This window comes from Lissotriton vulgaris, chromosome 9, assembly GCF_964263255.1.
Source record: "Lissotriton vulgaris chromosome 9, aLisVul1.2, whole genome shotgun sequence".
Lineage (NCBI taxonomy): Eukaryota > Metazoa > Chordata > Amphibia > Caudata > Salamandridae > Lissotriton > Lissotriton vulgaris.
In genome coordinates this window covers 503,718,043-504,871,475 of record NC_141697.1, presented here as the reverse complement: position 1 = coordinate 504,871,475, position 1,153,433 = coordinate 503,718,043, and the positions used below count along the sequence as shown (strand labels likewise).

Genomic DNA, 1,153,433 nt, shown 5'->3' with positions numbered 1-1,153,433 from the left:
CCGATCAAATGCTTTAGCAGCATCCAATGTCAATACTGCTAAAGGGGTCTTGTATGTCTGTGCCATGTCCATTGCCCCCATTAAATTGTGTGTTAGGTCGCTAAGCTGCCTCCCTTTCATAAACCCTATTTGGTCTGGGTGTATTAATGAGCCTATTATCTTATCCAAGCGTTTAGAGATAACCGAAGTGCCTATTTTATTATCGCTATTCAAAAGCAAAATCGGCCTGTAGGATTCACAGGATCTTGGATTTTTATTTGGCTTTAGTATAATCGTTATAGTGGCTTCTTCCCATGATGCAGGGAGAGCCTGTCCCTCAATAATGGATGAGTTTAACAATAGGACCAAAAAAGGCACCAATTCTTCCTTTAAGATGACATAGATCTCATTAGGGATACATTCAGGACTGGCAGCTTTCCCCTTTTTTAAGTTGTTAATAATTTGGGTGACTTCCTCCACAGATATGGGCCGATTTAATTGATTTTGTTCATTATTCTGGAGAGATGGGAGCTCTAATTCTGAGAGAAAATCATCCATACTTGTTTCATCTATCACTGTCTCCTCTGTATAAGCCTTGTAGATGTCCCATACTACTTGAAGTGGTGCAGAGTTAAAATTAGAATAAAAGAACTCTTTAGTTTATACTTTTAGTTTTTTCTAAATATTGTTTTTTCCAGAAGTAATGACCGATCTAGGCTCCACCTGCGAGATGGGGGGACTTTAACCATAGCTATTTCTATTTCTTTTACATGTGGTGACATCGACTAAAAAGAAATCAATTCTGGAGCGATGGCCGCATTTTTTATTATAGAAAGTAAAATTCCCTCCAGTGATCTTAGACTTATGATTCATCTCTCTCCAAATATCTAGGAGCCCTATATCCGTCATCAATTGCCCTAGGGCAGCTCTCATGTTTTGTGTGTTTGCCGTAGCTCTACTTGAAGTTGAATCTCGGCTTGGGTTTAAGACGAGATTATAATCGCCCCCAAATATAATAGAGTCTTTTATGCTGGTTAACTGGAGAAGTAGAGAATACAATGAAGTTATATCGTCAAAATCTGGTTTGTACTACCCTACAAACGTAAATCATGAACTATTGATTTTGGCACGAGCGATTACCCACCTACCCGAGGGGTCGACCTTACAGTCACTTAGCATGGCTTGGGCGGTTTTCTTAAACGGAAGAGTAACCCTTTTAACTGTGCATGTTTGGGTAGTGCAAATACAATGATCTATCCATTTTTGGCTTTTTAGAATAGAATTCCATTCTTCTTTAGGCAAATGCGATTCTTGGATAAAGAATACGCTACTATCAGATAATCTTAGATACTCAAGTATTCTCTTTCTTCTGGACAGGACCCTTAGACTGTTAGCGTTCCAGGACAATATTTTCATGCTATTGTTTATATTTGTATTAGTCATGCCTATCCCAGAAAGCCTGAGTGTTGTGAGAGTGCCTTTTTGGAGTGCTGCTTATATTTATGAAGGAGAACGTTAGACTACGGAAGTCGAGCAGGAGAATTTGCATATTGTTTAGAAATTAGGATTTTTTTTCTCTTTCCCCATTTGCTCCCCACTCAGTGTATAAATAAAAAGAATTTAAGTTTTGTATTTTTATTGTGACCTTCCCCCCCTCCCCTGGGGAACCCTCCATTGATGCTAGAGGTATAGTTAAAATACTTCTGATTTTCGGGCTCAGTCTCTAACCGGGCAGAACTTCAAAATTACTCATTTAGATGTGCTTTTAATCTGGTTTATCAGGGCAATTGCCTCAGCGGGATCCTTAAAATTAAACATTTTGTTGTTCCCCATAACTTTTAATGAAGCAGGGAACCTTAGGTTTGCTGTGGCGCCCAGGCTTTTTAGTTCTTGCATAGCTTTCCCTAGCTATTGTCTGTCCTGGGTGATGTGTGAAATATCTGATCTAACGCTGAATGACCATCCCCCCTTTTTGTACACCCCTGCTTTTAAACCGCCTGTCAAGATTTTATCTTTTAACATGTAGGATTTAAAATTGACCAAAATCCTTCTTGGATTTTTTTTCCAGGTGTTTTCGACTAGGGGTCACAATGAACTCTTTGTATATCGTCCTCTAGGAGTTGTTTATCTAGATCAGGGTGCAGTTCTTAAGGAGGTTAATTGTAAAGTATCTTATATTGACTCCCTCCGCATCTTCTGGTATGTTCAAGAGCCTGATATTATTCCTTCTTGCATTGTTTTCTAAACTTTCTAATTTCTCCCTTAGATCTTTATCTTTGTTCTTCAGGGATTGGATTTCTGACGCAATCTTGTCTACTTTCGTCGTGAGGTCCTCTATGGCCAGTTCAATGGCCCAACTCTTTCCGAGATGGCATTAATTTTAGTTTCAAGTATTTCACAGGCTGCTTGTATTTTCAACTGGTTACTCTCGGAGACAGCACATTTTTCTCTCATTTCTGTGAGAAGAGTAGTTAGTAATCCATCCATGGAGGGCAGACCTCCTGTGTTAAGGTTTATGCTTGAAGGTCGTGGCTCCTTAAACTGTGTACTACTCTGCACAGGGGATTGTACCTCGATGTTGGTGCTCCGATTAGGACTAACTGTGGTTGTGTTGTTATGCTCAGACAAGGTAGGTGGGGGAGTACTAATAGAGTTATCACTTTCAACCAGGGTCAACAGATCATATCTATTACCAGGGCAGATAGAGGCCATTTCTGCTCCTGCTCCTCTGTTATCCATTATTAAAGGTGTTTCCAGTGGGGGATGTTGTTTCCGAGTTCTTTTGCCACTCGTTGTTCCCCCAAGGGTATATTCAAGAGTTTGCTGTGCTTCACACAAAGCATGTTGCAGAGCTTGTACTTTAAAATACAATCTCAGGGATGGAGTAGCACGTAAGTTTGCTGATTTGCTCTTCGAAAAAAATGGCTCTTTGTTTAAGATGTTCTTTCCTACCAGGGTCTTTTTACTTTGTGGGGCGCTTACAATAATTGGGGGGTCAGGATGCGCAGTAGTTGTAGTGGGATCCTTATTAACAGTCTCGGGGGGTTGATTTTAACCCCAGTTATCCCTGCTTAAGGCATATCTAATTAGTTTACTGACGCATATGAGAAATTCACTGTCCTGTATCTCTTTCCGCGAGGCCCCCCTTTCTGGTTTTAGATTAGGCACCCAGTCTCCCCTTTTCCTCCTTACCGGGGTCATTGACAAAGGCCATATACAGGGGGCTTCCTCCTTCAAGCAGACCAGCTCCCTGGTTTGCAACCAGCTTGTCCCTCTGCAGAGCTGTGCCTCCGCGCGTGTCCACCGGGGGATTGCCTGTGAACCCCCAGGAATTGGCAAATAAAACGTGCCAGGAACTACCCAGTCGAATTTGGACGCCCGACCTCCGCTACCCCGGAAGCCGACTCTTGCAGCGGTGCGCCTGCCTTGCACAATCCGCAGTGCCGCCTCTGACCAGCGGCTTCTCAGTGGTGCCTCTTCCCCTCCGACGCCAGCGTCACTCACTCCAGGAACCGAACTGTGTAGTAGAAACCCCCAGCAGAGAACCGAGAGAGCTGTGCGCAAAACTAATGATCCCGCCGAGGATCGCCCAAAGATCAGTTATATGTTCTTACATCTGCAGTCTTGCAGAAAATCCGCCGCTGTAGAGCTGGAGCCCCGCGACTGCTACTAACTAGCGGCCGCCATTTTCCCCAACCTCCTCCTCCACAAAATATTTCATGTGTGATTTACTTGACATACCATTGTGTGATTTCTCTGTGTGGTTTGACTTTCTTGCCCATATTTATCACTTTTTTCCATAGAAGACTGTTCAAGGCTAATGCATGCTAGTACATAAACTGTTAACCCGCTCCCAATAGTTCCCTCCCATAGCACTGTGGGCACACCTAGATGGCATGGCCATGGTCAGTGCTAAGGGCTCAGAATTCTTACAAAACCCAAGTACACTGTTTTGGGGGGTTTAAATTATTGCAAGCAACTGTCAGTGTCTCTGAAGAATGACTGTTCCAGACTAACGCATGCTAATACATTTAAACTGTTAACCTGCTGTAAATAGTGCTAAAGTGTTTGGGGAACTTTTGTTCAACAGCATTGGCCTTGTCAAGGGCAAAAGGGGGAGACCACAGTCCAAAAATGCCTGCTTCAGCCTTGACAAGAGTGACTATCCTTGAACAACATACATCAGTGAAACTCAAACTCGACAATGCTGAAAATCGGTCAAGGAGGAATAGCCTACAGAGGTGAGGAATAGACCAGAAGGCCCATAACCCAGAATTGGTTGGCCCTATAGAGATCCTATTCTGCTAACTTCTGAAGGCACCCGAGGACAGTGAAGTTGGTCTTGACAGGATGCATCAAGTGTACTCTGCTTTCCAAATGATCCAATTTAGTCTCTGATGCTTTAACTTTAATTCATTGCTTTCACACTAAAGAGAACACCCTGGCACCTAGGACACATCTCAATTTTTCAAGATATCTCAGCCGTAACTCTGATGTGATGAAAGGACGTGAAGCCTGCTACCCCATTCCTAAAGACTAAAAATATTTGATATTGGTGGCACTACCCATTTAAACTGTTCACTTTAAGTGGCAAACCACATATAGTAACCTCACGGTCAGAAGCCACAAAAGCCCTCGTTTTGCAACTCCGAAAGGAACCTCATGTCTCCTTTACTCAGCAACTCCTGCATCCGTTTGAATGGCAGACACAGGACACATTTAGAAGTCACAGAGCAGCTAATCATGCATCACAAAACAAGATAATATGCAACTTGAGGAATTTTCCTTTGAAGGCTGAGGAAGGCCCAGATTGCCTTCAAACATCGAACTGGCTAGTTTTGCTTAAATGGGCGTGAAAAGCATGATATAATACTGTTCTCCCAATAGCCCACAGAAATATTTGTTTTTATGACATATCTTAAAGAGGTATTTTTTTTATATAAATCCTATATAGATCAAGCCTGCGAAGGCTGCGCATGCGCTGTCTTGCTGGCGAGATTTGATGTTTTTGGGTAGCTTTCACTAGCGGGCTTTAAGCCCCGCCCCTCTTTCCCATTGGCCGGCGTCACCGTTTATGCTAAACGGTGGCCAGCCATTGTGAAAGAGGTGTTGGTGACGTGCACTTTTCTCTTTTTCAGACGGCCCACTTGGACGGGCTCGCCTGATATACGTTGGTCACAAAACATTTCTTGAAGATCTCCCCGAGCACTCTCAAATCACATTTCGCTATATATGCAAATAATCTTTCCACTACCAGTTGGCGTAGTTGCAAGGAGTCCAAAAGTTAAATTATTAGTCCGTAAATCTTGGTGTTTCCAGAGGTTCAATTATTAGTCCATAAATCTTGGTGTTTCCAGAGACACAAGAAATTTTCATAAATGATACGTTTTTGCAGCCTGGACAGATGTGTCCATACAGTTGTCCATTTCTCCAAAATTCAATTTATTGTTCACTCCAGCATGTATATTCATAAAGCATAGCAGCCAACACGTGTTTCGTCGCGCTCAAGTATGGCAAAGCGACTTCATCAGGGCTGTTTTCGTAATAGTTCAAGATCCAATCAAATGTTCAACCTTCTCAATATGTTCGTTAAATATCAACCAAAGACAGGGTAAAATCTTCCACTGTCCCAATATACAAAGTTCCTCACGATGTGAATATATATTACGCTAGCATTGAAATCGATACAATAGATCGTAATATATATTCACATCGTGAGGAACTTTGTATATTGGAAACACCAAGATTTACAGACTAATAATTGAACTTTTGGACTCCTTGCAACTACGCCAACTGGTAGTGGAAAGAAGATTATTTGCATATGTAGTGGAATATTGTGATTTGAGAGTGCTCGGGGAGATCTTCTTGAGTTAGGAGTCATAATTGGCTCTAGGGGGTGTGTATGGTAACCACATTCTCTCTGGAAGCACCGCTACTTACATTGATTAATAACATTACTGCTATTCCCCGTTTTGAGCGCCCATATTGTCTGTTGGTTACCAAACTATAGGAACAAAACATTTCTTATCTTTATGGGGCCATGGCCCCATAAAGACAAGAAATCGTTTTGCAACGTGGACTGTGCTTGTTTAAAGATTGAAGTGTGGGTGAAGTTTGCCGTAACAAATGCACAAGATGACGGCTCCCAGGCAGGGGTGAAGAGACCGCACAGCGCTCCCCGGGATCTCTTTGGTGGCAGAGTGTCTATCTCCCGGTGTTTACAAAGCGGGAGGGCCGTGTTGCCCATATGTTGCAGCGAGTGGTGCCAGTGACCGGAGCAGAGGGTTCCGTGTACAGCGCTCCCCGGGTTCTCTTTGGTGGCAGAGTGTCTCTCTCCCGGTGTTTACAAAGCGGGAGGGCCGTGTTGCGCATATGTTGCAGCGAGTGGTGCCGGTGACAAAGCGGAGGGTTCTGTATACTGCAAGTAGGCCTGCCGCAGGCTCCTCCTCCAGTGTGCGGGAGTTGAAGCGGCCCTGCTCACCACCATTTTGGAGGTGACTCCTATGGACAGGCACAGGATGGCGGCTCCCAGCGGTAGTGGCTTTAGCTACACAGGAGAGCAGTAGAGGGGGCCAGGGTCTCACACGCAGGGCACTGGGCCCAATCTCCGGGTTAAGAAACCAGTCACAGACTGTAGCATGCTCCCCTGGGTTGACGTACCAGTGGAGGAGGCGGGACCAGCGGAAGGCAATGGCAGCTCCTCTTCTCTCCTAACTTGGCGCCTTCCACAGTCTCCATGTCGGGCCTGTAAACTAGCCCCCTCCGGTGCTCCTGTGAATCCCCCATAACAAAGAGTACCCCCCAATCTAAACCCAGTTCTGTACGTTTTTTTGTCACACCTAACTACCTCACATTTGCAGTTTATTCTCATCTGATGCAATGGCTGCCGCTACCCCCCCCCTGCGGCCACCGGTGCCCCCCTCGCAGCCCCCCTCCAACGTCTTGCAGCCCCGCTGGAAGCGGATGGTGGGCTGGTCGGGCCCGGTGCCGAGGCCCCGGCACGGACATCGCGCAGTGGCCATCAAGGAGCTCATCTTGGTGTTCGGCGGCGGCAACGAAGGGATAGTTGACGAGCCTCAAGTTTACAACATTGGTGAGTCTGTGGTGCAGGCCTGTGAAACCTAGGGGAGGCGGGGTAAAACTATATTGACCAGGATGCAGTTTGCAGGTACCTGGCAGTGATACCTAACGTGGTTGGACTGTTAAAAAGGTGTGAGTGCAGTGCCCCCTTGTTGTGGCATGGGTGAGGCAACTAGGTGGGGCATGTGAGAGGGAAGATTGGCTTGTGTGTGGTAACATTGTGGTCGTGGCTTCAGCCTGCTCTGCTGCTTGCAGCTGGAAAACCCTTTCTCTGCATGCACGCTCCTGTTTAATTTTCATCTTTGCAATGAGGCTCCCACGTCAAGTTTAATATTTAAACATCTTTCATCAAAGCATGCTTGTAACGGAAGTCGTGCGGTCTCCTGCAGGTGTGCGCATGGATTCAAAGCTAAAGCATGCTTGTAACGGAAGTCGTGCGGTCTCCTGCAGGTGTGCGCATGTATTCAAAGCTAAAGCATGCTTCTAACGGAAGTCGTGCAGTCTCCTGCAGGTGTGCGCATGTATTCAAAGCTCGTTTGCCGCAGGCGTTTTTAGGGCGAGCAGACCTAAAAGCAGGCGGAGCCTGCTTTGTCTGCGAAGACAACTGTTGTTGGCGTGTTAGAAGGAATCTGAGACGGAGCTCACGCACGAGCGTCGCTGTCTCAGATTCCTCCGCGAGGGCGCGCACGGCACCACACACGCATGCGCATACACAGACTCAATCACACACAGTCACGCATGCGCTCACACATTCCCACACGCACACACTCACCCCCCTCCCCCCTCAGGCATACACACAGGCAGGCACGCGCACACACACACACACGCACCCCCCTCCCCCACCACCACCACCACTCCTCACGGGGCTCACACGCACACACACGCACGCGCGCGCACACACACACACACATATACACATATCCCCCCTCCACTCACCGTGCTCGAGTCGCCTCGCTGAGCTCCTTTTCTCCAAACGCGGGGCACTTCTGTGGATCTTCACGCTACCTCGGCGCTCTCCCTCCATGATGGGAGCCCGTATCAACGCGCAACACCGGCCTCTTCCGGCCGCGTCACAGGCCCCGCCCATGTCACGGGCAAGGATGCCTGACTTCCTGGTTTTTATACAGTGCGCTTCCCAGCAGTGCTGTGAGGTGACTCCTATCAGCATTATGTAATCACGGCTGCCATTTTGTAATGAGCCGACTGATCACAATTTAAACACACCTCACTAAATCTTTATATGTGAAAGAATACATAGCTATCAAAATTAAGTGGAAAAAATATAGTCATAAAAAATGCTTGTTAGCTATTTCACCCCTTAAACAGAGTACAAAAATGCAAATCAGTGTATTTTTATTTTTCCTTATCCAAGAATTTACAGCGCACCATTGAAGCGGTTTTGGTAGAGATTGTAGAAGTTTACATTGACCGAAATGTGAGTGTAGAAATGTGCCTATGCGACCCCAAAACACCCTGAGCCAGCAACCCTTTAGGAGCTTATTCTTGCACCCCCCCTCCCGCTCATCCCTGCACCCCGGCCCCCCATTACTCCCCTACCCCATAAAGCTCCTCTCTCCAAGGACTGTCCATGTTCCGTGTAACCCCGCCCTTGGGACATGCTCGCCTTTAAAGGCACAGAGGGCGCTGCGACCACCTCGGGGGTACCAGAGGGCGGGTCCCGGGGCGCAGCATGTGTTTAAAGCCCCTTGTACCTGCGCCCGTTAATAATGTCCGTGTCCATGTCTTTTTGGTTCTCCTTTGAAAGGGAATCAGTTTCTCTAGGCCAGCCAGATCCACCCCAACGGAAAGGGCTATTATTACATAGGAGCCTTACGAACGTTTTCAAGGAGCTACGTACTGCGGCGCCTCCTGTGGTGCCCTGCGGTCGGCTCAGTGTAAACCTCTTGTTGTGACTCGCGTTTTCATGCTGACACTTTTTCATCCGAAACATTGCTGTCCAGGAACTGATTTTTCCAAGTTCCATCACCGCAGTCATATCCGGGTAAGAAAAGGTTATTTGAGTACAGTAAATAACCCTTTTTCCAGCCCAAATTATCATTTTGGTGGACTTGTGAATATTGCCCGTCATTTTCTGAATCATAATTGGAACAAATATAAAGGGAGTGTGGCTGGGACGGGCTTTTTTACACTTTTTATCTTGTTTTTCTTTTTTTTCCCTGTAAATCTAGCTGTTTTATTGCTCCGTAATCGGGGGTGCTGTCATTAAAAAATAAGGGCTCGGAGAACCTTCGAGCCGCTTAACTCCTACGTTTGCTCCTGTCTTCAAGATGCTTGCGCGTGTTTCTGTGTTGGTGTGCGCGCTCTCTGTAGTGCCACCTGTGATTCGGCGAACTGCCTTTCTCTCTACCGAAGTATTGGTATTTACCTCTTCACCTCCCATAGCATGACCCTCACCAGGTTACAAACTTCACCTTTGAGAAGATACCAGTGTAAAACCATGAACATAATCCTGTTCATCAGAGGATGAGCCGTATTCAATATTTAAGAAAATGTACAAAGAAGCCGCAGTGATTAAATCGAGAGCGGGAGCCGTGAAACAACATATTCGGTTTAGAAAAGGTTATTTGAGTACAGTAAACCTCTGACAGGTAGCTAACTATTATAGAGAGGGACCGCGCAGAGATGCCGAACAACTGCGCCACTGCCCCTCTGATTCTGTATGAGGGCCTGCTAGCGTCAAAAACCAAACCTCATATTGATTTAAAGATCAAACAACTTTATATATGTTTTTGTACTGTTGCTTGTGCATTTTTCAGCATTGTGTTTTGTATTCCGGGCTTTGTGCTTTAATCATGCGCTTTTGCAAAGAACTAAGCCGCAAGCCACTGGCACCCCTTCTCTGCTTTGGAATCCGTGCGGCTAACTTTAAGGGTCCCTGTTGTAATGTAAAAAAAAGAAAAACAAGCATTTGCAATGCAATAGGTCTCGCATTTACGCGGGTTTGAGCTATTGACATTGCAAATACCAATGCCTTTTTTATATTTGTATTCGTTTTGAAAACATAAATTAAAGGCATTGTCATTTACAATGCCAATAGCTTTAACTCGTGTAACTGCGAGACCTATTGCATTGCAAATGCTTGTTTAAAATCTGTTGTTTTTCCGCGGTCTGGCCTGCGCGGCATTAACCCAGCTATTTGCCCTGTTTGAATTCCCTCTTCCTGTCGGATAACTGTGCATGCTCGTGAATGCTGCTGCACCAGGGCATTGGTCCTTTGCCCTGGTAACGGTATCTTGGTAGCATCTGGTACCCATATGTTTCCTCTATCACATGCTATTCGGCAGTGAAATAGCGACCACACGAAGTTACAATCGGAAGTGCAGTTGCATTCACAGCACCGCGCTGTGCCTGATATACTAGAAAAGGTCTGTAAATCTCTCTTGTTTATCACTGCAACAAGATCTATGTTGTGTCGGTCAGTGGTTTGATGCAGAGGTAGTCTTCAATTGTGTGATCCCGGGCAGCTTTCACTGCATCACTGTGCTTAAGATCGTAATACATCAAAGAGAAGAGTTTTTAGAAGCACTATCAAATCTGTGCATATCGTTGTGTGAAAATGGGGCAGCTGTAATCTTATTTCAAGCATAATACCAGACAAGTTCGCCCCCCTTCCCAGCGCGGTAACTGAGTTGAGTTCTGTTCAGTTTTTTCAATCCTGTGGGAATATGAGCTGGTTAAATTAAGGAGCACGTTTCGAGAGCTCTTTTTATTTTCTGGATAAGTACAGAAGCCTTGTGTATTATTCCATAGACCGTTATTGCCCAGCTGTTGAGACTTTCTTTCTTTCTCTCTCTTTTTTATCTTTCTCTCTTTTTTTTCTTTCTCCTCTTTTTATCTCACTCTCAGATTAAAAGGACGCGGTAGAAAATCTGTGGTGTTTCACCAAGTATTTCTCCCTCCTCTCTTACTGTACATGCAGGAACTTTACAAGATGCCACTGGTGTATGCATAACTGATCTCTGGTTTAGGGATTCATGCTCAAAGTGGGAAATATTTACATTAGTAATCAAGATTATATTTCACTCTGCTCTTACATCTTTATGTCCCCGAACAAAACTATTCTTGTATGATGTCCCTGCTGTCAGAAGATCCAGTGATATGCATATCTGGGATCACCTGACGGGTGGCGTGTTTCTGTGAGAGGGACCCCACAATACCTCTGTTAGCATGCGTAGGACTCTGTGCGCATTATCAGTAACGCCATCTTGGCTGCTGAGCAGGAAGGCGCCTCCTGCCTTGAGGTCTGCAGTGGCAGACATTGCCTGGAGCAGTACCACACAAAATGAAGCTTTGCCGCGATTAGCTGTGGTACTCTGCTCATCATCTAGGTCAGTGCCAGGTAACATGCACCTGTGCTGTGATTGGCTCCAGTACTCTGCACATCACCTTGTGAAGGACCAGACAACATGTCTCTGCGTCTTGATTGGCTGCAGTACTCTGGTCATCCATAATTATGGGAGAGTGAACTCTGTTGGTTTTGCAGGGTCTGGATTTCTCCAGTGTCGACCCGAAACACTTAACCAGTCTTGACCATCGGAACAAGGTATCATCACTATGGTGTAACATTGGGTGGCGCCATCATTGAGTTTCGCACTTAGGTTCTCGCTATCCTAGGTGAGTACCGCCGCCTTCCAAGAGAAAGTACTGGTGGGATCCATTTGGCGATGTATAATATTTCCTTCTGTATCCTAAAAATGGTTACTTTAATATGGGTGAAGAATACAAGGGCGAGATTAAAAGGAATGCAAGCATTTGCAATGTATTTACACGAGTTTGAGCTATTCATATTGCAAATAAACATTGATTTTATTTTTGTTTTCGTTTTAAAAACATTAATAAAAGGCATTGTGATTCACAATGCCAATAGCTTGAACTCGCATAACTGCGAGACCTATTGCATGGCAAATGCAATAGTTCTTGCATTGCCGTGAATTTAAGCTATTGGCATTGTAAATAACAATGCCATTTATTTATCTGTTTTCAAAACCAACACATAAATAAAAGGTTTGTCATTTACAATGCCAAAAGCTCAAACTTTTGCAAACACGAGACCTATTGCATTGCAAATGCTTTTTTACGTCTCGGCCTGTCAATGCGCATGCGCATTGCTGGCCGAGACATATAGAGGGCCACCAGCAAATCTACCAAGAGTACGGATTCTCCCCAATGCATGTGATTCATTAAAGCGCGAAGCTTCTCCAGCACGCGCTGTTACCATCTGCCTCGCATCAGACTCATTCAAGCGCGAAGCTTCTCCAGCACGCGGTTACCATCTGCCTCGCATCAGACTTCAAAGAAATCCACTCCCAAGCCGCTCCCTCATCCCCCATCATGCTCCCACGCCACAGCAATTCCGACAATGTTTACAGTAGCCTTGCTCCTCAAATGCTGTTGCTGTGTTGCCATCTCTCTAGGGACACAGCTTGAAAACACTTGACTTGCTAGCTACAATGGAAGTCACTGCTGAAGTAAGGGGTAAAAACATAACTCCCCCTTCGCATACGTTTAAATGCACCGAAAATGCTATTACTTTGTAGTCGTCAAGACAAATAAAAATGTAGTGTTTGCCTATATTTTACAAAGAGAACCGACCCAGGAAACTCGGTCAAAAGCCGTAAAATACATCACCAAAAAAAAGATGTACATTAAAACATTAGCTTTACTTAAAATACTGTTGGCCAGGCCCCTTGCCCCTAGGTGTCTTCGTGTCACTGCGCCTGCTGCACCACTATGCATACATGTAAATCTTCAGTGTGAACTATGCCCATGCTGTTAATAGGATGTCTGCTATTATTACAAGGAACAATTTAATAACAGCCCCAGCAACACTAACAATAAATATTAAGTCCAGTAAACTCAGCTGTCAAACAGCAAGTATTAAATCGTAATTAATCTAATAAATAGGTATGTTTTAGCCTTTAAAACACTAGTACGGGCCATTCCTACAGTTTCTGTGTTAAATATTAAGGGACACCACCACATCACTCAGGGACATCATCACACCACTCAGGGACACCACCACGCCACTCAGGGACACCACCACACCACTCAGGGACACCACCGCATCACTCAGGGACACCACTACATCACTCAGGGACACCACCACATCATCACTCAGGGACACCACCACATCACTCAGGGACACCATTACATCACTCATGGACACCACCACATCACTCCAGGACACCACCACACCACTCAGGGACACCACCACACCACTCAGGGACACCACCACACATCACTCAGGGACACCACCACACATCACTCAGGGACACCACCGCACATCGCTCAGAGACACCACCACACATCACTCAGGGACACCACCACACATCACTCAGGGACACCACCACAACACTCAGGGACACCACCACAATACTCAGGGACACCACCACATCACTCAGCGACACAACCACATCACTCAGCGACACCACCACATCACTCAGCGACACCACCACATCACTCAGGTACACCACTACATCACTCTGGGACACCACCACATCACTCAGGTACACCAACACATCACTCAGGGACACCACCACAGCACTGAGGGACTCCACGACATCACTCTGGGACACCACCACACCACTCAGGGGCACCACCACAGCACTCAGGGACACCACCACAGCACTGAGGGACAGCACTGATGTACACCACCACACCACTCAGGGACACCACCACACCACTCAGGGACACCACCACACATCACTCAGGGACACCACCACACATCACTCAGGGACACCACCGCACATCGCTCAGAGACACCACCACACATCACTCGGGGACACCACCACACATCACTCAGGGACACCACCACAACACTCAGGGACACCACCACAATACTCAGGGACACCACCACATCACTCAGCGACACAACCACATCACTCAGCGACACCACCACATCACTCAGCGACACCACCACATCACTCAGGTACACCACTACATCACTCTGGGACACCACCACATCACTCAGGTACACCAACACATCACTCAGGGACACCACCACAGCACTGAGGGACTCCACGACATCACTCTGGGACACCACCACACTACTCGGGGACACCACCACATCAATCCGGTACACCGCCACAATCATCAGTGGCGCCTCATCACAATGACCCCCGAAACACACACTACACACACTGCCCAACTCACACAAACCACACACACTGCTCCCCACTCACACACACAACACACACACACTGCTCCTCTCTCTCACATATACCACACACACTGCCCCCTATTGCACAGACCACACTCACTGTCACCCTCTCACAAAGACCACACACTGGCCCCCTCGCACACACACCACTGTAGCGACAGGGTAATTTTAGTCTATTTTCAGACTGGTGGTGACTATAATCTACTACCCTTTCAGTCCTAGTTGTATTTGCGTTCATTTGTAGGTCTTAACTATGTGCTTTGACAGGGTTTAGTGCCTTTTACAGTTTTCTCGGGCCTAGGCCCGAAAGCTAGAGAGAAGCCATTTTGTATTTCTGCCTCGACTGTCCGAGGCGCTTGCAGGGTAAAGGTAATGTTTAAAATTCATCCTGTTGTTCGCTAGAGAGGAACCGGTCAAGACTGGCCTTTATCGAAGGAATGTGTTTGTCTCCCCGGCTCTAGACGGAATACGCAGGTGGCCACTGTGGAAGGCGAAGGGAGCCGGGGACTGGTACAGGAATTCGGTGGGAGTCGGCCTAATACCGGAATTTTCCATAGAGAAAGTGAGCTCTATATTATCAAGGAGCGAGTAGGGAAGAGAGAGAGAGCAACTTGTGGAGAAGACTGAAGAAGTTGGTCTGAAGGCTGGTGCATAGAGATTGATACCATCAGCTAACTGAAATCCTGAAGTGAAGAAGGGGGGTGATTGAAAGTCCTGTAGTGACATCATACAGGAGTGGCAGAGACTAAGTCCAGAAGAGGGTTCGAGTATCCATAGAAGAGAACGAGAGAGAGAGGGATCAGCTCCGCTGCTGAGATGGAAAGACACACGTCTAAGGTGAGGTGTTCTGAGCTTACTGTAGAATGCATTTAACTATTCATCTTTATTCCCCTTTTAGGTTATAGGGAGCGACTAACTTAATTCATTTGTCTTTTGCTCATTGTGTCATGTTTGATTATAGAATAAAGATTTAATGACCAATATCTCTGAATGTTGTTTTCATGAATGAGATTAACGTTTCCTTTTAACCAGGTGTTGATGTTGCGTGTTTATCTAGGTTCCTGATCGATACTGCGACCTTATGCCCCTATTCGGCTATAAATCCATTTATTCCCTATATTGGCATAACCGTTCAAGTGCGATATTCAGAAAGTCATCTCTGGCCTCACACGAACAGAGCCACATTCCAGAATAGTTCTCTGCCACTTCCTTTGCAACCAATTAGTGCAATGACAGAGCAGAAGTCACTATCTGATATTCCTAGATTAACACTCCGAGTTCTTCAACAAGATAAAAACTCAGCAAACCTGGAAATCCCCGCTTGCTGTGTTTTGATTAGTAATGGAACTCTAATGAGCAACTGATAGCTATCACTTCCTAGTGACATCTTTAATTGACGTCTTATGTCCAGCAAACTTGCGTCAAACCAGGCACCTGTCAGGTATAAATATTACCAACGTTGCCTTAAGCAATAGCCTGTTGCTGCAGCCTGCTACCCTGTTGCTAGCTGTTGTATGCTGTATGCAGCCTGCTGCTGCAGCCTGCTGCCCCGCTGCTGTTGGTGAAGCTACTGATACCATTATTGCTGCTAAAGCGCAAACGATGGTGTGGTGAGCTTAGGAGCTGAACAGCCGTCCCTCTGCAAAGAACCCAGCAGATGCCAAGCTGCCCGCGGACGCTGTCCCCCCTCCTCCTCCTCGACGCGCTGAACAGAGAAATCCAGCTCCAGCGCTTCTAGTCTGCCCTCGCGGGTGACTGGGATACCGAGTTCCCCCTGAAGGAAATACCAGACTTCCATCATTCTATTAAGAGGTATGGTGTTGACTAAACCCTTAGAAGAGAATTCTTGAAGCAAACCTTGGCAAAACCAACTTAACTAAAGCTACTTACTTACTCCCCTTCCACGTGTTAGGCTTAGGTCAGGCACACTGGGGTAGGCTTAGTTAGAAGCACCAGTTGAGTATTTTAGCCTAATGTATATATGACTGTATATATGTTTTATTACTTTTAAACCATTGTATGGCTAAGAAACCATATCAATGCTTTTACAGTATTATTTCGCAATACTTATCTTACTGTACGTACTTTTTATAATAACAAGTCTTGCAATTGTGGCAATACATTTCTCTTGTACGAGAAGAAAGACTGTTCAATAAATGTTAACCCTTTATTGACAAACGCCCGTCTCTCTATTCTCTACATCTCGTGAACGTAAACTGCACTAACCTGACTGAGTGAAATACATGTCTATTGTTTCACACGACCCTAGAGATTGACTCTTGATCTGAGGAGCGAAGTTGTCATGTTGCACGGTTGTTGGAAAGCTGAATCCCTTCTTGTCTGTGCCAGGGAAGCTGATCACTTCCTATACAGAGAAGAAAGTTTCCAGTGACCTCTGAGCTAGTTGGTAACAAACCCAATTAAGTTTAGCATAGTCAGTAGAGGCCTGGAAGATCCGCACTTCTACGTCGATACTACTGTTTATGTTATTCCAATGCGCAGGGCCTAGTGGGAAACTAGGAACTACACTACATGGCGCCCAAACGTTTGGTAAGGCGATAAACTAACGCAAGACGTTAGAGTAACTCAGTCGTGCATATTTCACACAGACCCCTTTCTCCCGTAAATACTCCAATAGACGTCTGGAGTGGGTGAAAGGTTAAAATCCGCCCGACCTTAGTAGGAAGAGATTCCTATGTAAAGCTCTGGTTTATTCAACGTTGAAGGATACAGTGTTCCAAAATATTGTGCACCTAATCTTTGTCTCCTTGGAGACCAACTCTGCAAAGCCTGCATTTATAAAAAATGACAGACAGTGAAGAAGAAAGGGAAGCAGTTAGACTGGCAACCCAACTAATAGACGAAGACTCGAGTCTCCTACAGACAGACCCGGATGCAATTATCATCCCGGTCCACTTAAGAAAATCTATAACTTTAAAACTTATAGAAAACGGACTGACACCTCAAGGTGGTACAGTCATTTTCGTGATAGAGGCTCACGAATATCGGCAGACAGAGGTATTCTATTCATGGATAAACTTTCCAGCGGCAAACGCTACAACAAAAGAGTTTCACTATTACAAAATAGAGGAACCTCCGGAAGAGTACGCTCCTTTCGAGGAGATTGAAATTCCACTTAAATTTCAAGAGCACCTGCTCTGGTTTAATGGCGCCCTAAAACATAATGATCACATTGCCAGGCTCGGTCCACTAGGTAGACCAGGAGCAACGTGGCCGGTTCTAGCCAGCTACACACCACATCCTGACATTGTAAAAATGTCAAAGGAAGAGCTGTTAGTACAGCTAAAAACACTAATAAAAATACATAGGCAATTAGTCCAATATGTAATGCGGACTGCAACAGTCCAGCCAGCTGTTAATGTACCACAGCTGACCCCTCATCAGGGGAACACTAATAAAATTACACCACAGAACATACAGTCATGTCTTGGTAAAACACCCGTAAAACGGGAACAAATTCCTTTCTGGTTAGCACAGAAAATCACTCAAATAGAGGCAGTATTTCCTGATACTACCCCTATAGAGAAACACAGAATCTTGACAATCTGCCTTCCTATGGGAATCGCACCACACGTGGAGGACTGCGACACTTGGGGTACAGTCTTTGCTTCCATTTACACAAAAACACACGGTGTTCCGTCTATGGCGGTAATACCAGAAGTGCTAAAACAGATTCAAAATGAATACGGTCCAGAGCCCGCTTTAAATCTTGGTATGAAATTACTGAAAGACTTCAAGCAGGTCTCGGCTATATTATTAGCCAACATAAAAGGAGAAGCAGCATCTGTGGCGATTCGCCAGAAGTTGAAGGAAACAGATATAAAAGATCCTGTTGAGCTTGCCAAAATCATAGAAAAATGCTATGAAGAATTAGGTAGAGACAGCTTGGGTGGAAAACCAGTAAAGCCCCAACTGCTCTAAAATCCTGAAAAATTATTTATTAAAAAAAATTTAAATACTCCTAAAAAGAGCTGGGATGGAAATAAACAATCCACTCCCAAGGAAAAAGTTTTCCAGTCCAGAGGAAGGTCTCCTCGACGGAGGGAAAGAACTCCGACTCGAGAACGCCAGTCTCCCCAGAAGGAGCCCTCTGAGAAAAGATATAACCTTAGAAATAGGGATAATCTGAAAAAACCTGATAGATATCAAAGTATTGATACACGTCCCTCTCGATCTTTTCCACAGAATTCGGAAAGAAGAGGACGGTCAGACCCAGGAGAGCACACCAAGTCCAAAGACAAGGAACTTGCTCAGAGTAAAAAAACCCAATTTCAGAAAAAGAAGGTAGCCAGTATTAGAGTAATCAACCATGCCGAGAATACTGAGGACACAGTTGAAAAACGGGGAGTGGGCATTGACAATGTTGGACAGTGCAGCAGAAATCAGTATAGCGCGCAAGATCTTGATGAGTCATCTGGAGACAGTGGACACGAATGAATACATTCAGGTTGAAACTGCCGACACCAGACTTAGCGAGCCCCATAAAATATACGAAATAACATTGCGTATAGAGGGTGATAAGACTAGGAAAATAAGAGGTCTATTTTGGGATAAGCTCTCAAAAGGCTATGATATTCTGTTAGCTGAAAAAGATTGGCCCCCGGAGTTTGTCAGGGAGTGCCCTCGTGGCGAAGAAGTGATTATGCCTGCCTTCTCGAATCACATTCTGATTCACAAAAAATATACATATGCAAGGAAATGGGCAGTGGCCCAGGCACCTGCATTATATAAAAATCATGTAGGATGGGATGAGGACTCCACTCCTAACAAAATCCAATTAAAAAGTGAACCAGCAGTATGGGCAGTATCCCATAAAGCAAGAAGCTAAAAAACAAGTCAGGGAGATTTTAGATTAACTTGAATACCAGGGGGTGATTGAAACATGCACCTCTCAAATGAACAATCCTTTGTTTCCTGTCTCCAAGCCAGACAATTCATATCGTCTAGTTTTGGACTACAGACACCTTAATACATGTTGTAAAACATTTGCAGTACAAAACTCGCATAGTGCAGCCCTAATGAATAACATAGTTAGGAAAAAATATAAAACGACATTAGACATATCTAATAGTTTCTTTTGTCAAAACATTGCACCAGAAAGCAGATATTTGACCGCTTTCTCTGCATTTGGGTCGCAGAAAAAATTCTGTTGACTCCCACAGGGGTTCAAGAACAGCCCAGGACTATTCTCAGCTAGGGTAACAGAGTTACTACAAATATATGATGATGAGGCATTATCTTACGTAGATGATATCTATCTCACAGACGACGACTTGGATACTCACTTGAAAAGAGTGAACACCATTATACTTGGGTTCGCAGCAGAGGGTTACAAATTCAACTTTAAAAAGTCTTGAATTGCCCATCTGACAGTACTATTTTTAGGGTACGAATTATCAAGTGAAGGGAAAAGCCTAGCGGACAACTTCTTAGAGAAGTGCGCTGTACTCCAAGCTCCAAAAATGCTGAAGAATTTACAATCCATTCTAGGTTTTCTGAATTTCGGAAGAACTTACATTCTAAATTACGCAGAGAGGGTTAAACCTCTCTACGAACCAATTAAACCTGATTTTAAACAAATCAATTGGACTCAAAAACACACAGAAATTTTGAGATCACTGCAAACAGACATGTTAGCAAAAACAAAATTAGATACACGTGACAACACGATCGATCTTGTAATCCGAGTCATCTCAGGAAGATGCGGATTCACGTACCTAACCTCTAATGAGGGAGAAAAGGTACCAATTTTGATTAAATCTCACTTGTACACACAAGCAGAAGAAACATTCAGTCACACAGAAAGAACTGTGAAAGCAGTGCAAATCGCATTAGCAAATGAACGAGAACTAGCACACGGCAAACGGATTAATATCCTTACAGCGGAATCCGCCTTCGAAGCGCTATTCAGCCCAGTAAACCTGCCTACAGTGTCACTGGATCCGAAATGGATACAGTGTGTAGATTCTCTAGGAGCGGAAGATGTGAGATACTATTTTGCTCCGCAATTTGAAGAACTGAATGATTTAGAATATGAAGAAGAATATCCTCTGCCAATCGAAGTTCTGCCTCTCCCACAATACGCATGTATAATCTATACAGATGGATTTGTACAGCATTTCAACGTAGAGAGCAAATCCTACGATGCAGCCTGTGCGATAATTAAAGGTCGTTGGCTGTGCGGTAAATTCAGACCGAAAGTAACAAAAACTGAATCTGTAAGAAACTGTTCGGTTCAGAGAACTGAAATCAGATGTCGCTCGAAAATGCAGAACATGAATTCCCGACACTTATCGTGTGCGATTCTCATTTTTGCGTCAACTCTTACAACAATAAACTGCAGAGGTGGATTGAAAACGATTACAAAGATGACACAGGTGCCACAATAAAGCATAAATTGCTCTGGAAACAGGTAGCTCTTTTACACAAAGAACTACAAAAGACTCACGTGATTCACGCACAGAGTCTTCAACGTGATGGCGTTCACGTTGCAGGGAATTCATTGGCTAATACAGCCACAGCGGAAGCAACTAAACCGGCTTCCGTAGCCACAAAAAAGCGTACAGAAAAATACATAGACGGGGAAACCATGCTGGCAGTAAAAGCGACCGTAAAAGGCGACTGTGCAGCACTACCCGTGAACTATCCACTCAATTATGCATACGTAATCGATGCAAACTCTGTTCCATTTGCTCGCATCCCTGGAGTGGGGGACAGAGTAATTCCAAACAGGAGCAGGAGGGGCTTCCTCTTACTGGAAGCACACATGGGGTTGGGTCTGAGACACCAAACAATCAAGGTTTCTCTGAAAGAATTACAATCAGAGTACTGGTGGCCAGGAATGAGTATAGATATTCAATGTTTTGCTCAAAATTGTGAAAACTGCAACAGAGATCGCAGTAATGAACAGGCCAGTGTAGTTTCAGGATCCTTGCTAGACAGCATAAGGCGGTCTATCTGCGCAATCAAAGAAGAGAAGCGCGTCCCATTGTACACAGTTAAGGCTAAACACACTTAAATAATGTAGCCTCCTGCGCTCGGCTGACGCTAGAACTGTTATAAGAGAGATCTGCGAGTCCATATCGGCATATACGCAATTACCACGTTCCATTCTGACCAGGGTCCTGCTTTCAGCTCTCGAGCTTATAAGGAGGCCATGGCCAGCATGGGAATTGGGTTGCGGTATTCTAGTCCGTCGCACCCCGAAGGGAATAGTGTGGTTGAAAGAAAAAACCGGGACATAAAGCGATCTATAACAGCGAAGGTATTAGGTTCAGGCGCTGGGTGGGTCAAACATTTAATAAGTGTCCAGACTAGTCTTAATAACTTGCCAAGAAATTCTCTAAAAGGTTTCAGCCCATACGAACTATTGTTCGGAATTAGAATGAACATTCAGGACCTCGATAGTCAGATGTCAGTGGTACAAGAAAAAACAACAGACTTTGACATCAAAGATCGTTTGGCTGTTTTACAGGAACTGAATGAAACAAGAAAATCCTTAAGCAATATAAAGTTAAAGCAACAGCCAGATACCACTGACGAGGCACCACAAGCAAGAGCCCCAGCAAGGCCTGTCTGGATTCCAAAGATTGGGGATCTAGTCAGAGAAAAGATCATGGTGAAGAAGGAATTTGGGCCTTCTTACAGAAAAGCAGTACCTGTCTTGGCAGTCACCGGAACAAGATCAGTTGTACTACCGCCCCTTGCTGGTAAAAAGGAGAACAGAGTCGTGTCTATCGACCTGGTAAAACCACAAGCATGTGGCCTATAATCAACAGTAGGCCCAGTGGACTCCCAAGAAACAACAGAATACCCAAACTTGCAACAATCCAAGAGGTTTAAACTGAAAGACTAATCACATTCGATCAGCCTGCAGTGCACGGTGAAGGACTATGCAATAATGCAAACACAACAGGTGATGGACCGAATGTGGATCAATGTCACACACTCACCCCAGTCCAAAGATCTGGGCCCAAATCCATCGTTTTTTTGCACTCCACACCACCCCGGGTTAGACAATGGCGATATGCAAATCAGCTCTGACCCTGTGCCCCATGGGAACAGTCCAGTCCGAACTACAAAAGCCATGTCCTTCCCAGAACGGAATCAAGCATCCGAGGACCGGACCGGTTTCGAGGTAACACCTCTCATCAGCCCGGCTAGCTTGACTCCAGTGGTGTGGAGTGCCTGGGACCCACGTCTGGGCATCCCCAGCGCACTTAGGGCGGAATATGCAAACACAACAGGTGATGGACCGAATGTGGATCAATGTCACACACTCACCCCAGTCCAAAGATCTGGGCCCAAATCCATCGTTTTTTTGCACTCCACACCACCCCGGGTTAGACAATGGCGATATGCAAATCAGCTCTGACCCTGTGCCCCATGGGAACAGTCCAGTCCGAACTACAAAAGCCATGTCCTTCCCAGAACGGAATCAAGCATCCGAGGACCGGACCGGTTTCGAGGTAACACCTCTCATCAGCCCGGCTAGCTTGACTCCAGTGGTGTGGAGTGCCTGGGACCCACGTCTGGGCATCCCCAGCGCACTTAGGGCGGAATATGCAAACACAACAGGTGATGGACCGAATGTGGATCAATGTCACACACTCACCCCAGTCCAAAGATCTGGGCCCAAATCCATCGTTTTTTTGCACTCCACACCACCCCGGGTTAGACAATGGCGATATGCAAATCAGCTCTGACCCTGTGCCCCATGGGAACAGTCCAGTCCGAACTACAAAAGCCATGTCCTTCCCAGAACGGAATCAAGCATCCGAGGACCGGACCGGTTTCGAGGTAACACCTCTCATCAGCCCGGCTAGCTTGACTCCAGTGGTGTGGAGTGCCCGGGACCCACGTCTGGGCATCCCCAGCGCACTTAGGGCGGAATATGCAAACACAACAGGTGATGGACCGAATGTGGATCAATGTCACACACTCACCCCAGTCCAAAGATCTGGGCCCAAATCCATCGTTTTTTTGCACTCCACACCACCCCGGGTTAGACAATGGCGATATGCAAATCAGCTCTGACCCTGTGCCCCATGGGAACAGTCCAGTCCGAACTACAAAAGCCATGTCCTTCCCAGAACGGAATCAAGCATCCGAGGACCGGACCGGTTTCGAGGTAACACCTCTCATCAGCCCGGCTAGCTTGACTCCAGTGGTGTGGAGTGCCTGGGACCCACGTCTGGGCATCCCCAGCGCACTTAGGGCGGAATATGCAAACACAACAGGTGATGGACCGAATGTGGATCAATGTCACACACTCACCCCAGTCCAAAGATCTGGGCCCAAATCCATCGTTTTTTTGCACTCCACACCACCCCGGGTTAGACAATGGCGATATGCAAATCAGCTCTGACCCTGTGCCCCATGGGAACAGTCCAGTCCGAACTACAAAAGCCATGTCCTTCCCAGAACGGAATCAAGCATCCGAGGACTGGACCGGTTGCGAGGTAACACCTCTCATCAGCCCGGCTAGCTTGACTCCAGTGGTGTGGAGCGCCTGGCACCCACGTCTGGGCATCCCCAGCGCACTTAGGGCGGAATATGCAAACACAACAGGTGATGGACCGAATGTGGATCAATGTCACACACTCACCCCAGTCCAAAGATCTGGGCCCAAATCCATCGGTTTTTTGCACTCCACACCACCCCGGGTTAGACAATGGCGATATGCAAATCAGCTCTGACCCTGTGCCCCATGGGAACAGTCCAGTCCGAACTACAAAAGCCATGTCCTTCCCAGAACGGAATCAAGCATCCGAGGACCGGACCGGTTTCGAGGTAACACCTCTCATCAGCCCGGCTAGCTTGACTCCAGTGGTGTGGAGTGCCTGGGACCCACGTCTGGGCATCCCCAGCGCACTTAGGGCGGAATATGCAAACACAACAGGTGATGGACCGAATGTGGATCAATGTCACAAACTCACCCCAGTCCAAAGATCTGGGCCCAAATCCATCGTTTTTTTGCACTCCACACCACCCCGGGTTAGACAATGGCGATATGCAAATCAGCTCTGACCCTGTGCCCCATGGGAACAGTCCAGTCCGAACTACAAAAGCCATGTCCTTCCCAGAACGGAATCAAGCATCCAAGGACCGGACCGGTTTCGAGGTAACACCTCTCATCAGCCCGGCTAGCTTGACTCCAGTGGTGTGGAGTGCCTGGGACCCACGTCTGGGCATCCCCAGCGCACTTAGAGCGGAATATGCAAACACAACAGGTGATGGACCGAATGTGGATCAATGTCACACACTCACCCCAGTCCAAAGATCTGGGCCCAAATCCATCGTTTTTTTGCACTTTTTTTCTGTCCATCAAATTGTTTTTTTGTAATTTTCTCCCTGAGTGTACTGGGGTAGCTCAGACGTGGGTCCCAGAGCCTCCACACCACTGGAGTCAAGCTAGCCGGGCTGATGAGAGGTGTTACCTTGAAACCGGTCCGGTCCTCGGATGCTTGATTCCGGTCTGGGAAAGATATGGCTGTGTAGTTCGGACTGGACTGTTCCCGTGGGGCACAGGGTCAGAGCTGATTTGCATAAAGCCATTATCTAACCCAGGGTGGTGTGGAGTGCAAAAAACGATGGATTTAGGCCCAGATCCTTGTACTGGGGTGAATGTAAGACATTGATCTACATTCTGTCCATCAAATTGTTTTTTTGTAATTTTCTCCCTGAGTGTACTGGGGTAGCTCAGACGTGGGTCCCAGAGCCTCCACACCACTGGAGTCAAGCTAGCCGGGCTGATGAGAGGTGTTACCTTGAAACCGGTCCGGTCCTCGGATGCTTGATTCCGGTCTGGGAAAGATATGGCTGTGTAGTTCGGACTGGACTGTTCCCGTGGGGCACAGGGTCAGAGCTGATTTGCATAAAGCCATTATCTAACCCAGGGTGGTGTGGAGTGCAAAAAACGATGGATTTAGGCCCAGATCCTTGTACTGGGGTGAATGTAAGACATTGATCTACATTCTGTCCATCAAATTGTTTTTTTGTAATTTTCTCCCTGAGTGTACTGGGGTAGCTCAGACGTGGGTCCCAGAGCCTCCACACCACTGGAGTCAAGCTAGCCGGGCTGATGAGAGGTGTTACCTTGAAACCGGTCCGGTCCTCGGATGCTTGATTCCGGTCTGGGAAAGATATGGCTGTGTAGTTCGGACTGGACTGTTCCCGTGGGGCACAGGGTCAGAGCTGATTTGCATAAAGCCATTATCTAACCCAGGGTGGTGTGGAGTGCAAAAAACGATGGATTTAGGCCCAGATCCTTGTACTGGGGTGAATGTAAGACATTGATCTACATTCTGTCCATCAAATTGTTTTTTTGTAATTTTCTCCCTGAGTGTACTGGGGTAGCTCAGACGTGGGTCCCAGAGCCTCCACACCACTGGAGTCAAGCTAGCCGGGCTGATGAGAGGTGTTACCTTGAAACCGGTCCGGTCCTCGGATGCTTGATTCCGGTCTGGGAAATATATGGCTGTGTAGTTCGGACTGGACTGTTCCCGTGGGGCACAGGGTCAGAGCTGATTTGCATAAAGCCATTATCTAACCCAGGGTGGTGTGGAGTGCAAAAAACGATGGATTTAGGCCCAGATCCTTGTACTGGGGTGAATGTAAGACATTGATCTACATTCTGTCCATCAAATTGTTTTTTTGTAATTTTCTCCCTGAGTGTACTGGGGTAGCTCAGACGTGGGTCCCAGAGCCTCCACACCACTGGAGTCAAGCTAGCCGGGCTGATGAGAGGTGTTACCTTGAAACCGGTCCGGTCCTCGGATGCTTGATTCCAGTCTGGGAAAGATATGGCTGTGTAGTTCGGACTGGACTGTTCCCGTGGGGCACAGGGTCAGAGCTGATTTGCATAAAGCCATTATCTAACCCAGGGTGGTGTGGAGTGCAAAAAACGATGGATTTAGGCCCAGATCCTTGTACTGGGGTGAATGTAAGACATTGATCTACATTCTGTCCATCAAATTGTTTTTTTGTAATTTTCTCCCTGAGTGTACTGGGGTAGCTCAGACGTGGGTCCCAGAGCCTCCACACCACTGGAGTCAAGCTAGTCGGGCTGATGAGAGGTGTTACCTTGAAACCGGTCCGGTCCTCGGATGCTTGATTCTGGTCTGGGAACGATATGGCTGTGTAGTTCGGACTGGACTGTTCCCGTGGGGCACAGGGTCAGAGTTGATTTGCATAAAGCCATTATCTAACCCAGGGTGGTGTGGAGTGCAAAAAACGATGGATTTAGGCCCAGATCCTTGTACTGGGGTGAATGTAAGACATTGATCTACATTCTGTCCATCAAATTGTTTTTTTGTAATTTTCTCCCTGAGTGTACTGGGGTAGCTCAGACGTGGGTCCCAGAGCCTCCACACCACTGGAGTCAAGCTAGCCGGGCTGATGAGAGGTGTTACCTTGAAACCGGTCCGGTCCTCGGATGCTTGATTCCGGTCTGGGAAATATATGGCTGTGTAGTTCGGACTGGACTGTTCCCGTGGGGCACAGGGTCAGAGCTGATTTGCATAAAGCCATTATCTAACCCAGGGTGGTGTGGAGTGCAAAAAACGATGGATTTAGGCCCAGATCCTTGTACTGGGGTGAATGTAAGACATTGATCTACATTCTGTCCATCAAATTGTTTTTTTGTAATTTTCTCCCTGAGTGTACTGGGGTAGCTCAGACGTGGGTCCCAGAGCCTCCACACCACTGGAGTCAAGCTAGCCGGGCTGATGAGAGGTGTTACCTTGAAACCGGTCCGGTCCTCGGATGCTTGATTCCAGTCTGGGAAAGATATGGCTGTGTAGTTCGGACTGGACTGTTCCCGTGGGGCACAGGGTCAGAGCTGATTTGCATAAAGCCATTATCTAACCCAGGGTGGTGTGGAGTGCAAAAAACGATGGATTTAGGCCCAGATCCTTGTACTGGGGTGAATGTAAGACATTGATCTACATTCTGTCCATCAAATTGTTTTTTTGTAATTTTCTCCCTGAGTGTACTGGGGTAGCTCAGACGTGGGTCCCAGAGCCTCCACACCACTGGAGTCAAGCTAGTCGGGCTGATGAGAGGTGTTACCTTGAAACCGGTCCGGTCCTCGGATGCTTGATTCTGGTCTGGGAACGATATGGCTGTGTAGTTCGGACTGGACTGTTCCCGTGGGGCACAGGGTCAGAGTTGATTTGCATAAAGCCATTATCTAACCCAGGGTGGTGTGGAGTGCAAAAAACGATGGATTTAGGCCCAGATCCTTGTACTGGGGTGAATGTAAGACATTGATCTACATTCTGTCCATCAAATTGTTTTTTTGTAATTTTCTCCCTGAGTGTACTGGGGTAGCTCAGACGTGGGTCCCAGAGCCTCCACACCACTGGAGTCAAGCTAGCCGGGCTGATGAGAGGTGTTACCTTGAAACCGGTCCGGTCCTCGGATGCTTGATTCCGGTCTGGGAAAGATATGGCTGTGTAGTTCGGACTGGACTGTTCCCGTGGGGCACAGGGTCAGAGCTGATTTGCATAAAGCCATTATCTAACCCAGGGTGGTGTGGAGTGCAAAAAACGATGGATTTAGGCCCAGATCCTTGTACTGGGGTGAATGTAAGACATTGATCTACATTCTGTCCATCAAATTGTTCTTTTGTAATTTTCTCCCTGAGTGTACTGGGGTAGCTCAGACGTGGGTCCCAGAGCCTCCACACCACTGGAGTCAAGCTAGCCGGGCTGATGAGAGGTGTTACCTTGAAACCGGTCCGGTCCTCGGATGCTTGATTCCGGTCTGGGAAAGATATGGCTGTGTAGTTCGGACTGGACTGTTCCCGTGGGGCACAGGGTCAGAGCTGATTTGCATAAAGCCATTATCTAACCCAGGGTGGTGTGGAGTGCAAAAAACGATGGATTTAGGCCCAGATCCTTGTACTGGGGTGAATGTAAGACATTGATCTACATTCTGTCCATCAAATTGTTTTTTTGTAATTTTCTCCCTGAGTGTACTGGGGTAGCTCAGACGTGGGTCCCAGAGCCTCCACACCACTGGAGTCAAGCTAGCCGGGCTGATGAGAGGTGTTACCTTGAAACCGGTCCGGTCCTCGGATGCTTGATTCCGGTCTGGGAAAGATATGGCTGTGTAGTTCGGACTGGACTGTTCCCGTGGGGCACAGGGTCAGAGCTGATTTGCATAAAGCCATTATCTAACCCAGGGTGGTGTGGAGTGCAAAAAACGATGGATTTAGGCCCAGATCCTTGTACTGGGGTGAATGTAAGACATTGATCTACATTCTGTCCATCAAATTGTTTTTTTGTAATTTTCTCCCTGAGTGTACTGGGGTAGCTCAGACGTGGGTCCCAGAGCCTCCACACCACTGGAGTCAAGCTAGCCGGGCTGATGAGAGGTGTTACCTTGAAACCGGTCCGGTCCTCGGATGCTTGATTCCGGTCTGGGAAAGATATGGCTGTGTAGTTCGGACTGGACTGTTCCCGTGGGGCACAGGGTCAGAGCTGATTTGCATAAAGCCATTATCTAACCCAGGGTGGTGTGGAGTGCAAAAAACGATGGATTTAGGCCCAGATCCTTGTACTGGGGTGAATGTAAGACATTGATCTACATTCTGTCCATCAAATTGTTTTTTTGTAATTTTCTCCCTGAGTGTACTGGGGTAGCTCAGACGTGGGTCCCAGAGCCTCCACACCACTGGAGTCAAGCTAGCCGGGCTGATGAGAGGTGTTACCTTGAAACCGGTCCGGTCCTCGGATGCTTGATTCCGGTCTGGGAAAGATATGGCTGTGTAGTTCAGACTGGACTGTTCCCGTGGGGCACAGGGTCAGAGCTGATTTGCATAAAGCCATTATCTAACCCAGGGTGGTGTGGAGTGCAAAAAACGATGGATTTAGGCCCAGATCCTTGTACTGGGGTGAATGTAAGACATTGATCTACATTCTGTCCATCAAATTGTTTTTTTGTAATTTTCTCCCTGAGTGTACTGGGGTAGCTCAGACGTGGGTCCCAGAGCCTCCACACCACTGGAGTCAAGCTAGCCGGGCTGATGAGAGGTGTTACCTTGAAACCGGTCCGGTCCTCGGATGCTTGATTCCGGTCTGGGAAAGATATGGCTGTGTAGTTCGGACTGGACTGTTCCCGTGGGGCACAGGGTCAGAGCTGATTTGCATAAAGCCATTATCTAACCCAGGGTGGTGTGGAGTGCAAAAAACGATGGATGTAGGCCCAGATCCTTGTACTGGGGTGAATGTAAGACATTGATCTACATTCTGTCCATCAAATTGTTCTTTTGTAATTTTCTCCCTGAGTGTACTGGGGTAGCTCAGACGTGGGTCCCAGAGCCTCCACACCACTGGAGTCAAGCTAGCCGGGCTGATGAGAGGTGTTACCTTGAAACCGGTCCGGTCCTCGGATGCTTGATTCCGGTCTGGGAAAGATATGGCTGTGTAGTTCGGACTGGACTGTTCCCGTGGGGCACAGGGTCAGAGCTGATTTGCATAAAGCCATTATCTAACCCAGGGTGGTGTGGAGTGCAAAAAACGATGGATTTAGGCCCAGATCCTTGTACTGGGGTGAATGTAAGACATTGATCTACATTCTGTCCATCAAATTGTTTTTTTGTAATTTTCTCCCTGAGTGTACTGGGGTAGCTCAGACGTGGGTCCCAGAGCCTCCACACCACTGGAGTCAAGCTAGCCGGGCTGATGAGAGGTGTTACCTTGAAACCGGTCCGGTCCTCTGATGCTTGATTCCGGTCTGGGAAAGATATGGCTGTGTAGTTCGGACTGGACTGTTCCCGTGGGGCACAGGGTCAGAGCTGATTTGCATAAAGCCATTATCTAACCCAGGGTGGTGTGGAGTGCAAAAAACGATGGATTTAGGCCCAGATCCTTGTACTGGGGTGAATGTAAGACATTGATCTACATTCTGTCCATCAAATTGTTTTTTTGTAATTTTCTCCCTGAGTGTACTGGGGTAGCTCAGACGTGGGTCCCAGAGCCTCCACACCACTGGAGTCAAGCTAGCCGGGCTGATGAGAGGTGTTACCTTGAAACCGGTCCGGTCCTCGGATGCTTGATTCCGGTCTGGGAAAGATATGGCTGTGTAGTTCGGACTGGACTGTTCCCGTGGGGCACAGGGTCAGAGCTGATTTGCATAAAGCCATTTTCTAACCCAGGGTGGTGTGGAGTGCAAAAAACGATGGATTTAGGCCCAGATCCTTGTACTGGGGTGAATGTAAGACATTGATCTACATTCTGTCCATCAAATTGTTTTTTTGTAATTTTCTCCCTGAGTGTACTGGGGTAGCTCAGACGTGGGTCCCAGAGCCTCCACACCACTGGAGTCAAGCTAGCCGGGCTGATGAGAGGTGTTACCTTGAAACCGGTCCGGTCCTCGGATGCTTGATTCCGGTCTGGGAAAGATATGGCTGTGTAGTTCGGACTGGACTGTTCCCGTGGGGCACAGGGTCAGAGCTGATTTGCATAAAGCCATTATCTAACCCAGGGTGGTGTGGAGTGCAAAAAACGATGGATTTAGGCCCAGATCCTTGTACTGGGGTGAATGTAAGACATTGATCTACATTCTGTCCATCAAATTGTTTTTTTGTAATTTTCGGACTATGCAATAATGCCATGGAACTCGTGCCTCTTGAGACACAGATTGAAACAGTTCGTCAAGAAACACCAGTCTACACTAATGTGGCATCAGAAAGTGCTACCGAAAGACATATTGAAAGAACAATCCCATCAATTGACAGAACTGCCTCTGGTTATTTCATCAACTTCGACAACTTCTCTGAAGATCAAAACGACCCCGAAGTGATGCCAGAAACAAAAAAGACGTTTAAAGAAAAAGCAACGGAACTCTTTCATCAACTAAAAGAAATCTACCTTATTTCACCTTGGTTAGAGTTCTGGTTCGGTCTAGGTGTATTTTTCCTCCTGCTTTGGCTCATCATGGTACTTTGTTTGGGAAAATTCATTGAGGGAAAATATATTACAATGGACACAGCAAGTCAGAACATCAACCTAGTCCTGAAACCACACAGATCATCACACGTGAAGAAAAGAGAACTGTCAACAGTAAATGTAACAGCAATTCCAATACCTGGTGGGGTAGTATGGGAGAAAACAGACTATGAGATCTATGGTCCGGTCGAAATCCTGAAGTATCCTCATCAACTGAAGGTTTCCTTAAGTGACTTTGTAACACCTAGTACATTCTCTGATGATTGGGACTTTAACAGTATTAATGACATGATGTCTGATTTAGTAATGTCAGCTAGATTCACAGATCATGATTATTTACAAGGTTCATCTAGTTATGAGCAGTTATTCTGTTACACACACTATGGTGATCACTACTTGCATAAATCTGCAGAGCCTAGAAATGTTTTTATGTATAATCAATGGGAACATTGTGCTACACCACCTAAAAGCAGTTCTAAAGCATTTTTTGAGAAATTCAAATACTTCTCAGGGTTTAACACTAGTGATGCATAAACGTTTTATTACAAACTGTTAGATAAAACAGGAATTAAAACAATGCTGACAAATTCTAAATTGATATATTCAGAAGCATTTTATGACAAAATTATGACATTTGGTTTTGATTATTGGAAAAATAACATTGAAACGAAAACAATTTGGGGTACAAAAGATTGGCAGGTACAGGGCATTGAAGCACTATTTAGAACCTGCATGATACCAGAACAAATGTTGTTTTTAAATGACACAATACACCAAACATCCTGTCTTGGCCTAGCTAAGATCAAAGACCTTAAAACACCGTCTATTCCACAGCCAATACCTGAGAATACAACCGCAAATATTGAATTAGACGTATCACAAATTTTACATTTCAACAGAACACATCCTGATTGGAAAAAGTGGTTAATCTGGCCTACTGACACAAACAGCTGTCAAGATAGATTCCTGAATAAAACACAGGGGTTAAAAATGACCAGACTAGACCCGAGATATTCCCAGAGACAACATCCAGGGATAATAACAACATACAGTGTAGGGAAACTCTGCCTTGAATGGCTAACATCATCCACACTGGCTGAAATTAAGCAACACTTGTCTTTACTAAAAGATGGTGCTGATTTGCGCGATTTCATTCTTGGACCACGCAAACAGCGTCAAAAGCGTTTCATAGCGACCAGTATCTATGCTGCGTACAACGAGGCTTGGAAAGTCACACAAATTGAAACAGCTGAAAAAATACGAGAAATTGATCGTATTAATTTGGAGGAATCACTTTCTGTAGTAGACAATGGGTTAATGACTCTGTCTTCCAGAATATATTCGTTGGACAATATTGTATCCTCTGCCTTTGATGTGATAGATAGAGACTTGCTAATGTTACAACATGGCCAATCTCAAGTACGTTCTATTATAGAATTAGGCTGGACGCTGCAAAATCTTCGTTCAGGCTATGTGCCTTGGCGTTTAATCAACACAACGTCATTATTTTCCATTTTTAACCTTACTGATAAACAGATCAGTATGGCACAGAAAGGAGCAGACTATACAATCCTGAGCATCGAGAAACTTGAGAGATTACCATTGACAATGTCAGAGAGTCCTGTCATTGAATGGATAATACACGGAATTATCACTATTCCGATAACAACTTTCCGATTTAAAAAGTGCCTTGAATACATACCTACTGGCCAGTATGAACGATTGGGTAAAGGATATGTAAAATCAGAATGGAAATTACCATACACACATTCTTGCTACTGTGACAGCGACAAAAATGTATTACTTAGTGGTGAAAATTGTAAACATTCACTAAGCGGTATACTTTTGTGTCAGGGTATTAATTTACACGGAGCATGTGATGGAAATTCTAACAACCTTTCATGCCACCAGCTAGTCACACCTGCAACTCAGATAGAGCCCTTCTTTATGCAACTTGCGAACGGGAGTTACATTCTTAGAACGGATCACAGATGTTGTGGCCTTGTGCCAGGGAAAAGTTATCTAGTAAGCGTAACATCCATGGTCAAATGCTGTATGCAAGCATTGTTCCCGAGTGGGCCTGCAGACACAGTGACTCCCATCTGGCCTCGTCTGAATCTCTATTCTATACGAATTGATACTTTAAGCAAAATGAAGTCTGTGCTTTTGCAGACAACGGTGCCTATAACGTCATCAAAAGAGACGTATGATCTTCTAGTTGCAAGGACAGCTACTGAAGTTCATGAACTTTTATCAACAAATTGCCCCGTGCATTTCGTAGAAATGCTCAGCCAACTCCTTAACATGTCTAGTGCCACAAGCATCCCAGGCATATTTAAGACAGTCTTTACGGGACTGCTAACACCATTTCAAGCAATTTTGGGAATCGTTCCTAATTTTGTTCACTCTGTTTTTGGCGGCATACCATTATTTTTGGGACTCGTTGCAGGGATTTTATTTTTGACCCTCCTGCTTCGTTATGGCAAGCCAAAGCTCAGACATAGCTCCCATGGGAATGGAAGAGACAATCCTAGCAATGCGCTACCGGGACAGGATACCTAACGTCCTCGGATTGGCCAGGCTGAGAGATCTAAACATGACCTGGTTCCTTTCATTCAGACCCATATGGCAGAACTGTATCTTACCGGTACTTCGATGTATGCTATGCGGAGATGAATGCGTGTTGGACATCTGTCTTTCACTTCCATCAGCAGTACCAATGGACGTCGATACTTTGCTCAGTCCAATAACGGCTCCCGCATTGTGTTGTCCCCAGCGGATTCCAATCCTGATGACGGCATTCGTTGAGACTCCTGTACTACGACTAGGTGGTAACAGTGGAGCAAGTGATAAAAGCAGCATCACCCAGGTACGACCTTCTGTGAGCATTGCTGCTCCCGACTATGATGACAGCAATCATTCTCACACCTGCCAAGTTACAACACTATCGAATTTGGTTGAACTGTCACCCGATTTTGTAGACCAATTCTTTGAGAGCCTGTCTGATACGATGTTCTCACCCGTACAGAAACAATAACTTTGGAGAAGCTTTCCGACACACAGCGTTCCAATGAACTCTGAATTCGGCCTTCAGTTTTGATCAACAAAAACTGCTAAAAGCGTTGGAACTCTATTTTCCCGTTCAAGCATTAATTCTTTTGAATTGGACATTTTTAATATTGACCTTTTCTGGCACGAACAATTCTTTGCTTAAGGTAAAAACTATTCTTAGAGAACAGAAGCTTCAAACTTCTATTTCTAAACACATCTAGAGACATAACAAAATTACATCAGCCTCTAGCACATTTATTGCAATGCATTTATATGTGATGATTTATCTCGCCCTTCTTCTGTTTCAGAGATACTTCATGTGTAATTCTTTTTGCATAATCGTTCATTGATTTTATATGCAATAATTTTTGAATGATTTCTATGCTTCAAAAACGTACAGTACCTAAATTTCACGTATTACAATATACGCCTATTTCGAATGCATTTATGTATTTTGGGGTAGGCAATGTTACACATGCATCCTATTGCTCTAGTTTTAGTAATTTGATGGACATGAAAACGTGGAGTGGGTGTTGCGTGTTTATCTAGGTTCCTGATCGATACTGCGACCTTATGCCCCTATTCGGCTATAAATCCATTTATTCCCTATATTGGCATAACCGTTCAAGTGCGATATTCAGAAAGTCATCTCTGGCCTCACACGAACAGAGCCACATTCCAGAATAGTTCTCTGCCACTTCCTTTGCAACCAATTAGTGCAATGACAGAGCAGAAGTCACTATCTGATATTCCTAGATTAACACTCCGAGTTCTTCAACAAGATAAAAACTCAGCAAACCTGGAAATCCCCGCTTGCTGTGTTTTGATTAGTAATGGAACTCTAATGAGCAACTGATAGCTATCACTTCCTAGTGACATCTTTAATTGACGTCTTATGTCCAGCAAACTTGCGTCAAACCAGGCACCTGTCAGGTATAAATATTACCAACGTTGCCTTAAGCAATAGCCTGTTGCTGCAGCCTGCTACCCTGTTGCTAGCTGTTGTATGCTGTATGCAGCCTGCTGCTGCAGCCTGCTGCCCCGCTGCTGTTGGTGAAGCTACTGATACCATTATCGCTGCTAAAGCGCGAACGATGGTGTGGTGAGCTTAGGAGCTGAACAGCCGTCCCTCTGCGAAGAGCCCAGCAGATGCCAAGCTGCCCGCGGACGCTGTCTCCCGTCCAGCTCCAGCGCTTCTAGTCTGCCCTCGCGGGTGACTGGGATACCGAGTTCCCCCTGAAGGAAATACCAGACTTCCATCATTCTATTCAGAGGTATGGTGTTGACTAAACCCTTAGAAGAGAATTCTTGAAGCAAACCTTGGCAAAACCAACTTAACTAAAGCTACTTACTTACTCCCCTTCCACGTGTTAGGCTTAGGTCAGGCACACTGGGGTAGGCTTAGTTAGAAGCACCAGTTGAGTATTTTAGTATAATGTATATATGCCTGTATATATGTTTTATTACTTTTAAACCATTGTATGGCTAAGAAACCATATCAATGCTTTTACAGTATTATTTCGCAATACTTATCTTACTGTACGTACTTTTTATAATAACAAGTCTTGCAATTGTGGCAATACATTTCTCTTGTACGAGAAGAAAGACTGTTCAATAAATGTTAACCCTTTATTGACAAACGCCCGTCTCTCTATTCTCTACATCTCGTGAAAGTAAACTGCACTAACCTGACTGAGTGAAATACATGTCTATTGTTTCACACGACCCTAGAGATTGACTCTTGATCTGAGGAGCAAAGTTGTCATGTTGCACGGTTGTTGGAAAGCTGAATCCCTTCTTGTCTGTGCCAGGGAAGCTGATCACTTCCTATACAGAGAAGAAAGTTTCCAGTGACCTCTGAGCTAGTTGGTAACAAACCCAATTAAGTTTAGCATAGTCAGTAGAGGCCTGGAAGATCCGCACTTCTACGTCGATACTACTGTTTATGTTATTCCAATGCGCAGGGCCTAGTGGGAAACTAGGAACTACACTACATTGACATACGGAAGGATAGGATATGCCCTTCTGCAAAGGTAACTGATGATTGGGGGAGAGTTTGAACTTCATTTGGGAAATAACTCTTAAAGGTGAATCCCTACTAGTTATCCCCATTAGTGTAGATCGTCGGGTGGCGTTAAAGAGATCGTCGGGTGACGTTAAAGAGATCGTCGGGTGACGTTAAAGAGATCGTCGGGTGACGGTAAAGATATCGTCGGGTGACGTTAAAGATACAGTCTTACGGGACTATAAAGATAGAGACAGTCTTACGGGACTATAAAGATAGAAGATATCGTCGGGAGACGTTAAAGAATATAAAATGAGGTAAATATAGGATAAGATATGGAATCCATTGGGTGTTAGTGGTATGTTTGAGTATACAGGCATGTAAATAGCTTCTTTTCACTTTCTCAGGTGAGTATTCTAGATGTCTTGTAAATAGTGGCCTGAGAATCGTTCGTTACGTGACGACTGGGTTAGCCACGGTTGGTGAGCTGCCTGTCCTGTGAATCCGGTTGTTACATTTGGCTTCACAAACCGTTTTCGATTGAAGGGTGCGGGTATTCCTTCGTGATTCTGTATGAGGGTCCGTTGGTTCTCGCCATGAACGATTTTGTATATATATTTTGTTGATTGTACATTTTTTTTGTTTGTTTTTGTGTTTGTTGAGATTGCATAATGTTTTCAAGGAAATCGAAATCGTCTTTTCAGTTTCCTTTGGAAATTCCTGGTTGGGAGTCAACTGCTTATGAAGCGCTTGCTCATGAATGGGCTAATTCTACTGGTTTGAGTGGGAACTGAAATTCTTGTTTGGAAGATGCTGAGCCAGCTCAATTGATTGCGTGTTTGCAGAAAGTTCCGGTGGCGAAAGGCGAAGAGCTTCCCATATTGGGACGTAGAGGTTGGATTTTATTGAATGCGTACAGGCTTGTACATGAGAAATGTTCTCGATTACAGCGTGAGAATAAAACCTTTGAGGAACAGATTGTTCAGGTTCAAAATTGTGTTACTCTTTTACGATGTCAAAATAAATTGCTTACTGACAAGTTAGAAACGTATCAGGCTGTAGCCGTAAGGGCTGCTGTGCGCATTGCGAAATACATGTATCGACACAGACGTGGTAGAGTTAACACTAGAAAAGTACGTATGGTTGTTGCAAAAGCAGGGCTCGATTGGAACCCTGACGAATGGGATGGTGATACTTGGAATTAGTTTGATTCGTTTTCTTCGGCTGAAGAGAATATTGCGCGTGCGCCTTCTCGCACTAGACGTCATTGTCATTCTAAAGACCGTACTGAGATTTCTGCTCAACCGATTTATCGACGTAAATTACAGGGTAAACCTAATGCTCCCCAGGGAATTCCTCTTGACAGCTTAGAGGATTATACTCAACAAGAATTAAATGACATTTTGGATAGGTTCCGGCAGAAGTCGGGGGAATCCTTGCTTACTTGGATGGTTCGTCTTTTTGATTTAGGTGCTTCAGGTATCTCCTTGGATAAAGGCGAGGCTGTGAAATTTTGTACTTTGAGTTCTGATCCTACGGTTCAGGAATGTTTACGTAATTACAATAGCGAAGATCAGACTAATCTGTTGCAATTAGCTGTCCAGGGTTGTAATCACAAGTACACCACTGAATCTGATTGGCCTATTAATGAGAAGCCGTGGTATACTTTGAGAGATGCTTCTCAGCGATTGAAGGAGGAGGTTATGAAAACCGCCATCTTTTTAGGTACAGCGAACAGGTTAATGGATGGTTTGCTCAATGCATCGGTGAGAAACAGAATCATTCGTACTTCTCCTCCTGCGTACAAACAAGTGATGATGACTTTGTTGATTAATCAGACTGGTAACACTTTGTCTGAAGTGATTGAGGCTGTGCGTGAACTTGGTGAGTTGGGTGAGTGGATTAAACCTGAACGACAGTCTCGACCGGAAGGTCGCACTAATGATTTCAGATTTTCTAGACGTGACATGTTTCAAGCTCTAGTGAAGGATGGTGTGAAAGCTGATGACATTCATGATTTGCCTAATAATATGTTATGGGTTTGTGGGCGTGGGAGGGGCGGTTGTAGCGTGCTCCGTTACAGAAAGAGGCTGGGATCCAGAGTATCTTTTCAAACTGGGTTTTATTTTTATAGTGCGCCTGGTCCGAAAGGTCAGTCTTTCCCTTGCAAACTCCAGGTTGTTTGTGGTGGCGGAGTCCTCGGGTGATGGGTCTCTTGACGGACGTCTGCTGACTCTGCTCCAGTACTCCGTATCCGGATCACCAAGGGAAAAGGAGACCAACAGAGGGAGCCGTTAGTTAATACTCTGATACCGGCGTACCCTATTTGGGACCGAGTGATAGTGAGGGAACACCCGTGCTTTTTACAGTCTGGACGTGCTCGTGTTCGGGGAGGTAGGTTGTGAGGAACATGGGAAGGGCAAGGAGGTAGGACGGGATATGGGAATAGACACGGGGAAGGCACACACAGGTTATTTACACTATCTACACAGGGGCGCTCTTCTTCCCCACCCAGGCAGCCCAACGCCGCCGTACCTGAGAAAGCCACACTCCTCCCTCAGGAGTGTGGCACGGCGGAGCACGGGGTCGTTGGCCTCCTGGCTCTCCTCCACCCTCGTTTCTCGCGTCCTCTTCGTCTTCTCCACGCTTCGTCTCCGGCTCCGCTTTCGACCTCCGGGGTGATGACACACCTCCCGTATAGGACTTCCTGCCTTTTGACCAGTCCAGAGCCTCTGACGTCAGAGGGGGCGGAGTCGCGTCCTGCTCTTCGTAGTCCCACTTAAAGGCGCTGGGTCCAATTTCACTTTCCCGATTTGAAAGGCTGTCCCAATCTGCCCTCGGCGAATCAGTCTGTAGGGAAGAAGGTGAGTTAGGGACAGGGGTCCACCAGTTCGTAGGGTCCTTCACCCCGACCCCGTTACAGGGTTATGTTTCGCAAGCGTGCCCTGGGCAGGAAGGAAGGAGCTAGAAAGGTCCGTAAACAGGACTTTGATGTTAACCATTCCGATGGTAGTGGTGATGATGCTATGCCACGTCGAGAGAGAGGCAGGGAGAGAGAGAGAGTGGAGCAGGACACAAGATGACTCGTCCCATTCCAGAAGGGAGCGAGAGAGAGATAGAGAGCAGAGAAGAGATCAGTCTATACGCAGAGATGGGAGAGAGAGAGATCAATCCCCAGAGGTGAGATTGAGAGATAAAAGATCACGATCCCTTGAACGGAGATCACAATATTTTTCAAATGACAAAAATCCTTTTCTTGAAGAGAAAGGGTATGAACGAGAGGTAACATTACCTAAACGATATGAGAATCTTTATCCTGATTTGTCTTGGGCGACAGAACATAGTAAACGAGACTAGGAAGTAAGTCAAGCTCCAGTCCAAAATTGGGCCCATAGAGATTACAGGCCTTATGTAGACATTGAAATTTATTGGAGACATCGAAATATACAGAGGGCCCGAGCATTGGTGGATACTGGAGCGGAGGCCACTCTAATTTCTGGAAATCCTAAAAAGTTTAAAGGACAAGGTTTCACGATTACTGGATTAGGTGGTAAAGAAACCCCTGCAGTACAAACTAAACTTGAATTGAGAATAGGTAGGAACCCCCGAAAAGAGTATCTTGTATTGGTGGTACCTCTTGATGAATATATAATTGGAATTGACATTTTGAAAGGTATGACATTGCATTTAGATGACGGATGTTATAAATTTGGACACAAGCATTATATATCCACAAAATCTGTGAGAGTCGGACGCTTAAAAATGTCTCCGATTAAAATTCCCCAAGCCACAAAGGTGGTTTCAATGAAACAATACCGCATTCCCGGTGGGCATGATGAGATCAGTGCTACCATTCAAGACCTGATGGATGCAGGAGTGGTAATTCCCATTACTTCGGCCTGGAACAATCCTGTTTGGCCGGTACCCAAAAGTGATAATTCTTGGCGCATGACTGTTGATTATCGAGAATTAAACAAACATACCCTTCTTTGACTGTTGCAGTCCCTGATGTTATTACTTTAATTGAAAGAATTCAGAAACATTCAGGTACATGGTATGCAACCATTGACATTACTAATGCTTTCTTCTCTATTCCAATTGCTCCCGAATGTCAAGAACAATTCAGTTTTACATGGAATGGCCGTCAAATGACGTTTAGAAGTCTTCCCCAAGGCTATGTACATAGTCCGACAATTTGTCACAGAATAGTAGCAGAGCATTTAGATGAGGTGACGGTAGATCCAAATATTCAGGTGTGTCATTACATAGATGATATATTAATTCAAGGTGAGACACAAGATCAGGTGTGAATACAGTTAGAGCGAATTGTTGCACATTTACAAAGCAAAGGCTGGGAAATTAATCCTGATAAATTGCAGGGTCCAGCACAACATGTGAAGTTCTTAGGTATTCATTGGCATGAAGGAAATCGTGAAGTAATTCCACAAGTAAAACAGAAAATTGCAGAATTTGCAGTTCCTAAAAACAGAAAAGAAGCCCAAAGATTCATTGGTTTATTTGGCTTTTGGCGTCAACACATTCCACATTTGAGTCAGATTCTGGCCCCTTTGTACAAAGTTACACGTAAAAAGAATGCGTTTGAATGGAAAGGAGCACAACAAGATGCGTTTGATTTGGCGAAAGAAGCGATTCAGCATGCTTTGGATTTGTGGCCAGTGCGTGATGGTGATGTGGATTTGAATGTATCTGTACAAGATATGTATGCAAATTGGAGCCTATGGCAAAAGTAGGGTAAAACTAGAGTACCTCTAGGTTTTTGGACTAAAAAGTTACCTGACGCTGGTGAGCGTTATACACCTTTTGAGAAACAGTTGCTTGCATGCTATTGGGCTCTGGTGGATACTGAGCAATTAACATTAGGACATGATGTGATTTTGAGACCAGAAATTCCAATAATGCAGTGGGTTTTGAGTTCGCCAAAAACTCATAGAATTGGTCATACTCAGGAAGTGAGCCTCATAAAATGGAAGTGGTATATACAAGATCGGGCTCGCGTGGGCCCAAAAGGAGTTGCAATGTTGCATGAGAAAGTGGCGCAGGTGCCGATGAAAGAGAGAGAGAGAAAGATTTCTCCGTACCTATAGTACATGAATCTCCTGTGAAGTGGGGTATGCCGTTCGATGATCTGTCCGTGGAGGATAGAAAACATGTATGGTTTACGGATGGTTCAGCCAGGTACATAGGAGAGAAGAGACATTGGAAAGCAGTCTCGTATAATCCCACGACTCAGAAATTGTTGAGCACTACTGGTGAAGGGCGAAGGAGTCAGTTTGCAGAATTGTATGCTGTATACCAAGTTTTAAAACAAGAATTGCCAGGAACATGTCATATTTTTACTGATTCATGGTCCACTGTGAATGGGTTAGTAGTCTGGTTACCTACATGGCAGTCCCATAATTGGATGGTTCACAACAAGACTATTTGGGGTAAGGAGTTGTGGCAGGAGATCTATGAGTTACTTCCTCAAAGCAATGTGACCGTTTTTCATGTTGATGCTCATATGCCTATTGATTCACTTGACAAGTTATTTAATAACATTGCAGATGAGAAATCTAAAATTTCTGAGGCAGTGGTGGACCGACAAAATTCTGATTTGGCGGGATTGGTGAAGTGGGCCCACCAAAAAGCAGGACATTTTGGAGAGAAAATTACTAGCAGGTGGGCTACTGATAGAGTCATTCATAATCCTCTTGATTTAATTAAAACAGCCATACTTCAATGCCCCATATGCCAACATTCCGAACAAAGAGAAGTGCCTAGAATAGTGAAAGGCCAGCTACATCGAGGTAAATCCCCCGCACAAATTTGGCAGATTGATTATATCCGTCCTTTACCCATGAGCAAAAATTGTCAATATGTCTGTACACTTATAGTGGTTTTCTAATCGCTTTTCCATGCAAGAGAGCAACCCAGATAAGTACTATGAAGACATTGGATTTGATTACATTATATTATGGTACTCCACTTCAGGTGCAGTCTGACAATGCCTCACATTTTAAAGGACGCTTGGTACAAAATTATTGTGCAGAAAACAATATCGATTGGGTATTTCACATTCCTTATTACCCGCAGGCTGCAGGCCTAATTGAGCGGATGAATGGATTGTTAAAAGCCCTGTTGTGCAAATTGTCAGATGGTACCTTAAAGAACTGGAGAGATCATTTATCAGATGCTTTATTGTTTTTAAATAACAGACCTTATTTGTATGCAAATTCTCCTTTGATGCGTTTATTTCCTCCTCACATTGATGTTCAACCGAATTCAGTCAAAAGCACAGTTTCTTATTGGGAAATTACTCCCGGAGCTTTGGCTCCACATAGAGCTACCCCTGGATCCGCGGGTTTGGCCCCCGCATTCTTTGAAAATGACTGTTCTAAAAATCAACAGTATTGTGATAATTGAAACAGGAATTGGTGTTCAAATACCAGCAGAACATTTTGGATTGATTGCCCCGAGATCTGGTTTGGCTTTAAAAGGCATCCAGGTGCTTGGTGGGGTAATTGATAGTGATTATCAGGGAGAAATAAAAGTCATCCTGTTGAACAGTGGTGATTCTGAAATCATAATCCAGAAAAATGATCGAATCGCTCAATTGGTCATTATGCCTGTTTTCAGTGGCGCGATTCAAAAGGGCACTGCTCCAACTCTGTTAACAATGCGTGGAACCGGTGGATTCGGTTCAACTGACAATCCTGGAGCTAGAGTGTGGGTGCAGTCGCCGAATGATCCCCCTGAACAGGCCGAAATTATAGCAAAAGGATCTGACAATACAATCCTTGTCATGAGGCCAGGGCAGGAAAGCTGGGATGTAGTCCCAGCTGAAAAATGTTATCTGCGAGAATGAGTAATGCCTATCCTTTTGTTGCAGATCATTGCCTGGATTGTTGCTGCCGTATGTGTCGTCGTTGGACTCCCTTTGGTCTGCTGCACCGAGAGTCAAGAGAGCGCGCAGGACCGGATTATTAACAGAACACGTCGTTCCATTGCTTCGTGGGACATCACTACTAACTTTTGGACGCATCTATCAAAAACTATTCTGAATTCCTCACACTTTTGTTTGGCATCTATGAGGTCGGTTAAGGATCTCACAACGTGCCTTGTGGCTGTCCCAATCTCGACAGCCTCCTTACTGCATTTCTTTAATGTATCTGAAGTCTATCCTACATTTATCCATTCTGACTTTTCGGCATATGATTATTGCGTCGCTTGTACCGTTCTGAGTGATCCGGAGCCCCCACTGACTTTTCAAATTTCAACTTATAATATCACAGAAAGTGATGTTTGTTACTCCATGACCTGTGATCCTAAGTATATAGGCAAATGTGCCCAATTACGATTAGAACATTCTAGCCCATCTTCCTCTCATGAAAGAATTTTATGTATCACCAGGACTCCTGCCGCGTGTGTTTCAATCCACAACTCTATGAGCTGCAAACGTTTTATAGTAACTGCTAGCCATTATTATCATGTGTTATTACAGCCTGGATGGCTCTTTTCCTGTGGCAATGTGTCCTGGTCCTATATTCCTACAAATATTTCTGGAGGTCCATGCGCTCTAACGCGCTTAAGTCTTTTAATGTTTTCCTCTGACGAAACTGCGCCATCCCGCATAGTGCGTGATGCACCTCCACTCTCAAGAGACTGTGATTCTTCTTTGCATTTGTTTTCTAAAACTGAATATCTTAGTTTAGCTGCTTCTATTATTGGTGTTCCTGCATTGTCTGTAAATAATGCCAAGACTATAGGCAAACTTGCTTACTGGATGGTGAAATCCCTGAATAGTACTTCTGCGATTTTAACTGACTTATTTTCAGACAGTCAAGGTGAGCGCCGTGCCATTTTACAGAATAGGGCAGCGTTAGATTATTTACTACTAAAACATGACCATGGCTGTTAAGATTTTGAGGGCCTATGTTGCCTCAATTTATCAGATCATTCTAAATCCATTAGATGTAGGGTGGTTTCATTGGCTTTTCAGTTGGCTGCCAGATTTCCACTCTTTATGCCAGATATTGGGTGGCATTCTTCTAGTAATTAGTTTTTTGATTATTATTTGCTGTTGTATTCAATGCATACCATCCTTTTTCCGGATGTTCCTCCCCCGAGTTATGGCTAGATCCTTTAGTATTGTTTCCTATTATTCTTCAATTGATATACGCCCTGTTTGAGTTATCTTTGACTCGCAATGCTAGTACATTTAGTCAGGAGTAGAATGTAGCGACAGGGTAATTTTAGTCTATTTTCAGACTGGTGGTGACTATAATCTACTACCATTTCAGTCCTAGTTGTATTTGCGTTCATTTGTAGGGCTTAACTATGTGCTTTGACAGGGTTTAGTGCCTTTTACCGTTTTCTCGGGCCTAGGCCCGAAAGCTAGAGAGAAGCCATTTTGTATTTCTGCCTCGACTGTCCGAGGCGCTTGCAGGTTAAAGGTAATGTTTAAAATTCATCCTGTTGTTCGCTAGAGAGGAACCGGTCAAGACTGGCCTTTATCGAAGGAATGTGTTTGTCTCCCCGGCTCTAGACGCAATACGCAGGTGGCCACTGTGGAAGGCGAAGGGAGCCGGTGACTGGTACAGGAATTTGGTGGGAGTCGGCCTAATACCGGAATTTTCCATAGAGAAAGTGAGCTCTATATTATCAAGGCGCGAGAAAGGAAGAGAGAGAGAGCAACGTGTGGAGAAGACCGAAGAAGTTGGTCTAAAGGCTGGTGCATAGAGATTGATACCATCAGCTAACTGAAATCCTGAAGTGAAGAAGGAGGGTGATTGAAAGTCCTGTAGTGACATCATACAGGAGTGGCGGAGACTAAGTCCAGAAGAGGATTCTAGCATCCTGGAACCATGGCAGCTTTGATGAGGCATTGCGGTGCAGACGTGTATTCGTGAGCCATAGAGGGAGAGCAGAGTCCCAAGCGCATAGAAGAGAATGAGAGAGAGAGGGATCAGCTCCGCTGCTGAGATGGAAAGACACACGTCTAAGGTGAAGCGTTCTGAGCTTAGTGTAGAATGCATTTAACTATTCATCTTTATTCCCCTTTTAGGTTATAGGGAGGGACTAACTTAATTCATTTGTCTTTTGCTCATTCTGTCATGTTTGATTATAGAATAAAGATTTAATGACCAATATCTTTGAATGTTGTTTTCATGCATGAGATTAACGTTTCCTTTTAACCAGGTGCTGACATACAGAAGGATGGGATATGCCCTTCTGCAAAGGTAACTGATGATTGGGGGAGAGTGTGAACTTCATTTGGGAAATAACTCTTAAAGGTGAATCCCTAAGAGTTATCCCCATTAGTGTAGATCGTCGGGTGACGTTAAAGATATCGTCGGGTGACGTTAAAGCGATCGTCGGGTGACGTTAAAGAGATCGCCGGGTGACGTTAAAGAGATCGTCGGGTGACGTTAAAGATATCGTCGGGTGACGTTAAAGATACAGTCTTACGGGACTATAAAGATAGAGACAGTCTTACGGGACTATAAAGATAGAAGATATCGTCGGGAGACGTTAAAGAATATAAAATGAGGTAAATATAGGATAAGATATGGAATCCATTGGGTGTTAGTGGTATGTTTGAGTATACAGGCATGTAAATAGCTTCTTTTCACTTTCTCAGGTGAGTATTCTAGATGTCTTGTAAATAGTGGCCTGAGAAGAGTGTCGTTACGTGACGACTGGGTTAGCCACGGTTGGTGAGCTGCCTGTCCTGAGAATCTGGTCGTTACAACCACACACACACTCTCCTCCTTGCACAAAACACACACATTGGCCCCCCTCACACAAACCACACACTGACACCTCTCACACATACTGCAGCCTCACACAAAGTACATACACTGTCCCCCTCTGACAGACCACACACACTGACCTCCACTCTCACACAAACAACACATTCAGACCACACACACACTGCCCCACTCACAGACCACTCAGACTTACACTTCTACACAGAGCACTCACAATTACCTCTACACACAGACCACTCCACACTGCCACCTCTACACTGCAACCTCACACTGTCCTAAACAGATTACAACACACAAAATGCCTCATTGCACACACTGAACTTCACACATTAGACACCATAATTTGACACCGTACACAATGGTCTACACACAGTAGACCACACTAAAAACCACATCACACACTGCCATACACACATTAGCCCACACAAACCTCGTAGTCACACACAGCCCTACACGCATTAGACCATACTAAATGACATTTCACACACTGCTCTGCACATATTATACCCCTCACACTCTGCACCCCTTCACATAATTCAAATATATTTTAGTTGCAAGGCACTGCAATCATTTACGTGAGTCTGTGTCACATTGTGATGATTTTCACAAGAGGAAGACAGTCTTTACAATGAAAAAATTACAGTTTACTGATAAATGACTAAGCTCTCATGAAATGTGTATGGGAACAAAATTAAGAAAAACAAAGTTACAAACTATCAAAGTTCTCCTTTTTGCCCGTTTATCAAAACCATTTGTTGTTGCGTTAATGCGCTTCAAAAAACACGGATTCAAGAAATGTTTAATAGTTTAAAAATATATTCCTTAAAAACATTATTTTATTTTCATCTAAGTAACTGAAAAAGAAGTGGCCGTTGGGGTGCACGCATGCCGATAGCGCCACGTCCCTGCCGTTGCTTTACAATGGGACGTTTACAAGTGTCACAAGTAAACTGACCCGCTGCGCCAGGAGAGCCCAAACTAGACATGACTCCTCCTTTAATCCTTGATACTTTCGGCAGACTCCTTTTGTTAGGTTCAGTTTCTACAACTTCCATCCCAGAAGCCTCTTTTTTTTTTTATACTGACAGACCTTTAACAGAGATTTATACTGACAAACCTTTAACACTGGCTACTAATATTCTGTAAAATTTTGACTTTTGATGTTTACAGCCGAATTTCGATGCACTTCAGTGAGAATATTGTTTCGCAAAATAAATAGGAAAAAGTATACTGTTGCGTTATTATTACTTGCAGAATGTAAAATATGATTTTAGATTTGCAAAGGCACTAGGGAATATGTTTTGCCTTGTGTTTAACAGAACAGACTATTGCTCTGCAACACCCACACACACACTCTGCAATATCCACCACACGCTCAGCAAGACCAAGAACACGCTCTGCCCTCAACCACACTCTCTGCCCTCAACCACACGCTCTGCCCTCAAACACACCCTCTGCCCTCAGCCACACGCTCTGCCCTCAGCCACCCGCTCTGCCCTCAGCCACCCGCTCTGCCCTCAACCACACGCTCTGCACTCAACCACACGCTCGGCACTCAACCACACACTCTGCACTCAACCACACGCTCTGCACACAACCACACACATCTATCGCCCTCACTCTATCTATTGCCCTCCCTCTATCGCCCTCACTCTATCTATCTATCCCCCTCACTCCATCTATCTATCGCCCTCACTCCATCTATCTATCGCCCTCATTCCATCTATCTATCACCCTCACTCCATCTATCTATCACCCTCACTCTATTTATCTATCGCCCAACAACAGCATCACTCAGGGGCACCACAGCATCACTCAGGGGCACCACAACATCACCATGCGCTAACACAGCATCACTGAACGCCACAGCATCATTTGTCATTACCACAACATCACTCAGCGCCAACACAGTATCAATCTGTGCTAACATTCAACAACAACTGGTTCAAATATGTTCTCTCAATGTTTCAAACTTTATTACAAATGTCACAAAAAAAGTTGATATTTCACTTCTGTTCTTATATTTTAGTCACGATAAAATACACTGAACATAATCTTCACAAAAGTTATCAAAAGTTTAAGCTATTGCCATTATAAATTACAATAACTTTTATTTAAGTATTAATTATTTTTAAAAAAACATTATTATATGTAAAATCAATACTTCTAAGTCACGTAAATACAAAACATGTTGCATTAAAAATGCTATAGGTGTCACATTGTCAAAAAAGTATTACCATCGTAAATGACAAAGCTATTAATTTCACAATTTTCAAAAATAACACATAAATAACAAATTTGTCATGTACAGGACAAATAACTCAAACTTTCCGAATGCGAGGCCTATTGCATTGCAAATGCTTGTGTTAATAAGTGATGTCATTTGAGGTTCTTACCCGTGAACGGAGGATCCTTTTCGACAAATATTTTATGCCTTGACCTATTCCTGAGGCGGGGCAGAGGCCTGTAGCTTTATGTTGTCTCTTCATCTAACTGTTGTTGTTCACGTATTGGATATTATATTGGATTGAAGCTGTTATTTTATACACTTCTCTTTTTTCAACATCTTTTCTTTATGAATCTCTTCACTTGTTTGGATTTACTCTGCATCCTATTTTCCCCTCTTGCTATGCTTCTTACAGTGTGTACAAGGAGGGAGCTTTAACAATTTAGGGTTCGAGCCTGTTAGGCTGGGTTAGGATATTACGGTATACCCCCTCTTACTTTGCTACCACTTACTTTTTGGGACTCATACTTTTGTGGTTGGAACTAATGAAAAAAAGGATACTTGGTAAAGAGATCCACTATGTTTGTATCTAGCTACTGGCCATCATCATGCCTGGGAAAACATAAAATTGTTTCACTTTATGTGCAAGGACTGAACTCGCTAGTAAAGAGTTGTGCGTATTCAACTGGATGCATAAAAGCAGTGTGATATAGTCTTATTGCAAGGGACACACATCTTTAAGTAAGATGGGCAGCAATAGTGTTCCTACTGGTTTTCCTCCCAGTTCCAATCCACGGTTCTTAAAAGGACCAAGGGCACAGCCATATTGATGCTCCATGACCTGCTGTTTTCCCTTGAGACACAGATGTGGGCCAAGAAGTTAGAGTCCAAGCCAGGTTCAAACATAATCTATTGACATCTTTCTCAATATATGGCCCAGGTGAAATCAAAGAGGAGTTCTATTCACTTTTCCATTCATTTTTGATTTTGGCAGGAGGAACATGGATGTTGGAGGGCAATTTCGACGCAGCTCTAGAGCCTCAGAAAGACTTCCCATTCACCTGACATGAAATCAGTGATCCACCTTCTCCCAACCACTTTGTGGGCATTCGAGACTTGGATTTGATAGATTATGGTAATCCCAGCATGATAGATCTGATCCAGACTGTTCGTTCTTTTTGAAAGCACAAAAACACCAATCTATAGCGACATTTTTCAAGTACTCGGAGCTGCTTTTCCTAGGTTCCTGTACAGTTCTGTAGAGACACATGTCCAGTCGATCCTTACCTCTCTTAGAATTGGAAGATGCCAGACTGCCTCATCCATGCCTAACGCTCTGGATCAAGAATGAGATCACATCCTAAGACACCATAAAGGAGTGCTTTACTGAAATGTCGGCTCTGTAATGAAAATGCTTGGCAGCAAGATGTCGTGGGACATAATCTGGGCTGCACCAAAGGCGGTCATAACACAGGAACTTATAGTACTTGCAACCCAATTTTAACAAAAGGAAACAAGCTCTTGAAAATCACATTCAAGAATTCATGCAGCAACATAGAAGGCATGGTTCACACAGAACCAATAAAGAATTACACCTAACGGGGAATGAACTTTGGGGTATTATGCTGAGGAGGCAGCACATCAGCTCCTCTATACCGAATAGAAGTACTACAAGAAAACATATCAGAACCTGACAGGCTTGTATGGCTCAAACAAGGAGGTCTTCCAAGCACAATATGTCTTCTTAGCAGATGTTAATTTTCTTGCTTGGGAACTGGAAGTCATAGATGCTGTAGATGAACCAAATAGCCCTGATGAATGGGGTTACATGTTTATGGAATTATGGTACTTGACAAAGCAGGTTTGATTTAACTACGAAAGCCTATATTAAAGCTAACTAATAATTCCCAGACGAAATGCAAGGTAAGTGGACTATTATCTAGGATACCTCTACCCAGAGGCAAAAGACGCGGCTTCCAGGCTTCCCCCTGACTCTGCTCTATATGCTGAGCCCATACTCTACAGAGTCAATGTGGCACAAGACATCAGTATAGGCAAGACAGCATTAGGTTATCCTAAAGCTGCCCTGTTTACAAACTATGTCCTGTACTTCTTGACAACACTACCACCCTTACTCGCTCTTTTAGATTTTTTTTTAATTTTGGGGATTTAAAGGTAATCATAGGAAGTCAGTGGGGATGGGTGCCAATATGACAAACGATGAGAGAACTCAGCTCTTCCAATACAACAACCTGTTATGGACTTCAGGCCCAATAAAATACATTGGACTGAACGTGTCTAAACCTTCAAAAGAGATTTTACAGGGTTGCTAGATGTCCTCTTTAAAGCTTGTATAGGTAGAATATCTCATGGTTTCCAGGCTCATATACGTGGCTCAATCTCCCCTTATGATCCTGGAGTACACCCTGAACACACACATTAAAAGTCTGCTATAGAATGGATAGAGACATACACCTGTAAAAACCGAAAAATAGAAACTCTAGCTATATTGTATTTCCTTATTAAAAGAACCAAGGCTGGCTCTGACTCGTGTAGGAGAGCGTTTTTGAAAACTCTGCTGTTTTTTACGCTCCTCTTCTACCTGCCACCTCTTACCTTTCTTTATTTCCCTTCCTTGTTCGTTTGCCCTTACTACATGGAGCAAGGTCTCTGTCTTCAATTTTATGAAGCGATTATAAAATTGAAAAATAAAGCTGTTAAAAAAAGAGGAGCAGCCTTCACGCTGGACAAGCAAGGTCTTATTGGGAATAGAGTACGTTGCCATTTATGGGATATATCAGAGATATTTATTTACACTTCCCAAAGGTAAATGGTAAGTGGCTTGATTTCTTGGCACGCAAGTGAGTATTGTGGGCATATGCAGTGCTGGGTTGTTCAAAACTGAGGGCAGTGGGCTTCGAAAGCTCTGTTGCTCTGCAAATTGTGGGTGTTACTCTAACACAACTAATCTCTGCCTTATTTGACCTACCGCCATTAGATGAAAAACAAATGTGGCCTTGCTGTGCTTTAAAGGGACCTTAAGCTTACACCAATTGCCCAGAGTAGATACATTTAACCTGGTGAGCTGTCTTTTAGGCTCTGGTTGTGCAGATGTTGATTGTAGGGGTAGATTATGTGCTATCCATTTAACAACTGCTGATTGGAAGGTATGGGGCTACATTCTGATTAATAGTCTATCTCCTCTCTCACCTCTGCCTAACTCAACTCTTTTCTCCCAGTGGGTAAATGTAGAGATTGGAGGAATTACATAAATTACAAATGGGGGTTGGTGGGTGGGTCTACATACGGTCCATTTTTATGGGCTTAGTTGTGCCTCTGAAACCTCTACTCTTTTAAATAGTTCTGCATCTCACCCCCTCTTGCTTCTTTTTTCACATGCCTCTTTACTCTTTCTCATCCCTCACCCACTTCCTTGTAGCTTCCTCTTGCCACTTCTTTTCTCTTCCACTGCGTCTTCAGTATCTAAACTGCATGTGCATCCAAGTGCCCCCCACCTATGAAAAACAACCTTTTTGTTTTAAGAGCTCTGATTCTGCCTTTCTTCTTTGTTCATAATATGACCTTATCTGTAGAGTAATCCACTACTCTTCTTTTGGGAAATTGATGTCATATTCAGGTTCATAGCAGTCCAGAACCTCTTCTGCCAAGAATCGAGGGAGTGGGATCTCATGTTGCTATGGGTTGTAGTCTGACTTTTGTTTAATATAGTTGGGTTAAGAATAAAAGAGAAGATGACTTTTGTTAAATTATACAATACTATAGTAAGCTTTGCCAGACCCTGTTCGAGGCCACTGGGCAAGCAGGGGCTACAGGGAGTCAACTGTGAGGCATGAGGTTGCTTGGGTCCCCCCCTGTGATGGCTCTGCAAACGTAGCCAGGTACAATGCCTTCAGTACTTGATTTTCAGTGGTAACAAAGGTGAGCAGCCACAGACTTCTCAGGGAGGTCGATTGCTCAAGGTCAGGACTCAACTATTGTGTACCAGTACAATAACTGATTTTCCAACCCAGTGCTTTACTTTCAAGGAAGAAAAGAAGCTTATTGCACATTTTGCTTAATGTCTCACTGTTTTTGACTCGTCTGGCTGGGATCCTGCTAATCAGGACCCCAGCTTATCTTCTTCCTTCCTTAAATCAACATCAGTGTACTTTGGTACACTCCAGATTGGATACTGGGGTACCCTTATCAGTCCCTAGTATATGGTACACCATGTACCCAGGGCATAGGTACCCCAGAGGCCTCCCATGGGCATGTATTATGCCACCCATAGGAGGCCATGCCAAAGGGAACTCCAGGTCTGCTACTGCAGCCTGTGTAATATGGTGCTTGCACCAATTACTTTAGATATAGGTTCACTATATCTAATGGTCACTACACTTAAAACTTATATGTCACCCCTATAGCAGGCCTTCTCAATCCTGAAGGCAGCGTGCTAGGTTTTATGTGAGAGGGTGCCCCTGCATGAGCAGAGCCCCTCTGCAGCCTTTGGAGACCATTCTCCTGCGTTGTCTGTGACTCAGCCGGACATATAGGTAGAGGTGCATTATGACCTCGCAGAAAATGCTATCTCGAAAACGGCTGCATAGAAACATATCATGTTTGGTATCAAACACCTTGGAATCATACCTCCACACCAGTAACTGGCCTCCTACTGCTGAGCCAAGCTCGAGCAGAGGAAGGCAGCACAATAGGCATCCTGTCACGGGGAGGTCTGACCACTTACCAGACCGGGTTTAGTGTATTGGAGCTTGGTGGGTGCACTCTGAGAGTGCCTGAAAGTCTGCATTGGGGGCACATTTGGTGTCCCTGTGCATAGTTCTGGGAGCCATTGGCTATACTCTGGCGCAAAACTGGACAAAAGACATGGGTGTAGCCACTCCTCTGTCCTGCCCGTCCCCTAGGAGGGTCCCCTGAATATGTCCAACCCTCTCCCTTGGGTATAACATGGGTTACCTGGCTAAGTGACATAACATTTTATGTGGACAAGATTCTACAAGAAAGAACCACTGACCTTCGACCGTCAGGACACCTTGAACTTCTCTGGACCGCGACTGGGCTTGACTTCATCCCACTTTCCGTCCAAGGCGAGTTGGTGCCGTGACTCCATGCAGACTCTGTGCAGGACCTGTGGAGCACTTAGGACAACAGAAGATTCTCCCTTGGAGTGAAGGAGTCACTCCCCTGCTTCGCAGGAACCTTAAGCGCTACTGACCGGTAGCTGCTCCTGCGGACTCAGAAGATTTCAGCAACACAGCAGGTGGGTTCCTGAAGGTCCCTGAGGTCGATCTGCCCTCTCACCAAGTTTGAGACTAGTATCCCTCATGGGGGCTGTGTAACCCGAACCTTTGTGCACTGCGTCCATTTGCAAGTGCATATGTTTGTTGGCGATTCCTGAGTTTGTGTATTGGACTCCGTGTAGTACTGACCATGAGCAGTATTTGTACCAAAAAGCTCCGGCCTCCTCACACCGAGTGCTCCGTGGGCTGGAGCTTTGCAATCTTGCTCGAGGTCCCCTCGTGACTCCTGGTCCTTTGGCCTGTCCCCTGAGGGTCATCTTGACATGCCCTGAATCCCCATTGCTTGGTGAGTTCCCTGGACCTTGCTGGTCCACTCTGTTTGTCCTCCTGCGTGGGTTGCTGTTGCCAAGGCTTGTTGATGTTCCCGCTGGACACCGACACCCCAGCAATCTACATCCTTTGTAGGACAGCTCACCTCCAACTCCTAGTCACCCTCGACACCTCCGGGACCTTGTGGCGGCAGAGTCAAGCATCCTTTCTTCGCACCTGAAGCACCTGACATCGGTGGGCATTGGTCTACTGAGCCCCTGGTAAACCTTAAGTGACCCAGACTCTGTCCCCTCTGCTTTCAGGTTCCTTCAATCCAGAATCCAAGCTTGGATTCCACAGGACCCTTTTCACCTTCACGGCAGCAGTGCTTCTTCACTTCCTTCCATAGAGAACAACAAGAGTTTCTGACGCCACTTCAGACCTATGCACCTGGCTTCCCTGGGATAGGTAACTCTGATACTACTGTATCCACGGGTGGGGTGGCTCTTTAAACTCTTAAGCTCCGAAGGATTTGTTCGAAGTCCTCCTAGAAGGGTCCTTAAACTTTAACTTTGCAACTGCCACTGTCCCATAAAGTTGTACGGAGCACACGGTTGTGTTACTTCACGGCACCTGTCCTCTGTGGGTGTCCTGTGTCATCACCTTGGGTGGTTCTTTGGGGTCCCAGCGATTCTACGTGCACTAGGCACTGTGTCTAGTCAAGTCGTGATTGTTATATCACTATTTTAGTATGTGGTTCGGTCTCCCCCTGGAGCTAGCTGTGTATTGTGCTACTTACAGCTGTTCTATTGATCCAGTGTCAGGGGATCGCTGACGGACGGGGTGTGGACTTTAACACCTGTTAATTTCTACCCCGTCTGCAGGACTCCTACGGCCCCTTTAACACCTCTTGGATTTCCCCTGAAACCATACCCACAAGCCTGACGTCATCCACCGGGAACCAATCAGCAGTGGAAGGGGCGGATAAGGAAGCTTGACCCGGATGCGAGAGAAGGACGGGAACCAGAGAAGAGGAAATTGGACGTTGTTGCTGTTTTGAAAAGACAGAAGACGGAGGAGGACGTGGATTCGGAAGAGGACCCAACCAGCGAAACCGGCAAGCCAGGAGGCAACCGTTACCACGAGTCGCTCCGCCGCACTTCTGGAGAAGTGTGGCTGGACAAGGTACGGGCCACTTAAGGGGATTTCTCTTCTCACGGGGTGGGACGGGGTAGGGGTGGTTGAGGGTGGTCACAGGACTGTTTGCATACCCCGTTTTAAATTCCCCCGAACACTCCCTGTGTGTTGGCTTTGTGTCGGTTCTACAGAACGGGTGATAGTCCATGGTGATCCTCTCACTCCCATCCCCTCCTCATCCTTGTGTATAACACAGAAACCAACCAGCAACCCTGGGGTATTTTTCTTTTCTTTTTGAGTCCTACGTCTTTGGAGAAGTATCCGGAGCCCCGGGGAAGCCGCTGAGTATCTGAAGACTTCAGGAAGGACTTAAGCTGCTTACAGAACTCTCCCCCCCCTTTTTTGGAACTCGGATGTTATTTCTGTTCTGATTGACAGTGCCTTAAGTAAAAGAGCACCTAAGACGGTTCCTGTGTAGTCACCTCCTTATTCAGGTCAATATTCCTTTGTTAAACGGTTACATCCAGTGTTGTGTGCTTTGTGTTCTATCCTCATGTAGAGGGTAGTAGAGAGTGTTATATTAATAAATACATATTTTTATATAACTACTTTGTGGTTCTCCTTCATTTAGTCATTCAGGAGGTGATATTCTGGTAAAACATGCTGCTTTACATTCCTTCAAGATTAAGCCTGAAGGCTGCTCTCCATAGCTACCGCTAGGATAGCTTTCAATAAGGTTATCTTTGACCTCATACATCATAAGGGTTGTGTGGATTGGTACAGGGTGCCCACTTTAATTAGTGGGCAGCATATACCAAGCCACCTTCTCACATTACACACAAAATATATTCCCACTTCTGGGAGAGAAAGTACTGGATGGTGCTATGGATTGGCACAGCGTCTGAGACACTACAGAAACTAACTGACGAAATGTATGATGTAGAAAAACAAATGAAGGATAACAGTCCAGTTGCTGAATGCAAAACATTGTTGGAACAAGTACAAAAACAGTAGATGAATTCCACTGATTCAAACAAAACAAAAAAATTCCTAAAGCCAAAAGGATATAAAATCTTACACATTAGAGAGGACATACCCTTACTTACAAAACAACTTTTATTTAAATAGTTACTACACTAACCCTCAAAGCACAAGGCCTTGGGGCCGTTTCAACAGACGTGACAATCTGTTAGGCTTCCCTGACACATCTGCCGAGTCATTCCAACAGTTCTGACCAGGACGAATGCCCAAGTACCTCAACCAGGACCCCAAACCAACCTTTTATAGGATGTGTCCAAAATGATCCCTCGAAACGTGGCAGAGCAAAACAGCAGCAACATTGGTACAACCCTCGGTGAGCAACAGACTCGCCACAAGTTCTATCAGTGGTAAATAACCTAGCTGCTACATGTGATCAGCACAACTCAATGGCAATAGCAAGGGTATTTCATGCATACCAACCACCCACCCTTTTTCTTGGATTTACAAACTGAGCTACTTAGGTTATTTCGTAAAATCCGACTACATACATATTTTCTCTTTAACCCCACACCAGGTAACACAGCCAACACTCCCTTACGTCCTCCACCCACTTCCTCTCCAGTCTCCAATATGATTCCTGGCGAGGTATTAACGTTTGAGAAAATGATTCTCAATGATGTCTCACAATTAGACACTACCCGCCACTTTATCCCTTACAACATATTGGGCTAGATGTAGGTAGAATAGATTTACCGAATTTTAATTACCGAATTTTACCGATTCGGTAATTAAAAAATCGGTAAATCTAAGGGGTGGATATGTAGGTATTTCCAGATGTGGAAATACCGAATCTGTAACATTCGGTATTTACCGATTCTGTAAATACAGAATCGGTATTTCCCATTGATTCCTATGGGCTTCAAAGCCCATAGGAATCAATGGGAAATACCGATTCTGTATTTACAGAATCGGTAAATACCGAATGTTACAGATTCGGTATTTCCAATCAATCAATGGGAAATACCGATTCTGTATTTACAGAATCGGTAAATACCGAATTTTGCAAGGGTGCAGGGGGTGTCACTTTGACACCCTCTGGCACCCCACAAATAGGCATGTGCGCCATGTGGCACACAGACATGCCCTAAGGGCATGTCTATCTGTCACATGGCTAGGTGTGCATGCACACATATGCATGCACACCTGAAATTGGTATTTTACCACACAATAGGATTGTGTGGTAAAATACCGATTTTGTAGGGCCTTTGGGACTCAGAAGAGTCCCACCTACATCTGAGATTTACCGAATCGGTAAAAATACTGATTCGGTATTTTACAGAATCTGTAACTACCCAATCGGTAAAGTTACCGATTCTGTAAAATTGTGCCCCTACATGCCAATTCTTGCATACCGGTCGGTAACGGCCGAAAATACCGATTTTCGGCCGTTACCGACCGACCTACATCTGGCCATTGTTGGATGAGAAGAAAGCCCTCACAAAACTTAAAGCCAGCCAAACCCTAATTATCAAACCTGCAGATAAAGGGGGCGGTATTATCATTCAGAAAAAGGATCTGTACAAATCCGAAATCTTATGGCAGCTTTCCACTACTGACCATTACTGCATATTACCTACTTATCCCACTAAAGAACTCCAACAACTTATTCTCCAAATGCCATAACACAGGTTTTCCTGAGTAAAAACGAATACCTTTTCCTGAACACAAAGTCACCATGCACACCTGTCATATACACATTACATAAAATTCATAAAAACCCCAGTAATCCCCGTGTCACCCAATAGTGTCAGGCTGCGGTTCTATCTTAGAACCACTCGGACAATACGTGGACTTTTTCATTAAAGATTTTATCCCATTGACAGACTGTTACATCAGAGACTGTATGGCAATGATTAATCTTGTTGAGCATCATCCACTTGACCCAGATTCAGACATCCTCTGCACACTGGATGTTGAATCACTTTATACGAACATCTCCCAGATACACAGACTATTAGTGATCGCACACGTACTCCATAGCAGACCCCATCTCTAAGCAGTACCAACCATTTTAATTTTACAACTGCTGCAACTGTGCCTGACATGAAACTTCTTCCTTTTTGGTGACCAATATTACCAACAAGTTAAAGGTACATCAATGGGCGCTGTATTTGCTCCTAAACAGGCCATATTGTGTATGGACCATCTAGAGATGATAAGAATTCTCAATCCATGTAACCCTTTTCCTCACAGGTATTTTCTTGCGGAAACGGTATATCTACAATATCTTCCTTATCTGACATGACTCGGAAGATACCCTCACACATTTCTTACACTGGCTCAATAACAACTGTCAGGGCCTGAACCTTACTCTCTCTCTCAGCAGAAATGAGATCCCCTTCCTTGACCTTAACATTCAACTCAGAAATGGTGAATTGATTACAAGCCTATTCAGAAAACCAACAGACCGCAATGCCCTATTAGGATATGAGAGTAACTATCCGTGCTCCTTGCGTGACTCACTCCCCTACTCACAATTCTTACGTATTAGGTGAAACTGCACCCTCAAGGAAGATTACTTCCATGAGGCGACCATTTTGTCCAACAACTTCACAGCAAGGGACTATCTGCGTAGGTTAATACGCACCTCAATGAAAAGGGCAGGGTATTGTCCAAGGGAATGTCTCCTTTCCGCAAAGCCTAAACCAACTCAAAACCGACTTGTTTGTGTCACCACTTTCTCACCGGTATCTCACATTGCGGAAAAGTATTTCGAAGCAGTAGGGGTCGTCAATGCAGGTGGTCTTAAACTTGAATGCCCTTTTTCACATTCCGCAAAAGTAAGAACATAAAGGATCACTTGGTCCGAGCAGCACCACCCGTTCCCAAACCTGCCTGAACACTAAACAAACATTGGGAGCTTGACCCACTACCTGGACATGCTAAATGTGGTAACTGAATATTGTGTAAGTTCACAATTGGATGTAAAGAATTCAGTTTTGGTAACATTAAGGCACAGCTAAAACAATGTTCTAATTGCAACACTTGTAACGTTGTTGACGCTATCCTATGTCCCTGTGACAAGATCTACATTGGGCAGACCACCCAAATAGTGGGCATTGGGATCTGCCAGCATCGCATCCACCTCTGTTGTAAAACACTCAATGTCCCTCTTGTTGAACATTTTACGAACGCAGGACATAACAACGATATAAGGTGCACTATCATCAGTGTGTTAAAACCGCCACTGAGAGGTGCAGACATTGGGTAACTCCTCAACAAAGAGGAACTGAAGGATCCTCCAAACTGGCAGCATACGTACCGGACTCAACTGACTAGAGGATTGGACCACTCTGCTTTAGTTGTTCAACCTACTGTATTCTCTTTCATGAAATGTTTCTGTATCTTTGTCCATTCTACTCTTTCTGAAACTTGTTGATGTGATGCGTGTCTTTCCTTCTTTATTTTCTGTCAATTATCGCTGATTATTTCTCTCCCTCCCTTTTCGGGCCAGATCTCACCTGGTTTGTTAGACCAGTACTCTATCTCATAAGCGTCCTTCAGTACAATTCGGTATTCACCTTTTACAACGCATTTTTTACTCCGCACTACCACTACAACGCGGGCATTACAACGCATACCGTTACAACGCATTGCGCTGGGGGGCGCTCTAGGATAAGAGGTAAGTTTAATTTACTATCCAACACCTTCCCTAGGGTCCACGGGGACTGGAGTTAGAATAGTAAATTATACTTACCACTATCCAGCACCCCAAAGCGCTATGCGTTGTAGCGGTATGCGTTGTAAATACCGCGTTGTAATGGTACGCGGAGTAAAAGTATGCGTTGTAACGACATACATCCGTACAATTCTGTTCCTTTTTGCATTGCAACTACGGTCAAATTTATTATTGTTTCTTTCTCTTATTGATCTTTGGGTCAGCCTATTCTTCGCATTTTACGACACACACTGTGTGTCCCTAGGCACCATCTATATATGGTGTCAACCCTTTTATGTTTCCATTGTCTTTTCATATGCTAATGTACATGTTTTTCATAGTGTAATTGTATTACGTAGATAGTAATTATGTACATATTGTTATTCAATAATCCCAGCTCCGTTTGTAATTCATTCCTGCAATGCAGACAAATTGTTTCATTCAAAAGCACAACTAATTATTTCATTTGTCTTAATTGTCAACTGTTTCACACAAAAGGTCAACCAATCTCTTGCTCTATGAATTCCTTAATTTTTCTTTCTTCGCTTTTCTACCTTTCCCCCTTTTAATTCGATGATTCACTTCAAGTGCACACTCCCCTTGTAATTCACCCGCATTCAAGATGGCATCATCGTGTCACCCTACTCAACACTTTCACGGCAGTCATGTGACCAGTCACATGGCCTATTCGTTCTGGATTCTAGATTAAATCACAGTGGGAACACCACTCTCCCGGTTCCCCGCTCCGACATGCCGCAGCAAAGATGCAGTCATTGATGCACCCGTATCTCCCAAGGGTGAGCCCTACACACCATGGTTGCCTGGCACAATTCCTCTCTCACGCAACTCGCAGCACACATCATAAAACAGTACCCCCTTCTTCCAGGTCTATCACACCATCCAGCCCAGGTACCTTTCATTGGACACGCCGTTGTGGTCCTACAATTGTGAATATTGATCCCATGGCCCATCTCCACAGGATTGTTGGTACGTTTCACCATTCACTTTAGTATTATGTTTTCACACCCATCACGCGAAATCTCTGCAATTACGCTTCCGCCTTTCCAAATAGGCTCATCGAATCGCTCCCTCTGTACTTGATCTCCCCAAAAGGACATGCGGCAGTGGTACTTTCCAATGGCCTGTCGGGCTTAGTCTGATTATATGGTAAGCCTAGATCTTAGTGTACACCGGTTTGGTCCAACACACCTCTTGCAGCACGCCGCATTCATGAATCGCCTCTTCTTTTAGGGTCCTTGGACCTCCTCACCTCTCCACTCTGCTTCAGATCACTGGCCCCCGCTGAACCACGCTACGGCATTCATTTATCTGTATTCCTTCGTGTGAGGATTAGCACCCCTCACGGTAAGCACTTGTTTATTAGCCCTCCCTCCTCCGGCTGTTTACCATTTCAGCGTACGAGTGGGCATCGGCTTGTACATTTTCACCACCTTCTCCAGGTCTGCAAAGTCACTTCTCACTTTTTCACTCCACAGGAAGATTATTCTCCTACCTGGCGGCCAAGACGTGGAACTCCCTCCCCGCCCACCTACGACTGACCCAGGACTCTTCGAGCAGTAGCGATACCCACCCCCCCTCAGCGCCTTGAGACCGGGTGAGTAGCGCACTCTACAAATGTTTGGATTGATTTGAAATTAACCACCATGTCACCCACATCAGCATGGTATTTGTCTACTCGCTGTTTTTATTACCCCTTCTATATTGACCTCCTCTAGTGTCTTTTTTCCTTTCCCCCTTAATGTTTTACAGGCAATTTTACTCAGGCATTTAACTGTTCAGTGCTGAGGACGGCCCCCGGGCATCCCACGTGACAGCAGGTTTGTGCGGAGGATGGCTGGGCCGTCCGAATCCCACACACTGATTAAAATGCCCGCACCGCAGCGTAATTCGCGCCACGGTCAACGGGTTAATAGAATGTCCTGATAATGATTCCACAATTGCTCACAAGGGATCGAAACGTTGTTGACTCTCTGTACACCGTAAATGCTATTTTACTTATCATTACTCATGTGTGACGGTGTCTCCACACATTGATGCTTGTTTTATTGAATGTATGACATACAAGCATTTGTTCTGCCTGAGCCTTTGTTTTTGTTTATGTTTTTGTTTTATGTATACTTGGTTGGATGCAGGACTGTGTCCCACTTTATTCTCTGTGAACACTTTAAATATTAAATCTATCCTGTCTGGCTGGACAGCTAAAATATAGTACTGATTCTGAGTCTATATTCATCTCTTTCTGCTCCTATTGTCCTTGTTTGGGACCACTGTGTTTAAAACTCCTCACTGACACCAGCAGAAGAATTCTACGCAATGCTGCTCATCTTCGATGACTGTAAGCCACAGTCTCACAAGCAGGCATGGCAATCTGTGTAGAAAACTAGATTACTCACAGAACAGGCGGGCAGATACTTTGAGATCAGTGAAGCCCTGCACAGGCTGATCTCTTCAGGGCAGTGTGACCAAAAGCAGGCCAATCTCTGGGCAATATGGCCACACGCTTGCGTAAGTTCTTGGTGATGCAGCTTACCTCAGACGGGCCACTATGGCTTTCTAGAGGACATTCTTCTTCTTCTGGGCACCACGGCTTAGTACTGGCTGCACTGGGCTCAAATCACAGCCTTGACTCGACTTTGGCAATCTTTGGCAGATCTATTGACTGGGGTGAATGTTTGATTTGCTCTGCATTCCGTCTATCATCTGTGTGTCTTTTGCTTTTTCGCCCTAAGTGCGCCGGGTATTCCCAGACGTGGGTCCAGGGCTCACTGTGCCACTGGATTCAAGCTAGCCTGGCTGATATGGGGTGATGCCCCGAAACCGGTCCCAGGATGCTTGTTTCCGGTCCAGGGAGGAACTGGCTGGGCAGTTCAGTTTGGACTTTTCCCATGAGGCACAGGGTCAAGACTGATTTACATATGGCTGGGTCTAAACTGCGATGGCACAGTGAGCAAAAGAACAATGGATTTAACCCAGATCTATTGAATGCGGTGAATGTTTGATTTGCCCTGCATTCCGTCTATCATCAGTCTGTCTTTTGCTTCGACTTTGGATATCTTCAGATCTTTTAATCACAGTACCCGCCAGAAACCACTGTTGGAGAGACTGTAACATACAGGCAGAGTGGTACACAGCTCTCTCAATGTAGTCCTCCTGTTCTGGAAGCCCCACAAGTTCGAGGTCATTCTGCACCTTGTTAATCCTGACCATTCACTCCTGCAGGGACAGCAGACTCCTTCCCTTTCTCTTTGTTTTTTATTGATTTTTCAATATAACATCATGCACAGGTACAAAGCATTAATCCACCACAAACTTACAAGACAAATTATACATTCAAAAGAGTTGCTCAAAACAGGCAAGTCAAACAGGTTCTCAGTCATTGTAAGTGAAACTTTTAAACTGGTACACCTATACGCCAGCAGCTTCTAAATAGTTCCAGCACTTATCCCAGATTTTACTTTGTTTTTTGTAGCACCCTCAAGCTCTGAAAACCACTTTCTCTGTTGTGGCGCAATAATCCATCCCTCACAACCATTCCCTGTCAAGGGGGGCGGAAGATGAGATCTGTACTTTAAAATATATCTCTTTGCTAACATTATCCCAACTCCCACAGGGATTTTCTTATAATGTGAGCCACCCCACTCATCTAGAATGCAGGCAATCTGGCATCTAGACGTATCAGGTGGGTCAGGCAATCTGGAGTCTAGGTGCTTCAGGATGGGTATATAGATCTTCTCGCAATGGGAAAACTCATGTGATGACCCCTCACCTCTGGGGAGCTAGCTGTCAGCCAAGACACCAGCTTTGGTTGCACAGCAGTCCTTAGATCTCTACTGAGCACGCCCTTCCTCTGAGAGAACTTGGACCATGGAAAGGGACCATGATTCTCCTCCGTGTAAAGTTTGGAGTAGAAGTCCTGAAATCCCTTTCTTATGTGATCTGTGTCATTAGTCTCTTCCCCTGATGGGAGTTTAATCCCGCGTATCTCATTGCGGGAAACCTGTTGCCTGGTCCTAACAGCCAGATGATGTCCGAGATTGTCACATGCAAAAACCACAGGTGATGGACAGAATGCAGAACAATGTCTTACATTCACCCCAGTACAGAGATCTGGGCCTAAATCCATCGTTTTTTTGCACGCCACATCACCCCAGTTCAGACATGGTCATATGCAAATCAGTCTGACCCTGTGCCTCATGGGAACAGTCCAGCCCGAACTGCCAAGCCATGCCTTCCCTGGACCGGAAACAAGCTTCCGAGGACCAGTTTCTGGCATTCCAGCCGTCTTCAGCCCAGCTTGCTTGAATCCAGTGGTGTGGAGAGCATGGGACTCACGTCTGAGCATACCCAGCTCACTCGGGGTGACAAATGCAAAAACCACAGTTGATGGACAGAATGCAGAACAATGTCATACATTCACCCCAGTACAGAGATCTGGGCCTAAATCAATCGTTTTTGTGCACTCCACACCACCCCAGTTCAGACATGGCCATATGCAAATCAGTCTGACCCTGTGCCTCATGGGAACAGTCCAGCCCGAACTGCCAAGCCATGCCTTCCCTGGACCGGAAACAAGCTTCCAAGGACCGGTTTCTGGCATTCCAGCCATCTTCAGCCCGGCTTGCTTAAATCCAGTGGCGTGGAGTGCATGGGACTCAGTCTGAGCATACCTATCCCACTCAGGGTGACAAATGCAAAAACCACAGGTGATGGACAGAATGCAGAACAATGTCTAACATTCACCCCAGTACAGAGATCTGGGCCTAAATCCATCGTTTTTTTGCACGCCACACCACCCCAGTTCAGACATGGCCATATGCAAATCAGTCTGACCCTGTAGTGTAGTTCCTATTTTCCCTATAGGCCCTGTGCATTGGAATAACATAAACAGTAGTATAGACGTAGAAGTGCGGTCTTCCAGGTCTCTACTGACTATGCTAAACTTAATTGGGTTTGTTACCAACTAGCTCGGAGGTCACTGGAAACTTTCTTGACTGAATAGGAAGTGATCAGCTTCCCTGGTACAGACAAGAAGGGATTCAGTTTTCCAACAACCGCATAAACATGACAACTTTTCTCCTTAGAATAAGAGTCAACCTCTAGAGTCGTGTGAAACAATAGACAGTTATTTTACTCAGTCAGTTGTGCAGATTACTTTCACCAAGATGCAGAAAATAGAGAGACGGGCGTTTTCAATAAAAGGTATTATTTATTGAACAGTCTTTCTTCTCATGCAAGAGAAATGAATTGCCACAATTGCTAGACTAGTTATTATAAAAAGTGCGTACAGTAAAAAGAGGATTGCGAAATATTACTGTAAAAGCATTGATATGGTTTCTTAGCCATACAATGGTTAAAATGAATAAAATATATACATTCATATATACATTTGGCTAACGTACTCAGCTGGTGCTTCTAACTACACCTACCCCAGTGTACCTGACCTAAGCCTAAAACTTGGGAGGGAGTAAGTAAGTAGCAGTTTAGTTAAGTTGGTTTTGCCAAGGTCTGCTTCAAGAATTCTCTCTAAGGGTTTAGTCAACACCATACCTCTGGAATAGAATGTTGGAGGTCTTGTATCTCCTCTCAGGACTCGATATCCCTGTCACTCGCAAGAGTAGGCTGGAAACGCCGGAGCTGGATTTTCTCGGCAGGAGAAAAGACAGCGTCTCTCTCAGCGTGTCAAGGAGGAGGAGGGGCAGAGTCGGTGGGCTGCTTGAATCTGCTGGGCTCTGCAAGGGACAGCTGTTCTGCTCCTGTGTTCGCCACACCATCGCTATCATCGATGTCGTCGCGTTTGCTTAAGGCAACATTGGTAATATTTATACCTGAAAGGTGCCTTGTTTGACTCAAGCAAGCCGGGCTGAAGACGGCTGGAATGCCAGAAACCGGTCCACGGAAGCTTGTTTCCGGTCCAGGGAAGGCATGGCTTGGCAGTTCGGGCTGGACTGTTCCCATGAGGCACAGGATCAGACTAATTTGCATATGGCCATGTCTGAACTGGGGTGGTGTGGAGTGCAAAAAAACGATGGATTTGGGCCCAGATCTCTGTACTGGTGTTAATGTATGACATTGTTCTGAATTCTGTCCATCAACTGTGGTTTTTGCATTTGTCACCCCGAGTGGGATGGGTATGCTCAGACGTGAGTCCCATGCACTCCACACCACTGGATTCAAGCAAGCCGGGCTGAAGATGGCTGGAATGCCAGAAACAGGTCCTCGGAAGCTTGTTTCCGGTCCAGGGAAGGCATGGCTTGGCAGTTCGGGCTGGACTGTTCCCATGAGGCACAGGGTCAGACTGATTTGCATATGGCCATGTCTGAACTGGGGTGGTGTGGAGTGCAAAAAAACAATGGATTTGGGCCCAGATCTCTGTACTGGGGTTAATGTATGACATTGTTCTGAATTCTGTCCATCAACTGTGGTTTTTGCATTTGTCACCCCGAGTGTGATGGGTATGCTCAGACGTGAGTCCCATGCACTCCACACCACTGGATTAAAGCAAGCCGGGCTGAAGACAGCTGGAATGCCAGACACCGGTCCTCGGAAGCTTGTTTCCGGTCCAGGGAAGGCATGGCTTGGCAGTTTGGACTGGACTGTTCCCATGAGGCACAGGGTCAGACTGATTTGCATATGGCAATGTCTGAACTGGGCTGGTGTGGAGTGCAAAAAAACGATGGATTTTGGCCCAGATCTTTGTACTGGGGTGAATGTATGACATTGTTCTGCATTCTGTCCATCAACTGTGGTTTTTGCATTTGTCACCCCGAGTGGGATGGGTATGCTCAGACGTGAGTCCCATGCACTCCACACTACTGGATTCAAGCAAGCCGGGCTGAAGACGGCTGGAATCCAGAAACCGGTCCTCGGAAGCTTGTTTCCGGTCCAGGTAAGGCATGGCTTGGCAGTTTGGGTTGGACTGTTCGTATGAGGCACTGGGTCAGACTGATTTGCATATGGCCATGTCTAAACTGGGGTGGTGTGGAGTGCAAAAAAACAATGGATTTGGGACCAGATCTTTGTACTGGAGTTAATGTATGACATTGTTCTGAATTCTGTCCATCAACTGTGGTTTTTGCTTTTGTCACCCCGAGTGGGATGGGTATGCTCAGACGTGAGTGCCATGCACTCCACACCACTGGATTCAAGCAAGCCGTGCTGAAGACAGCTGGAATGCCAGACACCGGTCCTCGGAAGCTTGTTTCCGGTCCAGGGAAGGCATGGCTTGGCAGTTCGGGCTGGACTGTTCCCATGAGGCACAGGGTCAGACTGATTTGCATATGGCCATGTCTGAACTGGGGTGGTGTGGAGTGCAAAAGAACAATTGATTTGGGACCAGATCTATGTACTGGGGTGAACGTATGACATTGTTCTGCATTCTGTCAATCAACTGTGGTTTATGCATTTGTCACCCCGAGTGGGATGGGTATGCTCAGACGTGAGTCCCATGCACTCCACACCACTGGATTCAAGCAAGCCGGGCTGAAGACAGCTGGAATGCCAGACACCGGTCCTCGTAAGATTGTTTCCGGTCCAGGGAAGGCATGGCTTGGCAGTTCGGGCTGGACTGTTCCCATGAGGCACAGGGTCAGACTGATTTGCATATGGCCATTTCTGAACTGGGGTGGTGTGGAGTGCAAAAAAACGATGATTTGGGCCCAGATCTCTGTACTGTGGTGAATGTATGACATTGGTCTGCATTCTGCCCATCAACTGTGGTTTTTGCATTTGTCACCCCGAGTGAAATGGGTATGCTCAGACGTGAGTCCCATGCTCTCCACACCACTGGATTCAAGCAAGCCGGGCTGAAGACGGCTGAAATGCCAGAAACCGGTCCTCGGAAGCTTGTTTCTGGTCCAGGGAAGGCATGGCTTGGCAGTTCGGGATGGACTGTTCCCGTGAGGCACAGGGTCAGACTGATTTTCATATGGCCTTGTCTGAACTGGGGTGGTATGGAGTGCAAAAAAATGATGGCTTTGGGCCCAGATCTCTGTACTGGGGTGAATGTATGACATTGTTCTGCATTCTGTCCATCAACTGTGGATTTTGCATTTGTCACCCCGAGTGGGATGGGTATGCTCAGACGTGAGTCCCATGCACTCCACACCACTGGATTCAAGCAAGCTGGGCTGAAGACGGCTGGAATGCCAGAAACCGGTCCTCGGAAGCTTGTTTCCTGTCCAGGTGCATGGCTTGGCAGTTTGGGCTGGACTGTTCCCATGAGGCACAGGGTCAGACTGATTTGCACATGGCCATGTCTGAACTGGGGTGGTGTGGAGTGCAAAAAAACAATGGATTTGGGCCCAGATCTCTGTACTGGGGTTAATGTATGACATTGTTCTGAATTCTGTCCATCAACTGTGGTTTTTGCATTTGTCACCCCGAGTGGGATGGTTTTGCTCAGACGTGAGTCCCATGCACTCCACACCACTGGATTCAAGCAAGCCGGGCTGAAGACAGCTGGAATGCCAGACACCGGTCCTCGGAAGCTTGTTTCCGGTCCAGGGAAGGCATGGCTTGGCAGTTCGGGCTGGACTGTTCCCATGAGGCACAGGGTCAGACTGATTTGCATATGGCCATGTCTGAACTGGGGTGGTGTGGATTGCAAAAAAACGATGGATATGGGCCCAGATCTTTGTACTGGGGTGAATGTATGACATTGTTCTGCATTCTGTCCATCAACTGTGGTTTTTGCATTTGTCACCCCGAGTGGGATGGGTATGCTCAGACGTGAGTCCCATGCACTCCACACTACTGGATTCAAGCAAGCCGGGCTGAAGACGGCTGGAATCCAGAAACTGGTCCTCGGAAGCTTGTTTCCGGTCCAGGGAAGGCACGGCTTGGCAGTTCGGGCCGGACTGTTCCCATGAGGCACAGGGTCAGACTGATTTGCATATGGCCATTTCTGAACTGGGGTGGTGTGAAGTGCAAAAAAACGATGGATTTGGGCCCAGATTTCTGTACTGGGGTGAATGTATGACATTGGTCTGCATTCTGTCCATCAACTGTAGTTTTTGCATTTGTCACCCTGAGTGAAATGGGTATGCTCAAACATGAGTCCCATGCTCTCCACACCACTGGATTCAAGCAAGCTGGGCTGAAGACGGCTGAAATGCCAGACACTGGTCCTCGGAAGCTTGTTTCTGGTCCAGGGAAGGCATGGCTTGGCAGTTCGGGATGGACTGTTCCCATGAGGCACAGGGTCAGACTGATTTGCATATGGCCTTGTCTGAACTGGGGTGGTGTGGAGTGCAAAAAAACGATGGATTTGGGCCCAGATCTCTGTACTGGGGTGAATGTATGACATTGTTCTGAATTCTGTCCATCAACTGTGGATTTTGCATTTGTCACCCCGAGTGGGATGGGTATGCTCAGACGTGAGTCCCATGCACTCCACACCACTGGATTAAAGCAAGCTGGGCTGAAGACGGCTGGAATGCCAGAAACCGGTCCTCGGAAGCTTGTTTCCGGTCCAGGTAAGGCATGGCTTGGCAGTTTGGGCTGGACTGTTGGCATGAGGCACAGGGTCAGACTGATTTGCATATGGCCATGTCTGAACTGGGGTGGTATGGAGTGCAAAAAAACAATGGATTTGGGACCAGATCTTTGTACTGGGGTGAATGTATGACATTGTTCTGAATTCTGTCCATCAACTGTGGTTTTTGCATTTGTCACCCCGAGTGGGATGGGTATGCTCAGACCTGAGTCCCATGCACTCCACACCACTGGATTCAAGCAAGCCAGGCTGAAGATGGCTGGAATGCCAGACACCGGTCCTCGTAAGCTTGTTTCCGGTCCAGGGAAGGCATGGCTTGGCAGTTCGGGCTGGACTGTTCCCATGAGGCACAGGGTCAGACTGATTTGCATATGGCCATGTCTGAACTGAACTGGGGTGGTGTGGAGTGCAAAAAACAATGGATTTGGGCCCAGATCTATGTACTGGGGTGAATGTATGACATTGTTCTGCAGTCTGTCCATCAACTGTGGTTTTTGCATTTGTCACCCCGAGTGGGATGGGTATGCTCAGACGTGAGTCCCATGTACTCCACACCACTGGGTTCAAGCAAGCCGGGCTGAAGATGGCTGGAATGCCAGAAACTGGTCCTCGGAAGCTTGTTTCCAGTCCAGGGAAGGCATGGTTTGGCAGTTCGGTCTGGACTGTTCCCATGAGGCACAGGGTCAGACTGATTTGCATATGGCCATTTCTGAACTAGGGTGGTGTGGAGTGCAAAAAAACAATGGGTTTGGGCCCAGATCTCTGTAATAGGGTGAATGTATAACATTGGTCTGCATTCTGTTCATCAACTGTGGTTTTTGCATTTGTCACCCCGAGTGGGATGGGTATGCTAAGACGTGAGTCCCATGCTCTCCACACCACTGGATTCAAGCAAGCCGGGCTGAAGACGGCTGAAATGCTAGAAACCGGTCCTTGGAAGCTTGTTTCTGGTCCTGGGAAGGCATGGCTTGGATGTACGGGATGGACTGTTCCCATGAGGCACAGGGTCAGACTGATTTGCATATGGCCTTGTCTGAACTGGGGTGGTGTGGAGTGCAAAAAAACGATGGATTTGGCCCAGATCTCTGTACTGCGGTGAATGTATGACATTGTTCTGCATTCTGTCCATCAACTGTGGATTTTGCATTTGTCACCCCGAGTGGATGGGTATGCTCAGACGTGAGTCCCATGCACTCCACACCACTGGATTCAAGCAAGCTGGGCTGAAGACTGCTGGAATGCCAGAAACCGGTCCTCAGAAGCTTGTTTCCGGTCCAGGGAAGACATGGCTTGGCAGTTTGGGCTGGAATGTTCCCATGAGGCACAGAGTCATACTGATTTGCATATAGCCATATCTGAACTGGGGTGGCAGAGTCGGCTAAAGAACGGTGATGGATTTAACCCCGATCTCTTGACTGGGTGTGAGTGTTTGATTGATTCAGATGCTCCGTCCATCACCACCCCCTTTTGTACCATTTTGCAGCAGTGTTTTTGGCAAATATTGCACCAATTTTAGCTCTAACCAGCACTACCTCTTTCTGCACTGTCTTGGTGTCTTGTCTTGTTTGAATGCAGTGAGTCAGTTTGGTTTCAGCCACCCTTAGCTTTGCTTCCCCTGTAAGTCACTTATCACTGTTTTCTCTTTTTTATTTTTGCGCAAGGAAAATCCAAGAGTCTCGCCCCTAATACTAGCTTTTAAAGCGTCCCATACTGTCACAAGAGGGGCAGAGCCAACATTAATCTCCAGGAATTCCTCAAGCCACTCTTGAATGTGTGTTTTATACAGCTGGTCCTGTAGTAAAGCTTTTTCAAAACTCCAGGAGGGGGCCTCTCTAGCTTTCCCCAGACCTTTGATGTTAATGATAAGGGGATTGTGGTCGGGCATAAAGCTTGGGGCCATTTCAATAGTGCAATTGTTAATAACTGAGGATGAAAGAAAAAAATAATCCAGTCTAACAAGGGTGTGATGTGGAGCAGAAAATAATGTATATTCAGGCTGGGAGGGATTCAGTCTTGCCCAACAATCTATTAGGCCATGCAGCTGCGCAAGATCTATCAGAGCTTGATATACCTGGGGTTTCCTACCCGTGTATTTCCAGTGGCTAACACTATCCCAATTGAAAGGTAGATGTAAATTAAGATCACCACAAAGGATAATGGGGGTTGGCCAGTGTGCTAATTCCCCTGAAACCAAGGGGACTCCGGGATCTTCTACATTACTCCCGTAAATTGAGCAAAGGGTAAAAGTGGGGTTGTTAGAAACATGACACTCATCACATCCCATCTGCCTAAAGAGTCAGCCTTGACCCGGGGTGAAAAGATAGAAAGTCTTTTCTCAGCCAATATTGCCACCCCCCTGGTTTTGGAACCCTGTGTGGTGGCCCCCAAGACTTGGAAACCCAAGGAGTCTAATAAGTGCTTCTGGGAGCCCTCGATATGAGTTTCCTGTATGCAGTTGATATCCCCCCCTAGAGAACGAAGCGCAAGTGCCACGTTCTGCCTTTTTGAGCGATCGTTTAGCCCGCAGATGTTAACAGAGACAATTCTTAAAGAGTTTAGCTTTGCCATTTAGAAAACAGAAAAAGAGAACCAAAGGGTAATAACTCAACAGACTCCTAATAACTTGTCTTGTACCATGACAAATGCATCTTAGGTATACATGTGTGTGTGCAAGAAAGATTAAAAAACTTGTGCTCAATTTTTCTGTGCAGAACTCTTCTCTTGAGGTGCCTTTCCTGTCCCCTCCCTCCCCTCCTTCTTTGAGCAATCAGGCAGAGCCTGAGTGATGATAATCAACTTGAGCCCCAACTGCCAGCCACGCCGGATTGATAGAAACTTAAGCTCTAGTTTATAGATCTGCTGCGTGCCCCTTTTTCTTAACTGTGTTCAGTGATAAAGTGATAAAATGGAGAAGTGAAGTAGTGTGATAATAACATAAAGAAATAAAGAGACCGCATAACAGAGAATGGAACAAATATCAAATACAGTCAAAATAATGCCACAGTCAGGGTTGAAGAGAATACGGCTTAGGTCTGGTTTTTACTCGTTGGGCAAAATGAGCAGGTGTTACTTCTTCCTGAGTTTCAGTTCCTCCAAATATTTCCCCGCTTTAATCTCAGAGTGAAAAACCTTGGTGCTCCCGTTTAAGATTACTTTGAGCCTTGAAGGGACCATAAGGTACACTTCTGCACCCATATGTTGGAAAGGGGAGATTAGCTGTCTCATTCGCCATCTCTGTTCGACAGTCTGATGTCAAAGTCTGGTTTAGCAAAGAAAGTTATACCATTTGCCCCTTTTTTGGAATTGAAGCGGGCCTGGTCATAAATCATCTGTCTAAGGAGGAAATTCCCAAAGTACACGAGAAATACCCTTGGTTGCCCTCCTGACGAGTTGGCACTGCTATGTTGACGCTTTTGATGAAAAGGGAATCGGTGCGCACTCTGAACTTCATACTCCCAATCCCATCCCGGATGGTCTGGAAAGGAATCCTTTAGTAATTTAACTATGAAGAGCCTTGGGTCGTCCCCCTCCGGAATACCAAGTAGGCGGAGGTTGTTCCGGCGTTGATGGTTTTCCTGCTCCTCCATTTTTGTCATCAAATCCATCATACAAGCAGTATTAGACTCCCCCTGCTGTTTGGTAACCAGGGCTTCAGTTTCCAGATGTTCCGTTCGTGCCTCTAACATCGTATCCCGATCACTGATGTCTGCACAGGTTTTATTCAGCCACCTCAACCCTCCCTGCAGCTTTTTGGCAGCATTTTTAGCAATGCGGTTGTGCGCCCGGACTTCTACGTGGAACTCCTTGATGGAGGTCAGAATGGAAGCTAGAGAAGGTTCAGAGGTGCAAGCCTGCAGGCTACTGGTGCTCCCAGTCGTCTTCCTCTAAAGGGTATGATACCTGAGAGTCGGAATAATCCCACTTTAGCTGACTGCGGCGTTTACTTCTACTTTTGCTGATGGGCTTTTTAGGTCGCTGCACAGTGCCTGTGTCTTGAAGTGAAACCTCACTGCCCCCCTCGCTGGCTTCCATTTTCGTTAGAAGAATTGGGGGTGCTGTCTGACACGGAGTAAAAATGCTTCCCTCCTGCTTCGGGTGTCCAGGGCATCTGGGAGCCGGGGGGCACCATCAGGTTTTGGATCACTTTGCTAGTCCCTGCTTCACCAGGGTCAGGGTCAGGAATGAGCAATGGGGCCTCCATGCTGTTCTCGCCAAGTATGTTGTCTAATGCCTGTGTCTGTTGGATAGGCGGTGGCAGAGGAGTCATGGTGTCCCATCCTGAGCCCCTGCCGGTTCTGTTGATTCAGCTGAGTCATTATCTGGTGCAGTGGGTGGGGCAGCGCCATCCGTTCCGCTCCCTGGGTAAAGTGCACCTGCCTTGACGTTATCTGCTGGCAGGTGTTTAATGCAAGAGGAGGGGGGCTTCAAATTGGGATTTAACACATTTTTTTGATTCCCAAAAAGATTTTGCAGGGGGGATTAAACAGTCTCAATGTTTTTAGAGTCTCTAAGTGGAACCCCCCCCCCTGGTTTGCCCCAATGTTTTACCAGCATTTTCTTATCCCCACTGACCTCTGTTTTAGGTTTAGGTGCTCCCTCAGTGGCGGATGCGGCATCTTTGGCAGCCTTGGTGTCCTTAGAGTCCGAGGTGGAAACCGGAGTCCTTTGCTTGGAGCCTCTTCGAGCCCCTCGAGCACTCATGATGTACCTGCTGGATTCAGGCAGCTCCGTTCCACAGAAGTCTTTAAAATGAACAATCCAGAGGTCCCAGAGTTCATTGACCTCGTTAGAGACTACGTGGGAAGTGGAAAAAGCCGGGCAGAAGGTCGTCCTTGAAAAGAAATGAAGAGCGTCCCATGCTTCAATCATCAGCTTTTTGCAAGCAGAAAGGGCAGAAAGGGCAAACAGATTAGCTTTTGGCCGGCACGAGATCACCAGAGCGGAGCCCCTTTCGGAGAAGAGCAGCCTCGGTGCTAGCGTGGAAAGGCAGAACTGGCGTGCGTGATGATCTGGCATCTCTGAAGGCGGCGCAGGGCAGCAAGCCGAGCGTTACGCGACCGGTGTGAGCAGCCGAACAGCGTGAGCTCAGGCAGATTCCATCTTTGCTCCTCCGATCCAAACTCTGGGGACCTAATGCAACCAAACAAATCAGAGCGCAAGCGCTCTAGTGTATCGAGGGGGCGAACTAACTACATGCCCCGAGCAGGCGGTGCGTGTAGCCCATAAGAAGCAGGTGTAATTAAAAGTGCCAGGAGCACCAAGAAATGCAGGGCTACTATCACGTTGGTGCTTAAACCATGGCCCAGAAAAAAAGTGAAAGGGAGCTGAAGAAAACAAATGGGGAATTTTGATAAGAGTGTCAGCTGTTTGGAGAGTCACAATGGATAGCGTCGTTGATTCGGCCCAAGAGGTGCCTGAATCCGCCGCTGCTTACAGAGCTTTTTGGCGTTCCATGATAATTTGCTCCAGGACAGGAGAGCCAGACATGAAGCCCTGAGAGAGGGACCTTGAACGTAATTGAGTCCCCCTCTACCGGCGCCGCCTATTCCGGGGTCCAGGTGCTTGCAGGATGTGACCATCTTCTGAGAGCCCAGGTCCATTTGAGTGCTGGTCAATCCAGTCCGACGCCTCAACCAGGTCAGTGAATAAGGAGGTGGTGCCCTCAAAGATAATCTTGAGGCACGCTGAAAACAGCAGCAAGTGTTGTATCCCCTGCTGGCAGATACTATGCTTCCACGAAGGTTGAGCTCTGGTGCTGCACGGCCTGCGTGTAGTCGGGAAACAGCATGACATGTTTGTCTTCCACCCAAAGGGGCCAATGTTGTGTGGTGGCATGCAGTACTGCATCCCCATCCGTGAAGTGCAGGAATTTCATCAGCAATTGCCATGGTGGAGAGCCCAGGGGTGGGCGACATACTTGGACGCTGTGCGCCCTTTCAAGGAAGAAGAAGGACATGTTGTACGGGGATGGGTGAAGGATTTGAACCAGGTCTCCAGAGAAGCGATGGTATCTGACTATCAGCCCCCTCCGGCAGACCCAAAATTCAAATGTTGCTCCTCCGGGATCTGCCTTCCAGGTTGTCCGACCGATTCTCCAGCTGCGTTACATGGCACTGGAGGTCACTAAGGGGCACATGGTGATCTTTTGCAAGTGGTTAGAGAGCAGAGAGGGATTTCTCTCCATCAGTAACCCTGCTGCAAGCATTCGAAGATCATCTCTGATTTATCCTCCATGGTGACCCTAGAGTGCTCTTTAGCAGCTAGCACTTTGGCCAATTTTTCAGACATAGTGAGGGCAGCTGTGGTGTCTTCATCCCCCTGGTGGGTGCCAGAGGCCAGAGGGAGGGGCTGCATCAGAGCCCGTAGGGAGGGCCTGCATCAGCAAACGGCAAAGTGCCGATTGAGCGGAGGGTCGCTTCACGAGCAACACTACTTCCGGCCTGATCCCTCACTTCCGGGGGTTAGCAATTTTCCCCTCCCCCTCCCGGGTTATTTAACATGGAGGTTAGAAGGAAGCGCAGCGGACGAGCGCAGCGTGCGTGCCAAAGGCAAGCCCATTTGCGCCCATCCGCGACAGGCCGGGGCCAGGGGCCTGTCATAATGTCCAACTTATTACCTATACCTCTTCTGATCTTCACAACCTGCAACATGAGGGTTCCATTACTCCTCATGCCAGGTTGGCAGCACTCAACTCAGGTATTTTCGTACCCAGTTCCGTCCGCCTCGGTTCATATACGCAACTGACCTCTGTCAAACCCCCTGAGATCTCCCACCGCCCTCCTACACAGATCCCCTCGGGCCTAGTCCCTTTGGCCATCACCTACCTAAATACCCGTTTGATGGTGAAACATCAACTCAAGATTTTCCAACTACTCGATGTTAATGAGATTGACAATCTTCTTCTATCGGAAACCTGGTTAACGGATGACTCCGCACCTGACATTCTAGCCGCAATACCCGCCGGGTATTATATAATTCAATCTAACTGAACCCAGGGTAAAACTGGTGGTGGAGTTGCAGCTATTATTCATCAAAAGCACAAATTTACCATGTTAGAAAGGGTCAGTCCCTCCCGAGTTGACAGTCTCATTTTGAAATTTTCCTCCCCGAAGTTCTCCTTTATTTGTGCCCTTTTTTACCTCCACCCTCCCCCCCGACCCTATGCCTCTATTCCCCCAGCTTTGTGGAGAATAGGTCTCTCAACTTGTCCTCAATCACGCCAGGATCATCATCATTGGCGATTTTATTTATTGGCCTTCAGATCCGTGTGAAAGTAACCTGTCGGTAGAGTTTTCGGACCTCCTATCTGGCATGAATTTTTCCCAACATATCCAAAAAGCCGCTCACATTAAGGGGCACATCCTGGATCAAGTTTGGACTGCCAACATTGCAATCACTCCCCCTATAATTTTTCCCTGTTCCTGGTCTGACCATTCTTTTATCTCTTTTACCATTACTCATACTCCTTATGTCCCACCGATCCCTGTTAGTAACGTTTTAGCCCGAAATTGGAAGCGGGCCGACCAGAATGAATTCCATAGGCTCCTGGCTATCTCTGCTCCTAAGGAACAGGTTTCCATCTCTTGTCAGGCATCCAGCATCGCCAGCTGGTTGGAATCAGCCAGCAATAAGGTCGCCCCTCTGAAAAAAATCAAAACCAAACGCCCCCATGATGACCAGCGATGGAACTAAAGGAAAAACTGGCCCTTCGGCAGGCTAAGCGCCGTTGGCGGCGCGAGTATCTCCCTGAGGAGAAAACTGCTTATGTAACCTTAATAAAACATTATAAAAACTCCATCCTCCAAACCAAAACTGCATACTTTTCCCCAAAAATTATTAATTCATCGTCCAAGTCCAAAGACATTTTTTCTATCGTCAATGAGCTCACACATGTTAAACCTGTCCCCTCACAGATTCGGTGTGACTCACTGAATGCCTTTTTTATCAACAAAATCACTACTATTAAAAACAATATCCCCCTCCCCATCCCGTCTGCTGTCCCTACTATCACCCGCAAAAACCCAACCCTGCTAGACCATATCCCTTTGATTTCCAAGGCTGAGTTTCTGACCCTCTTGAACAGAGTTGGCTCTGGCTCCCCGTATGACTGCTGACCTCCCCATATTCTGAAAGAAGCTTTCCGGGCCTGTCCTGATCCTCCACTCTCACTCCTCTAAACTCTTTAGTTACAGGCACTGTTCTGGACATCTTTAAATGCGCCGCAGTAGTACCCATTCTAAAAAAACCTAATGCCGACCCCTTAGTGCTGAGCAATTTCCGTCCCATTTCTTTGCTCCCTTGCCTTAGTAAAATTTTAGAAGCTCATGTGACCAACTGCCTTAGCTTGTTCATTGAGTCGTCTCAATTCTTGGACCCCCAGCAGGCAGGCTTCAGGCCGGCACATTCTACTGAATCGGTCATTGTGGCTGTGATGGACGAGCTTAGGAGGGGAGCCAACAATAACACCGCCCAGGCACTTGTGCTTTTGACACAGTCGATCATGATCTCCTGATCGACCGTGTCAACAATGCCGGCATCCAAGGCGTGGCTCTGAAGAGAATCAGATCTTTCTTACAACATCACTCCCAAGCTGTTCATTTGTCCACTTTCTCAGCCACTGCCACGAAACTTACCTGCAGGGTCCCCCAGGGCTCCGCCTTATCGCCTCTTCTATTTAATTTGTATATGCAACCTCTGATCTGCTCCTTACGCAATAGTCCAGCCACCATCTTCAATTACGCAGATGACCTTCAACTGGTTTTTAACTTTGATTCCACCCCTGCATCCATCACCAATTTCCAATCCACCATGCTTTCCATCGGTGAATGGATGTGTCAAAGCCAATTGAAACTTAACCCCGACAAAATGGAGCTTGTTTTAACTGGAGGGTCTCTTAATCCTTAGAACCCCAGTTTTTGGCCATCTTCCTGGGCCCCCCCCGCTGACTCCGTGAAGAGTCTAGGGGTTATCATCAGTAAAGATCTTTCATTAAAACCCCAAATTAATGCAGTCACCTCCTCGTGCTTTTTCCATCTTCGGAGAATCCGGAAAATTTGCAGGTTCTTGACCACGGAGGCACTCACATTGGTCATCATGGCATTGGTTACCTCCCGCCTCGATTATACCAACGTTCTTTACGTTGGCATCCCAGCCTACCAGCACCACCAACTACAATTGGTTCAGAACCAAGCAGCGAGACTTATTTTCCATCAACCCAAACATCAACATGTCTCCCCTTTGCTGAAGAGGCTCCATTGGCTTCCGGTAGCTAAACGCTGTATTTTCAAACTCGGCTGCACCATCTTTAAGTCACTATCTGGCCACGCTCCTGCTTTTATTGCCTCCAGGATCCATCGGCACGTCCCATCCCGTAACCTTCGCTCTTACCACCACAACCTCCTTTCTGTCTGTTCTTTTAAACGGAAAAAACACGGGGGCCTTAGGTTCTCATTTTTGGCACCCAAATTATGGAATTCTTTTCCACACGAACTCAGGTCAATTTCCTGTTACACCTCTTTTAGGAAAATATTGAAAACTCACCTGTTTCATCAAGCCTTTGAATAACATCTGCACTGCGTCTCCCACCTTCGCCCCTCCGTTCCCAGCGCCATGAAACCGCCTGGTGTCCGCGCGTTCAATAAATAATTTTTTCATTACATTTACATTACATTACATCAGAGCCCGTGCCTGGGCCCGCATTAGAGCGGCGCCACCTCATACTGTGGGGGGGGGGGTGTACTCATGTCAACTGTGGCCCCCCTCGACAAAGGCCTTCGAAGCACTATGAACACCGGTGTGCCACGCCACCAGGCATGCCAGAAAGTCAGTTCAGATGGGGAGCACCACGTAGGCAGGAGGGGATGCTGTCCCAATTGCATCTAGCCAACGAGAGGCCAGGAGCAACTACAGGCTGCTCCCCACCAGATCCACAGGGGCCTTCCACTAGGAGGCAAAGTCACTCAAGCAGGCAGGAAAGCAGCACATTAGGGCCCAGGCAGCACCATATTTGATGCTGCCCAGCACAGTCAGATTAGCGGTCTCTTCAGCCGTGAGAGCCTCCGAATCCCAGGTCTCAGCAAAGAAGGGGGCTCAGAGCAGCAAGCCCCTCTTAGGCTATCCATGGCTTCGCACTGCCTCCTGGCCCGGATGAACGCTGATTGTTGGGCCAGCTTGCAGAGCTCTAGCCTATCAGACATGTTGGGGATCTTGGCTGGCTTGGCCACGCCCCCTTTGCAGTTCTTTACCATCTCTTATTTGTTTAACTATCTTCTAAAAAAAATTCTGGCTGCTATGAGAAGTAAAGAAGGGAAGACAAGCATACTACGCCCCACTGCTCTTGACATAAAATTCCTTTTTTTACTATGTCCTCCAGAGAGAAAATGTTCCTACTTTATTCCAATAAAAATGTATCTTGCGCTGCAGGTAGTCTGGAAAAGGAACATTAATAAACAGTAATACAGTGTACCATAACTAGACTTTGGAACAGGCCAGTAATAGAAGTTATGACAGTGCAAGTAAAGATGTCTGTAAAAATATGGTAGGCAAAATATTTGACCTAGCATTTGTAAACAGGAGGGAACATTTTACTTCGCCTTCTATTTAAGAAAAATAGCAAAGATGGTAAAAAATGTCCTCTCCTGCCCAACTGAGGTTGACTGGTAGAATGAAAGAAATTAAGTTTAAAATGTCTGTTTTCTTGATCTTGCATGAGAACAAGTTAGGCGTTTCAAGGGTTGATAAACCACACCATATGCAAGGGTGTGAAAACATCTTCACTTTTGTTTTGAACTATGGTACGCTATTTATCTATTTGAATTGTTTTAATTATGATATGACTGGTTTTTTTAACGACAATGAAAATAAAACAAATATAGTCATAGTTGATTATTCCAATCCAGAGCCTAACATGATTAACCAGATAACAACCAGTAGCCAATGCGAGGGCCGGCCAAACAGGCATTGCGCACTTAGGAGGGTGCTACCACTCCTCCCCTGCCCTGCTCAGTGAGCAGAGGAGTTGGGCCCCGTCACGCAAAGCTGCCGCAGCGTGACAAAATAAATTGATAATAACATTATGTTATTATCATTTTATTTTTCCTTTCTTTCACTGCTTCATTGAAGGTCTTCAACCTGTAGCGAGAATCAGCGAGATATATTAAAACGCAAATCCATATGTATGACTCCTCTCACCCATACTCCTTTCAACCATACTCTCATCCTGCAACTCTGCTCGTGGAATATTCAAGGCTAATACAATTTATCGCCTGATTAGGATGCAATGGAAGAAATCTGCAAAAAAGACAAAATTTGCCTGCACGAAACCTGCCAACTGGCTGCCACAAATTGGGCGGGCCACCTTGAATTTGTATCAGCAGCTGAACCCTCAGTTAAAGGGGGACATCCTTCTGTTGGTGTCTCCGTTCTTATACACAAATCACTGGAGCTGGAAGCAAATGTTCTAGCAAGGGGCCTGGGTGCATATACATCTTTGTGTAGGCAACTATCACAAACAAAAAGCAGGGTGGGAAAACAACTCCTATGGTAATTGGAAGCATTTACATAAATCCGAAACAGACCAAGAAAAAAATCAGCCTGGGGAAATTAAAAAAATTATTAGAACCCTACGTTTCTGTTAGGAATTGTAGATCCTCTCTCATGGCAACAAGAAGAAGATTCCACTTGGCACATCCATAATATTATTTTGGGAAAAACCAAGAAAGAAATGTCCGAAGACAAACTTGCCACCACTTTTAATTCATAAGGCTTCAGAACAGTTAATGAAAAAAGCATTTTGGACCAACTATCATCCTGAACATATATAACAATCTGGAGTTCTTCGTTAATAGACTATATCTAGTTATCTATCCAATATTTACCACAGAAAAGAAGCTTTCAAGTCCTGCACAGTCTGACCAGTGACCACGCAAGGCTAGTTTGCACTCCTTCCAGGAAAACTACCAGGCTCCCACAAATTCAAACAAGCGGCAATGAAGAGGGCACTTGTGGGCGCGAAGCCTAAAATGGTCAACACACTGTTAGATGGAAAAAAGGAGGAACTGATAGAATTCCTAAAAATAGGAGGAAGGGAGCAGATACCCTTACGCCCACTCTGGGCCAAGTTCCTGGAGATGCTCTTAATAAATTTTCCAACAAGGAGAGTGTTGCAGGAAAGAGGCAGATAAGCAATTGCCCGTTGGTACTGATTGATCTCAAATGCAAACTAAGCAAACTCCTGAGAACAGCGTGCAAGAATAGAAGTATCTCAGCAAGAATTGATGAGATTTGGAATGCGAGGAAGAATTATACAGTTAGAGCATGGGAAGTTGGTGAGGTGACTCTCCTCTGCCTTACTCTCCTCTCAAGCTGCCAACATCAAAGATTCCCCTCTGCTGTATGTAACATCGATTGATTTCACAACAGCATTCGACAAAGTGGACAGATCGAGGCTCCGGCAGAAGCTGTCCAACTAGGGCATTCAAATCTACTAGGAGCCCTCAGGGGTCTGTGTACCAGAACTTGAGTGTGAATGAAAACGTCAGTAAGTAGAGTTACAACCTACAAGATATACAACAATACTGGTTTGAAACAAGGATGCATTATAGCTCCCCTCCTGTTTAATCTCTATGTGGCAGATAGAAATGACTCACTATCCTCATTTCGTGCTTTCCCTCCCAAATTTGCGAGCACCCATATTCTTTGCCTCTAGTATGCAGAGGACACAATACTATTGGACCATATTGCACTGGAGTTCAACGATCGCTGAAGGCTCTCGCGCAGTATTGCAAGGACAACAAATTTGCAGTAAACCATTCTAAATCAAACATTATGGCATGTGGTTCTAGGAGTTACAACATCTTCAATAGACCAAAATTTACATTTACCATGAATGATGTACCCCTGGAGGAAGTTTTAAGTCTAAAGTACCTAGGCATCCACTTTAATCAGAAAGGCAATACGTAACATACCTCTCATCTCTGAAAGATACTTCCTTGTCTATGATTATGAGTGTAAAAAAACAGGCCAAGAAAATGCGCGGCCCGACCTCACAGGCAGCTGCAAAATGATTGAATTTAAGTTCATGCCAACTTTAACTTAGGGATCATTTATATTTAAAGATCAAATTTACATTGTCCACCAAATGCGATGCTATAGGAATGTTTCTTCTTTCCACTTCCATACCGTCATCCCAAATACGACTCGAATTTGGACTGAATAAACAATCCTTTATGTTGAAAGCTCGATTTGTGAGCTAATTAACCAAGCTTAAAGTGCCCCCCAAAAGATCCCTCAAAGAACTGAAAGGATTGGCCTCCAGGAAAAGAAACTCCAATGGGAACCTTATGTGACAATAGGAACTGAACGTCTAAGAGCCCAGAGTATTCTAGCACAACATCTTCCTCCAAAGCTAACATCCAAGGCTCTAGTCAAAAATGCAAAAATAATATCAGGGGAAGAAGACCTGCAAGAACTGGCGCAAAAGGCCCAAGCAGACCTCTGCATGTCCTTTTACCAAGATCAGGGAAAGCCCGATATCTATTAAATCCCATGAACACTCAAAAAGAAACACTCTTGGGGATGCACAGACAAGGACAATTGTGTCCAGTGAAACATCTACAGCTCAAATAGGTTCAGTTGGCAAAAGTATTTAAGACTGCTGAAAAACACATTCATTCTATTACCCAAACAGAAGCCCTAAGCACAGTAAACCCTGGGCAAACAAGGCCAACACTAGGCAATGCAGCATCAGGCCTAAAAGCATATTGTAAAAAAAAAAAGCAACACACATGACACCTGTTATTAGGGAATGGCATATTCACTGTTTGGTGCATATGACAACCATGGAGTGGTGACTCATCTACAGATTAAAACGGTTACTTTTTATGCACCATACACAAACTGCATGCTACTGAAATGAAAAGTAGTGCTACCTACAGATGAGCCTAACCACCATAAAATACACACTGAATAACCTCATTTGAAAAAAGTAGTAAAAAGGCTTAGCTGAACTGGTCGCTCTGTGCTTCAAATCATATTATACAGCTTCTGATGAACTAGCCCTCTTTTGATGTTCATGAACATATGGTTGGGAGTGATCTGAATTCTACCTGTGTAAAACTCATGTTTTTTCTCCTTTGGACCTCTGGTTTCTGGGCCTCTCTCTATATTGGCGAGGGTTCACAAATGGAGTTTCACTACTGTATTACTGTGCTAAAATTGATCTGGGCAGCAACCTCCAGTGCCCACCTTTTAAAATAAGACCAGCTGTTCTGTACAGCTGGGCTAAGGGGCTCTGAGCTGATTGCACTTCACATATGCACACATGTGAGCATGTGGAGGCTGAGCATTTATGATTGTTGTCTGGCTTGACCTGACATCAGCACAAAGGTAGCACTATGGCAGATGCCATCCCCTCTAAATTTTTATTAATTCAATTGAAGACAAAAAGGATCTGCACAATTCATTTTGGGTAGAGTGTACATTGACAAAGAAATAATGTGAGAGGGACCCTTTTTTCGCCAAAGGTAGGGGGTACTGTATTAAAGTGAAAAGTATATATATTTTCCCTCTGGCAGATGTATTTACCCTAATTCACATTAATCATACTTCCACACATACTCAAATAAAACCCCACATATATGTATGTATATAGTGCCACTATGCAGATACCTGTATGCAAAAATAATAATAAAAACATGTTAATGTACCCCTGTCCTGGTACATTGGTTTGTAAATGGGTTTATCTAACAATCACGAGATAATGTTACACTAATTCATCAATCATGCCAATATATTACACAATAAAAGCAAAAGAGAGAGTGCACAGGACAATACACTTTGTCATCAAAGACCACCAATCTATGAATGAATAAATTAATATTGGGCCAACAGTCTGACAGACACGAAGAGACTAAACGGACGCTAGAACACGCCATGCAAGGCTACACCGAGATACAGGAATTCTGTGGTAGGATACAGGGGCGTGGACTGGAAAAACAGCCACAGGCATATGATTTTACCAAAAACAAGGTGACAATTAAAAAAAAAAACATGAAGAAGAATAACCTGAATGAAAGAAATTGTATAACTGAGAGGAACAACCCCTGGTAGTGAAAACCTTTATGACGCTGGATATCCAGGATAGGAAAACAAAAAAGATATTCACTAGGAACTGAATGTGAAGTTCTCTAGGTGCCCAATATTAATTTCAAAATAAACAAGCATTTACAATGCAATAGGTCTTCCAGCATTAAAGTTTGATATGACAATGCGTTGCATTACATTTTTAGTACTCTTTTAAATGGCGTATAAAGATGATTAGCAAACTGTCAGATGTTTTTCAACACTAAGCAACGTTGTGAATAATATTGTTTACTAGTTTTGTAGTTATGAGCATAGATTGTAAGTAGTTGTTTTGATACCAACTAGAAGCAAGAGTTTCTAAGTTCATTATTAGTGACTAATATACTTTGCATTTATAGATAAAGTTACTTTTTAGTTTGTAAGTAAGTATGTAAACATTGTATTTTTCTGTCTAAGTTTTATTTTTGATATTTGTCGTAAAAACATTTGCATTTTTATTGTATATGACCAAATTATAAGGTTAAAGTAACATGTAAGTTTCAAATTGCACAGATATTAAGTTTATGATTGTATATGCATAAACTATTAAGTAAAAGTAAATATTGAAATTTCAAATTGCACACAGTTTTAAGTAAACATTTAAATGTAAATTGCACACCCTTAGTTCAGTAAAAGATTTTCAAACATTAATTAGTATATGTTGCATAAAAACATTTTTTTTAACAAACAGTATTAAAGGCATTATATATGCTAAATTTCTATTGTTTTTCTGATGTAACATAGTATTTCTTAGAAGTTCCTTATTTATAATGCTTTTTTTCTTTTTAATGAAACAGCAATACTTAAGTAGTATTTTAAATAAGCAGCAATACTTAAGTAGTATTTTAAAGAAGCAGCAATACACATGTAAACATTTGACTTATTATGTATGTATAACAATCTTGTGTACTTTGTTGCATGTATTATACAAATAGTCACTTTACAGTTGGGAAGGTGCTTTTTATACACATTAATAGCGCTTATTGTACATGCAAAAGGCATTTTTACCTTTGTATTAAGAAAGGTAGATTATATCTTCTGAATTATGTTTGTGATACATCCGTTACAAAACGTTACATTAAGAGATATTGGTAAGTATTTCATTAATGCATCTGCAAAGTTGTCAGTATCATCACTAATATTTAAGAAGTCCATCAAAGTGCTGTTGTGAATTTCCATTGATTGAAAATGTTCAGTTGTTTCAACTTGCATGGTTATAATGTTTATTTCTTGTTGTGCTTTTTCCAATCCATATAGTGTTACATTAAGATTTTCTTGTGGTGGTTGTACTACCTGTGGAGATATTGTTTTAGTATTTATTACATTTATTGGTTAGTTTTTACAGTATGATTAATAAAAAGGGTGACTTACTTGTAGTTTAGTATGTCGAGTTGTGTTTAAGATCTTCTCTTTATTAAATTCATGTACTGTCAAGTGTGTTAACTGCACATATTGTCCAATTTCGATTGGGAAGTCTGCTGCTTCCCTCCATGAAGTAATCTTTACAGAGTCAGTTGTATCTTTTATTGTGATACTTTTTAATTTAGTTTCTTGTTTTCCAACGAATATATTTTTGGGTGCCTCTTCCTGTAAAATAATATGTTTTTTAGTGCTCTATTTAGATAAAGATTAAGCATGGGCGGAAAATCAGTTCCGCTCGCGGATTTTGCGGATTTTCGGTAAATTCGGAATCCGTGAACTCTCGCAAATTTACCGAAAATCCGCAAATTCGCATGCAGCGGATTTTTTTGCTTGGTGATACAATATTGCGGCGTGCGGCGTTCACTTACCGTCATTCAGCGTTTGCCGAGTTGTTTTTCTCGATATTTTGCGAGTTCTGCGCCATTTTGGATCTTACTGCCAGATCCCGCGGGAGTTTGACACACGCATCGCAAGAGTTCGCAATTGCGAACATGTAGATGTGGTGGGCAGCAACAATCTCGCACTCGCGAAATTACAAAATTTGCAATTCTGCACAAGAAATCCACCAGCAAGCAGCATAAACGTTCTGAAAATGATGATTTTTATCAGAATAACTCCTCAGGTTGACATTTGCCTGCACTTTTTTTTTGCAAGGAGTCCATTTTGGAAGGGGGGGGGGGGAGGAATTAAGTGCCCCACAGAAAAACAAGTTTTGCAAAACTGAAAGCACTCAGCAGGTGCAAAAGTTCAAACTCATCATTAGTAACCATTCCCTGTAGTGCTTCCTGAGGGGTCCCTCCAGAGTTCAGTTGCCTACTTGCAACTATTCTATGACCCTGCGCTGACCCTCACAGCAGGCTCATAGAATAGCTACAAGTAGGCCACAAATGTCCTGGGAAACAAAATTGCACTGCAACAGAAAGCAAATTACAGATAAGGAAGCAGTTGCCAGACAGGAAGTTTAAATTAAGTGACACATTAATCAACCCCAAATTAATTCATGTCAGTTGAAGCAGGGCAGGTGTGCTTGCTTCCCCAACCCCCATAATCTACAGTGATGAATCAGAGGGTGGCAGTGATGTACCAGAGGGTGGCATGGGTGAGCCAGAGGGTGGCAGTGGTGAAACAGAGGGTGCTGTGAACCTGTGATGATGAACTAGACATAGAAACAACAAAGTCGCGACCGTTGCGAGCCGACAAGTAAGTTCGCAATTGCAAACTGGTACAAAACCCTCGTGAACTGGCGGAAACCCTTGCGAACACAAAAAAAAAATCCGCAAATTCGCGAGAGTTCGCGGATTTTGCGGATTGCTAATTCGCAAATACGCAAATTCGCGAACGCCAGATTCGCAAAATTCGCCCATGCCTAATAAAGATGTACAATGTGCAATTGTACATAAGTTAGCGAAACCATACATGTAAATTATGCAGAACAATTATTTCTGAGTTCATATAACATTTTAGATTACATAGACATTAGAGGGTATTATTGAAACATTAGTTTATTTAATGTACTTATGAGCTGTATCTGGCAGTGGTAGTAAGTGCAAGGTGGTGATGTGGGTAAGGGGATGGCAGGTAGGGGGTAGTAATGTGTACATTATGGAGTTTCACAGGTAAGTAAACATTCAAATAATCGAACAAAATTGTGTTGATTACACTGCATTTAAAAATGTGATGTGGTGCATGCAAATGTTTAATTACCTGTAAAATGTTAATATATACATTACTATTCTGCATTCTGCTTTTTGTCATCTTTATGGTACTGCATCTCATGTGCTATTACTGCTAGCTGGTCGTGGTACTTATTTATATGAAATAGTTTTTACTTATGTTTTAAATGTTTTTTTATGTGTGGTAGTAATTTATATTAGTAACTTTATTTGTTACTTGTAAATAGTTATAATTTACTTACCTTTCATTTGTTCTATTATGGGCTGTAAGTTTATTTGCATTGCAAATCTTATCATTTATATTTGGTAAACATTATTAATTATAGTTGTAGTTTACTCACCTTTTAAATTAGTATGTCTTTGATGGAGATTTTTTGTATATGATGCTGTGGTGTCTGCCATTATGATACAGTGTAAAGAGGGGTAAATGGAGTTTAAAAGAACAATATTTCGACAGTGTGTAGTAAAGGCAGTTAGGGATATGTAGAACAGTTATTTGCTAATACTTTAGAATGATAAATTAAAGATGATAGTAAATGGACATATTATGATAAAAATGGGAGTTATTATGAAAAAACAGAGTGTAAGGTATTTTGTTCTGAGACTTAGCTTGTGACAGGGCTACCAGGCAATGTGGCCAGACAAAGCTGAAAAGAAAGTAAAATTTCTTCCTAGAGTCCTCTCACTTATTGGGGTTGCCCCACAGTGACATGCTTCATCATTGGGGCCATTCCAGTCCTTTATGAACTGGGGCATGCTATGACTTGTGAAGTTTGTAGGAGTACTATATTGTGAAGGACTATGTGTGGTGCAAAGTGTAGTTGAGTGGGTGTAGGTGCATGCGATTTTAAATATACTGTGCTAGTGGGCCTAAACAATTTATTTTTGCTTCTAAGTTGGTCTGGTTTACAAATTGGGTAGAACACTGTATTCCAGCGTATTATGGAGATGGTCCTGTTGACATCTTTGAAGCTTACTGTAGCTTTTCTTCAGGATTACAGATGGACAAACCTGTGTATGCCACCCTTGTCTAAATCTAAAAGGAAAACAAATAATAAAGGATAGGTGTTCAACTTTACTATACAAAGAATTAGCTTACTCACCTTTTAAGAGTTATAATAGGCATGTATGTTAATATTCACTATAACATGAAAGATTTCTGCATTACAATAATTATACAGAAGTTTATATATATATTTGATAATTTGTACTATGGTCTGTAAGTTTACTTACTTGTTAATACATTGTTATGCACTTTTGTTGTATGACATTGTTTCGATGCCTTAATTGTTGTACTTTTTTAGTGATAGTACTTATGCTGGTAAAAGGATATATATACATTTTTGTAAACGTAATGCAAACAGGTTTTTATTAATAGTTTTAGATTACTTACCTTTTATGAGTTGTATTAGGCATGTATGTTAATATTCAGTAATACAGGAAATATTTGTGCATTACACTAACTATACAGTACTTAATATATTTTTGATTACTTGTAGTATAGTCTGTAAGTTTACTTACCTTTAATACATTTTTATGTACTTTTGTTGTATAACATTGTTCAGATGCCATCATTGTTGTACCTTTTTAGTTGTAATGCTTATGCTGCTAAGGTGATATATATACTATCCATAAACATTTTGCAAACAAGGTTATGATGCATTTTAGTATACCATTTTCCTTTAATGGGACTTAGTAGGCAGGTAGACTTATTCTATTAGCTGGCAAACATTAAGTGGTTGTTGAGTTTGCTGTTTTTGAATATATAGGTTATAGCACAGAGTAAACAATTATAGAGATGTTGAACTGACAATATTACATTAATAAACACATTTGCTAATATTAATACCAATATGGTGAAATCATTGTAAAGTACTTAACTTTTTACATTGCTTGTAACATATTTTATTGCAAATAAACTATAGTTTTTTATATAGTTATTGGAATGAGAACAGACAGTGATACAAGTATTTGGTGTGTTATATAGAGAGGGAAAATAGTGTTGTATTATGTACTCGAAGCGACATAGTATGTTGTTGGTGTAGATTTTTGCTATTTGATGCTGTGGTGTTTGCCATTAGGATACACTGTAGAGAGGTGTAAATGGAGTTTAAAATACCGATGTGGTGACAGTATGTAGTAATGGTAGTTAGGGACATGTACAACGGTTACTTGCCAATACTGTAGAATGCGAAATGAATGATTATAGGTAATGGACATATTATGAACTAATTTTTAATGGAGAAGCACACCTATGTTTGCTAATTTTAATTCCACTATCTTATTTGTAAGATTTCTTCCTTTATTTACAAGCGTGCTGCTTAGGTGGCACGTCTGTCCGCAATGTACTTCCTAACTTGAATGGACTGGCCACTCAACCTCTATGCACTGTTGCTGTATGTGAATTATTCACAACAATCTTAACTGCTAAATCATATTTTACACAAAAATACTTTAACCTATTCAATCTTAGACATAAACATCTGTTCTACTTTGCAAGCATGATTTTTAATTTGATTAAAGTCATCAACTCAGTAAATCAGTAACATGTTTCAATTTGTTTCACATTTATAAACAATTTTCCATTTCATGAAAGTATGACATGCTGATGAAGCCAGATGCATTTCGAGTCTCAAAAGACTCTTCCTCAGGGGCCTGAAACTGAATATATACATAACATAAGTGAAACATTATAATTTTTTATCAAAATTCTAAATGTAGCAGGCAATACGAGAATTTACCTTTGTAAAAATGAGTAAATAAATGTTCAAACAAAACGTGCAAATTCCACCACCTCACCGCAAAATGTGAGAAGCAATGCGTAAATGTACTCACACTCCAAACCGAAAATATATACACCGCCTGTCAAGAGTACCGACAATGTCAAGAAATGAAAATTATTGCAAACATAGTCAACACAAGTTCACGGAGACGTCACTGCGTCTTACCTCGGTCTTTAATCAGTCTCTGCCTCAGTCTATCTGTCACTACCTTCAAAACGGCAAACTTCCAACACCTGAAAAAGCGGAACACGCTGTTTAGCCTCACGTTCTCCTTCACCCCTGAAGTCTACCCTACCCATGTCAATCCGAGTTACCTTGTCTACACCGAATCAGTGCTCACTTCTTTTCCACCTGACTTCAGAAATGTTCGCCACGAAGCCCTTGGAAAAGCTCCCCGCTTTTACTACCTCCATTGCGCGCAATACGCGGTTACTTCCGGAACCGACATAGAAAGCGGACTTCACAACTCCTTTCATACACAACACGCCATCTTATCCTGGGCTAAAGATCTATACTTCCCCACTCTAAAAACCGACGGATCTATATTTCAACAAGTCCCAACAATTTGGTGGGCCTCCCGCTCATTACACAGCGACAAGCTTCCCTATCTATAGCCAAGGCCCCTCACAACTCACCATACACCATGTGTTTTGCAATATACTAGCTTGTGAAAGCAACGATGAAAAAATGAAAATAAATGACAGATTGTGAAAAACGAAAAAACAATAAAACAATGGAGTAAACATTTTACAAAAGTACATATTATTTACAGTACAACAGTATTTCACAAAACTTCTCTAGTCAGTCTGAGACCTACAAATGCACTACACTACGGGTGCACCCTTATTTACAAGAAACATAAATAGTCAATTTTTTCATTGAGCCCTTTTGGCTCCTGGGTCCCTAATCTTTTTATCTAAAATATTTCTCTTTGGAGGAGGGATCTAGTTAGATCCTCTCCCTCTCGTGGTTTGATTTTTTCCAGGACTGAATATTGTATCTGGGAGATGTTGTGTTTGTTTTCCAGCCAATGTTTAGCAAGATTACTCTTAATGTTGGCATTCCTAATGGTACTCTTGTGTTCCGATATGCGAAGTTTTAATTTTCGCTCAGTTTTTCCCACATAGAGTTTTCCACATGGGCATTTGATGTAATAAATCAAATTGTTGGAATTACAGTCACAGTTGTAGTATAGTGATATTGTTTTGCCCGTTTGTGGGTGATGTAAGTTTGCCCCAATGATGACATTATTACAATGAACTCAGTTCATGCAACGTTTCATCCCTTTCTGAACTCGTTCTTGTTGTGTCAATGGTGTGTTTAACAGTTCTTTCAAATTCTTTGATCTAGTGTATGCAAAAATCGGTTTTTGCGAATAAATCCCTTCAAAGTCTGGCTCATGCTGTAAAAGTTCCCAATGCCGTGAAAAAGTGTTTTTAATTTTCATGGAACTGGTTGAAAATTTTGATACAAAGACATGCCTTTCCTGAATTTTCTTGGGCTTTTGTTTAAGAAGATTCTCTCTGTCGTACACTTTAATACGTTCCTTGGTTTTCTCAAGAACCTTTTGGGGGTAACCCCTTTCGGTATATTTGGAATGCTGTAAGTTCAGATGTTTTTCCAAATCCTCAGGCTCTGAGCAAATCCTTATTATCCTAATATATTGAGACATTGGTAAGTTGTCTTTAAGATTTTGTGGATGAAAGCTCTGGTACAAAAGTGAGTTGTTCACATCAGTATCTTTTCGAAATACTTCAGTGCTAATTCTTCCTTCCTTTAAATTTATTGCCACATCCATAAAAGAAATTTCGCGATCACTGATGGTATGAGTGAACTTGATTTGTTCAACATGTGCGTTAAGCAGATCAATTTTATGCTCCAGGGTTTCGCTACTGCCTGACCATAACACGAAAATGTCATTGATGAATCTTTGATACAAAATGCTTTTGTCTTGCCAATCTTGATCTGTGTAAATGAAATCTGATTCAAACTTTGCCATAAATGTATTGGCGCATGCTGGAGCCCCAGCAAATCCCATCGAAGTTCCACTCTGTTGTAAAAAGAACTTAGAATTCCACTGGAAGTAACTGTGGTACAGGCAAAAATGTAATAGTTCCAAGATTAATGTTTTTTCTGCTCTGATGTCCGTTTGTTTCAACAAAGCCCATTCCACTGCTTCCAGTCCTGATTGATGTGGAATAGATGTATATAGAGATTTAACATCTATTGTACAAAGTAACACGTTTTGGGTAGTAGGAATTTCCTTGAGTTTCAGTAGAAAATGGTTCGTATCTTTGATATAAGAAGGTCAATTCTGCACGAACTGTTGCAAAAATATATCAATATATTGGTCCAATGGCTCGAAAATAGTACCGCACCCAGTTACAATAGGTCTCATAGGTGGATTGTATTTGTCCTTATGGACCTTGGGGAGCATGTATAGGCGGGAGCGCCTTGGATATTGTACTGTAAGGAATTGTTTCATGGCTTTTGAGATGTAACCTAATTCATAGGCTTGATCCAATATTGTCTTTAGTGTGGCTTCCAAGTCATTGGTGGGATCTTCATCTAATTTCAAATAGGTGGTTTCATCAGAAACATGTTCATGGACTTTGCGTAAATAGAATTCTTCGTCCATAATGACATATTATGACAAAATGGGAGATCTCATGAAAAACAAAGCTTAGGGTATTGTGTTTTGAGACGTAGCTTGTGACAGGGCTACCAGCCAATGTGGTCAGGTAAAGCCTAAAAGAAAGAAAAATGTCTTTTTAGAGTCCCCTCACTCACCGGGGTTGCCCCACAGTGACATGCTTCATCATTGGGGCCATCCCAGTTCTCTACGAACTGGGGCGTGCTACGACTTGCGAAGTATGTAGGAGCACTATATTGTGAAAGAGTATGTGTGTTGCAAAGTGTAGTGGAATGGGTGCAGGTGATTTTAAAAATACTGTGGTTCAGAAATTGTGTAGAACACTGTATGCCAGAGTATAATGGAGATGAGATCAGTGTTTCTGTTGACATGTTTCAAGCTTTCACTAGCTTTTCTTCAGGACTATACAGGGACAAGTGCTGTGTATGCCACTCTTGTCTAAATGTGAAAAGGAAAATAAATAATAAAAAAGGATAGGTGTTGAACGTTTCTATTTAAATTTTTATCTTACTTACCTTTTATGAGTTTAATTGGCATGTATGGTAATATTCTCTGTAACATTAAATATTTCTGCATTACAATAATTATACAGAAGTTAATATATTTTTTGATAACTTGTAGTATGGTTTGTAAGTTTACTTACTTGTTAATACATTGCTATGTACTTTTGTTGTACAACATTGTTCAGATGCCTTAATTGTTGCACTTTTTTAGTGATAGTGATTATGCTGTTAAAGTGATAAATATACATATTTGTAAACGTTATGCTAGCAGGTTATTATTAAAAGTTTTAGATTACTTACCTTTATGAGTTGTAATAGGCATGTATTAATATTTACTGTAACATGGATTATTTTGCATTACAATAATTATACAGAAGTTAATATATTTTTTGATAACTTGTAGTATGGTCTGTAGGTTTACTTACTTGTTAATACATTGTTATGTACTTTTGTTGTATGACATTGTTTAGACGCCTTAATTGTTGCACTTTTTTAGTGATAGTGCTTATGCTGGTAAAGTAATATATATACATTTTTGTAAACGTAATGCAAACTGGTTATTATTAAAAGTTTTAGATTAGTCACCTTTTATGAGTTTTATTAGGCATGTATGTTAATATTCTGTGATACAGGAAATATTTTTGCATTACATTAACTATACAGTAGTTAATATATTTTTTGCTAACTTGTAGGATAGTCTGTAAGTTTACTTACCTTTAATACCTTTTTATGTACTTTTGTTGTATAACATTGTTTAGATGCCATAATTGTTGCAATTTTTTAGTTGTAGTGCTTACGCTGCTAAAGTGATAGAAATACTTCCGTATAAACGTTTTGCAAACAGATTATGATGCATTTTAGTATAACATTTTGCTTTGACGGACATTAGTAGGCAGGCAGACTTATTCTATTAGCTGCCAAACATTAAGTGGTTGTAGAGTTTGCTGTTTTTGAATATATAGTTTGTAGCACAGAGTAAACAATTATAGAGATGTCGAATTGACAATCTGACATTAATAAACGCATTTGCTAATATTAATATCATATGGTGAAATTATTGTAAAGCACATTACTTTTTCCATTGCTTGTAACATATTTCATTGCAAATAATTATAGTTATTAATATGTACATATTAATATATATATATAAATATATACATATAAATGCAAGTATTTAATTTTTTTTCATTTATTGCATATTACTTTGGTAAGAACAATAAAAACAAGAATTAAAAAGTATTAAAATGTAGCTTACCTCAGTAATTGTTCCTGAGACGCTCTTACTGTCTTTATCGGAGACAGTGGTGGCTGCAAAATATTTGTAGCTTCTTGAATGATATCTTCAGTTATATGTATTGGTGGCATCCTTGATATTTTTGTTTGTTTTGTCATAATTAAAATAGTGTTCTTGATAATATAATTGCGTATTAGCAGGCCATGTCCTTCTTTAGTTTGAGCATAATAGTCTTCAGTATAACAAGTAGCTTTGAAAGAGGCACTTTGATCTGCTAGAGCCATATGGTACATTACTTTATTTTCTTGTTTGGCATTTCAATAGTATGTTTTCCTGAACATTGAATGATGTTTACTCGAACTGCCTTTTGGTATGGCTTTGTATCATCTTGTTTGGTGTCTTATAATTCTTGTTGAGAAATCATCTGTAAAATAGAATGAATTAGTTAATATCATTCAATTAAACATTTTTGGGCAGTATATATGATAGTTGTACATTATAATGCATATTAATTAAATAGCCGTCCATATTGGTTTATGATGACTGTAATATGACTCTAATGTGCCATACTGTTGTATATTTGCATTTGTAAATATATGATCTAATAAAGAATTGTAGTATGTTATAAGTGTGTTTATTTTTTGAATGCAGTTAAATTTAATTTAATAATATATTTTGACTGTGTGTTGTTGTTTGTAATTCAATATATAAATAACCCATTATTATATATTGATGATTTGGAAACGTGTTTAATATGGTAGTTAATATTTGCAGTAATATTTGAATTGGGATGTTTGGTGGCTTGTATATAACTAATATAAGGTAGTTACTGTCTTTTATTTGTTTGGTAAATTGTAAAATGTCAATTTGCTGTTGTGTTGTGAATACTGGTTGTAATATGTGTTTTTTTGTAATATATTATAATACCATGGTTTGTTTGTTGGTTATGGTATTTGTCAAATATTAGCATATGATATTGGGGAATTAGAAATGTATCAGCAGGTGCTTTATGTGTAGTATTTATTTCTATAAAGCATAGAACATCAGCATTTAATATATTAGTGTCAGCTAGTATTAATTTGAATTTTTTTTGTAATGAGCGTATGTTTTGTACAATAATTGTAAAGTGGTTTGTAAATTGTGATATTTCTAGTAACATGTATGTCCTTAAACGTAACATTTCTTCGTGTACTTTTGGGTGTATTAATACTTTAGTTTTGTCAAAGTTCCTTATATATATGTTTTTTAATGATTTTGCTCTACTAATAGCTACATAAAGTAAATGATGTATTTTGCTATTATTAAAGTGTATATAAAATGGTTCTATTGTTTCGCCTTGTGTTCTATGTTTAGTGCGTGCTGATGATTGTCGCAATGGGAATTGCTTTTGTATTATTGTTATACATTTTTTAGTAAATTGGAAATGTCTTGATATAGGCAAAATTGGTGTCCAGTTATGTGAATTATTAATATGGTATAGATGTTTGTTTTGTTGCCTTGTTATTTTCCCCACATTGCAATTATCAAAATGTATCCATACTACAATTTGGTGTGTTATTTGTAGAATCAACATATTCGACTATTTCTGTTGCTCCATTTGTCAATCCATCATTGACATTAATATTAGCAGTTGGTGTTGAACAGATGACATCCGTTAAAATATCAACAACGAGCCGTGCATGTCAGGCTGCGGTTCACGGACACGCCTTGTTCTTCACAACCCAAAGAAGCTCTTCTTGTAAGAACAACGCAGACAATACAAAGAGAATACCGGCTGAGGAGGCAAGATGGCGGCCTAGACGCTAGGCTGACTGCAGCACGCTGCTGAGCTCCAATACTGACTGACGATGAGGATCAAGTGAAAATGCTTACAAAGGATTCTACATGCGTAATGGAATATCTACACGACTTTAGAGAGAAGGATTGAAGGAGGGGAGGCAAAAATTCACGATAAACGGAAAAGGGGAAAAGAAAAGACATCGATATCCTTGCTGGATGACAATAGAATAACCCCTCGGCACCGTGAAAGTCGCTGCCTGAATTGTAACGGACACATCTGAATAGAAAGCTGTGAGCAGTGAGCGAGATACTGTTACAAGATTCAGCGGGGAAAAGCTCTGGGCACGGGGCGCCGTGAAGGAAAGCGCCGCTTGTGGAAATGTAACTGATACATTTAAGCCGAAAGCCGAGCAGCGGATACAGTTACAAGCTCCCGCAGGGAAAGCTTCGGGCGCCGTGAAAGGAGAACGCCGATTACTGATTACAATTGACACTTCACAGTTGGAACTGGGATACTGTTGCAGGTTTCTTTGGCAATACTAAGAATGAGATACTGTTATAATGTACTGAAAACCTTCAAACGATGTGTAATACTCGATACACTCACCCTTTGGTGGAGCCCGGCTCCTTTACGCGGTGTCGTTTCCAGGGAAACAGTGTGTCTACAGACAGCAGCAGCAGCTCTACGGAATCCGAGTCAGCTCCAAGAACTAACGTGGCAAAACGCCAGCTCCTCTCTGGACGGCTCTGTTTGGCGTTTGGAGAAGGTTTTGCAGAGCAAGACACCAGGGGAAAAAGTTACTGTGATGCCGCCAAAAAGTGCCTCAGCTGCAGCCACCAGAGCTAGGATTGCAAAAGCGGCGAGGGTGTTGCGAAAGGAGGCAGAGAGACAGCAGCGAGAAGGGTTAAATGGAAGATGAAGACCAGCTACAGGTAAAGATGGCAAAATATAAAAAACAAGTAATTGCAACTGGTTCTCCCTCGGGGTCGTCAAGACAGGAAATATTAGCGACCCGTAGAAGAATAAACAGCTTAGGAGGGAAAACTGTGCACGACTTAATGTTTAGAAAGACCCCAAATCAGAATAATTTGCAATTAGAGGCTGATCTTGAAACCAAGACTTTATCTACTCCAATATTGAATGGGGATCAGAATCTTGCAATTGAGGGACAACAGAATGCCATTTCTGATCCTGAGGAAGGAACATCCAATACCCTTATCAACCCTGAAAACCCCGAGAGCATAGCAATTAGAGATGCTCTGAATGTGGAGATTCCCAATATAAATAACATTACAAATGACGAGGTGTTAAACAACAACTCCACTGATCAGCCTAAAGTAATAATACTGGATCAAGAAAAGCAGGTTGGGGCTGACCGGGCAATGTCATTCTCGGGCCCTGGGGGCAATATTCTAGGAATGCAGAATGAACAGACTAATTCTGTGCCTGAGGAGTCTCTTCCTATAATAAATAATAACCAGATTGTACCTAACGTAATAGTGACAACTCCAGCGCTAGGCAAAACAACTACTACTACGGAGGAGATATCTAGTGCACCAAGCGCATCTAAATCATCCCAACGTACAATCTCCAATCAAACTATAGCAAATAAAGAGACCAATGATCCAATTCCGAATAACATTTTGCACTTGCTTACACAACCGGGACAGCTGCAAGAGGGGGAAAAAGACCTCACGGAGTTCTATTCTTTTTCCGATGACACCGAAGAGGTAGGAGTGGATAATTTAGGAGAATGGTCTGAGAGCTTTGAATCGTCTGAAGATGAATCAGAAATAAATATATACTCCTCAGAAGACAGTTATGATGAGGGGAGACAGATATCCAACACTGTGAAAACCAAGTCCAAAAGTAATACAAAAACTATGTTAAAGAAAGTAACAGCAAGTCAACTTGAATATAATAAGGCTTCTTCCTCAGACATCCCAGGTGATTCAGAAATAGCCCCCTCTGCACTAGAGACCATCCTCCAGGCTATAGCAGCTCACAGAGAAGAGACGGCCCAGGATAGCAAAAGATCTCGCTTAGTCTTGCGTAAAATGCAGGGGGTTGTAAAGAAATTATCCAAGACATGCACAAGGATTGGAGAGCGGGTAACTGAGATGGAGCAAAGGGTAATGGCAGCAGAGAAAGATTCTTCCGAAAACTGTGAGAAAATTAAATTACAGGAAACAGAACTGGTGGATATTAAGTGGAAGCTCGAGGAATTCGAAAATAGGCAACGTCGCAATAATCTTCGCATCCTGGGCATTCCAGAGAAAGTTGAGGGGGAGAACATACGAGCTTTCATTATTAAACTTTTTAGCGAAGCAATGCCTGAACTACAGAGTTGGAATTGGGAAGTTGAAATCCAAAGGGTACATCGTTTCCCTTTTAATCTACCACCGAAACCGGGACCATATCCAAGAGCTGTTCTAGTGTACTTTGGTAATTTTTTACTAAGACAGGCGATAGCGGATAAAGCGAGACCAGACCGGAAGATAGCTTGTAATGGTTTTTCTTTCTTTGTGAGACCTGATTTTTGCCATGCAACCGTCGAAAGACGATGGAGGTTGCGAATGCTTATTAAATCATTTCAAGAGAAGGGTGCTCAGGCTTATTTGAACAATCCGGCGACTCTCAAGATTGTCCACCTTGGTCAGACTAAGTTTTTTCAGTCAGAGATAAAGGCAAAAGCATATTTAGATGAAATGTCATAGAATCTAACTTACTTGGGCTAGAACACTTTAATAATTTACGGGGAGAAACGTCTCCATCTTCGTGTCTTGACGGTATGTTTTGATGGGTGAATTAAAGATGTTTTTCTTTGTGGAGATAGCATATAGAAGCAGGAAATGTTCAACCTAAGGATGTATGATATAGATTGTATATAAGGGTTTTCTTTTTTCTTCTCTTTTATGAGAAAGGATATAATATGATATATTTGAATGTGATGTAGAATCCTGATAAGAATACTTTGTCCTTTTTTTTTTTTTGTTGGTTTTTTTGTTATATTGGTAGCTCAGTAGAAGTGCAGCAACTTCATCACACAGACTCTGGGTGAGTCTGGAAGCCTCAGCAAGAAGAGAGGAAGCGGTGAAGGGGTGGGCAAGAGGGAGGGACGACGCAGAGGGAGGGGGGAAGGGAAGGAGAAAATGGGAGAAAAAAGGGGAAAAAAATCAGGCATAATAAAAGGAGTAGAGTTAATTTTGGAAAACATAAAGCAGGGTATGTATATGGAATATGATTTGAGTAACACTACTCGGCAAAACTACCATATCAATAATGGGTAAGCTTAATATACAAACCTGGAATATAGGAGGATTATTGACTAGAGACAAAAGAGTACGACTTGAAGAGTTATTAAAACTATATCCCGTAGACATTTTATGTCTACAGGAAACCCATATTCCATGGAGCAAAAGAGCATTATTAAAACTGAGGGGATATCATCTGATAGTAGCTTCAACTCAAACGACAAATATAAGGGGGGTTGCAATATTGGCCAAGAGTTATCATGGACATGGAATACGCTGTGCATCAGATCCATATGGAAGATGGGCAATTACCAAATTAGCTAACGGAATTACGATATGCACTGCTTATGGATCCAATCAGGATGATCCTATAACTTTTGAAAATCTGGAAACAGAATTAGCCATTTGGCAAGGGCCATTAATTTTTTGCGGCGATCTGAACGTTTCCTTAATACCATCTTTGCCATCGCAGGTAACTGGATTAAAATATATAGGTCGGAAACCAAAGGTTTATCAGGCTATTAGTAATTTAATTTGTAGTCTAGGGCTGACTGATATTTGGATGCAAAATAACCCTGCAGACTCTGGTTACACGTATTATTCACACCCCCATCAACAATATGTACGGATAGATTACATTTTTACATCTAAAGACTTAACTTCCTTTTCGCAAATAAAGAAACTTCCGAAAACACTATCAGATCATAATCCCTTATTATTATCAATTGATTATCAAACTAATTATGGTCAAAAATCTACATGGTCTTTTGATAGGAAATTACTATGCAACCAAGAATATATTGATTTTATTAAAGCCTGGACTGAAGAATTTTTTAGCATGAATCGATTTAGTGCTTCAAGGAATATTGTTTGGGATACTTATAAAGCCGCTTTAAGAGGGGAAACTATTAAGTATCAAACTAAAATTAGGAATGGGGAAAAACAAGAATTCGGAGTGAAAATAACTGCTCTAGCTAAAGCCGAAGAAGAGCATATCAGTAAAATCAGGCTAAGACAAGATATAACCCAGGTGATGATGCAGATAGCTATACTAAAGTCAGAATTAAACTCTAAACTCTAGAAAGCTGCTGAGACATATCAATCACATAGGAAACAAGTTTATGAAAGCGGAGAGAAAGTGGGTAGACAACTGGCACTTAGTACTCGCCAGAAAATTACAAAAAGGGACATAGCTACTATAATAGAAAATGGACAGACATTTACTCATGCAGCTGGAATCAATTCCCAGTTTCAAGGGTATTATCAGAAATTATATACAGAGGATATTAATAGATCAGATAAAGAAATAGAAGCCTTTGTAAATAATTTTCTCAGTAACTCCGAGGCTATGGAAACATTGGACACTGACACAAGGGAGGACCTCGAAAAAGAAATAACAATTGCAGAAGTCAGGACCGCATTATCATTGTTAGCCTCCGGCAAAGCAGCAGGTCCAGATAAAATACCGATTGAGCTATTTAAGATACTTAGCCATCAGTTACTACCGATCCTACATGATTTATTTCCTGGAATACAATATAATGGTGTACCTCCAACTTCTTGGGAGGAAGCTAATATAATCGTCTTTCCAAAAAAGGGAAAATCCCCAGAGCTTCTCACATCATATCGCCCTATATCCCTTATTAATTCGGATTCCAAATTATATGCAAAAGTTCTAGCACTCAGGCTCAGTGGGGTCATAGAACAGCTCGCCTCCCCATGGCAACATGGTTTCATCCCTGGAAAGGGAACCACTGAACACATCCGTAGGGCAATTGCCTTGTTCGACGTCATGTCAGCTAGGGGGGAGCGAATGTCTATGATTTTACTGGATGCCGAGAAAGCTTTCGACCGTGTCACCTGGAAATTTCTATGGGAAGTTATGGCACGCAATAATTTTGGCCCCAAATTTATTAACTCAATAAAATCAATGTATCACCGCCCCAAAGCGAAAGTCCTCGCTGCTGGATTGTTCTCTGAATCTATTAATATAACAAGAGGTACTAGACAAGGTTGCCCATGCTCACCCCTGTTATTTGCTTTATATATCAACCCTCTTATTTTGAAATTATTAGAGAGCCCTATTATTAAACCGATTGTTAGTTGTCAGTTTGAAACGAAAATACTGGCATATGCTGACGATATTGCGATAGTCACACCTGATCCTACAGAAGCTATTCATGAAATAGAGGTAATTACGTCGGAGTTTGGGACTTACTCTGGGTATTCCCTTAATAAAGGAAAGACGATTATAATAAGCACACCTGACACGGTTTGCATTGATCCTCGAAGAATTGAAAAAGCTACTTATCTGGGCATTGAACTTTGTGCAAACACTAAAACAATCACACAAATTAATTTTGATCCATTACTGAAAAAAATTGAGAACGATTTTAAAAGGGTCAATAGCCTTCATCTGTCTATTATAGGGAGAGTTAATTATGTTAAAATGAATACGCTGCCCAGGTGTCTCTATTTATTTAGAGCAATACCGCTAGCCATTAAAAAGGAGGTTTTAGCAGCGATTAACTCACTTATATCTAAGTTTGTGTGGCAGAACGGGAAAATTAGGAGATCTATTGAACTATTGTCTCTACCTATCGAGAAAGGCGGCCTTACTATACCTAATATGGAATTATATTATTGGGCAGCACAACTAAAACAGCTTATACCATTGCTCAGAGGTTATAGCTAACGAAATGTAGAGGGGTGAGCTGAAATACCGTCAATCTATGAACTTATAGTTGGGCGAGAGGCAGAAGGCTTGTTACTGCGAAAAACTGAGACAAGAAACTATAAAGCTTTTAAAGGTGAAATTATGATCAATGCTTGGAAAATTTGGAGTAAAATTGCTAAATATAGTAAAGTTGAGAAAATTAATCACTATACACCACTTCTTTACTCTAATTCTATTCAAGTACAGGATTCAGTTGCCTTTTTAAAACATTGGGCTAAGATAGGAATTAAGACAATTGGCGATTTTCTAATAAAAGACTATGACACAACTTTTTTAGATCTAAAAATTAAATATAATTTACCGAATGGGGATTTTCTGAAGTTTGCACAGATATTTACCACACTAAAAGCTAAGGAATCATTAATTTGCCTACATAAGTACGAAATAATGGACGTAATTTTTAGGACAAATAGTAGAATTGGAACTCTATATAACATTCTTTTAAGCATGAAGAAAGACGATCTTGATAAAACCGGAAAAAAAAAGTGGTGTTTAAAATTAAATAACCCAAACGTGGATTTAGACCAGGTCTTAATTATGAGTCAAAAGTTATTGATGGCAAGTAATCTTAAGGCACAATTGTACAAAACTATCTTTGACCTTTACTTTACTCCTGCTAAACTATTCACATGGGGTAAACTAGAGAATGATTTATGCCCAAGATGTAGTCAAGGGCCGGCAACTCTTACTCATATGCTGTACACTTGCCCTAGTTTGACATTAGTAAAAACCATGATAAATTCTTTTTGGGAGGAAATCTTTGGACACATAATACCAGAATCAGAAACCCTATTTATTTTTGGTCATGATCTTACCTTAAATCTGGAAAAAGATGAAGAAAGATTAGTTTTTATTGGTATGGCGGTTTTCAGGATACTCCTATCTGCGAGATGGAAAGACGCAGAGCCTCCAAGTTTTCAGATGTGGTTAGCACGCCTTTTGGCAGCTTATAGCTATGAATCTGCAATATTTAAAACAAGAGGGATACGATCCAAATTACGAGGAGATGCGCTTTGGTGCCCAATAACTGAATGGAAAAATAGCATCATCCCTGGTGGTATTGGGTGATTTTTGACCATGTTTATAATTGATTTAGAATGTGTTTATTTTGTTGTATAGTTTATAATTATCTAAAATGCTATCTATGTTGATTCTTCGTCTCTTTTGATCACAAACCCTGCAATTCAATTATCTATAACATTGTATTATTTGAGTTAAATTTGAACTGATGTACTGTTGTAATGATGTCCTACTTATTATGCCTGAATAAAAATATTTTTAAAAAAAAGACATTAATATTAGCAGTTAAGTCATAGCGTACTTTAATTGCAATATGCAGTATGTTTGCTAACCCCATTGTTTTTGTAGAGTCTGCTGGTAACTGTTGTACTATTTTTTGCTTTACTTCTTGACTTAAGTCTGAAGCAGCTGTGTCTATTGCTAATGTTGTATAAACTGCATGTTGTTGTATACGCTGCATTAACACTTTATTATTGATTTCATTTACTTTTTTGTTAGTTGACATTATATATGGTATAGTTTCTCTAATACTTTGCGGAGGTTCTATTTGTTGTGACTTGATGTTTGTTATATCAGTTTTTGTGTGTTTACCTATTCTTAATCTATTGAGCATTTCTGCAAATGGTAGGTAATTTAGCTGTCTCATTATTTTTGTTAGCTCATATAATTTAAAATGTGTTTGCCATAAGTTTGTGCTTAATGGTCTATATAAATGTTTTGAATTGTCAAATATGTATGTGTCAAAAACAGGTTTTAATTGATAGAAATCTCAAATTGCTAATATAGATATTCCTCCAAAAGGCTGTTTAGAAGCTTTTATTTCTTGCAATCTATTGTGTATGAAATTTTAAATATTCGCACCTACCATTGACATTTCATCTATTATCAATACTTTTAAATGCATAAGTTGGTTTTGAAGTATGCTTCTGTTTTCATGAGTTAGTTGTTTATGTGGAAAACTTTGTGATACTGGTATTTTGAAAGTACTGTAGTGTTTTTCCATTTATATTATGTGCTGCTTTACCCGATGGCACTGTAAGTAATATATGAATGTTTTCTGGATTTTCCCCTGCTTTAGTATTGTAGTAGCGTAATAAAGTTTGATAAAGTGCAGTTATAAGGAAGCTTTTACCTACACCTCCAGTACAAAAAGTATAACATGGTATGTTTTGTGTTTTAATTACATTTAAGTGATGATATATAAAGTTAATTTGTTCTAATGTTAAATTCTTCATGATATCATTGTATTTGTCTTGTGGTAGCATATTATTTATTAATGTTTCTTCTTCTGTAGTACTTCTAATTCCTAAATCTAATGATATGTCATATTGTAGTTCTTGGTGATATACTTGTGTGTCATAATCTATATTATCAGACATTGCTGTTATAGGTGATAATGTAGGTGTAAGCATTGGATCATCGTCTTTTGATATATTACTTTTGTTAAGTATTTCATGTTGTTTATTATACATATAATGGTTTTCATCAACTATTGTTTGGACTTGTAGATATCTTTCATAGTACGTCTCGTTTGTACCAATTATATTGTTTTCTATTCTCCATGGATAATATAGTAATAATAATTCTCTGTATAAACACAAATGATCGTGAAGCTTTCCGTAATGGTATTTGCAATATGAGGTAAGCTGCTTCTTGTGCACTGATTTCAGTACAGTTTAAGAATGCATTACCTATGTGTTTTAATTGTTCTTTAATGTTTGGATTGTGGTATACTTCTTTTGTAGCTTGTGCAATTATTTTACTTAATCCTCTTTGTGATTTACTAATATATGAAACAATATATACAGCACTAGCATATGCATCTAATACATATTGTAAATCTTTGTTAGCTTGCCATGCTTGTAATATTACATTATTATAGTTATTTATAAAACATTCAGCTGGTGTTCTTTTTAGACCTATAGTTGTTTTTTGTATAAGATATTGTATGCATGTTATATAATGGTCAAATGTATAAGTAATAAAGTCTTGTGTATTCATTGTTGTATGAATTAATTCTATGTGCTCTTTTATGATGTCATTGTTTGTTTCTGTGCATTTAGATGCACTGTGATTGCAGTTATATATAATTGCAAATACACTATTGCTAATAGACATGTTGTGGTTTGTATTAATTTGGTTTTGTGTATAATTACTATTATCATCTGCTTGTATTAAGATATTAGAATTGCATGTAATTGTAGTGCAATTATTTTTTTATTGTATGCAATTGTTGTAAGTGTTGTTCATTTGAAAATGTGTTCATTTGTTGTAGTATTATTGATGTTGTTAATATAGTGTTATTTTTCCCGTCGAATGTTTTTATTTGTGTTGTATTTGTATGTGTATTATTGATTTTATGTGGCAGTGTATTATTTGTTTGTATGCTATTTGCTGTTGTATGTAATTCCGTTTTTTTGCCTTTGAAAGTGCTTGTATTATGTACTTGTATGTGTAAATGTGTTGGTAAAGTTATTTGATCTATGACTATATTTGTATGTGTGGTACTATCAATATCACTAAGTGTTATATTACTATGTAGTGTTTTGTTTTTTTTACTCTTTTTTACTGTGTTATGAACAACAGGGTTTGTATTATGTCTTTTATTTTTTGTGTGTGTGCATTAGCAAAATGTGTAATGTCTGCTGCTGAAGTTGATGGCTGTTCTTTTGTAGATGTTGTAGCATTGTTTTGCAAATTGTTGTGATACAGCTTGATTATTAGAAGTATTTGTAGTAGCATTAAATGTTGTAGAAATGTTTGTTTTATGCATAAAGTATTTTGTTTTTGTATATGCAGTATTTTGTTTTTGTTTGTATTGGGCTTTTTGGAATGATTCTTTTTTTATTTTCTTTATATCAATTACAGTTAATTCAAATGGGACATCATCTGCATTATGGAGTTTTATTGTTTGTGCTAAATTGTAAATATTGTTCATTACGTCAGTAAACATTTTTTTTGTAGAACTATACATGTTCCATTTGGATGTGGCATTCCATTGCTGTCTCGGCTATGTGAATCAAATATGAAATAATGATCTCCATTTTTTATAATAGAAATAACATATATATTCATGCAAAGCAAAACTCCTGAATGTACTAATGATCTTGTTAATGCTGTTTGTATGTCTGGGTATAATGTATCAAAACGCTTTAATATGTTTCCATAATATGGTTGACATATTGTAATAGAATATATATTGTCCATATGTACAATATATTTAGGCAAATCATCAGGATGCATAAGGTCTTGTTTATTAATAAAGTGCATATCTGTATATAAAGCATCTCCAAGGTCCACTATATAATGTAAATCTTCGGTGTTCCATATATCTGCTGGTTGTTCATAATTATGAATAATAGCAAATGTGCTATTTGGCAAACATTGTTTGCCTTTTGATGTGTTTGAAAAGTGATCATGTCCTTGATGGTAATTGGCTTGTATGATGTTATGCATTTTTTGATGTGTTAGTGAAGATTTATTTGTTTCCTATTTATTAATGGAGATGTATTATTACAAATGTTTATTAATAGTTGTATTATAACTAACTGCATATTAGAAAAACAATTGGAAATATAACAATGCTGTCTAAAGATATGTATGAACTATTGTTGTCTAATATGCATACATAAATTGAGATTATAAATGTCTTACCATTATGGTGTTTTCTTTTGTTGTACATATCTGCAAAAAAAGTAAACGTTAATATACAGTAGAGAAGTAATGTATTAAATACATATTCAAATAATAGCAATTTGTAAGTATTTTGGGAAAAAAAGTATTATTTGTTAATTATATTATAGTTTACAATTTGTGCAAGTTATGATAGTATTTGGTATGTGTTGTTTCTATTGCTGTTTTTTAAATAAGTGCTGCTATTTATTTGTATGCTATGTTATATATAGAATTTTTTATGTTGCAATGTAAAAGTGTTGAGGCAAGGAAAGTTAAAAGGCAGGAGAGGGTAGTGGATGCATAGAGGCAATGAATACATAGGGGCAGTGAATGAGGCAACAGTATTCATAAAATTTGTAAGGTGATATGACAGTACATCTGGTGATATAGTAATGATGATCAAACAGTAGTAGTAATTCGATAGGAGGAGTGAAAGAGTATGGGCAGTAATTTTGTAGGCATGTTTATTACATAGGGGCAAGTGTATGTTATAAATTGCGAACTGGTAGGCAATGACATAGCAAGAGTTATACTGTAGTAGGAGAGGTGACGATAAAGGAGTGTTAATAGTGTAGAAGCTATGATAAAACAGTATGCGAGATGGTGTAAGAGTACTTGTTTTGTGAACTTACTATGTGATATGTATGCAGTATGGATATGAAAAATTATTTGTACAAGTAAGGTGTTATGTGTGTTATGTTATATATGGTATTTGTTTTGCTTTAAATGTGAAAGTGCTAGAATAAGTAAATATGGTACAGGTTAGTTGACAAGGTAGGATGAATTATAATAGAGGATAGTTAACAGGTAAGGAGAAATAACAGAGTAGTGAAAGCAATGAGGTAGGAGAAGTGATGGGGCTACAGAATTGATGGGAGAGCAGCATCTATTATGTTTATTAGTGGTTAGTGAACAAGAGTGGTGAATAAAGTATAGTACTTAATAAATAGGAGAAGTGTATGTATAGGAGTAGTCAATAGAAAGGGGCACTGAATGCGTAGTGGTAGTAATTAGACAGAGGCAGTGAAGTATGCAGGAGGTATGTTTTTAGGGCTAGTGATAATAATGCAGAACTAATGGGATCATGAATAGTAAAATTGCATGTGTGTGGAGTGTACATGAGTAGTGAAGGGAGCAGGAGCAGTTATTGTGAATGAGTGCTTATGCTGGATAGATTGGCGAAGAAATTAGCAGTAGTAGTGATTGCACAAAAGATGATGATGGGAGTATGTTGATATGGAAGTAGTGATGAGAGTGCAAGAGTAGTGATGTGAGAGAAGCAGTGATGGGGTAAGAGAAGCAATTAGAAAGTAAAAGTGTTGTATCAGAAAGAAGCAATTTGCTAAGTTGCTAAGTTGTTGGAGTCAGTATTGCACAGGGGCAGTGAATAGGTAAGAGTAGTAAAGAAGTAAAAGGGGTAATTAGGTATGAATGTTGATCGTGCAGGAGTACTTTTTGAGCTGTATCATAGACTTGCAAGGAGTACTTTGTAGCAGCAGTGTATGGCATGCAGCAGTGTGCGGTGCGCAGCAGTGAGTGTCATGCAGCAGTGTGTGTTGTGCAGCAGTGTGTGTTGTGCAGCAGTATGTGCGTGCAGCAGTGCATGTTGCGCAGCACTGTGTGGCATGCAGCAGTGTGTGGTGCGCAGCAGTGTGTGGTGCGCAGCAGTGTGTGGCGCACAGCAGGTTGATGTGTGCAGTAGTGTGTGGCGCTGCACACAGCAATGTGTGGCATGCAGCAGTGTGTGGCGCGCAGCAGTGTGTGTTGCATAGCAGTGTGTGGCACGCAGCAGTGTGAAGTGTGCAGCAGTGTGTGGCGTCCAGCAGTGTATGGCTCACAGCAGTGTGTGGTGTGCAGCAGTGTAATGCACACAGCTGTGTGTGGTGCGCAGTAGTGTGTGCTGCATAGCAGTCTGAGGTGTGCAGCAGTGAGTGGTGCGCAGTAGTGTGTGGTTTGCAACAGTGTGTGGCGTGCAGCAGTGTGTGGCACACAGCAGTGTGAGGCGTGCAGCAGTGTGTGGTGCACAGCAGTGTGTGGCGTGCAGGAATGTGTGGCACGCAGCAGTGTGTGGTGTGCAGCAGTGTGTGGCGCGCAGCAGTGTGTGGCGTGCAGCAGTGTGAAGTGCGTAGCAGTGTGTGGCGTGCAGCAGTGTGTGTTGTGTAGCAGTATGTGGTGCACAGCCGTGTGTGACGCGCAGCAGTGTGAGGCGCGCAGCAGTGTTGGTGTGCAGCATTGTGGGGGGTGCAGCAGTGTGAGGCGTGCAGCAGTTTATGACATGAGCAGTTTGAGGCATGCAGCAGTATGAGGTGTACAGCAGTGTTTGGTGCGCAGCAGTGTGTGGAGCGCAGCAGTGGGTGGAGCGCAGCAGTGTGTGGCATGCAGCAGTGTATGGCACGCATCAGTGTATGGCACGCATCAGTGTGTGGCGTGCAGCAGTTTGTGGTGCGCAGCAGTGTGTGGCATGCAGCAGTGTGTGGCGTGCAGCAGTATGTGGCATTCAGCAGTATGTGGTGTGGAGCACAGTGTGGCATGCAGCAGTGTGTTGTGCGCAGCAGTGTGTGGCATGCAGCAGTATGTGGTGCACAGCAGTGTGTGGCGCATAACAGTGTGTGGCGCACAGCAGTGTGTGGCGCTCAGCAGTGTGCATTAATAAAACATGAGTTGCGACATGGTAAGAGAAGCAATAGAAAAGGAGAGGTGGCAGTGTAGGAGAAGTGCATTAACAGTCGCAGTTTTGACTTGTAACCTGTTTATTGAGAACTTGTGCCCTGCCTTTGCACCTCTTGACTTTAACAGTGGTTGTGAAAGCAATGCAAATGATAGAAGGGAAACAGTTCTCTGAGTAGTACAGTTTACTATCTGCATCTTCCATCGCAACAACATTAAACGTTTTAGTTTTTTAAGCATATATATTTAGTAATGCAGTAAATAAACATATAAAAAATAAATATTATAAGCTACATTTTTATGCAACATGTTGCTGATTTTTATAGGTGAAAACATAGAATATTATGTGCTTAAAGAAGAAGTTTGCTTCTGTGCTTTGTTAGAGTATTAAAGAGGTTTGACCCTACTACTCTTTCAGACTACTGAAGTGACTCGAATTACTGTAGAAAGTGATGTTTTGCTGCATCTTTATTTGAGTACATTTGGGACTGATGCTGTGGTATTTTTAGAGCAGTTTGCGACGGTGTTACCTAGAGGTAACAACAATTACCTAGTCGGTAGAGAATTTTTAATTGCAAAGATGGTGATAAAGGAGCTAACTGACAGCTTTAGAAGGGGATTTTAGATAGTGAGAGGAAAGAATAATGTCACTATCATAGCTACAGATGTAAATATGGCGCGAAATGCACTGTTATGACGTAGAACGCGATTGACTTGTGGGTGTCAGTGTAGCTGTTATGTTAAAGCTGGGCAGGCGAGGGTGGAGATGCAAGTGCAAAGAGTCAAAAGGAACCCTAACCTTTTCATCATCTCTATGTCAAAGTCCTGGTATGTGCTTTGTAACTTTGCGTACAGTTCATGGTCATTTGTTTTAATCGCTACATCTAGCACTCTGCTCTGCCTTGGCGCCAGGTCTACGTTTCGTAAATTTCCGTAAATATGTATCTTATGCAACTAGCATCTATTGACAAAGGTTGTAGCCTGACTTGTTGTAGGTATGATGTTCTCACCTTTTTTATCATATATTTGGATACAATGACAGAAACAGCAAAATACAAGTCGGCTGGCACAGTACGCTATGTACGCTGCTTGTCGTTGCAATAGGCAAACAACCCTCCTCTTCTCCCCAAAAAATAACTTAACATGTTGGCCAAAGCAGTACAGGGTACTTGACTCTTTGCACGTTCCCATTCAGTTGTTAGCGTCTCAGCTGAGTCTGCCAACTAGACAAAAAAGTGAAGGTTGGGCGGGTAACTAATGAGGCAATAGAAAAAAGTGAGTTCTGAATTAGAGACCGTGCCAGGAGTGCAGGCTACCTACCTCTTTGCACGCACCCATTCAGTGTTTGGCCTCTCAGCTGACTCTGAACAATGTTTCTGAAAGAGTAGTGTTGACATCGTAATTTTTAATGCTGACTGTACACTGCCATCCAAAGTCTGGCCAAGGAAAACTAACAAAAGGAGCTAAGCATGCATGCAGACACTGCCCTCCAAAGTCTGGCCAAGGAAAACTAACAAAGTGAGCTAAGCATGCATGCAGAGAGGGGAGTGAGAGACTAGCGCCGCCTGCTCAGTAAGCACTAGAAACAAAAGTTTGTGGCAGAAGTACAAGCTACCTGACTTTTAGCACACACCTATTCAGTGGTTGGCCTCTCAGCTGGCTCTGAACAATGTTTCTGAAAGGCTACTGTATGCATGCAGAAAGGCGAGTGAGAGACTAGCGCTGCCTGCTCCGTAAGCACTAGAAACAAAAATGCGTGGCAGAAGTACAAGCTACCTGACTTTTAGCACACACCTATTCAGTGGTTGGCCTCTCAGCTGGCTCTGAACAATGTTTCTGAAAGGCTACTGTTTACATAAGGCTGCTGCGTGAAGGCAAAACAGCAAAGAAAAAAGTTATAGACACGCGTCAGTAAAGAAAAAAAGTTATAGGCATGCTGGCGCCAACTTTAAGTGTACAAAGTCTCTCACAGTAGATGCTCAAAGCGTGAAAGAACCCATTTTAAGAGGGCAATCACTGCAAATAAGCACTAACTTGCTTTAAACAGCAATATTTCTAGATGCTACTATATCTAAGCAAGCGCCTCCATCTCTCAGGGTACAGTCCCGGCCTCTTTCAAATCGGCCACAGTTATCCCCATTCTTAAAAAACCTGGTGCTGGCCCCACTCTCCCTGCCAACTCAGGCCCATTTCCCTGCTCCCTTACCTGGGCAAGATTTTGGAGAGCCATATTACTTCCTGTCTCTCGGCCTACATTGAGGACAACCATCTTTTGGCCTCCCACCAAGCGGGCTTCCATCCGGCCCACTCGACGGAATCTGTGGTTCTCTCCGTCCTGGACGAGCTGAAGAGCAAGGCAGATGCTAACTCTCCCCAAGCCTTGGTACTTCTTGATTTGCTCGCTGCTTTCGACACGGTCAACCATTCCATTCTTCTCGATCGTGTCAGAGCAGCGGGCATCCGGGGGACTGCTCTCTCCTAGCTGGCCTCATTTCTTCAAGGCCGGACGCAGGCGGTCCAACTTTCGGGCTTCACCGCCCCTACCCGCTTCGTGCCCTGTGGGGTTCCCCAAGGCTCTTCCCTTTCTCCTCTTCTTTTCAATCTTTACATCCATCCCCTTATTGTTTCCCTACTCAACATGGAGATCTCCGTATTTAATTACGCGGATGATCTCCAGCTTTTTCTGGATCTTTCCTCCTCCCCGGACTCTATTCTCAAATTTCAAGCCACACTCATCTTTATTTCTGATTGGATGAATCGAAATCATCTAAAACTTAATCCGGACAAAAATGGAGTTGGTCCTGACTGGTGGTCCCACCAGTCCTTGGACCTCTGCCTTTTGGCCCTCTTCTCTTGGCCCTTCCCCGGTTCCCTCTGCTTCAGTTAAAACCGTGGGAATCAAAATCAGCCAGGACCTCTCCATGCACTCTCAGATTAGTTCTGTTGTTTCGTCCTGCTTTCTGTCCCTTAGAATTATCCACAAGATCTCCCGTTTCTATTCCTTTGAAGCTCTCAAAATTATTGTTTTAGCCATGGTTCTCTCCCATTTGGACTACGGGAACTGCTTGTACGTGGGCATTCCTGCTTACGAACTGCGGCGCCTCCAGTCCATCCAGAATCAGGCCGCTCGTCTCATTTACCAGATCCCCAAATATCATCACACTACCCCCCTACTTAAGTCACTTCATTGGCTCCCCATCCTGCAGAGAACTCTCTTCAAGATGGGCTGCATGGTCTTCATGGCTGGTGCCGGTACGGCCCCAGTTTACATCAACTCCATGATCACCCCCTATCTTCCTTGTCGTAACCTCCGTTCGTCCACTCATGCCCTCCTCAGTGTCCCTCTCTTTCGAAGGTCCAGAGTGGGTGGCACTAGGTTCTCCATTCTTGCCCCCCGCTTCTAGAACAGCCTTCCCCTGACTATCAGGTCCATGACAGTATACTTGCATTTCCGTAAAGCACTCAAAACCCACCTGTTTGTCCAAGCCTTCCCTCTATAGTAACTTCCTGGTGTTTCCCCCTTCCCCTGTCTGTCAATCTTTCAGCGCCAGGAAACCGCAGAGCGCTTTACAAATCTTTTCAAATTCAAATGATGAATGAGTAAAATTGAGTAAAACATAGTTCGCAGATGTTCAGTCTCAAAATGTGTTCTTTGGTTAGACTGGCTCTACCTTATTTTGCCTCAGTGTATACTCATTTGCATAAATGTACATTTGTTACTATGTGCCAGATAGTTAAGGAAGTGGACTTCTTACCAGTTTATTTATGCACCGCCATATTGTGGTCACTGGATAATAACCATAACTACAGAATTTGCGCTGGTAATGGCTTTGTAGAGTATTATATTATATTGTAGCATTTATATACCACTTTTCTACCGCTAATGATGCCTCAAAGTTCGAGTAAGCATCTACTTAGGTTATGATGCATGGTTGGTAGAGTGTGTGTTTTGTATTGTGGTCTCTGTTGGTAGTTATTTGGAGCTGTGTGTCAGGTTCAGAGGCTTGGTCCAAACATGCAGTAGTAAATGTGTGGCTGTGCTTAACCATGGCATGAAGCAGAAATATGTGGGAAACAGAACCACGTTTGCCTAAATTTCCACTACTATTCTTACCATCATTATTTGTTATGGTGACTGAGGGGTGAGTGTCCCCATTGTGCTTTTTGAGCAGGTGTAGGCTGGTTGTCTAGGCTAAGAAAGGGCATGACCCAATGCAAATTAACAGGCACCGTTCCTACATGATACACTCAAGCAGAGATGCTCTTAAGCAAGAAGATCAAGCTATCCCATTTCTATATGGGATTATGGGATCCACCTAGGGTTGGAAATTGTGTGGCACAAGAAAATCAAGAGACACTTTTATTTGAGTCCCAGCGGCACAGGCCAGTGAAGGTGCAGCAACCCTAACAAATCAGAAGATGCTGTCTCAGTACAATCAAGAGGGACCACTTTTACGTAGATACATGAGGTCCATATAGAAGTAAAATGTGGCAACCATAGGAACCTGGTGACACCACTTCTATGTGAGCGTCTGTGGCGTGCTCTGGTACAGAAGATGCCACATCCCAGTTTTTTGGGGAGATTATTATTGATAAATATTCTCATTTTGTTAAAGTCGCTAAAGACAAAAAGTCCCTTGCATGGCTCTGAAGAGTGTGTTGCCCTGTCTTTGTTGTTTTACTGTTGGTGTCTTTTCCTTCAGTGAGTCCGAAACAATCCATCAAGATCGCTGATGCACCTCAATGTTGAATTGATTTAGACCTCAGAAGATTGCTCTAACTTCCAGAAAGCACTCATTGTCCAGGGATTTGGGGATTCGTGATAGTGACAGCATGATTCCTACTAAAGTCATAATCCTTTTTGCCTGTCCTCCTCAGTCGGGGGAGAGGTCCTCACTGCATGAGGCCTGTGGAATATATTTAGTTGTGAAGTCAGTGCTGATGCAGGACACAATGTCACTAAGGTGCTGTCCAGGGAAAACATCCACATCTGTCTGCATCACTCAGGGCCCATGGGAAGCATTAGCATTGCAGGGAAACCACAGTCTGTCCTCATTTGTCTCCTGGAGCTTTGACAACACCCTCAGTTCTGTCTCCTGGCCTGGAAAAATCTGACGGGTAACTTAGTGAGTCTGTAACTGTATCTAAATCCATGGCATGGTTGCACAGATATATTGATTTCAACTTGAAGTCCCTGCTTCCAGCTGTGCTTTCAATAAGGACTGCACACACCTGACTCCATGCCCCTGTACTCTGGGTATCCTCCACCACCGTGAAAATCCAACCGTGACTCGTGACTTCATATACACAGACTTGCGAATGTGGCCTTCACACGGATGCTCTCAGATATTTTGCTGAATGTGCAGTGCAAAGGAGCCCAATGATTACTCTCCGTGAAGACTTGAGCATTTTATGCTAGCATTTGGATGGGATTTGGCAACATGTCTCATCCATGGCCAAAAGAACCAGCCTAGTAACAACTGCAGGATGCCATAACAGAAAGTTGTCATGGTAAGATTTCCAGAAAAGATTTTTTAAAGTGTTTTTCTGGGAAACGCAATCTGAACATGAAGGATTTCAGTTAACCAAAATCCATGCTTGGATGAAAAGCAATGGAAATGATGCTAGAGAAACAGAGGTGAGATGGTGTTGCTCTGGCAAATCCTTACACCTGTACTGCAACTGCACTAAATGTACACGTCTGTGAAGGGAACAGTGCAGCTGCAATATTGCTGATCGTTCCTGAAAAGGTGCTGTGTAGCATGACAAACAGAATAATACAGGAAACCTTAAATAACTTTGTTTACTGAACCCAGCCAATGTGGAACTGAAACCCAACTGTGCCAGATCAGTACTGGCTTGTTGAGAGAAGCTCAAATGAGTGATGCTTAAAGCAAAAGCACAATGATTTCTTCTACATGAACGTTTTCATATGTGAGGGACCTCTAACTTGAGCCACCAAACTATGTGAATATCACCACAACCAGGTATGAAACCTTTACAACGCAACTTTTACCACGCAGTGCTGTTACAACGCATGTATTACAACGAAAACCATTACAACGCATTACACTGGGGGGCGCTCTAGGATAAGGAATAGTTTTAATTTACTATCCAACACCTTCCCTAGTGTCCACGGGGACTGGAGTTGGAATAGTAAATTAAACTATTCACTATCCAGCACCCCAAGTGTAATGCGTTGTAAAGGTTTGCGTTGTAATACTTGCGTTGTAACAGCATGCGTAGTAAAAGCATGCATTGTAACGTCATACATCCCCACAACCACAACATTCCCCAACCATACGTTGCAAGACCAGATGTCCCTTTTAAGCTTTCTGTACTTGGTAACATTTGTCAACGTTCATTCTGCGCAATCTTCTAAATGCACTGTATCTGTTGAAGGCATGCTGCATGTCACAGAGATCATGCAGATCTTGAGAGCACACAAAAACTATGAATAGTCAAAGAAATGGTAGAAATATATAGATATGATTTAGAGAAAGCCAGATGGAGAAAGGAAAAAGAGATAGGCGCATAGCCAGATAAGAAGGCGTAAGATAGAAAAAAGAGATGAATATAGAGAGAAGAGAAGAAATCGAAAGAATATGTACATAGAGAAAGGGATAAGCAATGTGAAAAAAACAGAAGAGAGACTCAGGCGAGAGGGGGAATGAGAGAAAAGGAGGTGAGAATATAGAAGTAAAAGATAGCAAGTCACGGGAAAGGATGATAATGAAAAAGATAACCAAGGTTCAACAAATATGAATGTTACTTCTTGAAATGAAAAATACCAGAAGCAGGTGTTTATTATCTTGCAATACTTGTTTTATGCTCAGAAGAGCCCCTTGTCTACCTTTGCCATTCAAATAAGTTTTTTTTCAGGATTGTCATCTTTATCTGTTCCTCTCACTTCCCTGCTGCTGCAAGACAACTGAAACTAGTACACCTGCAACTCACTCGTTTCCTTCACTATAGGTACTCCTGGTTGTCTAGAACCTTTTCAAATTCTATTTTTGATTAGACGTAACCCCATCACTCTTACTAGTAGCCAGTTTCATACATTTATCATTTTTCCTTCTGTTAGGCTAGTACTGATCATTTTCTGAGTCTTATGCATTGACTCCTACACATCTTAAAATGAAATATGAATAACAGATATTTGTTGTTACCCACATCACTGGTATTCGTTTCAACGACCTCAGAAGAATAAAGGGCTATTCGGACCTGTAGGAGTCTGAACTTTTTACCACAGGGGCAAACATAGATTCCTGCAAGGAATGCATGAGTTCACCTAACTTCACACAAGAATTCCTTTTTTTTGGTCTTTTTATTTTCATTTTACCTGGTACAATACATTAAATCCGTAAATTCCTAAAGGAGAAAAAAACAAGCATTTCGAACATGGAGTTTCATAGTGACATAGCTTACAGATTGTAGAAAAAACAAAATATATAGTTCTCAGCTAGTCAGAATTAGCATGGGGATATAGAATAGGGATAGAAGAGAAAAAAAAAGAAATATATATATATAAAATAGAGGGCAGAGAATGAGAGATAGGTACCTTGAGCTTTTGGGGAATTCATAGCTGTACATAAACACAAAAATACCTTTCAGGGGGTTTGTCCCCACAAAGCAAGTGGAGCCAAGTCGCAGAGCCCCCATTCCCTCATCTTTTTCCCCCTGTTTTTATAGAGAGCAGCTTCAATATTATGGATGCCTAGCAATCTAGTAAGCCACATTTGAAAAGTAGGCGCAGTGTCATCCTTCCATCCTGCTGCCACCAGGATCCGAAGGACTGCTAAACATATAAATATGAAAGCCTCCTTATCCCATTCTAACTTAGGATTGTTACCAATACCAGAAATCATGAGGGTAGGTGATAGGTTTACCTGGATATCTAGCAGCCCCAAAAATCTCTCAATCTCTGCACAGATTCCCCTCATTTTTTTTACATTGTGTGAATATGTGGATTTGGACATCAGGTCCCTCCTGGCATCTTGGACACTTATCGCCCCCCCCCCCCCTTTTACCCCATTTAAAGAGCTTGGCCAGGGTATAATATAGATTAAAGAGGACTTTATATTGTTGGGCCCTTAAGTTGGTAGACCGGAACATTTTATTCGCGAGCTGAAGAGCGTAATCTAGGTCAAAGTCGGGGTCCCTCAATTTCGTCATCCATGATGTTTCTACTTTATCCATATCGTCTACTATTGAATCGGTTAGAGATTTATATATAAATTTAATTTTAATCTGGGCTGCGCCTCCGAGCATATGCCTAATTATTTTAATTTCCCCTCCTGGATGTATGTGGGGCCTTCTCCCATGTAGTATTTGGTGGATCTGAAGATACTTAAATGCATGTGTGGGGGGATGCCTAATTAAGTTTGGATATCAGTAAAAGCGAGTAGTTCCCCTGTACCCTTATCCAGAATGTCCTCCATTCTTCAGATTCCTTGTTGTTTCCAAATAGCCCCCATCCTATCATTACGTAATTGATGGAAGACTTTAGAATCCCAAAGTGGAGTATAGAAATATATTTTAGGAATGAGTAATGTTTTCTGGATAGCTTTCCACATTTTCCATATGCCATCCATAATTTTATATTTTGTCCTATTGTAATACCCCCTTTCTGTTTGACGTAACAATAAGCCTTGAGCATCTTCACCCACTAGTAGTTCAAAGATGGAGGGAGAATCATTTAGCTGAGTATGGTTTGCAGAAATATCAAACAATATACTCATTTGACTCATTGGTAGAATCTAATATTAGGTGCTGCCAAGCCACCCCTTTCTTGTGGAAGTGATAGATATGTTAAGGATCTTCTGATTTTACCATAGGACCACAAAAAATTTGAGAATACTGCTTCTATACTTTTTATCCATCCCTCTCCAACCTGAAGTGGAATTGATCGGAAGAGGTAGAGTATTTTTGGTAACATAGTCATTTTTAAAACATTTACTCGTCCTATTAGGGAGAGATGTATAGTATCTATTCTTTTTAATTCTTGCTTAATAGAGACAATCAATGGAGCAACATTTTCTTCGATTATGGTGTTAACTGCCGGGGTTATCCTGATCCCTAGATAGACTGCTGAGTGGACCCACCTAGTATCATGTCTTACCATATTGTTGGTGCATAGACCTTGAGTCTTGTTTTCATTAAGACGGTATCCCGAATAATTACCAAAATCCCTAGCCATATCTGTAAGAGCTATTATAGCAGTTTCTGGATTTGGAGTTAAGACAGCCAGATCATCGGCATATGCCAATATTTTTGTTTCATAGCCCCTACATACTACTGGATTGATTGCCTCACATCCTAAAATTCTGCGAATCATGGGGTCTATGTATATGGCAAAGAGTATTGGAGAGCATGGGCACCCTTGCCGTGTCCCGTGAGATTATTTCCGAGCTTCCCCCCATCATCTGGATCCGGGCCCTGGGGTCGCGATACATCGCTTTTATTGCACAAATTATTTTCGGACCAAATCCCCTTCGCACCAATATCCCCCATAAAAACCGCCAGGTGACATTATCAAACGCTTTCTCAGTGTCGAGGAGGATCATCGCCATCCGATCCCTCCGGGCAGCATGGATGTCGAACAGCGTAATTGCCCGTCTCACATGGTCCGTTGTTCCCCGACCCGGGATAAATCCATGCTGCCAAGGGGACACCAGACCGGCGATGACCCCTCCCAATCTATTTGCCAGGACTTTGGTGTAGATCTTTGTATCTGAATTTAGTAGAGATATCGGTCGATAAGCTCCGGGTTCATCCTTAGGCTTGCCCTTTTTATGGAATACTACGATATTGGTTTCCTTCGATGAGCTAGGGATATCCATGGTATAGATTATGCCATTAAATAGATCAGTTTGTAAAGGAGCTATAGTATCCTGTAGGCATTTATACAGTTCCAGCAGGATGCCGTCTGGTCCTACAGCTTTTCCTATCGCAAGGTCCCTCATAGCCTCGGTTACTTCCTCATTTGATATATTTTCTTCCAGCCCGAGGCTATCTTGTTCCGTCAATTTTGGGCCCATATCATCCCAGCTTATATTAGAGAAATCCGACCTTATCTCTTCCTTATACAGTGCCTGATAGTAATTTTTAAAAATTTCTCGATTCTCGTCTGGCTCTAAATAAGTTTTGGGCCCCTCACGAATTTTTTTGATAATATGTTGACTACTCCAAGAATTCCACTGAAGTACTCTTATTATGCCATCCGTAAAGTGTATCTCAACACATACTAATGTGACATGTAATATTGATCATGGGATGGTCGGGTGGGTGACAATCCCAAAGGACCTCTTTAAGTCCACTTTAAATAGTGCAGATATTGGGTTTGTTGATGAGTTTGAGGGTGAGGTGGGGCCTGCAGCCCTCCCAGGGTTGCCCCATGGCCCTCAGCGGGGGTGGGCAGATGCAGGGACAAGATACTATGTCCCCCCAGACACCAGTCATGTGGGGTGGGCCCCCGCTGAGATACAGGGTACAACCCGCCCAGCCCACCCGATAAGTTCTAGAAATGTACATCGGCCGTGTGGCCCACCTCCCGGCTTCAGACTGACCCCTCTCCCTCAGGATGGCTGCCCATCCAGGTTCAGCTCTAGTGCGAGCAGACTAATTTCCCACCCGTGATGTGGCTAGGGAGGTCCACCTGCCTTAGGAGACGTTGTAACACAACACCCTCCGCTTTTGCCCAGCTGTGCACATCACTGTCCCATGCCACGACCAGGGGCCCCGTGTCCGCACTCCAATGTCTCGCTATTGCTCACCTCGCTAGTGTCAAGTCTATAAAACCTATAGCCTGCCTTGTTCGCCTTGGGCCGGGGCACCAGCCCCAGCATGCATGTTTTGGGTGTGTGTTATGTATTATCGACCTACGACTTGTGTGATGTGTGCGAACACGGCCGCCCAAAAGGACCGAAGTGCTGGCCATTTCCACATCATGTGATAAGAGTCTGCAGTGTTTGCCCCACACCTTGAGCTCCCGTGTGGTATTGTGCTGAACATCCAGTGGAGACGCAACAGGGTGAGATATGTGCTGAGGACATAGTTAAACTGCAGCTGCTTCAGTTGTATGTTCTGCGAGACCACAGAGATGTGGCTCTGTCCGCCTCTGTTAGTTCGAACTGCAAATCCTGACTCCAAAGCTCCCTCGGGCTATCAAGGGCCCTGCCAGTTGCCCGAATCAGCACCCAACAGATGTGTAAAGGTTTGTCTTACGCACCTGTTCTCATACGTAATTGGATTCTTTTTGAAGTCCCTTCTTTCTTTTGATAACTGTTCTGCACATTCTTAATGTCATACTTACCTGTTCTTTGTTCATGGCGTGCGCACCTTCAAACATGAATATGTTTGTAGGTGCATCGCTCATGATGTTGTTCTTCAACGAAGTATGACAGCTGTTGAACAGACATTGGCTGTTCATGCTTCGTTGAGGACAGATGCACTCTCCTGGTTAAGCTGTACAATAAACTCACCTTGGATGTTTACTTCTTCATTGTCCGTTCATCTTTTGGATTACTACCAGGCTCTTCACATTTAGCGTTGAGTTGTTGGCAGCTTTTCCAATACTTTTTGTGTACTTGGCATTGTTTATCAGTCTTCACACATCGACAACTTGCTACTCCTCGTCCTCCTTGACATACATTTGATGGTCGTCTTCTACTTTCTTATCCGAGCTGGATCGGACCTTCACAACAATTTTTAACCATTTTGGAAGTTTTTGGGTAATCTTTGGAAAATGCGTCACCTCATTTGCTGGCATTGACGTTGACTCACAAACGTGACGACGGAATCACACACCGTTTGGCAGCCATCTTGAAGTGTACTCTGGAACATGTACACCTCCTTCTAGTTCTTCAATTAAATCATCACGGTGTCACGTTACAGCGGTCATATTGGATTTCTCATTTTCTTTATTTTCGAGCTCTCATCACGAGTTCTTACACCAGTGTTCATTAGATCATTATTAATTACTGTTTTTCACTGGATTTCTTCAAAAAGGTAATTTATTAATATTTGAATATACCTTCATCGATCTCAAAAACAAAGTTTTAACTATTTAAACTAGCTATGTGACTACTTCCTTCATATTTTTCATAAAGAGACGTTTTGGAACATATGTAGGTAATCCCAATTAACCTATTCTTAAATACTGCATTTTACCGATTCGGTATTTAAGAATAGGTAAATGGGATGTAGATACATTTTCGGTAAAAATTACCAAATCAGTAAGATTCGGTATTTACCGAATCGGTATTTACCGATTCGGTAAAATGGGGGAAGCATTCAAGGGTGTCACTTTGACAACCTGTTGCACCCCTGAATCGTGCTTGTGTGCAGATGTTGGATATGTAGGTGAGCAACCCAATATACCCTTGCGGGCTCGGGCAAGGTTTATTATAAGAGAAATGGCCAGCAAGGGGTTTTGTTGGTTATCTATTTTTCAGCACCGTTAGAACCTGTATTAAATAATCGAGGTACCTAAGTCTGAGATTGATCAGTGGCTGTCCTAGATTATTAATTTTTAGAGAAAGAAGTCCAATAGAATCAGGACAAACAGTGTTACCACACTAACACGATATATACAATGAATGATAAATAAAATGCGAAAAACCAGGATTTTGTATTATCTGAAAATTGTTATTTGTATTCAGATCAAAAAGTACATTTATATACAAAGAATAGGGTACATACATGGATATTATTCAGATATTCAAGGTAATAGTTGTATCTTCCTTTGACATATCCAAACATTAAGTCCAGACTGCTTAAACAAAAAAGAACATTGATTTTACTCAAAAATCAGAAGAAAATCAAAGTGTGACAAGGAATCAAAGAATGCAGAGATGGACTAAAAAGGTCGACGTTTCGGTCTTTTTGAAGGTTTTCACAAGACCATCATCAGGACAGTAAAGTTCTATATACAATTGATGACCCTCTGTAAAGAAAACAACATTGTGTTACTATATGTACATATATGTTTAGATACCTGGTTCACAAATCTTTATTTGTACAAATCTAAATATATTTACATTTTTATACACCTACTAATAGGTTTGCTTAAAAAGTCGGTGTGGCGACTGAAGAGAATAAGCAAAATAACTTTTAAGGTAAACTAATGGTCAAAAGAGATCCCAAGCAAATATAATCAGTGATATTTTCAACTCACTTTTACTTCTTTAAATGTCTATTTAGATTTAAGACGACAGCAGCACTTTCAATCGTGGCGTTGTTGTGAGGCAAGGAATGAATCTTTTGTGCCAAAATTTCACTGTGATAGATGGAGGCAAGCGAAAGTCTTTCTTACCACTATTGTTTCAGATCAAGTCATTTAAATAGACCGTCAATCAAAAGGAAGAAATATTAATAATTTACCTCGTATTCTACATAGGAGTGCTGTCTATAATTTCTGACAGGGAGTCCAAGTTCGATCGATTTCCAAACACTTGTATATTTCTAGTTGGATAGAGAAATATACATAGATATTTGTAGAATCACACTATATTATTGTTATTTGCCAGCCTTAAAGTGTTGCAAAAAGTAGTGCACTATATAGTTTAGCTAATAGTTGTTAATAGATAGTGCTGATTGACAAGTGATGGTAAGGCTAATCTCAACATCATATTGAAGCATTTATTGTATTTTAAATGTAGCGTTTAAAGTGGCATATCCATTCTGCATTGGAAAAACCTGAGGTTGCATACTTCACTGGTAACGGTCGATAAATGATATCCATTAAAAAGGAATGGCAACATATTTTTTAGAAGGTACCGGGATAGCCGAAAATAAATAAACATCTACCGGTACAGCCGAGATACAAACATTAGTATAGCCGAGATACAAACATTAGTATAACCAAAGGGACCCCTGTCGGATGACAAAGGTATATCGTGTAGATAACGAAGGTATACTGGCTTTTGGAACAATTCGGCTAAATGTAAGAATTTAACTAAGACCGCTGTCGGCAATAAAATAATTCTTTCCCTAGCATGACTTACTTCAAATCTCGAATGTGACCGCGTCAAAAGCTTCCAACGAGTCCGGTAAAGGCTTACAACTCTGTTGGCGTGTCGGTGTTTATTTATAGTACGTCACGATTAACCGCGAGTTGCGTGTTCTCGCGAGACTACGCGATCACTGCAAGTACATTACTAGTTGGTGAAGAACAAAGCGGCCATCTTAGCCTATGCATTTGGCTTACGGCAACAGGATACTAAATATCAGTTTTAGTTGTACAATGAACCTTACGTAATAGATATTGATTTTAGGAAAGAGGTAATTTCCATTTTTATGTGACTGATTTAAACGGAGGTTTTGTCAAGAGAAAGTTAAAATCAAAATGATGAGTTTACATCATAGCCAGTGGTCTTGTCGACAACAATGCGCTCACAATCTTAAAGCTTTTCATCATGTAGTAGTAAAAACTTTTGGTCATAAAATAATAACAATTGTGTGTATATCTAGACCAAAGAGAAAATTAAATGGAACAATGAATCAAATTGTGACAGTTTTACATCATAGCCACTGATCCTGTCGACAACAATGCGCTCACAGTCTTAGGACTTTTCATCCAGGAAAGATTAAAAACTTTTTACCATAAAGTAATCTCTAACAGTATAAGCAGTTGTTAAACATATATGGATAGAGATATGGTTGACAGCATATTACATGCAACATATATCTGTTGTAGGCTACATTATATGAATATGCATGGCTCTTAGTTTGACCACGATTTAACTGTGTTATTCTAAAGGGATTAAGTCAAACATGCCAAGGTATGCCATTCAGTGCAAGAATTCAATCCATTTTTCACACTGTTAGCAATTTCCATCCAGCGATTCTCTTTGATAATCAGGCTTTTATCGCAGTTTTTTTGTCTGATAGATGGTTTTACAACATCAATTACCCACCAGGTCATCTCTTTTTCAGAATGTTTAGCAGAAGAATAGTGTTCCACTAAAGGGGCATTTTCCACTCGGCAACGGATCCGCGACTGGTGTTGCAGGATTCGCTGCTTGATCATCTGTGTGGTTTTCCCTATGTATAGTTGACCACATGGGCATTGTATGCAGTAAATTACACTGCTGGTTCGACAGTTGGAAAAATGTTTGATGGTAAATTTGCGTACATTAATCACAAAAGTTTTGATGTTTTTGGTGGTATTACAAGCCATACAGTTGTTACATTTGTAATGGCCTTGTATTGGGGACAGTTGTTTCATGTTATCAACAGTGTTGACATCCTGTCTTTCGTACGCATGTACTAGGCGGTCTCTCAAATTGGGACCGCGTTTGAATGAGAACATTGGTTTCTCTCTCAGTTCAGGTAGTTCTTTCAAAAGAGACCAGTTTTTGGTTACAATCTTTTTGAGTTGTTGGCTGTATGTGCCAAAAGTGGTCACACATACTAGTGGTGCCTGGTTGTTTTTGGGTTTAGTCTGGAGCAAGGCTTCTCTATTGTTATACCAAGCATGTTTCATGGAGTTCTTAAGGAGCTTGTTAGGGTACCCTCTCTCATGTAGTTTGTTCTTCAGAATTCTCGCCTCATGAAAATAGTCACTCCGTTTGTAACAGTTTCTACGTAATCGTAGAAACTGTCCAAAGGGTAACCCGTCACGTAAGGATTTCGGATGGTGACTGTTGTATTTAAGTAAGGTGTTACGTGTGGTGGGTTTCGTATACAAAGTTGTATAGATGGTATTCTCCTCACTGACTCTGATGGTTAGGTCAAGAAAATTCATTTCATGTGCATGGTAATCTAAAGGAAACTGTAGATGTGGGTTTCTTTTATTTAACCACTCATGGAATAGTTCATGATTGCCTTTCCATATGAGGAAAACGTCATCTATATATCTTAGCCAACATGATATGTTGGCTAAGAATGGATTAAGGTTATTGTAGATGAATTCATTCTCAAAGTTGTTGACATAAATATTGGCTATATTAGGGGTGTAAACTGCCCCCATTGCCACACCTTTAAGTTGTTGATAAAACTTTTTTTCAAAGAGAAAAAAGTTTTGACACATAGAGATCCTGATACATTCCACTATAAATTCACTAGGGACAGTGTGTGGTCTCTCTCGACTGTCTAGAAGATTTTTAATGAGTATCAGAACTTCATCTTGCGGAATATTTGTGTATAGACTATTGATGTCCATAGTTACTAGATATTCATATTCCGGATTGTACTCATGATTTTCAAGTTTAGTTATTACAGCGGTCGTGTCCCTGATGTATGTGTCTGCCTCAGTTACAAAAGGTCTAATAAAAAAATCTGCATACTGGGCAAGTGGCTTTAGGATTGAATTGCAGCCAGCAACAATTGGTCTCCCTGGTGGTTTCGTGGCATGCTTATGGATTTTAGGGAGGATGTAAATGGCTGGCACAGTTGGTGATTTGTTAATGAGAAAAGCAGCCTCTTTGGTGCTTAGCCATCCTCCCTCAAGTCCTTGATCACTTAGTAATTTGATTTCTTTTTCTATTGAAGAGGTGGGATCTGTTCTTAGTAGTGTGTAGTTCTCAGTTACAGATAGTTGTTCCAACATTTCTTGTCTGTATGCTTCGCGGTCCCATAGTACTATCCCCCCTCCCTTATCGGCAGGTTTGATTACCGTGTCTTTGAGGGTTTCAAGGTTTTTTAGCGCCAAATGTTCCTCTTTGCTAAGGTTGTTCCTACAAAAGATTTGTTGTGTAAACAGTGTTTCTGTTTCAATAAGAACAGCATTTTCAAAAGTCAAGATATTTTTTGAGACCATATTATTTTGGGGGAAAAAGGTTGAGGGCGGATGAAGGCCTGCCACATTCTTTTCTTGTAGATCATCTCTAGAAGCAAAAAATTTTTTAAGTCTTATTGATCTAAAAAATCTGTAAAGTTCGCATTTGGTTAGGAATTGATTATTCCTATAGGTTGGAACAAAGGATAGACCTGAAGTTAGAACAGATGTTTCAGTTTCAGTCAAGATATGTTTGGAAAGGTTAAATATCGGAATGGTGGACATGTTGTTTACCATTGGTAAAACTGATTGCGAGTGTGTGCAGATGTGGCACATGTATGTCTGCCACATGGCACAGTTGAAAATGCACAGATTTACATTTTCAAAGGTATTCCTTATTTACCACCAACTTCTAGTTGGTGGTAAATAATGAATCCTAAAATGGGAAAAGCACTTATTTGAGTGCTCCCTACATTGCAAATTCAGTAATTTACCGGTTCGGTATTTTAACCCCTTCGCTGCGGGGGTAATTCCCCCGCTGTGCTGGAGGGGAGGGGGGGCGCACAGCGCCCAAATGCTCATGACGAGCTCAGCTCGTCATGAGGCCCGGCGCTCCTGTGCTCATGACGAGCTGAGCTCGTCACAGGTGCACCGGCTCCCGTGGAACGCTCAGCACAGCAGGGGAATTCTCCCCTCACCTGAGCGTTCCACGGGCTATGGCGAGCTGAGCTCGTCATGAGCACCGGAGCGCCGTGGCTCATGACGAGCTCGGCTCGTCATGAGCATGGGAGGGGTTAAGGAATCGGTAATTTACCGATTCCTTAAAATACCGAATCGGTAAATTACTGAATTTGCAATTTAGGCCACCTACATCCCAAATGCACAATACCAGTCGGAAACGGCCGAAATTTGGTAATTTCGGCCGTTACCGACCGGTATTGGCCACCTACATCTGGCCCTTTGGCTTTTAAAAGAAAAACATTTTAACAATTTTCTTTGCCAATATATGTATATATATATAAACAAACATACTTTTTCTGGAGACTTTCTAGCTAAGTAATATTTTGAAGATCTACAACAATTTCATTCAAACCTTTTGGTCCAATTAGATTTTTTTGCCATGTCTTTTAATCAACAAATTGTACATTTAAATAATTTTCTTCCTCTACCTAGCAAACCAAAGGAGTCTTGGAAAATTTGGTTTTGCAGCTTTGAAAGTTATGTTATTGCCATTGATGCTGATGAACATTCTCTGAAACGCAAACTAGCAATTCTTTACAGTAATTTAGGCGTGCTGCTTGTTAAATATTTGATACTCTTCCCTCCTCTATTCCACAGCCTGGCGATGGTTGGAATATCTTCACAGATGAAATTCAAAGATTTAATAAGAGGTTTTTAAAATAACCCAATGTCATTTTGGGAAGATTTAAATTCATGAAGAGGAAGCAAGATCCCAATAAAGTTTATTTCTGTTTTAAGGAACTTGGCAGCTGATTGTAATTTTGATGCTTCTCTCGACATGCACATTAGAGACCAATTTATTTATAGTTGTTTTTGACAAAAGGATACAGGAACGTATTTTAAGTTGTAGAGATCAGAAGTAATTGATATGAAGGTGCGCACACCAGGAACAAAGAACAGGTAAGTATGACATAAAGAATGTGCAGAACAGTTATCGAAAGAAAGAAGGGACTTCAGTAAGAATCAAATTACGTATGAGAACAGGTGCATAGGGCAAACTTTTACATCATCTCCCTTTCATATAAAATGAACAAGACCTGTGGGACAAAAGGTAAGTAAATCAAGACATATAGAAGTCCTTAAACGTAACAGGTATTGAGCAATTACGATGTGTTCTGTGAGAACCTGAAAAGGAAGGGGTAGGTTGTGAGGAAGTAACATGACCACTTTGAGAATTGGCTAAAGTATTGGAAAAGACATCAGAGATGCACCTAAAGAAAATGAGAAAATCACAACTTTTCTCAACAAGGCTAGGTGAGAATTTTAGTAGCTGTTCAGGAGACGATTTTACCAAAACTCTCTTGTTCCATCACCCTTTTTTGTCTAAAAAGAGTTAACCTTTGGATGTCTTCAGAACTTGAACAGGTAATGAAAACTTAAAGGCACCTTTCTTAACTTTATTATGATTTTTAATCAAAACCCAATCTACAATTTAAAAGTCATGTGAGGCAAAAGAACGTGTAGAGTCAAAATGTTTCTTTTGAACTTTTTGTTGAGCAAAATAAACTCACACCTTGGATTTGTACTTCTTCATTGTCTGTTCACTTTTTGGATTACTACCCGGCACTTCACAATATGTTAGTGATCCTATGCCACTGGGGGCTTCATGTCAGCAGTACCGGGTCTAAATCAGGTTCTTTGCAGGGATCTCCCCATGTCTCACCAATGACCCCCTTAAGTGCTGCGTGCGTCAAGAACTGCCCAGCCGGAGTGGCATAAATCTCATGCAGTTCTGCAAACATGCGGGTAGTCCCCTGCGAACACAGCTGGCCAAGGTCCACTATAGAAGCATGTTGCAACTGCGGTTGATGCCCACTTGCCCGATTCTGGCGAATACCAGAAGATACCACAGGGGCAAATCCAGCAAGTAAACCACATCCGCCCATTGGTGCCACCTGAAGTGGGCCCAGCAATGCCAAGCCACGCTTATCAGCAGCAATATATGTGCCAAACCGTGCACATCACTGAGTTCAGTCTCCCTTGTGCTGCAAGGCCACAGGATGGCCACCTTGGGTGACCGATCCAAGGTTATCCACATCATAAGCCATTGTAGTTGACATGCCAGGCAGTACAGTTCATGATCTGTCAAACATTGCTCCTCTAAGGACACCCTGTGGCGACCTGTGACCCAGATCATCCCAAAAAAACAACTATTCAGGTTCGTAAACACCTTCCGAGGCAACAGTAATGGTACATTTGCAAACACGCATAATTTTCACCAGCATGAGACTGCCCAGGGGCGAGAGTGTCATTGTCCATCAAATGGCCGACATTCCTCAAAATGCGGTGACCACTTTGTCCAGATTGCCTGGACCCTCAAATACCGAAAGGTGGGTGTGGCTATGAGGATCACGTAGCATCTGGAATTTGCCATCTGGGTTGCGCACCTGGCTGATAGTGAAAAAAGATACAACTTGGGTATGCTCGTCCACAGTCAGGACAGTGAGCCGAATGTGTTTAATAGGTCCATTGTGGGCTTCAGACCTACATCTACATTGTGCAAGTAGATTAAAATGTAATCTGCGTGTAGGGAAACCGCGTGCAGTCTGCCATCCACCTGCAGCTCATGCCCCCCGCTCACAATTTGCTAGCTAGTCATTCCATAGTGAGCACAAACTGAAGCGGTGACAGCGGACAGTCCTGACTAGTGTCCCTGTGTATTTGTCACTGGTCTGAGTAGTTGTCACCCATTCGAACACGTGCAACGTGGGTCAGGGAATAATTCCCAAATCCAGGCCAGCAATTCAGTGCCAAACCCCATGTGCCAGAGTACCCCAAAAGGTAGATCCACGAAAGGCTGTTGAAAACCTTCTCCATTTCAACCAAGAAGGCAACCAGCTTTTGCAGCCCATCAGGAAGGCAATTGATATGGTGGTATAAGCGCTGTACATTCAGGCTTCTATCGAGGGGTTGGATTATTGTCCCACTTCCAGTGCTGCTGCATACATCACCACCAGGGGCTTTATATGGTGAGTCTGGCACTTCTTATAGAATTCCAGGGGTAGCCCATTACTGGGGGCATTTTGCCTGTCACTGATTGTTGGATTGCAAGGGCTATTTCACCTTCCGTAATCTGCTACCTGCTTTCTGGTGTGAAGGCAGCCACACCAAATACTCCCTATAGTTGTGCAGGGCCCAGCGGTCCCCATCTCTAATGGAAAGGGGCGACCACTCGGTCCCCCCGAACGTATGGTGGAGTACCCCGATCCCTCCGGGAAGCCATTTTGGGCGGGAGGCGAGTCTCGGCTGGTATGCCCGAAGCGGCATAGCCGGGGCGCGCCTTTTCCCGCCCAAGAGGGGGTTGTCCTAGACACCAACACCGCTAGCCACGCCCTTGAGGCGGATTGTAGGTGGGTCCACGCCCGCCCGAAGAAGGATAAAAGGAGCGACAAGCCAAGGAAGCATCCTCTTGTTCCTGTGCTCTGAAGCTGCACCTCCCCGTTGCACGTGAGCTCGAGACGGAACGAAGAGCCAATTTTGAGAATTTAATTTTGTGTTTCTTCTTTCAGTGAGTTCGGAGCTTCCTGGCCTAGGACCTTGAGGAGTATACGTGGACGATGCCTAGCAAGAAGGTCGGAAAGAGGGTCGGGACCGATCAGATGCTTCGTATGCTGATGAAGGACATGGCGGACATGAAGAAGCAGATGGCGGCAATGAATGGTGCGGGGGGACCAAAGAGAGTCATCGGACCAGCATTGCCGGGAGTGGTCCCTAACGGGAGAGGTAGAAGGGCCAAGAGAGGAGCGTCGGGTGGGGAGGCCCGGTTCCCGAAGCACCTCCGACGCACCCGGTCACCCCGATCGAGGCCCCGATTCCGTACCCGAACGTGGGGCAACCAATCCCCGTGGTGGTCACTCCTGTGAACGGGGAGGATATGCCTCCTGAGCTGGCTGCCCAGTTGGCGGCATGGTTGGGCAAAGAGAATGAAGGGGCCACGGCTGAAGAAGCCAGGGCGATAATGAAGCAGTTGCGGCAATCAAAAGATGCTGCGAAGGCACCGTGTCCTTTTGTTTCCCCGCAGGCTCCCGTGGAACAACCAGTATCGGGCGTTGTTTCGGCAGGGACTACGGTCACAGTTACCGGTTCAGGTAAGCAGCCATTGCCGATGGCGGGGGAGGGATCGGTACCTTCGAGGAGGGAAAAAGTTGTTCAGCATATCCCGATTGAGGTAAAAGAAAGGATATGGGCGGATAAATATGTGAACATGTTTTCCCTGTTGACCGATCACTATGAGATTGAGCATGTAAAAAATCAAAAAGAGTTTTTGCATCCTAGTGTATGGCGCGCCAAGATGGCCGGTTTCAGAGTTGATGAATCGATAGGTAATTGGGGCAGAGCGTTTGGAATGTTCACTGCAATTATGGGGGAACGTAGGCCCGAATTATTGGTGGAATTAGCCGTGTATCAGACACGTATCATGGAATTTTATGAAACATATGGGGGCAGTCAATGGTTTTGTTATGATAGCATATTTCGAAAGTCCAAGGAGCACGACTCATCCCTGACGTGGGATTGTTTCGACTCCATTTCCTGGCAGAAAATGGAGAAGTCAGGCACGGCGAAGTCGCCATCTTTGGGGGGAAACGGGGTCGAGTCTTCCCGCCATTCGTCAGGGGCGCCCTTTCGGGCGGGATCAAGCAATGATCAGAACACAAGGAATAATGGCAACTCAGGTAAAAAAGGGGTCTGCTGGAGCTTTAACAGAGGCAAATGTACTAGGCCACAGGGGTTTTGCAGGTTCAGGCATGAATGTGCAGGGTGCGGGCATTCCTCGCACCCCGAGACTATGTGCAGAGCCAAGACTGGTGATACGGGAGGTAGAGGAGGCGCCAAACAGGTCTGAAATAGTCCGAGGGGCGCCTCTACCTACCCCGGTTGATATCATGGCACTGATTCCTTGGCTGAACGAATACCCGGATCATATCTCCGCTAGGGTGTTGCGAGATGGTTTTTCGTATGGTTTCCCCATCCCGGCGGGGGATTTTCAGGGTAAAGCACAATGTAGGAATCAACTATTGGTCCAGCAGAATACGGCGGTGGTACAAGCAAAGATTGGGAAAGAGGTGGCCCGAGGTCGGGTTGCTGGACCATATGACATGCCGCCAGTTGCTAATTTTGTTTGTTCGCCTCTGGGAGTGGTCCCCAAAAAAGGATCCAGGGGAATTCAGGTTGATACATAATTTGTCAGCTCCAAGGGGTCTTTCGGTGAACGATGCGATTGACCCGGGAGTTTGTTAGGTGCGGTACGCATCTTTTGATGAGGCCGTCGCCATTTTGAATCGCCTGGGGCCCGGAGCGCTGATGGCCAAATCAGACATTGAGTCAGCGTTCCGGTTGCTCCCGGTACACCCAGATGATCAGCGTCTCCTTGGTTTCATGTTTCAGGGACGCTATTACATGGATAAATGTATGCCAATGGGTTGCTCCATATCTTGTGCGTATTTTGAGAAATTCAGTAGTTTTTTGCAATGGGCGTTCACAAGAACAACGGGGTTTACACATGTTATGCATTATCTTGACGATTTTCTATTCCTGGGGGCAGCCGGGGACATAGAATGTGCACAGGCTTTGAATGCATTTTGTGATCTCATGAGACGCTTTGGCGTGCCATTGGCACCAGGTAAGACAGTGGGCCCGGCTACTTCGCTCGAGTTTCTTGGAATAGAGCTCGATTCCGAAGAGGGGTGCTTCCGTTTGCCTAAGGAAAAGGTAACGAAATTCAAAGCATCGCTTGAAACATGTATTAGCGAGACGAAAGTAAATTTGCATCAGTTGCAGCAGGTTGTGGGTCAGCTGAATTTTGCCCTTAGAGTGATACCGATGGCTCGCCCCTTTTCCCGCTCTATTGCTCAAGCCATGGTTGGCCTTAAGGAAGGGCACCACCGCACAAGGCTCTCGGCGGAGGTTAGCCAGGACATGCGCATATGGTTGGCATTCCTGGTGGATTTCAACGGTCGTGTCGTGTGGAACAAACCAGCGGTTTCCTCCGAGGAGCTGGGGTTGTGGACTGACTCGGCAGGGAGTGGGGGCTTTGGCGCCATCTTTGGTGATCATTGGTCAGCACGAACCTGGCCGGCATGGTGGCATGAGAGTGGGCTGACAGGTAACATTGGGTTTCTCGAACTGTTCCCTATTCTGGTGGCCTTAAAAACATGGCCTGAGGGGTTTCGTGATCGCTCTGTGGTGTTCTGGTCTGATAATATGACCGTGGTTGAGTGTATCAATAGTCAGGCAGCCCGCTGCAAATGGATCTTGAGACTGCTGAAGGAAATTGTCCTGCTGTGTATGAGACTAAACGTCCACTTTAGGGCAAGACATGTGCCAGGGGTGTTAAATCATGCAGCTGATGCGCTTTCTCGTTCCCGTATGCAGGCCTTCTGGGGTTTTCTGCCCTCAGCGGACCCAGTGGCGACACCATTTCCCGAAGCTCTCTGGTCTCTCGGTGCCCCGGACTACAAGACCTCGTGGGAGAGAGTCTAGCACCCAGGACAAGGAAGGCATATGAAGGGGCGTTCCGCTCTTATTGGTCCTTTTTGGGTTCAGCTAGGGGGGAGCTTTGGGGCCAAGAGGAGTATGTTCTGAAATTCTTGTTATCATTACATCAGGCAGGCAAATCAGTGGCTACGGCCAATAGGCACCGGGCCGCCATTTCTTTCATGGCACGGGCCCATGGCATCCAGGACCCCACAGCGTCTTTTCTGGTACAGAAGGCGCTGCGTGGGTGGCAACGCCTTGAGGGTAGCAGAGTGGATGAGAGGCACCCGATAGGTCTGGGAAGGTTGGCCCTGTTACTGTCCGTACTCCCTGCGACATGTTCATCTCAATCAGAGACAGTGCTATTCCGGGCCGCTTTTGCATTAGCATTCCATGGGGCTATGCGGGTAAGCGAGCTGGTAGCAAGGAACAAGCGGGATACGGGGGGAGGTCTGTGCCGAGAGCACATTCAAATTAAGGGGGAGACAATGGTAGTCTCATTTGCCAGGTCCAAGACCGATCAGAGAGCGATCGGGGACAGCGTAGTAGTCCAGCGGATTCCCGGATCTCCCATGTGCCCGGTAGTATGCGTTGAGGAGTATTTGGCGCAAAGGGCGGCATCATGGGGGGGAAGCTTGCTGAGGCACGCCGACGCCACCCCACTGACTAGGTTTCAGTTCCAGCGGGTGCTAACAATGGCAATCGCAGCTGCGGCTTGAACCCGTGCGAGTTTGGGACCCATTCCTTCCGGATAGGGGCTGCTACAGAGGCTACAGCCAGGGGTCTGAGTGTGGAAAAAGTGAAACAGTTGGGGCGTTGGTCCTCGAATTGTTATAAAAGGTATGTGCGGTTGCACATGTTGTGAAGCTAATGTCATGCACTCACGCTTCTTGTTTTTGTTTGGTTTACAGTTTCGCAAGCTTACGAGGCAGGGCGGACTGTGCAGTCGACCCGACACCTGGGAAGCAGCGGTCAAAGATCACCGGCTGTGGAAAGAGTGGTGTGGGTCGTGGGCCACTCATACGTGAGGCGTGCCGCAGACGTATTCAAAGCAGGTGACATGATTCACATGGCTGGGAAATACGGGTACAGGGTGACCTTCTACGGAAGGGGCGGGCTCTGTATTGACCAGTTCCAAAGTTTTATGGAGGGTTTGTTAGGGCGGACAAGGTCACCACCTTCTGTAATCATAGTGCATCTTGGGGGCAATGATTTGGTGACCACTGGTCGACGAGTACTTCTCGAGTTGATACTATCCACAGTGAGTTGGTTGGCGAGAAGGGTTCCGGGGTGCACGATTGCATGGTCCCATATGATTCCACGGATGGTGTGGCGGGGGGCTAATTCTGTGTCTGCTGTAAATCATTCGGTTAAGAAAGTGAATAACAAACTTGGTAGATTGTTCCGTACAAGTACATTGCATTCTATTCTGCATGGATGTATCAGGGGGGACAATATGTATCTAGAGGATGGGGTCCATTTGTCCCGGGTGGGGAATACTTTACTCATAGGAGACCTCGTAGCTTGGTTAAAGAGTTTGCAGCCATGACCTTTAAGTAGGAGTTTTTGTGGGGGGTCCGGATAGCCGGTCAACTATCCGGCCTGTGGCGGTAAGGTCATGATCGGTGAGCAGGAATTAGAAGATCCCTAGAGGTGGGGCGTCACCCATTATGGATGGGAGCGCCCGGGGGGAGGCGGCCATTGGCCCCTCAAACGGGGAGGCGGTCCCCTCTAAGGATGGGGACGCCGAAAGGGAAGGCGGCCATAGGCCCCTCCCTGGGGAGGAGGGGCTTGGGCCCCTCCTGGGAATTTCCCGGGGCCAGGACATCTGCGACGGCAGATGTGGTAAGTTGTGTGGGGTGGGAGGGGGGTCTACGCTACCTTCTAGACACCTCATACGAGTCCTCGGACGACCACTAAGATGGCGTCGAGTTAACAGGGGGCCCCCGCTAAGACAAGGGAAATTGGAAGTAGGCACAGAGGTACAGTCCTCTGTGCGACCGCCCCTCACAAGTGAGGGGGGAGTTCTGGTATTAGGGATCTGACACCGGTTACGACCTTGCCGTTGGCCCGTAATGTTAGGATGTACAATTTCAATTTTGAGTAATGCATTTGCAGGATGTTTAGTATCGGCTAGGAGAACCTTTATATTAGAGATGTGTTAAGGTCAGCCAAGAACATCGGAATGTGTAAATGAAATTGTACATGTTATGAAACTGTTATTTTAACGTTTTAATTTTGTTTCATATTTTAATAAATACGGCCGGGAGGGTAACTCCCTCCCGCCTTCCAAAAGTTCAGAACCGTTTCCGTCTTCCCATCCTTGGGGATTGTGTTGAGAGGGGGTGGCGGGTATCTCAGCCATAGTGCTCTTGCCTCTGCCACACCAGCGTAGCTCATGCCTACACCTCTGATACCGCATAAATCTCCAGGAGTCTAAACTCGACCTCCATATGGCTCAACTGGGCTTGCAGCACGGAGTGCACCCCAACTAGAGGTTTTGCTACAGATCCCGGATATACACCCTGAAGGCGTCATACTACACCAGTGGTGTTGTAGCCATGCCTGGGTTATGCTCAAAGTAGGGTGTGATCTCTTCGGTATACAACCGTTACCACGCATCTTTTACCACGAATTACTGTTACAACGAAACTATTACAACGCAAGTGTATTTACAACGCATTACACTACAACGCAGATACTATTACAACGCATACCATTACAACGTAAGTATAGTTGAGTTTATCTTTTTTTTAAAACATTTATTAGGGGTTTGGGGTTATGGGTTAGTGGGGTATTTTAGGGTTCAGGGCTAGGTTTGGGTTATGGGGTACAGGGGTATTTTTAGGGTTCAGGGCTGGGTTTGGGTTTTGGTGTACAGGGGTGTTTTTAGGGTTCAGGGCTGGGTTTGGGTTAGGGGGTACAGGGGTATTTTTAGAGTTCAGGGCTGGGTTTGGGTTATGGGGTACAGGGTTTTTTTTAGGGTTCAGGGCTGGGTTTGGGTTATGGGGTACAGGGGTATTTTTAGGGTTCAGGGCTGTGTTTGGGTTTTGGGGTACAGGGGTATTTTTAGGGTTCAGGGCTGGGTTTGGGTTTTGGGGTACAGGGGTATTTTTAGGGTTCAGGGCTGGGTTTGGGTTATGGGGTACAGGGGTATTTTTAGGGTTCAGGGCTGGGTTTGGGTTTTGGGGTACAGGGGTATTTTTAGGGTTCAGGGCTGGATTTGGGTTTTAGGGTACAGGGGTATTTTTAGGGTTCAGGCCTGGGTTTGGCTTATGGGGTACAGGGGTATTTTTAGGGTTCAGGGCTGGGTTTGGGTTTTGGGGTACAGGGGTATTTTTAGGGTTCAGGGATGGGTTTGGGTTATGGGGTACAGGGGTATTTTAGGGTTCAGGGCTGGGTTTGGGTTATGGGGTACAGGGGTATTTTTAGGGTTCAGGGATGGGTTTGGGTTTTGGGGTACAGGGGTATTTTTAGGGTTCAGGGCTGGGTTTGGGTTATGGGGTACAGGGGTATTTTTAGGGTTCAGGGCTAGGTTTGGGTTATGGGGTACAGGGGTATTTTTAGGGTTCAGGGCTGGGTTTGGGTTTTGGGGTACAGGGGTATTTTTAGGGTTCAGGGCTGGGGTTGGGTTATGGGGTACAGGGGTATTTTTAACATATATATTTACAAATTCTTAAATAAAAATTAATATAATATAATATAATTAATTAAAATATTTAAATAAATATTAGTTACATTATTTTAAAATATGATATACTTACCTATACTTACGTTGTAATGGTATGCATTGTAATAGTATCTGCGTTGTAGTGTAATGCGTTGTAAAAGCATTCGTTGGAAAGGGTCCTGCGTTGTAAAAATTGTGCGGTAATGGTATGCGTGGTAAAAGTATGCGTGCTAACGTCATACATCCGATCTCTTCCTATACCGTACCACAAAACATCCTCCTTTGCTTATGTCCAACGTTCCCAGCAATTGGTTTGTAAGCAAAGAGTCGAAAATCTCACAACCTGCAGTCCAGTGTCCGAGGTGAGTGAAAAGCCAAACCCCGCCCACTATTATAACAAAGTAACCAGGAAAACTATAGTAAAGAGCCCTCTAACAGAGGGGCAAAGTGTGTGAAACAAGAAAGCCATGGGCTAAGAGAGTAAAATAAGGGAAAACAGCCTAAAGGAAAGGCAGGGAAACAGCACATCACATAAAGTACTAGGGAGAGAACATAAGAAGACATGACCAAACCAACTAAAGTTCGATGGGTGTGGGAACTGAGGAACCACTCCTGGTGTGGATGTCTGGATTGAGGCCCTCTGTTCGGGCTGACATGATTCATCTATTGTCCCATTATGTAGCTGAGAAGGGTGGGGGGGGCGATAGCTTCGGCTGCAGGGTGCTGGGGCAAGGTCACACCAGTTCCTCAGTTGACTGTGGAGCGATCTTCTGCAGGCCGCGTATCTCATCATCCAAGTTATCTAGAGAATCTCCAGAGTCATTTCCACTGCTGGTGCCCAATGCAGGCAGAGAGGAGGGGTCTAAAATTGCTGTTGCAATCCCTGCCTTGCTGCTATCTGCCTGGGATTTATCAAGGGTTGTGGTTGTTCAGCCAATTGTCCACCTCCGTCTCTGGCCCTGGCTTCTAGACCCCTGCGACCACTCCAGTAACACCCTGGACTGCGAGGGCCCCCTGCAGGTTTTCGCCCAATCCCATACCTCCTTCGGGTGTTTGAAGAACTGAGTCTTACCCTGTGGTTAATGCAGAGGCATGCGGAAAACAGCAGGGCGTATTTCAAGCCCATTTCCTGGAGCCTCCTCTTCATTCCCAAAAATGATGCCCTATGCTTCTGGACAGCTTGAGTGTAGTCCGGGAAAATGAACACAACACGTAGTGGCTAGTTCTCTTGGCAACTTGGAGGATGATGTCACAGTTGGAAAAATGCAACAACTTGGCCACCAAGAGTCGCGGCGGTGCCCCCGTTGGTGGCATCCACGTGGAGACTAGTGTACCCGCTCCAACAAGAAGAAAGTGGACAGTCCCTCAGGAGCAACATCCATTCGCAAGCACCTCTCTAGGTAAGCAGCCATGTCCTGTTTTTCAGTCCCCTCCAGCATGCCCACCATGTGGGTATTCCTGCAGTGGGCACAGCCCTCTGAATCCTCTGTCTTTCCTCCAGGGTTGGAAGATGATCGGTGAGGTCACAAACCTGCTGTTGGAGGTCTACCAGCTGTGGTTGCAGGTGCCCAAGGGAGGCCTCAGCATGTGCCAATCTCTCCCTGATTTTTCTTTGTTCCTCTCTGAGCATGTCTATAGCTACTGCATTGATCCTACCCTCCAAGGACGCTTGCAAGGAGTTCACTGCCACCAGGATCTGGATGACTCTGTCTGCGTCCAAGGCGCCTCCGCTGTCGGTGACCCCACTCTGCTGTTGCTTGTGGCCCTCTCCTCTGCTGGTGCAGCCTAATGCAGCCGTAGGTTACCATTAACTACAAAGTAACCGATGATGGTCCAACCTCAATAGGCCACTGGACGGCCCAACACTAAGTAAGAAGCCCACTTTTTAATTGAGCTAGTTGCAGTACTATTGTACTTTGAACTCTAGTTTTGATACAATCCTTCTGTAATTGTATCACCTTTAGGCGCTCCTGCACCCTTAAGTCCTGAAGAAGACCCCAGCATGAGGCTTCAATCAACCCTTAATCCAGGGGTCGAAACGTAGACCGGATTGTATTTTACCCTCCTAACATAGGAAGCAACCCATTGATTAATACGGATCCTATGTTAAAGAAGGAAACGGAACTAATGAACTAAATTAGTCTGTAAAGGTTGTATTAAAACCACTGTGATTGTAATAAGGTCACAACACCCTTTACCCAGTCCCCACCTGTATCCAACCACACCCATCCCACCTAACTGTCTCTTTTTCTTGTCACTTTGAGCGCATTTGAAATGTTTACTATGTAGCGAACACTTGAGAATTGTATCCACAAGAGCGTTGTTGTATATGAATTCAATTGAGACTTATGTCCTCCAGTTTCTATTTGATCCAATGAAGTAATTGGTCTCTTGCCTATTATATTGCTTGTGGTACTTATTTGAACAGTGCGAATCACACTTTCCTTAAAATGTTGAAATAAATGTTTTTGTACTGCACAGAAGTAATCTCTAAATAATTTATTAACGTGAAAGTTTCTATGATAAATTCTTGGTTATAATCAATAGACCCTGACCACTATATACGTACCTATAATGCAGCCTTAGGGGCCTTTGTCATCCCATTGTGCAACAGGAAGGAAGAGGTGACCAGGGGAAGAAAGGGACCTACTGTGTCTCTGTCCCCGTCCCCTGATCATCGCCAGTGCTCAATGGGTCCCAAAGGAGACTGTGCCAGCAGCACTTGGGTAGCCCGAAGGCCTCACATGGTCCGGCAGCATGAGCAGCTGCCTGTCTCTCAAGAAATGTCTCATCCAGAGAGATGTCCTCTGCTGTAATGTATAGAGACCTGGGGGTTGGAAACAATGGCACCAGCACAGTGTATTGGGGCCCCAGGTGCAAGTGTCTGCTCCCTTCAGGAGTCCGGTCTGTTTCCCACTGGGCCCCATCTGTGTGCTTTCTGAACTTTGAATAGGTTTAAATGCCTCCCAGAAGAAAACAGTAGTCTGACCTGAATAGCGAGAGCCAACACCATTGAGCTTCACAGAATATGCAGGGTGGGTGCTGTGGGCCTCATTTTTGATACTACAATATAAAATCTAGCTTATGTGCTAAATCCTGCTTGACGGGCCTGCAGTGTTCAGATATGACACTCTTGACATGCATGAAAGGGAAAAAACAGGCGCTTAGACAGTTCCTGTGCTCTGACTGAACAACCCTGCTTCTGTCCTACCAGACAACTGTCTATGGGTTTGTTGTGGATAGATTGCTTCCCCAAACTGGATTTTAATGTTAGATGTGGGAGGAAACTAGGATTTCTATAGCACTCAGCACTCAAAGCCTAACTTTAGTGTGGCCAAAGACTGTTTGCAACTTGAAAACAACCTGACACTTTGCTTGTTGGGCCTATCTGCAGTAAGGCAAACAGGAACTGCTGAAAAAGTGGGCAGGGTTGGGACAGGAACTTTTATCCCATTGATAGGGAGGGGGCAGGGGGTCACCCCATCGGCTAGCTCCTACCATGCAAAAACGTGGCATTTCTAAGTTCTCACTTCAGAACACTCTCTGGACTGGAGGAAAATCAGAAGAGGGCTAGATATGCTGGCTGTGACCTGATAGGACCCTGAAGGACTGGACCTTCTCCCTCTTGTACCCAGGACAAAAAAGTGGACTGATCTCCTTTGTGGCTACTGGGAGAGAATAAGCTGCAAGAGGCCTTTTCCTGGAAGTACCCAGCTGACAAGTGGCAATTGGACTTGGCCTGGAACCTGCTGTGGTCCTCTGCCTGACATCCTGTGAGTCTCTAAGTGCCTCCCTTGAGGTCCTGCAGAACTTCTGAATTGTACTTCTGTGGTAAATTGGGACTTAAAAGACTGAGGGCCTAATTACAAGTTTGCCGGTCCTCTCACAGAGCACCACGCCAAACCCATAGTCAGAACCCTGCCAGATTTTGACTGGAATACATATCGGGTGGACGGTGCTGCAGCCGTCCTATGGTGGTGCCTTTCTAAGGTTCAAGCGAGAGCCTTAGAAAGGCACTGCCTTGGGACCACCGCAGCACATTACTGCACAGGAAGAAATGCACAATGTCGTGCATTTCTTCCCGCACAGGAACAGGGGTTTCAAAAATACACCTCTATGCAAAGAGTTAACAGGGGGCCCAGTAAGGTCCCCCTCACTTACCTCTCCGCCAACCTTTCCATGGCAGGCTCACCGCGATGGAAAGGATGGTGGGGAGCCAAGTCGTAATATGCTCAGCGGTGCAGCAGTGGCACACCAGCACATTGCAGTGTCTGACCACAGTGCCACTGCCGAGGGATCACAGATCCCCGCAGTTGCAGCAGTCCTGTGGGGGTCTGACGGCCAGACTTGTAATATGGCACACAGTGCCACAGTGTGGTGGTGGTGGTCCTTTGAACCGCTTTAGTCGTAATTAGGCCCTAAGTCAAGTCAAAAGGTAATATCTTTGACCAGGACAAACCTGGTTGGTGTATTCGACCCGTGCCCAATGTGTCAGCCTCAAATTATGCATAAGTGCTGGTCTACTGTGACCATAGACTATCATTGGTTCTTGGTGCTTTTCGTCGCTAGTTTCCCTTAAATCTTTAAAAATTTCCCTTATTGGAATTATGTCAATTTTGTGTCATTTTGCCTATTCATTTTTACTTTGTTTTATCCCAATTCAGTTTGGGATATTTATTGTTTTGCATTTTGACTTTCTTACTCTTTTAGTATAGAAGTGGGCAAGCCACTGAAAGTTTGCACCATGCTCAAGCCTGAAGCATGGCTCTGACTCAGCTTGAGGTGCTGTTGGAACCTCATAATGGCTGAGCTTTCATGTAGCTTTTGCCTGTCTCCCCTACTCCACTCATGATGTAGAGTTACGACCAGTGCATTCCAATTTTGGTACTGGGGAACCAGGTTCGAGTCTCGACGTGGCTCAAAATCCTCTGATTCTGGCCAAATAACTTAATCTCCCCATGAATGAAAGCAATGAATGTGTGACCTTGTGTAATGTAACTGTTGCTCACGTAAAGCGCTCCAATTGGACCTGCAGGTTGAATTCACACGATATAAAAACTACAAAAAAATGCACAAAGAGGTAAAAACAAAACGTTAACATAGGGAAAGACAAATAGATACACATTTCCTGGCTGATTTGTACAAAGTGAAAACAGAGAACCTGGATAAATCGTAGCTTCACTTCTTAAATTGTGTGAACTTAGGCTAATAATTAATTTCACCATAACTCTTTTATTCTTTATTATAGTGTATGAAAGCACTTTCGAATATGTGAGTTCAGAATACCAGTTGCACAAACACCTATTGTGCTTGATTTAATAGACCATAATGTTGCTCTATAATAATTCGGCCAAGTACAGTATTTACATGACAATTGTCTTGCCTCTTAGTGTACTAGTGGTTTATACTTTTTAAAAGTATTACTTTTACTAAGTACTTCTCAATGCAGTGCTATAATGTGGCATATTATTGTAAAAGCTTTACCTGTTAAAGAAGTACACTTTTTTAAACGTTGAAGCGACTTTATGATATTTTACGTCATGTTTGTTGTGTGATTTACATAGCAAACATTTTCAGGGCTCGGCTTGCGCACAGGCTCTAAGATCTGAGCTAGATCTTTGGCTCAGTTCTGGCTTGGCTCTCCCTGTAAATTGTTGACTCGCCCACCTCATTTTTGGTTTTGCATAAATAATTTACATTGTCCTAAGCTAAGCCTGTCTGCTCTGTGGCATGATTACCAGGGATTGAGCTCAGCTTAATTTAGTGACTTTGAGGGTTCGCCCTGCCAATGATTGTGATCATTCCTTGAGGTGCATAGTCACTTGCCAAATAACAATCCAAATTCTCATACCACCCTAGGCATCTGGCCTCTAGAGAGCTGTTCTTATGGAGTGTGAGTGGGCTCCACCTGGAGCTTAGTGCATTTGGCTCAGAGCCCAGCATTTTACTAAGCAGCACCAACTTCAGCATTCCGCTCATAACAATATTATAAATTGTCTTTGGTGTCGAGCTGGCTTGCCTCCTTTCTCAGATTAAAATACCAGACATTTATACATGTTTCGACATTCTGGAAGTTCCAGGGGGTGATACTTTAAAAACGTCTGCAGTTGTACCTCTATTTGCTTTAAAATCATCTGGGGATACTTTATACATCTCTGGAATACCTCTGATGTTTCTCATGCACATGTTGTTTCAAGTTTCTATATCAGAGGGGGAAAATACATGATTATCTTTTTTTATCAACTGTTGTGGCATGACAAACCTGGCAAAGCTAGTAAAATGCAGGTCAGATGGCAACCCTATCTGAGACCAGGGCCACTGGTATAATGCAGAAGGGGAGGACCTGTTTATGTGGCAGTATTAACTAACGTATGTGGCAAGAGAAGGATCATTATGAGGCGTATTGCTGCACATTTTGAGATAGTCTTATTTATTTATGCTTTTTTAAGTAGCGCAAACTTTACCCGAAGGTGTCAGAGCGCTTTACAATAGAACCAGTTAAATTACAGAAGGACTTCAAAGTACATGAATTACATAAAAGATACGAAACAGATAAACTATGAAATCACAAAGATTGGTAGAAAGTACATATGTCTACTACAGATTTTGGGCTCTATCTCCGCTGCGGTAGATCGAGTGATCGTTTCTTTCGATTTACGCTGAAACGGCGATCCTGAGCCCGGGAGCTCCCAACTGGGGCTCCTTGCAGTCGGCCATCTTAATTCAAATTAACTAATTACTTCCTTACTTTGTAATTTCTACACATGCTAACACAGTAGCTCATTAATGACTGTTCAACACACAAATACAGTAACAGAAAAGTAACCAGTCAAACATTACGCACTGTGCGGCAACATAATGACTAATTACAGCGGATGATGGATGGTGTGGCAAAGGCGGCAAAATCCCTAAATATGCGGAAAACGTTGCGGCCGCAAAATCGCATCATTTCAGTGGCCCTATCTGCGACTTGTGCTGCTAAAAATGAACACGTCCTGCTGAGTATATTCTATCCATAGACTTCCATTGCAGAGCGAAAACTATTTGCACCATTACTACAGCTCACTCTCCTAGCGCACATGCCCAAAAATGGATACAGTATTACCCTGCGCATGCTCACAGAAAGTAAATAATACATACACCAGGCACCTACATGGGAAGTACTCTCTGACGCGTTAATTTAGTGAAAGGGAAAGTAAAACAGAAAAATAAAATTATATTTTGGCGGAGTAAGCGACAAGGGCACATAAAAATACACTTTATTGTTTACCCCGGAAGGTCTGGGTGCACCCATTAACAGTAGTGTCTCAGCAAGCAACAAAAAGTGCCTTCGGTTTCTGAATGAGCATGTACCAGTGTGCAGTGTCTCACTATGGAGCATTTTAAAACCTAGTAATCAATTGAAGCTTGCTTTAGATCTGTTTGGCCATTCTATGTCACCGTGGTTTTTGTACGAATTATATTGAAGGAGCGAATTATAGATTTCTCGGTTGTACGCTAAGAGATGCAGCCGAATATGTCCCTGCGTTGTTCCTAGGGAGGAAGGCAGGTTTATGCATTGTTTTCCCCAAGAGGGGGCTCTCTGTATTTGTCGGCTTTGCAGGGAAAGGAGAGCTGTGCGCCTTTATGATAGTGGTTCATTTGTATTTTTACATTTATCTAGTGCTTACATACGATGAGTTGTTTAAGCACTTAAGGGTGAATAGTAGACCAATCCCGTACCCAAGATTAGTGGTTAATCCAGTGGTTATTCGGTTTACATGTGTGGTTCCTAGGAAATCATCCCATGCATTTACTGTAGTTTCTGTGTTGGAGTTTGTTTATAGAGAGGGTGTACATAACGAGACAGTGAATTGTGAGTGAATCAGCCGTGTCTCAATATATTCTCAGTGTGTGTCCTCTCTATAAGAGCGGCAAATCGCTTGGCTGTTCATCATCTCTTGCCGAGATTTAGGCTCGATCCAACCCCGCACCCCAAAAAAAAAATTTCACCTGACAAGTTACAAGAAAGAGCAGAATATGCCCCACCAGGATTCCAATACTGTGAGTATTGCTTTCTAAATTTGCTTTTATTTGATGACATTATAGATAGTTGGATATGGTTTACACTGCTTTGCTGCAACCAACTGGAGATAAAATGCTGTCTCAGAATTTCTCTTTTAGTGGGTGTTTAACTGTGGGTGTTGTCCGAGATTACTAGTGATTGTACAGCACCACCTGGCCAGTTACCTCCTCAAATACCGCTTAGTCCGGCTTCTTCGACACCCTCCTCTTTGAGGCTTGTATCTGCGTCACAGAACTAGTTTACTAGCCTAATTATATACACAAACCTAAAACTGAAATCATTTTTAGTCATAATAGGAATGTGCATCACTAATACATGTCCGAGAAAAGGGGGTGCTAATATTTGCACTCCCTTGTGAAGTCTTGCATACAAGACAGCTGTCTTGTTGTGAAAGCTCTATTACTTACTTACCAAGAATTTGCAGTGGACTTAAAGCAAGCCATTGCTTACCATTGGTTGGATTTATTGTCACTCACATTTGTTGGCTTCTTATTCGATGGCTTGCCTTGTCCAGTGCCGGACTGGGAAATTAAAGCAGCCCTGGCAAATTTTGCCAGACCAGCCCCTGTCCGACGTGTAGCGAGCAAGCCCGACTGCTACTAGGGGGTTTGGAAAACGACAGACCAAAATGGTGAATTTTACAGCACATTTTCACTACATATTTAAATTGTATCAACTTTCAAAGCACAGTAAATAGTAGATGATGACCTTAAAGAGCATCAAGTTACCCACCCAGTCATGTGTACCTATAGATATTCTTTCAGAGAGCTTCAAAAATAGACACAAGTAGTGAATCAGAGAGAGAACAAAGTAAAAGTGAGACCAGCCCCCACATGGTGTGTAGCGAGCAAGTGCAGTGAGCAACCACTACTAGGGTGAGTGCTGGTACTAAGGCACCAGGACTTCTCTTGTTTTGCGGGGCCTTCTAAGGTCTAGCATGGGAATGTGCTCCCTCAGCATGACCAGTCCCCCAGCGGTCTGGGGGACTGGTCATGAAGGCTGAACCTGGCTCCTCAGTTCTAAATTCGGCAGCTCCGACCACAGTGCTACATCCGCTTCCTCACTGAACACCATGCTACCCCACTGAGAGAAATTCACACTGCCTTCAACTCCAATCCAATTTGACCTGCTATAAACAACTGGATGCAACTGAATTCAAATTACACACTAGGCAAGAGTAATATGCTGCCTAAAAGAAAAAGTAACAACATCCTGGAAAAAGCCAAAACTCATAGGGAATGAAAGATTAAATATAGCATGTGAAAGCTGGAACAACATGGTGAACTTAACACTTTTGCACTCACTATTCAGAAATCAACAAGTATTTTTGCCAGAAAAGTTAAGGACATAACTACAGGGCCCAGAAAGGACCCATTCCAATGTCCACTGCTTATATACTTACAAAACGTGAGCAGTATGGTTTAGAAAGACCACATTCGTGAACACAAAGCTGCTGTACACATTTTGTTTTCCAATCCACCTATCAACCATGTATTGCAGTACCTCCAGGTTTGGTGCACTTCCCCACCTGGTAAAACAATGCTGTTCAAAGAAAGACAAGAAAACAAAAGTAGCGCCTCACTTGCTAAGTCTGTAAAGTGACGCTAAGGAGTTTGGGCTTGAATAAAACCAATTTGGCCACCTTAAGAACACTCTGTTTTGCTTTATTTTGTTATTTATTTTCATATTTTGAACTTTTTATTTCAGAGGCTGCAGTTTGGAATTCAAAAATGGTGTTATTTTTTGCACCCATTTCACAGGGGAACAAATGAACGAAAGGAAGAAAGAGAGAACCATTTCTTGAGTCACGGTTTTCTGTAGGTGAGGACGAGCTAGACAGAAATAGAGGGAGGGAATAAGAGTAGGAAAGAGAGGGGGGCAGCAGCCATCAGCAGAAGCTGTCACTGTCCTTGTCTTGTCTGGGCAGGAAGCAAGAGACGGAGACCTTTTCCTTCTTTGCTCCCTGCCCGTCCCCGAACAGCCACTAATGCCGAGCCTTCTCTGCAGGCCTTGGATATTTCTGAGGTCCTCCAGGGACACATGTTCAAAATGAAAAAGTAGGGGAATGGAATCTATAGAATTAAAGAAGTAGGGTAACGCCGTGCCCTGCCGACCCCGCCCACTTCGACCACTGCATCTTACATCGCCTACTTCTGCCAGAAGGCGCAAGGAGCGCCGGCAGCACCTCCATTATTACTAGCGAAGCACTGCTCGTGCTTTCTGCACTCTGCACGCCATCTGCAGGTGTAATGTGAAGAGAGGAGGAAGTCACCCCTGCATCTCCTCAGCAGATAGTCCAATGAGTCTCCTAAGAAGATAGTCCAGTACGTTTATGCACTTGCTGCAGAAGTACATAAATTGTTGAACAAAGGTTCGAAAGTCTGACAATGGTTTGCAGTGTTTCTGAGGAAGAGAGGAGGAAGTTGATCCTGTGTCTCCTGAATAGATAGCCGAGAGGGTTTATGCACTTGCTGTAAAAGTGTGTAAACTTCTGACCAAGTTTGAATCCCTACACTGTGATATAGAGGGATACTGAGGGAAGAAGCGAAGAATGCGAGCCAGCCCCCCTTCAGCTGATAGGCCAGTGGGTTTGTGGCCCTGCCTGCGGCAGAGGGGCATAAACTGCTGCCAATGGGTTCAAATTTCTTCAGGGTCCTCTCAACACCTTATTATCAGCATGTCTACGTACTTGTCTACCTATATAAAATAGTGTTAACAATGAAATATTTCAGTTATTTTGGTCTGAGTATTTGTTATTGATATAAAGGAAAACACTACCCCTTCTACAGACTTAGTAAAGCTCAATTCACAGACTAATATTATCAGAATTAAAAAATGCTCAATTCTAACCAATCTCAACAAAATGATTGATATTGCTCATTGATCTGATACATCTAGAAAGCACTGGCATCAGCTATAGGGCTGGTTTGTTTTAGGCATATGTTTGTCATTGTGTGATGTCTGGATAATGTAGCGTACAACTCAGAGAAAAACTCTCAAATACAAGTCAGTGTTTTCATTTACTCATAAGAAAGTGTCACTGACAGTGCCACACATTTGACAGTAGAATGTCAACTGAAATCATAGAAATGTCAATCATAAGCAATCTGTGAACTTGACATCTACGTCATTTCTACTGCATGCTCTTCTCCAAACCTCTCAGCAGCAGACCAGAGCTGCTGAGCAGTTAAAGGCAGGCAGTGGGTTAATGCTGTTGTGTAATTGTGATTAAGTGTAATGGGGTAGCTCTGTAAACCTCAGAACCTGGGCGGGTAATTAAACAAACAAGAATGGTTCTGTCGGACAACACGATTCAATTGAAAATAGTATTTAATCCATGGATAAATCCATACATCCCATGAAGGATATATGCAATGATTACACACTGACCACAAACAAAAGGAAAAACATACGTCTTTAGTATTCAATCTTTTCAAACGTTTTGTTTCTGCAATTATTCAGATATGCTGTCCAATACAAATAGAATACATAGGATGTGAATAAACAAAGTGTCTAGGTCGTGACTGGTGACTGAGTGGTACAGGTGACAAAACATAAATACATAAAAGAAAAAAACTTTTTCAGAATATCCACTGTACGACACAATAGTCACAGGAGATTTAAATTGTTCCTTTTGTTCAGTGGGACTTTGTGCAAATGGATATATGACATAGAACGTCGACGTTTCGACCCTGGAGGCGATGTGCTGATTTATGCGCATCTTAGGCAGGTCTTAATCAGGACTGGATAGTGGTTGGACAGCCTATTAATGTAAATAAAATAGGGTCATGGCCCACTGTGTGTCAGTGTTAAAAACTAAAAGGAGGGAACCCCCTTATTAGGCTCATCCTATTATTGGGTATATGATTCGTCTGGTCTTCTAATGTAGATGGTGCATGTCAGCCGACAAGCACCTGTGGTACTCACTGGTTCTAGAATCACTATATGATAGAAACCTTAGTGCCAATTATAATAAACCGTGGTTTTATATTACTGAGCCCATGTACTTAGGGTCTCATCATACCTTGTTATTTCATGGTGGTTATTCTGCACCAGCCGGTGCAACGTGTTTACAGGTCTGTGCAGCCTGGCGATTGCCTGTAGAAGAGATGGTTCTAGGTCTTAGATCTGATGTATAAGTGTTGGCATCGTGTTACTAACGGTTATTATGGAATTAGTAGTGCATGTGGTGGGGTAAACACATGCATTCTTAAGGAGGACGCTGCGTGTTGGTGATATGGCTGAGATACCCGCCACCCCCTCTCAACACAATCCCCAAGGATGGGAAACCGGAAACAGTTCTGAACTTTTGGAAGACGGGAGGGAGTGACCCTCCAGGCTGTATTTATTAAAATATGAAACAAAATTAAAACATCAAAGTAACAGTTTCATATTATGTACAATTTCATTACCACATTGCGATGTTTGGCTAACCTCAACATATTCTCTAATACAAAGGTTCTCCTAGCCGAACTAACATCCTACAAACATCTAACTTGAAATTTTGAAATTGTACATCCTAACGTTTAAGGGCCAACGGCAAGGTCGTAACCGGTGTCAAGATCCCTAACCAGAAATATCCCCCTCACTTGTGAGGGGCGACCGCACAGAGGCGTACCTCGAGTGCAACTACCAATTTCCCTTGACTTGACGGGGGCCCCAATAAACTCGACGCCACTTAAAGGTCGTCCGAGGACTCGTGTGAGGAATCTAGAAGGTAGCGTAGACCCCCCCCCAAACCCCACACAACTTACCACATCTGCCGTCGCAGATGTCCTGGCCCCGGGAAATTCTCCGGGAGGGGGCTGTAGCCCCCCCTACCCAGGAAGGGGCCTTGACCGCCTTTCCTTTCCTTTTCGGCGTCCCATCCTTAGAAGGGACCGCCTTCCCCGTTGAGGGGCCAATGGCCACCTCCTTCGAGCGCTCCCATCCGTAATGGGTGACGCCCACTCATAGGGATCTTCCAATTAGTGCTCACCGATCATGACCTTACCGCCCGACCAAAATAAATACGACAGTTCTAAACTAAATGAGTTCTAAACTAAATGACTAAATTACTTAAAAGACAGGTAACAGCAACAATTTTATTAAAAACATGCTACTGATCAACACTAGAGCAAGATTACTTTATTTGCAAAACATACCACAAAATGACCATTTCTTTATTGCATATTCAAGGTTATCACAATAGTAATCCGACCTGTAAACAAAAGAGTTACTACATCAAACTTTATTCAAAACTACTTGCTGTCTTCAGGGGCTGGTGGGTGGGTCAAAATTGGCTCTTCGTTCCGTCTCGAGCTCACGTGCAGCGAGGTGGTGCAGCTTCAGAGCACAGGAACAAGAGGATGCTTCCTTGGCTTGTTGCTCCTTTTATCCGTCTTCGGGGCGGGCGTAAACCCGCCCCGGCCTGCCCCAAGGGCGTGGCCCGGCCGCGTCAGTGTCTAGGCCAGCCCACTCCAGGGCGGGAAAAAGGCGCGCCCCGGCTACGCCGCTTCGGGCATACCAGCCGAGACTCGCCCCCCGCCCAAGATGGCTTCCCGGGGGGATCGTGGTACTCCGCCATACGTTCGGGGGGACCGAATGGTCGCCCCTTTCCATATGGCTGAGATACCCGCCACCCCCTCTCAACACAATCCCCAAGGATGGGAAACTGGAAACAGTTCTGAACTTTTGGAAGACGGGAGGGAGTGACCCTCCCGGCCGTATTTATTAAAATATGAAACAAAATTAAAACATCAAAGTAACAGTTTCATATTATGTACAATTTCATTACCACATTGCGATGTTTGGCTAACCTTAACATATTCTCTAATACAAAGGTTCTCCTAGCCGAACTAACATCCTACAAACATCTAACTTGAAATTTTGAAATTGTACATCCTAACGTTTAAGGGCCAACGGCAAGGTCGTAACCGGTGTCAAGATCCCTAACCAGAAATATCCCCCTCACTTGTGAGGGGCGACCGCACAGAGGCGTACCTCGAGTGCAACTACCAATTTCCCTTGACTTGACGGGGGCCCCAATAAACTCGACGCCACTTAAAGGTCGTCCGAGGACTCGTGTGAGGAATCTAGAAGGTAGCGTAGACCCCCCCCAAACCCCACACAACTTACCACATCTGCCGTCGCAGATGTCCTGGCCCCGGGAAATTCTCCGGGAGGGGGCTGTAGCCCCCCCTACCCAGGAAGGGGCCTTGACCGCCTTTCCTTTCCTTTTCGGCGTCCCATCCTTAGAAGGGACCGCCTTCCCCGTTGAGGGGCCAATGGCCACCTCCTTCGAGCGCTCCCATCCGTAATGGGTGACGCCCACTCATAGGGATCTTCCAATTAGTGCTCACCGATCATGACCTTACCGCCACAGGCCGGATAGTTGACCGGCTATCCGGACCCCCCAAAACACTCCTACCTAAAGGTCATGTCTTAAAGTCTTTAGCCAAGCTATACAGTCTCCTATGAGTAACTCGTTCCCCACCCGGGACAAATGAACACCATCCCCCAAATACATACTGTCACCAGTAATACAACCATGCGAAATAGAATGCAGTGTATTGGAACGGAACAATCTACTCACTTTGTTATTAATTTTTCTTACTGAATGGTTTAGAGCAGAAACAGAAATAGCCCCCCGCCATACTTTACGTGGGATCATATGTGACCATGCAATCGTGCACCCTGGAACTCTCCTCGCCAACCAACTTACAGTGGAAAGCATCGCCTCAAGAAGAAGTCGTCTACCAGTGGTGACCAAATCATTGCCCCCAAGATGTACTATGACTATAGACGGCGGTGACCTCGTCCGCCCTAGCAAACCCTCAAAAAATGATTGAAACTGGTCAATACAGAGTCCGCCCTTTCCGTAGAAGGACACACTGTACCCGTATTCCCCAGCCACGTGATTCATGTCACCTGCTTTGAATACGTCCGCGGCTCGCCTCACGTATGAGTGGCCCACGACCCACACCTCCTTTTTCACAGCCGGTGAAGTATGACCGCTGGCCCGGTGTTGGGTCGACTGCATAGTCCGCCCCGCCTCGTAGGCTTGCGCAACTGAAACCAAACAAAAACAAGAAGCGTGAGTACATCGTTACAGCTTCATAACATGTGCAACCGCACATACCTCTTATAACAATTGGAGGACCAACGCCCCACACGTTTAATTTGTTCAACATTCAGACCCCTGGCCGTAGCCTCTGTAGCAGCCCCTATCCGAAAGGAATGGGTCCCAAACTCGCCCGGGTTCAAGCCCGCAGCCGTAATCGACATCGCAAGCACCCGCTGAAACTGAAACCTCGTCAGTGGGGTGGCGTCAGCGTGTCTCAACAAAGTCCCTCCCCATGATGCCACCCTTTGTGCTAAATAATCCTCTACACAACTCACCGGGCACATGGAGGACCCGGGGATCCTTCGTATCATTATGCAGTCCCCCATCGAACCCTGATCGGTCTTGGACTTGACAAATGAGACAGTCATTGTCCCCCCCCTGACTAGGACGTGCTCTCGGCACAGTCCCCCCATGGTATCCTGCTTGTTCCTTGCCACTAATTCGCTTACCCGCATAGCCCCATGGAATGCTAGCACAAAAGCGGCTCGGAATAACACTGCTTCATACTGGGATGAGCATGTTGCAGGAAGTACAGATAACAACAAGGCCAATTTATCCAGACCTATCGGGCGCCTTTCATCTACTCTGCGACCCTCAAGGCGTTGCCACCCACGTAGCGCTTTTTGCACAACGAAAGACGCTGTCGGGTCCTGGATCCCATGAGCCCTTGCCACAAAGGAAATGGCGGCCCGATGCCTCTGGGCCGTAGCCACTGATTTGCCTGCCTGACGTAAAGATAGCAGGAATTTCACTACCAACTCCTCCTGGCCCCAAAGCTCCCCTCTAGCTGCCCCCAAAAAGGCCCAATAGGAACGGAACGCCCCTTCATATGCCTTCCTCGTCCTGGGTGCTAAACTCTCTCCCACGAGGTTCTGTAGTTCGGGGCACCGAGAGACCAGAGAGCTTCGGGAAAGGGTGCTGCCACCGGGTCCGCTGTTGGCAGAAAACCCCAGAAGGCCTGTATACGAAAACGAGAAAGCGCATCAGCCGCCTGGTTCATCACCCCCGGGACATGTCTTGCCTTAAATAGTACATTCAATTGCATACATAATAACACAATTTCCTTGAGCAATCTCAGAACCCACTTGCATCGTGCTGCCTGGCTATTGATACACTCAACAACGGTCATGTTATCAGACCAGAATACCACAGAATGATCTCTGAACCCCTCAGGCCAAGTTCTCAGGGCCACCAGAATGGGAAAAAGTTCTAGGAAAGCAATGTTACTTGTCAGCCCACTCTCATGCCACCATGACGGCCATTTTTGTGCCGACCACTGAGTGCCGAATATGGCACCAAAACCAATGCTCCCTGCCGAATCCGTCCACAGCCCGAGCTCCTCGGAGGACACGGCCGGTTTGTTCCAGACAATTCGGCCATTGAAATCCGCCAGGAATGCCAACCAGATGCGCATGTCCTGGCGAACCTCTGCTGAGAGCCTTGTGCGATGATGACCCTCCTTCAGGCCGACCATGGCTTGAGCGATCGAGCGAGAAAAGGGGCGGGCCATCGGTATAACTCTTAGGGCAAAATTCAACTGTCCCACCAATTGTTGTAATTGATGCAGCCTAACCTTAGACTCACTTATACACATTTGCAGGGATGCCCTGAATCGTAACACTTTGTCCCTTGGTAGACGAAAACAACCTTCCTCGGAATCAAGCTCGATCCCCAGAAACTCGAGGCAAGTCGAGGGACCCACAGTCTTACCTGGTGCCAATGGCACGCCAAACTGATTCATCAAAACACAAAATGCAGTCAAAGCCTGTCCACATTCGGGATCCCCGGCTGCCCCCAGAAACAAAAAGTCATCGAGATAATGCATCACATGTTGAAACCCCGTTTTCCTCGTGAAAACCCATTGCAGGAAGCAACTGAACTTTTCGAAATAGGCACAAGATATAGAGCACCCCATTGGCATACACTTATCCATGTAATAATGACCCTGAAACATGAAACCAAGGAGACGCTGATCGTCTGGATGTACCGGGAGCAACCGGAACGCTGAATCGATATCAGATTTTGCCATCAGCGCACCGGGCCCCAGGCGATTCAAAATGGCTACGGCCTCATCGAAGGATGCGTACCGCACCGAACACACTTCTGGGTCTATCGCATCGTTTACAGAAAGACCACGTGGGGCTGACAAATTATGTATCAACCGAAACTCCCCCGGGTCCTTCTTGGGGACCACCCCTAACGGGGAACAAACGAAGTTAGCAACTGGTGGCGCATTGAATGGACCGGCGACTCGACCTCGAGCCACCTCTTTCCCGATCTTTTCTTGTACCACGGTCGTATGCTGTAAGACCGATATCTGGTTTTTACATTGTGGCATACCCCGAAACTCTCCCACTGGGATGCGGAAACCATATGAAAATCCGTTGCGCAACACCCCAGCGGAAGCGTGATCCGGGTATTCGCTGAGCCAGGGAATCATTGCCATGGTATCAATCGGGGTAGGTAAAGGCGCCCCTCGGACTATGTCAGACCTGTTTGGCGCCTCCTCTCCCCCCGTTATCACCTGTTTTGGCTCTGCACATGGACTCAGGATGAGATGATTGCCCACACCCCCCACATTCGTGCCTAAATTTGCATGACCCCTGGGGCCTAGTACATTTCCCCCTGTTAAAGTTCCAACAAACCCCCCTTCTAATTGCGTTGCCGGCTGGCCTCGAGTGATTGTCGTTACTCGTAACTGATCGAAAGGGCGTCCCCGCATATTGGCGGGAGGATTCACCCACGTTACTCCCTACCAATGGCACCTTCAACATACCAGAGTCTTCCATTTTTGACCAGGACACAGAATCATAACAATCCCAAGTTAAACTATTATCATGCTCTTTCGCTTTTCTGAAAATATTGTCGTAACAAAACCAATGATTGCCCTCGTGAGATACTGAATACCCCATGATCCGTGACTGATAAATCGGCAATTCGGGCAGCAATTCGGGCCTACGTTCCCCCAGAATGGATGTAAAAACCCCCCATGCCTTGCCCCAATTACCAATGTTTTCATTTACCTTAAAGGCGGCCATCTTTGCGCGCCAAACACTTGGATGCATGAGCTCTTTCTGGCTCTTAACATGTTCCATTTCATAATGGTCGGTAAGCAACGAGAAGATGTTTATATATTCCCCTGCCCATATCCTCTCTTTAATCGCCAGAGGGACATGCTGACCCAACTTTTCCCTCCGAGAAGGTGCCGACTCATCCCTCGCAATCGGCAATGGCCGCTTACCTGAACCGGTAGCTGTATCAGCGACTGGAACTGATGGCGATGGTGTCTTCGTCGCTTCCCTTGTTTCCCGCAGCTGCTTCATCAACACCTGCGCGTCGTCAGCCGTGGCGCCCTTGCTACCTTTACCCAACCACGCTGCTAATTGTGCCGCCAGCTCGGGTGGCATATCCTCCCCGGACACGGGAGTGACCACTATGGGAATCGGATTCCCTTCCTCCGGTAAAGGAGTGGGTGCTTCGAGTGGGGTACAGGGAACTGGGACGTCTCCCCCCGCTGTTCCCCTCCTGGGCCTCTTGCCTTTTCCTCCTGGAGCTGCTCCTGCCAGAGGACGTTTCGGCCCCCCTTCCTCGTCTTTCTCCGCCATTCGTTTCTTTAAGTCGGTCACCTCCTTCATGAGAACACGCAGCATCTGGTCGGTAGTCATTCGCTTTCCCGCCTTCTTAGGCATTCTTCCGACAGAGTATCTGAAAAACAAACAAGAAAGATTACAACGCTCAAAATTGGCTCTTCGTTCCGTCTCGAGCTCACGTGCAGCGAGGTGGTGCAGCTTCAGAGCACAGGAACAAGAGGATGCTTCCTTGGCTTGTTGCTCCTTTTATCCGTCTTCGGGGCGGGCGTAAACCCGCCCCGGCCTGCCCCGAGGGCGTGGCCCGGCCACGTCAGTGTCTAGGCCAGCCCACTCCAGGGCGGGAAAAAGGCGCGCCCCGGCTACGCCGCTTCGGGCATACCAGCCGAGACTCGCCCCCCGCCCAAGATGGCTTCCCGGGGGGATCGTGGTACTCCGCCATACGTTCGGGGGGACCGAATGGTCGCCCCTTTCCATTCCCCTTTGAGGGCGTGATCATCCTGCGGGGTAACATGCACTCCTATAATGTTACTGTGTAAGTGAAATACCAGCCAACATGCGCCTATGGATCTGGAAGTCTTGAGATGTAGACTCGAGGCCTACTGGATCATTAGAAACCTTTTTCATAGAGAGAAATCATTACGTGATGGAGTCTGTGCTCACTGGTGCCGTTTAAAAACATAGCAGGCGACGCTAGCATTGTGCTGAGTCATCTAGCTAGGATGTGCAGTGAATTCATATATCACAGCTTTCTAAAAAGATCGGACGGACTATTTTATTCACGTGCCATACGTAGTGAACAAGTGTTTTGCTTTACACAGGAGCACAATACTTCCGAACAAACCGGAGTGATATTTAAATGTCCGTCATCGCGCCGTGAACGTGTTATCTATAATGGACTAATTACATGCCTTACGCAGTGAACAAGTGATGTACTTTACACTCGGGCACCATTCTATCACAAAGCCGGAGTTATATTTAAATGCCCGTCATCGCGCCATAAACGATTCAGCTTTTGACGTGGCGGTGATGGTGCCCAAAAAGCATTTAAATTATTAAACACACAAAGTGCTGTGGCAAATATGAAAGCTCAGATAAAAATATGAGATTGTTACTTACTCTAGCGTGCAAGACGGACGTCTGAGTGCGTCGGGTCGTTAGTTGAGAATGCCGGCTCGGGCTTGGAAATGTGTCCTATTTGACCTGCGCTGAAAAGGACGTACGTGCTAGATGTGACCGGTGTGTTACTCGGAATTCTGCCCTAAGCTGAGATCGTGTGCTAATACTGTGTGGTTCAGACTGGTAGCTAAGTAAAGTCTGTCACTATAGACCTTAGTGTCATTCTGAGCGAAATGTCCGGGCGGTTCAAAATGGTTAAAATTAGTATTTACCTACAGTAGTCAATAAATATATTTACACGTATATGAAATTCTTATGTGGGGACATATGGTTTTCATCCTGTTTCACGCATGAGGGTAAAAACGCAATAAGTGAACCCCTTGAGCAAATTGAAGCCAGGGCCCAAAATGCCCTGGTGGTCCAGGGTGGTCATTGTTTATATTAACCTCATGTGGTTATTACAGAGTCATTTACATGTGTATGCGTAGAATGAAAATCTTATGTGGGGACATATGGTTTGTTCATGTTAAATCGTTACTTCGTGTGATTAGAGGAGCACTCACTTATTTATGTTTATTGATTAGATTTGGACTGTTTATACTTAGTTCACCTCAAAGCGTGCAGCTAAGGTAGCACGCCTGTCCTATCACGTGCCGAAACTTGGACAACCTTATCTTAAGTGTAAATCACACTTAACCTTAGCGCACTGTTGCTCAAGCGCTGAACGCGCTACAAATTAAGTATACACTCTTGAATGCTTTTTCAGATTTAGTTTTAGTGCTTTTTCAAAAATGATTTCAAAACATTACAAATAAACACAACAGATTTTCATTTTATATCAAACACAACATATGATTATAACACAATATTCAAAAAAAACTTCAATGTCAGTTTCTTTATCAATTATGGCCTTTCATCTGTATGCCCATTTCATCTGTATGCCCAATGCATTTCGAGCTGAGAGCAGCTCTTCGTCGGGGGCCTGTAAAGATATAATGTGGAAAGCAATACTATCACTCTAGATTCTTGAGGCACACGAACAGTTAAAAAAAGCCAATTACAGCTCATCACTCAAGAGAGATTGAAAAACCGTCACCATCACCTAAGTGCACGTGTGAGAAAAACAACTTACTACTATCGCGCTCCTCAAGCGCTATGTCCTTCTGCAAAAACAAAAACCAAGCATGTGTCCTAACTCATGTAATCACCCCGATGGCTGTCGCCAGGTCTAAGCTCAAAAACATTAAAAACGTCAACTCAAACCATTAAAAGCGCCACGTTACCTTGTCTTAAGATCCAGTGATTCAAAATACTGTTCTCCCAGTACTTCTGAGTAAACCTAAAAATGACAGAGAAACCCATATCTGTCAATCGGGAGCCGAGCTAACCCTGACCGATGTCGAAAGACACCGCTGCAGTAACGCAGCATGCTCACCTCGTAACGCTTCCTCTGCGTGTAAAACAAACTCCTCTCTGGTAAATCACTCGTGCTTCCACTCTCAAAACAGTGAGTACGACGGAGCAAACCTCGCCGGATCTAAACCCTGACTGCGTCCACAGACATGGAAAACGGACTAACTTCTCAAAGCTTTAGAATGCTAATACGCGCCATCTTGTAATGACCAAAAGTGATGATAGATAAAGACATGAGCGTGAAGGTTGAAAGGAAAGTTGTGAAAGGAAAGAAAATAAAGAAAATAAAGAAAATAAAAATGAGAATTGAAAAGTGCCTCGAAAATACATGAAATACAATACAATGTTGTAGATGCAAGTTACAGACAGTGTACTCTGGTACAGGGACAAGGTCAAGAATGATTATACAAAACATGCAAAGTCTATTTTTTCATTGAGACCTTTTGGTTCTTGTGACATTAAGAATTTAATCCAGTGGATTTCTCTCTGGAGGAGGGATCTAGTGAGATCAACCCCCTCGTAAATTTTGACTACCTCTAGGGTGGAATACCTTATCTGAGCGATGCTGTGGTTATTATCATTCCAATGTCGAGCTAAGTTACTTTTGATATTTTTGTTTCTAATCGTGCTCTTGTGTTCGGAAATTCTAGTTTTCAATTTCCTTTCGGTTTTTCCTGTGTAAATTTTGCCGCACGGGCATTTGATGTAATAAATCACATTTTTTGTGTTGCAATCTCCATTGTAGTGTAGTTTTATTTCTTTGCCAGTTTGCGGATGATTTACCGTATTGCCTATGATTACATTTGAACAGTGTACGCAGTTTTGGCATTTTTTCATTCCTCTGTTGATTTCTTCAGTTACCCTGATAGGGGTCATCAGTAGCTCTTTCAGGTTTTTTGACCGTTTATAAGCAAAGATGGGTGTTTTGTTATATATCCCATTAAAATCAACTTCATTTTTCAAGAGAGTCCAATGTTTGTTTATTATTGTTTTCAGTTTATTGGAAGTTGTAGAGAATTTGGAAACAAACACCTGTCTGTCTTGAAGTTTCTTGGGTTTTTGAATGAGCAAGTTCTCTCTACTACAAACTTTGATGCGGTCTTCAGCTTTTCTCAATACTTCATCTGGATATCCTCTGTCTTTGTAGCGTTGGTGTTGTAGGTCTAGATTATGTCTGCATTCATCCTCATCAGAACAGATCCTCTTGATTCTCATGTATTGAGATACCGGGAGATTGTCTTTCAAGTGTTGGGTATGAAAACTTTGGTACAGTAGTGAGTTGTTGACGTCAGTCTGTTTTCTGTATATGGTGGTATGGGTTTCTCTGTCATTTTTAGGTTTACTCAGAAGTACTGGGAGAACAGTATTTTGAATCACTGGATCTTAAGACAAGGTAACGTGGCGCTTTTAATGGTTTGAGTTGACGTTTTTAATGTTTTTGAGCTTAGACCTGGCGACAGCCATCGGGGTGATTACATGAGTTAGGACACATGCTTGGTTTTTGTTTTTGCAGAAGGACATAGCGCTTGAGGAGCGCGATAGTAGTAAGTTGTTTTTCTCACACGTGCACTTAGGTGATGGTGACGGTTTTTCAATCTCTCTTGAGTGATGAGCTGTAATTGGCTTTTTTTAACTGTTCGTGTGCCTCAAGAATCTAGAGTGATAGTATTGCTTTCCACATTATATCTTTACAGGCCCCCGACGAAGAGCTGCTCTCAGCTCGAAATGCATTGGGCATACAGATGAAATGGGCATACAGATGAAAGGCCATAATTGATAAAGAAACTGACATTGAAGTTTTTTTTGAATATTGTGTTATAATCATATGTTGTGTTTGATATAAAATGAAAATCTGTTGTGTTTATTTGTAATGTTTTGAAATCATTTTTGAAAAAGCACTAAAACTAAATCTGAAAAAGCATTCAAGAGTGTATACTTAATTTGTAGCGCGTTCAGCGCTTGAGCAACAGTGCGCTAAGGTTAAGTGTGATTTACACTTAAGATAAGGTTGTTCATGTTAAACCCAGGTGGGTAAAACAGTCCTAATCATCTGAACAGTCACTTAATCACAACTGTAGGATATGAAATATAACTGCACAAGTAGCGGTAATACACTTGTTTTGATGGTCATATATACCAATGACACGTTTTGACAATAGGTACATGGTCATTCACATATATGTTTCATGTTATGAACCAGTCATGTAAGATCTTTGGTGGAGACACATATTATAACAGAGTTATTTACACGTGTATGCGTAGAACGAAAATCTTCTGTGGGGACATATGGTTTGATCATGTTAAACCCATGTGGGTAAACAAGTCCGAATCTTCTGAACAGTCACTCAACATTTGTAGGATTTGAAATTGAACTGCACAGGTAGTGGTAATGTTATTAAACAGTCATGTATAGATCTTAGATGGAGACATAATGTGTGCGTCCGTCAAAATCATATTAGCCAATGTAAATATCCCATTGATGTCAACTGTTGTACATAAATGTGTTACATTTAACAAGTATAGATGTGTAATACATATCATAGTGGCTGTAATTCACTGGTAGATGATATGCTATGAACTTGGGCCAATGCCCTTTAATGTATGTGTTAACTAACATCTGGTGCATGTATGAGATGCTCTTATTCATGCCTGGATTACTGAGGATAAGGCAGGGCCAGGTGATCGTGATGGTCACAGCCTACTCATTTGAGTATAGGTTTCTTCCTGTTCATTCAGGCCGTGGGTAGTGGATTCAGTGGTATGTATCCAACGGCATTCTTTGAAGTTGAGTTGATTGGCAATACTGCCACCTCTTTGATGAAGGGTCACTTTTTTCAGGACTGTCCATTCCATCTGTTCCGATGTGTGACTTAGTGTATAGTAGTGGTCTACCAATGGGGCTCCTTGTACTTTGCATTTGATTCTGCTTTGGTGCTGTAAGATTCCGTTCTTGATCTTCTGAGTCGTTTGGCCGATGTAGATGAAGTGGCATGGCCATCTTATAGCGTATATACCTGTGGGAGGGCGGGCCGGATAAACAGACGAGGAGGCTGTATATAATGAGCCAGTTGGGTGCTTTTATTAATAAGTTGGGAGGCAACAGGCACGCGGTAAAAGGGTTCAGTAGTTTCTTCGGTGTCTTCAAAGGGGTCCTCTTCTGAATAGTCTTCTTCTACCCGGTCTGCTTCTAGATCCTGGTTTGAGAGAGAAGGAAAGAAGGAGCCGTCAGTTCTATTTAGTCTACCACTGTCTAGAGATCTACCATCACCAATGCACCACTGTGTTTAGGATACGAGCCAGACTTAGGGAGGGGGCTGTGGGGTTAAGCTAGTCGAGGCCAGAGGTGAATAGGGGCAGAGGTGTGAAAGGGTCCGATTAGAAATAGTGTTGCCGAGTCGAGGATGAGCATAGATTAGGCAAGCAGTGACTCCAAGACTAGTTATACACAGTTCAAGGAAATATGGCTGTAAAGGTGAGGGGGTGAGAGGTTGTGCCATTCTCAAACAAAGCTATCCGGTGACTGTGTGGCAATTTTCTCCACCCTCTACCACCTCTTCCCCTCCTGTCCCGAGTGACTTACCGGCTCTGCCGCAACTCTCCAGTGAGTTACGGCCGCTCTTCAGCTTCGGTTTCTCCGCCTCGAAGTTCCTCGTAGTCCTGTAGTGCCGCGTCTTCTCGCCTCTCCGTCTCTTCCTGCTTCTTTGCGTCCTCGACCCTGCTGCCTGCTGATTCGCTCCTTTTCTCCACCCCCGGGTCAGTCCTTCCGGGGTCACTCCCTCCTCCTTTGCCGTCACATGTTGCAAGTTCCTGTGTGGACAGAGGAAGGGGCATGTTTACAGTCCGTGGCAGAGGAATCGGGCTCCTAGACTGGAACGGTGAGTGGAGTTCTTGAGGGGTACGAGCCCATGACATGTTGAACGCGATGCCCCCTCACATCACCATTTTGGCTGTTGCAGTTTGTGAAGTAATTAAGTGAATGAATCTTCCCCCGATGACTGATCTTGTTGCCTGTTATTGCGTATTTGCATGCTTTACAGCTGCCACATCTTTGATGTCCTGTAATGGGTGGGATGCCTAGTTGTGACCTTATGTCAGGTGGCTGTATTGGGTCTAAGTAGGAAGACACAACGTGGTCCTTAACATTCTTTGCCCTATTGAAGGCGAACATGGGTACCTCTGGTATACCGATCTCAGTGCCTACCAGGTTCCAGTATTTCCTGATTATCTTGTTGATGTCATGACTTCTTGTGTTGAAGGTAGTTACACAGATAAGTCTGTCCATTTCTCTGTTCTTTGGTTGAATTTCCAGTAAAGTCTCTCGTGGTCTGTACCAAGCCCTTTTCCTGGCTCTGTTGAGGAGCCCTTTGGGGTATCTCCTGTGTCTGAGTTTAGAGATTAGTTGATTGCTTTCTTTGAAATAGTTATTTCTTCTTGTACAGTTTCTACGGACCCTCAGAAATTGTCTGTATGGTAAGTTGTCCTTCAAATTTCTGGGATGATGTGAGTTGTATCTTAGCAATGTAAACCAGTCTTTTGATTTCTTAAATAGGTTCATTATGATTTTGCCATCCTCTACTTCCAAAGTGAGATCAAGGAATGGAATGGACTCACTGTTATGTGCTATCGTAAACTGAATATCTGTTGAGCGTGCATTGAGCCATATGAGGAATAGTTGTAGTGTTTCCTCTGTTCCTGTCCATTTCATCACAATATCATCGATGTATTGATTCCAAGATGTAATATTGTCTTTGTATGGATTGTGGTCTGGATATATGTACTGGTGTTCCAAATCAACCATATATAGATTTGCCGGCCCCCATAGCAACTCCTTTACATTGATAAAAAAACGAGTTTTGAAATATGGAATAGTTTTTGGTCATGCCAATGGTAAGCAATTGGATCAAGAATTCTGTTGGAATCCAATGTGGTGAAGGACTTGAGTCTAGGACTCTCTTCATGACTGTAATGGCTTCTTCTTATGGTATGCTAGTTTAAAGTGAGCACAAGTCCAGTGTGCCAAAGAGTTGTTTGGTTTTGTCAAAAGGTTGGTCCTCTAAGATTTGAATAGTGTGCATAGTGTCTTGTATAAACGATCTGGTTTCCCACACTGCTGGCTGTAGGAAATTGTCCAAATATTGGTTAACTGGTTCTAGGATGGAACCGCAGTCTTAGACTAATGGTCTGCCTGGTGGTTTCTGTACATCTTTATGGACTTTCGGAATCGTGTAGATTGTGGGGATCCTTGGGGTCAGGTTATTCAGGAATTCACTGCACATTCGTTTGCTAACTAGATGACTCGGCACAATTCTAGCGTCGCCGGCTATGTTTTTAAACGGCACCAGTGAGCATAGACTCCATCACGTAATGATTTCCCTCTACGAAAAAGGTTTCTAATGATCCAGTAGGTCTCGAGTCTACATCTCAAGACTTCCAGATTCATAGGCGCATGTTGGCTGGTATTTAACTTACACAATAACATTATAGGAGTGCATGTTACCCCGCAGGATGATCACGCCCTCAAAGTGGAATCACCAACACGCAGCGTCACTCCTTAAGAAGGCATGTGTTTACCACCACCACATGCACTACTAATTCCATAATAACCATAAGTAACACGATACCAACACTTATACATCAGATCTAAGACCTAGAACCACCTCTTCTACAGGCAATCGCCAATCTGCGCAGACCCGTAAAACATGTTGCACTGGCTGGTGCAGAATAACCACCATGAAATAACAAGGTATGATGAGACCCTAAGTACATGGGCTCAGTAACATAAAACCATGGTTTATCATAATTGGCACTTAGGTTTCTATCATATATTGATTCTAGAACCAGTGAGTACCACAGGTGCTTGTCGGCTGACATGCACCATCTACATTAGAAGACCAGACGAATCATATACCCAATAATAGGATGAGCCTATTAAGGGGGTTCCCTCCTTTTAGTTTTTAACACTGACACACAGTGGGCCCTGACCCTATCTTATTTACATTAATAGGCTGTCCAACCACTATTCAGTCCTGATGAAGACCCGCCTCAGATGCGCATAAATCAGCACATTGCCTCCAGGGTCGAAACGTTGACGTTCTATGTCATATATCCATTTGCACAGAGTCCCACTGAACAAAGAGAACAATTTAAATCTCCTGTGACTATTGTGCCGTACAGTGGATATTCTGAGAAAGATTTTTCTTTTATGTATTTATGTTTTGTCACCTGTAACACTCAGTCACCAGTCACGACCTAGACACTTTGTTTATTCACATCCTATGTATTCTATGTATATTGGACAGCATATCTGATTCATTGCAGAAACATAACGTTTGAAAAGATTGAATACTAAAGACGTATGTTTTTCCTTTTGTTTGTGGTCAGTGTGTAATCATTGCAAAAATCCTTCATGGCATATATGGCTATATCCATGTATTAAGTACAATTTCCAATTGAACCGTGTTGTCCGACAGAACCATTGTTGTTTTTTAGTTGTGTAATTGTGGCCAATGAACGTGTGATCTCACAATTATTTCCCATGGCATTTTATAGCAAAATCCACGTACTTTCTGATATGTCCCACATTATGCAAGATAGAACAGCTCCTGGCACTCTGATAAAAGGCAATGCGAGCTTCTCACAGTGCATGTTAGTGAGCCAAACAATGGCACAACTCGTAAAACAACTGCTAGCTGTTAACTGAAGCGTCGTAAGACTCATTTGTTAGAAGAAATACTTGTATACTGTGGAATTTAACTAATTAATTTTCCAACTGCAAACAATTTAACTTCAAAAAGAAAAACGCAATCACGTTACTGTTTTAGTTCACGTTTCAGCGTGCAAACAACTCCACAACGCCACTCTGGACCGTTCGGTTGCCTAAAAATGAGCTTCTAAACTCCACCAGCCCATGCCTCCTGCCAACTCTAGACTCGTTATTAATTGGATTTGTTAAGTTCACCTGTGCTCTTCACTCCTCCCTTCGGACAGTAAGCACGTCCAAAGCCAAGATGGGGTAAAAGGCAGCTTTATTGGACAGGTAGGCAATAGATAATATAAATGCATAACAGTTCATAATATAAACATTTCCCAAGCTAACACCCCAGCCCCTAAGCCATATCCCCGTAGGAACTATTTCCCCAATTTGTTCGGCCTAAACCTCCTCCACAAACTGTACCCTCTCTTGCCAGCCGTTATGATAGAAGAAATTTTATTGTGGACCACTGTCGCCAAACAGGATAAAATTCTTTATTCAAATATAAACCAAATCCTTGAAAACCATAACCAAATATATATATAGATAGATATACTGTCGCCATAACAGTAAACAACTTTCAGTGAACAATAGAGATGTCAAGGGAAAATACCACCCCAAAATACTAATAAATTATCGGGAAGAGTGATGGATGGAAACATTAGTGTAATAAACTTGGTAGGAAGGGAGGAAGGAGGCGGGGGGGGGGGTGACAGAGAGGGCGAACATATGGAGAAAAACCATTGCTGAAAAAAGAATAAAAGACAAGTGGACTCCATCATGCCTAAAGAACTGAAAATCCTCCTTAGTAATCTCATCATGAACTAACCAATCTATACTATTGCTAAAACAAGAATGTTGTAAATCACGATTAACTTTTCGTCTTGCACGTTCTACAGCGGTGAAACTGTCCGCCCCTCTCCATACCCTGCTGGGCATGAGAGCTGTCAGGATGAGTTGAGTTCTGGGCCAGGTCTTTGAGAAAAGTTCCAAATCAGTTTTTATGTCTATCAAAAGCCCCAAACTGGACAATTTCACTAAATCATTCTCCCCAAGATGTAGTAAAACCACTTCCGGCATTATTTTAGAGGATAACTCACTTACTAGCGGTAAAAGCTGTCCCCATTTCATACCGCTCTTTCCCCACCAAGATAGAACAACTTCTTCAGAAGAAAAACCTAGATTCTTGCCAAAGTGCAGTTTTTCAGCCTGGGTAGCCGCCCATTTGATGAAGGAGTGACCAATGAGCCATACTTTCTGGTGAGATTGGTCCAGACCTAAAAAGAGAAGACAATTAATATCCCTATCTTTAGCTGTCATGCTCCAGCTTTCTGATGTAGCATAAAAAACAATCAGAAGACCATCGCACTAACTTTTTAACGTCACCAACAGAGAAACCCCATCTGGCCGCTTCTAAGGCCGCCCCAATGCGAAAAGAGTGTATACCAAACTTTTTGGGCTCCTCACCAATAATCTTCAATGATTTTCTTAACATGGCCAACAACTGTGATGCTTTTAGTTGCGAACCATCCTGATGACGGAAAATACATTTTGAAATTGCACCACCTATGGCTATAAATTCAGACCACACTTGTATGGGGCAAATAATACCTCCTATAGCCTGTAAGATTACTGTTGAACCTCTCCCTGTCTGGTCCGTTTTGGAATGCTCTAAGAACATTTCAATATTTGAATGGACCAGGGATAATTATTTTGTCTTCAAATCATTGTTAATGGCAGTACCTAGCAGTTCCTTTTTGTCTTGGCCCATCCTTGCAGCATCCTCTTGCCCATTTCGCCTGCCGATGGCTCGTATCCCCAAAATGATTTCCCATTGAATGATATACCCGCTAGCTTACCCGCTATAGTGGAGGAGGAAACAATCTTATTGATATTAAGCATAATCCATTTTACTACATCCTCTCTGCGCTGTTGTAACCCCCTTCTGCTGCAAATTCTAAACATAGCACCTGAATCTAAAAACTCCAGCCAAGCTCTTCTGTAAGCCAATTTGGTGCTTTTTGCTAGTGAATTCTCGACTAGCTGATAAGCATTCATATCACCAAATTCCATATCTCGCTGGCAATGGGAGTCATCCGTACCTCCGCTCGGGGTGCCAAACCACGGAATCTCTCCCACTGAAAATGAGACAGGGCATCCGCGATATTATTTGCTATTCCTGCAATGTGTTTAACCTTGAAGACAATGTTACATTTTAAACAACCTAACATAAAGGTCTGCAGCAACTTTAACATCTGTTTATCCCAAGCCTTCTGACCATTAACTAAGTCAACCACTGTCTTGTTATCAACATTGAAAAGAACTGTTCTGTTAGCCAATTTATGACCCCATACCGCTAGAGCCACTATAAGTGGGAAAAATTCCAAAAAGGCTATGCTCTTCTTCTCGGCAACCCAATTATCCGGCCACTTCACTGCACACCACTTACCCTCCCAAAACATGCCAAAACGGTGGGCACCGAAGGCATCAGAAAAAAGTTGTATTTGCTAAATAAAATCTTCGCCCAATGACCAAAGTGTTATGCCATTAGAAGTTTGACAAACAAATTGACCAAACCTCAAAATCCGCTCGCATGCGTGCTGTGACCCTGATTCTGTGGTGTGGGAGCTTCAGTCTTGACATAGAGAAACCCAAACGCCTGCAAAAAGACCTGCCTGCATGTATGACTTTTTACAGGCAAAATTTAGATGACCTAGCAAACATTGCACTTCCACTAAAGTCAATTTTGTCACAGCACGTGCATGTTCTAAAAGTCTTGTTATTTCTGCAATTTTCTTCTGGGGAAGCCTAGCCTGCATCTTGATGGTATCAATCTCAATGCCCAGATTTGTAAGGCAACAACAAGGGCCCTCTGTTTTGTCCTCTGCTAACGGTACTCCCATTTCTTGTGCAAAAAGTTTGAAATCTTGTAAAGCCACTTCGCATTGATGTGAGTTGGCTGCGCCCATAAATAGAAAATCATCTAGATAGTGTGTGATGCCCATATGACCTGTACGGAAAGAAAAGCACCACTGAAGAAAAGAGCTGAATGCCTCAAATAGTCTGCATGAAATAGCATAGCCCATAGGAAGGGTCTTGTCGACAAAGTATTGTCCTTCAAAAAATATGCCCAGTAATGAAAAATCAGAGGGATGCACCGGTAACAACCTGAAAGCAGACACTTTACAAGAGACTTTATTCGGTTACATTAGATAATAACCATACAAGTTTACACATAATCACAATTTATATTACAACAATTAAATCACATAATTCATATTACTTAAAAACATACAATATTCCCAGTAAAATGCCACAGTTCAATTACATGTAAAATCATATAAGAATTGATTTCCGGAAATAAAAAACTCTTTTGAGATAAGCAGAGACTGATGCCACAGTAAAAATGTCATCTAATTTCATTATTGTTAAAAATGCAGGTCGACATTGTCTAAGCTCTAAGTACCTTAATATTGGTAAAATCCACCTTTTCCTCGGTTTAGAATAAAATTTACAGAAAAATTAAATATGGATATCTGATTGTGTAGACAAGTTATCGCAGGGACATTTACATATATTACTACTCCAATTATTAATAGAGGGAAAGCTCAGGAGTCTAAAAAGGATACCAAATCTGAAAGGAATGATCAAAAATCTTTCATGATCTCTCATCTGCAGGGTTAAATACGGTTGGATAACCTGCGGGATAATTGTCAATTGGTGAGAGATCACAGTTTTCTTGGTAAACTCAATTTTCTCCCTGCATTGTTCCAAGTAATTTAAACATAACTTTTTAAATACTTTTCTTGGAATCTGATTCATTGATAGAGGGTCGTCATAATACTCCAGATGATCGATGTTAACAAGAAATGAATTTATATATCTCAACCATTTCACTTGGTGAACACAGTCCATTTTCAGTACATCTTCCAAAATGAGACGGTTTAGTTGACTATCTTTCATTGTCCACACTCTATGCCAAAGAAGAACTGGCTGAACCTTGATAATATCCTCTAAATAGGGTAAGCCTAATTCAATATGGCAATTATAGGTGGAAATACTTTCAGGTAGAGATAGAAGGTATCTAATAAAGCTATTTTCAGTTAGCTGAAGGGCAAGGACATTAGCATCCCCCCAGATTCCCGCTCCATCCGTAGCAACCGCTATACAACTAGATTTATATATGTAAAGAAGCTCTTTCACAGGCTTGCTCCCTAGCTTTTTACTAAACAGTTTAAGGGCCATAATAGATTTGGCAAATAACAGGTTCCTACTTTTGACTGCACTACCCCACTGTCCAGTGCGGGCAAAAAGAATTCCTAAATATGGGAAGGTTTGAACGTGGTCTAAGGGTTAAGAGTCAATAAACATTGTTCTTTGTTTCAGATTAGTTCCTCGACCACAATTCATACTAAAAGTTTTTGTACAGTTAACCTTCAAATCCAATTTAGTCATAAAGGTACTGAATGATGATATCATCACTTGCATAGCCGAGGGGGTCCTTGCCATTAAAACTGCATCATCTGCATAGATGAGTGCAGGTATTGATCGCTTTTGTGCCGTGGGCATATCATGACCACCTTGAAGCAGGACGCTCTCTAGCTCATTAATATATATAGAGAATAGGAAAGGTGCAAGAACGCATCCTTGCCTCACACCCCTCGCTATATTGAACATTCTAGTACACTCCCCTCTTTTGCCATATCTAATCGTGGCTCTTGCACCGTTATATAGTTCTCTAAGGAACTGGATGATGTTGTTGTCCACACCCAACCGAGTCAAGATCAGCCATAATTTGCTGTGTGTTACACAGTCAAAGGCGGATGTTAGGTCCACAAATGTTAAATATAACCTGCCTTTTTTCACCTTAGTATACTTCTCTTGAATAATAAATAGGTTAAGGCATTGATCAACTGTCCCTATCCCTTCTCTAAAACCGTATTGGAGATCACTAATAACCTTATTCTCCTCAGCCCTTAACTACAGCCTGTTTAATATGACCCGTCCAATTATTTTGATTGTTGAATCAAGCAAAGATATTGGGCGGTAGCATGCACATCTAGCCCTGTCCCCCTTTTTAAAAATAGGGACGATAATTGATTCCTACCATGTGCTAACTAGTCCCACCTTATCTGCTGCATTAAATATTACAGTAAGTAGAGGTGCCCATAAGGCTATGTTGTTTTTGAAAACATCCACAGGAGCACCGTCCGGTCCGGGCGCCTTATCACCCAGACTGGAATTTATCCCCTTAGTAACCTCTGCTAAAGTGAATTTCAACTCCTCTTTATGTTTATTCGTAAAGGTCGAATCCTTATCCAATACTAACATCTCACTCGATGGTGGACCATTTATGCATGGGGAATCATAAAGTGTATTAAAATCGTTTACCCACTCGTCCTCAGAGATAGCAATTTCTAGCCTTGCCTTAGTATTATCTTTAAAATAGGGTGCATTGACAGCCTTCCAAAAGGCTGTCATATTTTTCAGCTGGGAGGCGTCAACTAATGCCCCCCACGATTCCTTCTTCATCTTATCACTTCTATTTTTTATTGCGGTTTTATAAATTCTGCGAAGGTCCCTGATCAAATTCTGATCCCTTGGTTGGCATTTCAGGGCCCTCTTAAGATTGGAATGTGCCTTAGTGCATACTGGGTCGAACCAGCCTTTAGGTTTGCTTTTTGGGTTCTTTAATTCTACCCATAAATTATTTTTAATGCATATTGGTATTTCCTTAAAACTAGAGATTATTTCTGCATTATCAGTGCCCATATCCAGGCAGGTCTTAAAACTCTCTTTACTGGCCCTTATAATTTTACCCAGAATTTCTTCGGCACCACCTTAGACCACTTAAGTGCATATCCATTTTGCCTTGAAATGTCAATGTGACTTGAATATGATCTAGATACATTTTCAGTTGTACCAGAATCAATACGCGGATCTGTTATGTCCACCCTTATAAGGTAGTGATCGCTGAGGGTAATATCCAGCAATGAAAATTACACAACACTATCTTTATAACAAGTAGATATCAAAATATAATCGATTACTGATGATAACCCTCTACCCATAAAGGTAGCGGAGAAGGGAACTTCTGGTTGACACAGGATATTAGCAAAACCAAGGTCAGAATATCCCCCGTTGCTGTATGTTCAAAGTGGGTAAATGAAAAATCTCTTTCTACTGTTAGCCCACAGTTCCCCTTACCTATTCTATTACAGAGGCCAACGTTAAAATCGCCCCCCCATATAATTAGAAGCTCTTTGCTATTGTTACTAATTATATTGCTAAGTTCATGTTTCAGGACTTTAAAAACACCAAGTATATTTACTGAAGGGACATTGTTGTACATATTCCCAATCAAAAGACAAATAGTATTATTTAGATTTAACCCTATTATACGGTAAAAACAGTTATTATAAAAGGTCTCCATACTTTTACATTGAAAGGAATTGGAAACGTATGTGCAGAGCCCACCCTTGGCTCTGCCATGTAATGAACGGATGGCAGGAGTAAATATTGTCTTAAAACCATTTAAATTATGCTCTTCCCTTGCCCATGTCTCTTGTAGGCATATGACGTCGTAGTCGTTTGTCATTTTTACCCATAAAGGGTTATCCAGTTTGGATCTAAGACCGGCTATATTCCATGAGATAAAGGACCACTTTGTCCTTTCTTTTTGCTGCCCCCCTCATTAATATTTGCAGCATTTTCTATCTGAACTGATTTTGTATCATCAGACAGGCTTTCATCGGGCACAGTAAACATATCATAGTATGAGGTTACATTGCTCACAAGTTCTGTATCCAATGGGTTCGAGGGATCCAGAAGCTCCTGTGGAACCCTATCTGCCGGGGAAGTCAGTTCCACATTATAACTAGCCTTTAAAGTCTCAGCTATTGGTCAGTCCCGAGCCCAGATAAAGGTTCAAAGCTGTTACTAGCTTGAACATTAAAATAATCCCTACCTCGAGGATAATTTCCGCTTTGATAAAAATCATGTGGAACAAATCCTATATGTCTTATCAATGCTGATGGGGCCTGGAGTTGATGACCTTGACGGGAATCTACCCTAGTATAATGTCGATTGTATGACCGTATTCCACTGATAACTCCTGGGGTTATCGGATAAAAATAGCTCAGATCGAAAGAAAAAATGCTACCCGGATTCTCATAATTGGAAAAACTACTAATGAACTGCACTACTCTGGGATCGCTAAAATTAACTATAGTGCAGTCACCATTAATATCCTTAACTTTATGTCCCACCCAGTGCACTCTATGTACATTTAGGATTTCCCCTCGCAAATCTGGTCTAAGGGGTCTATTGTTAGCTAGCCAAAACATAACCTTGTTTTTTAGCTCGTGGAAAGATTCAACCCTATCTTGCGTCCATTCTGTGACACCTGCCAAAACGATAACGTATGGGTATGAGCTGGGGGAAGATCAACTCTTATCCTGGGCCCATTTTGATTACTGGTTACTACTTTGTTTGTCCCTGTATAATTTCTGATGTCTCAATAATATTGACAACTCCATTTTTTTTGTCTACCCTGTTGCCCTTCATTTACTTCACTTGTAATTACTGTTGGGACCGTATGTGCAGTATTTCCACGGTCTAACTTTGGTGTGTCGCTCCTTACTTGCCTTGGTTTCCCTTTCAGGACTATTACCTGTTTAGCGGGAAGTGTTTTTTCGGTACTATGTGTCTGTGTTTTAACCTCAGCCATCTTCTCCAGCATCGCTGAGTTGGCCTGGGTTATCTTTTCAAGTGCCCCTAGCTGGTCGTTAATCCTTTTTGTACGTTCCATTAACGGCAAGATTAGCGATCTTACTAGATGTTCAATATTTTCTATGGAAAAATCTTTGCCGCTCAATTCTCTCTGTAATGTATCCTCAATGATTACAGGAGGACTACTTGAATTAATGTTAGTGTTCCCTGCTTGTTTAAGTCTATTAAACCTATCTGTGTTTGACCTATTAATCGCGTTTGGTTGCGAAACTTTGGGCTTCTTCGTACATCCGCCCTTCTGTATATTGCCGCGCCGCTTCCGATTGGTACCTAGCGCCTGTGTTTGTATTTGGGGATTAGAATCTGGGGATGATGTATTAACTGTTTGTATGTTATAACTCGGGGCTATGGATGCTCTGGGTAAGACCATGAATGATTCTATACTTAAATCAGGTCCACTTGTGTCTAGAATTACAGATAAATCTTGTTGTTGCTGTGTAGTGATTACACTCTGAGCGGTTAGGACTATTGGTTGTTCGAGAGAAGGTACTAAGGCTAGCCCCCCCCAGGGAGGATCTTCTCAGAGATATAAAGTCAGAGGATATACGCCGTTCAGTTTGAGCAATCTCCTTTTCTAATATAGATGCAGCCTTGGTAATAAATGCGTCAAGAGTGCCAGTTACCCCCATCGCCTTGTTTCCTGGCTTGTTCCCCTTAGCGTTTTTTGATGTCATTGTCATTCACAGGGTCTTATGCTTAGCTCGAGATTAAATGAGCAGTAAGGAAGAGTCAATTTGATATTAAAAAACAACTTTAAATAAAACTACAATTAAACACAATAATATAAAGTCTCACGATTTAAAGAAGATCAAAGGGAGTGGCCCAGTCCAGTCTCCTGTGTGTCCCACATCCCGCCCACTCCCCGTTGCTACCCCACTCCTGCCCACTCCCTGTAGTTTCCTCCTTCTGCCCATACCCTGTTGCTTCCTCCACCCGCCCACTCCCTGTGGCTTCCTCCACCCGCCCACTCCCTGTTGCCTCCACCTCCTGCCCACTCCCCGTTGCTTCCACCTCCTGCCCACTCTCTGTTGCTCCCAACCCTCCCACTCCCTTTTTTCTTTCACCCCTCCTGCCCACTCCATGTTGCTTCCAACCCTCCAGCTCACTCCCATTGCTTCCACCCCTCCAGCTTACTCCCCATTGCTTTTACTGCTCCTTCCCACTGCCTGTTGCTTTCACCACTCCCGCGTACTCCCAATTACTTTCCTCCTCCTGCTCTGTCTCAGTTGCTTCTCCCTGTTCCTCTGTTGTACCGAACCTTTTAAATATATTTTTGAAAAAGTTTTCGATGGCAGCTGCCAAGCCGCTGTGCATTGCATAAGTGATTTGCTTTAATACACCTCCACTTCTCCTATCTTTTCTATGGAGAGATACTCACACATGTAAGTTTACTACTTGGGGCCCGATTCGGATCTCGCTGGGAAAGCCCTATGGCCGACTCACGCCCGTAGAGCTTTCCGAGCGACTCGGGCTCCGAGAGACAGAGTACGATGCGATGCAGCGCTGAGAGACTCGGTTCGCTCGGAGCCCCATTGAAGTCTATGGGAGTCTGGAGTACGTTGCGTACATAGGCTCCCATGGACAAAAAAAGGAACATCTTGGACAAGGAGTACCTCAGGGCTCCGCGCTGAGCCCCACTCTATTTAACATTTATGTAGCTCCACTGGCAGCAATAATAAGACAATATGGGTTCTCGGTAATCTCATATGCGGACGACACACAGGTAGTCGTCACAGCAACCAATAATGTGGATGATACAGCAGATCTTTTTAACAACTGTATGCGCCACGTAAATGCTTGGATCAATCTAACTGTCTCAAGCTGAGTGGTACTAAGACAGAGATACTGTTGCTGGGTACCGACCCCTTGGCATGGTCACCTAAGTGGTGGCCTTCAGAACTGGGCGAATGTCCCACACCTATCTCGAAAGCAAAAAATCTTGGGTTTATTTTGGACCACAAGCTGACTTTTGAGAGCCAAATTAACTGCTTATCCTCCAGCGTTTGGGCTATCCTCAAAATGATCAGGAAGATTTGTGCCTAAATTCCGCCGGAGGCTTTAAAAACAGTTGTAACGGCTCTTGCCATTTCCAGGCTGGATTATGGCAATGCGCTGTATTTGGGGATCCAAGCCCAATTTATGAAAAAGCTACAACAACTGCAAAATGCTGCAGCCAGACTGATTCTGAATATACCAAAATTCGAGTCAGTATCCCTACAATTGGATACACTGCACTGGCTCTCAGTCAAGAGGAGAACAGTATTTAAGGCCCTATGTATCACCTATAAGGCACTCCAGGGGAATGGTCCTTTATACCTGAGAGCGCATTTAAAAGTCTATGCTCCATCTAGGAATCTCAGGTCTGCTCAATAAAAACTGTTGCAAATTCCCAGGTTCAAACAAGTACGCTGGGGAGGCAGGTTTTTTTTGATAAGAGCTGCCAAATCCTGGAATGCCCTTCCATTAACAATTAAAAATAGTGCAGATCTAAAAACGTTTAGGAAGTCAATAAAAACGTGGCTGTTTCTGACGCTAGTTCTTTATCTGTCTAGTCTTCAGCGCCAAGACTCCTCCGGGCATTCGTTGCGCTATATAAGTTTAATTCAAATCAAATCAAGGGGGCCCCCTGTCGCGGGGACACCTTGGGCCTGCCCCCACCGTGCATGCATGTGTAGGGGGGATCCTTGGGACCCCCCAGTGATCGAGTCTTAGGGCCCCGGGTGAAGGGGGGCCCGGTACGGACCCAGAAGTCCGCTTCCCAGAGCTTTTTCGAGTTGGAGGCTCCGACTCAATTTCAAAAGTACTTTATTCGGTTTTTGTTTTGTACACAACCATAAAAGTTCATAAAACAGAATATATTTCAAGCTTACAGTTAAAATACGTGTTACAATATACACCATTTACAACAAATTTTTCATAATTTAAAATCCAGCTATTGCACATTAGGAAGAGCATCATTCGGGGATTACTTATACAGTTCTAGGTATCCAGACATTTTCTATACTTCACTGAGCTTTTTAAAAAGCCAATCACATGGGGTATACAATCAGGTTTTAACAATTGTAAATACAGTAGGGCAGGGTGAGCTTGTACAAATTGCAATATTTTTAAAATAGGTTTAAGATAAAAAGCCCTGGGGAATTCATAATATTTACAAAAGAACATAAAGTGCAGCAAAGCCTGTGGAGACAGGATGTCGCAGCCACAGGGTGCTAGCACTGTCCCTCTATGACACCCCCTTGGGACTGCTAATAAAAAGTGAAACAAATTAAACCTAAACCTAATTAGTAAAAAACACTCATAGCCTGGTAGTGGCCAAAGTAGATATGGTTCCTCACCTGGCGAGGTTTTGAGCATCATATGGTGACGCACATTGGGCTTCAACAGATCCTTTTCCTGCCTTTCCATTATTTTTCGTGCAGTGAAGGACTGTTTGATATATGCTACGTCTTTTCTAGTGAATCCTTCCGAATTTGAAAACAAATCCAAGCATCCCTCCTTCCCAAAACTAGTTTTGAGGTATTTCATCCAGGGAATTTTGGTCATACAATCTAGGCTCAATATATCTTTTAGGAAACTATGAGTAAAGGGGGGGTCTCACCTGTTGGGCTGCAGTTGTTTCCTGTGCTGCAGAGGGCCGGGCTAGGCTCCACCGATATCCGCTGCACCAGCAGCTAAGGGCCGGGCTTTGCCCCGACGGGCCCCTCCCACCCCCGTGAACAGCAGTGGGCGTCAGAGGCAAGCGCCAGGAGGCGCATAAAGGCTCCCTCGGTCCCTCGTCCCGCGGGACGCGCGCGGGTGAGCCCCGGGAGAAGCCCGGGCAAAGGGCGGGCCCTCTGTGGCCCTCAGAGGCCAGAGGAGACCGGACCGGGCCAGTCCCCTTGGTTTTGTCTGTAAGGTAAAAGGTGACATCGACATTATGCTCATTATCACTTGCTCACTCTAAGAACCTCACTACGGATCCTATTTCGAGACTTTACTGTTGATCTAGTACCTTCATGTCACGTAAGGTGGCTTCTAAGAGCTGTGGCGCGCAGAGGAGCGAGGTCACGGGGCCCATGGATTGCTATCTAGAAAGGGTAACCTTACCTATCACTCATGAACTAGATAGATTAGAACAACGCTTGCCCAGAGATAGTGTGCTTTGCAATCACCCTGTCACACAGACAGCCGATGTAGCATATGGATCAGCCTTGCTGGAAGAACTGAATGACCTTTGTAAGACCCAGTATGTCGCAGTAGATTATGTAACCGAGCAACTCCATGCTCTGGTCAGTCCCCTAGCAACTCCTAACGCCCAGCCCACTACGCCATTACTGACAGACGATAACACACCAGATGCCCTCTCCCCATCTCCACTAGTAAAAGTTAACAGTAATCATACAGGGCCCCTTAACATCCCACCCGCCAAAAGGAAGCGACGCGGGACTACACGCATGGGGAGTGAAGCCAAACAACGAAAATTGTGTCCAAGTTCCCTAGCAACGACTACACCTACCCCGACAGCAGCTAAGATACACAAAACTCTGGAATTTCCTGCTCCTACCTCCCAGGCAATTTTACTGGACCTTATAGAACGGCTGGTTACTTCTATTATATCCCCACGGAGAGCAAGAATAAATAGTTTAGGAGAAAATTTCAGTGAAATTGAGATGACAATTAACGCCAGCACGTCACTAATAAAGAACATGGCAGAACCCAGCCAGCAACCTGTTCTAGCTGCCACTGTGGTGCACGAATCAGCTACTCAAAGCAATAACAGTGGGAATAAACCAATAGTTGCACATAGGACATCACGAAAAAATCCAAACGTAGTTAGCCACTCCACTACAACCCAGAGGCCCAGCCCCAAAGTAAGGTCGACCCTAGGCCCAAAACCTCATAATGTGATAGCTGATAACCAAGGTATCATCTCTGGCAGAAGTGACCATATAAATTTACCCCCAATAGCCGCCCCTTTTGTATGTGTTCTTTCGGGTGTCCCAGCACTTAAGAAAGGAATACCTGAAAGACAGCACGACTTAAGAAATAAAGTCGTTTTTTGGCTAACGAAAAACAGACCCCTGCCACCTAATATTGACGGCTCGATAGTAAGCGTCAGAAGGGTGGGTTGGCTGGGACCGCTCCCTAAGGACACTAAAGGGGACCTTGTCCTGGTAAGATTTAGAAATGAACGTGTCGTCCCCTATCTACAATCCTGGCAGCCCCAATTGGGAGATGGTCCTATATCTACATGGCAATTACATGACTTTTATCCCAGGACGTCTTACCTCACCCCGTTAAGACCAATTGTAGAGAGCAACCATCAGTTGGCCAGAAACGTATATGTACAAAATGGTTATAAAATGCCGACTTCAAATCAATTTTAGACCTTGCCCCGAATCTGGAGTGGATTACATTACATTAATTTAGACAGGGGAAGCCCCTAACTGATTTAATGTTAACTTAACATGCTCTAAATATTAAACTCTGTAAAATGTTGTTTCCTTTTAAGCGTGTAAATAACTATTTTTAGTGAGATGTAATTATTATGACTGTTCTTAATAATCTGTATGCTTTTATGATTTAATTTTAAATCGAATAAAGCTTAATTAAATTGAATTGAATTGAGTTAAGCCAAGCTGTTTATTGAGCCAGCATTGTAGCCAAAAGGTAAGGGGTCGCAAGGACAGGGAGTCACTGATAAAAAGGCATGCCAGTCTCTTCATGCACAGACATATTCGATGTCCCCTGTGGGACACACAAAAGCCGTTTTAGGAATTTGTTTTCAACCACCTGGAGACCCTCTAGGTTGCCGTATCCCCATAGTTCGCTTCCATAACTAGCTATCGAGATGCTCTTTGCACGATAAACCTTCAACATGGCCGCCACTGGTCTATTGTCCATTATCGCAGCAAAATCAAAGAGTGCTGCGTTAGCCCTAGAAACTTCTCCCCTTTTCTTATTCAGGACTGAGGCCCAGTTCAACTGATGATCCAAGAAGACGCCCAGGTAGAAAAAACAGGTACATGTAGGCACCCTGGTGCCATTTACCCTAAAGGGGTACTGTTTTTTTGCTCCTTTCCCCACCTGCATCACATAAGATTTTGTGTTATTTATGGATAGGTCACGACTAGCCATAAATCCGTGAAAGGCATCAAGTATTGTTTGTAACCCTTTCGGGGTGCGGGCTAGAAGGACAGCATTGACCGCATACAGCAAGACAGGCAGTCCCCGACGACTCAATCCCACTGCCCCGACGCGCACATTGTACTTGCTCGTCCGGGAATCCACACGTTGCGCTGTACATGTTGGCCATGGCGGAGTCGTCCGGAAGAGCTCGCGGACGCGTATGAGTCACGTGGAGCGCGATTTTCACATCGTACTTGCTCGCTTGTACAGCTGTACGAGTCACCCGGAGAAATCACGTGGAGTGCTTCCGAGCGGGATCGGAATCGGACCATTAGTAGGAAATGTGAGAGGGACGAGTAGGAGTGGCTGCAAGAAAGGGCATACTTGCTACTAAGTGGGAGGTGTGTAGGGAGGAGTAAGAAAGGGTCTAGGTAGTGATGGAGCAGGGTTTTCGCAAAATAAAACCTGCTCTGATTGAACCCCCATTATGTGAAAATACTAACCGAGTGATGTGCAAAATAAATGCAAAAGACTAATGGGAGAAGATGGAAACTGCGCAACCGCATGTTAAAGTGCTGTAGTAGGCCGCAATGCATGTGGTTAATGGAGAAAATAACAGACTAAAATCTGCTATTTTTTTTTTCACTAAACTGAATCAAAAGAATAATCTATTAAATTGCTCATGGATAAAGCAAGAAAGTATGCATCACATAGGATGTTTTTAATAGGATGGCTCTCTAAACGATAAATAACACTTGTATTCGTGTTTCCTATGAGTGAGATTTTTCTGATCCACAGAAAAGGCCTGAGTGCCTCTTTTGAAATTAATATGGCGTATTAGAAATGTAGAAGGGAAGAAATTGTGAACTGTCCATTGTGACTTCCTGTGTGCCTGCCAAGGTTGCATGGAGGAAACAAATTGAATAAAGAGATTGGAACACTTCCTCAGTGAGCGGCGCATTAAAACAATTGTGGCACAAAAGTTGATACATGACTGAGATGTAGGAAGTGTACAAACTATGGAAGTTTGACATTTTATTTCCTTGGCTGGACGTTAATAGCATGAATAAATGGACAATGGATCTTTTTGCAAAATTGTCATGTCAAGAGTGGTGTGGTAGAACACCTCCTGTTTCGACCAACAGAATGAAATGAAATAGCGTGTTATGATACAATGTGGGTTGGACTTCTGAGAATTTAGGGTATAATTAGTTGTAGAAAGGGGGTGGGTTTTTAGGTGTGATTTTCCTACTTTGCGAGAGGAGAGGGCTGTGTTGCTCTTTCCTAAATTCTATGGGCTGGTTGCTGCTCTGCTGAAACCTGACTTTAAACTTTGCCTCTTAACTCTTCTTGAGAGGCCTTGCTTACTCTCATGGCCAGAGGGTAGCTTTCCAAATTTCTTGAACCTTGGTTAGTATGATATGCTGAATATGCATAACTGTTTTGCAAATGATTTATGTCTCCATTCTTTCGTCTCTACGCCTTCCCACTCACTCAGAGACTTGTATTTGAGATGTGTTTATTACATTTTCCATTGATGTTTCTCTTGTATGGTGATTTATGATTCGAGCTGTATTGTACTTGATGAGCAATCGCATTATTATAGATAAAGCATTATTAACTCATGAATGAGTTTGTCATTAATAGTGTTATTGACTGGGTTACATGAAGAATGCACAATAGTTTATACTAGAGCTAAGTATTATTTTGCCAAACCCTGATTAAATAAAAACAAATTGCAGTGCCACAAAAGGATAATGCGAGGATGATATGGTATTGAAAATGTGGTAAGTTTGGTTTGTGCTCACCCAGTGTGTAAGGGACTTGTAGGATATTGAATTGCGTGCAGGTGATGACATTTATTAGTCCCTAATCGCTGGACCAGTAGTGTAAGGGAGAGGTTGAGGAAGGGACATGCATCCACCTCAAAAAGAGTAGGGCTGGAATAAGTTGAGCACCACACATAACCAACCACTGGTACTGCAACACCCTCTCTGAGAAAATAATGGTGGAAGTGACCTGAAATAAAATCCCATAGGAAATATTGTCAAAGGTAATTATTTAAAATAGTAACACATATAAATAAATATAATGTAATGTTAAAGAAACTATCTAAAAATATAACATAATTGTTCTTTGAATGTAATAATATTTTGAATTAAAATATAAATTAGTAATGCATAAGAATACTTTAGGTGGGAATGTATTTTTTTGTTTAAATTTCTGAAAAACAATTGTCATTTAAATATTATAATATATCTTATTTGTTTCATTAACTTAATTTTAATTCAAATCTTTAATTTAAATATATGCATTTAGATATAATTAATTAACCAATGTTTATATTAAAAATAAGTTCCCACCTAAAGTGGTGCTGAATTTACTACTGTTACTTTTTTCCAGTAGTAACTTACACTCATAAGTTTGGCTTCTCCCATACTTGTAAATCTGCATATTTGAGTAATTTTACACATGGATTTTGTAAATAGCCGCAAGTAGTAAAGTTACTTAAACTGGATAAATCCAAAGTTCAGGCTGACCTCCATGGGGGCCAGGCTGGCTCACAGGACTCACGTAGGCCGTGCTGAAAAAGTATCTTGGATGTAAGGAGCATCGACGTCGAAGATTCAATGAAGCCCATTACAATTCAGGCGCTGCATCAGCATTGAGCCATGCTGTCGGTGGCCGTCCAGCCACGCTGTCCTTCAAAGCGATGTTGTCAATTAGCTCCTGTGTCAGCGTTGAAGGGCAATGCGATGGTTCCGATCTGCGTAAACTTGACACTACGTCGATCTTGATAGTTCTGCAAAGCAGAAGCTCACTTTCAAGGGCCCAGGACTGGATTGACACCACTTGGCAGAACAGGACTCACAGATAGCAGAGTCTAAGAGTGTTGCAGGGTTGAAGGAAGTCTTTGATGGCCCTAAGACTTCAGAATAGGGGGCAAGTCAGCAAACCCTTGGAGTCGCTCTGAGTTCAAGTGAGATGGGTCCAGTCGTTGTCCTCAGCTAGGCTGAACAGCAAAAGCAGTTCTTCCAGCACATATCTTTTATTTGCTGTACCCAACTGCAGCCCTTTAAAGAACATAAAACATCACAAAACATTTACTTCCATTCTGGAATCTTCAGACAGAGTATATTGGGTCAGATGTACGTAGCTTTTGCTTTGCGATTTCCTAATAGCGAATTTTCACAAATAGCTATTAGGAAATCGCAAACAGCTATGTACAACAGTGTGTATAGGGTTAATGATTCCCAGTAGTTCACAATTCTCCTACCTCATAAACATTCATGAGATAGGTTTCAATTTGTGATCCACTGGGAACCGCTAAAAGCATAGGGATAGTGGCCTGCAGGAGACAGCAGACCACCATGCCTGTGTTTGCTTTTAAATAAAGCAAAGTTTTTTTTTTTTTAAATGCAGCCCATTTTCCTTAAAGGAAAATAGGATGTGTTAAAAAACAATTGTAATGAAATGTTTTTTTTACACTGCTTGCTCTTAAAAAAATGTTTTCACAACCGTTCACAAAGGACAAGAGGTCCCTTAGGGACCCCTTCCTGTTTCCAAATGGGTTACCACCTACTTGAAGTAGGTGGTAAAATGTTAATGCTTTGCAACTGGATTTCGGTTGCAGGAGTTCACACATACCACTCAAGTCGCTACTCGGAAAAGACACTTTTAACATGCCCCTTCCTAATACCGAATCTCTAATCCATTTTGCGATTTGGAAATAAGTTACCAAATTGCAAAAATAGAGTTTGGTACATAGAAAAAGGCATTTTTCCAGAATCTACGAATCAGGCCATTTACTTCCAGGAAAAATCTATATACATCTGGCCCATAGACCCTTGTCACAACCACTTTTCTCTTTTATTGGCTGCTCCTTCAGATAAGTATTGCCATTGCTTTATTTAGTGTACAACCTAAGCTGTAGCAAGGTAATACAAGTATCGAGAAAATACTGTATTAAAGATTCAAATGAGCTCTCATTAGCAATTATGTTTTTGCAAAATATATTTTGATTAAAATAGAATGAATTTAATGTGTCTTTAGGGATTATCGGAAGACTCAATTTTACAAATCTTTGGGTAAGTTAGGATCTAAAAGCAGCTCTTTGAAATGTTTCAATGCCAGCTCCACATCCCAATAAGTCCCAAACAGGTTCCACCCTCACTCTGGGTGTTGGGGCATTAATGGATATTTAAAGGACTAAACGATCTTTTTTACAGAATTTTTTTTCCAAACAAACTGGTGACAAACCAAGACAGCTCTTATGTGAAAGTGAATACCGGACATAATACACAGAAGCACAATTTCTTAGCATTAGCAAATTACTTGTGTGTGGGGGGAAACTGTGAGCCACTCAAACAGACTTGGTTTGATGGTAAAATGAACTGTGGACTCCTTAATCAAGCCAGGCCTGAATGCAGTCATCAGTCACTCAGTCCACGAAGGGTCTTTCAGTGTGTCCTGCATGAACATTGCAGTCCGATTATCATTTTCATTTCATAAACAGATGCATTCTGGGACATGTAGTTTTACTTTGATTCCATTTGAACAAAATTACTCGATCACACGTATATATGAAACAATCATCTGCTAGCTTCATGGCTTGTGCGACCAGCAGTCCAATTATTAACGTATGGAAGCAGATTTACCGTTCTGGTTCCACCAGCCCTGCTGTCTCTTGCTTTTGTGTCGGGTGTCCCCTGTTGCATGCAGGCGTGCACATCACAGCAGGGCTATTGTCAGCACTTGACAGATGCCTGACAGGGTGCAACGTGCCCATTGGCCGCCGCCATTTAGACTCCGGAGCTCACCAGGACCAAAGCAAACATGCCAGGAGTCTATGCGATGTCGTGGGCTGGAGGTCACTGAGTGAGAGAGCAGCGAGCGCTATTAAAAGGGGCTGTGGAGCACACTGGGGAAGGGTGTAAGAGGATGCTTGTGTTATTCTGTGTTGTCTTTATTGTGTTAATTTTTTTGCTCAAAGTAACAGTGTTTGCCTTGCCTTTGGTACGGAGCAACAAACCCTTGTTGCCTTTTGGTATGTCTTAGTATTTTCCGCTGATTTGTGTTATATGACCTGGAATGTTTCAAGCTCCTTCCTCCCTTTTATAAGGACAGGAAGCTAAGCTCTGTTGTGATGCACAACTTTAACTCTGCAGATGGAGGCAGTATTCCAGCACTTTTGGTATTTGGTTTTGTGTGTGCTAAATTGTTGAAATTGTGGGCGAGAATACATTGATGCAGTGATTGTTCGCAGCACCTGACTGAAAAAAAAAGCCCCCAGAGTATCACGCCGCCAGTAAAGCATCCAGTCCCCGTATGCACACCTTCTGTTCCACCGCGTGCATGCCTGGAATCTGTATCGATTCCAAAAGACACTCGTCATGGCACAATCAGCGCATGCGCTGCTCACGTCAGGCCGAGAACTGAAAATCAGTTTTGGTTCCAACTCAGATAATGGAGTTTGTGGGCTTTCAGGTGGCTGCTTTGGGACCTCAATTTCTTCTTGTTCACAAAAAGATTTTTTTAAAATAAGAAAGGAGTTGAGGTTTATTTTAAAAAGGAATGAGCTAGCTCAGAAGAATTTAGCGAGGGTAATAGGTCTCGTATCCTCCTCCATTCAGGCAATTTCTCCAGGCCTTCTTCATTGCCGGGGTCTTCAGAGACTGAAAAGTTTGGGCCTAAGAAAAGGGTTGTGGTATGCATATGTGATTTCCCTGTCGTTAGAGGGACGGAAGGACTTGGAGTTGTGACTAAGCGTGGGCGAATTTTGCAAAACTGGCGTTCGCGAATTTGCGAACTCACAATCCGCAAAATCTGCGAATTCTCGCTAATTTTTTTTTTTGTTCGCAAGGGTTTCTGCCAGTTCGCGAGGGTTTTGTACCAGTTCGCAATTGCGAACTTACTTGTCGGCTCGCAACGGTCACGACTATGTTGTTTCTACGTCTGGTTCATCATCACAGGTTCCCAGCACCCTCTGTTTCACCGCTGCCACCCTCTGTTTCACCCATGCCACCCTCTGGTACATCAATGCTACCCTCTGGTTCATCATCACTGTAGATTATTGGGGGGGGGGAAAGCAAGCACACCTGCCCCGCTTCAACTGACATGAATTAATTTGGGGTTGATTTATTAATGTGTCACTGTTTTAAAATTCCAGTCTGGCACCTGCTTCCTTATCTGTAATTTGCTTTCTGTTGCAGTGCAATTTTTTTTTCCAGGACCTTTGTGGCCTACTTGTAGCTATTCTATGAGCCTGCTGTGAGGGTCAGAGCAGGGTCATAGAATTGTTGCAACTAGCAACTGAACTCTGGAGGGACCCCAGTCAGGAAGCTCTACAGGGAATGGTTACTATTACTAATGATGAGTTTGAACTTTTGCACCTGCTGAGTGCTTTCAGTTTTGCAAAACTCGTTTTTCTGCAGAACAGCAACTGTAATGCCCCAAACAAACGTAGGCAACTGAACTCTGGAGGGGCCCCTCAGGAAGTACTACAGGGAATGGTTACTAATGATGAGTGAACTTTTGCACCTGCTGAGTGCTTTCAGTTTTGCAAAACTCGTTTTTCTGCAGAACAGCAACTGTAATGCCCCAAACAAACTTACTTGTGAAAGTTGATTTCTAATCCAAAAGTGATCCAAAGAAAGTCAACAGGCCTCAAATCCCAAAAAGTGCAGGCAAATGTCAACCTGAGGAGTTATTCTGATAAAAATCATCATTTTCAGAAGGTCTATGCTGCTTGCTAGTGGATTTCTTGTGCAGAATTGCAAATTTTGTAATTTTGCGAGTGCGAGATTGTTGCTGCCCGTAGCACCTACATGTTCGCAATTGCGAACCCTCGCGATGCGTCACCAAACTCCCGCGGGATCCCGCAGCAAGATCCAAAATGGCGCAGCACTCGCAAAATATCGAGAAAAACAACTCGGCAAACGCTGAATGACGGTAAGTGAACGCCGCAAAATTGTATCACCAAGAAAAAAAAATCCGCTGCGTGCGAATTTGCGGATTTTCAGTAAATTCGCGAGCGTTCGCGGATTGCGAATTTACCAAAAATCCACGAGCGGAAGGGATTTCCCGCTCATGCTTAGTTGTGACTGGACAATCTAGAGATTTGGAATTGCAAGGCCATATTCGGGAATGTACCAGAATTTACTTTGTATACAGTTGACAGCAGTTTAGGTTGGGGAGCCCTTTTAAACAACCTAAAGACTGAAGACCAGGGAGGAACGATGCTTACATATAAATTGTTTGGAAATGCTTACAGGCCTGAATGCTTTGAGTTTTAAGGACGTTTTGTCAAACAGTGTGTTGTTAATTTGTGTAGACAATGTTTCTGCAGTTTACTATGTAAATGGCCTAGGAGGTTCAAAGTCAAATCATTTGGCAGATTTAGCCAAAGAGAGCTGCTATTTTTGTTGAGAGTAAACAATTCTTTTGAGAGCAGATTATATTCCAGGTTTGCATAATCAGAATGTTGATTGGAAGAATATAAAGAATATAGATGTCCCCTTATATTTGAGTAGATTTGTACAAAACTGATCAGATTCATGGTGTCATTTACAGATAATCTAATAGCAATAGGAGTTGATAGTCTCCTAGTTTCTGTTTTGTGCTTTATAACCTTAACTAGCGACCAGATCATAAGTCTGTGGTGGGTACGGTATTCATTTGGCACTTAGATGGAAACAATAGGAAGTTGCTTGTTTTGTTACTTTAGACACAAACTAAAATTTCTACCCGCTTTATTGATGTGGTGTAGAAGGGTATGCTGTTCTGCTTTGTTATGGGTATATACATGGCTGTGACCTCTACTATAACTGCAGTAATAATTTTAGACCAGAAGTGTTAAACCCAAAATCAAGTGAAAATATTATTTAATATTTCAACCGTTCTTCATTCTATATTTTGTATGATCAGCAAAAACTGTATGAGTATGTCATTCATATATTTTATGTGTAATTTCTTCTTCCAGGAACCAATTACATTCCATGATGTTGCTACTTATTTCTCTGACGATGAGTGGACACTTTTATACAACTGGCAGAATGAGCTTTACACAAATGTGATGAAAGAAATAAACCAAGCCTTGACTTCCTTGGGTAAGGTTAAAGTAAATTTCATTGTGAGGTTTAAAATACAACAACTTGAGCCTCTCAAATTAAATCCATTTAAATACCCTGGTCTATGTATTTAAAAATAATTGTGAGTGTTGTAACGTTTTCAGGAATCTGAGGCGCACAGAGATTACTTGGTTTAAATTTTGACAATCAGCGAGTTTTACAGCTGATATTGCAGGTCTTAAACGTACAGTTAATGAGCACCAAGTATGCTCCCATATCACTTTGCACTCTGTAGCAAGGTTGATCAGTCTAAACAATATTCTAGTAGGTGGTGTGGGGTTAGGGAGTCAGAACTCCATAGACTACTAATATTACTCAGTATTGTCATAATAGTGTCAGCATTGGGGAGGAAGACCTAATATGGGCCGGTACAGGTGAATACCACCATATTAATATGGGCTTCCCTCAGGCCTCTCTTTTAAGTATCTTACCTGACTGCACAGTACCTTAGGGTCTGTTCTGATCATGTGATGTTTTAGACAGAATTAATTGGTCTAATAGGGATGATGGCAGTGTCCTTGCTCCTGCCCTACTGACTTGTTTGTAGTCAACCTCTACGATGTCTGAGCACACTGATTCAGGTAAAAGGAGGCAGCGCCAGCACAAGCTGAGGTGGCTGCTTCTGGTTCACAGTGCTCTTGGTCCAGTTAATCTTACACCTTGCATTCTTCCTCAGGCCTCGCACAAAATTTGCCCCAACAGTCTAGGTGCCCACCTGTTGTCATATTACTGAGTACATCGGTGAGAAATGAGTACATCATGCTTCTTCGTTGATGCAGCGTTTCCCCCGGCTCTCTTCTCGCAGGTTGCAATCCGGATCTAACAATATGTTGCTTCTTGGCTCTGGGTTTCTTCAGTGGAACTCAGGTAGAGTCGAGCTCTACAGTACTTGAGGGTATAAGATTAAGTCGACAGTGCAGGACACTTCAGGCTTCACCATCACAGAGTGGTGCAGGTACTTCCTTTGTCTTCCCGTGGATGGTTTCAGTTCAACTTTCCATGACTTCTTCCCTGCCCCACTCCATCTGAGCAGCATCTTCCTAGTGTAAGGGAACCCCAATCCCCCCGAGCAGTCCCTCAGCGCTCTTCCTAAAAGCAGAGACCAGGCAGCACCTCCTGGGAGTCTTGATCAAAGCCCCAATGAGTGTGGCCCAGGTCCTGTCAATGGAAGTTTTCTGTAGCTAATCCAAACCTGCAGCACAGAGTGTTTCATGGTAGCCGCTGGTAAGGAGACAATGGATTCTGGTGGAGTATTTTGGCACATAGCTTGTAGATTCTTTCTACCCTTTATACAAAGTGACAGATGGCAGTTGTGTATTCATATAAGCAGTTCTGAGACTGGTTGCCTTTCGCCTTTTGCATTCAGACTTGTCCAGCCATGGTCCTTCTTGTCAGATGTCAACAGAAAGGTGAGGTGGAGCTGGGAGTCTCACATCAAGAGAGACTGAAAACAAGGGTTACCCTCTTTAACTCCCTGTTAACATATGAAGGTCGCCATTCCAGTGAACAATGGGGTATGAACTAGTTAGGCAAACTTTCTAAGCCTCAAAGGGGCCTTCTATCTCTTTTTCCCCAAAACTAGAACTCTGATCCATTTCGCAGGACCCTCTGGAATGTCCTGGAGGAGGTCTGCGACTCGCATCTCTTCTCTGGGTTCTCACCACCCTCCATCCTGGGTATCACTGTAATGTAAACAATGTGGGTTACAGTGTGGCCATTGTCAACTGCCACCACACTTCGCACATATCTTTCAAACACAGAATAAGGTATGCACATGCAATCCCACATGGATGGACAGAAGACTCACTTGCTATGATGATGAAGTTGGGCCATAGCCATGCATGAGACCTTTCTCCAATCCAATAGTGTGCAGACCCAAATACTTTGCATAAAGCGTAGAAGAATAGTTGGTGAATGTAAAAGTGCACTACATCAAAGCATTTTCTATTATCATTTCCTAATCTAATTTTGTAATAGCTCATTTACCCGTCAACAACAAATAATTCAAACTTGTATTGTGAAGTCACAATAGACATTTTTTTTAAATGCCCAACACTGTTCCTAAAAGTTTTTTTAGTCACAGAAGGCAGGAGGAGCTCTTTCAATTGAGGCAAATATTGTGAATCCATTTTGAAGGGGATCATGTATATAGGTGCAGCTAAAGAAAGGAAGTCACATCTTGTCAAGTTGGCCAGACCAACACTCCTTATTAAAACCTGCAGGCAATAAAAACCACACATCTCACAACACAAAGTAACAGACAAACATACACCTATATTATAAAAAATAAAAAATATGAGAGTGACAGACGTACACTTTATAAAGGTGTCACTCATTTCTGCTGAAATAGAACAGGATGTCCAAGTAAACTTTCTACTGGGTACCTTAAAATTTGCACAAGGAAATATCGAACAAAGTATCTTTCAACCAATGCACGCTAATATAGAACAGGGTCTCTTTCAATCCATACAAGTAAACGCTGAACAGAGTAAAATACCCGTGTAGGAGAACCTTGAGCAGAGGATCTATCATGTATAAGGAATATAACGAAAATGGACACACATCTTCTTTGCCAGTGTTGGAAAGTTGTTTGGTGTGGAGACATAGTGCTATCTTTAAGAGAGGGTGTATTAAACAGAGGCAGATGGAAGCATAGACTAGGCCATAATGAGATCTCAGTAGTCCCCACCTGGATCAGATGTTTGTCCATGTTCAGCAAGGCTAATTTGTCAACTCTAATCTCGAGGAACCCTCATAAACGTAGCATTATAGGATGTCATGCATACACCTAATTTGCAGGACAGCACAGGTGTGCTGTGACTATCAAGTGTAGAATAGAATTGCTATAGCTGGGGTTTACCAAATGCGAGGCTTACAAATATTTTGAAATGGTAGAAGTTTCTATATGCACTTAACTCTTCCTGATTAGTGTCTCCAAGCCTGCACAACATTACTTGATTATCTGCTATTTATTATGCGTGTGTTCATTTTTTAGAATCCATTGATTTGAGTTTCCTTTGAAATATAAATTCACTCATCTAATCATTTCACTTGAATCACTGATAATGCATCTCAGGCCTGACAATCCCTTCATTATGGGGCATTCTAGTAAAATTACATCATACATGCACATGGTTAAGCATGGTTAAGCAGCCGTCTTGGATTGTTTTGTTAAACTGTATTTCAAAATCCATTTCAAGATTGCTACCTTTCAAAACCTATCTGCCGTTCCAGCATTTGTTTGATAATGCTGCTAAGTATTTACCAATACATATTTGGTTCCCTAACCCTACTTCCTTTGCATAATTTTTCATACATATCTTTTTTGGAGTGGTCTGTGCCATATAATTCCATAACATTAATGAGTAATGCAGATGTGGACCTGCTATTTTTGGGTGTTGTGTAAGAAACTGGTTAGTTGGGACTAAAAAGTACACCTCTACCAGGATTCAACATATATTTGAAGATTTGTGGATGTTGTGAGTTGGAGAGATTGAATATATGATGAATAGCTAGTAAGGTGATGAAGAAAGAATATTATGTTAAATGTATGCTCACAGCGGCTGACAATTCGTTGAGCTAGATTAAGTGATTCTAGGTTGGAAAGTAGGAATATATTCTAACATTGTTTTGATTTATCAAACTAGATTTTGAAGTTTTCTAGAATGAAAAGGTTGAGATGTGTTAGTATTTTAAAGATAATGGCCTGTAATTGTTCAGCAAATGCAGTTTTGCAAGGTGGAGGTCAGCAAACAAGATAGAATAGGATGTGTAGTATGGAGATGATGGAGAGCCTTGGTTCAGTAGAGATTTGTATGCCAGAGTAATGGAATCTTGAATGGTTGTGGTAGGCAGAGAGCTTCTGTACGCATGGTTTTATGTAACTTGGTTGTATGGTTTTGTGTAGGATAGGAGTGACATCATCACCCAGACAGATTTCAGTGAAGAAGACCATGTCAAGGCTCGTGTCTGTTATGTGTTTATGTACACTCACGTATGGGTGCTGGTAGAAGGTTAATGCTGTGGACAACAATAGCTATTTGGGCTAGGTGAGATGGAATGGAGAAGTATAAGGGAGAGTTTTGCTTTGAAAAGGCTAAGGGTAGGATTTGTGACTCTTTGTCACTCCTAACTTGGATAGTGCCAAACAGAGAAGATGCCACATGAAGATACACTTAATGTCTTTTTTTTACCTGGATACTCAAGCTAGACTCCCTGGCACAGAAGGTTAAATGTGGTAAGTGAGAGGTGGGCACACGGAACAAGGGAGGATTCAGAGTTTTGTATTTACCCACTTAGAGGGATGAAAACTAAAGGCCTCACAGAAGGAAATTGAGGTAAACCTGTAGGGAATTGTTAGATTTGGGGGTCTCTAGTTGGCACAGGTAGGTACTTGTGACAAATAGGGACCCTTGCCTCTAGTCAGGGTAAGGGGGTTCACTCCTAAAATAACCCCAACTCACCCCCTTCGTAGCTTGGCACGAGCAGACAGGCTTATCTCCGAAGCAGTGTGTAAAGCATTTGTGACCATATACAGTAACCCAGTGACAACACTACAGATGGACACCATACAGTTGTATATTAAAAATACGTATTCTTTATATAGACTTAACACAAGACCACAAAAGACAAAAATCCACAATACTATACTTAAAAGGGTAGTTTTAGCTTAGTTCAATTCAGTTCTTAAGATGCGACACTTTAAGTCAATGTACCTTACGATGCGTGACGCTTCCACAACAAAAGTGTTGCAGCGATGGAAATGCGGCAAAGTTCTGGTGCAAAGAAATAAAGACGTGAAGATCTTCGAGATGCGGCACGCCTTCTCCGATGATGCGAGAAGTCTCTGTTCGATGCATCAACTGCAGCGGCGACACCTTGTTCAGCGATGCGATGGCAACAGCCTCGGCTGCGGCACTCTACTCTGATGTTTGCGAGACGCTTCCGCGCTATGCGACAACTAGAGAGGCGACATCCAAGATGCGACGGCAGCAGCTCAAACGTCGACACGCTTCTCCGTGGAAGCAACGCGCTTTTCTTGATGCGGTGCAGTGCGACAGCTACAGCGGCAACATCCATGATGTAACGGCAGCAGCAGCGACAGCGACACGCTTCCTCTTCGTTGCGAGGCGCTTCTCTCGATATGGTGTAATGTGTCAGCTACTGTGGCGACACCCTCCTTCGGAGTTGCGACGACAGCGGCTGCCAAGGCGACACGCTTCTTCCTCTTGAGTCGCACTTCCAGCTCCTTGCAACATGCAGTTCCTCAGAAGGCCACAAAACAGCAGAAGGCAATTCCAAAGAATTCTGCGGAGCTGGGGTTTGAAGTCTGTTGTCCCTGAGACTTCAGGAGGAGGCAAGCTCTGTTCCAAGCCCTTGGACATCCTTCACAAGTTGAAAATAAAGCACACAAAGTTCTCTCTCCTTTCTTTGGCAGTCAGGCAACCACTGCAAGCCAATCCCCCAAGCCGCACTTCAGCTTAGGGATAGTCTCTCCTCAGTTTCTTCAGGTTCCTCTCCTCAGCAAAGGTTTCTTCTTGTAGTCCAAAAGTTTTTTGTTGTTGTTTTTTTTAAAGAGTTTTATAAAGCGCAAACGGGTATCAGAGCACTTTACATAGCACCAGTTTTCTTGGGATTAGGGTCCCAATATTTATACCCCAAAATCCTTTGTCCTTTGCCTAGTCCAAATCAGATCTGGAGCACTCCTTCATTCCTTTCACAATGCAGGGCAGAAACATCAGACGCCCCACAGGAGGTGGAGCCAGCATTGTGGAGGGAAAGCACAGCCCTGGAGCACTTTGTTGACATGATTCCTTCTCTTCTTTCACAGTGCAGGGCAGAGACATCAGACACACCCCAGGGGATGGAGCCAGCACTGTGGGGGGCAGGCACAGTCCTATTCAGGTCCCAGGGGCAACTCCTCCCTCCCATCTAGATGAAGATCTCTCTATTCACCACTGGGCGGACTCACCCTGTCTCCTGGAATCCCCTAGCCGTGTTGCTCAACCTCCAGACAAGGAATACACAACCTAGCAGAGGCAGGCTTTGGATAGTTAGACAAGAAAATACCTACTTCCTAAAAGTGGTATTTTCAAACACAGAATGTTAAAACCAACTTCACTAAAATATGTATTTTATCATTCTGAGTTCAGGCATACTAAACTCTAATTTCTACCATGTTCTCTGAGTCAGTTCGGATTATAAAATGTAATAATCTAACTGCCCATTCTGGCCTATGGAGAACAGGTCCCTTGCAATAGTGAAAAACGAAAATGGCTCTAATTTACTATTAGGAAATTCCACACACATCAGGGCTTCTCCTACCTTATACTTACAATGCACCCTGCCCTTCGGCCTACCATAGGGGTGTCTGATATGAAGAAAAGGGAAGGTTTAGGGACTGGCAAGTGGGTGCATGTGCTCAGTCAACATGGCAGTACAAGACTGCACATAGGCTCTGCAATGGCAGGCCTTAGACACACTTTTACAGGCTGGTCTGTGGGTGGCACAACTAGTGCTGCAAGCCCACCAGCAGCATTTGGGTTACAAGCCCTGGGCACACGCAGTGCACTGTACTAGGGTCTGACTGTAAATCAAATAGGCCAATCATGGAGTCACTAATCCATACATCAATTTACACTAGGGAGAGCATATGTACTTTAGCACTGATCAGTAGTGGTAAAGTTACAGAGTCATAAATTAGCTAACAACAGGTCAGAAAAAATATAGGAGGAAGGCAAAAACTGCAGGGATGACCCTGCAAAAAGGGCCAAGTCCAACAGGAAGGCACAGAGATAGCAGGCATGTCTGTAAGCTCCCAACCTAGTGTAGACTGAACTTCAAGTCGCTGTACAAAACAGTTGCACTAATAGAAAAGTAAAACAATGCAACAAAACCATAGTAAAGATCAAATGAACCAAAGAAGGTTGTGCTCCTTGGGAGCGTATGAGTGAATCTCCTTTGGGCCACCTGCTTGTCCTCTTTTGGAGACTAGAATGCCGCCTCTGTTGGTGCATGACTATGGGTAGGAGCCACGCATTAATGGTAATGCGACCGGAGCTTGGAGCCTGATAAGGTTCCTCACATTCCTTCTGCTGAATTACTGTGACACTCAGGACCATGTCCTACATCTGAGCTTGTGGTAGCCTTTTTTATTTGCTCTTCTGTGTGAGAGGTAGGGAGTGGCTAGAAGGGCAATGGAAACGTGTGTGCCTAAGTGGAGTAGCGAGGAGCAATTTTCATGATTGTTTATTGTGGCATAGCTTGAATCTCATCTTGACTTTGAGGTATGGTCGGGGAAGAGGTAAGGCCTTGTAAGAAATGGATGAGCTTGTAGGAGGGGTAACACTGATGCGGATAAGCAGGGACTCCTGCAACACCAGATTTGCTGCTCATCCTGAAGCGACATCACAAGGAGCATTGTCTCTCATGCGTACCACTGCTGGGGTGTAGGTTGAGAGCCCTCTTCTACCTGTTTTCTTTGATTTTAGCCCTTATCTGTCTTTAGGTCTGTGCTGGCTTTGAAGGACTAAAAAGAGAAGGAAGACTTCTTTATGTAGCTCGTTCTGGTACAAAAGGCAAACTAAAGGATTTAAAAAACTGCTAATTCCAAAAAGGGCACAAACCCTTCTCAAATCAGCAGATGACCTTCATTCAAATTTACGGGAGAAACAACTACTATGAGACCACAGTGCGGAGCACAATGGAAAAAGTGGCAAACTAACAGGCAAGGGTTTTGATGATGGAGCATAAACATGAGATAAGTGGAAACTATATGAGAATGCAGGATGGCTGGTTGACCAAAACTGCTGATGAATTGAAGATGGTGCCCTTCCAGAGCAATGCAACTAATGCCCTGGTTAAACTAGAGGACAAGTATGAAGCCTTTGATAAGTTGCAAAGAATCACCCATGTATAAGTACGGTGTATGCCTGATATCCTTTGGTTTGTCATAAGGGCCTCAGATGACTTGATGGACTGGCAAGAAGATATCTACTGTTAGGCAATTGTGAAAGTCTACAGTCTCACCCCTTGACCTGTGCATACTGCAGAGCCGATTAGTGACACAGTAATGGTGTTGCAATTAACAAATCGGAGATACAAAATTCTCTGAGCTACCTTCCAGAAGAAAGCTGAGTTCTTTCAGGAGAACCATTTACTGTTTTTCCTGATTTGGAAAAGACTTGTTGGACAAGAAAAGACGTTGGTTGACATGCAGCGAAAACTTGTAGCGGAGGACTCACAACACCTGCGGGTTACAAGTATGGCTGAGTGTAACACAAATTAAATGTTTCTCTTCTGCTGGGGCGATCTCACAAAATCCTTTTTGTACAACCAGAGTTTTGGTCAAGGTTGAATTTTGAAAGTTTGATTTGGGTGCCTTCTTGTGCACAGTATGTTGGGGCAAAGTGATTGCTAACTCCTCTGCTGACACATATTCAGGAAATGCCTCTCCAAGTTGGGAGATATGTGTTGAAGAGGGGATATTGCTAATCCAGGTTAATGCATTAAATAATATTGTTCTCCCTCCATTGTCCTCTTCATTTGACTCTGAGGCATTTTTTTTGTATCTTCGCATTCTAGAAAGTGCCTACTAATTACCTAAGAATATTTTCCTTCTTTAGTTAGGTAATATTTGGCAAGTGCTTTGAGCTATTTATTTCTGGCTGCCTGGTCACAAATCTAATACCATCTTACCAGAATTGTTCCCAGTTTAAATATAAGTATTTTATTCTGCTGGAAATGGTAAATGTTTTTTCTATGTAGACTGGACTTGTTGTAACCTTGTTTACAGCAAATTAATCTGAAAGATTATTGGCAATAGAGTTACAGTCTGGAGCATGGTTTCCAGAATCATCGTGTGCGGACATTACATCAATTGCCTACCAAATGTCTTATTAAAGTGTGACTATTTCCCTTGCTTTCATGACATCTGTCTCTACTTCTGCAGGAATTTACTTATACACTCCACAAAACCACAAGTATAAAGAGAGTGTGCCACCTGAGCCATTATCAAGATTTGTCCCTTGTAATTTGTTGTCATTCCACTACCCTTAGTTGACTGCATGAAACTTATATACAGACCTCCTATGTGTAATCCTAGTGAACCCAGATTGAGGGAAAAAGAGAGTAGATCAACAGAGGATCAGTGGCTAACACTAATATCATACACATTAAAATGGTGAATTTACTCACTTCATATAAAATTAGTCACACGATATCAAATACTTTAACATTTAAAACCCATTGGCGTAGTCATCTCTTTTAAGTATTTTGTTTTACAGTAAACCATTCAGCATCCTAAAACCCAGTAAGTCAAGATTTTTACATTTTCAAAAGTTGCTTAAAAGTGGGTGCTAATCAATTGGCAGCTTCATATACATGGAATAATGTATCTACAACATGAAAGCTTCTACACACTCTTATTGTTAGTTGATATTCTGCGTCATGTATTTTGTTTGAGTACTCCCTTGACTGTAATAAATGCAGTGTAGTGCCTAATAAATGTTTTCTGAATAGCCATGGTTATGGCAAAACAAATCTGTTTCTTCAAACCAATCAAAAACACATTTGTAATACGTTAAAGGCTCCTTCATGTGGCGTCAAAGTGAACCCTGATGAGTTAAAACAAGGAAACATAGGACAGCCTTTTTTTATTTGGTTTGCTTACTTTTTCTTCAAGAATCCTGGATGAGATAGGTTGTCCCTGCTCAGACCCCTTTCGTCCTGATTTAAATTAGCAAACTTTTTTTCTGGCATTTTAATCCTCTTGGTGAGTGGTACAAGTGGGATATGATCTTCAGATATTGCAAGACTGATCCATGGACTGAGATGTGAGATAGAGAGGATATAGTTCAGGATTTATTTTCATAGAATTGAAGACATATGGATTTAGTCACAGGTTTCACAGGATGCTTCTGCGCAAACTACTAAGGGTCCAGAGTATTTTGCTTGAAGCCTGCATGCCCACATTACTGTATTAGTGATTGGGCCAATGATGGCCTGAAAAACTATAGTCAAACAGTCTAGCGCGGGCAAGTGGTAGCTCTTCATAATTTAAGATAGGACGGAAAGTAACGGATATGATAAATACTTCATACTTTCATTCACATGATGGAGGGAAAAATAATGCCTAAGGATTTTTACATTAGAAGGTCCTGATTGTGTGGCCACTTAATTCTGATGGGATTGTCAATGACAGCTACCTGCTGCATTGGAATTATGGGATCTGTGGGAACACTGCACACCTGGGTACACCTAAAATAAAGAAGGGTGTACACTTTGCCAAAGTAAGCAAACCGGAAAGATGCAAAAGCTTTGACATGAAGATGAAAGGCAATCAGAAAATGAGGCAAAACCATCAAAATTACTTCATCCTGATCCACCTGCACTTTGATACAAATGCAGACTCAGGGCTGGAAAACCCACTTTACAAACAGCAAACCTAACATAACTCTTCAAGAAGGTATGATGTATGCCAGACAATGCCTTTTCGGTCACATAGCTATGTTTTAAGACTACTACCCTATAGTGTGAGGTGCCACTTAAGGGACATCAACCAAGGGTAGACATTTTTCATTAGATTGAAACCTACCACTGCAGGGAAACAAACCTCATTGCCACAACACACTGTATCCTACTGCATCATCCTCATCCAATGACCACACGAAGTCGGCATCCAAGGACCAGCACTTCGTTGGATCTGCTGCTTCCTGACAGGGCGCACCCAATGAGTCAGCCTTATCTTCGTAGTCCAATAAGGATCATTGCTCTGCCTCACCCTGCTTAATGCTTATATTACCCCTCTCGCCAGCATCATCCGTGCCTATGGCATCAGAATCTTATCCCACACCAACGACAAACATCTCATACTCTACCTCTCTGACAAAATGCCATACATCCGGGCCAACTTCTCCTCCTGCATTACCGAAGTCACCAGATGGATGAGAACCACCTGCCTAAAGCTCAACACTGACAAGACGGAAGTAGTAATCTTTGCGAGAAACCCTTTATTTTATTTTAAGAGTTTTATATAGCGCTAGCTAGACCCAAAGGTATCAGAGCGCTTTACAAAAAAGTTCGACATAGGTGCCAAATTACATCAGTTACAAATTCAAAAAAACATACCATTAAAAACATTTAAAGAACATAGAGGGTAAGTAAAATGGAGTGAAGAAGGGAAAGGGGGTTAGGTATAGATACGACTGAGAGACAAAGGGAAAGTCTGCCCCAGGTCCGCCTGGGTAGGTCACGGCCAGGGGAATCCACAGCCCATCTCCTCTTCAGCTATCAGGTAGCTCCAATGGGCATCGGTCAGATAGCTAGGTCTCAACGGAAAAAACATTTAAAGAGCAAAGATGACGAGAGGAAAGGAGCGAAGAGGGGGAAAGGGGTAGGGTGAAGGAGTAGGAGGGAGCTACGACAGAGAGACAAAGGACGGTCTGTCCAAGGTCCGGCTGGGTAGGTGACGGCCGAGGGGGAATCCACAGCCTATCTCCTCTTCAGCGCATAGGTAGCTCCACCTGGCATCACCTCGCGGCCTCAGAACTCAGATCCACCTCGCTCTCGGCTACCCATGCTAAGAACCTCGAAATAGTAATTGAAAGCCAACTCACTATGACTGGCCTAGTGAAAACATTTGCTGCATCCTGCTTCCACACACTCAGGATGCTAAGGAAGATCGATCTTCAAATAGCTCCCCAGCAACAATTGCAGAACCGTAACCCAGGCCTTCATCACCAGCAAACTGGACTACTGCAGCGCTCCCTATGATGGAATCCATGCTGAACTGTGCAGATGACTCCAGACTATAGAAAATGCTGCGGCCTGGGTGAACATCAACCTCCCACCTCACACTGACATCGCACTGCATCACACTGCACCTCAAAGAGCTTCACTGGCTCCCCATACACAAAAGGGCCCTCGTCAAACTCCTCTTGCAGACATTCAAAGGCTTACACAGTGTTGGACCCACATACCTCAACAACAGCATCAACTTCCAAAAAACAAACAGATACCGCCGCTTAGCGGGACTTCTACATGCACAAACCCCCACATAAGCAGAACCACAATCATCTGTTGTGCTTTCCCATACCTCACTCCAAAAGCGGAGCCGACCTGCCCTTGCACACCAGAGCTGCCTCCTCAGTTCTTGGATTCCACAAGTAACCAAAGACATGGCTCTTTACTTTATCCAGGCCTATCTCGGCCCAGTCTGTACCTGCTTTTTTCAGAGCCAGGATGTCCTCATAGGTGAATTGCGTGCTTTACAAGCAATGCATAACATAACATTCATAATTGCAGTATTTGCAATTGGAAGCTAAGTGGCAAATTATATTGCAAGTTGCTTACAGCAGGTAAAAAAATCAGAAAGTGAGGAAGAATGAAAAGAGTAGTAAAGGGAGTCTTAAAGGTGTCATTGTATGAACTGCTTTCCCGAAGATATTACTGATTGTCTTATCTATTTGTTGTCCTCTGCCTCCAATTCTTAACAGCTAATGGAATTGCAAAACATAACATATTTGAAAACTTAGAGTCTGTACTATGCTTTTTTACAGTCGCAAAGCAGCAAAATCACAAACTTTGCATCTCCAAAGAGGCACCCTGCAGTGTAGAAACAGAATCTTGTAATTCATAAAATTAGTTTTCAACTCGCACACTCCTTTGCAACTAATTGTAAATCAGAAGGTGGAGGGATTCTGAAAATTGCACATCCTTCCTGGTTGCAGCGGTATGTATCAACAGTTTGCAGACACAATTACTGTTGCAAACCCTTTATGAAAAACTGTCCTGCCAAAACTGCTTGCAAAGTGGAAGCTTTCAATGACAGAACTCTTACATTTTGTGAATTCCAGCTAAATGCATCAGAGGGAGCAGTCAGAGGCTCAGAGATCACTGCATGTTGGTTCGAGGTCATTTACTAAAATTCAACATTTAATTTTTAAAGCAACTACTGTTAAAGTAAACAAGAGTGCCAGCAAAAAAAAATTTTGGGGCGTATAGTGAATGCAGAAATACTGGTGGAGATCTGCTCTCCCTCGTGGACCTCCATCAGGAGTTTTTGAGTCAAATGAACATTTTGCACTGTATCTGATTAGTACATTAGCTGCAGCGTAAAATGAAGCTAGGGTTGTTAATCAGTGTGCAAAAACAGTGGCAGCTTTGCGACCCCACCTTTTGTGCATCAGTCAATTAAAGTCTCATCTTACCCGCATTTATTATTTTGAAGTATGATTAATTAGTCTATTTCAATGAAGATTGCATTAAAGGGTCCCCTCTACCATCATCTTACTTTTCTTCTGTGTCTTCCTCTCCTGCCTCTACTGCCGCCACATGTGGACGTAGTTAGTAACTGGGGCCAGATGTCTCAAGAATTTTACCAGTCGTCAACGTCCCAATTCACAGAATCGGGCCGTTAGTGACCGGAACAATGCATCTTTGTATGTATCATTCCCAAATTGCGATTCGGTAACATGTTACTGAATTGCAGTTTAGAGCTGTGAATACATACCGGTTTGGTATTAGGAAGGGGCTTTATTTAAAAGCAAACACAGACATGGTGTCTGCTGACCCCAGCAGACCACCATACCTGTGATTTTAGCGATTCCTAATGGGCAGCAAATTGCGACCTGCCTCATTAATATTCATGAGGCAGGTCGATTTGTGACTCACTAGAAATCGCTAAATTAAACTGTATGAGCTTCATATATTAAGAATAGCGATTTCCTAATTGTGATTCACAGAAAATCGCAATTAGGTAATCACTATTCCTAATGTTGATCAATCTTGCCCTAGATCTACTTTTACTTTCATATTTGTGCTCCTCTTCTCACAGATTTACATTTTTAATTTGTTTATATTGGCTAGTAAATATGTTATATGCTTATACTTGAGGGATTAGTAGGCTTACTGTTAACTGTAAATTACTTAAGGCATTACCACTTTCTCTTTACGTCTAGTCTTACAGCTTTAGCTGTCCGTGGTCGAAGACCGATTATGAACAATACAATAATACATAGAGTGGGCTTTGGATCAGCCCCTTTCTTGTCTATCTCAGTTTAATACTTGATTGAATGGCTGCTCTCCCAGTTCTTATGTTTGTCTTGCTGGTGGGGCATTTCTGAGGTGCATCCTTTTAATTTGTACATTAGACAACTGCATATTACATTTTTGTTCATATTCCATGGAAGTGCATTACTTTTCTGATTCTTTTTCACAACCTCTAACCACTGCCTCTATATATATATATATATATATATATATATATATATATATATATATATATATATATATATATATATATATATATATATATATATATATATATATATATATATATATATATATTCACTGAAAAAACCATAGGTTATAGACCATATATAGTTAGGAATTTGCATTTACAAAACCTTGAAAATTCACTGAAAAAACCATAGGTAAGAGACCATATATAGTTAGCTGGACTTTTTATTGATATAAAACCAATGAAATTCCATATATAGTTAGTTGCACTAACTATATATTTCGCGCATCCGCAATCCAATGCTGATGATGTCACATATTACATCATTCATGACATGGTCAGTGACATCACTGATGACATCACTGATGACATCATCCAGTGACTGTGTGTTTTTTTACATTTTAAATATGTTTTATATATTGAAGAATGAGTGGATGTATAAGAGTATGGATGAAGGATTTGATTGTATCAGTGAGTAAGTATGTGTTAGTATATGTGTAAAAATGTAAGGTGTTCTGTGTTTAACTGTATAGATGAAGAAATCAAAGTGTGATTGATTCTTTACAGGACTGACTAGGTGTGTGAGTAACTCCATGGATGAGTGGCAGTGTGTGAGTGTCTGCATAGGTGTATGAGTGCATATGATAGTGTTGTAATGATGAGTGACTGTATGTACGAGTGATTGTATGGGTGAATGAGTGAATGTGTGGGTAGACGTAGGAATCAGTGAGTGCGTATGTAGTAAATGTTATTCGTGTGTCAATGGTTTCAAAAATGATACTCTGTATTTTACACTAGGTGTAACAGAGGTTATATTAGAGTGTAAGGAGGTGCATTGTATTATCACATGAAGTATATCATCAGTGGTGTGATCATTGATGTTAAATGAGATGTCATCAGTGATGTCATTTGAGATGTCATCAGTGATGTCATCAGTGATGTCACTGACCATGTCATGAATGATGTAATATGTGACATCATCAGCATTGGATTGCGGATGCGCGAAATATATAGTTAGTGCAACTAACTATATATGGAATTTCAATGGTTTTGTGTGAGTAAAATAAGGTTTTGAAAATGCTAATCCCTAACTATATATGGTCTATAACGTATGGTTTTTTCATTGAATTTTCAAGGTTTTGTAAATGCTAATTCCTAACTATATATGGTCTATAACCTATGGTTTTTTCGATGTATTTCAATGGTTTTTTATTTGCAAATATCAAAAGCTGTTAAATGTATTCTTCTTTTAATCGAAAAATATATTTTATATGTTTTTAATATAATATTTTTATGTATATATTTGTAAAAAAATTTTTTTTTGTTTCGCTACGGGTCCGCATACCGGGTAGCTTCCTGTAAGCTCAATTTGATGCCGCGACCTGGTCCGCAAACCGGTAAGCGTTCCGTTAGCGCAACTGCCGCGTTAGAAAACAACATCGTGACGCGTTGCGTAAGTGCGACGTATCGCGTTGCCGTGTAATGCGTCTTATGACGCGCCGCGTTAGCGCACCCGGAAGCGTTCCGGGTGCGTAGCGGGACGTGTAACGTAAGCGTAACAGGTCATGTGACTTTTTATTGGTTCATTTCACTTTTTGGTTTCCTAATGATGTAAGGCTAGGTCATGTGACCTAAAAATAACACTTTTCATTGGTTTAGAACATTTTTTTTCTCAAATGATGAAAGCCCCCTCCTTTTTTTCTCACTCTGACTTTCAACTTTGTGAGAGGAAGACCTATTTTGATTATTGAAAGATGGCTTCAATAGTAGCTGCAGCTGGTGGACCCCCACCACCACCACCTCCCCAGTTCATTCCCAACCCTGAGGAAGAAGAGGAACAGGATGTACATGAGAGAGTATTTTTGCCTGAACAGCCCCGGAAATCCCACCGCAATGATTTGGGCACTTTGACTGGGGTTGGTCTGGAAATGCTTTTAAAGGACACCTTTGAGCAAGTGATGGCCCTTTTTCCTCAAAGTGCCTTGGTGTATTCAAATATATGCCAAAGACAGAAATGGAGGTGGTCCAATCAATTTTTTCCACAAATTGAGAAAGCGAGGAAACATGTAAATAAGTCTGTTTCAGCTTACATGAGAGACCATGGAATGGGCTCCATCTATAACAATAACTTGCGTTACTACATGCAAGATATCTACAGAGAAGATGGTGTGCACTTCTCAGATGAGGGAAACAGAGTTTTCATACAAAATTTAAGACTGTGTATTGGTACCTACTTATAAGTACCTAGAACTTACACAGAACCCTTAACTATAATTACTCTTTTATAATTTCGAATGTACCTTTTTTCACTAATTTTCACTTATGTTCGCTTCCCGGTTCGCTACCCGGTTCGCGTACCGGCAGCTAATCGCGCGAAAAATTCAACTTTTTTTTCCCCCGACATATATGAGCCTCCTCAGCCACCCTCAGAAAACCTAGGGGGTCAGGATACGTCTCCCGTGCCCCCTTATACCCATTTCCCACATTGTTTTTCATCCATCTTGTGATTAAATTCGACCGAAACACAAAATGGCGAACTCCCGTTACGCTACCGGTGAGCTACCCGGTTCGCGTACCGGGTAGCGCTTCTACCGCGAAAAATCGAAACTTTTATTTTTTTTATTTTTTGCCCCACGGGACCCTTTAATAGCCCCCACATCATTCCTAGGGGGTCAGGAGGGGTCAACCTTGCCCCCTTTCATTAATTTCCCCCTTCGTTTTTCTCCACCTCTTGTCTCTCGATCCTACCGGCTGGACCAACCGCTGTAACACCAAACCAAAGTTGCCCTCGATAAGAATGCCACGCACAGAGGGGGTTGCTGCACATCACCTTGCAAGCGGCAGCAAGATGGCAGGCTGCTTGTCTTCTTTGTGGCCATACGCGTTTCGAGCTCCCTCGAGCTCTTGATCACTGGGTCAAAGAACATTGAAGTCCAGTCAGCATTATATGGGACTACCTTTACCAGCATGCCTGTGCGCCCACAAGGGCGGGACTTCTCATTTAAATAAATTTAGCTGTTCTTACACTGCCTGTGTCCTGCTTCATGCCGCCAGTGATCAAGAGCTCGAGGGAGCTCGAAACGCGTATGGCCACAAAGAAGACAAGTAGCCTGCCATCTTGCTGCCGCTTGCGAGGTGATGTGCAGCAACCCCCTCTGTGCGTGGCATTCTTATCGAGGGCAACTTTGGTTTGATATATATACATATATATATGTATATATATATATATATATATATATATATATATATATATATATATATATATATATATATATATATATATATATATATATATATATATTCACTGAAAAAACCATAGGTTTAACACCAGTTATAGTTAGCTGGAAATTTTACTGATATAAAACCATTGAAATTCCCACGTTATAGTTAGTTGGACTCACTATAACTTGCACGTGTAATGCACTGATGACACCATCCAGTGAATGTGTGTCTTTCAGATAAATAAATATGTTTTATATATGTATGTTAAGGTCGATGGAAGAATATTTGTTTAAATTATTGTCTTAATGGATGTTTTTAAAAAAAAAATAATTGGATATCTGCCTTATTAAGTGTATCTTAGTGAATACATATATTAGCGAGTGAAAGTAGGTCAGTCTCTCTGTCATCAGTGATGTCATGAGTGATGTCACTGACCATGTCATGAGTGATGTAATATGTGATGTCATCAGCAGTACATTACACGTGCAAGTTATAGTGAGTCCAACTAACTATAACGTGGGAATTTCAATGGTTTTATATCAGTAACATTTCCAGCTAACTATAACTGGTGTTAAACCTATGGTTTTTTCAGTGAATTTGATAGGTTTTTTAAATGCTAATTCCTAACTATAACTGGTGTGAAACCTATGGTTTTTTCAGTGAATTTCATAGGTTTTTTAAATGCTAATTCCTTTGTATATCGAGTTTCTAACCTTTTTTTTTTTTTACAATTTGCTGTTTTTTTTTAAGTATTCATTTTTTTTATATAATTTTTTTCTTTTGCGCTCTGGGTGCGCGCTCCGGGAAGCTTTCAGCTAAGCTCTCCGGTAAGCTTTTCCGTGAGCTCACCTGAAAGCGCACCCAGAGCGCTACTGTCGTTCGTGAAAAAAATATGAATGAAAAGTTAATAATAATGCAAAACATTTCGTACCATACAAATAAAATTAGTTTTTTTTAATAAGGAAAATGATTATGCATGTCTGTAAAAGTTTGATGACGTCACTTCGGCGTGCAACGTAAGTGCCCTCGGAAGCGCCTACGTTCGCGCCGCGTAAACGCACGCAAAAGCGCCTACGATCGCGCCACGTTTGCGCCCCGGAAGCGCCTACGATCGCGCTGCGTAAACGCACCCGGAAGTGCTCCGGAGCGCGCAGCGTAAACGCGTCGGGTCATGTGACCCTAAAATAACACTTTTCATTGGTTGCTAACAGTTTTTTTTACAATGAATGAAATCCCCACCCATTTCCTTCACTTCTTCTTTCACTTTTGTGACTGAATGACCTGTTTTTTGCACCTGGATCTTTTGTGAATTACCATGGCTGCCAGAGAATCCAGCAGTGAGGATGAACCTGAGTTCATCAATGAAGAGCCTCCTACCCCAAAGGTGAAGGAACATTTCATATGGAAATTTTTAAAGTTTCCAGCAGACCAGAAGAAGGTGAATGCACCAAAAGTGGAGTGCAGGATCTGCAAACAGGTCCTGTCACGGGGTAACCCCCCAAAAAAGTACTCTTTTGGGAACTTTACGATGATCCGACATGTGGAGAGGAGGCACCCCCAGAATTTTGCCCGGGAAAGTGTCAGGGCTCTGGCACAAGAGGTTCCCAGAGATGGGGCCTCTACATCAACCGGAGGAGCAACTTCTTCTGGGAGAGAGCAATCGCAGGAGCAGGTGCCAAACATTCAACCTGCATTTAACCATGGGGTCGTCAGATGCAGATACTGCAATCAACTCCTCACCTATGGGGAGCAAAGTGTCCAGCTCATGGTTCGAGCATTGGAGAACCATCGCTGCCCTTCCCACCCCTAATTTTTTTGTTTTCTTTTTGCTCCTGTTGAGCAGTTTCCATTCCCTGTTTTTGTTCCTGTTCAGTTAAAAGAAGAAAACCAAAAGTTCTTTTCAGAACTACCTCCAATTCTCATCAAAGAGCTATATTCTTAAAAAAATGAAGAGTAAGTGAAATATAGTGCATTGATAATTGAAAGGAGAATGAGTAAGAAAGAACAGAAAGGTATGAGAGGTGAAAGGAAGTGAAGTAGGAGGAATGAAAGAAGGTGAGTGTTAGAAAAGAAAGTTATGACACAGTGAATAAACTGGAGGCCTCATTTCTGAAAAGTGACGCATCGCTACGTGAAAACAGCGATGCGTCACTTTTCTGGACGCACTCCTTATGACATTCCAGATATGTCATATTTAATATATGACTAATCAATTCGCAAGGAGTTACAGATATGTCAGTATTTCTGACGTATCTGTAAACACAAAAGTAACGCATTGCTGGAGTGCGTCACAAAAGTGACGCAACTCCAGTAATGTGTCCTTTCATATGGAAAAAGCACCATGTGAAAGGTCTGCTGTGAAGCAGGCGCAAGATTTTGACGCAACAGCATCCTAAAAGTGACGCACTGCGTCGTTATTACCAAGCTTTTTGCGGGGGAACACCCCCTCTGCATGCATTATACCTGACGCTATTTTTAAAAAGTGACGCATCTAGGTACATGGGTCACTTTTTAAAACTCTGCGCCACATTATATCTGCGTCAGGTATAATGTATGCAGAGGGGGCAATCCCTCGCAAAAAGCTTGGTAATAACGACGTACTGAAATCTATGAGATTTCTCTGCGTCACTTTTAGGATGCTGTTGCGTCAAAATCTTGCGCCTGCCTCGCGTCACTTTCATGTTTACAGATATGTCAGAAATACTGACGTATCTGTAACTCCTTGCAACATGATTCGTCATACATTAAATATGACACATCTGGAATGTCATAAGGAGTGCGCACAGAAAAGTGACGCATCGCACCAGCACTGTAAAAAAATGTGCCTTGTTGCACTATATTTAAAGGACGCAACAGCATCCTAAAAGTGACGCAGTGAAATCTCAAAGATTTCACTGCGTCGCTATTACAAAGCTTTTTGCGGGGGAACACCCCCTCTGCATGCATTATACCTCACGCAGATATAATGTGGCTCTTGATTTTAAAAAGTGACCCATCTACCTAGATACGTCACTTTTTAAATATAACGCAACGAGGCGCATTTTTTTACACCACTGGTGCGATGCGTCACTTTTCTGTGCGCACTCCTTATGACATTCCAAGTAACGCATTGCTGGAGTGCGTCACAAAAGTGACGCAACTCCAGTAATGTGTCCTTTCACATGGAAAAAGCACCATGTGAAAGGTCTTGCGTCAGTCTAACACCTGCTGTAAAGCAGGCGCAAGATTTTGACGCAACAGCATCCTAAAAGTGACGCAGTGAAATCTCAAAGATTTCACTGCGTCGCTATTACAAAGCTTTTTGCGGGAGAACACCCCCTCTGCATGCATTATACCTGACGCTATTTTTAAAAAGTGACGCATCTAGGTACATGGGTCACTTTTTAAAACTCTGCGCCACATTATATCTGCGTCAGGTATAATGTATGCAGAGGGGGCATTCCCCCCGCAAAAAGCTTGGTAATAACGACGTACTGAAATCTATGAGATTTCTCTGCGTCACTTTTAGGATGCTGTTGCGTCAAAATCTTGCGCCTGCCTCGCGTCACTTTTATGTTTACAGATATGTCAGAAATACTGATGTATCTGTAACTCCTTGCAACATGATTCGTCATACATTAAATATGACACATCTGGAATGTCATAAGGAGTGCGCACAGAAAAGTGACGCATCGCACCAGCAGTGTAAAAAAATGTGCCTCGTTGCACTATATTTAAAAAGTGACGCATCTAGATAGATGCGTCACTTTTTAAATATTGCATAACAATGCACATTTTTTTACACCGCTGGTGCGTCACAAAAATTGACGCACAGGCGGCGCAAAACTGGCAGCGCAAGGCCTTCATAAATATGGTCCTGGATTTTCCCCGTGCTTCGCTTCCCGGTGCGCGTACCATGCGCTTCCCCCGCGCAAAACGAAAAATAAAATAAAAAATGTAATGCCCCGCAGGACCCTATTTTAGCCCCCACATCAAACCTAGGGGGTCAGAGGGGGTCTACTCTTCCCCCTTATGGTCATTTGCCCCTTTTTTTTTCAAACCCCTTGTGTCTCGATTTTACCGAGACACAAGATGGCGGCCGCTCCAGACTGTTTAGAATGTTTACAGACACCCAAGAGCCAATCAGGTTTCTGCGCACAAGTCGCGTGTCGCGCCAGGAGCGCACTCCGGTGCGCGCACCGGAGAGCGCCTATAGATATATATATTTTTTTGAACGTAAATTACTCAAAATCCACTGAAGCACACATCTTGAGACATAGCAAAGGCACATCGGGCTACCAGTCCCTTCAATTTTGCCAAGTTTGCTGGAAATCCATTCAGCCGTTCGGGCTAAAAGTGAAATCGACCGCCCTATGGAAATTAACATGGGGAAAACGCGTTTTGGGACCCCCCTTTTATCTCGGCCCCCGCTTGACATATCCCCCCCAAACTGTCAAGGAAGGACCGGAGCTCGACGAGGCCATTTTCAGGAAATTTTCAGGCAGATTCGTCAACCGGTGCCAAAGTAATTCCAAATAGAATTTTGAGATTTAACATTGAAAAAAATCCTAACTATAACTACCTACTGGCGACCGCCAGTAGGTAATATATATATATATATATGGATGGATCATTGAAAACTTGTATCAGTGATTGTATAAGAGAGTAAATATGTGTTAGAATATGTTTGATTAAGTAAGGTGTGTATAACTGTATAGTTGAGGAAATGGAGGTGTGATTGATTCTTTGCATGACTGACTAGGTGTATGAGTAACTCCATGGATGAGTGACAATCTGTGAGTGTCTGTTTACACTGAGTGTATCTAAGGTTATATTAGAGTCTGAAGAGGTTCATCGTATTATCACATGAATGATGTCATCAGTGATGTTGTGAGTGATGTCATTTGAGTTGTCATCAGTGATGTCATCAGTGATGTCACTGACCATGTCATGAATGATGTAATATGTGACATCATCAGCAGTGGATTGCGGGTGCGCGATATATAGTTAGTGCAACTAACTATATATGCGAATTTCAATGGTTTTGTGTGAGTAAAATAAGGCTTTGAAAATGCTAATCCCTAACTATATATGGTCTATAACCTATAGTTTTTTCATTGAATTTTCAAGGTTTTGTAAATGCTAATTCCTAACTATATATGGTCTATAACCTATGGTTTTTTCATTGAATATATATATATATATATATATATATATATATATATATATATATATATATATATATATATATATATATATATATATATATATATCGTTTTTTTCCTTCCACAACTGATTTTGAGAGCACCTGGTAGCTATACACTGCCGCCAGGCAGCTCTCTTCTCTTTTTTTCTCCACCAATACCCCTCACACTATCCTTTTTATTTTCTTTTTTTATTATTTCAGTGAGGCAACTGCACACTGGTACTATGCTATTCGTTCTTTCTTTTATCTTTCGAAAGTGAGCATGGCCATCTTGAAACAGCGATTTAAAAAGCCCAACCGGCTGCTGGTGGATCAGCATGCTTGCTTTCGTAGGCTTGGTGCCCATCTTCAAATAATACCTTTTTTGCTCTAAGAGATATCATTAAAAGCTGGCAGTCATGCATATGTGCGCATGTACAACGAACATTTTAGTATATATTTTTTTTAAGGGTTAAGAAAAAACATTCTAAGAAGGCCTCTGTGCGTGTATGCGCATGGCGGCTATTTTGTAATGATTTTACTTTTGCACCTATATCAATATTTATAGGTATTGTTATTTTTATTTTTAATCCGCAGATAAGCTACAGTGTAGCTCATTTCTGTGATCCCACACTATTCAGTATGTTTACTTTTGTGCTGTTTTTGCTTATTACACAAAGAGCTATAGACTATTGAAAACCTTATTTTCGAATTCTTCAACAGGTCCTGCAATTGCCGCCTCAGTCTTTTCTTTGCGAGCCAAAGACAGGAAATGTCTCTACTCTACAGATGATCATGATTCTGAAAGAAGAGGCAATGATCACCATTCCCCAAGTGAGTGAAAATTACATTTGTGTTTTATGGGTGAATATAACAATCACTTCAAAATTCCTTTAGAGCCCTGGCTGCCATCCGGTCCCATCAGGGCACTTTTCCTTCAAAATCGAGATTACTAAATCATATTGTAATATATTGGCATTTATTGACGGGTAGCAAACTGCTACAGGGGATACTTACAACATAAGAGGCAGTTTGTCATTCTATATATCACACAATTTGTAGGTAGCTTGCCATGCAATTTTTCATGACACATGTTTTTAGGAAGTTATATAGTCTGTCATGTAGTTGTTCATTCAGTTTGATTGGGCATGTGGCCGAGCAGTGATCAGGTGAGTGGACATGTGAGATATTATGTAAGTATACATCTACCACCTGGCAATAGAGGTACCAGTGAAATACTACATGGAGTCGTCCTAGAAGTGACGGAATCTGAATCCTATTTATTACTTAGGATTCTTAGTGCATCTGGCCCCAAATAATTGAATTTGCAGAATATATGTTAAGAGAATATTTGAATGTAAATGGATCCTGAGTTGGGGGTCATGTATTGCAGATGTTATATTCTTTGTGCCACAGGAAACTTGCCGGTGTGACTTTATTTAATGACAAGTGTTAAAGAAAAACATCACCAGTACTGATGATGCTTGTATGCCATTGTCATCATTACTGCTGTGTGAGGGAGCACCCTGTAAGATTGTTGAAAAATGGTAGGTATGTCTGGTCTTTGAATATTTAAGATTAAGATTCCCATAAAGAGTGGTACCTAGAGTGTCTGAGACTTTGAGTGAGGTTTGGCAATCTGAGGGACACTACTTTTTACTGGCTAAGATCATGACATATATGTATTTTTTTCATGCCTCACCCAATTCACTCTAATTCGATTTGTCATGTGTTTCTTGCATTGCCCATTGTATTTTTCCCTGTTTTGGCCTGGTCATGCACATTATAGGTCACATTTTCCTTTGCACACATTTCTATATAAACATACTTGCTTTGTGCCATTCTGTACTTTCACATGGAACCTGCGTATGTTTTTGCATTCTGTTCTTGTCCTGGGATTTAGTCTGAACATCCTAGACAAGGTCACGCAACAATGCTCTTTGTTAATCTCTCTGGTCAGGCACTAGCACCTAGACATAACATGAGAACGCAGCTGCTGTTCATGAGCATACATATCTTGTCATATAACTGGGTACAAGAGAGTAAACAAACACATGGAGCGAGCGAGAGTTCTGAGACAAGAGCATTGAGGCAGATGAGATGTAGAACGTCCACCTGTGTATGTTAAGGTACGGGGTCCGCTACTAATCCTAGAGATCTTTCATATATAATCATTAATCTTTAGTAGGATGGGGGGTTTAGGTTAATCTGTTTTATACCATGACAGACCGTTTTATAATATATGGTTCAATAGCCATGCTAACAGTATTTTTGATATGCATTAGTCTTCTAATTGTGTCACGAATTCTGCATTTTAGGACAGAGTAGTTTGAATAAATATTGTAAACTTCCCTTGTGTCTCTTGTGAAAGAGAGAAAAGGGCGTGTCCTGTTACCACGATCCCTGTGAAGGTCGGTAGTGTTGTGTTCTGTGGTGCCAATTCACATATTTCTCTGGTAAGGTTAGGAGGGTAAGTGAGGCACTATAGCTAGTCGGACTTGGGCTCAAAGATACTGATGTGGTATGGTGACTCAGTACTACCTACCGATGTTCTGTGGTTCCAAGCATAGTTCTGTTCCTGAGCAGAATCCCTGTAACTCTCAGTTATAATATATGACTGAATATCTATTCAAAAGAGGAAGACCTTGAAATTTAAAAGAGGTAGAAGTGCAGAAAGATCAGAAAAACCTTTCAGAAATGATAGCCAGATTATCTGACTTTTTTGCAAAATACAGTATATTGATTTTGTATTAATTTTTACAGACATTTTACCTAGAAAAGCACAGTTTAGTGTCTGTTTTTATCAGATTTTCTCATGCGGCTGAGTGCCGTAATAGCACCGGTGATGATCCAGTTAGTTTGCCGGATCAGCACTCCCCGAATTCAAAGCAGGATCCTGCTTCTGGCAGCCTTGTTGTTGTTTTAGGTATCCTCATAAGCAGTCAAAAGTGAATCCCAATAATGTTGTGTGCCAAGCCAGTATTTAAGAACTGATACACTCTAAATTCTACTAATATATCATGTATCCATTTTCAACCTCACTCCTTCGAAAAAAGTGGCAGCATGCAGAGTTGGTACAAGAAGGAGACATCTGGTTATCCCTCTGGGATCATCTGTGTTCAGCTGTCCACATACTGTCAGAAATGTGCCCTCTGCGTCTGTCTTATGCTGGTACAAAATCAGTAGGTATCAGGACATAGGAGGGGTCAGCAATGTGCATTAGGGGTGATTTCTAGGACCAACTTCACTCCTTACTCAGCTCTGTTCACTCCTTGCACAGCTCCATTCTGAGCTCACAGAGTGGAAACCGTTTTTTACTTTGAGGAAGCTCTACAAAATAATAGCTGATTTCATACCAAGCACACATTCCAACGTGAAGTTTCTGACTATAGCTCTGTGGGCAATCAGTTTTTTGGGTCATAGCTATAGCTTGCTTTACAGCAGTCTTTGATATCCACCAACCGCAGAGCTACAGAGTACACAGTGCAGATTTACTTCAGAAGTTTGTGCTCTTAGCCTGCAGTGCCAGGAAACACATAGTACATTTTAGATCTTGAATCCATAACTTACACAAAGTACATAGTACACATGGATGCTTACTTCCGTACCAGTTAGACCAATTATACTTCAAAGGAAGCCCATTAGTTCTAAGTCTGATGATAAATCTGCAGAATTTATGGTCAATAAAAAAACAAGCATGGTTGCATTGCATCCTTTATTTGGTTGACCGTTATCACTCAAATACTCTTGAATAGCATTATGTTATATAAAAAATAATCTCCCCTGATTTAACTGTCAAATTAAACAATATTGAGATGGAAATTGATGGCTTGGAGGTATAATCATAACTAATTATAATTAATGTTTAGACCTGGTTTGCATAACATGGATGAAAAGTTCTTAAGTACAGTAAATCCTGGAATGACATCTGTGGTATCTTGTATTTGCTGCCATGCATCTTTCCTACTTCCCTGCCTTGCTGCTCAGCCAGAGTGGATGTGTTGTGGAATGCTGGTGCATGTGATGTAATGGAATGTTGGGAATGCCTGGTGGATGAGTGTCAGTTGGGAGTATGTGCTGAGGAGCAAGGGAGCTGCTCCTGGTGGGGCTAGCACTATAATTTACAAGAATTCTTGATTACTTGATTTTACCATCTTCAATAAATACCATCTTCAGCTACACCTCGGCTTCAATGGAACTATTTTACATTACAACATCCTTCCATAATGCATTTTAAATAACTTTCCAAAGCAAGTTGGGTGCAGCATTACAAATGTTATGACCCCCCTACATACGGATAGCACTTAATGCTGTAACCCCACATGCTATTAACCCCTACTCCAGACGGATGACTTTAATAGAGAGCCGTGTCTCGGGGTTTAATAATGAGTTTAAAATTCTTCCTTGAACTCTGTTTAAAAATTTGTATTTTGAATAAGGTATTCATTCAATGCCTTTTGTATTTGTCCAGGATCTTTAACAGCTTATAAACAGAACCAAAATCCATAGAATGTGCAATTCCTTTTGTGATAAGGTGCTGTATGTGTAATTTAAGATTCATGTTATATGTCAAAATAACATCTATATATATAAAAACGAATGTATGTCTGTCTGTTTGTCCTTCATGCATTACTACACCATTCATCCGATCGGCATGAAACTTTAGGAAGTTGTTGAGAACACTCCCGTGAAGGTTTCTAGCAAAAAAATAAAAATAAAATAAAAATACAAAATTGTTAAAAGTGGTTGAGTACACTCCCGCGAAGGTTTCTGGCAAAAAAAAAGAAAAATGTGTTAAATATCGGCCCCCCAGGGCCCTCATAATCTTTCCAATACTGAATGTTTACAGTTTCCGGTGCGACTCGCTTTTGCAATGACCATCAACAAAGCACAAGGACACTACTTGGTAACTCAAACAGCCCCCCACTTCTCCTGTTACTCTATTTTATTTATGATTGGCTTTCTTTTTTAGTGGCTTGGAGTGAACCCTTGGGCCTTAGACTCATTTCTTCTTGCATTGGCATCTTTGCTCAGACACAGGGTGAGATTGGCAGTTGCTAAAGTCTCATAGTTTGAGTTGTAATGATAAAACTTGTAATCACCCTTAGATGTTTCTGTTAATGAAGAACAAGAAACTACTGTGGCAGTCACATCAGCCATTATTAAAGAAGAGGAAGAGACTTATTCCGTGGATTACCAGGATAGCAGGCAAACACAAAACATCACTTCTCTTACAGGTAAGAAATTGTTGTTCTTTATAATATGCATAGAAATATAACACTCTATAGCTATCCCCATGACACAGCTATCTGCAGTCGACCCTGGGAATGGAACATTAATAGGTGGTTTTCTACTTCTGCCTCAACATCCTATCATGTGGTTTGCACTGGTGCCTACTATATTGTGCTCCTACCCATCATTCCTTTAAGGCCTAGAGGCCTCATAGGATATTTCTCATTGATAACTTTCATTTATTTCTCTGCATTTGGGATTAGGTTATTGTATGACAACAGGTTTTATTTTAATGACTAGTTTTAATAGTGTGCTTTACGTTTTGATTTTCCTATACTTCTGTACTGGATAGTGTTTTAAAATTAGCGTGGGGAGATTTACCTCCTGAGATTTTTCTCATGTTACACCACAAATGACGAGGATATTTTTCTCATAGTGGTTCTTAAAAATCCTGTAATAGTAAATGTTTCAGACTCGGTGGGAGACAGGAATATTTCTTTGCTGAGGCACTCTAGGCTACAGTCTGGAAATATTTTGGCTTTTCAGAAATCTAAGTTATCCTTGCAGGCTTCTTCTGGCTGTTTGCCTTAAGTGGAGGGGCGGCACCTCCATTAGGGCGGAGGAGCGTCGCCCCACTGCTTTCTCGCAGTGCGAGAAGCAGAAACATAAAATGGTATTTTAAATACCATTTTATGTTTCTGCTTCTCGCACTGCGAGAAAACAGAAGGCAGGGTATGCCTGGTTGGGGGCGGGCAGGAAGGTATGCCTGGTTGGGGGCGGGTGGGAGGGTATACCTGGTTGGGGGCAGGCAGGTCGGGTAGGATTGGCTTGCACAATGCTGTGGGCATTGACTGTTTGGTCGGCCCTCTGGGGTAGATCAAACCAGTCATGCGCACTCTGCATTTTCTCTATGTAGGCTGTGTGCAGCCTACATATAGAAAATGGCCTCCCCGTAGGCACCTCTCTTTGTCGGGAACAGAGGAGAATTTGCATACAAATAAGGTTGGTTATTTAAAATCAATAAAGCATCTGATAAATGGTCTCTCCAGTTCTTTAAGGTACCATCTAGTAAAAACGGAACCTCCTGAGGCTTGAGCCGGGAGTAGAGCGAACTTTGCATATTTTAATTCGAAAGTGACAGAATTGTTTGTGTCTTTTTAAATCTTGCACTCACCTGCCCTGAGCACCTTGCGCTTTCACGAGCCTCTGACAGCTGAGCCAAAAGCTACCTCTGGCGAGGGTTTGTTTTGCTTTCCCTGCCGCCATTGCCCAGGACATAGGCCACGCCCGCCTGGCCAGGCCACGCCCACTCCCACCTTCCCGCGCTATATAGAGAGCGCTGACTACAAGCGCTGCATCTAGTAAAAACGGAACCTCCTGAGGCTTGAGCCGGGAGTAGAGCGAACTTTGCATATTTTAATTCGAAAGTGACAGAATTGTTTGTGTCTTTTTAAATCTTGCACTCACCTGCCCTGAGCACCTCGCGCTTTCACGAGCCTCTGACAGCTGAGCCGAAAGCTACCTCTGGCGAGGGTTTGTTTTGCTTTTCCTGCCGCCATTGCCCAGGACATAGGCCACGCCCACCTGGCCAGGCCACGCCCACTCCCACCTTCCCGCGCTATATAGAGAGCGCTGACTACAAGCGCTGCATCTAGTAAAAACGGAACCTCCTGAGGCTTGAGCCGGGAGTAGAGCGAACTTTGCATATTTTAATTCGAAAGTGACAGAATTGTTTGTGTCTTTTTAAATCTTGCACTCACCTGCCCTGAGCACCTCGCGCTTTCACGAGCCTCTGACAGCTGAGCCAAAAGCTACCTCTGGCGAGGGTTTGTTTTGCTTTCCCTGCCGCCATTGCCCAGGACATAGGCCACGCCCACCTGGCCAGGCCACGCCCACTCCCACCTTCCCGCGCTATATAGAGAGCGCTGACTACAAGCGCTGCATCTAGTAAAAACGGAACCTCCTGAGGCTTGAGCTGGGAGTAGAGCGAAATTTGCATATTTTAATTCGAAAGTGACAGAATTGTTTGTGTCTTTTTAAATCTTGCACTCACCTGCCCTGAGCACCTCGCGCTTTCACGAGCCTCTGACAGCTGAGCCAAAAGCTACCTCTGGCGAGGGTTTGTTTTGCTTTCCCTGCCGCCATTGCCCAGGACATAGGCCACGCCCACCTGGCCAGGCCACGCCCACTCCCACCTTCCCGCGCTATATAGAGAGCGCTGACTACAAGCGCTGCATCTAGTAAAAACGGAACCTCCTGAGGCTTGAGCCGGGAGTAGAGCGAACTTTGCATATTTTAATTCGAAAGTGACAGAATTGTTTGTGTCTTTTTAAATCTTGCACTCACCTGCCCTGAGCACCTCGCGCTTTCACGAGCCTCTGACAGCTGAGCCAAAAGCTACCTCTGGCGAGGGTTTGTTTTGCTTTCCCTGCCGCCATTGCCCAGGACATAGGCCACGCCCACCTGGCCATGCCACGCCCTCATCTCATCCCTCCTGCCAGCTATAAATCATGTGTCCATACAGGAAGCGCAGCGGACGAGCGCAGCAGGCGCGACGATTGCGCGCCGAAGGCACGCATAAGGCAAGCTCGTCTGCGCTCGTCCGCGCCCGGCCGGGCCCCGGGGCCCTGCCCCATGGCTCTTCAGGGGCCAGCAGACAGGTTTACAGCTCGAGCTCTTTACTGCAGCTACGTCCACCGATACTACCAAGTTGTGGAGCCCCAAGACACCCCTTGGAGATCCCCCACCGCTGCATGCACTGTAAGTCGGAAATAACCTCTAAATCCGCCAAAACCAGAGCTGAGGCAAAGGATTACTCAATGTTCCTACTTAACTGCAGGTCACTAGTAAAACACTGTATAGAAATCTCTCTGTTACTAGATGAACACTCCCCTGATGCTATTTTTCTAACTGAAACGTGGCTGAACCAAGATTCACAGCCGGACCTAGCACAAGCCTTAATCCCAGGATACCAGATAGCGTGAGCCGATCGACCACTAGGTAGAGGTGGCGGCCTCGCAATTATCTATAAAGAGAACTACGTTTGCCGCTGTTTAGCGGACAACATTGAGGATTGCGAAAATCTCTCTTTTTCCATCGAGTTCTCCCCTAACTCCAGTTTTACCGGCATCCTCATTTATCGTCCCCCGGGTTCCATCGGACAATTTAATACCTCTCTCCTTACAGTGGCTTCCCAGTTGGTTATCTCCCCCTCTAATTTCTCCATTCTGGGAGATTTCAACATCCACTTTGACAACTTGCTAGATCCCACGGCATCAGAGATACAATAAAACCTGGCGGTCATTCAACTTGAACAACTAGTTCCCTCGGCCACACATGAAAAGGGGCATCTTTTAGACCCAATTTTCAGTAACAGTGACCAGCTCAAAATAGGCCCCATTAACAACCTCCCATGGTCTGATCACTTCCTGATACCTTTTACCTGGACCACGAACAGACCACCTCCCTCCCTGTTTACATCCAGGAAAACTCGAAACTGGTCTAAGCTCCCTCTTGACAACTGGATGAAGACCCTCAGTAGCACTAGACCCTCCCTCTCTCATGATCCCACGTCCAATAACATCAAATACGAAGAGTGGCTAACAACCTCGTTGGATTCTAGTCTACCATCATGTCCACCTAGATCCAAAAGACAAAGTAAATCAGCTCTGTGGTATTCGGAAGATCTCAGAAACCAGAAACGTCTATGCAAGAGACAGGAGAGGAAGTGGCGCTTATCCTACAACCCAGCTGAAAAAACTATATACAGGGAAATGATTAGGAAGTACAAAATGACCATAAAAACCTTGCAAGCAGCCTACTACACCGACAAAATATCAGTGGCAAAATCGAAACCTAAAGAAATCTATCACATAGTTAATTCTTTGATAAAACCTCCCCCATCTGTCTCTGATAATAACAATTCATCGTCCAAATGCAACGACTTGGTGGAATTTTTTTCTCCAAAAAGTGAATAAAATATATTCTTCCTTCTCAAACCCACTCACCGAATCCCCCCTCAATGCCGGGACTCTGCGCTGGACAGGGACTTTGAGCTGAAATCAGTTCCCCTGATAACAATGGAAACCCTAGAGAAGCTAGCTCTACAAATAAAAACCGGCTCCCCATGCGACCCGCCCCCCCCAGGTCCACTGGGCCTAGCCAGTAACATCATCTTTCCCACCCTTTCAGAACTGCTGAACTCCTCCATACTGAGTAATACAGTACCCGTTACCTGGAAGCACGCAATAGTGTGGGGGCCCTCCTAAAGAAACCATCCCTTGACCCAGCTAACGCCAGTAACTACCGCCCAATTTCCCTGCTCCCATGGGCTTCTAAGATCCTGGAGAAGCACGTCAATACCACTCTGATGACATTCCTCGAGGACAACCACCTCCTTGATGCTTCCCAGACAGGCTTTCGCCCTAAACATGGGACAGAGATCGCCCTTCTGGTGGTAACCGAGGAGGCAAGACGGATCTTGGATTGAGGGGGATCAGTGGCAGTGATCCTCCTCGATCTGAGTGCAGCGTTCGATACAGTACACCACAAAATCCTGCTGAACCGTCTTGCCGACCTAGGAGTGTCTGGAGATGCCCTGTCGTGGCTGGAATCCTTCTTGTCAGACAGAACCTTCCAGGTCTTCGATGGCACATCTGTGTCCTCTAGTATGCCACTAGGGTGCGGAGTGCCGCAGGGCTCTTCCCTGAGCCCCACACTCTTCAATGCATACATGAGGCCGCTGGCTGGGATTGTTCGTCCGCATGGTGTCAATATCATCTCCTATGCGGACGACACCCAGCTGGTGGTTTCCCTTGCACAGAAGAGCGGGCTCCAGTCTACACCTGATCTGGCGGCCTGCCTGGAGGACGTAAAAAGATGGATGTTGAGCTCATGCTTGAAGCTCAACGATGATAAAACTGAGCTTATGCTCCTTGGCCCAGCGACTCCCTCCACTCTGGAGCAACTATGGCCCCCAAGCATGGGCACCCCCCCACTTCCCAAAGATAACATCAAAAGCCTGGGAGTATGGCTCGACAAATCACTGAGCCTTAACACTCAGGCCACTAAGGTATCAGCCACCTGTATTGGTCTTCTCAGGGTGATCAAAAAAATCCTTCCCCTCCTTCTATTCGAGGCCAGACAAATTGTCATACAAGGCCTGATTCAATCACGGCTGGGCTTTAACAATGCCCTGTATCTTGGAGCCCCTGACTATACCCTACAAAAGCTCCAGCGCACTCAAAACTGTGCTGCCCGAACACTCTTGGGAGTTCCTCGGAGGACCTACATAAAATCTGGCCTAAAAACTCTTCACTGGTTGCCTGTCCGGGACAGAGTAAATTTCAAGGCTCTCTGCATCGCCCACCAGACCTTCTCGAAAACGGGCCCAGAAATTAACTTCTCCCTGATCTCTCCCTACCTGCCCAATAAAACATTACGGTCCTCAACCGCCACACTTGCCAAAATCCCCAGAATCTTCAGATCCAGAGCAGGAGGACGCTCGTTCTCATACAATGTTGCAAGTCTCTGGAACACCCTCCCCCTGCAGTTGCGCAACAACATTAATCTTACTAGCTTCAGGAAACAGCTTAAAACTCACCTGTTTAACAACTAGTAACCTCAGAGGTCAGTTCCGTTTTCTAGCTCTAGCGCCTGGACGCCTCAGGGCAACTGCCACGCTCTACAAATCTAATTTTCATTTCATTTCATTTCATCTGACAATTTGCACAATTGGTCTATTAATAACCCGTTCATCCTTTCGATCAGGCCTGCGGGTAATAGAGTATGTGAAACACCCAATCAATGTTGTTTTCTGCACAATAATTTTGTACCAATCTTCCCTTGAAGTGTGATGCATTGTCAGACTACACCTGAAGTGGAGTACCATAATATGACGTAATAAAATCTAGTGTCTTCATAGTATTAATCTGGGTAGCTCTCTTACATGGGAAAGCGATTAAGAAACCGCTATAAGTGTAAACAACTGTACAGACATATTGGCAATTTTTACTCATATGCAGAGGGCCAATATAGTCAATCTGCCAAATTTGTGCGGGGGATTTACCTCGGTGTAACTGACCTTTCACTATTCGAGGCACCTCTCTTTGTCGGGAATGTTGACATATAGGGCAATGAAGTATTGCTGTTTTAATCAAATCAAGGGGAATATAAATGCCTCTTTCAGTAGCCCACCTGCTATTGATTTTCTCTCCAAAATGTCCTTCTTTTTGGTGCGCCCATTTCGCCAATCCCGCCAAATCAGAATTTTGTTGGTCCACCACTGTCTCAGAAATTTTAGATTTCTCGTCCGCAATGTTATTAAATAACTTGTCAAGTGAGTCAATAGGCATATGAGCATCAACATGAAAAACTGTCACATTGCTTTGAGGAAGTAATTCATAAATTTCCTGCCATAATTCTTTACCCCAAATTGTCTTATTATGGACTGTCCAATTATGAGACTACCATGTAGGTAACCAGACTACCAATCCATTTGCAGTCGACCATGAATCAGTGAAAATATGACATGTTCCTGGCAATTCCTGTTTTAAAACTTGATACACAGCATACAATTCTGCAAACTGACTACTTTGTCCTTCACCAGTAGTACTTAACAGTTTCTGAGTCGTGGGATTATACCAGACTGCTTTCTGTAAAGAAGACCAGTAACGCAGGTAAGTAGTAAGGTCTTTATTGAAGTAAGTCCTGACACCAAAGGCACGTCTAGATGCAATCACCACTCAATAGCAACTGTCATATCTTAACTGTCAACTTGCCGGTGGTCAGGTAGAACACCCTGACGTCACAATGCACCGGCAGGTCGCGCGTGCAGAGAACATAGCGCGCGTGCAATACATTAGAAGAAAGCATTAGGTTAATAAACATAACACATCTCCTTTCCTATAACAACAAAAGGGACCGTAGGTGCTCGGTTGAAACTTACTGAAAGCAGAGGAAACCACAGCTAATCACATATGTAATCTTGTAACTTAACTGGAGGTTTGACTACTCTACCATATCTGCTCACAGTAGGTTCATCCTCACAACTGACGTCCTGTGACGTAACATCTTCATAAACAGAATCATCTGAATCAGTATCCGTTTCGCTGTTGGTCTGATACCTGTACTCTTCAGATGTCTCCTTGCTCTGCCTACTACTACTGTCTTCCACCCGTGAGGCATCTGAAGTGTTCTCACTCTCAGAAGATACTTCGTTTGTACCTAAAGATACAATGTTAGTACCATCTGGCCGAGACCCCACAATTTCCTCACGGTCCAGAATCCAATCGTAGTCTTGAGAACAGGAAACCTCTTTATTTTCCGGAGTGGATAGAAAATCACTCATTCCTTTCCCCTCCTTGCATAATGATAAAGCAGGGAAATGCCAAGTTTTTCCATCACTCAAAAGAGCAGAATTACAAAACACTTTTTTTACTTCCATTGGTTGAGAGTAGTGATTTTTTCCCTTGCTGGTAATTCTGGTATTTTTCACTCTAACATATTCACCTGCTTTGATTTCTACCTTTTTACAAGCATGCTTACTGTCATAGTATTTCTTACCAATGGTTTGTGACCTTCGTACATTCCCTTGTATCTCCTCAGGAGACCACATCTCTTTTTCAGGGGTAGCCCAACCTACATTATCCTTTGTAATCGGAGTCCTCCCTCTCAAGATTACAAAGGGACTGGTACCTGTAGATACACAAGGTGTAACCCGAAATGACCAAAGATTTTTGATTAGTTGTTTTCTCCATGACATGTTATTCTGATTTGCCAGTTGAATTATACCTTTAATCACCCAGTTGAACCTTTCAATGGCACCATTACCTGCTGGATGATAAACTGACGTGGTTTTGTGATCTATACCATGTTTCATCAGAAATTCTTTTAATATTTTTGACGTGAACTGTGGACCATTGTCCGATACAATGCAATTTGGAAGGCCCTCTCTTAGGAATAGTTTGCGCAAAAAACTTACAACACTTTTTGCATCAACATCTGGTACCACTTCAACCTCTGGCCATTTCGAGAAATGGTCAACCAGTACAATAAGATATAACAGTTCTCCTTGTTCACGAATGGGCCCGCAAATGTCAATCCCCAATTTGACCCAAGGCATGTTAGGACAAGACAGGGGTTGAAGGGGTGGTCTAAATGTTTGTTTTGTCTTGTCAGAGTTTTCACATGCTGTACAATCCCTGACACTTCTTTCAATTTCTAGGTCATACCCAGGCCACCAATATGAATTCCTGACTCTACTCTTTGTTTTACCGATTCCAAGGTGCCCCTCGTGGCAAATATTAAGGAGTTTAGTACGTAAACCTTTTGGTGGAACAACCTTCCCATTTCTCAAAATCAAATCTCCTTCGATAGACAACTCGTCTCTTAGTTCCAAAAATGGACGCAATAGGACAGGTGGTTTTTTTCTTCTCAGGCCGGCCTGCTCTTATGTATTTCTTTACCTCAATTAGAACATTATCTTCTTCCATAAATTCTGACCACTCTGCACCAGAGATACATGGCACTTCTTCTACGATATTAGCTATGCAGAAGGTGTCAATGTCTGAAACCTGATCTTCAATGTTTGGTAGAGGTAAACGGCTTAGGCAGTTCGCCACCTTGTTTTTCACACCAGGAAGATATTCTACTTCATAGTTATATTCTAACAATTTCATTGAAATTCGTGACAAACGGGGGGAAGCAACTTGAAGACCCTTTGTGGAAAGCACCTTTACTAAGGGTTTGTGATCACTTCTAAGGGTGATTTTGTATCCCCAAATGTATTGTCTAAAATGATTCATTGCCCATGCACATGCTAGTGCCTCCCTCTCAATCACAGAATATCTACCTTCTGTTGGTGTGATTGAACGCGAGGCAAAAGCAACGGTGACTTCTTTACCTTCTCCATTAATCTGTGAGAGAACAGCTCCCAACCCCTTGTTGCTTGCATCAGTGGTCACTATGCTTTTAAAATTGGGGTTAAACCCTTGAAGAGGTGGGGCCTCACAGATGTCCTCTTTTATCCTGTTAAATGCTTATTCACAAGTAGCATTCCACTCAAATTTATTCTTCTGCTTTATGAGTGCTCTTAAATGCAAGGTTTTTGAAGAGAATTTCTTTACAAATTTTGCATAAAATTCTGAGAGCCCTAGAAATGCTCTGACCTCTTCCTTATTATTGGGTGAGGGGGCTTCCCTAATTGCCGAAAGCAGCTCCTTTTTAGGTTTTATGCCATTTCCATCAATCTCATGCCCCAAATAGGTGACTTTATTTGCTGCAAATTTGCATTTGCGCAAATCAGCTGTAAGCCCATGATGTTCTAGCAGACCTAGGACTCTGTTAAGTTTGGCATCATGTTCACCTCTGCTTTTGCCTGTTACCATGATGTCATCTTGGAAAATTAAGAGATTTCTTTCCCCTTTGAAGAGTTCACTCATCAATCTCTGAAACATGGCCGCAGCAGAGGCCAGTCCAAAAGGTACTCTCTTAAACCTGAAACACCCTAGCGGGGTTACAAATGTGGTAAGGCTTCTGCTTTTAGGATGTAAAGCCACTTGGTGGTAGGCAGAGCTTAGATCTATGGTTGAAAACCATTTAGCACCATTAGTAAGGGACAGCATCTCACTAATTTTTGGCAAAGGGAATTGATCCACCAGGATGTTTTTATTAAGATCACGTAGATCAATGCATAGACGGAGCTTGCCGTTAGGCTTCTTCGCGATAACCAAAGGCGAAACCCACTCTGCTGATTCGACCGGCTCAATGATGCTCTCCTTCTGTAATTTTTTAAGTTCATCTTCCACCTCACCAATGATGGAAAACGGTATGTTTCTGGACTTGTGTATACAAGGAACAGCATAATTTTTCAGTTTAATTTCATGGACAAAACCTTTAAGTTTCCCAATGTTCTCTGAAAACACCTTAGGATACCTTTTTTTAAAGAGGTTATTACATTCTTCCTCTGTTTGTAAGATGAGGACGGGATCCGGACTGTTTGGATCCAGAATTATACCTAATTCTCCTTGGTCAATCCACCCTAACACTGATGGACCCACCTTGAAGACATACAGTTTCCCAACTGTTTGGCGGGATTTAAATTGGAACAGTAGTTCCCTGTAACCTAACATTTCAATAGGTTCATAATTAAATGACTTTGGGAAAATATCTGGGTTCTTTAATTTTTTTCAAATGACTGGAACAAATTTCCCTAACCATACTTCTTCATTTACTATTGTATATGGCGAGCCTGAATCAGCCACTATTGACATGTCCACCCCGCCAATGTTCATGTCACATATCGGTTTCTTCTTTTTGTTTACACCATCTTCCACATTCAACACAAATAAGTTCATATCATCTTCATCTGAAGACGTAAATTTTCCTCCTCCTTCATAAATTACAGATTTTACATTTCTTCCCCCTTTTTGTTTCTTTGGACACATGGCACTGAAATGTCCCACCATACCACAATTTGAACATTTTTGTCTCACCGCTGGACACGACCTGTCATTTGCCAAATGGTATCTACTGCCACATCTATAACATTTCCTGTCATCTGAAAGTTTAGCTTTATGGCTTGAATCTATTTTCTGTACATAGCCTGTATTAGGCTTACTATTAGCTTTCCTAGAACTAATGACTTTTGCCACCGTAGATTTCTCCTCTGTAGAGGATTTTTCTTCTTGTAAAACAGCCTTTGCACACCTTCCTGTTAATTCTGTACATTTAACAATTTCTACCACCTCTTCCAATGGTAATTCTCCCTTAGCCCACAGCTTCTCCTGGACATGTTTATTTGAGGATCTCATAACGACCTGGTCGGGAACCAGCTAGTCATGCAATGCCCCAAATCTACAAGTTAGTGCCAAATTTTTCAACGCAGCAACATAATGTTCTACAGACTCTTCTGGTGCTTGCTTGCGTTGAAAAAACTTGAATCTGTTGACAGAAATAGAAATGGTAGGTTTGAAATACATTGTCAAATCTTCTAATGCAATAGTATATACATCACCTGGCCTAGCTTTTTTGTTGATGCGATTGTAAATTTTCATAGCCTTTGCACCTAAACAATGAAGAAGAATTTTCTTTTTCTTCTCTGGGGTCAATTCCTCCTCCCCCTCAAAAGTGGATAAATAGTTTTCAAAATACTCCCTTCACTCTTCCCATTTAAGGGCATCATCTCCTGTAGAGGGTATAAAAGGTAAGGGTGGCGATAAATTCCAAACATTACCTGAAGCCATAGCCAATACTTTTTCTATTTTCAATTTATGATAGCTTTTGAAGAAAAATGATATTTCTTTTCATGTAAATACTGTTTCAGACCTTTAAGTACAATACTGTTATTCAACTTTCCTTTTAGATTATATCCATGAAACTGTAGCTATCCAACTATTGTTTTTATAGTTCCCAACTTTGTGGACTCCGTAAGTGTTTAATAACTAATACATTTAATTTTCCAAAAACATGCTTTAAAGGCGTGCGTGTCACTGCTTAGCGCAACACGCGAATGCCAAAACCCTAGTCTACTAGTGTTTATTAACGTCCTTTAAACACTAGTCGCGCTAGAAATAGACAATTTGCAGTGTTGTTTGGTGTGCGTATCACCGTGAAAATGACAAGCACGAAATGCAGCTTTCTGACTTTCTTTTTTTCAAGATGGCCGCCCGACGTCGTTGTACGCTGCGTTCCACTGACGTCACATTCAACCTGACAGGAACCTTCTCCTCAGGATGGGTCGTGTAACTTCGCAGGGAAACAGCGCACGCCCCGAAACCAAAATGCGAGGTCGTTAAACCACGAAACCAGCAACTTCAATGCGTCCGCTCCACACCAATCTTTTCAGGCATACGTTGGCGTCATCACGCGGGAGGAAGAATCTCCTCACAACTAGTTTGCCTCATCGCATCCGCAGAATATTAAACCGGCCAGACGAGGAGCGGGGGGCAAACAGGAAACACTTCAAACAACTCTGCATGCGGTAGCTCAGGAGTCAATAAACATAACACTTTCCAATGTCTCTTTTCTCCTATGTACCTGGCTGAACCATCCGTAAACCATACATGTTTTCTATCCTCCACGGACAGATCATCGAACGGCATACCCCACTTAACAGGAGATTCCTGTACTATAGGTACGGAGAACTCTTTCTCTCTCTCTTCCATCGGCGCCTGCGCCACTTTCTCATGCAACATAGCAACTCCTTTTGGGCCCACACGAGCCCGATCCTGTATATACCACTTCCATTTTATAATGCTCACTTCCTGAGCATGGCCAATCCTATGAGTTTTCGGTGAACTCAAAACTCACTGCTTTATAGGAACTTCTGGTCTCAAAATTACATCATGTCCTAATGTTAACTGCTCAGTATCAACTAAAGCCCAATAACATGCAAGCAACTGCTTCTCAAAAGGTGTATAACGCTCACCAGCTTCAGGTAACTTTTTAGTCCAAAACCTAGGGGTACTCTGTTTTTACCCTGCTTTTGCCATAAACTCCAATTTGCATACATATCTTGTACAGATACATTCAGATCCACATCACCATCACGCACTGGCCACAGATCCAAAGCATGTTGAATCGCTTCTTTCGCCAAATCAAACGCATCTTGTTGTGCTCTGTTCCATTCAAACGCATTCTTTTAATGTGTAACTTTGTACAAAGGGGCCAGAATCTGAGTCAAATGTGGAATGTGCTGTCGCCATAAGCCAAATAAACCAATGAATATTTGAGATTCTTTTCTGTTTTTAAGAACTGCAAATTCTGCAATTTTCTGTTTTACTTGTGGAATCACTTCTCGATTCCCCTCATGCCAATGAATACCCAGAAACTTCACATGTTGCGCTGGACCCTGTAATTTATCAGGATTAATCTCCCAGCCTTTGCTTTGTAAATGTGCAATAATTCGATCTAGCTGTATTTGCACCTGATCTTGTGTCTCACCTTGAATTAGTATATCATCTATATAATGACACACCTGAATGTTTGGATCCACAATCACCTCACCTAAATGCTCTGCCACTATCCGATGACAGATTGTCGGACTATGTACATAGCCCTGGGGAAGACTTCTAAACGTCATTTGACGGCCATTCCATGTAAAACTGAATTGTTCTTGACATTCGGGGGCAATTGGGATAGAAAAGAAAGCATTAGCAATGTCAATGGATGCATACCATGTTCCTGAATGTTTCTGGATTCTTTCAATTAAAGTAATTACATCAGGGACCGCAACAGTCACAGAAGGTGTATGTTTATTTAATTCTTGATAATCAACAGTCATACGCCAAGAATTATCACTTTTGCGTACCGGCCAAACAGGATTGTTCCAGGCCGAAGTAATGGGAATTACCACTCCTGCATCCATTAAGTCTTGAATAGCAGCACTGATTTCATCGTGCCCACCGGGAATACGATATTGTTTCATTGAAACTACCTTCGTGGCTGGGGGAATTTTAATCGGAGGTATTTTTAAACGTCCTACTCTCACAGATTTTGTTGATATGTAATGCTTACATCCAAATTTGTAACATCCATCATCTAAATACAATGTCATACCTTTTAAAATATCAATTCCAATTATATATTCATCAAGAGGTACCACCAATACATGATACTCTTTCTGGGGGTTCCTACCTATTCTCATTTCAAGTTTAGTTTGTACTGAGGGGGTTTCTTTACCACCTAATCCAGTAATCGTATAGCCTTGTCCTTTAAACTTTTTGGGATTTCCAGAAATTAGAGTGGCCTCCGCTCCAGTATCCACCAATGCTCGGGCCCATTGTACATTTCAATGTCTCCAATAAATTTCAATGTCTACATAAGGCCTGTAATCTTTGTGAGCCCAATTTTGTACTGGAGCTTGACCTACTTCCTAGTCTCGTTTACTGTGTTCTGTCGCCCAAGTCAAATCAGGATAAAGACTCTCATATCGTTTAGGTAATGTTGCCTCCCGTTCATACCCTTTCTCTTCATGAAAAGGATTTATGTCATTTGAAAAATATTGCGGTCTCCGTTCAAGGGATCGTGATCTTTTGTCTCTCAACCTCACCTCTGGGGATCGATCTCTCTCTCCTCTATCTCTGCGTTCAGAATGATCTCTTTTCTCCTCTCTATCTCTCTTCTAGAATGGGACGATTCACCTCGTGTCCTACTCCACTCTCTCTCTCCCACTCTCTCTGCCTCTCATTCGACGCGGCATAGTATCTTCTTCACTGTCATCAGAACGATTAACATCATAGTCCTGTTTACGGACTTTTCTAGCTCCTTCCTTCTTGTCCAGACCACGCTTACGAAACATTGTCCATAAGATATTAGGCAAATCATGAATATCATCAGCTTTCACACCATCTTTTACTAAAGCTTGAAACATGTCACGTCTAGTGAATCTGTAATCATTAGTGCGACCTTCCGGTCGAGACTGTCGTTCAGGCCTAATCCATTCACCCAACTCACCAAGTTCACGCACAGCCTCAATCACCTCAGAAAAAGCATTACCAGTCTGAATAATCAATAAAGTCATCATCACTTGTTTATATGCAGCAGGGAAAGTACGAATGATTCTGTTTTGCACAGAGGCAGTAAGCAAACCATCCATCAACCTATCCGCCGTACCTAAAAAGATAGCGTTTTTCATAACTTCCTCTTTCAGTCGCTGAGAAGCATCTCTCAAAATATACCACGGCTTCTCGTTAAGAGGCCAATCAGATTCAGTAGGGTACTAGTGACTACCATCTACTGCCAACTGCAATAGATTAGTCTGATTATTAGTATTGTAATTTCTAAAACATTCTTGAACAGTAGGATCAGAACTCAAAGTACAGAATTTGACAGCATCACCATGGTCTAACGTGATACCTGAAGCACCCAAGTCAAAAAGACGAACCATCCAAGTAAGCAAGGATTCACCCGGCTTTTTGCTGGAACCTTTCCAAAATGTCATTAATTTCTTGTTGAGTATAATCTTCTAAACTGTCAAGCGGAATACCTTGAGGAGCAGTAGGATTGCCCTGTAATTTACGTCGATAAATCGGTTGAGCAGAAATCTCAGTATGATCTTTAGAGTGACAATGACGTCTAGTGCGAGAAGGCGCACGCGCAGTATTCTCTTCAGCCGAAGAAAATGAATCCGACGAATTCCAAATGTCACCGTCCCACTCGTCAGGGTTCCAATCGAGCCCTGCTTTCGCAATAACCATACGCACTTTTCTGGTGTTAACCTTTCCACGTCTGTGTCTATATTTGTATTTCGCAATTCGTACAGCAGCCCTTTCAGCTACAGCTTGATAAGTTTCTAACTTGTCAGCAAGCAACTTATTCTGACATCGTAAAAGGGTAACATCATTTTGAACCTGAACAATCTGTTCTTCAAAAGTTTTATTCTCACGTTGTAATCGAGAACACTTCTCATGTACAAGTCTGTACACATTTAATAAAATCCAACCTCTACGTCCCAATATGGGAAGCTCATCACCTTTCACCACCGGAACTTTCTGCAAGCACGCAACCACCTGAGCTGGCTCAGCATCCTCTAAACATGAATTCCAGTTCTCACTCAAACCAGTAGAATTAGCCCATTTATGAGCAAGACCTTCATAAGCAGTCGCTTCCCAACCAGGAATTTCCAAAGGCAACTGAAAAGACGGTTTCGTCTTTTTCGAAAACATTCCACAATCGTATCAAACAAACAAAAACAAAGAAAATAATATCGAATATATAAAAACTGTATAATAAAACAAATATATACAAAACCATTCACGGCGAGAACCCATGGATCTCCATACGAAATCACGAAGGCATACCTGCACCCATCAATCGAAAACGGTTCATGAAGCCAAGTGTAACAACCGGATTTTCAGACCAAGCAGCTTACCAACCGTAGCTAACCTAGTCGTCACATAACGACACTCTTCTCAGGCCACTATTTACATGATATCCAAAGTACTCACCTGAGAAAGTGAAAAGGGCTATTTGCAAGCCTGTACAGTCAAACATACCACTAACATCAAATGGATTCCATATCTTATCCAATAGTTACCTTTCTGTCGCTATATTTATAGTCCCGTAAGACTTTTATCTTTAACGTCACCCGACGATATCTTTATAGTCTCCCAACTTTTATCTTTAACGTCACCCGACGATATCTTTATAGTCTCCCGACTTTTATCTTTAACGTCACCCGACAATATCTTTAACGTCACCCGACGATATCTTTAACGTCACCCGATGATATCTTTAACGTCACCCAACGATATCTTTAACGTCACCCGACGATCTACACTAATGGGGATTCACCTTTAAAAGTTATTTCCCAAATGAAGTTCACACTCTCCCATCATCATCAGTTACCTTTTCAGAAGGGCATATCCCATCCTTCTGTATGTCAGCATCTGGTTAAAAGGAAAGATCTGATTGAGATACGTTAGTGATAGATTCCTTACCTTAGAATATCCCCAGGCGTCAGACTGGATCCGGAAACTTTTGCGTAGCAGTACCCTTGCGCGTCGGTAGGCGTCGTCTGCGGCTCAGCGTCCATCGTCGGCGTCATGGGCGCCGTGATGACGTCGTCGGAGTACTTAGACTCCGCCTCCGCATGCTGACGTCAGTTCTTCTTTTTTCCGCGCCAGCCAGCGCAGATCTGGAAAAGAGCAGTTCCCTAGTCAATTTTTGACTAACGTTTGGTGATCTTTTTGATCCATTCGAAGTCTAACGACTCCGACGGTGCCGTAGGGATGCCCGGCTTCAAGTATTGTGAAGATTGTGACCGTACCATGTCGGTCACGGATCCTCACCGCCAGTGTCTGACGTGTTTGGGCATCGACCACGACGACGAGGCCTGCCCCGACTGTCGGGCCCTTTCGAGGAAGGCAAGGTGGGAGTGGTCCCGCAGGCGGCTCGAACTCCGGCAGTCGGCCCCACGCCGCGTCAGGTCCCGGTCCCGGTCCCACAGGAGGTCGAGGGACAGGTCGCGGGATGGTGCCGTCACAGCTCCGGGAGTCGGCACCACTCCTCCGGGTCCAAGTCGTCAGGTAAGAAACACAAGAAGTCGAAGAGGCATCATCGCTCTTCTGACTCCCCCCGACGCTCGCGCGACGCGGCCGGGGGTTCGGGTGACACCGCCCACGCGGCTCCTCGGGAGTCGCGGGCGTCGCGTCCGGCCCCATACCCTCCGGTTCCTGGGCTGAATGTGACGCCGGAGGAGATTGAGCGTTTCCTCATGGCCATGAGGTCCCTTTCTCCTCCGACGGGTTCCGCGGTGCCTCCGGGCCCAGGGAACCCGTCTGGGGGCCCTAGTGGGTCGGGGGCTCCGACCCCGACGCCGTTGGGTGCTTCGGCCACCTCTCCAGACACTGGATTTGTCGCTCCTCCTACCGTGGCTTCGGAGGAGGGAGCTACCTATGGTGTGGTATTGACGAGGGCTGCCAAGGCCTTGGGCCTTAAGCTCCCCGTCGCGGCCGTGAGGACTAACCTCCTCACAGAGGTCCTTAAGCCGCAGTCATGCTCAATGGAGCCTCTGCTGCCGTTTAATGAGGCCTTGACCGACGTTCTTTTGGGGACTTGGTCCTGGCCCGCTACGGGTTCGCCCGTAGATAGGAACGTGGCCAGATGCCACCGCCCGGCTCCGGGTGACCCATGTTTCCTGTCCTCCCACCCCACCCCCGAGAGTCTGGTCATCCAGGCCTCAAATTCCCAGACCGCATTCCCGTCGGCCCCGACGGACAGGGAATCCAAGAGGTACGAGAATTATGGAAAGAAGATATTCTCATCCCGTAGTTTGGGACTGCGGTCTTCCAACACCGCATGCCTCTTGGGCCGCTACACCCACTCTCTGTGGGAGACGATGGCGGAAGTGCTGCCAGAGTGCCCGTTGGAGGTACGGGCCAAACTCGGGCAAGCCCTTGCGGAGGGCCGGGACGCAGCAAAGTATTCCATCAGGTGTGGGCTGGATACTACTGACTCGCTAGGCAGAGCGATGGCTACGACAGTGGCGGTCAGACGCCACGCCTGGCTGAGATCCGCCAATTTTTCGGCAGACATCCAGAACACTCTGATGGACATGCCGTTCGATGGCCGTCGCCTCTTTGGCGACAAGGCAGACCACGCGCTTGAGCGCTTTAAGAACTCCAGGGCTATGGCCAAGTCCTTGGGCCTCTCGGCCCCGCGCCAGCAAACGGGTGCCTTTCGCTCCTTTCGTGGCGAAGGAAGGGGCGTCCCCACACATGCCGCCAGCCACTCGCCGCAAACTATCGTCCAGCGCAGCGGCGGCCGTGGAAACCGCCGTGGAGGCGGTCGGGGAAACAGGCGAAGTCAGTCCACACCTGCCCCCACCTCTAAACCCTCCTAGTCCGTGCTTTTCGGCCCATGTGACGCCAGTGGGAGGCAGGGTTCACCATCACCACCCTCACTGGCGCACTGTCACTTCGGACAGGTGGGTGCTGCAGATCGTCCGGAGGGGCTACTCCCTCCCCTTCGAGACGACTCCTCAAGCCATACCACCGCAACACCACCGCGTATCGGGGGATCACTTGCGGCTCCTGCAGGAGGAGGTTTCGGCCCTCTTGGCCAAGGGGGCCATTGAGCGCGTTCCTGGGCCAGAAGTAGGACGTGGTCGCTACTCCCACTACTTTCTGGTACCCAAGAAGGGCAAAGGGGGCCTACGCCCTATCTTGGATCTGAGGAACGTCAACGGCTTCCTCCGGAAGGAGAAGTTCAAAATGCTGACTCTGGCTCAGATCTTAGCTGCCCTAGACCCAGGAGACTGGATTGCAGGACGCGTATTTCCACATCCCCGTCCTGCCGGCCCACCAGCGTTACCTGCGGGTTCAGTTTACCGTGCTCCCCTTCGGCCTTACCAGCGCCCCACGGGTGTTCACGAAGGTGATGGCGGTGGTCGCAGCTCATCTGCGCAGGTTAGGGGTGTCAGTCTTCCCCTACCTAGACGACTGGTTTTTGAAGGCGGACTCGCCCCAGACAGTCGTCAGCCACCTCCAGACTACGGCGGATCTCCTGCACCAGCTGGGATTTTCCATCAATGTGCCGAAGTCACACCTGTGCCCCTCTCAGAAGCTCCTTTTCATCGGAGCGGTTCTCGACTCGGCGCAGTTTCGGGTTTACCCACCGGAACAGCGGGTTCGGGATATACAGTCTCTGATTCCGATCTTCCGGCCTTTATCCCGAGTTTCGGTCAGGTTGACACTGCGGCTTCTGGGGCTGATGGCCTCCTGCATCCTTCTGGTGCATCACGCACGGTGGCAGATGCGGGCTCTGCAGTGGGACCTGAAGTTTCAGTGGGCCCAGCATCAGGGCAACCTGTCCGACCATATCCTGATCTCGGAGGGCACTGCGAGACAGCTGCAGTGGTGGATCACGGACCGCGATTGGGTCAACAGCAGATCCCTCTCCCTTCCCCAACCGGAGCACGTAGTTGTGACGGACGCGTCCCTCCAGGGCTGGGGAGGCCACTTGGGAGAGGCGGAGATCAGAGGCCTCTGGTCTCCGGCGGAGTCCCGGCTCCATATCAATCTGTTGGAGCTACGGGCGATTCTTCTGGCACTGAAGGCATTCCTCCCGTCTGTCCGATGGAGTGTAGTGCAAGTGTTCACGGACAACACCACCGCCATGTGGTACTGCAACAAACAGGGCGGGGTGGGGTCGTGGACCCTCTGCCAGGAGGCTCTGCGCCTCTGGCAATGGCTGGAACATCAGGGCGTGACTCTGATGGTTCAACACCTGGCAGGTTCTCTGAACGCCAGGGCGGACGAACTCAGCCGACGGTGCTCGATGGATCACGAATGGCGTCTGAACTCGGATATGGCGCAAGGCCTCTTTCTGCGATGGGGAGAGCCTTGGTTAGATCTATTCGCCACCGAAGAGAACGCGCAATGTCATCAGTTCTGCGCGTTGGAATTTCCAAGGTGGCACTCGCTCGGAGACGCTTTTCGTCGCGGGTGGAGCTGCGGTCTGTTGTACGCCTTTCCGCCTATACCACTTCTGCCCAGAGTGCTGAAGAAGATCAAGCGCGACCTGGCACAAGTCATCCTTGTGGCTCCGGACTGGGCACAAAGATACTGGTATCCCGAGCTACTCAGTATGTCAGTCGATCCCCCGGTTCGTCTGCCTCTTCAGGAGGACCTTCTGTCGCAGCAGCAGGGGACGGTCCTCCACCCGAACCTGCCCAGTCTCCACCTCCATGCTTGGAGATTGAGCGGCAACAGTTGAGGCCATTTGACTTGCCTCCTGAAGTCTGTAACAGCATTCTGGCAGCCAGGCGTCCCTCCACAAAGTCGGTATACGCCTGCAGGTGGAACAAATTTGTGGCATGGTGCACAGCAAAGGCTGTGGATCCCCTCAATGCCCCTCTTTCTGAGGTTCTCCTCTTTCTTCTCTCTCTTGCCCAGCAGGGCTCTGCTCTGGGCACTGTCAAGGGCTATCTTTCAGCTCTTTCAGCCTTTCTGAGGCTGCCTGACCAACCTTCTTTGTTCAAGTCCCCTATCGTTAATCGATTCCTGAAGGGCATCACTCATACCTTTCCTCCTGTTCCCTTCATGATGCCTCAGTGGGACTTGAACCTGGTTCTTACGTTTCTGATGTGCGCTCCCTTTGAGCCACTTCACAACTGTCCTCTTCGCCTTCTTTCTTTGAAGACTGCCTTCCTGGTAGCCATCACCTCTGCCAGGAGAGTGAGTGAGCTCCAGGCCCTATCTTGTAAGCCTCCTTTCCTTTCAGTCCATCCGGACAAGGTTGTGTTACGGACAAGGCCCTCCTTCCTACTCAAGGTAGTCACGGCCTTCCACATTGGGCAATCCATCACGTTGCCCCCCTTCTTTCCGCCTCCGCACCCCTCGAGAGAGGAGGAGAGGCTCCACCGTCTGGACCCAAAACGTGCGCTCTCATTTTATCTGAATCGCACACAACAGTTCCGGGTGGATGATCAACTCTTTGTGGGATACGCGGGCGCTAAGAAAGGGAAAGCGGTGCACAAGCGAACCATCTCCCGGTGGATTATCTTGTGCATCCAGGCGTGTTACTCCTTGGCTAAGAAGGAACCCCCTGTTGGGCTGAGGGCTCATTCCACTCGAGCCACGGCCACTACAACTGCCTTGGGCCGAGGTGTGCCCTTGCAGGATATTTGCCAGGCGGCTACGTGGGCCTCGCTGCACACGTTTGCAAGACACTATTGCCTGGACAGTCAAGTCCGGAGGGACGGCTACTTTGGCCGTTCCGTCCTCCAGGACTTACTGGTGTGATTATTGGTTCGCAGACCCACCACCACGGGGATGGTATTGCTGGGGTATCTATTCTAAGGTAAGGAATCTATCACTAACGTGTCTCTTTCAGATGCACAAGTTACTACTTGTGTAACGATATATATGTAAGAGACATTAGTTAGTGATAGATTCCTTACCGACCCACCCATCCTCCCCGTTCTGCGAACCGATATCTAGGGTTAAGGTCATCCCCTTTCAGGGCCCTAGTTTCATGGCACCAGTGTTGGTTTTTGGCATGGCTCTGCGCTTCTGGCGCAGAAAAGCTGCGTCTAAGAACTGACGTCAGCACGCGGAGGCGGCGTCTAAGTACTCCGACGATGTCATCACGGCGCCCACGACGCCGACGACGGACGCGGAGCCGCAGACGACGCCTACCGACGCGCAAGGGTACTGCTACGCAAAAGTTTCCGGATCCAGTCTGACGCCTGGGGATATTCTAAGGTAAGGAATCTATCACTAACTAATGTCTCTTACAGATATATCGTTACACAAGTAGTAACTTGTGCGTCAATCCCATTCATAAAAACAACATTCAAAGATATTTAACATTAAATCTTTATTCTACAATTAAGCATGACAAAATGAGCAAAATAAACATGAATTAAGTTAGTCGCTACCTATAACCTAGAAAGGGGAAATAAGAATGAATGATTAGATATATTCTACACTAAGCTCAGAACGCCTCACCTTAGACGTGTGTCTATCCATCTCAGCAGCGGAGCGGATCCCTCTCTCTTCTCTCTCTCTCTCGTCTCGGGACTCTGCTCTTCCTCTATGGCTCACGAATACACGTCTGCACCGCTACGCCTCATCTACGCTGCCATGGTTCCGAAATACTCAAACCCTCATCTGGACTCAGTCTCTGCCACTCCCGTATGATGTCACTACAGGACCCTTAGCCACTTTCCTTCTTTGTTTCAGGATTTCAATTAGCTGATGGTATCAATCTCACTGCACCAGCCTTCGGACCAACTTCTTCTGTCTGCTCCACAAGTTACTCTCTCTCTCCTCTCTGCCTGCTCCTTGATAATATAGAGCTCTCTTTCTCTATGGAAAATTCCAGTATTAAGCCGACTCCCACCGAATTCCTGTACCAGTCCCCGGTTCCCTTCGCCCTCCGCAGTGGCCACCTGCGTATTGCGTCTAGAGCCGGGGAGACAAACACATTCCTTCGATAAGGGCCAGTCTTGACCGGTTCCTCACTAGCGAACAACAGGCTAGTTTCTAAACACTACCTTTACCCTGCAAGCGCCTCGGACAGTCGAGGCAGAGTTACAAAATGGCTTCTCTCTAGCTTTCGGGCCTGTAGGCGGAAAAAGGCACTAAACCCTGTCAAAGCACATAGTTAAGCCCTACAAATGAACGCAACTGCAACTAGGACTGAGATGGTAGTGGATTATAGTCACCACCAGTCTAAAGGCTAAAATTACCCTGTCGCTACAGCATCTCCATACCGGTCGAGTACTTACCCCCTCTGCTGCGGCATCCCCCAAGTCTCTGCGCTGAGCCCTACACTCTTTAATTTGTACGTCCGCCCTTTGGCCCTCCTGGCCAAAGCCCGGGAGATCAATATGACCTCCTACGCGAATGACAAGCAGCTGCTATTTAGCTTCTCTAACAACCCCGCCCATGACCAACTGAGGTTCCAGGAGAATGTCTTGGCAATCTCAGAATGGATGGCGGAAAACTACCTCCAACTTAATTCCTCTAAAACTGAGGTGTTTCTGGTCGGAAGAGACTCTCACAAATGGGACTATCAGTGGTGGCCCGCTGCACTGGGCCCTCCTCCCATAGCCGAAAAGCACAGTTAAGAACTTAGGGGTCTGATGGAGAACTCCCTCTCCTTCGAACTGCATGCCAATAAAGTGGCAGGTACTTGCTTCAGCCACTTACGTGGGTTGAAACCTATCGTAGGGTTCTTTGCGCACCCATCCGTCAAGTGATCATTCAATCAGTGGTCTTGTCTTGTCTTGATTACTGTAACGGACTTCTATTGGGTGCAAACAAAGCGGTCATGAAGAGACTACAACAGGCTCAGAATGCTGCTGCCCGCACCCTCTTCGCCCTCCCTAAACACTGCCACACCTCCTATCTCCTACACCGCCTACACTGGTTTCCGATCAAACGGAGAACTCACTTTAAAACTCTTTGCACCATCCATAAGATTCTGTACGGTCAGGGCCCCCAGATTCTGCAGGGGCTCTGCTCACTGTATGTGCCGATGCGAGCACTGCGTTCTGCAGACTTGCACCTGGCCTGTACTCCCAGGGTGCGCAGGAGAAGAGTGGGGGGGGGGGACGCTCATTTAGGTCCCTGGCCCCTGCCCTTTGGAACTCTATCCCAATCTATTCTCGCCGCACTCAAAATCACTGTGCTTTCAGGAAACAGATTAAAACCTGACTATTCTCCTCAATCCAGCCGAGACACCTGCGTGTGCGCCTTTGCCCTGTGGCGACCACATTTTAGGCATTTTCTGGCTCTCCTCCATCTAGCCTCTCACCTTCCATCGCTGCTGCCTGTCCGCTAGCGCTGGGATACACCGTTGCTGGGGTAGCTATGCGCTATACAAGCTCTACTAACATAACATGACATATATGAAGAGATTATTCCTGGCAGTCCTCCTGCTGCAGGAGATCCACTTGGTATGCACTCAGTGCCCCTTCTTACTTGGTTCTGGGTACAACCGGGTGTTCCATGCAGGCTTCTCCAGAGGTACAAGGGAGGTGGCATCCTTTTCCACAGATCCTTTCCTATGATTCACAACAAAATACACTTAGACCTGCAGGGCAGAGTTTTGGGACTAGAGGGGAGCCTGAAGGGATCCCACTATGTTATCCCACCACAATATTCCAGAGTAACTTTGGACGATTGCTGTGCCCTGCTCCTGAAATTTCCACCGGGTGACCATCATCGGGGTGGCCTTAATGTGGTTCCTCATCCTGAGCGTGATTCCAATGACGTTTCAGTAGTGTACTGGAGATATGTTTCTAAATTACTAGAGTCCTGGATCACTGTGTTAGCCTTCTTTGATGTGTGGAGGGTGTGGCATCCACATGGGAGAGAATTTAGATTTTTCACAGCCTGCTTGGCAGGAAATCTGGATTTTATTAAGGACACGGAGGCTAAGATTATGAAAATCTCCTTTATTGCGTAGCTCACAGCAGCAACAATGAAAGATCTGGAACTTGAATAAACATTCCAATACAGAGGATATAGTCCATGAACACACAGTAGACTTCCTTCTTTGTAAGCGAACAAGATAACTTCAGGAATAACTTAGAAGACTTTGAATCCAACATAAAATCATAGAGAATTCATCCGAGACTTCTTTTGAAGAAATTAATCTGAAAAAGAAGAGCAAAAAGGTAATAAACATTCCCAGGGTGGGAACAAAAGAGGTGGGATAATCTTAGCCTCTATCTAAATTTTATGGCATGACACGGAGGCCAATATTATGCAAGTTCAAAGTGTGTTCAAAACATTATCAATAACATTTGAAACAGGTTTAAAATAACATCTTTTGAAGATACATTCATTCGACCAATCTGCAGCCCTAAGGATATCCTGAAGGCCGCCACCCAAAATAAAAGCTTTTGAAGCTGAAGCACCAATAAGGGAGTGAGCTCCGAAAATTGAAGTATCAATTCCAGCTTCTTTCATGACATCTTTAACCCATCTAGCCAAGGTGGGAGAGGAAACAGCTCTATGAGGGAACCTGTGGGAAATGATTAATTGATCTACAGAACCCCTTAGACCTAAGGTCCTTCTCTCGTACTCCAAAAGGCATCGTACCACACACAAGATCTCATTTTGAGGGAAAAAGGGATAGAAAACAGAGGTTGACATAGTTTTAGTCCGTCTTTTAATGAAAAAGTAAACACCCTCGGGTTGAAAAGCTGTATTGGAGACATCTAAGGCCTTAACATCTGAGGTACGTCTGAAGGAGACAAGGCACAGTAAAACAGTTAATTTAAGACAATTTCTTTAAAGAGAGAGAGGAGTTCTCGCCCCAAGAGGAAAGTAGTCTGAGGACATCCCTCACGTCCCAGAGAGCGGAGTATTTTGGTAAAGGAGGGTTCAAAACGCGCATACTCCTCATAAGTTTTTTGATCAGAAGATTCTGGCCTACCGAATAACCATCTAGCAGGCAGTGACCTGCAGCAATAGCTGATCTATAAACGTTAACGGTCCGATAAGCCAGACCCGAAGCGAAGATTTCAGTTAAGAAATTAAGTACTTGAACTATATCAGCTGAAACGAGATCGTAACCCCGTCGAAGGCACCAGCAAACCCATTTACGCCAAGCCAATCTATATGCTTTTCTGGTACCAGGGGCCCATGATTCTGACATGAGTCTGAAAGCGCCTTCCGAAAGTCCAGGGATCTGCCACTGTCTCCTGAAATCTTCCAGGCCATCAGACACAGGATGCCCTGAAGAAGAAGTGGATGGCATTCTCTGTGAGGTCCTATCAGAAGCTCTTCGAAAGTGGGGATGAGGATTGGAAAATCCACACTCATTTCCAGCAGGATGGGGAACCACGCTTGGGAACTCCAGAGAGGAGTTATCACTACTATGGATTCTTTGTTCCTCCGGACTTGAACGAGGAGGCGAGGAAGCATGGCAAAAGGTGGGAATGCATAGGGTCTCAGACCAAGCCAGTTCTGAAAAAAGGCGTCTATTCCCAAGGCCAGAGGGTCCGGCCTCCAGCTGAAAAATTTGGGCAACTGAGTATTGAGACGGTCCGCAAAAAGGTCTATTCCGAAGGGACCCCAGCGAGATTGGATCGCAAGAAAAATGTTCCTGTCTAGTCTCCAGTTGCTCGAATCTACATAGTTCCTGGAGAACCAGTCTGCTACCCCATTGTTCAACCCCGGAATATGTTCGGCAACGACCGAAATGCCCTTGCTGAGGCAGAAGGCCCAAAAGTTCTTGGCTAGGTCCGAGAGGCCCTTGGAATGAGGGCCGCCCATTTTGTTCACGTATCTCACAGCGGATACGTTGTCCATGCGAAGCATGACCGAGCATTTCATTAGATCCTTGGTAAAACTCCGGATATCAAAGGATCCCGCCAGAAGTTCCAGGCAGTTGATATGTAGATCCTTCTCCTGTGGGGTCCAGAGACCTCCGGTCGAGGAATCGCCGCAGGTCCCGCCCCAACCCTCCAGGCTCGCATCCGAGTGAATGACTAGGTCTGGTTCTTCTCCGAAGATTGCTCTGCCGTTCCAGGCTTCTGCATTCTTCAACCACCATATGATCTCTTTTTTGGAGTCTGTGTCCAGGGAGACCATTTGAGAATACGATGGATTTAATCTGAGGGCTTTGGCTTTGAGCCTCTGAAGCGCCCGATAATGTAGGGGACCTGGATAAATTGCCTGGATAGTTGAGGACAGTAGACCCAGAATCCTTGCTAGGGTCCTTAGAGGAAAGGAGCGGATCTTTAGCACTTTCCTCAACTCTTTCCTGAGTTTCCTGACTTTGTCGCCAGGAAGTTTCAGCTCCGCTTGGAGAGTATTTACTGAAAAGCCCAAGAACTGAGTGACTTGGGTTGGAGACGTAGAGGATTTCTTCGTGTTTATCACAAACCCCAAATGTTCCAGAAGATTTATTGCGAGGGCAGTGTGTTGAGAAGCGACCTTTTTGGATTCGGCCATTATCAAGATGTCGTCGAGATAGAGAATCAGTCTGACCCCTTTGTTCCTTAGCCAAGCCGCTATGGGACGAAGAATCTTTGGTGAAACACCAAGGGGCCGAAGAAAGACCGAAGGGAAGGCTGCAAAACTGCCAAAGTTTGCCCTCCCAGAAGAATTGAAGAAATTTAAAGGTCTTTTACTTCTTGGGATACTAAGGCAGAGTCTTTTTGCGAGAAACGTATTTCTTGGGGGAGTCTTTTCTGGACGGGAAAGTCCACAAACTCTATTTTGTATCCCTTGATGGTGTCTAGCACCCAAGGGTCCTGACTCACTAAGGTCCAATTCCCAGAGAAAAGGGCTAGTCTCCCGCCCACCTTTATAGGGGTATCTGAAAGGTCTTTGGGAGATCTTACCAGTAGAGAAGGGTCTCGTCTTCCTTTCACCTCTGAATCCTCTTCCTCTGGATCCTTGTCTCTGGGGAAAGAAGGATGACTGGAAGCCGTAACCGGACTGAAAGGACCTTCCTCCTCGTCCTCCAAAGAGTCTTGTTGAGCCATTTCCACGGCCGGGGAATCGACCCCGCATCCTCCCGGCCCGGGAAAAAACTCCTCTGCTGTTGAAGACCCTCTTTATATCCTTCTGAGATTTTTGGATGGAGTTAAAAACTCCCACATATTTGGCCATATCTCTAATGAATTCTTCTCCGAAGAGGAGACCTTGGGAGGAAGCACCGCCTTCTTTTTTTGATAGCTCAGCTAGTTTGGGGTCAATCTTGAGAAGCACACTCTTACGCTTTTCGTTAGAAAGAGCAGTGTTTGCGTTGCCCAGGAGACATATAGCCCTTTGCGCCCACTGTCGCAGTTCCTTCGGGTCGATGGGAGAATCAGAAACATAAGCTCCTTCGGCCATTTCAAACATCTTGGTCAATGGGCCTGTAATATCCAGCAGTCTGTCTTGGCAGGACTTGAGTCCTTTGTCAAGCCCCCTCCTCGGGTCTTACCCCGTCTTGGCAATAAATGCCACTACTTTACTGTCTAGTTCAGGGGTCATGGCTATTTTGTCGCGGAGGGAGGGGCGGGGGCATTCAGACCTGAGGCGGGCCCTGACCTCCTTTGGCATTTCCTTGCGGAGCCAAAAGGACAGGTATTCGCCAATATGTTGGGACGGGGTCCACTCTGGGGAGAGCGGATGTTTAATGAGGAGCGGGTCAAACTTATGTTCCCCAAAGGGGTCAAGTATTCCCATCTTTGACCCCGAGGCCCCTGATGCCTCACCAGATAAGTTTCTAATTTTGCCTTCTTCTTCATCGGAGTTAAACTCCGAGGAGCAAGACAGGTCAATTTCGTCTTCGACTCCATCGTCGCTATCAATGGGGATAGGAAGGCTAGGGCCTCTGAACTGCCCAGCCAGTGTGCCCGAGGCACCAGCATTGTCACCGCCAGAGCGTGAATTCAATAACATGGGCTTAGAGCTTCTAAGTTTTTTAGCATTTTCGGGTGGATTTTGAGTGGTTCGTCTTTTTCTCTGGCTTGTTGAAGCCTCAGTGGGATCCCCTCGGGTGCTCATAGGTGGCCAACCTGATTTTGCCAGGATCTCCAATTTTTTGTTAATGGTGTCATCAAGGGATCCCATTACCTTGTCTATAGTTTTATTGATAAGGCCCTCCAATTTATCCTCCATGGAGGAGGGAGAAGGGTCAGAAGACATAGTGATAAGGAGAGATCAAAAAAGGTAGTTAGCAATGGGGAACAAACTGACAATGCAGGAATGTTGACAACAAAATGGATGTTATGTAGTCAGGACGACAGGAGTAATGGTAAGGGTCTTTCCTCTAACCATTGAGTAAAGCTTGTAAGTCCTTTGTCAATTTTGTGTAAATCATCCCCTTTAGTCCTTCTGTATTGTTTGTAATCCAATAGTCCTATGTTTATTTCTATGTTTTATCTAGTCCTTGCCCCTTAGTTGTCGTTAGAATCGATCCCAATACATTACTTGTAGCATAGAGCTCCCTTCGTGTTAATGTCCCTTTTTTTTATTTTTTTTTATTAAAGTATATAAAAGGAACATGTAGCGGTCAAAAAAGGTAAGCGCGTGTATCGGACGTTGCTTGGGTTGTGGTTAATGCCGCTGAAATGTTGCGATGCCAGATTGCGTCTCCATGGCAACCCTGCGCAGCACTGTTAAGCATGAAAAGGGCCGCGCTGCCATGGAGACGCGTGCAGCGGTGTCTGAGGAACGGGGCCGGCGTTCAAATGACGCCGGTCCCGTCCGGCTTACCCCTCTGGCCTGAAATGGCCAAGAGAGTACGGGGAAAAGAAGGTGCAGGTAGGAGAAGGACTCCGCCGTCGCACCGGGTAAAACAAGATAGGGAAGGAATATCCGCGAGCCCCCAATGAGTCAGCGTATAAGCTGAGAGAAAGGCGGGGCACACTCGGTCCGGGAGAATAAGCAGAAACACGGTGAGAATAAGTCCGTGAGCTTAGTAACACGGTGAAAATAAGTCCGTGAGCCTAGTGGATGCGCAACAAAGGCGAGGGGAAAAAGAGAATAAATATAAAATACAAAACATAAAGTATAAAATATAATAACAGTGCTGCTAGAGGACAGGGTGGGAGAGGGAGGGATACACACTCCACAAATAACCTCCCACAGTCCAAGAAACTAATCACACACAAAGCACAGCCAAATACAGTGCAGACAATCAGATCAGGGTACTTATCTTGTGAGCAGCAGCAACAAAGAAGGAAGTCTACTGTGTGTTCATGGACTATATCCTCTGTATTGGAATGTTTATTCAAGTTCTAGATCTTTCATTGTTGCTGCTGTGAGCTACGCAATAAAGGAGATTTGCATAATATTGGCCTCCGTGTCATGCCATAAAATTTAGAATTTACATATATGCCAGCAGCTCACACAACCCTCGCCTGTATCCATTTGGTGCTGCCCCAGCGGCTGATGTACTTCTTACCACAGCAGTGGAGATTCTCCCGCAAGGTATCTCCGATCATTCCCATGTCTATCTTCACATAGGCACCCCACAAGTAACCCGAAGACCAACTTGGTGACTTAATGCTTGGTTCCTACCTTATAACCAGTACTCTGTGTACATTGGGGAGATGGTCACAGCATACTTTGAATTCAAACAGGGTTCTGTCCCCTACTTCGTTATGCTATGGGCAGCAGGCAAAGCCACGATACAGGCGGTGAGTTAAATCTTTGATCCTTAACCAGTTATGTATAAAACATCAAAATCTAACAGCACTAGAATCACAAATCCTACAAATTGATAAACAGTGCATAGCAAGCCCCCAACCTACCTACTTTCGGCTGTTGAGGTGGCCAGATTGTTGCTTCAGCACCTTGTCTTGGAAGAGGCCTGCCAGTGTTGGTGCTCCTCCCTCCATGGGGTCTATGAGTTTTGGAGATAAGCCAAGTAAATGACTTTATTGGCTTGCTATCCATGATGGGCTCTCTAGGATAGTGCCATAGGCAGTAGGTGTTTGATGCATCATACGGAGACAGCCATTGCTGAGACCTTTGTAGATTATTATCAAACCTTGTATGCAACAACAGTCCCATCCTGCACCTACTGCTTCAGTACTGGTAAATATCCCCCTGTCACTGATTTTTCTGACCCAACGAGTGGATCTGGATATCCCCCCACCCCGATGCCAGGAAAGCTCTGGCTCTGGAGTTGAACCCGGGCAAGACCCTGGGTCCCAATGACTTCCCGGCGGAATTTTATCATAATTACTGAGAGGTCCTCCTGACCCCGGTTGTTAGACCTCTACTAGGAGGCAGATTGCAAGGCAAGGTTAACCCAGGAACTGGATCTCACCGCCATAGGGTTTTTTCACAAGCCGAGGTGCCCTCCGGAAAGCTGTAACTTCCTATAGGCTGATATCTCTTATGAAAAACAAACTTAAAATACTTGCAAAGGTGCTTGTCCGCAGACTCCTGAAAGTTATTATGGATAGTCCCATCAGTGTGGATGTATGCCACACCCTAGCACGAGTATATAGATGCCTGCACATGGCGCAGGCCTGACATACCGAGATCCAATGGTCATATGCCCTTTTGCTTGTTGGTTTTGAGAAGGCCTTCGACTCAGTTGACTGGGCATTTTTATACCAAGTACTTCAATGCACGGGCTTCGGCCTAAGGTTTAGACACTATGTGAATCACTTATACTCCACACCCTAGCATGAGGCTCTGTATTAGACACCTGTATATTGCGCTGGCCCAACATACCAAGATCCAAGAGTCATATACCCTTTTGCTTGTTGGTTGTAAGAAGGACTTCGATTTGGTTGACTGGGCATTTTTACACCAAGTACTGCAATGGATGGTCTTTGGGCTGAGGTTTGGGTGCAATGTAAAATGTATACACCTCCCCCACTGCATAGGTGTGAGTCAGTCGGACTCTTTCAGATCCTTTCCCCATCCCCAGAGGAACTCGGCAGGGCTTCCCCTTGTCACTGTTGCTCTTCGCCCTTGTGATTGAGCCCCTAGCGAGACTTGTTAGATGTGAGGCACATGTGCGGGGCTGGTGCTGGCCTTTGCAATTGTTGGTTATCAGCAATTGGATGAATGGGGGCTGGGGCGACCTGGCTTATAAACTGTAGATCTCCCTGCTAGGTCTGAATAAAGTGCAGTATCTGCTTTACAGGGTACCCCTCCCCCACTTCCTCCCCGAATCCACCAGGGTGGTGATCTCCACTTGGCTCATGGAGTTGAAACAGCTGGGTTGGGAGAGGAAAATCACCTCTCTGTGGAGGGGCAGAAGATTGGTCCATGTTTCCCGCCTAGAGGGTTGCCAGAAATGGGACAGAATTAGCATTACCTACCTGGGTGGCGTGTGGAGGGGAACGTCCATTCTAACATTCCAAGATTTGCAAGCGTAGTTCTCACTTTCCACTGCATAGTTCCACAAGTACTTGTGCCTGCGACTAGGGGTGCAACTAGAGCCACATTTTAGAGGTGGGGGCGGCTGGGGGGGGGGCTAATACTTCCAGCAATGTGTCCTTCTATAATGTAACTGGTTCTCATGCAAAAGTGACTCAATACCTTCGGGTGGAGTTCGAGCTGTATAAAACTGCAAAAAAACATAGCCTAAGGTTACTTTTCAGGAAAGGGTAAGTAATCAATAGAGTAGGGAGGAGGAATAAGTGTCCACTTGCTTCCCCTAGGTAAGTATGAAGGTTATCAGGTGTGGAGTGGTCACTTGTAACAAATCTCAACTTTTGGATAGATTTATGGTATTCTCAAAAACACAATGTTGTCATTGGAATTGCGGTATATATCTTTCATCCGCCCCTACATTGTAGTTGTGGCAGTTATCATTGAATACCATAAGACGTGCTAGGTGCCCACCTCATCCAGAGGTTCCTCTGGTTTCGATTTGCAGTGTCCAGAGATCAAAAAAATTGAGGTAAAAGATAAGATTATAGGGACCCCAAAAGAAAAAATAGATTCAAAAAATTAGATTTAAAAATTAGGTCTACACCCAAAATTTTATTAGTGGTGTGGATCTAAAGGATAAAATATATTGATACTTATGCTAGATCAAGTGACTGGATCTAGAAGTATGGCTTTTAAAAAAGGATGGTGTCGACATGTTTCAGCCCCCTATGGCTCAACGGAGTCTGCAGGGCTTTCGTCAAAGAGGACACTCCCACTTTCAATTCTAGGAAGAGCAGTGTTGTTTAAATGATTATATTATCTAAATTCTTGTATTTTCTCTAGAATGCACCATATGGATTTCCAATACCTTCTTTTGAAGGGTCAAAATGATCTTCATGTCTTTGCTATGGGATGGAGATCCTTCCAGCATTGAACTGGCATTCCATATAAATGGGTGTTCATGGAAGGAAATTCCCTCCACATATTCAGAAATTGTATTTGGCCACTGGGTGGGTCTTTCTCTCCGCAGATGGAATCCTCCCTGCGAATAGACAAGTGCTCTTGTGTACAAAGAAGAACCTGCCAACTTGCAACTAATATAATGGCATGAAATGGATGGTAAATTTGAAATAATTTGCGGCTGGGACTACGGCCGCGGTGATAACCTGCAGGCTGCCTGGAACCAAGCACGGTAGGAGTCTGGTATGAGAGCACCGGGGAGACCCGCGGTGTGCAGGCCGCGAAAAGTCCGGCGGAGCCCGCAGCGTGATCCAGACCGTGGACGGTGGCGGAGCGGCATGGATCTGGAAACGGGAACCTGTCCTGGCCTGTCAGATGCCTGGTGCCTAACATTTGAGGTGAGGCGAACGAGCATTGCTACCTCGGCGGGAGACAGGGTGCATCAGCGGCGGCCATACTGCCACTGTAATTGTGGAGCTCCATAAGCGGAACATTCTCAATGTGGGCTCTGACTTTGAATGCTACCGCAGCGCATTGACAAGGATATGGTGATACTGGAGTGTGCTGGGTTGAGTGCAGACCCTGAATCGAAAGCGTGCCGATAGCCCGGTCCCTACACCAGAAGAGCGCACTTCAGGGCGGCCAAATTGCAGGAGTAGAGAGGCTCGGATGTGCGATGGCCGAAGGAATTGATCCCTGCGCTAGGAGTGGTTGGCGATATTAAAAGGAGCTGGGGGTGCTGAAGGCTTCACTGGGGCTATTTCAGAACCGCTTATCTCTGCGGCAGGTAGAGCTTTGTATTGGGCTCCGGACGGCCTGTGGCGACAAGAGGCCTGCATACCCGTAATTGCTTATTTGAAGGCAGCAGGGCGGTTGATATCCTGGCCGCTATTTCAGGACAATCACGCGGACCCAACAGGAAACGCACACAATTGTACTCACCCGCACGGACGGAGTGCCAGCCCCGGAGACCGGTGGCTAGGCACCACTGACGCTATCCCTATTTATGACCCCTTGCTTGGCGGGGTTGGATGAGATGTAGGGAGAGAGCCACGCTACCGGCAGTAACAAATCTCCCGAGATTGGACCGAGGCGTTTGAAACCATATCTGCTCCTCAGGGTGGTACATACCCCAGCAATTGCCGTGCGTTCCATGTTCAGTATAAGCAGCTGCCTGCTACAGATATTCGGCCGCGCTGTTGGTGCCCCACTTCAGGATTGACACTCAATTTATACCTGTTACAGGGGGGCCATTAAGAGTCCTCGAATTGGACATAAAAGGTGGGGCTACGAGGCCTCTTCTAGAGCGATTCTGCTCTCACATACATATACTCAACTACGACCAGCGCACCTGAAGACACTATGGGCCGCCTCGATTCCCGCCAATCACACCTCACATTTGAGACCAAACGGACTCTCCTCAAAAAAACACCAGCAGAAGAGGGGCCCGCTGAAGAAGAAACTCTGCCAGAGAAAAGTACTGGTACTGGCGGGGACTTACAGACCATACTCACAGAAATGAGGCAAGGGTTCACAACAATAGCCTCTAAGGTCGATACGCTGACCACCCGCATTGATGGCATCTCCCATAAGCTGGCCAGTCACGAAACCAGGATTAAAGAAGCGGAGCAGCGGATATCCGATTCTGAGGATGTCACAGAACAACTGAAAACAACCATGACCCAAATGGATGAGGTCCTGCAAATAATTGACACCAAGAATGAAGATATTGAAGCCAGAAGTCACCGCAATAATGTGCGCATTTTGGGAATACCAGAAAGTACCAACACGGGGCGCCTTGAACAGTAGGTGGAAAAGCTACTTATGGCAATCACGGAAGAGGGAGCTTTGTCCGCACAATTCATAGTGGAGAGGGCGCACCGATTGCTGGGACCCCGACCGCCCCCTGGAGCTACTCCTCGCCCTATAATAGCTCGCCTACTCAATTATCGGGACCGCGATGTGGTCTTGAAGGTGGCAAGAGACCGAAAACAGCTTAACTATTTCGGGATTCAGTTCACCATCTTTCCGGACTTTACAGCCCGGGTACAAGAGGAACGCAGGAAATTCAATGGCGTAAAACAAAAGCTTGGACAGGAACAGGTAGATTACGCACTTTTGTATCCAGCTCAGCTGCGGATTACTCACCAGGGCAAGCAGAGCATCCACATGACACCACAATCGGCAGAGAAATTCCTGAAAGAGCTGAAACGACAAAAGGCCGCCTCTGCGGTAGAAGATGACTCCACGCAAAGACCATTGTCGGATGTGGAATGACTCATTGATACTTTACAGACTTTCCCATGCAGGGAAGACGGTGGCGAGGCGAACAGTTGACATGGACTTGAGTGAACTTGGCCTACGGAAACTGTAATGTATATTCTTTGTAGTTAAATGGATTTATTCTTCAGGCATATAACTGTGGGTTCCAGGCTCATATATGGCAATATTTGGCCGTATGAGGTCTGATCTTTCACCGGACGCCCTTGCTGGTTCGGGGGGCTGCTAGATATAGTCGACCCCTTGGCTAATAGCAAGGTTTCAAGTGCGCCATCTGGAGTACGACCCCCATGGGTATACCCCGACTACTTTGTGACAGGGTTCTTTTGAGGGGTGGGTGGAGGGAGGGATGTTAAATGTCTGGCATGTTTGTTATGCTTCAGTGGGAGGGGGAGGGATGGATGATGATGGTTTCTATTGGTTAAAAAAAAAAAAAAAATTGGACTAAGGGCCTGATTTAGAGCCTGACTTACAGGTCCTCTGTCACAAACGTGGTGTATGTGCCATCTGCCTGATTACAAGTGCTATGGGATATAATGTGGAGTAACCTGTCCTCCAGACTGTACATCAGCCTAAGTTTAAAATGCTTAGGACGTTTTTTTTCTTCTATTTACAGATCGAACACACTAACATTGGACTTTAGTGGAAAAGTAAACGTAATCACATTAAATATCAAAGAAAGCTGTGGCATAGATGCATAGACAATTAATAAATAACTCCTTTAATGCATTTGAGAAGTTTAAACTGAGTTGGGAAAGAGATCTGGGGGTGCTAGAAGAATAAGATTGGGCAGAAACCCTCGCTTATGTACCTGAAAGAATTGACTATTAGAGATAGTTTAAAGATGGTTCAACTGAAAATCTTACACAGAATGCATTGAATCAGATGCAATTGTGTGGAAAATCTCTTATCTATACTTGTTCCAAAGGCAGTGGGCTTAAGGGATTGGTTTGTCATATACGATGGCAATGTCAAAAATATGCGCCTTAGGTTAGGTCTATACGTATTGTCATACTAGTCGCAAATTCGGCAACAATTATTTTCAACCAGTATTGCATTCTGCAAAGTGATCTATCTGCTGTTAGGTCACTTTTGCAAAATCACCAATTGCAGGGGGTCGCAGAATTAACTTACTAATGAATAATAATTGGCAGGTCATAATTAACAACAGACTGTGATTAGCTATAAACACATGGATGTTGGTCTTCAAGGGATAGAAGGCCACCATTTATGTGCTCCTTAAAGGAACTGGTGCTGCTTAAAAAAATATGTTTTTTGTTTGATACAACATCAGGGAAGACTACAGCAGTCCTCTGGACCGCTGCTTACTCCCCTTAAGGCTGTCAACAATATTTCCAGAGAACACCTCCTTCACTCTGTGAGAAAATGACCACTTCCTTTGAGGTTTCGGTGACTATCCAATGGTTAGCTACTGGAGTGGCCGTCTCAAACCTTTTGTAACATTGCATAATGAATTGGGATTTGGAAGAAATGCCCCTTTTAAGCTCCTTCAAATTCAGTATGGGCTGTAGAACCCATATTACGGGTCAGAAAACATTTTCCAACTCCTAATATAGGTTTTGGATATAAGAAACAGGCATTTTGTGGTTGCAAACTGTAGGAAGCTGGCTCTCTATGTAGTGCACCAAAATGAGGTACACTGTGCAAAGTCCAGGCAAACCGTATTGGTTTACAGAGGCACAAGTAACAGACCTAGGTGCTCTCTCCTGTGGTATGGGCGAGCGGTTTAGGCTATCAGAGGGTAGTGCTAAGCATTTGTTGTACTCACAGATAACAAATGAGACACACACTCATGAATAAATCCGAGACGAATTTAGAAAAATAACATGTATTCTTATCATTTAATCACCAAGAACTTTAGGATCAAGTAAGTACTTTTCGAGATACTGATTTTTTCAGTTAAGTAAAATGTTCATTTAAATGTGTCTTTACGATGCAATGCTTTCCTATTGGGTAAAAGGCATATACTGCAAACAGTTACTTGCAATAGGTTTTCGGGGGTCCCATTCAGGACTTAAGATGGTAGGGGGCAATGTCCAAAGAACCACCAGCAGTCTTTTCCAGCCCTGGAGCTTCCAGATTTAGAGTTGCTGGTCGAGTTGGTAGCTTTGCGTACAACACCAAAAGAATGGGGGGGGTCACCTAGAACCAGGCTGCAGAGGGGTACATGGGCACAGGTCCGGGAGCTCCCAACGGGGGCTCGTTTCGTGAGGGCCCTGGGAGCAAGGAAGCACAGTCTGCATCGCTCGGGTGCAGAGTGGTTAGGTTGGCTGGGCTTATGCTTCACTGGCACTCACAGTTGTTGGTCTCGCCGGTGGAGGGGACAATACAGTACAGCTGGGCCACTCTTGAAGTGGTTCTCTGCGGTGCTAACGTCCCTTGACAGCTGCTCAGTCTTTGAGTCTTTGGCGTCCGGAATGGACTCAAACATGCTTTGGTTTCTGCAAGGGGCACGTTTCCCCAGGTATTGGTGCTTTGCTGTTCTGGTTGGTCCTGGTGTTTTCCCACTTGGTGGGGAGATGGATCTGACCGTCTGGGGCATGGAGACCTGCTCTCGGGTGGCTGTGGTGTTGATAGAACCAGGAGGTTGTAAAACGGTGGACCGGATTTTGCTGTTTGGTGCATGCAAGCTGCAGAGGAGTAACTCCTCTACTCTAAGGGGGATTGCTGGCAATTTGCAAAGTGTGAGCAGCCCACTAAGGCTCTTGGCAGATGCACAGTGGCAGAAAGAATTGTTTTGCTGTGATTGTTGGGACCGGTGCAGGTAAGCAGGATTTGGCGCCAAAAGTTCCGTAGCTGATCCTCAGTACTCCCGTTCTTCACTCTTCTTTGTCCTCTTCTGCTTGTGTCAGTTGAATCTGAGTTCCTGGTGTCAGGAGTGCCACCATAATACTCAATTTACGGGCTTTAAGGGGAGTGTAAAGTAGTAGCCAATGGGCTACTTACCTTTGGGGGTCCTAGACCCCCATATGACCACTTCCCGTGGGGACTGGGCATAAACCTAACCCAGTGTATCCAGTTTCACAAAAAAGATGGTGACAGCTGGCGAGAGAATATTCAATAAATAAGCTCAGTGGTAGATGGGAGAATGTTGACAATGTGTAGTTACTAAGGTACCCCGACTGGTGAGTACGTACTTAAAATACATAAAGCTTGCACACTCTAAAATTTTGCTTCTGAACTTTTGTATGATATCATCCTTTAAGTGCCATCAGTTGTTGAGCACAGGGACCTGAAGCACTGTATCAAAAAATGACTGGTCAAAAATGGCTCCACATCTGACGTAGAGAAGCTGTATTTAGGTTTTCCTGGAAACACCATAGTTTTGAATTACACCCTATTACCTCACTAAGCTGTTTTTTAACCTTTGTTACCTCTTTGCCGTTGAAAACACTAAGGTATATAAGGCCTCGCCCAAAAAATAAATCTACCCTATCCTGACCTGCCTGCACGGACACATATTGACAGACTGCTTTCTTATGATTTCTTGGCCAGTGCCTAAGATCCTCTCAATGTGGTGCGATGGAATTCACTACTACGCCGTCCAATCCCCTTTATATTCCAGACAGTGGATAAATCTGGCGTTCGTAAGCTAAAACTGTTACTGAGTAGTTCTTTTCAACGATATAGAACACAATATTCTCACATGATAGTTCAGTTTGTGACATTGTGAAATAGAAGCTATCACTCATACACATACCTACCTGCCAGTGATCCAGACACCAATGATTTGCTTTACAATCGACTATGGCTGTGCTACAAACATCACCTAAATCCATGACTCATCCCTAAACTAGGGTACAATAGACAGTCCATACATCACACATCCAACACACGTTCAGTATGCTATAACTGATACTAAAAAGTAACTTCCACCCACCTTTCCAAATCTACTTAGAATTTGCCTTGCTCAAACAGAACACAGTAGACACGTTCACTGACACCATTGCATAGATCCCCTACGCTCCGCAAATCGCCTCTACATTCAAACCTGCTTTTCACTATTTTATTTTGGGATCAGTTTTATATAGCGCTAACATTACCAAAGGCACTAGAGCTCTTTATCGCACCACAAGTTACTTCATATAAGCGCACTGGTAACTAATCTCCTACACATTTAAACCTACTTTTCAAAATTTTATTTCAGGGTCGGTTTTAAATAGCGCCAATATCACCGGAAGGTACAGAACTGCTTTTATACCACCAGACACTGCACAATATATTGCGTTTCTCAAAAAACAAGTCATAACACTTTTACAGAGTTTCTTTAACTTATATTGCACAACTGCTCGCCAACCTAAAACTTATTTAAAAATATATATATATTATTAATCACATAGGCGAAACCTATTGCATTTGCCCATGCTTGTTTGAGAGTGGTGCTGTGATGGCAGAAGAAATATGATGAGATGTGTTGTCCCCACTGGCCAAACTCCAATGTTTTGCTGGTGAGTAGTAAAGGTTTCTTCACGTACCTGCAAAGTGTGAAATTGATCATGAAAAATGCATGCACAATGCTGCGGTTTAAGGTTTTTTCTATTTCATTTTACAGGTGAAAGATTTGTGAAATCTGATATTTTATTTGGGCCAAAAGTTGATGCAAGTCAGCCTCTGAAGGATCACCAGGATGCAAACAGAACGGATAGCAGTAATTGTCTCACTGCAGGTCAGGACATATGAATAAACATGTGCAATCTGGCTGTGCAGAATAAGCCCCTAATCTATTTATGCTTCAGTAAATGGCAATATTTAGTTTAGATGAAACATTAAGTATGCATTTTATTTATTTTTTAAGTATTACATTTCATGGAACACGACAAATGTGAGTCTGAATGCTGTACATTTGCTGCACATTTGAAGTCAAGGGGCACTTACAGAAGAAGCAATTCACTTGTTGCATTCTAGTAGGCTAGAGGGGTGGACTGTAAATGTGTAGAACATAATGGCTCACAGTGAATATATGACGTTACAACGCATGCAATTACAACGCATGCTTTTATAACACAGTCTTTACATCGCAACTACTATTACATTGCATGATTTTACAATGCATGCCATTACAATGCATTTTTTAAAAATACCATTCCAACGCATTCCATTCAAACGCATTCCATTACAACACATGCCATTACAACGCATATCATTACAATGCATGATACTTTTAGGGCATCAGTAGGGTAAGTTTTGGATAGTGTAGGGGTAGAAATTACTATTCCCATGTACCCCAAAACCCATACCCACCCTAATACTAAAAAAATCTCCATTACTTACCTTATAATGCGTTGTAATGGTATGCGGTGTAATGGCATGAGTTTTATGGCATGCATTGTAATGGCATGCAATGTAAAGGCAGTTGCATTGTAACAGTTGCGTTGTAATGGATGCTTCCTCTCACAGTTGACGAAATATTTACGTATGACACAAATCTCTAGAGTACTGCATTCAATGCTTTATATCTCTGCTAAATGCATTATGGGCTACCTGACATAACATTTTGCAAAAAGGGGAAAAAACGATTATCAAACATTTTGGAAAGAAATTAGGATCAAAGCATGCAGGAAAATACATTAACATGACGTGTATTGGGCTGCTGGCATTTAAACCGCTGGACAGTACTTCCCAACCCACTGAGGGTTGGGGAATGCTGCGACCTCTTTCCTTGCAAGGGAGCACTTTTTAAAGAAAAAGGTTGTTGGGTATATGTAAGGTAATCTTTACAATTCCCTAGACAGTGCCCAAATCACTATTTATTCACGGGTCCGTATGGAAAAGTTTAAAACTAGGGAAACAGGCTAGAGGGAGTTACTATCACCCTTTGGTCCTTAAGTGTGATTAGCTGGTTTCTGCAATGTACCCCAATCCATTGGCTTTCGTCAGGATCAGTATGTCTATATTAATACCCTTTTGTAAGAGGGTGACTGGCTATTTATTTCATCAAAGTCAAAATAACTTTATTTCAGCAGCTAAGGCCATAAAAGTGTGCATACAATACGTATGTGGCTATATAAGAGAACTGGTTGATTGCAAACGGTAACAGCACAAACAACGATAAGAATATATAGGAACAGCCATCTGTACTGGCTGAACAAACATCAGCTTGAGAAAATAAAAGTGCAGGTAAATACTGACAAATTGGCATTGAGATAAGCCCCGTCACTAATGTAAAAGGAGGGCCTTTTTTCTTACAAACGACATTGCGCCCAGAAATGTAGCAAAGGCACCAGCGTATAATGGCCAGGAGTCTGATCTACGTATGGGAAAGGCAGTACGGTAGCTAATTACCCACAAATGGAGGTAGTACGGTAGCTAATTACCCACAAATGGGCAACAGCCAATAAGATTATGGAAGGGCATAAGCCGGGCATGTGAAAAGGACATGGTAAACAGGTTCCCTGAAAGATTTGCATGCTGGACACACCTTAGATGCCAATGCCAGCCATTTGGAAGTAAACATGTCATAACGAGCCCACTCTAAATTGAAAGTATAGCCTCCTGTCTACCGGGACAGTAATGAGATCCCAAATTTGCTCAAGGGCACAAGAAGACTTAAAGTCAAGAAACTCCCCTGACAGAGTGGCACTAACAGCTTTGTGGGCATCATTAGACATTGTTCTTAGCCAATACTGTTTTTTCTGAGACTCTTTTGATGGAATATGATCATCGAGCGGAGGCTCCCAAAAATCAGTCATGCCAAGGGAAATCAGCATATTTCTGATGTATGAGAGCCAAGTAATTTTGTTAAATCTGTTTGCCTTGATAATGTCCTGCAGGACAGGAACAAGGGAACCCTACTCACACGGAACAAGGGTAATAAACTTATTAACAAAAAACAAAGGCTCCTGTTCTCAGCAGACAGACACACGCTGTCCTGCTACTTGGAAGGATTGCCACCATAAGAGACACCGAAGTGGGAATATTCTCACCCTCCATGTGATAAAAGTATGGCCTCGTCGTGATTGACGACAGAAGGAAGTAGCCTGCTTCCATTCATGCGCTCAGAATCGAAACTCGACCCGTCTTGACAGCGCTTTGATCGTGCCATCCTCCGCACACGTGGATCCTTACATTGTGTGCATTCACGTAATAGCCGGCTCACCACTCACCTCACACTTGGGCTCCCGGCTGGGACCCATGTGAGTATCTTTGTCTTATCCTTTGCACGGTGCCACACCCTCCACACGAGCTGGTCCATTAACTTTCAGGTGTCCCTACGACCATAGGTCCTGGAGAGACCTTACACTGCACATAGGGTCGAAACGCCGGCGACAAGTTGCATAAACGAACCATTGTTTACCAGCACTGATCACTATCTAGCTCTGTCCACTGTACATATATATGTTAATGGTTGTTTATATGAAGCATTGGAAACCTTGTATATATGTCACTAATTTCCGTTTTTATCTGGGACACCTCTTACTCAGAACTATATGTTCAAATGTATTACTTTGTAACAGTATTTCATTTCAAGGATTATATAAATATTTTTGATTAAAAAACAAATCAGAGGTGCATTTGCTTCCTTGTCTCTCCACTATCACTATAACCCAATATATTGCCATTGTGCCCATATACATTGAGATTACTTCATTAAGTGTCCACAGGAGCCTTTGTTTTTTGTTGATAATGTCGTCCTGCAGCAGCATAATGGGCGAGCTCAGGGGTGGACCATCGTCTCCTCCAATACAGTAATGGATACAGCCTAGCTTTTCCTTCTATCTTTTTCACATCCAAGTCCAGTGATAAGGGCTAAGAAGGGGTGCTGGTCAGTAGAAGGGAAAGGTTCTTAGAAATTTGTTCTCTGATCTAATGGATTCATTAATATTGGTAGAGTCCCAAAGTTCCACTCAATGGGTGGAGTCTAGAGCTTTAGCTTCATAGACCTGAAGAGCAGGTGTTATAGGTTTACACAAAGAAGCACAATGCTCTTTGAGGATGACACCTAAAATATGTCTGTGCTTTTCAACCGCTATATATATATATAGGAGCAGGTCCTGAGGGGGCCCTTTAAACACATTTTAGACAAACATTGTACCCCTTTAGTTAAGATATATCGACGACCTCTTTATTATCTGGAAGGGTCCCGAATCATTGGCCAAAGATTTTATTGACCAGATCAATAGAAACCATCTTAATCTTGAGTTTACTGCAAACATGAGCAAATGTTCTGTGGTATTTCAAGATGTGGAGGTATTCATACAAAACAATGCCATATCTACAAAAATGTATCGAAAGCCAACTGCAGGTAACTCATTGCTGCATGCGTCAAGCCATCACCCACAGCATCTTATCCAGAGTATCCCCTATGGGGAGGTGCTGCGGGTAAGACGCATATGTAGCAGTGAATCTGATTGCCACATAGCTCAGGAAAACAGCAAACACAGGTTTCTAGCACGTGGATACACTCCATCAGTTGTTGAAAAAAAGCCATAAACAAAACAAAGTTGCTCACAAGGGACCAAGCACTTGCCCCAAAGAATGACATACAGACTCCATCAAAAAATGTGAAATCTAACAGCAGGGTCATTCTTACAAATAATAGACAACATAAAGCTAAGGGGAGAATTCTAAACAGAAACTGAAACCTGGTATTAAATGACCCTGTAATTGTTGTAGATCTGGCACAACAAAGTCGTACGCCTCAACTGACTTTTAGAAAAGCCAGATCCATGGGCAATTGTCCAGTGAAGAATAGCCCGGAAATAAAAGCACCTTTTAACTGGTTATCAACACAGAAGGGCTTTTTTAAGTGCATAATATGTAAGGCATGTAAATTCGCCCAAAACAAAAAAGATTATACCACACCTTTTAAGCCACAACCAGTATGTATCAACAAAAGAATCAATTGTAAAACGGATTAATGTTGTGTACTAAACTGCCGGTGCACAAAAGAATCCTCAAACATATACGTGCAATCTCTAACAAAGATCAGGCATATCCTGTGGCGAGGCATTTCGAGGTAGCGCATGCAAGTAACCCAATACATCTTAGTTACTTTGCGATTGATTGTGTACCGCCATTACGTAGAGGGGGTAATTGTGAAGGTGCCCCTTGCCTCTTGGAAACACAATTTATATTGAAACTAAATACCAAGTCTCCATTAGGGCTTAATGCGAGCAAAGATTTATATACATGCCTTTCGTACAACACAATAGGTTTGCCTCTCGTTTTTATTGGGTTGTTGTTACATCCATGTTCAAACTCTATAGTATATTTGCTATCATGATGACGCTGAGCTATCCAAGACCTCTATATCAAAAATGTATTGAAAATGAAATAGTTTTAATTATGTATTTTATAATATTCGGGTCAAGGTACACGGAACTTTATCACACTATTAATTCACATACCTGTATAGTCTTTCCACCGGCTGGTTTAGAGATTATATATGGGTTGGTTCGTCTTTTTGGAAAAATCAGAGGTACATACAAGAATATCTGTATAGGCCCACAAGGGCCATAATTTTCAGGAGGAAAACTTGATTTCCCTTTTTTTCGATTAATGGTGGAGAGACTGTGTATATGCATTTTATTTGCTATTTTGCACTTTACATTGATTAATTGTTAAGGACATTTGGGGTACAAAAATCTGAATTATACTATCATTGTATTTATTTTGGCATTTTTTAGCATTTTTACATTTTATCTAATGTTTTTATGAATTTTACATGCCATTGTTTTTTCCTCATCAACTGCACTTTATACTTATATACAGTTACTAGCAGCCCGTCCCGACGTTGTCCGGGTATGAATTGCTGCCGGCCAGTAGTATATTGTTTTGTAGGATTTCGTTTTGATAGCATTTCTTATCTGTGACAGGCCTGTGAAACGCTCAGATTCACAGTGCACTGCTGATGCACTTAAGAGTGCGCGTTCAGTGGTGTGTGAACTCGAGTTTCCCTACTTTATTTTTCCTTGCAATATTATATAGCGCAAACTCGACGACATGGCATGAGCACAATTTACATTACAGAAGAACACACATTCATTTGTGGGAGGCACGGGGAGACAAAGCGATTTGCCTGGAATCACAGGATGTTGAGCTGATGCCGAGATTCAAACGTAGCTCCCCAGCTCTAAAGTTCGCAATTCTAGAACTTGTGGCGGGAGGTGTGTCTAAAAGTGTATGTCAGTGCTTGCCATCAATGAGAGAGACCTGTGCATTTTTCAAATCGGTGGTGAAAAAATATGAGTATGTTGCTGGAGATGTTGGCTGCCGTGCCACCAATGTACTTACCGGGGGAGGGTAAACACCCATTATTCCACAACTTTCTTTCCGCATACCATCACTCCGCATACTTTCATTACGAAAGTACCATGACTCAGTACCATGACTTCGCAATGCCATTATAACGCATGGCATTACATTTTATATGCTTTTACCACTCATATATTTACAACAAAATTTGTTGTAAATGCATGAGTGGTAAAAGCATGTTTTTTTAATGTTTGGATAAGGTGTGTATCGGTATAGAGGTATATGTTTGGGGGTGTTTGGGTATTTTAAGGGTTCAGATATAGTTTTGGGTTATGGGGTACAGGGGTAGTTTTAGGGTTTAGGGATAGGTATGGGTTTTGGGGTACAGGGGTATTTTTAGGGTTCAGGGCTAGGTTTGGGTTTTGGGGTATAGGGGTATATTTAGGGTTCAGGGGTAGGTTTGGGTTTTGGGGTACAGGGGTATTTTAAGGGTTAAGGGTTAAGGGCTAGCTTTGGGTTTTGGGGTACAGGGCTATTTTTAGGGTTCAGGGCTAGGTTTGGGTTTTGGGGTACAGGGGTAATTTAGGGTTCAGGGGTAGGTGTGGGTTTTGGGGTACAGGGTTATTTTTATGGTTCAGGGCTAGATTTGGGTTTTGGGGGAACAGGGGTATTTTTAGAGTTCAGGGATAGGTTTGGGTTTTGGGGTACAGCGGTATTTTAAGGGTTCAGGGCTAGGTTTGGGTTTTGGGGTACAGGGGTATTTTAGGGTTCAGGGGTAGGTTTGGGTTTTGGGGTACAGGGGTATTTTAAGGGTTCAGGGCTAGGTTTGGGTTTTGGGGTACAGGGGTATTTTTAGGGTTCAGGGATAGGTTTGGGTTTTGTTATACAGGGTATATTTATAGGGTTAAGATGGGTAGGTGTTTAAGGGTGTTGGGGTATTTTAAGGAGTGAGGGTGGGTTATGATTATGGGGTGCAGGGGTATTTAAAGGGAGCAGGGTGGACACCCGGAGCTGGAATGTACAGAACCTGGGAAGAAGAAACAATGAAATATTGGGCACAACGCTCACTTTTATTTTTCCGTAATCCTGCGCCCCGCACATTCCCACGCCCCCAGCACACGCCCACAGCACACAATATGAGACATGGCATAAAGGGCAGAATGTACCACACACCCCCAGCATTTATCACGCCCCCAGCACACGCCCACAGCACAACGCAGACACGCCCACAAGGGACTTCTTTGCTGGCACTGTTCTTTTACCTTTTAAATGTATATGGTGGGCGTCTGCATAGCCTATTTCCTTCTGCTGCAACTGCCCTTTCCAACGCTGTATTGGGTGTTGTGATTGGTGCTGTGGTTCCTGAGATTACCCGCCTCAAAGGTTTGGGCTCTCCCTTTAATATATTAATATAGATTTATATATTTATATTTCCATGTCCTTGTTGCGTGAAGCTTTGCATTTATGCAGTTATTTTTGTGCAGATTACATACTAAAATCTGTTTACTCAGGCATTAAGCTGGTATTGGAATTACAAAAGTCTGTCTTCCTTAACTATTTCTGTGCAGGTCAGCCGACTTTGATTGATTGCACTAGTACTTTAAATGTTTTTTTCCACTAACGCAACGCGTCTTGTGATCAAGGCCCAGGTGGGGCTGAAACGCGTCGTGGCGGCGATGCAGGGTGTTTCAAAATAAAATAATTGGCACAAAGAACTTTGGGTCCGCAATTCATCTTTCCTTTTGGATTGGAATGAGACTGGATGAAAGACTGATATATATATATATCTATCTATAGATATATATATATATATTTATATATATATATACTGACGAAGGCAAGTGCTGAAACGCGTCTGTTTTTTATTTCTGTGCAATAAACCTCAGCGGGTTTTACCTACTACGAGTGCTGTTTCTGTCTTTTGACTGCGGAGCTTTAATATATATATTACCTACTGGCGGTCGCCAGTAGGTATATATAGTTAGGATTTTTTCTCTATGGGATTTTTGAAAATTCTATGTCTAATAACTTTGGCGTTTGTGGACGGAATTGGCTGAAATTTTCAGGAAAATGGAACATTTTGTTTCTGAGCAGCCCCTGACAATTTGGGGGGTTTCATCAAGGGGGGGCCGAGAAAAAAGGGGGGTCCCAAAACACGTTTTTCCCATGTTAATTTCCATAGGGCGGTTGGCCTCACTTTTAGCTCGAACGGCTGAATGGATTTGCACGAAACTTGGCAAAATTGTAGGGACTGTTAGCCCGATGTGCCTTTGCTAGGTCTCAATATATGTGCTCCAGTGGATTTTGAGTAATTTAGGTTCAAAAAAAGATATATATCTGGGCGGAGCCTAACCACACATCTGATCTGATTGGCTGTCAGCACTTCATCCAAGAAGTGTTGGCAGCCATCTTGGGACCAATATACATGATAGCACCTCATTAAAAAGCATTGTAGTTAATAGAGGGTTTTAGGACTTTAGTTACATTATAAATCATTTGTTGATGGTACCATACTCGTTTTAGGAATTGTGGTGGGTTCTAAGGTGATTTTACCATGTGAAAAAACCTTCTGCTGTGATATCATGAATATTGTTTGAAAGAAAACTAATATCTCATGATTTTCCCACAGTGGTTTGGAAGGGGATTTATAAGCTAAACTGAAAGCATATTTTCTGTAAATTCACATTATCTTTCTCAGTCATGTGAAAATGTAGTCTGACATTCTCAGTAAAACATGTACATCCAACAAGGACAGAGACTGTCAGTTGATTCCTTTGTGTTCTACTGCAGCCTCCTAGAGTGTTCTAAAGAACAACTAGAGCGCTAACAGTCCTACTTATTACAAAGGTATGGCACACCTGAAGCCATCTTGATTGGAATAAAGTGGTAACTCTTAAAACATTTAATTTAAAAACAAACAACATGAGGGGGTATATTTTGCCATAGAAAGTATGATTAGTATTGCAGAATGAAAAATTAGGGCACATTTTGAGTGACTTCTCAAATCCTTTTCTATTTCATTAAAACATTCTGACATGCAGTCTCCCAAAATGGCCACCAGAGACAAAAGAGCCCAAATGTAGCCCAAATATCACCCAGATGTAGCCCAAGTATAGCCCAATGACAGAATGTCCCAGAGTGTTCTAAAGAACAACTAGAGCGCTAACAGTCCTACTTATTACAAAGGTATGGCACACCTGAAGCCATCTTGATTGGAATAAAGTGGTAACTCTTAAAACATTTAATTTAAAAAGAAACAACATGAGGGGGTATATTTTGCCATAGAAAGTATGATTAGTGCTGCAGAATGAAAAATTAGGGCACATTTTGAGTGACTTCTCAAATCCTTTTCTATTTCATTAAAACATTCTGACATGCAGTCTCCGAAAATGGCCACCAGAGACAAAAGAGCCCAAATGTAGCCCAAATATCACCCAGATGTAGCCCAAGTATAGCCCAATGACAGAATGTCCCAGAGTGTTCTAAAGAACAACTAGAGCGCTAACAGTCCTACTTATTACAAAGGTATAGCACACCTGGAGCCATCGTGATGGGAATAAAGTGGTAACTCCTAAAACATTTAATTTAAAAAGGAACAAAATGAGTTGGTATATTATGCAATAAAAGGTATTATTAGTGCTGCAGAAAGAAAAATTAGGGCACATTTTGAGTGACTTTTCAAATCCTCTTCTATTTCATTAAAAAATTCTGACATGCAGTCTCCCAAAATGGCCACCAGAGACAAAAGAGCCCAAATGTAGCCCAAATATCACACAGATGTAGCCCAAGTATAGCCCAATGACAGAATGTCCCAGAGTGTTCTAAAGAACAACTAGAGCGCTAACAGTCCTACTTATTACAAAGGTATGGCACACCTGAAGCCATCTTGATTGGAATAAAGTGGTAACTCTTAAAACATTTAATTTAAAAAGGAACAAAATGAGGGGGTATATTTTGCCATATGAATTATGATTAGTGCTGCAGAAAGAAAAATTAGGGCACATTTTGAGTGACTTCTCAAACCCTCTTCAATTTCATTAAAAAATTCTGACATACAGTCTCCCAAGATGGCCACCAGAGACAAAAGAGCCTAAATGTAGCCCAAATATCACCCAGATGTACCCCAAGTATAGCCCAATGACAGAATGTCCCAGAGTGTTCTAAAGAACAACTAGAGCGCTAACAGTCTTACTTATGACAAAAGTATGGCACACCAGAAGCCATCTTGATTGGAATGAAGTGGTAAGTCTGAAAACACTCAATTTAAAAAGGAACAACATGAGGGGGTTAATTTTGCCATAGAAAGTATGATTAGTGCTTCAGAAAGAAAAATTAGGGATCATTTTGAGTGACTTCTCAAATCCTCTTCTATTTCATTAAAAAAATTCTGACATGCAGACTGAAACATGCACTTTGAATACCAGCAGCAGACGTCCCTGGTGAGCAGTAGCTTTACTTCAGTGATCTAATGTGCAACTAGAGTGCTAACATTCAGAATTTATGGCAAATGTGTGACACATCTGAATGCCTTCTTGATGGAACCAAAGTAAACAAGCATTGAAAATGCAATAGATCTCGCCCTCGTTTAAGTTAAAGCCATTCTGTTTGTAATGAGGTGGCTTTTTAGCTTTGCTTTTATTAGTGTTTTTTCAACTTTCATGTAAATAGCATGCATCTGTATGCATATAAGTATATGTATGCATGCATTTATGTTTGTATTTAAATAGATATACAGATGATATATGTTTATATATGTATGTATATATATATATTCACTGAAAAAACCATAGGCTATAGACCATATATAGTTAGGAATTAGCATTTACAAAACCTTGAAAATTCACTGAAAAAACCATAGGTTATAGACCATATATAGTTAGGAATTAGCATTTACAAAACCTTGAAAATTCACTGAAAAAACCATAGGTTATAGACCATATATAGTTAGGAATTCGCATTTACAAAACCTTATTTTACTCACACAAAACCATTGAAATTCCATATATAATTAGTTGCACTAACTATATATCGCGCACCCGCAATCCACTGCTGATGATGTCACATATTACATCATTCATGACATGGTCAGTGACATCACTGATGACATCACTGATGACATCTCAAATGACATCACTGATGACAACATCCAGTGACTGTATGTTTCTGTAAAGTTAAAATATGTCTTACATATTGAAGAATGAGTGGATGTATAAGTGTCTGGATGAAGGATTTAGCAGGTGCATGACTGACTGTATGAGTGAGTGATTAAATGTGTCTCACTGAGTGCATGGGTTAGTGACTAAACTGTCTTAATTTGTGCATCATTATGTCTGTTGTTCTGTAAACTGTTGCATGTGTTGATAAGTAGCTATATGAGTAACTATATGGGTTATTGATTGGTTGCCCAAGTATTTGTATGGGAGACTGAGTGTGTGTGTGGGTGGCTGGGAGGTGTATGACTCTGTGCATAGATGTGTGAGCAGTTGATTCACTAGATGTATGTTTCAAAGTGCATGTGGAAACAGCTGTATGGGCGGTTGACTGTGTGCATGAGTGTATTGGTGAGTGAATGGATATCTCAGTGCTACATGTCAAAGTAAGTACATATGTAAAACACAGTACATGTGAGAGTTGACATATATAAATAACTGTGCATAAGAGCCAGGGAATGTGTGAGTGGCTGTATGGATCATTGTGAACTTGTATCAGGGATTGTATAAGAGAGTAAATATGTGTTAGTATATGTTTGAATAAGTAAAGTTTGTATAACTGTATAGTTGAGGAAATGGAGGTGTGATTGATTCTTTGCATGACTGACTAGGTGTGTGAGTAACTCCATGGATGAGTGACAGTCTGTGAGTGTCTGTTTACACTGATTGTATCTAAGGTTATATTAGAGTCTGAAGAGGTTCATCGTATTATCACATGAATGATATCATCAGTGATGTGATCAGTAATGTCAAATGAGATGTCATCAGTGATGTCATCAGTGATGTCATTTGAGATGTCATCAGTGATGTCATTTGAGATGTCATCAGTGATGTCATCAGTGATGTCACTGACCATGTCATGAATGATGTAATATGTGACATCATCAGCAGTGGATTGCGGGTGCGCGATATATAGTTAGTGCAACTAATTATATATGGAATTTCAATGGTTTTGTGTGAGTAAAATAAGGTTTTGTAAATGCGAATTCCTAACTATATATGGTCTATAACCTATGGTTTTTTCAGTGAATATATATATATATATATATATATATATATATATATAGAGAGAGAGAGAGAGAGAGATAGATAGATAGATAGATAGATAGATAGATAGATAGATAGATAGATAGATAGATGGATAAATAGATACATAGATAGATAGATAAATAGATACATAGATAGATAGATAGATATCCTGAAGGTCGTTACCCAGCTCGCTCTGTCAGTTCCACACAATGACGAAGAGCAGACCCTTCAATAGCTGGTGCATAAAGTGCTTTATATTTTATTTCATTAATGCCAGCGCGTCCGCCATGACACGTTTCACCTCGGGAAGAAGCTTGATCACATGACATACTGCTAACCAGGAAGGCAGACTTTTAAAGTGACAGTGCATGGCAGTAAGCAGTAAACATAGATAAAATACTATGCAAACTATGCAAATAAATAAATATTATATCATACGTAAGTAAGCCCTATAGCAGCAAAAATGGGACACAGTTAGTCCAGCTAACTATAACATGTGGGAAACCTATGTTTTTTTCAGTGAATTTGCAAGGTTTTCTAAATGCTAATTCCTAACTATAACATGTGTGACACCTATGGTTTTTTCAGTGAATATATATATGTGTGACTTCCATGTCATTTTAAAGGAAAGTGTTACACCCAGATAAGCAAATGAGTCCACCTTCTCAAGTGGAATTCCCCCTAGTACTAATCTCCTTTTGTGTGATTTGTGCTGATTAAATGACAACGTTTAGTTTTTGTTGCATTGATCTCCAGCCCACAAATGTGACAAAACTCAAGGTGAGTAAAGAGTTTTTGGAGCCTGCTTCAAAAACTGTCTGTGGTGGCAGGCTCCGCTCGCCTGGCAAAATGGGAATTCTCTGAATTATTTTAATAAGTGTTTCATTAGAAATGCCTGAACAAAGGATTGCTTTTTTGCTAATTTTTTCTAGAAATTATACTTGAAAATGAATCACTTTACTCAGTTTTTTAACTAACACCCTCAAGAGTAAGAATCTTAGAGCCTCACTTAGGTACTCCATTGCTGCCCTTGCAAAAACAGGCAAATTCAGGATTTGGTATAACGCTTCACACTTTTAAAGTCCACCAGCCACCACTGCCACTACCACCAGAATAAACCTGTTGCCGGAAGCTGTTTGAGGGTCCAGAGGGCCAACAATGTCAACCTCAAGCCTTTCAAAGGGAACCTGACCACTGGTAGTGGAATTACGGGAGTCTTTGGTTTGCTACCTGTCTTTACACTGGCTTGACAGGTAACACAGGAGTTACAGAATGTCTTCACTTTCTGGGACATGCTTGTCCAGTAGTAAGTAGTGGGCAACCAAGCTAGTCCAAGTTTTAGTCTGGCCAAGATGCTCAGCTACGGGGATGTCATGGCCCAAAGTGAGTAGAAACTCCCTGTACTTCTGATGCACTACCACTCTCCAAGTGGCATCAGGTTGGTGATCTCTGGCCTCAGTGTGTATGAGCACTTCTTCCCAATAGGTTTTGTAGGAACCAACAACTGACATCCTCACTTTCCTGGGCAGTAGCTTGGTGTCTCGGGCTTTCAGGGGTGGGACAGGTGTTCTCTCCCTGGCACATATCTTCCCTAGACATCCCCCTAGTCCTAGGAGCTCCACTGTGTAAGGCCCAAGATCCTGGGACTTAGATCCCTCAAGGGCTAACAGGTCTTCGCCCTGGTGAGAGGGGACTTGAGCTTGTGACTTTTCAGAAGTTGGTTTTCCAGCCTTTTTGACTTTTCTCTTGAAGGTTTGGGCTGTAATTAAAGGCTCAAACACCTCTTTTTCACCCTTGGCTTTGCTTTGTGCTCTTGGTTTTACACACACCTTGTCAGTTATTCCCGGCATGGCTGCATAGGTTCTTATCTCTACTTCAGTCCATGCTGAGGTATCCAGATCATTCCCTAGCAGACATTAAACTGGGATGGCAGAGGACACAACCAACTTCTTTTAGTCAGTAACCCCTGCATACTCCAAGGACACTATAGCTATGCTATGCACTTTGGTAATGTTATCAGCACTGATAACTGGATAGTTTTGTCCAGTTAAGTACTGTTCTGGGAATATTATTTTTTAAGTCACTGTGGTGACACTTGCACCTGTATCCCTCAGTGCTTCTACTTCAACCCCATTAATGAGTGGCTTCTGTTCTTATTTCTCCAGGTTACTGGTAGCCATATCCACCCACCCTGCCTGAGATTAAAATAGCTTCAGTATGCTCTCTGACCTGGTCAGGAGACACCAAGGTTCCCATCTGGAGACTAGCAACCCCTGTGGGTGCTGGACTAGTGGCAACTCTTTTGAGACAATTAAGGCACCCAGTTTGATGCACATTCTACTTACAGAGATGGCACCAAGCCTATTGGGATCCCAGTTTTTACCATGGTACCCACCCTAGTACTCTGGGTCCACCCTCCTGAACAGGTTTTTCATGGCTTTTAGAATACTCCTTGAGTTTTTCCCCTTTGTGTCCCACATCTCTCCCCTGGGGTAAGCAGTAACCCATTTCTTGCGGTCACCCCAACCCTGGGTCTTTCTGGATACTTTGACCCAACAGTCAGCCTCCTTCCCAAACTCTTGAGGAGAGACTAACCCTTAGTCCACTAGGTACTGATAAAGGTTCTCAGAAGTACAATTACTTAACAGATGCCCCTTCATTATCAAATTATAGAGCCCATCATAATCTTTCACCTTACTGCCTTTCAACCAGCTACCTAGTGTTTTGATTGAGAAGTGAACAACATCTACCCAGGACTGACTCAAGGCTTTGTGGGTTTCCCTGTACTCTTCAGTGGTCCAAAGCCCTCAAACATGGTATCTTCCTTGAGGTCATAGGGCTCAGCTTCTTCCTCAATAAGTGTCAGGAGTCTATTCACATAGGTTTACTGAGAATAACTCCCACAGTAGAGAGCCCTCGTGTCTCCGGTGTAACTTTCTCATTTTACAAGCCCGCTCAAAGGCTGTAAACCACTTAGTAATGTCACCACCATATATATACTTGGGGACAATGCTTTTGGGATTTGGGGATCAAAGGTTTTTTCTCTCTCCCTGTTTCGTTTGTGTTGCCACCACTCTTGGGTTTCTGTAGACAGGATGTTGCCTTCAAGGGCTGCTCTTTTGGATAGTCTTTCAAGAAATAATTCTTCATTTAGCTCTTCTATGTGCCCTGAATGGTCTATCCTACCCCCAGAAGTGGAAGGCGCAATAGGTATATGTTTAGGATAGGGGTTCCTCATCCTCGTTGGCTAGGAAGTTGGGGGGGGGGGGTTAACCCTGGAATACTGACTACAGTCTCATTGTCACAGTCTGTTTCTTCTTCAGGGGTGTCAAGACTTTTTGCTATTTGGGCTTCATCAGATTCTGCCTTTTGGAGGCTTGCTTTTGTGGGGTTTGAACCAGTGCCAATTTTGCTGGCTTTACAGAGGTTCATTAAGTGCTGCATACTAAGCTGCAGATAAGAGGTCAGATTGAGTTCCTGCACTATTTCCTCTGAGCCAGACTTATTTTGAACATTTGGGACCTTTTTGGAAAATCAAGAAAAAAATTCTAAAAGACTTTTAACGGCTAACTGACTAGTACACTTTTAAAATTTCTAAAAGCAATGCACTGCTGCACTTAACACGAGGCCCCAACAGTTTTAATTAGAAAATGTTGAGAAAAATCTGAAAAATATTTTTGACTAATGTGAATTGTGGATTTCTTTGTGGAATCACCTATTGACCAATGTAAGAAGCTGGCTTTTTATGTAGTGTGCCAATTGTAAGGGCACACCATGCAAAAAGTCCAGATGACTCTTATTGGTTTACTGGGGCTTACTTTAATAATCCCAAGTGTATTATTTGTGGTAGTGTGGTCGAGCATCTTACGCTTATCAGAGGGAAGTTTGAAGTGTGAATCAGGTTAGTACTTTGGATTTTACAAGAAAACACTAAAATACATAAATAAAGTTTTTTGTGGTATGAGCCTCGATCTCAGTAATGTTATCCTAAGGGAGGAAAGACATATACTGCAGACATACATTTGTATTGGACGTTCGGGGGTGCCCTGTGGAACTTAAAGTGCTCTGGAGCCAAGGTCCAAAGAACCACCAGCAGTTTTAGTTTACCTGCCCTGGTGTGTCCGAGTGCAGAGGGGCTGGACGAGTTGGTAGTGAGGCTTGGGTGCAGAGGTGTTTAGTCGGCTGGCAACTTGCATTGGAGGCTCTCATGGCTCTCGTTTTTAGCCTGTAGAGGGGCAGAAAATAGACGGCAGGGCCACTCTCTGTGTGAGCCTCATTGGTCCTGAAGTCCATCGTCGGGCAGGTCGGTTTAGGCGGCAACGGTCTCCAGAGAGAGCAGTCAATAAGCCTTCGCTGCTGCAAGTGCTCCGGTACCCATGGTATTGGCGCAGGGGCTCTCCTGGAGAGACAGAGCTGACCTCTTGGAACGATGAAGCCCTCTTTCTGTCATGATGCTCCCTTGGTGGGCCTGATGGCCAGCAAAATGTAGTACAATACAAGTGCAGTTGATGCCTGCAGATACAGGGGATGGCTCCTCCACTCCAAGAGAGATGCTAAGTGATGGTTGAAGCGATGGACAGTCATCCAAGGGTTTGGGGGAGGATGCACAACTTCTGGACCAATCGGTCTTTGTGATTGTCGAGGTACTAGCAAACAGGCAGGGTTTGGTGCTGAAGTTCAGGGCAGGTCCTCTGTTCTCACAATGTCGGCTCTTCTTAGTCCTTCTTTGGTTCCCAAGTAGCCGAATCTGAAGCTCTAGTGTTTGGGGGGGGGCCCTTAATACTGAATTTAGGGTTGTTTAGGGGAATACAGGGCAGGAGCCAATGGGCTACCTACCTCTGGGTTGTCTACACCCCCTATATGACTACTTCCAGCAAAGAGTGGGCATAATTCTGACTCAGAGTTCTTAGTTTCATCAAAACTAAGATGGTAAAACCCTTCTTCAACGGTTCACTTCAGGTGGCCCACCTTAGGGGTGTGCCTAGCCAGTAAGTTTGACATACTTTTTGACTATCTAATTTCCTACCTGCTCTGGTGTCAAATGGGCCTCAAGCCAGAGGGTGGCGTTCCCCATTTCTGGGGCGAAGCGATTGTTGCAGTTCAAAGATTGTAGAGGCTTTAAGATGCTAATATTCTAACCATCATGCTGAGAGAGGTGTGATCACCTTCTGTCATACAGATATTTTTCCTGGCCTCAGACAGTGTGGGCTCTCATCCACAGGAGGTCAGAAACTCATCTGTGGTGGGAGGCTGGAAGATACCAGTCAGCCAGACAATATGTTATGTTATTATGTTATGTTATTAAGTCACTTATAAAGCGCGCTAACACTGATCTGGAGGCGCTTAAGTAAATAGTTGGGGAGACCTAGGTAAATGGCATTTGCGTAATCCAGGTGGGACAGGACAGTGGCGATCACGACCTGGGTAATCGCTTCAGGCGTTAATAAACGCCTGACCTTCCTGATTTTTTTTAGTTGGTAGAAGCATTTGGAGACCACTTGTCCCACTTGTGTTTTTAGTGAAAGATCACTGTCCACAATGACTCCGAGCGTTTTAGCCGAAGGTGATGGTTGTGGAGCTTGACCCAGGTCTGCAGGCCAATAGTGAGGGCCCCAGTACTTAGCACTATCCCCGGTCAGTACTAGTTCAGTTTTACCTGGATTTAATTTCAATTGATTTTGATCCATCCAGGATTTAATAAACCTCATGGTTGACTGGAAATGACTCATAGAGTCTTCGGAGTTATCAATGGTGAAGAGTAGCTGCAGGTCATCTGCGTAGTTAAAAACTCTCACCTGTTTGTCCCTCAAGGTTTGTATAAGGGGGAGTATGTATATGTTAAAAAGGTGAGGTGACAGGGAGGAGCCCTGTGGCACTCCACATGGGATGGCTTGTTTAACACCGGTCAAGTCCCCCAGGCGCACTGCTTGGGATCGGTCCTCCAAAAAGGATCTCAGCCAGCAGGCCGCCACACCCTGTATGCCGGTCTGTCCGACACGGTCGATCAAGATGTTGTGGTTAGTATGTTAATATGTGATTAGTATGGTTTTAGGGGACACCTCTAAGGTGCCCTCTGAGTGCATGTCTTCATAATTCCGGTACTGGCATCAGTACAGATTCATTAAGACAAGACGTTTGACACCAAACAAGAGTATTTTCAGTGAAGCCATTATGTGGCAGGGTAATTCATAATGACCAGTGCCCAGTACATACCTTTAAGATGGCTTCCTGATCACTTGCAATGCCTAGCAATGGAACCAGGCATTACAGGGACACATCTGCTCATGCAGATGTGTCCTGACATGTAATATAATGCACCCTGCCTTAGGGCTCTAAGGTCTTCTGTAGAGGAGAGGTATATATAGTACATGCAGTGTAAAGGAGCTTGGCCCACGATGAGTGTGCCATGTCATGTTTCTAGAATGGTTTGCACCATTTCACGCATCCTGCAGTGGCAGTCTGCATGCAGTTTGTGTGTGGGTCCCTTAGGATGGCATAATACACGCTGCAGCCCTTAGGGACCCTCTTTGGTGCCCATGCCCTGGGTACCAGGGGTACCATTTACTAGGAACCTTCAGGGGTGATGAGGTCTTTGCCAATTGGATTACAATTGAACATTTGTCTTGTTTTAAGGGAAAGAGCACTGGCACTACGGACTGGTTAGCAGGGATCCAGTGCACTACATATCAACAACATCAGTACCAATGAGCAAAAAGTGGGGGTGAACATGCCAAAAAGTGGCACTTTCCTACAGGGTCCACCTGTAGATACGAAACACATTTAGTCACAGCAGGGGACCATGAGTTTGGTCCAAACATGGTTCTAGTACCACCTGTGTAAGTGGAAAAAACAGGAAGGTACAGTGTGTACCGTTACGCCATAACATTAAAACAGAAGCTGGTGCATGTGTCAGCGTATTCTATGCTGATACAAACATGGTGGAAACACTACAAACCAGCTAAGAGGAGCATTGCCCCACTGCTTGCAGAGCAGAAAAGAAAAAAATATTATATCATTTTTTTCCCCTACAGGACTGGGTTAGGGTGGGGCGGGGTCACAGGGGGATGAGTGGTTTGCACACTCCAAGTGTGCATGACTGCTTGGCCGGCCGTCTCGGGCCGGCCAAACAGTCATGCGCACTTTGCATCTTCCCCACCAGGCTGTAATGCACAGCCTGATGAGGAACATGCACAGGCTCCCTGTTCCCATCCAATCACAACATTGGCTATGGGAAGCCTGGGTGCTTCCTGGTTCGGTCCTAAGAGGAGTGGCAACGCGATGGAGAGACAGAGGCAGTTTTAAAGGTAACTGGTTAAAAAAATATATATATGGTTGTTTTTTCAACCGCCACCATGTTCCGCCACCCCTGTTCCCTGCCAGTCGCCACTGCTGTAAACACAAGCAATAAGTGAGAGGTTCAATGCATTCTACAGATCTACACCCTAATGGATAGTTACATTAAATGCCTACTCATTAAGTGCCCCTGGTGCCCCATAGGGATGTCCGGAGGGAAGTGTGCCCAATAGTAACACACTGTAGGGAGAAATTATATTGTGACTAGTTTGCCATGGTTTGTATTGACAGTACTACACCACCTCTGTCCATATACTAACATCATCATGGGTCCCCACTCGGCCCAAGACCTATTCACCCCTTCCGGGGCCTGCATGTTACTGAATGCAGGGCTGCACAAGGATTAAATACACCCTTGCATTCCTTGACCAGTACAAACTGCCTTCCTGGAGATAGCCGGTTGAAACACTAGCCCGCGCACCTCACATGATGGCTGCCCGGCATGGAACCACTTCCTGGTTTCGGGGCTGGCCCGCCATCATTTTATATGGTGTTAGAGGCATTGGTTTAAAACTGAAAAACAGTATGAAAGGTATATAAAATACTTAAAACACATAAAATGTAAAAACAGAATAGCATTTTATAAGTGCACAACACTAAAATACATCAAACAAACCCAAACTACCAGGACTTTCTGGCAGTGAACATCTCGAGGTTTTGGCTAAGTGGTATATTAAAACGTCCGGCACTTAATTGGCAAATAAAACAGATGAGATCTGTTAAAAACGAGTTGATAAATTAATTGATAACAATGAATAAAAACGTTGATGAGCAAAATATTTATGGTCTGGGGATGCAATGCTGAGTATCTGAGGTGGCGAAAAAACTATTGGTCCTGCTAGCTAAGGGGGCAACTCCATGGAATCTCATCATTGAGACTCGTCGTATGTGTCTGTAGTCTATACACCCAGCTCTCTTCTCTTTCAAAGAGGATATTCTCTGATTTGCTACTGTTCTCAAATTGTTTCAAAACAACCCAGCTCAAATTAATATTTGTGTGAGGATGTCTAATGAAATGTGTAGCTAGTTTTGTGGTTTCTCTTCTACATCATATGGTACTGCACTGTTAGCAGATTCTGATTTTCACCTTCCTACAGGTCATGCCAATGTATTGGAGTCCACATGGGGATGTAACAATGTAAACGTCCTCTACCTGGGCCTGCCAGAGTATCTGCTGCAGCGGCTCCAAATTGTACAGAATGCGGCCGCGAGGGCCATTTATGGCCTAAACAGGCAAGCCAGCGCTGCTGGCCTTTTGCAGACCCTACATTGGCTGCCTATCCGTAAACGGATTGCTTTCAAGGCATTAACTTTGGCCTACAAAGCTCTTCATGCTGTGGGAGCTAAGTATCTCCAAAGGAGACTCGCCTTTTACCACCCGACCCGCTCTCTCAGATCAGAATCTCTGTTTCTGGCGGCGGTGCCGCGCGTAAAGAGAGCTCGCATTGGAGGCCGCTCCTTTGGACTGCTGGCGCCACAGCTATGGAACACCCTGCCGCTGACAGTCTGCGGAGCTACTAGTTTACTTGCATTCAGGAAGGGCCTTAAAACCTGGTTGTTTACCCTCTAGGCTGTTTTCTTTTCTTTTTCTGTTCTGTTTTCCACTATGCTTTAATCACTGTGTTGTGTTATTCTGCTGTAGGTCTCATTATCAAAAGCGACGGGACACTCTTTTTGAGTAGCCGCGCGCTATATAAGAATAAATATAACATAACATAACATAACATAACATAAACTACTCTCTCTGAATTGCAATTTGTCAGGCTACGTAATTCCCATTTGGAAGGCAGACCCAGATCTAGGTCTTTTGTTATTTTTGTCAAGTTACACACACTGCATGACCCTCACGGGTAGTGTCCAAGAGGCTTAGGTAGACCCCTGATAGACTTAGGGCATATGTGAACTAGTGAACTACACAGTCTCTATGCTTGGCACCCTGAAGTGGAAGGCGCAATAGGTATATGTTTAGGATAGGGGTTCCTCGTGCTCTCAGGGGAGATGGAATGGGTCATTTCTAAGTACTGTTTTTTGTGGTTCAACCAGATAAGAAAATCATCTGCAGGTTCTCACGCCACTTCCCAGATGATTAAGACAGTATCTATATAATACTTTCTAGTCTTAATATGGATGACGAAGGGGTTATCAGGTGTCAGGATTTTTGCTGGTTTTCAAATTGTGGAATTTAACTATCCATAATGGAGTATATCTTTAGTATGCATTGAACCTCTCACTTACTGCTTGTATCTGCAGTGTTTTCTCCATGTCTGTATCGACACTGCCACATGCACAAGCTTCTGTTTTAATGTTATGATGTTGCAGCACACTGCAATATGGGGTAATGTATTTTTATGTTATTTTTACTTTAAGGAATGTTGAGTGTTGTAGTATTCTTATTATTAGAATGTTTGTGGAGGGCTTAGTTGAGAACCTGCTGTGAAGCTGGAAGCAGGAGGTCGTGGGTCCTGTACTTCAAATAAACTTATTTGGATATTTTGACTACCTCGCTTGGATTTCTTCGTGTGATTCATACCACACACACTCTGCACCTTTATGTTTTTCCGACTTACACAGGTCATACCAGAACCACATTTTGGCCTATACTCATGGTACCCTTCTGTGACTAAATGTGTTTCTTATTCTCTGGTGAACCTACTTCCAAGAAAAGTTATTACGATAGGGTACCATGATGTGTGTGGTAAGAATGACTAAATTAATAGACGGCCACCGTTTCCCAGAGGTCTATTAATAGGGACATACTGGTCCTGACAAATGCCACTGGATTGGGGTCCATGGCAGAAACTAGTTGATCACACTTCTGGGCCCAGTAATGATAGTAACTCCAACTAGGCCATTTCCCCCAGTTTTTAATCTTGCAGGTGGATCCATGAATAAATAATGATTTGGGCACCACCTAGGCAATTTTAAAGATTACCTCATATAGATCCCACACTCTTTTTCCTTAAATAGTGATCCATTGTAAAGAAAGAGGTCGCAACATGCCCGTACCCTCACAGGGTTAGGAAGAACTCTATGAAGAAGCATGTCACTTGATAACATTTAGTGAGTGAGAGTTCCTTTAAGAAAAAGGTCTTCCCCCTATATCCAATGGGCCCACCCTAGATAACTCGAGGTTGACTCACTCTTGATTGTGACACTGCATATTAGAAGGATGAGCACGACCTCAGTTTCCTTCTTCCCTGCCTCTCCTGATTTTTACAAAGTTATGATGGGTAACAGATAGTTACAGAAATCAGTGTTTATTTGTGGGCACTAGACTGGTATAACTAGGTTGGAGCTCAGTTTCAGCTTATATGCTGTGTGAAGTTTCTCTCCCCATAATTTCACAATACTTTACCCTACAGAGCAAACCAAAGTTTGATTTATGTTTCAGAGTTGTGATTTAAGGCAAAATCTATTTACTCCATACCTGCTTTGGCAGGCTACAAAAAGGCTACAAAGTGGATCTGTGCCCGAATCACATAATAAAGACTTCATCATAGTTATTTAACTGCAAACAGTAATCACTGTTTTAGGGCGAATCCCAACCATGCCTTACCACCATCTTGTCTTTAGTTAGAGCATACCTAAAGTGATTGATAACACTATAAGTGGGTGACTAATACATTTTAGTGGGGTGATGTAGATACCAACACTAAAATGTGTTGTTTTAACTCCTGATGAGTGGTACTTGGCAGGGCTGAGTTAGTAATAAAGTAGATACATTTTTCCACCCAGCCTATCGTAGTGCTTAAAAAGAGATTGTGTTTTTTGTTTTTTTCCACCCACAGAGCAGCAGATCGCATCCAATTCCACTCTTCATACGGAGAACACAATTGGTAAATGTCCTGCTGTTTGTTTCCATGGGGGAATTTCACCTACTTGCCCTACATTACAGGTTGTCCCAACTACAAGAGGACCAGGGCCACAACATTGCTCTCACCGGCTGTTAATACAGCTCCTCATCTACACCATTGCCCACCACCATCACTGTGGCTGCATCGTGTGCTTCAGCTGCAGCCCCCCTGTGACAATCTCCATAGCACCTTCTGGTTAGTCATTTACTGTAGCACCAGCATTCAAAAGGTCTACAGTTATACTGGCCATCATTGCACTGCCTCAGTCCACCAGTTCCACATTTCAAAACCCATTTGCCCCAATAGCACTCTCTCCACCGTCACAGCTTCCATGGCAGACCCTAATCACATCTGGTGCTCAAAGTAAGCATGCAGAAAGGGAAAGAGGAGGATGGTGACATTCCAATAGTAGTTTTTGGGGCTGACATTGGAGTGTTATCCCTAGATGACGTAGACCAGTCGCAAACAGCTGAGGAATGTGCTGCACAAAGCTGCGGTGAAAGCACAAAGACACAGTCTTTGCAAACGTTGGCACAGCAGTTATCTGCAATGCAGACAGGTAACATCATCATCATCCTCGTTAATTTAAGAAGAATCAGCCGTGACTGTTGTTAGGGAACAACTGGCGTAAATGACAACATTGCACATCTCATCTGTACAGCAACAAGAATGCAGGTCTGCTGTTATGTATGGGATCCATATGTGTAACAACACAAAGTCTTCACAACAGCTTCTGCTGGACTTGGTAGAGGCACAAGCCAATAGGAGTTACATTTGCCATATGACTGATGCTGCCCTACAGTTCACAAGCCAGGTTACAGAGGGAGATGTTGCCATCTTGGCACCTCTGGTAGACCTGGCTGTGAACTGCTACAGAGCAATTAATGGCAATTACCCACCACATACACCTGGACTGGCCAGTCATTCAGTCAGCCACCTTCCTCCAGCTTTTCCCCATCCTCCCAGCAGGTCTTCCCGGATTGGGTCTCAGAGAAATCCTGTGCACACATTACTTGGACAAGCTATACCACTGCCAAAAACAGGGCAGTTGTGGGTTAAATATTTTCATTTGGTATTAGTATATATATATTTTTTTTATTGGTTTCAATCACAGCTACAGTTAACAACAAGGAGCTAAGAGGGAAAAATGGTCATAGGTCGCACTCCACTGAAATATATATTCACAAACCAAGACCTAGACCGAACAGGCATAGAACATTCAATCAATTAATGGTGTACCATCAAATGCAAACCTTTTTGCACACTACTCCTCTCTTTTAATTGCTGAGGTAGGAGGTACACCCAAATTATGCCATAGTTAAAAGACAACTACCTTGAAACCTATTGTGGTTTGGACCGCTTGACTGGTATGAGCCAACGTGGTCAATTGAGGTTGTGAAGACAACGATTGTCCTCATGCAGTGGCTTAAAAATCTGTGATGCCCTGAAGAAATTGCCCGAAATGGAAGTGGCAATGAAACATGTCGGCAAGTGGAGTATGGCTAGATAGGTATTAGCCATTCTCACTTTTTTAACATCCCATGACCAACACGAAAGTGACAGAATAAAGCTAAGTTCCGTGTTGCTTGTGGTCTTTTAAGTATTTGTCTTTTGACACGTTTTTGTATTTGTTTGTTACTCCCACACACTGCATTCCCTCACAAACACTGTTTTGTTTGTTTTGTGGACACCATTCTTTCTTTTGAGCTTGATGGCGCCAATGATGAGATCAGGGCAATCTTGGTGAGTACCTGCCAGGTTCCCGTTGGTGGTCCGCCCGTGAGGCGCCATCTCGCTCACACACACTTTTTTCTACTTTTCTCCATTTACTTATTTAGGCACATAGGTGTGTGTTATTTGTTGTCTCACAACTGGTCTATGTTTTTCAAGGGATTGGGCAGTTGTCTTTTAACTATGGCATAATTTGGGTGTACCTCCTACCTCAGCAATTAAAAGAGGAGTAGTGTGCAAAAAGGTTTGAATTTGATGGTACACCATTAATTGATTGAATGTTCTATGCCTATACGGTGTAGGTCTTGGTTTGCGAATATTCAATCACAGCTATACATACCATGATTGGGCGACATATTCAAGGTTGTCAACAAAATAAGCAAACAGACATTACTTTTGGATATACATTAAGCATTTTCTACAAGACTTGCTAGTCTATGCATCTCCATTTCAACAGCCGGTGACACACAGGGCTCCCTATGATGTTTATTCCAGTGGGACCACTTCCTATCCCACTTTTTGGGACACACCCGAGCCTTAAAAACCTCAGTCTCCGCCAACATACATCTATCCATTTCTTTGGCCCACAAGGTGACGAGTGGTGGGTTCGCTCCCCCCCAACCTCTTGCCAGCTCCCGTTTCACCAGCGTGTATCCCAGTGTCTTGAATTGCTTTTCAAACTCCTTGAGATCAGTCACCTCCCATATATTCAGCAGTCCCAGTTGTGGTGTTAATATTATGTCCTTCCCCAAAGCTGTACGCATGTGGTCTGAGGCTCCCTCCCAGAGGGAGCGTATCCATGGGCAAGTCCACAGGGTATGGTAAAATGTGGCTTGCTGTCCACAACCCTTCATACAGTGGTAGTCAGGTCTAGATCCTATTCTCGCCAAAACTGTCCCGGAGACAGGTGGTCTTCCAGAGGTGACAACTCTGGTATATCTTTAAGAGCTGGAAACACCGCCTGCAGCGCATGTCTGATCTGTAAATACCTATACATTTCACCCTGCGCTAGATGATATTGTTTCTAGAGCTCACTGAAGGTAAGCATTACTCCCTTTTTAACCAGATCCCTCACCGCTGATATCCCGATGAGGTCCCATTTATCAAACCCGTGCTGATAGCACAGCATGCCCAGTTTTTGGGTGAACCATAATGGTGTGACCTGCAAGAGGACTCCCTTCCATCCCAGCTGGGAAGTAACCACACACCAGATTTCCAGAGTGTGTTTGGTAGGTCCAAAGAACCTTCTCTTGCTTTCCTTATCGGTAGTGTATAGGGGTCCCAAATATCCAGAGCGATCAGTTTGGTATCGATCAAGGGCATATGCGGGGTCATTAGATGGGTGATACATCCAGTGATTGACGGTCACCAGTTGCGCCGACCAGTAATAACGCTGTAGGTCAGGAAGTACTATGCCCGGATCGTATCAGTCTTTCGTCAATTTCTGCAGTGCAATTCTAGGAGCCCTGCCATCTCAGAGCAGCGTGCGAATCTCCCCTTCAACCGCTCTAAAATATGAGTCCGGGACCCTGTGGGGACAATTGTATAGTATATAAAGAAAACGGAGAAGGGCTAGCATCTTAAAGATTGCCGCCCTCCCCACCAGTGCTAAGGGCAGAGACCTCCAGTGTTTTACATCCGCTCGTAATCGGGCCAAAGGGGGGCCAAATTGGAGCTGTAGAAAGTAGCCTGATCTGAAGTGACAAAGATCCCCAAATAACAGAACCACTCCGTCGTGATCGCGATGGTGCAGTCTGCCGCGAGGCGGGGAACTGCGCCTCTCAACATAAATAATACGGACTTGTGCCAATTTATTGCATACCCCGAATATTTACCAAAATTGTTGAAATATATTCAACACCACTCTAATTGATTTATACGGGGATGCCTGATATAGCAGTATATCGTCTGCACCCAGGCCGCGAGAGTCTCTAGCACAAGAGAGAAAATCAGCGGGCAACCCTGTCTAGTACCTCTTCGTAACTCAAACGTCCGAGATGTAAAACTATTAACCCTCACCTGTCCCAGCACACCTGTTTATAGAAGCTTTACCCATGCTATAAATTTAGGGCCCAGTACCACCTTCCCTAGGACCTCAAAAAAATACGGCCATTCGATGGAGTCGAATGCCATGGAGGCTGCAAGAGATAGCACCGCCGCATCTTCTTCAATATACTTCCTACGAGCCATCACATTATGTAAATGCTGTATATTAACACCTTGGCTGCTAGAGGTTTTCCCCTCCTGTGCTGCATATGCATGATCCCCATTGTTTATGACGAGCTCAGCTCGTCATAAGCACACGACCAGTGTACTGCATGACGAGCTGAGCTCATCATGAGCAGTGAAGGGGTTAAGGGCCGTATTTCTACCTGAGATAAAGCCAAATTGGGCCGGGTGGACCAGTGATGTAATCACTGACACCAATCTACTCGCCAAGACTTTTGCAAACACCTTTGTCTCTTCGTTAATCAGCGAGATTGGCTTATAGGAGCCACAGTTATCCGCTGGCTTACCCTGCTTGTGAATGACCACGATGGTGGCTAGCCGCTGATCTACTGGTAGCCCACCCACCTCTAAACTTTCTTCATACATGGCTTTCAAGTGCGGCACAGTCAGAGAGGCAGTAGCCTTCAAAAACTCTACAGGTATGCCGTTAGGCCCCATCGCCTTTCCGGACTTAATCTGCCCCAAGGCCTTGCTTATTTCCTCGTTCGAGAGGTCCACCTCCAGGGTTTCCCTTTCCCCATCCGAGAGGCCCAGCACATTACTGTCCTGGAGGAGCTGACGGGAGTCCTCCGCCGTGTATGGGGTGGAGGGGGAGTACACAGTTTCAAAGTGATCCGCAAATTTCTCTGCTAATTCTTGAATATAAATCACTTCTTCACCCCCCAGTGTCATCAACTTGTGTACCCATCTGGACCCCTGCTCTCGCCTTTCCAACCACGCCAATGTCCTGCTAGCCCTATCCCCAAGCTCATAGAGTCTCTGTTGGGTGGCACAATGTTTAGCCACCATCTGTTCCCTAGTTTTGATCCTATACTCGTCTTGCTTCAGTAGGAGTCAATGGATAGTGTCTGGCGAGGGGTCTCGTGAATGCTCCCGCTCTAGTTCGAGAAGGTCGGATTCTACCTGGACTAAGAGTTCGTGTTTTTTTGCGATATAACTCGTCTTTAGTGACAGAGCTTGCCCCTTTAAGAACCACTTTATATGCCTCCCAAATTATTTGTGCGGAATCGACTGAGCCCACATTTTCAGTAAAATAATTGTCCTTCTGAGTGCCGAGTTCGTTTCTTATATCCGGTATATGTAGGAGCCATGGATTAAGGACAATAGTGGTGCATGGTTTTCGTAACCAGTGCATATACTCCGTCCATACCGGGGAATGATCCAAAATACCTCTGGGAGAACCTTATACTGGGCGAAATTATCTATCAAGGGCAGATGTGTAAGGAAATAATCAATACGTGATCAACTACGGTGGACACTAGAGAAATACGTGAACAATTTATCAGTGGGATGAAGCGCCCGACCCACATCTGTCAAGCCCATCGCCTTCATAAAGTCAGCTATTAGGTCATTTGATTTCTCCCTAGTCTTCAGTGGGTGAGGATAAGCAGTGTCATCTAAGGTCATGTTTAAGTCTCTCCCCATTATAAGTGTGCGCTCCTGGAGTCTCGTCAGCCTGTTCCCTAGTTCTTCCAACGCCGCCTTGCCCAGAGCTAGCGGAGCATATACTGAGAGTATGTTGCAGTCTTTTCCATCCCACTGGGACTCCACCCCCACGAAACGACCTCCCGGATCCGCCCATGTTTTATGAACAATAAGGGGTGTATTTTTCGTTACCATTATAGCTGTACCCCTCGAGCCCGTGGTGTAGTCCTCGTGTACCAGGAGTTTGTTTCCCCACCTAGTAAGGGCCTGACCTACTAGATGTGTTTCTTGTAACAGGACCACATCAGGTGAGTGTCTCTTTAGGTATTGTTGCACTATTCCCCGTTTAATTTTATCTCCGATCCCGTTGACGTACCAGGACATTACTAAAAGGGTACGGTCTCTATCTTGCCCCATCCCCGTGTGACACATTCAATTCCAGTACTCGGATCATCGCTACGTAGGAAAAAACTTGAACCAGTCTACTCGGTAATTGCCGTCCAATGGTCAATATGGCTACTTTACGCTGTCGAATACCAATACAAAAAATATTTGAACTCCCTTCTCTACCCCTCCCCTTAACCCCTACCCCCCTCCCTGCCCGACCCTGCACGTAGGTTTAAAACTATCCACACTCAAACATGGCAGTGTGCCTCTCACCCCCCTGAAATGCTGAAGTTGCGCAGGGTTATTAAACTCCCGTCCCCTTGTGTACACATCACAATCGTCTTGAATGTTAGCCATCCACTTTACCCATCGTGCTAGTCTTAATCAAATCACATCTATTCGTCCCATCAGTCTCGGTATGTATACGGGATCAACTCTAACCGTTCTCACACCAATGGGTATTTCACCCCCCATACTTGCGCTCTCAACAAGGTCCCATCACTGCACCGCCTTCTCCAGGGGTCGTCACTCCTGTTCCTTCATCCGAGAGTCCTCCTCCGCTGGGCCATTAGTCACTGTATCTTCGCGGTTACCTCTTGGGTGTCCAGATCTACCAGAATGATCTCTCCTCTGTCCGCCAGCCGTGTTCCAGCCCTCCATCCAGTCCCATACAGCATCTGGTGACTCAAAGAACCACGATTTGCCATCTGATTCCACTCACAACTTTGCAGGGAAGAGCATTGCGTACTTAACCTCCCGGTCTCGTAGTTCCTTCTTGACCGCCTGAAAGCTGCGTCGCTGGGCCTGAACTTTAGCCGTGAAGTCTGGAAAGAAGGCGACCTCGTAGTTATCTATTTTCAGCGGGGGACTAGATCTTGCTGTCTGAAGGATTATGACCCTGTCTCGATTGTTAAACACTCGGGCTATGAGGGACCTAGGCGGCGCTCCCGGCTTCGGCCTCCCACCCGGCACTCTGTAGGCCCTTTCAATGGAAAAGTAGCTAGAAGGTCTTAGGCCTGAGGTGCTTGGTAACAAGATCTTCCACAAATAGGTCTGCTGCCGGCCCCTCCGCTCTCTCCGGAACTCCTAGGATGCGAATATTATTACGGCGAGCCCTGCCTTCATAATCATCCAGCTGCTGCGACATCCGCTCTTGCTTCTTTTGCAATTCGAGCATCTGTGTCTGTGGTTCCGAGGTATCCGTCTGTAGGGGACTTGTAACTATCTTAAGCTCCTTGACTTTTTCATCCATCTTCCGGAAATCCGCCCTAATAAGGGAGACCCCAACCGTCACTGAATCCAGCGAGGTACGCAACCCATTAATAGCTGCCATAACATCAGGTAAGGTTGGCTCCAATCCCTGCTTGGGGGAAGCTGCCCCCCTTCTTTCTCCATCTGCACTAGATCACCTTTGTCTCCCGCCTTAGACCAGGCAAATTGGGCAAGTTGATTTTTGAGTGATAGACTTGGGTCCCTTCCCGCCCGATGCCCTGAGTGCGGGTAGATTGGTAGCACTTCAGACAAGGTCACAGGCCAACTCCCGGGGTATCCGCAGCCTGGTAAAAGGAATGTCCAGGCAGCACCACACTTCCTCTGAGCCGTCTCCCACCCCTGTTTCGGCTCTGTAGGTTAGGTTAGGTTCTTCCACTAACACAAGGTCACCCCGGCAAGTTGCATCCAAGCCCACCGCCTGATTCAAGCTTCTCCTTTGCGCTCCCGCTTTTCCGCTGCCAGCAATTTCACCTCCTGGACTTCTTCACCACGCACCTCCTTATAGACGCCTCCGTCCAGGTCACTAACAACCCAAGGGCCTGGCCGTCTCACCAATTACACACACCAAGCCGGGGCCATAGATCACATCGCCGGACACCACAGGTCCCAGTCTGCTTACACTAGGTGGCCCAGAGAAACCGCGCCCAGGCCATTGGGAAATCGTGCGTCCCACGGGGTTGGTTCACAGTGGGTACTCAAAGGTGGGACAATTTTGACTCCCAACCTCCTCCTCTGCTTCCAGTCTTCACCCTGCAATGGAGCACCCAATCCACGAGGTACCACCAGGCCTGCTCACCTCCAGTTGTTTGAGCAGAGCATTTAAGTGGCCACCAGTATTTAAACAGTTATATCCCGTCTCGCAGGAGACTTAGGCCCCAAGTGTGCCTACGCAGGCCCCGCCTCACTGTGACTTCAGGCACAGAGGGCAGCAGACCTGTCCATAAGTGCTAGCAGTCTCTGCCAGCTGTTCCTGCTGGACCCTTTTCCAGATGTGCTTTCCAGTTCTGGGCGCCTCCTATCTAGCGTTTGAGCCGCCGCCCCGCCTGCTGCTCTTTTTCCCCCAGCACCTCACCGGTGGCAGGATCTGCGTTAGGCCTCAAAGCCGCGACCTCGATTTGCGGATTGGCTCCGCCCATTGCAGTCTTCCGGCCTCAGCGTCTCCCTCTATGCACTACTCCCGGCAGTCAAGTGCGCCGGCTGTGCCCCCGGGTCCAGCCTCAATCTTTGGCAGCGCCAGCTAAGCACCTCCGGCTGGGCTCTAGCACCTCCACGCCTCAGAGTTCCGCGCCTGCCATTCTACTTGCAGCGGTGCAAAGATCTCCGATGCGGGGTCTTTGGCCCCCACTGCATCTGGTCAGCACTCACTCCTGCTCCGCTGGTCGGGCGGCGCAGGGAAGGCAGCGCTGCTCGACCTTGTCATCAGCCTCACGTCCATGCACGGGTCTCCGCCGAGCCGCCACTGAATTCCCTAAGTCTTCTGCACCTCTGCTCCGCCTAAGCCGCACCTCCCTCACTCGTCCTCAGAGCCGCCATCACCGCTCCGGACAGAGCTTTGAAAGAACGGGTCCTAAACTGCAGCCATGCCACCTGGCCGGCCACGCTTCTCGGGTGGGGTGGGGGGGGGTCGAGTCAGATAAGGAGTCCAGGCACTTTTAGTGAGTTTGCCACTGTGGATGGCTTTGGAAATGGCAGGATAGGGACACAGGGAACGAGAGCCTTGTTAGGCAGCGGCCATACTCGGTGACTGCTAGCCACGCCCACCCAGTTATTAGAATATTTAAGGGGTTAGTTGAGTAGCAGGTGCTGGTGGACATATGTGCCAGGGACAAGAGGTAGTTGGGGATTTGGTGGCAGGTGGGACTGTGCAGTGTTATATATACATTCATTAGTTATAGGTGTACTCTAGGGGCTAGTGGAGAGCGAGTGGATACAATGGAGCTAACAGGCATTACAGACAGAAGGGGACTGGATGAGAAGTAGGAAAAAGCAGTGGAGGGGGTTTGAGGGAGTTTATTAAGCTTTGTATGTATTTGAGGGGATCATTGAGTTACATGAGAGGATAAAACATAGCTGGAAAGGATGATAGATAGTTGGAGAGATGGTGGGAGGAAGGGTAGGGCAACTGGCGGTTACAGAGTTTGATTACTTTTAGGAGTTATTTGGGAATTGTTGATAAGCAAATGGAGTCAAGAATGTGAGGGAAGAAGGAGAGGCTGAGTTTTTTGAGCATTTTAAAGATTTGTACCTTTTAAAGTAGGATGTTGCTTTGATGAAGAGAGAAGACGCATGAATAGTGTTTGGTTGAGAAGGGCATCGAAGTGAGAATGACAGTCCTACTTCCCGTATTAGCTTTTCATACTGGTATGATGTTGGTGCAGGTTGATGTCCATGTTGACATATGTTTCAAATGCAGGCTTGAGCGGAGTTTGAGGAATTGATTTCGAGAAATCCTTATGACATTGACCCTTATCATTTGTATGGGGCTGACATGGCCATGTGGAGCTGGTCTATTATCTGCCATTGGACCAGGAGATTGTTGTAAATAGTCATGGGTATTTTCTATTTGCTGAAGCCTACATTACCACAGCCACATATTTAGACCTTGGTATTTCTAACACATGAGTCAATACCAGTGGTCCACTGTATTATGCAGATCAACAGTGGAACCCCAGATCTTGTTATTGCAATGGTCCTATTAAAGTAAGAATCTAATTGGCCTGATCAAAATGACTGAATTGTTGATGTTGTGGCATTGTGACAATCCATGGCTTGCATCTTTCAAAATGGTTGTTGTGGCGCTGCAAGGCTTATCTTCAATGTTTGTGTTGTAAATCACTGAATTTGTTTCTGTTGTAGTGAAATTAATTTGATATGGAACACAAATACATTTTGTTGGTGTGAGATATTCGCAGATGTGCTATACAATGGTAACCACTTGCTCTGGCAGGATGAAGATTTAGGTGGTGTTTCCTAATGTCCTTGTTTATCTGCATCTTGCAGCATTTCACCCAGTTGAAATGGCATGGAGAAAAAATTATATTCAGATTTTGATACTTCTAACTACAGATTCTTCTCCTTAAAATACTGCCCAGGTGCCAGACTGGATTTGGAAACTTTTCTCCAGCAATGCCCCTGCGTGAGCCAGGTGCACTGATTTTATACCACCACGGAAATGATGGAGCGGAGCCACATATAAGCGCCATCCTGTTTGCTGATCTAAGTTCCTTTATTTTGGCATCTTCCGATACATAAACTAGAGATCCACTCCCAAATCATCAGTCTTCCAACGACTTTCACACTAAATCTAATGTGTTAGGGAACAAAGTGCCTTCATAAAACAGCAGGTTTTCAAACCATGCTGTGACTGTAGAAAGCAGATGTCGGTTACAGACCCCCACGAGGTGTGTCTGGGCTAGGCACATGACTGGAAGTTGTACATTAAATGCTCCCTCTTGCATCTTAGGCGATCCAGGACTGAAAAGCGAAGTAGTACATCGCTGAAGATATGAAGAAGTGTGGCCTTTGTATAAATTCCACTCCAAACTGCAGGTATGGACTTGAGCCTTCTCCCCTTTCCATTCCAACATGAGTTCAACTTCACAGTCCCCTTTCTGCGACTCTGTATCCAAAGAGAAGGAGCAAGGATGTCATGATGTGAGTTGTTCTCCCAATGGGTCTCTGGTCATGGAGCCCATTCCCCAACTGATCCTGGTGTGCCAAGTTTCCCAGACCATTGGTGATGCTGCCGCAGATTTCAGCCTTCCAGGAGGCCATGCTGCAGATTTTTGGTGCCCTCCCAGTTACCCCTGGTGCGCCTTTGGCCCCAAGAAAACAATGGGCCTCCAGATGGGTTGCAGACAGTTGAGTCATCCCTGGTGCTGCCTGATCCTATCATACCTGCAGACTTCCAGTCTAGTTCCAAGACCTGTGCCAGGCCCCTCCATGTGAATGCCTGCACTAACACCACTGGTACTGGAAGGAGGTCTGATGCGGAATCCAATGTCAGCTCTTTCTAAACAGATGGAGAAGTGTGGCTCAATGATTAGAGCGGTAGACCCTGATGCAGAGGTCTAGCCCGGGACCAGGGTTCAATTCCCCGCCTCGGCGGGTCTTGGGCTCAAAATTCCACGGGCCTGATAATTCTCGCCTCGGTGCCTATTCCAATCATGGAGTCCCACTCTGCAACTCTGGGCAATAGCTTGCTTTTTTTTTTTTTTTTGGTAGACCTTTATTGCACATTATTCATATACACAGCGGTGTGCCTACAACCCACTGTCAGGGCCGGCCGCAATCAGTGTACCATACAATATAGACGAGCTTAGTAACTTACATCACCGGCACAAGTGCATGATCCGGAAAAGCTCATGAAGGCACCACAGATGATCTAAATGCAGTGTTCAAAGCACACCAGTAGATTTTGGCCGTATAGCCCTCATGTGATCTCGGTCTCATTTTCCAGTTTTGCAGAAACAAAGTCAAGCATCAAACCAACCCCATCTCCCCCCCAACCCTTCCAATCCTGGTCTGAGTGAGCATTCCAAGTTCGATATGTACAGTGTCCAAGAGTCAGCCGGTCCAGTAGTCGGCAAGAAGCACGTCAATAGGGTAGGCAACCATTAAACAGTCTCTCCCACTGTACACAAACCATAGCGAGGCACCGGAAGGCAGTTAGGTCACGCCAACCTCTCATAGCACACGTAAGGACCCCAATGAGTACCACAGCGCAGACATACTACACAGGACATTCATCTCTCCCACACTCGGGTTGCACTCAAGCAGATTCCCGGTCTCCCCCTGACAAGTCAGCGGACGCACTCCTTTTGCTATCAGTATCAGCTAGGGACAGCATATAGAGCGTAAACGGAGCCCACACGTCTCGCGGGCAAGACTTCTCCGGCATTCCCTCATAGTAACAGTGCAGTTGGTCCCTGCAGTAAGCCATGTCATTCTGCCACAGCTGCACATCAGGCGCCCTCCTCCCTCCCCATCCTATAGCAACTCTCCTCTTAGCCAATTGTAGAGCCAGCACCACAAGCCGTCGCGATTGCGCTGACACACCAGAAGCGATGCCCAAAAGACAGAGGCGCACATCCAGCTTAACTTCAGTCGATGTCATTACAGTCCGCCTCTCGGTCACCGCCCTCCAGAAGTCATACACACGCGAGCATCCCCAGGCCAGGTGCACAAAGTCAGCGTCATCAGCACCACACCTGACACACTGAGCAGTAGCCCGAAGACCATATCGAACCAGCTGAACCGGCGTGTAATACCACTGATGTAGATACTTATAATGCAGAAGGCGGAAATTATCATTTATCACATACCCCCCGGTCATGGTACAACATTCATTCCATTCGTCATCACTCAGTGGTTCTGGAAGGCTCCGTGCTCTAGCCAGAACTGCGCCCCCTCCCTCATCCTCCTGCGCAGCTTTATATAGTTTAGAGAGCAATTTAGTCCTGTCTTTAGCCGTGTAAAGCAGTTGTAAAGCCCCGAGTGTTAACGGCTCCCCTGGGTACGTTGGAAACAAATCTCTTATTGCAGCCCGAAGCCTAACATAGATAAAGGTAGCCATACCTGCGTTAGTTGAGCGAGCTGTCATGGCCTGCAAGGAGAGAAACGATGCCCCAGGAAAGAGGTCCCCCATAGTTTGTAGTCCGGCTTCCCTCAGAACCTGTAATCCTCCAATCTCGCTGGATACTGAAACACCTGAGTGATAAAGTAGCGGCATAGCCGGTGCATATAACGGCAACCTGGCAGCCCGTCTACCCAGGCCTTCCCAGGCGGTCGCCGTGATTCGCACAGTGTCAATCTCCCCCTTCTCAAATACCGAATGTTCGTTAACTATCATGGCCCTCAGTGGATATGGCAAAACCGCACTTGCCTCAAGTGCCACATGCGAGGTATATGGCGGGGCATTCAACCAGTAACTCGCGAAATGCACCTGTGCGCAGAGATAATAAAGCCTCATGTCCGGCAGGGCGAACCCTCCCAGTGCATACGGCTTGACCAGCACCTCCCAAGTTACACGTGGCTTCTTGCCGGCCCAGGTGAGAGATATCAAAAGGGATCTCATTCTCGCAAAGAAATGCGATTTCAACGGGACAGGAATGTTCACAAAAAGATAAAGAAATTTCGGCAACACTACCATTTTAATTAAGGATACTCGATCAGCCAGGGTCAGTGGTAGACGAGTCCACCGCGCTACCTGATCTTCTAACTTAGAGATGGCTACGCCATAGTTAGCCCGTATGACTTCTTGGCAATCCCTATGTACCCAGATGCCTAAATATCGAACCGACTCTATCGCCCATTCCAGCGGGAATTCCAATGGAATTTGGTGAGTTGCGTCCGTGAGTGGTAACATTACAGATTTGTCCCAATTTATGGTTAGTCCGGAGTAGCGACCAAACTTAATGAATTCACGGAGTATATTTTCAAGATGGAGCACCGGGTCCCTAACATAGAGGACCATGTCGTCAGCATACATGGACACAGTGAAAGATCTAAGAGGGAACTTCAACGCCGCTTCCGCATATCTCTGCCTCAAGATACAGGCCAATGGCTCCATCATGATGGCAAACAGTAATGGTGAGAGAGGGCAACCCTGCCTCGTTCCCCTCTGAATCGGAAACGAGGAAGACACATGACCGTTGACCCTAACTCTTGCCGTGGGCGCAGTATACAAGAGGGCAATAAGCGACGTAAAAAAGAAAGGCACCCCCATCCGGTGTAGAACAGCCAACATATACTTCCACGCCACCGAATCAAAGGCCTTGGCCGCGTCAAGCATGACTGCAATATCACATCATTCGTAGAGACACCACCGGCCAGTGTGTCCCTTCCCCCTCAACATACATGTTAGCATTTCAAAGCAATTCAGGCACCAGTGGACCGTGTGAGCTGGCAACGTCAACTAAGTGTAGAACAGTGTAGGTGACCTAGCTCGGTACCCCGTAGCAGCTTCCCTGCCGCAGCCAACAGCGCATAACAGTTCAGGCGACCTCATCCTGCCTCTCATCTTCACCGTCCCGACGTCCATTCGGTTCTTTAGCCCGTTTTTTCAGTTTTTTGGCGTAGTCCATGGCCGCCTTGGGGGAAGAAAAAATCTTATTATCCGAGGGAGGGCCAATCCAAAGTCGTGCGGGATACAACATGGCATAAGCAACGTCCTCCGCTCTCAGCATCTGTTTCACCGTGGCAAATTCTTTACGAGCTGTCTGCACCGCCATGGTGAAGTCAGGATAGAACTCAAGTTTGTTACCCTGGTAGTCTATGGAGCCCTTTTCCCTTGCAAGACGTAGAATAGTATCCCGGTCCCTATAGTTCAGGATTCTGGCCACAATTGGTCGTGGCGGCGCCCCAGGCGGAGGTCGTTTAGCCAGAGAGCGATGGGCCCGTTCCACTATAAAGACACAAGACAGTTGGTCAGCCCCAAATATGTCGATGAGCATGCGTTCCATGTAGTCCTCCATGCGTCCAACATTCGTGGATTCTGGTAGGCCCGTGACGCGAAGGGCAATAGCTTGCTTAATCTCCACAGCGGCCCCCACAACGCTAAGGATGCCTGGCCTCCACCTTGGGGGTGCCCTGGAGTGGACGCCTCACAGGGAAAGCCAGGATGGGTTCCACAGCGGTATTTGTACAAGCGCCTTGAGACCCTTGCGGGTGAGTAGTGCGCTATACAAGTATCAATTTACATGTTTACATTTTCTGTGCGATTACAAAAGGTAATTGGTCGTTATACAGCCCAACGTAGAACTAGTGATTCTACCTGGGCAGACACGCCAGCAGAGACTCAGTTATCCTTTTGACTCTGACTCAGAACAAAGTACAACCAAGGACAGAGATGATGATGGTGAGGAGGGGAATGGTTGTCTTCCCCTTCCTTCACAGACAATCTAATAACAGGGCTATTGGTTGAGAGGGGTAGAAGCTCCACTCAGGCAACAACCACAATCCTTGTCAGGGTGAACCACAAAATTCACTCAATTAACCTGTGTTGAACCCTCTTGTAGCTTGGCACAAAGCAGTCAGGCTTTACCTAGGGGCAATGGGTAAAGTATTTATGAAGAACACAAACAGTAATAAAGTGAAAAATCCCAAACCAATTTAGACAAATAGAATACATTTTAATAAATAAAATGATACAAAAACAACAAACCTCCAATCAGTAGTTCTGTAATTTTAACGTTTTAGATAGAAGTAGCCCTTAAAATCACAAAGCGCCACTTCTGGTCGTAGACCAAAGGAAAGTCACAAGCTCAGGCCGACTGTGCTGAAGCGCGGGCTGGATGCAGGCATAAGGTTTTGCTGAAAAAGTTCCCTTCTGAAGTCCAGCACAAAGAGTTCTGTTCCTAGTGGAGGAGGCTGTGAGGAGCAAGGAGAGTATTGCAGATGGTTGTCGCAGTGGCGTGAAGAGCAGGCCTGGCGGAGCGGGCTGTCGTCGTGGTAGCTTGAAGAGCCGGTCTGGATTTGTAATCGATCTTTGCTGGAGCTTCGTTTGGGCAGTCACCACAGGATTCTGTAGTGCGAAGTGCTGCTCCCACGTTGCCAGTAGTCACAGAAGCTTTGCGTTGGCTGTCACAGATAGCAGATGCCTGGCATGAACAGGCTTGTTTACAATCTAGAGGAGTCCAAACTTCAGAAGTTTCACCTTTTCTTTAGGAGGGGTAAACCCTGATGGCAGCCAATAGTCCAGGATCTGGATAGGCAGCTCTCAGGATCAACAAGTCACTCCAGCCAGGAGGGCTCAGGCAGGTCCAGTTGTACGTCCAGTACAGCAGGTCAGCTGGGCAGTTGCAGGTAGGCCTGTCAGGAGGTGAGCCAACTGACCCTTGGCGTCACTCAGGTTAGCCTTGAATAAAGGGAACAGGTCCAGTCTTCAGTTTCAGAGAGCAGAGCTGTCCTCAAGCAGTGGGGTAAGCCTCTGGTGGCAGGGAATTCTTCCTCTAAAGTTCTCTGGTCCAGTAGTGTACTGATGAGTGGCTCAGGACGTCCAATATTTATACCTGGTACCAGTGTTTGTGTGTGGGGGGGACATCTTGCCCTATCCTCATACCTGGTTCTGGTAAGTTCTCCCCTTACCAAGGCTCCAAGAAGTCTAGGGTCACAAAAGGCTGGTGTCAGGTCTGTTTGTGTTTGCTTGAGGCAAGCCCCTTTGAAGTGTAAATGGGGCAGGGTAAAATCCACCCCCAGCCATCCTGACAGGGTGGCCCATCCTGCTCACACCTACTCCCCTTTGTGGCACATTTTGGGATGAATACACAAACCCCAACAGCAAAGCCATATATAGTGATGTGACTCAGGACACTGGCAGAAGACACCAAATGGTTAATACAAGAGAATCCCTCAGGTGGGGAGTGAGAGCCCTGTACATCCAAGCCTGTGGGGACTGATGGCCATCTGAGTGGGGCCTCCCATACACGTACAACTGAAAAGGAGGTCTCACAGACTGACCCTGTTTAGGCTTTCTTTCATGCACCAGAGACTATATGTGCCATAGCTGTACACATGACGACTGGGACTGATTTTTGGTAAATATATACTACACCTATCTTGGCCTTCTCCAGCATAGTGCCCTTTGAGATTGGAGTCTGTTGAACTTCCTGCACTCACTATATGCTTCACTTTCTGCTTTTCGTTTCTTACTGTTTTGTCTTTTTACATCCGTTGAGGTCCAGTTTGGGTGACAGATGCTCAATGGGTGGAAGTATGTGGTGGGGGATTTCGGGGGATCAAAGGGAATGGTTTGTTTGGGGGGTTTTGTTCACTTTTATTTACCACAGACTTTTTCTGGGCCTGCACTACACTTCACATGTGACTCCTCAGTCTCACACCCTCCCCACTCTACACAGTTGTGTGTCTTTGCTCCATGCTGGGTCATCCCTCAGCAATGTCTCAATTACTCATCTTTGACCACTATGCCCTTCTTTAAATTGATGTTGTGGAATGTGAATTGCCTCCTGGACCGCGTTAAGCACACAGCTGTCCTGAGATTTGCCAAACTCACCCCATGGTTCTCATGCTTTAGGAGACTCATCTGCTTGATCCCATTGTCCCTTTCTTCTGAGGTATGGGTATGACAGAGTGTTTCATGCAAGGTTCAGTCAGGGTTTGCGTGGTGTGGCTATTCTGCTCTTAGGGGCTTTTCCCTTGATGGTCTACAACTCGCATGCTGATCCCCAGGGGTGTTATTTGGTGGTGGGGGGTCTTCTATTGAGCTGTCAATCCAATTTTATATCAGTTTACTTACCTAAACAAGCACCCATGGGGACGTTTTCACTATTGACAACTCTGCTTGTGGGTCTCGGCTTGATTGATGGGTGTCTCAACGTTTGCGGTGACTAAACCAGGACCTAATTCTGACCTTGATGTGTCTGGTCCCCTTTCTCAGGGGCTTGTTTCTCACACACGCCAACTCTACGCTTGGATGGATGTATTTGGTCTCTGAGACCCCTGGAGGGTTTGGCATCCTCGGGATCAAGTATATATCCACACTTCAGCCATGCACAAAACTGACTCTCGCATTCATCTCTTCCTGCTGCCGGCCATTGATGTGTGCCAGGGGGACTGCTTGGCTGTCTTCCGGAGGGGGGTAGCAGATCATGCTGCCCGTGCCATGATCTTTGGCGTTGCTGATCGGAATGTGAGGCCTGTGTGGCGTCTTAATGCCTGGTACCCTCACCTCCCTGGGAGCCTCAATTTGAGGCTTCACTGGCACCAGAGATACAGGCATACTAGGACATTATCCAGGGTTGGGTAGCTCTACGTGGTAAAGGAGCTTGTGTTCAGGGGTGAGCAAGTGGAAGTGGCACAATTCATGGCCCTTGAGACCAGAATTCATGACCGGGAGGGCTTGGGACGTGGCAATCGCACCCTTGATCATGCACAGTTGCTTTTGGCAGCTCGGGACAGCTACAACATACTACCCTTGAGGATGTCCATCAGTGCTGGTGCTAAGGGTGTGTACATTTATAAATGTGGCAAGAAGTCAGGGAATCTCCTTTATTGGCTCACCACCAATGACACTGCTTCTCGCACCGTGCCTCTAATAATGGGTACGGATGGTTTAACTTTGTCTTGGACGCCCGACATTCTGCAGACTTTTGCAAACTTATTTTGGGACCTCAATCCTCGTATACCCCCGTCCCCTCAGGAGATTTAGAATCTGCTGTTATGGGACATTCCACTTCCCTCCATCCCCCCTTCCTTGCCCGCGAATTGCAGGAGCCCATCACTGCAGATAAGACTTCCTTTGCACTATCTGACATTCTGGATGGCAAGACGCTGAGGCCAAATGGCTTGCCCGTCTAGTTCTAGTGACAATTCTGTACTGAGTTTACCCCTTTTCTGCTTAAACTCTATGCCGAAGTGGAAAAATGGAGGGAATTAGCCTCTGAGTTAGACCTTCCCACAATAATAGTCTGATCCAAACTGGGACACCCCTCTGAGGAATGCTCCTCGTACACGATTACCACTGAAATTAAGTTATATACTAGAATTCTGGCCAACAGGCTCTTGCCTGTCTTGTCACACCTGATCCATCATGATCAATGTGGCTTTATGCCTGGACGCAGCACACAGCACTGCATCTGTAGGGTTCAAGTGGCACTATCCAGGTTAAGGGCATCCCATCCTCCTGTGGTGGTGCTTTTGTTTTACAGTGAGAAGGCGTTCAAGATGGTGGATTGGTCCTTTCTTAAGGCTGTCCTTGAGTGTGCTGGTCTGGGAAAATTCATAAGGTGCCTTATTGGACCTCTTTACCATCAGCCTCATGCCCAGGCTCAGGTCAACTGCTCCTTTTCAGATCGTTTTCCTATTTGGCAAGGTATGTGTCAGGGTTGTTCCCTGACCCCGTTGTTGTTCGCCCTCATGATTGAGCCCCTAGCGCGCCTCCTCTACTGTTGTGCTCAGCTTAGCGGGTGGTCTTGGGATGGGGTCCAGAGGAGAGGATCACTCTCTATGCGGATGATGTTCTGTTGCTCCTGACCGACTCCCACACCTCAAGGCCTCATTGTCTCCCACTCCTTACCTTATTCTGTGAGGCCTCCAGGTCAACACCTCCAAGTCTTTATTGATCCCGATTGGAGGTTATGGCAGCACTTATCAGTGGCAGTTAGACAACCCGGTGCCTTGTCACTCTTTTGAATATCTGGGGTTTCATATCCCCTACTTCTTGAATTCACACAACACCCCAATTTAGACCCATTGAGGTCCCAAATGAAAAGCAATATCCAGAAGTGGTGGCACCTTCCCCTGCATGTAATGGGCTGTGTTGGCCTTTTCAAAATGATGATTCTTCCCTGTGTTCTTTATATTTTCCAACATTTTTCCCTCCTGATTCGCCCCCTAATCCACCCCCCTCCAGAGTTGGCTTCACCCACTCAACTTTACCCTCCGTTCTTTTCTTTGGTTGGGTGGTTGCTCCCGAATAGCATTTTCCCTTGTTTGACAATCTACATATGACTGTGTGCTGGAAATAGTGGACCTACAATGTTATTCCCTGGTCTCTCAGTTGATTGTAGTTAATGATTGTCTTAGCAGTAGGAGGGATGATTGAACGTACTGAAGGGAACTTTCCTTCCTATTCTGGATACACTGAATGGCGTTCCACTGCTCAGATGCCTATCTGATATCACTTGCGTGATTTTCCTTTGCTGGTGCTCTGCATTTCAGGGCTGGAATGGTACATTTACCCGGATGACTCCCCGGTGGAGGGGGCGCTGTCTCTGCCACTCCGTTGGTCTAAAGGGCTTTCATAAATGGTACATGATCTGCATGAGGGTCCTCTGGGTTGTTTGGGCTGGGAAACATATATTGTCCTTTTAAGAGTTACAAGATAGTTATGAGCTTAACACAGACAATTTCCTAAATATCTGAAACTTTGCCACGCACTCTTTGCCCACATCCCCTCAGACACTGCCATACCAGAATTCAGTCCCCCGGAGGCCAACTTGCTGATGGGTCATATTGGTAGAGGTGCAATATCCCAGGTTTATAGAACACTCCACGTGGTTTTCATCAGCTCTAATTCCGTTGGGAGGGTTCGGCGGGTGAACTTGATGAGGCAGATTGGATGGAGGCCAGGATGGCCCTGCGCACGTTGGCTTTTTCCACATGCCTTCGGCTGGTTCAATTGAATTTCTTGCATTCAACCTACCTTACCCCGATATGTTTGCACCATGTTGTCTGGGCATGTCCGGTCATATCTACCTATTGACATCATATATGCAGTGAGCTTTAGGGGTCCTGGAGCGCGTTCTTGATCTGCCCCCCAGAGTGGCACAGTTGGGCATGCTCGATGAGGTGGGTGGGTCTCGGCCAACTGCACATTTGTGGGTGTTACCACACTGGTGGCTAAGAGGGGCATTGCTATGCGCTGGAACTCCCCCTAATGCCCCGAACCTAGTGGAATAGAGGATAGGAGTGGACTGGTGCGCTCAACTTGAAAAATCTATCTACATTGTCCGAGGATGTCCATTCTTAAATCGAATATACATTTGTTATAAAAATAAAAAGACAAGAAAATGTAAACTTTCTAAAAGTGCCATCTTCAGAATTGTGACTTATGATCCGATTGTCAACCTAACTTGAGTGAATGAACCACTCAACCCCTGCGCACTGTTGCTACTGGTGGATTGATCACACCAGATACATCATCATTATAAATTTTAATCCTAATTTCAAGAAACTTAAATATTCACATATAACTTTTCACCATTCTTATTCAGGAATATGATTTTTAATCATCAGTTCATTTTATGTAAATCTCAAACATATATTGAAACAAAATAATAACATTTCACTGCATCAACATAATCTTTCTTGACTGTATATAGTTGATGTAGCCCGATGCATTTCGAGTCCTTTATGGACTCTTCCTCAGGGGCAACAGAACCAAGAATTCAACGTTCCTCGATTCTCTAAAGTGGAAACCACCGCGTTTCCGTCTCTGTAAATATTTACCACCACGAGGCTGATCATCAACTCCTCCGTCTACTTCCAGCCGATTCGGCTCCAGGCAGGAACGTTGAATTCTTGGTTCTGTTGCCCCTGAGGAAGAGTCCATAAAGGACTCGAAATGCATCGGGCTACTTCAACTATATACAGTCAAGAAAGATTATGTTGATGCAGTGAAATGTTATTATTTTGTTTCAATATATGTTTGAGATTTACATAAAATGAACTGATGATTAAAAATCATATTCCTGAATAAGAATGGTGAAAAGTTATATGTGAATATTTAAGTTTCTTGAAATTAGGATTAAAATTTATAATGATGATGTATCTGGTGTGATCAATCCACCAGTAGCAACAGTGCGCAGGGGTTGAGTGGTTCATTCACTCAAGTTAGGTTGATAATATTGTAGGCACGGTGTGTGGACAAACGTGCCACCTCTGCAGCACGCATGTGTTAAAAGAAGGAGTACAAAAACAATATTTTCTTTATAAAAAAGAGGAGTGCTATCCACTTTATCATTTACATATGATCCGATTGTAACATTAAAGAGGGTTTTAAAATTACAATTCCTTTTTAAGTCCAAACAGCATATATCTATCTGCCTCCAATTGAAAGTTCACACTTATTAAATGAAATTAGGTAACTCAGTATTAGCCAATAAGAAAGATAGTCCTTACAATAGTGAAAATCAATATTAGGGGTTGTTTCACTATCAGGTCATGTAAAACTTAAACCCAAATGTCCTACTTTTTAAGTACCATGCATCCTGTCCCATGGGCTTTTAGGGACTACCTTAGAGGTGACCTATAACTATTAAAAAGGAAGTTTAAAACTGTACTACTGGTTGCAATGGCAGGCCTGAGACATGTTTTAAAGTGCTATTTTAATGGGAGGCATGAGTGCTGCAGCCCACTAGTAGCATTTAATTTACAGGCCCTGGGTACATGTGCTACTATACACTAGGGGCTTACAAGTAAATTAAATGTGCCGATCAGATGTATCCATTCAAAAATGACAGGAGCTAATACCTACCATGCTCAGCCTATTTCTACATACCTGCCCAAGGTGATCACCCTATGGTATTAAAAGGACTCTATACCCCTGGGTTTCCAAGTGGCTTGCTTCACCATAGAGTTCTCGTCCACATCTAGTGTATCTGGATGGGCACAACTTTGGTAGCCAAGGGAGCTCCTTGGTAAGTGGATGGGATACTAGATCTAAAATAGTATAGGGTGTCCTGAGATTTAATTTTATTTTCAAAGGGCACCCTGACAGAGTTAAAAACAGGTGGAGATGCACTTAGGAAAATAGTATCCTCTGTATCCCTGGGTCAGTTTCGGATCTCACACCAATGTCGAGACTGGCCGGGAAGAGTCTTTTGATGAAAGTTTGACTCCTTACTCTCATGGAGCTGTAAATGGGATACTACTGAAGAAATGCGAACATAGAGACCAAATGGGTCAGAATGTAAGGCATGTATAAGAATGGTGAATGAAAGTTTCACAATTGAATGCACACAAATAGAATACTAATGGGATCCCTGTGAGGTCACAATGAAAGCCAACTTGCCAGGTGAGGGATGGTTTGTCTTCTGACAGTGGGAACCCTAGCTAGATTTTTTTTGCCACTGTCGAGAAATTGCAGTGTTAAAAGTTTTGTGTATTGTAATTTCATTGAGAACACTCACTAGGAAATACACTCCTGTAGCCTTGCCACCTCTGAATCTCATTACTGAGTTCTGAAGAAGATCAGAAATGAACAATTCCAAGTTATCCTAGTAATATGGATTTGGCCTGGAGAGTGTGGTATCCAGAGCTTCTGGGGATGAGCATTTATGTTTTAATCAGGTTGCCACTTCAGAAGGATCTTCGGTTGCAGCAGCACGGCATAGCCGTTTACCGAATCTCCGAAATCCCCAACACCGTGCGTGGAGGTTGAGTGGCATTAATTAACTGCATTTAAACTGCCTCTTGAATCATTGGAAGTCATCATTGCTGCCAGGCACCCTTTTACGAAGTCCGTTTATGGCAGGCGCTGGGACATTTTTGTGGTCTGGTGTGGTATCTGCAAGACTGACCCTTTACGTGCAAAGCTGTCAGATGTTTTTTTGTTAATTTTTTCTTTGGCTCATCAGTGCCGTGCCGTCGGCACCAAAACAGATGTTTATTGCCCATTTCTGCCTTTGTATGTTTACCGGACTAACTGTCCTTTTTAAAATCACCTGTTGGTATACGTTTTATTAAAGGTTTGACAAAAGTTTCCTCCAAAACCGTTTGTGATGCCACACTCGGATCTTGGCTTGGTCTTGGCATTTCTCATGTGTACATACTTTGAGCTCATGCACAGCTGCTTGCTGCGTGTCCTGATCTTAAACACCATTTTCCTTATTACCTTATTTCCTTATTAAAGCCGCCATATTCCTTAAAGTTGTGACGACCTGCCCCATTGGGCAATCCATCACTCTCAGTCCGACTGAATGTCGTTACAACACATGCCTTTGCAATGCAGTTTTTACACTGCAACAGCCCTTAAAATGCATACATTTAAATCGCATTCCATTACATCGCATTATACCTTTAGAATGCATAACATTACAAGCATACCATAACATTGCATTTGAGGTAAGTGTTGGGTAAAAAATTACTATTCTAATTCCAGGAGGTGCAAGAGTAGGGAAAGTGTTGGATAGTGTAGGGGTAAAACTTACTATTCTAACTCCAGGGGGTGCAACAGTAGGGTAAGTGTTGTATATTGTAGGGGTACTATGCGTTGTAATAGTATATGTTGTATTGGCATGCAATGTAATGCCTGCGTTGTAGTGACATGCATTGTAGAGTCATGCGTTGTAGTGAAATGCAATGTAATGGCTGTGTTGTAAAGGAAGTTGCGATGTAATGACTGCATTGTAAATATAGTGCGATGTAATGACTGCGTTGTAAATGTTGTTTCCCCTAAATCCATTTGCACCACGCTTCCACTCACAGACACCTAGAGAGGAGAGGCTTCATTTCGTGGGCCCAAAAAGAATTTGATGCTGTTATATTGATCTGAACAAGGAAGACCATGTGGATGATCAACTTTTTGTGGGGTTCTTGGGGCGATCAAGGAGAAGGTGTGCAGAACAGGACCCCGTCAAGGTGGATAATCCTCTTCATTAAGATGTGCTACACAATGGCCAAGAAGAGGCCACTAGAAGGTCTTAGAGGCAATTCCGCCTTGGCTGAAGCTGCTAGCACTGCGTTGGCACGAATAGTGCCTGCCCTTGACATTTATCAGTCTGCAATGTGGGCATCAGTGTCTACATTCACAACGCACTACTGCCTTGCTGCCAGGCCAATTGGGAAAGGCATTTTGCCCACTCAGTCCTATAATTCTTTTTGGTCTGAGTACACTCCGCAAACCATCCACAGGAGGAAGTACTGTTTTGGTATCTATTCTAAGGTGAAGAATCTTTGGTTAAAGGTATCCATCAGAAGAGCAAGTTATTTACCTTAGGCAACGTTCTTTGTGGTGCATACTCTATTTAACCCCAAATTCCTCCCCACCCCCACTTCCCCATTATGTGCAGTCAGCTCTTTTTAACATCTAACAATGTCCCAAGTTAGGAATCAGCTCACTGGTACCATCAATTGTTCGTACTTCACATCTGATGGCATGGAAAAGGAAAAATCAGGAACTGATGGCAGCGAACAGGGGAGGAACTTATATGTGGCTCCACTCCCTCACTTACGTGCTGCTAGGGAGCCAGTGCGGAGCCACAAGGCAAAAGAATTATGGGAGAAATATCCAGTCTGGCACCTAGGAAGCATTCTAAGGTGAAGAAACTGTGCTTGAGTATCCGCCAGTAAGATGTTACCAAAGGTTACTAACTTGTTCTTCAGTTGGCTGAGCAGTATTAACACGTCAAACCATATGGTAATTCTGCTTCACTTGTTTTGCAATGACCGCCTAGATTTATGGAGTAGGGATCTTTAGTACTTTACAATTCACTGTGCCAGGTACATTCAGCTCTTATTCTCGTCTTCATTTCATGCCTCAAATACTTCTATCTACTCTTAGAAAGACCCCCGTCTTTGTGCTCTGAGAGCATACTTATCAATTATAACCTTCTACATTTTCCATACTGTTTTAACCGCATGCGCGCTAGCGCAGGTAACGCCCATGACGAGCTGGCTTTGTCACCAGCATCCAAGGGGTTAAAGATAAACTGCTCTCATTCAGTTTAGTTCAATGTTATTCATCTTGCACACTGCATATAAGGATATTTACCACTTTATGGGATTAAGAAGAATATTTGATAGAAAAAATATTTAACAAATAAAGAATGTATTCATACTTCAATGTTTCTATTGACACAGGTCATGACATCAGCATACCAATAACATTGGCCGGTTTTAAGGAAGAGAGTGAAACATATGCTACATTTTGTCTCGAGCCTACGAAACGGCAAAACATAAATTTTCCTGCAGGTAAGAATTAGTGTTTTCAATTTACTGTCACAAGAAATTCTTTTCACAGTTGTTAATAGTGGGACTGCTGCTGGTGGAGAACGTGACAGTACCCACTTAATGTATGTAATACATTTTGTTTCTGTTTCAAGCATCTTGAACCTAGTCATACTATGCTCATGATCTGCAAAAAACATCAGCTGCACTGAAAAGCACTTCAGCATTTCCGCGGGGCTATGTTCAAGTTGGGAGGCGGGCCGCGCGGCTCCCCTCCAGGAGCTCTCCAAGGCCATGGGGACCACCACCCCCCAGGGCCGGTTTCAGCAATGTCCCAGGGTGCCTACCCCCGGGACATTGCTGTTTGCAATGGCAGGACGGGAGCACTACTCCCGCCCTACCATTGCAAACTTCTGCTTTGCTTCTTGAAAGCGAGAGCAGGAAAACTGCTCTCGCTTCCGTTAAGCGAAGCAGGTTTGCTTTTGGGCAAAGGGAGCTGCATGTCATCAGCTCCCTCTGCCCATAAGCAATGCCGGCTCCTGCAGGAGGTGGCGAGCCAGCAGGGATTGTGGGGGCAATGGGGCTCCCCCTTGTGGTCCCCAATGTAAGGCCAGGCTACGGGGGATGGGGTCCCCGGGGCCAAAAGAGGCCAAGGGAAGGGGGGCCACGTGCCCCCCTCCCTTAAAGTATAAAAAAAAGGCTAGGCCCGGGGATGGGTCCCCGGGGCCAAAAAAGGCCTCAGGAGGGCCCGTCCTCCTTTGAATGCAGATTTAACTTCTTTTTTTTTTAAAGTGACCATTTCCTGGTGGATGGGGTCCCAGGTGCCAAAATTGGGCCTTCCTTCCCATTTAAAAAAAGCAATGGCTCAGGCCCTGTGGGATGGGGTCCTCAAGGCTCAAAAATATTAGGAGAAGAGGGGCCACACAATCCCCATTCTAAAAAAGAAAGAAAAGAGAACGGTATCTCGCCGGATTCCCCACCCCCTCCCTGCATCACCTTGCAAACGCACTTCTTGGTGCGTTCTCGGTTGGGAGATTAAGTCCCCTTGAATCCTAAGGGTCCTTAGGGGCCAACTAGCCTACCAGGTACCTCCAGTAAGCCCCACACAGTGGGACTGCTGAGAGGTGGTCCATGACCACACACCCTTTTTACACCACTCTGCAAACGAGCCTCTTGGCGCATTGCTTATGGGGCGATGAGGTCCTCTTGTGTCCTGAGGACCTCAGGACTAAAGTGGACTTCATTCCCAAGCAGCAGTGTGCCAAGAGGCGCATTTGCAGAGTGGTGTAAAGAGGGGGCGTGGTCTCGGACGACTCTCAGTAATCCAGCTGTGTGGGGCTTACTAGAGGTAACAGCAGGGCTAGTTGGCCCTCAGGGACCCTCACGGGGTCTTCATCCCCCAACCAAGAGCGCGCCAGGAGGCTCGTTTGCAGAGTGGTGGAGAACCGGGGCGTGGCCTGTGTCCACCTCTCAGCAATCCCACTATCTGGGGCTTAATGGAGGTATCAGCTAGTCTAGTTGGCCCTTAAGGACCCCCAGCAGCAAAGGGGACTTTAATCACCACCCAGGAGCGTTCCAGGAGGCGCATTTGCAGAGTGGTGGGCAAAGGTGGCGTGGTCTGCTATGAGAACTTAGAAATCCTGCTGTGTGTGGGACTTACTGGAGGTAATAGGAGGAGTAGTTGGCCCAGAAAGATGTCCTTGAGGGCCAACTACCTGTCATGTTACCTCCAGTAAGTCCCACACAGTGGGATTGCTAAGAGGTCTTCAGAGGCCAGAAACCCCTTTCTCCACCACTTTGCAAATGCGGCTCCTGGCAGACTACAGTTTGGGAATGAAGTCCACTTTACTCCTGAGGGACTTTGGGGGCAAAGAAGCCCTTGTGGTACCTCCTGTAAGTCCTATGCTGCGGAATTCCTGAGTGCTGGTCGGAAGCCCAGCACCCTTTCTCCACCACTCTGCAAACATGACTACTAGTTAAAGAAGCATTTGCAATGTAATAGGTTTCGCATTTGCAAGAGTTAGAGCCATTGGCGTTGTAAATGTAAACGTTTTTTACTAATGTTTTTGGGAGTGGAGTGGATGTACATTGTGTGTAGTAGAATTTTGTGTTCTGTTGTGCAGTGAAATTATGTGGATAGAAGCATGTGGTATTTAGTGTATAGGAATTATGTAGGGTGGGATGATGTGTTATGGAGAGTAATTATGTGGTATGGGAGTCTGTGTTGTGGAGTGGTGACCTAATGTTTAGTCTTCATCATTTCCATAGTAGCAAAACTATAAACTCAAGGAGACAAAAAAAAGAAGGAACCACTGAGGAAGTACTTCTGGACCTAGTCAGAGGTATGAGCAGTGCCACTGCAATTATGCGACTGTGTGGCTGCACCGAATTTTGCACAATTATACATTTTCTGCATTTGCCACATCATTATAATCTGCTGCATAATCTGCAGATTTGAACATAAAAAAACCTTGCTTCTAGTTCATATTGCTCAAACGTTACTAAAAATGTAGCGACACGTGTTGAAGGGTGGAAGGCCCTTTGTAAACCTAGAATGGTCACCTGTTACTTATTGCTAAATGTGGGTGTTATATTGGTACTAATGGTGTGTAAACCACTCTTGCTTCTTTCTGCGCCTCACTTGCCTCTTTCTGCATTTCTGTTGCTTCTTTCTGCACCTTTCTTTCTTTTTCTGCACCTCTCTTTCCTCTTTCTGCACCTCTGTTGGCTCTTTCTGCACCTCACTTGCTTCTTTCTGTACCCCTCTTGCCTCTTCCTGTACTTCTCTTGCCTCTTCCTGTACTTCTCTTGCCTCTTTCTGCACCTCTGTTGCTTCTCTCTGCAGTTCTCTTGCCTCTTTCTGTACCTCTCTTGTCTCTGTCTGCACCCCTGTTCTGTCTTTCTGCACCTCTTTTGCCCGGTTTTGGCTACTCTCTTGCTTCTATCTGAACTTCTCTAGCCTCTTTCTGTACTGAAATGGGCAGTGCAAGTTCTAAAGTTTAAAGGTCTGCGTACTTTTGTGACTGAGGTATATGTCTACTTGAACATGTATTCTCACATGTGTAATGCATCTGAAAATGGTAGCTCAAAAAGAGGGCAACTTCTCCTATAGGTGGTCATATCTTCTTAGTTCTGCTCTGTCATTTGGTTGCACAAGCAGACATGTCCTATGCATATAGGTGTTATAAAGCCCCTCAAATATACCATTTGCCTTGTATTATGAGCAGAAAGAAATACAAATACCTTTTTGTACACAAATTTACAGAGTATGCTGTTTGAAACACAGGCATTCAAGTATTTGTATGTTTATGTCAAGTACCACACACCTTAAAACTTGATCTTCCACAGGAGCAGATGACTTTTCCCAGAATCCCCACACCCAACTGGGAACAGACTTAAGTCCACTACGAGTAGAGGAGGGGAAAAGGGAAATGGGATAAAAGAGAGTCTCCACTGCTAGTACCTCTGCTGCTCAAGATTGAGATTCTTCCTTCTTACTAGCGAGTCATCTGTAAAACAAACACAACTATTATCTTTCTTTCCTAAGAACATAACCTACATTTCCACTTCAGTTCTACCCCGCTACCCAGTTGTGCCTCCTACCTTTATATGCGCAGTGATTAGCTTCTCTCTTGTGGAGCAAAAGGAGTTGTAGAAAACAGTATATAAAAAGGAATATTTTGGTCCTTGATTGCTGACTCTCTGTACTAGGCGACTGGTGAAATGAGGTGGTAGACTATATATATATTTATTTATTTTATTTATTTATTTAATTTGTATAGCGCGTTATAACCACCGGGGCCTCTAAGCGCTGATTGTCCAAATTACCTAGTAGGGCTCAGCATATTACTTGATCTTGGAAGTACACCTAGTGGCTGCTCCATGCTTGTTTAAACAAAACAGTTTTTAGCTTTTTCCTGAAGGTTAACAAATTACGTTCCTTCCTTAGATCTGGGGTCAGTTTATTCCACAGAGCTGGGAGTGTTTTAGAAAAAGCACGTCCCCCCACCGTGGCCAATTTAAACCGGGGTTGGGATAGGAGAGTAGCATCTGATGAACGTAAAGTCCTGCTCGGCGTATAGAGGGAAATTCGGGACTTTAGGTATTTTGGTGCATTCCCGTACAGCGCCTTATGCACTATACACAGTCCTTTGAAAGCAACTCTCTGCCGAATTGGGAGCCAATGAAGCTCCTGCATCAGAGGGGATGAGTGGGTCATCCTGGGTTTCTTGTAAATCAGCCTGGCTGCGTCGTTCATAACCCCCTGTAGCTTATCCAGCAACCGCTGGGGTAGCCCTATGTACAGAGAGTTTCCATAATCCAGCCTGGCCAAGATTATAGCTGAGACCACATGTTTCAAGGTGGAAAACGATAGCAGTGCCGATATTTTTCTCAATTGCCGCATTAAGCCAATGCAGGTACCTACTACAGTCGTGACCTGTTTTTCCATGGAAAGTTTTCCATCCATGTACAGACCCAGACTTTTAACTGCAACCGCTGGTTTCGGTGGTACACCCAGCTCTACAGGCCAGAATTTCTCGTTCCAGGGGTTGCCCGTGATGGAAATGGGCAACACTTCCGTCTTGTCCGGGTTAATTTTTAGGGAGTTTTTAGACATCCAATTAACCGTGGCTTTAAGTATGTCCTGTAGCCTGGTAGACGCTCCTGGACCTTCATCTAACCGGATGATAATCTGGGTGTCATCAGCGTAGTTATATACTAGGCAGTCCATCCTATTCAGGAGTGCAATCAATGGCTGCAAATAGATGTTGAAGAGTAGGGGTGACAAAGCAGAGCCCTGTGGGACCCCGCAAGTAATAGGCGCGGAGGTGGAAAGCAGGTCCCCCAGTTGTACTCTTTGTGTCCTGCCCTGCAGAAATGATGCAAGCCATGCCAGAGCTGTACCCCTGATACCAAAAGACCTCAACCGCGACAAAAGTTGTTCATGACATACGGTGTCAAAGGCCGCGGAGAGATCTAGTAGTACCAGGGCGCTAGGTGTTTTTGTATCTGCCCGGCTCCTCAATTCATCCAGAATTGATAACATGACTAGTTCCGTGCTATGGTTAGCACGGAACCCTGCCTGATTGGCCTCCAGCAGGTTGTTACTCTCTAGATGTTTTGAGAGCGATACCAACACATGCTGCTCAATTACCTTAGCCAAAAAAGGCAACTGGGAGATGGGACGAAAGTTCTTTAGACACTTTGTGTCCGAGCCAGGTTTTTTTAATAAAGGGATCAGTCGAGCCTCTTTATATATATATATATATATATATATATATATATATATATATATATATATATATATATATATATATATATATATATATATATATATATATATACATATATATATATATATCTTACTAAGTGGAAAGCAAACAAAATCTTCAAACAGATACTCAACTGAGATAGCTGCCTCAGGTGCAATTTTAGAGGTTGAGACTTGGTTGAGGTTGAGTCCAAAAGTCAAAGAGCTACAAAATAAACAAATTTTATACTCTCATAAATTCCAAAGGTTTTGGCACCTGAAATAGTCTTTATTGTCAGCAAAGATAAATGTCTCTGAACAAGGAGTATTTGCTCTGTCCCACGGAGAATCTCTGAAGAACTGTGCTCATTGAACCTGAGCCCAAAAGAACCTTATGCGAGCTCCTAACTGCCCAAAACAAATAACTACTTGGCAGAAAACTGGAAGCGCGCTAATACCCAGAAAATAACTTACTTGCGAGGTGAAAAGAAAACAAATCCTCTGGAATATCGAAGAGCTCACCAGATGGGAATGAATCTCCTGGAAAATCGACAAGCTCACCCGTTGGGGTTGCAGCCTCAGGAATTACCCCAGATATGCCGAACATCAGCTCTAGCGCAGAATTGGTGTAACTGCAGAATGTCGGGCGAAGACACGACTTCAAGCCTCCCCAGACAGGAATACTGTGAATTACTTGAAGCACAGACAGAGGAAACGTCAGAGTGCTTCAAAATTTCAGTTGAAGTGTGCAGAGCTCAATGAGCTCAAGCGCGAACACCTGCCTGCAATTCTTCCTATCTAACACTAGAATGCTAACTAACAGCAGGCTGGGGGGGACACAGAAAGGCGGCCATTAAGACCTCAAAAGGAAAAGGCTACTGGTTGGAACTTCCCTTTACAGGAGAATCGGTGCAGGCGTCTCAAGGGATAAATTAAGATCTTTTTCTTAGGAACCCAACCTGCCTGACAGGAACTTAGGGGTCTGGCCAATCCAATCCTGACAGTACCCACCACCAAAACCCCTCCTCCTCTCTCCTTGGGACGGTGTAGATGAGTCCTATGAAACTCTCGCACCAATCTAGGAGTGCGAACATTAGAAGTTGGCTCCCAAGATCTATCTTCCGGTCCAAAACCCTTCCAATCCACCAAATAAAAGACCTTCCCTTTCTTCAACTTGGAATTAATAATACGCTTCACCTCAAACTCTTCTCCTGACTGAACTGGAATAGGATCTGGGGAATGTGTCTTCCTCAAATCAGATGGATTTCTCTTGACTAACGAAACATAAAATATGGATGTATCTTAGATTAAGCAGGAAGCCTGATCTTAACACTAACTGGATTCAACATCTTGTTCACTAGATAGGGACCAACAAATGGGGGTTGGAATTTTCGATTCCCTTTTAATCTCATATTCCTAGTGGAAACCCAAACTTTATCTCCAGCTTCAAACACAGGATTATCCCTTTTTTTCTTATCTGCTTGTCTTTTTTGTGCTTCTTTTGCTCTTACTAAATTTTGCGTTGCTGTCTGAAAGGCCTCTTGTAACTCCCTCACTACCTACTCAACTGCTGGAACCTCACTCGCTGATTTTCCCATTAATATGTTTGGATGCCTGCCAGAATTTAAATAGAATGGGGAATTCCCAGTAGACGGGTGAACTGCATTATTGTATGCAAACTCGGCAGCCCAGATCAATTCAGGCCACTCCCCTTCATGATCCATCAAATAAAGACGTAAGAACTGCTCTAAATCTTGATTGACCCTTTCAGTCTGGCCATCTGTCTTAGGATGGTAAATGGAAGACAACTGAGAGTTCACTCCTAATCTCACCAGAAAAGCCCTCCAGAACGAGAGATGAATTTAGGGTCTCAATCTAAGATGACCACCTTGGGAATACCATGGGCCTTGACTACATGTTGAGTGAAGAGGGTAGTCAATTGCACTGTCGTGGGGAGGGACTTTAGTGGGATTAAATGACTCATCTTTGAGAAGTGATCCACCACTACCCAGATGGTGGAAAACACCTGACTAGAAGGAAGATCCACTATAAAATCCATTGAAACTGTATGCCAAGGATAGGGAGCAAATGGCAAGGGTAAAAGTAAACCTTGTGGAGCCTGCCTGGAAGCCTTTACCTTCACACACTGTTCACAGGAGGCCACATATTGTCTCACCTGAGTGTCTAGATCTGGCCACCAAAATTCACGTCTTAGCAATTCAGTGGTCTTCTTAACTCCTTTATGTCCGGCCATAGATTCATCATGAAAGTGTTCCATAATTCTCTCTTGTAGGTCTTTTCCAGGGACAAGCAAGTGATCCTGATGGTAGGGTTTGCCATCTTTGATTTCTCTACCAATCTCTTCCTGACTCCAAGCAAGCATTTCCTCTTCAGAAATTAAATCTCTTATCTTGTCTTCTAAATCTGAAAACCAAATAGTTGCAACAGTCTTCTCCGTTGGGATGATATGTCCCACTTCTTTTCGTTCTTCTCGATCTCCAACATCCAAACGAGACAAGGCATCAGCTTTTCCATTAATGGTACCGGGCTTGTAAGTTAACACAAAATTGTAATCAGTGAAGAATAGGGACCATCTCAATTGCCGAGGAGTCAGTGTGCGAGCTGATTTCAGAAACTGTAAATTGCGATGGTCAGTAAAAACAGTAAGCTTGTGTCTAGCACCAAGCAAATAATGTCTCCATTATTGAAAAGCATCTTTTACAGCAAGCAACTCCTTGTGTGCAATGGAATAGTTGATTTCTGCTACTGTTAACTTCCGGGACCTGTAGGCTACTGGGTGTAACTGACCGGTGGTTTCGTGTCTTTGAGACAATATGCCTCCAATCGCTAAATTGGAAGCATCAGCTTCAACAAAGAAGGGTTCTTCAGGATTCGGATGCTGTAAGATTGGAGCTGAGGTGAATAAATCCTTTAACTCTTGAAATGCCTTTGCAGTGTCTGAACTCCAAACAAACTTCTCCTTCTTCTTTAAAAGCTGAGTAATGGGGGCTACTCTTCCAGAGAAATTGACGATGAATCGTCAATAAAAATTGGCAAAACCAAGGAAGCTTTGAATTTCTTTCACATTTCGTGGTGGAGGCCAATCTTTGATTGCCTTCACCTTGGAATCATCCATTGAAACTCCTTCTGGGGAAAATACAAATCCCCAAAATTCCACCTGAGTGGAGTGAAAAACACATTCCTCCAACTTTACAAACAAGTGATGATCAATCAGTCTTTGCAAAATTGCCCGCACATGACGAACATGGTCTTCCTGATTTGATGAAAAAATTAGAATATCGTCGATATAGATCACAGCACATCGATCTAAGAATTCACGAAGCACATCATTAACAAAATTCTGAAAGGCTGCTGGGTCATTACACAGGCCAAAGGGCATGACCTGATACTCAAACAGGCCAAACCGTGTTCTAAAAGTTGTCTTCCATTCTTCTCCTTCAGCCATTTGGACCAGATGATAGGCTCCTCTGAGATCCAATTTTGTATATACCCGAGCATTCTTCACTCGATCCAGTAACTCTGAAATCAAAGGTAGCAGATAACGATTTTTCTTAGTGACTGCATTCAAGGCACGATAATCGATGCAAGTCCTCAGAGTACCGTCCTTCTTCGGAATGAAAAAAAGTGGGGACGAAACTGGGGACTGGAAGGGCCTGATAAAGCCATTTGCCAAATATCGATCGAAATACTCTTTTAAATGATTATTCTCATTTTCTGAAAGAGCATAAATTCGGCTGCATGGGAGAGATGCTCCGGGCTCCAGTTCAATTTTACAATCATACTCCTGGTGAGTGGGTAGCTTTTCCGTCTCGAATTCATTGAATACCGCCTTCATATCTTGATACTCCACTGCAATCTCTGGAACTTCCACTGTACAAATCACCAAAGGTGTCTCAGTCAAAAGAGACGGTTGGGAAGAATGCTTGACGGCGGTTCGAGAATGGAAGCAATGCTCCTTACAATAAGCTGAATTTAGATTGATTGTTCTCTTTGCCCAGTCTATGCAAGGATTATGTTTGGTCAACCAAGGATGACCCAAAAGCAACTGAAACTGCGGGGCATCGATAAGGCTAAATTTCAATGAACTGATGCAGACCTGGGCCTTCCACAATGACTTCCTCAGTTTCAAAAATGATGGGACAAGAAAACAGATTGGTACCATCTACTGCTCGCACAGCTTCTGGCTTGGCCTTCTTGACAAACTGAATGCCTAAAGACTGGGCAAACCTTATATCACAAAAATTTCTAGTCGTCCCTGAGTAGATCATTACGGAGATTTCATCAACACTGATGTTGCTAAACTTGATTCGACTGGTAATTATCAAATGGGGAGCGGCTGATTGTAACGTGTTTGCCACCAACTGAGAACCTGGAGTTGTCTTATCAGACGCACCCACCAGAGAAACTCCATTTATTGGTGGGGCCTGTCTTTCACCCAAGCACTGACTTTTGGTTTCTTCAGACATTCCTTGACAACATGCATACATGCACAACTTCTCTGATCTGCGCTGATCTCTTTCCTCCTTGGTTAATGGACCTCTTACAGATCCAATTTGCATGGGCTCCTCAGCGATAGTCGCCTCATTAAGCTTTGCTGGTTCTGTTTTCATCCAATCAAAACGGGACGGAAATGGTCTGACTCCGCTCTTTCTTTCATTTTGCCGTTGGTCTATCTGCAAAACTAAATCAATTAACTCTGACACCTCCGTTTGTCTTTTCGGAATCTGTGACAATCCATCCTTTAGTTCATCCTTTAGACCCCTGTAGAAAATTGCTGCTCGCTTGGCTTCGGACCACTGGGTCTCCACGGTTAATTTGTTAAATTGTGCTAAGTTGGCTACCAAATCCCGATTGCTCTGTCTTAAATCTAAGAGCTCTTTGTCAGTGGTCTGTGAAGTGGATATTCGATTAATAGTCCGCAGAAACTCACCCTCGAATTCTTCTAAATTATACAATATGGGGTCATTGCTGTTTACAATTGACATAGACCACGCCGCTGCGTCACCAATCAGGTAAGACAATAACAAGGCCACCCTGGATTGATCCTCCTTAAAAATAATTGGTTTAAACAAAAAATGAAAGGAGCACTGTGTGATAAACACTTTGGCCTTATTTGGATCTCCATTAAATATTTCTGGGGACAGCTAAGGGAATGGTCGGTGACATGGCATGGATAACTTGTGTGGTCAATTCGGTAGCAGAAGGGGAAGGGGAAAAAGTCTGGAGCTTTTGCTCTTTGGACATTGGACTGGAACCTGGAATGAATTCATCAAAACGCTGCCTAAAGAAAGTAGCCTCCTGACTTGACCTTTTAACCTCCTCCCGCAAACTCTTATTATCTTCCATAGTTTCACTAAGCTGCTTTTGAATCCCTTCCAAAACTGATGCTAATGCCTTAACATCGAAACCCTCCGCCATTCTGCCCATGTGGAAGCTTTAAGTGAGTCACTTCAATCTGTCAAGTACCACGCACCTTAAAACTTGATCTTCCACAGGAGCAGATGACTTTTCCCAGAATCCCCACACCCCACTGGGACCGGAATAAGTCCACTTCCAGAAGAGGGGGGGGGATGAGATAAAAGAGAGACTCCACTGCTAGTACCTCTGCTGCTCAAGATTGAGATTCTATCTTCTTACTAGCGAGTCATCTGTAAAACAAACACAACTATTATCTTTCTTTCCTAAGAACATAAACTAAATTTCCACTTCAGTTCTACCCCTCTACCCAGCTGTGTCTCCTACCTTTATCTGCTCAGTGATTAGCTTCTCTCTTGTGGACCAAAAGGAGTTGTAGAAAACAGTATGTAAAAAGAAATATATTGGTCCTTGATTGCTGACTCTCTGTTCTAGGCAACTGGTAAAATGAGGTGGTAGACAAAAAATATATATATATATATATATATATATATATATATATATATATATATATATATATATATATATATATATATATATATATATATATATATATATATATATATATTCCAACAAAAGGTTACCCCATGAGGAAAAACCACCATCCAGGTAGGTGAATACTCGTTTTATTTGCAAGTTGCCAGCATTAATGCAGATGAAACAAAGTCACATTTAATTTGGAAGCCTGACGCGTTTCATGCTCTGCGAGCATTTCTTCAGAGGCTCTTGAACACTGTGTGGAGCGCCGGAATCTTTAATCACTAACACCTTCCCCAGTGGGCGTTGGCTTTCCTAAGCCTTCTGGTGTTCGTAGTCCCAAAATCTTTCTCCAGTGAGCTGCTCGCAGACAGTGTGAAAGTGTTCAAAAAGTGAAATAAAACCCCAGTGGGTGTGGAAGTTGTTCTCTTGTCTCTGCGCTGTGAAATAATCCTGCAAAAACGACCTTCCTGCCAAAGCTGTTCGCCAGGTGACTGCAGCTTGTGACCACTTTCATGTGGCAGGGCTTTTCCGCGACCGGGGTCGGCCGCAAAACATTCCAACAAAAGGTTACCCCATGAGGAAAAACCACCATCCAGGTAGGTGAATATTTCACTTTTTGAACACTTTCACACTGTCTGCGAGCAGCTCACTGGAGAAAGATTTTGGGACTACGAACACCAGAAGGCTTAGGAAAGCCAACGCCCACAAGAGCCTCTGAAGAAATGCTCACAGAGCATGAAACTTGTCAGGCTTCCAAATTAAATGGGACTTTGTTTCATCTGCATTAATGCTGGCAACTTGCAAATAAAACGAGTATTCACCTATATAAAACAAAACCCTTTCAGGCATAGAGTGATGAATTCAATATGCAAAAAAGAAGGAGAGAACTCTGGGTAGTTCTCAAGTTTAGGTGGAAAGCAGCTCCTGTTAGAGCACTCTCAACACCGGCGACACTTAGAGTGTCGCTGGTGTTGAGAGTGCTCAAACAGGAGCTGAGGAGCTGCTTTCCACCTAAACTTGAGAACTACCCAGAGTTCTCTCCTTCTTTTTTGTATATATATATATATATATATATATATATATATATATATATATATATATATATATATCACAGGTTGCACCAAGTGAGGAAATCGCGCATGAAGAGGTAGCGCACACAGCCACCGGCAGCAGAGTTCTCAGACAGCCCTCCGGTACTCACAGCGTGACTGCCAAACGCGTTTCGAGCATGTAATGCTCTTGATCACTGACTCATTCCAATTAGACAGGGAAAAGCAGATTTAGATGGAAACAGCTTGTCATATAGCTACTTCTTTTCTACATACTGTGTTAAGTTAGCATGAGTTTATTAAATGTTTGCACGCTGTTTTCATTCTTGCTTCACTTTTGCACATGACACATAATTGTTGTTTTAGCTTTCAACCCAGAAGAGCTTTGTGATTTACTAGAGAAATAATATGTTATTGCTCTGATATCAGTTTTGTTCTGCACTCTGCCTGCACAGTGAGTGCTGAAGGCTACACGGATAACTTAACCCAGTGTTGTTGTAAGGTCTGATCTTCGCACCCCTATAGACATAACACACATGCTGCTGCCAAAATCTGGCTCTAGGCGAGTTTTATACTGTTGTGCTGAACGCACAAAAACACACTTGATGTGCTTCGCATGCAGTGAGCTGGTGGAAGATGATGTGATCCTCCTGCCACTGAGATTTTGAGGTATGGGCCCGCCCTGCTAAAACCCAAATGAGACCTTCATAGATATAAAATACTATGCTAAATAGGGAGGGTGTGAATTAGACGTTGTTAATTTCTATTCATTCCAGCATCTTAGTATGCTGTCTCCATTCGCCTTTTATGGACTAATAATTATGCTGATAACTTTGTTGCTTATAATATGTTTGCTAGTATTATACAAGATACTGCGTTTGAGAACTCTGCATTAGTAAATAAATATTTCAAACATGCACGTGTCCTCTTTGACTCCACGTTCTGGTTTGTGATGATTATATAACGAAAGAGTGTTCATGTGTTCCACGATACCTGAGGTATTCTAAGTTCATGTTCTGGTTTGTCTAAGCATTGGGAGTTTGTTATGACAAATGAGACACTGTAGCTAGCTCGGTAAGGGGATTTTGGATTCTGAGGTGAGTTTTGGGCCATCCTAATTCACCGAGGTTCCAGGTCTCTATGCACAGTTCTGTAGGAGAACGGAATTCCCGCTACAAGCTTTTATTGAATATGCGGACCCGCCCTTATGGGCGTTAGCAAAACAGGGCGTCATGGTCTTTGTAGTGTAGCTCATCGTCGCTATGTCCTAGTATCATACAAATCCCGGTTGGGTACCGTTCTCCCACTTGGAATGTTCACTTAAACAATGTCTTACCCCAGTAGGCATGAGGACTGTAAGGGCCGCTTCCAACCCTGCCAATTTCAATCCGGCAGAAAGGCCCCCTTCATTCCTCGCAGCGCTGGTCACATCCAAGCACCAAGGAACCGCAAAGCAGCAGCAGGACTTCCTCGCAGCCAGGCCAGCCGCTAAACACAAAAATCACAGGTTGCCCCAAGTGAGGAAATCGCACATGAAGAGGTAGCGCACACAGCCACCGGCATAGCCTCCTTCGCACAAGTGGCCCGCCAACACGACCTCAATATCATCTCCTACGATGACGACACCCAGCTCATCCTCTCCCTCACCAAGGACCCGCACACTGCCAAAACCAACCTCCACGAGGGAATGAAGGCCGTCCCCGACTGGATGAGGAACAGCCGTCTGAAGCTGACCTCTGACAAGATGGAGGTACTCATCCTCAGACCCACCCCCTCAGCCTGGGACGACTCCTGGTGGCCAACCACATTGGGAACAGCACCAACACCCACCGACCATGCATGCAAAGTAGGATTCATCCTAGACTCCTCCCTCTCCATGTCTAAACAGGTCAACGCTGTCTCCTCCTCCTGCTACAACACCCTCCGCATGCTCCGCAGGATCTACAAGTGGATCCCGACGAAACAAGAAGAACGGTGGCACAGGCCCTCGTCAGCAGCAGACTGGACTACGGCAACGCACTCTATGCAGGAATCCCAGCCAAACACCTACAACAACTACAACGCATCCAAAACGCCTCCGCCCGACTGATTGTCAACGTCCCCCGCCGCAGCCCACATCACCCCCCACCTGAGAGACCTACACTGGCTCCCCGTCAGCAAGAGGATCACCTTCAAGCTCCTCTCCCACGCACACAAAGCACTCCACAACGCCGGGCCAGCCTACCTGAACAGCAGATTCAGCTTCTACATCCCCACTCGCCAGCTCCGCTTTGCCAGCCTCGCCCTAGCCGCTGTTCCCCGCATCGAACGAACAACCTCTGGCGGCAGATTCTTCTCCTACCTCGCCGCCAAGACCTGGAACACACTCCCTACCCACCTACGGCAGACCCAAGACCTACTAGCCTTTAGAAGACTCCTCAAGACCTGGCTCTTCGAGCAGTAGCGGCACCCCCCCCCCCTCCCCTCAGTGCCTTGAGACCCTCATGGGTAAGTAGCACGCTTTACAAGTACTCTGATTGATTGATTGATTATATATATATATAAACACCACATCTGATTCCTTTCCACACGCAACTGGACACAGACACGGGGAGATTTCTGGTAATAAAGTTCTTTATTCCAAAATTCAGCTGCGACGCATTTCGACACCAACTGCCTTCATCACATAAATATTTGCAAACAAATCCAATTCTAGCATCAAAAACGGGTCCTGCACTCTTTCTTAGTCATAAACCATTTAATAAGTAGACAGCATTATGTGAAAACTGGAGCGTGTTTCGGCTGTTAGATCAGCCTTTCCAACAAATGCCATCAGGATCATGTTTTCATATATCCACCCCCAGGTGTTGCCAGTGAGGAAACTTAAAAAAGTAACTACACTTTCTATCTCTTCAAGTGAAAACTTCAAGCAGTCTTAGTGCAATGACCTGGAGTGTTGTTTAAAACAATAACAATTTTCTGTCCAAGCAGTGAAATAAAAAAGTGTTATTCATTTCTCTTGGCTTCGTCAAAACAGTTTGTGGTTTGTTCATAACTCAAACGTTCCTGCAGGGCAACATAAATACAGCTTTGTATTTGTTTCTCTTTGTTATTATCTTCAATATAAAGCCACCTTCGTGAATATATATATATATATATATATATATCCCAACTTTACGTCCCAGGTTGAAAAGCACGATGTCCGAGCCACAGATGTATGCAAAAATGGATTTTAATCACATCCCACTCGACGCGTTTCGGGAAAGCCTTCCCTTTGTCACGAGTAAATTGGTCAGTTACATCCACACTTTTAAAGAAACATCACATGACTTAATTGCATGATAAACATAGCCAACAGACTACCAACACGTCATATGTCTGGAGCTATGCATTGCGCCTTCAATTCCATTATTTGGCTAAAAAATGCTGAAAACATGTAAACACAAACAAATGAATACAAATAAATGCTTGAATCTCTTGTAATGATCCAATATCTGTGAGCGGATGATAAACATAATATGTATCTCACACAAATTACACCTTGTTATGCTTGTGTCCTGTGTTACGCTCTTCTAAGATGCCACATTTCACATTTGATAAAATGTATCTTAGCGCTGCTTAGTTTAAATAAAATCATACTTAAACATACGGCATAAATAGGAAATTCATTCATGAACAAAATAAAACAAATGAATGAAATTGAACTGGCAGCCTAGCAGCCTCGAACCCGTGGTCAGGCAAGCGTTCCTGTTTACCGGGCGAACGTGCAATTGACTGAGCTACCGTGACTCTCAGCTCTCTGTCAAAAACCAATGGATATAGTTAAATTAGTGCTCCCACACTAGGTTGCCAGTGTTGAAAGCTTTCACAGTTTGTATGCGAGATTTCGCCCAAGTGGGCATAACAGTTATGTCATCCTTAAATCAAAGTCATACTTGGATCTTGACTCTTTCGTGAGATTCATCATTCAAAGTGAAAAATCAGTTCGTTTGAAGCATACTAGCACACATAATTGGGACCGGCGCCTTCTCACACTCTCCCACATTGTTTGGTACCTGTGACAAAAAATAATAAAACAATGTTATCTTAATTTCAAAACCATGTCACATCTTTCATACTTCCACATTAAAAGTTCCAAGGAAATAAGAGCAGTTTTGACAGAATATTGGACATACATACTCATCCTAGGTGCACACCTAAGCCTTCATCGCAGTTATGCCCTTGCGGTTGCAATAGTTGGTATTTAATTATGAACCTCGACTCAAGACGTCTAAGTTCTTGCAGTCGATTCCCGCCTCTCTCTCTTATTGGCACTTGGTCTAGGACCACATAGGAGAGAAGGCTGTTGTTACTGTTATGGTGGGACGTGAAATGCCTAGCCATAGGGTACTGTTTGTCCTGATTTTTGATAGCTCTAAGGTGTTGCAAGATTCTTTCTTTGACGGGTTTAATCGTGCTGCCCACGTAGTACTTGTTGCACGGGCATTTAAGTGCGTACACTACGTGATCTATATATATATACACATGCTGTGTGTATATATATATATACACACAGCATGAATTTAACATGCCAAAAATTCATTAATGATTAATTTTGATAACCTGCATTTTGTTAAAAGATACAGAAATCAACGTTTGGCGCTATTTTGTTAATTAACAAACTACATGTCCCAGAATGCCTGTATACCTTACAGGAAGTGACGTAACCCCAATGGTTTCTACCCCTTTTTTCTTTCTTTAATTAAAAGCAAATTGTTTTCACAATACACTAACCTGTGAGCAAGGTCTCCGTAGAGACCGAAACGCGTTAGGTTTTGCTGGATGCTGCAATAAAGAAATCGTAATTTAACTTAAAACCCGGTGTGGTTTCTGAATCCTTCACACGGGAGTGCATGAGGAAAAACCTTCCCTACGGGAAAAGCTGAATGTTTACAATCGCAGCGGGTCCTGCTGCGCCTCGCGTGCACCGCCCTAGAGCGCCCGGGAGCCTCCGAATTTGGGCCAGATGGAATCTATATATATATATATATATATATATATATATATATATATATATATATATATATATATATATATAAATATATATATATATATCCAAACATCACGATCCCTCACCTTCCTGGGATGCTCACAGCCGGTTAACAATATCGCGCGCAAACGGAGTACCAGCGAGTGCTCGGTTCCGAAGTAAAACACAGGGTCCAATTTCTCTAAGCCAAAGCAGTGAGGTTTATTTACATCATAAACCTTGTCGTGACACGTTTCGCGCTCCACAGAGCGCTTGCTCACACAACACTTTTTCATAAAGTTTGTGCTTAAAAACATTTACCATCAGGCTGCAATCATGGTCAACAAAAGCGGACTTCAATGTGAGACGCCATCTTGGAGTGTCTTGGCGTTTCGTACTTCACATATTATGTTAAACATCATTAACAGCAACTCGCTAACATCAATTACGAGCACACTGTGCTGGTTATCACACCCCCTATGTTAATGTAGTGTTGTGCCTCCTAATTGTTAGTACAGTACGAGTGTATAATGACATGAAGCACGCTAGATGCATTATGGGACCCTGAGTCTGTAACTACTGACTTCAGGGTAGACGTCACTTGCCTGCTGCGCGCTCGCTTATCTGCAACACCTTGCTGAGATTTTACAAAATTTTAAAATACTTTGCATTATCGCGCTGCTTGATTCTGGATGCAGGCGATTATTTTTATTTTTACTTTGGATATCCTTGGGGGCGATTATTAGATCTTACCTGCACCATAATTGTTTTTCCACCCCGTACTTTGCGGGACTCAGGCCGAATCAGGGCTCATTGTGACCGCATCGCGGCGTTTTGGCCGCCATCTTGGGTGAGGGAGCCAGGAGGTGCCGATTACAGGCGCCATCTTGGTTGAGGGGCTAGAGGTTTGCCTTGCAGGACTCCCGCGCCTAACGGCATTTATGATGCATACCAGCCAAGTGCGCAGCGCATGCGCACAGCGGGCGTGCCGATGGTGCACCAGAGGTAAGCCCGTTTGCGCCCGTTCGCGCACATGTCGTGCGCAGCACCAGCCATGCTGTCTCTCCAGCTCCAGCTCGACAAGTCTATTCTAGAGATGAGCTCATTCAGGTAGGCCAGTGTTCCAGCAAAGGCAGCCGGCCGGCAGATATCACTAGATGTCCAGAGATCCTGTCTTGTGGCCTGCTTAATGTCCGCTCTCTATGTAAACATCACGTGGAAATCACACTTCTAATGGAATTCCATGGCCTGGATGTGTTATTTCTTACGGAGACTTGGACTAGGGTCGACAGAGAGGTAGACCTTGGGCTGGCCTGTCTTCCCGGCTTTAAGATCAGGCATAAGCCTCGAGTGGGGGGGCAGAGGAGGTGGTCTAGGCTTTGTCTATAGGGAAACACTGGATTTATCCCAGTTTGAGGTCAAAGAAGTCCAGGGGTTTGAAATCATGGGTTTCTCTTTAAAAAATCAGAAGGGAGTCTTATACTCAGGTCTGTTATGTTATGGACCACCTAGTAGTGCTGTGACAGCCGCCCTCGATCTCATAGATCTTATTTATGACCTTTCAAATACTCATGCCAGGCTTATAGTTCTGGGAGATTTTAACCTCTGGCCTAACGGGCCCACAGACACAGCCTATAAAGATCTTTGTCAGGCCTGCAGCAATATACATCTCCAGCAATTGGTGCTATCTCCAACTCACCTGAAGGGACACACCTTAGATTTGGTCTTTGCGGACGTTACACAGGTTAATATCAGGGAAATAATTACCCAGGGTTGGACCAATCACTCCCTTGTTCTTTTTCCCTACTTCTTCCAGCTGGTTCCTCTAAAGATAGTGATTCAGGTTCTACTAAATTTAGTAGGCAGTGGTCCAGACTACCATTGTTATTACCAGGGGGGTTCAGGTTGGGGGAAGGGGTAAGGAGAGCTACCAGTGCCTCTGTCAACAAATTACAGATTCCCTGGATAAGATAGTCCCGTGCGGAAAACGAAGGATAGTCCTAAGCATGCCACCCCATGGTATTCTAAAGACCTTCTGCAGTTGAAATTGCAGTGCAGACAGGCGGAAAGAACATGGAGGAAGCACTGCTCTGAGCTAGATAGAGCCCGGTTTAAACAGTCACTCTTGGCCTATAAAGCTCAGATTAAGTGTCCTAAAGCCAAGTACCTTGAGGAGATGTTGGCTCAAGCAGCTAATAAATCACAGACTTTGTTTAAAATTGTCAATGATCTCTCCCATCCGGTGTGTGCGACCAGTAGCATCCTGGCCTCCCAGACTTTGTGTGATTCCTTGGCTGCAGCATTTGAGGACAAGATTGCCACCATTTTGAGTGGCCTGTCTGATACATGCACTCCTTGTTCTCAGTCCGCTTCCTGTACCCCAGGTCCTCGGTCCCTGATTAAGTTAGAATTTCTGTCTACGTCAGGCGCTCCCGGAGAAGCCAGAGAGTACTCGCCACTGGACAGCTTTATCTTTCCATCCTACGAGGACTTTTGTACTCTGGCCAATGGTGTGTCCTCAGGCTCCCCGATGGATCCGCTGCCCCATAAGTTTTGGAAAATGGTCCGTGAGGAACTTTTTCCACCTCTGTACTCCATCTGCTGTCAGTCATTTAGTACCGCCACTGTTCCTGACAGCTAGAAACTTTCTGTGGTCTCCCCCTTCTGAAGAAGGCCACGCTGGACACTACCTGCACTGCAAATTATAGGCCAATCTCGCTGCTCCCATTCCCCGTTAAGATCATGGAGAAATTTGTCACCAAATCTCTGTCCACTTTCATAGAGGCTAACACCTGCCTGGATGTGGCCCAGTTCGGCTTCCGGCCAGCTCATGGCACGGAATCCGCGCTGGTGGTTGTCCTGGACGATCTTCGCTCGTGGGTCGACACTGGGCGGGCAGCCTTTTTAGTGCTGCTCGACATGTCGGCCACGTTCGATACGGTCAACCATGCTACATTAATCAGTAGACTGGAAGAGATTGGGGTAGCTGGCCGGGCCCGGGATTGGCTAACTTCATATCTTTGTAATAGGCACCAGGTGGTGGCTTTGCCGCCTTTTAGATCTGGTACCAGAAGGGTAGGACAAGGGGTGCCCCAGGGGTCAGCAATCAGCCCTATCTTATTTAATCTATATCTCCATCCTTTGATTAGGCTGATTAAATCCTTTGGCATCCCGGTCATAAATTACGCCGATGACACGCAGCAAATTTTTTCCTTTGAAGGCAGAGATGCCATCTCTAAGGAAACTTTCCATCACTGCATGACAGCCACTGCGGATTGGCTGAGACACAACTCCCTCCAGTTTAATGGATCCAAAACGGAGGTACTGTACTGCTCCACAGACCGAACTCCTCGCTCTTTGCCGACGGGCTTCTGGCCAGTCTCTTCCCTGGGCACAGTTGTGGCAGCGGACGCTGCTCGCAATTTGGGCGTTATGTTTGGCCCAAATCTTCAGCTTGATGCCTTTGCAAATAAAACCATCGCTACATGTATGATGCTATTGCGTACATTGCGTAAGATCCTTCCCATGCTTCCGGCACCTGCTAGACCGGAGGTGGTGCGCAGTATCATCCTGAGCAGGCTTGATTACTGCAGCGCACTACTTCTGGGTGCCCCAAGTACTTTGATCAGGAAGTTGCAGCGCATACAGAATATGGCAGCGAAGCCTCCTCTTCCTTAGCGCTAAAAGATCTGCACTGGCTGCCCATTCACCAGCGTATCTGTTGTAAGGTGTCCTGCATTGGGTTTAGGGTTCTACACGGACAGGGGCCTGTCCTATTCCAGGAACTCTTTTCCTGGTATTCGACAGCTAGACCTCTTCGGTCCTCTTCTGCATGCCTGGCGGCAGTCCCTCGAATCCAGAGGATACGGATGGGCGGCCGTTCCTTTGGCTTTACCGTTGCAAAACTTTGGAATTTTCTTCCCCTGTTCCTGAGGAGTATGTCCGAACTTTCCTCCTTCAAGAAAGGGCTGAAGTCTTATCTCTTCCCGAGGGCGGTGTAAATTTCCGTGACTGTGCATAGTCAGGTAGAGTCAAAGCACCAGGATACCCTTTGGGTGACAGTCTGCGCTATAAAAGTATGCGATACATACATACTGGTGTTGATACATGTGTTACTCCCTTAATCTGCTGTCACTTTGCGTGTGACTAATTGCCATGTTTTACATGCATCTAGCGTGCCTCATGTCATTATACACTCGTACTGTACTAACAAAGTTTATGATGTTAATAAACCTCACAGCTTTGGCTTAAAGAAATTGGACCCTGTGTTTTACTTCAGAACTGAGCGCTCGCTGGTAATCCGTTTGCGCGATATATATATATATATATATAATCATGTCAACAAACACAGACATCCAGCTTACGAATACCAGGGAACCTTGCGAATGAATGAACTAATGTAACGCCCACCAGAGGCAGATGAGTAAAAGCAATAGGATTCAGCTGCGTTCGTGAGGCAAAACATGCTGATGCCTGAAGATCACTTTCCGCTGAAGAAGGCCGAGTTAAGTGCCGAAATGCATTGGGACAAATGAAGAACATTATTAATCCTGAATAAATATTGGAATGGTCCGTGAAATTGTGCGACTCAAGTTTCTCCTTTGGGGAAGGTTTGTGGATATATATATATATATATATATATATATATATATATATATATATATATATATATATATATATATTACCTACTGGCTATCGCCAGTAGGTATATATAGTTAGGATTAATTCCCTATGGGATTTTTGAAAATTCTATGTCTAATAACTTTGGCGTTTGTGGACGGAATCGGCTGAAATTTTCAGGAAAATTGCACATTTTGTTTCTGAGCAGCCCCTGAAAATTTGGTGGGGTTTCGTCAAGGGGGGGCTGAGAAAAAAGGGGGGTTCCAAAACGCGTTTTTAACATTGAGTTTTCCATAGGGCGGTTGGACTCACTTTTAGCTCGAACGGCTGAATGGATTTGCACGAAACTTGGCAAAATTGTAGGGACTGTTAGCCCGATGTGCCTTTGCTAGGTCTCAATATATGTGCTTCAGTGGATTTTGAGAAATTAACGTTTAAATCAAGATATATATCTGTAACAGCGCTCCGGGCAGCGATCCGGTCCGCTTACTTTTCGCGTTTCGGAACTTTGCGCGCAGAAAGCTGATTGGCTCTCCGGTGTCTGTCAACATTCTAAACAGTCCGGAGCGGCCGCCATCTTGTCTCTCGGTAGGATTGAGAGAGAAGAAGAGGTGAAAAACGAAGGGGGAATTTAATGAAAGGGGGCAAGGTATCCCCCTCTTGACCCCCTAGGAATGTTGTTGGGGTTATTAAAGGGTCCCGTGGGGAAAAGAAAAAAAAAAAGATTTTTCACGGTAGAAGCGCTTCACGGGCCGCGAACTGGGCCGCAAACTGGTAGCGAATAGGGAATTCGCCATTTTGTGCTTCGTTAATTAAATTACTAGGTATAAGGGGGTGCGGGAGACGTATCCTAATCCCCTATGTTTCCTGAGGGTGGCTGAGGAGGCTGATATATGTTGATACATCTCTTCCAGCGGCTGTGCGTGAGCTTTTTTTTTTTTTGCTGCGTGACAGTCCGGAGCGGCCGCCATCTTGTCTCTCGGTAGGATCGAGAGAGAAGAAGAGGTGAAAAACGAAGGGGGAATTTAATGAAAGGGGGCAAGGTATCCCCTTCTTGACCCCCTAGGAATGTTGTTGGGGTTATTAAAGGGTCCCGTGGGGAAAAGAAAAAAAAATGATTTTTCACGGTAGAAGCGCTTCACGGGCCGCGAACTGGGCCGCAAACTGGTAGCGAATAGGGAATTCGCCATTTTGTGCTTCGTTAATTAAATTACTAGGTATAAGGGGGTGCGGGAGACGTATCCTAATCCCCTATGTTTCCTGAGGGTGGCTGAGGAGGCTGATATATGTTGATACATCTCTTCCAGCGGCTGTGCGTGAGCTTTTTTTTTTTTTGCTGCGTGACAGTCCGGAGCGGCCGCCATCTTGTCTCTCGGTAGGATCGAGAGAGAAGAAGAGGTGAAAAACGAAGGGGGAATTTAATGAAAGGGGGCAAGGTATCCCCTTCTTGACCCCCTAGGAATGTTGTTGGGGTTATTAAAGGGTCCCGTGGGGAAAAGAAAAAAAAAATGATTTTTCACGGTAGAAGCGCTTCACGGGCCGCGAACTGGGCCGCAAACTGGTAGCGAAACGGGGATTCGCCATTTTGTGCTTCGTTAATTAAATTACTAGGTATAAGGGGGTTCGGGAGACGTATCCTAATCCCCTATGTTTCCTGAGGGTGGCTGAGGAGGCTGATATATGTTGATACAGTTTTTAAAAAAAACAAGGGAGACCCAACAGATAGCTAAGTACCATGGGTATAACAACGTTATAGTGAACAAAACGGTCCTTAGCTTATTTCAAAATCAACAAACCAATGCTGTATAGAAACACAATGGAAAACTATACGTGTTATAAAATTTCCAAACCCAGCCGGGAAAGGAGTTTATTTTATAAAGAAGCAATGTTCAATTCAGTAATACATTCGTAATCACAAGACACAAGCCTGTGTCGTACATGAAAAGAAGGAAACAGAAAGATAGCATAAGGGTGAAAGGGGTGTCTATCAGGCAAAGAACGAGAGCAAAGACAGGGTACTGTTTATAGGTAAAAAATCAATCACAGTATCGCCTGGAGTGGAATATAAACAATCTTATTGATCAATGTTGAAAATATGAACCCACTCATGGGTGTCGACGTTTCGATCCCTATTGCTCAATAAGATACATGGGATCATCATCAGGACATTTGTAATGAACAAGACATGCCTGATTGTAAAAGAAGCCATGCAGAGAAATGACAAGGTGGTTTCTTCGGGGGTCCGGACGCAATAGGTAAGGCAGGATACTTAAACCATATTGGTCGTTTCCAGACGCGGAGGTGGCGCTTGAGGTGCTCAAATTGGCAAACAAGCCGGAGTTTATTTTGAACAAAAGAAATAAAATAAAATAAAAAATGTGTAGGTATCATGGACCGTACACGTGGGATCCCAACAATGGGGATTTGGACGTCAGTCCCGATGAGGACTCGTCTTCCCGTGGCTCCTCGGTCGATGCCGAATGCAAGTCCGACTTGCATTCGGCATCGACCGAGGAGCCACGGGAAGACGAGTCCTCATCGGGACTGACGTCCAAATCCCCATTGTTGGGATCCCACGTGTACGGTCCATGATACCTACACATTTTTTATTTTATTTTATTTCTTTTGTTCAAAATAAACTCCGGCTTGTTTGCCAATTTGAGCACCTCAAGCGCCACCTCCGCGTCTGGAAACGACCAATATGGTTTAAGTATCCTGCCTTACCTATTGCGTCCGGACCCCCGAAGAAACCACCTTGTCATTTCTCTGCGTGGCTTCTTTTACAATCAGGCATGTCTTGTTCATTACAAATGTCCTGATGATGATCCCATGTATCTTATTGAGCAATAGGGATCGAAACGTCGACACCCATGAGTGGGTTCATATTTTCAACATTGATCAATAAGATTGTTTATATTCCACTCCAGGCGATACTGTGATTGATTTTTTACCTATAAACAGTACCCTGTCTTTGCTCTCGTTCTTTGCCTGATAGACACCCCTTTCACCCTTATGCTATCTTTCTGTTTCCTTCTTTTCATGTACGACACAGGCTTGTGTCTTGTGATTACGAATGTATTACTGAATTGAACATTGCTTCTTTATAAAATAAACTCCTTTCCCGGCTGGGTTTGGAAATTTTATAACACGTATAGTTTTCCATTGTGTTTCTATACAGCATTGGTTTGTTGATTTTGAAATAAGCTAAGGACCGTTTTGTTCACTATAACGATATATGTTGATACATCTCTTCCAGCGGCTGCGCCATCTTGCCTTTTTTCCAATGCCACAATTTTGTCGTGCACGGCAGCCATTTTAGATGCCAGGCTGGTCCCAGGCTATCACCTACCCCTGCGGATGTAGTTTATGGCCCCAGCTGTAGAGAATTCAGACATGCCAACCCTCCCGATTCAGGCGTGAGACTACTGATTTCAGTGCTAGTCTCCCGCCTCCCGATTTCTGCAAGCAAAAACCCGGGGGCATATTACGAACAACTAGCGATAATTTTTGTCTCTAACTTGTTTAGAGACAAAAATTATCGCTGCACATCGGCGATTTTTATCGCAGATAAACCTTGCTATTATCGCAGAAAAGTCAGCGATATTCATGTATTATCGAGCAAATGCTCTTAGCCATGTTATCCACCTCCCATTGGATAACATGGCTAAGAACTGCTCAGGGCAGGTGTTAGATTTTGGAGATATTCGCGCTTAGCGCGAATATCTCCAAAAGTTGGTAATAGGAGATAGCGATGTTAGGGACTGTTTCCAGTCGCTAACATCTTGGCACGCCACTTTGCATGTCATTAGTGATAAGTATCACTGACATGCAAAGCGGGGCCCAAGATGGTCGCTATCTCCTTTTAGCTGTCACTAACTGGTGTTAGCGACAGCTTGGTAATAGGGAGATAATTTTATCTCCGCTTTCATGGCTTTTAAAGCCAAAAAAGCGGAGATAAACTCCCTTGATAATATGCCCCACGATTCCTTGGGGGTTTCAGCTGACAGGGCTTGGTATTGTGTTACATGGTAATTTTTCCAGGAAACGTCAGAGGGTCGATGCAGGGGTTCTAGAAGAGGTGATAAACCATTTAAGCCTCATGAACAAGCGCATGGTCTTTTAAAGATTTGTGAAGTACTCGGGGCGGCGGTGTGTGTGTGCCCTCTTTCAGGAGCGGGCGGGGGGGCACTGCCAGCAACTTGCCAGGTCAGGTAGTGTTCAACACGTGCATCACCCTTTCTCTGCCTGCTTTTGCGCTCCATGCTTCGGAAAGGTAAGAAAAAGAACGTGCATTTGAGTTTGAAATCTCCGATCCTGCAGCAGCACACTTCCAAAGCCCACACATGACAATAACCCGATTCAAGGCCCCATTCACCCGTTTTTAAAAAAATAGATAACACTCCAACAAAGTAAGATTATAAAACTTTATTAACTTTTAACTATAATGAACGGAACAAAAACTAAAAACATTTAAACATTTTTCAACCCAAAAAGCAACAATGGTTAGAAGCTGTCTTTTGTGCGAATAGTCTCAAGGCAGCACAACGTGCAGAGTTCTGGACGGCACCCAGGTGATGTCGCCTGGGTGCCGCACTGGTTTTGGGATCCTACAATGCAGCACAGAAAAACAGCGTGGGGCGTCCCGGGTGGTGCGGGGGGAGGCCTCGTCAGTAGCGGTCTGTTGTGCGAATAGTCCCAAGGCAGCAGAACGCGTTGAGATGTTGATGGCACTGTGTCCAGTGTCCCATGGCTGACACAACATGTACGACAGGCACCCAGGTGATGTCCAGTAAACTGCTGCACTGGTTTTGGTATCCTACAATGCTGCTCCGAAAATTGGCGTGCGGCGGCCCGGGGGGGGGGGGGTCGTGGGGGAGGCGGCGTGAACGGGCCTCCCCAGGTGGCGGCCATCCAGCTGAGTTGCGCCCGCTCTTGCGGCTACAGCGTCTCGCTCACCATGTTGTTGAGTTGCTCCCACTCTTGCAGTGCAGCGATAGGCGGCTGCCACATGACTCTTAAAATGGCGGACGGCTCCTCGGTTTTGGGCCTGGTCCACTGAAATGGCCCTGGGACACCTTGGAACTCGGACGCTTGCCTGCTAGGGCTTGGGCTCCATTCTCGAAAAGCGTCCCCTCAGCCGTGAAGATTCTACAAAAGTCTTGGGGGCCCCCGACTCCCGCAGGCTTCCGGTGGGGAGCGGCTGCCATGATTGCTCGCGGAATGACCACGACGGAGCCACGAGATGGTGGTGCTCTCATGCTGACGCCAGCTTCAGTCTGAATGATCCAGAAACAAGGTGGGGCTTTCATCGTTTGGGAAAAAAAAATGTTCTAAACCAATGAAAAGTGTTATTTTTAGGTCATATGACCAAGCCTTCCATCTTTAGGAAACCAAAAGTAAAATGAACCAATGAAAAGTTTTATAAACAAGTCACATGACCTGCATGCGGCATAGGGCTACAAAAAGCGTAGAAAATCCGTTGGCACGTGAGGCGGCGTCAGTAGCGGACCGATGTGCGAATAGGCCGAAGGCAGCACAACGCGCCGAGATCCGGATGGCACCGAGGTGGTGTCCAGCAAATTGCCACACTGGTGTGGCCATCCTACAATGCTGCGCCGAAAGACGGCGTGTCCAGCTGAGTTGCGGTCACTGTTGCGGTACAGTGACTCGAACGCGCCGAGATCCGGATGGCACCGAGGTGGTGTCCAGCAAATTGCCGCACTGGTGTGGCCATCCTACAATGCTGCGCCGAAAGACGGCGTGTCCAGCTGAGTTGCGGTCACTGTTGCGGTACAGTGACTCGAACGCGCCGAGATCCGGATGGCACCGAGGTGGTGTCCAGCAAATTGCCGCACTGGTGTGGCCATCCTACAATGCTGCGCCGAAAGACGGCGTGTCCAGCTGAGTTGCGGTCACTCTTGCGGTACAGTGAGTCGAACGCGCCGAGATCTGGATGGCCCCGATGTTGTGTCCAGCAAGTTGCCGCACTGGTGTGGCCATCCTACAATGCTGCGCCGAAAGTCGGCGTGGGGTGCCCCGTTGGCTTATGAGGTGATGTCAGTAGTGGACCGATGTGTGAATAGGTCGGAACCAGCACAAGGCGCCAAGATCCGAATGGCAAGTCCTGGATGTTGAGTGCCTCAGTTGAGAGTTCTGAGCAGTGCTTGTAAGACTGTCTGAAGCTTATTTGCACCTGCTGCAGCTTCACTATTGCCCTGGTGTGGCCAAAGGTCGCACATGACATAGGTGGTCGGCTCCCGAGGTCCGGCGGAACTTTTTTCCTTTTCCTTTCTGCTTCTTTTCCTACAATCCGTTTCATCTGAAGACACGACCAGGTCCCTGAATGTGTGCAGGGGGACGCTATTGATTGAATGAAAATGGCGGCTTGACACAAAGCTGACTCAAGCGTTACTGTTGATGCTATACAGACAAAAATTGGTTTTCAGTTTGTACATTCTTCAGGTTTTTTTTTTCCATCCAAGTCTGATTGAGAGTTTGTAGAAAAATGGCTTCAGATTTTCCACATACTACTCTTCAACATTCTTCCTAAATGTAACAATGTGAAACTCACTAGGAGAACGGCTGTTTCTGTTTCCTTTCAAAATGCTGCCAACAATATTTTCTGAATGGAAGACACCATCTTGTAGAATAAAGGGCCGAAAGGGGTTCTGGTCTGGCCGATGGTTGGTGGAGACATTTTGACTATATATTGGACCTGCCCGGCCTCGCCCAAAATGGCGCCGGTATAAATGGGACTCGTAACTCCTTGCCCGCAAATGTATATCTAGAAAATGTTATTGTAAGTGGCCCTGTCTTATTTTAATTACAAAATGTACGTCCACCGATTCCGCAACTGTTAAACACCTTTGTTCTTGCAACCTAATGGCCCGCTCGTTACGTTCTTCTACAGTGTAAATGTCTCCTCATCATATACGATTTCAGTTTGCTCCGTGGCCGGCCCACGTGGTTATAGGCCCGTATTTGTATACTGACATTTTCACAATAAAGGTTTTTAAAACAAAACACGGTAGTAGTATTTATATTGGTAAAGTTTTTACTTTTAGTCACTGTTTTCGAATCAGTAAAAGGCAAGTGAAATAAAGCAGTCCAATTACATGACGGATAAAAGGTATAATATGTAGGAACGCAGTAAAGATAAATGGTCAAGGGCAGTTGTGTTTTTCATGTCTGCAACATAAAGTGATCGATAAGAATCTGATAATCAGGCGTATCGGCGACTAAGACAGCAGGCGAAATCTCTTTTACTCAACGGCTCCATCATGGAAGGAAGAAACGCCCTTTTTCTCGAAAAAGGAATATATTTTACTTGCAAGACAGTTGTAAATTTTCCGGGAAAGTACATTAGCCTGGAATATTATAACATATGTTTGAAAAAAAAATATTGTTCGAAAACAATAAAAAGCGTATTTTTTAGGTCATATGACCAAGCTTTTCATCATTAAATTAACAAAAGTAAAATGAACCAATGAAAAGTTTTATTAACAAGTCACATGACCTGTTATGCTTACGTTACGCGCTGCGCGCCGCGCCTCGGATCCCTTCCGGGTGCGCTAACGCGGCGTGTCATATAACGCATTACGCGACAACGTAGGTCAAGAATATAGTCAAAATGTCTCCACCAACCAGCGTTCGGAACACAACCCCTTTCAGCAGTCCAAAAAGTTCTGTTAAATGACAATAGAGGGGACAGGCAACAAGAACCATCAGTCAAAGAGGGGAGGGCAAGTTCTTCTCTTCCGGGTCATGTTGGGGCGCTACCGGAACTGATCGAATTGGTAGTCTACAGTGTTTCTGGATGTTTCAGACTAAAGCTGGCGTCAGCATGAGACCACTACCATCTCGTAGCTCAGTCGTGGCCATTCCACGAGCAATCATGGCAGCCGCTCCCCACCAGAAGCCTGCGGGAGTCGGAGGCCCCCAAGACTTTTGTAGAATCTTCACGGCTGAGGGGACGCTTTTCGAGAATGGGACCCAAGCCCTATCAGGGAAGCGTCCGAGTTCAAAGGTGTCCCAGGGCCATTTTAGTGGACCAGGCCCAAAACCGAAGAGCCGGCCGCCATTTTGAGAGTCCTGTGGCAGCCGCCTATCGCTGCACCGCAAGAGCGGGAGCAACTCAACTACATGATGAGCGAGACGCTGTAGTCGCAAGAGCGGGCGGTAAACAGCTGAATGGCGGAAGAGGCACAGTGTAGCAAAAGCGGGCGGAATGGCAACTGAAACGGTAAAGGGGCGCCCCACTACAGCGTGTCTTCAGGTCAAACGGATTGTGGGACAAGGTTCAGAATTGAAGAGTCATCAAAAGGCAAAAAGTTCCGCCGGACCCCGGGAGCCGGCCGCCTATGTCGGGGGCGATCTCAGGCTACACCAGTGCTATAAGACTTGGGGAGGGTGTCGGAGCCAAGCGTCTTCTCCGAGTCCATGGCCATCACACCGCCCCTCAGGGGCCTCCGTCAAGCTGTTTAGGAAGGTAACATATCACATTGTTTTCTAATGCAGTCAGGTCCACAAACGACACTCACTTACTTTGAGAATAGTGAAGCTGCAGTAGGTGGAAATAAGCTTCAGACAGTGTTACAAGCACTGCTCAGAACTCTTAACTATGGCACCCAACATCCAGAACTTATGCCACTTGAGAATGGCAGTGACATCGAAGCAACTCAGGGACCAAAACCATTAACGTACTTTCACGTATGAAAATCTTACTTGGGGAGGGGGCAGGAGCGAAGCGCCCCCTCCCAGTCAGCGCCACCACACCGTATGTTGAAAATTTGAAGCCATCGTTCTACAAAGTCAACCAAACTTGGATTGAAAAATCTAGGAAAATGTACAAACTGAAAACCAGTTTTGGTCTGCATAGCATCAGTAGCAACGCTTGAGTCAGCTTTGTGTCAAGCCGCCATTTTGATTCAACAAAGCACAGGCATTGAAAAAGGCTCAAACTCAGAACTCTGAACTATGGCACCCAACATCCAGGAGCTTGCCATCCGGATCTTGGAGCCTTGTGCTGCTTTCGACCTATTCACACATCGGTCCACTACTGACATCATCTTATAAACCAACGTTATGTAAATAGTTTTTTAATAAAATGTTTTACCCTGTTTCTTTGCTGGTGTGTTGTCTATATTTTTAATATTTGCATAGGGTTTGTCGTTATTTTGTGCGGGATGGGTGATGGAGCCGAGCTGTCTTGCAGCCCTCATGGTGTGGAGCACAGTTCATCTCACTATTTTCGTATTTCTCATGAAGGGTTGTTCCTAATATTTCTATTTTAGCGAGGTCAAAAAGAGATCCAATTAGTGGCCTACTGATTTTGCTCGATTACTTTTATTTTTTTACACGATTTTTCACTATCTGCAAAGACTAAACAGAGTATTGCGACTTTGTGCTTGTTTGTAAATAGAGAATGATCCAAAGAGAACCAATTCTAAAACAGTAAATGCTTGGACAACAATCAATCAAATGGAGAGACAAGCAGGCACGACGGATTACAACGGGGGCAAAGGCTTGCGTTAACTACCGTTCACTATCTGCAAAGAGAGAGTACTACTAAGACAAAAGAGGGGAGGGGCGGGGGTGCAGCGTTCAAAGCACATCAGCGTGCATAAATACGAAAATGTTTTTATCTATCACGTACTTGACATTTTAAAGCTTTTCATATTTGCTATTAAAAAACCAATGAAATTCACAGAAAAAACCATAGGTTATAGTGGATATATAGTTAGGAATTTGCATTTACAAAACCTTGAAAATTCAATGAAAAAACCATTGGTTTTAGGCCATATATAGTTAGGGATTTGCATTTACAAAACCTTATTTTACTCGCATAAAACCATTGAAATTCCATATATAGTTATAAGCGCTAACTATATATCGCGCACCCGCAATCCACTGCTGATGATGTCACATATTACATCATTCATGACATGGTTAGTGACATCACTGATGACATCACTGATGACATCTCAAATGACATCACTGATGACATCACTGACATCTCATTTGACATTACTGATTACACCACTGATGATATCATTTATGTGATAATACATCTTCAGACTCTAATATAACCTTAGATACACTCAGTGTAAACAGGCACTCACAGACTGTCACACATCCATGGAGTTACTCACACACCTAGTCAGTCATGCAAAGAATCAATCACAACTCCATTTCCTCAACTATATAGTTATACACACTTTACTTATTCAAACATATAGTAACACATATTTACTCTCTTATACAATCCCTGATACAAGCTCACAGTGATTCATACAGCCACTCACACATTCACTGGCTCTTATCCACAGTTATTTATATATGTCAACTCTCACATGTATTGTGTTTTACATACATACTTACTTGCACATGTAGCACTGAGATATCCATTCACTCACCAACACACCCATGCACAGTCAACCGCCCATATAGCTGTTTCCACATGCACTCTTGAACTCATACACCTAGTGAATCAACTGCTTACACATCTATGCACAGAGTCACACACCTCCCAGCCACCCACACACACACTCAGCCTCCCATTCAAATACTTGGGCAACCAATCAATAACCCATATAGCCACTCTTATAGCTACTGATCAACACATGCAGCAGCTTACACAACAACAGACATACTGATGCACAAATTAAGACAGTTTAGTCACTAACCCATGCACTCAGTGAGACACATTTAATCACTCACTCATACAGTCAGTCATGCACCTACTAAATCCTTCATCCAGACACTTATACATCCACTCATTCTTCAATATGTAAGACATATTTTAACTTTACAGAAACATACAGTCACTGGATGTTGTCATCAGTGATGTCATTTGAGATGTCATCAGTGATGTCATTTGAGATGTCATCAGTGATGTCATCAGTGATGTCACTAACCATGTCATGAATGATGTAATATGTGACATCATCAGCAGTGGATTGCGGGTGCACGATATATAGTTAGCGCTTATAACTATATATGGAATTTCAATGGTTTTATGCGAGTAAAATAAGGTTTTGTAAATGCAAATCCCTAACTATATATGGCCTAAAACCAATGGTTTTTTCATTGAATTTTCAAGGTTTTGTAAATGCAAATTCCTAACTATATATCCACTATAACCTATGTTTTTTTCTGTGAATATATATATATATATATATATATATATATATATATATATATATATATATATATATATATATATATATATATATATATATATATATATATATATAGTTAGGGATTAGCATTTACAAAACCTTAATTTACTCGCACAAAACCATAGAAATTTGCATATATAGTTAGTTGCAATAACTATATATCGCGCACCCGCAATCCACTGCTGATGATGTCACATATTACATCATTCATGACATGGTCAGTGACATCACTGATGACATCACTGATGACATCTCAAATGACATCACTGATGACAACAACCAGTGACTGTATGTTTCTGTAAAGTTAAAATATTTCTTACATATTGAAGAATGAGTGGATGTATAAGTGTCTGGATGAAGGATTTAGTAAGTGCATGACTGACTGTATGAGTGAGTGATTTAATGTGTCTTACTGAGTGCATGGGTTAGTGACTAAACTGTCTTAATTTGTGCATCATTATGTCTGTTGTTCTGTAAACTGCTGCATGTGTTGATCAGTAGCTTTATGAGTAACTATATGGGTTATTGATTGGTTGCCCAAGTATTTGTATGGGAGACTGAGTGTGTGTGTGGGTGGCTGGGAGGTGTGTGACTCTGCATAGATGTGTGAGCAGTTGATTCACTAGATGTATGGGTTCAAAAGTGCATGTGGAAACAGCTGTATGGGCGGTTGACTGTCTGCATGAGTGTATTGGTGAGTGAATGGATATCTCAGTGCTACATGTCAAAGTAAGTACATATGTAAAACACAGTACATGTGAGAGTTGACATATATAAATAACTGTGCATAAGAGCCAGTGAATGTGTGAGTGGCTGTATGGATCATTGTGAACTTGTATCAGGGATTGTATAAGAGAGTAAATATGTGTTAGTATATGTTTGAATAAGTAAGGTGTGTATAACTGTATAGTTGAGGAAATGGAGGTGTGATTGATTCTTTGCATGACTGACTAGGTGTGTGAGTAACTCCATGGATGAGTGACAGTCTGTGAGTGTCTGTTTACACTGATTGTATCTAAGGTTATATTAGAGTCTGAAGAGGTTCATCGTATTATCACATGAATGATATCATCAGTGATGTGATCAGTAATGTCAAATGAGATGTTATCAGTGATTTCATCAGTGATGTCATTTGAGATGTCATCAGTGATATCATCAATGATGTCATTTGAGATGTCATCAGTGATGTCATTTGAGATGTCATCAGTGATGTCATCAGTGATGTCACTGACCATGTCATGAATGATGTAATATGTGACATCATCAGCAGTGGATTGCGGGTGCGCGATATATAGTTATTGCAACTAACTATATATGCAAATTTCTATGGTTTTGTGCGAGTAAATTAAGGTTTTGTAAATGCTAATCCCTAACTATATATGGTCTATAACCTATGGTTTTTTCAGTGAATTTTCAAGGTTTTGTAAATGCTAATCCCTAACTATATATGGTCTATAACCTATGGTTTTTTCAGTGAATTTCAATGGTTTTTTATTAGCAAATATCAAAAGCTGTAAAATGCCTTCTTATTCTAATTCACAAATATATTTTATATATTTTTGTATTATATTTTTTTAATTCAATTTATATTATAGTTTAAATTATTTTTTCTTGTTTCGCTGCCGGTCCGCGAACCGGTAAACGTTCCGTTAGTGCAAGTACCGCGTTAGAAAGCCACATCGTGACGCGTCGCGTAATCGCAACGTATCGCGTTACTGCGTAATGCGCCTTATGACGCGCCGCGTTAGCGCACCCGGAAGCGTTCTGGAACGCGAACCAAGGCGCGAAACGCAGAGCCCCGGAAACGATCCGAGGCGCGGCGCGGAGCGCGTAACGTAGGCATAACAGGTCATGTGACTAGTTCATAAAACTTCATTGGTTTATTTTACTTTTAGTTTCCTAATGATGGAACGCTTGATCATATGACATAAAATAAACACTTTTCATTGGTTTAGAACATTTTTTTTCCCCAAATGATGAAAGTCCCACCTTTTTTCCTCACTCTGACTTTCATTTTTATGAGAGAAAGACCTGTTTTTGCTTGTTTAGTCATGGCATTTGTAGTAGCTGCAGCTGGTGGATCCCCACCACCACCACCACCACCAAGGAAGAGAGGTCCAACTGCACATGTCATCTTCCAACAAGAGGAGGAAGAAGAGGAAGACGAGGAACAGGAGCAAGGGACAAGGAGGTTTTTGAAAGAAAACCCAAGGACGTCCCATGTTAAAGAAAATTTTATTTGGCAATTTTTTTCTTTTCCTCCACATGAAAAAAAAGTAAATGCCAGGTACGTTACCTGCCTCATCTGCCACGATAAACTCTCCAGAGGGACCGAAAAAAAATAGTTATGGTAATCATACCATGCATCGACACATGGAGAGGTGGCACCCGATTAATTATAGTGCTGCACAAATTCGAGATTTGGTGGATAACCCCCGACCTGCCAATACATCCACCAATGAACTAGCAATAACTGAATCAGAGGCAAGGGAAACGGTCCCAAATCTTCAAAAGAACTTTGGGCAGATGAAATTGACATGTATAGCTTGTGGCAAATTAATTTCATGTGGAGAGAGGAGTGTTACTCTAATAAATAGGGCATATGAACATCATCAATGTCCAAAACGTCCAAGAAAGTAAATTTTTTTTTTTTTGTTGCTCCTGTTGAGCCCTTTGTAGTGAATCATTTTTGTTTCCCCTTCCTCCAAAAAAACACAAAAAAATATAAAATTACAAAAATAATTTTAAAAAGTTCTTTTCAGAACTACCTTCCCTTTTAAAAAAATTGCTAGAATGTTTAGCACTCTAGCATCCTCTATTTCTTTTGATTCGCTTCCCGGTTAGCGCTCCGATACGCGAACCGGGAGCGAACTAAAAAATATTTTTTTTTTAAAAAAAGACGAGTAAATAAACAGAGAGTAATGTGAAAAGAAAGACAAATAGAGGGAGTAACACACAGTTACTGTTGAAAGAGGGACTGATAAAAGGAGTGAAAAGAGTAGTATAAATAAGTAATAGAAAAAGAAATGAAGGAAGTAGCAAAGGCAGGAAACTAAGGGTTAAAGAAATGAAGCAGTGGAACTAATAAAAGTTAAATCTGATAGACATGTAACGTAAAGAGTACTAAACACTTACCTTATAATTGTCATTAACGTAGTCAATTATCATTTTTATACTTTTAATCTGTGTAAGAAAGAACAAAAAAATTTAAGTAATACAAGGTAGTAAAAAAAGAGTGAGCATGAGACAAAATGAATACATATTATAAATCACAATTCAAAGTACAAAATTAATTAAACATATTTAATGGTTTATTTTTGCTGTTATCAGAAAATATCAAATTTCACTGAAAACAGTGAGTTGAAGGTATTCATCATATAACAGCGGGGGAAAAAAAAACACAATCAAAATGATTGTGTTTAAAAAACCCAAATAATATAACTAAGCAGAAATCAGAACTCCTCAAATGTAACTTACTTTCTATGACGTCAAAGGATGTCCTATGAACAGCTTATACTCTGTTGTGCTGTTACTATTTTCTGCCCGCCACTTTCTGAAAGATAAACTCCATTGTTTTAAGAAAACTGAGACATACAAAGCAATTTAAAGCAGCACACTAAATTACAGCAACACCTAGAATCATTATAGTCCAATTACCTACCCTAAATTCTCACTTCAGTAATCAAGTCAAAGGCAACATTGCTTCGTACTCAATTAGTAATGTTTGCTGAAAGACTAGCCTTTTTTATATTTCAAATAAGCTGTGTAATATTCAGATGTTGTCAAAGGATCATCATAATATATAATAGCTGCAGTTGCAAATGTTCTTCCTGAAATCGATGACTGTGTAGCCAAAAAATTTTTAATTAGACTTAACAACTTTTTTTCATCCAGTTTATGTAGTTCAAATTGTAAAATGACATTTCACCCATAAGTTTCCATAAAAAATATGGACAGCATTGCAGACTTACATTTCCTCTACTCCTTATTTTGATCTGCTGCTTGACTTAGCTTATAAAAACAAACAGTTTTCGCTCTGTACTACAATTATCCACAAGGCCATATAGAGTAGGAGCCATTAGAACCTTTGGAAATTCCTCTAAACAAATCCCAAGATTCCTTTCCTAAAATTTTGGTTGTAAGAACACCAGGTAAGAATTTTGAAGGTGGAAAGGCAATCTTTTTTTGAAAGTTAAAACAGAATCATTGCAGAATGACTAGCCGTTTCCAGATTTTAAATAAGCTATATAATGTCCTGAATTAGTTGAAGGACCGTTATGATATATAATTGCAGTAGTTATAAAAGTCCTTCCTGATATTGACAACTGCGAAGCCACAAAATTATTAATTAAAGTTGTCAATTTAGTTCCATCAGGCCTACATCGTTGGAACATTAAAATGACATACTGGCCATAACTTCGTAAAATTAACGTGGACAGCATTGCAGACTTACATTGGCTACACTCCATGTTTTGATCGTCTGCCTTTACTAGCTTATTGAAGGATACTGATTTACTGTCAGGCAAAGTTAAATATATAAATCTTTCTGAGTCTACACTAGTAGTACTTGATAGCCTACAGTTCTCGCAGTCATGCTGCCATAGATAAAAAAAGCTCAAACAGATAATCTACATCTACACCCTCATCTTGCAATACATCAAGCATATACATTAAAAACTCCTGACAATCCTACTGAATATTTTCAGAGAATTCTGTTTGACCTGAACATTCGTCTAACAGAAAACGAATTTCAGACACACTTTCTACTCTCGTTCTATCAGCACTACATTTCTCTAACACAGAATTCAACAAACAGCATAAACTTTGTTCCGAATTGATCACAATCTGTTCTTTTAAAGTCTCTAGTGAAAAGAGAACATTAACAACTACATTAGCATAGCAGTTGACACCAGAACTATTTTCAAATTGAAAACCAACAACATTTTCAACAGAATTCATTTTATTCCTGCTTACAATTTTTGGATCATCGACTTTTGGTGTTTTTGCTTCAACCTCCCTACTATTACTGATATTTCTTCGTTTCCGGCCTACCACACGTTTCTCAAACAAAGGATATTGAGGCAAATGTGGCGCATACTCTCTTCTTAACCTATTGTATTCCTTAACACAATCTAGATCCGCACAAATGTTTGTGACATCACAGTCAATCAAGTACAATCCCAATAAAGTTCTGACTCGTGACAATGCTACATAAGCCATACCCTCTTTGTATACAGAACTGCCAATATTCACTAAAGCAGTGTCTACACGTAAACCTTGCGATTTATGAATTGTCACCGCATATGCCAAGCAAACAGGAAACTGCTTACGGCGAACATATAAGTCTTTTACAAGCTAAAACCTTGCTGTAACGACCAATTAGCTGTACTTCCTCAATACCATCAAATTTAATTTTTAAAAATTCAATTCCATCTCTACTTCTGTATTTCTCAAAATCAACAACATTACCCATTGATCCATTTACCAGACCTCTTTCAACATGTAAATTCCTTCTCAAAATGATACTGCAATTTAAGCACACATTCAGAGTCTTTTCAAAACCCGCAGTTTTAGATATAGTCTTCTCTAATGAATCCAATTTAGATTTCAAATTCTCAGACAAAATAATTGTTGCTCCCATATGCTCTATTTTGTCAATAGCTTCCAGTTTCACAATCTCTTGTTTTTCTAAATTCAACATTTTGTTGTTGAAGATGGAACATTCTGCAAGAGTTGGCATCAAACATATTCCAGATTTCTTCACAGTAATTTTCTGAAAAATATCCTCTGGCAAAACGTCTTCTTCTGGATATAAATTTGACAGTAATCGTGCATGTAAAGCTTCTTTACCACGCTCAGTCACTTTCCCGATTCTAACATCTTGTAGAATATTCTTGTAATCTTCGTCCTTCGCCTGACGCATATTTTCATGCAGCTCAGCATAACTGAAGTTTAACCATATGTTAACGTTGCCAGTGCTCCCTAGGCATTTCTTGGTATCTTCATGTGTAAGCCGTTTAAACACTGGTTGTCCTTTCACTGATGTCAGCTGCAGAAGATCACCAAAAACAATGATGTGTTTGCCACCGAATAACACATCATACTCTGTTTTAAGAACTTCCTGCATTCTCAAATGCACAAAGGCAAGCATGACATTGGAAACCATGCTTACTTCGTCAATGATAAGAAGTTTCATCTTCTTCAACACTCTAGATACTTCACAACAAGCATCCCCAGATAACTTGTTGTATTGTAATTTGTTATCATGCTCCACTGGCAGCATCAGTAACCGATGCAAAGTAATCCCTTTAATGTTATGAGCTGCCAGTCCAGTTGGAGCGGTCACAACACAAGACAGCGATGACTCAGTCCTTTTCTGCAGATAACATGAAATCGCTTTAATAAGGAAACTTTTTCCAGTTCCTGCTTCTCCACTCACGTATAGTCAGACAGGCTTCAACGACGTACATGCTGGAGGAAGACGTTGCTTACGGACACCGGTTCCTCGCGCAAGTGTTACTTTTGGAGACTGCAGGAAGAGCGTGTGACTTGAGCCATTCCTGTGAACCTTACGAGTTGGAATCTATAGATTGTGTTGGGCGGACACACTGTAGAGATTAAGATTTCTCGAGACTTGAGCCGAGCTGGTGGCACCCACCCACCCCTCTGGGTTGGGTTGGCTGTGGGTTGACCGAGTACTTTTGCCCCAGATTTGGACAGGGCCGTCCATATGAGAGTACCCATGTCCTGATGAAGCCTATATCATCTGGCTGAAACGCGACCGCGACTGCGTCGACACCTTTGGCTTTGAACGGAGTCCCTTAGTTCAATATAATAAAAATTTTGATTTATTCATTGATGCACCTACACAAATATAGGTTGGGTATATGTGTTAACCCCCTGGTACCTGTCTGTTGGGACTACCTTGTTTGTATACTCCGTTAGATCGTAAGAGGAGATACATTTGTAAATTGGTGTATGTATATATATAATTTTTTCATATATACATAATTCTTTTCCTTAGGGTACATAAAAGTGTTTTTGATACTATATATGTTGTAAATTTGTATAGAATGTACATGTGATGTGATGTATATATAATGTGTTCTGTTGTGCCTCTCTGGCTGCCCGCCCATATATGTATATATGAATTTATGGATACGTTTCTTTGATTTAATTTACTATTCACAAGAAAATTAATTGTTTCTTGTTTGAGAAATAAAAGTGGATTGATACCTTCAGTACCATTTTTTTCTACTTCTTTCATCCGTGGATGTCTCCTGCTCAGGTACGGGAGGGTGAAGTGGGCAGAACCCCTAACCATTTTTTCTAGTCAACGACGTACATGAGCATTCTTTCTTCTCATGACTTAATCCATGCTCAATTTGGTTGGTAACTTCATCATATATTTTCCTCTGCTCAACGTTAAGTTGTCTTTCCAAATCTTCTAAGTTAACCGCATCCTCCTGAGCATGTGCCATGGCTCTTTTCACTTCAATCATGGCAGTGGCAGCTTCATTTTAGATAACTGGTTCTCCTAGTGGATCCTGACTCAATGAAACAGAACTCTGACTGTCCTGAGAACTGTCTCTAGCAATCTCGGCTGCAATTGTTGCTTCCTGCTCGATTTCTGCATTCAACATTTCTAGATATTTTGGAAAAACAGGACATTCTATGGACTCCTTGGCTGCATTGAAAGAGTCTTCATAACAGAGGAAATCCCCAAGCAGTTCCTCTTCTGCACGCCAAGGTTTGAAAAGTTGCAAAAGAGCTAAATAGAAAAACTCTTTTCTTTCTGGAGATTCGCAATCCAATTTTCGATGGTTTATCAATTGACATTTTTTTTGCTTGACCAGACATCCCTCACTTCCAATTACAGCATACACTCCTTTATCAATATCTTCTTTGATGTTCCTCTTGAAAACGTAATTTTGAAGAACATAATACAGACAAACATTCTCCAGGTGACTGCTTCTATTTGGATAATATGTATCCAACATGTTGGTCTTCAAAATATCTGTACTGTTTGGCTCCTTCTCCGCCAAATACTCAATTTCCCGTACAGGTTTCAGAACTCAATTACGCGTTGCAGCAAGACCAAGACTCGCCCAAATGATACTCCTAGATTTGGCATAGAGACTTGCTGAAGATAACCGGTCAGAACATTCGTAAGCTCCGATTTCTCGATGCGACAATATCTTCAGACTGAAACTGTACAACTTCTTACTGAGGCTCTTTTCATGGGAAATATCCTCCCACATATCCTTCAGTTCTGTCTTTTCTTTTTTGGTGATGTAAGACGTCACATACCGAGCCACAGCCATACAGTTGTCAGCCACAAACTGTATATCCATGTTAGCATTCCACATGGACAAAATCACTGGGTTGTAGTCGTTAATGTACTTGGACTCTTCGTTTCTTTTCAAATTGTATGTGTTTTTGGGTGATTTCCTCGTCACATTATGTTGCAGCGAAGACATCAAATTGTTAACTCTTCCTTTTGATATCACAGACCGTGGAAATGCAAAACGACATTTGGTGTAGTACTTGTCCTTGTTTCTGAATTTACGACGACAGTACTTTCCACAACGATGGCTTTGAAACCGTAAAACTTGTTCTCTTAGACTTTTGTCTTCGTTTGTCTTTGGAACAGCACATGTAGCATACTGTTCTATGAAACTCATCACTAAGTCATCCGGATCTGTCCCAAATTTGGGTGCATCTTTGATCCATAGCAGCATATGTATATGAGGAGCACCTCTTGCTTGATACTCCTTTCTCCAGAAGAAATCCAACACCTCTCCAAGAGGTGGATTTTTCTTGTTCGTGCTGAAAGGCATCATAGCTTCAAATTTATGATTGAAGTACCTGCATACATTCACAGGATCCAAAGAGCACAGTTCTCCGGGTGTCTTGAATTCAATATTTTCAATGTTTCCATTTACCTCTCGTAGAAATTCAAGTAAGTCTTCCCAGCCATACTCAGCAAAGCTGAGAGTGAGGAACCATGTGGGAGTTCCTAAGTTCCTCAGCATACATTTTAAGTCACCATGACGACGGTACCAATACTCATTAGTACCACGCTGACATGCCATCAGATTAATCAGGTGAGAATCCAAAATACTGTCTTGCACATTGACTTTATCCATAAAGTCCCTTGCCGAGATATTTCGCAGTTGTACACCACTTTTCAAGATGTGGTTCACTGCATAAGACAATCCAGAGAGATCACTTTCAAACAGTAGATGAAATAAATAGGGAATGCATTGACGAAACCTAGGATCTTCTGCATACAATCGTAAAGTCCGGTATTCTGAAGCAGGAATTTGAACAGGTCGCTCATCATATCGTCCTCCTCGACCTGTGGGAAATAACTGTGGGAAACATCGAGCTTCCAAACTTTCCTCCCAAACACTAATGGGACTCCCTTTGGCTTGTTTCATTTGAAACAACTCAATAGCATTCCCCATGACTTCCTTGGAATGCAAAGGATGAACACTATAATGTTCATATATTTCTTCCTTTTTAGAGGCTTCTACTTTCTCAATTTGTCCAGGACACAAATCGCTGTCCTCTTCTTCACTTACTTCCTCTTCTGCAACACATACATTCTTGTAGTACTCATTTTTTTTATCAAATACAATGTTGCCTTTTTGACTTTCCTAACATCCACTAAATCTTGCCAGATTTTCTTACTTTTTGTTGGAACACCATTAACTATGATAACCAGAGGTTCCTCTTCCACTTTCTCTACTCCAATTGTATTAATGTTTTTCTTCAAATCCAAAGGCAAATAAACAACCCTTCCCTTTAATCCTCTCTGTAAATCTGATGGAGGCAACTTCCCTGTCTTTGGCTCCATTCGTACAATAGCCTGAAAGGGATGGACACTTTGAATCAAAATAGATTCATAAGTATTTAAATCCTTCAATTCAGAAGGAATGTCAACTAATTCCAGATTATTATAAACCGCTCTAGCAGGCATCTGGTTTTGGTTTAATTTGTTATAGCAATAAGTACACATACGTTGCTCTGCTCCCAAATCAAAACAATTTTCTACCATCAAGTATGTGACAAAATCCTTCCATTCACTATTGTTTTCCATATCACGTTTTGCATATAAATCCACTAACTTAGTCTGATTCTTATAATAAGTCCGTCGACAACACACACAAGTGAAATTAGGCCTCTCACATGTTTTCACCATAAACGTGGAAATTTCCTTGTGAAACTTATGTGTACTGAAAATCTGTACACTGTCTTCCACATTACCTTCTTCTAGTGGTTCAATATCAACATTGTTCTCTTTACCAGCAAAGTAACAGAACTCAATTTCTTGACAAATATTCTTCACATCTACATCAGAACCATGCAAAAGAGCTCTGCTTAATTTTTTAAGCATAATTGCTGGACTCTTAGCATAATACTACATTCTAACTAATTTCCTCACTTTATTATGATGCACTGCTAGCATCCTGAAATGATGAAAAACACTCTGGCACACTCTCCTAGAAAGACAAGCCAGTGAATGACCACGCAAACCTGTCACTTGTCTCACTCTGCAAGGATCTAATTCTTGCAACAACTTTATTTCTTGTTTTAAACTTTTCTTATTAAATGTCCGTACAAATTCACAAAGCAAATTGATAGAATCCTGTCGCACACTGCAAATAGAACTACACTTCCAGGTGTACACTGGTCCCTTACGACGTCTCCCTAAAACCTCATCACTTAACACCTCTTCTGCATCTGCAAACACAAGTATTTCTTTTTCAACCGGACGACCATCTTTTACCTCATATGCTCGACCACTGCTGTCAACTGCATGCACCAAATCATTGTCCTGAAAATAACTCTCCTCATTAAAAAATGCCTCACTATTTGAACTATGCATCCATTCTCCTAAGAAAACTTCACAAAAATTATTTCGATTAACTTCTCTCTTCCATCTACTATTTGATTTGAAAACATAGATTACCTTGTTTAGTTTCCTAATTCTATTAATTAACAAAATAAATAACTTTCGCTTAATTTCGAAAGCCTGATCAATAATTTTCTCTACATTTTTCTTTTTCTTATAAAATGCCACTTTCTGTTGACCTTTCTTAAATTGTTTTAGCAAATTGACAATTACCCTGTTGCGGAACATTCGCCTACGAATGTCCCTGAATATATTTTCCCTTCTACTGCCATGCACAGAGTTATCTCCTGCTCTAGCAGAAACTTTTTTGACGGGCCTTTCCTTTCCATTTAAATTGGCTCTCTTTTTCTGGACTAAAACTTGTTCTGTAGTTATACTTTTGTTTCTACAAATGTTTCTAAGGAATGATTTCGTTCTCTTACCCGGAGCTTTCTTCGTGCGTTGAGGTGATTTTAATGTAGAGGACTGCTGCAAGCATTTAGTAATCTGCTGTCTTTGACGTTTCGTAGCCTTTCGGATTCTATCCTTAGACGGCATTGTCTAATTTCTAAATAATCTGCAGTTGAATCTGTGGTAAAATATAATAAAAAATGTTATTAACCACTATTACCAAACAGTAAATCAATAACAGTAAGAATTAGATTCAGCAATGCTATAAAAATGATTCAGTTAAATGTTTTTAATTTTACTGTGATAGTGATAGTATTATAGGGCTTTCATGCAAATGACTGCCCACCCTGCAACAAAAAGCCCACATGAAACTTTACGCACATTAAATTGTGTACTTACCTACAATAATCCATATGCCAGTGTTTACGTCCCTCCACCCTGCCCCTCCCCCTCCCCGCCTGCCTGCCCCACCGTAACTCCCTCCACGACCCGCGGCTGCTATCTTGCAACATGGTGCATCTTGTAAATCTCTCCTGCATTATAAAAGTGACGCACCAGCAGCACAAAAGAGGCGCACAACCATCATAAATCTGCCCCTAAGACTTTAAGGGCCAGATGTAGGTCGGTCGGTAACGGCCGAAAAACTGTTTTTTCGGCCGTTACCGACCAGTTTACAAAATTTGGCATGTAGGGGGCAATATATTACCGAATCGGTAAAATTATCGAATCGGTAATTTTACCGATTCGGTAAAATAAAACATCGGTAAATATACCGATTTGAAGCCACCCATATGTAGGTGAGACTCTTCAGAGTCCCAGGAGCCTTTACGAATCGGTATTTTACCATCAAAACCAATTTGATGGTAAAATACCGATTCTGGTGTGCATGCATTTGATTTCAAAAAACGTTTTTAAACCTTTTATGTAAAACAATTATATACCTACATTCATGGAGAACTGACTTAAAATGCCCTAATACACATGAAAACGTTTTTTTAAGGTACTTGCACCTTTTTTTCAATAACTTTTAACATGGCTATGTAACTCAAACAATCAAAATCAAAAATTTTCAAGCACACATGGGGGCGTATTTACAAGGGCCTTGCACCACGAGGAAAGTGACTACAAATGACCAGACTCACATGGGGACGTATTTACAAAGCCCTTGAACCAGGGGGAAGTGACTTGAAATGGCTACGCACACATAGCAGAGTATTTACAATGCCCGTGCAACACTTATGCATAATTTTTTACATATACACCGTAGAGCTGCATGGGGCAATAACAACACAGATGCATCATGCATCTGTTCCGCAAAAGCGACACATTGCAGGAGTCACATCACAAGAAAATAAATTCTCATAATTTTTTTAAGCATCCCTTTTCCTTAAAAACGATTTTCTGATCATAATTTGAAAACACAGCACAGCTCCTATGTATATACACACCTTGTCAGTACTAATACTTTACATTATCTACAATTACAAACAAAGGCACTGAAACGCTGATATTCATCACACATATCTCTCATGTCAGCCAATCAAAACTCTTCTCTCACTATTTTCAAATTAACACCCTTCCCCCCTCTGCCCTTTCTGCCCTTTTTCCATAGCAACTACCGCCTGCCAGACCTCTCATGTTTACAAGTTCACACAACAATGTTTCAAATTAACTCGGAACTCTCAGTACACCTGCTAATCCACTGCAATGTTTCATAACAACATTTTTAAATAACCATTCAAATTACATCTTTCAAAGAACACATCCATGCACCCTAATTTTCTGTTTTCAGCAATGGAAATACACCAATCACTACTAATGAATCATTTGCACTCAAACTCCACAGTTTTTTTTCATTACAAACTTCACTATTTCAACTGCCATTTCATTCCCACACTTCATCTGACTGCAGCAAAAACTCCTCTAGCCATGTTTTCAGTCTGGATTCTTGGACATAGCTACATCCACTGGGCTCACAGGTATGCTGATAACAGAAATTTACACAACCTCAATTTACAAAATGTGGAAATCAAATGGATTGGCCGAAGAGGATTGAAATGTCATCAATTGATACCATTGGTGAAAACCTTTTTACATTTGCCAAACCCTGACCTCATAATAGTGCACTGAGGAGGAAATGATTTGGGCACTTTGACTGGGGTAGGTCTGGAAATGCTCCTAAAAGACACCTTTGAGCAATTGATGACTCTTTTTCCTCAAACTGCCTTGGTATATTCCAATATATGCCAAAGACAAAAATGGAGGTGGTCCAATCAATTTTGTCCACAAATTGAGAAATCGAGGAAGCATGTAAATAAGTCTGTTTCAGCTTACATGAGAGACCATGGAATGGGTGCTATCTACAACAATAACTTGCGTTACTACATGCAAGATATCTACAGAGGAGACGGCGTGCATTTCTCAGATGAGGGGAACAGAGTTTTCATACTAAATTTGAGAATGTGTATTGGTTCCTACTTATAAGTACCTAGAACTTACACAGAACCCAAAAGCTCTTTTGAGAGCTACCTTAACTTTATTTACTCTTTTGAAATTTCGAATGTACCTTTTTTCACTAATTTTCACTTATGTTCGTTTCCCGGTTCGCTACCCGGTTCGCGTACCGGCAGCTCACCGCGCGAAAAATTAAATTTTTTTTCTTGACATACATGAGCCTCCTCAGCCACCCTCAGAAAACATAGGGGGTCAGGATACGTCTAAAGTACCCCCTTCTACCCATTCTGAACATTATTTACCCTCCATCTTGTATCTCAATTCTACCGAAACACAAAATGGAGGACTCCCGTTACGCTGCAGGTTCGCGTACCGGGACACGCACTGACAAGCACTCGCTCAAAAAAGGTGGGAAAGTAATTTTACATAAAAACCACTGGAGACACTTTCACCAATTAAACATTAGCTCATACTACATACCAATCCCTACCATTTTCACAAATTTCGTAGGAATTCCATTTAGCCATTTAGCATGTAGAACTCTCTAAAAACCCTGAGGTAAATTACTTCACAAAACATATCGGAAGTGTTGGAATTGACAACCAATTAAAATATTACTTTCAATTTCTACTATTATATCATGACATTTGATTGGTTATGTACCTGAATATATTTAAAGAAAGAGAGAGAAACACAGCCATTTTGACTACTACTTCTTGAAGTGCATATCCACTACATTTCAACTGATAACTTCGAGTTGTATTTAAAAGGTAAGATATTATTTTAAAAACTGAAGTATGTTCTGTACTGTAAGCTAATTAGGAAAACATTTTCTAATAGTTATATTCTATCACTCTGTAATACTTATAGAATAAAATAGACTTCTCTGTTTTAGTTATGGATGGAGTTAGACTTGTCTTGTATAATTCAGAATTGACTAAGAGTTTATTTGATAATTTTCTTCATATTTCTACTTCCAGTTTGATACCATACACTGCCCAACGAAAAAATCATGGTTTAAATAACCAAACTACCTGTCTGTACTTAAACCCAACAGTGCCCTATCTGTACTGATATATTTTTTAAAAATTCATTTTTCAGCATACAAAATGGAAGGACAACAGGAAAATAACTTGAAAATTGAAGCAGGAACAAAAAAAGAGTCAGAAATTGACCATGAATTCAATGACGATTCACGGAACAATGAACTTCTGCAATGTGTGGAAGCAGTAGATTTCCTACTGGAAAATGAAAAAAAAAATGATAATGATTTTTTAGAATTTCTTTTAAATTTTGAAAAAGAATCAGAATAATAAATTTTTATTTCATAATTCAAAAATTGTTTGACACATTATTCATTTTTATATGTATATTGTAAACTAGTAGCAAATTGATTATAACGTGAAGTCAGACTTTAAATATACTGTGCAACTTTTTTGTGTTACATACTAAGTTTGCTCATAGTTACTTCCTTTCTTCCACTATATTATCTCCAATGTGTATTTAACATCTCTTTATCATCTCCTGCCTCCATGTTGTTTCGGCTTTCCAGACAGACTATGGTATGAATTCCATATACCACAATAACTTCTGTAACAACATGCAAGATATCTACAAAGGAGACGGCGTTTATTGATTTTTAGACTCTGCATTGGTACCTACATGTTGCTACGTAAATAAAAATAAACAAAAAAAAACAACAAAACGAACAATCAATAAACATACAATAAGTTAAAAGTCAATCATTCTTGTTTCCTTATAGTACGCTCCCCAGACCGCTTTCCGGTACGCGTACCGAGCGCACCCCACGAAAAAAAACGATTTTTATTTTTTTTATTTTTTGGCCCCGCGGGGCCCTTTTAAAGCCTCCACATCAAACATAAGGGGTCAGGGAGGATCTACTATGCCCCCTTATGGTCATTTGCCCCTTCGTTTTGGCCTCCTCTTGTCTCTCGATCCTACCGACAGACAAGATGGCGGCCGCTACGGACTATTTAGAATGTTGACAGACACCGGAGAGCCAATCAGCTTCGCTTCGCAAAGCTCCGTTACGCGAAAAGTACGCGAACTGGTGCGCTATCCGGGAAGCTGTCACAGATATATCTGTTTTTTTAAACGTTAATTTCTCAAAATCCACTGGAGCACATATATTGAGACCCAGCAAAGGCACATCGGGCTAACAGTCCCTACAATTTTGCCAAGTTTCGTGCAAATCCATTCAGCCGTTCGAGCTAAAAGTGAGGCCAAACGCCCTATGGAAAAATGAATGGGAAAAACGCGTTTTGGGACCCCCCTTTTTTCTCGGCCCCCCCTTGACGAAACCCCCCCAAATTTTCAGGAGCTGCTCAGAAACACAATGTGCCATTTTCCTGAAATTTTCAGCCGATTCCGTCCACAAACGCCAAAGTTATTAGACATAGAATTTTCAAAAGTTCCATAGAGAAAAAATCCTAACTATATATACCTACTGGCGACCGCCAGTAGGTAATATATATATATATATATATATATATATATATATATATATATATATATATATATATATATATATATATATATATATTCACTGAAAAAGCCATAGGTTTCAGGGGCGTTCTAGTTAGTTGGACATTTCACTCCTACAAAAGCATTGAAATTCCCCCGTTATAGTTAGTTCAGCTAACTATATCACACGCCCTCAATGCACTGATGATGATGTCACATATTACATCACTCATGACATGGTCAGTGACATCACTCATGACATCTCTAATGACATCACTGATGACATCAACCAGTGAATGGGTGTTTTTCTGAAAATTAAATGTTTTATATATGTATATCTCAAGGTCAATGGAAGAATAAATGGGTATATAAGTGTCTAAATGGATGATTTTTTTGTTGAAAAATTGATTGTATAACTGACTGATTAAGCGTATCTTATTGAATACATGGGTTAGTGAGTAATGTTTAAATATATAAATATCTGTATCAGTCTCTCACTTTGTGTATAAGTGGCTGAATGGGTTGGTGAGTAGCTACATAAGTGTCTATGTAGGTTATTAGTTGATTTTTTGAGTATCAGTATGAGTGTCTGAGTGTCTGTATGGTTCGGTGGGCGAACTACATATGTTTTAAACTAATATATGTGAGTATTGGTGTATATAAGTGAGTATATGTGAGAGTGAGAGATTGGAAGAGTTCCTGTATGAATTTGTATGTGTTTCTATAAGTGATTGCTTAAGAGAGTAAGTATGTGTAAGTTTCTGTAGCAGTAAGTGTGGTGGTATGTGTATAACTGTATATGCAATTTAATGGATGTTTGATACTTTGTTTGCATGTGTGACTATGTGTGTGAGTAACTATGGATGAGTGTCAGTATGTAACAGGATGTATAGGTGTATGAGTACATATGATGAGTGAGTACAACTATGAGTAACTGTATAGGACTGTTGGTGAATGAGGGGATGTGTGTGTGTAGATCTTGGAATTACTAAATAGGTGCGTTGTAAGTGGTATTGGTATGTCCATTGTTTTGAAAATATTAGTTTCTATTTTTGAGTGTGTGTATCAAAGGTTATATTAGGATGAGATGAGGTCTGCTACTCTATCACAAAGATGATGTCATCAGTGATGTCATTTGAGCTGTCATCAGTGATATCATGAGTGATGTCACTGACCATGTCATGAGTGATGTAATATGTGATGTCATCAGCAGTGCATTGAAGCGCGCGAGTTATAGGTAGCTGAACTAACTATAACAGGGCAATTTCAATGGTTTTGTACGAGTGAAATGTCCAACTAACTATAAATCCCCTGAAACATATGTGTTTTTCAGTGAATGTCTAAGGTTTTTAAAAATGCAAATTTCGAACAATAACGTGCCTGAAACCTATGTTTTTTTAGTGAATTTCAAAGGTTTTTTAAATGCTAATTTGTAACTATAACATGCCTGAAACCTATGGTTTTTCAGTTAAATTCAAAGGTTTTTTTTAAATGCTAGTTTCTAACTATGCCTACAAAGGTAGGACATGTGAAGAAAGAAGAGAAAACACAGAAAGAAGAAAAATAAATGCAGAAAGAAGCAACAGAAGTCCTCAAAGACAAAGAAAAGTGCAGGAAGATGGAAGACGTGCAGAAAGAACAAACAGAGGAGCAAAAAGAGGCCTTGTTGCAAAATCACCATGTACCCTCAACTTTTTCCGATGGGGACTGGTGGTAACTGACTCTGACTAACCAGTCCTAGAGCCAGTGCTATGCTAAAAGACACTTAGAAATAGTTAAAACACCTACATACACTAGGGAACGCTATGCGTTGGGGTACCCCTGTGATTACCATGGCCTCCTTTGTAAGACCCTAGTACATAATAGAGCAAGGGGATTAAAACTACCTCTAAAAACACACCACAGGGCGCGTTTGCACACTGGTGAAGGGAGGGGGGGCGGGGTGAGCTGACGTGTGTAAACACGCCCTGTGGCCATTTTAATTTGGGGGATAAAGTCCCCTTGAATCCTGAGTGTCCCTTCAGTCCAATTAGCCCAGCAGGTATCTCCAGTTAGCTCCACAGAGCTGCATTGCAGAGAGGTGCAAAAAGGGGCACGGCCTGGACCACCTCTCTGCAACGCAGCGCAGTGGCACTTACTGGAAGCACCTGGTGGAGTAGTTGGCCCCCAGGAGCCCTCAGGATTGAAGTGGAATTAAGTCCCCAACTTAAAACGCACCACAGGGCGTGTTTCCACACGTCACCTCAGGCCCCTTCCCATCCCTTTACCACTGTGTAAACGTGCCCTGTGGCCGTTTTAAGTTGTGAGATTAAGTCCCATTGAATCCTGAGGGTCCCTATGGTCCAACTTGCCCACTAGGTACCTCCAGTAAGTGCCACAGAGCTGCGTTACAGAGATGTGTAAAAAGGGGGATGACCCGGACCACCTCTCTGCAACACAGGGCAGATGCAGCTTCCCGTGTGGAAAAGCTACCTGCTTTGGTATTTGGAAAAGAGAGCAACTTTCCTGCTCTTTCTTCAAAATACCAAAGCAGAGTTTGCTATGGCAGGGTGGGAGCCACGAGACTGCCGCCCTGCCATAGCTAACTGCAGTGTCCCGGGGGTGGGCACTCTGGGACACTGCAGGAGCTGGCCCTGGGATGGTGGTCCCCAGGGCCATGACAGGGCTCCAACATTCCCAAAGCCCCGGGGAGGTGGTGGTCCCCGGGGGTCCATCAAGGAACCCCCAATTTTAATATTTAGAGCCCCCGGGAGGTGGCTGTCCCCGGGGTGTGTGGGGGGCTCGAGCCCCCCACACACAGATTAATTGAAAAAAAATGAAACACAAGCCCCAGGGGAGGTGGTGGTCCCCAGGGCTGCGGGGGGGGGGGCATGAGCCCCCCGCAAATATTTTCTTAAAGCCCCGGGAGGTGGCGGTCCCCGGGGCTTGGGGGGCCTTTGAGCCCTCCCACCCATGTATTTTAGAAGCCCCGGGGTGGCATTCCCCCGGGGCTCGGGGTGGCTGTGAGCCACCCACAAATATTTTCATAAAGCCACAGGGGTGGTGGTCCCCATTACAATAAAAATATTGCCCCCGGGACTTGGTCCACCCGGGGGCTAAATAGTAATGAAGCGCAGGAGCCGGGCCTTTGTTTTTTTCTTTTTTTTTTGGGGACGGATTCACGGATCCTCCGTGGATTTTGCCGATTTAAAAAATATATATAAACATTTTGGGGACCCCCTAAGAAGGCTTAGTGGGTCAGGGTGATTCGACCCAGCCCCCTTTTCTCTTTTTTCACATTTGTTTGACTGATTTCCCGTGCCTCGGTTCGACCGAGGCACAAAATGGCTGCCAACACTTCCTGGTTTGGAGTGTTGACTGCCAATTAGCATGCAGCTCGTGAACGGGAGGTTGCGGGGATCTTCCACTGCCTTAGATATTGACACTTTTTTAATTTTGATTTTCTCAGCAACTACTGAATGGATTTATACCATTTAACAAAAAGGGATCTTTCTGAACCAAGGGCAACCTTTTTGCCAAATTTGGTGTAATTGCGTTTAGCAGTTCGGGCTCTAGCCGTGTCTAAAGTTTCCTATGGAAAATTGCATGGGGAAAACACGTTTTGGGACCTCCCTTTTTTCTCGGCCCCCCTTGACGAATCACCTCGAAATTTTCAATATCGGAGCGGACCGGAGCGGGCCACGAGTTTTGAGAATTTCGTAAAGATTCGTCAATCGGCGCCAAAGTTATTGGGAATAGAATGTTGCGATTTGCCTATGGTAACTAGGTCCTAACTGTAACTACCTACTGGCGACTGCCACTGGGTAATATGTGATCAAGACTGGGTTGCCCCGGTCGAAACGCGTCGTGCCACCAGATATGGAGAAATAAAAGCACTATCTCACTTCAATGCTGGAGTGGTCTGTACATGATTGCTGTGCTGCTTTGAATTTGCTTCACTTCAGGACTTTGGATTCATATATTACCTACTGGCGGTCGCCAGTAGGTATATATAGTTAGGACCTAGTTACCATAGGAAATCCCCAACATTTTATTGGGAATAACTTTGACGCCGATTGAGGAATCAGCGTGTAATTTTCTTTAAAATTGCTTCGCTCCGCTCCGCTCCTTCCCTGAAAGTTTCGGGGGGATTCGTCAAGCGGGGGCCGAGAAAAAAGGGGGGTCCCAAAACGTATTTTCCCCATGTTAATTTCCGTAGGGCCCTTTAGACACGGCTACAGCCCAAACGGCTGAATGGAATTACACCAAACATGGCAAAATGTTAGGGCCTGGTATGCAGATTTGCCTTTGCTATGTTTGGTGAAAATCCCTCCAGTAGTTCTTGAGAAAATTGAATTTGAAATTTTTCAAATGGCATTTTCTATGGGACCTTTAGACACGGCTACAGCCCGAACGGCTGAACGGAATTACACCAAACTTGGCAAAATGGTAGGGAGTAGTGCCTTTTCTATATTTGGTGAAAATCCCTCCAGTAGTTGTTGAGAAAATTGAATTTGAGCAAATTATATATCTATATGCGCTCAACATTTTATTGGGAATAACTTTGGCGCCGATTGAGGAATCTGTGTGTAATTTTCCAGAATTTTGGCCAGCTCCGCTCCGCTCCTTCCCTGAAAGTTTCGGGGGGATTCGTCAAGCGGGGGCCGAAAGGGGGGTCCCAAAACGTGTTTTCCCCATGTTAATTTCCATAGGGACCTTTAGACACGGCTACAGCCCGAATGGCTGAATGAAAATCCCTCCAGTAGTTCTTGAGAAAATTGAATTTGAAATTGTTCAAATGGCATTTTCTATGGGACCTTCAGACACGGCTACAGCCCGAACGACTGAACGGAATTACACCAAACTTGGCAAAATGGTAGGGACAGGTATGTAGTAGTGCCTTTTCTATATTTGGTGAAAATCCCTACAGTAGTTGTTGAGAAAATTGAATTTGAGCAAATTATATATCTATATGCGCTCACCGTACGCGTACCGTACGCGTACGTGCGCGAGCGAGTTTCTGATTAGCTGGCTGTCAACTGTCAACATTCCAAACTGTCCAAACCAGGAAGTGTTGGCCACCATCTTGTTTTTCAGGAGAACTGAGGCGCAAGAGAGCCCAAAACAAGAGTGGAAAACACGAAAAGGGGGCAGGGTAGAGACCGCCGAACCCTCTAGCCCTTCTCAGGGGGTCCCACGATTTAAAATTAAAAAAATACAAATTTACACTTGGTGGTCCTTCTGGGACCCCCTGAGAAGGGCTAGGGGGTCAGGGGGTCTCAACCCTGCCCCCTTTTTGCGTTTTCCACTCTTGTTTTGAGCTCTCTTGTGCCTCACTTCTCCTGAGAAACAAGATGGGTGCTCAGGTGGTCCCAGAAGGATAATAACATATATAAACGTTATCCGCTAATAGAATTAGCATTTACAAAACCTTTGAAATTTATTGAAAAAAAATATTGGTTTCACGCCTGATATAGTTAGGAATTAGCATTTTAAAAACCTTTCAAATTCACTTAAAAAACCATAGGTTTCAGGCCTTATATAGTTAGGAATTAGCATTTAAAAAACCTTGCAAATTCACTTAAAAAACCATAGGTTTCAGGCCTTATATAGTTAGGAATTAGCATTTTAAAAAACATTGAAATTGCTCCTATATAGTTAGTTGTACTAACTATATTTCGCGCACCCGCAATCCACTGCTGATGATGTCACATATTACACCATTCATGACATGGTCAGTGACATCACTGATGACATCTCAAATGACATCACTGATGACATCTCATTTGACATAACTGATGACATCACTGATGACATCATCGAGTGACTGTGTGTTTCTGTAAAGTTTAATATGATCCAAATGCTAATTCCTAACTATATAAGGCCTGAAACCTATGGTTTTTTAAGTGAATATATATATATCTACATATATATATATATATATATCAGGAACACTCCAAACTTTCTCATGCAAGTAAGGCACTGACTCCGTGAAATAGATGATCCCAAATAAGTTTTATTCACTCATTAGGCTGCTTGACGCGTTTCGGCGGTAAGCACCCGCCTTGTTCACAACATCTTCACAGACTGTGATTATATTTATACCCCTTAGTCATATATATATATATATATAGATATATATATTGCCACAAGGATATATATATATATATATATAATATATATATATATATATATACATATATATATATATATATATATATATATATATATATATATTCACTGAAAAAAACATAGGTTTCACACCAGTTATAGTTAGGAATTAGCATTTTAAAAACCTATTAAATTCACTGAAAAAACCATAGGTTTCACACCAGTTATAGTCAGCTGGAAATTTTACTGACATAAAACCATTGAAATTCCATGTTATAGTTAGTTGGACTCACTATAACTTGCACGTGTAATGCACTGCTGATGACATCATATATTACATCACTCATGACATGGTCAGTGACATCACTCATGACATCACTGATGACACCATCCAGTGAATGTGTGCCTTTCTGAAAAAGAAATATGTTTTATATATGTATATGTAAAGGTCAATGGAAGAATAAATGCTTAAATAAGTGTCTTAATGGATGTTTTTTTTTAAATTGATTGGTTAACTGGCTTATTAAGTGTATTTTAGTGAATACATATATTAGCGAATATTGTTTAAATATTTAAATGTTTGTATCAGTGTTTCACTTTGTGTATAACTGGCTGCATGGGTTGGTGAGTAGCTACATGTGTGTGTATATGAGTTATTAGATGTTTTTTTTAGTATCAGTATGAGTGTCTGTATGGTTTGATGGGGGTATTACTTAGCACATAGCTGCATCAATGACTGACTCACTGTTTGTATGTGTTTGGAAGACAGCTTATGTGCAGGACTGTATGGATGGATGAGTGTGTATATGTGTGTGTTAGTGAGTGAATGGCTGTCTCACTAGTGTCTTTATCAGTAAATACATATGTTTTAATCTAGTATATGTGAGTATTGATGTATATAAGTGAGTATATGTGAGAGGGACAGATTGTAAGAGTTCCTGTTTAAATAAGTATGTGTTTCGATAAGTGATTGTTTAAGAGAGTAAGTATGTGTAAGTTTCCTTAGAAGTAAGGTGGTAGTGTGTGTATAGCTGTATATGCAAAGAAATGGATGTTCAATAGTTTATTTGCATGTGTGAGTATGTGTGTGCGCAACTTTTGGAAGACTGTCGATGTGTTACAGGATGTATAGGTGTATCTCTACATATGATGAGTGAGTATATGTATGAGTGACTACATAGAACTGTTGGTGAATTAGTGAATGTGTATATAAATGGTGGAATTACTGAAATGGTTGTTGTAACTGGTATGGGTATCTCCTTTTTTTTTTAAATGTTAGTTTCTATTTTTGAATATGTGTTTCAAAGGTTACAGTGAAAGGAGGTCTGTCACTCTGTCACAAGGATGGTGTCATCAGTGATGTCATGAGTGATGCCACTGACCATGTCATGAGTGATGTAATATATGACGTCATCAGCAGTGCATTACACACGCAAGTTATAGTGAGTACAACTAACTATAACGTGGAATTTCAATGGTTTTATGTCAGTAAAATTTCCAGCTAACTATAACTGGTGTGAAACCTATGTTTTTTTCAGTGAATTTAATAGGTTTTTTAAATGCTAATTCCTAACTATAACTGGTGTGAAACCTATGGTTTTTTCAGTGAATTTCATAGGTTTTTTAAATGCTAATTCCTAACTATAACGGATATGAAACCTATGGTTTTTTCAGTGAAGTTCATAGGTTTTTTAAATGCTAATTCCTAACTATATATAAGGCCCCAAACCTATATTTTTTTATTTGAATTTCAAAATGTTGTTAATAGCAAATGTCTATAGCTATAAAATGTAATATTTTTGAAAAAAAATGAATCCTATATTTTATTTGTATTTAAAAAAATAAATGTATGTATATTTTTTTTTGTTTTTTTTTTTTACCCTGGCGCGCCCCGGTGAGCTACCCATAAAGCGTAGTGTTTTTAAGCGCCCCGGAGCGCGCCCCGGAGCGCGCTCCGTAGAGCGTCCCGTTAGCGCTATTGCCGCGAACGAAAACATAATCGTGACGTATCGCGTAGCCGCGTCCACGTGATACGCACGGCGTAAACGCACCCGGAAGCACTCGAGCGAATACGATCGCGCAACGTAAACATGTGACGCGCTTACGCGACGCACCCGGGGGCGCGCCGCGTAAGCACTTCGGTCATGTGACCTGAAAATAACACTTTTTATTGGTGCAGAACAGTTTTGGTTTCATAATGATGAAATCCCTGGTCTTGTGACCTGAAAATAACACTTCTCATTGGTTCAGGCCTTTTTTTTTCCAAATGATGAAAGACCCCATCTTTTTTCCTTATTCTGACTTTGTCCTTTGACTTAGGAAGACCTGTTTGGCAATCTTTCAGATATATTTTGTACCTTCAAATGGCTACAATAGCAGCAGCAGCTGGAGCATCTGCACCACCACCACCACCACAACCACCAAGAGGACCACCACAAGATTACATTGGTGGGCAACAAGAGGAGGAGGAGAAGATGGCTGCAAGAACACAATACCCCATACCAGCCAAAACCACCCATTGTATGGGAGTTTTTTTTCGATCCCAGAGGGAAAGAAAAAAGTAAATGCGGCCAAGGTGACTTGCCTAATCTGTGGCGTGGAACTTTCCAGGGGAAACCCTAATAAGAAATACTCTTTCGGAAACAACACCATGATTCGCCACATGCAGCGCAGGCATCCAATCAACTATTCTGCTGCAGAGATGAGGGAACTGGCAAGTAACCTTCCCCAATCGTCAAGCTCCACCTCTCAAAGAAATCAACCCACTCCAACGGGACCAGAGGCAAGGGAGACGATCCCTTGCATTCAGCCACGGTTTGCGGATTTCCGTATAACATGTATACATTGTGGTAAGACCATCTCCTATGGTGAACTGAGCATAAAGCTCATCGTCCTTGCTGGGGACAACCACAAATGCCTCAAAAAACTCTAATTTTTTCTTATTTTTTTTTCTGCTCCAGTTGAGCCATTTTCAATTCCCTGTTTTTCGTTTATCCCCATAAAAATACCAAAAAAAAATAAAATAGTTCATAAAAGACAAAAAAAGTACAAAATGTTCCAAAAACACAAAAAAATATAAAACAACAAAAAGAAGCACCGTGGGGCCCTTTTATAGCCCCCACATCAAACCTAGGGGGTCAGGGGGTGTCTACCCTGCCCCCTTATGGTGATTTCCCCACTTTTTTTTCCACCTCTTGTGTGTCTATCCTACCGAGACACAAGATGGCGGCCGCTCCGGACTGTTTCGAATGTTTACAGACACCCGAGAGCCAATCAGCTTTCCGTGCGCACCTCGCGTGTCGCGCCCGCTGCGCTCCCCGGTGCGCGTACCGGGGCGAGGCCATAGATATATATATTTTTTGGAACCTAAATTACTCAAAATCCACTGGAGCACATATCTTGAGACATAGCAAAGGCACATCGGGCTACCAGTCCCTACAATTTTGCCAAGTTTGGTGGAAATCCATTCAGCCGTTCGGGCTAAAAGTGAGTTTGACCGCCCTATGGAAATTAACATGGGAAAAACACGTTTTGGGACCCCCTTTTATCTCGGCCCCCGCTTGACGAATCCCCCCCAAATTTTCAAGGAAGGACCGGAGCTCCGCAAGGCAAATTTGAGGACATTTTTAGGCAGATTCGTCAACCGGCGCCAAAGTTATTCCAAATAGAATTTTGAGATTTTGCATGAAAAAAAATCCTAACTATAACTACCTACTGGCAAAATTGTAGGGACTCGTAGCTCGATGTGCCTTTGCTATGTCTCAAGATATGTGCTCCAGTGGTTTTTGAGTAATTTAGGTTAAAAAAAATATATATATCTATAGGCGCGCCCCGGTACGCGCACCGGGCGTGCTACGCGACTTGCACGCGGGAAGCTGATTGGCTCTCGGGTGTCTGTAAACATTCGAAACAGTCCGGAGCGGCCGCCATCTTGTGTCTCGGTAAGATCGAGACACAAGAGGTGGCAAAAACATAGGGGGAAATAAAAGGGCCCCGCTCAGAAATAAAAAAATTCAATTTGCGCGGGGGGAGCGCCCGGTACGCGCACCGGGAAGCGGACCGGGGAGCGTAGCATGGGGAAAACCCAGTTTATTCATTGCGTCATCTCTACGACCCTTTCTTGCGTCAATACGCCCCTTTTGCATACATTACACCTAACGTAGGTATAATGTGGAGCAGGGGTTTACAAAGTGACGCATCTACCTAGATGCGTCACTTTGTAAATATAACTCAATAAGGTGCATGTTTTACGCTGCTGATGCGTCACAAAAAGTGACGTACCGGTGGTGTAAAAGTGACGCATGGCCTTATAAATGAGGCCTTCAGTCTTCTACTCATGCGTCATATTAAATATATGACGTATTATGTCGCAAGTACTTACAGATACGTCAGTATTTCAGACGTATCTGTAAGCGCAAAAGTGATGCATTGCTGGAGTGTGTCACAAAAATGATGCAACTCCAACAATGCATCCTTTCACATGGGGCCAGGCCCATGTGAAAGGGCCTGCATCAGTCTTACGTCTGCTGTGAAACAGGCGCAAGATTTTGACGCAACAGCGTCATAAAAGTGACACAGTGATATATCATAGATTTCACTGCGTCACCTCTTGCGTCAATACGTCCCTTTTGCATACATTACACCTGACGTAGGTATAATGTGGCACAGGGGTTTACAAAGTGACGCATCTACCTAGATGCGTCACTTTGTAAATATAACTCAATAAGGTGCATGTTTTACGCTGCTGATGCATCACAAAAAGTGACGTACCGGTGGCGTAAAAGTGACGAAAGGCCTTATAAATGAGGCCTTCAGTCTTCTACTCATGCGTCATATTAAATATATGACGTATTATGTTGCAAGTACTTACAGATACGTCAGTATTTCAGACGTATCTGTAAGCGCAAAAGTGATGCATTGCTAGAGTGTGTCACAAAAATGATACAACTCCAGCGATGCATCCTTTCACATGGGGCCAGGCCCATGTGAAAGGGCCTGCATCAGTCTTATTCCTGCTGTGAAACAGGCGCAAGATTTTGACGCAACAGCGTCATAAAAGTGACGCAGTGATATCTCATAGATTTCACTGCATCACCTCTTGTGTCAATATGTCCCTTTTGCATATTACACCTGACGTAGGTATAATGTGGCACAGGGGTTTACAAAGTGACGCATCTACCTAGATGCATCACTTTGTAAATATGACTCAATAAGGTGCATTTTTACAGCACTGGTGTGTCACAAAAAGTGACGTACCGGTGGCGTAAAAGTGACGCATGGCCTCATAAATGAGGCCTTCAGTCTTCTACTCATGCGTCATATTAAATATATGACGTATTATGTCGCAAGTACTTACAGATACGTCAGTATTTCAGACGTATCTGTAAGCGCAAAAGTGATGCATTGCTAGAGTGTGTCACAAAAATGATGCAACTCCAGCAATGCATCCTTTCACATGGGGCCAGGCCCATGTGAAAGGGCCTGCATCAGTCTTACGCCTGCTGTGAAACAGGCGCAAGATTTTGACGCAACAGCGTCATAAAAGTGACGCAGTGATAGCTCATAGATTTCACTGCGTCACCTCTTGCGTCAATATGTCCCTTTTGCATACATTACACCTGACGTAGGTATAATGTGGCACAGGGGTTTACAAAGTGACGCATCTACCTAGATGCATCACTTTGTAAATATGACTCAATAAGGTGCATTTTTTACAGCACTGGTGCGTCACAAAAAGTGACGTACCGGTGGCGTAAAAGTGACGCATGGCCTCATAAATGAGGCCTTCAGTCTTCTACTCATGCGTCATATTAAATATATGACGCATTATGTCGCAAGTACTTACAGATACGTCAGTATTTCAGATGTATCTGTAAGCGCAAAAGTGATGCATTGCTGGAGTGCGTCACAAAAATGATGCAACTCCAGCAATGCATCTTTTCTTACCCTTCCACACCCCTGTTCCTTTTCTACATTTTCTTTGAATATCCACATTCCCCATGTTCACTCTCCTTCTCCTTACTTTCCTTCCCAACACTCACCTTCTTTCAGTCTCCCTACTTCACTTCCTTTCCCCTCTCACACCTTTCTGTTCTTTCTTACTCATTTTCCTTTCCTTTATCAATGCACTCCACTTCACTTACTCTTTTTAATTTTTTAAGAATATAGCTCTTTGATGAGAATTGGAGGTAGTTCTGAAAATAACTTTTTTTTTCTTCTTTTTTTTTTTTTTTAGAACAAAAACAGGGAATGGAAACTGCTCAACAGGAGCAAAAAAATAAAATAAAATTAGGGCTGGGAACGGCAGCGATGGTTCTCCAATGATCGAACCATGAGCAGAACACTTTGCTCCCCATAGCAAAGTAGCTGATCACAGTATCTGCATTTAAGGACGCCTTTGTTAAATGCAGGCTTAATGTTCGGAACCAGCTCTTGTGATCTCCCCCTCACAGATGTTGTTGGTCCTCCGGTGGATGTAGAGGCCCCATGACTGGGAACCTCTTGGGCCAGAGCCCTGACACTTTCCCGGGCAAAATTCTGGGGGTGCCTCCTCTCCATATGGCGAACCATTGTGGAGTTCCCAAAAGAATATTTTTTAGTGGGGTCAGCCCATGACAGGACTGTGTGACAGATCCTGCACTCCACCTTTGGAGCATTTACCTTCTTTTGGTCTTCTGGTATGGAAAAAAACTTCCATATGAAGTGTTCTTTTACCCGGGGTGGAGGAACCTCTTCATCAATAAATGTCTCTCTGTCTTCATCATTACTGGATTCTCTGGCAGCCATGGTAATAAAAGAAAGATCCAAGAGCAAAAAACAGGTCTTTCAGTCACAAAGGTGAAAGAAGAATTGAAGGAAATGGGTGGGGATTTCATTAGGCATTAGCCCTAATGATTTCTGTATGAGAACCTTCAATAGATCAATAGAGAAGTATGAAACTATCTCATTTCCAAAGACAAGTTATACTTTATATATGGTTACTCGATGTCTTATGCTGTGTTCAATTTGACAGTTCCCTTTTAACAAGAAAATGAATGTAACAACATGTGTAATTTTGAGAAGAATCGGAGGCATATAATTTTGAAAATTCCGAAGATACTTTTTGTATTGGCAGGACAAAGTGGTGTGTGTTTTGAGAACATGTCTCTCAGAATGTGTCCTTTTTATATATGAGGAAAAAGCAGCCATTGGGCTGCAATTGCCGATCCACGGCAAGATTTATATATTTTTAAAGCACTGTTAGTGCAATAAAAATGGCAGGTCTTAACCTGCAATTGACAGTGTCACTCATAATTCAAACGAGTGATACGCAGTCCCCATATACTTGGGCCATGAGGAGAGATATGGACTGGGCACACACCGGTAATCTTAGCCATGTGAAAACAGAAATTGTGATGCTATGTTTTCTGGGGGCAGGTGTCTCTCTTTCGGAGAGTCGCCCATGCCGATACACGGCAATATCAAACTGTAGCTGTATTTGTTTAGATACAGATAACGAATGCTCAAATGTGCATAAAAACACACTCAAAGATGGCGCTTATGATCGTGCATAGTGTATTCCCTTGTCTACTGTTATCACACTGTTTGAATGATTTAAAAATGGCGCCACGCATCGCGTTCCCTTGTGACACTGAGGAAGGGACGCTTCCCGAAACGCGTTTGTCTTGAATAAAAGTTTGTTGTAAATTGCCAAAACCCGTGAGTGCTGCCGCTTTTCTTCTACTTGGGGATATGTGAAGAGAGCTTTGGAGCAACTATTTAAGGCGCGGTACACCAACGCGTGGCAGCACCAGCCAGCAGAGTGACTCGCGATACAGGTGGACTTTGGAACAAAGATATATATATATATATATATATATATATTGCCACAAGGTGGTCCAACCGCTGAGCTTGCACCACCCCAGCAACAAGGGGGCCGCAGGTTGTGTATACAACGGAACCTTGATGCGGACCAGCGATGGATTGAAAACTGACACTGCCACACGAGGCCCATCCTTGGGTTTTTTAATTTTTTTAAAGGGACAGTATCAAGTGCGGCCTGGTTTGAGTAAACTACGTCCCCCATAATGCCCCATGCTACAATAATACCTGCCCATCCAGGGTGCGTGGATACATGCATTTAAAAAGAAGTGGGAGACGTGCACGCATTCGTTCCAGTCAGTCTCTGAGGAAGAAGGAAACTCCTTCGAACGCGTCGGGCATTGAAGGATGGAGCAACTGATACCCGCATCGCGAGGCAGTGGATGTTTGTACCTGAATAAAGCCTTGTGAAGGAACGCTGTTATGGAGTGCTGCTTTTTGCGAGGGCAAGTTTGGAGCGTTGATACTAGGCGGTGGTCCAGCCGCCGAGCTTGCACCACCCCAGCAACAAGGGGGCCGCAGGTTGTGTATACAACGGAACCTTGATGCGGAAACCAGCGATGGATTGAAAACTGATTCTGCCACACGAGGCCCATCCTTGGGTTTGTTCACTTTTTTTAAAGGGACAGTATCAAGTGCGACCCGGTTTGAGTAAACTACTTCCCCCATAATGCCCCATGCTACAATAATACCTGCCCATCCAGGGGCGTGGATACATGCATTTAAAAAGAAGTGGGAGACGTGATTAGTTTTAACTTGGGTCATATGTCAACCTGTCATTTTAACTTCAATCTCTGTTGTTCGGACTTAATTCATCTTGCCACCTCTTTCCATAAACCACCCCATGCTTGCTCCGAGAGCTGTGTATCTGTTACTTAATCCCACCTCAATATATTTGTCCACTTGTGCAGATTCCTGGGAGTCCAAAGTATTGTGTATAAAGCAGTTGCTATGACGTTCATGTTAGTGAATTGCCCCACTGAGATTTCCTCAGATTGTCTTTGTCTAGTAGCTGTATTTCTTTTCTCGTGGTCTTGGTAAGAGCCTAATTCCTTAGTAATCTTACAACGTGTCTACTTCTAGCACGTTGTGTGTTCTTCCGCAATTTCCCAGAAATCTGATTTCTCCATTATTCAATAGATCTACTGTTCTGTAATGTCATCCTACCATTTCTTGTAAGCTCTGTCCTATCAAGCTTGTTTGAAATATAGTTTGTATAGTGATGGATGTGTAATTTGTATTTGGTGTGATGGAGGGGGAAGATACTGTTATGTCCCAAATGGTCAGCACCATGCTAGTAATCTGGCTGCAATTAAGTCTTGCTGGTCTCCTGCTTGGTATTGCAAGATCATATACCAGGGGACCCTCATATGATGCCTCTGTTTGCTTGAATGTCTGCAAACTCATTCTCCGAGGATTAGCAGTCTTGCTACTATGTAATATTCCTGCAGGTCAGATAAGCTAAGTTCCTTCTCGCTACTGGCGCTTTCAGTGGAATAGCTCACGGATGCTGCTTTGTATTCTGCCTGTCTAATTCTAGTATCTACCTCCGAAGAATACTGAAAACTGATATTTAAATTTATATTGGCATAACTGACTGATATTCTACAAATCCAGGTATTGTTTTTAAATCTGCATCATCTGATATATTGTTTTATTTTGTCCAATATTTTCACGGTGTTGGTGGTGTACACCTTACTTACTTTAAACATGATATACACCTATATTAAAATTCTTCACCAGTTTAATTGGGGAACTGACCTTCTAGTTCCTCTTTTTCCTTTCCACTTGTGTTTATATGTAAAATATATCTGTGTTTTCCATATTCATTTTATATCCAGATACCTTCCCGAAGTTATTTAGTATGTGTATAAGACCTGGTGTTGAAGTGGTCGGCTCTGAAGCTGATAGCATAACTTTATATGTGAACCACGTCCTTCTACCTTCTTCTTTTTCTTCATCTCCCCCAAAAAGAGGAGTCTAATGAGCTGCAGTGAGACCCTTCTCTTCATTTCCAACAGTTCCGTTGGTGGAAAAAACTGTAAGGGGGCGGTGGGTACCCCACCTCATTCGCCTTCTCAATTCCTACCATTCTGAATATACATCCTTTGCCAAGATCTTAATTTAGGTTCTTTGGTATGAGCAGGCCTTGAAAAATCATAAAAATGTTACTAGACTTGCAGGTCGAGTAACTTCAATAATCTACTACTTGACCTAACTGTAATGTATTTGACCCGTAAATTGGTCTCAAATTGTGTGATCATTGGCAAATATTTTATTTTACAGTCACCTTTTTCTTCATTCACCCACAGTCACCTTTTTCTTCATTCACCCATGAGTGCACCTTCAAATATGTGAGTTCAGCATTTCCACTGTACAAAATGAAACCCATTTTTTGATTAAATAGACAAAACGTTTGCTTCATGTGAAATGGGGAGAGGATGTAGCCTTACGGCTAGAGCAGTCCACCTTGAAGCTGGGGAACCGAGTGGATATGGTATGAGATGTTTTTAAGTGAAAATAAAAAGATATACTTCTCACATTCTTGACCTAAATAATGGAGAGGTATGTGTTTTATCCTTCATGTAGATTTCTTAAAGTAAACCTTTGATAAACAAATGTTCCATGAATTTCTAATACATTGTATAAATTGATATAATATGACAAATAAACAATAAAAGAAAACACAAAAATGTAATTAAACTTTGGTGCTCAGGCAACATACATATTGGAGTGAGAGATTGATAATTTGTTGAGTGAATAGAAAGGTTGCTGGTGGACTCTTCTCTATTCAAAACCAAAAGACACCATGCTACTCACAACTCAGCCCACATATGTTTGAAATATATGTTCTTCTAGCTCCTCAAAGCCAAAAATAGCTTGTCTGTACCACAGACTAACACCCTGCTTACTCATTACATTCTCTGCTACACTATCTGTACCACTCCCCTGTGCACCTGTTGTGCCCTGCATCACATACCTTATTATATACGCTCTAAGTTCACTTTTGCTTTGACTCACTTTTATTGCTCTGCTAAGACAATTTTTACCCAAGTGGCCTATGCTGATGAACTCTTTCCACACGACACGTGCACCCTACTGTAAATAAACCCACCAGAGTTCCAAGGAACTGCTGTGGTGATTAATTTCATGAGTAAACTATTGGTCTCCATTAACCATTATGCCACAGCCTGTGCCTCTACCTGACTAGCTGGCATTGAATTCTATGACAATATTTAGCAATTTTACCAGAATGCCTATACTATTCCAGGTTTCCATGTGATTCAGACACTAGCTGAATTTCATCCTGTTGTCAACCAGAAAAACATTGAAAACCCCATAGCCTATGGTATTTTATCTTCAAGTGTTAAATAGTCCTGTTGTCTAATAACCTGGCAAAATAGCCCATAACAAAGGGGAGATGCCTTCAACGTGGCCAAGTATTCTGAGGAAAATATGTTCCTTCCTAGACATTTCTCCCTATCAAAGAAGTTATCACCTTGCCCATGAAAACCCCTAGATTTTATCTGGTGACTTGTGGTCAGAGGAAGATTTCTCCTAATGTAGCAGAGAATTCAGACCCTGGTGGAGAGCTATTACCATGTAAATGTGTCCCAAAGTCTATTCTCATCCTGCAACATGAAAAAATTATTGTCCTGATAGGTGGCCATCCGTACTCTGAAGTCTCATTCACTGGAGTAAGTAGCTTAGAAAAATACCATTGGATAGATGTCATGCCTAATAGGAGACTGGAATATTTCCACACCTTGACTGCCTACTTGAACTGTAGAAACCAGCAGGGAGAGCCCAATGTGCAGTTCATTCAGTGACAGTAACTATTTTCCAGACCTATTTACATATGTATTTAGTAATCCCTTGAATGCTTGAAGGGGTAATGTTATAAATAAGGTGTAATACTCATTGCCAGTGAAGATAAAGAGTGAGAGTAATAGAGAGGGAGAGATGGAAAAATAGGGAGGCAGAGAGAAAGAGAGTGTGGGCTGGGATGGTGGTACTTTGATTATTCAGGAGTTCAGCTCAGTACTATTGAATAATTCTACGTTCTTTGGAAGTTTAGACACTTAAGAAGAATTCTCTTGGGAGTGTTGATGCAGAGGTAGAAGGGTCGGGCTTCCGTGACCTGTATGCGGTAACCTGTTATGAATTAAAGGATTGGGAAAATATGTTTCGTGTAAACTGATTCTTTGGGTGTATCACCATCTACACGGTAACTTTATCCATTTGTTGTCCTCATACCTTACAACTGGCCCACTGCAGCGCCAAGAGACGAAACAGGTACCCTGAACTTTGGAAGGATCTTAAAGACTGTTTTCTGAAAAAAAGTAATCCCAGCCACAATCTTCCCCCTTTGCTCAGTAAATAGAAAAATGGGTGTTACTACACTCTGGGATTAAATAATGAGTTTGAACCTTTAATAATCTATCAAGTAATAGTTTGGCACTTGCCTATCATTTGACTAACAGATAATATTTACCCGAGTGCTTGATACTTCATCCTAACTAAGCGGCCTGACAGTTGCCTTTGATGAAATTACTTGACAATTAAGTAGTTGATATTTCTTATTTACTAGAATACTTGTTACTTCCATATGACAGGGCTTCCTCGTAATTATTTTGCACATTGAACAGTTAGCATACATTCTGTCACTGGAATGAATTACACTTTCTTTTTACTAGGCTGCTAAATGGGTTCATTTTATGGGACACAGACATTAACCAACTAGTTCACTCTCCCATGAACTTCCTCATGTGTCTCTGTCAACACTAGTTGATTGTATGTGAATATTAGAAGACTACCCAGTGTCACTATTTGAACTTGTGGCAAAGCGTTTACTCATCCTGAAACATAAAATAATTGTGTGCAGGTAGGTAGATTGTCTGGCTCCGAGAGTCGCTGCCCCTAGATTCAGTAAAGAACATACTGATATTCTCCAAACAACAGGTTGCCCCAAGTCCTACCTACAGAAGAAATGTCTTTGTTTGATGGTTACCTTGTCAAGTCTCTTTTACAAAATATTAGTGAAATATAAGAGTGTATGCTCTCTTTTACTTCTCTACTGTCATTGTTATAATGTTTGTAAGAGTAAGGGCACTCAGCCAATCTCTGTGTGACTAAAGCCAAGGCAGACAGATAATAATACTTAAATTCTGGCAGAGCCCAGAGGGTGATGCAGAATCAGTGGTTGGCCGTGTGTGGTGCTGGGCTCACCCTATCTATGACCTGGAGTTATTTACTACTGTTTTTGGGTCATTTTTGTCTAGTAACATTAAAAGTGTAGTTTGTGAATAGCAATGGGCTTACTGTTTTGTGGGTGGGTACATGCCCCTCCCTAAATACTTCTTTACTCCTCCCTGAACTCCTTACTCCTCCCTAATCCCCTCCCATTTACTAGTAAGTATGCCCCTTTTCCTAGCCATCTCCCCTGGTCTCTCCCACATTTACCACTAAGTAGTAAACATGCATGTGCAATGATCCTCTGCTAGAAAAGATAAGAGAGGAGGAGGTTGAGTTTTACACTCCTAGGTTGGTGAATAGCATTTTGTAGTACTTTTGTAGTACTGTTGTAGTACTACTAAACATACTACAAAATGCAGTTTGTGAGTAGGCCCCATTATCTTCAATTATATTCCTCACAAAGGGATCTATAAACAAATGGTGACAAGGGGCATCCTATCTAATCGCAGGTCGAATTGCAATCATGCCAGTGTCTACGTTTCCCTATACAAATTCAGCAGACAGTCTCTTATATAGTTCCATAATGATGTTTGTGAACTGGGCAGGAAAATGAATCACTTTCTGCAACACTTTCTGAACCTTACTCGAGCATACCCAGCTTACCAGGTAAAATCTCTTTTTGGCATCTAGCCACTAGGTTGCTAAGGGTTTCTTTAAAACCTTTGCTTATTAACTTGTGAAGGTTGTAGTTATTATTGCAATAACATATTTCCCATATACTAAATGTAACTTTTTTTTATTCTGCAGCACACCAATTGGAGGCAGCAAGTTTGGATGTATTTGAGTGCAGGAAGAATTTAACTCACAAGTACAGCCTTAAACAAGCGACTGATAGACTCTTCTCTTGTTCTGAGTGTGAGAAGAGTTTTACTCAAAAGACTTTCCTTTTACAGCACCAAAGAAACCATACTGAAATGAGAACCTTTCCCTGCTCTGAGTGTGACAAAATATTTTCTTTAAAGCAGGAACTTCACTATCACCAGAGATTCCACAAAGCAGTGAGACCTTATTCATGCACTCTGTGTGAGAAAAGTTTTTTTCAGAAAGCATATCTGCTACAACACCTGAGGTTCCACACAGGAGTGAGACCTTTTCGGTGCACTGAATGTCAGAAAAGTTTTAAACTGAAGAATGATCTTCAACGTCACCAGCGTATTCACACGGGAGTTAGGCCCTTTTCATGCACCGACTGTGAGAAGCGTTTTACTCGAAAGGCAACTCTTCTACAGCACCAAAGAAAGCACACTGGAGTGAGGCCTCTTTCCTGCACTGACTGTGAGAAGAGCTTTACTGTGAAGACAGATCTTCATCGTCATCAGATAGTTCATACTGGAGAAAAACCTTTTCAATGCACTGAATGTCAGAAGTGCTTTAAATTCAAGAATGATCTTCAGCGTCACCAGATGATTCACTCCGGCGTTAGGCCTTTTCCCTGCAATGAATGTGAGAAGAGTTTTACTCGAAAGACTAATCTTCTACAGCATCAGAAGATACACACTGGAGTGAGACCCTTTCCTTGCACTGAGTGTAAAAAGAGCTTTACTCGAAACACAAATCTTCTAAGGCATCAGAGAACACATAGAAAAGTGCGGTCATATTCCACCTCTGAGCAGGAGAAGAATTCTACCTGAGAATGAAAACTTGACCTTCATAAGAGAATCTACGCTAGATTGAAGCACTTCAACTGAACATAATGTGGGAACATTGTTACTGAGAAGATAAGACTTACAGCATCTTAGAATCTCCACAGTAATTAGATATGTTTAATGCACTAAGTGTCATAAGAACTGTCCTGAAGAATTAAACCTTAAACAGCACTTAGAAACCAACACTGGTCTAATGCCTGGTACACCAAGTACAAAAAGAATTTTCTCAAAAGAATGGCATGGTGGAGGACATTTCATGTGGCCTCTCCTCCGGAGTAAGAACTTGTTTCCGACATTAAAGGACTTTTCATTACCACACAATTGTAAATCTGGACGTTTGGACTACCATAGTCTTCACAAAGGCAACCCTGGCAGAATGCAGAAAACACATAGATGTGAAGGAGTCTGCTCGTACTTACCCATCCACAACACTTGACACCTCACAACTCTCTTTTTGAGGCAACATTCAAACATAGATACTGTGATCCATCACCCCACTCTCTAACATCGATAATTTGTTGACACATTGGAGGGTCGTTGATTATTTGAAAAACATCAACTATAGTTCTATACTGTGAAAGGGTCATTCAGGATGCTAGAAATAGTAGAAAGTGGCATTGATGTAACATGTGGGTAGACTTCAACGATAGTTCTATACTGTGAAGGGGTCATTCAGGATGCTAGAAATAGTAGAACGTGGCATTGATGTAACATGTGGGTAGTTACATGAAAGTACAGATGGATAGAATGCATAGAGTGATTTTTTAAGGTTTTAGTGAGGCCTTACATTGAAAAGATACAAGATGAGAGTTGTTTTGAATGCCTGCACAATGGGGGTAGCCACGAATGAGGATGTTCCACCATAGGTAGGTGGAGTGAAAGTAAAAAGCGAAGCAGCACATGGTGGCCTGGTCTTGGAAATAAGGCATAGTTTAACAAAATGCAATGATTGCAGCCGAGTGTATTGGGATAGAGAATTTAAGGAGCTAGAACTGAGCTCTCTAACTGGTGAATAGGGAAATGGCCTTTCTTCTGAAGTAGGAGCTCGTTTGTGCCATTAGAAGATTATAGAATATGCATGTTGTAAAGCTGATGATCACTTTGTCAAGGAGTATTTATATACAAGCAGGTTCTTGCAAAAGTTGAATTTGCTCACAACCAGTGTGTTATTTGGTGATTTAGGATATGGAAATGGGGTGTGGCTAACTCCTTTTGACTATGAGCAGCTGGAATCTATCTATAGTGGGCATTAAGGATGTGAAAGATTTTTTTTAAAAGTACACTAAGGCTTTAAGAGGGTAAGTTTGTCCACAGGAAATGAAACTGAGGTAGGAAGGGACATAGAGACTGTTAAAGCAGGAAGCTAGAGCATTTACTTTTTGGGCTTGTTTAACATAAGAGATTGTAGAGTGATATGGTGTTAGATAGCTGTCAGACATTTGAGGAGTGGACAAAGGCAAGAAAAATGTGTAGGCCATCAGCATACAGGTGGTGTAAGTAACCAAATAGGAGAGTATGGCCCTAAGCGAAGCAGTATTGAGTTTGAAAAGTAGAAGGCTCTGAATGGAGCCTCAGAGTATGACCCCAAGAAAAGGGGTGGGTGATTATTTTGCACGCCACCTGGACGCAGAGAAGGAGCACTCACAGTTTAAAGGAAAATCATTTTGAAGCAATTATGGCTGTGCTAAGTGTTCCATAAATGTTCTATGAAATTTCACGGCTCTCTAGTGCCGCAGACAGATTGAGAAAGAGAAATGAATTAAAGGTCGATTGTGTTGAGCAGATGTTACACAGTTCAATATATTTCAGAGAGCAGCCTCAGTAAACCGAAGGGCTCAGAATCTAGACTGGAGGAAGTCCTCTAGGTAGTGAGTCAGTTGTAGGCCTACTTTGTTCAAAGACGAGGAAAGAGATAGGACAGATGTTTGAAGGGGCAAAGGAATCTGGCATTGGTTTGTTTAAAAGTGATAGTACCTCATCAAACATGAAGCACTGTGATAGACCGTAGCGCTGATGGAGAGATTTAATAGAGGTAGGTTTGGTCTGTGGAGGAGAGAGAAAATGATTTGACAGTTTGAGATCAGAAAAGATCATTGAGTTCACAAGCGGGGTTGATGGTTTTTATGATAGATTAAGTGGAAAGGGTATGATTGGCTAAGTAAAACACAATGGTTGGAGGGTACATGGCTTAAAGGGAGAGCCTGGGGATTTGGGGGGGCTCACAGGCCATCACTGGCACTTCCTACTAAATACAAAACAATTACTATGTTGGGTTTAATCACAAAATGTACAACATAATGCCTGAATCAAGACCAAGAAACAGTTTATGCATTTAATTTCTCATGTGCAGTACCCTCTCTATGGCTCTGGCCATAGTGTCAGTTTTCCACAGTTCTGCAGAGACTCCATTCAATTGCAATCAAACAGAAACACTTTTGTGCAGCATGCACTACATGGTCACATTTTTGTGAAGTTGTCTGAGGTGCATCCTTTTAGCACCACACACTCTAAAGCATAGAACATCTCTATCTGTACACAGTTGTATATTCCTCAATGCTTATTTGTGTAGAGGTTGTGTACAGCACGTTATTCTAATGAACTATTCTTGCCAAAGATTTTACATAAATATTACATACTTGCAGGATCCACTTGATTTAAGACATACCCTGACACATCAAACATGTAACTTTGATAGTGTTCTCTTTGGTCATGGACAAGTTTTGAGTCACACACTCCCATCCTCACCATAAGCAACAATATTTGCTTTCATATAACCTCATGACAGGGGGCTGGCTAGTCGCTTTGTTATCCTGACCTCTCCAAATCTCTGCCAGAGAGGCAGAAGAACATTTTCATATTTTAGAAAATATGAAATGCAATCTTTATGAAAAATTTGTTTAAATTAGCTTTTACCGTTGGTGCCTTACTTGCATCCAGTATTACAAGCCTATGCCTGGAGGATTTTGAATCAACTATTATTCTTTCTTACACAAATCAATGAAAAGCAAACGTCATTTAAAAAAATTATGGATTAAGTTATATATGTATGTTGAAAAAGGAAGATAAAAGGAATATATGTACAAGTGACACTAAAATGCAAAATCAGTCCCTGATGTTTACCTGTGTGTATTCCCAAACTTGAAGACTGCCTGCTGAACCTGGGCGTTTGGTGAAAGGAATATTGAATACAGAAACCTACACTAAGCCCCAAATTAAAATCTCCATAGTTAATTGCTTCTATAAATCCACTCCTGGTAATACTAATAGCAAGGAGAGATTCTGGGCTTCCGGCACATAATTTCACATTGGGATCTCACCCTGTAGTATCGATATAATAGCATGAGGTAATACCATTTTCGGTCCCTTAATTGGGTGTGCCGAGCGTAGACAAAGAGCGTACCCATTACATAAATATATACTGTCCTTAGTGCAGGTGCAAACTCGACAATCTCCGACCACCAATCGCAAACCACTGCTCCCCTTTCAGTGCTTAGACAGGCAGGGATCCTCTGTCAAAAGGTGCTGTATGTGACTGCAGCAGTAGCAAGCCTGGGAGGTCCTGTGCCGCCTTCCAACCCCTATGAAAGAGGTACCATCAGTGGCGCACTGTACACCACTTCATATGTAGCACACCCTGTTGGCCTCTGCGAATAATTTACAGCATGGGTGTGGAGACAGAGGTGTTCCCCTTTTTGCATAGGTTCACATGCATATGTGAGACAGCATCCTTGAGATCACACAGGTGCATAAATTGTGCCAGGACAATCCATATTACAGAAGAGATCACAGAATCGTTTCCCGCCTGTTTTGAAATGCTGAGTTCAAAGGGGGCACAAAAGACATTCTCAAAGGCCCATTGCACCCTCAGGGAACTTTCTGTAATATGGATACTGTTATTGTTGCACAACATTGGCAAACAGAGTAATTAATTATTGAAGTGAAATGAGTTATCCAAACATTTCTGAAAAGGAATTACTGACCAAGGAGGTGGTCAATACCAATTCCAGATTTTTGAAGTAACTCAGACCAGCCCTAAGAGACATGCAACACTTTGGTATAACAATACAAATACAATGTCACTTCAACCCAGTGATGTGGAGGATGCTAAGAAACGCTTCAGTAGCTAAGGTGGAGAGTGAGCAACGCGGTTCCCACAGCAAGATAGCTGTAAGAACCTGCTCACTGAAAGTAGCCCTCTAACTGAGGTCCACTCGGAGTGCTTGGATGAACTTATGGACGTTTTTTAAAATAAATCTTATCATTGTATTTTTTGTAAACTAACACCTGAATAGCACATTCAGATCCAAAACAGCATAAAGGGCCCGACATAGCATATAGAAGACCTTAGCATTCAACCCAAATACTTCCTCTCCCTCTTCATATCAATCCTTTTGTGAGCACTATCGGTCGCATGCGTTGTGAAATTTACATGGACAGCCTCTTTCCTTTCAGGCTGTCCGTTCTACAGTCGCACAGATATACAGTCCTTGTGCCCACTTATCGATGTCTGGGGCAGTCGAAGTAATCTAATACCAGGTAATGTCCCTCTTGGTGATTACAAATCCCATTACAATCAAGCGTCTAGCACTAGTGGTGTTTGCCCCCTTCCCCTCAATCCCAAGGAGGGCAGGCACAGGGTCAGGCACCAATGGGTATCCACTACTTAACCTGGAGTGTATTTCTAGCTAATATTGCTTTGCTCAATATAGGGATAGCGCCAGATCATATGGATAAAGTCTGCAGGGTACGCAGCACATCATGGACACAACCGGGACTTGTACCTGCCCATGGGGGTCAGTTTTGAGCCTTGACAGAAGTGCTGACACACTGGAAGTTCCACTAAGAGAAACTAATCAACCGACACCTCACAGACCACTTCAGCAGTCACCAGCTGCTCGAAGCCATGCAGTCTGGTTTTAGGCCAAAGCACAGTACAGAAACTGCATTCTTCGCCGCCCCAGACAACATCTGCATGATCCTTGACAGAGGAGACATGGTAGCCCTCTTTCACCAGGACCTCTCTGCAGCATTTGGCATTGTCTCATACCCCATCCTCATCAGGCGTCTGCACGAGATTGGCATCTAAGGACCCATACTCTGCTGGATCTGTTCTTTCTTAATAGAACACAACATGTCAGTCTGGCACATTACTCCTCAGAAGCTTGTAAATTCATCTGTGCAGTGCCTCAGTGCTGATTGCTTAACCCTACCCTCTTCAATGCATTCATGATCCCTTAGGTCAACGTCATCAGCACACACAACATTAATATCCTCTCCTCTAACGGCACACAACTCATACTTTCCCTCTCGGACAAGACCCCCCGGACATTAAACATGTTCACCGCCTGCATGAATGAAGTTGCTAACTAGATGAAATCCAAGTAGTGATCTTTAGCAACAGTACCTTGCCTTGGGACTACAACTCATTGCCACCTTGGTGAACCACAAAAGTCACTAATTGGACCTATGCTTAACCCTCTGGGAGCTTGGCATAAAAGCAGTCAGGATAACTTAAAGGTAATCCATAAGTTTTTATGGAGCACACACTGTAATAAAGTGAAAACACAACACAAAAAATCCCAAACCAATTAAGAAACATAGAGTAAATTTTAATGAATAAATAAATATCAGAACACCAAACATCCAATCAGTAGAACGATAGATATACAATTTTAAGGTTTTTTGTGAAAATAGTGCCTAAAAGTACAAAGTGCCTCTCGTGGTCATCTGATCGTGCTAGACAGGGAGAAAGTCACAAGGTCAGACCGACCGCGATGAAGGGTGGATCTGATACAGGGACCATGTTAGTCCCGCTGAAAAGTGACCTGAGTCTGATGTGAACAGTTCCATTCAGTTGGAGGAGGCTAAGCGTCATGGATGGTCGTCGCCGTAGTAGGAAGAGCCTGTCGACATCGTGGGCAGTTGTTGCTGTATCTTCGCATTGGTTCTCATTGCAGACTGTCATTGCTCTAGTTCCAAGTGGGAGTCTCCTGTTGCAATCATCGCTGGCGGTCACTGTCGATGCGAAGAGTAGAGCTTTGTGTTGGTTTGCATGCGGCAGAGGCTTGGCACGCATGGGCCTGTTCACTGTTGTGAGGAGCCCAAACTTCAGGATTTTCACCTTTTCTTTAGAAGTAAACTGTGTTGCCTGCCAAGGGTCCAGGACCTGGGAGGCATTTCTTAGGATAAGGAACTCACTCTGGCAAAGGCCAGCAGAGCTCAGGCAGGTCCAGTTGTAGGTCCAGTGCAGCAGGTCAGCTGGGCAGTTGCAGGGAGGCCTCTAGAGCTTGTTGTGTCCCTATAGTTTAGTAAGGAGGTAAGCCAACTGACCCTTAGAGTCCCTCAGGTTAGCCTGGGATGAAGGGAGCAGATTCAGTCTTCAGAGAGCAAGGCAGTCCGCAAGCAGCAGGGTAGGCCTCTGGCAGCAGCCAAGTTTCTTCTGTAATGTCCACAGGTAAAGAGGTGTTTTGAAGAGTGTCTCGGAAGTTCCAATATTTTTACTGGGTGTCAGGTTTTCTGTGGGGGCCACCTGTTCTACCCCCACCCCCTATCTGGTTCTGGAATGTTCTTCCCATGTCAAGGCTTCAAACTGTCTGGGGGTGACAAAAGGCAGGGCCGGCCTGGTGTCGGGTTCCTTTTTGATTGCAGGAGGCAAAGCCCTTTAAAGTGTAAGTGGGGCTAGATACAGCCCTTTCAGAGTTATCTTGCCATGATGGCCCATCCTGTCAACACTTAAGCCCACTTTGTGTTCTTGTAAGTAATCCAAAGCCCCCAATCGCAGGGCCATTCACACTCATGTGACCCAGGACACTGGCAGAAGGCACAAATGGTTGGGACAAGAAAACGCCAACTTTCTAAAAGGGTCATTGACAGATTTGTAACTTAAAATCCGACTTCACCATTAAAGAGGATTTCAAATTCAGTTAATTTAAGCATAACCAGCATATCTCTATCTGCTCCCAATTTAAAGTTATCACTTATTAAAAGTAATTTTGAAACCCATTGTTAGTCAATGAGAGAGAAAAGCCTTTCAAAAGTGAAAACGATTTTAGCAGTTTTTCACTTCAAGGACATGCACATCAGAATTACACAACTTACTTTTTAAATACAATGCACCCTGTCCTATGAGCCTGTAGGACCTACCTTAGTGGAGACCTCTAAGTATTATATAGTTATATATTTTATTTTGCCAGGTCAAAATTGCAGTTGTTTAAAACTGCACTAAAGGAATGTATTGGCAGGCCTGAGACATGTTTTAAAATGCTACTTTAGTGGGTGCCACAAGTAGTGCTGCCACCCATAGTAACATTTCATTTACAGACCCGTGGTATATGCAGTGCCCTAAGCTAGGGACTTACAAGTACATTTAATGCATCAAATAGGAGTATGCCAATTTTACCATGTGTTAGGGAATAGAGCACAAGCACTTTAGCACTGGCTGGCAGTAGGAAAGAGCATAGAGTCCTAAAGGCAACAAAAATGAATTCTGCAAAACGAGGGCTCGGTGTGAAGACAAACTATTTGAGGGAATACCACACCAAGGATGTCAGGTCTAACAGTCTCTCATGCCACTGTTTTGAATACCCATTCCATTGTATCATTAATGTTTGCTTTGCATACATATTGAAAATAAAGTAGAATTGTTCATGCTGATTCTTAATCAAATGTCTCCATTTTCATGTTGTCAGTGATTTCATATCAATCTTCTCATTCTGAGCTCACACTGTCAAGATCTACCTAACACAAAACAAGCTTTAAAAAAAAAAAAGGAGTGACAGGACAAAAACGATTAATCAGAAAACATGCATTGAAGGTTACCAGACTCTTTTTAAAACGCTGTTTACTGATCCTGCAGAAAAGTAGCATGGAGGACACAAACGTCACCAGACATCCCAGATTTTCAAGACTCGCGGTTAAGCCAGGTGTTTAACGCGCAAGCAACAAGTAACTGCGCACTTCAACCGTCATCATTTTGGAGTAGGAAGCTTATCTGGTGCTCCGTGTGCGGTTATCTTAGAGTTACTTAGCTGACAATCATAGCGTGTTTATAGTTAGAGAGCGTTTATGCGCATTCATAGTTCCAGTTTCAGCATTTAGTTTTCAGTTACGACAGAGATTTGACAACGCATGCGCAACCAGGGAAAACTGCCAAAAATGCCGAAAAAGAAAGGAATTCATTGCGACACCAGTTCTCCAAACAAATACGTACCGAAGTAGCTGAAATTGCCAGTTTAGTTCACAGTGGTCGCAGTGGTAAGAGGTGTCTGTTGACACCGCCTTGTCCTATACCACCAGTATTATTTTTGTTTGAAGTACTTCGGAAGTAATTGTCTCAGTGCTTTCTGATATCGACTAATGTCACATAATTAGTCTCAGTTAGGTTATTTGTTATAGATTAGATTCATCTGCAGCTTCTACAAAAGTTCACATGGTATTTACAATAAAATTAAATTGAATATAGTCCCTAAGCTCAATACAATTGCTAGCTATAGCTTGTCTATTTAATATGTTACAGATACAACAGTAGTGAACTATTCAACAATTAGAGAGAAGCAACAGCCTTTGTACACCTGGTAATTAAATTCCTTATTTAGTAAACAGAAATTCGAGCACTGTATTGTATTGTATAGTTTTTTTAATGAAACTCTCATTACTACAGGTGCAGAGTAAGAAGGTACCAGCTGGGCTGATCCAACATTGTGTAACACGTCAACAACAGAGGCTATCTCTCTTGTTTATCCACTTCCACTTTCCCCCCCACTGGTGAGCTGGTCCATCTTCGGCTCCTGTGGTTCAGATCTTGGCCGTTGACACACTTACACATATCATTTGGGACTCCATGAATTTCACACACTTCTGGATCTTTTTCAAGAGTATGTATGTATGTGGTCAGTTAGAAATGGATTTTCTGGCTGGCTAAGATATGCAACTAAGCCTGGCAGAATCCACCCCTTGGGTCAGAATAGGGGATTACACATCTAAGGTAACCCGTGCTCACCACCTTGGCACAAGCAGTCAGGCTTATCACAGAGGCAGTGTGTAAAGCATTTGCATATATGCAACACTAATACAGTGAAAGCTCTACAAGAGAACACCACACCAGTTGTAGAACAATATCCAATATTTATCTGTGTAAAACAAGACTAAAATGATAAAAATCCAACATACTGTGACCAAAATGTGAATAATGCACAAACAGGCTTTATATACAGTTCCCCTGAAGTTGACCGCTCCGTGTGGGGCTATCGTGGTGTTGTGGACACCCAAATCCAATGGTTCCGGCCAACTGCGGCGGTGTGGGCTGGCTGCGGTGTAGAAAGATCCTCAAAACAGTACCTTTGTATTCCAGCTGACCACGGTGGTGTGAAGCGGAGCAGTATGGTGTGCAGTGCCCTCAGGTCACGGTGCAGGCAGCGGCTTAGTGGTGGTCGTCCAGTGGCAACGGTGAGACCAGGGCTGCAGGGCGAAGTGGGGCGATGCACGTTGCGGTGCTGACAGGTCACGGTGCAAGCCACAGTGCCAATTGAGAATCTGGAGTCATTGGGGCTGGTGTCGGTGGGCCAAGATTGCAGTGTGGGATAGTGCGGTGCCACTAACCACAGTGCAAGCAGTTGCGGTGAGGTCAGCTTGCAGCGGGATTGTCGGTGGGACGAGGGCAGCAGAGTTAAGCGAAGAGGTGCAAATTGTGGGGCCCACAAGTCGCGGTGCAAGCAGCTGCTTGCTGGAGGCGCTGGACGTCATCGTTGGCACAACCAGGGTTACAGTACAAAGTGCAGCAGTGCTGTCTGCAGTGCCTGCAGGTCATGAAACAGCCAGTGGTCTCACTGCCTGCGTCGGACTGCGATTTTCCTCTGCGGCCACTGAAACACACGGTCCCAGAGGCGGTACCCAGAAGATGTTGAAGGCTTTGATTTCCCTGAGACTTCCAAAAGGAGGCAAGTGCTACATCAAGCCCTTGGAGATACTTAGGTTGCAGAAAAAACAGTTCAGTCCTTTACCTGCTCAAGACAGACGCAGCAACTGCAGGCCAAGCCAGCAAAGCACGCAGCAAAGTGGTAGTCTCTCCTCACAGCTCTTTCAACTCTTCTTACTGGCAGGTTCCTTAGCCGGCAGTCATCTAAAGTCCTGGGGTCAGGGCCCCAATATTTATACTGCATATTCTGTTTGTTCTTTTTGTGGCAAGCGTCTCTGAACCCAGTCCAAACTAATTTCTACCATCTCTAGCCCAGCTTCACTACAGGAGGTGGAGACAGCATTGTGCAGAGGAAACACTGCCTATTCAGGTGTTAGTTAAAACTCCTCCCACCACTCTAAATGCAGACCAGGCCTATTTAGCCCCACTAGGAGTCACCCAGAAAAGGCAGGACACGCCTCAACTCCCCCCTGTAGTTGTCTACAGTTAGTGCACATCCCCAGCTCCATTCACTTCAAAACTAGGGGTGGGCGGACATTGCTGTATGTCCGATAAAGTTTGTGTTGTAGCAGGCCTCTCGGTTACACTGTGAGCTTGTTAGATCAAAGCTGTTGGTTCTTTTTATACTCAAGTTTAATTTAAAGACTTCTGCAATAGTAAAAAGCAACATTGTATCTTCGTACAAATATTCCACATTGAAACACGTTGTTTTAATTGAAAATGCGAGAGTGCTCCTTAATAGAATAGATGTGTAAATTATAAACTGGTGTAATTTTATAATTATTAGTATGATTCACACAGGCACTGAATTTAAGTATATTTGTTTTGTTTACACAGGTACTGAACTTAAGCACAATTGTTTAATTTGTCAAAATGTATTGTTTATGAATGTCTTTTGTTTTGACCATTTGAAAATCAGCACAGAGTAATATTGATTTGAAAGTGTATCGCCACAGGTTTTCAGACTTATACATTTGTGGAAATGTTTCCTTAAAAAAATCATAAACCGTGGCAAAATAATGTAGCCAGGACGAAGTATTATAAATATTGGCCACTAGCCTGCTGAAATAAATTGCAGCAAAAGAAAATAGTTGCCAGGTTCTATTTTTTGTAAAGCTACTTTCTAAAAGTGGCATTTTCAAACAGATAATTTAAACATTTAAAAACCATCTCCCTTAAAACAATATGTTATTAAATTCTGAGTTCAGATAGCCTAAACTCAATTTCTCCATCTTGTCCCAACGGAATGTTATGCTTGTAAGATGTTACAAAGCAACTCCCATGTTAGCTTATAGAGCAGATAGCCTTTCAACAGTGAAAAATGAAATTGACATTATTTCACTATCAGGACATGTCACAAACACCAGGACATGTCCTACCTTTCACCCTGCCTATGGGGGTACCTTGGGCCATCCTGAGGGGTTAATCAACAACACCAGTCCTAGTTCTTGTGGCAATATTCATTTATTGGACTGTAAACATCCATGGTCGAAATTCGTTATCCAAGGGATCTCTTTAGTCTCAAGATAATCCTAAAATGTTTCAATCTACTGCCTCTTTAAAACAACAACCTCTCTGATCTATACAAACAGGACAGCACAAACAAAAAATGTGTGAAAAGCGAGATGGCATCTTTCCCTCTAGACTCCTATTTTTGTAGTGCCATCCTGAGGGGTGCCTTACATATAAGATAAGGAAAGGTTAGGGTCTGGCAAATGGGGGCACTTGCCAGGTCGACAGGGCAGTTGAAAACTGTGCGCAGACACTGTAGTGGCAGGTCAGAGACACCTTTGGAAGGCTGCTTGTGTGGATGGCACAACCATTGCTGCGGGTTCCATCTTAGATACGGCATCCATTTTGTCTGTTGCCCTCAAGTAGCCAGCGAACGGACGTTGTCCGCTTCGCGACCCTGGGACTCCCAAGATATTTGCGGAAGACACATGTTCTTTGTAAGTGTCTTTATGACGAGGGGGATGCTACTGTAAGGCAGATGGCGCCGCTCGAGGCTCATCTTGCCGCATGGACTTATTGTCTCAGCCGTGCATCTCATTAGGCACGTCCCTTTGATGCCTGTATCTCGTGTTTCCCGATACCTCCCCTTTTACACCCTTTCCGATCTCCCCTCTGTCTCCGTCTTCCTCTGCACCTGTCCTCGTTCCTATTTCGATCTGTTTTACTGCTGATTGGAATTTGCTAATGGTGGGAAGATGGGTTTTTACAGTTGGGAACCGCCAAATGTTTCCGCACTTATGTTCCGGACCTCATGTGCTTCAAAGTGACCAAAGCGACCCCTCTGGGGGATAATTGTGGGAACCGGGTTGTAAACTTTTGTGTATCATGTTATCCTATGGGTAAAAACTGTATAAAAGGAGCGATCCACAGAACCAATTTGAAGCAGTCTCCCCAAGTTGCACGCTGTGTACTTGCCGTGATCTCTGTGTTCCCTGCAGCAAATAAACCTTGAATCTTTGACGTCAAAGGAAGTGTCCCGTGTCTCTGTGACTTGTACGCCGGAGCAGGTTACCCACGAAGGTTTCAGGTGTTGTGCCCTGGCACCGCTGGGTCTTAAAGAACCCAGTCCTTCAGTTGGCGCCCAACGTGGGGCTGCATCAGTGGTACCGGTCCAAGCCCGACGATCGTGAGGAACTTCGTGTGAAATCTCCGAGGGAAGGTGCACTCCGCTTCATCGATCCTGTTGTCGAAATAAGTGGCCCGAAGACTTTTCCCGCGAAGATTCCCGCCTCCTGACGGCTGCGACGGACTGCTGCCCTGACTGTAGACCTGTTTTGGCGCCTGGCGTAGACCTTGGTATAGCGAGACGATTGACGGGCCTTCCTGGTGACGCCATCGATCTTTGAGTTAAGTATTTGTGGGTCGCTCCCAGAGTTCTTGGTTGTGGTTACTTAGTGGTTGCATGGTTCCATTGCATTTGTGGTTCTTGGTACTTTGTTGTGTTGTTTGACGACTGCAGCCGCCAAAAACCGAGGGTTTTGTTCTTTGCTGGGACTTGGTAAATCCCGTAACCCTTGAAGTTTGTGAAACTCGGCTAGTGTGCAAGATGCCTGGTTGCAGTACTTTGTTCAGTTGTTTTAGACCTTGTGGTGCGGATTCCCGACTGGAGGACTCGTGTCCGATACCTCCGGTTGGGACTCCTACTTATGACCTGTATAGCAAACATGGGCTAGGCCCGATTACCTTTAACGATTATTGGATTAAATATACAAAGAAAGACGGCGACCTTCGTTGGCCACCTCACGGTAGCTTCGAGGCGTCGATCTTAGATAATCTAGAAATGAAGTTGTTCGAACGTAAATCAAGGCCGGCCATGTTTGATGCCTTTCGGTTGTGGCGCAAAGAAGCCCGACAGAAAGAGATCAGACAGAATAAACGTAGTCAGCGAGATAATGTTGCTACCATAGTGAAGAAAGCTGAGCAGTTCCAGCGTGATAAGGAGGATAAGGATAAGGAAGTGTTTGAAAGACTACAGCGTATGACCATAGATAAATGTTATCCTGCTTTGCCTACGGAGTCGGATAAGAAGGAAGAGGCAGTTGAGGATCCTTTAATGTCCTATCTTATGAAGTCGCCACCTCCGTACGTACAGGGTACCGCAGTTCCTGTGGTCCCTGCCGTACCTGTTCTTCCACCTATTGTTCCTCCGCCTGTTCCTCAACCTGCACCCGCTCTTCCGCCTGTTCCTGCTCCTTTGTCTGTTGCTATCCCTACTGCTCCTCCGCTTCCACATACTCCTGCTCCCGCTACTGCTCCTGTTTTGTTAACCCCTGTCGTTGCTACTGTCTCTACTCCTTCTCTTGTTAGTCCTGTGTCGTATCTCTCTCCCTCTACTCGTAATCGTAATTCTCCCCTTGCGGCTAGCTTCTTTCAGTCGCTCGGACCTGTTCATGGGTCTGCTGGTTCCGATGGTCCTCAGAGACGTAGTCAGCTTCCTGGAAACAGAGAACGTGTTGCGCTGTATAATATGGCGATGGGTTGGATGGTAAACCCTCTTAGAAATCCACCCCGTGTTGTCCTCGAAACGTTTTGTCAATTTAACATACCAACCCAGAGATATGTGTTTGACGAAATGTGCAAGTTCCTTCATGATCAGATAGCGGCCGATGCGCCTGACGAGGTGCTGACCGCCCTGTCTGAACTTCGGCTTCAGTTCGCAAACGGACTGATAGTAGATACTAACGTCCGACGTGCTATTGAGCGGTTACTATCTTTCCGTCCCGCTCCAATACCTCATGCATTGTTTGTCGAGGATATTGAAAACCAACCAGACGAGTCTGGCCAATATCCTATGCGTGAAGTTCCGCCGGTTTGGGTACCGGCTGATCCTAATGCTAATCCTGCGACAGCGGCGCATTTCCAGAGAGTGTGGATACATCTCCCATGGAAACGTTCGGAAGTGCTACAGGTGAAACAATCTTTGCCCGATCCTCGCAAAAATCCTACTGGGTATTACAAGGAATTATCGCAGCTCGTAGATGCTACGGTAATGAATCTTGCCGATATCGACATGTTGTTTGGCAACGTCGTACCGCAACCGGTATGGGCTAAGATTCGCCAGCAAGATCACGCAAATGAATTAGGCGGTGATTGGGCTGCCATTATAGCGGCAGATGCTGGACAAGTGGCTGCTACTAAACCCGACCAATTGATTACTGCTCTTCCTCAGCGAATAATAACATTAATGAAGACTCTTATGCCAGCTATGAGGGTAAATTGGGACAAATTGTCAGCTTGCAAACAAAAGAAAGACGAGAGTGTTTCGGACTTCTTTACAAGGTTTGAGGAAGCGTTCATTGACCATAGTGGACAGGATATGGGTACCGAGGGTGGACAAAGGTTGTTTGTGGATAAATTTGTGTCAAATTTGTTGCCCGATTTGAGCAATAAATTAAAGAATTCGGAGAGTGCATGGGCCGTTTCTACCTCAGCTCAGATATTGGCTACGGCACAATATTATGAGAATAGGGAGAAAGAAGAGAATGTGGCGAAAATCTTTTGGGCCTGGATTTGCTTAAACGTTTGTATGCAACTTTGTATTGTTCTCCTGCGGGTGTAAAGCTTACGTTAGGAGAGAGGGTTGTCTCTCCCATGTATTTGTCTCTTGATAAGCTTCCACCGGAATTGAGTTCTCTTCCTGCGTCTTTGTGGGCGACGGGTCCAAATGACGTGGGCCTACTTGATATCTCCCCTTATGTTGTTCAGTTGAAATCTAATGTGCGGCTGCCACGTATTCCCCAATATCGTATCTCCCTCGATGGTGAACGAGCACTGTTGGCGATCATCTATGATTTGATCGAGAAAGATGTTATTGAAGAGACTCGGGGAAACGTGTGCAACAGCCCTGTACTACCCATTCTTAAACGTACAGATCCTACAAAACCGCCTGTTTATCGCTTTGTTATCGATTTACGGGAGGTAAATAAAATTGTGGTTCCTCAATTTCCTGTTGTGCCTGACATCACGGCGCTACTGACTCTGATTCCGGCTTCTGCATCATGGTTTTCGGTGATTGACTTGAAAAATGCGTTTTTCAGCATCCCGATTGCCGAAGAGAGCAGGGACCTTTTCGGTTTCTCTCTCGGTGGACGCAGTTTCCGGTTCAAACGCGCTCCTCAGGGCTACTGTGAAAGTCCATCTATTTACAGTCAAGCCTTGAAGGGTCAACTGGATGCGTTTCGGTTGCCGGTTGGTGCGGCCTTAATCCAATACGTCGACGACTTATTGGTGGCTGCTGATACTCAGGACATTTGCAAAATTGCTACAGTGTCATTGCTGCAACATCTCTGTGAGTTAAATCACAAGGTGTCACCTTCTAAACTCCAATATTGTTGTCAAGAAGTAACCTATCTAGGTCACTTATTGTCAAAGGAGGGAAGGAGATTGACCCCAGAGAGAATTGCAGCGATTGCGCGAATGGCTGTGCCAAACACCCAAAGAGATGTGCGTGCCTTCCTAGGTATCACGTCGTACTGCAGGCAATGGATTCCTAATTTTTCATTGCTAGCGAAACCATTGGTGGCTCTTACGTGCAAGGATGTTTCAACTCCTTTACCATGGACGGAAGAATGTCAGAAAAGTTTTTCTGAACTGCGTGATTCATTGTGTTCGGCTCCTGTGTTAGGTACCCCTGACTACGGTAAGCCGTTCACGTTATATGTTCACGAGAGGGAAGGTTGTGCTTTGAGTGTTTTAACGCAACCTTTTGGTGGTAAGCAACGTCCATGTGCATATTTTTCCTCGACCTTGGACCCAGTAGCTAGAGCATTGCCGAGTTGTTTGAGAGCAACTGCGGCAGCTGCGTTCTCCATCCGACAATCAGCAGGATTGGTCATGGATAATATGCTTACGGTGATGGTTCCGCATGCAGTTGATACTCTTTTGAATCGAACGAAAACTCAGCACTTGACGAGTGCGAGGTTGTCTGGGTACGAATTGACGCTCTTGGCAAGCCATATTCAGATAAAACGTTGTAATGTCCTAAATCCGGCAACTTTGTTACCAATTAGTGCAGAGTCAGATGAAGTAACAGAACATGACTGCTACTTGAGGACTGAAGAGGAAACGAAAGGTCGAGTGGACCTTAAAAACACCCCATTGGAAGATCCGGATGGCACTCTGTATGTGGATGGGTCATGTTTTAAGTTGCCGAATGGCGATGTGACTACCGCTTATGCTGTTGTAACATTGAACACTGTTGTTGAAACTGCAAGATTGAATCAGAATTCTGCCCAAGCTGCGGAATTGATTGCTCTCACTAGAGCATGTGTGTTAGCAAAAGGGAAACGTGTGAATGTGTACACCGATAGCCAATACGCTTTTGGTGTAGCGCATAGCTTTGGACGATTGTGGCGAGAGAGAGGTTTCTTGACGTCGCACGGTACGAAGATACAGCATGGCCAGCTTGTGAATGATCTTTTGGATGCATTGACTCTGCCTACGCAAGTTGCGATTGTTAAGTGTAGTGCGCATCGTAAAGTGACGGACGATGTTGGTCGTGGTAATGCGTTTGCGGACGAGATTGCTAAGGAGACTGCCCGGAACCTTAGCACTCGAATGTATGTGACGAGTTCGGTTAGGTGGCCCACAGAATCGAGTATGTGTGAAGACACCATTGAGAGTGTGAAAGCAATACAGAATGAGGCCACCGAGACTGAAAAGGCGAAGTGGAAAGAAAGTACGGGAAAGTTGGATGCGAATGGTTGTTGGATTGATTTGTCGGATCAGAAAAGATGGATGTTGCCTGATGCGTATGTGCTGGCCGTTGTGACAATGGCACATGGGTTAGCACATATTAGCGCGAAAGGTATTTGCAAGTTGCTGGCTGCTGTATGGAAGAATGATGGCATTACGAAATGTGCTGAACGTCTGGTGAAGAATTGTATGGTGTGTATAATGTACAATCCTGGCAAAGGAACCCCAACTCCTCCTGGCAGTTTTGCTCCCCCTTCATATCCCTTTGAGGTGATTCAATTGGACTTCATCCATATGGAGCGATGCAATAACCTGAAATACGTTTTAGTTGTGGTTTGCGCATTCTCCCGATGGATTGAGGCCTATCCCCTCAAAGACAATACTGCTTTGTCTACTGCGAAAATCCTACTGAAGGAATATTTTCCTCGGTATGGAATGCCTAGAGTCGTGTGGTCAGATAACGGAAGTGAGTTTGTTGGAAGTGTGATGAAGAGTGTGTGTAAGGGCCTTGGAATAAATCAAAAATTCGACAGCGCCAATCATCCCCAGTCAGCTGGATTAGTTGAGGGGTATAACGGCACCCTTAAACTAAAGCTAGCAAAGATTCAGGCTACGACTGGTCTTTCGTGGCCTGACGCTCTACCCTTAGCATTACTGTCAACTAGGGCGACTGTACACTCCCGAATAGGGCTTAGTCCCTATGAGATAGTGTTCGGCCGTCCTGCGAATGTGTGGGGGGTTCCTAGGCCAGGAATGTTTTCTGATCTTGAGTATCCAATGTTGATTGACTATTTACATGACTTGACTGCTAAACTGAGGTTAATTCACCAACAGGTTTACGACGCATTGCCGACGCAGACGGAGGGTCCAGGCCACCAGCTCCAGCCCGGAGACTGGGTGGTAACACGAAACTTTTCACGCAAGAATAATCTGGACCCGAGGTTCACCGGACCTTACCAGGTGCTCCTGGCCACGAGGACTGCCGTTCGTCTTGAGGGGCGTAAAAATTGGGTGCATGCTACGCACACCAAGCGAGTCCCCATCCCTTTGCCGGCAGACCCGTGGGTAAGGAAAGGCATTGCGTCAACAGAAACAGAAACATTGCCGGCGTTTGTGCCTTTCAGCGACGCACAGCCTGTTGGAGAATCCTCAGCGCAGCAGAAAGCCACTGTTGAAAAATTGTCAGCAAAAGACTCAAGACCAGAACAATCAACTGATCAGCAGGACGCTGTCTCTTCAACGGATCCTTTGTTCGACGAGCAGACACGTCCCGGGAAACACCGATATTCTTTGCGATCTCGCACTAAGGACAAATAAAATTTTTTTCTTGCTTTGCTGAAATTGACAACTGCATTATCCCCGTTTCCCGTGATCAGTTTTGAACATTCGTATCACTGTGATCTGTGTACATATATATATTGAGCTTCCTCCCTTGTATCTTTTTACTTCCACAGCCGAGAGACTTTGTGCTTGTATATACATATTGTGTATTGAAGGCCGTAGGGCCGCGCGCGTACTTCCTTCTGGATAGTAGGTCTTGACGCTAGGTTAAAGGCCGTCGGTTCCTAGGAACTCCTAGGGATTGACTATTGCTGCACAGAACGAAGTGCGTCAAGAAACGTTGCGGACGGTCGTAGGGAATGGCATTCTCGAAGCTGAATGATTTGGAGGGGGCTCAAGTCTATAGATTCAAGCTGCAGCAACTCAGTCGTACCAAATGTTTCATATTCCAATTGTTTGTATTGTTTTTGACTGCTTCTGCATTATTGGCGGGTGGGGTGTATTACACGATGTCTTATTTCTTACCTGCTACACCTACTCCTACTCCTTACCCTAATCTTACCTCTACTGCTTCTCCTCATTCCTTTCACATGTTACCGGAACACGAGCAGGCTAGACGTGTAGAATTCCGCAATAATTCCTTTATTCAGCTCCTCCATCAGCATCAGTTAGTGGTTAACACTACTAATTGTTGGGTGTGTGGGTTGATGCCACATACTACGGATAAGGGAATTCCATATCTGGTGTTACCGTATAGTTCCCAAGGGTCAGCTCGAGCATTTCAAACAATGTTTCGAAGCGCACTGGGTTTCCACCCCATTCGAGAACCACGTTCCCCCTACTCTGGCCCTACCTCGTATCAGAAGCCTTTGTCGATAGCCATAGAGGATTTAGATAGTGAGATCTATGATCCTTCGCTTATCCCTGAAGAAGAGGTACAAGCCTATAGAGTCCTAAGTAGAGGTGAATATAGTGTGTTCAGCAGCGAAAAACAGCTTAAAAGCTCGCCTCCAATATGGGTCGTACCCCACACTGGTAATTTTTGTCTTATGGGTCGTGGCCGAAGATCGCAAGCCCGACTTGGAGCAAGTGCCTGCACTGAAAATTACATTCTGCCGATGTTCTCGTCCCCTGTGTTTCTGGCTGCCAAGGGTACATACTTTATCTGTTATGATCGTGCATACACATGGTTGCCCGCAGACTTCATGGGCTCATGTTTTATTGCAAATCTGTTGCCTCCGACGTTCACTGTAGATGCCGATTATCATAAGACTAGAGTTGTGCGAGGCGTAATTAGTGAAGAAGACACTGCCGGTCAAGAGGCAGGAGACTTTTTCAAGGGTTTCCTCCCGTTTTGGGGACCTATGGTTAACAGTAGGAACCTGAGACAGTTGACTCGAGTGGTAGAATCGACAGCTAATATTACTGCCAGTGCCCTTGGTAATATCACCACAGAACTTCAGGCGGATAGACTTATGACGTTACAAAACCGTATGGTTTTAGATGTCATCTTAGCAGATCGAGGTGGGGTATGTAAGGTGATCCATTCGAGCTGCTGCATTTTTATTCCAGATAATGCTCCAACTGTCTATCAAGCCATCTCGAGGTTGCATAAGATCTCCGAATCCATACACGTGGATGTAGGGGATTGGACGCTACTTGGATGGTTTTGGGGCCTGATGTCGACTTGGGGTTGGAAAATTCTGATGATCATTGGAGTTGTGGTAGTGTTCCTGTTCACGTGTTGCCTTTGTGTGCAGTGTGGTCCTGCCTTATGTGGCCTCTGTGCTACAACGTGTATGAGACAACCATCTGTTACCAAGGGGACTCGGTTGGACAGAGCTATGCTACAGCAACATCTCGATGGTCTGATGAATATCGAATATGATTCCGACTAGTGCTTGCCTACATGAGGGCAAAAGGAGCGTCTGAGGTTCCGTGACAATTGTAAGTGGTGTTTTCGACTCGCACGAATATGGTCGAGTCTGGTATCTATGAACCGCAAATGACGAGTTTAGTAAGTGTGCGCAGTTTCGCTGTGCTAACTTAAACCGTTCGTTTGTTATGTGGGTTTTTCATCTGTACCCACGGGTTCCATCTTAGATACGGCATCCATTTTGTCTCTTGCCCTCAAGTAGCCAGCGAACGGACGTTGTCCGCTTCGCGACCCTGGGACTCCCAAGATATTTGCGGAAGACACATGTTCTTTGTAAGTGTCTTTATGACGAGGGGGATGCTACTGTAAGGCAGATGGCGCCGCTCGAGGCTCATCTTGCCGCATGGACTTATTGTCTCAGCCGTGCATCTCATTAGGCACGTCCCTTTGATGCCTGTATCTCGTGTTTCCCGATACCTCCCCTTTTACACCCTTTCCGATCTCCCCTCTGTCTCCGTCTTCCTCTGCACCTGTCCTCGTTCCTATTTCGATCTGTATTACTGCTGATTGGAATTTGCTAATGGTGGGAAGATGGGTTTTTACAGTTGGGAACCGCCAAATGTTTCCGCACTTATGTTCCGGACCTCATGTGCTTCAAAGTGACCAAAGCGACCCCTCTGGGGGATAATTGTGGGAACCGGGTTGTAAACTTTTGTGTATCATGTTATCCTATGGGTAAAAACTGTATAAAAGGAGCGATCCACAGAACCAATTTGAAGCAGTCTCCCCAAGTTGCACGCTGTGTACTTGCCGTGATCTCTGTGTTCCCTGCAGCAAATAAACCTTGAATCTTTGACGTCAAAGGAAGTGTCCCGTGTCTCTGTGACTTGTACGCCGGAGCAGGTTACCCACGAAGGTTTCAGGTGTTGTGCCCTGGCACCGCTGGGTCTTAAAGAACCCAGTCCTTCAGGCCCACTAGCAGCATTTGATTTACAGGCCCTGGGCACACACAGTTTAATATACTAGGGACTTAGTAGTAAATCAAATAAGCCAAACATGGAACACCAATTCATGAACACAAATTATATGGAGAGCATTTGCACTTTAGCTCTTAATAGCAGTGATACATTGCCCAGAGTCCAAAAAACAACAAAAACAAGGCTAACAACAGGAGGCCAAAAAGCAAAATGTCTAGGGGTGAAACAGCTGAAAAAGCCACGTCTAACATGGTTCCCTTTAATTAAACAATTCTTGATCTTTGTTAGTTATATTGCTGTTTATTGCTTACTTTGGAATATCATTTGACATAGTGATATGAAAGTCATAACTTAACTAATAAGCAAATTTCACTAGTTGCTTTAAATTAGCTTCATCATTCAACATGGATTATCTTTTATCAGTGATCATTCCTGTAGAACCTTTATCACACATATTACATGATGCATGCTCTTTCACTCCTAATGGTCTTGTTCAATTTGGTTAAGGGCAATGAAAAGTCTCAGCGTTCACAAAGTTCAGATACACTTCATCCTTTCTGAATATTGTAGGGAGATCAAAATACTGTTTCAAGCCCATTGACAGTACATTTCTTAAGCAAACTGCATTTAATCACCTCCCTGATATGTGTCATCCGGTCATTAATTCATCACAAGTTTTTTAGTTGTGGAGCATCTAGTGTAGAGGAAAGATAATTCCATCTAGTTCACTGTCCGTCCTTATGCCCTGGTGACTTACCTATGTGATCCAGTAGGCGAGATCTTTAGTTGACCACGCCCTAGTTTCGCCTTGTTGTTCTAGTTTGATTGAAAAATAGCCAATGTCCTTTCTTTAACATTTTTACATGTCATATGTACAGCGTTCTGTATGTCTTTCCTAGTGGTTGAAAATATACTATTTAAACATTAATAAGCACTTTGTGTCGTAATTTATGTAATGCATATCAGGCTCAGAAAAATGTAATTTATTTTCAGGTTAATGCTCTTTCTGTAAAGCAATTGTGTTGAGCTGACTACCGTATTATGCCCTGTGTGTTTAGTGTATCAGATGTAGTTTCTCCCTCTGAAGAAAGAAACATGTTCTGCAAACAAATTGTGTACTCCATGTCTTTACTTTATAGTCCATATCAACTTCACCAAGGTATTTATTTATAATCATGATTCTTTTGTAAAAAGATAGCCATGGGTTAAACATCAATTGAATTAAATCGTATCATCTTGATTTAACCCCTTCCATGTGTCGGACGGTCGGAGTTGGCGTGTGCGGAGGATGGCCGATGGCCATCCGAACCCCGCCCACTCAATAAATCACCAGCACTGTAGCGGAATTCGGGCAGCAGTCAAGGTGTTAAGCAAGGTTAGACAATCCTTACTTAGTCATTAAAACGGTGGAAGAAATCATTCATGCACCAAATACATGCATGATTTCTTCCACCGTTTTAATGAATAGCTCATGTCCACCTTTACAGACTTGGTTTGAGGTTGTTTGGTGCTTTTAACTCACAGAAGGAATGTGGTCTTTTACAGGTTAAGCTTGGCAGCGAATGGGCGCGGGGCGGGGCCGCAGGGGCATCAGCGGTGGGAACTGTGGGGAGTGGGGAATGGGTACAGAGGGAAACTGCAAAACGGTTACACAGGGCACAACAGGGTTACACAGGGCAAAAGGTTACACAAGGCAAAATGAACACACTAAGGGGTCGTGAAAAACAATGGTCAGTGGCCACAGAACACAAGACGGCAAGAGCACTGGTGGAGCTGCAGCGGGGGGAGCGACCTACCTGGCAAGGTCAAGGGCCGCTCTCCTCACCGTGCTGTGGCCGCCATTATGGGTGCGGGGGGCGGGTTGCAGCGGCGGGAACTGCAAGGAGTGGGGAATGGGCATGGAGGGAAATGGCAAAACGGTTACACAGGGCACAACAGGGTTACACAGGGCAAAAGGTTACACAAGGCAAAAGGAACACAATAAGGGGGAGTGAAAAACAATGGTTAGTGGGCATAGAACACAAGACGGCAAGAGCACTGGTGGAGCTGTAGCGGGGGGAGCGACCTACGTGGCACGGTCAAGGGTCGCTCTCCTCACCGCGCAGCGGCCACCATTATAAGGGGAGGTGGGAGGGAGGAGCAGCTGGGAGGCGGGTGGCAAAGGGCAGCGAATGGGCGCGGGGCGGGGCCGCAGGGGCAGCAGCGGCGGGAACTGCAGGGAGTGGGCACGGAGGGAAATGGCAAAACGGTTACACAGGGAACAGAGTTACACAGGGCAAATAGTTACACAAGGCAAAAGGAACACAATAAGGGGAAGTGAAAAACAATGGTCAGTGGGCACAGAACACAAAACGGCAAGAGCGCTGGTGGAGCTGCAGCAGGGGGAGCGACCTACCTGGCAAGGTCAAGGGTCGCTCCTATGATCTTTAAGCTCCGCCCCTCTTTTCCATTGGCCGGCAAGGCCGTATATGCTAAACGGTGGTCCGTCATTGGAAAAGAGGTTTGTATGACGTAGACTTTTCTCTTTTTCAGACGGCTCACTTGGACGGGCTTGTCTGCCCTCCTCCTGACGCAAAAGGTTTCTTATTTTCATGGGGCCATGTGTTTCAAACACATGGCCCCATAAAGACAAGAAATCGGCGGACCGTGCTTGTTTTGATCTGCTTGTTTAACCGTTTGTTTACAGGTGGCTCTGGGTCAGTATTTCCTGTGTTCCTGCTCCAAGGACACTACAGCTGAACATAGCTTCAGTCCGCTCAGTCGTCGTTTGCAAAAAGTCTGCAAAACGGCTGCCAGCTTCCAGAGGGAACTCGGGTTTCCTGGAGGCTGAGATGATTGGAGGAAGAGGCGCACGCTTAATGGACTCCGGTGGGAACAACCCTGAGCCCTGCACCGCCTCATTACAGCTTTGCCTGCTTTCATAATGGCATTGTTACTCGAGTTTGCTTTTCTAGTTGTAGGTCTACAATGCAACAGTAAGACAACACTTCTTTTCGTCCATAGCTCCTGCAAATAAATAGAAATAAGCATGCAATATACGGATTGTTACAGCCACTGCACTATGCCAGTACGTTTAAATAAGTTATTTTACTAAGCAGCGTACATATTATGTTTTTTTTAATGTGACCACTTCAGACCAAAGTATGTGCAGGCAAAATTCTCCACAATTGAGACACTGTATTCTTGACACGGAACTGAAAATATCGGATAATCTGACGTTGCTAACTGCACCTTTCACCGAGTGGACTGCCTTTAGTGCCTTACCGTACACATCGAAATGCTGAGTTTGGCCGACGTACACATTTGTATCTGTCTTTCCCGCATTGGCGCAAAACTTCGCCTTCACTTAGTCACCTTTTTTTAGGGTGCCGCGGGTGATGGGGGGTTGGGGGAGTCACTCGTCGGGGTGGGCAAATCCAGTCTATGGTCTGTGTATGCACATTTTTTAGTTGTGTTACATTTCGCCCCAACAATATTTTCAGGGGAGGGGGGGAATTCTGGTTTGGGTTTTTGAATTGCACCATGTCCCTATTTGCCTCACTCTACTGTTCATATCCTTGGGTGTGCTATGGAGAACTCTGTATTTATTTTGGTAACCATTTAATTTACCCCATTCTTGCCTACCCAACCTCCATTTTGTGATTCAGCCCTAGTGATGAGTGCTCCAATTTAGTTCCTGGATGCCTCCCCTTCAAGGAGACAGAAGGGCAAAGTCACGTTAATGAATGGGGAGTAGTGCAGCATGCCCACAGCATATTTTTAACCCCATTTTATTTTTCTCGAAGGGCCACAGACCATGGCCAGCTGCAAACATTGGTTTATTACATGGTATATCCTCTCAACCGTAGCAAAGGCCTTAGGACAGCATAAAGAAGCATTTTGTTGACAACTTGCAGGTTTAGTTAAAAGCGTATTAATTAATTGCATGTGAACGGCACCCAGTTGTCAGTCACCAAATCTCTTGCATTCTTGCCTATATAAATGTCTCCCTCAATATTTCTACGAGCACTTGTTAGGTGGACAATTTTCACAACAACATACTCAAAGTGACAGTCAACCAAAATCAGTATAAGCTTGCCCGTCATACCTAATCTCCTTGTGAGATCGATGATATCTTAAAGCCAGTTTTCACCAGGGGTAGTTGGCAACCTTTACAAGACTTACTGGGACTGTATACCTGAACATGACTTGATCACTTGAACCTAATACAGTCACTTGCTTTGTGACTTGTCATATAATTCATACCAGGCCAGTAGCAATTCCTTACCCTGGTTTTAGTATGCTTCTGCCTATGTGATCTTCATGCGCCAAGCCAACTATTCTTGCTCTTAGCTTGGTAAGGGGATTGATCTTGTTATCTCTGAAAAGCCGGTTACCTCGAAGGTTCAGTTTGTCTCTAATATGTCAGTAGGATTTCAAAACATGCTTAGAAGGCCATCTTTGGTGCACACATTTTGAAATAGATCTCAATGTTCCATCATGCTAATTTCTTTACCTTCATTCACTGTGGCCATTCACATCACACATTCCCACTTTTTCTTTATGTGTACTCTCGATAAGAAATCTGCATTAAGTTATTAAAACCTGATAAGTACTCTGAAGTAACCTTACAAACTCCAGTCACCAAGCAACCTTGAGGATGGTGCATGCAGAATCATCTGAGGTTATCATAAAATGTATGGGTTTTTGTACTGTGTGGACGTCAAATAGTAGTTCCTAAAGGCACATTGAAAATGGAATAGGCCTTGCCTTTAATTAAGTTAAAGCCATTTGCTTTGCTAATGGTAATGTATAGCAAAGCAAATGGCTTTAAATTAATAAAAGGTGAGACCTATTGCATTTTCAATGCTTGTTTAACATTGGGTTTGGTGTTTACAAACTCATTTCACTTTGCAATCAGAGCAAGAAAAGTAAAGTGAATTATGTACTCTTGCTGGGGTACAAAGAGTGTGAAAGAAAATGAAGTAGGATGTAATTTCTGTAACACACAACAAAATGTAAATACCTGTGAATGTTCAAGTTTAATGTTTATTGTTTGATTAATTAAAATCATCACAATACCCCCCCCCCCTCCCTAAATACCTGCTAATGAATTGCACACATTCTACATGTCCCCTTTAGAGGACGTCATAGCCCCATTCGGCAGAAAAACAGTCATGTACGCCGATGACACCCAACTGGTGGTGTCCTAAAACCAGTCAAGTAATAGCCTGGACAATCTGGCAGACTGCCTTGAATATATCTTTCATTGGATGTGTGAGTCACGCCTAAAGTTAAACGGAGAGAAATCCGAGATCCTCTTCCTAGGCAACCCTCGTAAACTCCCCCTGTCCCTCTCTTGCCCACCCTGCATGGGTTCACCCCCCACCCCCAAAGCAGAAGTCAAGAGCCTCAGTATCTGGCTGGACCAAGAGCTCAACTTTAAAACCCAGGCCAGGAAAACCTCTGGCATCTGCTTTGGGCTCATCCAAAAAAGCGCGGAAGATCCTCCATCTGCTCCCTTTCCATTCCAGGAAACTGCTTATGCAGGGCCTGGTGAACTCCAGACTAGATTATGGAAACGCCCTTAATCTAGGAGCCCCTGCATCAGCCATAAAAAGACTGCAATACGCCCAAAACGCGACCGCCAGACTCCTAACAGGGACCACATCCAGATGCTTGGCCAAACCTGCCCTCAAAAGCCTACACTGGCTCCCGATCAAGGAAAGGGTTACCTTTAAGACCCTGTACATTTCTCACAAAATAATGCAAGGTGGAGGCCCCCCAATTCTGGGATCCTTCATTAAACCCCACCACTCGAACAGACAACTGAGGTCGGACTCCCTCTCTTTGGCCAGTATCCCCAGAATAAAAAAGGCCCGATCTGGGGGGAGATTATTCTCCTACAATGCCCCAAAATTGTGGAACTCTCTTCCACTGTCCATTCGAAGAGAACACAATTTGCTCGCTTTCCGCAGGCAACTAAAAACATGGCTTTTCCTATAATTCCTCACCTTCCCTCCCCCCCCCCCCCCCAGCCCCCCCCCCCCTCCCCCTCTGGAATAATAGGTTTATGGCAGCGCTGGGACGCCCTAGGGTAGCTACGAGCTTTAGAAATCCGAAAAATAAATAAATAAATAAATGAAATAAATAAACACATTCAGCAGTTAGGAAAGCAAAAATATATTTATATTTGGCAATTCTGAAGTGTGATGTAAACAAAAGTTTTAATCGGATCAAAACAAATCAAGGCACTATACTCTGTGATGCACAAATGATGAATATTCGACAAAACTCACTTTCCACACATTATCATTTGTGTGCGATATAGTATGATCAGTAAAACTGTATGTCTGTGCAAATGTAGTGGCCATTTCAATGGAAAATTGGCTGTTTGTAAATGACAGTGCACTACACTATGCGTAAGTTACATTAAAAAAATCACCCAATTCATGTCCATTAAAGTTAGGTTGGTCACAAATGTTTGCCATTATAAAAATTGGGTCCTGGTGCTAAAAAGTTTGGAAGTCACAGTCCTTGTTAAGCACATGGGCTCCATTTCAATTCATGAAGGGAAGGAACAATAAAACCACAAATACGAACTATCTCTCCAAAGGGTCCTCATCGCTACCTGGCGTAGCTAAGAGTCTTATCAGTCCAACACTGGGCAGAATGTAGAAAGAAAATTGTGGGCAGCAGGGAGAGATGGTTCGCAAGAAAGAGAGCGCCATTTATTTTTATATTGTGCAGACATCACTAAAGGTGTCTTACATCGAGCCTACTCCGGAACAGTAATGGGGCAGTAACAATAGAGCGTCCAGGCTGAGCCGAGTAAAGCAGGCGTTCTGTAAACCAACAGCCCTAATTAAAGCGGACGATTAGTGGCATGGGGTCAGAAGTGTTATGAAGAGCAATTCTATGACTAACCGTAAGCTGCAGCTGGCGTTTCCGCCCCGTTCAACCTCCAAAGAGCAGCAAGAGGAGTCCTATAGGGCCAAGTAGCAGCCACTGGCCACTTCCCGCATCCATGAGACTTGGGACGGCTGAAGCTGCGCTGGGAGAGTGCGGGGAAGACCCTGTTGGCCTGCTGTGCTCACGCTGCTGCCGTTGCTGCAAAAGGAGACCGGTGGAGACCGGTGGGTAACAGAACTTCCTCACCCACGCACACAAAGCCCTACACGACCAGGGTCCGAACTACCTCAACAGCCGAATCAACTTCTACGCTCCCAATCGCCACCTCCGATCAGCCAACCACGCCCTCGCCGCCGTCCCCCGCATCCGAAGAGCGACTACGGGAGGAAGGTCCTTCTCCTACCTGGCCGCCAAGACCTGGAACTCCCTCCCGACCGACCTGCGCCTGACCCAAGACCACCTCTCCTTCAGGAAGAAGCTGAAGACCTGGCTGTTCGAGCAGTAGCGGCACCTCCCCCCCCAGCGCCTTGAGACCCTACGGGTAGTTAGCGCGCTATATAAGTGTCACGGATTGATGGATTGAACTTCCTTGCCGGAGGCCCATGCGGGTTCCGAAGTGCGGCGGACAGCGCGCGAGTCAAGAGCGGTGAGTGGGGGTGTGACCTGGTCTGCGCCCGCGACTGTGGAGATAGGTGCGTGCCTGGGCGTAAGGCTGCCACCTACAAGCTGCTGGCAGGCGGAAACAGCGTGAAGGGACCTGCAAACTGCAGGGGCGGAAGGCACCAAACAGCATGTTAGATGGCTTTTCGGCAGTCCCGAAACTCCGGGATGTGCGTAGAGAAGCGCTGAGGAAACTTTAATTGGGGCACAAAATTTAGAGCACTCCTCAATACAGTGGGAGGCCTTGTTCACCTAGTTAGTAACTGCCACCACAGCTCACAGAGTCCCCCTGTAATTTTGGTGGGGATGCGAGGAATACAGGCAGTGTCTTGGGGCTACAGAGTTGTGTACCCGAAAATAAAACTGGTTGGTATCCTCATCTCAACACCATCAAAATGGCTGATTTCTAACCAATCCACTCCATTATCAACCAAGGACTGGCATCCATTTTGTGCTTCCTCTTTTATTATCAGAAATAGAAGAGATTTACACTCATGACAAAGTGGGCATGGAAACAGAAAGAGGAATGTTCTTTCAATCTTTGCTGGCCATCTTGGATTGGGCAACCCTTTTGGAACTTCCTCTTTCACTATTAGAAACAGAAGTGGTATGCACACATGATACAATGCTGCTTTTGCCCTCTACCTTTCTACCTGTTTTTAGCCTCGTTAGGTATCTCCCTTTGGTCCCGATTTGACCTCTCTCCTATTGGTTTTATTCTCACTTGATTTCCGGAATACGCGCACCCCTCTTATTTTACTCCTTTGCGCTATCACTACCCTAGTGGTCCCTTTTTCTATCCACCACACCATGTCTTCACCTCATCTCCTTATCATGGCTTCCAGTCGAATTAAGTCTGGAATCAACTGCTTCAAAGTCATTTATCCCCCTTATCTGTCCAAAGCAGCAGCAAAACGATTCAAGAACAACATCATTGAACAATTTCCAGATTCCCTCTTTGTTGACCAATTCCCTTATGGGCGCCTAGGGAAGGTCAAAAATGACTTCATTTTCTTCACTCATGACATCCCTTCCTGGTCCTCCAGCTTCTTTAATTCCTTCAACATCTCCTCCTCCTCTACTTTCCCGCATGGAAAGCGGTTAAAAATGTCTCCCTCCGCTTGCTTTATTAGCTCTCTTACCATTACACTTCATAACAATGGCACTGTCATGATCCAAGCTTCAGACTCCTGTCTCTCTCTCTCTTCGACCACCTCTTCCACTCCCTTCGTCCCACCCCTGCAACTACTATCTCTCTAGATTCTTCCTCTTCTTCTTCTAGCTTGTCTACTTTCTCCCTTTCTCCCCCCTTGACCCTCAAACATTACTTCAGACCGCTCTCCCGGGAGTGACAGGTCTACCCCTTATCCCCCCCTTCTCTCGCTCCCTCCCCTCCCATTCTGCCCCCTTCCCAACTGGACCTCCCCCTTACCTCGTCTGCTTTACACCCCACTACACCTCTACATCCTGCATCTCCCCATTATTCCACTGCCTCCTCCCGCCCCCAACTCCCCTATTCCTACCCATTTCCCCCTATTTAATCCACCTTTCTTACAACCTGAACTACCGATCAACTCGCCTTCCCCTCCCTTTCCCTCCCCTCTTCTCCTCAACCCTTTCCGCTCTTCCCCTTTCCTCGTACCTTCAATTCTGTTCTTACACCTCCCATCTGTCTACAACCTTCACTTCCCCCTCCCATGCCTCACATCCCTGCCTCCCCATTTGTAATTCCCTCATCTTCCCTCCCACTGACCTTACACCTCCCATCTCTCCACAACTTACACTCCCCCCTGTACTTCACAACGCTGTTTCCCCTCTTGGTAATTTGACCGCACAGTCCTTCACTCCTCCCACAACTTTCATATTGCTCATCCCCCCCACTCTGCCTGGTGCCTTTACCCCTACATTCACTTTTCATTACCCATGGTACCTGGCATGCACCCTCTCTCTTCTCCCCATTCCTGTGGCCTTCCTTTGACCTTCCTCCAACCCCTCCCTGTACAGCCCCTTCGCCTCTCATCTCACAGTATCCTTGGCCTTCCGAAAACCCCCCTCCTCTCCCTCCTCCTCCCACCATCCATTTCTACTTCTCAATTTTCTCCTCCTATGTATGATCTCTATTCTTCACCTCGCCTCAACACCAGCAAAAATATCACTGTAACTACATCGACTCCTTTCTATCACCATCTTTACCCCCCTCAGACCCTTGCATCACATCTCTCTCTCAAGTCCCCCACAGCCCACTGTCCTCCTTCGCCTACTTCACTTCCTCCCCCACCTTTGACCCTCGCACCCCAACACTCTCCCCGGTACCCCACTTCACCCCGGTCCTCCTTCGCCTAGGCTACTCCCTCCCTTAACCATTGATCCACCCTTCACTCCGAGCTCAGCTCACCTCTCTCTGGAAACTAAACTTGATTCTCTCATCTCTTCATTTTCCCAGCTTGAAGCGTCCATTTCACTCTTATGTGCTAAGATATCCCCCTCCCCGAATATCCTCCCGAGGAGTTCCTTGCTCCCGCGCCCCAATAAAGCCAACCACAGTCTGTCCTCCACAGACATCACCAACTTACTGGCTAGATACAAGACTACCAATGTCAAATCCCCTCCACTCGCCTCTCCTAACAATTCTACTCAATTTCCTATTCAGACCATCTCTTCCATAGAACTTACCAGCCTCCCCCTCAAGGGGCACCCTCATTCAAGAATCTAATCCCTATCCCCGTTATCAGTCCAGACACTCACATCACCAAAACAGTTGCATCAGACCTACACTGTATGCTCCATAACTGCAGATCTTCAACCAAACACAAACTGGAAATCTCTGACACGATCACCCACCACAGTCTCGACTTGCTCTTCATCACTGAGACCTGGTTTAATGACTCCTCTCACACTTCATTTGATCTTTTGATACCTACTGACTACTCTATCCTAAGAAATGACAGAACAGACAAGATCGGGGGAGGTGTTGCGATTATCTTCAGAAACTCCCTCCAAATCAAGCCTTTCCCACCATCCTCTTTTGCACTTTTGAATGCCTTTCCCTAAAACTCCAAATTCATCATGGCTCACCCTTCAGGTTCCATGCCATCTACCACCCGCCTGGTAATTGCTCTTCCTTCATGGAGGAACTCATCGACTTCATTAGTGACCAATATTCACAAAGCGACAAGCAGGTCTTCCTAGGTGATTTCAATCTCCACTGGGGCTCCTGTGGAAGACTCGGCTGACAACAAGCTTGCAACCTTTCTCTTAGCTAACGATTGTGTACTACACTGCTCGGAAATTACACACGCCAAGGGCTCAATTCTGGACCTTTTCATTTCTAAATCAGACCAGCTTACCACAGCTCCCCCATCCGTGTAGACTGGTCAGACCATTTCCTCATTCTCTTCCGTTTTCACCTCTCGCACATTATTACTCTCGGCCAACCTAAAAGAGGCTCTACTTGGTTCCGCAACACAAAAAACATTGATCTTGGGACTCTATGTGATTCTGCTATGCGTTCACTTCCTAGTCTAGACCCCAATACGGATGTCAACAATCTCACTCCCCATTGCCTCACAATCCTTGCTGTCGAAATCGACAAGGTTGCTCCACTCCAAAGCAAAAGGAAAAGACCCACCCCATCAGCTCCTTGGTTCAATAAAGTTCTCTATGACGAAAGGAAAAAACCTTAGAATTTTGGAGAAACATTGGAGACAATCTCCATCCACCCCAACCTCTCTCTTTTACGTTCAGCAAGATCCAAATACCACAAGCACATATTCCAGGAAAAAACATCACATTTCAGATCCCTCCTCGAATCAGCTAAAAACAGACCCAAAAAACTTTTCGACCTCATCAAAAACCCAAATTGTTCTCCCCAAACCATCAAACCTGAGGATGCTTCAAAGAAAGCAACTGAGTTCGCTATATTCTTTGATCAAAAGGTAAAATCTCTGGTGGAACAGGTCACCCCCCCCCCCACCCCCATTGAGGAGCAAAAATCCTTAGTCACTTGGCAGAACTTTGCCGCCATCTCGGAAGATGATCTCCTCAAATGCATCCTCGAAACCAAACCCTCCAACCATTCTTCTGACCCCATACCCAGTGTCATCGCCATTAATTTCTATACCAATACTCTCTCCTACTGGAACAGGCTAGTTAATCTCTTCCTCAGTCAAGGATCCCTCTCAGTTGTCCTCAAAACAGGACAGGTTACCCCCTTCTAAAACAAGCATTTGCAATGCAATAGGTCTCGCATTAGGAAAGTTTGAGCTATTGGTATTGTAAACGACAACATTTTTATTTATGTGTTGGTTTTGAAAATTGCGAAATTAATAGCTTTTTCATTTACAATGCCAATAGTTTTAACTTTTGCAAACGTGACACCTATAGCATTTGTAATGCAATATGTGTTGTATTTACGTGATTTAGATGTATTACCATTACAAATAACAATGGCTTTTCTTTAATAATTAATACTTAAATAAATGTTATTGTAATTTATAATGGCAATAGCTTAAAGTTTTGTAAATAACTTTTGGGAAGATTATGTTCCGTGTATTTTATTGTGATGGAAATCCAGGAACAGGAGTGAAATATTAACATCTTTTTGTGACATTTGTAATAAAGCTTGAAACATTGAGAGCACATTTTAAAACCAGTTGTTGTTGAATGGTTGCACAGAGTGATGTTGTGGTGTTCTCTGGTGCTGAGTGGTGCTGTGGCGTTCAGTGGTGCTGAGTGATGCTGTGGCCTTCAGTGGTGCTGAGTAATGCTGTGGCGTTGAGTGGTGCTGAGTGATGCTGTGGCATTCGGTGGTGCTGAGTGATGCTGTGGCGTTGAGTGGTGCTGTGCCATTGAGTGATGCTGTGGCCTTCAATGGTGCTGAGTGATGCTGTGGCGTTCAGTGGTGCTGAGTGATGCTGTGGCATTCAGTGGTGCTGAGTGATGCTGTGGCGTTGAGTGGTGCTGAGGGATGCTGTGGCGTTGAGTGGTGCTGTGGTGTTGAGTGGTGCTGTGGCATTGAGTGGTGCTGTGGCATTGAGTTGTGATGTGGCGTTGAGTGATGCTGTGGCATTGAGTGATGCTGTGGCATTGAGTGATGCTGTGGCATTGAGTAATGCTGTGATGTTGAGTGATGCTGTGGCATTGAGGGATGCTGTGCGCTGAGTGGTGCTGTGGCATTGAGTGGTGCTGTGGCGTTGAGTGGTGCTGTGGCATTGAGTGGTGCTGTGGCATTGAGTGGTGCTGTGGTGTTGAGTGGTGCTGTAGTGTTGAGGGGTGCTGTGGCAATCAGTGGTGCTGAGTGATTCTGTGGCTCTGAGTGATGCTGTGGCGTTACATGCTGTTGAATTTCTGGAACTATTTATCAATTAACAAACATTATCAAAAATACAGCCTGAAGAGCGTCTTTGGAAAGAGTTGTTTAGATGTGCAGTGTTAAAAAAAAGCATTTCAGATCTGGAGAGCATTTCTCGCCCATCATGCGTCTGCTGTCTGCTTGCAGCATGTTTCTAAAAAGGAATCAGCAGAGTCCGAAAGATATTCATGGGCAATGTCAAACGTCACAGCAAGTGGAAGCAAGCCTGTATTTCAAGAGCTGTTAGATACTGTATTCTTGGCAACACTAAGACTGAGCAGACGGTATTCATGTTCCTGGACAGGCCTTGTCAGAGCAGCTTTAAAATATGGCGCGCTCTGTTTCATGCGCGAGCGCCAGGCGGCTCAGTGATAGACACAGTGCAGGTTCAACATATGGAAATAGCACCCGACAGTAAACCTCTTGACATCTAATGGCATCCATTGGCAAAAGGTAACAGGCGCTTCGGTAATGTGATCATAATATAGCGACCTAAAACTCAGACAAGTTGTGAAAATTGAAAAAGAGAACTAAGCACTGTAGGCAGTAAATGCGACGGTGTAACTGACATCAAATTTGAACCCCCTGCTGTGAACCAGGCCAATTAGACTGTTCGCGAGAGAGAGAAATGAGAGATAGCTCAATTGTGACAGAAATAAAAATTCCACTTCATGGCGACTGAGAGCCCTGTGCTATTAACACCTCTCAGTTTACGATTAGAGGCCAAATGGGCGCGGGAGGGGTTGAGATGTACCATAGAACCAGGTGGATTTTAAAGTGGGAGCTGTGCTGCAGTATCAAGTTTCATTAACTTTATGCTTCAGCACGGCTTCCGCTTCCGTTTTATCAGTACAGATGCCGCCCTTGTTTGTAATACGAAAAGATGCGCCTTCATTGTAAGTGGCCTGACAATGCGTTTCCATATGCTACACCCGCCACATCAGAAAAGATAAACCCTGCATTAACATCTAATACTTCTTTGTTCATGTCCACGATGCCAAAGTTTCCATGGCAAAAATAAAATACCTCAAGACATTGATCAATGCTTTTGTAGTGCTTGAATTTATCAGCTAGTAGCAGAGCATACATTTGTGTTTCTTCTGCGAACTGTTGTGCAGAATCCAGTGCCCAGGGTCAAGGTAAGTGCAAAACAGAAAGAGTAAATGGGTCAGTGTGTGAGAGTGTGGAAAGGAGCGGCAGAGAAGAGTGTGAAAAGAAGAGACAGAAGAGTGTGGACAGAGGGGGGAAGAGTGTACAAAGAAGAGGCAAGCAGGGGGAGACGAAAAAGGGAGGAAGAGGAGGAAGGCAATTTGAGGGGAATGGCAACAGAGAGAAGCACAGAGAGGGAGCTTAACACTGAAACAAGGATGAGAAGCATAGAGAGGGAGCCCTAAAGTGCAGTAGGGGAGAGAAGCACAGAGAGGGAGCCAGAGAGTGCAGCAGTTGAGAGAAGCACAGAGAGGGAGACAGAGACAAGCAAGGGAAGAGAAGCACAGATAGGGAGCCCGAGAGTGCTGTTAGGAAAAGAGGCGCGGAGAGGGAGCCCGAGAGTGCTGTTAGGGAGAGAGGCACGGAGAGGAAGCCCGAGAGTGCTGTTAGGGAGAGAGGTACGGAGTGGGAGCCCGAGAGTGCTGTTAGGAAGAGACGGAGCACGAGAGTGCTGTTAGGGAGCCCCAGAGTGCTGTTGGGGAGAGAGGCACGGAGACGGAGCACGAGAGTGCAGCAGGGGAGAGAAGCACAGAGAGGGAGCAGAGAGTGCAGCAAGGAAGAGAATCAAGGAGAGGGAGCCCAAGAGTGAAGCAAGGGTGAGGTGCACGGACAGGGAGCCTGAGAGTGCAGCAGGGGACAGAAGCATGGAGAGGGAGACAGAGTGTATCAGGGGCGAGAAGTATGGACAGGGAGCCCAAGAGCGAAGCAAGAGAGAGAAGGAGGAGAGGGAGTCTGAGAGTATAGAAAGGGAGAGAGGCATGATGAGGGAGCCCGGGAATGCAACAGGGAGAGAAGTGAGGTTGAGAAGTTGAGTTGGGGAGAGAGGCATGAGAGGTGGAAGGCACAGCAATGGAGATAGACCTGGGTAAGGAGTAAGCATGGGTGAGATGAAGATGAGAACAACAGGGAAACAAGCATTGGCGGCCCCTTTGAAGTGAAGCTCACGTCCTCGCGGCCGTGAAAGAGAAAGCGGGATGTAATTAGGGGGGAGGAGAAGTGAGGCCGAGCGCGCACTGCGCACGCTGGGGAAGTGACAGATTTTTGTGCGAGGGAGGCTGATGGCTTTGATGTGGACGCGCTTTCCACTCGACTGCACTACACGAACTGTCCGAAATCCGCGATGGTTTCAGACCTTGGTTTGGCCTCTATACTCTCACCTATTATCCCTTGTGGCATTAATAGGCGAGACCTAAAAACCCTCTGCAGATGCTAACGACCTCAATAACTTCCGCTCCATCACCAATCTCCCTTTTCTTTCAAAGATCACAGAAAAATGTGTTGCAAAACAACTTTCCCAACACATTATGGACAATAATCTCCTCTGCATGTTCCAGTCTTGCTTTATTCAAAATTGCAGCACTGAAACAGCCCTGCTCCTTTGCCCCATGCCATCCCATCCATCCAGATCTTCAAAGCGGACCTCAAATCTCTTCTATTCCAAAGACACTTTCAGAACTAATTCCCTCCTTCTCAGACCCCGCCAGGAAGTTCTTTAGTCATTGTAAACTTATCATTTATACTTATATTTTTGTTTGTACATTATGTGCTTGCTGTCTTTGATATTGTGTTCCTTTTTGCCTGCGTTGTTTTGATTCTATGGCCTGCTATTTTTCGCCAGGAAGTTCTTTAGTCATTGTAAATTTGTCATATAAATAAAATGCGACTGTTGACAGAAGAAGAAACCAAGACCATGTTCGAGAAACTGTCAAGATACATTGGAGAGAATATCAAGCTACTATTGGACAGACCAGATGGGGTGTACTGTTTTCGGTTACATAATGACCGTGTCTACTGTGTCAGTGAGAAGATCCTAAAGCTGGCTACAAACATTGCTAGAGAGAAACTGGTGTCATTGGGGACGTGCTTCGGGAAGTTCACCAAGACGCAGAAGTTTCGCCTTCATATCACTGCCCTGGATTATCTTGCCCCTTATGCCAAGTACAAGGTGTGGGTGAAAGCCGGAGCAGAACAGTCTTTCCTCTATGGAAACCATGTGCTTAAGTCAGGATTGGGTAGAATCACAGAGAACACCTCTCAGTATCAGGGTGTGGTGGTATATTCAATGGCAGACATTCCTCTGGGATTCGGAGTAGCAGCAAAATCAACCTTGGACTGCAGGAAGGTGGACCCGATGGCGATTGTAGTATTTCACCAGGCTGACATTGGCGAGTATGTGCGTCATGAGGAGAGCCTAACGTACTGAAAGATTGGGGCCGTCGATGCATACTACTGCGCCAGGAAGGATTAAGAGTCAGGACTCTGGGTGCAGAGATTGCCTGGATTGTGGAAACCATACCATGTGGAACAGAGCATTGTGTATAAACACATCATGTTTTTGAAACCTCTTTGTGGATATGTCTAAGAAGACTGATTCTATTTCCAGTCAGAATTCTACTTCTGGATATTTTCGATGCACCTAAATTTGACTGAACAATGCACACAGCATCTCCGTCAAGTTTTTTCTTTTAGTCAGTGATTTACTTTACGTCCTCTACAACTAAATTATCACGCTTGTTGAAAGGAGTCACTGTGAAAAGAAAATGACTGCATTACCAGATGGTCTTCGTTACAACAGCCTTCATACATGTACCTCCAATCAATCCATTTTTAGGTCTCGCCTGTCGATGCGCATGCGCATCGAGCAAGCGAGACTATGGGGGCTTATCCACTCTTTGTCCAACTTGCAAGGAATCGTGGCGATTCCTTGCTGTGCCCGTGACTTTTAAGCTCAATGCGCATGCGCATTGAGCTTAAAAGCGCGTGCACATTCCCCCAGCCGCCTGCCTTGCCTACTCTCCCGCCCCCTCACTTCTTGATTGCACGGCCGCTAGGCCGTGCCTCCCCTACTCTCCTCCCCTCGCCGTCTGTTCCCGCACTCCTCCCACACCCCCGCTCCGCCCCCTCCCGCGTCTGAAAGCTCGAACTTTAAATGAAGAAAAACAAGAATGCTGCATATTAACCATCAAAGTAGGCGTCCATAATACTTTATTTTCCATTTCGACTTAATTATATTTTATTACCTGTTCAAAATCAGTTTTTGCGTTTTGAATCGTGGCATTAGTACGTGCTCCGTTCAGTGTTACAAATATCAAGGAAATAGCTTCAAGATGGCCGCTTTTTTTTACTTACAATACACTTCCCTTCCATTGTTTTACGTGCATGGGTTGTAGGCCTATCTTCGTTTTTTTTTCTTCATTTAAAGTTCGAGCTTTCAGACGCGCCCCCTGTTGTGTTGATTTTTAGGTCCAATTAGAAGCGGTTCGGTATGTTTTTTTTTTTACATTTTTTTAGAACTGTATTGACGGTGTTCCTTTCGCTCCGCCATTTTTTTAAAGAAATGTATGCCCCATAACAATAACATTCAGCAGGGGTATGCGTGTTGTGTGTACATGCCAATATAGTTCTCAATAACGACACGTACTCTTCTTTGGGGCACACTATAATCTGCTGCTCATATGCAGCCATATGCATCCATCCAATGCCCTCTTTCCCACCTCCTCATACCACTGTGCTCTTTCCTCTACAGCCCTTCTTCCTTTACCTCGGTGTAGTGGGAAGATAGATTGACAAACGGAGAGATTCAAGGTAAAGTTTATTACAAGCTCATACAAGGGCCCACAAGGAGCCTGTAGGTCGATGTGCATCAGTGGCATAGCGGGCACAGCGTCTGTGACAGCTGTGACGTCACATAAGTCATCTCCGAACATGCAGTACGTAAGAGAGGCAGACAGCCGTCGCCAAGAGCTTCTGGTACCGGAATTCACAGAAGGTGGGTTAACGGGTAGTGGGTGTGACCGTATATAGTCACTTCCTGTTATAGACATAAAAGATGTACTAGACGTCATTTGTAACTCCTGCCATGAAATTGCTTTTCAAAGGAAACACCCTATGTTCTTTAAGCTCCCGAGAGTTAATAAAGTAATTCTACCATACAACTTATTACGTTTTCCAGACGTAAATAGGAATAGCTACTAACTTCTTTATGTACTGATAGTCTTATGGTTGGCATTTTTAGGTCTCACCCTCAACCCCTCACCCTCACTCACCCTCACCCTCAATCACCCTCAACCCCTCACCCTCAACCCCTCACCCTCACTCACCCTCACTCACACTCACCCTCACCGTCACTCACCCTCACCCACCCTCACCCTCACTCACCCTCACCCACCCTCAACACCTCATCCTCACTCACCCTCACTCACCCTCAACCCCTCACCCTCACTCACCCTCAACCCCTCACCCTCAATCCCTCACCCTCACTCACCCTCACCCTCACTCACTCTCAACCCCTCACCCTCACTCACCCTCAACCCCTCACCCTCCCTCACCCTCAACCCCTCACCCTCACTCACCCTCACTCACCCTCACTCACCCTTACTCACCCTCACTCACCCTCACCCACCCTCACTCACCCTCAACCCCTCACCCACCCTCACTCACCCTCAACCCCTCACCCTCACTCACCCTCAACCCCTCACTCACCCTCACCCTCACTCACCCTCACCCTCACTCAGCGCAACCACAGCATCTTCACTAAATATATTTAATAAACTTTAAGCTATTGGGAATATAAAATAAAATCCATTTTATTTACGTATTAATTATTAACTTTTTTTAAAAGCCATTGATTTTTTTTATATCAATACATATAAGTCACATATAAGTCCCGTTAATACAAAACATGTTGCTTTACAAATGCTAGAGGTGTCACATTTACAAAAATTATAACTATTGGCTTTGTAAAGAAGAAAGCTATTAATTTAGCTATTTAGAAAAAACAACACATAAATAAAAAACAAAAAAATAAATAACACCTATAGCTCAAACTTTACTACTGCGAGACCTATTGCATTTCCAATGCTTGTTTTTTTTGTTGCAATTTCTTTACTTGAGAGATTTCTGTTTTTAAGGTACACCATGTCATAAATTAAATATACAGAGTGTCCCCGCCCGCCTTTTTTTTGTTTCAGACATCCACTTATCACCGATATAGCCCATGGATTAGTAGTGGGATGGAAGGTTGTCGTTTTTGAGGGCACAGCCATACCTGTTATATGTGGCGAGGGGCACATACCTTTTAGAGCAGATACAACTACTTAGTAACAATGGACGTCAAAGATATGGGCACATTTTCAGCTGGGTTGTGATCTGCCTGGGAGTTTTTGACCAGTGTCCCACCTAGACCACACCTTAATTTAAAGTGAAAACAATTGCACGCCCTATTTTTGTATGCAATAAAGTATGTTTTTTTTCTTGCAAAAAAAAAAATATATATTTATATTTTTGTTTGTACATTCTGTACTTGTTGTGTTTGATATTGTGTTCCTTTTGCCTGCGTTGTTATGATTCTGGCCTGCGATTTGTATTTGTTCCATTTTTGTAACAGTTCTCTCATGTAACGTAACTGGTTCTATTGTACAGTGCTCTCTGACACCTTCGTGTAAAATCCGCGCTTAATAAAAATGCATTAAATACATGAATACAAATAAATAAATTGCTTATTCGCCTTGTAAACTCAAGCATGGTTGAAGTGTATTGTATGGCTGGTTAGCTCAGTCAACTCTAGTATAGCCCCGCCTTTACAATAAGATGCGTACGCACCAGACAAAAGCAGCCGCGCTCTGACCGCGTTAAGTTATCAAACTAAGAGAGCACAATAGCCGCCATCTTCAAACGGAGCTTGGAATAGAGCATTTTCCTCGGTTATTAGATATGGAATGAACTCAATTGAGAAAACGAGTAAGAATGTTGAAATAAGTCACTATATCCGTTTAACTGATGGGGAGAAACCGGCGGGCGCAAATAATGGTACTTTATACCGTGACATGTCGGTATTTTAAAATGATATCTGGTTCTTTTTGTCTTACTTAATAATTCGTAATTGATTTTATTGCATAGCTTTCAAGCCAATAGTTGGTTCTTTATAATTCTCCTAACATTCTTTTTTCTGATTTGAGGGTCGGGCTTGTTTTGCATTTGTTTCAAAGGGCGTTGTGCACGTTTTAGATTTCAACCTGGCAACGCTGTTTGGTTAGATACGAACGCCAAGCAGCGAGTCCCGGGTTTTTAAAACATCTCGGTCGGGAGGTGGGAGGTAAGGCACACATTTGGGAACCTCTCGCATGAGTAATACGTGTTAGCATGTTTCGCTTGCGTAAACTTGTTAATTTGTAACACACCCAATAAAGCCTTTTGTAAGATATGATGTGTATGGAAGTAGTTATTAAGACAGAAACAAATAGTTAAAAATGCGGGTCCCAGGTATATGATGTATATTTTATATTTTCCGTCTGTATTAACCCTTTTTATTATTTTGCTTAATTTTTAGTTTTTAGACATTTATTTTATGCTCTGTTCAAACAAATTGCAACTAGTGAGTGTATCTCCACACGTATTTAGCCGATAAACGTGCGTTCACAATTGGAGACCTGTTTGGTCCAGTGCTTAATTTGTAAAATATTAAGTACCAGGGCTCTGACCAGGAGGCCACTGCACCTTGCCCCATCAATTGCCCTTGTCATCGCTGCCAAAACAACTACTAACCATCTCCCTCACATGTAAATGCAACGGTTCAGATTATTCCAGGTCTCCAAAGCTAAAGGAGTAGCTGGGGAAGCAGGTATTATCAGTTTTAATGTATATTGTGTTCCTAAACAAATGTTGTTCTGCTCATCTCTAAATTAGATGAGCAGCGCCACCATGTGGTAGGCTGTTCTTAGTATCGTGTTGACAGGTAGGTGCCAGTGCCCAGCACCAGAAACCAATTAAGTGCCGGTGCTGAACACCGGAAAGCACCGGTTCAAATTAAGCACTGGTTGGGTCTTAGGCTCTTAGCCCTATGAGGAGCCATACATATTGCAACACTAGATTCAAAGATGGGCGTTATTGTATAATAGATGGGATTTATACAGTGCTTACTACCCTGATGAGGTGTTGAAGTGCTTTATGGCGAGTAGTACACTACTCCCAGACCCATGGTTAGTAGCTACTTTAGTGATTACAATATAGGCACCTTCACTTCTGCAGTTGTTTGTGAACATTTGACCACTTTTTGATAATTCCAGGTCCTATCAATGAGGCCTGGGTGGTGAACTCCTCTCAGTTCTCAGAGTTTTCTGCACTTCGTACTCTGTGACGTATGCAGAGTTGCAAAAAACTCAGCTCCGCAAAACAGGAGTTTTATCCTCGGTCGCGCTCGCCAACGTTAAGTTTGCGATCGTAAGTGAGAAAAATCCAATGCTAAACCACCTCCCTGCGAGATTTCTCAACGCAGGCGGTCGAGGGTGGGCTCGACCCCGCGCTTTGAAAAATTATCCATTCGCATTGAGGAAGCTGTCGCCCAAGTAGAAAATCTACTTGAGCAGCAGAAAGAAGCAGCGCCCTCCTGCACTGCGCATGGTGTAGTTGGTGTAGATTTTCCAGCGTAGGCCAAACGCCCAAAGCTAAAAATCCGTGTAGATAGCGCAACCTAAAGCACTCTGCAGCTTGCAGAACTCTGCATAGCGTGGCGTAGTTTTTTGGTCCCTTCACGGAGTTCTCTATGCAGAACTCTGAGAGCTACCCCCAGGTCGACTATCAATACTGACAGACAGTGGCCTGGAAAATGGCTTACTTTATCCAATCACTACTGGTGAAGATGGAACTGTTACTACCTTTGTGACCTTGAGTAAAAGCAACACATTTTTTTTATTTACAGTACGATTCAGTACTAGAAATGTCCACAATGCAATTTTTACTATGACAAACTTTTGTGACCCACCTAACTTTAATGGACATGAGGCAGGTGATTTTTTAATGTAACTAATGCTTTGTGTGGTAGTCCATGGCAGTCAAATCAGAATCATCTGAAGGACAAGTGTTATACCCCAACTCCTGGACCAAATTAAAATATGATAAAATCTTAGGATGCAGAGGAGCAAAACACCAAACCATTAGGAAGAAATCTTAGATTAGAAACAGTGCATAGACTGGCTGCTAACTCACCCTAGCACCTTGCAGAGGTAACCGTAACAGCCACCAGGATCGCCAAACTTGGGGTCAGAAATTTCAACAAGGGTTCAATAGTAGCTGTTCTAAAGGCACTAAGGAGAAGGTGCAGATCTGAGGTGGAAAGAACAGAATGAACTCGAGTCTAGCTGCTGGATCAACAAAAACCACATCTTTTTTGGGGGGGGGGGGGGGGGGGGGTAGGAAAGTCAAACGGAGCAATCAGAATCACCGAGGCTACCACCTGATATATTTTTAGAAGAATCTTCAAGAGTAGGGGAAAGGGGGGAATGCTTTCAATAAAATTCTCAGCCATTAATTGGGCATGCCATCCACCTCCAGACATCATTTGACCTACCATTAGAGCAAAAACCGTGGAGTAGTAATTACTGTTTGGTTCCAGAGAATCAATGTTAGTTCAAAAATAATCCTTTAAACTAACAAAACCACAGAAATTCACATAATATAGTTATTGCAAGTAAACATAACCTAGACATCTTGAGTGGCGTAATATGCAAGTGAAAATCACCTTTAAAAAGTTGTCTCCATACAAGTACCCTTTGGTTTTTTCTGCAAAATCTTTTCTGCCATTTCAGTCAATGTTATGTCAAATCACATTAGCAAAGACTTAATTAAACTGGCTTGCTGAGATGGCTGCATTTGCATTGCCCAAATGGCAAATGGCTATTTGGTTCTGCTCTTATAAAACAGGTAAATTAAGAGGCTGCTTATTCTCGTGAGCTCCAGAATGTGAGTTAAAGAATCAAACATATCCACAAGTTTCTCTTGAAAAACACATAGGGCATTCTCTATCCCTTTCTTGAGATCTTTCCCCCTCTTAGGTAAGAAATGTATCCTAAAGTTATCAGTGCATTGTAAAGTGCAGCTATCAATAGATGACATGTCAGACAACTTACTTGGAAAGATTGTCTTTTGCGTTTACTTCAGTATCTGGTCTTAGTATGTTTTTTCACCTGCAAGGTTTACTTCATTCTCTGCAGAAAACTCTCACATCATCTCTCCCACAATTAATGTAGACTAAGCCAGTTTGAACGTCTTCAAACCACTCTTATGAGTATCACCTCTTAAGGTGAATCAAATTAAAAAAAAAAATTCATCACTATAGAATCCCTTAACAGTAATCACTTTCATACACCATTTTATGTACTAAAGATTGACAGGGATTATTTATTATGAAGACCCATACAAAATTAACAGGCCGCCACAATCACTGGAACTTGCAAAGATGCCTTTATAGTATGCAGGTGAATGAATAGAACTATTTAAAATACAAATTCTTCTTTTCCACTTTTTAAACCGTACTAATAAAGGGAAAACCTCAAACAAAAGGAACCCAAAGGTAAAAGCACCCTGACTTAGAAGTGTTAAATGTTTCCTAAGAGAAATAACATTCTAAGAAACAATGTAGTATAACTGATGCAATGTTCCAGTGAGGAAAGTATACATCCCACACCAAGCTTGGCCGCTGGCTGTAGAAAACAAGGGAAATGTTACAAGCTACCCTCTGCAAAACTTAAAATTGAAATGCCCAGGTTTGTGAGATAATGATCAACAATGTGTCTACATACACATATATTTGCCCCCTTCCCATTCCTAAAACACTGAATACAACACAAAGCTGATTCTCTAGGGCAAACCCTGCCAGTGCAGCGTCAGTACTGAAGATGCTTTTGCACACCCTACCCGGCTCGATAAGCAGCTGGCAGTGAGCTAAACACCACTTCCGCACTCATCATCACCAACCTAAACATATATCCAGCCATATCTCATTTGTGGAAGTATGGTTGTTTCACTTGAGCAACAAAATAGGCTGTCTAAAACACCAAAGAAGTTGATGGCACAGGGAAGGCTGAAGCTTTAATGGAGGAGACTATTGCTGCAGCAGGAATCTGTGTTCACGAACTCTGTTCACTATCACACGACCAGAGTGGATCCATGCTTGTTGAATTTCAGCACAGCCGGCGATGCACCTTTGCTGTTGTAGCGAAAACAGTCAGGAGCTATACCAATATATACATTAACATATACAATTTCTACTTTAAGTAAAATCAATGATGAGAGTTAATTTTTAGTTCCAAAACCTTGATTTTTAAATGTAATAATTTATACCTTATTAGGCATCAATTTCATCTCATTATCAAAATTAATCAATCTGACTGAATTGGTAAGAGAAAATGGTTAAGTCAAACATATAAAATGCATTCAGCATATTCCATAAAGGAAAGAAATCCCTATTCTGCGGAAAGGGACCGAAATAAGATGTTAGTCAAACTCATAGAGTCAGAGTTGAAAGAGATTCAAATCAAGGATAAAGCACAAACCTCAATATATTATCAATGTTGATCAAAATAGATACCCTCATAAAGAGAGTTCCAAAAAGATCAGTAGAGTCTTCGAAAAGCAAAGACACAAGGTATATCGAGAATGCAACAGCAGTAGTAAACTGCGAAAACAGGACTAGCATGGGTCAGGGAAATGGTGGATAAAGAAATGGCGATGGTGGGAATATTAAACTACTCTAGGGCCATGTATACTTATAAACAAACCAAAAACAAAATGTTGCAGTCTATGTTGCATCTTCTCTTCCTCTGGTCCAATTAGCATTTTAAGTCTTCCTAGGAAACTGGACAATATCCCTTCAGACTGTAATCTCCAAGAATGTAACTTCTGTTTTATATCGAACTACATATTAGCTTTATGTCGACAATGTCCTTTGTCACAGATGAGACTACAGCGTTAACCTTCTAAATATTGCAATTGTGTATAGCTAACAATGAATATTCAGAGAAATGTGGCCTGCAACAGCTTGAGAACATTACTCAGTAATTGAATCACCCTTCGAAATATTAAAACAAAATATGTTAAAAAGGAGGTCAAATACAGGGTAATACATCATTCTCTACATGGCTATCATCCTTAGTTCTGTTAAACAATGAATTGCTATGCTGACTTCAGTTATTTTCCAAGCATATAGAGAGATTCTGCATAACAATATGTGACTTTCATTTAGTAAAACATGATCATAAAAAAATTCAAGAGTTAGGCACTTGTGCTTATTCATCATCTTTATTTGAACTATTCATAAACAATGCTGAATTAATATTTTGACGCCTAGTACGAGTAGTTATTAATACTTGGTGCATTTGTGCTCTTTTCAACCCTTTAACTATTCACTTTATTACATGTTAAAAGTACTAATTTTTATATTCGCTAAGTTAAATTTGCAGTTTTTTCTAAAACTCTCTTTCACTGTGAAGGTTTTCATGAGTGGCATCTTAATTTTTTTATTGATCAGTACTTATTGTTGGAATTCATGTGGAATGAGTGTTTGTATTTCTCTGGCGCTTGAGATTTTCAGTAAAGAAAATATTTGTTATTGAGACTGCAGCCTGAAAGATAATTCTTTCCACCTCCATGAAGCACATTGTTTTACCTTGGAAACATCGCACCACCAAATGTTGAAAATATAAGTTTGAGTGACTGATTTCCTATGGCTGAGATACCCGCCACCCCCTCTCAACACAATCCCCAAGGATGGGAAACCGGAAACGGTTCTGAACTTTTGGAAGGCGGGAGGGAGTGACCCTCCCGGCCGTATTTATTAAAATATGAAACAAAATCAAAACATTAAAATAACAGTTTCATATTATGTACAATTTCATTTCCACATTACGATGTTTGGCTAACCTTAACAGATCTCTAATACAAAGGTTCTCCTAGCCGAACTAACATCCTACAAAAACATTTGACTTGAAATTGTACATCCTAACCTTAAGGGCCAACGGCAAGGTCGTAACCGGTGTCAGATCCCTAAACCAGAAATACCACCCTCACTTGTGAGAGGACCAACCGCACAGAGGCGTACCTCAAGTGCATCTACCAATTTCCCTTGGACTTGACGGGGGCCCCAATGAACTCAACGCCATTTAACGGTCGTCCGAGGACTCGTGTGAGGTGTCTAAGAGGTAGCGTAAACCCCCTCCCGAACCCCACACAACTTACCCATCTGCCGTCGCAGATGTCCTGGCCCCGGGAAATTCCCCAGGAGGGCCCGTAGCCCCTCCTATCCAGGAAGGGGCCTTGACCACCTTTCCTTTCCTTCCGGCGGCCTATCCTTAGACGGGACCGCCTCCCCGTTGAGGGGCCAATGGCCACCTCCCCCGAGCGCTCCCATCCGTAATGGGTGACGCCCCCCCATAGGGATCTTCCAATTACTGCTCACCGATCATGACCTTACCGCCCGACAATAAATACGACAAATCTACCTAAATTACTAAATTACAAAAACAATTATAACTTATTACAAGCATGATTACTGATCAACACTAGTGCAAAATACTTTATTTGCAAAACATACTGAAAGTGACCATCTTTATTGCATACTCAAAATATCACGACAATCGTCACAACCTGTAAGAAAATAGAGTTACCACATCAAAACTTTATTCAAAACAACTAGCTGTCCTCAGGGGCTGGTGGGTGGGTCAAAATTGGCTCTTCGTTCCGTCTCGAGCTCACGTGCAGCGGGGAGGTGCAGCTTCAGAGCACAGGAACAAGAGGAGGCTTTCTTGGCTTGTTGCTCCTTTTATCCGTCTTCAGGGCGGGCGTCAACCCGCCCCCGCCTGCCTCCGAGGGCGTGGCCGAGCGCGTCAGTGTCTAGGACAACCCACTCCAGGGCGGGAAAAGGCGCGCCCCGGCTATGCCGCTTCGGGCATACCAGCCGAGACTCGCCTCCCGCCCAAGATGGCTTCCCGGGGGGATCGTGGTACTCCACCATACGTTCGGGGGGACCGAATGGTCGCCCCTTTCCATATGGCTGAGATACCCGCCACCCCCTCTCAACACAATCCCCAAGGATGGGAAACCGGAAACGGTTCTGAACTTTTGGAAGGCGGGAGGGAGTGACCCTCCCGGCCGTATTTATTAAAATATGAAACAAAATCAAAACATTAAAATAACAGTTTCATATTATGTACAATTTCATTTCCACATTACGATGTTTGGCTAACCTTAACAGATCTCTAATACAAAGGTTCTCCTAGCCGAACTAACATCCTACAAAAACATTTGACTTGAAATTGTACATCCTAACGTTAAGGGCCAACGGCAAGGTCGTAACCGGTGTCAGATCCCTAAACCAGAAATACCACCCTCACTTGTGAGAGGACCAACCGCACAGAGGCGTACCTCAAGTGCATCTACCAATTTCCCTTGGACTTGACGGGGGCCCCAAGGAACTCAACGCCATTTAACGGTCGTCCGAGGACTCGTGTGAGGTGTCTAAGAGGTAGCGTAAACCCCCTCCCGAACCCCACACAACTTACCCATCTGCCGTCGCAGATGTCCTGGCCCCGGGAAATTCCCCAGGAGGGCCCGTAGCCCCTCCTATCCAGAAAGGGGCCTTGACCACCTTTCCTTTCCTTCCGGCGGCCTATCCTTAGACGGGACCGCCTCCCCGTTGAGGGGCCAATGGCCACCTCCCCCGAGCGCTCCCATCCGTAATGGGTGACGCCCCCCCATAGGGATCTTCCAATTACTGCTCACCGATCATGACCTTACCGCCACAGGCCGGATAGTTGACCGGCTATCCGGACCCCCCACAACCACTCCTGCCTAAAGGTCATGTTATAAACTCTTTAACCAAGCTATGAGGTCTCCTATGAGTAACTCATTCCCCACCCGGGACAAATGAACACCATCCCCCAAATACATACTGTCCCCTTTGATACAACCATGCGAAACAGAATGCAGTGTACTTGAACGAAACAATCTACTCACTTTGTTATTTATTTTCCTTACTGAATGATTCAGAGCAGAAACCGAAATAGCCCCCCGCCACACTTTTCGTGGGATCATATGGGACCATGCAATTGTGCACCCTGGAACTCTTCTTGCCAACCAACTTACTGTGGAAAGCATTGCCTCAAGAAGAAGTCGTCTACCAGTGGCCACCAAATCGTTGCCCCCAAGATGGACTATGATTATAGACGGCGGTGACCTTGTCCGCCCTAACAAACCCTCGAAAAAGGATTGAAACTGGTCAATACAGAGCCCGCCCTTTCCGTAGAAGGACACACTGTACCCGTATTCCCCAGCCACGTGAATCATGTCACCTGCTTTGAATACGTCCGCGGCACGCCTCACGTATGAGTGGCCCACGACCCACACCTCCTTTTTCACAGCCGGTGATGTCTGACCGCTGGTCCCCAGGTGTCGGGTCGACTGCACAGTCCGCCCCGCCTCGTAGGCTTGCGCAACTGAAAACCAAACAAAAACAAGAAGCGTGAGTACATCATTACAGCTTCACAACATGTGCAACCGCACATACCTTTTATAACAATTGGAGGACCAACGCCCCACACGTTTTACTTCTTCTACACTCAGACCCCTGGCTGTAGCCTCTGTAGCAGCCCCTATCCGAAAGGAATGGGTCCCAAACTCGCCGGGGTTCAAGCCCGCGGCCGAAATCGACATCGCAAGCACCCGCTGGAACTGAAACCTTGTCAGTGGGGTGGCGTCAGCGTGTCTCAAAAAGGTCCCCCCCCATGATGCCACCCTTTGCGCTAAATATTCCTCTACGCAAACCACAGGGCACATGGAAGACCCGGGAATCCTTTGTATGATTATGCAGTCCCCAATCGCACCCTGATCGGTTTTGGACCTGACAAACGAGACAGTCATCGTCTCCCCCTTGACCTGAATATGCTCTCGGCACAGTCCCCCCATCGTATCCTGCTTGTTCTTGGCCACTAGTTCGCTTACCCGCATAGCCCCATGGAATGCTAGCGCAAAAGCGGCTCGGAATAACACTGTTTCATACTGTGATGAACACGTTGCAGGGAGTACGGAAAATAACAGGGCCAACCTATCCAGACCTATCGGGTGCCTCTCATCTGCTCTGCGACCCTCAAGGCGTTGCCACCCACGTAGCGCTTTATGCTCCACGAAAGACGCTGTCGGGTCCTGGATCCCATGAGCCCTTGCCATAAAGGAAATGGCGGCCCGATGCCTCTGGGCCGTAGCTACTGATTTGCCTGCCTGATGTAAAGACAGCAAAAATTTTACGACAAGCTCCTCCTGGCCCCAAAGCTCCCCCCTAGCAGAACCCAAAAAGGACCAATAGGAACGGAACGCCCCTTCGTATGCCTTCCTTGTCCTGGGTGCTAAACTCTCTCCCACGAGGTTTTGTAGTTCGGGGCACCGAGAGACCAGAGAGCTTCGGGAAAGGGTGCTGCCACCGGGTCCGCTGTGGGCAGAAAACCCCAAAAAGCCTGCATACGGAAACGAGAAAGCGCATCAGCCGCTTGGTTCAGTACCCCCGGGACATGTCTTGCCCTAAAGAGCACATTCAACTGCATGCACAATAACACAATTTCTTTAAGCAGTCTCAGCATCCATTTGCAACGTGCTGCCTGACTATTGATACTCTCAACCACGGTCATGTTGTCAGACCAAAACACCACAGAATGATCCCGGAACCCCTCAGGCCAAGTTTTCAGGGCCACCAAAATAGGGAAAAGTTCGAGAAAAGCAATGTTCCTCGTCAATCCGCACTCATGCCACCATGACGGCCATTTTTGAGCCGACCATTGTGTGCCGAATATGGCACCAAAACCTATACTCCCCGCCGAATCTGTCCACAGCCCCAGCTCCTCAGAGGACACCGCCGGTTTGTTCCAGACAATTCGACCATTGAAATCCGCCAGAAATGCCAACCAAATGCGCATGTCCTGGCGAACCTTTGCCGAGAGCCTCGTGCGGTGATGACCCTCCTTCAGGCCGACCATGGCTTGTGCAATCGAGCGGGAAAAGGGGCGGGCCATCGGCAATACTCTCAGGGCAAAATTCAACTGGCCCACCACTTGTTGCAATTGATGCAGTTTTACCTTAGTCTCACTAATACATGTTTCAAGGGATGCCCTGAATTTTAAAACCTTTTCTCTTGGTAATCGAAAACAACCCTCTACCGAGTCGAGCTCGATCCCCAGAAACTCGAGGGAAGTCGAGGGACCCACGGTCTTACCTGGCGCCAATGGCACACCAAATTGGTTCATTAAGACACAAAATTCATTTAAAGCCTGTCCACATTCTGGATCCCCGGCTGCCCCCAGGAACAGAAAGTCATCGAGATAATGCATAACATGTTGAAAACCCGTCTTCTTTGTGAAGACCCATTGCAGAAAACAACTGAACTTTTCAAAATAGGCACAAGATATAGAACATCCCATTGGCATACATCTGTCCATGTAATAGCGACCCTGAAACCTGAAACCAAGGAGACGCTGATCGTCTGGGTGTACCGGGAGCAACCGGAACGCTGACTCGATGTCTGATTTTGCCATCAGCGCCCCGGGCCCCAGGCGATTCAACATGGCGACGGCCTCATCGAAAGATGCGTACCGCACCGAACACACTTCCGGGTCTATCGCATCATTCACGGAAAGACCACGTGGGGCTGACAAGTTATGTATCAGCCGAAACTCACCCGGGTCCTTCTTGGGGACCACCCCTAGAGGGGAACAAACAAAGTTAGCAACCGGTGGCAAATCAAATGGACCGGCGACACGACCTCGAGTCACCTCCTTCCCAATCTTTACCTGTACCACAGCCGTATGCTGCAAGACCGATAGTTGATTCTTACAGTTTGCTACACCCTGAAAATCCCCCACTGGGATGCGGAAACCATATGAAAACCCGTTTCGCAACACCCCAGCGGAAGCATGATCCGGGTATTCGCTGAGCCAAGGAATCATTGCCATGGTATCAATCGGAGTAGGTAAAGGCGCCCCTCGGACTATTTCAGACCTGTTTGGCGCTCCCCTTACCACCGTTATCACCCGTTTTGGCTCTGCACATGGACTCAGGATGGGATGGCTGCCCACACCCCCCACATTCATGTCTGAACTTGCATGACCCCTGGGGCCTCGTACATTTACCTCTGTTAAAATTCCAACAAATCCCCCTTTTACCTGCGTTGCCACTCGGCTTCGAGTGGTACTCGTTACCTGCACCCGTCCGAAAGGGTGTCCCAGAGTATTGGCGGGAAGATTCACCCCCGCTACTCCCTGACAATGGCACTTTTAACATTCCTGTACTCTCCATTTTTTGCCATGACACGGAGTCGTAACAATCCCAAGTCAGAACTGGGTCGTGTTCCTTAGCTTTTCTAAAAATATTGTCATAGCAGAACCACTGATTGCCCCCATACGCTACGGAATACTCCATGATACGTGATTGATAAATAGGCAACTCGGTCAGCAACTCGGGCCTGCGCTCGCCCATGATGGAGGTAAAAATGCCCCACGCTCTGCCCCAAGTACCAATGTTTTCGTCAACCTTAAAGGCGGCCATTTTTGCGCGCCAAACACTCGGATGCATGAGCTCCTTTTGGCTCTTAACATGCTCCATCTCGTAATGGTCGGTAAGCAAAGAAAAAATATTAACATACTTATTCGCCCAAATCTTTTCCTTAATTTCCAGTGGAACATGCTGAGCCACCTTCTCCCTTCGTGAAGGTACAGACCCCTCCCCCGCGATCGGCAATGGCCGCTTACCTGAACCAGAAGCTGCATTTGCCGCCGAACCTGGGCCTGTTGCATTTTCCGCCGCCGGAATCGGCGGGGTAACAGAAGATGGTGCCTTCACAGCCTCCCTAGATTCCCGCAGTTGTCTCATTACTGCCCGGGCGTCGTCAGCCGTGGTGCCCTCGCTATCTTTTCCCAACCACGCTGCCAATTGTGCCGCTAACTCGGGAGGCATATCTTCCCCGGTCACGGGGGTGACCACCACGGGGATCGGATTCCCCTCCTTCGGCACCAGGGTTGGCTCCTCAAGTGGGGTATCGGGAACCGGGGTTTCCCCCCCAAGCGCCCCCCTTCTGGACCTCTTGCCTCTCCCACCGGGGACTACTCCCGGCAAAGGCCGTTTCGGTCCTCCCTCCCCGTTCTTAGCCGCCATCTGCTTCTTCAAATCGGCTACCTCCTTCATGAGCATGCGGAGCATCTGATCGGTACCGACCCGCTTTCCGACTTTCTTGGACATTCTCAGACGGGATATCTGTAAGACAAAAAGAAAGATTACAACGCTCAAAATTGGCTCTTCGTTCCATCTCGAGCTCACGTGCAGCGGGGAGGTGTAGCTTCAGAGCACAGGAACAAGAGGATGCTTTCTTGGCTTGTTGCTCCTTTTATCCGTCTTCAGGGCGGGCGTCAACCCGCCCCCGCCTGCCTCCGAGGGCGTGGGCGAGCGCGTCAGTGTCTAGGACAACCCACTCCAGGGCGGGAAAAGGCGCGCCCCGGCTACGCCGCTTCGGGCATACCAGCCGAGACTCGCCTCCCGCCCAAGATGGCTTCCCGGGGGGATCGTGGTACTCCACCATACGTTCGGGGGGACCGAATGGTCGCCCCTTTCCATTATTCAGCCTGCATGGTTTGATTCTCAAACTCTGTAACTACTGGGGCCACACCTCATATTGGCTCACCAAAATTTTTTTTTAAATTTGACCGCTGCTGTGTTACAGGTCCGGACATGCCATGAAATATGAAAGTAGATGTGTACAGACTCACCCACTCACTCTATGTGGGTGAGTCTGTACACATCTACTTTCATATTTCATGGCATGTCCGGACCTGTAACACAGCAGCGGTCAAATGTAAAAAATTTTTTGGGTGAGCCAATATGAGGTGTGGCCCCAGTAGTTACAGAGTTTGAGAATCAAACCATGCAGGCTGAATAGGGCTTTTTGTTTCATATTTGCTGAGTGGGGGACTGCCCTATATAGCCTTTCTTCCCCCTTACATCCCTTAGTGAATGATTGACTGATTTCCTTGCCTGCACTCTACAAATTTTCAACCACAGTACTTCAAAGGCCAGTTAATTTTTTTAAAAACACACCGAAAGTGTGATGAACCCCCTTAGCTTACTGCTGTGTTGGGTTAAGATCTGGACCAGGGAGGATCTGAAATGTAACAGATTGATTCTCTCACACTGTCTGTCTCTTGGCCTTGCACATCGAATCCCCTTGCATAGCTCATGTGAAGGGAGTTTTGCCTCTCTAGGGAGAGACTATATTTATTCTGATCCCCACTCAGTGACGCCCCAAGAGTTTAAAAGAGTAAAGGTGCTGTTTCTTGAGCGGGATTTGGTAACCAGAGAACAGGAGGAGCTGTTGAAACCCTTGGTGAGGGGATATATACTTTTAAAGACCGTTCATGGTATGAGGCATTACTTGGTGCAGGTATGCAACATGCGTGATAGGTTTTATATTTGTCAGGTTCAGATTTAACTTTCAACACAACTTTATTTAGTTAATAAAAACCATAAAAGCAGACATATGACAAACTCACAAATGTAAAAATACATTAACACAAAAAGGTAAAAGCGGATACAAATTCATCGCCTGTGCACATAGCATAAGATCATCATATCAACCAGGCAACCTCTTCCTGATTCAGAGAGTCCCTATCAATAAGCTTACTAAATCAAAACTTATTTAAGGACTTGTCAACATTTGTAAGTATACCAGCGCTGGACTCACTTGCTCAAAGAGCTGCTTCTTAAATAAAGGCAGTATATAACGATTCTACAAGGCTCTGTAGTGGTCACAGAAAACGATAACGTGCAAATTGTCTTGCTGAGAGAAATTGTCACACAAACAAGGACCTTTCTCGTCCACCTTAAGTCTACCTTGCGGGTCTGCCAAGGTCCACTGTAAGAGGTTTTGTCTGAATCTAGTCAACAGGTATCGGTGTTAGGATAATGTTACTATAATTAAAAATGGCTCCACCGAGGGGCAAGTTTTTAACATGATATAGGACCGAATTGTAGGTTTAATGAGTTCCTGCGCCTCCCTTTCTGAGCCCATCATGCGGACAAAGTGCTCCTTTGCCCTAATCAAATCCCTCTTTGTGATACCATACGGGTTCTCAAATCAATAAAGGCGAAACAATTTGCACGTAATGTCCTTGATGTATTTGATCCTTGGGATGTATAACGCCCTGTGCTAGCACCGCGTTACACAATACCCTAATCCATGTCAGCAAGGGCGCAAGTGCTAATTGGTCACCTATATACCCCGGCTCTTCATCTATACGGATACTGATTGTGGGAAACCCAACAATTTCCTTTAACATTTCTTTCAACAGTCTGAAGATCTTTCAGTCCAAGTTAACCCAAATATCGCTACCCTAGCTGGCAATTGAAATACATTTGGCCTGATACACTTTGATGAGTGCCTGCACTGGGTTAGCCCCCAGCCTTTTAGCAAAATCAAAGGTCGCAACTGCAGCTTTCAAAAATGCATTCCCTTTTGTCCTCCTTTGGTGGGTCCATGAACCTCTTTCATCGAAAAGGACCCCTAGATATGAAAGGTTGGTACCCTGGCCAATTCTATTTCTCCTCCAAAGTTTTTTTTCTAGTGTTCCCTGAAGCCAACAACCATAGTAAGTGGTTTGGAATAATTAGTGCTCAAATCTAATGCACTAATAAAGCCATAAAAGAATCCACCAGCTGTTGCAAACCTACTGCGGTCCTAGAAATTAGAACAGCCTCATCCGCAAAAAGAAGGGCGGTCACTAACTGTGTTGACCGCCACATGCATATTCAAAAACCCAGACAAGCTCCCTGTCTGATGGTACCTTATTGAGGCAGCGAGATTCAGATGTAATTCACGTACGAAATTCCCTATATACTTATCCACCCCAAGGTCAATCAACACCATCCACAGTTTCGATCTGTTTACACGATTGAACGCAGAGTGGAATCCATAAATGCCATATACAATGAACCTTTCTTTGCCACCATGTATTTTCCAATAATCAATTGTAGATTCAGGCGCTGGTCCAGGGTACCTTTCCCGGCCTGAATCCATATTGAAAACTGGAAATCACGTTGTTCTTCTCCGACCACTCCACAAGCTTAGAGATAATAACTTTCCATAAGACCTTAACGGTTGTATCTATAAGGGAGACAGGTCAGTAGCATTTTGTGCCTGATCTTAAGACCTTCTTGAATACGGGGACAATTTTGGCCTTGGACCAGTACTGTGGGATATCTTTCCTGTAAACAGCATTAACTACCTGTGTTACATTTTTTTGCCTATACTTGTGGTTCAGACTTAAATAAATCCGGGGGCACCCCATCATGGCCCAGTGCCTTCGCATTGGGTATTGTTACAATGGCATCAAAAATCTCCCCCTCAGTTAGACCTAAGGTATAAACCCTGCTCCATTCAACCAGATCCAAAGTTTGTGTCTCGACCATAGCGTTATCATAAATTCCCTGGAAGTGCGTGACCCAGATATCTGGGGCGATGATACAGTGCATCGCTTCATTTCTGTATTCCTTAAAAAATGGCCTGTTGAACTCCTCCCAGAACCTCACACTATAATTCAGGACGCTATCCTGCAAGAGATAATCCCAGGCTCTCTGTCATTTTTAGTTCTTTTTTTCCTATCAGTCAGGGCTTGTTTGTATGCTTTTCTCCTCATTGCTATCTCATGTTTGCCCCTAGGGGTATGGCTCATTGCCCCATCAGGCCCTAATGGGCCTTAGAATAGATTTGGTGAAACCATCTATCCCCCTCTAAGGTCCTCTTGCCCGCAGGCTTGCTGAGGTCTTTAGCAACCTGCTCGCAAATCCTGTGAAAAGCGGTAAGAACCTCCTCGTCATTCTTGTCCATGCCAATAGAAAATGGACTTCTAAACTGTTGATGATCCCTATGGGCCTAGTAGGTCACCTCTCCTATACACTGGGAATTATGAAGGACAGGCCCTCGATCCACCATCTGTTCGACGGTTTGGATTTTTAAGTTACAGTGTTCTCTGAGCGCTTATCCCTGCCCCTCCCCCCACCAACTTTCCCATCTTCCATGGAACGAGTGTCAGCAGAGCCCAAACCAGAGCAGGCAGAGTGGGTTGGAGAACAAGGTTCATTTAAAAGACCCCAGTGCACTCTGCTCACTAGGGGACAGTTTTGCACCCCACCCCCTATAACCAGGACTTTCAGATTACCCAAAGATGATTCAATAGCCCCTAACCTTGTATACAAGCCCTCCATCGGGCCTGATAAGATTTGACCAATATAATCACAGAGGGCTTTAAGCAACTACTCCTGAATAGATGTTAATTATAATTCATGAGCATTCAAGTCCGCTAAAGTGGTGCTAGGGGCGACAGTGGCTAGGTCAATAGCTGAGCCTGGGTCTATGTTAAACATCAAAGAAGGAGCAGCGAGGACCTTGATTTCAAATACTTCTCCCTTTCTTATGACCCCCAGAGGTCTGACCACCCTTTTGGATTCCACCACTCAATTGAGCCTCTTCTGGAGTCTGTACTGGAAACTGTCCTATCCCCATGAAGTCGGTCGTCGTCAGGTTACACCACACCTCAGTCGGGGGTAAATTAGTGCTCTCTTCCTCAGTCCTCGCACCATTGTGAGAATCAAGTGGACTAGGGTTTTTAGGACCGCTTTTTACGGCACAACACAATCTCTGTTCATTATGTTGAATTCTCGGTCAAAGCCCCCACTGCCTGAGGTAATGTAAGAAATGATGTATGAGCACTTAATTGGGTTTCTTTAAAGATCCAAATCTGTGTCCTGGGAGCTTTTTGACTTTCTCTTGCTCATCATAGCATCCTCAAAGCAAAATTAAGCGGGGTGGCCCTGCCTCTTTCTGGTGCTGTTGGGCGCTAGATGGGCCCAGCCTTTGTCCAGGTGCATCTCGCGTAGCAGGACTGCCATACGCTTAAATAGCGCTGATGAGCCACAGGGGATAATCTAGGAAAGGATTCTGGGACGTGCAGTCTGCAACAGCACCCCTTCACTGTAGCAAGTGATCGAGATGGCCAAAGGAGCAATCCTCAGCGATCGCTTACAGGAGGAAAATGTAGTGGTCGCCCCAGCAACTGGATGTGGCAAGATGAGAGAAAGTAAGCACCAGCGCAGCCTTAAGATTTAACTTGTTACACCATCTCCTGACATCATCTACTGGATTGGTAAAACCTGGTCTTAGGTTGCCCTGCAGTTGCGACAATAGGTCTCTGCAGGACACTATGCATTTTTTAATGTTCTGCAATTATATTAGCAGGCCTAGAAAGCAATTTTAACCCCTCTGTTGAAATCCCTGAACTTCCTTCAAGTACGCCCTGCTATTGTGTATCTGCAGATTCTCCCCAAGGAACATGTTTTATTTGCTGTTTCCTGTTTTTAGGAGCAGCACTGATTACCAGGCGACCAAGACCTGACTGATTAGTGTATAGCTGCACACAGAGCGCTTCTTATCTGTTCTTACTGTTATCTGGCTTTTAAAATTATGTATTTTATGTTCATGTGTTATATAAGTATGGTTTTATGCAATGTTCTCTGTGCTCTTTTATGGTTGTTGTTGTCAGCCCATTAAAGATTTTATGATGATGATAAAACAAATTAGTGACAGCGCCACTGCAATATCTTGATTAACCACAATATTTTTTTATATTATCTTTTTTTGTTTTTTTCAACAAAGAAAACAAAACAAAACAAAGCAATCAGCATTGCATATGTATCTATACAGAAAGTTGGTGGGTATGGCATATGTTTGGGAGACTTGAGCGAAAAGAGAAAAGAAAAAAAGACAGAAACACAGCACTGGGGAAGAAAGAACTGTTAAGGGGAACCAGACTCCTCTTCTCCCGCAGCCACTAGTGGCACACATATATCCCCCTATACATATTCCATTTAGACCATACCCGGGACCATTTTTGGGGGCATCCTCTTGCCATGTAGACCATCTTTTCCCTGAACATGCACCAATCAATGTGTGTCTTCCACATGGCCAGTGTGGTGGGAGTGATCCTCCCCACATCTGGGCAATGTCTCTCTTGGCGACAGCGGCTCCCAGGGTTACCCATAGTCTCTCCGCCCCTGTCAAATCAGTGGGTTCCCACACATTTAGCAAACACCTCTTAGCCTCCGGGTTAATATTTTTGTGGAGGACGCCTCTCATGACCACATGTATTCCCCTCCAGTATCTTTGTATCTTTTCACACTCCCAGAGTATATGCATGAAGGTGGCAACCTGCCCACACTGTCATCTGAAGTCTGCAATTTCCCCCAGTCCCATGCGCAGCCACTGTGGCCAGTGATGTAGGTTCTATGGAGTATTTTCAACTGTACTAGTTGAAGGCAAGCAGAAATCGCCACTTCTAGAGGGGAGGCCAATGCCTCCCTCCACTCCTCATTGTCAAGTAGTAGGCCGTCCCACTCCCAGGACTCCCGCAATGCAACCAGTGGGTCAGGTGTATTATTGACTAGCTTTTTGCAAGTCAGCGAGATGGCTCTCTGTGGGAGAAGACCAACCAGCAGTCTATCCTCTAGTGGGAATGACTGGGGGGGCGGGGGGTAGCCTTTCTCTAAGGTCGTGGTCAGGGCATGTCGGACCTGCAGATAGCGGAAATACTCAGTGCCCGCAAGTTCGTATTGTTGTTGTAGTTGGTCAAAGCTAAGGATGTCCCCCTTCACCCAGAGGTCCCGGGAGATATCAATCATGTCCCATTTGTCAAAGCCCTTGGAGAAATATTAGCTGCCCAGTTTCTCTGAATCCCAAAGAGGGGTGGCCAGCATCAACTTGCGATCCCTCCCCAGACTTCTGTTCACCGCGTGCCAGACCCAGACCGAGTGCATGGTGGGGCCGGTTAATGGAAACCTCTTGGGTCTTGCATACAGGGCTCTGTTATATGTCCCCCCCCGGCAGCAGCCATCTATCCACGGCATAGCCTGGGTCTCCTAGGGGGAGGTATGTGCCTTGATTAATGGTGGCGAGGTGCACCGCCCAATAGTATTTTTTAAGGTCCGAGAGGCTAGTATCACCATCGTACCAGTTAAGGACCAGTTTATGAAGCGCTATTCTTGGTTTCCCTTCCCATAACAACAACCTCTGCAGCTCTTCAATTTCTTTAAAATACTTTGCTGGGTCAGGGACAGGGCAGTTTTGTAGGGCGTTTAGGAAACTGGGTAGGGACATCATTTTAAAGAGAGCGGCCCCACCCAGCAGCGAAAGAGGAAGCGCTTTCCAGCTGGCTACATCCCGACGCAAGCGCTGCAGGGGAGGGAGCAGATTCCTGTCATAGCAGAGCTTGGGGTCTGCAGTAACAAAGATACCCAGATACCGAAACCCATCCTTTACCACCTGTGTAGAACAGCCCCGGGGGAGAATTGGAGCTTTGCCACTCAAAGTATAAAGCAGGGATTTATTCCAGATGATGGAAAAGCCTGAAAACCTGCCGAAAGATGCAAAGATGTCCAAGACACATACGAGTGATTTTCTGCGAGAGGTCAGATACAGAAGGATATCATCCGCTTAAAGCGAGATGCGATCCTCCCATTCCGCCGCCGACTGCATTCCTCGTATAGTCGAGTCGCGCCGGATCCAGGCAGCAAGGGGTTCCAAGGAAAGGGCGAAAAGCAGGGGTGACAGTGGGCACCCCTGTCTAGTGTAATGATTTCTAAGCAGGTTCCGCAGGAGCGTCCGGAATCCGAAGAGTAATCCTCAGCCTTCCCCTACGGCCTTTCGACTCTATCAGACACTAGAGGCACAGGGAAACAAAACAAGGAAAGGTTGGGGAAGACAACAGATCTTGGCAGTGGACTTCAGAATGGACACTTGGTAAAAGGTAGGCTGTAAGGGAAGAAATATATTACTGGCTATACTTGATAAAAACACCATATACGTACACAATGTCTTTTATACACATTTGAACATCACCTACCACAACTAAACGTCTGGACCTTGGGACATAGTTGAAGGGTAGAATTAGGTGTTCGTATTTCTGTGCAAAACAAGACGAAAGATAAGAAAACTCTATCCCACTCTATACTAGCAAGTGTAAGTAAATGATATGTAAATCTCACTCTGCTATTCTCTGGAGAAAACTGGAAGAACATCCAATTCTTCTTCAAGGCTGGATTCGAGTTTGTGAGCCTCTACCATGTATCATGCACAAGGTTATCTGCCATACAATAATCACAATTAGTTATCCACTCTCGTAACCCCCAAGATATATGGTAAGAAAAGGCATCGCAAGGCGCTGTTACCGCGATTCTTTGTAGTGGAACTTCGAAATCACACCACACTCTGGTCCACGCAAGTGACCCAAAATAAAGTATTATAACGTCAGAGAGAAGGATGGTGTGGGGATACACACAATGGGAGACAGCTTCGGTCCGGGAATCCAAATGCTGATATACTGGCAGTGGGGGGAATGGACTGTTAGCGGTGCCTGGCCGGATGGCGGGGAATAGACCCGGCCGCCGGGTGGAGCACCAGGAGATGGGAAGAATGGACAAGCTGTGCCCGGCCGGATGGCGGGGAAATAAACCCGGTCGCCGGGCGAAGCACCAGGAGAAAGGGAGAATGGACTGTTAGCGGTACCCGGCCGGATGGTGGGGAATAGACCCGGCCTCCGGGCGGAGCACAAGGATTAGGGGAAATCGGAAAAGAGAACATACACGGACAATACCGGTTACACGGACGCCAGGGTAGTGAACGTCAGTGCAACGGTGTAACAGATTGTACGGCCCCAAGGTAGCAGCCGAACGAAAACACCCTCACGGAGGAGGCAGGAACCAAACAGGAAAACAAACGACAAACAGGAAACCGGAAGTCAGGCAAAACGAATCGGGACAGAACCCTCGGAAGTAAGGGCTAGACGCTAGAACGCAAAGCAGCGTTCCGTTGGTGTAATGCGTCTTAAATAGGGTCATGCTATTAAAGCTACAGATCGAGTGGGACATCGGGGCATGACATCTAGTACCCCGGCTAAGAATAAAGGAGGTTGACCGTTTATTATTAACTATCACCTGCGCCAGCTGGGCAGAATAGAGGAACACGACCCTTAATACGAAGCAAGGCCCAAACCCCAGTTTGTGAAGGACGGCAAAAAGATAGGGCCACTCAATGGTGTCAAAAGCCATGGAGGCATCCAGGGACAAGATTACTACATCTTCGGTGATAGTTCCGGCCCCCCCAATCACTCCGTGCACCCGCCGCTCAGGGTTCAGGGCAGGTTCAGGGCAATATTGCGGTGGGGCATAAAACCGGACTGGTCCGGATGGACCAAGGCACTGATTACCCGAGTTAGGCTGGTGGCCAATAGCTTGGCGAGGATTTTCGGTTCTGCATTTAGCAGGGAGATGGGCCGATAGGAATCACACCTATCTCTAGGCTTTCCCTCCTTCGGGATGACTACCATTGACGCCCATCGTTGATCGGGTGGTGGCGCTCCCGTTTCCCTACTCTCAAGTGCGGGGCCAGCTAGTCCGGACACAGTTTATAGAGCTCAAAGGGTAGCCCATTGGAGCCCATTGCCTTTCCCGGTCAGAACTGCCTGACGGCCTGTGCTATCTCATCATTGGTTATGTCACTATCTAAAAAGGTCCTGTCCTCCTCAGGGAGTACTGGGAGGTGAATATCTCAGAGTAAGTCAGCAGAGTCCGTTTCAAGGAGGGACGACTGTGCCCGACAAACGGTACTATAGTGTGCAGCGAACTCCTTAGCAATGTTAACGGGGTCCGTTAACTTTGCACCCGAGTCTGACTTCAGTTCAGGCACCAAACGACCCGTGCTCTCCTTCTTCTCCAACCAAGCGATTAGCTTCCCCGCTTTGTCACCCCATTCATACACTCTACCGTCTCTCTCCCTACCCCAGGTTTTGGCCCCTTCCGTGACAATAGCTTTATATTCATTTTTTTTCAAATGCAGGAGTTGTAAAGTTTCTGGGGTGTCTCTCCTATTTGGATCCGCCTCTAAGTGAAGGATCTCCCATTTAATATCTTCAAGTTATTTGGTGTTTTCCTTACAAACTCCTGCTATGAAAGAGAGGGCTGCCCCTCTAATCACCGATTTAAATGCTCCCCAAAGGGTCAGAGGGGGAGTCAACGGAGTCTAGGTTTTCCTGGAAGTAGAAATCAATCTCCTTCAAAAGGTCTTTGCGAACACTGGGGTGTCGCAAGTACTAGGGATTGATAGGCGCTACCATGTCGATTCTTTGGTCCCCTAGGACCAACCGCGCCCATATCGGAGAATGGTCAGATATACCTCGTGCAAGGTGGCGAATCTTGTTGATGTGCATGAGTTGAGAGGCGGGCAGGAGTAGATAATCTATCCGGGAGGAACAACGATGGGCGCCCGAGAAAAAGGTGTATTGTGAGTCCCTGGGGTGAAATGCCCGCCAGGCGTCCGAGAGACCGAACGCCTCGAGGAAGTCATCTATTTGAAGGGCTCAGCGAATGGGGGGGGGGGGGGCGGTCAAGCACACCGGAGGCCACAGCATTAAAGTCGCCTCCCACAAGCAATAGACCCTCCGACAGGGACAGGAGCCAGCCCCTAGATCTGCACAAGTCCGATTCTGCAGCCCAGGCGGGACATACACCGATACCAATATCAGCGCCCTACTCTCATAATGCCCTGAGTTGGGGCCCCTGGCTTTGGGCGTCCAGCCGGAACCCGGTGGGCCCTCTTAACTACAAAAACTTCGAAAGGCACTTTGGCTTAAGGTGATTGAGTACAAGGTCTTCAACAAACAGGTCCATCGTCTGCCCTTCCGATTTTTCTGGAATACCTATGATGCGAACGTTGTTCCTCCGAGAGCGCCCCTCATAGTCGTCCAGCTTGTCCTCCGCTTGTCTTTTGAAGGTTTGAAGAGCCTGGACTTCGGTTTGAAGTTGTGAGACGTCATCCATGAGACTCTGTGCGGTAATTTCTAGTTGCTTGACTTTCTCGTGCGTTTTAGCGAGGTCTTCCCTACTCAGTTACCTCCACTGTGATGGCATCTGTGCGTTGTTCCATGGTTTTGCGCACCCCCGCAATGGCCTCCATGACATCTCTAAGGGAAAGTTCAGGGGTTTCACTTTCCAACCCACCAGTAGGTTCAGTTCGGGCTGGGGCTCAGGGACAGGGCCCTTGGGACTGGTATATTTGTTCAGCTTGCTCTTCAGCATTGTTTTTGGACCCTTTCCCCTTGCCATTGCGTCCATTACAGGAGGGTCTAAGCGGTGCAGCCCTGCACCCTCGGGGCCCCACCAAGTCTGTCACTGGAGGTCTGTCTGCTGTCGGGTGACTCCAGAGCCCCTCTCTGGCGGCAAGCTGGGACTTTTCTCTAGGCCCTGTGGGGTTCACTCCCTCCCCGCAGACTATCACTGGAGTCAGGTCCCTCAAACCCAGCTCCCCCTCCAGTCCACTCTATCTGCACTCGCGGGGGTCCCAATGTTAAGTCTACAGGATTCTGGACGTGATAATCCTTCCCCCCGGGGGGCGCTCGACTCACCGCAATACCGCTGGGGCCCCACTGATTCGCGGTCCGGGACAGCCTCCGAAGGCAGTACAGGCAGACCGCCGCCTCGTGGACCAGGCCTCAAGCCGCGGCTCAAAGTAGGCGCGCGCCCACACCTCAGCGCGGCCACAGCAGCCTCAGGAAACACCTCGGGATGCGGATGAATGTAGCTGAAAGGCCCCAACCCATCGATGGCAGCGCTCCGTCCGCCCACGGTCTGCGGGGTTGAAACAAGGATCGGCTGGGTCACAGTAACTCAGGGCGGCTACTCCCAACTTCAGGACAAGGATAAGTATGTCGGATAAAGGGGTTTAATGCCGGAGGGTACGGAGCAACTTCAAAACGCGGCATCATGCTGCCGCGCGTAACCACGCCTGGTTAACCACAATATTAATCGAATTTATAATTTCAGTCAGTTTGCTATCAAGCATTTGCAACGCATTCAGTCTCGCCTTTGGTACCTTATATGTTTTTAGCTATGCAGCACATTAGCCTGGGTGTTGAAACATCTATTGTTCTTTAACATGGAGGGAAAGAAAGCACCAAACTGTGTGACACGCCATTTATGGAAACACATGGAGAGAAATATTGCCTTTCAGCAGGAAATGTTTTAGTCCAAAGCTCTGTTTTTAATATAAAATCAGGGCCTTGGGTGGTCATATCACGGAAAATACATGATTTGAAAAAATATATTATTGTCTACGGGTGCTTGTGGAAGACAATTTCTATGGACTGGAATCTAGGGAATGCTAAAGTGATCCTGGTATGTTACTGACCTCTGCTGGCCGTTTTCTATAAAGAAAGTTAAATAGAAGCAGTTGCCAGAAAAAGAAAAAGAAAAGTCTGTCTCTCAGCAGACACCAATTCTGGTATTTACTAACCTCTGCTGGTCGTTTTCTATCAAGACAGTTAAATAGAGGCATTTGAACAGAAAATAATGTCACTAAGCGGAAGCAGACACGTCCTAGGGCTGATCTCCAGAGCCCACAAAGTACCTACACATATAAATATATAAAATAGGTCTCGATTACTCAACCTAAAAATGGTTAACAGTCAAAGCTACTAGGATGAATTCCATCATAAATAGAAAAATAAAAAGCATTTTGAGTTGAGCTCTTATTACTTTGCTTTAATATTACTGGTTTTAAAAATAATTTTTGAGGATTTGCTTTTCTGGGCAACTTAAGAAAACATTGCCTTAATCTTTCCAGAAGTGACATGCAGATTGACCCAAAAAACCCTTTGCCAACCCCAAATCCCAAATTAGCTTTGCAGAGGCTCTGGATGTGCCCCACCTTCAATAACAACAAGGGGCCTATTCAAAGATTATCATTTTGCAGTATATAAATGTGACTGTAGTACTAAAATACTGTTCACAAACCCATGGGTGAGGCCTCCGTCTCTTCTATCTTTCTGTGTTGAGATCTCTACCAAGATCACAGAGATATCCACACATGCAGGTATACTATATAGTAGTAAATGTCATAGGGACCAGGGAAAGGACGGTAAAATGGGAAATAGCTACTAGTAAATGGAAGAGGGTTAGGGGAAATCAAGGAGGGGTTTATGTAGGCACATGACAAGGGACCAGACAAACACATCCATAAAAGAGAAACACCATGGTATTCAAAAACTACACTTCTAGAGTTACTACAGCCTTAAAGCTGACAGAACAGACTGAAATGTACTACAGCCCAACTTTGGAGTAAGTGAAGCATCACACATGGGCAACCATTGGTACTGCAAAACATTCCCTTAAAAAACAACGGAAGCAGAGAAATAAAATAACATCCCATAGGAGCTAATGTGAAATTAGCTAAAATTATTTCAACATTTAAATTATATAATATATATTTTAGTGATAAAATTAGATATAATAATTATTAATTATTTCATTGCTTTAAATTTAGTAACCATAAAAAATAAATTAAACATTGATAAAAGAAATAATGTAAATTAATTTTTTTCAAAATTTAGTAAATATGAAATAAAAATAATATTAGTGGGTGAAGGGTTGTTTTTTATAAATTGTAATAAAATTATTTATAATTTGTTTTAATATACTTAAAGTAATTGATTATTCAATACACAATTCCATAAGTTACTGTCCTCTAACATTGTATTAGTTCTAGTTTAACATTTACAGTAAATTAATTTACAGTTATTATAAATTAAAACATTTTAATATTGTTTTCTTATAAAAAATATACTATAGCAATTCCCCCCATACTTTTCTCATAGGTTGATCTAGTAATATCTTTATTCTTATAAATACTGTTGTACGAGACTCCACCCTCTCTGATTTGTTGGGGTGAAGGCATGCAAGTCTACACCTAGTTTTAATCTATACTCGGAAAAGGTACTTTACAAAAAAGTGTAGATTTACACGTTTGCAGTAGTAAATATACACAAGAATCCTGCCAATTTGTCTTCTGTCTGGGGAAGAAATGTAAATCGAATAATTAGTAATATATACCTGTGTTTTTAAATTATATAGTTGCGTCAATAAAGTATTCCTAGAAATATACTCCAAATAATTTCTACATCAGTAATCAAAAGATTTATTTTTAATGTATGCTTTTTATTTATTGATACCTCTTCACTGCCTGCCATCCAAGTTTCAAGTTCAGGTCCTACGTCATGTTTTGCGTCATGTTTTGCAAATAATTCTTGAATAATCTTTTTGGAAAGCCTTGCCTGTGGATGTTCTAAGGACATCTGGTTTTAGAAAGAATATGTGGCAATATACCCCCCTCTTCTCCTTCTTAACCCTACACAAATGTTTACGTTTAAAGCTTGAACCTGAGAGCTGAGAAAATACAGCCCCACTGCCTTGTATATTTAAAGATTCTTTCTCAGACACTTGACTTCTAAAAATGTTAACTCTGTAGATTGTTTATTCCAAGACAAGAGCTACATCTCCATATAATAAAACTGCTGAATTCTTTGGTGCATAGGCTTTAAACAACAGTCTCAAAGACATGACTCCACACAATATTGAATCTGGTTATTACGACCATCGCAGCTAGAGCATTGACCGAGACATTTTGCAGGTGTGGTTTCTAATTAAAGCTACTAGGACTGTACCATTGTTTAATATCATTTAGCCATCAAGTATAGTTAACATTCCATCTGCCAAATGTTATTATTTGTTTTCTATCTCTACTAATAAAGTTAATTCAGTTCAGAATATAAACTCAGGGGATCTAGTTGACATTGTAGACCAATCACAGTATGATCTATAATAGAAAATTATGTTGTGAAGAAACTGCTAAGAAGTCAAGTAAAGAGAAGAAACTTGATTTTATTCAGTTTAATAAAAATAACATTAAAAACAGGTTGTATTGTCACTATCAATATAAAGTCTGCCAGAATGGGTTAAGGGTGTACAAAAGGGTAAATGTTAGGTTTTTAGGATTAAAGTTAGTGTGGAGCCCCAATGACAAGTCGGACGTAGCAGTTTCCCCCACTGGGAAACCGCCCAACATGATGACATTTGTCCCTGTATTCCTGCATCTGATTTTGCAGATGCAGGAACACTGGGTCTGCTGGAGGATTGGACGGGGACTGCATGCACATGTCCATTCTGGCCCCTGCTCGACTTGATCCTATGGAAGGTGGAGCATGGATGACTATGCCCTGCTTGGCTCCATCCTTCCTGTCCACTCTCCACACTGACCACCTTTCCCATTTACCACCTGCTCATAGCATTTACCATCTGCTGTTAGAAAACTCATTCCTATCACACTTACTACCGCGAAACAGCGGCTGCCTGGAGGATACACATACTTAATTGAATATTGGGCACAAGAAGACCCTTTTGAACTCAAACTGTGCTCCATACTCGGAACAAGACATTTCCCTTAGCGCATTTATGGAAAAAGTAATAAAATTATACAAAGGCAAGATTATATTAGTTGATGACATTAATGTTATTCTAAATTCAGCTTTAGACAGATCCACTGGTAACAAATAATTGAGTAATTACTGATAATACACACAAACATAAATTCAAACCCCTCGACTAGTAGAATATTTGGAAAGCACCAGCCGTTCACCTAATAAGCTTCTCTATTTGTCTCCTATGCACATTGCACCTACCTGCAGAAATTGCATATCTATTGTAGTTTTTTGGTTTGAAGCATTTTTATAGTCCTTTATGCCCCTGAAGACAATGCACCTTTCCAAATAGCATTGAGCTCCTGGTGCTCTTTCGGAGTGACACGTTGTTGGATGTAGTTCGGCCTATGTGGGATGTGCTGGGTGAAGTGCTTGCTGTTCAAAGATATCTTTCAGACATGGTGATGTGAATGTCGTTATGTATAATCATTAGGTGTTGGGGAAAGTGTGAGAGTAAATGAGGTCACATATACCTGCCATTTTTATGTTTGGTTAATTGTGTGATGCAGCTATGTGGATTGAAGAGTTGGTACGTAATATAGTGCCGGTCATGTAAAATCTTGTGGACGGATCCTCATAAAGGTCTGAATAGTATGCGCCGCAGGGAGTCGCTGTTACTCAAAGGCCCTGAGCCATCTTGGTGTCCATTTTGAGTGAGTCTAATTTGAGCGGACGGGCCTTGTTTTAATGAACGGATCAGACTCTCTGATCACTCGCAGTCAATTTTTAAATATAGAAGGCCATATGTAAAGTTGAGCGCTATTTTATAAAGATTATAGAGAAAGACATAGATGCTCAGTGTGTAGTTGGGCACCATAGGTAGACATAACACAAGTACTCTAAATTCAGAATTGGTTGATCAAGGGGACAGACGCAAAGAGTCACCGTGTAAAATACTTAAAAGTCATATGATGTATGAGGTATATAGTCGTTATGAAGTTGGGAAAGCAGTGTCATTGCAGATCGCACACCAAACAAGTCCAATGTTAATGGGTATATCACATTGCGGACCTTCTAGATGGTTTACGAAAGATGTCTGTGTATAGGGAAGATTTTCAGAAGTGTTAGTCTACTGGTTCAGTTCATGCCACGGAATGTTGTCATTCAAGACATTGGTCTCTGTAAAAACACGAAAGATCCATTGTTGCTCAATTTCAAAAAGTTTTATTTTATGCCATGAGGTGTTGGTTTCCAGAACAGTCCAACACATGTCATCTAGGGTATGGTGTTGTTCAATGAAGTTCGATGTTCTCTGAGATAGTCTGAATTTGGCTCTTGTACGTGTATGGACCAACATATCGCGGAGTTTGTTAGTACTCTTGAAGGCAAATCATGGCGTAGGGATGTTCAGGGTTCCTGATTGTACAATCTGCCAGTGTTTACGTATCGCCTTCTGGATCCGATTGGAGTTAGGAGTAAATGTCGTAAAGCATGTGATCATGTCTTTCTTTTCTTTGGTCCTCAATTCGAAAAGAGCCTCTTTATCGTTATTGCTAGCTCTCTACCATGATTCATTAATCACATGTGTTGGATAGTTCCGGGCCGCTATGTTCCTGCTGAGAAGTTCTGCCTCTTTGTCAAAGTTGGATATTGAGCTGCAATTTCTGCGTGGGTGTAAAAACCGGCCAAAGGGTAGGTTGTCCCGAAGGGCCCTAGGATGATGACTGTCGTAGGGCAGGAAGTTGTTGCAATCTATAGGCTTCTTGAATGTGGTGGTTGAAAGTTGGCCGTTCCTTAGTTAGATCGTCAGGTCTAAGAAATTGATCTCTTTGTTCAAGACAGTGCGTGTAAACTTCAGGAATGGGTTGAGTGAATTGTTCCATTGTTAGAAGGATGTGTTTAAGAAAGACAAGGGAACCCAGAAGGTATGCCATAGGGACCTTGGGCAGTATCATGTTTAAAAAAACAGTGGTCCCTACTCGTGGACACAATGGTATACTAAACTGATAATCACGCACCTGATAAGTGTTATGTCTTTTGTCCAGCCGGACAAGGAATTTATTTAACAATTCTCTTAATAAAATAGAATGAGTACATTAATAACAAGTGGGCACAGCCGTGACCCACAACATTCAGACAAAACAACGAACAGAATCGTAAAAGGAGCAAAGCAAAAATATGTCTGTGTACTTGTAGTCAGTGTTACAGACAAAGATTGTTATAACCACACCATTGCATTTCACAATGTTTTAAATGTCATATTGCATAAGGAGGTTTTTTGGTCGACGACGTTTCGATGCCTTAAGTTAAATGAGGGGCATCATCATCAGGACAAGATTATAGTCATTGTTTTCTTTAAATATTACACTGCCTTTTAACGCAATTCTATACATTTATACAGTACATTGGAAAAAGGAGGAGAAAAGGGGAGAGAAAAAAAATTACATGAAATTAGGCATGTTGTATTTGAAAACTGCAGCCTCATCTCTTCCATTAAGCAGAGTGTGTTCATGTGCTCGTAGTGAAGAAAAACGGCGCCTTGTGGATCTCCGTGTCCAGGAATTCGTGAGGCAACCGGGAAAGGACTGAATCGTTTGGAAGGGGTGTATGAGTGCCAGTGATGACAATTTAACGGCGCATTGAGGAGCAAAATATCAAGTCCTGTGAGGGCAGACTATTTGGGCGCAGTGATGGAGACAAGTGTTCCAATTTTCGATGTGACTCTGTGACCGGAGTGATATTGGTCGGAAATGTGGGCAGGGAAGTTCAATTAGCCATAAAACAAAAATATAGATGGAGGCTGAACCGGAATCCGTGGCGCGGTCATGTAGTGAAGGGCACAATTGGTATGAGTGCAAGTAAACATTATACAGAGCTCTTTGCTGTCGTGTGCATTGTTATCCAAGCGGTCTTTGAAGGAGGATCTCTTGGCTAATCTGATGAGGTGGTGCTGTCTGCGGGTGGCGTCTTTGTGGGCTGCGTGGTTGTCCGGGGGGGGGTGTTCGTGGAGCCTTGACTTCTCCAGTTTCCGGCATGCGCGTTTAGAGGTCTGGAGCTCGTCAGTGAACCAGGTGACTCTCTTGTTGGCGTGGCTGTTGGAGGGTTTCTTGAGCGTAGTGAGGGTGTTGGCGCAGTCGTCGATCCACTGTCTGAGTTTTCGGTCTACGTTGTCTGGGTTGGTGGGGTCTGTGGGTGGGTTCTTGGCAAGGGAGGTGATCAGCTGGTCTTCGGTGACTTTGCTCCAGCAGCGGCGAGGCAGCTGTTGGGTGCGGTGGTGCGTGGTTGGGTTCTTGAAGGTGAAATGGATGCAGCGGTGGTCGGTACAGTGGAGTTCGGTGGTGTGGTCGAAGGAAACGTGGGAGCCTGTGGAGAAGACGGGATCCACAGTGTGGTCGGCGGCGTGGGTGGGTGCGGGGAGGAGTTGTCTGAGGCCGAGGTTGTCGATCAGGGTGGCGGAGTTGGGTTCGTTGTTGTTCTCGAGGTGGAAGTTCAGGTCCCCGAGGATGATGTAGTCCGTGGAGGCGAGTGTGTGGGTCCTGGCGAGGTCGGCGATGAAGTCGCTGAACTGAGCCTGGGGTCCGGGGGGGTCTGTAGATGAGCGTTCCTCTGAGGGTGGTGTTGGGGTCGGTGTGGATCTGGAAGTGCAGGTGTTCGGCGGTGTTGAGGGCGTCGTCTGCGTGGGTGGCGACCTTGATGGTGGACTTGTGGACAATGGCTATTCCTCTTTGATTCAGTTTTTTTAAAAAAATATTTTTATTGAGGAATAGGTCATAAGCACATATCAAACACAAAACTTCTCATCTTGCAGTTGTGGGGTTGCAAGAACAGTGTACAATACGATACATTGTAAAATTGAAGCAAAACAAGAATCAAATCAGAACTTAAATGCAGGGGAATTCTGCTAATTCACACATTGTAACATTATATAAGCAAAAATACAGCATAGTAGTAATAGAAAAGAAAGAATGTGAATCGAGGTGCCGTGAAAATCTGAGATGATCAGAAATAATCAGTCTTCTTCCTCCGTATAAGTTCTAACCGGACCCCAGATTAGTGGCCCCAATGCTCTTTTCCGCCTTCCTTTCAGTGCATACAAACTATATTCAATATTATAGATAAAAAGAAACCGGGTCCGCCATACTGCGAATGAAGGGGGGTCGCTTTGTAACCAGCACGAAGCGATGCATAACCTTAGAACCGTTGTAGCTACAAATATCAAATAGCCATTATTGTCAGTAGGCACGTCTTGTGCACAACCCATATCTATACCCAATAATATCTGCGAAAGTGTGAGCTGAAAGGGGGTGCCCAGAATCTCAGATAGGAACTTATTTACATGCATAAACAATTCCCTCAATTTAACACAAGTGCCAAAGATATGCATCACGTCCGCCTGTTGAGCGCTGCACCTAAAACATTTCCCATCCGGGTCCCCGCCCCACTTTGAAATTTTGTCTGGAGTACGATACAAGTAGAATAAAGTTTTATAATGTTGCGTGACAAGGTTGGCAGACATAAGTACTCGTCCTGCAAGCTCAATTGACCTTTCAAGCAGGATCCCTTGGCTTCCCAGCCTATTCTCCCATTTGCTTGTTTGTGCTTCTAAGTCATTTGGCATTGCCTCTAGCATTAAATTATAGAGTACCCCGATCCGAGCTCCTTTCCTATTGGCCTCTATAAGAGGATTGGGTGCCTTGCATACAGTAGCTTTTAATAAGAGATCACGTATTTGCAAATACTTGAAAAAGTGTGTGGATGGAAGTTGATATTGTTCCCTTAACTGGCTAAACGATTTTAAACTATCCCCTATATATAAGTCACCCAAAATAATGAAACCTCTTGTTCGCCAGTTCACCATTATACGATCCCAACAAATACTAGGATAGAAGATCTGGTCAGTCAATGGAGTATATCTGGAAAACGTATCAATTTTATAGAACATTTTAATTGCTTTCCATGCTTTATAAGCTGCAGCGTCAACCTTAAATCTGGTGCGTTTATAATAATTCCAATCCGTATTAAGAAAAAGGCGATTCCTAGATTCCGCACCAAGGAGTAGAGTGTATATTGAAGGTTGCAATGCTGGCTCCAGTGGTGCTTCCCCTATAAGTAAAATATTCATATGCTGAAGCATACAGGCATAGTAATATAGGAGAAAGTCCGGTACCGCCCACCCTCCTACAGCCCTTGGCAGGACCATGTATTTTTTTGCACGCCGCTCCTTTCCCCGAGACCATAAGAATTTCATACAGATCGACTGCAATTGTGTAATGTAAGCTGAGGGGATCTCTAGTGTCACTGACCGATAAAAATAAAGGATCTTAGGTAATACCATCATTTTTAAAGTATTACATCTACCCACTAGCGTTAAATGCAAGCATTCATATTGTTCCAGTTTTTACAGATCCCAATCAGTAAACTCTGCCAGTTAGATTGTACCGTAGTGGAGGCCGAGGCTCTTATTTGCACCCCTTGGTATGTAACCTCTGTTAAAACCCTAACATCTAAATAAGACTTGATGTTGACACATAAAATCTGAGTCTTAGCAATTTGTACCCAGATACCGAGCCATATACCGCTGCAAGATGTTCAATCTCAGGCATAGCCACGGCAGGTTTTGGAGACAGCACTGCAACATCATCGGCGTACGCTAGAACCTGATATTGTTGCTGTTGTACCAAAACTGGTGGGATCCGAGGGCTGTTCTCCAACATTTTTAAAAACGGATCGATATATAGGGCAAATAGCAATGGGGAACACGGGCAGCCTTGCCTTGTCCCCCTTTGTATTGATCCCTGTGCCGATTGCAGCCCCATTACATAGATCCGTGCACTTGGCTGTTGGTACAACGTCTGTATAGATTTTATATACTTTGGCCCAAACCCTCGAGACTTCATCACATCCCATAGGAAAGACCACGACACTTGGTCAAAAGCCTTCTCGGCATCTAATAATATGAGGCTCAGTGGCACTTCCAAACCGTTTGCATAGTCTATTAAAGCAATCACCCGGTTAACATGATTGGTTGTGCCACGTTTTGGAATAAACCCGTGCTGACTCTTTGATTCAGTTGGCGCGATCCCTGTGGGTTATCTTGTAGCCGTCTGGGATGGCTATGGCGATGTCGGGCGCCGAGGAGTCGTTCCACCAGGTCTCGGTCAGGAAGGCCATGTCTGGGGCGGAGGTGTCGAGCAGATCCCAGAGCTCTACGGCGTGTTTGCGTGCGGAGCGGGTGTTGAAGAGTATGCAGCGGAGGTGGTTGGGTCCAGTCCTTGGAGGTTTGGTGGTTCTGTCGCAGGTGTGGCAGGAGAAGGGTCCATGGGACCGTTTTGGGGTGGCCTGGAAGCAGGTGTGGTTTCGGCTGGCATTGAGTGCATGGAGGATGCTGGCGTCATAGTGGATGGATTCTGGTGTAGTGGCGTTCGCGGGGTCCAGGGGTTCTGGTGCTGGGTGCTGTCCAGGCGTGGACGGGCGCAGACAAGCTTGCCTTAGGCGCGCCTTCGGCACGCCAGCAGCACTCCTGCTGCGCGCGCTCAGCCTGCATATGAGGTGGCTTGGGAGGGAGGAGCAGCTGGGAGGCGGGAGCGGGTAGGCGAATGGGTGTGCAGGGGGAGGGAGGCCGCAGGGAAGCAGCGGCGGGAAAGGGCTGGATCGGGAGCGGCTGGGGCAGGGGGAACTGGCGCACAGGGCAGAGTGGAGGGAAATACCCAGGAAACAAGGAGGCAGCTGGGAGGCAGTAACCAGGCAGGCAGGTGACGAGCAGCGGCGTGGGGGCGACCTGCCTGCGAGCAGGGTCAAAGGTCACAAAAAAGCGCAGAAAGGTCACAAAAAATGGGGGAAACGATTGGCACAGAGGCACAAAGGTGATAAGAAAGGGCAGAAAATGTCACAAAAAACGGGGGGAACAAGTGGCACAGAGGCAGAAAGGTCACAAGAAAGGGCAGAAAGGTCACAAAAAATGGGGGGAAACGAGTGGCACTGAGGCAGAAAGGTCACAAGAAAGGGCAGAAAGGTCACAAAAGCGGGGGAAACGAGTGGCACAGGAGGCAGAAAGGTCCCAAGAAAGGGCAGAAAGGTCACAAAAAACGGGGGGAAACGAGTGACACAGAGGTAGAAAGCTCACAAGAAAGGGCAGAAAGGTCACAGAAATGTAGGGACAGCTAAGCAACAGAAGGCAAAACGGGCAGAGAGACACGGGGCCACGAGGGGAGCAGAAGGAAAAACCGGGCAGAGAGACACGGGGGCATCGAGGGAGAGAACGGGCACGGGCACAGGCTGTGCAGATGGGGAGTGACCTACCTGGAAGGGTATGGAAGGGCCTTCATATTGTCCTATCTATACGGTGATGCTGCCTCTTGGTCTATGCCCATAGTAACAAGGAATGACCTGATTTTATATTACCTTGACGAATTCAAGAAATAATATATTAGAATTTTTGACCATCTAAAAGCATCTCAGGCTACTGACAATGAGTTATTGGAGTTAAAACAGGGAAATCGAGATTTTGGTGGCATATCTTGCTTAGTTCAACAAGTGGAAATCGAGTGGCCCGAGAGTAAGAGAGTGGCGGTCTTCTACAGAGGTCTGAAGGATGAATTGAAGGCTGCCCTTGCTCAAGTGTCCATTAGACCTACAGAAGTATCAGCATTACTTGATTTGGTATTGGAAATCGATTTTCATCAAAAGGAAAGAAAAGGAGAAAGACAACGAGATTTTCGGCCTAGTTCACCAAGGGCTGACCGTGTCAAGGTTGAAAATACAAAAACGACGGATGGAAGTCATCAGAGTGTCGAGCCAATGCAGATAGGTTCTGTGAGGGGGCCACTGTCCAAAGAAGAGAAAGAGAAGAGAAGACAAAATAAGCAATGCCTCTATTGTGGTTTGAGTGGACATTTTGTGAGGATCTGTCTCAAGAAAGTAAAATTACCGGTGAAGGAAAACTCGTAGCACCATCAGTAAGTGAAGTTGGACTGATGGATGCAAATTCAAATACAACTCCCAGAAATCACCAATTGGCAAATACATTGCAATCTTCCTCCCCACATTTAATTTTATCCATGACATTAGGTTTTCAGAGAAATGGAATTGAAGGATGTTGCTGTGATGATAAACTCGGGGTGACAGGAATTTTTTGCGACATAAGATTTGCTGAAAAGATTGGCTTGAGAGCAATTCGGAAGGACAAGAGTGAACCAGTCTGAGCTGTGGACTGAACAAATCTGTCATTAGGTCCCATAATGAGTCACACAGAAGCACTAGACCTAACGTCTCCAGAGGGACATCATGAAATAATTAAATTTTACCTAATTTACGCTCCCCAATTCTAATTGATATTGGGCCTGCCATGGCTCACTGAGCATAACCCTATGATAGACTGGAGTATGAGATCCATAGCTATGAATTCGGAGTATTGCAAGGAGCATTGTATCAGGAACAAAGAAGCTAATCACGAAAAGACTCCAGCAACCTTTCTTTGTAATGGAGAGAAAACAGTATGTGTGATACAAACCACAGAAATTCCTCCAGAATATGCAGATTATCAGAGCGTTTTCAAAGAAGTAGAAGCTGAGAAATTACCACCTCACAGAAGCTTTTATTGCAAGATTGAATTAGAGCCAGGCACCAATTTACCCTGTGGCAGAATTTATGCTTTGACAGAAAGAAAGGATCAACATTTGAAAGAATATATCCATAAGTACTTTATCTGCCCATCCCAACCCCTGTGTTTTCACTTCTGTTTTTTGTCCCAAAGAAGGAAGGAGAGCTTAGGCCTTGTATAGATGACAGAGCAATTAACAGGATCATGATAAAAAAAATTATATCCACTACCATTCATCTCAGTTCTCTTGGACCAGGTAAAAGGAGCACAAGTTTACACTGAGCTCGATTTGAGAGGGGCCTATCACCTAATTAGAATAAAAGAAGGTGACAAGTGGAAAACGGCCTTCTGGACGAAGTATGGACTTTACGAATCCGGTGATGCCCTATGGCCTATGTAATGCGCCAGCAACTCTCCAACTTTTTAAAAATGATGTTATGAAAGACTTCCTTGATCACTGTGCCATTGATGACATCCTGATATACTCAAATGCAGAGGAGGAACATGAAGAGCATGTCCGGGGAGTGCTACAAAAACTGCCTGTTTGTTAGTTTGGAAAAATGGGCTTTCGGCGTGAAATCAGAGGAATTTTTGGGATTGGTTCTATTTCCAAAAGGTGTAACTATGGATCAAAAGAAAATTGTTGCAATCACTGAATGGAAGTCTCCTGAAACTGTGAAAGAGGTCCAGAGTTTCATTGGTTTTGCCAACTTTTATTGGAGGTTTGTTCAGGATTTTTCTAAAAAATGTATTCCTCTCACCAAACTTTTGTGAAGAAAGGAATCAAATTCGAGTGGTCAGTGGATGCAGAAAAGGCCTTCTCATCCTTAAAAAAGGATTTTACCTCAGCTCCAATTTTACTCCATGCGGATCCCACTCAACCTATTTTTGTGGAAACCGACGTTTCTGACTTGACCTTGGGAGGAGTTCTATCTCAGAGACACAAGGTCACGGGACAGTTGCATCCTGTGGCTTATCGATCCTGACAGCTAAAGTCATCAGAAGTGAACTATACTATCACTGAGAAGGAATTGTTGACCATAAAAGTCTCCTTCAAGGAATGGAGACATTACCTTATGGCAGCAAGACATAGGGTGACTGTGTACACTGACCATCGAAGTCTAAAATTCTTGAAATCAGCAAGAACGTTAACACCACGACAATTGCGATGGTCTCTGTACTTCGCCGATTTTGACTTTGTTATAACTTATCGGCCAGGCGCAAGAAATGGAAAAGCAGATGCATTGTCAAGATTGGGTACAGACAACTTGCCAAAGATAATTGGAAACCAGACTCTCCTTCCATAGAAAAGTTTAAGGGAGCTGTCTTGCAAGGAGCAATGGAAAAAGGTGTTCATGATGTAATGACAGAAGAGCAGATGAAGGAATGGTCTAGTCAAGATCCCCTGAAAGAGGTCCGAGGAAATTTACCATTACACAATGGGGCTCTATACTTACCCAAAAAAGAGATACAAGAAAAAACCCTGAATGAATGTCATGACAATCCATTGGCAGGACATAAAGGAGTGCTAAAAACTACATAATTGGTGAAAAGAAGGTACTGGTGGCCAAACATGACACTAGATATTTATAAGTATGTTGACACTTGTGAGGTCTGTGCTCGGGGAAAATCTGAAAGGCGATCACCCAAAGGGCTTTTGCAACCTTTACCCTACCCTCCCTATCCTTGGCACACCATGCCCCTAGATTTGATAGTAGATTTACCTTCAAGTCAGGGATTTGACACAATTTTAGTGTGTGTAGACGCCTTTACCAAAATGGACCATTTTATTCCTCTAAAAGGGATCCCCTCTGCTAAAAAGTTATCTCTAGTCTTTAGCCCAAACATAGTGAAGGCACATGGTATTCCTAAGATGTTAGTCTCAGACACGAGAAACATAATTTTTGTCACATTTTTAGAAGCCCTTTACTGCAGAATTGAATATAAACACTAAATATTCTACTAGTTATCATCCTGAAACCAATGGGCAGACTGAAAGAACAAATCAAGAACTAGAACAATTCCTGAGACTATTTCTGTTGGCTGTAGAAGGAGATTGGCCAGAGTTCTAATGGGCAGCTGAGTTTGCTCACAATAATGCAAAAATTGTATCCACAGGTTACACTCCCTTCTACATGAACTTTGGTGAACATCCAGATTTCTCAATGACCTTTCAAGAAGTTACAGTCCCAGCCGTTCAGAACTTAGTACAACATATGACTTCCATACATCATTCTGCAGCTAAGAACTTAACAAAAGCCAAAGAAGCCTACAAGTCCTACATAGATAGAAAAAGACAGAAGGAACCAGATTTTGAAGTAGAGGATCGAGTTTGGCTTAACTCTAAGAATGTGAGATTGAAAGGAAATAGAAAAATTCTGCCAAGATTTGTGGGTCCTTATCTAATAGCAAAAGAGATAAACTCAGTGACCTTTAGGTTAAAGCTACCCAGACACATGAAAATAAATCCATGTTCCATGTCTCCTTGCTAAAAAAGCTTTGAAAAGGGTTAAGGATGTCATTACCACCTAAGCCCGTACAAACAGAAGCGGGAACTGAATTTGAGGTAAAACAAATACTAGATTCAAAGATCAATAAAGTAAAAATCTATTACTTAGTGGACTGGAAAGGATATGGTCCAGAAGAAAGGTGCCAGCTGAGTGAGTGGGGCCAACTACCAGATGGTTGAGACCCAAGGTGTTTAGGCTGGAAATAAGAGTTTTCGAGCGTGAATCACATAGAAGTTCGGCATGGTGATTGAGGCGCAATCGTCTCAATCGGGTGGCTTGAAAAATGTGCTTTGTTGCCTGGAGGGCGATAGAGTAGGGCACCTATCCAGGCCCGGTAGTAAGGCAGTTGATTTTAAAGATACAGAGTTCTCCTCAATCCAAGAGGAGTATATGGATTATGTTGAGTTTAGAATTGGCCCTAAAGGCTATTGCTAGGCCACCTCCTCTCTTGTTGTTCCTGTCCGACATAGTCAGTTGATAGTTAGGTGGAAGAGCTTTAGTGATGTCGGGGAGAGAGGACTCATGGAGCCATGTCTTAGTAACAAAGAAGATATCTGTTTTCTCAGAATCTAGCAAAGCCCAAATTTCAATGGTGTGTTTTGGGAGTGAGCGAGCATTGCAGTATATCCCCGTAAAATCGTTAAGAGGGTCAGTCAAGGTGTCGTTAGGGGTTTCAATAGGGCTTGATTTCGAGGTGGGTTGGCAGCTGGGGGGAGTGTTTGAACCGTGGTGATCTCTGACAATTGAGGAAGATTTATAAATTTCACAGGGGGGGGGGGGTAATCTATTAAGTGTATGAAGATCATGGCTGGTGTACTGTATTTACTGCATTATAGCCATCAGTCGGCTGTGACTGCGTAAGATTACAGGGGTGGGAGAAAGAGGGGCAGGCAGGAAAGAAAACGAGCAGAGTGACCGGCAACGGCATGGCGCGGATGGGTGCAGATGGGCTTGCCTTTGGCACCCCGCTAGCGCTCTGCTGTGCGTCCGCGGGGAGCACTTCCTTTTAGGCGGATGGAAGTGGCCGGGGCAAAATAGCAGCAGCGTCTAGAGCGCTGACTGTGGAATGGGTGCTTCCGGTGCTGGGGAGATTGTTGGTGCAGGTCCCTCTGCTCAAACGGCACAAGCCGCAGCAGTTCAGGGACTGCACGTCAGAGAACAGGTAAGGGCGGCGCAGAACAATTATAAATTCAATTAAAAGATTAGCACAAACTTTGCGAAGGGCAAGTAGAGCAGTATGCTACATCTGACCTGACTTTTGTTTCTGATGATAGCTTGCGAAAGTAAGTCAGGGTAGTGGTAATGTTGATATGCTCAACGTTTTAGTTTTGCTGTGCTATTAATAGGCTTTCAGCATTCTCCGTGTAAAAACTGTGTTTAGTTAGCTGTTCCGAGAAGAGAGTTTCCAGTCAAAGTTAATTGCAGGATATGTTCCGAAGAAGGTGACCTGAAGCTGAACTCTCTCAGCTGAGTCATTAATCTTTTCTCAGCCTGCTCAGTGTAGAGTGGCTTTTCTGTAGCGTCTCTGTAGTTTTGTTCATTAAATCTGAGACCGGCAGCTGAACTAGTTCAATGTAAAAAAAATAAAAAAGCTCTATCTGTTCCATAAAGTGTTGCGTTTAAAATAAAGCTCCAGTGGAAATGTTAATTCTATTTTCCCCTCCACCTTGAATAAGAGAAAGGCATTTCCTGAGAAGAATTAATGTTCGGTTTTCTTTAAACAAGAGTATCCAGACACATATTGAGTTTATTCATTTGATATCTCTGGTATTTGTTGAACAAGTAATAAAAGATCAAGAAAGAATATTCGGCACTTACCTGAAGAGGAGATTAGCCATCTTCCAGACTCTGAAGCGAAGATACGCAAGTACCCTATAAGGGAAATAACAAGATTAAATGTTTGTTTAAGACTTAATGCAAGGAACAATTAATATAATAGTATAATAGAAAGTAATTCAAGAAAGAAAACACTAATAAAAAAAAAGAAGAAAAAATATAAGAGAAATGAAGAAAGGCAAAGGTCATTTCAAAAAAAGGTTCACCCTTGAAGAGAAAACCTGTAAAGGCAACAACTGAGGTGTAGTCAGGAGTGAATCCTATCCGAAGTTGCAGTCTCTTCTCTCTCTTTCATTCCCCTTTCCCCACTTGGGGCCTGTCAGACAGTTGGTAGTAAACGGCTGTCGGAGGGGGTGGGGGGGTTCTAAGGGGGGTGTTGGGACCAACGTCAGCCGCTCCTGTGTGAAGTATTGTGAGAGCGCTCCCGACAACTTCTAAAGTGATCAGATGGATAATCACGTTGTTCCTGTCTCAGTCAACAATTCAGATTGAGAACACCTCTCGTGTCCTTTAGATAGGATGACATTTTCTTCATGAGAGGTTGAAGGAAGTGATCGCAGAATTTGCAGAATTTGCTCAGTGGTCCCAAGAGAGATCCTATGCCTGAAACGATGGGTAGACCCGGAGGCAGGAGGATCCCCTTATGAATTTTGGGTAAGATGTAGAAGTAAGGAACCTTGGATCCTTATTGATCAGGAAACCCTCTTCGTTTGAAGATATCCAGCCCTGTGATTTGGCCGAATTCACAAGGCACTTTATCCTGGTCGAAATAGTGTAGTGTCAGTAGGGTCAGTAGCAAGGTGTCTGTAGTATCTATCTTCAGACAGTTGGCATAGGCATTCATTATTATAGTCTGTTGTCTGGAGAATCACAATGGCACCCCCTTTATCGGTTGGTTTAATAATGATGGAAACATCATCATACAATTCCCTGATGGCTAGTGTGCATCTCTCGGTCTCCAGACATAGGGCATGCCACTCATGCGCCAGGCTCCGTAGGTTATGTGTAGTGTTCCACCTTGATATAAACTTAGCTTGGCCAGGGTGTATAAGCTGGAACTGGTATGGCATTAGCCGGGCCGCTAGTATTCCACGTAATATTTTTGCACCTAAATTTAGGAGGGAAATCGGCCTATAGGAGTTTGGCAATAAAGGGTTCTTACCCGGTTTTATAATCATAGTCACCACCGCCTCCTGCAAAGTCACAGGTAGGGACCCATATTTTAGTGCCTCATTGTATACTTCCAATAGGCGGTCAGTCAGCAGTGGGGCAAACCTCTGGTAGAATTCTGCCGGAAGTCCGGCGCTAACAGGGCATTTCTCCAGTTGAAGTGTTCCAATAGCTGCCAGTATTTCTGTTTCGACAATTGGCACCCGAGGGCGTCAGCTGCCTCCAGCTCTAATCTGGGTAGGTCTGAGGTATCCAAAAAGTTCTGTAATGCTTGTTCGGGTGGGGAGAGATTATTTTTGCATACCTCTGCTTAGTGCCTGGCTAGTTCTCCTAGAATCGCTCTCTGTGTGCACACTGTGTCTCCGTCTTAATTTTTTTTTTGGAGTGTGGGCATAGCAAGGAGGGCACTCGTCTGTTCCCTTTCCATATGGAGTTGTTGTCTGTAGGCTGTGTATGTAAATTTTTCTAACCTACGCCATGATTCTAATAGTTCCTCCCGGGCTGTGTTCCATTTAGCCACATGTTGGGGCGTGATGTGGACTGTCTCCTCCAGCTTCTTCAGCTGTAGTTCTTGAGTTTGTATACCCCTTTCTAATTGGTGTTGTACCCCGTATGTTGTCCTCATGCACACCCCCTGTATGACCACCTTCATAGCTTCCCGCTCTGTTGATCTATTAGACGTCGTTTCCCAGTTATCCTCAAAGTAGTGTTTTATGACCACTGAAACTACTGCAGCATATTTAATTTTATTTTTATTTAAGTGATTTGTAGAGCGCGTAGCTACCCAAGGACTCCCAGCGCTAAGAAACTGATGCTAAGCGAAGGCTAGAGGTAGGTTAGTGATACTGATTGAACAGGGTAGGTCAGTGAGCGCCTCAGCCCGGAGGCGCCATAATGGTATCGCCGGACGGCCCTCACCACTTTTCAAGGTCAGCAGGAGCGGTGAATGATCGGACAGATACCGGGGCAGACAAGACACTCTATCCACTGCAGCAGATAGTTTGGGTATAAGACAACAGAGATCAATACGGCTAAACGTGTTAGTCGCTGGGGTGTGACAACTCGTCTCTTTTTAATGGGTTGCAAACCCTCCATTCCTCTTTTTAGGTCGAGCTAGAGTACGCATGCGTAGCATGCGCTAGCTCGACAACTTTTGTATTCACTTCTCTAGGAATCTAAGTCAGTTTGGTTACGAGCTTCAGCTGCTTCAGATTTAGTCTCGTGAACGCGCCTCTGTATCTGACTGCTGGCAGCTTGCTGGAGACATGATTAGTTTCAGTTTCATTATTACGTGTCTGCTGGCGCTCTGCCTTTCGTCTGTGAGCTTCCTGAAGACAGCTTGCTTGTTATCTTTTAATGTGAACACGAGTCACTGGTACCTAATGCACCTTTCCTGAAGACAGCTTGCTCGTTATCTTTTAATGTGATTACGAGTCACTGGTACCTAATGCACCTTTCCTGTTCTCTGTGTTTTTTTAAGGCTTACTGTACTCGTTTTGTAGATTAGTCTGCCCACTTTCCGTGTTACTGTCGCTCTGCGTTTATGAAGACGTGTTTGCTGTTGCTCTAGGAAATTTCGTCATGTTAAGGCCCTAACGTTCGCACTCGGCACATATTTGGTATCTTTCAATGTGCTTGCGATTTTTTAAGAAAAATGGAGGCATGTTAAGCTTGTAGCGTTTGCACACAGTGACTCATTTGGAGCCAAATTAGCAGTACATTCTCTATGTACTGTTCGCTTCTGCTAGGAGCCACCACTACCTTGTACGTAATTTTAAAGTGTTATTTGCTCAGATGCAACTTTAAAAATGTTTTGTGTTTACTTCACAGCGTTTCTGTTGCCCTTTTGCCTTTACTTCACAGCGTTTCTGTTGCTGTAGATTAGGCTGCCCACTTTCTGTGTTACTGTCGCTCTGCGTTTATGAAGACGTGTTTGCTGTTGCTCTAGGAAATTTCGTCATGTTAAGGCCCTAACGTTCGCACTCGGCACATATTTGGTATCTTTCAATGTGATTGCGATTTTTTAAGAAAAATGGAGGCATGTTAATCTTGTAGCGTTTGCACACAGTGACTCATTTGGAGCCAAATTAGCAGTACATTCTCTATGTACTGTTCGCTTCTGCTAGGAGCCACCACTACCTTGTACGTAATTTTAAAGTGTTATTTGCTCAGATGCATCTTTAAAAATGTTTCGTATTTACTTCACAGCGTTTCTGTTGCCCTTTTGCCTTTACTTCACAGCGTTTCTGTTGCTGTAGATTAGGCTGCCCACTTTCCGTGTTACTGTCGCTCTGCGTTTATGAAGATGTGTTTGCTGTTGCTCTAGGAAATTTCGTCATGTTAATGCCTTAACGTTCGCACTCGGCACATATTTGGTATCTTTCAATGTGCTTGCGATTTTTAAAGAAAATTGGAGGCATGTTAAGCTTGTAGCGTTTGCACACAGTGACTCATTTGGAGCCAAATTAGCAGTACATTCTCTATGTACTGTTCGCTTCTGCTAGGAGCCACCACTACCTTGTACGTAATTTTAAAGTGTTATTTGCTCAGATGCAACTTTAAAAATGTTTCGTGTTTACTTCACAGCGTTTCTGTTGCCCTTTTGCCTTTACTTCACATCGTTTCTGTTGCTGCAGATTAGGCTGCCCACTTTCCGTGTTACTGTTGCTCTGCGTTTATGAAGATGTGTTTGCTGTTGCTCTAGGAAATTTCGTCATGTTAATGCCTTAACGTTCGCACTCGGCACATATTTGGTATCTTTCAATGTGCTTGCGATTTTTAAAGAAAATTGGAGGCATGTTAAGCTTGTAGCGTTTGCACACAGTGACTCATTTGGAGCCAAATTAGCAGTACATTCTCTATGTACTGTTCACTTCTGCTAGGAGCCACCACTACCTTGTACGTAATTTTAAAGTGTTATTTGCTCAGATGCATCTTTAAAAATGTTTCGTGTGTACTTCACAGCGTTTCTGTTGCCCTTTTCCCCCACCCCCTTAAAGGGGGGTGGGGGAAAATACAGTTCAGCTCGCGTGCCGTCTCCGCATGGCTCCCCCGCATCGGGTTGATGATGCTCCTTGGCGGGGTACATTTGGGAAGGCCGCCTGCTCCTCTCACCTTCGGCCTCAAACCAAGGTGGGCTGGCAGGTCTCAAGGTTCTGCCCTCGAGTCGGGGGACGTAGCTTAGCTTGTTCGTACATGGCTACGCGTTGGGCTGGGGACTCGCGTATGCGCAATTCGCCGTTTTCATTTAACGCAAATACGTACGCATTACTTTCACAAAACAGTGTGTTGACAATTGTTTTAAATGGACAATGTTTTATTGTATTTTTATACGCTCGCATTACCTCCAAGAAAAATGCAATTAAAAGAGGATATCGCCATTTAGCCTGTTGCTTGCAGTATTAATGCGACTCAATTCATACTTTGTAAAATTTTACAAGGGCGCAGTATTTTAATATATTACTACATATGCACTTAACTGTACATTTAAAAAAACTTAGCCAACTACAAATACGGTAGCAAACTGTAAACAATACCTTAGCTACGACGACATACACGCACCACTATTTGTACAAGCATCGCCATATCCTCAATTCATAGTTTGTAAAATTTTACAAGGGCGCAGTATTTTAATATATTACTTCATATGCACTCAACTGCAATTCATACTTTGTAAAATTTTACAAAGGCGCAGTATTTTAATATATTACTTCGTATGCACTCAACTGTACATTTAAAAAACCTTCAACGAACTACAAATACGGTAGCAAACTGTAAACAATACCTTAGCTACGACGACATACACGCACCACTATTTGTACAAGCATCGCCATATCATATGCATTTTTTGGCCCGCATCTAACTTTAGTCTGGTCGCGAGCAATTTCTCAAATGCTGCATTTCAGTGTGTAGAGTGTGGCGCTCTCTATGGACGAGCATAATGGCGCGTTGGGGGGAGGGGGGAGTATCTGTTTCTGCTTGGTCCAACACCCAAAGACCCCGGAGTTCCACCTGCCTTGGTGCACAAATGAACAGAAACACGGGCTTCTCGATGGTGGCGTCAAAGACCAAAGGTTTATTACTGCAGGGACACAGAAGTCACAGATACTACACACGGGCAGTAACTAGGAGCCTGTTCAAATTGTACAAAGCGGATTGCTCCTTATATACTAGTTTTTGGCCTTCAGGCGAATTCTTCACATGTTGGTACATTCCCAAAACCTTTGTGTCATAGGCAATAAATATTTGGCGTGCACAGGAACCGTTGATAAAATCTGATACGTATAGTCCGGCCAGGGCCTCGCAGTTCTCTTCGTTGTGTCGGGTGGTGGGTGGTGGTCCTGGCGTTCAGCCTGCTTTGAGTGAGGGCCCAAATTGTTCTTGGGATGGGGCCTACACAGGGGGGGGGCGTCCGGGCAGCATGATGGCTGGCGGAAGTGCTGTTTGCGGGCCTTTAAAGGGGGGTGGGGGAAAATACAGCTCATCTCTCGTGCCTTCTCTGCATGGCTCCCCGGCATCGGGTTGATGATAGTCTTTGGCGGGGTACATTTGGGAAGGCCGCCTGCTTCTCTCACCCTCAGCTCCGAGCCAGGGCAGGCTGGCAGATCTCAAGATTCTGCCCTTGAGTCGGGGGACCTAGCTTAGCTTGTTCGAACATGGCTACGCGTTTGGCTGGGGACTCGCATATGTGCAATTCGCCCTTTTCATTTAACGCAAATACGTACACATTACCTTCACAAAACAGTGTGTTTACAATTGTTTTAAATAGACAATGTTTTACTGTATTTTTATACGCTCGCATTACCTCTAAGAAAAATGCAGTTAAAAGATGATATCGCCATTTAGCCTGTTGCTTACAGTATTAATGCGACTCAATTCAGACTTTGTAAAATTTTACAAAGGCGCACTATTTTAATATATTGCTTCATATGCAGTCAACTGTACATTTAAAAAACCTTACCGAACTACAAATACGGTAGCAAACTGTAAACAATACCTTAGGTACGACGACATACACGCACCACTATTTCTACAAGCATCGCCATATCATATGCATTTTTTGGCCCGCATCTAACTTTAGTCTGGTTGCGGGCAATTTCTCGAATGCTGTTGTGTGTTGCAAAGTGTGTTGCCAATTGTTTTAAGTGGACAATGTTTTACTGTATTTTTATACGCTCGCATTACCTGTACTGGCTGCTTGAAGTTAGGTGTTTTTGGCCACTATTGTCGCTTTGATTGTGAAGGGCGGGACGGCTGCTTTTGTAGTCTAGTCGCGGGCAATGTCTCGAATGCTGCATTTCGGTGTGTGGCGTGAGGCTCTCTCTATGGACGAGCATAACGGCGCCTCGGGAGGGGGAGGAGGGTACCTGCTTCTGCTTGGTCTGGAGTTCTGGACTTTTTGGTTCCGTCCAGAGGTGTCAGGGAACAACACCCAAAGACCCCGGAGTTCCACCTGCCTTGGTGCACAAATGAACAGAAACACGGGCTTCTCGATGGTGGCGTCAAAGACCAAAGGTTTATTACTGCAGGGACACAGAAGTCACAGATACTACACACGGGCAGTAACTAGGAGCCTGTTCAAATTGTACAAAGCGGATTGCTCCTTATATACTAGTTTTTGGCCTTCAGGCGAATTCTTCACATGTTGGTACATTCCCAAAACCTTTGTGTCATAGGCAATAAATATTTGGCGTGCACAGGAACCGTTGATAAAATCTGATACAAAACATCTACGAAGAGGGGTTCCCACTAGTTCGTCACAATTCCCTGTCAATATTGCATTCAGGACCCGGACCGCCTCATCGTAAAGTTCGTTACCTCCCCCTAATAAAGTTTCAGAAAGAAAAGAACGGAGCCAGGTGTGGAAGATAGGAAAGCGGGATAAGAGATGCTTGTGGGTTGTAAATGGGCAAGGCTACCGGCTTCGGCCGCCTAATCATGATCAGGACAATGGACACGAAGACCAGTTTGGCAGGACTGGCCTCGGGCAGAGGAGGCAGTCTTTGTCGAGTCATGCAGCTACAGCGTGATCTGGTTTAAGGTGCACGTGTCATGAAAGAGGTGAATCTCCGGCTAAGGCTACGTGTCCTTAATCGAAATGAAGTGATCAGAGGTTATTGCGTATGTGAGGGCAAGAAACACAAAATGGCTGCCATGATCTAAGATGGATGCCGTGGGTAGATCAGAAATATGTCAATAAAAGGAGTGCTCTTGCTTGTAGCGTAGCGAAAACACCAGGGTATGCTAAATGGATCATTTGCGGTTCACTGATACCAATATTATGTATTTCTGACAAACTTGAAAACACGGGTTCAAATCGTCACGGAACCGTCACGGAACCTCAGGTCCTGTGAATGATAGTCTGGCCGGGGCCTCCCACTTCTCCTCCTTGTGGCGGGTACTGGTCCTGGCGTTCAGCCTGCTTCGGATGGGGGCTCAAATTGTTCTTGAGGTGGGGCCCATACAAGGGGGGGCGTCCAAGCAGCATGATGGCTGACAGGAGTATTGTTTGCGGCCTCTCAAATGCTTAAGCACCTAAGGATTAAACACTGCCTAAGCACACTACAGATTTCACGCGCTTACATGAGCACGTTACCTTACGTAATACGATATTCCTATGTTATTGGCTGCAGGAAATGCGTCCATAAAAATACACGTACAGCTTAAAAAGCTAACACGCAACTTATCATAATACAGAGTGCCGATTAATATTGCGTTTTTGCAGCTAAACAATTTCTTTAAAAAAATATTTGCTATGTCTCTTTTATACCAACAACATATAATTTGCTGCAATACTTCACATTTGTATTCTTACCTTGCAATCTTTAAGATTCACAACTCTACTATAATGATAAGAAACATGCATGTTAACTTGACAATGCAGCTAAAAATGAATACTTTATGCAAATACTTAATGCAAATTAGTAATTATTAATAGCAAGTACGAACACATATATAGAACAATTATCATTTACAATGCCAATAGCTCAAACTTTCCTAATGCGAGACCTATTGCATTGTAAATGCTTGTTTCTAAACCTGCTAATCCTCATACATTCCAAGTAATGATCTTCATTATTTGTGTGGCCATTTGTGAAACATCTTCCACCGCACTCTACCCCCGCCCTCCTTGAGAATGCAAATTTCCTCACTCCAGTCCCTCTGGGTTTGATTTTGAGACCGGGGTCTTAGACAAAACAATGATAACTTCTCCCAACATTTTATAACGTAACCAACTATACATTCCCTTCCTACCGCCTCCCCCTGGACTGTAGTGCGAGTCCTATTTCCGTTTTTGTAACCAAAACAGTAACTAGCACATTCTGCCCCATTTCCCCCCCCCCCCTGCCCACCAAACATTTTCATCTTGAATCCTCATCATTGGTTGTTGAGTGCTATGCTCATCACATATGACTAACTTAGGTTCCCCTGTCTGTGTCTCTGGAAGTTCGCTTTGTTTTCCGTTGTTCTGTGTTCCTTCCCCGGTTGCCAATATTCTGGTGGATCCCGTGGATGGTCCTCGTGTCGCCCTTAGTGTCCAGCCATTCACTCACTTCATTTGCAGAGAAAAAGAACATTGTGCGCCCTGCACTCTCCACTCGCAGCTTTGCTGGAAACATTAAACTGTTTTTAAGTTCAACTCATGGAGCCTACGCTTGACCATTATAAATGTTTTCTTTGACTCTGGACTTGTTGGGTATAATCTGGGTATATTGAGATGGGATGACCCTCGTACAGCATCTGCCCTCTAGCGTGAGTGGCTTGCAGGATCGCGTTGCGGTCTTTATAGTTGAATAACCTGGCGATAATAGCCCGAGGAGGTGCGCCCGGTCGGGCGGGGAGGGGGCAATTCCCTATGTGCTCTTTCCACATTGAAAAACTTGGATAGTCTCTTTGGGGCTAACTCCTTGACTATCCAATGTTCCAAGAAAAGTTCCGTAAAGGGGCCCTTTGCCTTTTCTGGAAAATCTATAAATCGCCGGTTATTCCATTGCGAATGCCCTTCGGAGTCCTCCGCCTTCTCATCCTGCTGTATTACTTTGTTTTTGAGATCAACTACCGTGGCACTGAGGTTCCGTATTTCCTTCTGTGATGCATCCACATTATTCTCTGTGGTGGTTACTCTGTCCGCCATCTTCCGCAGGTCACATGGCAAAAAGTTCACATCGATGGCTGCTGCATCGATTCTAGGGACCATGTTATCCCTTGTCGATTGGATCACTTGCATCACATCTGCCATCATTGGCGAGTTTTCATTTCCCTGGTCTTTAGGGCCCTCACACCTGTTTGTACCCTTCTCGGTGGCCTCTGGCCCTTGGGGCAGTGGTTGAGCATAATTGGATATTTTATTCGTTTGCTATTTGGGCCCTTTGTCTTTCATCATTGTGTTGGATTATCCCTTCCAAAATAGTGAGTCTTTAAATTTTAGTTTTTTGTTGCTGTTTCCCTACTTTTGCTCAGAGGGACTTCCCGGTGTCTTCCCTGGGTCTCACCTGAGTTCTTATTGTCCACATTCCAGCCCCAAGCTCTAAAAGGTCTGTCTGGACCATCTCCTGGAGCCTTCTGTCGTGTTTACCGGCCTTCCATCGGCTCCTCTGACTGAGTTGAACCATTTCTCTAGGTGTTTTAACTATTAAGATCATCCCTCCCCCACCCTCTTTTTTTTTTTTTACGATCCTCGGTTTTTCCTTGCTATCATACCAGCCTCCCCACTCATACCATTATAAGGAATACTGATGTGAAGAACCAGGCTACATTTTACATTTTCTATTATTCAATCTAATACTTTTGTTTAAAAGAGTGCATTCTGTTCTTTAAATTTCCCTTTTACGTATGCAGAGTCTCATGGAGTGTTTTCACTTGAATCACACCAGTGTGCAGTGCACACCTATATTTTGTAAAAGAAATTACCTTATTCTCAAGACCATGTAATCCTCAATGGAATATTAATTACTTAATTATTTTTCCTTTTTGCTCTTTTCTTTAGTTGTATGGAATGTAATTACATAATGCTACAGCTTCGAAAACACCCCAGACCTATGATCCACAATGGGTGAAACACGTGTAATCAGAATAAGAAAAAAAAGAAAGACAAGAAAAGAAAGTAGTTAATCTGATTCCGACTATTAATATTCTTTACCCTATTAGTGATCATTTTGAATCTACAAACTTTGTGATATATTTTATGGAATGTACTGAATTTTCCTGCATCATTCGTTAATAAAGAAATGTATAATGTATGTTTAACTTCATCCAACCTTTATAATAATGGCAGCAAACAGTTGATAAGCATAGAAAGAGTGTCATTGCCTTCATTGCTGTTTATTTAATTCTGCAGGCAAGGTTTGTGGTATTACCATCATTCACACTAAGAAAATGACCCCAAATGAAAACCATCACACAGAAGAAATAATAAAAGAATTGGTAAGTGTTCGCAAAATGGAATCTAATCATTATTAAGTGTTAATCAAACGACTTCACTGTTAAGCGTAGTTTTAGAATTCTGTCATACAATTTTCATTCTCCTTTAAAGATTTAAAAAAAGATCAAATTGAAAGATTAGAAATGTAGCCTGGAGCATTGATAAGCAATTCATATAAAGACTGGTAGGCAGCACCTCTATTTTCTTTCCTTTTGACCACAGGCTAACTTTTTAATTGAGATATAGTAAAGCATGTTCTTCAAACAGAAAAGCCGATACACTTGAAATAAAAATATGTGCTTATTTTGCCTGGTTTCCACACTGCAGTGGCAATTTAGGCCATGGTAGAGCTGTTTTTCCCCACTATGCAAATGCCAACTAAGCCTAGGGAACAACGGGATATAGCTGTTTAATGCTCACTCAGCATAAATAGGTGGTGTAGTAATGTTTCTGGGGAAATTATACAGATTAACTGAATGCTGATGTGGTTGATCTTGAACTGTGAATGTTTTTCCTCAGGGAACTGGGAGTGACTGGCACACAGGGCTAGATGCCTAAAGCAGTAGGTCTACAAGTGTTGAGGGTTATTTTTTTTTTATAACCACATTTTATTATTTTAGTTAACGCATGTTAAGCCACAACTGTGCATGTACCCATTGCACCACACAGCTTTCATGGCCTGGGTCCTCCCAAAACAGAGCAACCCCTCGCCATCATCATTAATTATCCCCGAAGAGTTCCGCTAGAACCTCTATGTTTTGTCATGTTTACGGATGGGAGCAGCCCCTGGCTCTGTCTGTTTATGGCCTCTTCAGGCTTAGCACACTAGTTTATTGCATCACTCCATGACAAGATGTTGAGGGGCTGCCTTAGCGTTCCAGTGGTGTGCTATATCTCTCTTAGCCAACTTTGTTATGATGCCTACCAGGGCATAGTCCCCCCGGAAGCCACTCAGATCCTCCAGGATTTCCAGTAATGCCACCCTAAGGGAGAGCTCCACAGGCCTGTCCAGGACCTCAGTATTGTCTCCATTTGCATCAGGAGAGAAATAGCTGGGGCAGTTTCCCACTTTCCAAATCTGCTTGGGCGTAAGGTAGGTTAAGATAGTTTAGCTGGCTTAGTCTGAGGCTGGCCGAAATTGGGGGCCATTGGTGCTTCACTCCAGTCTGACTCCTCCAGCTGTCCTATCCAGGATTCCCACATCTGCTTAAAGGAGTAAAATGTGTTTGTGGAGTTAAGGATGAGTGACATATATTTGGAAGAAACCCGCTGTCTTTGGGAGCCCTGGAGTAGTTTAGCCTCTAGGAAATTATATTCAGTTGGATCTATAATGCCCTCTTTACAGCAGGACAGTACATGTCTCAGTTGCAGGTATTTGTGAAATTGGGTGTAGGAAAGGGTGAATTGGGACTGGAGGTTTTGGAATGATTTCTTGGAGTTACCATGCCATTCATTCCCTAGGAGGTATAGCCCAATTTTGTCCCATTTAGCAAACCCCTCCAGACATGAGACCCGGACTAGCTAGCATTCCTTTTGAAGCATAGTTTGTGGTGTGGGTCTCCTATCCCAGCCTGTCTTCCGCAGTGCAGCATGCCACACCTAGACCACCACTCTTGTAGGCTTTGGGAGTTGGTGGGTGAGAGTGCCCCTGTACAAGACATGTAGGATGTTATCTATTCTAATCTGATATATTTCCAATCAATGTGTCTGGTCTCCCCAGCCTCTGTTGAGCCAGTCATGAACTACTAGAAGCTGGAAAACCCAATAATAAAGGCAAATGTCTTTCATGGCATGCCACCATCGTAGGTCAGTTAACAGCACTTGTTGAGAGATATGCAGGAGGAATAGGAGGGTATCCAGTCTATAGGAAGGTTCGATTCAGGGTAGGGATGGTCCGGAATCAGGATGCAGTGATCCCCAGTGGGAAGTTTTGTAGGGAGTAGAGGTAGCGAGGTAGGATCATCATCGTGAACAAAGCTACCTTGCTCAGAATATTTAGTGGGAGCTGTGCCCAGGTATGGAAGTCCGGTTTTATGTGAGCCAATACTGGAGGCAAGTTGAGAGACCAGGTCAACTTGTGCATCACCGAAATATGAATGCCTAAGTATTGGAAGCTGAGCCTTCGGATGGTTTATCATTGATTGCTACTCTATGACTTCAAGGCCCCCAGTAAGAGGAACTAGAAGAGAGTAAGCCCAGGTGATGTGGAGGCCTGATGCCTTTTCATAAAGAGATAGTATCCCCCAGTATTCCGGTCCCCAAATCTTATGGATTGCGAATGTAGAGGAGTACATCATCAGCATACAGTGAGACCCGATCCTCCATGCCCTCTCCCCAGTGCCAACCTCCATGCAGTTGTGCGTCACACCGAATGAGCCTAGCTAGGGTCTAAAAGCCATAGTGAAGAGTAGAGATGATAGGGGACCACTCTGCCTGGTGCCTCTGTGAATTGAGAAGGGTTTTGAGAGCGTACAATTAATGTGCACATGCGCTTCCTTTGAGTAACACAGGACTCTCACGTATCATTGAAATTGTAGGTCAAAAAGAATCAGTCTATGGAATTTAATGCTTTTTCTAAATCAACAAGGAGTAGAGCGCAGGTGTCAAGAATCTCCGACTGTCAAGCGAATGCCAGGTGTAGAGGTCTAATGTGAAGGCGTGCACAACGTCCTGGCTTAAAGCCACAAGGGTTGGGGTGAACCAGATCTGGCAGCACCCACAGGAGCCTTTTGGGCAAGTGTCTTGCCAAAAAACCTTAGTCTGGCATTAATGAGGGAGATGGGTCTGTAGGACTGGAAGTGGCCAGAGGGAAGTCCTGATTTGTGGATGATGCTTATGGGTCCCAGGTCTAATCCCTTAGGGAACTCTCCATTGGCCTAAGCCAAGCAGACAGGGTAAATGTATCTCCTGAAATTTCCGGTAGAATTTGCTGAAGTAGCCGTCTGGGCCAGGTGTCTTGCTCACATTCATTTCAGTTAAGGCTTCCCTGATTTTCTCTAATCCGAGGGGGGAGACTAAGTCCTCTCTTTGGGCAGGAGATAGGGTTGACAGGGGGATGCCGGGTAATATGGGGCTGCCTTTTTGCACGTGAGGGCATGTGCGAAGAGTATATAGAGTGCAGTAATAGTCAGCAAACATTTTGCCTGTGGCTGCAGCTGAGTGTCTTCCTTTGCCCGTGCGTTTTTGGACCTCAGGCACTACTCTGGATGTCATGTCTCTGGTGGCCAACCAAAAGAGCAGCTTACTTGATGTGTCTCCATGTTCATAGACCCTGTGGAGGTAGGCCAGCTAGCACAGTCGAGATTCTTCCAGAGCCAGCTGGCAAAGTGAGGTTTTGTCTAGGTTTAATCGACGTTTGAGGGTGGGTAGGGGGGTCGTGTATTGGGTCTCAAGTCAAAGGATGCAAAATTCTAAAACAGTTATCTGGTCCTGTTTCCCTTGCTCTTTGTGGTGGAGAAGTGATTTAGCAGAGCCCATGATCATTGCTTTGCTGCTAGCCCCAGCCGGAATTGAGCCATAATTGGTGTCAAAGTATACCCTAATCTCCTTCTCTAGGTCATCTGCAGACTGGGGATCCGTTAAGTAACAGGCACTGAGCTGCCAGAGTGGCTGGCATGTGGTCCCAGGATCCCTAGATGCAGGAGGATTGATGAATGGTCAGAGATACCCCATGGGAGAATCTCCAACACAGTGGTATGTAAAGCTTCTGTCGCGAGGAGCAATAGAAGGTCAATTCTGGATAAAGTCCTATGTGCTTCAGAAGTGTGGATAAATTGTTTCCCTTTCGGGTGCAACACTCCAAATATCGCTAAGTTTTAAAGAGGACATCTAAGACATTAAAGATTGAAAGGTGGTCACTCGGCTTGCTATTGGGATTCCGGTGGAGTCTCTCTCCCAGTTTGGGACTACATTAAAGTCAGGGTCGGACTGGGAACTGAAAGCAGCCCTGGCAAATTTTTCCAGACCAGCCCCCGTCTGGCACGTAGCGAACGTGCACAACGAGCAAGCCCGACCGCTACTAGGGGGTGTTGGAAAATGCTAGATCAAAATGGTGAATTTTACAGCACATTTTTCATTACATATTCAATTGTATCAACTTTCAAAGCAGAGTAAATAGTAGATGATGACCTTAAAGAGCACCAGGTTACCCACCCAGTCATATGTACCCATAGACATTCTTTAAGGGAGCACCAAAATAGACACAAGTAGTGAATCAGAGAGTACAAAGTAAAAAGTGAGACCAGCCCCCACATGGTGTATAGCTAGCATGCGCAGTGAGCAACCGCTACTAGGGGTATTTTGGGGGGTTGAACTTCCCCCCCCCCAAGAAAATTTTAGGAGACAGAAAGGCCAAAACAAAGACTTTTTCAACACATTTTTCATTACATATTAGATTGTATTAACTTTTAAAGCATAGTAAATGATTACCTTATAGAGCACCAGGATACCCAGTCATAAATCACAGAAATTCCTACAGAGAACACTAAAAAATGAAATGTCGAGCACGAAACATGATTTTAAATATAACCAATTTATTCTTCATATAAAATAGTATAAAGACATGTAAAAACACGCTTAACTTCAAACAATTGTGCAAAGGTTCAGAGTAAAAAGTGTACAAGACAATGTGCAAAGATTAAATGATTTTTATATCCTGAGTTTTGTAAACAGTGCTAAAATAAAGCATCTCATGTAAAGTGCAACAGTGCACAACATTATGATTTTGGGCATTTTGACATTGTAAACAGTTAACATGACCTGACTGTAGTAGCAAATCCTTAACCCGTTTACCGCGGCTGCCTTCGATGGAGTGGGCGGGGCTGCGTCAGCCTTTGTTCGTGCGCAGCACCAGGGTGGTAGTGCACGGAAGGGGTTAATATGATATACTGTAAAAACATAATAACGTACTTCTTCTCAAACAACTGTTATTCACTTGCACTTTGCATTAATTTGTGTCAAGAGGGTGTTTCACGGATGAGATGTGGGAGCAAGTCCCCATGCAACCACCCATGGGTTTTGATGTAAAGCCCTACCTATTAACAAAGGTAGACCTAGATTTAAGACAAAAGCTGACGCCTTCTTGAGGTTTTCCAAGAATGCATGTATGCTCTAAAGTACATCATAAATACACTACAGTAAACATTTTAAATTTTTCCTAAGCATAGAATTTTGTAGTGGATGGATATTACTTGGTGTTTCAGTGAAAAACCTATGTTAGAAATAATGCTCATAGCCTTTCACTATGGTACAAAGTTGTGTGCGTGGTGCAAAGCAGGCTCAAATAGAGCCAATGCAAGGAGGTCAACCCTGGTTATTGCACTGCATTGTTTGATATTTATAAATGGCCCTCAAAATGTTGATGGTAACATGCAAAAGTCAAATGCTTTTCATGTCCAGAGTGCAACCATCAAAGACAATATTTAATTAGAAGTGTTCAGCTTAGAAGTGTGGTACTTGAGCTCACATTTTAAAGTGTTAACATCCCTTGCATCAATTTGCGTTTGGAGGCAAAAAGATCAATGATTTTCTCATTGCTTATTTGCATTAAAGCATCTTTTTCCACAGACATAAGCATAAAGGCTTCCAAACGTGAATGAGAGAGAGAATTATGCAGCCTATTCAAGATGTACTTGAGCTTAGAAAAAGATCTTTCGCAAGCCACATGAGAGGAGGAAAGAGTCAATGCCAACTTATAGGCATTAAAGAGAGAAGAGTAGGCTTTACTGTACAGGTAGGTTATTACACAATAAAAAACTATAGCAGCAAGCAATACAGTCCTTGTAAATCTTACAATTATACTTTTTTTGCCCAACATTAGCGTACTGTACTATCTCATCATCAAAGTTGAGATAATGGGTGTCTAAGTCTTGCTCATCTTCAACTTCTTGGATGATACTGTACTCTTCCTCAATATTTTAGTCTGCTCCACTTAGATGCAAAACCAAGCAACTCATGCTGCAGTTTTTCAACAGATGCTTCCGGATCACATCTAGTTAACAAGTCACTTAGTTGTTGAAGAGCATTTTGGGGAAAGTTCTGGAGGATGTCTCTAAAGTTTCTGGGGTCCAGGTATGCCAAATCTGCAAACAATTGGACATGAGTTGTGAATCGACTTTGCAGGTTGGTAACTACTTTATCCATTGCATCATTATAAACTTCTATCCTGTATTTATCAGTAGCTGACCTGATGGGTTCATCAGTCGCAGTTTTGCCGGGCATCATCTTCTTCCTGCATACTCGAACCTCTGCGAGGTCAACTTGAAACAAAATTTCGCTATCACACTGAACCAATTTTTCTTTTGCCCAATTGATAAATGTATTTGTAGCATCCATTATGCTTCTGAAATCCCGACCCTGTTGCTGTAAGGAGTCAATGGTTTTAGTCACCATTTGATATGCCTGCAGTACGTCAAGACCTTGTGTTTGCAAGTACAGAGATAAAGAAGTGGTATTTTGAAAAATAAACAGATACATCTGTGCAGTCAAGATGGTGTCAAATGCAATGAGTGACTTTAGAAATTAAATGGCTTTGTATCTGATCTCACTATTGAAGTTTTATGATGTGGATAGCTCTACTATAGTTTGAAGAACCTCAATGTACACAGATTTGCGTGGGTCATTGTATAGCCCAAATATTTTTTTGAGTGCTACATCTTTGGCCCACCATCTTGTTTCTCCAATTATAGAGATGGACCGAAACCGTGCTTCAATACTTTTGTCTCGCCACACGTTCATTCGAAGGTATGAATCTCTGAGAAATACAGCACAAGAATTTAACAGCCTAAACAGTGATACTGCAGTTACAGAGGTTTTAGTGACATCAGTTATAACAAGGTTAAGTACATGCGCGTAGCACCACACATGAATCTGATCCGACTCCATCTGTTGAGTTACCAACACAATTTGCAACGCTAATGTTCATGGATTCAAGTGCTTTGCAAACTAGCTCGCACAATGCCTTTCCAGTTGTCATTGTGCAATTAACAACAAACACAAGACGTTCGTGGACAACATCGGTCACATATCTGACTATAATAGAGCACTGGTCTACAACATTTATGTCCTGTGTTGTATCCAGCTGGATTGAGAACATTTCGGTTTCCCTGATTTCTTCAGCAATACCCTCTTATATTAATCAGGCAATAATATCTATGAGAGAGTTTACAGTTGTTTTTGAATTCAGGGTAACCAAATTGCCAAGCCCTTTGCCACTCTTTGCAACCTCATGATGTTTTTTACTCTTTTTTAATGACATCCTCAAGATAGTTTTCCAATAATGGATCAAATTTGTTAAGATACTGAAGAAGTTCAAAAAAATGTCCATGATCCAAGGTTTCATCTTCTAAGGTGTAACTAGCTTCTGCAGTTGCTCGATAGCTCAGGCCTCTTTTGCCAATCAGTTTTATTGTTTCCATTACTCTTTCTAAAATGGCACATTTTTCGCGTTTTTACCTCTTGTTTTGCAGTTGTGTGTTTTTTTAAAAAGATGGCTACATATATCTATGTTTCTTGATCGCATCATGAAGGATTACGAAGTACTGTGATGTAGGATGCTGTCTTCGTGCTCATCGATTCTTTGATACATATGCCTTTCATCAAAACAGTTTAACAATAAAGGGTATGGCTCACAATCAGTAAGGCTGAGCACTTAACATCAAACAACAAAAAAAATGCCAATACTGATCCGTTATTTAGATTAATTCAACCATAGGTGCATGAACCACAAAACAATACACCTGAAAGCTCCTTAGTAGTTTTTATTTCAATTACAAAAATGTATTTCAATAATTCTCTCTTAAAGGGAACACATGACTAATTGTGATGGACACAAGTGAATTGTGGATACATTGCGACATGAAAACTAATAATACATCAACTAACATTCACATACTAGCAAAAAACATTCACTCTTATCAAAACACATTCATTCACTGTAACACCATACGCTTTCAACCTGCTTGGTGCAAAAAAAGGGGGGTTGAAACAAATACACCACATAGAAAGCACCAAAAAATGCCAAACAAAACTGTGGTTACTTTACAAGAGGATTTGTTCTATATGTGCACCCTATGCAACATTTACACTAATATACAACCCATGAAATATTTACATTACTTGGGCACAACAATAACAAGTTTATAATTTACAAAACCACTGTTTGGCAAGAAAAGTGTGGTTGAATTAATCTAAATAACGGATCCGTATTGGCATTTTTCTTGTTGTTTCATCAGAACAGCCGTCAATGAAAGCACTTCTATCTGTCTGTTTGCTAAAACCTAGACATACCACACAGAAAAAGGTGTCGGCTTTGTGTGAATAAGTCAACCACTGCCTTGGTTTCCCATTTTTTTGCTGATATAATCTTTTAGCATTCCAACATAGACCATCAGGTTGACAGGATTTAAACTTAAAAAAGGCATTAACATTTCAGATGTTGGTCTCAAAAACGGTTGGTCCTCCACTGGATCAATCAAAGTCACATCAGCATATGCTGATTTCTCTAGTATGGGGTCTTCTTGCCACTTCTCTTTGGAATCTTCCCCACTTTCTATTTCAATGTCACCTTCTAAACACTTGGGAGCTGCCTCCTTTACTGTGGAATCACTACTCATTTCAGTCCTTTGGCCTTCAGCAGTTTATTCAACAGCTTCACTTCTGAAGTAGTAGACGTGATGTCACCTTCTAAAGAAATCAAATCTTTTTTGGGAGTAAAAATATCAGTCACTTTTTTGTAGTGGTTTGCTTCTTTCTCTTGTATTTCTTCTTTTTTCTTTTCATGTTCTTTCTCAGCTCCTTTCTTTTGCACTTTCCTCTTTCCAAAAGCGGCATGAGTTAAAGTCACATCAGCACATGCTGATTTCTCAACTACAGGGTCCTCTTGACACTTCTCTTTGGAATCTACATCACTTTCTAATTCAATGTCATCTTCCATACACTTGGGAGCTGCCTCAGTTACAGTACCTTCTTGGCTGCCTATTTCAATTCCTTGGCCTTCCGCAGTTTGTTTTGCACCTTCAATACTGAGGCTGGTGGGCGTGCTGCCGCCTTCAAAAGAAATAAAATCTTTTTTGGGAGGAAAAATATCAGTCACTTTATGGTAGTGGCTTGCTACTTTCTCTTGCATTTTTTCTTTTTTTCACGTTCTTTCTCAGCTCCTCCTTTCTTGTGTGATTTTCTCTATCCAGCACCTTTCATATCCATAGTGAAAATCTAAAATGATAGACAAGAAGGTTTTCAAAGCGTATGCAAACTGATAACAAATTTGAAACAAGATATCCCACACCTAATGCATACGGCTTGGTTATGTGGTATACAGAAACTGTTGTATCACATCGTGTGCGTAGAACATGCTTTGAACATTTTCATTGTTAAACAGGGAATCCTATAGATTCAGGCAGATAGAATGTGGTAAAAAGGATGGGAGTGGTGGTGTCCAAGAAAGAGTAAGAGGCTTCTCTCCAGTGCAGTTTAAGAAATCGCATACTATAGTGTGGGATCATGTTTCATGAGTAGACTGCACAATGTAGAGTGATCCTAACTCTGCAAGAGAGTGTTTCCCAGCACAGACTCAGAGAAACTCTATAGAAGCTAAATTCGCAACAGAAGGAGAAACTGCTCCATTGAACAGAGTCAGACTGAGGCATGGTGACATCAAAGAAGAGAGTCAAGAGACCACTCCCTAGGACATGCTCAGAGATCGCACAGTACAGAGTGAAATCACAACCTACAGACTCCCTGGGTAGGTGTAAAAGAGAGTGAAATTGCATACATTGCTGACCAGGACTCTTTAAGGGGCTGTACAGTGATGATCACAACACCCTTCGGGCCACTCTTGTCTTTTCAACAAAAAGTGCTATGCGTTTTAGGCTTTTTTTTAAGACTGTTTCAACGTCATAACTTTACAGCATAAAAACTACATTCTGATATTCTTTTTTGTACTTTCAATAAATTGTCACTTGCGTTGTTACACACTAAGCACAGAGATGTGATGTCACACATGAGCACACAGGCCACTGAGGCCAGAAACTGGGGAAATGTCACACATAAGCACCTTAACACTGAGGGCAGAAACTGTGGAAATGTCACACATAAGCATCTGATAACTTGCACCTAGGGCACAGAGGCCAGAAACTATGGAAACATCACACCCATGCAGTGTAAGTCTTAATAATGATTACACTTTTTCCTCTGAATGAAGGCATTTTGTGCAAGATCAGTTGTTCCGGGTACACATGTTCTGAATAGTGATGAGGCTCCCTGCCCCCTCTACCCCAACCCCCAGGCGGATCCGCCTAGAAGTCTGAACACTCATGAAAAATAAATGAAGATGTCTGCATAATACATTCATTGATAACAAATATTGTATAGAAACGCTGGAAGCATGAACACGCACTGACGCGGCAATAGGTCTGGCTATGTTTTTACGTGGGAAGGAGAGGGGGGGAAGGAAGGGGGAGAGAGAGTGGGAGACAGAAGAAGAGAAAGGGAGAAGAAGAGGGAGAAAAAGAGGAATAGAATGAGAGATAGAGTTAGAAGAAGGAGAGGAATGAGAGACAGACGGGGCACTGGTTGGAAAGAGAGGGAGTTAGAGAGGAACAAGAGAGAGAGAGAGGGAGAGAGCGGGAGGGAGAGAGATAGAGGGATACAGAGGGAGGGTGGAGAGATAGAGATGGAGGGAGAGAGGGATATAGAGAGAGAGGGAGAGAGAGAAAGGGATCGAGAGAAAGGAATAGAGAGTGAGAGAGGAAGTGGGAGAGCTATGTGGATAGAGAGGGAAGATAGAGGGAGGAGAGAGAGGGGGACAGAACTAGAGAGGGATAGTTATAGAGAGTGAGATTGAGAGGGAGAGGGGGATAAATAGAGAATGTGTGAGGGAGAGAGAGAGGGATAGAGAGAGGGAGGGAGCAAGAGAGGGAGAAAGAGAGAAAGGGAGAGGGAGAGAGAGGGTGGGAGGGAGAAGGAGGGCAAAAGAGAGGTGGTGCAAGAGAAAGAGAGTGGGAGAGTGAGAGGGATACAGAGAGAGAAGGGGGAGGGATGGAAATAGAGAGAGGGAGAGAGAGGATCAGAGAGAAAGAGAGAAAGGGGAGAGATAGAGAAGGAGAGAGGTATATATGTATATATATTTTTTATATATATAGAGAGAAGGGGAAAGAGATATATATATAGAGAGAGAGAGAGAAGGAGAGAGGTATCGAGTGAGAGAGAAGGAGAGAGAGAGATAGAGAGAGAAGGAGAGAGAGTGAAAGGGAAGAGAGAGAAAGGGGGAGGGAGGGAGAGAGAGAAAGGGGGAAGAGAGAGTGAGATTTCCATCATTTCACTACAGAACATACCACTAATTTACTTATAATTGTACCCTCACTACACCAACGCGCCATCGTTGTTCCACATAATGCAATATTCTTTCACTACAGAATAAGGGAATAGTTGAACTAGATAATGTAGATCTTATTGTATTATAACAGAACAGGTTTCAAAGTACTGAATAACATGTCATTAAGCTACGGCAGTATATGCCCATTAATGTAGTACAGAATGTCCCCTTGACTGTAACCATCCTTGTTCCGAATATGACCACCATCTCTGTGCTTCGGTACTACAAAATATGCAATGATTGTAGTACAGAATATGCAATAAGTGTATTATAGAATTTCATTGCTACTCTACAGAATATGCTATAATTGTATTACTAATGCAATCAGTCTCCTACAGGAATAAGGCCACAACTGTACTAACGACTATGTCATCATTTCACTACAGAGAATGGCTATTATTGCCCTACAGAGTAGGCATTAATGCACCGCAAAACATGCTGTTATCCTACTGTAGTAAGTCTGCATTATTGTACCACCACAGAATGTTCCCATGGCTGTACGGAAGAATGTGGCAATAGCTGTGTAGAAAATTAGTATCGGCTAATACTATCAATCAAATATTCTTTATCTATACTATCATCCCACTCAATTGTGCTGAAACAATCGGAGATGGCAGCACCAGACAGATACACAACAATAACCACATGCGCAGAAAGGCAGACAAGAGGCAATCAGACATTTAATTAGACATGGAAACTCTGTCAGACAAGCATTTAGACACTGACAAAGAGGAAGACACAGCCATGGTGGTGCCATTTTAGAACACAATGTAGCTAGACACAAAGATTCAGACTGATGCAATCACACAGAGGCAGACAGTGTACACACTGTGACAGACACACATACACGTCACAGCCAGAAAAACAGTGATATGGTTATATCCCAAGAAATATATTAATATGTAAGTAAGTAAAATGTTAGCTACCCAAGAGAACTACTCTCCTCATGGCTATTAAGTAGTTTGGAAACTACTGCAATTGCCTATTTTGTATAGCTGAATTTTACATTAATGACGTAGTAAAATGTATTTTTAATTTTGTATAGTCATTTTGAAATTAATGATTCTGTAAAATGTTTCTTTTAGATTTGTATTTTTACGAGTATGTTTTTACTTGGTTATGTAAATGATCATAAATTGATAGAATAAATTACTTACTATTAATATGTATAAATAACACACATGATGGCACAGTGGTATACAAGTCAAACACTTGTTGTCAATCAGATGTACATACAGCACGGATCCAAAGTGACACACAGCAAAGACACAGTGTCACACAATACATACACAATGACATAAAACACGCACATGGTGACACTGCAGCATACAGCACAGATACAGTGAAACACAGATGAAAAGCACAATGACACATAGCACAGAAAACAGTCACACAACACAGTACAGGGCAGGCGCATAGTGATACAAAGCACATAAGTCATGACACGCAGCACGGACAGTGATGGACACCACACAGCACAGGGATGCAGCAGAGACCACACCACAGCAAAACACACATCTGTGGCATGCACACACCTGTTGCTGCCGAAGACACCACTGTCACAACTATATCTAACACACCCAGAGTGTACCACAGCCACAACTTTACCACCAGACCTCAGCCTGTTCCTGCATGTGGAAATGATTATTAATGCTCTGGGAAAATGTATCCACAGCCCCGGTCTGTTCCTGCCTGTGAAAATGATACTTGTTATGGGAACATCTCTCCACAGACCCAACGCACATGCGGCATGAAGACATCATCCGCACCCTAAGAGAGGCGCACAGACGCGGCGGAGGAGGAGACAGTGCATCATTCTGCACGCTGCGCACAGGCACCTCCTCCTCCTCCTGAATATTGGGTTCCACCGCACTGGTCAATCAGGCTGTGCTGTTTTCCCTGCAGCTGCAGGCTGTCCACTCCTGCACTGCGGAGGCTGAGCGGAGACACGGCGAACAGAGAGAGCGGACTCGGAGTTGTAGTCTCAGGAAGTTTGAAACTATCTGTTTGAGTCTGACACACAGACTGTCAGTCTGTCAGACTCAGACAGTCAGTCAGACTTCTCTCTGAAGTGGCTCACGTCACGTCACTCACGGTCGGACCAAAAATCGGCCCCAGCCGCAAAACCGGCACCCTGTCAGTAAACCGGCCCCCACCCCATCCAGCCTACCGGGGGATTGCCCAGAAGTAACAGTCCCGCCCTGTTGCCTTTCATGCTGCCAAAGTCAGTGGCCTTAACAAATACCCCTAAGCCGTGCTCCGCCGTGATCAGAGTAGATACATAGGTATCATGAGGGGATACAATACCTATTTTGTTGGTTATCAAGTCCCTGCAATTAAAGAGGGGTGTGAGTAAACATATAGTAAGACGGCAAATCTTAATCAGAAAACCGTTAACACTCGAGACAATTCTACGTACCTTAGTTCCAGTGATAGTTCCAACCCGGAACCGGAGGCTTAATATTCAAGTACCTTCTGTAAATCTGCAACCTAATATCAGCCAAATGCGAGCACCCAGATATCCTGATGCTCCCCAAAGTTTGTGGAAATGCAGAGAGGTGCCCCATCCTTAAAGTGAAGTGAAAGTAGATAAAGTTATTAAACCCCATATACTTATTATATAAAGGCAAGATTGTGAGGAGATTAACCGTGCCCTGGTGAATGCTCTGCTTACCGGTAAGTTTTTCGATTTTTGGTATTGTTCTTTCACCTCACGAGTACTGTGTGGGTGTCGTAGAGCAGCACGATGTGCCTTATTCAGAAAGACAGGTCGTCGAAATCAGTGATGGACTGTAGGAAACCCCTGGAGTGCGAATCCTTGTAGGCACCAAATTGTGAGGGTTAGGGTGTGCCGATTTCCCTAGCTGAGAGCTGGGAATCCGATGGCTCCACATTTTCCATGTGAAGATTTTAATTAATTAATGGTCCAATTTCAAATATAGATCAGCACCAGGTGGGAAAGTAGGGTAGCTGAATATACGGAATAGCATATAGCTAAGCCCAGTCGACATATCCTTAATGTGCCTACTAGTTCTATAATGTTTGGCAGCATGAGGCTGGTCCTTTACGTACATGGAACGAAATAGGATTGGTAGTTCCTTTCTACCATGGATAACTATAATCAGGAAAACATGTGGTTATCTTTGTCGCATTTGATAAGTATACAGACCGGATATACACCCATGATACAACGCAATTGTTACTATGTAGAGACATATCACATGTGTGTAAATCAACAAAACATGCGAATGCAACAGGGCGACGTTAATGATTGTGCATATAAACAAACATATGATGTGATATAAAGAAACATATGATAGGTATACCATGTAATACAGGCATAGTCGAGTGGTGGCAAGTAAAGGGTTATGCTCAACCTGGTCAATCGAAGAGGTAATACATATTACGGAAAGAAAGAAAGGGCATAAGGGGGAAGGGTAGGAGTTGTGTTGCCCAAATACATACAAACGCAAAAGAAAATTGCATATACTATAGTCCAGGCATATTTGAATGGTTGTAAGCTAAGACTAAGGCTCCTCTGGTCAGCCCAATGGGTTACATACAGTCAGGAATACTGAAACGTGCGAATAACAAACAATCGTAATTCAATATTCCTCAGTTATGTAGGCCAGGCCTATACATGTCATGCAAATCGGAAAGCTACTCAATCTGTGATCAGAGGATATGTATTGGTTACATCGTGACTACAGTCTTTACCATTTACCGTGCCGGTGTCGTTGACTAGACTGCAACATGTTACTCCCCCAGAAAATATTGGAGTTTTTGATCGGTGATCAAACCCACTTCGACACTCCTCTGTCTCATAATCCATAGTGCCTCCCTCCTTCTAAGTTTCAATTCCCTGTTGCCCCCTCTAGGGTCTCTGAGTATGACATTAAAGCCATAGAATTTGAACGTTCTGTGCGTGTCCTGAGCTGTACATTCAGCTATATGTATAGCTATCGGATATCTGGTGTCCCCCTGCTTAACAGCCCTTATATGTTTGCCAATTCTGTCCTTCAGACTCCTGATGGTGCTGCCAATATATCTCCGTTGGCATTTACACTCGATACTGTAGTCTATGTACTTTGTGTTACCTGTGATGTTAGCCTAAATACTGTATGTATTATTATGTGGTCCAGTAAATTGTTTCTTTAAATAAGTGTACTCATTGTCATCAAGCAGCCAGGGGTCATGACATTTCTTAAGATTCCGATTATTGTGATCCTTAAGGGCCTAAATCGGGTTGGATATATGTATTGTATCCCCTCATGATACCTATGTATCTACTCTGATCATCGGGGAGCACGGCTGATGTGTATTTGTTAAGCCACTGACTTTGGCAGCATGAGAGGCATTATGTCAATCGACACTTTAACCATGAATAATCATAATGGATAATATCCAAAACTATGCAGTACAATTAATCCTCCTGTACAATTGGCTCAACTACAATATACAGTTGTTTAAATTACACTATGGAATATACACTAAATTCCCTAATCCGCCAATGTTTTCTCCCATACAATATTGTTTTGAATAGTCTGATAAATGCATGCATGGGTTTCCACAGTGTTCGACTTTATACTGCTTTTTCGAAACAACTCTATTGACACATTTTCGCTAGGGTGCACTTACATATACTATGCACTATGTTTTATACTACAACACATATACTTGTATATTCTTTTAGCCCTGAAGAAGTCGCGGGTTCATCCCTGTAAGCATCCCTGTAAGCAACGAAACACGTGTTGGCTAGGATTGAAATACACAGATTGGGGTATATATATTACCATCCTAAAGAATTAAGAAAATAAAGTGACAATGAACTCGGAAGAAGATGACTGTTGTATTTTACATTGTATTCTACATATATCATTTCATAGGTATAGTGTTCCAATTTGTACGTGTTCATTTCGCCACGCATTAGGAAATTGGGTGGTCTTTCCCTGCCCCATTGCACCGCACTTCATTGTATTTGACTAAAGATTCTATTCGAACTTCCTTGTAGCGCTGTTCACCTATTACCTACCACCTAACATACAGTAGATCTTCCAGAAGAATTAGTGAGCTTCAGGCTGTTTCTCCTGAAAAGCCTTGCAGTGTCATTCCTAAGAAAATAATTGTCCTTTTAACACACTTTTATTTAATCCGAGAAGTCTATCTCCTGACCTTTAAGCATAAATCCTGTACTCTTTTGACTCATGGAACTTTGCACAGTCTTGATGTATCAAACTCTAATATTTGACCTGGAATGGGCAACACCCTTCAGATTCTCAGAGCATGTGTTTGTCATGTATGATGGTTTTACTCCAATAAAAAAGGCCTCTGAACCCAATATAGTCAATGGATAGTTTCCTACATTTTTTATATAACTTGAAACACAAGGGGAGTTGAAGTTCTTCTGAGACTTAATGTGCATTTCAATAAGCACAGGCATCCATAAGTGACTTCCAAGAACATCTGCTGGTTGCAGATATTTGTAGGGCAACAATACAGCATTAATTTTGAAATCATTAATTTATTGTGCCATTATTAAGGAATGGGTCTGCCTTCTCCCAGGGAGTTTTGAGAAACTTGTTAAAAACTACAGCCTGGTGAGGAACTGCTACTTTTCTCCCTTCAATCATCTTCAGTGTAGTCAGATTTCCAACAAGTTGGAAATGACGGCGAGCAGGATGACACTATAAGTCTCAATTGATACCTTGGTGATTCCAATACCTGTAGGTATTTTTTTTATTTTTTTTAGGTCCTTGCTCTTATTTATTTACAAATATCCCACCCAATCATCCTCTCAAACAGCAAATTCTGTGTTACAACAGTGTATGTCTCGGAAACAGATGTAGGACCTATGTGTGGCAAATACCTATGCTCTTATGTACGCAGGTAGGTCACATGCTTGTGGAGAGACACTCATGCATGACTCTGCAGTTCACACCAAACTATGGAGGTAGAGCAAGAGTGAAAACCACCAGAGTCATCACAAAGGTAATTGCTTTTATTGTCCTTGCTAAAGAACTTGGTCAGTTAGTAGATCTACATTCTTGGCTGTTGACCAGACTAAACATCGCAATGGGAAAGTATCCTAGAAAGTGTGATAGAGTATATTCACACAGAAACAATTTGCCTTAGTATTTCAAGTAAATGACGTGTGTAATCTTGAAGTGCCCAACTCTCATTAGTTTCTCTGGGTTCACTGAGATTCAGGTCCTTTATATGTTAGAATGCTATGGTCTGAAAATTGTTAATGAAGTGTGATTAAATGTAGAGAATTAAAGCAATACAGCCAAGGCAGTGCCAATGTGAGCATCTCTTCTTTTATATTGGTAAGGAACTCTTAGATTAACTGAACCAATGTTAGGGCCACATTACATTTTTTGGAAATACTGCCTGCTCACTCTTATATTTCTCGTTCAGTTGCTTACCGATTTTTATTTTCTCCTTTCTACTGGTAATTATAACATAGTTGTTATATATGAGGGAAGAGGCCAGGTTTTAGTGCTTTACGGATTAAAAGATGGGTGCAAATTACCTTTTATATTTGAAGGCAGAGAGTTCCATGCCTCTACTGTTTTGACTGAGAAGGGGTTCTTCCAATTCAAGATTTATTGAAGGAAAGGACAGATGGGAGCGGACCATGCCTAAATCGAATAATTTCCGATTAGTTGTAGTTACAAAGTTTTGATGAAGCAAGTGGGGAACTGAGCAATATGATTTGTCTTGCTACAGGCACCCAGTGTAGAAATTGAAATATTAAGGAATTTTCTTGCAGCTATGTGTTGTATGATCTTTACTTCAGAATTGTTTGGTGGGATACTCCGAAGTAATCACTGTTGGTGGAATTATCGGTGATAAGTATATCATACATTGTGGCTTGTTTGTTATGGTGGATTCCTATGGAAGGGAGATTTCAATGTAGGCCTTTCATTATGTAATAATCTTGTTATAAATCGATCCCCCTGAAAACTCATGGAGAGGGTTGTATCCGTGATCATACCAAGAAGCCTTACTTGAAGTGATGGGTTAGGTGTTGTACCAAGCTATTTTGGCTGGATGGTTAATCGGTGGAAGGTGCTCTATTTACTTCGGGCTAGCATTTCAGTTTGTGAAGTGTGTAGCTGTCGTCTGTTCATATCCAATGATCTGCTAATTAGAGGAATTTAACTCAGGACTTTGAAGTTGTGGTCTAATTTGTGTCATCTATATAATTTTAGCAGTTGAGCATGAAGGAGGAGATCAGTTCCAGTAGTGTACCAAGAAACATGTTAAAGAGGAGGGAGTGATGGTGGAACGATAAAGGATTCCTTTAGTCGAGGAAAAAAGATCAGAGTAGAAGACGAGCAAAGTTACGATGTTTAATCTTTTAGTCCGGATGGAAGCATGTCTGCGAAGGACAGTGCTGTATATAGCTTCGATTCTTTGGAGCAGAGTGGCATGATAGACCATTTCAAAAGCAGTGGCAAGGTCGGTCCTATACCAGAAGCCCCACAGTTCCATTAGCGTGCATTGTAGTCTTAATGTTGTCCCATATAGCAATAGAAGTAGATTCTGCGCTCCTATCTGGGCACAATCCTGTTTGGGCATCAGAGAAGATTGTTGTTTTCAAGGAGCGTCAGTAATTGTACATAGGCATCTCTCGTTAACAGTTTCCCTAGGAAAGGACCATTGTAGAATGAATGTTTCAACTCCTCGCCCTTATGATTTCGTGTAAGACTGGAGTGGCCTAATCGATTAGCCAAGATTTATTGATGAAAAGTAAGCCACTGTCCAAGTCTGACAAGATATGTTGGATGTTAGTGGACATATTTTGCAGAGAACCTCAGTTAAGGAGTACATTGCTGCATTGGTGAGTTGTCCTCAATTTCATTTTAAATATCTTTGAGTTTTAAAGCATTACAAAACATGAGTTATACTGCGGTTGGAAACGTTGAACAGTATTGCAACAAATACTCAGCAAGCAGTATATATATATATATATATATATATATATATATATATATATATATATATATCTTTACAGAATAAGAACTTAGGAACGTTGTAACAGTCTGAAAACACAGCAACAAAGAAACAACAAAGTTGAGCCTATGGGTTAATGCATTGTGGAAGTTTTATTTTAATCTGTGGCGACCCAGGCGAGCGCACCGTGTCGTCGATGAGGATGTTGGAGTGTTGCCTAGGGGAAGTTAATGTCTCACACAACACTGTAGTTCACACCAAGCTGGAGGCCTCACCAGTGGCTATGGTGGTCTGGAATCACAGAATGATCTAGTCCCAAGCTGCAGTTATGGGGCGTTTGCATAAACCATGCATTTTCTCTTGTCTCAACACCACAGAATCCACCATTGCCCATTTATTCAAAACAGCATCCCAGTAAGAAGCCCCGGGGAGTATCTCCACTTTGCACCACATGTTGATCATGTGCCAATCCAAAATCAGCACCAAATCAATTAAATGGGTTTTGGCCACTCTCGTTTGTTGCCACTTGTAAAGACCCAAGACACAACTGTCTATGTTGTATAGGTTCTGCTGACCCGCTACTCACAGGAGTTTCAAGCAAATGGTGTCCCAAAGGGCTCTTGCAACTCAACAATCTAAAATGTCAGCATGAGGAGCTGGGCAACGAGGGCAGATGGGTGATACCACAGGAGAAATCCTCTGGTGCATGAATGGTGTCAGATATGCTCTATGGAGGATACTATGTTGAATATATTGAAATTGACCATTGCTAAGAGACCTTTCATGGACATATGAGTGCCCTTTGCCATTCCGCGGGAGTCAGCGATGCTCCTGGTCCTGCTCCCATTTACGCCGCAAGCCAGCTAAGGGTCAGAGGTCCGGTCTGGGATGGCTCTTACTATCCAGAATACAAGCTGCTTTCCGGTGCCTAGTAAAAAAAGTGTTTGTGTTAGCAGGTGTTTGGGGGTTCACTTTCTGTGACTCCTCAAACTTGTTTTAGTTCAACGACAAGATGTCTGTGTGTTAAAAACTGTCTTACAGGAAGGCTGGTCCATTCTGACAATAAGTGAAAAGGGGTTAGTTTGCCTTCTTGTAATTAGTCACCCAGTGTACCCAGACACAGCGATTCCCACATCTTCACTCCCTCCCTGGCCGCCGCTTCTCAAAACGTGGTCAGAGACCGCAGTGGTATTTCTGGATTAAAAGGTGTCACGCCTGGTGAGACTCACTGTGGTTGCTGGTAGCTCACATGCGCCACCCAGAAAGTGTTTGAGGTTGCAAGCAATGATGTTTTAGGAACAAACAGCACTTGGATTTTATTAGGCATCTCAGCATATCCCCACTGATAAATGTTGAAACTTTAGTCAGATTAAGCCCTCCTAGCTAACGAGCCACCCATTAAGCAAGGCAGCATGATAGTAATGCTTGAAAAGCGGTACCTCCAGTCCACCGCTGTCTATTGGTAATTGTAACCTGAACAGAGCCACTCTGTGTATGCCAGCAATCCATATCAGATCGCCCAGCATTCGGTCCAACATTTGGAGCACTTTACGAGGGATGGGGGTGGGTAGGTTTGCGAAACAATATAGTAACCTCAGAAGCATCATCATCTTGGACTGCGTGACCTGGCCCTGTATTGTGGTAGGGAGCGATTTGGAAAGTGTGATTTGAGCCCAGAGGGCATAGATAGTTCTTATCAAATTGTCCTCTAGGAGATCAGGAGTTGAGTGGTATATATTAATGCCTAAGTATTGGAACGCTTGAGGTTCCCACTGAATCCAGCAGCTGTCCACCATGATTGGGAGAACCGGGCAAACCTGATGCAGTGGGAATAAGCAGACCTGAGGCAACCTTAAAGGTACTCAGCTCTTGTGCTATAGCATCCACACCGTTTCAGACATCTCAAATATACATGAGTATGTCATTGGTGTACAATGATTCTGCATGGGTTACACCTGATAACTGGAAACACCACACCACAATGAAGTGATAGGAAAAAACATTTGGTGGAACACATGTAGAGAACCAATTTTCAAAAAAGGCCGTGGGGTTATTGACTTCTATGCCCTCTGGGAAGCCTATGATTTTGACGTTGTTTCATTTAGCTCTCCAGATCATCCAACTTCCTTTTCAGAAGTTTAATTGTGTTGGCAAGAGTTTTGACCGGAGTGCTGAGAGCTTTAGTTTAGGTTTGTAAATCAGGTTGAACAGACTCAGTGTGTTTTACCTTGTCTGAAAGCTTATGTTGATCCTCCCTTAGGAGCCCCATTTCCAGGGGCACCACATCTACTCTGCGTCCAAGGTCCAACCTGATATCAGTAATGGATTGCAGAATAATGTCCAATTTCATGGCCATTGGGTCGGTCTCTATTCGAAGCAGATCCGGAGTGGATGATGCAGTGGGGGTGGGGGTGGATAGAATCAGACACCATGGCAGAGCGTGCCCCTCCAAGGTGTGTGCCGCACTTGAAGGGTTTCCATCTGTATGCCAAATCATTCCCGGTAAAGTCTGGAATTTCAATATTAGCACTAATTGTGCTTAAGGTTGGCAGAAAGTAATTATTGATAACAGAGGCTCTCTATCCCCCAACTCTACGAGCTGGGTCCGCATTAGCTGAGGAGGCACGAGAAGCCCTGCGGCGTATATTGTGCTCTGCAGGTCTCCAGGGACAAAGGGTAGTGAAGGGTTTTCAAAGGGGGTCCCTAATGGACGTGGGTCCATGGCATTGCCTTGATCTCTTGCTGCAGCTTCAGTTTCCACTTCTCACTCCAAGGGCAGGAGTGCTCCCTCCGAGCCTCTGAGCCCACTTGATTTGTCCAGCCCTCCCGCAGCAGTAATGACCACAGTAGGCTCATCATCCCTCAGCACCATACACTCCTCCCAATGGGGTTGGGGAGGCACGAGCAGCCTTATGTCAAGTCCTTTATATCACCCAGTACACTAATTGCCCCAGTGGAGGTAAGGGGGTGATGCAGGAGAAATTCTCGTAGTTTGTGGTATTCCACCTGGGTCCCAGCAAACAAACAGGCAGGCCCTCGATCCATCCCGCCCTCCTCTGGCCTCATGTCGAAGTGGTAACCAAACCACCACCTACTGGCCGGCGCAAGACTGACTACTCTGCAGGAGGGGGAGGAAAGCATCCATAGGTCTGCCAGGCTGAACACGGATTTTTGAGTAGGAGGAGGGCCTCTAAATCAGCAATCCCGCCGATGCCAGCGCATGCCCGAAGGCACACTCATGCGGTTCAACCGTTGCAGGAGTCGTCCCGATAGTTCTCCCCCAATGTTTCCGAAATGGGGCCCGCTGCAAGCCTCCAAGGAAAAGGGGGGAGGAGCAGGTCTGCTCCAGTCATCCAACCGTGATCGCTTCTGGAGACACTAGGCTGCAGCCTCCCTCGGCACGTCCGCTCCCTCTGCACGGGTTAATTAATCAGCTCACTAGTTCTTCGCCAGAGCTGTCCCATTAAGCGCAGCCACTCCTTTGTCTCCTACGAGCAGATGCTGCCTTCAGCCGCCTGAATAAAGTGGATTTAAGCCCTGTATCGTGGAGCCCTAAGCAAGCATGTCCGCCATCTTGCTGCGCCAGGCCACGCCCCCTAAGTGGTCTTCAATGGTATTCGAACAATAGTCTTAGGGTAGGTAGTTAGTTTGGATTAAAGGGAAACTATGGTATGGTCATTCTCAGAGTCAACCAAGCAAAGGATCTACATTACAGGTTTTGTAGAAGTGGGGAGGAGGAGGAAGAGAGACTGAGAGGAAGGAAGGGTTGAAAGATTGTTGTTTGAGTGAGAGAGAGGATATGTGTGGTCCAGTACTGAAGCAAAGAGGATGGGGTTGAAAGATAAGATAGGAGTTAGAGGGAAAAATTAAATGGAAGTAGGATAGACTTGATACAAGATCTAGAGACTGCAGAGGTGTAAAAGGTGGAAAAAGATTGTATTATAAAGCTTGAGAAAGGATTTACACGCAAGAAAAGAGTGAATGTCAGAGAGGTGTGTAGATGAATGAGGAAATAAGAGTAATTGAAAGTGAGCAGTAGTCAGATGGAGAATGAGGTCTTATGTGACTGTATGGCAGGCAACTCAAAGGAAGTTAGGCGTAGAGGAAACTGGTGAGGTGAAGGAGAGGAGGTTAGAGGTGAGAAGTACATATGGCTTTAGGTAAGGATGGCTGTAAAAGTGTTAGCTGAGTGGAATGCTATAGGAGGTGGGGATAAGCAGGGAGTTTTGAAGTTGGGAGGAACACGTTTTAATTTTCCCAACGTAGTAGGCGGGAAAGCTGGAATGTGTTAGCATAGTTTAGTCTGGATGGTGACGTGGTTTACAGTACACTCCATTTTCCATGGATAAGCATTGTCAAATTGGAAATAAGTGCCACTAGTAACTGTGGGTTAGCAACCTACCCAATATACACCGGTGAAAGAGTGAATTACAAGTATAAAAATTAAACTCCAAAATTGTTGTTGGGAGCATGTTATCGTTTTGACGCTGGGTGGCTCATGGCAGAGGTGAGTTCCAGTTGCATTTTAGCCTGACTTTTTGAATGCCTTCATTTCTACTTTTCGATATAAGAAATGAGTGGATTGCTAGGCAAGAGTTATCCAAGAGATTAAGGGGTACATATTAAGTTTCTTGTTGTCCAACAAGATCCCACAGAAAATCAAAATGATACACACCTCAAACACCGACTTGTAGATGACTCCCATCATAAATTGTACCAAGAAAATCTAAAGTTCTATATCCTTGTACCAGCCGTGAATTATTCCAGAAGTCATACAAGATAGGAACAAAGCGATTATTGAAAGCTATGTTGACACTATTGATGCTTAGATGGACTTTGAATGAATTAGATGGCAGTAAGTGTTTTTAATGGTGGAATGTTGGAGTGAGAATTATTAGTTGGATACATTTGATGTGCAACTCCATTGAAGATGAGGGCAGCTATTTTAATTGGGGGCAGTTAAGAAGTATTCTGCGCTGAATGATTCAATTAGTGACCTTCACATAGACCTCTTGGATTGTGTATTATGTGAAAACCTTATGGAAAAATATATATCGTTTTCAAATATGGTCCTTGTGGTTATTCAGTTGTCTGATTTTATACAAGGATAAATAAATGGCACATTACTTGATAACTGTTTCATTACATCTTTGACTGTAGTATAATTATACTGTGCCAGACACTAATAAGAGAGAGAAACAGAGGCAGAAAGAAGGAGGGGGAGAACAAAACATTGCACCGATTGGACTCCAGAGAGAGCTAAAACTACATAAAACTCTACTTGCCCCTACATTATATAAATACCCTCATTCCACTATTATTCTTTTTTTTATTGATTTTTATAAAGTCGCATACAGTGTACAGGGGAAGAGAAATGACATCATTGGTACAACCATATGAAAAAATAACCATAAACAGAATGTGGCTGAATTTAGCTGACATGGGGTACATGTTGTACATATTAACATCGGCACAGAAAAGCATGTGGCACAAGTGTTTACGGGGACTAATTTTCAGGGGGGGATCCGGCTGCACAGCAGAGCGCAGGTAAGTTAACAAGGCCTCCAAAATGTCATTTGGCCTGGAGGAGGATGGCAGCTCCTCCGCATACAACACTAGAATTTCTCTGCAAAAGACCAGGGGCCATATGTAGGTGGCCCAATACCAGTCAGTAACGGTGAAATTCGTTAAATTTCACCGTTACCGACCGGTATTTAGGCATTTGTGATGTAGGGAGGGTTCAGTATTAAGGAATCGGTAAATACCGATTCCTTAATACTGATTCCTTATGGCCTTGCATTTAAGGAATCGGTAATACTGATTCCTTAAATGCAATGTAGGTAGCACTTAAAACAGTGCACCCCAGCCTTAAGGAATCGCTATTTCCCCACCAACTCCAAGTTGGTGGTAAATAGCGATTTCCTTTCAAGAAGCACTTTTTAGGTTTTTGAAATGTGCCATGTGGCACACATCCATGCCCTTAGGGCATACATGTGTGCCACATGTGCACACACGCACATTTCAGGGGTGCAACAGGGTGTTCTTTGGACACCCTCGCACCCTTGAAATACCTCCCAGTATTACCGATTCAGTAATACCGAATCGGTAATACCGAATCAGTAATACAGAATGTCTTCACATTCTTTCCTATAGGCCTCCAAGCCCATAGGAATGAATGGGTAGGTATTCGTTATTACGAATCTCAATTACCGATTCAGTAATAACGAATATTAGGAATTCGGTATTTTTTACCGAATTCTTACCTACATCTGGAATACCGATTCCTAAATACCGAATCGATTAGGAATCGGTATTTCCCTGTTACCTACATATGGCCCCAAATCTCTAAGCCACTGTTCAGCTGTAGGACTCCGTAGTCCACTACTATAGAAACTAACATTGTTTTTTTTTTCCCAGTGCATGGGCAATGGCTTATGTTTTGAGAAAATAGAACAAGAAGGACCCAAAACTGCAGTGCTAGAAATGTTCTTCTCAGGATATCCTGGAATGGTTGGACTGTCATTCTTCCCAAATCTAACATCACTCATTCTTGTTGGGCAAAACATTCAGAAGATTGCCAGCCTGGAAGCATGCCCATCGCTGAGAGAGCTGTGGATTGCAGAATGCCACTTAATAGTAAGTCAACACGAAACCTCAGGTTTTTATGCATTTCCTCCATAAATTTACTACTGTAGTGTTAGAACACAGCAGATGATACACTGCATGTGTGTCCTATGGAAGATACCGTTTATTTAGAAGTTCATTCTTGGGGAGCGGAGGCCCAGTTACGTGAAAGTGAATCCATCATCATAAATAATGTATTACGGCATACATGCCATAAAAGTTTACACATCTCAAATATCCATGCAATGTTTAAAACACATAACAATTAAAATATAGGAACATGTATCATAATTAAAATTTAGAAGAAACACAACTATAAAAGCATGTCCTAAAGATTAAAAAGGCATGCAACCGTCTACAAAGTAGGGGTACATACGTGTGCAATTGATAGACATACAAAGAACATTAGCAAATTCTAGTCTTTGCACTTATGTCTTTGGCTCCCACCTTAAATCCCTGGATTTTAGCAATAACACCACGCAAGGACCGAGATGACAACATAAGTCCACAGGACATAAGGTACATGTGTTAAAAGCTTGTTCAGGTGGTGAATGGGCACTATACCATCTAAAAATATAGAAGGTGTAGTTAAAAGACAAATACTAGTATTAGCATACTCCACACTTTTGGGCTTTTCTCCTGATACCCCACATATGTCCATAGTTAGTGAATTTGATCAGGGTATCTATCTAGTTTGGAGGAGCTGTGGTGTGCTTAAAGTTGTCATGCACTGGCATATTTGATATTACATTGGGTCTGGCGTGGACCACAGGAAGCACACCGACCAATGCAAAATGTTGTTTTTAAATCCTGGTCCCAGTGTTCAAGCTCCAACTTCATTATTATAATGATGCATGCCTGTTTTAAATTCTGCTCCCAGTGTCCATGCTCCATCTTCATTATTATAATTCTACTTAATGTGAGCAGTATATGCCTTTTGCGAATTGTTAAATGAGTTAAACAAGCGTCTAACACTTCAATCTTAAGACAGTTACTAATTTGATTTACAGGAATGACAAACCCATGCATTCAAAAAAACGTTCTTTATACAAGTATGCTCTCAATAGTCACAGGAGGACATTTTGAAATCATTGAGCATGGGGCAGGACTAAAGGAGTGGTGCAGCTCACAGTCGCTCCTGTGCCACAATTGCAGGGGCACATGTGTGTTCCACTGCTCCCCTATGCACAGCAGCTTGTTAGAGCAGGGCACCCACCATCACGCTTGGCCAAGGCAAAGGTGCAAAATACCTTCGCCCCACCCTTGAGTATGTGGGGATGTTGTCAAACTTAAACAAAAATGGCCCATGGCTGTGGGCCGGGGATGGCAGGGGTTTGAAAAAGTTGTATATCTCACGCCTTTGAATGATTTGGCGGGAATATACCCCCACACCTTTAGTCAGGGGTAGGGGAAATAGTCTCTGCTCCTCCGTATGCAAGTTGAGAGTCATGTAAAAATACAGAACCATCTGCCCCCTCTATCTTTGCTAAGGCCTAGACAGAAATGATATACCCCACCCATGGAGAAGGTTGGGGGGATGTTTTCCCTCCTATGGGCAAGGATGAGATAATAAAGCAATATACCTCACCCCTGGGCTAGCCAGAGGTTTAAGGCACCTATTGCCACCGCCATTGAGATACGAGAAGTGGGATAGGCTATGCAACACATAGAGAAACAGGTACTTTAAAATAGGGACTGGGCAGTAGTGAAAAGGACATTAACATAGAGACACAGAGAGGGAGATCGATATGGAGAGAGAAAAAGGGACAATAACAGAGGAAGTAAATTGGAATAGGGATGTAAAAGTAAATGTGAGTTGGAATAACTAGGTGACAAATTGGCATACATAATAGTAGGAGTATGGTGAAGTAGGAGGAAGAAAAAGTAGAAGTAAGATTAGAAGTAGAAGTAGGAGTGGGTCTAAGGGCCTAAGAATGGAAGTACATATGATTAAATAGGGGGCTTAAAACGTGGATATTTGACAAATAATCCTCCTCCCCTTGCTAAGCGCCTTGAAACCCTCTGGGTATGTAGTGCGCTATACAAATTTTATGACTTGACTTGACTTGACATGTAGAGTAGAATTATGAGTAGGTATAAATAGTATTAAACGAGGGGTATATGTAGAAGATAAAGAAGAAATCAGTGGAAGTGTTCGAGTAAGATTAGGAACAAGTAGGAGTAAGAATAGTATTAGTTTTACAGGACAGGAAAAAAGGTTACCTGGTTGGAGAAGGCCTTTCCTAAATAGAGTGTTCATTTTGATGTCATGTCTACCGACAAATGGCGGTGAGGGTGTTTCAGAAAGCTAAGCCAGGTGCCTTAAAAAACAGAGCACTGATAGAGCACACAATACTTCTGAAGTTCAGGTAAACATCCACCCTCTAAACAAAACCAAAGAAAACTTGCAATTTTACATGGCCAACTTAAATCCGATAGAATGAATCAATCGGAAAGATACTGGCTCCACCTACAACAGCGCTTATATGATAGAGGAGATAGTAAGTACACTGTTAGCGCGCAAAATTAAACTCAATAGAGGCAAAACCCACATCGCTCAGGTCAACACCCACAGTGAAACCTGAGTATTAAAAGAAGTGGCGACGCAAAGTTCTTTTCATGACTTTTATCAAAACCTCTATAGTCAGGGTGACAAGAACATAATTGACATTGAGACTTACCTACGTCCTTGTGACTGGACACCTAGCTCATCAGCATACAGAGAACCTTTGGAGGCCCGATTGAACTGGATGAAATATTCAAAGCTCTTAAAGAAATTCCAGTGGAAGGGCCCTCTGTCCTCTCTGTAGATTGTTATGAAGCCATCCTCACCTGTTAAGGGATCAGTGTATTGCATTGTCCAACTCCTTCAGTTAGTCCACAAGCCTAACCTCAACTATGTGCAAAGCTGAAATCCTTCTGCTACTTGCACAGGGCAAAGATCCATCTAACTACCTGTCTTACTACCCTATCGCATTGCTGAACACCAACACCAAACTCTTCTCCAAAATTCAGGTGCAAAGGAGGGAAACCTTTCTGCCAATCCTTGATCAGGTCAGCTTTATTCGCAATGCCGAGGGGCAGAGATCAGACGCATGTTGCACTTGGTAGAAAAGGAACATAGACGCAACATAACTTCTGTGCTCCCTTTGTTGGATGCAGAGAAGGCACTCTACCCAGTCAAGACAGGGTTGCTGCACTGCTCTCTTTCCCTCCTCCACTTTTGCTCAAGCTAATGCCGGAACCCTTAGCATTTGGTTGGGAGCTCACCTAGGATATCTGAGATCTTCTTCGGATATCACTCCCCAGGATTAACTTGTTTGTGGACGACCTCCTACTTGCAGTAACAACTCCTACTGAGTCCCTGCCAGAGTTTTTAAGCTTCTGTACTCATTTGAACAGGTATTGGGCTTCAAGGTTAACAGAGATAAGTCACTGGCCCTCAACCTCACGTTTCCAGACCACTCCATCGCTCCTCTCCTCACCTTTCGGCTACTTAAACCATTCATCATCTTCTTAGGTCTCCAGTGTTACTAGCCACTTTAATGGATGGATGGACTGAAGACAATTGACCTGTAAATCGGCAAACATCTCAGGAGGTGGCATCCTCTCCACATCTCTTGGCTGAGACATGTTAATGTGGCAAAATCAATGTGCTTCCGTGGCTGCTCTACGTGTTCCTATCTCTCCCTACCCTTATCCCCACAGCAGATATCACAGATCTCCCCCAAAATTGCACTCATTTATATGAAGAGGGGCGAGGCCCTGCATTTCTAATAAACTGTTTATGTTGGCAAGGAAACTAGGTTGTCTGGCTTGTCCTAACATGATGGAGTGTTACTGGACGACACAGCGTATCTTCCTATGCCTGTCACTCAAAATTGGGGGTTCCGTTTATAACAGATTTAATTAAAACAGAACCAATCATGCTCTGGCATAGGATATGGACTACAGACGAAACACATTTGAACAGGGATATTTTAACCAATGCTCTGGGAATGACCGATGTGTTGAAAATCAAGTGGTTAAAATAGGTCAGGACTTTTTTGTATGACCTAGGACATCCTGAGTTCTACAAAGAACCACTTACCATGATTATGTTGTCTAGAAAAAAACTGAAACAAACATGTTTAGCATTACTTGAATCCTGTTGTTTAACAGTTGAAATAGTAAAGCCTACAGTACTGCATCAACAGTCGATAACAACCTTGAGCATTCAACCCTATCTCATTCTAGTTCATGGTCAATAAGACAGATTGCTACTTACAAGATTTAGACTAGATATCTTTCATCGCATAACGAGTTTCCGAAACATGAACGACTGGGCAAGGGCGATGCAATTATACCCATCCGATAATATATCTGAGCAGACGACAATGCATGTAGCTTTTTTCTGTAAATTTTATAGTATACAGAGGAAAAAATGGCTGGTTCCACTTTTAAAGAAACTCGCTCTTAGAAGATGGCGACATGCATTCTTAGTTTTGCAATTTTCAGAAAATGAACTTATGATATGGATTTTAGCGATTTTTTAAAAAAGTGTGATACATGTAGGAAGTTGATGATTTTGTAATGAATTAGCGATTTGTAATGCAAACCTGTCCCTAATGGAAATGTATTGAAGATTTTTTAATGTTTTATATCATGTGCTTTTATGAATTTTATGCATCAAAATCGAATAAAGCTTGTTATCTATCTATCTATCTACTGGACGACACACCCCAGATATGTCTCAGAATGAGTGGTTCATGAGAGTTAATAGTGTTGGCTACATATAGAATGGGCAGGAGTGTGCAGGTTGCTGTAAGACTTGGTTTGGCTTGTGTGACACAGCAGACCGAAAAGTGCATACATTGCACCCCAACACAAACAGTGGTCGATATATGAGATCAATTGGCCTTTAAGAAGGGCTTTACTAGATACACCTCCCCCAACACCCTCTTGGCGAGCCACCCGGACTTCACTCCTTCTCATAACCCCAAATCTTTTACAGAATGTACAGAGAGTGACTGTAGGGTACAGCCATTTCTTTTGACCAATGCAAATGGGAATTTCGGCTTCCTCAGACTTCTCAGCAATATTGCAAACTTCGCCACTGGGCTCAGCAACTTTCAAATGTTTTGGCCCCTTACCCCATTTGAAAAATTGGTCCATTCATTTGCGGGCTTATAAGGACTAATCTCGAGGACCTACAGCACGATTAAAGAATATAAATCTTCTAAACATCTGTTTCAGTCTCACTGGGAAAGAGGCACGGGGCAGTCAATCACTGATAAACAGTGGGAATTCCTATGGCCGTAATTCCCCAGATAGGAGTAGTTCACATAGAGAATCATACAAAAAGCGATGTTTCAATATACCTAAATCCGGTTAGGTTGTTTTGCATTTTTCCCATATAGTCAACATCCAAATGGCGATGTACCGAAGCTACTGGCACTCTCATACATATATGGTGGTCCTCTCCCGGTGGACCCGATGATGAAGCATGTCACCACTAGGGTGAGTGAGGGTTTCCTGAAAAAACAGTGTACTTTTTCATGAAATTGGTCTTACAATCGGACCACTTACAACTGGCCTCAGACTTCACGTGCGACAACCACTTTTCTATATATCCTGTCTTTTTGGACACTCTTCCTTTGATTACCTGTAATTTGTTTGGGGACTAAGAGTGCCCTTAAAACCCTCTCTCTCTTTTTGTTGATACATACTTAGCTGCGCACAGCAGTGAGAGATCTCTCTTGTTACACGAATTCTTGTATTTTTCACAAAAAATGGCGGCAAATCTGGGACTCACTTACTCCACGGAGGAGATAGATGAACTTTTGGCATATCCTAATATGTTTGCTGATCCAGCAATATCTCAGGCTATCTCACATACAGCAGAATGGGAACAACTTACTGAACTAAAGCGTGACAGAATAAGAACTATACTTCACGGAACAATCCTAAAGCAATACCTTACCTCTAACTCAGCCCCCAAAGGGCTCTTGGTTACGAACGCCCCAAGGATTTTTCTGAATGACGCCACTTTTAGAAGAGACTGGGCCATGATTGCCTGGCACTGCACCAGAGACTGGCTGGTACTCATTATTAAAACAGCACTACGCCTATCCGAAACTCTGTTGATTGAAATCCAACAAACAGAAGCCCAATATAAATCTATGATAACGGGTTATAAAAAAAAGTTGGATGAAATTAATAAAGACCTCACGGAGTACAAGGACAATCTGATGCAGGCGAAACTCACAAAATTTCAAAAAGATCTCAAAAAATTTAAATTTGAAAGTGTATATCCCTACTCCGATCCGAATTACAGTGCTCCTAAAAAGGACACTAACAAATCAGATGATTCAGACAGCAACTCCTCAAGTGGGAGTACAGCGAGCAATCAGAGTCCAAGACAAAAAGGACGGAGAGGAGGGAGGGGTAGATTTAACTTCCCAAACCAACAACCTAGATGGCAGAATTATGGCGATCCTAATAATGGTCCTGCACCAATGTTCTATCAACAACCCCAGTTCCCTATGATGAACTGGAATCCGTACATGCACCCCCAGTTTCCCCTCAACCACCCACCCATGCCTTTTTTAGGGAGGGGCGGGAGAGGACGGGGACGGAACAGAGGCAACACACAAGTGACCTGGGAAGACGAGGATGCAGTGGGGAAACACACCCGCAGCAGGACAGCAACAGCCAGCACAAGCGCAGTGTAAGCCTGGTTACCAACCTCTCTAAAAAAATCCTAACTCCAGAAGAAACAAAAGTCCTGGAAAAAGGCCTGGGATTTGTCCCTACCTCTCGTCCTGACAAATTCCTCCTACACTGTGAACTTTCACAGTTTTTTAGGAAACTAAAACTAAAGGCCTTTTTTGAATCCAAGGACCAGTCCTTGACAGAAGAACAGGAGTTTGACACTAACTTCAGACCGAAATCCACGTTTATGCCACCACCGCATACGATTCCTGCAGCTATTACTGCTTTTGAACAGGCAGTTATAAAAGATCTGGAAAATTGTGAAGACCCCAAACGATTCAACAATGTTTCCGCAGCAGAACACAAGGCCTTGGACAACCTGAGAAACCACAAAGAAATAACCATAAAACCTGCCGATAAAGGCGGAGGGATTGTCATCCAAGACACCACTGAATACGACAAAGCCTGTATGACACTCCTGAACAACAGAACAAATTACTTGCTCCTCAACACGGACCCTACCACAGAAATGAAGGCACGCATTAGAACCTTTGTACAGGAAGCGGAGACTGATGGTCACATCTCCCCGCATGAAGCAGCATTTCTCATGGCAGGGGGACAAACTATACCCTACTTTTACACGCTGCCAAAAACACATAAAAATGTGGTCCCACCTCCAGGTAGGCCAATAGTATCAGGGATCGGGTCAGTTCTGGAACCCTTATCCACATTTTGTGACTATTACTTGAAACCGCTTGTACAGAACTCTAGTACCTACTTAAAAGACACCAAGAGTTTACTCAAATTACTGAATGAGATCACTCTAGCAGAAAACTCAGTAATATTGGTAACAATGGACATAGAGAGTCTGTACACCAGTATCCCACAGGAAGACACACTACGGGTACTGGGAGAAGCATTAGACAAGGAAAACTGGGAATACACTACCCCCAAAGAATTCATCCTTAAATGTGCAAGAATGGCACTCAAAGAAAACTACTTTGAGTACAAAGGACAATTGTACCTCCAATGCACTGGGACCTCAATGGGGAGTACTTTCGCTCCTAGCGTAGCGGGTTTGTATGTTTATGATTTTGAAACAAAGCACATCCTACCAGCAACTAACCCCTTTGCCTCCTCCATAGGATTATGGAGGAGGTACATTGATGACATTCTTCTGTTGTGGACAGGGACGGAAGCCAGTCTCCTCCAGTTCCTAAATTGGGTGAATACTCTTGATCCCTTCTTGAGGTTTACTCATAACTTCAGTAGAGAATCGATCATTTTCCTTGATGTGGTAATCAAGATAGAGGGAACCTCTCTCACAACTGTGACCCACCACAAACCGACGGCGAAAAACAACCTTCTTGATTTTAGGAGTTTCCACCCAAGGCCTTTAAGGGAAAACTTGCCCTATGGCCAATTCCTACGGCTAAGAAGAAATTGTAGTAACATTAACGACTACAAAGAACAGGCCAAGGAGCTAACAGAAAAACTAAAACAAAGAGGTTACCCTGAAGGAATACTCAAAAAAGCCAAACTAGAGCACGAAACCAACCTCGAGATGCACTCCTAGAGGACAATGTAAAGACAACCACGGAAGTACCACTCACTTGTGTAACCACCTACAGTACCCTCTCAGACACAGTCAAAAAATCCATCAATAAGAATTGGAGAACTATCACGAGCAATATGAGTAACTGGGAAAAACCTCTTTTCTCCTTCAAGAAAGGCAGGAGTATAAAAGATGCCTTGGTGCATACAAGACCATTACCAGGCTCTACTGCAAACACTGTTACCAGGTCTATCACAGAAGCTTGGCACCTACCCCCAGTTACGGGTCACTTTCCATGCACAGACTGCAGTGTCTGTCATCTGACCACTCACTCTAAACAACTTAACTTGGAACCTGGAAAAGTGTGGACACAAAAATCCCACACAAACTGTAATTCAACAAACGTGATTTACTTGATCACCTGCCCCTGCGCAAAACGCTACGTGGGGATGACCACCAGGAAAGTTAAAACACGCATCGGTGAACACCGTAGCAACATTCGATGCAAAAAAATCACCACAAAACTCAGTGAACACTACCTACAAGCCAATCATACTCCTAATGATATGACCTGGACAGTGATCGAACAGGTCAATTGTGTTAAAATCAGAGACAACATATTGTTTGAAAAAGAACAGCGCTGGGTCTATAGACTCAGCACCCATATCCATGGACTAAATGACCAAATTCCGTGGACTAGTGTCCTAAAACACTAATCAACTGAAGTTCTGTTGCTATCTCCCAACCCTGCTGTGAATACTACAACTGAACATGTTGGCTCTTATTGTTCATACAAGAGCTGATATTAGCATTTTTCAACCAATTACTCCCACCTCTGATAATTTATTCAGTCAAACATTATCAGGGACTCCACACTAATGCTGTTCCTTTAGCGTTTTCACCTTTACTGGGCAATACATGCTGGCCATCGCCCTGTCCCGCTTTGTACTATCTGTACACAAAGGCGGACCCCGCCCACTCCATTACCGAGGCTTGCGCTCCAGTCTAGCTTGCGATGCAAGCCTCGTTTTCATTCCAGGAAACCACTCGGGGCTCCGCGACCTCTCGCGGGACTACGCGAGCCTCTAACCAAGCCTCGTGTCCATTGCCGGTCCCCGATTGGCTGAGACGCTTCTGTTTCCAAGCCTCGCTTGGAACGTAGGTCCCCGATTGGCCCGCGCCCAGCCACCGCTCCTTAAACGCCTTGCTCGCCCTTCGCTAAGGATCCACGAGATCCAGCGAGGGTGCAGCTAGGTGCCGAGCGGGTGCTGAGCGTTGCGGGCGTAAGAGACCTTACTATGGGACATCTTTACATCAGATAAGTTGTATGAATGGGATCTTGCCAGTTCTAAAAACCTCCTTTGTGTGTATATGTTTCTCTTCCCTTTATTATTAGGGTGTGCCATTGTCGCTCCCACCCCCCTCCTGAGTTCTATGGGGCGTGGATCTATTTCTCTACAAGTGAGGACATTTTTCCTATATCTTGTACTTAGTGTTGTGTGCTTGGTTAAATTACATACCACGGCCGGCAGTGTCACTGCGCTTTGCACCGGAACCCTGCTCTCACGTTTTTTTTCCCTCGGGGTTCATTCCCTGACACCCCACGATAGGTAGCGTGCTATTTACTTGTACTACCTCACAGATAGACTTAGACACGATAAGTCTTCTCGCTAAACCACTGTTGCTATACTACACATACGCAACAGTCCGCGCTGAATATATTCCTTCAGCGCTAGTTGAGGCCCCTCCACCATGGATTTTGGCACAACCTCAACAGCGCATCTCATGCATACCGGCCACGGCCCTTGATAGGTTTGCTAGCATGTGTCATGCCACAAAGTCACTCTTTATAGCCACTGTACATATGTACAAACCATTGATTTTATATCTTTGTTTTTATGTTTTTGTTTGTCTGTTTGTCACTTTCCTCCTTCAGACTCCTAGGTTCCTCGCAAAAGAGGTAAAACCCCACAACTTATGAGATTGTTTTTTCTTTTTTGCACCACTTTACACATAGTGCTATTTTTAACTTTCACGACCATTGGCAGGGCGGGCCTTAGCGCGCCCCTCCTGTCATTGGCACACTCGCTTACCGGTCCTGATGAAAGCCCAGTAAAATAACACATAGAACGGGCAGAAACATGTTGACCTCCTTTACAGGGTAAACACCAGTATAATATAATTGGCTAGTTTCCCTTCACATATCCAGTTTTTAATATGTCAGGTTGACCAGTGAATAAAGTTTTTTTTTGGTACAACCATTGACATTTTTAACCTCATTACTTTTTCACACTTCATCTTCACACAAAAACCTGCTCCGCAGTCTCCTGGCGTCGCAGCACACCGGGGAGGTATTCGATCTCTCCCGGTGGACCCGATGATGAAGCATGTCACCACTAGGTTGAGTGAGGGTTTCCTGAAAAAACAGTGTACTTTTTCATGAAATTGGTCTTACAATCGGACCACTTACAACTGGCCTCAGACTTCACGTGCGACAGCCACTTTTCTATATATCCTGTCTTTTTGGACACTCTTCCTTTGATTACCTACAATACAAAACATGTCTAGTTATGGCTTAATAACTACGTTTCATCCAGTTGGTACTAGCCAGGCACCAAACGTCATTCTATGAAGACTTTCCGGTCTCCCAAAACCAGAGCCTTCTACTACCTCTATCCTCCAGCCAGCTGCTTTTGTTCTGCCTCTCTCCTTTCATACCAAGAGGAAGTGCTTCTGGTGGTAAATCTTTTGCAGACCTCAACCGCCCACTTTGGGCAGGAAATCTCGTTGAGCCAGCTTCCCTGTTGCACACACCCCATTCTTGTGAGGAGTAAACTTTCTTTTCACTGCCAATGTACCAAATAAACAGACTCCTTGGTCCTCTGGTTTTTCCTTTGCAGCTCCTTCAAGTGCCACCATCGAGGTCACTCTTCTCACCTCAGGCCACCATAGAATGTAATGAGTGATTCTTCTCCTCACATGAAGACCCCTCCTCTCCTTCCCCTCCAGACGAGTACATGGCTTTTAGGCACACTATTTCTTCATCCAGTTTAAGAGAGAGAGGTGGGCTGTTCTCAATACTGAACAAAACGGTAATCCAGAATGCTTAATCTAGCTCGGGTGCTGGCTGCGGTTTACACCAACAACTGGTTTGTGCTCTAGGGTCCTGCAGAACACGTGCTTCTTTACTGACATATGGCAAGCCCACTAAGGTTCACCGTGGCATCAGGCACTGCAGATGCAAAATATTGCCATTTGGGGACAACCCAACTAGGGTTTACCAACATTCAGGTCTACTACCACCACAAGCTGGATAACAGTCTCCTAAGCACCTCTTCAAACAGCCTTGGTTGTGAGCAGCTTTATTGTACAAATATGAATCCTCTACAAAATTGGTTTGTCAATAAACTACCCAAAATACTCTCCGATTACAGACATCGAGATTGATTAATTAATTACGGCAATTCTTGATTCGAAGTTATTCAAGTTGTTTCTTCCATCCAGATCGAGTGTCTTCCCATCAGGGAGATCCCATAGTTGGTCCCTAAGCTCAACGCCTTTGATCAGATCTTTATTAAAAGGGTTTTGGAGAGGTGTGCTGGTTATGAAAAAGTAACCCCGCAAAGGACTCTCATATTGATTGACTGTAAACAAAAGCATTTTTGATTGTATTGCTCCTCTGTTTCTGGTCCTTCCACCTGGTGGTAATATATTTCATACACATTTATGAAGGAGCAAATCTTAAGGATGGCGTTACCAAAGTCATCATGAGATATTACAGTTGTATTAAAATGTTTATTAACCATCTTACCTTTGTTTTTGTACAGAAGATTGATGGTCTGCAACACTGTAAACATCTGGAAAAGCTTTATCTATATTGCAATGCAATTGATGTGATTGAAAATTTGGAGGAACTAACTCAACTGGAGGCCCTGTGGTTGAACAATAATCAGATTACATTTATAGAGGTGAGTGCATTCAAACTGAAGTGCCCTAAAACACACACACACATTGTATTTCCTGTATGTATTTATAATTTTACTGCATATATTATTTTTATTTCATGCTCGACAATTTAAAAGGGGATTCAGACATCGTAGAAATCCTACAAAACCTAATTTCCTGAACAAATAGAAGAATTCCAAAAGTATAATTTACGGTACTCTAAAGTCCAGCCTCCCTACCATTTACATTTCTGAAATAGCTTTTGGATTAGGACCTCCAGTTTGGATGTTCTGCCCATGGTCAGACAGGGGCTCAGACTTCTAGTCCCTCTTTTCCCTTCTAATTATCTTCAGCATACCCATGGATGGTTCTCTTCTGGTTGGTAATCAGAACACCCAAGGGTTCTGTGTATAAGTTGAAGAATATTGGGAACAGGATGAGTATTCTCGGATGCCATTTGTGAGGTGCAGTGTGGGAGTGTTACAGGAAGCGAGACGGGACCTGGATTTGACTTTATCCACGCATATTAAAACATTTCATTTGGCTGGTGGAGCACTGGGTTTCATTCACCAGTTTTTAGAAGCTTGCTTTTCCATTAAGAAGCAATACAGTGGTACTGAAAATTTGTCATTAAGCATGCCATCATATTTTGACAAATGCTCTGGATGATAGTGACTCTGCACTTCCTTACCTTGTAAAATGGTCAAACATGCTCTACCCCCTTCACCATGCCCGCCGTATTGATCTGCACTTCATGATGATTGCGGCTCTGGTCAGAAACTTTTCTGTGAGGGTGGTGGAGCGTGCAGGGTTGCAGAAACATGACACCTACCACACTTTGATCCTCCAAGAAGGTTAAAAGTAGTAGGAGCAGCTATGCAAAATCCTACCTTCTACTTTATTTTTTATAGCTATGTCACTGCAGCTCACAGGCTGCTTGACACTTCTACATATCAACCTGCACAGAGAAATGATCAGTGGAGCATAGAAACTCCAACCTTAGTCTCCACTGGCATTGTCACCAGCCCTAGCATATCATATAAAATAAGAAATTCAGGGAACTTTCCAGGCTTCCAGCAAATGCACATTAGGAAGCCCAGCCTTTAATTAAGGAGTTTGACTGCTGTTAATCTTGAACCTATCATGTGCTCAGTGCCCATGTATCAAGGTAGTGTGTTGAGAAAGGCCAAGTACTCCATAGTGTCTAACAACGCCGACAGATGAACAGACGGATCAAGGAGAATTAATATCCCCCAGTTTTTGTTGTAGAACTTTTCTTTGCTTACTTAGAATTTGGACATGAGGGTGCTCGCTGCTGCACTGAATTCTGACTTGTACATTTAGGAAATGGTTTGTTAGGTTAGTTTATGCCTACCGGAGTCTTTTTTTTGTTTTAACAACTTTTGTTGTGTTTCATTGTTAACGATATTTGTACAGGTACATTACTTATGTTGTGTGTAAAAACCAACTGTGCAGTCTCTTGATCTTGTGTTTCGTTCAATAGAAAGGACAAGATAGGGAGTGCACATTTTCCTCAGTGTCATTACATGAATCACATGTTTAGCATCAAACAGTTTCTTTACATAACAGCATAAAACAACTTGATAGATATGTAGGCTATCTTTGCAAAGATTGTGCTCAATTCTGCATGCCCCATTTTTTGCCATTCCCCACCTTATGATATAATTGTAATTCAGGACGAGGTGTTGATACGCATCCCCAACTTCAGTAGGAATGGGGATACCCAGTTTCAGGAGAGCAAGCACAATTCCATCAGCCAGGGGACCATTGTCCCCACCTGTCTTCCCCCACAAAGTCAGCTACTGATTCATACAATTTCTATTTCAATCGTTAGGTTTTCAAACATATACCCTCATTATATGGCAGTTTCCATTTTAATATACACACCCTTCAGGACAATTTGTTGTTAAATGTATTATGCATTCCAGGACAGGGCTGCCTCTATTTTACCCCTTCCTCCTCAGGGGGAACCTTAGTACTATTTAGCTGTTTAGTTCAGTCCAGTGTAGTGCTTGCTTTTTACAGTGTTTGATGTCTAGGGGCTTTTTTTTAGATTAAACCATGCAGTCCTAGAAACCGTAGATTTCGGTCTCAGAATCATGTACCATCCTCATTCCTGAGCCAGGTCCCCTGCCATTGTCAGTGGTCCATTTCTCTTGTACCTGTGTCAAAGGGTGCTGTGAACTTTTTCAGCAGGGCTTCATAGAGTCTTGTCATAGCCTTCCTTCCTATTCCTACTGAGAGCATATTATTGATTCCAGATCCCTAGTTCACCAAATGGTTTTCATCTCCTTTTTGTGCCACAGTAGTCTTTTATTAGCTTTTCAGAGTGGAAACACGTACATCTAGGATCATAACTAGGTTACATCTTACATCTATAACAATAACACAGTACAGGTCCCAATCTGTATGACTTCCGACTGCGGATTTCCATGCCATCGCTATACGGCATTTTCACAGAATGAATGACAAATCTATACATTTCGTGGCAAATTTGTCCTTAGGCGCATGGAAGTCATCCCCAACAAACATTCAAGGGAGTCTGCCCGCAGGGGTCGTCCCATAATGTCTGTGAGAGTCATAGGGCTTCATTCCAGTTTTGCCCAATTCCTGGGCAAGCTCAAACTATATGGTTAAAGTCTGCCTCCGGATATGTGCACCAGCACCATTCGCACTTCAGGTCTGCTCCAAGGTAGACACGGGGTATACTTGGCTACATAGAACACTATAACTCTTTTTGCTTTATTTCAGATGGGTATTAAATACTCCCAGGTAAGGCCACGCTCATTTATCAGTCATGCCCACCTCCAAGTGTTTCGTTTTAGTACAGATTGCCTATAGTAATAAAAACAGCTGCCTCTGTCCATGTTTGTGTATTGTGTTCTGCCGAAAACTGTGAGTGCCCACAGTGGCAGGTCAGAAGCATATGGCATGGGGCACTGCCTAGGATGTTCAGACTTGCCAGCAACATTTGGCTGTTGTGGCATGGCGTCCCATGTCCAGAGGGAGCCTCTCCGGGTATCCATGATCCACACCAGTGTGTCCTGAGCTCTCGTAGTCTGTAACCAATAGTTAACTCCTTCCTGATAACCACTTGTCTGCTTGGCGCTGGGACGCCCCACTGCTGGGGCAGCCATGCGCTTTAAATACGCATAACATAACATAATAAGGAGACCCTTTCGGGGTTGGGTACCACCGACAGCCAATGCATGGGCCACTGAAGCTGTGTTGTTGCATAGTACAGCTCGTAATGTGGAGGTCCTAGGCCACCTCTCTGTAGAAAGGCATATCATTTGTGGAGGGCCACTCTCTTCCTTCCTTTAGCTTTATCAAGTCAGAAAGAACAGATTGCAGTTCATATAAAAAACATTGGTAGAGGGATATTGGAAGCTCCAAAAAATGGTGAAGCTGACGTGGTAGTAGCAGCATGTTTGCTATTACCACTCTGTCCTCTCCCTGTTGGACAGAGTGGCAATAGCAACAAGCATTTGCAATGCAATAGGTCTCGCTTTTGCAAGAGTTTGAGCTGTTTGCAGTGTAAATGACAATGCCTTTTATTTATGGCCTCTTTCCTGGTCTCCTTCCTACAGGCAGGCGACCAGCTCTCCGTACAGGCAGGCGACCAGCTCTCCATACAGGCAGGCGAACAGCTCTCCCTTCAGGCAGGCGACCAGCTCTCTCTACAGGCAGGAGACCAGCTCTCCCTACAGGCAGGAGACCAGCTCTCCCTACAGGCAGGAGACCAGCTCTCCCTACAGGCAGGAGACCAGCTCTCCCTACAGGCAGGAGATCAGCTCTCCCTACAGGCAGGAGACCAGCTCTCCCTAAAAGAAGGAGACCAGCTTTCCCTACAGGCAGGAGACCAGCTCTTCCTACAGCTCTCCCTACAGGCAGGCGTGTAGCTCTCCCTAAGGCAGGCAGGCATGCAGCTTGTGAGAAGTTGGCCTGGTATATGATGTCCACTATTTTAGTGGGCACCTTGCACCAGTCCAAACAACCCATATTGATGGTAGGTTTGAAGTCAACCTTTATAGAAAGCTATCCTAGAGGTAGCTGTGGAGAGCAGCCTTCAGGTTAAGTCTTCAAAGGAATGAAAAGCAGCTTGTTTTACCAGTAATAATCTCTTGAAGGACCAACTGAAAGTACACCACACAAGGTATATATCAAATATATATGCATTTCTTCTAAACACAACCCCTCTGGTCTCTTTGAGGTCAGAGGTAAAAGTACAATACAAGGAACTTAATTAGCATACAATAAGTTGCGCAGTACACGTTTTGCCCTAGGGGCCTCACAAACCATATAGTAAAATAGTGGTATAAGAACCACGTGAGGAATAGAAAGCAGGCCTAGGGCCTGTAGAACCGTTGGGGCAACCAGAAACCACCCAAGGTTAGGATGCAGGAGACCCACGGGGGACGCGTGCAGTGTCTAAACACAGCCACGGATCACCATTGACTTTCTATGGAGAATAAACAAGTTACAATTTCAAAGATTAAGGAAACTTAGAGGTGAACTGCAATGGAACCCTTTTAGACTAGGACACTTCGAGAGTCAAGGCCCACAGGAGCACCGGAGTACTCATGTTACCTCACCCAGGGAAGCCGGGTGCATAGGTGTCTTTTGGTGTCGGGTTTCGTCGTCAATTCCTATGGAGAGCTGCGAAGAAATGCTGCAGGCGACCAGAGGGAAAGTGTCCGGGGGGATCCAAGGGTGGATTGGAGATCTGAAGAACCTGAAAGCAGAGGGGACAGAGTCTGGGTCACTAGCCAGTGACCAGGATGGCGATGGAAGATGCCAACCAATGTCGGGTGTTTTCAGGTAAAAGAGTTGAAGCTTGACTCTTCAGCCATGAGGACCAGGAGGCGTAAACGGTGACCAGGAGCTGTATTCGAGCTGTCCCACGAAGTATCTCGAGTGCTGCAGTGTCAGAATCCGGATTAGACCCAACAAGCCATGGCAACAGCAATCCATGCAAGATGACAAGATTGGCTTCGGTTCAGACCAGCAAGGTCTGAGGGACTCCTCCTTTGGAGACGAGTGAGAGCACATCCCGAGCAACCAGGAAAGCTCAAGAAACAAAGGATTGTCCTTTGTGGGGGCTCAGTAGCCAGTGGACTAGGAACCGCGAAGGAGCCTTGAGCTGAAATGCAGAAAGCTGGTCCACGGGACACTCGTGGAGTGTAGGCCTCTGAACTTCAGTGTAAAAGGTGCTCGGGTCAGGGACTTCAAATATCCCAATGCATAACTTTGGAATACCTCGGGAAGTAGGTGCAGTTGCAAAAATGCAGGATGTCCAGGAGTTCCGGTCCCACGTCTCTAGTGTCCGCTACGGGTCTCAGCGTTGCTGAGTCAGCATCAGAGATGTCTGGATGTCTGTGTCCTGTGTCACAGATCCTTCGGATCCAGCGGGAGCCTCGAAAATGCAGACCGGCAAAGATGCTTCTTGGTACCTGTTTGAACAGGGTGGTCACACCTTGACCACACAGGAGATTCTTCCGTCTTCCAGTCGATATGGAATATCGAAGGTCCAAGATTTATGGATCAGAGTTTTGTCTAGCGTAATCGAAATTCCTAGTGACTGGGTTCCTATACTTATACCAAGTTTAGGGGTTGGACTAACTCTAGGGAGGACTTGGGGTGGGGGTGGTTACACCCCTTCCCCTTTGTCCAGTTTTGTGCCAGAGCTGGGGCTGAGTGCCCAGCAACCGGTTTGAACTGGGAAATGCAAGGAGCACCTTGTGTGCCCCAGGCAGTGTCTTTAAAGCATTCACTGAATGCAGCCCACCCTGCCCCAATACACTCAAGCCTGCCTGGACAGGAAACCTATTGTCCAGGCCTCCCCTGCCGGAGTTTCGTCCAGCAGCAGGAGGTCAGACTCGTGTCTGTGGCAGCAGCATCCATTTTTTGATGCTGAGGCTCTTTTAAACTTTAACTGGGTATACCAGTGCGTACATGTCTTTTCCCTCTAGAAGGGTGGAATGCTACCCCCGCCACCAGAACTGGTTGGGGGGGGGGTAGTATTCCTAAGTGTTTGACACCTTACACAACATGTTTTGATAAAACCAAACCAAAGTTAGCATTAACCGCGAGGATTATAATGCACTTAAGAGTATATGGTATGGCTATATCATAGAACAGCTATAAGGAGATGGTTCCGAAAGCTGCAGAGGTGCTCAGCTCATGCTGGGGCACCCCCCCCACACAAAACCAAGCACTCTGCCTTCAGGATTGTCAAGGCCTGCCATAGGAGTGACTTTGATAGCAGATCCTACTCTCCTACACAGCTCTCTACAGGAAGGTGTACAGCTCTCCCGAAAGTCGCACTTTGGCTCAGCCACGGTGCTGTGACTAAGCTGGTGCGCTGACAGTACTCGTGTCACTGCACCCCTAATGAGGCCACATTGAAGGTGCCCTGGTGCATAGGTTCCTGCTCACCACTGTGCACACACAGTGACTGGAGATGTGCAGGTTTCTTTGTGCTGTCACATAGTTGTGCGTCGCCCACGGGTGTGCAACACGGCTACACCTGTGTGGTATTTCTAGGGGCAGATCCCTTCCACACCCACAGAGTGAGTAGCAAGTAAGAGTCAGTCATCTGTCTATAGGAGAATTGTCACCAGTTTGTTCATTTAGGCAGAGGTTCCTCCAGTTGGTACTTTGTATGGTCACCAAGAAGACCCCACTCCCTCTTCCAGCTACAGCCCCTACAGATCCCGGCGCACCCTTGACGCTCTTGTAAGGACAACTATATGCAATCACTTGTCCTCAATGTTCCTGCTTTAGGGGCATGCGGTGGCCTGTCTGGCCCGTGCCCCCTACCTACCCCTATGGACCCGATGAGTAATGCGCAGTGCTTCAAGAGCTCGAGCGCCATCGCAGGAAGCACGCACTGGCACCTATATACCGCAACACTACCTGGATGCACCCCCTCCCTCCCCATGGATAACAGACTGGGGCCCGGCCTTGTTGCCGAGATGGGGGTCCCCTTTATATAACTCAGTGCTCCCTAAAGACTTCACGTACAGCAGCGTCCGACACCCTATAAAATACATGCAGTGCCTTCTACATGCTTAGGGTTATCTGAAAGAGCTACAAAAGCGCAGCATTGATTGTATACCCCTATAGGTAAAAATCAGTGTCCCTCAGTAGATTGGGGGTGACATGGGTGGGCTAACAATGGCCCCACGAATAACATACTGGATCCTGTTTCCCTATAGATGTGTTACTACGGTCCTTCCAATATGGATTGCAGGGCTATCTTGGGTGGCTCCACGAGGGTGTGGGGCTGTTTGAAAGTATGTAACGCTGCCTGGGTGGTCAGTTCACAGTCCCCTATAGAAAGTGCGCTGCAGCCCTTACCGCACGCACAGTTACCTGGATAGTCTGGCTGGGGGCCCTGGACGCAGGCCCCCCCACCAGCTTGCAGTAGAGGTTCGGGATGGCCCGGGTCGCCTCCTTCTCCACCCCGCAGGTGGCTGAAACTGAGATCTGGGTGCCTCGGCCAGGTTGAAGTAAGGAGGGTGCAGGCTGTATCCATTCACCCCGTTGGTGCTGGTGGGCAGGCCCTGCCCTGGTGTTGAGCGGGGGAGGTTGAGCAGGGGCGCCGAGAGATAACCAGACAGGGGGCCATCACCCCTCAGAGGGTGGCACCTGGGAAGCAAAGAGAACCAGCTCACACAGGAGCCAACAGGGCTGGGTCTGCTGCAGTGGTGTGCTCGGGTAGAGGGCACAGGAGCTGGCGGGCTTGATTCCTCTGCTGTAGTCTGTCCGGGCAGGTGGGCACAGAAGCCGGCGGAGCTGGGTCCACTGCAGCGGTCTATCCGGGCAGGCGTGTCCTCTAATGCCTGTTGGCGAGGGCTGGGTCCTCTCCTATGGTTTGGTTATGGCTGCAGGGTGCTGCTTATGGCTGAGACCAGGGGCTCGTACTGAGGTGGGAGGGTGCGGGGTGCCCTGGAGAGTGCACCATTTGCCCTGGAAGAGGCACAGCAGAGATTGGCGCTCCTCCGGGGATGGGAGCTGTGTAGGGACCGCCTACGCTCTGGGATCTGGCAAGAGGTGCTGAACGGGCACAACAGTTGGATCTCAGCAACGAGCTACTAGTGCATAGCTGCCAAGGTTTCAGAATGGATGCTGGGAGCAGAGCACACACGCCCGGAAAAACGGGTGTACTGAGCACTTACCCAGGAGACGGTGAGAGCCTGGTCAAAGTTCTTCCCACCGATGGGCCTGAAGCCCCAGGGTCCGGGGCCCTCGATAATGATATGGATCATTCCGGACATGCTGCTTTAACTTTACATTAGCTGCCGCCCACACAGCAATTGCAGGGTGGGCCAGCAGCTATTCTTAAAGTAAAAGCGCAATGCCGGAATAAAAAAAAAATTTGTGCTTACCGACTAGTTAATGGAGACAGTGTAACGCCGCACGTAAAAGATACAGTCCTGATGGGCCGTCCCAAAAGGAGACAGGGCAGTAACAAGGAGGGACTAAGAAGCCTCATTTACAATGGAAAGTCAGCTTTTAGTATGGACGATGATGCAAGCCAATGAAAACAGGGGTGGGGCTTCAACCCCACTTCTACAACCTACCCTATTCCAATATGCCTCGTAGAGCGAGCAGCACATGCACGCTGCAACGCAGGTCTGCGAGACCTAAAAATGCTGATAATTCCTCATCAGCTTTACTTGCTCTAGCAGGGATTCCAGAAGGCTAGAGACAGACGCATACCAGCCTTCACCAACCCCAGGTTATCCTGTATGAGGTCATCATCCGAATGTAGATGTTAATTCCCAGATAACAGAAGGAATCCTATTTCCAGGGCATCCCCCTGTGATGGGGTTTGTGTCTCTTCAATTCAGTGAGTTTTCTAAGATGGTAGAAGCACTTTTTGGCCCAGTTCGGATTCATGCCTGAAACTGTTCCAAATTCATCCAACACTTCCATCACACATGGTAGATATCTATGCACCTCTCTCAAATATACAAAGGCGCCATCCACATAGAACAAAATTGCCTCCCATGTGTCTCCGCTCAGTATCCTTCACTGTAGACCCTATTGTCGGAACAAGCCTGTCAGTGCCTCCATTGTGAGGGCAACTATGATTGGAGAAAGTGACAGCCCTGTCTGGTGCCCCTGCCCACCTGAAAGATTGCAGATATTTCTTTGCCCATGCATGCCTGAGCATTCAATTCCATGTATAGAAGCTCTATCCATTTCAGTATCTTTGGACCTAAGCCCATTTTAAGCAGAATTTCCTGAAGGTAATGCCAGTCCACCATATCAAAAGCTTTTTCAATGTCAAGGGAGAAAACTACATGTGGAGGTAACCCTGGAGGATTTTTCTCCATGAGCCTGAAAAGATGCTGCAAGTTGAGAAATGTGTTCATCACAGGAACTAAGCCATTTTGGTTGTGATGGAGCAGTACTGTGAGGCAAAGCTTCAGCTGGTTCACTCTTATCTTACAGTCCAAATTCAGTAGTGAGAGCGGTCTGTAGGATTGCACATTTAGGGGGTCTCAGCCTGGTTTAGAAAGGACCACTATCGGTGCCTCTCTCAATGGCGTAGGCAGTATACCCCTGTTTAGGACAGAGTCAAACACCTGTAATAATCGCGGCGCATCAGTGGCTTTATACGTCAAATAGAATTCCACAGGGAACTCATCTGCCACCTGGATTTTATGGTGTACCACCTGATCGATCGCTAGCCGGACCTCGTCAACCGTTAACAGCTCACCAAGTGATTGCCGTTGTAGGGGATCTAGGTGTGGGATTGGCCGGCTATTCAAATAATCTGGCAAGGGTGGTCCATTCTGTTTCTCCCTCGATACAGAGCAGTGTAGGAATCGAAGAAGGTGGTGTTAATGTCAGTCCGTGTCTTAAGGATAACTCCAGTCCGGGTTTTAGTAGTGCTCAGTGGCAGTCTATCCCTTTTGATGTGCAATAGCCAGGCCATTACCCTCCTTGCCCTGTCCCCCTCCGCATGCTGCCTGGCAATATGTTCTGCATAGTTCATTTTCCCCAGTCTGTCCAATAGTGCCCTATGTTCAGCCCTGAGGGGAGATAGCTGTTCCCGCTCCTACCTGTATCTCCATTTGGCGTATGGCATCTTTTTTGTCTATAAGTGCTCGTAGTAATGTGAACTTCACCCCTTAGTGGTTCTTAATGTATAAGCCTTGCTTGACCACCATAACGTTGTCCCACCCCAACTCTCTATCAGTTGTAGTGCTGTGGTTTTCATTGAAGTACTAGTTGATTTGAATGCCCACAGTCTCACAAAATGTGTTGTCATGTAGGGCCCTGTGTGTGCAGCCTCCAGGTGGGAAGAACGATACACGCCGCTGACACCAGTATATTATCCTCTTAAGGGGTCTGTGGTCAGAGATCATGCTACCTAATTGCTCTGTATAACCGACAAATGGAACCATGCTTGAGTTGCAGAGGAGGAGGTTTATTCTGGTGTGTAGTTGGTGGGCAGGGGAAAAAATGAATATTCCCTTGTGAGGGGAAGCATGGAGCGCCACATTCCTTCAACAGGTGGTGTCCCAACCAATCTGCAAACATGCACACAATGCGGACCACAGGGGAGTAGATCTGTCCATAGTGGTGTCATGTACACAGTTAAAATTTCCACCCTATATACTTGATGCATTTAAGTCCTGAACCATTGTGGGGTTCAGGGCCTCTAGACATTGTGTTTGTCCACTATTAGGGGCATACAGCACCACAAGTGCAATGGGGGCACCATCCAGCCTCTCCTCCACCAACACATAGCGCCCTTCAGGCCCACTATTTTGCACACGATTGCCAGTGGGGCTGTAGGTGCCGACTTCTCAAGTAAGGGTACACCTTTTGTCTGCATCCCGGGTCGGTATGAAACTGGAACCCTGTGGATGCAGAGACCCTGGCTGATTCTGGTGCTTGAGAAAATCCTCCCATGATTTGTTGTTACAAGAACATTTCTGTAAAGTATGGCAACCACTGGTGAACTACTTCTTGGCTGGACAGTATAGTTGTGTGCAACTGTGTCTTTACAACTGTTTTCAGAATAACTCTATGGAGACAGGGCCGTCATGTGCTTGTGATTATTGAAGCTGCTCAGATTGACTTTCTTCAGACTTTTCAGATGTTAAGTTATGTGAATTTGTAGAGCGCGTATAATCACCTGTGAGGGTATCCAGGGGCTGAGTAGGGCAGACCTGAGTGGGAGGAGGAGAGAGAATTCATGTTAAATCTGGAAGAGCTGTGTCTTGAGGTGGCCCATATGTAATATGCCAACATGTTACAAATGGGGTTTTGTTTGAAAGTAAGTACAGGGCAGAAGCATTAGAAATGTGTATTGCATACTTTGGTAATAGTGGAAGCAGCCATATCTTTAGAGGAATTTGATAAAGCAGGCAGAGCAAGAGAAACAAATGAACATTTCTCCACTAAGATTATCACACAGGTTCACAGCATTCCTAGGTTATCTTTTACATTTTTTACGTCTCCAGCAAAAGGTTTAGCTGGTCAGTGGTAGAACCCTTAAGCTATACTGCTGTACTGAGTGTGCAGTGGCAGTGCCTTTCAGTAGTTCAGTCCTAAGGTCTTCGATGCATAATTTGCTGTTCTCTTAAACTTGTACTTCCAAAATGTTCAGGGTGTCCCCTAAATTCTCTCTACCAAATCACCAGGGGCGTTTCCTTTTAATGGAAAACCATAGTATCTTCAAGGCACCCAGTATAAAGCCAGTGTCAACCATTGGGTCAGTTTCGAGAACCAATCTAACTGTTCATTTGGGCTCTTATATCCAGGAATACACACTTTGGGGGGAACCTGCTTTCTGTTACCTACAGCATTGTTAATTTATTTTAGAAATTTATTAAGCGCGCGGCTACCCCTGACGGGGGTGTCCTGGCACTGCGGACAACTGAAACATCGCGAGCTTTAAAAAAAACTAGAGGTTAGAAAACAGCCAAGTCTTTAGGCTGCGCCTAAACAGCGACTCTGAGTCAATAAAACGAAGACTAAGGGGCATACTATTCCAGAGCCTTGCTGTAACCACCGCAAAGGCTCTGCCACCTTTCCTATGGCACTGGAACCTGGTGGGAGCATCAGGCGGAGGTGATTAGATCTAAGAGTGCGAGCTGAGTGCACCAACTGGAGCCTTCGTCGGAGATACCCGGGTCCCCTGCCGTTCAGTGCCCTGAAAGACAGGAACAGGGCCTTGAACTGGATGCGGGAGGCGACCGGGTGCCAGTGAAGTCTCTTCAGATGCGGGGTAATTGAATGCCGGTACGGGATGTTGCAGATTAGCCTAGCGGCTGCATTTTGTATAATCTGTAAACGATGAATGAGATAGGCTGGGGCACCCACATAGAGGCTGTTGGAATAATCCAGGTGGGAGGTAATGAGGGCGTTGACAACCGTCCTGCGCGAGTCAAGGGGGAGATAAGGAACAATTTTTTTAATCATGCGCAGCTTGCAGAAGCAGAAGGAGGTGACTTTTTTTAATTTGGGCCTTGCAGGACAATTCTTTGTCAACTACAAAGCCCAGATTTCGAGCCGAATCCCCTGGGATAGGGGGAGGATTGAGCTCAGCCGGCCACCACACGGATGGCAGCAGTGGGGCCTTTTGATTAAAAAACAGCACTTCTGTCTTATCAGTATTTAACTTAAGGGTATTGTCTGTCATCCAGGATACAATCTTGGTGAGGCATTGTCTAAAATTGAAGAGGCCTTTGTCAGAATGATCATTGAACGAGAAGATCAGCTGAGTATCATTAGCATATGAGACCACTCTCGTTGTGTACTTATTTATTTTTTATTTATTGACATAGCATTTTATAAAGTTCACCTCACGTTTGAAAATTGCTTAAAAATCCATAAAGTTTACAACAAACATGTACAATACCAGGACATATAGTAAGTTAAATGTTTCAGTTACAGTGGTTCTACTACTCTTAATGAACATTCTTTTTAATAGCAACGTCCTATGAATATGAAGAACAGTAAAAATAAAATCAATTTGTATCTAAGCAGTTGTGTCAGTTGTGAATTACTTAGCTGTTTACCCATCCCACTCAAGGGATAGTGCATAGTTTAAACCCTGATTGGTACTTTACTGTACGGTTTTCAAAAACACGAACAATTACTAGTCTAAACATTCTGTTCTAAAGTTCTGTATTAGGGGGAATAGCTAGAATTAACCTGGCTGGTTTAATGTTAGTTCAAGCTATTCTTACTAGTCCAGTAAATCCCTAATGCCAGAATATCCTTTTCAGGGTAAAATGATCGACTTAACATGAATAGAAGGGTGCTTCGTATCCTGAACCATGACTTTTGTCCTGCTTTTCTTTAAGACAACGTGCTTATATGAGTAGTGCCAGTCAACTGCTTTTGTTTTCCGGTGTAAATTATTTATTCTTGGAATGTCCATGAGGGCCCCATCTCTTCTAATGCTCCTCCTTCATGTCACTTGCAGACAATAGGCTAAAGAGCTTGGTTTACTATAGAGAGTATAGAGTATTAACATGTTATCATTTGAGTTTAGGAATATGAAGGACATCTGTATTTGCTCCTGAAAAATTGTTTATGGTGGTCTCTTTTACACATAATGAAGGCACGTCTAAAGTTAGATGTCATTGGTCCATGGTCCATGGTGGGGGAGTCTGGGCAGTGCACTCAGAAGTCAGGGACCTCTGGCTCCAGAATAGGGACCATATTGAGTTAACATTAACACCCCACAAGCCAACATGGCCACTGCTTTCTCTCGGCATCTGCTTCAACCTTTATGCTAGCTTTACACCAAAGTGTTAAATGTGTTAGTGATCGAAAAGGTTTCTCCAAGATTTGATACCATGTGCCTGAAATAATCTTCTTATTATTTTAGGGTATGATTTAGACTTTGGCAGACAGAGTATAGCCACTCAAGATGGCAGAAGACCTGATGTCTACCACCCTGCCTTTACTACGCCTGCCAGCCCTGTGGTGAACCTTCTGGGTTTGCATGAATCGCTGTCACTGTACAAAGCCATTTAAACGTTTGATGTTTGTCTGCCATTGATTGGCTCACACTAAACTTTTAAAACTTTTATTCGTTGCCAAATCAAAATGGGAGTTTGTGGTTGGAAAATAAAAAAAACGAATGGACCTGACAGCATGGGAGTTCTCAACATGGTGTTAGGTTAATTTTTAATTTGTTTTACTGTCCCTTAGTTCCACAATATTCCCGGTGCTTACATTACAGGTAGTAAAAAAACAGCCACCTGACTGGCCACTCTAAATAGGCATACAGTTGGACGGCTTACTGTTGCAAATAGGTTTCTAACTCTTCACTTTAGTGTAGTCTGTCTTTTATATTGTTTGCTAAGTGTACCACCCTAGAACATATTCAATGTTCTAGCAATGTGTTCTTACTTTGCTATGATTCCAATGCTGGTCAGTTGGTGACTGGTCATCGTTGTTGTCACTTGCTGTTCCTGTACTACGAATAAACCTGATAGATGTTTCCTACATCTTGTGTTCCTGTAATGATTATATTTACAACACTTACCTTGAGTGGCCCATACTCCCTTGGGCTGTCCGAAAAGGTTTATGTTGTAATGTAATTTCTTGTCTTCCTCCTTTTCACCCTGTCTTCCTTCTTTGTCCAGCCTGAGTATATTAAGAATGTTATATGATATCACAGAATGTGGGGTGACTCATGTGAGTCAGTTGACTTCAGGCTGAGCAGAAGGAAGCTGCTCTTGGTGGGGCCTTCATACCAACTTACTTATTGGCCTGCCTACTACCTTGGCTACTTACCATATCACCTCTGTAACTGAACCATCTAATTAACTACAACTTGGAACTACTAACTGGACTCTTGTGGAGTTTCTACTACAACATTTTGACGATGATATGGTCTTCAAACCCTGCGTGATTTCAAATTCTATGGACTTAGATTACAAGTACTCTTCTTACAACAATTTAGAAACCTACAATACTGCAACTACTTCAAAGAACCCAAACTTGAAACATCTACGCGTTACCTTCTGGCAGCCCTAGCTTCACCAGTGACCAAACTACACCGGTCAGCCTTCCCTGGGCCTGCCAACCTCCTCTCAAGCTTGGTGAGTCTTCTATTGTTTCTACTTTCCTGCTATGGCTTTTCTTCGCTAACCACTGAACTCCCGGCGAATGATTATATCACCTACTCAACTTGGAGTATGGCATACTATTCCACCGACTATTTACAGCCTCTTCAACTACAACTCCCACAACTACAACTTCCACAGGGATGCAGCTGGCTTGATCACCCTGCTGTGTTTCTCTGTGTCTTGAGCAGCCTGCTGTGTTTGCACCTTGTTTGCGGGCTTTCCTTTTCATTCAGCAATAGCTGAATCCGTATTTGTTGAAAGGCAATGCGTTTGGGGCTGTGATGGTGACTACATTCAACTGCCCTGAGGAGCTTTCCCAGTGGAACTGCCAGTGTGTTGATGCAGCAGAACTGACACTTTGAGTGAGAATATATGCCTATTTTCCAGGGCACCAACTGTTTTCTTTTTTGTGTGTGTGGCAAGTTTTGAGACATTTGGGGTAAGTCTATTTTATTTATTATGGGCCTTTATACCCTCTCTTATTTTTGCAGTTCAACAGCCCTGATTTGAAAAACTGCGTGCGCCATGCTTAGCGCGCGCTCTTACTTGTTTGTGGAGCCTCCGATCTGCAGCGACGCTTTGGAATCCTGTAATCTTTGTGCAGCAATGACTGACATATGCTCTCGCCGACAGCCACTCAGCATGGCGTCACCGAGCATGCCGCCATCTTGTGATTGGCACCATCGACGCGCAGTAATTTCCCAACCGCATTTGTTTCTTTGGATACGCTATGTTTTCACTGTTACCGCATTCATTTCTGCTGCTGCAGGCTTCAACTTTGTTTCCCAGTTTGGCACTATGCTGAGTAATTCAACCATTAGTTTTACAGCGTTTGGGAGTCTATGGGCTTTTCTGACCTTTGCAAGTGGAACCCGAGCGGTACACGCACACTTAGTGTGTTTTCTGCCATAAGTTACATCGTCACTTTGCACCTTGAGACGGCATATCCATTGTGAACGTCGTCGCTCGTCCTCAACTTCGACACCCCAGTCAAACCTTCGGACTTCTTGGTGAGCCTCATGCTTTTGCTTCACTTGGTGATTGCAGCAATTCGGCAAGTTCTGATAAAGTATTTATACAACCAAGGTACTGTTTTTTTTTCAAGCCTTTTTGTTATAACCGACCACGGTGACTTCATTATTTGTTTTAGTTTATTGTTTTGGGACCTGTATACCTTTTTGTACTAATTCAACTTACAGTACTGTTAATGTTTCATTTGTTTTCCCATTTCATTGCTCTTAGATGTAAATACGAGTCTATTTACCCCATTGCGTGCACTAATTCAGTACTATGAATACGTTTTATGCCTTATCATTACTACATGTTGGTTTACCCCAGTTTTATTACACTGCTATGGGTGGTTACGTAACCTTATTTTTACCTGCTTTGTACTTCATATGTTTGTTATACATTTATTCTGCTTTTATTCAGTGAGTCACGTCTTTGTGAGTTGTTACTTAAACCCATGTTACTTGCTGTGAGATGCATACTGCAGACCCCTGCGTTTTTTTCTACACATACCCTGTTGTTATTCTTTACCTACAGGTTTCTTGAATGCACATGTATTTTACGTTGAGTTGGGTGTGTTAGGCCTATTTTCTGATATTCTGGTTATGTATTCAGTCTGTTGCTTACATTGCATTTTTCACAGACTTATACTGTGCAGTTTCATTGGGTTTATTTTATTCTTGGTGTAGAATGTTTACACTTTACACTTTACAGTTTTAGGCCTAGTACTTCTATTACTGATTTCAGTTGTTACAGACTTACTGCACAGTTTTTATATTCTATTCCTCACCCCATATTTCGGGGTGTGTGTAGGCGTTTTATTTTACTTTTGTGATGTTCTTCAGGGGTGCCTACTTGCTACTTTACACATACATACCTTTTTGCTCTACGTTTCTGTGTTGTGGTCCCTCTGTTTGCAGTGCTGATTCGCTGTTTGCTCCGTTTCACAATACATAGGGTTTGCCTTGACGTCAGGCGTACAAGTTTGGTATGTGTTGTTCATTTGCCTGATACTGTTTCTCATTTCAGGTGGGTTTTCTTTTTTCGGCACATTTTCTTTTTATTTCGTTTTGCCTTTCCCTGATAAAAAGGGGGATGGTGTGCGTGCCTTTGTTTTGCTACAATCCTCCTTGATTGTGGTAGTGCATTTTTGCTGTTTATAGCCTTTTCTGTTTTATTGCTGCTTATTGTTTTGTATTTTAGTATATTGCATTTTACAGTTTTTCTTGTCATGTCATTCTATTCCATTTTTATGTATTGCATTATTGTTTTGTTGTCACACATTCCTTTGTGAAATATTATTGCACCATTGCATTTCTGCATGCTACTTAATATGTATTGTTGCGTTTAACATAGTTCCTCTTTATATCCTGTACTCTGTTCTTACTTCTTCTTTTCTTTTTCCATGTAAAGAAAGAGGATATGTTGCAATGTCATTTCTTGTCTTCCTCCTTTTCACTCTGTCTTCCCTCTTTGTCCAGCCTGAGTATATTTAGAATGTTATATGATGTCACAGAATGTGGGATGACTCATGTGAGTCAGTTGACTTCAGGCTGAGCAGAGGGAAGCTGCTCCTGGTGGGGCCTTAATACCAATTTACTTACTGGCCTATCTACTACCTTGGCTACTTACCTTATCACCTCTGTAACTGAACCATCTAATAAACTATAACTTGGAACTACTACCTGGACTCTTGTGGAGTTTCTACTACAACATTTTACATTAATGAGTAAGTTGTATTCCATCAGTGTAAACCTTGTGGGCTGTCCGACTCTAAATCGGGAGTCAGACCAAGAGATTGTCGGACAGAATACTCAGTCGCCATTACAGTGGAGTACCTTGTATCCCTTTTCTGATCAGCCACTATTTTCTTTAGGAATGGCAGAAAACATGCATATTTCTGCAAACTTCAAATGACCTGAAGGCATGCTGGCAGTGTAGGCCATCGTAGGATATTCTGTTTCTGCAGAAATTAGATTGTTTTATGGAACGTCAAGACCTCAACATATCCCAGTCTGAATAATTATATGGTTTAATTAAATTGGTTACAATTGCAAGGAACAATTGTGTTTTCACTTTATTTATTTTGTCACATCCGGTACTGTTTTTTCAGGTAAATCATTAAATCATACTATATTTTACTAACTGAATATTTTTAATGTGTTAATTTTAATTTGTTTTATCAGGGGCTCCATACACTACAGAATTTAAAGGAATTAAATCTTGCTGGAAACTTAATCAGTACAATTGGTAAGTTATTGTAATATAATATACAATATTGTCAAATCTGCACATAGATTTCTGAACAATGTGATGTTGTACTAAATATTTTATGTTTTGTACATAGGATTTTTGTCTACTTCCAAGTGAACGCTTGATACATAGTAAGACTGAGACTTAATACATGTTTCCTTCATAGTGCAAAAAATAATGTCACCTGTTGCCGTGCAAGCCAGCATCTCCTCAGAATGATGAAAAGCTTACCCCTTAACATAACACCAACATTCTTCTTTTTCTCATTGGAACCCTTTTGCTGTTGTGCATTCATTACAATAGCTCAGTGGCGTCACTAGGGGCGTGCGGACCGCACCGGGTGACACCATCACAAGGGGTGACGCCGACGTGTGGGTGTTTCGTGCCAAGGCTGACTTTGTACACCACCCACTAGTGCCAGCTTATCTCGCGGGCCCCCTGTGGCAGTTTATTGCACTGTTCTCAGTGCCAGCTTATCCCACTGTCCTCAGTGTTGACTTCTGTTGCAGTGCCAGTTTACCGCACTGTCCCCAATACCAGTTTCTCGCATTGCTCCCGAGTGGCAGCTGCCTCCATTGACTAAAAGTGTCAGTTTCACACTGCTCAGCACTCCACATACAACCTGAAAATGGGGGTAATGTGGGAGTTAACACTATGCCCATCCAATACTTGACTTCTCTGTAGAGACTAGTAGCACGGAGTGCCACTTTTGTTTTAAGAGTGGGGGAAGCGCTTAGCAGGGAACCGAATGCGGCTACGAGGAGCCCCTCCCGGTCTCACCAACAAAAGACAGCCAGTGCTGGAGAGACCCGTGTTTGGGGGCGCATGAGCAATTGAAGTATTGAGTGTGTGTGTGAGTAACCGTGAAGGACATCGCATCTGATTAGCCGCCGGCAGAGGCCACTTCAGGACAACGGCTCTGGGTCACTTGGGTCACCTGCAGGCAGGCTACCGATGTTTAGGTCATGGGGTAAACGGAACATTTACTCTCTTTTTTTGTTGTTGCCTTTTTGGTGGCATTTATAGAAGCTGAACCTAGCTAAAGTGTAAAGTCCCACTCCCAGCACCATACAGGTACCTTTAAAATTAAAACAAAGGGCACAAAGTGTGTCACAGGTCGGAAACAGCGTCACAGAAGGGTGAAGGGGAGGGAGGGGAGAGATACAGTCTTGGAGGGTAGCCAGTTTGTGAGAGGGGACACATTTCCTAAATTTCAACAATACTGGCGCTAGTCTGCAACGGATGTTGTGCCTCTTATAATTAATCACCAGGTCTGGCGGACTCAGAGGAGGTCCATCAAGGGGTAAGTCGTGAGGGGGTGACACCATGAGTTACGGCACTGGGTGACACTAACCCTAGTGACGCCGCTGCAATAGCTCTTGTTACTGCAGATCTCCTATATGAATCATGAGAAAACAACACATACTTAAAAAAGCAGTGGCCAAACCAATTGATCGAGTGTTGGTAACCAGTTTTTTTGGCTTTTGCAGTTCTTATTTTCTTCTGTCACAGTTTGTGTAAAATGTTATTGCTGGGGAAGCAGCAGGGTCATCAATCAAAAAACATCATTGGTTAAAGACACAAATACCACACATTAGCATACTAGCCCATGACACAGAAGGGGGCTACTTGGTGTGTGGATGTGATTCTTATAAAAGGGCAGCATGCTGTTATTCAAAGTAAAGTCAGCCAATGGCTGAAGTGTGCTGACCCATTTCAACATGATGCATTCTCCAGTGGCTGGATGAAAAATGTAAATGACACAACAGACTAATAGCTGGATAGATGGATAGAGAGATTGATAGATAGATAGATAGATAGATAGATAGATAGATAGATAGATAGATAGATAGATAGATAGATAGATAGATAGATAGATAGATAAATAGATTTGTATAGACTGATATATAGAGTTGTATAGATAGATAGAGTTGTATAGATATGGATAGATAGATTCAGCTGTATAGATAGATAGATAGGGCTGTAAGATAGATATGGTGCAATAGATCGATTAGGGTGTATAGATAGGGTTGCTTAGATAGATAGGTTTGTATAGCTAGATCAATAGATATTCAAAGATACGAAGTTCAGCGAAGGATTATGGGAGTATTCAGAAATATAATGGTGCTCTACAGGTAGTGGTTAGAGGGTGATTGTGAGGTTTGGGTGGTTGGTGCTTCTTGGTCAGAGATAACCCTGTTCCCTGAAAAAAGAACAACCTGAGTTAGTTCATAGGTAAGGTCTTGTATCATTCAATTACTCTTCAGGGCTGTCGAAGTTAGGCTGAAGGCAGTATCGTGGGACCGGTGATAATTCCAACCCGGTCCTGATCGGGTGTAAACAATAAAAGACGTCTCACAAACCCGGAGAACCCACGGACTACATCCCATCTTCTCAACACGGCAACAAGCCGACTAATAAGGGCAAGCGGATTGGCTTGCCCGTGTTTGACCGACCGCATACCCGGCGGCGTACCTTTCTACCCCAAACACGTTTCCTTGACGCTTTGGAAGCACTCCCTTCTTGCGTCTTTTATTGTTTACACCCGATCAGGACCGGGTTGGAATTATCACCGGTCCCACGATACTGCCTTCAGCCTAACTTCGACAGCCCTGAAGAGTCACGGGTCTACCCCGTTATTGACGAAACACGTGTCGGCTGGTTTCTTGTGAAACAAATACTCTCACCGGACAAATAAAAAACAAACAAGACAACAACATTGGAGTTTGATCTTATCCTTTCATTGAATGATACAAGACCTTACCTATGAACTAACTCAGGTTGTGTGCGCTTGACTTTGCTTACAGATATTCAAAGATAGATAGATTTGATTCACAAAGATAGAAAGATAGATTGTTGCAAAATGGGGCCTGCACAAGTAATGGGTCCACATTTGTGCTCAACTGGGAACCAAACCCCCCATTGTAGCACTTGACTCTCATAGGGTAGCGGTGCAGAGCAGTCCAAAGCTGACTCAAGGGAGGTGGTGTGGCCAGTAATCACCATTCACAGATGCACCATAATAACACTCAATAAATGATTGTCCAGTCTGTGCTTTTTCTTTTGAAAAAGGAAAAAGTATATTTATTACACACACATTACTCAATACTATGCAGCAATTTACAAATATAAACAAGCTGATGGGAATACTATTGGATAGCCTAGCGTAATCATTCTTACCCCTCCTAAAGGGCGGTCTAGATCCACAAATCACATGGCAGAACCTTCACTTGTATTAAAAATGCAATTTTGGAGTATCACTTCAAATGATCTCACTTACTATGGGCAATAAAGCATGTTAACTGGGCCGAAGTGGTTGTCAGCGTCATTACTTCCTTAAAACATTCACAAGGTAAAATGTCTAAGCATGTCTAGGTGATCTGGGTTATCAGAATTACCTTTAGCATTAAATACACACTTTAAACAGAGCCCCTGAGGGTAACCAGTTATAATCACAGCATCTACGTAATCATAGTCTTGCACCTCTAGAGACATAAAATACTGCACTTTAAATATAGTCTCTAAAGGACATCTTTTGGTAAACACACAAATATGTAATTACCACCTTTCATCCCTACAGGATGTCTCTCAACAGAAATACTCATATTAAACACTTTCATGACTCAACTGGTTACAGCCATACACTTCACCCACAGAGGGCCTAGCCTTCCAAACTCTATAACAAAAGTTCTAGCTATGAGAAGCTTAATAAACACCTAAAACGCTTGAGGGGTTATCTTTCATAGAGTCCCACTAAACTCACATTGGGCACTCTGGCACTTTCTTTGGGGAAAGTCTGAGCTGTTCCTACAGCCACAAACAAGTAGTTTGTCAATGTTATAGATGCGGGTGAAACTAACGAGCGCCTCAGGGCATTATGGGGTGTTCCTTGCACTTCTTTTGCATTTTTAAACTGAGGCTCTCCCACTGCTTTGGGGAGAGCTGTGTTGCTTTCTCTTGTGTTTTCTTGATTCCTTTTCTGCTGCTTCGCTCCGCGCTTTAATTTTTGTCGGCGTGCCTGGTCCCACACTGGAATACTGCTGCCTTTAACAACGTTGAAATGCAGCTCTCGCCAGCTCTCCGCACGGCCAGTACACACTCGTGCAGCCATGGGAACCGCCACTTCCTTTTGATCTGCCCTCTCCGGCAGGCAGACGCTTGCTGGGTGGCCGTGCGAGTGGGCCACAGAGGAGCGGAGCGCGGTGGCGCTCTCCCTCCTCATCTGTGTCACCGGGGTTTTGGGATCGGGACCTGGGTCCCCTTGCAGTCTCACGGGGGTGTGATGGCGCTCTCCACCTCTGTCCTCCTCTCCGGGGCCCAGGGATAGGGACCGAGCCTCCTTCCAGTATCGTTGGGGCCACAATGGCGCTCCACACCTCCATCTCTTCACCGGGGCCCACAAATGGGGTCCTGGGCCCCGTACAGCTTTGTGGGGTGGGTGCGTGACGGTGCTCCCCATCTTTGTCTCTTTTGCCTGGGGATGCGGGATGACACCTCACAGCACGTTTTCCTCTTGGGGGCAGCCCCCAGGCCCTGATGCACCCCAATGGCCTCGCTGGAGACGTCGGTGGAGCTCCACACACTTTGTCGCCGGGGGAAATGGGCATCAAAGGTAGCAGAACTTCAAACGCCCAGACCTCAGGCCCCTTTGGGGTGATGTTCACAATCGTGGTCTCCTTTTGCTCCTGGTGGTGAGCCCTTGCGAGCTGGAGCACTTTCTTCAATCCTCCTGGCCTAAAAGATTGATGAACCTTGCAGGGAGCTGGTTTCACTGGCCCCTGGGCCTCCTTCTCCTTGCTCAGAGCCCAGTCTTTCACACAACTGGTCCTCAGGGGGTGTAAGGGAACCAGCTTCTCTGATCCTGGGGCGTGCACCACTGGTCCTGGGGTCAATCAGGGGCAGAGTCCTTGATCGAGTGAGCAGTTAGAGGGTTCTTCCTTCCAATTGTCCATGGCACCAGCCTCTAGTCCTAGTGTTCCGTAGAAAGGCACAACCAACAGAGCTCATTCCCTTGCGCAAGACCTTTTAAGTGGGATGGAGCCTGCCAGCAGGGCTGCGACTCTGGCCTATTCAGATATGCCACATCTTCTCCCTGTTCCAACCTCCCTGCACAGACTTCTGGAAAAGTTCAAAATGGCATCACCCAGGAGTCACCTGCGTTACGTGCTCTGGGGGTCTCAGCTCTACCCGTACTGACATCACTGCTGGGGCCTTCCCCCAGCAAATCTTCCAATGAGCCCTTCTCCGATTTAGCTCCGGAGGTCCGGACTCTCTTCTTTATCGAGTGGCCAGGGGCAGGCCCTCTTCCTGGCACAGGGTGACAGTGGGCAGATTATTGCAGACTAGATACCCAGTCCCGCCCTCCTTCAGGGTTGACTTAAGCACTGTTAATTGCTTCCTTTGATGGGAGAGGCCTTTGTTCCCGTAGCTGAGGAGAAAAGTAATTAACCCAGCCCAGCAGGGTGGCAAAAGGCATGGGCTCTGGTCCAGAGCTGAGAAATATGAAATTCCTGGATGACCCATGAGCAGTACAGGTATACTTTTGGTCTTTACAGAATTGTTATTTTCATACAGGTTACAGTATACATTGGTGCAACCCTAAAGTCTCTAGGCCAAAGGGAACAGGAGCTGCGCCCTAAGTCAGCCTTTCCCACAGGAATATAATGGAGCGTCACTGCAATTCAAAGACAGTAAAGTACACCGACCTCCCTACATGTATACCCTCCCATTATAAGGCCGATTCCAGGTCACTACTCAACTCTGCATAGTCCCTTCTGCGAAAGGCTACCTGTGTGCAGTTCTTGGGCTGCGCACAACATGACTCTCCCAAGTGCAGTCCTCCCACGTGTGCACATTCGTTCACCTGTAACCAGCTCAGGGCCCCTTATCCTTTCTGCATCTCAGCAGCCTTATCTTAAAAGGCAGACACTGGCAGTAAACATGGCAGTCCATTTTACAATGCATTTACCGTAGGTGATTCCCAGGTTGTGAAGCTCTCCCACAGTAAAAAGGTCAAAACTAAGTGATCAAAAAGCAAAAGATCTAGGCAGATAAGATGGTCAGAACCACCTTATCACATAGATAGATGGATTTGTAAAGATCGATTGATTGATTCATTGATAGAACGAATTTGTTTGAAACTATCACTGAAGGTAAAATTGAAAGAGTTACAAGCCGGACATACAGATTGGTTTAAAATATAAATGTAGTCCTCAATTAAAATACACACAAAATGATATAAGGTAGCGCAGTTATAAATGCACTTCATTGTGTGTGTACTAAAAAAATGACAACTTCATGAAGAATAGTTACAAATGGACACAATGTGGCATGCAATGAAATAGCAATTGGCAGATAAACAAAGACACTCCAAAATGAATTTACAACACAATTAGCGGGAGACAGGAACTGATATGCTGGAATGTGCTCTTTGCTCAACAGTGCTTAATCTGTAAAAAAACATACGTGCCAAGGCCCTTGCCAGGCGGCTGCTGCAGCTTGATCCACCCATTGCTGCAGCCCACGTTGTCAATGACAGTACCAACACAACTACTAACCATCACACTCCTACAAGTGTGGCAATTCAGACTACTACACACCCCATAAGCTGTAAGAATGGTTTGGGCAGCCGATATTATTATTTTTAATGTGTAATGAGTTAATAAACAACTGTTGATGTGCTCATCTCCAAATTAGACAGACATCACCACCATGTGGCAGACTGCCTAGGTGCCGGTGTTAACAATTAGATGCCGATGCCGACCTCAGGAAACCACTTGCTCAACTTAAGCAACATGGAAGAGCTGGTAGAAAGCGGTCTGCTATCGCATAAAACTCTTACCGCAAAGGCAACACCAAAGTGATGAAGTAAAAACCAAAACACTGCCACTGAACAGAACTACCTTGTTTGCGGATGGGCTCCTTGTAAAATAGCAAAATACAGTCACTCAAAGTGAAGTGACCTTACCGCCTGCCCCATGCTGTGTGCTTGATATAGTGGGTGAAAGCAAAATGTGAATGACACAATAACAGCCCAGTGGATGAAGACATCTCGGCTGATGGCCCCTTTAAGTAAGTATATTATTCATATATTTATTTTTAAATCAAAATGTCCTGACTATTTCCAGACCTTAAAAGACCCCCTCTAGCTTTTTGCAAGATAAAAACAAGCCATTGTGTTAATAAAGCTAGAAGTCACCCTCTAAAAGCCAGTGTAAAATATAATGTTAAAGATAGTGCCCAAAGCTTATAGTAATACTGGGTGTGAGAAAATGGTTTGTTGGTTGAGTGGGGGTGTGACCGCCTGTTCAAGCAACAGGCACAATCCTAGTCAGGGGGACCCACAAAGGTCACTAAATTAACATTTGCATAACCCTCTGGTAGTTTAGAACAAATGCAGCTTGGCTTAACCTAGATACAATATGTGTTGATGCCTCACACAAACAGTATAAAAGTGAAAACACAACATAAGAAAAATCTCACATCAATTTAGAAAAAAAAGAGTACATATTAATAAAGTTGACACAAAACAACAAAAATCCAATAAGTGGAACTGTAGTTATGCATTTTGAAATTTATGGTAAAAAATGGCACCTAAAAGCTCAAAGCGCCAACCACAGTAATTGTGTCCCGCAATACCTGGTCGAAGTTAAAAATATGACTGACTGTGATGGAGGGTAGTTCCATTACATGAAGTGAATTGGGCCTGGTAGGCTCTTACCTATGGACTTAAAAGAAATTCTGAGTAAAAATGTTCTGAGAAGGTAAAGTTCAGCAGCGCAAGGCTGCTGGCTGTGTCCTCGTCAGGGAGCCACTGGACGAAGTTGTGATGAAGATTTCTACGTTCGAACTTAGTCTCTATTTTGGAAGTTGAACATTTCCAGCTGGAGGCCGTAGCTGACGAGAGTTTCAGGAAGCCGGATAACCCCTTTCCAAAGGACCACTGAACAGGATTTGCTGCTGTGGAGAAGAACGTAGTGAGAGCTGCCACAACGTCAGGCCGACCAGCGATGCACCTTATGTGCGTAGTTGAGCAGGATAGCGGTCTTCTCTCGGTTCTCAGAGCAGTTTTTAGCCAAAAATATTCTATGTCTCTAGTTTTGGATTTTGGCTATCTGGGCACCCGTAACACCACAATAAATGGTCTTGGACTGGAGGGGCACCACTAGGGGTTGCAGGACTCATTCATGCTGGAGCTTGGTGCAAGTTGAAGATGGTTGGAGCCTTTTCTGTCCCTGAGGCTCTGATCAGGAAGCCAGCCAATTAGCCCTTGGAGTCACTCTAGTAGTTCTGGGTTCAAATGATGAAACATGTCTCAACCAGTAGAGGAGTCTCTGAGGGTTCAAGACAGTCTAAAGGCAGCAAAGCAGTTCTTCTAGGTGCAGCACAGCAGCAGGCAGTCCTCTGAGAGTCCTTCCGCATTTGCAGAAAGCGAACTGAAGAGTGCGTCCTAGGGTCCCCTTTTTATAAATTATGCTTTCTTTGAAATAGAAGAAGTTTCTAGAGAATTCACTTTGAAGTGCTTGAAGTTTGCAGACTCATCTGCCCTGGCTCCAAGCTGGCTCTATGAACAATGCTGGGGTGACTAGTCCTTTGTGTGAAGGCAGAGCACAGCCTAATCAGCTGCAAGTGGGGCTGTGTCCAGCTCCAACCCCCTCATCTTGCCTGGCGGTGGCTCATTGAGGCACACATAATTTATCTATTGTAGGGCTGCCTGGGAGGAATAAACAAAGCCCAACTGCCAACTACACCCATTCATGTGGCCTAGGACAAGCTGCAGGCACCAAAGAATTAGGGCAGGAAATACCAACTTTCTAAATGGGGCATTTTCAAACATGTAACTTAAAATCTGATTTTACCAATAAAGAGGATTTCTAATCGCAATTTCTCAGACACCAAACATGAAAAACATCAAACGTTAGCACTTATTTAATGTAATAAAGTAACTCAATGTTATCCTTTGGTACAGGTAGGAGTTTATCACTGCAAAGACATGTAAACTTAAAAGTACATGTCCAATCTTTTAATTTTAATGCACCCTGCCCTATGTGCTACCTAGATGCAGGCTGCACTTGCAAGCCTGGGACATGTTTTAAGGGACTACTTAAATGGGTGGTACAGTAAGTGCTGTAGGCACACTAGTAGTATTTAATTTGCAGGCCCTGTGTATATGCTATACCACTCTACAAGGGACTTACAAATATATGAAATATGCCATTCAGGTATTAGCCAAGATTACCATGTTTAAAGGAGAGATCACAAGCACTTTAGCACTGGCTAGCAGTAGTAAAGTGCACAAAATCTTAGAGCCAACAAAACTAAATTCAGCTAAAATAGGAAGGGTGAAGACGAAATGTTTGGGGGAAGACCCCCCTAAGGCTGTCACATATCTAACACTGTGTATTATATCTTCAAAGTCGATTTTCATACTCTCATTTTACAGATTTTTAATTCCCTGTCAACAGCTACTCTCAAGTGTCCATAAACAATAGAGTGTCTATAAGCACGTGCAGGTTCCCCAGAACACCATTTTTAAGAAACTATTTCCAAAGACAACATGCCTATACATCATTTCCTTTGAACAGTTTCTTTGACTGTGGCGAAAACTCTCAGCACTTTTCTTAAAATACAGTGATGGCTAGTTATGCTAAAACATATCAGTCTCTCTTTAATTGGTGGTCAAATAGGCTATTTACTTTTGATTTGCTCTTGGTGCAGATTACACATGACTAGGTGTTGAATATGAGTTTGGCGGGTCTACAGCGGAAGGTTCAAAACACCGTATTCTGTAGGACTGCTATACCTGTGGTGCGACCGCCTGCCAGATTAGGACTTTAATCCTGGTCTGGCTGGTGGACTGACAGCAGTGCTCTGTCAGGCTCATAGAAGTGCCTAACATGCAGACCGCTGCTGCCAGAGCGTCGACTGCACCTTGCAGTGCGGCAGTGGTCGGACAGCCACCAAGAGTTCTACGGTCTTATGGACCGCCAAACTTGTAATCAGGCCCCTAGTTTCTCAAATCTGCATTTAATATATTACTTTCTATTACGGATATGCACTATTTCCAGGCAAACCTTAATAAGGTCCAATTTTTTGTGAACATACATCTACATAACATGGCTTGGTTGGATCCATTTTTGGGTATGACTATTGTAATAGGTAATGGATGTCAATATGTGGCCTCTTTTTATAAGTCTTGGTATTTTGTGTCATGTTTTTCATATTTTGGGTAAAAGTATTTTCACAGAATTCCTTCATTTGTTCGGAAAAGTTGGACCCAGGAGTGTTTGGCTGATATTTGGTTAACGCTGTGGCATGCAGTTTTGTTATACTTGACAACTACAGCCTGCTTCTTATTGTGATTGCTATTTAGAATGACCCAGATGCGGGAAGTGGTTGAGGATCGTGACTGCTAATTGTTTAACAGACTGTTCAATCTTAAGTTTCAGAAGTATAGGCAAACAGAATGATGCATTTTGATTTAGCAAGGTTTAGCAGAACTTCTCTGAACTCCAACCTCACCCTCTGCCGGGACTCAAATTTATGGTTCTGCAACAATGGCACCTGTGTGCAGTAACGCAACTGTCAAAGACTGATACCTACAACTGCCAGTTGCCACTTTATTCCAGTCAGCAAAATGATTTCTCCTGGATTGCAAGGATACTGGCATTTTCTTGTTTTTATGGACCTTCTAATGAATTGTTTCATTAGTTGCACATCTGGAATGCTATAACAATGTGGGAGAAGCTATTTGCAATTTCTGCAAAGATTATTAATGTGTATTAAGCACTATTAAAGTTCTGAAATATCCAACATAATACACCACTTGGCTGTCCAATTCCCCCACTGCTAACAAATAAGTTCATACTACGTGCATTGAAAGGACAGCATTTCTGGGCAAAATGTGCAACAACCCAGTAAATTAAATAATGAATTGCAATTTTAAAAACTTTCTTAATTTTCATATTTGCTATTATTCCTAAGCAGGTGTTTTTATCAAAGAATTCTAAAAACAGGTAGATATCAGAGTGCAAATTTCAATGAAGTAAGCATCTGGAATCCTATAATAATGTGGGAGAAGCTATTTGCAATTTCTGCAAAGATTATTAATATGTATTAAGCACTATTAAAGTTCTGAAATATCCAACATAATATACCACTTGGCTGTCCTATTCCCCCATTGCTAACAAATAAGTCCATACTACGTGCATAGAAGGGACAGCATTTCTGGGCAAAATGTGCAACAACCCAGTAAATTAAATAATGAATTGCTATTTTAAAAACTTTCTTAATTTTCATATTTGCTATTATTCCTAAGCAGGTGTTTTTATCAAGCAATTCTAAAAAGAAGGTAGATCTCAGAGTGCAAATTAGAATCAATTAAGCATGTTAATTTAACACTGCACTGTCAATTGAAGTTAAGCTGCCACTTTTCCAATATTTTATTTTTTGATCCATGGCTCGGAACTTACGGAGGAAAAACACTTTAATTGTTTCATGTGTAAGCTATTCTTTGATTGTACTTGTGTTTTGTCCATATTTGGTTTGAGGTCATATTTTATTTAATATTTTGATGTTATCATCATGTTTCTTTTCTTTCAGGGAACTGCCTGGATCCAAATGTAGAACTACAGATATTAAACCTTTCTGGCAACAGACTATGTTCTTTTAAGGTATGCACTTTGTACTTTATGACATTGATGTATCAAATACTACATCTAATAAGTTCATTCATAGCAAATTAAAAAATATATTGGTCGGTAATTTCAAATATTCATCCATTGTAATGACGATCACATCTGTTTTGCTGTGATTTTACTCAGGCTCTCCTCATTGGTGGTTTTAATAAGCAAAAGCCCACTTCATTTAGCAATTGGCGGACCGTCATTAGTTCAACAGCGGAGACTACTCCGTCTCTGCCATAAACATTCGATGGACTGACAGAGTAAGGGCCTTTGGAGGTTTGGCCATCAGTCCGCCCACCCAATTTAGAGTGGTTGAACAGATGGCCAGTTTTAAATGTTCATCACTGCCAGGGAAAACGTGGTAGTGGAGGGCAGTGAAAGCTGCAACATTTCATCCTTGCCATGTGAGAAAATTTCCATGGCAAGGGGGGGTATTGATTTCACTTATTTTCCAAAACAAAACCTTACTTTTTGTTTTGGAAATGTGGCTCCAGTGAATGCTAGAGATGTCCACTGGGGCGGAATTTTACTTTACTCTGTTGCCCTGACTTAGTACACACTCATCCACCAAACTCTAAATCAGATCATACGTTATGTGAGCTCACATTGTTGTTTCATTTGGGGCGGGGATTGTATAAAACACTGCAGTTAGTTAAAAATGCACTAAGACTTCACTTGTCTTTTGTAAAAACACTTGTGGTTGATAGCAACATGTAATGAGGTGGGAGAGTCAGGATTGAAGTTATTATAAATAAATCTTCTTTATTGTAGGTTCATAAAATAGACGTCCCAGCCACAAGGGATTCAACAGCAACTGCTCGCTGGAGAATTCTGTAACCAGGCATAAATACATTCTAAATTCTAGGCTGGTTAACTAAGCATAAACCTTAAAGGAGATATTACACACCTTTCCCCAAACAGAAACAAGAGAACTCCAAATAGAAACATTTATTTACAGACATAATCATGCAACTTTGTAGGAACAGATCAGGTGCGAGAACTCCTACGTAGAGGAGATATATGTTGTGAAGCCACGTACAGGGGCAATTCTGTTGAGATTCCAAATGCGACCATCATCTAGTTTTACAGCATTTAAAAATAATTTGACTACCTTATGCGGAATAGAGAATTATTTACCTCCAGATTTTTGAGGAGATCGAACTCTAACCCAATCTCCTACGTTGAATAATGTATGAGCAACAGCATGTCTCGCATCAAAGGTATCTTTAATTTTCTTTGATTTGTTATTTTGGTGAGCTCTCCATTGAGGATCCTCAGGAAAACTAATATCAGCTCCATACCCTCTCATCCAGGTTTGGAACAATTGAGTATTAGGTGTACGTCCACGAAATAACTCAAATGGAACTTTTTGCGTGGTGGAATGAGGGGTTAAACGATAGGCCATAACTTTTTCTAACATAGCATTACTCAATTGTGACCTTATTCTTTTGCTGACTGAATTGATTCCTTTAGTACATGGTTGAATCTCTCAACCATACCGTTGCATTCTGGATGGTAAAGAGAGCATTTTCTTTGAACAATACCTCTCCTACATAAAAAATCTTTCATATCTTTTGAAACCAGTTGTACCCCATTGTCACTCAATATGGTCTCAGGAAGACCTTCTCTGTAGAAAATGCTCTCTAAGACTTTTATTATGTCACGAGTTTCAATACTGTGAGTGACCTTGACTTCTGGCCACCTAGAGTACATATCGATAAGAACAAGGACCTAAAACTGACTAGACTTTGAATAAATACGTCCTAAGAGATCAAGTGCAACATCTTGCCAGCACCTAGTGGGAGGATTATGAATAACCATTGGTTGAGTCCTAGTCTTACACACTTTGTCAGACATTCTACATTCAGAGCAGTCTCTAACTAACCGTTCAACTAAAATGTCAACCCCTGGCCACCAGAAGTGTAAGCGAACTCTCTCCTTTGTCTTCGATATGCCCTGATGACCATCATGTGCAAGACGAATAATCTTTTCTTGAAGTGAAAAAGGTGGAACTAAACTTGAGCCTCTCCACAACAGATCTTCGTGTAGAGAAAGTTCATGTCTGACATTCCAATTTTTTTTCCTTCATCTGATAAATACCTAATGCCCATCCATCCACCAGACACACATTCGAATATCTCTAGTAAAACGTTGTCCTTCTTTAAGGATTCTCGCCATTCAGCTTCAGACACAACTCCCTCTACAACTTCAGACACTTTGAAATTATCTATTTCCCACGAGTCTTCAGAGTCAAGACCATCGACACCAATATTGATTAATCGTGAAAGACAATCTGCAACTTTGTTGTCAATGCCAGGGATATATTTAACAAGAAAGTCAAAATCTTGTAAAGCAATGATCCACTTACAGGTCCTGGAATATATTGCATTAAGATCTTTCTTGCTAAACAAATCCTTAAGTGGTTTATGATCAAAATGCACTATGAAAGAAGAACACCACAAACATTTCTTGAGTTTCTTAATGGCCCAATGAGTTTCTTTTTCAATGACAGAATATTGTAATTCTGCACCCACAAGAGCTCTGGAAAGGAACATAATGGTTTCTTCCTTACCAGTCTTGGATTGTTTAAGAACAGCTCCCAAACCTTTAGAGCTTGCGTCAGTGACCAGGATAGAACCTACAGAAGTATCAAAGCTTTGCAATGAAGGAGCTGACTTGAGAGCTTCCTTGACTTCTACAAATTCTAATTGACACTGAGGTGTCCACGAGAACTTTACACCCTTTTTAAGCAGGGACCTGAGGGCTTGAGTGCGGCTAGCAAAGTGTGGCACAAACTTGTTATAATATTCAGCCATACCCTAAAATGTTACAAGTTCCTCACGTGACTGTGGAATAGGTAAATCATCAATGGTCCTAACTAAACTTTCCTTCGGTCTGACACCATCAACCGTTAGGCAGTGTCCAAGATTGTCTATTTAGTTGAGGTTGAATTTACATTTGTTTTCGCGAAGAGTTAAACCTCTCTTGCGAAACTGCTCAAGAACACATCTTAACCTCGAATCATGTTCAGTTTGTGAAGAACCATGAATCAACACGTCGTCCTGATAGATCTTGACCCCGTCTATATCCTTCAACACGTCTTCCATAACTTTCTGAAAAACAGAGGCGGCGGAGACTAGCCCAAATGGAAGACGAGTGAATTTGAAAGTCCCAAACGGGGTTATGAAGGCAGTCAGATCCATGGAGTCATTGTCTATTTTTACTTAGTGGTATGCGGCACGTAAATCTAGAGTAGAGAAGATGCAAGAATTCTTTAATTGAGTAAGCATTTCGGAGACATTAGGTAGCGGATATTTGTCCGCAACCACTGCACAATTCAGGTCGCGCAAGTCCACACATAATCTTACATCACCTGAGGCCTTGCGTGCCAGGACAACTGGGGCCAACCATTGGCTAGCCTCAGTCTCAACAATAATACCATCTCGTTTCAATTTCTCAAGTTCCTTTTGCATAGACTCTTTCATTGCAGGAGGAACATTCTTAACCTTGCATGTAACACGAATAGAATCAGGTTTTAAAACAATCTTATAAACATAATCAGAAAGACAACCTAATTCCTCATTGAAAACCTCTTTGAATTCAGTTTGTAACTTTGATCTAAAGTTATTTTTACAATCCACCTCTTCTACACACAAATCTACACTTTTAGCAGAAGAAAATTGTGGTAAATCTCTCAGTATAATGCCAGGATCAGCTCCTGGAACTAAAGACACACCAAGATCAGCCTGGTGGAACCAGCTGATAATGCTGTCACCTCTACAGGATATGTAAATTTTCCCAGCTGTTAGCCTCTTTTGTATTCTATGCTACCAAGAAAATAGCCGAAAAGTTTTATAGGCTGGCCACCATAGGCCAAAGGTTTGATGTCAGGTTAGTACACTTTCACCTTGTAGTTTTAAATCAAAGAAGTTCTTTGGAATAATAGAAATCTTGGCACCTGAATCAAATAACATCTTAATGTTACAATCATTTACAAGTACTGAGTCAAGCGAAAGTGCGGATATGGCATCCCAACATCTTTGTGACAACATCTCGAGTTTCTTCACCGAAAAAATTGATGCTATCTATGAAAAGATAGAGGCACTTATCCCAGCCATGACTAGCCAGGATGATCACATACCGGTGCAAACTGTGCCCACCAATTCCAACACCTTCTACAATTTTCCTGAGATCTCTTTGCCAGAGGTTGAGAAGGTGCTCAATAACATTAAAAGTGGGAGCCCGTCTGATTTACTACCAGCCAGATTAATGGGAACGTTAGGGAGAACACTTGGTCCTGATATTCAGAGCCTGGTGAATCTCTCATTAACAACAGGGAGTGTCCCACGGGAATGGAAAAAGGCCCTAGTCAGACCGATTAGGAAGAACACCTCCTCCCCTTGGACCAATATGTCTAATCTTAGGCCGATCTCCCTGCTACCTTTTCTGGGGAAAATCATCGAAAAGCACACAAATAAACATCTGTCCAACTTCCTGGAACAATCGGGAAGCCTTGATCCCTCACGGTCGGGTTTCAGGCCAAAATACAGCACTGAAACGGCCCTGCTGTCGATAACGGATGATCTACGCATGTACCAGGACAGTGGTTACTCCGTTGTCCTGGTGCTGCTGGATTTATCGGCAGCGTTCGATACCATCTCACACAACATCTTGATCGAACGACTGACTGTGAAGGGAATCAGCGGCAAGGCACTGGACTGGATAAAGAGCTTTCTCTCCAACCGCACCCAATGTGTCACCATGGGTGAGTTCAAGTCGGAAGAGGTTAAGATCACCAAGGGGGTTCCTCAGGGATCTTGTTTGAGCCCGACTCTTTTTAACACCTATGTGGCCCCCTAGGCAGATATAACAAGAGCCTTTGGTTTCTGTCCAGTGTCCTACGCTGACGATACTCAGCTGCTTTTTCCCTTCAAATTACTAACTCCGAAGGTTATACAATCTTTCTCCGAGGGGATGAAAGCAGTATCTCGGTGGATGTCTTCCAACTTTCTTCAATGTAATGTTGGCAAGACGGAGGTGATGCTTTTCGGTGAAGCTAGGGCCCAATGGTCCCCCGAATGGTGGCCACTGGGTTGACTATGAAACAACATGGTAACAGCATAGTGGGATCTTGTTTTCATATGATAGGTCTCCTCCGTAGGATATTCCCTTTCCTCCCGGACTCCTTCAGAAGAACTTTGGTTCAGGCTTTAGTAATCAGCCGTCTTGATTATTGTAATGGTTTTCTGGCAGGTGCAAATGAAGAGGTACTAGACCGTTTGCAAGTAGTGCAGAACACAGCGCCAGGCTGGTCCTCAATGCCCCCCTAGATCTCCATCTAAACCTCTGCTGAATAAACTTCACTGGTTGTCCATACGTCAACGAGTGACGTTTAAGACATGTTGTATTATACATAAAGGTCTACATGATCTAGGACCGGACTATTTGGCCAAAAAATTTATACCATATGTCCCTACTCGCACTCTTAGATCTAGTGAACAGCTGCTGCTGTGTGTACCCAAGATCAGTAGAACTAGATTGGGTGGTAAGGCCCTGTCTGTCGCGGGACCTATTTTGTGGAATTCGCTTCCACTTTTATTGAGACAATGTCCCGACCATCTCCTTTTTAGGAAACAATTGAAAACTTTTTTGTTTAGCCAAAATTAGTTGAAGCCTGTCCTTTGTTTAAAATTAGGTAACTGTTTCAGAAGGTCCTAGAATTTCAATGTGACTGCTCTGATACTTGCTTGCCGTCTGTCTTAAGCGCGGAGATACCCCTGCGGGAGTTTATTCCTAGCGCTATACAAACCTGCAAATAAATAAATAAATAAAGGGGCCCTTTACACTCGTTAGAGACACATGAAGAAATAATTTCCCCACAATGTAGACTCTCTTGTTCACATGCATAGTCATCATCTCCAATAAAAAATTATTTGACACGTTTGCTTGACTTAGGCCTCCTGGCTCTACATGGAGATGTGACCAGTCTTACTGCAGTTGTGACATTTTGATGTAAGAGCACAGGACAGGATTTATCCTTAGCAAGATGACCATAGAGATCACAGCGTAAACATTTGAACCTAGAATCGTCTTTCCATTTGTAACTAGGCGAGAAGTAATTAGAGGTACAGCCCCTCCTGGTTGGATCTTTTTCTTTCAAAGAAAGTTTTGAAGAGGAAGGTTTTGAGTTTTTTTTTCGATGGCTTGAACTTTCTCATGATGTGTTTCTTGAAGATTTTCATGCTCCCTTTTTCTTTATAACTTCCACACAAGCCAAAGAATGTTCAGTTCTTTTAGCTAAAATAATTACTTAATCAAGATTAGGGTCGTCTTTTTGCCAGAGTTCATCTTTTATCTTTTCAACGTTACAACCAAGCATAAATTGGCCCCATATGCGTTCTTCCATTGAGTTCTCGAATTTGCAAGTGGCACCTAATTTGCGCGAAGCTGTGGTGTAGGATTTAACTGATTCATTAGGTTGTTGAACACGTCTCCCAAAGTGGTATTGCTCAAGAATGGTACTAAGTTTTGGAAGATAATGTTTATCTAATTTTTTTAAAGCAACTTCAAATTCATTGAGATTGTCTGATTCCTCTTCATTTAGATCTGGCAAATGCTCAAAAACGTCTTGGCCTTCTGAACTTAGACGGTGCAATGGAAGGGAACATTTTCTTTCTGCGCTTAAATATACACCACAGACTCTGGCATAGTTGAGGAATACTTTTTTCCACTTCGACCACCTAATGGGTGGCTCACCAGGATTAGAGAGGAAGAAAGGTGCTGACGTTACATTTTGCATTTTGATGTCAAGAAACAATATACAATATTTGTTTTCAAAAGTGAAGTTAATTTGCAAATTAAAAATGTTTAGTAAAACCGTGCCTGTCAACCTAGAACATTAAAGAAGTAACAATTAAATATAAAGAAATATTGGTTTCTGCAATGCTGTGCTTGTCAGCATATTTTAAATGACAAGCAATTCCATGTTGTGCTGTGCTTGTCAACATATTTTAATGACAAGTTGTGCTGTGCTTATCAGCGTATTCCAAATGATAAGCAACGCCAAGGTAAGTTGTACTTATTTCAAATGACAAGCAATTCCATGCTGTGTTGTGCTTGTCAGCGTATTTAATGACATGCTGTGCTGTGCTTATCAGAGTATTCCAAATGATAAGCAACACAAGGATTTCCACAAAATTGTACTTGGTATGCTTTGATATTTTGGTTAGCGTTCTAGTTGCTCTGCACAGTATCCTTTAGAAATTAAAGTACTTCCTATAGTCCTTCTTCTAAAAGATTGTCACCCCTTCAGTTTCTACTACTTAATTGAGGACAAAGTAATTGAATGAAAATCGGGTGGCCCACACTGAAAGTAAGTCACACCTTTTTGTTACCTTGAATAAAAAAAAAAAAAAAAAAATCTCCTTTAAGGTTAAGGTTATACTTTGTAGCTGATTGAAATCGCTTTTTTCATTTGGTGTGATTTTTAAGTATGGGCAGAAATTTGCGCATTTTTGGTGATTTTGGATCCGTGAATCTCGCGAAATCGCGGAAAATCCGCGAATTCGCGAGCGGGACGAATTTTCATGGAAGCACTTACAGGGTTACAGCAGCAGGTGCACAAGTTGAAGCTAATTTCTTTTTTACAAAAGGGTTACAAAGAAATTAACTTCAACTTGGGCACCTGCTGCTGTAACCCTGTAAGTGCTTCCTGGCGCCTCGTTACCTACTTGCAACTATTCTCTGACCCTGCTCTGACCCTCGAAGCAGGGTCAGAGAGTAGTTACAAGTAGGCAACTAGGCGCCTGTCCCGAGAATTAAACCTCAACAGAAAGCACTTACAGGTATAAAAACAAGCATTTGCAATGCAATAGGTCTCGCATTAGGAAAGTTTGAGCAATTGGTATTGTAAATGACAAATATTTTATTTATGTGTTGGTTTTGTAAATAGCGATATTATTAGCTTTGTCATTTACAATGCCAATAGTTTTAACTTTCGCAAACGTGACACCTATAGCATTTGTAATGCAATCTGTGTTGTATTTACATGACTTAGATGTATTAATATTACAAATAACAATGTCTGAGGCAGGTGTAGGTGTCTCACCCAGGAGGGGTCCTGGATCATCACCTGTGTCTGACCCTGGAGGGGTCCTGGATCATTGGCACAGGTGAGTGTAGGTGTCTGACCCTGGATGGGTCACTGGTGAGGGTGTCTGAGGCAGGTGTAGGTGTCTGACCCTGGATCACTGGCACAGGTGTAGGTAGGTGTCTGACCCTGGATCACTGGCCCAGGTGTGGTAGGTGTCTGGCCCTGGAGGGGTCACTGGCATATGTGTCTCACCCAGGTGTAGGTGCCAGGTACAGGTGGGGGTGCTCGGCACGGCAGGATACTGAGGGATCTCACCCCTGAGGGGTCCTGGATCATTGACACAGATGTAGGTGTCTGACGTAGGTGTGGGTGCCTGGTACAAGTGGGCTGCCCGCCTTGAGAAGGAAACTAAAAACTGTACTGTTTAAACAAGCATGGAGCAGACCCTAGGTGCACAGGTGGGATCAAGTGAATGCAATACCTCACTATGTAAATCTGGACAAACAGCGCTTAGAGACCCCGGTGGTTATAACGCGCCATATAAATTAAATAAATAAATAAATACTGAGGGATCTGACCTTGAAGGGGTCATGGATCACTGGCACAGGTGTAGGTGTCTGACCCAAGTGTAGGTGCCTGACCCAGGTGTAGGTGCCTGACCCAGGTGTAGGTGCCTGACCCAGGTGTAGGTGCCTGACCCAGGTGTAGGTGCCCGCCATGAGAAGGATAGTGAGGGATCTGACCCTGGAGGGGTCATGGATCTGTAACGCAGGTGTAGGTGTCTGGCACAGATGTTGGTGTCTGGCACAGGTGGGTGCTTCCGGCATGGGCAGGATACTGAGGGATCTGACGCTGGAGGGGTCTTGGATCACTGGCACAGGTGTAGGTGTCTGACCCAGGTGTAGGTGTCTGACCCAGGTATAGGTATCTTGTACAGGTGGGGTTCCCGCCATGAGAAGGATACTGCGGGACCTGACCCCGGAAGGGTCATGGATCTCTAGCGCAGGTGTAGGTGTGTCTGACACAGATGTTGGTGTCTGGCACAGGTGGGGGTTTCTGGCATGGGCAGGATACTGAGGGATATGATGCTGGAGGGGTTCTAGATGACTGGCAAAGGTGGGGGCATCTGGCACATGTGGCATGTGTGACATGTGTAGGTGTCTGACGCAGGTTGGGGTGTCTGGCAAAGGTTTGGGGTGTCTGGCAAAGGTTGGGGGTGTCTGGTACAGGTTGGGGTGTCTGGTACAGGTGGGGGTGTCTGGTACAGGTTGGAGTGTCTGGCACAGGTGGGGGTGTCTGGTACAGGCTGGGGTGTCTGGCACAGGGGGGGTTTCCGGCATGGGCCAGATACTGAGCATTGTGACCATAGAGGGGTTTGGATGATTGGCACACGTGAAGGTGTCTGGCACTGGTGCTTGGCATGGGCAGAATTCCAGGGGAGCTGACGCTGGTGGAGTTCTGGAGCACTGGCAACGGATGTAGGTGTCGACATGTGAGAGGTCACACAGGCGAGGGTGTCTGACAGCTCAGGGAGTCTGACAGCTCAGGGAGTCTGAACAGGTAGATGTGTCTGCTCTAGGTGCCTGGCACGGCCAGGATTGTGTCGGATCGGACCCTGGCCCAAGTGAGGGCGCTGGGTGTCTGATAGAGGGCAGGGGGTCTGGCAAAGCCTGCATATTGAGGGGTCTGGCATAGGTGAGGGCGCTGGGTGTCTGATAGAGGTCAGGGTGTCTGGGAAAGCCTGGATATTGAGGGGTCTGGCATAGGTGTGGGCGCTGGGTGTCTGTCACAGGCGGGGTACTCATCGACTCATCAATCGTGGGGGCTGGTTGTTTTGCATTTGTGAGGCCCAGCTCGGTTGAGGGTGCTGGTTGTTTGCCGTGGGCGGGGTACTGGGTGTCTTTTAGTGGTGCGGGAGGTGCTAGTTTAGCACTGACGAAGGTGTCTGGCACTGATGAGCGTGTTTATTGGTCAACACAATTGAGGGTGTGGCTTGGTGGATGCTCAAGAACTGACTCCGAACCAGCTCTGGATGTCTGTCGCAGTTCAAGATGCTCCTTGTTATATGCAGGTGATCGTGAGTGGTGTCTGCTGCAGGTGGTAGGATGAGTGTCTGTCGCGTGTATGAGTGCCTGTCACCGGCACATGGAGTGCCTGTCACCGGCATAGGTTTAATTCTTGTGACAGGAGCATTGTGCCAGAATGAATCCCGCCCTGCGTGTTTGTCCACGATGATGCCACCGGTTGTGCCATACCTCTACTTAACTGAAGTACTTTCTACTGGCTAAACAGTAAGTGCTCCCTCGTTGGGTAAATGTATAGTGCTTTTACTACACTGCAGCTGCGTAAAGGGCCAGAAGATGTGTTTCCAGTGCCCATGTGTGCCTGTAACAAGCTGCGTGGTTTTAACAGTCACACATAGTCACTGGAGACACATCTTCTGGCCCTTTACGCAGCTGCAGTGTAGTAAAAGCACTATATATTTACCCAACGAGGGAGCACTTACTGGATTAGCCAGTAGAAAGTACTCCAGTGCAAATAGCAAAAAAATCTGCGATGTCGCGGGGAAATCCGTGAATTCGCTGATTTTTTGGCAATTTCGTGCGAATTCGCGGATTGCGAATTCGCAAATTTCGCCCATACTTAGTGATTTAGATAAGACCGATGCTGGCGCTCGACTTCACACGCACATACAGTAGCCTTTTCCAATCGGGTAAATATTGTTTTCTTTGTAATTAGATCAACTTCACTTCACACTTGGCTTGATGCGCACTGCTGATTTATTTATTTAAAAGGCTCATGTCAATTTCACGCAGCAGACTTTCCCAGTCGGGGTAAATAATGTTTATTTTGTGATTAAGTCAATTTCACTTCTCGCTTGGCTTCGGTGTGCACTGCTGATGTATTTATTTAAAGCCTCATGTCAATTTCACCTTCAGGCTCGACTTGGAGTACACAGTTGAGTGTGTTTATTTTAGAACAGCAGTCAATTTCAATCTCGCGCAAGTCCACACATAATCTCACCTCACCTGAGGCCTTGCGCGCCAGGACAACTGGGGCCAAGCACTAGACATCAAGCGCTTGGCTTGAGTTTGAGAACAGCAGTTGAAGCGATGTAAGTCTCGCGCTTTCCTTATCGCACACAGCAGGATGTGTTTACTTTAAAATATCAGCTGTTTCAATTAGAAATAAATATCTGCTTTGTAGAACTGTATTTATTTACTGATGCATAACAAGAGCAAATAAGAGCTGTTTTCATTAAATAGTCTTGAGCGCCGAGCAAGGCAGGAAGAAAAGAAAATATGGAGAGCAAAACAAAACGATAAAAGCTTATTTGCTTCCACGAAGTATTATATCAGACAGTACCTTGTTTATTCGCCTTGTTTTGTGCAGCTCGATGTGTTCGGACGGTTGAAATGAACTCGACAGTTAACTCTCACCCTCAAAGTTGAACGAAAAACAGAATCATTCGTCAAAATTCCTTTGAGTGTAAAGATGTCTTCATGGGTGGTATTGTCCCAATCGTCGCCAGTGTAATGAGGTGGGAGAGTCAGGATTGAAGTTATTATACCGCATGTACGTAAACTTGTATTTGAGACCCTGTTTCTTTGAAATTTCAGCTGAGTTGCTTCCCTCATGAGTAACCGGTAACTTTGATTTGAAGTAATTATTCCAAACAAACTCTTAAGTATGGATGTGATTTAAATCTTAAATACTGAAGAGATCTACCATTTTCAGCTACATTTCTATCTGACCATTCCAGGTCTGATTAAGGTGTTCCTGTAATCCTTGGCCATTGAACAAAAAGTGCCCTTTGGTGTGGTCCTTAAGACTTCAGAATGATATGTGACTAGGCAGCAGCAGCCCCTTTTGCTCTAATGTCAAAGATCAAGTGTTGTACCGGAACATGTTCATTCTGTGACTTTTATATGTTGTCATTTTGTTGAGGGGCCTGTTCTTTTGTAAGCCTTCAGATAACACAACTAGGTTGTTTTACTTCAAATAAGAAAGATCAACTTTGTGAATCGTACCACTAGAAATTACACAAACCTCATACTGCAATTGTGCCATTATGGTAAGGTTTCTGCATAATTAGCTTCTGTTTAGGAGGATACCTATCCATATGTGAGTTTCGGATCGTACTTCAGCATATTTCCTCAATTCTGCCTTGCTATCTTCATTGCATTATATAAATGTATAATCATTATATAGTTTATTAGTTAATTAAAACAAACCATAAACACGATGCATCATAATTATTCAAACAATCCTCAAGACTCCCTGCGTACTTATTCCATTAATCCATATAACCTACTAAAAACTCAAGCTAATGAGTTAAAAAACCCAACCAGAGCCACCTGATACTAAAAGGGTTAGTAACCTAGTTAAGCAGGTTGACCCTGAGCAACCTGTACATTCCAAAGAAATGGATCATCATGCTACAATGAAAACACCAGACTAGGGGTTCAGGATAGAGGGCAGCAATAACCCTACTAACAAGGCAGTCCTCTAGCAGCGTGGCCCCTAGGGATGAAAAATCATGAATAATAACTTGATTGGGGGAGCAGAGGATTCATAATGTATATCCTTAGGTGTTACTCTGTAGCCCCCTCCTAGGGAGCCTGTCTGGCGGCGGCTGTGATCTCATTATTGAAGATGTCTAAAAATTGCACCATTCGGACGTTAAACATAAAGTTCTGTGGGCTCAACGACTCAATGAGTGCCTGCTTGCAACTTTGAACTCCCAGGGCCAATAGTTCTTTCCGCAGGAGTGACTTCTGATAAACCAACATACTCGGGCTGATGCAAAGTATGTGTGTCATGGTTTCCTCAGCAAGCTTGCTTAAGAGACATATTTTGTTCATAGGGTTATCGTCTTCCAACCACTTTGGAGTATAGTCAATAGTCGGGAGGAACCGTATTCGCAGGGCTTTGTATTTACTTTTGATTTGTAAGGAATAGCAGCCTCCAAGTGTGGTTGCTCCAGCATGTCTCTGTAGGAGATTAGCACCAGCAACCCATGGGGCTGATTTGCAGGAGCCCTTTTGTCCTCTAACCGGCTTATCCTTGAATATATCTATTCACTCTTTTTTAAACAAGGCCTGGCTTATAGGCAGATGCCATATCTCATCGAGACCCATTTTTCAATGGATTCATCTAGGTATCTCTTGAAGCATGCTTTGTCTTTCCACATATTTATTTCCGCCCAGACATAGTAATCCAGAGAGTCATTTGAGGCAGTGCAAATCCTAAAACAGAATTTGAGAAAGTCCCCTTTCTGACCAAGGTTTGTTTTGCCAAAGCAACCCAAGCCTTTTTTGTGCTGGGGAGGCTGATCAGGGCAAAACACCCACTTATAGTCCTAGTTAAGGATGTTGTTAACTGGTCTGTACTTACTGCTGGCAAATAAGCTAACAATAGCTTCAACCTTCAAACAGTGGGTTTGTAGTGGACTCAAATTTGTCAGACCTACTTAAAGGAAAACGTGGCAGCAACCAGAGATCGACTGGCATAATTTGAAAAGATATGGATCTAATTCTACATATATCTCGGAAAAATAATCCTTAAGGATGCATTTGCACCCAAACACACAACTCCTCCAGGCAGAAGCAAATGGTAATTCTCCCTAACTGTGATGTCAAGTTGAAACCATGACTGAATTAAAGCAGTGACGTTTTTAACTGTTTGTATCTGTGAACGGCGTAAAGATTGTGGCTTACTTTCTTTCTCATTGCCACATGAGGCTGCCTTGAAGCCCAAGAGAAAATGTGGCATGAAAAGTCCAGAAGGCTTAAATATGTGTGTTGTAATCATGACACCTAATCTCTCTGCCTGTAACAAAGGCATTTGTATTATTCTGTTACATGCTCCAGGTGTGAAAACTTTAAAATAACGATGGTTAAAAAATGGCTTCTATGCCATGGTTAATTTTGTTCAGAATTTTCGTAGCCAAACAGATAGAGGGTATGAAAAAAGAATGCTAGAGGAGAAAAAAAGATTTCTGGAGTCTGGCTAAGCTGACTAAATTCTTACTAGGATTCAGGTAAGCCTGAGAAAAATCAACATATGTTCTGAGGAAGATATTCAGACAATCACAAAATATTCATGCATGATCCTATCAAGAGGAGCAAACATGGCAACATCCAGTGACAATAATAACTCAAGTGTATATACCTCGGGTTGGAAAAATGAAATCTTTACAGAGACTAAAAAAATATGTTAATGATTTAAAGACCTGGGAAATCAAAATACTGTATTGTAACTAAAGGTCTGATATATATATTGGCAGCATCTATATTCCGTAGCAATGGCGACAGAGTATACATACTGCCAAATAAATGGCCCGCTTGATTTAGATGCGGGCTTACCATAGTTTTAATAATGGCAGAGATTACTGCATCTGCCCCGTGATAAAACCCTCCGAAGGCCCTACGGAATAATGGTCAGTGGCAGACCTCAAATTACCTCCACCTGATTAAGATAGTTAGAATTAGTGGTCAGTTTTCACTGCCTGTCACTGTCAGGAAAACCCTTGCGGTAAGAGATAATGAATACTCCCAAGGACTCCCATGGCGCGAGGACCATTTTATTTTTTAGTTTCAAAAAGAAAATCCCAGTTTAGTGCAAGGCTCCTTCATGTAGATTGTACTGTTGTGAATGTATTTAGGGCCCTATTTAAATATTCCCGATTTATGCCCTTATGCGGTTATAACAAATCATATCCTTATAAAGGCATAAGAATCATATCCATATTTAGTCATAGCCAATGCAGTCCAAATACGGCAAGGCTACTTCCCTGGACTCTTAGAAAGTACAACACATTCTTTAACAAACCAAGCCTCCAGCAGCCCGGAAATTCCCCCTGCTTTTGTTTTGATTTGTCCTAGAACTACTGCGGGTCCTGCAAGAACTGCCAGTTCTTAGTGACGGTTCTTACTGACGTCTTATGTCCAACCTTACGTTAAACACGGCACCTTACAGGTATATATATACCAGCATTTCCCTTAAGCAACACACGGTGGTTTGGAGTAGACCGGCTATCTACTTACCCAAAGCCCAGCTGATGCGAGTGCCGAAGGAAGCCGACCCTCCCATTTGACGCACTGAGAGAGACGCTGTCTTTTCTCCTGCCGAGAAAATCCAGCTCCAGTGTTTCCTTTCCAGTCACCCTTGCGGGTTACTGGGAGATCGAGTCCTGAGAACGAGATACAAGACCTCCTTCATTCTAAAACCAAGGTACGGAGCTGATTAGATCCTTAGAGAATTCTTGATTCAGATACTTGGCAAAAACTAACTTAACTTAACCTGCAACTCCCTTACTCCTTCCCACGTACTAGGCTTAGGTTAGGTACACTGGGGTAGGCGTAATTTAGAAGCACCAGTTGAGTACGTTTAGTCAAACTTTTATCTTTGTATGTATTGTATATATTTTATCAGTTTTAAGTATCATATGACTCAGAAACCATATCAATGCTTTTACAGTATTATTTCATAATACTCCTTTTACTGTACGCACTTTACTTTATGATAAGTATTGGAATTGTGGCAATTCACTTCTCTTGCATAAGAAAGAAGACTGCTCAATAAATAACACCTTTTATTGAAAACACCCGTCTCTCTATTTCTCTGCACTCTGGTGAAACTAAGCATGCAGGATTGACTGAGCAAAATAGCTATCTATTGTTTTCACACGACTCTGGAGATATACTCCTTATTCTGGAGGGAGCAAAGTTGTCATGTTTATGCGGTTGTCAGAAGCTAAACCCTTCTTGTCTAATCAGGGAAGTTAATTCCTCCCTGTTCATTCGAGAAGGTTTCTAGTGACCTCTGAGCTAGCTGGCATACCTAATTAAGTCTAACATATTCAGTAGAGACCTAGTCGACCTCAGTCCTACGTCTAAACTGCTGTTTATGTTATTCCAATGGCAAGAGCCTATTGGGAATATAGGAACTACACTACATGGCGCCCAACGTTTGGTAAGGCGATAATCTAACGCAAGATACTAGAGTAACTCAGTCGTGCTTTTCACACAGACCCCTTTTTCCCGTAAAAACTCCAATAGACGTCTGGAGTGGGTGAAAGGTTAATATCCGCCAGAACTTAGTAGGAAGAGAATCCTATGTATTAGTTTTTGTTTTAGTCAACGTTGAAGGATACAGTGTTCCAAAATATTGTGCACCTAATCTTTGTTTCTTTGAAAACATACTCTGCAAAACTTTCATTAAACAATGTCAAATAACAGCGACAACAACGAAACCGGTGGAGCTGCAGTAGATGCGAATCAACCGGGTGCAGACGTTACAGGGTTTAATGAAGATAATGACCCGGATGTAATAATCATCCCGGTCAATACAAGAAAAACTATAACTATAAAACTTATATAGAATGGCATAACATCAAGAGGTGGTACGGTCGTATTTGTGGTAGAGGACCATGAATATCGGCAGACAGAGGTATTCTATTCCTGGATAAATTTTCCAGCAGCACATGCTGTAACACATGAGTTCTACTACTACAAAATAGCGGAAACTCCAGAGGAATACTCTCCTTTCGAGGAAGTTGAAATTCCACTAACATACCAAGAGCACCTGCTCTGGTTTAATGGCGCCCTAAAACATCAAAATCACATTACCAGGCTCGGTCCACTAGGTAGACCAGGAGCCACATGGCCTGTTCTAGCCAGCTACACACCACACCCCGCCATTGAAACAATATCAGACAGAGAACTTTTAGTTCAGTTAAAACAACTAATTAAAATACATAGACAATTAGTCCAATATGTCATGTGGACTTCAACAGTCCAACCTGCAATTAAAATTCCACAAAACATCCCTCAACAGGAGAACACAAATAAAATTACACCACAGAATATACAATCATGTCTGGGTAAAACACCCGCATAACAGGAATAAATTCCATTCTGGTTAGCTCAAAAAATCACTCAAATAGAGGCAGTATTTCCTGATACTACCCCTCACGAAAAACACAGAATTCTGACTATCTGTCTCCCAATGAGGATCGCACCACATGTGGAGGACTGTGACACTTGAGCACAGTCTTTGCTTCTATCTACACAAAACACATGGTGTTCCGTCTATGGCGTTTATACCAGACGTACTAAGACAGATTCAAAATGAATACGGTCCAGAACCTGCATTAACTCTAGGTATGAAATTACTGAAAGACATTAAGCAGGTCTCGGATATATTACTAGCCAACATAAAAGGAGAAGCAGCATCTGTGGCGATCCGCCAAAAATTGAAAGAAACAGATATAGCAGACCAACCATTTGAACTTGCCAGAATAATTGAAAAATCCTACGAAGAATTAGGTTGAGATAGTTTGGGCGGCAAACCAGTAAAACCCCAACTAATTGAAAATCCTGAAAAAACTTTCATTAAACATAATCTCAATTCTCAAAAGTAGCAGTGGGAGGGTAATAAACAAACCTCTCCCAGAGAAAAGCAGTTTCAGACCAGAGGAAGGTCTCCCCAACGAAGAAATAGATCTCCAGAAGGGGGGGGGGGGGGCAAGTCTCCACAACGGGAGCCCTCTGAAAAAAGATACAACCTTAGAAATAGGGACAATTTGAAAAAACCTGACCGATATTAAGATATTGATACATGTCCCTCTCGATCTTTTCAGATGTCCTCAAAGAAATCGGAAAGAAGAGGACAGTCAGAACATAAAGAAGAGCATGTCAAGTCCAAAGACAAAGAACCTGCTCATCAAAGTAACAAATTACAATTTCCCAGAAAGAAGGTAGCCAGTATTAAAATAAAACATGCTGAGAATTCTGAGGACACAACTGAAAAACGGAGAGTGGGCCCAGACAATGCTAGACAGCGCAGAGAAGTGACCATAGCTCGCAAGATCCTGATGAATCTTCTGGAGACAGTGGACACGAATGAATACATTCAGGTGAAATCTGCAGACACTCGAGTTCGCGTGCCCCATAAACTATATGAAATAACATTACGTATAGAGGGAGATAAAACTAGGAAAATAAAAGGTCTCTTTTGGGAGAAGCTATCTAAAGGCTATGATATCCTTCTAGCAGAGAAAGACTGGTCACCAGAGTTTGTCAGGGAGTGCCCACATGGCGAAGAAATGATTATGCCTGCCTTCTCAAATCACATTCCAATTCATAAAAAATACGCATTTGCTAGAAAATGGGCAGTGGCCCAAGCTCCTGCATTATATAAAAATCATGTAGGATGGGATGAGGATTCTCCTCACCATAAAATCCAGTTAAAAAATCAACCTACTGCACAGAGGCAGTATCCTGTTAAGCAAGAAGCTAAAAAACAAGTAAGAGAAATTTTAGATCAACTTGAATATCAGGGGGTGATTGAAACATGCACCTCACAAATGAACAATCCTTTGTTTCCTGTCTCCAAGCCAGACGATTCATATTGTCTTGTTTTGGACTACAGACACCCAAACTCCTGCTGTAAAACTTTTGCAGTACAAAACTCACACAGTGCAGCACTAATGAATAACATTGTGCGCAAGATATATAAAACAACATTAGATATTTCAAATTGTTTCTTCTGTCAAAACATAGCACCTGAAAGCAGATATTTGACCGCTTTCTCCAGCATGGGGACTCAAAAGCAATTTTGTCGTCTCCCATAGGGATTCAAGAACAGCCCAGGATTATTTTCAGCCAGGGTAACCGAGTTACTACAAATATATGATGATGAGGCATTATCTTATGTCGATGACATCTATCTTACAGACGATGACCTGGAGACTCACTTGAAAAGAGTGAACACCATAATACTTGGGCTCGCATCCGAAGGGTACAAATTTAACTTTAAAAAATCACGAATTGCCCATCTAACTGTCCTATTTTTAGGATATGAATTATCAAGTGAAGGCAAAAGCCTAGCAGACAACTTCTTAGAGCAGTGTGCAGTACTCCAAGCTCCAAAAACGCTGAAAAACTTACAATCAATACTAGGTTTTCTGAATTTCGGAAGAACATACATTCTAAATTATGCAGAGAGAGTCAAACCTCTCTACGAATTAATAAAACCTGATTTCAAACCAATTAATTGGACTCAAAAACACACAGAAATCTTAAGATCATTACAGACAGACATGTTCACTAAAACAAAATTGCAAACACGCGCAAACGAACGCAACCTTGTAATCCGAGTCATCCCAGGAAGATGAAGATTCACATACCTGCCCTCTAATGAGGGAGAAACTGTACCAATAGCTTACAAATCACACTTGTACCCACAAGCTGAAATGAAATTCAGTTCTAATGAAAAAATTCTAACTGCGGTTCAAACTGCTGTAGCAAAAGAAAGAGCCCTAGCCCAAGGGAAGAGCATATCTGTTTTAACAGCAGTATCAGCACTTGAGGCAGTGACTAAACGCTGACGCGGACCAGGGTTGCCATAGCAACGCCGCCCTTCGGCAACCGGCCACGCCCAACCGCGCTGACCACGCCCCCGCCAGCCTCCTTAAAAGCTTGCGCTGATCACTAGCGCTTGTTGCTCACAACTCTCTCCTGAGGCGGAAGCCGGGAGATTTTACGCTGCACTTTTGATTGTATTCACTCTGTGTTTTTAAAATACTTGAAATCTCTTACCATCTGCTACGAGCACTCTACCGCCCAGCCGACTAAACGCTGACGCGGACCAGGGTTGCCATAGCAACGCCGCCCTTCGGCAACCGGCCACGCCCAACCGCGCTGACCACGCCCCCGCCAGCCTCCTTAAAAGCTCGCGCTGATCACTAGCGCTTGTTGCTCACAACTCTCTCCTGAGGCGGAAGCCGGGAGATTTTACGCTGCACTTTTGATTGTATTCACTCTGTGTTTTTAAAATACTTGAAATCTCTTACCATCTGCTACGAGCACTCTACCGCCCAGCCGACTAAACGCTGACGCGGACCAGGGTTGCCATAGCAACGCCGCCCTTCGGCAACCGGCCACGCCCAAACGCGCTGACCACGCCCCGCCACACCCCATCTCACCACTATTTACAATGCACCGGATCCGGAAGCGCAGCGGATGAGCGCAGCGGGCGCGACGATTGCGCGCCGAAGGCGCGCATAAGGCAAGCTCGTCTGCGCTCGTCCGCGCCGAGGACGGGCCCAGGGCCACCCCCCCTGTATCACTGCTTCCCCGGCCCACGCAAAACTCGTCGCCACTAACCTACACCTCTGCCCAACTCCTAAGAATCAGACCTATAGCAGAGGCAGCCCACACTCTACCTCACTTCAGCTATACTAACCCATGTATAGGACCACTCAAATGTCCCACTTGCACTGAGAATATGCCTGCTCCTCCCATAACCTCTTCCCGTCAAGTGCTAGCAGCACTCATAAATGTACGGTCCCTGCCAAAACACAAATTTGAAATTGCCGATTTCATAGACTCACATAACGAACGCAACCTTGTAATCCGAGTCATCCCAGGAAGATGAAGATTCACATACCTGCCCTCTAATGAGGGAGAAACTGTACCAATAGCTTACAAATCACACTTGTACCCACAAGCTGAAATGAAATTCAGTTCTAATGAAAAAATTCTAACTGCGGTTCAAACTGCTGTAGCAAAAGAAAGAGCCCTAGCCCAAGGGAAGAGCATATCTGTTTTAACAGCAGTATCAGCACTTGAGGCAGTGACTAAACGCTGACGCGGACCAGGGTTGCCATAGCAACGCCGCCCTTCGGCAACCGGCCACGCCCAACCGCGCTGACCACGCCCCCGCCAGCCTCCTTAAAAGCTTGCGCTGATCACTAGCGCTTGTTGCTCACAACTCTCTCCTGAGGCGGAAGCCGGGAGATTTTACGCTGCACTTTTGATTGTATTCACTCTGTGTTTTTAAAATACTTGAAATCTCTTACCATCTGCTACGAGCACTCTACCGCCCAGCCGACTAAACGCTGACGCGGACCAGGGTTGCCATAGCAACGCCGCCCTTCGGCAACCGGCCACGCCCAAACGCGCTGACCACGCCCCGCCACACCCCATCTCACCACTATTTACAATGCACCGGATCCGGAAGCGCAGCGGATGAGCGCAGCGGGCGCGACGATTGCGCGCCGAAGGCGCGCATAAGGCAAGCTCGTCTGCGCTCGTCCGCGCCGAGGACGGGCCCAGGGCCACCCCCCCTGTATCACTGCTTCCCCGGCCCACGCAAAACTCGTCGCCACTAACCTACACCTCTGCCCAACTCCTAAGAATCAGACCTATAGCAGAGGCAGCCCACACTCTACCTCACTTCAGCTATACTAACCCATGTATAGGACCACTCAAATGTCCCACTTGCACTGAGAATATGCCTGCTCCTCCCATAACCTCTTCCCGTCAAGTGCTAGCAGCACTCATAAATGTACGGTCCCTGCCAAAACACAAATTTGAAATTGCCGATTTCATAGACTCACATAAACTAGATATATTATTTGTTACTGAGACATGGGGGGACGAGTCCTCCGGTCCTGATTTCAAAGATGCTACGCCCAGCAACTACTGCGTATGCAAGCTAGACAGACCAAAAAGAAAAGGTGGAGGAATAGCTATTATTTATAAAGACCATTTCAAAATAACTACAACAGAGTTAAACTACTCTGAGTGCGAGGCACTCCTCTTTACTATAGGCCTCTCCGGCAGATCATCATTCAAAGTCATGTTAATCTACCGCCCTCCAGGATCCAGATCTAAATTCCTCTCGTTCTTAGACAACATCATCGAGGCTTCAATAGGATCCCCACACTTCACCATCTTGGGTGACTTCAATTTTCATCTAGAAGCCATGGACGACCCCGATACCGCAACACTAATCAATGACCTAGAGGCAGCTGGTCTCTTACAAATTGTTGAACAGCCCACCCATAAAGCAGAACACACTTTGGACGGGCTCTTCACCAACAACCCAAAGATCTCCATCACCAGGGTCACCCCTCTAGTTTGGACAGATCATGTTGCCGTATGTTTTTCCATCCCAACCAACTCTTGTACCCCCCCTTCTACACCTTCTTCGCCTACCAATTTTAGAGATTGGGAAAACATTAATCTGGACAATCTCACACAGATAATGCGGGACAGCTCAATGCCAAATGAACAGGATCCCATAGCAGCCTCTGCTAACTACCTGAATAATCTAAATGCAGCTTGTAATAAGCTAGCACCCATCCAAACCTCTCACCGGAGTAGAAAACTCCCCTCTGCTCCTTGGTTCACCGAACCGCTCCGACTACAGAGACAATACTGCAGGAACCTAGAAAGGCAATGGCGCCGCCATTTCAATACCCCTGACAAAATCACCTACAAAAACGCTTTATCTAACTACAAAAAACTTATAACAGCAGAGAAAACCATTTACTACACCAACCAAATCAATCAGGCCAAGAACTCGACAGGTAAACTATTTCAGGTGGTCAGTTACCTATCCAACCCCCTTGCACCTCGCCCAGAAGGATCACAGGCTCTTTCGGACGCTTTGGCCAAATTCTTTGAAGATAAAGTCAGAGCCATTTTCACCACTTTCTCCCCTGACCCTTCTCCCACTTCCACTCTGCAATCTACCACCGATAATGCCCCAGCCTTTCTAGCCTTCGAAGCCACCACGCAAGAACTCATCCAACCCTTGATCGCCCGAACCAAATCAGGTTCACCTTTTGATCCTTGCCCTCCTGGCATTCTTAATCTCATCCCTGAATCCATTGCCCCGTCACTATCCACCATCTGTAATGCAATGTTCACAACTGGCATCTACCCTTATGTCTGGAAGGAAGCTATCATTAAACCTCTTCTAAAAAAGCCTACCCTAGACCCTCTCCTTCCTGCCAGTTACAGGCCCATCGCATGTCTCCCGTTCCCTGCGAAGATTTTTGAAAAAATCATGAACACTCAGCTGTCAAGCTACATACATGATAATAACCTACTGGACGACACCCAGTTTGGGTTCCGACAGGGCCATGGAACAGAGACTGCGCTCTTAAAAGCAGCGGACGAGATAAGGTCCACAATGGATAACGGAGGATCTGCGATTCTGATACTTTTAGATCTCTCTGCAGCCTTCGACATGGTCGATCATGTCACTTTGATCGACCGTGTCGCGGCCATAGGAATAAAAGACAAAGCTAAAGATCTTCTTGCTTCATTTCTGTCTAACCGCCCACAAACAGTGAAAATAGGCAACTACATCTCTCAGACCTTCTCTCTGCCTTGTGGAGTACCGAAGGGATCCTCGCTAAGCCCGACACTTTTCAACATATATGTGTCTGACTTGGCGAGGGTCATAAAATCCTACGGAATCTCCCTCACTACATACGCTGACGACACCCAACTGGTGTTGTCCGTATACAATGACGGCACTTCTGTGGCAGCTAACTTCCAAAATGGAATGAAGGCAATAAGCTCCTGGATGTCATCCAATTGTCTTAAACTAAATTCTGATAAGACAGAAGTGATGACATTCGGGAGGCTGCAACCTACTTGGTCCCCGCAATGGTGGCCACCTCAGATGGGACAACCTCCTGAACCAGTAACCAAGGTACGAAACCTAGGTGTCATCTTCGATAACAAGATGTCCTTCCAGCAGCATGCTAATTCAGTGGTTTCCTCTTCCTTCCACATTTTAAAAAGGATCAAAAAGCTAATCCCTTACCTACCTCCATCCGCAGGCAAAACCTTAGTCAGCACATTAGTCTTCTCCAAAACAGACTACTGTAATGCCTTGCTACTAAACGCACAACAAAAGGTCCTCAACAAACTGCAGACAGTGCAAAATGCAGCAGCCAGGACCCTGTTATCTATCCCTAAATTTGCATCTATTTCCCCTTACATCCGACAGTTACACTGGCTGCCGGTGAGGAGTCGGATCAAATTCAAGGCTTTATGCATAGTATATAAAGCTATCCACAACCGAGGCCCTCTATTTTTAAGGCAAGCCTTCTGCCCGCTCGAACACCCAAGAACATTACGTTCATCCTCAGCTCACTTACTAAGAGTCCCTCGAACAAGAAGAGCTAATTGGGGCGACAAACGCTTCTCTGTCGCCACAGCCAAATTGTGGAACACGCTCCCCCTCCACATCAAATCTGCTCCGACTCTGCTCAATTTCAGAAAAAAACGAAAAACTTGGTTGTTCCCAGCCTAAATCTCCCCTATCCACTTGAGAGTTCTGCTACTATAGCACCGAGACACCCTTGGGTATTTGCGCGCTCTAAAAATCGCTCAAATAAATAAATAGATAAATAAATAACAAGACCACGCATTCCGAATGCTGTGGCATTAGATCCGAAATGGATAAAATGGGAAAATTATCTTGCTACAGAAGACGTGAAACACGCTTTTGATCCCAAAATGAAAAAACTAGAAGATCTGGAATACGAACATGAATGCCCTCTGTCAATCGAAATTCTGCCTCTAGAATAATACACCTGTGTAATCTACACGGACAGATTTGCACAACACTATGTTGTGGAAAAACAAATTTACAATGCTGCGTGCGCGATTGTTAAAGGTCGCTGGCGCTTAGGTAAATTCAGACCGATGGTCACTAAAACTGAATCACTCAGAAACTGTACAGCTCAGCGAGCTGAAATAAGATCTCTAAAAATGGCGCTTGAAAATGACGATCGCGAATTCCCGACACTAATAGTGTGCGATTCGCATTACTGCGTCCGGTCTTACAATAATTCCATGCATACCTGGATAAAAAACGGTTACAAAGATGAGACAGGTGCCACAATAAAACATAAAAAATTATGGGAACAAGTAGTTCTTTTGCAGAAAGAACTACAAAAGACTCACGTGATACATACGCAGAGTCTTCAACGTGATGGCGTTCACGTTGCAGGGAATTCATTGGCTGAAAGAGCCACGGCGGCAGCTGGTCAACCGGCTTCCATAGTCACAAAAAAGCGTTCTAGTAAACAAATAGATGGAGAAACGCTACTAGCAGTGAAAGCCTCAATGGAAGGCAATTATGCGGCGTTACCTCTAAACTATCCACTCGGAAATACATACATAATTGATGCGAACTCCGTTCCGTTTGCTCAAATCCCTGGAGTGGGGGATAGAGTAATTCCAAACACGAACCGGAGAATCTTCTTGATACAAGAAGCACACATGGGATTGGGTCTGAGGCACCAAGAGATCCTGAAATCTCTAATAGAATTACAAACACGATACTGGTGGCCGGGGATGAGCGTGCAAATTTATAACTTTGCAATGAATTGTCAGGACTGCAACAGAGATCTCAGTTGTGAACCGGACGAGACACCTGCCCAGACACCTCTATTAGACAGCATCAGGCTATCTATACGCAGACATCCAGACCGAAGAATGCAATCCCATAATTATTAAATAGATTCATTTAGATGAGGCCCCCAGCGCTCGGCTGACGCCAGAACTGTTATAGAAGATTTGCGAGTCTTTATCGGCACATACGCAATTGACATGCTACATTTTGACCAGGGTCCTGCATATAGCTCTCGGGCTTACAAGGAGGCCATGGCCAGCATGGGCATTGCATTGCGGTACTCTAGTCCATTCCATCCCGAGGGAAATGCGGTAGTGGAGAGAAAAAACAGTGACATAAAGCCATCTATAACAGCGAGGGTATTAGGTTCGGGTGACGGGTGGGTCAAACATCTAATAAGTGTCCAACGTAGTCTTAATAACATGCCAAGAAATTATCTAGGAGGTAACAGTCCGTACAAACTTTTGTTTGGTACTAGATTGATCATTCAGGATCTGGATTGTCAAACTTCAGTGGTGAAACAAAAAAACCTTTGATATCAAAGATCGTTTGGCTGTTTTACAGGACTTAAATGAAACAAGAAAATGTCTGAGTAATGAAAAACTAAAGCCAACGACCACTGAAGAAAAACCACCTGTCCCAGCAAGACCTGTCTGGATTCCCAAGATTGGGGATCTGGTCAGAGAAAAGTTCGTGGTGAAGAAGGAATTTGGGCCTTCTTACCGAAAAGCAGTACCTGTCTTAGCTGTCAGCGAAACAAGATCAGTAGTACTAACGCCCCTTGCTGGTAAAAAGGAGAACCGAGTTGTATCAATCAACCTGGTGAAACCACAACGATGTGGCCAATAATAAGTAGTAGGCCCAGTGGACTCCCAAGAAATAGCAGAAGACCAAATCTTGCTACAATCTAAGAGGTTCAAACTGAGAAACTAATCACATTTGATAAACCTGCAGTGAATAAAAAAGGACTATGCAACAAAGCCGTGGAACTTGTGCCTCTTGAAAACCCAAATTGCAACAGTTTGTCAAGAAACACCTGTCTACAATGATGTAGCCTCTGACTATACAAATGTAACTAAAGAGAATCCAAATATCAACGGAAATCCGGAAGCAATTCCACCAATAGACAGAACTGCATCTGGCTACTTTATCAACTTTGATGACTTTTCCGATGATCCAAGTGAACCTGGAGACAAGCCAGCAGCAAAAACTTTCAAAAAGAAAATCACAGAGCTCTTTCATCAACTGAGAGAAACATATCTAATTTCACCATGGATTAAATTATGGATTGTGTTAGGTGTACTTTTCCTCCTTCTGTGGCTCATCTTGATTTTAAGTTTTGGGTAGATTTATTGATGGAAAATATAGTACCATGGACACAGCAAGTCAGAACATCAACTTGGTCCTGAAACCACACAGATCCTCTCACATCGAAAAAAGAGAACTATCATCCGTGAACATCACAGCCATCCCTATACCTGGTGGTATAGCATGGGACCAACTGACTATGAAATCTATGGCCCGGTTGAGCTCGTGAAATATCCACACCAATTCAAGATCTCCTTAAGTGACTTTGTATCACCTAGTACTTTCTCTGATGATTGGGACTTTGAAAATATTAATAATATGATGTCAGATTTAGAAATGTCAGCAAAATTTACAGAACATGATTATTTACAGGGTTCATCGAATTATGAGGAAATGTATTGTTTCAACCACTTTGGGCATCATTATCTGCATAAATCTACCAATCCTAGAAATGTTTTCAGTTATAATCAGTGGGAACATTGTCCAACTCCGCCAAAAGGCAGTTCAAAAACATTTTATGAGAAGTTTCCATACTTTTCAGGGTTTAATTACACTAATCCAGAAACTTTTTATTTCAAAATGTTAAATAAGACAGGAGTGAAAAACACGTGGACAAACACTAAATTGATTTATTCTGAAAACATTTATGAAAAAATGTCTACATTTGGTTTTGAATTTTGGAAAAAAAACATTGAGACAAAAACCATCTGGGGTACAAAAGAGTGGCAGGTACAAGGTTTAGAATCATTATTTAGAGCCTGCATGATCCCAGAACAAATAATGTTCCTGAGTGACACCAGTCAACAAACAACCTGTCTTGGCCTAGCCTTGATAAAAGATTTAAACAACCCATCTATACCAAAGCCTATGCCTGATAGAAACACCACTACAGATGAGGGGTTAGACGTGTCCTATATTTTAAAACAAAACAGTACAATTCCTGATTGGAACAAATGGTTGATCTGGCCCACAGACACAAATAACTGTCAAGATAGATTCCTGAACAAAATACAGGGGTTCAAACAGAACAGGCCAGACCCAAGATATTCCCAGAGACAACATCCAGGGATAGTTACAACATATAGTGTAGGGAAACTATGCTTCGAATGGCTACAGAGATCCACACTACCTGAAATTAAGCAACACTTAACTTTACTTAAAGAAGGTGCTGACTTGCGAGATTTCATAATGGGACCTCGCAAATAGCATAAAAAATGATTCATATACGCCGGTATATACGCAGCTTACAATGAAGCTTGGAAAGTAACACAAATTCAAACTGCAGAAAAAATACGAGAAATTGATCGTATTAATTTGGAAAAATCACTTTCTGTAGTGGACAATGGGTTAACGACTCTGTCCTCCAGAATCTATTCACTGGACAGCATTGTATCATCTGCTATTGATATAATAGAACAGGATATGCTAATGTTACAACATGGCCAGTCCCAATTACGTTCCATTGTACAGCTAGGCTGGACGTTACAAAACCTCAGTTCAGGCTACGTGCCATGGCGTCTAATCAACACAACGTCCTTATTTTCTATCTTTAACCTTACTGATAGACAAATCTCGTTGGCACAAAAAGGAGCAGACTATACGGTGCTGAGTATTGAAAAATTACCATTGACAATGTCAGAAAGACCTGTCATTGAATGGATAATACATGGCACCATTACAATCCCGATAACAACTTTCCAGTTTCAATACTGCCAAAAGTATATACCAGCAGGCCTGTATGAAAGGTTTGGTAAAGGATACATCAAGTCAACCTGGAATTTACCTTATACACATAGATGTTATAGTGAAGGGAAAATAGAGGTATTTCTTAGTGGTAATAATTGTAAAAAATCACTAAGCGGTACACTTCTGTGTCAAGGTATTAACACTATTTGCACATACCTGGGCAGTACGTGGACTTGCTGGGCTGCGTGTGGATCGCCTCTGTCTCGGACTTCACGCCTCGCGGAACCCGCTGCGCGGGTCCCGCTTCGCTAAGGGGCGCTTTGAACTTGGGAGCAGCCGTTGTTGGATTGACCAGGGCTAAGGGCTGTGAGGGCTGCGAGCAGGAGGGGCTGGACTCAGTTTCCCAAGAGTCACAGCTCAGCTCCGCCCCCAACACCTGGGCCGCTCTCCCTCATCGCCCCGCCCTCAGCAGACCAGTGAAAGCCGCCGGACTTCTCCCTCTACGTGGGACACTATTTGCACATACCTGGGCAGTACGTGGACTTGCTGGGCTGCGTGTGGATCGCCTCTGTCTCGGACTTCACGCCTCGCGGAACCCGCTGCGCGGGTCCCGCTTCGCTAAGGGGCGCTTTGAACTTGGGAGCAGCCGTTGTTGGATTGACCAGGGCTAAGGACTGTGAGGGCTGCGTGCAGGAGGGGCTGGACTCAGTTTCCCAAGAGTCACAGCTCAGCTCCGCCCGCAACACCTGGGCCGCTCTCCCTCATCGCCCCGCCCTCAGCAGACCAGTGAAAGCCGCCGGACTTCTCCCTCTACGTGGGACACTATTTGCACATACCTGGGCAGTACGTGGACTTGCTGGGCTGCGTGTGGATCGCCTCTGTCTCGGACTTCACGCCTCGCGGAACCCGCTGCGCGGGTCCCGCTTCGCTAAGGGGCGCTTTGAACTTGGGAGCAACCGTTGTTGGATTGACCAGGGCTAAGGGCTGTGAGGGCTGCGAGCAGGAGGGGCTGGACTCAGTTTCCCAAGAGTCACAGCTCAGCTCCGCCCGCAACACCTGGGCCGCTCTCCCTCATCGCCCCGCCCTTACCCATTACCAAACTGTATCCAAGGCCATAAGTAAGTGCACGAACACCGCAGCGCGGGAGCGCGCGGGAGCACGCCGGGAGAAGCCCGGGACAAGGGCGGGACCGTCTGTGGCCGTCAGTGGCCGAAGGAGGCTGGGCTGGGCCCACTCTCTTGATCCCTCTTTGCATTACAATCAAGGCAATGCCTTCGCCTCCACCACGGGAAACCCCCTCAAGGGATGGCGCCTCCAGCTCTGGGACTCTGGATAATTACTTTAAACCCACCAAAGGAGAGGCGGACAAGGAAAGCTCGCTTGAGAAACGTAGGGTGGAGCGCAGGCGCTCCATTGAATCTATGAAAACCAGACCTTTGATCGATATCATCCCTTACCCCACCACTCAAGAGGAAGGCACGCCACCCAGCAGTTTAATTAATTCGACACTCGAGGACTTTCCCGTCTTACTAAGGGAAATTCCCTCTACCCCAGGGAAAGCGGCTGGAAAAAACACAGAGCCAGCCCCTCTAGAGTTTTCCCATACTCCTGTTAACCTGGTAACCCAAACCCCACCTATGCAAATGGCTAATAAGAGCAAGTCCAAATTAAATGTAGTGGTGGAGTTACATAGGCCCCCACCCAGTAAACGTGCTCGGAAAACAGTGGGGGGGGGGCGGGGGAAATCCAAAATATCACATCTTGACTTTGGCAAGAAACGCACTAACACCGTTCTACCGGGGAAGCCTACGGAGATAGTGCCTACCATTCCACCCCCTAAGCCCCCAAACCCCAGTATAACTTCCACCACCAAAGAATCAGAGGTTATTTCTTCAAACCTAAACCTTCCACTCTCTGCCACGGGGAGCATCGAATTCCTACTCCGCTCCCTTTTGCAGCCTATTACCGACAGCCTAAAAAAAGTCGAGATTAGGCTCACCCTACTAGAAACTTCTCTTACCACTTTGAACACTCTAGTAAGTAAGCCGACAAAGCTAGTGGGAACCCATTCCTCTGCTGGGGATCCTTCCAAAGTAGAAGCTGCAACTAATGCCAATAAAGCCCCCCCCACAAACCCGCCACCTGCCCCTCCTTTGCAACCCCTTATGGCCATCCAACTCCAGGCACGGCACAATAACCAAAGCAATAGACCTACTCACCCATTGGATATAGCCCCCCATAGCTCTCAAACAGAGTCCTCTGGAATACATCAAGATCAGGTTAACGCCTCCCCACACACGCCCGTTTGCCCAACTCCCAGACCACGGAGGCCAGACCTCCCGCCTGAAGCCAATAGACTAATGGTGGTCTTAGCTGGTGCTCCCCACTTAAGATCAGGGGAAAACGAGGATTACCAATCCCTTAAGAAAAAGGTAATCAAATGGCTTAACTGGAATTAACACTTGCCATCCCATTTTAATAACGAAATCATCATGGTGAGAAGGGTCCCATGGCTAGGGAAGACCAGGAAAACCATAGTGGGGGACTGTATTATGGTAACCTTTAAGGATCCGGGCACGGTTCGACACATTTGTGGAGGAGTGAACCGATCCCTCGATTCTACCATACAGACCCTCCCAGTATCTTTCTTCTTCCCCCCGATTCCCAGGCACCAGGTCCCAATACATGATGACTGGACAAGGGTGGAATACAGACGTAAACATAAAGGCTTTGTACAACGCCCGCACTTCCAACCGCCGGACACACCCTTTTGCGATTTTAATCGCTTTAATTGTCTGAACGGTTTGGATGGGGTCGACTGACTTACCGTCTGTAAGCCAGTGCCAGGCGTCTCTGGCTCCTGTGGCCTCCTGGAACCCCCCACTGTGTCCCCCGGTTCAATTTCTGGCCCACTGAATGATCCAGCTGCTTCAGACCACGGCAGAACCGAATCTCTTCACCTAGCCACTGATGGAGTAGTTGTTGCTGAGGGGACAACTATGGTCCCTTTCCTTGTGGGCAATGGTGCGCCGAGACCCCGGTGCCACATACATCTTTTGCTGCCCCTGCCACAGGCCCCGCAACTGAAGTGGAGCCTGGACTCACCTCCTCCAACCCTCACGGTATGGCAACTGCCACCTCCGAACATTTGAAGATAATCTCCTGGAACATCGCGGGATTAGCTAATAAATTGGAAGAGCCGGCTTGGGCAAAGTACATAGAGACTGGTGACATATGCATGTTCCAGGAAACCTGGGCCAGAGAGGACTATGGACATCAAGGCTACTCATCATTTTTCATCCCAGCAAGGTGGGAAGGCAAAGGCCGCCCATCAGGGGGCCTCACGACGTGGGTTGCTGCTCACCTGGGCTGTGTGGCCACGCGGCTCCCATTCAACTCTGATGACATCCTTGCAGTCTCATTAACATGGCCAAACAAAGCTAATCTCCTGCTGGTCAACATCTATTCCAGGCCGATGGGAATGGCAAAGGAATCACCGACCTTTGATGAACTCTCGAACTTTTTATCCGAACTGTCGACCGATTCATACTATGTGGTGGGTGGGGACTTTAACTCTCACTTTGAGCCACTCCCCGGCCTCCAGGAAGGGTTCTTATCAGAAGAAGAAGCTAGGTGGGCAGTACCATGGGTTGATGCGCCATCTCCGAAAGCTTGGACCCCACTGGCACTGCAAATTACTGCCCTTACGTTAAGGTTTGGACTCAGAGCGTGTAATGGGCGATTTAAATCCGACATACCAAGCAAAAACACTTACAATCGTCGGGGGAGAGAGTCTCATTTGGACTATGTCTTGATCCAATTAGCGAGGTGGTCAACAATACAGGATTTCAGGGTGATAGACAGGATGGACAGTGACCACAATGCCCTCGAGTTAGACCTTGTCCACCCAGCCCCTCAGGCCCCAGTGACCCATGAGGAAGGGAATCACCCCACGCTCCTCCTAGATAACAGTAGGAGAAGAATTAGGTGGGAGCATATGGTCACAAACAAGGATAAACTCCCACTGCTTTATGCAGAGATTACTCCCATCCTGGAAATTGTTGGGACTCTTGACAGTGTGGCAAATAAAAAAGACATAAGGAGCAAACTGTTTGATGCCCACGAGGAACTCATAAAAGTTGTGGCACCCCACTTCACTCGTAACTTACGAAAGCCAAGGGAGAGGTGCCAAGGTAAAACTCAATGGTACAATGCAGCCTGTAGACGGGCCAAAACAGAACTCCTTGGGGCAATTAAGGAGGGCACAGGAGGGGAACGCCTTAAGCAATGCAGGCAAGCCTACAAGAAGCTTCTTGTCCAGGCCAAAATAGAATGGGAGGAAAACCAGTGGGAAGAACTCACAAAGGCCCTAGCAATACAAGATCAACGCCTGTTCTGGAGGATTGTGAATGGGGGATCAGGGAGTCTACATTCGGCAGTGGAGCCTAATATAGCTCCGGGAGTGTGGCAGGCCCACTTCCAGTCCCTATATAGCGCTGAGTCCGGAGAACTTCCTGCGCCTATTGACCCGGAGAGGCTGGGCCCTCAGGCGGATCCAATAACACTGAGTGAGGTCACTGTAGCTATTTCAGGTCTGGCTTCGGGGAAGGCGCCTGGACTGGATGGGCTACCGGGAGACCTGTTCAAGCAGGAGCCCACCGTCTGGGCGCCTTACCTCGCTGCTCTTTTTAATGGTATCATCGGTGGGATGGAAATCCCTAGTACTTGGCTGGGGGCTGAGGTGGTCCCGATTTTCAAAAAGGGATCCCCCCTCCTCCCAGCCAACTACAGACCGATTAGCCTGATAGATGTAGCACAGAAGCTGTTCGGCAGGGTTCTCCTGAATAGGCTTCAGGAATGGATAGAGGAGGTGGGCGCCCTCAGTCCCTATCAGGCAGGATTTAGGAAAGGGGTATCGACTGTGGACCAGGTCTTTAGATTGAATCTGGTCTATTGGAGGACAGCGAGGTTCGAGGGCGGTAGTTTGTACACGATTTTCGTGGACCTACGGGCCGCCTTCGACCTAGTGCCCAGGGGAAAACTTTGGATCATCTTGGCAGGGATGGGCGTACCACCAGATATTTTATTGACCTTGCAGAGGCTGCACCATAATAATTATGCCCAGGTGAGGTGTGGGAGGTCGGGGGAACTGACTGATAGATTCCCCGTTGGCAGAGGGGTAAGACAGGGCTGTGTGCTGGCGCCGACCCTGTTTTGCCTCTTCGTCAACGGGGTAATCGCCCATCTTAACGCCACCGACTACACAGATGCTCCCAAATTAAATGGCAACAGGGTGCCCGCAATAATGTTCGCGGACGACACACTGTTGCTATCTAAAACACCCATGGGCATCCAAAGGATACTCGATGCCTTTGTGGCCTTCTGTCAGGATAGAGGGCTGGAAATCAATGCCTCAAAAACCAAATACATGGTATTGAATCCGAGCCCCAAACAGCGCCCGAATCCCCAACTGGGAGCAGTGCGGCTGGAAAGAGTAGCCACGTTTGAATATCTCGGCGTGACGCTCAACGAAACTATGACCTGGGGGCCCCATCAGAGCAGGGCCAACCTTAAATTAATACAAATTACAGGGGGTATATCCCGGATGATGACCGGCTCGTCCTACCGCCCACTGGGGGCCCTAATTCAGATATATAAGGCCCAGGCCAGGGGGGCGATCTTGTATGGGGCTGAATTGTGGGGCCACATCCCATGCCGGAACCTGTCTTCCACAGAAAATAGGTTTATAAGACAAATAACCGCACTTCCCCCTAGCACTCCACTCCTTCCTCTGAGGCTTGATTTAGGGCTACGGCCACTTGCCGATGAGATAAGTTTAAGACCCATTGCCTTCTGGCGCAGGCTATGGAGCGGCGATGATCTCGCCGATTATAGGGCGGAACTGGTCGAACTATTAAATCACCCCAAGGCGCTCAGTATTCCCTGGGTCCAAAACATCCAGTCAATTTGCACCGATCTGGGGCTCCCTGAATTGTGGACTGAACCGGCAAATGTAGCACCAAGAATCTCCAAGAGATCCCTGGCGAATCTGTATCATGAACACAAAAAGGCAAGGGCCTTAGCTACCCAGACAGAGGGGTCCCTTTCTTCCATATTCCTGCAAACCAAGGACCTCTACAGATTTGAGAAGGCTTTCGATCCTATATATCCTATACTTACCAGAAAGTTATTTCTCCAGTGGAGATACAGTACATTGCCTTTTCGGTCCTTTTCAAGCACCTGGTCACAAGTCCCTTCCACCAAGCACTGTCCTCTTTGCGATGATAAAGAGGAAAATGACTTGCACGTGGTCTTTTTCTGCCCAGCCTACAAGGCAGCCAGAAAGCATTGGCTGCTTCCCTTGATTAAGAATTTGGGTGGCAGGGAATACACACCTATGTACAGGATTTTAAAATCCGATGTTTCCGGCCCAACCGTTTTTGCACTTTCCAAATTCTTTACGAATGTTTGGTACACGCGTAATCGCCTTTTAAAAAATGCTGGGTAGACTTTAGATTTGCTTCAATTCTTAATAACTGTTTTTATTGTCTTTGTTGATCTTAAAATCATGTATTGATGTTTTATCAAATTTGACAGAGTTCATGTGATTTTATTGTATGTGTATCTTTTATGACCAAATGGTCGAAATAAAGATTGGAAAATGAAAATGAAATTAACTTGCCTGGAGCCTGCGAAGGTTCATCAAACAACCTTTCATGTCATCTGCACAGCACCCCTGCAACACAGATAGAGCCCTTTTTCAGACAACTTTTCAACGGTAGCTACGTTATAATAAGTGATCCACAGCTGTTGTGGCATGATGCCAGAAAAAGCCTATCTCGTGAGCGTTACTTCCAGGGTCATTTGTTGTATGCAAGTATTGTATCCAAGCAGCAATCCAGACATGGAGGCAGCAATATGGCCTAATGTGAATATCTCTTCTATTCGAATTGATACTTTAAGCAGAATGAAGTCTATTCTTTTACAGACAACTGTGCCTTTAACCTCGTCCAAATAGATGTATGATCTGCAAGTTGCAAGGAGAGCGGCAAAGATACATACCTTATTATCGCCAAATTGCCCCGTGCATTTCGTAGAAATGTTAAGCCAAATCTTAAACATGTCAGATACCAGTTGCATCGCACATGTATTTAAGACAATTTTTTCGGGACTGTTAGCACCTTTTGAAACAGTTCTGGGCATCTTCACGAATTTTGTGCATTCTCTATTCGGTGGCATGCCTCTTATTTTGGGACTCGTAGCAGGAATTTTATTTTTGTTCCTTCTGCTCCGATATGGCAAGCCAAGTCACAGACAGAACTCAGGCTACGATGGAAGAAACGATCCTAGCAATACGATACCGAGACCGTATCACTAAGGTCCTCGTATTGGCCCGGCTAAGAGATCTGAATACTACCAGTTTTTTTTCATTCAGACCAATCTGGCAAAATTGCATCTTACCTGTGCTTTGATGTCTGCTATGCGGAGAAGAATGCGTGTTGGATGTCTGTCTTACACTACCATCAGCAGTACCGATGGATATCAATGCTTTGCTCGGTCCGATAACGACTCATGCAACGTGTTGTCCCCAGCGGCTACCTATTCTGAGGACGGCATTCGTTGAGACTTCACCATTACGATTAGGTGGCGGTGAGGTACGAGATGAAAGCGGCACCACACAGGTACAACCTTCGGTGAACATTGCTGATCTAGACATCGATGATGGCAATGCATCGCATATGTGCACTATTTCAACTTTTTCTGAGTTGGCCCAACTTTCACGACGCATTTTTTGCCGGCCTATCTGAAGTAATGTTCTCCCCTAACAACAAGAATAATAATTGAAATAGCGAGCACACAGCTTCAGTTGTTATAAACAACACTACTGAAAACATTTGGAACTATTTTTTCCCATGAAAGCGAAATTATTTTTCCCAACTTCCAAAATATTTTCTTTTTTTTTGGCACAAGGTACTCTGCTTAAAGTAGAACTATTCTTAGAGAACAGAACTTCTATTTTTAGAGACTCTAGAGACAATATTTTGAATCAGCCTCTATCACATTTACAATATTGTATGATTATGTGATGAAATGGTCTTGACTTTTTCTTCTGTATTAAGAGCCATTTCATAAGTGTAATTTTCGTGATTCATTCAGTCAACATTCTAAATGAACAAAAATGTTATCTGAATGATACCACTGCTTAAAAGCGTACAGTATAATACTCATTTTCGTGTATTTATACCATTTCAAATGCATTTGATGTATTTTGGGGTGGGCTGGAAAACACATGCATACTTATATGTTTATATATTGCTTAGTATTTAGTAATGATGGACATTATACGTGGAGTGGGTGTTGTGAATTTATCTAGGACCCTATTTAAATATTCCCGATTTATGCCCTTATGCGGTTATAACAAATCATATCCTTATAAAGGCATAAGAATCATATCCATATTTAGTCTTAGCCAATGCAGTCCAAATACGGCAAAGCTACTTCCCTGGACTTCTAGAAAGTACAACGCGTTCTTTAAACAAACAAAGCCTCCAGCAGCCCGGGAATTCCCCCTGCTTTTTTTTTATTTGTCCTAGAACTCCTGAGAGTCCTGCAAGAACTGCCAGTTCTTAGTGACGGTTCTTATTGACGCCCTATGTCCAACCTTACGTCAAACTCGGCACCTTACAGGTATAAATATAGCAGCATTTGCCTTAAGCAACAGACGGTGGTTTGGAGAAGAGCGGCTATCTACTTACCCAAAGCCCAGCTGATGCGAGTGCCAATGGAAGCCGACCCTCCCATTTGACGCACTGAGAGAGACGCTGTCTTTTCTCCTGCCGAGAAAATCCAGCTCCAGTGTTGTTGTTGTTGTCCAATAGCTCAAGACCTTGAGGCAAGGATGGTTTGCATCCACTAGTTACAAAACAATTCTCTACATGCTGATCATCTCTTTTACCTTGTATGTTTCCTTTTATTGATAGTCCTCATGTTGTTCTATATAGCCGCATGATAGGTGTGTACTGAGACAAAGAAAGCAGATAGTCCTCCTCACCCAAATACATTTTAAAAATAACCCTCCCACACGAGTAACACTGGCTAAGAAATGTGACTCTCCTAATTTTCACTGTGCATATAAATATTTCACAATTTTGTTTCATAATATGAGCCATAGTAGGCTGTGGTTAAAATTGCCACTGTTGACATTTTATTGTGCCTTATCCAGGAGCTACAAAGATCCAATATCAGATGACCAGAGTAATGAAACCATTCCTCTCATGCAGATTAGATTGGCTAGTGTAAGGTGTTTTCGCCACAATAGGAAGAACAACATACTCTTCTCCTCTACCCTGATGATGTGGGCATACACCTGTGCTCTCCAGAAGATTTAGATTATTTAAAGAATTGCTGCCAGGGAATGAAATGTAGTGCCCTGGATTATCATTGCATCCTAAAAGCTACATTCAGAGCAAAAACTGTTCTTGCAGTTATTTATCAAATGCGAAATTATATATGAAATGAGAAGCAGAACTGTAATGAGTTTGAAACCAAAATTAATCTATAAGACTCAGGCAATTCAACCAGTAGAGACCATCATGTCATGGAAGATAAAGACTAATTGACAACATAATTGTCATGCCACGATCGTTCGTGTTTAAAGTAGGTTTAAGTTCCGAGTTCTGAGGCTGCATGCTGCTCTAAAAAGAAATTTGGCTTCGAGATGGCATATCAGAACTGCATTGATGAAGAAGCAGTGTTTAGGGTACTGTGAGATGCAAGTTATGAAATTATCTGTGCAGGCCAACCTTTAATCATTGATAATAAAACCTCTTGGGAAAATGATGTGGGGATTTTCACTCTCAGTCCCTCTTGGAGTATTTCGTTAATCTGCCTCCCCCAGATGAACAAAAACATTTTCTTAGGTTCTTAAGTACTCCTGAATAAAAATGGTGATTTGCATTGGCAGAGACTTGAACAAAAGTGTTCTACTTACACATTGCAAAGTCCACCTTACTGTCAATATAGAACACAATCCAAAAATAAAAAAGAGCAAAGGGGGCACAGAAAATACTTAAAGTTTGAATTTAAGGCTAGATGTACGAAGATTTGTAATAGCGATTACTAAATAGCGTTTATTGCAAATCGCTATTTGGTAATTTCTATAAGCAATGTACAAAGTAATAACGGGCCCATTAGCGTTTTGTAGTGGGTCGCCAATAGATCTACCTCAAGAATATGAATGAGGTAGGTTGCAATTTGTGACCCACTAGGATTCGCTGCCATCACAGGGTTGGTAGCCTGTTGGGAGTAGTAGACCACCATGTCTGTGATTGCTTTTACAAAAAGCAGCATTTTTTTTAATGCAGCCCATTTTCCTTATGAAAAGTTTATCTTTTAAGAGTAGGCAGTAATCAGTGAGATTTTTTCAAACATTCTCAAAAGGGAAGGGGTCCCAATGGGACACCTTCCCATTTGCAAATTGGTTACCGCCAACTTTAAGTTGGCGGTACAATGCAACTGTTTTAGGATCACATTTTGGTTGCAAAACATTTATACATTCTATTCTGATTCAGTATCTGGAAGGGATGCCCTGAACACACACCTTCCAAATACCGAATCGGTATGTACTCAGAGTTCCAAAGTGTGATTTGATAACGTGTTACCGAATTACATATATGCCAAAATTTACTTTTGCGGTCAGAAATGGCAAGCATCTGCGAATCCAGCTGTTTGCGACTACAAAAATGCTTCGTACATCTAGCCATTATTCCTCAGTCTACAAGATCAATCATATCTGCTGTATAGCCATTCTTAGAAATTCCAAATTGATTTATAAATGACAATTTTCTCATGTCTGGTTTTTGTCAAGAACAGATGTCTTTTTTTATTTGCCTGCCAACAACAACTCTTTCTTTTAATTGCCTGCTAGTGCGTGTTTCATGACTTCAGCAGTGTCACTTCATTAGGTCAATGAGCAGTATATACTTAAATTGATAATCATATTGTTCATATTATTCCAGAATTCAGATTCATACACTAATATCTACAAATGAATAAAAAGTAAGATACAAATTAAACTACATTATAATTTATCTCTAATCAAAATTTCTGAACCATTTGGAAAATCAGATAGATTATTATTTTAAACTATTTTTAAATCCATTAACACCGTTGCTTTTATAAAAAATATCTTCAGACAGGTATTTGTTCTATGAACTGTAACACATTCTTTTCTGCATATATTATCACTTACATTTGATTACTGTTTTATGGTGGCTCCCAAAAACAGCATTAAAAGAAACATGAAAAGAACATTTTACAGGCCTAAAAAACATGACAATAAATTATTAAAGGCTCTCTATCGCGAGGCACATCATTCAGATAATGGAATGGAGAATTTCCCCTTTACAAGTACTTACAGTGTGAAAGCTAAATGAAGAGAGGGAAAAGGAGAACACATCTTTAACGAGAAATAGAGTTATTGGTTCAAAAATGACAAGCTGTAACAAAAGGCCTGAACATATTTGTGGAATTTCAAACCTCCCTACACAAAAGATGATTTTTTATTTTTAAATAATTGTTTCAACAAATTTCTTTGTAAATAATGTCAAAGTTCTCTTCTTCTTTCTTGCTAACCATTTAGGATGAATTTTTTAGTAATCTTTGGATTATTTTCTGTGTTTGCCATAGCCAAGTATCGAATGTTTAAAGAACTGGAGCAGGGACAGAACTGTTCTTCCTAGAACTAAGGGACAGGGACAGGAAAAAAAATGCAGTGTGCCCATGTGGTCCGTTATGCAGCTGGTATTAAGCAGATAATAAATGTAATCAAAAGAAGAGAACACTGATTTAATATTATTGGTCAAGTGTAGTGAGATTTTGGAGAAGGTTTTATATTCATAAATGCATTCTGAGGAATTTGTTGTATTTGTAAAAATGCATGCATGGTAGAACTGTGTGAATTGTAATATAGGCCTAAGTGTAGGATAGGGCTACCAATTGAATGGTCCTGAGGTGCCTTTCAAGTCTGGCACCCATTCTGGTTCAGGGATTCTCTTCAATTCTTCAATTGCATGGAGGGTGTTTTATTCCATTGTATTTTGTGGTCTTTGTTGTGTTTAGATGCGGGCAGACCATAGGTTTAATAACGGCGGAGACTACTGCATCTGCCCTGTGATAAAACCCTTCGAAGGCCCTGTGGAATAATGATTTTTTTTTCTATAAACCAAAGCAAAAGCAAATTTCAACATAAGTTAATTAAATTGCCAAATACAACTAAACTATTTCTAAACCTTACCATTACATTGCACACTCAATACACATTTAATTTAAAAAAAATGTGTAAACCTTAAAAGAGTTTGTGATTGTATGCCGATGGTAGACAGATTTCACTGCATCTCGAATTGTCCTTTTATTTACAACTTGAAATACTTTTGGGAGATTAGGGCTTTGGGAGGGGCGGACGACCAGCAGGCCCTTCCAGGGGGATTTTGGCCTGGGGGGGGGAGGGGCAGTCCAGCACCTCAGTTGGGTTTTTCTCGATTTGGTCGCTGTTTTAGGTTTTGTGACCTGTGACTTTGGCTTGGGTTTCTACCTGGGGTAGTGGCTGTGGTGTCATACTGAGGGCTTCCCTGTCGGGGTGGAGGTCTGACTTACTGTGGAGCCTTCTGTCCTGCGTGGGCCTCGTGGCTGTGACTGGCTGGCCTGGGCGCGGTGTGCGCCGTGTTCACATGGTACCGGGATTGTGGGGGCTCTGTTTTTCCTTGCGCGACATTGGATTGCGGTGACTCTGGCAATGGCGGCGTACGAAGATCCGAAGGTGCTGGAGGCCCTCTGCCTCTTAGAAGTGGCGGGCCCCACGGACCTGGTGTGAAGGTAAGGCCGCCGCACGGCGAGCGACGACCTGGCAGCTGTGCTAGCGGTGAAGCCGCCGTGTGTTCAGCAGCTGTTGGGGTGGGGGGAGGGGGAGGGACCGAGGATAAGGGGAGAGTGCATGGCGCGGCCGCATGTTTGGCGAGGCGGCGCGCTGAGGGCGGAGGCGGAGAGAAGGCGGGGCACGGCCTCGTGGCCACAGATTCCGTTGGCTTGGGGGGCTCCAAAAATGGTTGTAGGGGCGGGGTCCAACGGGGGATGCCCAAGTGCGAGAGTGTGATCAGGTGGGGGGATGCCAATGGACAGGAGGACATTGGGGGGTGTCACCCTCCTAATTGATAACTCGGACACGGAGGGGGAGGGTGGGGGACGGGAGGGTGCAGCGGGGGTGAGGGCTGTGGGTGCCACTAAGGGGGTTGGGAGTGCGGCGGGAGTGTCCGTGCTGATGTCCCCTGGGGGCAAGGCGAATGACAGCGATTGCAGTTCCGGGCGTGGGGGGTTCGGGGTTGAGCAGTTGGGGGGTGAGTTGGCGGGGGCAGACATGGACTAGCGGACCTTGGGGGGCGGGCCGGCTCACACAGCGGGGTCGAGGCGCATGGAGGGTTGGGGGCTTGGGGCCGACGGGGGCCTGAGAGGGGGGGATCGGGTAGGGCGCAGGGGGAGCAGGGGGGTGGGGGGGTCGGTGCGGCGGGAGTTGGACTCGTTGGTTTGGAGTGAGGGGGAAGGGGAGGGGGCTGTTGGGGGGAAGGGGGGTGGGGTTGGCGGGATCCTGGTGGGGAGCAGGGGGAGGTGGCGGCATACCCCAGCGCGTCGAGGGGGGCATTCAGCGGGAAGGCGGGAGGGGGGTAGGGGGGTAGCGGGGGGTGCTGTAGGGCCATGGAGTCGGGTTAGCGCCGGCATGCTGGACTCCACCTATTTCTCCCCACGGGAACGGATGGCGAGGTGCTCGGGAGGGCAGCATGCAGCTCTAACCTGCCAAGAGGATGGGCCGGCTCTGCTTTATGCGGGTGGTCGCGCTCCCACGAGGGACCGGGCAATAGAGCCTTCCGAGCGGCGGGGCAATAGGTCCCCGCCAGCCCCACCCCGAAGGGTCAAAACGGCCGCCGGGGGACGGGGGCGGAGGTCTGTCAGTGCTGATCGGGACCCCGAGATGGAACCGGAGGAGAGGATGAGGGAGAGTGTGAATTGTTGCGTAACTGCAGGGAGAAGGCGGGGCTTAGTCAGCTGGAGCCCATGGAGGACGGCCTTTAGCGTGATGTGGATCTGGAGCGGTTTCAGCTGGATTATGATGGAGACAGCGCGGAGGAAGGAGAGATTCACGAGGGGCGGGATGAAGGGACAGAGTAATGCTGTTCCTATTGTGTTACAGGCCCTGAGGAAGAGCAGATCGGAGAGAGTGGTGGCCCCCCCTGCTCAACTGGTTAGGCGGTGGGATCCGGTGCAGACGCCGACCTTGACGCCAGGTAAGGAAGCTGTCGGAGCAGGGAGCTTGCTGGGTGGGGCCCACCGGGGTACGGTGTCTGTGGGCACTGATGCCAGGGGAGGGGAGGAAGGAGAGCAACTTAATAAAGGGATGTACGGTAAGGACATGGGGGTGGGCCCAGACCCGGAGGGCGATGGTGAGGCGAGGGTCGTGAAGCCGGATGGGGGTGCCAAGGGGGGTGACGGTGGGAAGGAGAGCCATGAGTTACCGGTGCATAAGCTCCCATATATGGGCATCACAAAACCCCTGGGGGGGCACCTGTCTTTGGCCACCAAGGAGAAGATTTGGAAAGGGGATTATGTAGATATTTTGAAGCTCCTACATCGTGAGCTGATGGCGAAGGAAGGTTCAAAGGAAGAGGAGCAGGAATTGGCGAAGAGGCCGAAGGTGCCTTTGACCACAGCAAATTGGTCGGCGGGGTTTTTGATATTTGCCAGTGTGTACTGTGAGAAGTACCCGGAGAGGGAGGTCGTGCTTTTCAAATTCATGGACGTGATCCAAAGGGCGCAGGTCACATATGGGGGATACGTCTGGTCGCACTATGACAAGTAGTTTCGGGCACGATTGTTGGGGGACTCGGACGCGAAGTGGGGTGAGATTGATGCAGACCTGTACCACCAGACGATGGGGGGAGCGAAGTTTGGTAAGACCATTTACATGGCCAATGGCTTCCCGCTGGCGCCTTGTCCCTTTCCGGCTGGCCCCACCTGTGGGGGGTGGGACAAGGGGGGGCTGTCACAAAAGACGCGGTCAGAGCCTGTTGGGACTACAACAAGGATGCGTGTGGCCGACAGTATTGCCGTTTTTGGCTCGAATGCTCCAAGTGAGGAAAGCGCCACCAAGAGGTACGCTGCTGGGGGGTTGGAGGCAGTCAGCAGGGACAGCAGCCTGCGACAGCAGGGATACAAACCGGGGGCAGGGGAGGAAAAGGGGGGGCAAGGGCCCTGGGGAAAGGCTCTTACGCCAGTTAGGCTGGAGCTGCTGGAGACCCTCCTAGCATCTGATCCACGGACCGAAGATGCAGGTGTTTTTCGCCGGGGATTCCGGGAGGGTTTCTGTTCGGGTTATGAGGGGCCTCAGATTGCTCAGTGGGTGGAGAATTTGAAATCGGTCAATGCGCACAAGGCGGTGGTGCGGGAAAGGTTGTTTAAGGAGGTGCGGGAGGGGCGGATGGCGGGCCCCTTATGGGAGGTGCCCATTCAGGACTTCATTGTTTCCCCTATCGGCATGGTGCCGAAGAAGGAGCCGGGGCAATTTCGCCTGATTCAGCATTTGTCGTGGCCAGAAGGGAGGTCGGTAAATGATTACATATCGACGGAGCTGACCTCTGTGTCCTACTCGTCCGTGGATGTGGCGCGGTGGATGGTGGCGTCAGTGGGTGAGGGAGCCCTCATGGCGAAATGCAACATTAAGACGGCCTTCAGGCTGCTGCCGGTACATCCGGAAGATGACCAGTTGTTGGGGATCCAGTTTGACGGGGACATATATGTGGATAAGGTGCTGCCAATGGGCTGTTCAGTCTTGTGCGCTTTGTTTGAGCGCTTCAGTACCTTTTTCCAGGGGACTTTTTCCTGGCACACTGGTAAGGCGACGGACTACCTGGATGACTTCTTCTTGGTGGGACGGCCTGGTTCGGCCGATGGCCAGCAGCAGCTGGACGGTTTTACGGAACTCATGGGTTACCTGGGTGTGCCCTTGGCACCAGAGAAGACGCAGGGTCCCAGTACAGTGCTGTCATTTCGGGGCATAGAGCTCGATGCCGTGGCCATGGAAGCACACCTGTCGGAGGACAAGAAGGTGCTTATGGTGGCATTGGTGGATTGCATGTTGAGGAAACGGAAGGTGACGGTGCGGGAGGTCCAGGTTCTGTTGGGTCATCTGAATTTCTCATGTCGTGTCGTTCTGGCAGGCCGGATATTTTGCAGGCGGTTGAGTCTGGCGCTGTCCGGTCTCACGTTGCCGCACCATCACCTCCGCTTATCAGCAGGGGCAAAAGAGGACCTGCGCATGTGGCAGGCTTTTCTCGAGTGTTTCAATGGTGTGCCCATGGCGCCCCCGGAGGACTGGGAATGGGATGTCACCATTTCGTCGGATGCGGCGGGGTGGGCGGTTTCGGTTTGTATTGGCAGTGGCAGTGTTGTGCGGAGGACTGCCGCCATATTGGCAAGGCGAGGGACAAAGCATTGCTTTCTTGGAGCTCTTCCCGCTAATGGTGGCAGTGACGGTGATAGGTAGGTAGGAAAGTTGGAAATTGCAAGTTGGTGTTTATAACTGTTGCAGGGGGGATCCATTTTAGGGTTGGGGGAGCGGGGTATGTTAGGAAGTATATATTTAGTGAGGCTTAGTTTTGTGCGGCACAGGCCAAGGGTATCTATTTGTTAGGTGCACCTGTTTCCAATAAAGCGGCCTTTCAATAAGCTGGTCTGTGGTATGTCTGCCCCTCCCCACCCCAATATGGGCCCAAAACATCACAGCACATGTAAAAGTCCTGGGCAAATATCAGCTATGTGAACAATATACTGTATAGCAGCATCTCTCTTTCCATACATTTTTCTTGTTAAATGAAATTAATGTAAACTCCACAGGTAAGATTATTTAGAAAAATATTTTTGTGCTAAAATCGCATACAGTGGAAACAACTATTTCAAACCTTTCCTTTTTTGCAGTGTTACAGATCCTCCTAAACTATGAATCTTAATAGTCACATTTAGATACTGATTAGCATGTAGCCTACTATTTCAGGTGTCCAGAAAATTCCCAAGTTAAGTACACTCATTACGGATATATTAAAACATTTTCTTATAATTCTGGTTTGCTTTTCATAACAAGTTAAACATGTCTACTATTGTTGTATTCACCAATGAGTATCTCAAAGTATTCCACCTTGTTATTTTAAAACAGTTGCCATAGAGTTGTTAAATACCCTAGGTAGACCCATGTCTAACTGCAATCCTAAGTAGAGAAAAATCTTTTCCACAATGGCTGTATTATATTTCATAATCATTGCATAGATGGTAGTCTCTGAGCATTTGGTTCCAATTAATTATAGGTGGTTGGGCACACACAGCTTGGGTCCGGCATAGAACAATAGTTACCTGTTTTCATTAAGCATATTATACTGGTTTATTTATTGCTTCTACAAGTTTCAAAAACAAATGATAAGTCTGCATGTATTTCCTTGCTAAGAAAGCAGGACTGTTTCTAGGCAAGTATGGAGGAAGCTCTCCATGCCAGCTGGTGGCAGCCCCGATAGCTGCTACCCTTGCTAATCTTTTCAATCAGATGTTTGAAGTAGGGGACTTTCCAACATGCTGGAACCGGGCATCAATTGCCCCTCTGCTAAAGAAACCCACACTGGATATCGCCGATCCCAATAGCTATCGGCCTATTGCTAGACTACGCCTGCCAGCCAAACTCAAAGAAAAAGCCATGAACTCTCATCTCTGCGCATTTCTGGTGGCCACTCAGGGCCTGGACATAGGGCAACTTGGATTCAGGGAAGGTCATAGTACTGAGTCCGCCTTGATCAAATCGACCGAGGACATTAGGAAGGTGATGGATGCAGGGGGCCGAGCGGAGCTGGTCCTCCTCGATCTATCCGCGGCATTTGATACGGTCCACCACAGTATTCTGGTGGACCGTTTGGAGGACTGCGGGATCCAGGGGAGGGCCCTGAGCATCTTGAAAGCCTTTCTCACTAACAGGGTTCAGGTGGTGGCCATGGGAGAGTTCGAGTCAAGACCTTTCGAACTTCCCGGGGGGGTTCCTCAGGGATCCTCTTTAAGCCCCATCCTTTTCAATATATATGTCTCCTCTCTCGCACCGGTTATCCGGTCATACGGGTTTGAATTAACATCATATGCAGATGATACTCAGATCGTGGTATCACTGCTTCCGGGGAGAGAAGATGGCGTAGCCTCCAAGTTTCACGATTGTATGGCAGCAGTCAGCACTTGGATTGCCAGAAACTGCCTAAAACTGAACTTGTCCAAAACTGAGGTTTTACTCTTCGGCTCCAATGTCAACTTCTGTAGTCCCAAGTGGTGGCCCGAAGAGATGGGAACCCCCTCCATTCCTGTAATTAAGGTTAAGAACTTGGGAGTCCTGATCGATAACCAGCTCTCCTTCGAACCCCAAGTAAATGCGCTGACCTCCTCCATCCACTGGTCCCTGAAAATCATCTGGAAGATCCTTCCCTTTCTACCGGATGGGTGCAAGAAAACGGTGGTGACGGCACTAGTGCTCTCCCGTCTCGACTATTGCAACAGTTTATTCCTAGAGGCCCAACAGGGGCTGCTTAACAAACTGCAGGTTCTGCAGAATGCCGCAGCCCGTCTCATCACGGGCCTACCAAAGTTCGCCTCCGTTTCCCAGGAACTGGTGAAGCTACACTGGCTCCCAGTGCGTAAACGGATAACTTTTAAATCATTGCGCATAGTCTTTAAGGCGGTCCATGGATTTGGCCCATCGTTTTTGCAACAGCATTTCCAGTGGTACAAGCCGGGTAGACAGCTCAGGTCTGCCAGTATGGGGCTGATCAGGACACCACGCATTAATAAAGCACGCTGGGGGGGCAAAAGTTTTGTCCGATGTGCTGCTAATGCCTGGAATGCCCTACCAACGGCATTGAGACAGAGCACGGATCTGCTGGCTTTTCGGAAAAGTCTTAAAACATGGCTATTCACTCACTAGGTAGGAGGAGCTATCACTACAGCGCCAGGACACCGGTTGGTAACAGCGCGCTCTATAAATGATATAAATAAATAAAATTGTTAATATGTATCAAAAACATCCTAAATATGATTCTGTGAGTCATTTCTTGTATCTTGAAAGAGAAATGATAAGGTTTTCTATTACATTTAGTCACATGATTTTAGCCTTCTTAAAAGAGAGCCTAGTTTTCTCAAGGTAATGTTGAGAACGGGGAGCGTTAATTGCTTCTGATGATAGTGGGAGGTGAGTGGTGGTGTTAACCACTGGACAAAACTGATAGAAGATAGTAGCCTTGGTACACTGTTGAGCCCTGGAATTTCCCTGAGATCCAAGGAGTATAGAGGTATATTTTGGTGTTCATGATTTTAGACTTTAGTTATTCAAATTGTACTGATCGTCTGTTTTGTTATGTTTGCTTTTGTTTAGTAATGGATCATCATGGGAGTTCTACCATGGCATATATGCTTGGGTAGAACTGAACTACATATTGTTTCGTAATGGTTCATGTTAAATTGTGGCCAGCACCAGTGCTTAATTTAAGCCAGTGCTTTCCGGTGCTCAGCACCGGCACTTCATTGGTTTCCGGTGCTTGGCACCAGCACCTATTTGTCAACCCCATACTTAGAGCAGTCTACCACATGGTGGCGCTGCTCATCTAATTTAGAGATGAGCAGAACAGTGGTTGTTTAAGAATACACTCTACATTGAAATTGCTCATACCTGCCTCCCCAGCCATTCCTTTAGCTTTGGGGACCTGGAATCATCTGAACTGTCGCATTCACGTGCAAGAGAGATGGTTAGTAGTTGTCTTGGCAGCGATGACAAGGGCATTGGGTGGTGCAAGCTGCAGTGGCCTCCTGGTCAGAGCCCTGGCACTTAATATTTGACAAATTAAGCACTAGTTATATCCCACGGTGGATCTATGTTCATTGTTTGTATGGATGTCTGGTGAAGGACTGTGCCCCTCTGCTTCGGTGCGTTTTAGTCCATTGCTCGGCTTATGGAGGTTTATCATTCAGAAGGCTTCACTATATGGCATGCATGTGTATTTGATATATTTAAGTTAACATGTTTTGAAATGTTGAAATGTAGGTGGTGAGAGCATATTCATGTGCCGTTGAGGAGCAGTGTCTGGACACTGCTTTGGGTCTGCTTTGTGCACATGATAGTGTCAAGTAGAGTGTTTAATATGTTCTCTTGGTGAACATCAAAGTAAGAGAACATCTTGCTATGATTATTCTAGTAAGATTAGAATGCCTATCTCACTCATTGCTCTTGTTTCCTAGTGTGCACATGATGCAAACGTGTGTACTAATGTGTGTGTAACGGGAAATACAAATATAGCTTGATGTAGATGTGCCGTCAAGATTGTACTGCTTACCAAAGTGTGGCTTTTGTGCTATATTCTGTGCATGGTGGTGCCTTGTAATGTATCTGATTGTTCTTTTGGAGTGGGGTGAAATATAAATGTGTCTAGATGTGCTGTTTAGGTGGTTGAAATGTTATCTGTTTAGGTGGATTATCGAAATTTGATGGGACAGTGTATGGTTGGTGGGATTACAGTGAACCTCTCTCCCTGTGTTTGCAGTAGAACACAAGGTGGCTGCATATGAGGCCTCCTACACAATACAGCAATATAGATACCTAATTTGAAATCTAGTCAGGACAGAGACTGGGTTGCGAGTAGCTACCAGAACTGTGGCAAAGATGCAGCAGAGGGCAACTCAGTATAGCCTGCGGAGAGATGTAACCGTGAGAGCCATTTGACATAGTGGAACAGAAGAGAGGCAGTTACTCCTGATTACTCCGTATCTTCACATATGGTGGGGATTTTTCTTATGTTGAGTAAAAGAATCTATGTGTATAAATTTGATTTATGTGCATCACTTTGACTCGGAGATTTATGGAGACTTCACTTCTGAGCATTAAATAAAAACCCATGTACATATTCCAAAAGGGTCAGTAATATGATTTAGCTTTTGTTAATAATAATTTTATTAGTAGATTTTACTCAAATATAAGCAGAATATTTTGTCCACATGTACAGAAAAAAATGATTCCCTATCTATAGGAAACCTTGATTTTGTAGCTTAAAATCAAGAGTAATCGCACTAAGCAGTTGCAAACAATTAATGTTATGTGATCAAAAAGCTCCTGTTACATCTAATGAATCTGTTGAAATTATTATTTCTAAATAAATTCATATTTCCCAGTCACTAAATAAATAGACACAGTGATGTCATACATATCTACTTAGTCGGTGTCTGCGGGGAATGATAGCCACATTGATGATACCAAACATCATCTGTTACTCTGTTCTTCCCATATCCCTCAGACAGCTTCCCATGTTTTAAATAACTGCCCAAAACTCCTTCTGGGGAAGTGGCAAATAGGAGTTTGCACACGGTCGGAACTGTCTAACCATCTCTTAATGAGGGTCTGCACAGTAAGCAAGTGTTGCTAATTTATTTATTACCTTAATAACTGCTGAATTTCCAACACATCAATTTTATGAGGATTATTTTCTTAGCAACCCTAATTTATTTAGACACATAGAAATAGCTAGACATACAATGGTATTCAAAATCTTAATGCAAAAATTTATTTAGTTGTTCCAATAGGTAAACAAGTTGTGATTTTCTGGCTGTATTAGCTAATTCACCTATATTTTTTCAGCCAGATTGGACTGGACACAAAGATGAATGAGATTTAGAGAAGTGCAGCTTTACTGGAGTGTAATAGTGGTGGGAGATACATGTATAAAATAGCAGGCCAAAGTTAATATGTCAATCTACCTACTTCACTTATAAACAGAAGAAGCAGAATTAACACATATATCCAATTATCTACATAAACCATACAATTACACTGCCAGTTCTTTCTGTGTGTGTGTTCTTTTATTATTTTATCTAGGGAATTTTTCACTTATTTTAACTACTTCACCAAAATGCCTCCACTGTCTGTTTTTAATCACAGCAAGTTATTTGGACTTCAGGTCTAGATGTTTGATACCCATAAACATAGACTTTTAAAAAATATTTTATTTTTTATCCTCATATCACCAGAGTGTGTCTGCAATACTTTTTAGAGCCGCACCATCAAACTATCCGCTCTGTGGCCACTGCATTCGCCCTGGTCTGGGTACCCTACAAGACCAACACCCTTGTCGGTGCCTTGGTGTATCATTGGACTGGATAGTCGATACCCAGAGATTTACTCCATGTCATAAAGTCCGACCAAATATTGGAAATAATGCCCTTTTCCACTCCCTGATCAAAATGTGCAACTTTGATAGCTACCCTAATCTATTCTTCCACATTCGGAGGATCCCTCCATTTCATGCCAATGTATCTTCTGGCGATCAAAATCAGGTTATAAAGCAGCCCTTTATGCGACCGCCTCAACAACTTACTGACTTTATCGTCCCCTCCGAAGAGAACAAGAACTATATTCAGATTGATCTCTCTGCCAAAAATACCTTTAAAGGCAAGTTCGAGCCCACCCCAATAATCCCTCCGCCTCAGACATAAAAAAAAAATGAAGATCCTTTGCTCCTATACAGCCGCATCTTGTACACTTGGGGGGGTAGGAAACAAACTTTGCAATTTTAGCTGGAGTCCAATATAGGCGATTGATAGTAAACACATTATTCCTTTTCAGGTTGGCTGGTTTAACAAGGCTGTAGAGAAGCCTTAGTGATTGGTCCCAAACCGTTTTAATGTCACACTCAAAGGAGGACCCACTCCAGAATGATTGGGGAGATGCTAACTCTTTCTCGTCTGACTCCAAAAGCTTCCCATACCACTTAGAAACTTCCTTAGTCTTTAAGCTTATATCTTGGAGAGAGAACTCCAATTCCCAATCACCCCGGATTTCCTTTTTAACAGCCATAGACCAGGAAGAAAGTTGGATAATCTTAAACCTAGAAATATAATTTCCAATCTTTGCTTTTAAAACTTTCCAAGAATACACACCCTCCGATGTCATCAAGTCTATCCATGATGTGATACCTGCCCTTCTGAGTGGTACACTTAGGCTATCTTTTAAACATAACGGGGTTCCGGGGGAGTCCCAGACTGAAGCCAAGTCAGAGTAATAACCTAGGTCCCACCTACTCCTGACTTGTACCACAGGTGTAAGGCAGACCTCAGTATTTTTAGTCAGTCTTTCTTAAAGTATCTGGGGGTGCCTAACTTATATAGGAACCTATCTCCACCCACTGCCTTGCCATCTCACCTAGGAGCTTCCCCCAAGTAGAGTTGCAGCCTTCACAAGCAGCATCTGGATGTTTTTTAAATTGGAAAGCTGCACAGTACCAATTAAAATCTGGCATGGCCAATCCCCCTTTGGCAAGCCTGTGTCAATGTTTTTTCCATGCCAACCTTGCACCCTTATAAGTCCATATGAAGCTTATGGCCTTTCCCTGAATTTTATTGATGCCTGATTTGGCAAATAGACTTTCTAATTCTCTTGCTACCCTTTGTAGATTAAGCTTCGGAATTTTATCGATCTCATCTACTATTGTAATTCCCAGATATTTGAAGTTAGGGCTAACTTTCCCATCCCAATCCCTAATATTCCAGTACATCACCTCAGCTTTCGAGGTATTGACTGAATATCCAGATAGGGACCCAAACTCCTCTAATATTTATTTATTTAGTAGTTTGTAGAGCGCTCAGCTACCTCCAACGGAGGTGTCCCGGCGCTGAAGATATTACCTTTTCAAAAAAAAGAGAGTTTCCCTTGTACCAGAAAGGACTGGGAAGTACAATAGTAAAAAAGGGGGTTTCCTTTCTGTGTAATTCACTATGTCTAGATTCAAGACCTTGTTATGCAGTTAGAGTAGAACCTAAAGCATTTACCTCCACACACAAATTTTAAAAAACTAACTTTTGTTTTATTTTCTAAAAACTGGCATTTGATGCCCAAATTGTCATAATTTTTCATACATTTGATGCTATATTCACAATATATCATACATTTATCAGTTTTACACAGAATACATAATGTGCATAAATAAAATACAATTAAAAAAAGAGTCCTTTAGTCGACGCGTTTCGGTGTCTTGTTCTTATTTTGTGTACACCTTCCTCAGGACAGTTGAGTTTTTTAAAAACAAACATCAAATCTGAAAACAAATACATACAGTTAATATCAATGGAGGGTCTGTTAATTTTCTTAGACTTCATCTAAACTACATCTAAACTTTAATAGATATCATAACAAGGTCAAGAAAGTCTTACTTAGAAGAATGTATATCTATTCTTCAAGATATTCAGCTTTTCTCAGAGGTTGACCAGTAATAGGCTTTTGGTAACCAAGACGATGCCCTACAGTTTGAATAACACTACGCGATAATAACATCAAGACAAATGTAAGTAGCCTACTTAACCCCTTGCGTGCTGATGACAGAACGGTTCCGTCATCAGCATCGGTTGAGCTGTGCTGATGACGGAACCGTTCCGTCATGACTCCGCCCGCGCAAGGCGGAGTCAGCACAGGCGGAAAATACGCCCCGCACGCAAGGGGTTAAATCTGTGACTACAAATATGAGGAGTAGGGATAGTTGCATTTAAAAAGACAGAAGACCCATATTTAGAAATGTATTTATGCCATCTCCAAATATAGGAAGATGTCCCCATGAACCTCTAGAAGAAGGACCAAAAGCCTATTACTGGTCAACCTCTGAGAAAAGCTGAATATCTTGTAGAATAGATATACATTCTTCTAAGTAAGACTTTCTTGATCTTGTTATGATATCTATTAAAGTTTAGATGTAGTTTAGATGAAGTCTAAGAAAATTAACAGACCTCCATTGATATTAACTGTATGTATTTGTTTTCAGATTTGATGTTTGTTTTTAAAAAACTCAACTGTCCTGAGGAAGGTGTACACAAAATAAGAACAAGACACCGAAACGCCTCGACTAAAGGACTCTTTGTTTAATTGTATTTTATTTATGCACATTATGTATTCTGTGTAAAACTGATAAATGTATGATATTTTGTGAATATAGCATCAAATGTATGAAAAATGATGACAATTTGGGCATCAAATGCCAGTTTTTAGAAAATAAAACAAAAGTTAGTTTTTTAAAATTTGTGTGTGGAGATAAATGCTTTAGGTTCTACTCTAACTACATAACAAGGTCTTGAATCTAGACATAGTGAATTACACAGAAAAAAAACCCCCTTTTTTACTGCTGAAGATATTACCTCACAAAGGGTCAGTGGGAGGATGTAGGGAGTAGCTAAATTAGATGAGGGAAAAGAGCCAGGTCTTGAGTATTTTTTCGGAATAGGGGTTCTGACGTCAAAAATCTTAGCTCTGTAGGAAGCTGGTTCCACAGTTTGGAGGTGGCCACTGCAAAGCCTCTTCCTCCCATGCGGGCCAGACCGAAACGGGGGCAGATCATAAGGCGGAGATGGTTGGATCTAAGGTTTCGGGAGGCTTGTGAGAGTTTAATTCTATGGCACAGGTAAAAAGGACCTCGATCATTAATAGCTCTAAAAGCCAGGATTAAAGCTTTAAATTGAATGCGGAGTCTCACTGGGAGCCAATGAAGTTTGATCAGATGGGGTGAAATAGAGTGGCGGTAAGGGATGTTGCAGATCAGCCTGGCCGCTGCGTTCTGGACTCTCTGTAGTTGGTTTATGAGGTACGCCAGGGCACCTACATACAGACTATTCGCGTAGTCCAAGTGAGCTGTGATGAGAGAATGGACAACTGTTTTTCGAGAGTCTATTGGCAGGTATGGGATGATTTTTTTTATCATGCGAAGCTTTCCAAAGCAAGATGAGGTGATTTTATTAATTTGCGTCTTGCAGGAGAGGGCAGTGTCAAATTGGAAGCCTAGGTTACGGGCGGCTTGAACTGGGTCTGGGGGAGGGTTGAGCTGAGTCGGCCACCAGAGGGTGGAGGGTGTGGGGGATTTCTGATTAAAAAATAGGACCTCAGTCTTGTCCGTATTAAGCTTTAAGTTATTGGCCGACATCCAAGAGGCAATGTTCATCATGCATTGGCGAAAGTTGTGGAATGATGTTTCGGAGTGGTCTTTGAAGGAGAACACTAGTTGGGTGTCATCGGCGTAAAAGGTTACTTTGACGCCCCATGATTCAATCACTTTTGCTAGTGGTTTTAAATACACATTGAATAATAGCGGACTGAGAGCCGAACCTTGCGGAAGGCCCCAGATCAATGGTTTCTTGGAAGAAAGGAAGGAGCCCAGCATCACCTGTTGGAATCTGTTCGTGAGGAAAGATTTGATCAAGGTGAGGGGAGTTCCGCTGACACTTACCTCTTGCAGGCGAGCGAGTAGTGTGTCATGAGAGATGGTATTGAATGCTGTGGATAGGTCAAGGAGAACCAACATGGCCTCCTCTCCCTTGTCCGTGCATTCTCGAATCAACTCGGATACCTCAAGAAGAGCTGACTCTGTACTAAAGTCCGGTCTGAATCCAGATTGGCAATCATGGAACAAAGAGTTGGATTCAAGGTAGTAAGATAGTTGCTCTTGGACTGCTTTCTCAAGCACTTTAGCGGGCTTGGGCAGGAGTGAGATTCGCCAGTATTTGCTTAAGCAGGAGGGGTCGATGCCTGCTTTTTTTTGGATTGGGATAAGCATAGCGTGTTTCCAAGCGGAAGGGACCATACCTGAGAGGAGGGAAGAGTTCCATATTTCGAGGAGGGGGTCGATGTTTCACCCTCGGGATAGAGATAGCAGGATCAGCCGTATAGAGTGATAGATCGTCAGCACAGAGCGTGACCTTACTGCTATAAGACTGAGATCTGAAAGGAATTACGGAGACAACAGATCTCAACAGTTGGCCAATGGCTCTATATATATATCGAATAGAAAAGGTGAAAGGGGACAACCCTGCTGTGTCCCTCTTAATATACTAAACTGGGGGTCAGGACCCCATTTAACAGGATCCTAGCCGATGCACCCTCATAAATCATTTTTAGTGTATATAAGAGGGTAGGCCCAAAACCCATTGCTCTCATCACCTCCCACAGGTATTCTCCGCACACTCTATCAAACGCTTTAGCAGCGTCCAAGGCCGCCAAGGGTGCAGAACATTTGATGACAAGATCTATCGTACCAATGAGCTGCTAGGTCTGCTCCTGTATGTACCTCTTTGGAATAAAGTCCTTATGGTTGGGATGTATTAACTGTGGAGTGACTTTTGCCAATCTCCCGCTAAAATACTCATAAAGATCTTATAGTCCGCATTCAGCAGGGAGATTGGCTTATAGGAGTCAGCTCGAGTAAGGTCTTTAGATGGTTTCAAAATAAGTACAGTTGTTGCCTCTTACCAAGATCTAGGAACTTTGACCCCCTAGTTGGTAGATCAAATTAAACAGAGTTTCCAAAATCAATACCAGCTCCTCTATCAAAAGATTATATAATTTGTTAGGGAGTGCGTCACTGCCTGCTGCTTTGCCATGCCTGCTTTTATTAAAGCTTAGAGGAATCTCCTCATTTGTTATCGGGGCATCCAAAATCTCACAGCTGTTTGTTGTTAGGCTGGGTAATTGTATCTTACTCAGCCAGGCCTTGCAGACCTCTGGAAAATCTATTCCCTATATAGAGCAGAAAAGAGAGAGACTAAGCAGGCTTGCATATCCTCCATTTTATTGGAGACGTCTCCATTCTCATTCACAACTAGTTGGCTGATATGATTCCTAGACCGATCTACCCTGGCCTTCCAAGCCAACAGTGCCCCCGCTTTTTCACCATACTCAAAATTCTGCATAGATCCGGTTCACCATTCAGCATATAACTTTTGATCTAGCTTGACACTGTAATCCTGACGTGTCTCTTCCAGCAGTTTCTGTACCTGTGCCCTTATGTTGGCTGGCCCTGAGTGTACCCGGGGTAGATTGGCCTCAAATGAGCCCACTTTATCCTCCATCTTTTGACAGTTAAAGATTCCGCTTTATTTTTTAGATTAGGCGAGGCTATGTAGTGTGCCCCTAATAAAAGCCTTAAAGGCGTCCCATACCGTATCCAGGGAGATAGAACCGATATTGACCGCAAAATAACCCACACATGCCTGTTTGAGTGCTTCCACTATCTCTGAATCTATGAGAATTACCCTCTTTAAAGTCCATCTTGGTCTAAATGGCAGGCTATAACCTACACGGTAGACACAGATCGCTGCATGGTCTGAGATATGACTCGGGAGAGGGTTGATAGTAGTTATAGATTCTATAATTGATCTGTCTGCGGGAAGATAATTGAACCTTGAAAAATGCCCATGCTTTTTACAATGAAAGGTGAAGCCTTGGCTGTCACCCCTCTTAGCCCTTCATACGTCATATAGTGCCAAGTCATGCATCGTGTTATTTAGGGTCTGACGAACCTGAGGAGATAATCGTGACAACTGCTATTTGACCTATCGAGCAGAGGGTCAAGTAAAACATTGAAGTCCCCCCTATTATTATAGGAGCTGCTATTTTCATCAAATTCCATTGGAGGTTAGATAGATGAGTGGGATTGTCGATATTAGGGCCATAGAAAGCTGCATAGCCTAACTCTGTCTCTCTGAAATCTAAAACAGCAATTAACCACCTCCCTGTTTTATTAGTTTTGGAAGATTTTATAACGCAGCCTGCCCCTGTTTATTCAATATAGCAACACCCTTACAATGTGCTGTCTGCTCTGAGACAAGATAATGCTCTATCCAGGGGTACCCAGGAAAAATGGCACGTCTCTCAAGGTTCTCTAAGTGGGTTTCCTGAATCAGACATATCTGCTCCTTACTTTTCTCAAGATATTTCACAACCAGTCTCCTCCTGCGCTTACACCTGAGACCATTAACATTCTGTGAAAGGAATGCTAACTCTATAACTCCCATTGTCCTGGATGTTTGGCCTAAGTACTGTCAAAACTAATACCTAATGAAACAAAACGCTTTCTGCCATGATAGAAGATTTAAAAAAAGAATTCTCCCACTGTTCCCCACCTCGTGCCCCACCCTCATCCACCCCGTGCCCAACCACTGTCGCCCCCCCTCTCATACAGAACCCTCCCTGCTATTTTAGGCATAAAGCCTAATGATCTTCAATCATTGGGTATAGAAAAACACATTTATATCGGGCCCCCATTGTCCCTCTTTCCCCCGCCTCCCTACGTGCCTACCCCCTTCTTGATTTCTGCAATCAGATCATCAACCTCATTTACTGAGCAGTGTAGATACAAGTGATTGTTTCACATTATACAGAGCGAGGCTGGAAATGCTAACTTTGCCTTAGCCCCCTGTTTCTTCAACTCCTTCATCCGTTTCCCCATTTCCCAGTTTCCAGGCAATAGTGTGACACACGTTGGACCTTATCGAGAAAGAGTAGGATCCAGCAGACAGAACCTTCCTTTAATGCTATGGACAAGATCGCCTCTTTCGAGGTGTACGTAAGAAAATTGATTACAATTTTCCTCGGCTTTTGCCTCACAGGGTTCCTCTTGAAAGGATCCAGATGGACCCGCTGAACCTCCCAGGAGAGGTCGATATCTGGTCGATTCTTTAAAGCTGTGTCTCGCAAAAACGAAATCACAAAGAGCTTGATGTCCGATCCTTCTAAGCCTTCGGGGACGTTGATTAATCTTAGATTGTTCCTTCTTGAGTGATTCTCAAGGCGTTCTAAATCGACCCTCATTTATTTGTTTAGCCTCACTAATCGACTCATCTCTTTAGAAGATGTGTCTAATGCCTGCTTTATTCTAGGGATTTCCTGCTCCAGGGTATCAGTTCTTATGGATACTTCTTCCAGCTTCTGGGCTAGGGCCTCACAGGAGGTCTGAATTGCTGATTTATTTCAGAGACTGTGAACCTATTCTTAATTTCTTACTTAAGGGCTGAGAGAATATCGGTCAAAGTCTCTGGGGCCTGTCTGCGGTACTTGATTAATGCCTGGATCAGACTGTGGGGGGTTCACCTGCTCATCCTGGTTGTCCTTGTCCCGTGTCTTCAATCCAATTTACCTATTTGCTGTAATTATAGAAGGTTGCCTGATTGCTCTAGGGCTCCTGCGGTCAGCTGAACTAGGGAGCTGGGACGCTGAATGGCTAGGGGAGGCGGTGGGCAAAATGACCTCTTCAGGTTGATTTATGTTGTCCTCCAACCTAGTAGAGTTATATTTGCTGGGAATACTCTGCTGAATAGGTATGTAGGCTGGTGAAACAAGGTCCTTGTGGAAAGATTTTAACGATGGAGTTACCTTTACGTTTGATAGGATGACCTTCTTTCCTCTGTCCTGCTTCTGGGGCCCTTGCATGCTGCAGCGAGCATTGTCCTCTCCCCCTCTCCCTCCCCCTCAGTCCTTTCTCCTTTTCAGAGTGTTCGGGTGATTTAAACTGACCCTTAGTTGTGTTTCCAGGGCCAATCGCTGGAGGAGAGGGTGCCAAAACAATCAATCCTAGCAAGGAAATGGGTTGCGCACCCCTGGTGCGAAGTGTGTACCTGCAGATTTTTCCTGTGGGCAAGGAAGATCTGGCTTGTGAATTTCTACGCCTCTCCATAAGATGTAAGATCTCGCCTCCTACCACACCCTCTACTGGAGACCTGTTGCCTAAGAAATGAGTGGGAACTGCTAAGATAGCTTGTGTAGATGTAGGAAGGCCTGTAAAAGGGGCCAAAACCAGATACGAGGTATCCCCTGCGGCTCCGTCTACTTTTAGAACAACCTTATTGCCTACAGCTTGTCGGTAGTTGGGACATGTCCTCGCTTCCCCACATTCGTTAACAGGGAACCACACCGAGGGATATGAGCCATGGAACAGCTCCAAAGCATGGGGAGAACATGGCGGCCACGAGCTATGCGGCCACAGGTCTTCCCTCAATCAGGTGCCGCGATAGTAGGCTGAGAGGGCTCTCCCTCTGATTCCCCATCTCCATTCATATTTAATTTTTAAACGCTTACCTTCTCCTTTCTTTTTGGGTTTCTGCAGATCTCCCTGGTCAATGGCGCCAGAGCTGCGCAAGGTATCTGACGCTCCCCGAGCCTCGCAGTGGGAGGGCACGGCCCGGGAGCGGCGTCGCTGCCGCGCGCCTTCCTTTAAGGTCAGGTCAGAGGAGGAAGAGTCAGCACCAGACGTGGTGCTTTGGACCCATGAACATAGACTGCAGTATCCTCAAATAAAGATGTGTGCTATCTGAAAATCCCTTTTTGATCTTTTCAATGGCAGATGGTGCCAAATAACTGTTTGACCACACAATCATTTAATTTCTTCTGACCTCCTTGTTTCTACTGGCCTTCTACCTCTTGATGTGCCTGAAGGACTTCTCTCCTCTTTTTACCTATGATGGGCTTTACCACTTAAACCTAATTATGACTTCCTCGTATTTTAGTGATGTAGTAATGCCCAGGGAAAAAGTGATACCATAGAGTGCAGCATTTGTCTAGGTTGGTACTAGCGCACCATCCCAAGATGAGCAGCTCGGAAAGGGGCAAAGCATAGAGTATCGAGTTTGTGAACCCTATTACCACATGTGCAGCTCTTTCTGTCCCGTTTCCACGCGCATGTTTCAGCAGGTTTTTCATGTCAAAATAAATACTTGAGAGAGCATTTTGGGAGACGGGTAAATCCACAATTCTTGGAATCACAATTCAAGAGAACCCGTCTGTTTGTGCCTGAATCACTATTACCAGAGCACCTGTAATGAGCCCCTCTAGTCATGCTAGTCTTCCTTCTTCAGACTTCAAAGCCTTTTTGCTATGGTGAAGTAAAACGTCTTGTCATTAATTGGATACTTAACACAGTGTATAGATAAGTCTAGGCTATGCAAGAAACCCTAATATCTCACCTCATCCAACCTCCTCTGGCCAAATTGTATAAAAGATATGTGCTACCACTCGCTCAACCATTATATGTTTTAAAGAGGGTTGTGAAGATTGTGAGATTGAAGGATTTTTTCCAGGGAGACTGCATTTTAAGTGAGGTCCCCGCCTTTTTTGTACAATTGTGTGTGTAATTTTAACTTTGATATCTACTCATGCTTATTTTTTTTCAAACTAACACATCACCCTGAGTCGTATTTCTTTAAATTATTTTTATTCTGCGATTGTAAAGCAAATTGTACTAGCTAATTATATTTCATGTATGAAGAAATTTCAATTATTTATGGGTAGTTTAAGTTTCTGTATCCGTGTCCTGTTGTATTCTTAATTCATTAGATGTATTGTATTTCTTTCAGGAGCTAACAAATTTAGCGAGGTTGCCAAACCTTAAGGATTTGGGTCTAAACGATCCACAATACAGCTCAAATCCTGTGTGCCTTCTCTGTAATTACGCTACACATGTTTTGTATCATATGCCTCATCTTCAGAGACTTGACACCTTTGATGTGGACCATAAATCAATAAGGGATCTAGCAGAGGTAAGTACTGTGCCATATATTAGCTTATGTTGTTATTGTCATTTTGAAAATTGTCATGTTTAGCACCTCTTGTGTCTGTTCTCAAAGTGTGAACCCTGTCACTTATTGGTAGTCTATAAAGAGGTTCAGAAGTGAAATAAAATTAGGGCAAGGCCAAATAGTGCAACGAGATCTTTCCTCATTACCTCTCTAAAATCAGCTAAAACAGATATTCCAACAATACACCTTTTCTAATCTACTTAGCAATTCGTTAACAGTGACAGATTTATTGTGTATGAAAATAGTATTGTAACTCATCTTGTGTGTCTGTATAAATGTGTCAGAATACTTTTAAATGCTTGTGGTTGTGATATTGGTGGGCAATGTGGGCACAGATATCAATCATCAAGTTATGTATAAGACCACAAACGCAAGTGCCAGCTGCACTAAACAAAATGGGTGCCTTACTGTCATTGCTCTGTGTTTGTCACAATCGTCATAAAGTGATGGGCCTTCTAAATACTTCCTTCCATTGGTTGTCCAGGACATTTGGAGGAGCGCGCATTGTAAACCAGAGCTCTAAGATTTGTGCATCAGGATCGATGGGGTACTAGGGCACAAGACAACACACCAGTATATTGCTATTCTCACTTGTGAAACTTTAACAGGAATGCTGGGGAAATAGCAAAATAAGCTACCATACATGGAGACTGCAACCAGTCCTAATTTAACGAGCATTGGCAAAGCTAATAGGTCTGGCATTGACCTCCAGCTTTTGGCAATTCTTGTTTTGTCATGGTTTTTGCAAAAATGTATTGTTCAGGAAGCTGACTGGCCCTCGTCGAATCTAAAGAAAAAAAAACAATGGCTAAAGTCAAAAGTGTTTTTCTGGTCTAAAAAAAGTTCACATTACCATGGTACACCGGGCTCTGATGGGAACTGCCTTGTGTGTGGGTGTGCCCCTAGTGAAAGGACCGGTTGTGTGGTCATTTTGTCAAAAAATTGAAATATATTTGTTTAAATAGATTCAACAAAAGAAGGTGGAAATATTTAAAAAAAAAAATGTAAAATTGTGAATATTGTATATATGTAAATTTTCAGAAATTGATATAAGATTTATGTCTATTTTTTTGACATTAGACCTTTAGGATTTGTACTGTTTTTTTTTTGTTGGATGAATGTAGATGAATGAATGTATTTTGGCCAGTGTGCAAGTTTGGATGTGTGATTTAACCATTGACAAATAGTTTTTTGTATTATTTGTAAATATGTCATTGTACTGATTTCGTGTTTATACACCAAACATTGGTTTCTAATGAAAATATAACCAAAAGAAAAATTTCCACTAGTGCTCAAATAAATAAATAAACTAGTGATGTAAACAGAAAAATGGACCTCTATGTTTGTTTCATATAGGTCAGACTAAAATCATTTGAACAATACCCAGTATTGGCAGTTGTTTGATAGTTTGGACTCAGCCTTGCTGGTTAGGAGTCACGGCCCTGTGTCGTTGTTATTCCTAGTGAAAGGGCAGCATGCCGTAATTCATAGTGAAGCCAGTCAATGGCTGAAGTGGGCTAACATTGCCCCTTGATGCATGCTGAAGTAGTTGGAATTAAAACGAGAATGACACAATCACAGACTAATGGATAAAGTACGTCTGAAAGCTCTTTTAAGCAACTATGTTATACTTTCTTTTAGTAACATCAAAAGGCCTTGGCTAATGCTTACATATAAAAAGCCATCATTCTGGCATTGGCTGCTAACCTCGCCTTTGAGAAAGAAGGCAAGAAAGAAGCAAAAAAAGGAAGGAAGAAACCATTGCGGTGTTCTTTTCAGCCTTCACGGTCACGTTCCCCTTGAATCATATCGCGTCAATGGCTGTGTTTTGCCCAAGGCAGACCTCTGGTGAACTTCAGTCCCTTGTGGGGCCCTGCCATTTGTCCTTCTGCTTGTTGTGCTCTCACAATGCCTTGCCTGTGATGAAATGTACGCTCTTTTGAAACTGCCACCGGTGTCATGCAAAATACCCCTTGGCCAAACTCCCCCAGGTCTGTAACCTTTGCCTCTTAACCCGAGCACAATGAGGCATCCTGCCACGCCTGCAGACCCTTCCAGTCGAAAAAGACTCTTTGAGACTGACAGGCCATTGACTTGAAATGTCGTGAATGAGCGGCAAAGACGCCACAGTTCTCTTCGACACCCAAACCCTCCAAGGGTAACATCATCCAGAGTCATCGGCCGCAGCGAGGAGGCTTTCTCGCCCTATGCCAGCTCTGGGTACGACTTTGAGATCCAAGACCTCCTGCTGGCACAACTGGTCATGAGTACAGCTCGCGCTCCTCTTCCCCCTCTACACCGCTTGCACTCCGACCTTCAACACACACAGGCCCCTGGGCAAACACTGTCTTTGGGCCATGGACGTCACTGACGTCCACTTTAGATTCCATGCCCAGCTTTAGCTCGGCACCAAAGATGATTCTGAAGCCAACCCTTTTTGCAACACCCGCTCCCCGTTAGTGCCCACACGACCTTCGGATCCGAAACCGTTGGAGGTGAAACTCAAATTGGCACGTAACATTCAGTGCCAACAAAAAAATCGATGGTCTGGCCCATCGAACCAGTCCGTCAAAAACTGCAGGATAAACTTAATGCTCATCAGAGACACATTCTCATCCAACCTCAGACTAGCCGAATTCTTACACAGCCTCTGGAATCAAGCACTCAGCCTTCAAAGAAGCTCTGGAGCTCCTACCACCACCCAAGCAGCAGAAGAAGTAAGACTTGGCCATCAGTCCTCCTCCTGAGTCTCTGCTGCATGTTCCCTCCACCACTTCACCCAGGCCACCGGTATCACCATCCCTACCTTCTTCTTAACCTGACCCACTTTCTTATACAGCACAGGGGTCACCACATTCCAACCTGGACAAATCTGGCGGGTGGGAACTATATGACATACCACCACAAGGAGACCAATGGGATTCTTATATTGAGGATCCCCGTGGGGATACAGATCCTGAACTACCCCGTCAGGCCCGCCCCTCCAGACAACTCTACCTCCTACCATGAGGTCCTAGGCAGGACTGCTTCATACCATAGGGTTCGTCATGCACAAGATACCAGTTGAAGAAGACCTCCTCTTCCTAACTCTTTCCTCTGCCCACCGTTCCATGCAGTTCCTGCCCATGTTAAAGGGAATGCTCAAATCTGCTACTGACATCGTTAAACCTTGATTAATCGCCCCCGAGCCGATAAGAAGTATACAGCTTCACCATCAGACGCCCTCTACATTAGGGGCTAACTCCTCCCAATTCCCTGGTAGTGCATACCGCCCTCATTGTTTATCTGCCAGATAAAGATAGCAAGTGCATAGACGATGTTGGCAGGTGCATCGCAGCTAAGTCCGTCAATCATTGGTGCATCGCCAACTCCATCTGCCTGCTCTCCAGGTAGGACTGGGTCCACTGAACCCAGATGGAGGAGTTCCTCCAACATCTTCCAGAGGAGCACCATAAGGGAGGGCATTAGCTAGTCTCAGAGGGCAAGCTTATCTCAAACACCACCATTAGATGTGCCTTAGATGTGGCTGACATGGCTGCTCAGGGCATTAAAACAAGAACGCTCCTCCGCTGACACGCCTGGCTCACTATCTCTGGCCTCTAGACGGATGTTCAACAACCTCTCTTCAACATGCCCATAGACAGGGAATATCTCTTTGGGCCACAGGTTGATGTGATGTTGGAGACAATCAAGAAAGACACAGAAATCCTTTGGCAGCTCAGCTTATGGTGGAGGCTCCAAAACCTGAAGCCTCTACATCCTTTCCTCATCAGCCAGCTCAGCAAACCTCCACAAGAGGCTACTTCAGCTATTGCTATTGTGGTAACCGCCACAAAGGTAGAGGCAAAGGTGGCTTCTTCTTAGGAGCAGACGAGGCTCGCTGTTATGAGCAACCCCTTCTTACTTTCCCCCTAATTATTTTAAAAATACCTTTTATAACATCCAGTTAAAAAAGTGCCATAAAGCCGGCTGCTGGTGCGAACTTCATCTGCTTCGTTCGCACTTCATGTGTTATCTGGAGCACCTGCGCAGCCATCTCACCAGGCTGTCAATCAAAAACTGCCGGGCTTAGGAGCTCACAGACCTGGAGTCTGTGACATCATTAGTCCAATAAAGCAACAGCCATTGACACTACACTCTGCCCACTGAGAGCGTGCTTGAGAAGTTTAATCCTGGCGCTTCAGGTTTAAGCCCTGAAGCGTCAGGGGTAACACGTCAGTCAGTAAATTAAGTCATGTCACTCCACCCTTTCACATTTCGTCACACTTGTGAAAGGATGTAGCAAAGGCTTCAGACTGGAATTTGGATTTATGAGACCTACTCGAGGGGGAGACAGGTGAAACGTTGAGCAAATAAATTCAACTAGAAAGATGTTAGCATGGCAGATGTACCAGGTTGTCGCATATTCTTGCTTGTAGTGGCAGGAGTCCCGCTTCCATTCCTAGATTTCACACTTGACCCCTTGTGTGATCCTGGTCAAGCTATACTGGGAGATCTTAACCTCCACTTTGACTCCACCTCGATCCCACTATCAGAAACCTCCTGGCGGACCTAACAGCCCTACAGTTGATCCCTCTTATCCAGTCCACCACGCACTCTGCAGGTCACCTACTCGACCCTGTTTTTATCAATATCCCGGAGGCCAGAGCTGATCCACCCAAACCCATGGGTTGGACCGACCACTTTCTCATTAAATTTGTGATATCGGCCGACATCCAGCCCAATAAAGACCCGCCTCCCTCCTGTCTTAAACGGCCATGGCACAAACTCCAAAATAAGGATCTCTTTGCTACCCTAGGAGAACTCAACTTCGAAACCACCAATGATATTAATAAGTCCTATGCCTCCTTTCAGGACTGGATCATTAAAGGACTCGACACCCTCATACCAGCCAAATGGACTAGATAACGCAGCACCCCCTCTAACCCATGGTATAATGAAAATCTGAAACTCCTAAGAAAGGAATGCAAAATAGCCGAACGTAACTGGAGAAAGGATTATAAGGACAGGGACAAAGCTCTCTACCTGTCCAAACTAAAACTATACCATAAAGCCATACGCGCGGCCCGCGCATCCTTCTATGCCAAAGAAATTGACTCCAGCTCCAACCCTACTAAAACCATTTTTACATTGGTTCAAAAACTGCAAAACTGTGGCAATCCCGCCTCGTGTATCTCTTCCACACAGCAGTGTAAGGACCTCGCCACCTTTTTTATTGAAAAGGTAAGGAAAATCTATAATACCTTCTCACAGAACCCTTCTGACTTCATTAGTTCCTCCGACTCTCCCTTTAAAGGCACCAGACTTTCATGCCTACCTGAAATCTCCCATGGGGATCTAGTCAAACTCTGTAGAAAGGTTAAATCCGGCGCCCCCTCAGATCCCATGAGACCGGCTCATTTTCTAGAGGCGCTGGACTTCTTTCTTCCATCTCTGGCCACGCTTCTCAACCTCTCCTTTTCCTCGGCAATGGTCCCAACTTGCTGGAAACAAGCATGGGTCACCCCCATCATCAAAAAGCCGACCCTAGACCCCACAAAGCCGGAGAACTATAGGCCCATCTCACTGCTCCCCTGGGTGTCTAAACTAGCAGAAGCCCATGCTAACACCGTACTATCAGACCATATGGCCCAAAATAACATCTTGGACCCCTCCCAGAACGGGTTCAGGCCAGGGCCAGGGCATAGTACGGAGTCCGCCCTTCTATCCTTCTAAAGTATTAGATGCCGGTCAAAGGGCTGCGCTGATATTGCTCGATCTCAGCGCAGCCTTTGACACGGTTTCCCACAACATCCAGCTGAAACGCCTGGAAGACATAGGGATTAGTGACCTGGCCCTCGAATGGTTCCGCTCGTTCTTGACGGGCAGATCCTTCTGAGTCTCAGCACCCCCGTTCACCTCCCGGTCTCACTCTATCGGCCAGGGAGTCCCGCAGGGTTCGGCACTCAGTCCATCCCTTTTTAACCTCTATGTGCAGCCCCTCGCGGCAGTGGCCAGAGAATGGGACCTCACGCTGGTGTCGTACGCCGACGACACACAGCTGGTGATCTCCCTCACTGAGGCCCCCTCAACCTCTGCCACGAGATTTAGGGATGGACTGGCCGCAGTCGCCCATTGGATGTCTGGTAACTGCTTACAGTTGAACGCAGGGAAAACCGAGGTGCTGCTCCTTGGTAAGAACCCCAGTTGTTGGAGCGACCACTGGTGGCCTTCCTTGCTGGGCCCCATCCCTCCCCCTAAAATTTTGGTAAAAAACCTGGGAGTTTGGTTGGACTCCTCGCTGAGCTACCAAACCCACACCAAAAGAGTGGCTGCTACGTGTGTGGGCCTGCTTAGAAGCCTCAACCCTATTCTTGGCTTCTTCGATCCCAAAACACGTCAGCTCATAGTCCAATCTATCATTCTTTCTCAGTTGGACTATGTTAGCGTCCTACTGCTAGGCGCTAACAAAGCAGAGACAACAAGGCTTCAACAAATTCAGAATTCTGCGGCTAGGGCCATAGTGGGCTTCCCAAGAAGATGCTCTGCTCGAGCCACCATACAAAGACTCCACTGGCTCCCGGTGGAATCTAGAATCCAATTTAAGGCCCTCACCACTGCTTTTAAAATCCTCAAAACAGATGGCCCTGAACTCCTCCGTCCGCTTTTAGTACCCTACACCCCCCAGCGCAATCTGCGCTCCCTAGGTCAACACCTGGTAGTAATTCCCGGCACAAAACTCTGCCGTGTCGGGGGTCGTTCCTTCAGAGTCTTGGGTGCGAAACTCTGGAACTCCCTTACCCCGATCATCCGCCGCCTAGACAATCTGTCCGCTTTCTGTAAGGCAATTAAAACCCATCTGTTCCCACTGTCTTAAGCCTTCGGCCTCCCCCCCTCCTCTCAGTAGGTTATGCTGTGGTTTCTCAGCGCCGGGACGCTCGTTGCTGGGGCAGCTGTTGCGCTTTAACAAACTCGTAACATAACATAACATATCAGGAAAGTACTCTGCCATTTGAAACACTTTGACTGTAACATATATATATATATATTAATTTTACATATGCCAAAGTGTGAAATCCCGGTATTGTATAGAATGCCTAGTTAATGTTTAGAATGCCTGATGGTTTTTGGCAAACTATGAAATGTAAGTTTTTTGTGGAAATTTTACATACTTTTCCTAGGCATTCTATACAATTCCTAGGCATTATACAGAATGACCAGTACCATTTACGCAAAGTGTTAAAAGGGCACAAGATGAGAAGCCTTGATTAATTAATACGCATTTGAAACTGAAAGAACAAAACTACGAAATAAAGCACAGGATATTATTACCGGAAAACAATGAAAGCAGAACTGAGATTGAAGTACTTGTTACACTAAGAATTGCCGGAGTAACACATGGAATTGTACTCACTTGTATTCTTCACACAAAAACATCAGACTATTGTTACCGGTAAAACACAAAGCAGAACTGGCATGACCTACTTGTTGCAGCACAAAAACACTTTCTATTTTGGCACTTTGATCTTGTACATACATTTCACGACTTAAAGAAGAATGCGAACAGAATATTGTTACCGGTGAAACACAAAGCAGAACTGGCATGACCTACTTGTTGCAGCAGGGAAGGCTAGAGTGACATTTTGAATTGCACTTAATTTTCTTTTTCACACAAAGGCATCTCATATTTTGGAATTTCGTCTTGCACATACACCTGACGAATCCTTGGCCGCTTCCTGTGGACTGAGAAGTAGCTGCAGATCGGAGAGGTATTTTGTGGTTAGGAACGTCTTCAATTCTCATTAAGTTCTTTGGACATACGGTGAATTGTGATCTGGCGTAGAGTTGCTTCAAGATTCCTTGTGCAGTTCCAAGTCGGTAAAATCCATCTTCCGTCACGTTCATAACAACTGCCAAGAGATTGCGTGAGTCACCCCGCCCTTTGTCGACGACGGGAATCGGAACTGGCACAGTGGCACCCAAAGGCACAGGAGGAATTTTTTTGTCAGAGTCCCTTTTCATTTTTTTTGCCTGAATCTCAAGGTTTGATTTCGATTCCATTTTACTTTGGATAGTTTTCTCAATATTGATGCAAACATTGCACAAAATACTAACCCCATAACCTTTTACTTTGTCGCCGTCATCGTCTTTAGGAGAATGTCCACAGATGGCATGAACGTTTCGGCCACACTTTCGACATGTATGAGCACCGCTGGTTTCTTTTAAGTAGATGCAACAGATAGCGGAAGGAGAAAGATTTTCGGCAACCACGGAAATGGAAGGCTCTTCGATAACCATGGCTTCTTCACTGTTTTGGTTTCCTCCAAAATGGATTGCATTCTCAGCTATGTCTTCTGCAGGGAGCTGTGCCTCTTGCATTGATTCATCTCATCTTTCTTCCTGCTGTTGTGCTGTTTGTACGCTCTCTATTATTTTTTCGAGCTCTTCCTCAGTCCTTTACATCTTGTAAAACGTCATCAGGCAGGTACGACGTCAAGAGACCTACTCTAGATTTGCAGCCGAACAGAGCTTCGTATGGTGACCTCTTAATCCCAGAATGAAACGCTCTGTTCTTCATAAGTTGGATGAACCGCAATCCCTCACTCCAGCAGCTAGTTTTTTCATCTTGCATCCAAACACACAGCATATTTTCAATGTCCTGATTAGCTCTTTCGACGCTCCCCTGACTTTGTGAGTGGCGCGGCTTACCATGGACGATCTTCAAGGTGGGCCAATACTCCTTTAGGCTGCTTATCATATTGTTTGCAAATTCCCTGCCGTTATCGGACTTTAGAATCGTTGGAGCACCAAGCAACGTAAATATGTTGACGAGCTTGTAGGCTACTTCTTCCGCTCTCTTTGATTTCAGAGCCCTGAGAACTACAAACTTAGTGAGATGATCTTGGTACACCATTATAAACTTGTACTCTCTGTCAGGATGGGACTGAAAATCAATGAGATCGACCTGACAATGGGAGTTGAATTCAGAAAAAAACCATTGGCTTGACCACAACACCTTTGTGCTTCTTCTGGCAAGGCTCACAAAGGTGAATGTACAGCTCAACATCATGATGGGTAATGTTCTTATACTTGGGTGAAAGTTCTTTCAACATCCTGTCCCGTCCTCCATGACCAATAGCCAAATGGGCCTTATGGATTACGTCAAATAACTCTGAGTCCGCGACGTAAAACTGAATAGCACTCGTACCTTCTTTAACAGGATAGATCAACTTAGTCGTATTCTCGACCATCATTACGTCATAGTGTTTCACCAGCCAATAGTCCCGTGGTTCCTTCTTAATAGTTGTCTTAGCCTTTTTCACATCGTCCGCTAACATTTTGTAACTGGTTTCGGTTAGGAAAACACTGTTTTTAGCAGCATTGCCTCTTACTTGACATAATTCATCGCAGAAACGTCGTTGCATGTCAGCATGGCGTGATTCCTGTCTTGGCACTACACTCCCTTCCGACATGGTGATACAAGAACCATGGGAAAGGGTGACAGTAGAGCGTCTGTGGAACCTCAGCCGGATGCTATACACGACCTCTGACCCTGCTTGCAGGCAGGTCGCGCCCCACACCACCGCACGGCTGCCACCTGCTCTTTGCCTGGTTACTTGTGCTGTCTGTGCCCCTTGCTTGCTGGCAACTTGTGCTGTCTCTGCCCCTCGCTTTCTGATAACCTGTGCTGCCTCTGCCCCTCGCTAGCTGATAACTTGTGCTGTCTCTGGGATTAGGTGTGTTATATACTTTTCCGGCAGACAATCCGGCAAAGTATACAATGCCTAGGCAATGTATAAAATATCAATCATTTCATACTTTAATGTTCGATTTTCAGGCATTCTATACATTACCTAGCCATTCTATAGAATGCCGGATTTCACACATTGTCGGGCCGGAATAAATTGGCAGGATTAAGCGTATTATATACTTTGCCGGCAGACAATCCGGCAAAGTATACAATGCCTTGGCAATGTATAAAATATCAATCATTTCATACTTTGACGTTCGATTTCCAGGCATTTTCAGGCATTCTATACATTACCTAGGCATTTTATAGAATGCGGGATTTCACACTTTGACTGTAACATATATAAATTGTGCTGCTCTGACCATGCACAGTACTTATGTTTGATTGGAGAGAGCTTATAAATCGATATTTGCTTTCTTTTGTAGTTTGAACAATAGCAAAGTTTACATTTTCTTAAAGCTAAGTTCCAGACCTTTCCCCACTGACTGTATTAGTCGCAGGACCTTGTGTGTGGCAGTTTCAATGACATTCTCTTGCATATCAATTTTAATAGCAACGTGCATGGCTACCAACATACAGCACTGAAGTGCTGCTAATATTCTAATATATTTTTGTTTCTTGACAATCGGGTTTTCCATGCTTCTAAAGTCCTTGAGATTCAGCTAATAATATAGTCTTGTGGGTTCATCTGTTGTTGATTTGAGTGCGTCATTGAGTCGATTTATCATCACACTAGAAAGCACCTTCCCAGAACTTGCCAGTTTTTTTACAGTAATACCATACTTTGTTACCTTGATACTTATTATGTGGAGCACTGTAGAACACTTTTCTGATTGCCCAAAGTCTTCATCTGCAACTACAGTTAAGCCACCTTAAGGTGACTGGAATCAACAGCACCCAAAAGCTAAGAGCCTGATTCGCAAAGGTAAACTTAGACCTGAAGTCTATCTTTAGAACCGACGTCTAAACTTGGACGTCAGTTCTAAGTTTACCTTTGTGAATTGTCCCTGAGATTTTGCAGGCAATTTTTTCACATTTCGTCTGAAAAGAAGTTGGGTGACTTTGGCTGATTTTCAAACTCTTCTTCATATTTTATTTGCAATGCGGCTGATGCCCTTAAATCTCATACATTCTTTCATTTTCCTCTTTTTTTATTTGATGTTTTATTTCGCCTCTTGCAAAACAAAGTTATATTTTTTAATTGGCCTCCTGTGATAGTTTACCTTTTCTCATAAAATGTTAATAAACCTAGACAACAATTTATAGGTGGACCTTTTGGCATTTGTTAACTCTGATCTATGCCTGCTCCATTAAGCGTCAGTTTCATTTTTCCACATGCAGGTCTCTTACCTGGTGCCTGCTGCTCTGGGGCTGACAGGCTTCTTTGGCAAATCTTTAGAAATGCCTGTAAAGCCCATTGTGCTTTTATTATTTTAGTAATTCCATTGGAAAATTTACCATTAACCCTAATTTTTTAAAAGAAATTCTCTGAGGCAGACCCCCCCCCCTTTATTACTTTTCCTATCACTCAGAAAACATTATTTTATCATGCCTCACCACTTTGTCTTCCCCAACCGCCACTGCTTGCTCCTCTTGATGCAAGTATCAGTTCGGCAAACTTGAGTATTATATTTATTTATCATTATTATACTAGAACCAGTTTTTTTTTATTAATACATTTTTATTGAGCAGAGCATAGTTAAGGTACAATACATATATGGACAATTTGAACAATGGAGATGAATACAAAATATTTAAAAGCTTCTACTATTAAAAGCTGAATAAAAGGGAGGATTTTTGAATACTTTAACGCCGGGAGCAGTCAATGTTAATAAAACTATATATATACATTTTCAAATACAAGCAATGTGCAACATCCGCAAAATTCGAGCATAAAGTGCAAATGCAATACAGTACAATCGAACCGGAAACAAAGTGCTGGTGCTTAAGAATTAATAATAGTGCAAATACCACAGAAAACAAGCATTTACAATGCAATGGTTTCGCCTTTGGAAAAGTTAGAGCTATTGGCATTGTAAATGACAAAATGTGTATTTATGTGTTGGTTTTGAAAACAGATAAATAAATGGCATTGCCATTTACATTGCCATTAGCTTAACCTCTCGCAAATGTGAGACCTATTGTACCCTACGGACGAGCTCAGCAGACAGCAATTAGTACCACACACACACACCCAGAGCCACATGCATACACCCAGAGCCAGCCACACACACCCAGAGCCAGCCACACACACCCAGAGCCACACACACCCAGAGCCACACACACACACACACCCACCCAGAGCCCCCCCCCACACACACACACCCACCCACCCAGAGCCACACACACACCCAGAGCCACACACACACCCAGAGCCATACACACACCCAGAGCCATACACACACCCAGAGACTGCCATAGTGTATGAGCTATTACGCCTGCAGAACGCAATGTGGTCTGCCTGTATCTTGCTGCCTATATCTTGTCTGACTTTTTTTTAACCTTCACATATTTTGTGTGGTATGAAAATCGAGAATTTAGCTGAGCAATTAGCATTTTTCGGTCACTTTAAGGTGGCAACAGGGCACCCTCGCTCTGTCCCATCATTCCAGCCACTTCTAGAAAGTTATCCCAAGCACGTGGGCAGGTTGTAAGAGCTATGAGACCTGGTGCTTGGTTCATCTTTAAATAGACATTGATGCTCCCGGTCTCATTTTCTCATAAATGTATTGCATGAAAGACGGCAAACTCCACCCCTGCACTGGGCTGTGCAGAGCAGATTTGTGGTATCGGGTTCCCAAGGCCTACATGCTCCGTTGATAACCCACTTACACTGAAAGAACTGTTGGTACGGAAACTGAAAAGTACAAAGAACAAGTTTATTAAGACCCCATGGGGTGGTGGTACATTCCTACAGCACCCTTCGGCAATGCAAGAAGTATCACCCCGAACATCGGTGTGACCCGTTCTTTTATACAATTTGCAGGTAATAAAAAGATAGGCAGTACAGAGTTACAGAGCGTTATGTACATATATGGTCATTTTTGGAACACAGCCAGCTCATTGGAGGGGTTACAACCCCGCTGGTCAGTTTGGCGGCACATTCCTGAGGGACGACTGGTCAGTTGGGACTGCGCATGCACAGGCTTGACCGTTAGTCAGTGGCACGGACAACGGACTAAAGGGCACGCTGGCCACGAGGCCGCTCATGATCTAAGATGGCCGCCGTAACACACAAGATGGCGTTTCCAAGCATAGCCAAGTAATAGCTGGAAAACGTGTAGCACAGCTAAGCGCTAACCCGGCCATTGTCAAATTACGACAGACGACCCTTTTAGCGTTTAGCTGAAGCTACCTCATAGTGAACATAATCAGGGTGTTCATCTTCAATATCAATTAGCATTATTTGAGCTACTTGTTTATGAAGCATCATTTTATCGTGAGCAAGAGCTCGTCTTGATGGTATGCAAGCCGATAAACACATGGAACATAAGGCTGGGCCACATTGTATACATAAACATACGGAAAACAATATCCCAACAAAAATACATAGAATCGTTAGCAGTTTCCAACCCCAAGTGGTAAGCATTGACCAGAACCACCCTGAAAGAGTCCAAGTTCCATTATCCGGGTGTATTTCGGCAGCTATCTTGTGCAATTTCGAAATAGCATCATAAACAGATGGTGAATTATCTGGTACGTATACACACCAGCTACTTCTGATGATTCTACATGCCCCCCCACGGTCAGCTAGAACCACATCTAGAACCATTCTATTCTGGAGCGTAACAATCCTAGAAATCTGAAGTTCTTCAGTAATATTTCCTAGGGCAATAGCAGTATCATTGTCTACAGCCTCAACAACACGGGTCAGTCGTCGTATTTTCTGACTATTCAAAGCAGCCCCCACAAAGGAAAACAGTCCCAAATTGAAGTCCACATATTGTTGTAAAGCAGTATCAGTCTGATCTATTTCATCTAAAACGACAGTACGCTTAACACGATTCAACACGAAATCGTGATAAAGGACATAATCATTATGATACATTGGCGGGGCGATGAATACAGGGGGCAATACAAATGATACATAACAAGTGCCTAACCATCCCAACGGGAGCTGATGATAACCCTTCGTTCCACAAATAAAATAAGTATTGCGAGATGCTACAAACGATATGCCATTTGGGCTGTCAAATGTAAGTGTAGTGTTGCATTCACTTTTCCCCACCGCAATTGTACCTTTATTGCGTATACACAAATCAGCTTTAGTGGCAATAACATTAATAACATGTGAGCTGGATACATTGATATTCCTCTGGTTGCTGTAAACACGTGGGGCGGATGCATTATCGGGGCGGTACTCCTCCCATTCAAATCGAGTACCCTCAGCTCGTGGATACCCATCCCGGTCATGGTAGCAAATTTTATTCAAACGGAAAAGCACCCCCCCTTTTGTTGGCCATCTCAAAGTGAAGAGAAGAGTGTACCAGGCATTGCAGGATCCATTATGTGAGAACGGGAGTGGAATGAGTGGAGTGCCCCCTTCTTCTGGTGCCCAGGCAACATCCCGCACACCCAACAATTAGACATATTTGTCATGTTATGCGTATGATGCAGGATCTGAATAAAACTATTGTTCAAATAAGTCTGTCGATGTCGCTCTTCATGGTAAGGCAAGGTAAAGTGGAAATGTTCAGATGGAGCCGGGGTAGTCGGCAGCAAATGTTCACGTGCAGGCACCACAAGTTCAACTACCCAAGCTATTCCCGCTATTACCACAATTGTCAAGAAAAAAAGGATGGCACCAAGTATTCTTTTGTCTCGTGATGCAGAAGACGCCATAGTTCAAAAGTTCTTAATGTCTCAAATAGTTCAAAAGTTCGCAAAGTCTCAAATGTACATATGTATATACCTAAAAAAAAAAAATACGGTGCTGAGCTCCGAGCTCCGAGGTAGCCGTTGTTTTCTTCTCCGGGGTCAAGACGGGTGTCGCTACTCTTGGCAGAACTGATCCCCCCCCCTTGAGATTCCCGGCTTCCGTTTCACAAACCCCAGAGCGGTAACCAACCAGTCTCGAAAACCAAAAAAAAAATTCTTCTTATCGTGGCCGCAGATTATAGCGCTCTCGTCCAGAAACAGTGTGGTCCGGGAAGGCTCCCTCAACTTCGGCCGATGTCACAGCTGGGCTCTTTTCTTGCTCCAAAATCTCCTTGTAGTCGGTCAACACAGCAGGATTCACCAGATCAGGAGAGACACGACGGCAGTGGGTTGAGTGCACCCACCGCTTTCTGTTGGTCACTCGTACAGCTGTTCGAGTCGCCAAGAGGACCTGCTCAGGGCCACGCCACCTCGGTTCCAAGCTGTTCGCCCTCTCAAACGATTTTATCATCACAAAGTCGCCAGGGTGAAGATCGTGGGCCTCTCCAGTAGAGTTGTCAGGGAGCGCTTCTCGAACCTGTTGATGAATGGAAAGCAAATCATTTGTTAATCGTGCCAAATAATCGTTCATCATTATACAAGGCACATCATGTATCAATCGCGGCTTGGGCACTCCCCAAATATTCATAGGCCTTCCAAACACCACCTCATACGGTGTGAGGCCAGTTCTCGAGTGGGGCACTGATCTAAGAGAGAGCAATGCTAGCGGTAAGGCATCCGGCCACTTCAATGTCGTAGACGCCACAATTTTAGCCAGTTTTAGTTTCAACGTGGCATTATACCGCTCAACAAGACCTGCTGACTGAGGGTGGAATACAGCATGAAACTTCTGCTGAATTCCCAAGCCCTTCAACACATACTCCACAATTTTCCCAACGAAATTAGGCCCATTATCGCTCCACAAGAATTTGCAAACTCCAAATCGAGGGAAGAACTCCTTAAGCAACACCTTAGCTGTTGTCAGAGCTGTATTGTCTTTCGTGGGGAAAGCCTCAACCCATTTGCTAAAAGCACATACCACCACTAAAACATACTTCAGGTTGTTACAACGCTCAAGCTGGATATAATCCATCTGGAGTACCTCGAATGGTGCAGAAGGTGGAACGAACCCTCCTTTCGGAGTATGGGTCCCCTTTGCAGGATTGTGCTGCAAACATATCAGGCAGGTCTGCACTACTCTCTTGGCAGTATTTCCAATCTCGGGATGCTCCCAGACTCGTGTTAACAGTCGAGTGATTGCAAGAGCCCCCACATGCGCCAACCCATGTGTCATCTGGACCATCGCTTGCAAGTACGCTGCAGGTAATTTCCATCTCTCCATGTCCTTGCTTCTCCAACACCCTTCATCATCTAGCACCCCATCTGCTGCCCATGCCGCAAGTTCTGATTCAGTAGCTGATTTCTGAATATCTAGTATCTCTGCTCTAGCATCATACCATCGCTCAGCCTGTGATTGTGTCACGTACATGGGGAGTCAGTTCGAGACATAGCCGTTTGTCTCGCTATACTGTCCGCAAAGGCATTTCCCTGACCCACTTTATCGGTGATTTTTTATGGGCACTACATTTTATTATCGCTACTTTCTTTGGACAAAGCAACGCGTTTAGGAGATCATGCACTAGTTCTCCATGCATAATGTGTACTCCATGGGAAGTCAGAAACCCACGTTCTCTCCAGAGTAGCCCGAAGTCATGTGCTACTCCGAAGGCGTACCGGCTGTCTGTGTATATGTTCACACATAGGCCAGCACTCAATTCGCAGGCTCTTGTCAAGGCTATCAGCTCTGCTGCTTGAGCCGATTTCTGTGGTATTCTAGCTGTTTCTATCACTGTCTTAAGGGTCGTGATCGCATAGGCTGCGGAAGTTGTACCATCTGGCAGTCTCAAACACGATCCATCAACCCACAGTTCCCCATCCACATCTGGAAGTGGCATATCCTGTAGATCGACACAACCCTTTGTCTGTTCCTCGGTCAGGAAAACACAGTCGTGATGTTTTTCTTCCTGACCCTCCTCAACCGGATAGGGCAATAAAGTGGCAGGGTTCAGGGTAGCGCATCTTTTTAGTGTGATATGTGGCGCCAGAAGTGTGAGCTCATATCCTGTCAAACGTGCGCTTGTGAGATATTGGGTCTTTGTTTGATTTAACAGGGCATCTACTGCATGGGGAACTAACACCAACAATTTGTGCGATAACACTATTCCCTCACTCTGTCGTATAGCTACTGCTGTTGCTGCAACTGCTCGAAAACACCCAGGTAACCCTCGTGCTACAGGGTCAAGAACCGCCGAGAAATATGCGCATGGCCTTTGTATGTCCCCGTGTGCTTGCACTAACACTGATAACGCACACCCATCTTTCTCGTGTACGTACAATGTGAAAATCTTTGAATAGTCTGGTGTACCTAACACGGGTGCAGAGCAAAGGGCCTGTCTCAATTGTTCGAAAGCATTTTGACATTCATCTGTCCATGCAAGGGGCATAGGTGTAGTTTTGGACAGTAACGCCAACAACGGTTTGATAATGTGTGAAAACCCCATGATCCACTGTCTACAAAAAGACGTTAATCCTATGAAGGCACGTACATCTCTCTGTGTGCGGGGGACTGGTGTATCTAAAATCGCCTGAATTCGATCTGATGTTAATGCACGCCCCTCCTTAGACAAAAGATGACGAGTTAGGTCACCTTGGGTCTACAGTATTGAAGCTTTTTCTTTGAAACCTTGTGATTGTTCTGTGCCAGAAAAGAAAGCAAAGCAATCGTACTCTCCTCACATTGTGCATAAGAATCTGCAGCGAGCAAAAGGTCATCCACATACTGGATAAGGACAACCCCAGACTGTAACTCAAAGGAATCAAGCTGTCTTTTCAGAGCCTGACTGTAGATACTCTGGCTTTCTGTGTAACCTTGAGGAACACGACAAAATCTATACGATTTATTATTTAACGTGAAACCAAACAAATATCTGCTATCAGGATGGACAGGGATAGAAAAGAACGCATTTTTCAAGTCAATAACACTAAAGGTTGTTGCCGTCGGTGGCACCAGTGTCAGCAAAGTCGTAATGTCGGACACCACTGGGTATTGGGGAATGACAATTTTGTTAATTTCTCTCAAGTCAATAATAAACCGATAGACTTTGTCGTCAGTATCTCTCTTAAGGATCGGAAGAATAGGGCTGTTACAAACATTATAAGGAACCTCCTCCACCACTCCTGCAGCTATCAAATCTTGAACAATATGTGTCAGGGCAATTTCACCTTCCCTCGAAATCTTATACTGTGGCACCCGAGGCAGAGAGGCTCCCTCCTTTACAGTAATTTGGATAGGTGGAATACGCATCTCTCCCACATCCGTGTCCGAGGTCACCCATAACGTGTGCGGGAGAGAGGCCAAAGCTGGAGTGTCTAATATAGTGCAAAACCTATCGGATTCAGGATAATTGTCATTCAGGATAACTCGCACTCCTTCAGGAGCGCACCGTATCGTTGCTCGAAAATATTTAAGCAAGTCAATGCCCAGAATATTATCTGGTGTATGGGGTGATAACAAAAATTGACCAAAACTGAAAAATTTGTCAAGACAAAGTGCAAGGGGTTTTGACAGTGGGCTAGGGGAGGGTGTGCCATCAAACCCTACACATGTTATCATTTCGCCAGACAGGGGAGCCCTCGGAACCAAGTTTTTTGACAAAGCGCTACGAGTAGCTCCTGTGTCGACTAGAAATTGATCAGTAGAACCCAAAATGCCCGCTGTTACATATGGCCCTTTCTGATCTACCGGCACTTCAATTGATTCCGTACCCCATCCTACGCAGTCCTATGCATGCACATAATCTTGATGTTCCACACTCTCACCCTCCGATATCTGATATTGATTTCGTCTATCAAAAGTATTTCGTTCATCCTGGCCACGGCCCCTCTCTTCAGCCCTTCCGCGATCACCTCCACCACCTCTCGCCCCCGAGTAACTTCCCCTCGACCGTCCACCTCCTCGACCACGCTGACTACGCTGCTCACGGAGTACCGGACAATCATCAGCCCAATGCCCAAACTCCTTACAATAGGCACATTGATCCTCCGCTATATCCGTACGCCCGTACGCCGCATTACCCCCTCCTCGTCTGCCCCTCTCATTCCCTCTGGATTGCGTTCCACGAACCTGTGCCAACATCACCTTCGTTTTCAACTCCTTTGCTTTCTTATCTATACTTTCTTTAGCCTCCAATTCCTGCCGCTCATAATACTGAGCCATAGTTAACAAAGATGCAGGGGTCGCCGTGGCCCAGGAACTTTCACTCGATTTTAATCTTTTTGCAACCTCCGGTAGGAGATTAGCCACATACTTATCTACAAACAAATGTCTACCCGTATCGTCTGTTAACGATTGACCACTGTAATCATGAAATGCCTCTTCGAAACGTGTAAAGAAATCAGACACCGTTTCATCTGACTTTTGTTTGCACAAAGCTAACATGGTCCAATCAATCTTTTTAGAAGGAACAAGCGTTTTCAGTTTAGTTAAGATAGCCGCTGGAAGGTCTAGAATCAAGTCACATGGCTTGCATGCAGGCTCCCTGTCTAAATCAGCCTGGTTTATTTCTTTCCATGTTCCCCCGAGCAGTGTTTCATCATTATTTTTACGAATCAATCTCCACATATCCGGCGGAAGAATTAACCCAAAAAACAGATCTATATCAACAAGAGTCATGACACAGGACGAAATAGCCCCTTCCACCCCTTCATAAAATGCTGCTGGATTTTTCCGAAGATCAGGCAAAGAATTTTTAAGCGCTATGACATCTGCTCTATTCCAAGGCGTATACACCCAATTATATATAAAATACCCCTTCGCATCCTTCGACAGTTTATCTTCGTCTGTACCCTCCCCCTTAGGGGGAACATACAGAGGTGCGGCTTCACGCATAGGCATAACATGCACGTTAGAAATCTTATCTGAACCCCGGAGAGAACACTCCTTAGAATGTTCAGTGGACCCCGGCACGGACTCCTTATTCTTTTTCCGCTCGTCCCGCAATCTGGAAGTCTCATCCCGCAGTTAGATCAGTTGCTTGAAAAACGTATCAACATCTGCAAGAACAAATATACCTTTATCTAAATTCTCATGATGAACCGATACAGCCTTAAGTTCTAATGTATCCGAATATTTACGGAATGCGTTAATAACTTCGTCAGCCAAAGTAGACAGAAAACACATCAATTCCTGTTCCGTCCAGTTACCCCTCTCAGCAATAACTTCAGCCACAGTTACAAAATTTGTATTCAATTTACGGGCCCAACTACGCAAATCCGCAGCTTTTTCTGCAGATAACCTGACACTCGACTTGCTCCCTTTTCCCGACTTATCCTGTCCGTCATCATCCGAATCCACAGTCGGAGCCGTAGGTGGAACGTACGGAGGCGGCGATCGATCTAGTAATGAAAAATCATCAATTTCATTAGTAAGGACAGGATAAAGCGGTCGACGAATAGGGAATTGACCAGTCGTTTGCAATTTACGTTCCCGTTCCTCCCTCTCTCTCTTTTCATGAGCTTCCTTTTCCTCAAGCTGTAAAGCCTTATCGCGAGCAGCCTTGCGCTGCTCTTTATCCGCCAAGGCAACCTCACGTTTCATTCGCTCACGCACCGCTTTCTCACACATTCGCACACAATCAAACATATTTTGTCTAGACCTTCGTTGAAACAAACATTGCTCCACAAACTGAACCTTACGCAAATCGAACGACCCATGTAGTGGCCATTGCAATTCAGGATCTGATTTAGTATATTTATGCCATAGTTTACTATACATTATAGGGGGAAGGCCGAATTTAATATACATCTCGCGGTTTGGTGTTCCTTCTGGGGGAGCCGGCTGTGATTCCGCTAACCTAATTGTGGTACCATTCCCAAGACAGCACATCCCTCGGAGTGTGCTTAAAACAGGCATGTTCAAAAAGTATCACAAAAGCGTGATACCGTAAGAAATGGCACTTACAGTACTTCACACAAATGTGCCGCTCAAAGGAAAAAAACAAAATTAGAGAAACATCTCTACATGCCTGCCTATGTGAAGTGCACTACACATATAATTCAAAGATCACAAAGTCACAAATGTTAGCTAACTCAAATCATAGACACAAATCATAGAACTTCGGCAAGCGTCCGAAGACTACCTTACCGATCACAAATCATAGAACTTCAGTAAGCGTCCGCAGACTACCTTACCGATCACAAATCTTACCCAAAGTCTCAGAGGTCCAGATTCCAACTGCCAAGGTCTTTTAATCGAATCAGCCAAACAGGCACTTTATCCAGCAACGCAGACGATCAAGAACTCAGTCGGAGACCGGCGCCACCTGGAAGGTCAGATCAGAAGGATAGGAAGAAACACCACGGGTGCCAAGACTCGGGTCACTCGGTGGCAGCGTACGCGTCCATGGCGAGTTTCCAAACCTTCATCACGACCTCTCCTTCGGGCATCCGTCGCCAATTTGTGGTATCGGGTTCCCAAGGCCTACATGCTCCGTTGATAACCCACTTACACTGAAAGAACTGTTGGCACGGAAACTGAAAAGTACAAAGAACAAGTTTATTAAGACCCCATGGGGTGGTGGTACATTCCTACAGCACCCTTCGGCAATGCAAGAAGTATCACCCCGAACATCGGTGTGACCCGTTCTTTTATACAATTTGCAGGTAATAAAAAGATAGGCAGTACAGAGTTACAGAGCGTTATGTACATATATGGTCATTTTTGGAACACAGCCAGCTCATTGGAGGGGTTACAACCCCGCTGGTCAGTTTGGCGGCACATTCCTGAGGGACGACTGGTCAGTTGGGACTGCGCATGCACAGGCTTGACCGTTACTAAAAATAGCCTGTTGCTGGGCAAACTCGAGTGGTCAGTGGCACGGACAACGGACTAAAGGGCACGCTGGCCACGAGGCCGCTCATGATCTAAGATGGCCGCCGTAACACACAAGATGGCGTTTCCAAGCATAGCCAAGTAATAGCGGGAAAACGTGTAGCACAGCTAAGCGCTAACCCGGCCATTGCCAAATTACGACAGGCGGGCAGCCTTCAGTAATCCCCGCAATGTGGAGCACGTCTTACTGCAAACCACAGAGAGTCATCGCGTCTAGGCCAAAGGGTGCAGACACTGAGTCTTGGAAAACAGGCTACTAGTATGTCTTTTCTTGCTAATATTCTTAACATAAGCGCAGCAATGGTGTCGTTACCCTTACCTCCCACGTAAACCCGCTGTACGTCACTTCTGAGTGTCCAACTGGCTAACAGGGCACTGGCACTTCAATTACGACTAATCGAATTATGAAATGACACAAAGTCAATACCCTGGACGGCCGTCTCGTAAGAGAGGTTCGGCTGTCTTTTGGCAGCTGCCTGAGCTCAAACACTTTCTCGCCCAGCTAAGCAACAGCGTAATAAACAAGTATGTAAACAATACATGCCCCTTACCTGAGGTATGTTTAGAAAGGTTAGCGGAAAGAGCTTAAGACAAACTGGCTGTTGGACAGAAGTGTGAGAAAATATTTTAAAGATAAATTAACTGAGGAACAAGTGAGTGAGTGTGTGCGTGTGTGTATATAGTGTAACTTACAATCCAGTGTGTGCCTCGCAAGAGGAAAGGGGCGGAGCTCGTATTGATTTTGGGCCCTGATAGTTTGGGTTCCTGTCTAGAGGCTGGAAGTCCTCGGCTCGACATGTCGTAGCACGCCGCCTCCCACTTCAAACACACGCTGCCCGCTCTGCCCTGCGGCTGCCTGTCCCAGCACAACAATTACAGCACGAGCCGACACTCACCAGCAGCCACTGGTAATGGGGAGCAGGCCCCCAGCTCCAGAGGGCACGCTCGGCTTTCACTTTTAGCGCCGAGCCATGGTTATTTCCAGAAAGAGAATTCCGTGCTCAGAAATGATTGTTTTAATTTACCAAACGGCGCACAACATTCCCATGTAAGGAGCAAATAAATGAAGTGCTAGATATCGATAAAAGCCATAAAGGTCGGTCCCATAATTCCGGAGACTCCAAAGCTACAATCCGTGTCCTGTGCGCACCCAAGCCGCCCTGGACACTCTGCGTTTACATCTGCGGCTCGACGGTGCTGACAGCAAGCGGCGTAAAGCGTGCAAGCAGGGGGCCTGGGTCCGCACCTCGAAGCCTGCGCCCAAGAGTCCTTTCAAGAAGTGACATCTCGGGTCTGAAAGACCTCACCGGCTAAAAAAAACCCCGACATTTCACGCAATCGGGCCTGAGGCAACCCCCGTCCCATCAGGGAGTGACCAGAATGGCAACAACAACAAACAAGCATTAAACACGGACAGCGGGAGGGGGGGGCGGGAACGGGCAAACGGACAGCGGGAGGGGGGCAGGTTAACGGCACGAACATAATAATGTCGGGAACGGGCAAACGGACAGCGGGAGGGGGGGTTAACGGCACGAACATAATAATGTCCTGACCTGTACAAACAAGCTACTGCCCGGCCGCCATCTTAAGAGAAACGACTAAAACAAACCTTGACGACAAATAAAAAAAAAACCCGCCCACAGCCGCATGACGTGGGCAAAAGCCTAAAAATCTCGGGAATGCCCCCGAATCTGCTCCGGCTATGACGGACAGATCTCTGTTCCAATGGCTAGCCTCCATTTATGGAGCTAGCTAATGGAACATAGGGGCACGACATGAGCACACATACTCTAAACATAAGATTTTGCCTGCGCGAAACGCTGCTTGCGCAGCTTTCGACAGGCGAAACCTAAACAGTGCGCTTGTGACTTTTTAATAGAGCCTACCAACACTTCAAGACTGCTTAAAAATAATTCAGACCTATTATCAGTATTCAATCTAAGTTCTAACTTAACCCCCCTTATTTTCTCAAGATTCTCAAAATACTTCCAGTTCTCCTAACTGCTCTCACTCTACTAGCGTAAGCTTTTTCGAAATTCCATGACCTCCTCATTTTGTTAAGCCATTTCAAATGGGATGGAACTAGAACCAGTTTTGAAAACTATTAAATTCTGCCACTTTTTGGCAATTGAATGTTGACAAGTATATTATAACCTTGATAATCTTGAAAATAGAGGCAGAAGGACAACAACATGGTCAAAACTGTTTTAGTGAAAGTACATAGGAGGGTACAGAACACCTGCTTTATAGTGTTATGGAAGGTCTGAGACATGGAAGCATGATTGGGGATTAGGTTTAACCTAAGCATTAACTTTGACTGCCGAGATGTGTTAAAATGTCACAAATATATACATTTTTGGAATGTTCATGTAGAAAAAGTGACACACATAGCTTAGGTGCATGCAACCAATAGATATATGAAGATGTGTCATTCGGTTCAGGTGTGCAAAGTTATTACAAATTACTGTTGCAATTTTGAAAGTATGCAATACGTTTGCAGATGGTAATCAATTTCAAATATAAGATATGTTGAATGGTATATTTGCAGATAAGTATCATGGTGAAATAATGTACAGTGTTTGATCAATATATCAGGGATGCTTTAAAGTTAAAGATTCAATGGAATTCTTCAAACCATATTTATTTTTGTACATTGTTTTCAGTCTACAGTTTTGAAAAAAATTATATACTATAGCATGCGTGTAAAGACCGTGCACAGGCAATTGAGTGAGAAACTTGGAAACTTAGAAGAAGAAAAATGCAAACAACAACAATTGCCAAAAGGCCAGATAAAAATTCTCAGCTTCATCATAAAAAATGTAAGTTTCAACCATTTTTTAAGTTTCACTTTATTTATGTCAGAGTTCCGATTACATCAGAGTTCTGGATAAATCTTTTGCTCTCTTTCTTACTTTAGCCTCTGTGGAAGAGCCTTCTGAATTGGTTTTGCCAATTTACTTTTAAGCATTCACTCAATATCACAAAATGTTACTGTAAATAAAACAAGATTATACTTGTGGTCCAGCGAGTAGGCTGGCAACTGATAATCAAAGAGACCACTTACAATCTGACTTTCTCCACTTGAGACATTGTATATTTCTTGGGCAAATAACTTCATGTCACTGTGCATCAGTTCCCTTTTTTCATATAATCATGCGCATATACCAAGTTCTAGATTAATATCTAGATACATTCTTCCTGGTCTTGTCAGAGGGAAAATGTTATTGACCTGATTCTCAAAGCTAATAACGCACCAAAGCTAGGCTTACATGTAAAAATGTAGGTTTTGCACTCATAAAAAAATGTACTAACCCGAAGATTTTCATGTGCGGCGATATATTGACACAGGCAGTGGATGCCAGTGGGAACATCATTCTCCATGGTTCAACTACAATGTGCATTCTGCCCACTCACAAATTTTCACGTTTAAGGGCATTCACCATCGACATCAAATACCAAAAATACTATGGCTAGCAGAATTGACATCATGTGCTCTTTGGCCCTGTATGATATCACAGTAAGTTAGTCATATTACATTTACCCCAATGAAATTAAATGACATCACAGTGTGTGACGTCATCTGAACGTTTAGCATGATAAAATCACAGCAAGTAACATCATGGAAGTAGATAGAAACCTATTACTAGGACCAATTAGAAACTCCAAATAAAAAAAATACATACTCGAAGGCCTGCTGAAAGCACTCCACTTGTGTTGCCAGTGTCAAACAATGTAAAAAGCTGTGGGGGCATGAAAAGGTGTGAAGTCTTTGATCAAATGTTTCACAATCAGTTCAAGGCCTTAAATGACACGTGCAACAGCTCATTATATGAAAATACATATACTTTTGTGAGGCAAGTGGGCAACATTTTGACCTCTGGACTCCGGGGTTGCTTTGAGTAATCACTGGCAATTATAACATATTTTTGATATAGCTCATCATACTACAATTATGATATTGCTAAATGCTACACATAAGTGTTGTTTTTTTTAAATGTTTGAATGTATTAATTTTTTTAAACTGAGTTTTATATAGCGCAAACTTGACCCGAAAGTATTGGGTATCAGAGCGCTTTACATAACACCATTTGCGTTACATGAGGACACATTAATTTTTGTTAGGCATGGGGAGATTAAGTGATTTCCCCTGAATCACAGGATGTGCAGCGTCATTGCTGAGACTCTAACCCAGTTCCCCAGATTCGAGGTTGACCACCCTAGCCATTAGGCCAACACTTCCCCCCTTGTTAATACCAAATTTTATTTTACTTGATTTACTGTCCTCAGGATGATAGATGTCTGAGTCTCACTGCTGGGATTCAAACTTTTCAAAATTGTGTCCTAAAAATTATGCATGGTTCACTGTTAAACATTCAACTCAATGAGCTATTCTGCCAGCTAATTATTATCAAACTAAAACAGAGAAAGAGATGAAGTTCGAGTTGTCTATAGTAAGACTCACGTACCTTGTTCTAAATTTGACCAGATAGGTTAAATTCAGACAAATTATATTAATGAGACCGAGCTGTTCAACACTTTCTTTAAATAGGCAGGTGACTGCACTATTATCTAGAACAGTGGATCCCAAACCTTTTAGAACCACAACCCACTTTTTAGAACAAAAAACTTTTGCGACCCACCTACCTTTAATGGACGAGAGGTGGGCAATTTTTTAATGCGGCTAAAGCATTGTGTGGTAACGCATTATCATTTACAGACAACACATTTTCCATTGAAATGGCCACTAAATTTTGTACAGACATACAGTTTTATTGGTAAAGCTATGTTTCACACAAATGATAATGTCAGGAAACCAGGTTCCTGTGAATATTTATCATTTGTGCATCACCAAGTAAGTTTCTTGATTTTTTTGATCCTTTTGAAATCTCTTTTTCCAGCACACTTCAGAATTACAAGCAAGCGCTTAATTTTTGCTGCCCTAACTGCTGGATGCATAGTTCATTCACAAGTATTTACATTTTGTTGTGTTTTGCAAGAAAACAACATCCTATATTGTCACATATTTTTCTTTAAAAACTCCTCTCACTTTGCAGTCGAAGAAAGAAAAGTAAACACCAATCCCCATCTTAAAAGAATAAAGCAGCCTGACATTTGACCTCTGTCTTTGAATCACAGCAAATGTGACAAGGTAATACAGAATTTAAAGGCATCTTTAGTTATTTCTTTGAATTTCTGTGGCCCACCAAAAATCAGGTTTTGATCGACAGAATAAGAACCCCTGATTTAGAACAAAACAAGCTTTGCATTTGTGAATTACTCTAAGAATTAGTATCATCACATGACCGACCAATATACTTCCTCACCCTTAATTATCTGGAACAGGCCCCTTAAGCTCTGCCTGTAAATGGAGAGTTCTGGTGAAACAGGATTTAATAAGTATTTTAATTCAACTCATAGTAGCTATGATTCATTTCAGATGCGGAGCAAGAGTGAACGTGAAATGTGCCACGGTTTTGTGAAGTGATGGGACTAATTATCATGCCGAAATAAGAACTTTGAATATATGTCAGATACTAGGGACAGAAGTAACGACTGATTCCAGCTTGACCAGAAAACGAATCTAAATCGGACGTAGATCTCCACGCAACTTTAAATCGAAGCGGGTACTCACGAAGCGCAAGTAAAGGGAACAAGACGCACCCACACTAAAAGGACAAAGATTTCCATGCTACCTCTAAATCTGAGCAGGTACACCAGAAGAGCAATCTAAGGGAACAAGACTATCCCATGTTAAAAGCCTCGAGCACAAGCACAACGGTCAGTCGCAGATCACAATTAAGAATACTACACCGCACGAGAAGGCAGGGTCCCGAAATGCATCGGGCCAACTAAATCCTCAATCGTCGGTCTATAAATATTTATGGGTTGTGTTAGTGTGTGACAGATATCACACCAAAGATCAAATGTATAGGAAATGATTGATATAATTTTAGAGAAGAAGAATATGTAAAACTAAGCATATGTTCAAATAATATGTTTATCATATAAAGATATAGCAAATTAAACCATAATAAATCAAGGAAAAATCGAGTAAAGAGTTTATATAAATTCAGTTTAGAAGTAAAACATAAGTTCGAGCTGTGCATCAGGTTAGGGAGTAACAGTGTTTACTACCCGCTCTACTAAGGATCTTTGCACATAGGGGACAGGCAGCCCCATGACACCTGATAGCACGCGAAAGGTGGAGAAACAAAGGATACAAAAGTTATAATTTGAGAAAGAAAGCGGTGTGCCAAGCGCCAACCGTATACACAAATTAGATACTAGGGACTGCCTTGGCATGAAAGTAAATACTGCTAATTCCAAAGAGATTCGCTGTGTGCCTTACGTGTTTCTGCACATCTCATAACTCAGTCAGAACTACTCTCTAAGTTATCTTCATTTTCAATATCTATTGAAATGTACATTCAAAAGAAGTTGTTTTTCCAAATTACGTATTTGTGAAAGTCAGGTGCAGTCTTTAAAATTAGGAAAGTTTAATGATTCGTGCACCACTCAACATATTGCTAGCAGTCCCCATATATCTAAACACCGCATCCTATATAAAATCGTGATGATCGTTTTGCAGATAGATTTGATGATTAAACTTTAGTCTCTTGGTTCCCCACATGTACATAGTACGCATGAGGCAGATAGGTGGGCCCAACACCTAAACTCATCTAAGTCCGTTTGCACAATCACAAGCTTCCCTTTTTGTTAGAGATCTGTGCTAATATAGCCCTATAGCCCGCCGTAGCTGGCTATACAGCCCATTAAATGCCCGCTTTATCTGTCTCCTGCCTTTAACAAGGGAGAGGGATTTCAATGCCGGTATAGCTCAGCTGCAGAGGGCTATAAGGCTACTAGAACATTCCACCACTAGTGGACAGAATGTTCCAACAAATAAATCGAAAGCCTCATGGAACCTGAGGGGATTGAAATCCCCTGATGCTCCGTGAGGCCATTGTTCAAGGTAACAGCTATGAAGGAAAACATTAGAATGTTGGCAGCCACTAACCCTTAGGCAGTACAGTAGAGAGTAGAGTACCTGTGAGAGTGACAGACTCCACCCCTCCTCCCCAATGTGAGAAGATCTCTAGCAGAAATGTAGCTAAATAAATATGTAACTAGGAAAACGGATTCGGCTTCCATGTGCTGTTTTGGAAAGCTTAACCAAGAAATTCAGGAGACACAAGCAAACATACCAAGTGTCCCAAACTGACGATCAGGGGTCGCAGCTTCGACCTCTGGTGCCCCCTAAATAATTTCTGTGACATTCACCAAGTCTTCTCCAACCCATTCCAATCCTAGAACATGTTGTAAATGTATTACTGATAAGGACAGTAGTAAAACACTTTGGAAAGGAAATAAGAGTTTCCCTATAGGGCCGATGCTTTCTCACCTTAGAAAAACGAAACTACAAGAGGATTTGCATTTATTCTGCAGATTTTCTTGAGAGAAATTACACAACAACATTTGCTCATGTTAAAATAGAATTCTCAAACGTTTGCTAGGAGTATGGTTTTCATCCCTACTTGGGTGAACTCTTATACATTCCTGAAAGTCATTAATCTGTAGCAATGCAAAGCCATAGAACTGCAGGTGCATTTTTGTGACTTTCTTTAGGAATAGGACTAGTTTTGACATGTTTCCCATAAGAGTTTTGCACTGAGTCCAATATTAATATATTTTTTAAAACAGCCCTGTGTCACGTTTTATTAAATGGTTCCTTTGAGAATTTGTATTTAAAGGGTCCTTAAAAATTACACATTTGTTCAGCCAAACAGCATTTCGTTCTTTTTTTTTAATTGCAAATCTTATTTGGGCGTGTTTTATTCTGAAAACAATCACCAGTGTTTTTGCGAGCATTCTGCATGTATGTTAATATAATCACGAAGAGTACTGCGAGCAATATATTCAGCGACAAATGATTACATTTTACAAACATGATGTCATGTCTTCATATCAAAACCATTGTCTGTAATGCAAGCTGAGCTTACGCCTCACTGTATTTCTGTAGAGTGCGTACCCTAATAGTTAAGACTTTCTATTAATGAACCATATATCCAATATTGAACATTGTGTATGTATAGGATTGCATATATTGCTTTTGCAAACAGCAATACTATTTCTCACATCCACATTTCATAATATAAATTGGCTGCCAAAGGTTTGTGCTGTAGGATGTTGGGTTTGCTTGTCCAGTGGACAAAATAATCCTGAAAACCAATGTGTTGGGAGATGTAATTTTCACCGTTGCATAAATGATCTCATCCCATACACATTTTTAAAGAGATGTGCTAAAGAACTCTGGACACGAATTACCAATCTAGGCATCGCTAAACTAAGTAACATTCTTCCTATTCCTGACTCCACTGTTTCTTTTCCCTCGCTAAGGGTGTGCCAATTACGCTACCACCCCCCTCCCGTGACCCATGGTGTACACTGATTACACCGAGCAAGTGAAACATTTTAATTTTTTATTTCTTGAGCACAGGATCACAGACCCTTGGTCCATTGATCCTGACAAGGAACACGCGCTTCCTTTTTAATCCACGGCTACCGCATTTCACTAGTTCAATTGTAGCCCACGACACTCCCTTAAAATAGTGTTTATCTGCCCAGGGATAGAGGTTGGTGTTAAACATACTGTTAAAGCGCCGCCCACTGTCCATCCACAACAATGGAGCACCATGGATTTACCTATGCGAATAGGACCAATTACTAATTGTTTGTCCTGTCCTATGTGTATGTCTATGTCCGTTTCTCTCCACAGGTGCAGAAACCTAACTTGGTAAGCCTCCTAAACCAGGAGTAAATGGGAAGAAATCCCTCTTCCTTTTTGCACATTGTCACCCTTTTTTTTCACTATTTACCTCCCTAGGTCAGGGTGGGCCTTTGCGTGCTCATACTGCCAGGGTTTAGTACACTATATTAATCCTGACGAATGCCTGGTAAATTAACACCGTTTTGAAGGCAGAAACATGTTGACTGACAGTAAATAATTTTGGAAACAACCACACAACTAATTGTGGACTAATTTCCTATACTAACTTTTAAATCTATGTCCCAGTAATCAAATAATAACATTTTTTGGGAGACACTGAAGACATTTTTAATCCTTCACCACCATTTAATTTATCCTCACTGCACGCCTGAACTCACAAAAAAACCCGCTCCTCAGTAGACCTGGCGTTGAAGCACACTAAAGAGGCACTCCGCCTCTTTAGTGGGGCCCGATGATGAAGCATGTCACCACCAGGTTGGTGAGTGAGGGCTTTACTAACTGACCTAAGTGAGGCCAGTTTCCTTTTTCTGTTGCTCCTTTTTGTGGCCTTTTGAATACCATAGGACACTCTTTTCCTGTTTGATAGGATCATGCCAGGTGTCATATGCGGGCTCTTCAGTGGGACCTGAAGTTCCAGTGGGCACAGTATCAGGGGAATCTATCCAATTGCGTCCAGATCTCGGAGGGCACTGCACACCAATTGCAGTGGTGGCTAACAAACCAGGATTGGGTCAACAGCAGATCCCTCCGCCTTCCCTAGCCAGAGCTCACAGTGGTGACAGATGCGTCACTCCTGGGATGGGGCGGCCACATGGGGGAGGCGGATATCCGAGGCCGCTGGTCTCCGGCCGTGTTCGAGCTCCACATCTCCCTTCTGGAGCTCCGGGCGATTCTTCATGCACTGAAAGCATTGCTTCCTTCTTTCAAAGGAAGAGTAGTGTAGCTGTTCATGGACAACACCACCGCCTTGTGGTACTGCAACAAACAGGGCGGGAAGGGGTCCAGCCATGTCCCTTTGGACATGGCTGGAACATCAGGGCTTATCACTGGTGGTTCAACACCTGGCAGGTTCAATGAACACTTGGGCGGATAAACTCAGCCACAGGTGCATGATGGTTCAAATGGCGTCTTCACTCGAAGGGGGTGCAAGGCCTCTTTCAGCAGTGGGGAGAGCCGTGATTAGATCTATTCACCACCGAAAAGAACAGGCAAAGTCAGCAGTTCTGAGCATTGGAATTTCCAAAACGGCACTCGCACAGCGATGCTTTTCGTCACAAGTGGAGTTGTGGTCTTCTATACGCCTTTTCGACTAAACCACTTCTGCCTAGAGTGCTGAAGAAGTTCAAGCGTGACCGGGCCAAAGTCTTGCTTGTGACTTCGGATTGGGCACGAAGAGTCTCTTGCACATGGCCATTGATCCGCCGCTCAGACTGCCTCTTCGAGAGGATCTTCTGTTGCAGCAACAGGGGACGTCCTCCACCTGAACTTGTCAAGCCTCTGCCTCCTTGCGTTGAAAGTGAGCAGTGACAGTTGACAGCTTTCGACCTTCCTCCTGTAGTCTGTAATGTAATCTTGGCAGCAAGGCGTCACTCCACTAAAATGGTATACTCCTGTAGATGGAACAAATTTGTGGCATGGTGCACAGCAAAGGTTCTGGATCCCCTTTCTGCCCCTCTTTCAGAGGTTCTCCTCTTCATTCTTTCTGTGGCCCAGTACATCTCTGCTCTGCTCGTTTCCTTAAGGGCATTACTCATTTGTTTCCTCCTATTCCTTTCGTAATGCCCCAGTGGGACTTGAACCTGGTTCTGTCCTACCTTATGTGCGCTCCATTCGAGCTGCTACATAATTGTCCTCTCAGACTCTTGATCTTCAAAACTGCTTTTCTGGTTGCCATCACCTCTGCTCGCAGGGTGAGTGAGCTTCAGGCTCTAAGCCTCCTTTCCTTGCTGTTCATCCGGACAAGTTTGTCCTCTGAACTCGACTCTCTTTTCTTCCCAAAGTGGTTACCTCTTTCCACATAGGACAGACCATCACTTTACCCACCTTTTTCCCACCCCGCATCCTTCTAAAGAGGAGGAGAGGCCCCATCATCTGGATCCAAAAAGTTGCGCTCTTATTTTACCTGGATCACACAAACAAAACAATTTTGGGTGGATGATGAACTCTGTTGGCTATGTGGGCACCAAGAAAGGCCAGGCCGCGCAAAAACAAACCATCTCTCAATGGGTCGCTCTTTGTGTTAAAATTTGTTATTCCTTGGCTAAAAAGGAACCTCCAGTAGGGTTGCGCGCCCAATACACCAGGGTGACTGCAGTCATTACTGCTTTGGGATGTGGAGTCCCCCTCATGACATCTGTCAGGCAGCTACGTGGGCTTCCTTGCACACGTTCACTAAGCATTACTACCTGGACAGCCAAGTCCAGATGAAGGACTGGGTTATTTAAGACCCAGCGGTGCCAGGGGACAACACCTGAAACCTTCGTGGGTAACCTGTTCCGGCGTACAAATGACAGAGACACGGGACACTTCCTTCGGCGTCAAAGATTCGAGGTTTATTTACTGCAGGGAATACAGAAGTCACGTGAAGTACACAGCAAGTATGTTCGCGGGATCTGATTCAATTTGGTACTGTGGATCGCTCCTTTTTATACAGTTTTCGCTCATAGGTTAACACGGTACACAAAGGTTTACAACTTGGTTCCCATAATTATCCCCAAGAGGGGTCGCTTTGATGTATTCAAGGTCCAGAACATAAGTACAGAAACATTTGGTGGTTCCCAACTGTAAAAAACCCATCTTCCCACCATTAGTACATTCCAATCGGCAGTAAACAGATCGAAGAAGGAACGGGGACAGGTGTAGAGGAAGGCAGAAACAGTGGGGAGATCGGAAAAGGGTGTAAAAGGGGTGGTATCGGGAAACACGAGCTGCAGGCATCAAAGGGACGTGCCTAATGAGATGCACGGCTGAGACAATAATCCGGCACGGCAAGATGAGCCTCGAGCGGGGCCATCTGCCTTACAGTATCATCCCCCTCATCATAAAGACACTTTCAAAGGAAACGTGTCTTCCGCAAGAGTCTTGGGAATCCCAGGGTCGCGAAGCGGACAGCGTCCGTTCGCTGGCTACTTGAGGGCAAGAGAAAAAATGGATGCCATATCTAAGATGGAACCCGTGGGTATAGATAGAAACCCACAAAACAGACGAACGCTTTAGGTTGACACAGCGAAACTGCGTACACCCACTAAACTCGTCATTTGCGGTTCATAGATACCAGACTCGACCATATTCGTGCGAGTCGGAAACACCACTTACGATCGTCACGGAACCTCAGACGCTCCTTTTGCCCTCATGTAGGCAAGCACTAGTCGGAGTCATACTCGATATTCATCAGTCCATCTAGATGTTGCTGCAACATAACTCTGTCCAACTGAGCTCCTTTGGTAACAGGCGGCTGTCTTATACACGTCGTAGCACAGAGGCCACATAAGGCAGGACCACACTGCACACAAAGGCAACACGTGAACAGAAACGCCACAACAACTCCGATGATCATCAGAATCTTCCAACCCCAGGTCGACATCAGGCCCCAAAACCACCCAAGTAGCGTCCAATCCTCTACGTCCACGTGTATGGACTCAGAGATCTTATGCAACTTTGAGATGGCTTGATAAACAGTCGGAGCGTTATCTGGAATGAAAATGCAGCAGCTCGAATGGATCACCTTACATACTCCACCTCGATCTGCTAAGACCACGTCTAAAACCATACGGTTTTGTAACGTCATAAGCCTATCCGCCTGAAGTTCTGTGGTGATATTACCAAGGGCACTGGCAGTGATATTAGCTGTCGATTCCACCACTCGAGTCAATTGTCTCAGGTTCTTACTATTAACCATAGGTCCCCAAAACGGGACGAAACCCTTGAAGAAGTCTCCTGCCTCTTGACCGGCAGTGTCCTCTTCGCTAATCACGCCTCTCACAACTCTAGTCTTGTGATAGTCTGCATCAACAGTGAACGTCGGAGGCAACAGATTTGCGATATAACATGAGCCCACAAAGTCGGAGGGCAACCATGTATACGCACGATCATGGCAGACAAAGTATGTACCCTTGGCAGCCAGAAACACAGGGGACGAGACCATCGGCAGGATATAAGTCTCGGAGCAAGCACTCTCTCCAAGACGAGCTCTCGATCTTCGACCTCGACCCAATAAACAGAAGTTACCAAGGTGGGGTACGACCCGTATCGGAGGCGAGCTCCTAAGCTGCTTTTCACCAGTGAGCACACTATACTCGACCTTACTCAGGACCCTGTAGGCTTGTACCTCTTCCTCTGGAATGAGCGACGGTTCATAGATATCCCTATCTAAATCCTCTATCGCTATAGACAAAGGCTTCTGATACAAGCCAGGACCAGAGTAGGGAGAACGTGGCTCTCGATTGGGGTAGGAGTCTAGTGCACTTCGAAACATTGTTTGAAATGCTCGAGCTGAACCCTGGGAGCTATAAGGAAGAACCAGATACGGAATTCCCTTATCCGTGGTATGTGGCATTAATCCACACACCCAACAATTTGTGGTATTGACCACCAACTGATGCTGATGAAGGAGCTGAATAAAGGAGTTATTTCTGAATTCTGCACGTCTAGCCTGTTCGTGTTCGGGTAAGATATGGAAAGAATGAGGGGATGCAGTGGAGGTAGGTTTAAGGTCAGAAGTAGAAGTAGGTATGGCAGAAGGTAAGAAGTATGACATCATGTAATATACCCCACCCGCCAATAGTGAAGAAACAGTCAAAAACAATAGGAACACTTGAAACATAAAACATTTGGTACGAATAATTTGTTGCAGTTTGAATCTTTGCGCCTGAGCTTCTTCCAAATCCAGCAGCTTCGAAAACGCCATCCCCTAAGACCGTCCGCAACGTTTCTTGACGCACTTCGTTCTGTGTAGTAGTAGTCAATCCCTAGGAGTTCCCAGGAACCGACGGTCTTTGACCTAGTGCCAAGACCTACTACCCAGAAGGAAGTACACGCGCGGCCCTACGGTACACCTGGATGCAAGGTATCTTATTCACAAATATGTATATACAAAAAGTCTCTTAGCTGTGGAAGTAAAAACACATGTGGAACGAAACTCAACATTTACAAAAATAATCACAATAATACGGGTATTCAGACTGATCGTGGCTAACAGGATAATGCAGTTGTCAAGGGACAGAACGGAAACTTTTATTAGTCTCTGGTGCTGGATCGCAAGAAGTATCGAGCTTTCCCAGGACGTGTCTGTTCGTCAAACAAGGGATCCGATGCGGGGACAGAGTTCTGTCGATCAGTCGATTGTTTCGATCTTGAGTCTTGCGATGACAAATGTTCAACAATGTCTTTCTGCTGCACTGAGGATTCTCCAGCAGGCTGTGCGTCGCTAAAGGGTACAAAGGTCTGTAGTCCTTCGGTTTCAGATGAAGCAATGCCCTTCCTCACCCACGAGTCTGCCGGTAAAGGTATAGGAACCTTCTTTGTATGGGTGGCGTGCACCCAATTTTTGTGCCCTTCCAAACGGACGGCAGTTCTCGTGGCAAGGAGGACCTGGAAGGGTCCAGTAAAGCGGGGTTCCAAATTCTTTTTTCGAGCAAAATTGCGAGTAACCACCCAATCTCCGGGTTGGAGCTGGTGGCCTGGACCCTCCGTCTGCGCCGGCAGTGCTTCGTAAACCTGTTGGTGAATTAACCTCAGTTTAGCAGTCAGATCATGAAGATAGTCAATCAACATTGGGTACTCAAGATTAGAAAATACACCCGGTCTAGGGACCCCCCAAACATTCGCAGGACGGCCGAACACTATTTCATAGGGACTAAGCCCTACTCGGGAGTGTACGGTCGCCCTTGTTGACAACAAAGCAAGGGGCAAAGCGTCAGGCCACGAAAGACCAGTCGTAGCCTGAATCTTAGCCAGTTTGAGTTTAAGGGTGCCATTATACCCCTCAACCAAACCTGCTGACTGGGGATGATTGGCGCTATGGAATTTTTGATTAATTCCAAGGCCTTTACACACACTCTTCATCACACTCCCTACAAACTCACTTCCATTATCAGACCATACAATTCGGGGCATTCCATACCGAGGAAAGTATTCCTTCAGTAGGATTTTCGCAGTCGACAGGGCAGTATTGTCTTTAAGAGGATAGACTTCAATCCATCGGGAGAATGCGCAAACCACAACTAAAACGTATTTCAGATTATTGCATCACTCCATATGGATGAAGTCTAGCTGGATTACTTCAAAGGGATATGAAGGGGGAGCAAAATGGCCAGGAGGTGTAGGGGTTCCCTTACCAGGATTGTACAACATACATACCATACAATTCTTCACCAGTCTCTCAGCACACTTCGTAATACCATCATTCTTCCACACAGGGGACAACAATTTACAAATACCTTTCGCACTAATATGTGCTAACCCGTGTGCCATCGTCACAACGGCTAGCACATACGCGTCTGGCAACATCCACCTCTTGTGCTCTGACAAATCAATCCAACAACCATTCGCATCCAACTTTCCCGTACTCTCTTTCCACTTCGCCTTTTCAGTCTCGGTGGCCTCATTCTGAATCGTTTTCACACTTTGGATAGTATCCTAACACATACTAGTCTCTGTAGGCCACCTAACCGAACTCGTCACATACATTCTGGTGCTAAGGTTCCGGGCAGTCTCCTTAGCAGTCTCGTCCGCAAACGCATTACCACGGCCAACATCATCCGTCACCTTACGATGCGCACTACATTTAACGATCGCTACCTGCTTAGGCAACGTAAGTGCATCCAAAAGATCATTCACAAGCTGTCCATGCTGAATCTTAGTGCCATGCGATGTCATAAAACCTCTCTCTCTCCATAATCGTCCAAAGCTATGGGCGACGCCAAAAGTATATTGGCTGTCGGTAAACACATTCACTCGTTTCCCTTTCGCCAACACACACGCTCTAGTTAAGGCAATCAGCTCTGCAGCCTGGGCAGAGTTCTGATTCAATCTCGCAGCTTCCACAACAGTATTCAAAGTCACCACAGCATACGCAGTCGTCACATCACCATTCGGCAATTTAAAACATGAACCATCCACATACAAAGTTCCATCGGGATCTTCCAAAGGAGTGTTTTTAAGGTCCACACAACCTTTTGTTTCCTCCTCAGTCCTTAAGTAACAGTCATGAGCTGTTACTTCATCTGACTCCAAACTGATTGGCTATAAAGTCGCCGGATTCAAAACATTGCAACGTTTTATCTGAATATGACTTGCCAAAAGCGTCAACTCGTACCCAGACAACCTCGCACTCGTCAAGTGCTGAGTCTTCGTACGATTCAAAAGAGTGTCAACTGCATGCGGAACCATCACCGTAAGCATATTATCCATGACCAATCCTGCTGATTGTCGGATGGACACCGCAGCTGCCGCTGTTGCTCTTAAACAACTCGGTAATGCTCTAGCTACCGGGTCCAAGGTCGAGGAAAAATATGCACATGGACGCTGCTTATCACCAAAAGGTTGCGTTAAGACACTCAACGCACAACCTTCCCTCTCGTGAACGTATAATGTAAACAGCTTGCTGTAGTCAGGAGTACCTAACACAGGAGCCGAACATAATGCGTCACGTAGTTCAGAAAAACTTTTCTGACATTCTTCCGTCCATGGTAAAGGAGTTGGAACATCCTTGCACGTAAGAGCCACCAATGGTTTCGCTAACAATGAAAAATTTGGGATCCACTGTCTGCAGTATGACGTAATACCTAGAAAGGCACGCACATCTCTTTGAGTTGTTGGCACAGTCATTCGCGCAATCGCTGCAATTCTCTCTGGGGTCAACCTCCTTCCCTCCTTTGACAATAAGTGACCTAGATAGGTTACTTCTTGACAACAATATTGAAGTTTAGAAGGAGACACCTTATGATGTAAGTCACAGAGATGTTGCAACAACGACACCGTAGCGCTTTTGCAGATGTCCTGAGTATCCGCAGCCACCAATAAGTCGTCGACGTATTGGATTAAAGCTGCACCAGCCGGCAACACAAATGCATCTAGTTGGCCCTTTAAGGCTTGACTATATATCGATGGACTTTCACAGTAGCCCTGAGGAGCACGTTTAAACCGGAAGCTGCGACCACCAAGAGAGAAACCGAAAAGGTCTCTGCTTTCCTCAGCAATCGCTATACTGAAGAACGCATTCTTCAGATCGATCACTGAAAACCAAGATGCCGAAGCTGGAATCAGAGTCAGTAGCGCCGTGATGTCAGGCACAACAGGGAACTGAGGAATCACGACTTTATTTACCTCCCGTAAATCGATAACAAAACGATAAACAGGCGGTTTCGAGGGATCGGTACGTTTCAAAATAGGCAGCACAGGGCTGTTGCACACGTTTCCCCGAGTCACCTCAATAACATCTTTCTCGATCAGATCATAGATGATCGCCAACAGTGCCCGTTCACCATCAAGGGAGATTCGATACTGGGGAATACGTGGCAGTCGCACATTAGATTTCAAGTGAACGACATACGGGGAAATATCAAGCAGGCCCACGTCATTGGGACCTGTTGCCCACAAAGATGCAGGAAGAGAACTCAATTCCGGTGGAAGTTTATCGAGAGACAAGTACATTGGAGAGACGACTTTCTCACCCAAAGTAAGCTTTACTCCCGCAGGAGAACAGTACAAAGTTGCATACAAACGTTTTAGCAAATCCAGTCCCAAAAGATTTTCACCACAGCCAGTGGTCAAAATCAAAGGAGCTTTGAGCTCACATGGCCCAATTGTAAGAGGCAAAGGGCACGAAACCGGATTGCTAACAGGGGCGCCAGAGAATCCAACGGAAACATTGGTTAAGCCAGACAAAGGTGCGCCAGGGAGTTTCGAATGCATGATGGAACTTTTCGCTGCACCAGTGTCCAACAGAAAAGGCTGAACGATGCCCGATGTGGCAACTGCGACGTAAGGCCCTCTCTGATCAACCGGAACTGATACTACTCCCTCTCCTTGTCTATGGCTGTCCTAGTAATTACCATCGTCAGCATCCTGATCGACGTAATAATCATCTACATTGTACTGCGCGGATCGTCCTTGCGATGATCCACGTTGATCAAAACAATTATTGGAATTTGACGAATTATCTAAACGATCATTTTGAGCACCACGACCCCTACCACGTGATGTGTGCTGAGAACCACCACGACCTCCTCTAGATATGTTATCACTATTACGCTCATTGAGGGCTGGACAGTTGAATTTTAGATGACCCTCCTGTCTACAGTAGGCACACTGGTTGTACCCTAACGAAGCTCTTTGCGACGAGGAGTCATTTCGCGATTGCGACCTACTAGATTGCGACTGCGATCGATTACGTTGTTGCGAATCATTTTGATTCGAACGCGGAGGATACGCTTGCTGCAACAACACCTTAGTTTTGAGTTCTTTCGTCTTTTTATCGGCACGGTCAGTCTCTTCTTTCTCCCTATTCTCGTAATACTGTGCCGTAGCCAATATTTGAGCAGAAGTAGAGACAGCCCACGCACTCTCAGAATTTTTCAATTTGTTGCTCAAATCGGGCAATAAGTTAGAGACAAATTTATTCACAAACAACCGCTGACCACCCTCGGTACCCATATCCTGACCACTATGGTCGATAAATGCCTCCTCAAATCTCGTCCTTCTTCTGTCGACAAGCTGACAACTTGTCCCAGTTCACCCTCATAGCTGGCATAAGTGTTTTCATCAAGGTAATAATTCTCTGAGGGAGAGCAGTAATAAGCTGTTCAGGCTTAGCCCCACCAATTTGTCGTGTGTCTGCCGCAGTAAGAGCAGCCCAATCACCACCCAATTCGTTTGTATGATCCTCCTGACGAATCTTGGCCCATACCGGCTGCGGTACGACATTACCAAACAGCATATCGATATCGGCAAGATTCATTATCGTAGCGTCAACGAGCTGCGATAATTCCTTATAATACCCTGCAGGATTTTTGCGAGGGTCAGGCAAAGATTGCTTCACCTGTAAAAATTCTGATCTTTTCCATGGGAGATGTATCCATACTCTCTGGAAATGTGGCAGGATCGGCGGAACTTGAGCAGCATCACCTGGCATCCACACTGGTGGAACTTCGCGCATGGGAAACTGGCCAGATGCATCTAACTGTCTCTCAATATCCTCAACAAACAATGCTTGAGGCATCATGGAGGGGCGAAGAGCTAATAATTGTTCAACAGCACGTCGGACATTAGTACCTACTATCATTCCGCTCGAAAACTGGAGCTGTAGGTCGGTCAAGGCAGTTAATACATCGTCCGATGCATCTGCCGATATTTGGTCACGCAAAGCTTTGCACATTTCCTCAAAAACATATCTTTGTGTCGGTATATTGAATTGACAAAACGTATTCAAAACCGAACGTGGAGGATTCCTATAAGGATGCAACATCCATGACATTGCCATGTTGTACAACGCGGCACGTTCCCTATTACCAGGAAGCTGACTACGTCTTTGTGGACCGTCCGAATCAGCGGACTCAGAAATAGGCCCAAGAGGATTAACAAAGTTGGCAGCAACTGAAGGGGTACAACGTCGGGTAGATGGAGAAGTATACAATAGAGTAGTAACAAGAGAAGAATCAGGAACAGAAGAAGCAGCAGGAGTAAGTAGAACGGGAGCAGTAGCGGGAGCAGGAGTATGTGGAAGTACAAGCGGAGGAACAGTAAGAACAGAAGTAGACAAAGGAGTAGGAACAGTCGGAAGAACGGGTACAGATTGAGGAACAGGTTGGGGAACAGGAGCAGGGGCAGGGGGAACCACAGGAGCTGTGGTACCCTGTGCGTACGGAGGTGGTGACTTCATAAGATAGGACATTAAAGGATCCTCAACTAATTCCTCTATTTTACCCGACTCCGTTGGCAAAGCGGGGTAACATTTATCTATAGACATACGCTGAAGCCTATCAAAAACTTCCTTTTCCTTTTCCTCCTTATCACGCTGAAACTGCTCTGCTTTCTTTACAATGGTAGCAACACCATCTCTGTGATTACGTTTTGTCTGTCTGATTTCTTTCTGTCTGGCTTCTTTGCGCCATAACCGAAAGGCGTCAAACATGGCCGGCCTTGACTTTTTCTTAAACAATTTAGCCTCGAGATTGTCTAGAATCGGGGTCTCGAAACTACCATGAGGTGGCCAACTAAGGACACCATCTTTTTTGGTATAGCGAATCCAATATTCATTAAAGGTAATTGGACCTAACCCGTGCTTACTATAGAGCTCATAAGTGGGAGTTCCAACCGGAGGTATCGGACACGAGTCCTCCAGTCGGGAATCCGTACCACAACGTCTGAAACAACTAAACAAAGTACTACGACCAGGCATCTTGCACACTAGCCGAGTTTCACAAACTTCAAGGGTTACGGGATTTCCAAGTCCCAGCAAAGAGCAAAAACCCTCGGTTTTTGGCGGCTGCAGTCGTCAAATATCACAACAAAGAACCAAGTACGAAGAACCACAAATGCAATGGAACCATGCAACAACTAAGCAACCACAACCAAGGACTCTGGGAGCGACCCACAAATACTTAACTCAAAGATCGATGGCGTCACCAGGAAGGCCCGTCAATCGTCTCGCTGTACAAAGGTCTACGCCAGGCGCCAAAACAGTTCTACAGTCAGGGCAGCAGTCCGTCGCAGCCGTCAGGAGGCGAGAATCTTCGCGGGAAAAGTCGTTGGGCCACTTATTTCGACAACAGGATCGATGAAGCGGGGTGCACCTTCCCTCGGAGATTTCACACGAAGTTCCTCACGATCATCGGGCTTGGACCGGTACCACTGATGCAGCCCCACGTTGGGCGCCAACTGAAGGACTGGGTTATTTAAGACCCAGCGGTGCCAGGGGACAACACCTGAAACCTTCGTGGGTAACCTGTTCCGGCGTACAAATGACAGAGACACGGGACACTTCCTTCGGCGTCAAAGATTCGAGGTTTATTTACTGCAGGGAATACAGAAGTCACGTGAAGTACACAGCAAGTATGTTCGCGGGATCTGATTCAATTTGGTACTGTGGATCGCTCCTTTTTATACAGTTTTCGCTCATAGGTTAACACGGTACACAAAGGTTTACAACTTGGTTCCCATAATTATCCCCAAGAGGGGTCGCTTTGATGTATTCAAGGTCCAGAACATAAGTACAGAAACATTTGGTGGTTCCCAACTGTAAAAAACCCATCTTCCCACCATTAGTACATTCCAATCGGCAGTAAACAGATCGAAGAAGGAACGGGGACAGGTGTAGAGGAAGGCAGAAACAGTGGGGAGATCGGAAAAGGGTGTAAAAGGGGTGGTATCGGGAAACACGAGCTGCAGGCATCAAAGGGACGTGCCTAATGAGATGCACGGCTGAGACAATAATCCGGCACGGCAAGATGAGCCTCGAGCGTGGCCATCTGCCTTACAGTATCATCCCCTCATCATAAAGACACTTTCAAAGGAAACGTGTCTTCCGCAAGAGTCTTGGGAATCCCAGGGTCGCGAAGCGGACAGCGTCCGTTCGCTGGCTACTTGAGGGCAAGAGAAAAAATGGATGCCATATCTAAGATGGAACCCGTGGGTATAGATAGAAACCCACGAAACAGACGAACGGTTTAGGTTGACACAGCGAAACTGCGTACACCCACTAAACTCGTCATTTGCGGTTCATAGATACCAGACTCGACCATATTCGTGCGAGTCGGAAACACCACTTACGATGGTCACGGAACCTCACAGAGAGACGGCTTCTTTGGCCGTTTAGTTCTCCAGGACTTTCTGGTGTGAACTTAATTCGCAGACCCACCTCTATGGTCGGTTTTGCTGACATATATTATTTATGGATTCCTTACCGCCTCACCCATCCTTCCCGTTCTGCGAATTGACTTCTAAGGTAAGGTACTCCCTTTCAGGGCCCTAGTTTTATGCACCAGTGGTGAGTGTCTTTCATGGCTCTGCGCTTCTGGTGTGGAATGCCATGTAAAGAACTGATGTCAGCACGCCTGGGCGGAGTTTAAGTAGATACTGCAACGACATCCGGCGATCACGACGCCGACGGCTAATGTGGAGTCAACTGACGCCACCTAACGACGCACAGAGGTACTTCTATAAAAAAAATTCTCCAGATCCAGTCTGAGGCCTGGTGGTAATTCTGAGATAAGGAATCCATAACTAATATATGTCTCTTAGAGATATATCATTACGGAACGTAAGTAACTTGTTCACCAGTGCCTGCTGCTATCTTTGAACAGATTGATGCTCCCTTTGGGACCTTTCACTTCCCATTCAATTTGAAATGCTAGGAGCTTGCATTGCGGGTACCCCTTCGAGGGGAAGCACCATATAGCAAGGATGGGTTCCTGTGACAGCGGTTCACTTGCTCACACCTGACCAAGCCCAAATAGTACTGTTGAAGGCTATTGATGCTTTGGAACTCTACAAACAGTTGTGAGCATCCTGTGAGTAAATCAGGTTACATGGACCAAATCTATCAATCTCCCAGATCTCCTTGTCCTTGGAGATGGAGCATGTCTCCGTTCATGTACACAGTAGCAACATATCAGTAGTAGATGTACCTGCAACTCATGAATTGTTACCTGATGATACTAAATCACGTAACTCTACCCTTAAGCTGATTTAGGGTACATTAACGGATAAGAGAACAGCGTTTACAATTAAAAAATGTCCCTTCTTTGGAGCTAAGACATGCATCAGAGACACTGTTTCACTTTACAATAATCCTAAGAAGGTGGATATGGAGATAAAGAGAATAAGAGGAATAAACCAGTGATGACATTTATAGTGAAGGAAATACAAACTCAAAGAAACTCCCTTAATTTCTCAGGAAATTGTACATTGTGCGATCGCCAGACTCCTGAATCACTTGTCACCAAGACGGTACATATTTCCGAGGATGAGAAGTTTGACTAAACTAGGTTTTAATCTCTTTAGAACCAGATGTAATGATCTATGTGGGGGAATTTTGATTTCTTCTCCTTCTTTGCATTTCTTGGCTACCAATGTGGGATCTTTTCATTTAAGGTGTACCTTTCAGAGCAATAACTCAATTTTCCTTTGTATTATCCAGTTTGTCTTAATATGTGTCAGGTTCCATCTGTGATTTGTAGCTCAGACTGGTTTGTAGCTCAGTTATATATTGTCCAAGAAGCATAGGTTTAATTCCTTGGTAAAAGCCTGTGCCTTTCACAGTTGTATATTCCTTCTAGAAGTCAGGATCATCTCGTGTTGATGGTGCAAGAGGATTTAATAATCATCTTGAAACATGAATGCTCACTTGGTGGAAATCTAACATCCTTTTAGCAACAGTGGACTACTCAGGCCAGTGAGGAGTGCATATCATTAAAAAGAGTCATACTTGAACCGCTGATGAGCCCCTGCCCCAAGTCCTCTAATTTACTGAGTTCAAATCCAGATGTTTTGTAAGAGATTCAAACACGTCTTCTGTGTGTATTCCTAAAAAAGAAAAAGGACCTAAGGTTTTATTTCAAGGGCTTTATTATTCCCAGGATGATCTAAGTTGGTATCAGAGATTCACAGGATAAACTACGTCTCCTTGTTGGGGCTCTCCTGTAAGGCCACTGTATCTCTAATCTTCAAGGTTATGGATGTAGGGGACTGGACAACATCTGTGAAATGTTAAGGTGCATACTTCTGCATCCCCATGAAGGAAGAGGAGCATCAATTTCTAAGCTTCACAGTGGGGACTGACATTATCAATACAAATGTCTAAATTGTGTCTAAATTCTATAATGACTTACTCTGTGGTTTAGCATTGCAGATCTGGAGCAGTGCTTGAGCAGACAGTGTGCCATTTATCAAGTTCTCCTCTAACGTTGGCAAGGGATTTCCAGGGGTTTCTGGGTCTAATGACCTTTTCTAGTTGGGTGTTATAATTTGACTTTGAATGTGAGTTTTCAACTTGATTTCTCAAGCACTGGACTCTGCTCCTCACCTCACAGCCCTCACACATCACAGTTCCCAGCTAGGATTTGGAGTTTCCTCAATTGTGATAATTAGAATTCAACTAGTTGAAGTTAGGTCTAATTTAGAATCTGTCTTCTACAGCCAATGTGACCATGGACTTCCCTCGCAATAGTTGGGGACATCACTGTAGGCACTTACAATTCCTAGCCTGTGAATTGTCCTCTTCAGCTTTACTGTGTGATGCAAAGATGTGCTTTTCTTTTCTAGTTTCAGAACAAAATAACTCATACGTATTTGAAATTTTTCCTGTTTTGAAACCTACATGTTTGATTCATTTTACTCATTTTAAAGGTTTGTTTATTGAGGTAATGGTCCTTGTGCCCCTAAATACTCCCTAGCAGTATGCCTTGAGATCAGTCCATACTACTAATAGGTGTCAAAATAATACTTTTTGACAAGGATCCTTTTGGAGCTCTCCTTCTATACCTATCAGGCTGATTTCTTATACTACATTGAAGGAGAATATTGCTGTGGGTAACGTTTCTCAAACTTAATGTTTGGGTGAAAAATACAAAGTTATTGTACATATCCAGAATCCTCCATTTGTACCTAGTTTATCAGATACGTATGAGTGAGGTTAAAAAATGATGTATATTTTGCCTGGGTACACGACATAGAAAGGATATAAACATGTTCGCAAAGTACTACTATCCCCCTACTTTTATCAACTCTACCTAAAAGTGTTTAAGCCTTTCTCGTTTTGTTTAGGCTTGCATGGTAAAGTTATTACCCTGTTATTTGTGTGCAACTATTATATTGCGCTCTAATCAGTTCAAATACTGTGATGTGCAGCCGAAGGATTATGTTGATAATCCAATTTTAAATTTCTTATATGGTATATAATACATTTCCTGGTTTAGAAATATTTGCATTGCAAGTATATGCAATAGTAGTACTACATTTATTTTTACTTTATTTAATGGAAATATGTTATGATATCTTTTACAGCTAGAACGGGAACTGGAAGAACTGCGAACTACAGAAAAAAACGGGAACAATCCGTCTGGTTTTATTAGCCAGGATCAGTGTGACCCTGAAAAAGAAATTGATGGATCAGGAGATCATGTGAAAAAGATTGAAGACTTTTCAGAAATCACAAGCTTAGAACAGCAGATCTGTAAAAAAATGAAACACCTGAAAGAAAGGATTCAATTTTGGACCACACAACTAGATGAGTATGTGAAACTGTGAGAATGTAACCACAAAGATAAATGTATAACAAAAGATATCAGGTCAAAGCCCTCATTTATCTGTAACAAAAAATAAATCCACAGTCCTTGCACACTGTAGAAGAAGTTAAACTTAGATATTTAGAAGCTGCATCATTACTGATTGACTTGAAGGAAGGCATGATCTCTGAGACTGAGACCGGACGGAAGGACGGGAACAGTCGGATATTTCACCCAGCAGCGCACTTACTGTCCTTGATGCATACAAAACAAGGGGTACTGTGGGAGGCCTAGAAAATGTACACCACACCCTACTAGACATGAATAGGCCCTGTGTGTCACAGTAAGAGAATGTGAGGCTTTTAGGATATTGGCCTGCTTAACAAGGCCAATTCTGATAAACATAGACTACTGCCAGGTGAAATGTATTGTAATGTAAGGTGGATTTGTAGAGCACTTCATGTCACCTGCTAGGGTATCCATACACTTAAAGGTTAGGTATTGTATATCCTCATTGAAAGAGGAAAAGACTGAATGTTTTTGTTAGCTCTAGAGGGCTGGTCTGTTTTCCTGTTAAAGGCTTTTCCTCATAGTTATGGACTATGATGAAGAAGTGGGACAAAATGATAAGGTATATCACGTTTGCCTGCACTGTTCAAAACGAATGGTGAACAAGATTGAAAAGGAAAGTGGGTGGTCATGCAAAGTTCAGTCTGGCTGAAATTGATGACCTCAGAATATAACCATGACCCCACTGTTGCAAAACTGGCCTAGGAGTGTTTTTGGACTGTGAGGCGACACAGAGTAAGTGGAAGTAGCAGAACGCCCATAGGGTTGGTACCATCAAGAGGATTACACTACATAGTCTGAGGAAGTGAATCTAGTGCCTCCCAAAGATAAGTCTGCAAAATGACATTATTGCTGCATGTTGCCTCCTGATACAAATTTCTGGGAAGAAATGAGGGTGGTGAGCCAGAGGAGCTCTTTGACAGCAGTGCTTGGTGAAGTGTCTTTTATAAGCTTTTTGCTGAATCCATGTGTACAGCATCTTAAACTCGCCAGACTGATCCTGGAAACAGGTGTGAGAAGTTGGCCTGATATATGATGTTTCCAATTCTGTAACCACCTTGTATCAGTCCAAACAATCCCTTATGGTGTCTGGTGGTAAGTCAACCTTGTTAGACAAGCTATCCTAGGGGTAGCATGGACTAAGCAGCCTTAAAGGCTTAACTTAAGAGGTCGTGTTAAGCGAGCTGTTTTACCACATACAATCCTGTAATCAAATGAAAGGACACCACACAAGTATATATTATAAAAATATATGTGTTTATTTCTAAAATAATCCCCAGTACTCTTTATGAGCAAAGGGGCACAAGCGTTAAATCAAAAGCACAGTATAACATACAAAGGTGCACAATTATGGATGAGGGCGGGTGGCCACTAAAACCATATACTAAAAAAGTGGTATAAGAGATACCAATCGAACAGTGGTTAGGCCTAGGGCCTAGGGAATCGCTGGGAGCAGTCTGGACTAGCAATGCTGGAGTCAGGAAAAGCCCGCGGGATTCGGGTGCAGAACGTAAAGTGCGGCTTGCACCAATGCAAAGTCAATGGTGCGTAAAAGTTACACAAAGTTAGTTTAAAGATACTTTCCCTGAACCTAGAGGATCAAAACTTAAGACACAGACCCTCGAGGTGTGTACCAGTCTAGGAACACCGGCGTTGCAATGTTACCTCACCCACAGGAAGCGGGTGCATAGGGTCGAAGTGGCGTCGGGTTTTGACACGCAGGCTCTTGGTGCTTGGAGCTGAAGATGCTGCAGGCGATGGGAAGCAGAAGTGTCCGGTGTGATCCAAGGGTGGATCAAAGTTGAAAAGTATCTGAAAGCAGAGGGGACAGAGTCTGGGTCACTCAGCAGTGACCAGGGTGGAACCAGGACGGAACAAGGCAATGTCGGGCGCAATCAGATGGTTGTCGAGGAGCTTCTCTCCGCTGTCACGTGGGCTCTGGGGCATCTGCGACATCCAGGAGCAGGTCACGATCTGTCCCACGCAGGCTCTCGCCGTCAGCGCCGTCGGCTTCAAGATTGGAGCAAACAACACTTGGCAAAAGCAATCCACGCGGAACCGGGAGATTGCTTATCACTCAGACCAGGAGGGTCAGAGCGGGGGCTCCTTTTCACAGGAGCTGGTACAAATCTGGAGCAACCAGAAAAGCAAGTCGGTTTTAGGTTTTCGTCGGCACAGGGGCCACAAGCCAGCTGGCAAGGGACCGGGCCAACGCGTCGAGCCAACACAAGCAGAAGGGCCCCACGCAGCACTCGTCGAGTGTGGAGGGGGTAGCTTCGGTGCAAGAGTAGCTCAGGGTTGGGGCTTCTCAAACCCCGGTGCACAGCTTCGAGGGTCACTCGTGGGCTGCGCAGTCAGCATCTCGTGGCCTTTTCAAGATGGCATGCCCCACGCTTCCGGTCGCCTCCACGGGTCTCAGCTCTGCAGGGACTGTGGATCGGGCTGGAGGAAGGCAGGCAAGCTTGATCTCGTCGATCTCTGTCGCTCGAGTTCCGGCAGGAGCTGCAACAAAGCAAGGGTCGTGGTGCTGGATGGTGCCTGTTTACACAGGGTGGTCACTCCTTGACCACAAGGGAGATTCTTCAGTCTTCTACGTTGAGTAGGATGTCGAAGGGTCCAGAGTTTCGTTTCTTATGTTTCTTCAGGAAAATCTGAGTTGCATTGGCACTGCTCCCACTCTTATTCGAATCTGGTGGGCTGGATTACCTGCTAGGTCCCCTCCTATGGGTGGGACCCAGGAAGGGGGTGGATACACCCCTTTCCTTTGATCCTGGCCGTGCTGGGTCGGGGGCTGGTGTGCCCCAGAACCGGTTTGGCCGGATTATGCAAGGGGCAGCCTTGTGCTCCCCAGGCAGTGTCTGGTTTCTTTGAAACCTCCCTGCTACAATCCACTATCTCCTGTCTGGGGTGGTGTGACACTGCCCTGCGACAGGAAACCCTTTATCCAGGCCACCATCTGCTGAGTTTCGGTCAGCAGCAGGAGGCCAGACCCGTGTCTGTGGCAGAGGCATCCATTTTGTGGATCTGAGGCTCTTTTAAAATCAACCACGTTTAAGTAAAGTAACATGTCTTCTCCCTCTAGAAGGGTGGAATGCTACCCCCGTCTGGCGAGGGGGTAGTATTCCAATTCGTATGACACCTTACACGTCATGTTTTGATAAAGCCAAACCAAAGTTGCTATATAACCGCAAGGATTATAAGGCACTTGATAGTATATGGTTTGGCATTATCCCGGATCAGCTTAGGGAGTTGTTCCCGACAGCTGCAGACAGGCTGTGCTCATGCCAGAGCTCCATCTCACATTAAACCATGCACTCTGCCTCCAGGATTGATAAGGCCTTCCATAGGAGTGGCTCACAGGTTTATATGTGTCCAGATATAGGGTTAGATATAGGTATACTATATCTAAGCAAGGGGTGATTACACCAACTTGCCCCAGCTGAGTGTTCAGCCAGTTGTGTCAATTTAAGAACCAGCCAGGGGTGGCAAAAGATATGCTGCAGTCCCTGGTAGGCCTTGGTGGCACCTATGCCCTGAACACCTATAGTGCATGGTACAGGGGCTGACAAGGAGTCCATTTCCAATTGTGGTATGTTATGTACCTATAGCACATGTATTATGAATTTAGAGACAGAACAGCAGGCTGGGGGTCTGATTAGCAGGCCCACAGCCTCAGTAAGTCGAAAACCAGTGAAGCAAAAAGCAAAAAATGGGGTGACCATAGGATAGCAGACCCTACTCTACTACAACAGGTCAGAAGGCGCTGGGGGGGGAGGGGGAAGCAGCTCTGGGTCAGTCGAAGAGCCAGGTCTTGAGGTCCTTGCTGACCGTGTGGAGGGTTGGGGAGCGTCTGATGTTGACCGGGACCAGGATTGTGGGTCTGTGATGAGGATCATTTGCAGAGCTTCAAGAAAGCCTCAGTTGTTAATCTCAAGGGCATGTTCTAGATATATAAATGACACAAGGTTGCAACAACATTTGTTTGAAGTTATGATTAGCATGGCACCTCACTTTGAAACATGCCAGGTTTTTACAAAAAAATTAAATATGAAAATTCCTTAGGGACACTGTCCATTTAAAGCACTATGCTTGCTCTCTCAATCATTCCATGGCTCTTCAGCACTTTACATGAGGATCTTATATCATGCATCAGTCCATGGCAGTGCCAGCCCCTGACAGAAACATTTTATCATATTTAGAGATTTTCATTCATTTGTGAATATACATTTTGCAAAATTCTAGATACAATGCCTAAATGACTTTATGCTCTGCCATTTTTTCTTCACCGTCACTTCATCACACAACTATGCCACAATGGCAGAACACTTGCTGGAGCAGCTAAACGTGTCCATTTTCCCCCTTCACTTGAAGCAACCCCAGATGTGTTTTAACTTGTTTAAATCTTCTATGAAACCAAGATACATTTCCTTGAAGCCAAATGACTGATAAACACCTAGCATTGCTCGGTACCTCATTAACAGTCACATGACAGTATTAAAAGTTTGAAAGATTATGTCGTGTTCATATCTAGGACCCTAATTCGATATTCCCGATTTATGCCCTTGTGGGGTTATAATCAATAATATCCTGACAAAGGCATAAGAATCAGATTCATATTCAGTAATAGCCCATGCAATCCAAAGCACAGCACGGCTACTCCCATCGACTCCTAGAAAGCACAACGCATTCTTTAAACAAACCAAGCCTCCAGCAGCCCGGGAAACCCCCCCTGCTTTTGTTTTGATTTGACCAAGAACTCCTGAAGTGCTGCAAGAACTGTTAGTTCTTGGTGACGTCTTATGTCCAACCTTACGTCAAACTCGGCATCTTTCAGGTATAAAATACCAACAGTTGCCTTAAGCAAAGACACAGTGGTTTGGGGCAGAGCGGCCATCTACTTGCCCGAGAGCCCAGCTGATGCGAGTGCCCACGGAAGCCGCCCCTCCTGTTTGACGCACTGAGAGAGGCGCTGTCTTTTTCTCCAGCCGAGAAAATCCAGCTCCGGTGTTTCCAGCCTACCCTTGCGGGTTGCTGGGATATCGTGTCCTGAGGAAAGAGATACCAGACCTCCCACATTCTATTACCAAGGTACGGAGCTGACTAAACCCTTAAGAGAATTCTTGATGCAGATTCTTGGCAAAATTATCTTAACCAACTTAACCTAAAACTGCTACTTACTCATCCCTTCCCACGTATTAGGCTTAGGTCAGGTACACCGGGGTAGGCTTAGTTAGAAGCACCAGTTGAGTACGTTAGTCAATGTATTTATGTATGTATATATTTTATTCATTTTAAAGTATCATATGGCTAAGAAACCGTATCAATGCTTTTACAGTATTATTTCATAATACTACTTTTACTGTACGCACTTTACTTTACTTTAAGTATTGCAATTGTGGCAATTCATTTCTCTTGCATGAGAAGGAAGACTGCTCAATAAATAACACCTTTTAATTGAAAACGCCCGTCTCTCTACTTCTCTGCATTCTGGTGAAACTAAGTATGCACTGCTGACTGAGTGAAATAGCTATCTATTGTTTTCACACGACTCTAGAGATATACTCTTATTCTGAGGGAGCAAAGTTGTCGTGTTTATGCGGTTGTCGGAAACTGAATCCCTTCTTGTCTGAACCAGGGGAGCTTGTCCCTCCCTATTCATTCAAGAAAGTTTCCAGTGACCTCTGAGCTAGCTGGCGCAAACCTAAAATTAAGTTTAACATAGTCAGTAGAGACCTAGATGATCTCAGTCCTACGTCTACACTGCTGTTTATGTTATTCCAATGCGCAGAGCCTATGGGGAAAATAGGAACTACACTACAATTAGAATTTTTATAACTTTGTCAGATTGGTTTTTACAAAGATAAGTATTGATTTATTTCTGATTTGAATAATAGTAAATGTAAGATTCATGCAACAGTAGCAGTGCCTCTTGAAATGCTTTTAAGTCTGCTGATTTTGTTGTTATTTTCAGTTACAACAGAGCTTTATTTGATTTAGCTAGGTAACATGTTATATTTTCTGCTATGTTTTTTTTTACCAGAACAGAGATGCTACACCAGAAGGACGTTACGAAGCATAAAGAAAGTACTGACATAATGCTCCAGTTCCTGATGACTGAATTAGAAACAGTTGGAAATATTCGATTTGAAGAGGGCACACCATCAGATGCTTGGTATAATGGTTTTTTATATTCATGTTCTGCCTACCATGTTTTTGTCATTGTCGCAGTTACCTTGATTCAGACCCCGGCATTGGCTGTTGATGGACTTTTCATAAAAGCTTTCATAATTTCTCTTTTTTTTCTGGAAATCTTTCTAAAGCTTTCCTTCCATTATTATGGATATGCCACTGTAAAATCTCTCCACCGGCATACAGCTCTCTGTTGCATTAATGTTTCTGAAAATCAAAAATGTGCTCGTAAGAGGTAAACAGCATTCTTATTACACAAAGACAAATTACCCTCAGTTCATCCAAATGAAACACAAAATTGAATAACTAAGGACATTGTCATTTTATTTTGGATAAAATATGTAAGTATCTTCTGTATTTAATAGGCTTCTGTCACGGATTTATTTGCCAAATAAAGTAAGAGTTTGCAAAACGTTCATTGAAACAAAATGACATTCTCAACAAGATCTATCTGAAAAAGAAAACTATAAAACGTAGATTTTTAAAAAGAATATCAGATATTTTCTGTGGTCTAGGAGGAATGAACTAGAACATTAGCATGGTTCAGATTTTAGTGTTTACCAGTCATCTATACTTGTTTAAATTGAAGGATACCAAACATGATTGCCAACAGTTGCAAGGTTTTAAAAAGAAAAGCATAATTTTCAGATTAAGAAGAGAAGAATTTCAATGAGAAAAACAATTTATAAGCTCTCATGAAAACTGTTATGAGGCATATAGTATGCATAAAATAATACATATTTTCTATAAAAGTTGAAAAAACAAAAATCCCTCATGCTATATAATAGTTATAGTCACCATTATAAATCTTACCTTCCATACAGCAGACCAACAGTTGTCAAATTTCGGCTTATGATTGTATGTACATACAGAAGATTGTCATTATCAACTGATCATTCTAGTAATGCTTGTCTCATTTTCGGAGATTAATCAGAATTGGGTTAACCAGTAATGCATAATTTGTACTAAGCTAGTAACCATTGCTAATATGCTTGAACAAGACAGTCTCTCGATCACAGATGTGCCGTAATAAGATTGGGGCACCAGCCCTATTCTGATCCCGAAAAAGACGGAACCGGAGCTGCGCAGACCAGTGGCGATTTCGGTACCAACAGGACCCCGCGTCCTAGGTTGGAGCCTTAACCCTACTATGAAGGGCTAGGTCTTGAGGAGGAATGGGAGGGGTCATTGGACCCTTTCGAAAATCAATATGAGCAGGATATGGACCAGTGTGAGGAACTGGGTGATGTCTGCACACTTGAAACATCTCCAGATACTGGCATGCTTACTTCCACTACTGTGGCTATGGAAGAGGGAGTAAGCAGTACCGTAACTAGGTAAAAGGTCAGTCCCAAGACCCGTTATGTAGTGTAATGGTAGGGGAGAATAAAGGTGAAAGGTTAGGGGGTTCCCAGAGCCTTATATTGGGGTATCTATATGAAACATAACACTACCTATGCAATGGTGGTGTGGAGGGTGGCTGAGATCCTCAAACTTAGTTTGCCCTCGGAGGCAGTCAAGACTAAAATCTTTTCTCCTCCTCTGAACCCCTACTCCCGCTCAACAAGGCCCTTACCAATGTCCTTCTGGGGACCTGGTCCAAACCCAGCACAGGAGCTCCAATGAATAGGACGATTTCTCGCTGCCACCGCCCCACTCCAGGGGAACCAAAGTGCATCACCCAACACCCTACCCCAGAGAGCTTGGTGATCCAAGCCTCTACTTCCTATTGCGCAGTCCCTGCTGCTCCTCCGGCAGGGAATCCATGAGGTTGGATCGCCAGCCTTGCATTGCAGTCAGTGAACACTGCATACTTATTGGGCCGCTATTTTCACACGCTGTGGAAAACAGTTGTGCAAGTGCTGTCACAGGTCCTGGAGAAGTCCCAGGCCATTCTCTCAAGCAGTTACAGATTGGAGAGAGAGACTGCAAAATTCACTATACACTGTGCCTTGGATACAACTGAATTGCTGGGCAGGGCGGTTTCACCGACGTTGGATCTCAGACGCCGGGCCTAGCTGGTAACATCTGGCTTTTATGGGGATGTCCAGGCACCCCTCATGGACATGCCCTTCGATGGCACCCATCTCTTCAGAGACGAGGCAGGTTCGGGATGGAGCGCTTTCAAGACTCGCCGGTTATGGCCAAGTCCTTGGGCCTCTCAGCTGCCCAACATCCCTAGTCTGCATTTCATTCCTTTGGTTGCTACGTAAAGGGGTTTCAACCGTGCCAATCTTTCCCAGCCACCTAGCTGCGCAAGCTTCCCAGCCTCTGTGTGGACAAGGGCATAGTTCTTACCGGCCTTGTGGGTCGGGTAACCAGCGGTCTGGTCCAGCCACCACCCCCTGGTAGCTGTAGGCTCCAGGCCTCCAAACCTTGCCCTTTTAGATCATGGGCATCCAGTTGGTGTCAGGATCCACCATCACCTCAACCACTGGCAGCCCCTAACATCAGACAGATGGGTTCTGCAAATCGTCCGAAGGGGATGATCCCTCCCCTTCGAGACTACCCCTTCCTCCTTGCCTCATCTTATGACCGGCTGACGGAGGATCATTTGTCACTGCTCGGGAGGAAGTCATGGCTCTCTTGCCCAAAGCAGCTATAAAGAGGGTTCCAGTGCCAGATGTAGGGTGCAGTTGCTATTCTGGCTTCTTTCTGGTCCCGAAAAAGGATAAGGTTCTTCGTCCCAGTCTTCAACCACTTCCTCAAAAAGGAGAAATTCATGATGCTCACATTGGCTCCGGTCTTGTCTGCCCTGAACCCAGGAGCTGGATGGTAGCACTTGACTGGCAGGACGCCTATTTTCACATCCCCGTCTTTCATGCCCATCAACATTACCTGTGGTTTACGGTAGGCCACGCACATTTTCAGTTCCTGTACTCCCTTTTGGCCTTACCAGCGCCCCTCGAGTGTTCACCAATGTGATGGCAGAGGTCGCAGCTCATCTGGGCAGATCAGGGGTGCCAGTCTACCGATCTCAACGACTGGCTGCTGAAGGCGAGCTCACCCCAGGCTGTCACCTCCCAACTTCAGACTACAGCGGACCTCCTTCATTTATTAAGATTCAGTATCAACATGCAGAAGTCACACCTGACTCCCTCTCAGACACTCCATTTCATTGGAGCTGTTCTGGACACAGTGCAGTGTCAGGCTTCTCCTCCCGAGCGGCAAGTCAGTGATATTCAGGCAATAATACCGTTGTTTTATCCTCTATCCTGGATTTCAGTGAGACTGACTCTATGACTGCTGGGCCTCATGGCCTCCTGCATGTGACACATGCCAGATGGCATATGCTGATTCTGTAGTGGAACCTGAAGTTCCAGTGGGCACAGCATCAGGGGAATCTCTCCAACATGGTCCAGATCTCAAAGGAAACTATAAAAGATCTGCAGTGGTGACCAACAAAACTTGATTGGGTCAGGGAAGACCCCTCTCCCTTCTCCAACCAGATCTCACAGAAAGGACAGATGCGTCACAACTTGGATAGATAGGACAGCCATCTGGGAGAGGTGAAGATCAGAGGACTGTGGTCTCCTGCAGAATTTGGACTCCACATCAACCTGTTGGAGCTCCGAGTGATCCGATTGGCATTGGAAGTCTTTCTACCTTCCATCAAGGGAAGGCTGGTACAAGTTTTCACAGACAACACCACAACTATGAGGTAATGCAACAAACAGGGCGGGATGGGTTTGTTGACCCTTTGTCAAGAGGCCCTGCACCTCTGTACATGGCTGGACCAGCAAGGCATTTTTCTGAATGCCAGGGTGGACGAAGTCAGTCGACTATGTCAAGCGGATCAAGAATGGCGTCTTCACCCGGAGGTGGCGCAATGTCTCTTTCAACAGTAGGGAGAACCTTGGTTAGAACTGTTCGCCTCCACCGAGAACATGCAATGTCAGCAGTTTTGTGCCCTGGAGTTTCCAAGGTGCCCCTCGCTCTGAGACTCTTTTGTCTCAAATGGAGCTTAGGCCTGTCGTATACCTTTCTGCCCGTACCACTCCTGTCCAGAGTTCTCAAGAAAATCAGGAACGACTGGGCCCAAGTCATTCTTGCAGCTCCTGGCTGGGCACGGAGAGTCTGGTATCCCAAGCTTCTGCACATGAGCATCGATCCTCCGATCAGGCTGCCCCTTCTTGAGTACCTTCTATCACAGCAGCAGGGCAGGACCCTCCACCCGAACCTGTCAAATCTTCTTCTTGTGTGGGGATTGAGAGGTGGCAGGTTTTGACTTTCCTCCCAAAGTCTGTCATGTTATTCTGGCAGCCAGGCACCCCTCCATCAAGACTGTTTATGCCTGCTGATGGACAAAGTTTGTAACCAATTGTACAAAAAAGTCTATTGAGCCACTTTCTGTCTCTTTCTGATATTTTACTTTTTATTTTGACCCTTGTCCAGCAGGGCTCTGCCTTGTGCACTTTGAAAGGGTGTCTTTCTGTCTTGTCTGCCTTCTTGCGACTGCCTGAGCAACCCTCCTTATTTAAATGTCCCATTGTAAATAGATTTCTCAAAGTAATTATACATATGTTCCCATCTTCCCCTTTCATTATGCCTCAGGGGGACCTTAATTTAGTTCTCACATTTCTGATGTGTGCTCCCTTCAAACTTTTAGACGATTGTACCCTCAAGCTGCTCACCATCAAAACAGCCTTTTTTGTCACGATTACATTGGCCAGGAGGGTGAGTGAGCTGCAGACTTTATCATCCAAGCCTTCTTTCTTACCAGTTTTTCCTAACAAACTGGTTGTTCACACTGGGACCCGTGTCCTGCCGAAAGTGGTAACACCATTTCATGTGGGTCAATCTGCCACCTTGCCCTATGTCTACGCTCCTCCACATCCCTCTGAAGAGGAGCGACTCCACTGTCTGGACCCAAAATGAGTACTGTCGTTCTACCTTGACTGCACAAGAGAGTTCTGGGTGGGAGACCAACTCTTTGTGGGCTATGTTGATGCAAAGAAAGATGGGTCCTTCTCTGCATCAAGATCTGCTATGAAATGGCCAAGAAGCAGCCCCCTGAAGGCTTAAGAGCTCATTCCACTAGAGCTAAGGTTGCGCTCACTGCGCTAGCTCATGGCGTTCCAGTCCTGGACGTCTGTTAGGCAGCAACGTGGGTGTCTCTGCGCACGTTTACCAAGCATTACTGACTGCACAGTCAGGTCCGCAGGGATGGGCACTTCGCCCATTCAGTCCTCCCAGACTTCTTAGCCTAAATGTATCCACAGACCCACCAAAAGGGGATGGTTTTGGTTGAACAGATATTCAAGGTAAGGAATCTGCAGCTAAGTGTCTCTATCAGATGAACAAGTTACTTACCTTCAGTAACGTCTTATCTGGTAGAGACAATATCCAGCCGCAGATTCCTTTCCGACCTACCCATCGACCCCGCTCTGTGAACAGATATCTATAGTCAGGGCTTATCAATTTCAGGGCCCTAGTTCAGACATACCATCGTCAGTACACTTCATGGCTCCGCACTTTTGGCGTGGAAAATTGTAAAAAGTAACTTACATCAGCGTACTGAGGTGGTGCCTAAATAGGTTATTCAGATGTCATTTCCGATGCGGACGATGCCACACAGAGCCGATCGTACTGGGGCGTAGGGCTACTGGTCAAAAAAAATCTTCCGGATCGAGTCTGACGCCGAGTTAATTCAAAGTTAAGGAATCTGCTGCTAGATATTGTCTCTACCAGATAAGGTGTTACTGAAGGTAAGCAATTTGTTTGATGGCTCACATTTGAAAAATATTTTTGAGTAAGTACAAAGAACTCTTCAACCTATCTCCCATTTGAAATTTAGCATTTGCAAATCCTGTAGGGCTACCTTTAATGTGCTATTCCATGCAAATGCAGTGATGCATCCATGCATAGAGACTCTTTGTGTGTTTCTCTATTCAACCTTCATTTTTCTGTGTCATGCTGTTTATTTCCCAGGCTTATGATGCTGCATAGTAATTGCAGACTTTAGGTCATTAAAGCAAGACCATTTAGCTCTGCTAATGCTTGTTTTTATTCTGTGTTATTGTCCTTATATATACTGTAAGAGTCCTCTCAGCTGCCCCTGCTCCATGTCTAAGACTGGGAAAAACGTGTGCACAGACAGCTGGCACTCAGGTGCGCACTGGAGGGATTGGAAGATGAAAGGCCTCCCGGGCCCTGATCCACTACAGCCTGCTAAGTAGGGGTGTTTCCTGAACACCCCTTATAACATTGGCCCCTTCCCACCTAAAGCGCAGTACAAGGAATCAGTATGTTTGGTGCTCAGCTTAGCACAGCCTCAAGACTGGACCACCAATTGGTTCTGCATTTGTCAAGCAACTGTGCTGGAATTGGAATCCCTTAAGCAGAGGACAAAGGTGCATACTGTCATAATTCAATAATAACATGCATGTTTAAAACCAATAGGTCTGGCATTTATGTAGAAACACTCAAAAACTGCCATGCACAAATGCCGCTGTTGTAGTAATGGTGTTCCTGATAATGATGGTGTTAATAGTGGGTGGGTGTAATGGTGGCGGATGTAACAGTGTGATGTAGTGACATCCATCCAATGAAGACGGTTGCAGCAAGGACATTCAAATCGTAACTTTAAAGAAATACACTAACTTCATGCCAGGGGCGCAGCAACAACCGAACAACTTCATCAACTGATCAAAATCTCCAACTATGTCATAGTCCCCTCATTCCACTCCAGACAAGACACACGTGGTAAGGGGAGAAGACAGACTCAAGACCCAGTATAACACATCCCCCTTCTTTCAAGGACACAACGAGGACCACAAACAAACACACAAGGAACCCCCAGACAGAACACCACCCACTCCACACATAACAACAGAGAAACAGATAAGATCAATGAGTGACAAAATCATTGAGACACTTTGGAGAAACCATAGTCCTCCTGTTTCTTTCTGACCTCGCATAAGGCAACACAACACATTTCTGACCACATTTATCAACTGCTATAGAGTCTTTTTGTTTCATATCCAATACAGGCAAGTCAGAAAAAACAGCTCTTGGTGAAGGAGTGCCCCCACCCCTTTGAAAGAGAGCTACCCTTCTCATGTTCCAAACTTGCATATTGTCCAACTTCAACCAATTGTGTCCCACCTGAATAACTTTGAAAGGAGTACGAAATTTTGAAAGACCAGCTCTGACACCTCCTGGTTTAACTTTAACCAAATCTCCTACTCTAAAAAAACATCTCCGGGAGGTGAAACAGTATCCTTGGAAGCAACGGGATCCCCACTTTTTCACATCCAAGAAGGGCACAAATTAGAGGAGGGTTTTTTACCTTTCATCATTTCGAAGGGAGTCTTGCTAGGTGCCGCATTGGGTGTGGTGTGATATGCCCACAACATGTCCATGACAACGCTTTGTACGTTTTGCCCTGCCCTGTTGGCTAATTCCATTGTGCCTTTCACTAATCTGTTTATTCTTTCAACTCGACCATTACTTTGTGGGTTGTACAGAGACGTACGGACATGTTTCACCCCCACATAAGTCAAAAAGGACTCCATTTCAGGAGAAGTAAGTTGTGTGTCATTGTCTGAGACAAGTTTAAGTGGAACACCTTCTCTTCTGAAAATGTCTTCTAACAAAGCAATGGTGGTTTTAGTGCTAATGTTCTTTACAAAAACAACCTCCAACCAGTGTGACTTGACATCCACCAAGACAGCAGCAAAACGTTCATGCTCAGCCAGAAACATGAATGGACCAATGAAATCGAGACTGACCTTTTCCCAAACAGAATCAGTTTCATTCATAAGAAAAGAAGTATCCTAAACAGGGCCCCCCAATTTCAATATTTTCTCTGGATTTTTACAAGCAATACAGTTCTCAACCCACCTTTTGATGTCGGAATCCATACTGGGCCACCAAAAATTTTCCTTGACTCTTTTAAGAGTAAAAGTTTGTCCCATGTGACCCTCATGCGCCAAGGCAATACGTTTTGATCTCAAAGTGACTGGAGGGATAAAATGCTCACCCCTGACAATGATGCGATCTGGGTTCACTGACAACTCCAACTATTTTAGAATAAGGTGTGATATCATCAGGATACACACTCTCTCTCTCTTTGCACCGTGAATTCTCATTTTGTGAAGTGCTAGTAGTTCAATATCTTTGTCAGAAGCATCCAACCATTCACGCTTGGAGATGGCACCATGTATACCAGAAAAACTCTCATCAATGCTCGCCACAACTTCCTCAGTAAACACTTCACCACCCTCACACATCTTATCAGGTAACCTGGAAAGACAGTCTGCTACCTTGATTTGCCAACCAGGCAATACTCAATGGTGAAATCACAGTCTTCTAGCTTCTAGCCAGGCGAGCAGAGAACTTTTTGAAGCCATTAGGTGCGAGAATTTTCAACTGGGGCTTATGATCCGTTCTTAAGATAACTCTAGAACCTCAAATAAACGTACGGAAATGAGAAGTAGCCCAAACAGCTGCCAAAGTTTCCCTCTCGATAACAGAATACTTCCTCTTAGTATCTGAGAGAGAGCGGGAGGCAAAGGCCACTGTTTTCTCAATACCTGCATACATTTGGGAAAGAAGAGCTCCCACTCAAATGGCACTGGCATCCACAGTGAGTATAGTTTTTAAATTACATTGGAATGGGGCTAACATTTTCGCATTGGAAATTTCATTCTTAATGACCAGATAAGCATTCTCTTGAGAAACACCTCAGTCAAATTTCTGCCCTTTCCTGAGTAAAATTCGCAAAGATTCTGATTTGGTGGCAAAGTCTTTTACAAATTTTAAGTAATATTTAACCTTACCCACGAAAGAACGCAACATGTCCTTATCAATGGGTGCTTGAGCATTAACAATAGCACTTACAAGGTTGAGTTTGGGTCTTACACCTTCACTGGAAATAAAATATCCCAGGTATTCCACCTCAGTGACTAAGAATTTGCACTTTTCTCTACGCAAAGTGAGGCCAGCTTCCAACAACCTGCGAAGAACTGTGTGACTCAATGGTGTCGCCAAAAATCAAAATGTCATCTTGGAAGAAAATGACGTTGCTGACACCGACCAGAACCTTGGAAATAAGCCTTTGAAACACTCTTGCTGAGGATGACAGTCCGAAGTGCGATCTGTTGAACTGAAAGACACCTTTGGCTGTAACAAAGTCAGTGAGATGTTTGGAGTCAGGGTGAAGCATGACCCGATGGTACGCACTTTTGAGATCTAGCTTTGAAAATAATTTTCCACCCGCCAGAAGAAATACCTGCTCCGTAAATATAGGGAGTGAAAAACGGTCCATGACTATGTTCAAATTAAGGCTGCAAAGGTCAACACAGAACCTCAAAGAGCCGTCAGCATTCTTAGTGATCACCACTGGAGATAACCACTGGGTTGCTTCAACCGGTTCCATAACCCCATCCAATACCATTTGTTCAATAATTTTATTTACTTTGCCTCTCGCAGCAATGGGAACCTTTCTAGAACTGTGCCTTACTGGAATAGCATCCTTTCTTAAAATAATTTTATGGGTATAGTCTTTAGCCACATCCACTTTGCTGTTAAAAACGGAAGGAAATTGATCCAGCACTTGGTTAACGTAATCTTCACATACTGCCATTACCTGCTCTGTAGCTCTGGGGTTGACCACTATATGCAGATCATACTGATGAGACCAGCCCAAAAATGGGTTGACCCTCAATAGCAACATAAATTTTCCCTTTCGTGTGACCCTCATGAAAGAGGATGTCAGCCTCAAAGTACCCTATAACACCTATGTTGGCACCTTGATAACCTTTAAGTAGGGCATTTGTGTTATTCAATACTTTGCATGGCCACACTGTATCAAACTAGTCTTTAAAAATGATGGTATATAGGGACCCCGAGTCCACCATCAAAGTCACAACATTCCCATCAATAAAAAAATCAGCTTTGAGACAAAATCTTCTCTTAAAATCATCCAACTGCTCCTGTTCCAGTAGAGTTGATGTGTCAGAGTCAACCATCAGAATTTTGTGTTCCAAAAAGTCCTCAGATTCCTCAACCACAGCTACTTTTGATTTGTTGACTTTACACATGCGGGCAAAATGGCCTTTCCTGCCACATAAAGGACAGTTTTTTTCAGCGCAAAACAAGACTTAGAGTCTGCAATGTGAAAGTTGCTGCCACACCGAAAACAAAAACGTGTGTTAGCTCTGAATTGGGAAGGAAATGTAGATCCTGGAGTAGAATTACGGGTAAATGGAGTCATAGCCAGCTCTCTTAGTCTTTCCACAAATTCATCTATGGCCTCACTGGGCTTTTGAGGTTGTGTATACAATTTGTGGCGTTGCATAACGATGTTCAATGTTTTGGCATAACGCTTTTGAATGCGCAATTTAGCTTCTTTGTAGACATCTACCATAATATCGCCATTGTCTTCATAGATTTGTGGTAGGTTTTTAAACACATGTTGCCCCTCAGTGCCCAGGCATCAAGTTAACAATGCCTTCTTCCTAAAAGGAGAAAAATGTGACCCTCCTAGGGCCACAATGTAGTTCTCAAATGTTTCAATCCAATCTTCCCATTCAATGGGAGGATACCCCTGTAACATAAGAAAGGATGGGAGAGGAACAACAGCTTGGTTGATGCTCATGGTGAAAAGTGAAATTTAAACAAACACTGACTTGCTTGGGAAAAATTATTGCTTGATTAAACTGTTGCAGTATCAAAAAAACGCCCAGAAGATGGTGGTGCTGCAGTGGATAAGCAAGCTCTCACTTAAGTCTCTATGGTTGTGTAAGGTGTGGGCACTAGAGAGACTGGCTTGGAGGTGAAAGGAAGGAGCGTGAAGAGAACTGCAGGAACAGACACGCTTGTGAGCACAGTGATAGGTAACGTTGGCGCGGGTAAAAAGCGCTTCAGTAACTGTGACTGTGAAAGTTAGTGTCGGCTGAACCAACACGCGGGGAGGCAGTGCGTGTGAACTGACACCAGCTTAATGAAGAGAATAATAGCAAGGAGAACAATGGATGACGCTAGAAACAGAGACGCGCAAGGTAGCAAGCGCGAGGCAGTGCTCATTAAAAAAACTTGATGCACAGAGTAGAAAGCACGAGGCAGCGCACCATAAATCACGTAGGCAGGGCACATGGTTCCGTTAGTAGGCTGCATATACAGAGGGCTGGAAATTGGATGGTGTCAGATGTCTGTGGCATATCCCATCCTGTCGCCAAAATTGTTGTAGTGACACCCATCCAATGAAGATGATTGCAGCAAGGACATTCAAATCGTAACTTTAATGAAATACAGGAACCCCATGCCAGGGGCACAGCAACAATCAACCAGGTTCATCAACTGATCAGTATCCCCAACTATGTTATAGTCCCACATTCCACTCCAGATAAGACACCAGTGGTAAGGGGAGAAGACATACTCAAGACCCAGTATATCACGGTGTTTAACGGCGATGTTAGTAAAAGCTACTCACACTAGGTCCTAGTAAAAACATTTAGAAAAGGCTATTGTAATAAAAGAGGAAATCCAAAGAAGAAGAATTTTTGTCTAAAATGTATGTAAGATATATTGAGGTAAAATAGTCCCTATGCATTCAATGAAGGTACAACATAGGCGACGGAATGATGCACCTAACATCCAGCAGCATGAGCTGAGAGAGTAATACTCCTCTCAGCGGGACCAAGTCTTATTCTAAGTATATATTAAAGAGTTTGTAACAGTGAGGTCAATTTGCCAAGGCATTTATGAATTTGTGAAGTAGCACTCCCATTGAACTTCTTCATGTACTCTTATATGCTTTTGTGAATGAATCCCAAAACATATAAAATACATATAAAATACGAATATTCATGGAAAACTTACCTACAATTAGTAAAACAGAAAGGACTGTGACCTCTTTGCACTTTCACTAACAAGGTGCTGGACATTGCGGCCCTAAGTCACAAAGGCATGTAGGAATACATTAAGTAGTTCTCTTGTTAGTATTACTTCACATACTCATTAAATGCCTTTGCCAATTGGTCTCTATATATCTATGAGACAGCTGCGCTGACAGCCAGGCCTAAATCGGAGAAGAGAAACAAATAAATTGATGTTATTCTCCAAACAGATATGAGACTTAATGGCTCTCTTCTTTGCTTGAGTGTGCATTGTTTCAGATTTGATAGGAATGTAGCAGATAAGGAGTTTTCCTTCCATGTAAACAGACTGCATATTGTTCTTGTTTAATGGACTGCTAAGTTGTAAAGCAACAGTTATCTTCAGATATATTTTTGTTTTGTCTAACAACATCACTATTTCCATGTACTGTTTTCTCTGTACCTTATTTTTTCTGTTGAGCAAATATCTCAAATGGGTGCCTTTTGAAAATGTACTTTTACATTTTTAGATTGTTTTTAAATAATAAACATAAGTTCTTAAAATCATACAGTCAACACAATAATTAGAAAACACTATTAGTGCACTGGGAAAATTCTAAAGATACTTTAAGTACATTATTTCATTATGTGAGAGTTCATTGCTTTAAAGCAGTTAAACATTGCAAGAGCTTTATTTTTAGTGAACAAAAGATTTCACTTGAGTTGGCTACTCATCCTTTCTACTAGATTATTGGTTCTTAACATTTTGTTTCTGTGGACACCCACTGAATCACTACTGGAAGCCAGGGACCCCCGCCTGATCATATCAATATGAAATATGAAATATTTTAATCACAAATATTAAAATCGGAAGTTTAATTTTAATGGGAAGGTTGGAGCTTTTCAATATTTGTTTTCAGTTCTTAAAGATAGAATTATGTGTTAAACTCCAGCATATCATTTTGTCTTCTTTTCTGCTGAGGTTACCAATCGCCCATACTAGATTAAGTTGCTGTACTTGTGATGGTCCCACAAATCAAGCTAAGGAAACCAAATTAAAGTTTAACCTCTGATTTCTAATTCCTTCACATGCAATGATTGTTTAAAATGTTAATTTTTACATTTAGATTTTTTATGTATATATACTTTATTAACCTGCTAAAGTTATTTAACTTTCTATACAGTTGTGGACCACACTTGTGAGTATCTCAGACCCCTTGGGTTCCGCAGACAACAGGTTAATAATAACCGCTTGCTGTCGTAGAGCACAGCAAGGTACATATATCTTCCAAATCCCCAATACGAGTTTTATCTTCTGGCACCTGTGTTTGACAAATCTCACATAAATTGATGGTGGTCGTATCATTCTGATACTGCCAAACATCAGGAACAGATCAGAGCTCACCCCAACACTTCAGCCCTTCTTGGCTGAACCTAAAAAACATCACAATGCAATCCCCAAGAACAAAGCAGCATTTCTGCATTGTGTGTCTAATGAGTTTTCTAAAGCTGGCACATAAAAATGGCTGATTCAAAGCATGTTTTCTGACAGTTTTTATCCTTTGGTGCACTTTCATTTAAACATGTTATTTGGCTGTTCGATGATTGGATATTGGGTTCTATTTGATCAATAGCACATAATTGAGACTCTTGTTTTCAGACCCTTAACCCCTTAAGTGCTGCTGACGGCCAATGGTCGTCAGCAGCGCTACCTCCCCAGTGCTGCGCACGACCATTGAACGTCCATTCAGCACTAGTTCTAATGGACAGCGCAGCACTGGGGAGGAATGTGTAATAGCAGCTATGAGGTTAATGTGGCTCTGTGTTTAGAAAACAAAAAATCAGATCTTCTGGTGACCATTTATATAAATAATACAAAAGTGTCAGCTCAACATATGGACACTGTTTAAACTTTACTTAGAAACACAGCAAACAGTCCACACTACACAGCAAGAACAGGGCATTATCCCAACAGGTGTTTGGTAAACGCCGCGGACATAGGCCTCCCCCTTTAGTTGAAGTACAAAATATACTTGTTGGGGAAAGGGTTGTCTCTGGGGGTTATGCTTGAAATACAAGTTGAATTTGACATTTGTGTGGTTCCACTGCATGCTCTGAGGATATGATGGTGGTATGATATGAAAACCTTTATACAGTTTTTTCTTCTTCTTTGTCCTACCATGACTGCTTGTATTGAAATGCCCTCTTCCTATACTGCAACTTACATACTGTGATGTAACTAAATACTGAAACCTGGCTGATGGAATTGATCAGTATGTGGAAATACTAATAAGGTAAAAATTTTAAAAAAGTGTCAGCTCATTGTGAAAGCACACATACAGTCTACAGTTTGAAGAGAAATTTGTGAATCTGGCATAGAACTCATCCCTTGCAGATCTCACCCTAACAGCATGTAATAGCTTTCATGGCTACCTCTTCAGCTGAAAGGAAGGTGTGAGCCCTTTTCCCTGACAGCAGTCCTGGAAGTGACACTTTCCTTGACAGTGTCTTATTTTTCTGGTGTGTTTGTTTGCTGATGCTAAGGATAGAGACCACATTAAAGTAACCAAAGGGGATGGTTGGTATGCCTGCAAAGGTCTCAGTCACTGGTGACAACTGTGACCACATGCCAGCCCATCACTTAATCTCCATGGCTCCATTCCAGACTAGAACCAACCATATATAAACTAGTGTTGGCCATGATTCAGTAGGTTCAGCCCATACTGCGAGGCCACATCCACACTATACATGACACAAGCAATCTGATATCGGTTCCACAGAGCCAGAGCAGGCAGAATATCCTTCTCTCACGTTGCGGCCAAGACCTGGAACGGGCTCCTGGCAGACCTCAGACGCTCCCACTCCCTGAACACCTTCAGGAAGACTCTCAAGACCTGGCTCTTAGGCTAATCAGGGATGTACCATGTTACAACGCATACTATTACAACTACCTACCGTTACAACGCGACCATTACAACGCATACCATTACAACGCATACCATTACAACGCATAGCGCTTTGAGGTGCTGGATAGTGGTAAGTATAATTTACTATTCTAACTCCAGTCCCCGTGGACCCTAGGGAAGGTGTTGGATAGTAAATTATACTTATTCCCTATCCTAGAGCGCCCCCCAGCGCAATGCGTTGTAATGGTATGCGTTGTAATGGTAGTGCGGAGTAACGAATGCGTTGTAACAGGTGTATACCGCTAATCAGATGTGCTGATCCCCCCGCCCCCCCGCTCAGAGCCTTGAGACCCTCATGGGTGAGTAGTGCACTTATAATACCCTGATTGAGCCATGCTGGGCTTCATCAATGAGGTGTGACTTAAATCCTGTTGAACAGTTAGCAATAGACCCACGTCGGGCCATATCCATTTCACGGATTATGTTGCATTAAAATAAAACCGGAGTCACCATTCGGGAAGCTAGGCTGTGAAGGAAATATAAAAGAATAGGAATGAAAAATAAATCAATGCAAGAGGGGGACTCAGTATCGAGACTTAGGAAAACAGAGCAACATTATTTTGGTGATTGCCAGCATCATCAAAATGGTAGAAATAAATGTATTCTGTTAAGTGTAACAGTCTTTACAAAATTTGAGTTTGTTTTTGTACTACACTTTATTAACTATATTGGACAGTGTTTTGTTTGTCTTACTTTAAATGACTAGACAATTTTTCTTGCAGGTTTAATTCCTGCTGTGATCTGATTTTGGCACGTTTTTGTGCACTGGATTTTAAAGCATATGGCATCACTGGAGTGAAAATAAATCGTATTATTCGAGTTCACAATCGTATCCTGCGACAAAAATTTGATGAGAAATGTCAAATGTTTTTGGACAACGAAGATGATCGCTTTACAGAGTAAGTTCCCAAATACATTAGTACTAAAAATGGGAAATGCACAGTTCACTTTAATCTGGACTTTTAATATATTGTATTGTACTGTGTTGTAGTTGCACTAGTATGATATTGCAGCCAGCCAACTGTGCAGCTATGCCTCAAACACTGTTAACTGTGCCATCGACCCTCTGAATCTAGGGTGCGGCAAAACACAGGTATCATGGTTTAAGTGGGAATGCGTAGGGAGGGAGTACCTTCTGTTGGTGTCTTTTCTTAAACATATTTGTCAACTCTGCTAACACGTTTAAGTTAAACAGCATACAAAACTGATTTCCTCACTTAACATGCTCATTAGCGCCCAGAAGAATGTTTTTCTAATGGGTCCCTTCAATGTAAATCTTGCCCGCAATCTAACGAGCGAGCCTTCCCTTGTCGCTACAGACTCCATGTGGGACATTCCAACAGTGACACTTCCCTCCACAAAGCAGGGGTCCAAAGGCCAGTTTTTGTTCAGTATTTTACATTCTTTTAATTTATGCTCTTTGACTGCCAGGTTTCTAGGTGACAGGCCCGTAAAGTGCACAGACACTCACATCAGCAAAATGCTGCGAGTATTTCTGCCATTTCATCACCTTTTGATTTAATTATAGGACTCAAGCGTCCCGCTGCCTAATAGATACAGCTCTTAAATATCAGCCTTACATGGCAATAGGTTAATCTAATGGTTGTCGCTAGTTAAGACATCCCTTGGGTCAGTAGACAAATTAAACAATTGACTGACTGCTGATGACTGCATTGACCTAATTCAGACCTTCTGTTAACAAGGGGGTCTCTCAAATTGGCTGCTACACTGTTGGGAGGTTAACATAAAGCTAATACTTAACTTGCACTTCATCATTAACCACTGCTCGCATCTACCAGTCAGAGGTGCAGTTCAAAAGGGCTGGCATAACCAAACTTTAAGCAGTCACAAAAAATAAATAAAGATCTTTTTAAGAAAGGTTAGAAGCTTACAGTCCTAATTAACTAACTAGGAAAAAATAAACACGGAGTAGGTGATATTACAAGAGATCTTGGATTAAATTCCCTGTCTGCTCATAGTTGATGGTAATTCTTTAAGACTTTTCAAGAACTACTAGCTGGCACGATGACAGTTATAAAAGAAACTTAGACATAGAAATATCATAATAAAAGACAAATAGCAGTGCAAGGATAATATCTTAAAGATAATCACGCTTTGATACAATCATTTGATAAAAGGTTTTATTTATTTATTATGTATATCTGTATTATATCATTGACCTCAGTTGAGAGCTAAATCAATTATTTAATAAACCTGAAACTAAACGTTTTCCCTCTATACCTGCACTTATTGCAGGGGTTAGAAGTTTAAGGAGACATTATGAACAGGAGACTTGGGAAGCAAAGGGAGCCCACACAGAGAGTCAATAGCTAAAAATAATTCACATTAGCAGGTTAGGTTCTCCAAAGAAAATGTTGGCAGTTTATAAACAGCCTTGACTCCCATTACCGAATTGATCTGGGCAAATCAATCATTGAGCAAACTTGAAGTGCTTACATTGCCTTGTTATACGTGGATGATTCAGTTAGAGGGGATCCTTCTTAAGGCTCGATTTCGATGCCGGTAGGAAAGCATTCAAACCGAATCGGTCTCGGAATGCTTTCCAACCAACTTGGATCCAGGGAGTCCAACCGACTGGTTATGATGCATCTGGATGATTCCGGATACGATTTGGTCGGACTCCCATTGAATTCAATGGGAGCCTGTGTTCCGAAGGAATACACATGCTCCAATTGAAGGAAGGCGTGGCTTGCGAAAATTGTTCAGCCTGTGGCGGACACCCCATGGTGCCTGCCTCACTGTGCATAGTTCGAAATGGGGGTCCCTTGGGTACCCCCGTGGGCCCCATTTGGAAGGCACCGCATGAAGGGGGGCCTGCTACTGGCCCCCAAAGTGAGAATCTGACAGCCAGAACAACCAATTTGGAAGGGCTGTCCAAATCTGACATCGTACTTGTTCGGTTGGAAACACACCCGTAGACACGCATGTTTGGGTCTGAACGGCTCTGACTTTCCGAATACCGCCCGGTTCAGATTCGGAACCGATTCGGAAAGTCCGAACATCATAATGGGTCATTGGGAAAGGTTTCTAAATCGGTCAGAAACAGATCTTCTGAAACTGATTCGGCAAACCTGAATCCGATTGATTCGGGGCCCTTCCAAATGACATTGTAATTGACCTTAGTCTTAACCCATGCAGCAGTTTATATTAACCTCAGTCTAATTCTGAACATTATCAAATCTTCCAAATCTAATGGAATGTCAGGCTTTAATGGTCTTCATTATATACTCTACATCTTTAATACCAACTTCCCTCTACTTCATACTACTACACTTTTGAAACCCAGATTGTACCATCTGCCTGCAAAGGATCCATTCTATACCTTTTATATAAAAAACTTGATCCCACGAGATCAACAAACTGCATAATGATTGCTGTGCTTGATGTGGAAGATAAAAGTAATACACTAGGATTTTGCCAAAGGTACCAGTGCTTTGGGCTGAATCAAACAGCTTAATTCCAGTGTCAAAAGCAGGCTGGTTTCAGAGGCAGCGGCAACACTACAGACATCTGTTCTTTTTATCGATTCTAATTTATGAGACTTTTATACTTAAAAAATGTAGTTTGTTTTTGTACTTGACTGACTATCGGATGACCTTAAATGAAGTACACCACTCTACATTTTGGTCAAAGGTAGCTAGATGGTGAAATTTCTCCTTCGTTCTTAAGGGCCGTCCGGTAACTGTATTGGAACACATGGGCTCAGGTTAAATTACCACAAAACAACATTATCTCAAGCAAGATATGGACCAATTGAGAGCTAAAGCAGGGCTGTGTAGTGGCCCACTGCTTTCAAATACTCAAATGCACAGACAGTTTGATTATTCTAGATCACACAGCAACCGGTCTGAGAAGTCCATGGCTGCCCTGAACAAATACAGCATTGACAACAAATTAAAAATCAACACAAATTTAGCAAAATGAAAAGCTAGCACTTGGGTGACATTCCGGTTGAGAAACATGGGAAATGCTGCTACTCTGGAGAATGGATTGATGATCGAGGTTCGCTGAACGAAAACTAGGCATATTTAAAAAACAAATCTGCGTCTTGGAAAGGGGCGACCACTCGGTCCCCCCGAACGTATGGCGGAGTACCACGATCCCCCCGGGAAGCCATCTTGGGCGGGAGGCGAGTCTCGGCTGGTATGCCCGAAGCGGCGTAGCCGGGGCGCGCCTTTTCCCGCCCTAGAGTGGGTTGGCCTAGACACCGACGCGGCTGGCCACGCTCTTGGGGCAGGCAGGGGCGGGTTTACGCCCGCCCTGAAGACGGATAAAAGGAGAAGCAAGATCCGTAGGCATCCTCTTGTTCCTGTGCTCTGAAGCTGCACCTCCTCGCTGCACGTGAGCTCGAGACGGAACGAAGAGCCAAGGTTTCATGTTTCAGGGTCATTATTACATGGATAGGTGTATGCCGATGGGGTGCTCTATATCTTGTGCCTATTTCGAAAAATTCAGTACTTTTCTACAATGGGTCTTCACAAGGAAGACGGGTTTCCGAAATGTGATGCATTACCTTGATGATTTTTTGTTCCTGGGGGCAGCCGGGGACCCGGAATGTGGGCAGGCTTTGGCACAATTTTGTGTCTTGATGAATCAGTTTGGCGTGCCATTGGCACCTGGTAAGACTGTGGGGCCGTCCACTTGCCTCGAGTTTCTGGGGATCGAGTTGGACTCCGATGAAGGTTGTTTTCGTTTACCAGCCGAAAAAGTGTTAAAGTTCAAGTCATCCCTGCAAATGTGTATAAATGGATCCAAGGTCAAACTACATCAGTTACAGCAGCTAGTGGGCCAGTTGAATTTTGCCCTGAGGGTTATACCAATGGCCCGCCCCTTTTCTCGTTCGATTGCTCAAGCCATGGTCGGCCTGAAGGAAGGCCACCATCGCACGAGGCTCTCGGCTGAGGTCCGCCAGGACATGCGCATTTGGTTGGCATTCCTGGCGGATTTCAATGGTCGAGTCGTCTGGAATAAACCGGCCGTGTCCTCTGAGGAGCTGGGGCTGTGGACGGATTCGGCAGGGAGCATAGGTTTTGGTGCTATATTCGGCACAAGATGGTCGGCACAAAAGTGGCCGACATGATGGCATGACAGTGGATTGACAAGTAACACTGCTTTCCTGGAACTTTTCCCCATTTTAGTGGCCCTGAGAACTTGGCCCGAAGGGTTCAAGGATCACTCCGTGGTATTCTGGTCTGACAATATGACCGTGGTCGAGTGTATCAATAGCCAGGCAGCACGATGCAAATGGCTTTTGAGATTACTAAAAGAAATTGTTTTACTGTGTATGCAATTGAATGTGTTGTTTAAAGCTAGACATGTCCCGGGCGTAATGAACCAGGCAGCTGATGCACTGTCTCGTTTTCGTATGCAGGCTTTCTGGGGTTTTCTTCCCACAGCGGACCCGGAGCCGGCACCCTTTCCCGAAGCTCTCTGGTCTCTCGGTGCCCCGAACTTCGTAACCTCGTGGGAGAGAGTTTAGCACCCAGGACGAGGAAGGCATATGAAGGGGCGTTCCGGTCCTATTTAGCCTTTTTCGGGACTGATAGAGAGGAGCTTTGGGTACAGGAGGAGTGGGTGGTAAATTTTCTGATGTCTTTACACCTGGTTGGGAAATCGGTGGCCACGGCTCAGAGGCATCGGGCTGCCATTTCTTTTGTTGCTAGGGCTCATGGGATCCAGGACCCAACAGCGTCTTTCGTAGTGCAGAAAGCGCTACGGGGGTGGCAACGCCTTGAGGGTCGCAGAGTAGACGAGAGGCGCCCGATAGGTTTGGATAGGCTGGCCCAGTTATTATCCAGACTCCCTGCTACGTGTTCATCTCAGTTTGAGACAGTGTTATTCCGAGCCGCTTTTACGCTGGCATTCCATGGGGGCGATGCGGGTAAGCGAACTAGTGGCGAGGAACAAGCAGGATGTGACAGGAGGATTGTGCCAGGAGCACGTCCAGATCAGAGGGGAGACGATGACGGTCTCATTTGTCAGGTCCAAGACCGATCAAAGTGGGATGGGTGACTGCGTAATCATACGCAGGATTCCCGGGTCTTCCATGTGCCCGGTAAGGTGTCTAGAAGATTATTTAGCACGGAGGGTGGCATCATGGGGGGGGGACCTTGTTGAGACACGCTGACGCCACCCCACTGACAAAGTTTCAGTTTCAGCGGGTGCTTGCGATGTCGATTGCCGCTGCGGGCTTGAACCCGGGCGAGTTTGGGACCCATTCCTTTCGGATAGGGGCTGCTACAGAAGCTACAGCCAGGGGTCTGAATGTTGAACAAGTTAAACGGGTGGGGCGTTGGTCCTCCAATTGTTATAAAAGGTATGTGCGGTTGCACATGTTGTGAAGCTGTAACAATGTACTCACGCTTCTTGTTTTTGTTTGGTTTTCAGTTGCGCAAGCCTACGAGGCGGGGCGAACTTTGCAGTCGACCCAACACCGGGCCAGCGGTCAGACATCACCGGCTGTGAGAAAAGAGGTGTGGGTCGTGGGCCACTCATACGTGAGACGTGCCGCGGACGTATTCAAGGCAGGTGACATGATTCACGTGGCTGGGGAATACGGGTACAGTATGTCCTTCTACGGAAGAGGCGGTCTCTGTATTGACCAGTTTCAATCATTTTTTGAGGGTTTACTAGGGCGGACGAGGTCACCGCCGGCTGTAGTCATAGTACATCTTGGGGGTAATGATTTGGTCACCACTGGTAGACGACTTCTCCTTGAGGCAATGCTTTCCACTGTAAGTTGGTTAGCTAGGAGAGTTCCAGGGTGCACAATTGCATGGTCCCATATGATCCCACGAAAAGTGTGGCGGGGGGCTATTTCGGTTCCGGCTTTAAATCATTCTGTTAGAAAGCTTAATAACAAAGTGAGTAGGTTGTTCCGTTCCAAGACACTGCATTCTATTTCACATGGGTGTATTAATGATGACAATATGTATTTGGGGGATGGGGTGCATTTGTCTCGGGTGGGGAATGAGTTACTCATAGGAGACTACTTGGCATGGCTGAAGACGTTATAACATGACCTTTAGGTAGGAGTTGTGTGGGGGGTCCGGATAGCCGGTCAACTATCCGGCCTGTGGCGGTAAGGTCATGATCGTGAGCACTAATTGGAAGATCCCTATGAGTGGGCGTCACCCAACACGGATGGGAGCGCTCGGGGGAGGTGGCCATTGGCCCCTCAACGGGGAGGCGGTCCCTTCTAAGGATGGGTCGCCGAAAGAAAAGGAAAGGCGGTCAAGGCCCCTTTCTGGGTAGGAGGGGTTACAGCCCCCTCCTGGGGAATTTCCCGGGGCCAGGACGTCTGCGACGGCAGATGTGGTAAGTTGTGTGGGGTTTGGGGGGGGGTCTACGCTACCTTCTAGATACCTCACACGAGTCCTCGTACGACCTCTAAGTGGCGTCGAGTTTTATTGGGGCCCCCGTCAAGTCAAGGGAAATTGGTAATTGCACTTGAGGTACGCCTCTGGGCCGCCCCTCACAAGTGAGGGCGATATTTCTGGGTTAGGGATCTTGACACCGGTTACGACCTTGCCGTTGGCCCTTAAACGTTAGGATGTACAATTTCAAAATTTCAAGTAAATGTTTTGTAGGATGTTAGTTCGGCTAGGAGAACCTTTGTATTAGAGAATCTGTTAAGGTTAGCCAAACATCGCAATGTGGTAATGAAATTGTACATAATATGAAACTGTTTATTTAATGTTTTAATTTTGTTTCATATTTTAATAAATACGGCCGGGAGGGTTACTCCCTCCCGTCTTCCAAAGACTTCAGAACTGTTTCCGGTTTCCCATCCTTGGGGATTGTGTTGAGAGGGGGTGGCGGGTATCTCAGCCATATGGAAAGGGGCGACCACTCGGTCCCCCCGAACGTATGGCGGAGTACCACGATCCCCCCGGGAAGCCATCTTGGGCGGGAGGCGAGTCTCGGCTGGTATGCCCGAAGCGGCGTAGCCGGGGCGCGCCTTTTCCCGCCCTAGAGTGGGTTGGCCTAGACACCGACGCGGCTGGCCACGCCCTTGGGGCAGGCAGGCAGGGGCGGGTTTACGCCCGCCCTGAAGACGGATAAAAGGAGAAGCAAGATCCGTAGGCATCCTCTTGTTCCTGTGCTCTGAAGCTGCACCTCCTCGCTGCACGTGAGCTCGAGACGGAACGAAGAGCCAATTTTGACCCACCCACCAGCCCCTGAGGACAGCAAGTGGGTTTTGAATAAAGTTGATGGATAACTCTGATTTTCGTTTACAGGTTGTGTTATTATCGTGATGATTTTGAGTATGTAATAAAGAATGGTCGACTTGTGTTACATTTCGCAAATAAAGGAATTCTGCTTTAGTGTTCATTGGTAAGCATGCATTTAATAAAAGTGTAGTTGCTACTGTCTTTTTAGTTTAGTCATTTAGTTAGCATTGTCGTATTTATTTTGGTCGGGCGGTAAGGTCATGATCGGTGAGCACTAATTGGAAGATCCCTATGAGTGGGCGTCACCCAACACGGATGGGAGCGCTCGGGGGAGGTGGCCATTGGCCCCTCAACGGGGAGGCGGTCCCTTCTAAGGATGGGTCGCCGAAAGAAAAGGAAAGGCGGTCAAGGCCCCTTCCTGGGTAGGAGGGGTTACAGCCCCCTCCTGGGGAATTTCCCGGGGCCAGGACGTCTGCGACGGCAGATGTGGTAAGTTGTGTGGGGTTTGGGGGGGGGGTCTACGCTACCTTCTAGATACCTCACACGAGTCCTCGTACGACCTCTAAGTGGCGTCGAGTTTTATTGGGGCCCCCGTCAAGTCAAGGGAAATTGGTAATTGCACTTGAGGTACGCCTCTGGGCCGCCCCTCACAAGTGAGGGCGATATTTCTGGGTTAGGGATCTTGACACCGGTTACGACCTTGCCGTTGGCCCTTAAACGTTAGGATGTACAATTTCAAAATTTCAAGTAAATGTTTTGTAGGATGTTAGTTCGGCTAGGAGAACCTTTGTATTAGAGAATCTGTTAAGGATAGCCAAACATCGCAATGTGGTAATGAAATTGTACATAATATGAAACTGTTTATTTAATGTTTTAATTTTGTTTCATATTTTAATAAATACGGCCGGGAGGGTTACTCCCTCCCGTCTTCCAAAGACTTTAGAACTGTTTCCGGTTTCCCATCCTTGGGGATTGTGTTGAGAGGGGGTGGCGGGTATCTCAGCCATATTAATTTATGCCATTCGCCATCTCGACAATAATCTGGAAGTGCCTTTGATTAACCATTTTATTTATCACACATGCAAAATGACTTTCGTATTTTAGAATTAAATCATTTTTTTTAGCAAAACCCATGATTAAACATTACATTGTGTCTGTGCCTACAACCCAACGGGCCGGCTACATAAAGGTCAGTGCGCAAAAAGAGAGCCAGTGCAGTACTGCAAATTGAAAAAAAGTTACACAGCAAGCAGCCTACAACCCACTCGAGCCGTCCGCGTCAAACAAGAAAGAGAAAGGAAAAGATGGCCAAAGTTGCAAGTGAATAACAATGAAGGAGCCCTGCTGAATATAACTCCTACGTGTACCTAAGAAAAATACTTGAAAAGTTACACAGCAAGCAGCCTACAACCCACTCGAGCCGTCCGCGTCAAACAAGAAAGAGAAAGGAAAAGATGGCCAAAGTTGCAAGTGAATAACAATGAAGGAGCCCTGCTGAATATAACTCCTACTTGTACCTAAGAAAAATACTTGACGCCTGCGCAGCAGGACCAGTGCTGCTAAGTCTGCCTTTTCTAAACAGCATAGAGAAAATAACATTTAGGGGTCCATTCTAGAAGGACCCAACAAACCCACCCCGCCCTCCCAAACCCTCTCTGGAAGAACCACGCAGTGCAGTCACAGGCTGGGTGTGCCCCATTCTAGGGGCCAATCTAGCAAGGGAAGCCCATATCGGGTTGACTGATCCTAACCACCATCATTAGTCCGATATCAGTTTCAAAATACGTAGATATGCGGGACATGTCAACTCCCGGATCTCCACTGAAAGGATGGAGATAAAGGGGGCACATATTTTGACGTAATTAGATTTATCCCCCAGGGGGGCCATGGACAACCTTCCCATTCCTAGCAGGAACCACAGCCAGTGAAGCCATTGTTTATGGTCCGGTACTTGGTCTGTTTTTCATCCCCTCAGAATCACACGATGAGCAGCATTTAATGCCAAAGCAATTTGTATACCCCTCAACGAGTGCAAGTGAAAGGTCAAGGCGTTGGGCACTCCTAATATGGTATATGCAGGGAACCTAGGGATAGTGTTATAAAAGGCTCTATCGATCTCTTCGGAGATTCTTTCCCAGTATATTGTGCGTTTCGGACAGTTCCACAATGAATGAAGAAGAGTACCAGGGCTCTCACACCCCCGCCAGCAGAGACCATCACACTGAGAGTTCCATTTGGCCATGCAGGCCTGTGTTTGTACCAATACGATAAAAAATGTTATGCTGTTTCTGTATGGCCCACAGAGTGTACAGTATGATGAGTCCTATAAAAAACATCCTCCCACTCCTTGTCCGACAGTGTGCATCCGATCGATTTCCGTCTCCCATCGTTTCTGCCCTGCAGTCCGATTCCTGCGAGTCCCCTGAGAAAGAAACACGTATGTCCCAGATGAGTTTGTGGTTGTCCTTTTTCAGAAGGAGCCATTTTTCTAATGGGAGCATGGGCATACTTGCCAATTGTCGTATTTAAGAGCCCGATACCCAGTGCAGCATTTGTACATGGAGGAAGCAGTCCGAAGGAGAGAGGTTATAGTCTGCTACTAGTTGTTCAAAGGGGATGTGGCCTTCGAGATCAAACAAATGGCCCATCTTCTTGCAACTACCAGAAACCCAGAGTATGCCCACCCCCTTGCCCATACCTGGAGGGAAATCAGGGTTTGAAAAGAGATGAGACATAGGAGATGGAAACGTTGTGCGGGCTGCTGATGAGGACACCCTAACCAGGCTTGCATGGTGGGGTGTGTAACCGGTGATGAGTACAGCCCCCAGGAGTGGGAGGCCTGAGGTAGCCAGGCCTCCCTCCACACGGGACCCCCAGCCAAAGTCTGATCAATAAATACCCAATGTTTCTCCGTCATTGGACGGTTCCATTCCACTAGATAACGTAATAATGAGGCCTGATATTAGCGACTGATATCGGTAATGCGAGACCACCCTCCTGCTTGGAGCGCTGTAGCAAGGTCTTATGCAACCTAGGAGAGATCGGGCCCCAAAGAAAGCGCTCTATCTCTTTTCGGATGCAGGGGAGCATACCAGGGGGCGGCCGCAGGGGAAGGGTTTGAAAGATATAGAGTGCTTGTGGTAGAACAGTCATCTTGACAGCGGCTAGCCTACCAAGCCATGATAGGTGCAGACGCTGCCATTGGGATAGATCCTTGCGTATGCAAGAAAGTAAGGCAGAATAATTTTCTTCTGATGTTTTACTTAGGCTCTTGTGCAGGACCAATCCCAAGTAGGAAATACCGAACAGTGCCTGAAGGGCATCTGCCGTTGACTGAGCAGCAGTCAGATTAAGAACCCGCGATTTCTGTAGATTAATTTTGAATCCAGAAACTTTGCCGAAGGCCCTCAGATCCGCCATAACAGCCGGCATGGCGGTCAATGGATGTGCCAAAGAGAAAATAATGTTGTCGGCATAAAGACTTACCAGATGACAATCAGCTCCGAATGGAATGCCCTGCACGTTAAGATTATCCCCAAGTCTTTGAGCCAAAGGCTCCATATAGAGAGCGAAGGGCAAAGGGGAGAGGGGCCAGCCGTGCATAGTCCCTCTCCCCACCGTGAAACCGCCAGATCGTACCCCATTCACCTTCATTTGCCGCATTTAAAGTGCTATATATGCTCGCTGTCCATCTACGGACCTGAGTACCCAGGCCAAATCGTACCAATGTGGCAAACATGTACTGCCAATGAACCCGGTCGAAGGCCTTTTCAGCATCGACAACAACAGCGCCTCTTCCTTGGAGTGCTTCACTTTATCGATAAGATGACAGATCTTCTTCGTATTATCTCCGCATTGTCGGCTTGGGATGAATCCCACCTGATTTGGATCGATCAGTCCAGGCATCAAAGGATTCAATCTATGAGCCAAGATACTAGGGAAGAGTTTTGTGTCAACGTTTAGTAGTGAAATCGGGCGGTACAAGCTACAGGACAAGTAGTCTCTTCTGGGCTTGGGTATAACTGTGATCGAGGCTTGCAGCATCGTGGCCGTAAGGGTGCCTGTTTCGACAAATGAATTAAACAGCCAGGTGAGCAGGGGGGCTAACTCAGCGCAAAAAGTCTTGTAGAAAAGCGCGCTAAATCTGTCGGGGCCCGACGCCTTCAAGGGTTTCAAGCAGGCAATAGCGGAAGTCACCTTTTCAATTCGTATGGGTGCTTCCAAACCCTCTGTCTCATTAGGCAGAAGTGGGGTGATCGCTGTGCCATTCACATAGTCATGGGGGTTGAACAGGGAAAGAGACTCCACAGAATAGCGATCCGAATAAAAAGCCTTGAACATATCATTATACCTGAATCATCAGTGATCTCAGATTCCTGAGCGCCGCGCACCGATTTCACCGCCTGTGCATGCTGTTTACTGCGTAGGCAGTGTGCAAGCATACGTCCCCCCCGTTCATACCCACGAAGAACTTATGCTTCAGGCGGAGCACCGCATGCTCGACCCTATCTAAATCAAGGCTTCTGAGCTGGATTCGCTCCTTTCCGAGTTGACACCAGACCCAGGGAGCTCCCGTGCGTTTGTGATTTGCCTTGAGTTCCTTAACTTTAGATTCTAGCTCCTCATGCTTGGCTTTCCGGGTCTTATTGTCATGCCCCGCATTAGCAATCAATGCTCCCCGAGAAACCAATTTAAGAGCTTCCCAGACTGAAGCCAGTGCTGTGGAACCATTATCATTTATTGCTATATAGTCTGATAAGGTACGTCTTACATCCTCCACCACAAAGGGGGACGACAGCAAAGAAGAAGAAGCCGCAAGCGACAGCTGTAGTGTCAGGGTAATATGTGCGTGATCTGAAAGAGAATGGGCTTCAATGGATGAGGTCCGGGCGCAATCCCATGCTGCATGGGTGACAAGGAAATGATCTAGGCGGGTGTACGACACATTGGCAGCAGAGTAGTGCATGCAGTCTCTTTCGGCGGGGTGGAGACAGCGCATAGCAACCCTAATCCCACATTCCTCCATCCAGACCCTTCCTGGTGCAGAGAGTGCCCCTGCTCCTCCCGTTTTAGCGCTAGAGCGGTCAAGCCCGGGTCCATCACTAGATTCAGATACCCGCTCACCACTACCATAGGATCGGGTGTATGTAGAACCTCGGCCATAGCCTCAATCAGAAACTTTTCTTGATGTTCATTTAGGGAGTAAATAGAAGCCACTGTGAAGTTAGTAGGACCAGATTGAAATCGCTTTGCTTGGAAAGCAAAATAGCGACCCCACCCTTCTTGCCCTTCCCCGAAGTCAAGAATTGGAAGGGAAATTTCCTGGACTGCATCCTGTGTGTGCCCTTAGGGAGTAAATGGGTTTCTTGAAGTAAACCTATGCCCCCTCCAGAATACTATAGAAGGGACAGAATTGCCTTACGCTTGGTAGGATTATTAAGGCCTCGGACGTTTAAACTGAATATTTCTATCTCCATGTACCCTGTAAAGGTAAGGGATATGTGTAGCTGAAGCTGGGGGACCACAGGGACCCGACAAATCGTGGGAGATGCGAACCGAAAAGGAGTGACATAGCAACCCAGCATTGAAAGACCTCTATTAGAGAGATCAGTGGAGGGGACCCACCCTACCCTGAAACAATTCAAACCAAACCAGAAACAATAATCAAACTGTTGAAAGTATTACATAATGTCCATCCCGAGAGGGGGGCCAGTAATGATGGGGCTGCTCAATGAGCAAGGGAATCTACAGGGAATAAGCTACCCTGTTCCCCAGTCGTAAGAGATCCAGACTCAACCACACATTACCTCAATCGTTAGTGTCCAGGGAGCCCCTTCCGCTCCAGTGAGGGTCTGTAGTACCGCAGAGCGTTCTTTCTCCATCATGGCGGTGTCAGGGCTGCGTCTAGGAACCAGCGAGGGCAGGTTGTCAATATCCACGTTCAGGAGCTTACACGCCTCGGTCAGTGAGCAAGGTTGACAGATCTTTCCTTCATAGTGAAAGATGAGGCGAAACGGGTGGCCCCAAGAGTAAGTTTTTCCCTCCGATTTAAGATTGGTGATCACTGGGCGAAAGTCTTTTAGCTTTTGAAGGGTATTAGCCACCAGATCCTGGTAAAGTTGTAGCAAATGATCTCTAGAATGTAGGGGTTGACAGGACCTGGCCGCCCTAAGAATCTCTTTTTTCACCTTAAAGTCATGTATGCATATAAGGATCAGCTGGGGGCAGGGGCTGCCGAGGGGGGCCCACCCAGTGACACCTGTCAACTGTGCTGTGGAATCCTCTGAGGTGTGCAAGATCGCACGGAAGAGCGCTTGGACGTACCCCTCCAGATCCTCACCTTCAGCTGCGGTAGGGACCGCACAAACACAAACATTATTCCATCTAGACCTGTTCTGCAGGTCCTCTGAGTGTGCTTGGAGATCTAGGTTCTGGTCCTGTAGCCATATTATTTCTTGCTGGAGAGGGGCAATTTCCTCTCTCTGACTGTTGTCGAGTCCTCCAAGGCAGCAATCCTCTCGCCCACTTCATCCACGTCCCTTCTTACTTCCCGGAGGTCGACCTTCAGGTCTGTCTTAATGGCCATGATGTCATCATGCTGGGAGGCAAATAGGGACTTCAGAAACTCCAGTGTGACCGTCTCATCCGGGCCCTCTCCTCGGCAGCTGTGCCAGCGTTCTGCAAGTCCCCGGCAGACTTCATAAGGAGATCCTGCACCAAACGATCCTTTTTCCTTTTAGCCGTCACCATGTGTATGTTGTAGCGTAGCCCTTCGCGTGCTAAGCAGTGGCTTCAGATCGTACAGAATACACGGACCTAAGTGATCTCCTGCAATAAGTCAATTTCTCTCTGAAATCCCTCTGGAACCCCACACTGCCAGGGAGCTCTCACAGCTGCTCACCTGAGGCCTCACGCAGTTCTATGCCAGTACAATGCGCAGTCCAAGTGGCATTACTCCTCCTATGCGAGACAACATCCAAGGGGCACTATTCTCGTTGGATACAACCGGGGTCAGCAGGAGGATCCCTGTCCAAATCCAACGGGCACTGAAGCTATAAAATGGCACCACCGGTCGCTGACCGCTTCAATGTGCTGCCAAGCCGGCCCAGCCCCACGCGCCCCACAGCTACAGGTGATCCGGGAGTGCGTCTCTTTTGCCATTTTATTTTTCTCAACTATATTCTTCTTTGTGACACCATGCTTTTAATCCATTTTCTCTTAATTTATGTTCAATCTATTGTATCTAAATTACTCTTGTCGTCCATGTTCCCAAAAACAAAGGAGTATGAGATGGGTTTCACATGCCATGATTTTAATCCAATCACCCAATGCATTTCGGGAAATACATTTCCCTTCGTCAGGGACATTTATTTATTTATTTATTTATTTAATTACTTGTTAAGCGCGGCTGCCACCCAAAGGGTATCCTGGCGCTGAGACTGCGTCTATCCTGCGGGCAAGCTACCAATTACATTGCTCTAGGGAACAAAAAGGTCTTAAGATCCTTTTTAAAAGGGATAAAATCTTGTCTACCCCTCAGTGTCAACGGGAGGGTGTTCCAGAGAGTGGCGGCCGTGAAGCTAAAAGCACGTCCACCCATCCTCACTCTCTTGATCCTGGGGACCGTCACCAGAAACGCGGAGGAGGATCTTAGGGGTCTGGCAGCACGATACCAGGAGAAAAGGTTTTGGAGCGGTATCGGCCCCTGTCTGTGCAAGGCCTTGAAGACGAGACAGAGCGCCTTGAAGGAAATTCTCTCTTGGATGGGTAACCAATGAAGGTCTGCTAATGCGCCCGAGGAAGAGGCAGATCGAGGACGGGATAGGGCCAATTTCGCCGCTATATTTTGGATCCTCTGAAGTTTAAAAATCAAGGTTTTTGGTGCTCCCAGAAGTAGTGCGTTGCAGTAATCTAATCGACTAAGAATAGAACTGCGCACTACCTCTGCCCTTGCCTCCTTGGGAAGAAGCGGTAGGATCTTGCGTAGGGCACGGAGTACGCCCATACAGCCCGCTACGGTTCTGTTCACAGAGGTCTCAAGCTGCAGATTAGATTCAAACAAAACTCCCAAGTTGCGGGCCGACTCAGCAGCCTCTACCGTACCTGGAATAGATGTAGGCCAAAAATTTTCAGGAAGGGGACGAGGGGTACGGTCTAAGGAGCAATGGAGAACCTCCGTTTTGGATCCATTAAATTGAAGCGAGTTGGCTCGCAGCCACTCTGCTGTAGCTGCCATGCAGCGATGGAAGGAGTCTCTCGATATTGCCCTGGTACCCTCAAATGAAAAAATCAATTGAGTGTCATCGGCATAGTTAATGACGGATATGCCGAATGACTTTATCAGGGCAACCAGAGGTCGCAAGTACAAATTGAACAGGATCGGGCTGATCGCCGACCCCTGGGGGACACCCTGACCCACTTACTGCATGGCAGAACGAAAAGGTGGTAATGCCACTGCCTGCTGTCTGTCACTGAGATAAGATGTTATCCATCTCAAGGCCAAGCCAGTTACTCCTGTACTCTGGAGACGGTCCAGTAGTACTGCATGGTCCACCGCGGCCGACATGTCAAGCAGCACTAAAAATGCTGACTTGCCCATGTCGACTCGCGCTCGTAGATCGTCCAACACGGTGACCAAAGCAGCCTCCGTGCTGTGGGCTGGCCTAAAGCCAAACTGTGAAGTATCCAGGCAGGAGTTTTTATCCAGACAGCTGGTTAGTGTTTTCATGACCCACTTCTCCACAGCCTTTATTATAAAAGGCAGAAGCGAAATAGGCCTGTAATTGGCCGGGCTTGAAGGGTCCAAGGAGGCCTTCTTCATTAATGGAGTAACAATTGCCCTCTTCCAGCTCTCAGGAACTACTGCTGTGCTCAGTGACTGGCAGCAAATGGCGTGGAGTGGTGGAAACAGCTCAGTTTGGAAAGCCTTCCAGATCTTGTGGGGCATAGGATCAAGAGGTGATCCTGAAGACACACTGTTCGCCAGGAGGCAGAATTCCTCCAGGGAAGGACTAGGAAAACAGGACAACTGGGTCTCCGCGGGAGGAGGTTCTGCGAGGAGAGGCAGAAAAGATGTAGGCTGACCAGAGATCTGAAGTCCACTCAGGATTTTCTTAATCTTCTCCTCAAACGCAGTGGCCACAGCGTCACACAATTTCTGGGAGACGGGGATGGCCGGAGCAGTACAAGACGGTTTGGCTAGGTTGTTGACCACTTTAAACAATGCCTGCGATTTGTTAGGGGCCTTGGCCAACGTGTCTGCCAAAAATTGAGCCTTAGCCTTCTTCAGCTGGATCTTGTATTCCTGCAAGGTCGCTTTATACGCTACCTTATCTGTCTCCCTATAGTCTCTCCTCCAAAGTCGTTCCGCCTGTTTACAGCGAAGTTTGTGCTGTCCAAGATCCTCAGTGAACCAGGCATTAGTTCTTCTAGGTCTGTCCCTCACTTTCCTTATAGGAGCCAGTTGGTCCAGCGATGTCACAATCTGCTGGCAGAGTACCTGATAGCTTTCATCCACTCCGTCCTTCACCGTAAATGGGCTGGGCAGCAGGACGGGTCTAGTTGGAAGCTTCAGAAGACGAGACCATTGCCTACTAATCTTAGTGGCACCTGGATCGCCTATCCTTAGAGGGCCAGGCAGAGAGATAGACAGCGGAACCAGTGCATGATCAGTCCAGCATTGCTCCGTGACCTCTCCCACTGCGACTAGATCTTTGTCAGCAAATACAAGGTCTAAAGTATGCCCTTTAACGTGGGTAGGTGCTGAGACCAACTGTTCAAGTTGTATATTGCTACATGCTTGGCAAAGTTCTCTATATGCCAGATCTTGAGGGCCAGAAGGCCAGAGGTTAAAATCACCTAACACTAGTAATCTAGTATGGGAGTTTGAGAGGTCGTAGATAAGATCAATCAGTGACTGAATGGCCGTGGCGGTTGATACGGGAGGCCTATAGCATAATAGTCCTGATACCAGTGTACCACTCGGGCCGTGATGGAAAAGCCCATGGTCTCAAATCCCGGTACGTCCTTCACCTCCAATTGAGTGAATGAGATAGAATCTCTAAATATGTATCCTATACCACCCCCCCTGCCAGTTGTTCGAGGGGAGTGTTTTATAAGATAACCCGGAGGGCAGGCCCACCCAAGTTCCACCGCACAGTCAGACTTAGTCCAAGTTTCGGTAACGATCTACAAATAAAGATACATATTTTGTGATTTCACTTAATTCATTTGCCTAATAAAACATTTATTTAATAAGAAACATTCCCCGACGTTTAAAAGACGAAGATCATCGATTCTGGACTGTAATCATATTTACTGAAACATATTATAAACTCATTTACCACGTACCCGAAACCACTAACATGTTGCACGAGTGAAAGCAGTATTTATATTTATGGCAAAGCATTACCGTTTTTGCAGTGTAGCAGGCTGGTTTAAACAATTGGGAGATTATGTGCTGGGACACATTTGCACGATTAAGACGGGATGAAACATGTTAGTGGTTTCGGGTACGTGGTAAATGAGTTTATAATCTGTTTAGACTTTAAAGAAAAGATTTTGAATCCGGGCAAACCTAAGCAGATTGAAAGTGCACCATTTTGGGAAGTATCATTGGGTGCATGTCTATTCAGCTGAGGAAGCAGCCATTCTAATGCTGTCACCAGTTTTATAGATGTTTGGATCCAAAATGACATCACGATTTTCACAGGGCTCTTTAGAGCTATGCAAGTCATAATGTAGAACGAAAAATAGTTTAGTTCCTTAACCATCTGAAAAAAAATCCTTTCCTCAGGTCTCGCCTTCAAAAGTCCTGGGAGAAAAGTGCTTGTTTCTGGCAATAGTATAATTTTGAAAGGAGTAGAAAGTCATTGTTTCCTCTCAGCAAGCCTACCAGAGAAGATGTGAGCGAGAACACCGGGCAAAAATGCTCATCTCAACTTGGACTGTACCCCAATTAGGCCAACCTGATTAAGCGGGATGTCAGTGAATCTCATGTATCTGTATCAAGAACAACTTTGTTGCTAAAAAATGTTATAACTGTCAGGAAACGTAGGGACACTTAATCTGCACTTTATAAATGAAATTGTTTTTATCTTCTTAATTAACTGGTTTTAAATGAATGTAATGAAATTCTGTATTTTTATGTAACTATGTATTTACGATATTTTTATCTGTACTTTTATGATTGCATCAAACAATCGAATAAAGATATTTTGAATTGAATTGAATATAAAGTCTGCATTTTGCTTGTAATATAACTATATGTAAATGCTTCCTATAATACACTTTTTCAAAATGTACAACAGATTATTACTGCTTCTTATGTTGATCAAAATTGATTGGATGAGATAAATGCTCGTTATCCATTCGGCCTTCATCCATGCAACATTTGCATTAAAGCAAAATAGCAAAATAACGTGGGCAATGTTCCATCTCTTAACTAGTGATTTTTCTCTCTACAAATGCAGCTGCATCTGAAACAAACAGTTGCCCTTCACAGGTGATAAGTTGCTCAAAGTTCTAACAGGGGGTGGATAGAGAAAAATTAGCAAACCGTTTCGCTGTCATTTTATTCAGGGCCAATAGAATTATGCCGCAGGAAGGGACCAACCCGCTGGGTTGACTACATTTTGCAGCAGGTTGACTAAATTATGCAGGAAGACAAGGTAGATTATATGGCATAGGGTGGTATATTATGTAATTATATCATTTCATTATTTTGTCTTTTCTACAAATGTTACCACTGTCTGGGAAAGGTTTCACCCTCATACTATCAGTTTAACACTTAAATACAGCAATCAGCAACTGAAAGGTGCCCAGTTAACCTTTGCAAAGGGACATCCACTGCTGGCAGCGTTTTTAGTAATGTTTTTGTTAAAATGTAACAACTTATGTAGCATGTGATTGATTATATGGCAAGTGTGAAAAGCCCATAATTATGTGGAAAATTCCAGACTACATTTGCCTGCTCTTCTAAGGTGGGAAATTATTTCAGGAGGTATCGTAATACCCACATTTTTCCAGGTGGGGCCACCCAGAAGCAATGTGCCATAAAACCACCCTAATACTACATTTTTAAATAGGTTTTCAGAGGGGGAGTGTCAACAAAGAAAAACACCACTTCTAGCAGTAACAACTATTCTTGGCTGATGGCAGGTTTCTTAGGGCCAGATGTATGACCCCGTTTACACATGCAAAAACATCACGGGCCATGTACAAAGCCTATTTAGCGAGTTGCAATTTATTTGCGACTCGTTACATAGGTTTTACGACTAGCTATTTGGAAAGGGTGTTCCCTTCCAAATAGCGAGTCTCAAAACCATGTACTAATGTTTTGCAACTGAAATTGTGGTCACAAAACACTCGCAATTACTACCTACTTCAAGTAGTTGGTAATGCATTCGTAAATGCATGTGAAAATATCTTTTCAGGGCAGGCAGAGGTCCCAGGGACCTCTGCCTGCCCTTAAAAAATTTAATGAAAACGTTTAATTTTTTTAAAATGCATCCCGTTTTCCTTTAAGGAAAACGGGCTGCATTTTTTTTTAAAAAACTTCTTTATTTCAAAGCAGTCCCAGTCATGGTGGACTGCTGAGCCCAGTAGGCCACCATCCCTGGGATGGCCTGCCATTCCCATTGGGCTTGCAAATTGCGAGAGGCTCATTAATATTAATGAGCCTCACAATTAGCGACCCCATTGGGAATCGCAAACAGTGCTAAACACACTTTATGCGCCTCACAATTTGCGAGGTGCAAAATAAAATGGTCATTCATCTGGCCCTAAGAGCTGCCTCCTAGAATCATTTGTGTTTTTTTAATTCTTGCTTTGCTTCAGCTATCCTTTCGGTTGAAGTACGTGTACTGCGGGCATGACCATTCAAGAATCCATGGGCTTACATATACAACAGATTTTTTGTGGTGAGGAAATCATATTGACTTATATTTTTAGATCGACAAGTTCTAAAGTTAGGTCACCAATCAAAGAGGTTTGTGCCCTTCATAAATAGAAAAATGAGGGATTTAAGCAGGGGGTAACTTTATAGCAAACTGCCATTATGTTTTTTGAAGACTTATACAGCTACAAAGCCCAGCGATCTAATAGAGAACCGAGTGTGTTTTCTAATCCTTTTCTAGTCCGGGATAAGCATCAATATAATGAGCTCCGATTTGCACCTTGTGTTGTAATAGGAAAAGAGCCAACATACCATTCGGAGTATTCAAATAGCAAGGTCTTGGACACAGGTTGGGCCCTCAAAAGTAACGTGGCTCGTATAGGATGTAAAACCCACAGCCTCTAGCACCAGTCACATTTAGGACGTCTGCTGCAGCAGTGAGCAGTTAGCAAAAAGCAATATTGAAAACTCTTTTGAAAATTTAATGCCTGTTGTCTGTTCTTCTCCTGGGTGACAAATGGTATAAACTGTGTGTAAAATTAAGTTGTTTTTTAAACATCGGATCCATTTTAAATCAGATATCTCACCTTTTATACAAGAAACTATAGGAAAATGCTGGAATATCTGTTCTGCATATTTGACCCCAAATCACCAAGTGGGAAAAAGGAGCTCTTAAAAATAATTGAATATGGATTCCAAAAGACTGACAGTGGAAAGGTAAGATACATTTGTTATGGGAGTGAGTAATAATTCGGCATACAAATGCGTTTTATGTACTTTTTAAAAGCATGATTTAATAATGATTTGTTGTATCATTTTCAGTTGAGTGACGAAGAAGAAGAGGCTGTTCTGCTTTCCAACAGTCTAAGTCTCTGCGAAGACGCCAAAATAGGATTTTTGCAACAGCAAGCTAAAAAAGAAGGGAAAAACATAAATGGTTGTGAGCCACCTAGACACGGTATTATTATTATTATTATTATTATTATATTTATTTTTGTAGAGCGCTCAGCTACCCAGAGGTTTCCCGGCGCTAAAGACATTTTGAGCAAAGATACAGTGGGGGGGACAAAAGGGTTTGTGGGAGGATTATTGATTGAACAACCATGTTTTTAGGTTCCTACGGAATTGGAGGTAGCTTTTGTCCGTGCTGAGCTGGATTGGGAGGGAATTCCAAAGAGAAGGGGCAAGGTAAGAAAAGTAGCGTCCACCCATTCTTGCTCGAGTTATCCTGGGTACCTGAAATTTATGTTGGCTTGAGGAGAGCAGGGTTCTTGGGTGGCAATATTGATGAACAAGGGTGCTCAGGTAAGATGGTGCTTTGCCTGCCTTAATTCTGTGCATGAAACACAAGGCTTTAAATTTTGTGCGGCTTTTGATTCGAAGCCAGTGTAATATAATAAATATGTATACCTAAAATATTGTAATAATTATGCTTGCTGTTACATTAAATTCCTCTTTAAGTAGGTTACATGTGATCTATGGTATACGTTTTGCAATTTTATATCAATGTCATTTAATTTCCATACCACTTCTTTCAATAGTATGCGCACAAAGAGACATTCCCTCCTCCCCAAATTCCTTCCAATACCGCCCGCTACGCCCAAGAACTCTCAGAATCGGGACATGTTGTCTACGCGTAGCCCTTTATTCACATCAATCCAAGTGAATCATCATAGTCCATTACCAAATAAAAGTATCCTTCTTGGATATACAAGAACTATTCACAGCATCACACTTTATCTGCATCAACATGTCAACAGCAGTAAGAAAATTAGGTATGACATTACACTTTAACATTTATTTCAGCCGCACATTTCGAACTTACACTTTAACTTTTAACTCGGCCGTACACAAGAACTTGGCCGTACAGTTGAACTTGCCCGTCTAGGCCTCCAATCTTTCACTCGAAGGCGCACATTGTGCCGGCAGGCCCCAACGCGCTACAGCCAACAGTTACATTACTTGACATCCTGGGCACCGCATACCGTACCGGTCAACTGGGGTACCTGAACACAGGCATCTTCCCCACAATCCCCAACTCGGCTGTGCACATTGCGCCGGCAGGCCCCATCGCGCTACAGCCAACAGTTACATTACTTGACATCCAGGACACCGCATACTGCCCTGGCCCACCGGGGCACCTGAACACAGGCATCCTCCCCAAGATTCTACTCAGTCCATACGTGATGGGTTAGGGCATTAGAGTCCAGGACTACCGGCAGGCCAGTCCGTCATCTCCGCCTACCCACTGCACTCGTGAAATCTACCACTTCCAGATTTGCATCTCCTTTGTTGTGCATCACCCTTTGTTGTAAACTGTCAGCGTTCCTCCATATAAAGCCTTGGCCTCCTGCCGGGTGGGTGGGTGGTCGACGACACTCCTGTAGCCAGGCTGTGGTCAGAGGAGACAAAGAGAACGAGACCCCTGGAGCACAGCCTTAAATACCTCTGTTAAGTTTCATTCCTGATAAGTTTAGTTTCTCCAAACTGCGAGCCCTTCATTATCCAGCCAGCCCCACCTCCTTCTCTGATCCACGGAGGAGGCTCAGCCCCGCGGTGCAACTAAGGGCGCCCCCTCCCCTATTTATGGGGGCGCCTGTTCATATCTGCAACATGATAAAGAGTCGAGGTTTTTGGTAGCAGCACTAGCAAAAGAAATCAGCCAGAAAGAATGTCCCAAAAAGAAATTATAACCAGGACTGCAGACATGATTAACAGGAAGTCAGAATGAAGACCAAGTTGTCCGAAACAGAAAGTTGTGGAATGTATGCCCTGGTACAGTAAAATAAACAGGGAGTCGGACTCAAGGATGTTTTTAGCAGACAGCAGGACAACGAGTGCCCTCCTGCCCATGGGAACTAGAACACAGATTTAGATGTACAGCACGGCGGCAAGAAATTAACTGCAGTGAGCCAAGGAGTGGTTGCTTGGGGTTTCTTTCTGAGAAGCTCCCATTAGTTTAGGTGCTGGGACCACATCCCAAAAGTGGATTATCAGCAGTAGCCAAGGTTGGGACACCCGTTGGATCCTCCGAGGAAGGTGGGAAAGGCTGAGGCTTTCTAGATGGTGCAGACATTATTAAAATCAGTCTTATCGTCTGAAAGGCTTTAATGAGCTGATGAAATAACACTGAAAACAGGAAGTAACTAAACTTTAATGTTTTCTATCGGTGGAATAGTAAATGGGGTGTTAAAGATCACACACCAAAAAAGAGATAGCAAAAAAATCAATTCATACAAAGGTATCAAGAGAATGTTTTTGTACAGTGGGAATGTTAGGCGAGTTCATCTCAGCTTTTAAAAATTAATTTAGGGGAACTGTGTTGTTTCTCCAGTTCACTGCCAGATCTGCTTTGTAGTATCTGTTTCTATGAAGCTAAACGCTTTTATGAGAGTCAAACCCACCACAGCCCTTAAGTGTGTCAAGCCAGTTGCCACATTGGAATCTTCAGCTCCGAAGGAAGTGCGTAGGCCGCCAACATTCTCTAGGTCTTCAATATATTTGAACTATCTGAGAATGAAAATTCCAATTAATTCAGTTATGGAGATGAACTACCGACTTGCCCGAGGAGGAGGAAGAACTCTCTCTTTGTTTAACATGATCTTGAACAGGCCCTGGTTTCCAACGTTTAGAGCCAAATGGCATTTTAACTTTAAATGAAGGGATTTTAATACTGCACATTTTACCCTGTAATTGCCATTGGCATCTCTTTTGTAACAATGCATGTTTAAGCAAATGATATCAAGGTCACTATTTTGCAAATGCACCCACAGTATATTTTGTGTGGAATGGTGTGAAAAAACAGGCAAAAGAGGAGAATTATTTTGTTCAGACAATATGTGCTGTGCAAAATCTTATGTGGGTAAGGGACGGAGATTTGCAAAAAAAGACATTTATACAAGAAATAACATGGCCTTCTACTGAGCTTTCTTTTACTGTTTCAGTTAAAGAAGGAATACATTTTTCATCATAGTTTCCTCATTTTTTGTCAATATTTACTCATTTTGCAATTCAAATACCTCGGCATATATGCAACTAGACTTATAGAACTATTCCTTGAAAGAAACTTGTACCACTTATTATGACAGATTTTATAGAGATTTGAGGAACAGACGTGCACTACCATTGTTACTTCTGGGTACCCAAGCCTTGTTTAAGATGACCCTGCTCAGGGTTTTATATGCCCTACAGAAAACCCCCATTCCCTATACCAGTATCCTTCTTAAAATTGGAAGCTGAGCTACAGCTATTGCTGTGTGAGGAGGCCCCCACGCATAGCTCTACACAAGTTAACCAGGGGAGTATATGATGGAGGCATAGTCTTACCGGGGATTAAAAGGTACTACTGGGCCTGCCTCTTGGGGGTAATAAATGACTGGGTGTTCGCAGTCCAGGAGGAGCCAACGGCCAGGGTAGCTAAATGTTTAATGGGAACCAGGGGCTACCCAGCTATATTTTACAGTAATAGTCCCAGACGGGACCCACCAGTCCATAAGTGCACTGTTGAGTCGGTCTGGAGCGAGGCAACGGAGTACCTGTGATGGAAAGAAACTCTAATGGAACTAACTCCTCTTTGGGACACCAATACACTGAGAGAAGAGGGAGACTGGAGTAGTTTACAAAATGGGACATGATTGGTATTTCCAAATTACGAGATGTATGGCCAGAAGGGCGATGTGATCCCATTTGAGACCTCCAGGAAAGAGTACCGACTAGCAGAAACCGAAATATATACATATCAGCGGCTTAGGGATGCCTTCTCCTCACGCATTAAAAAGGGACATTGTTGTTACAATCAGCACCCCTAGATTGTTAGCTGACCCCCGGACCAAAGTTATGGTTTCAATAGTTAATAAAAAGATAAAGAACAGTTCTCCAGATGCCCTCCAGAAATTGAAGATGAACTGGTAAAGAGATGTGGGAGAATTTGAGGAAGAGGAATGGGATGAGGCATTGTGGGGTCAATGAGAAATCGCCATAAAATTGGGATTTCGACGTGTACAGCTCTGTATTCTTCATAGGTCTTAATACTCTAGAATACTCCTGCATAAGAAATGGGAAGCTGTATCTCGCAGATGTATGTGGGGAAGTGTAACCAGGAGGGCTTCTTAATCCATATCCGTTGGCCCTGTCTGAAATGCTAGAAGCTTGGTCTGATAAGCAGTGAAGCCAAATATTGCTAGATGACTGCTGGCAGAGTAGAAGGTATATGATTGCAGGGGGAGCCCTAAGAAATGGGAGAAAATATGGGATGTGTAGAAGTTCTATTAAGGGTTATAGAGAGGCACATAAAGAGCACAAGGCCGTCAACCAAATCTCATACCCGTGACTGGTCAATAGATAAGACTGAAAGGAAAGAAAGGTGTATAGGTTCTATGGAAGCCTACAGATGACTTGCATCTATGTCATTGGTTGAGAATGCAGCAATGTGGGTGACTAAATGTTATTTTTCATAATCTGTTTATAAAATCGCAAAATTACAACATTTTCAACATCTAGCAAGTTGTTTTTTTGCCTTAGGGAATATTGGGTACTCAAGAAACACTTTCCATTCACACACACACACACTCCTGAAAACTACAGGCTTAGGCGAATCTAGTCACATTGATCACACGAACTTTAACTTTTTTTCCCAAGAATTCCCTACCAACTTCAAAATACAATTATGTGATGGAAAAGACCAAAATGAACTGCCAAAAGCAAATTAATATCATCATTCATTCACATTATTCTCCAGATAAAAAAATCCTTTCTCACTCATCATCCCACTATGTGGATGAGCATATTATATGGGAGAGTATTAAATCTATACAGCTACCATGTCAAGTACATTTGTTTTTATTTGCCATGTGGGTGACTACAGCAGTTGCCCTCATGGTTGCCCTATCAACCAGAGAATTATTTGGATACTTAGGATCCTAGGAGCCAGCGAGGCCAAACTTCCACGAATTGCCAAATGTTTTTATTTGTGTCCAAAATGGTCAATATTGTTCTAAGACCCGTAGAGGCATGCTAATTGCACTTAAAACAGAGCCAACGGGCAGGGAAGTAGTCTGTTCATGCAGAAGGGCTTATATAAGGGAGATAAAAAAATGGAAAGAAAGCGGTAAGAAAGGTTCTCCAGTATCCTTTATAGATTCATATGCTTAAATCATTCCCTGAAGTGGAAGTCCCACTATATAATTGTAAAGCAGTACAGTATACTACACATACCTGATAATGGCTAGAAAACATTCACTTCATTACCTTAGCCCCATCATTTATAAGGAACCAAACTTCAGCCCATCAAGCAACTGCACCCTCTAGCATACTCCCCACAGAGCCTTCATTTCCTCAGATTTTCTACTGCCTTCTGCCTCCAGAAGCGGATCGCTCCCCCTGCTCCTCTCGTGGTATCGTACCTGCTTGCTGCATACTGCCTCGCTATTAATTATATTTGATCACCTAGCTACGCCGCGCTCTGCACAGCGGCTGTGCCTTGCTATCCATTTCAATTTGATTATAATTGTGGTGTGCTCCGTAATTTTGCCTGCACAGCGCTTAGTAGCTTGAACTTGTATAGCGCTTTCCTCTGCTGGCCTGCACTATTCTTGCCCTCATAGCGCTCCAGTTTCAGTATTGACCTCATTGTTGGGAACCCTCGCAGCATTTGTTGACCAGAGCGCCATTTGGTGTGTATTTTCGGCCCGTCCCAGACCCTCCCTGCACCTCGCTCCCGCCTCCCACCCGCCCCTCCCACGCTCCGCCCCCTCCACTATCCATTTATGGACAGATGTACCCACGTGCAGCGTCCACGCGCTACGGCCGCGCCGAAGGTGTGCCAAAGGTAAGCCCGTCTACGCCCGTCCGCGCCTGGACCGCGCCCAGCGCCAGACCCCTGGTCCTCGTAATGCCCACCCTCCCCGCATTACTTACGATGCCACCACCCTCCTAGCCCTTAACCCCGGCCGTTCCCCCAACTGCGTCCAAGCCGCTCCTGGACACACCCACGGACCCTTCTCATGCAACTCCTGCAAATTCAACGGCACCAAGAACAACTCCTCATCTACGATCACACAACAGATATCCGACCCCAACCACCTACAATGCATCCTGCTCAACACCCGATCGGTCCACAGGCACGCCATTGACCTCTGGAATCTACTAGACACCATCTCTCCGGACGTCGCCTTCCTAACAGAAACATGGATGAACGCCACCTCAGCCCCAGACATCACCATTGCCATCCCGGAAGACTATAAGATCATACGCAAGGACCGCATCGGCCACACAGGAGGAGGCATCGCCATCGTCCATAAGAAATCCATCCGCATCTCAACCAGCTCAGACGCCAATCTCGCCAACTCTGAACACCTTCACTTCCAGATTCACATCGACCCCAAAACCACACTCAGAGGCAACCTCCTTTACAGGCCACCAGGACCCCGCGCACAGTTTAGTGAAGACATCACGGACTTCATCACTCCACACGCGCTCCCCTCTGAGGATTACATCCTTTTGGGAGACCTCAACTTTCACCTTGAAAAGAACAACGACCGCAACACCACCACCCTTTTGGACAACCTCGCCAACCTTGGACTTAAACAACTTGTCACCACCTCCACCCACATCGCAGGTCACACACTCGACCCTATCTTCACCTCCAGCAAACATGTCTCCTTCAGCCACATCACAGCTCTCCTTTGGACTGACCACAGCTGCGTTCACTTCACCTACAACAAGCCCACTTCCAACAACCACCCCCAACCCACTCTGCAAAGAAACTGGAACAAAATCACCATCGACCAGATCTCCTCATCGCTTCTTCTAAACCCCCCAATCCACTCCTCAAACCCAGACCAAGCAGCCACCAACCTCACCCAATGGTTATCCAACAGAGCCGACATCTTAGCACCACTGAAAAAACGACAAATCAAACTAGGCAGCAAGAAGGCCTCCTGGTTCAACGATGATCTTAAGAAATCCAAGAAACTCTGCCGCTCCCTTGAGAAGGCCTGGAAAAAAGACCCAACCACCAGCACCAAGGACGCCTTCAAAAACGCCACCCGCATACACCACCAACTGATCCGGACCGCCAAGAAAGACGCTTTCAAGGACCAACTAGATTACAACGCCCACAATAGCAAGGAATTATTCAACATCGTCAAGGAATTTGCCAACCCCTCGGCCAACTTCAACGACATCACCCCCTCTCAAGCCCTCTGCGACTCCCTAGCCTCATTATTCCACAACAAAATTGCAGACATCCACAACAGCTTCGACAACCGACCTGAAGACCAACCCACCCAACGCCCTGCAGGACCCCCACCCCCCCTGAACATCCTCAACGACTGGAAGCCAATCTCCACTGAGGACACCATCCGTCTGATGAACTCTATCCACTCAGGATCCCCCACAGACCCATGCCCTCACCACATCTTTAACAAAGCAGACTCCATAATAGCACCGCACCTCCGAGACGTCATCAACTGCTCCCTCAACTCCGCAACCTTCCCGGAAAGCTGGAAACATGCCGAACTCAGCGCCCTCCTGAAGAAACCCACAGCTGACCCCATCGAACTCAAAAACTACCGCCCTATCTCACTTCTTCCTTTCCCTGCCAAAGTCATCGAGAAAGCTGTCAACAATCAACTCGCCGCCTTCCTCGAAACCAACAAATCCCTCGACTCCTCACAGTCCGGCTTCCGAGCCAAACACAGCACTGAGACCGCACTCATCGCTGCAACTGACGACATTCGATCTCTACTGGACAACGGAGACACAGTCGCCCTCATCCTCCTCGACCTCTCCGCAGCCTTCGACACAGTCTGTCATAGCACCCTTCTACAGCGCCTCAGAAACGTCGGAATCCAAGGAAAAGCACTGGATTGGATCACTTCGTTCCTCACCGGAAGAACCCAGAGAGTCCGCCTCCCACCATTCAAGTCAGAGGCCACTGAAGTCATTTGTGGCGTGCCACAAGGATCTTCTCTCAGCCCCACCCTCTTCAATGTATACATGAGCCCCCTTGCGACCATCGCTCGCCAACACAACCTCAACATCATCTCCTACGCTGACGACACTCAACTGATCCTCTCACTCACCAAAGACCCTAACACCGCCAAAACCAACTTACACGAAGGAATGAAAGAAGTAGCCGAATGGATGAAGCACAGCCGTCTGAAACTGAACTCCGACAAAACAGAAGTCCTCATCTTAGGCTCCTCCCCCTCCGCCTGGGATGACTCTTGGTGGCCAGAGGCCCTTGGAAAGGCACCCATCCCGACAGACCACGCACGGAACCTGGGCATCATCCTGGACTCCTCACTCTCGATGACCAGACAAGTCAACGCCGTTTCATCATCCTGTTTCAACATTCTTCGCATGCTTAAAAAAACATTTCGCTGGATCCCCACCGAAACTCGTAAAACGGTCACCCACGCACTGGTCACTAGCCGCCTGGACTACGGAAACACCCTCTACGCCGGTACCACCGCAAAACTCCAGAAAAACTCCAACGCATCCAGAACGCCTCTGCCAGGCTCGTACTAGACATCCCGCGTAAAGAACACATCTCTGGTCATCTGAAAACCCTCCACTGGCTCCCCGTAAATAAGAGGATTACTTTCCGCCTCCTTACCCACGCACACAAAGCACTTTACGAACTTGGACCTGAATGCCTCAACACACGACTGTCCTTCTACACCCCCTCCCGTCAGCTACGATCCTCCAACCAAGCTCTTGCCACTGTACCTCGCATCAACAAAACCACCATGGGAGGCAGATCCTTCTCCTACCTGGCAGCTAAAACTTGGAACTCCCTTCCTACTCACCTTCGCCTTACTCAGAACCACCTAGCATTCAGAAAACAACTTAAAACTTGGATATTCGACAAGTAATTCCCCACCCCTCCTCAAGCGCCTTGAGACCCTATGGGTATGTAGCGCACTATATAAATCTTTCTGACTTGACTTGACTTGAGCTCTGTCCATCTTATCACAGTATTACTCATTTAAAGCATTTTATCATCAAGGGCAACTTTAACCTACATCTGCCAAGATCTGACTACTCATGAAGTCGTAATCAGCAAAGAAACAACTTTTCAGACCTTGTGGAACATGTGGAAAAAAGAGGCTTCATTCTGAAGATCCACATAAGAAGTGTATTTACTGCTTCCACCCTTCCAGCAAGGTAAAATATTGTAAAACCTGTCACACTTTTTCCTCTAAGACTCTTAAAGATAGAAGGAGGGGAAATCCAGGGTGGGTTCTAAATTCCAAGAACTGTATCTTGATTTGTCATCAATTGTGCACAATGTGTTTTATGTGTCATCATTCTACAAGAAAAACAAGTTAAGAAAAAAAATAGCGTGGGAGGCATCTTATATGGCTAAAGAAACTAAAAACATAGGAGACTGTAGTTTCTGAGGGAAAGGATAATGAGGATTCCTCTCATTCTGAAGTGAGGTAATGAAAAAAACGAAAGGTCGTGTGACCATACGTCATCAGAGACACCAATAAAGGCCTTAAAAAAGACTCATCATGAGTCTTCAAGAGAGAGTGCATCAGAAGAGCGTTCTCACAGAGAAGAAAAGACAAAGCCTTCACAAAAAAAGTGAGGTCTCAGCCAACCACTCCTTCTCCCAGTCTGGCTTTACTTTGGACGAAATCCCCCTCAGCGATAGCTTCTAAATCAGCCTTTAAAATATCAACGACAATTAACATCCCCGTCGATCATACCGCAGTCGACAACAACACCAATACCACTAACTTAGACAGCTACGTCGTTAATGATGACATCATAGACAAGTATGATGACGACTCTGTCAACGTCGACACAATCGACTATGACAACGAGGATACTGTTGACACAAGAACTGTCAACGTAAAAACTGTCGATGACCGGGAAACTATCGACTGAACAAATCTTCAGCGACTCTCAGTGGTGGCAAAGCAATCTCTGCTGTTGACAAATATAACAATAGAATCAATATGGCACGATTCCAAAGAAAACTGCAGATTAGAAAAATGCCTTTTTGAGGGGTAAGAGTGAGAGGTTTGTTCACATATAGAGGGAGTTATCTGCCATACAAATACCAACAATATCAGTCTTTTCAGCAACAACATCGCCCTTCCTATCAACAATAGCGATTTGGATCTCCACCACCAACTTATACAAAATCAGCACCAGGAAGGAAACCAGCCTCTCAAGGAAGAGACCCTGGCAGAAAGCAGTGACAACTTAAAAGTGCCAACTATCCCCTCTCCATCTCACCAACCTATTATTGCAGCCAAATTTCACAATGTATACACCAATGGCAACAGATAACATCAGACAGGTGGATGTTGGATCTGGCTGGCTGGCTGCGGTCGTCAAGCATTGGGGCCTGACGATGGTCTGATATGCAGATGACACGCAGCTGGCGGTCACGGTGAGTGGGGACTCAGACACGGAGGCCCTCAGGTTCTGTGATGGCTTACGGGCGGTGGCTAACTGGATGAATTCCAACTGTCTCCAGTTAAATACCAAGAAGACGGAGATTATGGTGGTCGGTAAGCAGGCGGCACTGTGGGATGACAAGTGGTGGCCTTCTGAATTGGGTGTGACTCCAACTCCAGCAGCGGAGATAAAGAATCTGGGGGTATGGCTTGACCCGTCCCTCGGTTTCATCTGCCATACCAGGAAGGTGGCAGCTTCTTGCTATGGCATTATTAGAGGACTCAGGCCAATCCTTAAATTCTTTAATCCTTCCACTAGGCAGCTGGTGGTTCAAGCATCAGTGCTGTCTCGGCTGGACTATGCCAATTCACTTCTGGCGGGGATCAATCAATCTGAACTTTCTCGACTGCAGCGAGTTCAAAATGCAGCAGCCAGAGTAGTGATAGGTCTGCCAAGGCGTTGCTCGGTCGCTAAAACTCTACATTCTCTTCACTGGCTTCCCGTACACCAGAGGATTAAATTCAAGGTTTTATGCCTTGCGTTTAAAATTCTCAAGGGTACGTCTCCCCAAATCTTGGAGAATTTGCTGACACCATATGTACCTTCGCGAGCCCTCAGATCCTTGGGTCAAAATCTGGCTGTGGTTCCGCGTTTCAGACTAAGTAGAGCTGGTGGCCGCTCCTTTCGAGTTTTAGTGGCAAATTGGTGGAATTCTCTCCCTCTGCATATCCGAGTTATTGACAATCTTCTTCAGTTCAGACGGGCCGTCAAGACTATTTTATTTGTTTAGCCTCCTTGCTGCGCCCTAGGGTCCCCTTGATACTCTGTGGTGTTGTGTTGTGTTGACCTTGTCAAAGCGCCAGGACGCCCCTTTGCTGGGGCAGCTGTGCGCAGTACAAATAAAAATAACATAACATAACATATTACCTACTTACTTTAGAATTCACCCACATGCCATCAAACACTTCAACAAAAGGAGCACCCCAACCTCATCTAGATTTGCTCCAATGGGGAGTTCTGACCATGCTACAAAAAAAGCAGTAGAGAAAGTATCTCACTCCCAGAAAGGAATGGGTTTCAATTCAATTCAAGAATGGCGACTGATCTTGGACCTGTGGTAGCTAAGGAAGTGTCTGAGAAAATAATCTATGTGCATGGTTACTCTTCAAGACATCCTGCATGTCCTCAATCACTGAGAATACATGTCACCCTTGGATCTACAGAGTTCTTACTTTCTATCTTCATTCATCCTAAACATTGCAAATTCTTGAGATTCAGGAAGGCCAACACTCATTATCAATTCAAAGTTCTCTTTTTGAGAGTCCCCCATATTTTTACGAAATGTCTAGCTCCAGTAGCAGCTCACCAAAGCGGGAAGGGTTTCTAGGTATTTCCATACCTTGACGACTGGATGATAAAGGCACTAACTACTCATTAAGCATCAAAAGCAACAAGAGCTTGTCTAGCACTGTTCAAAGATTTAGGTCTTATCATCCATCATAAAAACTCCTCTATAAATCCATCAGGATCAGGTTTCTCAGAGCAGTTCTGGATACAATTCAAAGCAATGCATTCTTATCACGGAAAAGGCAAATAAGACTCAAATGTTTAGTGCAAAAGTCTACTGAAAAGAATGTCCATTTTAGAACACCTGTTCAAATATCTTATAGGGATGATGTCCTTTGCCATTTCCCTAGTACTTTTTTCCCTGCTTAAGAATGCAGCCCTTACCGGAAGAGTTGGACAAGCAATGGATCCAAGCACAGGGATCATTCATGACATGACAGCGGCCCTACCCTGGTGGAGAAAATATGGCAATCTGTCAACATGGCTAACATTACTACCTCAGATACTCAAATTATGCCTTTCCACAGATGCTTTTCGAAAGGGGATGGTGCATGCTTCTGAAGGTTTTAAAAATAAGTGAGAAATGGTCTTTACGACAAATCAAAATGCCTTATAAATTTGTTAAAACTTAAAGCCATTTCATTGAGTCTCCAAGCATACCTGTCAAGGATAAAAGGCTCATCCGCACAGACACCACCACAAGCATGCATTATGTAAACAAACAAGGGGGCACAACATTTTTGGCCCTATCACAGGAAGCACAAGAAATTTGGAAATGGAAGCTAAAGAACCAAATAACAATGAGAGCAGAACACGTTCCAGGCACAAATAATATCCTGATGGACACATTGAGCAGAACCAAAAATAGCTGCTAAGAGAGGGAGCACAATCCGACAACTTTGGACAAGATCTTCCATCAATGGGGTGTAACGGCCGGATTTTCGGATCAGATGGAATCAGCTCCTAGGAGCCCCTCTAACCCAGCCGAAACGTAACCACCTCCCTCCTCAGAACGTATTTACAATGGGTATGGATATATGTATGTACATCTCGTACCTAAGGATGGGGAAAATAGCAATAAACATGCATAGGTTTTTTACAATATCCTATTCATACCAACTAGTCTCGCGGCCACTTAGGCCCAGACTAATCTACCCCAGGGCAGGTCTGATTATGTCTTACTCGACACGCAATCCGGCGTGTCTACACACGCACCTGCAGTCCCAGTGCTCTCATTTACACACGATCTACAATCCGGCAGATCTACACACCGTGTCCCCCCAGTGCTCTCATTCACACACGATCCACAATCCGGCGGATCTACACACCGTCTATCTTCGGTGCTCTCATTAACGCCGTGTACCAACGACGATCACTTTCCTATGAACACTTATGGAAGAAATCTCTCATTGTCTACTCAGGATAAAACTACGGTAATAGAAATTAGTACGACTTTCCAAATTGAAATATGTACCTTCTGCTCTTGGCATCAAACGTCCCCTTTCTCCCTCATTGCTCAGTCATTTCCTACCTGATCGGGAGTCGCATCCGTTCATGCAAACAATGTCTGACTAGAAGACCAGGTTACCCTGATTGAACAAGAATACAAGGCACATGTCGGTTCACTAAGAACTGGGGTATTTTTTTCTTACAATAATTATAAACACAATTCTGCACAATAGCATAGATATATATATTCTGCAAAGAAAAGTAAAAGGTTAGAATGCGCGCTCTATAAGGGAAAGGGCGGAGGTCACCTGGTTAACGTGAAGTCGGGGTTCGGCAGTCATCTAGGTTCCCTTCTCGTCTGTGTCTTGGCTCGTCTCGGAATCACACCTTAGCAGTCACGGGTACACGTCTGCACCGCTATGCTCAATCTCCTCTGCTTCCCTCCAAGGCACTGGAACCTCTCTCGTTATTAGCTGCTATCTCTCTCTGTCTCTAATCGCTCTGCACTGCCTCTCCTTCTCCTTCAATCTTTCTCAGAGAGAGTCTCAGCTTTCTCGGACTTCAAAATGGCGACTGTCCGCCTGGAAATAATTTATAGCGTAGATGCTAACGGCTAGCTGCCGCCTACAGACTGACTGACTCAGTGCCTAACACTTTCGCTAATATCAAAACCTGTCCCTTCATGGAAAGTTACGGCCAGTAACCTGCCGCCCACCAAATTCTTGTACCTCCCCGTACCAAGGACACGTTCCCAGCCGGCCGGCCTGAAGTTGTGTCTTCGGAGTGGAGAAAAATACAGTCTTTCGATAAGGGCCAGCCTGAACCGGTTCTCTCCAAGCGAACAACACCTCGAAACTAAAACATTACACTTAACCTAGAAAGCCTCTCAAGCTACCAGGCAGAGGGCAAGATGGAGTCTGTCCCGTTTAAGGCCTACAAGGCCCAAAATACGCATAACTCCATGGAAGATATACTAACACTCTTGCAAAAGGATGGATCATCACTAATACTTATATATCTATCCCCTAGCTTAAGTTTATAAGCCCTGATCTAAAGAAAAGGGTACGAAAATGCACTACTGTGCCTCATGGATAGGTCCTACATATAGTCCTAATCCCTATACTATAAGGGTAATAGGCTGGAGTCATCTTCCATCCTCCTCCCTCTAAAGAGGGCCGAAAAAGTCGGTCATTACATGGGGCCAACTGACACTGGATTGTTTTGCCACAAAAGAGAATTGAAAATGCCAATTTTATGCAAGTTAACACTCACAACAGGGGTTGTGGGGTTATGTGTTTTCGATAAGATGATCAAAGATCTTTGCCTACGTTTTCCCTCCTATCTCTTTGATTCCAAGACTTCTCAGCATAATGAAGAGGGAACCGTACCGAATAATTCTGATTGCTCAGCGATGGCCCAGACAGCACTGGTTCACAGTACCATTACTCCTATCGGAAAGGATTCATATCGAGCTGAACCACCTACCTAAGTTACTAACATTGATTCACAACCAGGTGTGAAAGCCAGTGCTGATACCACTAATAAGAAATATTGTTAGACCCGTCATCCCTAGAGTGGCCTTCCCCCAACTTTTTGCCTCCTTACCTCCACTTTCTGCTGCATCTTTTTGTTGGCTTTAGGACTCAGAGCACTTTACCACCGCTGACTAGTGCTAAAGTGCATGGGTTTCTCCCCTAAACAGGTTTAAATTGGTGTATACCTGATCGGCATAATTAGTTTACCTGTAAGTCCCTTGTAAAGTAGTATACCATATAGCCAGGTCCTGTAATATTAATGCTACTAGTGGGCCAGCAGCACTGGTTGTGCCACCCACACAAGTAGCCCTTCAAATCTGTCTCAAGCCTGCCATTGCAGGGTCTGTGTATGCAGTTTACTCCCAATTTGACTTTAAAACCACTTGCCAAGCTTCAGACACCCCTTTTATTATACATAGGGCACCCCTAAGGTAGGCCCTAGGTAGCTCTATGAGCAGGGTGCTGTGTAACTAGAAGGCAGGACATGCTCTTTGAAGTTTTACGTGTCCGGGTAGTGATAAACAGTTACATTCTTTTTTCACTTCTGTGAAGCCTACTACTCTCATGTCTAGCATTGGAGCTTCCTTAAAAATGTTTAAAGCTATACTTCCTGATCAGAAAGGAGTAGCTACATCATGTTTCATTTCTTTAGAATGGTGGTGATAAATCCTTTTTGGTGGCAAAGTTGGATTTGACATTACTATTTTAGAAATGCCACTTTTAGAAAGTGTTGTAAAATTTACAGGAGTGTAACCCATATATCAGTTCAGGACTGGGTAGGTAAGGAGCAACAAAGAAACAATGTCCTGAGAGGTAAGGTTATGTAGTCAATAAAACATGCATGCATATAGCATTACTTATAAGGAAAGAAGGAGAGTACTCGTTGGTTTGGAAAAAGATAGTTAATCATCTTTATATTATGACATTAATTTCATGGTTGGACGTTTATACAGTTAGAAGCAGCACTGCATAGATTGAATTAGTGACAACCATGTACAAAGTGAGGGTGGCGACACAAGTGAAGGAGTGAACAGTGTGGACGGCGCACTGTGAACAAAGTGCAGATATTTTACAGCGAGTGGCACAAAAACATGTGACAACGTGATATCACAGTAAACAGAAGTTCTTTCAATTGGATGTTGAGCCACAGAGGAGGGGTGCATCTATTATTGGGCTGTTAGGTCGACGGCGTTTCGATCCCCATTAGTTTGGATCGTCATCAGGACTTGGTTGTCTGAGTTGGGGCGTGCTGCAAGGAAAGGAAAGAGGTTCAGGGGTGGTAATAGGGGGGGGGGCGGGGGTTGGGGGAGGAAAGGCACGTAAAGGAGGTTGTCCAGTTACCTTGTATGGATTCCGGTAGCGTGAATAGTTGGTTGATTGTTAGCAAGCCTTCACGAATATGAGGGGCAGCCTACAGTACATTTGGCTGGTCAAGTCAATAATCATCTGGGGCCTGCATGTGGGCACTGGGGAAAAGGGAAGGGATTGATTAACCACTGTTTGGTACGAGTGGCAGAGGAGAAGTAGACTAGCGCGCTATGGTTGAAAAATGCAGCCATCTATAGTCAGCATAAAACTCAATGAGGGCTATACTGTTTGGCGATAAATAAGCTTTCTAATGTCAAATTGGGAGGTATGCGCGGCGCCCGGTGGACATAGTGGCGACATACTTGGAACAATCTGTGCTTGAGTCGGCCGTCTTAGATTAGCAGTGTTCCAGCACGTAACCTGCGGAAAAATCCATGGGGCATTTAATGTCGGATCGTGACTCCAGTCAAGGAGCATTGTGATAAGTGGTGCGGTCAGGGAAGTTGGCCGGTGGAGAGGGCACGTACCTGAGTCAATCGGCGTGCTGCTGCTTGAGTCAATCCAAGCGTGGAAAAGCCGGTAACGGCAAGGTGTGGATGTTTGACTTCCGCATCTGGGCGGAGTCAGACAAAGGGAGGGGTCGGGATCTGGCCGTGCCCGAAGGACGTCAGCAGCAGTAGGCCTGCAGGAAGCGGAGTGTGGGGGGCGTGTCGCTAGTAGCATGTCCGGGTACAGGGAGGGGAGGGAGCGTTGAGAGTTTCCATAGTGACGCGTCCTAGTGGCAGGGGGAAGGAAACTAAACACAGAATTTAAATAACCCAACACATACGTTTCGTACTTTGTGTTTTTAAACTTGTCTGGAAATCCTATTGTTTCAACATAAATAATTTTCATGGGCAACCAGTTGTCAACGTATTGTAATAATGTAGTAGAATGCAAATTGACTATTTCTGGGAATTAGGTGTGTCACACAATGACATATTATACAGTTGTTATAAATATTACGAAAGACAGTTTCTGTGGGCAATCTATTATCAGTGATTCGTAACAAAGTGTAATTCACTATTCAGCAGATCCTTGGAATTGTATGTACCACATTATGACATATTATACAGTTTTTATAAACATTAGGAAAGGTACAAATTGTAGGAGGTGATATTTGGATATGAATAGCCTTTCAGGTGGAAACCTAAATTGAGATAGTGTATTGGGCCGTTCAGTGGTTGTAGGATTGCTGGCGTGTAAGTTCAGGGTACAAATAAACTTGGGGCAGTATAAGTTGTGGATACAGAATATCTCTGGACAGTCAGATGTATCAAGTGGTGACAGTACTGTTCCATTCGTCAATTGTATTAAGCCCCTGATTGATCGAGTCACAGATGGTCATCCACTTACATTCGGCCTTGTTTAGGAGAATTTTGATGTCACCTCCTCGAATGGGCAATATGGGTTTCTCTATCACTTGCCAATGGATGTCGGTGGGGGGGGGGGGGGTAACTTCAAAGCAACTCTCTGTAGTGTACAGGTTTCCCTTTCAGCCCCGTCCTGTCTGCCAGGCAGTCTATGGGGGTTAACCAGCTCTTTTTCGTGGGGACAGGACACTATCTATTCAAGTGAAGTGTTAGACCCTCCCTTCCATTCTGCCCAGGCAAGGCGATCAGAATGCAGATATATGTAGATGGTTACTCCGGCACACCCATCCTTTCTGTGTTGCGGCTTTCTTGAGGGCACGCCCAAAGTGTAGCTGTCACCCACCGCAGTCGTGTATTGGAGACAAGCTGTCAGACACACAGATCAGTACGTGCAGAGAAATGTACACTTTCTAAAGGTGGCATTTCTAAAATAGTAATGTTAAATCCAACTTCACCAGTAAGTAGGCTTTATCAATACAATTCCAAACACAAGAAACATGAAAAACCTCCTCTTCTCTGATCAGGAATTACAGCTGAAAAGTGTATTACGGAATTCCCAATGCTAACCTATGGACGGAGTAGACCATACAGTGGTGAAACATGAAAGGGACTGTTTGTAACTGCCAGGACATGCAAAACATAAAAGTACATGTGCTACCTTTTTCTTACATAGCACCTTGCCCTTAGTTAGGACTACCTAGGCCTACCTTACGGGTGACTTGTATGTATGAAAAGGGGAGGTTAAGGCTTGGCAAGTAGTTTTAAATACCAATTCAAAGTGGCAGTAAACCGTACACACAGGTACAGCAGTGGCAAGCCTGAGACAGGTTTGAAAGGCTATTTCTGTGGGTGACACAATCAGTGATGCAGCCCAGTAGTAGCTTTTAATTTACAGGCCCTAGATATATGGTATACCACTTTACAAGGGACTTACAAGTAAATTAAATATGTCAATCAGATATACACCATTTATACACATGTTTAAGAAAGAAGCATATGCACTATAGCACTGATTAGCAGTAGTAAAGTGCCCAGAGTCCTAATGCCAACAACAAGATACAGCAAAAAGCAAATAAATTGGGAGAAAACCACCCTAATCTGGCAGGTCCAACCCTCCCCTAATGTGACTAATTTTAAACAGCGCAGGCCTGCTCTGTTACTTATTCAAAGATTATACACACTCCCTTTAGTTTGCAATGGCAAAGTACATACAGTGTGCTATCAAACTGAGAACATTCTTTGATTATGATGTTATAGAATTTTTCTGTATTTTTATGAATTATGCTACATGTGCCTCACTGTTGTATTGCATTTCTGTATTACCGGTGATGCTTTTAAAACTTCTTTTAACTGAGTATTTATAGATATCTACCAATTATCTTTCTTATGAATGTTATATGAATTATGCAACTTGCATAAACTTGTCTTTGCACCATTGGAAGTAATTCTAATGGACTTTTTATTCGAGTTTTTATGGACGTTAAAGGGACTCAAATGTTTTGGGACAGAATTGCTGCACTGTATTGTGTTCTTATATTTAATCTTTTATTTTTAATTTTAATCAAATAGAGATAATAGGAGTAAGTATCCATAATTACCCACAGTCATGACACTATAGCAAAACAACACAATTTTCTGAAAATATTGTACTCAAAAAGATGGAATTTTGCTGTAAGTGTCATACCATTATGCATCATTTGACCCTATCAAAACAGTGTTTAATTGGTTCAAAAAAAATAAACAACTTCAAATAGCAATTGGAAATGGATTTATATATATATATATATATATATATATATATATATATATATATATATATATATATATATATGGTTCACCAAACGCCCTTGTGATCAGGCGTACACTCCCAATGCCCCCACAGTGTTATCCTCGAGGCGGCACTCATTCTCACAGCTTGAAGTGATTGCCATGTCCGACGCGTTTCGAGGACCCCGCCTCTTAATCATGGACTGCTCGCACCAACGAGGAAAGTCTCACCTGTGATTGTGGTTCGTTTTTATTTACAACTGACTCCCATTGGCCTTGATGTGTTGGATCTTTCTGAAAATATTGTACTCAAAAAGATGGAATTTTGCTGTAAGTGTCATACCAATATCCATCATTTGACCCTATCAAAACAGTGTTTAATTGGTTCAAATAAAATAAACAACTTCAAATAGCAATTGGAAATGGATTAATATATATATATATATATATATATATATATATATATATATATATATATATATATATATATATATATATATATATATATATATATTCCACAGCTCCCTCACAGGAAACAAATGGGTCGCACTCCACGGGTTATCTTTTGCCGTTTTTTATTTTTCCACTACATTCCACAGGCAGATGTTCCGATCTACGCGTTTCGGTATTTCAAATACCTTGCTCACGATCATCGTGAGCAAGGTATTTGAAATACCGAAACGCGTAGATCGGAACATCTGCCTGTGGAATGTAATGGAAAAATAAAAATCTGCAAAAGATAACCCGTGGAGTGCGACCCATTTGTTTCCTGTGAGGGAGCTGTGGAAAATATATCAGCAGCGTGGTTCAGCTGCAGGGCGCCGCACCCGTATCGAGCGCTGTCTGAGTGGCAAAAGGAACCGGCTATGGAGAATATATATATATATATATATATATATATATATATATATATATATATATATATATATATGTATATATATATATATATATATATATATATATATATATACATATATATACATGCATATATATATATATATATATATATATATATATATATATATATATATTTTTAATACCAAATGCCCTGAGCATTGAGAAGGCACACGTCACCTCCCGCCTTCCAGGCTTGTTGTGCTTCTTACATCTTGCTTCCCCTGCAATCTATTCACCTTCGCCGACGCGTTTCGGGGCTCACGGCCCCTTCTTCCTGGGCGTGAACAAACGAGCTCTGAGCCTGCATTAAGTGATTGCTTTTTTATTTCACCTCAGCCCCGCCTCCATTGTCACATGTTTAGGTGGTAACACGGGGTGTTGTGGGGCACGTAGTTTCCCATGCAGGATTAAGTTCGAGTTTTCAAGTTCAATTAAAAGGTCCATTAATAACTCTGAGTGAGTTTCGGGGAGGTATGTTGTAAGCCCATTATGCACCAAGGGGGATGACGCTGTCAAAAGTTCGGATAAGTTCCAAGCTGCAGCTCCGTGCAGTAGATGGGGGGCGTTTCCTTCAGCTGCCGGTGGTGCTCTTCTCCACGGCCGGGCCGCCGTGCGTTAATCTTAATACCAAATGCCCTGAGCATTGAGAAGGCACACGTCACCTCCCGCCTTCCAGGCTTGTTGTGCTTCTTACATCTTGCTTCCCCTGCAATCTATTCACCTTCGCCGACGCGTTTCGGGGCTCACGGCCCCTTCTTCCTGGGCGTGAACAAACGAGCTCTGAGCCTGCATTAAGTGATTGCTTTTTTATTTCACCTCAGCCCCGCCTCCATTGTCACATGTTTAGGTGGTAACACGGGGTGTTGTGGGGCACGTAGTTTCCCATGCAGGATTAAGTTCGAGTTTTCAAGTTCAATTAAAAGGTCCATTAATAACTCTGAGTGAGTTTCGGGGAGGTATGTTGTAAGCCCATTATGCACCAAGGGGGATGACGCTGTCAAAAGTTCGGATAAGTTCCAAGCTGCAGCTCCGTGCAGTAGATGGGGGGCGTTTCCTTCAGCTGCCGGTGGTGCTCTTCTCCACGGCCGGGCCGCCGTGCGTTAATCTTAATACCAAATGCCCTGAGCATTGAGAAGGCACACGTCACCTCCCGCCTTCCAGGCTTGTTGTGCTTCTTACATCTTGCTTCCCCTGCAATCTATTCACCTTCGCCGACGCGTTTCGGGGCTCACGGCCCCTTCTTCCTGGGCGTGAACAAACGAGCTCTGAGCCTGCATTAAGTGATTGCTTTTTTATTTCACCTCAGCCCCGCCTCCATTGTCACATGTTTAGGTGGTAACACGGGGTGTTGTGGGGCACGTAGTTTCCCATGCAGGATTAAGTTCGAGTTTTCAAGTTCAATTAAAAGGTCCATTAATAACTCTGAGTGAGTTTCGGGGAGGTATGTTGTAAGCCCATTATGCACCAAGGGGGATGACGCTGTCAAAAGTTCGGATAAGTTCCAAGCTGCAGCTCCGTGCAGTAGATGGGGGGCGTTTCCTTCAGCTGCCGGTGGTGCTCTTCTCCACGGCCGGGCCGCCGTGCGTTAATCTTAATACCAAATGCCCTGAGCATTGAGAAGGCACACGTCACCTCCCGCCTTCCAGGCTTGTTGTGCTTCTTACATCTTGCTTCCCCTGCAATCTATTCACCTTCGCCGACGCGTTTCGGGGCTCACGGCCCCTTCTTCCTGGGCGTGAACAAACGAGCTCTGAGCCTGCATTAAGTGATTGCTTTTTTATTTCACCTCAGCCCCGCCTCCATTGTCACATGTTTAGGTGGTAACACGGGGTGTTGTGGGGCACGTAGTTTCCCATGCAGGATTAAGTTCGAGTTTTCAAGTTCAATTAAAAGGTCCATTAATAACTCTGAGTGAGTTTCGGGGAGGTATGTTGTAAGCCCATTATGCACCAAGGGGGATGACGCTGTCAAAAGTTCGGATAAGTTCCAAGCTGCAGCTCCGTGCAGTAGATGGGGGGCGTTTCCTTCAGCTGCCGGTGGTGCTCTTCTCCACGGCCGGGCCGCCGTGCGTTAATCTTAATACCAAATGCCCTGAGCATTGAGAAGGCACACGTCACCTCCCGCCTTCCAGGCTTGTTGTGCTTCTTACATCTTGCTTCCCCTGCAATCTATTCACCTTCGCCGACGCGTTTCGGGGCTCACGGCCCCTTCTTCCTGGGCGTGAACAAACGAGCTCTGAGCCTGCATTAAGTGATTGCTTTTTTATTTCACCTCAGCCCCGCCTCCATTGTCACATGTTTAGGTGGTAACACGGGGTGTTGTGGGGCACGTAGTTTCCCATGCAGGATTAAGTTCGAGTTTTCAAGTTCAATTAAAAGGTCCATTAATAACTCTGAGTGAGTTTCGGGGAGGTATGTTGTAAGCCCATTATGCACCAAGGGGGATGACGCTGTCAAAAGTTCGGATAAGTTCCAAGCTGCAGCTCCGTGCAGTAGATGGGGGGCGTTTCCTTCAGCTGCCGGTGGTGCTCTTCTCCACGGCCGGGCCGCCGTGCGTTAATCTTAATACCAAATGCCCTGAGCATTGAGAAGGCACACGTCACCTCCCGCCTTCCAGGCTTGTTGTGCTTCTTACATCTTGCTTCCCCTGCAATCTATTCACCTTCGCCGACGCGTTTCGGGGCTCACGGCCCCTTCTTCCTGGGCGTGAACAAACGAGCTCTGAGCCTGCATTAAGTGATTGCTTTTTTATTTCACCTCAGCCCCGCCTCCATTGTCACATGTTTAGGTGGTAACACGGGGTGTTGTGGGGCACGTAGTTTCCCATGCAGGATTAAGTTCGAGTTTTCAAGTTCAATTAAAAGGTCCATTAATAACTCTGAGTGAGTTTCGGGGAGGTATGTTGTAAGCCCATTATGCACCAAGGGGGATGACGCTGTCAAAAGTTCGGATAAGTTCCAAGCTGCAGCTCCGTGCAGTAGATGGGGGGCGTTTCCTTCAGCTGCCGGTGGTGCTCTTCTCCACGGCCGGGCCGCCGTGCGTTAATCTTAATACCAAATGCCCTGAGCATTGAGAAGGCACACGTCACCTCCCGCCTTCCAGGCTTGTTGTGCTTCTTACATCTTGCTTCCCCTGGTGATAGAGAAAACTCGAACTTAATCCTGCATGGGAAACTACGTGCCCCACAACACCCCGTGTTACCACCTAAACATGTGACAATGGAGGCGGGGCTGAGGTGAAATAAAAAAGCAATCACTTAATGCAGGCTCAGAGCTCGTTTGTTCACGCCCAGGAAGAAGGGGCCGTGAGCCCCGAAACGCGTCGGCGAAGGTGAATAGATTGCAGGGGAAGCAAGATGTAAGCAGCACAACAAGCCTGGAAGGCGGGAGGTGACGTGTGCCTTCTCAATGCTCAGGGCATTTGGTATTAAGATTAACGCACGGCGGCCCGGCCGTGGAGAAGAGCACCACCGGCAGCTGAAGGAAACGCCCCCCATCTACTGCACGGAGCTGCAGCTTGGAACTTATTCGAACTTTTGACAGCGTCATCCCCCTTGGTGCATAATGGGCTTACAACATACCTCCCCGAAACTCACTCAGAGTTATTAATGGACCTTTTAATTGAACTTGAAAACTCGAACTTAATCCTGCATGGGAAACTACGTGCCCCACAACACCCCGTGTTACCACCTAAACATGTGACAATGGAGGCGGGGCTGAGGTGAAATAAAAAAGCAATCACTTAATGCAGGCTCAGAGCTCGTTTGTTCACGCCCAGGAAGAAGGGGCCGTGAGCCCCGAAACGCGTCGGCGAAGGTGAATAGATTGCAGGGGAAGCAAGATGTAAGCAGCACAACAAGCCTGGAAGGCGGGAGGTGACGTGTGCCTTCTCAATGCTCAGGGCATTTGGTATTAAGATTAACGCACGGCGGCCCGGCCGTGGAGAAGAGCACCACCGGCAGCTGAAGGAAACGCCCCCCATCTACTGCACGGAGCTGCAGCTTGGAACTTATCCGAACTTTTGACAGCGTCATCCCCCTTGGTGCATAATGGGCTTACAACATACCTCCCCGAAACTCACTCAGAGTTATTAATGGACCTTTTAATTGAACTTGAAAACTCGAACTTAATCCTGCATGGGAAACTACGTGCCCCACAACACCCCGTGTTACCACCTAAACATGTGACAATGGAGGCGGGGCTGAGGTGAAATAAAAAAGCAATCACTTAATGCAGGCTCAGAGCTCGTTTGTTCACGCCCAGGAAGAAGGGGCCGTGAGCCCCGAAACGCGTCGGCGAAGGTGAATAGATTGCAGGGGAAGCAAGATGTAAGCAGCACAACAAGCCTGGAAGGCGGGAGGTGACGTGTGCCTTCTCAATGCTCAGGGCATTTGGTATTAAGATTAACGCACGGCGGCCCGGCCGTGGAGAAGAGCACCACCGGCAGCTGAAGGAAACGCCCCCCATCTACTGCACGGAGCTGCAGCTTGGAACTTATCCGAACTTTTGACAGCGTCATCCCCCTTGGTGCATAATGGGCTTACAACATACCTCCCCGAAACTCACTCAGAGTTATTAATGGACCTTTTAATTGAACTTGAAAACTCGAACTTAATCCTGCATGGGAAACTACGTGCCCCACAACACCCCGTGTTACCACCTAAACATGTGACAATGGAGGCGGGGCTGAGGTGAAATAAAAAAGCAATCACTTAATGCAGGCTCAGAGCTCGTTTGTTCACGCCCAGGAAGAAGGGGCCGTGAGCCCCGAAACGCGTCGGCGAAGGTGAATAGATTGCAGGGGAAGCAAGATGTAAGCAGCACAACAAGCCTGGAAGGCGGGAGGTGACGTGTGCCTTCTCAATGCTCAGGGCATTTGGTATTAAGATTAACGCACGGCGGCCCGGCCGTGGAGAAGAGCACCACCGGCAGCTGAAGGAAACGCCCCCCATCTACTGCACGGAGCTGCAGCTTGGAACTTATCCGAACTTTTGACAGCGTCATCCCCCTTGGTGCATAATGGGCTTACAACATACCTCCCCGAAACTCACTCAGAGTTATTAATGGACCTTTTAATTGAACTTGAAAACTCGAACTTAATCCTGCATGGGAAACTACGTGCCCCACAACACCCCGTGTTACCACCTAAACATGTGACAATGGAGGCGGGGCTGAGGTGAAATAAAAAAGCAATCACTTAATGCAGGCTCAGAGCTCGTTTGTTCACGCCCAGGAAGAAGGGGCCGTGAGCCCCGAAACGCGTCGGCGAAGGTGAATAGATTGCAGGGGAAGCAAGATGTAAGCAGCACAACAAGCCTGGAAGGCGGGAGGTGACGTGTGCCTTCTCAATGCTCAGGGCATTTGGTATTAAGATTAACGCACGGCGGCCCGGCCGTGGAGAAGAGCACCACCGGCAGCTGAAGGAAACGCCCCCCATCTACTGCACGGAGCTGCAGCTTGGAACTTATCCGAACTTTTGACAGCGTCATCCCCCTTGGTGCATAATGGGCTTACAACATACCTCCCCGAAACTCACTCAGAGTTATTAATGGACCTTTTAATTGAACTTGAAAACTCGAACTTAATCCTGCATGGGAAACTACGTGCCCCACAACACCCCGTGTTACCACCTAAACATGTGACAATGGAGGCGGGGCTGAGGTGAAATAAAAAAGCAATCACTTAATGCAGGCTCAGAGCTCGTTTGTTCACGCCCAGGAAGAAGGGGCCGTGAGCCCCGAAACGCGTCGGCGAAGGTGAATAGATTGCAGGGGAAGCAAGATGTAAGCAGCACAACAAGCCTGGAAGGCGGGAGGTGACGTGTGCCTTCTCAATGCTCAGGGCATTTGGTATTAAAAATATATATATATATATATATATATATATATATATATATATATATATATATATATATATATATTTATTCCATCTTTGGCATGCATGCTGCTGGTCAAATCATTTTCATGAGCATGTTAACTCATAGATGAAGAAGAAGAATTATGTATTGTTCAGTTAATAAAAACGTACAATGTGGCACATCTATGCCATAACATACATAACATCACAGAATAACCGAATTATTTTATTTTACAGATTAACCCCAAACTTAAATCAATTATTTCGTTATTTTAAGCTACCTAAACATGTGCTACCTCAATGCAATTACAGTAGGATTATACCACGTACTATTTCCACTGTATTCCTCACTGTATCCAATTCCGTCTATTATTGTTAATCATGCTACTACATAAGCTATCTCATGTAGATCAAGCTACTTCTTCTTTAACTCATAGATGAGTAATTCTGTGAAAACAGTGTTTGTTTGAGCTACTACAAATGGCAAAAGCTGCGAAAACCTCACAAACATGCACACCTCTGTTATAGACATTTAAGTAAAGTGTTTTTCAATTTGTAAAAATAGTTTTAGACTCTTGAATATCTTGAAGTCTCTATTATCTTTCAAAATAAATACAGCAGTGTTCATAAGATTTGGAGAACACTTTTCTTACGAGAGAGCACGCTCAAGAACATGTTTTGGTTTTAAGAAATATATCTTTTATTGCCCGATTTCTTCAACATATTTCCCTTAAATTATTAAAGTGGTAGTGCATCACCTGAAATTTGGGATGCAAGTTCATACTGGACTAGGCATTACTCACATATGTGCATGTCTACATATACTCCGGTGTGTATTGAAAAAGCCAACACCAATTTATATTTATTTATTCTGTGACTTTCCTATACAGCAACACGTTTTGGAGTATGGGTATACTCATAAAAATACAAGTTTTAAAATATTTATGAAGTGTTGCGATTCAGATCCATAATGTGTCGAAAAACTCAATGTACTGCTCAAATCAAGTGTTTTATCGTCATACGTTTCCATAGCACTCACAATAAATTACTCCCCTAGATGGAAATATCATATGGCAAGGAAAAACTAAAACTGTAACCATGTCAAGTCAAAGCCTTTGCAAAATGTTTTTTTTTCTTTTATTGGACGTATGTGGCAACCCAAATGTCACTTCAGAGTAGTCAGTGACTTAATATAATGGCTGTTTGTATTCTCTCCTCTTGTGAACATATACCTGTCAATGTCAATTCACCACAATGCTAACAGCAACAGAAGTGACATCACACGCATTTCCGCTCCCATTGACACCACAGCCCTAGCCCTTTGCCATTTCCTTACCCCTTCAAAAGCCTACTGTTGGCTTCCGAGTGCTTGTGTTGGAAACTACAAGAGTCAGCAGGGCTCCAACAGCCTTCATTACTTTCCATATCTGGCATTATCTTCTTGACTCCTAAGAGAGGGGTAGCATCAACAGTCTCTGGGATTACTAAGGGCATTCAGCCACCCCTCCCAACGCCTAAATAAGTTTAATAGCTATAACCAGCAAAACACGTAGGTACCATTTTCATTGATGTAGCATGTAAGAACATTTGCCAGAAATTGATGGCAGCAAATGTCATATTGTGTGATGCACATATGAAGAAATTGTTTTTAGCCATCAACAGTCTCTGGGATTACTAAGGGCATTCAGCCACCCCTCCCAACGCCTAAATAAGTTTAATAGCTATAACCAGCAAAACACGTAGGTACCATTTTCATTGATGTAGCATGTAAGAACATTTGCCAGAAATTGATGGCAGCAAATGTCATATTGTGTGATGCACATATGAAGAAATTGTTTTTAGCCATGGTTTGAACTTTTGAGGGGAAGCTTAGATAAATGAAAGTGATGCATGTCACGGAAGCTCAGATTCAGAAGGACCTTTAGTTTTCAGAAATATTGGTAGGCTTCCCTGATTTTGGTGACCTTAGAACCAAACACTGCAGCTGAATTGTGGTTTGTGGGTTACATGGAACATCAGACATTGACATACCTTCTGGCAAGATCCGTTCCGTTTAAAACATTTCCAAAAGAAAAAAATAGCTCTCCTAGCAGCTTCCAGGTGCCCAGGAGTCAACTGTTCTTTATGCATTTGTCACCATGAGTTGAGACAGAGGACCGCTCCCAAGGGAGTCGGGTTTTGAGCCCTGAACTGAACAGGAAGCAGAGCGGACCCTTGAGGTCTGCACTTCCCTGAGATTGACTCAACGTCAGGCAATGCCAAGGGCCATGACCCTCATCCTGCTCTATCACCAGCTTGCTGCCTCGGCACCAAAAAGACCCACTTTGCACCAAAGCTGCAGCCTCAGTCAGCACTAAAACATCAGCCTTCCTCTGTGCCGAAGCAGCAGATACCACGGCTCCACGCCTGCAACAAGCCCACCTCCGAGAAGAAACCAATATCAAAGATCCAACACATCAAGGCCACCAAGTGGACACCATAACCCACTCCCAATGTGTATGTGGTCAGAGACTTGCTGACATCCTGGATGAGAAACAGAAAACACTGTTCATTCACCTGGACACTGGCAAGATGCTCACCAGGATCCTGGTCCCAGGACTCATCCCCATCCCGGACAAAGGCTTCCTGCCTTTGAGGAACAATCCTATTCCCCTCCCTCTCTAGCACCATCAAGCTCTAAAATAGTGAGACATATTGCTAATCAGAACACTCCACTGGGTATTCGTGAGTAGCAACCAAGTAGGTTTGAACTCAATACGAGCAGAAGCCGCAAGTGACGGATACTTGCCGTCTTGGATAATCCGATGCCCATGAAGCAATAGTTACCGCTTCAAGTGTTTTCTCCTGAACCAGGAAAAGACACATTTTTACACCAGACCATAATTTGTGGTCTTTAATTGAACGAGGGCAGGACGCACCTTAGCGTGTGCGGACCACCCCGCTCAATCCTCACGGTCCTGACGAAAATCAATTTTTTTTTGAAATGGTTGAAACATGTAGACCTAATTTTCCTTAATCACATAGCACACTTCGCTATTTTTAACTTATCACACTTCTTGAGACACCAAAGCCTTCCTAGGTAGGCACAGGTGCCACCCTGATTTTATTAGGGTTCAAGCACTCAAGAATAAAGTCTTGAAGTGAGTAGTCTTGGCCCTTTTTAATACACGTATCACTGTAATTTTTTGCACATATAAAAAAATAAGAAACCCGCTCCACTGTAGTCAGGTGTCGCAGCACACCCTATGGGCATTCGGCCTATGGGGTGGGACCCCGATGATGAAGCATGTCACCAACTAGGTTGGTGAGTGAGGGGTCTTCTTCAAGGACATGCACTGTCCGGTAACGGGTTGGGGCACACTGTGCTAACCTGAGCCTCGTGCTCTCGATACAGAAAAAATCCTTTTCTGTACTTTCCTTCTAGGGGGTACTCCTCCATTGTTGTTACACATATTGCTAAAAACCTTAAATTCTTCTCACCACTGCCTTCAAGGCCTCCTCCTTCACCACCTCCTTTACCTCCAGATTCCCCGTCACTTGACACACAAGACATGGATTCTGTTGTAAGCAGTCCCTACTACTCACAGGACCCAGACAATGAGCCCTTTAAGCTGCAGGAGGGGATGACCATTCGGATGGTTATGTAGTTGACCCACAGGATGACCCAGATCGTAAGCCATACCCTGCCAAGTAGTACCTACCAGATGACACTACTGTGTATCACACAGTAATACAATGCATTGCTCAACACCACCAGGTCAAGCTACATTGAAAGAGGACAAGGATGACTGTCTACTGGAAACCTCATCGAAAATAGAGCTGTTCTTCAGTTACCTTCCCATGCTCAAGGGTATGTTAAAATCCACCATGGATACTTTTAAATGTCTAGGCAAGGCCTGTGTGGTAACCCCCTGGATTGAAAAAAACAGGATGAACCGTGCTGTGGAAGACAGCTTATATTCTGGGGAACATTATGCTGATTCACCGGTTATGCTCACAGCCCATTAGAGGGCCTCTCCACAAGATACAAATTAGTGAATTGGCAAGTCGGTGGCCCTTCTCTGCAGGAACAACCAGTGCTATTGTGAGGCCATGGATAAGCTTGAAAGCTCCTTCCTAAGGCTCGCCAGAAGAGGAGACAAGTGTTCATCGTAGGGGGCAAAGCCATCTACAATGGCAGTATACAGTGTGCCCTTTATGCTGTTGGCCCAGCGACTAGGGGTCAATACAAACATCATCCTCTGCAGGTATGTCTGGCTTTTGGTGTCAGGATTTAGGCCAAAGGTGCAACACCATCTCCTGAATGTACCTTTTGATGGCAAGCACCTTTTCAGCTCGCTGTGATCGAAAACAATCTAAAAGGATGCAGACATTACGAGGTCTATGGGAGCTCTACAGTCCAAACTTCAAATACTGCATTTTGCAAGCAGCACTCCAGAGGAAGTAACAGGAAAGAAGACTTGGGCTGACACCTACCACTAACATTATCAACCCCCAGCAAGTAAGAGTCAGTCTTTACAAAGAGGGGACTACATAGGAAATGGGCTGGGAGAAGTACATGTGCCCTTCCCTTTCCCCTGATCACATTATACTTGGCAGGGGAAGAATACTACACTTCTTGTCACACTGGGAAATCAATACATTGGATCCGTGAGTCCTCTCCATTTTGCTAGAAGAGTACTGTCTCGAATTCCAAATACCCCCACTGGCATCCCACCCCTCCGCCATGTACTGTACTCTGACCACTCTCATCTCCTGGAAGAAGAGGTGCTGCAAGCTCTAACCTCTCCCAACAAAGGGTACCATAGAACCTGTCCCCATTAACAAAATCACACGTATCAGGGGTGTACTCACTCTGTACTTTGTATTGCCAAAAGAATGGCTCACTTTAAACCAGTGCTCGAACTCCGACCATTGAAAAGGTTTATTTTCTCTGAACACTTACATATGTTCATATTACATGGCATCATCCCATTGATTTGCCATGATAATGTCATGGCAGTGCTGGAACTGAAAGACACATACTTTCACATCTCGACACACTCAACACTACCAATACCTTTGGTTTGTGGTATGTGGAAAACACTACCAGTTCAAGGTTTCAATCTTTGGGGTGATTGCAGTCCCAAGGGTATTTACAAAGTGGCCGGCTGACGTAGCAGCCCATCTGCACAGAGACACCATGTGTTTCCCTTCTTAGATGACTGTCTGATAAAGAGCAGCAGCAAACAACAATGCCGAACACCCACTCAGTTACTCTACTGCACAAACTGGGCTTCAAAGTCAATGTGGAAAAGTTGCATCTCCAGCCCTAACAAAGTCAGCCCATCCTAGGATCAGTCCTCAATGTGGAGAGAGGAAAAGCGTACCCCAGTCAACTAATGGGATGGCATTCCAATAGTTGATGAGTCTTTTTCATGCACACCGTCTCATCACTGTCCACAATGCAATGAAAGTGTTGCATTGCAATTGTACCACCCTACAGGTTACATACATGCCCTGTAAGGAATTGGTTTAATGGCTGAGGTGGGAAAAACCATACTCAAGCAGCAGCCACAATCATATATGTCCCTAAATCAATCTGCGCTTAACCCTTTGTTAGCTTAGCACAAAAGCAGTCATACTTAACTTAGGGGCACTGTTCAAAGCATTTAGGCAGCACAGAAACAGTAATAAAATGAAAATACAACACAAGAAAAATCTCACAATTTAGCAAATAGAGACACTGTTGACAAGTAAAATGACACTAAAACAAATTAAATCCAATCAGCCGAACCAGAGGTATACATTTTAAAAGCTTTTTAGTAAAATAGCACCTAAAAATCAAGTGCCACTCCTGGGTATCTGTTCTCAAACAAAGGTTAACACGTATTAATTGTAATAAGATAACCCACTGGTATCCAATGGGACAGATAGGCCTTACAGTAGGGAAAAAAGAACTGAGGAGTATTTTTTACTACCAGGACATGTAAAAGTTAAAAACCCATGTTTAATTTTTTAATACAATGCACCCTGCCTAATTGGGAGACTAGAATCAGGGAAATTCCCTTAGAGAAGGTGGACTCCTTTGCCTACCTGGGTGCTACTCTTTCTGTTACTATGTCATCATGGAAACAACACATTAGTAAGGCGGTTGTTCAGCATAGACAGATAGTTGGGGTCATCTCCAAAGTGCATCAAAGTGCATTAAACCTGTTTCTGTAAACCTGTAGTACCTGCCCTTCAGATCTATGAGGCTAAGGCACTGGGCTCTGCTCTCTATGGGGCAGAGCTCTGTGGCTTTATTAACCTCAACGAACTGATTAGATTTGAAAATAATTTTTTGACAACTGTTGCCCTCCTACTCCTTGTCATTGGACATGGGTTTAAATAGGGTAGAAGGTAAAACTAGATTGCCTCCAGTGCTATATTGGTGGAGATTATGATATACCCCAGAGCTAGCTCGTTAAGCCACTGCCTTGCAGGATGTCATTAAGTCAGACTGCTTTAACAAAACACCTCAAAAAGACACTTATCTCCATTGATCTGGTCGACTTATGGGAGAACTCATTAGGTGGCCCCATTTCTTCAAAGGAGTCTCTTATAAAGCTTTATTGAGCAAAAACAATGTGTGATGATGCCCCTAAAGCTGCCAGTGCTACCTTGTCAGGTGAGTTTCTTAATTTTAACTCCTCTTGTGTGTTTAAGCAGTTTGAGGATATTATTACTGTGCTGATGGACAGGAAGTTATACTTTCAATTTAGAGTGGAAACTTTAAAGTTGAAATAATTTACTTCTATATGGCTGGGAATGGAATTTCCGGTTTCTTCAGCCTGTAACTTCCCTATAGAAACTGTTACCCACGCCCTTTTTGCTTGCCCTGTTATGCCCGAATTTGATCTCATTGGCTATCACCTATTTGTAGGTATCGAGGTACACGAAGGCATAGTATTTCTCTTCGGATACTTAGCACTGCCTCATGCCTGTTATACGCTTGCGCAGTTGCCAGATATCTGGGCGCAATGTGGCTGGTCTGAAGAAAAACCCTCTCCGTTCACTCGTGACAGCTTGATCCTTTATGTCCACTTTATTGCACTGTTCATTATACCTTGCTGCTATTTTTTGTGATCGAATTGCCTTTCTGCAACTATATGCTGAATTTGATTTCGATTGCTACTTTTATGAAAATTTGTATTTATATACAAATTGTGTTTTAATATCAATATTCTTTGTTTTAGTTATTTAAAATTCATTTTAATGCATCACGTGTACTTTTGTGGCCTTGGCTGCCGAAATAAAGTTATTTTGACTTGACATGACTAATAAAATGAAAACTAAAACAACAAAAAAATCTCATAACAATTTAACAAAATTGAGCAAATGTTGATAAATAAAATGACACCAAAACAAATTAGTGGAACTGGAGTTATTTCTTTTTAAAGCTTTTAGTGTAAAATAGCACCTAAAAGATCAAAGCGCCAACTGCAGGTGTCTATTCTCAATCAAATGTTAACACTTATTAATTGTAATAAGATAACCCACTGTTATACAATGGGAGAGATATGCCTTATAGTAGTGAAATAAGAATTGAGGAGTTTTTCACTATCAAGAAATGTAAAAGTTAAAAACACGTCCAACCTTTTAAATACAATAAATCCTGCTCAGTGGGCTGTTTACCGCCTAATATAGTGGTGACTTGTATGCATTAAAAAGGCAAGTTTAGGCCTAGCAATAGATTTATTTTGCCAGTTTGAATTTGCAGTTTAAAAATGCACTACAGGTTGAAGTTGCAGGCCTGAAACTTGTTTTAAAAGCTACTTTAGTGGTTGGCACAATGAGTGGTGCAGACCCACTAATGTACAGGCCCTGGGCACATATATTATCACTTTACCAAAAACCTATATGTAAATTAAATGTGCAAACCACATAAGCACTTTAGCACTGGTGAGAAGTGGTAAATTGCAGAGTCCTAAAGACAACAAAAACAAATTCGGAAAACAGCAGGGGTGAAGGCAACATATTTGGGGGAAGACCTCACCAAGCATGTCGGGTCTAACATGCATCTTGCAAGAGTGCCTCTCATGCCGGGAGGTACAAGCGGAAGGGTATTGACCTGGGTCATGCATTCTCTCCTTTGGTGGAACAGCAAAAACATGCTGTTTGGCCCTTTCTACATCCCTTTAATCAAGTGACCATAAATGTATCTCTAGTGGGGTTAAAGGCCCATGTTTACCACATGACAATTCAAGACATTTGGATTCTACAGCACGAGGGGCAATTACCTGGAACTGTTTTCCACCAGATTAGCTTTCAAAGTATTTTTCCTACTTTTCACAGGGAAAATAGTGCTGATAAAGACAGACAATATGACCGTGAAGTCTTACATCCATAAGCAAGAAGAACACCGTCCTCACAGCTCGCATAGCTAGCCCAGGAGAGGCTTTCTTTTTTTAAAGTTATATTCTATGAAATACAACATACAGTAAATGCAGGGACGTCACATTGATACATCGGCAAATCATATTCCAAGCTATACATTTCTGAATCATCACCCTATTCCCTCCCCCGTTCTCACTGCTTATCAAGGACCTCCCTACTGACATGAACTGGGTTTAAAATCTCGTCATGTACTAGGCCTAATGTGTATCAACCCTCCCCCATCCATCCATCCCAAAACCCTGTGCCCCAATCGGTGTGCAATCTAATGAACAGCTCTCTATTCCACCAGTTGTCCTGCATCCCAGGTTCCCCATACCTTCTTGTACTTTTTCTCGCAACCTCTGCTTTTATAAACCTCCTTTTAAATAATTTTGTATCATGTCATCACTTTCTCCCAGTGTCTGAACGATGGAGGTGCGTCACCACCCCATTTCTGAGCAACAATTCTTTTTCAACCATATATCCCACATTCACTAGAATCCTTTGGTACTTTGTGAGGGGTCCCTTATGCCCAGTAATGCTCTATCTGGTGTAAGGTCAATGTTAATTACAACCGCCTCCACTAATGATTTGGGCACTTCTTCCAAAATGTGCGGATTGCAGGGCATTGCCATCGTGTGTGAACAAAAATTCCCTCCTCTCCACATTCCTGGAGACACAGAGGAAAATTAGCCTTCCCTATTTTGTGGAGTAGGGATCTGGTATAATATGTTCCATGCAATACCTTAAATTGGGTTAATCTGAAGCTGGCCTTTATGGCTCCCTCTGTTGGGAATCCCAGGGCCTCCTGCCAATCATTAATTTCCCCAATGTCCTTTACCCACCTAGCTTTGTTAGAGAACCCTGCATACTTCGCATTAATGTGCCGTATGTAAGTGATTTCAGTTTATGCCTTATTTGCCCATTCAATAACCACTGCTCCAGCGCGGACTCCTCCTATGTCTCTCCCTCCTTATCTATGCTATGAGTAGGTTTGTGTCTCAGTTGCCTATATTTCAACCACTACCATCTGATATTCTCCCTGTAGGTGGTCAAAGGGGACAACCCCATTTGCATCCCGCACCTCTGCCAGTGTGTTTATGCTTATACTGTCCCAGCCTAGGAATCCCTTCAAGTCAGCCACCATTCTCAATTGAGTGCCCTCCCATAGGAGTGACCCACTTAATTTCCTTCAGTCAGCTATTCCAGACGGCCACCATAGAGTGCATTCATGTTGCTATGATCTCCCATTCCTCAACTGTCCATTCAAACCACCGGGTCATCCTAGTCTGCTTAGAACCAGTCATTCACTACTCCCACCTGCACTGCCTCATAATTCTTCTTGACTAGGCAGACCAATGCCCCCATCATATTTACATCATTGTAGTGTGCAGGTTGCTATGTCCCCCCCCCTCCCACCACAAGAGCGGCACCCTCACTTGGGTGTCTGCTCGTGAAAATAATGTTTTCGGCAGCCAATGGGGACAGTCCCGCAACACATATGACAATCAAGGCAATGCTTTTATTTTTTATTTACGTCATTTATAAAGCGCCTGAATCACCCCAAATGGGGTATCTCTGCGCTGAGGACAGCTGAAAGGACAGGCAACCAATTAAAAGAGTAGTATTTTGAGCTTTTTTCTGAATCCTAAGTAGTTGGGGTTAGACGGATCTCAGGGGGTAGCTGATTCCATAGTTTGGGGCGAGATATGAGAAGGACTTTCCACCCAATCTGGCATATCTTATACGCGGGACCTTGAGCAGGCCCTTTCCTTCGGAGGAGAGGGGGCGGGAAGGGATATATTTCACTAACTTATCTGCAAGTTGGGGGCGCTAGAGGGCGCGCACACGGAATGGGCGCCTAACTGCGAGGCTCCCGTTCCCTGGAGAATATATCCTTCATTGATCCTACCCTTCTGAAAGGTGAGAGTCCCTAAAGGCAACTTCACTTGTGCAGCGTGCGATCGCCCACGTCCGGTCCAACATGTGGATCTCTGAGTGCACCTGGGTCCGTGAAAATGGGCCTGCCGTAAACCCCCGGTGGCGCTACTGGAGCAGGCGGGATGTGAGATCGGGAGCCGGCTGCCACGCAAGACCGGTGCTTACCACGAGGCGACGGGCCCCGACCGCGGGCCCCGGCGGCAGAGACCGCTGTACCCGGCGCTCTCGCCGTGGTGATTGGCCCCTTCCCCTGCCTACTGGGAGACCCCCTTGGAGGCCTGGGGGCATATCTATGATGAACTGACATACCTCGGCGTCGCAGGAATTTATCTGCTGGTGGATCCCGGCGTCCTGTGAGGGAATTAGCACTGGCCGAGAGGAGCGCTGTGGTTCCCTGCGGGCGCCGTAGTGGGCTGCAGTTGCGGTCGGGAGTGCAACCCATCCTGCCTAGACCTCCACTCGCAACAGGAAGGCACGTATCGCTGTTGGATGTGGAGAAAACATCATTGTGGACGTCAGAAGTGAGCCGGCCCGATTTGACTGTTGTTGGAGGCTATAAGGGCCAGCCAGACCGTGTGGTGGTTCCCGAGTCTGTCGGAAGTTAGGCACGGCTGACTCCCGAGGTCTATGCTCGCAGGTGGGACGGGCGCTGCACCGGTGGGATCACTAGCACCCTGACCCCCGAGGTGGATTGATTAAGGCCGACTTCCCCGGAGTAAGTGACAGTGTTGGGGATACTGTGCGGGCGACTGCTGCCTACCGCTGGACTCTGTGGGGACCTGCTCCATTGCCTTGCTGCCATCTTGTACTAAAGAGAGATTGGGTGTCATTGAGTCGACAACCTATAAGAGACACCAGCCGCGGCTGCAACATATGCACAAAGAGTCCCCAATATCCTAAAGTGCATAACCACGGCTGACTGAACTACGTAACAAGCTGTGCATATTACTAAGAGACGGGCGATAGATCCAGTCGGCCTGGACCTATTAACTGTAGAGGCCGATAGAACATCCTTGATACACGAGATTCTCCCGGTACTCACACCCAGGTTGAGCGGACGCTATATAGCCGTTAAGTTGTTGATGGTTCCACAGCACGAGGAGGTACGAGACGCAGACCGGGAGAAGTGCCCTGCTTAAGGACGCACAAGCAGGTATCGTGAATCCACATTCGGCCAGGAAAGGCACTCCATAGTATCGTGGGACCCCAAGGTGGCGGGCAGCGAGAGACGCAAAAGCACGATGGTGCGTCCAGAAAATCATCAAACGAAAATAAATCTTGAAACTGCGAAGAAAGGATCGAAGACGCTGACGGCTGAACTGGGGCCCAGTGGAGCGGGGACTACCGGTGCGGCCTCTCCTTCTAAAGAGCTAGACATGCACCATATACTACAGGAAATGCGGCAAGGATTTGCCACTGTGGTTGAGAAAGTGGACAGAATGTCCTCCAGGATGGACGCCCTGGTGCACAAAGTAGATCAGCATGAGGAGCGGATAACGGTGACAGAACAACGGATTTCGGACAATGACGACATCACCGCCTCACATACCTCTCAACTAGCCTGCATGGATAACCTGCTGCGGGTTATAGCGGCCAAAAATGAGGATTTGGAAGCTCGCAGCAGGCGCAATAACATTCGCGTTAAGGGCATTCCAGAGTCCACAGACACAGGCAGGATGGAACTATATGTGGAGAAACTCCTCAGAGCATCGGTGGGAGAGGAAGCCTTCTCACCTCAATTCATTGTCGAAAGGGCGCACACGTCGCTGGCCCCCGTCCCTAAGCCCGGAGCACCTCCAAGGCCTATTATCGCTCGCCTGCTGAACTATCGTGATTGTGATGTAGCTCTGAGAGCTGCCCGAACCAAGCGGAACCTAAACTACAATGACGTCACCTTCTCTATCTATCCTGATTTCACTCCCCTAGTGCAGGAGGAAAGACGCAAATTCCTGTTTGTCAAAAAAAATTGCGCGAAGCTCAGCTGTATTATGCACTGCTCTACCCGGCGAAGCTGCTGGTAACACATCAAGGAAAGCAGCGATTTTTCACGAACCCACAAAAAGCAGAAGACTACTTGAAAGCGGTCCGAAAAGCACAGAGGAATGGTCGGGGCGACAATGCAGACTTCGAGGATGACCCACCGGTAGCGGATAAAGATAACTGAAGAATAGTGCCTCTAATGGAATTGACAACTCGAACCTAATCCAGATTGGCTGGAGCCTGAGAACATTATGTCCGATGATCGGACGCCATTCTGCAGTTGGGGACTACTGAACTCCTCCAGTGGTAAAGTATTCCAGGGACCACTATCTCTGCCTTGGCCTCCACCGAAGGTGGTACAGGACAGGAGGCTAACGGAGGAAGAAGTGGCTGTGCGCTCTCTATGTTGTTTTCCCTGCGGGTATGCCTCAATCATGGGAACAAGTTGTGAAAGTTGCGGGTAGTAGGGGGGAGGGGCAGGGCTGGAACAGGTGGCTGCTGGCATTATTGGGATGCAGTGGTGAGAGGGGGGACGTATACTGTTGGGGAGGGTATTATGTTCTACAGGGTGGGAAGGCAGCTGGTTGAAAATTGTGGTATTCTGCATCACCTGAGAAGAGGGGACACTACAGAGACTACTATGGCATGCTACAATATTATGGTGTTCTTTAGCTTATGGCGGGATCAGGGCCTGATGCACAATTGAGGTGTATGTCATGGAATGTAAGGGGTCTTAATAATGCCAGGAAATGTCAAAATGTGATTGCAAACCTGGATCGCCACCAGGTTCAGGTTGCCATGTTACAGGAAACACATATATCACTGCAGACATGTACTAACTTCGCAAGCAAATGGGCAAGCGCCCGTGTGTTTTCATCTTACTCCACTTATGCGAGGGGGGTAACTATCCTGATTAGGCGAACTGTGCCATTTCAAGTGTGTGGTGAACTATCGGATGCGGAGGGCCGCTTTGCTCTGGTGTGGGGACGCCTAGGCCGTGACACCATCACGTTAGTAAATTGTTATGCACCTAATGTGGATATGCCAATCTTTTTTTCCACATTGTGGGGCGAAATTCTAGATGTGGGGTCCCGACATGTTATCTGGGGGGGGCGATTTTAATTTGGCTCTGATGCCCCACCTGGATAGGGCAGACGGAGTGACACAATACAAGCCTAGGTCCAGGGAGGCTCTGAAGGGTGTGATCTCGGAGGGCGATTTAGTGGATAGTTAGCGCTACTTACACCCCTTCCAGAAGGAGGGCACACATTTCACATCACTGACAGGTACATGGGCGCGACTGGACTACTTCTTTATGTATAGAGAGATTAGCGCGGGGATGACCAGGGTGGTACACCTCCCGAGGACATACTCTGACCATAGCCCGGTCCTGGTACACCTAAAGGTGCCTGGGTGGGACAACCCTAGACCACATTGGCGGCTGCAGCCAGTGGCCCTGTTAGACACTGTATTTCGCACCGAACTTGGCGAAGAGATTGCTGCCTTCTTCCCTTGAAATAAGGGGTCTGTGAACTCGGTTGAACACATCTGGGAGGCATTCAAGGTTACGATCAGGGGGTATTGCATATCAAAAAGTTTTGGGATGCTACGCAACATTCAACACACAATTCACACACTTGATAGCGAGCTGAAGGACTTGGAGGCTCGGATGGTGGAGGGGGATAATACAGAATTACACGCAGAATTCAGAGATAAACTGACGCGATACGAGGAGGAAGCGAACAGCGAGGCCAAGTTTAGGGGGAAACACTGGCAGGCGAGAAGATACTGTGAAGGGGACAGACCCGGCAGGGCCCTGGCAGTGTGACACTCACCCCGCACAATCATAATACAATTCTAGAAGTTGTGAATGGACAGGGACACAGTCAGAGACGCAGATGACATATTAACTGCTTTCTTGTCTCACTATCATACGCTGTATACCACAGCCACGTCCGCGGACGTGTCGTATGATGATTTCCTTGGTGGTTTGGCTCTCTGCTGGCTTAGTGACGGTGACAGGGCCTTCCTTGCCGCCCCTTTTGAATTGGTTGAAATTAGGGATGCTATTATGGCACTCAAAAACGGAAAAGCGCCTGGCCTTGACGGAATCCCAGCCGAGTTTTACAAGGCATACATAGACATTATGGCCCCTGTACTCCGTGAGGTCTTCGAGGAATCTCTGGCTGATGGGATTCTTCCCTGCTCTATGCGCGAAGTCGTGATTACCTCGCTACTGAAACCTGGCAAAAGCCCCAACACCTGTGACTCCTATCGCCCACTCTCGCTCTTGAATTGCGATGTTAAAATATTGGCGAAGGTGCTAGCCACCAGACTGTCCCTTCAAATGACCCGGATCGTATTACCCGACAAATCTGGGTTCGTCCCTGGTCGATCCACCTCCCATAACCTACGCACATTGTTCTCTCTGCTCCGCGCAGTGCACCCTGATCTCCCAGTCGCAGCGATTTTTCTGGATGCCACCAAGGCCTTCGATTCTGTCGAATGGCCATACTTGTTCACCATTCTGGCGCGTATGGGGTTCCCTAAATTATTCATTTCTTGGGTTCAATTGCTGTATACGCAACCAACAGCTAAAGTCCTGATTAATGGCCGCCTTTCTCCCTCCATTACAATCACAAGGGGCACCCGACAGGGACGCCCGCTATCCCCTCTCCTATTCGTGATAGCCATTGAGCCACTGGCTTGCAGGCTTCGTCAACTGCATCGTGAGGGCGCGGTTCAGTGCTTCCAGCATCAGATTGATGTGTCGTTATATGCGGACGACATGAAGCTCTTTGTCAAAGATCCGTCACAAAACTTAAATCCCTTGCTCAGAGAGTTTGTTGTCTTCGTCATACTCTCTGGAGTGCACATAAACTGGGCTAAGTCGCAATTCTACCCTCTCACAGATGCGGTCACTGATTTCCCACTTGACTTTCCTTTAGAATGGTGTCGCTCGGACTTGCGGTACCTTGGTATCCAGATTTCACGTGACAAGGACGAAACATTGCGACTAAACTATGGTGTAGCTGTCACAAAACTAACCGCATCGGTAGACCGTTGGATCTCCCTCCCCCTGTCCATGGCGGGAAGGGTATCGCTTATCAAAATGGTGGTGCTGCCCCGATTTCTGTATCTTTTGTCTTACTATCCCTTACTACCCCTGGTGCGTTTTTTTTAAAAACATTAAAGTCGGAGCTAAGTCGTTTGTTCTGGGGGGGGTAAGCACCCACGGCTGAGATGGTCAATGTTGATTCAACCCTATGATAAGGGGGTCTTCGATGTACCCGATTTCGAGGCTTATTTCTTATGCGCTCAAGCGTATTACGCATATCACTGGATGATCCCCACTCCGTTTATGCCTCAACTGGCAGTCGAGGATTGGATCGCGAACCCCCTCCCCCTCAATGGGCTCCTACAGTGCCCATTGACATCCATAGAAACACCTCACACCTCCGTCACGTGCACTATGGATGCCTGGCGCCGCATGGCGAAGAGACTGGACAGCAAACTGACGTATTCTCCTCGGCTGCCACTTGCATACCACCCTAGAGTTGAACTCCTACAGGAACATTTCTTTCGGTTGCTCTGTCGGCGACTGCGAATCTCCTGCTGGGGCGACCTCTTCTCCAATGACCAGTTCAAATCTGCGGATTTGTTCTTTTCTTCCTACGACCCTACTCCACTTGATAGGTTCTATTACATACGACTGTGCCAAGGGATGAAGGAAATACTGCCTGACTTTCCCAATGAGCCTGAGGTCCTACTTCCACTACACTTCATGTTGGGCTCACAGGACGGTTCGCACCTAGTGTCGGGCATGTGCCGCCACATCAGAGTGTGCAGCCCGGGACCGGAAAACCCGGCCCGAATGCATTGGGCTGCTGACCTGACAACAGAGGTCACTGATGAACAGTGGCTATACTGCTGTAACCTAACGGCTCGGATATCGGCCAGCAGTAGGCTCAAGATAATTCACTTCAAGTTCTTACAGTGGCTGTACTACACGCCAGTCAAAAAATACAAGTTCCGTTTATCCGGTGATGATAGATGTGAACGCTGCCGCGCGGAGCATGCTGGTTTCCTGCACCTTGACTGGGAATGCCCGCCTGTACATGCTTACTGGCAGCAGGTCCACTGCGCCATGGAATCAATGGTTGGAGAGTCCATAAATCTTGATCCATTACTAATGCTCATGGGGCACATGCCACACATCCCTAAGACTTGTAGGAAATTCTTAGATATTGCTCTCCTTCTAGCGAAACGGCGCGTTGCATGCAGATGGGGTCATGGCAGGGCCCCAAAGTTTAAGGACTGGCTTGCAGATATGACTCATTGTCAGGAACAACATGCAATTTTTGCTGAAACACTTCTGATCCCCAGCAGGCCTAATGACATTTGGGGCCCACTAATCACGTATCTGCTAGCTAAGGGAGATTGTGATGAGGATCTGGATGAAGGCGCATATCGGATTGGCAGTGAAGGCCAGGTGGGGCGTAACTGAAATGGCATATGATACTATCATTGGGTAGCTTAAGATTACTAGCATTTGCTATAAAAGTGATTGTATGATCTAACAAATAGTATAACTTAACAATGTTTAATATTGCTATGCATAATAGGTCAGACACCACCCTTTACATACCTCTGTGATAAGCTGAAGCATGACACCCTTACATTGTATAATGGCAAGATGATTTTGTTCTCCATTTGACATAAAATGTGATTACTCTGATGACTGATTCCCGCCATAAGATGCTGTCGATTAGCCATGATTTGTCTATACTGTATGACCCAGGTATTCCTGTTTTGTACCACAACGCCAACCCTTTTATTGTTTTGTGTTGTTAAAAACTCAATAAACAAAGTTTAAAAAAAAAAACTTATCTGCAAGTTACGTCGGACCCATCTGGTTCATGCCTTTGAAAATGATGCAGCAGATTTTTAATTGTATTCTTTTTCGAACTGGCAACCAGTGGAGTTTTCGCAGCAGAGGGAGAGAGGGGGTGCGGTAGGTAGCTCCGGTTACCAGGCAGGCCGCAATATTCTGTACCACCTGCAGGCCTTGCAGAGCTGACTCCTTAGCAGCAATCAGCAAGGCATTGCTAAAGTCCAAACGACTGAGTACTGGGGCATGGACCAGGGTTTGCGTGTGGATAGCGGTAGGAAATGAAAAACTTTCCAAAGGAGGCTAAGAGCAAAGAAGCAGGCTTTTTTTATTGCCTCTAAGTTTTCGTCCATACTGAGGTCATTGTCCATTAACACCCCTAATTTTTTGACAACTGTCTTTGGCTGAGGAGAAGGACCCAGATCATCAGGCCACGAACTGGGGGACCAGCTGGTGATAGCGTCCTTGAAAAGTATGACTTCCTTCTTACCTGCGTTGAGCTGTAAAAAGTTACTTATCATCCAGGAAGCTATCATTTTGACCATAGCCGCTTTACCTAGCAACGACAGAAGCATTGTACTCCAATGTTTAATGTCCACCCATAACAGGAATGACATCGGGCCCATCTATTTCCAGCCTACCATAGGGAACAATAATGACTTCTCTCAATTAATCGCAAACCCAAAAACTCCCCATATATCTGAAAAATCTCACGAATGCAAACCAGTGACTGATCTGTATGGGTCAGATAATGCAGAATATCCTGCACATATAATAATACTCTTTCTTCCAATACAAACCCCCCATCCAACCCTATATCCAGACGGCTAACCTCATGAGGGTTACCAGGGGCTCTATCCTCAAAGTGAAGAGTATTTGTGAGAAGGGGGTCTCCCTGACTCGTGCCACGCCCTATAGAAAATTACCTCAATAGGCTGAAATTGACTTTTTTATTTTGGAGCAGGATTTCTGGATTTCTGATAAAGTAGTCTGATCCAAATAATGTGCCAGGGTCCAAAGCTCATCTTCTCCAGGAGTACAAACAGAAAAGGCCATTCAACTGAATTGAACGCCTTATTGGCGTCAAAGTAAACCACCGCCCAGGGTTCTTCTCCAGAGCTGAGCTGCGCTATGTTAATATGGAGTCTTCTCAGATTCAGTCTAGTGGAACAACAAGGTATAAAACCTGTCTGGTCCAGATTTACTAGATCTGCCACCACTTCACAGAGTCTGCCAGCCAACAATTTAATCAGGAATTTCACCTCAACGTTGACTAACAAGATTGGTTTATACTATTTGCGCCTTAGCGCTGGTTTTCCTGCCTTAGTTATAAGGACAATGGTAGCCAAGCGCAGGCCATCAGGCAATGACACTTTGTGCAGGGCATCTTTATACATAAGTACCATCGGCTTGGTCACTTTGCATGCCATTTTGCGGAAAAACTCAATAGGCAACCCACTAGTGCCCCGGGCCTTCGCCACCTGCATCTGCACCAGTGCCTCCGTATTTCCTGCTTCAGTGAGGCTCTATTCTAGTCTTCTCAGAGGTCAGAGCTGTAATTGGGCAATCTTCTCAGAGGTCAGAGCTGTAATTGGGCAATCTTTCACAAACCTCATCATCTCTGACTCCGAACTCCTAAACCTGGGGGCATAGAATGTGTCCATAAATGTTGCAAATGTCTCCACAGTCTGCTTACTGCCCCTCTCCACCTGCCTGATTCTTTTTGCAGTTTGTGAACATGCATGGATTCCCTTTCTCTGCTGCCTATCCAAGCCAACAATTTACCTGCCTTATCTCTGGCTTCATAGATGCGCTTCTGATTTGCCAGGAAGGAAGTTTTGACTTAAAATCCAGCTACTTTTTTGTATTCCATGCATTTGCACTGTAGCGTCCCAGAAATTGTTTTCCCCAGATGGAGGGCCTTTTGTCACTCTAAATCTTTTATTTCGAGCTTCAACTTCTCAAGGGGCTGCCTTCTTTTGATTTTCTCTCTAATTTCCCCAGTAATCAGCACCCCCCTAAGTTTAGTCTTGTATGCCTCCCAAATGACACTGGTGCTATCAACTGTGCTCGTATTTGCTAGCATCCAGGTGGCCATCCTCCATGAGTGAGGTTCTCTCTCTCTGGTGATTTTTATGGTGACCAGTAGGGGAGCATGATCTGATATCCCTCTTGCTAAATATGTAGCCTCCAAGAACTTCCCTACACTATCTCTTGTTGGCAGGATATAATCCAATCTGGAGGACATGTTAGGTGAGACTGAAAAAAATAAAAAGCCTTGTTTCTGTCCGTATAGATACCTCCATACATCCAGGAGTCCAGAGGCCTGCAGGAAGCCATCCAGCCCCGACCCTTGTAGCCCTCACTTCCAATCTGGTACTCATTCTGTCTGAGCATGTATATTGTACCAGATTAAAATCTCCTCCAATCCTTGTAAAGGCCCTTGGGAAACTCGCTAAAAGCAGTACATAAATGTTAAGGAGAATCAGCATTTTACCTTCCCGTTCCCCCATTATCCCTGAGTAGCATGCTGCTGTATCCGACCAGGTGCGGAGGAGATGGAAGGTCAGAGATTTTTTTTAATAAAATGTCCACCCCTTTCAAACTTGAGGTATGCTGCACAGGGGAAGCTACCTTGTATCTGCCCTGCCCTAGGCTACTGTGTTGCACGTCCATCAAGAGTCTCCTGGAGGAGTATCATGCCAGCCTTATATGTAGTGAAAGCTCTTGTCACTAAATCTCTCTTCTGTTTATTACCTAGCCTTTTTACATTCCACAAGACTAAGATTAAGTTATGTGACTGAGCCATAGCATGAACTCCTGTCCCATGCTTAAATGCATAAGGAGGTGCCAATGCTGCCATGTATATTGGTGTTGTGCACTTGTGTCAATTCCTGTGTGAACCATAACAACCCCTTCCTTCTCCCTCTACCTTACCTTACTGTGCTGTGATCTAAACCTCAACTATCCTCCCAATTCACGGTATGTGTGATCCCTCAAACCCTGAAACATGTTAACCTACCAGCCTATGCACTGCTCATGCAGGGGGCGGTACCTCCACGCAATGAGTTAGATACAATGAAACAACCGTTCATAGTCCGTCATCCCTCCCAGTCCGGAGCAGCCCATAAGCCTAACAGAGTATCCTCAGGCCCACATTGGGGCTCGCCAGTCTCTTCACTCGCCCATTGGGCCCTTGTCTTGCAGAACATACTTACAGTTCATATGCACAGTTGAGCAATGGTCAGATAATATGGTTTGACAACATCTAGGTAATCATCTGCAGGTGCTCACTGTCAGCCTCAACGCCAGAACCTGCAGAATGTATCCCCCCCCCCCCCCCCCCCAGCCACTGCTGGGGGACCCCAGTTGTTGTTGGCCAAGATGCCTTTACACTTCTTGATGGCATTCACCGCCTGCTCCTGTTCCACCTTCATTTTCTCCTTTGTAGGGGAGGGTCTGCTGCCTGCATTTCTTCATATCCTGATCTTCTGTTGCTGCCATTCCGGATCGCCCCTTGATGAGATTTTGGGTTAGGGTGCAAGTCTTTTGGCCTCCAGCCATTGCTACACCTCATTCACAGAGAGCAAAAAGTGCACTTTCGCAGTTGTGCCGGGAAGATGAGGGCCTATTTGAGGTCCAGCTGGTGCATTATCTTCTTGGTGGATGTGAATGCCTCCCTCTGCCTTTGGACCAGGGACGTGTAATCTGGGTAGATGTTGACCTACTGTTCCTCCAGCATCCATGGGCTGCAACCCTGAAAGACTTGCAAGGTATTGTCCTTAACCCTAAAGTTCGTTAGGCACGCAATTATTGGACAGGGTCTTGGGGCCGGGGCTGTTTCCGGCATGTTCTCTCCACCAAGTAAAAGCCCAAATGATTATTCTGCAGCACTGTCTTCTCCAGTGTAAACAAAAGTTTTTCCTTTCTGTGTTATTAAACTTTTAAATTGGTGACCAAAAGGCCTACACACAAACCTTAATTTCTGTTCAAATTGTGACACAAGTAGTTAACTTTATACAACCCGAATTACCATGTATTGCACGACACTAGTAATTTCTTTTACTTCTCAAGTTTTATTTATTTTAAAAACATCAATTTTGTCAATTAAAAACATGATTAAGCATTCATTGTGTATGGCATTCAAAATCGTGTGCTCTGGTACATGAAATGTAAAGCTATCTAACAATTCCAATTATGGTTGCTATCACAGAGTACACTGATCCACAGTATTAAACAAGACTCCAATCTGGTTACAAATACATTCAGCAATTATAAATAACATTTAGTGAAAACATAATACATAAAAGTCCCTTGTCGACGCGTTTCGGTGCTTTTTGTGATATTACACCTTCCTCAGGACGGGCGAGTTAAAAACAGATATGGTCTTCTCTCTACAAAAATGAATGCACAAAATTAATTTTACAAAAACTAGAGAAGACGTGTAATGCAACAGGTTGTGTACATCTCGTGCCAATCAATTGAGGAATTTTTTAATTATAAAGAGTGAACTAAAGTGCTTACTTTATTTAGTTTACTATTGGTCCTTCTCTTGCTTGGTGAGGCCCAAAAACATGCTGATTTGAATTTAAAAGAGCCAATTCAATACGGCTCAAGGGATTTCTGTGAATTAAAAAGTAGCGTAAGATTGATTGCTGTTATCCCCAATTGTTCGGCATCTAATAAGTAGTGTCACAACTTACTTAAAAGCGGGGAGACTTGTGTTTGCGGTCGTTTTCCTGATTAATGTTGCGTCTTTCAATCTGCGCAGAATATTCAGGACTGTTTCCTCATTCGCCTATGTAATTTAACCAGATACTCTTTTTACAATCTGTATTAAGTCTAGTAATTTTTAAAGACATATGCTAGCTATCTTTGGGTGTCAATACCTACCAATAAGGTTAAAACTTAGGTCCAGTGTATTATCCTTCCACTGTCCAACGTGATTTTATCTGGTGCCACGTTCGCGGTACAATTACGTCAGCCCGTGTTACTGTGATCACTTTCTTCTTCCGTGATACCTAGATAAGTAGAGTATGTTACCCTCCTTGCCAGATTTAACATGGATCACAAATCATTCTATTGTTGGGAGGGGTTTGTATATTATTGTGATCGCCCAAATACTCCATAATATTATACACATTGGGGTCCCATAATATGTGGCGTTTTTAACGCACATAAATGATTTTACCCAAGGGTGATTCTCTAGACAGACCTTCCTGTCAATCCCCATCTGTTTTTGCCACCGAGTATCCCTGGGTCCCCGGTGGCTGCTGTGGTACAGAGCAATATTCCACGCTGACTGGCAATTACCTAAAGCCCCCTCTATGTCTCATTTGGTAGCTAGTTAGTTTAAAGACAGCCCGGGGGTCCCAGTATTTAAAGCCCTCAAAAAAGCTGGGGTTTTTTGTATATAATTGTACTGCTCTTCCTCTTACGTTTTTACTTTGAGCGTACTCCATTTTTTTTCTTCCCCATTCGACTGGGGCGCTTTCTTTGACTTTAAAGCCCAATACTTGCCCTTCTAAAGTTGTTTGAATTACCCTTTAGTGCTCAAATGATGTTAACCATACGGGGACAATCTCTACTGCCTATGGCATAGCACCCTGTTTCTGCCCTCCTCCTTACCGTATGTTCAGATACACAAGTCGTGGCGACCTCACTTCTCCCCGAGTTGGAAATGTGGTCGCACATGGACTGGGCTATATATAGCGTGTTTGTTTGGTTTAATGAGCCGATTAGCGTTGTGTTTATTCTAAACGCATAACACCTGTACCATTACCATGTCGGCCATATTTGTAGTTTTTGTAAATTTACCACAAAAACATGCACGTCCATTTAGTAACCGCGTTACTCTGTCCTACCAATAGGCGCCATGTTGGAAGTTTTTTTTAAAAGGAAATATTAGCCTTTTGTTGTATGTTTACCATATCTACAACAGGAGTTTGCGATATTTGGTGATACTTTGATACTAGTGACCATGTTATTTGTAATATATTTATACATGATGTCTTCAAATTTTTATCTGGTGGTAAAATAGTAAATCCAACAGTATTCTTATTTTTGGAATTTTAGAATCGATCTAAATTGTCATCGGTCTCTTTAGTGTGTTTTTAAAGGAAAAACACGGTTTCACATACGTGCGGTCTTAACCCAACCCGTCGAGAGTTTGTGTTTTCACGAGTCCTAGTTGGCGAAAAAGGAGCGAAGTCCCTCCTTTGTTTCGACCAGTAACCTCGGTGTGCTTTAAACGTATTAACCACATTTGTATTCTACGATAGTTAATAGTACAAATTTACATATTTGCCCCATGTACACATTTCCTGCCCATCATCTCTGTTTATCCCCATTATATTGAAAATTGCAGGTGTGCATAAGTTTATGTTATTTGAACGTCATCTTCCATATTGCACGTTTACCAAAAAAACAGTCTTATTCGTATATAAACGTGTACCATTGCAAACAAGTAGTTTTACTGCATCATGGTTTACATTTAGAGTAATAATTACTGTCACTTTGAAATCGCAGAACAAGTATATATTTAATACATGCATTTCTTTCTTCTTCTTATAAAAAAGTCCCATACATTTGATACATGGCGATCTAGGAATCAAATACATTTATGCAGCTTTATTCAGATTAATCTCAATGGTGATGAATTTCTAGACCCCATCTCTCCATATTAATCAACTTTTGTTCTGTAGTTCTAGTGATTACTGTCATTTTGAAATCGCAAAACAAGTATATAGTTAATACATGCATTTCTTCTTCATCTCAATCGTAGCACCTCATTTCTTACGATATCAAGGAGAACTATATACAAAAATTCAATACAATTGATACATAGCGATCTAGAAATTAAATGCATTTATGCAACTTAATTCAGATTAATCTCACTGATGAAGAATTTCTAAACCCCATCTCTCCATATTAGTCACGTTCTGTTCTGTAATACTAGTATTACCTCATTGCTATTACTCGGTCCTGGGTTTCTGGCAATCAAGGACTCCTTTTTACAGATGCTCATTGTATCAAAATAGAGTTAACTAGGTGGATTCTCTAATTTATACAGATACCATTTTTATCAAGATAGAGAGTTAACAAAATGGGTTATCTTATCATTCTATCCCATTCCTCCCGGCCATTTAGCCCTAGGTAGTAGGATTTAAATTTAGACATGTAAAATTGTTCCCTTTGTTTGCGTTTCTTGTTTAAATCACCCCCTCTAATGGATATTTAAATTTTTTCCAAGATGAACCATTTTATGTCATCCAAGCAATGTTTTTCAGAGATCCAATGTTCTACTAGAGGAGCATTCTTTCTCTGGTTTTTTACTGCCGAGCGGTGTTCGGTGAGACGCAAACGCATTTCTCGTCCTGTTTCACCAATATAGCATTTCTGACAGGGACAGACAATGATATATATTACATTGGATGTGCGGCAATTAACATGATCGTTCATCCAATGGACAATCCCATTAACTTCCAATTTATCAGTTTTGAGAATATTTTTACAGTGTGTACAAGACCCACACGGCAAATTGCCTCTAATCGGGGTATTGTTTAAAATTTTTTTTGTATTCCTGCTTTAGGCTCTCTGAATGTCTGGACGAGATGGTTTCTGATGGTTTTGTTTCTCCTGTATGCATAAATGGGCTTTGGTATGGGTGTCTCTCCTGTTTTGTTCAATGTGGACCAGTTTTTGTTGATCAAATTCTTGACTTTATTGCTAAAGCCATTAAAGTCAGATACCATAACAATCCCGCTGCTTTGTTCTTTGGTTCTATTGGGATTTTCAAAGAGGCTATCGCGGTTATAGTATTTTGCGCGTTTATACGCTTCTTTTATTAAGCGTTTTGGATAGCCACGTTGAGATAATTTGAATTTCAGTTTTTCTGCGTGTATCTCAAAACTTTTCCTGTCACTACAATTGCGTCTTATGCGCAAAAATTGACTAAAGGGAATCCCATCTTTTTGGCATCTGGGATGGTAGCTGTTATGATGAAGTAAGGTGTTACGGTCTGATGATTTCACATATAGTTCAACATTTAAGGTGCCTTCATTGTCATAAATTTTAATATCCAAAAAATCTACAGCACACTGACTCTTAGTGGAGGTGAATCTAAGGTTGAAATCGCCACAATTAAGCCAATCAAGGAATTTGTTTAGATCTTCCTCTGTGCCATCCCAGATGAAAAAAATATCATCTATGAATCTGGACCAGTTTTTTATATTCTCAAAAAAGGGACTCATTTCGTTGTATATATGTTGGGTTTCAAATTTGCCCACATATAGGCATGCCAGGCTGGGAGCACATGTTGCTCCCATACTGGTGCCTTTTATCTGACAATAATAATCTTTTTTGAACAGAAAAATGTTGTTTTTCAATATAATGTCGATGCACTCAATAATGAATGCATCATGGGCCGTGAGCTCACTAGATCCATTTCTCAGAATGTCCTCCATCATAGCCACCGTGTCCTGCTGGGGAATGTTGGTATATAAGGCTTCGATGTCTAAACATACGAGCCACTGACAGTCTTTGTTGAAGGATACTTCTTCCACCTTGGAAATCATATGCGTGGTGTCCTTAATATAGGATGGTAGCTTCGCTACAAGTGGTTGGATATAGTGATCCACGTACTTGCTGAGTGGTTCTGTGAGCAATTCAATTCCGGACACTATGGGGCGCATGGGGGGGTCCTCCATATTTTTGTGGACCTTAGGTAGCCCATAGAGGGTAGGAATTTTAGGATGATCCTTAATTAAAAAGTGGTATTCTTCTTCACAGATGATATTGTCTTCCTTAGCAAAGGTCACGGTGTCTCTGACCTTTTTTTAAAGATTTTCCCATTCTCTGGTGCTACTGGGTTTGTAGTGTGATCAATTATCTAATAGGTTTAACATTCTTCTTTCATAGTCTTCAGTTTTTAAAACCACTATACTTCCACCCTTGTCCCCAGGCTTTATAGTTATCTCCTCACATGTAGACAGGTTTTTTAATGCCTCTCTTTCTAGTTTGGATAAATTATTGTTTGTCCATACTTTTGTGTCTAACAGTTTTTCCAAACCTATTGTCACGGTTTTTTCAAAAGCATCTACTTCTTGTCCTACCATACCTATATTGGGTGTCCACGTAGATGGTGGTTTAAGTCCTGTCTTCTCCAACCATTCCTTCACAAACATTTCAATATTCTGATCCTCCACTTTCTCAGGGACCCCAACAAGCCTTACATTAGGCCTCCTAGATCTACTCTCCTCTTTTTCGAAATGATCCATGAGAGTAGCCATGTCTTTCTCTGGTGTCTCACAGCACTTTGTGAGTTCTTGATTCACCAGGTGAGTCGTATCCAGTTTCAGTTCTGTGTCATGGACCTTCTCTGTTATTTTCTTGTGGTCTACCCACAGTTTGCCGACTTCATTCACTGTTGATGCAATTTGCGCCTCCAAAGCCTGCTTAGTGTCCCTGATAGCAGCAAGGATGACTGCGTTATGCACTGCAAATGAGCCTTCCTCAGTGTCCATAGACAAACCCTCTTCTCCTTCAACCTCCACAGGCATGTCTGATGATTTGATCTTTGCCACCTTCGGCTCCCCATATTTTCCCAGGCGGTGGTATGGCGCGCAGGTAAGGGGGCCCTCGGTCTGTCCGCAGGGTCCGTTGAGTAACAGCACCTCACCCCACAGGGCTTGGTGAATAAGTCTCTATTGCCTAGCTATGGCTGTCTCAGTGGACTGCACTGCCCCCTTCCCATTCATTAGTACCTCTAGCAGTGTGTTCCCAATGTCCCAGTCGGGTGTGTAAGGAGATTACTGAGGGTTCATCTATGCCACCAATCAGTTCTCCATAGAACGTGATGGCAGGTGACTGCGCACTGCTCTATGCAGTTCTCCAATCTCCAGCAGTGCTTCCTGCCATTTCCTCGTAAATCAGGGACTGCAGCTGCCCAGTATCACTGCCCAGCTGCATAGTATCCACAATCAGGACAGTGTGTCAGGACCCTGATATTTTGGCTCTCTTAAGTTCCTCAGAAGCAGTTCACTAGACCCACCTTCCAGCACCACTTATTCCCCACTTAGCACGTTTGACTAGACCTGATAAGGTGAGTTTCAATAAAAGCAATAATTAGGAACCAACATCATCATTCCACGAAAGAAGCAAAGAATGGCTGACATTCAAGTAAGAAGCTTTTATAAACAGTTGGGCAAGAAGGCAAGTTACAGAACAATAACAGGAGCTACAGCTCTAGCCTCACTTGAGTGATCAAGTTTCAAATGACCATGAACATCATTATCCAATTCACATGAAAAGTTTCTTGAAAGGCAAATCACAGTAAATCTCACAGCATAACAATATAAAGTTTGACTTCTGAATGTCTTTGGTTCAATTCAATACTATTGCCACTCTGTTAAATTCACAGCACTGACTGAAACAATCCCAACGAAGATTGAATGAGAACCAAGTTCCTTGACACCTTTAAAATACAGTCTCGTCACAAAATGTAATAGAAGTAAACGAACAATCCAGCAAAGTCTGAATTCAGCAGAACAAATCAAATAACTTCGTTCGAAAAGCCAAAGCTAATTAAGTCGCTTGGGAAACGCCCTCGCACGTTGTCTGACCAACGCCCTTGAAGAAATCACCAGCCGGTAACTCAGGACTTGGCACCAAGAACAGAAAAGGATTAATCCTACCTGCGTTTTCAGCAAGCGGATATTCGTGGTAGATTACTACCATTCAAGGAATCTGGAAACTGGAACAGCGGAGGAATCCACAGCACGGGAGCGAAGACAGGAAACAGGAGACCTCCAAACTCGGGAACCGGCAAAGAGTAATCCGCACGGAGACCTGGGCGTGGCTCCTTTTATAGTCCTGGTTGAAGGTACGGTGGCTGCAGAGGGAAAAAAGACCTCGGCAGCAAATTCGAACAAGACCTTCAAAAGCCCTGGGGCCAACAAGCATTGGTAAAGAAAGCGGTAACGCGCAAAGAACTACCAAGCGAATGCAACAAGCATTGGCAAGAGGAAACAATCCAAACGGGCACAGACATAGTTCAAAGAAGCATTGGTACAGCACAAAATAAATACTTTGAATACTTTGACACCATAATTCACATAAAGCGAAACCAGCAGTGCATCAGAGAAAACAGGATACATAAGACAGTTACAATAGGGATCCTGACAGTGCCCCCCAACAAAAAAGGTGACACCTCCCCCTGAGGCTCAAAAAAGGGAGACTGGGTACTTGGCATGAAACAATCGTAGTAAACGAGGAGCATGAACGTCCACCTCGGACACCCAAGAATCCTCCTCAGGACCGTAGCCCCTCCAGGAAAGCAAATACCAAAGCTTCCCTTTGACACGTTTACAATCCTTAATACAACGTACTTCAAACTCATCCTGGCCTTTCACACGTAAGGCCGGAGGACGAGCCCTCTTTTTGGCCGTTGCCTTTTTCAACAGAGAAACGTGAAAAACTGGATAAATCCTCATGCCTTTTGGAAGGAGAAGTTTGTAAGTCACAGGATTTACACACTGAATTACTTTGTATGGACCAATGAACTTCGGGTGGAATTTATAACGGCTCCTGAACTGAAAGTTCTTTGTAGAAAGCCAAACCACGTCCCCTATGTGAAGATCTGGACCCTTCTGCCTTTTTCTGTCTGCAAACCTTTTGAAGGAGGCTTTAGCTTTAAACACATTAGTCCGCAAGACCTTAGTAACTCGTTCCATTTCACGGAAATGTGAATCCAAAGATGGTATATTGGTTTTAGGATGAGCTAGGAGCAAAGGTGAGAAATGGGGATGTCTGCCATAAACAGCAAAAAATGGCGACAAACCAGTAGAGGCATTTTGTAGATTATTATACGCAAATTCAGCTTCCCATAACAGAGCTAACCAGGAACCCTGCTTTTTGAACAAAAAACATCTCAAATATTGTTTCAGGATTTGGTTAACTCGTTCAGTCTGCCCATCTGATTCAGGATGGAAACTAGTGGAGGTGTTAGTTTTGATGTGGAGAGCAGAACACCAGGCTTTCCAGAACTGCGAAATGAACTGTGATCCACGATCTGAAGTTATGGACCTGGGAAGACCGTGCAAACGCACCACACGTTCTAACAATAATTGAACTAGTTGAGAAGAGGTTGGAAGTTTAGGGCAAGCAATAAAGTGAGCCATCTTAGATAAACGATCCACTACCACGAGAATGGTAGTCATACCCTTTTCTTCTGGTAAGTCAGTTATGAAGTCCATTGCAATGTCCTCCCAGACTTGTGTCGGGGTGGGAAGTGGAAGCAGAAGACCTTTTTTACGACCATGTTCCCCTTTTGCTTGAGCACAAACATCGCAGGCTTGTATGAACGAAACTACATCCTTACTCCAAGTTGGCCACCAGAAGTTTCTTTGTAGAAGTTCTTTGGTTTTTGTGATCCCAGGATGACCTGCCAAATGACTTTCGTGACACCACTGCAATACCTGTGTTTGTAACTTTTTAGTTGGAACAAATAAGAGATTGGAGTAAAAGGGTAAATTCTGATGAATAGTTCTTTTAGGCCCTTCTTGGACCCAGGATAATAGAGTTGGTATTGGCATAGCTTGTCTTATTTGCTGAAAGAAAACATCGGACATTGTGGCACCTATTACTTGACCTTCTGAAAGCATATTTGTGGGCTTGGGATCTTGAGGAACTTCATCAGTCTTGTGATCGTATCGAGATAAGGAATCTGCTTTATTATTTTTTGTGCCTGGTCTGAAAGTGATGATAAAATCAAACTCTGCAAAGAATAATGTCCAGCGAAGCTGCCTGGGAGTTAAGGCCTTGGCACATCTCAGGAACTGGAGGTTCCGAGGGTCTGTGTAAACTGTCACAGTATATTTAGCCCCTAACAGGTAGTGGCGCCATTCCTTGAAAGCATAACGAATGGCCAAGAGTTCTTTCTCTGCGATGGTATAGTTGGTTTCTGCAGGCAAAAATTTTCTAGATAAAAAGGCTATCGGATGCAGTTCATTGGTGTTTTGATCTTTTTGAGATAAAATAGCCCCAATTGCGAAGTCAGAAGCGTCGGCTTCTACGATAAAGGGCATCTCTGAATCTGGATGTCGTAGAACAGGAGCTTGAGTAAAGGTTCTCTTAAGAGTTTGAAAAGAAGAGTCTGTGTCGGTGGTCCAAATGAATTTAACATTCTTCCTTAGAAGCTGGGTTAAGGGTGTGGCCAGGGTTGAAAAATTCTTGATAAAACGTCGGTAAAAGTTAGCAAAGCCTAGGAAGCGTTGGATATCTTTCACCGAAGTTGGAATTGGCCAGTCCAGGATTGCCTGGATTTTCCTTGGAGCCATAGTGATCCCAGATGGAGAGAGGATAAACCCAAGAAATTCAACCTTGGTAGTATGGAACTCACACGGAACTCACACTTAGACAATTTGCAGAACAAACCATGGGTTCTTAAGGTGTTCAGTATAATTTTGACGTGTCGTATGTGCTCTTCTGTTGAAGTTGAAAAAATTAGAAGGTCGTCAATGTAAGCTATGACAAACCTATCTAAGAAGTCTCGTAGGACATCATTGATGAAAAATTGAAAGGCAGCCGGAGCATTGCATAAGCCAAAAGGCATTACACAATACTCAAAGAAGCCAAAGCGAGTTCGGAAAGCTGTTTTCCACTCATCGCCTGGTCTGATACGTACCAAATGGTAGGCACCTCGCAAGTCGAGTTTCGTAAAAATTGTGGCTGAGCGCACTTGATCAAGAAGTACCGGGATCAAAGGTAAAGGGTATCTATTCTTGATAGTGATGTTATTGAGGGCCCTATAGTCAATGCAGGTGCGCAATTCTCCATTGCTTTTAGGCACGAAGAAGAGAGGAGAGGCTGCTGGCGACTTGGAGGGTCTAATAAAACCATTTTTCAGAAATTTATCAAGGTAATCACGAAGATGAGTGTTCTCCAGTTCGGTCAGGGCATATATTCTGCTACAGGGTATTTTGGCACCTGGTACTAGGTCAATGGCACAATCATAGTCTCTGTGTGGTGGTAGAGTTTCGGCCTTTTGCTCACAGAAAACATCTGTGAACTCTTCATATATGGAAGGTAAGTCTATGTCTTGTTCAGCAGCTGTGGAGATATATAGGGCAGAGGCTGAATGCAGGAGGGTACTAGGAGAGCCCTTTGAATCTTTTTCTGGACTGTCAATACATTCTTGTTTGCACCAAGAGGAATTGAAATCAACTGAACGATCTACCCAGTTGATAACTGGATTATGCAGCGTCAACCAGGGGATGCCCAAGATAACTCCAAATTGGGGTGCATCAATTACATCGAAAGATATGGTCTCTTGGTGTCTTCCAGAACCTTCATTGCAAACCATAGTAATGGGAGTGGTACAGTGAGTGATCATTCCAGAAGTTAGCTGAGTTCCATCGACTGCATAGACGACTTCGGGTTTTTCTTTCGTGATTACAGGTATGTGTGTTTTTGCAATAAACTTGGAGTCAATAAAATTTCCGGTGGCACCAGAGTCAATCATCACTGCCACCATAATTTGTTTCAAATTGGGCAAGCTAAAGAAAACATTCAAAGTCAAATGAGGCACCATTAACTGTAAGGTATTTGCAATTGACTGTTCAGGAGGGGATAGCCAACTCGAAAAAGTCTCCTGATCCAAATTCGAGTTCTCTAGTTTTCCGACTTTATTTCCTTTTTGTCTCGAGACCAAGAGTTCTTAAGTTTTAGCGAACATTCCCTAACGAAGTGCCCCTTTTTTCCACAATAGAGGCACAGTCCATTTTTTCGCCGAGTCTCTTTTTCTTCGGATGTTAAGGGTTTCCTTAGGCTTCCGATTTCCATGGGCTCAGTGGATTCTGAGTTATTTGGATGTGACCTTTCGTTGGCTCTAGAAAAGATTCGGACGTCAGTTTTTCTTTTGTCACCCTTGCGATCAGCTACTCGATGGTCCAAACGAAGACTAAGAGCTATAAGATCTGCACAAGTTCGAGGCTGAGGATCAATTGGTGCTATAAGGTCTTTCAATTCATCTTTGAGCCCTTGATAATAAAGAGCCGTCCTTTTAGCCTCTGGCCAATCAGTCTCTGCTACTAGGCGGTTGAATTGAGTAAGATAGTGTATTAGTTCCTTGTTTCCTTGTCTTAGTTCTAGCAGTTCTCTATCAGCAGACCCTGTTATAGTACGTCTATCAAATATCCTTTCAAATTCACGTTTAAACTGTACCCAATTGTATAACAGAGGATCATCCGCTTGCACCAAAGGAACTGCCCACATAGCTGCGTCTCCACTCAGAAAAGAAATCAAAAAGGCAATTCGAGATTGAGCATTTGGAAATGAAGTTGGCTTAACCATAAAATGTAGCTGAACCTGGGTTAAGAAGGTCTGGAATTTGTTAGGCTCCCCAGCGAACCTCTCAGGCTGGGCCAACGGAATAGTGGTAGGAACAGTTACTGACACAGAGGGTGATGAGCTAGCTACATTTGCTTGGAGATGGCCTAAAGACGGTGCAGAGTCTATGCGTGACTGTAAGTGAGTTACCTTATGAACTAAAGCTGCAGTTTCATTTCTACTAACTTGTAGTTCAGTCTGCAAGTTCCCTATCATTGCACACAGGTCATTCATGGTGGCTTCCATTTGGATGCTGCTCGGGAGGAACTAAATTCGTGGGCGGATTATTCTGTCAGGACCCTGATATTTTGGCTCTCTTAAGTTCCTCAGAAGCAGTTCACTAGACCCACCTTCCAGCACCACTTATTCCCCACTTAGCACGTTTGACTAGACCTGATAAGGTGAGTTTCAATAAAAGCAATAATTAGGAACCAACATCATCATTCCACGAAAGAAGCAAAGAATGGCTGACATTCAAGTAAGACGCTTTTATAAACAGTTGGGCAAGAAGGCAAGTTACAGAACAATAACAGGAGCTACAGCTCTAGCCTCACTTGAGTGATCAAGTTTCAAATGACCATGAACATCATTATCCAATTCACATGAAAAGTTTCTTGAAAGGCAAATCACAGTAAATCTCACAGCATAACAATATAAAGTTTGACTTCTGAATGTCTTTGGTTCAATTCAATACTATTGCCACTCTGTTAAATTCACAGCACTGACTGAAACAATCCCAACGAAGATTGAATGAGAACCAAGTTCCTTGACACCTTTAAAATACAGTCTCGTCACAAAATGTAATAGAAGTAAACGAACAATCCAGCAAAGTCTGAATTCAGCAGAACAAATCAAATAACTTCGTTCGAAAAGCCAAAGCTAATTAAGTTGCTTGGGAAACGCCCCTCGCGCGTTGTCTGACCAACGCCCTTGAAGAAATCACCAGCCGGTAACTCAGGACTTGGCACCAAGAACAGAAAAGGATTAATCCTACCTGCGTTTTCAGCAAGCGGATATTCGTGGTAGATTACTACCATTCAAGGAATCTGGAAACTGGAACAGCGGAGGAATCCACAGCACGGGAGCGAAGACAGGAAACAGGAGACCTCCAAACTCGGGAACCGGCAAAGAGTAATCCGCACGGAGACCTGGGCGTGGCTCCTTTTATAGTCCTGGTTGAAGGTACGGTGGCTGCAGAGGAAAAAAAAAGACCTCGGCAGCAAATTCGAACAAGACCTTCAAAAGCCCTGGGGCCAACAAGCATTGGTAAAGAAAGCGGTAACGCGCAAAGAACTACCAAGCGAATGCAACAAGCATTGGCAAGAGGAAACAATCCAAACGGGCACAGACATAGTTCAAAGAAGCATTGGTACAGCACAAAATAAATACTTTGAATACTTTGACACCATAATTCACATAAAGCGAAACCAGCAGTGCATCAGAGAAAACAGGATACATAAGACAGTTACAATAGGGATCCTGACACAGTGGGAGGTGAAAGAGACTGTAGAGCGTGACCTTCACCCGCCAGCTCTTTGGGCTCACTCCTAAGTAGGGCACCCCACCTCCAGTTTTCCTCCGGTCTATGTAAACCAAGTGTTCCTCCACCTGGATATGTCCTCAGGTACTGGGACCCAGCCAGCAGCCGCAGAACATCACATTTGTCAATAGCTCAGGTCAGGGGAGGGAAGAAGAAACCACCAAACATGACCTTCACCCGGCCAGGTCTTCAGGCCCGCTTCCATTAGTGGTGCGCCTCCACCTCCGGTTCTCCTCCGCTCTGTGCCACTGAGTGTTCAACTACTCAAATATGTCCACAGGTGCTGGGCCTCAGAGATATCGGTGCCAACAGCCCCAGAATGCTGCTAGTCTCAATCAGGGCAGGGGAGGTGAAGAGGACTGCTGGCCATGATTCCTGCCTCGCGGGCCCAGACAATTTCGGCACCCTCTGCTCACCTCCGGGTGCCGCTCCTCCTCATTTCACTTGTGCTGGAATCCACCAGCTGTACAGATCCTTGGGTACTTGGCCACTGTTCCCTTGATCGCAGCCGTCCAAGTGCCATTTTGGACGTATCTCACCTGCCGCAGGCAGCTCTGTTAACAGGGATTATAAAGTTAGGTGGGTGTCGACCAGCCGTCAGCACGGCTTTGGCCACTCCCCCATCCCCTCCGATGCCTGCCCCACCAGCACTGCTGGTATCGCCAAGCGGGCAACAGGATAATCGTCTCTGGGGCCTCCCAGACAGCAGGAACTCAGCCAAGCATGTCCGCCATCTTTGCCTACTAGGCCACACCCCATCCCAGGAGAGTTGGCATTAGACAGCTAGTAAAAACATGCACTTGCCCACAGAGGGTCTTTCAGTGAGGAGGCCAGTTTTGCAGACCTCCTCACCACTGGTGGGCTCCCATAATAGACCTGTTAGTTACTCTTGAAAACACAAAATGCCAAAACATATCCATCAATTACCCACACCCATAATTCATGGGCAGTGCACCACGGACAAACGGGTCAGGGATATTTGCCTATGCCTTTTCATCCCTCCCCATCATACTGTATGTGGTCTTGAAGATGAGGCAACATCCCATGACTCTAATACTAGTTGTGCCAACCTGGTAAGTTAGCCCTGGTATTTAATGCTTCTCAAGATGTCAGTTAGTCCTCTTGAGAAGCTTCCTGTCAAGCTGGACTTTCACATTCAGCATCAAGGTAACTCACCTGGATCCCAAACAGTTCAATCTGGCAATTTGGATCCCAAACAGTTTAATCCTGCAATTTGGTACCTAAGATGCTAGAGCTTAGCTACCTTACCCTCCCACAGAAACCCACTACATGTGCTTGTTATGCAGGGAAGTGGAGAAAGTTCAAGCACTGCTGCATTTTTAAACAGGTGTACCAATTTACAGTCTCTGTGCAGGAGTTTGTTTTCTATCTTCTACATCTTTTCAAGGCAGGCCTAGCTTACACTTCCATTCAACTACACCTATCTGCAATTGTACCATATCTCCATAACATCACAAATCTATTTTCAGAGTACTGGTCATTAATGTTTTTATGGAAGGTTTAAAAAGGGCATTTCCACCAAAGATAGCTTCTGCACCTGATTTGAACCTGAACGTAGTACTCATGTAACTTATCGACCCACCTTTTGAGCTTCTCCACCCATGTGCCGTACAGTTTTTGTCTTGGAAAAGCACACTTACTAATTGAAGTTATTTTTTTCCTGTCGATTTGTTGTAATTATGTTTTGTGGTTTTTGCTATGCTGTGTTTCTTAAGAGAGTTTGAATGGACAACGTAACTTTTTTGACCCCCTTTAACTTTTTGTCCTTTCACGGGATAGAAGGAAATTTGGCATGCGAAACCTTAACCCCTTGCATTTGGGCTGTTCAAAATTTCATACAGATTTGACTAGCAATGTCAAGGTTATCCAAGAAATGTGTTTTCAATGAAAAGAGAAGTTGGATCATAACTACAGAGTCACTCTTGCTGCCTTAGACCGACAGATAGATAGATAGATAGATAGATAGATAGATAGATAGATAGATAGATAGATAGATAGATAGATAGATTGATAATATGACCACATGATTTGTAAATGTTATAACAAGATTTCGATTAAGCATGTTTTTTAGCTAAAACAAGTATATTAATGTATTTCAATACAATACTTTCTTTAATTTTCTAAAACCTATATTTTTTTGCTTTTTAATTTAGGGTGGCTTGTTGTTGCAAAAACATTTCTTGGTCGTTGTGTTAAGGCTTCTGATAAAAGGCCCATCACTCAATCAAACTATCGTCCCGCTAATTCAGTCTTCCGACCCCGAAGAAGTGCACAAAGTTCTACATCGCTCAACAAAAATGGTATTGAAGTAATCTTTTTTCATTAAATAAATTTGTGTAGCCTTTCTTCAAATTAATACTTTTTTATCTTATCTGTTAGTTTTATGTCATCATCTATCCTCTGCATACTTTAATGCCCTATTTCTTTAACAGTTAATGGAATTATGATTCAGTTTTTAATGTATGCAGCTTTAAAATATATTATTATTGCCGTGTAGTATTGCAGATTGCTACTACCAGCGGAAGCTGTAGTGTGATGTTCAGAATGGAAATGGTACACTCTCAAATATTTTCTCTAGTCTTCCTTTTACCCTCTACCCACCGACAAAAAAGTCATCAGAAATTGAAAATATTCCATGAAACATGCCATTGATAGAGTCTATCAATCAAGGTGAATGCATCATTGAGTTTTACCAAAGGGACGACCTAACTCCGAAAATTAAAAATGGTCAAGAAACTTAGTTTTTCGATCTCGCTTGCATGAATGAGTACGTAAGACTCTACAACTTCAAAATGGTGACTTTGGCCTACAGATTTGGGAGGAAGAGTGAATTGTGCCATTAGGCACACAAGGCTCTAAATACTTCACAGACAAACTATTGATATAATATGTCTTTTCACCATAGTAATGAAATCGAGACATAATATTATTTAATAGCGTTACGTTGAAAGGATATCATTTGGGCAGATACCTCTTTTTAGTTGTGCGCAATATTAATATTGAAATATACTCCTTTATTTATGGGACCTGTTTTTATCACTTTTTATGCTTCGTGGCTTGTCCCTGAAATATGCGTAAACTTCAATATTTATTGTAAACTATGGGAAAGCTTAATCTGGATAAAACAATTTAGAAATTATCTACGTGCTTTCTTCATAAAATCTGAGTTGTGTCTAGTTCGGCTATGGCCACGGTGGGATACGCATGTGCTGGGTGCTTTATATAGTCCCTACACATTAGTAAATGCATACCATTTCAAGTAGTGCACCAGACATATTTTTTGCAAATTGAATAATGTAGTGTCAGTGCATGTGTTGCTGTAAAACATAATAAAAGGTATTACTGTGCGGAATAGGGATGTGTTTGTGTGGCAATGTCAGGTACAGTGTTACAGAGGGAAGTATTTTTAAGCTTGTTTCTTATGAGAGATGTTGTGGATGTTAATGTAAGGCTGATCAAGATTTCAAGGGATGTTATGGTAAGGGGAGGAAAGCAATTTCAGCATAGCCTTCCATGGAGCAAATGTTACCACTGCATCTTTCATTGCCTGAGGGAGCACTGAAGTGTCACTTTGCCTAGGCCGCAATAATCTGCAGAGCCACAGACTGAAAGAAGAGCCAGATCAGGTATTTGTTCAGTTATGTAGGTCACAAATGAAAGCACACTTCTCATTCTCAATCAGTAACATTTTACCAAATCGCTAAAAATTATTATATAAAGCAGCCCTTTTGAAATATCATGCTAACTGTGCATCAGCTAGAGCTGAATTTGCCAAAACAACCATTGAGAATGCTCAAAATCAGCCCAAAGCACTTTTCAAAATAGTACAGGAACTCTCTGGCTCATCTTGCCAACCGAAAGCCCCCTCCCTGGACTCTGCACAGTGCAATGCTCTGGCTGAATTCTTCATAAACAAAATTGACAAAATATATGAAGAGTTCAAAGATTCAACCTCTTCCCCATCAGTCCCGAATTCCCCGGTAAGCATGTCAAACTGTGAAAATGCTAGTACACACCCTTCCTTAGGTGTCCCCCCTCAGCATCTAGCCAACTGGGACCCCCTCACCCTGTCTTCATTGCACAAAATCATAAAAACTATCAAATCTGGCTCCCCCCTTGACCCCTTTCCCCCCCAAATCCTCCTTTCACTCGACACCCCCTCCCTTACGCTCATTTTAGAGCTCCTGAACTCTTCTTTAAGAGATGCTAAAGTCCCTAAGGCATGGAAACATGCCATGGTTTCACCTCTACTGAAGAAAGCCACCACAGATCCAAACGACGCCGCTAACTTCCGTCCAATCTCGCTGCTACCCCTATTCTCCAAAATCTTGGAGAAACATATTGCCACCCAACTCACTCACTTCACAGAAACCAATCACCTCCTTCACACATCCCAGTCGGGATTTAGGGCAGGCTTTTCAACGGAATCTACACTACTTGGGGTTTCCGAAACTATACGCTGGCAAGTTGATGAGGGGGAGACCGTGGCACTCATCTTACTCAACCTAAGTGCGCATTCGACACGGTCTCCCATACCATCCTCCTTAACACCTTGCAAACCTGTGGCATTACTGGACCGGCCCTGGCATGGCTAAAAAGTTTCCTCTCCGATAGAACCTTTCAAGTCTTCTCCTCCACATCCTCTTCCAAACCTCACAATTCACTATTTGGGGTTCCCCAGGGTTCGACACTCAGCCCCATACTATTTAACTTATACATCAGCCCCCTTGCAACCTTAGCCGAAAAATCTGGGTTGACGATCTACTCATACGCTGACGACACCCAGATTGTCTATTCACTTTCGGCGAATGCACACTCCAACCCGCCCTCCCTCCATTCAGGCCTTAATAACATTGCCAAATGGATGTATGAGAACAAACTAAAACTCAATGGAGGAAAGACTGAACTGCTTCTGTTTGGGAAACACACTACCCTATGGGGCCCCCAAAATTGGCCTCCACAGATGGGACCTACACCCACCCCCTCCAAAACCGCTTGCAACTTGGGCATCATCTTTGATGAACACCTGTCCATGAAACAACAAGCGGTCAGAGTGGCAGCCACTTGTTTCACCATACTCAAGTGGCTCAAGAAAATCCGGTGAATACACTAAAAACCGTAGTCCAAGCTCTAATTACATCTAGACTGGACTACGGCAACATCTTATATCTGGGGGCATGTAAAGATGTCACTAAGAAACTTCAAACAGTTCAAAATGAAGCAGTGAGGCTGATATGCATGCTACCAAAAAAATCCCCAACTTCATCTGGTCTTCGGAGTCTCCATTGGCTCCATATCGAACAACGAGCAAAATTTAAAGCTCTATGTTTCATGCATAGAATCAAGGCTGGCAAGGCCCCTGCCTATCTGAGCACTCTTGTCCATCAATACGTCCCTCCAAGAATCCTACGTTCCTCGACCCAACACAAGTTCCAGATACCCAGGATCAATCGAGTTAGACAGGGTGGTCGCTCTTTTTCCTACCTGGCCCCCTCCCTATGGAACTCCCTCCCAATTCAGCTTCGCACGAACGACTGCTACCTTCAATTTCGTAAGAACCTAAAAACATGGTTGTTCAACCAATAACTCTGTTCTCAATAGCTCACTATTCCCCTTTTTGTAATTTCGCTCATTTTGTCCTTAGCGCCGGGAAACCTTAGGGTAGCTGTGCGCTCTACAAAAATAAATATAATAAAAAAAAAAATCTTAAAGCTAGGGGCCTATTCTCAATACATTTTGAAATGCATAAAGTAGTACTCTTGTAGTACTCTTTTATGTACTTGTGTATGCTTTTGGATATAGGCCCTAAAGCATCTGAAATGGGAATACTCATATTCAATTGGTACACATAGAAAGGATTGTGCCCTCTTTGTACTTTTAGTAATAGGGAGTTGGATGTTTGGGGCTGAATCACAATGGCATGTAGGCGTTCGTAAAAGTGCATTTCTATGGTACTACTTCCAAACCTCAAAATCCTACTGTGAATCCTCCCCATTGATTGGTGTTTATCCTTAATCACTTGCATTCGAAACCGTAATCTACATGTTATGCAGACAGCCCTTCAGGAGGAGGTGCTGAAACCCATGTCACCAGGTTGAGAATGTAGTTCAATATCCTGTATGTTTTTGTTAATCTCTACCTATATTTGGAAGCTCTTATAATACAGAAGTTGCACTATTCAGCAAAGTGAATACACTATCATATGTGATAGTTTGGCTGAAATTAGTTATATGAAAACAATCTTTGAAGGTTCAATTACAGTGGCAGCTCCATGACAAAAAGACTTTAAATTGGTAGAGGTAACATTTGAGTTTTGAATACGAACATGTGCAACCAAAATATTGTAGTTAGGTGGTAAACCATCTTGTCATAAAGGTTTTTGCATGATCCTGTCATAGTTTTGGTGCTACCTCAAAAGGCTTCTTGTGTAAGATTGCTGCAATGAAAAAAACAAAACCAATTGCTTTCTGTATATGACGAAATTTTGTGATAAAGAATTCAGCATCTTATGATTTAGTGTACTTTTGAGATGTAAAGTACCCTCTCATGCATTGCAGCGCGAGTGGTTCATTGGCGATAGAATGATACACCTAATAGTCATCAGAGGTGGAATGATATGCTGAATTTGGCAAGAGAGATATTTTTCTGTGGGTGGAGCCAAAGTTAACTCTGTGTAGTGTTTAAATAAATGTTAACAATAAATCTTGCACTCTGCTGCGCTGGTCAGGCCATACCTAAAAGTTAAATGTTTAACCAATAACAATGTATTTGGAGAATTATGCCGCAGTAGGAGACTACGATAATCGAAAAGATGAGAGCATACTCCATTTAATAACTAGCAACCGGTTCAATAGTTACGATTTTAACCTTCAAAGACTACATGATTTTATTGTCTTTCCCTTTCAGACACATGTTCTTCCTTGGAACTTGGGAAATGCGACTGCTCTCTGCGGCAGTGTGAGTGGTTTGTGTTTGACCATGAACTAGTCTTGCCCGAATACATCATTGAATTGGAGTACAGTACGCTGGTACGTTTCTTCTGTTTCAAGTGACAACTTATTTCATACAAAAATAAAAAAATAAAAACAGTTTCAATCTCCTACTTCTCTTAAAACATTGACAGTTGACGCTCAGTTTGCTCTAGTGGTTGCCTCTAACATAAAAGGTATGGTCCTTTTTATTACAACAATAAAACAACTTTAGGGAAAAGAACATAAAAAACAGTGGACCCCCTTCTGAAAAATCCTGAGGCTGCAGTTGTGATTAGTGTTCCCAGAGGATGCTAATGCAAACCCTTTTAACCAAAAAGTGGTGGAATATTTGCCAAAGTAGGGAATGCATATATGTACAGCTCTTCAATTATTGATGATTTAAAATGATATCATGGGAATAACAAAATTAAAATAGCTGAGCTTAGATAAAGGAGAAGAGGGTACAAAACAAGACACAGGTGTATATAATAGATTATTGGCAGACTTTTTGATTTAATCTGGTCAATTTTCCTATATTACGTGACCTCTGACTGGACACTCTTCTCCCATAGTCAGCACTACAGGGCATGTTAGATGCTTATCACACGAACGATTGTAGTAAACTAATCTTCTTTGCAATCTTGACAAGAAGCAAGGTGTATCCTGATTCCACCAGAATGAGTCCAGCTGCCCTGAATAACAATACTTATGCTATCTGCTAGTATTACGGTATATTTCTCAAGTCCCACTAGAATTTTAAGGAATGCCCATTGGTGAGTGGTACTTAGGAACAACTGTAAAACAGTTGCTAGCAAGAATGTTGATATAGATCAAAAGAAATAAAAGCCAAAGAAAACATATGCACTAGGATCTTTATAAATGAGTAATCCATTTTACTATTTAAAGAGAGCTTGCTACTACAGCCTACAAATTTGAATGTTTTTCTTAACCTTTGTTGTTATTACCTATTCTGTGAACCACCCCTTAGGGGAGTTTGCTATACCTACCTAATTGCCTCCATAATTGTTCTGAAAAGCTACATTACAGTTGCAATTCATGTTATCCGTAGGTGGAACAAGATGGAGAGTTTGTTGCAATTATCACTTTTTTACATAAGGCAAGATGTTTCCTTGTTGACCAGAAATCTTCAAATAGTGAAATACATTGAGTACATTTCATTAAAATTCCGAAAGCATCAGTCATCTTAGGGGGCATGGCATGGTTAATGAAGAACATTCCCCCTAAGATTACATTTGGATTGAAAACGATGACAAATGGGAATAGGAACATAGAAACATTTTGTTCTATTCCCGTGTTAATGCTCTTATAAATTAACCTAGCTCCTTAGGTTGCATACTTGGAAAATGATCTTCTGATCTAGGTCTCAGCACTTTGAAAGGAAACTTTATTGCTGGAAAACCTGCGTTGAAGAAACACCTTTTCACTGTATCTCACAATATTATTGAACTTTTAGGAAGTGTGCAAGATTTTTTGTAATTCCTGGCCTCTTGCCTGCTGGTGTGAATGAAGTATTTGGTTTTGGTAATAGAGGAAATAACATTTCAAGGAGATGAAGAGGTTTTCTGGGAAGATACCCTGGCCAAAATTCAATAATTTCAGTTAGTGACTATGGAACAACGAATAAAGATCGAAAATAAAATAGAAAATATTGTGCTAACTTAATCACTAGCTCAAACTTCTCACGTGAGACCTAATCGGAAGGTATTGTCATCTGAGAAATGTGGTCAAGCAAGAAGTAGTCTACTTAATAACACAAAAAAAATTACATTATAGTAACCTTTGGGGACTAGTAGAAAATAAAAGTGGACAGTATGCAATGCCTATTAAAGCAAAGCAATTATATCTTGAATTATATCTTGACATATAACAAAGAATGCTAAAAAAAAATTTAATCTGAACAATTTTTTTGTCGCACCTTGTAAAGTTTCAGATTTTCAAAAAAGAAGATAAATCCAAAGGTATGAAAACAAGATTTAATCAGTTTAAGCACAGTACTTCAAGCTGCAGATCTTCAGGCAGAATCTCAAGATTACAGTTCAAGAAACAGTTCCAAACAGAATTCCCTACTGAGCAGAATGTGCCATAATTAAAAGTATACAGACTATTAAAGTGTAAATGTACAAGGATAGGAAAGAATAACTTAAATGGGAAACGACAATAAGATAACAAGGAGGCATGACAATGCAACACATTTCTCCCCTAAGGAAAACTAAGTACAATCATTAACACATTTAGTGACACGCCTGACGTTCCATACCTTACCATCCTGCGTGACAATACTATTGCGATTGATCTTAACAATTTTGATGGGTTTACCAAATGTATGTTCTCCTTTGGAAACATATCCAGGTTTCCGAATTCTGACCCATTCGCCTACAGTAAAGGAAGGCACTTTGACCTTCATGCGAGTGTCATAATTACATTTACTCTTGCTTTGTTTGACCTCCACTTTTCGGGCTATATCATCAATCAAAACTTCAGACTGATGAACATTCTTAGCTTTTTTGAACCACCGTGGGCACAATTTGGAAACAGAATCCCTCCCTCTCAAAAAACGGAAAGGTGAAACTTCAGTAGTAGCATGGGGTATAATACGATACAACCAAAGTTTCTCTCTTAACTTCTCTTTCCATTGAACACCAAAACTCCGCGCCCACAAAATATCCTGTTTGAGCATCCTAATATATCTCTCCACCTGACCATTCCCTTGTGGCTCATACAATGCCGTGGTTATGTGCCTTATGTTATAGAACCTCAGGAAATCCAACATTTCATATGACTTAAATTGCACTCCATTGTCAGAGATAAGAACGTCCGGGTAACCTTCTCGTGCAAAGATCTCTTTTAAAAACAGTACTGCACTTTCAGTAGTGGGAAGGGGTACTAACTTGACTTCCGGCCATTTTGAATGATAATCCACAGCCACAATAGCAAACATACAATCTTGCGGTAAAAAATTGAACGGACCTGCAATATCAAGACCCAATTTTTGCCATTGTTGAACTGGCCATTTCACTGGAATTAAAGGAGCAGGATCACATTTACGCATTTTGTCCTTATACAATCTGGGCATTCTCTAACAACCCTGTCTACAAACCTATCTACACCAGGCCACCAAAAATTCGATCTAAGCAATCTCTTCATGGACAACATCCCTAAATGACCTTCGTGGCCCACAGACCGGATGATATTGTAGGAAGGTGGATACCTGACTATGGTTGCCCCCAACTTTTTACCTAGTGTTTAGCTGGTTTTCAACTTAGTTGGCCTGGGATCCTGCTATTAAGGACCCCAGGCTATCTGCTCTCTCTGTAAAATGGACTCCATGTACTCTTGGTACATACCAAATTGAATATTGGGTCACCCTTGTGAGTCCCTGTATAGTGTACCATAGGTACCCAGGGCATAGGTGCACCCAAGGCCTACCAGGGGCTGCAGCATGTATTATGCCACCCCTGGCTGGCCACTCAAATAGACAGAACTGGCTGATCACTAAGCTGGGGCAAGGTTGTGTAAACACCCCTTGCTTAGGTGTAGTATTCTTATACCTACTTACATATAGACACATAGTAACCTATAAGTCACTCCTATGGCAGGCCTTAACAATCTTGAAGGCAGAGTGCTTGGTTATGTGTGAGATGGTGCTCTAGCATGAGCTGAGCCTGTTTGCAGCTTTCAGAACCATGTCCTTATAGCTGTTCTATGATATTGCCAAACCATATACTCTTAAGTGCATTATAATCCTTGCGGTTAATGCTAACTTTGGTTTGGCTTTATCAAAACATGTCGTGTAAGGTGTCATACACTTTGGAATACTACCCCCTCACCAATTCTGGCGACGGGGGTAGCATTCCACCCTTCTAGAGGGAGAAGACATGTTAGTTCTGACTATCTTGGTTAAAGTTAGCCAGAGCCCCAGCATCACAAAATGGATGCTGCTGCCACAGACACAAGTTTGACCTCCTGCTGCTTGGAGTCGTTCCAGTCACGGAGGTTTGGACAATAGGTTTCCTGCTTGGGGAGGTGCGAGCACCACCCCAAACAGGAGGATGTGTATTGGGACAGGGAGGGCTGAATAGATTGAGACACTGCCTGAGGCACACTAGGTGCTTCATGCATAGCCCAGTTCAAACCAGTTGCTGGGGCACTCCAGCCCCAGCTCTGGCGTGAAACTGGACAAAGGAAAGGGGGTGTAACCACCCCCCTTCCTGGTCCCACCCATAGGAGGGACCTAGTGAGCAAACCAGCCCCCTTTAGTTGTATAAAGGTAGGAGCTGACCCAGGAGACTTTAGATTAATCCTGGAATCGACAGAAGACATAACTCTGGACCCTTCGACATTCATCCAAGCTGAAGACTGAAGAATCTCCCTTGTGGCCAAGGAGTGACCACCCTGGGAAACCAGGCACCATCCAGCAACTCGACGGCTTGCTTTGTCCCCGTTCCCGCCGGAACCCGAGCACAGAGCCTGACAAGACCTCGCCTCCTGCATCCCTCTGACCCCACTGCACGACTCCAGCACAGCTGAGCCCCGTGGAAGGCGTCGGGACCCATGGAAGCAGGTAACTTGGAAAGTCTGCAACTTGCTAACAGCGCAGCTCCTGAGGCCTCCTCGAAGCTCTGCCCTGGGGACTGAGATACCCCGACACCGAGCTCCATCTGCACCGAAGACCAGCCCTCCACACTCCACGAGATCTGCGTGGGGCCCTTCTGCCTGTGTTCTGCTCGACGCGTTGTCCGGTTGCTGGCCCGTTGGCTAGTAGCCCCTGGCGACAATCCTTTGTGAAAATCCACCGCTGGTCTGGTTGCTCCAGACTGGCCCTTGCTTCCCTGCAAATGTGAAGTACCTCAGACCCTCCGGTCTGCACCAGAAGCTCTTTGTGTATCCTGCGTGGGTTGCCTTTGCTTAGGCTTGTTGGCTCTGATCTTGAAGCCGACCCCTCCATCTGCCCGAACCTTTGTGGGACAGCTCCTCTCCAGCACCTGGTCGTCCTCGACGCCTCCTGGTCCGCGTGGCTGCAACTCCAAGCTTCACCCCAGCACCTGCTTGCTCCTCGACGACGTCTGGTTCCTCCCTGGTTCCACCCGGTCACTGGCTAGTGACCTAGACTCTGTCCCCTCTGCTTGCAGGTCCTCTTCAACTCTGATCCACCCTTGGATCCACCCGGACACCTTCCTCCTGGTCGCCTGCAGCATCTTCTTCCAAGGCTCCATAGGAAACGACGAGAAAACCCGACACACTTTGACACCTATGCACCCGCAGCCCGTGGGTGAGGTAGCAAGAGTACTTCGGTGCTCCTGTAGGGATTGACTATCCTAGTGTCCAGTTTTGCTAGTTGCGTAATCCTAGTTAGACCGGAAGTGTCCTAAAACTTCATTTACTTACCTTTTACGTTCCTATTGACTTTCTATTGACTCTCGCGTGAGAGTACTGACTCTGCACGCGCCGCCTGTGGGCCTCCTACTCCTAACCTAAGGGTCAGATAGTGTAGCCACAGCGATTCCCTAGGCCCAAGGCCTTCTCCTTTCCCAAGTCGTGGTTCTTATACCACTTACTTAGTATATGGTTTGATGCACCCTTAGGGCCTAACTGTATATTGTGCTATTTAAAGTATTTCTAAGTGTAACTTGTTATGTGCTTTTGCCTCTGATCTCATAAAGAGTTCAGAGGAGTGTGTTAGTAAATAAATATATATATATTTTATATATATCCTGTGTGGTGTCCTTTCATTTGATATTCAAAGGGTTACATATGGTAAAACAGCTGGCTTTACACGCCCTCAAGAGTTTTTTGGCCTAAGACTGTTCTGTCCACGCTACCTCTAGGATAGCTGGTCTATAAGGTTGACTTTACAACCATCACCTTAAGGGTTGTTTGGACTAGTGTAAGGTGTTCACTAGAATAGTGAACATCATATACCAGGCCAACTTCTCACATTGGTGTGCAGCGGTTGGGATTAGAGCTTGCTGTTGTTTTACCACTTGTAATCTTGAGATATCATTTGAAAGATCACACAGGTACCTGTAGGTACATATAAAAACAAGTCTTAGTATACTTAAGTTCTACTGAACTTAGCTGTTGTAGAGCCCGGGCCTAGCACACCCTGATTACAACTCCTAGAGACATATAGTGTAGGTAGGTGCAACACATCCACCTCACTAGAAAACATGTTTCATACAGAGAAACCCAGTGGTCCTCTGCCTGCAGAAGTAGATCCCTTGATGTCTGCTTCGAGATATGAAGCCTTAGCCTTCCAAGAATTGAGACAATTGTGTACTTATAGAAGGCTAAAACAGGGTTCAAACCCTACTCTCAAGTTCCAGGTTGACCTCTTAGAAAAGTATGATGCTCTACAGCCACCTAAGACAGGTGGCACAGGCAGTGCAGATGAAGTCTTTCCCTCCTCAGATGATAATACTGAAACTCCAGTTCCAGATGAGGAAGAAGAAGAGGAAGAAGGAGATGATTCTGATCTTGAGACAAACAGTCAGACCTTAGTCAGAAGACTCAGTGAGGCTAACTTAAGCATACATGGGAGTCCGTATGGGCAGCCCTCATACAGACCCCCCAAGTGGGCTTAACCAGAGGCAGAGAAGAAGGAGATCTCGCTCCAGGGAATGTCTCATATCTCATGCTTCAAATGGCTCTCATGGCTCTGCTCAGAGAGGGATGACTTCCCCTCAGAGAAGGGAACATGAAGCCAAAATGAGAGAAGCTGCTCTTAGGATTGAAAGACAGGAACTTGAGGTTGCCCTGGCCAAAGAGAAGCTTGCTTGTGCTAGAGAGCATAGAGAGAGTGGGTTAGAACCCACTAGTGGCAGCAATATCCCTAAGGATAAAGATAGGTCCTATGAGAATAGACGCCTAAGCAAGATTGTGCCCCCCTACAAAGAAGGGGATGACATCCACAAATGGATTACTGCTTTGGAGAGGGCCCTTCAAAGTGCAGCAGGTACCCCAGAGTCAGTGGGCAGCAATCTTATGGCTCTCCTTTTCAGAAAAAGGTAGAGATAAGCTCCTCCCAGTTAGTGATGGGGATGCTAACAACTACTCTGTCCTGAAGAGTGCTCTGATTGATGGGTTTGGCTTAACCACTGAACAATATAGGTTGTTGTTCAGGGATACCCAGAAGACACAGACTCAGGACTGGACTGATTTTGTAGATTGTGCTACTAAGGCTCTGGAGGGCTGGTTATTGGGCAGCAAAGTACAGGACTATGCAGGATTGTACAATTTGATTATGAGGGAGCAGATCCTTAGTAATTGTCAAAACCAGCTTCTACACCAGCACCTGGTGGACTCTGATCTGACCTCTCCACAAGAATTGGGTAAGAAGGCAGACAAATGGGTCAGAACCAGGATTAGGCCTAACAATCAGGGTGGTGACCAGAAGAAAGATTCTACCAAGCCTCAAGAGAAAGGTGGGGATAAATCTAAAAACAAGACTTCTCCAGGGCCCCAAAATTCCAATGATGGGGGTGGGTCCCAAAATCCTTCCTCTGCAGTTAAGAAACCTTATTGCCATGCTTGTAAAAAGCCTGGCCACTGGAAGACTGACAGCAGTAACCCCAAGGCCAGCAAAAGGAAAATATTCCTCCAAGTAATACTCCAACACCTCCTGTTACTACTAGTAGTAATCCCCCAGGTGGTGGGAGTGCCCCCAAGAATTTGGCTGGGTTTACTTGGGGAACTCAGGTGGACTCTGGCCTAACCTGGTCCCCTACCACAGCTACTATTGTCTGTGAAAATGGCATGGGGTTTGCCAACTTCACTGCTTGTCCCAACACTTTGGGAAAGTACAGACAGGAGCCCCTCATCAATGGCCAGAAAGTTAAAGCCTATAGAGACATAGGGGCTAGAATCACTATGGTGACTGACAGTCTAGTTCCCTCAGGACAACTTTTAACTGGGTTCACCTATCAGGTAATCAACATTGATGGAGTGCAGAAAGATCATCCCATGGCAGTAGTAAATCTCAGCTGGGGAGGTGTCACTGGCCCCAAGAGAGTGGCAGTGTCGACAAACTTGCCTGTAGATTGTCTACTGGGGAATGATCTAGAGATCTCAGCCTGGGCTGAGGTAGAGCAAGAAACCCATTCCAGAATGGTAGGCCTTCCATTAAAGGTTAGTGGGGCTGTGGTAGCTACAGCCCCAGCCCATGGAAAATTCATTCCTAAAGAGGTTGGAAAGGCTGTGATGGTCACAGCCCACACCCAAACAGAGTTCCTTCCTGAAAAGGTTGGTAGGACTGTGATGGTCACAGCCCAAACTCAAACAGATTTTAGTGTTGTGAAGCCTGAAACTATGGATCACTCCACTCAGACAGAGAGTATTGGGGAGGAAGAAAAGTCTCCCTCCCACCAGACATTAGGTGAGAGTCAGCCTCCTCAGGGAACTGACTCTACCCCTTGCGAAGGAACTGCCCCCGAGGTAGTCAGGCCTAGCCTGGCAGAGCCCCTGATGTCAGTGGACCCTTCCAAGGTGGGACCCAGTCTGGAGCAGGTAACCTGCCCCTCTCTAACCTGCCTCAGTCAGCCCAGGGCTGTAGAGGTCAGGGAGGCCAGTGGACCCCAAAGGGCCCCCTATCCACAGGAACCCCCCCCCCCATCAGCAGATTAGGGGCACCAAAGATAGAAACCCTAGCCAGGTGAAAATTCCAAGAACTCCTGAGGGATCTCCCTCACACCTAGTTAGGGCCCTCCCCCAGATGGACTCTGTTGGGCACAGCCAAACCTGGGACCTCAGGGCCCCAAACCTGACCTGCCCCTCCAGTGGGCCAACAAAAGGGACCCAGCCTCCAGCTGTAGGTAGCCAGAGGTTGACCCTGAGAGCACAGTGCAACTCAGTCATGGAAAGAAAGGCATATCTGGTGGATAGTGACTGGAGGAAGCTGAGCCCAACATTAGTGGAGCCTCACTTCAATACTCCATTCCCACACCAGCCTTTTACTTTGCCAAAACACACCACAGGTAGAGATTCCCTATGGCGGAGACCCTCTGATACCCTTAGGGTGAGGGATTGCTTAGTGGACCATGAGATAGGGGGTAACCATGCCAGTGCAGGTACTTCCTTATATGGCCACTTAGGCAATATAGGCTTACCTGGTCAAGGATAGCCTTATCTCCTTTTGTTCGTGGGGGGGGGGGGGTGTAGGAAGGTGGATACCTGCCTATGGTTGCCCCCAACACTTTGCCTGGTGTTTAGCTGGTTTTCGACTTAGTTGGCCAGGGATCCTGCTATCCTGCTATTCAGGATCCCAGGCTATCTGCTCTTTCTGTAAAATGGACTCCCTGTACTGTAGGTACATACAAAATTGGATATTGGGTCACCCTTGTGAGTCCCTGTATAGTGTACCATAGGTACCCAGGGCATAGGTGCACCCAAGGCCTTCCAGGGGCTGCAGCATGTATTATGTCACCCATGACTGGCCACTCAAATAGATAGAACTGGCTGATCACTCAGCTGGGGCAAGGTCGTGTAAACACCCCTTGCTTAGGTGTAGTATTCCTATACCTACTTACATATAGACACATAGTAACCTATGAGTCACTCCTATGGCAGGCCTTAACAATCCTGAAGGCAGGGTGCTTGGTTATGTGTGAGATGGTGCTCTAACATTAGCTGAGCCTGTCTGCAGCTTTCGGAACCATGTCCTTATAGCTGTTCTATGATATTGCCATACCATATACTCTTAAGTGCATTATAATCCTCGCGGTTAATGCTAACTTTGGTTTGGCTTTATCAAAACATGTCGTGTAAGGTGTCATACACTTTGGAATACTACCCCCTCGCCAATTCTGGTGACGGGGGTAGCATTCCACCCTTCTAGAGGGAGAATACATGTTAGTTCTGACTATCCCGGTTAAAGTTAGCCAGAGCCCCAGCATCACAAAATGGATGCTGCTGCAACAGACACAAGTCTGACCTCCTGCTGCTGGGAGTCCTTCCAGTAATGGAGGTTTGGACAATAGGTTTCCTGCTTGGGGAGGTGTGAGCACCACCCCAAACAGGAGAATGTGTATTGGGACAGGGAGAGCTGAATAGTTTGAGACACTGCCTGAGGCACACTAGGTGCTTCATGCATAGCCCAGTTCAAATCGGTTGCTGGGGCACTCCAGCCCCAGCTCTGGCGCGGAACTGGACAAAGGAAAGGGGTGTAACCACCCCCCCTTCCTGGTCCCACCCATAGGAGGGACCTAGTGAGCAAACCAGCCCCCTTTAGTTGTATAAAGGTAGGAGCTGACCCAGGAGACTTTAGATTAATCCTGGAATTGACAGAAGACAAAACTCTGGACCCTTCGACATTCATCCAAGCTGAAGACTGAAGAATCTCCCTTGTGGCCAAGGAGTGACCTCCCTGGGAAACCAGGCACCATCCAGCAACTCGACGGCTTGCTTTGTCCCCGTTCCCGTCGGATCCCGAGCACAGAGCCTGACAAGACCTCACCTCTTGGATCTTTCTGACCCCACTGCACGACTCCAGCACAGCTGAGCCCTGTGGAAGGCGTCGGGACCCGTGGAAGCAGGTAACTTGGAAAGTCTGCAACTTGCTAACAGCGCAGCTCCTGAGGCCTCCTCGAAGCTGTGCCCTGAGGACTGAGATACCCCGACACTGAGCTCCACCTGCACCGATAACCAGCCCTCCACACTCCACGAGATCTGCATGGGGCCCTTCTGCCTGTGTTCTGCACAATGCGTTGTCCGGTTGCTGGCCCGGGCGATGATCCTTTGTGAAAATCCACAGCTGGTCTGGTTGCTCCAGACTGGCCCTTGCTTCCCTGCAAAGGTGAAGTACCTCAGACCCTCCTGGTCTGCACCAGAAGCTCTTTGTGTATCCTGCATGGGTTGCCTTTGCTTAGGCTTGTTGGCTCTGATCTTGAAGCCGACCCCTCCATCTGCGAGAACTTTCGTGGGACAGCTCCTCTCCAGCACCTGGTCGTCCTCGATGCCTCCTGGTCCGAGTGGCTGCAACTCCGAGCTTCACCCCAGCACCTGCTTGCTCCTCGACGACGTCTGGTTCCTCCCTGGTTCCACCCAGTCACTGGCTAGTGACCTAGACTCTGTCCCCTCTGCTTGCAGGTCCTCTTCAACTCCTATCCACCCTTGGATCCACCCGGACACCTTTCTCCTGGTCGCCTGCAGCATCTTCTTCCAAGGCTCCATAGGAAACGACGAGAAAACCCAACACACTTGGTCACCTATGCACCCGCAGCCCGTGGGTGAGGTAATGAGAGTACTTCGGTGCTCCTGTAGGGATTGACTATCCTAGTGTCCAGTTTTGCTAGTTGCGTAATCCTAGTTAGACCGGAAGTAACCTAAAACTTCATTTACTTACCTTTTACGTTCCTATTGACTTTCTATTGACTCACACGTAAGAGTACTGACTCTGCACGCGCCGCCTGTGGGCCTCCTACTCCTAACCTAAGGGTCATATAGTGTAGCCCCAACGATGCCCTAGGCCTTCTGCTTTCCCAAGTCGTGGTTCTTATACCACTTACTTATTATATGGTTTGACGCGCCCCTAGGGCCTAACTGTATATTGTGCTATTTAAAGTATTTCTAAGTGTAACTTGTTATGTGCTTTTGCCTCTGATCTCACAAAGAGTTCCGAGGAGTGTGTTAGTAAATAAATACATATATACTTTATATATATCCTGTGCGGTGTCCTTTCATTTGATATTCAAGGGGTTACATATGGTAAAACAGCTGGCTTTACACGCCCTCAAGAGTCTTTTAGCCTAAGACTGTTCTGTCCACGCTACCTCTAGTATAGCTGGTCTATAAGGTTGACTTTACAACCATCACCATAAGGGTTGTTTGGACTGGTGCAAGGTGTTCACTAGAGTAGTGAACATCATATACCAGGCCAACTTCTCACGGATATCACGAACGGAAGATGGGGGAATACACTTTCCTTCCCTGAAGATCAAATCCCTTTCTGTGACCAGCTCACCAGAGACATTCCAATAAGGGACAATATCAACTGGAATATCACTTTTAGAAGGCCAACCTGTTCTGATATAGTCCATAACTTTACTGAACACTTCATCCTCACCCATACTCTTCCTCCGCATTTCTTCAGAAATGAAACTAAACTTTTCTGAAATAGTTTCAGCAATACTAGCAACCACTTCCTCATCTTCACACTTATCTTCAGTAGAGCATGGAAGTTTGGACAGACAGTCAGCTGTCACATTAATTTTTCCTGGGACATATTCAATATCAAAACTGTATTCTTGTAACCGTGACATGAGTCTGGCAATATGAGCAGTAGCTCTAAGACCACCACCCGGAGATAGAATGGATACTAAAGGTTTATGTTCTGTCCTTAGCATAAATCTGGCACCCCAAATAAAAATGCGAAAGTGTTCGACTCCCCAAACACATGCCAGCAACTCCCTCTCAATTACAGCATAACCCCTCTAAGAGACGCTGAGAGTACGGGAAGCGAATGCAACTTTCCATTCCTCCCGTCCTCCCTTCCCGGCAAATTGAGATAAAACACATCCCAGTCCATACAGGCTAGCATCCACAGTAAGCACACATCATTTATTCATACAATACGGTTTGAGGGTTGGTGCAGTTATCATCTCAGCTTTTATTTTGTCAAAAGCTTCTTGTTGTCTATTTCCCCAAACAAACTCTACATTTTTTCTAGATAGTTCTCTCAACGGTTTCATCTTGTAGCAAAATCCTTGATAAATTTACTATAGTACTCACAGAGTCCCGAGAACGAAAGTAGTTTGTCCTTACAGTCAGGAGCATGTGCCTTCAAAATTGCATCAACCAGCGACTTTTTGGGTAACACACCATCTTTGGATACAGTGTGTCCCAAATACTCCACAGAGTCCTGATTTAGGGGTCGATTAGGATCGCGGACTTACTTGCGTCCGTCCGCGACCCCAGAGCAGGAGGGAACCTCCGCATGGCATGCGGAGTTCCCTCCTGTGCAATTAGGATGTGACCGCCACCCTGGCGGTCACATCCTCTATTTTTAACATTGCCGCGGGTGCAGCTTCAAGCTGCACCCGCGGCAATGTTAAAAATGCACGCATTGCATTTGCATGCAGAAAGAGGCAGGCACCGCGCGGTGCCTGCCGCTTTCTGCATGCAAATGCAGGGGGGTACCATAGGTACCCCCCATGTGCACCCTCCACCCCCCCTTCACCTAGGGGGCCCACAACGGGCCCCCGCAGTGAAGTTCCGTATGCTTTTCCGCAGCGGAAAACCCGCCGCGGAAAAGCATAATTTACTGGCCATCCTAATATGGTGGACGGTGTCTGGAAGACACCGTCACCATATTAGAGCTTTTCCGCCGCGGTTGTAATCCGACCGCGGCGGAAAAGCTGCGGACAGAAACCAGGACCCACCAGCCATCCTAATCTGGCGGTGGGTCTTTGGTCAGTCCGCTGCGGTTTTTCCGCATCCTCGGGGCCGGCGGTGGCTTCCGCCTGCCCCGAGGATGCGGAAAATCCGCAATCATAATGACCCCCATAATTTGCACTTCTTACTTTTGATAGTGAGCCCATATTCATTCAAAATACTACACACACTTTTGAGATGTTCCATGTGGATCTCCTTGCTCTTGGAGAAAATCAGGATATCATCTTGGAAACACTTGACGTAGCGTTGCATGTCTTAAAAAATGTGGCACATGGACCGCTGGAAGACAGATGCTGCCGATGCTAGTCCGAATGGCATTCTCCTAAATTGGAAAAGACCATAGAGTGTAATAAAAGCTATTAAATGTCTTGACTTTTCTGCCAACTCCACTTGGTGATACGCTGATCTTAGGCGTAGCTCCTCCCAACATACTCACCACTTCATTTATATTCGGTAGTAGGTGACAATCGATAAGGATATTGGCATTAGGAGCCCTCAGATCAATGCATAATCTCAAAGATGTATCCGGTTTTCGTGCGAGGACCACCGGAGAAAATCATTCCGAGGATTCTATCTCCTCAATAACACTACTACTTAACATCTCCTTCAACGCATCACCCAAATCTTCTCTTACGTTGATAGGAACATTCCTTAATTTCTGTTTAACTGGTAGTGCACCTTGTTTAAGTTTGATAGCATGGGTAAACCCTTTAAATTTTCCAAGTTTCTCAGCCAAAACACTAGGAAATTCATTAGCTAAATCCTTCTTTCCAATATCTTCTTTTACCACCATTACTGGATCTTTGTTGCGAGGATTTAAGATAATCTTCAACTTCCACTGATCTCTCCATCCCAATACGTTAACTCCTTTTTTAGTGACATATAATTTAATATATACAGACCTTCCCTTAAATTGAACTGAAGATGCAATGTACCCTATAAAATCGATGGCAGACCCATCAAACCCTTGGGCAACAATGTCAGGAGAACACAAATCTTGAATAGATTCCAAGCACCATATTTTTCATTGAAATAGTTCTCTGTCACAATGGTCCAAGGGGAACCAGAATCAGCCATAAGCTCAAGATCTTCTTCCAAAAATCTGACAACACACTTAGGAGAATTTAACGTCTCCCTCTCAACCACACCTATGTTTATTAATGAAACAACAATCTCACTCTCCTTAAGTGAATCACTACAAGATGAATGCTCACATTTGACACAAGTAACCTCACTGGTAGGATCAATCCTTACACATGATACTTCACTATTCTTATTATTGTAACTCCTGCTCTTATCACCCATTTTCTTCTTATCGTCCCTACAAGCTTTAGAGAAATGTCCTATCCTCCCACATTTGTTACACTTTTTTCCTATTGCAGGACAGAGTTTAAAAGAGGCTACGTGGTTGTTGCTCCCGCACCTGTAGCACACAACATTTCTGCTAGCTATTCTAGTAGTTTGAGGATTTTTAGTAATGTTTTTCATAGCACACAGTTCATCACAAGCCTTATCACTTTTCTCACCCTTTGTCCCAACATCTTGTATGGTCTTCATCCACTTGTCTGATTGCTCAAACGCTTTGGCAGTGGAAATGGCATCATGCAAACTAGGATTACCCAATATCCACAACTGTTCTTAAGTTTTTTACGTTTTTACACGTAACATTGCCTCATCAAATACACTCAAATCCCCCGAAACTGTGGGAAGGGTTCTAAATACCGCTTGTCCTTTTGACCCCAAACAGTGAATGAATATATATATTTTTCTTTCATTCCCCATTCTTTCACTATCAATCGCCTTTAAATAAGCCATAAACTCCTCTTTCCACCTAGTCCAGTGTTTAGGAGGGTCACCCTTACTTTGAAGAAACTTGGTAGGGGGATCAAATTGCATTCTGTTCCTACAAAAGTCACTTAACTACAAACAAATGATAGAAAACAATATAAAATAATGTTAAATGCAGAATTAATACAAATTGAAGACAGGCAATGCACAGTATTTTCAAATATAGTATACAAATGTCAATCCCTCATAGCTGTGCAAATCAGCGTTATGTGCAAATACAATGAATTTATAACCATAGAGCTGTGCAAATCAGCGTTATGTGCAAATTCAATGAATTCATCCCCTCAGAGCTGTGCACATCAGCGTTGTGTGCATTAAATGTTAAAGAAAATAATGCAATAAAATTGAGGATGTCTGTTTCAAATACCTTGTTTTCTGGTTGGAATTCAGGTAGAAAATCTGGGATATTGCGGCGAATACCGGCATTAACTTTTATAACAATGCCAATATACGTAATGTGAAGTGCCTTCCTTTAAACACTCCCAAAATGGCGGCAGATGAGATAATGACGTTACGCTCCGTCGTAACGTATACGCAATGATGTCAGGACGTCAGCGTCAGAACAAAGCGCACGTCAATGATGTTGTGGTATACCTCAGAAGAATGATAATGACACCAGATCGCCAACATGGAACACCTTGCGTTGTCAAGGCAGTGAAGATGCTGCAGGCTTCCGATGAGGTAGGCGCGCGTGTCAAAGCTCTCACGGTAGGCAGTTTAGAGTTGAAAGATGCCGCAAACCCAAGAAATGTCAAATAACATAAAAATCTCCATAAAATCCACGATAATGCAGAGAGGGAATAAGGTTATGCACTCCAAAACACGCAGACCCGCGTGTACACCTATATTTTCCATTCAAAGCACTATCAAAGACCAGAAATTTAAAAAAAACTTTTAAAATCTCCAAATAGTTCACGAAGATCTGTAGAAAGTTCAGATTTTCAATAAAAGATAGTGTGAAGTGATATCCAGGTCCAAACACACTCCACCAAGGAAATATGAAGAAAATGTAGCAGGTACTTTGAGCCCTCGTCGCCAAATTTGTTTTAGATTTAAAAAAAAGAAGATAAATCCAAAGGTCTGAGAAAGAGATTTAATCAGATTAAGCACAGTACTTCAAGCTGCAGATCTTCAGGCAGAATCTCAAGAGTACAGTTCAAGAAACAGTTTCAAACAGAATTCCCAACTGAGCAGCATGTGCCATAATTAAAAGTATACAGACTATTAAAGGGGAAATGTTCAAGGAAAGGAAAGAATAACTTAAATGGGAAACGGCAATAAGATAACAAGGAGGCATGACAATGCAACAAGCTGGTTCAAACCAGCTACTTGCTGACCCTACTATAATTATTTTAGAACATTTTGATGTACTTTTTCAGGAACTCTCTTAAACCCCGGATCTTTCCTTTTTTAAACTTTTTGCAAGGTGATCATCTAACTTAGCGTTATGTAGTTGCTTAATGACAGCGGTGCTTCTGGTCTAGTTAGAATCCTGCATTTAGTAATTAAGAAAGCAGCAGAAGTTTTGGCTGCATTGTACATCCCTCTTTTTACAGGTATCACACAAACATGTGAAATTCGTTCCTCAGGGTTATGCTCATCAATAAGCTGATGTATGGAGAAAGGTTTCAAGAGTGAGTTCCGGTTATACCTACTAATATCTCTGCTCGACACTGTTTCCGCAATTTTTGTGGCAATACTTCTTCAGTGCAGAGAGGAGTTGGGTCTCCGTCTGCTCACGCAGGCAGGATTTCACTGTGATTTTGCAAAGAACACCAAATATCTGTTCAGTGGAGCGTGACTTGAAAGTCATTTATTGAGAGCGACTTCTTTGGCTGGTTAATTTACTTTCACGCAGTATTCAGTAAAGTCCGTTAGAGGTGTTTGTGGCTTTAGCTACATAAAAAGGGTATCCCATTATCATTGTTGTGCTTGGATGTAGCATTTCACTGATTGACATTGACAAAGATACAGCTAAATTCAAAGCAGCGCTATGACAAGTGGGATTAATATTAGAAGTTCGTTGTATTTTGGCCACCTTCTTTTTGTATTGTTTATAGCTCACCCACCAATGGCCCTGGAAAAAGCCATAGCATGTCACCCAAAAGCTTTAGAAAGGCACTTATGTGGTCGGTTATAAACAGGTAACATTATTATTTTATCCCTATTGTTTATGGCTTTAAAGAGACACCTCGATAAGTCTTCTATGTACTGTAAGAAATATATATTGGCTGTAGAGACATTAAAATGCATTGGAAGCTGGGCAATTGTAATTATCATTTGTTGAACATTATAACTAATTGAAAGTGTTTTTTAATTCAGCCCATTTTTCTTAAAGGTAACATGGTTGCATTTAAGTAGAAAGGTTAACTTTTTTGTAAATGTTTGTTTAGGGCTGTGGTCCCATAGACCACTGCCTGCTCTTCTACAAACATTTCTTTTACATTCACAAAGGGAAAGGGGTCCCAAAAGGACCTTACCACTCCAACTATCGGGCGAGTAACTTTTCAATGTTTTGAAAAATAAATGTTAAAGGCAACAGGGCGACTTTTATAAAAAGAAAATAAGTTTTCAATTTTGAAAAACTTAAGTGAGAGCATGCAGTGGACCACTGCCTATGCCCACTGAAGCTGTCACACAGATTCCCAAAGTGAAAGGGAGTCCAGAGGCATCAGTTACAACCCCAACTTTAGAGTTGGAAACAGATCAGATCAGAACCAGAATAAATATGATTGCAACTGTTGATACATACCTCACCGACTTGCACTTTGGAAGTAGGACCTCAACGCACCCTTTCCAAATAAAAGCCTTTGGTTGCTAGAGCTTGTGCTTTCATGCAATAAGTGGACTGCCATAGTTAGTAAAAGCAATCCTTAAATTCTGCTTTTCAGCATTACTCCAGCAAAAAAGTTCCCATTGCTGTGCTTTAACTAGTTGAAAGGGGTGGATGCAACACAGGTGGAAGAGTGAGATTTGAGGGGAGGGGGCAAGCCAAACAAGAGGGAGATAGCTAGAAGATATATGCACTCTCTTGGAATACTGAATAAAAAAGGACCCTAAATGTGAGCAGTGAAAAGCTACAAGTCACTTTTGAAAACAAAATTGAAAAGAGACTTCACTCCAGGGCAAGGACAAACACTGGAAGAGGAGGGTAAGTCATCAAATAAGAAGCAAGCAAATGAGAGCGACAATAAAGCCGACCAGTGGCAAGTAATTGACAGGCTGTAAGCGCATTATAAGTTCACAATATATCTTTCACAACCAAATAGCTTCACTTTCTTTTAGTCGAGACCTAAAAAAGGGCCTAACTGACCCAAGATTATTTACTAACAACTTCCTGCTTCTTAAGTTGACTTCTTTTGAGCGTGTCTTGGGAAGCTAGCAGTGGCGCCTGGTGACATTTGAAAGTAGTGAGGCGTAAAAGTGCCCTGTGCCCTGTGGTAAGTGAGAGTAGCAAGCAAGCCTGATCGCCATAAGGGTGGTTCGGGGGCTTCTCCCCACAAGAACATTGAGCAAATGGTGCATTTCCAAACAATTTTGAGAAAGTGAGAAGGTTAATAAAACAATTGCGAAAAAGTAGTTATGACATCAATAAGAAATTTCATATGATAATGATGTGGATAGCTGCTTATTCATTATAACCACAGAACTGCATAACAGACTTTGAGATAACAATGAATCATATTTGTGTAAATCAGTGTATAGAAAATATAACATGAAGCAAAGGGGACTACAATGTGTAGGATTCAGGTCATCTATATTAGTAGGCATTTTAAATAGTGCTTGGTGATATGGAGAAACACAAACTCAGGATTCAGACCTAACACAGTGGTTAGTGTTAGCTTTGCTAATAAGAATTTATTTCTATCCAAACAAACCCTTTTTTTTAGCAACATTAGGATAATGAAAGACTTAAAAAAATAACTTTCTAACCTGTACCATGTAGCTTGCATGCAGCTACTGTGTTAGATACAATTGTAAGTAATGAACTGCACAGTAACAGAAGTGCCTCTGTGACAAAAGCAGTAACTCACTAAGTTATGCACATAAAATGCTGTTCTGTAATCTGCATAGTACATGTTATTTCCAGCAGAACACTGTGCTACCTTAAATCAGTCAAAACTGTGATCTCTCTCCAGGAAGAACATTAATCATTAGATTTGTCTTGAAACTACTGGATATAGAGGGAACTCTGCAGTGGATGCTTTCAAATTACTGTACTGCTTCAAAACGGGCCTCCTCAGTCCGCCCTGCACCCAAAAAAGACATCTGTGCTGTACTAACTGTATAGAAATACACAAAAGGCGCAGGGCGGAGATCTTAGCCCGATTAAGATAGCCCTCTGAGTGACAGCACCTACTGCTGATGACTGCGGTTGTCCTGCATACCACAAGAAATGCCCCATAGGATAACTGAGTGAGTACATGCACAAGGTGCAGAGCTTGGCAGTCGCCTACTGGCCAAAGGCTCAAATGGTGTGAGATAGATGAATAGGTGCATTGTTTACATTTTATAAAATAATTACCAGTGTTATTAATTAAGGCGGATATGTCGCCGTATCGTAAGGCAACATGCTTACTACTAATTTGCATGGAAACGTTTCCCTGAAAATACATGAAATAAGAAATAAGCTTCCACGCATTCATCAAATTATGTCACAAATTAATTGATTTATGGAGAAACGAATCGTTCTTGAAAACAAACCAATTTGTGAAAAATTAAATATTGGCAAAACAACACAATTTTTACAGAAACACATTGCTTCAGTTTCGTTTTGTCTGTATTCGCTGAACCCAGATTTACGCATTTGTATAAATTATAAAACCTATCTTGTCCATTCCTAACCTCAACATACCCAATATATAAATTCCCCACCCCCACAACAGACCATGAGAATTTCGTTTCACTGTAGGGCTGAACGGCTTTCCTCATTCTCCCACATTCGTCAACCTTGCCTCCCAAACCTCTGACCTCTCATTTATCATTTCCATTCAGGGGAAAACGATGCGATTTGGGGAGAAGTTGACCTTTTTGTAGACTGGAGTAACAAGTTGTATGCCACGCACACTACAAAATCAACTGCCTGGTGCCGCTACACAATCAGCAGAAGGAGCAGAAAAACACAGTGAGGGTTTCAGGAAAAACATTGTCGGCAAAAACAAGCAGGTCTCAGTTTGTCTGTACTACCGTTCATGGCTCACAGCTGCTGGTTAGTAGCTTAACCAATGGTTGTAAAGTTGTTGCACAGGCCAATGTTGTTGGGTGGCCATCTTTGATGAAACTATCCAGGCTCAAAACATTACTCTGAAAATCGAAAAGAGGGAGGGACAGAAGAGCGCTGGCTAAGATACAGTCATAGAGAAAGGCGCAGGGACAGAGGTAGCATGAAAGAGGAGGTGACCCAAAGGGAGAACGAATGGGTAGAGAAAACATAGCAATGGAAAATAAGCAGGGCCTTGCAGCACTCCCCATCCAGTAACGATCACAAAAATCGTTTGCGCTGCAAACCTCCTTTTGCAAGGCTGATTCCTTGTAATACATAAGTGCCAACCTGTATTCTTTCCCGGCCTGTGTTGCAACAAACAAGATGGGAGAGGTGCACACAGAGAAAGGGCCTCGGCTTCAACTTCATAAGTAAGGTTTCCAAAAGTGAAAGCACACGACGCACGAGGAATGAAGAGAGAATCAAAAATTTGCTAGCATTCGCGACAAGAATTTTCAATTCTATTAAGGACACGGAGGCGAGGATTATGCTTCTCAAACTTTACTGCATCAACACAGCAGCCAATGAAAATGTACCATTTTCACAACAAACAATAAATTACTACATTTCCCATGAGTATCATGGTTATAGGCACGCCCCCACAGTCCATAAGAACCCCTTGCGTGCATTTCACATCCTCTTTCTTTGAGGCGATAAGTCCAGAACTTGAACCAAAACGAATCATCCAACATGGAAGAACTTCAGATTAACATCTTGACGTCCATCGTCTTTCAGTCCGACTTTTTCTCAGCTCCTGAAATAAAGGAAATAACACCACCGTAATCACTGAAAACTTGGGTGGGCAAGCGTATGACATACAGTACATTAAGCCGGGTGGGATAATCCTCGCCTCCGTGTCCTTAATAGAATTGAAAATTCTTGTCGCGAATGCTAGCAAATTTTTGATTCTATTACAGGACCGGAGGCTTCTGAATATGCTAGTTTAACGCTGAGTAAATACAACTGAAGTAATGTCTCCCACCGGCTTATAATAAAACGTTTTAAATGTCGATTCAGACGACCAATCTGCACAACGCATGATATCCTGGATACTTGACCCCAAACCATATGATTTTGATGCCATAGCGCCTCTCACTGAGTGAGCACCAAAGATCTGTGTATCCACACCAGCTTCATTCATCACATATCGAAGCCATCTGGCTATCGTGGCTGCTACCACAGGCTTAAAGGGTTTCTGAATGGCAATTAATAACTGATTGCAACCCTGCGGCCGCAAGGCCTTGGTACATTTCTCGTATGCTTTCAAGCATTGAACCACACATAATTTTTCATTTGCAGGAAAAGCATTGTATGAAATGTGTCGAGACAAAGTTTTAGTGCGACCTGTAATATGAAAAGAAACCCCTTCCGTGGTGAACACTCTACCTGTTACGTCGAGCGCTCTCACATCCGAAGAGCTTCTGCAAGACGATAAACACAGCAACATAGCCAATTTCGCCGACAACTGCTTTCTAGACAGAAGAGCATTGACCGGCCAACTGTTGAGTAATGATAATACTAAAGACACATCCCACAACCCGGTATACTTGGGTTTGGGTGGGTTGGCTACCTTGATGCCCTTTAACAGCTTGCACACCATCGGGTGCATACCTTCAGTTTCCCGTCTATCTGAGTATGCCCTGCTGAAATCGCCGAACAAAAATTATTGACCGACCGGTATGCTAGGCCGTCCCCGGCCTTTTCCGTCAGAAAATTCAAAACCTGGGGCAACTCTGCCCCCACGGGATCCAGGTGTCGTCCCACGCACCAATCCACCCAGTTCTTCCAGGCTGAGGAATAACGTTTCCTGGTGGAAGGCGCCCATGCCTGTTTGATGAACTCGGCAGTCTTGCTCGAAATTCCCGGCAACTGCCACTGTTCCCGGAAAGCCTCCATGCCATCAGCAATAGTCTGCCCTCCATTAGTAACGGGTTTTGCTCCTGTTGAGGGCCCTGCAACAACCACCTCGAGTCCGGTAGCATCCGCGGACGATCGCAGCTCCACTGCAAAAGCTTGGGGAACCAAGCTTGTGACGTCCGCCACGGAGTCACCATGACCATTTCCGCCTTCTGCCTGATCACTTGTGTCATTACCCTGGGAATCAAGAGGAAGGGGGGAAAGGCATACTGAGTCCCCTGTGACCAGTCCTGAAGAAAGGCATCTGTCGCCATCGGATCCGGTCTCCAGCTGAAGAACCGGTGAATTTGAAATGTTAGCCTGGAGGCAAACAGGCCCGTCTGAAACGGACCCCATGTCGCCTGAAGCCACTGAAAAACACGAGGGAGCAGCTTCCAATCGCTGTAGTCCCTCAAGTGTCTGGAATTCCAATCCGCCACCTGATTGGCCTGACCCGGAATGTATTCCGCTACCACCGAGATTTGATGTTGGAGACAGTAATGCCAAAAGTCCTTGGCTATCTGGACAAGCATCGACGACCTTGGCCGCCCAACTTGTTGATATACCTCACCGCTGACACGTTGTCCAAACGGAGGAGGATGCAACAAGATGTCTGCCTCGGGGATAATGTGCGAATCGCAAACGACCCCGCCAGCAGCTCCAAACAATTTATGTCAATCAATCAGTGACACTTATAAAGCGCGCTACATACCCGTAGGGTCTCAAAGCGCTGGGGGGGGGGGGGTGCCGCTACTGCTCGAACAGCCAGGTCTTCAGCTTCTTCCTGAAGGAGAGGTGGTCTTGGGTCAGGCGCAGGTCGGTCGGGAGGGAGTTCCAGGTCTTGGCGGCCAGGTAGGAGAAGGACCTTCCTCCTGTAGTCGCTCTTCGGATGCGGGGGACGGCGGCGAGGGCGTGGTTGGCTGATCGGAGGTGGCGTTTGGGAGCGTAGAAGTTGACTCAGCTGTTGAGGTAGCTCGGGCCTTGGTCGTGTAGGGCTTTGTGTGCGTGGGTGAGGAGGCGGAAGGTGATTCTCTTGTTGACGGGGAGCCAGTGAAGGTCTCTCAGATGTCCGGAGATGTGGCTGGTTCGTGGGATGTCGAGGATGAGTCTGGCTGAGGCGTTTTGGATCCGCTGGAGTCTCTTCTGGAGCTTGGCGGTGGTACCGGCGTAGAGGGCGTTGCCGTAGTCCAGTCGGCTGGTGACGAGGGCCTGGGTGACGGTCTTCCTGGTCTCTGTGGGGATCCACCAGAAGATCTTCCGTAGCATGCGTAGGATGTTGAAGCACGCCGAGGAGACGTTGTTGACTTGCCTGGTCATGGAGAGGGAGGAGTCCAGGATGAAGCCCAGGTTTCGTGCATGGTCTGTCGGTTTGGGTGCGGTGCCCAGGGCGGGAGGCCACCAGGAGTCGTCCCAGGCGGAGGGTGAGGAGCCCAGGATGAGGACCTCCGTCTTGTCCGAGTTCAGTTTCAGGCGGCTGGTCGTCATCCACTCGGCTACCTCTTTCATCCCTTCGTGCAGGTTGGCTCTGGCGGCGGCGGGGTCGTTGGTCAGGGAGAGGATCAGCTGGGTGTCGTCGGCGTAGGAGATTATGCTGAGGTTGTGTTTGCGTACGATGGCCGCGAGGGGGCTCATGTAGACGTTGAAGAGGGTGGGGCTCAGAGATGATCCTTGGGGGACGCCGCAGATGACTTCGAAGGCCTCTGACTTGTACGGTGGTAGGCGGACTCAATAGAGTCCGCCGCAACTCGAGCTCTTGTGCCGACCATCTGCCGCCTGTAGAAACTTCTCCACAGCGCGCGCCCCAGCCCCACCTGCTGGCATCGGACTCGATCACTACCTCTGGCTGGGATCCGAAGATCGCCCTGCCGTTCCAGGCATCCACGTGGCTTAGCCACCACTGCAGCTCCGTTCGTACTTCCTCTGATAGAGGAACCGAGTCGGTGTACGAGAGGCCCTTTTGTAGGTGCTGGATCTTGATGCGTTGGAGGGCCCTGTAATGCAGTGGCCCCGGGAATATAGCTTGAATGGACGATGCCAGTATACCCACAACTCTGGCCAGCGTCCTGAGAGTGACTACTTGTCTGTCTAGCAATTTCCTTATTTCTAATTTCAAGTCCCGCAACTTGGCTTGAGGAAGACACAGTTGCGCGGTCTGGGAGTTGATCATGAACCCCAGGAAGTCTATTGCCTGTGTCGGAACCATCACTGACCTTTTCAAATTGATTACAAATCCTAAGCTTTGGAGTAAGGACGTAGTCATGGTCAGATGTCGCAGAAGACAGGTTTGATCCTGCGCCATGAGCAGGATATCGTCTAGATAGATGATCAGTCGTACCCCTCTTTCCCTGAGGAATGCCACCACCGGCTTCATCACTTTTGTGAAGCACCATGGAGCCGAGGAGAGACCGAAGGGAAGTGCCAAGTATTCGTAACATTGGTTGTCCCACATGAATTGTAGAAACCTGCGATGAGGAGGAAAAATCGGTATAGACAGATATGCATCCTTGAGGTCCAGGCGGACAAACCAATCCCCTTCCTGTAGCAAGTCTGCTAGTAGATGAATACCCTCCATTTTGAAATGGTTGTAAGTTAGGTATTGGTTGAAATCCCTGAGGTTGAGCACCAACCTGTTGCCACCCCCTTTCTTCTGGACAAGGAAGACGTTGCTGAAGAAAGCTCGAGGACCTCTCTGGCATCGAGCGATCGCCCCTTTCTTCAGTAAGTCTGCCACCTCTTCGCTTATGAAATTGTTATCTTGTAGGGAAAAATGGAGAGGTGGAGGGGGAAACGCCTGCGCAGGGCGGGAGTAGAACTCCAACTGAAACCCTTGGACGGTCTGTAGCACCCACGCGTCCTGAGTCAAAGCTCGCCACTGCGCCATGCAATGCTGCGTGCGCCCCCCCAATGGAAGAAGGGAAATATTTGTGACACTCACCGGAATTCTGATGCGATTTGAAGGACGCTCTATTGTTTCCCGACTGGAAACGTCCTCTGTTAAATCTCCGTTTGGACGGATAGAAGGTGCCACCGCGGGTGGAGTCCCACTCCCCACGTCCACGGCCAAAATCTCCACGTTGAGAGCCTTGCTGATATCCTCGGCCTGACGAGCGACCCCTCCTAGTCCGGCCCTGGTGAAAACCCCCTGAGTAAGGGCTCGCTTTATTCCGCTCTGAGCCTTATCTAGGGCGGTGAAAGTTCCTACATATTTCGTGACATCTTTAACGAATCTATCGCCAAATAGAAAACCCCTGGCCAGGGGTCCTGGTTCCGCTTCCGTACGCTCTGTTAGGTTGCTGTCCATCCTGAGTAGTAGGGACTTCCGCCTCTCCGAAGAGATAGCGCAATTGGCGTTGCCCACTAGGCAAATGGCGCGCTGAGCCCAGCCCGCCAAGATATCCGGATCTACTGCCTCCGTTCCTTCTTTGGCCTTCAGTGCCGTGCCATTTCCAATATTTTCGCTAGGGGCCCCATGACGTCCAGCATCTTGTCTTGGCAGCCCTGCCAAGCCCTGTCCAGCCCCCTCTTGGGATCTTTAGAAAACTTTCTCAAGAAAGCAAGCATGCTTGCATCAATCTCCGGAGTGTCTGCTACGCCATCTGGAATCTCAGGGCGCGGACACTCTGACCGTAAGCGATTACGAACCTCTCTGCTGAAGCTCTTCCTGAGGTTCTCGTGTAGGTACTCGGAGACCGCCGGGGGGGGGGGGGCACCCAGTCCGAAGACCGGGGATGGACTATATCTGAAGGGTCAAAACAAAAAGTTCTGATTTTGTCCTCCGTTGTCTTTGGATCGACTCTGGCCTTCTTAGGAGGAGGAGGATGCTCCTCTGAGGTATCTGTATCAGTACCCGTGTCCGTATTTGTTGTAGTGGTGTCAGTATCTACAGGAATTGGGCGTTTAGCCTTAGCTTTCCCACTCACATAAGGGTGGTCAGATGATGCTCTCGCTGGTAGGGAAGCCAATGACTGCGCATGCAGCCATTGTGGTTGCTCGGCCGAGCCTGCTGCGGAAGAAGTGGCTGCCTGCTTCTGTTTCTTCTTCCCCTCATAACCATGACGTTTGGCAAAACCCTCCAGCTGCTTACGAATAGGACGCAGAGCCACTGCAAGTGCCTGTTGCACTGTCTGCGGGACTTTCGTCTCCATAGCTTTAGCCACTGAAGCCTGGACCGAGGCATCCAAAGCTTCCACTATATTGTCTTCCAGAACAGCCTCCTGCTGTCCGTCCACAATCTCCTCCCCATCATTATACTCCTCATCTGGATATAGCACCCAACCTTCCATTCTGAAGGTACACACTGCAGATCAGCAAAAACACCTTGGTGGGGTAATGGGGGGGGGTCAGCCCAAGCACACTGATATAATTAAACTGTAGGTAACGTTTCCCAAACCACCTCAGCAAAGCTGTAGTCAAAGGTCAGTGACCTGGGCCCTTTGATTCCCTGAGCGTGTGCACACTCTGGGCCACAATTGTTTTACAACCAACAAGCTCAACAGCACTGGCGATCACACAGGGAGTCCTGCCGGCGTGTGGAACGCGCGAATATCGCGTTCGAGGAAAGCCGAGGAATCAGACCGAGGCGTGCCGCCCAAACGCTACCAATTCTACCAAAAACTAGCCCAATTGGTAAGCTTTTGGGGCGCGCGCGTCGGCCGAGAGCCACCCGGTCCTAGCGTCAGGGCGTACGAGGGAAGCCTCTACGCTCCTCGCGGCTGCCGGTAACGGGCTCCTGTGCGGTGCGCGGCGGCCCCCCTGCCGGTCAAAGACCGCTGTTGTCGGCGCTTACGAAGCGTGCGGTCCTGCGGGCGCTCGCCCCAAGTATCTACGGCTCTGAAGTGGTTCGTTAAGGGACAGAGAAAGTGCAATAGTGCTCTAGGCGAACGCGCTACAATTAGCATATACAGCGAACATTAAGCAATTAAAGACACCTCAAATCACGGAGCGACCCGCTCAATAATACCATCTGTCCATACACAATATAGCAATCAGCATTAACCCCCAATGGAAAAACCCAAACACAAGCAGAGTGAGGGGACCAAGGGGAGGTGCACCTAACTCTGACTTGAGCAGCAAAGAAAGAGGATGTGAAATGCACGCAAGGGGTTCTTATGGACTGTGGGGGCGTGCCTATAACCATGGTACTCATGGGAAATGTAGTAATTTATTGTTTGTTGTGAAAATGGTACATTTTCATTGGCTGCTGTGTTGATGCAGTAAAGTTTGAGAAGCATAATCAGAAGCCTCCGGTCCTGTAATAGAATCCGGCTGCACCCCTCCTACAGCCCGCCCGCTCTCAATATGACTTTAAATTGTTACCACCCATTACCACATTCTCTTTCTCAGCCTGCCCCACCCCCTGCCATCGAAATTAATGGAGTTCTGTGAACTCCTCCCTGGGCCATCGTGTAAAGCGCCCGAAATCCAAACTTATTTATGGCATTGAAAATCGGCACGCCCTCTGCCCTGAAGATACAGCTGTAGCTTGTGCCTGCAGGTCGAAGAATACCTTGCCCACAGGCACATACTCAGCAGGAGCAGGACATCTGCAAAGTTCATCCAAGCTGCCCATAAAAAATAAGAGAGAAGCAAGTAGTAGTTTTGTTTTCAGCTGCTTGGCATTTTCATAAATTCTCTTTTTGACTCTCCCCTCAGAGTGGTAGGGGCAGGGGGACGCCCATTTTGCCCATTAACACCAGCCGCCCCTCGATGCTAGGTTTTAGCCACCATTTCTTTTGGGAAATGAGGAAAGGAAGGATTGTTCTCGTCATATAAAACTATTGGTTTTTTTAATGTATGTTGCCGTATAGAAACTCTTCACATGTATTACTGGTGTTGGATTTCAAATACAGTAACAATTTATAATTGTACTTATATTTTTTCCTCTAGGGAAAGTCTCAGTACTTGTTTTCAACAATGACTGTAATTAATGCTGATGAAGGAAATAGTGACGTAGAAGACGCAGCTATGTCTTGTGAATTAAACAACGACAGCGATGTGATTAATATGGAGCCAGCAATAAAACAGAAACCTAAAATTATCTGCTTGGATGAACAGACAGTACTTTCTGTTACAAAGGCCATTCTTCACTGCCAGATAGAAGTGTGTGGTATTCCGTTTTTCATTCACAAGATTTTGTCAATTCTTCCTGTGATATTGTTTTTTTAACTCTTAAAATGTTTCTAATGCAGGAGCTGAATTTGCATGGAAATGGTTTAAATAAGTTAAAGGACCTATCCAAATTTACATGGATTCGAAAACTCATTATTAGCTTCAACGAATTCACTAGCTTGGAAGATGTGTCCTACTTGGTAAGATGTACTTTACTTCACTGCAGTTCCAGTAACTAGTATTTGCTTGGGATACTACATTATATAGTAGCTATTAGCAGAATTGGAGAGCATGCTTGTTTCCCTGTTTTCCTGCCTTTCACCTTTTGTGTTTTTTCCAATGGCCCCCAACACTAGGTGACTCCCATCAGCAACTCTCAAAGTAAGAAACCTAGTACCCATCTTTGGCTTCACAGAATCGTTAATTCTTGAAACAAATGCTGAGGCGAGGAACACACTCTTCCCTCTTAATATGCTAAGCAACCTTACTACACTGGTATGCTTTCATCAAAAAGTCAAACCTGCCCAGTAACTTAAACACTCTCTTCTTGAATATTGCAGCAGCATGCACACATGTCCACAGAAGAAGAGTTAACATCAACTTTAGCTGGTCTAAAATTGAGCAAGAAAATTAGCCATTGGTGTAAAAGAACAGTGGATCACTCTTTCTCTTCAGCAGTGTGTAGCCTTCACGCTTTGCATCATCCACACAGCATAATGTTCTTGGTGGCCAAATACCTGGCTAAATTATTCCTCAACTACAAGCCACCTTGTAGCATGAATTTGTCATCTGGTAACAGGATCACACCGCTTCAGTGGAATAACGTAAAATTGATGATGAATGCTTTGTGTGTTTTATGTTTACAGTTGCTAGAAGGTTTTTGGTCCAAAAAGCATGTAAGTACATAAGATCTATTTCAATAGACATGGGAACCCAATTGAAAGAAAAAACCAATTGCTACAAAACATATCACATTACTTACGGAAAGCTAAATTTATCTAGCTTTCTTTGCTATATTTTAGTAAAAACTCCTTTTTCCCACATTGTGGTGGGCAAGGTTACCAGAAACACACACTGTGCTCTAAATGGCATTGCAGTGACTAATTATAAGGTCTGCAGTGCAGGCCATATCTGCATTAATTGAATAGGGAACTTTTTTAATGCTGAAATATCTGCTGATGTGGTTGTAGGTGGTCGTGCGTGCCCCTTCCTGTTGGCTGTCTTGGGAAAGTGATGAAGAGGATTGTGTTGGTGTCCAAATAATACCCTTTTAATATTTTCTCCTAGGGTATACACAAAAGTGCACTTGAATCCTATAAATGTATTATTTTTATGGCCTCTTAATAATTTGTCCTTGAAAAGCTTAACATTGCTTTGTTCTTGTTTGCAGACAAAGCATATGCAAAATGCGCAGAAAACCAACCAGTAGCTAGCCTTCTAATGGTCTTTCCTTGCCTCCCAAGCAAATTCTTAATAACCTCCAAACAATAATTGTACACATTTCAATGTATAATGTGAAAAGAATAATCACTATTGCCCATATACCTTCTAGAGAAACAGTTAATACAGTTGTCTGTATATGACATGAGAATAGGGATGTTGAATACCCATATATTTATTTATTTATTTTATTTCAACATTTGTATAGCCCTCATCAGCCAGGATAGCTTGATTCCAGTGACATGTTCGCCCTAAGTTGGCAGGGTATGCCCAGATGTGGGTCCCTTCCTCACTTTGTCACTGGATTCAAGCTAGCCTGGCTGATGACGGCTGATTAGCCAGAAACCGGTCCCAGGATGCTTGTTTCTGGTCCAGGAAGCCATGGCTTGGCAGTTTGGGCTGGACTGTTCCCATGAGGCACAGGGTTAGACTGATTTGCATATGGCCATGTCTGAACTGGGGTTGCGGAGTGAACTAAAGAATGATGATGGATTAAACCCAGTTCAGTTGACTGGTGGTGAGCGCTTGCAATGTTCAACACTCCGTCCATTATCCCCTTTGGTTTTGTAGCCTCAACAGAGCACAAAACACTGTTTCGGGGCATAGTGAAGCTGACTAGTTGTAATGCTGAGGCTATCACTACTGCTGTGAAAGAATTCTACATTGCCAATGAACTGGACCTCACGAAAATGGTCATGTTCACATCCAATGGTGCGGTGCGTCTGTGATGCTGGGTAAAAATAATGGTGTTGCTACTCGCCTTAAACAATCCATTCCCCATCGAGTTGAACAGCATTGTGCCGCTCATGGAGAAGATTTGGGAGTTGATGATGCCTGGAAGAGAGTTCCAATGATTAAAGAGATGGAGACATTATTGAGGACTGTCTACACTGTGTTCCCCAGATCTCCTGCAAGGAATACCAAGCTGGATGAAATGGCATCGCTCACTGATTGTGATGTGGTCTCTTTTCGACCGTTGAATGAAGTCTGCTGGCTTTCAAGGCAATTTGCAGTTGGTGCACTAATTCGGAATTACAAGACTGTTCTTAAGTGCTTTGAGCATGAGAAAGTTGAGGAGAATGATCTAGTTGCTATCTGACTCAAACAACCATATTTCCTTGCAGTACTTAATGACATTCTGAGTGAGTTTGCATCTTTGTACAAACTGTTCCAAAAAGTTCTTTGACTACTGTTGAAGCTGTACAGTATGCAAGAGCAAAGGTTGGCCAAATTAAGGAACAGTATTTGGGGGACACTGTCTTTTGGAGCAGCGATGTAAGAGATCTGATGGTGTTGTACAAGGAAAGGCAACAGTTTGACAGTGGGCCAATTTTGTCTTTTGTTTCCCTTCTTTGTGAGCACATGCAAATAAGGTTCCCTGAAGATGAACTGAAAGAATGGGCAAGTTTTGAAATCCAGGCAATAGCAACACAATCGCATTTTGATTTTGGGACTGGGAATATACAAAGACTTTTTGAAAAGTATAAAAATGTCTTGGTCCTTGGTGATTGTGAAACACCAGAAGATTTTGTGCGACAATACAGAGACTATAAATATGTGGTGGCAGAACATGTAAAGGGTGGGTTATTTACCACCTTTCAAGACATGGTGAATTTCACTGTACGCAATGCTGCTCAGTATAGTGTGGTGTCTCAGCTTGTTGATGTCTGTGCAACATTTCAAGCATCTAGTGCAGATTGTGAACGAGGATTTAGCCTCATGAATACTATCAAGTGTAAATTGAGGAATGGACTAGAGCAGAAGCATTTGGATACGCTGAAGAGGACAAAGGCCTACCTCCTGAATGGGAAAGTTGACCTCGATAGAGTTTATCAGCACTGGAAAAATGGCAAGGATCGCCGTGAGAAGCAACCCTGTCACTGTCAAGGTACGCTCCACAGGATCCGGATGGTGAATATAAGGCCCACCTCCAAACGTCACAAACACTCTGATATATATATATCAACAGAGGATTTGAGCCATTAGGCGAGGGGAAATTGCAAAATAATAAACAGGGAAGGGAAGGAAGGGGTCTGCTGGGAAGGGATGTACCTGAAACGACAGAACATACAGAGGTAAGAACACCATACACCCAACACATCCAATAAGCCACCAGCACCCCTTGTAACTAAGTACCTGTGAGAAAAAACATAAACTCGGCAATTGGGTGGTCTTGAATTCCCCCTCTGAGGATATACGCTTGAGCCCTATAGAAAATAGGCATACGTTAGGAAACCATCACATACATAAGCTTACACATATGAATTCATCAGGGAGCTCCTATACCTTAGTGAAACCTCAAGCTATCCGAAATAAGGAGTTCTGGGTGAAGGCTTGATAAAAGAGTAACTGAACACAGGGAAAATTATAAGTAGAAGCTGTAATGTTAACTCTACAGATGCGGTAATGCGTGGGAAGCAAGAACCACAGCACTCCGCTCTGTAAGTCGAAGCACACCAGCCCCTGTTAGAAACACAGGCACTTGAAAGTAACTTTCATGAAACTTAGCGGTTTGTTTGACCAGTACGAATTTCTATGATACTGTGTCTGCACAATCTTGATATTTCCTCAATGAGTTCTTGCCACGGCAACACGCAGTTGAGACCACCGCCGTGCTCCGCAAGCGTCACTAGTATCCAAAGATAATATAAAACACAAGCGCTTGTTCTGGCTACACGGAGCAGCTGCTACCACCGTGCACCACCTACTCAATGTAGAAGAAAAACAATAGAACGCAACCAAAAGAGAGACGGCAGCGTGTGGCTCCTCTCACCACTACGCTCCACTCTAACGTCCTGAATAGCCAACACGGACTATTAGCCACAACACAACGTTTGTCCCACGGAGGCGAGATCTGCTTCACCGCGCCCCCACAGCAAACGGATATCAACAACGAAAAACAAGCGCCGCAGTTCCTTCACTGCGCGCTTGGAATCACGGCAACGCGTGGGAGCCCCCCACAGCGCTCCGCTCAATGGCGGTCAACGAAAGGGCGGGGAACCGCTCCTACCTGGAGGTGAATTAACAGCGGACCAGAAACCTCCCTGCTGGTACACGATTCTCCGACACCTTCCTCCTTCGCTCAATGCAAGCAGCAAAGCGGAATAACACGCAACAGGATGCGTGTCACAGGAACTCAAATAGGCTTACCCAGGGCTTCTGGGTAATGTAGTTCGCTCAGCGCCCGTTTTCCATTACTGCACCTCGTCCCCCCCCAGACACAGTAATGCAGGCGCAAGTATGGATTCTGACAGTCACCCATCTTGTGATGCCACTTGACATGTGTGAACGGGCCCTCTCCCACAGTCCAAATTTGCCTGCATGTCAAAGTTTTCCAAACTATATCCTGGCGGGATAGCTCAACATTACTCAGTAGCTTTAACATCAAATTGTAAATATGTTATGTAATTTTGTAACTTATTGTGTATATGTGATATTGTACAGGCTCCCAACATTTCCCCACTCAATGAACAGTGCTCCAGTTAAGAATGTTTAGTAAAATCTTATGATGGTACCACCGTTGGAGTCTTGTGCTTTTCTAAACCTGAAGTGTACTAGCCTGTGTAACCAATTCATGTCATGGCATGTTTATCCAATTTGCAAACCGACCTGAAGACCCTTAACGTGGCGCTGTATGTGTGAAAATGCACCATCTTTTTTAAGTAAACGTTTGGAGTGACATTTGACGCTGCACATGAGCGCAGTCTGGTTCCTGGCGCACATAGCCATGGTTGCAGTGCACAGAGACCCTCCACTGCCGCACACAGAGGAAAGAAATTAGAGGGAACATTGGTCCTAGGTATTTGGTCTTCATTCTATACCACCCGGCTCAGATTGAGATACTGGAACTGGTGGGGAGTGCATGCGCAGGAGGGGACCTTGAGTTGGGGTCACCACTTTCAGATAAACAGTGGTTGTACTGCTGTCAGCAGAAACGTTGTATAGGCTTGAGTAGTATGCTTCTTATTATACACTTTAAATTTCTGCCTCAGATGAACTACATGTCTGCCAGGCTGCACCGATGTCACCTTCGTCTTGACAATAGATGTGCCAGGTGTGGCCTGGTTGGGGCCTCCTTCTGGCTTGGGCATGTGGACTGATACAGGCTTATTGGGGTGAGGTTGCTGAGGGGCTTGCCCTCGGGATTGGTCAAACTGTAACCCTCACACCATTATTGGCAATGCTGGGATGCACAGAAGAAGCAGAGTTGTGTTTCAGAACATATGTAGTGCATAGTCTTCTTTTGGCCAAGCGTAGAGTTGCATGCAAATAGGATAGGGCAGCATGCCAAAACTTAAGGAATAGCTGCAAGACTTAATCTATTGTAAAGATCAACTGACCACCTACGCTGAATTGTTACCCCATAGCTTGCAGCCTCAAGATATCTGGGACCCTCTACAGGCTTACCTGATAATACAGACACCTGACTCTAAGACAGCCCCTCATACAAGCTCAGTGTTAATACCGTTGACGATTGCCACCACGTGGTTCAATGACTGAGTTGGCCCACCCCAGTCTCCACAGGATATGACACACTTTTTCATGTTTTGTAGCTTTTATGAAGAACCAAGAAAGTATTTTATTATTTGCATTCTTTAAAAAGCAAGTTTTAGACAGGTTAGACCTGCTTTTATCTTTTTACAACCATTTTCAAGTAACTCTGTTTTATATGTTCTTAGCTTTTTAAGGGCTGCCATTAGGCTCAGGTCAAGCTGCGATTCATTTTTATGGACACATCTTGGACACTGTAGTGATATGAGATCGCTTTCAACGTATTCTTTGCTATCCACTTTGTACTGTATGTTATGTTATGTTATATTAGCATGTTTTGTATTGCGCACAGCTGCCTCAGCAAAGAGGCGTCCCAGCGCTGAAGCGGAACATAGAGGCTGAAGATCAGAAGAAGGCACTAGTCTGTGGGAAAAAGATGGGTTTTGATAGCTCTGCGAAAGACTATGTAGTTCTCCGTAGCATGAATGGAGAATGGAAGATCATTCCAAAGCTTGGCAGCTAAGAAACAGAAAGAGTGCCCGCCAGACCGTGCCCTCCTCATGCGAGGCACAGTCGCCAGATTTTGTCCAGTTGAGGGAAATTGGTGCGTAGGGGATTAAGGTGAGAGCATATTGGACAAGATGGCCGGAGAGGAACATTTCAAGATTTTGAAAGCAGTACAGAGGACCTAAATTCCACTCGGTTGACAACAGGAAGCCAGTGCAGCTGATGGATTGCCCTAGAGGTGGGCAGGTTGTTGGGAGACCCAGCAGGGTTCTAGCCGCCGCATTTTGACCTTGCTGTAATCTCAGGGTTTCGGTCTTGTTTACCCCTAGGTACAGTGAATTGGCATAATCCAGTCTTGATAAAATTGAGGCCTGGGTAAACATTTGGCTGACGAATGGGTCAAAAAACCCAAGCAACGGTTTAAGCCCCCGAAGTAAGCCAAAGCAGGTCCCTGCAACTTTATTGGTTTGAAACTGAAAGCAGAGGTCTGAATCAACCCAGGCTCCAAGATCTTTCACCACCTGCTTAGGAGTAGGTGCCCAGCCCAATATTGCCGGCCACCACCAGTCCCCCCATAGCTCTTGATGATTTCCCACCAGCAGGACCTCTGACTTACTGGAATTTAGTTGGAGACAGTTGTCAGTCAGCCACTCTGCAACAGCCGTGAGATCTTCCTGAAACTTTGATGCTGCACCCCTGGTGTTGTCCGAGAGAGCCACCACCAGCTGTGTATCATCAGCATATGATACAATGGTAAGCCCTCTGCTCCTCGCCAGGACCGCCATAGGTTGGACATTAAGATTAATAAGTTTGGGGCTCAACGTGGAGCCCTGCTGGACCCCTTGTTTGTTGGCATGGAACGTGGAGGCGAAAGGAGGGGCAATGACCTGGAAGGTCCTGTTAGAGAGAAAGAAAGCAAACCGGGCCAAGGCCGGGCCCACATCACCTGCTTCCTCCAGCCTACGTAAGAGGATCCGATGAGAGATCGTATCAAATGCGGCGCTAAGGTAAAAAAGAATCAGAGCTGATGTACATCCCTCATCTAGAGCGAGCCTAAAATGATCGATGACAGCCAGGAGAGCAGACTCTGTACTGTGACCTGAGTGGAAGCCGTTCTGAGAGATGTCCAGGCAGTTATTTTCTTCCAAAAATCTGGTAAGAGTGGAATTGACATAAGTCTCAGTAATCTTAGCAATCCTTGGGAGAAGAGAGATCAGGTGATAGTTTTCCAATTTGGCAGCGTCCAGGGTAGGTTTCTTGAGCAGAGGAACCCCCCTCGCTTGCTTCCACATGTTAGGAACAGTCGCACTAGATGAGGATTTATTGATTACCTGGCTCAGAGGTGATAAGAGAGAAGGTAGCGATCTCATGAACTAGTCGGGTTTGAGGGGGTCAGAGGGGGAGCTGGATTTGATCTTGGTGCAAACTAGCCGTAGCTCCTCCAAGGAGACCAGCGGAAATGCATCCAGTGTATGAGTTGGGAGTGGACCCGGCACAGGGTCGGAGCTCATATCGGTGTGAGTAAAGGACAGGTAAATGTTCTCCACTTTTTCAACAAAAAAGGTGGCAAGAGCCTCATGCCGCTCATTGGAGGATATAGGAGGCACTACTAGGACCCCAGGCTGTTTAAATCTTTTCAGTATGGAAAAGATAGTTTTGGAAGGGTTACCACTGCTCCTAGTTTCCCCAGCAAAATAGGTTGCATGCGCAGTGTGAATGAGCCTGTGGTAGCTTTTCATTGCTGCTTGTTAACACTTTTTCTGCGTAGGGTCATACTCCCGTCTCCATGACCGTGCCAGCCTTTTGCCTTTTGCAGGTTTTACGCAAAATGGCGAGATCATCATTATACCATGGATTGGATTTGGAGTTACGGCTAACTGACCACTTCGCCGGAATGAGTGTATCAAGGGGACTGCGAATCCAGTCTGAGAGCAGCATCAGGGTCGTCTGGCATGCTGAAGGCATTTCTAGAGAGAAGGTTGTGAAATGGGACGAGATCAAGTTTATGCCAGGGTCATTTAAAAACAACCTTCCGATGTTGCTTCCGCTTAGGGAAGACCCCTGAGAGAGACATAGAGATCAAATAGTGATCTGACCAGCAGACCGGAATAGGAGTGTGGGCTAATAAAAAAAGGAGATTTGAGAACACCAGATCCGGCAGATGTCATGCAGTTTGAGTAGGACCCTGAACCAATTGCGTCAGCCGACAGGCACCCAAATCAGCCAGGAAGTTGCCCAACTCAATTTCCTGGGAATTCCCTAAGTGTAGGTTCAAATCCCCGATAATACTAAAAGGAGCTGTGCTTGTGGCCAAGATATTAACAGTTTCCACAAGCGACGCCTGGAGGGTCCGGGCGGGCGATATATAAGTAACTCAGACATTGTATAGCAGGCGTCCAGGGAGAGCCAGAAGCGAGCGCCCTCACAGCAAACTAGATTCTCTTTAGTGAAAGAGCAGGTGTAGCAGGATTTAAAAATCAGGGCACTGCCCCCACCTCTAGACTCTCTATTAAGGGTCACAAAGTTAAAACCATGTGGGAGGGCCAGCCCTAGCACTGACTCTGAGTCAGCAGATAGCCAGGTCTCGGTTAGAAAAAGGGCGTCCGGTGATTCCTCCGATAGCAAGTCATAGATGTCAGAATGATGTTTAACTAGTGAGGGACAATTGAGGCTGAGTAGTTTAATGACATTATCGGAACATGAGGTAAGAGCAGACAATTGGGGGGGGGTGGTGTAAGTGACCAGGAGTTGAATCCACAGTGCAGACAGCAGAATGGAGGCCTGAGGAATGGTTACAAGTACAGACAGCTTTGCTAATATCCAGGGGATTGGCCGGAACATAAGTGAGCCTATTTATAGCAAAACCGGCAGCATGCCTGGCGTCTGGCGATGTCCAGGCACGGACGGCGCAGATGGGCTTGCCTTAGGCGTGCCTTCAGTGCGCCAGCGGCGTGCCCGCTCCGCGCGTCTGCTGCACGGTCTCAATCTCCTCATCTGAAATAGAGTAGAGATCGCAAGGCCAATCCCGCCCTCCGGAGCCCAACTGGAAGTGCGTCGCTATTGGTGCGTTCGCCTGCAGAGAAGGAAAGAGCCCCCCTCCACACAAACGGCTAAGCTGCTGTGGACCGGAGCGAGGCTCAAGGTATGGGGGTGTGGAGAAATGTGAGCAAGCACTGGGTTTAAAGAGAGGTATTTAAAATATTAAACGTTTAAAAAGCAGTCGTAACATGCACAGTGCAATAAGTAAGCAGCAGGATATTTAAAACACAAGTAAACAACTAAAGTGGCAGGTTCAGAGGAGAGACACACCTTCCAGCCTGGTACCAACCACACTTCACCCGACAACAATTCATTGGAGTCGCGGTGGATGGTTTTATTGTTCTTGATATAGTCCTTGCTATTAATTCAGTATTTTAAGGGGCAGTGATGATTTACTTTTTGATTTTGGGATTTTTTTTTGTTTTGACACAGCCCTTATTTTTTAATTTTGAATTTATGGGGTCATAATGGACACACTGTATTGTTTGATGGAAATTTGTAACTGTGTTTGTTTGACTTTTATGATTTTCATTGTAAAAACCAAATAAAGTTGTTGTTGATGATGCTCTATACCATGACTGGACATGACCAACCACCACAAAAACTCTGCAAAGACTGCCTTCCTCAACCTAAACTTCTCTACAAAATTAAACCATTCATCCCTACTAAAGACCTCAAACAAGCCACCCAATCACTGGCGCTATCCAGACTTGTCTATGGCAACGCAACCTTAACCGGCACCACAAAATCCCACCTTGTTCCCCTCAAAACAACCCTCAACGCAGCAGCCAGAATGGTCACTGGAATCACGAAATATGACCACATTTCACCAGCAATAAGAGAACTAAAATGGCTCTCAGTTGAACAGCGAGCTAATTTCAGAAAGGCATGCCTCACGCACAAAGCCCTCCACACTGGAAAACCGGACTATCTGGCTGCCAAATTCAAGAGGGCCAGGCAGACAAGAAACCTCAGGAGCTCGAACTCCCTCCTTCTCATCCCCTTGAGAACACGCAACACAAAACAGCCGCAGGGTCATTTGCTGGAATCACACCGAAAATCTGGAACACCATCCCAGCAGACATCAGAACTATCCTGTCCTTCAAAAAATTTAAAAAACACCTAAAAGCCCTCCTCCTTAACCGTGCCCTCCCGAATGGACAGCCACTGCCCTCACGCGATCTCCGATGCCGGTGCTCCCTGACTATACACTGCTCAGATCCTCCTCAGCCCGCTTCAAGACAAATGTGAAATAAAATTAGGCTACCTCAAGATCTTCAGTATACCTCAATAAAGCATTCAACAAGGCTACCTCAGGACTCAACCACTACCTCAAGAAGCCTCAGCACTCTTGTATTGCCAAACCTTATGTTTAAGACTGCTCTACTATGTTAAATATCATGAAACACTGTTTTAAAGCGCTCCAATACCCTCGGGTCAGGTCAGCGCTATATAAAACTCCAAAAATAAAAATGAAATTAAAATAATATTCTGGTGAACAGATATTGCTCTGGGGGATACCCATTGAAGACATGTAAAGAGCTATATTGGTTGCAAGCCCAGCAAGTGTGGCCAAAACCTAGTGCATTAATTTATCTATCCTCATGCTCAAATATTGCTGGTTTACGCTATGACTTTTTAATATCCCCTTACCATGTTGTCACAAATGCAGGAAGCTGGGAACAGGCCGTAATCAGAGGATGTGATCAGCTACTATTGAGATGTTGCACAGTGTTATTACATTTGAAAATTGATCGATGTTGTTTACCCTTGTAACGTGACATTCAGGAAAAAATCAATAAAGTAATACAACAACAAAATTGCTTGTGCTTGTTTCCTAAAACATAGTAAAATTGGCTTAAGCCTGATTAACCCTAGTAAATGGTTTGGAATGTACTCAGGTCCTGTACAATAAATGCTACTAGTGGGCTTGTAGCACTCATTGTGCCACCCACTAATGGAGCACTTTAAAACTTTTCTTTGGGCTGCTGTTCAGCCTTTAGTAGTTTCAAACTGCCAGGTCCACCTGGCAAAGTACACTTTTGCCAGGCCCAAACGTTCCATTTTAATATAAATAAGTCACCCATCAGGTAGGCCCTAGAAACCAATTGAACAGTGTGCATCCTATTTAAAAAGTTGGACAAGTGGGTTTATGTTTTACATATCCTGCTAGTGAAACACTCCTAAATTCATTTTTTCACTATTGTAAGTCCTATATTTCCCACTGGGTAACATTAGGTTTCCTTATTACATTTAATAAGTGCTAACATTTGATTGGCGGCAGGTAGAAATGTCGAGTTTAGACTCCAATTAATTTTAATTTAGAATCCTCATTAATGGTAAAGTCGGATTTTAAGTGACAGTTCTGCAAATGCCACTTTTAGAAAGTTGACATGTTCTTGTCTTAACCATTTGTGCCCTCTACCAGTGTCCTGGGTCACATGACTTGAAATGGCTCTGCTGTTGGGCTTTGAGTATTCCTCCCAGTGAGACAAAGGGAGACAAGATATTGGCAGGATGGGCCATCCTACCAGGATGGCTGGGGGTGGAGCTGTTCCCTGTCCCACTTACATTTCAAAATTCTTGCCTCTGAGAAACATAAAGGAACCTGACAGTAGCCATTTGTCAACTCAGGTGTCTGGGAAGCTTTGGCAGGGGAAAGGAAGAACTTTGTAGAACCAAATGTGGGGTAATATAGGGAATCCCCCTACTTCAAAGGCTGGCACTAGGTATTGATATTGAACCCTCAGGCCACCTCTAGCATACCCTCTTAGATGTGTAGAAGACTTCAGAAGGACTACCTGGACTCCCAAAGTACTGCCCTGCTAGTGCCAGAGGACTGCCCTGCTGCTTGAAGAACTGGGCCATTTCCTTGAATCAAGGACCACCAGAAGTGACTCCAAGGGGTAGTTGAATGGCCTCCTGTGTGAGCTACAGGGGCCTTACAAGCTCTTCAGGCATTGAGCTCTGCACCTGGCCTCTGCTGGAGTGAGTCCTAACCCCCCCAAGTGGTGCCTTCCAGGACCTGGTCCTTTGGAAGTGGTGTTACAGGAGCTGCTTGTGCCTAACTCTAAAACTTGGAACTTAGAAAAAAATTTCACCCAAAACTTGCCAGACGATCTTCCCAAGGTAGATCTCCTGCCGGACTGACTTTGTGGTAGCACCAACTACGTTCTTCTCTACAGCTACAAATCCTGTTCAGCTGGTCCTCTCAGCAATGGTATCTGGCCTCTTAGTGCCCTCTTTGGCTATAGCCTGCAGCTATGTCCCACTGGAGCTTTTCAACTTCTAAAATGTTGTCTAAAATCTTCACCAGGCTCGATGGGGACTTGCTTCCCATTGACGAGAGCAAACTCCTCTGCCTGTAAATTCAGCTTTTCCTGCTCTGAGTTTTTTCTCGTCACCATCAACAGCTTCACCAAAACTTCATCTAGCAGCTCCCCAGTGATGAATGACTCCTCCTCAGACACAGCCTGCCGCATTTCCTCACTGAACTCTATCTTCATTTGGACTTGTCTTCAAGAAATGTCTGAAGTCCGAAGGTAAGCCAAGACTGGACACAATCCACTTCTTGTATCTAAGCCAAGCTCCGTAACGGTCAGCCATAACTGATGAATTTACTCTGTTGTCTTGCAAGACCAGATACCCACAATTGATGCTTTGGTATTTTCCAGGAAACTTTAATAATTCATAACTTTGACTCTACTCATTGAATTTAATTTGTTTCAGCGTCATATTATTTATTAAAACGATCTCTATGTTTCTAAATTGGCTTGGGATTTTTCTTATGCTGTTTTTTCACTTTATTACTGTTTGATTGCTGCATAAATACTTTATACAGTGCCTCTAAGCTAAGCCTGAACAAAGGCCAAGCTTCCAAAGGGTTAAGCACAGGGTACTTTAGTGACTTTTGTGGATCCACCTGACAAGTAGTGTGGTTGTTGCTTGAGTAGGGTTTTCACTCCCCTTAATCAATAGCCCAGATTCTTCCAACAACATTAAAATAACCAGACATGAATGTGAAAAGGGATGGTAAATATAGAGTAAGTGGTAGAATGGAGCTAAGGTTAAATGTATTTAGACTTCCAATAAAAAAGTATAGAATGTCTGGAACATGAAAAATTTAGATATTGAGTTACCTCAGAAAAAATGTATTCATCATGGGACATGGAGAAGGCAAAATGGGTAACCACAGATGCAAATATTGTCTGTATGATGTCACCTAGTAATTACTGATAGAAAACACAGAAATTACGGAAGACCGCATTTGTCCAAAATGTGAGCATTGTATACGCTTGAGAATCAGAACAACATACATAAATTAATCAAGAATTTAAGAGTAGATTTCTTCAGATGTTGAAGGTAAAGAAGGTTAAGGGTCGTGGTACAATACAAATTTCCTTCAAGATTAGGTCTGGCTGTGGGACTTCATGGAAAGGTTTAGCCTAGGGCTAACAATAAGTAGCAGCCCGGACTTTCTTGGCTAATTCTCTGGTATATACCAGAAATCAGGGCAGGTATCCTGATACTCCTTCGATAATCATGAAGTCTTTATCAGCCCATTAAGAAATGTGGTTTCGCATTTTAACCTCCATGCCACCCCTTGTCGGCTATAATCCTTGAACCATGCAAGAAGTTTATCCTAGATGCCTCAGAGTTTTCTTCTGTGGTTTTTAGTACATTCATTATCACATCGTACACCACTTTCACTCACCCACACCTATTATGTCGGCACAGATTCCCCAATCTTTGGGCAGCATTGTTATTTCCTTTTAGTCCTCACTGTCCTTAGGAAGACTGAGAAATAATGAATGGAAGTAATGTGTTCTAGGGATGACAAGATTACATTAAAATTAAAATCATTTGTTTAGTTAAAAATGCAATCAGAACATGCCATTCAGTATTTATATTTTTGCATACAGATGTAGATCACAATGTTTCTGTTTAGCGTATATGACATTTATAGATAGACTTACTTATCGGTTAAACTCTTCGAAGCTCCGATATGGATAATCCAACCATTTGAGTGTAAACTTTTGAACTATGGATAAAGATCATTAAGCACGATTTAGCCAATATTTATTTTTTCAAATTTCTTTTTGATTATTATTTTAGCCTAACTTGGAATATTTGGATGCAAGCCACAACCGAGTGATAACACTGGAAGGATTTAAAGGCATGGGAAAGTTGAAACACTTAGACTTGAGCTGGAATCAGTTGAAGAAGACCAAAGAAGAAATACAGTCCTTACACAAACATGCTTCAAATCTACTAACTCTGCAATTAGGAAACAATCCGTGGCATAAGGTATTTTTTTTCCACACAGCTTAAAATCTTGTGAATAAAATAATGCAATATGGTAAATCCTTTTGATCATGAAATTTACGTTATTCATAATTAAAGTAAGGTTCAAATTATGTTTACCAGATAAGCCATGTGCTAAGAACTGCAATGTTACAAAAATATATTTTAACAATATTTCTAAAGTTCACATTATTTTATTGATTTTAATAAAGTACATGAACATTGAAATGGACAAAAAATATCAGTAGGAGTTTAAGTAACAATAATCCAATGCATATGATGAGTACCCATATAGTAACAAAGAGGTGAAAACGGTTGAAGAAATGTAATATTGAGTAGCAAAATTAAATAGTAAAACACATTTGCAATTAGCAGGTAGAAATATATGCATTCAGAGTATTCCATATAAGTGTCTTGATTAGAGATGGTTTTTAAGACTGGCTAAACAAAAATTCAACTCCTTTCCGTAAAGATCTAATCCCACTATACTTGTACATATTAAAGGTGAGCAGATTTCCAATGCATAGTAATCGATTTAATAGCACATGAAATTAATAAATCAAAAAATGTATTATCCGTATATTGTAAAGAAAAAGAAAAGAAAGAGTGCTTACAATTTCAAATGTTATTGTAATGGTAATATGGAAGATTAAAGAAATGTTATCCCAAACATGAGACTAAAATTGAGATATAATCAGACATTCAAAGAACAAATGCTTCAAACTACCAGATTTCAGTGCCAACAATCTGAAGTGTCACATAATTGTGCATCATATAATTTGACAGTAGACCAATGAGTTAGACGACAAATAGAGAAAAGTAACCAACTGAATTATTGCAAAGCCAAATGTTCTTTATTTGTAGTGGATTATACTTAGTACTCAGCCCGTTCCATTGCTCTGGTGCCCTACAGCTGAGCCGTCAGGACTACAGATCCCAACCTCCTTGCTGCCACACCGCTCACGCCATCTCATTGTGCCTAGTGGCACTGTTAAAGCGGTCGCGGGCTCCCGCAGCACGGGTAGCCCGTTCTATTGCTCTGGTGCCCTACAGCTGAGCCGTCAGGACTACAGGTCCCAACCTCCTTGCTGCCACACTGCTCAGGCCATCTCATCACGCCTGGAGGCGCTGTGAAATCGGTAGTGGGCTCCCGCAGCACAGGACGCACGCGGGCCAAGGGTGGACCTGTCCGCGGCCGAACGAGGTGGGCTGTGCCCATTCTCTTGGTTGGTCTAGTCACTACCGGACTCTGGACACTCTATCCGACACACAACCTGAACCAAGTGGCGATTGCCGGCCTCCAGAATCAAAGGTACTTTGGCTGAGAGGGATCTAAACCACTAAGATGGGCAAACGGAAAGCTACTGAGGGAGGGTTGGGAGCGGCACACAAAATGAAAGTTAAAAAGAACGTTGAGAAATGGACCCCTGTTGGTAAAAAAGTTTTTTTTTCAGCGAATCACTAGTTTATTATTAGACTGTGAGGTATTACTTGATCCAGCAGGAGTCATTAAGTCATCAACAGCTGCATCCACAGCCACACAAACTGACCATGTAGATGCTACTAATCATGCTATTAATCATGTTGCATCTAAGCGTATTCCGCTTATGTTTTCAAAGGACCCAAAGTTACAAAACAATAAACAACGGCCAATCACATCTACAGCTGTACGACCCCCCAACAAAATCCCATGTGCAAATACTACTATGTTGCTTTTAGAGGATTTCCCATGTGACAATAGGTACATGGTGTTACAGGCTCAGGTTCACCCCATCCCAGATGACTCCTCTAATAATACCATTAGCCGTATAGTAAATGAAGCTAGGCTAACTGATCTATTGACCGAAAGTCTAGCCCCTAGTTCAAGCCTGGAACCTCTACACACTACCTTAGAGTTACCTTTAATCCAAGGCAGGCCTCCAAGCACAGCAATAGACGCTGGCCTAAGCATGGATCCTTCCCTTGTGCCCCCTGAACTTCAGATAAAGAACTTGTCACAGATAGTCTGATATTTAAAAGATCAAGTCAGTAGTCCCTCTGACTTTCTGTCCATGGTCTTGTCTGAGATACACCAAATGAAAAAAAATGAGCCTTTCCTCATCTAACTCAGTGGTGGATCTGGGAAAAGTAGGTGGTGGGACTCAGGTCAGTATGCTGTCTGAGGGGATAATAGAGGGGTCCTCTGGTTCTGGCCATGGGGGCGGAGGTGGGTGACCCTGCCATAATCCATGTTGTCTAAAGGAGGTAAGGAGAACTACGCATTCAAGTAATGTAGAAAATAAGGGAATTGGTCTGCAATCTCGTCCCAACCTTAATATACCTATTGCTCCTTTAGCTCCCTGGAGAACTACACTGAATGGAATATTGCAGGGCTTAGGTCCATAACAGTCTCTGAACCCTGAAATAATTATGTAGAACAGTATCACATTTGCTTATTTCAAGAAAATTAGTCAGTTGCTCCAACATTTCGCCTGGGCTACCTTAATTTTCATATACCTGCTGTAGTAGGAAGCAAGGGGTGTCCCTCAGGGGGTTTAACTACATGTTTTCGCAAAGATATTTGTTATTCTGTTCGGGAGGTCCCATCAGGTAATCCTGACATCCTTCCTATTTGACTGATGTGTAGCCCTACTAGCACCACTATTGACATCTATAATGTATATGCTAGAGGGGCAAAAGGAGGGAGGAAATCTAAAACAGTTGAGACTCTGGAGGAGCTTTTGTGCACTAGGTCAGGTGAATCCACGGTTATTATAGCAGGCGATTTCAACACCACCTTCGAATCGATAGATAGAGAGGATAGTGAACTCACAGAGGGCGAGGATGTAGCATGGGGCATTCCTATACTAGAGTTAGATCCAATAAAACGTTGGATTGGCTCAGGCACTCAACTAAAAGCGCTATGCCTAGAAAGCGGCCTAAGGGCGGCAAACGGCAGAACCTTATCTGACAGGAAAGGGGCCAATAATTTCAACAACAGATTCCGTACTAGTCGAATTGATTACCTTCTCATTGATCTGTTTCTGTGGCATACCCTAATTGATATGATTGTTATCAAACAGGTCGAGAGTGATCACAATCCGCTTTCTGCAACTCTTCCCCCTCTGCTACCAGAGGTCTCAGCTCACCCGTCAATTTGGATCCACTAGAGACAACGGTTAGTAACAACACAACCCTTATCATTGAATTCCATTTGGCAAAGATAGCTCCTTGGAATAAACTTCTGTGAATCCACATCTCTCAGCGCCCTTGTCAGAGTAAAGTAATTGTATTTCTATATGGCAGGCATCTGTTTAATTTTCTTGGGTGGCATGGGGAGGAATTAGGAAACATTTGGGAAGAGCAACTTCTGCATACTGAGATCGCTGTGTTAAAATACTGCCTAGTTTAGGTAAATGTCTCTTCCAATTAACAGCCACAATCTACCTCTTTCATCAGCTCATCACTGCCTTCAGGATGCAGTTTTGTTTTCAAACAGCAGAGGGTAAGATTGTCACTTATGGACCGCCATTACCCCTCCCCCCCCCAACCTTCTCCACTTTGCTCAACTCCATAGCTTTCTTTGATATCACTGCTACACTGGGCATGACAGTTTCCATTTTGCGGATTTGGTAATGCCTGTGAACTTAAGTTTGTGCCCCTCATGTCCTCCGTCTCTAGTATGGAATCCTTGGGTACAATGCTGCAGTCATCTGGGAAATCTGCCATTGATTGCATTTGGGTTTTATGTGAGGACTTTGGTTTGTGTTGTAGTGGGATGAAAATGGACCTGCAAACCTCAGAGGTCATTTATCAGAAGGACTGTCGCTTCTGTCACCCAAATTGGATTCCATTCGATGACTACCCTAGCACCTTCTTGCAGCCACCATGAGGGAGCTGCACCAAGCCAAGAATAGCTGCTTGCTCAGTGCTTGGCATGCTTTAGTGCCATATTGGTTACATACCAGTCAAGCCACCCCACTTACCATCTGCTCATTTTAATATATTTGTGATTAACATACAGTGCAGCATGGTTCAAACCAATGTGGTTGTGAGGTTGCTGGGAGATGTTGGGAGTCTGATGGCACACTGGAGACTGATGTAGCTCAGGTGAGGCCCCTCTGCTGGTTGATTGGGAAAGCGCTGGAACCTTTGCAAACACCCTGGCCACATAGAAACAAATGGGTAAGCCCTTAGTTGAGCTGCTGTACCTCTGGCAACCCAGTAAAAGTCAGTGATTCATCCTTGAATACTTAGGCACACAGTTCAAGACATACAGCATGGGTTACTCTTGTGAGGGAGATGTCACAAGAGATATTGAGATGCAATCTCCGTCTTGGTGTAAAGTATCTTCATGTTGGGCTGGAAGGTGCAAGCAGCACCCACACTTACTTCTCAGTCATACTTCTCTCTTCTAGGAAGCTGGTTCTTGTGGCATCTATCAAAGCAGCGAAGCCTTCGTGGGTCTGTAAAGAGCTAGTGCATTGTGTGAGAATGAGAGAAAGCCTGCCTAGTTTTCTATCTGATAGAGACTTCTAGCTGCAGATTCCTTGCCTTAGAATTATCCCCAGGCATCAAAAGGGATCTGAAAATTCTTGAGCAGTACCACTTCATTGCAGTAGATTGTGTCATTCGGCTCTGCTTTATCCGTGTCGGGTGTAACATGCGCAGTGGGTGTATAGGTGCCACCCTAGTTCCCTGACATCAGGTCTTTTTTCCGATATAGTTAGTGCAGATCTGAAAGAGCTACCCACAGTCACATTTTTGCCTGAGCTTTTTTCAATGTTTTGTTGAAGAATGTTTTGAGAATCCTTTCTCCTGGCGTGCAAGGGATTTCACCCAAAAAGCACAACAGGTTTTCCGCCTTGTTGTGCTTTTCACAAGCAGATGTCTGTGACAGACCCACACTTGGTTTATTTGTGGTGCTTGAAGTGGGCCCACGACTCCAAGCCCTGCAAGGACCGTGTGCCATGTATCCCAAGGCTCTAGGGAACATTCTCTTAACATCCATGTTGTTCAACATCGGATGACCCTGCTACACTCTCAATCACGGTTGTGCGAAAGGTCCCAGGACTGCTCGTGGAGCTGTTCCCGTTGATCGTTGTTCTAGTCTAAATTGTCAGGTAAGTCCCATAAGAGCAATAAGTTGAAACATTCATTGAATTCTCCGCACCGGTCCAAGTCAACGGAAGAGGCACAGGAATGATGACATGCTCGAAGTCTCGCTCCTCTTTGGAGCATGTGCCTAGGTCTGCTCTGCACCTCCCAGAGTTTCCCTTAGCTAAAGTCACCCCCACCCAACTCAAGGAGTTCTTTGAGGCCATGCATCTCATATTTGGGCGGCCTGACCCCTCTGGAGTGCTTTCAGGCACCACAGGTTTGGGAGGGGCCTTACTGGATTCCTGCCGGTGGGTTTGCTCTCAATGTCGGTATGCCTACGTGGTTTCAGTGTTGGGTCCCAAGGGACTCCACCCCCGAGACTGCAATGTTGCACCGAGTCCGCTTCAGTGCTGCCATTCCCACCGCCACTGAAGCCCACTGTAGTGCCCATCCCATCATCATTCAAGACTCTGATATGGAGCCGGATCGTTGTTGTACGACGACCACTCCAGCGCTGGTCAGTACCATGCCCTCCAAGTTGGAGCCTTTTCTTTTGATAAGCCTGTAGTCGTGTTATTTACAGCATAATTTTACATCTTTGCCCGCTCTAATCGGTATATATTAAAGACAGCGCCTAGACACCCCAGGGTATTTGTCACGCTCTATAAATCCCTCATCATCATCATCATCATCAATTGGGAGGGGTTTGAGGACACTTACTTGCTCCATCACCCTGTAGATGACTAGATACCTCACCAGACACTAGCTTGGTCTTTCTTCCTACTGTGGCTGCAGAGGAGGGAACCTCCTTTGCAATGGTGGTGCGGAGGGCAGGTTGCGTCTTAGTCCTTCATTTTCCCTCAGCAGTAGTCAAGACGAGCGTCCTGACTGAGGTGCTTCAGCTGGGAAATACCTCTTCTAAACCGCTCATCCTATTTATCAAACCCCTCACTGATGTTCTACTAGGGGCCTAGTCCAAGCCCTGTGCACAGGTATGCTGTCTTCCACCAGCCTAGCACTGGGGTCAGGAAACGGTGTGTGCCTTTTGGACCTATACACCTGCAGTGCAAGGGACTCAGTTGTGCAAGAGCTGTCCGTGGTCTCAAATGAGGCCCAAGTCATATTCACCTGAGCAGTGGCTGCTGGGCAATATTTTGCAAAGTTCACCATCAGATGAGGACTGGACACGACTGACTTGCTAGACTATCAGTGATGCCATGCCTGGTTGAGAACCACTGGCTTTTCAGGGGATGTCCAAACTTCCTTTATGAACATGCCCTTTGATGTCTCTTGCCTTTTTAGCAAAAAGACAGACTCAGCTCTGGAGCGTTTTAAAGACAGCAAAGCTAAGACCAGGTCTTTGGGCCTCTCCATTGCCCCCTGCCAACACTAGCTTGCCTTTCGCCCCTTCCGTGGCTATTGTAGGGGCTACGAATCGCGTCCTTTCCCACTGAGCCATTAAGGTTAGCAGGCTTCTCAGCCTTTTGTGGCCATGAAACCAGTTGTCACTAACCACGTGGAAAACCCAGCCAGAGAGTGAGCCAGTCCACTCCCGCCTCCCCCGCAGCTACAACCTCAAAACCCGTCTAGTTTGTCCTCATGCCAACACTGGCATCCTGTGAGGGACAGGATACACCATCACCTGCTCCACTGGCAGTCCATAACATCGTACAGGTGTGTTTTACAAATCGTCCTTAGGGGCTACTCCATCCCTTTTCTGGAACCCTCCCCCATCCATGGCATCCACTTCAAACTGGCTGATGGAGGGCCAAATCTCCTTGCTCTCTCAGGAAGTGTTGACATCAAAAGTAGGTTGTGGTTGCTATTTCTGCTACTTTCTGGTGCCCAAAAAGGACAGTGGCCTCCATCCTATTCTAGATCTGTGCCTTCTCAACTCCTCCCTGAAGAAGAAGTTCAAGATGCTCACCTTAGCCCTGGTCCAGGCTGCCCTGGATCCTGGAGACAGAATGGTAGCATTGGACTAGGAGGACACATATTTCCACATCCCTGTCCTGCCTACTCATAGATATTCACGGTTCACCATAGGCCAAGAGCACGTTTAGTTTACTGTGCTTCCCCTTGGCATTACCAGTTCCCCTTGGATTTTGACCAAGGTGATGTTGGTGGTTGCAGCGCATCTGCAGCGCTCAAGGTTTCCAGACTTTCCCTACATCAGCAATTGGCTGTTGAAGGCTGGCTCACCCCAGGCAATAGTCTCCCACCTCTAGACTCTGGCAGACCTCCTGCTTTCTCTGGGGTTCACTATAACATGCCGATGTCGCACCTGACTCCCTCTCATAGACTTCCTTTCATGGGAACTGTTCTGGATACAGTCCAGTTTTTGGCCTATCCTCCCAAAAGGCAAGTCCAGGATATTCGAGCTATGATTCTGATGTTTCAGCCTTTGTCCTGTATTTTGATGATTTAGGCAGTTGGACCTAATGGCCTCCTGTATCCTGCTAGTGACACATGCCAGTTGGCATATGCAGATTCTGCAGTGGGACCTGAAGTCCCAGTGGACCCCTTATCAGGGGAATCTCTCCAACCTGGTCCAGATCTCAGAAGGAACTGCAAAAGACCTACAGTGGTAGGTGACGAACCACAATTTGGTCAGCAGCAGACCCATCTCCCTTCCTCATCCAGAGATAAGTGTAGTGACAGATGCGTCACTCCTGGTCTGGAACACCACCTGGGAGAGGTAGAGATATGAGGATTCTGGTTTTGGTGGCGCTTGCGGGAGCTTCTGGTGAGTCGGTTGGCATTGAAAAGCTTTTCTTCCTTCAATCAAGGGAAGGCTGGTTTAGATGTTCATGGACAACACCACCACCATGTGGTACAGGGTGGGGTCATTGACCCAGAGGCCTTGAATCTATGGACATGGCTGGAACATCAAGGTATTTCCCTGGTGGTTCAACAACTGGTGGCCTATCTGAATACCAGGGCGGACAAACACAGCGTTCCATGTCTAGTGGATCATCTTGAGTTGAACTCAGGCCTCCTATATGCCTTTCTGTTGATACCACTCCTGTCCAGAGTTCTCAAGAAGTTCAGTATCGACCGGACCCAACTCATTCTTTTGCTTCCAGATTGGGCATAGAGTGTATGGTATCCCGAACTCCTGAGCATGGGTCCTCCAAACAGGCTGTCCCTTTGGGAGGGTTTTCTGTCGCAGCAACTGGGCAGTGTCTTGCACCAAAACCAGCACAGCTGCCCAATTTGCCTGCTCACCATCAAACCTGCTTTTCTAGTGGCCATAGCATCAGTCAGGAGAGTCAGCAAAATATAAGCACTCTAAGCGCACCATCCTTACACAGATTTCTATCCAGACAAATTGGTTCTGATGACCGTCGCCTCCTTCCTTCAAAAGGTTGTGACACCATGCCAGAATATCGCCCTGCCTAACTTCTTTGCTCCACATTACCCTACTAAAGAAAAGGAGAAACTGCACTGCCTGGACCCAAAAAGAGCAATCTTGTTCTACCTTGATTGTACATACGAGTTCCAGATGGAAGATAAACTGTTCGTTGGGTATGTCGGAGCAAAGAAGGGAAAGGCTGTGCAGAAACATATAATCTCACGATGGATAGTGCTTTGCATAAAAATCTGCTACACATTGGCAAACAGTGTTGGAGGTATGATTCCATGCACTGTGGGGCCACTCTGGGAAGCCCTTAATGCTCCCGGTACCAGTCTTTCAGAGTCTGACAGCAAATTATGGCTGCTGTCAACCACAGACACAGTTCTGTCCTCCTACTGCCGAGCCAAGCTTGAGCGAGGAAAGGCAGGACAATAGGTCTCCTGTCACAGGGAGATGTGACCACCTCCCAGACAGGACTTAGTGAATGGGACCATGGTGGGGGCTTGCATGCGCCACTAGACTGCTGTGTAGGTCACATTTGGTGCCTTCCTTGCATACTCTAGTTAGAACCAGTTCAGGGAGCTGTGCTCTCTGGCGCGAAACTGGACAAGTGGGCAAAGGACATAGGAATATCCTCCTTACTGTCCAACCCCTCCTCTGGGAGGGACCCCTGAATTGCCCTAACCCTTTCTTTAGGGTACGTAAGGTCCTACCTGTGGGTGGTTCTTTAGATTCATCGTGGGACAAGATTCAGATCCGAAACCACTTCATCTTCAACCGTCTGGGCTCTTTGGACTTTGGTTTGGGAACCGAGACTGCACGGGAAGACTTCTGCTGCTCCTGGTCTTGTTGTCATGCCAGTCTTCTGCGTCATCTGTGCCTGTGCTCCGTACAGGTTCTTCTCCAGGCCCGTGGACATCCAAGACACCTGAAGGAATCTCCCTTGGAGTGAAGTGTCACTCCCCTTTATCTGCAGGCAGCCCAACAAAGATGACCGTCTTCTGTTCCTGAGCTCCCACAGTCTCCAAAAGGTTCAGCAACACAGGTAGTGGTTCTGCAACTCCCTGGAGACCTGCATTGTCTTCACAGCAAGTTTGTAACCAGTATCCCTTGTTGGAACTGCTGGAGCAGTACCCCTGTGCATCTCCTCATCATGCCATTTCTAAGGCTTGTTGACTCTCTTCTCCAGAGATCTTCGGGCTCTAAGAAAATTCAGCCTCCAGCATCTCTTGCTGCCAAGATCATTGTCTGCACCGTGGGCCTGCATCATTGGTGAGCTGCTCGAGGTCATCTTGCAATTCCTGTGCCTTCGGCCTGTGGGTCCTCTGAGGGTCTACTTTGGCTCCAGTGGGCTCCCCTGTTTGCGTGGGGTCTACTCTGACTTACCTGCACTTGGTGAGTCCCTTGGGCCTTGCTGGTCCTGACACTGCACCTTTTTCGTATGCCACATTTGTTGCCGCTGCCAAGGCTTGTTGGTGCTCACATCAGACACGGACCCCCTGGCTCTTGACATCCGACGTGAAACAGCTCATGAACAGCTGCTGGTCTTCCACAGCGTCGCCTGGTCCACACAGCTACACCACCAAGGCCACCGTCAACTCTCCTGCAACTTCCAACATTAGTGAGTATTGGTCTTCCGTGCCTCCTGATCACTCCTGAGTGGCATAGACTCTTATATGTCCCTTCTACTTGCATTGGGTTCTACCAGACTCTTTCAACTTCCTCCCCTTCTTTGCTGAAGCTTTCTATTGTCGGTTTCCAACGTCACTTCACACCTAGGCACCCGGCTTCCCTGGAGTAGGTATCCTGGTTTCCTGGGTATCCATGGGTTGGGTGACTCTCCAACCTTCTATCAGGTTTCTTCAGGGTCCTCTGGAAAGAGTCCTTGTTCTTAAAAACTGCAACTGCGACTTTCCCATTGACTTGTGTTGATCACACAGTCTTGTTACCACTCTGCACTCTTCCTCCGTGGGGTTCCTGGGTACATAGGTTCTTTGGGTCCACACCACTTCCACGTCTTCTGGGTCCAGTTTTGACTTAGGTTGTGGGTCGCATTCCACTTTCTTAGCATAGGGAATTGTCTCCCCCTAGAGACCACTGTACATTGTGCTACTTATGTGTTCTATCACTGAAGTATTGTGTGTATTGTGATTATATCTCCGGGGAGGAGATATTGCAATGTGTTAGTGAGTGCTTATAATAAATGCATATTTTTAGAACTGCACTGTGTGGTTCTTTTTCACTTAGCCTACACTATGGGGCACATGCATCAATATTGCATTTTGCGATTCCTTAATTGCGAAAAATAAGGAATCGCAATTAAAGAATTGCAAACTGCAATGCATCAAGAAATCGCAAAAATAATAGCGATTTCTTAAAATTCCTTAATTGCGATTCTCTCATTGAGAATCACAATTAAGGAATACCTCCCCATCCATTCCTATGGGCCTAGAGGCCCATAGGAATGAATAGGAAGACATTCTTAATTTGCGATTCACCATTAGAAATTCGCAAATTGAGAATGCAATTTGAAGGGTCCAGGGATGTCCAAAGGACACCCTGTTGCACCCCTGAAATCTGCCTATAAGTACATTTTGCACACACACATGCCCAAAGGGCATGTGTGTGTGTAAAATGGAACTTTGAAAAATGCACTTTAATGCATTTTTTAAAGTTTTCGCAAATTACCATGAAGGTCAACTTCATGGTAATTTGCTCCCCTTATTTGCGAATTCGCAATTTTTTTAAAGTTTGATGCATTGCATTTAAGGAATCTCAATTTGAGATTCCTTAAATGCAATCGCAATTTAAGAAATCGCAATTTTGCTATTTCTTAAATTGAGAAAATTACAAAAATGATAATGCATCCCAAAAATTGGAATTGCATTCGCAAAGGGCCGAATTTTACGATTCGAACCATTTGCGAATGCAATTTCCATTGATGCATGTGCCCCCTTATGACTAGTACGGGTAAAACAAGCTGCTTCACACTTCTCCCGTACTAAGCCTGAAGGCTGCACTTCACAGGTACCACTTAAAGAGCTTTCTAAGGTTGTGTAAAATCACAATAAGGGTTGTCTGGATTAGTGCAAGGTGCTCCACTTACATAAGTGTGCACCATACACTAAGCCAGCCTCCTACACAACCGTAGCAACATTTGCCTCGGACGAGAGAAAGAGAGCACCAGAGTGCATGGACCTGTAAAAAGACAGTAGGAGGCAGCAGCTATAAAAGCCTGCTACCGTCTAACTTAGCAGTCTTCTTTCTTAGTGTTACACACAGAAGGGCCCCCCCGACCACATCCTATATTTACAGTGCAATCATGCTACACAAACAGATTGCTCTCACAAGCTAATGTGAGGTAAGTCCTCCCAGTATTTGCTGAATGCATTGAGTTACCAATCCAATCCAAAAATTCTTTATTTCGGCCATTTGAGACCATAAAAGATACATTAAAAGACATTTAAAACACATAGAAACATACAATGTAAAAACAAGGCAAGGAGCGAAGGACTAATTAAATCAGTTCCTAATAGGGTCTGAGGAACTGAGAACCCAGTTAGCTACAGTTCATTACAATCCATTACACGTTTAGTTAGAAGTTATCCTTTGAGTACTTTTCCCCTTATCTGCCACATGGCCATTAAATACTTGGCTACTGCAAAAACAATATAATGCAGGGTACTTGTCTTCAGGATTCTGTATGATTGTAAATAGTTTCTAATGCCCAGATTCCTACACAGTGGCGCAAGCCAGTACTTCCTCTGTCTATTGTAGGCAGGGCAAAAAAACATCACGTGTAGTTCGTCCTCCTCATTCGTACAGCACCCAGGACAGATTTTGTCGTCCAACGTTGTCCATTTACTTGTGAAGGCTTTACGGGGCAGTGTACCAAACCTCCACTGAATAAAAAGTTTCCTTGCAGAGATTGAAAATATAATATCCATATAACCTTCAAAATAAAAATAATTTTTGGTGGCCAAAAATTGTTCAGTAAGGGTGCCGACTTTTGGCTCACACACGAGCAAAATTAGGCTTTTGTCCTTGAAAATCTTGGTGAGCATTTTGCCTGACACCCCTAGACAACCTCTTTCGGGATCATCCCACAGCTCATCCAGTCCCAATCGATGGAATTCTCGTTTAACATATGCCACCCATGGAATTCTGTCGCAATGGTTAAGATTCAGGACATGCTTGAGATCTTGCCTGTAGTGGGAAAGTTCGCCAGTGGATAAATCCTATGCCAGAACCGCAATGGTTTTAGAGCCAATTCATCCCCTATTGAAGGGAGCCCCAGATCTAATCTCAGTGGTAACAAGGGTGTGCCTTGGGGAAGAGCCAATAAGCGTCTGAGAAAGTTATTTTCCACCTTGACAAGTTCTGTCCCAGCATTATGGCCCCACAGCTCACCTCCATAGGATGAGGCTGCTCTGGCTTGGGTTTTATACATCTCCAAGGCTTGTCTAACTGGTTTAAAGGTTGATGAGTTCAAAACCTTCAAAATTGCCCCCACCATTTGGGATAACTTTAAACGGGATCTTGCTATCTGTGGACCCCAAGATAGGTTTTCATGTAAAGTTACCCCCGAGTACTGGAACGTTCTAACCCTTTCCAGCCTTTCGGATCCCAGGATTGGATTAGGCCTAGTTGTTGCGGAGGGATTGAATACCATGAATTCGTTTTTTTCTGCGTTGATCTCCAGGCCATGCGCCCTGAAGAAATCCCCAAACCCATCCAGTATCCGTTGGATCCCCATCGGGGATTTGGAGAGCAGGAGGGTATCATCGGCAAACATAATTGCCGGAACCCTCCTGCCTGCCAGCCTAGCGGCATCGTTGTCCCTGACATTATCGAGGTGGGATATGACACCGTTAACAAAGAGGCAAAACAGGGTCGGCGCAAGGACGCAACCCTGTCTTACCCCCCTGAGAACTGGGAATCTGGATGACAACGCTCCATCCCTCCCGCACCTAACCTGGGCAAAATTACCACAGTGGAGCCTAATTATTGCCTGTAGCAGTTGTGAAGGAACACCTAGCTCCCTGAGAACCGGCCATAATTTCTTACGGGGTACCAAATCAAATGCGGACTTCAGGTCCACAAACACCATGTGCAGACTCCCCCCCTCGATCCCCACTGTTTTCCAGTAGAGAAGGACGAGGCGGAAAATCTGGTCCATGGTGGACGTGTTTTTCCTGAAGCCCGCCTGGAGCGGACTAAGGATCGCATTGTCCTCCATCCAGTCAAGGAGATGGTCCAGGAGAAGACGGGCAAAGAGTTTTTGGGGTACGTCTATAAGACTGATCGGCCTGTAGTTGGCCGGGAGCAGAGGAGAGCCCTTTTTAAAAATCGGTACTATCTCTGCCCCCATCCAAGTACAGGGGATCTCCATCCGTCCTAAAATAGAATTGAAAATAATTTGGAAGTAAGGACCCCAGATCTCTGGTTGGTGTCTAAACAAATCTCCGGGGAGTTTGTCGAGACCTGGAGCCTTCCCCAACGCTAATCTCTCCATAGCATTTACTGCGTCATCCAGTGTCAATTCTAATTTTTCTTCGGGCTCAGAGGAGGTGTCAAGAACTGCCTCTGTGGGAATTACAGAAGTATCTTGATACAATTTACTAAAATGGGATTCCCATACTGAGGCAGCGAGGTTTGGCTCCACAGCTGATTTCGGCTCGCCTGTACCTGTATGGACTAGAGACCAGAATTTTCTTGAATCCCTTGTTTCCAGTGCCAAAGATAGGTCATGCCATCTATCCCAATCTGACTTTGCCTGTGCGATGGCTTCCCTGTATTTCCGTCTCAGCTCAGATACCTTGTTCTTATCGGTGCAAGACTTTATCATAAGGATCAGCTTGGTTTTTATCTTTTTACATGTGGAATTGTACCAAGCTGAGGTTGGTGTCCTCTTCTTCCTAGTCACTGCCTCAGGGTAGAAAACCTCTCCTAAGCTTCCCACTAAATCTGCGTGGATTTGGGCTAGTTTCTCATTAAAGTCGGTAGCTCTGGGTTTATTAATTAGTTCATCAATTTCAACTAGCTTTGGGAGTGGCAAGTCATAGATTTTCATGCTGCACTCTGTTGAACTTACTAATTTCCCCCATCTTACCCTGCGTCTGTTATTAGATAAAACTAGGTTTCCTGTGTCTTCATTTTGGTCAGTAAGTGGCGTCCCTTCTTCGGGCACGGGGTGTACCATATTTAAGCAGAGAGCATTATGGTCGCTATCTGCTCTTTCAATTACCCTAAAGTCCAAAACCTTGGACCACATGCTTGTATCTACAAAAATGTAGTCCAGACGCGACTCGTGGTCCTTCCTATTGAAGGTACACAATGAAGGGGTGTCGGATGGAGTACGCCCATTACAAGCCCTTAGGGCGTAGTTCAAGGTTAGGGACGTAATCTGCACCGCTAAAGGAGACCATGATTTCGGGTTTGTGGATTTACAGGGGGGAATCCCCCAGTAATCATCCTCAGCAGTTAGGGTACCCTCCTTTAAACCTTTCAGTGGTTCAAAGTGGCAGTTGAAGTCTCCACCCATCAGTATCTTACAGTCAACAGGTAGTTGTCCCAAGAATGAGGATAGATCATCCAAAGTGGATGATTCCAAGGACACACTAACTGGACATGAGTACACATTGACAATCGCCAGATTGAAGGTGTGTGGCCATTTAAGAAGAACACATTGTATGTCCTCCGAGAGGGTTGGTATTATCTCCGCTGTACAGCCAATGTGACTAGCCACCCAGATAGCGAGTCCACCGGAAGGCCTCCCTTTGCCGCCCCACCTAGCATGGATGTAGAAAGTTGCATAACCTGCACTGGGATAGAGTTCCCTAGCCCAAGTCTCCTGAAAGAGACAGATGTCGTTACTATCTACTAGGGACCCCCAGTCGTTAGAATCTAATTTATTGGCGATGCCTGCAACGTTCCAGGAAAGGACCTTCATTGTTCCCGGACCTGACTGTAACGACCGGATTCTCGGACCAGATAGAATCAGCTCACCAGAGCACCACCAACCCAGCCGGAACGTAATCACCTCCCTCCTTAGGACCTATTTACAACAGGTATCTATGTCTCCTACCCAAGGATGGGGAATTAGCAATATACATGCCTAAGTTTTCTACAATACCACACTCTTACCATATAGTCTCACGGCAACTCAGGCCCAGACTGTTCTACCCTAAGGCAGTTCTGATTATGTACCATTACACACTGGCCGCAACCAGTGCTCGCTCAAGCCACAATCTTGTGGGTATAAATACCAGTATCCCCCCTGGTACTCTCTTTTATCTCCGTACAAGCCACAATCTTGTGGGTATACACATCAGTGTCCCCCTGATGCTCTCATTAACGCCGCCTCACAACGACGATCACTTTCCTATGAATACCGTTAGCTCCTCATGTTGGGGAATCTCTCGCTATTTACTAGAGGTACAATACTACAATATTATAGATCACACAATGATGGCCAAATTAATGATGTACGACTTATTCTCCATTTCAAGGGCTCCTCTCTCCCTCAATATTCAGTTACCATTTACCTGATCGGGGGTTGCGTCCGTTCGGGAGACAGCACCTGACTAGAAGAACAGGTTACCTTTATTATACAAGAACAAGAGGCACATGCCGGTTCACTAAGAACTGGGGTACTTTATTTATCACAATAACAATATAACAATATAACACTATACTATAACATATATCCTGCCAAGGAAAATGAAAGGTCAAAATGTGTGCACGCTAATAAGAAAGGGTCGACGTCACCTTATTAATATGAAGCCTGGACTCAGCAGTCATCTGGGTTCCCTTCTCGTTTGTGCCTTGGCACGTCTTAGGGTCACACCTCTGCAGTCACGGATACACGTCTGCACTGCTATACTCTGTCTCCTCCGCTTCCCTCCAAGTCACTGGAACCTTTCTCTCATCAGCTGCTTTTTCTCTGGCTGTTCTGCACTACTCCTCTCTCCTCTCAATCACAGACCATCTTCACTTCTCTGCTTCGATCTTATAACTCAGTTTCTGCCACTCTGGTATTCGTTTCCTCAACTAACTGCTTCACTTTGTATGCTTTGATCTTAATGTCAAAGTTCGCCAGCTGCTCCAACTAAAATAACTTCAATCTTGCTAAGAGAGTATCAGCTTCTCGGTCTTTCTTGGACTTCAAAATGGCGACTGTCTGCCCTGGAATAATTAATGGCATTGATGCTAACGACTAGCTGCCGCCTACAGACTGACTAACTCACTACCTCATGCTTTCACTAATATGGAAGCTTGTCTCTTCATGGAAAGTTACGGCCAGTAACCTGCCGCCCACCAAATTCTTGTATCTCCCCGTACCAAGGACACGTTCTCAGCCGGCCGGCCTGATGTTATGTCTTCGGAATGGAGAAAAATACAGTCTTTCGATAAGGGCCAGCCTGAGCCGGTTCTCTCCAAGCGAACAACACCTCATAACTAAAACATTACATTTGACCTAGAAGCATCTCAAGCTGCCGGGGCAGAAAGAAAGATGGAGTCTCTCCCGTTTGGGGCCTACAAGGCCCGAAATAAGCATAACTCCATGGAAGATATACTAACACTCTTACAAAAGGACGGATTATCACTAATACTAATCAATCTATCCCCTAACATAAGTTTATAAGCCCTGATCTAAGGAAAAGGGTACGGAATTATATCAACACGCCTTGTGAATAGGCTCTATTTACTGTTCTAATCCCTCCATTAGAATGATAGTAGACTGAAGTCACCTCCAATCACCTTCCCTCAAGGAAGGGCCGAAAAAGTCGGTCAGAACACTGACTTAGATGCCATTCCCCTCACTCTCTCACCAACATTGTTTGTGCATGGCGGTGGAGACCTATCCAGTAATACCTGCCCCTCTTGGACCCCCAGATCAGTTGCATCTTTAGATGTTAGGTTATAGTGAAATGATCTTAGCAATTGATTGGTGAGGTAGCCTTGGGTAATGATGGTGGTTGACCTCTACGATGAAGAGGGGACAGGGCTACAGTTGGGAGTATCAGTGACAACTGTCCCTATTCCCAGCAGGACAGTGTGGGGGACCACCCCTTCACTATCCCCAGTACATACAGCCATCGAGAGTCAATCAACTTGGTCAAGGCAACTGTATCTGTTAGCATGAACATAATTACTATATGTAAATATGTCATGACGAGGGGGCCTATACCTTGACCCATCAATAGCAAATCCCACCCTAGTCCAGCCGTCGTTTGCCCCCAGATGCGAGTCATCGCCTCTTGGATAAAAAAACGACAGCGGGACCAGTTCAATGGATGTATTCCTTGTGCTCCCGAACCAATTGCATATCTGGGGGACAATCTGGGAATTCCTAAAGCTTACAAGGATACAATAACCCCCTATTTTCTTAACAGTGTGCCCAACCCATGGAACCCTCCTAACCATCAGTACTTCCCCTCTCAGATTTGGTGGTAAAGTCCTGTGAACATTCAACCAGCTAATAACCTTGTTGTGTAAGGAGTCAAAAGATTCCACCGCAAGGCTAGAGAGCTCAGGTACCCCAGTCAGGATTACAGTGTTGGCCGCCGCCTCTGGAGGCAGATTAACTACTTTTAGCCGGTTTAGGCTATTGCTAGTCCGGTTAGGGTGGTCAACCATTACATTGGGCAGCTTTTCCTGCCTCGTTGTGGTAGTCAGAATAGGCAACTTTGACTTCCTAACAAGAGGCACAGGAGGGAGTTGCCTTGGAAGAGGTAATGAGTTGGGTTGGGGTGGGGTAACTGTGGGAACATTCACCGTGACAGTGGGAGTGGGCTGAGTTGGGATTACAGCACTAGGAGCACTAGGTGGAGGGGAGATCCCACTATTTATCCCATTTTCTCCTTGAGTGCTAGTTCGCAATCCTTGCTGGACAACCCTACCCCCGCTTGATTTTTCTATGGCTAAAAGTCTAGCATCTATACAGTCAAGTTTAACCAGCATGGGGTCTAGCAGTTTTTTAAGGATGTTAGTAAAAGAATGGATGATGTGGTCCATGCTGCTAGAGGATCCCTCTCCAAAGATAAACGGGCCAGGCTGCAGTGACGTGTGAGTGTGGGCCGGGTGCATTGGGCTCACCATTTCAGTGACAATCACAGCAGAAGAGGTTTCCGTGACATCGGTGATGTTACCAGTGGTGTTTGGGATGTGATCTAATTTTGCCCTTTTAACACCCTTTGACTGCCTAGGTCTTTTTCTTTTCGAGACTGCACCCTCCCGGAGACCCCGTAGATGTGGTGAATTAGAGTCATTCCCCTCTTCCCGCGTCAGAACTGGATGGGATATTGGGGGAGACGTCGACTCTTGGATGATAAGGAGTGAGTCTCGATCTCTTTGTGAATTGGATGGTGTCCTCAGCTGCTGTAACACTGATTCAATTGTTTGGTCGATGCTATCCAGAAGGGATAAGTGGGTAACATCCAGCAGTTCTGGGGATCTAGTATTCGTGGTTGAGCCCGGGGAAACTCGCTGTGAACTTTCAATCCCCTCTGCTATCTGTTTTTCTAGGGCTGTGAGACCATTATTTACCACAGTATTTGCCTTGATGAGAAAACTATCCAGAGTACCTGTTACCAGGGTGGCCGCTTTGCTCCTCGTCTCCCTCGTTGCCATATTGATCAATTCCTGCTGCACAAGACCAGATCAGGTTATAAAAGTAGGGTTCAAGCAAACCAAAGGCAGGTGGACACGGACTTAGAGGGGTGGCCCGGTCGGTGTCTTCCGGGCTCGAACGGGCTACAACGGGCCCGCCCTTGTCCCGGGCTTCGCCCGGCGCCCTCCCGCGCGCGTCCCGCGTGCGCGAGTGTGGGCGTCGCTAAGTAGAGGGAGGAGAGGCAGAAGGGGGCGGGAAGAGGCACCAGGTGCGCGTGGTCTCAAAGCGCTAGTAACTCTGGTCCTCGCAGTCCCGCTCCCCCTCAGCAACCCAAACTCCAATCAGCAGTGTGTCCTGGGGAAGAACGAACACAGGGCAAGAAACGGCAGCAGTTCCCACTGAAGCAAAGGTGAGGGCTTCAGAATAGTCCGAACAGCAGAGCAAGCCCTTGAGCACGAACGGCACCCGCCTCGGCCTTTTGTCCACTCCATAAACCTGATGTAATAGACAAGCATGTTCCCACGGCTAACAACCATCTGCCACCTAGGTGGGCGCAGGGGAACACGCAATTTTTGATACCACAAAATGAACCTCAACAGCACCCCCAAAATTAGAGTGAATCGGAGATGATGTTAAACCTCAGTTTCATAAGGCAGTGTGTCCCTGAAATCAAGCGCCTCCCAGCACATAAAACATATCAGGAAACAGTCAAGTAAGTAAGGGCCCACTCAATAACTGAGTTCTAGATTAGCGGAATAGTTAAATGATTTTATTACAAAACTCAAAAATAAGACAATTATAGTGAATGCCATGGAGGCTCTCAGCAATATGGGTATTACATAGAAATGCAGAATCAAACTGATTGTAAGTCCCAAGTGGGCAGCAAAATCAAGAGAGAAACAGACCGAATTCCTAATAGCACGGAAAATATCTCTGGCTCTCCCCCCAAAATCAAGTTTTTTTTATACATTATGTTTGCATATCTAATTAGTGACAACTCCAAATTTATCGTGGAATGATCGAATGTGTTACTTTCACTGCAAATCAGAGCTCAGTCCCATTGAGCATCAAATTTCCTTAACTTCTAAGCACTATTCCACTTCATGCATATTTATTCTGCCTACTCTATTCTAATGCCATCCGGAGATGGTGGGACAAGCTAGATACACAAACAACGGCAAGTTACTATGAATGAACACGGCACAGTAAGCTAGTGGAAAGGCTTTGAAGTAATAGTTGGAGTTTTATGATTTAACCGGCAAAAATTCATAGAAAACAGCATGAACAATAGCAATGGAAATACATAAACAGGATTCTCCTGGACTGTGTGCTACAGAGATAACAAACAATGAAACATGCAGGGGTAAGACAGGTGAGACATTCATTTTGAAAAAGATGGCTGCTAAGCCCAAATTGAGACCTAATTAACAAGGGTCAGGAAAACACACTTTTACACAACATAGGAAACGTGTTTTGAAAGCAATCATACTAAATCAGTGTGTACACACATAATCAAGTGTGAAACTACATTCTGCACATTGTTATTAATGTACAAAAATATAAGTGAAAACACATTTTCCACACCTATTTCCACACCTATGACACTAATGTCTTGGCTTGGACATAAAGAATAAATTCACTTTTCTTACAAGGATATTTACATGGGGTAAACTCCTTTTTCCATCAGAGTCAAATACTCGTCTGCGGGAGGGTTGTGGCCACATCGTAGTGGAGCCCAACTACCAGAACACTTGCAGATGAGTCTCTCAATCAGAAAGGCATAGCGAGTTTGGCAGAATCAATTAAATGAGTAGGATGATGACACGAAGGTATAATGGACTTTTGAGCCCGAAGCTACTTTTTTGTTATTTTTGTTAACCCTTTTAGCACAGTGACCACATCTACCATGGATTCCCTCTCTACCACTATTTAACAGTGCTCTTCAAGTCTCTGAAACCACTCTCTCTCAGACTGCTTTAGTTTTGTAGCACCACTCATACTAGTGTAGGGTGCCAGAGCACTTTAAATCACACACACATTGGCACAGAGACAATCATACATGTGTAAATCAGTGTACAGGAATGTTACATAAGACAGAGGACTACAAGGTGTAAAAGTCACATGCCATTTATACGGTAAACACCCATTATCCCGAATCTTTCTTCCCGCATACTATCACTCCACATACTTTTACAACGAATGTACCATGACTCCGCAATGCCATTATAATGCATGACATTACATTTTATATGCTTTTACCACGCATACATTTACAACGAAATTCGTTGTAAATGCATGAATGGTAAAAGCATGTTTTTTTAATATCTATAATGCTATAATAAAGGAAGAACTTTCAGCCTTTGAGGCGGGTAAACTCGGGAACCACAGCTCCAATCTACACACACCCGATACACCGTTGGAATCGTCAGGGTGTATAGATGGTTATAGGCTATATAAATAAAAAAAACGTTATTTAAAAAATTTACAGTAAAAAAAAGTAGTCCCTCCGAAGTAGCGCCGGCCATGATGTGTGTGCTCACGTCAGGAGCACGGGGAGGAGCGGCGTCCAGGAGCACGACGAGGAGCGGCGGACATGGCGCGGGGGAGGAGCGGTGACCTGAGGAGCAGCGGACAGGCGAGAGGCAGTGCGAGCAGCGGACAAGCTGGAGGAGCGGCGGCTGAGGTAAGGGAGCGGCGGACATGGCGCGGGGGAGGAGCGGTGACGTGAGGAGTAGCGGACAGGCCAGCAGTGGTGCGAGCAGCGAACAGGCGGGAGGAGCGGCGGCTGAGGTAAGGGGACCCATGTCGGGGCAGGCGGGGGTCGGGGCAGGCGGGGGAAGGGCCGGGCGGGGCCCAGGCTGCTGGACAATGTCGGGCGGGCAGGGGTCGGGGAAGCCTGTTGCTCCCGGACAAGGTCGGGATGGGCTGCTAGTGTTAGGATAAGGTAAGTATGGGTAAAGGGGTAGGTGTTTTGGGGTTCTGAGGTATATGTTTGCTGTGATTGGGTATTTTTAGGGATCAGGGATAGGTTTGCGTTTTGGGGTACTGTGGTATGTTTAGGGTTAAGGGCTAGGTTTTGATTTTGAGGTACAGGGGTATTTTTAGATGTTCAGGGATAGGTTTTGGGTTTTGGGGTACTGGGGTATTTTTAGGGTTAAGGGCTAGGTTTGGGTTTTGGGGTACAGGGGTATTTTTAGGGTTCAGGGGTAGGTTTTGGGGTGCAGGTGTATTTTTAGGGTTCAGGAATAGGTTTGGGTTTTGGGGTACAGGGGATTTTTAGGGTTCAGGGATAGGTTTGGGTTTTGGGGTGCAGGGGTATTTTTAGGGTTCAGGGATAGGTTCAGGGTTTTGGGGTACATGGGTATTTTTAGGGTTCATGAATAGGTTTGGGTTTTGGGGTGCAGGGGTATTTTTAGGGTTCAGGGATAGTTTTTGGGGTGCAGGAGTATTTTTAGGGTTCAGGGAAAGGTTTGGGTTTTGGGATGCAGGGGTATTTTTAGGGGTCAGGGCTAGGTTTGGGTTTTGGGGTATAGGGGTATTTTAGGGTTCAGGGAGAGGTTTGGGTTTTTGGGTTCAGGGGTATTTTTAGGGTTCAGGGATAGGTTTGGGTTTTGGGGGTACAGGGGTATTTTTAGGGTTCAGGGATAGGTTTTAAGTTTTGGGGTACAGGGGTATTTTTAGGGTTCAGAGATTGGTTTTGGGGTACAGGGGTGTTTTTAGGGTTCAGGGATAGGTTTTGGGGTACAGGATATTTTTAGGGTTCAGGGATAGGTTTTGGGTTTTGGGGTACAGGGGTATTTTAGGGATCAGGGATAGGTTTGGGTTTTGGGGTACAGGGGTATTTTTAGGGTTAGGATGGGTTAGTGTTTAAGGGTGATGGGGTATTTTAAGGAGTAAGGGTGGGTTATGTTTAAGGGGTGCAGGGGTATTTAAAGGGACCAGGGTGGGATTCGTTTTTAGGGTGTAAAGGGTAATTTAAAAATATATACATTTAATATTAATATATATACAAATATAAATTTAAATAATGCAATTTAAAAGAATAAATGTTTTATTTAAATAAAAAAATAAGTGTATATATATATATATATATATATATATATATATCATCTACCGTATGGCTCCCTTCCTCTCCCGTTAGGCGCTGCTTGCTTTTTGGCCGCGTTACTCCTGCAGTTGAGCCCAACTGCTAACAATTTCAGCAAGGTTCCCCATTCAAGGAGGTGTGGAGTCGCAAAAGAACGGAATCGTTAGCTCGTTGTAGTACAAGAACTTATTTTATTCCATCAATCCAAGGGGTTTCAAAAACAAAAACAACCAACGCGTTTCGACAGCGTCCGCTGCCTTGATCACGGTCAGTTTGTGCACGAAGGCTCACAGTTTTTAAAGTCCAAAACAAACAATAATGGTCACACCCTTGTGAGCATGTTCGAAACATTTTACAGGTCACATGGTATACTGTGGTAATGCTAGGAATTCTGGGTGCTGTAGTTTGGCATATTATTTACCAAAAAAACAGTTTTAAACAATATATTTTTTTTATATTTCATTAACAAACCCAGTAGATTATCCTTGCAGTATTCACCAGTTAGTATTATTTACAGTGGTATGGTTGGACCTTAGGTTCGAAAATATCGTTTGCTTTTATCAAAAAGTACCGCCCTCCAGTGGGCAAAACTTACCAATTCATGATTTAATATAAATCATGATATAGGTGGAGTGTGAGTATAGTTATATCAAAAGTGAGAAAAAGTGAGGGGAATGAACTTAATGGGTGAACAATTTAAATAATATGTCAAACGGGATGGTATAAGGAAGTCAGGTATTAGTCAATAATCATTTTGAGTTCACAGAGATGTATGTATAGTTCTTCCGATTGGTTTAATCCATACGGAGTCATCGTCCTGAAATTCAATATGTGTTTGGACTCTTTGCGTCTTAGGAGTTTTTCATTGTGACCGCCCCTTTCTGACAGGCTCATTGTTTCTAGACCCCAGAAACGTAGTTGTTTCCAGTCACCATTATGGTTGGCTTCCATGTGTTTGGCAACGGCATTGCCCCTGTCCTTGTGTACCGTTGCACGTACATGTTCCAGAATACGCTTTTTTAGCTCGCAAATGGTGCTGCCAATGTATCTCAATTTGCAAGGGCATTCAATCATGTATATAGTATATTTGCTGTTACACGTTATGCATTCCTTGATTTGCCAGATCTTTTTGTTGGGCATAGTTATTTCTGTTGTTGGCTTGGCAATATCGCACACTTTGCAGTTGTAGCATTTTATGAAGCCTTTCGTTTGTAACCATTGTTTCTTTTTTGCAGTTTTTTGGAAATGACTGTGAACCAGTTGGTCCTGTAAATTTCCGTCCCTTCTGTATGTTATTATGGGGTGTTTGCCCATTTTTTGGCCTATGATTGGGTCTAATTGTAGGATTTTCCAGTTTTTTCTCAAGATCTGGTTTATTTGTTTGGATTCTTGGCTGTAGTTCGAAATCAGCCTAATTGGTTCATCCGCTGTAGAGGGTGAAACTTCTTTCTTCTTTAAACAATCAGTTCTTGTTGTTTGATTTGCCCTCTCCCAGCATTGTTGTACAATGTGATTATTGTATTTCCTTTTTTGGAACCGTTTCATTGAGTTCTTACTTTGTTTGTGCCACTCAGTTTCCTCGCTGCAAATTCTTCTTAGGCGAAGAAATTCCCCATAGGGGATGCTTGATATTAAGGAACGTTGATGGAAGCTCGTAGCTTCCAAAGTTGCATTGGTTGCGGTGCATTTTCGATGAAGTGTGGTTTCCACATGGTTGTTATTTATGTATACCTCTGTGTCGAGGAAGACAGCCCTATTTTGGTTGATGGTGTAGGTGAATTTTATGCATGGCGTACTGTTATTCAATATTTTGAATTGAAATATATTGTTTAAAACTGTTTTTTTGGTAAATAATATGCCAAACTACAGCACCCAGAATTCCTAGCATTATCACAGTATACCATGTGACCTGTAAAATGTTTCGAACACGCCCACAAGAGTGTGACCATTATTGTTTGTTTTGGACTTTAAAAACTGTGAGCCTTTGTACACAAACTGTTGGTTGTTTTTGTTTTTGAAACCCCTTGGATTGATGGAATAAAATAAGTTCTTGTACTACAACGAGCTAACGATTCCGTTCTTTTACGACTCCACACCTCCTCGAATGGGGAACCTTGCTGAAAATATATATATATATATATATATATATATGTGAACAGGTAAGTTGAAGCCTTGTGTTGTAGGAAGGACGACAGCGGACCCAAATCTTTAAGGTGCAATTATTTATTTGTGCAAGTACCCCGCACCTTAGCCATGACGCGTTTCGGGCCCCCTTGGCCCTTGATCACATGACACGCTGTGGAGTGATTCTCAACAATTTGCAGTGACCGTGCACGTTGCTATGGAGATCATAGACATAAACAAAATTCAAATTTAGCAGCTCGTCTATTATATATATAAAAACATAATAAATACTGTTTTATAATCACCAAAAAGTATACAAATGATAAATATCAATCATTAGTAAAATCATGAGGGATAAAATGTCAACGCAGTTCCCGCGAAAATAGCAATAAAAACCATTGTGACATTATATCATGTAAAAATTACATGCTTGTTGGGATTGTGTCTGGAGATAATTGTAAAATACACTTACTGACAAATGTAAAATATTGTACATCTCTCAGTAGTAATTCCGAACATCGACACTACTATGTACTTCTGCTAATATGTCAGATGATAGTTCACAAAGAATGATAAAGAAAGCTCATCAATAGCAAAGTGCAAAATTGTGCCAAAAACTAGTGCACTCAACCTGTGCAAACCAAAATATGCAAAATACGCAATTTACCATCTATTTATTTATTAAGAAGCTTATAAAGCGCACAGCTACCCCCAAAGGGGGTGTCCCGGCGCTACAGAGTACTTGTTCATCAGAGGGGAAGGACAAAGCAGGTAGGAACAGGGGGGAGAATTTAAGGGAGAGTGAACAGCCAGGTCTTAAGTTTACGGCTGAACACGTGTTCTGAGTCAATAAACCTGAGGTCCAGTGGGAGGCAGTTCCAATATTTGGCAGCAGCCACTCCAAACGTTCTGCCACCGCACCTGGTGCGTCGAAATCTGGGCACCACCAGGAGACGTAGGCTATTTGATCTTAAAGTTCTGACAGAGCGAGAAAGTTTAAGTCTAGTACTCAGGTAGGCAGGACCAGAGCCATTGATGGCACGAAAGGCCAGGATCAGGATTTTAAACTGGATGCGTCTGGATATGGGAAGCCAGTGCAGTTCCTTCCGATAAGCCGCCACAGAGTGGCGGTAGGGGATATTACCAATTAATCTGGCGGCTGCATTTTGGATCACTTGTAACCTTTCAACAAGGTAGAGAGGGGCGCCTGCATAGAGGCTATTGGCATAATCTAAATGCAACGTGATCAGGGCATGGACAACAGTCTTACGAGAGTCTAGAGGGAGGAAAGGGAAAATCTTCCTGATCATGCGCAGTTTGCCAAATGTCACCTTGTTGATCTGGGCTTTGCAGGATAAAGTATTATCAAAAAGGAAACCCAGATTGCGGGCAGACTGAACTGGTGTAGGGGGTGGATTCAGAACAGCAGGCCACCAAAGAGTGGAGGGGGGAGCAGATTTTTGGTTGAAAAATAAGACCTCCGTTTTGTCAGCGTTTAGAACCAGATGGTTAGCAGCCATCCAGGAGCAAATATTGCCCAGGCAGTTGCGGAAGTTAGAGAAGTGGTGATCAGAGTGGTCTCTAAAAGAAAAAATAAGCTGCGTATCATCAGCATAAGAGACCACCCTGACCCCCCACGACTCAACCACTCTGGCAAGAGGGCCTAAGTAAACATTAAACAACAAAGTGCTCAAGGCCGAGCCTTGAGGCACACCACACAGGAGAGGTTTATCTTCTGATACAAAAGGCCGCAGAAGAACTCTCTGTGTCCTCCCAGTAAGGAATGAACTGATCCAGGTCAATGCAGTGCCTCCAATACCCAGCTGCCGCAAGCGATCCAATAGTATATCATGAGATACCGTATCGAAAGCGGCTGACAGGTCGAGGAGGACCAGCATAGCCTCCTCTCCCCTGTCCACACACTCTCGAATGGTCTCCGATACCTCCAGCAGAGCAGTCTGTGCTAAAGCCGGTTCTAAAGCCGGACTGGGAGTCATGCAGCAGCTGATTTGTTTCTAGATAGTGAGACAGTTGCCTCTGAACTACCTTTTCCAGAATTTTAGCCGGTTTGGGAAGGAGAGATATTGGCCGGTAGTTAGAAAATTGTGAGGGATCTGCATCCGTCTTTTTTAGAATGGGGACCAACATCGCCTGTTTCCACAATGTGGGGAACTGCCCTCTGATTAAAGAGGCGTTCCAGATAGAGAGGAGAGGGTTGGATAGGATCGGAGCAAGATTACCCATCACTTTAGCGGGGACAGGATCTAATGGTGACCCCGAGGTTACCTGATGAAGTAATTTGACAGCTATATCGGGCGTAATTTCATCAAAGGAATTCAATGAACATTTCAGAGTGTCAGGCTCAGTGTTCAAAGGGGAGGATAAGGTAGATTGAAATGAAGAGGATAGTTTAATGATTTTATCTTGGAAAAAATCAGAGAGTCCATTGCAAAGGGTCTGACTAGGAGAGTCCTGGGCCTTCAGAGCAGGAGGATTAACAAAATCCTTCACAATCTTGAAGAGGGTTTTGGTGGAGTTCTCAGCTTTTTTAATTAACTGTGAGAAATAACCTCTCATTGTGGACCGCTTTAGCTTTTGAAATTTGTTCAAAGCTGACTTATATAGTGATTTGGCCACTGGATCATAGGACTGTCGCCAAAAACGTTCAAGTCGTTTGCAACGACTTTTTTCCTCCCGTAACTCGGGGGAAAACCAAGGGGCGGAGGGACGGGATCTGGAAGAAGAAATAGGGGCCACAGGAGAAATAATATCAAGTGCAGTAGTCAGTGCTGAGTTATATCTGGTAACTTCCTCATTAAGATCCAAGGAAGGGTTGAGCTGATAAGAGAAGTAGGAATCTAAGGTGGCACAGGTTACTTTCGGCCATTTACGTCCATTCTCTCTGTTCAAGGAGGAGGAAAAAGACAGGGAGGGGATGGTGATTTCAAAAGGGAGGAGGAAGTGATCAGACCAAGTAAGGGGCAGTGCAGGGAGAGGTATAATACCTGGGTGATTCGTGAAAATGAGATCAAGGGTATGACCTGCCGTATGTGTTGGGCCTTCAACCAATTGGTGCAGGGTTAATCCTTGCAAGGTATCAATTAGGAGCGACGCCTGAGAACAGGAAGGGTTGTCTACATGTAAGTTAAAATCTCCTAACACCGTGAAGTAAGCATGTTTGAGGGATAAGTCCGCTATAGTTTGAAGCAAGCTAGTGAGTGAGGAAGAGGAGGCAGTAGGGGGATTATAAACCAGGATACCAGCTAATATAATAGCCGCTGAATCCAGGATAGTAAAGTACAAGGCTTCAATAAGTCCTAAGTTAGTGAGCTTCTTAGCAGTAATTTTAAAGTGTGATTTCAAAACTACTGCCAAGCCCCCTCCAGTTTTATTATTTTCACGATTGATGCCTACCAATCGGTAACCAGACGGAGTGGCTAGAAGAATATCAGGACTGGAAGTATCTTTAAGCCAGGTTTCGGTAAGGAATAGGATATCCCATCCCTGTGTATCAATAGATAGCCATATCTCATTGGCGTGACACGGTAGGGAGCGACAATTAACTAGGGCAACCTTTAAAGTGGGACACGGTAGGGGCTTAGTGACTTTCACTGAAGGAGAGCGCCATTTACAATGAGGAGCAATAGCGAACCTACACAAGGAGCATATATAGGGACGGGCCTCTAAGGTAGATGGGCAGCAGCAGGCATCTGGGAAGCAGGTACTTTGTCTAAATTGAAGGAGCTGTGAACTGGTCCAAGTGATTTTCGGAGTGGGAGAGGCAGGGGGACCGGCACTGGGCGCGGGTCCGGCACGGACGGGCGCAGACGGGCTTGCCTTAGGCGCGCCTTCAGCGCGCCATCGGCGCGCCCGCTGCGCGGACGGGAGTGCCCCTTTTTTATGTCCATTCCTGGAGGAGGGTGGGAGGCGTCCAAAAGCTGGAGCGCTACCCTGCCTTCCCCTAAGATGGCGGCTTCGCGTTTCACCAGCCGGCGTCAGCGCTGCAATCGGCTGCGCCGGGGGTGAGAGCCAAGTGACTAAGCCCAGGACGAAATAATCTCGTCCAAAACGGTCAGATGGCGTCAGGCGTTAATCTACACTATTAAAAATGCCCCAATTAAAATATAATACAAGTTTTAAAAAGTTGCTGTAAATATCGCTGTTGCTGTAAAATCGCCAGTAATTTCTATTAGGATCGCTACCAAAGGGGATAGATGAAGAAACCCCCGGCTTCCGCCTCAGGGGAGAAACAAATAGTCTGTCAACAGAAGTATAGCGGAAGACGCCTTAAATAGCAAGGGAGGGCGGGAGGCATCCAAAAGCTGGAGCGCTACCCTGCCTTCCCCTAAGATGGCGGCTTCGCGTTTCACCAGCCGGCGTCAGCGGTGCAATCGGCTGCGCCGGGGGTGAGAGCCAAGTGACTAAGCCCAGGACGAAATAATCTCGTCCAAAACGGTCAGATGGCGTCAGGCGTTAATCTACACTATTAAAAATGCCCCAATTAAAATATAATACAAGTTTTAAAAAGTTGCTGTAAATATCGCTGTTGCTGTAAAATCGCCAGTAATTTCTATTAGGATCGCTACCAAAGGGGATAGATGAAGAAACCCCCGGCTTCCGCCTCAGGGGAGAAACAAATAGTCTGTCAACAGAAGTATAGCGGAAGACGCCTTAAATAGCAAGGGAGGGCGGGAGGCGTCCAAAAGCTGGAGCGCTACCCTGCCTTTCCCTAAGATGGCGGCTTCGCGTTTCACCAGCCGGCGTCAGCGCTGCAATCGGCTGCGCCGGGGGTGAGAGCCAAGTGACTAAGCCCAGGACGAAATAATCTCGTCCAAAACGGTCAGATGGCGTCAGGCGTTAATCTACACTATTAAAAATGCCCCAATTAAAATATAATACAAGTTTTAAAAAGTTGCTGTAAATATCGCTGTTGCTGTAAAATCGCCAGTAATTTCTATTAGGATCGCTACCAAAGGGGATAGATGAGGAAACCCCCGGCTTCCGCCTCAGGGGAGAAACAAATAGTCTGTCAACAGAAGTATAGCGGAAGACGCCTTAAATAGCAAGGGAGGGCGGGAGGCGTCCAAAAGCTGGAGCGCTACCCTGCCTTCCCCTAAGATGGCGGCTTCGCGTTTCACCAGCCGGCGTCAGCGCTGCAATCGGCTGCGCCGGGGGTGAGAGCCAAGTGACTAAGCCCAGGACGAAATAATCTCGTCCAAAACGGTCAGATGGCGTCAGGCGTTAATCTACACTATTAAAAATGCCCCAATTAAAATATAATACAAGTTTTAAAAAGTTGCTGTAAATATCGCTGTTGCTGTAAAATCGCCAGTAATTTCTATTAGGATCGCTACCAAAGGGGATAGATGAAGAAACCCCCGGCTTCCGCCTCAGGGGAGAAACAAATAGTCTGTCAACAGAAGTATAGCGGAAGACGCCTTAAATAGCAAGGGAGGGCGGGAGGCGTCCAAAAGCTGGAGCGCTACCCTGCCTTCCCCTAAGATGGCGGCTACGCGTTTCACCAGCCGGCGTCAGCGCTGCAATCGGCTGCGCCGGGGGTGAGAGCCAAGTGACTAAGCCCAGGACGAAATAATCTCGTCCAAAACGGTCAGATGGCGTCAGGCGTTAATCTACACTATTAAAAATGCACCAATTAAAATATAATACAAGTTTTAAAAAGTTGCTGTAAATATCGCTGTTGCTGTAAAATCGCCAGTAATTTCTATTAGGATCGCTACCAAAGGGGATAGATGAAGAAACCCCCGGCTTCCGCCTCAGGGGAGAAACAAATAGTCTGTCAACAGAAGTATAGCGGAAGACGCCTTAAATAGCAAGGGAGGGCGGGAGGCGTCCAAAAGCTGGAGCGCTACCCTGCCTTCCCCTAAGATGGCGGCTTTGCGTTTCACCAGCCGGCGTCAGCGCTGCAATCGGCTGCGCCGGGGGTGAGAGCCAAGTGACTAAGCCCAGGACGAAATAATCTCGTCCAAAACGGTCAGATGGCGTCAGGCGTTAATCTACACTATTAAAAATGCCCCAATTAAAATATAATATAAGTTTTAAAAAGTTGCTGTAAATATCGCTGTTGCTGTAAAATCGCCAGTAATTTCTATTAGGATCGCTACCAAAGGGGATAGATGAAGAAACCCCCGGCTTCCGCCTCAGGGGAGAAACAAATAGTCTGTCAACAGAAGTATAGCGGAAGACGCCTTAAATAGCAAGGGAGGGCGGGAGGCGTCCAAAAGCTGGAGCGCTACCCTGCCTTCCCCTAAGATGGCGGCTTCGCGTTACACCAGCCGGCGTCAGCGCTGCAATCGGCTGCGCCGGGGGTGAGAGCCAAGTGACTAAGCCCAGGACGAAATAATCTCGTCCAAAATGGTCAGATGGCGTCAGGCGTTAATCTACACTATTAAAAATGCCCCAATTAAAATATAATACAAGTTTTAAAAAGTTGCTGTAAATATCGCTGTTGCTGTAAAATCGCCAGTAATTTCTATTAGGAGTGCTACCAAAGGGGATAGATGAAGAAACCCCCGGCTTCCGCCTCAGGGGAGAAACAAATAGTCTGTCTATCTAAAACCAATAAATAGTCAATGCTTCTTTTGAGAAAGTTTGTGTTAAAAAAGAGAATTGATTATAGCTTTAAAATCTAATTTGGTTTTAAAGTTTCAAAAAAACCGGATCATTCATTTCAGATATATTGTTCCCATATATACACCAAATAGATAACTCGCTATCGACTAGAAGATAAATCGAGAACAAATGGATGAATATGCTACCAGCTTATAGGCACGTATAGAAATCCTCCCCTGCATTCAGACCATTGGGATGTTTACAATCCAGTTTAAGAATGTAGTGGGTTTCTAATTTACGCAGGATTCCCTCCCTGTCGCCACGTCTTCTCAGGGGCATGACTGCATGTATTACGTAAAATTCGAACAGTTTCAGATCTCTTTTGTGATATTCATTAAAATGTCTTGCGACAGGGTAAGCCTCATCACAGTTAGTGATGGCGATGGCCCCCAAGTGTTGTAACACCCTATTATGAACTGGCAGATTAGTACTTCCAACATATCTGAGTGCGCAGGGGCACTCCAACACATAAATAGCATATTCAGTCTTGCATGTTAAATATTTGGGGATGGGAATTTGTTTCTCAAAAAAAAAGGGAGAGGTATAAGATCTTTTATTGAGCCCATGTTTGCAGGCTTTGCAGGTCATGCATTTAAAAAAGCCCGTCCGGGAGCTGAGCCAGTCGGTCTTAGCCAAGACCTCTGGACTACTGCTCACCAGGCTGTTTAGCATTGATCCTGCCTTTCTGTATGTGATGGTGGGGGAATTCACGGATCCTATCTTTAGGATTGGGTCATTTTGGATAAGTGCCCAATGTTTACACATGATTTTCCTGATCGCCTGGTGTTGTTTGTTGTAAGGTATTATTAATCGGATAGAATTAGGTTCAGTCACTGGTTTGTCTCTTCACTTCATAGCTTTTGTTACAAATGGTACATCTCTGGGTAAGGCCTCTGTGCGCTTAATGGCTGATGTAATTATTTTTTCAGTATAGCCTCTTGCTAAAAAGCGCAGGCGCAGGCTGCTTGAGCTTCCACCACATCTTGTTGTCTGCTGCAAATACGTTTGATACGTAGCATCTCCCCGTAGGGGATGCTATGAATCAAGTGGCGAGGATGGTGGCTAGTCGCATGCAGCAGTGTATTGCCTGCCGTGGCCTTACGGTGCAGTTTAGTTTGAATTGCCTGTTTGTCAATAAAAACTTCAACATCCAGAAAGTTGACTGTGGATTTGCTTACATTGGAGGTGAATTTTAGGTTTAGGGAATTGTTATTCAAATCATCAATAAAAACATTCGCCAACCTCTCATCCCCTCTCCAAATCAAAAACAGGTCGTCAATGTACCTATATATGCATACAACATTATTGTGTATAATTTCAGCAAACTGGACTCCGAGAACTGCTTCTCCCACAGCCCCATATGCAAACATGCATAGCTGGGGGAGAAGCAGGAACCCATCGCCACCCCTCGAGTCTGCTGAAAGCACATCTGCTGAAACATAAACAAGTTATTGTATTGGCACATTTCAATCATGTTCACAAGCATATTATTGTGCGAATGACAATGCAGTGGCCGCTTATTCAAAAAATGTTTCACAGCTTTAAGGCCATCAACATGATTGATACTGGTGTAAAGATAGGTCACGTCTAACGTGATAAGTAAGTAATCCTCCTGCCATGTAATGTCTTTTAACTTTCTAAGGAAATTTCCAGTATCCTGTCTAAAGGTGGGTAAACTAATCATGTGTTCCTGTAAAAAAAAGTCGATATATTTGGAAGTATTTTCAAGGAGGCTGCTAAAGGCGGAAATGATGGGCCTGCCCGGTGGGTTAGAAGGATGCTTGTGAATTTTGGGTATAAAATAAATGCAGGGTATCACCGGGTGATCGTTTAAAAAAAATTGAAACTCATCAGAGCTCAACAAACCCAAACCTTTCCAGGCCACCAGTTTTATGCAAAAGCTGTTCCAAAATGCCTTTACTGTTGCCACGTCCACCCTTGTATAACAATCTTTGTCATTTAGGTGGCGCCATGCCTCTTCCATATATTTCTCCCTTGGCCATATGATAACGTTCCCACCTTTATCTGCCTGGCGAATAATCACAGATTTGTTAGCTTGTCATTTTTTAATCAAATCATGGTATTGTTGATCATGTATAGAATATTTGTATTTGCTCCGTACCACTTTATGCTGCAATTTATTGATGTCAGTAGTTACTAAATCGTGGTAGTAGTCTATGTTGTCCTTGACTATTACCGGACAAAAAGTAGATTTTGCTTTAAAATCCGTAAGACCGGCTCCCATAGTTGCCAAGTTCATATCGCTTGCTGATAGTTGAGTACTCTCACTTTGTAAATCAACTAAATCCAATCTCAGACTCATATCACCTGCCGTTAGAATACCAGGGCTATCCACTGCAGCCGCAATCACACCTGGTGTTCTATCCTTTATCGGTTTAGAGGCAAAGAACTTCTTGAGTTTCATCTTTCGTATATACTGAAACACATCCACCCTCGTTTGAGCATACCGAAAATTACAGGCAGGGCTATATGATAGTCCCATAGACAGGATTTGTGTCTCTGCTGTGCTGAGCTCAATTTCAGACAAGTTTACTACAGACATCGCATTATTATTTATTTAAAACATTTATAGAGCGCAACTGTCGCCTGGCAGGCATCCTGGCGCTAGAGTAGTTTACTCCTAAGATAGAAAAACAGTGGGAGAACGATAACTGGTGAGGGGGGAAGCTAGGGGAAAAGCCAAGTTTTTATTAGTTTTCGAAACGGAAGGAGCTGTGAAGTGTGGCGAATGTCAGCAGGCAGACTGTTCCAGAGCTTTGCAGCCGCCACTCGGAATGATCTTCCTCCAATCCTGGCTCTCTTGAATCTGGGCACTATTACAAGTCGAGCGGTAGCGGATCGAAGGGCTCTGGTAGGGGTGTACCAGCTGAACAGCCGTTGTAAGGGGATAGGTCCTAGCCCGTGGAGTGCCTTAAAGACCAGACACAGAGACTTGAAGGCAATTCGTTGCTTCAGGGGAAGCCAGTGCAGCTCGGCTAGGGCAGCAGTGGTTGAGGCTCTCCTAGACCATCCAAGTGCCAGTTTCGCTGCTGCTGATTGGACCCGTTGGAGACGGTCCAGCAGTACCAAGGGGGAGTCCAGCAAGAGAGCATTGCAATAGTCGATACGACTCAGGATGGTGCACCTGACTATCTGTGCTCTGGCGGAAAGTGGAAGTAGTGGCAGAATTTTACGCAGTGATCTCAAAAGAGCAGAGCAGGTGGCAACTGTTCTCGAGACCTGTGTTTCCATGCTCAGCTTATTATTCAGCATGACGCCCAAATTCCGCACACTGGCCACAGGTGACGGGTTGTCCGAATTTTCCGGAAGCCAGAAATCCGCAGGCAGGGGACGAGGTATGCGGCTGGCTGGGCAGAACAGAACCTCGGTCTTAGAGGAGTTAAATTGGAGGGAGTTGTGGTGTAACCAGCCGGCAGTGTCTCTCAGACAGTTGTGGAATGCCTCTAAAGTTATAGAGTCTTCACCCTCCCAGGAAACAATAAGCTGGGTGTCGTCTGCGTAATTTACTGTGGTCATGTTATGTGATTTAATGAGAGAAACCAGTGGTAGTAAATATACATTAAAGAGAATCGGACTAATAGAGGAACCCTGGGGTACACCGTGAGGGACTTGGGAAAAGGCAGATTGATAAGGGGGAAGGGATACAGCCTGTTTCCTGTCGCTGAGAAAAGAGTGGAACCAGAGCAGGGCAGAACCATCAACACCCGCCGCTCTCAACCTTTCCAGCAGGATCACGTGGTTGACAGTATCGAATGCGGCAGACAGGTCCAGCAGGATCAAGGCCGCTGCCTGGCCCCTGTCTGCCCGCACTCGAAGTTCTTCCATGGCCGTAAGTACAGCTGTTTCCGTGCCGTGGGCTGGACGAAAACCAAATTGGAAAGCATCCAGAACATGATTCTGCTCGAGGTAAGATGATAGGCAGGTGCTGACCCATCGCTCCACCACTTTCGCCGGAAAAGGCAGAAGCGATATGGGACGAAAATTAGAAAGGCATTCTGGCATTGGTTGCTGCCATTATTGTGGTGTTTGTTTGCGTTTCAAATAATTGTTGGTGTTCTTGTTTCTTCCCCGCACACTTGCGTTTCCTCCGTTGGTGGCGCTTGTAGTTTTGGAATTTACGGGTTTTTCTACCCTGGGCCCTAGTGTATCGAGGCGGTCCCGCCTCATACAGTCTAGTTCCTGGGCCAGGGTATATCGGCGAAACCCCAGCTCACCACTGGGACCTGCTTGCTCACTGTCAGATCCACTTTCTACCACTGAGCTGTAGTCAGAGAGCGATGTTGTTGAGCCAGCCCTGCTGGTTAGATTTCCTTGTTGCTGTGGGGGATCTGACATTAACAAGGGCTTTCCAATGTTCTTTTTCACCATCTGGAAGCGTTTAGCAAAGGTAAACACCTGTCCCCTCTCATAGTCCTGTTTATCCCTTTGGAACTTAAACGCTTTTCTTTTGCATATAGCCTCCTCCTCTTTACAAATCCGTGCCAGCATATCGTCTCTCATTTTAGTGTTTGCAGCGTTTTGTTCACAGCTGATCAGCTCTGTTTCTAGTGCCAAAATTTGCTCTTCATACTTAACCCGATCAACCTCAGCGTATTTAACCAACAGGGTCATAAGATTCATTGATGATTGAAGAATATATTGTGCCCATTCAACTAATAATTCAGGATTAGGAGACTCGTATGTAGGGACCAACATGATGCGCAAGCCGCGGGGCACTCTTCCCACCTCCAAATATCGGGAAAGGGACCGATGTTCCCACCATTTTGCCTGCTTTCCTTTTTTCAACTTCTCCAGTTTTTTAATTTTGTCGCGATACGTCGCGTCAGCCACATTGATCGTGGCCCCAACTTGGTTTACAGTTACAGCTGCTGATGGTTCATCGCTGAACATGTCAGCGGCGGCTTCTTCCCGACTCCTCAGCGCGCCAGCCATGGTGCATGTAGGGGTGATCAATTTAAATGCACAGAGCAACTACAAACGGACAGCTGTCCTCGTTGTCTTACCCGCACTCTCCTTCACGAGTACTTGGACACACCAGCTTTTCCACAGCTGGTTTGCTACACCGGGGTCTTCCGACTCCGGTGTCACCTACTACTCCGTTGCCGGTACACTGCAGTCCTCTCGGGGGCAGGAACAAAGTAGAAATCCTGTGTAGGAAAACTATTCTTCCTTCCGGGGTCAAATCCGGCCGCGTGGCTGTGGTGTTTGTTCTGCCCAGAAAACGAAGGAGGGGTTCCGCTTGAACGAGAGAGCCACTCGGTGATTTATGAACAGGAAAGTCCAAGCCTTGTGTTGTAGGAAGGACGACAGCGGACTCAAATCTTTAAGGTGCAATTATTTATTTGTGCAAGTACCCCGCACCTTAGCCATGACGCGTTTCGGGCCCCCTTGGCCCTTGATCACATGACACGCTGTGGAGTGATTCTCAACAATTTAAAGTGACCGTACACGTTGCTATGGAGATCATAGACATAAACAAAATACAAATTTAGCAGCTCATCTATTATATATATAAAAACATAATAAATACTGTTTTATAATCACCAACAAGTATACAAATGATAAATATCAATCATTAGTAAAATCATGAGGGATAAAAGGTCAACGCAGTTCCCGCTAAAATAGCAATAAAAACCATTGTGACATTATATCATGTAAAAATTACATGCTTGTTGGGATTGTGTCTGGAAAAAATTGTAAAATACACTTACTGACAAATGTAAAATATTGTACATCTTTCAGTAGTAATTCCGAACATCGACACTACTATGTACTTCTGCTAATTTCTCAGATATATATATACATACATATATATAAATACATAAGTATATACTTTTTTAAATAATGTACTTTTACAATGTACATGACTTTACCACACATGTATTTGCGTTGTAATGGCATGCGTGATAAAGTTATATGCGGGGTACATTTTTTTAGGAATGATGGCTTTGCTGAGTAATAGTCCCGGGTTGTAAAAATTGAGGAGTAATGGTATGCGGGATGTTGGATTGTGGAATATCGTCACATATTCCATTTATACTGGTAGGCAGTATAGTTTAAGAGTCCTTGGTCTGGAAAAGCACAAATTCAGATTTTAAAACATAACATAATTGTTAGCGGTTTTCTTTAACAATAAAACATTTTTTCCTCTACCCAAATGAACCCTTTTGTGCAAGTTTAGGATAATGGAAGACAGGGCAAAAATACTTATATCGCTAATACATATCTTGTATTTTGCATCCAGTTCTTTGATGATAGTTAATAGCTCACTGTGCTATATCACTATTTTTTTTTGGGATCAAATTTGTTTTTATTGGCAACGACATAGTACAGTACAGTGATAGGACAAATGCAATCTACCAACTCTTGTGCGCTCCATTCAGGGCTCCCGGTATGGGTCTCCAAAATCGTAGGGCCTCGGGCCATGTGTCCATGTATGCAGTGGAAGCCATTTTCAAGTAACAAGATACCCCAACAAACCCCTCTCCCCAAGCCCCCGCCCGTAACCCCTCTTATCTCAGCAACTGTAGTCCCCGTCCCGCCCCCCCCCTCCTAACCCTCCCTCCCCGGTGTGTTCTGCCGAGACCTTATCAGGGAATCACCTGGGCTTTCGACGTTTTTTCGTCTGTCCTTGAGCATCGTTAGGCTTGTGAAACTCATCAACTAGTCTGAAAACTCGGAGGTACTTGGGGCATGTCAGCTCGGGAAATTCAGTGGTGAGTAGTGCAATCAAGGGCGACCATATCTCTCGGAACGAGTCCGTGGTTTGCGTGAGAGAGGCCTGTATGCGCTCCATACCCATTATAAACCAAATTTTGTGGAGCCATCCCGTGTGAGAGGGTTTGCGCGAGCTGCCCCACAGTGAGAGGATGTGTTGTGTCGCTGCGCCCAGTGCTAGCCCCATTTGCTTCCCCCGGATTGATTTGAGTGGAAAAGTCAATTTGTTAGGTAGGCCTAAAATCGTGTATGCCGGGAAGCGTGGGATCTCCGTTTCAAAGTGTAAATCCATATCCCCCAGTACCTCCTCCCAGTAGTCCTGCACCTCTGGGCATTCCCACAGCAGATGGATCATGGTCCCAGTCTGTCCGCATCCCCTCCAGCACTTAGGGTCTCGCCTAGGGTTGCTCTGGTGGAGGCGTTCCGGAGTCAGGTGCCAGTAACAAGCCACTTTGACCACGGCCTCCCTACTCGCCATGTTCCTAGCCGTGTGATGGGCCCTGAAAAACATATCGTGCCATTCCCTATCCGAGAGTGCCCGCCCTAGCTCTTTCTCCCACCTTTTCTGCCCGCTGACTTTGCTGCCGGCGCTGGTGGGGACAATAATTTGTAGAGTTCCGTGATCGCCCTCTTATCGTCCGATTTGGCCAGAAGCCACTTCTCAAAGGGTGTGAGGAAGCGGCCCACCTGCGGGGCGACTTCTTTGTGAGTGAGCCAGTGTCGTAGTTGAAAATATTGGAAGCTGTGCGGGCGTTCTATCCCGTAGCTCTCCTTGAGAGCCTCCAATGTCATAAAGCACTGCCGGTCAAACAGGTGTCCTGCCGAGCTAAATTCTGTAGATCGCCACTGAGAAAAGGCGCCAGGGGCCGTCCCGGGGGCGAACGACGGGTTATCAAAAAGGGGTGTCATCGGCAACGGAAAAGAGGTAAGGTCTCTAGTTATTGCCACAGCGTCCCACACTTGTAAGAGTGTCCTGGTGATAGGGGATTTCTTGATATATGCCGGTCTGTCGCGTCGTGCCAGGAATGGGACTCGCCAGAGTGGCATACCCGCCATCGCCCTATCTTGAAAGAGCCACCTTTTCTCTGAGGTCGGTCTGGACCACTCCAGAAGGTAGCGCAGCTGGGTAGCTTGGAAGTAACGATGCAGGTCAGGGACCCCTAGCCCCCCTTCGGCTTGCGACCGTGAGATGAGATCGCGCCGCATTCTAGAGCATTTCCCGGCCCAGACATACTGCTGTATGGCGTCTTGCAGCTTTTTAATCATGCCCAGTGGGGGAGTGACCGGGATGGTCTGAAACAGGTATAGCACCCTCTGCAGCACAGACATCTAGACGGCGGCCACCCGGCCTAGCCACGACAATGGTTGGTGTCGCCATCGGAGGAGATCTCCTTGAATACGGTGAAAGAGCTTGGTATAGTTATTTTCCACCGTTTGGGCTGTCGAGGGAGACAAGTCTATTCCTAAGTATGGTAGTTCCAGACGTTCTTGTAGCCCTCCGATCCGGAGCGAACCTCTATGAGGCTGGCGCGCATTGGACCCCAGTGGTAGGATCACAGATTTCTGGATATTCATCTTAAAGCCCGAAACCTTCCCAAAATGCTCCATTTCTTGCAGAAATGCTGGGATCGAGACCCCCGGGTTCTCAACAGCGACCAGAATGTCGTTTGCGTACAAGCTGATGGTCTGCTCCTCGCCTCCGAAGGTGACGCCCTTGATGTTCCGGTTATCTCGCACTCGTTGGGCAAACGGTTCCATGTACAGGGCGAACAACATCGGCGACAGAGGGCAGCCTTGCCTCGTGCCTCGTCAGATGTCCAGTGGCTTGGAGCCTGTCCCGTTCACCCTAATAGTTGCACGGGGGGTCGCGTAACAACTGGCCACCCAGGCTCTGAATCTCTCCCCAAGCCCGAATCTCGACAGTGTCCTATCAAGGTGAGTCTAGTCCACTCTGTCAAACGCTTTTTTAGCATCGACTGACAGTAGGGCAGCATCCAAATCGTTGTAGTGGGCTTTATCGATTACGTGCAACAGGCGTTTGGTGTTGTCAGCGCATTGACGTGAGGGTATAAAACACGCCTGGTCTGGTTCAATTATGCCTGGGAGACATGGCCCCAGCCTTGCAGCTAAGATTCCGGTAAAAAGCTTCAGATCAACATTCAGAAGCGATATTGGCCGGTAAGCCGCGCATTTAGAGGTGTCTTTTCCAGGTTTTGGCAGGACGATTATGTCTGCCTCGAGCATCTCTTGCGGGATCGAGCCCAGGCCTCGAAACGAGTTAAAGAGTTTTGTCAACACTGGGGCAGAAGTTGGCAAAAGGTTTTGTAAAAGCCCGCGGAGAACCCATCTGGGCCTGGCGCCTTGAGTGGTTTAAGGCGCGCAATCGCAGAAACCACCTCCTCCAGGCAGATGGGAGCGTCTAGCGCCTCGGAATTCGCACCATTCAGTACGGTCACGTTGGCTTCATTCAAATACTCTGTTCCGACCTCTTCCTCCGGGGCCGGTTCGCCCTCCTATAGCTTGGCGTAAAATGCCCTGAAAGCCTCGGCTATGTGCTCGTCATTGCAGTGCTCTCTTCCGTCATCCTCGCGTATGACTTGCACCCTTGCCTTGACTGTTTGCGCTTTGAGTTTGCTGGCCAGCAGGCGGCCGGTCCTGTCTCCCCCCCACATAATAAGTGTGCTTGAGGCGTAGTGCCGCATATTCTACCCTGTCCAAGGCAAGTTGCGCTCTAGCAGCCTTCAGTTGGTGCCATATCCTCGGGGCCCCCGTCCGACAATGCACTCGCTCGAGTTCTAGAACCTGTGCGGTTAATTCCTGGCGCCTTTCTTTCCGTAGCTTGTTATCTGCGGCCGAAATCGCCATCAGTTCCCCTCTGACCACTGCCTTTAGTGCCCCCCATACCGCGGGCATGGCTACCTCACCTGTGTCATTCCTGCTAAGGTAATCTGATATATTCTGGGAGAGTTGCTGCGTGACTCCTTTACGCGTAAGCAGGGATTCCCTGAGCCGCCACCTACCTTTGCTAGAGTGGATGCGGGGGACTTGCAGGTGTAGTAGGATTGCGTCGTGATCGGAAAGGGCCGCTGGGGTGACCTCCACGTCCTTTACCATAGGGGCCATATCTGCCGAATCAAGGAAGTGATCTATCCTGGCATATGTCCGATGTACGTGTGAGTAAAAGGTGTACCCCGGAGCTGTATGATGTACCTCCCTCCATACATCCCGGAAGCCCCTGCTGGCGAGCCAGCGCTTCCCTTCCGTAGAGAGAGCACCGGAGTCACCAAATCTGTGTCCTGACCTGTCTAACGCATTATCCATCACCAGATATAGGTCCCCTCCCACCAGTGTGTACTTTGCGCTGTCCCCAGAACCTCCGACAACGCCCCTGTGAGAAACGATTCTTGCTTATTGTTGGGTGCGTAAATGGATCCCACTGTAAACTCCACATTACCAATGCTAACAGTGTGCGCTAGTAGTCTGCCCTTTATTTCTGCCACCTTGTCCCTTACCTGGCCCTTGAAGTGCTTAGCGAACAAAATGGCCACCCCCGCTTTTTTCTCCATAGTGGAGGAATAGAGTTGTGTCGGGAAGGCCCTGGATCGCATACGATGCCAGTCCTTTGCCAGCAAATGTGTCTCCTGTAGGAGGCAGATTGCCGCGCCGGAGTTCTCTAAGTATGAGAGCACCGACCGCCGCTTAATTGGGTTATTGAGGCCCTTAACGTTGAGAGTTAGGACCTGCAAAGTGTCAGACGCCATTCAGGGGATTAGGCCCTGCCCCGCTACCACCTTGCTTGTGCCAGATGCGCCCTCGACCTCTCGTGTCCATTGCCACAAACCTCTGTACGTAGCCCTCTCGGATCCCCGCTTGTCCCGCCTCTCTGGAACGAACACCCCGGGGCCTCCCCCCCCACCCCCCCACTGCAGAACCCCCCAAACCCCAACAGGCCCCCCCCTCGAGAATCTCCCCCTACCCAACCACCCCCTCCCTCCTCCTCTTCCCCGACCCCAACTCCCAATCCCCAACTGCTGAACATTGTCCCAGGCCTATACAGCAACAGTCCAGGCCTGTGGTAAAGTGTCAATGGAAGGGAATGTGTGGCAGTGGCGGCCTCGAGGCCCCCCGTCCCGCCCCCCCAATGTAGTGCTGTGAAAGCTCACGGGCATAGTCCTGGTCCCTCTATGCGGCTCCTGTGTCCTTAGCGACTTCCTGAATTGCTGCCTCGTGGCCCTGCGCCACCGTTTCTGGGTCTGGTTTGAATCCTTTCTTGGCCGGGAGGTGTCGCCTCACTCTCTGCCAACCGTCCCTGGACTTTTGCGACGTCATGGATAGCGTGGATCTTGGTTCCTTGTCATCGTCTGACTCATTGCCCTCCGGTTGGATACCCAGCAGAGAGCAAGTGTCCTTCAGTGACCGCAACTGATGGAGGGAGCCGTTCCATTTGAATATAAGTCTGAATGGGTGACCCTAGGAGTAGGGGACCCCTTTGTCACACAGGAAGGTAGTGGCCACTCTGAATGCTCGTCGTTTCTGTAGGGTGATTGCGGAGAGATCTTGGAAGAGCTCCACTGTGTAACCCTTGAATTTGATAGGTTGTGCCTTCCTTGCAGCTAGCAAGATGTGTTCTTTGAGAGGGTAGTCCGGTAAAAATGCTAATATGTCCGGAGGGGGAGCAGGTGCCCTGCGAGGGAGGCCCACCCTATGGGCCCTGTCGATGCGAATCACAAAGTCCTCTTCCTCCTGCAGAATTTCCCTAAACAGCTCTTGTAGGTATAGCGTGATGTCCTCCCCCTCCGCCCTAGATGGCACATTTCGAACCCTAATGTTATTGTGTCTCGAGCGGTTCTCAAGGTCTTCGGTGTGAGACTGCAGGTCTGTCTGCTGATCATGCAGCCTGAGGATTTCCTGTCTCAAAATGTCCACCTCCTCATCTCTAGTGTGGCCGGAGACCTCCACTGCTTCCACTCGTTCTCCGAGCTCGTCAACATCCTTACGCAGCTCCTTGTAGTTTCCCGCCATGTCCTGTCGGAGGGTTTGGATGTCCTCCTCCAGGGAGGTAAAGAGAGACTCCATAAAGGATTTCGTAGCAGGGGCGTCCCCCCTTCGCGGTATTTCTCCTTGGGTGGCATGGAAGTTGTTGGTTTATCCGGGCTCTTATCCCCTTTCGCCGAGCCTTTGGACAGCATGTCGTGGATTATGCGTGTCCCTCTGCGAGCCCCTGAGGACATCGTCACCTGCCACCGCGCGGCGTGCGCTTCACTACCTCGTGCTCCGTATGCGACCTGTCGTTGCCGGCACTCCCCTCGGCACCTCCGTGTGGCGACCGTGGGGTCCGCTCTCGGCGTGGTCCCCCCGCAGCTCTGTCCAGTGTGCTTGCGGGGGCCTCCTCGATCCCCGGCCTCCCTACTGCCGTCCGCGTCGTCTCACCGTGTCTGTTTGCTAAATGGCGACCCCTCTTATCAATCCGGCACTTTGTCTTGCCGGGGGCCCGTCTTATCGCCCCCCTCTGCGTGGATCTCCCGTCGTGGGAGGGAGAAGTGGACGGTCGCGCACTGGGCCTCTTGTAGTATTTAGGCCCGGTCCATACCCCTCTCCCGGCCTGGCCCTCGCAGTCCTCCGCCGGGGGCCTGGTCCTTGCCCCCCGAAAGCCGCCCCGTGGGCGGGCGGTTTGCCCTCTCAGTGCCGGTGGTGTTGCTGCTGTGGGCCTGCCGCTCCTGGCCTCGTACCAATCTCAGGCCGTTATGCTCCGCTCCGTGACCATCGCGTCCACCGGGGCCCCGAGTCACCGCCCCCCGAGCTCCTGTGACCGGTCTCCCTTGCTGTGGACACCGCTTTACGAGCGCCACTGCCGCCCGGCTTTTGCTAAGGCTGGGCCGTCTGCGCGGAGGCTGCGCGTCGCTTTGTAGGCCGAAGCCGGGGCCTCGATTTAGCCCTCCGCCGGAGGGCTCTTCTGCCCGGGCCCGGCGGCACACCCCCGGCATCGCGCTCCTCCGCTTTCCTCCTCACCTCGTTCCAAGTCGCTGCGGGGTCTCCGCCGAATCCGGTGCTCAGGGCCCTCCGTGGGCCGACTCTCTCCGCCGACTGGGTCCCCCGGTGCGCCCCCTGCGGCCCAGCGTCTCTCCTCCACGCCGGGCCACACCGCTGCTGGTCGCGTGGGGGTCCGCCCTGTTTCAGGCCGCTTTACTCGTGTCCCGGCTGTCGGCTCCGCCGGCGTCTGCGCCTCCGCTGCTTGCAGACCCGCGCTCGGCCTCCGGCCTCTAGGCCCCCCGGGTCTCCGCCGCGGCGCCGGTTCGCTCCCCTTGCTCAGTCCCGGACTCGCCAAATCTGGCGTCTCGTGGCTCTCTAGGTGTCTTCACTCGGCTCCCCACTGGCTGCACCGCCGATTTGGCTAGCAGGAGGCAGGGTAGCCCGCGAAAACGGTGCTGTGAGGGGGATCGGACGAGGAGCCTCCGGCAAACACGTCTCCTCAGGCCGCCATCTTGGCCACGCCTCCCTATATCACTATTTTAACTTATAAACTGTAACAAAAGATCCCCGGGTCACAAGCAGTAACCCACTGACCTATTTACATAATATGTACTTTGTGATCTGCAATGGTACAGATTATTTGCAAAAGGCACAATAACCCACTGCACTACCTTACAATGAGTTCAAACTTCCACTAGACAAACCTAGGATTTCTCTCCAGCAGGAACATTAATCACTGGAGTGATCTTGATGTTTTTATTGAAGGCTGAAAATTACTGGAAGCAAGGAATGCGGCAGCAGGTGCTTTTAAAACGAAAATATGCTTGTAAAGAGGGCGCCCCACCCCAAGTCAGCGCCAGGTTCGGTGGCACCGATCGCACCGCTCTAGAGCTGGCCCTGCCCTAGGTTCTTCTGCCACCAGTGTCTCTCTCCACTGTCATTGTCAATGGTCACGCTGCAAAGAGTGGTATTGGAAGTGGTTTGCATTGTGTATGCTTTGGTAAGTCCAAATACTGTTGTATTTGAAATGTAAGGGGATATCCTACAAACTCCTATGCTTCATGTTTTTTTTTTCATCTAGAGAGCATTTACAAAGTGGAACATGCAAATGCCTAGTCATCTAGTATACGTTTTAGATTTTAAATATTGAAAGCTGTATTAAAGCCATCTATGGCATAAATGACTACTGCCAATTTTACCATGGATTTTGAAATGCATGTTACATTTGCACAGCAAGGGCAGTGGTGTAACCCTCTGTGAATCATTAAAGTTAACTAATGTTTCTGTTTATTACAAGCCAGCCTTGGTGCGCTTGACTGCTATTGGGCGACTGAAGGAGCTTATGTGTTTAGACGGAGTCCCCGTTTCTGGAAATGAAACTGCAGTTGCCCTGCGTTTAAGTTCCGGATCAAGAATTACTCAGGTAAAGGGGCTTTATGCTAAATCTTCTGACATTGTTTCTGAGGTCTGGTGTTGTACAAGACCTTTTGTTTTTAGTAAAATTATTTACATGATATACTTACTAATAAGGGTGTTTAGTAAACCCTCTTCATACATTGGCTTGTGGCATCTTTCACATTTTTCTTTTACCCACTACAGCATAAAAGCATAGGGAAATTGGTTGTGCATACTACAGCCATGGGCTAACTTCACTGTGAAGGACAGCCTTTTGACCTTTTACAAGGAGCACACCCACATACAAACTAGTTCTCTTCAGTGCCGGGAACTACTGATAATGTGTACTTTTTGAAACCACCCAAATATTTTAGCTTTTTTCCATTTTTCTTTTGTTATTGGTGAGAGTCCCGCAGCTCTCACCACAATGTTTTATTAAAACCTACATGTGTAGTGTGATGGTTGCAGGTTTTGAACCTCTTGATAGACCTGTCAAACTAAGCCTTTTTGACAGGAGAGTCACTGCTAATAGGCCTCCTAGTCCACAGTGGCGTCACTAGGGTTGGTGTCACCCGGTGCGGGTAACTCATGGTGTCACCCCCTCACAACTTACCGGATGGACCATCTCACCCTCTGCCTGCACCATGTCCCCTCTGCCTGCACCATCTCCCCTCCGCCTGCACCATCTCTCCCTCTGCCTGCACCATCTCTCCCTCTGCCTGCACCATCTCCCCTCCACCTGCACCATATTTCCCCCTGCCTGCACCATCTCTCCTTCAGCCTGCGCCATCTCTCCTTCAGCCTGCGCCATCTCTCCCTCTGCCTGCACCATCTCCCCCCGGCCTGCACCATCTCTCCCTCTGCCTGCACCATCTTTCCCTCTGTCGGCACCATCTCCCCTCTGCCTGCACCATCTCTCCCTCTGTCCGCATCATCTCCCCTCTGCCTGCACCATCTCTCCCCTCTGCCTGCACCATCTCCCTTCTGCCTCCACCATCTCACCCTATGCCAGCACCATCTCCCCTCTGCCTGAACCATTTCACCCTCTGCCTGAACCATCTCACCCTCTGCCTGCACCATCTCACCCTCGGCCTACACCATCTCACCCTCGGCCTGCACCATCTCCCTCTCTGCCTGCACCATCTCTCTCTCTGCCTGCACCATCCCTTCCTCTGCCTGCACCATCTCAACCTCTGCCTGCACCATCCCTCCCCGCTGCCTGCACCATCCCTCCCCCTGCCTGCACCATCTCACCCTCTGCCTGCACCATCTCACCCTCTGCCTGCACCATCCCTCCGTCTGCCTGCACCATCTCACCCTCTGCCTGCACCATCTCCCCTCCGCCTGCACCATCTCCCCTCCGCCTGCACCATCTCACCCTCTGCCTGCACCATTCTTCCCCCTCCACCTGCACCTCCCCTCCCCTGCCTGAAGCTCTTTTAACCCTTTCCTCGTCGCCTTCTCCCCCCCTCAAGTTTTCCCCCTCACAGTTCTCAGCTCTTCACAAAGTGACTGAAATAAACTCATTAAATGTGCTTTTGCATTCGTGCAGTGGAATTAAAACAATATGACACTGCTGCCTACGCTCTCACAGGCAGAACGGACAAGATTGCCCTTACAAGTTGCCAATCTTGACTCATTGGCAGTGGAGTGAATGTTAAAAACGAATATCACTTTGCCTGACGCGCAAAATATTTTTGCACCCTCAACTTTCATATATTAACATTTTTTCGACAACATGGCAGCTATTTTGGGGACTTTTTCTTGTATATAAGATAATAAAGCAGACTTACAGAATGCGTCCTATACTAATCCTTAGCCAACACACCGACATGAATAAAATGTATACCAGTGAGCGTTGGTTCTGCGCTCCGCTTTGCTTATAAGTTCAGGGTTCAGTGGGTTGTGGCACTTATGAAGCATTTATTTAGCAGAGAGTGATTTTTTTGGCGAATAAAATCCATGCTCTGTTGCGCTATATTCAATTTTTCCTAACAAATATTTCTTACTCATTCTGCGCACGTTCCCTTGCACGCAGATAACATGCATTTCTAAGATGTCAAAAAGGTGTTGCATTTTTAATAAGAGAGATGTATTCATGAGTATGGACGCATGATTTGTGCGTGCGACACTCAGAGGATACGTTTAAATATACACAAAAGACACACTCGCCCTCACCTTCGAGCAGAGCTCTGTTACCAGATGGTGTCACCCCATGTGAGGGTGTCACCCGGTGCGGTCCGCACCCCCGCACCCCCCTCTAGTGATGCGACTGCTAGTCCACATATTTAGGGAGTCTAGTATTTAAAAGCAGAACATGCAGGAATTTAGTGTTGGCATGTACTTACTACGACAAGCTCCCAAAAGCCATTTTCACTGTAAGGGGCTGTCGCTGTTCCTATGGGGAAATCTAAAGTTCATATAAAATATGATATCTGCCAACTTGAATATTCAACTGAGATGATTCAACTACTGATTTTAATATTTCTTAAACATTGAATTCCCTTAAGAAGTGTATTTTATGATAAATATTTTAGAAAAGTAACCTATAAAGAAGTAGACACTGTGTACCTGCCTCCTAAAGACTAATTAGCATTAGACTGCTATCGGCTAGCCTTGTTGGTGCTTTCAATTAATGAGGCTTGACAACTGCTCCTAGGGCAGAAGCATTCATTAGCCCTTTAGACAGGAAGGCCTGGCTGTGAAGTATTTAGCTGGTGAGCGTTCAGTAACGTTATTAACATATAAGGGACCAGGTTGAGGCCTGTCAATTCATAGTTAAGTGTAGGGGTAAGCCTGGTCAAGAGAAGCCTTTGTTCACTGGGGCCTCTATCCTTGGATCCAGCCCAGTGGAAGGGGGAGATGGTCCCAGACCATTTTGGTGTGGTTGAGAAGGAAGCGACTGCCACTATCCCTAGGCACATACCTGGCTGGGAACACTATCCACCTCTAAGGGCAGAAGTGAGCAGCCATGTTGGATTTTACTCAATCATGTGGACTGTGGGATTGTTTACAGTAAGAAAACCAGAATGTGCTGCAAAAGTTTTTTTTAGTTTTTTTAAATAGTTTATTGCAAATTTCACAATGTACACTGCCTTTCGCCTACAACCCGGAGGCCGGCGGCTGTCTTAAAAAAAGTATTAAACACAGCTATACTTGCCAAGAACCTCGGGGCCAGGCAGCGAAATTATTGCATTAACAGTGCATCAGAAATTAATCATTCGCAGTATACTTAGTCATATCATAACCCAAGGCAAAAACTAAACCCCTTGTTCCCACCCCCCTCTGCCATCTACACGTCTCAGAACCTTTCCCTGCTAGTGCATCTAATAGTCTAGCACGCTCTGGTTTTCTTGCCGTCTACCTTATTTGTCGTCCTAAGTGTAAAGCATGTCTTATCCTTCCACACCATTGTGCACCTCCCTCAATGCAGCCCACACTCAGTGTAACGTTCTATGCAAAAATGTGTCAATTATGTACAGTCTAGTCTGGTAATCTGCGCCTCCCGATCGTAGCCAAGTGGCGAATGGTGCCCATATACCAGATGGTCTAGATCTACTAGGCATCAGCTCCCAAAAGATCATTAATTGGTCCTTGCAATATATAACTGCCCTAATCCAGTCTGCTATCGTGGGTGAGCTCTGCTTTTTCCAATGTATGGCTACCTGTCTTTTTGCCAGCAGCAGCAGCATTACCACGAGTTTGCGGTGCACTGTCTGAATTCCCTGTACATACCCCAGCAGAGGCAGCAGCAAGGTACCCGTCAGTGGTTTTCCCGTTATTTGACTTATGTGTTTAAATATATCCGCCCAATAACGTGCCACAGGTCCTCAGCTCCAAGCCATGTGTGTAAACGTAGCGTCCTGAGCACCACACCTCCAACATCTTGCATCCAATTGTAACCCCATCCGATGCAATTGTGACGGAGTGCGGTATAAACGGTGCAAGTAATTAAAATGAATAAGTCTGAGCCTATAGTTTGGCAAGAGATATTCTAGCTGGGTGCAGCAAAATGTCCATTGCTCATCAGTTATAGTCAAAGCAGCTTCCTCCTCCCATGCCTCCCTGGATATAGTGCTAATGAGTGGGGACTCCCTCTGTGTAATGCTATATATACGTGTGATAAGCTTTCGGGCGATGGGTTTGCCAGTACATGCTCCAGCACAGGCAAAATAGGTGGTTCGCTTGGGAACTCCTTATATGTAGACTTGCAAGCTGCTCTGAGCTGATAATAAAGTAGCATATCCGAAGAGGTGGGGGGTTGCGGGTCGCACATGCCCTGCAAGGTCAAGAACTCCCTGGCTGGAAATAAATCACCACCCTTTTCCAACTTATGTGTCTGTGTCCTAAGTGTAATAGCCTTGTCCAATAAAGGACTAAGCAGTGGATTGCCGCTTAGAGGCATAGACGGGGCATAAAGTACCTCCTGGCGTGCCCTCTGCGCAATGCCTTTCCATGCCCAACGCACCATCTCAACAGTATCAATTTCTTGACTCGGGCGTTTGTAAGGTTGGAATACAGCCGTATTGAGTGGGTGGGAGCGATGCGGTTCTATCAATTTCCATCGCCACGTGTTGCTGAAATGCAGTAGGATGTTGCCAGAAGTGCAGAAATTGCGCCTGCATGCTATAGGCATATAATTCAAAATCCGGGGCTCCTAGTCCTCCCTGCGATAAAGGCAGCGTCAATACTTTCCACGAGATTCGGGGCTGCCTACCTACCCACACCAACTCAAGGACATTGATGCGAAGACGCTTGAAAAAATGCACATTGAGCGGGATAGGGATATTGACAAACAGGTAGAAAAATTTGGGGAGAATTACCATCTTTGCAATGGCTATGTGCCCCGTCAGGGACAGCGGCAGACTTTTCCACCTCAGTATCTTGCTCTCCAACCAATCCATTGCCCTGCCGTAGTTTGCTGTCCGTAGGTCCTGCATCGTTCTACTGATATATATGCCCAGATACCGTACCTCACTCTCTGCCCACTGGATCGGGAATTCCGAAGTGAAAGGTGTAGTGTCATCGGTTAGCGGTATCATCGTGGACTTCTTCCAATTAATCTGAATCTCGGTTAACCCCCCATATCGTATGAACTCTCGCATTAACACATCAAAGTTGTCTCGAGGGTTAGTCAGGTATATCGTCATATCATCTGCATACATTGAGATGAGTTTGCCTCTTGTGGAGTATCCTATGCTTTTGTAAAGCGTGGTGTTGGCTGAGTTTCGCCGCAAGTGGCCCTGAGGCGATTGCGAACAGCAAGGGAGATAGTGGGCATCCCTGACGTGTACCTCTAGTTATGTTGAAGGGTTGGGATGTTTGACCATTTACCCAAACTTTAGACGTCGAGTCAGTATAGAGGACCTGGATCTGTCTGATAAATACTGGGCTGAGACCCAGTCGTGCCAGCAGGGCAAATAAAAACGTCCACTCCAAAGAGTCGAACGCCTTTGTGGCGTCAAGTAGGGCAGCCGTGGCCTGCACATGAGGTGCCAAATAATGCAGCACGCCAAAAATCATACACAGATTGTGGGCAGTGGAGCGGCCCGGTATAAAACCGGATTGGTCTGACAGAGCTATCTGTGGTAGCATGGGCTTTAGCCTGTTCGCTATCAATTTGGCATATATCTTAGCATCTAGGTTTATCAAAGATAGTGGGCGGTACGAATCTGCTTTGGTAGGGTCTTTGTCTGGCTTCAAATGAGTAATTATAGTGGCTTCGCGCAATGTCCGTGGGAGCACTCCAGTCTCCATGGCCTCCAGGTACATCTGTAGTAATCTGGGGACCAAAATATCAGCATATTCCTTGTAAAAGGCTGCTGTCAGTCCATCTGCCCCTGGGGCCTTGTCCCCTGTCATGCCACTGATCACTTGCTTTATATCTCAACTGGTATTGGCAGCTCCATATATTTCCGGGCTCCGTCATTAAACCATGGCAGCCATATTTCTTCCAAATAGTCAGTTATATCTTCTGCTATGGGGTTGTTTGGGAAGTGTATAATTTGAAATAATAGAGTGCAAATTCCTCCAAAATAGCAGGTGAAGTTCTGAGCACACCTCCATCCTCTGTTTGGAGTTCAGGTATATAGGTGGCACCTCTAGTTGTACTAAACAGACCCGCCAATGTCTTGCCTGGTCTCATGGTCTCCCTGTATCGTCTGGCCTGTGTGTATTTATGCAGATATGCCGCCTTTCTCCCGGGCTCTCCCTGAAATTCTGTGAGTTTAGTTCTTATTCTAGCAGCGGTTTCCTGTGATTGATTCCGCATCTGAAGCTGTTCCAGCTTCCCGATTTCATGCTCAAATCTGCCCAACGTGGTCCGGATGTCCCTCAGTACCCCGGTTTTTAGCGCTATACAATCTCCTCTGGTTACCGCCTCAAAGGCTTCCCAGAGCATACCTGGCGAGTCGACCGATCCCTCGTTCAGTGCAAAGTACCCCTCAATCCTGTTACGGAGCTCCTCTCAGAAAACCAGGTCTCGTAGAGTGCCTTATGGGAATTTCCAAGAAAAGGGCTGTGTATATGCCGGGGAAGACGTAGCCTTATCTGGGCAGGTGCATGGTCCGAGAGGGTACGGGAATGATGAGTGGCATCCGCCAGCCATGCGTGCATGTCTCTGGAGTCCAGCCAAAAATCCAGCCTCGACCACGCATTTCTATGATGCATGACGCACGTCCCCTCTTTAGAAGTTGGGTGAGTGGCTCTCCAGGAGTCAATTAGATAGAGGTCGTCTATGATCTCATGTAGCGTCTCCGCTACCTTCGGATGGTGCGTCCGTTAAGACCCCTGCCTATCTAAAGCGGTTGAGAGTACTACATTAAACCCCCCCATAATATTGGTGTGTTTCCCAGTGTTCTAATCTTGTGCCATATGTGTTGGAAAAATTCCAGACTATCCGTGTTCGGGCCATACGTGTTGACTAGAGCCAGAGGCGTGTTGCAAAGCTCCCCCTGTAATATTATGTACCTGCCTTTGTTATCCATGATTGTGTTATGCGTACCCCAATGGAGCCCCCAACGCATGAGTATCGCCACTCCTCTAGAATAGTTGGAATAACCAGCTCTACTACCACCTCCCAGCGTCTGGTCTTAAGTATCCCTGCCGCTGAGCTAGTCAGGTGCGTTTCCTGCAAAAAACAGATATCCACCCCATGTCTCGTCTGATAAGAGTGTATGAGCCTAGTCTTTCTACGATCATTGAGGCCGCGCACATTCCATGTAAGGCATGTCAGTGTATTAATATTATCTAAGCTGGACATCAAAACTTAGGAATTAGCAGTCTATCAATGTAGCCTCGCTTAATACCGCAATATTTATGAAAATGGAACTCTTGTACTCGTGGATTAACACCTCGCGGCCATAACCTATAGCAGCACATCCAGCATATCAAATCAGTTCTCCAGCTTTTTATCTGAGCTTGAGACGGCAGTACATAAAGAATAACCAACCCGTCCACCCTCCCACCACCCACACCAACCCCCCAATCAGGTTGTGAAGCCCCCCTCCCTCCTCCCACAACAGCCCCCACATCAAAAAATACAACCAAACAAGGGGAATCATCCCACGGGGTACGTCGAGTCTTCCGGCATCATCCCCTGCACTTATGGCAGAGTGGCCAAGCTGCAACTGCCACACTTGTACACACGTGTCCCGCCCACAGTCAACGTCCTGTTTTCAGTCATCTGGGGCAGCCCCCCAGTAAACAGTGCAGAGCATTTCCCCCACACTCTATCATAGCACTTATCTTACCCCAATTATTCCATTCATGTTTCTCCAGATACCTCAATCACCGTCTGGCTCTACCTCTGCCAGCACGCGCCAGCCAAAGTCAATCATTATCACTTAGTCTGTCCTGCGATTGTCCATCAGCCTGTGTCTTCTGCGACTTGTGTTCTTTCACAATCTGTTTCGCAAATGTCAATGCAGCTTTCATGTCTGTGAAGAAGGTGGGCTTCTCAGGCCCCTGGACCCTCAGTTTAGCCAGATATATCAAGGCGTATTTAGTTCCAAGTTGTTGAAAGATCCTTTTAGCAGGGATACACTCTCTCTGCGCCGCTTGAACCTGTAAGGTGAAGTCCGGATACAGAGCAATCTTGTTGCCTTTATACTGAATGGCGCCCTTTTCACGTTCGAGCCAGAGTATTGTGTCGCGATCTCTATAGCTCAGCACTCTCGCCAATATCGGCCTTGCAGGTGCGCCCGGTTTGGGTCACGGTCCCAGGGTTCTGTGCGCCCTTTCTATGAGAAACATCGGGGACAGGCCGGAGCCGAAGAGGTCTTTCATCATGCCTTCCACATACAGCTCCATATTAGGAATATCTGTGGATTGCGCAACCCCCGTAATACGTACATTATTTCTTCTCGAGCGTGCTTCCAAATCCTCATTTTTTTGGTGTATTAGCTCCAGAACTTTGTCCATGCCCAGGATCTTCTTTTCCATATCTGTTTGCCCCTCCTCCGTCTCCGTCACTCGCGTCTCTAGGACACTCACTTGTCCCTCCTGTTTATCCATACGCTGGGGGATTTTATCCATCCGTTCAGCTAGGGTGTCCATTTTGGAGTCTATGCCCTGAGGGCGGGTCTTTAGCTCCTGAAACATTGCCGGACGTCGTCCGCAGGCAGATGGCTCGTGGCTCCCTCCTCCGTCGGGTCACGGTCCCCCACCTCTGTTTCAGTGGATTTACTTGCTATTTTCTCAAACTTAATGCGGGGTTGACGCGTGTCCGGTTTTCCCATGTTCAGAAACTTCAGTCCCCACATACAAGATATGGCAATTGTGCAAACTGTTTATCACCCCTTGTAAGTTCCGGTACTGTACTCAGTCCCTCAAAACAGTTCACTCTCCGGTCTGCTGGCGCCAATCGTTCCTCCCGTCTCTGTCTCGTCGAATTGGCGAGAGGTTATGCTGCGCTGTCACGGTCAGTGCCACAAGCCATGTTTCTGCTCCACATCCTACGCGGTTGTGCACAGTTCGGAGTGTGCAGAAGCTGTGTTCAGCCTCTAGTAGTGGGATAGTATATGCGTGGCAGGGTAGTTGAATGATACCCAGAGGCAAGCAGCATACATATAGCAAAGCTCCGCCAATGATCACAGCAATCCAGCTATACTCGCCGCCACTAAGGGCCTACGCATGCTGTCCAGCCTCAGCCTCTTCTCATAGCGGCAGACCGCGTCTCCGCTCAGGGGATCCTCCCCAGTCCGCTCCCCAGGGGTCTTAGGGCACTCCCCACATCAGAACTTGGCCCATCTTATGTACTCGGTATGCCCTCAATCTGAGGGCCAGGCATTCAGGCGCAAATGCTGATCAAGAATGTGCCACTTACCCAGTGCTTCAGCGCTCTGCTTCTGCCTCCCGGACTGTGCACCCACTCAGGCATGACAGGGCCTCTAGGTGGAGCCGCTATTAAGCCTCACAGGGTCCCTGGGGGTATTCCACAAAATGGCGGCCAGTCCGGGCAGCTCTGCCGCATATCACCAGGGCCCGACTCCATCACACGCCATCTGCCTCACAGGCAATGTCTGACCTGCGCCGCTGTGGACTCACCGACTACTGGCGCCGCCAGCCTCTTTTTCGGGGTCGCCGCTGCTCCAAGCCGCGCCTCGTCCAGGCTTCTCCCATATCCCCCTCTGCGAGAGCCCCGACTCCCAGCCAATACCACAGGTCGGCATGCTCTTGATAGGCGCTCATGGCAACCCCGCAACAGCCTCTTATTCTCCAGTGAGTGCCACAAGTCTCCGGCAGATCTCCGCCCTTACTCCGATCCGATGCGCGTCCATCTGCCAGGGTCCTCCGCGCCGCCCCGCCGGGACAGTCGACACTCCAGTCCCCGGCTCGGCGTGCTCTGCTAGGCCTCAGCTCAGCCCCGGTGTGCACCCGGCGGCCCACAGTCTCTACAGGGTGCGCGGGCGGGCAAATTTCGGCCACAGGGGCAGGGGGAGCTCTGCTGGCTAATCCAGGGCAAGGTCCGGTGTGCAGCATCAATATGACTGGATATTTGATGGATTATAGGGCTCGGCCAGCGGAGCTGCTTCAACTAGCGACCATTCGGCTGCTCGGCTAAGCCACTCCCCTGTGCTGCAAAAGTTGGAATGTTTACTCTTGAAGTTTTTTTTTAATTGGTTAGGTAGGGTACAGAAGTCACTTTCACTCACTAGATAGTGGACCTTACAGGCATGGCATCTCCCCACAACTCATCAAACACATCTGAAGCTGTGGAAGAACAGAAGAGAATTGGATGTGCTGTTTGTGACCTATGTAGAGACCTCAGTGGCTGTACCCAGGACTAAGAAGTGGACTCCAGGAGTCAATTGACTGTCCTTCTGTCTGGCTACATACAGGGACAAAACAAACTGATGGCATCTGCTTAGTGAGTACTGGTGTCCTAGAAGTCCTGAGAGCCTTAGAAGAGACCAAGAGGAACTGCTCTAGAAGGTTTCAAAAGGTGGGTTTTAGAACAAGACCTCCAGAGTGTCAGTAGTACCTCATGGCAAAGCTGTCTGGGTTCAAGTGGATTGTAGCAAATACTGCTTCCGGTCCTACCTTATTGGAGAATTTTGAACTACAATAAAAGAGACTAAGGGCCTTATTTAGTACTGGGTGGACGGATTAGTACATCACAACAGTGGTAGATATCCCTCATAGGGAATATAAACCTCATAGGATGTAATGGAATTCATATTTTGGTGGACGGGATATCTGTCACCGCTTTGATTGAGTATCCCGTCTGCCGAGTTCTAAATCAGACCTCAAGTCCAAAGGTAGAAATTTTGACTGGACAAGGGCGTGGAAAGTATCCAACCAACGAGAGGCCTTTGGCATGTGCAAAATTAGAATTTTCCCGCTCAGAACTTTGCCCGTCAAAAGCAACAGCTTCAGCAGGACCTCATCCAATGATCACCTAACTTCAAAGGCTTCGAGGACACAGCCTGCATCCTTGCCTTGCTGGAAGATTTCAAATTGTATTTCAGAGACTAAGTCAGAGATAAAATCTTTGGCCGCAATGAGCAGCTAAATGTATTAGAACAAACTCACGCCTACGTTCAGTCAACTGCGAACAGTGACTTCTGATTGGGGCTTTACTTTTTCTAAGTGGCGTTTGATATAAAACTTTAAAAACTCATACCTCCAGTTCACCTTACTGGATATTGGGAGAAGTTGGCCTGATATCTGATGTCCACTATTCTAGTGGGCACCCTGTATCAGTCCAAACAACCCTTATGGTGATGGTTGTAAAGTCAATTTTATAGACCAGCTATCCTAGAGGTAGCATGGACAAAGCAGTCTTAGGCTAAAACTTCAGAGGGCATGTAAAGCCAGCTGTTTTACCATATGTAACCCCTTGAATACCAAATGAAAGGACACCACACAGGATATATATAAAATATATATGTATTTATTTCTAAACAACCCCCTTGATCTCTTTATGAGGTCAGAGGCACAAGCACATAACAAGATACTTATTATCATACAATAAGTTGCACAATATACAGTAGCACCCTAGGGGCACGTCAAACCATATACTAAAATAGTGGTATAAGAACCACGTCACGAACAAAGGATAGGCCTATGATCTAGGTAATCGCTGGGGCTACACTGTACTACCAAAGGATAGGAAGTAGGCGGCCCACGGGAGGCGTGTGCAGTGTCTTTACACACACGCAAGTTACCATAGAGTTAGAATGAGAACAAAAGATTTGGAAACTAGTTCTTTTAGGTCACTTCCGGATGGACTAGGAGAAAGCTACTTGAAAGTTAGACACTAGGATAGTTAATAGCCATAGCACCGGAGTACACTTGTTACCTCACCCACAGGAAGCGGGTGCATTGGTGTCAAAGTGTGTCGGGTTTCATCGCTGAATCCTATGGAGCATCAAAGAAAGATGCTGCAGGCGTCCAGGAGAGAAGTATCCGGTTGGATCCAAGGGCGGATCGAGGATGAAGAGTACCTGAAAGCAGAGGGGACAGAGTCTGGGTCACTAGCCAGTGACCAGGAAGGAACCGGGAAGGAACCAGGCGATGTCACGAAGCAATCAGGTGATGTCATGAAGCTTGTCTCTGCAGCCACGTGGACCAGGAGGTGTCGACAATGACCAGGAGCTGGGCACGGACTATCCCACGAAGGATCTCGCTGTTGGCGGTGTCGGCTTCCGGATTGGAGTCAACAAACCTCGGCTAAGGCAACCCTTGCAGGAATCGAAGTTGGCTTCTTAATCAGACCAGCAAGGTCTGATGGGGTTCTTCTTTTCAGGGAAGCAAGGGCCAGTCTGGAGCAACCAGACCAGCAGTGTGGATTCAAGATTTCGTCGTCACAGAGGCCACTAGCCAACGGGCAAGTGACCGGGCAGACGCGTCAAGCAGGAAAATGCAAAAGGGCCCCACGCAGCACTCGAGGAGTGTGGAGGGATGATCTTTGGTGCAGATTATGCTCGGGCTGGGTCTTCTCAATCCCCAATGCACAACCTCAAGGGTGCCTCAGAAGTTGCACGGAAAGCAATTCGCTGGCTTTCCAAGATGGTCGGTTCCACGTCTCACGTCGCCTCCACGGGTCTCAGATTTGCTGTGGCTGTGGATCGGGCTGAAGGAAGTCTGGAAGTCTGGGTCTTGTCAGGCTCTGTGTTCGGGCTCCAGCGGGGGCGACGACAAAGCAAACCGTTGATTGCTTGATGGTGCCTTCTTGTGCAGGGTGGTCACTCCTTGACCCCAAGGGAGATTTTTCAGTCTTATATCTTCAAGTAGAACGTCGAAGGTCCAGAGTTTCGTTTCAAGTTTCAGTCAGTATTAATCTAAAGTCGTGGGACTCAGCTCCTACTATATACCAAATCTAGGGGCTGGATTACCTGCTAGGTCCCTCCTGTGGGTGGGACCAGGGAAGGGGGTGGTTACACCCCTTTCCCTTTGTCCAGTTTCGCGCCAGAGCTGGGGCTGGAGTGCCCCAGCACCGGTTTGAACTGGACTATGCATGGGACACCTTGTGTGCCCCAGGCAGTGTCTCATTTCTTTCAGCCCTCCCTGCCCCAATACACTAGAGCCTGTCTGGGGTGGTGCTAGAACCTCCCAAGACAGGAAACCTATTGTCCAAGCCTCCCTCGCTGGAAGGACTCCCAGCAGCAGGAGCTCAGACTTGTGTCTGTGGCAGCAACATCCATTTTGTGATGCTGAGGCTCTGGTTAACTTTAACCGGGATTAGTAGGAACAACATGTCTTCTCCCTCTAGAAGGGTGGAATTCCTCACCCGTCGCCAGAACTGGCGACGGGGTAGTATTCCAAAGCGTATGACACCTTACATGACATGTTTTGATAAAGCCAAACCAGAGTTAGCATTTAACCGCGAGGTTCATAATGCACTTAAGAGTATATGGTATGGCTATATCATAGAACAGCTATAAGGACATGGTTCTGAAAGCTGCAGACAGGCTCAGCTCATGCTAGAGCCTCATCTCACATAAAACCAAGCACTCTGCCTCCAGGATCGTTAAGGTCTGCCATAGGAGTGACTCATAGGTGTATATGTGTCTAGATATAAGGTTAGATATAGGAATACTATATCTAAGCAAGGGGTGATTACACGACCTTGCCCCAGCTGAGTGATCAGCCAGTTGTGTGCCAGTAAACCATTAGGTTTATTAAAAGACCCCTCACCCACCAACCTAGTTGGTGGCATGCTTCATCATTGGGGTCCCAACTGGGTAACCGAATGCTACCCAGTTGTGCTACGACGCCTGGTTACAGCGGAGTTGGTTTTGTGTGTTTGTGAAGGAAGTGTTGCAAATTAAAATTATCTCTGGGAACCCTTACTAAATAGACTTTATTCTTAGTGGCCAGGATAAGGTTAAATAAGAGGAGAGGACAACTTTGGAGATAAAATGATCCAGGTTGTCACAGTAATCGGTCTACATGTTTCAGCCTCGTTAAAGAGTGGGGGGCTTTCGTCAGGACCAGATGAGTGAAGTGGGGGGGGGGGGTGGCAAAAGTCAGCCATGTGTATCGTGATTATCAACACAAACGCTAAGGTGTGTTGTGAGATGAGTGGTGTCTGTATACTTACAGACTCACTGGTAAAAACACTAGCTATGTATTACTTGTAGCTTTTAGCAGGGGCACCCATCTGTAGTCACACATTCATCAAGATGGAGCGTCCCTGGGTAGCACTCATTGCGGTCTTCTTGCAGTTCTGGAACACTTTACATAGTTTTCCTTATATTAAGCCTGCCTGCTCCATGCCATAACTACCATGGATTGAGCACAGGTTTGTTTATTGAACTTGTAGGGCAGACCTCCCTGAACCTCACTGAACCTTAGACTCTCATCCTGGCTACTTAATACCCATTTTCGTACAAAAAGTGCCTTTGAACAGATGACAACCAGAGTTCTCTTACCAGAATACCCTTGTTTCATTGTGGAGATGTGTTCCTCTCCATCACCCCTTTTCTACCCCAGATCTCCATAAGTCATGGTTTTTCTTTAGGAGGCATTCTTACTCTTTATGATCTTCCTGTGAGACCAACCCTGACTTGCCTATGGCTTATCATGGACCCTAAGTACTCTGCAACTTTTTCACACATGTGCCTCCCCCTTTTTCTCTGTCAATGTTTCCTGGCAAAGACCTTTATTATCACTATTTAGGTGTTTAGGTGCACTTTATATTCTGGGACTCCCCCTCACATTAATTAGTCTAGTTTTCTATCACTATGAGTCACACACCGTCATGCTTTATGTACTGCACGGGTTGTCAGCACCCAGCGGTAAATTTTACCCCAGCTTGACTTTCCCCCTCCTTATAACTGGAGGATGTTAGATTTCATTTTAGCACTGGAGTTGTGTTTCCACCTTTGATGAAATGACTTTAACCACTAGTACTTGTGAGAGGTGACTGTGATCCTCCGTTCCTCATCTCCACATGTCACAGTGCGTGTGGCAGCTGTCTCTACTACTGGCCCGTGATTCATGAAGTTATACCACCAATCTATCTTGACTAGGAATATTCTGTGGCAGTCACCAAGCAGGGTTGTTCATGCCTCCTTGTGACTTCAGCCTTGCAGCTTCTTTGAGATAGGTCTGGAGCAGCACAGAGTATTTCCATTGAATGGGGTTGAAGTGGAGAGCAGTTCCAATGTGCCTGCTCCATTTCCCAGCTGGCTGTGCTCTTGAAACACATTTTAAATACATACATAAATATTTTTTACAAATAGTAAATTATCAGAAATGGCAATGTCTTTTTTTGTTTAAAAAAGCTCCATGAAGCAAATAGGTCTGAATAAAAAGTACATATAACTTATAATATTAATCCAAGATAGAAAATATAAAGTGGGGATGGTGTTCCTATTTTTAGGGTGTAACCTTAGTGTACCTTGAGACTGCCACACTAAGAATTCTAGAAGCTGCTCTCCCCATGGTGCACAGCAGTTACTTTCGACCCCTCATTGAACAAGAATCATGAAACTCTGTACCTTTTCAAGATTTCATTTCAACTAAAAATGTGTTCCAATCTAGATTTGTTCTGCATCTCAGAGTGTCTGCCTCCTAATTAGATACATTCCCTAAGATAGGAGTTATTTTTGCTTATCATGAATAGAAACTTTTCCTCATTTCACATTTGCTTCACCTCACTTTTACTGATTAGCATTTAAAAAAATAATGTTTAATTGCAATTTATATAGAGATAGTAAAACAGAACAAAACAAGATGACACAAATGTGTACGGCAAGGGAGACAACAACCGGTACGTAAGGAAAAGCAGTAATATATGGATTTCATCATCATCATCATCATAAAATCTTTATTTCAGTAAAAGTACCATAAAAGCACAGGTTAAAACATATAACGATTAGATGATTATCACAGTTGATACATAACAATTAATTATCACATATTACATTAAATTTAATACAATAAATAAGGTGCAATTAAAAAGAAACCAAGATTGTTAAATTGTTAAAAGCAAAACAGGATTAAGCATTTGACTCAAATGCCAGACTTAACCCTGAATAGTTAAAACTCTACCGATGCGCCACATAGCTGCCAGATAATGCGAGAAAGCAAAACAATTGGTCCGGCGGTATCAGTTTTCAGTAGTCTGAGCGCGTGCCCACACTTCCGGAAGCCAAGGTTTTTGCACAATGGGATAAGCCAGTGCTTCCTCGGTTTGTGATAAGCAGAGCAAAAAAAGAAAACATTTGGCTCCGATTCACTGTCACATCCACACAGAGGGCAATTTTTCAGAGCGGACATTGTTTAGTTACATGTGAAGGTTCTTAAAGGTAATACTCCATACCTCCATTGCACATACAGTTTTCTGGCTACAACAGGGTAGATTATATCTAAAAAGCGGTCATTGTAATATGAATCTTTAACCAAAAGAAAGGTAGCAGTTCTAGAGCCAATTTTTGGATTACACAGGGCCATATTCATGTTCACAGCACGATATACCTTCGTGAGCATGATGGCCGAAATCTCTTTACAGCCCTGCTCCGGATCCGACCATAGGCCAGAAAGTCCCAGCCTGGTAAATTCCTTTTTGATATGGATGACCCAGGGGATTTTACATGCGCTCGTACAGATAAGTATTTCTCTGAGCTCCTGCCTATAATTAATCAGCTCCGGCGTGACCCAAAGCCGGCGCCAGCAAATAGGTCTGAATAAGAAGTACATATAAGTCTCTACTACTGGCCCGTGATTCATGAAGTTATACCACCAATCTATCTTGACTAGGAATATTCTGTGGCAGTCACCAAGCAGGGTTGTTCATGCCTCCTTGTGACTTCAGCCTTGCAGCTTCTTTGAGATAGGTCTGGAGCAGCACAGAGTATTTCCATTGAATGGGGTTGAAGTGGAGAGCAGTTCCAATGTGCCTGCTCCATTTCCCAGCTGGCTGTGCTCTTGAAACACATTTTAAATACATACATAAATATTTTTTACAAATAGTAAATTATCAGAAATGGCAATGTCTTTTTTTGTTTAAAAAAGCTCCATGAAGCAAATAGGTCTGAATAAAAAGTACATATAACTTATAAAATTAATCCAAGATAGAAAATATAAAGTGGGGATGGTGTTCCTATTTTTAGGGTGTAACCTTAGTGTACCTTGAGACTGCCACACTAAGAATTCTAGAAGCTGCTCTCCCCATGGTGCACAGCAGTTACTTTTGACCCCTCATTGAACAAGAATCATGAAACTCTGTACCTTTTCAAGATTTCATTTCAACTAAAAATGTGTTCCACTCTTGATTTGTTCTGCATCTCAGAGTGTCTGCCTCCTAATTAGATAAATTCCCTAAGATAGGAGTTATTTTTTCTTATCATGAACAGAAACTTTTCCTCATTTCACATTTACTTCACCTCACTTTTACTGATTAGCATTTTAAAAAATAATGTTTATTGAATTTTGTATAGAGATAGTAAAACAGAACAAAACAAGATGACACAAATGTGAACGGCAAGGGAGACAGCAACCGGTACATAAGGAAAAGCAGTAATATATGGATGTACTTAATTGGAGTGAGACTGGGACAATGGTACACAAATTTAGTACACTATAATGGTAGAGATCCAGAGGCATGATAATGAAGGTCACCTTACCAATTACAAGCCACATCCACATCCCTCACAACAGTCAAACTGGTAGGGACCGGACAGCGGGGGTGAGGTGCCGGAGTCTAGCAAAGGAACCACAGAGAACCCCTCCTCCTCCACAATCTGACCCTAGTCATCTATTCCCGGCAGGCCAACAAAATCACATCCCATGCAAGTAAGATCAAGACTTTGCGCACACCTCTATCTTCCTCCTTACGATTCTTCTCCCTCTCACAATGCACCCTCTTGGTCAGCTCCTTCCACAATCTATACAGGTCAGGGCGCTGGGCAGATTTCCAACTGATAGTCAGTTGCCTACGGGTAAGGATAGCTGCCAAGTTGGCAAACCTGTCTGTCATTCTACTGGCAGCACTACAATTATGAAAGCCTAATCAGCACAACTGTCGAGAACACTCCAAGGGTCTGTCCGTGGCCTGGCTGATAACCTGCAGGACAGTCTCCCAGTATTCATGTCCAGACCATATGATGAAAGCCTGCATCATCTGTGCTGCATCAAGGGCTGGCTGATGAAGCCTCAAAAAACATGGTATGGATGCGATGAGGGGTAAGGTACGCCTGGTGCAAGAAGTAAAACTCGATTAATTTAAACCTATCATTACGACATATCTTGGGGATGCAGGCCAGAGTCCTCTTCACAGGTCGTTCTTTATACAATTACCCAAAATCTGCCACCCAGTGATGGGGCAACTGAGCCAGATTCATCTTTGCCCCCTTCAGTAGAGCCCTCTATGGAAGTGTAGTAGCCCTCATTCTCCCCATCAAGCATGAATCATACCCAGCAGAGCCCCATGCAGCAAGAAATGGCCAGTCGAGACATCATAAGTCTCTCTTGTGTCCTGAAAGGAACTAGGCTCACCCCATAAATAAATCACTCAGAATAGAGAGTCCTTCCTCAAGCCAAATCTGTAGACCACTGCAGCTCCTAGGGGTGGCCAGTTCAGAATGATCATCAAGGGGAGTTCACTGGTTTATGAAACCCTGATGTTCCCTCACCCAGATGTATCTCTCAGCACTAACACATTCTCTAGTTGCACCAATGCCACAGGGCCAGGTTTCAGCAGGATCCATGTCAAATGGGCGCAGGGCGGAATCCGGCACTCCTTGTCACGTGAATGAATGAATGAATCAATAAATGTATTTTATTTATATTGCACAGTTACTTAAAACCATTTACAATACAACTTACGTACAATTAAAAAGATTGTTGAAGTAACCATTGTTTAAAAAAGTATTCATAAAAAAAGCATTTACATACAGCACTGTCAAAACATAGTAAAAGGATAAATATATACATTTATGCAAAATTTATGCCAGTTCAACATTTTTGCAAAATTTCATACAAGTTCTAAGATTTAATAGTTAAAATGACATCTTCACCGGCTGGTTACTGTAGAGTAATTGTTTAATAAACCAGATTGACTTTCGTATTGCCTGGCCCCTCTTCTTCCATAAGCCTATGTCGGAGCTCTGCCATGTATCTCCCAAACCTGGCCAAGTCTAACGGTAGAGTGCACAAAAAGAATACCGAGACAGCTTATTTAACTGTCCGAACCCTGTTACACAGCCATATTTGTTTTTAAAGGTTCTGACGGACTCCTTGTCACGTACAACATCCCAGGTAGTCGATCACCACTGAGCCATCAATTTTAATTGGCCATCCAGGGTGTAACGTTCAAAGTCTATAGCAGCCAGGGGGGAGCTAGAGGGCGCACTGCGGTATGGCTGGCTAGCGAGTCAGCTCCGCCGGGCGGTCGCGCTCTTAACGACTTCTGACCCCCAAAAACCCCGCCAGACTAAACGCTGAACACAGAATTGTGCATCGGAATGCAGGGCTGACGTCTCCGGACCCGGTGCCACGACCCGCTGTGCGGAAAGCAGAAGGTACAGCCGAAAAACCGGAGCCCTAGCGGACGCCGCACAAAATGGCCGCCCCGGAGGCTCGAAGACCCGAGGTAATTAATGGCCCCTAGCGCGTGTGGACTGCAGCGGACACTCGGCGCAGATTGATATACGGCTGCTTGACACCCCCTAAGCCTCGGGGAGCCTCCGCAGGCCCCCAGAACTCAGCGCCACTTAAAATCGGCGTGCGTTCCACCGAGGGCAAGATGGCGGCGCCCGTGGAACGCACAACACTGGCGGCATCTACGGACAATCCTGCCGGCCGGAGCACATCGCAAGCCGGTGGGGACACCTGCGCATGAGGCGAGGCGGAGGCGAGTGGATCCTGAACCGGGTCCCCCCGACCAGAACACGGGCACATGTGGAGCGCTTGACCACACGAGGACTCGGAGTGAGTACTGACCACACCAGAGGCATGCAGGCGCAATACACAACGTGCAGAGGCACCTAACATCCACGCGGGCTAACGATAAAACAGCGCTGACCACAACGACAGCTCGAGGGCGACCACTCAGGCAGTGGGGAGTGTTGGTGTGGACCCATACCCTCACAGTGCCACAACTGAGTCCAGCACAGAGGGGCTCCTGCTGCGCCCAACATCCAAGGCCTTGCATAGGGCCTGAATATAAATGAGCGAGCCCGCTGCTGTCCACGCGCGGTGAAAGAGGAGGGACTGTGACACCGGTGACCCGTGCCGGTTGCACCTCGAGCCCATCATAGGGCTGCGGCCCCAACTCAGCTGAGTGACACCAGGCAAAGCGACGTCTCGGAATGGGGAAGCCCGACCGGAACCAATCCAAGCTCCAATTCGAGAAGCGGAACCAAGGCAAAAACAACCCTGCGGAATCGGAGGCGGAAGGGGGCCGGGAAACACGAGAGGGCACGGGCATGGAATCAGTGCTGAGGGCGATACAGCAGAGTTTACAGGAGATGAACGGCAAGCTGGATAATGTGGTGTAGAGGGTCGACAACATGGCGGCGAAAATTGAGCAGCACGAAGGGCGCCACGCGGAAGCAGAACAACGAATCTCGAAGCTCGAGGACGAACAGAGCACCACAGCCAAGACATGCGAAGCCCTGGTGAAAACAGTGGAGGTCCTGAGAGCAAGGGTGGAGGACCAGGAAGCTAGGTCCAGGCGGAACAACGTTCGAATTTCGGGCCTTCCGGAGTCCACGAACACAGGGAAAATGGAGACCTACATAGAAAACCTACTCAAAGAACTGTTCGGAGCTGACCATCTATCTCCAGTGTTCCTAGTGGAGCGCGCACACCGATCCCTGGCCCCAGTGCCGAAACCCGGAGCCACCCCGCGAATGATCATCGCACGTATGCTGAATTACAGGGACAGAGACACGGTCCTGCGGATGGCGAGAGAGCTGGGGAAAATTACGCATCAGGGGAACACTTTGGAGTTCTACCCGGACCACACCATGGCGGTACAACTGGCTCGGAAAGAGTTTGCCCCCGTCAAGAAAAAGCTGAGAGATCTGGGCATGGAATATGCCATGCTGTATCCGGCGAAACTCAAAGTCCTCACTGGCGGGAAACCTGTCATACTGCCAACGGTGCAAGCGGCACAAGACTTCATCAAGCTACAAGGAAAGCGGAGGAAACAACACGACCGCAATGAACCGACCAGCGATGTGGAATGAGTGCATTGGAACAGTAGCGAACTGGCGACAAGTTGGTACTACATGGACGTGAAACGGATTTTTCTATGCACGGACACCTACAGATAACCACATGGACAGTGCACGCAGCATGGGTGGCAGCAAATGGACCGGAAAAGCACTTACAGACATGCAGTGAGTACTATCTCTGAGTATGGGATGCCGCGGAGGTGCTGCTCCGGACGTGAGTATACGCAGTGCGCTTGCGGGCAGGTTGGGCAGGCTACCGGACCGAGTGGCAGTGGGTGGGTGGCCATGGCCCTGACCGGCCTTCTTGCTTGACTTCTGGCGGTGCGAGGAACACTGCATACTTTGCTGAGTATCACCTCGAGTTCAAGCTAGGACTAGAGACAAAGGGGAAGACAGCGTAACGGAGAACGGATATTTAAGCGATGCCGGACAGGCCGGCGGGGGAAACGGGGTTGGAAGAAATCGCAAGCAATTATTCACTAGTACAGCGCATATGCGACCGTCCACATCCACTATGTGGATGGAGATGTGTGAACCTGGTGACACCCCCAGGAGGGTGTACCCCGAACTATGTTGGATAACGACAGTTCTGTTAAAGTTAATGTTAATACAGGGATGGCTTTGGCAAAGTTTGGGCGCTAAAGTGGGTGGGGGGAAATTGAGACAACTAAGTTCTAATAGACTGAAACCTCTGTGTCTGAGAAGCATGGCGAACTCCTTTGGGGCGCACAGTCCGATGAATACTGTTCCATTTAAGCATATAGCATTGTCAATTCCACATGTTATAAGGTACGGCGACGCATACATGCGATACAACAGGCAGACTAGGTATCCGCTGTGGTTAATTCATTTCCTTACACGTATACATGTCTCGTAGGGGCACGCTTAAACTGGTCACTTGGAATGTGAGGGGGCTGGGCAACCCGAAAAAGATTAGGCGGCTATTTGCGTATTTTGATAGACTGCACATTGACATTGTTTTTTTTACAGGAAACGCACTTAGAGCGGGATGGCTCCTCAACACTAGGGGCACGTTGGGCTGAAACAGTGGTTCACACTAGCTACTCGACATATTCCAGGGGCGTTACTATATTAGTCAGGAAGGGTACGGGCCTGGAAGTTACAGACATACAGCGAGACACTGCAGGGAGGTGCGTAATGCTGGCTGGAAGACTCAGGCGCCAACAGATCCTACTGGTGAACACTTATGGCCCTAATGTGGACGACCCGGGGTTTTACAGCAAAGTATGGCACAATATTGCAAGCATGGCAACACCCCAAATACTGTGGGGAGGGGATTTCAATGTCACAATGCAATACGCACTAGATAGAGCAGCGCACACATCAGAACAACATGGGAATGCTAGGACAATGGTGAGGGACGCTATGGACGACCTACATTTGGTGGAACTTCTGGAGAGTTCGTAACCCCGGGGCGACAGCAGCGACACACGTGAATGCGGCGAACAATAGTTGGTCCAGGATCGACTACTGGCTGGGCTCACAAGATGTACTCTCATGGGTGGCGGATGTTACACACTTGCCACGCACACTCTCGGATCACAGTCCGGTGCTGTTAGAAGTAGACATCCCTCACTACGACCCACCCCCCTTCACCTGGCGCTTTCAAGCGTCAGCATTGAGAGACCCAGTATATGTCGACACCATACATAATGCAATAAAGGAATACTTCGATCTTAACAGCCCGACAACAGAGGACCCAGGCTTGCTATGGGAGGCCTTCAAGGCTACCATCCGGGGAGTATGCCTCAGTACAGCATCTGGAATCCTCAAAGACATCAGGCAACAAATACGCACACGTGAACTAGCCATACAAACCCTAGAGCAGGCATACACACAAACAGGAGACACTAAACTCTTGGGGGATATCCAAGTACTATTAACGGAGCATGCTAGCTTTGCGACAGACGAATTGAAATATGTGACTAAACGAGCAACCGCAAGGAGGTATGGCGAAGGGGGTAGACCGGGCAGGGAGCTGGCCGCTAAGATATGCGCAGGCAGAACACCACAAAATGTCACAACCATCACCACCAACACCGGGGAGGTAATCACTGACACTAAAGGTATACTAAGAGAATTTATGAACACATATGGTACACTATACGAAGCACACCCCTCACCGTCGCAGACGGACCTATTGAAATATATGGAGGACATCGAGATGGCTTGGCTAGCAGATGGTCATAGAAAGTATCTGGAGCGCCCAATCACAATTGAGGAAGTCACAGACACCATCAGACGCTTACCTAATAACAAAGCACCTGGGCCGGACGGATTTGTGGCGGAATTCTATAAGGCATACGCTGACACACTTGCACCGCACTTAGTACAGATGTTACGAACGGCACACGAAGCCCAGACTCTGCCGGCGTCTCTAAGGGAGGCCCTGCTCATCACACTACTAAAGCCTGGCAAGGATGCAGATAAGTGTGACTCCTACCGTCCGCTGTCTTTGTTAAATGTAGACACCAAAATCATAGCTAGTCTGCTGGCAGACAGGCTAAAACCTCTCATGCCAATGTTAATCCGACCAGATCAGTCGGGATTCATCCCGGACAGGGCCACCACACACAACACCCGTACGCTGTTCGCGTTAGCACACTATCTGGCACCAGAAACGAAGGCAGTGGCTGTCTTGTTAGACGCAGCTAAAGCGTTCGACACCATCGGCTGGCCTTTTATCCGCGCAGTGCTGGTGCGCATGGGATTCCCATGGATATTTCAGGGATGGATAGCGATGCTCTACACAAACTTGACGGCACGCATCAGAGTAAACAGATATATATCAGAACCCATACCTATCTGCAGAGGCACTAGACAGGGATGCCCGCTTTCTCCAATGCTTTTTGCTTTGGTGCTGGAGCCTCTAGCCTGCAAAATCCGACAGCACTATCATCACTCAGCGATTCAAATGCCCTCCCGTCCCATACACATTTCACTGTACGCGGACGACATGGTGCTGTATGTCAAAAACCCTGAACAACACCTAAATCCTCTCCTGAGGGAATATATCAAGTTTGGTCACCAGGCCGGCTTACAAATTAACTGGGATAAATCCCTGATACTAGCGCTCACAGACAGCACGCAACCGACTCCCCTGGATTATCCGTTGGAGTGGCAGGAGGAACCCACAAAATATCTGGGTATATGGTTTCACAGAGACCCAGAGGTAGTCGTCAGGACAAACTATGGGCGGACGATAGCAACCCTGGAGGATAAAATTAAAAAATGGAACAGACTCCCTCTATCATTGGCTGACAGGGCGGCGATAGTGAAAATGGTGCTCTTACCGAAATTTCTCTATCTATTCAACAACATCCCTATAAAACCTCCCGCTGCTGTCTTCCGAAACATCAAGACACTTGTGCTCAACTTGTTATGGGCGGGCAAACAAGCAAGAATGGACCTACGCACCATGACCTTACCTTACGCTAGGGGAGGGTTCAAAGTGCCAGACTTTTATCTCTATTATTTATGTGCGCAGGCACAATACGCGCATTTCTGGTATCATGAAGTGCCCTTTCTGACGCACGTGGCGGTAGAAGAGGGCGACGCCGACCCAATCCCTCTGACTAGTATGCTCACGCACAAACGCACCAAACTACATGAACGTGATATAAACACAGTAGACGCAACTGTAGAAGCATGGAGGCTCCTGGGCAAAGAGGCGAACTGTCTGCCAATATACGCACCTACTCTACCACTGGCGCACCACCCAGCCCTCTCGGTGACACAGGAAAAGGTGGGAATGGATCTGTTCAGGCGGGCCGGAATAGACGCATTGGGGGACCTGTACAGGGATGGTGAATTTCAGACACTCGATAAACTGCACTACATCACAAACCCTTCTCAACTGTTTACTTTCAACTTTTTCAGGCTACATAGAGCGATACGTGAACACTACCCATCATATCCGGAAGAGCCACCTACACTTGCACCTTTACAACTACTCCTGACCACACCCAAGGCATCTCACATGGTATCTAAACTTTATGCAAGTGCGCAAGGGGCAGTGGGACATACCACACTCAAGGCAAGGGACAGGTGGAGCACGGGGCTCGTGGAGCCTCTGACGGAGGAGGAATGGGACTCCGCATGCATGTTAACGGGCATGCTCACCCCTAATGGGAACTTGAAAATAATACACTACAAGTATCTGCATCAGGTATACCACACCCCACACAGACTGCACAAACACGGGTTACGAGAAGACTCCAACTGCTGCAGGTGCAACCAGGCAGGGGCAGACTTCATGCATCTAGCATGGCACTGTAGAAAGGTAGCGGGGTATTGGGAACAAGTTGTGCAGGTTTTGAATGAAATGTTGGGGATTAACATGTCCTGTGATGTAAAGATCTGCCTGTTGGGTATCACTCCACACCTGAGAGCATTGAAGCGTAAATTCTGTCCGGTCGCACTCCTGTTGGCTAAAAGAAGGGTGTCAATCCACTGGAACAGTAAGAGAGCACCAGAGGTGAAACGCTGGATTGAGGACATGGTGTACTGCCGAGACACGCTCAATACATATGAGGAGGAACTGCCGATCGGCTCTAGGCCCAAACATTACTGGGGATACCTGCGTGACTACTTACTTGTACATGGCCCAGCAAATTCAGAAGCGTAAGCTGTGTGAATGAACGCATGTGGATGACAACAAAAGACAAGCAGTTGTACAGTGCAGGCTCCTAGGGGGGAGGATGCTGTGATGCAGAGGGAGGGTTACAGAGGTGAAACTACAAGTTGGGGACTGTACCGTTAAGTTAAAGTTTCAGTTGAATGTACAAAAAAAACGAGAAAAAGTAAGATTATTGATGTATAAGGTCGCGACCATAGCACTGCTACGCGACGGATTTCTATCTACTAATGCGCCGCCGGTCCGCTGGATGTCGGCTGATGGGCTGTGTAGTTCTGGAACAGTTGCTCGTAACCATGGTTGCAGGGAGCCGGCCCGATGTGGTTGTAGGCTAGTGCACCATGGATGGTAAACGATTTGTACTCTGTGTGATAAAATAGTGCAATAAAAATTCTTACACCAAAAAAAAAAAAAAAAAAAGTCTATAGCAGCCATTCCTCCCACATCCACCAGGAGCTGCAATTCCCGCAATGCCAGCCTACGCCTCAAAGTCCCCCAGTGTAACGTAAGAAAGATGTTATCCAATTCCCAAAAAAATGCTCTAGGTTGTTCTACTGGTAAAGCCACAAACAGAGAGCCACAGTAAAATCCCCATTTTAGAAATGGCTATCTGGCCACTGATGGTAATAGGGAGGGCACTCCAAAATGCGACCAATCATCGCGCAAAGGATATAGCCCAGGCATAGTTACCCTCAAAGAGCAACTCTGCGGTCCTATATATGGCATCCCCAAATATCGAATGATAGTCTGTTCCCAGCACACCATCGGAGCAGCCACAGAAGACCAAGACTCCCAAAGTCAGGATGCAGGGAAAAGGCGCAGGCCTTATTCCAGTTGACGTTGAGGCCTGACATCTCCCCAAACGCAGACAGAGCTGCCATCACCCCTTCCAAGTCAGAAGTCTCGCCACGCATATCTAACAACTTGTCAACAGCGGAAAGTGAAATATAGAGACAATCTTTTGCGATCTGCAGACCACAGTATTACCCACCCTGCCATAGAGAAAGTGCAAATGGTTCCAAAGCTAGGGCAAACAACAGGGAGGGACAATGTGCATCCCTGCCTGGTGCCCCAATCTATTATGCAGGCATCCGATATTACTGACCCAGTTCTTACCCTCGTCACCGGTAATGTGTACAACAGTCTGTTACATTTAACAAATCTAAGCGCAAACCCCATCCCAAGTTAAGCAGCATTTAAAAACCCCCAACGAAGGGACTCAAATGCCTTTCTGATATCAATGGATAGTACTAGCGAATCTGGCAGGAGGTGCTCTTGCATGTGCAGGTTATGAATCAACTGTTGTATATTAGGCAAACGGCAAAGTGCTACTGGTAGGGATGAACCCTGTCTGATCAGGGTTTACCAACATGTGGCAATATTCCATTTGCCAGGAGCTTGCTCAGGATTTTTTAATCGCATTAAGCATAAAGAGGGGGCGGTACGAATCCAGTAGCACAGGGACTTTTTCTTCTTGGGTAAAGACACAGTTGTAGCCTCTCACTAGGAATGTGGGAGTCATCCATTTGCTTAGGCCCCCCTTTTGCTTTAGCCCCCCCTTTCCTTTAGTTCAGTTAAAGACTTCCTCTAGTTTAGGGGCAAGGACACCAAAATAAGTTGCATAAATCTCCATAGGCAGCCCGTCAGAACCGAACACCTAGCTGCGGGCCATCTCCTTTATTACACCCCATACCTCCTGGAAGGAAACATCTACACCCAGTTGCCCTGCTATAACAGGGCCCAGGACCAAATGAGAGGAATCTATCATGTATTACAATATGTCTGCCTTGTTGACTGCGGCACGCACAGAGTATAACTTGCGGTAGTATTGAGTGAAGGTCGCATTAATTTTCCCCTGGTTAAACACATACTGACCAGCTAAATCTCGAATCTGGAGAATAGTGTGCCCCCCATGGTCTCCTCCCTGAGTAGCCTAGCCAACATGCTCCCCAACTTATCTCTATCCGCATTCGTTGTGTCATAGAGGCCTTGCAATCACATTGCTTCAAGCGGTCCACCAGTGCAAACAACTTCTCCCTTTCAGCAAGTAGATGCTCCCTGCCGACTGCCAACTCTCCCCCAGCTCTTGATGCAAACCCTTCAATACCTCCTCTCGTTGCATATTGTCAGTGAGCAGCCGGGTGTGCACACCCAACTTATTAGTGATACAATAACCCCACATAGCCAGCTTCAGGATTTCCCCTCAATCCCCAACGATGACGCTCTGCCCGAGTTCTTCAGCCAAAAAGAATGAACTACATCCCAAAGGAAGGACCGGAAGGCCGGGTCATCAAGCAAGGCTGAGTTAAGCTTTCAAGTTGGGATACAAGGTCTACGAGGTGACCACAGGAAATTGTATAACAAAGGGTTATGGCCAGAATAGGTTCTCGCCAAATACTCCTCATCCACCCCCCATTCAAACACTGTATCACAACATAGTACCTCATTTAGGCGAACGTCCAAATAGCGCAGGCCAGAGCGAAAGGAGTAAGCCCGTGCCCCATGGTTCTGCTCTCTCCAACAATCAATAAGACCCCATTATTGAATCCAAGTACGGAATGCTCCTGCCAACTATTCAAAGGCGATGATTGCAATGAGATGAGACCTATCTAAGGCAAGGTCAACCAAGCATTTTAAGTCCACCTCTAACAATCTGCATGTAAGGCAGCGCAGCTGCAAAGATGTGTGGCAGGCTATTTAGAAAGGATGGCTAGTCCGTATTTGGGCCATATATATTCAGCAGCACAACTTCCTTGCTATTTAAGCGACAGAGCACCAGGGCGTAATGACCCTCTGGATCTGAGACCACCATATGGCATTGGAAGAAAACTCCGGGCCTGATCCAACTAGGAGCCTCCCTTGCAAACGCAAAGTAAGCATCATAGTACAGCTGACCCCTCCACCTTTTATGAAGAGCCCTGCCCCCAGAATGTGTTAAATGCTTATCCTAGAGAAATGCAACATTACCCCCCCCCCCTCTGTTTTATATATGCCTGAACATTATAACGTTTGGAGGTTGTGGCCAGCCCATGAACAATCCAGATGATCAATCTGACCTGGTCAGCCATCAAAATGTATGTATGTGCAGCCAAATGTACAATGTGACTTCACGCCATACGCTCAGTTGGGGCTCCAGCATCCAGCCACTTGGAGCACTCTCACCAGCCGCACACATACAACTAGAGAAGAAAACAAAAGAAAGAATCAGGAAACAGCAACAAAACTATGGTTGATGTGCTTTCTCTAAGCAGTGTGATTGGTTCATCCATTTTTATTTAGAACCCAATTAGAGACGAGCAGGATTGCAGTCTTTTCACCCTCCACAGGAACCCCATGTAAGGCCCATTTTCATGCGACTCAATTGAGTTCTTACAGGAAACCCATACTGCTTAGAGAACAACACCAACCATATTTTATGTAAACACACCCAGTCCTTAACCAACAGGTTGTCCCTTCCCCACATCCAGATGAAGACCCTATGAGATGGTTTCAAACTGCCACTAATATCTGGGTCGAAATGTCAACTATATTCATTATCTGCATCCAAGCAATAATCTCCCTTGGACTTCTAAGAAACTTCTAGAGCTCCCCTTGAAGAGGATTCTTTCATTTTGTGCTGAGCAGTTAGCTTGCAGGCTGCTGTAGTACTACGTTGCATGTTTTATTGAATTTTACATGTACAGTTGCTTTTATCTCTTACATGTTCACTCCAGGCAGGCACTTGTTTCACTTTGTTTCCACTTTTTGGAGCAACCTTTAATCTATTGTGCATACACAATATGCAAAAACTACATTCATTTCTGCAAGTAACTTATTTTTCCTTGTTGTGTTTTGTTTTTTCTTGTGTTGTTGTTGATCAGTTCTCCATTTGACCTTTAATTCATTTTGGTTATGTATGCAATTGATTAATGACAGGATTTTTGTTGATCAATTTGATAAGATCCCCTTAAAAGGGCCCCCTTTTTGTGATGGGAAGAAGTTTTGGAAGGATGAACATCATTTTTTGCATTACTGCTGAAATATGGCTGAGATACCCGCCACCCCCTCTCAACGCAATCCCCAAAAGGAGGGAAACCGGAAACAGTTCTTAAAGTTTTTTGGATGTGGGATGGAGTGACCATCCCGGCCGTATTTATTAAAACAAAAAATTAAAACATTAAACGTTTTCATGTTATGTACAATTTCATTATCACATTACGATGTTTGGCTAACCTTAACATAATCTCTAATACAGAGGTTCTCCTAGCCGAACTAGCATCCTACAAAAAACATTCTCTAAGAACACTGAAATTGTACATCCTAACGTTTAAGGGCCAACGGCAAGGTCATAACCGGTGTCAAGATCCCTAACCAGACTTACCCCTCCCACTTGGGAGGGGCGACAGCACAGAGGCTTACCTCAAGTGCAACTACTAACAATTTCCCTTGACTTGACGGGGGCACTTAAGACTCGACGCCATTTAAAGGTCGTTCGAACACTTGTGTGTGGTATCTAGAAGGTATCGTTGACCTCTCCCCACCCCACACAACTTACCGCATCTGCCGTCGCAGATGACACTGGCCCCGGGAAATTCCCCAGGAGGGGGCTGTAACCCCTCCTACAAAGGAAGGGGCCTTGACCGCCTTTCCTTTACTTCCGGCGACCCGCCCTTAGACGGGACCGCCTCCCCACTGAGGGGCCAATGGCCACCTCTCCCGAGCGCTCCCATCCGTGTTGGGTGACGCCCACTCATAGGGATCTACCAATTAGTGCTCACCGATCATGACCTTACCGCCTACCAAAAATAAATACGACAATTCTTACTCAAACCTATGAAAACATTGGTCGCTACGACCGAAAGAACATGCTAGAAATGCAACACTACATCAAATCATTTTAATCGTAACAACCTAGACGATATTCACCATACTTTATTATGATTAACCACAAACTGATACTGTCACAGCCTGTAAACGAAATGGAAAAAACAAACTTATAACTTCACTTTATTGCACAACAACTTGCTGTCCTCAGGGGCTGGTGGGTGGGTCAAAATTGGCTCTTCGTTCCGTCCCGAGCTCACGTGTAGCGAGGAGGTGCAGCTTCGGAGCACAAGAACAAGAGGACGTCTTCTGGTCTTGCGCCTTCTTTTATCCGTCTTCAGGGCGGGCGAAAACCCGCCCCTGCCCGCCCCGAGGGCGTGGCTGGCTGCGTCGGTGTCTAGGCCAGCCCACTCTAGGGCGGGAAAAAGCGCGCCCCGGCTACGCCGCTTCGGGCATACCAGCCGAGACGCGCCTCCCGCCCAAAAATGGCTTCCCGGGGGGATCGAGGCACTCAGCCATACGTTCGGGGGGACCGAGTGGTCGCCCCTTTCCATATGGCTGAGATACCCGCCACCCCCTCTCAACGCAATCCCCAAAAGGAGGGAAACCGGAAACAGTTCTTAAAGTTTTTTGGATGTGGGATGGAGTGACCATCCCGGCCGTATTTATTAAAACAAAAAATTAAAACATTAAACGTTTTCATGTTATGTACAATTTCATTATCACATTACGATGTTTGGCTAACCTTAACATAATCTCTAATACAGAGGTTCTCCTAGCCGAACTAGCATCCTACAAAAAACATTCTCTAAGAACACTGAAATTGTACATCCTAACGTTTAAGGGCCAACGGCAAGGTCATAACCGGTGTCAAGATCCCTAACCAGACTTACCCCTCCCACTTGGGAGGGGCGACAGCACAGAGGCTTACCTCAAGTGCAACTACTAACAATTTCCCTTGACTTGACGGGGGCACTTAAGACTCGACGCCATTTAAAGGTCGTTCGAACACTTGTGTGTGGTATCTAGAAGGTATCGTTGACCTCTCCCCACCCCACACAACTTACCGCATCTGCCGTCGCAGATGACACTGGCCCCGGGAAATTCCCCAGGAGGGGGCTGTAACCCCTCCTACAAAGGAAGGGGCCTTGACCGCCTTTCCTTTACTTCCGGCGACCCGCCCTTAGACGGGACCGCCTCCCCACTGAGGGGCCAATGGCCACCTCTCCCGAGCGCTCCCATCCGTGTTGGGTGACGCCCACTCATAGGGATCTACCAATTAGTGCTCACCGATCATGACCTTACCGCCACAGGTCCGGATAGTTGACCGGCTATCCGGACCCCCCACAAAACTCCTACCTAAAGGTCATGTTTTAAAGATTTTAACCAGGCTAGGAAGTCTCCTATGAGTAACTCATTCCCCGCCCTCGACAAATGCACACCATCCCCCAGATACATACTGTCATCAGTAATACAATTATGCGAGATCGAATGCAATGTCTTGGAACGGAACAACCTACTCACTTTGTTATTCAATTGTTTAACAGAATGATTCAAAGCAGGGATCGAGATAGCCCCCCGCCACACTTTTCGTGGGATCATATGAGACCACGCAATTAGGCACCCCGGAACTCTCCTCGCTAACCAACTTACCGTGGAAAGCATAGCCTCCAGGAGAAGTCGTCTACCGGTGGTGACCAAATCATTGCCCCCCAAATGCACTATGACTATGGACGGCGGTGACCTCATCCGCTCTAACAAGCCCTCAAAAAATTCCTGAAACTGGTCAATACAGAGACCGCCCCTTCCGTAGAAGGACACTCTGTACCCGTATTCCCCAGGTACGTGAATCATGTCACCTGCTTTGAATACGTCTGCGGCCCGTCTCACGTATGAGTGGCCCACGACCCACACCTCCTTCCTCACAGCCGGTGACGTGCGACCGCTGGCCTGGTGTTGGGTCGACTGCACAGTCTGCCCTGCCGCGTAGGCTTGCGCAACTGAAAACAAACAAAAGACAAGAGGCGTGAGTACATGATTACAGCTTCACAACATGTGCAATCGCACGTACCTCTTATAACAATTGGAGGACCAGCGCCCCACACGTTTCACTTGTTCTACATTAAGACCCCTGGCTGTAGCTTCAGTGGCAGCCCCTATACGAAAGGAGTGGGTCCCAAATTCGCCCGGGTCCAAGCCCGCTGCGGCAATGGCCATTGCAAGCACCCGTTGAAACTGAAACCTCGTCAGCGGGGTGGCGTCTGCATGCCTCAACAATGTCCCCCCCCATGATGCCACTCTCTGTGCTAGGTAATCTTCTAAGCACTGTACCGGACACATGGATGACTCGGGGTTCCTGCGAATGATCGTGCAGTCCCCTCTCCCATCTTGGTCAGTCTTAGACCTGAGAAAGGAGACAATCATCGCATCCCCCCGGATCTGAACATGTTCCCTGCACAAGCCCCCCGTCACATCCTGTTTGTTCCTTGCAACCAGCTCACTAACTCTCATAGCCCCGTGAAACGCCAGCGTAAATGCAGTCCGGAACAAACAGGTCTCAAAAGGGGACGAGCATGTGTTAGGGAGTGTGGCCAGTAACTGGGACAACCTGTCTAGACCTATCGGTCGTCTCACGTCTACTCTGCGACCCTCTAGGCGTTGCCACCCACGCAGCGCTTTCTGTACTGTGAAAGACGCTGTTGGGTCCAGGATGCCATGGGCCCTGGCAACAAAGGAAATGGCGGCACGATGCCTTTGGGCCGTAGCCACCGATTTCCCAGCCCTATGTAAAGACATCAGAAAGAGTACTACCCACTCTTCCTGACCCCAAAGACCCCCTCTCTCTGCCCCCAAAAAGGCTAAATAGGCCTGGAACGCCCCTTCATATGCCTTCCTTGTCCTGGGTGCTAGACTCTCTCCCACGAGGTGGACACGGCTGGCTTGTTCCAGACGACTCGGCCATTGAAGTCCGCCAAGAATGCTAACCATATCCGCATGTCCTGGCGGACCTCAGCCGATAACCTCGTGCGATGATGACCCTCCTTCAGGCCCACCATCGCTTGGGCAATGGAGCGGGAAAAGGGGCGAGCCATTGGGATTACTCTCAAGGCAAAGTTCAACTTTCCCACTAATTGTTGCAACTGATGCAGTGTAACCTTAGGTGTATTCAAACATACTCGGAGGGCTGACCTGAATTTCAACACTTTGCTAGCTGGTAAACGGAAACACCCCCCCCTTGAGTCCAACTCGATCCCCAAAAACTCGAGGCAAGTCGTGGGACCCATAGTTTTACCCGGTGCCAACGGCACGCCAAAATGACCCATCAACACACAGAATTCATCTAAGGCCTGAGCACATTCGGGATTTCCGGCGGGACCAAGGAACAAAAAGTCGTCAAGGTAGTGCATTACATTTCGAAAACCCGTTTTCTTAGTGAACACCCATTGCAGGAAAGTACTGAATTGCTCAAAATAAGCACATGATATAGAGCATCCCATTGGCATACACCTATCCATGTAAAATGACCCCTGGAACCCGAATCCCAAAAGACGCTGATCGTCTGGGTGTACCGGGAGCAACCGGAACGCTGACTCGATATCTGATTTCGCCATCAACGTCCCGGGCCCCAGGCGATTCAAGATGGCTACTGCCTCATCAAACGATGCGTATCGCACCGAACAAACTTCTGGATCAATTGCGTCGTTCACCGAAAGGCCGTGTGGAGCAGACAGATTATGGATCAAACGAAACTCACCTGGGTCCTTCTTGGGGACCACCCCTAACGGAGAACAAACAAAATCCGGTACCGGGGGTACACTAAACGGGCCGGCGACCCGTCCCCGGCTAACCTCTTTCTGAATTTTCTCTTGCACCACAGATGTATGTTGTAAAACGGAAAGTTGATTCTTGCAAATCCCTACACCCTGAAAGTCCCCCACCGGGATGCGGAAACCATGTGTAAAACCGTTCCGCAGCACCCCGGCAGAAGTACGATCCGGGTATTCGCTGAGCCAGGGGATCATTGCCAAGGTATCAATCGGGGTTGGTAAAGGCGCCCCTCGGACTAGATTAGACCTGTTTGGCGCCTCCCTTACCCCCATTCTCACCCGTTCTGGCTCTGCACGATGACTCAGGATGGGACGACCCACACGTACTACACTCATGTTTGAATTTACACAATCCCGGAGGCCTGGTACATTTCCCTTTGTTGAAGTTAAAACAGAAACCCTTTCTTCCTGTATTGCCTGCGGGCCTCGACTGATCGTCAGTGCTCGTACTTGGTCGAAAGGGCGTCCCCCCATTTTGGCGGGAGTAATCAACAACAGTGCTCCCAACTAATGACATTCTTAACATCCCCGATTCTTTCATTTTATCCCATGTTACAGAATCGTAACAATCCCAAGTCAAACTCTTGTTATGCTCCTTTTCTTTCCTGAACAGATTGTCATAACAAAACCAATGGTTACCTTGATATGCTGTCGAGTAACCCATTATTCGTGATTGATAAATGGGAAACTCTGGAAGCAACTCGGGCCTACGTTCCCCCAAAATCGATGTAAAAATACCCCACGCATTGCCCCAGTTTCCAATATTCTCATTTACCTTAAAGGCGGCCATTTTTGCGCGCCAAACACTCGGATGCATTAGGTCCTTCTGACTTTTAACATGCTCCACCTCATAATGATCAACAAGCAAGGAGAAAATATTCACGTACTCCCCCGCCCAGATCTTTTCCTTTATAGCTAAAGGCACATGTTGTCCCAATCTCTCTCTACGAGAGGGTGCTGACTCGTCCCTTGCAATCGGCAATGGCCGCTTACCTGAACCGGACGCAGCATCTGCCGCTTGCGGCTTGTCTATTCCCGCCAACGGCGCAGTCACTTTAGCTGCATCTCTCTTCTCACGAAGTCCTTTTATCAGTGCCTGTGCCTCGGCAGCCGTGGCACCATCACTACTATCCCCCAACCATGCTGCTAGCTGTGCTGCCAGCTCGGGGGGCATGTCTTCCTTGGAAGTCGGGGTGACGACAACGGGGATTGGATTCCCCTCTATCGGTACTGGGGTCGGCGCCTCGAGCGGGGCAGAGGGAACCGGGACGTCTCCACCGGCTGGAACCCTTCTCGGCCTCTTAGGTCTCCCTCCAGCCGGCGCAGGGGCCGAACCCTCCTCCCCGTCTCGCTCCGCCAACCGTTTCTTTATCTCGGACATCTCTTTGCAGAGGATCCGCACCATCTGGTCGGTCGTCATCTTCTTTGCGCCTTTCTTAGGCATATCTCCGAGGAAGTATCTAAAAGACAAAGAAAAAGATCAAAACGCTCAAAATTGGCTCTTCGTTCCGTCCCGAGCTCACGTGTAGCGAGGAGGTGCAGCTTCGGAGCACAAGAACAAGAGGACGTCTTCTGGTCTTGCGCCTTCTTTTATCCGTCTTCAGGGCGGGCGAAAACCCGCCCCTGCCCGCCCCGAGGGCGTGGCTGGCTGCGTCGGTGTCTAGGCCAGCCCACTCTAGGGCGGGAAAAAGCGCGCCCCGGCTACGCCGCTTCGGGCATACCAGCCGAGACGCGCCTCCCGCCCAAAAATGGCTTCCCGGGGGGATCGAGGCACTCAGCCATACGTTCGGGGGGACCGAGTGGTCGCCCCTTTCCATGATACACCCACCTAAGCATTGTGGGGAAACTTGATCTGGCACATTGTGGATTTTCCCGGCAAAGACTTACATTACCACTGGTGATCATGGTTGACATCTTTCCACATCGTGGCACTTTTTGTTTTGCTGCTAAGATCTTGACTTCAAGGACCACATTACCGATCGGGCTGTTGACCTCAAATGTACGTGTGGAATCATCTTAAGCAAATGCATACCATCCTAGAAGAAGATACATGTCATTAAATTAGCTATATAAATGGAAGAGCCCTTGCATGCTGACCTCATGGCTCTTCAGCAATGAAGGAAGAATCAGGACCCCGCATAGTAGCAAAAACCATGACTTGGGGAGCCTGCAGCCTCACTTCTAGTGCCTGGCACACCTTAAGCACCATAATGTATACCTGTTCCTCTACCTCAAAAACCACGAAGGAAGAGGTGAAATAACACCTATGAATAACAACATAATGGTCAATAGAGGGAAGCCTGAGTGGAGTACGCTCTGAGGAAAAGCTTGCAAGAGAATTGTGCACAATAGAGGTAGGTTTCAAGGAATTATACCCCAAGGAAGTAGCATTCTAGTTAGGTGTGATTTATATAAATTGTCATGGGATGGAGTGTCCTGGAGCACAACGTCTTGAGAGAAACATGCAATAGAAGGTTATCTTAGGGAGGTAACACTTTACAATTAGCACCCTGGAGAGGGACACAACAACAGCTAAAAATTCCTTCTCAGGTGGTGTTCCTCACAGTTCCTGAAATCTATCACTTCCTAACTATCAACATTTATTAGTATAATTTGCTTTGATGTGGTATAGAAAAAGGGCTGCAAAGGAACCAAACACCAATGCCATTATTTGTCATTGTAGACATTGTTGATCTTTAAATCCTTCCAAACAAAACCATGAGCACAACTTGTCCCCTGATTGTTTCTAGGGCATTTGCAAACACTATGGTCTACCTTCTGAGTTCCTTGTCCGAATACCCCACTAAGATGACGTGATATTATAGGACACATGATTCATAGCCTTTCTTTTTAATGGAGAACCCTCCCTCTAACACCATACTGGTGCAACTTGCCAAATAGAAAATGGCATAGATTCAATGTCCATGCAGCCACAGGGGAAGACGAGCAGACAAATGGATAATGGTGTGTCGTATTTCTGTAACTTCCCTGATCTGATAATGTCACACCCATTTCAGATTCACTGGATCAGTTCAGTGAACATCCACACTGAGAAAAAAGGAAATTAATGAGACATTAAAAGAATGGATGATTACTCCAATCCAGCTTTCAAGGACAGCTAGGATACAACCAAGTTGTATTTGCTTTGATGTGAAGCCTATATTCTGGTTTCAATTTAACTATTTTACCTAGAGGCTTAGCATACCATATCTGATCTCTCTTTTTCTGTATTGTCTCTCTTTGATACTCCTACCACTGATGAAAATCAATGAATGAAGACCAAACCAGAGACCATAAAATTGTTGGGCTTGCAAATGAGAAAATATTTCCAAATAGTCCACCTCAGGGACTATATTAACGGACAGAGGTAGCAGGTTCATAGACCTCAGTGGCAAACATAGATGCAACAGCAGCATCAATCACAGGCTCAACCCAAGAAGCCATATTTCTTCCACCAGTGGAAAGCATTAGCATTTCACTGCCATAGGAAAATTCCCTTCAACTGAATAAATCCTTCAACCACCCTTTAGAACCCCTGATGGAGATATCACCACCAAATATTCCCAACTATGTGAGAATGTAGCAAAATACAGATGGATGAGAAATATATGGAGTATAAACAAAATGAGGTTTTCAGTTTTCCATCCAACATTCCTATGATTGTCAATTCTTTATTTTCTAGGGTGTGTCAGGAGGTTCCATCCATACTAAAACAAAAGTGGTTGCGTACACCCCCAAACAACAGAAGAACAAAGACTTGTACTTACTGCTGCTAATAAATATGGGGTTGAAAAACAAATACCTACCAGTTCTACAGCTAGAATAGATCAAGGGGAAAAAGCTCAACTAGTTGGTGCTACACCAGAAGCTTCACATTTTGCATGATTGAAGATTTCATGAAGCCTAAGTAAGTTTTCTCCTCAGTAAAGAGACCATCTCCACCTTTTAAAAAATTAACTGCATCCCCTATTAAGCTTATAAACATGATATTTTACTATCACGTTTTTTGAAAGGTGGTCTTACTAGAGGACCTATAGGAGATTGATGTTCTCTTGTGATGTTAATCAGTAGCTGTACACATTGAGCACCAGTAGTGACATACGCAGTGCTTAGTCCTCCTTTCAATATAGGAAAGTGCTGATGATGATACAGCAAACCAATTGGTGAGCAATAGCAAACTGGCTTATGGTGGTTGCTTAGTGGGGCACTTTCTATAATTTTTTTAACATGTTTTGAAAATGTATGTGTATTACTCTGAATGAGTTAGAAGGTCCCTAGGCACCATTCATAGAAAAAATCACAGTGTGACATATGGTCTGAGACTGAGGTTTTTCTGGAGCATGACTGTGCCATCTATATGATGTTAGCTTGAGGTAAGTATTTTGTGTAGGTTTTTGTGACCAGTACCAAGGGCTTGTTTGTGGAATTGGCTTTTTGAGTGTAGGGTGCTCCTGGTACTTTAAAGTACCTCAGGAGTTTTTATTGTGTATGAATTTTGGATATTGCAACAGACCCTAAACTTTTTATAATTAGCTGCCTTCCCTGATAAATGCGTCAAATTAATTAAAACAAATGATTTTGAGCAGTTGATGAGTTCAGAAGTGTTGTACTACTTTAGTAATTAAATTAGTGAACTGTGACTCTGAGAGCTGACGGAATCAATGCAGCACACGCAACCTAAATTGTTTTAGTAGCGGCACAACAATGATGTTAAAATATTTTGTAGAAGCTTTATGCAAGACCACCCTGACATCAGGATTGGTTTATCTTTACTGTTTTAAATCATTTGCTCTCTTTGGTTTTTATATAGTGGGTGAATCTAATTTCTACATCTGTAAGTGGATATTCAAAATCTGAATTTCTAGGTTTTGCAAGTATACGGTTAAATGACCATGATGGTATTTGTAACTTCCTTTCTTTGTGAATGCCTGTGGACAGCTACATTGATATACTACTGGACTGATTTTATTAACATTACAAATCAATCATAAGACAATGTTTTATTTATTGTTATATTTTACATTTTTTCTAGGGGTTGTTGTTACTCCATTCCAGAACTGACCAAGCCAGGCCACGCTGTCTTACATTACTACCAGCTGCTCAGATTCTTACGAAAATGAGCAAAAACAAGCCTGACATATTAACTGATTTTGATACCACCTGGTTTGCAAAGGTATGTACTTGTAAAGATTGTCAGTAATAATTTGTTATGTATGAAGTTAATATTTGCTGTGAGAGTTTAATGGAATATATTCAGAGATAACGTTTCTGTAAGGAGGAGCGATTTGATTTGTCTTTTAAATATGTATTAACATTTTTCTATCACATCCAGGTAGGGTATGACTTGGTGAAGTTCACCAGTTCAAGACGGGAGCCTCCATTAGCAAATTTATTTTAACCCGAGAGCTTTGTTAAAAAAACGCTGGAGCTGTTTCCGCTTGCTTTTTGCGCTCTTAGCAATGAACAACAGAATGCCAATACTGTCACAATTCTCCCTTATAAATCACAAAAGCATAAGAATTATTCACTATGGTAAAATGCCATACTGATGTCAAAAAATGAATCTTTTTATTTTGAATTTTTCTTTTTCAAGAATTATTGGGTATTATTTTACCAATTTGTTAAACATTACAAGACCTCAACATATATATATATACAATATTCACAAAACTATTTTGTACAATATCAACAATGTCACAATTAACACAAACAGTTCATAAACACTCATACCTTCACTCATTCACATCCATACATATCATCATGTATTTACACAAAACCTGGAATAGAAATATTCACAGTAAGCCATATACAAAATAATTTTTTAAATGATAAGACTTTTTCACGAAAGTTTTTGCTATTCCTTCTTTTTAGATGGCCAAAAAGTTGTCTACGCGTTTCGAACTCACACCATTCGCGGAGTTCTCATCAGGACAAAAAAGCTCTAAGTATTTCTAGAGTTGACTGGGGTTTAGGGAATCACCCATCGGAGACGAATATCCAATACAACCATCAATTTTTATCTATAGTGGAGGTCCAAAATGTGGTGAATCACAGAAATGCAGTTCCCTTGGGTTGTTCACAAGACACGCATTCTCCCTGATCACTGTGGGTTGCAGATTTTCCCGCTTGGTTTTTCGATACTGTAGTCAGTGTCAGCGCTGGTGCCGTGGTCTGTACGGCCGCTGAGAAGGGCGACTGGTCTCCGTCTTGTTCGGAGCGTGATGCTGTGGTCAGTTACAGCGTCGGAATAGTTTCCGCCATACTTCCGGTTCCGCAAAGGTTCCTGGGAGTTGTCCCAGGAACCTTTGCGGAACCGGAAGTATGGCGGAAACTATTCCGACGCTGTAACTGACATAAATTCATGGTTGTATTGGATATTCGTCTCCGACGGGCGATTCCCTAAACCCCAGTCAACTCTAGAAATACTTAGAGCTTTTTTGGCCATCTAAAAAGAAGGAATAGCAAAAACTTTCGTGAAAAAGTCTTATCATTTAAAAAATTCTTTTGTATATGGCTTACTGTGAATATTTCTATTCCAGGTTTTGTGTAAATACATGATGATATGTATGGATGTGAATGAGTGAAGGTATGAGTGTTTATGAACTGTTTGTGTTAATTGTGACATTGTTGATATTGTACAAAATAGTTTTGTGAATATTGTATATATATATATATATGTTGAGGTCTTGTAATGTTTAACAAATTGGTAAAATAATAACCAATAATTCTTGAAAAAGAAAAATTCAAAATAAAAAGATTCATTTTTTGACATCAGTATGGCATTTTACCATAGTGAATAATTCTTATGGTTTTGTGATTTATAAGGGAGAATTGTGACAGTATTGGCATTCTGTTGTTCATTGGTATTTCGTGGCTCAGCCTTACTGTTGGGGGTCCAGACCCAGTGGTGGTTTTTGATTGTTTTTTTGCGCTCTTAGAGCACCTTCAGATTACAGAAGGAGCAGCCGTTGCTTGTATAGTCCGTCCTTTAATATGCCCTGTGCAGGCACCCATTACACACCTGCGCAATGTGAAGGGAAAGTACCTAATTTGTATAGGGACATAGACTCATGCAAATGAGTGAATACCAGTGAGCAAACTCCGATGGACAGGCAATGAGAGTCTAAGGGACAACTTAGCGTGGCTACCTAGGAGTTGCATACATGTTGTGCACTCCTACTCCCTGAAGGTACCCCTTGGTAGGGGGCATGAAGGGTCACAAGGAATGCAGTTTCCTCTGCAAGAGTTTCTAACCTTCTCCAAGTAGTTACTGGACTTAGCTTTAAGTAAAATAGAGCAGCAGTTTGAACTGCCACTCCTATTTTCACTGCCGGACTGCGTCTTCAAGCTACCACTTGCTCTATAGATTGTGTATTTTTATGTAATCTGATGCATAGTACCTGACAACAGGAGCTACACTTAATGGGAAAGAGCAGTGGGGGAAACCGAGGTCATGCACCTCATTACGTAAGTTAACACCTGGTTAATGTCAGTGGAAGGCAACATAATCCAATGCATTGTTATGTCCACATCTGCTGGTAGTATGCTTGTAAACTGAACAGGTAGTATGCATGATTACATTGTCCTTGTTGATGCTACAGGATGGTACGATCATTTTACTGTGCTGCTCTTTGTGGTGGTGGATCATCTTCATAGTCTTCCCAAATCTTATCATGGTTTCTCCTCAAAATACATAATCATAAATGAGGTTGTTTTCTAGGAGATTTCAAACTCTCCCTGAAGTGCTGGTTTCTGCTTCTAAGTGGAGGTGGAAGCATGTCTGTTTTCTGTCATTTAGATTTTGGCATCCTTGGAGTCAAAATGTTTAAGCCTTCTTTAAACAGCTTAAAGTTAGGTCAATATCAATTATTCTCAGGTGACTGAGGACAGTTGTAACATTCTGACTCCTGAAGAAGCGTTTAATATCTAAAATGCGTGAGTGGTAGACCAAACAAACCGAGGGAGCTGTTCACAAACGTAAACGTACACATTAGTAAAACTGCTTGTGTAAGTTTACATACTCTTACACGTTTGAGTAATGTACTGTGTCAAAAGTGTAGATTTACACGTCTCCTCCCCCTGAATTCAGGGTTGGAGGTCTATTTACAAGTGTAAAATTGCTGTTTGTAACTTTTCACACGTAGGCAGAGGTATTTGCTATCCAGCACAGATCCCTCCCCAGTGGTAATGTATAAGGAAAAGTAAAAAAATGAATTCAACTTTTTTTAAAGAAAGTAAAAATATTTTTTTACGTTAACTAATAATGTATATTAATTTAAAATCTTTATTCAAAATGTAGAACACATTTTAAAAATGTTTAAACATTATTACCTTCATTTCGAGATAAATAGTTAATTACATATTAAATTAAACATATTTTTCTTAAGATTTAAATTTGGAAAATCCCACATAAAGTATTACATTTATATTTAGTTATTGTAGTAAAAATTAAGTTATGTGGAAAATTAATTTGAAATAACTTAAATAGGTTATTTAAGTGCCATAAGCTGAAAATACCAAAGGAGAGTTCCACCTCTGTAGAAATACTTTTCCTTTTAAATATCTATGTTCCCCTGGGCTTAGAACACGAAACAGTGCTGGTTCATATCTTTGATTTAATCGAATCTACCTTAGACACAGAAATGAATCCACAAATCCTCCTACTGCGAGACTTGATGCGAAAATTTACAATAGCCTGGGCACAGCTTCTAGCAAAAACCACTTAGATGATTATTGGTCTCTCCCAAACCCTGTCTTTCCAGAGTGTATAATAGGCAATGAACTAGGGAAATTAATCTTCCCACCGGTCTGTGGAATTAGTGGAGTAATCTTGAATGGTAAGATGGAAGGAGATGTCTTTATGCAATTTACAAGAATGGGAGTCAGTGGACAGTCCATTCTAGATTACATCATTTGCAGCTACAGTTTATTTCAGAGATCACAACACTTAAGTGTACACTTTATACAAAGCAGCGATCATGCAATACTGATATTAAAAATTGAGCTGTATCTCCCTTCTCTTAGTCACAAATAAATGGAGATACCCTCATAGCTCATAAGAAGGGCAGAGTTATATGGAACACCCCAGTCAGAACAATCTGAATGTTTTGATCATTACACAACAGCTGCTTCAATTCAAAAAGGAAAACAATCCAGTTTTAAATAAGCATGGGCGAATTTTGCGAATCTGGCGTTCGCGAATTTGCGTATTTGCGAACTCGCAAACCGCAAAATCCGCGAATTCTCGCGAAATTGCAGAGTTTTTTGTTTTTATAGTGTTCGCAAGGGTTTCTGCCAGTTTGCGAGGATTTTGGACCAGTTCACAATTGCGAACTTACTTGTCGACACGCAACGGTCGCGACTATGTTGTTTCTACGTCTGGTTCATCATCACAGGTTCACAGCACCCTCTGTTTCAACACTGCCACCCTCTGTTTCACCCATGCCACCCTCTGGTAAATCAATGCCATCCAATGGTTCATCATCATCACTGTAGATTATGGGGGGGAAAAGCAAGCACACCTGCCCTGCTTCAACTGACATGAATTAATTTGGGGTTGATTTATTAATGTGTCACTGTTTTAAAATTCCAGTCTGGCACCTGCTTCCTTATCTGTAATTTGCTTTCTGTTGCAGTGCAGTTTTTTTCCCAGGACCTTTGTGGCCTACTTGTCGCTATTCTATGATCCGGCTGTGAGGGTCAGAGCAGGGTCATACAATTGTTGCAACTAGCAACTGAACTCTGGAGGGGCCCCAGTCAGGAAGCACTACAGGGAATGGTTACTAATGATGAATTTGAACTTTTGCACCTGCTGAGTGCTTTCAGTTCAGCAAAACTCGTTTTTCTTCAGAACAGCAACAGTAATGCCCCAAACAAACTTACTTGTGAAAGTTGATTTCTAATCCAAAAGTGATCCAAAGAAAGTCAAAAGGCCTCAAATCCAAAAAAGTGCAGGCAAATGTCAACCTGAGGAGTTATTCTGATAAAAATCATCATTTTCAGAAGGTCTATGCTGCTTGCTAGTGGATTTTTTGTGCAGAATTGCAAATTTTGTAATTTAGCGAGTGCGAGATTGTTGCTGCCCGCCGCACCTACATGTTCGCAATTGCGAACTTACGCCGCACGCCGCAAAATTGTATCACCAAGAAAAAAAAATCCGCTGCGTGCGAATTTGCGGATTTTCGGTAAATTCGCGAGCGTTCGCGGATTGCGAATTTACCGACAATCCGCAAAATCCACGAGCGGAACGGATTTTCCGCCCATGCTTAGTTTTAAATTTGGAACAGACTCTTTTGGTGGTAGTACAAGCTGTTCAGGATTCTGCTGCCCTGGATTAAAAACTATAACCGCTAAGAAACTCATGCAATCCCATAGATAATATTGCAAGACAGCAATTTCTAAGTTTCCCTGTTCTCAGGAAAAAAGAGATATCTAATTTACGGAAAAAAAGGAAGAAAATGAATTCTATCAGAAAAAGAGAAACTATGGACAAAATCTGGATTGCTTTGCAGTTAGTGATCTCTCAAAAAAATAAGCAACAGTTTTGGAGTCTAATAACAATAGCAATCAGAGCTCAAAAATCTGTTACAGCATCTCCGGTCTCTCAAAATGACTGGGAAAAGTATCGCCTAGAGCTCTATAAGGCAAACCTAGAAGAATCCTGCTAAAGAGCTCCTTGTAGATTGACAATTGGTCAAGAAGTAGACGAAGGGAAAAGTGCCCCGGTGGAGGAACAAATAAATTCTTACATCAGGAGTTCTAGATCCTCTGCATTGATGGGTCCAAATAAGATCCCAGTTATAGCCATCAAAAGCAACCATGAAGCCTGAAGCAAGTATTTGGAGCCACTGTTCTGCCACATATATAAAACTGGTCAAATCCTGAAATTGATGATTGGGAGTATTGTTATTCCTCTACTGTAGAAGGGCACCGGACTTTCGCTTAGCAATTATAGACAGATAGCTGTGCTGGACGCCACTGGGAAGATCTTTGCAGCATGCATTCTGGATCATCTGAAGGACTGGGCTTTTTCAAGTGGGGTGATTCCAATGGCCCAAGCAGGCTTCCGTCCTAAGCATTCTGTCATCAATAACATCAGACTCTTACAATCATTAATCGATAAATATGTTCTAAAGAAATTGAAGATAATCTACAACTTATATGTAGACTTCTCTACAGCTTTTGACGGGGTCCATAAACCCTGCTGATGGAGGAAACTGATGAAAATGTGTATCCCTGATGTCTAATTAAGATTCATTGTGGCCTTATATACAGCAACTTGGTGTAGAGTTCAGATGGGAGGAGAAAAATGCCTAATTTATAGGATTCCTACTTGGATCGTCCTTAATCAAGGCTGTTTGTTAGCCCCTTTACTCATTTCTCTGTATGTAAGTGACTTACTGGAGTGTCTAGTAGGTATAAATAAGGTTACACCTAAAATAGATTCTCATGAAATCCATGCCTTAATGTATGCAGACAATATTGTCACTTTTGACTTAACACAGATTGGTCTACAACACAATTTAGATGCTCTTTTTACTTACACTGAAAAAAACTTTTTGGAAGTAAGTATTTCAAAGACAAAAGTGGTCCCTTTTAGGGGAAAGAAGCATCATATCCACTTTAATTGGAAACTAGGAGGTCAACCAGTAGAAACGGTAAAGGAGTAGGTATACCAAAGGAGAATATTTTCAGTGACACTAGACTAACTCTCATCCAGGACACTTAGAATCAAAAGCCAAATCCCACGTAAATACTTTAAAGAATTTTTACATTTATTCAAGAAAGAGGCCTATCCAAGCTCTCTTAGAAATCTATTGAATATAGACTGATTTGCATATGGCCATGTCTGAACTAGGGTGGCATGGTGAGCAAAATAACAATGGATTAAACCCAGATCTGTGACTGGGGGTGAATGTTTTGCCAATGTGCAACATTCCATCCATCATCTTGTGTGTTTTAAGGATATAAAGCTAGGCGCACATTGCATACAGCAACAAATAGATATCAAAATGCAAATTATAATGAAAATAACAAAATATAGCAAAGTTGCCCATATTCAGGCAACCATCCATATAACCAATCCCACCACCCCTTGTCCCCATCTAGCTTCATTCTCTTGGCTAATTCATGCAATGCATTAGTGCAAATGGATGCGCATGAAATGGTCGGACAAATTAAAATAACACAATCCTTCAAAACCTGCATAGCCATGGATATTGTTTTAAAGAAAATTTTAGCAGCCCTATTTTGTAAAGCGGCTTTTCTTGTTCCCTGAACATCCAATAGCAATTCAGCTAAAGCAGTAGAAGTTTCATTTATATTTTACACCATTAAACATCCCAGCTTGTTTATTATCCTTTTATATTACACTGTTAACCCAAGAAAGCCTACTAAGGATGTAGCTGGACTAATTTATTCAATTTTGGATAACAAGGTAATTTCAGAATCAAAGTGTTTAGACACTTGAAATGAATTTCAAGCATAGTGAGAAAGTAACGTTTTTAAAGCAGAATAATTGTTTGTTCGATACATATATGCATTTTCAGAAATATTTTGATTCTTTTTTTTTTTCATGGTATGTCATAGCTTAATTCTGACAGTCTTTTATGTTAGCCTGATCTCTGTGTCTCAGTCTAGAGAATGTTTGTTATAAAAAAGGCAAATGGTATGAAAGTATGGTTTTGGTCTTATTATGGAATCCGACTGTGCTTTGGATGTTTTCCTATTGGATTAAGGTTACAAGATGGCTTCATTTAATAAAACATGCCATTTTTTAGGTCGAGCTGACCTGCATTCAATGCGAAAGCATTGATTGCTGTCAGCTAGACAACTATTGTCAGCCGTATTTGGGAATGTGGACACGAGTCGCGCTTCCGCAGACAAACTCACAGCCCTGCTTTCGCTTCCCTCGCATGCATTCACGGCGCACTCACACACACACACACACACACACAGACACAGCCAGCCCCCACCCCTCTGCATGCACGCACACACACACACACACAGGCGCGCGCACACATACACACGCTGCCTCCCCCCACCCCCCTGCACACACACAGACACGCACGCATACACACGCCGCCGCCGCCCTCTACCCTCCCCCCACACACACACACACACACAGTGGTTGGGTGTCACGGGCAGCTGCCCTCTGCCAGGCTCACAATGAGCAAGAGGAAGGGGCTTTGCCGATCCTTACCGGGGCTCTTCAGATTGTAGCGGGCTTCATTGGCTGCGGCTGCGGCTGCTGCTCTCACGGATGCTCGTGGTGTGCCGGGTTCATGTCGGTGTTATGCCGCCCCAGCTTTAGCCCTGACGTGGCACCAAGTTTGTGGCCCTGCTTCGGTGCTCGCACTAACGCTGTAAGCTGCGGCGCCCGGGGATGGGACGTAAGATCCAGCCGCTGACTGTGTCCTTCAGTGCAGCGCCGACATAGAAAAGGGACTGGTGCGGCGGAGAAAGTGCAAGCGAAACTGCAGGAAGGGTAGGCGATGCAGTAATGCTCCATTATTCAAAATGTGAATGAAAAAACTAAAATGTGCGAACACCAGATTAACACACATTTCTCTGTTACTGCATCACCCTAATTCAAAGTGGCAATACGATACACAGTAGCAACTCCATTTGTTACCCGGAGGGCAATGGTAGGATACATTCCAGGAGCGAAAGAGACTAGTAGGTAAGCATGAGCGAATTTTGCGGATCTCGCATTCGCGAATTTTGCGGATTTGCGGATTCGCAATCCGCGAATTCCCGCGAATTTGCGGATTTTTTTTTTTTGTGTTCGCCCGTGTTTCTGCCAGTTCGCGAGGGTTTTGTACACTTTCGCAAATTGCGAACTTACCTGTCGGGTCGCAAGTTTCGCGAACTTGTTGTTTCTACGTGTCCAGCCTGTTTGGGACACTCTTCTTCATCACTGCCACTCTCTGTCACCACTGCCACTCTCTGACTACTCATGCCACCCTCTGGCCCACCCATGCCACCCTCTGTTTCATCACCACACCCTCTGGTTGTCCAGTGTACATTATTTTCGGCAAAGCAAAGCACACCTTCCCTGCCTCAAGTGACCTGAATTAATTTGGGGCTGATTAATGTGTCACAGAATATTTTTTTAGCTGGCACCTGCTTCCTTAGTGCGCCCTGATTAGTGATCTTTTGCACTTGCTAAGTGCTTTCATTGTTGCAAAATTAGTTACAACACCTGCCCTGCCCCAACTGACAATAATGAATTAGGGGCTGATTAATGGATTTTAACTTCCAGCCTGGCTCCTGCTTGTCTCCCTTAGCTGTAATTCAGGACCTTTGTGGAATATGTGTAACTATTCTGAGGTTCAGAGCAGGGTCACATAATAGTTTCAACTGGCAACTGAACTCTGGAGGGGCCCCTCAGGAAGCACTACAGGAAATGGCTACTAATGATGAGCCTGAACTTTTGAACCTGGTAAGTAGTTACTTTCAGTTTTGCTAAGATCGTATTTCTGCAATTTTGCACTTATTCGCGGGGCGCGAACTCACGCGAACTCACGCGAACAGTGCGAGCAGTGCGAGCAAAATCCGCTGCTCGCGGATTTGCGGATTTTGCGGGAGATTCGCGAATCTCGCGGATTGCGGATTTCCCGAAAATCCGCAAAATCCGCGAGCGGAACGGATTTTCCGCCCATGCCTACTAGTAGGGCACATCAAGCTATACCTTCCATTTATATGCAGTTCTTAAAAGCGCACTAGCTGGGCCATGGTGTTTCTCCCTCCCTAAAACTCATAATAAGCTTCTGAACGCGAGTCTGTTATATGAATAAACATATCTCATTCAGCTTCCACAGGTGTTCAATGACTCGGATGAGATCACCGTGAACCACATCAAACAAACACACTTCAATCTGTATTTAACTCTTTTAAAAAAGATGTGTTTAGATAGCAATAGCATCAGATTTAACAAATATGCCAGCAGTAGTCCACAGAAAACGGTGAAATTTTAGGTTGCACAATTTAGGAGAGGGATGTCTGTCTTTTAACAAGATCGCGGCCAAATTCCTTTCAAATGGGTTCAGACTGAGGCTGACGGAAAACAATTGGATCATGACCGCATTCAGCCCCGCCCACTCTTTTGAACGCCCGCACCATGCAACCATTCAAAAACAACTAGTTCAAATATGTTCTCTCAATGTTTCAAGCTGTATTACAAATGTCACAAAAAGATGTTAATATTTCACTTCTGTTATTCGATTTTCGGCACAATAAAATACACTGAACATAATCTTCACAAAAGTTATTTACAAAAGTTTAAGCTATTGCCATTATAAATTACAATAACTTTTATTAAAGTATTAATTATTTTAAAAAATTCAAATCCATTGTTATTTGTAATATCAATACATCTAAGTCACATAAATACAGCACATATTGCATTACAAATGCTATAAGTGTCACATTTGCGAAAGTTATAACCATTGGCATTGTAAATAACAAAGCTATTAATTTCGTTATTTTCAAAACCAACACATAAATAACAAATTTGTCATTTACAATATCAATAGCGCAAACTTTCCTAATGCGAGACCTATTGCATTGCAAATGCTTGTTAGCTCTGGTGTTTAATGTAACTGTGCAGTGCATTCTGGAAGTTAGAGTGGTTGTTCATTTGTTTCAATTGATGCAATGGCCTAAATTTGTAGATTACTGTGGTTTTATAATAGATAAGTAGAGTGTAATATGATGAACACATGACACAATTCATCTGGTAACCTTACATTTACCGTTATAATATACACATTTTGCTTTAATAAGCCTTGCAGAGTTTCCAATAACTATTTACATTTAATTTACAGATTACAACATTAAATCTTGATGGACAGAATCTCTACAAACTATCCAATTTAGAAAAATTAGAGAATTTACGGTGGGCATCATTTAGAAATAACTTTCTAACCAAGATTGAAGGACTGGAGAACTGCCTTAATTTAGAAGAACTTGCATTAGATGAGAACTGCATTACAAAACTGGAAGGTAAGACGCCTATCTCGAAAGCATTAAATTTGCTTAGATGTGTGTACACACTGCAGGCACTTTAGGGTGTAACTTGAAAAACACATACCTAAAGGCAAGCAAATATGTACCTTGCAGTACATTATGGGCGTTTTTCCTGCCTAACTCATCACACCCCTCAACTGATTACTCTGTCTTCCACTCGTAGTCCATTTCTTTGTTTTCCGCTGACTGTGGTCCTAATGCTAGTTCGGGGTCTTACGTGGGAGTTTGTTACTCAAATAATGAGACAGAACTTGAAATGAAAATGACATCTTTAAATGATCAGAATGATGAAATCAATTAGATAGTAATTATTTATTAGTGACCAAAAACATGGACTATGTATAGATTACATGAATTACAACCCTGTGTACAAAACTATTTTGCGATCCCAAACCCTGTGGTCTGAAAAATCACAGGGGTTGTGACTGTCAAATATCTCAGAAAAACATTTCCGAATCACAAAATTGCAAACTGAATTGGAGTTAGATAGGGGAGGGGAGTGAAAGAGGCATTCCTGTCTTATTGGAATGGTATGTATTAATGTGGTGTGACTGCAAACCTTTGAATAGTTACCAATACTTCAAAGGAGGTGGTAATTAATTTCTAAAGGAGAAAGTCACCTTCCATTTTGTGAATCTTCTCAGGCGACCTTGTGGGGAGCTGTCAGTGGTTGGAGGGACCTCTGCTGCTCCCACCAATGATTTTCTAGAGGTTAAGAGAGTGAACTTTTTTTTTTTTTACAGCAACAACGGTTCATTTAAAGAGTGTTGAGATGGTGCTCTGCTGTTCCTTGCAAGCCACTAACTATCCTTGTATTTGTAGCCAATCTTAAGGGTCACAAATAGAGACCTGCATAATTAACATACAGTACGCAGGCCATTCTGTGATCACCTGTGACTGGTCATTTTGCAATGTAACCTATTAGTGCATAGGTGGTATAGCAACATTAAAGACTGATTGTAAAAAGTTGGCGCACAATTTGTGACTACTTTCTACGACCAGTATTTTTATGCACCTGGCCCTTAGTGTCTTATGTATTTAACACGTTCTGCAAATTTATACAGAAAATGTTCAAGTTAGGCAGTCCTTCTAAAAGTGTGCTCAAAGAGCATCAATAATAGGAAAGTGGAATTTAATTTGAAGGCGCCTTCTTGATATAAACTTCTTAAAGTGGACGCATTCAAAAAGTCCTGCAGTAACGCCTTGTTACAAAGTTAACCCTTTGAGAGTTTATGGTTTCTCAGTTTTATGTTGAGATGATTTGTTTATTTATTCATAAATAATTCAATTCAATAAAACAATATATTTTGGTCGATTTGACCATAAAAGTGCATGTGCAATACAATAACATTTCATTAAAACAACCAATGTAGGCACGTGCCCAGACCCCATAGCCCTGGGTTTGAGTTGCCCATAAAAGTGCATGTGCATTACAATAACATTTCATTAGAACAATCCATGTAGGCATGTACCCAGACCCCTCTGCCCTGGGTTAGAGTAGCCAACACACCCATAATGAAGTCAAAGATGTAAACAAATATAAAACATTTCTAAAAACAGGTATCTATCATATTACAACCACTAAATGCACACTAAAAACCATGGATATTAAAAACAAATTAAAATAAACCTGATCCAGTTGAAGATATTAGGAGGTTATCAGCTAGAGCCTGTGGATTTGTATTCAAGAGCTCTCTACGTACACACCACATAGAAATGAAAAAGCGTGACACTGAAAATACAATGGGCAGATGAGTGTTATATTTCAGTAATCTAAAAGCCTCTACGCAGCTCTGGTTCCCAAATTTCTGCATAGCTGGATCAACCATCGATGCCTGGCCTTCCTATAGCCTGGACAAAAGAAAAATACATGGTATTTTGACTCCACTGCATTGCAACAGATCGGAAAACCCAGAAGGGGTGAACCAGCCAATTTGTTTGTAAAGGCACGCAACTGGAGGACCGGTACCTAAATTGCAGGTATAGCTTCCTGGCTAGCGCGGGTTAAATGTCATCCAATATATGCTCTAGGCTATATTGGTCTTTATTTCCCAGGAACTACAGTAAGGGAGCCAGTTGTAGAGCTCCCCTGCAGGTGGGCAAGTTTACTCTCTCTATAACTCCATACCAGATCCATCCTGGATATTGTAATGCAGGTTACCTCAGCATTGTACCATAGGTTCACCCTCCCCATGGCCAAGAGTGTATCCCTGACAAAGGCTAACCATGGAAATTTTCCCGCACCCTGGAGGCTCAGGACCTCCCTCAGTTCTGCCCTGTATTCAGCCAGTTGCGGGGTAGCCCACAGGTGATGCCAGACTATAAGGGGTCTGAGAGCAATTTTGTCTTCAATTGGCCTTATCCCGAGGTCCAGGCGAAGTGGTGTAAGAGGGAAGCTAGGGGGAAGACCAAATAGCTGCCTGGCGAAAGTGTTCTCAATCTTAATTATGTTACAGGGTAGACAGTGCCCCCATATTTCAGCCCCGTACAGGGCAGCCCCCCTGGCTTGCACTTTATATATTTCAGGTGAGAGAAAACAAGGATCCCCTGGGTATCAGTAATACGCAGACTCCTAGGGCAGGGTAATAACCAATGTGGGTAAAAAATCCTAGGCCATCAACTAAGTACGTTAACAATTAGTCTAGAACCAGTGGCGAAAAGAAATGTCGAATATGAAGTGTATATTAAAAATATGTATTTAATTAACATAAATAAAAATCATATAGAGACTCAACACATAAGTCAAACTATATGATACGATAAAAGTATGATTCATAAAAAAAACAACAACAGACTTCAAACACAATAGGTACATAGCATATAAATCATACTAGCATATAAATCAAACAAGTTACAATAAAAACAATATATTCAAAATTGTTAATGACATTTAAGGTGCTGAAGAATTATTTATTAAAACTCGACGCGCATTTCGGCAGAAAAAACGCCTTCCTCAGGAGTCACTGATGAAGCTATTGGCAGTACAACAAAAAATTGATGATATCTTCTTGAATAGTCAGGGCCACTTGATAAAGGCTAATTCCTGGTATGATATGTAGTGTTCATATCGAGTATGGAGACACGTTGATTTCATACACGGTTGTTGTGCTGAATGCCACAGGATAAAACTTGTATCTTCAGATGAGGGTTCCAAAACCCTATGGTTTGAACTACGTCAATGGATATAGACGTCTAGTTGTAACCACAAATTCAAGGCTTAAAGTATATAGATGGGGCTTCTTAGTTCGTAATATATATTCATTCCTCAATAGAAAGAAGCGTCTGAAGGCGCTGGATATATTGTGACTTCAAGCGAGAGAAATCTTGTGAGCAGCAAGATGGTGCTGTTCCAGGGGATAAAATGTTGTTCAGATACCTCGCCAGCAGAAAAGGACTTTATATATTTCAACCATCGAGACAACAAGTTTATGAGTGGAGTTCCTGAATACCTTTGTGAAACCCCCTGTGGTCTGAGCCAGCTTTAATCTAGCTCCTGAATACCTTTGTGAAGCCCCCTGTGGTCTGAGACAGCTTTAATCTAGCTTTTTTAATTTGGGCACCCCTTCCATTTTTTCCAGTTAGGGTGATCCCAAGATACTCAAATACGGACACCCTCTCCAGAGGGGTACCTTGAAGACAAGGGTTTGGCCGGGTACTACTAACTGGATTGACAACCATATATTTGGTCTTCTGGATGTTGATCTCTAGCCCCCTACACTTACTAAAGGCATTGAAGTTGTTGAGGATCCTCTGTATGCCCATAGTTGGCTTTGAGAGCAGAAGAGTACCGTCAGCAAACATCATTGCCGGTACTTTGATATTCACCAGCTTAGGTGCATCTATATCCTTCCCCGCAGTAAATGTCTCTTCAAGTCAATTTATTAATAGGTAGAAAAGGATAAGTGCAAGAACACAGCCTTGTCGAACACCTCTGTCAATGGGTATGAGGGCAGTGAGTTGTCTGTGCCAAACCTGATTTGGGCATATTTGCCTTCATGGAGCCGCTTTAGCAGGTGGCAAAGATAAGCGTGCCCCCAGATCCCTTAATGTTGCCTACAGTTTGTCTCTCAGCACCAGATCAAACACAGATTTTAGGTCCATGAAATTAAATAGAAGCTGCCACCCTCTATAGACACAGGCTTCCCATACATGAGTCAGAGCCTAAAGATTTGGTCGGTTGTAGACATCTTTTCTCTAAAAGAAGCTTGAAATGGGCTCAGTACTTTGTGCTTCTCCATCCAATTCTAGATGCAGCCCAATAATACATAGGTAAAGATTTTTTGGCTGATGTCTATAGTTTGTGGGGAGGAGTGGTGAGCCTCATTATTTACTGGAAGGATTTCTTCGCCAACCCAAGTAGCAGGGATCGCCATTCCATGTAGAATAGCGTTATACAGGGTCCACAGATAGGGGACCCAGATAGTGGGTTCACTTTGAAAAAGTTCCCCTGGGATCTTGTCTAGTCATGGGGCTTTAGACAGGATTACTTTACTTATGGCACTTGTAATCTCTTTGAGAGTTATCTTGGGGGCCTCTGTACAATTTTCTGAGGGGGGCCGGTGGTCATTAGCTGTGATGCCACCCTCATCCTCCAACCTTGAATAAAGCATCTCAAAGTATGTCTTCAGACATCTGCCCCAGTATTAGGCTCTATAGGCTGTTTTCCCTCCAAGCAGCTCGTGTTTACTACACTCCAGAAGACCTTAATGTCATGGTTGGCTAAGGTCCTTCTCAGGGAGCCCCACTTATCAAGCTCCCACCTTTTATTGGCATCAACAATGGTGCTTTTATAAAGCTCCCTTTTTTCTCTAATTAGGGGTCTATCCTGGACTTTAATTGCATCAGTAAGAGCTAGCTTGGCCATTCGGCTGCTGTCACTAAATCATGAAAGTTGGGCCTTTTATGCTTGCTTATTGTACTAATTGGGAAAAAAGTATTGGCCAGTGTGGCTTCAGTGCTTTGTGAGTCTAAGCGACTTGCATAAGGGAGATGAATGTGCCATTAATAGAAATAGTGTTGTAGCTGCCGTTAGGAATGGAATGATGGATTCATATAAAGTGGACAGCTTGTCAAGGGGTTGATGTATATCTGTCCATCGGACTCTCCTCATTGAGTTAGTAAGTGCTAGTCTGTCATCGGGCAAGGATTTTAGGTCGGGCCGTCTCAGGGGTTGGCATTGCCGTCTCTAGGATCAGAACATTATAATCGCTATTGTGGCAAGGCACAATCTTGAAATCAACAACCCTATGTCAAAACCTCTATCTGCCAAAACGTAGTCTAGGATCGAGGAATGCCCTATTCTGTTTAAAGTATGGTTCCCCGGTGAGTTCGATTTCATACGCCTATACCATGCCCTTAAGGAATGTTTCAGGGTACAGGATTTATTCTGGAACACCAGTGGAGTCCAGGCCCTAGTTGGCGGGTTATTCGGTTCTGGGATTGCGCAGTGTAGATCCTCTTCACTGTGGTTTCCTCCATTCAGGCCCTCCAGGGGCTCAAACTGACAGTTGAAGTCATCACCAATAATCACTGAAAAATTGTTAGGAATGGTGGCTATAAAGGTGGTCAACTGATCAAGGGTTGCTGATTCTTGACTATAGCTTACCGGCCGAGAGTAAACATTGACCAAAGTGATTCTGACCCTTGATGGAAAGATAAGAAGAATACATAGAATGTCATTGTAGGATGACTCTATCTGCTTTGCTGTACAGCCCAAGTACAGAGCCCCCCTAAAGGCCTGCCCATTCCCCCAAAATGGCAACTGCTCTAAATTATGCATATCCCAGCCGATGTGGATCCTCCCTGACCCAAGTTTCTTGAAACATATAAACATTGTATTGGTCTATAAATATCCCCCAGTCAGGATTGTCCAGTTTGGAGCTAAGTCCTGCAACATTTCATGATAATAACCGCATCCTAGATGGATCCGAGTGTCCGCCTAGGCTTGGGGACTCGTTATCTATCATCGATGGACCAACGTCCTGCTGGGAAGCGCTGACCCTCTTCGTCCTAGATCTAATGCTGGCATCATTTTTGCCATCTGCAGAGGATGGTGAGTGTGGGGCCTGCGCTGCCCCATGGGATGGACTTATTGGAAATGTATTTATTGTGACCTTGGGAGGCTGTCCTCTGTTAGCTCCTCCCTCTATTACTTCAGGGAACGCATTCCCTCCACCACCCCCCAGCCTAGGTAGCGCGCTAAAATGATAGAGCTCCCTAGTTGGCATGCCCTCTCCCGGGGCTCCCCCTTGTAATAGAATTTCTCTTCCTGATAACACTGGGAACCTCTAGGGCCCCATATCTGTTTGCTGTTGTTATACTAAATAATAAGGGTCTGGGGTGTTCCTGCCACAAACGGGTTGGCTGACTTTTCTGGTTCCACACCCCCATCTCCAGTCTTGTTTGCTCTCTGGTTAGTGGAATTTGACCTGGGGAGTAAAAATATCCCAATGATAGAGACCTGATACGCCCTTCCTGCCTATATTGGTTCCTGCCTAAGAGGACTTGAACAAACATTGGATTTTTTAAATCGATCACCATTCAATCCCTTGTACATCTTTCGGTCTATTGCCCACCCAGCTAACCCTGCGTGTCAGGAGTATCTTGCCTGCATCTTTATAGGCAAATTGCCTCTGCCTGGCCAACCAGAACATGCACTTATTCCTTAGTTCATGGTAGGATTCCCTTTGCCCCCTTTTAAGCTCAGGTATGCCTGTTAAGATAATAACATACGGGGATGAGGAGGGAGGTAAATTTATACAGGGTAGGACTGACCTCTCTTCTCTGACTTCTATGCTAAGTATGGGGCCAGCTCACTCCCTGCACCTGGACCCCTGATGGTGCATACTATCTTGCTCAATCAGCGTATCAGGGTGTACCCTGCCTCTGTTTGTACGTTCATAATAGACCTGATTGGTGTCCGTGGTGGGAATAATTTTTTGAGCAGGTGGGGGCTGTGGTCTTACTCTTGGGGAAGTGGCCACCAGATCTGCCTTGCAACTAACATCCTCTCCCCCCCTTGTAGTTGTTGCTAGGCTGCCTACCCCTGCCTCGAACAGTACAGCCAGCTTTTCTACCCATGCTGCCAAAAAGCTGAGCTTGTCCTTTACAATAGACCTAAATTGGACCTTAAGATTCACCACAAGGTTTGTCACCCATACTGGGTAGTTCATGGCTGCATGCGGACCGCCTGCCAATCCCCTATCCAGTATAAAGATAATGATGCCAGCAATGGACTTTGTTTAAAATAATCACTTTCTAGTTTAGGATTCTATCTCGAAATGATCATTAAATCTTATCTGATTAATCAGAAACTGCAACAATTTGTCTGATAATTAAATACAAAAGATAGGGTATTCAGCCAACCTGAATATGTAAACACCCAAATTGAAAGATGAGAGAGACACGGAGTAATAAATCTTTTGATAAAAATATTTTAGTATATATATATTGCTTTTTACGAGTCAAAAGGGTACAAATCAACAATTTCTGATAGAAATACAGCACTAAACAAATGAAATAAAGAATTGTACAATCAAACTATAATTCATTTGCAAAAACGTCCAATCCTAATTCAATCAAAAAAATGACATCTATTCCTTCACAATAAGATAATCATCAATGAAAATTAATCATAAATCAGAAGAAGGACTGTATGTTCGACGTTTCGGTCTTCTGTTGAATTAATCCTTTAGACCTTCCTCAGGACAGTAAAGTAAATAAACAGTTATGACCCTTCGCAATAGAGTCCAAATGTGACTACGCAGGTCTCCACCTACATAGATTAGACTTTCTAGGGTGGTCCTTGATGGTTCTGTTTGTAAACTGCCAGGTTATTTTAGGGCTGTTCATGCTATTCAGTCGTCACAACATATTGGGCTTAATCTGTGTAATTCTTCAAATTTCAAAACAGTAATCTCCAGCATATGATGTCAGGGTTCACGATAAGCGGCATCCAGAGTGGACACTCTGTCCACTCTGGATGCCGCTTATACCCTATCTTTTGTATTTAATTTACAGACAAATTGTTGCAGTTTCTGATTAATCAGATAAGATTTAATGATCATTTCAAGACAGAATCTTAAACTGGAAAGTGATTATTTTAAACAAAGTCCCTTGCTGGCATCATTATCTTTATATTGTGTGCTTTAGCCCAAGCTCACAAGGGTATATTGGGTCTTCCCACCGCTCTCTTTTTTGATCCCCTATCCAGGCTCTCCAGAGGATCTCCAGAGTCCGGTGACCCATTTGCACACTTTCTCTGTTTGGCCCCAGACCTAAAAAACTTGCTTGGCTTTCCCTTTTTTGGCAGGGCCCGGGATAGCATCCCCTTGGCGCGGGTAGATGCTAGACGCTTTGCTTGTCATCACACGGTCCGTAGGCTGGGCCTTGGGATAGTTAATGACCCGGGCCAAGGAGGTACATGGGGGTTCGGGCCCGTCAGAGAAATGTCTAGATCCGGGGTTAAAGACAGCCGCCTTTCAGTTAGTTCAATTTCAGGGGCCACCACACCTATGACCTTCTGTAGCATCCTGTCAATGGAGGTTGGGTGCAATAATGAAGATGGGGTTGGTGGGAGGGGCGCTTCCTTTTTGTCACTACAGGTTTGTTTCCTCATTGTTGCAGTTACACTCAGATGTAGCTCTGACAACAAAGGTCAGATGATGCTAGCCAACTGGAAAAAGCCAGTTGAGGCACCCACTGGCAGTTATAATGTTGGAGCCCTGCCCCGGTTTAGTTAGTCGGTTTAAGTAGTGCCTCCGGGTAAAAGAATGTCATTTTTTTTTATTCTGAGTTGTAAGCCCTCAAATTCACTTTGTTATGTTAGATTATGGTAGCTGGATTTGGCGAAACACTTGTCCACCTTTAAGTGTATTTGCACTGCGAAAGAGTGCAGTTTATAACAGGATTAGAACTGAAAAGTTTTTAGATGCTTTCTAATGCAAGGTGGGAAATGGAAGATCTTAGAAAAATAGGAAATATGTTACAGGCTTTGGAAGGTAGCTAGGAGAATGAGTGGCTTCACATCTTGGCTCTACAAATTTGAGGGACGTTTAGCAACGGAAAATTTGAAGAACAAAAATGTGTTGGGCTTTAGGTATTTGGAGTCACTGAAGTAGTCAAAGGGAGTGCCAATTGTAGATCTTTTAGTGCACTAGACATAGGATCTTAATAAGCAACAAATGTAGTTGATCGAGAAGAGGGGATGATCTAGAAAAATGGGACACTAAAATAATCTAGCAGCTTAATTTTGTATAAGCCAGTGAGTTAGGGATCTGTTAATGCCTGCAAAGAGTGTTGCATTAGTCTAATTTTGCCGGGATTAGGACAGCTACCTTGGAAATGCACGTTATTTATAATTACACAAAGTATAAAAAGTTGGTCTTTACATACCTTTCCTGTAGTTCATAGCATAGCAATTCTTACAAATGTTATGGTATGCAAGAACAAATACACCGGTGATGACATATATGGTTCTCACATCTGCAAATAAAATTAAGGGTGGGCGTAGCAGGCGGAGTTGCTCTTCGTGGAGCACCACGGAGCTCCACGCCACGGAGCTTCGCGCCTCCCACCTCCACAATAAATATTTTCTAAATGCAATCTACAATTTATCTAAAATAAAACCGCACTTACCTTATCGCGGCGTCCCGGGCTGCCGTGCGTCATGGTAGGACTGCACATGTGCACGCATGCGCAGTCCTACCATGACCTACGTCTAACGTAGGAGATTGCGGCGAGGAGGAGGAGGGCAGCCCAGGACGCTGCGACAAGGTAAGTGCGCTTTTATTTTACATTAATTGTAGATTGCATTTAGAAAATATTTATTGCGGTGGTGGGAGGCGGGAGGGTCTGGGGCTGAACTCCGCTCTGCTGCAAAGTCGGAAGATTTACAGGAACTTCACGTTCTCCGCGGAACGCTGAGTATGCAAAATTCTGCAAACTCCGCCAGCAGAGTGGAGTTCCGTGCCCAGAGTTAAGTAAAATGCAAATATTGAATCATTATCATTCAATTCACAGTATTAGAACTTACTCCTCTCTAAACCTTATATATGTTTTCTATTCATATGCTTAAAAATACTTTATTTTCCTTAACTGTCAAATCTTTTATATGCAGTCTTGCTTGTGTTGTATATATCTGTCTATATTAGTTCATCGTTTCAAGCCTTTATTTTTTCTTCCTGTAGGTCTTTCAAAGCTGACAAAGTTGATGCGTTTGAGTGTTAATAACAATCAGCTTACAGGCCTGGATCGGCAAGCTATTGATTGTCTTTCTCATCTTCACTTCCTCTCTGCGGAGAACAACAGCATAACTTCACTCTCTGGTTTGCAGAAAGCATATACGCTAATTGAACTCTACATCAGTAATAACAGAATTTCCTCCAACCAGGAGATCTACCATTTGAAAGTAAATAATGTTTAATTGACCAGTTTCTGTATACATAATACTGTGTGATGGTTTATGATTGGGTATATGTCAGGTAACATGGCTACTTACGCAGGAGCAGAATGGTAGCCAACGCCACCTGTACCATGATGCAGTAGCCACGAGCGAAAATAATGGCAAACCACAGCTAAATGAAGGTGGTGGTGTTTAGCAAAGGAGCTTCAGGAAGTAGAACCTGCAAACGGGATCATACATTTAGACCATGACTTTGCAGATGAGATGCAAACAGTACTTGGCATAAGGGTATACTAATTCTCCTACCTCAGATCCTGAGATTTCTAGGCATACGGATGAGATTGAATGCAGTTGTTAGTGGAGCAAGGTTGAGGGAAATGACGCTGGATAGGAAGAAAGGACTAAGCTGAGACCCTGTAAAGGAAGGACAGAGTTAGTGCATTAATGTTTATATTTATTTATTTTATTTATTTATAGAGTTTTATATAGCGCGGACGTGACCCTTGGGTATCAGAGCGCTTCACAGTTACCTGAGGTAGGTTTGAGATACAGCTTGTGTAGCAAAGCGTTTCACAGTTACATGAGGTAGGTTTGGGATACAGCTTGTATAGCAGCATCAAACATAAATATATAATTTTCCTGTGCATGTATGTCTATCTTCTTGGTTTAAAATAAAAAAAAAATACAATTAAAGAATTTTCAGTACTATAAACAAACATTTGTTCCACCTGAGAGCACTCTATAGCAAGACGCTGTTCTTATGTCTGGAAGCTCCTATCAAACAAGATGTCAACATGAAGCTGCAACTACATCTCAGTATTATCCAGTTCCTTCACTGGAGCAAAGCTGGTAATTCAGTTATTGCTTATTCTGGGCCAAATTCTGAAAATAGCATAGCATAGCCACCAATTACTGACAAGAGTTGTTCAGATTCAAATTTTCAGAGAATATCCCAAATAAGGTTTTAACTTCAGACAGTGTAATATTGTCTCTAACACTAGTTTCTGACAAGAGTTACTTGGGTCCAAAATATTAATGATATTCCAGAAATGAGTTATCTTCGAACTGCTCAAGACTGTCCCATTATAGGGCATGGCCAGCCCTCCATTTAATTGCCCATATAACAAACTAAAGGATGAATTTACCTCTTTCCTAGAGTGTGTGAAATAAAGCTTTGTATAGTCTCTTCTTTGAAAACTCACTATGTAGAAGAAGACGTGAAAATCTGGAAAACTCTGGAACATCAGAGCTGAAATCCTACTGCTGGCTGGGAGTCTCAATAACTAGCAGTTAGGTATGTGTGTGGCCTCCCTCTATAGACGGGTCCTGCCCAAGATGGCTGTTGCCACCTTTTGAAAACAGGGGGCGCCGTTTGGCAGTTGGGAACAGGTGGGGCTTCCCTTTCTTTACAGGTCCTGCCCAAGATAGCTTTTCTGGATAGGGTAACATAGCAGGACATCATTTGATCTCAGAATTAAGAGGACCGAAGTGTAGTCTCCCCCACTTAAAGATTTGTGAGGGAAAGAGGCATGGAGTAAACGTTCCAAATGTGGTTCATCAACAGTGTGGCCCGGTTCCCGTGATCATTGTGTAGGGCCTGCACTAGTTCAAGCAGCCAAATATCACTCTTGTCTATTCCATAAATGAGAATCCAACAGTTTAGAAACGTTTGGAGTACTTTTCCCGAGGGTGTCATAGCTGTAGTGAAGGGTACATGGGATAAACTGAGATGAGCCTTTTTGAGCAACGAGACATGAAAAACGGGTTGAACCCATATGGTAGTGGCAATGAAAACCGAAATGCGACAGTCCAATTAGCTTCAGTCTAGGGAAAGGGCCAATAAACAAGCACTGAACTCTCAAATTCCTGTAAAGGCAAGGTGCTATGGGGACAACCAAGCCAAATCTCCTTGGCCAAAAGCAGAAGCATCCTATCAATGTTTATCCGCATTTTTCATGTTCACAAGTTGTGCTTGTTGCAGGTTGGCTTGAGCTTGGGCCAAGTTGTTATTAATTAATTTCTATCTTTCATGGGCCGCAGGGCAAGAAGGCTCAGTAGACCAACTTTTGGGGCAACTCTGATGATGGTTGCCAGTTACTCATAACATGGAGAAAATCCTATGGAGGAATACCTGGCATTGTACACAAACTCAATTAGGGTTTCACTATCCAACCAGGTTCCCCCAAATTTGAGGGTGTGACAACATATGTATTGTTCTAAGGATTGAATAGTTCATTCAGATTGGCCATCCGTTTGGGTATGCCAATTGGTGGATAATTTCACTGGGATTCCTAAAAGCTTGCAAAAGGCCTTCTAAAAGAAGAAAGTAAACTAAGAGACACAGCCAGACACAATACTAAGAGGAAGTCCATGAAGTTGTACAATGGGCTCAAGGGTTGCAATATGGGTCGCAGAGGGAATTCCCTTTAAAGTAACAAAATGTGTTATCTTAGTTAAATAGTCCACTATAAACGAAAGAGTTCTTTAACCTTGTTTAGATTGTAACTCCACGACAAAATCCATGGAAATGTTTTCCTAGGGAGCCTGTGGTGCTTGTTAACAGTGTAATAAACCATAGGGTTTATGATGTTCTTACTGTCCCTGTATACAGATGATACATGGCAATATTTGTTCTGTGACATCAGTCATTAAGAATTCCTACCAAAAACTTTGTTTGATTAAATATAAACTCTCAGTGACCACAGTGCGAGCTGATTGGGAACTATTGTAGTGCCAGGTGAGGATTTGTTCTTGTAGACTCTTTTTAGGGACATAAATTAGCTTATCCTTCATAAGGAATACATTCCCCAATCTTCCTAGTGTCTTTTTGTGCTGCCCAATCATTCAATTCCTGTTTGGGTAACTGTAGGGTCAATGCTGACAGAAAGTAATCTTTGCACATTTTTACTGTAAAATGTCAGTCCCTATGATAGGTAATGGTTGCTCCTCACATTTTGGATTGGTTTGTAATGTGGACAAGTAAACAGCTTTGCAATTACATGTATCTGGCCAATAAGTGATTGTAAAAGGGAACCCAGGAAAAAATAGTGACTATCGTAGTTGTCAAGATGTCTGCGTTTTGGCAGATTTAAATATTGCAAATTACACTGCTCTAAGTATGCTGCGGTTGTATGAGGGGCTCCCATTAAGTATTGTCTCCACATCTTAAAAGTGTCTAGGATTGCAAGAAAAATATTTATCGCAAACAGCATAATTTTTCTTGTAAGGAGATCTTTTTCTCTAGTGGAAGGATGCAGGATGTAATTCTATAGTAACAGGATCCGACTGAGACAAAATGTCCCCAAACCCACGCATTTATGGCACCAGCCTCCACAATAAATGGTAACTGGCATTGTGGGTGTCCCAGGACTGGTGCAGTGATGAAAGCGTCTTTTGTAGCCAAATCTACCCCTACCTCGATGCAGTAGCCACAAATGAGAACAGTGGCAAATCAAACAGTATGAAGTGGAGGAGGTTAGAATGGAACTCCAGGGAGTAGAACCTGCAAACTTTAAAACACAGTTAGACCATGACTTGGTAGATATAATGCAAATAGTGCTTGGTATAAGGGCTTATAGGTTCTCCTACCTCAGATTCAGAGTTTTCTAGGCCTACCAATGCAATGGAATGTGGTTGTTAGTGGAGCAAGGGTGAGGGAAATGAGGTGGGATAGGAACAAGGGACTTTTTTAAGGAATGACAGAACTAGTGCATCAATGTTCAAATGTTCAAATATACAATTCAAGAATTTTCAATACTAGAAACAAATGTCTGTTCCACCTGAAGGAACTCTGTAGCAAGCCACTGTATTTATCTCTGGAAAGTCCAATCAAATAGGATGTGAAGCTGAAACTACAACTCTGGATGAATCAGTTCCTGCACTGGAGCAAAACTGGTAATACAGTTATTGTGTATCCTGTGTCAACTTCTGAAGATTGCATGATACCATAATCCCCAATTGCTGACAGGTTTTGTTCATGTTAAAATTCCAGAGATTTCCCAAATAAAGTTTTAACTTCAGATGGTGCAATATTGTCTCTGTCACCAATTTCTCACAAGAGTTACTTGGGTCCAAAATCCTGATAATATCCCAAAAGAGACCCCTTCAAACTGTGGAGGCCTGTCACATTATGGTTTTGCCTAGCCCTCCAGATGAGATTAAGTTGGCCACATAATAAACTAAAAGATTAACTTAACGCTTTCCTAGAGCGTGTGAAACAAAGCTTTGCATGGTCTCTTCTCTGAAAACTCACTTTGTTGAAAATGAATATCGCGAAAATGTTAGAGCAACAAAACAGAGATCCTACTGCTGGCTGGGAGTATCAATAACTCATAGGTAGGAATGGGTGAAACCTCCCTTTATAGACTGGCCCACCCAAGATGGGTGCTGCCTAATTTTGAGAACGGGCAGGGGCTTCCCTTCTTTGGAATGTGCGGGCTTCCCTTGGCAGTTGGGAATGGGTAGGGCCCCCCTTTATAGACACACTCTGTCCAAGATGGCTTTTCTGGATGGGTAACACAGCAGGACAACATTTGACCCCTGAAGTGTTGAGAACACAGTGCTTTCTTTTGCAAACAGTTGCCTTGCCAGATGGAAGCAGCCTGACAATACTGCAGCACATGACGAATGCAGTTAGCGACCAGGCGCAGGGTGACCCATGTGAGTACAGCAAATTTGAAAATACAATGAGGTGCTGACCGTGGGGGCCTTCACATCAGAGAATTTTGAATATCTGTAGTTTGGGTTTTACTTAAACATTTGTGGTGATGATATTTAGATAAGAGAATTGATTCCTTGGGTTGATGTGCTGCTATCAAATACTAAGGTTAAGTGGCAGAATGTCTCTTAATGTTGTGCTTTGGTGCCCCCAAAGGCTTAATCTCAAGCAATTATCTTACCTACAGCAACAGAAGTGTACTAGTTCTAATATGACTCCTCTGTTCTTCTCTATGACTTACTTTTGACAACTTAAGAAACTGTTTTAATCTCTGTATCTCCCTTCACTGCCCTGAGCTGGTGCATGGGATATATGTAATGCTCCTTTCGCCTGCTTCCATTAAAGAACTGCTAAATCAGCTTAATGTTTGGAGGCTAAGCTGGTCATGCATTGTCTCATGGTGGAACACCTATATTTAAACTATATCTGACGTAGAGAAACTAAAGCAACCTATTGTCAGTCATGTATCACATGGTAACCTGTGAAGCCTTTTTGTTATCGCACGTAATAGGCGTTACACATAAAAAATACCAAGTCCAACATATTTTTACAAAAATAGAAAACAAGAGAAAGTCTGTAAGACAATTAAGTGTGTCTAGCTTTAGTAGGACAGCTTTCCATTTCTCCCATATACATTTGCTTTTCTGGTTCCTCTTCAAGTGCCTACAGATACTGATATAGAAGTGAATGGAAAAGCATTAAATACTGCCACATGACTGACTGCCCATGAATCTTTCCGTCAAAAAGCAATCCATGTGAGCAGCAGGGTATATTCTTTCCAGTTCCTTCTTCCAGTCCTGAAAATTTGTGAGCATTAGTTTTCTGAGGACATGCTGTTTGAAATTGAAGTATGACATTTTCATCCTCAGGATCAGTGCTATATGGGTCCATCAGACATTATTATAGTCAGGAGATGCACCCATGTATATGCAGGGAGCTATATACAGTTATTTGCTCAAACTAAATCAGGTGGTGGCAATGAAGGGCCTGTATTCATCGCTACATCTTGGGGTATCACAGTGCCTCCTCTCGGTCTATCTGGACATGCACATAATGCTGCTCATTTTGTCTTTGCTTCATCAGGTCTTTAGGGCCGTCTTTTCACCAATTTCTGTCTGTGCAAATATTAATGTTTGCTTTTGACATAAAAGAGAGTAGCTTACTTCCTCAGCTGCCCCGTTTCTCTCCATCATGGGAGCCTGAATGAAAGCTTCTGTCCAGTGACATGTCACAATCTCCTCTGAAAAGCAAAAAACTAAAATCATGTAATTTATCGAATGCCAATACATTGTTTGGTATTTGGCTATGCTGGAAAGTCAAAAACAAGGCCAATCTGGGAATTAGTTTTATTTTTGTGAAACATTATTTGATTTAATGCTAGATTCCTACCAACTCCAGAGTTGGAATCAAAGTCTTTAATGGATTTGCAGCTAGATATGTGATTTGACCATGTAATGCTTAAACTAGTTTTGGTTCTATTTGTCTCCATTAGGTTGCATATTTAATCTTATAAATGTGTTACAAAAAGAGTATACATAACATCATGATAATGTGAATTATTGACAACATTGCAAACCTTTTTAAAATACCTCACTGATACTAATAGACCTTGCTTCTATGTTATTGTACTTTATAATTTGTTTAATATCTTTTTTAAGTTAGTGAGTTATCCTGCTGACAAGACTACTTCAAACCGTTTAATTCATGTGTTTTATATCCTAGAATTTAAATAATCTTGTAATTCTGGATCTGCATGGAAATCTCATATCAAAAATACAAGATCACTATAGATTGTTTGTAATCTTCCATCTTCCGGCTCTGAAAGCTTTAGATGGAGTCACAGTGGTAAGTTACCTATCATTTGCAATACACTTTACTTACAATCATGGCACAGGAAACTAAACAATGTACATACTAGTGCTTAGGTTTAAACTTTTCCCTTCATGTTTGCCATTTTTCAGGACTTCAATCAGGAAGTTAAACTTTTGTAAGGCAAATATATTTATTAATCGGAAAGAGAGTATACAAACACTATCGGGAGAGAGAATACATTACCGCTAAATTAATCCATAACCATCAAATAGCAGGATTAGTCTATGCATTATGATGGACCACCTTTGCATCCATTGTTTCAAGTTCCTTCTGAGTGAAGCCCAGTTTTCCTTCGGTACATTCTGGGCAATTTGATTTCTACTCCGTCCTCTCGACTTCCACAAATAATTTGAGAGACAGAGGGCAAAGTGGGCAAAGTGATGCATTTGTCTCTACATTTTCCTTAAGAAAATGGGTAAGAACCTATAGGTTTAAGAGGTAATTCTGAGAGAGTACACATGAAATATTCCAATACTTCACAGTGTGGCCCCAAGAAACATCATTTTATGTAGCAGTAAATACTACTCCATGTGCAATAATACTGACCACTTTTCATACTCCATCACGCAGTGATTCTTCTACCCACAATTTATGGCAGCCTCTACTGCATAATCTGTCCAACATCCAGAGAAGATTGATGTACAAGTCACAAAATATAGAAGACCTATTTATGGCTAATGACAGTGAGCCTTTCAAAAGTAATGTTTAACGTACGTGTTGGACAACCAATGAAAACAATACATGTGTTTATTTGAAATCAAGGTACACATGTTTGTTAATGTCAACAGTTTATTTGGAGTGTGTCTCTCAATAATCATACGTTCATAAATGTATTACTATAATGAAAATGTGAAACTTCATATTACTGTTGCCTTAGTACAGACTAACCACAGAAAATATTACTTTCTGCCTCACAGCTTCAATCTTACAGTCCTTTTATAGATGAAAACTACTGTACAACTGAGAAAGCCTATTTAACGACATTTCCTCTTATTGCACAGTTTTACCTACAAAGACCATGCACAGGCCTTTGCAATCTAAAAGGTACACAAGAGCACACCACTGAGAGAAAAATCATATTATTCAGTGCCCCCTTGTGTACTAATTACTAAAACAAAAAGAATGGATGGGTGGAATGCTTGAAAAAGCCACTCTCGGGCCACATTCTGTTTTTCTTGGTCATTGCGCCACAGGATTCATCAGTGAGGTGCAGCTTGAATCCTGTAGACTGATTACTTTATAGTACAAAACAAAATAGGGTGTACCCATAGACTTCGATTCACCCAAATCCCTCGGTGGCGGAAATTACATTCTGTATCCTTTGACCTTAATGATGTTATAGGAAGTGACTTCATAAGACCTTTCCCCCTGCATCTTCCCAAGAAGTGATGTCACATAACCTTAATCCTGATGACATCACAATAATTAACATTGCTGAAGTTACATAAGTGCATAATTAATATTGTATATTCTTCTAGGGGTTAACAACTGGTGGAAGTTTCTCTTCACTGAAGATTTTTTTAACAAAAGTGCATTTTAATGCACAATTTTCACATAAATTTGCTGAAAAGCCATAGTACATTCATGGTGTGCCAAGCTACCAAAATCTGACAGTCCCCATGAGTTCACCCAATTATGTTTTTAAAATGTTCTATTGGTGCCCCCTTATGTCCAAAATGACCTCCATTGTTAGGACCAGCATTTTGCCATGGTGACCCCCTTTGCCCAAACATTACATATAATATGCCATTGCCAGAATTTTCCTAGTACTGCTTCTCTTGCACTATGGAGGTACCTTATGTCAAAGATTATGTCTAATATGTCAAGGACCACATTTTGTCATGGATGTCCCCATGACCATGATACAGTTATCCTCCTATATTCCAAGAATTTGCTCCAATGTGCCATCACAAGCAATTTGCGACAGGTGCCAGCTATACCAAGAATGTCTTCCAGGAGACCAGCACTGGCATTTTTTTGTATGGGTGTCCCATGCCAACATTTGCCTACAGAGTGCCAGTAGTAGCATTTTGCAGAGGGTATCCCATATGCAAATATTGCCCCCAGTATTCCAGTGCCAACATTTTGTAAAGTGTGCTTCTAAAAACCAAGAAGTATGCCAGGTCGAAGTCTCATTGATATAAGCAAAATAATTGTATGTGGCATATCGACAAGATAATTTAAAAAAAAACTCTCTTAATGATGGTGTTATATAGGTTTGCGCTAGCACTTTAATAAATTCATCACCTTCTTTTTGTTGTAGTTTTGGACAGAGCATGATGAACACTTTATAAGAATTCTCCACGGCCATACAAAAGAACTTCTTTTCTCAACAGCAAGGGGAAAAGCGTGGCAGTGACGATTTTGTAATGGGGAAGATAAACAGTGGTGAAGCACTAAACACCCTTATCCTGTGATTCATGTTGAGGGGGACCAAATGCATTGGGCGGTACATTCTATATGTTTTTAGCAATAAATGAAGCAGAATAAATTTACTTCTGGAGTGCGTCTTATCTTTGCTGCCATTTGGCGACAATTGTGAGAAATATTTACTGGTGTGGCCCTGCTGGTGGGGACGCGCCACTACGAAACCAGATAAGAGTGCTGCAATCCACCCGCATATTTGGAACAGAAGCGGAATATATATATATATATATATATATCATTCCACTAATGAAAACAGATATGACACTCCAGGCTGCTTTATAAGTTGCAAATTTATTTCTTGCCATGAAATAAATTTGCAACTTATAAAGCAGCCTGAAGTGCCATGTTCGAGTTCATACATGGAACCGGCAGTTGGATGTGATTGGCGCGATTGCGGAGGTGCCTGTTGAGCGGCACTCCAGATGTTCAGGAAGCATGCCTGTAGCCGCACCGAAGAAGCATATATAATATATATATATATATATATATATATATGTATGTTTTAAAAAATATATATTTTTGGGGGTCCCAATTGAAAAAATAAAAACAAATTAATTGTATTTTTATTGAGTGGAGCCCACCAAAAGCCCTTTTTATTTATGACCCTTAATACCCTATGCTCCTATCCACCCCACACCCTAAAATACCTTTACCATATATACCCTTACCTACCCCTAAATCCTAAAAATACCCTTGCAATCAAATACCCACTCCCACCCCTGAACCCTAAAATACGCATACAACCCAATACCCTTACCACCCAACACCCTTACCCAGACCTTAATCTAATAATACCCTTACCATCCCTAAATGTTTGTGTGTGTGTATATATATATATATATATATATATGTGTGTATATATATTCCACAACACGTTTTTCACCCGTCGATGCTCCACTCGTTACAGGTGCTTTCTCGGCGTGTGGTAAAACACGCTATTACACTCCCAACACTGGTTCGAAATTCTACCAAACCGCTTTTTGGAGTGCACACAACAAAGCCATCCTTGGGGTCGAAGTAGTTTTAAAGTATTTATTTTAAGCGCTTCCTGCAGCCAGTTTGACAAACGCGTTTCAGCGCTTCCGCCTTCATCAGTGTCAATCTGAAACTTTACTCATTTAGGTTTAAATAAAAAACAATTGCTGAATTCATTAACATAGAAAGATGTGTGCACTATTTACAAGTGAAAACATAAAATGGTAAATGGACTTCAACTTTTCAAAATCGGCGGCCATTTCTAAATGGATACAAATAGTTATAATTTGTAATGCAATTTCATTATGTGCAAATTGAAACAATACTGTTGGAAGCAATTTTCCAAACCATCTTATCTGTCGTAGATAACATCTCTATCGACTTAGACACGCTGCTAATGTAGTTTATAATCACTATACAATTGTCGCTCGCATGTCGATTTTCAACTATTCAAATTATTGAGCCCTGAATGGGCCAGGAGAACAGCATAATGCGCAGAAACAAAATTCAAACATCACATGTTACGCAATTGCTGGGATTACTGGCAATGTTCCAAGCTTTAAAACAAATTAATTCAGACAAACCCATTGGCATTCATATTCAGCGACCTACATGGACCCACATTTCTTCCTCATTATTCAGACCTAGCGGGGCCTTTGTTTGTAGTTTGATGATATATTTGGACTCTAACGTCCGAAGTTTTTTTATATTGTCACCTCCTCTTTCTGATTTTACCAGTTTGTCCAAGCAGAAGAAGGTGAGGAGACTACAGTTACTGCCATGCTCGTTCTCGAAGTGGCGAGCCACCGGATAGGCTTTGTCCTTATTTGTGATAGCCCTTTGGTGTTCTAAGACTCTCAATTTGGCAGGCTTGATGGTACCCCCCGCGTACTGTTTCCCATACGGACATGTTAGGCAGTAAACTGTATACTCTGAATTGTAGTTAAGCAACTTCGTTATAGAGTTTCTCTTCTGCATCCCAGGTACTGCGTAGGTCTTGATTTTGCTACTGTGTTTGCATGCCTTGCACTTCATACAAGGAAAAAATCCTGTTACCAGTTTTGTCTTTCTACTCTTGGGATTACAATGGCTGTCAACTAGTTGATCTTTCAGGGAATTTCCTCTTCTATAGGTGATCATGGGATTAGTTGGTAATTTCTTTCCCACTACATTATCAGACTTTAATACTTTCCAGTTTCTTCTTAGAATCCGGAAGACCTCTGGGGATTTGTCTGTGTAGTTACTGATTAACCTCACATTGCTTTCTTCGGTTTTGATTTTATCTTTCAGTAAGCTCTCTCTTTCAGTTTCGTTACATCTTTGTTCTGCGTTTTCTAGAAACCCTCGACAATATCCCCTTTTTCTGATCCTCTCCTTGGACTGGGCTATGGCCTTACAACATTCTGAGGGTGTGGAGCAGTTTTGTTTCATTCTCAGGAATTCTCCTACTGGAATGTTATTGACTACTCTTTTGGGATGACTGCTATCAGCATGCAGGATTGTGTTTCCTGCGGTGATCTTGCGGTGCAAAGATGTTTCGATTCTCTCATTTTCTGTGTATACCCTTAAATCCAGATACACTACTTCCTTTGCACTTATGCAGCCTGTAAACTTCAGATTGAAATCATTTACATTAAGCAGTTCTATGTATCTTTCAGCTTCACTCCTCGTACCACGCCGCACGATGAATAAATCATCAATGTAACGGGCCCATAGGGCAATGTTCTCCATCCATTGTTCATTATCACCCGCCCAGGCCACGTGCTTCTAACAGTATTGTTTCAATTTGCACATAATGAAATTGCATTACAAATTATAACTATTTGTATCCATTTAGAAATGGCCGCCGCTTTTGAAAAGTTGAAGTCCATTTTCCATTCCATGTTTTCACTTGTAAATAGTGCACAAACCTTTCTATGTTGATTAATTCAGCAATTGTTTTTATTTAAACCTAAATGAGTAAAGTTTCAGATTGACACTGACGAAGGCAGAAACGCTGAAACGCATTTGTTAAACTGGCTGCAGGAAGCGCTTAAAATAAATACTTTAAAAGTACTTCGACCCCAAGGATGGCTTTGTTGTGTGCACTCGAAAAAGCGGTTTGGTAGAATTTCGAATCAGTGTTGGAAATGTGTATATATATATATATATATATATATCACACCACCTCATCCAACAAGCGAAGAAGCAGAGGCCACAGCGGGGAATCTGGTGGAAACGCTTTATTTGATGTTTAGGCATAATGATTTTCGGCCGCAGTTCAGCCTTCCTCAGATGCCATCAATGTCTCTGGAGATATCTTCACCCGTTTAAATTCACCCTGCCACTGTTCCATTGGATGAAGAGCACCACACCCCCTCGTTGAATAACTGCTCACTGCTAGTAGTTCGTGGGAACTATATATATATATCCAACAGAGTTCACATATAACTCTGCCCTTGAACGGCGATGGCCTACCGGCGAGGTCGCAAACCTCCAAATTAACAAACACCAATCCTTCCAAAGTGAGTAAAAGAATGTGCAAGCCCAAAATCAGTTTTCAACGTGGTTTATTCAATCAATTCATGGAAAACAATGCCTGACGCATTTTGGAACAGCCGTTCCTTTCTCACGGATCGGTTTGACAGTTGTTTTTACCCTTAACATATAGTGCAAAAAGTGTAAACAATAACAAAGGACTACATCGTTACCTTAAATGTGAGGCAAAAATGGCATCCATTTTAGAGTGGTAAATTCATAAGTGACAAAATAGTGTTGAAGTAGAATAAATGAACAACAAATTAATCACGTGGAAATATATCTTGATAAATACCATTCTCCAAATTATTTACATTGAGAATACATCCTTGTAGGTGTACCCCAAAATATCGGGATTATTAATGTCTCTTACACGCAAATATAATCAAATGAATACTCCAATTTTGCCCCAGTGGGCCATGGTAATTCACACTAACTCAATATTCCCAATGTATGAGCATCCGTTAGTCTCTTAATATCCAATTCTGCCCCAGTGGGCAAACTTCCCCAATTAAAACACATAACTTGTTTTTCACATTTGACACTCTTTATTGTCGTTCTTTTGCATTCCTTCATAACAAGGTATTAACTCATTGTCTCCTGTAAAAATAAAAAAACAACAGTGCACTGATCAATGAAGATCTAATTACATCTAAAAAAAAACATTCTACCTTAGAGGCATACATCCGGGATTTCATAAAAACAGCTCAGTACTGATTTTTTTTTTGTTTGAATATTTTTATTAATGCGTTTTTGATATTAAGTTACATGAATGCAACACATAGGATAAAATACCACAGCAATCAGGCTAGTACATTTATCATTCGTTAAACACTTTTCTCATGCCCGAGCAAAGGGAAATGAAATATGACAAAGGCATCCAATAATTTACACAAGGATTACTATAAACAACAACAGTATAACACAATGGACGCCAGTACCATATTCTCCCTGCATGGTAAGAAAATAAAATTAGACATCTTTCACCGAAACCATACAGTGCAGGCCCTAGGCAAGGCTTATACTAGCCAGCAGGCATGCCTCAGGTAAGGCAGTGCTGGCCCAGTTCTGTCAACAGGTATTATTCCTGGCAGAGGATGCGCCAGAGCATGTGTAATTTGGACATTAGGCGCGTTCCCATGTGCCAAGGCATGGCTACCCCGTCATAATGCCCCTGTTCATGTTATTGCGTCATCTGTTCAGCATCCAAATAGTGCACACTCACTACTGGGAACCTCAGTGTATCAGCACTGTGTAAACCTCGCTAGTGGACTTTGGGTGAAGCCCAGACGGAGCCATAACTGAGGCAACATTCAATATCCCATTCTGAGGATAATAAACCAAAACCTATACTCAAGAAATCAGGAACGAACAATATACAAATCAGAACAGATCAAAAATCAAATGTGTGTGTGTGTAGGGTGTGCGTACTTCCGTCCGTAGTGTGAATTGGCTAATGCACCGGTGGCCGCCGAGGGGGGGCTGGGTGGAGGAGGGGGGGAAGGGGGAGACGCTGTCTGCGCGGCAACAGTCAGGATTGCGCGGATGTGACCATGTGTCCAAACAGATAACTGCTTCCTTTAAAGGGCGCAAGCTTGGGAGCGCCATCAAAGTAGTCCCCCTGTCTCAGTGTCATCCCAGGACTGGGGAAGGAAGGGGAAGCATGTCTAAATAATGCCTCTCTGCAGGCACACCCGGTGGAAAGCAGCCAGGAAGTCATCCCAGGTCTGGGCTATAGGGTATTTACGAAGACCTGCAGTCTCCTCCCTGTGCAACGCCACGCTCTCTGCTCTCGCCCAATTATCAAATGAATGGCCCCAGTATATAGCCTGTGGAGGTTCACCATTTTTCCAGCGCTTGGTAATAAGCCGTTTTGCGGTTATGAGTCCAAGGTCCCAGAACCTTTCGTCAACTTTGTCCACCTATAAAGGCCCAAAAGACAAGCCTCCCATGTGTGTGGCAATCCACCACCCGTCCCTGACGCCAGTGTGGTCGAGACCGCTGTCCAATAGTTGTGTAGGAAAGGGCATGCCCAAAACATGTGTAAGAAGTCCGCATCTAATAATCCACACCTAGGACAGGACGTAGTCGCCAGCCTAAAATAGCGGTTTATCTTGTCTGGGGATAGGTATGCCCGATGTATAATATAATATTGGATAATTTTGAATCGTGAGTTGCGCGGGATTTCGAGCGTTCCAGCTAGTGCCCTATCCCACTCTTTGTCGGTCCAGTCCCGCCCCGGTTCCTAGTCCATTTGAAAAATGTGCATGCGTTTGTAAGGCCTGTGCTAGCCAGTGCACCAAATGGGCTCCATTCCCAATCACGTGTAGATATTGTATCAGTAGATGAGGCGGTAGTTCCACCGCGAGGTCACCCCAGGCTCCTGTAAGTACACGTATGAGCGCTGCATGTGTGAGGAATTGGCCTGCCGGAATTCCCGTATCAGTAACCAGTGTCTCGAACGGGATTAATGCACCGTCTTCGAATAGGTCGCTCAGTGTTTCTATGCCAGCCTGCAGCCAGCTGCCCAACGCCGCTTCCATGAACGCTCCTGCATCCCAGGGCGTTCCCAATAATGGCAGATTAGGGGTATATGGTTGGTGCAGCTTGTAAGCTTTAGGCTGCGCATATAGCACTTCCGCGCCACCACCAGGTGTAACTGTGTAGGGCAACAGGATTTGGATAGCGGATGAAAAAGCTCATGCACCTGAGCAGCTGACAAAACCGTCGCGTCTGTGACAGTATCATTTAAAGTTTTCCCACTCAGCCAGTAGGCTACCCACTGCAATTGGGCAGCTAAGTAATATAATTCTTGATTTGGTAGAGCCAGTCCGCCAGTTTCCACCGACGCATACAGGGTATGCAGTGCAACTCTGGGTCGACCCGCGCTCCAGATCAACCGCTTAATTAGAGACTCCAGTTCACGAAATATACGAGCAGGGACATAAACTGGCATATTGGTATAAAAATACAATAATTTGTGCAACACCACCATTTTCGTCAGGGTGATACGAGCCGGAACATTTAGTGGGAGAGAGTTCCAGAACGTCACCTGAGCAGCGAGCGAAGAGATCGCCCGCACTAGATTCCCCTCCAACACATCAACAGGGTCACGATATATGAACAACCCCAGATATCGGAACGTGGTAGAATACCACACCAGCCGCTCTCTCAAAACAGCGATATCATGCTCTTGTGTGGCAACATTAAAGGGATAGACTCCTGATTTCGCCCAATTGACTTGAAGTCCTGACATGACGCCAAATTCGCGAAAAATGTTAGTAAGCTCTGGTGGGAAGCAGGTCAAATCATTGATATAAAGCAGCAGATCGTCTGCATATAGTGACACCGAATGCATCCCGTCCGCTAGTCGTATACCCCAGTTTTCGCCTGAGGCGCGCAGTCGAGCCGCTAGCTGTTCCATCCATCATAAGGGCGAATATAAGAGGGGAGAGGGGACACCCTTGTCTAGTACCCCTGCGTACTCTAATCGGGTCGGATATAAGTCTGCCCGTACGGACACGCACCACGGGTCTCCGATACAGTAGCTCCACCAATTGTAGAAAACCCTCGCCCAGATCATAGGCAACACTAACAGCTCAGTACTGATGGAGGATTTTCAACTTTTAACATAAATGTACAGATAACTTTTCATCTTCAATTATTCCCTCAGGGTACATGGTTTCATTCTTTATAATCATTCTAGACTATAGACGTCGTGGTTCACGAATACTGTTTCCCTCTCTCTCAGACACAGGAATTCTGTCTAAGGCACTGTATCTCAATAAACTAGCATTCTTGTTAAGACAATCTTTGAACTGTCGAGCGATGGGGTATTGCCTATCCTTGTTAGTAATTGGCCGCATATGTTCCAAGATACGCCTTTTCACCTGATGTATGTTACTGCCAATGTATATCGGAGGGCATGGGCAGATTAGGGCATATATACAGAAATCTGATTTACTTGTTAGGTGTTTTGAAATTGTAAATGGTTTCTTGGATTTCGATAACTTTTTCTGCTTACAGTTAGTACTGTTTCAGCACGCCTTACATGATTTGCAAGTGTAGAAACCTTGTATTTTAATTTGGGAATTTGTATCTGTGGATAACTTCCTTTTACACAACATATCTTTTAACACAGTACATCTACGAAATATGATCCTGGGATTTTCATCTACACAGTTTGCTAAAGTTTCATCCGTGCCCAATACATCCCAGAATTTCTTAAGACGTTTTCTCACTTCCCCGCTTGATTGCTATATGCTGTTGTGAATCGTATTGACTCACCAACATCACTGACCTCATCCTTGAGTTTCAGCAGTTCATCCCTTTTGAACATTTTCAATTTATCAACTGCTTTCTTGATCACTTTCTGAGAGTAGCCTCTCTCTGCAAACCTGGCCTTCATGTTAATCACTTCTTCCTAGAATGCTAGGTTAGAGCTACAATTGCGTTGTGCCCTTAATAACTCCCCATATGGTATACTGTTTATGAGGTTAGTCAGATGGCAACTCTCAGCATCTTTCGAAACAGTCTACTTTCCAACCGACTTCCACTTACTGTTACTTTCACATCCAAGAATTCAATATTCCTATCCATACTGCAAGTAAATTTCAGCTTTAGATCATTGTTATTCAGGTATTCAACAAAGCTGATAGCTTCGATCTCACCCCCTTCACAAACACAAAATATGTCATCAGTATACCTTGTCCAGAGGACAACATGGTGATTAAAGGCTTAGATGTTATTCGCCACCTGCTCCTCCCACCAGCCTAGGTACAAACCAGCAAAGCTGGGGGAGAAGCAGGTTCCCATCGCCGGCCCCTGGGAATGGCAGTAGATCACGTCATCAAAGATAAAAAAATTGTTTGACAAACAAATATGCATCATGTTTAGCAGCATCTCAGTATGCAATAAATAAGATATTATATATATTCCAGCTCCAGTCTTCCCTCCTCGTTCTTTGTTTATTATTTAAGCTGTTACGCATTTCGGCATTTCCTGCCTTGCTCACACAACAAATGTCATTTAGCAGTAACCATTAAAATAGCAGGGATCAAGGTCACATGATTACCTAATCCATGGAAAACATATTCGCCACCTCATTCTCCTTGTGTGTAACATCTATAATTACTTAATTACCACTTCTTTTTCAATAGCAATTTAAGGTGCTTAAATCCCATTTTTAGTAACTAAGAAATTCAACAATAGCTGGAAATCAAATTTACAGATGGTTCTTTTGTTTCTTAAATATTCAAAAATTCGCAAGTGCTCGAATGATTTAACATTTTGAAATTCACTCAAATTCACAATGCTCAAGGTTAAGACATAATTGGTCTGAAAGGTAAATAAAAATAAAAATGAAAACATAGAGTTTCCACTTTCTGCAATTTTTATGTCATTGCATACCAAGTGTCAACATTCCAACAAAGGCCCATGACCTTTAATCTCTCCCCAGATACAACATTAATGCCTCAGCCGATTAAGATTTCTCAAGTTGGATCCTGGCTCTGCCACAGCCTGGTCCCTTGATCTGCGGACCTCAATTGTATTGACCCATATCCTTCATCAATTAAAGTGCAAGTGCAAAACGGTTGTAAAATGTACTAATATGTTATAACATCTCTAGTATTTACATTATTTAAGATGCAAGGTTTAAGCAATGTAAAGTGCATGTGCTTATACAGTTTTATTTCTTTATCTCCTCACTCTCCATCATCACCTCTCTTGGTAACTGGTAAAGTGCAGATGTATAAATTGCAAGTGCAACATTATAAAACTCGGTTGCCAAACTGTTTCACTTGAGTTAATACGATCTGTATCTTCTATAAAACAACCTATTTAAAGTTCAAGTGCATTTAGGATTCTTCCTTATTGCAATGGACGACATGGGTTAACATTCAAAGCATATCATTACCTTCCAAGTGGGCATGTTAGGGTGTATTATGATCATTACCTTTTTCAATTCTGCATAATGTATACATTGCTTGATTCTCCCAAATACCCTTGAGGGAATCGAATGACTAATGACAAATACTCGCGGGTGGCTTTTACTCCAAAGCCGCCTTCTCTGGAGTTAACCCTGATTATGTACCAGAACATATTTAAACAATCTCAAATCATTTGAAGAACAATTTTGAGCATTATACTTGGATTAAACATGCAATGTATATTGATTCCCATGAGATAAAATTGTTTCAACACATTTCATTATAATGTCTTTTCACATACTGAGCCATGCTAACATTTAAAACCCTGACCATGGATACCACTACAACCCTAAATGTACATGTAAATCCTCCTCTAAATTTAATCCTGACGGGATCTTGGTATTAATCAAGAGTATATATTTGGATTCTAGCTGTGGTCCCATTCCCTGGAAAAATAAAAAAAATATATATAAAAACAAGGCCAGACCCCGGGTTATCGAGTCCCCGGGGCCAACAGTGGCTCAGGGAAGGGGGGGCTACACAGCCCCCTTCCCGTTCTTTTTTTTTTAAATAAAAAAATGCTCAGGCCCTTGGGGATGGGGTTCCCAGTGCCCAAAAAATACTAAAAGAAGAGGGGCCACATAGCCCCCCTTATAAAAATATTTTAAAAAATTAAAAGCCGGCATCTTGCCGGAGGCCCGCCCCCTCCCTGCACCACTGTGCAAACGCACCTCCTGGAGCGTACTAAATTGGGAGGTTAAGTTCCCTTGAATCCTGAGGGTCCCTGGGGGACAGCTAGCCCACCAGGTACTTCCAGTAAGCGCATTTGCAGAGTGATGTAATAAAGGGGGCGTGGCCTCAGACCACTCTCAGCAATCCAGCTGTGTGGGGCTTACTGGAGGTACCTGGTGGGCTAGTTGGCCCCCAGGTACCCTCAGGATTCAAGGGGACTTAATTCCCCAACCCAAAACACGCCAGCAGGCGCGTTTGCACAGTGGTGGAGAAAGGGGGCATGGCCTGTGTCCAACTGTCAGCTATCCCACTATCTGGGGCATACTGGAGGTAGGGTAGTTGGCCTCTAAGGACCCCCAGCCCCGAAGGGGACTTTAATCCCCATCCAGGAGCGCTCCAGGAAGTGCATTTGCAGAGTGATTGGGAAAGGGGGCGTGTCATGCTATGAGAATTTAGTAATATTGCTGCGTGTCAATAACTGGAGGTAATAGGAGGGGTAATTGACCCTCAAGATATATCTGAGGGGCTAACTACCCCTCCTGTTACTTCCAGTAAATCCCACACTGTGGGATTGCTAAGAGGTCTTGGAGGCCACGTTCACCTTTCTCCACCACTCTGCAAAAGTGCCTCCTGGCACAGTACTGGTTGGGGGATGAATTCCACTTTACTACTGAGGGACTTTGGCATCCAAGTAGCCCTCCTGGTGCCTCCTGTAAGTCATATGCAGCGTGATTCCTGATCGCTGGTTGGAGGCCCAGCCCCCTTTCTCCACCACTATGCACACACGACTTCCAGTTAAAGAAGTCTTTGTAATGTAATAGGTCTCACATTTGCAAGAGTTAGAGCTATTATAGTTGTAAATCTAAAAGTGTTTTATTAAATATTTCTTGGAGTGGAGTGGATGTAAGATGTGTGCAGTGGAATTATGTGGTATGTTGTGCAGTGAAATTATGTGGATAGAAAGTATGTGGTATTTAGTGTATAGCAATTATGTAGAGTGGGATTATGTGTTATGGAGAGAAATTATTTGGTATGGTAGTCTGTGTTGTGGAGAGATAACCTCAGGTTTAGTCTTCCTCGTTTCCATAGAAGCTAAATGTTGGGATTTAGCCCGGGTTGTGCCCTGGTCCTCTCTCTATGCGCATGCTAATGGTCACACCCCGCCCTCTTTCCCCCACGTGACTGCATAAAACCGAACGAGGCTGGGCATTCAGTGCTTGGTTTTGTTACCGGTCACGTTGTCTTTTTGTGACCCGGCATTTGGGATAATCCAGCTGTGTTTGCGTTTCACTTACGGACCATTGCGGATATTCAGAACGAGGCTTCGTTCCAGCGAAGAAGTATTTTCCGGGGTTTTTGGATCTAGAGTCAAGACGCCGGAGCCCGTGATTGTATCGAGTGCCTTTGGATTGGGTAATTGGGATCGGACTGGTCTGTGCGCGGCTGCGTGCAGACAAGAGACATACGCCAGAAGAATTACTTCCGTGTATTAGAGTCCCATCAGCGTCCTTAAGAGTAATTGAGGCGCTTTCGCTAACCGGCTGTGTGTCGGCGTTTGTTTTGGGTGCTACAGTGGCCACTACTTTTTCGGGTTACAAGGGAAGGGGATCTTTTCTTTTCTTGTTAAAACGCTGAACACGAGAAGGAGTTTTTTAGTCGGACGACTTTTCCCCTTATATCAGACAGCACAAGCGCTTAGTTTTGTTTGAAGAATCCACGAAGGGCCCAGTCAAGTCACAGTATTAAGGAGTACCTGATAAAGGACAGCAGACTCCCTCACTGGGTAAGAAGGAGGAGGGGTTGTTGTGGGATTGTGTTGTGGTGTGCGCAAAAAGAGAAACCTTAAGGGTGATTCTTATCCTTGTTCTTTCTTTTTGTCTTTCCTCTGCAGGGTGGGAGGTTACTCCTATCTCCTCTTCGAGAATACAGGGAGCTGCATACATACTGGGTTCTCTGAAGCTTCTTCTTCCCCTGGTTTATTATTTTTTACCCTTCCTTCTCCCCGGGCTCAGGTTGTAGGCGGTAGTGATACACATATTGCTGACTGCAGTCTGGGAGGGGGTAGAGGGTTGGGAATATCGTCGCTCCTGCAGCGTGGTTCCTAGTGGGTGACAAATGACAGAAAACCAAGCCCACGAATAGTTGCGCTGCCAAAAGCGAGGATGGATGTGGATAAGACTGAGGGTGGGCACGAAGAGAGGGTCCCTTCTATGCAGGAATTAATGGGAGCCATTACCGCATTACAGACGCAATTGCACTCAATGAGACAAAAAAAGAAGGAATCAATGAGCAGCACTTCTGGACCTAGTCAGAGGTATGAGCAGGGCCACTGGAATTATGCAACTGTTTGGCTGCACCAACTTTTGCACAATTATACATTTTCAGCATTAGCCACATAATTCATCATCTGCTGCCTAATCTGCAGATTTGAACAAAAAAGCCCTGTTTCTAGATCAAATGGGTTACAAACAAATGCAGCGACAAGTGTTACAGTGTAGTGGAAGGTCCTTTGTAAACCTAGAATGGTCACTTGGTACTTATTATTAAATATGGGTGTTAAATTGGTACTAATGGTGTGCAAGCCACTCTTGCTTCTTTCTGCTCCTCTATTGTCTCTTTCTGCATTTCTGTTGCTTCTTTCTGCACCTTTCTTTCTTTTTCTGCACATCTCTTCTACTTTCTGTACCTCTTTTGCCTCTTTCTGCACCTCTGTTGCCTCTTTCTGCATCCCACTTGCTTCTTTGTGCACCCCTTGCCTCTTTCTGCACCCCTTTTCCTTCTTTCTGCACTCCTCCTTCCTCCTTCTGCACCTCTGTTCCTTCCCTCTTGCTTCTTTCTGTACCCCTCTTGCCTCTTTCTCCACCCCTCTCCCCCCTTTCTGCAGGTCTGTCGCTTCTTTCTGCACTTCTCTTGCCTCTTTCTCCACCCCTCTTCCCTCTTTCTGCATCTCTGTTACTTGCTTCTGCACTTATCTTGCATAATTCTGTACCTTTCTTGCTTCTTTCTGCACCCCCTTTGCCACTTTCTGCACCCCTCTTCTCTTTCTGCACTACTCTTGCCTCTTTCTGTACCTTTGTTGCTTCTTTCTGCACTTCTTTTATTTCTTTCTGCACCTCTCTTGCTTCTTTACGCACCCCTCTTTCTCCATCCCTCTTCCCTCTTTCAGCACCTCTGTTGCTTCTTTCTGCACCTATCTCGTCTTTCTTCACCCCTCTTCCCTCTTTCTACTCCTCTGTTGCTTCTTTCTGCACCTCTGTTGCTTCTTTCTGCACCCCTCGTGCCTCTTTCTGCACGCCTCTTCCCTCTTTTAGTACCCCTCTTGCCTCTTTCTGCATGCCTGCTCCCTCGCTTCTTTTTGCATACCTCATGCCTATTTCTGCATCCCCTTCCCTCTTTCTGTACTCCTCTTGCCTCTTTTAGCTCCTTTGTTGCTTCTTTGTGCACTTATCTTGCTTCTTTCTGCACCCTTCTTGCTTCTTTCTGTAACCTTCTTCCCTCTTTCTGCGCCCTTCTTCCCTCTTTCTACACCTCTGTTCCTTCTTTCTTCACTTCTTTTGTTTCTTTCTGTACCATTCTTGCTTCTTTCTGTACCCCTCTTGCCTCTTTCTTCACCCCCTCCTCCCCCTTTTGCATCTCTGGTGCTTCTTTCTGCACTTCTGTTGACTCTTTCTCCACCTGTCTACCCTCTTTCTGCACCTCTGTTGCTTCTTTCTGCACTTTTCTTACTTCTTTCTTCACCCCTCGTGCGTCTATCTGCACCCCTTGTATATCTTTCTGCACCCCTTGTGTGTCTTTCTGCACCCCTCTTCTCTCTTTCTGCACTCCTCTTGCCTCTTTCGGAACATCTGTTCCTTGTTTCTGTACTTCTTTCGTTTCTTTCTGCACCTCTCTTACTTTTATCTACTTTCCTCTTGCCTCTTTCTCCACCACTCTTCCTCTTTCTGCATCTCTGTTACTTCTTTCTGCTCTTCTTTTGTTTCTTTCTATACTTCTCTTGCCTCTTTTTCCACCCTTCATCCCTCTTTCTGCATCCCTGTTGCTTCTTTCTGCACTTCCCTTGCTTCGTTCTGCACCTCTGTTCCTTCTTTCTGTAACTCTTGTGCATCTTTCTGTACCCCTTCCCTCTTTCTGCTTCCCTCTTGCTTCTTTCTGCACCTCTTCCCTCTTTCTGCATCTCTGTTACTTCTTTCTGCTCTTCTTTTGTTTCTTTCTGTACTTCTCTTGCCTCTTTATCCACCCTTTTGCTTTTTTCTGCACTTCTCTTGCTTCTTTCTGCACTTCTCTTGCTTCTTTCTGTACTTTTCTTGCTTTTTTATGCACTACTTGTTCCTCTTTCTGTATCCCTCTCCCCTCTTTCTGCACTCCTCTTGCCTCTTGCTGTACCTTTGTTGCTTCTTGCTGTACTTCTTTTGTTTTTTTCTGCACTTTTCTTGCTTCTTTTCATACCCTGTGTGCCTCTTTCTGTACCCTCTTTCCTCTTTCTGCACCCCCCTGCCTCTTTCTGCACCTCTGTTCCTTCTTTATGCACTTTCTTTCTTCACCTCTCTTGCTTATTTCCTTATCCTGCTTGCCTCTTCCTCCACCCCTCCTCCCCCTTTTTGAATCTCTGTTGCTTCTTTCTACACTTCTCTTGCCTCTTTCTGAACCTTGGTCCCTTCTTTCTGCAAACCTTGTGCCTCTTTCTGCACTCCTCTTCCTTCGTTCTGCTCCCCTTTTGTCTCTTTCTGCACCTCTGTTGCTTCTTTCTACACCTTTGTTGCTTCTTTATGCAATTCTCTTGCCTCTTTCTGTTCTTCTCTTGTCTCTTTCTGTACCCCTCTTGCCTCTTTATGCACCCCTCTTCACTCTCTTGCCTCTTTCTATACCTCTCGTCCCTCTTTCTGCACCACTCTTTCTGTACCTCTGTTGCTTCTTTCTGTACTTCTCTTGCCTCTTTCTGCACCCTTCGTGCTTCTTTCAGCACTTCTGTTGGGTCTTTCTGCACTGCTCTTGCTTCTATATGTTTCTCTCTTGCATATTTCTGCATCCCTCTTGTCTCCTTCTGCACCTCTCTTGCTTCTTTCTGCACCACACTTGCCTCTTTCTGCACTTCTCTTGCTTCATTCCACACCTCTGTTGCTTCTTTCAGCAATTCCCTTGCCTATTTCTGCACCCCTCTTGCCTCTTTTTGCATCTCTGTTAGTTCTTTCTGCACTGCTCTTGCTTCTTTCTGCACCTCTTTTGAACATTTCTGTATCCTTCTTGCTTCTTTCTGGAACCCTCTGCTCTATTTCTCTACCTCTCATCCTTCTTTCTGCACTGCTCTTGCTTTTTTTCTGTACCTCTCTTGCAAATTTCCATAGCCCTCTTACCTCTATCTGCACCCCTGTTTCTGTACCTTTCTTGCCTGTTTTTACACTTCTCTTGCCTCTTTCGACACCTCTGCTGCTTCTTTCTGCACTTCTCTTGCCTCTTTCTGCACCCATGACTTGGAGGTAGTTGTAATCCCCTGCCCTGTTATGTACTAGGGCCTTACAGGGGAGTTCATGACAATCACAGGGGTACCCCCAACCCATAATGTACCCTCTTGTATGTAGGTGTTACCACCAGTACAGTCAGCAAAAAGTTGGGGGCACAGGATGACTTTGCAACAAGGCCTCTTTCTGCACCTCTGTTGGTTCTTCCTGCATATCTCTTGCTTCTTTCTGCACCTTTCTTCCTCTTTCTGGACTTCTGTTGCCTCTTTCGGAATTTCTCTTGCTTCTTTCTGCACCTTTCTTCCTTTCTGCACATGTCCTACCTCTGTAGGCATAGTTAGAAATTAGCATATAAAAACCCTTAGAAATTCACTGAAAAAAACATCGGTTTCAGGGACGTTATAGTTAGCAATTAGCATTTAAAAACCTTTGAAATTCACTGAAAAAACCATAGGTTTCAGGGACGTAATAGTTAGAAATTAGCATTTTAAAAAACCTTTGAAATTCACTGAAAAAAACATAGTTTTCAGGGACGTTATAGTTAGAAATTAGCATTAAAAAACCTTTGAAATTCACAAAAAAAACACAGGTTTCAGGGACGTTCTAGTTAGTTGGACATTTCACTTGTACAAAACCAGAGAAATTCTGCAGATATATTTAGTTAAGCTAACTATAACTCGCAACTCCACAATGCACAGCTGATGACGTCACAGATTACATCATTCATGACATGGTCAGTGACATCACTGATGACATAACTAATGACATCTCAAATGACATCACTGATGATGTCATTTGAGATGTCTATGTCTTTTTGTGTATAATGAAGAGGTAGGGAGCCCACAAAATGGGTTGGTTAGCAGATCAAGGGCCCTATTAAAGATGCACATTTCCTGTTTGCGCCACGGTGTACCTTGAGGCAGATGTGCCGGGTACAGATAGGGATAGTTTGCCATATTATGTTGAATGAGCTGCCCTCTAATCAGCCGAAACCTCGCCGGAATAGAAAAGAGAAATACAGAGCAGTTGTTTAAAAGCTGCTCCGTGTTTCTCTGTGCAGGCGGCAACCCACCTGCACTTTCAAAAGGGATTAGAAATGCCCATGCAAGTGGATGCAGTGAGTGAATGAGTGCAGGGATGTCTGGGTCTTTCATCCCTTGAGAGAGCTTCCCTCAGGTTAGCCACTCACAGTGTGCCACCTTTTTCTGGTACACTTTCAGTGCACACCCCAAGTTCATGTTTGCCCCTGTACCCACGTCGGTAATACAGGGTGGACGCAGAGGCAAAGTGATTCCCTCATTTCCTTGAGGCCATGCCCCCATGCAAATGAGGGAACACTCTCTCTTGATAGCGCTGGTATTACATTTGCGCCAGCACTATCTGTATTACAGAAGGGGTCGCATAAGCATCTGCGGCCACTTCTGTAATACCTGAGTGCCCCAGGGTCAAGCAAAGTGGGTGCAAACACCTGTTGGGGCCCAAGGAACTCTCTGTAATACTGCCCCTTTTGTACTGCAGTGAGCATATGGAGATATATATATATATATATGCAAATAGCGCGGAGATACTCAAATAGTGCGGAGATACTCCCTCGGGAGTCTATTCAAGCGCTTTACAAACCCGCAAATAAATAAAATAAATAAATATATGCAGAATTGCAGCTCAGTCCCTCCAGGCCCAAGGCATATGGGGACCACTATGTAGCTACCTACTCTTGGCAGATAATGTGGTACAATCTGACCCAGCAGACACAAAGTCATCCACGCCTTAGCCTGTTTGATTGTTAAGCTTCAACATTTGATGAAAATGAAGCCACAGCTATCTTGTAAGAACACTACCTCCAATTAGTGCCTTGTTGTTGTCTTTGTATGTCATAGGTACTCTTCTATAACTAATGAAATGTAATTTAATGGATATTCTTGTCTTTTGTGTGGAGTGCATATCTATGCTATTATTGAGAATGTATTGTACATATTGTTATGTATTTTCCAATTGAAAATGACAATAAGAAAAATAAATCCTCTGCAATGTTCCACTGTTACTTGTCACGGTTGTGGCATCTGAGTCTGTGCCCATTTCTCCTTCACCACTCCAAATTATATCGACAAGGAAACATCATGCATAATAAGTACATTCAGCAAAGGGGGATGCACATGGCAAAGTTGTGCTTCACACAATGCTGTGGTGGTGCTCATGTGATGATGCATTGCCCTCACAGTCATACTGAAGGCTTGCCACTAGTGTATAATGTGTTTGTCATACCATGTGCTCTACATGGAGATCAGGTGCAGTCTTCTACAAGATCATGTTGCATTGATGTTGCGTTCAGTACAGGATAGTGATACCTTGCAAAGGGTAAGTTAATTTCACTTTCACTGTCATTACTGTAACCTTTGAAGGTCTGCCTCTTCGGTCTCATGGATCATTGGGCACTGTTTGGTTAATGGTGGCAATATGCATTCATTTTGAAGCCTTTCTTGAAGAGGAAAGCAGATCTGGTGCTTGGCAGCTGTGCCCACAGATCTACCCAGAGATAAAGTAACTGTACTCTGTTTATAATTTGTGTAAAGCCCTAGTCACAACCTGTGTCTGTGTGACCCATCAAGATTGTGCACTGCTAAGGGATGACTAGAAATCATAGAGACCCTATTCCGGAAGAGACTTTTAACTGCAGATTCCTTAGCTGGCTGACGCCAGTGGGCTAGACACCTCTCTTGATACTGGTTTATCACTCCTCCAGATCCGGCGACAGAGGAAAAGCCATCTTTTGTATTGATGATCAGACGGGAAGCTGACACCCTTGAGTTCCACCTTCTAGTGGTGGAAGTAAAAACAAAGCTATTGATATTGGTCCTCCAGCCGTGACGGGGAAGCTCAGAACCCATGCTTCCCTTTAATGAGGATCTTATTACTGTGTTTCTGGGGTCCAGGTCCTAGCCCTTTTCAGAGGTCCTAGTAAATCACCAAGTGGTTTGCTCCCATCACTCGGGTCCAGAAAATCCCATGTTTCTGACACCGCAACCCATTCCCGAAAGTTTAGTGGTGCCTGGCATCCTCTGCTTGGGTCAATCCAGGGGCTTTCCTCTCTGCCCCTCCGGACAGAGAGTTCAAGAGGATGGATACATTCAGCAAAAAGATCTTTTCTCGATCAGCTTGGCCCTGTGATCAGTCAATATCTCTTGTCTTCTGGGCCATTATTCCCTCACACTATGGGAGTCAGTGGCACAGGTGCTCCACATCCCTGACATAAACGGAAGGATTCTTACCCAGGCTTTTGTCTGTATATTGACAAGGCAAATGTAGGGCTGTAGCGCTTTAAGGGGAGAAGAGTCATGGCTCACTCCTTAGCCATGCTCTGCCTCAGCAGCATTTATCCTTTTGTCCCTCCCATGGCTAAGATAGGGGTCTTCAACATTGCCAGTCTTACCCACATCCCCAGGCGCCACAGACTTTTTGACGAGAAGGCCCCAACTGGTTCACATGGACACCAAGGGAATTGTGGCAAACGGTCACCTCGTACAAGTGGGTACTGTGGATTCTGCGGCTAGGTTATGCACTCCCATTTCTTGAGATACGACCGCCAATGCCACCGCACAATGGTTATCTGAGGGTCATCTGTCCTTGTTGCACCAAGAAGTTCTAGCTCTCTTGGCCAAGGGAGCCACCCAGGGGTTTCTGCCACCAGAAGTAGGCAGTGTTTTTTACTTCTGCTACTTTCTGGTGCTGAAAAAGATGGAGGTCTCCATCCTATTCTGGATCTTCACCCTCTCAACGCCTTTCTAAGGAAATATAGGTTCAAGATTTTCACCCTTGCACAGGCCCTGGAGATTTGATGATAGCGTTGGGCCACCTAGATGCTCAATTTCATATACCCGTCCTACAGGCCCACAGCATCATTTCATGGTAGGCTACGAGCCATTTCAGTTTGTGGTGATCCCATTCTTCCTCACCAGCACGCAACGGGTGTTCACTAAAGGAATGGCAGTGGTTGCTGCTCACCTTTGGAGGTTGCCTTGCCAATCGTATGTTGAATGTAGGCTCAACCCAGGCAGTCATCACTCACCTTCAGACTATGGCAAACCTTCTTCATTTGGTGGGTTTCTCCATCAACATGCTGAAGTCACACCTGATCACTTCCCAAAAACTCCCTGTTCATCAGCGCTATTCTGGACACTGTCTCAAGCCTGGATTTTGGTGCGATTGTCTCTGAAGATGCTGGGTCTGATGGCCTCCTGTATCCTGCTGTTAAAACATGCCAGATGGAAAGTGCAGTTTCTGCAGTGGAATCTGAAGTAGCAGTTGCTGCAGCACCAGGGGAATCTCTCCGACCAGCTCCAGATTTCAGAGGAGACTGCAAGAGACTTGCAGTGGTGGCTATTGAACTGCAATCTGGTCCGTAGCACACCCCTCTTCCTTATCCTCCTAGAATTAACAGTGATGACAGAGGCATCACTTTTGGAGTGGGATGGCCCTCTGGTAGTGGTGAAGATCAGAGGGTTCTGGTATGTGGCGGAAACACGCCTCCACATCAGCTTGTTGGAGTTGCGGGTCATCTGTCTAGCGTTGAAAGCATTCCTGCCATCCATCAAAGGGAGAATGGTTCAGGTGTTGAGGGACAGCCTTGTGGTACCACAACAAGCAGGGCGGGGTCATATTGTGCACCCTGCACTAGAAGGCCTTGCACCACTGGAAATGATTGAAACATCAGGTCATCTTCTTGGTCCTACAACACCTTGCAAAATCTCTGAATGCCAGGACAGACAAACTCAGCTGTCAGCACCTTGTGGACAATGAATGGTGTTTACATCCATAGGTGGTGCAAGATCTCTTCCAAGAATGGGGTGAGCCTTGGCTCGATCTATACCCCACAGCAGAGAACATGCTGTGTCAGGACTTCTGTGCGTTTGAATGTCCAAAGTGGCTCTTGCTAGGAGACTCATTCTGCTCGTAGTGGAACGTGGGACTCCTGTACGTCTTTTTGCTAATACCACTCCTGCCCTGGGTCCTCAATATAATCAGGACCGACCAGGCTCAAGCCATCCTAGTGCCTCTGGACTGAACATGAGGACATTAGTATCCAGAACTCCTAGGTCTTAGCATCCCTCATCAGATCAAGCTGCCCCTATGGCAGGATCTCCTGACGCAGCAACAAGGTCAGGGTTTCCACTCCAACCTGCGCACCCTTCATCTTCATGCTTGGAGATTCAGACGCGGCAGCTAGGCGCCTTTGGCATTCCTCCAGAGGTTGTGGATGCCATTCTGGCTTTTAAACATCCCTCAATAAAGTCAGTATATGCCTGTCGTTGGGACAAATTTATGGTTTGGTGTTCAGACAAGCAGATTAACCCACTTCATGTTCATCTGTCTGAGCAGTAGCACATTCATATCTGCTCTAAGATGCTACCACAAAATGATCCAGACCACCAAACATGCCGCTCAGGTGGACTGCACCAATGCCAACACCAACAGAAGCAAAAAGAATATCCGCCATTGTGAAAGATTTCACCTCACCTTCGACCGTCTTCAGCTCGATGACCCCCTCACAGGACCTTTGTACAACCTCTCTCAATTCATCAGCAAGAAAATCCCCAACATTTACAGCATCTTCAACTTCCACCTGAACCCAGCAGACCTTGCTAAACATCTCCTGATTTTATTCAAAGCATCAATGCTCACCACATGGCCATCATCACCCCCGAATAAACTGCTGCCGCCATGAAGTCATCCAGGGGCACCGGCAGACACATTGGCTCTACCATCCCTAATCCAGAGGACTGCAACACATAAGGTCTATGCTCACATAATTCTGAGTGCCTTTACTTCTTCTATGACCTTTTAGATGCTTGGAAACTCGCAACTGTTCTCCCAATGCTAAAGAACCTCTCAGCAGCATTTGATGCAGTCTCCCACCCCATCCTCTTCCAACTCCTACATGATATCAGAATCTAAGGACATGCCCTCTGGTTGATGTGCTCCTTCCTGACTGCAAGGGCCCAGTCAGTCAGCCTGGCACTGTACATCCTGGATGCCTGCGACCTATTCTGTGGATTTCCACCATGATTCTCCTTGAGTCCGACCCTCTTCAACGCATACATGATCCCTCTAGCCTGCATCATCCGCTCTTACTAAATCAACTTCTTCTCCTATGCTGATGACACACACCTCATTCACTCCCTCATAGACAAGATGCCCAGTACCCGGATGAAGTTTAATGCCTGCATGACTAAAATCACCCACTGGATGAAGACAACTGTCTAAAGCTGAACAAAGACGAGGCTGCAATTGTGATCTTCAGGAAGGGAACATCACAGTGGGAATTCACCTGGAAACCAACAGAGCTAGGACTGAAACCCACCCCCACAACCCATGCCAAGGACATTAGGATCATCATTGACAGCAAACTCATTAGGCCGCTCAAGTCAATGCCGTCACCACCTCATGCTTCTATACCCTGAAGATGCTGATGAAGATTTTTAAATGGCTCCCAATCAGCACCGAGAAAACCATGACGGAGGCCCAGTCACAAGAAAGTTTGGCTACGGGAACACCCTGTATGCCAGGATAAACAAAAAACTCACCAGAATGTTGCAGGCCATTCAGAACATGGCAGTCAGAATCACTCTCAACCTCCCACGCCACACTCGCATTGCACCACACTTGAAAGGAGATCCTCTGGCTCTCCATTCACAAATTAGCACAAGACTTTCAAAGCACTAAATAACTCTGGCCAATCATACCTCCACAATCACATCCTCTTTCACAAACCTTCCATTCACATCTGTCCATCTGGACTCCTCCCTGCACAAATCTCACATTTACGGAATACCAGGTCTCGTGGTGGAGTCTTCTCCTCCTTCACCCCTAAAGCTTGGAACAACCTCCTACCATACAAAAAAGCCTCCTCATCGTTTCTTGAATTCTGCAGGAAGCTGAAGGCCTGGCTTTTTCGAGTAGTCTCACTAGGCCCTTGGTGTAGCTAGACTTACATCTTCTCAGCACCAGGATACCCCCCCCAAGGGGGCACTATGCTTATGCATTAATGCACTATGCACTATGCACTATGCACTAATCCTTGTTTATGCATTAATGCACTATGCAGTAATCCTTGTTTCTTGCTGCAGTGCCTCGTGTTAAGAGGGCACGCATTGGAGGCCGCTCTTTCAGATTATTGGCACCCCAGTTGTGGAATAAGCTGCCAGTGGCCCTGCGTAGCACCCCAAACTTGTTGGCTTTTAGGAAGGGGCTTAAAACCTGGCTTCTTACTTCTTAGTTTTTTCCTGGGCTTTTCTGGTTTCTTTCTCTCTGTCCTTTATTTGTTTTTTCTTGTTATGTTATTAGATTGGTGTGCAATTCAAAGCGTCGGGACACTCTTTTGAGTAGCCGTACGCTATATAAAATCCAGTATAACATAACATAACTATGCAAATATGTATGACATAACAGGTTCCTTAATAATAACTTTGTCATAAAGAATCTGAGTCTAGACATACTACCTCCTCGAAGAATAAGACCAGGGCTGCTCAACCATTTTAGCAGTAGGGTAAAACCTTACTAGCTCATAAAATGGATTTGGTACATGGCCACACAATTTTTTGCGGTTGCAAACTCCGAATAGGAGTATTTACGACAGCAATAAGTTTAGTGCATCTTGCCCCTGATTTCGTGTTATTCTTGACAAGATCAGTAACTCGTAAGAAGCCACCAAACGGGTCATACTCTATTTGGAATGTAGGTCAGTTGCAGCAAGATGGAGAATTTATTTGATGCCAGAAAAAGCAGGGGTTCTGAGAAGAATTACATTGTTTTCTGAGAATGATGAGTTGCAAAAATGTTCAAACAAGCCCCACACTCGAGGAGGCTGCAACAAGAATAGGACATTGGTGACTTTCTCTGGGAGTGATGACAGCTCATCCAGCTCCAAAAGCAGCTCTTTGGCCTACAGATCACCAAGAAACTGCCAGCCAGACTGCAAAATTACTATTTTAGCACTGCAAACAACTTTCATGGTCTATATTTGAAGGCGTCCTTAACTTCAGTGAAAATGTTATGATATTTTATTGTACTTATTTTTTTAGTAGACATCTTTTTTGGATGTGGGCTGAATTTATAATTGTTGGGTACTAGATCTGAAATCAATAACTGTATCTATGTGTCATTCTGCAGGATACAGCAGAAAGTGAAAATGCCAAAGATGTGTTTGGTGGCAGACTTACCTCAGATATGATTGCTGAACAACTCGGACATTCAAACTTCAGTGAAATGCATGAGTTAATTTGGACATCATCCATAATCCGGTAATATGCATTACAGTTTCCTATATCACAGTTTTCTTTACCTAAACTGTAAACTTGCAAATTTCTAGAACGCGATTTGCTGCCCGGAGGCGTCCAAGCGCTAGGATAACCAGAACCTACTGATGAGCAGAGGAAGGGAAACTGGCAGTTACTGGGGGGAAGTGAATAGGAAGGTCTTTAATTGTTTACGAAATACAGTGAGGTTAGGGTTGGCTCTGAGATGGAGTGGCAGAGTGTTCCAGGTCTTGGACGCATTGTAGGCGAACGTCCTTCCGCCAGATCTAGATCTTTTTATTCTTGGCACCACTGCCAAAAAGGTCTGGCTGGAGTGAAGACTTCGGTTGGGAGTGTAATGAGTGACTACGTCGCAAGTGATGCTGGGGCCTGTGTCCCAGAAGGCTTGATGGGCTATGCACAATGCTTTAAACAGAACTCTCTGCCGAACCAGTAGCCAGTGAAGGCTAGCCAGTCCGGCCCTCACTGATTGTCTACGAGGGATTTTAAGCAATAAGCGCGCTGCGCAGTTCTGCACAATCTGCAGTCTGCGTAGGGTGTACTCTGGGGCGCCGAGGTAGAGCACGTTGTTGAAATCAAGGCGTGAGTGTATGAGACCTTGTATGGCCACCTGTTTGGCTTCCATGGGAAGGAGGGGGAATATTTTATTTAGCATCCTCATGATGCCAAAACAGGTGGCTGAAAATTTTGTGGCTTGAACGTTGAAGGACAGAGATCTGTCCAGCCACACTCCGAGGCTCTTGATGTTATTTTTGGGGGGTGTGGGGGGACCTAGACAGGGGGGCCACAGAGAGGGGGGGAGGCCAAGATCTGAAGGGCCTAGGAGCATCAGCTCTGTTTTGTCCCCGTCCAACTTAAGGGATGATGAGGACATCCAGGTCTTCACTTCCTCCAGGTATTCTCTAAGCCCGCCTGGCGCAGGCCGGTTTGCCTCCTGCACCAGTGAGACCACCAGCTGCGTGTCGTCCGCGTAGGAGATGATCTTAACTCCAAATGGGCGGACGACATCAGCCAGGGGTCTCATATACAGATTGAAGAGTGCGGGGCTTAGAGAGGAGCCCTGAGGAACTCCGCACTTTAGAGGTCTGCTAGAGGACACGGACTCGCCCTCAAAAACCCTAAAGGATCTGTTCTCCAAAAAAGATTTAAACCATGCCCAGGCTTTATCCTTAATCCCAGCACAGGACAGGCGGTCCAGTAGGGTGTCATGACTGACCGTGTCAAATGCCGCACTTAGATCAAGGAGGATCACTGCCACTGAACCAAAGATAAGTCAATCAGAGGCCACTTAAATGTTTTAATATCCGAATAATAAGCACACAAAGTTTAGTTTGGATCTCTGTTTTGAAGTTGGGCATTTCATAAGCCAGGGCCCTGTACTCTGAGAGTTTTCCCCATGCTCCAGTCTTTTGAACCTTCTGTGAGCGATGAAGTGTGCAGTTATTAATTGCTTGGTCTTGTGTGAGTCATAGTGGGTAGTAAGCCTCTGTAAATATATGTGGCCATCAAGCCTGTATTTTTTGTGTACAGGGTAGAGTACAGAGAAACTTGAATGTAATTCTGTCCTCTTCGGGGAACAGTAGATTATTTTTTGGCAGTTTGATTTGGTGTCTCCAGTGATGGGTGAGGATTATGCTGGCAGCCCAGTTTTGGAGCCCTTTACATTTATTGTGAGTTTCTTGAGATGGTCGATTTAAATTACGCTGTGATATTCTAGGCGTGCCATGTCTTGCCAACTCAACTTGGTAGCTCATTTGGAGAAGTGAGAGGAGTTTCCAAAGCAGATATAGTTGGTGCTCTGGATCCCTGCACTCACTTGATGAGAGAGTAGTGTGACCAGGAATCCCAGATATCCCCGGACAGTCCTGGTTTTTAGGGGACTGTCCCTGTGCCCCGATGGTTTCCTTAATTTTAAATGCATGTCCTGTTTTTTGGGACAAAGGGCAATTTAGCCAGCTCAGGAGAACTGAAAGGTACGCTTTTCTTAAATAATTTATCTGTTTCAGGAAGTGCAGGTTGACATCGGCTGCATGCATGTGCTGCAGCAGAGGGGAGACAGAGTGAAGAGGAGAGCAGGGGGACTCAGGGTAGAGGCTAGAAGTCTTGCCATAGCTGATGTTTTGTAAGTGAACCATATATATGTATTTCTTTTTTTACAGGTCTACACAGATGCAGAAAGTGGGATAGGCCAGAAGTAAAAACAAGGTTGAAGGCTTTAGTCTTACTTTTATGTCGGCCTGTCCCACTTTTAACTTTTCAACATCTGGTTACCCTATGAGAGAGGCAGAGTTAAGGATTGAGAAGGACTCCAACGTTTTTAACTTCCACACTGGTTAAAGGAGGGGGACCTAAGTTGGAGGACCAAATAAATGGTCACTGCTGTAACACTGCTCCTCCTTGTGGTATGACCTCAGTCTTGACTCCATTCATGCATAAAAAGCTTTCCTTCATCCAAACTTCCATGTACTTGATACATGTTGTAATGCTGTTTTTGCACATTATTTAGTTAGAATTGGATTTGGTTGCCAGCAGCATGCATCTAGAGATTCACATTGTAGTGCTGTAAGAACTGAGCTAACAAGCACAAATATATATGGAAAAGAAGGCACGATTAAACGGCTCTATGAGGAATTCATGTGGAAGAAGTTTCTGATTAGGCTTGTTGACTGCTTCTGAAGAAGGAACTGATCAATTCAAAGTTGGTTCTCGACAATCCAGGTTATTCTTTGAAGCTACTCAGAAGTATTTTGTGGTTCATGGTGTCAAAGGCTGCTGGCAGGTCAACGAGAATGGGAGCTGAATTTTAGTTTTCACCTAAGGAAAGGTGGAGTTCTTCTCTGATGAAGATCAAGGCTAATCCATTGCCCCTTAAAGATCTGTGGATCTTAAAGATCTGAAACCAACTTGATGGCCATACAGGTTGTGGTTCAATTTGACATATTCTTAGAGTTGTCTCGTTACCTCCTTTTCCATAATCTTGTTGTCAAAGGAGAGGTTAGAGATTGGATGATAGCTAGCTAACTCTGTTAGGTCAGTTTAGGGTTTCAGACCCTCTTATTCAGGAGAATGAACTTCATTGGTAGTCTATTTTAAGGGACATTTATTGAAAACAAATAATTCATAGAGGATTATCCAAAACAGAAAGGACTAAAAAGAAAAATCTCTCTCTCTCCCTGTTTCTCTGTATCCTGTTTCTCCTCTTCTTGACAAAAAAAGGAGGAGGTCTTCGGTTAAACAGTGCCTTGAATACCCTCCGGAAGTTGTATGGTGCCCCTTGAAGTAAACAAATGGAAAAAAGCTTCAGTCACTGTGCTATCGCTTTAGGGATATGCGTGCTTATATGTTTTGTACCCTTCACCGGGTGCCACACACAAAAAAAAACAGTTAGGTGTTTTGAATGTCTTCTCACCTTGTAAATGTCACATGTGCATTATTTGTGACATTTTCAGCCCTTCACCCACCTCCTAAAAACTGTTATGCTCCCTGGTTGGACTTGCCTAGGACCATAACCCTTTGGGCCGTGGGTTCAGGGGTCGCAGCGACCACACCTACTCAGGGCTAGCTGGTACCAGACACAGTGCTCACAGAGCGGTCACCTTCTTCCTCTCAGGTCGCACCATCAGGGTCCTCGTCCTGCGCCACCCAGTCTCTGCCAAAGCTGCTTTTCTCCGCTTGATATGTCTCAGCTTTTTATCTCATCCGGTACGTGTTTGCCTCCTCAGTCAAGTTTTTTTCCTTCACCTTGTCTCCTGAGAAAAGTGTCAGTCTTTCTTTTATGTTGTCTGCATTCGAAGGCACTTGGTTGTGCATGACTGGTGCGCGGTTGTTCATCCCCACGTCATCAGCGGCGACCATGTTGAAAGATGACAGCGTGTCCCACCCTGTATTACAGTCAGCTTTTGCTTTCTTCCAAAGAGGCGGCTTCTGCTCCCTGGATAATAGTGGGCATAAGGGACTTCGGAACAATTTCCTCTAGCAGGGAGTTATTGATCATGGATGTGAAATCTGATTCTAAGGAGAGGGAAAATGTTTCAGACATGATGCTGTGGAGGTTGCGGGTCAAGTGCCGACGTTTTTGTAGGATAGGTGACAATTGTTCTCTGTAAGTAATTTGTAATACTAATAATAATATAATCAGGTTAATAGTTCCTAATTCTTTATTGGAATAAAAATAACAAATGTTGAATGTAGAAAAAGGCGGCAGGATGGTAGGGTAAGGTCAAGATTCTTAGCTGCAGAAAATTATGTGGGATTTGTTTAAATTTTGGACTAAAATACTCCTGAATTTACTACTGTTTTGACAAAGCTTGTTTGTTTTTTAAAACTATGGTATCAGGAGGTTTTTCCTTCTTCAGGCCAAAGACAAATCCATCTCCGCCTGTCCATTCCAGGTTCATGTCGGTTACATGCCAAGCAACTCTTATCAGCTTTAATAATCCTCAAGCAAAGACTCAAACTACTGACACCACAAGAGCTTTGCCACGTTTAACCCTTTTCAGTCCACCTGCCTTCTGTATTACATAAAGTACTTAGGTACCTTGTAGCAATCCTACTACACACTATTTAAAACCTCTTGAAATTCTCTAAGATGTGCCACGTTAAAAATGACCTCTTCCTTAACCATTATCTGGATATAATAATTACAAAGCAAATGTGATTACCCCCTTGTTTGGCACTCCTTCAAAATAGAAAGTGCTGCATGTGGATTGTTCTTTAGGTATGGGCAGGGAGATAGTCTTTTTCGCACATGAAAAAAGCCTTTGGGTCTTCTTGCTTTCCTGAAGACTTGGGTAGTAGAGCAGTTTCGAAGGGACAGAGAGATGAGGAGATGATCTGTCCAGAAGCGTGGTTCAGCTAGCATATTAGAGATATTTAAATTGTTTTAGCACAAGGACAAATGTATAGCTTGTAGTGTTGGTGTGGCTCTGCACAGTTTGAGTGAAAAATAAGTTGCATGGGTGGTATCTGGTCTCATGACCATCAAGCTGAATTCACTCATGATCAGGATTTTATTGCCGAGCATTTCCAAGGTCAATTTAACCAATCCATACAAAAATAACTAGCTGTACCCAAGGAGACAGTATACCACTGTGCGTTTAGTGAGCTACTTTGGTAGTTTATGTAGTGACTAAAAGTTTAAATGATGACTGGATGTTGGGAAACTCTGCAAGTTAACTCATCATTCTGAACTAAAACCACTTTGCCCACTCTTTTTGCACCTTTGTTCTTGTAGTTGATTAAGAGACCTACTGGAAAGAGATCATTGAGAAATGTAATCTAGTTGTCACTAAGCCAAGCTTCTGTTAGTGCTGTTAACATACTGCTGTAAGCTAATAATTGATTATCCTCCCTGTCAGCAATTTGCTTGACCATCAAAGTCTTTGATAAAGAATTAGGACTTCATATCAACTTATCTAAGTCCAAACTAGCAAGGTTGCTGAATGATTACTTATTGCATCTACTATTCCAGAGGTCACCATAGCACTTCAATATGCAATACGAGGGAGGAAATTCTTACAGCCACATCTAACTCAAAATTGACTGTGTTAATAATTAAAAGGGTGGTTTGAGACCCACTTGACAATTTGTAATATAGGTTTTCTACCATGAGGCAGTCGGAGGACATGCCTTGAATGCCTTTCAGCTGCTTGCTACTTCATATTAAAAGTATGTTAAGGGGAACAAAGATAGACCACCTAATAGTAAGAGGGAACAGCACCAAGTTATCACTGACCTTGGCCCTACCAACTGTGTACAAGGTCGGGAGGCTGAAAGGTAGTATGGTGTTCTGGTAGTATTCTTCTACAGCTCCTGTAGATCACAGGTACAGTTCAACAAGCATGCCAGTGATCTGCAGCAGATTGCTAGCATCTTCAGAGGTTTCTCCTTTCTTGCAACAAATGAAAATTAACTCAGATATGTTAATAGGGAGCTCGATAAAATCTTTAAATTAACTAAAGAATTTGGTGGACTGCATTAAGACTGACCTTTCAAGACTCTACAATTTGGTCTCAAAATATATTTGTGTTCATAACTCAGTTTTTATCTTGAAACCCAATTTTAAGATTTGAAGGAGCGTGCCTCAACTATGCCTACTTAAGTTATCACTAGGCTCTTCATTTGTCCTTCCAAATGTGGATATGAAAATGTGTCTGAACATGTGATTACATATATGTCTGTATCTTACCAACCAACAATTTAAGGGTCCCTTTATTTTATTTATTTATTTATTTATTTTATTTTGTGCAATTTGTATAGCGCACAACTACCCGGAGGTGTCTCGGCGCTGAGAAATGGTAGAGCAGACAGTTGGAATGAATGATTACTGGTTGAAATGCCAAGTTTTTACTAGCTTCCTAAATGTCAGGAGGAAGGGGCCGGCCCTAATGCGAAAAGGGAGGGTGTTTCATAGTTTTGCCGTAGCAACTGTAAAGCGTCTATCTCCCCATGATGATTTCTTAGTACGCGGAACAGTTAAGAAGCGAACTGAAGAGGAACGCAAGGGTCTGTTGGGAGTGTACGGGCATAATGATCTTCTTAAGCACTCAGGTCCGGAGTTGTTAATTGCCCTATATGCGATACAGAGTGCTTTGAATTTAGTTCGGCTCCTGACCGGCAGCCAGTGGAGTTGGCGTATAACTGGAGAAATAGATTTAAACTTGGGCATGCCAGACAGTATTCTGGCCGCTGAGTTTTGAACAAGTTGCAGCTTATTTAGGACTTGCTCCTGGGCATTTAGAAGGAGGCCATTACAATAGTCGATCTTCGACATGACTAATGTGCACATGAGGGTTTTTTCTGTGCTCAGAGGGAGAAAAGGAAGGAGTTTCCTAATCATTTTGAGAATACAGAAAGATGAGGAAACCACCGAGTTTGCATGGTGGATGAACGAGAGCTTGTCATCGTACATCACTCCTAGATTCCTTACCTTAGTAACAGGTTGAGGAGGGGATCCCAAATCAGTTGGCCACCAAGTAGAGGACCAACTGGGGAATAAACTACCAAAAATCATTACCTCCGTTTTGTCGGAGTTCAACTTCAGGCAGTTAAGTGACATCCAGGAGCTAATGGCCCACATTCCCTCTTGAAAATTGGCCGCCACTTCCATTCCGTCATTGTGGACTGCCAACACAAGTTGGGTGTCATCGGCGTAAGAGGTTAACCTCATCCTGTGGGTTTTAAGAATCCTGGCCAGGTCCGACACATAGATATTAAATAAGGTCGGACTTAGGGACGATCATTGGGGCACCCCACAAGGAAGGGAGAAGACCGGAGAGTAAAATTTGCCGAGCTTAACAGACTTAGTACGATTGGCGAGAAATGAGGTTAATAGAGCTCTGGCCTTTTGCTCAATGCCAATGGCAGAGACACGGTTGATTAGAATGACCTGATCGACCGTGTCGAAGGCAGCGGACAGATCCAATAGGATCAGGACTGCCGCACCACCTTTATCTAGGATCATTCTGATCTCGTCCGATGCCTTTTGCTCAGTGTTGACAAGCGGTCCAAAGATACTTATGTTTTTAGTAAAAAGAAAATACCAACAGAACTAACATTGGTATTGCCAATTGTAAAGAAATGCATCTTTTTGCTTGTTCACCCCCCACATTTTTGGACTGATGCTGTTGGCTTTTTGACTCTGAGAGAGCACTGAGTCCTACCAATCAGACCTCAATGCCATTGTTTAAGACTATACCAAAGATACAACCAATTGGCAGGTACTGACTTACTTATAAGTCCCTAGTATGTGGTACCCAGGGTACCAAGGGCATGTAAGACAGAGTTGGCACCCAGGGCTGCAGCACTGTTTGTGCCACCCACATGCAACAGAGACAACATGGACCCCAGCCTGCCCCTTGAGATTGACAGGGCAGTGTTTTACACTGCTAGTTTGACTTTGCCATTACACTGTTGTGTTCAGATTTAGATACCTGTACATAGATTTCCTGAATCATGTCCTTATATAGGCACAACTCACATTGTTTTTATTTAAGCATAGAATCCCAGTCCTTATTTAGGCATCAGCCATGCTATCCAAATACAGGCATGGTCACCTACATCTGTCCATCCCACGTCATAACGAGTTCTTAGAAACCAGACCCTTAAGCCTTTGGAACTTTCCCTGCTTGGATTATTGATTTCTCCAAGAACTCATTTATTATGCATGACCTACTATTCCTTAGGGGTTCATTCATGACGTCTTCCTCTGCCCAACTTCATGTCAATGCTAACATTCCTAGGCACCTACCAGGTATAAATATACCTTCCCTTACCAAGGCAAGCCACGGCTCCGTTCGATTGCAAGACACGGCTCGCCCCAGCAAGTTCGGAAGAAAACTACAACTCCAGGAGAAGTTGTATCCCAGCCTGACGCACTGACCAGACGCTGTCCTCCCTGCTCGCGGAGACTCCAGTTATTGGTGTTCTGACTTTCTTTGCGGGGTGTTAGAGTTTGAGATCCAGGAAAGAGATTCCAACCTCACTCATTCTAAGGTATGGAGACCACGAGAACCTAGAGGGACCTTTTGGCATACAAAAAGCAGTACTAACTTAGTATTCGGCACCTACTTCTTACCTCACACTACACTTAGGTTAGGTACACTGGGGTAGTACTATTTAGAAGCATCAGATGAGTATCCAAATTTTAACCTGCATTATTTATGTATGTATATATTAATATATGTCATAGCTACTGCTATTGCAATATTATTTCTTCTTACTGCTCACGCTGTACGTATTATATTTTGCATACTGTTTTGCGATTGTAACAGCTCATATCTCTTGCACCAGAAATAAGACTGGTCAATAAATCCTTTTATTGAAACACCCATCTATCTATTTCTGGGTAACTCTGAAGAAACTAAGCATGCACGATTGTTTGAGTGAAACTGTTATTTATTGTTTCCACGATTCTGAGACTGTTCTGATTCTAAGGGAAACACAGTTGTCATGTTTATGCGGTTTTCAGAAACTACTCCCTTCTTGTTTTTTCGAGAAGTTTCCAGTGACCGGGCGCTGTATATTATTAAGTAAGAATATAATTTTCAATATGTCTTAGCAGCAACACTTCCAAGTTTTCATTTTTCAGTGAAAAGGTTAACACAGGGATAATGGTTTGCATCACAGTCCGGCTAACTGCTGAATGGGACTACCTAACAAGGTTGAGTAAGGTATCAAATTAATTGTGATATTAAATCTGAGCTGTTGCAGAGGCCAGATTTAAAGTCAATATTAAAGTTAATCAACACTTAGAAATTTGCCACTTTGCAGTCCAGTTGCCTCACAAAGGCCCTGACATACCGGCTGATTGCTAGGTCTTGGAACAAAGGCAAAGGCATTTGCTGCAGAGTGAGGTGTTTCCTCCTCTCCCAGGATACTCAGAGTGTTAGCCCAAAAGGCAGGCTTCCAAGGTGAAGCCGCTTTTGAAGGGCTGCTTGTGACAGCATCCTGAGCAGGGTGCCTTTTGATCCAGCTGACAATTAGGAGACAGAGCCAAGGAAGGGAAAGCTGTGTCCAAACTAGGTTTCTAGTGAGTGTGTAGCCCGCTAGCAGCCACACCTCAAGGGTGGGCTACCCTGCCATCTTGAAAGGGGCAGGAATGGGACACTCTGAGATTACCAGATGCCACACATCACAGGAATTCTGTCATTAGAGAGGAGGGGCCCCAGTAGCCCATTGGCTAGTGACCATGTGGTTCCCTCAGGGCACTTTCCTGGGATAAGTAGGGCACCCCTGGCACTCTACCCCTCAGTTCACACTGGAGAAGAAGAGAGAAGTAAAAAAGGATTGTACTGCTGCCTTTTACCCAGACAAAGAGAGGCTGCACCATTGTGAAAAGTGCACCTGCTGCACCTTTGGGCTAGCGATACTGGGACTGTGCCTGCGGCTCCTGACTCGAGAAAAAATTGATTTACTGCCTTCACTGACAGCAGTTGCTCCAAGGATCAGTTGGCTGCTTCCCTGGAAGCAGATCCTGGTTTACAAGGGCTGAAAGAGCTCAAACTGACAAGTTGGTAACCACTGCAGACGTTTTGCTGCTACCATGCCACTGGAGTCAAGCAATCCTGGCTCATGAGTGGTGAAACCCTGAAACCAGCCCTAGGATGCTTGTTTCCAGTCCAGGGAGGACCTGGCCTGGCAGTTCGGGCTGGCCTGTTCCCATTGGGCACAGGGCAAGACTGATTTGCATATGGTTGGGTTTAATCTGGAATGCCATGGTGAGCAAAAAAACAATGGATTTAGGACCAGGTCTCTGTACTGGGGTGAATGTATGACCTTGTTCTGCATTCTGTCCATCAATTGTTCTTTTTGCATTTGTCACCCCGAATGGGATGGGTATGCCCAACGCGTGTCCCTTGCTCTGCATGGCACTGGAGTCAAGCTATCCAGGCTTATGAGTGGTGAACCCCGAAACCGGTCCTAGGAGCCTTGTTTCCAGTCCAGAGAGGACCTGGCTTGGCAGTTCTGGCTGGACTGTTCCCATTGGGCACAGGGTCAAGACTGATTTGCATATGGTTGGATTCAAACTGGAATTGCATGGTGAGCAAAAAAATGATGGCTTTAGGTCCAGATCTCTGTACTGGGGTGAATGCATGACATTAGTCTGCATTCTGTCCATCATTTGCTCTTTTTGCATTTGTCACCCCGAGTGGGGGTATGCCCAGATGTGGGTCCCGTGCTCTCCATGCCTCTGTAGTAAAGCTATCCTGGCTGATGAGGGCTGAAGCAAGTCCTAGGATGCTTGTTTCCAGTCCAGGGAGGATCTGACCTGGCAGTTCGGACTGGACTGTTCCCATTGGGCACAGGGTCAAGGCTGATTTGCTTATGGCTGGGTTCAAACTGGAATGGCATGGTGAGCAAAAAACAAATGGATTTAGGACCAGATCTCGGTACTAGGGTGAATGCATGACATTGTTCTGCATTCTGTCCATAATTTGTTCTTTTTGCAGCCTCCAGTCATTGGGCACGATAAACAACAAATCCAAGATAGCCAAAATCTGCACCCCTGTTCCTGGGATTGCTATCAGAGCCCAGAATTGTCACATCTAAGGCATACCTGCCCCCCACCAAATGTTGTGCATCCAACCGCGTTGCAGAGAGACCAGTTGTACAGCATTTGGCTGTTTGACTACTGCAGGATAGAGGACCTCGAGGGACCCCGATCTCCATGGCTAAAGTCACGACACCTCACCTGTGGACTGAGGATCCACCACAGAGACGCCCCTGTCAACCGCATCACAACAGGAGTATCCTTTTGAGCATGTTTGCCTGCATCCCTCAGCATCATGACCACTCCATTGATGTCTTTGACCGTCATCCTGTGAAGTTTGGAACTTGCTTCAAAAATCCTCTAGTAGTCAAGCAGCTGTTCAAAGTATCCTCTCTGCCCCCCCTAGACATTTTTCCTGCCAGAAAAGCCAGGCTGGCACTATCTCTTTCAAACTTTTGAAAAGTTTACAAACTTTTTGTTGACTAATGTTTATTTGCAATTGGCATTGATAAGTGATAAAAGCGTCTAAAAACGGTATCTCCGGAACCCTCAGGTAGATTTCATGATCTGAAAGAAACGATTAGTTTTAGATTCCTTACCTTAGAATTACACCCAGGCATCAGACTGGATCCAGAGATTTTTTTCTGTAGCAGTACCAGTGTGCGTCAGTAGGTGGGGTCTGTCTACTGATCGTCCGGTGTCATGGTTGCCGGGATAGCATTGCGGTGTCTATTTAGACAGCGCCCCTGCGCTCTGACATCAGTTTTTCAAGCGCAGATCCGGAGTGAGCTTGCCCCTTAGTCATTTTTTGACTTTTGTAGACATCTTTTTTGAGTCTTCGACTCTTGGTAGCATTAGGGATGTCCCATCGTCAGACCGGTTTCAAGCCTTGTGACTCCTGTCACAAATTGATGTCCATCACGGATGCCCACCTCTTGTGCCTCTGGTGCCAGGAGCGCGACTTCGACCCAAAGTTGTGCTCCGAATGCCAGGCCATGAATCCGAAGTCTTTGCGGGAGCGGTCCCGAAAGCTCATGGAGGCCCGGCAGTCTGCTCTGCATCGTTTGCAGTCCCATTTGAGGGGAAGGTCTCGGGACTGGTTGCGGAGCCACCAACACTCGTAATCGAAGTCTTTGCACTATTCGGGTAAGTTGAAGCACAAGAAAAAGGAGAAGAAGCATTGTTGCTCTTTGCCTTCTCCCCGTCTGTCTGCTAACTCAAAGCGGGACCTGGAGCGTTGTCGCTCTCCAGCTCCATCCTCGGAGCCTGCTTGTGGGACGGGTCTGCGCTTCCCTCCCTTTCCTGGAGCCGGAGCACCCCTGTCCAGCTTCGAGCTTTGTATGAAGCACTTCATAGCATTTTTGGGCATGACTCTGCAAGCGCACCTTTGGGCCCTACAGACTCAGCTAGGGGCCCTGGGCCGTCGATGCAGGCGGCTCTAGTGCCAGAGGGCCTCCGAGGATCCAGGCCTGGATCAGGATCAGCGCTGGTCGACCTCACGGTACCTTCCCCGCGGATGATTTCAGTGGCAACGTCCCCAATGCCGTTTGGGCCTCCAGCCAGTGTTGACCCCAGCTTCACCCCCGACAAGGACAAGGTGCTGGACCGATGGTGCCTGACGTCAGTACCGATGCCGTAGGGTACTTTTGTACCGCTGTTCATCCCTGGCGTTTCCTATCACCCTGAGTGGCAGCCAGAGGAGGGTGAGGAGGACTGGGAGGGGTCTGAAGACCATTTAGCTGACCAGCTTGAGGAGCTGGACTGGCGAGAGGAATTGGGTGATGCCAGTGGTTTGGATACCGCCTCGACCTTGGCATGCTCTCCCCCCTACTGTGGCTATGGAGGAGGGAGCTTCGTACACAGTGGTGTTGCGTTGGGCAGCTATGGCCTTGAGCCTGGAGCTTCCTACAGTGGCAGTCGGGACTAACCTCCTGACAGAGGTGCTTCAGCCAGCAGCGGCCTCTTCAGAGCCCCTGCTGCCTTTTAATGAAGCCCTCACCGACGTTCTTCTGAGCACTTGGTCCAAGCCCAGCACAGGGGCTCCTGTGGACAGGATGATTGCCTGACACCACTGCCCAGCTCTGGGCGGCCCACTTTTCCTCTCCCAACACCTGACCCCCGAGAGCTTGGTGGTCCAAGTCTCGTCTTCTAACTGCGCATTCCCTACTACTCCCGCAGATAGGGAATCCAAGAAACTGGACCTCCTTGGGAAGATGTTTTCTTACTCCAGCTTAGCACTGCAGTCAGTGAACACCACATGCATCTTGGGCCGCTATACCCCTACGGTGTGGGTTACAGTTGCGCAAGTGCTGCCACAGTGCCCAGAGGTGGCCCGGGCCGTTCTCACCCTCGCAGTTGCAGAGTGTCGAGATGATGTTGTCCAGATCTCAGAGGAGATTGCACGTCAATTGCAGTGGTGACTCATGAACCAGGATAGAGACAACAGTAGATCCCTCTCCCCTCCCCAACGAGAGTTCACAGTGGTGACAGATGTGTCACTCCTGGGATCGGGCGGCCACTTTGGAGAGGTGGAGATCAGGGGTCTCTGGTCTCCGGCGGAGTACTGGCTCCACATCAACCTGTTCGAGCTCCGGTTGCTCCGTGTTGCACTGAAGGCACCCTCTTTGGGAGGATCTGGTTGCAGCAGTAGGGGACGGTCCTCCACTTGAACCTGTCCAGCCTCCACCTCCTTGCGTGGAGATTGAGTGGCGACAGTTGACAGCTTATGACCTTCCTCCCGAAGTCTGTAATGTCATCTTGGTAGCCAGGCGTCCCTCCACAAAAACGATATACTCCTGTAGATGGAACAAATTTGTGGCATGGTGCACAGCAAAGGCTGTGGATCCCCTTTCTGCCCCTCTTTCAGAAGTTCTCTTCTTCATTCTATCTTCGACCCACAAGGGCTCTGCTCTAGGCACTCTTAAAGGCTATCTTTCAGCCATATGGGCCTTCCTGATCAGCCTTCTCTTTCAAGTCCCTGATTGTACATAGATTTCTAAAGGGCATTACTCATCTCTTTCCTCCTTCTCCTTTGGTAATGCTCCAATGGGAGTTGAATCTTGTCCTTACTTATCTTATGTGTGCTCCCATCGAGCCACTACATAATTTGTCTTCTTACTCTGAGGACCGCTTTCCTGCTGGCCATCACCTCTGCTCACAGAGTGAGTGAGCTTCAGGCTTTGTTCTCCAAACCTCCTTTTCTTGCTGTTCATCCGGACAACGTGGTCCTTCGCACTGGGCCCTCTTTTCTGCCCAAAGTGGTTACCTCTTTCCATATAGGTCAGACCATCACATTGCCCACCTTTTTCCCACCTCTGCACCCTTCCAAAGAGGAGTTAGGGACTCCACCATCTGGACCCAAAACTTGCACTGTCCTTCTACCTTGACCACACTGAAGTTTTCCGGGTGGACGATCAACTCTTCGTGGGTTAAGTGGGCACCAAGAACGTTTGGACTGTGCACAAACATACCGTATCTCGATGGCTTGTCCTACGCATTAAAATTTGCTATTCTTTGGCAAAGAAGGACTGCGAACTCCCTCGACCAGGGTGACGGTAGCCACTACTGCTTTGGGATGTGGAGTTCTGCTGATTGACATCTGCCAGGCAGCCACCTGGGTATCTCTGCACAAACATTACTGCCTGGAGAGTTGGCTTTTTCTGCCATTCTGTTCTCCAAGACTTTCCTTGTGTGAACTTAGTTCGCAGATCCACCTCCTGGGTTGGCATTGCTGCGGTACCTGTTCTTGGGTAAGGCGTCTATAGCTATAGCTAATGGTCTCTTTCAGATGAACAAGTTACTTACCTTCAGTATCGATGTATCTGTAAGAAACATACATTAATTGTATATTCCTTACCGCCCCACCCATCCTTCCCGTTCTGCGAACTGACTTCTAGGGATAGGGACTCCCTTCCAGTGGGTGCACAGTCAAAATATCGAGTTTGAAATATCGACCTACAAAAATATCGAGTTGGAAATATCTAAGGTACAGAATATCGAGGTCAAGAATATCGTTGGACAGAATATCGACCCTAAAGTACATTTACATTTACATTTACAAGTAAGTAATATTGATTTTTTTTATATTTATGTAAGTAATATCGAAGTTACTAATATCAATATTTGTAGTATTGTTATGTATTTTATTATGTACGTGTAATATTTTTTTTGTTAAGTATTTTACTTGTTTTAAATTATATGTGTATTATTTTTATATATTAATAATGTTATTTTTAAGTAAATTTTGTTTTAGTACTGGAGCGGGTTGTGGGTTTATAGGGGAATAGGATGGGAAGTAATTTAAATATACTAAATTAATTATTAATTTTTAGGCATTACAAATGAATTTTAATTAATTTTTGTGTTTATTTCTGTAGCAGGTTGTGGGTTTATAGGGGAATTGGGTGGGAAGTAATTTAATTTGAATTCATTAATGATTTATTTTTATTTATTGGTGTGGATAATTACTTTATTTAAAAAAATATGAATTGGCAATTAATTATTGTAATTGATAATTATTTTTTTAATTGGTAATTCATGTTTTTAATTGGCAAACAATTTTTTAAATTGGTAATTGTTTTTTTAATTGGTGATTAATTTTGTTAATTGGCAATTACTATTCCTAATTGGTAATTAATTTGTATTAATTGGAAAATATTTTTAATTAATTGGTAATCAACATTTCATAAAAAGTATTATTTGGTATGAAAAATAATGTTATTGTTTAATATTTTTTAATTGTGAATGAATTTTAAATAATTAATAATGTTTTTGTAATGAAACATATTTTATTGTTCAATATTTATTATTTGGTGACTAATATGTAATAATTAATATTTATTGGTATTTATTGTTAATTTATTGTTATTTAATTATTCAATTGTAATTATTATTGGGTATTTGTAAATGATTTAGAGTTATTAAACAATTAAATTATTTATTATTTTAAATACAAAAATTATTTATAAGTATGTTATATTTAAATTCTATGCTATCCAATGTTTTCCCTACTGTAGCACCCTCTGGAGCTGGAATAGTAATTTTTACCCCCACGCTATCCAACGTTTTCCCCACTGTAGCACCCTCTGGAGCTGGAATAGTAATTTTTACCCCCACGCTATCCAACATTTTCCCTACTGTTCCACCCTCTGGAGTTGGAATAGTAATTTTTACCCCTATGCTATCCAATGCTTTCCCTACTGTTGCCCTCTCTGGAGATGGAATATTAATTTTTACCCCTACGCTATCCAGCGCTTTCCCTACAGTAGCAACCTCTGGAGTTGGAATATAAATTTTTACCCCTACGCTATCCAACGCTTTCCCTACTGTTGCACCCTCTGGAGTTGGAATAGTAATTTTAACCCCTACGCTATCCAACGCTTTCCCTACTGTTGGATTTTCTGAAGTTGAAATAGTAATTTTAAGTGTTAAGCTATCCAATGTTATCATTACTGTAGTATTTTTGGACTTTGAGTAGTAGTTTTATTTATTTAGCTATTTAATATTATTATTATTTTTGGTAATGTAGTATAATATTAATGTAAAAAATATTGAAAGTATATTTTTAATTTTTAAAAAAATATAATTATTTACTTTTTATTTATGTTATTGTTTTATGTGTGTAGATGTAATTTATAATGTTATGTTATGTTAAAGGTATTTGGTACCGCGCACATACACCAATTGGTTTCTTGGCGCTCAGAGAACCAGTGGGAAAAGGACACAGGAGAGTAGAAGCAACTAGTCATGAGCAAGACGAAACAGGTAAGTTTTCAAGAATTTACGGATAGTCAGGTGTAAGCCGGATTGAGAGGGGAAAAGAGTTCCAAGTGGACGGAGCAAGAAAAGAGAAACAGGCAACACCGTGTTTCTTGCGTTTGAACCTAGGAGTGATCAAGAGGTTGTGGGCAGAAGATCTGAGGTGTCGAGAGGGAACATGGGGGTGCAAACAAAAAGAAATAAAGGCCGGGGCAGAGGCAGATAAAGATTTGAAAATGGTGCATCCCATTTTGAAGATGCAACGTTGCGCAACCGGGAGCCAGTGTAGGGTTTTCAGCAACGGCGTAACGTGTTGGTATTTGGGCTGCTGAAAAATTAGTCTGGCTGCCTGGTTTTGCACCAGTTGAAGTCGGTGAAGATGGTATGCGGGGATCCCCACGTATAGACAGTTGGCATAGTCTAAACGCGAGGTGACCAGGGCCATAATGACAAGGGTAAGAGCCTCTGGTGATAGAAACCTTCGGATCTTCCCGATTCTGCGAAGATGGTAGAAGCAGGGCGAGGTAACAGCGTTGATATGCGGCCGCATCGAAAGGTCACTAGAAATAATGACTCCTAGGCTCTTCACGGAGTTAACTGGACAGGGAGGGGGACCAAGGGCAGGGGGCCAGAAGTTGGGAGTCCAAGGATGTGAAAGCCCACCGATCAGGACCAGCTCTGTCTTGCTAGGGTTGAGCTTCAGCTGGCTGAAGTTCATCCACTCGTAGATGGTAAGCATAGTGGATTGGAAATTGGAGCAAGAGAGAGGGGAGGGGTCGATGGGAAAGATGAGTTGCAGATCATCTGCATAGTTAAAGGTGGTAACAGCGGAGTGACGAAGAGAAACTAGAAGGGGCTGCATATAAAGATTAAACAAAAGAGGGGACAAAGCAGAACCCTGGGGAACACCGCAGGAAAGTGAAGTATGGGGAGCAGAGAAGGTGGACAGTTGTACCGATTGATGGCGGCGTTGGAGGAAGGACACAATCCAAGACAGGGCCGGGCCCGAGATGCCCGCATTTCTGACACGGTCGACCAAGATGTCATGATCGACGGTGTCAAAAGCGGCCGAGAGATCTAATAGCACCAGAGCCTGGGCCAAGTTCTTATCTGCCCCCTGTCTCAGTGTATCCATAACCGCCACCACCACTGCCTCCGTGGAGTGGGCTGGTCTGAAGCCTGCCTGTTGGTCGTCAAGGAAGTGAGTTTCCTCGATGAAGGTGCTCAGGCAGCGAGTGACGTAAGTCTCCAAGACCTTCCCCAGATAGGGGAGGAGGGAGATAGGTCGGTAGTTACCTAGGACCGCAGGGTCAGAACCGGGTTTTTTTTAAAATAGGTACTACCACAGCTCTTTTGAAAGCATCGGGGACAGAGCCTGTAGAGAGTGAGCGATTTAGAAGGTCAAGAGGGGGCCGGGGCAGGCCATAAAGGCATCTCTTAGGATTTGGGGAGGGCAGCAGTCGTTAGGAGAGCCAGAACCGACAGCCTGAAGTAACGAGAGAAAAGTATCCAGGGAAATGGGGGGAAATTCATGCAGGGAATGAGGATTCGGAGAAGGCAGGGCACTGACCTGAGACATGGTGGTGGGGGGATGTTATTTTTAATCGTGGAAATATTATCAATAAAAAATGAGTTGAGGGAGTCGCACAAAGCCTGTGAAGGTAGAGGCTGAGGCGTAACACGATCAGGTAGGGAGAGTTCAGCCACGATGGAAAAGATTTCTTTTGTTTTAGATGCAGAACTGATGACTTTCTGGGAATAATGGGAGGATTTGGCCAAAATGATAGATTTTTTGTAGGATTTTAATAAGTCAGTGTAAATAGACTTTAATGAGGGATCATAATTTTACCTCCAACGGCGCTCAGCCTGTCTGAGAAGTAGTTTATCAGCCTTCAATTGGTCAGTAAACCAACGCTGAGCGTCGTGTGGGCGTTTAGATTTAATGGTTTTAACAGGGGCGACCACATCGCTGGCTTGGGACAGCCATTGGTCCAATGTGGCAGTTTGAGAATTCAAATCAGAGTGGTCAGGGGGGAGTGGGGAGGCCAGGGTCGAATGAGGAAGGGAAATGTCGTCGTGCTTCCAATTACGTGCCGAAAAGTTGGAAGCTAAAGGGGGGCGAGTAGGTATCAAGAGTTGTAAAGAAAAAGAAATAAGAAAATGATCGGACCAGGTACAGGGGTAAACCAGGGGAGGGGAGATATCCAGGTTGGTGGTCCATACCTGGTCCAGGGTATGGCCCTTATTGTGAGTTGCAACAGAGATATGCTGTGAAAAATTAAGACCGAGTAAAAGGTCGGTGAATTCAAGTGAGGGAGTGGATTCATGGGGGTCTAGTGGCCAGTAATTGAAATCACCAATGATCAAGACCCTAGCGGAATTAATGGCTGTCTGAGAGATGAGATCGCCAAACAGGGATGGGAAGGAGGGCATATTAACGGGGGACGGTACACTAAAACACAGATGAAAGAGTGTTTAGGAGATGTGAGTTTCAACGTAAGAATGTCGGAGTTTAATATAGGAGCGGTTGTTAGAGAAGTGAATTGTAAGTTAGAACGGATGATGGCAGCAACTCCTCCTCCTGGTCTACCAGAAGTCCTGTTGGAATGAAGGATATAATAACCCATGGGTATAGCGGCCAGAATGTCGGGACAGGAGTCCGCATGGAGCCAGGTTTCTGCGAGGAGCAAGATGTCGATATGACCACCATCCAGGAGTTGGAATACATCAAGTTGGTGTTTTGGGAGGGAGCGGGTGTTAAGATAAACTATTGAGAGTGGACGAGCACTAGAGGAGCAGGACCTAGTAGATGTGGGGGCGGCATTGTTGAGGGAGGGGGTGACAGGAAAAGGAGCCAGGGGGGTGTTAGAAGGAGGGGAGGACAGTATGCCACATTTCTGTGCGATGGCAGCTATGTGAGGAGCAAGGGGGGCGCAGGGATGAAAGGAACGGAGTTCATGTGAGGAGTACGTAATAATACTTTAAATAATTTATAAGTTATTAAAATAATTATTAAAATGCATTATTAAGTAAGTATATTATTTATTAATTTTAAACATTAATAAATATTTGTGACTATGTGTATTTGGTTTATACCTATTATTTACTTTAATTCAACACTTTTTTTTATTATTATTTAAATTATATTTTTAAATACTATATTTTTAACATCTATATTTTGGTTTCAATATTTTTGTACTTACCGTGTTGTAGATAGGCTGTCGATATTCTTGTCTCCGATATTCCAACGTCGATTTTTTTGTAGGTCGATATTTTTTCCCTCGATATTGTGTCAGTGATCCCTTCCAGGGCCCTAGTTATGTGCACCAGTGGTCAGTGTCTTGCATGACTCAGCGCTTCTGGTACAGAAAGTCATGTCAAAACTGATGTCAGCGCACAGGTGTTAATCATCTGCACATCACAATTCGTTTAATATTATGGAATCTGTAGGTTACACAAAGGTCACTGATAGGAGACCACAAGGCCTCCTAATTTTACAACTACATTGAGCTAAAAAATGTCAGGATGTTTTGATAAACGCTGAATGATACCTTTGTGATTCCTAGAGGACTGGGGCAAGATTTTGGTCATAAATGTAGGCCGAATTTAGGCAGAATTTGATGGATGTTTGCACCCAATCTGAAAATCTAAGTGTATGTCAGTCATATATTAATAAGGCACAATGTGTTACATAGAGTGCTTATGACGTTGGCTAAGTTTCATAGAATTGATCATGGTAAAAGTTGTTCACAGTTGCAGATGTCCCACTGTTTGAAGCATATTTCTGCATTTGGTGTGGTAGTTCTCCAAAGCTACTCGCCTATGAACCTGTGATATGTCCTCCTGCTCATCTTTGTGCTATTTGGTGATTCCCCATTCACACATCAAGCACATGTCAGGATGCACTAATCTTTGGACTGAGATTCCTTCAAGAGTGATGCACTTTTCTGTCCCTCACCACTCCCACCAGTGGCCACATACATGGGAAAATGAAGGGATAGTTGTAGAAGAAGAGAAAAAGGGAATGAGATAAGAAAGAAAGTAGAGAGACAGGACTACACCACTCTGGCTCATCACAACTGTTCTTCTTATTGAAGGTTCTATGTTTAGCTGCAATAGTGAATGGTTATAAGTTAGCAATATCTCTATATATCCGGCACTCTGTACTTTGATGTGAAACTGATAATTGTTGAAAACTTATACACAAATTGAATAAGTATTACAAATACATATCTCCAAAAGCACTTCTCCCTATATTGTGAATAACTACCTCATACTTCATCACTATGCACTTATGGAAGACCGGTACAATTTCTACTTGACTTCTGTAAACCTCGACAATACACAAAACTCTTAATATTTTGGTGTGCCCTAATGATAGCAATGTGTGTGTGCATACTAGAAATCTAACACCTTGTCCTCAGCACTTATGTATACATAAGTAATATAATCCAGTCAAGGAATCCTTTCTGTTCCCTCACAGGATAACCCTTAACATAATGTAACAACCCAAAGTATTAGAGAGTCATCTAAATGCTCAAGAAATATTTAAAAGTTAATTTTCATCAACAACACAATTTTGTCTAAGCACTACATTGTATTCTCAGTGTCAATCAATTCAAATTGAAAGGAGGAAATAGGCATTGACAAGGGAAATTAGCGAAGTCTGTTGCAAGATCCTGGCTGAAGCAACATTGCATTATGATAGGCCAGCAAAGATGCAGTGAAACACAAGGGACTTATACCCAGTAATCCAATATGGTAACCTCCAGAATGCATGACTTCAAGGTCTGATGGGAATTGTAGTGTATTGTCTGCATGCTTCTGCATTACACATTATTTGCACGTACAACCTCAGTCCAGAAAGCACTAATGCTCTGTGATAACCACCAGCCATTCCTTTGCCTAAAGAAGCTTAGCATGAGCGCGTTTGGAGTATTGCATCCCCATGCTCAAGCCATACTAAGCTGTAAGTAGTGTCTCCAGCCCTGCGTCCTGACAGCAAGTTCCTTGTCAATAGAATTCGGGCATGGGAATTCGTGATCCCAACTGTAGATGTTTGTGACAGTAGGTGGGTTCTTGATCTGAAAGTGTTCATCTACATGTGTGACTTCTTACTAGGAGAGATAGCAACAAGGGACACTGATGGAGCATAAGATAAACTGAAGGGAGCATTGTCATGACCTAGGGCTACCATCTGTAATGCAACTGCTTGGTGCCAGCAGAGGGCTGTGCAACCACATCAAGCTTTTGCTGAGTAGACAGAGGTTTTCTCAAATTCACAACATTTATTACTCCACCTGTTCCTCCACTGAAGGATTGAGCTAACCGCTGCAAGAACTGAATAACAGTCAGGAACTCTGTCTAAAATCAACAAGATACCCCAAACTAAACTTTTCACCGCCCCTTTAATTAATAAATATGTTATATACTATATGCATGTACTGCATTTATTGTAGATGTCAACATTGAGAGGGAACTTACTGAAGATAGTCAACGCTAACAGGAATAGTAAGGTAATTAATAAGTTAAACAATACCCATATACATTTTAGTTTCTAGTCTTTTATGTCATAGATATAAAATAGCATCCAGTTCTATTCTATTCTTTACACCTACCATAGAAAAGCAGAGAAGTAAATCCAAAAGTAAATCTTCATTGTTCTGATGGTATTTGGACATATCGATTTAGAAATATCGAGATACCGAAATATCAAGTTTTAAATATTGTTACATAAATATAGTGGTGCAGGAATATTGTTGACAAGAATATCAATTTTCTTTAGGTAATTGTTTTCAAGAATATCTGTGTTTTTAATACTGTTTTCAAAAATATAGTTGTAAACAATATCGTTTTTTAATTATTGTGTTTTAGTTCATATATAAAGTGTATATGTTAAACATTGTTCGAATCATTAACAATATTTTCAAATATATTTTATAATTTTAAATGGTTTATAATTTTTATTTTTATTGTTGATAGTAATTTATTATGTAGTAGCGAGTTGTGAGGTTCTCTAGGGTTACATGGTGTAATTAATTGACAGTTTTCATTTATCATTATTTAATAATTATATAATTATATTTTTTAAGTTATATTTTAGTTGTGGGTTGTTGGGTTTATAGGGGCCTATGGTGGGAAGCGAATTAAGTAATAATTGTCTCAGAATTATTTATTTATTATTTAATTAATAATTATGTAAATTGTGTAATCAATATATTTTTTGAATTTTATTTTAGGTGTGAGTTGTTGGGTTTGTAGCTGTAGAGGGTGGGAAGTTAATAATTGTTTCAGAATTGATTATTCATTATTTAATTGATTGTTAATTATGTAAATTGTGTAATCAATATATTTTTTTGTTATATTTTAGGTGTGGGTTGTTGGGTTTGTGGTGGTAGAGGGTGAGAAGTTAAGTACTAACTGTTTCAGAATTATTTAATTATTTGATTGTTAATTATGTAAATTGTATAAATATTATATTTGTTAAGTTATATTTTTGGTGCATAGTTATTGGGTTTGTATGAGTGTAGGGTGGGAAGTTAATTAAGTCATAATAATTAGCTATTAATTTTTTTGTAATGATTTAATTATTAATTATGTACATTGTTTAATAATTATATAATTTAAATTCTATATTATGTGCGGACTGTTGGGTTTTTTAGGAGCATAGTGTGGGGATACATTTAAGTAATTAATGAACAATTAATTATTAATTTCTTAATAATTATTTAATTAATTATTCAATATTTTAATTTGTTTATACTTCTTAATTTTGGTTATATTTTAAGTGTGGAATGCTAGGTTTAAGGGAGTCTAGTGTGGGAACCTAAATAAATAATACATTAGTAACATTTTGTTTAATTCAACATTATTTATTAACATTTGTAATAATAATGTAAATTGTTTAATTGTTTTTTATTTTTATATTTATAATTCTCATTCTTATATTATGACTTTTATTTTTGTAGCTAAGTGATGGGGTTATTAAAATATGTTATGTGTTTGAAGTGAACTACTTTTTTGTACTGCTGCATAGACTGGAGTGAGGATAATAAATTGAACCCTTCCGAAGTCCAACGCTTTCCCTACTGTTGCACAGTCTGGAATTGGATTAGTACATTGTTCCTCTCCGACGTCCAACGCTTTCCGTACTGTAGAGTAGATTAGAGCAGAAATAGTTAATTTGACCACTCCAAAGTCCAGCACTTTCGCTACTGTTGCACAGACTGGGGTTGAAATAGTAAATGTTATATCTTTCTGAAGTCCAATGCAAACCTTTTCCTCTCCAAAGTCCAACTAGGTAAATGCCACCTTTATTTAAAACAGCAAAAGCCAACCCTGGTGTGGTGCACTAATATAGACTAGTGACTAATCTTCTATGGCTCAGAAATACCATTCAGAAATTTAAGGCCACCAACCTGCAACATTCATCAAGAACAAAAAACACTTGCACACTATCACAATGGGTTCTATATAGTATACAGCTCAGAAAAAGCCACAGTAAAAATACTGATCAATGACTGTCACCATCATCACATAGTGGACAATGGTGGCACCTGCATTTCTTTTTATATATCTGATCTGCTTTAAGCACAGTGCTCTTAGGAGGCTTACCAACTTCCTTCAAACTTGCATGTGCTTCAGTGCCATGTTCCCAAGTTGGTTTACCTAGTTCCTAAGCGATTATGAATATCCTGCTAGGTTGTGGAACAGTCGCTCTGATTGTGCACCAACACTACTTTGACTCCACCACTTCAAGATTTTGTACGTCTCACGTAAATTTTATCTACAGTTACTTTGGTAGTCACTACTTTGCAATGGACATTATATTACAGGTAGGTTTAAGGAAGTATGGTTGTAGCAGACCAAGTCGCGGGATTGTCCCGCCACTGCAGTGCGTACCTGGGAAGCTGGGAGGGCCCGGCTCGCTCAAGGGATGAGAGCGCTCGACAGTGGGTGTTTTGTTTATGCAACAGGCACTGGCCTTTTCAGAGACATTGACCCACTTGGGATTTTACTATGTCACAGTCTCTCAATGGCAGCACCCACTGGGGTTTTATCGTTTGGTTTGGACTGCCACAACCATAGTGCCTTGCGGCACACGCCAGAGTGGGCGGGAGTAACCTGATGTGAAAGGCGGGACTCTTTATAAATAAATAACAGGTGGTCCAAATCACGTTGCCGCTGTCTTTTATGTGAATGGCTCTTGAGAAAGGAGTAACCTCTGAAACGTGTCGAGCCTGTTACAGTGTTTGTGTGGAGGGCATGTGCCGGCTGAGGACCCCACTGCATGGGGATAGGTGATCGAGAGGGCTTTCCCACCTTGACTTTGTTGGATATATATATATATATATATATATATATATATATATATATATATATATATATATATATATATATATATATGGATATATATATATATGGATATATATATCTCGAGAGAGTGAGATATTTAAGGTGTGTGAACAAGACTACGCTAGTAGTCGAAACGTTGCATTTTGGAAGGCACATGGAATAAATAACTTCTTGCCTGGAGTACGTGGGGTCTGTCTCTTCTTTCGCCGCTGCCTGTGGAGTTTTGAAGATTTTGCTCATATATATATATATATATATATGTATATATATATCTCGAGAGAGTGAGATATTTAAGGATAGGATGAGGTTAAGAACAACCTTGTTTATAGTTAATACTTCCTTAAACTTACCTGCAATATATTATGATGTGGCGTTGGGTGCAAGCCCTGCCCCATCCCCTCATGAGTGCCCCCCGCTGTTACGGCCAGAGGGAGTGGGCCCATACCCTGAGGCCTCAGAAAAGCTCGACGAATGGGGTCTGCATGCTACTCTTCCCTACTTACAAGTATTGGCCCCAAGGAATGGGGTCCTCGGGCCTGAAAAGGCTTGGGGAAGGATCAGCTTTCCCCTTCCATAAATAATAAAACCCCTCTCCCCCTCTGGGTCCTGGCCCCCTTACCTTTAAAAATAGTCAGGAACTTGCTTTTCTTATGTCAGCACCACAGATATGCACAGCTCATAATAAACATGTTTTGTAAACATTTTAAGGTCCGAGTGTGTAATGAAATCAAAATGCATATACCACTAATTCACTGTCAGGCTCCTCCTTCCAGAATCGTCTGAGTGGTATCAATGCTCTATGGGGGCCCACCTCTCGAAAATCCCAAGTCTGGAATGAGATACTCACAGACTGTTGGAATCATCAAGCGGGGGACGGAATGGGTGGGAACAGCTGGAAGGGAGATCCGAGGATGACACTGGAAAACAGGATTGGAAAATATACTCCAATACTCCGACGCAGTAGTAAAAAGATACATTTCCATAATCCAATTCTATTGCATCTCACACACCCTACCTGAAAATAATAAAGAAGTGAGGGAGCCTTGCCAGAAGAGAGGAGGGTGGTTGCATGTTCCCCAACCTGAAACTATTGGAAAGAAAAGAGAGCAGACAATGTAAACAGTTCCTATCTCAATTGATACCTTATTTAAGTATGATAAAGAAACCCATGTATCATCTACCAATGGTAATATGAAGTTTTGGCCATATATGAATAACAACTTAGAACCGCACCCCCTTCGTTGTAGTCTCTCTTATGGGAAAACAAGAAAACAAAGAACAACCAATAGTAAGGTGGAAAAGGTGGGCCAAGTTTCAATCACAGTCTTTCAAAATGCCCAAAAGAAGTAAACCCAGGTACGTTAATACTTCACCATATCCTTGGCATAAAAAATACGGAACACCAAGTACCAGTGTGACCTGTCTGTTTGGTATAACCATTAGTCAGAAGAAAGTCTAGGCAGGTTCTTGAACAGGGTATACCTCCAACATGAGGTCACATATAAAGAACATCAATAAACGTATTTCCTCTTTGAAACCGGACTGGTGTCTGCAGGCAGGAAATAAAGCGGGCCGAATAATGCCCCAAAGTCTGTAAGTGTTCCTCTGCAAGGGACCGCTCCTTGCCAGTCCCAGCCAACAGAGGAAATCGCTATCCAAAAGGTATTCCCTGCCACCGATAGCCTCCTCTGCAAGAGCCCAACTTATGCTGGTCTCGTCCAACAGAGGAGGAGCGCAGGGGAGAGTGACGAGGCAAGAAACCCTCTGCCTCTCACTCAGGAAATGCGGTACTAAACTGTGCAACAGCACTCTTACCGCCTTAGTACGAAGTCTGTGGGAGAAGTCTGTATCATGAAGGCAATCAGGATAATTGGCAGCGTCTCTGTTCGTCCGTCGCCCTTTACCCTGCCTCCGACGTCATCTCGCGGACACGCGGGCGTGACTCGCTCTCCCTGCTGAGGATTGTAGTTCTCCAACCCCCGCACTTCCTAGTTCGCGCTAGAGGTTCAGCCAGCACCTAACTGGTATCAATTCCTAACATTCACATAAAATATGATCAGTAAAGCCTCTCGGTAAATATCCTAGAAGGTCCAGCCATAGCTCCGATGTATTATTATGCCTACAAAGATGTCAATGTAATCCACTTTTCAGATAGAAATAGAGCGATTGCCCCAAAACAATTATATGAAAAAGAACGCAAACCGATTGAAGGAAATCTGTATTTCAAGATTAAAGAACAGATCACTCTAACATTATGCATTTAGATGTTAACTGCTAATTCTTTTTTTTTACCCTCACAGATACGCAGAATTGCTAATTCTTAATCAATATTGAGGCCATTGGGAATTTTAGCCACAAGATTAATTATATATCACGATCCCAATCTTCTTACATTCTTGTCACCACCTCTTGGATGTGGGTCAGGTCCATAACATTGTATCATATCAGTGTTCAGTTGTGAAATCTTGAAATGTGTCTTTCCACTGAGTATAATCAATCATTATTTTTTATTGCACACGTGTTCTTTTACTCTCTTCTTGAGAGGTGAAGATATGCTCCCTAGGTACAGTTTTTGCAAGGTCAGACTATAATCAAAGATACAAATAAAGAAATTCTTGACTGCTTGTTTACCTCTGCTATATGGAACAATATATTCTATTTTGTTAATGCTGTTTTTCAAGCCTTGTTTTTGGTGCATGATAAGAAGCCCTTCTTACTCTTTATTCAATGTTTGTCTTTTTCAGTCTATAAATTGCTTCAATCTAAATAACCCCTTTTGACATCATTTCAATTTTTCTTAAGCATTCATGGAGTCTACTGGTTTGTTTACTTTGTATGGCGATGAATCTAATGATCAGTTTTGAAGCTGTGTTCTTTTGGTATCAAATATTAGCTTAGTTTGTGGGGTGCTTTCCATCTTATGTAAAGCTTTATTCAGTACCTTCTCAGGATAACCTATGAAACAATATAACGTTTCTTGTTTATGTATGTCTGAATCTTCTGTAGAACTACAATTCCATCTGTGCCTCAGACTGTGATAACTTCCAAATAAGACTATTTGGATATCCACTCTAAAAATAAAACCACATAAGAAATAATGTTACATTAAATTATTTAGAATAGATATATATAAATATATATTAATATTAAAAGATATGTACAAATAGTACTTATTTATGATCGTATTATAAAATATTATTAGGTTATTAAAAAGATGGCAAAATATATTTAGACTTCCTGTGATATTGTTAAGTTCACGCAGGTCCATCAAGAAGGCGGGGCAGTTAAAAAAGAGGGGGAGAAAATATGCACATTTGTTAATGACATTAGTATAGTGTTACGAAGCTGCACAAAATTTTGCAGTTCCTTCAAAGGATTGCTTTGCTATTGCTAGCCAGGTCAGAAAAAATGTCCTTGCTTATACTTTTTGCGCTATTTGATGAATCTGCATCAAATGCATCAAATTTGGCAGACAGTTATCAAGCTGCGATGTAGTGGCACCCCGATGTTCTGGCTGCAGTGTATTGACTCCTGATGTAATGGTTTGTGAAGTAGTAAAATACAGCTGTTCGGAGCCATTTGTGGATCCTCTCAAGGTCCAATCATGGCTCCCATTCAATCTGTAGATGGAGCCTTTCAGAATCTTAATGAAGACGGAAGATATCACTACTCACCAGAGTTCAGATTTCACTCTTATAAACCTGACAGATTTCCTAATGCTCAACTCGAAGAAGACTGGATTCCTTCTTCTAGAAATTTAATCTGGTCTAGTTGAACAATCTCCAAATGAATGGCTTCTTTCCCACACTTGTCCACAAAGTCTAGTCTCTCTTGTTTTTAATTTAGGTTCCCCTCTCTATGAGAGGCTGAATCAGTGGTACTGTAAAATCAGCAAGATTCAACTTCTAGACTGGCTAAAGGTTGTCTTTCAATCAAACAACTTCCATTTAGTAGTCCATGCTCCTTTAGAATACTAAAATTACGTTATAAATAAATCTAACCTTATTGTGCCTGGTGCTAAGGAAACTACATTGGCTACCTTTGGAGACAAGAATCAACTTGAAAGGTTTCCTGCTTTATCTTCGAAGCTCTGCAACTAAAACAGTCTGTCCATCCTCAAGGTCTATGTGACATCAAAGCCCTCAGAAACACAGATTTGATAAAACTGAAAGGGATTCTAATCTTATGCTGCCCTGCCCCATTGTTTTGCAAGGGTTTCCATCTTCCTGGAAGAATCTCCCAGATGGCTTACCGTGACAGGGTCTCCACTCTCTCTTTTTGGTAGCAGCTGTTTCATAGGTAAAGGGCCCTGTCACCACCAGTTCTTTTGACATGCTTATTTTTGTCTTTTATGGTATTATCTTCCATTCACGCACATGTCTTCCTCCGTATAATTTAATCTAATATTGCAATTGGGGCTCAGGTCCCTTCTGTAAGTCACACTATGCCTCAAGAGGTATAATCATTTATAAATAAATATATGAGGGAAAGGCATTATACACTAGGTAAATTAGACATTTGACTGTGTTATTGTGAATGTAAATAAAAATCACATTCAGAAAGATTTCAAAAATACCAAAAATGGGGTATGCATGAGGCCATTTCAAGAAATGTTAAATAAAAGGCACAATGCTAGGGTAGACGCAAATAGGTACATTGACTGAACTACCTAAGACCACTCCTATTAAATGGCAACTTGAAAAACAAAATGGCTTTTTGCACGTACCAGCATGGTTTTCGAAATTGGAAGAGGTTACCTTTTATTTATTAACTTTATAAGAAACAAATATTTTCTTGATCTGTAACTGTCTCTCTGTTAAAAAGAATGTTGACCTTTGAAACTAACTGTATGATGCCTACATTTGTGTCTGAAAAGAATTAATAAAATATTAGCAGATATGGTTTTGGTGGTAGGTAGATGTGTACCTATTGATCATACAGGTTTACATAATGCCATTGAACTTTAATGAACTATCTTGAAACCACTGTAAGCAGATAATATTTCTATGACTTAAATTGCATCTTATTGTACTAAGTATTTTTTTTTGTTTCTATTCAGAACTGTGGATCTTGTGCCAGTGGACCAGTTCAGTAGTGTTCACACTGTGAATTTGGAGCACAATAACCTCACTTCTTTCAGTGGTTTAATTTACCTGCCTAACATCAAGGTGAGTTCAGTGTCATTTCTTTTTAGGTCTGGACAACTTTAGTTGTCTGTTGTCAAAGTCCTATTGGGAACCATACCAGTACAGTAGGTCATTTCTTATCTTTGGTGGCTGTCTTTTCGATCTCATGCACTTGCTTGTTATTTTATGACATTCTTTCATATGATTGCCTTAATCCCTCCCCTTGTGAATAGTTTTTTTATCATCCCTTTGTATGGATTACTTGTATCCTGCGGCAGATCCTCAATAAGGAAGTACTTTTTTATTTTATTTCCGCACAGCATGGAAATGTATATGTTTACATGCTCTCCGCTAAGCTTGTCTGCTGTATCTTTCATCCCTCCCTGTACTACTCAGCCTTTTCTACATTTAAAACTTCTCAGTTTCTTCTGCACCCTTATCTTGTACCTGGTGATTCCTCCACATTTGCTTGCTGTCCCTTACTCAACCCACCCACTCAAGTGTTGCTAACTCAACCTTCTCCATTTTGCTCTTTTTAAAAATAAAAAACCCTCTAATTTTTGGGAGGCCGGCAGCTGAAATGTTCTACAACACCAAAAATTGATGGACTCAATGTTGAACATTGACAAACATTTGCCCCAGTCACAGATCTGGGGTTATTCCATTGTTACTTTGCTCACCATTCCAGTTTAGACCCAGCCATATGCAAATCCCCATGGGAACATTCCAGACTAACTGCCAGGCCTGGTCCTCCCTGGACTGGAAAACAAGCATCCTGGACCAATTATGAGGTTTTACCCCCTCATCACCCTGGCTAGTTTTAAACCACTGGCTTAGCAAGCAAAGAACCCACATTGGGCATATCCTTCCCACTTAAAATGTCCTGCCAGGCCGCTCCTTCCAAAAAAATGAGCTTTGGGCACTATTTTTCAAGCAGCTCTAAAATGGCTGCCACAGCATCATTACGCATAGGTGCACATGAAAGACGATCGGTGCATATCTGTCTTCATAAGATGATTTGTTGTGATACTGCATTAGGCCAGGAGAGTTTGGATATTCTGGCAGTTTTTTTTTATTCCCTACCTGTTTTAACCAAGCTGGGAAATACAAAAAAATCTATTTTACTTTCTGGGTTATCATGTTCAGTTTGCTAACCCAAATTGTGAATGTAAAGAGAATATCTGAAATGTTTTTTCTCACTTTGACCGTTTTGAAGTTTGCAATTTAGCAGGGCCTGCTCACAAACATCACGAAAAATATGCAGATTTAACTCCTCCATTTTGAGGCAGTGGAAGCAAATGTTGGAGCCACAAACTCCTGGTTTGAGAATTACGCTCCTTCCCACCCCATCATAAAATGGCAGCCTGAAAAAGGGTTTCCTAATAATTTGCTTACTCTGGACCAGAAGAGTAGAGGGATCATTAATCCACTACCTAGGGACAGGGGAGCATAGCCTCTGTGGCTGAGGACCGTTTGCCAGCTTCCCGCCTTGGCCAAAGGACAGATAGCAATGTCTGTATGGCCTTTCCCCTGCACATCCACTGTAATAAAGAGAAGCTAGATTAAAACAAGAGCTATATAGAGGTCTGCCGTCGTCCTCCTAGATGACTAAAAAAAAGAACCCAGATAGTCACCACAAATGATTGCTTTTTTCGAGGTATGTTCACTTTTCCATTTGTCTGGTGCAGATTCCTTCTAGACCTGCAGACTACATGAATTCAAAGGTTGCAATGGTATGGTGGAGGGCAGACATGAGTTGTGGTGAGCAGCTGTGAATCTGTTGCTGCCTCATTAATAATCATATTGAGAACAAACTGTAGTCCTGCAGGCTTTTGGAGAATTGAAACAACTTTCACAAGTTAACTTCTATATGCTGTTGACAATGTACAATAAGTAAACCTGAATCTACTAAGACAACTAGCCACAGATCCAGTTCTCCCTCGTCTCCACCCCTTTTCAGACATTGAGGCATGCTGTGGACTGTGAAGTTTCTATTTCACCACCATTCTCCTTACTGTGATGTTCAGCTCCACTCTTTCTTGGTGCTGCTGGTCTCCTGTGTGTTTCCTCTGTAGATTCTGGGCGTGCAAGTGCTCTCAAATTAGTTGATGGTCTGCACTTGTAGACAGTGTAGCCCTGGGAAGGTATGCTTCTGTAGTTACTGCATGTGCATATGTGCACTCTTTTGATGTGTGTGGTCAAAAACAAAGTTGAACTGTGGGTTGTCATGAACATAAAAGCTGGGTGAGTTGAGACCAATGGCTTCACTTGCTTTCAGTAGACAAGTTTCAAGGTTGGAGCATAGCAGACCCACCCTATTGTGTCACATGCAGACGTATCTGTTCTGCGGGGTAATCTGTTACTTCCTTCGAAGCTCTAGCAGATGCCTTGACATAGCGTTTTGTACACAAGCTGGAGTTAGGCACAGAAATAGTAATGTGTGGACATATGGCCTATGTTGGCTCATCACACTGAGATGAATAGTATGATTACATTGTTCAATTTGCTGCGTTCAAACACTGTTGTTTTGACCATTATCAGGATATTAGAGAGTTGGTTGCAGAGACTTTTCAGGATTGGTTTTGGTAAGATAGGTTTGGTGCAAGTGATTTGGATACTTCTCCAGTCTAATGAATGGCTTAGTACCAATCACACCATGAGCTTCTTCTACTTTTATTTCCTGATATTGAGGCACAGGCCTCAATCTTAGGAAATTTATGTCCACTATAAAGTGACTGACATTTTGCACAAAATTCCAAAGAATGAGACTCCTATGCTCCCTTTTTCAGCAGCATTTAAAAATCCTATATCCAGATATATGTTAAAAGCGTGATCCGCTGTTTCCAGAATGGCGATGATTTATTTGAGCAATGATCCATTGACAGGTTTTCTTTTCTTTTTTTTTTTTTACTTTATTTTCATTTTACCATACCTACTCGGCTAAACAATGAGTTCTTGTATTTCTGGCACAAAAAAAATACTTAGTAAGACAAAAGTGAGGTATAAATGAAATGTATAGGGGTGGGGAAGGCACATTCTGACAAGCACAGATAGTTTTACAACATAGGAAAACCCACATCCCCTGGTCTCCTCAGGATGTAAAAAAAAGTGCCCCACTGCAAGTGATTGGTCAGTGTCGAAGAGAGGGGATTACAGCCATATTCGCATTTATGACAATAAGCAGCATACAGGTCAGCGCTTTCCAGATATACAGACATATACGGGCATAACACAAGGAAAATCATTCAGCATTTTTCATGTCATCCTCCCCACTTGTAGCATTCCTCCCATGTGCCAAGTACAGTTGGTATGGGCCCCATATATCTTTCGGGCGACTACAGGTAGGCATAAGGTCATGTAAGGTGTCTGATTGAGTATTGCAAAATACCACATCAGAGTACCTCTACTTTACTGGAGAACAGGTACCTTCATCGAACGCATTGCTACCCTGCAGCATGCTAGAAGAAAACCCAAGGCCACCAGGTGCTGAACTGTCTTTGAAACATCTTCGACGTAGCCCAATAGAGCCATCAATGGAATAACCATCAATAACTACCCATTGATCTCCTGCAGAGTTTAAAATATCGCAAGCCAAAAGTGGTACACTTCAAGGCAGTACCACGACACATGTGTGCGAAGCCAACACCATCCAGACCACAACACAAGCACCTAAAGCCCTCACGCAAGTCACACTCAAACAATCGAGTCAGTGTGTGATATACCCAATTAAGATATTTAAAATGCAACAGTCTATGTTGATCATTTGAGAGCGGGTTTGAGTCACGCAGCAACAATAATTCCGCTGTGCTTTGCTGATCTCTATGCTCAAGTCCTTTGCTAATCGCAGTAGGTCCTGGCATTTCAGGCCGTCAGGCCTCTTGTTAAAAAGAGTATAGCTTTGCAGTACTGGCTAAGTTGTCTGTAATAGATAAGTAAGAGTTGGAAGCTCCAGTGGCTCTACAAGGGAATCATCTAGTAAGGTGCGCATCATGTGGCATGTCTGGTAATAATGAAATTGTGTTAGCATGGACGATACCTCGTTCTGCGCACAAACCTTGCTCAATTGCAGAGTGCTCCTTCAAATAAATCACCCATATATCGTGTCCCAAGGCCATGGAGTGCCTCCGCTGCAGCCCTTTCTTGCCCCAACAGAAACCGACACCACTCTATGAGTCGTCGTTGAGAGTAAAACAAGGGTCTTTTCAGAAGGTCCAATGACTTCCTCCAAAGGCTCAGCGTGGTACCTATAAGATCAATCTCACGAAACCGATGCACTGGCCTATCGAATAACTATTGGTGCAATGATAGCGGAGATGCTACATCTCATTCTAAGCGGAAATGTGGCAATTCTGGTGGTCCATGAAGCGAGAAATAGGCAAATATACATTGTGCCTCCCTTTGGTAAGCCTTCAGGTATGGAGCCTTAAGTGCATCCTTTTCGTATGGTAGCATGAGTGTATCCCAACGCACGCACAGCTGCTTACCAGCCCACATCAATCTCACTAATATGCCGCGCAGGGTCTGAAAAAAACGTATTAGGCAGGAGTATCGGGATATTTGCAAAAAAAAAATATATATATATCTGGGAAGAATTACCATCTTGATAATGGCTATGCGACCACACAGTGAAAGGGGTAAGCAAATCCAATGGTCTACATCTTCTGTGAGGCGATGCACAGCCCTTCTGTAGTTGTCATGCAGTACAACTTCTGGATCAGTATGGACTTGAATATCCAAATAACGGATAAGCTTTGTCGTCCAAGTAAGCGGAAAATCCAGTGACACCGGAGTCGTCGTATTAGTGGAAAGTGGAAACACAAGTGACTTGTGCCAGGTAATACGTAAATCGGACTGGCCTCAAAGTGCACCACCTGTCTGAGGTTTGGCGAAAGGTTATGTCGGGGTCACAAACGTATAAGAGCTTATCGTCCGCATACACTGCTATGATAAGTTTATAATGCGGAAAGCGATTACCAGGATGAGCGTTGTACTCGGGCAACGCTTAGGCCATGGGCTGCGCAACCAGTGTGTAGATTAAGGGAATAAGGGGCATTCTTGTTGTGTGCTCCTCGTGACACACCGTGACGGCACCGATACCCTACCATTTAGGCGTATATGCTTCCGTATAGAGAACCCTGACAATTTGTAGGAAGACATCGCCCACTCCCACATGTCGTAACACAGAAAACAGAAGCCCCCACTCAACAGAATTGAAAGCTTTTTCTGCGTCAAGAAAAATCGTGGCAACGCAACGTCAAGGTCAATGTGTGATATTACCACAAAAATAGTACGGAGGTTATATATGATAGACCGACCCAGTATAAAACCAGACTGCTCAGGCCCCACAATATTGGGGAGCAAATGCGCCAAACAATTGGCCAAAACCTTGGCAAAAAGTTTAGTATGTGTGTTTAAGTAGGAAAGTGGCCGATAAGAGGAACGTTGATCTGGTGGTTTACTTGGTTTAAGCAGAGTGACGAGTAAGGCTCTGTGCATTGTTGGAGGCATACGGCCGCCGTGGACCATCTCTTCAAAAAGGGTAACCAGGTGTGGTATGAGTTTATTTTAGTAGGCCTTATATAAAGCCACTGTTAAACCATCAGAGCCCCGTACCTTCCCACTCGAAATATCGTTTAATGCAGCAACAATTTCCCTGGGACTAAGAGGGGCCATAACCCACTCCTTATGATTATTAGTCAACCACTTCATGGTTATGTGCATTAAGTAGTCAGTTACAGCTTGTTTATCAAGTTTGATATACATAGTATGAAGAACAGTGTATTATCGGAAGAACTGATCTATCCCCTGACCGGTCTCGTATACCGGCTTGCCCTGCTCGTCTTTCACAGGTAATAATACACTATCTTCGTGACTAGACTGAACAAGGGTGGCCAAAATCTTACCTGGTCGCTATCCTTCACCATAAAGACTAGCTGTAGCATACCTGTCCAAGTGCGCAACTTCATCTTGAGCCAACTTGTTATATTCTGCCAACTTGGCACTGATGTGCTCTGAAGCACCTGCTGTGCCCTCTCACCTTGAGCGCGTTCCTAAGCAGCCAAATCTCCGTCTAGCCTTGCAAGGTGGCCTCGAATTGAGCGGAGCACACCTGCATGTTTCGTGATGGTACCCCATGGATATAAACTTTAAAAGCTTCCCAGACAGTTGTTAAGTTTGACGCTGAACCCAGATTAGTGCTATAGTAATTATCAATCTCCATTGCCAGTTCCTAACAGAACACAGTGTCCAACAATGAATATTGCGGGAAGCGCCAAGAGAACGCATGTTGTAGTGGGTCTTCCAACTCAAGAACGAATCGTACTGGTGAGTGATCCAAGTATGTTTGAGGTAAATGTCATATTGCTGGACCATGAGCAGCTAACAGCTTGAAATTAGCCAGTAGTCGATTCTTGTATGCATGTCATGAATGGTAGAATATTGTGTGCATTCCCTAACCTGTGGAGAACGGCAGTGCCACAATTCCAAAAGCGGCTAGTAGGGTACGCACACCAGTGTTGAGTATAATCAAAAGTCTATATAGGTAGGTGGTGCCCGTGGAGTAACACCCCCTGTACTTGGGGTTGAACAATACTAAGGATCGCACTGTTTCCCTCGAGATCAGTGTCTCTCCAGAGCACTCAATGCAGAGATGTTCATCAATTTATTTGTGAAAGGTAATCAAAGTTCTGTTATGTAATTGATTTCATTCTTCTTATTTATTTTTGATTCATCACATGATCATTCTCATGGTATTTAAGCAAGTGGCCCGGTGGCCCAATGCATTTCGGGCTTTGCCCTTCCTCAGGGGCCATGTAGTATTCTGAAAAGTGACCAAGTACAGTCTCAAAAGAAATATTCATGTACATTTCATATTGTATACAAATTCATTCAGTACAAAGCATTTGTAGTCATGCAAAAAGGGAAAGAGGAGATTACAGTGTGAGTCATAAAATGTAACACATTGTTCTCCATGCAAATTCTGAAAAAAAAATGTGACAGTGTGTCATGCAACAGAATTCACTGTAATTGATGTGTCTATGACGTTGTCGTTCATAATACCATGGAAATGAAGGTGAGCGCATGGCGTGTCGGTATTTTTCGTAAATACGTGCTCTACTGGTGAACTGACATGCAATAGCTGGTGAGGTGACCGTTCAAACCTGTTGAGGCTGTGAATCAATGTAATTCAACGGGTAACTATGAGCCTGTAAAAAGAAAGTAAAGCCTGGTCAATTGGCGAATCAACGCTGTAGCGTGTTCGCTGTTATGTGCCGATAAAGTGTCATGTCCTCAACAGGTTTGAACGTTCACCTCACCAGCTATTGCAGTTCACTATTAGAGCACATATTTACGAAAAATACCGACACACCATGCGCTCACCTTAATTTCCATGGTTTTATGAACGACACAGTCGTAGACACATCAATTACAGTGAATTCTGTTGCATGACACACTGTCACATTTTTTTCTCAGATATGCATGAAGAACAACGTGTTACATTTTATGACTCACACTGTAATCTCCTCTTTCCCTTTTTGCATGACTACAAATGCTTTGTACTGAATGAATTTGTACACAATATGAAATGTACATGAATATTTCTTTTGAGACTGTACTTGGTCACTTTTCAGAATACTACACGGCCCCTGAGGAAGGGCAAAGCCCGAAATGCATTGGGCCACCGGGCCACTTGCTTAAATGCCATGAGAATGATCATGTGATGAATCAAAAATAAATAAAAAGAATGAAATCAATTACATAACAGAACTTTGATTACCTTTCACGAATAAATTGATGAACATCTCTGCATTCAGTGCTCTGGAGAGACACTGATCTTGAGGGAAACAGTGCGATCCTTAGTGCCACAATTCCACCAGACCGCAATGGTTGGCCACATCTGCTATAGCACGGGCTGCCAGTGAGAATCACTGAGGCGGGCCCTGAGAACAATCTAAATTGGGGGACTGGACGCAGTTAAAGTCGCCGCCCCAAATCTTAGGCATACCATTGCAATGGGCTAGCTTTGCACGGAGCCCATGATAAAACTGTGGATTGTCATAGTTTGGACCGTAGACCCCACTAATAACACCTCAAAATAGTCTTTGCAGAATCACAGAACCACAAAACGTACTTTAGGATCAAGAGTGCCTAGTAGAAGTGGTTGTGTCCTCAAACCCATCAGGCATTTCTATATCGTGTAATGGGGAAAAAGTGGATAAGCTGCAACAAAACCACCTGTATACACCATTGTTTGTGCCATACTACTAATGTGATATGCCAAAATCCACCCCCTCCCACGCTATGCCCCCCCAACAGATGACACAGCAAAGTACATCCCCCCAGTTCCATCCAGCCCCGCAATCAACAAAGCCCTCTGAAAACAATGTGGCAAACACATGGAGGCAGAGTACGCCCATCGAACTCCCCCGTAACATAAAAGTAACAGAGGGACGCATATAAGATAGAAATTGCCCCAGTCGTGCAGCAGAGCAGACATTCAGGAATAAGTTACCCCACCCCATGACCCTGTATACAAGTCAATATCATACATATTATAACATAACATCAGAGTTACATATAGAAATCTTAGCATCTTCTAAAGAAAACAACTATGCAAATCACATTAGCACAAAATGAGCGAACCCTTGGGGTTTTTGGCATGCAAAGGATCAAAGATAAATCATCATCGACCAGGTTCATCTAAATTAGCAGAGGCCCCCGACTCACCACCTTCTGCCCTCAGGGCCCTCCGTCTATTGCCCGCTAGCTCATGTTGTCTAAGAAATTGCTGCAAGCCTTTAGGGTCATTGAAGATCTTTGTTTTTTTATCGACAGTCACCCCTAGGGGAGCAGGGTAAAGCATATCAGTGTCAATTTTCAGTTCCTGTAGTTTCCTTGTAGCTGGTAGAAACTGTGGTTCCTGGAACTGTGGTGTAAAATCTGGAATAATCGAGAGTTTTGCATCTTCATTCGGAAGGTTTTGTTATTCCCTGGAACGGCTCAATGCCTCATCTTGATAATTGAGCAGTCATGCTATAATCGGGCGGGGCCTAGCCCCAGGGATCAGCTTTGGGACCAGTGAATGGTGAGCGCGCTTCAGAACAAACATAGCGGAGAAAGTCTCTCACCCCAAATGGTCCACAAGGAGCTTCTCCACAAAGGTCTCCTTATTACCTATATTCGTATATTCAGTGAGCCCTTTAATACAGAGATTGTTCCAGCTAGTGCGGGCCTCCAAGTCCTTCACCTTGGCATGCAGCGCAAAGATCGTCTTCTCTGGCTACTTCTGTGCCCCCACCATTGAGATTCGTACATCCTCAGCCTCCGACACACTTCTCTCAACCATAACTAGCTGCTCTGCATGTTTATCAAGGTGTTCTGGCATCCTATCCATACGTAAGTGAAGGCATTGAATTTCACATCAATCTCTGCAAGGCTGATTTGCATAACAGTCACGATTTGGCACAGGTCTCCCCCCAGCTCAGGCCGAAGCATCTGCATCTGTTCCCAGCATTGCCGCCCATCCTAGCGCAGCCTAGATGTTTCTTCACTGCTCGAACTGAAGTATGGGTAGGGTCTTGTCAGACTTACCCATGGCAGTAGGAGCAGTTAAATTCTTTGCAAGCATGGAACTGTAAATGTGCACTCAACAGAATAGAAGAAAGCCCTGGAGGATGATCAAAAATCTGTACGCCACACCTAAATCCTTAAATCAATGTGAGTTATAACCTGAGGTCATAATGTCTGAATGGCGCTGTCTCCAGCACTGTTCCCCGTGGGCGTTAGTGCAGCAAAAAAAGTCCAAGCCTGGAAGCCAGCACCCCCAACCAGGGCCGGCTTTAGCGCTGGTGGTGCCCTGTGTGACAATGTCTGTTGGCACCCCCCCATGACCACCTGTGCCTCTGATTCCCTCACTAGCACCCTTTACAGTGCCCCTCAAGTCTCCATAACCAGTCTCTCAGATTCATTTAGTTTTTTAGCGACACTCGTACCAGTCTAAGGTGTCAGAGAACTTTGCACCACACACACATCGCCAGACTCATCCTCGACATCCCACGAACCAGCCACATCACCGGACATCTGAGAGACCTTCACTGGCTCCCCGTCAACAAAAGAATCACCTTCCGCCTCCTCACCCACGCACACAAAGCCCTACACGACCAAGGCCCGAGCTACCTCAACAGCCGGATCAACTTCTACGCACCCAAACGCCACCTCCGATAAGCCAACCACGCCCTCGCCGCCGTCCCCCGCATCCGAAGAGCGACTACAGGAGGAAGGTCCTTCTCCTACCTGGCCGCCAAGACCTGGAACTCCCTCCCGACCGACCTGCGCCTGACCCAAGACCACCTCTCCTTCAGGAAGAAGCTGAAGACCTGGCTGTTCCAACAGTAGCCCCCCCCCCCCCCCCAGCGCCTTGAGACCCTACGGGTATGTAGCGCGCTCTACAAGTGTCACTGATTGATTGATTGAGAAACAATCATATCTGTGTAAATCAGTGTATAGGAAATGTTACATCAGACAGGACTACAAGGTGTAGTGTAGGAATGACATGCCATCGATACTGGTAGGCATTATAGTTTAAGGTCTTATTCAGGAAAAGTTCAAATTCATAATTTAAAATGAAACATCATTGTTAGGGGTTCTCTTTCATAATAAGAATTGTTTTCTACCCAAATGAACCCTTTTCACAAGATTAGGATGATGAAAGATTGGGCAAAAACCATATAGCTTTAACATATACCTTGTAGTTTGCATGCAGCTCTAGGATGACAGCTAACAGCTCAATGTTCTGTATTAGGATTTTGACTTATAAAAGACAAGTAAAAAAAGGAGCTCTCTTACAGAAGCAGTAACTCACTGACCCATTTACATTATATGCACTTCCTTATCTGCATTTTAAACGTTCTTAGCAGCAGGCATTTTAACCCTCTGCGCTACCTTAGGATGAGTCAAAACTTGCACTAGACAAACCTCCGGTCCCTTTCAAAGAAGGCGGACTTCTTTTGACATTTTAATTGATGTCTGAAAGTTGCTTGAGGCCAGGAACGAGGCAGCGGGTGCTTTTAAAAAGATAATACCCATTTTAAAAAATGACACCCGACCCCAAGTTAACGCCCGGTGCAGTTGCACCAATCACACTACCCAAGAGCCAGCCCTGCCCCCAAATACCTCCGCAAACTCCTCAAACTCTGCTGTTGAACGCCTCCAGAACCACACAGAGGGGTGCCACCAAGCACAGCAGTGGGTATCCCCCCACAGGAGTCAGAAGGGGCCCAGCAGGCAAAATGAGGTGCCCTGAGGGGAATGCCACAGGTCACCGCAGCAATGGAGGCTGCAGCCAAGAGTCATAGGCAATCCAATGCGTCACATCACCGTAGAGTGGGCCAGCACAAAGAATCAGGTGGAATATCAGGCAAGTATCAGGCTCCTACTCCAGTGAGATCTAAAAGTCAAAGGGATCTGGCCTCGTCCGAACCAAGAAGTGCATGGTGATACAATCCCCTACAGAAGCTTTGGGGACAGACAGAGCAGCACAGTGGCAAGGAGCCCTCACTAGGTGCCGGGGGCTCCAGACAGGAACCAGCAGTGGCATCACAGGGACAGTACTATGCACCGGGCCCAGCGCAGCAGGCCATGCCATAGACATGGAGTCGCCGCTCATCATAGTTGGTTATTTAAAAATAGGCACCAGAGTGCAGGAGACACAGGGCGATGACGGGGTGTGGGTTTAAAACCACGTTTGCACAGGATTTTGTAGGATTATTGTCGCGGCTGAAGGAGCTCGCCTAAAAGGCGGCCATCTTCGGGCTTCGCTAGCTCTCCCCCCCAACCAATTTACGGGTTTTCTGGTTGTTCCTGCAGCCAACAAACACGAGTTTGAGGCCTAATTAAATATTTTTCCTGTGGATCTTTGTCTCTTTGACCAGTACTTTGGTAAGGCATCAATTTGAATTGCGGCAGTTGGAACAGAATGCGATGGATCGCAGAATGTCGTGACTGATGGTATGATTTGCCCAAACATATAAATTAATTGCATCTGGATTTGGCTGACTGTATCTTGAGGTATTTGACTGACTGTGTTTCCAAAAACATATTAAAAAGATAGCAATAGGAAATTACTGAGAAAAGGTGTAGCACAACCTGAACACTAGTGCTAGACCTGATGAAATAAACATTATTATTTTTTGAAGTAGTGCCTAGGAATATTATGGCATGATATTATTTCACAACTGCAATTATAAGCCATGTATGCCTCATTTCCTATTGTTCATTTTCTTATTAAATCTTGTTTTAGAGCTGTACATATATATTTAGGTTAATTTATGATTTGGTTTTGCAGATATTGTGTCTAAATCATAACCACATAGAATCAATACTACCCCGGTTAAAGCCTCAAAACCACTTAACAAACAGACAGATGCTACACCAGAAAGTGACTTCCAGTGGCTATGGCCAACAAACTCCAGCAAAAGGAGCCAGGTAAAAATATATTTTATTGCAGAGCACTTGATTAATCATTTTCACAACTCCCTCAATCAAATGTAATTGTCAGTATCATTGATTACAATTTTGATACTTAATGACTCACACATATTGTGCGATCTTTTTTTGATTATGTGTGCATATTGCTCTCCAACAGTGAAAGTTGAAAACCTCATATGTGAGGATTCTTCTGGAATCCTTGTGGTTTCAGATTTTAGGTCAAAATATACCTTTGTTTCTTGTAGATTCTGTGAGAAAATTGTTGGCAGAGTTATGAATTTTTTAGATTTTAGTGCAAATAGCTCCTAAAAGCCCAAAGCGCCAACCATGGATATCTGGTCACGCTGGACCAGGTCAAAGCCACATCTTCAGGCCAATCCCAATGGACTGCAGGTTGTCTACAGTCACCAGGTTAGCCTCGCTGAAGCTTTTCCTTTTCAAATCTGTGACAAGAGTGCTGCTCGTGATGGAGGGTGCCACAAGGAGCAGGGAGAGCATTGTGTAGGCTGCCAGCGTAGTGCGCAGAGCAGGTCAGGCATCGTGGGTATTGCTGGGGCTTCACTTTGGCGATCCCTTGCTAGTGGTCTATGCTGTTGCACAAAGAGGCAGCTGCCGGAGTTTTACATTGAATCACGGTGCAAGTGGCAAGGTCTCAGTGCAAACTGACCCTTCGCTGTTGCGACCAGCCCAAAAGCAAGATTACAGCTCTCTGAGCTGCACCAAGAGTCCAGGACCTGAGGGGCACCACTTGGAGGTGCAGGATGTTGGGGAAACTTGTATGTTCCAGAGGTGGTTCAATTCAGGAGGCCAGCAGACTCGCCTTTGGAGTCACTCTGGTGTCCTGGGTTCAAGGGTGATGTAGCAGGTCCAGTTCTCTTCTCACCCAGGCAAAAGGACAGCAGGTCAGCAGGCCAGCAGAGTGGAAATCCTTTCAGCAGCACAGCAGTCTTTTTTCCTGACAGAGTATGTTCAGGTCCAGAAATGAACTGAGGTGTTGGTGTCTGAGGTCCCCTTTTTTATACTCTGGTGCTCTAGATATGGAATGTGGGAGACACTTCTGGACAGTGGCTTTGAAGTGCAGGTAATTTCTGCCTCCCCTGCTTTGGCTCCAAACCGGCTGTAGTGACAATGTGGGGCCGTTAGGCCCGTTGTATGAAATCAGAGCACAGGCTATTCAGTTGCAAGTGGGGCTGTGCTCAGCTCTACCCCTCATCCTGCCAGCAGATGGCCCATTCAGGCACACCAAATCTATCTACTGTGTGACTGTTTGGGAGGAAATCACAAAGTCTTACTGGGGTGGCTTATATGTAATAAAAGGGGATTTTAAAGCTTGGCAAGGGGTTTTAAATACCAAGTCAGCATAGCAGTATAAAACTACATTCAGGCAGGCCTGGTACATGTTTTAAATTGCTAGTTACGTGGGTGGCACAATAAGTGCTTTAGGCCCACTGGTATGTTTTCAAAACCACACGGGTAGCCCACGAATCACTAGGGACCAAGGTGCACCGGGACATCATTAAGCAGCCTCCGGTGCTGCCGTGAGGGGAACGGCTGCAAACTCACCTTTCCTGGCCATGAGGGGAACGGCCTAACTACCACCTCCAGCAGCCCTTGTGCCCTTGTGCACTGCGCCTCTGACGCGCCTGGTGGCGCAATTAAATCACTGCGGCCCTCCCGCAGCGTGGGACTTCTAAAAGGCACCGGGACATCATTAAGCAGACTCAGCTGCTGCCGTGAGGGGAACGGCTGAAAACAAACCTTTCCTGGTTGTGAGGGGAATGGCCCAAATATCACCTCCAGCAGCCCTTGCGCCCCTGACCTGCCTGGAGGCGTGATAAAATCACTGCAGCCCTCCTGCAGCATGGGACGCGTGCGAGGGCTGAGCCAGGGTGATGCCCGAGCCAAGGACGGGCCCATCCACTCCCGTCGAAGCCCGGTGGAGACTGGGCTGAGCCCCCCTCTAACATCTGATCAGCAACACAGCGGATTGAGGCCTCCCAATTAGCAGAAAGCAGGTCCTGTGTGTTAATGACTTTAAGCCCAGATTTAAGTCCTGATTGATCATTGTATCCCCTGCTGTATAGGCTTTTAGTTCCTGGGTTTTGGCTTTCACTATGAGTGCACGGAAGGGAGTAGTGGGGATTTTGCACGCCTTTATTATCAGGGCAGAATCGATGCTCAGTCATGAGATTGAGCTGACGGACTGGCGACTGTCATTAAACCCCATTACCCTGCATAGATGTTCATCACTAGTCACTTCTATTGTGGATGATGCTTTGCAACCCTGCCAGACTGCGACCACACAAAGCATGCAACAAAGTTCACCTCAGCACCCTCACGCGCCTAGCTCGGTCAAACCCATTGTAGCTACTTCAGATGGCCCTAGTACTGCCACAAGGGCCAGGACATCTAAACCCCACACAGGAGGAAGGAAGAAAGTGACATCGGAAAAGAGTAAAAGGGGCGTGGGTACCCAGAAACAAATATACCAAAAAGAGAGCCATGAGCGGTGACGGCGGAGGTACAAACAAATTCTAAAAGCACACAGACTGATATCGAGCTCCCGCTATTAACATTGAGTCCCCCCGGAGATGCAACTCCTGACATTATCATAGATACTGTCCTGGATACTGCCTTTGTACGGTTTAAGGAACTATTAGATAGGAACTTCACCTACCTCTGGGATCACATAGATCATCTGGAAACTGCAATGAATAACACGAGAGGCCAAAGGGACTCTTTACAAAATGTTGTAATTGCAGGGGGGGTGCAACCTATTGGTTCAGGTGTTGGCACAGGGTCCGATTCTTCGATTTAAGCTCCAGTAATGTCTACAGGTGTTCCATCTAGTAATTTTTGTGTAACATGTCCAACCTGTAGCAAAGTTAAGGATCTTTTTGTATCTAAGCCTAATGATGCACCGGGAAATCTGCTTCATGTTACCAACATATGCAATATATCCGGGACCTCTCAGAACTCGACCTTTATTAGTCTGCCTGACCCAGCTACTAGCTTGCCTAGAGAGAATATCAAGTCAGGCAATGGCTCTATGAATATCATGAGAAAGGGTCACAATGATGCTAACATGGAGGTTTTGCATTACCGCCAGAGGCTTGACAGTAGGTCTTAGTGTTGGCAGGGGTACCATCTCTCAAGAAAGAACAGGGCGAAACCTGGCTACCTGGCTACAGTTGCGAAACAAATGTGTGGATTGGCTGTCCAAACACAGGAGGTTTAAGGTGTCAGACATGCATAACATCCTTATGATTAGAAGAGTTGGGTGGGTGGGAGTGACACCAAAGAATATTGAAGGGGACTGTATAGTGATTAATTTTCGCAGTCCGCCCATGGTCAGATTACTGCTGAGGGCTTAGGAAGATGTCACTCTTAATTCCACACATATATGTATATTGCCATTGGGCTACTTTTATAGGACAGTCCCTGGAACTCTGATAAATAAAAACCTCTTTCCAATCTTGCATAATAGGTTCTCCCCTGTATCTGACCTAGATAGTCAGGATTGACTAACGTCGCACCTGCTAACCACGGAAGAAGACCCTCTAACGAGTGCACTATTCGCACTTTACACTAATGATATAGAAGCTGCTTTAAGAGAGTCCACCCCAGATGTCCCTTATATAAACTCCAAACCGATAGCTATACTACTTTATGTGGATGACGCAGTGCTCATAGGACGTACTAGTAATGCACTGCGTCACTTAGTGCTGGATTACACGCAATATATGAACTCCCTGGATATGAAAGTTAATTATTCCAAGTCCTTTATCCTTGTGCCGATCCGAAATTACGGAAACAACCCCAAATTGTCACTGAACAGGGGAAAATGGGAGTCGTTGACTCTTTTAATTATTTAGGGATCATGTTTGATAGGCAAATTAATTGGCAAAACATGATTGTAAATAGAGGGCCCATTTTCAAAATTCTACCTGTGACTTGTGGAGCCGCGGACCTTGCCTGGTAAACCTGCTGCCACACTCTTGTGTTGGGAGGAGACGTCCGTCCACGCGTCCTGTGTGCCTGCTGCCCTGGTGGGACTCGTCGTCCCAGGGTGCACTTGACTGACCTCATTGCTGCTGAGAGCCCAACGCAACACAGCTACTGCTGCTGGGGAAGGCGCTGTCATCACGCTTAAAGCGCCGCCTTCCCCCACGCAACGCGGGACACGCACGGGCGGCGCCGGGAGAAGCCCGGGACAAGGGTGGGGCCGTCTAAGGCCGTGGTAGGCCGGCAGAGGCTGGACTGGGCCACCCCCCTAACGTGATGTTGGCAAAGTGAGACTTTTATTTATCGTTTCTTGACCGCTGCATGTATTTTTATCTGGCCACAGGTATCCTGCTGTCATTATTAGCCCCTAGATAATTTTGATAAGATAAAGTTATTAAACGCTTAGGGAAATGGCGCTACGATCAGGGAAGGGGAGGAAGGCAGCGTTAGGCCCTATTGGGGGGACCATTACTGGGACCCTGGACCACTTCATAACTAGAGCTGCAGTAGTCCTGGAGCATGAAATAGCCCTTACTGAAAGGCGATTATCATTAGAACCTCTATACTCTAAGCGATCTTCGCTGGGCACTATTATGTCAGCAAAAACACCAGAACAGCTATGTACCAAGATATCTAATGGTGATAGCCAGTTGGAAGTGAGTGATGGGTCTGCTGGGCCTATTGCTTGCGCTTCGGTTAATACCTTATAAAAAGAAAACGGGCCCTCAGAAACGAGTATCCCTAATGTTCCAACTGACTTGCAATCTAAAAAACAAGTAACAGGCCCAGCACCGACTGGTAAAAGGAAGCGTGGGGTAGGATTGCAAAAGGGTAGATGCCCGAAAGTAATTAAAATAACCAACAAAGGGGGGAACCTAACTACATCTACCCAATCAACATTAAATAGTGCTCCTCCACGATTTCCCACTAAAGCCCCAACATCTCTACGTCACAGCCACCAAAGCGACTCTCTTTAACATCGCAAATACCAGAAGGCTTCATGGAACAAGTAGAGCAGAATATGAAGTCATTAATGATACCTTTATTAGAAAGAATGAAAGTAATAAATGAGAATCTGGTGAAGCTAGAACGGGCTGCCACAAGTAACTCGCATACATTGGAAAATCGTGCTGCCAGTATGCAGAATTTCGGCTCTGCGTCACAAATTAGAACAGCTAATGAGACTAACAATATCTCATCAAATATAGCCCCCTTAACATCAAACACAGTGAATAGGTTACAAAAAGCAAATTGCAATGAGACTAGGAAAGAGGTAGAAAGGGCAAAGCCAACCAGTCGGGAAGGAGCAAAAGAGACTGGGGGGTAGTCGGAAAGGACTTAGCAGCATCGGATCGGGTTGCGGTAATAACAAATACAGAAAAGGGAATTAGAAGTGCAGATAATTTACCTGTTATTGATCTACCCCCACAATCAACCCCGCTGGTGTAAATTTTAGGTAACGTGCCATCTCATCCAGATGGAACAAAGAAGGACTATGGTCAACTTAAAAACAAGGTAACCCATTGGTTGTCCCGCAAGACTGCTGAAGGCCCAACCACTATGCATAATGTCATTATGGTTCGCCGTGTTTCCTGGTTGGGTAGCTCCAGGAAATCAAGAAGGGGGGATTGTATTGTGGTAAACTTTAATAACCCATTGCCCGTAGAGAGAATATTTAAGGAGGTTAGCTCTGGTCCAGCTTACAGGGGTCAAGGTATTGAGATACTGCCTTTGGGTTTCTTGTATAGGGTGGAGAACCACAGGCAGCACAATTTGAACTTCGAGCATTATGCCTGGCCTCGTAAGCCTATGGAAAAATGCAGGACTGGTATCTTTAACCCCTAGGTAGAAAGGGCTAATACATGGGATGATTACCGTCTTTCTCCATTTCCCCAGGGCCAAAATAGATTTGCTGTTCTTTCAGGACTGAATGACTGTGATTGACTAAGTGAAAATACAGTCCGCTTAGATCATTTAGTCTACATGCCTGTACCCATTGATACTGTCTCTAAGGGCGTAGGGCTTCCTCCAGAAACACCGACAGTAATGCCAAATCTAGAAGTACTAGACACCATCATAGGAGCAGGGCCAGGGGAATATGATTCATCAGGAATTTTAATTGCTGATCAATTGTGGGATTTAAACACTGTCTCCCCTGAGGATTATGTTAAGACTCAGGAATATAATGTGTTGTCGTGGAATATCGCGGGGCTGTCTGGGAAGGATACAGACCCAATATGGGTGCAGTTTGTTAGCCATTTTTCTGTAATATGCCTCCAAGAGACATGGCTGGTTAATTGTAATCTTTCTCTGGTGGGGTATAAAGCCTTTTTCGTTCCTGCAATTCCAGTATCTAGTGGCAGAGCGAGGGGGGGCCTGGCTAATTTTACTTCTCTGTCCCTGAAATGTAAAATTAAGGTCATTACCTCTGACCACAGTGATTTTCAGGCAATTGTTCTGGGGCGAGGAAATGGCAGTCTATGTTTGATTCATTTTTATAATGCAGTACACAAACATGAGGGATGTAAAATAACTGAGCTGAACAACTTTGTTGAGCAGTGTTGTGGCCCTTTCAGAAATAACTTTATGATTGTAGGCGACTTCAATGTTCACCCGTGTAGTGATCCCGAACTCACCGACATGGGTAGGTATTCTGGTGTGTCCACTGATTCGAGGACTTCACTTTGAGCATTCCGTACAGGGAGATGTTCTTAATGATATGCTCAACGAATATGATTTGTTCTCAGCTATGAGCTTTGCACCACCGTCCAGTAAAAAAAGAAACCGACTTTTAAAGGTCATGTTGGTGGATTGTTCATAGACCACATTCTGATTTCCACAATCACCCAACCTTTCTTACAGGGCTTCGCAATTTTAACGAGTGCCTTTAGTGATCATAACCCTGTGTGTGTATACTTGGGAGGAGTATACTGAAAAAAAAGGATACAGTGATAGGTTTAGGCACTTTAAAGCTAATCGATGGTAGGCGTTGTTTGAAATGGACCCAAGTAACCCGTCCCTCTTTCATGAAAAGCTCCAAGAAGTTTGTGCAGTAGAATTTACCTATTGTATGAATCCTGATTCAACCGCTATGGGTATCCTCAATGCTTTCGATGGGATTGTTTCCAAAGTAGGGACTTTGCTATCTGTCCCGGGGCGAAATAGGACTACCAGTGATCCCAAATGGTTTAGTCCATTATGCTCCAAAGCCGCTAGAGATCTAAAGGCTGCATTGAAAGTAAACCTTTGGGATCAATTGCAGATCCGCACTCTTCGTATTAACTATAAAAAAGTGCTGGCCACCCGAAAAATGGAACTGAAGGAGGCCACATGGCGGGTACTTTTAGATCCTTTGACTCTTTCCAGCAGTTCCAGATTTTGGAGTATTATTAATAGACCACTCTTTATAACGGAAAGAGCTGAGGAATTGGGCACCAACATAACGGAAGAGGAATGGGTGTCTCATTTTAATGCTATTTTTAAAAGTATATCAATTCTACCGCAGTTGCCAGTAAGAACACTGAATGAGGATGCAGTTGTATTCACTTTAAGGGAAGTGGAGGATAGTATCAATAATCTTTCATGTAAGAAGGCCCCAGGTCCGGATGGTATCTCACCGGACATTTTTAAATATAACCCCACTCTTTGGGCATCAATCCTGGTAGCGGTGGTTAACGCAGCCGCCATGGAAGGGTGCCCAAAGTCATGGGGAGTCTCCACAACTGTCCCAGTGTTTAAAAAGGGAGACCGTAACTGTAATATGAATTACAGACCAATCTCCCTTATCGACTCCGTGGTTAAGGTCATAGGTGGAGTCGTATTAAATAGATTGACTGCCTGGGTGGAAGAAAACAAGATTATTTCCGATATCCAGTATGGGTTCCGCCCAGACCACTCGACCATGGCACAATGTCTTAATCTATATCTAATCCTCGGAAAGTACACCATTGCCCGCCAAGGGACAATCTACATGGCCTTCACGGATCTTTCCTCCACCTTTGAATGGGTCAACCAGGAAAAGTTGTGGCAGTCCATGAGGACCATGGGGGTGGAGGCAAATTTGGTGGACTTCCTGATGGAATTACATAGAGATACTAGGGCGAATATCAGATATGCCCAGGACCTCAAGGTGACCAGGAATTTTAACAAAGTAAGGGGGTACGCCAGGGGTGTATTCTAGCCACTTTCCTTTTTAACCTCTATATCAATGACTTAGAAAAGACGTTGTTGGAAACTGAAGCTGACTTCCCGTATGTGGGACGCAGGGGACTGCCCGTCTTGCTATATGCAGACGACGCAGTCCTTCTAGCACGTACCTCCATAAGTTTACAAACCCTGCTTGATGCCTTTCGTGGGTATATGGGGGAGAAACAACTACGGGGTGGCTCTAATCAGCAAGGCTGAGCCGGATTACCAAGAAACAAAAGTGGGGTGCCAGTGCTGATATGGATAATTTTAGAAAAACAGATAACCAAACAGGACTTGAAAGAATATTCAAGAACGGTAATTACTACTTAATAGCTTTTTATTTTAGCATTGTTAGAAAAACAGAAAACCTAAATTTTTTCATTTTTTACAAAGGAACATATTTACAAAAGAACACACTAGAATTGGGGAAGTGATTACTAATCATCAGTCATACAAGATTCCAGACATATCACAGGCATTCAAAACACATTCAATACACATTCACACTACTCAGGGGGAGGGACTATAAGGAACAAGAGCTACAATCTTAAAAATATGTACAATCTATACTACAGAGAACAGAAAGCCACTGTCTGCGGCCACAGTTTTACAATACTAGAAAAACAATTACTTTTTAAATGTACAATCCTAATTAGATCTACAAAAGAAACTTTTTGGTAAGGAAACTTGGTATTGTACTAGCGACTAGAGAAAAATAAATGGATCATCCTGTCGCTCTCGCAGACACAATGTGGCAAGCGCCTTCGAGTTTCGAATCCCACTGGTTTTCCTGGGATTCTCTTCAGGGCCTTATGTAGTATCTGAATAATAAAGAAAAATGACACAGAGGAGAAAGACAGGTTAAGGACAAGATTTTGCAAGATTTAGTGACAAAAGGTAAGACAGACCAATCATCAAGAAACGTGACAAAGTGCCGACACATAACTCCTTCATCTTACCAATGAGTGAGAATGCCAGTTGTGAAAAACGGATCTGGGGGAAAATGACGCACTTGATTGTCTTTATCTGCAAATTCGAGAGCATATATTGGAATTACACTTGTTTGAGTGTTAGTAAAAAATCCTTAGCTGATCTAAATAAGTACTTACCTGGTAGAAACACTGTACAGGTCTTAATCTTTATAATGGGAGCCCGGAGGGATCTCGGTGTTAAAATTCGACCAGGGCGTAAGAGATCTACCTGTTTAAAGAGATATATGGGGATCTTTAGGCTGAGATAAACTACTCATTGGATGAAGAGGCAATATTCAAAGTATTGCTTACCAAATGGAGGGGGTGGTCGGCATTGATCCAGACGGTGGAATGGATTTTATCCTTTATAATTTAGGTCTGTGGAATTGAGAAAACGAAGATTATTCAACCGCACAAAAGGGTGTGTTAGTTAAGGTGGCATAACAAACGACTGTTACCTAAGCCGGTCTGTGTTCATCAAAAAAGGATAAAGAACGCCCGGTATGAAAGACGGATTTTGAATCTAGAAAAAGAAAAAAAGATGAAAAAAGATATTTGGTATGGGGATAGTCGTAAAAAAGCATAAAGGGTGGTTACTGCCAAGTTGTTAAGCTTACCGCTTTTATTGGAAAACAGGTAATATGGCCGGCGAAGGTAGAATAATTGTGCATAGGCCTGAAAGATATGAAACGTTATATTTGGGTGAGTGGAAAGCAGTGGGCAAAAAACTTGCCAAAAAGCTAAAGAAGGTATGAGAGAAATGGAGCTCACCGTTTAATGAATAAACACAGGCTTTACGAAGTTTGAAGCCAAGAGACCAATCAGAATTGCGTAGAAACTGGGGAAGAAAATACCCACAGATTAGCAAAAGGTTGAGAGGATTTAAGAGGAGAAACGATGGAAGATGAAAGGGCCAACTTACTTGTTTAACGTAGAAACGACCGTCGGACCGCTAGCGTTGCAGTCGGCACTGCTCCCCAGCGCATGCGCAAGGCAGACGGGGGAACGCTGTCTTAGCGGTTTTTATATGATACAAGGGCGCGCTTTAAACGTCAAAGCAAAAAAACGGACTGGAGTAGTATAACGCTACTCAAGGGTCACTAAAGTAAAAGAAGGGGGTTACCTAAGTTGTGCCGACAAACGGGTATTCCCTGAATGGAACCGCAACTTGAAACCCATTAATAACATAACACAGTATGCGAGGTTAGTGGCGGATAAGTCTTACCTAGCCACAATATAAAACCGAGCACTGAGCTCGGGGGAACAAAGTTGAACAGGAAATCTAGTTGAATAGGCAAACAATATATAGCAAAACCTGGCCAAGTGACCCGGCAACGTGTACGGACGCCTGGTGTGTAAGCCACAATCACGCATGGAGAGTCTTGTATATCACAGCATGAGTGGTAGGGGGCACGTTGACTATGGTGGTATGTGCATACCAGGTGGTCGCTAGAGCACTTTCTGTACCTATTACCCAGGGGAGGGGACCTCAAGAAAAGGATTGATGTTATCATAGTTTAAAAATGTCACTCAATTCATTGAGACCAGATGTAGCTGTGTCAAATTTGACAATAAGGTAGGCTTCTCTTTTGGACAATTTTAAGTTCATATCACCCCCACGAGGATCTTTTTCAATTCGCGAAATCACCGTCCATCTAAGGTCGCTGATCTTGTGTTGCATTTGTGTCCAATGTTGTACCAATGGTGCGTTTTCGACTTTGTTTTTCAGTCTCGATTTGTGTTGAGAAATGCGTTGACGCACTTCTTGGTTGGTTTTTCCTATATACAGCAGTTGACAAGGACATATTATGCCATATACAACAAACTTGGTTTTGCAGTTGCTGAATGAGTTGTGTTTCCAAGAGATTCCATTATGTTGAAAAAGGGAACCTTCAACGGTGGACTCACAACAAAGACAAGTTCCATATTTGTGGTGTCCCGTCACCGGAGGCATTCCCATCATTTGACGTAATGTGGGCGGCTTAGATGTGGGCATTGCCGCACGGACGATGTGGTTGGCAATATTATTTTCTTTCTTGAAGGCAAACAGGGGAAGGTCTTGGAGATTTTCGTCCAAGTTCTTGACTAGATGCCAATTTTGTTTAATGACCCGTTTGAGCTGGTTTGCATTGGGACAATAGGTGGTAACACATACCTGTCGCTTTACATCCGGTTTCTCTTTCCGTTCTAGTAATGTTTCTCGTGGGGTCCACTGAGCTCGCTTCTTACAATTCCTCACTAACTTCTTCGGGTAACCTCTGTCACAAAGCTTTGATATCAATTTTTCTGAATGGAAATGAAAATCTTCGTTATACGTGCAGTTTCGGCGGACCCGCAAAAACTGACCGTAAGGGAGATTTTCTTTTAGGCTTCGGGGGTGGTTACTGTCAAACATTAGGGATTTATTTCGGTCAGTGGGTTTTGTAAACAACGTGGAAGCCAGTTTACCTTCCTTCGGAAAGACCTCAACGTCAAGAAATGAAATTCTACTCGTAGACTGAGCCAAACTGGATTTAATATCAGCAGTCCTAGAGTTTAACCATTGATGGAACAGGGACAAGGTGTCACTGTCTCCTGTCCATATCATGAACACATCGTCAATAAATCGTAGCCATGCTCCGATATATTGATGGAATGGGTTGTTATTATGTATATAGGTGTTCTCATACATTGACATAAATAGGACTGCTAATTCCGGTGCGAAGGGGCAGCCCATGGCTACACCTTTCACTTGGAAATAGAATTCCCTATTGAAACAGAAGTAATTCTTCTTCAATGCAAATGAAGCAAGATCAAGCAGAAATTTGGTTGGTACTCGCATTGGGCGGGGTCTCAATTCTAAGAAATGGGACAATACCGCGATTGCTTCGTGCTGAGGAATCTGTGTGTACAGGGACGTCACGTCTAAGGTGACTAAAATGTCCCTATGTTCACAAAAGTTGACATTAGACACTTTGTTGATAAAATCAGTAGTGTCTTGTAAATAAGGTATCACCTGACACATGAATTCCTTCAAAAAACAGTCTACATATTTGGCAATGGGCTCGAGCAGAGAGCCACATCCTGCCACGATGGGTCTGCTCGGCGGTTGATTTTGATTTTTGTGAATTTTGGGTAATACATAGAACATTGGGGTCTTTGGATGTTTAATTTTCAGATATTCCAGTTCTTTACGGCCAAGTCAAGTCAAGTCAAGTCAAGAAATTTATATAGCGCGCTACATACCCATAGGGTCTCAAGGCGCTAGAGGGAGGGTGGGGAATTATTTGTCGAATATCCAAGTTTTAAGTTGCTTTCTGAATGCTAGGTGGTTCTGAGTAAGGCGAAGGTGAGTGGGAAGTGAGTTCCAGGTTTTAGCTGCCAGGTAGGAGAAGGATCTACCTTGATCGAATCCGTTCTGTATTATCAGGGAGAGTTCAATTTGAAGGTCGGTGGTGGGATCTTTACCTATCTTGCGATAGCAAGTAGGATCGTTAAGTTGCTTCATTACTTCTGTGGTGTAATCACTGATGTCCCACACCACTATAGCACCGCCTTTGTCTGCCTGCTTGACTATTACCGAGGTGTCATTCTTTAAGTTGTTCAGTGCAGTCATCTGCTTTTTAGTGGTATTGAATTTCACAAACTTTTTTTGTTTTTCCATGGCTGAAATGGCAGAAAGGACGCTTTTCTCAAAGGTTAAAAGTTCTTTTGGAATTTTGTTTGAAGAGGGACAGAACGTGGATTTGTTTCTTAAGCCGGTGACCTCCGTTGGGTTTTGGATCGGAGTGTCGCTAAAGAAGAGGGAAGTCGTAATTTTCTACAGAATTCAATGAACTCAGATTTCATTTTAACAAAATCCGTTCTTTTAGATGGGACAAATGATAAACCCTTGGCTAGGATACTTTCTTCGTCTTGTGTAAGTATCTTTTTAGAAAGGTTGAAGATGGGTGACGTTTTTAGTTCTTGTAATGCTGACGTCGTGTTTTCATTTCCCATGGGATTGTGTATCTCACCCTGCCTCTGGGACGCGTCTGACCTCTCCCTAAAAAATGAGGATTGGAGGATTGATTCTGTTGTTGTTGGTTAGGATTCCAGTTGTTTCGATTTCTATTAGGGCGATTGTAACTTCCACCAGCGTTACTGTCTGCCCCTGACGATGATGTGTCAGAAAACGAAATAAACTGTTTCCTCGACCTCCCTTGGTTATCTGAAAGGAAACGGCGTGATTCTGATTTAGAGTAGAAGTCTACCTGAAGGTATGGATAAATGTTTTCCAATGAAAAGCTTTTTTTGTCCTTCTAAAATTGATTACTTTTTTGTGTTATAGTGAAATCTTTGAATTCTTGAATTTCCTTTGCTACCTTATCTAGTAATGCTTTTGCATCTGCTATGGTAGGGTTGGTACTAATTTCAGCCTCTAGTTTAGCAATTTCTGCGAGTTCTTCCTTGGAAATTCTTACTGCAGTTTCAACAGTTAGGACCATGAGGTCTCTACTGCATTTGGTTTCTATTAAAGAAAAACCTTTTTTAAAAATTGGGTCCTCCGTAAAGATTACTGGTATATTTTTTATCTGTAACCCACCTGGGATAGTGCCTTCTCTGAGGTGTTGTAACAAGAAATGCCCGTCGAGGTCTGTCCTAATTTGTTTCTTTTTTAGACGAAGCAACTTCTCGTGGGTATATGGCTGATAGGGATCTGGCCATAAATAATTCTAAATCCTACGCAATGCAGGTAAGGCTGCACTCCAAAAAGCAGTTCTCCTTTAAGGTGAACGGAGAAAGAGTGCCAATATCCCTGACCTTCTCCTATTTAGGCGTCCTACTGGATGTTCGCCTGAACTGGGGCGCATAGCTAAAAAAAAAAAGGGGAGAGTTGACCAGGTCCAATACAGCGATATTTAACTTTGCAGCTAAAATGGGCAACTGCCCAGTGGCTGCAATGTTGAAGATCTATCAAGCTAAGAGTGTATCGATAGCTAGCTACGGGAGCAAATTATGGGGATATACTGGTTTAGAGGGTATACAGGTGACGGAAAATCACTTTTTAAAGCAGCTGCTGGGTGTTCCTAAAGGGACTGCGAACTTAATTGTTCATGAAGAAACTGGCCTTACATATATATGTGACATTCTGGCTATGCGCCCATTACTTTTCCTGGCTCAAATGTTGGTTAATTGAAAATTTAGACCTTACTCAAAAACTACTAAAAGAGACTTTGAGCCTGGACCACATGACTGACATACCGTGGTTAAAGTATTTAAAGGGGTGCTTTAGTGAGCTGGGGCGTCCGGACCTGTTTTTAACACCTGATTGTATTACTAGGGCAGATGTGGCTTTTGTGAAACACTCTTTTATCATACGCAAAAAAATGAAAAGAGAGTAGACGGTACTGTTAAAGAATATTGTCCGCAAGCACATGATGCTTAAGTCATCCCTAGAAAAGGAGCCATATTTATTGTGGCCGTTATCTGCCCACAAGCGCTTTTTACTAATCAGGTTTAGAATGAATTATTTCCGTATTGTATTAGCTGTTCGGAAGGGGAGTCACAAAGGCAAAGTGCTAGCACCCTGTGGCTGTGACAATATGTCTCCACAGGATCTGCTGCATTTTGTGTTCTTTTGTAAATGTTATGAAACCCCAAGGAGGCTCTTTTTAAAATCTCTTTTAAAAAAGTTAAATTTTACACAGGTATGCCCCACTCTCTACTTTTTACAATTATTAAAACCAGAATGTATTCCCTTTGTGGCTGGTTTTCTGAAATGTTCGTTAAAGTATAGAAAATGTTTGGAACCCTAAGGGACTTGGATGATGTATTTTATGAATTAATCTTTTAAAAAACGGAATCAATGTGATGCCCTCCTCCTTTTAATTATTGAATATATAATGGAATAACTGTAATGTACGTCTGGGATTGTATTTTGAGTTTCGCATATTTTTATAGATGATTTGTAATTTAATGGTATTATGTAACTTTTATGGTTTCCTATTATGTGAACCGAATAAAGTTTAATGAAATGAAATAGAGCGACCCAGATGGAAAAGAATATTGGGGCTTTAATTAAGTGTATTAAAAAAAACAGTCTAAAACCTCTGGATGTTTGAAAAACAGTGTATGAAGCAAAGATGGTGTCTGCTGCCACTTACGGAGCGGCCATCTGGGGAGTCAGAGAATGTACAAAACTCCAATCAATTGAAGATAAAAAAAATTTTAAGTTACTCTCATTACCAAAGTTTTGCGCCAATTTTAAATGCCATATGGAAATGACAGCCCTCTACATTTCTGATAAAATCTCTTTGGCGCCAATATTACTGTGGCACTCAATATGGTGAAAGGAGACCCTCACACTGACAAGAGATATTATAAGCGATGTCCTGAAACTTGATGGGGTGAGTAACACAACCTGGTTATGATATGTTGAATCTACTTTAAAAGCTAACGGGCTACATCACCTTGTTTTAGATCCTATAAGCTGCTGTTCTATTTCTAAGAACGATCTGAAAGCCCAGCTATTATCTAATATGCAGATTGGAAGGGAGATATTAAACGCCAAGTTGTCAACAGTTAAAATATATCTAACTGTACCGAGCATCTCACAAATGGAAACAAAAACAACATACCTGACTTTTGTAACTAATCTACAGCATAGGTACATCCTGGTGAGATTCCGGCTAAACTATATTCCTCTAATGTTAGGTATCCCTGGTAATCTTTATGTTGCTGCCGATCTCCCACTCTGTACTTGTGATAATCAGTCAATACAGGATGATATGCATTTTTTGCTTTTTTGTAAACATTACCATAATGAGAGGAAAAGGTTTATCATCCCCATTTTGCGAAAAATGAATTTTAGACAATGTTGTGTGGCCTTTTACTATTTACAGCTATTGTCTGACCCCTTTATCTGTTCCTCTGTGGCATTCTTTCTTTTAACTGCTCTAAAAAAGAGACGTTCAATCTGCGGATCCAATTAATTGTAATAAGAACTTAATGAAGTATGAATTCGTATCATATGTTATGAAATTGTATAGCTATTGTATCTTAACAATTATGGTACATGTAGTATACTATTATGACTTCATCATGTCGGCGAAATAAAGTTATTCTGACTGACTGACTTAGTGCACATGTGTATCTCTCTGAGTCAATGAGCCATGTTTTACTACATAAAGTTGACCCACAGATAAATGTAGAAGTGTGATCTTTGTAACATATAAATTATGTAATACCCGATGTAGCTGGCCCCCCTTTGGTGGTAATGGGGAACCGCTCTGAGTTACCCAACAAGTTAATTGATAATAGTAACCTAAAGGTACTAGGTTGCAATGTTGCAGGCCTAGAATCCAAAGTGCTTTTTCCAGAGTGGATATATTTTGTACAGGAGCAGGACATTCGTATGCTTCATGAGACATGGGCCACCAAAGATCTATATATTGACGGGTTTGAATGTCATAATATACTTGCCCTCACTCCAAGGCTTGGCCATCCATCTGGAGGCCTTTCAATCTGGGTGAGCACTGTGGCTGGAGGCACCGTAAAGGTGTTGGATACTAAAGATGATACATTTCAAGCAATAATATATAGAAGGGGTAAATCCATATGTTTAATCAATTTTTATAATGACTTATATTCAGTACCTAATGCGAATTCTATGAATTTGTTTAATTTCATTGCATCTCTACAGCTCGGTAACACTATGGGTATTTGTCTGGGGGTTATTTTAATGCTAAAATGCCTATTGATTTTATTACACCCATTGGGATTAGTAACAAGGTACATCAATGCCATAGGGCTAATGAATTACATGGACACTTGTATAAACATAACTTGTTAAACATGATGGAAATTGCTGAGGTAAATTATAATGGGGATACCCCAGAACCAACATTTAGAGGAAGGGGTAGTGCCACCACCATTAATTATGCTTTCATTTCTCCCACTCTTGAGGATTGTTTAACCTAAGCTATGGATATTCCTGCCATTCATGGTGGCCATAATACAATCACGATAGAACTACAAATCGCCCCTAAACCAAACTATAATAATGAGTGTGGTGCAAGTGATTTGACACCATCTACTGATAATTTAAGACTGGTTTGGCAGGGAGTTAACTATATTGATCGCCAAAAGGGTTAGTGACTACTTGAGTCTTATTGATTCATGTTTGACATTTCAGGATCCCAACCTGGAGGTAGTTGGAGACTTTGGGAAACTATGTGAAGGGATCAAGTCTATATTGTCGAAACCATTGTCAAGAGTGGAACCTAGGTTAAGATAGTTTAATGGTGAATGTTCACAAATTAATAGACAGTTACGTCTGGCATTATCAAAAACCCCAAGAGACCTCCTTCTTGTTAAGTTGTTGAGAAAAAACTATAAGGTAGCTGTCCTACAGAGGAAAGAGCAGATTTTGAATGAGCGCTGGGATGATCTAGCAGTGGCCGCCCTCCTAAATAACTCACTTACCCCCGTGTTTGGCTAAACTCATGTTGGGACTATCGCCCATTATGGAAATACCCACCATTGTCTTATTGATAAAATATCACGATTCGAAGTTATATCTCGGACCGACCTCGAAAGTGTCATACTACATGACAGTATAAAGCACAACGTGAGCCGCTAACTTGATCCGCGCATATCCTTGCCAATAGTAAACCTCATTCTGCGCAACACGCATGCACCAGACAGCCGCGCATGCTCAGATCTTCCTCTACTCTCCAGCGCATGCGCAGCAAGGGCAACCATGGCGCGGCAAACAGCGCGCGCCCCTCCCTCTCTTTCCACCAGATACAGGTGAAACTAATCAACTAAACACTACAAGTAAGAGATCGGGCGGCCCTCCTCTCTCACAACGGGCGCCGCGGAAGGACGAATAGGTCCTAGGAGGAACTAGACTGCAATACTCGTGAGTACAAAAGAACCGCTACAGCTACGAATGGGGTAAGCCACTACTCTTTCTCCCTACAGGTTGGATATATTATGAACAAGTTATTATTCCAACAGGGTCTCTTTCTCTGCCAGGCGACCCATGAAGTTTTTACAAGACATAACAGAGTGAGGACTTAGTATTATACTTACCTGTACCTCACCTTGTAAATACGTTCTCTAGCCCACCACCAACACTAACGGTTTCATTTAATAACCATCACCAGCTTCGTGCCCATGGCATGAACCCACAATAGCCGATTATAGGTCGCACACCACCTTAAAAGCCGGCATGTTGTGGTATATCAAAAAACGAAACTAATATGACTCTACCATGTACGTCTTGTCTTTGTCCTTTGTGTTATTTGTAGTCAAGCTTGAGGGAATCCCCCTCTAACAGTTATAGCGCCTTAGCGTGCGCTTCACTTAGCCAAAAGACAACACAATCACTTAAATTTATTATTATTTTTATTATTTAAACTGCACGTTTTTCACATATTAAAACGGTCCTGAGGAAAGCCAGCTTAAAATCCACAAGCCACTGGCTGAAACATGTAGACCACACTAGACGCTGGAGGTCATAATTAGCACTCCAATTTACGTCTACCTGCCTTTTATCTGCTAACAGAGGCCCAGTTCATCAAAATAATTTACCCTCGGGTGCTGGGACCTACTGTATAGCTTTTAGACTTCACCTTTCTCACCCTATTCACTTCACACTCAGCAGCATACCAGCTCCGCAGTCACCTGGCGTTGAAGCACACCCGGGGCACATTCGTGCCACTGTGGGGGGCCCGATGATGAAGCATGCCACCGACTAGGTCGGTGGGTGAGGGCTTTATAAGGAAAACAATGTTCTCCTTATTTTACGTACAAACCTGAGTCTTCTACTTCCCTTAAACTAGCTAGTCCTAACTGAAAGGTTTATACAAAATCAAACAGGCCAGACTGTGGTTCGACGGTGTTTTGATCCCTTAACTAAATGTTTATTGTTTTGTGTGATTTAAATACTAAGAATAAATCAAAATCCGAGAAATCTTTGTTCTGAAAGGAAAAGGATTTATGTTACATCTATATCATCCTTATGTTACTTGTGTATAATTCTTTCACATGCATGTCATAGTTGGCAATATTTTCATCATGAGCGACAAAAGCATACTAGAACATTGTTCATTTAAATTTCATTTAATTAACATCCCAAAAATACAACTAATTTATAGCACACAAAAATTGTCATAGAAAGTTCAAGCACGTTATTCATTGATTCTGGTGGTGCACAGATGCTACTGATGAAATTCTTATTATTTGTGTGTGTCTTAAGCAGAAATACTTGACTGGAGTGCTGGCCTTACTTTAAAGGCAGCATCTCTTTACATTGAAACCTTGTGGTTTTCATAGGGACTCTGTCTATGTCTTTGGTGGTGCAAGTGGACTGTTAAGCCCGAACCTAGAGAGATAACATGGGCCCCGGGAGCCCTTCTAAATAATAAAATAATTAAAATGAGTGCATATGTGGACTGCTTTTCAAAATCGTTGTCATCCAGAATATGCTTTGGGCTTATATCAATGCTGATGGACAGCTTTTTGAGGCAGTGCCAACGGTTAGTTGCACAACAGTAGCCAATGGCAGTCCAAAAGTCCTTTTCTCTATATAGGGGTATGCTTTTATTGTCTGGTGTGTGAGTGTGAGGTGAGTGATGACGCAAGCTTTTTCCAGATATCAAAAGCTATCTTTGGGCAACACCTTAAAAAATGAGGGAGAGAGGTCTCCTCAAATAAAAATAAAAGTTGGGCTGGTGCCATGAAATATTCAACTTTATGATTTAAAAAGGTGTTCAAGGGGACCCTGTAAAGGGTCTCCTGCGTGTATTTATTAATAAATCCAACACCAGCATCAGTGAGGATGTATTAAAACTGATGTATGGTACTAAACTACTAAGGGTATAGTGAAGCCATCATGGAACTAGGAAACTCGTAATGACAAGTATTCAGCCCATATACTCTCAGAGGCTTCCATCTGCACTTACAATATCCAAGCATGGACTTGATATTGTAGGGTCATATCTGCTCATACAGATATGTCCATGTTAGAAATGGGAATTTCCAGTTGGCTAAGGCTTGCACCAAAGCCAGGCAGAAACCACCATTCTACGTCAGGGCAAGGAAGTCACCCGCCAAGATAACCCCTGCTCACCCTCTTGGTAGCTTGGCACGAGCAGTCAGGCTTATCCCGGAGGCGATGTGTAAAGCGTTTGCGCGCGCACCAAGCAACAACACCAAAGGCCCACCACAAAGGAAACTCCACACAAGGTTATATATAAAAATAGCCATTGTAATATACCAAACACATTAGAAAATAAACACACACTTTACAATGTGCCATAGGCACGGGCAGAATTTACAGGGGTTTATGTACATGGGACAGGGCCACGTGGGCCACTGTCAGGAATAAGCATTTTTTAGAACTAGCACTTTGTAGGAATAACACTTAGCACATAGCACATATAATTAACTGTAGCACCAAATAACAAATGTAGCACACAACCAGTAACCACTGGTAAAAGGTAAGTACCACCTACGCAATCCTAAACACCTTAGGCAAATATCACGCAGGGAATCATGAACTCACTAGCATAACCTATACTAGGAAAAACAACCTCCTAAGCATAAACATACATTCAGAGGTATAGGCATAAAGCATTACACATGATGCCGAAATCACATTAGGCAGGTGATCACAATTGCACAAAGGTCACATAGGGCATCAACACATACCCCACGCCAGGGCCCAACACATAAACTGTCCCCAGGCCAACTTGGCCTCTCAGGGGCTGAAACGCCCTGTGTCCAAAATGTCAGGGCAGGCTGCGCAGGCAGCAAACAGAAATGCGCCAGAGGGACAAGCCTAAACGTAACAGCTGCCCACTAAGTGCTGGGCAGCTGTGGAACTGAGCCTGGCACCAGCATGCCTCCTGGCTCTCTTCTGGGGGGCCAAATAAACAACTGTGCCTGCTTTTGGAGCCATGTGGGCTCTGAATAAAACGGTGCCCCCAAATTACGCTAGATCCTCGTGGGCTCGAGAAACAAAATGAACAACTGTGTCCCCTGGAGCCTCTCAGGTTCTAAATACCAAAAGGACAACCTGGGGGCGAGAACAAATGCCCCGTGGAGCCTCGTGGGCTCTTAAGGCCAAATGCCCAGGTTGGAGCCATCCAGGCTCGGACTAAAATAATGCCCCTGTACGTCGGAGCAGCCCGCTATCAAGTGGGGCCGCTCAAGAAATCTGTTCGGGCCCCCATGGGGCCTTTAAAGAACAATGGTGCCCAAAACTGTAGCGGGACCACGGGGTGGGGCGGGCACCAGCAATGTGCCCGACGCCCCCTGCTTCACCAAATAACCCAGGGGCCCCACTCACCGGGTCTGCAGGACTCCTCGGGCCGGTACTGCACTCCGGTAACAAGCACCGCAGGACTCTCCCTGGGGTATGTCTCCTTCAATTCCCGGAGCGGAGTCTCCGTTGTCTTCCGGCTGCATCTCGACCTGCTTCTCGGGTCTTGCTCACTCCCAGCGCGGGGTAGGCTCCCGCCTGGGGTCTCTTAGGGCGGTGCTTCCCAGGTCACCAGCACAGCTCCGCTTGTGTCCCGAACTGCACACCTCGCCCTTGGACGCCGGAGCACGGGGTCGGCTCCCGGCTTCCTCTCTCCTCGTGTTTACAGGAGTGCGGGGTGGGCTTCCGGCAGCTTCCTGTTTCCCTGCAATCACTTCTGGGTCACCGCGGGCAGCGCGGCGGCCCTCTGCGTTTCACGGGCTTCCTCTGGCAGCGGGCTGCAACACTGGGCAACACAAGGGGTAGGCTCTGATCCAGCGCTCCTACTAAAATTATGTATAAATGATGTCACCTTCTACCACCAGACTTACCAATCAATACCAGGCCCATAGAAACAACAGAGCAGCTGAATCATGAGGCAAATGAATCTGATATGTTGTTATTAAACATTTTACAATAAACAAGACCATTTTGTCATTTTAAAAAGTTTATTTTAGAATTCTCAAAATTGCATAAACTTTATTAGCTCTTTATTAATATCAAACAATTATTTTTATTTATTCAGTTTAATGTATTAATCTTTGGCTCAAAATCTGGCAGTTCAACATTGTATGAAATAATGAATTAAAGAAAACATAACCCTAAACCCTAAGTTAGCTTTCTGACCTGAAAAGGAAAATAAATGAATATTTTATGTTATGTTATGTTATGTTATGTTATGCGTTTTTATTTGGCGCACAGATGCTCCAGCTAAGGAGCGTCCTGGCGCCAAATAAACAGTTGAATGCTTACAATTCCATGGGAAATCGGACAGCATTTCGCCCTCAGGAAACAGTCAGCCCCGTTCCCTTCAAGAAGCCCAATTTTTATACCCTATTTGCTCGCTAATCTATCTAAATGTAATTATTTAAACAAACTTCAGCACCCTGGTTGGTTGGTGACTGTCAGACCACCAAAATCACTCCTTCCAGGGAGAAAACGTCATTGCATTATTGTTCATTCACATGGAGTGACAACGACTTCCGAGCGTATTGCAACATTTTTAAAAGTTGCCTTTCTGACTTCCACCAAAGCTCGGCAAAATCATGCCTGTCACTTCCTCGGCCTTGTAAAAAGAACATCCAGAGCAGTTTGTGAATAAGTTCCATTGTCAGAGCCACAGTCTTTCCAAAGGTGAAGCACAAAAACATAATTCCATGGAAAGTTTCCAAGATGACTGCATATGGCTCCAACTCTGCTCACGTACAGGCCGACCAACTTTTCTTCAGAACCAGAACTAAAGCTAGGCCTCAAACCACACTCGGGCTAGTATTTAAACAAACACAAAAAGAGTGATTAATTCAGGTAAAACAAACCCTTCTGTTACCCACCCGACCATTGCTAATAATTAACCCATTTAATAAATGACATCTAGCAGAAGCAAACAAATAAAGCAGCACATAAAATATCTACCATTCTTCATATAGTCCAGCTTTATGTTTCTGAAAAAGTAAAAAGATGATTAAATGATACACAGACAGACAATCACAACATAGTACAAACATGTAAGCACATATAATAAAGCTCATGCCATGAATGATCAGCCGCATATTAATAGTGACAAAGACAAAAGGACAAACATGACAAACAAAACAATATTAATCATGAGTTACAAAACAGACTCGCAAATGCAACAAGAGCACATGTTATTAGTTCCCGCGTGTTCATGTGTGGTGCAAACTTAATCTAGGTTGAGTTAATAAAACAAAACATGCAACAGCCCATTAATTAATTAGTTCATGTTATAGGGAAATGAATCCACGAGCCAGAATAAAATATTTTCTGAAGCTCGCTTCATCAACTCCCTCATCTGGTGATTTTAAAATCACCAAACAACACCCAAAAAATTCAGGAAATTTTCACCCACATTTGGAGACTACACACATTGGATTCTCTCGATATTAGTCTCCCTAAACCCCTGTTTCTGCAGTCTGGTCATCTCTTCCAAACTGAACCCTTCGCATTTCCTCTAACTCATATTCCTTCTCTTGTTCCTTTCTGAGTTTATAGATCCTTCTCTTTTCTTTCTGATGCTTTCTTCTCTTGTGAATCAAACAACTAATTTTTAGCAGCATTATCACTATGATAATGACAATTACTGGATAAAGCACTTCGCCAATGATTGAGCTACCAACTTCCGAAAACCATTCTTTGATAGCCTCCATTCTTTTTCCAATTCTCTCAGTGAAACCCTCTTCTTCCATGGGTTCTATTTCCTCATGAAATTGCGTAATGTTTTTAACAAGCAACTCTATATCCCGACTTTTGTCAGGTATATAAGTACAGCAATGTTGGACATGTAAGACCACACAAACTCCCCCCTCTTTTGCAAGCAGAATGTCTAGAGCAAGACGATTCTGCATAACCATGCTTCTGGTAGCAACAAGTTCTGTGCTAACCAATTGAAAACCACTTGCAGTATCTGTTGACAATCTATCTACAATTGTAGAAACTTTTCTGATTTTGATTGAATTCATTGTAATTCCCACCATAGGAATAACAGCACCAAAGATGTCTCCCAGAATTTCTGAAAAACGTTCTCTTTTGTACCTATTCAGATTCAGATGTTCACCAAATTCAGAAGTACCCTTTTCATTTCTGTCAACATGAAGATTTTTTGGAAAGACCAGGCCAAGATAACATGTCCCGTACCAGTGGTCTGGGAGACTAAAATATGCTTTATTACCACAGATAAAATAAATCCCAGGAAAAAATTGGATCCTTACCACCTTTAAAACCCCATCCCCCTACAATACGATAAGTATCTTCACATTGACTAGCACCCACAAAAAAGTTATCATATAACATGTTATCTCGCCTAATACAGAATTTACCACTAACTGGTTCATCAATGTGAATTGCAGCATTAGTATTAACACCATTTAATTTGGCGTCCTCCATCTGCCAGTATTTAGATTTAGCATGCTTAAGCATTTCATTTCTCTTGTAAACAGCCCTTCTCTCCTCAACCATGTTCAGGAAAGTCTTTTCTTCAGCTCTCATTTTGCATGTTAGATTATTTCTATAGGCATATTCATAGTTGAGTTCATTAGTAACTAAAAAGAATTCACTCCTCTGCTTCGCAGGCCTAACTTTGTTTAAGCTATTTACAACTTTGAGATTTGCAAAAACCTCATCGAAATCTGAGTAATAATACTCCAGACGACCAGTTTCATAAAACAGACTAGCAATCACACTGCAGGTAATGCCATAAGTGAGAGGTAACATATTATAAGTCACTCCCTCTGAAACAGAAGCAGGCAATTTTACACAGACATAACAATCCTTAACATTCATTACTTTAACATATTCAGATAAAAGCCTTGAAAATGAATTGCTTGAGAAATCTCCAATAGACCTATCTTGATGAGTCTCTGGATCATGCTCAATAACTCTGCTAGACTTGCCAGCATGTTTCTCATGTTTAGACTGAACCTTACTGGTTATATTATTCTTAGATTTTTGCTTATTAACATCAAAAGGATAGACCACAGCTAAAATTAACCAAAGTAGAATTAATAATATCACACAAATTGAAGTCATTTTACAGCATCTCTTAAGAATCGAACACCTAGAAGTATCTGATCCAGGCATTCTAAAAATTAACAAAAATTTGAAAAATGTGAGGTAGCTACAAACTATATCCCACCTCTTAATTTTTTTTTTTTTTTTTTAGAACAAAACCCTTAACAGCTTTTTTTCGACCTTACGTCACAAAATATGTGCTCTCCAACTAAACAGCTTTTCTTCGACCTAAAGTCACCTAACAAATTTTCTTCAGCCTTATGCCAGGAAACTCAACTCAATCCAAAGTAACCTAACAAACTTTCTTCAGCCTTATGCCAAGAAACAAAACCCTTATCTAGATTTTTAACAATTTCAATCCTTGTCACTGAGTTCTAAATCTTCCTGACTGCTGCTTTCCACCTCAACAATTGGTGGACTTATATTTCTGATTTGGCTTAATACTCTTTTTGTCTTTCGAGTGATTACCTCAATTTTCTTGTTTTCGTTTTTCTTTTCAAGATCACCTCCCTGACTAGATACCTCGTTGATTTGATCTTTTGACTTCTTCACCAATTTGAATTTCAAATTATCTTCAGGCCAAATGTCTCCTTTTCTCAAGACCTTTTTCTTTGGCGCACATTCATTACATTCAGCTTTCCAAGCTCTTTTCCTGAATTTTATTATTTCAGATTCTTCATCACTTTCATCAGTATCTGTATCTGAGACTTCAAATCTGTACCTAGGAACTTCTTTACTCTGCAACTTCACTCCATTCGGAACAATATCCTTACTGGTACTTGGTAACTCTTCTTCTTCTTCTTCTTCTTCAGGAATCACCTTCAGCTTCCCAGTCTCAGGCTTTTTGCTCTTGATCACAGAGTTACTTTTTTGCCTTTCAATACTCTGACTCAGATTTTCGTCTTGCTCAGAATCTTCTGCTTCTTCTGAATCTCCTTTTTCTTTTAGAGACTCTTTTTCAAGCAGATCATCATCATCAACACCCCGATCTCCAGTTTCGATATTCAGATCTTCTTCATTCAAGTTCTGACTCTCATCTAGATTTTCTTGATGTTGATTTTCTTGTTGATCGTCAGATTCAGGATCTTCTGGGTCTCCTTCTGAATCTGAATCAGCTGTTGTGTCGCTGTCTTCATCAGGATTTTCAGGAGGTGGCACACGAATTGTATGGCTTGCATGAATCCACCTTTTTAGTCCCTTGCACTTTACTGCGTTTGTTGTAACTAAAATTATCTGTCTTGCTTTCTGCCACCTTGGGACTAAACAGTTTCTTCTTCGATGAACTTTGGCCCTTACCCAGTCTCCGGGTAACAAATCATGAGCTTGGACTTTCTCCTTTGAGATTACATCTATTACCACCTGATGAAACACAGAATTGACTACGTCAGAGAGGTTCTGGCAATATTCAATGATTGCACTATCATTAATACTCATCAATTTGGAGCAAATGCTTGCCTCATCACTCTGCCCATCACGATGTCATGAGGGCTAAGACCTGTCTTTTTCTCTGGAGTGCTTCTCATTGACATTAGAACAAGCGGAAGTGCATCTGTCCACTTCACTCCTGTGGCATAACACATTTTTGAAATCCTATTCTTGATAGTTCCATTTACTTGTTCAACAACACCTGATGCTTCTGGTCTGTAAGCACAATGTAACTTCTGTTGAATATTCAAAGCTTCACAAATCAGTTTCATCAGTCTGTTTTCAAAATGAGTTCCACAATCACTTTCAATGGTAACTGGAAATCCGTACCTAGGTATGATCTCCCTAAGAAGCAATTTTGCCACAGTGACTGAGTCATTGTGACGTGTCGGGAAAGCTTCCACCCATCTTGAAAACGGACAAACAAATACCAATACATATCTCAGTCTGTTATGCATCGGCATCTCAATGAAATCCATTTGTAATCTGGTAAAAGGACCACCCTTCCGTCCTATGGTTCCCAAACTTACAACAGTCTTTCTGTTAGGATTCATCTGTTGGCAGGTCAAACATCTTTGGCAAAGTGATTCTGCAATAATTCTAAATTTTGTGTTAAACCACGTTTCTCTAAATAATCTAATCATGGGATCTCTTCCTAAATGTCCTGGACCATGGTACATCCGTGCCATATCAGCAATCATGCAGTCTGCCATTACAGGCCTTCCATCTTTGTGAACCCAAATTCCATCTTCCTCTCTTTGTCTGCATTCATTTTTTAACCATGTGTTTTTCTCTTCCTTACTTGCCTCATCTTGTAGATCCTTCACTTCCTGCCATGTTTCAACTGCAGAAATTAGCATGAGAGAATTCATTGTGTGACTTTCGTCTTTTTCCCGATTGATTGAATAATTGTTTTTGGCGCACTACTTCGCAATCTCATCTGCATACGCGTTTCCTTTGATGATGTAATCATCACCTTTTTTATGAGCTGCACATGTGACTACAGCAATTTGTTCTGGTAATTGAATGCCATCAATCAATCTCTTGATCAATTTTGCATTTCTGATTGGTGTTCCTGCAGAGGTTAAATAACCTCTCTGGGACCACAGTTGTCCATAATCATGAACAACACCATAACCATATTGGCTATCAGTCACTATGGTTACTCTTTTGCCAGCTGCCTTTTCACATGCTCTGATTAAACCAATTAGCTCTGCAATTTGAGCGGAACAAATTCCATCCAAAGGTGAACCTTCAACAACATCTGAAACTGTGCACACCGAGTATGCTGCTCTCAGAATCCCTTCATCATTTCTCAAACAAGACCCATCTACAAAATAGACTATGTCTGATTCAGGTAAAGGAACATCTTTTATGTCCTGTCTTGGTTTTGTGCAGTAATCTACAACATCCAGGCATTCATGATCAATGTCATTTTCATTATTTACCTCAGTAATAACTCCATCTGGTAATAGTGTGGAAGGGTTTAAATTCACGCACCTAACAATTGACACATTGTCTGATCCCTGAATTGTTTTTTCATATTTTGTCAATCTGCTACTTGTCAAGTGTTGAGTCCTACTTCTGGTAACAAGAATTTCAACTGAATGAGGTACGTATACTTTTACAGGAAATCCCATAATGATACCCTCACTTTGTTCAAGACTTACACTTGTTGCGGCCACTGCTTTTAAGCAACCTGGCAAAGCTTTTGCAACAGGATCCAAAACAGCTGAGAAGTATGCAATTGGTTTTCTCAACTTACCATGCCTCTGAATCAATACAGACAATGCACAACCCTCTCTTTTACTGCAGTAAAGTTCAAATTCTTTTTCATAGTCTGGCATACCCAGGGCAGGAGCCTCACATAAGCTCCTTTTTAACTGCTCAAAAGCTTCCAGTTCAATTTTTGACAGGGTAATTGGATCTTTTACATCTGCTTTTGTTAATCTCTGCAATGGTTTTGCAATTACTGAAAATCCACTGATCCATTGTCGACAGTAACCAACCATTCCCAGAAACATTCTCACCTGTCTTTGTGTTGTCGGTGGTTGAATTGCTCGAATCATTTTAATTCTTTCAACTATCACTTTTCTCGTTCCCTTTGCAATTCTGTGACCAAGATATTTCACTTCTTGTTTACAAAACTGCAATTTTGCAGGTGACACTTTATGTCCCTCATCTGCCAATCGATTTAACAGGGTAATGGTATCAGTAACACAATTCTCTTGTGTTTTGGCTGCCACAAGCAAATTGTCAATGTACTGTACCAATGTGGAATTTCCAGGCAATACCAAATCTTCTAGGGATTTCTTTAACAACTGATTAAAGATAGATGGACTCTCAGTATACCCTTGAGGGATACGACACCATGCTAGGATCCTATTTTGGAACCTGAAAGCGAAAATTTGCTGGCTTTCTGGATGTAAGGGAACAGTAAAGAAGGCATTACACAGGTCTATGACCGTGTACCATTCTGCATCATGAGGAATCCGGTAAAGAATCACTGCAGGGTTTGGAACAATGGGACAACAGACTACCAGAGGAGGGGGTATTGCGTTGGCCTTGCGACCTGGCCTTACTGGTAGTTGGTCTGGTCTGACCATTGCGGGATGTGAAAGTGCGGTGTTTAAAATCTCGGTCACCCCTCAGTTCACACTCTCGGGGATGGTGGTCTATCGCCCCCCGGGGAGTGATGTGGCGTTTAGAGCGGCCCTCCCCGACATGGTTAGCTCCTTGGCAGTAGGCTGCCCCAATTTTTCGATCCTGGGAGACCTCAATTTACACTTTGAGAACCTCACCTCCCCCTCGGTTAGCGGTATTCTCGCTGACCTGGAGGCCCTTCAATTGGTGCAATTGGTCCGACAGCCTACTCATACAGGCGGCCATACCTTAGATCCTTTCTTCACTAATTTGGCAGACGCTGCTGTCTCCGCCGTCACACCTCTTGGCTGGACGGACCACTCTCTGGTTTCCATTTGTACCCCTCTGCCGGGAATGATTGTTGTTCCCCCGGCTAAGATGGTTATTAGGCGGCAATGGAGTAAACTACGGCTGGAGGACCTACATCGTGCCCTCGCCGAGGAGCCTTTACATCTTCCGCTGCTGGTGGACTCAGGCTATGAGAAGTTCTGCTCCTGGATTTCCAAGGCGCTCGACGCCCTTATTCCACTTACCGCTTGCAAAGTTAGCTCCAGGGACTCCAGCCCATGGTACGATGGCGCCCTACGTTCACTCAAGGGTAGTTGTAGGCGAGCAGAGAGGGCTTGGCGGAAGGCGTACGATACCGGGAAAAAGGCTATTTATCTCGCCTCCGTCAAAGTGTACCATCGGGCTGTTTGCCAAGCTCGGGCAGCTTATTATGCTACCGAATTCGGCAACAGCTCTAACCCCTCTAAAACCATCTTTAAAGTGATGAAGGATCTCCTGGCAAAGCGTGCCTGTACCACTACGACTGGCTCCACCACTCACTGTGAGGCTCTTGCTTGTTTCTTTTTGGAAAAGGTCCAAAACATCTATCGGACGTTCCCTTGTACAGAGCCTCCAGTTGAGACCCCGATGAACATCTATGGTGATTCCACCCTGCACGTGCTGCCCCCGCTGACATCTGAGGGGTTTGACCTTCTGGCTCTGCAGGTCAAATCAGGGTCCCCCGCTGACCCACTTACTGCGACTCTCTTTAGGGAGCCGTCGTTTGTGGGACGGGCCGTGGTTCACTCCCTGATTAACATCTCTTTGGAATCAGGCACGGTACCTGCTCGCTGGAAGCGGGCAGTGGTCTCTCCCATTTTAAAGAAGCCATCTCTGGATCCAGATAAGCCTGAAAACTATCGGCCCATCTCCTTACTCCCGTGGCCGACCAAAGTGTTGGAGGCCCATGTCAACAAAGTTCTGTCGGCTCACCTTACCCATGCTAACATCTTGGATCCCACCCAGAATGGGTTCCGTGCTGGACACAGCACGGAGACCGCCCTCCTCTCCATGGCTGAACACCTTCGCACGGTGATGGATGCGGGCCAGACAGCAGCGCTCGTCTTATTGGACTTGAGCGCTGCGTTTGATACTGTCTCGCATCCTATCCTGTTGCATCGCCTGGAGGAGATTGGGCTGGGTGGATCTGCCCTCCAGTGGTTCCGGTCTTTTCTAAACGATCGTTTCTTTAGCGTTGCTGTCCCACCGTTCCAGTCCCAATTCCATCCTTTGAAACAGGGGGTGCCGCAAGGATCCTCGCTGAGTCCCACGTTGTTTAATATCTACGTGAGACCGCTGGCTGAGGTCGTCAAGCAATGGGGCATGACTATGGTCTCATATGCTGACGACACTCAGCTAGCGGTTACGATCAGCGGGGATGCGGACCGGGATGCCCCCAGGTTTCAGAGTGGACTTAGGGCGGTGGCGAGCTGGATGAAGAACAACTGTCTCCAGCTCAACGCTAAGAAAACTGAGATCATGATCGTAGGCAAGAGATCGGAGCTTTGGGGGGACAGATGGTGGCCTACGGAGCTGGGGCCGGCCCCCGCCCCGGTCACGGAATTAAAGAACTTAGGAGTATGGATGGATCCTTCCCTCAGCTATGTTGGCCATACGAAGAAAATTGCGGCCTGTTGCTTTGGCATCATACGGTCGCTTCGCCCGGTTTTGAAGTTCTTTGACCATCGCACCAGGCAGCTGATAGTCCAGGCTACAGTGTTATCCCGCCTGGACTATGCCAGCTCTCTTCTGGTAGGGTCCAACGTGGCTGAGGTTACCCGCCTCCAACGCGTCCAGAACGCTGGGGCGAGAGCCATTGTTGGCCTTCCCCGTACTTGCTCTGCCTCCAGCACTTTGAGATCACTGCACTGGTTGCCTATCAAAGCCAGAATTCAGTTTAAAGTGCTGTGTATGGCGTTCAAGATTTTGAAGGGAGCAGGTCCCCCCATTCTTGCGGACCTTCTGTCATGGTATGTGCCCACTCGGACCCTGAGATCCTTGGGTCAGGCACTTACTGTGGTTCCCCGATATAGGCTGTGTCGAGCTGGTGGCCGTTCCTTCCGGGTCAGAGCAGCCGAGCTCTGGAACTCCCTTCCTGTAGAGTTGCGACTGTTAGATGATCTGCTAGTTTTTCGTAAAGCCTTGAAAACCGTTTTGTTTTAATAAATTCACTTTTTTCCCTCTGTTCTGTTTCCTGTGGTGTTGCATCTTTACCTGCCATGCGCCTGGACGCCCCTTAGCTGGGGCAGCAGTGCGCATTACAAATGTATGTAACATAACATAACATAACAACATGGAACAACAATCTGATTAATTTTTCTCAGGTCCTGAACAATTCTGTATGTTCCATTTGGCTTTTTAATACCCATAATCGGTGAGTTACATGGGCTGCTTTCAATTTCTTTTAACACACCTTGACTTATGAATTTTTCAATCACAGGAATGACACCCTCAATCGTCTCTGCTTTCATTTTGTATTGAGGAACATTTGGAAAATCAATTCCCTGCTTAACAGTGATTTTTGCTGGATCAATATTTTTCATGAGACCCATATCATTGCCTTTTAGGTCCCAAATAGCTGGATTAACTGGCTTTTTTTAGCTCCTCTGGCAAGTCATTTTTGTCAAACACAGGAAATAGTAATGTTTTCTCCTCATCAACCATTAACATAGTCAATTTATAAAGTCCATCTTCTTCTGCAGTTTGCATTTCAATTCCATCTGGTGAGCAATATATCCTGCAATTCATTTTGCACAATATATCATGACCCAACAGATTAGCAGGACTGCTGTCACAAACTAGAAATCTGTGCTTATATTTGTAGTTCCCTATTTCCACTTTTACTGGTTCTGTTAAATTTGTTTTAATTTGCTGATTAGCCACACCTACAACTTGGATGGACTCCCCAGAGAGAGGAAGATTTTCTATTTCTGCTGATCTAACAGTAGAACGGGTAGCACCTGTATCCACAAGGAAGGTAACATCTACATCATTTACTTTACCATTTACAAATGGACCAGACTGATCTACCTCAAGAGTGGGTCCAAGCACACACTCTTCTTCCTCTCTCAGGCACCGTCATGAGTAATCTTCTGAGGAATCACTTTCCTCTTTATCTTTTAACCTCTTCGCCGCTAATGACAAGGGTAACTCGTCATGGAGTTTCCATTGATTTCAATGGAAAGTGAATGAGCAGAGTAATAATGCCTTAGCAGCCAAGTGGTTAACCAAAATTGAGAAGCATTTGACATGTTAATTTTTGACACATTGTTTACTAAATTACCTCCACAGAAGCCTGTTTCGGAAGAAAATCTCTGTATGTTAGCACTACCAGGGAATGGTGCTTGAGGTACCTGACTCTGCTGAATTCGACTCTGCTGTACCTGGTTCTACTGAAACTGGCTTTGCTGTATCTGGCTCTGCTGATTCGCTATCTGTCATCGCTGCTGACTTAATTCATTTAATTGTTGCTGTAGCTGTTGCTGTTGCTGCGGATTTAACTCACACTGCACCTGTGGGTTCAACGAATTGTTTTTAAAATTTCTGGGCGGGCTTTTACACTCGCGCTTCCAGTGTCCAATTTCGTCGCAATTAAAACATGGGAGCTTTTGTTTTAGCTCTTCAACATTTACATTAAATTTTGGCTTATTATTATTAAAATTATTCTTGAACTTTCCCTGATTCTGCTGCTGCATAGAAGCCAACTGTTGTTGTTGCTGCTCTGCTACCTTCACCTGTGCCCACATTGCCTTCTCCTTAAGATTTTTCTACTTCGCGTCTATCTCATCAATACAGTATTTTGCCTTTCTCAGGATGTCATCAACTGAAAGTGCTTGCCAACAAACAATTCCATTTCTAATCATGTCTCCAATTTCAGGTCTCAGGCCATATACAAATCTGTATATAAAGTGGCTCATGTCCTTTTCACGTAATTTTTCATAGCCACTATACTGTTTAAAGACTAATAGTAATCTTTCATAAAATGAATGAACTGATTCTTTTGGTTCCTGATTTGTTCTGTCTATTTTAACCCAGTCCACTTCTTTCGGGGGAATTTTTCCTTTCAACCAGTAAATTACTTTATTATAAATGTCCATACCATCTTTTGCTGGGGCACCTGTAACCGGGTCTCGGGGAGGTTCTTCTTTTGGCCAATCTATAGAAATTTTGCATTCTGTCCAAAGATCTGATGGGACAACAATGTCAAAGAATCCATCCAGATCAATCCACAGAACTTTTGACACTTTTATAAATCTGTCTACCTGTCGGTACCACTCAACTGGCTTTTCCCTCAAACGTGAAAAATCATTAGTAAACAGGAGAATATCCTGTCTGGACCAAGGAACATGCACATACCCTCCTCCAGCTATTTCTCTCATTGGAAATTCTGAAACAACATCGTTTCTTAGTCTTTTATCCTGTTCTTTCTTTGACCATTTCATTCTCCATTTACCTAATTCACCTAATTTTCTGAGAAAACTTATTAATTCTCTTATATGTGTCATTCTTCCAGCAGCATTTAAATTATCAATGTCTCTTTCAGAGAAATCCACTCTGTAATGTTTCTGCAAATGTTTCTGTTTACTCAAATCAATTTCTAATTCAGCAGCCATTTCTTCCAGTTGTTCATACCTGTTTTTCGTTTTCCACTGAATACTTTTACAAATGAACAATAATTCATCATCCTGATACAATTTTAAATTGTCAATACCAATTGTGCCAATGATTAATTCCTCCAGGTCAGCTTTTAATTTAGCTACATCAAGCTTTTTATAATCAGGAGCTTCAGGGCTCAATCCATTTTGTGATAATTCTATTCTGTTTACATTTTTCTCTGACAGGCCTGAATCTGAATCTGCCACTGATGGTGTTTGCGAACTTGACAAACTTCCATTTAATGTTAAATTTGGCATCATAGATTTTTCTCTATGAATCTCTGAAAGTTCCGAATAAAATCTCTCAGCAACTTTTTGAATTTCTGCATTTAATGGAACTGTCAAAGCTGTTTGTCCATTGTCTCCTTGATCAAAAACCGGTACAACAGGATGATCAGTAGGTAATCTCTCTTGATTTCTCACAAAATTATTTTCTTGTGGGATTCTGCTTTCTCTGAGTGTACTGCAATTATTTACTGATCCTACTCTTTCAGATAATTTCAAAAATCTGGGAGAACCTTCTTCAGCTTCTCTAGGAGGTGCACTTGGAGAAGTTCCTGTAGAAACTCTCGGAGTAGGTTGAGAACCTGCTTGATAAGGTGGCGGTTTGCGTTTAGTTGCATAAATGTCTTCTAAAACTGCATCATCTAATTTCTCATCAATTCTCCTACCAGCTGTCTTTTGTTCCAAGTCTTCCGTAATCATTATTCTTACTGGATACAGACCATCGTACATATCTGCCTTTCTCCAGCGCCTCACTTTATCTTCATGAGTTTCTCTATTTAAAACATATTTTGAATTTGTAGGTGCCAGACATTTGCTTTCACGCTCGAGTTCCATCATCTCAACCTCCCATTCAACCAAAGCCTCAAATTGTGTAGGTCTTGGCTTTGGCACAAGATCCATCATTTTTTCTCTCAAGTTTCTCAAAACTTTCATATTAAATGACCCATCCTCCGGCCATGCTAATACACCATCTTTTTGTGTATATTGCATCCAATTATCAAACCAAATTACAGTATGATAGCCATATTCTCCTTCCATATAGGCTGCGGGTGTTTTGTACTTATGAGGTAATTTACCACCACGCGTTTCAATTTTCTTGTCAGGTTTAAAATAATTTTTCACTCTCTGAAACCATGAAGGCTTCTTTTTCTCATTATTATTCCAATAACCCATGTTTTAAGTCAAAATCGTTGTTCCGTAAGCTTCGAAAATGTTTCTCTGGTGTTCCGCTATTCCAACCAATCCGTGCGCGAAAGACACCAACAAGCCAATCAGGTTAAGCTACGTCACCACCTTGCTCTTCCAATAGAAATACAGTATTCAGAACTGACTAATCCGGTACCAGCTCGTCACTGTCACATGAGACAATCAGTGCGCTTTCTGTGACGTATGTTAACCAATCACAGCGCGAACCGAAATGACGTATGCTACCGCTGCAGCTTCTCCGTGTGTCACTCCGTAAACTCACCCCTCCTTCACAAAACTTTTTCACTGCGCCATTTTAAGCAAAACTTTCCAATGAAATTTTAATTAGTAACTACGAATAAACAAACCACTTGTCTGTTTCGCTAACAAAGTGATAGTTTTTACAGTCATTCAGAACTCACTCTTCGGATAAAATAGACGACGCTATTTCTATACGATCATTTATTCGCACATATATACGAAAACCCTAATCATTCACACACGAGATCTTTGGCAGGACTTGAACCAACCACAGAAAACGTCAAACGTTGATAAGAATAGACGACGCTATCTCACCCTTCCCTCAAGCTTGGATAAATCCTACTACTCTTTTCACAAAAAGTTTTAAAACGGGCAAGCAATTCCCTATGCTTAATGCTACGATTTCAAAGGCAATCCTCACTATTACATTCGACCAGTCAATCTAAGGTCCCTAAACTTGTGTTGTACGTCCACAACACGTGATATATTCTATACCACCATTTTGAAACAGAACAAATGCACTGTGTAACTCTTCTAGTCACACTACCCTTTGCCGGCAAATAACCAGGAATTTTTCACACTGCTGGAAAAAATCCTTACGACTACATATAACAATCTGACAAAATCAGAAAACTCAACATATGTTAAACATTACTCCTATGATTATACCAACATATATGTAACATGTATGTCAAAAACAACATATAACCGTACGAATGCTACCAAAAACTGATCCAGCGCTCCTACTAAAATTCTGTATAAATGATGTCACCGCTTCCACCAGACTTACCAATCAATACCAGCCTCATAGAAACAACAGAGCAGCTGATTCATGAGGCGAATGAATCTGATATGTTGTTATTAAACATTTTCCAATAAACAAGACCATTTTGTCATTTTAAAAAGTTTATTTTAGAATTCTCAAAATTGCATAATCTTTATTAGCTCTTTATTAATATCAAACAATTATTTTTATTTATTCAGTTTAATGTATTAATCTTTGGCTCAAAATCTGGCAGTTCAAAATTGTATGAAATAATGAATTAAAGAAAACATAACCCTAAACCCTAAGTTAGCTTTCTGACCTGAAAAGGAAAATAAATGAATAAACAGTTGAATGCTTACAAGTCCATGGGAAATCGGACAGCACCTTGCCCTCAGGAAACAGTCAGCCCCGTTCCCTTCAAGAGGCCCAATTTTTATACCCTATTTGCTCGCTAATCTATCTAAATGTAATTATTTAAACAAACTTCAGCACCCTGATTGGTTGGTGACTGTCAGACCACCAAAATCACTCCTTCCAGGGAGAAAACGTCATTGCATTATTGTTCATTCACATGGAGTGACAACGACTTCCGAGCGTATAGCAACATTTTTAAAAGTTGCCTTTCTGACTTCCACCAAAGCTCGGCAAAATCATGCCTGTCACTTCCTCGGCCTTGTAGAAAGAACATCCAGAGCAGTTTGTGAATAAGTTCGATTGTCAGAGCCACAGTCTTTCCAAAGGTGAAGCACAAAAACATAATTCCATGGAAAGTTTCCAAGATGACTGCATATGGCTCCAACTCTGCTCACGTACAGGCCGACCAACTTTTCTTCAGAACCAGAACCAAAGCTAGGCCTCAAACCACACTTGGGCTAGTATTTAAACAAACACAAAAAGAGTGATTAATTCAGGTAAAACAAACCCTTCTGTTACCCACCCGACCATTGCTAATAATTAAGCCATTTAATAAATGACATCTAGCATAAGCAAACAAATAAAGCAGCACATAAAATATCTACCATTCTTCATATAGTCCAGCTTTATGTTTCTGAAAAAGTAAAAAGATGATTAAATGATACACAGACAGACAAACACAACATAGTACAAACATGTAAGCACATATAATAAAGCTCATGCCATGAATGATCAGCCGCATATTAATAGTGACAAAGACAAAAGGACAAATATGACAAACAAAACAATATTAATCATGAGTTACAAAACAGACTCGCAAATGCAACCAGAGCACATGTTATTAGTTCCCGTGTGTTCATGTGTGGTGCAAACTTAATCTAGGTTGAGTTAATAAAACAAAATGTGCAACAGCTCATTAATTAATTAGTTCATGTTATAGGGAAGTGAATCCACGAGTCAGAATAAAATAATTTCTGAAGCTCGCTTCATCAGCTCCATCTTAACTGGCTGATAAAGCAGGATGGGCTCCTGCTAAAGTGAAAAGGAAGCGCTCCCAAGCGCTAGGGGGACAAATTCAGCGCTCCCAGGCACTGCAGGGATCAAGAAATAAAAGCAAAGCGCTCACAAGCGCTAATGTCCCCAAAGTCCAGCAAAAGTCTTTTTAGGAAGGAAAGGGAGGAGGACAAGGCTGAGCCCAGGGGCTAGCTCACAGGGTCCTCCAGGCAGGGAGGCAGTCCCCAGTGGCGGTCCTCCTGGCGCCCAACAGCAGCAGGCCCCCTCCAAGTTAGGATTAGCAAGAGAACATTTTTCAAGGGGTCACGGCCCCTTTTTATATACACATTTCCTTTGTCTGTGTCTGTTGGGTGGGGGGAAAACCAGTCGCAGCTGTTTTTGGAGCACTCTGTTGTGCTCAGCCCCTCTCACCATTCACTGGCCAGGCTAGGGACATCAGACACACCACAGGGGGCGGAGCCAGCATTGTGTGGGGAAAGCCCAGCCCTATTCAGGTCCCAGGTGCACTCCTCCCACCCATCTGGCTGTCAATCTCCCTATTCACCACCGAGGCAGACCCATCCTGACTCCTGGAGCCAGGCTCACCAGCCAGCTCCAGCCAGTCACAAGCCAGACAGCCAATTCACATAAATTGCACAGACATGCCAACTTGTAGAAGTGGCACGTCCACACTAGGTACATTAACGCTGCACACATCATGGTGCAGCATTTAATCACACGAGTCCGCACATTCCAATCTCGCACCTGTACTCTCCACGCATCAGGAACTACCAGGGACACATACATTCCCCATGCTTTCCTATGGGAGGGCAGGCCAACCTTACCACACGCACGCACTTTACCCTGGGACACAGTAGTAAAGTGCGCAGAAGCCGAAAATCACTAACACCAGTTACAATTAAAAGCAAAAAGTCCAGGGGTGAACCTGCCAGAAGGGCCAAGTCCAACAGTCCACTCATGGGATATAGTGGGCCCTGCCTTAGGACTGTAAGTCCTGCAGTAGGGGTGCCTTACCTGTACTTCATGCAGTGGATGGGGGCATGGCACTTAGGGCTGTGTTCCATGTCGACTCTTTGGTTTTCTCTGCACTAAGATGTGCAGCCTTCAATGGCAGTGTGCATGGTCTTGGTGTGGGGTCCCTGGGGTGGCACATTTTGTGCTGCAGTCCCAGTGGACCCTCTTCATTACCCTTGCCCTACATATTAGGGGTACCATTTACGAGGGAGTTACAGTGGTTGCTGAAATTTTGCTAATTGCGGTACTGTTTTGGGAAAGAGATCTGTCACCGGGAACCTGGTTAACAGGGACCCAGTGCACTTTAATTTCGAAATCAGATCAGGCAAAAGGAGGGGGCTAACCATGTCAAAAGGGGCACTTTCCTGCACTTCCCATCAGCACGACAAATGCAGAGAGCTGGGTTGCCACTTTAATTAGATTTAATCTGAAAGGTGCCGGAATATTAATATAAAAGGCTAATGAAAAGCTCTTCACAAAGGTTGACTAGTCATCTTTAAATTGCTTATTGATGTATTTGGGTGTTAAACTGGTACTCATAAGATGAAATCATTACCCATACAGTGTTACCATGTGGTAAAATGATAAAATAATAACGTAACACATAATGTGCCGTATAAATTACCTTTTCTTGCTACATAATTTAGTCAACGTAGCTGCATAACTGGGTCCTCCCCTGCTACATAATTGTAGAGGTTCTGCCTATTGGTGTAGCTGTACTGTAACAGACTGTGCACCAGTCATGCCAGCTTTTTTTCAGGCAACATCCTACCTCTCGCCTTGTAAGTCTTGTAGCTCGGCCTTTTGCAATGAAAAGTCAATTATGCGTGAACCAGAACACAAAGGGGAAAGCAAGAGTCTGCAAACTGCTCCCACATGACTTTTGACAACTTCAGGTGTAAAGAACGGCCCTCTCAACTACTCCATCTTACTTTCTCAAGTCCCTAACTTCGCACTTAAATTCTGCACTGTGCGTTAAAGCACCTTAGAAGCCACACAAGCGGTCAGCATGGCTTAAGAAGCACAGACATGCAGCACAATGTAACCGAAGACAGTGATGCTTAGTAACCCCGCACTTTTGTGATGTTGAAGTGCTACATTTAGTTTGGTTGCTCAACTGCCCAAAAAAGCTCTGAGATGCTGAGTACACAGGTGGACATGACCGGAAGGTCTGCTGCAGTGTTGCATGTATGTCTGAGAGGGAGGTGTGCACTAATCTTAATGCTGCAGTACAAAGGTTATAACGTTATGGGGCTTGTGTTCTTAGCTCTCCCTTTCATACCAGGCTTGGCTCTCCCTTTCATACCAGGATGGGGTCAGTCTTAGGTCATTTCTGCCTGCATGCAGTTTGTGCATATGATGCCCTCCTCCTCCTTACCTTTCAGGTGGGCAGCCACTGCTGGCTCCAAGTTGCTTATCTTTAATAAGCATGCGCCCATTGGTGCTCTGTCACGCAGGCCAGCTTAAGCTAATCATTCCTCATTTTGTAGCCATAAGCTAGCATTGACATTCTAGAAGATGTAGTTTCACATTCCCCATTAACCTTTGACCCTTATATCCCCCGTGCAAACTGCTGGGTCCAGTTGGTAGCTGTGAACCAATCGATGCACGTCAGTCATGTTCAAAACAAAGTGCACAAGCGATCACCCTATTGCAAATAGCTGATTGTGGACCGACCTGTTTATAACAAAGTGATGTCGCCAGAGAGCCTGAGTACGGACATCAGAGTTTACAGGAGCATTTCACAGCAAAGCTTTTGAAGATATGACCTCACCTCCTTCAGGCCCTGTCTCACCCACGATTCCTGAGCCAATCTAGATGCTGCTGTCTTTATGTTTCTAATAGCAAGAGAGCAGTGCGAGGCATGGATTGGTCAGGCACTGGTGGCACTCATTTGGAGCCTTGGGGCTGTGGAGAAATCCTAAGGGCTCCTACACTGCAGAGCTAGGCGATGGTTCAAGTGCTCATGTCAGGCTGATCAGAACAAGGCACCTGTCCAATCCGACATGCTCACTTCACCCCAAGGAGGGCCAGGCCAGCATCTGTCAATTATCAAGCTGTCTTGGAGCAGAGGCCCCCGCCCCCGTCATGTAACTTTGCCTGGGTAATGCTGCGCACTGCGGCTATAACTAAAATTGAATAAATAACTAAATTAAACATTTAATATGGAAAAAATAAACGGGGGGGCGACACCCCCATACCCAATTAAGAAACAACTACTTGTGTAGAGGATTAATATGGCTGCTGCCAAGAATGTGTACCATGCAGGTCACATAAGTGTATTTTATGTGCATAGCTCTGAGTTACTGTTTTTGTCACAGAGATCTTTTGGTACTGTGAATTTTTAAGTTACAATAGTATCCTAGCACAGTGAGCTATGAACTGCCATCAAAGAGCTGCATGCAAATTGCATGGTACAGGTTAGAAAGTTATATTTTTGCTAAATGCGTTTGCTTAGGTAGAAATAAATTCATATGAGTAAATGTAACTCTAATCACTGCGTTACGTTTTGAATCCTGAGTTTGTACTTCTCCTGCCCAAGCACTCATAAAAATGCGCGCTCCTTGTATTGCCCTTTGTCTTATGTAACATTTTCTATACACTGACTTAAACACATATTATTCATTTTCTGTATGTGTGTTTGATGTCAAGTGTCCAGGGACCATATTCTGGTGTTAGAGACACTATAAAACATTAGATACATGTGAGAGAGGGGTTATGGAGAGATGAGAGACACTGCTGGGGGCTGATAGTGAGGAAACCGAAGAAGGACCCCCAATAAAGATTGTTGTACCGTGGTGCGCTGTAAGACCATCATTTACTATGCTTTAAAAGGTAATACAATTGAATGTATAATGAAAAATGTGCTGTAAAATGCACCATTTTTCCCTAAAAATTGTTTTTTTGGGGCGGGGGGTCCCCCAAACCCTCTTGTAGTTGTCAAGCTCACCCACTGCGCTCACTATGTTCCATATGGGAGCTGGTCTGACAAAATTTGTTAGGGCTGCTTTAGGTTCCCAGTCCAGCCCTGAGCATTATGGTAAGCCTACAATACTCATCTGTGCTGATGTAAGAAATGCAATAGTTTGAAGGGGGCTGACCCAAAGTGCACTTTCCATGTATTGAACACAAGAGGTTGGCTTCCCAAGACAAGAAACAAGTTGTTAGTAATGGGGGTCTCTAGTTTGCTGAGAAAGGTACCTCTTTCCAAATCGAGACCCTTCTTCCTAGTCAGGGTAAGGGAGTTACACTCTTAAAATAACCTGTGCTCACCCCCTTGGTAGCTTGGCACGAGAAGTCAGGCTTATCTTAGAGGCAGTTTGTAAAGCCTTTGCACATAACCAAGAGTAATACAGTGAAAACACTACAAAAGGATACCACACCAAGTTTATAAAAATAACCCTTATTTTATCTGTTCAAACAAGACCAGAAATGATAAATATCCACCATAGAGTTCTCGAAATGCTCAATAATCCCAAAAAGACTTAAAATGAAATGTTTGCAAGCATCACCAGTTCCTCCAACTGATTGGGAAATATATTTAACCAATTTATATAAATCAAATCCAAGTTGCGAAAATCGGAGGCAAACACCAAGTGAATTGAAGGAAAACACTCAAGACAAACTAGCCCCTGTAGCACGTCAAATAGAGCAGTATATAAAGATCCCAAGATCTTCAGCCGCTATGGGTCCGGACCAGATCGCGGTAAAGGTACTTCAAAATAACTCTGAGGAGTGGAGTAAGATTTTGATTCCTTTATATTCTCATTGTTAGTCCACAGAGAAAATCCCTAAATCATGGAAGGGGAGTATCGTGATTCTCATCTTTAAGAAGGGATCTCGGATACACCCCTGTAACTATCGTCAGATTGCCTTGTTGGATGCAATAGGGAAAATGTTCACGGCTAGCATACTGGACCATCTCAAAGACTGGGCTTTTTCTACAGGAGCAATCCCTATTAATCAGGCTGTGTTTCGCCCAAAACATGCTGTTACTGACAACATCACAGTAATACAGACAATCATAGATAAATGTGTGGTCACAAAATCACAGGTCGTTTACCCTGTCTTTGTCGATTTTTCAACAGCATTCGACAGAGTGGATAGACCTACACTTTGGAATAACCTCAGAAACCTGGGAATTCCACCAAATCTCCTTCATATAATTATATCACTTCATTCTGAAACTTGGTGTCATGTTCAAATGGGTAAAGAGAAGGGTCTTACACGTCCAATAGATACACCAAACAGACTAAGGCAAGGTTGCCTCTTGGCTCCCCTCCTCTTTTTGTTATACCTCAGTGACCTACCGACATGTTTCTCACAGGTCATCAGTTTTCCTCCAAAGATAGCATCTTGTAAAATGTATATCATGATGTATGCTAATGATGTTGTAATACTCAATCTTACTCCAATCGGTCTTCAAAGGAATCTTGAAGTGCTCACTAAATATACAAAAGAAAATTTCCTGATCCCAAAACAATAAAAATGAAAATGTTGCCGTCTAGAGGGAAAAAGTACTATTCAAAGTACAATTGGACATTGGGGGGAGAATCGCTGGAAGTGGTAAAAGAGTATACATATTTGGAGCGAATATTTACTCAATCATTCCAAAACTCTCCCCATCTGCAGCACATCAGTTGAAAAGAAGACATTCATGTCTGGGCGCTCCAGCGCTTATATTCCTCTTCAGGACAAAGGTATTTTCTTCGAATACTACAGGTGTACAGTTCTAAGATCCCTCCAATTTTATCATATGCTTTGGAATATATTCCAATACAACACTGGCATCAAGTACAAATTAAGGAAGGGAAAATTCTACGCAAAATGATCAAGGTCCATCAAGCCGTCCCCGCACAAGGATTACAACTAGAATTTTCCTTAGTCAGCTCCATTGCCAGAGCCACCACTAACATCTTAATAAGGGCTTACAATCTCTTACATTCAGACCCTGGTACCTTAAGCTCATTACTAAAAACGTTTGAACAGGAATCAACATTTTTAAGCCAAAATCTTACTGTTTTTAAAGTATCAAACTGCACAATTGCACTTTTGAAATCATGGACTCCTGCACAACTAAAGCTTTTGTTTTTAAAACATCTAACGCTGAGGCTAAGTTTACATTTGAACACCAAACATTGCTACAAACTTCATCATTAAGAACTTTATGCTGCGTCAATTGAATATAAACAATTACATCATTATATTAATTTTACTCAAGTGCACGGATTCCGGCGATGTATTATACTTTTACGTCTTGGGATACTCCCTTTCAATTTACTGACATCCAAATAGAACTATAAAGAAAATGTTACCAGTGAATATGATTTATGTAAAGGAGGAATCCAAGATCTAAAGCATGTTTTGTTTATTTATCCGAATCGCTATTTAAGATTAATTAATTTCAAATATAATAATACATCAGTGCAGGGTATGATTTTGTTTACATCTCCACCAGATGAATGTGTCTATCACAATCTGTTTAAATTCTTTAAATCATTTTTAAATTTGTATTGAAAAATGTATTGTACATTGATACATTTTAAATGTTTTATCTGAAAATGTTTGGTTCTCAGTAGAGAACTAAATCAAATAAACAAACAAACTGAAACTGAGGCTTAAAATACAGTTCCTTGAGGTCGATGGCTTTCACGGCATTGTGAACAACATATCCAAACAGTTTGGGCTAAATACAGCTTCGCGTCTACGGTAGTTAAGCTAACTATAACTCGCGCCCGCAATGCACTGCTGATGACGTCACATATTACATCATTCATGACATAGTCAGTGACATCACTGATGACATGTCAAATGACATCACTGATGACATCATCCAGTGGCTATGTTTCTGTAAAGTTTAATTATGTTTTATATATATAAATGCCAAGGTGTATTGAAGAATGAGTGGGTGTATGAGTGTGTGAATGGATGATTTAGTTGGTGTGTGACTGACTGTATAAGTGAGTGATTAAATGTGTCTTACTGAATGCATGAGTTAGTGAGTAAACTGTGTTAATGGGTGTATCAGTCTGTCAGTTGGTGTGTAAACGGCTGCATGAGTTATGGAGTAGCTACATGAGTGTCTACATGGGTTATTGATTGGTTGTCTCAGTATCTGTATGGGTGCCTGTGTGTCTGTGTGGGTGGGCGGGGGTGTCACTGTGCATAGATGTGTGAGTGGGTGATTCACTGGGTGTATGGGTTCAATAATGTATCTGAAGGGCTGTATGGGTGGGTGAGTGTGTGTATGGATATGTCTGTGTGTGAATGGATGTCTCAGTGGTACATGTGAGTAACTACATATGTGAAAGTCAGTATAAGTGAGTGTTGGAGTACATAAATCACTATATGTGAGAGTGAGTAATTGAGAGAGTGGCTGTATGGATGAGTGTGTGCTTGTCTCAGTGATTGTATAAGACAGGAAGTATGTGTTAGTATCTGTATGAATAAGTGAGGTGGTATGTATAACTGTATAGGTGAGTAAATGGGAGTGTGAATGATTCTTTGAATGATTGACTATGTGTGTGAGTAACTATGGATAAGTGGCGAGGTGTGAGTGTCTATATAGTTGTATGAGTGAAAATGATAGTGCTGTATTGATGAGTGATTGCATGTATGAGTGTCTGTATGGGTGAATGGTTGGATGTGTGTGTAGACCTAGGAATCCGTGAGTGGCTGTGTAGAAACTGGTATTGGTGTGTCGCTGGTGTTGAGAGTGCTCTATACAGGAGCTGCTATATGTATATTATTTTTTTGGGGTGTGAATTCAAAAGGTCTTGGCTTACACCATACCCCAAAACAGCACATCATTTGTCATATGACAGCAGTTTCAGTCAGATGCAAAATATACTGGACTCTGTCTGGTAGAGGGTGGATATATTATGTTACTAATATAGTTTGTTTTTTCAGCTCTTTTTGTACTTACCAGCTGGCCCTTTCCCGTCAATTGGCACACTGTAATAGATACAGTCCCAGTCCCAAAAATTATGTTTACAGATCTATTGTTTTTTGTTAAACTAACCTAAGATACATCACTAAAGAAAGAGCATTAAGCAAATAGGTTCTTGTTTACACCGCCATGAGCAGGCAATACCAACACTCAGAAATCATCATTTGTACCGAAATGAGATTGGAAGCTGAAGGAACCATTCTTATACATATATTTGCTTTTGGCTTATTTTGTCTTGGTCAGTAATTAATAAATCGCCTCTTGTTCTAAATCTAATATGATGACAGGTGCACATATAGCCCACAAGCTTCTTGGATATTTTAAAAATTGTTTAATTTGACTGCATCATTATTCCATTTGTGCTCATTTCCTTACTACTGTTACAGGAAACTAGTTCCCTGAATTTAGCGATCGTTTCCAATGCTGAACCTCTATCGTGTTTTTCTTGTTGTTAAGTGGACCTGGAAATTGTCCCTCATCAAGATGCATTGCTACCCTCTATCAACCCTTTGTGACATTTTGTCAGACAACTACCAATGAAAAAATGTATACATAATTTATAATTCATAAACTTCTGTAAAATGCTCGAATCATTTGGGAGGCGGTCTGTTTTTCGAAAGTACAGAAATGCTTCCCCAGTCCTCTGTGCCATTCCTTTCTACATTTTGTATATGTTAATGCTCTCCAGCATTAAACTTTGATAGGAATACGGCTGTCGGAAATATTGCACTTGGCAGTTTTCTTCTCTCCTGCCAAGATGAGCCAATTATGGGAACACAGGAAAAGATGGTTATTAATATTTTATGTGCCAAGGAGACATTTCCAGCTGTTGCACTCCGATGTGAAGTCAAATATGTTTTTCCAGGACTATATCGCATTTCTGTGAGTAACATGAACCGTGGGTAAATGTCTTTGTATCCAGGATGGTGTCTTTGTGAATTAAGCTGTTAAGGCAGAAGATCCTGTGCTGAATTTTAGTGAAAATTGTACAAATGTTACCTGCTTACACTAACCAGCTTTCCCTCAATCTTTGCAGAGATGCAGGTTATTCTGAAACCCTGTCCCCAATAATGGAAAGCTTGGAAGTGCTTCACTTGAACTGCAATGGAATAAGTAACTTGCCTCAGCTTCAACTAGGTCGACTCCAGAATTTAAAATCTCTATTTTTGCAAGGTAAATATTGTAGTGTATTTTATCATTCGTATGGGACACCTTCATGCCTTGGTACTCACAGAGACTGCTTGAGGCCAAGGTTTTTCATGCACAGCTCTTATTTCTCGCTGCCTTTCCACGCGAACATCACCCACGCTGCTCTGTTGTGATACAGTTCCTGGCGTGGCTTCACATTCTCCTGGATGCACGTGCCCGACGAGCCTTGCAGTGCATACAAATTTTGTATATCAAAGCACTTCAGGTCGTCGATGCTGTCCGCAGTGGCACCCACTACACCCACCTGCCTCCATATCTCGAGTGTTTGCCGGCAGGGCCGGAGTGGGAACCCAAAGCAGCCCTATCAATTTTGTAGGCCCAGCCCCCCAATTCCACTCTTCCACCCACCCCTGTCGGAAGGGACGCGGGTAAGGATGCAAGTGTAAGCACTGCTGCTTTTGTTACTGGGGGCCTACATTGCAGTAACACTGCAAAACCGGCCCCCAACAACAACAAAAACTACCCTCACCCTTCCAGCCTCCCGGGAAAACGCCTGATGCCCGCTATGGCCATTCAGGCCCTGTGTGCATGTCAAACATCATTGGGCTTACAGGATCTGCCCCATGTTTTATGCAGAGCTTGTCTATGCTTATCTGTTTGAGTTCAGGGGCTGCACTCTGATGTGTATGGGAAACGTGTTGAATTTTGATCCGAATCACATAGGCGAAACCTAATGTTTTTACCAATGCTTGTTTACAACGGTCAGTTAGCACCACCTTGCTTGTGTAGCAGGATTTTACACAGCAATACATCGAATAGGTTCCCCCTTCAACATACCCTGGCATCCACCAGAGGTCCCCGCAGGGAGGAGCCTCTGTAGGGGATAACCGACCACTCAGTGTGACTGATGTGCTGAAAACAAAACAAGCACCAAGTAACTCAATAGGTTGGGCGTTAATTTTCTAACACCTTCAAAACACAGGGACACCAAAATGCTGTGTACACGTACAAATGCAGTTTAACAGATCAATGCCAGACCTACATGCTTAGCCAATACTGGGGGGAGAGGGGGGGGGGGGGGGCCGGGTGTTGAGTTGAGGAAGCGCAATACTCCTCTGGGTTGAGCCCAGTGCTTGAAATGGAAAAAAGTGCAGGTATTCCTTGTCCGAGTGTACCTGTTTGCTGCTGAGAAGTGCCAGTACTCTCAAATTGGAGTAGTGCTGAGAAGCGCCGGTACTCTCACTTACAAATTAAAGAAGTACAGTTACTAAGTACCTGATGGTACCTGCCTGTTGGAACTTGGGTCACCAGTCCCCTAGGGTAGCATGGCACGAGCGGGTAGGCATCAGAAAGCATATGTGTTAAGCAACCATGCAGCACACGCAACCACTGAGTCAGAAACCTAGGCACGCAATTAGTGACACCACTCCAGTGAGCTTATGTAAAAACTCAAGTTAACTTTATTAAGATAGAGCAGGATCAGGGTATTAGGAATTCGTTAGAGTAGTTAGCTTAACAGCCTACTTTCCAAATGCATATGTTTCAAACCTCACATTAAATACTGGGTGCATAAATATTAAATATGCCATAAATATTAAAATATTAGATTATTAAATATTTGAAGAACGCAGGCCTGACCTCAGCCTTGCTCTGGGCCAGCACCTGAAAGTAGTACATTAAGGAATTATAACAGGAAGCATGTAAATACATAACAGTAGGCTTTCTAGTAAATTTAGCACTACGTGGAAGAAAACATTTCATTTATCCCAAATTACCCATTTCATCATAAAATTAGCTTCATAGCTCTCTTTCCAGACACCTGTGTGTCAACACTTGGCATTAAACTTCAGTTGCATAAATATTAGGTATTCCATAAATATTAAATATTGGATAAATCCATATTTAGTAAAACTCAGGCCTGACCTATGCCTTGCTCCTGGTCAGCACCTGCATCAGAAACATTAAACGACATTCAGATAACATTGCATTCCATTCAGGATAAGTTTGGCAACAAGGGCATAAATATCTCCTTAATGGTAGAACATTTCATTTGTGTAGAATATCCTTTTCCTGGGCATAGAACGCTTTAGCCCAGCAACAGTACCCTTTTAGGACCTGCCTAAAGCAGGTTTGACCAGCAAATTCCCCTTTTCATTCCTCTGCACTAAGTGGGAGTCTATACATTTCATTTAAGGCTAAAACCTTCAGTTAGCAGAAGTGAAACATTCCATTATTCCGCATTAAACTTCCCCTGTAGTAGCTGAAAGTACCTCGGGAACTCTGCACTAGGCAGGAACATCTAACACCTTCCTCTGCAGGAGTAAACCACTTTAGGGAAAATCAGGCAACCTCTTATTAGGTAATTATCAACAGGTCATTACTCAATGCTCAACATGCCATAAGGCTCTAATTGACAAAGCGTCAAGCAAAGGTGGAACATTCCCTTGCCAGTGAGTAAACATCTCATTTAGTCGGAGTACAACCTTTCATTGGGCAACTACACATCTCCTAATGCATGAATGAGCAGTGTATCACTCCTATGAATCAGGAAAATCTCATGAGGGCAAATGAAAAACATTTATCATCAATGCAGCACATTTAGATAATTATTACACTGCAGGAGTAAAACGTTTTCTTAGCAGAGGTCCCTCGATGGCCTTCAGGGGCCCAGCTACCAATTTTCCCCAGGGAGGGGCGAACTCGGGTCTCATGCGACCTTCCGCCCTCCTCCCCGGGGGTTTACCTGCCTTCTTCGGCCCTTCCCGGGCCCTTGCGTTGGTCACAGGCAAAAGGGGAGGGCTCCGCTTGGTTCCGGCCCTCGCTCTGCCTCCGGGGGCCCGGGGTTCATTCAGGGACAACCTCGGGGGAGACCCAACATTTCGGAGGGGGCTCTTGCTCGTTACGAGCTCTCCCACAGTCTCCGGCTGCAATGACGGGGGCGTGGCCGGTGACACGGCGGCGTTCCCCCGTCACGTGACACGGGATCTCCTCGGCCTCAGGGCCTAACGCGGCCCTCACGGTCTCCGGCGGCCCTCTCCTCACATCGGGGGCTGCCGCAACGAGGCAATTAACAGCAGGAAGGCCCTCCAGTCGAACCGGGCCCGCAGCGGTGATTGCCCAGTCAGCGCCTCAGCAGGGGCTACAGGTAGGCGCTTGGAGGGGACTTCGTAGCGCTTTAAGGGCAGCGCTTTACAGGCACTTTACAGCGCTCTGAGGGAGCAGGTTGCAGCACTCCTCCAGCGCTTCAGCAGGGGGTCATCAAAGGAGCGATCAACAACGCTTGGGCAGATTGCTTCACAGCGCTTTACAGGCACTCCACATCGCTCCGATGGGCCACAGCAAGCGATTACCACAGCGCTCATCAATTACTTCGTAGCGCTCAGTTGGAGGCCCAGCAGGGGTGGTACAGCGCATTCCTCCTCACAGCGCTTTACAAAGTCAATTACAGCCGGCAAGCACTTCCCAGGGGACACAGCAATTCTTCACCAGTCAAGCGCTTGGAAGGGCAATGTAGCGCTTAAGCAGTTCTAGGATAGCGCTTCCTCAGTTACTTCACGACGCTCCCCACAGGCAGACATCCTAAGCTTAAGCGCTTTACAGACAGCAGGGGGCTGCAGTTCAGGCAAATATAGCGCTTCAGGATTCTAGCGCTTCACAAGACAGCGCTTCGCCTAGGGCAACCCCATAGGGCAGTCCAGCACTTGGGGCACTTCACAGCGCTTTACAGGGGGGCAACTTCCACAGCCCTGCAGGCAATTCACAGCGCTCCCACAGGACACAGCAGCGGTAGATTAGCGCAGGGACCCCAGGTGGCGTCAGGGGCACAGGGAGCAACACAGCGCCAATACCTGGGTGGTTCCTCAAAGGTCCTGTGGTGATTCAGTCTCTCCTTGGCACTTTATGCTCCTTGCGCCTTTGTAAGTTTCTTGGTTACTGGTTCCTTGATTTCTTCTTGGCGCAGCTGTTTCTTGCGCCCTTGGTTTAGTTGCTTGGTTTCTTGTTCCTTGAAGGGGGTTAAGTTGGTGGCTGGTGTTAGATCTCCTCAGCCAATCCCCTCAAGTGGTCCCTGGGGGTTCCCTGCCGCGGGGCTAGGTCAGTGGGGGGGGAACAGGATACCTCAACACTTGCAAAGCAGCACACTAGGCCCTGTCATTCCAGCATCATAAGACCCTGCCCTGACCCCCACTGCCTATCCTCCTGCGTAGGTACTTCCCCAGGTCTTCCCCTCAGCTTCTCTCCTCAGGAAAGTTCCCTCCCTTTCCTTTTATAGTGCCAGTTGACAGTTGATAGTGTCAGTTGGTGTCAGTTGGTGTCACCTCACCTCTTCCAGAAGGTTCCAGAGGCTTCCGGAGGTTCCACCATTCTACCTGTGGACAGGCTGGCAGGCTAAGATGGATACATTGCCTGAGGGTTCCAGCCTGCCCCTGGCTACTAGAATGCGCCCACTAAATCACGCTGCTGCAGCAGTGGTCTGTGGCGGCCATGTTAGGGGTAGGAAGTACCTGTACTTTAACACTAGTTTTACACTACACAGGCCCTTCTCCACTACACAAGACCTACACACTGTTGTTTCAATAGGGGCATTCTAAATTAACAGGGGATAAAAAGCGAAAAATTTCTGGGGAAAAGGCCAAGTCTCACACTGCCTATTTAAAGCACTGGTGGAACCAAAGGCAACCCTAGATATATTTTAGGAAGCTGTTTTGTGAAGTCAGCTCTAATGATCCATGACCTTAAAAATATGGCACTGTGTGCAAATGGGGGTTTTGTGATGTTTTCCCCTGCCAGCTCACTTTTTATTAAAAAAAATATTTTTATTGACATAGAGAGCAATTTATATTTACGGTATACTATATATTTTTGAAATACTGAGTGGGTTTTATACAGCATAACTGCCACGTTTTCAGTCCGCCTAAGTGTGACATTTATATGTTTTCAATAACCTTATTTGTGACATTTTAATGCCTTTTGTATGATACTTTGAATGACACTTTAACAGGAGTAGAACAAAGCAACTAAGTCCATGTAATAAAATAACTATTATGGCTTACACACTTCGCTCACAATTCAAAGAGATCGCGAATAAAAAGCAAGTGCTAGAAAAGGTTATGAGTAACGCAATACAAGGATGTGATTGGCAATTATATCAATGGTTTATCACTTCTTCTTCATTTCTATCTATCCCTCCCTCTCCGTCTTCTCTCTCCTCTTTCACTCCTACTTTCAAGCACGGCAAATGGTTCTGTGTAGTTTGTTTTGGAAACAGAAATCTACTATCATTGAGAGAATATTTATTTGGTACGTTAGTATCTCGAAGTAAACCAAAGCTACAATTGTCAGAATGCATTATGTTCTTAAATGACTGGGGCGACTGGGCTATGCATTCGATAATTACATCATCTGGGAACTCATCACCCCCAAATGACACTCAAATGACAAGAATACAGCACATATCCCTTAAACAGAGGTCAGATATTTCTTAAGTTTAGAAAGAATTTTATTTCAGGGAAGAAGGGACAAGGTGCCAAAACAAAGTACAATAAAAAGTAGAAAGTACACGGTAATCATTGAGCAATGGGCATAATACAGGTAGAAACATATTGAAAGCTAATCACAAGTATCAGGGCTGACGAAAATGAAAACCACAGTTGTAGAGATAAGTCGTATAAAAGGAAATACATACAATTGATGATGGAAAAGATACGGAATGCGGGGGCAATCAAGGAGGCTTGAGAACTTCCTGCTGCAAAGGCTGTGGAGGAAACGAGCGTTTAGCACATACATCAAGGTAAAGTGTAACAGGAAGCCATAAATCTGTACGTTTTGCGGCCATGTGGGCAGGAAAAACAAAAGCAGTATCCAATCTGTGAATATTACATACATTATACCACCATGCTTTAAAAGAAACGTTAGAAAAATTCTTCCAGTTGACAGTGACTTGCTGAAATGCAACAGCTAATAACAAATCAATAATCCGGGTGTTAAGATCCACATCATCCCAGCAAGGAGAGAGGCTTCCTAAAAAAACATTAATATAAGAGAAAGGAGTGCGAGTCTAAATATTACATTAATTTGGTCCCAAACCTGCAACCAGAAATCATGAACAGATTTACATGAGAACAACATATGAAACAAAGTCGCTTGCGGTAAAGAACAAGACCAACAAATGTGTGGAGTGGCAGAAAAGCGTTTATGGAGATCGAATGGCGTGAAAAGAAGCCTATTGTAAATGAAGAACAAAGTCTGCGTCAATGTTGCTGCTCTAGAGGACTTGCGAATCTTATTCCAAATCTTATCCCAAAAAGGGATGGGCCAAGATAGACCAAAGTCTTGTTCCCAGCTTTCCTCCACCTTAGATTTGGGCCTAATAGGAGCTGTGGTATGTAGGTATTTATAAATGAAGGAGGCTTTGGGAGAGGTGCGCAAGAAAGAGTGAAGTAATGAGACATGGGTAGGAGAAGAAATAGGGGAGGGCGCATGCACGAGGCGGGTGTAGGTCATCATTGCAGCTTCTTTAAGAAGAAGGTATTTGTGGATAAAAGAAGCAGGCAGACCATAGGTGGTGCAGAGAGTAGTAAAGGGTATGAAAGATGAATGTGAGAACAGTTGGGAAACCCAGATTAGCCCTCTATGCCGCCAGGACTTCCAGTAAAAGGGTTTACTGCGTATCAAAAGGGAAGTGTTGTGCCAAATAGTGGAAGCAAGAAACTCATCAACAGTCACAGGAGGATCAGGAGAGGAAGAGTGAAGCAATTTAACAGTGAATTTGTGAATAGGAGTGGGAATAGAGGAAGGCTTGTGTAAGAAAGAAAGATACTCAGCAAGAGAAAAAGGGGAAAGGAAAAGACGCTCAAGTTTAGCCCATAAAGGGCAGGGGGAAGTCGGGTCCTGCAGCCAGAGGGAGGTCAGATATTTCTAAAAAGTAACATATACACAAGCATGAACATGTGATGCCTGTTTTGTTGCTAGATCCACGAAGCAGGAATTAAAACTTGACCCGTCTGTGCGAGAAGTAGCACAGAATCAATGGCAGCTGGCACAGATTGGGGGTATGAGAGGGGCTAAAGAAGAAAAATAACGTACCTCCTTGTTGCGTCTCGCCGCTCCCGCCACCGTCGTCTCAGGAACAGGAAGACAGAGCACCTAAGAATCAGACTCCCCTGAGCCAATCACAGTGCTGCAATACAGCATTGTGATTGGTCTAAGTGCGGTGGTTCGGCACTCAGATGTGGTCTGGGGCCTGGGCATGTTCTTTACACCGGCTGTAAAGCAGCTTGCATGGAGAACATGCAAAGTGCCCATGGTTGTTTGACCGGCCCTAGACGGCTGGCCAAAATTAATGCACACGTAGGGAGTGCAAACCACTCCTCACCTCCCCTGCTTTGTCAGCAGCCCCCCCCCCCCTGCAAAACTGCAGCAACAAGGGGAAAAAATTATAATTTTGAGTTATAATTGTTTTGTTCCTTTATTTATACTGCTTAAAAGCAGTAAGGCGATGCTCCTCCGCCTTAGTGGGGGAGCCGCCCCTGCACAGAATCCCTTTTCTTTGATGTAGTATTATAGCACAGCTCCAAAATGATTCATGCGAATTGCAGATTTGAGTGGCACACATGCAACCCCAGAAACCATTGAAATGCGTTTAGGGCTTAATTACAAGTAAGTAAATTAGATTCTATGTTCAATGCAAAATGATCTATGCTTGTCAAAATACTGCTTATTAAATTTACGCCTAGAAGTACACATTTGCTGACAAAATTATCTCCATAACGACCATGCGGCTTCCTCTAAAACGTGTTGCCCCAAATATACACTGCCCAAAAATATTCAAAACTGTCCCTTAAAAATGACTCCGACTGTACCACTAATGTACTTTAGGCTACACCTCAAAAATGGAGAAAACGACACTCAAAGAGCACCGAGCTGAACCCCCAAATGCGCATGACAATGTCCTGAAATATAGTTAAAGGCTAAATTCCAATCCACAAGTTGCCTGATAATAATCACACCTTTTTGCAGTTTTTCCCGAATACTGAGAATGGTAAGAATACAATATGGCGGGTTAAACCAGCTAAAATGTATTGGAGTAAACACCCAGAAAAAAGTCAAAACATGGCACCTAATTGCTAAGCGTCGGCTGGTTATGAGGTGGGGCAGGGACCTGCTCTGTTCCATGCATGAGTGGATGTAAGATCTCATTTATTGTAAGAATGCAGCAGACACTTACACTTCATTGCTATCAGTAAAATCTAGGCCCAAAGATATTTGGTTCCACCTGCATCAGTTTCTGTTGTTGATATCGAGATATGTTGACACTAATTCAGACTTTAATGCTGATTAATATACTAAGGTTAGGACGCATTGTCGCCTTCTTTGTTTGTTTGAATGGTTATGCTGCGATTGGAAGTTCACCTAATGCTACTGTACTATTTTAGATGTGGTGGTATTTTGCATATGTTGCGTGGACAAGCTACTGTATACATATTAGTACTGTTGATAATGCTGATGTACAATATATGATGTAACTCGCAGCAGGTGCTAATTCTTTCTTACATTATTTTTTAGAAATATGAATATAAAAAAATCACAAATTAATTGACACCCGGGCAGCACAAACATCCACTTGACTAGTGAAGCAACAACTATATATCTGCAATGTTTTCAAAGGACATATTAAACATTTTGACCATTCAAAGAGGGACTTTTTTATTATTGGAAAATGAAACACTTCTTTATGTGCATATAATGCGTAAGGTTATGCAGAGTATATAGAAGGTGTCAGCTACAAGAGCTCTAATGTTCTTTGACAACATCATCACTTCTGATCTTGGTTGTAGATGCCTGAACTCTTCTTTGTGGGTATAATCATGAACAGTTCCATATATGACTTTTACTGTAAGATATAGGAATGATTACCAGGAGTGTAAATTGAGAAAATAGATAATATTCTTTAATGTTTATCACAAATAGTATTATTTTGCCACTGAAGACTTTTCAACCAGCTAATTAAAAAAAGGGAAACACTGAGTTTCATATGACAGAGCCTGTGGGAACACAACAGACACAGTGTCTTTTCCCCTGAAAATTCTAGTTTCTGAAAGCATACAAGATCCCTGGGCCAAAAGCTTCGAATTCCCCTGAGAATCAGTGCAGTTTTCCTAATTCCCCCGGTAATTGCTGCTTTCTGGGGGGATTCTCAGGGTCCCACTATTCATCCCACTGACGTTTGCCTGGTAAAGTCATCTCTTCAAGAGAAATGCTGGACTAACATTCGAGGACCTCTTAATTAGGCCTTCAATCTGAATCATTTGGTTTCCCAAAAAGCAGTATTGGGCCAAGAAATTGAATCCTGGCATTTATAAAGTCAAGTCAATAAAAACTTTATTCGGTCAAGTTCTGGCCATAAAAGTACATTTTACATAAAAACACGTACATTTTAGATGAAAATACACAAGATTAAAATAATTTCATGATAAAAGACATGTTCTAACAACCCGGGTCAGAATTATTAGTCCCCCATATTGTTTCTTTTACAAATTGCCCCTGATAAGAACCATGCAACCCCATAACAAACAAGTGTGGAGGAAAGCATTTGTAAGTAAATCAATGCTGGCCGAACTTGTGCAAATTTGCAATCTCTTAAAAGTGGTAGGATATATTTAACTCGTAGCTCTGTAAAAAAACCACAAAAAACATAAAGTGCAATAGGTCTTTTTCTGAAAAGGTGTCTCATGCACATGGTTGCAAGGAACCTAACTTAGAAAAACCTTTAGGTACAGTTAGGAGCCAATGAATACAATTAAACCTAAATCTAGATAAATAAAACGATGATGCAGATTATTAACAAAAGACCAGAATGGTTGAAATAAAATACCAGGACTTAAAATCATAAAATGTCTACAGGTAGGTTTCTGAAGTTCATTACCATCTCTATCCAACTGTCTCCTCTGTAAAAATTGAGTTTACATTTTTTTCACAGTTTCTACATGCAGCTTTCTGGGTTGATTAAAAAGCTCTGGTTGCCCAAGAGCTGAAAGCTGTTGTGAAATATAATTTAACCTAGACATTTCTACAGCTTTAGCCAAACTCATGCAGCCAGCTAAAATATTCTGATTTAAATTTGGCTTTTCTCTTGATCAAATTTTCAGCCACCATATCAGGGGTGCTGCCCTGGCATTTATCATAAGCAGAGTTGCCTACAGTGAGTAACATTTTTTCATAGTGATATTTATTTATTTCTATCAGGTAATGAAATTAGCCAACTTGAAGGATTAGAAGGCCTACAGTTTCTGCAAAAGCTTGTGCTGGATCACAACCGTATTAAAATGGTCACAGAAACCTCTCTGGCTAAGCAGAGGTGCCTTTTGGAGCTTCATTTGGAAGAAAACAGACTGCGTGAACTGAGCAATTTGCAGCATTTGCTTCAGCTGAAGAAGCTATTTCTTGGATTTAACAAAATTCAGGTACTATTTTTTTGTGATAAATACCATTAAGATGTTTTACATTTAGACACAGTAGTTTAATGAATGCTTGGACATGTTAGCACAGAGTGAGACTGTTACACACTTCAATGTTCTCCATATGTCCATATGGCCGGGATGCGCGCCAACCCCTCCCAACACCAATTCCCCAAGGGGAGGAGACAGACACAGGTTTGAGCTTTTGGAAGGCGGGGGGGAGTTACCCCCCCCCCCCCCCCGGCCGTATTTATTAAAATATGAAACAAAATTTAAAACATTAAATTAAAACGTTTCATCAATTATGTACAATTTTACTTTCATTACATTTTTGATGAAGACCTGTTCTTTGGCTAACCTTAACAGATCTCTAATACAAAGGTTTCCTAGCCGAGTCTAGCATCCTGAAAATGCATACATTCTAAATTAAAATTGTACATCCTAGCATTAAGGGCCGACGGCAAGGTCTTAACCGGTGTCAGATCCCTACTACCAAACTCCCGCCCTCACGGTGTGAGTGGCACATGCGCAGAGGACTTTACCCTCGTTGCCAACTGTAACTTCCCTTGTCGTGGGGGCCCCCTTTCACTCGACGCCATCTTAAAGGTCGTCCGAGTCCCCGTGTGAGGTATCTGTAAGAAGGACAGCGTGGACTCCCCCCCCTTCCCCACACTCTCTTCCGCCAGAGCGGATATCCGGCCCCCGGGAAATTCGTAGGAGGGGCATCTAGCCGTCTCCCCCCTGGGAGGGGCCTATGGCCGTTTCCCCCTAGGTGACCCATCCGTAGTGGGTGCCGCCTACCCGTGGGAGGGGCCAATGGCCGCCTCCCCCCAGGCGCTCCCATCCATTCTGGGTGGCGCCCCCCCTTAGGGACCTTGAAATTACTGCTCACCGATCATGACCTTACCGCCACAAGCAGGATAGTTGACCGACTATCCGGCCGCCCACACCTCCTAAAGGTCATGCTTCCTCAAACCCCTTAGCCATGCTATGAAGTCTCCTATGAGTAAAGCATTCCCCGCCCTGGACAGGTGAACCCCATCATTCAGATAAAAGTGATCACCCCGAATACACCCATGAGGAATGCTATGCAACTGCGCGGAGCGGAACAATTTCCCAATCTTATTGTTGACCCTCTTTAGCGAGTGGTTCAACGCTGACACAGAGAGACCCCCCCGCCAAACCTTCCTGGGGATCATGTGGGACCAGGCGATTGTGCACCCCGGGAGCCTCTTAGCCAACCAGCTAACTGCCGACAGAATCTGTTCTAATAACACTCGTCTTCCCAGTTTCACTAAGTCATTGCCCCCCAGGTGTACTATGACTATAGATGGCGGTGACCTTTGCCGCCCTAAAAGACCCTCCACAAATGATTGAAATTGGTCAAAACAGAGGCCACCCTTCCCATGGAAGGTCACTCTGTACCCGTATTCCCCAGATGCGTGAATCGCGTCACCTGCCATGAATACGTCCCCGGCGCGCCTCACTTATGAGTGGCCCACGACCCATACCACTTGCTCTCCAGTCGGTGATCCTCGACCGCTGGTCCCCTGGTGCTGGGCTGACTCCAGATTCCGCCCCGCGTCACAGGCTTGCGAAACTGTAATTCAAAGAAAAGACAAGAAGCGTGAGTGCATTTCAACAGTCTTTCACAACATGTGCAATCGCACATACCTTTTGAAGCAGTTCGAGGACCAACGGCCTAGCTGTTTCACTTCTTCCGCACCCTGACCCCGGGCCGTAGCCTCAGTAGCAGCCCCTATCCGAAATGAGTGGGTCCCAAAATCGCACGGGTCCAGGCCCGCTGCAGCGATTGTAAGAGCTAGCACCCTCTGAAACTGAAATCTCGTCAGAGGGGAGCCATCCTTGTGCCTAAGCAGGCTCCCTCCCCATGTAGCCGACCTCTGTGCCAAATATTCCTCTAAACACTTTATCGGGCAAGTGGGGGACCCTCGAGCACGCTGCACCACAACACTATCCCCCATAGCTCCCTGGTCTGTCTTGGACCTGGCTATCGAGATTAGCATCGAATCACCCCTTATTTGTACGTGATCCCTGCATAAGCCTCCCTCCGTATCTCTCTTGTTCCTCGCCACGAGTTCGCTTACCCGCATAGCCCCATGGAATGCCAAGGTGAAAGCTGCTTGGAACAGAGCTGCTTCGGAAGGGGAGGAGCACGTCTCATCCAGCTTCGCTAAGAGCAGAGACAATCTCTCTAGACCAATCGGGCGCCTCGCATCTTGTCTGCGACCCTCCAGGCGTTGCCAGACGCGGAGCGCTTTCCTGACTAAAAAGGGACCCGTCGGGTCCCTTATGCCGTGGAGTTGTGCCATGAATGAGATGGCCGCCCTATGTCTGTTGGCCGTTGCCGCTGATCGGCCTTGTCCAGGCAGCGCTACCAAGAACCCCAGGAAGGATTCCTCCTGTCCCCAGCTCTGTCTCCCTGTCGGGCCTAAAAAAGTGCAGTAGGAACGATCATTCGTAAGCCTTCCTTGTCCTGGGAGCTAAGCTGGCTGCCACGAGGTCTTGTAATCCGGGGCACCGATTAGCCATAGCGCTTCGGGGAACGGTGCCGCCACTAGGTCCGCTGTGGGTAGATAGCCCCTGAAAGCCTGCATGTGTGAACGAGAGAGTGCATCAACTGCATTATTCAGTACACCCAGCACATGTTTTGCCCTGAACTGTACATTCAATCTCATGCAACGTAAAACAATTTCTTTTAACAGTCTCAAGATCCACTTGCAGCGAGCTGCCTGCTGATTAATGCACTCAACCACAGTCATATTGTCGGACCAAAACACTACTGAGCGGTCCCTAAACTCGTCGGGCCATGCCAACAGAGCAACCCAAATGGGAAACAGCTCCAAGAACCCAATGTTACCTGTCAGGCCGCTGGAGTGCCACCACGTTGGCCATACTTGTGCTGACCATCGGTTACCAAAGATGGCGCCAAATCCCACGCTCCCAGCTGAATCGGTCCACAAACCCAGTTCGTCCGACGATGCTGGTGGTTTGTTCCACACTACTCGACCCTTGAAGTCCGCCAGAAATGCCAACCAAATGCGCATATCCTGGCGAACCTCTGCCGACAGTCTCGTACGGTGGTGTCCCTCCTTGAGGCCGAGCATAGCTTGTGCAATAGAGCGTGAGAAGGGGCGGGCCATCGGTATCACTCTCAAGGCAAAGTTAAGCGGACCCACTGTTTGCTGTAACTGGTGCAGGGTCACTTTCTCCTTGCCCAGGCATTGCGTTAAGGAAGCCCTGAACTTGGCCACCTTTTCCATTGGCAAACGGAAACATCCTTCCACTGAATCGAGCTCAATTCCCAGAAACTCCAGTGAAGTAGATGGCCCCACCGTCTTACCTGGTGCCAATGGGACTCCAAACTCTCGCATGAGGATGCAGAAGTCCTGCAGCACCTGTGCACATGTCGCATTGCCGGCCGGTCCTAAGAACAGGAAGTCATCTAGATAGTGCATTACTTGTCTATGCCCCGTGGCCTCGATGAATGCCCACTCTAAAAAACAGCTGAACATCTCAAAATAAGCACAAGAAATGGAACAACCCATAGGCATGCATTTATCCATGTAATAACTCCCTTGGAACGTAAAACCTAGCAAGCGCTGGTCCCGCGGGTGTACCGGGAGCAACCTGAATGCCGATTCGATGTCCGATTTCGCCATCAGCGCTCTGGGGCCCAGGTGATTCAATAGGGCAACGGCATCGTCGAACGATGCGTACCGAACTGAACAGACATCCGGATCAATGGCCTCATTCACTGAGGAGCCCCTCGGGGCCGACAGGTTGTGAATGAGTCTAAACTCCCCTGGGTCTTTCTTTGGAACCACTCCTAGCGGTGAACACACGAAGTCCGCCACCGGCGGGCAGGAAAAAGGCCCCGCTACCTGCCCTAAGCTGACTTCTTTGGAAATTTTCTTCGCTGCCACAGCTGGGTTGTGTTGGACAGATAGCTGATTTTTACAAAAGGAGTCCCCCCGAAAATCCCCCGCCGGGATGTTGAAGCCATATAGGAATCCGTTCCTCAAAACCCCGGCGGATACATGATCAGGGTATTTGTTCAACCAGGGAGTCAAAGCCATGATGTCGACAGGTGAAGGCAATCGTTTCCCAAGCATCACCTCACTCTTGCTTGGACCCCCCCCTTGCCTCCCGAACCACCGTTCTTTGATCTACAGCTACTCTCCGGGTGTGAGGAGTTCCCACCATACGTCACACGCATGCCTGAACCTACATATTCCCTGGGGCCTGTTACAGTTGCCTCTGTTGAAGCCCCAACAAACCCCACGCTTGCCCCCATTTCCGCTGGTCTTGGGCTGTAATTCCCCACCTGCGCCTGCTCGAAAGGGCTGCACAGGCTTTTGGCGAACTGTCCCAGGCCCGCTCCCGCCCGGCGAGGACGTACCCGCCGAACCAGGCAAGAGCTGCTTGTGCCACGAAACCGTGTCGAGGCAGTCCCAGGTCAAAGTTGCAGCAAACTCCGTAGCTTTTCGGAATTGCATGTCATAACCTTTCCACTCGTCCCCCCATGCATGTTATAAAAATCCATGATCCTATTCTGGTAACAGGATAACTCGATCAACACTTCAGGCTTCCGTTCCCCTATTACTGCCGTAAATATCGCGAAGGCCTTCACCCAGTTTGCTACGGTCTCGTCGACCCTATATTCCGCCGTCTTGGCCTGCCATACGCTGGGGTGCCATAAATCTTTCTGGGTCTTTGCATATTCCATCTCACGATGGTCGGTCAACAATGAAAACATATTCACATACTTATCCCCCCATATAATTTCCTTCGTGGCCGCTGGGATGTGCTGGGCCACCCTTTCGCGCCTTGAAGGCACTGAACCTTCCCCTACCATTGGCAATGGGTTCTTACCGGGTTCAACCGTCGTGTCTGCTGCTTTTTCCCGGCCAACCGTAGGTACTCCTGGCGCCACCTGTGAGGAAACAGAAGGAACATTCGCCGTCCCGGCTTCTCTCGACTGCCGTAACTGCTCGATTATTAGTCTAGCTTCCTCGGCCGGATCCCCCGCAGCCACTGCCCCCCTTGCCTTCTTTTTAAGCCAGGGTAACACTGCCGCTAACTGGAGGGCCAGTTCTGGGGGCATTTGATCATCACTAACCGGGATAATTAGAACAGGGATTGGCAAGCCTGTATCCGGACTCGGTACCGGGCTGTCCGCCGGCGTGATGGGGGCAGCTGGGGGCACCTCCGGGACCTGATCATCCCCGGGAACCGCCCTCCTCTTGCTACGTGTCCCCCTACCCTCAGGGCCGACTCCCGGCAAGGCCGGGCCTATCACCTTCTTCGGACGGCCCGAGGGATTGTTATGTGCCGCTAACTGCTTCTTAACCTCGGCCAAACCTCGACCGATCGAATCTACCTTACCCAATTTGCGGTCCATGATCGCCATTCGGTTCGACAAGGTGCGCAGAACCTTCTCCAGCTCGGAGCTCTTTCCTGCTTTTTTGCCGGCCATAGCTTCGATTAATCCGCTCTAGTCGATCGACGAGGTCTCAGATCCTTCGCACTCCTGGTACTGAAAGAAAAACAACAAGATTACTAGTTCAAAATTGCCGCTTGTTCCGTCTAGGGCTCACGAGCAACGAGTGGTGCAGCCTTCAGAGCACTGGAACAAGAGGACGCTTCTTTGGATTCCCGCTCTATTTATCCGTCTGCGGGAGGGCGGGGACCCTCCTCAGGTACGCCCACTGGGCGCGGTCTTCCGGGCGGGTGTCTAGGACAACCCCTTCTGGGCGGGAAGGGCGTGCTCCGGCTACGCCGCTTTGGGCATACCAGCCGAACCACGCCCCCGCCAAAAAAGGTTTCCAGGGGGGATTGGGGCACCCATCCATACGTTCGGGGGGGACCGAGTGGTCTTCCCTTTCCAGATTCATCTGTAGTCCATCAATTCCCCTTCCTCATGCAGCTTGATACTTTTTAATCATCCCCATCTTGTGACTGGTGAGAAATCTGCAGTTAGAAGTATCCATCAGAAGAACAAGTTACTTAATGTCAGTGATGCTCTTTCTGGTGGAGCTCTACCTAACCACAGATTTCTCACTGACCTCCTACCTCCCTGTTCTGTGGCCTCCTACCTCCCTGTTCTGTGGTGTCTTTTCAACATCTATAAAGGACCTTAGTTAGTATTAGGCACACTGGGGGTAGCGATTAGGAGTTTACTACAGCTAGTAAAACTTCAGATACATTTCTGTAGGTCAAGGCTGCTGAATGTATTTGTAGAAAAGAGCTAGCAAATATCGAGATATGCAAATTTTGGTGCGGAAAGCACCAAACTCGATCTTTTATGCTCCATTTCTGGAGGCTAAACTTATGCTGAGTACTGATTATCGCACACATTGAATTCCAAATACCTTTGTAATGGTTTTTAACAGGTATGATAAATAGCATACTACCTTCAGAGACACTTGTTAAACAGGCCTTAAAAGAAATTATGTTGAAGGACTATATACTGTTCTTAAAAACAATTCATGAAAATGAGAAGAGCAGTAATCATTATTAAAAAAGTTACTTTAGTGGCCAGAAAACGACCTCTTTCAGAATCCTCACTTCTGCGCATTTTACAATGAAATGTTTTTTTAATGATGGCACCTAATTCACAGTCTCCTTAGGTTACAGTGATACTTTTCAAGATTAGCGACTAATGTTTAGTCAAATTTTAAACTGTGCCAGGATACTGGGGACTTTTTAAATCAGAGGGCCAAATGTGTAATCATCCTCACACAAAGAGGTAGATAATTTGGAGGAAGCTGAGAACCATTGCCGCAGCTGGGTGTTACTGAAACCCATATAGGCAAGTGTTTTGTATTCTGAGGTCACTTGTGAATCTCTTCCTTTGCAATTTCGCTGCCCTGGGCAAAACTGATAATAACAGGTGGGCACTCCTGGATTCTTTGTCCCCTAGACATCAAGGACGGTCACCCTGCTTATGCTTTACCCCATGAACCAAGCGAAGTCATAGATCAGTGGTGGCATCCATATATTCTTTTCCCATAAAATTCTATATCTAAACTCCTGACTTTGGATTGGTCCACTCAACACCCAGAATTCCTTAGAAAGGGAAGGTATGTGGTGGCCATATTAATTGGTAGTTCTTTATTCCCCAGTTCCATTCATCTGAATAGGGCAGCACCACTACATGTTAATTTTACCATGCAGTTTACAAAACATTTCCTGACTGCATTACATTTACACATTAATTGCACCAATATGAATTGGAATACTTAAACATCATAGCATGGCTTAAAGAGAAACTTGATGACCATAATAATTTCTCCTCATCGTCACCTGGCACATATGAAAATCTCTTGTCGGCCATTTAGGTACTTGTGGTTTCCCTTTCACTGCCTGCTATTCATCAGTGTTACCGTTCACACCCATTTCACTGTCTTGCTGGCAGATAAATGCAGGAACGTCATTTGTAGGTAGTAAACCCTAGAGGCAACCCGGTGCAGAAACACTTGATTTTCCACCCTTGAACTTTCACAGGAGAAGTACCTAAGCTACTACAATATCGAAATAATTTGCTAAATTGTTACTCCCTGCTCTTAACTTTTCAGAGATTATATAACTGTACTAATTCAAAATGTTCTGCCCTCAGCGGCTCTGAGGCTTATAGATTCCTGTGATGTCTTCAGCTGACCTCTGCCCTTTTTCCATAACCTACTGAAAGCAGAATTCAAATTCTTCAAGTTCGTACATTTATGCAACCCCTCAAACATACTACAAAAAACTCATACATAAGCATCCCCATTCCTCCATACAAGCCTCCTCTCCTCTTCCCACTCTTTATTTTCTATTTGGCCTCAACTTCACTTTGTGCTCTATTAACCCCTCCCTAATGTATACCCTCGAATATCTGTATGCCCACAAACTTTGGTACCCTCTGCACTCATATCTCGTACAACCAACACTGCAACCTGTGCACCCCATGCACCCCATGCACCAGAGTTCTCCCCAAATATCTTCCCTCTTACTTTCTCTCCAGCTGATTCAACCGCAATCTCCTCACTTCATCCTTTACCCCATACCTTTCCTCCCACCAAATTGAGCCACCTTCCCTGCTCCACTCTCCCTCACCGTGAGGATGATCCCAAATACCCCACAACACTGAAACCAACCCTTATAGCTGACCCAATTCCACCTCAAGAGTGACTAGGGTAGTCCAAATCAGATGAAGGCTCCTACGCATCACACGCCTCAAAATCTATCCTTCCAGTGGCAATCACACTACTATCAAACCCTTACCTGCAAAGCATACCATGTTATTGAGGAAGTCTGAATGCGCGGGGGCGCTAGAGGGCGCAATAGCTAATGGCCGCACTGTAGTGAGGCTCTGGCCGCCTGGTCAGTACTATCCTGCTTTTCTCCTGAATGCCTGCAGGATTTTGTCTTAAAATCACAGCGAGTGTGAGCCTAACTGCCCTGTGGCTCCTGTCCAAATTTTGTGGAGATCCGACACTCGGCGCGGAACTTAGCCGACCAGGGGCGCTGGCCGGGACATACTGCGGAGGAGGGGCGGAGCGAGGACCTGCGCGCCGAGCCACGCGAGGCCGGGGCTGGCCACGAGGCAAATAGGCCTCAGGAGCGGAGAGGCTTGCCCTGACGGTGCGGGACCTGTCGGAGATCGGGGATCGGCGGTGGCGGTGAGTCTCCCCCCCCTCCCCTGACCGCGACTGCTAGCGGTGGGGCTGACCGGCGATCCTGAGCCCTGCAGGGATTGTGGCTGGTGCCGAGGACTGCCGCCTGAGCTGAGAGGTGATTGACCGGGACCCCGGCCTCTTACAGCGGATTGCCGGCGGGGCCCCTGTTCCATCTGAGGGATCACTACTTCTGGGGTCTGGGGGCCGAGGAGCTTCTGAAGACCACTAGGCGCCACAGGCTGTGGTCAGGTTAAGAGAGCTGCTGTCCGGTGGAGGCGCGCTGGACCTTCCCCCCCCTCCCCCTACCCAACGCCACCCAGGGCTCCTCGAGTGCGGACCATGCTCGCTCCTCTCCGGCACGTTGCTTCCCACTACCCACACAGAGTGGCCAGTTGAGGCCGCAGTCCCTTTCGTGGGCGATATTGACTGGCATTGGACACTGAAGTTGGGACGCTTTGAGGGGGGGGTGACTATCCGCTGCTGCTGACCTGCTCCTTCAGTGGAAGGCATTGCCATCGGCGCGAACACTGCGCAGAGAGGCGCGAATGCACAACGGATTGGCGAAGGGCAGTGAGCGCCACATTGATCGCCTCTCGCTGGGCGTCTCAGGCCCCTACAGGCGCAGCAGTATGGGAAAAAACGACAATAAACAATCTAAGCTCTCTTTTGAACCTGCCCCCCCCAAGAAGCAGCTACGTGGCGCAAATGGCGCTGGCGCGGCCCACGAACCATCGCGCAATGAGCCCCCCTCCACGTCCATGGCCCCTGAGATGCGAATAATGCTGGAGGAGATGAGGCAGGGCTTCGCCACGATCGTGGACAAGGTGGACCGCCTATCCTCCAGGATGGATGGGGTCGTGCAGAAACTGGAGGTCCATGAAGAACGTCTGACGGAAGCAGAGAGGCGTATTTCTGCCACAGAGGATTCCTCGGCAACTCACGACGCGCGCCTCTCCAGAATGGACAATATCCTGCGGGTGATAGCGGCGAAGAACGAGGAGTTGGAGGCGAGGAGTAGGCGCAATAACATTTGCGTCACGGGCGTACCGGAGTCCACCAATACTGGCCGCATGGAGGAATATGTGGAGAAAATCCTATTTGCTGCAGGTGGCAGGGAGGCCTTCTCTGGTCAATTTATTGTCGAAAGAGCGCATCGATCTCTGGGTCCGGCGCCCAAGCCAGGGGCGCAGCTGCGGCCTATCATCGCCCGCTTGCTTAACTACTGCGATCGCGACGCGGCACTACGAGCAGCTCGAATGAATCACAACTTGACTTGCGATGGTGTGCCCTTTTCAGTGTATCCGGACTTTACGCCTCTGGTGCAGGACCAGCGGAAGAAGTTTATGGACGTAAAGAAAAAGTTAAGAGACATGCAGGTGGATTACGCACTCCTGTACCCGGCGCGCTTAAGGGTGACCCATCAGGGCAAACAACACTTTTTCATAAATCCGCAGCAGGTGGAAGACTACATCAAGAAACTCCGGGCTGCTAGGAGAGACAGACGGAATGCGGAAAATGGAGATGCGGACGGAGACCCAGAGGAGCAAGCTGCAGACTGAAAATGCCTCTTTGTTGCTAGTTGGCTGTCCTCCTGTTGCTGTGTTAACATTTGGATTGGATCCTATGGCCCGCTTTGGCCCTGGTTGTCCTGTTCTGGGCTGAGAAACTGAATTGTGCTATCTTCACTGCTTGGACTGGCTGTGGATTGGCGGACGGATCGTATGTTATACACCAGGGATATGATTGGTATTGGCATGTCCGGTAAACTGAGGATATTTGGGGTGGTGTGAGCGGCGACAAGGGCATGGACGGCTCGATTGCATTGGCTGGCATCTTACCCAATTGGGGAGATTGCCGGGAGTGACGTTAATATGATGGACAGGCACTGACCTGCAGGGGTAATGTATACCAGGCACCACCCCCCCTTCTCTGACTGTTCCCATATGACCTGTGCGGGGCGGGAGGGGATTGTAGGGGTGTATTGGTGTGTACCTATGATGCCCCCAGAAGGGGATTCCCCACACAGTTTTTCTTTGTTGCTTGAATGCAGGGTTCGGGTTGGAGGGGGGGACTGCAATACTGGCAAGTTTGGGTTGCTTCAGTGGGAGGGGGGAGGACTTGGTACGTGGGGATTGGGGTGTTGCATATGGGAGGTAGGGGGGTGTTTGACTGTTGTGAGATGTGTTGTTGAGTCTAGCGGCAGCTTTGCGGGAGATACTCATGGCGTGTATGTAGAGTACATTGATAGCGTGTGTGTAAGCATTACTGGATGGATGGGGCAGATGGTCCGAACAGCAGAAAGATTTGTGTATGGTACGTTCAGATCGGGGGCTGGAGCACCGGCCGTGGGCTTTTTTCAGGAATACGATGATGAGCATGGGTGATGTCGCATTGGGTAAGGTTACGATAATGTCCTGGAATGTTCGAGGCCTTAACGACCCCAGGAAATGCAGAAATGTAATTGCATATTTGGATAGGCATCATGTGCAGATAGCGATGCTTCAGGAAACCCACCTGAACCCACGCAATGCCACTAAGTTTGCAAGTAGATGGGCAACTGTGAGGGAGTTTTCCTCATATTCCACTTACTCGAGGGGTACTGTTATTCTGGTCCATAAAGCGTTGCATTTCCAAAAACTGGGTGCGAGGGTGGATACTGAGGAGCGATATGTGCTTCTGTGGGGCAGGCTGGGCACTGAGGTGATCATGCTTGTTAATTGTTACGCACCCAATATTGACACACCTGGATTCTTCCTATCGTTGTGGGGGCATGTGCTGGGGATCGAGGCTACACACATAATCTGGGGGGGGACTTCAACCTGTCACTGCATCCTGGGGTAGATAGATCGGATGGTAGTGTGCAGTACAACACGAAAGCTCGTGATACTCTTCATGGTATACTAACAGAGGCTGGCCTATTAGATAGCTGGAGGCACACACACCCAACATCCAGGGAAGGCACGCATTTCACGACGCACGCACGCTCATGGGCGAGGATTGACTACTGCTTTATCTCGCGAGGCCTGGCTGGGGGCGTTGCTCACGTGAAACATCTACCTCGTACTTATTCAGACCACTGCCCTGTACTGGCTGTGTTGGAGATGCCTGGTTATGCCAGAGTGCGTCCGCCGTGGCGGCTCTTCCCCTCTGCCCTGCTTGACCCTGTCTTTAAACACGAACTTGGTGAGGAGATAGAAGCTTTCTTCCCTAGAAATAAGGGGTCAGTTGAGAAGGTGGAAACAATTTGGGAAGCCTTTAAAGTGACTGTCAGGGGCGTCACGATTTCTAAGAGCTGTGGTATACTTAGGGACATAGTGCGCACGTTGACTAAACTTGAAATAGAGCTTAAAGCGCTGGAGGCTGAGATGGTTAGGAATCCTCGCCCTGACTTGGCGGAGGAGTTCAGGGCCAAACTCTCGACCTTTGAGGAGGAAGCTGCCAGAGAGGTGAAGTTCCGTGGCAAGTACTGGACGGCTAGGCGCTACTGTGAGGGAGACCGGCCGGGTAAGGTGCTTGCGGCGCTCACGAGACACCAGCGCCATGCCACCCACATATTAGAAATCACTGATAGTGAGGGCAGGTCATATCAGGATACTAAGGGCATACAAGACACCTTCCTACAGCACTACAGACGTTTATATTCCACACAACAGGAGGGCGAAGTGGAGCTCGGGAACTTCCTGGAGGACATAGCGCTTTGCTGGCTAAGTGACGGTGACAGGGCATTCCTGGGATGCCCTTTCAAACTGGACGAGATCAGGGAGGCGATCATGTCCCTCAGCAATGGTAAGGCTGCGGGGCTAGACGGCCTCCCGGACGAATTCTACAAGTGCTACATAGAAATCATGGCGCCGGTGCTGAAGGAAGTCTTTGAAGAATCGCTTGAGGTGGGGATACTGCCGGGCTCGATGAGGGAGGTAGCGATAACCTCTCTTCTGAAACCAGGAAAGAATCCGCTTGATACGGACGCCTATAGACCCCTCTCACTGTTAAATTGCGACGCAAAAATACTTGCTAAAGTGCTGGCGACTAGGCTGTCCCTGCTCATGCATACACTGGTGCTTCCGGACCAGTCGGGGTTTGTCCCAGGTCGTGCCACATCGCATAACCTCCGTACCCTGTTTTCCCTTATACCCACCATAGCGCCTGAGTTACCGGTCGCTGCTGTGTTTCTGGACGCCACCAAAGCGTTTGATTCAGTGGAGTGGGGTTATCTCATGACTATCTTAGGCAGGATGGGGTTCCCTCGAATATTCATTGCTTGGGTGAAACTACTGTACACCTCCCCAGTCGCCAGGGTCATCATTAATGGGGTGCTCTCTGCCCAAATGCCGATTACGAGAGGGACCAGACAGGGCTGCCCCCTGTCGCCCCTGCTTTTTGCCTTGGCAATTGAACCACTGGCATGCAGGATCCGGCAACTGCATAAGGCCAGCGCCTTCAACTGTAACCAACGGCAGATTGGGATCTCCCTTTATGCAGATGATGTTACACTGTATGTGCGACACCCACAAGAGCACCTCAACCCACTTCTGAGAGAATTTATAGCGTTTGGTGGCATATCCGGAGTGCACATTAACTGGCAGAAGTCGCAGTTCTTCCCCCTCATGGCCTCAGTTACCCACTTTCCATTAGACTACCCCTTAGAATGGTGCGATTCAGACCTGCGATACTTGGGCATTACGATATCGCTCCATAAAGAGGACACGCTTTGGCTGAATTATGGAGTGGCTATCTCGCAATTGACTGACAATGTGACCCGCTGGCTGGCCCTTCCGCTTTCCATGGCAGGCAGAGCCTCCTTGATAAAAATGGTCGTCCTTCCGCGATTCCTATACCTATTCCAGAATATTCCCTACTACCCGGGCACCTATTTTTTCAAGAGGCTTCGGACCGAGCTACTTCGCCTCTTTTGGGGTGGCAAGCAACCACGCCTTAGCTGGACTGTTCTGACACAGCCGTATGAAAGGGGCGGGTTCGATGTGCCTGATCTGGAAGTGTATTACCTCAGTGCTCAGGCGCAGCACGCCTATCACTGGGTTTGCCCCGCCCCCTTTATGCCGCAGGCAGCAGCCGAGGATTGGATAGTACATCCACTCCCGCTCAGGGGCATGATTATGGGACTGACTAGTGATGTTGAGACACCTGCTACCACTGTCACCTGTACTATTGACTCTTGGAAGAGAGTGACTAAGTTACTTGGAGCGCCCATGCTTTATTCCCCAGCGATCCCCCTTGCATACCACCCGAAGCTCTCGCTATTGCTGGAGAACGGGTTTCGATCCATGTGTAAACGCGTGCACCTTTCTACATGGGGTGACTTGTTCCAGGATGGGTTGTTCCGTACCAAAGATCAGATATTTCGGAACGGTCCCCCGACACCGATGGAGGTGCTTTATTATATTCAACTGCGTCAGGGTATGCGGGACATTCTTCCTAGCTTCCCAGAGGAGCCGGCGACGGTCCTGCCATTGCATGTGATGCTGGTATCGGACGGCAGGCACTTGGTGTCAAAACTGTATGCTTCCATCCGGGAGCAGCGTCCACCGGCTCTGTCTAGAGCGTGGGTTGATTGGAACACTGAATTACCTGTCGAGATCACAGACGAGCAGTGGAAGTATTGCTGCTCGGTCACGGCTAACATATCCTCCAGCTGTCGATTGAAAATCATTCATTACAAGTTTATACAGAGGTATTACTACACCCCAGTCAGGAAGCTACGTTTTCACTTATCGGAGGACGACAGGTGCGCACGCTGCCGTGCGGAAGGCGCGGGTTTCCCTCATTTGGCCTGGGAGTGTGGGGCGATACAGGCATACTGGGCGCAGATACATGCTGCGCTCCAGATCATGATTGCTGGCCCTCTACCTCTGGACCCGGTGGTGATGTTACCGGGGTATACCAAGGATGTACCCAAAGCGGACCGGAAGTTTGTTGATATCGCGATGCTGCTGGCTAAGAGGAGGATCGCTTGCAGGTGGGGGAGAGGCAGGGCACCGAAGTTTAAGGAATGGCTGGACGACCTCACGTACTGCCAAGACCAACATGGCATCTATGCGGAATTGCTACCCGCCCGCTGCAGACCCAGTGATTTTTGGTCCCCTTTGCAGGTATACTGGTTGTCCCAGGCGGCTCACAGTGACTCCTCTGGAGGTGAAGGTCTGTTGACTGGCCCATGAGCGAATGGATGCTGCGTAATACACTCACCATATTACATGTCACGGGGAGGGTGGGATCCCGGCCCCCCCTGCTTATACATTTGTGGTAGGGTTGATGCTGAGGTGACACTGGGTGCTCTGGGACACTTGCATGTCACCTTACTGACCCGCCTGATGCCCGTTTACAGAGGTTCGACAAGGGGTGGACATACACAGTGGATCCTGGGGCTGTGCTTCGGTGGGGATGACATTAGCATGCTTGAGTGCTGCGCACCCCCGTTATGACACATTGCACTCCTGTTGCTTACACACTGGACGCTAGCTGGGGGGACAGGTGAGGCTACCCTTACTGAACATACACATGGCTCAATGCTCCACACGGTGCCGTCACTGGCTGACTGATATGGGATGAGATAGCTGTGGGACAGGGAGGATCAGTGGCACCCTCCATCCTGGATTGGCACTACACATGTATGTTAGGATACTGACGGCTCCCTATTCCTTATGTTCGTGATTGTGTACGGAGTGTGCTCTACTCTGGATCTCCTCACACTGCAGATCACTGGGGAAAGTATCAATGACAAGCCTAAATGTGATGTACTAGCCCGTGTACAATTGCTGCTGTTCTGCTGAATGTACCATAACTGTCATGCTTTATTGCAACGCTGTTGCTGTACCTGTCATGTATCTTTGTTGACCGCAACTAATAAAGGTTTAAAAAAAAAAAAAAGTCTGAATGCGCAAAAACCACCTCACTGACATTAAAGCATATTTGAAATCACCAAGCCGATATCCTTCTAGATCAGTCCTCCCCCTTTCACACACATACTGGACTGAAGATAATGTTGGAAGCCAAACTATGCAAGAACAGAAAAAAAAACATACTAGGAGAACCAGGAATCCTTTGTCTGAGAAGGACATTGAAGATCTACTTAAATTCTACAATTCGCGTTCATCTTTAAAGTTCTTCCAAAAAGTCCACAACATCCAGATATTTGCAAATTCGAGGAGAATAGGAACCTCCCCTAAGGGAAAAGGTGATGTACTTGGACAGTCTTATACAAATAAACACACTCCCCTCTCCATCCAGAAGCATCCCTCACATCGCCCCAACTGCCTTCTGCACAACTGCAAAGGGGCAGTTAAGCATAGTGTAGAGACTGAAAACCTAATTACATCTAAGAATCTAGACCTTCTCTTCCTGACCAAGGCATGGCTGAACAAACCCTTCCAACTGATGCTGGGCATATAAGTACCATCAATCTACTCTGTTATACGTCTCCATAGAAAAGAGGAAACTAGAGGTGGTGACACAGTCATCCACAAGAATGACATGTTGTGTGAGACCTACAATTCATTTTCAGTTCTTTTGCTTCCAACACTTCTCAGTTGCAGTAACAACAGTTGAGCCTGACCATAAGCATCTTCATGTCATTTACCACCCACCGGGGAGAGTATTGTGGAGCAACTGATTGAGGCCATCAGTTAGTCCTTCATCTTCATTAGCACAAACAACAACATCCTCCTCGGAAACTTTATTAGCAGAATATATATTTTATTCTTCACTCTCACAGAAAGTCACACGATCCATACACCTGTTGAAAAAAGTCTTGTTCAGACCATGTTTCTTTGCCAAGGGACTCTAATATTTAAGAGCAGAATATCTAAGCGCATGCGCAGGAGTGCAAAATGCAATTTTAAATGTACATTTTCATTTTGAAAAATAATTTGGTTTAAAAACATGTCAATAGGGTACCTTATTTACTGTATTTTTTCATGTAAGCCAATTTAACCAAATAAAACATTATACAGATTTTTCTTGAAACACCACTCTAGAAAAGAACATTAAAAGGAAAAAAGTACTCGGGAAGCAGTGCTGTCCTTATTCTAGACCTGGGAAAGCTGACGCTGTCCCTTTAAGAATTCTTGCGACTGGACTGTCACGTGGTGCAAAGCAGGATAAGTCCGGTAGGGTGTTTTTGGAGATCTGCTAGAAGAATGATCTATACGTATTGAACACCAAACTGATGCTCCTGGACCACAGTTATGTGGATGGGATGTTAAAGAATGGAAAGAAAATACAGATGATGGAAGAAAAGATTTACACGAAAGCTATTTTTTTTCTCCGCTATGAAATTCTCTCTGAAAAACTTATACAATTGAAAACATTCACAATTGTATCTGCAAACCTCACAGGACTCAGGCCATTACTATAGTGTGAAATATGGGAGAATAACTATGCATATTTTACAGAAAACTTGACATATAACAGTATCAGTTAGGGGGACAAAGGGCTCTCTTTACAGTGATACATTTTGGTTTTAAATATAAGTTTACATCTACATTTTCCTTTTTTTATTTCTTCTAGGAGTTCACAAAGGAACTCCTGGCAGGAGTAAATGAATGTATTAATGCAGATTTCCCTACCACGACTAAAGATATCGCTTGTTTGAAATTGGATTACTGGTTGAGAGGGGTGAAACCATACTAAGGCAGCAACCACAATACTCTGTTAAGAAAAAATCAAAAGCAATCCCAAAGTAACCTGTGCTTAACCCTCTGGTAGCTAACTTAGAGGCAATGTTTAAAGTATCTATGCAGTACTTCAAACAGTAATGAAGTAATACACAACACAAGAAAAATCCCACATCAAATTAGAAAAATTGAGTAAAATATAAAAAATTATTTAAGACCAAAACGGCCAAAATCCAATCAGTAGTACCGGGTGTATGCAGTTTTAAAGTGTTCAGTGAATATAGCTCCAAAAAGCACAAAGCGCCAACTGTGGTTGTCTGGTCATGCAGGACTGGGACAAAGTTCATGCTGACTGTGATGAAGGTGGGCTGGCTACAGGGACTCAGTCAGGCCAGCTGAACAAGTGTACCTTAAATCCTGATTATGCAGTGATGAGAAATCCTTATGTTGAGCTGCGCTGACCGGTGTGGAGAAACCATCGGCATGGAGCTTGCGATGCTAGGTCCTGTGCCAAGATGTGTCACACAGCGAAGTCAGTGACCGCCGACAGGAGCTTGCGGTTTGAGGTCCTGCGTCATCATCGAGGAATCTGATGGAGCTTGCGAAGACAAGCATAGCGATGCTTTGACTCTGAAGTCAAGGTACGTCACGCTGAGCTGGTGATGCCGCTGGGGATTTCGAGGAATGCATTGAAATGCACCAAGACTGGGAAAAAGAAGATCTGAGAAGGACTTTCCTATAAATTGTTATTGAAGCTAAATAAAAGTGTATTAAAAGATACTGTGTTTTAGATTTCGTTGAGGAGAGGAGATAGGGGAGAACTGCATTTTGTTGGCATGCCCTGTGAATGACAGATTTGTTTAGTTGGAGGAGAGTTTTTTTGTTAGAAAGCATTAGAGGAAACATCTGGAAAGATGTTTTCTGATTTTCCCTCTGTCGAAATGCCCAGACAGTCTGACAGTAAGTTCAGATGGCTATATTATGGGGACTTAGGAGCCAGATCGTTGGATTCTGAAATTGAAACTTGCGGAGCTGGATTTTGTTTCACTTGCTTGATAGTCTATTTGGCCCTGAAAGCCAGCTCTACATGGTTAAATGCTTCAACTTAAGTAGGCCAATGCACGACAACTGTTGATAGCACTCTGGAGCAATTAGGATAAGTCTTTCCCATTTGAACTTCTTTATGAGCCCTCATTACAAGTTGCCTAGAGAAATATCCAGGTGGGATACCATCTGGCCAATTTGAGGTGGTTCTGTGTTCCTGTACCTAAATTAACTGTTTTTAAGCCATCGCCGACTATCTCCAAAAGCCCAGTGGAAGCATGCAACATTCTCCAAAGCAGTCAAGGATCATATCCTCCCTACTCAAAGATCCCTGCAGAGAAACCCTCTGTGGCAGCGCTGCTTCCATTTACCACCTACTGAGAGCAGGTGGTAAAATATCTGGAATCCGAGAAAACCTTCCATTTTAGGTCAAATCTGTCTGATTTGCTAACCACACCTTCGGGACACTTGAATTGCTTTCTTGGGAATGCCGTCTGTCCATTGCTTACCATTGGCTTTTTGGTTTGTTACTCACATTTCCTTGCTTTCTATTTGCTGTCTCTATTTGTTTTAGGCTGTCCAGCTTGAGTTTGTTCTTTCTGTTGCCCAATCCCTATTTACTGTATTCTTCCACCAGTACTGAATTTCTATACACAGGCCTTTAAATCGTGTTCTTATCTTGTCACATTTGCTGTGCATTCAAAGACAAAGGCCACATTTTAGGCCCTGTCTTCCGGAGGGTTTGGTGGTTACTTTTCTTTCTCTGACTTCAAACTGAGAGGGTTTCCTTGACAATCATGCTGACTACTGGGGATGTGCTTGAGGAAGGCTGCATGATGGTATTTTCTTTCTAGCACACAACAAAGTTTAAATCTAAATGAACTGAGCAGATATTTCAGAATATTTCAGAATTAGAAAAGCACAAAATAAGGCAATTTTTTCGTAATTCTGAAGTATGGTGGAAACAAATACTTTAGTACAATTAAAACAAATCAGTACACTGCGTGATGACATTTCAACACGTCATCATTTGTGTGCTGTATACTTTTATCAGTAAAACTGTATGCCAGTGCAAATGTAATGGTAATTCGAATTAAAGATGAGTTGCCTGTAATGTCAGTACGCTACCACACCCTGCATACCAGACTTTGCCGCACTCTTTACTCTGCAGCACTGCTCTCTCAACCACTGAACTTTAACTCACTCTACTCTGCGCCTCACTCTATGCCACTACACTCTACTTTGCACCACTTTAATCTATGCCACTCTACTGCACTCTACACCTATGCACTCTATGCCACTGCACTCTATGCCACTACACTCTATGCTACTGTGCACCACTGCACTCTATGCCCCTCCACTCCACGCCTCACTACTCTACATATCTCTACTCTGTCAGTGCACTCTGTGCCACTCTACTCTGCAGCACTACATTCTACGCCCATGCACACTACGCCACTTCTCGCTGCCACTGCACTGTACCCTGATCCACTCCACACTATCCTGCACCACTCTATTTTACTCTGTACCACTATACTCTACTCCGCTACACTCAGTGTCACTCCACTCACCCACACTCCAGTGAGTGCCACTCTACTTTGCACCACTGCACTCTACTTTGCCCCACTACACTCTACTCTGCACCACTGCACTCTACTCTGCACCACTGCACTGTACACTAATGCACTCTACACCACCTTACTCAACACCAATGTTCTCTACTCTACTGCACTCAATGCCAATCTACTCTGCACCACTGTACTTTATGCCACTTTACTCTAGGCCACTCTACGACAATACAAACTATCAATCAATCAGTATGTGTATACCACGACTTATCACCCCGTGGGTATCCAGGCGCTGCAGGTCTTATTTGAAGAGCCAGATCTTGTGTTCCATGGTAGAGGTGTTGTGGGAGTGTGTTCCTGGCTTTGGCGGCAAGGTGAGAGAAGAAGCGTCTTCCGGTGTGGCTGTGGCGGATGGGTGGCATCTGTGCGAGCAGAAAGTGAGCGGAGAGAAGGTTTCTGGGTGGTTGGTGAAAGGTCTAGCGATGGTTGATGTAGTGTTGTCCTAGGTTGTGAAGGGCTTGAACTGGCATCTCTTCTGGATGGGGAGCCAGTGGAGATCTTTTAGGTGCTGGGTGATGTTTGTTCTCTTGGGCAAGTTGTGGATCAGTCCGGCTGCTGCGTTCTGGATTGTCTGGAGTCTTTGCATGAGTTTGGAGTTTGTGCCGGCATAGAGTGCATAGCTGCGGTTGAGCCGGCTGGTGATAAGCCCCTGTTTCACCATTTTCCTGGTGCTAATGGGGAGCCACCTGAAGATTTTTCGGAGCATGCCGAGGTGACATCATTGACTTGCATTTCATGGAGAGTTTGCGGTCTAGTACGATGCTGGGGTTGTGGCATGGTCTTTTGGTGTAGGGGTGGGTCTGAGCTCCATATGCCGCCAGGAGTTGTTCCAGAGGCGAGTGTGTTTGTGGAAAATCAGGACTTCCATCTTGTCCATTTTCAGTTTGAGGCTGTTGTCTTTCATCCATGTTGCTACGTTCTTGCAGTTGTGGAAGTTAGTCTTTGTCTGAGTGGGGTTTGATGAGAGTGAGAGGCCTATTTGGGTGTCATCTGTGTAGGAGATAAATGTTGATGTTGTGTCTTCTAAAAATGTCTGCAAGGAGTGTAATTTAGATGTTGAAGAGGGGTAGGGTGGAGATGAGGGATGAGCCTTGGAACTATGAAACCCCACTCTATTGCGCTCTACTCCATTAAACTCTATTCCAGTCTATGACATGCCACTCCACTCTGTGCCACTGTGCAACACTACTCCACTCAATGAAGTTCTGTGCAACTTCCTCTATGCCACTTTACTCCACTCTATTCTATGACACACTACTCCACTGCACTGCACTCAACTCCACTCTATCCCACTCCACTCTACGCCACTTGACTCTACAACACTCTACTTCACTCTGCGCTATTCTACTCTCCCACTCTACTCCACTTTATGCTACTCCACTCTATGACAATCTTCTCCACTGTTTGCCACTCCGCTCTACAACACTCTACTCCACTCTGACACCACTCATACTCTATTCTACTCTGTGCCTGTCCACTCTTAGACACTCTACTCCCTCAATGACAGTTTACAACACTCAGCGCCACTCCTCTCAACTCTACACCACTCTAAGCTACTCCATAACACTCCAACCAGCTCCACTTTATGACATTTCATGCCACTCTGCTTAACATCACTAACCTTTAGCCATGTTGTACAGCAGCCACACTGGTGTACAACATGGCTAATACATATTGGCAAAGTCAATAGCTCCTGCATTGACATGACTTATTGGCTTTGCCAATGCGTGTTTAAACTGGTAAGTAATGTCACATAGTTAGTACTTACTCTGGGGACTTTAACTCATGATATATGGAAATATGGATATGATCTGAAATCATTATCTCTGATCTCTGGTCCCTGTCACCCCTTAATTCTGGCATCTATATTGAGGCCCTTGTTGTCTGGAATTCAAAGTCTTCACATTTACTGTGTCCTTTTGGTGTTAGAGGGTCATTTCTACTTAACCTGGCTCTTTCTCTCTTGTTCAAAGTTGCAAAAGTAGTTTTAGGTAAATATCACCACAGCCTAGCAGTGTTGTTCAAATGTTAAGTCTTTAGAAACACAGGAAATACAAGATAGGTCACATCTGTTTCTAATCAAATTTCCAACGGAAACATCTATTGCACGAAGATTAACTCCTAAACAGATTAAAATCAATGTGCCTAGGAAATTTGAAGTCTATTAATATGTTTTCTTTTGAATAGGAAACAGCTGAGCTGGATAAGCTGGAATCATTTCCGTCCATTGAAGAACTTACCATACTTGGAAATCCAGTGAGTACATTGTACTACAAATTATAAAGTGTGGAAGATTGCAGCAAATGCATGTGTTGCCTTTATCATAGTTGGTATTGTGTACATATTTATTCCGAGTTATCAATTCTCAACATTAATCAAAAATGAACATCTTGAGAGCCACTTGAGGGCAGAGGCAAAAGCCTCATCACGATATTCAGCAATCGCGACACCGTTGTGCCTCATCCAATTGAAAGATATACATAAAACATACCCTGCCAGACACAAACTATGGAACATGGGAGTAATTACCTTCCCCAGGTGCCTCTGGTGAGTAGCACACGAAGGGATACTACTCCACACAGTATGGGGCTGCATCAGACTGGTACTGTACTCCAGTTGAGTGCATATGTGCCTGGGGATTTTCTGTGGTGCAGCGTGCCTCAAAAACAATCCTTCTAGATATCACAGACACTGTTGTAGATCAGCAGAGCACACTGACATTGTGAGAATGGGTCTGATAGTGTCTAAGAGAGACATAGCCCACCATTGGAAGGATACAAAAGGATCCTCATAAGCCAGGACATTGGACATGAAAATCCGTACATACACGAGTATTTGGGAATATTTAGAGGGACTGAGACACTCGTAGCATTGTAGGGAAGTCTGTGTGGGAAGAGGGTTGGGTGACTAGGGGTTACCAGTGGAAACGCTCCTAAGTTATATTGCTGTCATTCTATTTTCCACTCAGAGGTGGAACATGTTCTACTAAACGAAAAAAAAATACAATTATTTTTAAAAAGTGGAAAGAAAATACACACCTTAGTTTCTTGCCAAACTTTTTAACATGAGAAATACATATAAATCACACCATAAATCGTAAAGCGTTCAAGCTGTAATTTAAATAACCTATGGACCTTATTTAGAGTTTGGTGGATGGGATACTCCATCACAAACGTGGCGGATGCTTTGTCCCCCGTATTTGAAGTGTAGTACTGCCTTCGACACTTGTAATGATTAGGGCGGGATATGCCCCTCCTTTGAGCCCAGTATCCCATCTGCCACACTTTAAATAAGTAAATATGTAAATAGTGGTCCCCACGGGGAAAGCTTAGCCCTTCACTTCCACGACAATAGTATCAAAACAGATATAGAAATAGAGTAAACCGTACAAGAGTCGGTTTTCAATAATGCGTTTAGTTCATTTATTTTTATGTATCTTCTCAGTCGTGAATATATATCAAGTTTTTGCGATTATTATACATTACTTATATCATACAAAAAATAAGGTGCTCCTATAAGGTGATGGCACAGTGAGAGTGATGAATTGTAAAAAAAAAAGTGGATATGTCCTATGTATAAAAATATATACATGTGGCTGATAGGGATAATACTCGAGTGTTTGAAGTCAATACTCATCAAGCGAGTATTGATATCCATCAAATTTTTAAAATGTATGTACCACTTTCTACTCATGTGTATTCCTGACTGATCTGGTATGCAGTGATTTTCCTTGGTATTTTAAATCTGCTTTTTGTAGTTGAATCTATATGTGAAATATTTGTAAATACTAAAATAAGCAAATCTTAGGCTGAGAAAATTATTAAAGTCATGTTATGCTACATTTCTTCAGATTTCCCGTAAAATGCTTCATCGTCCAATGCTTGTTTTTCGGTTGCCGAGTCTGCAGATATTGGATGGTATTCCAGTGACTACAGAGGAACGTACTAGAGCTGAGATTTATATTTTTGAACAACAAGTAAGGAAATCCATAGCACATTGTTTTCTACTACTTTACTCTGTAATACGTTATTGCTTGTCTAAATCTTTGTTACTTAGATATGATTGAAATGCTGAAAACAAGATATATTTCTATCCTCACCAGATTCTAATTTATCAGACTCTGAAGGAACGAACAATTATTATATGGTGCATCAATTTCATTTTAAGTGCATTTTTAATTGAAATGTTAATCCTTGATGGTCAGGGGCATAAAAGATACCTAGATGTACCTGTTAGATCAGAGGCTCCACCCTAAACCTTTTGCCCTGATGTACTTCGGGTCAAGGAAATTATGGTCATATTGGCATCAAACACTTTATTATATTTCAAGTTATTTGGGAGTCAAATTAGACTTTATGAATTCATGTGGTACTTTTAGAATCTCATCAACCCCTGTACTTAGACACAGGTCCAGCAAAGCCCAAATTAGTCTAAGATTAGGATAGCGAAGATTATTCCAAGAAGCGCTCATTCTAATGGATGCCCATTCTGCACAACTTGTCAGCTGTATCCGGAAATTTTTTCATTTTTGTCTGCACACCGGGCGGGACCCTAACAACTTCAGGAGCGAAGGCGAGTTACAGTCCCCACTGAATGCCTCCTTGGCTCCAGAATGGCCCCGCTTGTGATGCCAGTTACTTTCTTCACAAAGTCTTGCCATCGGTTCAAGGCCAGTAGGGATTGGAAACAGAAATGTTCAATGTCTCAGACAGTGTTGCTTGTGGTGTTTGTGTCCTGACCAACAAAGATTTCCTAGGGTGCCCATCTCGCCTTTAATTCCTGTTCTCATGTTGTGTTTTTAGATATGGTCTTCAGAGAGCTTTAGAGAAGTGTTGTTGATCAATATACAGAGTCTGCTTTGGGTCAATCTATAGCTCATGATGGATGGCTTAAATTGTCTATTTAAGATCCCTGCTCTTTATTTAAAGACTTACTTCCCTATTCCTGTGTTTATCTCGCCCCTGGAGCATATTATGTTTATACCAAGTCTGAGTACAAGGACTTGTATCATTCACTGTTGATGGGAGGAGGCTAGTTTTTTAGCACTCCATAGGAGTGCACGCCTTTCTTCTCTTTTTCTTTCATGTACTCAGTAAAAACTCCGACCTACCACTGCTTGCCCGCTCTTCGGCTGCCCATCCCTACCTGCATCCCAAGACCAATTGAAAGCTGGAGGCTAATGTTTTCCTGACCTTTTATTGAGTGAGGCTGAGGTGGAGTTGTTCTCCACTTAGTTTCATGCAAGACAAAAAGGACAGGAGAAGGTCACAATTAAAGTTGACCTGAATGCTTCCCCCGAGTTGAACTGATACTAGGGGAAGGATACTTCAATAGTGCCAAAACCTTTTTATGAAGAGCCCACCTTATTATTGTAAATATTAAGGTGAGATTCACACTCCTTTCTCCAGTCATACCCTGTTTGAGAAGTCTGATTCCTCCACGATAAAGTTTTTCAAAGACATGTGTACTAGGTCTCTTTCATGACGTCACATGATGGCATTGACCCTCACCCTCTGAGTCCTTCCAGCTCAAGTTCAAATTCAAAGGCATGCTTGTCTTGCTGCATTTGCATCTTCTCCACCTCTTACACCAGATTCTGTGGGCCTTCGACCTTCAACCTCTCTCGTCCTTTGACACTAGACAGGATGCAAGCCCTTCCATCCCAAGATTCCCTGAAGGTCTCCATTCTCCCAATATTACGTGTTCTGGTCCAGAAGGACTCAAATCTGCAGTCATTATGAAGTTATTCTATATTTTTTAAATATGCCTTGCAGTCAAAATTTACCTTACAGCGATGATGACCCGAACCCTGAAGATGGGCAGTTTTTATAACTCATCGATGCAGATATGTTTTGTATTTAAACGGCCAAAAGGCGCTTGAAAAGTCCTCTGAGATGTCAATCCCTTGAGCATACTCTGTATTTTAAGACCTTTTACAGTGCTCAAAAAAGGCAGAAGGGACAAAGTGCTTACTAACTTCAGACCCTAAGGCAAATTCCTTCCTTGAAATTCTTTGGAGTTCAGAGCATGAAGCTGGTCCCCTTTTTAGACATCTATACTAATGCCTTCCCTGCCTTGCCTCCTGAGCTGGAACCAACATGACTAGATTTTCTAGTCAGTCAGACCTTGACCTGTTCTACACCATTGCCAGTTAGTTGTTTGTTGATGTGGTAAAATGACACCCAGCGCAAAATGGCTAGAGAGAGGAGAAAGGATCTGCTGGAACACACAGAACTGACTTTTGGGTCTGTAGCGTCAGACACATTTAAGGCTTCAAAGCACTTGCTTTGCACAGCGATAGACACATCACATCCTGTACCTCCTTCTGTAGACTTGGATATCGTCCTTCACAGGTTCTTCTGGTCGTGGTCCACAGGCCTCAGTGTGGGTATTTAGAGATTTACCCTGAGTTAATGGATAGGCTATTTGATGGAGATCACATTTTCGAGGAGAAAGCAAATAATTTGTTGGAAGAATTTAAACAAAACTGCAATGCCCAATGCCATGGGACTTTCAAGCCTATCACTCTGCAGTTCTAGGCATCCAGAAAGCCATAGTTCCAGCTCCAGAGGTTTCTTTGTACCACAAGCTCAACTTCAGCAAATACGAAGCCTTTGTTTGTAGTTTTTTTTATAGTGCAAACTTGACCCAAGGGTATTGTAGCGCCTTACAAAAGAACCATATTATGTTACACATTTTTTTTATTTTTAGACACAGGAAGATTTAGTGATATGCCCTGAATGCTAAGCTGAGGCCAGGATTCGAACCTGGCTCCCCATTTCCAAGGTAGGCATCTCTAGCGCTAGGCCGCGAAACCTCCAGAGCCCAGAGTCAGGAGCCCTTTCCACCCTCTGAAGAGCCCCAGCCCTGATTCATGTCATACATACTCTTCTTCGGCCATCTGTTGCAATTTGGAGAGAAAAGTGTTAAACGTCTGGCAGTGAAGGCACAAAACAACCTCGGACAACCGAGTCCTCCAAGTCATAAAATGCCTGTACTTAGTTCTGTTCCTGAAGATTCGCCCACTTTTGCCCACCTTTTGGCAGGCCACAAACTGACGTCTCTTTTCAAGAGCTGAGATCTGATCTACTAAGAGAAACTATGGTGAAAGTGAAGTGCAGCCGTTGCAGAAAGGGATGGGAGATAGTGCTGGGTCAGTATTAAGAATACCAAAAATTCTCTCCAGTGGGCTAAGACATTTAAGGTGGTTGGCGTAAACAATCCAATCATGGTTCTCCTATTTGGCTTTACATCAGTGATGCAGGCCTACAACAAGTGTCTTACTGTTGGTGTATTTGTGGAGATCCACATTGAGCAGTTGTCATGTTGCCATGGTTGGGCCATGAGCTGGTGAAGGCAATGGATTATCATTGCACTGAAAGGCATTTGCAAGCCACTTGTACTATATTTTAGCTTTTTAAAGTGTTCCAGGATCCCTGGGAAACTGCTAATGATTTTTTAAAATTATTATTTTATTTGACAAACATAAAACGAATACACAAAAATAAGACCATAGCTTAACAATCTGAAAAACAATTGGACATAAATCAATAAAGACAATATACAGAAAACCATATGCTATATACATTAGAATACAAGAGGATATAAGGAGGGCAGGGGGGAGGTTCCTTTATATGTAGTGTTGCCATAAATTTACTGTAACCAGTTGTAGTGGAGTGACTGGTATGCATGCATTCTGAATAGGTAGCATAATACTGTATCTCGGGGGACAGGGGACGTCACTACTGTCGGGCTTCACACCACACCAGGGTGGACGTATCTTCTACGTTTCCAGGGGCTACAGGAGAAGGTGTAGAGGAGGCCTCGGATTTAGCAAGAGTCTGCTGTAGGTATGTGCGATAAACCCCCCATATGTCTTTAGGTCTGTTGGAGTGTGGAATAAATATCAGTCTGTAGGCTACAATAGGCTAAACTTCGTGACCATGCCGCTAATGTTGGTTTGGTCTTAGCTCCCTAATGTACTGCTATTTCTCTTTTTGCTAACATTATTGCAATTGCTACAAATCTCCGGTAACAGAGTTTAATGTGAATGACCAAGCCTAACAGGCCAAGCCGAGACGAAGGAATGATAGGGCGTCAATTATGGTCGCTATTATTCAAAATATTTCCACCCAGTATGGCTGGATCTGTGAACATGTCCAGGCCATATGAGCAAAGTCTGGGTCTTGCGCCCTGCATTTAGGGCAATTGGACAATTTTGAGTGGTCAAATTTGGCCAGTTGGAGTGGGGTAACATAGGTCCTGTGAATAAATTTAAAATGGAGGAGCTTGTGCCTATCGTTGAGTGATATTTTCTGGATTTGGTCAAGGCAGAAAGCCCACTGCTTATCCGTCAGTGGGTGCCCCAGGTCTTCTTCCCATTGCTAATGAACCCCCCTCCCGTACCTGTTTGAGCGCTAAGCAGGCTGTGTACAATTTTATGACAAGGTGCGTTCCCTCTGTATCAGTAATAAGCAAAGTGAGCAGGGTGAAGTCTGTAGGAGGGGTTCGGGATGGAGTGATTCTATTAGTCTGACAGTTATAAAATTACCCATGGGAGTCATACCTCAATCAATCAGGAGTTTGTTAAAGCGCGACTACTCACCCGTAAGGGTCTCAAGGCGCTAGGGGTGGGGGGGGAGGGGGGGTGCAGGTTCCATTCCATCAAGGAGGGGTTCTGTCGAAGAGCCAGGTTTTGAGGTTACTTGCGAAGATGGGGAGCGATGTTGTCTGTCAGAGGTGGAGCGGAAGGGCGTTCCATGCTTTGGGCGCGAGGAAGGAGAAGGAGCGGCCTCCCGATCTGGTCTTTCTGGTGCGAGGGACCACGGCGTAGGAATGCTGGGCTGATCGTAGGGTCCTTTAGGATGCGTGGAATTTGAGTCGGCTGTTCAGGTATGCTGGTCCGGCGCCGTGGAGGGCCTTGTGTGCGTGGGTGAGCATCTTAAAGGTGATTCTCGCCTCGACGGGGAGCCAGTGGAGTGTGCGCAGGTGCTGGGAGATGTGGCAGTGTTTTGGCAGGTTGAGGACCAGTCTTGCGGCGGCGTTCTGGATGTTCTGTAGCTTGCGGATGAGGTTTTTGTTTATTCCGGCGTAGAGTGCATTGCCGTAGTCGAGTCTGCTGGTGACCAGGGCGTGAGTGACTGTCTTTCGGTGTTCGGTGGGCGAGTAGATAGGTCTGTCAGCCTGCATGCCTGTCCCTCGGGAAATAGGGAATCAAAAGTTTCAAAGCCCAGCTTAGGGAGGGTGAGCTGTACCACCTTCTTGTAAGTAAGTGTAAGGAATGGATTATTTGGTAGGGGAATGGCTGGAGAATAGAGGGGGCAGCATGGCGTTAAGTTTGTGCCACACCCAGCATGTGGTAGACAGGGGCTGGATGTCCTGTAGGTCTAGTGACATGCCTTTGGGAAGGAGAGCACCCAATGAAGTGGGAGCTGCTAATTCTCAATCTGGTTTTGTATATGAAATGCGGACGTCTGGGTGGTACCAATGATGGGCATATTGAGCCTGTGCTACTGAATAATAAAGTTGAGGGTCAGGGGCTGAGAACCCTCCTTGTGTATAGAGGAGCATCAAGGTATCCCAAGCAACTTTCGGCCTGCGTCCTGCCCATATTAGTTTTATAAGTAGGCCCCATAGATGGCGAAAGAATGCATTAGTAAGTGGGATGGGTATGGTGTTAAACAAATATAAACATTAAGGTAGTACTGTCATTTTAATTAGAGCTACGTGACCGGCCATCGACAGAGGCAGTTGCACCCATCTCTCCATCTGCATGGTAAGCTGCTCGACCACAGAGCCGTAGTTTAGGTGTATAACCTGTTCCTTATCTCTGTCGAGATGTACCCCAAGGTATTTCGTGGTTTCCCCTGCTCTCTGCAGTGGACGCTCGGATTCATCCCCTGAGGCAGCGTCCGTGATGGGGAATAAAACTGATATCCCCCATTTTATCATTAGGCCGGAAACTGTCCTGAAGCGGCAAATCTCCTCTATAAGGAGTTGCAGATTTTCTTTAGGGTGTCTTACAAAGAGCAGTATGTCGTCCGCATACATGAACATTAGTAGGGGCCATCAGGAAACTGCAGGCCTCGAAATAGATGTTTTTCCTGCACATGGCAGGCCAGTGGGTCCATTGCTATTATAAATAATAGTGGGGACAGCGGACACCACTGCAGTGTCCTGCGTGTAATTAAGATAGGACGCGACAGTAAACCATTAACTCAAAGACGAGCACTTGGGGACGAGAAAAGCAAGGAGATCAATGCTATAAAATTGGACGGGAGGCCAAGTTTACCTAATGTGGATAAGAGGAAAGGCCACTTGAGAGAATCGAAGGCCTTTTCTGCATCCAATAACGCCACTGCAGTAGTGGGCTCAATGCGGTTTATAACCGAAAAGCGGTTCTTAAATTGGGAGTCGTAGAATGGTGTGGAACAAAGCCCGACTGCACCGGGGAGATAATTTGCTCTAACAGCAACGACAATCTGGTGGAAAGACTTTTGGCGAGAATTTTATTGTCAAACCTAATTTGGGAAATGGGGCGACATGATGAGCACTTTGGGTTCTTTACCTGGTTTGAGTAATAAAGAGATGGCCGCCTCTTTCATAGACGGTGGAAGGGCACCCCGTTCCAGGGCCTCCACATACACTTCCAGGAGTTGTGGCACCAGGCTGTCTTTAAATGCTTTGTAGAAAGCACCAGAGAGTTCACCGAGTCCTGGGACTTTAGAACCTGTAAGGGTATCGATTGCAAGTGAAATTTCCTCCACCGTGAAGGGGTCTGCCAGGGAATCTACTTTTCCGCTAGTGAGCCACACCATGGCTACCTCCTCTAAGTATGCTAAATGTTGATTAAAATTGTTAGGGAAAGTGGAGGAGTAGAGAGATTTGTAATAGGCGACTAATTCCGCTAATATATCAGCATCGTCTGTTGCTACCGTAGTATCATGGCGTTGTATTACTGCTATGTGCCCAGCCCCCCTGGGAGGGCGTACCAAGCGCACCAGTGTTTTTACGGGGCATTCCCCCTACCTGTACTTACAGGCTGAGTAATGTTTCCCAAGCAATGAAGCCTCTCTATCTGCATGCTCATTAAACTCTAGAATGAAAGCACCCTGTTTAGTCTGTGAGTGCTTTCTGGAGATGTGGAATCTAGGAGAGGTAATTCAGCCTCAACTTTGGCAAGGCTCCCCCGAATCGCACGCAATACCCGCCTGTTTGGAGATAATCATCCCCCGAATGTACTCCTTAAAGGCATCCCACAGAGTTGAGTAAAGCTCCACTGTGCCAGTGCTAAGATTAAAATATTCAGTGATAGCCTCTTGGACCTCAGACCGAAATACCTCATCTAGTAGGGCAGAAGCAGGAAAAGACCATTTATGTTCCCACCCAGCCGAATGCTGTATATTCAAGTGAATAAGTACCGGTGCATCATAACTGCCGTTATAAATGACTCAGGGGTGGGGGAAATCCAGCCTTTCACTATGACACTCATAATGAGGTCCACGTTATTGTATACCCAGATGCATAACTTTTGGACAGAGCCATGTTTCTATGAAGCAACCCATTGCACAATTATTAACAAATTCTATCCAATCCCCATCCCCCAATTTACCGACTAGCCCAGGGATGTTCCTTGATAGAATGTTTAGGTGTCCCTCATTGACACAATTCATCTCTTTAGCCTCAGGAATCCCATGTAAATCCTTTCTGCCTTCTATTGGCAGTTCATTTCTTGTTACTAAGTCAGACTTCTCCTTTATTGTGCTTTTGCTGCGTCTTGCCAAGGCTAAGGCTAGCCATAACCAATCCTGACATCCTGGTGCATCTGCATTTTTTCCAGTGCTTGGAAATTTGACTCTCCTTGAATGATCGCTGGCAGTGGATTATCCGATAGACATCTAGCTGCAGATTCCTTACCTTTGAATTTCCAGGCATAAGACTGGATACGGAAGATTATTCTTCTAGCAATTCCCTTGCTTGCCAGTAGATGACGTCAGTCGGCTTTGCGTGACGTCGTTGGCGTTGTCCCCACCATTGTGAAATCTGCCTCATTTATATAGGTGCTCCCTTGTGCGCTGACTTTAGTTCTTTTCTTTCTGCGCCAGCCAGTGTAAATGGTTGAAGAGAGTCGCTTTTTGACAGGCTTTTTTCTACATTTTGTCAAACATTTTTTACTGTGTAGGTTTTTTCCAACATGTCAAAAAAGACTTCTGGATTCAAATCATGCAGTGCCTCCCACCGTGCCATGTCAGTGATGAATCCACACTTGGTTTGTCCTTAGTGCCTGGAGCGTGACCACAACTCGAAGGCATGCTCCAACTGCCGGGCCATGGCCGCGAAAGCTTTGAGGGAGTGGTCCCTAAAGCTGCTTGCGCCCCGGCACTCAGCACCGCGTTGTTCGCCCTGGAGTCCTTGTTCTCGGTCGAGAGGAAGTGCCGAGCAAAGCTCCGGGAGTCCTAAGTCCTCATCCTCCCACGCAAAGTTGTCGGGTAGGTCATGTAAAAGGAATAAGAAACACAAGTAGTCCAAGTGTACGTCTTCTTGTCCCCGTCCGTCAGCCATTGTGACGGAGGAGTCTTGGCGCTCTAGGCCTTGTTCTGGAGAATCTGCGCATGGGTCATCTCCCCGCTTCCGTGCCTTCCTAGGAGCTGGAGCAATCCACGCTCAGCACAAAGAATTTTATGATGCCATGTGCCTCATATTTGGGCGGTCTGACCCTGTTAGCACACCTTCAGGCTGTGGAGGCTCAGAGGGAGCTCCATCAGGTTCTGCACCGGTCGATCCACCACGGGGACCACAAGGGGGAGCAGAAGGAAAAACCGGGCAGAGAGACACGGGGGCAGTGAGGGGAGCAGAAGGGAAACTGGGCAGAGAGACACGAGGGCATCAAGGGGAACAGATGGAGAGAACGGGCACAGACCACGTACATGCAGTGGGGGGGACAGACAACAGCAGTCACAGACACAACAATGAAAATGCAGTCACTACAACAGGAGCAATGAAGGAAAATACAGGCAATACAATGGAGGAGGAGCAAACCTACGGCCTACCACTGGCCACCAGGGATGAGGCGCAGGTGGTAGCCTGCAGGTGGAGGAGAGCCTCGATCTTCAGCAGCGGCAGCTGGGGCAGGGACACATAGGCGGTGATGTGTGGAGGGGGAGTGACCTACCTGGAAGGGTCAAGGGTCAGTGGCCACAATTCCCCTGTCTGGTATTCACCCCTTTCTTGGCTATGGAAGGGACTTTCAGCCATGCTACCGTATCCCAGCCACAAGTCCACACAAGTTTATCAACCTCTGTGTGGCCATGGGTATGGCTCGTTCCGACCCTGTGGGTCGAGTGGCCAGAGGTCAGGCCAGTTCACTAGTCCCCCTTGCAACCTCAGTCTTTAAACCCTCCTAGTCTGGCCCTTCAAATTCATGAGTTGGTGGCAGGATTAGCCTTCATCTCCACGACTGTCAAATCATAAAGTTGGACAGGTGGGTTCCTCAGATAGTCCAAAGGGGCTACTCCCTCCCCTTCGAGTCTACCCCTCCCGCCAAGCCTCCTACTTACGACCAGTTACCGGAGGATCACTTGACTTTGCTTCAGGAGGAAGTCATGACTCTCTTGGCCAAGGGAGCCGTAGAGAGGGTTCCAGTGCCAGAAGTAGGCTGTGGTTGTTATTCCCACTATTTTCTGGTCCCGAAGAAGAAAAAGGGCCTGTGCCCTGTCCTAGATCTGCGAGTCCTCAACAACTTCCTCAAAAAGGAAACGTTGACGGTGTTCACTCTGGCTCATGTCTTGTCTTCCCTAGATCCCGGAGTCTGGATGGTAGCATTGGGCTTTCAGGTTGCTTATTTTCACATTTCCATCTTGCCAGCTCATCTGCAATACTTGCGGTTTACGGTGGGCCACAGCACTTTCAGTTCCCAGTGCTCTCCTTTGGCATTACCAGTGCCCCTCAGGTGTTCACCAAGGTAATCGCAGCTCATCTCTGCAGATCAGGGGTGCCAGTCTTTCCCCTATCTCGGTGACTCGCCCCAGGCTGTCAGTCCCCCACCCGCTGGGGTTCACTATCAATGTACCAAAGTCACACCTGACTTACTCTCAGATGCTCCCTCTCATCTGAGCTATTCTGGACACTGCACTTTCGGGCCTATCCTCACAACTGGCGATTCCAGGATATTCAGGCTATGACACTGATGTTTCAGCCTCTATCCTGGATTTCAGTGAGAATGACTCTGAGACTAATGGGCCTCACAGCCTCCTGCATCCTGCTTGAGACACATGCCAGATGGCATATGCGCGCTCTGCAGTGGGACCTCAGGGAAATCTCTCCAAAATGGTCCAGATCTCTGAGGGAACTACACAGGACCTGAAGTGGAGGCTGACCAACCGCGATTGGGTCAGAGGCAGACCCTCTCCCTTCCCCACCCACATCTTACAGTAGTGACAGATGCAGCACTTCTGGAATAGGGTGGCCATGTGGGAGAGGTGAAGATGAGAGGACTCTAGTCTCCAGCAGAATCTGGACCCCACCTCAACTTGCTGGATCTCTGAGCAATTTGTTTGGCGTTGAAAGCTTTTCTTCCTTCAATCAAGGGAAAGCTTGTTCAAGTGTTCACGGACAACACCACCACCATGTGGAACTGCAACTAACAGAGTAGAGTGGGGTTGTGGACCCTTTATCAAGAGGCCCTGCATCTCTGGACATGGCTGGAACAGCAGGGCATATCCCTAGTGATTCAACACTAGGCCGATTCCCTGAATGGGAGAATTCTGGAGATTGAGCGGCCGCAGTTGATAGCATTCTTCCTACTTCCTGAAGTATTTCTGAGTCTGTAACGTTATTTAGGCAGCCAGGGGTCCCTCTACCTAGACCATGTGTGCCTGCGGGTAGCACAAATTTGTAAAATATTGGACAGAAGGATTGGTTGATCCTCTTTCTGCTTCCCTCTCTCAAGTCCTACTTTTTATTTTGAACCTTGGCCAGCAGGGCTCTGCTCTGGGCTCTTCAAAGGGTACCTTTCACCATGTCTGCCTTTATAGGCTGCCAGACCAACCTGCTTTATTTAAATCCCCAATTGTAAATAGATAGTAAATAAGTAGATAACAAAAGTTTATTGGCAGTTAAAACCATAAAAATACCTCAAATCATACGGGGCCATATGTAGGTGGCCAAATACTGATCGGTAACACCGAAAAAGGGTCTTTTTCGGTGTTACCGACATAATTTTGGCCTTGTGAGATGTACGTAATACCGAATTGATTCGATAATAACGAATCGGTAAAAAAACAAATTTACCGACTTCAAATTACCGAAACAATGAATACCGAATCGGTATAAACGAATCGGTAAAAACCCCAAAAATGCTATGTAGCAAACCTCGGTAATACCGAATTTGACCAAAATCGGTAATAACGAATCGGTATTTAGCACGTTTCAGGAGCATGTGGTAATCAGGAGCAGTGCATATAAACAGACCCAAAAGGCATCTGTGTGAACACAATGGCAGGCCTCTACCTCATAGCAAGGCGGCTACGCCTGAGAGCAGCAGGAATAGGGATCTGGAGACGTGAAGAGCGGGTGTACAGATTACACATCACTTTGTTCCAATTGACAGACCCAGAAATAAATGAGAGATACAGATTGCACCCAGACTCCATCCTGGAGCTAATACGGGACCTAAGACCCTATCTGGAGCATCAGACACCAAGGGCCCACGCAATCCCCACCCATGTCCAGGTACTCTGCTGCCTGCACCTCCTTGCATCAGGAAGTTTTCAGGGTGTGATAGCAGCAGTGGGTGGAGTGTCACAGAGCTGTCTATCCCGTTTCTTCAACACCTTCCTGGACGCCATGATGGACAGAATGGAACATTACATTTCCTTCTCCAGTGCAAAGGCGGAGCTGCAGAGAACCAAGCTGGAGTTCCATCAACTTGCCCATTTCCCCCATGTGATCGGCTGCATCGATGGGACCCATATTCCCATCTGCCCACCAGCAGCAAGTGAATACATATACAGAAACCGCAAATCCACCCACTCAATCAATGTGCAGGTGATCTGCAATGCCAAATACATATGCCCTCCGGCCGTATCTACTCACACCATTTCTGAACCCAACCACCCGAAGGGAGAGGAGATACAATGTGGCACATAGGAGCACACGCAACGTGGTGGAGCGCACTTTTGGTTTGCTCAAAAGCAGATTCCGTTGCCTCCACAAAACAGGAGGTGCACGTCTGTACAGCCCCATCAAATGTTGCAAGATAATTGCTACGTGTGCAATGCTACACAATCTGGCCACTAAAAAACGAACATCAGTGGAACTAACTGAGTCAGAGGACGAGGACGAGGACAACCCTCAGCCAGAGCCCAGCGCAGCTGGTGCTGCTATGTTATGTTATCCCGGGGTTTGTTATGTTATGTTATCCCGGGGTTTTATATAGCGTACGGCTACTCAGAAGAGTGTCCCGACGCTTTGAATTGCACACAATCTCATAACACAACAAGGAGAGTAAATAAAAACAGAGAGAAGGAAACCTAATAGGGCCAGGAACTAAGAGGTAAAAAGCCAAGTTTTGAGCCCCTTCCTAAATACTAACAGGTTAGGGGAGCTGCGCAGGGACACAGGCAGTTTATTCCACAACTGAGGCGCTAGTAGTTTAAAAGAGCGGCCTCCGATGCGGGCTCTCTTGACACGAGGAACCGTAGCAAGAAACAAGGCTCCTGACCTGAGCGGCCTAGCAGGGTGGTAAAATGTTAGCCTTTTCTGAAGGTATTTTGCTCCGGAGGAATGCAAGGCTTTGTATGCCAGAGTAAGAGTCTTAAAAATTATCCGCTTCCGGACAGGAAGCCAGTGAAGAGCCTCCAGGAGACCCGAGGCTCTAGCACGGCGAGAAAGTCCATAAATGGCGCGTGCTGCCGCGTTCTGGACAACCTGTAACCGTTGGAGCAGGTATTCTGGCAGGCCGAGATAGAGGACGTTGGAATAGTCAATTCTCGAACCTATAAACGCCTGAACCGTGATCTTCCTGTGTTCCTCCGATAACAGGGGAAGAAACTTGCGTAACATCCGGAGCAGTCCAAAGCAGGTGCCAGTGAGACCGATTACCTGTGAGCGTAGTGTGAGGCCATTGTCGATCTTGATCCCAAGGTTTTTTGCCACCTGGGACGAACTTGCTGGTGGAAACATGTTCTCAGGCCACCACACTTTCCAGTCCGGGTCCGAACTGCACCCAAAAAAGAGGACCTCGGATTTATCCGAGTTGCACTTGAGGCTGTTATGTTGGAACCACTGAAACACAGCCTCAAGGCAACCCTGGATCCTACCTCCATCGAAGTCCGCACCCTTCTCACAGGTGAAGAGGAGCTGGGTGTCATCGGCATAGGAAACGATCTGAGCCCCGAAAGACTCCGCCAGTGCCGCCAGAGGGGTCATAAAGAAGTTAAAAAGAGTTGGGCTCAGTACTGAGCCCTGAGGAACTCCGACACCCAATGGCGACATCTCGGCGGAGCAAGCAGAAGGCCAGACCGTTTGTCGACGGCCTGCCAGAAAAGATCGAAACCACTGGAGCACCGTCCCCCGAAGACCGATCTCTGAGAGTCTTTCAAGAAGACCCTCATGGGGGACGGTGTCAAAGGCCGCCGACAGATCTAACATCACCAGCATCGCTCTCCCACCCGAATCCAGCACCTCCTTTATCGCCTCCGAGACTTCCAGGAGAGCTGTTTCGGTGCTAAGATTGGCGCGGAAACCTGACTGGGTGGGGTGCAGTAGGTCGTGGGACTCCAAGTAATCGGCAAGCACCTTATGCACATGCTTTTCAATGACCTTCGCGAAGGCCGGCAGGAGCGAGATAGGTCTATAATTCGCCAACACCTCCGCATCCAGACCAGGCTTTTTAAGCAAGGGAATAATCATTGCCTGCTTCCAGGCCTGGGGAACCACGCCCTGTGCAAGAGAACAGTTCAACAGGGGGTTCACAAGTGGATTAATGACAGCTGCCATTTTAGCCAGAAATTTAGCGGGGCAGGCATCCCGAGGGGAACCGGATTTAAGCCCAGCCATCAGGTCAAATGACGCGGTCATCGAGAGAGGCGGGAAGGCTGCCAGGGCCACACCTGCGTTAGGCAGGGTAACAGCGGTATTCTCCACCCGATCGGGCATCTCAGGCTCCAGCACAGGGAAGGAGTCCTGGATCCGTTGGATCTTAGATGTGAAAAAGTCCGCAATCGCCCTGACCCACGGCGCAGGATGGGGGGCCTGAGTTGGTGCCTCGCGTGAGGTTGTAAACTCCCGCACAATGGCGAAAAGCTCCTTACAGGAATTGGAGGCAGCTTCAATTTTTCTCGCGAAATAAGCCTTCTTCTCCGAGAGGATGTTCCGATGATAGGCTTTCGCCAAAGACCTGTAGGCGAGTTTCGCTGTTGCGTCGTATTTCACGCGCCATGCTCTTTCCGCTACCTTGCATTGCCGACGTGAAGCCGCCAATGCTGCCGTAAACCAAGGGGCAGATGCATCTTTTTCAGGTTTGCGGAGGGGTCTCAGAGGTGCAAGGTCATTAAGTCTCTCTATTGAACATGATGGGGGACAGAGACGGGCAGAGATTACGTCAAACTATTTCTGAGTGACTAACGACACAGAGCCATTTAAAATCACATGTAGAGGTGTTTATTTGGCACACCTCCAGCATTGCGAGCATTGTCCAATTGGACATAGGTTACATCACCCATCACATGCATGTAGACAGCCATTGTCCTTCACTTCTTGCGTCCCCGTGCTGCACGTGCACGTTCCCCATCGACACTGTCTTGTGAGTGGGACTGTTCCTGTGCTGGCACGTTTCGTCCACTACGCCTCCTGCACTCGGTGGGTGAGGGTGTAATGCTACCACGGCTGGTAGCCTCCTCACTGTCCCCCCCCCCTTCCATATTGGACGCCTTGGCATTCTGCATGAGCTCTAGCACTGAGGTCATGGGCACCATCCCCCTGGCCACATCCCTGCTGCAATGCGCCATCTCCTCCTGCATGGCGATGGACCTGCGACACATCAGCGATGTCGTAGTGGCCAGCCGGTTCACCGACTTGGTATAGTCCTGGAGTCTCAGTCTCTCCCGGCGCATGCCAACATGGTCCTGCTCCAGCTGGCTGCAGAGGTTGTCCACCGAGGTAGCTACCCTCTCCATCCCTGCACTCAAATTCTCCCCCATGGCACTGATGCCCTTCTCCATCTTGTGCATATGGCTGTTTATGTTTGCCACCTCCCTGTGAATTGACTTCATCTCCCTCCATTGCAGGCGCTGGACCTTCAGCATGTTGCCTTCCAGTCCAGCAAACACACTGTCACCCTGCTCGGATGCCACTGGACTGTCCGGCCTTGCCCTGCGGCGTCGTGATGAGATGTGGGCGCCCTCGGATGCAGAACCAGCCCGCTCCCTGTTGGATCTATCTCCGATAGGACTTTGTTCGCCCTGTCTGCCCTCCTCCTCCGACTCCTCCATCTGCTGGAGGGTGATCACGGCATGCCTCCTGCCTGACTGTGGTGGTGGTGGTGGTGGTGTTGGTGAACGTCGCAGTGGTGACTGAGTGAGAGGGGATTGCGGCCCTCCCTGACGTTGTGGTGATGGCTGTGGTGGAGGATTGGCTGGCTGTGATGGCGCAGAGCTGGTGTTCCCTGCAGGCATGCTGTCTTCATCATGTTGCCTCCCCTCTGGCCTGGCTGACCTGCCCCTGCTGCCCTCAGCTGCACTGCGAGATGACTCGCCTGTAATGACACAAATGTAAATATACTCAATGCTCTGTCTGCAATGGCATTACATTAAAGTACATGCCTACAGTGCACAGTGGTTGTCCTGACCTATACATTTCTTTTACCATGCTATTGTGTTTGCTGCCCTGACAGTCCTGATCATGAGTTCACACTGACTACATCACCCAGAATGCATTGCAGGTAACCAGTAAGACATGGTGTGGAGTGGGAGCACTTTTACCACTATGGGGGTTGGGGTTGGGGAGGGGGTAGCGCAGTATGCTGGGCATGCTTCTTACCTTGTTTTCTAGCTGCTCTGGCGGAGCTGTCTGCGTCTCCCATGCCACTCACACTCTCCGGCTGGATGGTGGACTCCACCATCTGTTCCAGTGGTGTTGGTACTGGGGCACGATTTTTTCCTCCTCCAGTTTTGCCTGCCAGCCTCTGTCTCTCTGCCATCCTCAGTTTTGCTGTTTTTCTGAGGTCGTACCACCTCTTTCTGATGTCCTCTATGGTGCTCAGGGTCACACCTATGGCATTGATCTTGTCCCGAATGCCACTCCTGATTTGCCTCTTCTGTGCCTCTGGCACTTGGTGGGACTGGGCTCCAAACAGCTTGTGGTAGTCTTGGCTGACATCCTGGATCAGGATCTCAAGCTCCTTGTCGCTAAACTTGAGTTTTCTTTTTCTATCACCCTCCTTCTCCCTGTCCTGGCTTGCCATTTCAATGCTTGTTCTGTTGTTTTTCTGCCTTGATTGTGGCTGTGTGGCTGTGTTGCTGCTGGCTCCTCTGCTCTCCTGCCTCCCTGCCTGCCTCACAGTGAGCTCCAGGCCCTGTGCACCTGGCTGGGTGTGGCAACTTCCTGTTTGGGAAGTAATTGGGTGTATCAGGATTGGCTGATTCACCAAAACGCTATTTTTTGAATTACCGATTCGGTATTTCCGAATTCGGTAATGGATTCTGTAACACCGATTCGGTAATAGCCTTTCGGTATTTTTATTTTTTTACCGATTAGTTCAGATTCGGTATTTAATACCGAATTGCAACAAATCGGTAATGTTTAACGAATTTTTACCTACATCACGTTTACCTAATTCTTAATACCGATTCGGTAAAATTCGGTATTAAGGATTCGGTATTCGCAATTTACCTACATATGGCCCACAGTATTGTAAATAGATTTTTTAAGAGGCTTGTACATATGTTTCCCCCTGCCCCTTTCATCAAGCCTCAGTGTAGCATTAATTTGATTCTCACCTTCCTGATGTGTGTTCCGTTCGAACCTTTGCACAACTGCCCCATTCGGCTGTTTACCAACAAATCAGGCTTTTTAGTGGACACCACATCTGCCAGGAGGGTGAGCGAATTGCATGCTCTGTCATCCAAGCCTTCTTACCTGACCATCTTCCCTGATAAGTTGGTGCTTTGCACTAGGGCCCTCTTTCTTACTGAAAGTGGTAACACCATTCCACGTCCGGCAATCTGTCACCTTGCCCACTTTCTACGCTCCTTCGCATCCCTCTAAAGAAGAGGAGTGACTCCACTGTCTGGACCCAAAAAGAGTGTTGTCATTCTACCTTGACTGCACAAAAGAGTCTGGTGGAAAACCAATTCCTTGTGGAGTACGTGGGAGTGAAGAAGGGTTGTGCGGTGCAGAAAAGAACCATCTCTTGATGGGTCGTCCTTTGCATCAAATTCTGCTACACTCCGGCCAAATAGCAGCCTCCTGAAGGCTTAAGCGCTTCTTCTACCAGTGCTAAGGCTGCTACCACAATGTTGCAACGTGAAGCCCCAGTCCTTGACATTTGTCAGGCAGCAACTTGGGCATCTCTGCACCCATTCACCAAGAACTACTGCCTGGACAGTCCAGTCCACAGGGATGGCCGTTTTGACCGTTGTGTCCTGCAGGACTTCCTGGTCTTAACTTGTCAGCAGTCCCTCCTTCGAGGATGGTATTGCTTGAATATATATTTGAAGGTAAGGGATCTGCGGCTAGATGTCTCTATCAGATGGATAAGTTACTTACCTTCAGTAATGCCTTATCTGGTAGAGATATGATTTAGCTGCAGATTCCTTACTGACCCATCCATCCTCCCCGCACTGCGGGCCAGTTTTTAGGGTTAGGGTTAGGGCTGTTCCTTTTCAGGGCTCTAGTTGTTCAGAAACACACCAATGTCAGTGCACTTCATGACTCTGCGCTTCTGGCGTGGAAAGTCGTGAAGAGTAACTGGCATCAGAGCGCCCAACTGGGACCTATATAGATGACGTGGACATCACAATGGAGGAGACTATGTTGATGATGCCACCCGAAGGCAACCAATGCCACCTACCGGCGCACAAGGGTATTGCTCGAAGAAATATCTTCAGGATCCAGTCTGACGTCTGGGATATTCTAAGGTACGAAATCTGCAGCTAGAACATGTCTCTACCAGATAAGGTGTTACCCAAGTAACGTGTCCTTCAAAGCTAGCGTTTTTATTACCTGCCCATCTATTGTTCCTAGTGCTGTGCTGAGGACAATGCTCACTTGAATCTAGCAACCTGGTAGTCTTCCTTGGTGGCTGTTTATTCCACTGTGGGTTTGTCCTTATTATGTTGCTGATGGCAAAGGAGAACATGTACACCCGCTACATGGAACTCTTCCTAATGGGCTGGGTCTAGCCTTCTTATGCTTTGTGCTGCAAACAATACTTTAGTTATTTGGGTATTACTCTACCTAAAAATAGCTAATTGATTGGCTAGGGTTACTCTTTTATATCCTTAGAAGTCACTACTTTAGCACAGGGATTGAGTAAAAGAGAATTAATAACCTAGATCTGTTCAGCAAGTTCCTAAGGCCCGCATTGGGGAAGAGATCGATAAATTCCAAATGGCAGGTAGTTCTATCTGGATCATTTATGACCACTTTCTCAAGCAGGGTCCTCGTTATTTGCAATTTTGTTACCTACTTCTTTCCCTGCCACAGAGAAGGGGAAAGGTAATGGATTTACTCCTTGTTACACTCTAGCTGTACCTTAGTGCCTTGTAGCAGTGCAGTCAGCCTTTGTAGCTTCAACATGATACTTGCCCCTCGAAAAGGTTCAGGTACGATTACCTTGTTTTCCTCCTTTTAAGGAAGCATTTCCTTTTTTTGCCTTTTTCCTAGGCATTTTTTTACTGCTAGAGCAGTTGACCTTGAAGCTGGGGAACCGCGTTTGAGTCTCGGCAATGATGCTCAACATCCTGTGATTCTGGGCAAATCACTTAATCTCCCCGTGCCTAACAAAAAAAATGGTTGTGTCCTTGTGTAATGAAACTGGTACTCATGTAAAATGCTCTGATACCCAATATCTTCGGGTCTAGTTCACGCTATATAAAAACCTACAAATAAAATAAAAATTAGGTACAGGTTTCAGCTCATGTCTGCCCCCCTATAACTTCCATTCCTGTATTTGGATTTGGGCTTTGCTCTACCCATATCGAAATCAGAAAATAGCTGCTTTAACGAGTACACAGAATGTCTTATTTTCTTCCTTGTTTTTTCCCTTTTTTCTTACTTTCTACTGCTCCCTTGGCCAGCATCTCCATTTACAAGCTCTGCCTGGTATATATTGGTCTCCCTGCTATGATTAAATGTGGCCTTTGCCGCTACTGTTGCAGACTCTAGCCGGCTCATATTTTTTCCTTCACCCTTCTCCCTGTTTCACTCTAGACTTTTTCTGTGAGTTTGGCTGCAAAAAATATTCATTCCTTCATGCTGGGATTGATCTGACTTCCTAACTGATTGAGCTTTAACATCACAGGAAATATTAGATTCAAGTGTTTTGGTGTAGTCAGACATTTTGATACCTGATATAATTATTCCTTCTTCTGTCTAAGGGGCGGGATCACCTTCCCAAGGTGATAAATGCCAAGGGGCATGTCTGGCACATCTGGGAGAGTATATTCAAAGGAGAGTGGGGAGCCAGAACGTGGATGTACGTCTCTTACAACTTCATGCAATTCAGTTATGGCCTTGGAGTTCTAGGCTTTGCAACAATTCAGAGCCTCGTTTACAATTACGGGCTTCTCTGGCGACTTAGGAAAAATAGTTAGGTGGCTCTGTTGGTGCTGCCTCCTAGTCAGCTGGCCGCCTGTACATTTTCAGTAACTCAGCATGTTCATCGGACTCTTTTATCCTGGTCTCTTTCTGTATTTCAACTGTATTTTCAACTTTATCATGGAACTTGAACACCACGAAGTGCATCAATTTAATCTGTAATTTGGTCTACTGTGGTGGGTTTCACTGCTCGAGCCGACATGACTCGCAGAAACCGCTTCCTGGTTAATCCTCTGAAAAAATCTCGTAATTATCGTAAGAGCTAGTTAGGGACCTGCCAGAGGTTCGACTATAAACACCTGCTGATCATGTTGCATTTTGATAGATGACATTTGGTGTAGCAGTATTGTTGTCCTCTCCTGGTGGACCTTCTTCCCCTTTGGCAGGGTCATAATCAGTCTGTTGTTCATGCTCAGGGAGCTTCTTGGTTTCCATTTGTACATTTCTTCCTGACTGTTATTGCATTCTTCAAGTTAACGCTTGTTTAGCAATTGACTTCAGAGGAGACAAGGTAGCAGCAATAAACGGTAGACTCTGTAGTTTTCCCAAACAGTGGCCAAGTGGGTGCATGGGCAAAAACCCTTGAATCCTTGTGTCATTGGCTTGATATCTCCTCCTTATTACTTTCTACTGCCTAACTGGTGCTGCAGCCCTGCTAGCGGCACCAGTGCTTCTAAGGGGCCACCACCTCACCGTGTGATTTCCCGGCAAGCTAGTATGAAATGTCGAGTAGCGAGACAACACAGAGCTGGCACAAGCACACCAGTGGCATTGCTCCTGGATCATGGTATTGAGTATTGGGTCAAAGTGGGTCCAAGATGCTTCGATCTCAAAGTTTCAGTCTTTTGAGTACAAACTTGCTGAGTGAAGATGTTCTTTTGCTTTGCTATTGTTTATAGGTTGAGTGACTGCTTGAAGAAATACATACAACGTAAGATTATAGGACACTCCATATATGTCTAAATGTGTTCTCTCTGGCACAAGTACAAGTAATGTAAGAGGGCTGGTACATTGCCCACTCACCACGAACATAAAGGCAGCACAATGCTTACAGCTGCCCTCACCATCCTCCACTGTAACTCCATTGTACTCTGTACTCCTCCTCCCCTTCCATGAACTCTGTGGAGCATTGGGCTGCAGACTGTGAGTGCTCTGTTGCAACTGTTGAAGTAAAAAGCAGGCTGTAAAAGGAGAGGCCGGACCAATGCACTGCTGACATCACCCCGATTTACGACAGAGAGGATTTTGGTCAAAGGGTGTGGGCACAAGTGCAAAGGCGCGGCAACTAATGTCTCTGATGCCAGCTCATCCTCTGCAAGGTGGGGGAGGATTTTGCCAGAACTTGCACCTACTTGTGCTCCTGACTTGTGCTCCTTACAGACCTCGCAGCCCCCTTACACCCAGTCAGTTGGCGCCGATGGCAAATGCCAAAATGAGCATGCCATGGCTCAGCATAGCTCTGACTGGCACTTATTTGATGAACACTCCATTCGAGACACTTCACAGTTGTCCCTTAATGGCTCTGTACTATTAAAAAGGTGTTCCTTGTTGCCATAACATCGGCATGGTGAGTGAGTGAGCTTCAGGCCCTTTTTGTCTATTCATCATACGCTACCTTCTTCCCAGACAAACTGGTTTTGTGGACACGTACATCATTTTGACCAACTGTTGTGACCCTGTTCCGCATCACTCAAACTATCACGCCACCTGCGTTCTATGCTCCACCTCACCCCTTTAAGGAGGTGGAGAGCCTCCATTGTTTGTATCTCAAAAGATCAGCTTTTACATTGATCGTACCAAGGATCAGCAAATTGTCAATCAGTTCTTTGTTGATTTTCTGGAGCGATAATAGGCAGTGCAGAAGAGAACCATCTGCCACTGGATCATGCTTTGCATTACGATCTGCTTCGGATTTACCAAAATGCGACCTCCAGAAGAACTGGGTGCTATTCTACCAGTGCCAAAGATGGTACCACTACATTAGCACATGGGGGTCCCTGTCCTAGACATATGCCTGGGGGCTATGTGGGCATCCCTCCATATGTTCACAAAGCACTATTGTCTGGACAGCCAGGCCCTTCAAGACAGACATTTAGCCCACTCAGTCCTGCAGGACTTTCTGGTTTGAGTCCATCCACAGACCTATCTCCAAATAGGGATTGATTTGGTATCTAATCAAAAAGTGAGGAAGATGCGGCTAGATGTTTCTATCAGAAGAACTAGTTATTTCTGGTAGAGATTGTATCTTGCCGTGGATTACTCACTGACTCTCCATCCTCCCCATTCTGTGATTGGACTCCATACATTAATAAAACCCCAAGTTTAAAGAATTTCAACACTGGTCACAACCAATTTGCTCTTGGGACTCATGCCTGGGGGCGCGGACAGCCTCCAAAGCAGTAGACAACAGCGCACAGGCATGGCGTGACGTCTATATTGGCTGCACAGAACAGCATTAGTGTGGGGCCGCATGGTGCCACCTGATGGCACATTGAGGTACTGCCGAAATATTTCCAGATCCCTCCTGACGCCTGGAGAATATTCATAAGGTGAGGAATCTGCGACCAGAAAGAGCATTACCGAAGCTAGGGCCTGATTTAGATCTTGGTGGATGGGTTACTCCATCAAAGCATTGATGGATAGTCCGTTTGCCAAAATAAATACTATAGGATTTATATTTTGGCGGACAAGATATCTGTCACCTTGGTCATGGAGTAACCCATCGCCAAGATCTAAATCAGGCCCTGAGTAACTTGTTTTCCTCTTGTACCGGAGTGCATTTTTTGTATGTTTTGGAAGACATCAGACTAATATTAATTTAATCTAATAGAGGTAAAACCAGTCACTTGTATATACAAACTACCAGTATTCTATCTAAGGAACAGTTCTTTAGCTGTTCTTAGAATGTGCAAGGCAGCTGTCACCAGTGTGAAGTAAGCACATATTGAGGGAGAAGGGGAGGAGCATGGAGAGGACTGAGGGAGACAGAGATGATAGAGCAAGGCAAAGATGATGCGATGCCGGGCAAATAAGCCAGGTATGGATGATAACAGCAGGCAAGCAAGGAGGTGGAACAGGACGATCATAATGGGAGAGGGATAATGTTGATGTTAAAGAGCACAGAAATATGGGCACAGGCTGGAAGGAATGGGGGAGTTAGGATGAGGCGAGGGAAGCGATGATGGAGAGAGAGGGCAAGGTATGAGGGATGCTGGGATGAGAGCTGGAATGAACCAGGGAGGGTGTATGATAGAATGAACACATGAGCAATGATGAGGGCTGAGGACAGCAATGGCAGGCTTGAGGATAGGGAGTGATGGAGGTGGAGATCAACGGGGAGGGAAGTGGCATAGCTAAATGGGAAAGAGCGGATGAGAGAGCGAGGGGAGAGATGATAGGATGTGAGGAGTGAACACTACATATGCCCTATCACTGAAGCCCAGTGGGAACAGTACTGGGACCAAGTAACCTCCCACAAAATGCTATTTTCCTTATACATACTTTTTTTAATGTATTGGCCACAATAAGTCTTACAGACCGAGTTGTTATAGCCATACCTAAAAGTGTGAGTGAATGACATAAAAAGCGAGAAATGGAATATCGGTGCAACATATTGAAGGAGAGGATTGAGAGATTTTACATACCAAAGAAGATAAATATACTTAGTAAGAATGACTAAGTAAAGCTATGTAAAGCAGTTCGAAGTTAATCTACATGCTTTTGGTGAAAGCAAGCAGAAGTGTCCCTGATTGGTTCGATTGGGAAGTTTGGCATTATAAATATAAATATAAATATAAATATAAATATAAATATAGAGAATGAAAGAGGAGTTTGTACTGGTTTATTTCTGTTGGACAAACATTTAAAAAGGAAGGAGTGGGTGAGGGGTCATGTTTTGAAGGAAGGGAATAAGGTGGCCGAGCCAGGAGTGTAATAGTAAGAAACGTGTCTGAAGTAGACGTTGGAATTGGTAATGCGTTGTGTCTAATAGCCTTGTTTAATAGTGCAAAGATAGTACATGGAAGTTGAGAGAGATCCTTAGGGGAGTGTCTTGAGTGTCATCAATAATTTAAAGATCTCATGAAGTTTCCAGTAGCTTGTCTCTAAACCCTGAAGTAATACAGAAAATGACGTCACTTTAGGAATGTGACAACCCATGAATGTTGGCTATTGTGCCTTAAATGGTGGAGCTGGAGAGATAAAGAAATATCCTTCTGAGGATTAGTAGCAAGATATAGAAGAGAAAGCCAAGCTATTTCAGAGTAAAGGCAGGAAAGACTGCGAGAAAAGCACACTTTTTATAAGCTAAGAGTATTTAGGAAGGTGGTTCAATACAGATGGTGCCAAAGTGATAGTTTGGTCCAGCTCAGTACGATAGCATTGTGTTTGGGAGACAAGGTGAATTTCTTTAGTGCCAGTAAGCATTTGTCATTTCCTTATTAAGACCACCTTTCTGTTTGTGTCATGTGCCTTCTAGATATGAGACCTCTTATCTTATCTCTTGTGTCACCATCTCCAGCTATAATTTAATTTGCATCATATATGGACACATCTTTGGACAAGATTCCCAAATCTGTCTAGAACCACTTGGATGTTTGCAAAAGATGGGTTTACACTTATAAAATATTTACTCACATGAAAAATTTCTTGTGAGTAAATTTACTCAACGGTGTGGGAATTGGACATTCCAGGTCTGGAATGCTCTGAAAGTTGGCTAACACGCACAAACATACTTGGCAAACTTTTGCCCAGTGCATTCGCACCATTGAAAGGATCAAAGATTTACTCTTGTGAAGGGCAGAAGTCTTTTTCCCGAGTGGGAATGGAAAAGGAACACCCCCAAAATTGTTAAGAGTGAACTTCTTCTTGGGCAAAATTGGTGTCCCTGATGAGAATAAGAATTATCAAGAGTGTTTGCACTTTCACAGAGAATTTTGCACAAGCAAATGTAAACATGTATATTTGCCCATGGGGAAATGGAATTCACGAACAAATTTGAAGAGTAGGCAGGGAAACGTGCAACTGTTTTCATTCTGCTTCAGATTTCCATTAGAACTCCTGAAAACATTTGGAAATTCTTACCAGGCCAAATCAGCATCTTTGTACATCAGTAAACCCGCGAGTGCGAATTTCTGATTTTACCACTTCGTGGACGCATAGAGACTTGGTGTGCAGAGATACACTGCATGCCTGGAGCCTTAAGAAGATGTTTATTTAGGGGGATTATTAGTCTTTGAGCGCCTTTTTAGGGTTTCATTCCCTAACGCTTTCCTCAGCATCCGGCCCCTACTCTCTTGAACTTGGTTATGAAATTAGAATTATGAAGCTGGGACACCAGTGGTAAAACAATACTGACCAGTGACAGTATCCACCGTGGATAATGGTCTGTAACTGCCTGCTGTCACAGAAATAGAGAAAAAAATAACATTATCCTTCTAGGAGCAAATATTGGAAGTGCTTAGAAACATGCTCAATTCACCTCCAAGTAGGAGGGCATTTAACTAGGTGGGCAGACAGCACCACCCACTCACGGGCTGAGTGGTCGCTCCCAGTGTCCCTGCAGACACCTGGTATCGTAGCGCTGCATTGCATTGAAAGTTGCTTTTCATCTCGCCTATTGTGTGCTTAGTTACCGCTTAGATTCATTTGCGCTGTGATTTATTTCATTGTACTGTTTAAAACGTTATTTGCGCGTTTGCCTCCAGCGCTCCGCTCTGCTCCCCCCTCCGCCTCCATTTTGTTTGTTGTTGTCGTCCTCGTGTGCCCGCCCCGCCTCCCAGCTGAGCCGCCCTCCCACTGACCAGAAATAGCGCTCCTCACCCTGAACACACCGTGACTCGCTCCTCTCTCACGGGCTGAGTGGTCGCTCCCAGTGTCCCTGCAGACACCTGGTATCGTAGCGCTACATTGCATTGAAAGTTGCTTTTCATCTCGCCTATTGTGTGCTTAGTTACCGCTTAGATTCATTTGCGCTGTGATTTATTTCATTGTACTGTTTAAAACGTTATTTGCGCGTTTGCCTCCAGCGCTCCGCTCTGCTCCCCCCTCCGCCTCCATTTTGTTTGTTGTTGTCGTCCTCGTGTGCCCGCCCCGCCTCCCAGCTGAGTCGCCCTCCCACTGACCAGAAATAGCGCTCCTCACCCTGAACACACCGTGACTCGCTCCTCTCTCACGGGCTGAGTGGTCGCTCCCAGTGTCCCTGCAGACACCTGGTATCGTAGCGCTGCATTGCATTGAAAGTTGCTTTTCATCTCGCCTATTGTGTGCTTAGTTACCGCTTAGATTCATTTGCGCTGTGATTTATTTCATTGTACTGTTTAAAACGTTATTTGCGCGTTTGCCTCCAGCGCTCCGCTCTCCTCCCCCCTCCGCCTCCATTTTGTTTGTTGTTGTCGTCCTCGTGTGCCCGCCCCGCCTCCCAGCTGAGCCGCCCTCGCCCCTCCCCCTCCACTATCCATATATGACAGTTGCTCCCATGCGCAGCGTTCACGCGCAGCGATCGCGCCCAATTCGCGCCGAAGGTGCGCCAAAGGTAAGCCCGTCTACGCCCGTCCGAGCCTGGACCGCGCCCAGCGCCAGACCCCCTGCCCCTCGCGCTGCCCAGCCCGCCGGCATTACCTACGATGCCTCCTCCCTCCTAGCCCTCAACCCCGGTCGCGCCCCCAACTGCGTCCAAGCCGCTCCTGGACACACGCATGGACCCTTCTCCTGCAATTCCTGCAAATTCATCGGTACCGTCACCAACTCCTCTACGCTCACAACTCTGATTCCCGACCCCAACCACCTACAATGCATCCTGCTCAACACCCGATCGGTCCACAGGCACGCCATTGACCTATGGAACCTACTAGACACCACCTCTCCAGACGTCGCCTTCCTAACAGAAACATGGATGAACGCTTCCTCCGCCCCAAACATCACCATTGCCATCCCGGAAGACTATAAGATCATTCGCAAGGACCGCTCCGGCCACACAGGAGGAGGAATCGCTATCGTCCATAAAAAATCTATCCACATCTCAACCAGCTCGGACGTCAATCTTGCCAACTCTGAACACCTTCACTTCCAGATCCACATCGACCCCAAAACCACACTCAGAGGCACCCTCCTATACAGACCACCAGGACCCCGCGCACAATTCAGTGAAGATATCACGGACTTCATCACTCCACACGCGCTCCCCTCCAAAGAATACATCCTTCTGGGAGACCTCAACTTTCACCTTGAAAAGATCAACGACCGCAACACCACCACCCTCTTGGACAACCTCGCCAACCTCGGACTTAAACAACTGGTCACTTCCCCCACCCACATCGCAGGTCACACACTCGACCCTATTCTCACCTCCAGCCATCACGTCTCCTTCAGCCACACTACGGCTCTCCTTTGGACTGACCACAGCTGCGTTCACTTTACCTACAACAAGCCTAAACCCATCAACCACCCCCAACCAACTCTGCAAAGAAACTGGAACAAAATCACCATCAACCAGATCTCCTCATCGCAACTTCTAAACACCCCAGCTCACTCTTCGAACCCAGACCAAGCCGCCGCCAACTTCACCCTATGGTTATCCAACAGCGCCGACATCCTAGCACCACTGAAAAAACGTCAAAACAAACCCGGCAGCAAGAAGGCCTCATGATTCAACGATGATCTTAAGACGTCCAAGAAACTCTGCCGCTCCCTTGAGAAGGCCTGGAAAAAAGACCCAACCACCAGCACCAAGGACGCCTTCAAAAACGCCACCCGCATACACCACCAACTAATCCGAAAGGCCAAGAAAACAGCATTCAAGGATCGACTAGACAACAACGCCCACAACAGCAAGGAACTTTTCAACATTGTCAAGGAATTTACCAATCCCTCGGCCAACTCCAACGACATCACCCCCTCTCAAGCTCTCTGCGACTCCCTGGCTTTATTCTTCCACAACAAAATTGCAGACATCCACAACAGCTTCGACAACCAACCCGGAGACCAACCCTCCCAACCAAATGCTGAACATTCACCCCCCTCGAACACCCTTAACAACTGGAACCCAATCTCCACTGAGGACACCACCCGCCTGATGAACTCCATTCACTCAGGATCCCCCACAGATCCATGTCCTCACCACATCTTCAACAAAGCAGACTCCGTCATAGCTCCACACCTCCGAGATGTCATCAACTGCTCCTTCAACTCCGCCACCTTCCCAGAAAGCTGGAAACACGCTGAACTCAGCGCCCTTCTGAAAAAACCCACAGCGGACCCCACCGAACTCAAAAATTACCGCCCCATCTCGCTCCTTCCTTTCCCGGCCAAAGTCATCGAGAAAGCTGTCAACAACCAGCTCGCCGCTTTCCTCGAAGCCAACAAATCCCTCGACTCCTCACAGTCTGGCTTCCGAGCAAAACACAGCACTGAGACTGCCCTCATCGCAGCAACAGACGACATTCGAACTCTTCTGGACAACGGAGACACAGTCGCCCTCATCCTCCTCGACCTCTCTGCAGCCTTCGACACAGTCTGCCACAGCACCCTTTTACAACGCCTTAGAAACATCGGAATACAAGGAAAGCACTTGAATGGATCACCTCGTTCCTCACCGGAAGAACCCAGAGAGTCCGCCTTCCACCATTCAAGTCCGAGGCCACTGAAGTCATCTGTGGCGTACCACAAGGATCCTCACTCAGTCCCACCCTCTTCAACGTATACATGAGCCCCCTCACGGCCATCGCCCGCCAACACAACCTCAACATCATCTCCTACGCGGATGACACTCAACTGATCCTTTCACTCACCAATGACCCCAGCACCGCCAAAACTAACCTACACGAAGGAATGAAAGAAGTTGCCGAATGGATGAAACACAGCCGTCTGAAACTGAACTCAGATAAAACAGAAGTCCTCATCTTAGGTACTTCCCCCTCTGCATGGGACGACTCTTGGTGGCCGGAAGCCCTTGGAAAAGCACCCATCCCGACAGACCACGCACGGAACCTAGGCGTTATCCTGGATTCTTCACTTTTAATGAGCAGACAAGTCAGCGCCGTCTCCTCATCCTGCTTCAACATTCTGCGCATGCTCAAAAAAACATTTCGCTGGATCCCCACCGAAACAAGAAAAACAGTCACCCATGCTCTGGTCACGAGCCGACTGGACTACGGTAACACCCTCTACGCAGGTACTACCGACAAACTCCAGAAAAAACTCCAACTAATCCAAAACGCCTCAGCCAGGATCATATTAGACATCCCGCGCAACGAACACATCTCTGGTCACCTGAAAAACCTCCACTGGCTACCCGTCAATAAGAGGATCACTTTCCGACTACTAACTCACGCACACAAAGCACTCTACGAAATCGGACCAGAATGCCTCAACTCACGACTGTCCTTCTACACCCCCTCCCGCCAACTACGTTCTTCCAGCCAAGCCCGCGCCACTGTACCTCGCATCAACAAGACCACCATGAGAGGCAGATCCTTCTCTTACCTGGCAGCTAAAACCTGGAACTCACTTCCCACCCACCTTCGCCTTACCCAGAACCACCTAGCATTCAGAAAGCAACTTAAAACTTGGATATTTGACAAGTAATCCTCCTCCCCTCCCTAAGCGCCTTGAGACCCTCTGGGTAGGTAGTGCGCTATATAAATTCTATGACTTGACTTGACTTGACATATGGTTCAGAGGGTAGGTTTTAGCCACAGAACTATGAAACTTAACATTTCATACTGGCGTTACCACTTTAGCGCAATGCTTTGTTGCTACCACTGCATTAAAAATCTGGCCAAGCTTCTCAACACAGTGGTATTTATCGGATTGGAAGTCCCTTGGCCTTGCTATCCACAGCACCACCATGACAGCTGTGCAGGGGGCATCTTTGAATCTCTAGATCCAGCAGATGTTTTTAAAACTGACCTTTCCATGCAACCAAATCGTGTGCTCTTTGGCAATCCAATTAATGAATATATTTCTCTGCTCCCCCTTTTTTGCGAATATTACAAGTACTTGGAAACAGGCAAACCTCTGTTAGCATGTGACAGGGATGAAGAACTGGATCCCAATATGTATCCAGTATTTCCCCAGTGGAGACTGCTGCGGCCGGTCTCACAATAGTTACACCAACGTGTGCTATAGTGCAAATGTTACAGGCCTTCAAATGAGCAGTCCTACGATTCATTCTTTGTTCTTCTACTTCACCAGATTTTTTGATCTTGGGCAAATTATGTGCTACCTAGTTTTTTTCAGTATTGGCTAATGTATCAGAACTTTGAAAGCGGCCCAGTTCAGGAAATGACCTACATTAACCAGTCTAAACACTTTGTATATAGATGTGCCTCAATAGTATTGAATGACCCAAACATATTACTAGCAGTACAGGTTATAGAAAATTGAATTAAATTATATTTACAATGTGCTTTGACTCCTGAATGCACAGCAAATAAGGCTCATGCTCTGTTTCCAAAGCAGACGTGTGTTACATTACAAAGCGAAACGTAGTGATGTCCAAGAACACAATTACAAGAATTAGTTTGTTATCATGTTATACTGAGTGAGAGAGCATAATAAATCACCAGTAATTAAATGCCTGTTAGTGTAGCAGTAACATTTTGCTCACTTTGCTACAAACTACAAGTTTGTGGGAGCAAACGCTCTTGCAAACAATAGCTCCCGGAAATGAGGTTCCATATTATGAGGAAGCTGTGGTGGCAAAGTTTGTATGGGGGATAATAGTGAAGATGAGGGTAACCCTGTGAGCTCCAGTTTCCACATGTGCCCAAAGATGTGTGATCCTGGACCAATAACGTTTTCTCTTTGTCCTTCGGTTGCCTTTCATACCGAGAATTAGAGTGTGTAGAAAAAAATTAACACCAGTATCATGCAATACATATAATGTAAACATTGAATCATTCTGTCTAGCTTGGAAGCATTGATCCTGATTGCAGTCGTTTAGATTGCAGTCATATTTGCAAAGGAATCCCCACTATATATTAAATTCAAAGGGTCAATGTCTATGTTCTAGGGCTGGCATTTGAGATAGCTTCTGCTGTCTCGCCGGACTATGGCTTTTCAAAATATATCATAAATAATATACCTACATAGAGAGGCTTTTGATCTGTGGGCTTCATCCATTGGTCTGGTAAATTGTGACTTACAGTTTTCTTCCATTTACCATAGTGTACAACAAAGGGCAGGAGGTCTGCCCACTTTACCAATTAGTGACTCCACAAAGTCTGTGCACATTGGTCACGTCCGCCTTAAAACAGTTCCTTTCTCTTCAGTGGCAAATCTGGCTAAAATTGAGTTTTATTTTTTATTTTTGTTAACTTTAATCACTTGCTAGTGTTTAAGTGGCATTGTAAAATTGTGTCTGCCTGCAATTTGAGTAATTGGTTAGGTGGTGCTTTATTCGTGTTTCTTTCACAAATAATAATAATAATAAAATCCGTGGCACAACAGGAAGGCTTGCTGTTTAACAACACAGATCAGTAGTAAAACTGCTGCACTGTGAAGAATTTTTAAAAGGATTTTTTTTTAAAATCATAATAAAGCCATGTTTAGGTGACAGCATATTTTAGTTTTTTCCTTTTTACTTTGGTGTCATATATTTGCAATAAAAAAATCTCACCTGCTTATCAAGGCTAGACCTATTGGCTTTGGCAATGCTCGTTTTACTGAAGCAGTACATCACATGCATTCTTTTGCTTTTCCTTTGTTCATATTTCTTTCTCTGCATTGAGTCTTCTCGATCCATTTGAGAGTTACCTTTCAGGCAGAGGTGTGTACTGTCTACAGCTGTAAAGCAACAGTATGGCTTTCGGCCGCTTACAAGTTCGACAACATTGAGTGGTCTGATTAATGCAGTGTATGGCCATCAAAATGGCAAGACTCGAGAACCTCTTGGTAGGGCTCCGAAGGCTATGCTGTACTTCTATTATAACCTGCTTCATGTGAAAGGAGGCTCCCTTCTTGCATTTTGGAGGGCGCATCAGCAACATAGGGTAGGTAGGATCCCAAAGGGTACAATGGAGTGAGCATTGGCAACACCCCTTAGGTCTTCGGTTGATATTTATCACTTTATCACACAGATGCCAGAAACTGATCTTCACGTCCCTGATAAAAGATAAATAGAGACACTCCCTCCTTATGATGAAATTAATATCTTGGAGAAAGTGCATCCAATCCTTTTTTCTGCAAGATTTCAAGCGGGGTTGTGGTGGCTCTAACACTTCCATATACCTAGCATGGATGGCAGGTGCTTTTTTTTTATTTTATTTTTTTTATTTTTGAAAACCTTTATTGTGCAGATAGTAGCATACAAATACGGGCCTACAACCAATTAGGCCGGCCACGAAACAATCTGAAAAGCACAGAATTCAATAAAGAAGTTTCACGGCAGTCACCCAGTATATTGCAAACAAGTAGTTAAATCGTAGAGGAGCTGAGTGTGTCCGCCGGACGTAGGATCAATGAAGGTTAATTTTATAATAGAAATTATAGCAGGATCAGTTGCAGTTAATCATCTGAGTGCCCGTAGCGGGCCACGAATCAAGCAGCAAAACATTAAGGCATCAATTAAAAGCAGTTATCAGCAATAGTCTACAGCAATCAGAATATAGATGCCACATTTCCAATCAGTACCCATCATAGCCCGCCACGTGCTCACAGGCCACCAAATTATTATACTAATACATAACTGAGTAACCAGGACGGCAAAAGGAGTTACAGTCATTCTCTGTACTGACCCAGAAAATAAGAAAAAAGGGGAACGCAAAAAAAGAAAGAAAAGAAGGAACGCCGTGCTGCTATACGCGCCCCCACAGCGATAAGGGCGAGCAAGTGACTAGGGGGTGGGGCGGTCAAGTCAGGATGTCTGTGCAATCAATATCATATAAAGTAAGAATACCGCACCCCCCCCCCCCCCCGAGCAATCACACCGTGGGAAACACGCACAGCCACGGCGTCCAAAGAAAGGGACACAAAAAAGCCGTAGAAACTAAAAAAAACGGTCAGAAAAAGACCCCAACTCACCCACCCCACCCTGCACCCCTGCAGAAGGCTACGGCCTACCCCCCCAGCAGTGTGCCTGTCGCCCTAAATAAGAGACCCGAAATATAGGAAAAGTTAGAGAGAGGGAAAGCAAACAAAAGAGACAAAAAGGAAAAAGAACCAGGGGGAGAGGAGAGCCATCAATCGAACCATTCGGCCCCTACCCCCCGCCATCACACATATTAATGCAATATCGAACCGAAATCGACATAGTCTCGGGTATCATAAACCTTCGAAGGAATCGACCATAGTATCATGATTGAGGGCACTCCTCATCTCCATCCGCCAACCATTAGTCCTCCGGGTCCAGAACTGGCTCACCCCTGTCCTTTCCTAACCATCGCTACCGCGCGTGGTAGAGTGGTAGGCAGCAGGCAAATCAAAGTGGAGAGGCCGTATGGTCGAAGCAGGACAGACCATGGGAGCAAACCAGAGGACTCCAGCAAACAGTGGCCAAGCAAGGACTTTTTGCGGCAGTCTAGACGTTTCAGCAACGACAACGGGAGCAACAAACAGTGTGGGTACAGTCTCACCGCCCAGGACAGTAGAGTCATCCTCGCAGGATAACACCGAGGTCTCGCCGGGGCAGTTCGAATTGGCAATCTACGTTGTTCCCCGATCAGTCGAGCAGGAACGGGCCCCGACGTAGCGCCCACGCCCGCGCCCACCACAATCAAGGCGACCCCGGGAGCCGGGGCCGCTGGTGTACAGTCTTGCCGATGCACAGTGACAGCACTCCTCATGGCAACAGAGGGGGACGAAACGGCACACAATCGGAGTCGAGCCGCGTCCATGAGGGACGGCCCGACAGAAATGGCGGCCGTACTTCCATCCAGCACAGGGGCGTCGAGGGTCAGGGTCGCGTGCAAAGTCCTCAAGGCGTCAAGAACATCACCAAGCGTTGTATCCCGCTCACACGACCAGACCCCCGTACACTGCAGCGACACAAATTCGCCGCCCTGGGTCAGTCCGTGACTCAGGGCGCCGGTCGCCATCTTGTAGATCCAGCCGCGTCCCCGCGCGCCTCAACTTCTGGAGCGGGCTCTCAAGCAAGGCCACCGCGGGAGCCCCCCCGAGCCCCAGGAATGACAATCTGGGTGCAGAAAGGAGAGCCACCAAAAGGGGGACCGCCAGCGCCACCGCCCCGCGGGCGCCACACGCCGACTCCGGGCGCAGGGTTTCAAGATGGCCGGACAAGGCAACAAAGGGGGGAGCCTCCTACATGGTCTTCCCCCGTCCACGGCGTGCCGCACCTCACCACGGGGTCCTCCGGCCGCTGGACCGGGCCCGATCCTTTGCCATCGGCATAACCGCATCACGGCCTCTCCCAGCCGACCTTTCCTCTCCACCAGGGGCCGCCGTCGACACCATCTCGCCGGCTGACCTCCACAGGCAAGTCCCCGGTCTCTACGCCGCGGAGGCCCCAGACAAAGCAGGGGTGTAACTTCGGATCCGCCGCTCGCAGGAGCCCCAGGGACAGATGGTGAGTACAAGCTTTCCTTCGTCTTTCCGAGTCTTCCCGAGTATGTCCTCTCGGGGCAGGGTGCGTGTCAGGATATGTGTGTTGGGCAGGAAGGCTAGCGGAGCCGAGCTACATTGCGGCCATCACGGTCGCGAGCTTAGCTCCTCCCCGGCAGGTGCTTTTTGAATCAAATTACAGTTTAGCCAGATGTTGATGTTAGTGTTTGGAGGGCAGCTGGCAAGGTATCCCTGGCATCTCAGGTATTGCCGCATGCGTAAAGCAGATCTGGTGGGATTCCTTGGACATATATGCTGCTGGATATCCTGTTTTGAAAGAAGTAAGGTTCCTGTTACATATTTTGAGGTACTCAAGCCTGGAAATAGAAGGTACTGTGTTTGTAATGGACCTCTCCACCAGTAGAGGGTGTTTTCAAGTAACGTTTATTTTAATGTTTTTTTAGAAGTTGTTCTATTTAAGCATTGAATTGTATGTGGTCAATTCTGTTCTTGGGGGTATGGGTGATCATGGTATTTTTATTGGGACGATTGTCAGTGTTTGTTAATGGTCAAAAGAAACTGGCTTCAGAGGCGAATTTGCATTGTAGAAAGAAGTCAACAGATGCAAATTCTTATGAAATAGCATGTTGAACTACCTTGTGTGGAATAGGTTAAGGTTTTCACATGCACATTAAAAAAAATGAAAGAGTAACCAGGAAGCCTTGCTCAACCGTCAAATGAATGAGATGTCAAAATTGTTTAAACTAGGCTTTACTTTGTTCCACTTGTAAATATTTATGTAAATAACAAAAATGATGAAACATCTAAAGTGCAAGGAATTAAGTTTTCATCAGAAAGAGCAACTTTGAGAGACAGGAAAGAAGCAATAGGGGATTCATCACAAGGCACTATACCCCACCCGTAGCAATTGTACTTTTTTTGTAATCCTTGGAGCAGCAGTTTCATAAATTTGTCTCTCCATTGAGCAGCTCTGCTGAGCATTGAAGTTGTTGCTGGGTTTCAGTGGCATCCAAGAGACAATAATGTAAAATGTGGGTCAGTAGGGTCTTGCATTTTAATAGGTGATGCTGCTACAGTAGAAAACACATTTGCGCATCCTACAATTCTATGGTGTCTTTCATGATTATGCAAAATGTACGGGATGCATGAACAAGGGATTTAAGGAAAAAGACTGAGGCACCAAACAAGGCAGCGCATCTTCAGAATGATTCACCATCTCAGTCCTTCTGCCGGTAGGGAGCCTGCGGTCAGTCTCCTCCGTCAGTCATAGAGTCTCTTTTCTTCTTCATGTACAAGCCTCTCTCAGCTTGGAACCACTTTTATCAAAGCGGGAGCTAGTTGATCCTTGAACGCCTTGGATTCCCGAACACCCAAGAGTGATTGACAGCAGCACAGTGCATGGTGGAGCGCGTGACTTATCCTTTCAGTGTAAGGAGGGTGATGAAATGCTTCATTTAGCGAACAGCATGGAAGCAAAGAAACTGGCACGCGTAAGAGCATTATTGATCAAAAAGGAGGATGGAGGCTTTTTCCATTCAGTGAATGGCGGGATTCCATGCAGTGAGGCAAGCAAACAGCTTTTAGACACACAATAGTAAAATTCCACGACACCATAGGGAAAAAAGTGCAGCAGCCATTTTCCAATTTAGCGTACAAAGAGAATGCTGTAAACTGTAACAATTAAATATGTTCATTTTTTGGTACGTTAGAATGATGCATTTATTAATTTCACTAGTCACCATTATATATTTATTTCATTAAGACTACGTTACAACATTATTGAACTGGTACGTAAATAAATACAAAACATAGCAAAGTATAGCGAAACGCAGAATAAAGCAAAATTAATGGACCAAGATGAAAAAGGCAGTAGACCAAATCATGGTTAATACTACCATACAATCGACGAAAGTGAGTTAATATGAATGAAATATGGAAGTGTAAGTCCCACAGGCCCCGGCCTAATGAAGTGGGGGAACAACCACATCAAACGATGGGAAATGTGAGTGCTTCCACCTGTTCCTGTTGCCACAATCCAGTATCTTAAAATGGATTAAAAGGTACCTGGTGGAAATGGACGAATGCCGGAAGGGCTGTAAAATCCAGCCGCTTAAATTGTATAAAGGCAGTCCATAAAAGGGTGAGGCAGAGCAAGAGCATGGCCTCTGGGTTCCTCAGATGAATCACCAATCCAGGCCATCCGAAGCGGAGAGCTAACCCCCCCACCCCCTACGGGTACAGTATAGCAGTAGACACAGACCTTCACTGCCATTCACCCTCAGGCATTAAGGGGGTGAGAAGTGGCAAAAATGGTGAGGGTGACAGGAAGCAACAGTCTTACCAGCAAGAGCAATGCATCAAGGTAGGGCTACTGTCCCGCCGGCCAAAACAAATGTTTCATGACATGGCCCAAAGCTAATCCACCTTCGCTCCGCTTCACCAAAACAGAACCAGCGGCAGAATCAGAACTAGACTCCACCCACCAACATCATTATAGTGCTAAAGAGCAAACCCCTCCACTAAAGAAGATGGGGTGCGGCTGTAGATGTGGGAATCCTGAGCCGACTGTATGCCTTAGATGAAGCACCAAGCTGCAACACCGCCACCCAAGGTGGGAACATGAAACAGGAAGCAGCAGGGCGGAGCCCATGCATGTGGACACCGTTCCAGATACGGCTTCCGCGTCTTGCAACTGCAGGTCTTTTTCCAATACTAAATTAATAATCTGCTAATGAACTTCAAATGGGGTTTTGTTAATTTTCCCTTTTATAAAAAAAATAATTTTGCATTTCAAATCCATTCCCATCTATAAAGATTGCATTTATAAAGTCCATTTTGCTGATGTGTTTCGATGCTCTTTTATTTTGTGACCATTTCTGTTGAACATTGAAATTGCCAACTGGATATCGGTAATAACAGTAGGTTAGGTAAATCATGCCTCTTTATATGTTATGTTATTCTTTATTGAATCTGGGGGTTTTAATTGTGGTTCCTTTTGTTGGTAGGTGTTCCCTGTTACAACTGGCCCTCTGGACATCGTGCTTCCCAGTTCAACGGCGGTTCTGACCAAACCTCCACCGATGCGCGTAACAAATGTGAACCTGGGAGGAATCCCCCATATCCTCGGGTCTGATCTAGTTTTCTCTCATCAGCATGATGAAACTTTGCCAAATGATGGAAGTAAGCGTGAGCACATACATTTTATTTATATTTCTTGTGTGTTTATTTTGCTACTTAAAGCAGCCTGTAATTTACGTGGTTAGACTCTAGTTCATAGAGATACCACTTTCTAGTCCTGCAACCATGTTGAGTAAACTCCAGGCGTTACCACACAGTTAGATGATAATTCCGATAAATCACAAATAGCCATTGCGGTTTAAGCTTTGATTTGAATTGATTTGATTTGATTTATCCATTTGTAAAGCACGCAAATTCCCAAAGGCGTCTTGGCGCTATGACAGATCGCCGACTATTGAGACAGGCAGCTAGAGCTATGCGGTGAACAGGCAAGTTTTGACTGCCTTTCTAAAGGACCCCAAAGATGGACTGTTTTTTATAGAAAGAGGCAACCGGTTCCAGATTTGTGCTGTGTGCACCAGGAAGCTTCTTCCACCCCAACTGGCTCGTCTAAATTTCGGGACCCTGATGAGTTTCAGTTGGCTGGATCTAAGAAGTCTGGCCGGTTCGTACGGTTTTAGGTGGGACTTCAGGAATTGTGATCCTGTTCCCTGAAGTTCCTTGTAGGCCAGGCATAGTGATTTGAATTGCACCCTTTTTGCAATTGGAAGCCAGTGTAAGGTTTTTAATTTCTGGCTAATTGGCTCGAATTTAGGTGTGCCGAGCACCAGCCTAGCGGCTGCGTTCTGCAGGCGTTGTAGTTTGGCTAGGATCTTCACTCTAGCTGCGGCGTGCAGCCCATTCCCGTAGTCCAGTCTTGACAAGGCTAAAGCTGTCACCACTGTCTTGCGAGAATCCTCTGGTAGCTATGGCAGAATTTTTTTTATCATCTTTAAGATGAACCAGACTGTTGAGGCCAGTTTACTGGCTTGGGCATCAAATGAAAGACTGGTATCCAGAGTAATGCCCAAATTCTTCACTTTTTCTGACGAATCTGGACACCTGCCCAGGTTATTAGGCCACCATGCCGGGGACCAGACATTTGCATCTCTCCCCAGTATCACCACCTCGCTCTTGTCCCCATTAAGTTTTAGGCAATTCTTCTGCATCCACTGGCTGACCTGTGACATACATAGTTTAAATTTTTCTGCCATCTCCTTCACATCCTTGCTGATGGATACCACGATTTGGGTGTCGTCGGCGTAGGACACTGGAGTGAAGCCACAACCCCTTATAATTTCAGCTAAAGGGGCAACATATACATTAAAAAGAGTGGGGCTCAGAGAGGACCCCTGAGGAACCCCACATGGTGAGATGAATAATTTAGATTTTGCCTCTCCTAATACCACTGAGAAAGTTCTGTTGCCTAGGTAGAAAGCGAGGAGGGCACATGCGGAATCATGAGCTTTTGCTGCTCTCAAACGGATCAAGAGAATCTCATGGCTGACCGTGTCAAAGGCCGCCGATAGGTCTAATAGCACCAAGGCGGCCTTCCCTCCATTATCCAGCACCCTCCTGAGTTCTTCCACCGCTGTGAGTAGAGCAGTTTCCGTTCCGTGTCCCTCCCGAAAACCGAACTGAGAATGGTCCAGCCACTTACCATCCGTCAGAAAGTGAGACAACTGTTTGTTTAACAGTTTTTCGAGAATTTTTGCAGCGAAAGGAATCCTGGCTATAGGTCTATAATTGCCTGTTTCGTCGCAATCCAGATTCGATTTTTTTAATAGTGGCATAATCGATATCATTTTCCAGTCGTCTGGGAAGGTATTGGTTCTTAGGATTTGTGCAAATAGTTTTTCCAGTTACAAGCTCAGCTGCTCTGGGCAGAGCTGCATTACTTTAGACGGACAGGGGTCCATTGGACTGCCTGATCTAGTGGTCAACACCTCCGGCCGAATTTGATCTGCTGTAGGTGGGGTAAATTGGAACAGTGTGGATTGGGCTGCTTGTTCCGTTAGATTTAATGGGTGTGAGAGAGCCTGGGCTGAGTTATCTGGGTGGTGAATTTTAAAGGAATCATAAACTGAGGATACCTTGTTAACAAAAAATTCACCCAATGAGTTACAGAAGTCTGATGACATTGCCTCCGAACTATTATTTTCAATTTTTGAGAGTTTTTTTACAGTGGCAAAGAGAGCTTTCATAGAATTTTTTGACTCATTAATTTTTAGCACAAAGTATATGCTTTTTTCCATCATTTTTATAGCTGGCTAGGACCGCTTTATATTCTTCTTTGAGCTTGGTGTCATAATTAGTTCTCCACTTTTTCTCAGCCCTTCTGCACGTCTGTTTTTGTGCCTTCAGTGCTTCTGAAAACCATGGCTGTGAGGGAGTTTTCTTTTTGAAAGTCACTCTCCTTTGTGGGACTGCGACCTGAACTGCAGCATCTATCCACCCATTAAATTGTTTACAGGCTGTATTGCTGTCCGCATCCAGATCTGGGTAGGATGAGCAGAGCTTGTCAAGAAGAGTCTGAGGGTTGATTTTTGACCAGATGGGATAGGGGCCTTCTTAAGAATTTCAGCGGGCCTCCCCGTGTCTTCTTTAATTTCCAATAAGAAGTAGACCAGCTTGTGGTCTGACCAGGGGACCAAGAGAGTGCCTATGTTACTTATGCCCTGACATGAGGTAAAAATACAGTCTAAGGAATGGCCAGCACAGTGAGAGTCTTGATATACCTTTTGGTCCAAGGCCAAGTTGGCCAGTGCATCCTTGAATGAGGCTACCTTGGGGTCGGAAGTTTTCTCCAAGTGTAGGTTAAAATCTCCTAGAATTATGTAGTCAGGACCTGTCACACAAGATTCTAAGAACGGACTTAGTAGCTCAATCAGAGGCGTTTTGGCATTGGGTGGTCTATAAATTAATAGGCCTTTGAACGTGTAGTTGTTTGTGATCCTGATCTGAAAGCTCAGTGTTTCACTATCCAGGTTACTACCTTTTTCTGAACTCTTGATCCTAAGCCCCTCTCTTGCTATAATTGCTAAGCCTCCCCGCGTTTCCTTTTCCTGTCCACTCTATAAATGGAGAAGCCCTCGGGGATAGCCAAGGTCAGATCAGCGTCTGAGGCTTCATCTGCCCAGGTTTCCGTTACAAACAGTAGGTCAAGGTTTTGGCTTTCAATCAGTTCCTCTGTGTGAGAGTTATGTTTAACCAGCGACCTGACATTGTTAAGACCTGCCTTAATGATGGTGAGTCTATAAACTGGTATCTTGGACAGGTTTTGGGGCAGGTTTGGGTCCCCAATAGACGAGAACGCGAAGGCGTGCAAGCAAGATGGACAATTTTTACATTCATTCTGTAACTCGATAGTGGGGCATGAAGCTCTGGGTCTTAGCGATAGGCGTTCCTGTCTGGAGTAGCTCAGCTGCCCCCTATCGTGTAGATTTCGGCCAGGGAATATGGCCCTGGGCCCGGTCCCGGCACAGACGGGCTTGCCTTAGGCGAGCCTGCTGCACGCCCGCTGCGCGGCCGAGAGTAAGATGTCATTTTATGCTGACAGGGGGTGGGATCGTCCGGCCAACTGCACCGTCACCCAGCACCTTCCCCAAAATGGCGTCAAAAACTAGCAATCAGTTTCCCCTCCCAGCGCCTGATCGGCTACAGAGGGCAAGGCCACTAAGTGAATGGGGAAGGGTAAGTGGGATGTGCAAAATCGAGCAATGTGAGCAATATTAAAACAATTTTTAAAATACGTGTTGTGAGCTGCTCCCGGCTACTGCCTCAGGAGACAAGCACTCTGTCACTGATGTGCGCTGCTGAGGTGGCACCTTAAGTACTGACCGGGGGCTGGGGAGATCGTCCGGCCGGCCAACTTCACCATCAGCCAGCACCTTCCCTACGATGGCGTAAAAAACTAGCAATCAGTTTCCCCTCCCAGCGCCTGATCGGCTGCAGAGGGCAAGGCCACTAAGTGATTGGGGAAGTGTAAGTGGGATGTGCAAAATCGAGCAATGTGAGCAATATTAAAAAAAAATTAAAATACGAGCTGTGAGCTGCTCCCGGCTACCGCCTCAGGAGACAAGCACTCTGTCACTGATGTTCGCTGCTGAGGTGGTGCCTTAAGTACTGACCGGGGGGGGGGGGGATCGTCAGGCCAACTGCACCGTCAGCCAGCACCTTCCCTAAGATGGCGTCAAAAACTAGCAATCAGTTTCCCCTCACAGCGCCTGATCGGCTGCAGAGGGCAAGGCCACTAAGTGAATAGGGAAGGGTAAGTTGCCCTCTGTCCACAAGTAGAAGTTCATTAGTTATTCTTTTAGGCTGTAACTATCTTAAAGGCCTTAGACCATGCTTTGATTATCAGTTTTGTTTGCAAGGAATAGTTTTTATAATCATTTACATTTATGTGGAAGTTTCTCTTTCACAATAGGATTCAGTACTTTATTTTTCTTACATTTAGATTCATATTTGTATTGGTTTTTATAGATAGCTACTTATACTCACAGGCTTCTTGACCACAAGTAGATGACCACAGACAGAATCATATGGCATTATGGAATCAACCAATGATTACACAGCCATGTCTCTAAAGTCTTCCTGAGTTTCTATAGATCTGGCTGCTATAGTAATTCCACTCGAAGAGAATTCCGAAGCATAGCAGCTTGGGATGAAATAGTTCTGTTTATGTTTATGTTTATGTTTTTGAGATTTTTATTGCGCGCAAATACCCGAGGGTGTCTCGGCGCATATCGGACTGCCGGGGACGGAGAGCTACCAGATGAATCATTGATTGAATAACCAGGTTTTCAAGAGTTTACGGAAGATGATAAGAGTGGGACTGGTTTTGATGGACAAAGGAAGAGAGTTCCACAGCCTGGGGGTTACTACTAAGAAACGTCTGTCTCCCCAGCTAGTGGTTCTGGTACGTGGCACAGAGAGGAGGTGGGTACAAGCCGAGCAAAGTGATCTTTGAGGAGCATAGATCCGAAAAGCATCCTTGACGAACCTGGGTCCTGAGTCATGGATAGCCTTGTAAGCAATACAAAGTGCCTTAAACTTTATCCGACTCTTGACTCTTAGCCAATGCAGGTGACGTATGGCCAGAGAGGTGGGGCGGCGGCTAGGGATGCCAAGCAGAATTCTGGCCGCTGCATTTTGCACCGATTGTAATTTGGTTAAGATCTGTTCTTGCGTGCCAAGGAAGAGGGCGTTGCCATAATCCATTTTTGAGAAAACAAGAGTGGTGATCAAGGTTTTCCCTGCCCCTGGAGGGAGATATGGCAACAGCTTTTTGATCTTCCTTAGCGTATAGAAGGATGATGAGACCACCGCATTCACGGGGTGTTTAAACAGCAGCTTCTCATCGAACATGATAGGGCGGTTTCTGACCTTGGCAACCGGAGTGGGGGTGGACCCATTTCACTGGGCCACCAGATGGAGGACCATTCCGGAGAAAGGTTGCCAAAGGTCATGACCTCGGTTTTGTCCGAATTTAGCTTCAAGCAGTTGCTTGACATCCATGAGCTAATGGTCAACATCCCTTCCTGAAATCTTGCGGCCATGGCTGGTCCATCCTTGTGAATCGCCAACACCAGTTGGGTGTCATCCGCATAGGTGGTTAAGCGGAGACCCTGTGCTTTAATAACTCTCGCCAAATCCGCCACATATATATTGAATAATGTGGGGCTTAGCGAGGAGCCCTGGGGCACCCCGCACGGAAGGGTGAAGATGGGCGAGTAAAAAGTGCCCAGTTTCCCCGCCTGAGTGCGATTAGCCAGAAACGAAGCAATGAGGTCCCTGGCAAGATGGGTCACCCCCAGGGATGTGACACGGTCGATTAGGATGGAATGATCGACCGTGTCAAAGGCAGCGGATAGATCTAGGAGTACAAGGACCGCTGCCCCACCCTGGTCCATTATAGTCCTGATCTCGTCCGAGGCCTTTATCAAAGCCGTCTCTATGCCATGGCCCTTCCTGAAGCCGAACAGGGTATCATCTAGAAGTTGGTGGCAATCGATGAAACCTGAAAGCTGTTTATTCATGATAGCTTCAAATATTTTGGCCCTGAATGGAAGGCAGGCGATAGGTCTATAATTAGCTGAGTCAGCAGGGTCCAGGGAAGGCTTTTTTAACAAGGGCTTGATGACCGCTTTTTTCCAAATTTCAGGATATATGCCTGTCAGGAAGATGGAGTTGCATAGGTCCATGAGCGGAGAAGTAATGACCTCAGTTAGAGCACTTAGTATAGAGGGGGAACAGGGATCTAATGGAGACCCAGATTTAATGGAGGTGATTAGCTTGCTAATCTGGTTTGTTGTGACCATGTGAAAGTTAGAAAAGGTGGGAGTGAGTGGGGAGGACCGAGGGAAAAGGTCAGTGTGGTCCGAACATATAGGGGAGGAAAAAGATGAATTGATATTCATGACTTGGTGAAGAAAAAAGTTGCCACGGCGTTACAGAGGTCTTGGAATGGTTCAATGGGAGGCCCTATCGGAGGGTTGGAGAGGGAATCGACTACTTGAAAAAGCTTTCTAGCAGAGTTCTGGGCAGACTAAATCTGGGCAAGAAAAAAAGCGCTTTTGTGCTTAATGAAAGCTTTCTTATATAACGCTAGTGCATCTTTATAAGTTTGCTTATCCGAGAGCCTGTAGTGCTTGCGCCAGCGCCTGCTCCTCAGCATCAGTGGCACTGTCCACTGTCAGCAACAGTGACACTTAGGGCCTGATTCACAAATGTAAACGTACACTTTTGTGTAAGTTTACGATTGTTTGCTAGTCACAAACATTTTACGAGTAGTATCTATACAATTGTGGACTGTCCAATCTTTTTATGTGCAGAGACGCCACACTTGTAAAGATACTACTCGTAAAATACCTTTGTGAAAAGCAATCAATCGTAAGCGTACACAAACATGTAAGTTTACCCTTGTGAATCAGACCAGAGTGTTTCCCTCCTTTTAGCAGTACTAGTGTGTCGTCTAGCATACAATAAAGACGAGAGTCCACAGGGCTGAACAAAAGAGCTAAAAAGAAAGGAAGAAAGGATTTAGCCCTGAGATAATCATACTAAAGGTTTTGCAGCTGAGGCAAATGGAGAGAGGACTATTTCCACTTTATCTATTAACTTAACCAGCCCAGGCCATGACTGTGAACTACTATGTGTTGAAGGCGAGCAAGAAGGATCTAATACTGCATTGAAATCAGCAGAAAATTACAAGTGTTAGACCTGCAACACCACCACCATCATCAGATTAAAGCTTTAGTTTGTCAATAGCCCAACCCACCATAGACTCAGTACTGAAACCTACGTGGAAATTCACATCAATTGTGAAATCTTTTATTGGATTCTTCATAATCCTGCAGCTAGGTTCATACTCCTTTCTCAAGTAGTTTTAGAAAGTTAAGAAGCAACAACATTTTCCAACAATTGGCATGACTAAAGGAATCCAAGGAGCCCATATCTCGCAGAAAAATTATGTTGCTGTTGTAAAATATGGCAACATTATGCCTGAAACCATGAAGGAATGTATGATATTACTAACATCTGTTCTCTACCACAGACATAAGAGATTTAGAAACCAGGCAAAGATTAAGGAACCGATTACGATGCTGGCTGGAACGGCTCCGACCGTCGGTCGGAACCCTCCAGCCCGCATCGTAATAGGCTGGTTGGATTCCTTTCCGACCCATTTCCATGGCATTGGTCCGAAGGGAAACCGCATTGGCTTTCCAAATGGCCTCCAACAGGCTCGGCGAGCCTGTCCGCCATTCGGAAACCCTGCAGTAATCCCTCTGCCCGCTATTTCCAGCCGAGGGATTACGGTGGCAGATTCCCACTGCCTTTCTGTGCTGGTCTTTCCAACACAGAAAGGAATTGGGAATCTGTCTTTGGGGGCCCCCAGCAGGACCTCCATAGGTGCATGGCCGCTGAATGGTGCCATAGGGGGCACATATGGCGCCCCCATGTAGATCCCTGCACCCTCAAGGTGCCTGCCACCAGGTGCATGGATGAACTGCACCTCTGCTCTTTGCAATGAAAGGATGCATTCCGTTCAGAATGCATGCACCAATTGTAAAGTGTAGGCGTGCGACCAAACTATTTCCTGGGCTGGAACCGATGACAGGAGGTCGTTCGGTTCCAGTTCCAAACCGATGACATCGGAATTGGGCCCTAAGTCTGGATGCAAGCCTGAAGAACAGCTTTTATTTGTTGACTCTCTAAACCTTTGCCCATCCTTAAAGGCTAAGAACTTGTTAAATTTGGTAGCTGGCTCACAAATAGGATCAAAAGTTCTACATAGGGAGGTTCAACTTCTACCTCCTCATAGAAAAATATTTTGGAGTGAAAAAAACACCTAAGAAGTAACATAAATCCAAATATGATTCCAGGGATTGTTGCTACTTCGTAGCATATAGGTCTTCTAGGGCAGCTAATATTTCTATAGGTAATTTCGGGGAACTGAATATCTTGTTCTCAGGATATGCTGATTCTCTACCTTTAGTAGATGATTGTAGAGCCGTGATTTTTTTAAATGAGGACTCTTTTGTGAACCATTCATAAACCGGGAATATCATTTCAGTAGCTGTTAGATTACTGGCTTTTTCCAGGCAAAAGGTTAAATCTGTGATTAGTAACAATGAGTTGCCTTGTAACACATGGATTAACAAATTCTGTAATTTTTCCAACATTGAATAGTGCCTTTACTTATTGTTTTTCTGCTATTGACGGTACAGTGATCAATCCACAGGAATTGCTTGTGGAGACTATCTTAAACCGACTTAAATGTGAAAATAATGTGAAGCATTTGTCCTGTAAAGACCCATATATATGTTATATTAAAGTTTTAATTCCATATTACTTTGTTGATTTTGAAGTTTGTGACTGAGGAAGATATACGCCTAACAGTAGAACTTTGTTCCTCGTTAATGAAGATAATTTCCTTCAAGCATAATACAAAATATCTCAGTGTGGAAGATGCCTGCTTTTCGCCTAGACCTCCACTGCATTTTCCTTTATCAATGGGGTCAAGGCCCATGTCCCGTACAATTCTTCCAATTGTACAAGGCCCACAGTCCCGAGCCTCTGGTTACTCAGATGCATCAAAGAGAAGACCCATCATTGCCAACTCGTTGAAGGTGCTGAAGTGTTAATGAAAGCTGCCCCTCCTCTGCGTCATCCAAGCTGTCGAATGCTATGCTGAGGGAGTGAACTCCAAATGACTGGAGTTCTTACGCTGAGGCACTGACCTCTGGTACAGGTGTCTTAGTGAGAGGCATCCCCTAAAGCCTCAAGCTGATGGAAAAAAAGACAGAGAGCTCTTTCTGGGGGTGGTCAAACTCGCATGACCCAATCTGAGCACTCCTTTCATTGGGTTTCTTTCCAATTACATGTGGAGCATAATGTGGGCACTTCAATGGTTGAGGGCCTTTGCCCACCTTATCTTTGGTAATTGCAACACTTAAAAAGACCCCACCTTCCTGAGTCTCTAGACTTCCTCAAATTGATTGTAGGCATGTTTAAGACCCAGGTCAGGGAGGCCACAGGAAGAGGTGTGTTGCAGAGGCCAGGGTGCCTGACTCCGGACCACAGGGTTGACGGTTCGATCCCCGGCTCCAGCGGCAGGTTAGCCCAGCACCATGTTACTCTGGGCAATAGCTCGCTTAATCCTCTCAATGGCTCCCAGCGCCGGGACAACTCTCCGGAGGTAGCTGTGCGCTTTACAAATGATGACATTTACATTTACAGGGGCTAGTTGGCCATACTGGGCCTCAATCATGAGGGTTGATGTTGTTTGCCTCTAATGTTCCAGGGTCAGTCCTACAAACTGGGTACCACCACTTGCACACTTGACTCCCAGTGGCAGCGATAGCGATCAGTCATACACTTCTCAAAGAGCAGGGGTGGGGTGCTAGAGATCATTGCCAGCAAACACACATTAATATAGTAAGTGATTTGCAATCCAGTGATTGATATTAAAGTAGAAAAGTACTTTAATGCACACTAGAACTAAATACTACACACCTGAAAATGTATACAATGTATTTCAGTGTCACTAGAGTAAGTCTGTGCCTCTCCCAGTTATTGGTAATCATTCCCACTTCTGATCCAGGTGGATCCCTCCCTGGGGGAATGCTTAAAGAGAATAGGCTCTGGTGCAGATTACCCCAATGCTCTTGTAATTGGTCGTAGCCTCTTTTGCAGTTACTCCTTCTCATCAGCGTGCATCCCAGTCCATGTTGCAGTTGGCATTCTTGGTGGCTGCACTGTTCCTCCTTCACCACTCCCCCTATTCTTTGGTGAGTGCTAGTCAGCATTTCCCTTTGTTTTCCAAAGCAGTTGTGTCTGCAGTGATGTGTTGCCACAGGCTGCCAGTGGCTGCTCGGGGAAGTGCTGTGTTTTTTATGCCCTGTCTGGCAGGTTAGTGGTGCAGCCCTGTTCAGCCTTTTTGGGTCCAGATGAGTGCAGCCATGCAGAAGGTAAAGCTTTGAATAGGCCTAATTAACTGGGTCTGGACATAGCCTGGGGTGCTCCTACATTTGAGCTGAGGAGCGTCGCTCCACAAAGAAGAGCCCCAGACCAGAGCTGAAAAATAAAATGATAATAACGTTTAATTATTGCCATTTTGTTTTTCAGCAGCCAACCCGTCCAGAGTGGCAAGACGGGACAAAGACATGCTGCCGAGGGGCAGCAGGGAGCTGTGCTCTAAAGTTTAAAATGCACATGTCTCTTTGGCCAGCATGTCTTGCGACGGCCAGCCAGACATGCATATTTTACATTTCTTTAACCTAGCTGTCTTAGACAGCAGGGTTAGAGAAAGCGCAGGCCTCCATTGCTCTTGATGGCGCTGAGTGAGGCCATTCCATCCAATCCTGGCGCGGTTCTCATGCTGGTGAGACCAGCACCAGGATTGGTTAGGGGGTTGGCTGGCTCCCGCATTGAAACCTGCCTTGTGAGAAGACCGAAGGAGGAGGACATTGTGTTGCTCAGGAAGGTAAGTGTATTTTATTTCTTTTTCTTTGTGTCCCTCCACCCCACTACCCTTGGTACATGGCAGCCTCCACTACCCATAGACAGGTCACACCACATCTTTACAATTTGGATGCAGTGGCTCCGGTTATGACGCAGCTTCACAATTTGGGCACAGCAGCTCATGTCTCACCATAGCTTCACACTTCAGACACAGCATGTCAGATCATGCTGCAGCTTTGGTCTTCAAGCACAGTGGCCCAGGTCATGCCACAGCTTCAACTTTTCCCATTGTAATTACCAGAGAGTCTGAGACAGGCTGGTACTGAGGCGCACAGATCGCTGTCTGTAGTCTCCGCTTATGCAGTCCCACAATACTTGGGGTCATGCAGCATCTCCCTTTTCCTGGACATTCGTTACATCTGTAGTGTTGTCTGTGTCCTTCCTTCTCTTAGTAGACAGGCAGGCAGGCTAGCTTATAGGTGTTTCAGTACAGCTGAGTAGCTCTTCAGCACAGGGTAGACTCAGGTGATGCCCCCTCAACTCTGGAAAGCTGGTTTTCAAGCAGACACAGGCACTAGTTGTACAGTAGTCTTCTGAGTACTCTACAAATCACCCCCTTTCTTGGTGATAAAAAACTTAGTACTGGAAGAAGAAGTGCGCCAGTAGGTCCCACGTTTGTACATTCAGAGCAGACAGGAGCTGGAAATCCACTGTCTGCCCTTTCAGAACCGGATTGGGGTAGTTCTTCTTTCAAATGTCCTCTCTTGGCTGCTTTCCAGACTTAACCTTTGTGTAGAGTGATGCTTCTCTCTGCAGGGTAGTCTGCAATTTGGAGGACCCACATCAGAGGACAAAGAGTTGTACAAATATGCACCTGGCTATAAACAGCAACACTGAAACAGTGATGAGGCAAAGTTAAAAGATGCCTAACCTAAGTGTCCCATTCATCTTTAGCAATAGAGACTGCAGTCCTACCCTTCACCCCCACCATCTACCTGATGGGAGTGCTACAGGACCACTAAGCAGCTCCGTTCTCAGCTAAAGCTAGTTTAATATCCTAAGAAGCCTTATCTCCTCTTTCCCCACTTCTCTGTGCAGGTCTCCTCCCTCCTGTTTCAGGAATGTCAGAAATACAATTTCACTCTCTGGGAAAAGACCCCCCCTTTTCTCCCTCGATCCTGTGCAATAGGCCATGCCTGGGTTATCCTGAATGGATCCCATTGGCCTCCATTATTCTGGCATGCTCATACACACCATGCACACAGACATGCACTGCTTACATTTTGGATGCTAGAACTAGGATCTTTGTAAGCACATAGTGGCAGACCTTTACATACGTGGTCAGTAGCCCTCCACTTCAGTGAGACAGATAAGAAAGGTCTTGTCACAACTAGGATTTACAAAACAGGTAACACTGTCACCACCACTCCATGTGCTTAACCCAAATAAAGGTACACTACTTGATGCACCCCTCGTGGTCACAGCACAGGTACAGAACCTTACTCACATGCCTGGACATGCCTACGTATAATAATAATCTTTATTGCGTGATTTAAAAATAAACCATTGCAAGTACAAAACATTTAAAAGGTTCAAGATTGCATTTAGAATGTTAAATTCATTAAAAGTCAGTATGTATAGATGATAACAAATGAAACTTCAATTTAAAAAGTCATATTTATAAAAAGCCAGCAACAGCAAGTAAAATTTGGCAGCATTATTCCAATGGGGGGTCGCACTCTGGGCAGCTCAGTAAGTTTTTTAGCAGCGCGCTCCATGAATCTTACTAGGGCACAATTTAGTTTAGTGTTCCTAGGGTCGAAACAGGCCAAATCTGCTGCTCTACAGCTTCTAATCATGTTTCTATTCCAATGATGCTTGAGTAGGGCCCGTCTCTCTATCAATAGTAGAGGGCACAGGCATATGATGTGTATGATGTCTTCTCTGTGGGTCCCACAAAGTCGGCATTGAACTTTTCCATTTTAGCCAATGAGTCAACAGGTTAATAACTCCCAGTCTCAGTTTTAGAAAACTTAGTTTCATCCGAGCACTAAACGATATAGTAAGGTACGCCTGTGGAATTAGCAAGGCATAGGATTGAAGGGTCATCCACCCATGACTTCTTTTTGCAAGGCTGGCTTTGTCTTCCACTATTGATAATTGTTTGGTGCTGATTTTCGCTAGCCTTTTAAATTCCATCTGACTAGCATGCAAGTTCCAGAGGTCATTTAGGCACAGGGTTTTTAAGCCTTTTGACCAGTATTCATGTCCTGCTCGCCATGAGTTGTTATCAATGCTGGCCCACAAATGGTATCCTAAACTTCCCTCCTTTGATAACCTCAATTTGTGACAGCACACGAGGAAAGACATGGCTCTGGCCAATCGTTGTTTGCAGATGCCAAGTTCCAACCTAACTTGTGGCGGTGATGTATGGTTTGGTAATTTGAACACAGACCTGTAGATCTTAGTAATTATTTTAGCCAGATGGTCACTGTCCAATCCTTTTAAAGCTTCGCTGCCGTAAGTTAAGGTAGGAATGATTTTTGCCTGAGCCACCTGTAGTGTGGTTGCAAGAGTAGGACGAGTGCTGTACCCTTCCTTTTTTGCTCTTCTAGGTGGGATTTGTATTTTCCATTGTTGTTGAAAGTGACTCCAAGGTACCTTTGGCAATTTGATTCGACAATGCTTTCATTGTTCAAAGCCCAAGACAGTTTCTTAACTTTCCTTGAGTGCACCGCTAAAATTTTCGTCTTCCTGTTGTTGATGCAAAGCTCATTGTCGTTTGAATAGTCGGAAATAGCATCCAGAAGTCTTTGCATTCCAATCTTTGTTTTGCTTAACAGTACCACGTCATCAGCATATAATAGATTTGTCAGCGGCAAGCCAGATAGTTTGGGAGCGTGGGAGTTGACCTTATTTAGAGCTTCAGGGAGGTCAGCTAAGAATAGATTAAAAAGTGTTGGGGCCAAGACACAAGCCTGTTTGAGGCCTTTTTCCGTCGGAATCGGGCGAGACAGTCTTAAGCCGTCCCCGATCTTAATTCTAACCCATGTGTCCTGGTGTAGGAGTTGTATGGCTCTTAGGAGGGCCTCTGGAATGTTAAGTCTGGACAACTTCTGCCAGAGTTTACTTCTGTTGACATTGTCAAAAGCCGCTTGGTAGTCAGTAAACCCCATATAAAGTGAAAAAGAGCAGAATTTCGCTTGGTCAATTAAGCATGAAAGGGTCATGAGATTGACTGAGGTACCGGTGTTTATTGTGAAACCTGTTTGATTCGGAGGAATTATAGAGTTTTCATCAGCCCATGCCCTAAGTGAGTTGAGCAGCACTCCCGCAAAATGCTTTGCTTCGTTGTCAATGAGTGCGATGAGACGGTAATTCCCTGGGGATTTTTTGTCCCCGCCTTTGAAGATTGGTGCAAGGATGGATCCACACCAGGAGGGCGGTATGGTGGTGTGTTTTGCAGACATGTGTTAAAAAGGGGGCTTAGTTTCGCAGCCCAGAAAGTTGCATCTTCCTTGAACAGAGCTTGAGGAATTCCACCTGGACCAGGCGCGCCATCCTTGCGTCCCTTTTTTATTATTTTTTCAATTTCGACCTTCTGGACTGTCGCAAAATTGACGCAGCTTTGGGTCGAGTGACGTTCTTTAGTTGGTGTCATTTTGTGACCTAGCTTCTTTAGGGAGTTTGAAGTGTTCAGGAGAGGTTCCGGGACAATCTCTGTTTGTGTTAATGTGTCCATGTGAGGGGGATTTGGATGGTTAATGAGCAGTTCCTGGTCATTAAAGTGGTAAAAGAGAATTTCAACCCACTCTATTTCAAGAATGCTCGAAGAAGCAACTTTGGATGTGCGCCCAGATGCACTATTGATTGTGCGCCAAAACCTGGCAGAGTTGTTTGTTTTAATGTCATGCTGCAGTTTGACCCAAAACAGGTTCCATTGGCTTGTGCGTAGTTCACGTTCTGCTTTCTTGAGGTGATTGCGGGCCTCTCTCAATTTTATTATTTTAATGGGATCCATTGGATCAGTTTTTAAAGCCCGCCATAAGCGATTCATCGATCTTGTTGCAGATATTATCTCAGAATTCGAGCGCGGCGTATACTTTTGATCAGTTTGACTTGTGTGTTTTGTTGGTTTCGCGAATCTGTCAGTAAGTTCGGTAGCAAATGTTGACCAGTTGGCACATATGTTGTCACGTTGGGCACTCAATTATTTGTTTAGCCTCTGCTGATATTTATTTATTTATTTATTTGAAAGTTTTATATAGCGCGAACAAGATCTTTGCAGATATCAGAGCACTTTACAGAGAGAGGGTACATGAGGGAGCATAGTCAAACAGGTAAGTCAGTAAAGCTAACAGTACAAATAGGTGGGGTCAAAGCTAATCATGTTAAGCAATAGTACAGGTAATACAAATAAGCAAAGGGGTCGAACAAGTAGTACAGATCTGTGCAGAGTCTTTAAGAGTCCGAAATAATAGTTCAGGTGTATTTAGCCATGAGGATAGCTTTTACTTCTTTCTTAAAAAGTATAGTGGAGGAGATGAGCCTGACTTCAGGAGGGAGTGAGTTCCAGATCCTGGGTGCCATTCCTGAGAAGGAGCGTTTATAAGTTTTTTCCTTCCGAAATCTTCGAGGCTTCAGCAGAAGATTGTTTGTGCCTCTAGTGCTTCTAGAGCCGCCAGAGATTGTCAACTTCTGAGTGAGCTAGCCGGGTGAGTTAAGGTGTAGTACCGCCTTGTGTGTCATGCAGGCAATTTTCAGGTGTATTCTGTCTTCAAAAGGCAGCCAGTTCAGGGATTTCAGGTCAGGGGAAATATGAGAGTGCTTTTTTGACCCCGTGATGAGTCCCGCTGCAGCGTTTAGGGAAGCTCTTTGGGGTGCAGTAGTGGTAAGGGGGAAACCGCAGAGGGCGATACTGCCATATTCTATTCGAGAAATGACTAGTGCTTGTACTGCAGTTTGGAAGTCTTTGGCTGGGAGGAAGGGTTTGAGTTTCCTCAAGGTATTGATTTGGAAGTTCGCTCCCTTAGTTGCCTTGCTGATATGTTGCTGCATGTTGAGATTGGTGTCAAGTGTTATGCCTAGAGATTTTGCTGAGTCCACAATGGTGGGTTGGACATTGAGTGCGGTTAGGTGTTTAAGCCAAATTTGAGTGGTAGAGATCTTCGTGGAGGTGAGATCAAAAGGAACTCTGTTTTCAGAGCATTGAGTTTGAGATGATTATCGGCAAGCCAGGATTGGGTGCTTCTGATCGTTGTGTTCAGGAGCAAAATGTCTTTGGGGGATTGTAGTTTGAGATAAAGTTGGGTGTCATCGGCGTACATGTGAAAGAGAACATTGGATGCTTGTAGCAAAGTGGTGAGAGGTTCCATAACTAGGTTGAACAGAGTCGGGGATAGGGAGGATCCTTGGGGGACGCCTAGCGATACGGGTTTTGGCGAGGACATCATGTTGTTGCTCTTGAATTTCTGCGACCTGTTGAGTAGAAAGGAAGTGAACCACTTGAGAACAGTTCCAGATATACCCATTCTTGTGTTTAGTAGTTCGAGTAGCTTCTCATGTTTAACAGTGTTGAATGCTGAAGAGAGATCAAGCAGGATGAGGAGGCAGGTGTCGTTTTGGTCTAGGATTTGAAGTGCGTCGTCAATTATGTGAGTCATAGCAGTTTCTGTACTGTGCCCTGCTCGGAAGCCTGATTGAGGAGGGTTGAGTAGCTCAAACTGATCAATGTGTTTAGTCAATTGTAGTTGTGCGCATTTTTCCAGCAGTTTGGCGAGAGTGGGAATATTGGTAATGGGACGGTAATTGTTCAGATCAGAGGGGTCGGCTGTAGGTTTCTTTAGTAAGGGTGTGACTTCTCCAACTTTGAGGGAATCAGGTATGGTTCCTTGTTGAAGTGAGCTGTTGATAATTTTAGTCCAGAGTGGGAGAAGCAAAGGGGTAAAGTCTTTTACAGCGCCAGCAGGAAGGGGGTCAGTGAGGTGATTGGATGGTTTCAAGGTGCTGAGCAGTTTGCCAATTTCTTCTTCAGAGTAGGTGTCAAAGGATGACCTTGTAGCATTGTTTTTTGGTTCATTGGGTGTTATGCAGTGGGGCCTGGAGTAGAGGCTTGCGTCAATGAGGAGATCGCTCTTTATGCTATCAGTTTTTTGGATAAAGAAAGCGGAGAAGTCTTCACAGGAGGGTGCTTCGCGCACAGTGCTGAGTGGTTGGGGTTGTTCCTTGGTTTGTGTTCTGATTAGCTCAAACAGTTTTCTCAGCCGTTTTTTTGCTTGGTTGAGCTGGCGGCTGAAGAAATCTGATTTTGAGCGTTTAATTTTCCTGAAATAGGCGTTTCTCTTTTTCTTCAGAGTTTTTAGGTGCAGTGCAGACTGAGCTGATCTCCAAGTGCGCTACGCCATTCGCATGTCTCGTCTATCCTCATTGAGACTCCCGTCGTACCATTGATTGGAGATTTTGGTGGAGACTCTTTTTAGCTGCATAGGTGCAGCCTCATTAAGTATTGAGGTCATAGCGTTGAGATAGTGGTCAGTCAAGGATTGAACGTCCGTCGCGCCGTTAGGTGGAAGTAGGAGATTGCAGCTGTTAGGAGGCAGAGAGCTTGGGTTGAGTTTTTTCAGGTCTCTTTTCCAGACTTTGGGCTTGGAGGATTGAACCGGGTTAACTTTAACTTCTTCATTGATGAAAAATGTGACAATATGATGATCTGACCAGTCACAGGGTTGGATGGACTCGAGTTGGATATAGTCCTCTTTGGAGATGATAAGGTCGAGGATAGAACCTTTCTCGTGGGTCAGGCTGTTGCATATTTGGGTGAGGTCATGGGCATTGAGGAAGTTTTTAAGGCTATTTACCACCGCGTCATTGCGGTCGTTCCAGTGGAGGTTGAAGTCGACAAGGTATATTTGGGTGAGCTGCCGTCCAGAATTGGTTGAGATCATATGCATGATTTGTTGAGAAAAGGTAAGGTTGTCCCTGGGTGGGTGGTAAATGCCGTGCAGAGAGCATATCGGTTTGCCCTCACTGATAATGTCGAGGCAGATGTATTCACAGGATGTAGGGGATGGTAGGGAGATGGAGTTGACTTTCCGAACAGAGAGGTTGTTCCTGTAAATGCATGCGATTCCACCGCCTATTTTCCGGACCTGTCAAGTCTAATGATGTGGTAGTTGGGAGGAACCAGAATATCCATGATAGGTGACGAAGATTCAGTTAGCCAGGTTTCAGTCAAAATGATTAGGTCAAGGTCCAGAGTTAAGATGAGATCAGCGATGGCAGCGGAAGGTTTCGAGGCCGATCTGCAGTTGATGAGAGTGCATTTGAGACGGGGTGTGTTGAGGGTGGTAGAGGGTTCTAGAGATAGAGGGATTTTTCTAAGGTTATTAGGGATGGACATTCTGCTGTTTAGAGTGGGGGGTCTAAGGGGATTTGAGTGTATCGTGGGAATGGTGAGGTGTGTGGTGGATGTGTGGGGGGCTGAGTCGTAGGAGCGGAGGAGGGTGAGTGTGTCGAGGTCCGAAAGAGGGTTGCAGGGGCGATGAGGACGGTTGTTGCGATTGCGAACAGGGATTGCAGTCCAGTGTGGGGAGTGTTGGGTGGGAGAGTTAACCGGAATGGAGGAAGACCTGTTGGGCGGGGAGGTGGAGGTGGGTGATGGGTTGCAGGGGCGGCGAGTGCGGTTGTTGCGATTGCGAACAGGGATTGAAGTCCGGTGTGGGGAGTGTTGAGTGAGAGAGTCAACCGGAAGGGTGGGGGGCATGTTGAGAGGGGAGGTGGAGGTGGGTGAGGGTTGCATGGGGTGTGTGGAGAGTAGTTCTATGATGATGTGTATGTCTTCTTTGACCTGGATGATGGTGGCCATAATCTTGTCCAACGTGGGGTATGTGTTGGAGGTGGGAGTGGAGATCAGAGGTGCATGACTGACCAGGGAATTAGTGTGCAGGTGGGGGAGTGGGCTGGTGTTCGTGCAGGGCTCCGTTTTGTCAGTGTACGGGATGGAGTTAGGGAGGAGAGAGGGTTTGGGCGGGAGGGGTGTGGATGAGGTACGGGGGGGGTTGGTGGTATGGGTGAGGGCATTGGTGGTAGGCGGAGAGAGCAAGGTGGAGGATGGGTGTATGTTAGTGGTGGTGGGGGTGCAGTAAGGGTAATGGGGGCTGAGAATGGGGGGGGGAAATGGGATTGGAGATGGTCCTGTTGTGAGGAGGGGGAGTTAAATTAAGAGAGGAGGTGTGTTCTGCGTATATAGTTAGAGGGTAATGGGGACTGAGAATGGCGGGGGATAAAGGGTAGGAATTGTCGTTGTGCGTGTCGTTCTGGAGCTGACCTAGGTTGTGGGTGGGAGCTGTGATGTCAGGGGAGAGAGGAGTGTTAATGGTATGCGTGGAGGTCCGAGGGTTGATAGGGGGGGTGGAGGGGGGGGTTATGGGTGAGAGCAGTGGAGTCAGGGGTGAAAGGAATGGGAGTGGTATGAGTGGAGGTCCGAGTGTTGATAGGGGGGTGGGGGTGCGGCTGGTGCATGTGGGGGAGAGATCTGTGACTGTGATTGAGGAGTGTGGGGTAGCTACAGCCGGTGGGTAATTGACTAAGGTGCTGGGGGTAGGGGTGAAGTGCGTGTCGCTCTGGGGCTGAACTACGTTAGAAGGGTTGTGAGTGGGGGCTGTGGAGTCAGGGGTGTTAGGATTGGAGGTGATATGAGTGGGGGTCCTAGGATTGGAGAGGTGCTCTTTGAAGGTGGGGAACAGGTTGTCTAGTAGTTCCAGGTTCCTGTCTGTGGATTGGATTAGGACAATCCCGTTATTGTAGATAGTGATGGTGGATCTGCCTGGGAAGAGTTGGGATGGTGTGATGGAGAGTGTTAGTCCATGAACGGATTTCCTGGTGGTGGAGACGGTGAGTAGGGTGAGGAACGCTTTTCTCAAGCGAGCTCTGCGTGTGGTGTGGAAGATGATATCAGTGTTCACAGATCCATTGACCGGTGAGAAGTAGGTGTCTGCAAAGGGGGTTTAGGAGTGGGACCGCAGGAAGTTGTGCTTAAAGCGTTTAGCGGCTTTTTTGGTGATTGCGGGTGGGTAGTTGATTTTATATGTGTGCTTGCCGATGAGATCCATGTTGGAATGGCGGTATAGGTAGGTGCGGCTAGGAGGCAGCGTACAAGCGCAAACAATAAGTTACATAGAACCAAAGTGACACTAGTGAGGAACCAAAATACATGAGGTAGTCATCGGTGCATTACAGGAATAAAAAGTGAAATGGGTGCAGTTTGAAGAAATGTACAGAATACAAGTAGAAGTATAATACTGACGGTATACTGGAGCAAAATACAAATGCAACAGTAAGTTACATGAATCAAAAGTGACATTAGTGAGCAACCAAAAATATATGAGGTAGCAATCGTTGCATTACAGGAGTTACATGAATCAAGTGACACTAGTGAGCAACCAAAAATATATGAGGTAGCAATCGGTGCATTACAGAAAAATAAAAAGTGAGAAGAGTGCAGGTTATAAAACAAATACATTAAAAACAAGTAGAAGTAAAATACTGCAATAAAAGGCAGACCCTATCACAAGAAGGTGTTGATACAAGGCTATGTAAAGTGCGCGGTAGCTAAAATTAGTCTAAAATGGCCAGTTCTTAGGGCATGATCAAATAGTGAAAGTGACTAGTCCATGATGGCTGCCAATGAGAGAGACCAGTCTAAAATGGCCGCCAAGAAGGGGAGATAGAGACAGTAGTCCTCTGTTTGTTGTTGTTGCTTTGAGAGCAGGGAAGGGCAGTTTCACATTCTATTTGAGTAAGCCCAGTTCCTAGCTTGCTGGGAGGGAGTCTTATCTCTATTTTGGTGGTCCTATGTGGAGGAGTTATGCCGAGGAGCCTCGTGGGCATCTGGAGGTACAGGCGGAGATTTATAGTTTCAGTTAATGACCCCTGCCATTTTGAACAAAGGAGGTCTAAAAATGTGAGGCGAGGGATGTAAATTAAATATCTTTTGGATATTTTCAGCTCAGTCGGTCCCTTAAAGTTGACAGTGAAGTTTTGCCGACATCGCGTTTTGCAAGCATCGAGGGTCTAGGCAAAAAGTGAATATTAAAGATGCTGTGAACTTCTGGCAGGCTGCATGCTAGTCCCCATGCACGTCCGGGGAGCCTCGATCCCCGCCAGCACAACAAGAAGGCTGTAGGTCCGCAGGTCTGCTCCCAGGGCCCCGGAAGCAGCAGGGGGGACCACAGGGAGTCACGTCCGCCGAGTAAACCTCGCTGTTGTCCGCAAGGCGGCCAGAGCTCCCGAGCTGCAGCCCCTCCCGCCTCGATAGGCGATGTCGTGTGTCTCCCGCTTACCTCGCCGTTTGCCTCGGGACTCCACTCTGGCAGTTCCCTGGGCAGCGGCGCAACACTCCCACTCGCAGCCAGCTCCCGCAGTCCGTTGTAGATGGGGGCAAGCTCAGTCGACCCCCCAGAGCCTGATGCCACCTCTCCTATGGGCGCCGCATGAATCCGGGCCAGAATACGACCCCCACAGCTGGTGCCGGCTGCTATGCTCACGGGCATACCGAGCACCTCCGATGCCAGAGCAGCTCCCTCGCAGTCCCTCACAGTGGGCACCCGTCGTCCGTAGGTGCCGCCAACTCCCAGCGGGCTCCAGGCGAACAGGGAATCCGCCCCGGGCTCCGCCGATGTCCAGGGGCAGCCCAGCATCCGGACAGCCCGGATTCCGGACAAGGAGGGGGGGGTGTCCTCTCCTGCGACGGTCCCAGTCTGCGACCAGGGAACCCCTGCTGGCTCCGGTCAGCGCCCCAGCAGGCTCCAGGCAGCCAAACGTCCGTTCCAGGCTCCTCCGATGGCCAGTGGCAGCCCGGTGTCCGGCAAAGGCGGGGGTGATTCGGTCCTCTCCCGCGCCAATAAAATAATGTTCCAGTTACTTGAGGTAGTTGTTGTAGTTGCGTTCCAGTTGCATAGCTAAGGATGCCCGGGATACTGGGTGCTAACAGGGATTAAATCCAGAATTGGAATCCCAAGCACTCGGAGCTCCGACCAAGAGCTCCTACCCAGCGGCCATCTTGTTGGCCAATGAGTTGAAGATTCTTAAAGAAGCATGTGATGCGTTTGAGGTTGATTGTAAGGCTCTCAGATGGCAAGTCTCTTACCTTTTTGTGGTGTGTAAGGCAAAACCTCTGAATAATTTCTTGCGGGCAGTGATCACTTTCTGTTCTGTTTCCAAGACAGTATCCTGCTACTTGATGGAGCAATGAAATGCTGACGAAGGTATAGTCAATTAATGAAGTGCCTTTTTTTAATAGATAGGAGAATCGAGGTGGCTTGTCAGCAGGATAACGCCCATTTAAGGCTCTTAGGCCCAGATTTTCAAGGTTACCTTGTAGAGAACATCCATGTGGATCGTCCTTGTGCCAACCAGGCTTGGCGTGCGGTGGGATCACCCAGGTGCTATCATGTGATTTGGTGACCTCATTTTTTGAAGGACTGACATTAACCACATGTTAAAGTCACCAGTGAGTAGGATTTCTGAGTTTATAAAACCTGTTTGCACTCTTACTACTGACGCTGTTACTTCGTCTACAAAGGATTTTCTGGATGCTGTGTTTGGGCGGACGTAGGCATTCATGAAGATTAACCTCCAATTTTGGCCATTGTTCAAAGTAAGAGAGATTCCCACACATTGGAGGCGATTTGATGAGCCCGGCAGGTCCCAGGTCCCAGGAGGTGACATGCCTAGATTTCTGCACGCACACTAGACTAGTGTAAGAATATGGCCGAAATTAAATACCAGGTCACCAGATACACACAGTCAGGCACTCAGGGTAGGGGAACACAATTGTACACCATGCAGAGGACACTCCACTCCCAACAACATGGAAACAGAATTATGGGTATCAGTCTCTCCTCTAGTACTTTTGCACAAAGAGTGGAGTACCACCGATGGCCTTGCTAAGGGCTTTGCATACAAGGGTTTATATCCTGATTGGACCTACTGTGCTTCATAGCATTTCTGGTCAACTTGTGTGGGGGCCGGGTGCAGCTGAATTGCTGGAATTTGAGGTGTGGTTTTGTTGACTGCATTGATGCATGAATGATTATACACCCCACAAAATTTGGAGCATGGTGATCAACACCCCTGCACATGAAGGGGGAATACTCAGTACTTCATCATTCATCAGTCCCTTCTGACTGTAAAGATTTCATTTCTATTTTGTAAATGGTTGGAGGAGTTTTCACTTTGTTCCTGTATTCTCTCTGACAATGGAAATTTAAGCTAGTATACCTTTCAGCTACAACCCTCAAAATGTTTAAGGTGCTGGTGGATATGCTTTCAGTCCTAATCAAACATTTGAGCAGGTAGAAACAAGATAGACAGCAAGATGCAGATTCAGAAGGGTAAGGCAAACTCTGTGGCACCAAAACCTTTGGACCCAAAGGGCTTCACATGCTGAAATGATTTCTGCTTGGTAGACTTTTGTGATAATACAGAAAGTCTGGGCCCAGTGGAGCACTGCTGTCACAAATTAGTTTGAGTCCTTTTGCATCCTTGAAGCAAAATGTCTGATGGAGAAGCCAGAGTCCTCACTCTGTTCATCCTCTGTATGTCTTCTAGATGCACGTAATAATCATGTACAAGAAGAGAGCATTATATACAGATTTCACAGCAGTAGTCCCGTGAAAGGTGTCAGAAGTAGTAGCCTTTTTCTTCTATGGACTTTATTACGATTACTCTGATTTTGGATGCAATAATTATTGCACCAGATAAAACCCCATAATGAGGTGTTCAGAACTGATAGAGTACCATACTTATTGCCTTATCTGAGGTTTACCCGGAAAATGGGTCATAACATACAGATTTCGGTGCTTACCACAGCAGTATCTGGATGTCCTGGTATTTACCAGACATTTGCCCCTGGTAAATTTCAGATAGTAGGACCTGCCAAAACGTGCCAGGGGATAACTGCATTGTGCAGTCTTTGTCACAAAACTCGTAATTCCAATATATGTGGTAGCACAAGTTGGTATACATACCGCAGTTTAACAACACACTTGAAATGTATCCTAATAAATATTGGTTTCTACCTCCCAAAGATATAAGGAATTTGCCTTATTCTTTGAGACACTAAAGGAGCAGCACACTTTTTTATGAATATGGCCTACTGGCTTGCAACCTTAAATAGATTATCTGAGAATCAAGGGCTGGTAGGACTAAGTTAAACTTTCCTCAACCCTCCTGTAGGAATCATTTTTCTGTGTTATTCTGTGTTTCTCCAAATTAGGGTAGTTCAGTGTTCACAGATTTCCTAGCCTCTTGGAACTTTTAAGTGCTAGGTAGAAGCAGAGAAGAGGCAGAGTTGAAATGAGGAAACTTGTTTTTTGTATATGATAGGCAATGATTGCTATTATAGAGCCTCCAGGGCACTTACAGTAAGATAAGAGGCAATGGCTTCCTGATATACTTTGCTACGCATTGTGGTATAGTATGCCTGCACAACTCGAATGGTAGTGCGGGGTTGGGATTGGGATTAGGTGCCCTTAGCTGTTTGGTAGGATTATTGAAGAGGAACCGTTTCTCAATGGCTTTGGTTGGATCTAATTTTTTGTAGTTTTCATTCTGTCTAATTGAATCCATTTTACATTGTTATGTGATTCTTGCCCTTGCCCTTTTCTGTGCGTGAAAGGCTGCAGGCCAAACATGTTAATTAAATAAAAAGTGGTTTTAATTGGTAGTGGCCTTTAACATTTGTGAAGGGTTGTAAAATTGAGGAAAGGGGGAGGGTTAAAATATTTGTAAATTGTGATTCACATATTCAATGTAGTGATAGTTTTGATGCACATCAATTTAAGTATGGTGCATGGGTCTATTTGTACCAACACTACTACCCTATCTATGAGAGGGCAAAGTATGTCCACATCTGCCAGACATTTTACTATACAAACAAGAGTCACACTGAAAGTTAAGGGCATTCAGGGGTCTGTTAAGGCAGGATATTCCAACTTATCACATAGACTTCTTATTGGTAGGGTTTTTTCAACAGGAGACACATATCTGACACACCAACAATAGAATCACCACCTCCCATATGACCTTGCTCCCATGGTGCAAACACTACATCATACATTTCATGATACCTGTCCACCAAGCCACCTAAACAAAGTAACCAAAACACCATCAAGACACAGAAGCAAAATATCAGACAAAAATGCCCACCCAACCACACTGGGAACCTTGATGTAGACACCAAGCTCTTCAATAAATGGCTCGCCGACTGTGCCAACCGCATTGCTACCGCCAGACACGACGTACAAAAACTAGAAACAACCCAGCCGATATACAAATAACCTCAGACAGTCCAAGCTCCACTGCAAACAACTTGAGAGAAAATGGAGACTCAACAAAAACACCACTGCAAGATCCAAATGCAAGAAAAAGACCCTAATTCTCAGACTCGAAGCCAGCTCCAACAAATGTGAAGAACACTTTGCCATTGTCAAGGAGTTCCCCAATCCTGCAGCAGCCAACAATGACTTCTTCCCATCCCAAGCACTCTACAACAACCTCTCAAACTTCTTTCAAAAGAAAATTGCCAAGATCTACTACACATTTGACCCACAGTGCACTATATGAATTCCCCCGACCAGCTGGACACCTCCTTCATTGCCAGACAGATGCTAAGCAAGTGGAAGCCCCTCTCAAATTAAGAAACCACTACCCTGATGAATACCATCCACTCAGGAGCCCCCTCAGACCCATGCCCCCACTTCATATACAACCTTGCAAGAGCCATCAACTCCCCAGTGCTCACTGCTATCATCAACACCTCCATAACCATCGCCTCCTTCCCGTCTTGCTGGAAGAATGCCAAAGTCAACGCCTGAATGACGAAACAAGCAGCAGACCCTACCAGCCTCAGCGGCTAAAGACCCATCTCGCTACTGCCTTTTCCAACTAAAGTCATGAAGAAAGCCATCAATACGTAACTCGCACATCACTGAGAACTCCATCAACTCATAGACAGCTCTCAATCATGCTTTTGCAACAACCATAGCACAGAGACAACCTCACTGCAGGCACTGATGACATCAGAAGCATCCTCGACCAAGGAGAAAAGATCGCATTCATCCTCCTCAACCTCTCTGTAAGTTTCGATGCTGTCTACCACAAGTCACTCATCAGAAAGCTTCAGCACTTTGGTATCTGTGGCCCAGCCCTGAAGTTGATATTGTCCTTCCTCATGGACAGAACTCAACAAGTCAGACTCCCCTCCCCCCCCACCCCCTACACCTCAGAACCCAAGAAATTAATCTGCGAGTCCCTTAAGGTTCGTCGCTCAACCCAACAGTCTTCAATGTCTACATGACACCCCTCGCGGACATCGTCAGAGTTCACAGCATCAACATAGTATCCTATGCTGATGAGCCACAGCTCATCCTCTCCCTCTTACTGACTCTAACAGCACTACAAAAGCAAACTTCGCCAACTACATGAGCAACTCACTGCTTGGGGGAAAAACAACTGCCTTCAGCTCAACACTACAAAACCGAATTCCTTATGCCCCTGGGATGCCTCTTGGTGGCCCTCTGAACTTTTCCCCCCACACACTGTTGCAGAATATGCCACGAACCTAAGGGTCATCCTGGACACCAACCTCTCCATGAGCAGACAGATCAACGCCATCTCCTCATCATGCTTCCACATCCTGCGAATACTATGCAAGATTTTCAAGTGGATCCCACTGATCACCAGACGAACGGTCACCCAGGCACTAATCGCAACTAGACTTGATTACGTAAATGCCCTCTTCATCAGAATCCCAGCTCATATCCTATGCCTACTCCAAACCACCCAGAACGCTACCGCCATACTCGTCCTGAACATCCCTCAAAATAGTCACATCTCTCTATACCTCAATAATCCCCACCGGCTCTCAGTCCATGACAGATGCAAGTTCAAGGTAATCACCCATGCCAACAAAGGCGGTCCAGCTTACCTCAACCACCACCTCAACTGCTACCAACCCACCAGACATCTTCGATCTGCATCCCAGGCAAGAGCACACATCCCTCGCATCAATAAGACCAGAATCGGTGGACGCTCCTTCTCATAACTCGCAGCCAAGTCCTGGATTAGCCTCCCAAAACATCTCACAACCTCCCCCACCATCATGGTTTTCCAGAGGAACTTTAAGACATGGCTCTCCCAGGTAAAACAGGCATGATCTCATCCTCCCCCTTCAGGCTTGCCCTACTCAGCGCCTGGACACCCTCATGGGTGATTAGGTGCACTCTACAAATTCACATAACATAAGATAGCATAATATAGGAGATTTCCAAGCTTAACAGCATGGTAGGGTAAGGTGGTGGGATCATCCTAGTCCACAAAGAAGTGTGGTGTGGTTTTCCATCTCACACATATTATTCTTTTCTTCCTGTCTGGCATGAAGTACACCCTGAAATAAGGGGAAATATGTCCTGGTTTGTAAGGTGTACTGCTGGGACACAAAGTATACTTCATTACAGTCCACACATAGGTGCCGATCCCAGCTCTAAAAAATATTTAACTAAATGTGCTGTGATTGTGCCCCATTTTGCAGGGAATTATGTATTAAAATGTTGGGCTATGTTAGCAGCAAGGCTGGCTTCAATGGTCACATTTGTTCTACGCAGCTATTTCCACTTCAAAAATATTGTATTCTGGTGACATTTGTTGTATGCAATGAGTTCTAATACAAAAGTATTGTATTATTTTATATGGCTTAAAGGTAAACCAAATATTTTCTTATTTTTTTTTAAAAGGTAGCTATATTTAAGGAAGTTAGAAAGAGCACCATTATCACAAAATTCCAAATGGACACAAAAGAGGTCACTAGTAAAATAAATGAACTCCCAATCCATTTCTAATAATACTTTTGACTAAAACTCATCCTGCAAGCTATGGAACACTTCAACAGTGGACTAAAGTAATTCAACCAAATCACCCATCACTAAGGAATTTCACTGACATAACTCAAGGCCCTTTACGTCTTTGAAACCAGCTGCATCCCCTACAAGGCTGCCATAAACAAATCTCCACCATACCCACCTAGCCGAGAAACTAGCCAACACAGGTGGTCTACACCACACCAGGAGCAAAGACATTGCCATGTTGGTAACAAGGTGGTACAGAAAATCAAAGACCCGAATACAAGTCCTCTCACTCTAAACAACTAGGATCTGGGACAGTATATTGATTGACATAAAAACTGCACCCACCCTTCTACAATTCAGAAAGAAACTGAAGACTCACTTCTTTGCATATCATTATTACTTTACCCAGTAACTGCCCCTTTTTTTCCTATTCAGGTAGAATTGGAAGCTTCGCCTCTTCACAGAACATTATCCCCTCTCCCTTTAGGTACCCTGTGTCTCTCTTTAACATTTAAAAAAATTTATCTTGCCAACTATGTCTGCGCTATATGATTACCCCAACATAAGTAGCACTAGATAGATACTGCATACATCAGCAAGATAGACTACCTACTCCTGAGTCGCAAGGACTCGGTTGCATTTAAATCTTCATAGGTTTTTATGCTAAAAGCTGTTCTTTCTAACTGTATCAGTCCATGAACATTCCATTGGATTTATCTTTCCTCTCTTACCTCCCCATGGACGAGCATGTAGTATGCAAGTCAAAACTGGTCAACTACCAACTTTACCTAAAGAACAAGGAGAGGAATCCTTTCTCTAAATGGCTTTTGGACATGTGAATGCCACATGGACTTTGGAAAAGCCATCCTGCAAGCCTTCTCAAATCTACCTAACAAGCAATTCCTCAATAGGTGTCTAAAATCTCCAGGGCAAAACAGATATGAACACATTTGACCCTATTACGGTGATCCTCCGTGGCCAGAAACAATTTCAGACTAACCTGTACATTTACATTGCTCTCTCACAGCTGCTGTTACTTGTCTGCTTTGTTGTCCATCTCTGGGGGTTTCAGTAGAAGCAAACACTACAATATATAGAACTCTCTCTAAATGCCTCCAGGTTTCTGGAGGAAACAAGCCTCAAGTGACTCCATCCCTGATGTTGCTGCCAAAATATGGAACTCTTTGCCTTCAAACCAATAAACTCATCAATCGCACTTATTCTTTAAAAAAAAAAAAGTTTTACTCTTTTGAAGATTCCTTAGTGGATGATCAGATTGAAAGTGGGGAAAGAGAGAAATGGATGGGGTTAAGCAAATATAAAAAGACAGTCGGAGAGACAAAGAGAGTGAGATTAACTTATCCCAAATTAAACTCATGAATCCTCTTGACATAGAACGTGGGTGTGTGAGGCGATTGAGCTCACAAGAAGAATGTTTAGACAATGTCTACACTTGAAAGATACATGGAGGCCCACCACTATCAGGAGCCGTATCTTATAAAGTGCCCCAGGGGGTGCAGTGGGCGTGTGCACTTGCTTTCTTGTCACCAGGGGCACTTTGGTTTTACAGAAGGGGCTGCAGACTCTTGTGCGCTCACTTCTCTAATACAGATTCAAAGGGAGCATTTCCCCATTAGTATGTGGGCCTGACCCCTGCTAATGAGAGAAACACTCTGACTCTGCACCAATGCCATATTATGGAAACAAGCACAATGTGCGCCGCAAAGCAATTGTGCTGAGTCTTTGCAACCCCTACCTTCCCCAGGGACCCCTCTGAAAGAGGGAGAGGGTGCCCCATTGACCCCTCCAAATGTCCCCTGCAGGCGAATGCAGTTGCTCTCTGCACCCGCCTGCGGAGGTATTTCAGTCCCCCTTTGTAAAACAGAATGGGGGATGCCTGCAGTGGGAAAGATGGACTTACTGCTGCAAACACCCGGACTGCCTTTCACCAATAAGCTGCCCCCAGGGCAGAAGCATGTGTGTGTGACTGACCTGATGGCAGCACATTATTTGTAAAAGGGCACGCAGTCACTCTTTACTCCCTGCAACCCAAGTTAAGGGTGCGCCCTGCCTCAAACAGGGACTGTGCATAATATTGATACTGGAGGGAAAACAACCTTTACAATGCAGTCATTACGTCACACTGCCTTTACATAGCAGTCATTACTTCCTAACATCCTGTATATAGCATGTCATTACAACGCAGGCATTACATTGCAAGTCATTACAACGCATACCATTACAACGCATAGTACCTTACACTATCCAACACTTACTCTACAGTTGCACTCACTGGAGTTAAAATAGTAATTTTTACCCCTACACTATTCAACACTTACCCTACTGTTGCACTCACTGGAGTTATAATGGTAATTGTTAGCCCTACTGTTAGACCTGGCATCTTTGGTGTGGTTTCCCCCTACTTTTTTGCCTCGACCTCCTGTATTTTTGATGCTGTGCTGGATATCGTTTTTGCTGGTTTAGATGCTTTGGACACTCTGCCACTGCTGATCAGTGTCAGAGTGTAAGTGCTCCCTGTGTGAATTGTTATTGTGATTGGATACACATGATTGGCATATTTGTATCACCAAGAAGTCCATAGTAAAGTGCACTGGGTGTGCCAGGGCTGGTGATGACAAATGCTACTAGTGGGCCTGCAGCACCTATTGTGCCACACACATGAGTAGCCCTAAAATGGTGTCTCAGGCCTGCCACCACAGTGCCTGCGTGCAGTCTGTGAACTGCCATGTCCTCCTGGTCAGTGTCCCCACTGACCAGGCCTAACCCTTCCCTTTCTGTGCACATTGGTCACCCCTATGGAAGGCCCAGGGTACCCCCCTGGGCAGGGTGCAGTGTATGTGAAAGGTAGAGCATGTACTAGTGAAGGTGACATGCTCTGGTAGTGAATGGCAGCCATTTTCGTTTTTCACTATTGTAAGGCTACCTTGCCCATAGGCTATCATGGGGAATGCTGGCTACAGTGGCTACCAGCATATCTTCCCATAGGAGAAAGGTAGGACATAAACGTTTGGTATCCCTGAACTCAGAATTTAATAACACATCTTTTAGGAAAGGTGGTTTTTAACTCCTGTGTTTGAGAATAGCACTTTTAGAAAGTTGCTGTTCTCTTGTCGGACCTTTCTGTGTGCCTTGGCTTGTTTGTGAATTGACTGTCTAGTTTGAGAGTGACAGGGGCTGGGGATTCCCTGGGAGGCTGGCTGAGTCAGCCCTAGGCTGAATGACTGCATTTGCAACTTGAGTGGTGGGAGGAGATAGCACCTGGGCCTGAATAGGGCTGTGCCTGCCTTCCACAATGCTGGCTCCACCTCCTGTTGGGCGGCTGACGACCCTGCCCCTCACTCTGAAAGGAAAGGAGAAGCCAGGAAAACAAAGTGCTCAAGGAACACCCAGAACTGGTTCAGACTGGGCTCCGAGCCCTCCTGCACAAAGGGAACAAAGACTTTTAGGGGTATAAGTAGAGGACCCCCGACTACAGAAAATTGGATCATCCTGGAATCAAGAAGGAACCTCTGCAGGGCAGAGAAAGCAGAAACTGAAGAAGGGAGACTGTACTGCTGTTGCTCTGCTGGACTGACCTGCAGTTGCTTTGCTGCCAAGGAGAGGGGAAGGACTTTGCTTTGTGCTGTGTTCCCTTGCTTGAAGGAATTTCCAAGGGCCTGAGAAGAGCTGGCTCCCTGTTTTTAAAGTCCCAGGAACAAAAGGACTTCACCCCCCAGCTTCCCTGAACTCTACTGAGAGAGTTCTGTCCTTTCCTGGAGTGCATGGCCCATGTGTGGTGCCTCTGGAAGTTGTACCTGTGTTGGGGAGCTGGAAACCAAGCTTTTAAACACTTTTTGCAAGTTTTGTTGCATCGCACGCTTGCAGAGCGCATCCCCGACAGTCTGAGGAAATTCCCGCCGCTACGAAGGCCGAGATCGTCGCAGCGCCTGTTGCCGCGCCAGAGCCATCGCATCCTTTGTTTCCAGACCGGTGCGGGAAGATTATCATCGCTGCGAATTTCGTCGCAGAGCCTGTTGTCGCTGGGTGAGGTTCGCCACACCTCTTGCTTGCGGACCACATCACGTCGCTGCGAGTTTCATCGCAGAAGCCGTCGCATCAAGGAGCTGCGAGAGAGAGATCATCGCTGGTCCGCGCTTCGTCGCCCTGGAGATCGTCGCAACTCCAAAGATCATCGCATCGTGCCTTTGCGAGGGAAAACCTCCTATGGAACCTACTCACCAGAATCCATACAAGTCCGCCTTCCTCCCCATACGGACCGGATTCGTCGCAACGCGCCAGCTGCTGCAGCGGGGTTGTCGCATCGCCTCCCCAGGGTCTCAGGAGCAACACATCGCTTGTTTTCCACCGCACCAGCTTCTGCTTTGGAACTTTGTCGATTTTAAAAGGTACTGTTGGCTAAACGTGACGCAACTGTGAACTTTTCACGCAACTGTGGATTATTTTATCGCAACCTTAAGAACTCTTTTGCAACCATATTCTTGAACTGTGTATGTTGGATTTTTATCGTTTTGGTCTTGTGTAGTTTAGATTAAATACCTTTATTTTTCTAAACTGTTGTGGAGTCAGTTTGTGGTGTTTTCACTGTGTTACTGTGAGTGTTGGTACAAATACTTTACACATTGCTTTTGGATAAGCCTGATTGCTTGTGCCAAGCTACCTAGGGGGTGAGCAGAGGTTATCTAAAGAGTGTTTCCTTCTTACTCTGACGAGAAGCAAGGGTCCCTATTTGGACAGTGGTACCTACCTCTGCCAACTAGAGACCCCCAGTTCTAACACCTACACTATCCAACACTTACCCTACTTTTTCACTCACTGGAGTTAGAATAGTAATTATTACCCCTATACTATCCAACACTTACCTTAAATGCCATGTTATCGTATGCATTGTAATGGTATGCGTTGTAAAGGTATATGCGATGTAATGGACTGCGTTGTAAAGGTAGTTTCTGAAAATTCAATGTTATGGCATGCGATGTAAAAGAATGCGTTGTAAAGGATGTTGCAATGTAAAAACTGTGTTGTAAAGGTATGCATTGTAAATGTATGCATTGTAACGTCATACATTCCCACTGGAGTGCTCTATATAGCAGCTGGCTAGAACACAAAAGCTGACTGGGGCATGGAACAGGGCACTCATCTGGCATCGGCTTACTCTTTTAACCTTCTCCTGACATGTGTGCACTTTGTTTTCTCTTGGCAGTTAGAAGTCTCAGTACTCAAATCAATAAAGTGAGAAGAGCTGATCCGTGATAGCTAAGTTAAGGCACTGGATGTAAGGCATATGCATACATTTCACCTCTTAAAATCCATGCTTCTTTGATCCTTGTTCCAGCTGAGGTGCATAGTGCAGATTTGTTCTCTTTTCCATTTTTAGGTTAATTAAGCGGATAGTCAGCCCTTGTATCTCACTCCTCATACGTTGGGTTTACTGAAGCCAGCAAGTTTCCTCTTTTTACACAGTGTTGGTCATTCTTGAGTCTTGGAGACAGGGCCATAAACAGGAATTGTTTTGGATTAATTCTCAGCAATGTTATTTCTGAAGTGAGCTTGCAAAACAACTTAAGCCTTTGGTGTATCATACAACTTTGTAACATAAAATCTGTCATTGCTCGATAAATGCTTTGTGTTCCCCCAGCTTTGCAAACCCAATTAGAGAAACATATTATCCCTTCTAGCTAGTTGCTACAATGGATAATATGTTAGTCAAAAAATAGGTCTTTCAGTCTTTCTGCTGTCTAACAAATCACACTCAGGAGAGGTAGACCCATATAGTAGCCTGCCCAGGCCAAGGTTGAGCAGAAGTAAACCATAAAGCAAAAAGAATGGGGTGAGTCAGACAATTTCACAAGCTGATACGATTTATTGAGCTATATATGTTTGATTTATTTAACAAAAGCTGAATTTTGTACTATCATCAAATAACATGTATTATTCCATTTGTGTTTTTTCAGAAAAAAGATCAAAGTTTCAATCTGTCATGGGCCTGATAAACCATCCTCGAAGCGTTCATGGTGAAATGGCCTATCGCCAGCTGAGAGGAGGGCCAAATATATCTCCAACGTACGTAGCACAGCAGGGTGGCTCTTTGAGAAATGCACATATTCAAGCAAATAGCCAAGAACATGATGGCCGGTAAGGATTCTGAAGATGGGGTGCAACATCTTACTGGTTCACTGAAGGCTGTCTAACTTTAACACACCATTATCCTTTAAATTACTGCTGTAAGAGGTTAGTTTATTGCCTAAGATGGAGTTGGGCTGGTATGGCCTTCTGCAGGATACTCTTGTTCCCTCTTGACTTAATAAGCCGCAGCAAAGTGCATCGGTGCAGTCCCAAATTACGCAGGAACATCGGTGTGTGTGTGTGAAAACTATAACATGAAGTCTACGTTAACGGTTTCTCTGCATTCGTTCAATTAACAAAATGTATGATTGTTTTCCAATGCATTGTGACACATACTCGCAAGCTTCATCTGTATGCTGAAGAGCATGTTTGCTCTTTAGCTCTTCAATCATTGCTTAATTTATTGCCAACATTTTCAAATCAAAATTGAGCAAAACAGAAAATTTCAAATGACTTGCACCTGTGTAATACCATTTTCTTGGAATATTCATTTTTTTTAGTTGAATTGAGCTTCTTGACTTCTTTCTGGAGCACTCTTCACTTCCCCAGTACACCCCCCCCCCCATTAATTTTCTTGACCTAATACTGTTGTCTTGCTCACCCCTGATGGCTGAGCCGTTTACTAGGTGAGGGGTAAGTAACAGGACCATTGAATGATGCAAGCCTTAGTAATCTGTAATATGCTCACTGCTTATCTCTGAGCATGTGTATTGAGATTTCTCCCCTATTTGATGACTGTCTGTCTAGATTTGGGCCACTTGCTTTATACCACTTGGGGAGTGGCTGTTGGGCTGCTGTGTTAGCTGGAGCACCATTAATAGTGGCACCTGAAATACTTATGTAGCTTCAAGACCCGATGTTGTTTGTATATGTGTTGGCGAATGTATGTACATCTGTAACCTCCTCCTGTGATCAAGGCAGTTAAAGTGATGGAAATGGAGTTTGCCCCGTGAAACTCCATATCCATCACGTTAAATCTGGGGGGGTGTCATTGCTCGATGAAGGCTTTGAGTTCCCCCAGCTTTGCACACCCAATTTGAGAAGCATATTATCCCTTCTAGCTAGTCGCTAGAGGGGATAATATGTTAGTCAACATATAGATCTTTCAGCTGTCAATTAAATCACACTCATATAGTAGCTTGTCCAGGCCATAGGTTGAGAAGAACTGAACCATAAAGCAAAGAGAATAGGGTGAGCCAGACATTTTCACAAGCTGAACCCATGAACCACTGTATACTACTTCCCATCTCCACCCTCCTCTGCTTTTCAGTTGGCCATTCTCAATCCCTAAAACTAATGATGGAGTGCAGCATGCTTACTACTGCTTCCTTGTAACCCTACTCTGTGTCCATCCTGTAAGAACGTGGATTATTATATGGGGTGGGGAGTTGCCAACTTCAAGCCATCATGATACTAACTTGCCAGGGTGAACCCCACATTCACTAAATTAACCTAAACTCACACCCCTCTTGGCTATGGCACAGTGCAGACAGGCTTAACTTAGGGCAACGTGTACAGTTTGACTGCAGTACCAAAACATTAATAATGTCAACACACCAAGCAATAATAATCTGAAACAAAAATAGTATAATAGAGTAAGATTTGATAAACAAAATGAAATGAAAATGACAAAAATCCAATGAGGAGAACCATAGTTATGAATTTCTAAAGTTTATTTTTTTAATAACACATTTTATTGACATTTTGAATCTGCCCATAGAAGCAGCAAATGTTTGAAGTTTTAGATAAAAATAGCCCCCAAAAGCACTGAGTCCCAATGATAGCCTATGGAAGGTGTAGATTTTCTGATTTAGTCATTCTTAGGGAGCTCAAAAACCTCTAGTGGGGCAAGTATGAAGCTGCATCAGAGGAAGAGTAATGGAAATGGGGCTTGGAATTTATAAAACAAAGGAAGCTGGCTCTATGTATCCAAGGAAGGTGGAACAAAATTGGACTCTGTAGCGGGTCGATAAACTCAAGAGCCAGACCAGGTCTGTGTATTGGGTTTTATTTTATTGTACATTGTCCTCCTTGGGGAAGTTTACGGATAATAACTCATTATCCACGGCTTCAACCAGGTCCCGGGCTCTCTACGCCTTCTCCAGGTATGTTCAGGTGTCTCTGGGTCTGGTGATCCAATATGTTCGGCCTAAAAAGAAAGAGCGGAGAGGATATAAGGGTGATGCAGGCAAGCAGGTCCTTTCCTCTTCTGATCTTCCACATGTCCAGGAAGTGTTCTGAGGAGGGTTTCTTGGGGTTCCACATTTATGGTTGACACTAACCAGTGGATAGGTGATTCCTGGACACTCCCTTACCAATGGGACAAAAGTTACCGTCAGCAACCCTACCCCTTTTTTCAGTAGTTCATGTTTGCTCTTCAACAAACAATCCCTGAGTGTCCAGGATGGGGAAAACCTTTCTCCCTCGTGCATAGTTTTTGTGTCCCCCAGAGATGTGGCCAGGTAAATGAGCAATCCCTTCCCCTAGTGTGGAGAGTGAGGAAAAAGGCTTTCCCTTCTTCAGGTCTTACTATGAATGAGCATGATTCACCTCTAAATAGTTGTTCCTGGGTCCACCCCAACCATTCTTCCTGAGCGGATATTGATCAAATGCACAATTCCCAGTAAATCCTTTTACCAGGGCTAAGCAATTTTTCTGCTCTTGGTGTCCATTCAACTACACCAACAAATTGGACTTTTAATTCATAAGACAAATAGTCTCTAAATAACAATGTTAGCTGTTTCATTTAAAAAGTTACAGATTAAAGTTTATAATCTGAACTTTGCCACTTTCCAGCTACAGCTCGGAGTCTAACAAATGGAGTAACATGGCAACTTTAATTTTGCATGTTTTACTTCAAAATATCAGACTCCCTATCTCATGGGCGACAATGTGTACTTAGCAATGACTTAATATTTTTAAAAGCAGGGTTCCAAACCAGTCTAAAACGGTTATTTATACAGTCTGACAACAAGTTTTTTAGGCTGCTGCAGTTGGGTTACACATAGCAGGCTTAAGTCATAATTTACAGGTCAGCCATGTGGAAGGCACCATATGTGCTGCAGGGCAAAGGTGGAATTGAACTTCCAGGCCTTGCGTGTATTTCTCACACCAAAACCATGAACTTATAGGCAAGTTAAATATGCCAGTCAGGGTTAAGCCAATGTAACCATGTTTTAAAGGGGAGGGGTCACAGATACTTTAATCCTGTTTAGCAGGGGTAAAGTGACTAGAGTTTAAAAAACACCAAAATTAGTGTCCAGAAAAAGGCATCATGGGGGACTATTCAGAACTGGCTGATTTGCCACACTTCTTATTTCTCCTCCCTTTTAAAGACATGACCTCATTATTTTGGATAGTATGATACTTATTTTCTCTACTGATTTTCTTTTATGTTCCTCTGAAGATGGATCACTTAATGTATTGCTGTGACCGCTTATAACTTTTATGCTGTTACTGGAAACCTACACTAATAGAGAAGTATTCCAGCAACAACAAAAAATACAAACTTGATAACCAGTGCTTGGCTCACTATTCGAGATACAGAAATAACCCCAGCATTATTTGTACAGAGGGCTACTTTTATGCCTTCAAGTCCTCAAAGCAGGTTTGGGAAAGTTGTGAACTGTAGTTGTCTTCTTCTTCTTCTACTACTACTACAAATAATAATATTAATAGGAATAATACTAAAATAATATTAACAAAGTATGGTTATTATTAACATTAGCATTAGTGTTATTGGTAGTATTATGATAATAATAATAATAATAATAATACTGATGATGATAATAATAGCTTTAGGTGCCAGCTACATCAACAATTGAACTATATATTAACAGAATACTGTTCAAAATATACTTGCTTGGCTCATGTTAAGTAACTATTGTACTACTTGAAATACTTGAAATACACCAGGACATTTGTGTAGTAAAGTTATCCATCCTATGCTGAACATCATAATACAGCAACATTTCCCCCAAGTGTTTAGCTTTTCATCATACGTAGGTTTGAGTCATCATTCTTGTGACTTGTAAACGACAAGCATACATATTACTTTTTTTTCAGAGAACAATTCTAATGATAACGTTCTTTTTATTGTAATAACCACTGTTATATTGTTAATTATTAGGCATTGTATTTTACTTCACAAATGTTATTTTTCTTTTTTACAGATTGCCGAACAATGGATATTCTAGACCCACCTGAGCCAACTGCCGTGAATTTGAATAGCATGCTGGAAAGCTCTTCTTTATTTAAAGACTATTACAAAACCTTTGTGGTACTTAAAGTGTGTTTTGTAATCCCACTTTTCAGGTTGATGCTACCGGTGTTTGGCATATATGCTATGCATGTTCAATTCATTCTGAATGAAGTTTCCAACACTTTATTTCAAAGCCATTCCTAAAATAGTTTTAAATATTCATACAGGAATTGACTGAGATACATAGATAACAGCTTAACTGATAAGACATTCAGGGCCAGATGTAGGTAATCCCAGATTACGATTCTTAAATACCAAATCATACCGATTCGGTATTTAAGAACAAGCAAATGGGATGTAGGTAATTTTACCGAAAAAATTACCGAATCGGTAAGTTTCGGTAATTACCGATTCGGTAATTGCCATTCATTCCTATGGGCCTGGAGGCCCATAGGAATGAATATCAATTACCGAATCGGTAAATACCGATTCGGTAATTGGGGAAACATTGAAGGGTGGCAGGGTGTCACTTTGACACCCTGTTGCACCCCTCAATTGTGCATGGGTGCACATGTTGCAGACATACATGCCCTAAGGGCATGCATGTCTGCCACATGGCACTGTTGGAAAAGCAATAAAAATACTTTTTCAAGGGTTTTCATTATTTACCACCAACTTCTAGTTGGTGGTAAATAACGAATCCTTAACTGAGGAATGCACTAACTTGAGTGCTTCCTACATCCTGGATTCGGTATTTTACTGAATCAGTATGTTAAGAATTCGGTATTTTACCGAATCCTTAAATTACCGATTCGGTAAAATACTGAATCCTTACAAAATGCCACCTACATCTGGAAAACCCAATACCGGTCGGTAACGGCCGAAATTCAGTAATTTCGGCCGTTACCGACCGGTATTGGCGACCTACATCTGGCCCTTGGTTTGTTAAGTTCTAAATGTCATTTTACATGGACTATCCATCAGAATATAAATTGTTTATTGAAACAATGTGATTGCACTGTATTCCTCAGGTAGCTTAGCCAGTTAGCAATAAACTCAATGTTATATGAAACTTAATTTCAAATTAAATAGCTGCAATGTGGAAAACATTTCTAAAAGATATTCCTAACAATGAATGTATAAAAGAAATCTCTTTTCAACAATCAAAAAATGAGATCATAGCTGCCTCACTTTTCTTGTTGGCCCGTTGGGAGAGTTTTTTAACCTGTAAATGTTGAACTCTTTATAAAACACTACTGTAGTAAATAGCATTTTCTGGACTTGTTAGATCACATTCTGCTTTTTAAAAAGCAGAATAAAACCTATTTTGAGTACTATTCCGTTCCCAAAACCCATTTCTCAGGGTATTCTAACAGCAAGTGCCATTACAACTATTCATCAAAATAAAATTGCGTACAGTTACAATGGCACGACATGTATTCTTTTAATCACTGTAATAATATTGTAAAAACGTGTGCCTATAACTACAGTAGGAACACAGTTATTTTTCTAGCAATGGGCATTTTCATTTCTGTGTTGTGAGCTTTACAAAGAATTAATGTTAACCTCCATGTGAAATGCTACGATGTTTCCATTTGTACAAATGATTTTGGTCAATGTATGCAGTAAAATTTATACCCAAGAAAACTTTTCAAACTCAAGTGATTAGCTTGATTAAGGTGTGATGGGACACATGCTTTTAATTTCTCTTCTGTGCCTTCAGGTATACTACCTTTGTCTGCAACTTCAGACATTCTGTACATCATATCTAGATGTCTAGTCATCCAGCTACCATTCAATTTATTTTTATAATTCCATGTGGTTTTGTAACTTCATACTCAAGCACTTGTCAAGAGCAAATATTCTATGTGTTCTTGATTTTTATATGTCACACTGAACTTTGAACTTCTAAGGATTTTATGCACTCAACCTTGCAGCCAGCCTTACAGTACCCTGGCAGTGTTCTCTCTCAAATAAAACCATTTTATTTGTCGAGGGAATTAAAATATCTGGATTAAAATGTTAATTGTGTTGGCTGGTCCTTAAATTAATTATCCAGTAACCTGCCCATATTCCAATGTGAATGATGTAAACCATTCAAAATTGATGCAGGGAGAAAGCACATCTGAGTAAGAAGTAAATATTTTCTGAATGGGTGAGGTTTGATGCCACATGGTTCCTTTTTGAAAATGTAAGTTTCAACAAGGTTTATCTAATTTGTAATCAACACCTTGGGAAGTTAGATCTGATTCTCTTCTATGTAATATTAGCAGATATTGTCTTTCTCTGGATGACTTAAAGGCAACATTTTCTTCTTAATGTCTACCAATCACTCTGCTGCTTTTAAATTATTATTCTGAGATTCATTTTCTCCTATGATGAACAGTGATGTGTTGCTTATTCTCCAAACTGTGGTTAGGTTCCATACACAGGAGCTGCTCAAAATAATTTTAGAAATAAAAACGAGCTAAAGCATAGCCATATATATAGTCTGCTAGAAACAGTTTAATAAAAGGCAAATAAGCAGCAGCCTTAAACACCTAAATACCAAACTGCAATTAATGCTCAGAAAGCAACAGTATCTTCTTTGCTAGAAGACTGTTAAATGTTTATAAGGGTTGTGGGTAGAGGCCATGACCAGAAGAAAGGATGAGGAAAGCATGAAAGTTTTAACCTGCTTTTTAAATGGCATGAGAGTTCAAATAAACAAATATCTAAGGGCAAGGGATTCCAGTAGGTCGCAACAGCCACTGACAAAAGCAGTCACTCTCTCTCCTCTACGTGAGTCTTTACACTGCTGCTATTACAGACTAATGGTCTCTCAAGGCAGTGTTTGATGAATTGAAGAATTTCATCTGTAAAATATGAAAAGCTATATCAGGCCTTTGGAGAGACTAACACATGATGCATGTATGTTCCTCTGTTTGAGGATGAACTCACGAGGCCAGGCAAATGGCTGCTTTCTGGGGAGACTGCAATCTCCTATGTGTTACTTTCACGAACTGGCATAAGAGCTGTAGTCACAATTGTGAAGTAACTGTGGCCAGAATTAACCTTATTTGATCTCGAGATGGGAGACTAGACCTCACAATGCATAAAATGTGTTAAGATGGGTAAAAATTAATAGCTTTGGTGAGTGGCCAGCATTGTGTGCTGAACTCGTTGCACAAGCTTTGGTCATATTCCCATTTCTGTTACTCAGAAATGTCATGTCTAGAGATGCATTACTCAACCAATGACTAACCCATTGGTTGCTATTCTTACAATAACACTGTGTTGTGTTTCTTTATTTGGGGATTTGGCATCAGGTCTTTGTAATATCTAATAAGCTATAGTTTCCCCATAGCAAAATTATATGGACTGTACACAATTATCGTTATTTAACTTAAAGAAGAGGGTCTATGCTATTTTATGGTCCTTTGCTCCTGTTTTGACATGGGATCCGTGTAACATCTACAATAGGGATTCTCTAATGCTTTGATTTGTAGACAGTAGTTACAATGATTTAACAAATAATGGACAATAGAGATTAGAAGGTATCTAGATGGTGTTGAGTCCCTTTGAAGTTTGATCTGCATTTCTGCCAGTTAGTGGAGTATGTTTATATTGTTGGTGTTATTTATTCCTTGTTTTAAAATATACAACAGTTGTTCACATTTCTTAATTGTATAAAGTACTATAGTTTAAAATGCACTTTCTTTTACCCAGTGTTATTGAGCAACTGTTAATAAATGTGCAGTAACTTGATTTTATGAATGTTTGTACAAGGATTACTGCCTAAACATTTCTGAAAGTGAATAAAATCATATATGGAATACATTTCTCTTTTTATTTTTTAATCTGAATTACCATGTGTAAATTCTTACGTTATATCTCTTGGTCATGTGGAGAGAGGAAAATTGGTTCACTGAGATCCTTCATATATAGAAACCTAATTGCTTGGTACCTCGGCATTAAATGTATTGCTGTTTTCAAATAATTTGTTGGCGAAGCTCACCATTGAACAGATACATCAAAACATAAAGCTTGTTAAAGAAACCCCTAAAAATCCAAGTATTTTTAAAGCTATATTGTTGTTTTTTATTTTTGTATGTGGCCTGTTCTAAGACTTTGCATACAGATGTTTTTTTCTGATCATCGGCACACTGTCCTTTTTACATCTCCTATTATTTATGAATGACTCGTTTAGTCAGCCCATTTGTGTTGTACATGCTTTTCTTTCTGACTCTCTAGTTCTTCACAATTTACAGTAAAATACCCAGGAAAAGTGACTGAAATTGAGATCTAGTATCTGGTTCAGATGAGCATTCACTGTGTCAAAATGTCTTCTAATCATTAAAGAACTACCTATTTGATTTCTGTTTTCTCTAAAGGATAGCAACATATATTAATGAAGTTAAAACCTTGAGCTTAGTTCTGATGTCTTTATATATATTTAAGTGATCTTTCCGATTTCGACTTGTGCCAAACAACCATCTAGTTGTTACAATAGACTGAGTTTATTCTCTTGATGCTCTGCATGCCAATAAACTGTGTACAGCATGAACAGGGTAAAGCGAATAGACATAAATCCAAGTACAAATTACAAGGCTAACCACAAAGAGTCCTTCTAAAAATAAAGTCTACTACCCAGATGTAGAATTAAACATATTTACAGATGACTGCGTACTCTTACACACTATTGTGCCTCTTCAAAGTTCATACCTACTAATTTAATCCCTACTAATTCAAGCATTGCTCTGCTGAGGAAACGTATCAGATTATATTGTTGACACTCATATGTTTTGGTTAGAGTTCTTACCTTGGTGTCCATTATGTTATTGGTCTTGAATCTCCAAATCCTAAGATGGCTGCTGCCACATAGTTGTTGATGTGGGGGCAGCCATCCAGATCTCATTTTGAGATCTATTGGCTTCGTGGTTGCTTTGCGGTGTAAAATGTACAAAGTGTTTGATCCTAAATAGCTCAAAAACTATTGAACAAATTTGTCTAGTTTTCGGACAAATTTAGAGTAATTCTATTGAACAGTTTTTGCTGTTTCACTGTTCAATTTTCCCTATTGAAAAATAAATGGGGAAATGCATTTTGGGTCCCTCATTTTTCATGCCCCCGCTTCATGGACCACCCTGACACTTCCCAGGAAGGAGCTGAGGTGGATGAGACTTTTTTAAAAGTTTTATGAGGACTCATCAAACTGTGGCAAAATTACAAGTAAACCAAACAATGCTTTTCCTATGGAACATGGCCCTAACTATAACTTCCCAGTGACCGCCACCACTGGATTATATATTTATAACATTCAATTCTATTCTAATATATAATGAATGTATATATATATATATATATATATATATGTTTCCAAAACTGCAGACTTCTAATTTTGTGAAGAACCTTACGGAAACCTTCTTTGTTTGCAAAATTCATTTAATGGCAGCATGCTGACAGAAACAGCTTCGGAGAGGCACAACAAATTAGCCAAAGTAGGAGCCAGACGTGTTTCAGGACGGATGTCCTTTCTTCAGTGGCTTCTTAGAACGCAATGGGGAAAAGCGTTTTCTGGCACACCTTGCTCTTAATCACCTCCCGCCCCGATGGGCGTGGCCTCGCAGCATTTTGGGAGATGCAGTCCGTGCCTTCTTACCTCAGTGGGTGCTGTTTCCCCAAGTGCAAATGTCATAATTAAAGGCACACCTTTTCCGAGGTTACTGTCACGCTTTTTTGTTGCCATCTGCACAAGCAAAACACCACTCTGCAAGGTGCCAGCTCGGGTCCATCCCACTTTCAGCCACACTCAGTAGTGCAGCCCTGGACTCTCTGACAATAGCAGTAGGCTCTTCACACGACCCGGAAAGGCCGTTTTTTATTTCCAAAACTGCAGACTTCCAATTTTGTGAAGAACCTTACGGAAACCTTCTTTGTTTGCAAAATTCATTTAATGGCAGCATACTGACAGAAACAGCTACGGCGAAGCACAACAAATTAGCCAAAGTAGGAGCCAGATGCGTTTCAGGACGGATGTCCTTTCTTCAGTGGCTTCTTACGAGGCAATGGGGAAAAGCGTTTTCTGGCACACCTTGCTCTTAATCACCTCCACGCCCCGATGGGTGTGGCCTGCAGCATTTTGGGAGATGTTATTGGTCTTGAATCTCCAAATCCTAAGATGTCTGCTGCCACATAGTTGTTGATGTGGTGGCAGCCATCCAGATCTCATTTTGAGATCTATTGGCTTCGTGGTTGCTTTGCGGTGTAAAATGTACAAAGTGTTTGATCCTAAATAGCTCAAAAACTATTGAACAAATTTGTCTAGTTTTAGGACAAATTTAGAGTAATTCTATTGAACAGTTTTTGCTGTATCACTGTTCAATTTTCCCTATTGAAAAATAAATGGGGAAATGCATTTTGGGTCCCTCATTTTTCATGCCCCCGCTTCATGGACCACCCTGACACTTCCCAGGAAGGAGCTGAGGTGGATGAGACTTTTTAAAAAGTTTTATGAGGACTCATCAAACTGTGGCAAAATTACAAGTAAACCAAACAATGCTTTTCCTATGGAACATGGCCCTAACTATAACTTCCCAGTGACCGCCACCACTGGATTATATATTTATAACATTCAATTCTATTCTAATATATAATGAATGTATATATATATATATATATATATATATATATATATATATATATATATATATATATATATATGTTTCCAAAACTGCAGACTTCTAATTTTGTGAAGAACCTTACGGAAACCTTCTTTGTTTGCAAAATTCATTTAATGGCAGCATGCTGACAGAAACAGCTTCGGAGAGGCACAACAAATTAGCCAAAGTAGGAGCCAGACGCGTTTCAGGACGGATGTCCTTTCTTCAGTGGCTTCTTAGAACGCAATGGGGAAAAGCGTTTTCTGGCACACCTTGCTCTTAATCACCTCCCGCCCCGATGGGCGTGGCCTCGCAGCATTTTGGGAGATGCAGTCCGTGCCTTCTTACCTCAGTGGGTGCTGTTTCCCCAAGTGCAAATGTCATAATTAAAGGCACACCTTTTCCGAGGTTACTGTCACGCTTTTTTGTTGCCATCTGCACAAGCAAAACACCACTCTGCAAGGTGCCAGCTCGGGTCCATCCCACTTTCAGCCACACTCAGTAGTGCAGCCCTGGACTCTCTGACAATAGCAGTAGGCTCTTCACACGACCCGGAAAGGCCGTTTTTTATTTCCAAAACTGCAGACTTCCAATTTTGTGAAGAACCTTACGGAAACCTTCTTTGTTTGCAAAATTAATTTAATGGCAGCATACTGACAGAAACAGCTACGGCGAAGCACAACAAATTAGCCAAAGTAGGAGCCAGATGCGTTTCAGGACGGATGTCCTTTCTTCAGTGGCTTCTTACGAGGCAATGGGGAAAAGCGTTTTCTGGCAACCTTGCTCTTAATCACCTCCACGCCCCGATGGGTGTGGCCTGCAGCATGTTGGGAGATGCAGTCCGTGCCTTCTTACCTCAGTGGGTGCTGTTTCCCCAAGCACAAATGTCCTAATTAAAGGCACACCTTTTCCGAGGTTACTGTCGCGCTTTTTTGTTGCCATCTGCACGAGCAAAACACCACTCTGCAAGGTGCCAGCTCAAGTCCGTCCCACTTTCAGCCATACTCAGTAGTGCAGCCCTGGACCCGCTGACAACAGCAGTAGGCTCTTCACACGACCCGGAAAGGCCGGTTTTTGTTTCCAAAACTGCAGACTTGACTATAACTTTGGCGCGCTTGACCAATCTTCATGAAATTTTCCCAAATAATTGTCAAGTTAGATTTCGGTTGTCATGGAAAGTTTGGGGGTGATCCTGCAGTGGGGAGCGAGAATTGGGGCATGAAATAAGAGTGCGTGTGTAATGTTAATTTCCATGGAACCTTTAGCCCAAACTGCTGAACGGACTTACACCAAATTTGACAGGGAGGTAGATGTTGGTTCAAGGAAGTACCTTTCGCATATTTGGTATAAATCTGTTCAGTAGTTTTGGAGAAACTTAAGCCAAAAGTTAGAGTGGTATCTCTTGTCGCGAAGCCTTTGCGAATAAAGACGAGCTTGTGCAGGGAAATGCACTGCTCTGATTCGCTGCCAGGAAGTGTTGGCATACCTTGACCCCCAAGCCATGGTCTTGGGGTCCCCCTGGCACCTCGCCACGGCATAAAAGCTTTTTTTTTTTGATTGCTGCAAAATCACGATATTCGTAGCAATTTTTAAAGCGTGGGCTCCTGCACATGCTTTAAAAAAAATAGAGGTGGGCCAGATACCGGGGGCATGTAATAAATATAGAAGGGGGCACACAGGCCCTCCCTCATAGGACTTGATAAAGCCCGGGGACCACCACTTCCCCGGGGCATTCTCTTTTATTAAGTAATGTGGGGAAACCCTTCCATCCTCCGCCGCTCTCTCCTCCACATTTTTCATTATTAATGGGGGTAGGTCCACTGACCCGCCCGCAGCCCCGGGGACTGCCATCTCTCTGAGGCTAGTTCTTATGTGGGTGGGGGGCTGCAATGGACAACCCTGCCCCGGGGACCATCACCTCCCGGGGATAATTTAAGCAATATGGACGGTGGACTCGCGGATCTCCCACCCTAGTGACCACCCCCTCCCCGGGGTAGTCTATTTATTAAGTAATGTGGGGGAGGTCCTCCATCCTCCCCTGCTGTCCCATGAACCACCACCTCCCCGGGGGACAAATGCACTAATGAAAGGGGACCATTACGGACCCCTGGCGACCACCACCTCCCTGGGGCACATTTGAATGTGGGAGGGGTACCATGCGGACCACCTACTGAAGCCCTAGATGGCCCGGGGGACTGCCCCTCAGGGTCAACTCCAGCAATGTCCCGAGGTGCCTCTTCCCGGGACATTGCAGTTTGCTATGGCATGGTGGGAGCACTGCTCCCGGCATGCCATAGCAAGCAGTGTGCTCCGCTTTGAGCAAGCGAGAGCATTTTGCTGTTGCCTGTTTAAGGCGGGGCACACTTTGCTTTTTACTCACAGGGTGCTGAATTTCATCAGACCCCTGGGTGCGAAAAGCAATGCTGGCTCCCTCAGGAGGCGGGAGCCGGCTTGGACCATAGGGGCCTTGAGGCTCCCCTGCGGTCCGCAACAAGGTGGCTATTCCCCAGGGGATGTGGTACCTGGGGCCAAAGTTGGCTCGGGAAAGGAGCCGCATGGGCCCCCTCCCTATAAAAAAATAATAATAATTAAGTCCTGGCCCTGGTGAGATGGGGTCCTGGGGGACTAAATAAGCCCGGGAGGGGGTTGCATGGCCCCTATACCTTTTCATTTTATTTTTTTTTAAAATGGGTTAGGCCCTGGGGGTTGGCATCTCCAGGGCCCAAAATGGTCCAGGGAAAGGGGAATACACAGCCTCCCTTCCTAAAAAATATATATGTATTTTCAAGAATCCAGCAAGTCGCTGTAGGCCCGCCCCCTTTTCCCACTACTCTGCAAATGCACCTCCTGGCGTGCTCCTGGTTGAGGGATGTCCTGTTGTCTTCTGATGGTCCTTAGGGGCCAAGAAGACCTCCTGTTACCTCCAGTACACCCAGAGGGTTTGCTGAGAGGTGGTCAGAGGCCACACCCACTTCTCTGTCACCCAGCAAATACACGTCTCGGTACACTCTTGTAGGGGGCCTCAGGACTAAAGTGGACTTTATCCTGAAGCAGTAGTGTGCCAGGAGCTGCGTTTGCAGAGTGGTGGAGAAAGGGGACGTGGCCACCGAAAATCTCCCAGCAAACCCACTGTGTGGGACATATTGAAGGTAACAGGAGGACTTGTTGGCCCCCAAGGACTCTCTGAAGCCAAGGGTACTTCATCCTCCAACTAGTGGTGCTTCGGGAGACTCATTTGCAGAGTGATGGAGAAAAAGGGCATGGCCTCTGATAACTTCTCAGCAATCCTGCTGTGTGGGACTTACTGGAGGTAACAGTAGGGGTAGTTGGCCCTCAAGTACATCATACAGCCACTTAGACACCAACTGACAGACTGATACAGACATTTGGATACCCTAGTCACTCACTGATACATTCACTGACACCTAACCACTAACATATACAGTAAGTCACGCCCCCACTGAATCATCCATACAGGTACTTATAAACCCACTGATTCACCAATACACCTTTTTTTATATATTTAACACTCTTAAACTTTTTAAAATTACACACAGTCACTGAATGATGTCATCAGTGATGTCACTGACCATGTCATGAGTGATGTGGTTTTTGAGGTCATAAGCAGTGCATCGTGGGGGTGCAAGTTCCAGTTAGTTCAGCTAACTATAACTGTTGAATTTTTCTGATTTTGTAACAGTGAAATGTCAGCCTAACTATAACGTTTTTGCAACCTTTAGTTTTTTCAGTGAATTTCTAAGGTTTTTTGAAATTATATTTCCTAACTAGAACGTCCATGTAACCTTTTTTTTTGTGAATACATATATCTATAGAGAGAGAGATTTTAAACACGACAACAGACCAAACCGCTGCAAGGAGTTACACCACATTTGGCAGAAAGGTAGGCCTTGTTTCAGAAAGTAACATTTTTATTATTTGCTGATTTAGTGTTATTCTGTTCAGTAGTTTTAGAGTTATTAAAAGAAAACCAAATTTGTATATATAGGAACGCCAACCCTCCACGAATCTTTCCGCTCTTGTGCAGAGATCTGATTGGCTGCCAACACTTCAACCAGGAAATGTTGGCAGCCATCTTTGGACTCGGACTCAGCCAAGTCCCAAACAAATATGTTAGGAAGAAAGAGAAGGGGACAGGGTTGGAATACCCTGGCCCCCTAGTGCTGAGGTTTCCCAGGGCCAAAAAGTTTTTTTTTTTATTTTTGCTTCAAAAATTGTGACAGATTAGCCAATATGTGGCAAAAAGTTAAAATAAAACAATCACAGTCTCCTGCACATGTTTACAGTATACCCCCGTGTGGGCTAGGTCTTGGGCATGTGGGTTTAAAACAGAAAAGGAGAATGGCACACGGGGCCCACCTCCTAAGCCTCTTTTGAGCCCTGGGGACCACCCCTACCTCAGGATTTTTTTATATATTAGTGAAGGGGCCTTGTGGCTCCCCATCCATGGGCTCATTTGAGCCCTGGGGACAATCACCTCCCTGGGGCTTGATTTTTTTAAATGCGCGGACTCCCCTCCTCGGGCTGTTTGAAGACCCAGGGACCCCCACCTCCCCGGGGCTAACATAAAATATTTAAAGAGGAGCCGCGTCGATCACCCCCATGCCCTAGGGAGCCCCCCCCAGGCCTATGAAATATATAAAAGTAGGAGGGGGCCACTCTGCCCCTGCCCGGGCCATACATGGCCCGGGGATCATCACCTCCCTGTGGCTGGCCAGTGCCAATTAAATGACGGGGGTGCGCTGCACCACTTTGGGAGTCATTATTTGCTCTGGGGACCCCACTCCTAAGGGCAGGCTCCTGCTATCTCCCTAGTTGCCCACACTCTCTAGGTAGTACTTTGCTTTTACTTGGCAGGAGCTGTGAGCAGAGTTTTCATCTGTTTCAGATGACAGAATTGCTCCAACATGCAATGAGTAGAATTCCTAGCTGCTCCTTACATGTGGGAGCAATGCCACCCAGGAGCAAAATGCTGGGCCCTGGGGAATCAGTCATGAGTGATGTCAATGACCATATAATGAATGATGTACTATGTGAGGTCCTAATCAGTGTATTGCGGGGGCGTAAGTTATAGTTATCACAGGTGACTATAACTGTTGAATTTCACAGGTTTTGTATGCGTGAAACCTGAGTCTAATTATAAGTCCCTGTAACCTTCATTTTTTTCAGTAATATATATATATTACCTTCAGGTGGTACCCAGTAGGTAGTTATGGTTAGGACCGAGTTTCCATAGGAAAAACGCTTTTTGTTTTCCCAATACCTTTGGCATCATTTGACGAATCATCGCAAAATGTTCAAAACTAGTGTGGCGCTTGGGTCAGCTCCTGTCTTGAAAGTTTCGGGCTGATTTGTCAAGCGGGGGCTGAGGAAAAAAGGGGGTCCCTAAACTCATTTTCCGTATGTTAATTTCCGTAGGAAACTTTAGGCAAACCTACAGCCCGAACTGCTGAATAGAATTTCACCAAATTTGGCAAAAAGGTAGGTCTTGGTCCAGAAAGCAACCTTTTTTCCAAATGGTATAAATCCGTTCAGTAGTTTCTGAGAAATTAGAAAAAGAATGGGTTTGATAACTGCCCTTCAGAGGAAACTTTAGACAAAGCTACAGCCCGAAACTGCTAAATGGAATTACACCAAATTTGGCAAAAAAGGTAGCCCTTGGTTCAGATAGAGCCCTTTTTTAAATGGTGTAAATCTGTTCAGTAGTTCCTGAGAAATTAGAAAAAGAAAGTTTCGATATCTGTGGCCTAGGAGGGTTCATGAACTCTTCCGACCACAAGCTTCATTCTAATTGGCCGCCAACACTCCAAACCAGGAAGTGTTGGCAGCCATCTTGTGACTCAGTAGAACTGAGTCACAGGAAAACAGAAAAAAGAGGTTAAAAAACAATAAAAGGAGGCAGGGTAGAAACACCCTGGCCCCCTAGGCCTGCTCAGGGTGTCCCTTAAGGACACCCAGGGCCACAAAAAGCATTTTTTTAAATCTTCAATGGTGTTGCAAATCCTGTTGAAATGATAAAATAAAAAACGAAGTGTTGCCTCCCGGGCTTCGTTTTCAAAAAGCTCCCAGGTTCCCGGGGATACTGCCAATTAATTAGCGGGGCCCCGCAGGGGCCCCCCGCAGCCCTTGGGACTGGCACCTTCCCAGAGTTGTGAACAAAAAGCGTGGGGGGGGGGTCCCAATCCCCCCACACAGCCCCGGGAAGCGCCACCTCCCCGGGGCTTTCAGAAACAACTGTGGGGGGCACGCAGCCCCCTGCAGCCCCGGGGACCGCCACCTCCCCGGGGCTGTGAAAAATATGCGTGAGGGAGTCTATTTTTTTTAAACCTGTGTGGGAGGACCACCACCTCCCCGGGGCGCTAAATATGGAAATGCGGGGGTCCTTTATGGACCCCTGGGGACCACCACCTCCCTGGGGCTTTGCACTGGTAGTGAGGGGGGGGGGTGCCCCCCCCTCCTGGAGCCCTTGATGGCCCTGGGCCATCCCCCAGGGCTGGCTCCTGCAGTGTCCTGGGGTACCCACCCTCGGGACACTACTCTTTGCTATGGCAGGGCAGGAGTCGTGCGACTCCTGTCCTGTCATAGCACAGACTGGTTTGGATTTTGGAAGCGAGAGCAGGTTTCCTGCTCTCGCTTCCAAAATCCAAAGCAGATTGATTTTCCACAAATGGGAGCTGCTTGTTAGCAGCTACCCTTGTGGAAAAGCAGTGTTGGCTCCTGCAGGAGGCGGGGAGCCGGCTTGACCGTGGGGGCATTGGGGCTCCCACCCTGGTCCCCAACGGAGTCCTCACGCATGTGAATAGGAGCAAGGATCCATGTCTTCAAATGTAAACAACAAGTTTAAAATCCAGAGAAATGGTCTCTCAGGAATTGATTTTGCTCAATTCATTACTTAAACTGTCAGATCACCGGTGCACGTTTTGACTTCCATAGAGCCTTTCTCCAGCTGGTCTGCACTGTGTTGTTATAGTACTGCTGCATTCCCAATTGAAAAGGCATTTTTTGTTTGACTATGAGTTTTGACCATGTGGATGGATCTTTGCAGTATGGTGCTCAGCCAGGATGTGTGTGTGTTAGAATGTTAGAAGTTAGAATGTTGAAATGTTTTGAGTCAGTTGGTCTATGGGCTGAGCAGCATACAGGCTGCTCCTGGTGGGGCTCACTTTCTATGTACTTTCTTACTTGTAACTTCAACCTTCAATAAAAATACTTGAAGAATTGGCGACGATTGGAAAGAACCTGCACTTCTACCCTCAAGAAACTTCAGTTTCAAGATAAAGGAAATCCCCTGAAAAGCAGCTCAAGCTTACTGGCACCAAGAGCCCCACCAGTGACCTCCCACCCGTCGCCCTCTATTTCAGATGTGCCAGCCCTGCTGTGTTTTCCTGTCTACTGCCTGCCTCAGATGCCGTTGAAGAGCTGCCTGTTTGTTTCTCCATTAACGTTACCTAACGTCACTGCAATTTCATCGCATCTGCTCCACGTGTTCCTGCTTACAGTTCATGCCTGCATGTCACCTCCTACCTGGTCAGTTATGAGTACCCGGCTTTGTTTTACAGACATGGAACCTCTCACTACTGCCTTGCTGCCTTTGGACACTTCGAGCAACTAATGCTTTAAACTCCCCTCCCCTACCCACCGCACCAGAGTCTCCTTCGCCCCGCTTCAGTCTTCATGGAAAAGAGTAAAGACCCCTACGTTGGCGCATGCTGTAACCCGTTGCCTGTTTACTTAATCAGGAGCATCAGTAAGAGTTATTTTTTTGACAGATCTTCTGCATTTTGCATGTATCAACCACTTTTCTTTCCGTGGTCCCAGACATTGACGGTGAGTTATTTATTTATTTAATTAATTATTTCTTCGGACATTGTTTTTTTTTTTTTGGGTGCTCCTCACTATGGCAGTTTAACCGCCTCTGCCACACTTTCAAATAGTCGCTCGAGCCCACAAAGAGCCTGCTCACGCTCTTACTGTCATTCCTGCTGCCTCGCCACTCCCTTCTTCATGTCTCTGTGACGTTTCTCCTCATCGTCACTGCAGCTGCTCGGCAATCCTTGGAGCACCTTTCTGCCATGAGCCACCCTTCCTTACATCATTTTACGTGCCGTCATTTTGTGCTTCCACCGCAACTCTGCACTGCTCGAACTCTGTCTCCGGTACTTCACCCTTCAGCACTCTACTGCCAACCATGCCAACCACGTTTTCCATTGCCACTTTAATTTATTCTTCAATCGATTGGTGTAATACAATTATTTATAAGTCCACTCGATTTAGACACTGTAAATGCAGATCTTCGAGTGTTCCTTCCGATCCAATAATTCAACTTTTCTTTGTGAAACTCAAATTCGCCTGAAGTTCCTAGCAAGTGTTACCTGTCTTGCCTGCATCTGCATCAGTTTTCTTCTTGTTAGATTCCTCGATCAAATACAATTCTGTGTACTTTTCTTTCATGATGCCTTTACGCTAATTTTTAAAATAAGTTCTTCATGTGATGTATTTAAAACAGTCATATTTAAAAAAAAGGACTTCCTGAAATCTTTGCATTTACATTTAGAATAAGTACTTCATGATATGTTGGCAGTCATATTTAAGTTAAGTAATTCATGACATCTTTACGATCATAATTACAATATTTGCATGTTCTGTTTTCAGAAAGTATTCCTACATGCCTAACCAACCCGCTTCTGTTGCTACAAATTGCATTTTTACTGTGTTGTATTTTTTTTAAAAAAGGGGTAGTTCTTCGATTATTTTCTTCATGTTATAACATATGGTTATAAAACAAAAAAACATTTTATTGTTACTGTGTGGCACACCCAGCCACACCAAGCTCTGAAGTTTCTTCGTAGAATTCACCACTACACTTTTATGGTACTGTGTGGAATTGTTCACTGCACCTTGTTGTTTTCTTCATGTATAAATCGTACACTGTACTGTGTGGTACCTTGCTCAACATCTACTATAATACATCTTGCTTTGTTACGCGTGGTTCCTGCCCACACCTCTCTTCGCAAAATGCTTTGAGGGAGATTTTCACAATTTCATGTGGCACATTGTGCTGTGTGCCGTTTCCGCACACATTTCACCTCAACCTGCTCTGTGGGAAATGTGATTGTTTCATGTGGTACTACCACATCTCACGCACATTTCACATATTACAATTACATTGTTTCATGTGGTACAGCCACATCTTGTGCGCAAATTATTGTATTGTGTCATTTGGCGTTCCCACAATTACTTTTTATTTACCTTGTTTAATGTGGTACATCCAAATCCTATGCGCATTTTACAAATTGCATTTACTTTGATTCATGTGTTGCCACATCATCTTAAGTCCTTTTTAGTTATTGCATTTACATTGTTTAATGTGGTTCTTCCACATCGCGTACGCATATTATTGTATTGTGTCATGTGGCATTCCCACATCTACTTTTTACTTACCTTGTTGAATGTGGTACATCCACAATTTATGCGCTTGTTCTACTGTTTTATGTGGTGCATCCCCACATCTACTTTATGTGGTGTGTCCCCACATCTATTTAATTTGGTCACCCCACATCTGCACACACAAATTGTTTTATTTTGTCATGTTGTGCGTTTTGATTTCCTTGTTTTCTTCTTCACTTTCTTGATTGTACTCTTGTACTTCCTTTGTGTCGGCCTGGCCAGCTTTCATGATCTTTGAACCTGAGTCGCTTGTTGTTTTTGTTGTGGGAGTGCGTTGCTTGTTTTGTGGGAGAAAGGGAGATTGGTGATTGAGTCGTCTTTTGTGCCTCCTGTCTTCTTTTTTATTCCTTCCCACTCACAACTTTCCATTTGCGTTTTCTATCATTTTACATGCACTTTTCATTTATCATCTTATCTTTCCATGTTTTCGATTAATTCTTTTAATGTGACTTTTGTTATACCTTTTTAGAGTTTCTCCCTTCTCATTGTAAAGAAGGGAGATGTTGTAGTATGATGCTCAGCCAGGATGTGTGTATGTTAGAATGTTAGAAGTTAGAATGTTGGAATGTTATGAGTCAGTTGGTCTATGGGCTGAGCAGCATACAGGCTGCTCCTGTTGGGGCTCGCTTTATATGTGCTTTCTTACTTGTAACTTCAACCTTTAAAAAATATGCTTGAAGTTACCAACAACGAACGGACATTCATTTATTCTGTTCATTGCAATCTGCATAAGAAATCAGGAGCTTAGTCAGCAAACATCCAGCATGCTAATTTTCGTGCATATATCTACAGGGACAAAAAAGGTTAAGCCGTGGGTAAAAAGAAAAAAGTGATTTGCCATTTTAGCTCCCATACGATATTTTGCTCTCACCCAGAGCTAAAATCGCTGAACAGATTTACACCAAACTTTAAAATATTAAAGTAGAACTTTACTCAGAAAATGTTTTTTTGTTAGTTTCAGGGGCGACTCCTCCATAAGGGCGGAGGAGCGTCCCCCCACTGCTTTCTCGCTGTGTGAGAAGCAGAAATATAACATGGTATTTTAAATACCATGTTATGTTTCTGCTTCTCGAGCTGCGAGAAAGCAGAACGGTTTGCCTGGTTGGGGGCGGGCGGGTCAGGGAGGAGTGGCTTGCTCAATGCTGTGGACCCTGACTGTTTGATCGGCCCTCTGGGGCCAACCAAACCAGTCATGCGCACTCTGCATTTTCTCTATGTATGCTGCATGCAGCCTACATAGGGAAAATAGCCTCACTACAGGCGCCCGGCTGGGCGACGTTCGCACCTATCACAACTTTGCCATTGCAGAGCTGTGACTGGCTTAGGGGAGGGGAGGATGCCTGCCTCCTGACGGGGGACCTGGCCAGGAGTGGAGGTGGCACGCGACCTAGTAAGTAACGTTTTTTATTTAATTTTAAATTACACCCTGAGCGAAACCCCCGCACCCCACCCGCAAGTCATGCGAGCCACGACTGGTTAGTTTGGTGTACATCTGTTCAGTAGTGTGTGACATAATAGCATTTAAGTAACAACTGTTAAGTATTCCTGTCAGTTACATTTTGAATTGTTTGCAAAATGTAATTGGCTGGATAAGTGCTCTGAATCTTGTTTTTTGCACATACGGAAACCATCGAGTCTGTTGTGACTCAAGAGGTTCCTGCTATTGAAAAACTGTGTACAGATAAGCAGGATCAACCTCAAAGGAGTCTGGCCCCAGAAAATTGCAAAGGGCCATCGAGAAGCAAAGAGAAATAAAGCCTCGCACCTGGAAAAGGCACCAAAACCAGCATGTGACTACATTTTTTTTGCAATGCTGTTTATTGATTCTCAACAATCGCATCCAAAAGTGCAAGTGTAATATTGTCCGCAGAAAACATTTACAAACAAATGGCGACTGCGCGGCGTAGGTGAGTGTGACCTGTTCTCAGGACACCCCCGCGCCGCGCGGCCAACAGCTGTAGCGTGTGCGTCCCTCCCCGCTGCTGCCCTCAGCCTCGCTGAGCCCGCCCCGACGACCCTGCCCCCGCTGTAGTAGCGTGATTGTTTGGATTTTGACTGCATTATTTGTTTCGTTATTTGGCCTTTCTGTACTGTCCCCATACTGTTGTCGGCTGCTTTGTTATTGTTTTGCCTCATTGTTGTTCTTGCCGCTTCCCTCTCTGCCCCCTGTGCCCCCCGCCCCACTCCCCGCTGCCGTGCGTGCAGCCACGCCCCCTTTTTCTTCAGTACCCTCCCCGCTCCCGCCTGCTCCTCCCTCCCTCCCACTTCGCCATAAATGGCAACCGCGCGTACGCCCAGCGGGCGTGACGATTGTGCGCCGAAGGCGTGCCAAAGGTAAGCCCGTCTGCACCTGGACCGCGCCCAGCGCCAGGACCCCTGGCCCCCGAAGACACCAGCCCACCCGCCGGACCTACAACAGCACCGAACTCAACGCACTCAACACCGGCCGGATCCCAGGATGCTACCGAGCCACCCCAAAGCGCACCCACGGACCCTTCAGCTGCCACTCCTGCAAGTTCTCCTGCATCCGCACCTGCACCGCACCAGCACCCACCAAGCCGAGAACCAGCAGCAACCACCTAAAGTGCATCCTGCTCAACACCCGCTCCGCCACAGACACGCCGTCGAGCTCTGGAACCTCCTCGACACAACATCACCAGACGTCGCCTTTCTCACGGAAACATGGATGAACGCCTCCTCTGCTCCCGACATCGCCATCGCCATCCCAGATGGTTACAAGATCATCCGGAGGGACCACGGCAACCAGACCGGAGGAGGCATCGCCATCATCCACAGGAACACCATCCACATCACGAGCAACTCCAACGACACCCTCACAACCGCCGAACACCTGCACTTCCAGATCCACACCGACCCCAGGACTACACTCAGAGGCACTATCATCTACAGACCCCCGGGACCACGCACACAATTCAGTGAAGACATCGCTAACTTCATCAGCCCACACGCCCTCCCCTCCGCTGACTACATCCTCCTCGGGGACCTCAACTTTCACTTGGAGAACAACAACGACCGCAACACCGCCACCCTGCTGGACAACCT

The 1,153,433-nt window shown here is 44.4% G+C and overlaps 2 protein-coding genes and 1 pseudogene across 3 annotated transcripts; all 3 read left to right on the top strand.

Annotated features, from left to right (window-relative positions):
• Nucleotides 1-177,200: 177,200 nt before the first annotated feature.
• Nucleotides 177,201-373,806, top strand: LOC147690328 (uncharacterized). The gene is given in 8 exon segments (XM_086939476.1): nucleotides 177,201-177,995; nucleotides 187,235-187,361; nucleotides 210,731-210,841; nucleotides 215,134-215,244; nucleotides 253,602-253,621; nucleotides 254,761-254,965; nucleotides 303,305-303,415; nucleotides 372,597-373,806. Coding segments are annotated over 8 exon segments (2,364 nt in total). The 3' UTR covers nucleotides 373,481-373,806.
• A 36,709-nt stretch (nucleotides 373,807-410,515) lies between these two features.
• On the top strand, nucleotides 410,516-414,116 carry LOC147690327 (60S ribosome subunit biogenesis protein NIP7 homolog pseudogene; annotated as a pseudogene). Its single transcript, XR_015299784.1, has 2 exons — nucleotides 410,516-411,476; nucleotides 413,736-414,116. The product of XR_015299784.1 is annotated as a 60S ribosome subunit biogenesis protein NIP7 homolog pseudogene (transcript).
• Nucleotides 414,117-414,895: 779 nt separating this feature from the next.
• Nucleotides 414,896-1,134,533, top strand: LRRC9 (leucine rich repeat containing 9). Its single transcript, XM_086937964.1, has 33 exons — nucleotides 414,896-414,952; nucleotides 465,463-465,548; nucleotides 491,294-491,512; nucleotides 503,576-503,716; nucleotides 522,025-522,088; nucleotides 533,693-533,763; nucleotides 594,353-594,535; nucleotides 618,834-618,989; nucleotides 640,961-641,187; nucleotides 647,291-647,422; nucleotides 662,950-663,126; nucleotides 683,917-684,034; nucleotides 684,140-684,275; nucleotides 746,615-746,761; nucleotides 751,368-751,489; nucleotides 779,730-779,942; nucleotides 780,032-780,151; nucleotides 794,544-794,735; nucleotides 840,631-840,756; nucleotides 880,179-880,319; nucleotides 890,974-891,151; nucleotides 901,363-901,583; nucleotides 908,017-908,139; nucleotides 934,367-934,497; nucleotides 964,674-964,782; nucleotides 977,084-977,223; nucleotides 1,024,101-1,024,237; nucleotides 1,034,456-1,034,673; nucleotides 1,056,844-1,056,912; nucleotides 1,058,507-1,058,632; nucleotides 1,095,996-1,096,170; nucleotides 1,129,892-1,130,072; nucleotides 1,134,236-1,134,533. The coding sequence occupies exons 2-33, from the start codon at nucleotides 465,501-465,503 to the stop codon at nucleotides 1,134,267-1,134,269; spliced, it is 4,575 nt and encodes a 1,524-aa protein (XP_086794090.1). The 5' UTR covers nucleotides 414,896-414,952; nucleotides 465,463-465,500; the 3' UTR covers nucleotides 1,134,270-1,134,533.
• The last annotated feature ends 18,900 nt before the right edge of the window (nucleotides 1,134,534-1,153,433 follow it).

Coding starts and splice junctions, on each gene's coding strand:
- LRRC9 (XM_086937964.1), top strand. CDS start 465,501: ATGACCCCAAATGAAAACCATCACACAGAAGAAATAATAAAAGAATTG. Junction 491,513..503,575: donor TTGCAGAATGCCACTTAATA/GTAAGTCAACAC, acceptor GTTTTTGTACAG/AAGATTGATGGTCTGCAACA. Junction 684,276..746,614: donor TTGTGAGCCACCTAGACACG/GTATTATTATTA, acceptor TTTTTAATTTAG/GGTGGCTTGTTGTTGCAAAA.